This window comes from Bos indicus, chromosome 5 (genome assembly GCF_029378745.1).
Source record: "Bos indicus isolate NIAB-ARS_2022 breed Sahiwal x Tharparkar chromosome 5, NIAB-ARS_B.indTharparkar_mat_pri_1.0, whole genome shotgun sequence".
Taxonomy (NCBI): domain Eukaryota; kingdom Metazoa; phylum Chordata; class Mammalia; order Artiodactyla; family Bovidae; genus Bos; species Bos indicus.
The window spans coordinates 40,577,602-41,731,034 of record NC_091764.1 but is presented as its reverse complement, the minus strand read 5'-3'; the positions used below and the strand labels follow the sequence as shown (position 1 = coordinate 41,731,034).

The window sequence follows — 1,153,433 nt, the reverse complement described above, 5'->3', positions numbered from 1 at the left end:
TCTCCAACACCACAGTTCAAAAGCATCAATTCTTCAGTGCTTGGCTTTCTTTATAGTCCAACTCTCACATCCATATATGACTACTGGAAAAACCAAAGCTTTGACTAGACGGACCTTTGTTGGCAAAGTAATGTTTCTGCTTTTTAATATGCTGCCTAGTTTGGTCATAGCTTTTCTTCCAAGGAGCATGTGTCTTTTGATTTCATGGCTGCAGTCACCATCCTCAGTGTTTTTGGAGCTGGAGAAAATAAAGTCTCTCTCACTGTCTGCATTGTTTCCCCATTTATTTGCCTTGAAGTATTGGGACTGGATGCCATGATCTCCATTTTCTGAATGTTGAGTTTTAAGCCAACTTTTTCACTCATCTCTTTCACTTTCATCAATTGGCTCTTCAGTTCCTCTTCACTTTCTGCCATAAGGGTGGTGTCATCTGCATATCTTAGGTTATTGATATTTCTCCCAGCAATCTTGATTCCAGCTTGTGCTTCACCCAGCCTGGCATTTCGCATGATGCACTCTGCATAAAAATTAAATAAGCAGGGTGACAATACACAGCCTTGACATACCCTTTTCCCAATTTGGATCCAGTCTGTTGTTCCATGTCTGGTGCTAACTGTTGCTTCTTGACCTGCATACAGATTTCACAGGAGGCAGGTAAGGTCATCAAGAGATGGTATTCCCATCTCTTGAAGAATTTCCCACATTTTGTTGTGGTCCACACAGTCAAAGGCTTTGGCATAATCAATAAAGCAGAAGTAGATGTTTTTCTGGAATTCTCTTGCTTTTTCTATGATCCAGCTGATGTTGGAAATTTAGTCTCTGGTTCCTCTGCTTTTTCCAAATCCAGCTTGAACATCTGGAAGTTCTCAGTTCACATACTGTTGAAGCCTTTCTTGAAGAACTTTGGTTATTACTTTGTTAGTATGTAAGATGGTGCAATTTTGTGGTAGTTTGAACATTGTTTGACATTGCCTTTCTTTGGCATTGGAGTGAAAACTGACCTTTTCCAGTCCTGTGGCCACTGCTGAGTTTTCCAAATTTGCTGGCATATTGACTGCAGCACTTTCACAGCATCACCTTTTAGGATTTGAAATAGATCAGCTTGAATTCCATCCTCTCTACCAGCTTTGTTCTTAGTGATGCTTCTTAAAGCCCACTTGACTTCAGACTCCAGGATGTCTGCCTCTAGGTGAGTGATCACACAATTGTGGTTATTTGGGTCATTGAGATCTTTTTTATATAGTTCTTCTGTTTTCTTGTCACCTTTTCTTAATGTCTTCTGTTTCTTAACATCTTCTGTTATGTCCATACCATTTCCGTCCTTTATTGTGCCCATCTTTGCATGAAATGTTCCCTTGGTATCTCTTATTTTCTTGAAGAGATCTCTAGTCTTTTCCATTCTATTGTTTTCCTCTATTTCTTTTCATTGATCACTGAAGAAGGCTTTCTTGTCCCTCCTTGCTAGTCTTTGGCACTCTGCATTCAAATGGGTATATCTTTCCTTTTCTTCTTTTCCTGTCACTTCTCTTCTTTTCTCAACTATTTTTAAGGCCTTGTCAGACAACCATTTTGCCTTTTTGCATCCCCTTTTCTTGGGAATGGTCTTGATCACTGCTCCCTGTACAATGTCACAAATCCTTGTCCATAGTTCTTCAGGCACTCTATCAGATCTAATCCCTTAAATCTGTTTGTCATTACCACCATATAATGTAAGGGATTTGATTTAGGTCATTTTAGCATTTGATTTAGATCTTCCTGAGAAGACATATCCAAAAAATATTGGTAAGACCAATGTCAAAGGCTGTACTGTTTATATTTTCTTCTAGGAGTTTTAGAGCATCAGATCTTACAGTTACTCTCTTGAAAGCTCCTTGGACTGCAGGGAGATCAAACCAGTCAGCTCTAAAGGAAATCAACCCTGAAGATTCATTGGAAGGACTGATGCTGAAGCTGAGGCTCCACTACTTTGGCCACCTGATGTGAAGAGCCGACTCATTGGAAAAGACTCTCATGGTGGGAAAGATTGAAGGCAGCATAAAATGAGATGGTTAGATAGCATCATTGCCGCACTGGACATGAATCTGAGCAAACTTTGGGAGATAGTGAAGGACAGGGAGGCCTGATGTACAGCAGTCTGTGGTGTCACAAAGAGTTGGACGCCACTTAGCGACTGAACAACAACTACTGTTAAGTCTTTAATCCATTTTCGAGGTTGTTTTTGTTGCTGTCATAAACAGTGTGAGAAAGTAGTCTGGTTTCATTCTTTTGCATTCTTTCCAGTTTTTCCAAAACCATTTATTGAAGATGCTGTCTTTTGTCCATTGTATATAACCTTGCCACTTCAGCCAATATGGAAAGATTAACTTTCCATATAAACTTGGCTATATTTCTATATTCTATTTCTGTTCCATTGATCTATGTATCTTTTACTTAATGCAAGTTTTATGCTGCTATGATTACTGTAGCTTTGTAATGTAGTTTGAAACCATAGAGCATGGTATCTATAGTTTTGTTCTTTCTCAAGATTGCTTTGCTCTGGGATCCTTTGTGGTTCCATACAAATGTTAGGATTATTTGTTCTAGTTCTGTGAAAATGTCATTGGTATTTTGATAGGAGTTTCACTGGATCTGTAGATTACTTTGAGTAGTATGGCTATTTTAATGGTATTAATTTCTCTTAATTCATGACCATGGTATGTCTTGCCATTTGTTTATGTCATCTCCAATTTCTTTCAGCAAAGTTTTATGCTTTCCAGAGTGAAAGTCTAACATGTTTGGTTAGATTTATCCCTAGGTATTTATTCTTTTTGATGCAGTTGTAAATGAGATTGTTTTCTTAATTTTTTAGTTTGTTAGTAGTGAAACAGATTTCTGTATATTAATTTTGAATCTTGAAATTTCCCTGATTTCACTTATAGGCTCTAACAGGTTTTTGGTATTATCTTTAGAATTTTCATATATATTATCATGTCATCTGCAAACAATGAGCCTTTACCTTTTTTTCTTTCTAATTTAGATATCTTTTATTTCTTTTTCTTTTTTGACTGTTGTGACTTAGACTTCCAATACTATGCTGCATAAAAATGGCGAGAGTGGACATCTTTGTTCCTAGTCTTAAAGTAAATGCTTTCAATTTTTCACCATTAAGTACAATTTGGGCTGTGACTTTTTCAAAGCCTTCTATATCCACTATGTTGAGAGGTTATCTCATAAATGAATGTTGAATTTTATCAAAAGCTTTTTCTGTAACTATTGAGATGGTATATTTTATTCATCAAGTTGTTAATGTGGGGAGTCACATTGTTTGATTTGTAGATATTAAACCATCCTTGTATCCCTGGGATAAATCCCATGTCATATGATTCTTTGAAACTACTGTTTATTTGGTTTGCTATTTTGCCAACAAAGATCCGTCTAGTCAAGGCTATGGTTTATCCTGTGGTCACATATGGATGTGAGAGTTGGACCATGAAGAAGGCTGAGCGCTGAAGAATTGATGCTTTTGAACTGTGGTGTTGGAGAAGACTCTTGAGAGTCCCTTGGACTGCAAGGAGATCCAACCAGTCCATTCTGAAGGAGATCAGCCCTGGGATTTCTTTGGAGGGAATGATGCTGAAGCTGAAACTCCAGTACTTTGGCCACCTCATGCGAATAGTTGACTCATTGGAAAAGACTCTGATGCTGGGAGGGATTGGGGGCAGGAGGAGAAGGGGACGACAGAGGATGAGATGGCTGGATGGCATCACTGACTCGATGGACTTGAGTCTGAGTGAACTCCCGGAGTTTGTGATGGACAGGGAGGCCTGGCGTGCTGCGATTCATGTGGTCGCAAAGAGTCAGACACAACTGAGCAACTGAACTGAACTGAACTGAATATTTTGCTGAGGATTTTTAAATCTATGCTCATCAGTGATATTGGCTTGTAATTTTCTTTTTCAAATAGTCTTTGTCTAGTTTTGGTATTAGGGTAATTCTACCTTCAATTTTGAAAAACCATTTGAGAAGAACAAGTGTTTTCTCTTCTTTAAAAGTTTAGTAAAATTCACTTGTGAGTTTGTCTCATCATGGATTTTTGTGTGGTGGGATATTTTTTTTTACTGACTCAAATACATTATCAGTAATTGGTCTGTTCATATTTTCTATTTCTCCCTCATTCAGTCTTGCGAGATTACATTTCTAGAAATTTATCCATTTCTTCCAAGTTTTCCATTTTATTGGTATATAACTCTTCATAGTAATCTCTTATGATCCTTTGTATTTCAGTGGTGTCAGTTTCATTTCTGATTTTATTAATTTGTACCTTCCTTTTTTCTTCATGAATATGGTTAAAAGTTGACCAATTTTGTTATCTTTCCAAAGAATGACATCTTAGTTTCATTGATGTTTTCTACTTTAATTTTAGTCTTTATTTTATTTATACTTGCTTTGATATTCATTGTTTGTTTCCTTCTACTAACTTCGGGTTTGTTTGTTTTTTATAGTTCATTTAGCTGTAAGGTTTAGATTGTTTCTTTAAGATTGTGTTGTTTTTTGATGTAAGCTTATTGCTATGACCTTCTGTCATAGAAACACTTTTGCTGCATTCCATAGGTTTTGGAACATTTTGTTTCCATTTTCATAGCTTCAGGTATTTTAAAATTTTCTCTTTAGTTTCTTCAGTGACCATTTTGTTTGTGTATAAGAATGTTGAGTAGCCTCCAAGTGTTTGTGTTTTTTATAGATTTTTTTTTATGTAGGTAATTTCTAATTTCATACTTTGTGGTTGGAAAAGATTTTTGATATGATTTCAATCTTCCTAAATGTATTGATGCTTCTTTTGTGATCTAGTGTGAGATCTATGCTAAAAAATAGCCCATGTGCACTTGAAAGTATATTCTGCTGGTTTTGGTGAAATATTTTGTATATAATCTATTAATTTCATATGGGCTAATGTGCTATTTAAGGTTAGTGTTTCCTTAACTGATTTTCTGTCTGAGTGACCTGTCCTTTGATGTATCTGGGGTGTTAAAGTTCCCTACTATTATTGTATTACTGTAAATTTCTCCCTTTATATTTGTTGATATTTGTTTTATGTATTTAGATGTGCCTATGATGGGAATATCTGTATTTATAATTGTTACATCTTCCTGCTAAAACTTGATCTCTTTATTATTATGTGATGCTTTTCTTTGTCTCTTGATACAGGGTTATAAAGCTTGTTTTATCTAAGTATTGCTGTCTTAGCTTTTTCATTTCCATTTGCATGGAACATATTTTTGTGTCTCCTCACTTTCAGTCTATGTGTGTCTTTAGGTCAGCTATTTGTATGTGTGTGTGTGTATATATATATATATATATATTATTCTTTTTTTAAAAAAAGCCATTCAGCTACCCTACGTATTCTGATTGGAACATTTAATATATTTACATCTTAAATTAATTAGTGATGGGTATGTACTATGGCCATGTTTTTGGTTTTGTAGTTCTCTTTTGTTCCTTTAATCTTCTTTACTTTTGCTTTCTACCCTTGTAATTTGATGATTATTCTTTATTTTTATATTTGTTATATATTTTAAGTTGATGATCTCTTTATTTTGAACACATTCAAATCACTCTACATTTTTATATCTTTCTGTTTTGTGTATTCCTTAACTATTTATTATAAACATTGATGATTATATTACCTTCCCACTGGTTTTATAATTAATTGATCCGTTACCTTAACTATGTTTTTACTTACCAAGGTGATTTTTTCCTTTCATACTTTTTATGTTGGTAATTGTGATCTTTTCTTGTCTGCTTAGAGAAATTCCCCTAACATTTCTTTTACAACTGGTATGCTGCTGCTGCTAAGTCGCTTCAGTCATGTCCAACTCTGTGCAACCCCGTAGATGGCAGTCCACCAGGCTCCCCAGTCCCTGGGATTCTCCAGGCAAGAACACTGCAGTGGGTTGCCATTTCCTTCTCCAATGCATGAAAATGAAAAGTGAAAGTGAGGTATACAGGTGATAAATTCTTTTACATTTTGGTTGTCTGTGAAACTTTTTCTCCTCTTCCAATATGAATGTTAAATATGCCTAATAGAGTATTCTTGATCATAGAATTTTTCCGCTTCATTGCTTTCGCTATATTACACTATATCCTTCTGGTCTGCAGTTTCATCTGAAAAGCCAACTGATGTTCTTATGACAGCTCCTTTGTGCTTCTTTTAAGATTCTTTTCTTCTCTCCCTTTAAGACTTTCTTTCTCTTTTTAATTTTTGCCATTTTTATTATAATGTGTCTTGGTGTGGACCTCTTTGGGTTCACCTTGTTTGGAACTCTCTGCTTTCTAGATCTGACTTGAACCCCTTGCTTCTTGGGGAGAGCTTCTGCAGTTTTTATTATGCTTCTGTTTGTTCATTGCCTACCCAGGGGTATGGGTCTTAATTATACTGTGCCTCTATCCCACCTACTTAATCTAATTGTGTTTCCTTCTCCATATCTTTTTTTGTAGAAAATCTTTGACTGGAATAAAGATTACTCTCATAGCTAGTTGCTCCATTAAGTAATGTAACTTTGTTTTTTGTTTTTGTTTTGGGTGTTTTGTGGGAAGGGGCAAGTATTTGGAAATTTGGTGTGTCTGTGGGAGGAACTGAATTGTGTCTTCCTACTCTATTGTATTGACCACTTCCTCTCTCCATGTATGGTTTCAACTAGCACTTACTTACTAAATATTAGAGAATAATCTGAATTTAAATGTGCAATGTTCCATAATATCAAAACGCTGACAATCTAGAGGCTGAATTTATGGAAAAACAAGCAGTTATTGGTTAGATACTTTTTTATCTGGAGAAACAATGATAACTAGGTTAAGCACGGCCCCTTTCCTCATGGAATTTAAATTCTATTGAAAGATTTAGGCAGTGATAGTGTATATAAATAAAGCAAATAATTACAGACTGTGATGATTTCCAAAAGGGAAATGAGTATTTTATTGTTAAAGAAATAAAAAGGCAGGTATTTTAGATGTAGTCAAGGCATGGTACTGTGTCCTGTAAGACATGGACTCAAATATGAAAAAGATAGTTACAATCACCAGAAGTTTACTATCTAATGAAAGTCATACATTAAATATATAATTAACTACATGGGACAAAATTAAGTAAAACCACAGAAGAGATAAAATTATGTAATGTAGAAATTAAAAAATCCCTAAATAACTCTAATTATAGTTAATCAGGAAAATATTTATGGACAATATAACGTTAAGTTGGGTTTTGAAGGATGACTATGTTTCTGCTGATAGAATGAGTAAAAAATAAAATAAAATAAAATAAACAGTATGACAAAAAAACAGAGAAAGTGAAATCACATTCCAAATTCGGGAAATGGTGCCTAGTCTAACAGGATAGAAGCAAAGGAGTGAAGGCATGTGAAAATGAGATGACCTGGTAAATGGAACTTAAACCACATTAGAATAAAAAGCAATTTCTAGTTATCCAATTGAGGACAGAAGAAAACCTCTATCTAATTTTGAGGGGAAGAAAGATTAGTATACTTGTTGATCCTATATTCTATGTGGATACATTATTATCCCAAAGAAGAGTAAGAGACATAGTTTTCAAATGTTTCATTTTTTGAAGTGCTCTTGCTTATCGCTGACAAAGGTCCGTCTACTCAAAGCTATAGTCTCTCCAGTAGTCATGTATGGATGTGAGAGTTGGACCATAAGAAAGCTGAGCACCACAGAATTGAAGCTTTTGAACTGTGGTGTTGGAGAAGACTCTTGAGAGTCCCTTGGACTGCAAGGAAACCAAACCATTCAATTCTAAAGGAAATCAGTCTTTTAATGTTCATTGGAAGGACTGATGCTGAAGCTGAAGCTCCAATACTTTGGCTACCATGATGAGCAGGTCTGACTCGTTGGAAAAGACCCTGATGCTGGGAAAGATTGAAGGCAGGAGGAGAAGGGAATGACAGAAGATGAGATGGTTGGATGGTACCACCGACTAGGTGGACAAGAATTTGACCAAGCTCCCAGAGTTGGTGATAGACAGGGAAACCTGGTGTGCTGCAGTCCATGGGGTTGCAAAGAGTCAGACAGGACTGAGAGACCGAACTTGCTTATGGGACGATCTTACAGAGAATAAAGAGAACTGAAAAACTTAATTAGGTGGATTAATAAGTAATGTGGGAGTATCTGAGAAAGAGACACATAGTAGTAGAAAGAATGTGATAATCTGAATAAGACATTCAAATTTAGTTTAGAAGCTCAACTAGTTCCATATGGTGACAAGTTCATCTGTAGAAATGGAAGTGGATGGCTTATGTGGGTAGAAGTGAATATCATTAAAGATGAAGATGCTAAGTAACAAAATGGCCATGTTTGGGAATGATTTATTCACATGTATATTGAAAAGATTCAGAATGATGGTAGGACTTGGGACAAAGAGGAAACTAGGTAAGATCATCAAGACTTAAAAAGGAACCTGCGAAAAGATATTTGCCATCTTCAATACTCAGGAAGAAGAAAATTAGAAAATAAGGTACTAGTTTTTTTGTTTGTATCAGTTTGGTAAACATTAAAAGATGTTTTGCAGAGGGGCCTAAACAGGCAAACAGATATTATGTTTTCCTGAAGTGAATGCTACTATCCTTTTGATTAGATATTTGAAAATATCTATTAGTTCACCCATCCCATTTTTAAGAAGCTATTCTGTAGGACCTGATTAAAAATATTCTTTTTAAGTTATAATTAACATAAAATATTATATTATTTTTGGGTATGCCACATAATAATTCAATTTACTTCAGTTCAGTCACTCAGTCATGTCCAGCTCTTTGCAACCCCATGGACTGCACTGTCCATCACCAACTCCCAGAGCTTGTTCAAACTCATGTCCATTGAGTTGGTGATGTCATCCAAGCATCTTATCCTCTGTCATCCCCTTCTCCTCCTGCCTCGAATCTTTCTCAGTATCAGGGTCTTTTTCAATGAGTCAGTTCTTTGCATCAGGTTAGCCAAAGTATTGGAGCTTCAGCTTCAGCATCAGTCCTTCCAATGAATATTCAGGACTGATTTCCTTTAAGACTTCCTTTAGGATCAATTTATTTACACATTATAAAATGATAACCACGATAAAGTTCAGTTACAGTTTATAATCATACAAAGTTGTTACAGTAGACTATATTCCTATGTGTACCTCTTCATTATTTTTACTTTTTAGCTGGAAATTTGTATGCCTTAATCCTCTTTACCTATTTCACCCATCCCTCTCTCCTCTGACAACCAACAGTTTATTCTCTGTATATATCAGTCTTTTTTTTCCATTTTGTTCTGTTTATTCACTTGTTTTGTTTTTTTAAACACCATATATAAGTGAAACCATACACTGTTTACTTTTCTAGTATACTACTTAGTATCCAGATCTATCTCTCTTGCCTCAAAGGCAATATTTTATTCTTTTTTATACTAGAATAATTGTCCATTGTGGTGTGTGTGTATATATATACACACACACACACACACACATATATATATATAGCTATCACATCTTACTTATCAATTTATCCATTGATGGATACTTAAGTTACTTCAGTATTTGACTATCATAAATAATTCTGCAGTGAATATAAGGATATATATATATTAAATATATATTATATTTAATGTATATATATTCAAATTAGTGGAGTTTTTGTTTTCTTCAGGTAAATTCCCCAAAGTGGAATTGCTGGATCATATATAATCTATCTTAAGTTTTTTGAGGAATCTTCATACTGTTTCCATAAGGTTTGCATCAATTTATAATTGCACTAGCAATACAAGGGTTTCCTTTTCTCTGAATCCTATTCAGCAGTTGTTTTATGCCTTTTTGATGAAAGTCATTCTGACAATTGTGGGATGGTATCTCACTGAGGTTTTGATGTGTGTTTCCCTGGTGACTAGTGATGCTGAGCACTTTTTCATGTGCTTGTTGACCACTTATATGTCTTCTTTGGTGACTATTCAGATCCTCTGCCCATTTTTAATTGTTTTCTTTATGTTGCTGCTGCTAAGTTGCTTCAGTCATGTCCGACCCTGTGCAACCCCACAGACAGCAGCCCACCAGGCTCCTCCATCCCTGAGATTCTCCAGGCAAGAATACTGGAGTGGGTCGCCATTTCCTTCATCAATAACCTCAGATATGCAGATGATACCACTATAATGGCAGAAAGTAAAGAGGAACTCAAGAGCCTCTTGATGAGGGTGAAAGATGAGAGTGAAAAAGCTAGCTTAAAACTCACTGTTACAAAAACTAAGATCATGGTATCCGGTCCCATCACTTCATGGCAAATAGAGGGGGAAAAGTGGAAGCAGTGACAGATTTTCTGTTCTTGGTCTCCAAAATCACTGTGAACAGTGACTGCAACCATGAAATTAAGACATTTGGCCCTTGGAAGGAGAGTGATGACAAGCCTGGAAAGTATATTAGAGCAGAGACATCACTTTTCCAACAAAGGTGCACATAGTCAAAGGTATAGTATTTTTAGTAGCCATGTATGGATATGAGAGTTGGACCATAAAGAAGGCTGAGTGCCAAAGAATTGATGCTTTTGAATTGTGGTGCTGGAGGACTCTTGAGCACCCACTGGACTGTAAGGAGATCAAACCAGTCAATCTTAAAGGAAATCAGCCCTGGAATATTCATTGGAAGGATTGATGCTGCAGATGAAGCTCCAACACTTTGGCCACCTGATGAAAAGATCTGACTCATGGGAAAAGACCCTGAATCTGGGAAATATTGAAGGCAAAAGGAGAAGAGGGTGGCAGAGGATGAGAAGGTTAGATAGCATCACCACCTCAGAGGACATGAATTTGAGTGAACTCTGGGAGACAGTGAAGGACCCAGAAGCCTGGCATGTTGCATCCCATAAGATCACAGAGTTAGACATGATTTAGTGACTGAACAATAACAGCAACAAAGCATCCATAGTATGGAATAATATGCTCCTACTAAGAAGAAGTTAGACGTAAGTGATTTATGGGAAGATATCTACAATAAGTAAGTTGTTTTTTTTTTTTTTTTTTTGAGTTACAGAATTCTATGTGGAGTAAGCAATAAAAAGGAAATAAATTCTGTATATATTTGTATGAAAAGAAAGAAAGTTTTGGAGATTACCCTCCAATTTGATCACGTGGGTTGTATTTTGGGACAGGATTGAAGGGAGAAGATAGAGATTATGAGTGTATTCCTTATACATTTTGACTTTTTTGACTTGTCAATACTACTTTTACTTTTAAAAATAAAAGTATCATAATAAATAGAACAATTTCTTCAAAAGGAATTAAAATCTTATAAAAGGATAACAGAAGTATACAAATAGTGCCAAGAAGCAGAACAATTGATGGACCTTGAAAGATCAATAAATAATCCATTGAGGACACAGTCTAAGGAAAGAACTCCATAAATTTTTTATCATACCTAATGGTATTTTAAAGAAAAAATATCATCCTATTCAAAATCATAAGTTTGATATTCAGTTAGACTAGCAAAGATCTACTAGCAAGATCTACCTTACGGGATTTTTTTTTTTTAATGTGTATTAGGAGCGCCTTTAAAAACTAAAAAAAAAAAAAAAGAAAGAAAAAAAATTAGTTTAGAAAGCAATAAGCTCTAGATTTTTGCAAGCAGTTTCCAGAATTTAAAAAGCACTCCCTAGCACCTGTCTTATTTCATTGCCTAAGACATGTCTTTGAAACTCTTCACAGTGTCTAGATACTGCCTGGAACCTGTGCACTGTTTTCCTAAATAGCCCATCCCTAGCCTTTGGCTATAGATACAGTATTACAGGTCATGAAAATAGCTAAAGAAAAATAAGAAACAGCAGGCATATGTGATAGATGAAACTCTTATCTCTCTTAATCAAAGATAGTGAAGAATTCCTGCATGTGAATACTGCATTTTATAGAACTGGTTGTGGTTTTTTTTTTTTTTTTCTTTTTCCTCCACCTATTTAAGCTTCATGTTTGGAGCAAAGAACATAGATGTCATCAATGAACTCCACCCCTTACTTCCAGTTCTACAAGAATTATAAGTAGGTAGATAGGTGTGTGTTAGGGTGGTGGCCCTGTCACATTCATTTATCATACTCCTGCTTATCCAGTTGTTGAATCAACAGGAAATTGCCACCTTATAAGAAATAAAGGAAAACTTCCATCTACTTAATCATCAATGTTTATTCTAACAGTATGATTTGATTATGTTATTTTTCCTGCTAAGATTCAACTTTTTTGTCTGTATCCTCTTTGTGGAGCTTTTGTGAATATTAAGTGAGAAAATACATGATAAGTTCCTGGTGCAATGTCTGCTTGGAAAAGACTGAATCCTTAGATCCTCTCATCTACCTATTCTACCTACATGACTTCTTATCTAATTTTTCCCTCACTCATTAGTTCACTTACTTTCTGTTCTTCTTGGTCCTTTTCCTTCTCTAAAGGCATATTCTTTCTTTGGAACAATTGTGATTCTTTTTCTTTCTTAATAGTGCACTCCTTTTAAATTCTAGCCACTAGAGGGATATATGTGCTTAGTTTCAAAGTCGTGTCCAACTCTTTGCAATCCCATGGACTGCAGCCCACCAGGCTCTTCTCTCCATGGGGATTCTTCAGGCAAGAATACTGGAGTGGGTTGCCATCCCCTCCTCCAGAGGGATATATAGTAAGATACAATTCCACTCACCCTGATCTCATTAGAATCAGAGGCTAAAAATCAAAAAAGAATCAAATAAGTATAGAATGTTAAAGAGGTATTAGAAAATATCTAATACAACAAATAATATTAAAGATGATGAATTACCTGTTATCCAGGTAATCTTTACATTTTTCAAATTATTACCTCTACAATATATGAAGTTAAAAAACAAACTTTATTTTCCTTGAAAACTTCCTTTTAAACCATTTTCTGGAAAAATTAAAGACAAAGGTCACAAGTGAGGGCAAAAAAACCTTTAGCAACAAAACCGGTTTGTAGATTGTTTAACTCAAATAATTAAAAGTTCAAAATAAATCCATGTATTCAGCAAAGGAAATCATAAATAAAACAGAAAGACAACCCTCAGAATGAGAAAAGTTATAAATGAAGCAACTCACAAGAGAATAATCTCCAAAATATACTTGTTACTCAATATCAAAAAACAAATAACTGAATAAAAAACTGGAAGATCTAAATAGACATTTCTTTAGCAAAGACATATAGGTGGTCAAAAAGCATGTGAAAAGGTGTTCAAGATCACTAATTATTAGAGAAATGCAAATCAAAACTACAATGAGTTATTACTTCACACTGATCAAAATGGCCATCATGGAAAAAATCTATAAAGAATAAATACTGGAGAGGGTGTGGAGAAAAGGAAAGCCTTCTACACTTTGTGAGAATGTAAATTGGTACAGCCACTAGGGAGAACAGTGTGAAGTTCCTTAAAAAACTAAAAATAGAACTACCATATGTACCAGCAATCCCACTTTCAGGTATATGCCCAGAGAAAACCATAATTAAAAAAAAAAAAATACACCCCAACGTTTATTACAGCACTATTTACAATAGCCAGGACATGGAAGTAACTTAAATGTCCATCAACAGAGAAATGTTTAAAGAAGATCTGGTAAATATATAAATACATATATAAATTAAATTAAAATCTAAATTTAAATTTAAAAAATATAGTCTCTAAATATGATTTATCTTAGTTATGTTTTAATTTTTACTTTGTTTAACATTTAATAATTAAAATTAGTCTCTACTTAGGTATCTAAGTAACCCAAGAATTAAAGTAATTTCTTAACTTTGAACATCCACTCATTCTAAAGCATATGCAAAATATGCAAAAGTATTTATATTTATCTAGAAGCTGATAGAAACTATGATGCTATAATTAAAAAATTACTTTCAACAAATATCCTATATGATTAAAAATATAAACTAAGAATATAAACAATAAAGAAATGAAAAATTCATGTAAAATATCAAACCCAGAAGATACACTTCCTATTTATTCATTTGCTTTTCACACATACACTAGAGCCTTATTTCTGAGATGGTAATTTATATTTTTGTTCATTATTTTTTTATTATTCTCTCACTAAAAAAATATTGCTATGATAATTTGAGGACGATCTAAGCCCTGCACAGTTATACCACAGGAAAACTGTTGGCAGTGAGAATTCTGTCTTTACCTTAGAACTGTAAAGGAGAGGACCAAATAGTTGGAGGCTCCAACATTATCATGTCATCAAGAGGGAAGTATACAAATATATTCTTATGCTTGTTATATTTTAAGAAAAGACACATAAATTTGCCCATAAAATATTATGTGCAATTGGCAATATTCAAATAACATTTTAAACAGTTATAAAATGGTGCTAAGTACCTATCTATCAATAATTATTTTAAATGCAAATGTAATAAATTCTTCCATCAAAAGGCATAGAATGGATACTGCTGCTTAGTTGCTCAGTCATGTCCAACTCTTTGTGTCCCCGTGGACTGTAGCCCTCCAGGCTCTGTGCTCCACATCAAGAGCAGCCACCACAATGAGAAGCCGGTGCAACTCAGTGAAGAGTAGCACCAGTTGTTAGCAACTGGAGAAAGCCAGAACAAATCAACAAAGACCCAGTGAAGTCATAAATAAATAATAATTAATTAAAATTGCATAAAAATTTACCCCAAAATTTTAACCAATAAATAAAAGAATTGTACAATAAAATGTATAAGACATTGATGAAAGGAATTGAAGAAGACAAAAATAAATGGAAAGGTATTCTGTGCTTATGGATTGGAAGAACTGATATCATTGAATGGACCAAAGTTTTCAAAGAAATCTGCATATTCAATGCAAACCCTATCAAAATTCCAATGTCTTTTTTCACAGAACTATTAAAGAAAACACTCTTAAAATTTGTATGAAACTGCAAAAGACTCTGAAGAGCCAAGGCAGTATTGAGCAGGACAAAGATGGAGGCATTATACTTCTTAATTTCATGACATTACAAAACTATAGTCATCAAACAATATGGCATTGACATAAAAACAGATTTATAGATCAACGAATATTCACAGAAAGAAACCCATGCATATATGGTCAATTAATTTATGACAAATGTGTGCAGATTGTATAACAGGTAAAGGATAGTCTTTTTACCAAATGGTGTTGGTAAAACTGGACAGTTACATATGAAGAATAAAATTAGACTACTGTCTTAACATGGCACAGTGGTAAAGAATCCACTTGCCATTGCAGGAAATGCAAAAAATGTGGGTTCAAATTGTGAAATTATTTGTTCTAGCTCTGTGAAAAATACCATTGGTAGCTTGATAGGGATTGCATTGAATCTATAGATTGCTTTGGGTAGTATACTCATTTTCTCTATATTGATTCTTCTGATCCATGAACATGGTATATTTCTCCATCTATTAGTGTCCTTTTTGATTTCTTTCACCAGTGTTTTATAGTTTTCTATATATAGGTCTTTAGTTTCTTTAGGTAGATATATTCCTAAGTATTTTATTCTTTCCATTGCAATGGTGAATGGAATTGTTTCCTTAATTTCTCTTTCTGTTTTCTAATTATTAGTGTATAGGAATGCAAGGGATTTCTGTGTGTTGATTTTATATCCTGCAACTTTACTATAGTCATTGATTATTTCTAGTAATTTTCTGGTGGAGTCTTTAGGGTTTTCTATGTAGAGGATCATGTCATCTGCAAACAGTGAGAGTTTTACTTCTTCTTTTCCAATTTGGATTCCTCTTATTTCTTTTTCTGCTCTGATTGCTGGGGCCAAAACTTCCAAAACTAGTAGTGGTGAGAGTGGGCACCCTTGTCTTGTTCCCAACTTTAGGGGAAATGCTTTCAATTTTTCACCACTGAGGATAATGTTTGCTGTGGGTTTGTCATATATAGCTTTTATTATGTTGAGGTATGTTCCTTGTATTCCTGCTTTCTGGAGAGTTTTTTTTTTTTTTTTATCATAAATCGATGTTGAATTTTGTCAAAGGCTTTCTCTGCATCTATTGAGATAATCATATGGCTTTTATTTTTCAATTTGTTGATGTGGTATACAAATCAATTGGTGTATAATTGCATTGATTGATTTGCAGATATTGAAGAATCCTTGCATCCCTGGGATAAAGCCCACTTGGTCATGGTTATGATCTTTTTCATGTGTTGTTGGATTCTGATTGCTAGAATTTTGTTAAGGATTTTTGCATCTATGTTCATCAGTGATATTGGCCCGCGTTCTTTTTTTGTGTCATCTTTGTCAGGTTTTGGTATTAGGGTGATGGTGGCCTGCCATACGACCCAGCAATCCCACTTCTGGGCATACACACTGAGGAAACCAGAATTGAAAGAGACACGTGTACCCCAATGTTCATCACAGCACTGTTTATAATAGCCAGGACATGGAAGCAACCTAGATGGCCATCAACAGATGAATGGATAAGAAAGCTGTGGTACATATACATAATGGAGTATTACTCAGCCATTAAAAAGAATACATTTGAATCAGTTCTAATGAAGTGGATGAAATTGGAGTTGATTATACAGAGTGAAGTAAGTCAGAAAGAAAAACACCAATACAGTATGTTGCTGCTGCTGCTGCTGCTAAGTGGCTTCAGTCGTGTCCAACTCTGTGCTACCCCATAGACAGCAGCCCATCAGGCTCCACCATCCCTGGGATTCTCCAGGCAGGAACACGGGAGTGGGTTGTCATTTCCTTCTCCAATGCATGAAAGTGAAAAGTGAAAGTGAAGTTGCTCAGTCGTTTCCGACTCTTCACGACCCCATGGACTGCAGCCTTCCAGGCTCCTCCATCCATGGGGTTTTCCAGGCAAGAGTACTGGAGTGGGGCGCCATTGCCTTCTCCGCCAATACAGTATACTAATGCATATATATGGAATTTAGAAAGATAGTAATGATAACCCTGTATGCGGGACAGCAAAAGAGACACGAATGTATAGAATAGTCTTTTGGACTCTTGTGGGAGGGGGCGGGGGGATGATTTTGGAGAATAGCATTGAAACATGTGTAATATCATATAAGAAATGAACCGCCAGTCCAGGTTTGATGCAGGATACAGGATGCTTGGGGCTGGTGCACTGGGATGACCCAGAGGGATGGTATGAGGAGGGAGGTGGGAGGGGGTTCAGGATTGGGAACACATGTACACCCATGGCGGATTCATGTTGATGTATGGCAAAACCAATACAACATTGTAAAGTAATTAGCCTGTAATTAAAATAAATACATTTAAATTTAAAATTAAAAAAAAAAAAGAAAGAAATGTGGGTTCAGTCCCTGGGTTGGAAAGACACCTTGGTGTAGGAAATTGCAACCCACTCCAATATTCTTGCCTGGAAAATACCATGGACAGAGGAGCCTGGCGCCCAACAGTCCATGGGGTAGGATAGAGTCAGACATGACTGAGTGACTGAGCATGCACGCATACATGTCTTAGACAATACACAAAAGTTCACTCAAAGTTGATTAAGGACTTGAATATAAAACCTGAAACCGTAAAAGTCCTAGAAGAATACATAGGTGGTATGCTCTTTGACATCAATCTTGATAATGTTTTCTGGGGGGAATCTGACTCCAAATGTAAAGGCAACAAAAGTAAAAGTAAACAAGTGAGATTATATAAAGCTAAAGTTTCTGTGGAGGAAATAAAACCATCAACAAAACAAAAAAGCAGAAAGGGAGAAAAATTTTGCAATTATGTATCTGAGAAGAGGTTAATATCCAAAGCATATAAAAATTCATACTATTCAACAATGAAAAAACAAACAATCCAATTTAAAAGGGGCAGAGGAATAGACATATTTCTAAAGAAAATATACAGATGACTGTCAGGCTTATGAAAATATGATTAATATCACTAATAATTAAGGAAATACAAATCAAAGCCACAATGAAATATCACCTCACACTTGTCAAAACTGTCATTATCAAATAGATAAGTGGAGAAAAGGGAATTTTGTGCCCTGTTGGGGTGCAGCCATTATGGAAAACATTGTGGTGTTTCTTAAAAAAAAAACTAAAAATAAAACTACTACATGATCCAGCAATTTCACTTCTGGTTATATATCTGAAGAAAACAAAAACACTAATTCAAAAGGATACATGCACCCTTAAGTTCATTGCAGTTTTATATGCAATAATTAGCATATGGAAACAACCTAACTGTCCATCAGTGAATGTATAGATAAAGAAGATGTGATTATATATAACATGGAACACTGTTCAGCCACAAAAAAGAATAATCTGATTTTCAATAACATGGGTGAAACTTGAGGGTGTTATGTTATATGAAATAGACAAAGATACACAAATACCATATGATTTCACTTATATGTGAAGTCTAAAAATTAAGATAAATGAACATGCAAAACAAAGTAACACTCATATATAGAACAGATTGTTGGTTTCCCAAGGGGAGGTTGTTGGGGGATGGGGGTGTTGTTGAGTGAAATGGGTAAAGTGAGTCAAGAAGGACAAACATCCTGTTACAAAATAATAAATCATGGGGATATAATGTATAGCATTGTGACTATAGTTAATAGCATTGTGGTGTATATCTGAAAGTTGCTAAAAGTAAATCTCAAAAGTTCTCATCACAAGAAAACAATCTTATAACATTGTGGTAATAGATGTTAGCTACACATATGGTTATTATTTCACTGTGTATACAAATATCAATCATTATGTTGTACACTTGAAACTAATATATGTCAGTTATACCACAATAAAAAATTTATGTATATGAAACAAACCAATCCTGATTTTAAGTAATATAATGAGCATGGTGACAGATTCTTGAAATTAGAAAAATGAGGAGGAGAGTTCTAGGTTACTGTTGTCCTTGTTTTGATTAGCCTCTCAGAAACTGATTTAGTTGACTCTAACTCTGGTTCTGTGATACTTGGTCTCAATTTTAATTTGATTCATTGAGTGATTGAGTGAGCTGTTATTATGGTCCAAGCAGAAGGCTATGATGAAATCTAGAGCCCAAACAATTGTTCTCTTGAAACTGATGATCTAGTGTTGGGGAGGGGAATATAGATGTTAATCAAAGAGGACTAAATTACAATTGTGAGAAAATGATAAGAAAGACAGTTTCAGGACCTCCCTGGCAGTCCTGTGGTTAAGTCTTCATGCTTCCTCTTCAGAGGGCAGAAGTTTGATCTCTTGTTGAAGAACTAAAATCCCACATTCTATGCAGTGAGGCCAGAAAAAGAGAAAATTGTGATGCTATGAAAATTAATTGGAGATGGGTGTTAAAGAAAGCTTCCCTGTAGGTCTGAGGACAGAATTGAGATCACAACAAAAACTGACTAAGCTAGGGGAGAAGGCAGAAGAGTAGCTCTGTGGTCAAGAAGAAGGATCTGTAAAAGACCCTGTGACAGGAAGATATGCTTCCCATTTCAGAAAATAAAAAAGAACGTGGAGCAAAGAAGGCATGATTCAAGAAGAGGCTCTGGAAGGAGAGAATCCAGATTATGCAGGATTTTGTAGGCCAAATTAAAAGTTATTGAAAGTCATTGAGAGAAGAACAAGAGAATTAGAGCTGCATTAGGAAAAGTCACTTTATTGTGACTAGAATGAATGGGCCCAAGAGAAATTTTGTACATGTGTAGCATGAGACATAAACAGTAGTTTACTCTTCTTAATGGCCCTATGTGGTTCATCAAGAGTAGACCAAATGTTCATCAAGAGTAGAATGAATAACTAAATTGTCACTTAAATACACAATGAGTTTCTAAATAAAAGGAGAATGAACAGACTATGACTGAACACTACTACATGGATGAACTTCAAGCACATAATGTTAAATAAACAAAATAAGCCAGATCCAGAAAGACACATACAGCATCATTCTCTTTGCATAAAGTTAAAAGCTGGCAAGACTAATGTATGGTGTTAGATGTTAGAATAGTAGTTTTACTACGAGTCAGGAAGAAGGGAAAGGTAAGGGAGCATTAGGTGGGCTTCAGTGTTGTCAATGTCTTATTTATTAGGTGGTGGTTAAAGAGGTACTGGATTTGTAATAATGTATTTCACTGTATATTCACACTTTGTGCAGTTTTCAGTATACAGTGATACAATACTACAATGAAAAACATTTTAAAACTTTTTAAAAGAATAGACTGTATTATTAGGAGTTATTGAATGGATGCTGGGACTTCCTTGGTGACTCAGATGGTAAAGAATCTGCCAGCAATGCAGGACACCTGGGTTTGATCCCTGGGTTGGGAAGATCCCCTGGAGAAGGGAATGGCTACCCACTCCAGTATTCTTGCCTGGAGAATTCCATGGACAGAAAAGACTGGTGGCCTATAGTCCATAAGTTTGTAAAGAGTCAGATGACTGAAGTGACTTAGTATGCAGCATGCACGAGTGGATTCTGTGAGACTGGTTGGGAAGCAATGGCAGTAGTTCAAGTGGGAGAAATGACTTCTCCTTGAACCATGCTAATTGAAAATGGAAAGAAGACTTATTTGAGAGCTATTATTTGTGAGGCAAAATGAACAGAATTTGGTGATGAATTAGATATGGCCTATGACAAATGAAGAAATAACAAGGCATGTTCCTTGGAGCAACTGATTTAGGAACCAAAAAAGGCATTCCTCTATTTGTGAGAAGGGATAAGGGGTAGAATGACTGAGCTGTGAAGAAAGGAGAAAAGAAAGAAAGCAAGAAAGAAAGTGAAGTCACTCAGTAGTGTCTGACTCTTTGTGACCCCATGGATTGTAGCCCACCAGGCTTCTCCATCCATGGGATTTTCCAGGCAAGAGTATTGGAGTGGGTTGCCATTTCCGTCTCCAGGGTATCTTCCTGACCCAGGGATCGAACCCAGGTCTCCCGCATTTTATACAGATGCTTTTACTGTCTGAGCCACCAGGAAAGATGGAGGAGAGGAGAAGGAGGTAGTGTTGCATTTGTTCAGAGAACAGAGACAGAGTTGTGGAGAGTGAGAGAGTGAATGAACTAAAGAAATAGAATAGGATTGCAGAAAGGTACTGAAAAAAATGTTTTAGGTTGATCATCATGAATTTATAGTGAACATTTTACCATGAAAAGTGACTTGTTCGATCAAGACTCAGCTACTCTTGTCCAGGCAAGAGAGAACTAGTGATTAGGATCACACATATTTGGAGTTTTGTCAGACAGATGTGATCAATACAGTTTTTGGGTAATATGATAGGTCAAATAGATCAATAAGAGTTGGGGTAAATTTCAACCTTCCATCCTCATCAGAATGAAAGAGGATCTCAATGGGCACCTATTCAAGAGTTTCCTGTGATGATGAGCAGGACCATGTAGGGCTTCTGGGCATGGAGGCCTGTCTGTCACCCATTTCTTGTAGGTAAGACTTCAGCCTCCATGACCTTTCCCGAGTTCCAACGAGCATATTTGAACAGTTACTAATCAAAGGATGAGCAGCCACAAAACCACCTGAGACAAGATTAAAGGGACCAGAGAAAATCAAGATTAGGAGATCACCTAAGACCCGGCACGCACCCTAATCTTGTCAGCAACCCCACTCTTGTGAAACTTTGCGGAAGAAAGAAGAGACTGTTACTGCCTTGTTCTTTATCACAAACCCCTTCCTGACTATATAACCTCTTCCTATTCCCTGGGGAGGCAGGGGCACAGTTCATGAGGTGCTAGCCTACTGGGTTCCCCCCTTTGCCTGGCAAAGAAATAGTGCCACTCTTTCTTCCTCCTCCATAACTCTGTCTGTGTATTTCTGTTCAATATCAGTGCACAGAGATTTTGGCAACACCTGGGAATCTGGAAATTCAGTTGAGACAGTAACTGAAGGAAGACAGTGTGATAAAAGTCATAGGTCTTCAGAATCACTACTCCTAAATATACTTTCCATTGTCATTGCAATCACAATCACAAATTACCATTTTTCCTTCTTATCTTTTTCTTTTTCTCCAAGTCCCCTTAGGGGATTGTATAGAAAAAATAAATGAAGTGTACCTGCTAAAAATTATGTTTGGACCTTGATAGACATGGGAATGGAGAAACTAAATTGAGAGAAAGATTAGTCTTTTAGATTTTTGGACACATCAGTTTATATATAATTTTAGGCTTTAGTAACCAAGGGGACCTGTTGCAAAGACCAAAGCAAAGTCTATGCGACTTCAGTGATATGTCAACTAGCATTTGTGCACACGGCAAAATTGCAAAAGAAAGCATTTTTATTTTTGTCATGTACCTATCTCCCTTTCTCTTTCTTTGGCTAATAGTTAATTTATCCACTCAGTTGCTCAGTCATTTATTCCACAAACATATTGAATAACTACTGATATATAATGATACATCAGACACTAAGATAGTTGTGTCCTAACGAGCCATACTTGGGGAGTCTCTTAATCCAAAAGGACCTGCATTCTCTCCTAAATTAATCCTCTTTTCTATGATGCAATCAAAACCAACCATTTCCTGAGGAATGTTAATTAGATTTTTATTTAAATAACTCATACCAATATATACATATATGGTAGTAACTATAATCATATGCCAAATTCCCTCCCAAAATTTTGTAAGTATGAATACATTTTATCATCACAACACACTATGAGATAAGTACTATTATTATCTCCACTTTAAAAATGAGAAATCATAGGGGTGGAAAGATTAACTAACATGTTCACCAGCAAGGTGGTAGAGTCAGGACTGAACAATAGTCTTTCTCCAAAATCTGTTTTCCTTATGTTGCTGAACTCAGGTTCAGCTGCTCACCACTTAGAAGCCAATACTCAAGAGATGAATGCTGCTTGGAAAGGAAAAGTAGCTTTATTCAGTGGGCAGGAATCTTAGAAGAAGGTAAATTCATTTCCCAAACCAATTCCAAATATTCTGCTTGACTATGAAAGTTTTTGAAGGAAGAATCATCTGGGAAGTGGGTCAGAGTCATTGCTAACTTCTGTGTGTGCAGACTTTCTCCTGACTGGTTGGTGGTGAGACAATCCTAGACAGTATATTAATAAGTAGAGACATTACTTTGCCAACAAAGTTCTGTCTAGTCAAAGCTATGGATTTTCCAGTGGTCATGTATGGATGTGAGAGTTGAATCATAATGAAAGCTGAGCATCAAAGAATGGATGCTTTTAAACTACGGTGTTGGAGAAGACTCTTGAGAGCACCTTGGACTGCAAGGAGATCAAACCAGTCAATCCTAAAGGAAATCAGTCCTGAATATTCATTGAAAGGACTGATGCTGAAGCTGAAGCTCCAATACTTTGGCCACTGGATACAAAGAATTGACTCATTGGAACAGACCCTGATAATGGGAAAGATTGAAGGCAGAAGGAGAAGGGGAAGACAGAGGATGAGATAACTGGATGGCATCACTGGCTTGATGGACATGAGTTTGAGCAAGCTCCGGGAGTTGGTGATGGACAGGAAAGCCTGGCATGCTGCAGTCCACAGGGTTGCAAAGGGTGGGACACAACTGAGTAACTGAAGTGAACTGACGTAAGAGAGCAGTGTTCCAGGACGCTTGTGCTCAGCCTAAAATTACCATCTTCCACCTGGGTGGGGCCTTTGCTCCCACAGAAGAATTCAAAAGTATTCTGTTAAGTATATTCCTTGAGAAGGAACCAGGATCCTGCCCCACAGCTGCACTGTTGTTTCTTGACTGCTCCTCTTTTGTTTATGAGATCCCTCAGGTTGCTGGTAAGCAACTGTTTGAATCTGCCCTTTGAGATTTGGGGGAAGGTCAAGGAGGATGAACAAAGTTTATATCCTACAGACAAGAAACGGGGGACACAGAAAGAATTTGTATCTGGGAGGGCACCACAAAACTTGGTCCACTGGAGAAGGGAATGGCAAACCATTTCAGTATTATTACCTTTAGAAGCCCATGAACAGTATGAAAAGGCAAAAAGAGAGGACACCTAAAGATGAACTGCCCAGGTCAGTAGGTGCCCAATATGCTACTGGAGAAATAACTCCAGAAAGAATGAAGAGATGGAGCCAAAGCAAAAACAACACCCAGTTGTGGATGTGACTGGTGATGGAAGTAAAGTCTGATGGAATGTTAGGTCCATTAATCAAGGCAAATTGGAAGCGGTCAAACAGGAGATGGCAAGAGTGAACATTGACATCTTAGAAATCAGTAAACTAAAATGGACTGGAATGGGTGAATTTAACTCAGATGACCATTATATCTACTACTGTGGGCAGGAATCCCTTAGAAGAAATCAATTAGACATCAGAGTCAACAAGAGTCCAAAATGCGGTACTAGGATGAGATCTCAAAAAATGACAAAATGATCTCTGTTTGTTTCCAAGGTAAACCACTCAAAATCACAGTAATCCAAGTCTATGCCCCAACCAGTAATGCTAAAGAAGCTGAAGTTGAATGGTTCTATGAATACCTATAAGACCTTTTAGAACTAACACCCAAAAAAGATGTCCTTTTCATTATAGGGGACTGGAATACAAAAGTAGGAAGTCAAGAAACACCTGGAGTAACAGGCAAATTTGGCCTTGGAATACAGAATGAAGCAGGGCAAAGGCTAATACAGTTTTTCCAGGAGAACGCACTGGTCATAGCAAACACGCTCTTCCAAAAACACAAGAGAAGATTCTACACATGTACATCACCAGATGGTCAACACTGAAATCAGTTTGATTATATTCTTTGCAGCCAAAGATGGAGAAGCTCTATACAGTCAGCAAAAACAAGACCAGGAGCTGACTGTGGCTCAGATCATGAACTCCTTATTGCCAAATTCAGACTGAAATAGAAGAAAGTATGGAAAACTACTAGACCATTCAGATATGACTTAAATCAAACCCCTTCTGATTATACAGTGGAAGTGAGAAATAGATTTAAGGAATTAGATCTGATAGACAAAAGTGCCTGAAGAACTATGGATGGAGGTTTGAGACATTGTACAGGATGCAGGGATCAAGACCATACCCAAGGAAAAGCAATGAAAAAAGGCAAAAAGTCTGTCTGAGGAGGCCTTACAAATAGCAGAGAAAATAAGAGAAGCTACAAGGCAAAGGAGAAAAGGAAAGATATACCCATTTGAAAGCAGAGTTCCAAAGAATAGCAAAGAGCGATAAGAAAGCCTTCCTCACTGATCAATGCAAAGAAATAAAGGAAAACAATAGAATGGGAAGGACTAGAGATTGCTTCAAAAAAAAAATTAGAGATACCAAGGGAATATTTCATGCAAAGATGGGCACAATAAAGGACAGAAAGAGTATGGACCTAACAGAAGCAGAAGATACTAAGAAGAGGTGGCAAGAATACACAGAAGAACTATACAAAAAAGATCTTCAGAACCCAGATAATCATGATGGTTTGATCACTCACCTAGAGCCATACATCCTGGAATCCAAAGTCAAGTGAGCCTTAGGAAGTATCACTCTGAACAAAGCTAGTGGAGGTGAAGGAATTCCAGTTGAGCTATTTCAAATGCTAAAGGATGATGCCGTGAAAGAGCTGCACTCAATATGCCAGCAAATTTAGAACACTCAGCAGTGGCCACAGGACTGGAAAAGGTCAGTTTTCATCCCAAACCCAAAGAAAGGCAATGCCAAAGAATGCTCAAACTACCACACAACTGCACTCATCTCGCATGCTAGCAAAGTAATGCTCAAAATTCTCCAAGCCAGGCTTCAACAGTATGTGAACTGGGAACTTCCAGATGTTCAATCTGGATTTTAAAAAGGCAGAGGAACCCGAGATCAAATTGCCAACGTCCGTTGGATCATCAAAAAAGCAAAAGAGTTCCAGAAAAACATCTACTTCTGCTTTATTGACTATGCCAAAGCCTTTGACTGTGTGGATCACAGCAAACTTTGGGAAATTCTGAAAGAGATGGGAATACCAGAACACTTGACCTGCTGAGAAATCAGTATGCAGGTCAGGAAGCAACAGTTAGAACTGGACATGGAAAAACAGACTGGTTACAAATTGGGTTGGGTTATGGCAAGGCTATATATTGTCACCCTGATTATTTACCTATGTGCAGAGTACATCATGAGAAACACTAGGCTGGATGAAGCACAAGCTGGAATCAAGATTGCCAGGAGAAATATCAATAACCTCAGATATGCAGATGACACCACCCTTATTGCAGAAAGTGAAGAAGAGTAAACAGCCTCTTGATGAAAGTGAAAGAAGAGAGTGGAGAAAGTTGTCTTAAAACTCAACATTCAGAAAATGGAGATCATGGCATCTGGTCCCATCACTTCATGATAAATAGATGGAGAAACAATGGAAACAGTGAGAGACTTTATTTTCTTGGGCTCCAAAATCACTGCAGATGGTGACTGCAGCCATGTAATTCAAGTCACTTGCTACTTGGAAGAAAAGTTATGACCAACCTAGACAGCATATTAAAAAGCAGAGACATGAATTTGCCAACAAAGGTCTGTCTAGTCAAAGCTATAGTTTTTCCAGTGGTCATGTATGGATGTATAAGTTGGGTATAAAGAAAGGTGAACACTGAAGAATTGATGCTTTTGAACTGTGGTGTCGGAGAAGACTCTTGCAAGTCCCTTGGACTGTGGGGAGATCCAACCAGTCCATTCTAAAGGAAATCAGTCCTGAATATTCATTGGAAGGACTGATGCTGAAGCTGAAACTCCAATACTTTGGGCACCTCGTGCAAAGAACTGACTCATTGGAAAAGACCCTGATGCTGGAAATATTGAAAGCAGGAGGAAAAGGGGACGGCAGAGGATGAGATGATTGAATGATATCACCAACTCATTGGACATGAGTTTGAACAAGCTTTGGGAGTTTGTGATGGAGAGGGAGGCCTGGTGTGATGCAGTTCATGGGGTCGCAAAGAGTTGGACACAACTGACTGAATTGAACTGGGCCCCACAGAGTCTTGCTCTGTTTGCTCATCATTGCCCAAGACAGTCTATGCCTTAGGATTGTGGTGAGGCAAGAAGAAGTGCTACATTCTAATAGACTTGTTATGGATTAGAATTGAACTGCTTTCTGCTATAAATTCACCCTTTTGTTCTTACCATTAGGAGTCTAGTGGTCATTAAAATGTTCAGTTTCCACTGAATTTTATATAAACATTGAAGAAAGCAAAAGTCTGTTCATGTCTCTAACTTGAGGAAAGACCTCATGGTCATTGGGATTGATAATAGTGAGGCTATAGGATCTACAAATTTCTGGGTCTCCTCTACCTGTTTGAGGGATATTGCGACCTACCCAGAGAAGTAGAAAGAGGAAGGATATACATTTCTGGTAGCTCAGAAAGAAAGAAAACATGGAGATAGGTGATCCAATTAGACAGTTAATGTGATATCTAATTTTTACTGAATCAGTGAATTAGAAGAAATGTTTGTAGAACTTTTATATTCAGCATCCTGTTGGGAAGATTGAGACCAGTTTATTACTTCTTAACTTATTCTAGAGAAAAGGAAAGAAAGTGGGTGAAGTAAATATTGTGACATCTCAAGATGCTCAATTATTTTCAACAGAGAAAAAAAGAATAAGCATTATATTTTTACCTAATAGTGTGGGTTTAATTTACAAGGGTATGAAGGAGACAGTGCCCTTCTTTTCGTATCTTTCTCAGTGATTTCACTCATTCTCATTAATTCGTTTTCATTCTTTCATTCATATATGGTTCTTTTGCATCATTTTTTATTCATTTGTTTACTCATCCATTTATGAACCTACTGAACAAATACTTTTTAAATGTCTCCCACCTGCTGAGTATTGTTATAGGTGCTATGTTGTTCAGTCACTCAGTTGTGTCCAAGTATTTGTGACCCCAAGGACTGCAGTGCACCAGGTTTCCCTGTCTTTCACTGTCTCCTGGAGTCTGCTCTAACTCATGTTCATTGAGTTGTGGTACTATGAATATTGCAATAAATAATACAAGCAAAGATTCCTGGTCCACAGAGTTTAGGTCTAAAGAGGGCAAATGTAGTAGATAGAGTGAAACAACTAACAAATAAATGGAGAAATAAATTATATGAATAAAACTGACTGATGTGATACAGAGGAACTGGTTGGGGAGTTATTTTAGATTATGCGACAAATGAATAAATGATTGAATGAATAAAGAAGAAAGGTACACACATAAATAATAAAAGTTAGCATGTGATAAATGTGATGACAGAATTTTAAATAAAGAGCTCTGTGCTACTGCTAAGTCACTTCAGTCGTGTCCGACTCTGTGCAACCCCATAAACGGCAGCCCACCAGGCTCCCCATCCCTGGGATTCTCCAGGCAAGAACACTGGAGTGGGTTGCCATTTCCTTCTCCAATGCATGAAAGTGAAAAGTGAAAGTGAAGTAGCTCAGTCATGTCCGACCCTCAGCGACCCCACGGACTGCAGCCTTCCAGGCTTCTCCATCCATGGGATTTTTCAGGCAAGAGTACTGGAGTCGGATGCCATTGCCTTCTCTCATGTTTCCCTGCTGCTGCTGCTGCTGCTAAGTCGCCTCAGTCGTGTCCGACTCTGTGCGACCCCACAGACGGCAGCCCAACAGGATTCTCCAGGCAGTCCCTAGGATTCTCCAGGCAAGAATACTGGAGTGGGTAAAGAGCTCTGTAGGTATTAAAAAAAGAAAGAATTACATATAACTGGACAGAATTTAAGGCATCCTTAGAGTTTTGGTAGTTGAAGATGGTGAAATAAAGACATTTTGGGTTTGAGAAAAGAAAATGAATAAGAGAAGAAATAAAAGGGAACACCTGCCATGTTCAGCCAAGGGAATTAGGTACGGAAGAATGTAGGAAGGGTAGGGGAGACAGCTTTTTGGAAGTAGAAGAAACAGACTGTGGTCTTCAACATCTTGAAGCAAGTTTTAATTAAAAAATTCTTCAGGCAAAGTATTTGAATAGACATTTCTCCAAAGAAGATATACAAATGACCAAGAAGCATGTGGAAAAATGCTCAGCGTCACTAATAATCAGAGAGATGCAAATCAAAATCTCAAATGACACCCAACTTTACATCTCTTAGAATAACTGTTACCAAAAAGACAAGCGATAGCAAGGGTTGCTTAGGATGTGGAGAAAAGGAAACCCCAGTGTATTATTGGCAGGAATGTAAGTGGGTACAGCCACTATGGAATATATGATGGAGGTTTCTCAAAAATTAAAAACAGGACTACCATATGAAACAACAATCTCACTCCTGGCTATATATCCAAAAGACTTGAAAGTAGGATCTTGAGATATTTCACACCCATGTTCATAGAAGTACTATCCACAATAACCAAGAGAAGTAAGCAATCTACTCCTTCATTAGATGAAAAGATGAATGAAATGTGGTATATACATACAATGGAATATTATTCAGCCTTCAAAAGGAAGGAAATCCTTTCATGTGCCACAATGTGGATGAAACTTGAGGATGTCATACTAAACGAAATAAGCCGTTTAAAAAAGACAAATTCTGTGTGATTCTACTTAAATGATATAGTTAACATTGGCAAATTCATGAAAGTAGAAAGGTAGTTACCAGGGGTTAGCTAGGGGGAGGGAGAAAGAGGAGCTATTGTTTCAAGGATACAAAATGTCATACTTATAACATGAAAAAAAATCCAGCAATGTGAATGTAGTTAACACTACTGAGAAGTACATTTAAAAATGGCTAAGATAGTAAATGTTTTTATCACAATAAAAAAAAAGTTCTTCAGTTTTCAAAATTGTTAGGCTGCTTTTGTGTTAAACTTCTAAGGGGTGTGTGCATGTGTGTGTGTGTGTATTACATGGCAGGAAAATATACATATCTGCTTGGATCCACATTAACCTCATTCATCTAAATCCCACTTGTATATATCTTGGAAAATTTTCCCATATTGATCAATAAGCTATCCTAAACAAGGGGATGTTGATTATTGTTTCATGAGTCTTTATTCCTCTTGTTTTATCAATATCTGTGTGTTGCAAAAGGTCGCATTACTTCCCCAATAAGATGCCATATGATTATAGGACCTCATTTGTCCCATCCCTGTGTAAGCTCTTGGACACTTTTCTAGCTTTACATATTTGCATAATCTCTAGACCCAATATATTTTCATTGTTAAGTTTAATATATTTAATATGTAAAATTAAATAATATTTTGGATATATGATTGTCTCTTTTATACAGATTAAACTACAATTAAATGACAGAGCCAAGTGAATTTATTGAGTGTTTAATATTTCATTGTTTCTTGATGCATTTTCTATTTTACACATATTAAATTACATAAAAATATATAAATACTTAATCACTATATCACCTGCATTAGGACATGAGTACTGAGATAAAGCATATATAATTTTAGATGTGTTTAATTCTGGAGTCCTTGTCTATTTACTTTTATAATTACTGGAAATTTTTTGGTTGTTTTTATTTTGTTTTTTGCTTTTTAGAACTTTTTTCCTATAGTTACCTGCGTTTTGTGTTAACACAGGAGAGATGCTTTTCATTGTGCAAAACTGGCTCACTTTATGTGATCTGAACTTGAGAAGCTATTTCTCAGGTTTCAAGACAAGTTAAATGTATGGGAGCACCTACTAGTGAAAGCTGATACAGTCCTACAGACCGGTTTTATTGGACCTTGTAATTTAGTATGAGGAAGCCCTTATGTGTATAGTCAAGGGAATCCTGCTGCCAAAAAAATGCTTATTGCTTAAATTTTGCAAGAGAGTGGACTTAGGCAAGAAATACAAGAACTAAGAAACTCTATAAAACATTCTATTTAGATGGAAACACATCTAAGAAGGATAAGTTGTTTAGTGTTGATGTACTAAAAGGTTTCATGAGGGCTGAGATGAGGTTTGCCTCCTTTACTTCTGAATCCTTAGCATGGTAACTGACTTGAATGTGTCATTGTTTACTGAATTAACAAATGTTCACCAGTTTGGAATTTCTTCCTCAAAATATTTGAAAACTAGCCTTTTGTCCTCCTTCTTCCATAGGACCATATATCTATCATTTACAATAACAACAAGGAAATATATAATTTGTGTGACAAATTTCCTTTTTAGAGGAAAACAAATGCTTCTTTGCTTAACCAGAAACCCTGAGCCAGCTAAAAAATATACTATAACTTTGGAATTAAAAACTGTAATAATGAAAAGTGACCTGAACTAATTAAAAGGAAGGTAATGCTGAGTTGCAAAGGCTTGGTAATCAAATTTGCTAGGCTCAAATTTCAGCTCTACAGTTTAACAGCTGCATCTGGTTGGATGAATTGCTTAACTTCTGTTCTCACTTTCTTCTTTTATTAGATTAAGAGTTTTGTAGAGATTTAATGAGTCAATGTATACACAGTGTTTTGTGCCTACATGTAGTGCCTTTGTTCCCAGTCGTGTCTGACTCTCCGCGACCCCATAGACTGTAGCCCGCCAGGCTCTTCTGTCCATGGGATTATCCCAGGCAAGAAAACTGGAGTGGGTTGCTATTTCCTTCTCCATGGGATCTTCCTGACCCAAGAGTCGAAGCTTCATCTCCTGCATCTTGTGCATTGGCAGACAGATTCTTCACCACTGAGCCATCTGGGAAGCCCTTGTGTCTACCTGATAAATAATAAATAATATCTATTGAATTTTTCTCCAAATGATGGTACTCATTTTCCTAATTTTCAGTGGACTGCAAGCTTCTTGGGACAGGGACCATATTTTATTTATTCCTAGAGCCTAGCACAGCATCTGGCATAGGTTGGTACTTAATAAATAAATATGTGTTGAATTAATAAGGAAAATAAATATTTAAACAACTATTTGGTGACTATTGTGCATGGTACATCATATAACTTGTAACTGAAGTATATGAAAACACTCAACAGAGTCATTTACAATATAGAAATAGGAATGTTTTCTATTACTGGAATGATCTGTAATTCCTTTGATTAGTCAAGATTTTCTATGATAATTTAGGAACTCACAAGTAATGTTGAGCTCAAATAACTGTATATCAGATGGAGACTATACTATAGTGTATTCACATCATAGCCATATTGTAGCTTTAAGTAACCACATGGTGATTTTTACCATTAAGGAATTTTTCTCATTTGCTTTCATTAGTACAACCCCTACTATACAATGCTTGCTTATAAGTGTAGATAATTGGTTTTGAAAATTTCACAACAAAAACTGTAAAGCCTTTTGTACTTGGTAATTAGGAAAGGCATCAGCGATTATGAAGAAGGAATTTGCTTTTAACGAAAATATTCTCTACATCCATCTGAAAGCTCTCATGTGGCAAATGCTGCAAGTATAACTCTTAATTATATCTAAATCCTACCTCTCAATCATACCTACATCATCAGACTGGTAAATACTCTGAGCTATGTGAAAGTATTTTACATTTCTAAATGAATATAATTTGGCATAAAGTAGTTATATCAAAGACATCTCTTTTAATAAAAGTGATTACCACTTTATGCATATCTCAGAAATATGTAACATTCTCTGGATATGGGTTCCAATATGTAACAAACTTTTCTAGGCTTATTGAGTCAAAAAAACTATTCCAAACAGATTAAAAGCTATTAAAATAGGCTAAGACTATTGCCAAACATGAAATTATACTTGGAATCAAAGTCTCAAAACAAAATTAACATGGTCATTTATACCTTTACTGGAAGAACAAAATTTGACACAAAAACTAAACTATTATCAGGGGAAAACCATTCCTATCAGAAACAAATGTAAACTCCAGTTGAATTTCAAGATATATTATTCTCCTTGAGATTAATGGAGAGAGATTTTCACACATGATCTTGTTTACAAGAACACACACTATTTTAGACTCATGCTTGGCATAACATTACATGCTGTAGAAATATAATGCAACATTTTCATAGAATGCAACTTACTTTCCAAGTTTATAAGTTAACCAAAAACAACACATTCAAAAATCAGTATCTATAAATTCATAGGTTTTTTTTTTTTTTTTACCAAAACAAAATAAAACAGATGTCAAAATAATTTGGGCAAATAGATTCATTTGAAAATTGAAATATCCTTCTTTTTCCAATCCTCACCTATAATTCAAAGATGGCTATATACAAGGATGCTATATTCAAAGATGGCTATTTTATTTATCAATCTTACTCACATTTTTCTCAAAATTTAACTATAAGAATAGTAAAACATGGTATACTCATTGGATCATTTTGTAAAAACTTAAATGAAACATAAATACAAATTCAAATTACAGTTTTTTCCCCTCCAAGTTAGGGGATATTGGTCCTGGAAGAAAATTCAGAAAATAAATGGACACAAAATGTGCATGCAAAATATGTTTCTTTTAGAACTCTTAACATTTAAACTGCAATGTGTACAGCTTTTAATACAGAATTTTAAAAATCCTTGAATCCTCATTATAAATTATGAGTTCTTTACTTCAGCCAGTTGGTAGGATATATTAAATAAGGGCTAATTAAAAATCTAATATTTGCTTTGGCATTCTTTTCAAAGTTTCAAACACAATGTATTTTTTCCTAAATGCTTTATTTTCAAATTAAGAAAACTAAGGCATAAAAATTATGCACATGTTTCAAGTGAGAACTTTTAATTTTCTTCTTCTACCTTTAAAAATTAACTTCAGATAACCACCCCAGACTTTTCCCTACAGTGGTATAAACTGGATAACTACTAATACATAATTTAGATAAATGAATAATATTTCTCAAGTTTTAGTTCTATGCATTTTTTATAAAACCTTTGATGCCTGCCTCACCTAATAGTAAGTAGTAGTAACTGACAAATGAATAAATGAGCAGTTAATTATACTAACAGAAAAACTTAGATGTACTGGTTTTGATTTTTATATTATATTCTTTCAAGTAAGGTGGTTACATTTATTGATAATTAAAAATGTCAGCATCAAAGAATTGAAAATGTGAAATGTTATGGTGTTCTATTATAGGCACCATGAATGACATCCAGGTCTTCTACCAATTGAAAAACTCTGAGAGTCACTGACTTAGCATCTATTATGGCTGTGTCTAAGTACGCAAATAAAATCCTAAACCACTAATAACTGAGTATTTCCACTTTTTCTGGCCTATCAATGGCCACACAGGCAGTAGGAGATTAAAATGGTAGTCCTGGCTTTCCTACTAACTCCAGAGCAATCGAATATGTAAGATTTATCTCACAAGACTATTCCATATAGATTATTTCTCATTATGTTCAATAAATATTAAAGTGACATAACAGTTCCTCTTTTGATTGCTGGGTGTAGGGGTACTTAATATTGAGTAAGAGTGCATATTGTTGAAAGATTTTTCTAACATTCCTGCCCCATTTTAAGCTACAAACCAATGACGTTTCCATTTTATACTTAATTTCCATATCTTATAGACAATAATCAAATAATTACAATACAAGCATTACAAATTCTCTTTACAACATCTCATCTTTTATTGCTACTACAGCCCAGTTGAATTTCAAGGATAATAGTGAAAATAGCACTGAACCAGGGAAACAGGAAAACTTTATTTGAGCCTGGGATTTTCCCTTAAATAAATTTGCCTGATTAAGGCAAATATGAGTGTCAATTTTCTCAAAAGCAAACTAGGAAAAATAATATCTGCCTCAAAAGTTTGCCATAAGGATTAAAATGAAGTGATGTAAATGAGAACTGTAAATTATATTACTATAAATTGCAAATTATAAAGTACTATTTCAATGTATATTATAACTCTGATTTTGAAAATCTCTCTATTCTTATAGCACTGCTATTTTTAAAATGTGGTGGACTCCTTTGAACATAAAAACAAGCTAAGTATTTCTGGACAGAATTTGCAATAAATAATCCTTTCAAGTAAAGTAACAGGCTGAGACAAACATTGTTTGGATACTCCTTTTCCATATTGGCAATTCTCTTTTTAGAATGAAAAAGTTTACTAACAAATACATAAGATTCTCATTAAAGTGAACTTGTTATGTGCCCACATTGAGATGCTCAAAATTTAAAATTTAAAATAGGATATTTTTTACATATAAAAGAAGCATAGCCATGCTTCTTTCTTTCAACCACTGTCATTAAAAGAATTTTTTCATGTTGAAATTATCGATCAAACTATTGTGTACACAGGTTTAGCTGACCACTATCAATAAAGGAACATAGATTCTAGCTGTTAAATCTAACAATCATAAATGGACAAAAATGTCACTCAAACTTTTATTTTTATGCACATGGTTTCAACGCAAACATTGTTCTTGTCTGTCCTCAAGATGGGTCTCATGTTTGTCAAGACTTTCAGACACATCACATACACATAGCAAATTTGCTAACTTACCTAGAAAATCCTGCTTTACATGTGAATTAGTCTTTCATTAGGAATTAGTATAAGCCATAATGACTAATCTTACATAACGCATTTGTTTATTTTCTTCTGAAAAGTCAGCTCATACATTTCCTTTATGCTAAAATCTTATAAAACATTTCTTGCTACCTTTTTTCCCTCTGTCCTTAGCTTAACAATGCATGAACTGTAACCATGTCTCTGAGCCTTTAATTAAAAATTAACATTTAAAACATATCAGAATAAATTAGGATGTTTCATCTTCATTTTTTATTGTTTTCAGCACTGAGTCTTCTCCCAAAATTTTACATAGTTCATTGAGTCTCTGCTGCATTTTGGGAATTCCGGCTAGCTGAGATTCTAGCTTTTGTTTTTCTTCACTTAGTGTTAAACGAATAGCACTATCCAGTTGTTCAAAGCGCCAACCTCCTTCACCATCAAACTGTAACAAATGAGTGTGGTATTTCCTGCATAATCAAAATGAAATCATATTATTAGCAATAATTACACAAGGCCATTTTACTTACAGATTTATCATTCTAATTGATATTTAAAGGCAAATTTTAAGTAAGGTATCTATTTTACATTTGATTTTCAAGAATCCCTCAAGTGGTAAAATATTGTGATTGTTTTCACTCACAAAATCATTAATTTCTAGAAAATTCTATTGTTTGTATTAAATTTATTTTATATTCTGAATATATGTGAATTGCAAAGGAAGACATACTATTACATTTATTTATATTCATAACCTAGTATAGCTCCTGAATAAATATAAAATACTTAAAAAGTGAAGAACTAAAGATGAAAGTGGAAGAGGAGAGTGACAAGGTTGGCTTAAAAACTCAACATTCAGAAAACTAAGATCATGGCATCCAGTCCCACCACTTCATGGGAAATAGATGGGGAAACAGTGGAAACAGTGAGACTTTATTTTGGGGGGCTCCAAAATCACTGCAGATGGTGACTGCAGCCATGATATTAAAAGATGCTTGCCCCTTGGAAGAAAAGTTATCACCAACCTAGACAGTGTATTAAAAAGCAGAGACACTACTTTGCCAACAAAGGCAAAGCTATGGTTTTTCCAGTAGTCATGTATGGATATGAGAGTTGGACTACAAAGAGAGTTGGACTATAAAGAAAGCTGAGCGCCGAAGAATTGATGCTTTTGAATTGTGGTGTTGGAGAAGACTCTTGAGAGTCCCTTGGACTGCAAGGAGATCCAACCAGTCCATCCTAAAGGAAATCAGTCCTGAATATTCATTGGAAGGACTGATACTGAAGCTGAAACTCCAATCTTTTGGCCACCTGATGAGAACGGACTCATTGGAAAAGACCCTGATGCTGGGAAAGATTGAAGTGGGAGAAGGAGGGAACGACAGAGGATGAGATGATTGGATGGCATCACCAACTTGATGGACATGAGTTTGAGTAAACTCTGGGACTTGGTGATGGACAGGGAAGCCTGACGTGCTGCAGTCCATGGGGTCGCAAAAGAGTTGGACATGACTGAGTGACTGAACTGAACTAGAATGGGAATAAGAACAGGAAGCAGAGGCAAGAAAGTAAAAATTTTAAAGGTTATTAAGAAAATAACTAAGAAGAATAAAGGAAATACACTATCCTTTGGGAATGAGTTAGTCAACATAAGAAAAATTTCTCAAAAATCAAAGTTTTAAAATGTTTTTTTAAAAATAAACTTATAGAAATCCTCTAAAGCCAGTTTCATGCTTTCATATAATTTGCTCTCTTTTTCTTATGGTTCAAGTTCATAACTAGGAATTTCAGAGAGGTATAGAGATGATTTTTACTGATGAGACAGGAGGTAAACAACCTTTTCCTAAGTGAAAGTTAAGGTTACCAATCTTTGGGAATTGTAGGGTGTATGTTTAAAGTAGGTAGTCCTGGCAGATCTGGCCTCATATGGCTGAGCTACTGCATCTTGACACTATGCTGAAGTGGCACATGTTCTTATGTGTCTTCAGTTTTTATGCTTTTACCTTACAGGTTTTCTCACTTCTTGATTTCTTTTAAGTTCTCATTGTTATTAGTTACTATGTTCAGTGTGGATATATCAGGTCACTTTACCCTCCTTTCTAAAATTGAAATATGATTTATATATTATAAATTTATTCTTTTAGAATATAAAATTCAGTGATTTTTGGTATAGTCACACCCTCATGTAACCACCAGCACTATCCAATTCCAGAATATTTCTTCATTCCCCAAAGAATCCTCATACCCATTAGCAGTCCATCTCCATTTCTTCTGCTGCTCAGTCCCTGCCTACTACCAAGCTCCTCTCTGCAGATTTGTCTATTCTGGATATTTCATACATACAGACTCATATGAAACAGCTTTTTGTTACTGACTTCTTCCACTCCTTGGAAGGAAAGTTATGACCAACCTAGATAGCATATTCAAAAGCAGAGACATTACTTTGCCAACAAAGGTTCGTCTAGTCAAGGCTATGGTTTTTCCTGTGGTCATGTATGGATGTGAGAGTTGGACTGTGAAGAAGGCTGAGCGCTGAAGAATTGATGCTTTTGAACTGTGGTGTTAGAGAAGACTCTTGAGAGTCCCTTGGACTGCAAGGAGATCCAGCCAGTCCATTCTGAAGGAGATCAGCCCTGGGATTTCTTTGGAAGGAATGATGCTAAAGCTCAAACTCCAGTACTTTGGCCACCTCATGTGGAGTTGACTCATTGGAAAAGACTCTGATGCTGGGAGGGATTGGGAGCAGGAGGAGAAGGGGATGACAGAGGATGAGATGGCTGGATGGCATCTCTGACTCAATGGACGTGAGTCTCAGTGAACTCCGGGAGTTGGTGATGGACAGGGAGGCCTGGTGTGCTGCGATTCATGGGGTTGCAAAGAGTTGGACACGACTGAGTGACTGATGTGATCTGATCTGATCTTCCACCCAACAAATGATCTAAAAGTTGTAGTATTAGTACTTCATTTTTATGGCTTAATAATATTCCATTTATGGTATTATACATTTTGTCTATTTATCAATTGATAGAAATTTGGGTTTCATTACATTTTGATTGGATGGTTTTACCATTAAGACGCGGAAATTAAACTAATTAAATTAAACTATGCCTAAAAGGGTAAATATCACTCTTAAGCTGAAGGCTGATGTTCATATGTTTGATATCATATGACAGATACTAATCTTTTCCATATACTTTTGAGTAACTATCTTTAAGGTTTCAACTTTTCCATAAATTTGACCTCCCAACAGGTGGGACCTTGCTAAAATTAAATTTAAAACAATGTGTTCTTACATTAAGGGAAATTTTTTTTTTAATGACAACATTGCTATTAAAATACGAGAGCTAAAACAAAAGTAATGAAAAAACAAAAGAAGGATAGTGATACAGGAAAGAGAATTAATAGGGAAAAAATATCATTTTGTTTATTTCATTGTCAACTTCTCTTGGACTTTCCTAATCGTGAATCTTCAACCAGGAGCAATTTTAGAATGCAGTAGTTCAGATCTTGAGCAACTTCCATTTTCAGTGTATATTAAAGGTTTGGCTCATCATTCCAGTTCTACAACATTATTTGGTTTCTACACAGGGGAAGAAACCATATCAGTGTTTCATGACCTATGTTCTATATTATGTGCTAAAATACTATCTAAGGGTTTATTTTAGTCAGAGGAATTTAAAAGAAAACTATTTTAACAGAGGCTTTTTGGAAATAATCTGCAGACTTTCTGTACAAGTAAGATAAAGCATTGGATGTGGTAATTATAAAATTGCAATTCTATTCAGGAATCACATAATTTAATAAGCTTCTATAATTTTTGATGTCTTCAGATATAGTATTGATTTTACTCTTTATGATCAACAATTACCCATTTGTTGTATGGAGGAAAATATAATACATATTTTTCCTCTTCTGAAATCTTTTCAGGGAAAATAAGAATTTCATGTAGGAAGAGAGGATAATCAGAAATGATAGATTTCTATAACCTAAAATGACTAAACTAGTTCATAAATCAGAATTAACATGATTATTAGTTTACAGGGAAATACACCATGGGTAGCTACAATTAAAAACATGTTTGTTCGTTTGGTTTTTGGTTCAAAAGTATGAAATTATATTTTATTATTTATTTAAAAATTTGTCTACTACACACCTGTTTGAAATGGCAAGAATCCAGAACACTGACATCTTCAAAAGCTGATAAAGCTGTGGACCAACAGGAACTCTCTTTCATTGTTTTTTGGTGGTTTAGTCGCTAAGTTGTGTCCCACTCTTGCAAACCTATGGACTGTAGCCTGCTAGGCTCCTTTGTCCATGGGATTCTCCAGGCAGGAATACTGGAGTGGGTTGCCATTTCCTTCTCCAGGGGCTTTCATTGCTAGTGGAAATGAAAAGTGGAATAGCTATTTTGGAATACAGTTTTGTAGTTTCTAACACAACTAAACACACTCTTACCAGTACGATCCAGTAACTTCACTTCTTGATATTTACTTAAAGGGACTTGAGAAAATGCATGTCAACACAAAAACCTGCATATGAATGTTTATAACACCTTTATTCATAATGGCTAACACTTGGAGGCAACCAAGCCTATCTTCAGTAGGTGAATGGATAAACACACTGTGTACGTTGAAACAATGAAATATTATTTAACGCTAAAAAGAAATGAGGTATCAAGCTGTGAAAAGACATGGAGGAAACAAATGATTATCACTAAGTTAAAGAAAACAGTCTGAAAAGGCTACATACTGAATGGTTCCAGGTACATGATATTCCAGGAAAGGAAAAACTGTGGACACATTAAAGATGAGTGGTTTCTGGGGTTGACGTTGTTGTTTAGTCTCTAAGTTGTGTCCAACTTTTTGCAACCCCATGGACTGCAGTGCACCAGGCTTCACTGTCCTTCACTATCTCCAGAGTTTGCTCAAACCCATGACCATTGAGCCAGTGATGCTATCCAACCATCTCATCCTTTGTGGTCTCCTTCTCTTCCTGCCCTCAATCTTTCCTAGCATCAGGGTCTTTTCTAATGAGTTGGTTCTTTGCATCAGGTGAACAAAATATTAGAATTTCAGTTTCAGCCTCAGTCCTTCCAATGAATATTCAGGGTTGATTTCCTTCAGGATTGACTGGTTTGATCACTTTGCAGCCTAAGAGAATCTCAAGAATATTCTCCAGCACCACAATTCAAAGCATCAATTCTTCAGTGCTCAGGCTTCTTTATAGTCAAACTCTCACATCCATACATGACTACTGGAAAAACCAGAGCTTTGATTAGATGGGCCTTTGTTGGCAAAATGATGTCTCTACTTTTTAATACACTGTCTAGGTTTGTAATAGCTTTGCTTCCAAGGAACAGAGGTCTTTTAATTTCATGATTGCAGTCACTGACTGCAGTGATTTGGAGCCCAAGAAAATAAAATCTGTTTTGCTTCCACTTTTTCCTTTTCTATTTGTCATGAAGTTCTGGGATTGGAATTTATGATCCATGGGTTGAGAAGAGGGATAAAATGGCAGAGCACAGAGGATTTTTAGAGCAATCAAAATACTCTGTATAACACTATAAGGATGCATTTTTCAAATTTGAGGACATATTGAGTGCAGCACTTTCACAGCATCATCTTTTAGGACTTAAAACAGTCAACTGGAATGCCATCAGCTCCACTAGCTTTGTTCTTTGTAATGCTTCCTAAGGCCCACTTGACTTCACATTCCAGGATGTTTGGATCTAGGTGAGTGGTCACACCATCATGATTATCTGGGTCATTAAGATCTTTTCTGTATAGTTCTTCTGTGTATTCTTGCCATGTCTTCTTAATATCTTCTGTTTCTGTTAGGTCCATACCATTTCTGTCCTTTATTGTGCCCTTCTTTGCATGAAATGTTCCCTTGGTATCTCTAATTTTCCTGGAGACCTCTAGTCTTTCCCATTCTATTGTTTTCCTCTCTTTCTTTGCATTGATCACTGAAGATGGCTTTCTTATCTCTCCTTTCTATTCTTTGGAACTCTGCAATTAAATGGGTATATCTTTCCTTTTCTCTTTTGCCTTTAGCTTCTCTTATTTTCTCTGCTATTTGGAAGGTCCCCTCTGACAACCATTTTGCCTTTTTGCATTACTTTTTCTTGGGGATTGTCTTGATCCTTGTCTCTTGTACAATGTCACGAACCTCCATCCATAGTTCATCAGGCACTGTATCAGATCTAGTCCCTTAAATCTATTTCTCACTTCCACTGTATAATCATAAGGGATTTGATTTAGGTCATACATCTATGGTCTAGTGGTTTCCCCTACTTTCTTCAATTTAAGTCTGAATTTGGCAATAAGGAGTTCATGATATGAGCCACAGTCAGCTCCCGGTCTTGTTTTTGCTGACTGTATAGAGCTTCTCTATCTTTGGCTGCAAAGAATATAATCAATCTGATTTCGGTGTTGACCATCTGGTGATGTCCATGTGTAGAGTCTTCTCTTGTGTTGTTGGAAGAGGGTGTTTGCTATGACCAGTGCATTCTCTTGGTATGTTAGCCTTTGCCCTGCTTCATTTTGTACACCAAGACCAAAATGGACTGCTACCTCAAGTATCTCTTGACTTCCTACTTTTTCATTTCAGTCAGTCCCCTATGAGCTATTTCAAATCCTAAAAGATGATGCTGTGAAAGTGCTGCACTCAATATGATAGCAAATTCGGAAAACTCAGCAATTGCCGCAGGATAGGAAAAGGTCAGTTTTCATCCCAATCCAAAGAAAGACAATGCCAAAGAATGCTCAAACTACTGTACAATTGAATTCATCTCACATGCTAGCAAAATAATGTTCAAAATTCTCCAAGCCAGGCTTCAACAGTACATGAACTGTGACTTCTAGATGTTCAAGCTGGGTTTAGAAAAGGCAGAGGAACCAGAGTTCAAATTGCCAACATCAGTTGGATCATAGAAAAAGCAAGAGAATTCCAGAAAAACTCTACTTCTCTTTATTGACTATGCCAAAGTCTTTGACTGTGTGGATCACAACAAATTGTGGAAAATTCTTCGAGAGATGGGAATACCAGACCACCTGACCTGCCTCCTGAGAAATCTGTATGCAGGTCAAGAAGCAACAGATAGAACTGGACATCGAACAACAGACTGGTTACAAATTGGGAAAGGAGTACATCAAGACTATATATTGTCATCCTGCTTATTTAACTTATATGCAGAATGATCAAGCAAAATGCTGGGCTGGAGGAAGCACAAGCTGGAATCAAGATTGCCAGGAGAATTATCAATAGCCTTAGATATGCAGATGATACCACCCTTATGGCAGAAAGCAAAGAAGAACTAAAAAGCCTCTTGATGAAAGTAAACGAGGAGAGTGAAAAAGCTGGCTTAAAATTCAACATTCAGAAAACAGATATCATGGCATCTGGTGCCATCCATTCATGGCAAATTGATGGGGAAACAATGAAAACAATGAGAGACTATTTTTTTAGGCTCCAAAATCACTGCAGATGGTGACTGTAGTCATGAAATTATAAGATGCTTGCTTCCTGGAAGAAAAGCTATGACCAACCCAGAGAGCGTATTAAAAAGCAGAGACATTACTTTGCCAACAAAGGTCCATCTGGTCAAAGCTATGGTTTTTCCAGTAGTCATGTATGGATGTGAGTTGGGTTATAAAGAAAGGTGAACACTGAAAAATTGATGCTTTTGCACTGTGGGGTTGAAGAAGACTCTTGCGAGTCCCTTGGACTGCAAGGAGATCCAACCAGTCCATTCCAAAGGAAATCAGTCGTGAATATTCATTGGAAGGACTGATGTTGAAGCTTAAACTCCAATACTTTGGCCACCTGATGCAAAGAACTGACACATTTGATAAGACCCTGATGCTGGGAAAGATTGAAGGCGGGAGAACGTGATGACAGAGGATGAGATGGTTGGATGGCATCACCAACTCATTGGACACAAGTTTGAGTAAACTCTGGGAGTTGGTGATGGACAGGGAGGCCTGGTGTGCTGTAGTCCATGGAGTCACAGAGTCAGACATGACTGAGTGGTTAAACTGAACTGAACTGAACTGAACTGATGCTGAAGCTGAAACTCCAATACTTTGACTACCTGATGCAAACAACTGACTCATTGGAAAAGATCCTGATGCTGGAAAAGAATGAAGGAAGGAGGAAAAGGGGATGACAGAGGATGAGATGGTTGGATCACACCACTGACCTAATGGACATGAGTTTGAGTAAGTTCTGGAAGTTGGTGATCGACAGGGAATTCTGGCATGCAGCTGCATCCATGGGGTTGCGAAGAGTCAGACATGACTGAGTGACTGAACTGAACTGAACTGAACTGAGCCTGAAAGTGTGCAGGCCCAGTTGTGTATGACTATAATGGTAGACACATGTAATTATAAATCTGTCCAAACCTATACAATGTACAACAGTAAGTGAATCCTAAGGAAAATTATGGACTTTGGATGCTAAGAATGTATCAATATAGGTTCATCAATTATAACAATTATACCACTCTGGAGGGGGATGTTGATCATGGAGGAGGCTATACATGTATAGGGACAGAGAGTATGGGCATATTTCTGTATGTTCAATTTTGCTATGAACCTAAAACTTTTTTTTAAAGAAAAGTCTTAAAAACAACAACAATAAAAACCTCTTTGTTCTAAAATGAAAAAAAAAAAAAAAAAAAAAAAAACAACGCCAACTGTTCTGTTGCTTCCAACACCACTTTAGGCTACTTGAATAGGAACTAAATGACAAGAATGCATAATAAACTCATTGATAGAGGTTATAAAAATACCAGGACTGCGTTATAAAGGACTCAAAAGTTCTACAAGTCTGGCTCCACAGGCATATGTCATAATTGTATTAAACCAGTTCCTGTTGGTTCTCTCCAAGAGAAGGTCATAGATATCACTCATCGACATGGACTGTAACTCATCCTGGACCAGATCCAGACTGCCTCTGGGGAGATTGGCAAATCAGGGTCCTATCACTCCAGATGCTGATTAACAACAGAAAGACAAACTACAAAATTCTATAGAAAAGACCACTTCATGAAATTCTCTATTTTCAGGTAAACTTTGGGAAAGAAAAATATAAAAAAATCCAAATGTTTAAATGAAGTGTGAAATAGATTATCCTCTCAAAAGTAGAATTCAGAGTCAAAGAACTTTGAACAAATAAAATCTTATCTGAACTGAATACTCAACCTACTCACAGTCTTAAAGTAAGCATTCTCTATAAGGTAAAGGGATAGAAATGCTTTAAGCATTAACTTAAAGCTTGCTATTTAGTCTAGGTTTGAAGTCATGTACATAATGATAGCTTTGGCACAAATGTGATCAGCTACATGCTACAGAATGCTCCAGTCAGAGACAGAGGAGGAATCCTGCCTATCCCTGGGAAATAGGAAGCCATAGCACGTAGAGTCCACTATATACCTACTAACATGTCAAAGGAAAAGGTGTTGATTGATGAAACAGAAATGCAAATGTAGACAGTAGAATGTAGTGAGAATTAAAATTTTTTTATGAATCATGCATGAGATACCTTTTGAGTTCCTTATAATAAGTAGTGCAATAGAGGAGGGTATAGAGAATATGATCATAGAAAATTATGTTCCTCATTTTCTAGCTCTCAGTTTCTTCATCTGTATAATAGGAAAAATTAGGATACCTATAATGGCACCCCACTCCAGTACTCTTGCCTGGAAAATCCCACAGATGGAGGAGCCTGGTAGGCTGCAGTCCATGGGGTCGCTGGGAGTCGGACACGACTGAGCAAGTTCACTTTGACTTTTCACTTTCATGCATTGGAGGAGGAAATGGCAACCCACTCCAGTATTCTTGTTTAGAGAATCCCAGAGGTGGGGGAGCCTGGTGGGCTGCCATCTATGGGGTCGCACAGAGTCAGACACGACTGAAGCGACTTAGCAGCAGTAGCAGCAGCATACTCTATAAGGTTGCTATTAGGCTTAAATAAAATAAGCTTGGAATAGAATAGGTGTTGAATCTGCATTAGTGACTCTTATGATGATGATGAATCAATAAAAACATAAGGTGATGATAAAAATGGTGATCTTTTTTTAAAAAAGAGAAAATTCCATTAGGTTTTATGAAATATTATTTACAAAAAATGTCTTCTCATTTTTTTTGTTAAAACAAAGGAAAAAAAAAAAAAAAGCTCTGTTTACACACTCTAATTTTTCCCTTGACATAGTTTTCAATTTAATGTTGGTAAGGTCCCACACCCATTGGGAAGTCAAAGTTTTGGAAAACTTAAAACCTAAAGAGAGTTACTCAAAAGTATATGAAAGGACTTGTTTGGTTGTCTAGTGGTTAAGAATCCACCTGCTAATGCAGGGCACACTGGTTCAATTCCTGATCCAGAGAGATTTCACAGGCTGTGGAACAATTAAACCTGTGTGCTAAAACTACTAAGGCTGTACTCTACAGCCCACGCACACAATTACTGAGTTTGGGAGCAGCAGCTACTGAAGGCCGCACACTCTGGAGCCCATGCTCTGCAATAACAGAAGCCACTGTAATGAGAAGTCCACACGCCAAAACTAGAGAGCAGCCCCTGCTTACTTCCTGCCGCAACTGAGGAAAGCCTGTGTGTGACAACAAAGACCTTGTGCAGACAGAAATAAAATAAATAAATACAATTTTGAAAAGCGTATGGAAAAGATCACTAATTTCTGTCATATGTTATCAAGTACAGGAACTTCAACTTTTAGCTTAAGAGTGATGTCACTCTCTTAGGCATAGTTTAACCTTAACTGAAATGCAGGTGGAAAATAACTGAAATGTCTTATGCTCTATGGTAAAAAGTTTAGCAAAGTCATTCTTTAAGAAACAAAAAGAAAAATCATTTATCATAAATGAGCACTGGAAACACTTACCAAAGTGAAGGCCTGTGTGTTATAGAAAGTAAGGAAATTCCAGCTCCTTTTGCAGCCTGAAATATCTTTCCTTCAACATCAATGCTGACAGCACTGGTGCATTCATCTAGCAATGCATATTTTGGTCTTAAACATAAGCACAAATAAATTAATAATTTTCATTTTGAATTATAAACCTTTATTTAGCAATATGAACTGCAATGTTAACAATTTTAAAGGAGAAAAGAGAATAATGACATGTTTAAGGTGACAAATGATAAAGCAAAAAAAAGCAGTCATTCCCCCTTCTTTGGAATAGAATTTCATATTCTTCTTAGATTTTAAATAGATTTTTTTAATACCTGCTCATAATACAATAAGCTTTATTGCAGATTGGTGAATCATGACTGTGAGGCAGAAGAAAGATGACAGGTCACTGAAAGAACCTTGCTGCAAAAGACAGTTCATTCTTGGTGACAAGGTTCTAATTACACTAAAAATACATTTTAGTAGCGAATTATCGATCATGTCACAATTCTGTTTGCAAACATTTATTAAGAGATAATTTTATCAATAATGTAAATACCTAATCACTATTGATAGAATTTTGTTGATCTAAGACTCTACAAAAGTAAGTATGGCTAATCTGACAAATTTAGAGCCGGCATTTAACCTGGTAACATTGCCACTATTTTCTTTGAGAAAAAAATCTATATATATTTTTCTGATTGCACTCAACACTTTTTTTTCACTAGCTCAGTTTTTTTCTCTGGAAATGACAATCTACTACTATCAGAGGCACCTGACATTTGCCACCATATACTTCTGTTTACTCTCTTCCTTTCATTTTCACCCTCTAGCTCTTTATAATTTTTTCCTTTCTCTGTTTTCTTTCTGTCAATGGAACAGAATAGAGCCCAGAAATAAACTCACATATCTATGGATAATCTTTGACAAAGGAGGCAAGAATACAGAATGGGGAAAATATAGTCTCTTCAGCAAGTGGTATTGGGAGAGTTGGACAGCAATATGTAAATTAATGAAATTGGAACACACCCTCATACCACATGCAAAAACAGACTCAAAATGGCTTAAAGAGTTAAATACAAGACAAGACACCATGAAACTTCTAGTAGAGAACACAGACAAAACATTCTCTGACATAAATCAATGTTTTCTTAAGTCAGTCTCCCAAAACAATAGAAATAAAAGCAAAAATAAACAAATGAGACCTAATCAAACTTGTAAGCTTTTGCACAGCAAAGGAAAACATAAACAAAATTAAAAGACAATCTATGGACTGGGAGAAAAGTCTTTTTAAATGATACAACTGACAAGGGTTTAATTTCTAAAACACACAAACAACTTCTATGATTCAATAACAACAACAAAAATTAACCCAACCAAAAAATGGGCAGAAGACATAAATAGATAATTCTCCAAAGAAGACATATCCATGGCCAACAGGTACATGGAAAGAGACTCATTATTTCTAATTATTAGAGAAATGCAAGTCAAAACTCCAATGAGGTACCAACTCACATCAGTCAGAACAGCTATCATGAAAAAATCTTCAAATAATAAATGCTGGAGAGGGTTTGAAGAAAAATGCAAACATCTTATTTATACTGTTGGTAGGAATGTAAGTTGGTACAGTGACTATGGAAAACAGTATTAAGATTACTCAAAAAGCTAAAATTAAAGTTTCTGTGTCTGTGTGTTAGTCACTCAGTCATTTTTGATTATTTGCGATTTCATGGACTGCAGTCTGCCAGGTTCTTCTGTCCATGGAATTCTCCAGGCAAGAATACTGGTATGGGTTGCCATTCCCTTCTCCAGGGGATATTCCTGACCCAGGGATCAAACTCAGGTCTCCCGTACTGCAGGCAGATTTTTTACGGTCTGAGCAACCAGGGAAGTGCATATGATCCAGCAATCCCATTCCTGGGCATATACCTAGATAAAGCTATAATTTGAAAAGATACATGCACTCCTATGATCAAAGCAGCACTATTTAAAATAGCCAACTTATATGCAGAGTATATCATGAGAAACGCTGGGCTGGAAGAAGCACAAGCTGGAATCAAGATTGCCGGGAGAAATATCAATAACCTCAGACATGCAGATGATACCACCCTTATGGCAGAAAGTGAAGAGGAACTAAAAAGCCTCTTGATGAAAGTGAAAGAGGAGAGTGAAAAAGCTGGCTTAAAGCTCAACATTCAGAAAACTAAGATCATGGCATCTTGTTCCATCACTTCATGACAGATAGATGAGGAAACAGTGGAAACAGTGTCAGACTTTAGTTTTTTGGGCTCCAAATCACTGCAGATGGTGATTGCAGCCATGAAATTAAAAGACACTTACTCCCTTGGAAGGAAAGTTATGAGCAACCTAGATACCATATTGAAAAGCAGAGACATTACTTTGCCAACAAAGGTCTGTCTAGTCAAGGCTATAGTTTTTCCAGTGGTCATGTATGGATGTGAGAGTTGGACTGTGAAGAAAACTGAGCACCGAAGAATTGATGCTTTTGAACTGTGGTGTTGGAGAAGACTCTTGAGAGTCCCTTGGACTGCAAGGAGATCCAACCAGTCCATCCTAAAGGAGATCAGTCCTGGGTGTTCATCAGAAGGACTGATGCTGAGGCTAAAACTCCAATACTTTGGCCACCTCATGCGAAGAGTTGACTCACTGGAAAAGACCCTGATGCTGGGAGGGATTGGGGCCAGGAGGAGAAGGGGATGACAGAGGATGAGATGGCTGGATGGCATCACCGCCTCAATAGACATGAGTTTGAGTGAACTCTGGGAGTTGGTGATAGACAGGGAGGCCTGGCATGCTGTGATTCATGGGGTCGTAAAGAGTTGGACATGACTGAGCGACTGAACTGAACTGAACTGAACTGAACTGAAGACATGGAAGCAACCTAAATGAATATGGACAGATGAATGCATAAAGAAGATTTGGTGTGTTCCACAAAATGAAATAGTACTTAGCCATAAAAAAATAATGAAATAATGCTATTTTCAGCAACATGGATGCAACCAGAGATTATCATACTAAGTAAAGACAGCCAGAGAAAGACAAATATCATATGCTATTATATTTTATATGAACATGAACCTATCTGTGAAATACAGACTCATGGACATAGAGAACTTGTTTATGGTTGCCAAGGGGGAGGGATGGGGGAGGAAGGCGTGAGAGGTTGGGGTAAGCAGATGTAAACTGTTATACATGGAAAGGGTAAACAGAAGATTTTCTACTGTATAGTAAGAGAACTATATTCAGTATCATATGACAAACCATAAAATGGAGATTCATTTTTTTAAATAGAATATATACATATACACACACACACATATATATATAACTGAATCATTTTGCTGTACAGGAGTAATTAATACAACACTGTAAATCAACTATGCTTCAGGAAAAAATACACTGTAAAAGAATAAAATAAAATGACAAAGAAAAGATAAAATTGAAACCAGTAGTAATTTCTCACTCAGCAAAAATATTTGGCACTTCAAACTCTTTTCCTAGTAATTTGATGGATTGTTTATTAATAGGATCCTGTTTAATATTGGGGGGTACCCTGTCAAGGATAATAGAGGGCTTCTCTGGTGGTCCAGTGGTTAATAGTCCACCTTGCAATGCAAGGGACACTGGTTTGATCCATGGTCCAGGAGGCTCCCACATGCCATGGAGCAGCAAGCCCATAAGCCACAACTGCTGAGCCTGCACTCCAGAAGCCCATGTGCCTAGAGCCTGTGCTCTGCAACAAGAGAAGCCATCACAATGAGAAGTCCATGCCCCGCAACAAAGGGTAGCTTCTGCTCACCACAACTAGGGAAAGCCCTCATGCAGTACCAATGACTTAGCATAGCCAAAAATAACTAAATGTAAGTATAAAGATACAGGAGACAAACCCAACTTTAACACTACACTTGATTTTAATATTAGCTCTCCACACAAAGAAATAAAGATCACTGCAGTTTCCCCTTGACAACAGAAGTGGTTTAACTGGTTAGCTTTTGGTTATTGTTCAGGTTAAAGTATCAAGAATTATTTGTCTCAGAGTTTATTTCTGTTTGTGGATGATTTTCTTAAGTAAAAATGAGAGAGGATAAAAGGAAGTATAAAACAGAGAGGCTTGGGGTAAAATTTTATTTTTTTGTATAACTCTATTTTTAGTAATGGTACTGTATTGTCTTATTTTTTAGAGTGCTTTGAGGTAAACAGAAGAGATGCCATTTTAGAATTAGAAAAAACGTATATTTCTTACACTCTGTTGTCATAGCAACTCCTAGCCTAGCAGATGTAAGATATTTTGTTTCCTTGGTAGAACTGGTTTTGTGGTGTGTGTGTGTGTGTGTGTGTGTGTGTGTGTGTGTGTGTACGCATGCGTACACGCATGCAAATATATTAAGCAGGGACTGTAAGCTGAAACTGATATAACTAAGTTAAACATTAGATAACACTGTTTCTCAGATTTTTCTTTTGGTGCATCATCAGAAGAGTGAGGCTTAAGAAGGATCTAATCTATTTCCTATAAGGTGGGACTTTTCTAACCATTTTTAAACATTAAAATTAAAATCCTCTCAAAAAGACTAAGATTTTGACACATAATTCTCCTTGCTAAAGTACTCCACTTTAGTTGTTAGCTCAAGTCTTTCTCATTATAATTCAAATCTTCTTAATAATTCTTTGAGAAAGAAGGGAGGCAATTTTTCATTATTATACTTTTCCTTCACTGGGTTTTTAAAATTTTTTTAAGTTGATTTATAATGTTACATTAATTACTCCTATACAGCAAGGTGATTAAGATATATATATATATACATGTATGTGTGTGTGTTTAGTTGCTTAGTCATATCTGACTCTTTGTGACCCCATGGACTGTAGCCCACAAGGGTCCTCTGTCCATGGGATTTCCCAGGCAAGAATACTGGAGTGGGTTGCCATTTCCTATATATATTCAGATATATATGTATACATGTATATATACATATATATCTGAATCACTTTGTTGTATATATATGTATATACATATATGTCTGAATCACTTTGTTGTACAGGAGTAATTAATATAATATTGTAAATCAACTATAATAAAATATAATACATATATTCTTTTTTATATTCTTCTCCATTATGGCTTATCATAGGATAGCGAACATAGTTCCTTTTGCTATACAGCAGGACCCTGTTGTTTATCCATTATACATATAAAAGCTCACATTTGCTAACCCCCACCTACTCAGTCCGTTCCCACAAATCCTCTCTCCTAGCAAGCACTAATCTGTTCTCTCTGTTAATGAATATGTTTCTGCTTCATAGATAGGTTTATTTGTGTCATATTTTAGATTCCACATATGAATGACCTCATATGGTATTTGCTTTCTCTTTCTGACTTACTTCATTTAGTATGATAACCTCTAGTTGCATCTGTGTTGCTGCAAATGGCATTCTTTCTTTTTTTTTTTTTTTAAGCTAAGAAGTATTCCATTATATAGATGTACCACATGTTTATCTTTCATCTGTAGATGGACATTTAGGTGGTTTCCATGTCTGGGCTATTGTGAATAGTGCTGCTATGAATACTGGGGTGCATGTATCTTTATGAATTATAGTTTTGTACAGATATATGCCCAGGAGTGGGATTGCTGGGTCATATGGTAATTTTAGTTTTAGTTTTCTAAGGAACCTGCACACTGGTTTCCACAGTAGCTTTACCAACTTACATTTCCACAAACAGTGAGGTCCTTCACTAGCTTTAGTATTTTTTATTCAGTATCATTTTATACCAAAAATATTTTAGATACATGAGTATCAAGTATTTAAGTGATAGGCACTTAAAAATCTCTTTAGGTTAGCATCTTTTATTAATGCCACTTGCTTTTTATCTTATTAACACACTGACATAATGAGAAATTTACAGCACATATCACGTTCCATCATTTTACATTTCAGGCTTCAGTTGTAGTTCAGTTGGTAAAGAAACTGCCTGCAATGCAGGAGCCCTGGGTTTGATTCTTGGGTTGGGAAGATTTAACTGGAGAAGCAAATGGCAACCCACTCCAGTATTCTTGCCTGGAGAATCCCATGGACAGAGGAGCCTGGCAGGTTACAGTCCATGGGATTGCAAGAGTCAGACATGACTGAGCAAGAAAACCACCAGCATGTCACATTTCACCAACTATATGGGGGATCATATTACTGAATATTTATGGACAAGGCACAGACAGATTCAAGGTAATAGTGGTTAACAGATAGTCATAAATTTCATACTACAAAGTTTACTCTCGAATCTCACTACATTATCTCAAAAAAGTCATTGTAAAATATACTTCACTAAAAATTCAGAGTTTGCATATTTTAGTTTATATTTTTTAGTTTGCCTTATCCTTGAACTAACCATGTATGTTATTAAAATACCATGTTATTACACAACATTTTTCTCATGTATAAACTCCAGCTATAACACAAAATAATACATATTGTATGATTTAATTTTGGGGCTTCTCTGGTGGCTCAGACAGTAAAGAATCTGCCCACAATGTGGGAGACCTGGGTTTGATCCCTGGGTCGGGAAGATCCCCTGAAGGATGGAATGGCAACCCACTCCAGTATTCTTGCCTGGAGAATTCCATGGAGAGAGGAGCCTAGTGAGCTCCAGTCCATGGGGTTGCAAAGAGTTGGACATAATTGAGCGACAAACACACACACAACATGATTAATTTATATGAAGTTGTAGAACAGGAGAACTAATTTATGCATTAGAAATGGAAACAGAAATTGTCTATGGAAAGATTTGACTGGAAAGGGGCATGAGGGACTTTCTAAGTGATAGAATCATTCTTTATCTTAATTGGGATATTGATTATATATTGTATATACATTTATCAGAATTCATTGAATTGAATACTGAAATACATTTATGTATTTGGTACATAAATGTTATAATAATAATAAACAAACCTTGGCTAGCTATTACATAGTAATACACATAATAGGATACAAAATAAAAAGAGGGATACAAGGAGTTCCCTTGTGGTCCAGTTGTTAGGACTCAGTGCTTTCACTGCTGGGGCCTGATTTCAATCCCTGGTCAGGGAACTAAGATTCCACAAGCCATGTGGTATGCCCCCCCCCCAAAAAAAGAGGAATATAAACTGTAAATACTTTATGAAAATAGTTACATATTAAAAAGTTAAAAATAACAACCAACTTTTGTATACTAAAATAGAGAAAATACTATACTAAAATTTTATGTGCTACAAGTAGTAAAACAGAATTTTTTCTTCTTTTTACTCATCTAAAATTTCCACTTCTATAATATAAACACATAATTATATTTAATAAAGTCATTTAAACTATACATTATTTTTTCAGTGATAAATATTACACGTTATATTCTTACCAGAAAGGCTGAACCTAAATATAATCAAGTTTTTAGCTCTAATTTCCAGTTTATAAGAAAAATAGTAGATTGAGGAAAGAGGTAAAGGGATCTCAAGAGGAAGCAATCAGATCAATCTTGAAAGGACAACATTCTTAAAGGACAACTGACCTAGCTTCTTCAACAAGTCAATAGCATAAAAGATGGGAGGGGCACAGAGGCAGGGAGAAGAAGCAACTCTTTAAATTAAAAATAATTAAGAGATATATAACAACAAAATTCAATACATAAAATTTGTTTGGATCTTGGTTTGAACAAACCAAGTATAAAAAGATATTTTTGAGACCATCAGGGAAACTGGATATGAACCAGGTATGAAATAATTTTAAATGATTATTGTCAATTGTATTAATGATGATTATGGTATATAATGTAAGAAAAATATCCTAATATTTCAGAGATTAATGTCAAAATATTTCATGAAAAATTCCATGACTTTGGATTTGCTTCACAATGCTTTATATAAAAAAATAAATAAATCAAGTGCTGTAAAATATTAGACTTGTTGAATCAGTGTGATGGGAATATAGGGTTCATCTTACAATATTCTCTTTTTTGATGAACTTTTAATGGATTTTCCATAATAAAAGATTTCTAAAAAATTGATAGTCAACTTGTTGCTAAGTGTTTAATGAAGCTTACTTGATTTTTTTTTTTGCATTTTTCTATCAGCTTTTAAAGGTTCCCTACAGAAGTTTTATTGCTTCCACTGCAACTTCATCAAGAGTATTGCATGTGCCCCAGCTTATGGTCCACTCAGCCATCCATGTACATAACTTTAATGCCCAAGATGTAAGTACTGAAAGTAACAACTTAGGTTCTCATTGCCAGAGGCCTAACATTAAAATGGGAATTTATTTTTCACAGAAAATAGGATTAAAAAAAAGGAACAAATCATAATAGCTTCAATATTTATTTCTAGTGTCTTGTGCTTGATACTCTGAACCAAAAGGCTATTAAGCTGGTTAGAAACAGAAAAGTTTTATCAAGATAAATTATTTCCTGCATCTCTTTATTTCTGAGTCCATTAAGACTTAGGCTGGTTGGTTCCTTTTACCATTAGATATGCCTCCTCTCAAGGAGAACACTACTAACTTTATAGGCCACTGACTGACTAGAAATTTAATTTAGTTTTAATTTAATAATGTAACTGAGAAGTATTACTGAATATCTGGGCTTCCCTGGTGGCTCAAATGGTAAAGAATCTGCCTGCAATGCGGAAGATCTGGGTCCGATCCCTGGGTTGGGAAGATCCCCTGGAGAAGGGAACAGTTACCTACCTCAGTATTATGGGCTGGAGAATTCCACGGACCGAGGAGCCTGGAAGGCTACACTCTATGGGGTTGCAAAGAGTTAGACACAACTGAGCGACTTTGACTTTCACTGAATGTCTACCTACTGTGTTCACAATAGCATAATAGTGGTTATCTAGTCTTCACATTTTAAAATTAGTAATTATCCCACTTTCAAACTTAGGACACAAAAATTAAATTTTGTCATCTAACATTACTCAACATAAAATAAATAGAACAAACACTTGGAGATTTCTGTCACATTAAAAAACAACCTAAGAAATTTAAATACTATAAATTCTAAGCACTAGCTTTTCAGAAATATATTTTCAAACTGAATGAGGACAAGGGATCCTATCCGAACATTTTTTATTACAACAATAGAATAGTATCAATAGTAACTTGAATATAATACACTTACCTATGATAAAACATGCGAGCCATGCCCATTCTTTGCTTTTCCCCTCCTGATAAGACATCTTTCCAGTCCATAATAGCATCCCATCCTTTAAAATATATAAAAATACATATTGTATAAAGCATCTTTTAATCAAAGAGAGCATCTTTTACAGTTTTTACCTAGACAAGTGATTCCTAGCAAGTTTAAGCTATTACACAAAGAACCTGATATTTCCAAAACATATGCCTGGATAGACCAGAGTGCCTTACGTTTAAACACTTGGTCTTAGAGTTGATATTTTTTAATGGTAATAATTACTTATATTGACAGAACATATTCTAAGAATTCTAAATACTGATACTTTGAAAAGGTGTTTATTTTTTAATGTCTCCAAAGAGTTGGTATACTTAGACTTATTTTGCAGGGGGGTAGGAGAAAAGACCACCAAATTTGCACAGGCCTATTACAAAGTCTGGGCTTCCCAGGTGACTCAGTGGGTAAAGAATCTGCCTGCAGTGCAAGAGACAAAGGTTTGATCCCTGGGTCTGGAGGGGATGGCAACCTATTCCAGTGTTCTTGCCTGAGAATCCCATGGACAGAAGAGCTTAGCAGGATACAGTCCACAGGGTCGCAAAGAGTAGGATATAACTGAAGTGACTGAGCACACACGCACATTACAAAGTCTACAAAAGATATGAAAGGAGCTTATTTAAATGGCTTCCATCTGCCTGGCACTTTATATGAGTTGTATTTTTCACAATTTTCATTGTATATTTCACAACCTTATGAGGTGTCTATTATTAGTGTTATTTTATAAGTAGATAAGCTGAAATTCATGAAGACATTGATATATCAAAATTTATACAGCTATGTATTAGAGCTAGGATTTATATGTAGGTGTATCTTCATGTTTTACAATTTACCTATTCCATCTCTCACAACATTGTAAATACTTTCTGTTGGTTATTTATTCAAAAGCAAGTCTTCTATTTTCTAAAAAATAGGTTAGATTTTAAAAAAAGTTAGATCAATACATACTAGTATAGGGAAAAGCAAGATGGCAGAGAAGTAGGAGGACTAGGAGTTCATCTCTCCCCACAGATGCATCAAGAATACATCTAGATATGGAACAGGGCTCACAGAGCACTGGCTGAACTAGGAGAAGACCTTAGACACTGGAAAGGACAAGAAAGATCCATGCGGAACCATGTAAGACAAAAGAAAGAAGGGAAAAAGAAGAGGACAGGAAGTGGAATAGTATCTGCTTCTAGGTGGGGGATCTGAAGAAGCTCAGAAGTTCCTGCATCCAGGGAAACCCCCTTGTAGAGGGGCAGATTGGATGGGACAGAAGGAAATCATCTGGGCCTGTTGGAGGGGAATGAAACAGCTGGTCTATGGCAGGCAGGACAAAGTGAGACCTACATAGATGATCTGTGCCACAGCCCTGTGCCTCCAAGCCTGAGACTTGTGTCTGTCAGTGTGCATGGGCACTGGGTGCTGGAATATAGGCAATGACAGAAAAGCTGAGGAGAGGACTGCTGCTGGATGCAAGTAGACAGGACAGACTGAAGGGATGGGAATGAGAAAATCCACAACTGGAAATACTTGTGGAGGAAACCTGGACTACCATAGAAGCAAGGAGCCATTATTGAGTGACATGTAGTGGGTGGAGCTGTCTTTGCAGCCTCTCTCCCTACACTGTCAGCCCCTACTTACACCTCGCCAGGTGGTAAAAATGGTTTCCGCCAGGGTGAGCTGTCTCATGCCTGCCACTAGGCACTAGAAAAGGCTCCTGCTGGGGCTAATCCTTTTGTACCTGTGGCCAAACACTAGGAAAAGCCCCTCCCAGGGCTGGCCCCAGCTCACCTGCTGCTAGGAACTAGGAAAGGCCCCCGACAGGGCTGGCTCTGATTGCTTGGAAAGATCACCCAGGGCTAACCTCATGTGCCTGCCACCAGGTGATAGGAAATGCTCCCACCAGGGCATGATCTCCCACATCATGGCCATCAGTTTCCCCGTGAACCTGTGACTGGGCCAGATCTCTTACAACTTCCAACCCCTTTGTGCACCTGTTGCCTCCCATGACGCTGGCAGCTGTGCCACCTCCGGGCCCTGTCCTCACTGGGGCAGACCAAAGTGCTCCAGGGCAGCCTTGGGAGTAGATCCCTGTGTGCGACTTACATTCAGAGGTGGAGCTAAAACCACTGCTAAGTCCCAGGAGCCACTGAATTTAAGAAGAAAAGCTGAAATTTTTCCTTGCAGATGCACAAATTGAAACCCTCACAAACAGCTTGGTAAAAACTCAGCACCTACAAAACATCTGAACAGATAAGTGCTCCCACAGCCAAGACAGACCTAGTTTTAGTAGGTGTAGCACTAGGGGTAAAGAACCCACCTGCCAATACAGGAGATATAAAAGATATGGGTTCAATCCCTGGGTTGAGAAGATCCCCTGGAAGCAGGGCAATCCACTCCAGTAGTGTTGTCTGCAGAATCCCATGGACAAAGCAGCCTAGCAGGCTATAGTCCATAGGGTTGCAAGACTCAGGCACAACTGAAGTGACTTAACATGCATGTACACTTGGTGGCTTGTGCCAGGCTAAAGTCTGAGCTACCCCTATAACACCTGGTAGCTTCCTAGATGGTGCATTGGTAAAGAAACTACCTACCAGTGCAGGAAATGCAAGAGACGAGGGTTCAGTCCCTTGCTCAGGAAGATCCCTGGAGTGGGAAATAGCAACCTACTCCCATATTCTTGCATAAAAATTCCATGGACAGCAGAACCTGGTGGGCTACAGTCCATGGGGTCACAAAGAGACAGACATGACTGAGCAACTGAGCATGACTCAGCACCTAATACCCACAACTGGTCCAGATCCATGATTACTGCAATCCTGGGGCTGGACTTCAGTGGATCTACTCTGATGACCTGGTGAAAGAAATCTCTAGGAGACACCAGAGTCAAATGCTAGCATGGCAATGCTAATATCAGTGTAGTCTGAGGGTCTGCACAATGGGTGAAAGATCATACAACAGAGTACACCACAGGAGAGTAGCTCCAAAGAAGGGATACTCAGTAGCTTCCCTCCCAGCAGCAGTGCTCCTACCGTGCCTACTTTGCACCACAGATCAGAGACACAGCTAAGAAGCAAATCTGGGGGCTTCTACTAAAACAACTTGGAAGCCGACTCCACCCATGACAGGGCAGTGACAACCAAAGAGCAAAGGGGAGCCCTCACTCAATATCCAAGGCAGGCTCTGGTCACCACAACAATAGTCTAACCCTCATTAAGAGGATAACAGCACAAGTCTCTGGATCAACCTCACCTACCAGGGGACAGATAACAGAAGCAAGAGGAACTGCAACCCTGCAGCCTGGAAAGCAGATCACAAACACAAAACTTTGAGGAAGAAAAAAAAGGTAACAAAGAGATATGTTGCAGATGAAGGAGCAATGTTAAAACCTACAAGAACAATTAAATAAAGAGGAGATAAGCAATCTATCTGAAAGAGAATTCAGAGTATGATAGTAAAGATGATCCAAGATCTTAGAAACAGACTGGAGGCATGGATTGAAAAGATATAATAAAAGTTTAGCAAAGACCTAGAAGAACTAAAACACATATAAAAAGAAATGAACAAGACAGGAACTGAAAATGAAAAACACATTAGAAGAAATCAATAACAGAATAACTGAGGCAGAAGAATGCATAAGTAACCTGGAAGACAGAGTGGTATAAATCTCTGCTGTAGAACAGAATAATAATAATAATAAAATGAAAAGAAATGTGAATAAACTCAGAGACACCTGGAACAACATTAAATGCATGAACATTTGAATTATAGAGGTCCCAGAAGAAGAACAAAAAGGGTCTGAGAAAATATTTCCAGAAATCACAGTAAAAAACTTTTCTAACATGGGAAATGAGATAGTCACCCAAGCCTAGAAAGCAGAGAGAGTTGCATAAAGGATAAACCCAAGGAGGAACACACTGAGACACATATTATTAAACTAACAAAAATTAAGTACAAACAATATTGAAAGCAACAAGGGGAAAGCAACAAATAACATACAAGGAAACCCCAAAAAGTTATCAGCTGATTTTTCAGCAGAAACTCTGCAGGTCAGAGGGAGTGGGAGGATATATTTAACATGATGAAAAGGAAAAGCCTATAACCAAAAATACTCTAACCAGCGAGGCTCTCATTCTGATTTGACAGAGCATCAAAAGTTTTACAGATAAACAAAAGCTAAGAGCATTCAGCACCTCCAAACCAGCTTTACAACTGCTAAAGGAACTTCTATAGGCAAAAAAACACTAGAAAGGAGAACAAAAAAGGAAGGGAAAGAGGAAAAAGACATACAAAGAAAACCACACCCCAAACAATTAAGAAAATGGCAATAGGAACATATCTATTGATAATTATCTGAAATGTAAATGGAATAATGTTCCAACCAGAAGAAATAGACTGGCTGAATGGATAAAACAAGACCTATATATAGGCTGTCTACAAGAGACCCACTTCAGACCTAGGGATACACACAGACTGAAATTGAGGAGATGGAAAAAGATAATCCATAAAAATGGAAAGCAAAGAAAAGCTGGAGTAGCAATACTCACATCAGACAAAATAGACTTTAAAATAAAGACTGTTAACAAGATAAGGAAAGATGCTACCTAATAATCAAGGGATCAATCCAAGAAGAAGATAAAGCAATTGTAAATATTTATGCACTCAACCTAGGAGAAAAAATTAACAAGAAAACACAAGTCTTAAATGAAACATTAGACCAGATAGACTTAATTGATATATACAGGACATTCCATCAGAAAACAGGAGAATATATTTTCTTTTCAAGAGCACATGAAACATTCTCCAGGATAGATTACATCTTGGGTCACAAATCAAGCTTCAGTAAAGTTAAGAAAACTGATATTGTATCAGGTATCTTTTCTGAAACAATGCTATGAGATTAGAAAGCAAATAAGGGGGGAAAAAAAACTATTAAAAACACAAACGTGGAGGCTAAACAATGTGCTACTAAACAACCTATGGATAACTGGAGAAATCAAAAAGGAAATAAAAAATATCTAGAAACAATTGAAAACTAAAACAGGTGACCCAAAGCCTATGGAAAGCAGCACAGTTCTAAGAGGGAAGTTTATAACAATACAATCCATCTCAAGAAAAATATCAAATAAACAACACAACCTTGTACCAAATGCAACTAGAGAAATAAGAAAAAACAAAACCAAAAGTTAGAAGAAGGAAAGAAATAATAAAAAACAGAGCAAAAATAAATGAAATATTATAAAACAGAGAATAGTAAAAGCCAATGAAACTAAAAATTGGTTCTTTGAGAAGATAAGCAAAATTGATAAAACCATTAGCCAGACTCCTTAAGAAAAAAAAAGGGAGAGGACTCAAATCAATAAAATTAGAAATGGAAAAGGAGACATTATAGCTGACACCACAGAAACACAAAAGATCATAAGAGACTACTACAAGCAATTACTAGGTTAACCAAAATGTTTGGGTTTTTCTGTAACATCTTCTGAAAAAATTTGTGTGAACTTTTTGACCAACTCAGTATATGCCAATAAAATGGACAACCTGGAAGAAATGGACAAATTCTTAGAAAGGTATAACTTTCTAAGACTTAACTAGGAAGAAATAGAAAATATGAACAGGGATTTCCCTGGTGGTCCAGTGGTTAAAAATCTGTCTCCCAGAGCACAGGATACAGGATTGATCCTTGGAGAACTATGATCCCACAAGCCAGAGAGGAACTAAACCCACATGCTACAACTAGAGAGAAGCCCATGTGCCACAGTAAAGAACCTACATGCCACAGATAAAACTCAATGCAGCCTTATAAGTAAATAAATATATTAAAAAAAATTTAACTGAACAAAATTATGAACAGGCCAGTCATGAATAATGAAATTGAAATAAAACTGTGATTAAAATCTTCCAAGAAACAAAAGTACAGGACTAGATGGCGTCACAGGTGAATTCTATTTTAGAGACCAGCTAACATGTCCTTCTCAAATTCTTCCAAAAATTGCAGAGGGAGGGACACTCCCAAGCTAATTTTATAAGGCCACTATCACCCTGATACCAAAACCAGACAAAATTAATACTCAGGAATCTCTTTCATTCCAATGCACTAACAGAAGATCAGAAAGAGAAATTAAGAAAACAATTCCATTTATGATTTCATCATGAAGATGAAACTATCTAGGGATAAAACTATCGAAGAAGGAAAAATACCTTGATTCAGAAAACTATAGGATACTGATGAAAGAAAACAAAGATGATACGAATGGATGGAGAGATATACCATGTTCTTGGATTTGAAGAATCAATACTGTAAAAATAATTGTACTACCCAAAGCAATCCACAGATTCAATGGAATCCCCATCAAATTACCAATGACATTATTCCACAGAATCAGATTAAAATATTTTTTAATTTGTATGGAAACACAAAATACCCCAAATAGCCAAAGCAATCTTGAAAAATAAAAACAGAGCTGGAGGAATCAGGCTCTCTGACTTCAGACTATACTCCAAAGCTACAGTAATCAAGACAGTATGGTACTGGGGCAAAAAAAGACATATGGATCAATGGAACAAGATAGAAAGCCCAAAGATAAATCTAGACACCTCTGTTCACCTACTTTATGACAAAGGAGGCAAGAATATACAAGAGAAAAAAGACAGTCTCTTCAATAAGTGGTGCTGGGGAAACTGGGCAGCTATCTGTAAAAGAATAAAATTAGAACACTTCCTAATACCATACAGAAAAACAAACTCAAAATAGATTAAAGACCTAGATGTAAGGCTGGGCACTTACAACTCTTAGAGAAAATCATAAGCAGAACACCCTCTAACATAAGTTATAGAAAGATCTTTTTGGATCCATCTCCCAGAATAGTGAAACTAAAAACAAAAATAAGCAAAATGAGATCTAATTAAACTTATAACCTTTTGCATAGTAAATGAAACAATAAATAAAACAAAAAGACAACCTTCAGAATAGGAGAAAATATTTGCAAACAAAACAACCAACAAGGGATTCATCTCCAAAATATACAAACAGCTTATATAGCTCAATAATAAAAGAAACAATCCAATGAAAAAATGGGTGGAAGACCTAATAGACTTTTTTTCAAAGAAGACATACAGATGGCCAAAAAGCACATAAAAAAGATGCTCAATATCACTAATTATTAGAGAAATGAAAATTAAAATTACTTGTCAGAAAAACCATCATGAAAACATTTATAAACAATAAATGCTGGAGAGGGTGTGAAGAAAAGAGAAACCCTCCTACACTGTTGGTGGGCAAGTAAATTGGTACAACTACTATGGAGAACAATATGGAAGTTTTTCAAAAAATTAAAAATAGAACTACCATATGACCAAGAAATCTCACTCCAGTCATCTATGTGGAGAAAACCAAAATTCAAATAGATACACACACCCCAGTATTTATTGCAGCACTATTTACAATAGCCAAGACATGGAAGGAACCTAAATGTCCATCAACAGAGGAATGGATAAAGACCTGGTACATACTTACAATGGGATATTAGTCATAAAAAGGAACAAAGCAGTGCCATTTGCAAAGATGTGAAGAGACCTAGAGACTGTCATATAGAATGAAGTAAGTTGGAAAGAGAAAAATACATATCATGTAATATCACTTGTATGTGGAATCTAGAAAAATGGTACAGAAGAACTTATTTGCAAAGCAGAAATTGGGACACAGATGTAGAGAACAACCTTATGGATATCAGTGGGGGAAAGGAGGATGAATTGGGAGATTGGGGTTGGGATTGACATATGCACATTATTATGTATAAAATGAGAACCTACTGTGTTGCACAGGGAAGTCAATGTTCTGTGATGATCTGTATGGGAAGGAAATCTAAAAAAGCGGGGGATATATGTATACATAAGGCAATGGCACCCCACTCCAGTACTCTTGCTTGGAAAATCCCATGGATGGAGGAGCCTGTTAGGCTGCAGTCCATGGGGTCACTAAGAGTCGGACAGGACTGAGCGACTTCACTTTCACTTTTCACTTTCATGCATTGGAGAAGGAAATGGCAGCCCACTCCAGTGTTCTTGCCTGAAGGATCCCAGGGACGGGGGAGCCTGGTGGGCTGCCGTCTATGGGGTCACACAGAGTCGGACACGACTTAAGTGACTTAGCATAGCATAGCATAGATGATTCACTTTGTAGAAACACAATATTGTAAAGCAACTATGCCTGCATGCATGCTAAGTTACTTCAGTTGTATCCAACTCTTTGCAACCCTATGGACTGTAGCCCACCAGGCTCCTCTGCCCAGGGGATTCTCTAGGCAAGAATACTGGAGTGGATTGCCATGCCCTCCTCCAGGGGATCTTCCCAACCCAGGGAGCGAACCCGTGTCTCTTATGTCTCCTGAATTGGCAGGAATGTTCTTTACAATTCACACGACTTGGGATGTCCAAAACAACTATACTTCAATAAAAGTTTTTTAAAAAAAATACATACTGATATAAAAATGTACCTAGAATATTTTTTATATGAAAAACCAAATTGCAAAATTGTGTTTGTATACAGATCACCCTTAAACAACATAAATTTGAACTGAGAAATACTTACACACCTGTTTTTTTCAATAGTAAATACTGTGATACTATATAGTTTGTGGTTGGTTTAACCCACAACAGCAGAACAGCAGATATGAAAGAACCATGGATATGAGGGCCTTCTGTAAGTTATATGCAGATTTTCAATTGCTTGCTAAAACCTTTGAGTTCCGTGGAACAAAAGGACATGGTTTATTTAAATACATAAAATTAAAGCTGCCTTTGACCCGAATATTTTTCTCTTTTGCCTTCTCAGTTAGTAAGGGGAAATTTTTTTAAGTCCAGAACATTTCTCCACTGTGTAGCAATCTGAATCTATTTTTCAAAACATCATTTATGTTTCACAAATATTATAAAATTAAGTTACAGAGAAAAATTTTTTGCAACAGTTTTTATTAGAAGTAAGAACACATAAGGTATATAAATTATAATTGTACTCAGTTGTCAGTTGTGTCTGATTCTTTGTGACCCCCTGGACTGTAGCCCACCAGGCTCCTCGGTCCATGGAATTTTCCAGGCAAGAGCACTGTAGTGGGTTGCCATTTTCTACTCCAGGGGATCTTCCCAACCCAGGGATCAAACTTGTGTCTCTTATGTCTCCAGGATTGGTAGGTGGATTCTTTACCACTAGCGCCACCTGGGAAGCCCTATAAATTATAATTGCATCATCTCTGGGAATGGAATTATGAGGCTTTTACTTTCTAAGATGTACATTTTTACAATATTTGAAAAATTAAAATTACTATCTTTATATTATTTTTATGGCCTGTCTTAATTGTGTAATAAGAAAAAAAAGTCACTTAGAAACAAAATCATTGGGTCTCTTAGGAAGGCAGCCATATCAGATATTTTTCTGAAGTGAGAATATCATAAAACAGAGTGGACTAAGCAAATCCTGATTTTCAAAGAGGAAAATGACTATCAAAACTCTCACACACATACTCACAAACACAAATATACACATGCACAAACATACACATGCAAACTTAGGACATTACCAAATCCCAAGTAGTCTAGGTTTAATTTTCCCATTTGGAAAAAACCCAGGCCCTCTGCTTTCTTTATTATTTCTCAACTGAATTTTCATCTTTACTAAAATTTCTAAATAAACTCGGTCAAAGGGAAAGGAAATGAGAACTAGAGTTTCATTGTTTCTTGTGCACTGGATTGAAAAGACTTTCCCTATTTCCCAATGATACTCCCCAAAAGGGACCAGTGTTCATTCCTGGGCAAACTTCCAGGAATTTTCCATCTATTTAAAAACATAATTTTATATTAGGGAAAAACTCTAAATGCCATGTGATTCAAAGTTCTTGCTTCTAGTGAAAACTGTTGAAATAAAATTTCCTCTATGACTTTTATAGCATTTATGAAACATAAGTGAGGATTTGAAAAAATAGGTTTAGATTGCTACACAGTGGAGAAATATTCTGGGCTTAAAAAAATAGCTCCCCCCTTGAAATAAGAACGCACAAAGACGAAAGTATTTGGGTCAAAGCATCCTTAAATTTTATGTATTTAAATAAATTATGTTCATTGTTTCACTAAACCCAAAAGCTTTAACAGGCAATCTTTCTTGAACACAGAACATACAAATCAAAACTCTGAGTCACGATACTTCTTCTGATGCTGAAACAGTGATACTAAGTCAGCTAAGAAGTGAAGTTTTCTTGCTTCCTGAAGATGTACAAACTGTTTTAGCTCACATCTATTTGTTAACAATTCTACATCTTTCTATTTTGTAATTTGTTTGATGGAATAAAACATAGTTTTAAAATCTATCTTATACTAAAGTGAAGAATTTCTCTAAGCAAATTTCTTTAAGTGTTGGAACTAGTGTTGCTTCAAATCATTAATAGTCTTACTAGAACTTCAGCAGGCTTCTTCCAGAGTAAGTGATGTCCTTGCAAATTTGTTTTCTTGCTTTGCTTAAAAATATGTTTCATGTTTTAAGGACTAGGCAAGTACAGTGAATTTCCTTATCATTTTTTATGTATAAGGATATAACAAGCCTTATTAGTATCTAAGATGTTGAGATAGCATAACACAATGGCATATCTTATATAGAACATTGACATTCAAGTCTCATCTGTGTTGGAATCCCTGTTCCACCGCTTGCTGAGGGCCCTTGGGGAAACTGCTAAACTTCTGAATTTCATCTGTTAAAGGGGGGTTAGTAAAACCCACATCATTGGGCAGCTACAAATATTAAATAAGATGACAGTGTAAACTGAGTAACATGTTATATTCTGCAGAGTGAGCACTCGATAAACCATAACAATTACTATCATATATTTTTAAGGTTGAAAAATTCTTAAAACTAGTTCTAGAATTTCTTGATAACTTCTAAAAGAATAGAGTATGTGACAAATTATTATAAATTTCTATTCAGATTATTAGATTTCAAACTTATCCAAATAACTTACCCCCAATTAATAGGTAGTTGCTATTTTGCCACACTGTTTTAAAACTGGGAAGAAGTTGACCATATGACACAAAAAGACAACCTGCTTTCCATATTTATAGCACTTATGAACTATGATATTATAAGATGATATGTATAAATATTATACATATTTATGAATATGTATTATATTCTAAAATGATATCTATAGATATCATATATAAATACAATAATATAATATTATCTCTTTTGCCTACATTGGTTTCTTAATGTATCAAATGAAATAATAGATGTGAAATATGTAAAATATTGAGCACCATCACACAAAGACAAAATATCTTTGTATCAATATTACATCTAGCTCTATTACCTTTAGCAACTATTGTGAATTTACTATGTATCACTGTTCTAAATACTTTAAATAAAGTCTTATTAAATCTTCACAGCATCTTTATAAGGTATTTATCTCCATTTTACAGGTGAAGATACAAAGGTACAGAGAACAGAGTTAAAGATTTGATTCCAGAATTCTGATTTCAAAGCCTACATTCTTAATTACGGTACTACTCTGCTCCTTTTGATCATGTAAGTGGGCTAGAAAAATAAAACACATGCAAAATTAAACATAGAATTCTAGCTTGCTATTTCAGTAGTTTTTCTAGGCTATCAAATTATATGTTATCAAGTTATTTCTGTGTTCTGAAAGTGATTCTTTCTTGAGCTGATATGTATAACTCTTATTCTTACTTTTTCAAAGTATGTTTTATGCTGAAAAACTACCAAACAGAAGTTTCTGTGTATTATCTAATTCTCTATGTGTTGCTGTAGAGAAAAAAATAATGTATTGGTAAGACTGTTGGTCTGAAAATAAAAAAGTTCTGTGATACCTACTTCTCAAATTATTATATTTAATGTAAGCTGAGGGATTAACAGGAGAATATTTCTGTCATGAACCTTACATACATTTAGATTGACTATGGCTTCAGGAACACATGTTCATCCAAATATGAAAAAAAATCTTCAAATGCTAGCTGTGGACTTAGGAAAAAGCTTAGTTTGCTGAACGAAATATAGCACAAACAGAAAAGAGCAAGTTAACAATGGAAAAGCAACAAAAGCTATAAATTCCATCTTTGCTTATGTGCTTATGTTCCAACAACAGCATACATCAAAATTAAACCCAACTTAATTTTTTTAAGTTATGTTAAATACATGAAAAAAAGCCATGAATTATAGACTTTACCTCCTTCTCTTTGAACTATATGATAGAGATGAACACTGTGTAGAATACAATCTAGATCATGGTCTGTATAGCCTTTGTCATGCATGTCATCCACTGAATCTGGATAAATTACTTGATCTCGAAGACTTCCAAGAGACATGTATGGCCTGTAAAACACAAGAATCCGAGACAAAATCAGTTTAGCTTACTTATTGTGATATCCTAGTAGCCTGAAAACTCTAGAGGAGTCTTTAAATACTCTATTTCTAGGATTATATTTATTATCTGGTGATAAGTATTCTCTCTCAGATGTGTCAGGACAATATGTTGTTTTATTCATGTAAAAAAACATATTGAGACATGCCACAAGAAAAGTTTCTATAAGAAATACTTGGATATTTTCAGCACAGAAATACATACTTGTTCTGTTATATATATATATATTTTTTAAGTTTTATACTCTGAATTTAATTTTTCAAAATACTTTGAAAAGGCAAGTCCTTTCCAAGAGGACAAGGATTCTGTTTAGGGGATCTGATTCAATTAGTGAAAAACGTGGGTAACAGTTGCCCAGAACATTTTGATTATTCCATCCAAAAAAGATTTATGTCTATATCATATAAAGACATACCTGTAGGATAGTACTATAAGATATATTATTATTATTTGCCACTTTATTTACTTTTTTAATTGAAGGATAATTGCTTTACAGAGTTTTGTTATTTTCTGTCAAACATCAACAAGAATCAGCCATAGGTACACCCATATCTCCTCCCTCCCTAACCTCCCTCCCATCTCCCTCCCATCCCAGCCTTCTAGATTGTCACAGAGCCCCTGTTTGAGCTCCCTGGGTCATATAGCAAATTCCCATTGGCTATCTATTTTACACACGGTATTGTAAGTTTCCATGTGTTCTGTTATATTTTATAAATGTTGCTTCTGTATTTCATCTAAAACTATTTGGGTTAAAAATTATAAAATTTGAGGCTTTGACAATATGAACAAACAAAACTTTTAAAAGATATTCAAAATAAGAGAAATGCAAATTAACAATATACTTAGTTTCTTATTTATCAGATTGGTAGAAGTCCAAAAACTTGACAATTCACTCAATCGGCAAGTCTATGGAGAGACAGATACTTTCTTACAATCATGAAAACACAAAATGGTACAACCCTTTGGAGAGGATTTGGCAAACCAATATATCATCTGGTGTTTGATCCACTTCTAGGACTTTATTCTAAAAATATACTTTCAAAAGTGTACCACCAAGAACAAAAAAGTATATAAAGTTATCCATTACAGCATTATTTGAAATTGCAAAATATTGAGAAAACCTAAATGCACATACAAAGGAGACTGATTAAATAAACAATGGTACCTGTACCATGCAGCTATAAAACTGGATGTGGACGGTCTCTATTAATTGATATAGAGTGATTTCCATAATATATTAAGTTGAAAAGCAAAGTACAAATTAGATGTATAGCAGAATTTCTCAACAGTGGTATCATGGCTATGTTAAACCAGATAATTCTTTGTTACTGAGGTCTTGTGTATTATAGGATGTTTAACAGCACATTTGGTCTCTACCCACTAGGTGACTAGATGTTAGTAGCATCCACTGTGGCAGAGACAAAAAAAAAGTTTTCAAATATTATCCTCCAGGGGACAAAACCATCTCCATTTGATAGACCCACCAATGTGCAATGTACTACTTTCATGTAAAATGAAAGCAAAGTAAGAAAACGTAAGTTTATCTGCTGATATTTACAAAAGGAAATACAGTAAACCAGAAACTAATGAAATCACTTATCTATAGAAGATGGGAGGAACAAAGCAGAATAGATAGGGAAGGGGGAGACCTCTCTAAATATCTTCCCTATGTATTTTAACTCTTAGACTCATGTTAAATGTTATTATTTTAATTAACTAATAAAGATGAAGGAAGAAACCCTAAAATTGAATAGAAACAGAAACAAATAAACTGTAAGTATATCAAATGAACAACATAACCACATTGAAAGGGGAAGAGAGACTGATCCAAGTAACTTTCAAATTTGGCTACATAATTTCAGTTGAAAACCAAAAGAACCACAAAGCAACTTTGAAACTAACTGTTCATATTTCTTATTGCTGCAGGTGTAGAAATTCTGAAACTATGTTGTAGGAAAGACCAAGTAAGTAAGTTTTAATAATGTCACAAGGTAGGGTTCTCATTGTGGAAGAAGGAAGATATAAATATGAAATGAGGGAGGAAAAGCAAAAAAAAAAAAAAAAACCAAAACACGATAGTGTTTAATTTGATTTAGAGTATCACCATGAATTCATATTTTTTCAAACAAAAACATCATGAAGAAACTATCTGATTAACCCAAACTGAGGGACTTTAAGAATAACCAACAATAGTTCTGCACTCATTACAAATATCAATGTCATAAAAAAAATGCTGAGGAATTTATTCAGGTTTAAAGAAACTAGGGCAACATAGCAACTAAAATGCAATGTATGATGCTGGACTGAGAAAAATAAGTTATCATAAAGAATAATATTGTATCAATTGGTAACATTTCAGTGTAGAAAGTTGTTGGACATTATCAAGAGGACTTCACTGTCAGTTGTCCAGTGAGTTGGACTCAGGCAGTCTGATGCTCCTGACCCTCTCCCCTGGCCTATGTTCAACCCACAGTTCCCACAGCCACCAAGAATTTTAAAAGGGACCGCCTGAGAGAGCAATGTGGTGTTGAAAACATCTGGATGGTATACATGACTGAACTACATTAAAGTCCGTACAAATTTTTATGATTCTGATAAATGGAATTAGAGATCTACTCATCTTGAAGCTGCCCATCACAAGCCTCAGATGTAACTTCCCTTGCTTATTAAATCTGCCACCCACCAGTCTAGAGTGGTCTGCCTTTTCCTGGTCTCTTCTTGCCCTCTATGTATGAGGGACAGTACAAAAACCAATAAAAGTATGTCCAGATAATATTATATCAGCTTTTAAAAATACATAAATTTTTTATAGGAAATATTACAGTACTTCATTATCTGTGCTGCTGCTGCTAAGTCGCTTCAGTCGTGTCTGACTCTGCGTGACCCCATAGACAGCAGCCCACCAGGCTCTGCCATCCCTGGGATTCTCCAGGCAAGAACACTAGAGTGGGTTGCCATTTCCTTCTCCACTGCGTGAAAGTGAAAAGTGAAAGTGAAGTCGCTCGGTCGTGACTGACTCCTGGCGACCCCATGGAATGCAGCCCACCAGGCTTCTCCATCCACGGGATTTTCTAGGCAAGAGTACTGGAGTGGCTTGCCATTGCCTTGTTAACTAATTATAAATTATACATGGATTTTCAAATGCTCGGGGGGTCAGCTCCTCTAACTTCTGTATTGCTCAAGGGTCAACTGCATACACTAAAGAAGTTATGCATGAAGATTTATTTACTGCAACTTACTTAATAATAAGGTGTGTACGTGTACAAAGAAAGAGAGAAAGAATCAAAGATTTTAGTGTACAAAGAGACAGAATAAAAGGTTTGAAATACAAAATGTGTTTTGTAGACCAATTATCTACCCACATTCCTATACCATTAAAATGATTGAGTTTAAGGATAGATACCATGAGGTTATAAAAGATTTAACTAATACTTGAAAATAAAAAGAATTTATATTTCAATTATACATGTATGCATTTATATAATAAGATTCTCAATGGAGTCTTTGCAATATAAGGAATCTCTGCTGCTGCTGCTGCTGCTGCTAAGTCACTTCAGTCATGTTCAACTCTGTGTGACCCCATAGACGGCAGCCCACTAGGTTCCTCTGTCCCTAGGATTCTCCAGGCAAGAGTCCTGGAGTGGGTTGCCATTTCCTTCTCCAATGCATGAAAGTGAAAAGTGAAAGTGTAGTCGCTTAGTCATGTCCGACTCTTAGCGACCCCATGGACTGCAGCCTACCAGGCTCCTCCGTCCATGGGATTTTCCAGGCAAGAGTACTGGAGTGGGTTGCCATTACCTTCTCTGATAAGGAATCTCTAGTAATATCTTTTAAATTGAGATATATTCACATTATAAAATTTGCACTGTTAAAGTGTAAAATTCAATGATTTTTAGTATATTTACAAGCTCATGTAAATATTACCACTATCTAATTCTAAAACATTTCCTTTATCCCAAAAAGAAACTCAGCAGATACTCCTGGTTCTTCCTTCCTCCCTGGCAATCAATAATCTACTTTCTGTCTCTGTGGATTTGTGTATTCTAGAGATTTCACATGCATGGAATCACACAATACGTAGTCTTCTCTCTCTCAGCCTAAAGTCTTCAGGTTATTCCTTGTTGTAGAAGGTTGCTGTATTTCATTCTTTTCTATGTCTGAATTAAATTCCACTGTATAGATACGCCACATGTTGTTAACCTGAATGTTAACAACACTCAGGTTGTTAAAGAGTGTTGTAAAGAGTGTTGTTTTCACTCTTTGGCTATTATGAACAGTGGGCATACATCTTGGAGTGGTGCATATGTTAACTGTGTTTAATTTTTTGAGGAACTGATCAAATGTTTTTCCCAAGGGCTGCATCATTTCTAGTCACTTTTCTTCTACCTTGGGTTAACCACTCCAGTATTCTGGTCTGGGGGATTCCATGGACAGCGGAGACTGGCAGGCTACAGTCCATGGGGTTGCAAAGATTTAGACACAACTGAGTGACTAACATTTTCACTTCTTGTATTCCCTATGTCTTCTCTTTCTGGTCTCTGCTTTATCTTCCCTCTTCAGTTTAGCCATATTAAAAAAAAAAAAAAAAAACAGAATTAGAAGACAATGTTACTTATTTCCATCATTTTAAGCATTTATATAATGTGATATTTTTTCATAATAACAACAGTAGCATAAAATATACAGTGGCCCTCAGGGCCAAGGAACAATTTTTCAGTTGGTACCCTGAGTCTAAGAAGAAATACAAGGAAATATTAAGAGTCGGTACTTTTGCTAACTTACAAAGCAATGTCTGTTCCAATTTAATGTAAATCAGAGGCACAGATATTCTCAGTATAAAACCCAAATAAATTCAATCCATAGAACAGCCATGAACATACATAACTGAGACTACAATGATTAAAATACATCTGAACATTCATTTCAAAGGTTTTTCTACGGGATTCCACTATAAGATCTGATTAACCAGCAATATTTGATGAAGTACCATTTTCTATCTACATTTCAGGGAAGACAGTATAGAGACATGGATGTGATAATGGGTTTTGGAGAGAGAGTTCTAGACTAGAATCCCGATTTGGCCATTTACTAGCAATGTGACCCAAATCCTGAGCTACACTTACCTCATTTGTAAAGTAACTTACTTATTGAATTTGTTATGAGGATAAAATGAAGGAGTGGGTTTTTATAAAGCAATGTAGCCAGAGGACAGACAGTGAAGAATCTGCCTGCAATGCAGGAGACCCGGGTTTTATCCTTAGGTCAAGAAGACCCCCTGGAGAAAGGAATGGCTACTTACTCCAGTATTTTTATCTGGAGAATTCTATGGACAGAGGAACCTAGCAGGCTACAGTATATTGGGTCAATGCTACAAAGAGTTGGACAGGATTGGGTGATTAACACTCTCACATGAAGCAACTTAGTACAGTATGACAGACACATAGTAGGCATTCAATAAACCATTATGGAGACAAAAATGTTCATTAAAAAGGCAATATTTTTAAAAAGAACTTAAGTTTGTTTTCTGTGTCTGAGTCTCTTTCTGGTTTGTAACAGAAAAGTTCAATTGAAAGTTGAAAGTTCATTTGAAAACAAACTGATGGTTACCAAAGGTGGAAGAGGAAGGGGAGGGATGCATTAGGAGTTTGAAATTAGAACATAAAATCTAATGTATATAAAATTGAAAAACAGTAAGGTTATATACTATTTAACTATTAAGCAGGATAGCACAGGGAACTATATTAAATATCTTGTCACAACCTTTACTGGAAAAGAATACACCACACACTTATGGTCAATTTATCTTCAACAAAGGAGGCAAGAACAAATACTGAAAAAGAGACTGTCTTTTTAGCAAGCAGTGTTGTGAAAATTGGACAGTCACAGGTAAATCAATGAAGATATAACTTCTCACTATACACATGAAAAAAACTCTCAAAATGGCTTAAAGGCTTAAACATAAGACATTACACCATAAAACTCCTAAAAGATAACATAGGTAAAACACCCTTTGACATAAATTGTACTAATGTTTTCTTAGGTCAATTTCCCGAGGTAATAGAAATAAAAACAAAAATAAATAAACTGCACTTAGTCAAACTTATAAGCTTTTGCACAGCAGAAGAAATGGGAGAAAATATTTCCAAATGATGCAACTGACAAGGGCTTAATTTCCAAAATATACAAACTGCTCATTCAACTCAAAAACAAAATAAAACAGTTCAGTACCTCAGTCATGTCCAATACTTTGTGACCCCATAGACTGCAGCACACCAGGCATCCCTGTCCATCATCAACACCTGGAGTTTACTCAAACTCATGTCCATAGAGTCAGTGATGCCATCCAACCACCTCATCCTCTGTCGTCCCCTTCTCTTCCTGCCTTCAAACTTTCCCAGCATCATGGTCTTTTCCAACAAGTAAGTTTTTCACATCAGGTGGCCAAAGTATTAGAGTTTCAGCTTCAACATCTGTCCTTTAATGACTATTCAGGACTGATTTTCTTTAGGATTGACTGGTTGGATCTCCTTGCAGTTCAAGGGACTCTTAAGAGTCTTCTCCAACACCACAATTCAAAGCACCAATTCTTCAGCACGCAGCTTTCTTTATAGTCCAACACTCACATACATATATGACTACAGGAAAGGCCACAGCTTTGACTAGAAAGGCTTTTGTTGGCAAAGTAAAGCTGCTTTTTAATATTCTGTCTAGTTTGATCATGGCTTTTCTTCCAAGGAGCAAGTATCTTTTAATTTCATGGCTGCAGTCACTATCTGTAGTGACTTTGGAGCCTACAAAAATAGTCTCTCATTGCTTCCATTGTTTCCCTATCTATTTGCTGTGAAGTGATGGGACCAGATGCCATTATCTTAGTTTTCTGAATGTCAAGTTGTAAGCCAACTTTTTCACTCTCCTCTTTCACTTTTTTTTTTTTCTAATTTTATTTTTAAACTTTACATAATTGTATTAGTTTTGCCAAATATCAAAAGGAATCCGCCACAGGTATACATGTGTTCCCCATCCCGAAACCTCCTCCCTCCTCCCTCCCCATACCATCCCTCTGGGCCGTCCCAGTGCACCAGCCCCAAGCATCCAGCATCGTGCATCGAACCTGGACTGGCAACTCGTTTCCTACATGATATTTTACATGTTTCATTGCCATTCTCCCAAATCTTCCCACCCTCTCCCTCTCCCAGAGAGTCCATAAGACTGTTCTATACATCAGTGTCTCTATTGCTGTCTGGTACACCGGGTTATTGTTACCATCTTTCTAAATACCATATATATGCGTTAGTATACTGTATTTATGTTTTTCCTTCTGGCTTACTTCACTCTGTATAATAGGCTCCAGTTTCATCCACCTCATTAGAACTGATTCAAATGTATTCTTTTTAATGGCTGAGTAATACTCCATTGTGTATATGTACCACAGCTTTCTTTTTCTTTTTTTTTAATTTAATTTTATTTTTTTTTAAATTTCAGGTATACACGTGCTCCCCATCCTGAACCCTCCTCCCTCCCCCCTCCCCATACCATCCCCCTGGGCCGTCTCAGCGCTCAAGCCCCAAGCATCCAGCATCGTGCACTGAACCTGGACTGGCATCTCGTTTCATACATGACATTTCACATGTTTCAATGCCATTCTCCCAAATCTTCCCACCCTCTCCCTCTCCCACAGAGTCCATAAGACTGTTCTATACATCAGTGTCTCTTTTGCTGTCTCGTATACAGGGTTATCGTTACCATCTTTCTAAATTCCATATATATGCGTTAGTATACTGTATTGATGTTTTTCCTTCTGGCTTACTTCACTCTGTATAATAGGCTCCAGTTTCATCCACCTCATTAGAACTGATTCAAATGTATTCTTTTTAATGGCTGAGTAATACTCCATTGTGTATGTGTACCACAGCTTTCTTATCCATTCATCTGCTGATGGACATCTAGGTTGCTTCCATGTCCTGGCTATTATAAACAGTGCTGCGATGAACATTGGGGTATACGTGTCTCTTTCCCTTCTGGTTTCCTCAGTGTGTATGCCCAGCAGTGGGATTGCTGGATCATAAGGCAGTTCTATTTCCAGTTTTTTAAGGAATCTCCACACTGTTCTCCATAGTGGCTGTACTAGTTTGCATTCCCACCAACGTTGTAAGAGGGTTCCCTTTTCTCCACACCCTCTCCAGCATTTATTATTTGTAGACTTTTGGATCGCAGCCATTCTGACTGGTGTGAAATGGTACCTCATAGTGGTTTTGATTTGCATTTCTCTGATAATGAGTGATGTTGAGCATCTTTTCATGTGTTTGTTAGCCATCTGTATGTCTTCTTTGGAGAAATGTCTATTTAGTTCTTTGGCCCATTTTTTGATTGGATCATTTATTTTTCTGGAGTTGAGCTGTAGGAGTTGCTTGTATATTTTTGAGATTAGTTGTTTGTCAGTTGCTTCATTTGCTATTATTTTCTCCCATTCTGAAGGCTGTCTTTTCACCTTGCTAATAGTTTCCTTTGATGTGCAGAAGCTTTTAAGGTTAATTAGGTCTCATTTGTTTATTTTTGATTTTATTTCCAATATTCTGGGAGGTGGGTCATAGAGGATCCTGCTGTGATGTATGTCAGAGAGTGTTTTGCCTATGTTCTCCTCTAGGAGTTTTATAGTTTCTGGTCTTACGTTGAGATCTTTAATCCATTTTGAGTTTATTTTTGTATATGGTGTTAGAAAGTGTTCTAGTTTCATTCTTTTACAAGTGGTTGACCAGATTTCCCAGCACCACTTGTTAAAGAGATTGTCTTTAATCCACTGTATATTCTTGCCTCCTTTGTCAAAGATAAGGTGTCCATATGTGCGTGGATTTATCTCTGGGCTTTCTATTTTGTTCCATTGATCTATATTTCTGTCTTTGTGCCAGTACCATACTGTCTTGATAACTGTGGCTTTGTAGTAGAGCCTGAAGTCAGGTAGGTTGATTCCTCCACTTCCATTTTTCTTTCTCAAGATCGCTTTAGCTATTCGAGGTTTTTTGTATTTCCATACAAATTGTGAAATTATTTGTTCTAGCTCTGTGAAGAATACTGTTGGTAGCTTGATAGGGATTGCATTGAATCTATAAATTGCTTTGGGTAGTATACTCATTTTCACTATATTGATTCTTCCAATCCATGAACATGGTGTATTTCTCCATCTAGTAGTGTCCTCTTTGATTTCTTTCACCAGTGTTTTATAGTTTTCTATATATAGGTCTTTAGTTTCTTTAGGAAGATATATTCCTAAGTATTTTATTCTTTTCGTTGCAATGGTGAATGGAATTGTTTCCTTAATTTCTCTTTCTGTTTTCTCATTATTAGTGTATAGGAATGCAAGGGATTTCTGTGTGTTGATTTTATATCCTGCAACTTTACTATAATCATTGATTAGGTCTAGTAATTTTCTGGTGGAGTCTTTAGGGTTTTCTATGTAGAGGATCATGTCATCTGCAAATAGTGAGAGTTTTACTTTTTCTTTTCCAATTTGGATTCCTTTTATTTCTTTTTCTGCTCTGATTGCTGTAGCCAAAACTTCCAAAACTATGTTGAATAGTAATGGTGAAAGCGGGCACCCTTGTCTTGTTCCTGACTTTAGAGGAAATGCTTTCAGTTTTTCACCATTGAGGATAATGTTTGCTGTGGGTTTGTCATATATAGCTTTTATTATGTTGAGGTATGTTCCTTCTATTCCTGCTTTCTGGAGAGTTTTTATCATAAATGGGTGTTGAATTTTGTCAAAGGCTTTCTCTGCATCTATTGAGATAATCATATGGTTTTTGTTTTTCAATTTGTTAATGTGGTGTATTACATTGATTGATTTGCGGATATTGAAGAATCCTTGCATCCCTGGGATAAAGCCCACTTGGTCATGGTGTATGATCTTTTTAATGTGTTGTTGGATTCTGATTGCTAGAATTTTGTTTAGGATTTTTGCATCTATGTTCATCAGTGATATTGGCCTGTAGTTTTCTTTTTTTGTGGCATCTTTGTCAGGTTTTGGTATTAGGGTGATGGTGGCCTCATAGAATGAGTTTGGAAGTTTACCTTCCTCTGCAATTTTCTGGAAGAGTTTGAGCAGGATAGGTGTTAGCTCTTCTCTAAATTTTTGGTAGAATTCAGCTGTGAAGCCGTCTGGACCTGGGCTTTTGTTTGCTGGAAGATTTTTGATTACAGTTTCAATTTCCGTGCTTGTGATGGATCTGTTAAGGTTTTCTATTTCTTCCTGGTCGAGTTTTGGAAAGTTGTACTTTTCTAAGAATTTGTCCATTTCTTCCTCGTTGTCCATTTTATTGGCATATAATTGTTGATAATAGTCTCTTATGATCCTTTGTATTTCTATGTTGTCTGTTGTGATCTCTCCACTGTCATTTCTAATTTTATTGATTTGATTTTTCTCCCTTTGTTTCTTGATGAGTCTGGCTAATGGTTTGTCAATTTTATTTATCCTTTCAAAGAACCAGCTTTTGGCTTTGTTGATTTTTGCTATGGTCTCTTTTGTTTCTTTTGCATTTATTTCTGCTCTAATTTTTAAGATTTCTTTCCTTCTACTAACCCTGGGGTTCTTCATTTCTTCCTTTTCTAGTTGCTTTAGGTGTAGAGTTAGGTTATTTATTTGACTTTTTTCTTGTTTCTTGAGGTGTGCCTGTATTGCTATGAACTTTCCCCTTAGGACTGCTTTTACTGTGTCCCACAGGTTTTGGGTTGTTGTGTTTTCATTTTCATTCGTTTCTATGCAAATTTTGATTTCTTTTTTTATTTCTTCTGTGATTTGTTGGTTATTCAGCAGCGTGTTGTTCAGCCTCCATATGTTGGAATTTTTAATAGTTTTTCTCCTGTAATTGAGATCTAATCTTACTGCATTGTGGTCAGAAAACATGCTTGGAATGATTTCTATTTTTTTGAATTTACCAAGGCTAGCTTTATGGCCCAGGATGTGATCTATCCTGGAGAAGGTTCCATGTGCGCTTGAGAAAAAGGTGAAATTCATTGTTTTGGGATGAAATGTCCTATAGATATCAATTAGGTCTAACTGGTCTATTGTATCATTTAAAGTTTGTGTTTCCTTGTTAATTTTCTGTTTAGTTGATCTATCCATAGGTGTGAGTGGGGTATTAAAGTCTCCCACTATTATTGTGTTATTGTTAATTTCTCCTTTCATACTTGTTAGCATTTGTCTTACATACTGCGGTGCTCCCGTGTTGGGTGCATATATATTTATAATTGTTATATCTTCTTCTTGGATTGATCCTTTGATCATTATGTAGTGACCTTCTTTGTCTCTTTCCACAGCCTTTGTTTTAAAGTCTATTTTATCTGATATGAGTATTGCTACTCCTGCTTTCTTTTGGTCCCTATTTGCATGGAAAATCTTTTTCCAGCCCTTCACTTTCAGTCTGTATGTGTCCCCTGTTTTGAGGTGGGTCTCCTGTAGACAACATATGTAGGGGTCTTGTTTTTGTATCCATTCAGCCAGTGTTTGTCTGTTGGTTGGGGCATTCAACCCATTTACGTTTAAGGTAATTACTGATAAGTATGATCCCGTTGCCATTTACTTTATTGTTTGGGGTTCGAATTTATACACCATTTTTGTGTTTCCTGTCTAGAGAATATCCTTTAGTATTTGTTGGAGAGCTGGTTTGGTGGTGCAGAATTCTCTCAGCTTTTGCTTGTCTGAGAAGCTTTTGATTTCTCCGTCATACTTGAATGAAATCCTTGCTGGGTACAATAATCTGGGCTGTAGGTTATTTTCTTTCATCATTTTAAGTATGTCTTGCCATTCCCTCCTGGCTTGAAGAGTTTCTATTGAAAGATCAGCTGTTATCCTTATGGGAATTCCCTTGTGTGTTATTTGTTGTTTTTCCCTTGCTGCTTTTAATATTTTTTCTTTGTGTTTGATCTTTGTTAATTTGATTAATATGTGTCTTGGGGTGTTTCGCCTTGGGTTTATTCTGTTTGGGATTCTCTGGGTTTCTTGGACTTGGGTGATTATTTCCTTCCCCAGTTTAGGGACGTTTTCAACTATTATCTCCTCAAGTATTTTCTCATGGTCTTTCTTTTTGTCTTCTTCTTCTGGAACCCCTATGATTCGAATGTTGTAGCATTTAATATTGTCCTGGAGGTCTCTGAGATTGTCCTCATTTCTTTTAATTCGTTTTTCTTTTATCCTCTCTGATTCATTTATTTCTACCATTCTATCTTCTAATTCACTAATCCTATCTCCTGCCTCTGTTATTCTACTATTTGTTGCCTCCAGAGTGTTTTTAATTTCATTTATTGCATTATTCATTATATATTGACTCTTTTTTATTTCTTCTAGGTCCTTGTTAAACCTTTCTTGCATCTTCTCAATCCTTGTCTCCAAGCTATTTATCTGTGATTCCATTTTAATTTCAAGATTTTGGATTAATTTCACTATCATTATTCGGAATTCTTTATCAGGTAGATTCCCTATCTCTTCCTCTTTTGTTTGGTTTGGTGGGCATTTATCCTGTTCCTTTATCTGCTGGGTATTCCTCTGTCTCTTCATCTTGTTTAAATTGCTGAGTTTGGGGTGTCCTTTCTGTATTCTGGCAGTTTGTGGAGTTCTCTTTATTGTGGCTTTTCCTCGCTGTGTGTGGGTTTGTACAGGTGGCTTGTCAAGGTTTCCTGGTTAGGGAAGCTTGTGTCAGTGTTCTGATGGGTGGAACTGTATTTCTTCTCTTTGTTCAGTACTGCTGTGGGGAGGGAGGGAGGGATGCTGCAAACAAATAACACAGGCGTGCGCTTGCAGTGCCTCAGCCACACTGGGTCTGCCCCCGCTCACGGCGCGTGTAGCCTCCCTGCCCACACTGCTCGGGCTCTAGGTTGTTCCACCGGGAACAATCCGAGGCTGGCCCTGGGTTGCATGTACCTCCCAGGTCCAAGCTGCTCAGGTTCAGGCACTCGGGTAGTCCTCAGAGGCGCAGACTCAGTTGGGCCTGAGTATTGTGCTCTTCCCAGGTCCAAGCAGCTCAAGTGATGAGGTGTTTGGCGAGCGCCAATGCTGCGACTTATCACCTCCCCGCCACTCGGTTATCTGGGCATAAAAGCGGCACACCTTCTTAGGCAGATGTTAACCGTCCGGACCCCCAAGAAGTTTTAGTTAGCAAAGAAGCCTGCTTACAGTTTTATAGATAATGTCTCTCTGGGGCTGCGATTGCCCCCTTCCAGCTCTGGCTGCCTGTCACCGGATGGGGAAGGTCTGCAGCCGGCTATCTCTGTTCAATTCTTTGTTCCGTGCGCGGGCCTGGCGGTGTCTTAGGTTGGGGCTGGCTTTTCGCGTGGTAGATATCCCACAGTCTGGTTTGCTAGCCCAAATTATTTCGCTCAGATAGTGCTCAGGGTATTCAGGCCAGATTCTTACTCTAAGCGATGCAGCCCACGCTGCGCCTCCCTGCCCAGCCCCCGCTTGTTAATGGCGCGTGCAGGCATCTGTGCTGCTTCTCCGCTGGGGGAGTTACCGTAGGACTCGCAATCTTCGAGTTTTAATTGTTTATTTATTTTTTCTTCCTGTTATGTTGCCCTCTGTGCTTCCAAAGCTTGGCACAGATTCGGCAGTGAGAAGGTTTCCTGGTGTTTGGAAACTTCTCTCTTTTTAAGACTCCCTTCCCGGGACGGAACTCCGTCCCTCCCTCTTTTGTCTCTTTTTTTGTCTTTTATATTTTTTCCTACCTCCTTTCGAAGAGTTGGATTGCTTTTCTGGGTGCCTGATGTCCTCTGCCGGCATTCAGAAGTTGTTTTGTGGAATTTACTCGACGTTTAAATGCTCTTTTGATGAATTTGTGGGGGAGAAAGTGTTCTCCCTGTCCTACTCCTCCGCCATCTTGGCTCCTCCCCTGTACCACAGCTTTCTTATCCATTCATCTGCTGATGGACATCTAGGTTGCTTCCATGTCTTGGCTATTATAAACAGTGCTGCAATGAACATTGGGGTACACGTGTCTCTTTGTGTATATGTACCACAGCTTTCTTATCCATTCATCTGCTGATGGACATCTAGGTTGCTTCCATGTCTTGGCTATTATAAACAGTGCTGCGATGAACATTGGGGTACACGTGTCTCTTTCCCTTCTGGTTTCCTCAGTGTGTATGCCCAGCAGTGGGATTGCTGGATCATAAGGCAGTTCTATTTCCAGTTTTTTAAGGAATCTCCACACTGTTCTCCATAGTGGCTGTACTAGTTTGCATTCCCACCAACGTTGTAAGAGGGTTCCCTTTTCTCCACACCCTCTCCAGCATTTATTATTTGTGGACTTTTGGATCGCAGCCATTCTGACTGGTGTGAAATGGTACCTCATAGTGGTTTTGATTTGCATTTCTCTGATAATGAGTGATGTTGAGCATCTTTTCATGTGTTTGTTAGCCATCTGTATGTCTTCTTTGGAGAAATGTCTATTTAGTTCTTTGGCCCATTTTTTGATTGGGTTTATTTTTCTGGAGTTGAGCTGTAGGAGTTGCTTGTATATTTTTGAGATTAGTTGTTTGTCGGTTGCTTCATTTGCTATTATTTTCTCCCATTCTGAAGGCTGTCTTTTCACCTTGCTAATAGTTTCCTTTGATGTGCAGAAGCTTTTAAGGTTAATTAGGTCCCATTTGTTTATTTAAGAGGCTCTTAGTTCTTCTTCACTTTCTGCAATAAGGGTGGTGTCATCTGCATATCTGAGGTTATTGATATTTCCCCCGGCAATCTTCATTCCAGCTTGTGATTTATCCAGCCCAGCACTTCGCATGATGTACTCTGCATATAAGTTAAATAAGCAGGGTGACAATATACAATCTTGATGTACTTTTTTTTCAGTTTGGAGCCAGTCTGTTGTTCCATATCTGGTTCTAACTGTTGCTCCTTGACAAGCATACAGATTTCTCAGAAGGCAGGTCAGGTGGTCTGGTATTCCCATCTTTCAAAGAATTTTCCACATTTTGTTGTGATCCACAAAGTCAAAGTCTTTGGTGTAGTCAATAAAGCAGATTTTTTTGGAACTCTTGCTTTTTTGATGACCCAATGGGTGTTGGAAATTTGATCTCTGGTCCCTCTGCCTTTTCTAAATCCAGCTTGAACATCTGGAAGTTCACGGTTCAGGTACTGTTGAAGCATGGCTTGGAGAATTTTGAGCATTACTTTGCTAGCATGTGAGATGAGTACAATTGTGTGGTAGTTTGAACATTCTTTGGCATTGCCTTTCTTTGGGATTGGAATAAAAACTGACCTTTTCCAGTCCTGTGGCCACTGCTGAGTTTTCCAAATTTGCTGGCATATTGAGTGCAGCACTTTCATGGCATCATCTTTTAGGGTTTGAAATAGCTCAGCTGGAATTCCAACACCTCACCAGATTTGTTTGTAGTGATGCTTCCTAAGGCCCACTTGACTTCACATTCCAGGATGTCTGGTTCTACTTGAGTGATCACACCATCATGGTTATCTTGGTCATGAAGATCTTTCATGAAATGTTCCCTTGGTATCTCTAATTTTCTTGAAGAGACCTCTAGTCTCTCCCATTCTATTATTTTCCTCTATTTCTTTGCACTGATCACTGAGGAAGACTTTCTTATCTCTCCTTGATACTCTGAATTCAAATGGGTGTATCTTTCCTTTTCTCCTTTGCCTTTAGCTTCTCTTCTTTTCATAGCTATTTGTAAGGCCTCCTCTGACAACCATTTTGCCTTTTTGCATTTCTTTTTCTTGGGGATGGTCTTGATCACTGTCCTTTGTACAATGTCATGAACCTCAATCCATAGTTCTTCAGGCACTCTGTCTATCAGATCTAGTCACTTGAATCTGCTTGTCACTTCCACTGTATAATCATAAGGAATTTGATTTAGGTCATACACAAATGGCCTAGTGCTCATTCAACTCAAAAACAAAACAAAATAAAATCCATCCAAAAATGGCCAGAGGACCTAAACAGACATTTCTCCAATGAAGATATATAGATGGCCAATAGGCACATGAAAAGATGCTCAAAATCAGTAATTATTAGAAGGGCACAATCAAAATTATGATGAGGTACCACCTTATACCAGTCATTAAAAAGTCTACAAATAAATACTGGAAAGGATATGGAGAAAAGGGAACGCTCTTACACTGATTGTAGGAATGTAAATTGGTATGGTCACTGTGGAAAACAGTATGGAGGTTCCTCAGAAAACTAAAAATAGAATTACCATATGATCCAGCAATCCCATTCCTGGGCATATATCTGGACAAAACTACAATTACAAAAGAAACATACACCCTATGTTCATAGTAGCACTATTTACAATAGCCGAGACATGGAGACAACATAAATGTCCATCTACCAATGAATGGATAATGAAGATATGGTACATATATATCAATACAATGGAGTACTACTCAACCATAAAAAAGAATGAAATAATGCCTATTGCAGCAACATAGATGCAACTAGAGATTATCACACTAAGTGAAGTAAAGCAGAAATAGAAAGACAGATACCATATGATGTCATTTATATGTGGAATCTAAAATATGACACAAATGAACCCCTCTATGAAACAGAAACAGATTCAGGGAAATGGAGAAGAGATTTAAGGTTGCCAAGAGAGGAGTTTTGGGGAGGGATTGATTGCGAGGCTGGGGCTAGCAGATGTAAGCTTTTATATACAGAATGGATAAATAGCCTTTGACTGTGTGAATCATAACAAACTATGGAAAATTCTTAAAGATATGGGAATACCAAATCAACTTACCTGGTCTCCTGAGAAACCTGTATGCAGGCCAAGAAGCAACAGTGAGAACTGGACTGTTGGAATAATGAACTGAGTCAATATTGGGAAAGGAGTACATCAAACCTGTATATTGTCACCCTGCTTATTTAATTTACATGCATAGTACATCATGTGAAATGCTGGGCTGGATGACTCACAGCTGGAATCAAGATTGCTAGGAGAACAGCCTCAGATATGCAGATGACACCACTCTAATGGCTGAAAGTGAGAGGAACTAAAGAGCCTCTTGCTGAGAGGGAAAGAAGAGTGTGAAAAGAACTGGCTTAAAACTCAACATTCAAAAAATGAAAATCATGGCATATAGTCCTATCACTTCATGGCAAATATATAGGGAAAAAGTGAAAACAGTGACAGATTTTATTTTCTTGGGCTCCAAAATTACTGCAGACGGTGACAGCAGCCATGAAATTAAAAGATGCTTGCTCTTGGAAAAGAAGTCATGACAAGTATAGACAGCATATTAAAAAGCAGAGACATCACTTTGCCAACAAAAGTCCATCTAGTCAAAGCTATGTTTTTTCCAGTAATAATGTATAAATGTGAGAGTTGGACCATAAAGAAGGCTGAGCACCAAAGAACTGATGCTTTTGAATTGTGGTGCTGGAGAAAACTCTTGAGATTCACTTGGTCTGTAAGGAGGTCAGACCAGTCAATCCTAAAGGAAATCAATCCTGAACATTTGTTGGAAGGACTGACATTGAAGCTGAAGCTCCAACACTGTGGCCACCTGATATGAAGAGCCAACTCATTGGAAAAGACCCTGATGCTGGGAAAGACTGAGGACAGGAGGAGAAAGGGACGACAGAAAATTAGATGGTTGGATTGCATCACTGATTCAATGGACATGAGTTTGAGCAAACTCCAAGAGATAGCAAAGGACAGTGAAGCTTAGAGTGATGCAGTTCATTGGGTCACAAAGAGTCAGACATGACTTAGCGACTGAACAAACAAGACTGTATAGCACAGGGAACTATATTCAATATTCTATGCTAAACCATAATGGAAAAGAATACTAAAAAGAATATATATATACATATCTGAAATACTTCATTGTTCAGCAGTATTAACAAAACATTGTAAACTAGCTATATGTCAACTTATAAAAGAATATGAAAATATATATGTAACTGAATCACTTTATACAAATGTAACTGAATCAAATATATATATGTGTCAAATATACATATGTGTAACTGAATCAGAAACTAACATAACACCGTAAATCAACTATACTTCAATTTAAAAAAGAAGAAGAAAACAGATACAAAAGAATTTCTATATAGCCAGTTAAAAGTTATATGGTTATTCCAAAGGTAATTTTTAAAATTTTCAACATCATTAAAAAATAATAAATATCTAATCCTCTAGATTTTTAGAGAGTATATCCTATTAAACATATAAGAAAGTATCTCAAATTTACCTAGAAATATTTCTTTTAGTAACTGGAGAATCACTTAGTTCCTTGTAGCAATAGATGGAACCTCAAAGGTTGTGTATGGAGAAGGAAACCCACTCCCATATTCTTGCCTGGGAAATCCCATGGACAAAGGGGCCTGGTGGGCAACAGTCTATGAGGTTGCAAAACAGCCAGACATAACTGAGAGACTAAACACACAAAGGTTTCATAAGGCTGTCAAATATTTTCTTTGTAGGAGAAATTTGGAGAAGTAAAACTTTTTAACTTCTTTAAAAGGTTAATTTAATATTATTTGTGATTTCTTTATGACTTCAGAAATCTGTCAGTTCTCTTTGATGTACAGATATGGAAATATATCTCATAAGAACTTCTAATTAGAATTAAGTTCTATTTTTGCAATGTTTAATTTCTTATTGCATTTATAAGCCTAACAATATGATGAACATGCATTCTCAAAATTTTTAAAAAGTAAAAACAAAACAAGAAAGAAAACATTCTTTTACTAAATTTAAAAAATTCAATCAGGATGAAATTTAAATAAATAATTTGTTATTTGATTTATTTTTACTAAAATATCAAAATTTCTATTTTGCAAGTTTATATGAAGGAAATATTGATGAAATTATACAAAATATTTCATAAAAGTGTATATTCATTACTACTACTACTACTACTACTAAGTCGCTTCAGTCGTGTCCGACTCTGTGCAACCCCATAGACGGCAGCCCACCAGGCTCCCCTGTCCCTGGGATTCTCCAGGCAAGAACACTGGAGTGGGTTGCCATTTCCTTCTCCAATGCATGAAAGTGAAAAGTGAAAGTGAAGTCACTCAGTAGTGTCCGACCCTTCACAACCCCATGGACTGCAGCCTACCAGGCTCTTCTGTCCATGGGATTTTCCAGGCAAGGGTGCTGGAGTGGGGTGCCATTGCCTTCTCTGATATATTCATTAAGGACCCGACAAATATTAAAGTTCCATTTTCTCTCAATTGTTTTATACTCATATGAAATGATAAAAATAACATATTCTATATGCTTTTATTGAGGTACCCAGCACCTAAGAATACTCTAATAGATTATATAAATATAATTATTTAAAAATACTGTTATAAAGATAAAGTTACAACTGAATTCTCTGGAAAGGCATATCAAGGACATTTGGGATGATGTTGAGTGTATATCCAACTATCTATATGATTAGTTTGTATATGATCCTTTTTCCTTTTCAAAGGCTTGGAATTTAAGATTTTAAATCTAGCTCAAGTTTCTCTAGTTCTATGACAATTATACATAATTGATAAGCACTTAAAATCCTCTTTACTAAACTTTTTTTTCTAGATATATAGACTTATTCAGACTAACTTCTAAATATTTCAGGTAGGTCAATTACCATATCAGAAAGTTATTAGCTTGCATGCTCTGGGCCAACAAAAGTATATCAGGCAATATACCTTGTACAAACAACAAAAGAAATAGATATAATTAGTAGATATCAAAAAGGAAACACTATCTAGTTTCAATTTACTTTCCCTAAGTAAAATCAAGAATTAACTCTACTTCTTGTGGGAAAGATTTTGGAATAAATCTATAGGTATCATGTTCTGTGCTGTGCTAAGTTGCTACAGTCGTGTTCCACTTTGTGCGACCCCACGGACTATAGCCTGCTAGGCTGCTTTGTGCATGGGATTCTCCAGGCAAGAACACTGGAGTGGATTGCCATGTCCTCTTCCAGGGGATCTTCCCAACCAAGGAATTGAACTCGCATCTCTTATCTCTCCTGCATTGGCAGGCGGGTTCTTTACCACTAGCACCATGTAGGAGTGCTACTACCAATATAATTTAAATTATTATCATGAATTAAGCAATTATCAAAATTTCCTTTGTTATATGAAATTACTTGGAATACATCTATATTTAAAACTGCTAATTATAATAGTAAATTAAAAGTAGAATTATTAGAGATAAAATCCACATCCAGGGATTATGGCTTTTTATAGTTATATTACAAATGTTTCAGGGTACTTTTAAAATTTGTATTATACTCTCTACTTTCCTATATTAAATATTTGACAATACATGACTTTTGGGAAAATGTATTGACATTTATTCACACGCTAGCAAAGTAATGCTCAAAATTCTCCTAGCCAGGCTTCAACAGTACCTGAACCATGAACTTCCAGATGTTCAAGTTGGATTTAGAAATGGTAGAGGAATCAGAGATCAAATTGCCAACATCAGTTGGATCATAGAAAAAGCAAGAGAATTCCAGAAAAGCATCTACTTCTGCTTTATTGACTGGCCAAAGCCTTTGACTGTGTGGATCACAACAAACTGTGGGAAATTCTTCAAGAGATGGGAATACCAGACCACCTCACCTGCCTCCTGAGAAATCTGTATGCAGGTCAAGAAGCAACAGTTAGAACTGGACATGGAAAAACAGACTGATTCCAAATTGGGAAAGGAGTACATCAAGACTGTATATTGTCACCCTGCTTATTTAACTTATATGCAGAGTATATCACGCAAAATGCTGGGCTGGGTAAAGCACAAGCTGGAATCAAGATTGCTGGGAGAAATACCAAAAACTTCATATATGCAGATGACATCACCCTTACGGCATAAAGTGAAGAGGAACTAAAGAGCCTCTTGATGAAAGTCAAAGAGGAGAGTGAAAAAGTTGGCTTAAAACTCAACATTCAGAGAACTAAGATCATGCATCCAGTTCCATCACTTCATGGCAAATAGATAGGGAAACAACGGAAACAGTAAGAGACTTTATTTTCTTGGGCTCCAAAATCAGTGCAGATGGTGACTGCAGCCATGAAATTAAAAGATATTTGCTCCTTGGAAGAAAAGCTATGACCAACCTAGACAGCATATTAAAAGGCAGAGACATTACTTTGCCGACAAGGATCCATCTAGTCAAAGCTATGGTTTTTCCAGTAGTCATGAATGGATGTGAGAGTTGGACCATAAAGAAAGCTGAGGGCTGAAGAAGTGATGCTTTTGAACTGTGATGTTGGAGAAGACTCTTGAGTATCCCTTGCACTGAAGAAATCAGTCCTGAATAGTCATTGGAAGGACTGATTCTGAAGCTGTAGTTGTTTGGACACTGACTCATTGGAAAAGACCCTGATGTGGGAAAGACTGAAGGCAGAAAGAGAAGGGGATGACAGAGGATGAGATAGTTGGTAGGCATCACTGACTCAATGGACATGAGTTTGAGCAAGCTCTGGGAGTTGGTGATGGACAGGGAAGCTTGGCATGCCACAGTCCATGGAGTCACAAAGAGTCGGACACGACTGAATGACTGAACTGAACTGATTGACATTTATTAAGGTTTATACTCATTTTTATACCATTTCTTATTTTTCTCTTTAAAGAAGACAAAGTAGAATGAAAAAAGAAACATTGAGAAATGTTAGGTCTGAGCTTGAAGTCTCTGGAATGATCACCAAAAATGTTAAATATTTCACATGTGTTAGTTGCTCAGTCAATGTCCTACTCTTTGCAACCCCATGGAATGTAGCCCTCCAGGCTCCTCTGTCTATGGAATTCTCCAGGTAAGATTACTGGAGTGGGTTATCATTCCCTTCACCAAGGAATCTTCCTGACCCAGGGATCGAACCTGGGTCTCCTGCATTGGAGGTAGATTCTTTACCATGTCAGCCACCAGGAATAGCCATCTAGAATTTAATAGTGAACAATACTGATCAAAATTTTATAGCAATACTCATGTATTTAAAGTATGATAAGTTTAAGAATAAGGTACAGCTAAATACTGCTGTGTTGCCATAGTAATAAGTTCGCAATCTGAAAGCCATAAAATCTAGCTATTAATAATTCATATAAATGTACATTTGAGGACCAATCATATCATCAGACTTTTTTCTTGAACAGCAAGAACCAGGTTTGAGTCCTCAATACATGTCTTTCACAATATTCTTAAAATAAATATGCAGCAAAAAAGAAGAAATATTCAACTGAAAATATATACTTAACTGAAATTACATTTCTAAGAAAAGATGCTTCTAGGTACTACAGGAGACATGTGCACACCCTTTAAGAGGAGGGATAGTGTTTATTTCCAAGCAGTAATAAGAATACTGTTAGTGTAATAATCAAAGTACTCCCAAACTAAGAAGAATGCAAACTTCTTAAAAGTCAACTTTGTTTTATTTATCATTATATTAGATTACTGGTATTATTTAAGTATTTTGTCCATTCTGCTGAGCTTCCTAAAACATAACACAGTCTGCTCTGATGCATAAGATAATCTCCTCTTTTGACAACCTAAAGGATAAATAATAATTTTTATACCATAATGCATCATGAAAATTAAGATTTGTTTATTTTATACTTTTGCAAGAAGTCCAATTTAAAACTAACAGCATATTTTTGAGAGATTAATTTATATTTTATAAAGAAATGGATTTTAGAAGAATAGGAAAGAATAGAGAACATATTCTATTTTGAAAGTGATATGAACACAGTTTAAATGAATTTCACTTTTATACAAGAATATAACTTCTTTCACATTAACATAAATGATAGCCAAGTATCTGTGCTAACCTTTATGCTAAAATTGACTTGGATTGCCTGTATTCCAAGCATTATAAGGACTTCTGCTTCCAAACAGTAGCTTGATATTAGTACAGTTTCAGCATACCGAGCAAACAACCTTAACTGGCAATACTCACTTTCAAGGGCAGGCAGGAGAGTAGTAATTTTTCAGAAACATGTCTCCTGCTGCTGGTAATAAGCAGGACAAAGTGACTTTAGAGTCAGACATGACTAAGTTCAAATGCTGGCTCCAAAATTTATCAATGGAATGATTGCAACCTCTTCGAGTTTTATCATCTATAAAATAGGGATACTAACAACAACTTTATGGGTTGTCATATACAAAAATTAGAAACATGTAATATGTGTAGAACAGTGACTAATACATGGCATTACATTGTGTTAATAGTAATAGCCTAGAGATGATCAGCCCTTGCTCAAAATGCCTTGGAATCCACCAATTATCTCAGGAGATCATTAGATGATCCAAAATCAATATTATTTTTAAAATACAAAAACTATATCATTAAAGGGATTAATGGAAATGCCATCAAAGAAAACATGAATTAAATGTTGGCACTTCTAAAAGATGAGATTTCGTGTCTCAATCTCTTCTAAGAAAAACAGTTGAAGAATACAGAAATTTTTTAAAGTGAATGCAAACTATAAAAGAATAATAGTTTGTTATTCCCTATAAATTTGGGACTGTGCTAGAGAAGCTTTTTATTTTATTAAGAGAAAAATATATTCATTTTCTCTGAGAAAATATTTAAGATAAAATAGTAGCTTTTTTCTTTTTCAATCAGAGGTAGACGTTTTTAATGTGACTATTTTACTAATCCTAAATAAGAGGCAGTGAATACAGAGGATTTGTATCCAAAGATTTGGTGAATTCTGACCCTGGCTTTAAACTGCTGTGCAGCTGTAAGTACTAAAGTTTATAATCCCTTTGAACTTTAATCATTTAAAATATTCTATTTAATATGATTTATGCAAAGCATGATCAATAGGTACTGTTCATACTTAAAAGATAGATGCAACAGTATCTATATTTAATTCTCTGCACAATCTAATTAATCTAATTAGTCATGCTATTGTTCCTGTGAACAACCAAATTTAGCATTTTAATGCATATTTCATTTAAAACTATGATTCATAACTACTTTATTAAGCCACATTTACATTTAAAGGATTAAGTAACATGATACTTGAATAGACTATATTGTGATTGAAGTAGTAAACAAACACTGAGTGGATATATAATGTTATTTATAATTTCAGAATATCTCTGACAAAAAGAAATGAGAGTTGTATAGAAACAAGGTACTTCTTTTTCTGTTTTCAGGAAGCACTAAAAGACTGAAATTTAACCTAATGTTAGTACTATGTATTTATTCAAAAAGAGGAGATGATCTTCTTAGGTGGAAATTAAGGAAATGGCAGACCCAAAGCACTAGAGAATTTTAAAAAGTAATTCAAAGAACTTTAATGAAAAGAACATCTTAGCAATAGTTAAGGACCTAGGGGATGAATGCTATTATTTTCAGTATGTACCAATAACATAATATTAATAGAGATGAGTCTAATAAACATTTACTTTCTTCAGATTCATGTATTAGGACAGTGGATAGGACAGCTCTGTTTAGAAAATATCCAAAAACTAAAGAAACAAAAAAACTCATGCTTATTTGAATCTGTGGCATTCCTGATCTACTTAGACATTTGCAAAACATCCAATTTATGATAACTGACAAAATTCTAACTTTGAAGACCCAGGTCAAAATACACACTGTTCTACAATATTTTTTTCTCATTTTGAATATTGCTATAGCATTTCTTGCCTTTCTTGAGGCATTTATTCTGGCTTTGATAGGAATTAGTTGCATGTTTTACCTTATAACCAAATTAGGCACAAGCATATGTTGAGAATGACTGTGTCTTTCTTTATTCACTAACCTCTAAAGCATCTTACTATCATCTAAAGTTAGTTAACACTAACATCTAAAGCAAGGCTTTAATAAATGCTGATTAAAAAAAAATGTATATAGCATTGACAAAGAATATAGCACAATAATTTTCCCAAGATATGAAGTACGATATTCCTACTATTCCACCCTCATTTTTTCTTTTTCTCTTTTTTTTAAAAAAATGTTTAGTCAAATTTAATTCAATCCTTATAATCCTTTCATTTTCTTAACCTGTTACTTTTTAGACTCCAAAGTGAAGTATGGGCAGAAATTTGTACAAATTTTCACAAATTTCATGCAAAATTGTGGGAAGTCTGAATCTATTTTAAATCTGTTGGCCTTAGTGTGTATTTCGGCATAAAGTTTACAATAGTAGGAAGATCATGGTCAACATTTCTCTCCCTGGATACTTCTAACAAGAGAGGGTAGTGACAGCAGGAGCTTTGGGAACACAATTACATGGTGGGTTGTTGCCAAACTGGAGACTGTTGCTGGGGAGAAATATGTGATGTATACAACTGATACCCTGGGAAATGGGGGGAAAAAAAAAAAGTAATACAAAGGAACCCAAGGCTTTCCTGCCTTTCGTTAGTAAACACCAATTATTTTTTGTCTTGCTTCCTGCACTTCCTTCCATCCTCCATCTCTGTCTTCCTACTTTCCTTCTTCCCTCCTACACCCAGTGTTTCTCTAACCCCCATCAAATGTTTCAATTTTCCATTTTGGTAAGTGTTAGCGTATAATAGTATTTTGTTAGCAAGTGAACTAAACAAATGAAGGTTGGGCTTCAGAGTCTTTAATGGCTGAAGACAGAGATACACTAGGGAATTACTAAGTAACTAATAAGCCATAAAATCGTAGATTAGTGAAAGCAAGAGATCATAAAAGTGAAAGTTAGTTGCACAGTTGTGTCCAACTTTTGGGGATTCCATGGACTGCAGCCTGTCCGGCTCCTCTGTCCATGGAATTCTCCAGGCAAGAGCACCGGAGTGGGTTGACATTTCCTTCTCCAAGGGATCTTCCCGACCCAGGGATCGAACTTGGGTCTCCTCATTGCAGCCAGATTCTTTACCAACTGAGCCACTAGGGAAGCCCTGATAATTTCTCTGATAACTCAGCTGGTAAAGAGATGATAAATCAGCCTTTACGTGGTGAGAAGACAGTAAAAGTGCCTCAAGAATTGACAAAAGAAATTCAGGATCTGTATTCAAGTGTAAGAATTTTCCTGAGGGTCAGATGGCTAACACCGTGGGGAACAATGAGTTTCAATTAACAATTTAAAGAGGACAACCACACTGCTCAGGAAATTCAATCTCAACAGCCTGTGCTGTGCTTAGTGGCTCAGTCATGTACAACTCTTTGCAACCAATGGACTGTAGCCTGCCAGGCTCCTCTGTCCGTGGGGATTCTCCAGGCAAGAATACTAGAGTGGGTTGCCATGCCTTCCTTCAGGTAATCTTCCCAACCCAGGGATGAAACCCCAGTCTCCTGAATTGCAGGCAGATTTTTTTACCATCTGAGACACCAGGAAGCCCAATAATACTGGAGTGGGTAGACTATCCCTTCTTCAGGGGAATTTCCCAACCCAGGAGTCGAACTAGGGTCTCCTGCATTGCAGGTGGATTCTTTATCAGCTGAGCTACCCAGAAAGCCCCTCAAAGAGCCTAAAATTGCCAAAACAGTTTAAGTACTATCTGAGCAAAACTAAGCATTTTATTATCCACCATTCCACAGATTTAAAGTGGCTAAATCTACATTATAGAGGAAATGTTCTTTGCTAAAATGTGTCAAATGCTCAAACAGTTTTCATATCCAATCATTGATGATTATGGGATGAGAGGAAACTGCTTTGAAACGAATTTACCTAGTATAATTTTTTTTTTATTCTTGAACCCAAAGCCCTGATTTTCTTTTATCTGGCTTTCATTATTAACATTGCTGAAGTATCAGAAGACATTAATTGGGAAAATATTTGAGCTGATTTCACAGTTTCTTAGGAATTCAGGTCTCCCAGCTTGTAAACTGACCCACAGAAGCTCTTCAAATTCTCTGAAATTTTCATTACAAAAATAAGTAGTCCTAATATACTTACTCAGAACATTTTTACCCTGTTTACTTTTTTTTTTCTGTACATTACATGGCATTATTAGAAATCCACTTTAACTAAACCCACTCTTTTTCTGCATGAAAATAACAATGAATTTATGTTTGATCCTTGTATAAGGAGACTGATCCTCTACCAAGAAGTCTAAATCACAAAAAGTGAAAACAGGGGATTACAAAGGTCTGTTTGTGACTTATGAAATTTGTTCTGTAGGTACATAAGACTTAATTTTATGTTCAATTTACAGTTTTTTTTCTGCCAAATTAGTACTTAAGCTACATTCTATTGCTATAAATTATATAGGGTCTATGCAATAAGATACTAGATAATATTCATTAATGAGAATATCCTAACAAGAAAAGATTATCTATTGACAATTATTTTGAAATAGGTTGTAGCAGCTTTCTTTTAAATCATAAAGACTCATAAGATTATTTCGAAACCTTTTTGAAAAATCAGTAGCTTTTAGAATATTAGACGTAAATACTACGTTTAGGACCTCTTAGTTTACATATACATTTAAATAAATTCTATGCTCTTTTGCAAGATATTGGTCCTATAGAATTCTAAATATAAATACAAATTCTCAAGTTTCTAGAAACTCTGTAATCAAGATAAAATTAATTTTAACATTAATCATTTGAAAATTTTAACCTTAAGAAATAGACTTTCATTCTCATTTGTTCTTAACTAAGTTGTAGTTGATTTTTTGCCTGCTGCTGCTGCTGCTAAGTCACGTCAGTTGTGTCTGACTCTGTGCAACCTCATAGACGGCAGCCCACCAGGCTCCCCCATCCCTGGGATTCTCCAGGCAAGAACACTGGAGTGGGTTGCCATTTCCTTCTCCAATGCATGAAAGTGAAAAGTGAAAGTGATTGCTTAGTCGTGTCCAACTCCTTCCCACCCCATGGCCTATAGCCTACCAGGCTCCTCCATCCATGGGATTTCCCAGGCAAGAGTACTGGAATGGGTTGCCATTGCTTTTGCCTAGGGAACAGTAAATTTCATAACTAAGAAAAAGTTTCCTAGTGATTTATGTTTGTTGCAGAATAACATAGTTAGTTATCCTGAGAGCAAAGACTGGAATTTAAGTACTATTTTCTCTTTTTTTTTCCACTTCTAAAAACTGCAATAAAATACACATAAAATAAAATTTACCATATTAACCATTTTTAATTATACAGCTCAGTGGCATTTTTTCCACGTTTACTGAGACAAAATTGACATACAACTTTATGTAAGTTCAAGTTATAAACCTGTTGATTTCATACACTTACATATAGCAAAATAATTATCACTGTAGCAATACCTGACACATCTATTACTCACATAATTGCCACTTCTTTTTGTGGTGAGAATATGAAAGGCCTACTGTTTAACAACTTCCAGTATATAATTTGTTACTATTAACTCTAATCACAATGATGTGAGTCAAATTTCTGGAACTTATTCAACTTCTAACTGTAAGTCTGTGTTTTGAACCAATATCTCCCCATCCCTCAAACTCTCCATCCCCTGGTAACCACAATTCTACTCTGTTTATACAAGTTTAGCTGTTTTAGATTCCATATATAGATGATATCAATATAGTATTTATCTTTCTCTGTAAGACTTATGCCATTACATTGTCACAAATGGCAGGATTTCCTTTTTCATGGCCTAAGGATATTCCATTGTATATAAATACATACCACATCTTTCCATTCATCTGTTAATAGACACTTACTTTGTTTTCATGTTTTGGCTATTGTGAATAATGCCTCAGTGAACATGGGATTGCAAATCACATAGTAGCTCTATTTTTAATTTTCTGAAGAATCTCCATACTGTTCTCCATAGTGGTTCCACCAACTTACATTCTTACTAGGAGTCGATAGAGGTTTCCTTTTCTCCACATCCTTGCCAACACTTGTTATTTCTTATCTTTTGAGATGAGCCATTCTGACAGGTGTGAGGTTATATCTCATTATGGTTTTGACTTGCATTTCTCTGATGATTAGTAAGACTGAGTACATTTTCATGTATCTGTTGGATAAACTGTACATCTTTGGGAAAATGTCTATTCAAAACCTCTGTCCATTTTTAAACTACAAGTTTTTTCCCTTTTGTGTTGTATGAGCTCCTTATATATTGTGGATATTGACAGCTTACCAGATATGATTTGCAAATATTTCCTCCTATTCCATAGGTTGGGTTTAATTTTGTTGATGGTTTCCTTCACTGTGTAGACTTTTAATTTGATGTAGTTCTACCTATTGACTTATGCTTTTATTGCTTGTACTTTTGGTGTCATATTCAAAAATCATTGCCAGATCAATGTCAAAGAGTTTTTTCAATGTTTTCCTCTAAGAGTTTTATGAATTCTGGCCTTACATTTAGGTATTTAATCCATTTCAAGTTCATTTTTGTTAGCGGTGTAAGGAAGAAGTACAATTTCATTTTCTGCATATAGTTATCCAGTTTTGCCAATACCATTTATTGAAGAGACTATCCTTGAATAGTCTTTACTCTCTTGGCAAGTAATAATTGACCATATGTAGGCATTTATCTCTGGGTCCTTCATTCTGTTTCATTGGTCTATGTCTGTTTTTATACTAGTACCATACTGTTTTCATGACTAGCTTCCCTGGTGGCTCAGATGGTAAAGCATCTGCCTGCAATGCAGGAGACCCGGGTTCAATGCCTGGGTCAGGAAGATCCCCTGGAGAAGGAAATGGCAATCTACTCCAGCACTCTTGCCTGGAAAATCCCATGGACATAGGAGCCTGACTGATAGGCTACAGTCCATGGGGTCGCAAAGAGTTGGACACGACTAAGCGACTTCACTCACCACACTGTTTTCATGACTATAGCTTTCTAACAGCATTTGAAAACAAGAAGTGTTAGGTTTCCAGCCATTTTTTTCTTTCTCATGATTGCTTTGGCTATTTGGGGTCTTTTATGTACCCACAAAAATTTTAGGATAGTTTTTCCTATTTCTGTGGAAAATGCCATTGGAATTTCCATAGGAATCGTGTTGAATCTATAGATGATCTAGTGCAGTATGGATATTTTAATAACATTATTTCAATTCATGAACATGGGACATGGACAATCGATTTCTGTATGCTGATTTTGTATCCTTCAATTTTTACTGAATTCATTGACTTGTACTAAATGTTTCTGGTGAAATCTTTAGGACTTTCTCTATGTAAGATCATATTATTTGAAAACACAGATAATTTCACCTTTGCTTTCTAATTTGAATGCCTTTTCTTTGTCTTGCCTGATTACTATAAGCTTCCAGTACTTTATTGAATGAGAATGGTCAGAGTAGGCACCCTAGTGTTGTTCCTCATCTTAGAGGGAAAGCTTTCAATCTTTCACCATTGAATGTGATATAATCTCTGAGTCTGTCATATGCAGCCTTTATTATGTTGAAGTATGTTCCTTCTATATTCAGCTTGTTGAGAATTTTTATTATGAAAGAATGTACATTTTGTCAAATGCTTTTTCTGCCACATATGATATTTGTCTTTCATTCTAGTACCATATTTCTTTATTTGCAATGTTAAACTACCTGTGCACCCCAGGGATAAATCCCAGTTGAACAGGGTATGTCCCTTTTAATCGTTGTTAAATTCAGTTTTCTAATATTTTGCTGAGAAGTTTTGCATCTGTATTCATCATGGATATTGATCTGTGGCTTTCTTTTCTTGCAATGTCCTTAACTGGCTTTGGTAACAAGGTAATGCTGGCCTCACAAAATGGGTTTGGGAATATTCCCTCTTCAATTTTTTGAAGAATTTGAGGAGATTATTATTAATTCCTCTTTAAATGTTTGTTAGAATTCACCAGTGAAACCATCATAGAGGATTAGAATGAAAAGTAGGAAGTCAAGAAATACCTGGAGTAACAGGCAAGTTTGGATGTGGAGTACAACATGAAGTAGGGCAAAGGCTACCAGAGTTTTGCCAATAGAACACACTGGTCATAGTAACCATCCTCTTCCAATGACAAAAGAGATGACTCTACACATGAACATCACCAGATACTCAATATCAAAATCAGATTGATTATATTCTTTGCAGCCGAAGATGGAGAAGCTATATACAGTCAGCAAAAACAAGACTGGGAGCTAACAGTGGTTCAGAACATACCTCCTTATTGCAAAATTCAGGCTTAAATTGAAGAAAGAAGGGAAAACCACTAGGCCATTCAGGTATGATCTAAATCAAATCCCTTATAATTGCACAGTGGAAGTGACAAATAGATTCAAGGGATTAGATTTGATAGAGTGCCTGAAGAACTATGGATGATATTCATAACATTGTACAGGAGGCAGCGACCACAACTATCCCAAAGAAGAAATGCAAGAAGGCAAAATGGTTGTCTGAGGAGGCCTTACAAATAGCTGAGAAAAGAAGAGAAGTGAAACGCAAAGGAGAAGAGGAAAGATATACACAACTGAATGCAGCGTTCCAAAGAATAGCAAGGAAACATAAGACAGCCTTCTTAAATGAACAATTTAAAGAAATAGAGGAAAAAAATAAAATGGGAAAGACAAGAGAGCTCTGCAAGAAAATTACAGATACCCAGGGAACATTTCATGCATATATGGATATAATAAAGGAGAGATAAAGCAAGGACATAACAGAAGCAGAAGAGATTGAGAAGAGGTGGCAAGAATACACAGAACTATACAAAAAAGGTCTTAATAACCCAGATAACCATGTGTGGTCATTCACCTAGAGCCAGACATTCTGGAGTATGAAGTCAAGTGGGCCTTAGGAAGCATTACTATGAACAAAACTAGTTGAGGTGATGGAATTCCAGTGGAGCTATTTCAAATCCAAAAAGATGATGCTGTGAAAGTGCTGCACTCAATATGCCAGCAAATTTGGAAAACTCATCAGTGGCTTCAGGACTGGAAAAGAATCAGTTTTCATTCCAATCCCAAAGGACAAAGCCAGAGTTCAAACTACCATCCAATTGCACTCATTTCACATGCTAGTAAGGTAATACTCAAAATCCTACAAACTAGACTTCAACAGTATTTGAACCAAGAACTTCCAGATGTACAAGCTGGATTTAGGAAAGGCAGATAAATCAGATCTCAAATTGCCAATGCCCACTGTATCATAGCAAAAGCAAGAGAATTCCAGAAAAATATATATTGCTACCTAACTGACCTTGCTAAAGCCTTTCACTGTGTGGATCACAACAAACTGTGGAAAAATCATAAAGAGATGGAAATACCAGACCACCATACTTGTTCAGTTGTTAAGTCGTGTCCGACTCTTTGCGACCCCATTGACTGTAGCATGTCATATAGGCCAAGAAGCAACAGTTAGAACCAGACATGGAACAAAGGACTGGTTCAAAATTTGGAGAGGAGTAAGTCAAGACTGTATATTGTCACCCTGTTTATTTAACTTATATGCAGAATACATCATGCAAAATGCCAGGATAGATGAAGCACAAGCTGGAATCAAGATTGCTGGGAGAAATAACAACCTGAGATATGCAGATGAAACCATCCTAATGGCAGAAAGTGAAGAGGAACCAGAGTCTCTTGATAGAGATCAAAGAGGAGAGTGAAAAAGCTGACTTAAAACTCAACATTCAAAAAACTAAGAATACAGCATCTATTCCCATACTTCATGGCAAATAAATGGAGAAAAAATAGAAACAGTGGCAGATTTCATTTTCTTGGGCTCCAAAATCACTGCTGATGGTGACTGCAGCCATGAAATTAAAAGATGCTTGCTCCTTGGAAGAAAAGCTATGACAAACCTAGATGGCATATCAAAAAGCAGAGGCATCACTTTGCTGACAAAGATCCATACAGTCAAAACCATGGTTTTTCCAGTAGTCGTGTACCAATGTGGGAGTTGGAACATAAAGAATGATGAGTGCAGAAATATTGAGGTTTTTTATCTGTGGTGCTGGAGATGACTCTTGAGAGTCCCTTGGACTGCAAGGAGATCAAACCAGTCAATCCTAAAGGAAATCAACTCTGAATATTTATTGGAAGAAATGATGCTGAAGCTGAAGCTTCAATATTTTAGCCACCTAATGCCAAGAGCTCACTCACTGGAAGAGACCCTCACACTGGGAATGATTGAGGGCAAGAGGAGAAGGGGGCGACAGAGAATGAGATGGTTGGATGGCACCATTGACTGAATGGACGTGAGTCTGAGCAAACTCTGGGAGATAGTGAAGGGCAGGGAAGCCTGGCATGCTACAGTCAATGGGGTCGCAAAGAGTCGGACACGACTTAACAACTGAACAACAACTGTTAGAAACCAACTGGTTTTTGTTTCAGGGGGATTTTAGATTACTGATTCAATTTCCATACTTGTTACTGATGTTTTTTTACTTCTTCATGATTCAGTTTTGGTAAATTTTATGTTTGTAAACATTTAACCATTTCTTCTAGGTTTCTAGTTTGTGGCATATTATTGTTCTTATTATTATAGTAGTCTAATGATCCTGTGTATTTCTGTGGTAATACTCTCTTCTTTCTGATTTTTTTATTCTTTTTGCCTCTTTGTTAGTCCAGCTAAAGGTTCACTCATATTATTTTTACAAATAATTATTTCTTAGTTTTTATTGATCTTTTCTGTTGCTTTTCTGGTCTCTATTTCATTTATTTATTGATTTTTTTAGTTGATCTTTTCCTTTTGTTTTCTGGTCTCTATTTCATTTATTTCTTCCCTTTTTGTTATTTCCTTCCTCTTTCAAACTTTGGACTTTGTTACCCTTTTTCTAGATCCTTGAACTGTTAAGTTAGGTTTACTTGAGATCTCTTGTTTTCTTAACTTAGACATTTATTTCTATAAGCATCCTTCTTAGAACTGCTATTGCCACATTCCATAGATTTTCATATATTGTGTTTCCATTTTCGTTTTTTTCAATATATTTCTTAATTTCTTTTTTGATTCCTTCTTTGACTCACTGGTTGCTCAGGAGTGTTTTAATTTCCACATATTTGTAAAAATTTCAGCCCTCCTCCTCTTATAGGCTTTGTTTCATAGCATTATGAAGGGAAAAATACTTGGTATGACTTCAATAGTCTTAAATTGGCTAAGATTTATTTTGTACCATATCATAAAATATGCTAGAGAATGTCCCATATGTGATTGAGAAGTGTATTCTACTGCTGTTGAATAGAATGTCTGTATTTGTCTGCTAAGTACATTTGGTCTAAAATATGGTTCAAGTCTAATATTTCCCTGTTGATTTTCTGTCTGGATGATTTACCCACCATCAAAAGTGGGGTACTGATGTTCCCAACTATTAATGTATTTTTGTCTATCTCCTTTCAGATCTGTCAGTATTTGCTTAATATGTTAAGGCGTTCTGATATAGAGTGCATATATATTACAACTGTTATATCTTCTTGATGAATTAATCCCACTGTCATTATATAATGACCTTCTTTGTCTCTTTTTAGCATTTTTGGCTTAAAATCTGATTTTTCTAATATAAGTGTAGCCACCCTTGTTCTCCTTTGGTTTCCATTTAGATGGAATACCTTGTTTCCATCCCTTCATTTTCAGTCTATGTGTGTCTTTAAAGCTGAGGTGGTTGTCTTGTAACCAGTGTAAAGTATATCTTCTAGCCATTTATGTCAGTATAAGTCAGTATATTTACATTTAAACTAATCATTGACAGATAAGGACTTACTAATGCCATGTTATTGCTTTCTGGTTGCTTTGTCCTTTGTTCCTTTCTTCCTCTCATGTAGCCTTTCCTTGTGAATTGGTGATTTCTATAGTGGTATGCTCTAATTCCCTTATCTTTATCTATTGTAAATCTACTTTAGGTTTTTACTTTGTGGTTCCTATGAATTTGTGCATGCTCATTCGTGTCCGACTCTGTGACCCCATGGATTGCAGCCTGCCAGGCTCCTCTGTCCATGGGATTCTCCAGGTAAGAATATTGGAGCGGGTTGCCATTTCTTCCTGAAGAGGATCTTTCCGACCCAGGGACTGAACTCAGTCCCTGTGTCTCCTACACTGCAGAATGTTTCTTTACCTGCTGAGCCACTGGGGAAACCTTGGTGGTTCCTATGAAGCATATCTAAAACATCTTACAAGTTTTATATTAACTACTTCAATTGCATATAAAACCTCTACCCTTTTACTCTCCCCCCTTTATGTTTATAACATCACAATTTGCCTGTTTTTATATTGTGTGTTCATTAATAAATTATACTAGCTATAGTAATTTTAATACTCTTATCTTTTAACATTCATACTAAGAGATAGTTAACACACCACCATAATGCAGTATTAGAGTATTATGAATTTGAGTATATATTTACATTTACTAATATTGTATATTTTTATGTGTTTTCATGCTACTAATTAGCATCATTTCATTTCAATTTGAAAAACTGTTGTTATCATTTCCTGTAAGGCAGATCTAATGGAGATGAATTCCCTCCTCTTTTGTTTGTCTGGGAAAGTCTTTTTCCTTCATTTCTGAAGGATGACTTTGCTAATTAGGCACTTTTTAAGTCTTGGAAATGTCTTTTATTGCTCAGGTTATAGCTATATTTGAGAACTGTTTTTATATTACAAATGAAATCTTAAATAGCTCAAAATATAAAATTTATGTATATAATTCTATTTGCATTAAAGGAGTTGATTCTATGCTATAACAGAATATTTTCCTCACAATTTTATGCTTCATAACATAAATAGAAAATCAAAATCCGTCTACTTAATGTATTAATACCTGAAACTTAAACTTTGGCACTACTATTTAGTTTTCAGATCCAGAAGGTTTCCCAAAAGAAATACAGAAAGATTCAATAATTCTGGTATCACAGATGTTATCTATTTTGTGTTAAACACAAGTATTCACAGCACTGCTCACATTCAATATTTTCTTATTGCTAATACAGTTCATCATTCTACACTTCAGATAGCTTAATACTACTATGATAGGTTTTACTTTAGGGAAAAAGTGCCACAAAAACTCATCTGCATAGCTGTAATATAAGATCTAAAAATTAGTCCAGTGGGCAGGATGGTGCGAACACTTTCTGACAAAGGAAAAGGAACAAAAGAGACGTGATAGCACACATTTAATGGAACTTTTATGTTTGCTCTTACACTACAATTCCAGCATAGGTGCTTGATTAGGCCCCACAGAATAGTCCTCTAGCACAGTAGAAGTACTTTTATGATGTCAGCCTAACCTAAGGTGGGAAAAATTACTGGGTTAGATGAACATGAGATCTGTTTCTTCTTTAAATTTAACTGTCTCATCCACAATGAATATTCTAAATTTTCAGGTATAAGTTTCTGTTTAGACATCTGTACATTGTTATGAAGGAAGATAGCTAAAAATTTCAGATGAAAAATTTTACTTTTAAATATTTCTATGCTTACTTTTACATTCACTCTTAAAGTAAAATATTTTTAATTAAGGTAGTTCTAAATCATTAATTGATTACATAGAACTGTGATAAAGATTACTATACAGAGGCTCTGAAAACATAAGTGAATAATTTCAGAACATATAAGTATATGCAGCTTTATGAAAAGACTAGCATATTATTCAAGTACTATTTATTTTTGTGAGAAGAGATAATAGAGATTATGTCTAAAGCAATATAATTATTCTTTGGACTAGCCTATTATTTCTTGAGGCTAACGTCTATAGTCTTTTGAGTGTTCATTACAATAAGAAGTGAAAATGAAAAGCATTGGTATTTTCCTGGACACTACTGTAGTCAAAGCAGTAACAAAAATTTTTAGGATAATATTTATTTCCTTAATAGTTTATCTCAAAAAAATGCTTGAAAGATTACTTGCAGAAGAGCTTAAAGAATCAAGATAATTAATTCAAAAGCAAAAGAAAATTTTTCCTTGTGATATAAAAAACTTTACCCACCTTTGTGGAATATAGAACATATGTTGTGGAGGTGGTTTATATAGGACTCCTTCATAGACAGGCCAGAGCCCACTTAAAATTCTGAAGAGAGAACTTTTCCCACAACCATTGGGACCAGTTATCAAAAGATGCATTCCTTCTTCTACCTACAATAAGAGATAAAATTAGGAATTACAATATTTAAAAATTATTTCATCTGTCAGCATTTAAAAGTGATTTTTAAAAACTTTTAAACACATGATAACCTAGGAAAAGAAATAAAAGATAAATATATCCAGGATTGAGAATATCAAATTTGGCTCTGAAGCTAAAAGCATCACAAAACAGTCCAGTTCCAAAGATAATGGATCTCCTTGAAATGAGCACTCACTTCCCCAAATTTTCATTGTGGTTTTGTCATCACATACTACACAGATATTAAGGAACATTATCATGTGGGAATAAGAAACTGTAAAAATTTAATTTAAATTAGAATAGATTAAATTTATTTAATATTAATATTTGATGAAACTTAATTAAAATACAACTTTGCTGTATTTGTAAGTTGAGGTTAACTAGCTACAAACTAGTTTTTCTAAGAGCTAGCTAGGTTGTTTAATTCAGTAGTCTGAAATGTTATAGAAATTATAAAAGAACATAATGAGAGACATAAAATGAACCTAATTTTCCTTTATTCACAGAGAGAGAAAAAAGGTTTACCAAATTAAGACAGAAATAAGCATGAGGACTGTAATATAGTCTAATGCCTATGGATGAATTAAAACAAACAACAAAAAATATATATATATACACATATATGTATACACACACACACACATAAAAAAACAACATATCCATGTTGATTGGATACTTTTCTTAGAATCTTTCATCTTATTTATCATTTAAATTTAAACAGCTGAATTTCATGAGCTCCCATTCCACCCAATAGAATCAAGAAGTTATCAATCTGGTATTTAAAAGGTATTGTGAAGATCAAGAAAAAGAAACATCATTCAAAAATTTGATTTACTTTTTAGAATAAATGATATTTTATAATCAGTGATTAAAAAATGATTATAGGCTTCTGGTTCAAAATGGCAGAGTAGAAGGCATGTGCTCATTTCCTTCTATGAGAGCACCAAAATTGCAACTAGCTGTTGAACAACCATCGAGAGGAGGATGCTGGAACTCACCAAAAAAAGATACCCCACTTCCAAAGACAAAGAAGAAGCCACAGCAAGACAGTAGGAGAGGGGGGCTCAATCGTGATAAAATCAAATCCCATACCTGCCAAGTGGGTGACCCAGAAACTGGAGAACAATAATACCAAGGAAGTTCTCCAACTGTTAAGAAGGTTCTGAATACTACATCAGGCTTCCCAGCCTGGGGAATCTGACAAAGGGACTGGGAATCCCCAGGGAATCTGGCCTTGAAGGCCAGTAGAATTTGATTATAGGACTTCTACATGACTGAGGGAAACAAAGACTCCAGTAATGGAGGGCATAAACAAAGTCTTGTGCACACCAATACCCAGAGAAAAGGAGTAGTGACCCCACAGGAGACTGAACCAAAACTACTTGCTAGAGTTGGAGGGCCTCCTGTGGAGGCCTGGGTCAGCAGGGACTCACTACAAGAACGAGGGCACTGGCAGCAGCAGGCTAGGAAGGTCTCCCTTGGTGTAAGCCCTCTTGGGGTTTAACCCTATCAGAGAGACCACAGACCCCAGGGCTAGATCACTTACAGCCAAACAACTGTCAGGGAGGGGAACCAACCCCTCCTATCAGCAGATAATTAGATTAAAGCTTTACTGAGCAAGGCCCTGTCCACCAGAGCAAGACCCAGTTTTTCCCACTGCCAATCCCTCCCATCAGGAAGCCTCATCTATCAGAGGGCAGACAGAAGAAGCAAGAAGCAGCAGTCCCACAGCAGCTAAACAAAAACCATCTTACAGAAAGTTAATCAGGATGAAAAAGCAGAAAGTTATGTCCCAGATGAAGGGACAAGATAAAAGCCCCAGAAAACCAACCAAATTATGTTGGGATAGGCAAACTTTCAGAAAAATAATTCAGAATAATGATAGAGAAGATGATGCAAGATCTCAGAAAAACAATGGCGAAGATGCAAGAAATATTTACCAAAGACCTACAAGAACTAAAGGATAAACAAACAGAGATTAATAATATACTAGAAGGAATTAATAGCAGAATTATAGGCAGAAGAACAGATAAACAACCTGGAGGACAGAATTGTAGAAATCACTGCCGCAGAACAAAATATAGATAAAAGAATGAAAAGAAATGAAGGCAGCCTACGAGACTCTGGGACAACATTAAACAAACCAAGATTCACATTATAGGGGTCCCAGAAGAAGAGAGAGAAATAGGATCTGAGAAAATATTTGAAGAGATAATAGCTGAAAATTTCCTTAATATGGGAAAGGAAATAGTCAACCAAGTCTAGGAAGCACAGAAAATCCCAGGTAGAATAAATCCAAGGAGGAACACACTGAGGCATACAGTAATCAAGCTGTCAAAAACTTATTAAAGACAAAGAAAAAATATTCAAATCAGCAAGGGAAAAATGACAAATAACATACAAGGGAACTCCCATCACACTATCAGCTGATTTCTCAATGAAAACCCTATAAGCCAGAAGGGAATGGCATGATATATTTAAAGTGATGAAAGGGAAGAGCCTACAGACCAGAATACTCTACCCAGCAAGACTCTCATTCAGATCTGAGGGAGAAATCAAAAGCTTTCCAGACAAGCAAATTTAAGAGAATTCAGCACCACGAAACCAGCTTTAAAATGAATGCTAAAGGAACTTCTCTAGGCAGGAAACAAGAGAAGGAAAAGACCTATAGGAAAAAAAAATACCAAAACAATTAAGAAAATGGTAATAGGATCATACATATCAATAATTACTTCTGTAAATGGATTAAATGCACCAACCAAAAGACATAGACTGGTTGGGCAGATGAAAACATGTGCATGTATGGACTTCCAGTTATCACTCACTCTGCCTGACCACCCCTCCCCCAATTTGAACAAAAATTTTTTTATATTGTTAAGTTATTCATGTTTCCATTATGACTTGCAATTGTAATTATCTTTTATTTTTTGTCTGGATATTGATCATGAAAACTGATAATTATCTTTTATTATTGTGACTATGTAACCATTACTCACTTAATACCATTGTATCATGATTGGTCAACAGAAAAATAATGTAATTCTATATCTCCAAAGTTAGGATTTAATAGAAAAACCTGAAATCACTTTTTAAAATCCAGATGCATATCAGAATTATCTTAAAATCTTTTGAAAATTACAAATGCCCAGGTATTGCACTGCTTTTTTAATCCAGATCTCCAGATATGTTTCTAATAAGCAGTCATGTTTAAAACCAACTGGACTATATGATGATATTTTACTTTTATCTAGTTTGTTTCATTTTTTTCTATTTCATATTCAGTGCTCCCATTTCATTTAGCTTATGTTTATCACTTTTCTATGTCTACTTTTGTTCTTAATGTTTTTTCTCAAGCCTTTATTAAGCATAGTAGAAAAGCTTTTGTGTGTATGTATATATATATATAAAATACATATAATATACATATTTTTAAAAACTTACAAATTTTTGCCTAACTAAAAAATTTATAACATTTTGATTCCACTTCTTTGACTTAGTATGGATAGAATGTTAGAATCTAGTAGAATGCTAGATTTCTAATTAAAAAAATAGATATGTAATAAGCAACAAAGGTTTACCATATAGCAGAGGGAACTATGCTATATAGTATGGGCTACCCTCATAGCTCAGTTGGTAAAGAATCCAACTGCAATGCAGGAGACCTGGATTCAATCCCTGGGTTGGGAAGATCCCCTGGAGAAGGGAAAGGCTACCCACTCCAGTATTCTGGCCTGGAGAATTCCATGGACTGTATAGTGCATGGGGTCACAAAGAGTCAGATGAAACTGAGCAACTTTCACTTTCTTTTCAGAGGGAACTATAGTTAATATCTTGTAATAACCTATAATAGAAAATAATTTCAAAATTAATATATGTGTATATGTATAACTGAATCACTTTGCTGTGCGCCTGAAACATTGAAAGTCAACTATACTTCAATAAAATATACATTTTAAGAAAAATAAATTAAAAATGAATATACAAGAGGCAGCAATTTACAGTATGTCTGTAGATGTGGCTTCACACAGTATAGATACAAATATCTAAGTGTCCATGATATAGAATATATCATGTTTAATACTCAAAGATAAAAGAGCATCATATTACTTGTATAATGTCAGTGTAAGGAACCAGTTCCATATATATCCATTAAATATTTGCTGTGTATAACATAAGCTAAAATCTTTTTGTTGAAAGAAAGTAGTGGGGAGAGAAAGGGAAGATGGGAAGGAAAAAGGGCTGATATGAAGGTTAGATTAGATAAAATAACTAAGAATGTATGTAATAAGTACATGTAAAGCAAAAATGGTTCAAATTCATATTCTAAGTAATTAGAAATTTCCCTAGCAGATATTGACATGTGTTTGACACTCTTCTAGGCACAGAGGATATAGTGCTGCCCAAGACAAAGTTTCTGTTCTTGTGTAGCTTGCATTTCAATGGCAAAGATTACAATATACACAAGAACAAAAAATTAACTAGTTATAAATGCTATTGTGATAGCAAAAAAGGATGATGTATTACGGAAACATAGTGGCATTGTGAAGCTGGTGGGGTGGGGTGGGGTGGGGCTTCTTTTGATTAGGTGCTTCAGGGAAGTCCTCTTTGAGGAGGCAACATTTTGGTTTAGCCTGTGACAACAAGCAACCAGTCAGATCTGGCAGAAGAGCATTCCAGGCAATAAAGATAGCTAAGGCAATGGCAACCCACTCCAGTACTCTTGCCTGGAAAATCCCATGGATGGAGTAGCCTGGTAGGCTGCAGTCCATGGGGTTGCAAAGAGTCAGACACAACTGAGTGACTTCACTTTCACTTTTCATTTTCATGCATTGGAGAAGGAAATGGCAACCCACTCCAGTGTTCTTGCCTTGAGAATCCCAGGGACGGGGGAGCCTGGTGTGCTGCCGTCTATGGGGGTTGCACAGAGTCGGACATAACTGAAGCGACTTAGCAGCAGCAGCAGCAGCAACACAAGGACATACGACAGGAGCAAGCTTGAGTCTATAAAATCTGACTGCAGATATTTTTTCTCCTTAATTGTAGCCTTGGAAGCAAAGTTCTGACCAACCTAGATAGCATATTCAAAAGCAGAGACATTACTTTGCCAACAAAGTAATGGCTAGTCAAGGCTATGGTTTTATCAGTGATCATGTATGGATGTGAGAGTAGAACTATGAAGAAAGCTGAGTGCAGAAGAATTGATGCTTTTGAACTGTGGTGCTGGAGAAGACTCTTGAGAGTCCCTTGGACTGCAAGGAGATCCAACCAGTCCATCCTAAAGGAGACCAGTCCTGGGTGTTCACTGGAAGGACTGATGCTGAAGCTGAAACTCCAATACTTTGGCCACCTCATGCAAAGAGTTGACTCACTGGAAAATACCCTGATGCTGGGAGGGATTGGGGCCAGGAGGAGAAGGGGACGACAGAGGATGAGATGGCTGGATGGCATCACCGACTCGATGGACATGAGTTTGGGTAAACTCTGGGAGTTGGTGATGGACAAGGAGGCCTGGCATTTTGCGATTCATGGGGTCACAAAAAGTCAGACACGACTGAATGACTGAACTTAACTGAACTGAATTTTAGCCAAACTGAAATGCTATTTTGATAGAATAAAGTTTAAAAAATATTTGGGAAAGAACCCAGAAAAAATTATTTTTGTAATTTGCACTGCTCTTTCAATAGAAAGAGGATTAAGAAAGTTTAACTTTGTAGAAGCATATATACTTTTTAAATGATTTTTAAAGGTATGTGCCATGACAAAAGGTATGTAAGCAAAATATTTAATAGAATCATTCTCTAATGGGAATTCTCATAAATTTAACACATTTTGAGTTTAATAGAAGACTTTTCTACATTCATATTATTTTTAGCATAAGTTTTTTGATGTTTAGTAAACAGTGAATATTAGGCAAAAGAATTCCTACATTTACCAAAATTTTCTTCTCCAAATGGTTTTTCAATTCCAAAAGGCAAACATAAGAAAGAGTACATTTTCCTCTAGAAACCTGTTTACTTATTAATCCATGTAGAGGGAACAGAATTTTCTATTATACTTTAGCAACCTGAGACTTTAAATAAAACTGCCTGACTTCGAAATAAACAATTATCATAAAAGTATACTATATTAATATATACCTTTGCACGGCCTCCAAATTCATGACACTTATACTAGATTATTTAAAACTTCATTTTATATAAAAATATACTGAGTTTTGAATTTTTTCACAGAAAGAGTGTGATGTGTCCACAATAATGTAGTTAGTAGGTGGCAGAATTCAAGACTCTTCCTTTATTTAATAAAGGGAGCAACCAGAATTGATATTATGAAACCCAACCTGATGAAAACCTCATGCAAAACTCATAAAATATAAATTGCTAAAGTATTGATAAATATGCAGTGCAGGACTCTTTAAAGGCTTTATTTTAAGTCTATTTAAGACTATGCTGTATCATTAGCACTCATCACTGCTCTGTGACTCAGTCGCTTCGGTCATGTCCGACTCTTTGCAACCCTATGGACTGTAGCCCACCAGGCTCCTCTTGTCCATAGGATTCTCCAGGCAAGAATACTGCAGTAGGTTGCCCTGCCTTACTGCAGGGGATCTTCCCAACCCAGGGATTGAACCCCCATCTCCTGCATCTCCTGCAATGCAGGAGGTTTCTTTACCACTGAGGCACAGGGAGGCCCCTTATTGCTGCTCTAAAGGTCTATAAATTGAAAAACAGAGCCCAATCAAATTGTAGTTAAAACACAATTTCTCTCACTTTTATTAACATAAAATTTCCCTCTGTTTAGTACTTCTCATGCTCTTCCAGCAGCCTAATGAATTTGCAAATACATCTTTAAATAATTAAACCTAGACTAAGGTTCACATTAAAATCATTAAATGTACATATATGGTCATATTTCTAATTCTGTTATTAGGTCTAATCATGTCATTGTTTGAACTAAGCGCAGATAACTTCATTCTACTTATCAGCCAATTATTTTGCATTTGAATTCCAAAATGCACATTTGAATTTTATAATGCTTTAAATCAGGGTCTCAGATTTATTAGCTATTTTTACACCTTAGTTTTTATAATCAAGACAGAGTATTAAACAATAAATAACTATTATCAACAGAATTAAGAACTAAATTCAAATTTGTGAATCTTCTGATTATTTTTTCCTAATAGAAGATGTAGTTATTGAAAATATAAGTTAAACTTATAAATTTAATGTAAACTTGCTGATTACCTCTTCTCTCATATTTTAGTAAATATGTAACAATATAGGCTTATATTACTTGAGTAATTCCTATAAGGAAAAAAAATTAGAATTTATTTCTGGATATTAATTTCTGAGGAAATTTCCTATTGCTCCCCAAAGTTACCTCGTTTAGGCTCTCAGGGTACTGTAATTTTGATTTTCAACCAGGCAATAAAGCAGTAGAAATTAAATTTCTGTTTCTTTCTGCTTTCTGAGGAAGTAACTGATTCTGTAATTGAGTCACTATGCCTACCTTTCTTGATTTCCCCTCCTTTCCATATGCTTCCTCCAAGTATTTAATATAAGGTACAAGAATTCTGAGTTCTTTTATATTAGTGTGTTGGCAAAAATCAGAAGATTCTTGAATATCATCTTACTTTGAAGTTTAGTCTGGAAGCCACCACTTCTCCCGTTGGTGTAATTATGGGAACATTTTCACAAATAATTCCATGCTCCACATCAATAACTTTTCCTATAAGTTAAGGAACAGTTTACATTTCAAAAGGTATCATGTGTTATTGCTAATTAAATAACTTAAAGTATAATGCAGCATAACAGATAAATTTACTATAAAGATAATTCACAGTAATAAGTTATAGAAATGAATGCAAATATGGATATCTATATCTAAAACAAAGTCTAATGTAAACTTGCACATTTTGATGTATCTATTTGGACTATCTTTCCCAGAAATATTATTCTACAATAATATGATGTTAACATCAAAATGAGAGCAAAGATAAACTCTATCTGGTATTAGCTACATTGTTTATAACTACTTATTTCTCTAAATTAAACTTTCCTACAGAAAAAAAAAACAATGCTGCAGAAAGGAAACAAAGACATAGAAAACAATCTTTAAAACTATAATAACAAAATCAAATGATAGAATAAAAGAGAATAATATAACATTAATTCTATTATTTGAATTTTAAAAGCAAAAAAAAAAAATCACTCTGCCATATGTACAGTTTCCAGGAATTATTCTAGACGTTTTATCTTAAATAAAAGTAGTATAGTATTTTTTATGATAATTTTAGTCACTACTCCTCAAAATACAGCACTAACTTTAGGAATAATTGTTTAAATAACTAAATGTTGGTTCCTTAGCTATCTTCTAAAATACCTTGGTTCTGTTGATAAACACTTAAAATATAGATGTACAAAAACATTTGAGTTTAATACCTTTGATTTCCAATGTCTCACTGAGGGGTATTTCTATGTTAGCTCCACCCTTGCTATGGTTTTCACACTCTTGCAAGACAGCAGTTCTCTTATAAATGCCTCTTTTTACTTCATCAAAAACCCAAAACATGTTGTATACTCGAGCAGTATAGCCTGCTAATTCAGTTATCTAAAACCAACGCAGTGATATAAAATAGTTAATATACTCAAGACAGACTTTTAAACAAATATGCAATCACATAGGATTCTTGATTTAATGTTAAAGGTCTTATTTTATTATGTGAAAAATAGGTAAGCATATCTGATAACTAAAACTAGCAGCACTAAAAAGCTTACCAAGAAAAAGCATAGCAAGTTGACAGTTTAAGCTTGACTGGAATTATAAAACTCATCAAAATTATTTATTCAAGTCAGGATTCAGAGTGACATGTAAAGATTTCAGAATATTAATGAGACTTAAAAATCTTCCAAAGTCTTTCAATCGATTTTTTGATTTGGCTCCATTTACATGGACACTTGATTTCCAGAAATTAGAAGTTTTGTGTAAAGCTTAAATTCATTCAATGAAATTATTTTGATATGTTTTTTCAATTTAAAATAGAAGATTTTAAGAAGAAAAATGCATTTTTTTCTTGTTAAGAAATAATCTAAGTCAAAGTGGTTATCAAAATTCCTAAATTAGGCGCAAAATTCCTAAATTTACCCCTGCTAGAAGATACCAACATTGAGTCAGCTCAGTGAAAAACTTTAAATTCTTTTCAGGCCAAATCCCAAGATTCAGTTTCTTTTCAAGCCAAACATGATGTATATGCCCAAAGAGAAATATTAAATATGACTTTTTTCTAGATGAGATTATGAGGTAAATCTTTGTTTTAGTTAAAAGACTCAATAAAATGGTGTCTTGCTCCTATTCTGCCAGTTGTCCAATTTAGGTTGAATCTCTGCTACTTTTCTATTAAAAGAACACTTCGTTATCAAGGTGACTCATGTGAAAGGTGATTCATGTCCTGTTAAGACCATCTTTCTCAACATAAAGGACGCAATAAAAAACATTCCCTTATAGAATTGTTTAGTAGGATATTGGTATCAATAAGAAAGGCATGTCACTAATAAATATCATGTAAACAGTAAACTGTGGGCTAATATAATACCAATATTTGTGTAAGATTTTTGTGAGTACAAAACTAAAGCAGGGAATGAACAGGTATTATCATTAAAAGCCTTCTGCCACTTGTTTCTACCATGTGAGAGGTCTATAATCAGATGAGTATTTCATTTCTGTATATTAATGTTATACTTATTATATAGGATAGTTTCTAAAACATTTCCTAGAAGAATTTTTTGAGTTTCCAAGTAGAGGTAAACAGCGCTAAGGATTAACAAAATATGGATCCAAAAGAAATACAGGAAAATATATTTGTGTAAAACAAATCTAAACATATTTGGAGGTCAATTGAAAAAGGCAGAAGGCACTGAGTTAGTATAACAGGATGCAGAGGTGAATGGGCCAAGAGTGTAAAAAAAAAAAAAAAAAAATGAGAATGCGATTGCCGACAAATTACTTCAAGATATATGAAAAGGGGGTTTCTCTAAAAAGAAATCTGGTTCCCTTCAGAGCTAGTGGAAAACCATGATGCTTTCATGTGCTTTCACAGCAATAATAAGATTCTTTAGAAGTGAAAATTCTATGATTCAATGCACATACAGTCAAAATAAAACAAAATGCAATCATTTCTTATGTTGGAGACAATCTAGAAAAACAAATTGATATTCTCTCTGTGACTTAGCAAAGTATTTGAATGTGAATTGTATACAATTTTGATTTGTCATTTAATTTTAATAAGAAATTTATTAGATCAAAAAACCTACCCTCAAAGCTATGTCTCCAGATTATCAAAATTACTATTTGAAAAAAATTTTTTGAGCTGTTTTGCTTTATGGCCCTAAACAACTGGTTTTATCTTTTAAAAAAAAAATTCAATAAATCAGTTGTTGAAAGAAACTGAAAAGTTCTGTCAGCAAATCACAAACTTTGCAACTATCTTATATAATTTATTCAAGGATAATTTAATAGGCAGATAAATTTATAATGATGGTCTGGCAATCTATATAGATACAAAAGCCACAGGAGTCATTAATAGCAAGAATGACTATCCATGGGAATATTATTTAATATCTGAATTGAAAAGAGCGACTTTTAATCTTAACCCTGTGATATCTGTAGGTCTGTTTGTAGATCGTACTACCATTCTTTCAGGAAACATTTACTGACCATATACAATCTAAACATTAAAATAGATGTTAAAAATGTAAAGATGAATAAGATAATTCCTGCTTTCCACTCAGGGTCTCAAGCAGGAAATAAACAATTACAGTGTGGTAAAGCACCAGGTGTACTATGAGCACAAAGAAGGAAGACCCAGGCTTCAAAAAGAAAGTGGAATCACAAAAGGGTTTCTTACATGTGGTCGACTTGAGGGATAAGTAAAAGTTTGTAAGGTGTATAAGTAATATTATTGGCTAACATTTATAAAAGTGCTTACTATCATAACTCTACAAAGTCATCACCTTCATTATCCCTATTTTACAGATGAAGAAATAGACACAAACAGGTTGAGTTCAAATAATTTGCAAACACTGGAGCAGGAATTTAAATTGAGACATTCTCACTCCAGAATGCATACCAAAAGGCCTCTTAGTAAAATTTAAAAAACAAATATGTTATACTACAGACAGAAAAAGAGGAGTTGACAATTTAGAGTATAAAAACTGAAAGATAATAAATACACTTGGGACTTGTCCTTTATCTTGATTTTACTCTTAGCAGTTTTTGCTAGAGAATAGATGTTTCCAAAACAATAAACATATGTAGTAATTTACATTTTTGCTTGATTTTCATACATCTTATTTAAATCAAACTGACAAGAAATACAAGTACCTCTTTGTATGAAGACATAATCCTTTCAATAGCATCAGCTCCAGAAGCCAATAAATTTCGAGCAGTGGTAAAGGCTTCTGTCCGTTCACTAACCATAGCTTGTTTCTGACCATCCTCTAGATCTAAAAGCAAATTAAAAACTATTGAATTTTTTAAGTAACTAAATGTTTTATTTTATACTGAGTTTTGATTCAAGCTGTGACTCAATCATATGTGAACTTTTCATTAGTATCAGGATTTCCTAGAAATTAATGAATTATTACAAATATAGTATTTGTACCAGATTTTATTCAAATCTTCCTTTGTCTTATTTTTCTAGGAGAGTTAGAAGAATTAAATCTATAGGTATTAAGACAATTTTCTTTAAGCATTCTTTTAACCCTTACCAAATTCAACTCCCTGCTCTATTACAGCCAGGTAAAAAAAATGCTACTGATTCAGTCAATAAAAAAACCACTAACTGGAATCTAAGCAAACATTTCTAGTGTGATTTCTTTTAAAAGAAATGCAAAGTAGCTGACCATCATAATCTACCTCTGTCTACTCATTTCAACTTTCACCCTACAGTTCAGCAACACCCAAACAGGTAAAATTCTGTTTACTGTCTAGTATTTGCATATACAATTTCTTCTGATTTTAATATACTTTCCTTTGTGCCGAGCTCTTTCTTAAACAGTTAACTATTTAATACAAGTTTCCCTGGAAATCCTTGTCTGGCTTTGCCAGTGGACTATAAGTTATTTAAGGGGCAAAACTGTATTTTATTCACTCTTCTTAACTCACCAGAGTGTTTAGAACCTACTATTCGATGCTAGCCTAATCCGTAGCTTATAATAATCGCTCTTAAATGTTGCTGCTGCTGCTGCTAAGTCGCTTCAGTTGTTTCCAACTCTGCGACCCCATAGACGGCAGCTCACCAGGCACCCCTGTCCCTGGGATTCTCCAGGCAAGAACACTGGAGTGGGTTGCCATTTCCTTCTCCAATGCATGAAAATGAAAAGTGAAAGTGAAGTCGCTCAGTCGTGTCCGACTCTTAGCGACCCCATGGACTGCAGCCTATCAGGCTCCTCCGTCCATGGATTTTCCAGGCAAGAGTACTGGAGTGGGTTGCCAATGCCTTCTCCATTATTTTTTATTTTTTGTAAGTGTTGTTATTTTATATCAAGCAAGTTTAGTCTTGCTCTTCAAAATTATTCTCTTGAGGTCATTACTTTTATCTTGCCATCAATTTGATTCTCCATCCAGTCTTTCTACAGACTATCACCAAAGTTCAAAATTGAAAGCTATAAATTAATGAAGGAAATTAGAATAATATAGCCATATATCATAGCCACTGTGATATTTATTTCATCTGGATTTATCTCAGCAAAAAATGGCTTTTTTTTTCTCCCTGACAATGCAAGTATTTAACATGTGCCCAGATATAATTATCAGATACTTTCACCTTTACTTGCTCATAGACAGCTCAGCTGAGTCTGAAAGGGATCCATGCATAATAGAAGGTAAATTCATTCAGCAGATATTCACTGAACAGCAAGATTTACAAGAAATTAGTCAAGGTGCTATAGGACATGCAAGGATTAAATGTGCTTTTCAAACTCTTTCCTTAGGGAGCTTACAGTTTGGTAGGACAGAAGACAAGTTTCCAAATAACAATGCAGGGCAACCTATGAGGAGAGTTAGTGTGATGCATTTGAAAGAGACGAAAATAATTTCTTGATGAAAGAGACAGAAAATGCTTCATGGAGAAACAGACTGTGAGTGAGGGCTTGAAGACAGCATAAAATTTTAAAAGATCACAAGTACAGCATAAGCAATATCTCGGGGAAGAGAAATTTCAAGCAATGCCAATTGAATAAATAACTTGGTCAAGTTACAGTATTGGTTGGTGGCAAGCACTGATTTTATTTTGAGAATCAGAACAACCATGGGTTCATGGGAACCTCCTGGTTTGGCTATTGAGCACTGCTTTAGAGAATTATTTTTGTTTCCCTGGAAGTTAGTTGTACAAAGAAAGGCTATAAGAGTTAGTGTAAGTAAGAAAAGAAAGACGTGATTGGATAAACTGGAAACAGAATCTTCATATACTAAAGAACATTTAAATGTGTGGCAAAATTTAGACAGCCACAAAAAATTAACAAAGGACTCTCAGCAAGCTACCAAAATAGTGATTGCTATATCAGTTAAAGTGCTAAAATAGTTTTGACGCAGAGAATCTGGCTAAACTAATTATGGGATTTTATCAGTTAGGGGTTTGAGTAACAGCTTTCACTGACAGTCTGTATTAAAAAGAGAACACTAGCACAGACAGACTGCTGTCTGGTATAGGATGCTACTTTCTATACTACTTTGGCAGACTAACACCTACTGGGTTTTATCCAAGTTTTTAAACTTGCAAATTTGTAACAAAATCACAAATAGCTCCGGAAAGATTTCATTTGATATTTTTATTCTACTAATTGTTCTTTAGCAGGTGGTTTAAGAGCAGTGCAGGAGTATTTTATCATACACACTGTAGGGAACTATGTGACTTCTATGATAAGGTCAGATTTCTTAGTGTCTGTTAGACATATAAACTCACAACCTAAAGCCCTCAACTATTTTGTATGCTAGGTAGACACATTTCATTTTCCTTACCAAATATTTTCAATATTTTTTCAAACGTTCTACATTGAAGGATTTAATAGTTAGCATTATATTCTCATCTTATTAGTATTTTCCAGGCCTGATAATAATAGGTATATATTGAAACATGGTCATATCAGTTACTATTTCACTGAAAAGATGAAAAAGGATTTTAAAATGAAGGATTTTAAAATTATGTCATAATTTCTCAAATCCTGTAGAACCGTATGATGCAAAGAGTGAACCCTAATGTAAACTATGGACTTCAGTTAACAATGTATAAATTATGGTTTATTAGTTGTAATGAACGTACAACACTAACACAAGATGTAAATAAGAGGGGAAACTCTGGTAGGTACACTGTACTTTCTGATAAATTCTCCCATAAACCTAACACTGTTCTAAGAAAATTGTCTGTTAATTTCATAAAAGTTGAAAAAGTAGGTTCTTCTTTTGTACTTTTACCCTTTGATTTATATTTGAATTTCTTTCTTTTTATTTATATTTTACCTTTGACATCTTGAAAAATCTCAGCAAAAACTTACAGCCTTATCCAACCTCATACCACATATCAACTTTGAGTAGACTGATGTGAAATGAAAAATAATTAATTTCTAAGAGATAAAATTGGACAATATCTTATGACCTTGGGTTAGACAAATATTTCTTAAACAGGACACAAAGCCATTAACCACAAAGAATTAATTGACAGACTGAATTATATTAAAATGATTACTTCACTTAGACAAGCTGTTAAGAGATTGAAAAAGGAAGAATCAACTGGGAAAAATATTGGACATTTTGTGCATGTGTCTGACAAAAGACTTACTACAGAATACATAACAGCTTTTACAAATCAGTAAGAAAAAACATATTTAAAAACAATCTAAAATTAATCAAAAAAATTATCAGTATTTCATAAGAATGGCTATCCAAATGGCCAACAAATGAAAAAAAGTGCTTAATCTCATTTGTCAACAAAGAAATGGTAAGACTACAATGAGGTATCACTAAAAACTTACCATATACCTAAAATGAAAAATACCTGAGTGAAAAAGACTGACATCAAACACTGGCATAGAATGGAACAACTAGAATGCTTATACATACTATACAAGGTTACTTATGGAAGATTCCAAAATCAGCAAATAAATGGTCTACTACTAATAAATGGTCAGTAAAATAATTACCTTTGATGAGGCGTGGCAGGGGTAGAAATAAGTAGGGATGGGGGTGGTAGCCTTAGGATGAGGATAGGTCTGGGAAAGGGTATGAGGACTTCTGGGATGAAGGTAAGCTTCTATTTCTTCTGAGTGGTGATTACGTATATGTGTTAACTTTATGACAAGTCATTGAGTGGTACACTAATGACTATGTCCTGTTGACATACGTATTATACTTTACAAATGTAACTACTTAGATGCATAGCTACTTACAGCTAAAAGTATGTCTGATATATATTGATAATCGCTGTTATGATAATTGGTCAACAGGACAATTCAGTTCAGTTCAGTCATTAAGTCGTGTCTGACTCTTTGTGAGCCCATGGGCTGCAGCACGCCAGGCTTTCTTGTCTATCACCAACTCTTGGAGCTTGCTCAAACTCATGTGCATCGAGTTGGTGATGCCATCCATCAATCTCATCCTCTGTCATCTCCTTCTCCTCCCATATTTAAGCTTTCCCAGCTTCAGGGTCTTTTCCAATGAGGTGGTTCTTTACACCAGGTGGCCAAAGTCTTGGAGTTTCACCTTCAGCATCAGTTCTTCCAATGAATATTCAGAACTGATTTCCTTTAAGATTGACTGGTTTGATCTCCTGGCAGTGCAAGGGATTCTCAAGAGTCTTCTCCAACACCACAGTTCAAAAGCATCAGTTCTTTGGCACTCAGCTTGCTTTATGGTCCAACTCTCACATCCATACATGACGACTGGAAAAACCATAGCTTTGACTAGACGGACCTTTGTTGGCAAAGTAATGTCTCTGCTTTTTATATGCTGTCTGGGTTGGTCATAGCTTTTCTTCCAAGGAGCAAGCATCTTAATTTCACGGCTGCAATCACTATCTGCAGTGAATTTGGAGCCCAAGAAAATAAAATCTGTCACTGTTTCCATGTTTCCCTATCTATTTGCCATGAAGTGATGGGACCAGATACTATGTTCTTAGTTTTGAATGTTCAGTTTTAAGCCAGCCTTTTCACTCTCCTCTTTCACTTTCATCATGAGGCTTTTCAGTTCCTTTTCACTTTCTGCCATACAGGTAGTGTCATCTGCATATCTGAGGTTACTGATATTTCTCCTGGCAATCTTGATTCCAGCTTATACTTCATCCAGCCTGGCATTTTGCATGATGTACTCTGCGTATAAGTTAAATAAGCAGGGTGACAGTACACAGCCTTGATGTAATCCTTTTCCAATTTGGAACCAGTCTGTTGTTCCACCTCCGTTCTAACTGTTGCTTCTTGACCTGCATACAGATTTCTCAGGAGGCAGGCAAGGAGGTCTGGTGTTCCCATCTCTTGAAGCATTTTCCATAGCTTGTTTGTATCCACAGAGTTTAAGGCTTTGGCATAGTCAATAAAGCAGAAGTAGATGCTTTTTCTGGAACTCTCTTGCTTTTTCTATGATCCAACGGATGTTGGCAATTTGATCTCTGGTTCCTCTGCCTTTTCTAAATCCAGCTTGAACATCTGGAAGTTCTTGGTTCACATACTATTGAAGCCTCACTTGGGGAATTTTGAGCATTACTTTGTTAGCATGTGAGATGAGTGCAATTATGTGGTAGTTTGAGCATTCTTTGGCATTGTCTTTCTTTGGGATTGGGATGAAAACTGACCTTTTCCAGTCCTGTGGCCACTGCTGAGTTTTCCAAATGCACTGGCACATTGAGTACAGCACTTTCACAGCATCATCTTTCAGGATTTAAATAGCTCAGCTGGGTTTGTTTGTAGTGATGCTTCCTAAGGCCCACTTGACTTCGCATTCGAGGATGTCTGGCTCTAGCTAAGTGATCACTCCATCGTGGTTACCTGTGTCATGAAGATCTTTTTTGTATAGCTCCTCTTTGTATTCTTGCCACCTATCATATCTAAATTGACCTACAATATAACATTTTATTTCAATAATTTTACATTAGAATATGAGACATACTAATGTAGCAGGAGCCTAGATATAGTCTTGTTGCAGGTACACTTTTGAGAATAAAAACATCACCCATGTTACTAGGGTGTTGGGGAAAATTTAGTTCTATTCGTAAGAGCAGTACCTCTCAGTTGCTACTTCTGATGTGCACCTTACACTATCAGATTACCAATATTGGCAGCACCAGTGACTAAGCTGCTCTCTTCCTTGCTTGTTAGGTGCCCGTAATAAGGTCTGGCAGGAGAGACTTATAAGTAGCTTTTCCTAACCTTTTTCAGAATTGCTCTTGATATGAATAGAAGTGGTCAATAAAATTAAAACAATTGAGATTATAGCCCCCAGGTAACTATTTCCTTCACATAATTTCAGTCTTTATCTTAATGAGAAGCAAATAAAGGAGTACTGTCTTCTGTAAAAATAACAGATTATATATAATTAATAATCAATCCCTCTTTTTCAATGATTTGCTCCCATGATTACTTGGTCTCAAGTAAGTCCCTTATAGAGTAAGTTCCAATATAGTTAATATAAAGACAGCACAGTGAAGGAGAAAAAGGCATTACACAAGGAATTATATAAAGTCTTCTATCCTTAGTGCTTTCACTAACCATTTGTGTGACCTTAGGCAGATTTAGGGCTCCTGACTAGATCACTCCTCTAAATTCCTCTTTTGATGTGAAAATGACATGACAACATATGCAATTTTGCAATGTGAACCTCAATATATTAATAAGTGTAATCTTGTTCTTATCACAAGATTTTAAAAGTTGTAGCTATATAGTATAATAAATCTACTACACAACTATTTTTCTTTTCTCCTCTTGCCAAAATTATGATAGGATAATTTAGGATTATCCTAATGATAGGATAAGATAGGATATGATAGGATAAGATAGGAGGCTATTCCTCCTATCTTCATCTTTACCACCAACTTTCTAATCACTTTCAAATGTCTTGCCCCTTTAACAATAATAATCAGACCAGCAAACATCTATTGAACAATTCTTATGATGCAGGCATTGTTCTAAATTTTACACATGTGATCTTCTTTAATCTTCATAACAACTCTGCTATAATTTCTCCCAGTTTAGAATGGGGAAACTCAAGTACAAAAAGGTTTAATGAATTGTCCTATGTCACAACCTAATAAATGAAAAAGCCAGATTTGAACCCAGACAATCTGATACCAGAGCCCACAGCATAAGAATATAATAAACATTAACCATTGCTTCCACCTAAATTCTTACTATTTGCCATGGACTGTTTCAAGGCACATTAAATATATTATATATAATTTCTTAACAATTCTTAAAATACATTATTATTCCTACAGTTAAGAAAGGAAAATTTACGCATATACAGTTTCTGCAACTTTCTCAAGGATGAATAAAATAGCAATCAAGATTTGAACAGTAGCCTGTTTCTTCCTTTATTCTCTTTCTTTCCTCTTTTCTACCTTTTACCCTTTTTCTCTTTGCTATTGTTCTCTTATTCACCCATTTTCCCGATCTATTTTGCATTAAAATATATAGTATCATGCACTTCATTTATCTCTAATGTAAGAGACAACTCAGGGCCTAAGCATAAATTAAGATTGAAGACTAGATTAGAATGAAAGTGAAAGTGTAAGTTAAGTCGCTTAGTCATGTCCGACTCTTTGCGACCCCACGGACAGTAACCTACCAGGCTCCTCCGTCCATGGGATTTTCCAGGCAAGAATACTGAAGTGGGCTGCCATTTCCTTCTCCAAGATTAGAATAGATAGTATTTAATTCCAAGACCCAAAGCCTCAAAAATAATGTCATTATCTTAAAAAATTAATTATTTTGTCAGAGTAAAATGATAACTTAATATTTTCATGTATTATATCATTATAAGTCAAATATATTTAGTAATTATATACACACAAATATTACAAGGATATATACAGTAATCTTAGAAATTACAATATTGAAGCATAGTTTCATAAAAATATCATCATATGAATTCATTTTATTCTTCTATGAAATTATTATATTGCTTTTCTTTTCATAAAGCTTTCTTTTGAAAAGAAGTTTTAAGAATTATTTTGTTTCACTTGCATCAAACGGACTATTATCACATTTTCAATCTAAAATTTTAATGCTGTTTTTTAAGTTACTATGGTACTTTCTAGATTCATAGTATTTATTTTTAAACATCTTATTACATCATCTACGAAGTAAGACTATTAGATTTTTGCATACATTGTTTACTTCTTACTGGTCTCTGTGGTGTTAATTTGTCACCATTAATAGCTACATTTTCTCTGCTCTATGTTGAATACTCCAAGGTTTTCTAATAAGATCAGTTCTTCTAAAGGCTAAGAACAACATCATAATTTTGTTATTAGGGTAGTTTCTAATATACATTATACACAAACCTTTAAAATGTCCATAAACTTGTACATATTCACTATAAATATTTGACAATTTTGCTAAATTTCTTAGTAGAACTAATCTTAAGACCATATAGGTTTGTGTCTTTTTTTCTCTAATACTCTTTTTAAAAAGCAATTTATTTTATTTCATTATGAAAAGATTAAATTTAAAATACTAACAATGCCCTTTTCAATATAAACTTTTTAAATGATTAAAACAAATTTTGAAAGCATTAAATGAACAGGTAGAATTCAGTTTTCCTCGTGGTCTAAATACATTGTCTATTAGACAGTTGAGCTGTAGAGTACATTTGGTATATATATCACTTATCACAAGGGACTGACAAATTCTACTTTACCAAAATGAATAAGTTTAGTTGAGAATGACTCAAATTTGACAAGTGTTTTTGTAAGAATTGGTAAAGCATTAAAGTACTGTTTTAAAATATTAAAGCACATGGTAATTTTTTTGTTTTTTATTGGATGACTTCAAACAAACTGTTAATACTTAATTCTGTACCAAAAATAACTGTAAATAGTGTGAATTCTGTTACATTTTTCTTAGTGTTGCCATTTGTTTTCTAGGCAATAATTATCACCATGTATTAAGAACACTGATGTTCTTGATACTTTTTTCTCCTAAATTCTCACAACAGCACTCTGAAGTAGTCTTTCTGATACAGAAAGGAATACATCTGATACAGATGAGGAAACTGAGGTTTAGACAGTTTAATTAACTTGACTAACAGGACACAGGCAAAAAGAGGGAAAGCAGAGTTGAGCAAAGCTCTGTCTCACCACAAAGCCAATGTTTTTGTCTAGTTCCTTCAATACTAACACCAAGTTTGGTCAAATGATTTTTAAAGAGGAAGGTGAATGTTTTACTTTGGAGAGACAGAGGAAAATTCTTCTTTTTTAATTCATAACATCTGTCCTGCCAATTAAGACCCAAACTCCCATCTCAAATATTACATAACATTTTAATATTGTCCTCCTTGTCCTTACATTTCTTAGTTGTCCCAAAGGATGAAAAATGTTGAAGAAAAAAAAAAACCACTGAAACAGTGATAAGATAGAATTAGACACATGCAACTTTACAACCCTTATCCCCTCAATATCACCAAATAGGAAGTTATGTAATATACTGCCTACAAGTAGAGGAAGCCCTGTTCCATGGAATGAAGCACTCCCTGAAACAGTATTATTGATTGTTTAAGGTAGTCAACCGACTCTTCAAATTACAATCAAGGCAGATCCAGTTATAGAATACTTATAGACTAAAAGCATGTTATGTGCAGAACTGAAATTTATAATATATGGTGAGAACTATTATACTCTTTTTGAAGGTATTAATTTGTGTAGAGTTTAAATGTAAACTAGAGAAATATTCTTTACTAGGCAGTATAACTGAAATTGCTCAAGATTAACCCCCCAAAACACTACATCAGAGGTTTCTGAAATACTGCAGAGCTGGAAAGATCTTTTGAGTCACTTCTTGTAAACAGTTGATCTTATTATTGGATGTTTCAAAGTTTCCCATTGTTTCTGACCATTAAGGACTATAGAATGATGGCTACACAATTTACTCACACAACTCCAGCAGTGACACTTTAAAAAGAATTAATCTGAAGCATATATTTAATATTGAGTGTAAATGTCATTACCACCATCTGCAAAGCCAGTTGCAGTGATAATAGGTACAGCCACCATAATTAGTCCACTGCTGCTCCAAACATACTTCATCAAGAACTGCTCTATCATGATGTACCATAAACGTTTGGATAAAATGAGGTTCATCTGATTTGCTAAAGCTTTGTAACTTTTCTGGAGTTGGTTCATTTCTACCTATGGAGAGAAAAAGAGATAAGAATTAACCTAGTATGAACTATAAAAATAAATAATGTATGTTTGAGGACTTTCTTTAAAGATAATTTCATATTTCTCTTTCTTAGTATACTCTTATCTGTGATTCTAACAACCAATAAATACAGATTATGTCAGAATTAGCCATTATTTCAGTTGTAATCACATCTAAATTATTTTTTAAATATCTGATATTCAGTATATATAATTTTAAATATAAATACAGACAAGTGATTTATACTTATGGTTTCAAACTTATCTGTATAAGATGTTAACACTAAATGATAATCCATAAAACATGAATAGCTAGAACCTTGTCCTTGATCACACAAAAAATAAGTGAAAATAAACACATGACATGTATACGTGTAATTAACCCTACTTTTGAGCACTCAATTTACTATGTTATGTCTAAATGCAAGAAGCCTACAGCATGTTATAATTTATATCACTGAGTTCAATGATTCAAAATAAATATGATTTATACAATGTATGAGGCCAATTTTCAAGTGGGAATATAAGTCCTAAATCTGCTTTAAATTTTCTTCTTCAGAATGGTACTACTAAATTTTTAAAAATAATTGATGGTTTTGAAAATTAATTCTGCTTCATAATCATAATGCCATTTCAACTTTAGAATAATTTACTGTTTAATTTGCCAGGTCATTTGTATTAAGATTTAAAGATTCCTGTCATATTTAATATTCTTAAATGGACTGCAAGTTTATGTAATTAGGCTATTCTAGGGACCTGCTAAATGTTGAAAATCTTTAATATATAAAAATATTCTGGAACTCCTTTTTCCTTCTTTGTCTCTGATCTTTACTTTTCCCTCAAAACTAGGCAAAATTTCATTTCACTATCTTTTTTTATTTGTCTCAAAATATGATAAGTAATGAAAATGCCATTTGTAAGTCACTCTCCTATACTTATTAGAACTAAGGAACTCCATCATTGACCAGTCATGCAAAATTGTCACACTTGTCTTCTCATATGAAAGCACTTTTTTTTTCTCTTGAAAAATAAACAAACAAACAATAGCATCCTAAATTTCCCATCTCAGTGGAAGCATGTTTACTTAGCTTTTAAACATATATTTTTCTTCAGTGTTCTAGGACCATCTACTTAGTTAGGATTTTAGTTTTAAGAAAATTCTTTGGAGATAATTCTGAGCATGTTTAGATAAGTAGAGCTTTTTAGAGTGGTGAAAATGTTATTCTCATGAAACTTTAGAAAAGTTTTCACTTAACATATAATTCTTTAACAGCTTATGATTAAAAAGGGTAACAAAGCATATATTTTAATACAGCTTTAAACGTCATAAGAATCCAAAATGCTAAAGAAATGAGCACAAAAACAATACAACAGATGGTATCCGGCACTGCAGTGGCAGTTTGAACAATCTCACATTTCACCCATCATATTAATTTCTTTCTTACCTTATGTCCTCTGTAAAAGGCAATTTCTTCAACATTGGCTATGATTCTGGAGTGCACGTACCGCAAATAGCCTTTTCTATGAGCTTCTTCAGCCACCAATTTACCAAATTTGGGAGAGCAGGCTTTTAACACTTTAGCAGTGGCATATACCACAAGCCCTGCTAAAACAGTGGGCCCAATTGGGCTTGCTCCTCTGGATGTAGCAGTTTGGATAAGTGTATAGGAGGTTAGGATTACATCTAAAATAGGTTTGGTCAGATTGGAGTACAAGTGAGCCACCGACTGAGCAAACATCATAATATCCTCAGTGAGAGACTGGTCAGGGTTTGCCAGCCTCCCATCCATATTGATCACCTTATAATAAGTCTGATTCGCAAAATAGGTCTCATAGGCATGGTCTACTAGGCGAGTTCTGAAGGCCAAGGCCAGTTTGCCCTCCAAGTACCTTATTGCACTGTTGACAAAGGTGGCAGGGATGGCAATCATAAGCCACTTGATTAACTTGATGATGAAAGTCCGAGGCTTCTTTTCCACAATGCTTTTCACAATTTTTCCATCCAAACCTGCTACATAAATAGACAGAAAGGTTCTTGAAATTAGAGCTACCGAGTGGAGGCAGAGCCATCCTGTTTCAGTGGTCACAAGTTTTGGAAAGAGAATTTTCCGAAGTTCTAGTAGCTGTTTGAAAAAATCTGCATTCACTCCAGGTGAAGGTTTTTTACAAGTGGCCTCGGTGCAATGCAGTATTTCTCTGTTCTCCGCAGCCGGGTAAGCGCCTTTTTTCTTCCTGTGGCCAGATTGCTTTAAATGCTTGCCAATGATGGGATAGAGGGTTTTCAGAGCATATGCTGCAGCTACCACACAGGCAGCCCTTTTAGCAGCCCTTGATCTGGTCCATTTCACTCGATCAGCTGCTGCATTTAGCATATGTATCATTTTCCCAGTTACCCAAACCAGCTTCAAAAAGAATTGGTTTTAAAATATCATACTCCACAGGAATCCCCAGCAAATGTTTCAGAAAGTTTTACAGCGTTCCATAGTTTGCAGCGTTTCTCCTCTTCTGTTATTGTTTTTATTTTTAAAAATTTTGTTCTGTGACAGATGCTTCAGAGCTCAGGCTCCACCGCGTCTACTGGGGATGATTCCCTCAGAAGCTCAAGCTGCACGGAGCAGCCCCAAGCTCCTCCCTCTCAGGCCCCTCATTGGCTATAAGGACGAAGGGACCCTTGGAATCCTCGCTGCTTTCCTCTGAACCTTGAAAATGAAGAGAGAGCAAAACGAATTATATCCTTAAACAGTTCAGAGTTAAATGTCTATTTTCGGAGAGGTCGAATCAGGGCAGCTGCTGGCGACAAAACCTGCCTAGGCGACTGAGCATGCTCAGCGTCACTTAGAAATCCATAGAAGTTTCAGAAAATACATCACTTCGCTAAGGTTTTAGTAGATACCACAGAGGAAGAGCAAAAAGAAAGGGAGATTTCCAAGAGCTAAAAAGGGAGATTTCCAATGACGGAGAAGGAACCGGGGAGATGACAGAGGAGAGGATCAACAGATAAAGGGTATGGAATGAATCTGAAAGGGAGAAGAAAGTAGCATATGGGAGGGGCACTGGAAAAAAACAAAGTATCAAATATTCGGATCTGTTTTTCAGCACTCTCCCCTCGCCCATTTTTTTTTTTTTTTTTTAGTGTCTGTGATTTCACATGAAATCCCAGAACCTATCAAACAAGTTGTATGAGGCTATTGTTTTGTAAATAAATGGGAGATAAGTCTTCAGTCTAATACAAAATAATTCTTTGCTATGACTTCATTCCAAAGTTTACTTGTCCTTATAATAAAAATCTTCAAGCCCCATAACTGCTATTCTTAACAATGGAGATCTGATACACTGGTGATTATTTAGAAAGTGACTATTAAATAAATGAGAGCAGTGTTTCACTTCTACCACCCCTGTGTTTTTAGAGTTAGTGCTTGGAGGAATGTGCCTTTATATTCAAAAGTTAACCATTTGGGAGTCAAAGGGGAATTAGATGATAGAAATAGCTTCTCTACCATCTTGCTTCATTTTGCAAGAGTTCCTTGTCTTTTGTAAGCTTGTTTTGTTTGTTTTGTTTAGGTTTAGAGGTAATCTACTTCCCATCTCCATTTTGATTATTTGATAAAAATCAAGTGTTCAAAAATATTCTCAGCATCTCTAATGGAGGACTAAACTGTAAACAATCAAGCAAAATTGTGCATATTTTAAAAAATGTAACAGACATATTTTTTAAGCAAAGATGAATTATTCTCAAAAATGCAAAAACATTTTTTCTTCTCCACCCCTCATTGACCTCCCTGCCCCACACACAACACACACACACATTTCTAGTCAACTGGAATCCTGGGAAGATGTCCATTGAATGAGAACAGAAGTTGGCAAATTACAAACCAACCACTGGGCCACATTTGTCCCACCAATTTTTATGTAGCCTATGAGCTAAGAATGAATGCTTAGTAGCTTCAGTTGTGTCCAACTCTGTGTGACCCTATGGACTGCAGCCGGCCAGGCTCCTCTGTCCTTGGGATTCTCCAAGCAAGAATACTGGAATGGGTTGCCATGCCCTCCTCCAGGGGATATTCCCGACCCAGGGATTGAATCCGCGTCTCCTGCACTAGCAGGCAGGTTCTTTATCACTAGCGCCACCTGGGAATAGTTTTTACATGTAAACTCTGGCTGAAAATACACCAAAAGAAGAATAATATTTTGTCCATAAATAAAGATTTATTGGAACATAGCCACACCCATATATTTATTTATTGTCTGTGGCAATAGAGACAATTAGGTAGATGAAATAAAGCTCAGAGACAGAATTGCTGCTGCTGCTGGTGCTAAGTCACTTAATTAGGTAGATGAAATAGAGCTCAAAATAATTATTACCTGATCCTCTAAGGAAGTTTGTCAGTCCCTGTGCTAGAATATTAAACCTGTCTCATTGTCGAATGATCTTCACTATTCAGTTGACTGTGACTAAAGAACTATTGTCACTTTTATAAGTAACCATAAACATTCCTCCTTTTCCAAATACTTATATGACTTCCAAGAATCATCATAGGTCTCTGCATTTGTTTCCATTCAATTCAGCAGATTTACTAATATACAAGTGGCAAATTCATGCAAGACTCTGATAGCTGGCCATATTAGCAGCATAATCTATCATTCCATTAAGACTTTCTAAGTCTGTACATAGAGATCATAGTGCCATTTTTATTTTCAAAAAAATTTTTGTTCCTAATCCCATGCTTTTCCAGTGTCACAATAAGGCTGCCTTACATTTATAAAATTGAATTCTTTATGTCACATCTCCTGACCGTGACAGGACATGTTAGGGTCAGGATAAATGGAACTTGGGGTATAGGAGGATGTTCAGTTGGCAAAACATGATATACAGAGGGATGCATGGATCAGAAAGCAGTTGGCAGTCAAGGGAAGTGGCTTGCATCACTGGCGTAGGGCAAGATCAGGGAAGAAGCAGGGCAGTGGGAAATCTACAAGCTAAGAAAATTAGAGACCTAAATACATAGGCAGGTCAGTTTACCAACTGAAAGTGAAACTCAGGTACAGGAAAAGCTTTTAAAGCCTAGAGTGAAAGACTTATTAGAATGAGGAAATGGGTATAAAGAAAATAATCAAGATAGAAATTTGGTTACCATAAATGTGGTACAAGGAAAGTTGAAGTTCAGTTACTAGAACTGGGAAAAGGTTAATATAAGATTTAACCTATTGTAAACCACTAAAGTACAGACCTAACTATCACCACTTAAATTCCACAACCCCCCTATAACCCCACTCTGCTCCCAAAGGCTAGGATTGATTGGAGCTCCTGAGACTAGACTCAAGCCTTCAGGAAAGGCAGAGATGGTAGAAAACCAGATAGGTAATTCCAGTTGGAAACATATGCTATTTAAATAAGAAACTAAGAATGTCAAGGTCCTTCTTTCATAGTGCAATTTAAGCAACAATAATTTTAATTTAGTTTGTGTTTGAAACTAGAGAAAAGGGAGGTGGAAAAAAAATCACTTTTTACTATAGCAAACATAGCTTGTCGAGTTTACATGTTTTTATGTGGAAAAGTAAAATTTTCTTACCAGGGGAGGAATAATCTTAGAAAAAGATATTGAAAGTAAGTAAAAATTAAAAATAAGCAATAAGATTAAATTAGTCTGTTCTCAAGTGTGATACTCTCAATGTCCACATCAAAGTGGACACTACCAATGTTCATTTAAGCAGAATTAAATACACTTTATAAATGATACAGAATATATACATATATTAGAAAAAGTATGATTTATAAACTGTAAAACATCAGAAATAATTTTTATAATAACTGATATACATGTACTAGTATATAAATAAAAATATATCATGCAGATAATGCATGTTTATGTTTTTAGATAGTAAGTCTCCAGAAAGTAAATGATTTTTAATAATAATGATAAATTAAGATTTAAGAATTTTGGATGGATTTTTTCAACAAATGCTAAATAATATTTTAGCCGTGCTCTATTTCTTTCTTGAACTATTTCCTGACCCAAGAATTACTTAATTGCCCTCTGGCCCAAAATAACTCAGTATTTGACTCATTATCTATCAATTGTGCTAACCTTTTTCATGTGAGGCATAACATTGCCAATGAAACCTTAGGTCAACATTTCATTTGTTACAAATAATACTTAATATCTAGTCTAATTCAAACCAATGATAGACGTACTTCATTGAATTTTTGTTATAAAAATCAGTACTTATATGATTATATATGAAGAATGGAATGGCAACCCACTCCATTGTTCTTGCCTGGAGAATCCCATGAACAGGTGAGCCTGGTAGGCTACAGTCCATGGGGCTGCACAGAGTTGGACATAACTAAAGCAACTTAGCCCATGATTATACAAGATGCCTGCCCTGGGACATAATCCTATTTTAGGTACTATTTCCTAATGACTGAACAGAAAATGTATTATATTTGAAATTATGAGATATTCTCCAGGTTAATATATTCAAGTATAACACATAAATGAACAGTAAAACTCAATTTTGTTTTGAGTTTTTTCCAGTAAAGAGTTTAAAGTCTTTGGGCTTTTATAGCTAAATCAAGTTTTGATGTGGTGTTCTCAAAAAATTACAAAATATACAGACTTTTCAATTACCATAGTGCAATATTTCTAATAACTGTTTACTGAATATTAAAACTAAAAATGAAAGATTTTAAAAGACTTGGAGAATCGGTATGTGGGAATGGTTGGATCTATAACTTTGTCCTCGCTTTCTTTTTCTTCATCAAGGCTGGTCTTTGACCTGAAGAAAGGCTGAGTGAGACCAATAGAGAACTAAATAAAATTACAGTGTAGGTGGTTTGAAACACTAACCCTGTGGCCACAGTCCGGTATTTCATTTACTTAGGTTTCCCCTGTCTGAGCGGTTAAAACTGTTGTGTTCTTCCTCCTTGACGTGGACTAATTGCTTTCCCACAGCTTCGCTTCCGGCTCTGTCAGGATAGGTTCCCTGCAGAAACAACAGAGGCTGCCCGGAGGCTGGAAGCCCCCTACCCCAGGCCGCAGAGGCTTTCGGGAGTCTGGGCCATACTGCCCGGAGGCGAGAAGGAGCCATCGAAGGCCAAGGAACTTGTCGCTTAGCGAAAAACGAAGACGCCGGAGCGCCGGCAGTCAGGACCCCAGTGTCTCCTCGCTCCGAAGTTTTGAGGAGATGAATTGGGTCGGGGGTTCCCGGTAGGTTGTTGCCGGCGCTTGATTTTAGCCCTTGAGTCCCTGGATATTCATTCCCATAATGGCGCCTCTTTCCTAGGCCCTGGAGGGCAGTGCACAGACTTAACTGGAAAGAACTTGCCAGGAGTGGGTTTTTTAATCGTTATCCAACATGGGACGGCATAGCGCGAAGTCTCTATTCCTAAACCAGAAGCAATCCAGTTTCTTCCCGCTGTTTCCCAAGGCTTCACACGTGGAGCCACTTTCCATGAGGTGTACCTGCTCTCTGTCCTGCGTCCTGCTCTAATGAGGCCTCTCAGCACCTGATCCTTTTTCTGCCTTCATTCTGTCCTGCCCTTCTTGGGAGGGGTTTCTTGGGGTCAATATGTAATCTTTGCATGAACTTGCTAAGTATTATGGAGGAAGTTGCTGCCCTTAAATCCTTTAATGGGAGGCGGGATCAGCATCAACCATAAAAATCCAGTATAGTTTGTTTCCAAGGAAGGTAGAATAAACAGTTTTTACTTTACTAATTTACAGAGAATTTACAATGTATTTTGTATTTAGAAGTAAAACAATAGGTTGGAAATTTAGTTTTATATAACCTATTCATTGCTGTTGACCATGAAGTCCACAGGATGGAAATTATGTAGCCCCAGAATTTAATTTGATCAAATTCCTTGATGAAAAAAAATTTGTTGTGATTGAAAGTGAGCCATTAAATACATTTTTTTAAACAAGTAGACCCAGGACAGTAGTATATGGATGTAATATAACACATTTACATTCTAATGAATTTTATAAGAGGAAAGACATCTTTTGCATTCACCAAATATTGTAACTGTGCCCAATAATTTTAGCAGATGCATTTATCCTTTTGAAGAATATGTTAGCATTTTGTTTTAGAAATTTATCATCATTATTTCTGGCTGAAAGTAAGTTGTAACATCAAACTTACACTTTGAGAAAAGTGAAAATTCTCATACAGGCTTTGCAAGATTTACTTGATATATGATTATAATTTCATACAACTTGATTATAATATTCTTTAAAATGTGACTGTTAAATAAGTTGTTTCACAAATGCTGAAGCATTTTAAAATGTATTACATTTTAAGCCTGAAAATGTTGGTGCTATTCTTACTCTGTCATATATCTCAAATTTCTGATTATTCAGGGAGTAGTATTTGGGGGAGAAGGAAATGGCAACCCACTCCGGTGTTCTTGCCTGGGGAATCCCAGGGACAGGGGAGCCTGGTGGGCTGCCATCTATGGGGTCACACAGAGTCGGACACGACTGAAGCAACTTAGCAGCAGCAGCAGCAGCAGTATTTGGGGAGTTGCTATTGGGAGGATTTAACTAGAGCATACCACAAGAAATTTGTAGTCAAAGACTGTGTTTCTTAAAGTGAGATAGTACTGTACCTAGAATTGTTAGTTACCAGGGCACTTAAGAAACCACAGAAAAAACATGACAGACACATCTCTTTGGAGCATCAGTTTTACTCAGAGATAAGAGGAAAATAATATTTTAAAATTTAAACTATCTTGGATACATTATAGAGTAAATTGCAAAACTCTTGTGAAATTTTAAGATAAAATATGCAATTTAAAAATAAATTTTCTCATGCATGGTGAGTGTGGAAGGGGTGAATGGACTCCTTAGGGTCAAACCCAGATTGATAATGAAACAATGAGTATTTCCACTTTCTATTAATACTGTCGACAAGATTAGTTGATCATGGTGTCTGATCTTGAGACCCTAAAGGGCCTCGGAGTCCCAGAAAAGGCTTAGTAATCACTAACAGCTTATTGGTGCTACTATAGAATACAAATTTTAATTATTTTACTAGACCATCCTGGACTACTTATTTATTCTCCTCTGATGTTAGGATTGTTCTGCAGTTGAAAATTTTGAGAACTATTAGGAACTTAAAATATAGACAAAGGAATTAACTGGAGAACATTTACCATGTTCCCTCAGAACAACTGCTTTGTCATAATATTCAACATAAGTATTCAACAAATATGTCCTATTTAAGGCACTGTTAATCTTTATAGGGGGATTCAGATATAAAAGGATATAATTTTGGCCCACAAAAAGAATATGTAGTAAAATGGTGAGATTAGAATTAGGTAAATGACTATAATAGTGGATAAATAACACTTAATATCTAACAAGCACTGTTCTTTTTGTATATTAGCTCATTATTTTCTTAACAAGAACCCTATGAGCAAATGTATCCTCATTTTAATGATGGGGAAACCACTAATGTTAAGTGACTTGCCCAAGATCACCTAGCTAGTCAGTGGCAGAGTTAGGTCTTGAGAACACTGTGCTTAACCACTGTGTGTGCTAAGTTTCTTCAGTCATGTCTAACTCTTTGTGACCCTGTGAACTGTAGCCCACCAGGCTCCTCTCTCCCTGGGATTCTCCATGCAAGACTACTGAAGTGGGTTGCCATTTCCTCCTCCAAGGAATCTTCCCAACCCAGGGATCAAACCAGAATTTCTTAGGTCTCCTGCATTGGCAGGCAGGTTTTAAAGATGAGTCTTGTAAAAGTGGCCTGTGGATAAATAAAGGGCTGTGGATATTTAGAGAACTGAGAAGCAGGAAATTATATTAAGCCTTGACGGACAGCAGTACTGCACAGAACAAACACCACGAAGAAGCAATGAGATACAGGTTCTTAAAAGTTGAAAAGAATGTAAGATAAATAATCAAATTGGAGACCTAATCTTTAGTAGTAGTTCCTGGAAGAGTTGGGTTGAGGAGGGAGGTATTAAAGAACTTGGAAGAATTATTTAACAGATAGTAAGGGGGTCTGTATAAAGACAGAAAAACACTTAAGGGACCTATACCTTTTTGTCAAGGGAGTGAATGAAGCAGGCTATAGCAAGTTTGTTTTGGTCATAGCAACTTGATTGCATGCATTAAATTGAAGCAGAGTATCTTGTATATTATAGGAACCTGATATATATTAAGTTTAATTGCAGAATCATCTAAATAGGAGGATCTTTACAGTTGCAAAGGTCTTTACAGTTTTCCTTGGCATAAAATAAACTTGGCATTTGACTTTTTGCTGCTTTTCACTTTAGTGCTCTACCAGTTAGTTATACATAACATGTCTTTTGTTGTTAGGGAAAGGGCTATGAAAGAAGTAAGGTTCCCTTATATTCCTTTTTAAACTACTTGTGTTTTCTTTAGTGTTATGGCTTGGACATCTTTGTAAAATGTCATAACATTTCATTTCAAGCAAAGTCTCATTTAGGGTGAAGATATTTTATCTAAGTTGAAACTAATTTATATATCTCTGATAGCAGTTCCCAATCTACTGTCCCTGAAACTTGGTAATCAGTGATAATGTCAGATTTTTCAATTTAATAGACTGTCCTAAAATTATATTTCTCTTACTTTTTTTTATTATAAAGTGCCCTTTCCAGTCTTCTCCAGACGAAATAAAAGTATTAGTAATTTGTCACTGTTACCAATTGAAATTTTTTTTAGTTATTTGGGAATTTTTGACCTAGAACTCTAATTTTTGTTTTGTATTTTTTTATAAGTCACCACTGAGACCCTGTATTTTTCTATTCAGGTTAATGTGTAAATTTGAGATAAGTCAGGTATAAGTGCTGATTCTTTAAATTTAGAAAATATTCTCTTTTATTTTCCTTGTTTATTGACCGGTGACTTCTTTCACCAAATTCATAGCTACCTCAGAAATCAAGGTGGTAGGACAGAAGAGAAGGAGGTAGAATATAAAGATGTAACCAGTTTGGGCCACAATATGCAATTCAGAATGAGATCAACTTTTTATAACTTAGATTAAAGAATGTAACCAGTGTTATAAGAAAGACACATATAAAATCTTATTTATATTTAGATGATGGAGATGTTTGCTGTTCTAAATGTAGGCCTAAAAGGTTCAATTGTGCAAAACATTTGCTTAATACTATGCATCAGGTGTTGTGCCAGGTGGGCGTACAAAATAATTGAAATTTAGTCAATGATAGATTTAATAGTTTATACTATAGTTGATAGTTTATTGGGAGGGGGAAATATGACATGCCATTAAGCTTGAAAATGTTTAAGATCAGAGGCTAAAATAAGTAATTTAAAAAATAGATACTGTGAATAATAGTAAAACATAGGATAGTTTTAGATAGGATTTGGCAAATTAGAAACAAAAGTGAAACTTCATATGGAAAAAGACAATAAGAAAATAAATACTACATAAGTAATTTGAGATAAGATTATACATTTAAATATTTAAAAATGTGTGTGGTGTCTGCTTGATGAAAGACAGAGTGAAAAGTTGAAATTTGATCTGTTAGTTATTGACGACTCATTCAAATTCAGAAGTAATATAATGAAAGTGGCGTTTTATGATGACTTGTGGTGTTAGTAGTGTGTCGGTTGGAATACAGCAAGACTCCCAAGATATACCAGTTAGAATTGTGCTTGGGGAACTAAAAACAACGAATACTATTTTTTCATTTTCTGATATGACTATATATTCTCTAAATGAAATTGGTACTAGTGCTAACTCCTTTTGGGTATTGCAGGCTATGTGAATTTGGGCTCTTTATTAAACCTGTCTGTACAAGGGCAGATCTAGGTTGTAAGGAGCCCACTTTATGTAAAAAAATTCAAAATTGTGATTACAAAATTATATATAGGACTTGGAAGGTGCGTGGATATTCAAGTGAAGTGCCCTGAAACTTAAGCTTTATGGTAAATTCTCTTTACAGGAAATTAGCCTCTGTGTCTCTGCTGCTGCTGCTGCTGCTAAGTCACTTCAGCCGTGTCCGACTCTGTGCGACCCCATAGACGGCAGCCCACTAGGCTCCTCTGTCCCTGGGATTCTCCAGGCAAGAATACTGGAGTGGGTGCCATTTCCTTCTCCAATACATGAAACTGAAAAGTGAAAGTGAAGTTGCTCAGTTGTGCCCAACTCTTAGCGACCCCATGGACTGTAGCCTACCAGGTTCCTCTGTCCATGGGATTTTCCAGGCAAGAGTACTGGAGTGGGTTGCCATTGCCTTCTCCGTGTCTCTACATCTCTTTATTCATCTGTTAAATGGGATAATACTTAAATATACAGTGAACAGGGCTTCCCTGGTATCTCAGTTGGTAAAGAATCCACTTGCAATTCAGGAGACCAGGGTTTGATCCTTGGATCAGAAAGATCCTCTGGAGAAGGAAATGGCAACCCACTTCAGTATTCTTGCCTGAAAAATCCCATGGACAGAGGTTCCTGGTGGGCTGCAGTCCATGGGGTCATAAGAGTCAGACATGACTTAGCGACTACACCACCACCATGCAGTGAAGGTCATCTCAGTTGCTTGGGACAGTCATGGTTTATGCTTGTAGCCCTAGTAGCATGTCCAGTTCAGCTTTTGTCTTGGAGGGGTTTGGGGGTATGTAGGGGGGTTATTTTTATTCTTTTTGTAAAATTTTTAAATTTTATTTATTTTTGGTTGCACTGAGTTTTCAATCTCTAGTTGTAGAAAGCAGAAGCTGTTCTCTAGTGGTGCATAGGTTTCTCATTGCAGTGGCTTCTCTTGTGGAGCATGGGCTCTAGGCATGAAGGCTTCAATAGTTGTAGCTCACAGGCTCTAAGGGGCAGTCTCAATAGTGGTGGCACACAGGCTTAGTTGCCCCATGGCAAGTGGAATCTTCTAGGATCAGGGATCGAACCCATGTCCCCTGCAGGTGGATACTTAACCACTGGACCACCAGTGGACCACAAGGGAAGTCCTTTATTTTTACTTTCAAATGAAGTATAGATGCTTTACAATGTTGTATTAGATTCTGGTATGAGCAAAGTGATTCAGTTACACATATATATACACATACTATTTTTCATATTCTTTGTGGTTTATTACAAGAATATTGAATATAATTCCCTGTGCTGTACAGTAGGACTTTGTTGATATTTATCAGCATGTGCTGTTAAATAAAGTGTGCTGGGATATGAGTGGTTCACAACACCTAACTTGTTGGAGTAGGCGAAGTATTAAGTGCTGCTATGTGTGCTGGCGGGCAAGGCGGCTCAATGGCAAAGAATCTACTTGCCAATGCAGGAGACATGGGTTTTATTCCCGGCTCAGGAAGTTCCCTTGGAGAAGGAAATGGCAACCCACTTCAGTATTCTTACCTGGGAAATCCCATGAATAGAGGAACTTGGTGGGCTACAGTCCATGGGTTGCAAAGGAGTTGGACACAACTTAGTGACTAATACAACAACAATCCCAGCTGGCTGCTGTTTTAATAGCTAGTTGTACCATTGATGCTAAGGTTGGAGAGATTTGTACAGCCACCATGCCTGGGGTTGGGACCAATAAGAAATGTGGAAGATTTTAGATTAGGTGTCAGTGAAATATCTACAAGGAACAGAGGCTCGTCAGACCTGTCAGAGAACATACAAAGGGTAGTTGAAATGTCATTGCTATAGTGCTTCTGTCAACAATTACTTTCTTTTGTTATATTTTTTGGTAAAACTTTTGTGAACTTTTTGGCAGCATGGAGCTTAAATAAGGAAAAACTAATGCTTAATGATAAATTAAGTTCTAACATTTTGTTTTTCATTAAAGTTGATATGAACCTGTAACTTGTGTACATGGTGTGTGCCAGCATTTATCACCTCTCATGGCTTTATCATTGACCACAGAACAATCTGAAGACACAAGTCTACTGAAAAAACTTAGGATTTACTTTCAGATTTAGTAGTTAGTTATTTTAAGGAGATTATAGTTTCAGACAGTAATTTGATACATGGAACTGCAGAACATTAAAGATAAAATTATATCTACAAAGATAATATGAACACAGATTTGGTGGATCATGGCATTATGGGTAAAACAGGATTCTTACTAAATTATGTATCCTATATAACCAAGATATACATGGAATTGGTTGTAGTTTACAGATATTTCATAGGTCATCCAAAGAGGCTTGATATTTTATCCAACAGAAAAACTGAAGTTATCAAAATTTCAAATAATTTTATAGATGCACAGTTAATGTATCTGAATTACAAAGTTCTTGAGACAATACTAATGTTGAATACAAAGAAATACTTCCGCATGTCATTATAAGCTTTCTGTCTTTGCTGCCTTTCATTAATTGAATTTTACAAGCATTTAAGTCCTTATGATGTGGTTGGATGGCATCACTGACTCAATGGACATGAGTCTGAGCAAGCTCCAGGGGATGGTGAGGGACAGGGAAGCCAGGCATGCTGCAATCCATGGGGTCGCAAAGAGTCAGACACATGTGAGTGACTGAACAGTCAAAAAGAATTGCTTTATAAATCAGTCTGTTTGTCCTGCATTGTTATTGAACATTTTTCTAAGCATGTCCTCTAAATTTTGATGACATTTTTTCAAAAACAGTTGGAAATCTTTACTCAAAATATTCCCTGAATGGAATGAAATAATGTCAGCTGTTGAATGTTTTAGTGAATTATAATTTTTGAAAATAATGTTTTTAAAAATTCGTTGTGAATCATTCACATTCTAAAATCTCTTCCACTGTGTGATTCAAGAGATAGCTGCTCATGTTTATCATTACAGCCTGTACCTATAAAAATTGTTTTCTGTGTGAAACTACTCTTAAGAATTAAGTATCTAAGAACTTATTTTAATGAGGCTTTGTATTCTGAATATTATTAATAGATATGTTTCTGCCATATTGATTTGCCAAATTTTTTATAAATCTTTGCCTTTTGTGGTATTTACATATCTAAAAACTCTTTTTCTGGTATTATAAGAGAAGAATTTATTTAAAATTATAATATTCTAAAATATATCATTAGTATTCCTAACACATCAGGTAGACTGGCTTTAGTTTTAAGGAAAGGCAATGTAAGTACTTTTTCTAGGCTAGTTACTGCCCTGAATCTTAATAAGTCTGCTAGCTAACAGTGCTAGATTTTGATGTTTTAAGTTAATATTAATTTCGGTATAACATGAGCCATAAAATATTATCTTTCATTTGTTAGTTATTACTCTCTGAATTTTATTGATATTTTTCACTTTTAATCACACTTAAAGGTATTATTATATGATTTTAACAAACTGGAAACAATTTCTTTTGCATGGCACATGGCACTAAAAAAACAAGCAAATTAACAAACAAAAGAAACAAAAAAGAACAATTCAAGACTAACATAATTAAGGCATATGACACCTATAATTTTAAACCCCTAATATATTGGGTTGGCCAAAAAGTTCAATTGGGTTAACAAAGAAGGAACATTTTGGCCAAACCAATTGTTTCAATATCTCCTACATATCTATGTAAAATGTACATTAGTATTATGTTTTATATTTCTTTGACAACTTTATTGCCTTTGTATCTTTTTTCCCCAAAGAAAATATTTCTTTAACATTTTGCTTTAAATATTTTCTTATTAGAAAGACTAGCAAGGGGCAGAATGCCCTGATATATTTCTCTACTCAGCATAGTTCTTTCTGTCTCTCTCTGCCCCTCCCTCACTTGCTCCTTTACTTTTATTCCCTTCTTTCCCCACTTTCCCTCCATTAACCTCTTTATACCTGTTCTAGTTTTTTTCTTAACAAAAATAATGTAACATATCTATATTCCTGCTTCTTAGAATTAATAACTTGTAGTGTTTTATGAAGACGTTATGACCTACTGATTTTCTTTTTATTATGTGCTATAATGGCAACTAATAGTGTTCATTAAAACTTTTATTGAAAGATATAGTTGCAGTATGTGTTTTTAAAAATCCATTTTCCTAAATAGCATAATAATTGTTAAAAGAATGAGCCTCATTTCCACTTTACCACTCCCAGTTCTCTGGCAGTTAAAATTTCAAGACAATATTAGAAATACTCTTAAAGTTATTTTATGTAAAGTACATATAAATTTCATGACAAAACTGTCATTTGAATGAAGCCATAAAGTATTAAAAGTTTTGAATACAAAAATATGGTGAGAGAAGTATCTATATATGAAAAAGAGAAACGTATATTTTCATTTAGTTGGGTGTTAAAATATATGAAGTGAAGGGATGGAAAACAAGATGGAAATCTGAATGATGGACAGGCTATGGAAGTCATGCTCCTAAGTATTCCTAAGAATCAGTGCTGTGTTTTAGTGTACTTTGTAGTAAAATATACTGGAGAATATTTACATAAACTTGATGAGACTTTAAAATATAATCACGGTTTTTAGTTACATATTTAATATCACTGTAGTCAAACTAGGCAGTATGTGAACTGAGAAATTTCAGATGTACAATTTGGGTTTAGAAAACACCGAGGAGCCAGAGATCAAATTGCCAATATTCGTTGAATTATAGCGATAGCAAAGAAGTTCCAGGACATCTACTTTTGCTTCATTGACTATGAAAAAACCTTTGTATGGATCACAGCAAACTATGAAAAATTCTTTTTTTTTTAATTTAAATTTATTTACTTTAATTGGAGGCTAATTACTTTACAATAAAAGAGATGGGAATACCAGAATTCCCTTACCTGTTTCCTGTGAAACTAGTATGCAGGTCAAGAAACAACAGTTAGAACCAGACGTGGATTAATGGACTGGTTCAGAATTTGGAAAGGAGTAAGTCAAGGCTGTATATTGTTACCCTACTTATTTAACTTCTATACAGAGTACATCATGCCAAATGCTGGGCTGGATGAATTTCAAGCTGGAATCAAGATTTCTGGGAGCAGTATCCACAATCTTGGATATGCAAATGATACCACCCTAATGGCAGAAAGCAAAGAGGAACTAAGGAGCTTCTTGGTTAGGGTGAAAGAGGAGAGTGTAAAAACTCACTTAAAACTCAACATTCAAAAAATTAATATCATGGCATCTGGTCCCATCACTTCATGGCAAATAGAAATGAAAAAAGTGGAAACAATGACACATTTTTATTCCTTTGGGCTCCAAAATCATTGTGGATGGTGACTGCAGCCATGAAATTAGCAGACACTTGCTCCTTGGAAGGAAAACTATGACAATCATAGACGGCGTATTAAAAAGCAGTTCTATCACTTTGCCAGCAAAGGTCCATATAGGCAAAGCTATGGTCTTTCCAGAAGTCATGCAGATGTCAGAGTTGGACCATAAAGAAGGTTGAGTGCTGAAGAATCTATGCTTTCGATATGTGGTACTGGAGAAGACTCTTGAGAGTCCCTTGGACTGCAAGGAGATCAAACCAGTCAATCCTAAAGGAAATCAACCCTGAATATTCACTGGAAGGATTGATCCTGAAGCTGAAGCTCCAATACTTTGGCCACCTGATGCGAAGAGCCAACTTACTGGAAATGATGCTGATGCTGGGAAAGATTGAGGGCAGCAGGAGAAGAGGGCAGCAGAGAATGAAATGGTTGGATGGCATCATCAGCTCAATTGACATGCATTTGCACGAACTCCAGGAGATAGTGAAGGACAGAGAAGCCTGGTGCACTGACGTCCATGGGGTCGCAGAGTCAGACATGGTTTACCGACTGGACAACAGCAAAACTAAGCAGATGACTTCTGAGGATTCATATTTTTTAAATGGCAAGCAGTTTTAATTATGTGGACATCTTCTTTGTCAGATATGAAATCCATCATTTCCGCTATTATTTAGGGGTATTGGAAAACACAGTAAGATTGCTATCTTACTTTATTTCTCTCAAGCTTTATTGAGGTATAATTAACAAGTAAAAATACAAGGCATTTAAAGTGTACAACATGATGATTTGATATATGTGTATATTGTGAAAGTATTCCTCTCATCAAATTAATTACTGTCATCACCTCACAGATTTATGTTTTGGTGAGAACATTTAAGTTCTCCTCTCCTAGCAAATATCAATTATACAATACAACATAATCTACTGTAGTTACCATGGTATACATTTGATCCTCAGAACTTAGTCATCTTGTAACTGAAAATTTGTATCCTTTTTTACAGAGCTTTCCCTCCCTATTTCCCCACAGTTCAGGAAACATTTTTCTATTCTCCGAATCTGAGTTTGATTTTTTTTTTCTTTTTAGATTCTGTATATGATTGTTACCATGTGATATTTGTTGTTCTCTGCCTGGATTATTTTGCTTATGATAATGCCCTCCAAGTTCATCCATATTATTGCAAATGACATAATTTCATTTTGTTAAACACCTTTTTTTTTTCAAATTTTTTTGGCCACATCATACCACATGTGGGATCTTAGTTCTCCACCATTTACATTGGAAGCACGTAATCTTAACCACTGGACTGCCAAGAAAGTCCCCGATTTCATTCATTTTAAAACCTCATTGACATTCCATTGTGTATATGGAAATGTACTGTATTTTCTTGATCTATTCATCTCTAACTATGGTTGATGAATGCTTAGATTGTTTTTATATCTTGGCTATGGAATAATGCTGCTATGAACATGTGACTAGAACTGTGTCTTTGAGATATTGATTTCTCTTGCATACATACCCAGAAGTGGGATTGCTGAATCATGTATGTGGTAGCTGTGTTTTTAATTTCTTGAGGAAATTCCATTCTGTGTTCCATAGCTGCTGCTGCTGCAAGTTGCTGCAGTCGTGTCCGACTCTGTGAGACCCCGTAGACGGCAGCCTACCAGGCTCCCCCGACCCTGGGATTCTCCAGGCAAGAACACTGGAGTGGGTTGCCATTTGCTTCTCCAATGTATGAAAGTGAAAAGTGAAAGTGAAGTTGCTCAGTCGTGTCCGACTCTTCGCAGCCGCATGGACTGCAGCCTACCAGGCGCCTCTGTCCATGGGATTTTCCAGGCAAGAGTACTGGAGTGGGTTGCCGTTGCCTTCTCCAGTTTTCCATTTACATTGCTAGCAACAGTATACAGGGGTTCCCTCTTTTCCACTTCCAAGCATTTCTTTCTTTTTAAAAAGACATTTATTTATATATTTATTTATTTGGCTGTACCCTGCCTTAGTTGCAGCACTCAGGATCTTTGATCTTCACTGCAGCATTCAGCATCTTGAGTTGCAGCATGCAAACTCTTAGTTGATACATGTGGGATCTGTTTACCTGACCAGAGATTGAACCCAGGGTCCCTGCATTGGGAATAGGAGTCTTAGCCAGCAGACCACCAGGGAAGTACTCCTAGCATTTATCTTTTTTCTTTCTGATAAAAGTAATCCTAACTGGTATGTGATGATAAATCATTATGGTTTTAATCTGCATTTTCCTGATAGTTATGTTGAGCACGTTTTTATGTACCTGTTGGCCATTTGTATGTCTTTTTTTGGAAAAATGTCTATTTAGGTCCTTTGCCAATTTTTAAATTTGGTAATTTGCATTTTTGTTATGGAGTAATATGAATTCCTAGCTCCTTACATATTTTAGATATTGATTCCTTGTCAGATATAAGATAGGCAAATATTTCATATAAGAGGTCTGTTCTCAGAACAGAGCTGTCATCAGAGGTATCTGCAAATATGGACTGGGTGTGGTGTGGGAAACCTGGCAGGGCCTGCAGATCAGATTCCAATCTGTGTCCCATTGTCTGTGTGGCCCATCAAACATTTATGTACCAAACATTTGCTTTTCCATTTCCATATGAATTGCCTTTCTCCCCTGTGAAGTCCCAAACCACTATTCCCAATATCCTTTTTTGTCTTTAGGTGAAGATGGTATTTAAGGTGAGGACCTTAGCCATTTTGGTTAATTACTCAGTTTTCCTTGGTCTCTTTCATGTATGGAGAAGGAAATGGCAACCCACTCCAGTATTCTTGCCTGGAAAATCCCCATGGACAGAGTAGCCTGGCAGGCTACAGTCCACAGGGTTGCAAAGCGTCAGACATGACTGAGTGACTAAACCACCACTTTCATGCATACATGTTATTAAACTTTTGTTTGGCTTTCTCCTGTTAATGTGTCTCATGTCAACTTAATTCTTAGACCAGTCAGAAGAACCTAGAAGGGCAGATGAAAATTTTTTTTCTGTCTGAGACAATCTTGGTTAACCCTTGGGAGATAGAAACAACTTTGTTGTCTTATTTTAATGTTAATCTAAGTGAAACCATTAGAAGCAACTGTTAGGAATATGTATATATATATAGAGAGAGAAGGAAAGCCTTCCCAACATGCACACATACATACATACATACAAAGTACATACATTGTACATACATACAAATACATACCTGATGTAGCCAAATTAAAAAATCACTTTTGGATTGTTAACTATTTTAACTGTACATCTCTTTAATGGGGCTTCTCTGGTAGCTTAGCTGGTAAAGAGTCTGCCTGCAATGCAGGAGACCCTGGTTCAATTCCTGGATCGAGAAGATCCGCTGGAAAAGGGATAGGCTTCCCACTTCAATATTCTTGGGCTTCCTTGGTGGCTCAGCTGGTAAAGAATCCACCTGCAATGTGGAAGACCTGGGTTCAACCCCTGGGTTGGGAATATCCCCTGGAGAAAGATGGCTCCACCCACTCCAGTATTCTGGCCTGGAGAATTCCATGGACTGCATAGTCCATGGGGTCACAAAGAGTCGAACACAACTGAGCCAGTCTCACTTTCACTTTTTTTTCCTCTTTGGTGAACAAATGTTTGTTCACACTCTTTGACAGCCCAGTATCTGAGCTTGTCTACTTCTGAGGTGTTTCTCACCTTATGAATTTTGATAATAGGCACAGCCTACCTCAGTATTCTTGCCTGGGGAATCCCAAGAACAGAGTAGTCTGACAGGCTACAGTCCATAGGGTCGCAAAGAGTCAGACACAACTGAAGTGACTTAGCATGCACACACAGCACAGCCTACTTAGCTCTGTACAATCTAGAAGAAAAAAAAAAAACAACTCATACCTCTTTCAGCCTGTTTTGCTACTAGTAAATTGGCATATGATCTAAGCTCAGACTAATGCACTTATCTTTTACCTTGAATCAAGTTCAGATCAGATCAGATCAGTCGCTCAGACATGTCCGACTCTTTGCGACCCCATGAATCACAGCATGCCAGGCCTCCCTGTCCATCGCCAACTCCCGGAGTTCACCAAGACTCACGTCCATCGAGTCAGTGATGCCATCCAGCCATCTCATCCTCTGTTGTCCCCTTCTCCTCCTGCCCCCAATCCCTACCAGCATCAGAGTCTTTTCCAATGAGTCAACTCTTTGCATGAGGTGGCCAAAGTACTGGAATTCAGCTTTAGCGTCATTCCTTCCAAAGAAATCCCAGGGCTGATCTCCTTCAGAATGGACTGGTTGGATCTCCTTGCAGTCCAAGGGATTTTCAAGAGTCTTCTCCAACACCACAGCTCAAAAGCATCAATTCTTTGGTGCTCAGCCTTCTTCACGGTCCAACTCTCACATCCATACATGACCACAGGAAAAACCATAGCCTTGACTAGACGGACTTTTGTTGGCAAAGTAATGTCTCTGCTTTTGAATATGCCGTCTAGGTTGGTCATAACTTTCCTTTCAAGGAGTAAGCGTCTTTTAATTTCATGGCTGCAGTCACCATCTGCAGTGATTTTGGAGCCCAGAAAAATAAAGTCTGACACTGTTTGCACTGTTTCCCCATCTATTTCCCATGAAGTGGTGGGACTGGATGCCATGATCTTCGTTTTCTGAATATTGAGCTTTAAGCCAACTTTTTCACTCTCCACTTTCACTTTCATTGAGAGGCTTTTTAGTTCCTCTTCATTTTCTGCCATAAGGGTGGTATCATCTGCATATATGAGGTTATTGATATTTCTCCTGGCAATCTTGATTCCAGCTTGTGTTTCTTCCAGTCCAGCGTTTCTCATGATGTACTCTGCATATAAGTTAAATAAGCAGGGTGACAATATACAGCCTTGACGTACTCCTTTTCCTATTTGGAACCAGTCTGTTGTTCCATGTCCAGTTCTAACTGTTGCTTCCTGACCTGCATACAAATTTCTCGAGGCAGATCAGGTGGTCTGGTATTCCCATCTCTTTCAGAATTTTCCACAGTTTATTGTGATCCACACAGTCAAAGGCTTTGGCATAGTCAATAAAGCAGAAATAGATGTTTTTCTGGAACTCTCTTGCTTTTTATATGATCCAGCAGATGTTGGCAATTTGATCTCTGGTTCCTCTGCCTTTTCTAAAACCAGCTTGAACATCAGGAAGTTCACGGTTCACATATTGTTGAAGCCTGGCTTGGAGAATTTTGAGCATTACTTTACTAGTGTGTGAGATGAGTGCAATTGTGCGGTAGTTTGAGCATTCTTTGGCAATGCCTTTCTTTGGGATTGGAATGAAAACTGACCTTTTCCAGTCCTGTGGCCACTGCTGAGTTTTCCAAATTTGCTGGCATATTGAGTGCAGCACTTTCACAGCATCATCTTTCAGGATTTGGAATAGCTCCACTGGAATTCCATCACCTCCACTAGCTTTGTTTGTAGTGATGCTTTCTAAGGCCCACTTGACTTCACATTCCAGGATGTCTGGCTCTAGGTCAGTGATTACACCATCGTTGTTATCTGGGTCGTGAAGATCTTTTTTGTACAGTTCTTCTGTGTATTCTTGCCACCTCTTCTTAATATCTTCTGCTTCTGTTAGGTCCATACCATTTCTGTCCTTTATCGAGCTCATCTTTGCATGAAATCAGAGATACCAAAGGAACATTTCATGCAAAGATGAATCAAGTTAGTAACCCAAAGAAATAAGGCCTGCAGGGTGCCTATTCTAGTAGGCAGCTGCAGGAGCTGCAACAGGATTGAATTTTCAGGGTTAGTAACGCTAGAATATGCCAGATGAGGTGGCTGCTCATTGTTTAGGAGTAGAAATGCTTCAGTCAGTGGTGTCCAGTGTTCACAAATGCTAGCAGTGGTATCCTTTTGATACTAATCATGGTGTAATTTTGACTGTGACACCACAGCTGCTTAGTCTTCCTTGTTCCTGCCAATTGCCAAACATGCTTCCTCAGCCCTTTGGCAGATCTACTGGTTATCCAACTTCCTTTTAATTTATTTTCTATTTAAATTAACCAAAGATGCTTTCCTTTCTTGTAACTATGAATCCTAACTGATATTCTTTTTTTAATGTAGGTAGTTGAAAGTGACTGTATTCAGTAAAACATTTAGACATAGAGTACTGCTTAGAGTAACATTGTTGCCTTAATAATAGTCTAAAATGTTTAAAAAATTACCTTTGACTTATACATCAGGATCCATTTTTACTTTCATAGTAGTTTAGTGATAGTAGGCTGATCTAGCAATTGGTCTTGAATTCCTAATTAATTTTTTCTTAGGCAAATAGAAATGGGGATGATCTAGTACATAGAATTTAGTAAAAGCCATAAGATAATGTCCTGGATAATGGAAAATCAGGCTGGAATAAGTTCAATTGTTTTGTACATAAGAAGACTATATTTAGTTTTTGACTTATCCCTAATTATATTGATCTTTACAATGTGGAACTACTTATAAAATTGATGTTTATATTTTCTCTTTATAATCTGGATTGTTAAGTTTTATTACAGCATCTTCTTATATTTCTGAACTTTGAAAAGTCACTTCGTTTTCTGTGCCATAGTGTTTTAAGTTTTGAAGTGATGGAGAATAAACTAATCTGAAAGGTCCATTCTAGCCTTAGCATTTGATGAGTTAATGAAATGTAATTTATTTCCTTTTTTTCCTAAAGTTTGAATGCCAGCAGTATACTTATGGTGCAGCATGGAGCATGATAGATTGGATTTATTTTTCAGTGACCTCAAAGTGATCAATTTAAGACATCTGTTGGGAAATATGTAAATAATAAGTTCAGTAAGCAGCAGAGTCTAGGGGTATTCAGAACTGTCCTTCATGTAGTTTATGAAAATCATTTGGAAAAATGAACAACTCTGTTTATTCACAGTTAGCATGCTTAGAAGGAAGTAGAAGGCACTGATTTAAAATTTCCAAGCTAGAATTCTTGAATTTGAATCCTGGCTGTATCACTTATTAGCAGTGTGACCTTGGACAAATTAATTAACCTCTCTGTGTCTAGTTTCTTCATCAGTAAAGTGGGAGTAAAAATAGAACTTACCTTATAGAGTTGCTATGAAGATTAAATGAGTTTTTACATGTAAAGACTCTGGAGTATCTAGAATGATGCAAGATACATGGTACTCATTATTAACAATTTTATTGTCATGTTATTGCATAATATCATATAACTAGAATACATTATGTTATTTTATTTATAATTCTTAACTATTGAATTTGAGACCATAATTCATGTATGTCCAAAAGATACATTGTGTGTATTTGCTTACATTATCAATAAATGTTTTATAGCATTTCACTATTATTAATAGAGCAAATATTTTATAACTCTTAAATGCTGCATTATCATTGGGATTCAGTGCAGTTTTTGGCATGAAGGTTATGTGGTCTGAAGCACATCCATAATGACTAGCAGTGTTTTAAAGAAGTTCTGAGGTTTCAGATACACGTAGCTAATGTAACTGAAGTTGCTCTAATAATAAATTTAACATTTCGTTAGATCCTATATAGATTTTTATCTTCTCTCTATTCTGTGTTAATTTTAGTAGAATATTGAATTACAAGGAAAGGCAAAGAAAATAGCAGTGTTGACCTAGAATATTGCTATCAGATAAGAGTGTTTCAGTGATATATTCTTTCCAATGCACTGATTTCTCTGCTTATCTTGATTTTTATAACTGATTTATTTTATGCTTAATTATTCACCATAGGTCTAGAGTCTGTTTTATTAGTTCTTGGGTTTTTTATCCAGGAAAATTTTGTGAAACAGTATATATTTTATAAATAATTTGAGAGCATTTTTATAGTTTCTTCTCAGAAAATAATTATTGCTACTTTTAGATTCTAATTCCAAGACTTCAATTCAGATAAAATGGCAGTTGTTTTAGAGACCATTTATTTAATCATTGTAAAATAATGCTGCTTCCCTTTTCAGGACCAGGGTTCTGATCAAGCAGGAAAGGAGAAAGCAGAAGGTAAAGAAAAAATATTTTTATTGTGTCTCATAGTGTTACAAGAACAGTGATATTTTGGAGCATTTTTCCAAGGTTAATAAATTCACCTGAGTGAAACTGGAAGACCATCTTAGTTTCTTCATTCTTATAGATAGCTTAATTAGCTACCCTTTTTTCTCAGGCACAGAATTATGGAGCATTGTTGATTCTTGTCATCCAGTTCCAATATATCCCAAGTCCGATCACTTCTCACAGTTAGTACTATTAGCCCCCGTATCCACATGATTATCATTGGTTGCCCAGGGTACTATAACCTTATAACCTATCTCCTACTTTTTTTAGTGTTTTTTAAAAATAATTACATTGATTGTATTACATACTAAAGTTGGGCGTGTATCTTGCAAAAAAGTGATATATATCCCAAGGAAACTTCCATATGTACAGCTTGAGATATGTACATGCTTCTTTGGTTCTTTGTTGTTGTTAAATAGCAGACAAAATAGAGAGAGAGAAGAAGAAAGAGAGGAAGAAGAAGGACAGGGTACAGGGGAGAGAAAAGGGAGCACCAAATAAATGTCCAGGAGCAGTAGAATGGTTAAGCAACTTGTGGTATACCCAAGGTATAGCAGTGAAAATGTATCATCTGCATGCAATTATTGTAGATAAATCTCAAAAACAGAATGTTGAGCAAATGAAGAAACTCACAGAAAAATACAAGCAGTGAGATTTCATTTACAAAATGTCCTAAAACAGTAAAAATAGAGGTGAAAGTGAAAGTCGCTCAGTAGTGTCCGATTCTTTGCAAGCCTATGGCTATATAGTCCATGGAATTCTCCAGGCCAGGATGCTGGAGTGGGTAGCCTTTCCCTTCTCCAGGGGATCCTCCCAACCCAGGGATTGAACCTAGGTCTCCGGCATTGCAGATGGATTCTTTACCAGCTGAGCCACCAGGTAAACCCAAGAATACTGAAGTGGGAAGCCTATCCCTTCTCCAGCGGATCTTCCTGACCCAGGAATTGAACTGGGGTCTCCTGCATTGCAGGTGGATTCTTTACCAACTGAGCTACCAGGGAAGCCTCAGAGGTAGTAAAACTTAAAGAAAAGTTAAGGGAGTGATTGTGATGAAAGTAGGGTATTTGTTACCTCAGTGAAATGATGCCTTATTGTAAATTTAACCTGTTTTTTTTCTTGATTACTGCTGAGGCTGACTGTCTTTTCATTCAGATTTTCTGCTTCATGAGATACATTTCCAAGTATTTCTTTCATTTTTTATTTGGGTTTTTTGTCTTTTTCTTACTGTGTTTTTATATATCTAGGAATTCTTTTTCAGTTATATGTGTACTCAGTAGCTTTTATTTTTACTTTCTTACTGATATCTTTGAAGGAAAGTTCTCACTTTTAATGCTGTTGAATTTATCAAAAATTTTTTTGCTCTTTTATTCTTTTTTATTCTGTTCTTCACACAATTGCTAGCATGATTCTTTTTTTTTAGAAAAACACAAGCCAAAATTTATCATTTCCTTAAAAACCTCAATTGCTTTTCATTGCTTTTAGAATAAATCTGATTTAACCATAGCTTGACAATCCCAGGTGGTGTAGTGGTAAAGAATCCACCTGCCAATGCAGAAGATGTGGATTCAATCCCTGGGATGGGAAGATCCCCTGGAGTAGGAAATGGCAACTCACTCCATTATTCTTACCTGAGAAATCTTTTCTTGTCCTTCCATGGACAGAGGAGCCAGGTGGGCCATACATGGGGTCACAAGAGTCAGACATGGCTGAGGAGCACGCATGCGACCATAGCCTAAAAGGACTTAAAGGATCTGCATCCTGCCTGCTTCTCTGACCTTATGTTTCACTGCTCACCCTTTTTTTCATTGTATTTCAACCATAATGACCTTCTTTCTGCCATTCTTCTTCCCTGTCTCTGGAATAGTCTCCCTTGAGATATTTTGTGTCTGGCTTGTCAATATTTGGGTCTCAGCTAAAGTATCTGTTAGATTGACTTTCTCTGATCACTACATCTAAATAGCTTCCCACCCTCCAGTTACTCTTTCTTCAGTATTCCCTTCTATTTATCACTCTTTTCAAAGTCTGGTATTTTCTTATAAATTTATTGATTCTGTTCTCTTCTCCCACTCCATTAATATATATTCGTAAAAAAGGGATCTTAAACACTTTTAATCATTCTGTATCTCCTATGCCTAGAATTGTGTGTAACATAGGCACTTGATACTAAATAATCTATGAATGTAGTCTGTCCCCAGACTATTTTTTTAAAAAATAATCTTAAAAGTATTGGATCATTCTTTTGAACCTTTATAAGAAAAGACTCATGGCACTTTCCTAAAGGATTGACCTCTAGTCATGTCACTTTCTTACTCTTTGAAAATTTCATACCGTCCTTTGTCTCCTCAAGCCTCTCTTCCCCAACCCTGTTCTTTTTTCCTTGATACTAATTAGATGACCTTGTCTCATATTTCAATGGAAATAGAAGCTATCAGATGAGAATTATCTCACATTTCTACCACCAGTAGTATAGGAGGCTGTGAAATTTAGACTCTTTGGGCAAACTGCTAGTTTCATGGTTGACTTTAATTCGTTTGTAAACATATAGTGTGCCACAAGAATATAAAAATATTGTCATTTATTTGATTGCATTATTGCTTTTTATTATTTATGATTCTGCCTGAAACCATATAGTTGCTGCAATAACTTTCTATTTCTAATTATTTTAGGAATATTTTGAAAAGAAAAGGTTAAAATCAAAAATGAAATTACTGGGAGTTTTATCCCCTGTCAAAAATTCTACTGTCAGTTTAGACCTCCTTAACCTGTATATGGTAAATCAGATATCTTGCCAGAAGAAAATATCTGGTAAGTAAATTTTTCTAATACCATTTTTAAAATTTCAATGTGATTATAAGATTTAATTTTCTAATAAGTGTAATTTTAGAACTCAAAGGATGTGGAAAGGAAACTTTTAAAACTTAGTTGCCTGCTTAAATAAGAAGATTTGTTAATTTTTGCTTAAAATCTCTTATTCCTTAATCCATTTATTTTTATTTTTAGTTTATATAAATGTTATATAAAATTAATTTTATAAGGCATGGTTAGACTTATTACAGTGCAGCTGTTTCAGTTATTACATTATTCTGTCTTGGCAGTTAGTTACCAAAGTTCAGCTAAAGAGCAGGAAATAAATGTGTTTATTATCTTATACTATTTAGAAAATCTATTTAAAAAGGAAGAGCTGAAAAGATTTTTGTCTCAATGATTAGTTTCCTATCTCACAACATAAATAATTTCTCAGGCATTCTTGAGATGTTAATTGTAGTAGTCTTAATACTTCAAAATAAAGTTCATTTTGGCTTGCACTTTGATTCTTTAAGTAAATAAAAAAGTTTAATCAGACTACTTTTTTTTCTATCTCAAGGGACCTTTGTCTGATACTTAATTTTTAAAACAAGTGCTAAAATGAGAGCTTAAAAGAGTTCATAAATGATAGATAGAAATTGATTATAGTATTCTTAGTATCCCCTCTTTTCTTTTCTCTGTCATTTTTTGTTTCTCCCTCCACAGAGCAGTTTACAAAAGTAAAAACTTTTACTGTAGTAAAAGTAAATACATAATTCATGGACTTCAGGAATAAAATTTTTTGTTGTAAATCTGATTTTACTTTCTTTACTTATATAATATTGTTATCAACTGTACTCACATTTTACATTAGATCTTCAGATCTTAATCCTCATACAGCTCAAAGTTTGTGCCCTTTTGTCAGCCTCTGCCTATTTCCCCTTCTCTCTCATCCTCAGCCCCTGGAAACCACCTTCTACTCTGTGTTTCTATGAGTTCGACTTTTTTGTTTTTCCAAGGTTCCACATGTAAGTGATACCATGCCGTATTTGTCTTTTTCTGTCTGGCTTAATATTTTCAGGGTCCATCCATGTTGTCATAATTGGCAGGATTTTCTTCTTTCTCAAGGCTGAAGACTATTTTATGTATACACCACATCTGTTCATCCGTTGACAGACACTTAGGTTGTTTCCATATCTTGGTTATTGTGAATAATACTTCAGTGAATAATACTTCAGTGAACATGAGAGTGCAGATTTGTCTTCAGGATCCTTTTTCATTTCTTTTGGATATATATACCCAGAAGGGGTATTGCTGAATTTTGTGTTAGTCTTTTAATTTTTTGAGGAACCTCCATTCTGTTCTCCATAGTGGCTGAACCAATTTACATTTCCACTAGCAGTGCACAAGTGTTTCCTTTTCTCCACATTCTTGTCGGCACTTGTTATCTCTTGTCTTTTTGATAATTCCTTCTTACAGGTTTGAGAAGATGTGTTACTGTAGTTTTGCTTTGCATTTTCCTGATGATTACTAATATTGAGTGCCCCTTGCCATTTGTATGTCGTTTTTAGAAAAATATCTATTCAAGTCCTCTGCCCATATTTAAATTAGTTTTTTTTTTTGCTAATGAGTTATGTGAATTCTTTATATATTGTTGATATTAACCCCTTATCAAATATGTAATTTACAAATACTTTCTCCCGTTCCTTAGGTTGTCTTTTCATTTTGTTAATGGTTTCTTCTGTTATGCAGTAGCTTTTTAGTTTAATGTAGTCTCAGTTGTTTATTTTTGCTTCAGTTGCCTTTGTTTTGATGTCAAATGCAAAAAATTACCAAAATGGAGAACAAAGAGCTTACCCTTTATGTTTGCTATATTTTCTTTTAAGAGTTCTATAATTTTGAGTCAAACAGTTTTTACTTTTTTTTTTTTATTGGACCATGTGCAGCATATAGGATCTTAGTTCCTCAACCAGGGAACATCTTTATCTCAAACAGAGGGACACTGAGAGGAATCTAAATGAACAGGACTGCTGTTTTCCCCAATTTACTACACACTGTGCTTATACTCCTTTTTTGTCCTATCACATTCTCCATAACTTTTCCATTCTTCATCAAACCTCACGTAAAAATACTCAGGTTTAAACACTTCTTTGGGTCTTAATTTTCTTATGAAGTTTTCTATGTAAAACTTATATTAAATAAGTTTGTATATTTTCCTCTTGTTAACCCATCTTTTGTCACAGGAGCCCCAGGTGGGAGTTTAGAAGGGTAGAAGATAGAGGTATTTTTACTGTCCTTTAAAACAAGACTTTATAAGTAAGGCTCAACTGACATTCAGATAATGTTATGAACTGAATGTTTGTGTTCCCCCATCCAAATTGATGTATTGAAATTCCAGCTTGTAATGTAATGGTTCAGGAGGGACTTTTAGGAGGCAATTAGGTCATAAGGGTGGAACTCTCATGAATACAATTGTACCCTTATTAAAGAAATATCAACAACCTCAGATATGCAGATGATACCACTCTAATGGTAGAAAGTGAAGAGGAACTGAAGATTCTTTTGATGAGGGTGAAAGAGGAGAGTGTAAAAGCTGGCTTAAACCTCAACATTCAAAAAATGAAGATCATGGCATCCAGTTCCGTCACTTCATGGCAAATAGAAGGGCAGAAAGTAGATGCAGCGACAGATTTTCTTTTCTTGGGCTCCGAAATCATTGTGGACAGTGACTGCAGCCATGAAATTAAAAGACACTTGCTCCTTGGAAGGAAAACTATGAGAAGCCTAGACAGCATATTAGAAAGCAGAGGTGTCACTTTACTGACAAAGGTATGTATATGGTCAAAGCTATGGTTTTTTCAGTAGTCATGTGCTGATGTGAGAGCTGGATGTAAAGAGTGCGGCGTGCGAGAGAATTGATACGTTCAAATAAGTCAGCCCTAAAGGAAATCAACCCTGAATATTCATTGGAAGGACTGATGTTGAAGCTGAAGCTCCAATACTTTGTGAAGAACCAAGTCATTGGAAAAGACACTGATGCTGGGAAAGATTGAGGGCAAAAGGAGAAAAAGGCAGCAGAGGATGAGATGGTTAGATAGCATCACCGACTCAATGGACATGAATCTGAGCAAAGTCTGAGATAGTGAAGGACAGAGAAGCTTGGCATGCTGCAATCCATGGGGTTGCAAAGAGTTGAACACAACTTAGTGACTGAACAACAACAACAACGAAACCCCAGAGAGCTCTTTCTCCCTTTCTGCCATCTGAGAGCACAGGGAGAGAAGATGGTTGTCTGAGAAACAGGAAGCAGGCCCTCACCAGACACCAAATTTGCCAGCACCTTGATCTTGGACATCCCAGCCTCCAGACTGAGAAATAAATTTCTGTTTTTCATAATCCACCCAGTCTATGGCATCCAGTTACAGCAGCCTTGAAAGGACCAAGGTACTTAACTAAAAGGAAGGGCAGTGGTGCAGCTGGGCTTCAGAAACTGCTTGAATCAGAGGCTTTGAATTCAATCAGGATTCTTTTTCACTTCAGATATTAGCTTCATTCTCTCGGACTGCCTTCATCATTGGGGTTTAAAACATTACCTTAAAAAACCAGCCTTGCTCATCTCTCCTAGTTTTGCCATTAGAGAAATACTGAGAGATATTTCACCTGGTCCTGAACTTTTGAAAATTCCACTGAAGGAGCGTTGCCTTGCCCCAGGTCTTAGCACTGGAACAGTTACTCCTAAATAGAGGGAACAGTTACTCCTAAATAGAGGGAACAGTTCTTAATTCTTTTTGGGTTAGATGTCTACCCCTTCACGAATTATTTTTACTGAAAGGCAGGGTTTTATAAGATGGTGGAAAGTCTCCACTAGAACTGTATAGTTGATGCATGTGTAAGAAACATTTCCCAGAAAAGAAAAGTTGTTATAAGTACTGAACAGACGAAACAGAGACTTTTTCTATAAAGAGACACAAAGATTCTGCTTCTATAAATTTAAAAAATATAGTGAGGGAAATAGAGTTAATCACGAACAAGAAAGGATGGTAAGTGTTATAACCGAGAACCTATATAGTGCTATGAGAATGTGTAAGACAATATCTGATATGGTCTGGGTTTCAAGGAAGTATTAGAGGAAGAAAAAAGTAGAAGGGATTTAATAGAACCCCTTTCAAGAGGAGTATGTAAGATGATAAAGTAAAAAGAATGATTCAAAATATCTGAGATAGTATTGTAATGACTTCTAGCATATATAGAATACAGATGGTTTCAGTAAATTTCAAAAATGTGCGTTTATTTAATGAACATAGTATATCAAATGATGCTTTAAAAAGATTTTTTCTTATAATTTTTTATAAATTATATTTTTTTCATTCTAGAAACTGTGAGAAAACCAATGCATGTGAATATGAATAAAGACATAAAAATGCCCCTAAGAAAGCATGATATAGAACTTCCAATGTCACCTAACTGTGTACCATCTAAACTCTGCATTGATGATACAGAAAACAAGTAGGTTTTAGCTAGGTTATATTAATGTGTCTATCTGATGCATATTACATTAATATATGATATATATTATAACATCATACATTACTATATAGTATTTAAATGGTCATTATTGTTTTTACGTTTTACTCACTGGAAGATATACAGAGGAATTATTCTTCTATAATAGCTCCAGTTTTTGTTTGTTCAGCTACTATAATATCATTAGACTATTAAGACATTTATCAAATCACCAAATGTCCCTACTAAGATTTTGTACACATAGTTTGACTTTATCGTAAAATATCTCTCTTATAACAATATAATTTTTAGAAAACTCAATAATATGATCTGGAATGAATAGAGTTACTTATAGAGTTCCATATGTTTCCATATGTTTTCGTATTTGTATTTAACAGTATGAATTTTAAATAGATATATAAAGATGGTCAATTTTATTGCCATCTATATTTTTAACCTTAAAATTTTATTTTTGTTAGTGTATACTATCAAAGACTAGACACCAAGGAAGAACTTGATCCAGTTCAGGTGAGGTTTTTTTAAATTAAATTTTATAATTTTGATAGTTGTGATATGCCAACAAATGATATAAATTTTTCAAATACTGGAAAAACTTCATATTTATAATTATTCTTTTAAAAGTTTTTAATATAAGGAACCTACACCTTAAGAATATTTTAACCAGTTGCTTATGAGAAACATTTTGGAGTTCTGATAATGTAGATGAGGCCTATGTGTACATAATATTTGCTTATGCTTGTTACTGACAAGCTGTAAAGGATAGTTCATTCGGAGATTCCTGTTTTTGGTTCATGTGATCATTGAGTAATTAATCTCTTCACACAGTGATCAGATTATTTGATTTCATATGAAACTGTGATTTTCGATAGTCTTGTTGATCCTAGGATTATTTTTCAAAGTATTGCAAATGATTATTTTTTTAGCAAATTTTAATTTTTAAAAATTTTATTTACTTATTTTTAAATTGAAGTATAGTTGATTTACAATGTTGTGTTAGTTTCAGGTATACAGCATAGTGGCTTAATTATATATATATTTAAATTTGTTTCCTTTATTATTGTTGTTCAGTAGCTCAGTCGTCTCCAACTCTTGGTGATCCCGGGGACCGCAGCACACCAGGCTTCCCTGTCCTTCACTGTCTCCCAGAGTTTGCTCAGACTCTTGTCCATTGTGTCAGTAGTGCCATCCAACCAAGCATCTTTTAATTTCATGGCTGCAGTCACTGTCTGCGGTGATTTTAGAGCTCAAGAAAAGGAAGTCTGTCACTGTTTCTTATTTTTTCCCATCTATTTGTTATGAAGTGATGGCATTAGTTTTTTTAATGTTTTTCTTTATGCTGCTGCTGCTTCTGCTAAGTCGCGTCAGTCGTGTCTGACTCTGTGCGACCCCATAGATGGCAGCCCTGACCAGGCTCCTGTCCCTGGGATTCTCCAGGCAAGAACACTGGAGTGGGTTGCCATTGCCTTCTCCAATGTTTTTATAGGTTGTTACAAAATATATATTTTAAAGTATTTGTTTATATATTTATTTGGAAGCATCAGCTCTTAACTTGCAGCACACAAGTCATGTGGGAACTTTTGCTGAGGCCATGGACTCTCTAGTTGTGGCATGTGTGTTCTTCCTATGGGCTCTGGAGCACATGCACTCAGTAGTAGCAGCATGCAGGGTTAGTTGCTCTACAGCTTATGTGACCTTAGTTCCCAGACCAGGGATCAGACCCGTATCTTCTGCATTGCAAGGTGGATTCTTAACCCCTGGACCACCAAGGAAGTTCAAGTTATTACAAAGTATTGAGTATAGTCCTCTGGGCTATCCAGTAGGTTCTTATTGGTTATTCACTTTGTATATAGTAGTGCATGGGTGCTCAGTCATGCAGTCATGTCCATCTGATTCTTTGTGACCCACATGGACTGTAGCCCACCAGGCTCCTCTGTCCATGGAATTTTCCAGGCAAGAATACTGGAGTGAGTTGCCATTTCCTCCTCCAGGGGATCTTTCTGACCCAGGGATTGAACCCACGTTTCCTGTGGCTCCTGCATTAGCAGCTAGATTCTTTACCACTGAGCCACTTGGGAAGCATATGTGTATATGTTAATCCCAACTTCCTAGTTTATCCCTCCCCACTTTCAACGTTGGTAACTGTAAGTTTGTTTTCTATGTCTATGGGTCTATTTCTGTTTTGTAGATAAGTTCATTTGTATCTATTTTTTTAGATTCCACTTATAAGTGATATCCTATGATATTTGTCTTTCTCTGTCTGTGTTACTTTTCTTAGTATGGTTATCTCTAGGTCTATCCATGTTGCTGCAAATGGCATTATTTTGTTCTTTTTTATAACTGAGTAAATATATATATACCACATATTCTTTATCCATTCATCTGTTCATGGACATTTAGGTTGTATCTTTTCAAATTATGGTTTTTTTCAGATATATCCCCAGGAGTGGGATTGCAGGAGCATATGATAGCTCTATTTTTAGTTTTTAAGGAACCTTCATACCATACTCCAAAGTGAATCTGTAAATTGCCTTGGGTAGGGAGTCATTTTAACAACATTAATTCTTCCAGTTCAGGAACATGGTATATCTTTCCACCTGTTTGTGTCATCTTCAGTTTCTTTCATCAGTGTCTTACCATTTTCAGAGTATAGGTCTTTTGCCTCCTTAGACAGGTCTCTTTCTAGGTATTTTCATCTTTGTGATGTGATGGTAAGTGAAATTGTTTCCTTAATTTCTCTTTCTGATCTTCCATTGTGAATGTATGGAAATGCAATAGATTTCTGTATGTTAATTTTGTATCCTGCAACTTTACCACATTCACTGATGTGCTCTAGAAGTTTTCTGGTAGCATCTTTAGGGTTTTCTATGTATGAAAGTCTCTCAGTCATGTCTGACTCTTTGTGACCCCATAGACTATACAGTCCATGGAATTCTCCTGGCAGAATACTGGAGTGGGTAGCTGTTCCTTTCTCCAGGGGATTTTCCCAACCCAGGGATCAAACCCAGGTCTCCCACATTGTGGGCAAGTTTTTTACCAGCTGAGCCACCAGGGAAGCAAATATAGTGTTATGTCATCTGCAAATAGTGACAGTTTTACCTCTTTTCCAATTTGAATTTTTTTTTTAATTTCTCTTTCTTTTTTGACTGCCACGGCCAGGACTTCCAAAACTGCACTGAGTAAAAGTGGCAAGTGTGGACATCCCTGTCTTGTACCTGATCTTGGAGGAAATGTGTTGAGTATGATGTTTACTGTGGGTTTGTCCTAAATGGCCTGTATTATGTTGAGATATGTTCCCTCTATTCCCACTTTCTGGAGAGTTTTTATCATAAATGGATGTTAAATTTTATCAAAAGCTTTTCTGCATTTATTGATATGGTCATATGACTTTTATTCTTCAGTTTGTGAATGTGGTATATATTACACTGATTGTAGATATTGAAAAATCTTTGTATCCCTGGGATAAATACCACTTGATCATGGCATTTGTTTTTCAGTCGCTAAGTCGATTTTACTCTGCATCCCATGAATTGCAGCATGCCACGCTTCCCTGTCCTTCACTATCTCCCAGAGTTTGCTCAAACTCATGTCCACTGAGACTGTGATGCCATCCAACCATCGCATCCTCTGTCTCCCCCTTCTTCTCCTGCCTTCAATCTTCCCTAGCATCAGGGGCTTTCAGTCAGTTCTTTGTATCAGGTGGCTGAAGTATTGAATTTTTGGCTTTAGCATCAGTCCTTCCAATGAATAGTCAGGGTTCATTTCCTGACTATTGATCTTGCAGTCCAAGGGACTCTCAAGAGTCTTCTCCAGGACCACAATTCAAAAGCAGCAGTTCTTCAACACTAAACCTTCTTTATGGTCCAGCTCTCACATCCATACATGACTACTGGTATATGATCCTTTTAATGAATTCTTGGATTCAGTTTGCTAATACTCTGTTGAGGATTTTTCATCAGTGATATTGGCCTGTGATTTTCTTTTGGGGAGTACCTTTGTCTGTTTTCTGTATTAGGGTGATGGTGGCTTCATACCATGAGTTTGGAAGTGTACCTTTCTCTGCAGTTTTAGAAATAGTTTCAGAAGGATAGTTGTTAACTTTTCTCCAAATGTTTGGTAAAATTCATGTGTTAAGTCTTCTGGTCCTGGACTTTTGTTTATTGAAAGTTTCAAAGTTACAGGTTTAATTTCAGTACTTACAATTGGTCTGTCATATTTTCTATTTCTTCCTTGTTCATTCTTGAGAGATTGTACCTTTTTAAGGATTTATAAACCTGGGACCTGGGTCTCCTGCTTTGTAGGCAAATTCTTTACCGTCTGAGCCACCAGTAAAACCCAGCAGTCTCTTGTGGTCCTTTGTATTTCTGTGGTGTTGGTTGTAACTTCTTTTTCATTGCTAATTTTATTGATTTGGGGCTTCCCTGGTGGCTCAAACAGTAAAGAATCTGCCTGCAGACCCTGGTTTGATTCCTGGATCAGGAAGATCCCCTGGAGAAGGGAGTGGCTACCCACTCCAGTATACTTGCCTGGAGAATTCTATGGGCAGAGTAGTCTGATGAGCTACAGTCCATGAGGTCACAAAGAGTCAAACACAGCTGAGTGACTAACACTTTCACTTTATTGATTTGGACCCTTTCCCTTTTTTCCTTGTTGATTCTGAGTAAAAGTTTATCAATTTTGTTTATCTTTTCAAAGAACTAACTTTTAATTTTTTGATTTTCTGTTGTTTTTTAGTGTCTACTTCATGAGACTTATGAATTCTTTCCTTCTACTAATTTTGGGTTTTGTTTATTCTTCTCTCTCTAGTTGCTTTAGGTATAAGATTAGATTGTTCATTTGAGATTTTCCTTGTTTCATGATATAAACTTATATCACTATAAACTTCCCTCTTAGAGCTACTTTTAGCAAATAAAATTCTATTCAATTAGAAAATGAACAGATTGTGATTGAAGTTTGAAATATTAAGATCTAAGGCTATGGTAATGTTTATCCTTTCTTGTCTTTAAATTGCTAAAGTTTTTTTTCTTTTTTTAAATTTTATTTTATTTTTAAACTTTACAATATTGTATTAGTTTTGCCAAATATCGAAATGAATCCTCCACAGGTATACCTGTGTTCCCCATCCTGAACGTTAAACTACAGAAAGATAAAAACAGTGATACTAAAATCTCTTGAAAATCTCATCAGCTGTCCTGTGTATTAATGAAACTGAGGCTTTCCATTTTTAGGAGATGTCATGTAGTAGAATGGGACCTGAGGGTGTAGAGGACCAAGAATGATAAAGTCCAGTGAAAAGGAGCTCTTCAGTATAATCTTAGCTGATAAACTCTCTGGTCCTAATAAGTCTTGTCAATTGCTGATTGACTTGCCTTTCTTTCCTTGGAACTTTTTCTGCAGCTCATGACCTTTTTTGCTTCTATTTTTCACTTTTCTCATCTCTCGTTTATACATTTTGGCAAATGAAATGATTGTGTCTTTCCTGTAGTTATCACAAGTCATGGGTTCACATAGAATGTTTTAACCTCAGTTCAACAGAACAGAAAACTGCATTTTCGCTCCACTATCTTTTTCAGCAGAAGTATCTTCCATTGGAAATACTATAAAACAAAATTTCATTCCCAGAATAGTACCTAGTCTTCAGAAAGTTGCATATAAAAAAAGGCAGGATGAATAAGTGTCTTTGAATCGAAGGTTCTTAGCATTTTGATACCATTATATTTTATGATACGTTCTTATTTATAGATTTTAAAATATTAGTTGTAACTTGCTGTAGATATAGTCACAATAGGATATAAATTAGGTATAAAGTTCCTCTTAGGGCAAAAACATTAATTTTCTGCACTGTAGGAAATTATGAATTCAAAAACTGAAATGTTGTTTAAAAATATTTGAAAAAATCATTTTTTAGTAAAATTGATAGTGAAACTGAAAATCGTTTAGTGTGTTACATAATAGTATGACTGTAATCACAGTAAATGAATAGTTGGTGATGTCATGGTGGCCCAGTAGATGTGTTATAGAAAGGGTCCTGTGAATAGCAATATATAACTTCAGTGATATCATAGTAGCCTATATTAAGTATGAATTATGATGACTTGATTCTTTTCATGATTTGACAGATGCCAACTGGGTATATGCATTTCAGTTATAATTACACAAATATGTAGAGATGTGTAATGCTAAAATGTTTAATTATTTATGCACTAAGGTTAATACTAAAAATTCAAAATTTAAAGTTCTGAAATGTATCTTTCATAGAAAATGCCAAGAAGTGATTTTTTATTAAATTTACATAGATTTAAAAAATGAAATTATTAAAGATTACTGTGTGTGTGCTTGTGCTTAGTCACTCATTTGTGTCTGACTTTTTGTGACCCCATGGACTGTAGCCCACCAGCCTTCTCTGCCCATAGTATTTTCCAGGCAAGAATACTGGAGTGGGTTGCCATTTCATCCTCTAGGGGATCTTCCTGACCGGAGACTGAACCTGTGTCTCTTGTGTCTCCTGCATTCCTGGCAGATTCTTTACCTGCTGAGCCATCAGGGATTATTGTAATAATATATAATGATAGTGAGGAAAATGGTTATATAAATGCTGTGTCTTATTAGAAGGAATATTTATTTTGAATTCCTCTCAATTTTAGCATGCAGTGGTTTATGCCATATTTATTATTTATAAATTAATTTACAATTATAAATTTATTAGTTATAGTTATGGTATTTTATAGCTATGTAATATACACCATGATTCACTTTTATTAAAGTATGTTTTCTGTTTTTCAGAAAAGAAAAATTGAAGTACTGATATTATGTTTCAGTGATATGTGTTAGCCTTATTAATCTAAGAACCCAATAATTTTTGAAGGATGCAGTGAAAAATATTCCATTATCTTTCATTTTGTATTTATAAGACTAAAACTTGCATCCTAGATCTGCTTAAAACTCATGCTTATTCTTTTAAATAATTTATAGGCTAGAGAATGAAATGCTCTATAATCTATTTAAATAATCTCCTACTAATAGATTATAGATTAGTGATTATCTGCAGAAGGGTAAATAATGCAATACTTAATAGAGCAGAAGACAGCAACAAGAGTCTTTTATACCTGTCCAAGGCATATTGATCAGTCCTGGGTGTTCTTTGGAAAGAATGATGCTAAAGCTGAAACTTCAGTACTTTGGCCCCCTTAGGCGAAGAGTTGATTCATTGGAAAAGACTCTGATGCTGGGAGGGATTGAGGGCAGGAGGAGAAGGGGATGGCAGAGGATGAAATGGCTGGATGGCATCACCGACTCGATGGATGTGAGTTTGAGTGAACTCCGGGAGTTGGTGATGGACAGGAAGGCCTGGCGTGCTGCGATTCATGGGGTCGCAAAGAGTTGGACATGACTGAGCGACTGAACTGAACTGAACTGAAGGCATATTGTCACGTTGTGAAGTTTTAGTGAAGTATTTAATAGTTTATTTGGAGGGATTTGAAGAAAAGTGAGAAGAACTGAAATGAAATTATAAGATACAAAGGAAAATTGATTGAAAAAAAAAAGAAAAAAATTTGGTCTGGGACTCACTTCTCACTGCCCTGGAGAAGTTAATATTTGAGCCAATATATAATATTCCCCTCTCTTTTGATTTGTTTGTGTGTTACTCACTCTGAGGAATGAATTTGTCTCTGTGCTTCTGCCACTGTTTCTCTGACACTGAGATGTATTATAAGACTTTATTTTCAATTTTCCCTTACTTTAAACCTTTATATTTTTTTGAAGCCTTTCAGTATCTCTTTTTGTCTCCCTCTCTCTTTTTTTCTATTTCTGTCATTGATTTTATTTGGACTTATCTCTATGTTTCATGGCTTACAGATAAATATGTACTGCAGATGTAAATTATTATTGCTGGATAGATTAATGTTGAGCCAATAAAATATCTTTCCACATTAATAAATGGATTATTTCAATTATTTTTCTCAATAGTCTTCCAATCCTTTCTGCATTTTGCACTCAATGATATTGATATTCAGAAATATTAAAGTAGCAGTCTAAATTTTTACTCAGTAGATGGAAAAACTGAGTTAGGTATAGCTGTTTTCTTGAAAAGATTACGTGATTTCTATGAGAGAAATTTAACTTTTATTTACTCAGATCCTGGTGTTCTGGGTATTTTTTAACCAGTGTAAAATATGTAGCTCACCATAGTATCAACTGTATTATTTTAATAATCACTCAAATACTGATATGCTTTCATTGTTAGAAACTTTTATTTTCAATAGGGTGCAATTATTTTCTTTTAGATTAAAATAATACATTTTTTGAATATATGTGTATTCACTTAAATGGCATTTTATAATAAATAATTTAAATTGTGTATCTGTACATTACCATTTTGGCAGCTCTTCCTTTCTTTTTCAGCTCAGTAATGTTAATTATTCTCATTCCTTGGTTTCTAAATTAAATGAAAATCAAGATACTTTCAATCCATCATATGAAACAGCACAATCTGGACCATTATTTAAAAGATTAAACAGGTAAGCAAAGATGTTGAAGGTAATAAAGAACCTGTAGCATTTGTTTCTTAAATTATTAATTTGCTTTTAACAGACACAACTATTTTTAGTTAGAGATATAAACAGACCTAAATATTACTGCCAGAATAAAAACACTATCAATAAAATATAGTATTTCATTAAATCACTTTTAAATAATTATTGTCGAATTGACCTTTAACTAATTTATTTAAAAAAATATTTGGGGCCAAGGTGTTTTGCACCCGTTTTATAATTTCCATGAATTACTAGTTTCCTTTACTGTGTCATATCATATTAACTTCTTTTTCATATCTGGTAGTTGATCAGTGCCCTATTTTTATTTTCTAGATGTCTGTATATAAACCCTAGTTTTTTTTTTTTTAATCCATTGAAATTGTCAAACCAGTTTGAATTATTTCTTGTTAATTGTGATGAGAAACCTTGACTCTGCAATCCTATCCAAGTCTTCATATTAATAGATAGCACCACTATTCACTCAGTTGCTTAAGCCAAAATAAAAGTTGTCCTTGATTTCTTCCTTTTCTTTATCTCTCAATATACATTTCACCAACAAAGTATTGTCATTTCTGCATTCTAAGAAACCTTAATATTATTTACTTATGTTTTCATCTCTAATGGTTCCATCCCAGTCTAAGCAAACACTGCTTCTTGCCTGGAGAATTGTAAAAGCCACAAAACACTACTTTTTTCTCTTTGTTCTGAGATTTCTCAAAAACAACTTTATTAATGTATAATCAACATATAACAAACTGAACTTACCTAAAATGTGCACTTTGGTAAGTTTTGGCGTATTTTAAAAATAATGAACTTACTCATCGTCTCCTGTAGTTTCTTGGGCACCTTTGTAAATCCATTCTTCTGGTCATTTCACATCACTTACTCCCATCCCAAGGCAAACGTTGATGTGATTTCTGTTACTATCGATTAGTCTGTAAGTGGCATTATACAGTATGTTTTCCCATTTTTGGTTTTTTTTTTTTTCACTCAGCATAATTACTTTGAGATTCATCTTTGTTGTTTATTGTGTGTTCAGTAAATCCATTTCTTTTTATTGCTGAGTAGTTTTCCATTGTATGAATATAGCAAAATTTATTCATCTGTTGATAGACAGTTGGTTTTTTTCCTTCCAGTTTTGGCTATTCCAAAATGAAGCTACTATGAACATTGATGTTGAAATCTTATTTGAATATATGTTTTCATTTCTGTTGGGTAAATATCTACAGGGCTTCCCTCATAGCTCAGTTGGTGAAGAATCTGCCTGCAATGCAGGAGACCCAGGTTTGAGTCCTGGGTTGGGAAGATTCTGTGGAGAAGGAAATGACAACCAACTCCATATTCTTGCCTGGAGAATCCCATGGACCAAAGAGCCTGGCAGGCTACAGTCCATGGGGTCGCCCAAGAGTCAAACATGACTTAGCAACTAAACCACCACCAGATATCTACATATGGAATGGCTAGTGTATGTTTAACATTTTAAGAAACTGGCAGACTTGTTTCCCAAGTGATTTGTGTCATTTCTACATTCCCATCAGCAAAGAATGAGAGCTCCATTTGCAGTACATTCTTGACAACACTTGGTATGGTTAGTCTTTTAAAATTTATGCTATTTTAGTCAACATGTACTGGTATCTTATTGAGATTTTAATGATGTTGGCATCTTTTCATGTGCTTACTAATCATTTATGTATCTTTGGTGAAATGCTTAGCTTTTTCACTTTCTTAATGGTGTCTTCTTGATACCAACCTTTTTTTTTTTTTTAACAAAGGTTTTAATTTTGATGAAATGCAGTTGGTTAATTTTTTATTTATGAATCATGCATATGGTGTCAAAGCTAGTGAATCTTTGCCTGAGGCAAGGTTATGAAGATTTTCTGTTCTGTTTACTTCTGTCTTGTGGTTTTCAATATAACATTTTCCACTTTGAGTTAATTTTTTATGTATGGTGTGAGGAACATTAGGATATGGTGTGATGAAATAAGGAACTAATTTCATCATTTGCATTTATGGAAAGAAAAGAATATCTTTACCCCATTGAGTGCTTTGAGACGTTTGTTAAAAATTAATTGACAAAAGTATAAATTATTTTCCCCTGTAATCTCAGTTCCGTTCTATTGAAAAGTCATGTCTGTTTTTATGTTTGTCACACTGTCTCAACTACTAAAGCTTTACCGTAAGTTTTGAAATTGGGAATTGTATTAGTCCTCCAATTTATTCTTCTTTTTCAAAAATGTTTTAGCTTGTCTTAGTCCTTTGCATTGTCATATGAATTTTAGGATCAGCCTGTCCATTTCTGGGGAAAAGGAAGTTTAATTTGATTTTTATAGGGATTGTTTTGAATCTTTAGACCAATTTTGGGAAAATTTTAACATTTTAACAATAGTGGCTCTTCTAATCCATGAACATGAAATGTTTCTAGTCAATTTTTGTTATATGTATGTCATAAGAGCTTTATTCTTAATAGCCCCAAACTTGAACTAACCGAGATGTCCATTAAGAATAGAATATTACATGATATTCATATAATGGAATAGTACACAGAAATGAAAAAAGTGAGCTACTAATATATGTCATAGCAAGCAAGAATATGCATAAATCTCAACACAAAAAGAGAATCATTGTATAATTTAATTTATATGACATTCAGACAGCAAGCAGAATAGTGGTTACTTTTTGGAGGTGTGAACTTAGAGGGCACGAGAGAACTTTCCAGTGTACTTGAAGTGAGCTTTTCTTTCTCCTCAGCTTTATTGACCTATAATCTGATGAATAAAAATTGTATGTATTTAAGTTGTCTGCTCTGATGATTTAATAGGCATACACATATTCAAATGATTACCACAATCAAGCTAATTGACACATCGATCACCTCACATAGTTACCATTATTATATGTATGGTGAGACCATTTAAGATCTATTCTGTTAACAAATTTCAAGAGTAAATGTAGCATTAAGACTATAGTCACCGTGTTGTACAGATCCCCAGAGCTTATTCATCTTGTGACTGGAAATTTGTACACTTGGACCAATATCTCTCCATTTCCCCCACTCCCTCAGCCCCTAGCAACCATGATAGTACCCTCTGCCTTTTTTAATTTGGGATTCTACATTTAAGTGAGATCTTACAGTATTTTTCTGTGTCTGGTTATTTCACTTAGCGTAATATTCTCCCTGTTCATTCATGTTGTCATAAATAGGAGAATTTTTATTTTTAGGGATGAATAATATTCCATCTTACTTAACTTACATCCTTTTTTTCTCAGTAATTACAATAGTTTTCTATGTAATGAAATTAATTACAGTAGCTTTCGATAAGCCTCATGTTTATATTGTTAAATAAGTATTTTATTCTTTTTATGCTGTTATGAATGGAATTATTTTCATTTAAAAAAATTTTTTTGAGGTATAGTTGATTTACACTTGTTAATTTCTGCTGTATAGCAAAATGACACAGTTAAACATATATATTTCTTTTTCATATTCTTTTCTGCTATAGTTTATTACAGGTTATTGAATGTAGTTTCCTGTGCTATACAGTAGGACCTTGTTTATCCATCCTATATGTAATAGCTTGCATCTACTAATCCAAAACTCCTAATCCTCCTCTCCCCCAAACCCCACTTGGCAACCACAAGTCTGTTCTCTATGTCCATGAGTCTGTTTCATAGATAGGTATGTTTGTGTCCTATTTTAGATTCTACATATAAATGATATCATATGGTATTTGTCTTCCTCTTTCTGACTGACTTTGCTTAGTGTGATAACATCTATGTCCATCCATGTTGCTGCAGATAGCGTTATTTCATTCTTTTTTATGGCTGAGTAATATTCCATCATATATATTTAATATATATCTTTTTATCCATTCCTCTGTCAGTGGACATTTAGGTTATGTCCATGTCTTGGATAGTGTAAATAGTACTGCTACAAATATAGAGGTGCATGTATCTTTTGAATTATAGTTTTATCTGGGTATATGCCCAGAAATGATATTGTTGGATAATATGGTAATTCTATTTTTAGCTTTTTAAGGAGCCCCTCCATACTGTTTTCCACAGTGCTGTACCAAATTACATTCCTTCCAGTAGCAAAGGAGGGTTCCTTTTACTCCACACCCTCTCTAGCATTTATTTGTAGACATTTTAATGGTGGCCATTCTGACTGGTGTGAGGTCAGAAGTTTTGATTTGCATTTCTCGAATAGTTAGAGAAACTTTTCATGCACCTATTGGCTATACATATGTCTTCTTTGGAGAATTGTCTATTTAGGTCTTCTGCCCATTTTTGAATTGGGTTATTTATTTCTTTGTTACTGAATTATAAGAGCTGTTTCTCTATTTGGGAAATTAATCCCTTGTCAGTTGTATCATTTGCAAATATTTCCTCCCAGTCTATAGGTTGTCTTTTCATTTTGCTTATGGTTTCTTTTGCTGTGCAAAAGCTTGCAAGTTTGATTAGATCCCATTTGTTTATCTTTGCTTTTATTTCTGTTGCCTTGGGAGACTGACCTAAGAAAATACTGGGTAGAATTTATGTCAAAGAATGTTTTGCCTGTGTTCTCTACTAGACATTTTACAATGTCTTGTCTTATATTTAAGTCTTTAGGCCCTTTTGAGTTTATTTTTGTGTAATTTGGAAGGGTGTGCTCTTAATCTTAACTTCATTGATTTCTGTGTAGCTAACTTTCCCAGTACTGCTTGCTGAAGAAACTGCCCTTTCCCCATTGTGTATTCTTACCTCCTTTGTCACAGATTAACTGTCTGTAGTTGCATGGGTTTATTTCTGGGCTGTCTACTCTGTTGTATTGATCCACATGTCTGTTTTTGTGACAGTCACATGCTGCTTTGATTTCTACAGCTGTGTAGTATTATCTGAAGTCTAGGAGAATTACGACTCCTGCTCTGTTCTTTTCCTCAGGATACTTTGGCAATTCTGGGTATTCTATAGTTCCATATAAGTTTTAGGATTATTCATTCTAGTTCTGTGAAAAAACATCATGGGTAATTTAATAAGGATCGCATTGAATCTGTAGATTGCTTTGGATAGTATGGCCATTGTAACAGTATGGATTCTTCCAACCCAAGAACATGGGGTATCTTTCCATTTCTTTGAATTATCTTCAATTTCTACTGTTAATGTGTTGTAGTTTTCAGATATGTCTTTCACCTCCTTAGTGAGGTTTATTCCCAAGCATTTTTTGATGCAGTTTTGCAAGATAATGATTTTTTTCATGTTCCCTTTCTCTTATTTTATTGTTAATGTAAAGAAATTGAACCAATTTCTGTATATTAATCTTGTATCCTGCTACTTTGCTGAATTTATTAGTTATAATAATTTTTGTATGGAGTCTTTAGTGATTTCTATATATAATATTATGTCATCTTACCATCAAGTGGTAAATTGACAATTTTGCTACTTCCCTACCAGTTCAAATACCTTGTATTTCTTTTTCTTTTCTGATTGCTGTGGCTGGGACTCCCAATACTATGTTGAAGTGAAGTGATGAGAGTGGGTATCCTTTTTTGGTTCCAGATTTTAGCATAAAGGATTTTAGCCTTTCACCATTGAGTATTATATAACTATGAGTCAGACATAAATATTTTGTATTATGTTGAAATATATTCCCTCTCTACCCTTTCATAAGGGTTTCAGTCATGAATTGATGTTGAATTTTATCAATTTTTTTTTCTGTATCATGTGGTTTTTATCTTTTCTTTTGTTGATATATCACATTGATTTGTGTATGTTGAACCATTCTTGTAATTGTGGGATGACTCCAACTTGGTAATCATGTATGGTCTTTTTTATGTGTTGTTGGATTTGATTTCCTAAGGTTTTGTTGAGAATTTCTACATCTATGTTCATCAAAGATACTGGCCTGTAGTTTTCTTCTTACTGAAAAAACAGTGGGTCAGCAGTGAAATCAAAGAAGAAACTTAGAAAATACCTTGAGGTTGGGTTCTCTGGTGGCTCAGTGTTAAAGAGTCTGCTTGTTAATGCAGGAGACACAGGTTTGATCCCTGGTCCAGGAAGATCCCACATGTCATGGAGCAGCTAAGCCCATGTGCCACAACTACTGAACCAGTGGTCTAGAGGCCAGGAACTGCAACTACTGAGCCTGTATGCTTCAATATGGACTCAGTACTGAAGCCTGCATGCCCTAGAGCCTGTGCTCCACAACAAGAGAAGCCACCATAATGAGAAGCCCATGCCCACAATGAAGAGTAGCTCTGGCTCGCTGCAACTAGGGAAAAGCCTGCACAGCAATGAAGACCCAGCAAAGCCAAACATTAATTAATTAATTAAAAAATACCTTGAGGCAAATGACAAAACACAACCTTACAAAATTTATGGAATACAGCAAAAGGTGTTCTTAGAGGGCAGTTCATAGCAATACTGGCCTTCTTTAAGAAACAATAAAAATCTTAAACAACACAACCCACCACCTACAAAGAATTAGACAAAGAACAATACCATGTTCATGGATTGGAAGAATCAATATAGTAAAAATGAGTATACTACCCAAAGCAATTTATAGATTCAACGCAATCCCTATCAAGCTACCAACAGTATTCTTCACAGAGCTAGAACAAATAATTTCCCACAATTTGTATGGAAATACAAAAAACCTCGAATAGCCAAAGTGATCTTGAGAAAGAAGAATGGAACTGGAGGAATCAACCTACCTGACTTCAGGCTCTACTACAAAGCCACAGTTATCAAGACAGTATGGTACTGGCACAAAGACAGAAATATTGATCAATGGAATAAAATAGAAAGCCCAGAGATAAATCCACACACATATGGACACCTTATCTTTGACAAAGGAGGCAAGAATATACAATGGATTAAAGACAATCTCTTTAACAAGTGGTGCTGGGAAATCTGGTCAACCACTTGAAAAAGAATGAAACTAGACCACTTTCTAACACCATACACAAAAATAAACTCAAAATGGATTAAAGATCTAAACGTAAGACCAGAAACTATAAAACTCCTAGAGGAGAACATAGGCAAAACACTCTCTAACATACATCACAGCAAGATCCTCTATGACCCACCTCCCAGAATATTGGAAATAAAATCAAAAATAAACAAATGAGACCTAATTAACCTTAAAAGCTTCTGCACATCAAAGGAAACTATTAGCAAGGTGAAAAGACAGCCTTCAGAATGGGAGAAAATAATAGCAAATGAAGCAACCGACAAACAACTAATCTCAAAAATATACAAGCAACTCCTACAGCTCAACTCCAGAAAAATAAACGACCCAATCAAAAAATGGGCCAAAGAACTAAATAGACATTTCTCCAAAGAAGACATACAGATGGCTAACAAACACATGAAAAGATGCTCAACATCACTCATTATCAGAGAAATGCAAATCAAAACCACTATGAGGTACCATTTCACACCAGTCAGAATGGCTGCAATCCAAAAGTCTACAAATAATAAATGCTGGAGAGGGTGTGGAGAAAAGGGAACCCTCTTACACTGTTGGTGGGAATGCAAACTAGTACAGCCACTATGGAGAACAGTGTGGAGATTCCTTAAAAAACTGGAAATAGAACTGCCTTATGATCCAGCAATCCCACTGCTGGGCATACACACTGAGGAAACCAGAAGGGAAAGAGACACGTGTACCCCAATGTTCATCGCAGCACTGTTTATAATAGCCAGTACATGGAAGCAACCTAGATGTCCATCAGCAGATGAATGGATAAGAAAGTAGTGGTACATATACACAATGGAGTATTACTCAGCCATTAAAAAGAATATATTTGAATCAGTTCTAATGAGGTGGATGAAACTGGAGCCTATTATACAGAGTGAAGTAAGCCAGAAGGAAAAACATCAATACAGTATACTAACGCATATATATGGAATTTAGAAAGATGGTAACAATAATCCTGTGTACGAGACAGCAAAAGAGACACTGATGTATAGAACAGTCTTATGGACTCTGTGGGAGAGGGAGAGGGTGGGAAGATTTGGGAGAATGACATTGAAACATGTAAAATATCATGTAAGAAACGAGTTGCCAGTCCAGGTTCAATGCACGATACTGGATGCTTGGGGCTAGTGCACTGGGATGACCCAGAGGGATGGTATGGGGAGGGAGGAGGGAGAAGGGTTCAGGATGGGGAACACATGTATACCTGTGGCAGATTCATTTTGATATTTGGCAAAACTAATACAATTATGTAAAATTTAAAAATAAAATAAAATTTAAAAAAAAGAAAAAAAAAAGAATTAGACAAAGAACAAACAAAACCTAAAGTCAGCCAAAGGAAGCAGATAATGAAGATCAGAGGAAATACAATAGAGATTAAAAACAGTAGAAAAACAATATAACCGAGTTACTTCATTGAAAAGGTAAACAAAGTTAACAAACCTTCGGCCAGGCTCACAAGGAAGAAAAGAGAGAAGACCCAAAAAAAGGAAAGTAAGAAATGAAAGGATAAATCATAATTGATACTGCAGAAGTACAAAAAAAATTAAGAAATTACTGTGAATAATTATTTGCCAACAAATTTGATAACCTAAAAGAAATGGACAATTTTCTAGAAACATACAGCTTGCCAAAACTGAGTAAAGAAGAAATAGATAAATTTAACTGGCCAATTGCTAGAAATAAAATAGAATCTGTAATAATAATAATAAACACCCCTACAAACATAAGTCCAGGACCAGATGGCTCCACAGGTGAATTCTACCAAACATACAGAGAAAAAATTATACCAATTCTTTTCAAACTCTTCCAAAAAATTGAAGAAGAAGGAATACTCCCAAAGACATTCTATGAAGCCACCATCAGTCTGATACTAAAACCAGACAAAGATACCACCAAGAAAGAAAATTACAGGCTAACATCCTTGCAATTATTCTATTTTCTTAAAATTGTTTTGTTTTATTGAAAAGGATCCTGATTGAGACATGTTTATGAAAAAAATAAAATCTGAACTGTTTCTTTACAAATCTTAAAATTTGAGACTGGAAAAGGTCAGTTTTCATTCCAATCCCAAAGAAAGGCAATGCCAAAGAATGTTCAAACTACCGCACAATTGCACTCATTACACTAATAGCACATTACACACTATCAAAGTAATGCTCAAAATTCTCCACGCCAGGCTTCAACAATACGTGAACCGGGAACTTCCAGATGTTCAAGCTGGATTTAGGAAAGACAGAGGAACCAGAGATCAAACTGCCAACATCTACTGGATCATCAAAAAAGCAAGAGAATTCCTGAAAAACATCTACTTCTGCTTTATTGACTATGCCAAACCCTTTGACTGTGTGGATCACAACAAACTGCAGAAAACTCTTAAAGAGTTGGGAATACCAGACCACCTGACCTTCCTCCTGAGAAATCTGTATGCAGGTCAAGAGGCAACAGTTAGAACTGAACTTGGAGCAAGAGACTGGTTCCAAATCTGGAAAGGAGTATGTCAAGGCTATATATTGTCCCCCTGCTTATTATTCTATTCAGAGTACATCATGCGAAATGTCAGACTGAATGAAGCACAAGCTGGAGTCAAGATTGCCAGGAGAAATATCAATAACCTCAGATATGCAGATGACACCACCCATATGGGAGAAAGCGAAGAAGAACTAAAGAGCCTCTTGATGAAAGTGAAACAGAAGAGTGAAAAAACTGGCTTAAAACTCAACATTCTGAAAACAAAGATGATGGCATCTGGTCCTGTCACTTCATGGCAAATGGATGGGGAAACAGTGGAAACAGTGACAGACTTTATTTTCTTGGGCTCCAAAATCACTGCAGATGGTGACTGCAGCCTTGAAATTAAAAGATACTTGCTCCTTGGAAGAAAAGCTATGACCAAGCTAGATACATATTAAAAAGCAGAGATACTATTTTGCCAACAAAGGTCCATCTATTGAAACTATGGTTTATCCAGTTGTCATGTATGGATGTGAGAGTTGGACTATAAAGCTGAGCACTGAAGAATTGATGCTTTTGAACTGTGGTGCTGGAGAAGACTCTTGAGAGACCCTTGGACTGCAAGGAGATCCAACCAGTCCATCCTAAAGGATATCAGTCTTTCCAATAAATATTCAGGGTTGATTTTCTTTAGAACTGACTGGTTTAATCTCCTTACAGACCAAAGGACTCTCAAGAGTCCTCTCTAGCACCACAGTTCGAAAGCATCAATTCTTTGGCACTCAGCTTTCTTTATGGTTCAATTCTCACATTCATACATGACTACTGGAAAAACCATAACTTTCACTAAACTGACTTTTCTTGGCAAAGTGATGTCTCTGGCTTTTAATATACTGTCTATATTTGTCATAGATTTTTTTCCAAGGAGCAAGCATCTTTTAATTCTGTGGTTGCAGTCACTATCTGCGTTGATTTTGGAGACCAGGAAAATGAAATCTGACGCTGTTTCTACTTTTTCTGTATCTATTTGCCATGAAGTGATAGGACTGGATGCCATGATCTTCATGTTTGAATGTTGACTTTTGAGCCAGCATTTCCACTTTCACCTTCATCAAGAGGCTCTTTAGTTCCTCTTCATTATCTGCCATTAAAGTGGTTTAATCTGCATATCTGAGATTGTTGATACTTCTCCAGGTAATCTTGATTCCAGCCTATGAGTCCCCCAGCCCAGCATGTCATGTGATGTACTACTATGCATGTAAGTTAAATAAGCAGGATGATAATATACAGCCTTGACATACTCCTTCCCAATTTTGAACCGGTTCGTTTTTCCATGTGCAGTTTTCCATGTCCATTGTTGCTTTCTGTCCTGCATACAGGTTTCTCAGGAGTCAGGTAAGATGGTGTCTGGTATCCCTATCACTTTATTAATTTTCCACATTTTGTTGTGATCCACACAGTCAAAGGCTTTACTGCAGTCAGTGAAGCAGATCCTTTTTTTTTCCAGTGCCACCTGGGAAGCCTCAAAAATGTGTAAATAGAGCTTCTATTATTGTTGCGTTACAGTGACTAGTTTGAGCATTCTTTGGCAAGGTCTTTCTTTGGGATTGGAATGAAAACTGACCTTTTCCAGTCCTATGGCCACTGCTGAGTTTTCCAAATTTGCTGGCATATTGAGTGCAGCGCTTTCACACCATCACCTTTTAGGATTTGAAATTGATCAACTGGAATTCCATCACCTCCACTAGCTTTGTTCATAGTGATGCTTCTTCCTAAGGTCCACTTGACTTTGCATTCTAGAATGTCTGGTTGTAGGTGAGTGATCTCACACCATCGTGATTATCTGGGTCATGAAGATCTTTTTTGTATGGTTCTTCTGTGTGGGCTTCCCTGGTGGCTCAGACCGTCGTCTGCCTGCCTGCAATGCGGGAGACCCGGGCTCGATTCCTGGGTCGGGAAGATCCCCTGGAGAAGGAAATAGCAATCCACTCCATCACTCTTGCCTGGAAAATCCCATGGACGAAGGAGCCTGATAGTCTACAGTCCATGGGGTCGGAAAGAGTCGGACACGACTGAGCGACTTCACTTTACTTTCTTTGTATTCTTGCCACCTCTTCTTAATATCCTCTGCTTCTATTAGGTCCATACCATTTCTGTCCTTTATTGTGCCCATCTTTGCATGAAATGTTCCCTGCTGCTGCTGCTTCTAAGTCGCTTCAGTCATGTCCGACTCTGTGCAACCCCGTAGACGGCAGCCCACCAGGCTCCCCCATCCCTGGGATTCTCCAGGCAAGAACTGTGGAGTGTGTTGCCATTTCCTTCTCCAGTGCATGAAAGAGAAAAGTGAAAACGAAGTCGTTCAGTCATGTCTGACTCTAGGCGACCCCATGGACTGCAGCCAACCAGGCTCCTCGGTCCATGGGATTTTCCAGGCAAGAGTACTGGAGTGAGGTGCCATTGCCTTCTCCGGAAATGTTCCCTAGGTGTCTCTAATTTTCTTGAAGAGATCCCTAATCTTTCCCATTCTATTGTTTTCCTCTATTTCTTTGCATTGATCACTGAGGAAGGCTTTCTTATCTCTCCTTGCTATTGTTTGGAACTCTGCATTCACATGGGTATATCTTTCCTTTTTTCTTTTTGCCTTTTGGTTCTCTGCTTTTTTCAGCTATTTGTAAGGCCTCCTCAGACAACCATTTTGCCTTTTTGTATATCTTTTTCTTGGGGTTGGTTTTGATCACTGCCTACTGTACACTGTCATAAACTTCTATCCATAGTTTTTCAGGCACTCTATCAGATCTATTCCCTTAATCTATTTGTCACTTCCACTGTATAATCATAAGGGATTTGATTTAGGTCATATCTGAATGGTCTAGTGGTTTTCCATAGTTTCTTCCATTTCAGCCTAAATTTTACAATAAGGAGTTCATGATCTGAGCCACAGTCAGCTCCCGGTCTTGTTTTTGCTGACTGTTTATAGAGTTTCTCCATCTTTGGCTGCAAAGAATATAATCAATATGATTTTGGTGTTGACCATCTCGTGATGTCCATGTGTGGAGTCATCTTGTGTTGTTGGAAAAGGGTGCTTGCTCTTTGTTGGCAAACAGTGCGTTTTCTTGGCAAAACTGTTAGCCTTTGCCCTGCTTCATTTTGTACTCCAAGGCCAAATTTGCCTATTGTTCCAGGTATCTCTTGCCTTCCTACTTTTGCATTCCAGTCCCCTATAATGAAAAGGACATCTTTTGGGTGTAAGTTCCAGAAGGTCTTATAAGTCTTCATAGACCAGTTCAACTTCAGCTTCTTCAGCATTACTGGTTGGGGCATAGACTTGGATTACTATAATATTGAATGGTTTGCCTTGGAAACAAAGAGAGATCATTCTGCCATTTTTGAGATTGCACCTAAGTATTGCATTTTGGACTCTCTTGTTGGCTATGAGGGCTACTCCATTTCTTCTTGCTTACAGTAGTAGATATAATGGTCATCCGAGTTAAATTTGCCCATTCCAGTCCATTTTAGTTCACTGATTCCTAAAATGTTGATGTTCACTCTTTCCTTTTCCTGTTTGATCACTTTCAGTTTACCTTGATTCATGGACCTAAAAAGCAGAGGCATTACTTTGCCAACAAAGGCCCATCTAGTTAAAGCTGTGGTTTTTCTAGTAGTCATGTATGGATATGAGAGTTGGACTGTGAAGAAAGCTGAGCGCCAAAGAATTGATGCTTTTGAACTGTGGTGTTGGAGAAGACTCTTGAGAGTCCCTTGGACTGCAAGGAGATGAAACCAGTCAATCCTAAAGGAAATCAATCCTGAATATTCATTGGAAGGGCTGATGCTGAAGCTGAAACTCCCAATACTTTGGCCACCTGATGTGAAGAATGGACTCATTTGAAAAGACCCTGATGCTGGTAAAGATTGAAGGCAGGAGGAGAAGAGGATCACAGAGGATGAAATTGTTGGATGGCATCACCGACTCGATGGACATGAGTTTGAATAAGCTCTGGGATTTGGCGATGGACAGGGAAGCCTGGTGTCCTGCAGTCCATGGGGTCGCAAAGAGTTGGACGCAACTGAGCAACTGAACTGAACTGACAGTGGCTAGAGAACTGAAAGGGCCTAGAAACCTTCTCATGGAAGAAGAAATTATCCAGAACTGGGTATTTTAAATTTGAGTCTAAATGATAATGACTGAAGTTTAGTCTAAATCATCTCTAAATACTGGATGCAAAAGAGGCATAAGATCAATTTTGTCCAGGGTTCTTCTATAGATAACTCTGCAGAAATTAGAGAAATGTTAAAAAGTACATTCCTGGTCAATATTTAAGAGAAATTGTGAAAATCAAAGGAGACAGAACTGACAAGGTGATGACTCCCCTTCATCTGGCTTACTCAACTAGAGACAGTTTAGCAGGGATGTATTTTGTTTGCAAATATAGATTTTAAAAGAAATTTTAAAAAATACAGATATTATACCTTGTGTCAAACTTATTTTGAAAAGTAGATCTCTTATTTATTAGTCATGAGACTGTAGCTAACTTATTTATATCTTTTGTCATTTCGTCTACCTCATCTAGACTAGCGATAGCATCTTTCCTTCAGGGTTATATGGAAAAACCAATGTGATGATATATTGAAATTGCCCATGTTCCATAAATGCACTAAATCAGCTGCTAATAATTATTTAAAATTTTTATGGAAGGCTTCCAAAATTATTCACAGATAGATTTTAAAAAGCAAGAATATCACTTCAAGAAAATGAAACAACTTACATGTTTAAAATATAAAGGGGGACTTACCTTTGTAGTCCAGTGTTCAAGACTCCATGCTTCCAATGATGTTTATGATTTCCTTTTTCTACTTACTTTGGATTTAGTTTGCTCTTCTTTTTTTCTATTTTCTTAAGATGTAAGTTTAACTTAGTAATTTGGTACCTTTCTTTTAACATAGATATTTACAGCTGAAAAGCCATGCTCAGAGGTCAGTCAATGATGAGTTGGAGGTTGTTTTTAAACACCTTGAGTATAAGACCTCACGTTCGGTCAGGGATGAGTGCCATTTTTCAAAGACATTTGAGTGGCATTGTTTCCAACTAGAAGTTTGCTAAATATCTAAATATCTGTGTATATAATATGTATTTTTCTCTGTTTTTAAGTTTTTTTTTTATTACGGATTCTCTACTACAAATTTTCTACTATAGATTTCTCTCCATTAGGATTAGAATGTTTGTTTTCGATTTCTTGTGTTTGGGATGTGTTGAGTTTCTTGGATTTGTGGACTTACTGTTTTAACCAAATTTGAAAAAAATTCAGTCATTAATTTTTCAAATATTTTTTCTGATACTTCTCCCCTCTTCTTTGGGAATCTAAATAATATATAAAGTTGTCCAACTGAAGTTGTTAAACAGTTTACTGATGCTCTATTTATTTAAATTTTTTTTCCTTTCCTTTCATTTTATATAGATTTTATTAGAACTTCAAATTTACTAATTGTATCTTCTTTGGTATCCAATACCAGTAAATCTATTCAGTGCATTTTTCATCTCTAGAAGTTTGATTTAACTGCTCTGTTTATTTTCCAGATGTCTATTCAACATGCTTAATCTTTTGTCTAGCTTCTTGAAATAAGGAATATAGTTAGAATAAATCTTTTAGTGTCCTTGTGTATAAAGTTAAAGTATATCATTTTGTGTCATTTCTTAGTCTGTTTCTAACAACTGATTTCCCTCCTTATTAGAGACAGCAACTTTCTGCTTCTTTGCAGTCCTGATAATTTTGTTTAGATTCTACACCTTGTAAATCATCTTTTTGGTTTCTGGAAGTCTCATATTCCTATAGATCATCCTAAGCTTTGTTCTGGGATACAGTTTAGTTACTTGGAAGTAACATGATTATTTTGAAACTTGCATTAGAATTTGTTAAGCAGCACCAGGTACACCTTCATTCAGTCTGTGGCTATTTTGCCCTCTGCTGAGGCAATACTCTTCTGAGTCTTCTCTAGTTTTCTTTGGATTACAAAATTTTCCACTCTGGTTGATGGAAACACAAAATGTTCCCATCTTTGAGTTCCTGAAATTGTTCCATCTTCTCATGTTGGATTTCTTTTCCCAGTCTTGAGTAATTGCTTCATATGCATTTGCTGGTGAGTACTTGGTTAAAAATTTGATAACTCTCTGTAGATCTCCAGAGTTTGCTTTTTTGAAACATCCTCCTTCATGGTACTCTGCCTTGTGAATTCTGTTTTCTGTGGTCTCCCTGAACCCTCAGCTCTGTTTCCTCAAGAAGGGAATTCTTAGGACTCTGACTAGGTTTCTCCAAGTATTCTGTGGCATGGATACAGACAGTCTCAAGGCAGTAAACTAGGGGCAGTTATGGGGTTCATTTAATTTGCTTTCTCTCTCTCAGGAATCATTATCCTGTTATACCTAATGGCCAATGTCTGAAAATCATTGTCTCATGTATTTTGTCTAGTTTTTGAATTGTGTCAGTTGGGAGGGTTAATCTGGTCTCTTTTACTTCATGTGGTCAGTCAAAAGTCCTGAAATTCATATCTTCCCAGCAATCAGACTGATATTTTCCAAGGCAGAAAGTAGTCGATTTTGTTTTTGTACTTAGAATCTTAAAGTATTTCTTATTACTCTTTTCAGAAATAAAGCTCTGCATAATTTTTGGCCCTTTTGTGCTTAAACCTTAACTCATAAGTTTTCTTTTACTGATTATAATCTGGTCTTATTCCTCCTCTTTTCATTTCTCAAACATGCTGTAGATTTTGCATTTGTGCTTATTAGTCCATCCCCCAGAGGTGTATTTACTCCTTTCTTCACATGTGTAACCATTCTGTACCTTTAGCTTACTTATCATTTCCTTATTAGGGACTTTCCTGATAAAACTATCTGAAATAGGACCTCCAACATGTTATTCCATCATGTGATCCTGTAGCATGTCTAAAGGAGCTGTTAGTATCTTTTTATTTGTTTAATTTTTTCCATTCATTGTACTTAATAATTGTTAATTATTTATTTGTTTAATATATTTTTTCACTAGAATGTAAACTCTACTGTCTCCTTACTACATAGTAGGCATACATTGGGCACTAGTGGTAAAGAAGTCCCTGCCAATGCAGGAGACAAGACATGTGACTTCGATCCCTGAGTCAGGAAGATCCCCTGGAAGAGGGCATGGCAACCCTGGAGAATCCCAGGGACGGAAAAGTCTGGTGGGCTATGGTCCATCAGGTCACAAAGAGTTGGACACAACTGAAGCAACTTAGAAACAGCAGGCTTATATTAAATACCTGTTGAATACTGTTTATTCAGATAATAGCTTTATCCCTATTTTGGTATATAATTTTGATAAATTTTATATTTATCTCTAGGAAAAATAAATTGTTAAGGAAACTGTATTGATTTGTCTTAATATGTCTTTTATATGTTTACCATCATTTCTCTCTTCCATTTGCATAAGTAACAATTCTTCCCAACATTCGGTCCCCAATTCAAATGCCACCTGCCTGATTTATCTCAATCAAAATAATTTCTTCTCTCTATGTACTGTGGTAATAATTGGCTATAGGAAAGCCCTTTTCACTTTCTAAATTTTTTTTTTTTGCATCTTCTAGTCTATTTCATGTGAACAACAACTGTTTACTATACACTTTTCTATTGCCCGCATTTTTGCAAATTTTTTTTGTGTTTAATTTTTTATTTAGTTGATTTAAAATATTATTATATTATCATAGAAACAGTACATGTACCTTTTAAGAAAAATAAATACAACCAAAAATAAATTTTTTAAAAATCACAATTTCACTCCCTATAGATTACTACTGTAAATACCTTATTTTTTTAATTTATTTTAATTGGAGTCTAATTACAATATTGTAGTGGGTTTTGCCATACATTGACATGAATCAGCCATGGATTTACATGTGTTCCCCATGCTGAACCCCCCTCCCTGCTCCCTCCCCATCCCATCCCTCTGGGTCATCCCAGTGCACCAGCCCTGAGCACCCTGTCTCATGCATTGAACCTGGACTGGCGATCTGTTTCACATATGCTAATATACATGTTTTAATGCTATTCTCTCAGATCATCCCACTTTCGCCTTCTCCCACAGAATCCAAAAGACTGTTCCATACATCTGGGTCTCTTTTGCTGTCTCGCATATAGGGTTATCAGTACCATCTTTCTAAATTTCATATATATGTATTAGTATGTTGTATATGTTACTGTATATGTTACTGTATCGGTGTTTTTCTTTCTGACTTACTTCACTCTGTATAATAGGCTCCAGTTTCATCCACCTCATTATAATTGATTCAAATGTGTTCTTTTTAATGGCTGAGTAATATTCCATTGTGTATATGTACCACAACTTTCTTATCCATTCGTCTGCTGATGCACATCTAGGTTGCTCCCGTGTCCTGGCTATTATTAACAGTGTTGTGATGAACATTGGCTACACATGTCTCTTTCAATTCTGGCACATTTTTGCAAATGTTTAGAATGATTATTTACATTTGTAGTATGCTTTCTAACTTATGCAGTGCTTTTAAATTTATTTTCTCATTTAGAGTAACAGAATTTTCTCTGGTGTTGATAGTGTATATTATTGCATACTATAGGTTATGTCTTTTGGTATAACAGAATAACATTCAGTTCAGTTCAGTTCAGTTTGCTCAGTCGTGTCCGACTCTTTGCAACCCCATGAATCTCAGCACGCCAGGCCTCCCTGTCCATCACCAACTCCCGGAGTTTACTCAGACTCATGTCCATCGAGTCAGTGATGCCATCCAACCATCTCATCCTCTGTCATCCCCTTCTCCTCCTGCCCCCAATCCCTCCCAGCATCACGTCTTTTCCAATGAGTCAACTCTTCTCATGAGGTGGCCAAAGTACTGGAGTTTCAGCTTTAGCATCATTCCTTCCAAAGAAATCCCAGGGCTGATCTCCTTCAGAATGGACTGGTTGGATCTCCTTGCAGTCCAAGAGACTCTTCAAGAGTCTTCTCCAATACCACAGTTCAAAAGCATCAATTCTTCAGCGCTCAGCTTTCATCACAGTCCAACTCTCACATCCATGCATGACGACTATAAAAACCATAGCCTTGACTAGATGAACCTTTGTTGGCAAAGTAATGTCTCTGCTTTTGAATATGCTGTCTAGATTGGTCATAACTTTCCTTCCAAGGAGTAAGCGTCTTTTAATTTCATGGCTGCAGTGATTTCATTATTCTACCCCAAATACCAGTAAGACCCATATTGAGAAATAATGCAGGATCATGACCTGTGAGCATTCATGGACAAAACATCTCTCTCTCCTTAGTACCTTAATACTGAAATATTTTTTCTCAAATAATTCCCAAAAAATTCCCAAATAATTATCTCTCTGTCCACAATACATGACATACTCACTGCCTAGAACAGAGTAGTGCATTAATTAAAAATAAAATTGGAACTCAATCATAGTTTTAGTTGGTATCTCTAATCTCTGGGAAAAAAACCAATACTATGTAAATTTGTAGCTACTAAAGGCAACAAAATTCAGAATATCTTGATTTCCAGTTACTTTCCATGATAGTTTTGATCCTTTTATATAAATTGGACATAGTTTAGAATTATGATTTCTGCATTAGAAGGGAATTTGCAAGGTACTTAGACCTTTTTTTCTAACTCATCTTTTCTCTTGGATTTATTATCAATACTTACGTATACATTTGTATGTATATTGCTCTTCCTTGGAAACTTGAGAAAGATTTTGATAGGTTGAGGTCCTTGTTAGAAATATCTTATAGAATGTTCTAATAACAATTTTATTTGACATTTTAACACTAGGGATAATTTTCTTCCTTGCATAGTCTTCAAAATATCTTTATTTAAATGAAGCAGCATTTATGTTCAGAGTTTGTCTAGGTTATTCCATAGACATTATTATGGGATTAGTCATCTTTTGTTAATATAATGCAAGTTGAACTAAATACTAGTATTTCATGTTGAAGTACAAAATTAAGTGTAGATTATTTTTATACTCACTAAGATACTAGGATAGCATATTAAACAAATCTCCACTCAAGGCAATATCATTTATTTAAATTAAAAAAAATGTAAACATGGCCTGCTTAAATGTTAATAACTACTCAATATGTTCCGTTAGAATTTAGCTTCAGGTGTTTCTGAATGAGAATGCCCTGCTCTTTTCTTGCTAAATATGTTTTTATTTATCCTAAAGTCCAGGAAATAGAAAATTCCTTACAAGGACACCTACTGTAGTTGTAGGTGAAGATTGTGGAAGCATGGATGAGAGAAGACAGTCACACTTCATTACTGAAAATAACTCATTACAACATATTTGGAAAGAAAATAGAAAAAAGTTTTCAAATGAAGATATGAACCAGCAAACCTCCAGCCTTCTATCAGATAACTGTGACTCTTTTATTAGTGAAAATATGATCAATTTATTAAACATAGACCAACAGAAGATAAAGGAAACCTTTGACAAGTATGGTTATGATAATACACGAGATACGTATGCAGTCATTGATTCTGATAAAAACCATTTCATGGATAGCCACATTAAAAGTATTTTTACAGATCTAGAGTTGGGTTTTAGTAATTCTACTTTTAAAATATCAAGTCATTCAGAAAAGTGTCAGCCAAACAAGATTTGCCAGAAAGAGTACAAGAATAATGAAAGAAATAATTTTAGTACATCTTTTGAGAAAGATTTTTATTCAGCCAGCTCTAATGAAAAAGGTTGGTGTTATATATGAAAATGTAATTATCTGTTGGATTTTTTTTGTTTTTAGTTTTAATGAATATATGTGTGTGTATGTGTGTGTGTTTGGAGGAATCTGAAATTAAAAATAGGATGACATTATATGACATTGTGAACCAGTGCCATCCCTTCATATGTGTCATACTAAAGTTTTATTTCAATGCATACTTTTATTTTAAAGGAAAATTTGAAAATGATTACCAAGAGAAGATATACCAGGAAAAAACACAGAAATACCAAGTGAATCATATGTAAGTTTTTAGAAGAATCTGAAGAATGCCAGTTGTTGTCTAAAATAACGCACTTTGAAGGATACAAAGTGAAGTAGACATATTGCTGTCTTAGGGTGGGCAGACTGGACTCAGAAATCAATTGTCAGGGACTTCCCTGGTGGTCCAGTGGCTAAGATTCAATGCTCCCAATGCAGGAGGTCCGGATTCAATTCCTCCTCGGGGAACTAGATCCCACATACAACAACTAAGAGTTTGCTTGCTGCAACTAAAGACCTGGTGCAGCCAAATAAATATTTTTTAAAAAATCAGTTGTCAGAACCTTGATAATATCACCCTAGTTGATAATTTGGTCCTCATATTAACCAGTGCAAAAATATCTAAGTTGTAGTGTTCAGTCGCTCATTCGTGTCTCAACTCTTTGTGACCCCATGGACTGCAGCCCTCCAGGCTTCCCTGTCCGTCACCAACTCCCAGAGCTTATTCAGACTCCTGTCCATCGAGTCAGTGGTGCCATCCAACCATCTCATTCTCTGTCATCCCCTTCTCCTCCTGCCTTCGTCATCCCCTTCTCCTCCTGCCTTCAATCTTTACCAGCATCAGGGTCTTGTCTAGTGAGTCAGTTCTTCACATCATGTGGCCAAAGAATTGGAGTTTCAGCATCAGTCCTACCAATGAATATTCAGGACTGATTTCCTTTAGGATAGACTGGTTGGATCTCCTCCTGGTGTTAGTTGTGTTGGTTAACTCCTCGTAGCGTTAGTTGATTTGAAAAAACTGATGTGTTCAGCAAGTTTATTTACCCTCCATAATGTCAATTTATTAATTTATAATAAGAAATAGAAGGATGACATATATAGGAATGCTGACTGGCATGAGAAGCGTATTTTCTACATTTTGGCAGCTCTCCATGGGAAATTTGCTTGGTTAATATAGACTCAGAATTGAGGGAGTAATAGAAGTCAAAGGTTAATAGCATAAACAAGCATATCAACAATTTATAGGACTGATATTATAGATAATTAAAGAAAACGGTTCAGAATAAACAACTTTCTTGGAAATAGTTATGATTTATTTATTTATTATTTATTTTCATACTTCGTAATTGAAAATCATGAATTAGAATAGATTTTTATTTTGAGAATACTTTCTTAAGAAATATGTAAAATATCTATTAGTACAAAGAATATTAGATGCCATTTTTATGGGACTGGCACTAAATTAATTAAAAAAGAGATTCACCATTTATTTAACAAAATCAGCTTAGGTTCTTCATTGTAAAAACTTCTAAATATTCAATCTCATGAATGAGAAATAGAATGTTAAAACTTGAATTTTAAAATATACTTTATGAAGATGATTTAGAATATGGCTCCCAACCCTATATGCAGATACTTATCACTTGAGGGTGTTTTTAAAATACAAAATATCAAGTTTGGCCTACATATAGACTCCTTAAGATAGAGCTTGTGAATCCTTATGTTTAAAAACTTCCCTTATAATCTAGAGAAGGAAATGGCAACCCACTCCACTATTCTTGCCTGGAGAATCCCATTGACAGAACAGCCTAGCAGGCTACAGTCCATGCGGTCGCAAAGAGTTGGACACGACTGAGTGACTTCACTTTCCTTTATAATTCTGACCTTTAATCAACTTTGGGTGTCATAATTTAGAACAGTAATTTCAGAGGGATTAAAGCACATTCTAATACTGTCTTATTTATAACCCTTAGAGATAATATCCCTTTGGAAGAATTGCATTCTGAGCAATCATGGGACTTTGGAGTTGGTGAGGTAAAGTACAGTCTTACATTTTCTTTCCAGTTAAGTGAGTTGTATTATCATGTCATATCTTAGTATTTGAAATTAATTTTGGTTAGCTCTTTCTGAAAAATTTCTGTTTAGGGTAACCTTTATGCATTTTTTTTTTTTTTTTTTACTTTGGGAAAATTATTGCTTGGATCTAGAAATAAAATTAACAACATTTTAGAAACTGTAATGTGCCTTATTTCAAACCAATATAGATGAATTTAAAGTTCTTTCTGTAAGTCCTATAAAATTTATTCCAGGATGAAATTTCTTTACAGGTTTAAATGTGCTACAGGTGAATATAGTTATATATTTAAGAATACTGAAACTTATATAAACATTGGTTACTTAAGTCATAATACCTGCTCATTAAAAGGGTGTATGAATCATTCATTCACGAAAGAATACACGTTCTATTCAAGAGTGCATGGAACATTCTCTAGGATAGACCATATACTAAGACATGAAACCAGCCTCAATAAATGTAACAGGATAGTAATTATTAATATTCCAAACATCTTTTCATGACACAACATTACAAATTGAGAAATCACAGAAAGAATGATGAGAAAACATGATTACATTTAGACTGAAACATGTGCTTTATATAATACAGGGAGTCCAGCCTGGTGCTCTGTGATGACCTAGAGGGATGGGATGAGGGAGTGGGAGGAAAACTCTTGTGGGGGGCGGGTGGCATGGCTGATTTACATGGTTGCACTAAAGAAATTAACATAAAATTGTAAAGCAACTATCCTTCAATTAAAAATTTTTTTTAAATGTGCTACTAAAGAACCAATGAGCTGATGGTGAAATCAAAAAGAAAATAAGAAATTAGCTTGACATAAATGACAATGAAAAAATAACCTCCAGAGCTTCTACTGTAGCAGCTTGGGACCAGACCCTGCCCCTGACATGGCAGTGATGGCCACTGAGCTGAGAGGAAGTCCTGCTTCAGAGAGGAAGTCCAGGCACTAGAACCCTGAGCAGGCTCTAGTGCTTCTGTCTTTAGCACCACCCCCTTCCAAGGTGATCACTACCAGCACAACCTGAAGAAAGACATGCCTAGAATCCACATCAAATCCAGTCATCCCACCAAAGACATTGGGCACATGCAGTCTGCATACAGATGCTCCCACATAAGAAATACCCCTTCAAGACCACACTAGGCAAATATTTCACCTAAATTCATAGAGGCATAGAAAGTTAAATACAAAGGCAGAGAAACTATTCTTAATTGGAAGAGCAAGAGAAAGCCTCTGAAAAACTAATGAAACAAACAGTTTACCAGATAAATAATTCAAAACACCAGTAATAAAACTGTTAACTGAATTAGGGAAAATAATCCACCTAAACATTGGTCACTTTAACAAGGATCTAGAAAACATTAAAAAATGCAATACAAAAAGATAATTCAGTATCTGAGATTAGAAAAAACAGACTAGAAGGAATGAATAGCAGACTAAATGATGGAGAATGCATAAATGATCTGGAATTTAGTATAATGGAAATCACTAAATCAGAACAACAGAAAGACAAATGAAGAAAAATGAATGTAATCTATGAGATCTCTAGTATAACGTTAAGGGTGTCAACATTCACATCATAGGGCTGCCAGGAGAGGAGAGAGAGTAGGTTAATAAAAATGTATATGAAGATACTATGGCTGAAAAATCCCCAAAACTAAAGAAGGAAATAGATGTTCAGGGACAGGAAGCAAAGAGGGTTCCAAATAAGATGAACTCAAACAGACCCATAGTAAGACATATAATTAAAATGTCAGTTCTAAGAGGGAAATTTACAGCAATACAGGACTTCATCAAGAAGCAAGAAAAATTTCAAAAAGAAACCAAAACCTACCACCTAAAACAATGTTCAAACTACCATACAGTTGCATTCATGTCACATACTAGCAAAGTAATGCTCAAAATCCTTCAAGCTAGGCTTCAGCAGTAGGTGAACTTAGAACTTCCAGTTGTATAAGCTGCATTTAGAAAAGGCAAAGGAACCAGGGATCAAATTGCCAGCATTCGCTAGATCACAGAGAAGGCAAGGGAATTCCAGAAAAACATCTGCTTCAGTGAGTACACTAAAGCCTTTGACTGTAGTTCATAGTCAACTGTGGAAAATTCTTAAAGGGATGGGAATATCAGACCATTTAATCTGCCTCCTGGGAAACCTGTATGCAGGTCAAGAAGCAACAATTAGAGCCAGACATGGAACAACGGACTGGTTCCAAATTGGAAAGGAGTACATCAAGGCTGTATATTGTCACCCTGCTTATTTAACTATATGCAGAGTACATCACGCGAAATGCCGGGCTGGATGAAGCACAAGCTGGAATGAAAATTACCGGGGAAATACCAATAACCTCAGATATGCAGATGACACCACCCTTATGGCAGAAAGTGAAGAACTAAAGAGCCTCTTGATGAAAGTGAAAGAGGAGAGTGAAAAAGTTGGCTTAAAACTCAGCATTCAGAAAACTAAGATCATGGCACTGAACTGGACTGAAAAGTTTGTGGTGAAAAACCTGGTGCTGGTCTTATGAGGCTTCCCTTGTACATAACAAGTTGTTTTTCTCTTGCTGCTTTTAAGATTCTCTCCTTGTTTTTAACTTTTGATAAGTTAATGTCTTTATGAGTCTCTTTGGATTCATCTTTATTGGAACTGTATTGTCTTCTAGTATTTGGAAGGATGTTTCCTTTCCCATGTTAGGGAAGGTATTGGCTATTTTTTTTCAAATCATTTTTCTGCCATTTTTAATTCTTCTTTTCTTTTTTGGACTCCTGTAATGTGAATATTGGTCCACTTGATAGTGTCCCATAAGTCCTTTACTGCATTTTTGTATTTTCACTCTTTTTCATTCCTTTATCTTTTTTTGATACTCTGATTGGATAGGTTCCTTTCCCTATTTTCAGAGTTCTGATCATTTCTTCATCTTAATCTGGTCTTCTGTTGAAGCTTTCTATTGTATTTTTAGGCCCAGTTATTGTATTCTTAGGCTCTGATTTCTGTTTGGTATTTTCCTTTATTTTATGTTTCTTTGTTGAAATTCTCACTTTGTTCACATGTTGATGTCCTGACCTCAGTGATCAATTATTTCGACTGTTATTTTGTAAGGTATAAGGTAAATCAGTTACCTCCATTTCAATAAGGTGTTTTTCTAAGGTTTTATCTTTTTCTTTCATCTGGAAAATATTCTTCTGTTTCTTCATTTTCCTAACACTCTGTTGGTTTTCATGCATTAGATAAGAAGGTCGCCTCTCATAGTCTGGAAGGAGTGGCTTCATGTAAGTGATGATCACTGTGTTTCAACCTTGCCCTAGGTCTTGGTTGTCTCTCAAATCTTTGTGATTGTCCAAGCATCTTAGTTTACTTTAAGTGGCTCCTAGTTGTGGGTATGCCAGAACCTGCCAGTCAAAATATAGGTTTAGTCTGATTTGAAGCTGGACCCTCAGCCAATAGCTTATAAGGTATGTAAATATACTTCTTTCATGAGAAGACTTTGAGATGTGGATTTCTGTCTGTCCCATCTATACTGAGACCTGGTGTGATAACCAGTTGAGAGTTTTTATTTGTTTGCTACCACCCTATCGAACAAAGAAACAATTCTCAAACACCCTGTCGAACCCTGGGGAGGAAATGGCAACCCACTGCAGTATTCTTGCCTGGAAAATCTCATGGACAGAGGAGGCTAGCAGGCTATAGTCCATGGGTTCGCAAGAGTTGGACATGACTTAGTGACTACACCAACAACTAACAACCTGTTAAACCTGTGAACACTAAGCCACACAGGCCACTGGAGCCAGATATCAAGAGACGTGTCCTTTGGGCAGCAGCCTCAAAAGTCAGGGTACCAGATGTGTGCTACCAGTGTCAACTGAAAAAAAAAAAATCACATCCTGAAAGTTGAATTATGTTTTTTGTGTTTTTTTTGGATTTTTTTTTTGAGCAGGCATACTAGGGTCTTTTGCCCAGGGGACAGTCTCTCAGATAGCTCCAAGGAACTGTTCCTTCAGGCTAAGGGAGGAGCCAGAATATACAGGTGTTTTTACAAAAGCAGCAAACAGCCAGCACTAAAGGATCATTAAAGAAAAACCAGATATCTCAAGTTATTGAATATAGTACTTTTCTATGTGTGAGAAGAAGCAAGTGCTGGGCTTCTTAAAATAATTTCTTTGATATATACCTTAACTATCTAAGTCCAGTATCCTGTTTTCTCATCCTGAATCCCATCAGGGTGCACCCATAGGTGGAGGGGGCAGAGGAGGCTGTACTAGCTGATGTCTTGATGGCTGCAACATCCTTTGTTTAGTGATATGGCAGTAACATTCATTGTGACAGCTTAGAATCTGGCAGAAGGAAAGGGCAAAGGTGGCACCTGCTGAGTTCTGTAGTCTTTGAAAAGTATTTCAGTATGCCTTTAAAAGTGTGTCAAATAAGAATCCTGTCCCTGAGGCAGAAGATTTAAGATAAACAGGTAGGCCTCTTTCACAGAAAGATTTGAGGGTATGTTTCAGTCTGCTGCCTCTGTGCTGTGCTCTGAGGGGAATGACTATCTGAGACCTATTTCTCCATTTGTTACAGTGCTACAGGACCTCTGAGTATAAGATTCATTGGCTACCAGATCCAGGCAGACAAAGGATGGAAACCACAAAAGCTAGGGTACCAGCTATGTGTATAATCTCATCTCTGGGAGATACTGGTGACCTAGATCAAAGCAGAAGGAGCATGAAGATAATGCCTAGACTCTCAGGTCCCTGGAGAGAATTACAGCCTGCCCTTAGATGTGTTTAATCAGAAGCCTTCCGTTAAGGCCACATCTATGAAGATAAACTAATAGGCTTCTTTCACAGAAAGATTGAGTGTGTCAGTGGGCTGCCTATACTCTAAGCCCTAGAGAGTAGTCACATGGAGCTTGTGTAAACCCTTTGAGAACTGGATCTCATGGACACAGACTTTACTGGCTTCCAAAGCTTGATATTTAGGAGGGTCATCTCTCAGTAATCAAATATAAGGTTCAAACCATTAGCTCTTAATGAAGACACTTTCAGTTGTAGGTTTCTTCCTGATTGTGGGTTGCTGCACCTGGGGTGAGGTTTATGGTGTCTCAGAGTAATCTAAGATTGATCTCAGCCTGTTCTACCTGCCTCAATGTGAGGGTTTTTTTTTTTTTTTTTCTCATCTAGCCAATACGTTTACATTTCCTCAATTTGGCTCTTAGCTAGTTGTTTCTTTCAGATGGGTATATCTTTCCTTTTCTCCTTTGCTTTTTGCTTCTCTTCCTTCCTCAGCTACTTGTAAGGCATACTCAGACAACCATTTTGCATTTTTGCACTTCTTTTTCTTGGGGACAGACTTGATCACTGCCTCCTGTACAAAGTCATGAACCTCCATCCATATTTCTTCAGGCACTCGGTCTACCAGATCTAATCTCTTGAATCTGTCACTTCCAATGTATAATCATAAGGGATTTGATTAAGTTCATACATTAATGATATAGTGGTTTTCCTACTTCCTTCATTTAAGTCTGAATTTTGCAATAAAGGAGTCCTGATCTGAGCCACAGTCAGCTCTTGGTCTTGTTTTTGCTGACTCTATAGAGCTTCTCCATCTTTAGCAGCAAAGAATATAATCAATTGGATTTTGGTTTTCACCATCTGGTGAAGTCCATGTGTAGGGTCATCTCTTGTGTTGTTGAAAGAGGGTGTTTGCTATGACCCGTACGTTGTTTTGGCAAAACTCTGTTAGCCTTTGACGTGCTTCATTTGGTACACCAAGGCCAAACTTGCCTGTACCTCCAGGTAGCTCTTGACTTACTACTTTTTTGTTCTAGTCCCTATGATGAAAAGGACGTCTTTCTTTTGGTGTTAGTTCTAGAAGAAGAGCAAGGAGAGAGAAGAAAACCTTCCTAAGTGATCAGTGCAAAGAAATAGAGGAAAACAGTAGAATGGGAAAAATTAGAGATCTCGTCAAGAAAATTAGAGATATCAAGGGAACATTTCATGCAAAGATAGGCACAATAAAGGACAGAAATGGTATGGACCTAACATAAACAGAAGCTGTTAAGAAGAGGTGGCAAGAATACACAGAAGAACTATACAAAAATGATCTGAATGACCCAGATAACCACGATGGTTTGATCACTCACCTAGAGCTCCACATCCTGGAATGCGAAGTCAAGTGGGCCTTAGGAAGCATCACTATGAACAAAGCTAGTGAAGGTGATGAAATTCCACTTGAGCTATTTCAAATCCTAAAAGATGATGCTGTGAAAGTGCAGCACTCAGTAAGCCAACAAATTTGGAAAACTCAGCAGCGGCCATAAGACTGGAAAAGGTCAGTTTTCATTCCAGTCCCAAAGAAAGGCAATGCCAAAGAATGCTCAAACTACCACACAACTGCACTCTTCTCACACACTAGCAAAGTAATGCTCAAATTTTTCCAAGCCAGGTTTCAACAGTATGTGAACTGGGAACTTCCAGATGTTCAAGCTGGTTTTAGAAAAGGCAGAGGAACCAGAGATCAAATTGCCAACATCCACTGGATCATCGAAAAAGCAAGAGAGTTCCAGAAAAACATCTTCTTCTGCTTTATTGACTATGCCAAAGCCTTTGACTCTGTGGATTACAACAAACTGTGGAAAATTCTTCAAGAGATGGGAATACCAGACCGCCTGACCTGCTTCCTGAGAAATCTGTATGCAGGTCAAGAGGCAACAGTTAGAACCGGACATGGAACAACCAACTGTTTCCAAATTGGGAAAGGAGTACATCAGGTTGAATATTGTCACTCTTGATTATTTAACTTATATGCAGAGAACATCATGTGAAATGCTGGGCTGAATAAAGCACCAGATGAAATCAAGGTTTCCGGGAGGAATATCAGTAACCTCAGGTATGCAGATGACACCACTCTTATGGCAGACAGCGAAGAAAAGCTAAAGAGCCTCTTGATGAAAGTTAAAGAGGAAAATGAAAATGTTGGTTAAAACACAACATTCAAAAAACAAAGATCATTGCATCCAGTCCCGTCACTTCATAGCCAAAAGATGGGGTAACAATGGAAATAGTGTGAGATTTTATTTTCTTGGGCTCCAAAATCACTGCAGATGATGACTGCAGCCATGAAATTAAAAGATGTTTGCTCTTTGGATGAAAATATGCTGTCTAGATTGGTCATAGCTATACATCCAAGGAGCAAGCATCTTTTAATTTCATGGCTACAGTCACCATCTGCAGTGATTTTGGAGCCCAAGAAAATAAAATTCAGAGGCATCACTTTGCCAGGGTATGCCTGATAGCTCAGTTGGTAAAGAATCCGCCTGCAATGCAGGAGACCCTGATTTGATTCCTGGGTTGGGAAGATCCGCTGGAGAAGGGATAGGCTACCCACTCTAGTATTCTTGGGCTTCTCTTGTGGCTCAGCTAGTAAAGAATCTCTCTGCAATGTGGGATACCTGGGTTCAATCCCTAGATTAGAAAGATCCCCTGGAGAAGGGAAAGGCTACCCACTCCAGTGATCTGGCCTGGAGAATTCCATGGACTGTATAGTCCATGGGGCTGCAAAGAGTCAGACACGACTGAACGACTTTCACACATTCACTCACTTTGCCGACAAAGGTCCGTATATTCAAAGCTATGGATTTTCCAGTAGTCATGTATGTATGTGAGAGTTGGACTATAAAGAAAGCTGAGCGCCAAAGAATTTATGCTTTTGAACTGTTGTGTTGGAGAAGACTCTTGAGAGTCCCTTGGACTATATGGAGATCAAACCAATCAATCCTAAAGGAAATCAGTCCTGAATATTCATTGGAATGATGGATGCTGAAGCGGAAACTCCAATACCATGGCCACCTTATGTGAAGAACTAACTCATTGGAAAAGACCCTGATGCTGGGAAAGATTGAAGGCAGGAGGGGAAGGGGATAACAGAAGATGAGATGGTTGGATGGCATCACCAACTTGATGGACATGAGTTTGAGTAAGCTCTGGGAGTAGGTGATAGACAGGGAAGACAGGCGTGCTGCAGTCCATGGGGTCGCAAAGAGTCAAATAGAACTAAGCAACTGAACTGAAGTAGTTGTTTCTTTGGTGGGGGGTAGGAGAATGAGGGGGTGGAAGAAATTGTTCTGTATGTAGCTTAGATTCAGTGTGTCCATGGAAGGAAGTTCAGGATCCTCCTACATTGCCATCTTTAACTGCAGCCTATGAAATTTTGAAATAGTGGAGGAATACAGTTTAAATATGTTTGTTTAAAATGGGAAGTTAATCACTAGAGAAATGGAGACAGATGGAAGAATGTCAGAATGTAAAAGAGTGGGAATGTCACAGTAGAACAAGGTGGGAAAAAAGTGAAATAACACTTCTACATAAACAGTAAACATAAAATTTAAAGAATGAATCCTGCTTAGCAATTAATATATTAAATTTTATTAAAAGGCTGATTTTTCTTACCAAGATTCAAGGAATATCAAATTGAGAAGAAAAAAATCTACATATTTTTCAGGAAACATGTAGAACATAATAATACAGATTAAAAATAAAAAGACAGGAAAAGATATATATATATATATATATATACACAAAGGAAATTGTAGTAAGGCAAGGACAGTATAAATGCACTAAAATGCCCATTTGGAAAAGAGAAGAGGAGACAGAAACTTATTGATCCGTACCAATTATGAAATCCTTCTGGGCAGACATTGTGAACACTTGCTAAACTGGAGGATGGGGGAAATTCCTTGAATAATTGTGTTTTGTTTTGTTTTTCTATTTGGTCTGATCTTCTTTTTCTGTTACTCTCTATCAAAATATCTGAAGTTTGTATAGGAGTATATGCCCACTCTTGGGTCTCTGTAGCTTTTTCAGCTTGTAGGTTTCTGGTGCACATTTGCAGCTTGAATGTGTTACGAACTGAATATACAAGACTTTTTAAAATGGTTGAATAATAGGGTTAGAGAAGAGGCTGTGCTCTCTAAAGTTATTCAGGACCCTGAGCTGGTAGGGAGTCTGCTGTCTTTAACTAGTAAGCGTCCATGTTTGCACTGTATGTTGATATCAGAGGGGAAAGAAAATGGAGGATTATGGAGAAAAATTTTATAGCCGAGACTGGTAGTGGTGTGCATCACTTTTGCCCATGACCAGAACTTAAATAGCTCATTCTAATCAACTCCAGGAAGGCTAAGAAATGAAATTTAGCTGTATGCCTAAGACAAACAGGTTCAGTGAGCAGCTAGACAGTTTCTCTTTTATACTACCTATCTATCTAAAAAACTATATCCTACCAACAGAGAATGTTTATTTTCTATAAGTCCATGGTACATTTACAAACATAATTCATATAGTAAGCCATAAAAAACTGTAAGATCCTCATCTTTGAAAAGATTCATAGCCACATTCTCTAATTAAAAATTCATTTAAGTAGAGATGAATAGCAACAACAAAAGGTGCTTAACTTCCCTTCTTGTTGTTGCTATTCAGTTACTAAGTCATGTCCAACTCTTTAGCGACCCCATGGACTGTAGCCTGCCTGGCTCCTCTGTCCATGGGATTTCCCAGGCAAGAATACTGAAGTCGGTTGCCATTTTCTTCTCCAGAGGATCTTCCTGACCTAGGGATTGAACCCTTGTCTCTTGCCTTGAAGGTGATTTTTTTTTACCACTGAGCCATCAGTGAAGCCCTAACCTCACTTACCTTGTTGGAAATACTGGGGGTTTAACAAAGAAAAAGAAAAAAAAATGCAAATGCAAATTACATAGAAACTGATGAAAATCAAAACCAGTGGTGTATTCTACAGAAAATTTATACCTTTAAGAGCTTTTATTATTTAAAAAAAAATCTGAAATTAAATGAACTGATATCCAACTTAAGAAATTAAAAAGAGAATAATGGAATAGATATCCAAATTGCTTTAACATCTTTGTCTTTTTTCAACTGCATTTACTAAGATTAGCCAAAGTCTCTCCTTTTTGTCAGTAATTTATTTCCTGGCAAATGTCTGTTCTGTTGCTTTCTGTTTCTAAACCAATTTAAATTTTGTTTCAATTACTGTTCATCACAGGTAAATTTTTCTTTGCAGTTTTATAATCATCTTTGTTCAATTAAAGTAGTATGAAAGACAAGTGCTATAAGTTGAATTGGTGTGGTTAAAAGGTAGCTATAAGTAGATATTATGATATATACTTGGGAGCTGTTAAAATTTTGTTTTTCTTCTAGATTCTGATAGAAGGAGGAATGTGTTCCTTGAAAGACGGGACAACATCTACTAAGAAAACCTGTCAGTATAACTATAAGTGAATTTTATTCTTTTAAAAATAACATTTTAACAGAAATCAGTTAAATTTTAAATCTTTTTTTTTTTTTTTTTAATTTGGATGTTCCAGAATTAGTTGTAGCACACAGGCTCTTTTAGTGTGGCATGTGGTATCTAGTTCCCTGACCAAACCCAGACCCCCTGCACTGAGTCTGGACTCAGTCACTGGACCACCAAGGAGAAATCCCCAGAAATCAGTTAAACTTCAAGTTTTGTTTTTTTCTTAGAGTTTTGCCAGCAAATGTATTTTATAAGTATCTTGGAATATATTGCATAATTGGCCCCTTAAAATTAACTTCATCTCTTATAAAATGTTATACAAGATGAGTATGTATAATATATATATACTGCTTAGTGAATGATTTTAAAAAAAGATACCTTTTTATTCCCTTGTTTATTGTTTAAGAAGTACTACATAATACTTTTGAATACCTTTTCCGTTGTGTTTCCTATCCTGCCCTCTAGAGGTAACTATTACCCTGCATTTGGTTTTTGTGATAGCACATGTAGACTTTTCCGATTGCTTGGTTTGGAGCTTTCTATGACAAATTGAGACAAGATCTCTATATTTTTCTGTAACTTACTTTTGTGTGTGTGTGTTCACCTTGAAATATGTTTTGAGATTCAATCACAATGACACTTGTGTATTCACCTAGAAATATGTTTTGAGATTCAATCACACTGACTTGTGACTTTAATACATTTCATCATTTTCTGCTATACAGCCTTCTATTGTATGAATGTAACACAATTTATACATCTTTTGGCAATGATTATTTAAGTTGTTTTGAATATTTTGCTGTGATAAACAATGCTACTTTAGCAAATCTTGACACTTCTTCTGGCACACATATATAAAAAATTCTTCTAGGATTTATTTCTAGAAGTAGAATTGCCTACTTCATATGATATGCACTCTGCTGTGCTTAGTCTCTCAGTCATGTCCAGCTGTCTGCAATCCTATGGACTGTAGCCTGCCAGGCTCTTATGTCCATGGGGATTCTCCAGGCAAGAATACTGGAGTGGGTTGTCATGCCTCTTCCTGGGGATCTTCCCAACCCAGGGATTGAACCCAGGTCTCCCACATTGCAGGGGGATTCTTTACTGTCTGAGCCACCAGGGAAGCCCAGGAATACTGGAGTGGGTAACCTATCCCTTCTCAATGGGATCTTCCGACCCAGGAATTGAACCAGGGTCTCCTGCTTTGCAGGTGGATTCTTTACCAGCTAAGCTACCAGGAAAGCCCAAAATAAAGCCTTAAAGTGTATAAATGCGCATAAATATGTGTCTTGTTTCCCTGCCCTTCTCACTCTAAATGTAATGTAGGATATCTTAATACAGTGTGTTTTATACATAAATTAAATGGATTTATTTAATAAATTTTCTGTAGGTTTCCTTATATTAGTATTAGGCATTTATTAATCCTTTATTTATGCCCATTCAGTAATCCATTATGTGGATTTGATCTATAGTTTAAACTGTATGATCTATAGTTTACTCAGACAGTGCCCTGTTGGTGGGCATTTGAATTGATTTTGGTATCTCATTTTTACAATGTTCAGTGAACAACTTTGAGCACATATTTCTTAATTGTAGAGGTGCATTTTCAGGATAATTTCTAGAAATGGGATTGCTGAATGAAAGAGGAGATACATTGTGGAGTTTTTGTGGCTTTTTTTTTTTTTGATAGTTATTGCCAAAATCTGTTTTTGATAGAGATTGCTAAATTCCCTATTGCATCATTTTGCAGTCCTATCATAAATATGATTTTTATTCCACAGCCTCACTAATAGTGATTGTAGTCCAACTTAGGAATTTTTGTGAATCTTATAAAAATAGAGAGATGGAAGTTTCAGTTTGTACTTCCTTTTCTTGAGTGAAGTTGAGCATCTTTTAAAAATGTGTAATGGTTATTTGTGATTTTTTTCTGTGAACATCATTTGTGTCCTTAGGAGCATTGAGTTTTTACATGTTTTTCTTGATATTTAAGAATTCTTTATATTTTAAAGAGATTTAGGTCTTTGTGATGTGTCACAAATATTTTCACCTAGTTTATTATTAATTTTTTGATTTGTTTGTTTTTACTTTGTTTATGGTATCTCCTGCTTTGCAAAAGGCTGAACATTTTTTATGTAGTTAATGTTGTCAATCTTATCTTTTATACTTTTGGATTTAATTAGAAAGACTCATCACACTACCTGGTTACAAATGAATTCACTTATATTTTCTTCTAGTATTGGTATGATATTGTATTTTTTTACATTGAGAATTTATCCTGATTTAGGAGTTTATCCTGATTCAAGTTTTTAAAAATGCTTCTTTCCCCTAGGTATTTATAATACTATCTTCTTGTGTCAATTTTCCATATGTACTTTAGTCTGTTCTAGGGCTTTCTTTATGATTCCATTGAGCTTTCCTATTTCACATGTGCTGATATCACATTATTTTTATTATAATTACTTTATACTATGAAGGAAATGGCAACCCACTCCAGTATTCTTGCTGGGAAATCCCATGGACAGAGGAGCCTAGCGGGCTACAGTCCATGGGGTTGCAAAAGAATCAGACACAACTTAGCAATTAAACAGCCACAACAATGTTTAATTTCCAAGAGTTACACCTCCTTTGTGCTTTTTAAAGATTTTTCTGGTTAGTTTTTTATTATTTTTATATATAACTTTAAAATCAACTGTGTAACTCCAAGGAAAAGGGTTTTCTTGGAGGAAAAGAGACCACATGGCAAGTGGGATCTTAATTCCCCAAACAGGGACTGAACCTGCACCCTCTATAGTGGAAGCACAGAGTCTTATCTGATGGACCACCAAGGAAATCCTGCCAAGGAAATATATTCATTTTTATTTGTTCAATCACTGTGTCTGACTCTCTGTGACCCCATGGACTACAGCACACCAAACTTCCCTTGTCCCTCATCAACTCCTGGAGTTTGCCCAAGTTCATGTCTGTTGAATTGGTGATGCCATCCAACCATCTCATCTCTGTCACCCTCTTCTCTTTCTGCCTTCAATCTTTCCCAGCCTCAGAGTCTTTTCCAGTGAGTGAGCTGGCCAAAGTGTTGGAGCTTCAGCTTCAATATCAGTGCTTCCAAAAAGTATTCAGGCTTGATCTCCTTTAAGATTGACTGGTTTGATCTCTTTGTTTTCCAAAGGACTTTCAAGAGCCTTCTCCAGCACCACACTTCAAAAGCATCAATTCTTCATCGCTCAGCTTTCTTTATGATTCAACTCTCACATTCATACATGACTACCGGAAAAACCATAGCTTTGAATATACGGACCTTTGTTGGCAAAGTGATGTCTTTGCTTAACATACTTGTCTAGGTTTGTCATAGCTTTCCTGCCAACAAGCAATTGTCTTCTAATTTCATGGCTGCTGTCACCATCTGCAGTGATTTTAGAGCCCAAGAAGAGGAACTCTGTCACTGCTTCTACCTTTTCCATATGCCGTGATCTTAGTTGTTGTTTTTTTTTTTTAATATTGAGTTTTACGCCAGCTTTTTCACTTTTCTCCTTCACCCTCATCAAGAGGCTCTTTAGTTCCTCTAATTTTCTGCCATTAGAGTGGTATCATCTGCATATCTGAGGTTGTTGGTATTTCTCCCAGCAATCTTGATTCCAGCTTATAACTCATCCAGCCCAGCATTTTGCATGATATGCTTTGATACGTTTAATTTATATAAGTTAAACAGGATGACAATAAAGAGCCTTGTCGTGCTCCTTTCTCAGTCCTGAACCAGTCAGTTTTTCCATACAGGCTTGTAACTGTTGCTTCTTGACCCACATTCAGTTTTCTCAGGAGACAGGTAAGGTGGTCTGGTCTCCCCATCTCTTTAAGAGTTTTCCATAGTTTGTTATGATCCACACAGCCTAGCTTGGAGGATTTTGAGCATAACCTTCCCAGCATGGGAGATGAGTACAATTGTCCAGTAGTTTGAACATTCTTTAGTACTGCTGTTCTTTGGGATTGAGATGAGGATTAACCTTTTCCAGTCCTATGGGCCCTGCTGGGTTTTCCAAATTTGCTGACAGCTAAGTGTATACATTAAGGGTGAATTGTCATCCTAAGTATGTTGAGTAGTACTATCTAAAAAGGATTTTTTTTATTAATTCAGTCTAATTTTGTATCTATAATAGCTGTTTAAAATTCCTTTATGCACTTTAAGGTTTTTCTCAAGTAGATTCTGAATGTCTCTTAGATTCAGCTGTAGGTACTTTTGTTCTTTTTGTTGCTACTTTAGTGTGAATGCACACCCCATGTTTCTGCATTGAATCTGGATTTTGGACACAAGCACATATATGTTATTTTACTGAAAGGTCTTTTTAGGAGATGATTTTGAGTCAGTAACTTGGGAAAGAGTATTGGCATCTATGAAAATGATTATTATTTTTCCCTCCTATCTCTTTTTTAATACCCCAAAACATATACCATAAAATTCACCCTTTCAACAGTTTCTAAGAGTAAGGTATACCTCTCTTCCCTTCAGCCTTTGGTAGCTACAATTCTGTTTCTGTGAGTTTTAATATTTTATATATCGTATATAAGTGTGCTGCTGCTACTTTGGGATTGAAATGAGGATTGACCTTTTCCAGTCCTATGGGCCCTGCTGGGTTTTCCAAATTTGCTGACAGCTAAGCGTATACATTAATTAAGGGTGAATTGTCATCCTAATGATGTTGAGTAGTACTATCTAAAAAGTCGTGTCAGACTCTGTGCGACCCCATAGACAGCAGCCCACCAGGCCCCGCCATCCCTGGGATTCTCCAGGCAAGAACACTGGAGTGGGTTGCCATTTCCTTCTCCAATGCATGAAAGTGAAAAGTGAAAGTGAAGTCGCTCAGTCGTGTCCGACTCTTAGTGACCCCATGGACTGCAGCCTACCAGGCTCCTCCGTCCATGGGATTTTCCAGGCAAGCATACTGGAGTGGGGTGCCACTGCCTTCTCTGATATATAAGTGTGATCATATAATATTTATCTTTTTGTGATTTATTTCACTTAGTATAATGTCTTTAAAGGTTCATCCATGTTGTAGCATACAACAGGATTTCCTTCTTTTATAATGCTGAAAAATATTCCATTGTATGTATAAACCACATTTTGTGTATCCATTCATTTGTTAATAGACATATAGGTTGCTTTGACCTCTTGGTTATTATAATATTGCAATGAACATAGGTGTGCAAATATTTCTTCAAGATTCCATTTTCAATTCTTTTGAATGTATCCCAAGAAATGGAATTGCTGGATCAGATGGAAGTTCTGCTTTAAAATTTTATTTATTTATTTGGCTGCACTTGGTCTTCACTGCTGTGTGTGGGCTTTCTCTAGTTGTGGCCAGCGGGAGCTTCTCTAGTTGCAGTGTGCGGGCTTCTCATTATGACGGCTTCTCTTGCTGTAGAGTACAGTCTCTAGGCATGGGAGCTTAAGTTCTTGTGTACACAGGCTTAGTTGCTCCACAGCATGTGTACACAGGCTTAGTCGCTCCACAGCATGTGGAATCTTCCCAGACAGGAGTTCAATCCTAGATTGGCAGATGGATTCTTCACCACTAGGCCACCATGAAAGTCCCTATTTTAAAATTTTTGAAGAATGTTCATACTGTTTTCTATATCAGCTATACCATTGTGCATTCCCAGCAATAACGCACCAGGGTTCCAATTTTTTGAAATCTGTACCAACACTTATTATTTTCATTTTTTTCAGTAAGTGGCCATTTTAATGGGTGTGAGGTGATATATAATTGTGGTGTAGGTCTTTTAAGATAGTGAATTTTGCCAAAGGATTTTGTGATATGGACCATTCTAGCATTCCTAAAATAAATCCCACCAAATCATGATGATTTATGATTGTTTACTCTTATTATTTTTAATTTTATATGTTAAAATTTTAACTCATATACAATTTTTGCATTGATGCTGTTGGTGAGATTGGCTTATATAATATATGTGTGTGTGTGTGCATGTGTAATCTTTCTCACATTTTGGAATTAATGTTCTATCAGATTGCCGGAATTTTTTTAAGTTTATAATAAAAATTGAGGGTATTTAAAAACTGTCTTGAAATTTGAATCACTTGCCTCTTCAACCAAATCTCACTGTTTTATTGAAGATCTTCATCACCTCATAACTTGGTTGTTGAGTTGATCTCCCAATGATATATGTTTTCATACAATTTACCCTTGTTTAATTAATCCCCAATTAGATGCCTTGGTAGACAGTCTAAAATTTCCTTAGTATTAAAGTGCACCTCCACACTTTCTTTTCCCCCATCACATACACTGTTTTTCATCTTGTCTTTTGGGCACTTGCTTATTCATCTTATAAAGCCTATTCTTTATCATGTGCTTTCTTTATTACTATTCACCAAATCTCTTTCCCTAGAACTCATCACATTTAGGTCTCTACTGCTTTTGTATCTTCTATCACTTTTATTGTTGCACCTAACTTTGTGACTAGTTTTAAAAACTGTGTTTTTCCTCATCTCAAAATGCTGAGTCCTTTGAACATTATGGCCATGTATTCCTAAAAACGATTACAGTGCCTTACGTAAGGTAATAACTCAAGTCTTGAATTTACATTTTAATCTACATTCATTTAATACACATTTATCTTCTCTACTAATAACTGTGAGTTTACTGTACTTATGAGAATACCCTTAGTTCATGTTGTTAGTAAAATCCTGCTCTTCATTCTGCTCTCTGCTTTCCACTGTTAAGAAGAACCTTTGTGAGGATATACATTCCTTCTAAAATGATGAACTGAGGGTAACTGAATTTACCTAAGTTCTCTCTACCTCTCAGCTGACTGACAGGTTCTGTTACAGAAGGCGCCAAATCCAATCTGAGGTATGAATAGTAGTCATGGTCTGCTGTATATAGGAGGGCATGTGATTTATTTATGTTGTTGCACCACATTCCATTACCTTTTGCTTTTTTTTAATAGCAAAATCACTTTTACAAGCAAGAAGAGGAATGGTTGAACCTACTGCTCATCTATGTATAGTATTGTATTTATGCGTTCTAGGGAGTCGTGACCTACTTATCAGGCCCACTTTTAAACTTTTCTTGGAATCATGAGAGAACATATTAAGCAGATAATGAATAACATGCCAGGTGCTTTGAGTTAATTTTTTTTTAATTTTATTTTATTTTTAAACTTTACAATATTGTGTTAGTTTTGCCAGATATCGAAATGAATCTGCCACAGGTATACATGTGTTCCCCATCCTGAACCCTCCTCCCTCCTCCCTCCCCATACCATTCCTCTGGGTCGTCCCAGTGCACCAGCCCCAAGCATCCAGTATCGTGCATCGAACCTGGACTGGTGACTTGTTTCATACATGATATTATACATGCTTCAATGCCATTCTCCCAAATCTTCCCACCCTCTCCGTCTCCCACAGAGTCCATAAGACTGTTCTATACATCAGTGTCTCTTTTGCTGTCTCGTACACAGGGTTATTGTTACCATCTTTCTAAATTCTATATATATGTGTTAGTATACTGTACTGGTGTTTTTCTTTCTGGCTTACTTCACTCTGTATAATAAGCTCATTAGAACTGATTCAAATGTATTCTCTTTAATGGCTGAGTAATACTCCATTGTGTATATGTACCACAGCTTTCTTATCCATTCATCTGCTGATGGACATGTAGGTTGCTTCCATGTCCTGGCTATTATAAACAGTGCTGTGATGAACATTGGGGTACACGTGTCTCTTTCCCTTCTGGTTTCTTCAGTGTGTATGCCCAGCAGTGGGATTGCTGGATCATAAGGTAGTTTTATTTCCAGTTTTTTAAGGAATCTCCACACTGTTCTCCAGAGTGGCTGTACTAGTTTGCATTCCCACCAGCAGTGTAAGAGGGTTCCCTTTTCTCCACACCCTCTCCAGCATTTATTGCTTGTAGACTTTTGGATTGCAGCCATTCTGACTGGCGTGAAATACAGTTAAAAAAAATAAATCTAACAGTGTTACAGTCATCAAATGTGAAAAGATATATTTTTATATTAATTTTGAATTCACAAATAGCTTTAAAATTCTGCAGTTATGAAATCATAGGTTAAGTATCGTTTCAATTGTATGATGAAGCTTCATTTACTAAATTAGTAAATGTCTGGTACCTTGGCTTATCCTTCCTGTGAACAGACATTTTGTTTGTTCATAAAGATTCATTATATTGGAAAAAATTAGTTCAATTTCTCTGTTCTCGTTTCTTCCCGTATGTTTCCTCCCCTTGTTTTACTTGTAAATACACGTTTGGTTGTTATTGTTGTTGTTTTAGTCACTAAGTCGTGTCCAACTCTCTTGTGACCCCGTGGACTATAGCCCGCCAGGTTCCTTTATCCATAGGATGTCCCAAACAAGAATACTGGAATAGGTTGTCATTTCCTTCTCTAGAGTATCTTCCTGACTCAATGATAGAACCCACATGTCTTGCATTGGAAGGCAGATACATGGAGAATAAATCCAAAATACCCTATCAAAAGTGCAAGCTGCCACATATCCAAAATTTTAACTTTTAAAATGTTCCATAGCATGTTAACTGAACTTATTTACCAGCAGCTATTTTTTGCCTGTGTATATATTAATACATACTAGTCTTTAGAAATTAGCAAATATATGGTACCTTAATAAACTTGGCAAATTAAATCTTTATTTTCAGATCTTCATTCTTCACGGAGTAGTCAGTCTTCCAGTTACTCTCCAAGGCCAACAGATAGTAGTTGTTTCAATTCTAGTTCAGAGATGGTAAGTTATGTTCTTTTTTTGCTTGTTAATATATGCTGTACTAATTTAGAATAAGTTATATTTCTCATAGTTTACCTTTTCATTTTGAAAAAAAAGTTGAGATAATAGTGAAAATAAATGTAAATAAAAATGTGAAAATATTAAGAATGTAAATTAAAATGTGAGCATCATTCATTCATATTTATGAAGCATCATTCATTCATTCATGTTTGTAACGTGTTCATTGTTATTTACAAAACACACTCATATTAAGATATGTGTGTGTGTGTGTATATATATATAGTAAATATGTGTTTATTTTAAAAGAGTTTTTAGAATAACCCACTCACAATAATTGAAAACCTCAAACAACCAATAATACATACATGGGAGTGACATGTTTAGTGCTGAGTGGGAACTATAATTGACTAATTGGAGTTGCTTCATATTCTGAGTGGATTTCTCACAAATCACATGTTTAAATGGAGTTCTCCATTAATTTTTTGTTTTTCTTTTCATCTACCTTTTGTCTCTAGCTTGCTATCCAAGCTGCTCTTGCCAAGGAAGGACACTAGTGACCTCTAATGGTGCCAAATTCATTGGGCAGTTTTCAGGGTTTTTTTTACAAGAATTTCTAGCCATATTAATAGAAATAATTATTTTCTTTTCTTGAAACATTTTCTTCTCTTTGCTTTTGTGATGCATGCTATCTTAGTTTCCTTCATACCTCTTTGTGTGCTACATTATGCCTTTGCCCACTTCTCTTCCACCTTTCCCTGTATATAAATTGTAATGTAGGGTTTGCTTCAGGACCCTTCTCTTAACCTATACTCCAAACTCTAGATGATGTTATATATTCCAGTGACTTTTTATACTATTGCCTGGTTGATGATAATTCTCAACTTTATGAATTCAGCTGAGATCCTTAATTAAATATCCAGTTTCTTCTTGGATATCTTCTTAGGTATTTCACAAAAAGCTGAACACCCCCTAATCTCCTTATATCAGTTTTCCTGATAGTTCTCATATTAGTAGATTAGTAGTGGGACATGACTGAGCAACTGAACTAAACTGAGTGGGTAGTTTTCTACCCATGCAGTTGTTGCCAGAAACTAGTTTGGCATTTCAGTCTCGCCTGCCTTCCTAACCATATTCGTTTCATCACTTCATCCAATCAATTCTACCTCCAAAATAAATTCCATATTTATCTACTTCTCTCACCTACTAAGTGTCAGTACACTAGTCTAAGGTATCATCATCTTGTTCTTAAATTATTATGGTTGTTGCCCAGGAGATCTACTTCCACTTTGCCCCACTTTTTTTCCAGTTAGCAATAATGATGATCTTTTGAAAGCTTAAATTGAATGATGTTATTCCTGTGTTTGATTATTCAGTGGATTCCTCTTTTGCTTTAGAATCTAAACTACTTATAGTGGCCTCAGGCCCTGTGTGATATAGCTTCTGACTACATTTCCAACTTCTAGTGTTCCTCTCTCACCAAACATTGACATGCGACTTCCTTAGCTGACTGGTCTCTTTTCTGCTTCAGGACATTTATATTAATATATTCTGTTAGTCGTCAGCTTAAACATGTCAGTGCTTTTGAAGCCCCTCCTTGACTTTTCAATCTAAATCAGGCCCCTTAGATATGCTCTTATAATACTTCATACGTGCTCTTCATAATGCTTTTTTCAACTTGTAATTATGTGATGAACATCCTTTCCACATATAAGAGTGTGTGCTATCCATCAGTTCAGTCGCTCAGTAGTGTCCAACACTTTGTAACCCCATGGACTACAGCATACCAGGTTCCCTGTCCATCACCAACTCCCAGAGCTTATTCAGACTCATGTCCATCAGTTTGGTGATGCCAACCAACCATTTCATCTTCTGTCATCCCATTCTCCTCTGCCTTCATTCTTTCCAAGCATCAGGGTCTTTTCCAGTAAGTCAGTTCTTTAAGTGGCCAAAGGATTGGAGTTTCAGCTTCAGCATCAATCCTTCCAGTGGGATTAAAGACTGATTTCCTTTACGATGGATTGGTTAGATCTCTTTGCAGTCCAAGGGACTCTCAAGAGTCTTCTCCAACACCACAGTTCAAATGCATCAGTTCTTCAGTGTTCAGCTTTCTTTATAGTCCAACTCTCACATCCATACAAGACTAGCGGAAAAACCTTAGCTTTGACTAGATGGACTTCTGCTGGCAAAATAATGTCTCTGCTTTTTAATATGCTATCTAGGTTGGTCATAGCTTTTCTTCAAAGGAGCAAACATCTTTTAATTTCATGGCGGCGGTCACCATCTGCAGTGATTATGGAGCCCAAGAAAAGTCTCTCAGTGTTTCCATTGTTTCCCCAACTATTTGCCATGAAGTGATGGAACTGGATGCATGATCTTAGTTCTCTGAATGTTGAGTTTTAAGCCAACTTTTTCCACTCACCTCTTTCACTTTCATCAAGAGGCTCTTTAGCTTTTCTTAGCTTTCTGCCGTATGGGTGGTGTCATCTGCATATCTGAGGTTATTGATATTTCTCCCAACAGTCTTGATTCCAGCTTGTGCTTCATCCAGCCCAGCATTTCACATGATGTTCTCTGCATATAAGTTAAATAAGCAGTGTGACAGTATACAGCCTTGACATACTCCTTTCCTGATTTGGAGCCAGTCTGTTGTTCCATGTCCAGTTCTAACTGTTGCCTCTTGACCTGCATACAGATTTCTCAGGAGGCAGGTAAGGTGGTCTGGTATTGCCATTTCTTGAAGAATTTTCCACAGTTTATTGTGATCCACACAGTCAAAGGACTTGGCATAGTCAATAAAGCAGAAGTAGATGTTTTTCTGGAACTCTCTTGCTTTTTCGATGATCCAGTGGATGTTGGCAATTTGGTCTCTGGTTCCTCTGACTTTTCTAAAACCAGCTTGAACATCTGGAAGTTCACGGTTCATGTATTGCTGAAGCCTGGCTTGGAGAATTTTGAGCATTACTTTTCTAGCATGTGATATGAGTGCAGTTGTGTGCTAGTTTGAGCATTCTTTGGCATTGCCTTTCTTTAGCATTGGAATGAAAACTGACCTTTTCCAGTCCTATGGCCACTGCTGAGTTTTCCAAATTTGCTGACATATTGAGTGCTGCACTTTTACACCATCATCTGTTAGGATTTTAAATAGCTCAAATGGAATTCCATCACGTCCACTAGCTTTGTTCATAGTGATGCTTCCTAAGGCCCACTTGACTTCACATTCCAGGGTGTGGAGCTCTAGGTGAGTGATCAAACCATCATGGTTAGCTGGGTCATTCAGATCATTTTTGTATAGTTCTTCTGTGTATTCTTGCCACCTCTTCTTAACAGCTTCTGTTTATGTTAGGTCCATACCATTTCTGTCCTTTATTGTGCCCATCTTTGCATGAAATGTTCCTTTGATATCTCTAATTTTCTTGAAGAGATCTCTAATTTTTCTCATTCTAGTGCCTCATACTCCAGGTATCTCTTGCCTTCATACTTTTGCATTCCAGTCCCATATAATGAAAAGGACATCCTTTTGGGTGTTAGTTCTAGAAGGTCTTGTAGGTCTTCATAGAACTGTTCCACTTCAACTTCTTCAGCATTACTTGTTAGGGCATCAGTTCAGTTCAGTTCAGTTCAGTAGCTCAGTCATGTCCGAGTCTTTGTGACCCCATGAATTGCAGCATGCCAGGCCTCCCTGTGCATCACCAACTCCCGGAGTTCACCCAAACTCATGTCCATCGAGTCAGTGATGCCATCCAGCCATCTCATCCTCTCTTGTCCCCTTCTCCTGCCCCCAATCCCTCCCAGCATCAGGGTCTTTTCCAGTGAGTCAACTCTTCACATGAGGTTGCCAAAGTATTGGAGTTTCAGCCTCAGCATCAGTCCTTCCAATGAACACCCAGAACTGGTCTCCTTTAGAATGGACTGGTAGGATCTCCCTGCATTCCAAGGGACTCTCAAGAATCTTCTCCAACACCACAGTTCAAAAGCATCAATTCTTTGGTGCTCAGCTTTCTTCACAGTCCAACTCTCACATCCATACATGACCACTGGAAAAACCATAGCCTTGACTAGATGGACCTTGTTGGCAGAGTAATATCTCTGCTTTTTAATATGCTATCTAAGTTGGTCATAACTTTCCTTCCAAGGCGTAAACGTGTTTTAATTTCAAGGGCATAGACTTGGATTAATGTGATTTTGAATGTTTTGCCTTGAAAATGAACAGAAATCATTCTGTTGTTTTTGAGACTACATTCAAGTACTGCATTTTGGACTCTTTTGTTGACTGTGATTACTAATTGATTTCTTCTAAAAGATTCTTGCCCACAGTAGTAGATATAATGGTCATCTGAGTTAGATTCACCCATTCCAGTCCATTTTAGATCACTGATTACTAAAATCTTGATGTTCACTCTTGCAGTCTCTTGTTCGACCACTCCCAATTTGCCTGATTCATTGACCTAACATTCCAGGTTCCTATGCCGTATTGCTCTTTACAGCATCAGACTTATTTCCATCACCAGTCACATCCACAATTGGTGGTGGTTTTGTTTTGGCTTCATCTCTTCATTCTTTCTAAAGTTATTTGTCCACTGATCTCCAGTAACATACTCAACACCTATTGACCTGTGGAGGTCATCTTTCAGTTTCCTATCTTTTTCACTTTTCGTACTTTTCATGGGGTTCTCAAGGCAAGAATACTGAAGTGGTTTGGCATTCCGTTCTCCAGTGGACCAAGTTATGTCAGAACTCTCCACCATGCCCTGTCTGTCTTGGGTGACCCTACAGGGCATGGCTCATGGTTTCACTGAGCTAGACAAGGCTGCAGTCTATGTGATCAGATTGATTAGTTTTCTGTGATTGTGGTTTTCAGTCTGCCTGCCTCTGATGGAGAAAGATAAGAGGCTTATGGAAGCTTCCTGATGGGAGAGACTGACTGAGAGGGAAACTCTTTGTTGTTCTGAAGGGTTGGACTATGCTCAGTAAATCTTTAATCCAATTTTCTGTTGATGGGTGGGGCTGTGTTCCCTATTGCTTGACCTGAGGCCAAACTATGGTGGAGGTAATGAAGATAATGGAGACCTCCTTCAAAAGGTCCCATGCAGGGACTGCTGCACTCAGTGCCTCCAACCCTGCAGCTAGGCCACTGCTGACCCCTGCCTCTGCTGGAGGCTCTTGGACACTCACGGCCAAGTCTGGGTCAGTCTCTTGTGGGGTCACTGTTCCTTTCTCCTGGGTCCTGGTGTGCACAAACTTTTGTTTGTGCCCTCCAAGACTGTGTTTCCCAGTCCTCTGTAAGTTCTGGTGGATCTATGGTGGGGTTAATGGCGACCTCCTCCAAGAGGGCTTATGCCATACCCAGGTCTGCTGCACCCAGAGCCCCTGCACCTCCAACAGTCTACTGCTGACCTCTGCAGGAGACACTCAAACACAGTTTTGGCTCAGTCTCTGTGGTGTCTCTGGGTCCTGGTGTGCACAAAGTTTGTTTGAGCCCTCTGACATCTCTGGTGGGTATGGGGTGTGATTCTAAATGTGATTTTGCCCCTCCTACCATCTTGCTGTGACTTCTCCTTTGCCCCTGATGTGGGGTATCTTTTTTTGATGGGATCTAACATTCTTCTGTTGATGTGTGTGATGTAGAGGGCAGCAATCATGTCTGCTTCACTCACATTGCAGATGCTAACTCAGTATTTATTTCTTGAATAAGTGTATTGATCTTTATTTTCTCTAATTTGTGCCCTGTCAGTTTTAATACTATATATTGTGCTTACTTTTCCTATTTTAGTGCCAATCAGCTAGGGCTTATATTTCATTTTAGGTTTTTTAATGTTAACTTTGCTTTTTATTTTTAGCTAAAATAATATTTTATATAGGATTTTTTTATTAAAAAGAGTATTTTATTTAGTAATTAAGATAAATTTTTCTTGAAGTTGAAAAATTAAAGTTACTAAATTGAAATCTAGGCCTATTAAAAATTCTTAACATTTGACTTTTTATATAGTGATTGTTATATTTATTACTATTTAACTTTTCTTTTGTATATTTGATTTTCTGTTAGCTGATGCTATTCTCTATAAGTCTTCTTGAGACTGAGTCCATGAAAGATACAATATAGATATTTTTTTACTTAAAAAGTCAAGGAGTGAATACTAAATTGTATATGTTAGCTTTTTAATTCAAAGTTATACTTCTACTCTACTCTTAAAGTAGTTGAAGAGTATATGTTCTATATCATTTCATCTCTGTGAAAAGGTAGGATAATGTCACCTATGATTATGGGGACTAATAAGAGACAAAAAAAAGTCTTCTCTTTTTAATCCTTTGCACCTTTAATATAAGTTAAAAAGTGAAAGTTGTTCAGTTGTGCCTGACTCTTTGCAACCCCATGGACTCCAGGCCAGTATACTTGAGTGGATAGTGTTCCCTTCTCCAGGGAATCTTCCCAAGCCAGGGATTGAACCCAGGTCTCCCACATTGCAGGTGGATTCTTTACCAGCTGAGCTATCACAGAAGCCCAAGAATACTAGAGTGGGTAGTCTATCCCTTTTCCCACATTGATTGAACCCAGGTCTTGATTCTGCCACCTGATTTTCCCACCTGACTGAACCCAGGTCTCCCACATTGCAGGCAGATTCTTTACCATCTGAGACTCCAGGGAAGCCCAAGAATACTAGAGTGGGTAGCCTATCCCTTCTCCAGGGGATCTTCCCAACCCAAGAATCGAACTCAGGTCTCCTACATTGCAGTCAGATTCTTTACCAGCTGAGCTACCAGGGAAGCCCTTTAATATAAGGATTCTTAATATTATGTCATGCTATTTTGAAATCTATATCCTTGATTAAAAAAAAATCTAGGTTGATTTGCCACCTATCAAAGTCTTTTCTTTTTTGAAAAGTTTCTGTAATGTGAATTTTAAGAATGTCTGCTTTGAAGTGATTGAATAATTTGTTTTTTTTAATGTAAGCATCATTTACAGCAAAATTACTAATTTATTTTAGCTATCTGAAGATGAAGATCAAACTGAAGATTCAAATAGGAGATCCATCAAAACCAAAGAAACAGCTAATAATTTTTATTTAGAAAACATGGAAAAATTTCCATGTGATAAGGTTATTAATAACAATGCCAAATTTCATAAACAAAATGAGAATTTTAACCAGTTCTCAGTGAATAATAATATACATCAGTTTCCAGAGTCTCAGTGTAATTCAGCACACATATTGCAAAGCAAAACCAGTAATAATTGCATTCTACAGGTTGCAAAGTGTGATGCATGGGTACAAACGGAGAGTGAACTTATAATGGAGGAAAAATTAGATGCTGCCATACAATGTGATATAATTTCAAAATGTAAATGTAGAAATGATGTGTCTTCTTTTTGTAATGTTGAAAGGTACAATGAAAATGTTAAGGCAGATACCACTGGAGGGCAGGAAATACTTAGAAACAACTAATATTCTAAAACCTTAACCTGAGATTTTGCATTTGTTTTAATGTTTAGAATTTCACTAACATAAAAAAGAATGAGAATATTTTTGTAGCTAAGCAACTAGATGAAAGTATTCAGAAGATGTATTTATTTTTTAGTATTACTAATTTATGCTTTAGTTTCCCATAGGTATTTTTAATAGTTTAGTATGTCTTAAAATTTTTTAGAAAATAATATATATGTAAATTTACTATTATTCTTAAGCTGATTATTTATTATGAAATGCTGCTGTTTATGGATTAAAAATGTTTAACTATTACTTCTGTGAAATAAAAATATCTCCTGCCATGTTAATAAACAAGAAATGTCACAGTCATCAGCATTTTCTGACCTCCAAATGTGAATGAAGGCTCCCAAAACTGGGATCCAGTGGATGCTGCCACTCCCTATGGTGATTGCTGAGGAGCTGGGGGAATGCAAGAAGCAAAATGAACAAGGAAACAGGATTGGCCCCAGGTAGCTGAGGTGCATATGAAAGGAGTGAATTCAGTGATTCCAGAGACTTGCATCTTCCCATACATAGAATGCTAAGTTCCTTAACTTGATACTGATCTTTGATGTTCAAACTGCCTGCTCCCTCTGTTGCACTTGTATATAGCCTGACTTCCCCTCTTGCCCTCTTGGACCACTTTTCTCAGAGCTACTGAGATGCTGTCTCCAAGGCCAGAGTCTTAAACATTCCCACCAAATAAAATAAGTGTCTACTTTCAGGTTGTGACTCTATTTTTTTAGTTGACAATACTTTGTTACATTTATTTTAAAATTTAGTGCAGTTGTATCTTTTGCAAAAATATTCTCTTCCAAGAATTTAAGACAGAAAATAATACTAAGTAATACTAAATATGTTTTATAGCCTAATTATAAGATTTCCTTAGCTACTTATCTTAAACATTATACTCTTGTTAAAAATTCTGGCATTAATTTTTAGATAAAATATTTTTCTAATTTGGAGAAAAATTTTTTGTTGGTGCTTATATTAATTCAAAGGAATGTTTTTTCTCTTCAAGAGTAAAAAAAAATGTTTTAACGCTTTTGTAAAAGATTTATTCAACATTGGAAAGTTATTTATGTTTACTAATTTTAATATTACATAAGATTTTCATAAATACTACATTAGAATCTCTCATTTGTAAACTATTGGCTTTGTTTCCAACATAACACTTATTTTTGTTGTCAAGGTTTTAAATGTTGACACTAGTCACTTTAGAAAATGGATATCTGTAAGTTACAAAGTGACCAACAAGGGGCATTCTGATATCTAACTAGCAAAAATAAAATAGGGATTTCTGTTAAAGTGAATTCTGTTAAAGTGAATAGGTATACATGTATACCTATACATATCACTCCACAGTTTGTTTTGCAGAGGTGATCTGAAACATAATAATTTAGAAACACTAATATTTAAAGAGTAGCAGTCTTCAGGGTTTTAGCTAGTTTTAGGAAGTTCTCTTTCTGGCCTCAGAGAACACAATAAACTCCTAAGTAATTTTAAGGATAGTAATCCTCTCATGCAAGGGGAATGTAATTATCTGATGTACATTGATAGTTTTCAAAAGGTCAGGATATTGATTATCCTGATATTCAATAAAAGGTATTCCATAGTGGATTGATTATCCTGAGCATTATTTTGCAAAATATGATACATTATAGTAAAGAAGACCTATATATGGAAAAGAAGACTATGCTTGTGATATTAGAGTAAGATTGAGCTTTGAATCAGATTGGTTTCAAATATCAAACAAATTGATTTTTTCCAATACAATTGAAAGTCTACCAGTTATTAAAAGCAGATTCATTACAAAAGTCCATGCTTAGTTACATTTTAATCAGTATCATAATGTGGCAGTTAAGCTTAGTGAAGTAAATAAGAATATAGGGTAATAACTACACACAGTAAAAGGGAAGTAAGATGCAGTATAGTAAAGGATTTAAACTTGCCTCATAAGAGATCTGGATTTTTTACCTTTGGGTTTGTAAGGTAATCTCTAAGCTCATGGAGTGTTATGCCTGATAGAAGTAACTTTGTTTGCCTGGGGACCTTGAGCCAAGCCAGATAGTATGATTTAAGATCACGCTGAAGTCAGCCCTGTGGGCAATCAATCATGCGGCTGTGATGGAGCCAGAGAAAGACTCTGGACACCAAGGCTCATGTGAGCATCCGCAGTTGGCAGTACTTTGTATTGTCACATATTGATACCAGGAAATTAACACTGAAGTGACTTAGCAGCAGCAGCATGACTTGTAGAAGACTGGAAGCTCTGTATTACTTTCTTAGACTCTGTCCTATGTGCTTTTTACCTGGGCTGGTTTTAATATCTCCTTTCCCTATAATAAACTGTAACTGTGAATATAACAGCTTTCAGTGAGTTCTGAGTCCTACCAGCAAACTATCAAATATGAGGGTGCTCTTGGAACCCCTGAAGTTTTATGATCTGTTCCCTAACATTGCAGTTACTAACTCTTTAGGGAGATAGATATATTTGGATAGGAAAGTAAGTACAGATTTATGTAATTAAAAAGACATATATAACAATACATTTTAACATACTTCTCAAAAGACAATACTAGTTTAGATTTTCTCTGGGTAAAATAATTTAATGAAAAAAATAGGTGATGTTTATACATTCTGAAGTTGTAGAAATACTGTTCTTCCAGAGCTCCTCAGAAGTATTAAGCTTCAGTTGTTTTTAATTGTAACTTACTTGGTATTAATAGTAAGCCCTTTATTAGCATGCTTCCTTTCCTTTCTCACATCTTCAATTCCATAACAGTGTTTTTTGAGATCACACCCCAAGCATACTACATACACTTAAATTCTTGGCTTATGCTTTGCTTCTGAGGTAATCTGTGAAAAAGAAAAGTGAAAGGCACTCAGTCATGTCCAACTTTTGCAACCCCATGGACTGACTGTAGCATGCCAGGCTCCTCTGTTCATGGAATTCTCCATGCCAGAATACTGGAGTGAGTAGCTGTTCCCTTCTGCAGGGGATCTTCCCAACCCAGGGGTCAAACCCAGATCCCCTGCTTTGCCGGAGGATTCTTTACTGTTTGAGCCACCAGGGAAGAGGAGATAATCCACACTGACAAGTTATATAAAGGGACCGTAACAAATGACTAAATGAATTGTCTTTGTTGGTGTCACTCAAATGTTAACATTGCTAGTGTTCTGGTTTTACAGTTTTCTTGTACTAGTTTTTAATTTCTGCCACCTACTGAAAACTCAGTAAATGGGACTAGAAACATATAGACAAGTGAAGAGAGAATTGGTGAAATGAAATATTCATAAGTTATCCAAATGCAGAAGAGAAAAATAGAAAACGTGAAAGAAAGTTAAACAATAACAAGGATATAATGAGACACTCCAACATCTGTTTAATTGAAGTATCAGTAGTAGAGGAGAGAAATGGGATAGAGGCACAATCTGAAGAGATAATGACTGAGAATTTTTCAAAATTTATCAGTGATACTAATCCACAAATTTAAGAATGCCAACAATTTCCAAGTAGTATAAATAATATGAAACCCATGCCTAGACTCAACATAGTGAAATGGTGAAGTCTCAAAGACACAGATGATCTTGAAAGCAATTGGAGAGAAAAAGACGGGCTTCTTAGAAGGAAGACAATACTGTTATTTTTAAAAGCAATAATGAATGCCAAAAGACAGTGTAAAAATACCATCCAAATCCTGATAGGAAAAAAACAGTCACTCTAGAATTGTGTTTCTAGTCCTACAGAACTAGCACTATTTGATACCAGGGCTCAGTGGTAAAAAATTTGCCTGAAATGCAGGAGACATGGGTTGAATCACTTGTCGGGAAGATCCCCTGGAGAAGGAAATGGCAACCCCACTCCAATACTCTTGCCTGGGAAATCCCGTGGACAGAGAACCTGGTGGCTTACAGTCCATTGGGTCACAAAAGACTTTGACACATCATAGTGACAAAACAACAGCAAACTAGCCAATACTAGCATGAAGGACCCAAACTTACAGGCTGTGGCAATTTTTATTTAAGCTTTTTGAATATAAAGAGTAGTGCTTTCTTTTGGTGGGGAAAGTTTCTAAGTTTTTTCACCGTGTGGTCTTTAACATATATGCTCAGTTTTCCCACTGCTTCTATTCTTTTAGGCCCTCTTTTTATTAACTTTGTAGCACTTGAAGTTGTCCCAGTGAAGCACTTTATTTATTTATTTTTTCAGTGCTGTCTCTGATGGTCTATGATGTATATTCCCTTACGCTTGTTGCTAAGGAGATATCACTTTCTCTCATTTCTTTAAAATTACCTTATTAGTAGTATTAAAATTCTCTTTAATATAAATCTAACCTATATGCAGAATACATCATGTGAAATGCCTGCGGGGCTATCTGAACACAGCTGGAATCAAGATTGCCGGGAGAGATAACAATAACCTCAGATATGCAGATAACATCACCATTATGGCAGAAAGTGAAGAAGAACTAAAGAGCTTCTTGATGAAGGTGAAAGGAGAGTGAAAAAAGCTGGCTTAAAATTTAACATTCAAAAAACTAAGTTCATAGCATCCATTCCCATCACTTCGTGCCAAATAGATGGGAAAAAATGGAAACAGTGAGAGACTTCATATTCTTGGGCTTTTCATTTTCAAAATCACTGCAGTGACTGCAGCCATGAAATTAAAATACACTTGCTCCTTGGAAGAAAAGCTATGACCATCCTACTAGACAGCATATTAAAAAGCAGAGACATCACTTTGCCGACAAAGGTCCATATTGTCAAAGCTGTGGTTTTTCCAGTAGTCATATATGGATGTGAAAGTTGAACCGTAAAGAAGGCCGAGTGCCAAAGAACTGATGCTTTTGAACTGTGGTGTTGGAGAAGACTCTTGAGAGTCCCTTGAACTGCATGGAGATCAAACCAGTCAGTCCTAAAGGAAATCAATCCTGAGTATTCATTGGAAGGACTGATGCTGAAGCTCCAGTACTTTGGCACCTGATGCAAAGAACTGACTTATTAGAAAACCCCCAATGCTGGGAAAGATTGAAGGCAGGAGGAGAAGGGGACTAAAGAGGATGAGATGGTTGGATGGCATCACCGACTCAATGGGTATGAGTTTGAGCAAGCTCTGGAAGATGGTGAAAGACAGGAAAGCCTGGCATGCTACAGTCCTTGGGGTCGCAAAGAGTCAGATGTGACTGAGCGACTGAACAATGACAGCTTTGACATGTACTGCTTGACTTTTTTGAATCAAGATACTTAGGTTTTGAATGTTGATATCTATATATCTATATAGATATCCACAAATGTGACAACTTAAAATATAATACAGTGAATTGAGGCAACTGCTGGGTTTTTGATGGATGTATGTTCATTTTGTGTATACATATGTCACTCAGTTGAAATGGGTAGTTTTTTACATTCACCTATTGTTTCTTGATGCAATTAAACATCAGTCAGTGAGAAAGTCACATGATGCTCCCCTGGATCTGGGTCTTGGGTCCACCTGCCAATAGGCCGGTACAACCTTTAGGACCTCCTGGGCCCTGGCCTGCCTACCAGCAAATAGATGGTTGATAGTAGTCAGCCCACAACAATAGGACACATACAGACCACATAGGGGACACCCCTAGAGCATATAGCTCTGGATACCAGATGGGAGTGCACTGCTGGGAAGCATAGGATATCTCCTACAAAATGTCACTTCAACCTTGGCAAATGCAACCAACCTACCAAATACATTGAAAAACAAACAAATAAGGTGACAGAGGAATAAGTCCCCAGCCTCCCCCGCACCCCACCAACCACCAAAAAAAGTAACAAGATGAAACCCCAGAGGAGAAACTAAGTATATTGGAGATAAGCAATCTACCCAATAAACAGTTCAAAGTAATGACTGTAAAGATGTACAAAAACTCAGGAGAATATTGGAAGAATAGTTGGAAGTCTTCAACAAGAGAAAATGCAGAGAAGAACTAGAGATGAAGAAAACAATAACTGCAATTTTAAAATACACTAGAAGGAATCAATATTGGATTAAATGATACAGAGAGACAGATCAGTGAGCTGGAAGACAGAATAGTGGAAATGACTGAAGCTGACCCAAAAAAAGAATGAATAAAAAGAAATGAGGATAGTTTACTATCATTCACATTATAGGGGAAGGGTCCCAGAAGAAGACACAAAATAGAGGCAGAGAATATATTTGAAGACATAAAAGAAGGAAATGTCTCTAAAATGGAAGAGGAAGCAAACATCCAGATTAAGGAAGAACTGTGTCCCAAAAAAGATCAACCAAAAAAGTAACAGACCAAGACACATTGTAGTTAAAATGTCAAAAATTAAAGAGGAAGTGGGACTTCCCCTGGTGGTCAAATGATTGAGAGTCTGCTTTGCAGTTCAGAGGATATGGGTTTGATCCCTGATTGGGGAGCTAGGATCCCATATGCCACAGGGCAACTAAATCCACCCACATGCCACAACTAGAGACCCCACATGATGCAATGAAGATCCAGAGTGCCACAACTGGGACTTGACTCAGCCAAATAAATATTACACAAAAGAGGGAGTACTAAAAAACAGCAAGGGAAAAGCAATAAGTTGCATGAAAGGAAATTCCCATAAGGTTATCTGCTGACTTTTAAGCAGAGGTTGTGCAGGTGAGAAGGGAGTGTCACTATATATTTAATGACGTGAAAGGCAGAAAGCTACAACCAACCTACAACACACACTCACCAAGGCTTTCATTCAGATTTCATTCAAACTCATTGTCCACCAAAATAAGTTTTATAGACATGTAAAAGCTAAAAGAGTTCAGCACCACTAAACCAGTTTAACAACAAATGTTAAAAGGACTTCTCTAAGTGAAAAAGAAAAAGCCATACCTTCTGGTTTGAGATGGCAGAGTAGAAGGATGTGCACTCATCTCCTCCTGCGAGAGTGTTAAAATCTCAACTAGCTGTTGAACAACCATTAACAGGAGAACAGTAGAACCCACCAAAAAAAAAAAAAAAAAAAAAAAAATCCTATGTCCAAAGACAAAGAAGAAGCCACAGTGAGATGGTAGGGGCTGCAATCATGATAAAATAAAATTGCATACTCACCAGGTGGGCAACCCACAAACTGTAGAAAAATAATACCAAAGAAGTTCTCCAACTGCTGTGAAGGTTCTGAACCCCAAGTCAGGCTTCCTAGCCTGGGGATCCGACAAAGAGACTTGGAATCCCCAGGGAATCTGACAATGAAGTCCAATGGATTTGATTATAGCACTTTCAAATGAGTAGGGGAAACATAGACTCCAGTCTTAGAGGGCACACACAAAATCTTTGCACACCAACATCCAGAGGAAAGGAGTAGTAACTCCACAGGGGACTGAACCAAAACTACCTGTTAGTGTTGGAGGGTTTCTTGTGGAGGTGTGGGTTGGCAGGGGTTCACCAGGGATAAGGGCCCTGGCAGCACATCTGGGAAGGTACCCCTTGGCCCTCTTGGAGGTTGCCATTAACCCTACCAGAGATACTGTAGACCCCAGGGCTGGGATGCCTCAGACCAAACAACTACCAGGGAGAGAGCCCAACTCCTCCCATCAGTAGAGAATTGGATTAAAGCTTTACTGAGCAAGGCCCTGACCACCAGAACAAGAACCAGTTTTTCCCACTGCCAGGCCCTCCCATCAGGAAGCTTACACAGCCTCTTAGCCTTATTCACCAGAGAGCAGACAGAAGAAGCAAGAAGACCAACAGTCCCACAGCAGCTAAAACAAAAACCACATTACAGAAAGTTAATCAGAATGAAAAAGCAGAAAGTTATGTCTCAGATGAAGGTACAAGATAAAATCTCAGAAAAATAACTAAATGAAGTGGAGATTGGCAACCTTCCAGAAAAAAGAATTCAGAGTAATGATAGTAAAGATAATCTAGGATCTCAGAAAAGCATTGGAGAAGATATAAGATATTCCTACTAAAGACCTAGAAGAAAAAAAAACAAAGATGAATAATACACTGTGCTGAGCTGTGCTTAGTTGCTCAGTCATGTTGGACTCTTTGTGACCCCAGGGACTGTAGCCAGGCAGGCTTTTCTGTTACTGGGATCTCCAGGCAAAATACTGGAATGGGTTGCCATGTCCTCCTCCAGGAGATCTTATCTTCCCAACCCAGGGATTGAACCCAGGTCTGCCCACATTTCAGGCAGATTCTTCACCATTTGAGCCACCAGGGAAGCCCAAGAATACTGGAATGTGTAGCTGATCCCTTCTCCAGGGGATCTTCCCAACTCAGGAATTGAACCAGGGTCTCCTGCATTGGAGGTAGATTCTTTACCAGCTGAACTACCAGGGAAGCCTGAATAGAAGGAGTCAATAGCAGAATAACTGAGGCAGAAGAAAGATAAATGATCTGGGGGACAGAATCATTGAAATCACTGCCTAAGAACAGAATATAGAAAAAAGAATGAAAAGAAATGAAGACAGCCTGTGAGACCTCTGCTGCTGCTGCTGCTGCTGCTGCTACTACTGCTGCTAAGTCGCTTCAGTCATGTCTGACTCTGTGCGACCCCATAGACGGCAGCCCACCAGGCTCCCCTTCCCTGGGATTCTCTGGGACAACGTTAAATGCACCAACATTTGCATTATAGGGTTCCCAGAACAAGAAGAGAGAGAGAAAGGATCTGAGAAAATATTTGAAGAGACAATAGCTGAAAACTTCCTTAACATGGGGAAGGCAATAATCAACAAAGTCTAGGAAGAACAGCTTTACAATGAATGCTGTCAAACTGACAAAGCTAAAAGACAAAAATATTGAAAGTGACAAGGGAAAAATGACAAATAACATAAAAGGGAACTCCCATCAGGGTATCAGCTGATTTCTCAACAGAAACTCTACAAGCCAGAAGAGAATGGCTTTATAAATGGCTATATCAAAAGTGATATATTTAAAGTGATGAAAGGGAAGAGCCTACTACGAAGAGTACATTACTCAGCAAGACTCTCATTCAGATTTGATGGAGAAATCAAAAACTTGCCAGACAAGCTAAGCTAAGACAATGCAGCACCACCAATGAATGCTAAAGGAATTCCTCTAGGCAGGAAACACAAGAGAAAAAAAGACCTACAGAAAATAAACCCAGAACAATTAAGAAAACGGTAATAGGATCATACATAATAATTACCTTAAATGTAAAAGGATTAACTGCACCAACCAAAAGACATAAACTGGCTGGGTGGATGAGAACCCACTTACCACATCACTCTACTTGACCCTCTGCTGCTGCTGCTGCTAAGTCACTTCAGTCGTGTCTGACTCTGTGAGACCCCATAGACGGCCACCCACCAGGCACCGCCGACCCTGGGATTCTCCAGGCAAGAACGCTGGAGTGGGTACTTGACCCCCTAAATTGTATGTAATTATTTTATATTATTAATCATGCTCCAATTATGGCTTTAATTGTAATTATCTTTTACTTTTTGTCTGGATATTGATTGTGAAAACTGATGAACATCTTTTACTCTTGTGATTATGTAGCTAGTGAAAGAAAGAAAGTGAAGTCGCTCAGTCGTGTCTGACTCTGCGACCCCGTGGACTGTAGCCCATCAGGCTCCACTGCCCATGGGATTCTCCAGGCAAGAATACTGGAGTGGGTTGCCATTTACTTCTCCAGGGGATCTTCCCGACCCAGGCATCGAACCTTGGTCTCCTGCATTGCAGGCAGATGCTTTACCCTCTGAGCCACCAGGGAAGCCCTGATTATGTAGCTATTACTCACTTAATACCATTGTATAATGATTGGTTAACAGAAAAATAAAACAACTCTGTATCACCGAAACTAGGGTTTAAGAGAAAATCCTGTAATCGTTTTCTAAAATCCAGATGCATATCAGAATTATATTTGAAGCTTTTAAAAAATAAAAATGCTCAGGTATTGCTTTTTTCCCCTCCAGAGCCCCTGATAGGTTTCTAGTGAGCAGTCATATTTGTTTTTAAATATGGACTCTATGATGATCTTTTATCTAGTTTGTTTCACTTTTTCTATTTCATACTCAGTTCTTTCATTTCATTCAGTTTATGTTTTCCAATTTCTCCATCTCTTCTTTTTTTTATGTTCTTTCTCAAGCCTTTATCAATCATTTGGAAAGCTTTTATATACATATATATAAATATGCATACTATATATATTTTAGAAAGCTTATGAATTTTTGCAAAACTAAAAAATATATGAAATTTTTATTTCACTTCTTTGTATTAGTATGAAAAGAATGCTAGATTTATAATTTAAAAAAATAGACAACAAGCATCAAAGATTTACTGTTTAACACACGGAACTAAAGTCAATATTTTGTAATAACCTATAATGGAAAATAGTCTGAAAAATAATATATGTGTATATGTATAACTGAATCACCTGCTGTGAACCTGAAATATTGTAAGTCAATTATATATATATATATATATATATAGGAAAAGGAAAATGCCATAACTAGAAACAGGAAAATTACAAAAGAACAAAATCTCATTGGTAAAGGTAATAGGTATAAAAGGTATAAATCAACCACATATTAGCTAGTGTGTGCATGTGTGCTAAGTTGCTTCAATCGTGTCCAACTATATGGACTTTAGCTCACTAGGCTCCTCTGTCCATGGGATTCTCCAGGCAAGAATACTGGAAGTGGGTTCCCATGCCCTCCTCCAGAGTATCATCTTCCCAACCCAAGGAACAAATCCACGTATCCTGTGGCTCCAGCATTACAGGTGGATTCTTTACCATTGAGCCACTGGGGAAGCCCATATAAGTTAGTAATAAGGTTAAAAGATGAAAGCAGTCAATCAAATATATATCCACAATATTTAGTTAAGGTATACATAAAAAAGACATCCCTGTAGCTCAAATGGTAAAGAATCTGCCTGTGAGGCAGGAGACCAGGGTTCAATCCCTGGGTTGGGAAGTTCCTCTGGAGAAGGAAATGGCAATCCACTCCAGTATTATTGCCTAGTGAATTCTATGGACAGAGAAGCCTGGCGGGATACAGTCTGTGGGGTCACAAAGAGTCAGACACGACTGAGTGACTAACACACATACATAAAAAAGATCTTAAATTTGATGTTAAAAACAATAAACTTTGTGGGAGGATAGAATACAAGTTTGTTAAACATTTGAACTTGAGAGATAATCAATTTAATTATATGTGACATCACAAAAAAAAATCTGTAATATATAAACACACACAAAGAATAAAGGAATCCAGTTACAACACTAAGATAATAATCTAATCATTGAAGAAGTGGCAAAAGAACAAAAAAGAACTACAAAAACATCCCCAAAACAATTAATAAGATGGCCATAGGTACATACATATCAATAATTATTATAAATTTACATGGACAGCATGCTATAATCCAAAGATATAGACTGACTGGATACAAAAATAATACTCATATATATCTGCTTATAAGAGACTGACTTTAGATCTAAAGCTACACACAGACTGAAGTTGAAAGAATGGGAAAAGATATTTCATGTAAATGGAATTCAAAAGAAAGCTGGTGTATCAATACTTATATCAGATAAAATAGACTTTGAAACAAAGACTATAGAAAGCAACAAAGAAGGACATTGCATAATGATAACGGAATCAATCCAATAAGAAGATATAACTATAGCAAATATATATGTACCCAACATAGGACCACCTCAATATATAAGACAAACACTTCAGTTCAGTCGCTCAGTCATGTCTGACTCTTTGCGACCCCATGAACTGCAGCATGCTAGGCCTCCCTGTCCTTCACCAACTTCCAGAGTTCACCCAAACTCATGTCCATTGAGTCAGTGATGCCATTCAACCATCTCATTCTCTCTCGTCCCATTCTCTTCCTGCCCTCAATCTTTAATAAAATCAGGGTCTTTTCCAATGAGTCAGCTTTTCTCATCAGGTGGCCAAAGTATTGGAGTTTCAGCTTCATCAGTCCTTCCAATGAACACCCAGGACTGATCTCCTTTAGGATGGACTGTTTGGATCTCCTTGCAGTCCAAGGGACTCTCAAGAGTCTTCTCCAACACCACAGTTCAAAAGCATCAATTCTTCGGCATTCAGCTGTTTTTATAGTCCAACTCTCACATCCATACATGACTACTGGCAAAACCATAGCCTTGACTAGACAGAGCTTTGTTGACAAAGTAATGTCTCTGCTTTTTAATATGTTGTCTAGGTTGGTCATCGGAGAAGGCAATGGCACCCCACTCCAGTACTCTTGCCTGGAAAACCCCATAGATGGAGGAGCCTAGTTGGCTGCAGTCCATGTGGTCGCAGAGAATGGGACACGACTGAGCGACTTCACTTTCACTTTCATGCATTGGAGAAGGAAATGGCAACCCACTCCAGTGTTCTCGCCTGGAGAATCCCAGGGACGGGGGAGCCTGATGGGCTGCTGTCCAGGGAGTCACAAGGAGTCGGACACGACTGAAGTGACTTAGCAGCAGCAGGTTGGTCATAATTTTCCTTCCAAGGAGTAAGCGTCTTTTAATATCAGGGCTGCAGCCACCAACTGCACTGATTTTGGAGCCCCCCAAAATAAAGTCAGTCACTGTTTCCCCATCTATTTGCCATGAAGTGAGGGACCAGATGCTATGATCTTAGTTTTCTGAAAGTTGAGCTTTAAGCCAACTTTTTCACTCTCCTCTTTCATAAAGAGGCTCTTTAGTTCTTCTTCACTTTCTGCCATAAGGGTGGTGTCATCTGCATATCTGAGGTTATTGATATTTCTCTTGGCAATCTTGATTCCAGCTTGTGCTTCTTCCAGCCTATCGTTTCTCATGATGTACTCTGCATAGAAGTTAAATAAGCAGGGTGACAATATACAGTCTTGATGCACTCCATTTCCTATTTGGAACCAGTCTGTTGTTCCATGTCCAGTTCTAACTGTTGCTTCCTGACCTGCATAGAGGTTTCTCAAGAGGCAGGTCAGGTAGTCTGGTATTCCCATCTCTTTCAGAATTTTCCATGGTTTATTGTGATACACACAGTCAAAGGACTTGGCATAGTCAGTAAAGCAGAAACAGACGTTTCTCTGGGACTGTCTTGCTTTTTCGATGATCCAACAGATGTTGGCAATTTGGTCTCTGGTTCCTCTGCCTTTTCTAAAACCAGCTTGAACATCTGGAAGTTCACAGTTCACATATTGCTGAAGCCTGGCTTGGAGCATTTTGAGCATTACTTTTCTAACATGTGAGATGAGTGCAATTGTGTGGTAGTTTAAGCATTCTTTGGCATTGCCTTTCTTTGGGATTGGGATGAAAGCTGACCTTTTCCAGTCCTATGGCCACTGCTTAGTTTTCCAACTTTGCTGACATATTGAGTGCTGCACTTTCACAGCATCATCTTTTAAGATTTGAAATAGCTCCACTGGAATTCCATCACGTCCACTAGCTTTGTTCATAGTCATGCTTCCTAAGGCCCACTTGACTTCAAATTCCAGGATGTCTGGTTGTAGGTGAGTGATCACACCATCATGATTATCTGCATCTTGAAGATCTTTTTTGTACAGTTCTTCTGTGTATTCTTGGCACCTTTTCTTAATATTTTCTGCTTCTGTTAGGTCCATACCATTTTTGTCCTTTATTGTGCCCATCTTTGCATGAAATGTTCCTTTAGTATCTCTAATTTTCTTGAAGAGATCTCTAGTTTTTCCATTTTATTGTTTTCCTCTATTTTTTTCCGTTGATCACGGAGGAAGGCTTTCGTATCTCTCCTTGCTATTCTTTGGAACTCTGCATTCAAATGGGTATATCTTTCCTTTTTTCTTTTGCTTTTCACTTCTCCTTTTTTCACAGCTATTTGTTAGGCCTCCTCAGACAGCCATTTTGCTTTTTTGCATTTCTTTTTCTTGGGGATGGTCTTTACCCTGTCTCCTGTACAATGTCACAAACCTCCATCCATAGTTCATCAGGCTTTCTATCAGACCTAGTCCCTTAAATATATTTCTCACTTCCACTGTACAATCATAAGGAATTTGATTTAGGTCATATTTGTATGGTCTAGTGGTTTTCCCCACCTTCTTCAATTTAAGTCTGAATTTGGCAATAAGGAATTCATGAACTGAGCAACAGTCAGCTCCTGGTCTTGTTTTTGCTGACTGTATAGAGCTTCTCCATCTTTGGCTGCAAATAATATAATCAGTCTGATTTTGGTGTTGGCCATCTGGTGATATCCATGTGTGGAGTCATCTCTTGTGTTGTTGGAAGAGGGTGTTTGCTATGACCAGTGCATTCTCTTGGCAAAACTCTATTAGCTTTTCCCTAGCCACATTCTCTACTCCAAGGCCAAATTTGCTTGTTACTCCAGGTGTTTCTTGATAATAATAGGGGGCTTTAAGCCTCACTTACATCAATGGACAGATCATCAGAAAGAAAATCAACAAGGAAACATTGGCCTTAAATGGCACATTAAGACCAGGTGAATTTTGTATATTTATATATAGAACATTTCATCCAAAATCAGCAGATTACACATTCTTTTCATGTGGCCATTGAGAATTCCCCGGGATATATTACATGATAGGCCACAGAACAAGTCTCACTAAATTTAAGAAAATTGAGACAATATCAAGCAACTTTTCTACCCACAAAACTGTAAGACTAGAAATCAACTACAAGAAAAAGTCTGCAAAAACATAAACACATGAAAACTATGCTATACCAATGGATCACTAAAGAAATGAAGGAAGAAATAAAAATGTATTGGAGACATATGGAAATGAAAACACAGTGGTCCAAAGTCTATGGGACATGAGCAAAGTGGTTTTAAGAGGGAAGTTTATAAACAATATAAGACTACCTCAAGAAACAGAAAAATCTCAAATAGAAAACCTAACCATATACCCAGAGGGACTAGAAAAAGAACAAAGGGAACCTAAAATTAGTAGAGGGAAAGAAATCATAAATATCAGAGCAGAAATAAAATACAGACTAAAATTGGAAAAGATCAATGAAGCTAATAGAAGTGAATGAAGCTAGGGAGTTATACCAAGCATGCAAATAATTTATACCTGTTTTGCTCAAACAGTTCCAAAAAAAAAAAAAAAAAAATGAAGAGGAGAAAACAGTCTGAAACTCATTTTATGAAGCCACCATCACCCTGATAACAAAACCAGAAAAAGACCCTACAAAAAAATTACATCCCAATATCTTTGATGAATATAGATGCAAAAGTCCTCAACAAAATATTAGCAAGCCAGATTTAGCAATACTTGGAAAAAGATCATATACCGTCACCAAGTTGAATTCATTCCAGGGTCACAAGAATGGTTTCACATAAACAAATCAATCAATGTGATACATACTACATTAACAAAAACATGCTCATCTCAATGGACGCAGAAAACACATTTGATAAAATTCAACATCCATTTATGATAAAAACTCTCAGTAAAAAAGTATGGAGATGACGTAGTTCAACTTAAGAAAAGCTATTTACAGCAAACCACAGTCAATTTATACTCAGTGGTGGAAAGATGATAGCCTTATTGCTAAATTCAGGAATAAGATTAGAATGCCCACTTCTACCATTTAAGATAAATAAATGTATCCAAATTGGAAGAGAAGAGGTAAGTCTGTCACTATTTGCAGCTGGCATTATTCTCTATATGATACTGCTGCTGCTGCTAAGTTGCTTCAGTCGTGTCCGACTCTATGTGACCCCATAGATGACAGCCCACCAGGCTCCTCTGTCCCTGGGATTCTCCAGGCAAGAACACTGGAGTGGGTTGCCATTTCCTTCTCCGTATTCTCTATATAGAGAACCTTAAAGTCTCCATATAAAAGTGATAGATCAATTCAAGATATTAACATAAAGAAATCTCTTCCATTTCTTTTCACTAACAATGAAATATCAAACCAAAGTAAAAAATAATTCAATTTAAAATCCCACTCAAAAAAAAAAAAAAACACAAAAAAACCTAGGAGTAACTTAACCAAAGAGGTGAAAGACCTCTACACTGAACACTATTTAACACTGATAAAGAAAACTGAAGGTGATTCAAATAAATGGAAAGATATCCTATTTTTTTTTAATTGGAAGCATTAATACTGTTAAAATGAACATACTACCCAAACAATCTACACATTTGATGTTCTCCCTGTGAAAGTACCCATGACATTTTTCAAAGAACTAGGATAAATAAAATTTATATGGAATCACAAAAGACCCAGAATTGCCAAAGCAATCCTGAGAAAAAGATCAAAGCTGGAGGCATAACCCTCACAGTCTTCAGACAACACTACAAAGCTGCCATAATCACTGTAGCATGGTATTGGCATGAGAACAGATGTATGGATCAATGGAGCAGAATAGAGAGCATAAGAAATAAATCCATACACCTATAGTCAATTAATCTAGATCAAGTAGGCAAGAATATAAAATGGGAAAAAACAGTTTCTTTAGCAAGTGGTGCTCATAAAGTTGGAAAGCTACATGTCAATCAATGAAATTAGAAAACTCCCTCATACCATTATGTATAAGTAAGCTCAATGTGGCTTAAAGACCTAAAGCTGAGACATGACATCATAAAACTTCTAGAAGAGAACACAGGCAAAATATTCTCTGACATAAATTGAAACAATATTTTCTTATATCAGTCTTCCATGGCAAAAGAAATAAAAGCAAACATACATAAATGACACCTAATCAAACATAAATGTTTTTAAACAGCAAAGGAGACCATCAACAAAACAAAAGGACAGTCTATGGAATGGAGAGTAATATTTGCAGATGATGTGATGACAAGTCATTAATATCCAAAAGATAAAAATAGTTTATACAATTCAATATCAAAAAACAACAATATCAAAAAAATGGGAAGAAGACCTAAACAGACATTTTTGCAAAGAAGACATACAGATACTCAATAGGCAAGTGAAAACATGCTTAACATTGCTGATCATCTGAGAAATGCAAACCAAAGCCACAATTAAGTATCACCTCACATCTGTCAGAAAGGCTATCATCATAGAGTCTACAAATAACAAATGTTGGAGAGAATGCAGAAAAAAGGGAACCCTTATGTACTATAGGTGGGACAGTAAATTTGGTGCAGTCACTGTGGAAAAATAGTAGGGAGGTTCCTCAAAAACTAAAAACAGAACTACCATGTGATCTATACGATCATTCCTGGGTATATATGTGAAGAAAACGAAAACACTAATTTGAAAAAGTACACGCACCACAATGTTCATAGAATCATTATTTATACCAACAAAGATAGGAAAGCAACTTAAGTATCCACCAACAGATGACTGGATACAGAGGATGTGAGATACATACATATCTCAGCATTCAAAAACTTAAGATCATGGCATCTGGTCCCATCACTTTTATGGCAAATAGAAGTAGAAAAAGTGGAAGAAGTGACAGATTTTATTTTCTCATGTTCCAAGCGGTGCAGACGGTGATTGCAGCTACAAAATTAAAAGACACTCGCTTCTTGAAAGGAAAGCTATGGCAAACCTAGACAGTGTGTTAAAAAGCATCCCTTTGCCAACAGAGGTCCATATACTCAAAGCTATGGTTTTTCCAGTAGTCGTGTATGGATGTGAGAGTTGGACCACAAAGAAGTCTGAGTGCTGAAGAATTGATGCTTTTGAACTCTGGTGCTGGAGAAGACTCTTGAGAGTCCCTTGGACAGGTAGGAAATCAAACCAGTCAATCCTAAAGGAAATCAGTCCTGAATATTCATTGGAAGGACTGATGCTGAAGCTGAAGTTCCAATACTTTGGCCACGTGTCATGAAAAGCCAGCTCATTAGAAAAGACTCTGATGGTGGGAAAGATTGAAGGCAAAAGGAGAAGGGGGTGGCAGAAGATGAGATGAGTAGACAGCATCACTGACTCAATAGACATGAATCTGAGCAAACTCCAGGAGGTAGTGAAGGACAGGGAAGCCTGGAGTGCTGCTGTTCATGGGGTTGCAAAGAGTCAGACACAACTTAGCAACTGAACATACACATGTGTGTGTGTGTGTGTGTGTGTGTGTGTGTGTGTGTTTGACATCCTGTATGTGTGTGTATGTGTGTGTGTGTATATATATATATATATCCTAATACAATGGAATACTATTCAGCCGTAAGAAAGAATGAAAATTTGCCATTTGCAACATGGATGGGCCTGGAGGGTATTATGTTTAGTGAAATAAGTCAGAAAAAAGACAATTACTATACATATTTTATATGTAAAATATAAAAAGTAAAACTAGTGAATATAACAAAAAAGAAACAGGCTCTTAGATATGGAGAACAAATTAGTGGTTGCTAGTAGGAAAGGAAAGAAGGGAGAGGCAAGAAGAGATAGGGGATTGAGAGGTACAAACTATCATGTATAAAATAGCTACAAGGGAGGATATATTGTATAGAACATGGAATATAGCCAATACTTTGTAATAACTATGAGTGCAGTATAAGCTATGTTGTACACTTGAAACTAATATAATACTGTAAATCATTTATACCTCAATAAGAAAATAAAATTTAAACTGGCATTTGCCTACCAGTTATTTGAAAAAATAATTTAAAATTGGACAAAGGGTCTGTTAGAAATTTTTTTCAAGGAAGACATAAGGATGGCCAACATGCACATTAAAAGATACTTGACAACCAGAATGGCCATCATTAAAAAGTTCACAAATGCAAATATTGGAGAGGATGTGGAGAAAAGGGAACCCTTCTACACTGGAAGGAATGTAAATTGGTGGGAATGTAAATTGGTGCAGCTACTATAGAAAACAGTACGGAGATTCTTCAAAAAAGTAAAAATAGAGTTCCCATATGACCCAGCAATCCCATTCCTGGGCATATATCTCAAGAAAATTATAGTTTAAAAATATTCATGCACCCCCAATGCTCATTGCAACACTATTTACAATAGCCAAAATATTAAAACCATCTAAGTATCCATAGACAGATGAATGGATAAAGAAGAAATTATATATATGTATATATATACATATGTATAATGGGATATTACTCAGCCATAAAAAGAATGAAATAATGCCATTTGCTGTGACATGAATGGGCCTAGAGATGATCACACTAAGTGAAGTAAGTCAAAAAAAGGAAGACAGCTACCAGGTAATATCACTTAGATGCTACATGCATCTAAATTATGACACAAATTAACTTCCTTATGAAGCAGAAACAGATTTGCAGACATAGAGAACAGATTTGTGGTTGCTAAGTGGATGGTGGGGTACAGAATGGGTGGACTGGGAATTTGGGTTTAGCAGATGTAAACTATCATGTAGATAATGGATAAAAAACAAAGTCCTACTATATATCACAGGGAACTAGTTCAATATTCTATGATAAACTGTAATAGGAAAGAATACAAAAAAGAATATATATATATATGTATGTATAACCCAATCCCTTTGATGTTCAGTCGAAATTAACACATATACTTCAACAAAATAATTTTTTTAAAAGATGCTTGATATCACTAATCATCCTGGAAGTGCAAATCAAAACCACAATGAGTTATCGCCTCAATTATGTCAAAATGATTATTAAAGAAAAATAGCAAGAGTTGGCAAAAATGTGTCAAAAAGGGAACACTAGTGCATTGTTAAAGGGAATGTAAATTGTGCAGCCACTTTGGAAAATGGTATGAGGATTCTTTAAAAAATTAAAAATAGAACTATCATGTAATCCAACCACTCCACTCCTGGGTATTTAGCTGAAGAAAATGAGAATAATAATTATAAAAGATGTATGTAGGCCTTTTTCCTTTATGATATTACTTACACTAGTCAGGATATACAAGCAAACTTGGTATGCATCAATAGATGGATCAACATAGAAGACATAGTATGTACTATGGAATATTATCAGCCATAGAAAATAATGTAATCTCACCCTTTGCAACAGCATAAATGGACCTAGACAGTATTATGCTAAATGAAAATAGAGAAAGACAAATGCTGTATTATTTCACTTATGTGTGGCATCTAAAAAACAAATGAACAAGTGTAACAAAACAGCAAAGAACTTGTGACTGTCAGAGGGGCAGTGGGTGCAAAGAGGAGAGAAACAGGTGTTGGAGATCAAGAGATACAAATTTCCAGGTGCAAAATATGAGTCATATGTATAAAATGTGAAGATGGAGAATATAGTCAATAAGTATATAGTATCTTTATATGATGACCTAATGTAATTTGATTTATTATGATCATCTTGAAATATATAGAAATATTAAATCACTCCAGTGTTCTTTCCTGGAGAATCCCAGGGATGGGGGAGCCTGGTGGGCTTCCGTCTATGGGGTCGCACAGAGTTGGACATGACTGAAGGGACTTAGCAGCAGCGGCAGCAGCATGTTGTATAATAAGAACTAACATAGTGTCAAAAACAAGTTCATAAAAAAGAGATTAGCTTAATGGTTATCAGAGGCTGGGGTTGGGTGAGGAGGACTTGGATGAAGACAGTTTAATGGTACAAACTTGCTATTATAAGATTAAAAACTATTAGGGATCTAATATACAACATGATAAACATAGTTATCACTGCTGTATGTTATATATGAAAGTTAACAGAGTAAATTCTAAGAGGTTTCATCACAAGGAAAATTTTTTCTTTCTATAATTTTGTATCTATATAAGATGATGGATGTTCACCAAACTTATTGTGATAATTGTTTCATGAAGCCTGTAAGTCATATCATATGCAGTGCTCTAGTGGCTCAGACTGTAAAGCATCTGTCTGCAATGCAGGACACCCAGGTTGGATCCCTGGGTTGGGAAGATCCCCTGGAGAAGGAAATGGCAGCCCACTCCAGTATTCTTGCCTGGAAAATCCCATGGACTGTGGAGCCTGGTAAGCTACCGTCCGTGGGGTCACAAAGAGTTGGACAGGACTGAGCAACTTCACTTACACTTTCACTTTCATGTCAGTTACATCTCAATAAAACTGGAATGAAAAAAAAAAAGAAATGTATGTCATTCTCAAAATGTTCCTTAATATATCATGTGGCAACCTTCTCAAAATAATTGTTTTAGCAAAACTGACTCTATTTTCCCCAGACCATATTGTCTTTTATTTTCTTGATTCTGTCTTTTGGAGAGCAAAACTTTTAAATTTTAATAAAATCTAATTTACCCTTTTTGAAAAATCATGGTCACTAAAATTTTCTGTTTCTTTCTAGAACTTTTATATTTTAAGTTCTTTATACATTTAGATTTATAATTCATTTCCAGCTAAACTTTTTGGTATAATTTAAAGTTTAAGTCTCTGTTGTGTCTGACTCTTTGCCACCCCACAAACTGTAGCCTGCCAGGCTTCTCTGTCCATGGAATTCTCCAGGCAAGAATACTGGAGTGGGTTGCCATTCCCTTCTCCAGGGGATCTTTTCGACCCAGGTATCCAGCATTACAGGCAGATTCTTTACCATCATTGGCAGGGCTGATGTTGAAACTGGAGCTCCAATACTTTGGCAACCTGATGCAACTCATTGGAAAAGACTCTGATTCTAGGGAAGATTGAAGGCAGGGGGAGGAGGGGGTGACAGAGGATGAGATGGTTGGATGGCATCACTGACTCAATGGACATGAGTTTGAGCAAACTCCGGGAGATGGTGGACAGAGAAGCCTAGCATGCTACAGTCCATGGGGTCACAAAGAGTCAGACATGACCGAGCGACTGAACAACAACAAAAATGTTGTAAGAGTTTGTTGTTGTTTTTATATAGATAGATATTCAATTGATCCAGTAGCCTTTTTTGAAAGACAGATTTCCCTTGTTGAATTAACTTTGTACCCCTGTCAAAAATTAGTTGATCATGAAGTGTGGATTTGAATTCTTTATTACATTCCATTGATCTATATATTCATATCTTTTTATAGAAATAACACACTGTCTTGATTAATGCAGTGTGATAGCAAGTTTTGAAAAATTCATGTAGTGTTACTACCTGTTTTTAAACAATGATTTTGTGTATATTTCCATTTGAATTTTGGCCTCAGCTTGTCAATTTCTATGAGAAAAAATTTAATTCAATTTTGATACGCATTGTGCTGAATCTCAATAGTAATTTGGGGGAACTGATGTCTTCATAATAGTGAGTTTTATAATCAATGAATATATCTGTCCACTTAATTAGGTTTTCTTAATTTCTTATACCAAGGTTTTGCCTAGACTGCAGCTTCATGAACAAAATAAATGTTTTTGGCCAGTACATTTGTGAGGTTTGTTTCTAGTAATTGATCATTGAAACACACTTTACTACCTGGAAGTGAGGTACTGCCATAACAGAAACTGAAAATGTGGCTCTGAGATTGAGTGGCAGGCTGAAGCTGGAAGGATCTTGAGAATATTATTAAAGTCTAATGGCCCTTGAAGAAACTTTTGGTGGTTTATTGGTGAGTTGAAAAGAAATTGAGGATAGTGTTACTGAAAGTTGGAAGGACAGGTACATTAATTATGTGGTGGCAGAAAATTAAGCAACACTATGAACTGAAGTAATGTGGAAAATAGAACAAAGTAGTACAGATGGTGACTGCAGCCATGCAATTAAAAGACGCTTACTCCTTGGAAGGAAAGTTATGACCAACCTAGATAGTATATTCAAAAGCAGAGACATTACTTTGCCAACAAAGGTTCGTCTAGTCAAGGCTATGGTTTTTCCTGTGGTCATGTATGGATGTGAGAGTTGGACTGTGAAGAAGGCTGAGCACTGAAGAATTGATGCTTTTGAACTGTGGTGTTGGAGAAGACTCTTGAGAGTCCCTTGGACTGCAAGGAGATCCAACCAGTCCATTCTGAAGGAGATCAGCCCTGGGATTTCTTTGGAAAGAATGATGCTAAAGCTGAAACTCCAGTACTTTGGCCACCTCATGCAAAGAGCTGACTCATTGGAAAAGACTGTGATGCTGGGAGGGCTTGGGGGCAGGAGGAGAAGGGGACGACAGAGGATGAGATGGCTGGATGGTATCACTGACTCGATGGACATGAGTCTGAGTGAACTCCGGGAGTTGGTGATGGACAGGGAGGCCTGGCCTGCTGCGATTCATGGGGTCGCGAAGAGTCGGACACGACTGAGCGACTGATCTGATCTGATCTGAGAAGTAGAAAATTAACTGAGATTTCAAAGGAGAGTGTTGAAGATGCCACCTGGCTTCTTCTAGCTACTGGTAGTAAAATGCGATGAGAATATTAAGTGAAAGAAATGTCTTTATATATAATGGATCCAGGACTTACTGAAATAAAAAGTAAAGCTGTTTTTCATCTCAGTTTTTCAGATGGCAAATGATGCAGAAATTATGAAAAGGCTTTTGGACAAAAATCATTCCAGGACACTCTCAGGAGAATAGATAATGAAGATGATATCAAAAGTGTTACACTACACCTCCTTGCAAATACTTAAGAAAAATTTAAGGTGGTATCTCAAACAGATGAATATCTCTAAGGAATTTAAAAAGCATGTATTGCAAATTGTTTCTGTTCAACAATAGGGCTTTTAAGAATACTAAAGATTTTCCTTAAAGCAGCCAAGGATAGCAAAAGTATTATTATGGTGAAATTTGTGTGTTTAGCTCTTGACTATTAGGGTGAACCCTCAGTTCAGTTCAGTCGCTCAGTCGTATCCAACTCTTTGCGACCCCATGAATCGCAGAACGCCAGGCCTCCCTGTCCATCACCAACTCCCGGAGTTCACTCAGACTCACGTCCATCGAGTCAGTGATGCCATCCAGCCATCTCTGTCGTCCCCTTCTCCTCCTGCCCCAATCCCTCCAAGCATCAGAGTCTTTTCCAATGAGTCAACTCTTCGCATGAGGTGGCCAAAGTACTGGAGTTTCAGCTTTAGCATCAGTCCTTCCAAAGAACACCCAGGACTGATCTCCTTTAGAATGGACTGGTTGGATCTCCTTGCAGTCCAAGGGACTCCCAAGAGTCTTCTCCAATACCACAGTTCAAAAGCATCAATTCTTTGGCGCTCAGCTTTCTTCACAGTCCAACTCTCACATCCATACATGACCACTGGAAAAACCATAGATTTGACTAGACGGACCTTTGTTGGCCAAGTAATGTCTCCGATTTTGATATACTGTCTAGGTTGGTCATAACTTTCCTTCCAAGGAGTAAGCGTCTTTTAATTTATTCAAAAGACCAAAGTTTTAAGAGAAGTATTGTTGCAAGGAAACTACCAAGGAACAGAGACAGTACAACCTGAAAATAGACCTTTGGGCTTTTGACGTTTCCACTGGCAGGAAACAAGCTGATAAAACTAATCTGTAAACATCAGAATATTTTTATGGAAAAGGATGAATAAGGGAGTAGAACCATAAGCCTGGCAAATAGAGCTAAGACCTATAGACTTATTGTTCTGTATACCCAGGCATCAGGCCTGAGTCAAGGAACCATCAATATGTTCCTGGCTGGTATTCAAAATTATGTATGGACTAATGACTGCTGTTTGCCATTTTTTATTCCCCACCCCTAGCTTTTAATGCAAAAGTCTACAGTGATATTTTTATGCCTCTTTCACTATGATATGTTGGCATGTGTAAGACCCACAACTTGTCCGTTTAGTTCACCAGATCTACAGATTGAAAAGAGCTAAACCTGAGGAGCTGCACTTGAAATGTAACATCTGAAAAGTTTAATACACACTTAGATGAGATTCTAGACTTTGAACCTATGCATGATGCCATAATAGATGATACTTCTGTGCCTTAGAAACTGGAGAGTATATTTTGCATGCAGAAATATATAGTTTGAGGCAAAGATATGCTTGTAATTCCTTTGACTCTCCTTCCATAAAAAGTGGAGTCTAATTGCCCTTCCCTTGATATGCGTGAGCCTTAGTGACTTCCTTCTAGCAAATATAATGTGGCAGAAGTGATGTTGCTAGACTTCCAAGAGTATGTCATGTAAACTGATATTTCCAGCTAGTGGTCTGTCTTTGCATTTTTCAGAACACATGTCTTTGCTGCCCTGAGCTGCCATTTAAGAAGTCTGGCTACCATGCCTCCATGCTGGAGACACCACATTGAATGACCATGTAGAGATAAGTAAGATGCATGAGGAGCCCCCGTTTTCTTACTCCCAGCTTTCAGGTTTCTCAATCCAGACACTATACCCCTGTTTTCAAGAAACCCCAGACAAAGATGTGTAGAAATAAGTTGTTCCTGCTAGCTCTGCTTAGACTGAATATGATCAAAATGTGTTAGGTTTTGAGGTTTTGATTTGTTACACATTAGATTACTAGAACAGTTTATGTTTACATGTCTTATTCTTCTCACTGTTACATTTAATATTGAGAGTTATAACACTGTTTTGCACTATTTTTTAATGTGTATAACCCAAAATAGTTCTCTTCGCACAGTAGGTGCTCAGTAAATCTACTTGATATTCTTAAATGGATTGAAGCATAACACAGACTACATGCACTTGGCTCTTTTAAAGCAGCTTCATTTAACAATATAGTTTTATTACTTCACATTTCTCTTTTGAACCTTTCATCTTGTTTATTTGTTTACCTTAGTTCCTTTCTGACTTTGGCTCCAGTTCATAACTCTGATATCTCTTTTACTTCATCTCTGACTCCTTCATGGCCTGATGTTGATGATAACTCTTAGAACACATTGAGTTATATGTAAGTTTTGTTGGGACCAGCCCAACAATGAACTGACCTGAGGGAGTGGTGCCGCAGAAGAATAAAGAAAAATAAGACTCAGAAATAAGGTGGGGATCAGGGGGCTGATGCTGTTCTCAGGCAAAAGCCCAGATCCTAATCCTTGCATGCTTTTTATTGCTAACATCTACTTCCTTGTATGTTCTCTAGAGATAACTGTTTTTTACAATCTCAGATTGGGGATAAAGATATACAGTGCACAGTCCTCAATGTCAAACCTTCAGGCCTTTTATGACTCTGTTTAGCCCTTAAGCTGCTGCTGTTGCTGCTAAGTCACTTCAGTCGTGTCCGACTCTGTGAGACCCCATAGATGGCAGCCAACCAGGCTCCTCTGTCCCTGGGATTCTCCAGGCAAGAACACTGGAGTGGGTTGCCATTTCCTTCTCCAAGCCCTTCAGCTAGTGACGACCTTTCTCAGCAACTCCCTCAGGGCTCTGGTTACGAGAACAGTCACTAATGGTTTTCCATCTGTCACATCAGTACTTCAACATCTTGTTTTCAAGATATTTTTCTACTATGTACTTTTACTGCTCCCTTTGCCTGCGTGTGATGAGAAAGTCATTGTTATTTTTCAAAGAAGTCCTGTTAATTATTGTACAGGCCTGTGCATAGCATATTTCCTACAAGTCTTACAAGTGAAGAGCCGCTGTATCCATGGAAGAGTGCATAGTACATAGTACAAATCAGTAATCATGTGTCGATTGACCTTAACTATGTGAAACACACAGAAGAGTAACTTATGTATACCACCTGTTTTAATCCTTGCAACAACATTATGAGGATTATTGTCCTTAATTTATAAATAAGGAAATTTAAATTTAAATTGGTGAAGTGACTTCTCTAAGGTAGTATAGTCAACAGTGGAGACAGAATTCAAATCAAGGGTCTAACTTGAAAGCCAATGTCCTTTATGACTCTACTTTCAGTTCAGTTCAGTTCAGTTGCTCAGTTGTGTCCAACTCTTTGCAACCACATGGACTGCAGCACACCAGGCTTCCGTGTCCATCACCAACACCCAGAGCTTGCTCAAACTCATGTCTATCGAGTCCATGATGCCATCCAACCAACTCATCTTCTTCTCCTCCTGTTGTCCCCTTCTCCTCCCACCTTCAATCTTTCCCAGCATCAGGTTATTTTCAAATGAGTCAGTTCTTTGCATCAGGTGGCCAAAGTACTGGAGTTTCAGCTTTAGCATCAGTCCTTCCAATGAATATTCAGGACTCATTTCCCTTAGGACAGACTGGTTGGATCTAGTTCCTTGTATGTGCTCTAGAGATAACTGTTTTTTTACAATCTCAGATTGGGGATAAAGATATACAGTGCACAGTCCTCAATGTCAAACCTTCAGGCCTTTTATGACTCTGTTTAGCCCTTAAGCTGCTGCTGCTGCTGCTAAGTCACTTCAGTTGTGTCTGACTCTGTGCGACTCCATAGATGGCAGCCAACCAGGCTCCTCTGTCTCTGGGATTCTCAAGGGAATCTCAAGAGTTCAAGGGACTCTCAAGAGTCTTCTCCAACACCACAGTTCAAAAGCATCAATTCTTCAGCACTCAGCTTTCTTTAGAGTCCAACTTTCTTTGTAGTCCCAACTCTCACATCCATACATGACTACTGAAAAAACCATAGCTTTGAATTTGAGGGTGGGAGACTCCAAAGCAGGAGTGACAGCCCCAAGGCCAGATGGGCAGGGAGGGGTTCCTTCTACCTTCAGAAGGAAACCACTGAAGCCTCTAGGTGTTCAGTTCCAGTTCAGTCGCTCAGTTGTGTCCAACTCTTTGCGACCCCATGAACCGCAGCACATCAGGCCTCCCTGTCCATCACCAACTCTCGGACTCTACCCAAACCCATGTCCATTGAGTCAGTGATCCCATCCAACCATCTCATCCTCTGTAGTTCCCTTCACCTCCTGAACTCAATATTCCCAGAATCAGGGTCTTTTCAAATGAGTCATCTCTTTGCATCAGGTGGCCAAAGTATTGGAGTTTCAGCTTCAACATCAGTCCTTCCAATGAACACCTAGGACTGATCTCCTTTAGGATGCACTGGTTGGATCTCCTTGCAGTCCAAGGGACTCTCAAGAGTTTTCTCCAACACCACAGTTCAAAACCATCAAGTCTTTGGCACTCAGATTTCTTTATAGTCTAACTCTCACATCCATACATGACCACTGGAAAAACCATAGCTTTGACTAGATGGACCTTTGTTGACAAAGTAATGTCTCTGCTTTTTAATATGCTGTCTAGGTTGGTCGTAACTTTCATTCCAAGGAGTAAGCATCTTTTAATTTCATGTCTCCAATCACCATCTGCAGTGATTTTGGAGCCCCCAAAATAAAGTCAGTACGTAATCCAATTTATATACTTCCAAGATTAACTTCTATGCTGGGTATAGTTTCATATGGAGTCCTCCTTCCTCCCTCAATGTCATCCGACATTCACCACATCCTGCCTTATGCCCAAGGACATCATTCTGGTCCAGGTTCCATCATCCCTAAAAATAATGCCACCTGCAGAGACATAGATGGACCTAGAGATCGTCATACAGAGTGAAGTAAGTCAGAAAAAGATATAAGGTATCATTTATATGTGAAATCTAAAAAAAAAAAAAAAAAAAAGGTACAAATGAATTTATTTACAAAACAGAAACAGAGTCACAGATGTAGAAAAACAAACATCATTATCGAGGTGGAAAGCAGGAAGAGGGATAAATTGGCAGATTTGGATGGACGTATACACACTTCTATATATAAAACTGATAAGTAAGGGCTTAGAGTATAGAACAGGGATCTCAAAATACTCTGTAATGACCTATATGGAAAAAGAATCTTTAAAAAGAGTAAATATATATTTATGTATCACTGCTATGCTTTGCTATACAACAGAAACTAACACAACACAGTAAATCAACTATATACAATAAAAATTAATTTAAAAAAGAGAATGGAGAAAATTGCAGAAATTCTTTCTGATATTATATTTCACAGTTTTAGACATTTTAAGTCTTATTAATATGCCAGTAAATGCTATTTTTTTCAATTAAGGTGCAATCATGCTCACATTAAAAGACTATTTTTGTTGTTGTTGTTAGATGTCACCATAATAGCTAATTCTTTGAGTTGCTATTGGTCATTTGGTTCTCAGTAATACTTCTGGTTTCACTTAACAAGTTCAGTGTGAACAATATTTTTGACTCATCTGTTGTATTAAGGACTTTTAATGATATGTTATTTATGAGTTAGAGAGAAAGCAAGTGTTTAAAAATTGAGAGGAGGTAAGAATGTAGACCAGAAAAGAAGTACACACACAAAAAAATGTTCCTTTCTTATCATAACCTAATTATACTGAAACTTCATTATGTTCCATATTAGTCAATTCTAATCTATCTTTAATAATTGATAGTAAGGAACTACTTCATTTTAGGTAAGATCAGATCCAAGCATTATTATTTTCCTGAGCTGCTTTTTCTTGAAATTAATTCATCTGACTTCACAGAAAGTGACACCCACAAAAAATTAAGTGATATTTCCTAAATTATTTCATAAGATCTCTGAGTACTGATTTATTTGTTCAATACCTACAAGACCTTCTAGATCTAACAACATCAACAACTAAAAAAGATATCTTTTTCATCATAGGGGACTGGTATGCAAAAGTTTGAAGTCAAGAGATACCTAGAGTAACAGGCAAGTTTGGCCATAAGTACGAAATGAAGCAGGGCAAAGTCTAACAGAGTTTTGCCAAAAGAACATACAGGTCATAGCAAACACCGTCTTCCAACAACACAAGATACGACTCTAGAGAAGGACATTACCAGATGGCCAATACCAAAATCAGATTGATTATATTCTTTGCTGCTGAAGATGGAGAAGCTCTATACAGTCAGTAAAAACAAGACCGGGAGCTGACTGTGGCTCAGATCGTGAACTCCTTATTGCCGAATTCAGACTTAAATTGAAGAAAGTAGGGAAAACCATTAGACTATTCGGGTATGACCTAAATCAAATCCCTTACAATTATACAGTGGAAGTTATAAATAGAATCAAGGGATTAGATCTAATAGAGTGCCTGAAGAACCATGGACAGAGTTTTGTAATATTATGTAGGAGGCAGTGGTCAAAACCATCCCCAAGAAGAAGAAATGCAAAAAGGCAAAATGGTTATCTGAGGAGGCCTTATAAATAGGAGAGAAAAGAATTGAAGCTAAAGGCAAAGGAGAAAAGGAAAGATATACCCATCTGAATGCAGAGTCCCAAAGAATAGCAAGAAGAGATAAGAAAACCTTCTTAAATGATCAAGGCAAAGAAATATAGGAAAACAATAGAATGGGAAAGACTAGAGATCTCTTCAAGAAAATTAGACATACCAAGGGAACATTTCATGCAAAGATGGGCACAATAAAGGACATAAATAGTCTGGACCTAACAGAAGCAGAAGTTATTGAGAACAGGTGGCAAGCATACACAGAAGAACTATACAAAAAGGTCTGACGACCCAGATAACCATGATGGTGTGGTCACTCACCTAGAGCCAGACATCTGGAATGTGAAATCAAGTGGGCCTAAGGAAAAGCTATTGTAGATGATGGAATTCCAGCGGAGCTCTTTCAAATCCTAAAAGATGATGCTGTGAAAGTGCTGCACTCAATATGCCAGCAAGTTTGGAAAACTCAGCAGTGGCCATAGTCTGGAAAAGTTCAGCTTTTCCAGTGGACTGCAGTCCATGTGGCCACAAAGAGTCAGACATGAGTAAGCTGAACTTTTCCAGCTTTTTCATTCCAATCCCAAAAAAAGGCAATGCCAAAGAATGTTCAAACTATTGCACAATTGCACTCATCTCACACACTAGCAAAGTAATACTCAAAATTCTCCAAGTGAGGCTTCAACAGTCCATGAAGTGAGAACTTCCGGAAGTTTAAGCTGGATTTAGAAATGGTAGAGGAACCAGAGATCAAATTGCCAACATCTGTTGGTTCATAGAAAAAGCAAGAGAATTCCAGAAAAACATCTATTTCTGCTTCATTGACTTTGCTAAAAATTTTGACTGTGTAGATCACAACGAACTGTAGAAAATTCTTAAAGAGATGGAAATACCAGATGACCTTACCCACCTCCTGAGAAATCTGTATGCAGGTCAACAAGCAACAGTTAGAACTGGACATGGAGCAACAGACTGGTTCCCAATTGGGAATGGAGTATGTCAAGGCTGTATATCATCACCTTGTTTATTTAACTTATATGCTGAGTACATCATGCAAAATGCCAGGCTGGATGACACACAAGCTGGAATCAAGATTTCCAGGAGAAATATCAATAACCTAAGATATGCAGATGACACCACCCTTTGGCAGAAGGTGAAGAGGAACTAAAGAGCCTCAGGATGAAAATGAAAGAGGATAGTGAAAAGCTGGCTTAAAACTTAACATTAAAAAAACAAAGATCATGCATCCGGTCCCATCACTTCATGGTAAATAGATGGGGAAACAGTGAGAGACTATTTTCTTGGGCTCCAAACTCACTGCAGGTGGTGACTGTAGCCATGAAATTAAAAGATGCTTGCTCCTTGCAAGAAAAGCTATGATAAGCCTAGATAGCATATTAAAAAGCAGAGACATTATTTTGCTGACAAACTTCCATATAGTCAAAGCTATGGTTTTTCCAGTCGGAGAAGGCGATGGCACCCCACTCCAGTACTCTTGCCTGGAAAATCCCATGGACGGAGGAGCCTGATAGGCTGCAGTCCATGGGGTCACTGAGTCAGACACGACTGAACGACTTCATTTTCACTTTACACTTTCATGCGTTGGAGAAGGAAATGGCAACCCACTCCAGTGTTCTTGCCTGGAGAATCCCAGGGACTGGGGAGCCTGGTGGGCTGCCATCTATGGGGTCGCACAGAGTCGGACACGACTGCAGCGACTTAGCAGCAGCAGCAGCATGGTTTTTCCAGTAGTCATGTATGGATGTGAGAGTTGGATCATTAAAAAAGCTGAGCACCAAAGAATTGATGCTTTTAAATGGTGATGTTGGAGAAGACTCTTGAGAGTCGCCTGGACTGCAAGATCAAACCAGTCAATCCTAAGGTAAATCAGTCCTGAATATTCATTGAAAGGACTGATGCTAAAGCTGAAACTCCAATACTTTGGCCACCTGATGCAAGCTGACTCAGTTGGAACGACCCTAATGCTGGGACAGATCGACAGTAGGAGGAGAAGGGGATGACAGAAGATGAGATGGTTGGATGGCATCACGGACTTGATGGACATGATTGAGCAAGCTCTGGGTGTTGGTGATGGACAGGGAAGCCTGGTGGGCTGCAGTCCATGTAGCCACAAAGAGTCGGACATGAGTAAGCGACTGAACTGAACTGAGAAGGTTTTATTGAATTTCACTGCAATATGTGAAATAATTTTTGACATATTAATTCACTACATTTAGTATATTTGCACTTACTGTTTACTGTTTTTTTGTCCATATAATTTCTTATTACTAGTTATAGCCTTTTGTTGCAGGTTACAGAACTCCCTTTAACATTTCTTTTAAGTCTGGTTTAGTGGTAATGAACTCCTTTAGGTTTTGCTTGTCTGGGAAACTCTGTCTTTCAACTCTGTGATAACCTAGGTGTATAGAGTACTCTTGGTTGAAGTTTTTCCTTTCTGTCTTTTTTCCTGTGAAGTTCCTGCTGGAAAAAACTCAGCTAATAGTCTTATGGTGGTTCCCTTGTACACAACTGGTTGTTTTTTTGTCTTACTGTGCTTAGATTTTTCCTTTAGCTTTAATTTTCAACATTTTAATTATGTTTTTAGGTGTGGATCTCATTTGTTTCATCTTGTTTGAAATTTTGTTTGCTTCCTGGACCTAGATATCTTTTTACTTTCACAGATTAGGAGCATTTTTAGCCAAAATTGATTTAAATAATTTATCTGCCAATTTTATTTCCTATAGTGATTTCCTATGGTAGATTTCCTATGGTGAAATTGAATTTGGAATGACAATATAGGTGAACTATAGCTTTTCAAAATGTATCAAATTAATAGGAGATAGGTATCCATCTTTCACTAAAACAATGTGTTGTAATTTTTAATGGCATTTCTGGGCTGTTAGCTTTATTTTTATTTTGAGGAGGGGAACTTTGTCAAGGAAAAGTGAAAATACTAAGGTTTTCTTAAGTTTGCATAATGGGTTCACTTGCAAAGATAACTTTTGGTCAGCAATAAAAACTGTCAGATAGAATCATTGAGGCTATTGTTTTCCTGTAGAAATGCTATAGTAAAAAAGAAAAAGTGAGATTTGGAGTGGAAATAGTTAATTGCTAAGAAAATACAATTTTCTTGTTTTTTTTTTTAATTAATTTATTTATCTTAATTGGAGGCTAATTACTTTACAGTATTGTAGTGGTTTTTGCCATACATTGACATGAATCAGCCATGAGTGTACATGTGTTCCCCATCCTGAACACCCCTCCCACCTCCCTCCCTATCCCATCCCTCTGGGTCATCCCAGTGCACCAGCCCTGAGCACCCTGTCTCATGCATCTAACTTGGGCTGGCAATCTGTTTCATATATGATACTATACATGTTTCAATGCTATTCTCTCAAATCATCACACCCTCGCCTTCTCCCACAGTCCAAAATTCTGTTCTGTACACCTGTGTCTCTTTCGCTGTTTCGCATATAGGGTCATCATTACCATCTTCCTAAATTTCATATATATGCATTAGTATAACTGTATTGGTGTTTTTCTTTCTTACTTACTTCATTGTATAATAGGCTCCAGTTTCCTCCACCTTATTAGAACTGATTCAAATGCATTCTTTTTAATGGCTGAGTAATATTCCATTGTGTATATGTACCACAGCTTTCATATCCATCATCTGCTGATGAACATCTAGGTTGCTTCCATGTCCTGGCTATTGTAAACAGTGCTGCGATGAACATTGGGGTGCACGTGTCTCTTTCAATTCTGGTTTCCTCTGTGTATGCCCAGCAGTGGGATTTCTGGGTCGTATGGCAGTTCTATTTCCAGTTTTTTAAGGAATCTCCACACCGTTCTCCATAGTGGTTGTACTAGTTTGCATTCCCACAGTGTAAGAAGGTTCCCTTTTCTCTGCATGCTCTCCAGTATTTATGCTTGTAGACTTTTTGATAGCAGCCATTCTGACTGGTGTGAGATGGTACCTCACTCTGGTTTTGATTTGCATTTCTCTGATAATGAGTGATGCTGAGCATCTTTTCATGTGTTTGTTAGCCATCTATAAGTCTTCTTTGGAGAAATGTCTGTTTAGTTCTTTGGTCCATTTTTTAATTGGGTCTTTTATTTTTCTGGAATTGAGCTGCATGAGCTGCTTCTATATTTTTGAGATTAATTATTTGTCAGTTGCTTTGTTTGCTATTATTTTCTCCCATTCTGAAGGCTGTCTTTTCACCTTGCTTCCTTGGTTGTGCAAAAGCTTTTAAGTTTAATTAGGTCCCATTTGTTTATTTTTGCTTTTATTTCCATTACTCTGGGAGGTGAATCATAGAGGATCCTGCTGTGATTTATGTCAGAGAGTGTTTTGCCTATGTTCTCCTCTAGGAGTTTTATAGGTTTTGGTCTTACGTTTAGATCTTTAATCCATTTTGAGTTTATTTTTATGTATGGGGTTAGAAAGTGTTCTAGTTTCATTCTTTTACAAGTGGTTGACCAGTTTTCCCAGCACAACTTGTTAAAGAGATTGTCTTTTCTCCATTGTATATTCTTGCCTCCTTTGTCAAAGATAAGGTGTCCATAGGTGCGTGGATTTATCTCTGGGCTTTCTATTTTGTTCCATTGATCTATATTTCTATCTTTGTGCCGGTACCATACTGTCTTGATGACTGTGGCTTTGTAGTAGAGCCTGAAATCAGGCAGGTTGATTCCTCCAGTTCCATTCTTCTTTCTCAAGATTGTTTTGGCTATTTGAGGTTTTTTGTGTTTCCATACAAATTGTGAAATTATTTGTTCTAGCTCTGTGAAAAATACTGTTGGTAGCTTGATAGGGATTGCATTTAATCTATAGATTGCTTTGGGTAGTATACTCATTTTCAGTATATTGATTCTTCTGATCCATGAACATGATATATTTCTCCATCTATTAGTGTCCTCTTTGATTTCTTTCACCAGCGTTTTATAGTTTTCTATATGTAGGTCTTTAGTTTCTTTAAGTAGATATATTCCTAAGTATTTTATTCTTTTCCTTGAAACAGTGAATGGAATTGTTTCCTTAATTTCTCTTTCTGTTTTCTCATTGCTAGTGTATAGGAATGCAAGGGATTTCTGTGTGTTGATTTTATATCCATTGATTTTACTATATTCATTGATTAGCTCTAGTAATTATCTGGTAGAGTCTTTAGGGTTTTGTATGTAGCAGATCATGTCATCTGCAAACACTGCCAGTTTTTCTTCTTTTCCAATCTGGATTCCTTGTATTTCCTTTTTTCTCTGATTGCTGTGGCTAAAACTTCCAAAACTATGTTGCATAGTAGTGGTGAGAGTGCACACACTTGTCTTGTTCCTGATTTAAGGGGAAATGCTTTCAATTTTTCACCATTCAGGATAATGTTTGCTGTGGGTTTGTCATATATGGCTTTTATTATGTTGAGGTATATTCCTTCTATGCCTGCTTTCTGGAGGGTTTTTTTTATCATAAATGGATATTGAATTTTGTCAAAGACTTTCTCTGCATCTATTGAGATAATCATATGGTTTTAATTTTTCAATTTGTTAATGTGGTGTGTTACATTGATTGATCTGCGAAAATTGAAGAATCCTTGCATCCCTGTGATAAAGCCCACATGGTCATTATGTAAGATCTTTTTTAATATGCTGTTGGATTCTGTTTGTTAGAATTTTGTTAAGGATTTTTGCATCTATGTTCATCAGTGATATTGGTCTGTAGTTTTCTTTTTTTGTGGCATCTTTGGTTTTTCTGTTAGGGTGATGGCAGCCTCATAGAATGAATTAGGAAGTTTACCTTCCTCTGCAATTTTCTGGAAGAGTTTGAGTAGGATGGGTGTTAGCTCTTTTCTAAATTTTTGGTAGAATTCAGCTGTGAAGCCGTCTGGTCCTGGGCTTTTGTTTGCTGGAAGATTTCTGATTACAGTTTCGATTTCCATGTTTGTGATGAGTCTGTTAAGATTTTCTATTTCTTCCTGGTTCAGTTTTGGAAAGTTGTCTTTTTCTAAGAATTTGTCTATTTCTTCCAATTTGTCCATTTTATTGGCATACAGTTGCTGACAGTAGTCTCTTATGATCCTTTGTATTTCTGTGTTGTCTGTTGTGATCTCTCCATTTTCATTTCTAATTTTGTTGATTTGATTCTTCTTTTTTTTCTTGATGAGTCTGGCTAATGGTTTGTCTGTTTTATTTATGTTTTCAAAGAACCAGCTTTTCACTTTGTTGATTTTTGCTATGGTCGCCTTTGTTTCTTTTTCATTTATTTCTGCCCTAATTTTTATGATTTCTTTCCTTCCACTAACCCTGGGTTTCTTCATTTCTTCTTTTTCTAGTTGCGTTAGGTGTAGAGTTAGGTTATTTATTTGATTTTCCTCTTGTTTCTTGAGGTAGGCTTGTATCACTATGAACCTTCTCCTTAGCACTGCTTTTACTGAATCCCATAGGATTTGGGTTGATGTGTTTTCATTTTGTTTCGTTTCTATGCATATTTTGATTTCTTCTGTGACTTGTTGGTTATTCAGAAGTGTGTTGTTTAGCCTCCATATGTTTGTATTTTTAATAGTTTTCTTCTTGTAGTTAACATCTAATCTTACCGCATTGTGATCAAAAAAGATGCTTGGAAAGATTTCAACTTTTTTGAATTTACCAAGGCTAGATTTGTGGCCCAGTATGTGATCTGTCTTGGAGAAGGTTCCATGTGCACTTGAGAAAAAGTTGAAATTCATTGTTTTCGGTGTGAGATGTCCTATAGATAACAATTAGGTCTACCTGGTCCACTGTATCATATAAGGTTTGTGTTTCCTTGCTAATTTTCTGTTTAGTTGATCTAGCCATAGGTGTGAATGGGGTATTAAAGTCTCCCACTATTATTGTGTTACTGTAAATTTTGCTTTTCATACTTGTTAGCATTTGCCTTACATATTGTCATGCTCCTATGTTGGGTGCATCAGTTCAGTTCAGTTCAGTTGCTCAGTCATGTCCAACTCTTTGCGACCCCATGAATTGCAGCACACCAGTTCTGCAATCACCAATTCCCAGAGTTTACCCAAACTCATGTCCATCGACTCAGTGATGCCATCCAGCCATCTCATCCTCTGTCGTTCCCTTTGCCTCCTGCCCCCAATCCCTCCCAGCATCAGAGTCTTTTCCAATGAGTCAACTCTTCACATGAGGTGGCCAAAGTATTGGAGTTTCAGCTTTAGCATCAGTCCTTCCAAAGAACACCCAGGACTGATCTCCTTTAGAATGTAGTGGTTGGATCTCCTTGCAGACCAAGGGACTCTTATGAGTCTTCTCTGACACAACAGTTCAAAAGCGTCAATTCTTTGGTGCTCAGCTTTCTTCACAGTCCAGCTTTCACATCCATACATGACCACTGGAAAAACCATAGCCTTGACTAGATGGACCTTTGTTGGCAAAGTAATGTCTGTGCTTTTCAATATGCTATCTATGTTTGTCATAACTTTCCTTCAAAGGAGTAAGTGTCTTTTAATTTCATGGCTGCAATCACCATCTGCAGTGATTTTGGAGCCCAGAAAAAGAAAGTCTGACACTGTTTCCACTGTTTCCCCATCTATTTCCCATGAAGTGATGGGACCGGATGCCATGATCTTCATTTTCTCAATGTTGAGCTTAAGCCAACTTTTTCACTCTCCTCTTTCAATTTTATCAAGAGGCTTTTTAGTTCCTCTTCACTTTCTGCCATAAGGGTGGCGTCATCTGCATATCCGAGGTTATTGATATTTCGCCTGGCAATCTTGATTCCAGCTTGTGTTTCTTCCAGCCCAGCGTTTCTCATGATGTACTCTGCATATAAGTTAAACAAACAGGGTGTCAATATACGGCCTTGATGTACTCCTTTCCTATTTGGAACCAGTCTGTTGTTCCATGTCCAATTCTAACTTGCTTTCTGGCCTGCATATAGGTTTCTCAAGAGGCAGGTCAAGTGGTCTGGTATTCCCATCTCTTTCAGAATTTTCCACAGTTTATTGTGATCCACACAGTCAAAGGCTTTGGCATAGTCAATAAAGCAGAAATAGATGCTTTTCTGGAACTCTCTTGCTTTTTTGAGGATCCAGCAGATGTTGGCAATCTGATCTCTTGTTCCTCTGCCTTTTCTAAAACCAGCTTGAACATCTGGAAGTTCATGGTTCACGTATTGCTGAAGCCTGGCTTGGAGAATTTTGAGCATTACTTTACTAGCGTGTGAGATGAATATAATTGTGTGGTAGTTTAAGCATTCTTTGGCATTGCCTTTCTTTGGGATTGCAATAAAAACTGACCTTTTCCAGTCCTATGGCCTCTGCTGAGTTTTCCAATTTGCTGGCATATTGAGTGCAGCACTTTCACAGCATCATCTTTCAGGATTTGAAATAGCTCAACTGGAATTCCATCACTTCCACTAGCTTTGTTCGTAGTGATGCTTTCTAAAGCTCACTTGACTTCACATTCCAGAATGTCTGGCTCTAGGTGAATGATCACACCATCATGATTATCTTAGTCATGAAGATCTTTTTTTGTACAGTTTTTCTGTGTATGTTTGCCACCTCTTCTTAATATCTTCTGCTTCTGTTAGGTCCATACCATTTCTGTCCTTTATCGAGCCCATCTTTGCATGAAATATTCCCTTGGTATCTCTAATTTTCTTGAAGAGATCTCTAGTCTTTCCTATTCTGTTGTTTTCCTCTATTTCTTTGCATTTATTGCTGAGGAAGGCTTTCTTATCTCTCCTTGCTATACTTTGGAATATTATATATATATTATTGGAGAAAGCAATGGCAACCCACTCCAGTACTCTTGCCTGGCAAATCCCATGGACAGAGGAGCCTGGAAGGCTGCAGTATTATATATGCTGGGTGTATATATATTTATCATTGCTATATCTTCTTGGAATGATCATTTGATCATTATATAGTGTCCTTCTTTGTCTCTTTTTACAGCTTTTATTTCAAAGTCTATTTTATCTGATATGAGTAATGATACTCCTGCTTTCTTTTGGTCTCAGTTTGCATGAAATATCTTTTTCCAGCCCTTCAGTTTCAGTCTGTATGTGTCCCTTGGTTTGAGGTGGGTCTGTTGTAGACAGCATATATAGGCATCTTGTTTCCATTCAGCCAGTCTTTGTCTTTTGGTTGGGGCATTCAACCCATTTACATTTAATGTAATTATTGATAAGGATGATCCCATTGCTATTTACTTTGTCATTTTGGGTTCGAGTTTATACACCTTTTCTGTGTTTCCTGTCTAGAAAAGATCCTTTAGCATTTAATGAAGAGCTGGTTTGGTGGCGCTGAATTCTCTCAGCTTTTGCTTGTCTGTAAAGCTTTTGATTTCTCCTTCATATTTGAATGAGATCCTTGCTGGGTACAGTAATCTGGGTTCTAGGTTTTTCTCTTTCATCACTTTAAGTATGTCCTGCCATTCCCTTCTGGCCTGAAGAGTTTCTATTGTAAGATCAGCTGTTATCCGTATGGGAATCCCCTTGTGTGTTATTTGTTGTTTTTTCCCTTGCTGCTTTTAATATTTGTTCTTTGTCTTTGATATTCATTAATTTGATTAATATGTGTCTTGGGGTGTTTTACCTTGGGTTTATCCTGTTTGGGAGTCTTTGGGTTTCTTGGACTTGGGTGGTTATTTCCTTCCCCATTTAGGGAAGTTTTCAACTATTATCTCCTCAAGTATTTACTCATGGTCTTTCTTTTTGTCTTCTTCTTCTGAGACTCCTATGATTCAAATGTTGGTGCATTTGACATTGTCCCAGAGGTCTCTGAGGTTACCCTCATTTCTTTTAATTCTTATGTCTTTTTTCCTCTCTGCTTCATTTATTTCTACCATTCTTTCTTCCACCTCACTTATCCTGTCTTCTGCCTCATTTATTCTACTGTTGGTTTCCTCCAGAGTGTTTTTGATCTCAGTTATTACATTATTCATTATTGATTGACTCTTTATTTCTTCTAGGTCTTTGTTAAACATTTCTTGCATCTTCTCAATCCTTGTCTCCAGACTATTTATCTGTAACTCCATTTTGTTTTCAAGATTTTGGATAATTTTTACTATCAGTATTCTGAATTTTTTTTCAGGTAGACTCTCTATCTCCTCCTCTTTCGTTTGGTTCGGTGGGCATTTATCATACTCTTTTACCTGCTGAATATTTCTCTGTCTTTTCATCTTGTTTAGGTTGCTATGTTTGGGGTGGCCTTTCTGTATGCTGGAAGTTTGTGGTTCGCCTTTATTATGGAGGTTCCTCCCTGTGGGTGGGATTGGATGAGAAGCTTGTCAAGGTTTCCTGGTTAGGGAAGCTTGTGTCAGTGTTCTGCTGGGTGGAGCTTGATCTCTTCTCTCTGGAGTGCAATGAAGTATCCAGAAGTGAGTTTTGAGGTGTCTATAGGTTTGGTGTGACTTTTGGCCACCTGTATTTTAATGCTTAGGGTTATGTTCCTCTGTTGTTGGAGAATTAGCTTGGTATATCTTGCTCTGAAACTTGTTGGCTCTTGGGTGGTGCTTGGTTTCAGTTTAGGTATGGAGGCTTTTGGATGAGCTCTTGTCAATTAATATTCCCTGGAGTCAGGAGTTTTCTGGAGTTCTCAAGTTTTGGATTTAAGCCTCCTGCTCTGGTTTTAAGTCTTGTTCTTAGGGAGGGAGGAGGGAGATAGAGATGACCAGGAGGAGAAGAGGGAGAATCAAAAGGGGAGAAAGCAATCTAGCCAGTAATCAATTCCCTATGTGCTCTCACCAGACTGGAACATCCAGAGAGGTTCACAGAGATACATGGAGAAAAGAAGAGGGAGGAGGGTGATAGAGGTGTCCAGGAGGAGAAGAGAGGTATCAAAAGGAGAGAGACAGATCTAGTGAGTAGTCAGTTCCCTAAGTGTTCTCCACAGCCCGGAACACCCAAGGAGATTCACAGAGTTGGGTAGAGAAGAGAAGCAGGAGATAGGAGATAGAGGTGACCTGGGGGAGGAAAAGGAGAGTCAAAAGTGGGAGAGGGTAATCAAGCCAGTAATCATACTCCAGTAAAAGTAAAAATGGGTACTGAAGATTGGATTCTGAAAGGCACAAAATTGATAACAAATACAAAAAGCAAAGATTAAAAATATGGAGTAGAGGTTAGACCCTCAAAAATATAATATTAAAAAAAAACAAAATCACAAAAAATATTTAAAATATATATGAAATTTGCTTTAAACATAGAGTCTTTTTTGTTCAAGTAATAGGTTATAAAAATGAAAATTAAAGGAGTAATAAAGAACTTAAAAATAAAACAATTAAAAATATTTTAAAAATGATAATAGTAAAATATATCTAGGAATTTCTCTTGAGCTGTTGAGGGCAGTGTGGAGTCAGTTCCATTTCAGATACTTCCTTGTTCCAGCTTATACTTCTCAATATCTATAGGCCCCTTCCAATGTAGTCAGTGCTAACTATAGGGTTTTAATCTATAGCACCTGTCACTTCCAAAGCAGTTCCCTCTTCTTTGTTTATTTTGGCTTCCTCTGTTTGCAAGTCTCTTCCATGTCTAATTTTCACCCTGACACAAGCGGGCGAAGGTGGTCACTTATTTAGGCTCACTTGTATGGTTGTGCTGTGGGGAGGGAGGAACACTGCAAACCAATATCACTGGTGTCTGTGGAGAGTGCTCGCAGTGTCTGGGCCACACTGGGTTTGTCCCCGCTCAAGGTGTGTGTGCTCTCCTGGTCCACACTGCTCAGGCTCCAGGTTGCTCTGCAGGGGAACCGTCTAAAGCAGGCCCTGGGTTGTGTGTACTTCCCAGGTCTAAGCCGCTCAGGTTCTCGGGTACTCCACAAAGACACAGACTCGGTTGGGCCTGAGTTTTATGCCCTTCCCAGGTGCAAGCAGCTCAGGAGACCAGGTGCTTGGCGAGCACACTCTCCTCAGGTGGGCGGTGCATCTTATCACCTCCCCGGTCCCAGCTGCTTGGTTTCCTGGTGCGCAGTGGGAGTGCCGTCTCAGGTGTGCCCTGTGTCTCCTCTGGGGAGCTGATCTCTGGCTGCAGTCCTCCTGGCAGATTTCAACCATCCAGGATCCCAGGCAGACTTGGTTAGCAACTGGGAGCCTGCGTGCAGTTTGATAGAGGATGCCCTCTCTGGGGCGGAGATTGCCTCTCACCCTCCGGCTCTGGCTCTCCCCTGCCTGCCTTTCTGCCTCTGCAGGGGGATGGGCCAGTCCGCAGCCGGCTGTCGTGTGCGACCCCATAGACCGCAGCCCATCAGGCTCCCCCGTCCCTTGGATTCTTCAGGCAAGAACACTGGACTGGGTTTCCATTTCCTTTTCCAATGCATGAAAGTGAAAAGTGAAAGTGAAGTTGCTCAGTCGTATCGGACTCCCAGCGACCCCATGGACTGCAGCCCACCAGGCTCCTCCGTCCATGGGATTTTCCAGGCAAGAGTACTGGAGCGGGGTGCCATTGCCTTCGCTGCCGCAGCCGGCTAGCTCTCCTCTAGTATTCTCTGTCCTTTGTTCTGTGAGCGGCCCGGCAGTGCCTTAGATTAGAGCTTTTTGTGGGAAAGTTCTCTTTCTCTCTTTTTTTCTCTCCCTGGCTATCCCACAGTTTGGGTTGCTGTGTCACGTTAGCTCCCTCAGATTGTACTCAGGGCATTCAGGCCCATTCATTACCCTAAGCAATGCAGCCTGCACCTCCCTGTTCAGCCCCTGCTTGCTGGTCACGGACGTGAGCGTCTGGGCTACTTCTCTGCTGGGAGTTATGGTTAGGTGCATAATCTGTGTTTTTTTGTTTGTTTGTTTGTTTTCCCCTCCCAGTTATGTTGCCCTCTGAGATTCCAAAACTCCCCACAGACCCATTGATGAGAAGATTTCCTGGTGTTTGGAAACTTCTCCTACTTCACAATTCCCTCCCCAGGATGGGTCTTCGTCCTTAACTCGTTTGTCTCTCTTTTTATCTTTTATATGTTGTCCTACCTCCTTTTGAAGACAATGGGCTGCCTTTCTGGGTGCCTGGTGTCTTCCACCAGCATTCAGAAGTTGTTTTGTGGAATTTTTTCAGCCTTCATATGATCTTTCAATGGATTTGTGGGCGGAGAAAGTGGTCTCCCCATCCTATTCCTCTGCCATCTGATGACTGTCTCCCCCCCACCCCCCAATTTTCTTGGTTTTTTTAAAGGTTGTATTTTCTGTTCTTAAAAAAAATTTTTTTTCTTCCTTCAACCTAAGTGATAATGGTTAAAAGTCACTATTCACTGATTCTTTTATAATAAAATTAAAGCCATGTTAAAAAAAAATCTGATTTGTGTTGTCTGAATGAACTAAAATATTAATGTAACATGAGTAGTTATTTCATGAACAAAAGGGTCCCTTTACATTTTTTTTAAAATCCCCCCTCCCACCTCCCTCCCCACCCTGTCCCTCTCGGTTGTCCCAGAGCATTGTCTTTGGGTGCCCTGCTTCATGCATCGAACTCACACCAGTCATCTATTTCACATACAGTAATGTATATGTTTCAATGCTATTCTCTCAGATCATCCCACCCTCACCTTCTCCCACTGAGTCCAAAAGTCTGTTCTTCAGTCTGTGTCTTTGTTGCTACCCTGCATGTAGGATAGCCTCTACTATCTTTCTAAATTCCATATATATGCATTGATATACAACATTTTTCTTTCTCTTTCTGACTTACCTCACTCTGTATAATAGGTTCCAGGTTCATCCACCTCATTAGAAATGACTCAAATTGCATTCCTTTTTATAGCTGAGTAATGTTCCGTTGTGTATATGTACCCAAACCTCCTTATTCATTCATATGCTGATGGACATATAGGTTGTTTCCATGTTCAAATTTTTGTAAATAGTGCTACAATGAGCATTGGTTCCTGTATCTCTTTCAGTTCTGGTTTCCTCAGATTATATGCTCAGCAGTGGTATTTCTGGGTCGTATGACAGTTCTATTGCCAGTTTTTAAGGAATTTCCACACTTTTTTCCATAGTGTCTGTACCAGTTTGCATTCCCACCAACAGTGTAAGAGGGTTCCTTTTTCTCCACACACTCTCCAGCATTTATTCTTTGTAGACTTCTGGTGTGAGCTGATACCTCATTGTGGTTTTGATTTGCATTTCTCTAATAATGAGTGATGCTGAGCATCTTTTCATGTGTTTGTTAGCCATCTGTATGTCTTCTTTAGAGAAATTTAGGTCTGTTTAGGTCTTTTGCCCACTTGGTTTGCTCATTTTTCTGGTATTGAGGTGCATGAGCTGTTTGTATATTTTGGAGATTAATTATTTGTTGGTTGTTTTATTTGCTATTATTTTCTCCCATTTGGAGGGCTGTCTTTTCACCTTGTTTATAGTTTCCTTTGTTGTGCAAAAGCTTATAAGTTTAATTAAGTCCCATTTGTTTATTTTTGTTTTTATTTCCACTACTCTGGGATGTGGGTCATAGAGGATCTTGCTGTGCTTTATGTTGGAGAGTGTTCTGCCTATGTCTTCCTCTAAGAGTTTTATATTTTCTGGTCTTACAATTAGGTCTTTATTCCACTTTGAGTTTATTTTTGTGTATGGTGTTATAAAATGTTCTAGTTTCATTCTTTGGCATGTAGTTGACCCATTTTCCAGCACCACTTGTTTAAGAGACTTTCTTTTCTCCATAGTATGTTTTTGCCTCCTTTGTAAAAGTTATGATATCCATAGATGTATGGATTTATCTCTGGGCTTTCTATTTTGTTCCATTGATCTATATTTCCTTGTGCCAGTATCATACTGTCTTGATGACTATACTCTTGTGGTATAGTCTGAAGTGGGGAAGATTGATTCCTCCAGTTCTATTCTTCTTTCTCAAGATTCTTTGGCTATTCAGGGTCTTTTGTGTTTCCATACAAATTGTGAAATTATTTGTTCTCCTTCTGTGAAAAATACCATTGGTAGTTTGATAGGAATTGCATTGAATATATAGATTGCTTTGGTAATATGCTCATTTTCACTACATTGATTCTTCCAATCCAAGAACATGGTATATTTCTCCATCTGTCTGTGTCATCTTTGATTTCTTTCATTGGTGTTTTATAGTTTTCTCTATACAGGTCTTTTGTTTCTTTAGGTAAATTTATTTCTAAGTATTTTATTTTTTTCATTGCAATAGTGAATGGAATTGTTTCCTTAATTTGTCTTTCTGATTTTTCATTGTTAGCATATTGGAATGCATTTCTGTTTATTAATTTTATATCCTGTGACTTTACTACATTAATTGATTAGTAATTTTCTGGTGGCATCTTTAGGGTTTTCTAGGTAGAGGATCAGACATCTGCAATCAGTGAGAGTTTTACTTCTTTTCCAATCTGGATTTCTTTTTTGTTTTTTCTACTCTTATTGCTGTGGCTAGGACTTCCAAAACTATGCTCAGTAGTAGTGGTGAGAGTGGGCACCTTCAAAATTAACACTTCTTAATTTTAGAGGAAATGCTTTCAATTTTTCTTCATTGAGGATAATGTTTGCTTTGGGTTTGTTGTATATGGCTTTTATTATGTTGAGGTATGTTCCTTTTATGGCTACTTTCTGGAGAATTTTTACCATAAATTTGGAGTTGAATTTTGTCAAAGGCTTTCTCTGCATCTATTGAAATAATCATATGGTTTGTATCTTTCAATTTGTTAACATTGTTAACATTGATTAAGCTGGCTTCCCTAGTAACTCAGTTGGTAAAGAATCTGCCTGCAATGCAGTAGGCTCAGGTTTGATCACATTGATTGATTTGTGAATATTGAAGGATCCTTCCATCTCTGGAATAAAGCCCACTTGATCATGATGTTTGATCTTTTTAATATGTTGTTGGATTCTTTTTGCTAGAATTTTGTTTAGAATTTTTGCATCTATGTTCATCAGTGATATTGGCCTGCAGTTTCTCTTTTTTTGTGTGGCATCTTTGTCTGGTTTTGGTATCAGGGTGATGGTGGCTTTATAGAATGAGTTTGGAAGTTTTGTTTCCTCTGAAGTTTTCTGAAAGAGTTAAGTAGGATAGGTATTAGCTCTTCTCTAAATTTTTGGTAGAATTCACCTGTGAAGCCATCTCCTGGGATTTTGTTTGTTGGAAGATTTTTGATTACAGTTTTGATTTCCATACTTGTGATTGGTCTGTTCAAATTTTCTATTTCTTTCTGGTTCAGTTTCAGAAGGTTATACTTTTCTAAGAATTTGTCCATTTCTTCCAAGTTGTCCATTTTATTGGCATATTGTTGCTCATAGTCTCTTATGATTGTATTTCTGTGTTGTCTGTTGTAGTTTCTCCATTTTCATTTCTAATTTTATTGATTTGAATCTTCTCCCTTTTTTTTCTTGGTGAGTTAGGCTAAGAGTTTTTCTGTTTTATTTACTTTCTCAAAGAACCAGCTTTTAGTTTTATGGATTTTTGCTATCATCCCCTTTATTTGTTTTTCACTTATTTCTGCTTCTATTTTTATGATTCATTTCCTTCTACTAACTTTTTGTTTTTTTGTTCTTGTTTTCCTAGTTGCTTTAGGTGTAAGGTTAGGTTTTGATGTTTTTCTTGTTTCTTGAGGTAGGCTTATATTGCTATGAACTTCCCTCTTAGCACTACTTTTGCTCAATCCCATAGGTCTTGGATTGTCATGTTTTCATTATCATTCATTTCTATGCATATTTTGATTTCCTTTTTGATTTCTTCAGTGATCTGTTGGTCATTCAGAGGCATTCATGTTGTTTAGCCTCCATATGTTTGTGTGTTTTTTAGAATTTTTTCCTGTAGTTGATATCTAATCTTACTCCATTGTGATTAGAAAAGTTGCTTGAAATGATTTCAATTTTTTACAATTTACCAAGGCTTGATTTGTGGCCTAGGATGTGATCTATCCTGGAGAACGTTCCATATGCACTTGAAAAAAAGGTGAAATCCATCATTTTTGAGTGAAATGCCCTGTAGATATCAATTAGGTCTAACTAGTCCAATGTATCAAATAAAGCTTGTTTCCTTGTTAATTTTCTTTCTGGATGATCTGTCCGTTGGTGTGAGTGGGGTATTAAAGTCCCCCACTATCATTGTGTTACCATCTATTTCCCCTTTAATAGTTGTTAGCATGCTCCTTTACATTTTTAAACATCTTTAATTTATAGAAAACTCTTCAAGTTTTCTTAATTAGAATTAATTTCTATAGTTCTCCCTGGAAAATTATTTTTCTTATGCCTTTAGAATTTTCATTGGATTTGCATGTCTCCTTTTCTGTCATTCCAACTGGACTTTAAGCTTCTCATGGGTCACATCCTCTCCTTTATAATAACAGCTTACACAGGACCTACGATAATCCTGGGGACATATAATCATTTGAATAGAATTCAATCAGCTTAATCACCATCTTATTGGGGAATATGATTAGAATGTTATATCTTCATTTTACTGAGGAGAATCAGTATCACTGAGGATAGAGAAATTTTGTCACGATTCCTTTTGTAGCTCTTGGGGTATGGAGAGATGCTATATAGTACAGTGACTGTTGTTTCCTTTTTTGTGTTTAGCTGGATGCCTTTTCATAATAGGCCACTTTCTCGGATTTCTTCCCACAATTAAACATCTTTTTTTTTTTTTTTTTTGATACAGATAAAGAGGTCATGTAACTGGAAGTTATATCTATACTATGTTTATCAAGTGCATTCATAAGTGAGTTCCATCATCTAGTAATTTGAGGTCTTCTCTGTTGACACCTTCAGGTTACCTGAGGTTTCTGATTAAACCTCAAAAATAGAGTTAATATATTTATTTTTGGTTTCTAAAATTATAGTTGTCTGGGAGTTCAGGGAGTTCCCTGCCAGTGACCACCCCTGAGGAGGCTTCAGTATCTTCTGGTCACTTGTCCAGTGGTTCCTCCTTGTATAAAACAGGTCTCTTAAAGTGCATAAAAAGGTATTGTCTAAGTCAGCTGGAGTTTTCCTAATCGTATATTATAGAGCTGAGAAAGCTTATTAGGCTTATAGTCTGGCATGTAAGGACTTCCCTGGTGGCTCGGACAGTAAAGTGTCTGCCTACAATGTGGGAGACCTGGGTTCAATCCTTGGGTCGGGAAGATCTCCTGGAGAAGGAATTGGCAACCCACTCCAATATTCTTGCCTAGAGAATCCTGTGGATAGAGGAGCCTGGTGGGCTGCTGTCCATAGGGTCACACAGAGTCGGACATGACTGAAGCAACTTAGTATGTATGCATGCATTGGAGAAGGAAATGGCAACCCACTCCAGTGCTCTTGCCTGGAGAATCCCAGGGATGGGGGAGCCTGGTGGGCTGCCATCTATGGGGCTTCCCAGAGTTGGACACAACTGAAGTGACTTAGCAGCAGCAGCAACAGCATGAGCACTCAGTCATGTCCAGCTCTTTATGACCCCATGGACTGTAGCCCACCAGCCTCCTCTGACCATGGGATTTTTCAGGCAAGAATAATGGAGTGGGTTGCCATTTCCTACCTCAGGGGATCTTCCTGACCCAGGGATCAAACCTGTGTCTCCTGTGGCTCCTGCATTGTAGGTGGGTTCTTTACCCACTGAGCCATCAGGAAGCCACAGGACAAATTGCTGCTCCCTGAACTGGAGACAGGTGAGGGACAGGGAGGCCTGGTATGCTGCAGTCCATGGGGTCACAGAGAGTTGGACATGACTGGGCAACTGAACAACAACAAAACTGGAGACGGGAGGACACAGAGAATCACAACTTACTAAGCAGAAAGTCAAGACATAAACCTCTATGGAAACAGGTGCCAGGGTGACAAAACTAAATTGTAATTTATGGAAGCTCAGTGTGGAAAAGTTCAAGAATTAAAAATTACAGGAGGTCACAGTCATACTGAGGCTCCTATACAATTTTTTGTGCTTTATTTCTAAGAGTTCTACCAAGTTCTGACAGTGGAGATTGGGAAACATTCTCTCAGGCTTCTGATAGGAGGAAGAAAAAGGAATCATTTTGAAATAGTCCAGAGCATTCTGTTCTTAACAAGGTCAATAGAAAATTACTACCTGCTAGGACTTTATAGAGCTGAGAAGGCTTATTAGGCTTATAGTCTGGCATGTAAGGACTTCCCTGGTGGCTCAGACGGTAAAGTGTCTGTCTACAATGCAGGAGACCTGGGTTCAATCCTTGGGTCGGGAAGATCTCCTGGAGAAGGAATTGGCAACCCACTCCAATATTCTTGCCTAGAGAATCCTGTGGATGGAGCAGCCTGGTGGGCTGCTGTCCATAGGGTCACACAGAGTCGGACATGACTGAAGCAACTTAGCATATGTGCATGCATTGGAGAAGGAAATGGCAACCCACTCCAGTGTTCTTGCCTGGAGAATCCCAGGGACAGGGGAGCCTGGTGGGCTGCCGTCTCTGAGGTCACACAGAGTCAGAAACGACTGAAGTGACACAGCAGCAGGACTTTATTGGAGTCTAACTGATCTGGAAGAAGGGAAATACCCCTCACTAGTTCCCTATAGGGAGAAGGCAATGGCAACCCACTCCAGTACTCTTGCCTGGAACATCCCATGGACGGAGGAGCCTGGTAGGCTGCATGCAGTCCATGGGGTTGCTAAGAGTTGGATATGACTGAGCACCTTCACTTTCACGGATTGGAGAAGGAAATGGCAACCCACTCCAGTATTCTTGCCTGGAGAATCCCAGGGACAGGGGAGTATGATGTGGTCGCACAGAGTCGGACACGACTGAAGCGACTTAGCAGCAGTAGCAGCAGTTCCCTATAGACATTTTGTTTCACCTAAGGGAAGAAAAAAATTGAGAAGAATTGTGAAGAAGAATTCATAGCCCAGGGGCACAGGTTCACTAAATAGTGAGACCTGACCATAGGACTATAGAACACTTTCTTTCTACTGACACCCTATTACTGTATCACTAAAGGCTTATTTACTCGAGTTCCTTTTATCTAGTACATCATGCCCAGCTTTCAACAAAAAAATTACAAGACATATTACAAGGCAAAAACCACAGTTTGAAGAGACAGAACAAACATCTGACTTAGATTAAGATATGCCGAGGATGTTGAAATTATCAAAGTGAGACTTTGTTTTGACTATAATTAATATGCTAAAGGCTCTAATGGAAAAAGCAGACAACATGTAAGAGCAGAGGAGTAATGAAGCAGAGAGCAGAGAGTTCTAAGAAAGAATCTAAAAGAAACACTAAAGACCAGAAACATTTTAACAGAAATGAAGACTGACTTTGATGGGTTCACTAATGAACTGGACACTGCTCAGGAAAAAATCCTTGAACTTCAGATTATGTCAATGGAAACTTTCAAAACTAAATCAAAGAGGGAAAGGTGCTTAAAAAATGAACAGAATATCCAAGAATTGTGCATCTTCTGCATTGGTGGATTTTTTATCACTGAGCTACCTGGAAATTCCAAGAATGGTGGAACAATTCCCAAAGGTGTAACATTCATATAATGGAAATATCAGAAGTAGAAGAAAGAAACAAAAGAAATATTTGAAGCAATAATGATTGAAACTTCCTTAAATTTACATTGGATAACAGATCAATGATCTAGGAAGCTCAGATAAATGCCAGAAAATCCTACACTTAGGCAGGTATATTCAAACTGCAGAAAATAAAAAATAAAGAAAAAATCTTGAAGAAAGCCAGAAGAAAAAAAAAAACACAACACCTTATTTATAGAGGAGCAAATGTTAGAATTACATCTGATATCTTAGAAACCAGGTAAGCAGGAAGACAGTGGAGTGGTAATGTTTAAGGTATTGAGAGAAAAAAGAAAAAATACCAACCTTGAATTCTAGGTCTTGTAAAATTAGCCTTCAAAAGTGAAAAAGAAAGACTTTCTCAGATGAAAATTAAGGGAATTTTTTGCTATATGACCTAACTTGCAAGAAATGTTAAAAGAAGTTCTTCAGAGAGAAAACATATTATGTTATGTCAGAATCTTGGGTCTGTACGAGGACAACAACAACAGAAAAGGAACAAGTGAGGTAAATTAAAAACTTTTATTTTTCTTATCCATAATTGTTTAAACAGTTTATTCAAAATAGTAATAGAAACATTGCATCCAATGAATAGCTTATGTAGAAATGAAATGAATGAAAGCAGAGACACAAGGAACAGAAATGAGAAATTAGGAATATTTTGTTACTATATGGTACTTGTATTACTTATGAAGGAGTATAGTGTTATTTGAAGTGGACTTGTATTAGTTGCATATACATATTGGAAACTCTAGGGAAATCACTTTAAAGAATTAGAAAAAAATTATAATTGATATGCTTATATAAAGAGGAATGGAATCGTATATGTAATATGTTCAATTAAAACCACAAAGGGCAAAAAAAGTGGAAAACATAGGAATACAGAACAAAGGCAACAAATAGAAAATAGTAACAAATATGATAGATACTACATCACTTTAAATGTCAATGGTCTAAATACACCAATTAAAAAAATGGATTGTCACAGTGGATCATAAAACAATATCCAACTATGCATTGCCTTCAAGAAACCTGCTTTAAATATAAAACATATACATTAGAAGTAAAGAGCAAGATATAACAAGCTAAGATCAGATCAGATCAGATCAGTCACTCAGTCGTGTCCGACTCTTTGCGACCCCATGAATTGCAGCATGCCAGGCCTCCCTGTCCATCACCAACTCCCAGAGTTCACTCAGACTCACGTACATCGAGTCAGTGATGCCATCCAGCCATCTCATCCTCTGTCATCCCCTTCTCCTCCTGCCCCCAATCCCTCCCAGCATCAGAGTCTTTTCCAATGAGTCAACTCTTCGCATGAGGTGGCCAAAGTACTAGAGCTTCAGCTTTAGCATCATTCCTTCCAAAGAAATCCCAGGGCTGATCTCCTTCAGAATGGACTGGTTGGATCTCCTTGCAGTCCAAGGGACTTTCAAGAGTCTTCTCCAACACCACAGTTCAAAAGCATCAATTCAGCCTTCTTCACAGTCCAACTCTCACATCCATACATGACCACTGGAAAACCATAGCCTTGACTAGACAAACTTTTGTTGGCAAAGGAATGTCTCTTTTGAATATGATATCTAGGTTGGTCATAACTTTCAAGGAGTAAGCGTCTTTTAATTTCATGGCTGCAATCACCATCTGCAGTGATTTTGGAGCCCAGAAAAAGAAAGTCTGACACTGTTTCCACTGTTTCCCCATCTATTTCCCATGAAGTGATGGGACCGGATGCCATGATCTTCGTTTTCTGAATGTTGAGCTTTAAGCCAACTTTTTCACTCTCCACTTTCAATTTCATCAAGAGGCTTTTTAGTTCCTCTTCACTTTCTGCCATAAGGGTGGTATCATCTGCATATCTTAGGTTATTGATATTTCTCCTGGCAATCTTGATTCCAGCTTGTGCTTCTTCCAGCCCAGCGTTTCTCATGATGTACTCTGCATATAAGTTAAATAAGCAGGGTGACAATATACAGCCTTGACGTACTCCTTTTCCTATTTGGAACCAGTCTGTTGTTCCATTTCCAGTTCTAACTGTTGCTTCCTGACCTGCATACAGGTTTCTCAAGAGGCAGATCAGGTGGTCTGGTATTCCTATGTCTTTCAGAATTTTCCACAGTTTATTGTGATCCACACAGTCAAAGGCTTAGGCATAGTCAGTAAAGCAGAAATAGATGTTTTTCTGAACTCTCTTGCTTTTTTCATGATCCAGCAGATGTTGGCAATTTGATCTCTTAAAAGGCTGGAGTAGCTATATTCAGTTCAGACAGAGAAGACTTTAGAGCAAGGAAACTTACTAGGTTTCTCAGGGTTAATTCATAAATGTAAATTCAGGCATGTTTTCAGAAATTACTGACCATTTTTTTACTTAAGTGAAAGTGCAAGTTGCTCAGTCATTTCCAACTCTTTGCGACCCCATGGACTTAGCCTGCCAGGCTCCTCTGTCCATGGAATTATCCAGGCAAGGATACTGGAGTGGGTAGCCTTTCCCTGTGTTGCAGGTGGATTCTTTACCACTGTACCACTGGGGAATCCTTTCACATCTGACTCTAAATTATACTGTTATGCTTTACCCTTTGGTTATGTTTTAGTTTCTAAATCCATAACTAGTGACTCTGTAGGAAGAAAATAGTACAAAAATTTTCATTTAGTGGCAGGTTTCAATTTTTCCATGATAAAGCTCATTGTAAAAAACAAAACAAAACACAATAGTGACAGAAATTGACGTGGGTCTAAGTTCAGACTCTACAAGTTATGCTACTGAATATGTTACTATACTTCCTGTAACTCAACTATTTCCTCATCTACAAAGTAGTGGTAATAACAGTCCTTTTTGTATAGGACTTCTGTGAAGATAGAATAAAATAATGTATTTATAAAGTATCTGGCATATAGTGAGTTGTTATCTATAAACAAAATGTATAAGTAGATTAATTTATTACAAATCATGAAAATTCCACTCTAAGCTTACAATCCTAATATTTATCCCTTTTTAATAGGAATTATAACAAAATTTATCATCCAAATGTGTTTATGTGAACACACATACATTCATATACCACATGGAATTTGCTGTTTGGTTAAAATAACTTTCTTATACAAGTTTTGTCTTCAAAGCATGCTTTTTGATATTGGTCTGGTGTCATGGTGTCATTTTAATCATTTTTTTAGCCTATACAAAGTTTCTTCTCTTCCTTCATGGACCACAGAAGCACCTGTGATGCATGCATCCATTTAATTTTCAAATATTTACTGAGCACATACTATATGGTTGGCATTATATGAGGTGCTGGAGAGTCAGTGGTAAATAATAAAAATTCTCTGCTCTCATGTTGTATATATTCTAGTGGGAGAAACAGACAAGAAATAAAAATAATTTTCAAGTAGTGATAGTACAAGAAAGAAAATAAAACAAGGTTACCTGGTAATATACTGGGGGAGGAAGGGAGTAATTAAGTTGCATAATCAAGGCGGGCCACAGAGATGACTTTGAGCTGATATTTGAAAAATAAAAGAAAGAGATGCACAAATAGGGTGACTAGGAAAAGGTAACACCGTGTGCAACACCCCTGAGGTGGAAGTGACTTAGCTTTATGAATTCCTAAGTAACTTGAAGATAAATCCACTCAATAAGTTCACTTTTCAGTAGATGAGCTTACTATTTGAAAGAACATACTATTGACTCCTTTTTAAAGTGACAATTTCAAAATTCTAATTCAATGGTTCCCACATCACATTCTTAAGAACTGCCTGGAGAGTTTGTTAAAATATAGTTTCCTTGTCTAAAAGAGCTGAACTTGTAAAAATAGAGAGTAGAATAGTGGCTAGCAGGCTGGGGGTTGGAGGAACTGGGGAGATGATTAAGGGTACAAGTTTGGTACAAACAAATAAGTCCGGGTGAGCTTTCCAGACAACAGCGTTGTATTATAAATTCAAAGTTGCTAAGAGACTGGATCTTGTTTCACAACAAAAAAAGAAATGATAGTTATGTGATATAATGGATGTACTAGATAAGGCTATGGTGGTAATTCTATTGCAATGTATAAATGTATCAAATCAATACCTTGTATACCTTAAGCTTACACAGTGTTATATATGTCAATTGTATTTTAAAAAAGTTTCCTGGGCTACATCTCCAGAGATTCTGGTTCAGTAGGTTGGGTGAGGCCCACAGATTTGCATTTTTAATGAATTCACTGGTGATGCCAGCACTACTAGCCGGGGGACAACACTTTGAGAGATGCTGCTCTATAAAATCTATCTTTTGAGTTTAACATTTAAATGCCTATATTTTCTTTCATGTAAAAAAATTACTTCCTCTGCATGGTGACCATCTGGAATTAATTTTTGTAACTTTAGTGAAAAAGTACATAAAATATTAGAAGTAAAAATACCTTCAATGTTCCATATTAAATTAATAGCATCAGTAATAATATGAGCTTAATTTCAATATAGCCTATTGGTGAAGGGTTAGTGTCTCTTGTCAACTGGAGAAGATTTCAAAATTATATTTTAAAAGCTGAAAGGAATTTAAATGATAATTAACCGAGAGATTTAAATTTTTTTTCGTGGCTGGGAGATCACATAAATAGCAATTGCATGTTACATCCTGTTAATCTGGAGAATATGAGAAGGCTGTACTCATCCACTGTGCCATTCACATGGATGCTCACGGAAGAGATAGAGAAAGGAAGAGGGGTATCAGGCTAGTCAGCAAAGTCAGCTTAAACCATTCTGGTCAGCAGAATTCTGGTTGCTGCACTCACACAGCCTGCATGATACATGTCAAAGAAGCCCATGTGCTCCTGCCCCTAATAGTTGTTCCCAAGGAAGGGAATTTATATGCATATCATGGTCTTAGCAGAATTAGGGATAGCATATGGATGATGATACTAAGAACAGCCAATCCCTAAGGAATGTCCCAGTCCTCTAAGTGCTTTACATGATTAACTGATGTGACCCCTCCCTGCCACATATATGAGGGAGTTAGTAACATCTTCACTTATATATATATAGGAAAGTGAAACATAGAGTAACTCAGTAATTTAGGATACCAGGCAGTAACTGGAAAAGCTGGGATCCAAACCTAGGCAATTTGCATCAGCCTGATCTCTTAAACAATGTACTATATAGATATTCCTCAACTTCTGATGGGGTTACACCCTGACAAACCAATTCTAAGTTGAAAATGTACTTAATACTAACCTAGTGAAATTGTAGCTTAGCCCAGCCTACCTGAAATGTGTTCAGAATTAGGCTCATTAGCCTATAGTTGGGCACAATCATTTAACACAAAGCCTATATTATAATAAAGTATTATCTCATGTAATTTATTGAATACTATTTTGAAAGTGAAACAGAATGGCTCTGTGGTTATGTGATGGTTATAAGTGTATCAGTTTTCTAGCCTGGTGATTTCATGGCTGATTGGGAGCTCTGGCTGCTGTCCTGTCTAGCATCACAGGAGAGACTATCGTACCAGATCTGGCTAGCCCAGGAAAATATCAAAATTAAAAATTCAAAGTACAATTTTTACTTAATATGAATCATTTTCACATCTTTTTATAGTTGAAAGATTAACTTGAACCTCTTTAACTTGGGGACCATTTGTATACTGCTTCATATTTGGAAAAGAATCTTCAGATCAAAAGTTTTCAAGATTTGTGTCTATAGTCCAGGTTAAAATGAGGTATCTGATTCTTTTCCTTCACATCCTTTCAATTCTAATACAGGAGAAACACGTCTATTTTTCAGTCTTTCTGCCTTGATCTGACAAGGAGACATTCCAAATGAGGACCAAGAGAGAAAGACTGTAGAGTAATCACTGCACAGAAAAATTTTGTACATACTTCCTAGCGTGTGATCTTGGACAAGTCACCAAAATGGTCTGAACTTGTTTTAGTACCCAGAAAAGGATGACAGCATTCCAATACGACTGGGTAATTAAATGAAGACTTTGATGATCACTGATACAGATATGAAATGCACTATTCAGGTGTTAAGATATGTGGACACTTTATGCATAACTTAGGGGCTTTTCGAGGGTCATTTTAACTGTAGGGATTTTTTCTTACCTGTTGACATCAGAATCCTTGCTTAAGATGCAACTCCACTGTAAGCCATTGAGTGACAGTGGATCTAGGGTCTTCAGAGGATTTCCTCAAACCTGTTCTACAGTTGGACTCAAGATGGCACACCCTAACTACGGAGAGGTAAGTCTAATGGCTACACAGATCAAACAATAATATAATGCTTACCAATAAAAGCGACAGAGGGGGAGAATGGTAATGGAGAATGCCATACATAATTCCAAAAAGAACTGTCACCTGGTCATCCAGTAGGTATTTTTTCATTTACAAAGCAACAACATCAAATAATTTTTGTCAGTCTGATACAATGGTTCATGTCAACGTCTGGTTCTGACAACAGTAAGAAATTTCTTCAAGGATTTCTGAGCATTTCAGAGCTTTATATTTACTATTCAGAATAATTCCTTGCAATATTTTTTAGGTATTAAAATATTTTTTAAAGTTACAATATTAAAATGAATAGCATTGCATAAATATACAGATATAGGTAATCTTTGTAGATGCCTTTACTATGTAACCTAGATTCTAAAATCCAAAGAAGATAATTGGTTAAAATATAAACCTACAAGGAAGATAAATGAGTAGTGAATTGTCTTAACTTTTATTTGATTATTTTCATTTACAGTTCTGGCACTGACACTTTAAAAAAAAGATTTAATTTTATGTAAAGATTGAACTTCAATAAAATAACTTAAAAAACATTTACATATACATCATTAAATCTCCATAAAATATACAATACTTTGATACAACTATAGCTAGAATGACTTTGAAGGAAATGATACATATTCAAATTTTTAAGAGATATCTCATGTCACATGTAGGAATAAATATTTATATTGGACTTGTTAAGACATGAATTAAACACTATATGACATGCACTCTTGGAAATTAAAATATACATTTTGAAAACATATTTTAAAAGCACAAAACTGTGTTTCCATTTAATCTAGATGTATATCAGAGCTTTTAAATAGAAATTTGAACAGTTAATACAAATAAAAGATACTATAACATCAAGTGAAATATAGTCCAAAAGCTGTTAGGAACCAGTTTGGACATGTAGAACATAAATTTCTACTTTGGCGAGAGTTGAGTCTCATTTTTTAACCTTCAAATGAGATGGAATAATGGTAAATTTGCTAAAATTTTACAAAATATTTGTGGTTTTTCATTTTTAGTACTTGTAAGCTATGTTTCTTTTTCTTATTATATTGATAGGATAAAATCAAATGCATGGGCTTAACTGTCTAAAATCAAAAGCTGAATATTGCTGCTAAATGAAAATAGATATTTAACATTCCACAGACCAAATCACTCAAGTGTAACAGACTCTGTTTTATACATATAAAGTAAAGACTTATGAGAATTGTATTGTTTTACACTCACAAGCAAATTATGAGATAAAATTCTTTCATGTATTTCTGAACATCATTAACACTTACAAAATCTCTCTCTGATGATTACTGGCACACAAAAATCTCCTTCTCTAAGAGATGATCTTTAAGAGAGTTGGGAGCAGTTAGCTGTTGGCATTTTTAAATGATTTCTATTTCTAGAAAATAGCAGCAATATTGCTCACCCAGAAGGACTGAAGATACTGAAATTGATATGCTGCTACAACCTGGATCACTTCATCAAATTAGGTTTACATTATTGTACATAAGGCTAAGAAAACAGAAAGCGACAGAAAACAGGATGCTAAAATTAATCCAGAGAACAATTCTGAGTCTCTTAATAGGCAGAAGCTACACATAAGTTGTAAAATTTATCCAAAACTCAATACATTTTGGTATAATGTACATATTATGAATTCTCTGCTTCTGGCATGGTATGTCATTCTTTTATTTGTAGTTACTGAAAATGTCTGAATGTGGCAGTTTAAAACTGACACAACAACTATATAAATGTTAGTTGTTAGGTGCTTAGTGTAATATGTGATTTCATAACTAGGAGAACAGTAAAATAAATTAATTATAACAAAACACCTTATTAATTTTATTGTTCTTAATTACTGATGAAAGAAAGTCAAAAGAATCTTCCCACCCCTCTTACTGTATTATAGCATTTATAAAATATATTAGTGTCATTAAGTTAATGAAACTAGTGAGATTTTCTTAGATGCCATGAAGAGTATTTTATAGAATACCCTTCCCCCAAGATCTATGGAGTATTATAATGCATTTCAATTCTACTTTCTGATATAAAGGCAAAAGGATAAGTTGTCAACTTATATTTTTCCCTGTTAATTCTTCCTCTGGATAACTGATTTTGAAATTATAGTAAACAGTTTCTAAATTCTCTAATTTAACAGATTTCCCATTTTAGAGTGAATAACTTAAAAAATAATATTAAGACTCTTACACACTAAAATGGTTCAGTGGTAAAATACAAATATGAAAACTACTTGATAACATTACTCTCAGCATTTTCCATCTGGGAACTAACTACTGCATATTACTGGTGATAAAATTTCAAATGGAAATAATACCTTTTAAATCTAATTTTAGTTTCTATCTTTTATATATACATTAAAATCATGTTTTGGGTAATTATTGACTAAGGTGCAACAATCAAAATTATTAGGAATTTTATATTTAAGAAAAATATTAATACCTAATCTTTAAAACCTATCTGATTTTAACATTCGGCCCTATGTGTTCAGATGCAAATGAAATGTTATACTCTCTTAAGTCTAGTGCATATCTTACCAGCCATCCAGCTAGGCCTCAATAGAGGTTATGACCATCTTCCCTATATTTTCCTAAATCACAATATACTTCTATTAAATTTGTAACATGTTTAGAAGGAAACATATTTCAGCTAAAAGTGTGATGCTTAGATAGATCAAATTATACCATATATAAATTTTCCTATAAAATATATATTTGATGATATTTCAAATGGAATGTTTTCAAGTTGACAGTGGTAGCCAAAGATGCTGATAACTTAGAAGGTGCATATTATTAAAAAACCTGCAAAATTCAAATACTTAATTTTTAATATACTATAAATGTTCACTGAATCTAAAAATAATACCCTAATTTTATAAGGTTCCTTTTCAAGTAGTTGTCGTTAAAAAATTATAAATAATTCTTATACTGTGCCTCTCTGTCTTGTACTTCAAAGATATGGAATATTATCTTTATCATTATATAAATAACTAGTAGTCCTTTATAGAAGGAATTGAGAATAGAAGACAAGAACTGTGGCTATTTTTCCCTATTATGTGCATTTATGGATATAAAGTTGAAAACACTACTTATGTCAGGGAGAACAGGCCATGTTCTGCTATAGGAAATAATGAGCTCAGTTGCTCCTTTGATAAAGTTACTGTGCATTCAGCTCAGCTGAGTATAAGCATATAGTTAAGGCCATGTATTCAATAAACAGAATAATTGTGGGAATTATTTAGATAAATCAGGAAAACAAATTTCTAAAGAGATCACTTTATGGGTTTAAATACTTTTTCTCCACATTCTATTCTGATTTTATCATACAGTAGTTCATTTTCCATTTCATTTTACCTGTGTGAAATATTATACAAACAAGAAATTTCTTATGGGATAAGAAATATCAATTGAATAATAACTTTCTCTGTTAAAGCACATCTGCTTTTCTGGGGAAAATCAAAATTAATATCCCCTTAGAAATCAATTGTCAGAGCACCTAAGTCAAGGAAAAAAGCTCTCAAAAATATATATTTGTTTAATTACGTGAAATGATCAAAGGGAGAAAACTCTTTGTTGGTGGAAGGATTTTTAACTTTAGAGAATGAACCTCCTTGGCTACATTCTCAGCTGTCATAATTGTCATAATGTTCTTATGACATTCTTAAAGCTAGACTTTGAGAGAGACCAAACCATCTTGGAGACTGGCAGAAATATACTGAATTTAGAGTCACTCTTTCACTCCAAAGAATACATTATTAGATGTTTAGAGACACGTTAAAATGCATCAAATGTTTGCACTCTTAACTGACCTCAGAAGACTCATTCATATTTTCACTGGAACTAAGTAATTTTGTGAGTGACTTTGTACATACTATGTAGTTCTTAATATATGAGCAAAAATTGGAATTCACTGATGAATGAGCATAGAAACTAATGAATACTTTGAAAAAATACTGCAGAAATATAGTAAGTCAACATTTCTTAAAGACACATATGAGAACCATTAATCTGTTCCAATGGAAAATCCCAGTTTTTAGACAAGAAGAAAAAAAATCCAAGTCAAGCATGAGAAAAAGGATACACCCACAGACAAATCTATGTATCTATTTTTAAGAGAATGTCAGAGAAAATGAGAAAGTGTACAACATAAAAACCAGTTTATACTCTTAGAATTAAAAAGGAAAAAAAGACAAGTACCATTATGTAATAAAATGTGACAATTCCCTTAGGAAAAGTTAATAAAAAGTTAAGAAAAATAGAAGTCTCATTACTTAATTAAACAAACATAAATAACAGCAAGGTTATTTCTGTTGCTGATTTTATTCCTTCCTTTCTTGTTTCAGAAATTATTTGATTAAAAGAGGGGAAAAATAGTCTGCTAGAAGCTATTTATGTAACACAAATGAAGGCACAAATAGTAGGAATCCAGACTTGATGAGTGAAGTTGTGAATACAGGGGATTTTGGCTTGAACAAAAACTGACCCTGAAATACAGTTGAAGATCTAGTGCTATTTTGTGTTTACAGCTGCACACTTAAGTGACTAACTCAGGGTTAAAAATCTTTAAGGTCCATAAAAATCTTTTCTTTCTTTCTAGCAATAAAATATACTTATCAAAACTTGCTAGCTAATCTGTGCAAATGTATACTTCTTAACTGATGCAAAAAATATGTAGGAAAATAAACCTAAAAAGACCTGCTTTTTATAATGTTCAAAAGATTCTGTACAGAGTCAGCTGCTGAAGAATTTTCAATATTTGAATTGGAGAGAGAAATGAAAATGTAGAATACAAAGGATATAAGGACAGCTGTGGCCTTGTAGGGGACACTCCTCAATTTGTTGATAAAAGCTTAAATGGAATTTTTTTCTAATAGCTGATCACAGATAAGCGCCTCATCCTTAGGAAAAATTAGGGCCAACAGACTATGCTTTGACAGAAAATACCTTTGGACCATATTTTAGCATCCTTTGTTGTAAGTATATCATACATATATGATTTGGCTGGATTAGCACTGACTCAATTGCCACTAATAATTATATATAGTCTTAGGAAAAAAGGATATCACTGAAGTCACTGGGTACAATATTCATTTTAAACTATCTCAGGAAGGAATTACACATATTTGTTCAATAATTATTAGTTTAAAATCTCTGTAAATGTTTTACATCTCTGTGTGTGAAAAAAAAATGTCATTGTGATGGTATCTTCCTTGGAATCAAATATTCTAGGATATGAAGTCGTTCAAAACCAGACTGTGGAAAGGACCAGATTAAAAGCAGGGCAGTGAGGTCACCAATTGCTGTTCTTCTCTCCCAAGTTTGTTTAAATGACTAAATATTAAGCAGCTGATAATTATTCCACATCAGAAGCATCGTTGTCAGAAAGATGGTAGTTACTTCCCTTTACCCGAATATATTCAATGTATCTCCCTTCATCAGAATCTGAAGCACCACATGTACATAGCCTGTTGTCAAAGAGTGACTCAATTTCCTCTAATTTTTTCCCTTTGGTCTCAGGAAGACAGCCATAGATGAAAAGGAGACCCATCGAAGCGAATCCAGCATAAAGGAAGAAGGCTCCTGCAATGGAAAATACCATATATGTAAAGGCTTACATTGGAAAGGGGACTTGATTTTAACTTCTGTTTCTGGTCAATAATGCATGGCTGTGGTCTGAAATGGAACCAAAAATTTGCTTACAGCTTGGTTTATTTGGTTTACTCTAATTATTTTAATTCTGTGAATATAATACAGTTTGTCTTTCTAAACTCAAGTTGCTGCTGCTGCTGCTGCTAAGTCGCTTCAGTCGTGTCCGACTCTGTGCAACCCCATAGATGGCAGCCCACCAGGCTCCTCTGTCCCTGGGATTCTCCAAGCAAGAATACTGGAGTGGGTTGCCATTTCCTTCTCATGTAATACCAAACTCAAAAAGAATGATAGCCCAGGCTCAGAATAACTTCTGCTTTGAAATCTTTCCTCACTTTCCTGGTTAGGGTTGTGCTTTGACAACACTTTGCTGAGGCAAAGTGGTATATAACAACAAAGTAGCATTATAATTATGTGAATATATTTGTGTTAGCCACTAGACTGGAGGCACTTTCAGGAAGAAATTTTCTTCTCATTTATCTTGAGTGTAGTGTTTCCAGAACCGCATTCAGTGATGACACTGCTGATTTCTTGAATCAAAGCTCAAAGTTTAAGAGTCAACAGAGTTTTCTCTTATTCTCCCACCCAATATCCACTCTTAGAAAATCCTGTTGGATCTACCTTCACATACAATCCAAAGATGACCACTTTTTACCATTTCTGGACATCTCTGATTTAAAAGCCTTCCTCTTTACCTGCAGTACTGTAAGAGTCTCCTAACTAGTGCCCCATTCCTTCTCTGAGGCTCCTACAGTCCATTTTTGTGTGTGTGTCCATAGCACTTGGGGCTTCTCAGCGGTAAAGAATCCTCCTGCCAATGGAGGAGAAGCAAGACGTGGGTTCAATCCCTGGGTCAGGAAGATCCTCTGGAGGAGGAAACGGCACTTCGCTCCAGTATTCTTGTCAGGAAAACTCCATGGACAGAGGAACCTGGTGGGCTACATTCTAACTCAATGAAACTGTGCCATGCTGTATAGGGCCACCCAAGATGAATGGGTCATGGTGGAGAGTTCTGACAAAACGTGGTCCACTGGAGAAGGGAATCGCAAACCACTTCAGCATTCTTGCCTTAGAGAACCCCATGAACAGTATGAAAAGGCCAAAGGTATGACAATGAAAGATGAACCTCCCAGCTCAGTAGGTGTCCAGTATGCTACTGGAGAAAGTTGAGAGATAGCTCCAGAAGAAATAAAGAGAGTTGGACCATAAAGAAGGCTGAGTGCCAAAGAAATGATGCTTTTGAACTGTGGTGTTGGATAAGACTCTTGAGATCAAATAAGTCAATCCTAAAGGATTAAATATTTATTGGAAGGACTAATGCTGAAGCTGTAACTCCAATGGTTTGACCACTTGATGCAAAGAGATGACTCATTAGAAAAGACCCTCATGTTGGGAAAGATTGAAGGCAGGAGGAGAAGGGGATGACAGAGGATGAGATGGTTGGATGGCATCACCTACTCAATGGACGTGAGTTTGAGCATGTTCTGGGACATGGTGAAGGACAAGGAAGCCTGGCATGCTGCAGTCCATGAGGTCACAAAGAGTCAGACATGACTGAGCAACTGAGCAACAAAAACAATATGTGACTTCTGGACAGTCATTTAACCTCCTCCTTGGACCTCAGTTTCCTCATTAAGTAAGATGATTTATCAGTTCCTATTTAAATTTATGATTTACATTGTAATTCTGTAAGTTTTACAGCCCAGTAGGACCAGGTATAGGAGAGGTATACTTGAGGAGGAGACCAGCAAAAGTGGTCTCTTCAAGCCCAGAGTCTATGGCTTGTCTCTGGGTTCCCAGTACAGTGCTGATTCATTGGAGAGTTTAGAGAATGAATATTCTCTTGTTGACTACCAGATGGAATACATTGGGTAGGAGATTTGAAATGAAGGCCTAAACCAGACAACATGACTATATATTTGAAACTCAAGCTTGAAGCTGAAAAGTACAGCAGTTAAAGAACTGAAAAATATTTCTCAGTTTGTTGTCACTACAGAATGTGGAAAGACATTATTAAGACTACTTTCTTTAAGTAGTTACTTCCAGACAGGCCTAGAAGTAACCATTTCAGTACTATCCATAGAAACACTTCTTGGGAAGACTCAAGTAAAACTACAGAGGAAAATGCTGCTGAACTGGCTACCCCAAAGAATCTGCTCCATTGAATGAGCAGCCATGAGAAAATAAAAGGAAACAGAGGTAAACTATGAGATATTAAAACATATATATAAAAGGATTGACTAAATCAAGACATAGTTTGTTAGCTTAAATCATCAGAAGCTATATAATTCTTCTGATAAGGAGCTGGACCCTTATAAATCAAATTTTTTTCTTTAATAAAAATAAAATTCCATTTACAAATACAAGGCTCCTTTACTTCATTTCAGTTTGGTCTACATTATACTACAAGTTATATATTTTTATGTCATACTTGATAAAAAAAAAATAATACATCATCTGGCATTCATATCAGTGTTACAGTGAGAGGAAGGCTCTGTAGACACTGTGGGTCTGAAAGTCAAAAAGTTACACAGGCTGAATCCTTGTGCAGTTTCTTGAATTGTCTTGATTTTAGTTTCCTGATCTGACAGGGAAAATAAATCCTTCTTTGCTACAAACTGCAAAGAATAGAAAGAATTTTGGATGTTAGTTGCCCAAAAAAGTGATAGACATTATCAAATTACACTAAATGACTAGGGAAGAATAGTGACTAGTAAGATCAGCATGACTAATAAATCAAGAATGTTTTCATCTAAGGGGTGCTATGACAAGCTGGTTCTTGGAGGATGTGGAATTTTGAGGGAAAAAAAATGACAGAGGTGAAGTCTTGCATTCTGAATACAGATAAGCAAGATTGTGGAGGTAAGAAAACAATAGGTGCAGATGATAAAACATTTTAGACTAAACTGGGATGCTAAACTCTAAAATATCTAATGGAGTAAATACGGTCTGCCTTTATAAAATATAATATTTAGAAAATATTCATCATCTTTCACAATTTAAGTACAATGGCATGATTGGAAGTAACAAATCAAATCTTTTCATACTAAACTCGTACAGTTAAAAGCAATTAGATGGGTTACTGACATTTTTAAAGGCCATACAATTTCTTGTGTGTGTGAACAAGATTCCCAAAACCAAAGAACATAAAGAAAATTCTATTAAAAAGCAAGATACTTCTATAAAAATCTGAATAACCTAAAGACAGCAAATGCTACAACTGTGTATATAGGCTTCACTGGTGTGACCTGTGGTTAAGCCAACAGAAGTGCAGGCAGGCCTGGGAGGCTGTGACCTGCTTCATGTACCGGGCAAGTCAGTTATGTAACTCATTTTCTTAATTATGCCCCTTTAGGATGAAAATGAAAAAAAAGTCTGTAGCAAATCTGTTAGGATTGTTAAACAGTGCAATTTTATTCTAAAGGAAATAAATCTTATTAGAGTCCTTATATTAAGTTTCAGATTAAAACATATTTAATTGAATTATACAAAATGAAAAATTAAAGATTCAACACAGACACTTTAATAATGCTCAACAAGGGATCTATTTAGTCACATGTGCTATAAATAAAGTGATATACTGGTGACATTTTATGATAATTTTTAGTAATAAACATTATTGAATGGGACCCAGACTCTTCTAGGCAGTATAGTTTAGGAAGTAAGTAATCAAGACTTGAGGGCTTATGAAACAATAAAAAAGGAAGTAAAAGAAGACCTGAATATTTCCAGAGAAATACATCATTAGGGTGCCTATCTGTTGTCAGGAATATAAACATACAGCTTACATCAATCAGTAACCTCTAGGTTAAAATATAGAGAAATAAACAGAAAAACTCTAACCTGAGCTGAGATATTGTTCCACTAGTGAAAACCTAATGGACAGTGTGCTGACAAGGAAGGAGTCTGGCTTAATGCAAAACAAAAAGCTGCTTCTACTGAGATATTTTTGAAAGAAGCCTGGCTATGCCCTATTTAAATTTTACTTCTGTGGCCTCATGTTTTCCTGACAGAACTGATTCAAGAAGAGGAGCTTTGCTATTAAAAGTCTTACTATGTAGACTTTTATTATTCTGTCTCTGACTTTCCATTAAAAAATGCTTTCTCAAGAAATAAGTCCATATTTAAATATTTAAGTATTCTCAAGGATCAGAAAATATGGGTAAATATTTATTGTGTTTATATTTATGCTATTAGGAAGATAAGCTTGCAAATTTATGTAAACATTATAATTGCCAAATGGGATAAAGCTGAACATACTAAATATACATCCAGTTTAAAATGCCAGTGCCTTTCCTTTCCAAGAAAATAAATATTTCTAAATGTTTCAAATCATGTTTGGGAGAGAGAGGAGTTTCATAAAGATTAGGGAAAAAAAAGCATTAGATAAATAGTTCTAAATAAAACTAAACACCAAATCATAATGTTCATAAGAGAGGAGGAAGAGACATATGATGTTTCCACATATTCATCATTCATTTAAAAGTTCAGCTATGTATTTATTCATTTGACAAACACTTCTGAGTGCTTAATAGGGGATGCCCAGGAAGGCGTGGGGAATATATTGGTGAACAAAGTATAATCCTGGCCTAAGCTCAAGGTCCAGAAGTGAGAGGGTAGATAGAGGAACTGACAAATAGATTTGTTCTTACTAAAAGAAATTATAAGTAGCCAGAATATGGGATGAGGTGAGATGAGGTGAGGTGCACTGAGGAATGGAGGAGAGGATCTGAGAATGGTGGAAGCACTTGTTTTTCAGTTGCTAACTCCTGTCCGACTAGGGACCTCAGGGACTGTAACACATCAGGCTCCTCGGTTTTCCAATGTTTTTCAGTTGCTAACTGCTGTCCGACTAGGGACCTCAGGGACTGTAACACATCAGGCTCCTCGGTTTTCCAATATCCCCCACAGTTTGTGTGAATTCATGTCCACTGAGTCAGTAATGCTATCTAACCATCTCATGCCCTGCTGTGCCCTTCTTCATTTGCCTTCAATCTTTCCCCACATCACCATCTTCTTCAATGAGTTGGCTCTTTGCATCAGGTGGCCAACGTACTGGAGCTTCAGCTTTAGCATCAGTTCTTCCAATGAATATTCAGGGTTGATTTCCTTTAGCATTGACTGGTTTGATCTCTTGAAGTCCAAGGGACTCTCAAGACTCTTCTCCACCATCACAACTGGAAAGCATCAATTTTTCAGCACTCAGTCTTCTTTATGGTCCAACTCTCATATCCATACATGACTACTGGAAAAGTCATGGCTTTGACTATATGGACCTTTGTTGGCAAAGTGAGGTCTCTCTTCTTAAATATGCTGTCTAGGTTCATCATAGCTTTCCTTCCAGGGTCAAGTGTCTTTGAATTTCATGGCTGCAGTCACCGTCCCCAGTGATTTTGGAGCCCAAGAAAATAAAATCTGTCACTGCTTCCACTTTTCCCCCTTCTATTTGCCATGAAGTGATGGGACTGGATGCTATGATCTTAGATTTTTGAATGTTGAGTTTCAAGTCAGTCTTTTCACTCTCCTCTTGACTTTTTCATCAAGAGGCTCTTTAGTTCTCTTTGCTTTCTGCCATAAGGGTGGTGGCATCTGTGTATCTGAGGTTGTTGATATTTCTCCCAGCAATCTTGACCCCAACTTGTGCTTCATCCAGCCCAATGTTCATTCATGTGCATTTTGCATGGTGTACTCTGCATAGAAGTTAAATAAGCAGGGTGACAGTATTCAGCCTTGTAATACTCTTTTCAAAAAATTTGAACCAGTTTGTTGTTCTATGTCCAATTCTAATTGTTGCTTCTTGACCTCTTTCTCAGAGACAGGTAAGGTGGTCTGGTATTCCCATCTCTAGGAATTTTCTGCAGTTTGTTGTCATCCACATAGTGAAAGACTTTAGCATAGTCAATGAAGCAGAAGTAGATGCTTTTCTGGAACTTCTTTGCTTTCTCCATGATCCAACAAATGCTGGCAATTTGATGTCTGGTTCCTCTGCCTCTTTGAAACCCAGCTTGTACATCTGGAAGTTCTCAATTAATGATTTGCTAAAGCCTAGCTCAAAGGATTTTGAGCATTGCCTTGTTAGCACGTAAAAGGAGCACAATTGTATGGTAGTTTGAACATTCTTTTCCACTGCCCTTCTTTGGGACTGGAGTGAAAACTGACATTTTCTGGTCCTGTGGCTACTGTTAAGTTTTCCAAATTTGCTGACATACTGAGTGCAGCACTTTAACAGCATCATCTTTATGATTTTAAATTGCTCTGATGGAATTCCATCACCTCCACTAGCTTTGTTCCTAGTAATGTTTCCTAAGGCCCTCTTGCCTTCACACTCCAGTTTGTCTCACTCTAGGTGAGTGACCAGTCATAGAGTTTATCTTGGTCATTAAGACATTTTTGTATAGTTCTTTGTACTTCTGCCACCTCTTCTTAATATCCTCTGCTTCTTTTAAGTCCTTAATGTTCCTGTCCTTTATCATGCCCATTCTTTCATGAAATGTTCCCTTGATATCTCCAATTTTCTTGATGAGAATCTCTAGTCTTTCCCATTCTTTTGTTTTGCTCTATCTCCTTGCATTGTTCATTTAAGGCCTTCTTATCTCTCCTTGCTATTCTCTGGAACTCTGCATTCAGTTGAATATATCTTTCCTTTTCTCCTTTGCCTTTCACTTCTCTTCTTTACTTATCTATTTGTAAAGCCTCCTTAGCCACTTTGCCCTCTTGTATTCCTTTATCTTTCAGATGGTTTTGGTCAACACCTCCTATACAATGTTACGGACCTCTGTCCATAGTTCTTCTACCAGATCTAATCCGCTAAAAATATTCATCACTTCCAGTGTATAAATCATAAGGGATTTGATTTAGGTCAAACCAGAATGGCCTATTGTTTTTCCCTACTTTCTTCAATTTGAGTATGAATTTGGCAACAAGGAGTTCATGATCTGAGCCACAGTCAGCTCCCAGCCTTGTTTTTGCTGACTGTATAGAGCTTCTCTCCATTTTTGGCTGCGAAGACCATAATCAATCTGATTTATTTACTGGCCATGTGGCGATGTCCATTTGTAGAGTTGTCTCTTGTGTTGGAAAAGGGTGTTCACTAGATATAATCAGTGTGTTCTCTTAACAAATCTCTATTAGTCTTTGTCCTGCTTCATTTTGTACTCCAAGGCAAAATTTGCCTGTTATTCCAGGTATCTCTTGATTTCCTACTTTTAAATTACAATCCCCTAAGATGAAAAGGACATATATTTTTGGTGTTAGTTCTAGAAGGTCTTGTAGGTCTTAATAGAACCCATCAACATCAGCTTCTTCGGCAACAGTGGTTGGGACAAGCATGTGTGCATGCTATGTTACTTCAGTCATGTCCAACTCTTTACAACCTCATGGACTATAGCCTGCCAGGCTCCACTGTCCATGGGATTTTCCAGGCAAGAATACTGGAGTGGGTTGCCATTTTCTCCTCCAGGGGATCTTTTTGATCCAGGGATCAAATCCAAGTCTCTTATGTCTCTTGCATTGGCAGGCAGGTTTTTTACCACTAGCATCAACTTCAGCTTCTTTGGCATCAGTGGTTGGGACACAGACTTGGATTACTCTGAGGTTCAATGGTTTGCCTTGGAAAGAAACCACGATCATTCTGTTGTTTTTTAAGCCTGCACCCAAGTACTGCATTTCAGACTCTTTTGTTGACTACGAGGGCGACTCCATTTCTTCTACAGGATTCTTGCCCACAGTAATAGATATAATGCTCATCTGAGTTAAATTCACCCATTGTCTTCCCTTTTAGTTCCCTGATTCCTAAGATTTTGATGTTCAATCTTGCCATCTCCTTCTGGACCATGTCCAATTCACCTTGATTCATGGACCTAACATTCCAAGTTCCTATGCAGTATTGTTCTTTATAGCATCAAACTTTACTTTCACCCTAGACACATTTACAACTGAGTGTTTCCACTTTGGCCCATCCTCTTCATTCTTTCTGGAGCTAGTTGTAATTGTCCTCTGCTCTTCCCCAGTAGAATATTGGACACCTTCTGACCTGGTGGGCTCATCTTCTGGTGTCATATCTTTTTGCCTTTTCTTACTGTACATGGGGTACTCCAGGCAAGGTTACTGGAGTGGTTTGCCATCTCCTCCTCTAGTGGACCACATTTTCTAAGAACTGTTCACCATGAACCATCCAACTTGGGTGGCCCTGTACATTATGGCTCATACCTTCACTGAATCATGCAAGTCCCTTCCCCAGGATATGTGATCCATGAAGGGAGGGGTGGGTGAACGGGGGTGGGGGTGGGTTCTAAACAATAGACTTTCAGTATATAATCACAGAGGCTCAGATTAGCATGAAAACCCCTATTTCATCACTTAGAATCCAATCATAACCTATAAACTCATACAGACAATAAAGAAATTATCTTGCTAAAAAGACACCTTTTCATTTTAGTAAAGATAAACCTGAAGTAGCTTCCCAAAGTTTTTTCCTAACTCAGTCACTTCTCAAGATTGTTTTCTTCGAGTTATGGTCTCTCTACATTTTACATGAACACCTCTGCCACATTTATAGTTTCAGCAGTCATAAGTGCTGGTCTCAGTGGATCCTGAAATACTTTGGTCTGAACAGCAGATATGATAGAGTGGAAGGCACAGTGCGAGCACAACATTTGGGGGAGCAACTTTGACCCTACTTTGATTCTACTCTTGGATACAACCCATCCATGTTAAGAGACATTTTCAAGCATGACCCCTAGACTCCAGGATCTTTCTATAATTCTCTGTTGTTTATGTTTTTTCCATTAAACTAAAGGCCTTGTTGTGAAGACTTCCCACTGAGGATAGCTGGGAGATGTTTGGGTCTGAAGTGTAGGTGGATGAAAGCTATAAAGCACTGAGGGACAAGCAGCAATACTGCTTAGGAAAGGACAGTTCCTCTTATCTTTTCCCAGAAACATTTCTAAGGCTTCTGGGGAATAAGACAGCCTTGCAGAGATATTTATAATAGCAAAAATATAACCATTTAGTTTTTCAATCACGAATGACAGCAAATCTAAAAACAAGAGTAGAAAATAAAAATGAAACTATATTCTCTTACCATAGTATGTAAGATACTCTGCTGTGTGTAAAAATGTCAATGACACCAGAACATTGAAAATCCAATTTATTCCAGATGAACATGCATTTCCTGTGCTTCTTGCCCAAAGGGGATATATTTCAGAATTCACAGTCCAAGGCATTGGTCCCATTCCTGAGAAGTATAAAATGAAGAATTTCAGTAAAGTAGCATGTAAGGAATTTAAAAGAGTAGCTTGTCTTGTCTAAATAGAGACAATTTAATTAAAATAACAATTACAACAACAGAGTCTTTGTTTACCAGGTGCGAAGAAAATAAGATATAAAATAAGGCCCAGAAGTGCAGTCCAGGAGTACGGAGTAGGGCAGAAATTGTAAGCCCAAAATATTTCTTCTGTTTTGAATTTGGTTTCATTTTCACACCTGAAAAGTAAGGCAAGATAAATATTAACTTAGGGTGTTAGGTTATAGTTGCAGAAATTCAATGTATTATCTAGAATGCATTTATAGTTCCTTAATTTCATTAAGGAAAAGAAACCAAGATGTTTCTCTAAAAAATTTTTTTAAAGGAGGATTATATATGTAAGCTGACATGAAACTTTTTAGAGCTGAATGTAATTCAAGAACAACACATTGTACATACAACTGAGTAACAAAAAAATAATCTGAATGAAAAATGGGCAGAGGATCATAAGAGACATTTTTCAAAAGAAGACAAACAGATGGTCAGTCAGTTTGTTAGTTTAGCCACTCAGGTGTGTCCGACTTTTTGCAATCCCATGGCCTGCAGCATGCCAGGCTTCCCTGTCCATCACCAACTCCCGGAGCTTGTTCAAACTCATGTCTGAGTCGGTGATGCCATTCATCCATCTCATCCTGTCTTCCCCTTCTCCTCCTGCCTTCAATCTTTCCCAGTATCAGGGTCTTTTTAATGAGTCAGTTCTTTGCATCAGGTGGCCAAAGTATTGGAGTTTAAGCTTCAGCATCAGTCCTTCCAATGAATATTCAGGACTGGTTACCTTTAGGATGGACTGGTTGGATCTCCTTGCTGTCCAAGGGACTCTCAAGAGTCTTCTCCAACACCACAGTTCAAAAGCATCAATTCTTTGGTCCTCAGCTTTCTTTATTGTCCAACTCACACATCCATACATGACTACTGGAAAAATCATAGCTTTGACTATATGGACCTTTGTGAGCAAAGTAATGTCTCTGCTTTTTAATATACTGTCTAGGTTGGTCATAACTTTTCTTCAAAGGAGTACATGTCTTTTAATTTCATGGCTGCAGTCACAATCTGCAGTGATTTTGGAGGCCAAGAAAATAAATTCTGTCACTGTTTCCATTGTTTCTCCATCTATTTGACATGAAGTGATGGGACTGAATGCCATGATCTTTGTTTTTTGAATATTTGAGTTTTAAGCCAGCTTTTTCACTCTCCTCTTTCACCTTCATCAAGAGGCTCTTCAGTTCCTCTTCACTTTCAGCCATAAGGGTGGTGTCATCTGCATATCTGAGATTATTGACATTTCTCTCTGCAATATGGATTCCAGCTTGTGCTTCATCCAGCCCAGAATTTCACATGATATACTCTGAATATAAGTTAAATAAGCAAGGTGACACTATGCAGCCTTGACGTACTCCTTTCCCAATTTGGAACCAGCCCATTGTTCCATGTCTGGTTCAACTGTTGCTTCTTGACCTGCATACAGATTTCTCAGGAGGCAAGTAAGGTGGTCTAGTATTCCCATCTCTTTACCAATTTTCCACAGTTTGTTGTGATTCACACAAAGACTTTAGTGAAGTCAATGTTTTTTCTGGAATTCTCTTGCTTTTCCTATGATTCAACAGATGTTGGCAATCTGATCTCTGGTTCTTCTGCCTTTCCTAAATTCAGCTTGAACATCTGGAAGTTCACAGTTCACATGTTGCTGAAGCCTGGCTTGGAGAATTTTGAGCATTACTTTACTAGCGTGTGAGTTGAGCACAATTGTGCAGTAGTTTGAATAGTCTTTGGCATTGCCTTTCTTTGGGATTAGAATGAAAACTGACCTTTTCCAGTCCTGTGGCCACTGATGAGTTTTTCAAATTTGCTGGCATACTGAGTGCAGCACATTCACAGCATCATCTCTCAGGATTTGAAATAGCTCAGCTGGAATTCCATCACATCTACTAGCTTTGTTCATAGTGATGCTTCCTAAGGCCCACTTGACTTCACATTCCAGGATGTCTGACTCTATGTGATCACACCACCATGGTTATCTGGATCAATAAAATCATTTTTGTATAGTTCTTCTGTGCATTCTTGTCACCTCTCCTTAATATCTTCTGTTTCTATTATGTCTACTGTTTCTGTCCTTTATGTGCCCATCTTTGCATGAAATGTTCCCTTGGTATCTCTAATCTTCTTGAAGAGATCTCTAGTCTTTCCCATTCTATTGTTTTCCTCTATTTCTTTGATTGATCACTGAGGAAGGCTTTCTTATCTCTCCTTGCTATTCTTTGGAACTCTGTATTCAGATGGGTATATCTTTCCTTTTTCCTTTGTCTTCACTTCTCTTCTTTTCTCAGCTATTTGTAAGGCCTCCTCAGACAACCATTTTCCCTTTTTGAATTTCTCCTTCTTGGGGATAATTTTGATTATCACCTCCTGTACAGTGATATGAACCTCCATCCATAGTTCTTCAGGTACTGTATCAGATATAATCCCTTGAATCTATTTGTTACTCCCACTGTATAATCCTAAGGGATTTGATTTAGGTCATACCTGAATATTCTAGTGGTTTCCCCTACTTTCTTCAATTTAAATCTAAATTTTGCAATAAGGTGTTTATGATCTGAGCGGCAATCAGCTCCTGGTCTTGTTTTTGCTGACTGTATAGAACTTCTCCATCTTTGGTTACAAAGAATATAATCAATCTGATTTCAGTATGGATGGTACACATGGGCAACAAGTTCATGAAAAGATGCCCAGCATCACTATTTATCTGAGATATGTGAATCAAAACCACAACGAGATACTGCCTCATATTTGGCAGAATAACTATCATCAATAAGACAAGAAATAAAAAGTGTTGGCAAGAGAGAACGCTTGTGCATTGTTGGTGTGTATATAAATTGGTGCAGCAGTATGGTAACAGTATCAAGATTCTTTAAAAACTTAAAAATGAAACTACCATACAATCCAGCAATTCTACTTCTGGGTATTTATCCAGAGTAAACAAAAACGCTAACTTGAAAAAAATATCTGCTCCATCCTGTTCACCTCAGCATTATCTTCAGTAGCCAAGATTGTGGAAACAACCTAAGTGTTTGTCAATAGATGAATGGATAAAGAAAAATGTGGTGTGTGTGTACACACACATGCACATAGACACACACACATACATATAGTATATACATATATATAGTCAGTTCAGTTGCTCAGTTATGTCCAACTCTTTGCATTCCCGTGGGCTGCAGTATGCCAGGCTTTGCTGTCCATCACCAACTCCAAGAGCTTGTTCAAACTCATTTCAATCAAGTCGGTGATGCCATCCATCCATCTCATCCTCTGTCTTCCCCTTATTCTCCTGCCTTCAATCTTTCCCAGCATCAGGGGCTTTTTAATGAATCAGTTCTTCGTATCAGGTGGCCAAAGTATTGGAGTTTCAGCTTCAGCATCAGTCCTTCCAGTGAATATTCAGTGTTGATTTCCTTTAGGATTGACTAATTTGATCTCCTTGCTGTCCAAGGGACTTTCAAGAGTTTTCTCCAACACCACAGTTCAAAAGCATCAATTCTTTGGTCCTCCAAAGAATTTTTTGGAGAATCTTTCTTTATTGTCTAACTCACACATCCATACATGACTACTGGAAAAATCATAGCTTTGACTATATGGACCTTTGTGAGCAAAGTAATGTCTCTGCTTTTTAATATGCTGTCTAGGTTGGTCATAGCTTTTCTTCCAAAGAGGGAGCATCTTTTAATTTCATGGCTGCAGTCACCATCTGCAGCGATTTTGGACCCCAAGAAAATAAAGTCTGTTATTGTTTCCATTATCTGCCATGAAGTGATACTCAGTCTTTCCATTACATTCAAGACAACATGGATGGACCTTGAGAACATTATGCTTAGTGAAATAAACCAGAAAAAGACAAATACCATATGATCTCATTTGTATATGTAATCTTAAAAAAAAAATGAGGAGCTCATGGATACAGAGAACAGATCGGTGGTCGTCAGGAGTGGGAAATAGTGTGGAGTGAAATGGGCCAAAAGACACGGACTTCTGGTTATAAAATAAAAAGTCATGAGGAGGTAGTGTGTGGCATGGCTGTAGTTGTTGTTCAGTCATTAAGTCGTGTCTGACTCTGTAACTCCACGGATGGCAGCATGCCCGTCTTCCCCATCCTTCACTATCTCCCTGAGTTTCCTCAAACTCATGTCTATTCAGTCAGCGATGCCATCCAACCATCTCATCCTCTGTTGTCCCCTTCTCCTTTTGCCCTCAATCTTTCCCAGCATTAAGGTCTTTTCCAATGATTTGGTTCTTTGTATCAGGTGGCCAAAGTGTGGCATGGTAGCCATAGTTAATAATACTGTATTGCATAGAGTAGATCTTAAAAGTTCTTAAGAAAAAAAATTATGAATATGGGTAGAGATGGATGTTATCTAGACTTATTGTGGTGATCACTTCCCAGTATACCTTAATGTTGAATCATTATATTGTACTCCTGAAACTAATATAATGTTATATATGTAAATTATACCTTAAAAAAGACCATTGTGTTTCATATCCATTTCAAATATCAGACATAATTTCTAGTTAGTCTTTGAGGGCTGCAGTAACATTTTAAAAAGCACTGAAAGTCAGTATGTTGTAAAGCTTTAGATTTTGAAGGGCAAAAATTCAAATTCCAGAACCAGAATATTTCATTTGTAAAATGGGGGAAAATGCCTTACTGGTAATTTTAAGGATTAGAAGGATCACCTGTAAAGGGGTGATAAGGGAGTATGGGCAGGGAGCAATGCTTATATCTTATTTAAAATAACTCTTTACCTTCCTGCTACACGTACTTGCTTCTCTAGCAGGCACTCTCTGCTGACTTTGCATCTGAAGACCTGAGCAACCTGAAAAACATTCTTCTACTGTTATTTCTTATGCTATTGTTCTATCTCCATCAATCTCTATTTTTGAACCTTGACATCTAAGCTCTGTCCTTATTGCTGTGTTTATGACCTCCATCATAACACCCTGTCTTGATGCCTGGTCAGTTATCTTTTCCACCGCTCTCATCCTCTGCCATATTCATTTATGTTTATTTCTGGCCCATCTGATACCTTAGCTTCAGAGTTCCTTACTTAACCTTTGAAACTGTGGAAAGGGCATTATAAGTAGCTTGACTATTTTACTTCAGGGTCTCAAACGTACCTCATTCCTTTTGATGATAAGCATGTTATTTATTTCTAGTACCCAAATCACATCTTTAGACTCTCGATTCCTTTCAGTATTCAGTTACATCATTGTTCAACTCAGACCATGCCAATATCGTCTTTACTGACGTCTAGAATCCATCTTTCATTCTTCCATGCTTGCCTGTCATTCTCATAGTTTCAGTTCCCAACTCTGTGCAGGACCATTAACTTCCTTTAATAACCACTTTTTAGAAGTTGCATAAAATTATGAAACCATCCTGCTGACATCTATTAAAAGTTCATGCTATTTCTCCTCAGATGGGTTCCTAATAATGATGATGATGATGATTTACTGTCTTCTCTGTTGAATTTTCTGCTTATTTTAGAGTAAACATAGAATAAACTTTTGGTCAACTGTTGCCTCAATTAATTAAAATACTTCTTACTATCCTCTAGTCTTGAAATCTTTCCCACCTTTCCTGGGTTTGAAGAACTTGCCTCCATTTTCATAAAAATTGAAGACTTTCCACGTGAATTCCCTCAATTTTTCTCTGTTGGACCTTTACTTTTATCTTATTTCAGATTCTTCTCCTACTTTGAATGGTAACATGTCTCTTGCCTGTTCTAAGGACAGACCTTCCTATTAGTGGTTCTACATTTGCTTCTGTTTCCTCTACAGTATGTTCCGTCAGTAGTCAGTTCTCTTTATGCCATCTTTAGTTTCTTCCTACTTGAGCCTACCCTTCTATTTACAACACACAAAAATTACTCCTATTAAAATCTTTCGTCCCTTTCATATTACTACTACTAGCTCATCTGAAATTACAAAGTAGTTTACAGTAGTGAGGTCCTCATCCACAGACACTCCCCTGATTTTTACTCACGCCCTATTTTCTCTGAATTGTTCACCCCAAACTGATGGCCTCTTAATCCTCAACTATAATTACCTTGCCTTAATTCTGAGGCTCTTTGATTACCCTGTGGTAGTTGATATTGCTGAAAACCCTCCTGCCTTCTCTTTCCCCTTTACTTTTATATCAATATATCCATCTCAACTCTCTGATGTATTTGTCTTCATTGCCTTTTAAAATGCCTCTTCCTCCCCTCAGCCTCTAAATACAGATGTTCTCGCAGGTTCTGGTTTGGGGTTTATACCTTCTCCCTTAATCATTTCATCTAATTTTAGGGATTTTGATATCCACTTAAATGCTCACTTACAGGGAACCTAGCCTTGACCTTTTCCTCAAGCTCCATTAATTGAATTTACATATGTGCTGAACATCCATATCTAGATTTCCTGCCAAGACTACAGTGGAATGCATTATCTTCTACAGGAGGTAGAGTGAAGCTATTATGAGTTCATATCATAACTCTACCACTTATAAGCTATGCTCATTCATTCAAACATTTATATAGTGAACACTTTTTTATGTGTCAGATATTGGAGATATGCTATGCTATGCTATGCTAAGTCACTTCAGTCGTGTCCGACTCTGTGCGACCCCATAGATGGCAGCCCACCAGGCTCCCCCGTCCCTGGGATTCTCCAGGCAAGAACACTGGAGTGGGTTGCCATTTCCTTCTCCAATGCGTGAAAGTGAAAAGTGAAAGTGAAGTCACACAGTCGTGTCCAACTCTTAGCGACCCCATGGATTGCAGCCAACAGGCTCCTCCATCCATGGGATTTTCCAAGCAAGAGTACTGGAGTGGGGTGCCATTGCCTTATCCGATTAGAGATATAGTTATAAACAAAATAACAACCCTTTGTATTTGTGGAAACTAGAGTTTAGTGAGTACAGGTACAGTCATGTTTTCTGATCTTTAAAACAGGAGAAAAGACTATTATCATAGGCTGTTGGCAACATTAAATGTGATGATGCATATTGAGTGCCAACCACACTACCTGGCATGTAGTAAATGCACAATACATATTATTTTAATAGTGCCTCTCATGACATTTCTCTGAGTTGAAACAGAGTTGAAATTAGTTAAAATCATCAGTTTTTCTTATCCATCTCTCTTTAAATTCTCTACACTTTTGAAAGTGAAAGTTGCTCAGTTGTGTCTGACTCTTTGCAACCCAATGGACTATATAGTCCACAGACTTCTCCAGGCCAGAATACTGGAGTGGTAGCCTTTCCTTTTTCCACACTATCTTCCCAACTGAGGGATCAAACCCAGGTCTCCCACATTGCAAGCAGATCTTTTTACTAGCTGAGCCACCAGGGAAGCAAAAGTAAAGAAGGGTGGCTAAGAGAATGAACTCTGGGACTGACATCCTACTTTCAAAATCTATATGAGGACACTCAGATTTGAAGCTCATATGTATGTGATCTAGGCACTTAACTTCTAAAAGTCTGCGTCCTCACCCGCGAAATAAGGATTTTCCTGGTAGCTATGTCAGAGATATTTTGAGGCATGTGTGAGTTAATATATGCAATGAATTTTGCAAGAAATCACAATTATCTTTCCTAGACATAATTTTTTGAATTTGACTCTTCCTTTCTATTTTCATTCATACCAACTTAATTCAGACTCTGGAGTGTTTGTTTCGCCAACTGTATCTGGCTGTGGCAGACCTTAGTATAGGGCCTTTATGAGTCTCTACCTGTGTATTTCCTGATGTTCATGCTTGTGGGTCATCCTCTCTCCTTAAGTGTGGGGGTGACCTTTGATTTGTTGGCTAAAAACCAACAGAATGTGGTAAAAGTGACAGGACATATGTAATTAAGATTATAGTGCTATTTAGCTGAAGTCTCTCATTTCCTTGTTGGCTCTGAAAAAGCAACATTTCAATGCCAGTATTGAAATGCTCATGGCAGGAGCTGAGAGAAATCGTTAGGAGCTGCGGATAGCCTTTGGTTAACAGCTGGCAAGAAACAAGAGTCATTAGTACAAAAGCTACAGAATTCTGCTAGCAAGAGCTAATCCTTTCCTAACTGAGCTGCAGATGAAACTACAGACCCAGCCAACATTGACTGTAACCTTGTGAGACCCTAAGCAGAAGACCTAGCTAAGCTATGCCTAGACTCCTGATCCATAGAAACTGATATCACACATGTGGGTTGCTTAAAGCTGCTAACCTAATATTGTGGTAAGACTGTTTTTCAGCAATAGAAAACAAATAGAGTCTCAATTATTTTTCCTGCTTTTCACATTACTTTCTTCAAAGTACTAATCCACCAAGCTGAGCTCTTTAGAGTATTGTTCATGCCACCTCACAGCTTAAAACACATCATCCTCCTTATTCCAAATGCCCATGAAATGCAGCCTGCAAAATTTGGCTGTAGCTTACCTTATCTTGTGAGGGCTTCCTTGGTGGCTCATTGGTAAAGAATCTGCCTGTGATGCAGACTAGGGATTGATTGCTGGATCAGGAAGATTCCCTGAAGAAGGGAATGGCTACCTACTCCAGTATTCTTGCCTGGGAAATCCCATGGGCAGAGGAGCCTGGTAGGCTACAGTCCCTTGGGTAGCAAGAGTCAGACATGACCTAGCAACTAAACCACCACCACCACCACCAAACCTTGAGGGATGAATGATTAGAAGAGGAGAGTATGACCTCAGGGAAGCTGGTGACTCCCTTCCCTTCATGTATTCTGTACTGTGTACACAATCCTTTTCTCCAGCTAAACTAGACTACTTATTTTCCGAACCTACCTTCCAGACTCAGCATCTTGTACTCATGCCATTTCTTCTAATGAAAGGCAAATTCTCACTCCTGATTTCTACTATCAGAATCTACCTAGCCCTCAAGGCTAGTACAGATGCCACCCATTCACCTGTCTGAAATATTCTTCCTCCTCTCAGTGCCTTTTCATTTTCCTCATCTATACCCACTGCAGTGTTCTTGCCTGGAGAATCCCAGGGGTGGGGGAGCCTGGTGGGCTGCCGTCATGGGGTCGCACAGAGTCGGACATGACTGAAGCGACTTAGCAGCAGCATACTGTTATCACATAGTGCTTTGTATTATGCTATCTGAATGTACTCCCTCTTCTACCATCCTGAGCTCTCATCCCAGGCAGCACAGCACAAAAGTTAAGTACACAGGGTCTAGCATCCGGCTGCACAGTTCAGTATCTCAGTTCTGCCACTTACCCACTGTTTACCTTTGGGAAAGTTACCTTGGTTTTATAATCTGTAAAATGTATATGTGTGTGCTAAGTCACTCAGTCATGTCTGACTCTTTGTGACTCTATGGGCTACAGCCCACCAGGCTCTTCTGTCCATGGGATTCTCCAGGCAAAAAATACTGGAGAGGGTTGACATGCCCTCCTCCAGGGGATCTTCCCAACCCAGGGATCAAATCTGAGTCTTATGTCTCCTGCATTGGCAGGCAGGTTCTTTACAACTAGCATCATCTGGGAAGCCCATTTGTAAAGTAAGAGTCCTTAACAATAGACTTGTTACAAAGATTGATTGCTCAAATTAATTGACAAAGAAAGCAATTTATCTGTTTGCCAAAGAATAGTCATTTTTGTATTCCCCTCCCTTTAAAAAATCTCAACCACTAGTCTATACTGGAACTCTGTATAGAGAACAGTGGTCATTGAATGATGAAGCTTTCACATTTGTTTAATGATGAGCAGTAAACAGCATTAGCAATCCCCTGTTCAGTAATCCTCCACTTTCACTTCCCACCAGTCAAATAATATTTTGGCTTATGAAGATCTTAAAATGAGAGAATATGATAGAAAGTGGGAGGGGGAGGGGAATGATGGGAGAAAGGGAAGGAGGAGAAGGAAAGGGAAAAGACAGATTGCTGAGGACAAAAATACAAATAATCAGATCACTAAAATTCACTGAAAAACTCTATTCACTATTTACAACTCATTATTATCAAAGTTCCTTGTATGATTGCTTGCTGAACAATGGAAAGCAGGATCTTTTCAGGTAGACTCTTGCTTGCTGTGATGTGGCTTTCAACCATCTGGACACACACATTTATACACATAAAAGGCCAACTCCTCTTCATTCTCATGCTGATTTTAGGAAAGCGCTGCAGGCATGGACCTGGCAGAGTTACTTACCCAGCAATACGCAGACAGCTAATGACTAAGAATGTGACATCATACATGACCTTCAAAATATAAACACTAGAAATTCCAACTAAAAAATAAAAGTGTATATTCCAAGTGTTATTGCAAAATACCCTCACGCTTTCCTGGCTTAGTGACTGCTGGTGGAAGAACACAATGCTCTGGGGAAAGAACAAAAGTACTTTGACATAAGTGTGTGGGTTGGGATTAGAAAGAGTCATGCTCTCTGATGAGGCACCTTCTCATCACATCCTAGAGCAAAACCAGAAAATAATTGCAATAATAGTAGCTGAGAAGAGAGTGAACAAAGTGCAGTGAACAAAGAAGAATCATATGCAAGCAAGCAAAATGGTCTCATTTTGGTGGAGTGAGAGAACTACTCTTTGCTAGCAGACTAGACTAAGACTTGATATGTAGATAAGAACAAAAAAGATTAGTTTCCTGTTCCAGCAGTGACGTCCACAGTGCTTCCCTTAATAATGCATCTAGAAATTAACAGCTTTCTTTGAAGGTAGAACAATTCTCGCTTGCCTACTCAACACCTACTCCAAAATCAGTTCATACGTAGAGCTATTTCTGCCTATTTTTTGGTGTTATTTCTCCATCACATCTCTAAACAGTTTTAAACCAAAGAAATAACCAAAGGAACTAGGTGGTGTAATTTGCTCTTGCCACAATTAGCCATACATAACTTATTCCTTGCTTCCTACACAGTACATGCTTTTTGTATTGTTCCTTTATTCAGTATGATGAAATTATTTATGTGCTTCATGTTCATGCATGGGGGATGGAAGAAAATATGACTTGTTTTTATAGCACAAAACTTCAAATTTTATCTTTCCAATCTTAATCACTGAGAAATCTACAGAATTTTGCCACCTTCCCAGAAGAGTTTATGAAAGACTTAGGGTTTTGGATTTTCTGTATGGCTCAGGAAATTCAAACAGGGGCTCTGTATCAACATAGAGGAGTGGGATGGAGAGGGAGATGGGAGGGAGGTTCAAAAGGGAGGGGATATTTGTATACCTATGGCTGATTCATGTTGAGATTTGACAGAGAGTAACAAAATTCTGTAAAGCAATTATCCTTTAATTAAAAGGAAATAAATTTTTTTTAAAAGATGGGGTTTTGGAGAAAGGAAGGAATAGTTTACTAGAATTTTGTGACACAGCTACCATTCTTCTACTGGCTTACTGCACAGGCTTCACTTGTCAATTCATTACTGTGAAGTGTTAGGGAAGCAAGATTTCATCTCCAATTCCTGACGCAGAACTGTGATTTCTTTAAAGAAGATCATTAAGCTATCACCTCAAAACCAAATGGATACTGCTAAGGGTTAAATCTCATAGTTCTTTATAGGAATTTATGGTCTGATTACACATGGTTATAGTCTAATGGTGGTGGTAGAGAGGTACCTAGAAAAGGACAGAGTACCTCCCCAGGAAAGGGCATTTTCACTTTTGTCTGGGAAGAAATAAACACAGTGTCAATCAACCAGAGGACTAGGATGATATAAATCTACAAGTACCCTTAGCCATGAGAAATTTTGATTTTGGGGCATCCAATCAGAAAAAATTACTTTAACAAACTTGAATCATTACTCCTCAGACAGTGTAACTTCTGTTTACTAGTATAATTCCTACATAATAGACTAACATGAAACAAACTTTTGCCAAGTCTGGCAATACAGCATTTAAACTGTAAAATGTGTCGAGTTCAACAATTTTAGAAAAGTATAGCTCCTGGCATGTAGTATGCAGACCATGGTGAACATCTTGGTCTTGGATTATTCTCTATAGTCAAGCCTTTCCCCCTATTTTCATGTTTCATATTTTTCTTACATAAAGGTAAGTTGAAAAAAAAATCATCTATTATCTTTTGTTAATTACTGTTGTTTTCTTTTAAAAATAAAACCTTTAGAATTATTGAGATGATTAAACACAGACATGGGTAAATTTCAAAAGCACTAGAAATTTAGAGCTAAAGCCATTTCTAAAAATGAATCAATAAAGTTTTATTTATATATAAATCACTGTACAGTTGTGAGAGCTGGACTATAAAGAATGAAGAACATCAAAAAATTGATGCCTTTGAACTGTGGTGCTGGAGAAGACTCCTGAAATTCCCTTGGACTGCTAGGAGATCAAAGCAGGTGATCTTAAGGAAGATCAACCCTGAATATTCACTGGAAGGACTGAAGCTAAAGCTGAAGCTCCAGTATTTAGATCATCTGATGCAAACAGACAACTCACTGGAAAAGTCCCTAATGCTAGGAAAGACTGAGGGCAGAAGGAGAAGAGGGTGTCAGAGGATGAGATGAGATGGCTGGACAGCATCACCGATGGAATGAACATGAACTTGGGCAAACTCTGGGAGATGCTGAAGGACAGGGAGGCCTGTGTGCTGCAGCCCATGGGGTTGCAGGGAGTTGGACATGACTATGTGACTGAATAACAACAACAACACTGAATCTAAGCCATATACCAGTATGTTGGCTAGCTTATATGCCCTAATATGGGGAAAAGATGGACAGAATATGAGTGGGCAAACAAATGAAAATAATAGCAATACTTAAAGCTGATGAAGATTCAGTGATATTGGTATAGTCTTTAATTCTGGTAAGAGTTTAACTTGGTGTAACTTCCTTTTGGTTTCCCTGGTGGCTCAGATGGTAAAGCATCTGCCTACAATGTGGGAGACCTGGGTTCAATCCCTGGGTCAGGAAGATCTCCTGGAGAAGGAAATGGCACCCCACTCCAGTGTTCTTGCCTGGAAAATCCCATGGACGGAGGAGCCTGGTAGGCTACTGTCCATGGGGTCACAAAGAGTTTGACACAACAGAGCGACTTCACTTCACTTCAACTTCCTCTTGGAATGAATCTGGCAGTTTTACATAAGAATATTCAAGGCTGTAAATTGTCACCCTGTTTATTTAACTTATATGCAGAGTACATCATGAAAAACGCTGGACTGGAAGAAACACAAGCTGGAATCAAGATTGCCGGGAGAAATATCAATCACCTCAGATATGCAGATGACACCACCCTTATGGCAGAAAGTGAAGAGGAACTCAAAAGCCTCTTGATGAAAGTCAAAGTGGAGAGTGAAAAAGTTGGCTTAAAGCTCAACATTCAGAAAACGAAGATCATGGCATCCGGTCCCATCACTTCATGGGAAACAGATGGGGAAACAGTGGAAACAGTGTCAGACTTTATTTTTTGGGGCTCCAAAATCACTACAGATGGTGACTGCAGCCATGAAATTAAAAGATGCTTACTCCTTGGAAGGAAAGTTATGACCAACCTAGATAGCATATTCAAAAGCAGAGACATTACTTTGCCAACAAAGGTTCATCTAGTCAAGGCTATGGTTTTTCCTGTGGTCATGTATGGATGTGAGAGTTGGACCGGACTGTGAAGAAGGCTGAGTGCCGAAGAATTGATGCTTTTGAACTGTGGTGTTGGAGAAGACTCTTGAGAGTCCCTTGGACTGCAAGGAGATCCAACCAGTCCATTCTGAAGGAGATCAGCCCTGGGATTTCTTTGGAAGGAATGATGCTAAAGCTGAAACTCCAGTACTTTGGCCACCTCATGTGAAGAGTTGACTCATTGGAAAAGACTCTGATGGTGGGAGGGATTGGGGGCAAGAGGAGAAGGGGACGACAGATAATGAGATGGCTGGATGGCATCACTGACTCGATGGACGTGAGTCTGAGTGAACTCTGGGAGTCGGTGATGGACAGGAAGGCCTGGCGTGCTATGGTTCATGGGGTCGCAAAGAGTCGGACACGACTCAGCGAATGATCTGATCTGAATTCATACCCAATTATTCCTGACCCAAAGTGTCATTCCTGAAATGTATCCTTAGGAAATCATCTAAATGGAAAAATATTGTATGCTGGAAGATACACTGTCACTGTACTTTTATTTATCACAGGCATAAAATAGTTAAATAATTAGAAATAATGAAGATATTTCTTCATTATTCTTCACTACATTCATTATTCTTCATTCTTTCTTTATATTTTTTCACTACAATGGAGGATAGTTAAGTCAATTAGGGTACCACAGCTGAATAGAATAAAGGAGCTATTAAAATAATAGTTATAAGTTAGGGCAAGACACAGAGGATGGTCTGGGTTTGAAGACTGGTCAAAATGTCTTAGATTTGACTTCAGTTACTTTCATTTTGGTATCAAATTGGCAAACAGTACAATGGATAGTACAATTATGGACACAAATAAGAGGACATGGTCCCTGGTTGCCTCTCTGTTCCTCCCAGCCATGTCTCTGACGTTCTGCAGTGACTGTAAAGAATCACCAAGTCAGAGGAGCCCTCAACTCTGCCTTGGAGAGAGTTCTCATCAGCTTCAAGGTTCAACCCCATTTCATGTAAGAAAATTTCTTCACTGTATTACTTAATAAGAAAATACTTCACCATTCCTTTTCTTACTGCATCATCACACCTACAGCCAGCCCTGTTGTGGTGTACTTTGTAAAGATTACCTGGAATCTTTACATGTGGAAACATGGAAAATGCCATGAAATTGGCAGTGTGGGGACATCAAACTCAAAATATTATCTAGAATATAAGGTTATGTGGGTAGGACTAAATGGAAGAATGGATAATTGAGGGGAAAGTACATCTACTAAGATGATGATTGTTTTCACTTTTGAATTCATAGTTCAAAACTTTAGTGACTCATAGGACAAAAGATCAGAGGCTGCAACAGGCACAGGAGCAGCTGAGAGGAGCTACCCCACATCAGGGGTCGGGGGCAGCGGCCGAGAGGAGCTACTCTGCTTCCAAGGTAAGAAGCAGCGGCTATGCTTTGCACATCCAAAGTAAGAGAAACCCAAGTAAGACGGTAGGCGCTGAGAGAGGGTGTCAGAGGGCACACAGACTGAAACCACAACCACAGACAACTAGCCAATCTGATCACACAGACCACAGCTTTGTCTAACTCAAGGAAGCCACGCCGTATAGGGCCACTCAAGATGGACGGGTCATGGTGGAGAGGAACGACAGACTGTGGTAAATTGGAGAAGTGAATGGCAAACCACTTCAGTATTCTTGCCTTGAAAACCCTATGAACAGTATGAAAAGGCAAAAAGATAGGACACTGAAAGATGAACTCCCCAGGTCGGTAGGTGCCCAGTACGCTACTGGAGATCAGTGGAGAAGTAACTCCAGAAAGAATGAAGGGATGGAGCCAAACAAAAACAACACCCAGCTGTGGATGGGACTGGGGATAGAAGCAAGGTCCAAAGCTGTAAAGAGCAATATTGCATAGGAACCTGGAATGTTGCGTTCATGAATCAAGGCAAATTGGAAGTGGTCAAACAGGAGATGTCAAGAGTGAACATCAACATTCTAGTAATCAGCAAACTAAGATGGACTGGAATGGGAGAATTTAACTCAGATAACCATTATATCTACTACTGTGGGCAGGAATCCCTTAGAAGAAATGGAGTAGCCATCATGGTCAATAAGAGAGTCAGAAATGCAGTACTTGGATGCGATCTCAAAAATGACAGAATGACCTCATTTGTTTCCAAGGCAAACCATTCAATATCACAGTAATCCAAGTCTATGCCCTGACCAGTAATGCTGGTCAGACTGAAGCTGAAGTTGAACGGTTCTACGAAGACCTACAAGACCTTCTAGAACTAACACCCCAGAAAGATGTCCTTTTCATTATAGGGGACTGTAATGCAAAAGTAGGAAGTCAAGAAACACCTGGAGTAATAGGCAAATTTTGCCTTGGAGTACAGAATGAAGCAGGGCAAAGGCTAATACAGTTCTGCCAAGAGAATAGCTGTGAAAAGAAGAGAAGCAAAAAGCAAAGGAGAAAAGGAAAGATATACCCATTTGAATGCAGAGTTCCAAAGAAGAGCAAAGAGAGATAATAAAACCTTCCTCAGCAACCAATGCAAAGAAATAGGGGAAAACAATAGAATGGAAAAGACTAGAGATCTCTTCAAGAAAATTAGAGATACCAAGGGAACATTTCATGCAAAGATGGGCTCAATAAAGGACAGAAGTGGTATGGACCTAACAGAAGCAGAAGATATTAACTACCACACAATTGCACTCAACTCACACGCTAGTAAAGTAATGCTCAAAATTCTCCAAGCCAGGCTTCAGCAACATGTGAACCGTGAACTTCTGGATGTTCAAGCTGGTTTTAGAAAAGGCAGAGGAACCAGAGATCAAATTGCCAACATCTGCTGGATCATCAAAATAGCAAGAGAGTTTAAGAAAAACATATATTTCTGCTTTATTGAATATGCCAAAGTCTTTGACTGTGTGGATCACAATAAACTGGAAAATTCTGAAGGAGATGGGGATACCAGACCACCTGACCTGCCTCTTAAGAAAACTGTATGCAGGTCAGGAAGTAACAGTTAGAACTGGACATGGAACAACAACAGACTGGTTCCAAATAGGAAAAGGAGTACGTCAAGGCTGTATATTGTCACCCTGCTTATTTAACTTATATGCAAAGTACATCATGAGAAACGCTGGGCAGGAGGAAGCACAAGCTGGAATCATGATTGCTGGGAGAAATATCAACAACCTCATATATGCAGATGAAACCACCATATATGCATGAAACCATGCAGATGAAAGTGAAGAAGAACTAAAGAGCCTCTTGATGAAAGTGAAAGAGGAGAGTAAAAATGTTGGCTTAAAGCTCAACATTCAGAAAACTAAGATCATGGCATCTGGTCCCATCACTTCATGGGAAATAGATGGGTTAACAGTGGAAACAGTAGCTGACTTTACTCTTTTGGGCTCCAAAGTCACTGCAGATGGTGACTGCAGCCATGAAGTTTAAAAAAAAAAACACGCTTACTCCTTGGAAGGAAAGTTATGACCAACCTAAACAGCATATTGAAAACCAGAGACATTACTTTGCGAATAAAGGTCCCTCTAGCCAAGGCTATGGTTTTTCCAATTGTTGTGTATGGATGTGAGAGTTGGACTATAAAGAAAGCTGAGTGCTGAAGAATTGATGCTTTTGAACTGTTGTGTTGGAGAAGACTCTTGATGGTCCCTTGGACTGCAAGGAGATCCAACCAGTCCACCCTAAAGGAAATCAATCTTGGGTGTTCATTGGAAGGACTGATGTTGAAGCTGAAGTTCCAATACTTCACCTGATGCAAAGAGCTGACTCATTGGAAAAGACCCTGATGCAGGGAAAGTTGAGAGCAGGAGGAGAAGGGGACGACAGAGGATGAGATAACTGGATGGCATCACTGACTCAATGGACATGAGTTTGGGTAGACTCTGGAAGTTGGTGATGGATAGGGAGGCCTGGCCTGCTGCAATTCATGGGGTCGCAAATAGTTGGACACGACTGAGAAACTGAACTGAATTGAACTGAGGACAACTAATCTTGGGATTCTTTTTCCATTTTTTTTTCACTCTAAAATTTTTCCCATACTAAAGGCAGACATTAAAGTTATTAGCCATTCTGCTTTGACTGGCATTGAAAGGAAGGGAAATCTTGCCTTTGAATTACATATGTTCTCCATCATGCTGTTCCTTCATATTGTGCAAAATGCTTCAAAAGCTTTGGTTGGCATATTTGTATACCATAGTCATCGCTAACACTGTTTCCCTTCTCAGGAATCTCACAAGGCCCGTCTCTACACACAGCTTGGGGGAGTGGGGGAGAGGTCTCCCATATGCAAATAGTAATACTGTGTCCCATAAACTGCCTGCCTGGATATAACTATGTTTGACACCAATGCGTCAACAGCTTTGGTATAGGGTGGATGCTTTATACCAGAGAATGTTGAGAAACAATCTATAGTCTTCCTCTCTCAGGAAAGCAGAATATGAAATATCTGAAGAGGATAGATCAATACATAAGTGGAAAGACTCAGAGAGGTCAGAAGAAGAGTGATGTAGTTGATAGTGATGGGGGAAGTGCAGAAGAGAGGGACCAAGAGCAGTCAGCTACCAGTCTGATGATTAGTATTCTAGATCTCCATGAAGCAGGGCTACATAGGAGTGAGTCTTTTTCTCATTTCCCCATTTACTTTTCTACGCACCTTTGCCATAAAGCTCCCAGTAACTGAGGAAACAAAGTGTGTCTCTGTTCTTCTCAACATGAGAAGTTCTAACAAGATAAAGGCTAAATTCTATGATAGAGTACTGACTGTGATTCTAATTCAAATTTTACAGGTCCACAGAAGAGTTGCACAGAGTGTATCAGAATAGACACACAGATCCATTCCTGAAAAAAAGTTTTTTCAAATTTGAAATATGGTATAAAAAGATAAATATTCCCTATGTAGTCATTGTGGGAAATGCCATACTTATTCCAATTATTCTCTACTAAATATTTTCTAGGATTCCTTTAGGAATCATATTAAGAATTTCCCGCTTCCCTGGGGGCTCAGGTGTAAAGAATCTGCCTACAATGTGGGAGACCTGGGTTCTATCTCTGGGTTGGGACGACCCCCTGGAGAAGGGAATGACAACCCACTCCAGTATTCTTGTCCAGAGAATTCTCTGGACAGAGCAGCCTGAGCAGCTACAGTCCATGGGGTTGCAAAGAGTTGGACATGACTGAGTGACTAACACTTTCTTTGTCAAGGAAATCAATGTTATTATTATTTTTTAAATTTTGATTTCAGGCTTTCTTCCTTTCCTTCCCTTTCTTCTTTCATTTTTTGCCATTATGAGGCAGTCATATGAGGAATTCTGAAGTACTGGGTGGAAAGGAGAGACTGAATCAAATGGAATGGAGTCAGGGAAACAGTGTAATGGAAACAGTAGCAGCAAACACAGAGAAAAGCTCATTTGTGTGTTATGGGCTCTAGGACAGTGAGTAATGAGGTTGTTGTTTCATGGCTAAGTCATTTCTGACTCTTTTGTGACCCTATGGATTGTAGCCTGCCAGGCTCCTCTGTTCATGGCATTTCCCAGGCAAGAATACTGGAATAGGTTGCCATTTCCTTCTCCAAGGGATCTTCCTGATCCAGGGATTGAAGCCACGTCTCCTGCATTGGCAGGCAGGTTTTTACCACTGAGCCATTGGGGAAGACAAGAAATGAGAGGGATGACACTAAATGGGGTTTGCTGCAGGCACACTGCTCCAACCACTGGGATATAAGCTGATAGCCACTTGTTGTGCTATCTTAAATTATGTGTCTTATGTGGCACAATGTAGACATTTATTTGTAAAATGAATGAATGAAAAGGCTTAATGTATTCAGTAGAGTTATTCTGCTAGTTACTACTTAATAATTTAATATTATAATAATGAAAAACAAATTAAAAAAAAATACTAAATCAAGTAAAATAGGTAATCAGATCAGATCAGTCGCTCAGTCGTGTCCGACTCTTTGCCACCCCATGAACCACAGCACGCCAGGCCTCCCTGTCCATCACCAACTCCCGGAGTTCACTGAGACTCACGTCCATCGAGTCAGTGATGCCATCCAGCCATCTCATCCTCTGTCGTCCCCTTCTCCTCTTGCCCCAATCCCTCCTAGCATCAGAGTCTTTTCCAATGAGTCAAAAATCGGTAATACAATTATATAAAGGGTTAGGATTGGCCTTCATGTGACTACGCTGTGACAAGGATTCCATGATGGGGAGTTATACCATCCCTCTCAAGTTTCAATCCAGAGACTTGAGGTTTTTCCACACTGAAAGATTCTTTCTCCTACCTGACTTTTTAAAAAAAAATCTATTCACTCATTTATTTTCCTGTGTCAGGTCTCAGTTGCAGCGTGCAGGATTTTTTCTTTGTGTCGTGTGGTGTCCTTCACTGCGCTGAATTGTGGTGTGTGTGTTCAGCAGTTGCGGTGTGTGGGCTTAGTTGCTCCAAGGTGTATAGGATCTTAGTTCCCTGTGTGTATGTGCTCAGTTGTGTCCAACTCTTCGCAATCCTATGGACTGTAGCCCACCAGGCTCCTCTGGCCATGGAATTTTCTGGGCAGGAATACTGCAGTAGATTGCTATTTCCTACTCCAACCTACTTGATTTCTTTTACAGCCTCTGTTTCACTTGGGGACAATTCTCCAGTGAGCACACAGTACTTCTATCTTCCTTCTTCCTTTCCTGGGCTTCATAGGCTAGTACTTAGCACAACACTTTACACATAAGCAATGCTCAATAAATGTTTGTTAAACAAAAAAATAAAATACTTCAATCAGTTTCCATTAAACTGGTCATTGGTCATCTGACACCAATTTCTCCATTATATTGTAAACATTACAGAAGACAGATATATTTATCATTAAAAATATTTTAATTCTAAGAAGATTATCTCTATTTAATTTTAAAAGTTATTGCCTGTCGTAGTACGTTTCCATACCACAGGCATTGCAAAATCCATCTGTGTCATTTCAAACCACACCAAGACTGATCTGATTTTCTTTCCACTGCAAGAGTGCCTCCCAGGATCCCTCTCTTGTTTTTATTTGCAGGTGCATGGGAATGAATGTAGCTGATTTACTGCTGTAGGCTATCTTAATACAAACAATGGCATAATTTGTTCCTGAGTTCTTTTCAATCCATTCTACAGCTGCCTTCCATCAAATGTGAGTTCTATAGCTTCATTATGAAAATTGTGCTCCCAACAGAAATATCTTTGAATAACTGTAAATCATCATTTAATGAAATTAGCTAATATTTGTATAAAGTTTCACAACATACAAAACACCTTAATACATTCAGTTCAGTGGCTCAGTCGTGTTCGACTCTTTGCGACACCTTGAACCGCAGCACATCAGGCCTCCCTGTCCATCACCAACTCCTGGAGTCCACCCAAACCCATGTCCACTGAATCGGTGATGCCATCCAACCATCTCATCCTCTTTTGTCCCCTTCTCCTTCTGCCCTCAATCTTTCCCAGCATCAGGATCTTTTCCAATGAGTCAGCTCTTCGCATCAGGTGACCAAGGTATTGGAGCTTCAGCTTCAACATCAGTCCTTCCAATGAACACCCAGGACTGATCTCCTTTAGGATGGACTGGTTGGATCTCATTAACTCATTTAATTCTCCTAATAATCCAAAGCAATAGCATCATTCTTCCCATTTTGCCTATAAGTCTTTTAAGAGATTTTCCCAAGATTTCCTCTGCTGTGTAATTGAAATTACACTTAAAATTCAGTGTTCTCTGTTTCTTTCACATTCAACATAATCATCCCACCAGTTAACATATATACGAAAACCTCTTTCTTGGGGTACTTACTTTTTATGGAATTTAAATGGAAAATGAATTGAGATTAAAAAGTGCTTGAAATGTTTCCTAAGTCAGTGTTCTTCCTTAATGCTGGTAGTAAAGCCAGTCATTTAAATCTCTTTCTAAAGTGAGTAGAACAAAATGCTTCCTAAAGAGCATTAGGAATTAAAATAAGCAGCATCGTGGCTGACCTGGGCCTCTGTGTCTTGAACATTCTTTTTTGATTCAGTATCCATTTTTCTCTAAACCACAAAACAATAAGTAGAACAAAAAGAATGCTTATATGTACTGGACACTAAAATATCACATAAAAAACTCAATAACTGATTTATTTGAGGACAGTGATGTTAACAGTACAAATGTATGACAAGGAGAACAGTTGTTTTAATATAATAAGATGGCACTGTGCCGTGTGGTGCTGTTGCTTTAGTTGTGTCCGACTCTGCCACTCTATGGACTGTAGCCCACCAGGGTCCTCTGTCCATGGGATTCTCTATGCGAGAATACTGGAGTGGGTTGCCATTTCCTTCTCCAGGGGATCTTCCCAATCCAGGGATCGAACCCATATCTCTTATCTCTCTGGCAGGCGTGTTCTTTACCACTAGAGCCACCTGGGAAGCCCCAAGATGGCAGTGTAGCAATCTTTAAATAATACATATTTTAAAACATGAAATTACCTAATGACTTTATCTGATGCAGTTATAAGGAATTAAAAGTATTCCTAGAAGTTGCTTGGAGTATGATGAAAATACACATGTAATATCTCAGCAATTACTTAAAAGGAAATAGTGCCATTTGTTATTGATATAAAAATTTTATAAACAATGAGATGGAAATCATTATCATAAAATTATAAACTGTAAGGCAGTTTCACATTACTTTACCTCATATTACTGCTAAAGTGAAAATGTAATAGCTTCACAAATTAAGCATTATAACCACAATTTCCTGTTTTCTCACATCCTGATTTGTACAGAAACTTCTGAAACACCTTTTTATTAGTGATGAGACAGAGTTATAATAAAACAGAAAAGATGTATCTTAATTCCTCTTAGTAAAAGATGGTTTTTCTACCATATGGGTGAATATTAAGCTAAAGAGATCCACTGAAATCCACCAAATTCTTCCTTCTGATCTGTTCTTGGCACTGGAGCAAAGAAAACTGTGTCATACTCACCATCACATTCATCTTCCTAAAAATACGATGTGGCTTCACACCAGGGGGAGGCCCCTGTACAGCCTGACCTGGCACCTCCTCCACTTCACTCACTCCCATCACCCTTGTGCCTCCAGGCCCACTCTAGAGGCATGCACACAGTTAGGGCTCACAAAATATCTTTAAATGAATAAATTACTTTCACCATTTGACAATTTAACAATAAAACCATCTTATACTTTTGAAATTACTTTATGTCCCAAGCAATTTTATGTTAAGGATAGAATGAATTAGCAATGTAATATACCTTTTAATCTTCATATGAATTTTCATATATTTAAAGCCACATATATTTTAACTCCAAGTAATTACTCATGTGATTAATTTAATATTTCAACAAATAAATGCTCGTGGGTTCTAGGCATGAGAATAAGCATTAGAATAGATAAAATTAAATGTTAAATCATTTCCTCATTCAACAAACATTTACTACAAGGTAGGTGCCAACTGAAATCATTAGAAACAGAGCCAAAAAAAAAAAAAAAATTGGCAGGTGAAGTGAGATGGGAGATTTTACATTGCTCCCTGCCCACACACCCACCCCCCCACCCCCCCCCCCACTGCCACCACAGAAGAGATATTTGTGGAAATCTGTGGTATTTTTTTTCACAAAGAGAAAAGGGTCTGGCAGCAATGGACAAAAGTGGAGGGTGGGTTTGAGTAGGACTTTGACATATTCTGAAGGAGGGGACTTGGCACATCTGCCTGTATTAGCAGAGTTGTTTAGGAGGTCATCTCTAGTGCCCGGTGATGGGGACTGCTGCTGCTGCTGCTGCTAAGTCGCTTCAGTCGTGTCCGACTCTGTGCAACCCCATAGACGGCAGCCCACCAGGCTCCCCCATCCCTGAGATTCTCCAGGTAAGAACACTGGAGTGGGTTGCCATTTCCTTCTCCAATGCATGAAAGTGAAAAGTGAAAGTGAAGTTGCTCAGTTGTGCCCGACTCTTAGCGACCCCATGGATTGCAGCCCACCAGGCTTCTCCGTCCATGGGATTTTCCAGGCAAGAGTACTGGAGTAGGGTGCCATTGCCTTCTCCAGGTGATGGGGACTATTCTGGGCAAATGAAGAAGCAATGGACAGTCTGAGATTATGGGTGTCGCATGAACATGTGACCTGGGAATTCCTCAATGTCTGGGTTCTAGCTTGGATCCTAGGTAAACTTGTACTCTGTGGAGTTAGGATAACCATGGTCATGGAAGTATGCCTAGAAATAAGGCCAAAGTCTTAGTTCAGTTCAGTCACTCAGTTGTGTCCGACTCTTTGTGATCCCATGGACTGCAGCACGCCAGGCCTTCCTGTCCATTACCAACTCCCAGAGTTTACTCAAACTCTTGTCTATTAGATAAAGACAAATTTTAGGGTGAGAAGCACATACTTAAAAAAGGAAGTCTTGCTATGCTTTTATTAAAAAGTAAAAGGTAGTCTCCTATTGAGAAAAGCTTGAGTTTACCTTAGGTAGAAGTTTTTCCAAAAGGACCCTTGTGGTTGATAATAGGTCTCAAAATTCTATCCCTTAAAATAAAGGAGGTCCGAAACCATCTGAAATGCATTCTAAGCATACATTGGTATATACAGAGAGAACACAAAATTCAGAGGTGTGTCCTCAGGGATGGTTAGATTAGTGTGGCTGCCTGATAATAACATAGAAAACCAAATGTCACAAAGTTTTAGCAGTTGGAGAAACTTCAGACAGAGAATATAGGCTCAGCTTTGTTGAGTGAATCATTTTGTACTATCCTCACATACCCTATGTGGAGTGTGGGAGGTAGCTGAAGAGGTTAAACATAGTATCTAAATCCCTTCTCTCCTATAAAAGGTAAAAGATTATTCTCTTTGGAAAGCTGAGTGTTACTTAAATTTGAGATTGAAGTAAATAGGCTACTCTGGGCTTCTTTTTGGCCCCATCTGGCTTTGCTCTTGCCTTGGTACTTCTAATAGCAGGAATTTTTATAGGAGTCAGATCAGTCACAATTATTCTGTAAATTTTTTCTTCTAAAAAAGTTAAATTAGGGTCTTGTACTAAAACAGTATTATCAACCTAGATGTTAAGATAAATCTCTGATCTATATATCAGGAATGACTTGATCTGGTTAAAAGCTACAAAGGAAATGAAGATGGATTTGGGAGTATGGCCTGTTTTGTACAGAGGCTGACAGAACAAACTGTGCAACAGGACAGACCTAAGCTTGAATTCCAGCTTAACTACTTACTGGCTTCTGCTAAGTCACTTCAGTCGTGTCCGACTCTGTGGGACCCCATAGACGGCAGCCCACCAGGCTCCACTGTCCCTGGGATTCTCCAGGCAAGAACACGAGTGGGTTGCCATTTCCTTCTCCAATGCATGAAAGTGAAAAGTGAAAGTTGCTCAGTCGTGTCTGACTCTTAGAGACCCCATGGACTGAAGCCTACCAGGCTCCTCCGTCCATGGGATTTTCCAGGCAAGAGTACTGGAGTGGGTTGCCATTACCAATGACATTTAGCAAGTTCTTTAACCTGGGGCTTGCTCAGTTCAGTTCAGTTCAGTCGCTCAGTTGTGTCCGACTCTTTGCGACCCCATGAATCGTAGCATGCCAGGCCTCCCTGTCCATCACCAACTCCCGGAGTTCACTCAGACTCACGTCCATCGAGTCAGTGATGCCATCCAGCCATCTCATTCTCTGTCGTCCCCTTCTCCTCCTGCCCCCAATCCCTACCAGCATCAGAGTCTTTTCCAATGAGTCAACTCTTCGCGTGAGGTGGCCAAAGTACTGGAGTTTCAGCTTTAGCATCATTCCTTCCAAAGAAATCCCAGGGCTGATCTTCAGAATGGACTGGTTGGATCTCCTTGCAGTCCAAGGGACTTTCAAGAGTCTTCTCCAACACCACAGTTCAAAAGCATCAATTCTTCAGTGCTCAGCCTTCTTCACAGTCCAACTCTCACATCCATACATGTGAGAGTATGTATGGATACTCTCAGAGGAAAAACCATAGCCTTGACTAGACTACCTTCCTTTAAAATCAGGCAATAAAATTATTTTTATAAAAATAACAGTAATCATTCTTGCTACAATAAAATGCATGTATTTGGCAGGCTGCAGTCCAAAGACAAAAAAGAATATTTTTTTCTTCTAGAAAATGCTATAAATTGCAATATTTCCTTGTGAATATGATAGGCTTTCTAAAGGAGAAGGAAGTAACATCATCTGGAGTCCTAGGGCATTATTTTTTCCTTCAGCTCATTTTATTTATTTATCCCAGTCACAATCTTTTTGTTAATCTGTTAGTAAATTGTTAAACTTCCTTAGCTTTCTCTTTAGTCTTTATTGAAACAAGCTTCCCCTTCATGCAATCATGAATGAACTTATTGGTATTTCTGTACACTAATGTAAGCATTGTCTTTGAGACCATTATCATAAGTTTTAGGATGAAAATGAAAAAATAGCAAGGGTAAGAGATAAGAGAAGGTGGCCTGTGAATAAATAAATGAATTATGCTGCAGAGTAAATGGAAATAGTTGAGAAACTTAGCTCATATTTCCTTCATCTAAAAATAAAAAAGGACAAATTCATCAAGTCTATTGATGCAAAACTGACATTTGCTAGCCATGAGTCCACCAAGTGAGAAGTATTATTATTTACTAAATACAAGTTTTACTGGTAAGATAATATGTGATACTGTTACATGTAATAGGGTTCATTCATCATAAACATTTGACCAAAATATGAGTATATATAGTAAGAACAATTACATAGTAATCAAAATAATATTCTATTACACATTCTTGCTGGAACATATAAAAAGTATTCCACTTTTTTGGAGACTTATGTACATTCAAATGAACTAGTCATAAATTTCTATATGTGCAAAAGAATTAGGAAGTATCTAGAACTTTCCTAAAAATACTCAAGCTTGCCTGTTTAGGGTCTGTAGTGATATAATGCTGATTATGTTTTTAATAAGCACAATCAGTGGAATGCTGACATCTATCAGAAAGCAGCTCAACAATCAAAGCTGCCCTACAGACTAAATATTCAAACTTTTCCTTGAATTACTCATCTACATGCATCCTCATCATTAAATAAATATTTTGGTTTACTTCCTTAGAGTTCTTTTCCCATTGTGCATGACCATATGTTATTGTGCATGACCCCATGTTATTGTGCATGACCCCATGTGACCACATGGGCTATAGCCCTCCAAGGTTCCTCTGTCCACAGGATTCTCCAGGCAAGAATACTGGAGTGGTTGCCATTTCCTTCTCCAGGGGGTCTTCCAGTCCCAGGGACTGAACTCACATCTCTTAGGTCTCCTACACTGGCAGGCAGATTCTTTACCACTAGCACCACCTGGGAAGCCCTTCTTTGCCCATACATATTTAAAAATCTAGTTTCTGTGTGTGTGTGCATGCATACAAAGAAAGTTAGTTTCAGTGCTATAACTGTTTTAAAGCCTGTCATAATTTATTAAAATCTATCATACATACAAAGAACTTATAAAATATGTATATATGCTTTAAAAAACAATAATAAGATAATAACTGATATACTCATCAACCAGGTTAAGAACTACTTCAGTAGTAGATTTTAGAAGATGTCTCTTGACTACTTTCTGATTGTATCCCCTCCCTTGGCCCACAGATAGTGACTATCATTAATTCTGTGATAATCATGATGTCTCTCTGTATAATAATAGTATCTAAATTCTTAAAAAATAAATAGCTTGGTTGTACCTGATTTTGAATTTTATATAATGGGATACCACATGTTTTCTTTTATGACTTGCTTCATTCTTTAATATTAAGTTTTTGAGAGTCATCCATGTTGATTCTTTGCTTATAGTTCATTTTCAGTGGTCAATAGTATATACTTGTATGAATATACCGATGTATCCATTCAACCATTTCCCCACCCCCAGTTTTAAAAAACTGCATATAATGCTTCTATGGACATATTTTTAACATGTTCCCTGGTGCATGTGTCTAAGAATTTCTCTACTAGAGGAAGTAAAACTGTTGGATGATAGATACATGCACAGTCAACTTCATGGATAACTCCTAAGGAGTTGCACCAAATTTAGATTCTCCCCAGCTGCAGACAAGGGATAGCTCTGCACTGAACCTAATCAGTTTTTTTTTTTTTTTTTTTAAATTATCTGCTTCTGTGGTAGACGAAAGTGGTAATCTGTTATAGTTTTAATTTGCATTTATTTAAAATCTAGAGCACTTTTCCCAAACTTTTATTGGCCATTCAAGTATCTACTTTTTAAAGTGTCTGTTCTTCCCCATTTTTCTTATTTTTATCTTTCCAATTGGTTCACAGAAATATCTAGGTATACTGTAGATTAGGGCTACTCAATGGAAATATAATGTGAGCCACATATATAATCAAAAATTTTCTAGTAGCCACATTTAAAAAGCAAAAGCAAACACATGAAATAAATTTTAGTAATATATTTTACTTAACTGAATATATCTAAAATATTTTCATCTTATCAGAATTTAGATAGTTGGATAGCATCACTGACTCCATGGACATGAGTTTGAGCAAGCTCTGGGAGTTGGTGATGGATAGGGAAGCCTGGCATGTTGCAGTCCATGGGGTCGCAAAGATTTGGACATGACTGAATGACTGAACTGAACTGAAAATATTTTCACTTCAACGTGTATTCAATATAAAATTTTTAAGAAGATATTATACTTCTTTTTTTTTGACTAAGTCTTTGAAATTTGGTTTGCATTTTACATTTATAGCACATCTCAGTTAAGACGAGACACATTTCAAGTGCCAAAGCCACAATGGCTTGTGGCTACCCTATTAGGTAGCACAACTCTAAATACTAAGACTTTGCCAAGTATATATATTGTACATATTTTCAATCACCATCGGGCTTCTTTTTTCACTTTCTTTAAGGTATTCTTTCATGAATCAAAGTTCAGCAATACATCTATAATCTCCATTATGGTCTGTATTTTCTAGAACTGGTTTAAAAAATTCCTTCATGTTTCCTGTGTCATAAAGATATGTAACTATATTTGCTATTGAAAGTTGTAAAGTTTGCAAAGAACCTGGCTATATATATAGAAGATCCAATGGAATTAACAACAAAAAAAAAGTTACTAGAATATGTGTATTTAGCAAGGTTATCTTTTTAAGATTAACATATACAATTCTATTATATTTCTATATACAAAAGCAAACCATTGGAAATTAAGAGCAATTCCATTAACGACCGCATCCAAAATATGAAATATTTAGGAATAAATTTGACAGAAATGTGCAAGGTGTATATACTAACAACTACAAAACACTGCAGAAAAATTAAAGACTAAATAAATTCAGAGATATACTCTGTCCATTATTAAAGAAAGCAGTTTTCCCCAAATTGATCTGTAAGAGTCAACACAAAACCCAATTACAATCTTAGCAGGCTTCTTGTAATAAATAAGCTGATTCTAACATTCATATGGAATTGCCAAGTCATCTTTGCCTCTATCTTAGTCTCCAGAGTGGGGTTCTGGTACAATCTTTGGAGATGATGTGTATTTGTACATCCCTCAGAACCTTTTTGATATGAAGCCACACAAAGTGTTCTCTGTATAAGCAACTTTGTTCTGACTTCTGGGATGGACTCTGCCTTGAGTAAATGGGCCTGGGCATCTCAGACATTTCTGTCAGAAATTCAGCTTTGAACATTCCTCCAAATGCTGTTCATTCATCTGCTCTTCTCATTAAATGTATAATTTCTAGGGTCATTTAGCTAAGCAGCAACATCCTTTCAAAACAAATGATCCTAGAACATTATCTCAGAACAGAAGCAAAAGGAAACTTTAACCCTTAAATTGACTCCCATTCTAATTACTTTTATCTCGACAGGCCCCATTAAGGCTGGCAGATGCTAGACTCTGTCCTCCTTGTATTTAAGGGGACAGGCTTTGGGAAACTGTCAACATTTTCTGCTCTGATTTACACCACCTCCTTGTTCTCTGGTACTGAGAAACTAACCCTCTCCCTCTAAATCCCTCTTTTGAGCCAACAATTCCTAGAAGAGGACATAATGGCCTTTGATGGTCAAATTGCAAGGAAGACATCTCCTTTCTATAAGACACCTGCCTGACCAACACCCATCAACCTTGCAGCTGGCACATGGCTGCTTTTATCTCTTTCCTGTATAAAATCTTCACCTTCATTTTCAGAGAGAAACTTCCATTGGCTACTCTCCCTGCGGCAACTGCTTGAATAAAGTACCTTTTCTGTCACGTTTTGAGATTCAAAGAATTTCTGAGAAACTGACAGCCCTTTAATATGACTCTTGAAAGATATTTTCAATGAACAAAGAATTATAAGTTGATGTCTATTTCCTCTCAGCTTATTGACAATATAATTCAATTCTCTTCTGGATTCTGTTGAAAAATAAGCTGTTAATCTAATTGTTCTTGCCTTGAAAAATGATTTCTTTTTCTACTTTCATTAGCTGTTTTTAAGATTTTTTTCCCTCTGTTGTTTAGCAGTTTCACACTAAGACGTTTTATTGTGGATAGCATCTTACTTATACTGTTAGGGATACTTTCTTAAATCTGTGGATTCAAATATTCTGGAATATTCTCAGTTATATTTTCAAATACTGTCTCTTCCCCATTCCCTCTATTTTCTCCTTCTAGAACTCCACTTTGAAATTTATTAGACTTCTTATCCTAATCCATTTTATATTCTGATCTCTTTCTCATATTTTTTCATCTTTTTGTTTCTTTAGACTTTGTTAAGGATACATTTTAATATCTGTCTTCCAGTTCACCAATTCTACTAAGTCAAATCTGTTAATAAATTTATAACCAAAATTTTAACTTAATGTATCATATTTCTAGAATGATATAATTATTTTAAAAATCTGTCTATTCCTTGCTCATATTTTCAATTTTCTTTTAATTTTAAAACATATTAATTGTGATTATATATATGTATATATATATATCTAGAAAAAAAAATAACAAACCTAATACCTGAAACCTCTGCAGGTAATTGCTGCTGTCCTGTTTTTATTTGATTCCCATTCAGGTGGCTAGTATCCTTAGATGTTTAATGATTTGGTCTGTGAACAGTTTTTTTTCCTTGGAATTTTACCTATGTGAATGATTTGAAGTTTTGATTGAGGTTGATATTTCCAAAGAGAATTCACACTTGCTTCTGCTAGACCCAAGGGGGCTGCTGTAAAACCGGGACCCACTTTAGATTAAGACCTTAGCTGGAGGCTTTACAGACATAGGGAGCATGAATTCAGGCTGAAGGCACATGAAGGGCTGACTTCTGCTTTTTGGGGTGGAGTGGTTTCTCTTTTATCCACCTAAGAGTTGAGAAAGGAAAGTTGCCTTGTATTTTTCTGCACAGGAGCAGTTTTTTCTTTTACAACAGCCTTATTGAAATATAATTCACATGCCATAAAATTCATCATTTTCAAGTATATAATTCAGTGTTTTTTGTTTGTTTGTTTGTTTTTAAAGTATATTCAGAGTTGTGCCACTATCATCGCTAAGTTTGGAATACCTCCAGAAGAATTTTTATCACCCACTCTCGTTAGCAGTCTCCTCAATCCTGCCTCCTTCTAGCCACTGACAACCATAAATCTACTTTCTGTCTCTAGAGATTTGCCCATTATGGGCACTGCATGGAATCGTATAGTATGTGACCTTTTATAACTGGCTTCTTTCAGTTAAAATAATGTTTTCAAGGTTATGCATGGTAGCTCTCACATTTCATCTACTCTCACAATGCAGGGTTTAGACCTTAACATTCTAACTTTATCTGAATGTGACAAAGTTGTTAAGTTTTAGCCATTGGAATGTGAGCAGAAATAAGGTATATGACTTCCAGGTCATTTTCTTAAAAGACAGCTGCTTGCTCTCCGTTCCTTTTTCCCCATTCCCATGGGCTGGCACAAAGTGATGGTAATGGTGAGTTGGCTGAAACTATGTAGAAGGTATTATTCTTCAAATTAACAGAGAAAGAGTAGAGACTTCTGTCCCTTGACCATGCTGTGGTGCAGAGTTACAAGACTTAGTACCTCTGGAACATTGAAATTGACTGAAATAAACTTTATTTAGATAAATCATTTGGTTACAACATGTAATCTGTACACTAAATACCATAATTAGTATGTAGCATCTTTTATTTTATCATTTGTTTACTGGATATTATTACAATATTTTAAATAATAATAATGCTGCCGTGAATCTTGACTTCCTCTCCAATTATTTCCTTATTACACATTTCTAGAAGTGGGGTTGCTAGTCATAGGTTGAGAACATTATTAAATCTCTTGATAAGTATTGACAAATTTCCATTTAGAAAGATGGTTTGTTTTACTCTTGACAGTGCAAGATTGCTTGCAGCAGTAGATTGCTTTTTGATCATTCTTTAAAACTTAAAAAATTACCTAAAAATTGTATTTGATACATTGCTTAGGGTAAATATAACTAACTAAAGAATAGTGAAAACTATTCATTTTTATTATTTGTATAAGTTCTGGTGCTAAGAAAACAACATATATCTCTTCAAGGAATTTAAAGTAGGCACGCAAGCATCCCTAAGCCTTTCAACTGGGAAACAATGGTAAAATTGTATTATGTTTGCAATATAATTATTTTTAAGTACATTAAAAAATGACAACATTTTCAGCATACACTGAACTTATTTTGGATTTCTGACTTGCATTTCCTGAGCTATAATTATAATGTTATTTTCCCATTTCAGCTCAATATTTTCTCATTTATATTATGGTTCTGTAGCAGAAAATGATTTTTGTTTTCATAAACAACAGTAATATGTAAAAAATATAAGCGGTGATTTGACACAAATGAGGAGCTAGTCTAATAACCCAGCTCCTCTTATAGCTAAATACTTCAGTTTGTTTTACATAGATGATGAGGACAATTGCCTAATTTTTGTTGTCTCATATTGGTAGCTTTTATTCTGTGAGAATGATAAACACAAAAAAGATAATTTAATCATATTCCCAATACAAGTGTGCTCTAAAATAAAACAGTTAATGGATATATGTTATATGCTAATTATGGTAGATATAGGCTGCTGCTGCTGCTGCTGCTAAGTCGCTTCAGTCATGTCCGACTCTGTGCGACCCCATAGACAGCAGCCCACCAGGCTTCTCCGTCCCTGGGATTCTCCAGGCAAGAACACTGGAGGGGGTTGCCATTTCCTCCTCCAGTGCATGAAAGTGAAAAGTGAAAGTGAAGTCACTCAGTCATGTCCGACTCTTCATGACCCCATGGACTGCAGCCTATCAGGCTCCTCCACCCATGGTGTATACTTTTGAGTATGTGTCTATGTAGATATACAGACAGAGTGTATACTTTTGAGTAGACACATACTCAAAAGTATACACTCTGTCTGAACAAATATGAAAGCTATTGTTTTTGATTAAAATCTACTTCACACATGATTTTTATCTGGAGTTGTGGGAAGCAGCCTGCAAGATGTCCCCCAGTGATTCCACTTCCTGGTACTCATGCCCCAGTGTAGTTTCCACTGAATAGGGTTAACATGGGTAACTAATGGGCTTCCCTGGTAGCTCATATGGTAAAGAATCCACCTGCAATGCAGGAGACCCTGGTTCGATTCCTGGGTTGGGAAGATTCCCTCTAGAAGGGATAGGCTACCCACTCCAGTTTCTTGCCTGGAGAATTCCATGGACAGAGGAGGCTGGCAGGCTATAGTCCATGGAGTTGCAGAGAGGACACAACTGAGTGACTTTCACTCACAATATTGTGGAATAATAGAGTATGACTTCTGAAGCTAGTTCATGAAAGATATTCTGACTCCTGCCTGTCTGTCTTTTGGATCACTTGTTCTGGGGAAGCCAGATGCCATGTCTTGGGAACACTCAAGCAGCCTGAAGGGGAGCTATACACAAAGAGAAACTCAGGCATCACTGACAACAACCAGCATTAACTTGCCAGGCATATGAGTGAATCACCTTGGAAGTGAATTCTTCAGCTCCAGTTAGGACTTCAAATGACAGCAGTCTATGAAAAACACTGAGCTAGAATCTCTCAAGCTATTTCTGGATTCTGACGCATATAAACTATATGGCACCATTAAATGTTTATTGTGTGAAGCTGCTAAATTTGGGGGTTTTATAATATAGGAATAGATTACTAATATAGGGGCTTTTGAATATAAAATGAAGATCAATTAATCTTAGTAAGAAATTGAAAGGCAAAAGAAGAAACTTTTACAGTAAATTAAAATCTATATTTCCAAGGGGCTTTTGAATATGAAATGAAGATCAATTAATCTGAATAAGAAATTGAAAGGCAAAAGAAACCTTTGCTGCTGCTGCTAAGTCACTTCAGTCGTGTCCGACTCTGTGTGACCCCATAGACGGCAGCCACCAGGCTCCCCCATCCCTGGGATTCTCCAGGCAAGAACACTGGAGTGGGTTGCCATTTCCTTCTCCAATGCATGAAAGTGAAAAGTGAAAGCGAAGTTGCTCAGTCATGTCTGACTCTTCGCAACCCCATGGACTGCAGCCCATCAGGCTCCTCCATCCATGGGATTTTCCAGGCAAAGTACTGGAGTGGGGTGCCATTAAAATCTATATTCCCATGTAACTTTTAATTCATAAAAAATTTACAACATACTCTTATGTATAAGAGCCTGTTAATTTTTTCACACTGTAGAGCCAGTACTTCACTCCTACGTAGGTCCTCTAGCCTTGCCTTCTGAGTTCAGCCTCTTTACAAGGTACCTGCATGTACTTCCAAGGAATACCCCAGGCTAGTGCTAAGGTAGCACTAGCTATGTGTCCCATAGACTTATGGGACACATCACCTCTACTCAAGGTTTTCCTAAGCTTTTAGAACATTTCCCATGGTACCTTTGTACAAACATAAAAATCTCTCACACTCCTTTATAGTAAATGAAGTTCAAATACTCTATAAATGGCCCCCAAAATAAATTGAGGTTATGAAACTGTCTTTAAACTATGTGCAACCCCATCACCCTTACCCCCCATTCCCACCTCAGGAAATGTACAACCATCTGGAGAATTATCTTAATTTTGAACATTAGCACCCCCAATGTATACTTTTTCAGGGAACTATGCAGAGTAACTTCCAAGATTAGAGTAAAAATAAGTTTCATTTTCACTGCCACTGGATGAGCAAGGCAAATAAAGGAAACAAGTATGATAACTCAAAAAAAAAAAAAATCTTGAGATACAGCGAGTTCGTGGGTCAAAAAGATTGAACAAATCAAGGATACAAATTGGTCTGTACAACTAATGGCAAATTGAAAGATGGAGATGGATGTCAGTGACATGCAGTAACTAAGCGCATTTAAAGGCCTATCATAAAAATAAAGTACAAAGAGGAATATAATATCTTCCCACAACTAAAGTCTGACTATTGAGGAGCATTTGTTGAGCCATGAGTTCACATTACCCAGAAAGAAAATTGGTAGACCTTTCAGTTCACTGATCCAGAGAGAATCAAATTTATAACAGCATAATTTGCAACCTTTCTGAATCATTAGAGTAAGAATTTGTTCCTGATCTGAACTAAAGAAGCTGTTATATACAAAATATATAATGAAGATAGATGCCAGTTTTTTCTTCAATTCCATAAAAAACAGATCGTTGTGAAGAAAACTTATACACAATACTTATCAAGATATTTAGTTGGAAGTATTCCAATCTTCTTAGTACACAGAGAAATCAGGGAAATTCTAAAACTGCCTCTGAGCTTCCCGCACCAGCTATACAACGGCAGATCCTTGGCATTTGTGCAGAGAGGTAATTGATACTGACATGTTCTGAATGAGAATTGTAAACTAAGAAAAATTTGTGGGTAAAGTCTTGTCTGAAAATAATAAACACAGAAAAGCAACTTATTCTCAGTAAGATTTGGCAGGCCCATTCCCAAAGGAGGCTGTATGGGTAGCAGAGTCATAAACAGAGAAATTCCCTTAGAGATGATGACAATCTACTTGAGAGGCTGATCTTTTGGCATAGCCTAATTTTCTTTGGCACAAAGATAAGATTTAAAATTGGTAGTATTCCACTATGAGATTATTTTAAAAGTCAGATAGTTGATTCCATAATTGACTCCCCTCCCTACCCAATATCTTCTTTTGTCTTTAGCTGAAGCTGAAGATGTTATTTAAGTGAGGGGTTGGACCATTTTAAGGAGTTACTCAGTTTTCCTGGGTGTCTTCTATGTAGCAAGTGGGTATACATATTATTATATTTCTGTATTTTTTTTTTCCAAGCCCGGTAGTTGAATAAAAAGATTATTAGAGTAGGAATATTCACTAAAGGTACTAGTGCTGAGAGAAACAGGATTTAATTGGGAGTCAGCTGACTTACCTTCTTGTTCTAGCTTGGCCATTAATTAGTTGGCTTTGTCAGTCTTAACAAATTATTTAAAATGACTGAAATTCAGTTTCCTCATCTATAAAATGAAGAACTAGGATCTAGGAATTATTAGTTGGAGGACAGTCAATATTGTGTTGAGGAAGATTCCCAGGCTGCTTGGACCTCATTAGGAAAGCAGACTGTAACCAAATAGTAATGTGTGCCAGGGTAAGACATGATGAAGAAATGGCTGGAGAAGGGCACATCACTACCCTCAGACTCAATCATTTTTAAGAGCACTTACAACTATAAGATTCTATCACTATTCATTGAATATAACTAACCAGAAAGCCCCGTATAGATCATTACAACAAAAATACACATTTAGGAACTATAAAGAGCTAAGTAATGAACAGATGGAACATTCTTTATTGTTAAAGACTTATTTGAAGAGATCATGATTATTTTAAAGCAATCGTTAAAAATGAAAAGTAAACTCAATGGTAGGGACTAGGTTGCATAGATAAAAACCTAAGATCATGATCAGAACATGGTCATTCATTTCTTAGACCTCAGGCAATATTATGCCTATCAGGTATAATGTCCAGCACTTCATTAAAATGCCTTTTACCTTACCTGTCATACCACTGTAAAATTCTAAATAGCTAAAGCACCATTTAAAAAACCACTGTAGGCTTTACCACCTAAATTAAAAGAAAGTGCAGTAAGAAAGAGCTCTGGCAATTGACTGTCACATTTTTAATCCATGGTTTTGCTGCTGTTATTGGGGAGATCAATAACCTATTTCTCAATTATTGTGCATTAACAAAAACTTAGTTAAAATGTACATTAATTAAACAACCAACTAGAAATTTTTTAGAGTGATTTTTAGACTAGAATAATTTATACATTCATAAAAATATTTTAAAGTGCATTCTGATAAAGTTGTAAAATCATATAAGTATAGGGAAATTACAGAAGTTAACAAATTCAAATTCATTTCCTCTTGTGATGCTTGGTACTCAGTTATCTGACCATAGTGGATTAACTGTTCTTGGATCAAGGTTACAGTAAAATCTAGCAGCAAGATAATATACGAATAATAAATTTCAATATCACTGAAATTTTCCAGATAATAAAACCTAGTTAGTCCATGTGATAGTTTTGAACTTTACTGGAACTCTGAAAAGAATAAAATAAAATTGTTACTAAAAAAAATAGGTAAAATCTGCCTTCATATGTTCTTGGCAGCCTTGACAATATCAATCTTTTTTTTCTATAATAAACAACATGATCAAACATCATTTTGTATTATTTAAACAAAAACATAAGTCATTTAAGGGCTTTTGGTCCCAGAAGCCATCTTTGAGCATCTGAATGGGAAGAATATTTTTATTGCTTCTAAGCTAATCCTTTAAAATTCTGATTTTGGGTTTACTTTTATATCTATTAAATGCATATATATGATATTTGAGATTTTCTGGCTTTAGAGATAGGGTAAGTCATTCTAGAATATCTTTGACCTTAAAGTAAATTGCTTTTGTAACCCTAAAAATAATGAACTAAGTTATCCACTCATAAAACAAAATATTTATTGAGCCATGCACCATTCCAGGTGCTACAGCAGTGAAAAATAGAGAAGTTTCTTTTTGCACAGATTTTATATTCTAGCTGCTGGAGATGGGCTAGCAAATAAATAACTTCAGATAATGGTAACTGTCATGAAGAAAGAAATACAAGAGTGAAAAACATAGAGAAAAACTAAGTGGACATGGGCATTCAGTTGACTAGTCAGGAAAAATGAGGCCAGCTTCATGAATGTGTGGCATGTGCTACTGCACAGGCCCATGCTTAGAAGAGCTGGTTTAATGCTCTGTTGTCACTGTCTTGAAGTTTTTAATGTCCCTGGTCTTGCAGAGAAGTGAGATCTGAATGGCAAGTAGGAGCTAGATCTTGTGACAATAGTAGAAGGACATTCTATGAAAAGGAATAGCAACAAAACCTAGAAGCAAAAAAAAAAAAAAAAAAAAATAATAATAGTTAAATGATTTAAAGAAGATAGCTAAGTGATGCTGGGAGGGATTGGGGGCAGGAGGCAAAGGGGATGACAGAGGATGAGATGGCTGGATGGCATCACCGACTCGATGGACATGAGTTTGGGTAAACTCCAGGAATTGGTGATGGACAGGGAGGCCTGGCGTGCTGCAGCTCATGGGGTCGCAAAGAGTCGGACATGACTGAGAGACTGAACTGAACTGAACTGAAGATATGAATAAAAGACTATAAAATAATCAGATTTGAAAAAGAATCAAATATGACTTAAATAGCCATAGGAAAGAAACCCTTCAACAGATGTGCTAACCATCAGATTAGACCCCAGTGAAGAAAATCAAAGACTGGAGAATGATCTGACATGTTCCCAGAACATGGCACTAAAAAAGACACGAAATAAAGACAGAGAGGGCAGAATGTGATGGCCAACATGCATCTCACTGAAATTCCAGAAGGACAGAGGAGAGAATTTGGGAAAAGGGACAATATTTTGAGATACAGGATACTGAGAATTTTTGGTGATTGATAAGAAACAAGACTTCATATTTATGAAGAACAATGATCACTAGCAGAATAAGTAAAATTAAATTCATATCGATGTACATTACGGGAACTACAGAATACTGAAGACAAAGAACAGGGATTAAAGCATCTAAAGAAAGCAAAGAATACTTTAAAATAAATGATAACTAGCCTGGCATCTGCCTATTCAGAAGACTATGAAATGACATTTTCAAAGTATTATGAAAAAAAACTGTAAATCTAGATTTTTGTGAACAGATTATTATCAATGAACAGTGATGCAAAAATAAGCAAAATTTCAGACAACTCTTGGGAGAGCTGTATATCAATACTCTTGTAAAAAAGGCTTCTGAAGGATACAGTATTAAGAAGAAATATATACATATATATTTATATTTATTTATATATGTATATATTCTTAATATATAAATAAATATAAACATATATATTTATTCTTGGACTTTCCTGGTAGCTCAGCTAGTAAAGAATCCTCCTGCAATGCAGAAGACCCCAGTTCTATTCCTGGGTCAGGAAGATCCCCTGGAGGAGGGCATGGCAGCCCACTCCAGTATTCTTGCCTGGAGAATCCCCATGGACAGAGGAGCCTGGTGGGCTACAGTCCATCAGGTCACAAAAAGTCGGACACGACTGAGCAACTAAGCACACACATATTTCTTCTTATATATAGTCATATATTTATGAATGTAAGTTTAGAAAAAAACAGAAGAAAAAATATGGAACAAGAAATTATGATGGGATGGCCAAAATAGTAGAGGAGGAAAACCCTGAAATAATCTCCTCCCATGAGTTCAGTTCAGTTGCTCAGTTGTGTCCGATTCCTTGCGACTCCATGCACTGCAGCATACCAGGCTTCCCTGTCCATCACCAACTCCCAGAGCTTACTAAACTCATGTCCATTGAGTAGGTGATGCTCTCCAATCATTTCATACTTTGTTATCCTCGTCTTCTCCCACCTTCAATCATTCCCAGCATCAAGGTCTTTTCTACTGAGTCAGTTCTTCACATCAGATGGCCAAAGTATTGGAGTTTCAGCTTCATCCATCAGTCCTTCCAATGAATATTCAGTACTGACTTCCTTTAGGATGGACTGGTTGGATCTCCTCTCATGGACACACCAAAATTATAACTACTTATAGAGCAATTATCTGTAAGAACAACCTGAAGACTACCAGGGAAGATTTTACATAACTAAAAACATAAATAAGGAACCACAATGAGATGGGTAGTAGAGCCAAAGATGGGCTATAATCAGGACTACCAGGTTGGTGACCCACAAGTGGGAGGAATATCACAATCATAGAGATCCTCCTCAGAGAGTGATAGGTCTGAGTCCCACATTGGGCTCCCCAGCCTGGGGATTCTGTACCAGGAAGATGAACTCCCAGAAGGTCTGGCTCTAAAAACCAGTGAGGCTTACATTCAGAAGAGCTTGAAGGACTTCAAGACAGAGACTCCATTGTTAAGGGCATATGCAAAATCTTACATGCTCTGACTTCCCAGCACAGAGGGGTTTGTGTCAGGCCCACTTGCTGATCTTGGAGAGCTACCTGGAGAAGTACGAGGCAATTGGGACTTCCTATGGGAAGGAGATACTGGCGACAGCAAGTTTGGAGAGCTAATTATACTGTGATAACACTGGCTCCAATACTTTGGCCACCTGATGTGAAGAGCTGACTCGTTTGTAAAGACTCTGATGCTGGGAAAGAATGAAGGCAGGAGAAGAAGGGGACGAGAGAGGATGAGATGATTGGATGGCATCACTGACTCAATGGACACGAGTCTGAGTAAACTTGGGGACTTGGTGATGGACAGAGAGGCCTGGTGTGCTACAGTCCATGGGGTCGCAAAGAGTTGGACATGACTGAGCGACAGAACTGAACTGAACAAGTACTGGCAAGTACTATTTTGGAATCTTTCCTATAGCCTAGTAGTGCTGGGAACCTGCCCCAGTGTTAGCACCAACGCTGAGGTGCTAGTGCAGAAAGTCTAGGAGGGACTTGGCCCCATATAACAGCAGACCTGCAGTCACCACATGAGCCACCTGGGCTGGGAACCAGTCCAGCCTACCACATGCCCAAAGCAGTCAGTCTCCCCACATCAGAAGAGCATATACATCTCATTTAAAAGTACCCCTAGAGCATATAGTTCTAGTGAACAGGGGGGACTGTGTTGCCCAGACACATAGGAGATCTTCTATATAAGGTCAGTTCTTCAAGACTGGGCAATGTAACGAACTGTGTAACAAAGAAATAAACACAGAGAACTGAGCAAAATGAGCAGACCAAGAAATATATTGCAAATGAAGGAGCAAGAAATAAACTCAGACAATGAACTACACAAAATGGAGATAAGTGATCTATCTGATAAAGTATTCAAGGAAATCATCATAAAGATGCTCAGTGAACTAAGGAGAAGAATGGATGATCACAGTGAGAATTTCAACAGTTACAAGATATGAAGAACCAAATAGCTAAAAAATACAATACCTGAAATTAAGAAGTGCACTAGAAAGAATCATTGTAGATTAGATATTACAGAGAAACACATATATGATCTAGAGAAGACAGATTAATGGAAATCATCTAAGTCGAACAGAAAAAAAAAAAAAATCAAAAAATGAAGGTAAGTTAAAGAGACTCAGAGACAATAAGTGTTATACCTAAACTTATATTATAAGGATCCCACAGGAGAACAGTGGGAAAAAGAAGTAGAGAAATTATTTGAAGAAAGAAGTATTTAAATTTTCCCTAACCTGGCAAGGAAACAGACGTCTAGGTCCTGGAAGCAAAGATAGTCCCAAACAAACTTAATCCAAAGAGGTCTATACAAAGACACAATAAATAAAAAGGAAAAAATTAAAGATAAAGAGAGAATATTAAGAAAACAGCCAGAGAAAAGCAACTATATAGAAGGAAACTCTAAAAAGACTACTATCTGACTTTACAGCAGAAACTAGAGGAGAGTGGCATGCTATATTCAAAGAAATTAAAGGAAAAAACTCCAAAAACAATATTTTATCTGGCTAGGTTATCACTAGATTTGAAGAAGAGATAAAGAGTTTTGCAGACTAGCAAAAGCTCAAAGAATTCAGTACCACTAAACCAGCTTTACAAGAAATGTTGAAGAGACTTCTCTAAGTGGAAAAGAAGGGCATAACTACAAATATAAAAATCATAAAAGGGACAATCTCATTGGTAAAAGAAAATATACACTAAAGGTAGCAAAACAAAACCTCATTAAGCTAGAAGGAATGTTAAAAGACAAAAGTATCAATATCATCTATATTCACAATAAAAGTTTAAGAGATACACAAAACAAAAAGATGTAAAATATGATGTCAAAACCATTAAACATTGGAGTATTAAAATTTAAGGTGGTTAGAATGTGTTTGAATTTAAGAGATATATTTAAGAGATTATATGATTATTTAAAATGATCATATATTTATATATGTGTATTACATATATATATAGTTAAATATGAACTTCACAGTAATAACAAACCAAAAACTTATAACAGATAAACACACAAAAAAGAATGCAGTTCAAGCATAACACAAAACTAGTCAAATTACAAAGGAAGAGAGACCAAGCAAAAGGAGCCCCCCAAAACAAACAAAAAATCCCAAACCACAAAATAACCAGAAAAAAAATGAACAAAAGGGCAATAAATACATGCCAATTAATAATTAACTTTAAATCAAAAATATGCTCTAATGTAAATGTATAGTCTGGTTGAACAGATACGAAAACAAAATCTGCATATATGCTGCTTACAAAATGACTTCAGATCTAAAGATACACACAGACTGAAATTGAAAAGATGGAAAAAGATACTGCATGAAATGTAAATCAAAGAAAGCTGAAGTACAAACATTTCTATTAGACAAAATAGACTTTAAAACAAAGACTGTAACAAGAGACAAAGAAGAACATTGCATGATGACAAAAGTATTAATCGAGAATAAGATACAACAATTACAAATATATATTCCCTCAATGCTGGAACACCTAAATGCATAAATTGAATAGAAACAAACATAAAGGGAAAAAAATTGACAGTAAGACAATACTAGTGGGGGGACTAACATACCACATAAATCAATGGAAAGACGATACAGACAGAAAATCAGTAAAGAAACACTGGCAATAAACAGCACATTAGATCAGATGGTTTAGTAGATATACAGAAAACATTCCATGAAAAACAGGCAAAACACACATTAAAAAAAAAAAAAAAAAAGAAAGCATAAGGAAATTTCCCCAGATAGAAAACAGTCAAAATTTAAGAATATTAAAATTACATTAATTATGTTTTCTGACCACAAATGTATTAGATTATGAATCAACTAAAAGAAAAAAAAAAACCCTATGAAATGCACAAATGTGGACTGTAAACAATACTAAACAACCAATGGGTCACTGACAAAATCAAAGAAAAAATTAAAAAAAAAAAAGATTAGAAACAAGTAAAAGTGGATAAAAACACACTGAAATATATAATATGCAGCAAAAGCAGTTCTAAGTTTATAGTGATAAAAGCCTACCATAGGAAATGAGAAAAATCATAAATAAATGATCTAATCTTTCTAGTCCAAAAGGACTAGAAGAAAAAGAAAAACAAAAAAATCCAATATTAATATTAATGGAAAGAAAGAAATAAGAAAGATCAGAGCAGAAATAAAATAGAGACTAAAAAATGTAATAGAAGAGACCAATGAAACTAAGAGCTGGTCTTTGGGAAAGATAAACAAGATTGATAAAACTTCAGCTAGATACATCAAGGAAAACAAGGGCTCAAATCAATAAAATCATGAATGAAAGAAGAGAAGTTATAGCCAACAGAACAAAATTACAAAGGATCATAAAAAGTTAATATGAACAATTATATGCCAATGTAATGGACAATCCAGAGGAAATGGCTAAATGTCTAGAAATCTATAATCCCCCAAGACTGATTTAGGAAGAAATAAAAAATATGAACAGACTAATTAGCAGCAAAGACATTGAATCAGTAATCAAAACTATGCACAACAAACAAAAGTCCAAGCCACATGACTTCAGAGGTGAATTCTACAAAAACTTAGAGAGCTAACATCCATCCTTCTTAAACTATTCCAAAACAATGAGAGGATGGAACAGTTCTGAACTCATTATACAAGACCAGCATCATCTTGATAATACCAGACCAAGGCACTACAAAAAAATAAAATTATAGGCCAACATCACTGATGAAAATAGATGTCAAAATTCTCAAACAAAATATTAAGAAACTTGATTCAACAATATGTTGACAGGATTATGCACTGTGATTAAGTGGGATTAATCCTAGGGAAGCAAGGATGGTTCAATAGCTGCAAATATATCAATATGAAACCCCACCTTAGCAAAAAAAATAGGATCATTTCAATAGATGCAAAAAAGGTTTTTTGAAAAATTCAAAATTTGTTTATAATACAAACTCTTAATAAAGGCGGTATAGAGGGAACATACCTCAAAATATAATAAAGGATATATATGACAAACCCACAGTCAACTTCATATTCAACAGTGAAAAGCTGAAAGCATTTCCTCTAAGGTCAAAGTGATGATAAGCATGTCCATTCTGGCCACTGTTATTCATCATAGTATTGGGATTCCTAGCCACAGCAATCAGAAAAGAATACAAAAACAAAATAAAAGGAATCCAAATCAGAAAGGGAGAAAAAAAAAAAAACTGTTGTTGTTTGCTAGTGACATGATACACTACATAGAAAATTCAAAAGATACTATCAAAAACTATTAGAACTAATAAGTAAATTTAGTAATGTTACAGGATACAATATTAAATTCTTGTACTCTGAAAACTATATTACATTAATGAAAGAAATTAAAAGATACAAATGGCTATATATAAATCATGCTTATGAACTAGAAGAATAAAATTGTTAAAATGTCCATACTATCTTTGTAAATCTACAGATTCAATGCAGTGCTGACTAAAATACCAAGTACATTTTTTTTCACAGACCTAGAACAAATAATTACAAAGTTTTTATGGAAACTCAAAGACTCAATATCCAAACAAATCTTGAGAAAGAACAGAGTTAGAGGTATCATGCTCCCTGATTTCTAATTATACTAAAAAGCTATAATAATCAATACACTCTGATACTAGCACAGGGATAAACATATACATCAAAAGAACAGAACAGAGAGCACAGAAATAAATTCACATGTGTATGGTCAATTAATCAACAACAAAGAATATAAGATTATATACAAGGGGAAAAGACACTCTTCAATAAACAGTGTTGAGAAAACTGGACATCTACATACACCGAGGAAACCAGAATTGAAAGAGACATGTGTACCCCAGTGTTCATCACAGCACTGTTTATAATAGCCAGGACATGGAAGCAACCTAGATGTCCATCAGCAGATGAATGGATAAGAAAGCTGTGGTACATATACACAACAGAGTATTACTCAGCCATTAAAAAGAATACATTTGAATCAGTTCTAATGAGGTGGATGAAACTGGAGCCTATTATACAGAGTGAAGTAAGCCAGAAAGAAAAACACCAATACAGTATACTAATGCATATATATGGAGTTTAGAAACATGGTAATGATAACCCTGTATGCGAGACAGCAAAAGAGACACAGATGTATAGAACAGTCTTTTGGACTCTGTGGGAGGGTGGGGGGGGGGGATGACTTGGGAGAATGGGATTGAAACATGTATAATACCATATAAGAAATGAATCGCCAGTCCAGGTTCGATGCATGATACAGGATGCTTGGGGCTGGTGCACTGGGATGACCCAGAGGGATGGTACAGAGAGGGAGGTGGGAGGGGGGTTCAGGATTGGGAACATGTGTACACCTGTGGCAGATTCATGTTAATGTTTGGCAAAACCAATACAATATTGTAAAGTAATTAGCCTCTAATTAAAATAAATAAATTTAAATTAAAAAAAGAATCAAACTAAATTACTTTATCAGACAATGTACAAAAATAAACTCAAAATAGATAAAATAATTGAAATTAGGAACTGAAACCATTAAACTCCTAGAAGAAAACATAGGCAGTAGGTTCTTTGACCTGTCTTAGGAATATTTTTTTGGACCTGTCTCCTCAAGGCATGGAAACAAAAGCAAAAATACATGGTTGGGATTATATCCTACTAAAAGGCTTTTGCACAGTGAAGAAAACTATCAACCAAATGAAAAAGTCATATACAGAAAGGGAGGAGATTTATGCAAATGATATAACCAATAATGGATTAATACCAAAAACATATAAAGAATTTTTACAACCCAATATAAAAAACCCACACAACTAAATATGACCAGATGATCCTCACAGATATTTTCCCAAAGAAGAGATGGGCAGTAGGCACACAAAAGATGTTTGGCATCACTAACCATCAAGGAAATGCAAAGCTGCAATGAGATATCACTTCACACCTGTCAGAAAGACTATTATTAAAAAGACCATAAATAACAAGTATTGGCAAGGATGTAAAGAAATAGGAAACCTGTGCACTGTTGGTGGGAATACAACCTGTTGCTGCCACTGTGGAAAACTGTATGGAGATTCTTCAAAAAATTCATAATAGAATAGACCTACCATATTATCCATCAATTCCACTTCTGGGTATTTACCCAAAGTAAAAAAACATTAATTCAAAAAGATAAATGTACTCTATGCCCACTGTAATGTTATGTACAACAGCCTAGATACGGAAACAACCTTGGATAGATGAATGCCCATGGATAGATGAATGGATAAAACATGTTACACACACACACACAGACACACACACACTGGAATGTTACTCATCCATAAAAAGTTGAAATCTTGCTTTCTGCCACAACACAGATGGACTTGGAGGGTAGGTACTATGCTAATTGAAATGAGTCAGACAAAGACAAATACGATGTGAACTCACTTATATGTGAGATCTAAAACAAAGAAAACAACAAAACAGACTCAGGTACAGAAAACAAACAGGTGGTTGTCGGAAGAAAGGCAGGTAGGAATTGTTGGGAGAAGCAGATGAAGGGAACTAAGAGGTACAAACCTCCAGTTATAAAATAAATAAGCCATGAGGATGTAATATATAGCATAAAGAATATGGCAAATACTATTAATAAATGTGTATGGTGCACATGACTACGGTGATCCTTTCATAGTGTATGCAAATGTCAGATCATGTAGCACACCTGAAACTAACATAAAAATGTATATCAACTATTTTTCAAGAAAAGAGAAAGAAATTATGAACAGAAAACTGTTTTGCATGTGGATAAATGTAAACAAGATGTAATTTGATGAACAGGCACTGGTTAGAATGGAGGGGAAATTACTACACATGCTATTCAGAAGACATGCCTAAGTATATGAATGCAGATAGCTGCAATAATAATGAAAAGATGTGACAAACAAAATTAATGAAAAGAAAACTGGTGAAACCACACAATAAAAGACATAACGGATTTTAAGGCAAAATTAGTCATCAAGCATAAATGATTCATAATAATAAAAGGTTCATTTCATTGGAAAAATATTATAGTTCTAATCTTGTAAACATCTGATTAAATATACATCAAGATATGCAGAGCAACACTAGAGCAACACTATGTAGAGCAACACAGTTTTCAAATAAAACTGACAACTTCACAATCATGAGGATAGAATTTAACATTCATTCTCAAAACTGCTAAGTTAATAATTATTATTACTTGTCAAAACCAATTCATACTATTCTCATGCTATATACTTATGCTTCCTTTAGTATTCCCTGGTTCCTCTGCTCTTAGGTTGTTCTGCCACCTTTGCTAACTGCAGTATACCACAAAGGGGACACAGATTGGTTACTTTATGCAACAATATTTACCACATGATTCCTAGGCTCAAGGTATTTTTCCAGTCTATGGTGTCACAGCACTAAACAGAAAAGATCTCTGCTCTCATGGAGCTTACATTTTAAGTGGCCGCACAGGAAAAAACATAAACATACAAATATGTTTATATTTATAAATATTAACATAGTATCGTTATTACTAAAAAGAGAAACAAAAGAGTTAAAAGTACAGAGTCCAGCAGGGATAGTTTTTTTTTTTTTTTTTTTTTTAATAGGGATCTCAGGTAAGGACTCTAATGTAAAGCGATGATTGAGCAGAGATGGAAGGGAGCACTCCCAGTAGGTATCTGAGGAGAAAGCTTTCCAGGCAAGTGTGAAAGCCCAAGATGGAAGCCTGCTCAGTACCTGAAAGAACAGAAGCTGCAGCAAAGTGAGCAAGGAAGACAGTATTGGAAGGCGAGGTCAGAGAAGTGTGTTTCACATGAGCAGAGTGTATAGGACTTTGTAGGGGTGGTTTCTATTTATGGGTTTTTATTCATGGGAAGCCATGAGAGTCCACAATAGCAGTGTGATCTGGCTTCCAGTTGTAAAGGGTTACTGTGGGAGTTTTGTGGAGAACACAATAGAGTGGTTGTGGAGGGGCCAGGGCTAAAGCAGGGAGATGAGTTTAAAAGGTTTCTGAAGTAATCCAGGGAAGAGAGGCCAGTAGCTGAAAACAAGGGTAGTAGAAGGGGAGGGAAGAAGGATTCTGCATCTGTTGTGAAGACGGCCACAGGATAAATGATGAGTTTTTCCAGGCAGCAGCAGCCACCCACATTATACTCTTTCTTTCACGTTCTTAGTGCCTCTGATTTTTTTTTTTCTTTTCACAGTCCTTACTCCCATAGGCTATTGGCATGTAAAAACCATACTTAAAACTGATCTATTGAAACATGTATTAAAAAAAAAAAAAAGCTTTGAAGAAGTTGTAAATACTGCTGACAGCTCTCACTGAAAGATCTATTCTTTAAAAAATGCTTCTGGTATTTTGATAGGGATTGTAGTGACTCTGATATTGCCTCTGGTAGTATGGTCTTTTTAACAATATTAATTCTTCTAATCTCCCCATTTCTGTTGTCTTCAATTTATTTCATCAGTGTACTTGTAGTTTTCTGAGTACAGGTCTTTTACCTCCTTAGGTAAGTCTATTCCTAGATAGTTTATTCTTTTTGATGCAATGGTATTCCCTCAAATTCCCTTTCTGATAACTCATTATTACTATATAGCAATGCAACAAATTTCTGTATACTGCTCTTGTATCTTGAAACTTTACCAAATCCACTGATGAGCTCTAGTAGTTTTTTGGTATCATCTTTAGAATTTTCTGTATATAGTATAATCATGCAACCTGCAAACAGTGACAGTTTTACTTCTCCTTTTGCAACCTGGATTCCTTTTATTGTTCTTGTCTGATTACCTAAAATGGCTAATATCATGTTGTATAAAGGGCTTTCCAGGTGGCTCAGTGGTAAAGAATCTGCCTGCCAATGCAGAAGACTGGGTTCAATCCCTGGGTAGGGAAGATCCCCTGGAGAAGGAAATGGCAAGCCACTCGAGTATTCTTGCTTGGGAAATTCCATGGACAGAAATCTGGCAGGCTATATAATCCTTGGGGGTCACAAAGAGCTGGACACAATTGAGTGACTGAGCACACACACACATACACACACACACACACACACACACACACACAAAATGAATAAGAGTGGGCATGCTTGTCTTTTTTAGAGAAAATGTTTTAACTTTTCACCACTGAGTATCATGTTAGCCATAGGTTTATCATATATGGCCTTTATTATACTGAATTATGTTCCCTCTACAGCTTTCCTGGTGGCCTAGTGGTAAAGAATCTGCCTTTAATGCAGGAGCACTGGTTTGATCCCTGAGTCGGGAACATTCCCTGGAGGAGGAATGGCAACCTATTCCAGTATACTTGCCAGGACAATCCCATGGACAAAGGAACCTGGCAGGCTACAGTTCACAGGGTCGCAAAGACTTGGACATGACTAAGTGACTGAGTATTCACACATGCTTCCTATATACCCACCTTCTGAAGAGTTTTTATCATAAATGGATGTTATTATTATTGTTCAGTTGCTAAGTTTTGTCTGACTCTGCAACCCCATGGATGCAGCATGCCAGGCTTCCCTGTCCTTCACCATCTCTCGGAGTTTGCTGTAACTCATGTCCATTGAGTCAGTGAGGGGTGTTGAATTTTGTCAAAAGCTTTTTTTGGATCCACTGGCACGATCACATGGCTTTTAGGCTTTAAATTGTTAATGTGATATATCACATTGACTGATTTGTGGATACTGAACCATCCTTGCATCCATGAGATAAATCTCACTTGATCATGGTGTATGGTATTTTTACTGTATTGTTGGATTCAGTTTGCTAATATTTTATTGAAGATTTCTATATCTATGTTCATCAGTGATATTGACCTATAATTTTTTTGTGTGGTATCTTTCTCTGGTTTTGGTAGCAGAGAGGTTCTGGCCCCTTAGAATTCATTCAGAAGTATTCCTTCCTCTGCTATTTTTTCCTAATAGTTTGAAGATAGGTGTTAATTCTCTAAATATTTGGTAGAATTCACCTGTGAAGCAAAGTTTGGAGTTTTTATTACTGGTTCAATTTTAGTACTGTAATGGGTCTATTCATATTTTCTGTTTCTGTTTGGTTCAGTCCTGGAAGATTGTACATTTCTAGGAATTTGTTTCTTATAGATTATCCATTTTATTGGCATACAGTTGTTTGTAGTATTCCATTGGTATGGAAACACAAAACACTCTGAATAGCAAAAACACCTTGAGAAAAAAAGAGTAGGACTAGAGGCATCACCCTCCCTGACTTCAATCTATACTACAGAGATATAGTAATCTAAATAGTATGATACTGGCAGAAAAACAGACGCACGGATCAATGGAACACAACAGAGAGCCAAGAAAAAATCCCACTTTTATGACCAGTTAATCTATGACAAAGAGGCAAGAAAATACAATGGACAAAAGACAGTCTCTTCAATAAGTGATGCTGGGAAAACAGGAAAGCTACACACAAAAGAATGAGATTAGAACACTTCCTCACACCACATACAAAAGCAAACTCAAAATGAGTTAAAAACCTAAATAAATGTAAGACCAGAAACCATAAAACTTGGAGAAGAAGACAAAAGCAAAACACCTTGACATAAATCACAGTAGTATTTTTTTTGATTTGTCTCCTAAGGCAAAGGAAACAAAAGCAAAAATAGACAAATGAGACTTTGCCGTTGTTTAGTTGCAGTCGTGTCCGACTCTTGTGACCCCATGGATTTTAGCCCTCCAGGCTCCTCTATCCATGGGCCTTCCCAGGCAAGAGCCCTGGAATGGATTGCCACTTCCTTCTTCAGGGGATCTTCCTGACCTAGGGATTGAGCCTGCATATCCCACATTGGCAGGCAGATTCTTTACCACTGAGCTACCAGAGAAGCCCAAATGAGACCTAGTTAAACTTAAAAGCTTTTGCATTTGAGGACACAGTAGAAGAAAGAGAGGTTAGGACAAACTGAGAAAGTAGCATTGACAAATATACACTCCTATGTGTAAAATAGGTAGCTAGCAGGAAGCTGCCATATAACATAGGGAGCCCAGCCTGGTGCTCTGTGACGGCCGAGAGGGGTGGGTTGGGGGTGGGGAGAGGCTCTAGAGGGAGGGGATACATATACATCACTAATAATCAGGGAAACACAATAAAAAACCCAGTGAGATATCACCGCATACCGGTCAGAATGCTATCATCAAAAAGACCACAAACAACAAATGTTGGGAATGATGTGGAGAAAAGGGAACCCTTCTACACAGCTGGTGTGAATGTAACTTGGCGCTGTGGAAGTTCCTCAAAAACCTAAAAATAGAACTACTATTTGATCCAGCAATTCTACTCCTGGGTACTTAATCTGAAGAAAACAGAAACACTAACTTGAAAAGATACCTGAACCCCAATGTTATTAGCAGCATTATTTACAATAGCCAACATATGGAAGCAATCTGAGTGTCCATCAATAGATAAATGGATAAAGAAGATGTGGTATATACATGCACAACTGGATACTAGTCAGCCATAAAAAAGAATGAAAATTTGCTGTTTGCTATAACATGGATGAATAGGGATGGCTTTATGCATAGAAATAAGTCAGGTAGAGAAAGTCAAATACTGTATGACATGACTTATGTGTGAAATCTGAAAAATAATACAAGCCAGTGAACACAACAAAAAAAGAAACATACTGACAAATATAATAGAGAAGAAACTAGTCATTACAAGTAGGAAGAGAGAAGGGGGAGAGGCAAAATGAAGTAGGGAATTAAGAGGTGCAAACAACTGTATATAAAATAAATGAACTACAATGATATACTGTACAGCATAGGGAATACAGCCGATATTTTATAATGACTATAAATGGAGTACAATTTTTAAAAATTGTGAATCACTATGTTGCACACCTAAAAATTATATAATATTGTAAATCACCTATACCTGAATAAAAATCTATTCTGTATAAACAACCTGTTCATTAAAAGGCAAAGGGATGTGAAAGGAGTTGGGGGTGACACTTCCTCAGTAAGTCAGGTACCTTGGAAACTGGATCTGAGTGGGAAGTTCAGTCAAGATCTTTGACACATGACAGAGAAAGGAGAGTTACCTGGCCTTTTCTTCACTTTTGTGTGTTGAATGGAAAAAAGAAAAGATAGCTGAATGGACATTTTAGAAACACAGGCAGAGAGCAGAAAGCTGTGGGGAGAATTCATCTAGTTTCATGGGTAATTGTAGGGGTCCCCGAACCCCTGCTAGGAATTGGGCTGCACAGCAGGAGGTAAGTGGCAGGCATGTGAGTGAAGCTTCATGTGCTGCTCCCTATCAATTTCATTATGGCCTGCATTTATCTCCCTCATTGTTCAATTATCACCTGAACCACTCCACCCCTCTGTCTGTGAAAAAATTGTCTTCCATGAAACCAGTCACTGGTGTCAAAAAGGTTGGGGACTGATGGGTAATTAAATAAACCAGCAAGAGACAATTAACGGCTAGTTATTCATTAAACACTTTCTTAGCTACAGCAAGTTCCCTGAAATTTTTACAGCCTTTTTTCTGATACTGACTGCTGTCTGAGAAAGCTTAAAATAACAAACTCTTAGCTAAAGCAGAACAGATTATTTAAAACCACAAGACCATTTGTATTTGAATATGCAAATCAATTTTACAAGGACTCTGAAGAATGTAATTTCAAAACAAAAACAAATTTAAAATTGTTGAGAAATTTGTATTTTAGAGTTGATTTCCCTGATCTTTCCTGAAACCTCTGAAGTTGAAATATCAGGCCAAAAGTTCTCAATCATTTTGAAAATGAAATGAAGGATATGTCAGAACCATTTCATTGCCCAACAGATTGTAAGTTAATCTTTTTTTTTTAAATTTTATTTTACTTTTAAACTTTACATAATTGTTTTAGTTTTGCCAAATATCAAAATGAATCTGCCACAGGTATACATATGTTCCCCATCCTGAACCCTCCTCCCTCCTCCCTCCCCATACCATTACTCTGGGTCGTCCCAGTGCACTAGCCCCAAGCATCCAGTATCGTGCATCGAACCTGGACTGGCATCTCGTTTCATACATGATATTTTACATGTTTCAATGCCATTCTCCCAAATCTTCCCACCTTCTCCCTCTCCCCTAGAGTCCATAAGATTGTTCTATATATCAGTGTCTCTTTTGCTGTCTCGTACACAGAGTTATTGTTACCATCTTTCTAAATTCCATATATATGCGTTATTATACTGTATTGGTGTTTTTCCTTCTGGCTTACTTCACTCTGTATAATAGGCTCCAGTTTCATCCACCTCATTAGATGGGAAATATCTAACTGACCCTAGATGTCTTACGAATTACCTTTTTCTAGAACAAAATCCCTTTTCCCTAAATACTACTAGATATATTTCTCCTAGGCTCCAATTAGAAGTGACACAGGATGATTACTACATTTATCATTTATCTGCATATTATAAAATTCAAGTAAATTTCCTTATAGTTCAACTCAGGAAAAAGATCTTAAAGGTACTTTAGACAGTATACAAATGGTTAACATTGTAATATTTGAAAATTCTCTTGTGTTTAATTACAGACGGAAAACAATTTAGTTGTTTTAAGTTTTGTCATGTAATAATTAAAATATTTCAAAATAACTTTTCAGAATTTAAAACTGGAAATAGCGTAGATATCCTTCAATCGGTGAATGGTTAAAAAGTGTAACAGCTAGTATTATGCAATACTAGCCAGCAATAAAAAGGAGCAAACTATTGATATATCAATACAAATCTCCAGAGAATTATGCTGATTAAAAAAGCTTGTCTTTGAAGGTTACATACTTAAAGGTTATTTAAGACCTTTAAGTATGTAACCTTTAAAATAGGTTGTAAAAAAGGTCACATTCTTAAATGATAAAATTATTGAAATGGAAAACATAATGTTTGTCAGCAGTTAATGGAAGGGATGGAGAGGTCTGAGTGGGGGAGAGTGGAGGAAAGTGGTTGTGATTACAACAGCAATGTCAGGGATCCTTGTGATGGAACTGTATCTTATCTGTGCTAGTGGATACACAGGTGTACAACTGTGACATAAAAGACACAGACATATACAATAAAACTGGGGAAACTTGAATAAGACTGGTGGATTGCAATAATGTCAATAGGCAAGCTATTGACAGTGATATTGCAGTACAGGTATGCAAAATGTTATTACAGAGAGAAACTGGGTAAGGAAGACATGGGATCCTTTTTGATTTTTTTTCTTAATTAAGGTAAAATTGGCTTACAACATTATCTAATATTTATATGAACATTATAATTGAATTCTGTATACACTACAGTGTGCTCAGTACTAAAGGGCTGATGATTATATCCCATTCCACTAATTTTGGAGATGGTGTCCTTTGCTGTACAGAAGCTTTTTAGTTTGATGGCAGTCCCATTAATTTATTTTCACTTTTTCCAATTTTTCTCTTGCCAGTATCCAAAAAGATACTATTAAGATCAATGTAAAGTGTACTACTTATGTTTTCTTTTAGGAGTTTTATGGTTTCAGGTCATACATTCAAGAATTCAATCCATTCTGTGGTGGCTCAGTGATAAAGGATCCACCTGCAATGCAGGAGCTATAGGAGACATAGGTTCAATCCCTGGGTCGGGAAGATCCCCTGGAGAAGAGCATCGTAGCCCACTCCAGTATTCTTGCCTGGAGAATCCCCATGGACAGAGGACCCTGGTGGGCTACAGTCCATAGGGTCACAAAGAATCAGACATGACTGAAGCGAAATAGCATGCATGCATTCAATCCATTTGATCCAGTTTTATCCATTCATGTATGACAGCATCTACTTTCATTATTATTTGTGACTGTCCAGCTTCCCTGACATCATTTATTAAAGAGACTTTTCTGTCTCCAGTGTATGGTATGGGTCATTACTTTTGTAAATTCAGTTCAGTTGAGTTCAGTCACTCAGTCATGTCCGACTCTTTGCGACCCCATGAACCACAGCATGCCAGGCCTCCCTGTCCATCACCAACTCCCGGAGTCCACCCAACGCATGTCCATTGAGTCGGTGACGCCATCCAGCCATCTCATCCTCTGTCGTCCCCTTCTTCTCCTGCCCTCAATCATTTCCAGCATGAGGGTCTTTTCAAATTAGTCAGCTCTTCGCATCAGATGGCCAAAGTATTGGAGTTTCAGCTTTAGCATCAGTCCTACCAATGAACACCCAGGACTGATCTCCTTTAGGATGGACTGGTTGGATCTCCTTGCAGTCCAAGGGACTCTCAAGAGTCTTCTCCAACACCACAGTTCAAAAGCATCAATTCTTTGGCCCTCAGCTTTCTTTATAGTCCAACTCTCACATCCATACATGACCACTGGAAAAACCATAGCCTTGACTAGATGGACCTTTGCTGACAAAGTAATGTCTCTGCTTTTTAATATGCCGTCTAGGTTGGTCATAACTTTCCTTCCAAGGAGTAAGCGTCTTTTAATTTCATGGCTGCAGTCACTATCTGCAGTGATTTTGGAGCCCAGAAAAATAAGGTCAATCACTGTTTTCACTGTTTCCCCATCTATTTGCCATTACGTAATGGGACCAGATGCCATGATCTTCGTTTTCTGAATGTTGGGCTTTAAGCCAACTTTTTCACTCTCCTCTTTCACTTTGATCAAGAGGCTCTTTAGTTCCTCTTCACTTTCTGCCATAAGGGTGGTACATCTGCATATCTGAGGTTATTGATATTTCTCCTGGCAATCTTGATTCCAGCTTGTGCTTCTTCCAGCCCAGCGTTTTTCATGATGTACTCTGCACAGAAGTTAAATAAGCAGGGTGGCAATATACAGCCTTGACGTACTCCTTTTCCTATTTGGAACCAGTCTGTTGTTTCATGTCCAGTTGTAACTGTTGCTTCCTGACCTGCATACAGGTTTCTCAAGAGGCAGGTCAGGTGGTCTGGGATTCCCATCTCTTTCAGAATTTTCCACAGTTGATTGTGATCCACACAGTCAAAGGCTTAGGCATAGTCAATAAAGCAGAAATAGATGTTTTTCTGGAACTCTCTTGTTTTTTCCATGATCCAGCAGATGTTAGCAATTTGATCTCTGGTTCTTCTGCCTTTTCTAAAACCAGCTTGAACATCTGGAAGTTCATGGTTCACGTATTGCTGAAGCCTGGCTTGGAGAATTTCAAACATTATTTTACTAGCGTGTGAGATGAGTGCAATTGTGCGGTAGTTTGAGCATTCTTTGGCATTGCCTTTCTTTGGGATTGGAATGAAAACGGACCTTTTCCAGTCCTGTGGCCACTGCTGAGTTTTCTAAATTTGCTGGCATATTGAGTGCAGCACTTTCACAGCATCATCTTTCAGGATTTGAAAGAGCTCAACTGGAATTCCATCACCTCCACTAGCTTTGTTCGTAGTGATGCTTTCTAAGGACCACTTGACTTCACATTCCAGGATATCTGGCTCTAGGTGAGTGATCACACCATTGTGATTATCTGGGTTGTGAAGACCTTTTTTGTACAGTTCTTCTGTGTATTCTTGCCACCTCTTCTTAATATCTTCTGCTTCTGTTAGGTCCATACCATTTCTGTCCTTTATCGAGCCCATCTTTGCATGAAATCTTCCCTTTGTATCTCTAATTTTCTTTCTTTCTTTTTTTAAATTTTATTTTATTTTTGGAAACTTTACAATATTATATTAGTTTTGCCAAATACTGAAATGGATCTGCCACATGTATACATGTGTTCCCCATCCTGAACCCTCCTCTCTCCTCCCTCCCCATACCATCCCTCTGAGTCATCCCAGTGCACCAGCCCCAAGCATCCACAATCGTGCTTTGAACCTCTAATTTTCTTGAAGAGATCTCAAGTCTTTCCCATTCTGTTGTTTCCCTCTATTTTTTTCCCGTTGATCACTCAGGAAGGCTTTATTATCTCTCCTTGCTATTCTTTGGAACTCTGCATTCAAATGGGTATATCTTTCCTTTTCTCCTTTGCTTTTCACTTCCCTTCTTTTCATAGCTATTTGTAAGGCCTCCTCAGACAGCCCCAAAAAATTAAATTGTAAATTAGTTGTCTGTATATTTGTGGGTTTATTTCTGGGCTCTGACTTTTCTTCCATTGATCTGTATTTCTGTTTTTCTGACATTATCATGCTGTTCTGAAAACTACAGCTATGTAGTATACCTTAAAATCAGGGAGCATGATACCTCCAGATTTATTCTCAGGATTGTTTGGCTATTCAGGGTCTTTTTCCTTCTTTTTCTAGTTCCATTAGGCGTAAGCTAAGATTGTGTATTTGATATTTAGCTCATTGATTGTGGTAGGCCTATATTGCTATAAAAGTTTTTTTGAAGCAGCACTTTTGCTGCCTTCCACAGATTTTGGTATGTCATATTTTCATTTGTGTTGAGAAATCTTCATTTCTTCTTATTGCTGATTTCTAGATTTTTACTGTTGTGGTCAGAAAAGACATTTAATACCATTTCAAACTTCTTAAATTTACTTAGACTTGTTTTGTGCCCTAACATGTGATCTATTTTGGAGACTGTTCCATGTGTACTTGTGAATGTATATTCTGCTGCTCTTGGATGGAATGTACTGTATACATGTATTAAGTCCACCTGACCTAATAATGTTTAAGGCTGATATTCTTTGCTGACTTTCTCTCTGGATTATCTATCCATTGATGTAAGTGAAAAGAAAGTGAAAGTGAAGTTGTTCAGTCATGTCTGACTCTTTGTAACCTCATGGACTGTAGCCTGCCAGGTTCCTCTGTCCATGAGATTTTCCAGGCAAGAATACTGGAGCGGGTTGCCATTTCCTTCTTCAGGAGATCGTCCCATCCCAGGGATAGAACCCAGGTCTTCCACATTACAGGCAGACTCTTTACCATCTGAGCCACCAAGGAATCTCTTCCACTGATGTAATGGGGTGTTAAATGTCCCCATGATTATTGTACTGCTGCCAGCTTTTACCCTAGATGTGTTAATAACTGTTTTATTTATTTTGACATTCCTATATTAAGTACATATATGTTAATAAATATCGTGACTAAATATCCATCCTTGTCTCTTAATACCTTCTTTTTTTTTTTTTTCTCCCAAATCTTCCCACCCTCTCCCTCTCCCACAGAGTCCATAAACCTGTTCTATACAACAGTGTCTCTTTTGCTGTCTCGTATACAGGGTTATCGTTACCATCTTTCTAAATTCCATATATATGCATTAGTATACTGTATTGGTGTTTGTCCTTCTGGCTTACGTCACTCTGTATAATAGGCTCCAGTTTCATCCACCTCATTAGAACTGATTCAAATGTATTCTTTTTAATGGCTGAGTAATACTCCATTGTGTATATGCACCACTGCTTTCTTATCCATTCATCTGCTGATGGACATCTAGGTTGCTTCCATGTCCTGGCTATTATACACAGTGCTGTGATGAACATTGGGGTACACGTGTCTCTTTCCCTTCTGGTTTCCTCAGTGTGTATGCCCAGCAGTGGGATTGCTGGATCATAAGGCAGTTCTATTTCCAGTTTTTTAAGGAATCTCCACACTGTTCTCCATAGTGGCTGTACTAGTTTGCATTCCCACCAACATTGTAAGAGGGTTCCCTTTTCTCCACACCCTCTCCAGCATTTATTATTTGTAGACTTTTGGATCGCAGCCATTCTGACTGGTGTGAAATGGTATCTCATAGTGGTTTTGATTTGCATTTCTCTGATAATGAGTGATGTTGAGCATCTTTTCATGTGTTTGTTAGCCATCTGTATGTCTTCTTTGGAGAAATGTCTATTTAGATCTTTGGCCCATTTTTTGATTGGGTCGTTTATTTTTCTGGAGTTGAGCTGTAGGAGTTGCTTGTATATTTTTGAGATTAGTTGTTTGTCGGTTGCTTCATTTGCTATTATTTTCTCCCATTCTGAAGGCTGTCTTTTCACCTTGCTAATAGTTTCCTTTGATGTGCAGAAGCTTTTAAGTTTAATTAGGTCCCATTTGTTTATTTTTGCTTTTATTTCCAATATTCTGGGAGGTGGGTCATAGAGGATCCTGCTGTGATGTATGTCAGAGAGTGTTTTGCCTATGTTCTCCTCTAGGAGTTTTATAGTTTCTGGTCTTACGTTGAGATCTTTAATCCATTTTGAGTTTATTTTTGTATATGGTGTTAGAAAGTGTTCTAGTTTCATTCTTTTACAAGTGGTTGACCAGATTTCCCAGCACCACTTGTTAAACAGATTGTCTTTAATCCATTGTATATTCTTGCCTCCTTTGTCAAAGATAAGGTGTCCATAGGTGCGTGGATTTATCTCTGGGCTTTCTATTTTGTTCCATTGATCTATATTTCTGTCTTTGTGCCAGTACCATACTGTCTTGATAACTGTGGCTTTGTAGTAGAGCCTGAAGTCAGGTAGGTTGATTTCTCCAGTTCCATTCTTCTTTCTCAAGATCGCTTTGGCTATTCGAGGTTTTTTGTATTTCCATACAAATTGTGAAATTATTTGTTCTAGCTCTGTGAAGAATACTGTTGGTAGCTTGATAGGGATTGCATTGAATCTATAAATTGCTTTGGGTAGTATACTCATTTTCACTGTATTGATTCTTCCAATCCATGAACATGGTATATTTCTCCATCTATTAGTGTCCTCTTTGATTTCTTTCACCAGTGTTTTATAGTTTTCTATATATAGGTCTTTAGTTTCTTTAGGTAGATATATTCCTAAGTATTTTATTCTTTTCGTTGCAATGGTGAATGGAATTGTTTCCTTAATTTCTCTTTCTGTTTTCTCATTATTAGTGTATAGGAATGCAAGGGATTTCTGTGTGTTGATTTTATATCCTGCAACTTTACTATAATCATTGATTAGTTCTAGTAATTTTCTGGTGGAGTCTTTAGGGTTTTCTATGTAGAGGATCATGTCATCTGCAAATAGTGAGAGTTTTACTTCTTCTTTTCCAATTTGGATTCCTTTTATTTCTTTTTCTGCTCTGATTGCTGTGGCCAAAACTTCCAAAACTATGTTGAATAGTAATGGTGAAAGTGGGCACCCTTGTCTTGTTCCTGACTTTAGAGGAAATGCTTTCAATTTTTCACCATTGAGGATAATGTTTGCTGTGGGTTTGTCATATATAGCTTTTATTATGTTGAGGTATGTTCCTTCTATTCCTGCTTTCTGGAGAGTTTTTATCATAAATGGGTGTTGAATTTTGTCAAAGGCTTTCTCTGCATCTATTGAGATAATCCTATGGTTTTTGTTTTTCAATTTGTTAATGTGGTGTATTACATTGATTGATTTGCGGATATTGAAGAATCCTTGCATCCCTGGGATAAAGCCCACTTGGTCATGGTGTATGATCTTTTTAATGTGTTGTTGGATTCTGATTGCTAGAATTTTGTTTAGGATTTTTGCATATATGTTCATCAGTGATATTGGCCTGTAGTTTTCTTTTTTTGTGGGATCTTTGTCAGGTTTTGGTATTAGGGTGATGGTGGCCTCATAGAATGAGTTTGGAAGTTTACCTTCCTCTGCAATTTTCTGGAAGAGTTTGAGCAGGATAGGTGTTAGCTCTTCTCTAAATTTTTGGTAGAATTCAGCTGTGAAGCCGTCTGGACCGGAGCTTTTGTTTGCTTGAAGATTTTTGATTACAGTTTCAATTTCCGTGCTTGTGATGGGTCTGTTAAGGTTTTCTATTTCTTCCTGGTCGAGTTTTGGAAACTTGTACTTTTCTAAGAATTTGTCCATTTCTTCCTCGTTGTCTATTTTATTGGTATATAATTGTTGATAATAGTCTCTTATGATCCTTTGTATTTCTGTGTTGTCTGTTGTGATCTCTCCATTTTCGTTTCTAATTTTATTGATTTGATTTTTCTCCCTTTGTTTCTTGATGAGTCTGGCTAATGGTTTATCAATTTTATTTATCCTTTCAAAGAACCAGCTTTTGGCTTTGTTGATTTTTGCTATGGTCTCTTTTGTTTCTTTTACATTTATTTCTGCTCTAATTTTTAAGATTTCTTTCCTTCTACTAACCCTGGGGTTCTTCATTTCTTCCTTTTCTAGTTGCTTTAGCTGTAGAGTTAGGTTATTTATTTGACTTTCTTCTTGTTTCTTGAGGTGTGCCTGTATTGCTATGAACTTTCCCCTTAGGACTGCTTTTACTGTGTCCCACAGGTTTTGGGTTGTTGTGTTTTCATTTTCATTCGTTTCTATGCAAATTTTGATTTCTTTTTTGATTTCTTCTGTGATTTGTTGGTTATTCAGCAGCGTGTTGTTCATCCTCCATATGTTGGAATTTTTAATAGTTTTTCTCCTGTAATTGAGATCTAATCTTACTGCATTGTGGTCAGAAAAGATGCTTGGAATGATTTCTATTTTTTTGAATTTACCAAGGCTAGATTTATGGCCCAGGATGTGATCTATCCTGGAGAAGGTTCCATGTGCGCTTGAGAAAAAGGTGAAATTGTTTTGGGATGAAATGTCCTATAGATATCAATTAGGTCTAACTGGTCTATTGTATCATTTAAAGTTTGTGTTTCCTTGTTAATTTTCTGTTTAGTTGATCTATCCATAGGTGTGAGTGGGGTATTAAAGTCTCCCGCTATTATTGTGTTATTGTTAATTTCTCCTTTCATACTTGTTAGCATTTGTCTTACATATTGCAGTGCTCCCGTGTTGGGTGCATATATATTTATAATTGTTATATCTTCTTCTTGGATTGATCCTTTGATCATTATGTAGTGACCTTCTTTGTCTCTTTTCACAGCCTTTGTTTTAAAGTCTATTTTATCCGATATGAGTATTGCTACTCCTGCTTTCTTTTGGTCCCTATTTGCGTGGAAAATCTTTTTCCAGCCCTTCACTTTCAGTCTGTATGTGTCCCCTGTTTTGAGGTGGGTCTCCTGTAGACAACATATGTAGGGGTCTTGTTTTTGTATCCATTCAGCTAGTCTTTGTCTTTTGGTTGGGGCATTCAACCCATTTACGTTTAAGGTAATTACTAATAAGTATGATCCTGTTGCCATTTACTTTATTGTTTGGGGTTCGAATTTATACACCATTTTTGTGTTTCCTGTCTAGAGAATATCCTTTAGTATTTGTTGGAGAGCTGGTTTGGTGGTGCAGAATTCTCTCAGCTTTTGCTTGTCTGAGAAGCTTTTGATTTCTCCTTCATACTTGAATGAAATCCTTGCTGGGTACAATAATCTGGGCTGTAGGTTATTTTCTTTCATCATTTTAAGTATGTCTTGCCTTTCCCTCCTGGCTTGAAGAGTTTCTATTGAAAGATCAGCTGTTATCCTTATGGGAATTCCCTTGTGTGTTATTTGTTGTTTTTCCCTTGCTGCTTTTAATATTTGTTCTTTGTGTTTGATCTTTGTTAATTTGATTAATATGTGTCTTGGGGTGTTTCGCCTTGGGTTTATCCTGTTTGGGATTTTCTTGGTTTCTTGGACTTGGGTGATTATTTCCTTCCCCAGTTTAGGGAAGTTTTCAACTATTATCTCCTCAAGTATTTTCTCATGGTCTTTCTTTTTGTCTTCTTCTTCTGGAACCCCTATGATTCGAATGTTGTAGCGTTTAATATTGTCCTGGAGGTCTCTGAGATTGTCCTCATTTCTTTTAATTCGTTTTTCTTTTATCCTCTCTGATTCATTTATTTCTACCATTCTATCTTCTAATTCACTAATCCTATCTTCTGCCTCTGTTATTCTACTATTTGTTGCCTCCAGAGTGTTTTTAATTTCATTTATTGCATTATTCATTATATATTGACTCTTTTTTATTTCTTCTAGGTCCTTGTTAAACCTTTCTTGCATCTTCTCAATCCTTGTCTCCAAGCTATTTATCTGTGATTCCATTTTAATTTCAAGATTTTGGATCAATTTCACTATCATTATTCGGAATTCTTTATCAGGTAGATTCCCTATCTCTTCCTCTTTTGTTTGGTTTGGTGGGCATTTATCCTGTTCCTTTATCTGCTGGGTATTCCTCTGTCTCTTCATCTTGTTTAAATTGCTGAGTTTGGGGTGTCCTTTCTGTATTCTGGCAGTTTGTGGAGTTCTCTTTATTATGGCTTTTCCTCGCTGTGTGTGGGTTTGTACAGGTGGCTTATCAAGGTTTCCTGGTTAGGGAAGCTTGTGTCGGTGTTCTGATGGGTGGAGCTGTATTTCTTCTCTTTGTTCAGTCGCGCTGTCTGAAGTGAAAGGTCATGGAACTACACCCCACCGTGGCTGGCGTTGGCGGACTAAGGACGGCAGGAACCTTCACAACCCGGAGCAGAGGAGGATGCATCACTTACGGGGCCAATGACGTCAGCGTGGCTCATCAGTTACCAGGGAAACCTGCAGCTCCTTCTCCATTGGAGTTCAGGCAGCAGGTTCTCCATACTTCTATGGACGTTTCTTCCTCAGGAGAAACCTAGAAGAGGGGTTGTTGAAGTGTTCTTCCTCCTAGGGACCTAATTGTGTATTTTCAGCCAGCAGGTTCTAGATCAAAACCTTGGTTCAGGTTAGGGAACTGAGCAAAAAATAATTTTTAATGGGGCCATGTCTCTTAATACCTTCTTTAGCATAAAGTCGTTCCTTTCTGATATGAGTATGGTTACACCTGCTTTCTTTTGGCTGCTCGAAGTATCACTTCATTTCTAACCTATGTTTGTCCTTAGAGCTGAGCTGAGTCTCCTGGGGGAAGTGTATAGTTGGATATTGCTTTTAATCCATCCAGCCATAATGTGTACTGTGATTGGTGAATTCAGTCTGTTTACATTTAGGGTGATTACCAACAGATACAGACTTAGAACTGCCATTTTATCTTTTGTTTACTGGTTGCTCAATATCTCCATTGATTATTTTTCCTTGAATTTCTGTTTGCTATTTTACTTTGGTGGTTCTCCATAATTTTTTATGTTTTTAAATTTTTAAATGTTTTTATGTCTGTTCTACATTTTTGCTTTGTGGTTACCAGGAGGTTTATATAAAGTCTTTTTTTTTTTTTTTTTCCCTTAAGATAGAATTTTATCTTCAGGTTTCATCCTTTTCTTCTTCCCCTTTTATTGTCACAAATTACCCCCTTTTATGTTGCAAATTTGTTGCCAAATTGAGGTCATTTTTAAAGCTTTCTTTCAACATTTATGCTATAATTGCTTAATAACCTATTCTGACATAGAAATGTCATTTTCTGACTCTATTTATCAACTTACTCAAGTTTTATGTATCTTTGCAATTTCATTTCAGGTAGAAAGGTTCATTTCAACACTTCTTATAAGGAAGGTCTAATAGTGATGAGCTCCCTCAGCTTTTGCCTGTCTTGGGGAAGCCTTTATTTCTCTTTTATATCTGAATGATAACCTCACTGGAATATTCTTGGCTGATAAGTTTTTAAATCTTTCAATATTTTCAGTTTTCATTCTTCATTTCATTCTCTCTTGGCCTATAGAGTTTCTTCTGAGAAATGCACTGATACTCTACTGGGACATCAGCCTAACTGGTGCCCATTTTTGCCAAAGCTGCCTTTAAAATTCTTTCCTTATGACTGACAATGTATTTTGGAGAACATCTCTTTGTATTTAGATAATTAGGTGTTATGTTAGCTTTGTTGATTTGAATACATAGTTCTATCCTTGGGTTTGGAAAGTTCTCAGTTATTACTTTTTCAAATAAATTCTGTTACCTTCTTTTTCTTCTTCTGGGATACTCATTATCCTTATGTTGTCTTTTCTAATGGTGTCCAATAGTTATTATAGGGTGTCTTTTTTTTTTTTTTTAAGTCAGTTCTCTCTCTATTTAAATCACTTCTAGATTTTTATCTTCAAGGTTGCTAATTCTCTCTTCAATATGGTCAGTACTATTTCCAATGCTTTGCAAGAATTTTTCAGCTCAGTTAGTGAAATTTTCAGCTCTACAATTTCTATTTGGTTCTTTATTATAGTTTCAATCTCTAGCAAAATATCCCTTTTGATAATTAATTTTATTCCTGAACACTCTGAATTGCCTTTATGAGTTTTCTTTTAGCTTGTTGAGTTTCTTCATGATAGCTATTTTGAGTTCTTTATTAGTTAAGATACCAACCTTACCAGTCTTTAAGCTTGGTTTCAGAAGTTTATTATTATTATTATTTCTCTGTGTGTGTGTGTGTGATACTGTGTTATTGTGGTTTTTCATAGTGCTAGATGAATCATTCTTCTGTTGGTATATTTGAATAGCAAATTGAATAGCAAGCAACTTTCTTTTTAGGCAAAGCTTTGGGCAGGAGGAGAAGGGGATGACAGAGGATAAGATGGTTGGATGGCATCACCAACTCAATGGACATGAATTTGAGTAAACTCCGGGAGTTGGTGATGGACAGGGAGGCCTGGCATGCTGTGGTTCATGGGGTTGCAAAGAGTCGGACATGACTGAGCTACTGAACTGAATTGAACTTGATTTTTTTATTTTAAACTTTTTATTTTCTATTGAGGTATAGCTTATTAACAATATCATGATAATTTCAGGTGAACAGTGAAGGGACTCAGCCATACATATACACATATCCATTCTTCTCCAAACTCTCCTCCCTTCCAGGTTGCCACAATAACATGGAACAGAGTTCCATGCACTGTACAGTAAGTCCTTGTTGGTTATTCACTTTAAATATAGCACTGTGTCCATGTCCATCCCAAACGCTCTAACTATCCTTTCTCCTCATTCTTCCCCCTGGAACCCATAAGTTTGTTTTCTAAGTCTGTGAGTCTCTTTCTGTTTTGTAAGTAAGTTCATTTGCATAATTTCTTTTTCAATTCCACATACAAGGGATGTCATATGAAATTTCTCCTTCTCTGTCTGACTTACATCACTCAGTCTAACAATCTCTAGGCCCATCCATGTTGCTACAAATGGCATTATTTCATTCTTTTTAATGGCTTAATAATAGTCCATTGTATATATACTACATCTTCTATATCCATTCCTCTATCAGTGGACATTTAGGTTGCTTTCATGTCTTAGCTATAGTAAACAGTGCTGTAATGAATAATGGGGTGCATATATCCTTTCAGATCATGTTTTTCTCTGGATATATGCCTAGGAGTGGGATTGCAGGGTCATATGGTAGCTACAGCACAATTGCACTCATCTCACATGCTAGTAAAGTAATGCTTAAAATTCTCCAAGCCAGGCTTCAGCAATATGTGAACCATGAACTTCCTGATGTTCAGGCTGGTTTTAGAAAAGGCAGAGGAACCAGAGATCAAATTGCCAACATCTGCTGAATCATGGAAAAAGCAAGAGAGTTCCAGAAAAACATCTATTTCTGCTTTATTGACTATGCCAAAGCCTTTTACTGTGTGGATCACAATAAACTGTGGAAAATTCTGAAAAAGATGGGAATACCAGACCACCTGATCTGCCTCTTGAGAAATTTGTATGCAGGTCAGAAAGCAACAGTTAGAACTGGACATGGAACAACAGATTGGTTCCAAATGGGAAAAGGAGTACGTCAAGGCTGTATATTGTCACCCTGTTTATTTAACTTATATGCAGAGTACCTCATGAGAAACGCTGGATGGGAAGAAACACAACTGGAATCAAGGTTGCCGGGAGAAATATCAATAACCTAGATATGCAGATGACACACCTTTATGGCAGAAAGTGAAGAGGAACTCAAAAGCCTCTTGATGAAGGTCAAAGTCGAGACTGAAAAAGTTGGCTTAAATCTCAACATTCAGAAAACGAAGATCATGGCATCTGGTCCCATCACTTCATGGGAAATAGATGGGGAAACAGTGGAAACAGTGTCAGACTTTCTTTTTCTGGGCTCCAAAAGCACTGCAGATGGTGACTGCAGCCATGAAATTAAAAGACGCTTACCCCTTGGAAGGAAAGTTATGACCAACCTAGATAGTATATTCAAAAGCAGAGACATTGCTTTGCCAACAAAGGTTCATCTAGTCAAGGCTAAGATTTTTCCTGTGGTCATGTATGGATGTGAGAGTTGGACTGTGAAGAAGGCTGAGCGCCAAAGAATTGATGCTTTTGAATGTGGTGTTGGAGAAGATTCTTGAGAGTCCCTTGGACTGCAAGGAGATCCAACCAGTCCATTCTGAAGGAGATCAGCCCTGGGATTTCTTTGGAAGGAATGATGCTAAAGCTGAAACTCCAGTACTTTGGCCACCTCATGCAAAGAGTTGACTCATTGGAAATATTCTGATGCTGGGAGGGATTGGGGGCAAGAGGAGAAGGGGACGGCAGAGGATGAGATGGCTGGATGGCATCACTGACTCGATGGACATGAGTCTGAGTGAACTCCGGGAGCTGATGATGTACAGGGAGGCCTGGCGTGCTGCGATTCATGGGGTCGCAAAGAGTTGGACACGACTGAGCGACTGATCTGACCAGATGGTAGCTCTATTTTTAGGTTTTTAAGGAACCTCCATACTGTTCTCCATAATGACTATGCCAATTTACATCGCCACCAATAGTGTAGGAGGGTTCCCTTCTTTCCACACCCTCTCCAGCATTTCTTGTTTGTGGATTTTTTGATGATAGTCATTCTGACTGGTGTGATGTGATATATCATTGTAGTTCTGACTTGTATTTCTCTAATAATGAGCAGTGTTGAACATCTTTTCATGTGCCTATTGGCCATCTATATTTCTTCTTTGGAGAAATATCTGTTTAGGTCTTCAGCCCATTTATTGACTGGGTTGTTCTAATGCTGTTAAGCATCATGAGCTGTTTGTAAATTTGAGAACTAGTCCCTTGTTGGTCACATCATTTGAGCAAATATTTTTCCCCAGTCTGTGGGTTGTCTTTGTTTTGTTTGTTGTTTCCTTTGCTATGCAAATGCTTTTGAGTTTAGGTAGGCCCCATTTGTTTATTTTTGTTTTTATTTCCATTATTCTGGGAGATGGGTTGAAAAAGATATTGCTGTGGTTTATGTCAGAAAGTGTTCTGCCTACGTTTTCCTCTAGGAGTTTTACAGTGTCTGGTCTCACATTTAGGTCTTCAACCAATTTTGAGCTTATTTTTGTGTATGATGCTAAAGAATAATCTAACTTCATTTTTTTTTTTTTACATGTAGCTGTGCAGGTTTTCCAGAACTATTTGTTGAAGAGAATGTCTTTCCAATGTTGTGTAGTCTTTCCTCCTTTGTCATCGATTAACTGACGATAGGTGCATGGGTTTATTTCCAGGTTTTCTATCCTGTTCCATTGATCTATATTTATATTTTTGGTCCAGTACTGTACTGTTCTGATGATTGTAACTTTGTCGTATAGTCTGAAGTCAGGGAGCCTGATTTTTCCAGCTCCATGTTTCTTTCTCAAGATTGCTTTGGCTATTTGGGGCCTTTTGTGTCTCTATGCAAATTCTAAAATTCTTTTGATAGGGATTGCATTGAATCTGTAGATTGCCTTGGGTAGTATAGTCATTTTGACAATATTGATTATTCCAATCCACAAACATGATATATCTTTCCATCTGTTTGTGTCTTTTTCAATTTCTTTCATCAGCATCTTATGGTTTTCAAAGTACAGGTCATGTGTCTCCTTAGGCAGGCTTACCCCTAGGTAGTTTATTCTTTTTGATACAATGGTAAATGGAATTGTAAAGTTTTGGTTTTAACAATTGAACAGACTGATAATTAGAGGCCTTTGTTTTTCAGTAGGTGGCATTAACACACGTTTTTGGTATCCCTCATCTGGGCTGCTTCTGGATGCACTGGAGAACCAGCACTTTCCACCCTCTACTGCTTCTGCCAGAGGTGTCCCTTGTGCCCTTGTCTTTGTTGCTAGTTCCTCCAGGGTTCCTGGTACCTTGGGTGCTGCTGCTGCTATTAATGGTATTGTTGTCACCCCTGAGGGCATGGTGATGGGGGGCTCCTCTGCCATGTCTGGGGTCACCTGGGTCATGGGCACCACCACTATGGGAGGGAGAAAGTGGTGGGGAGAGTTGGGATCATGGGTGTCTCCATTGCAGCCAAGGACCAGGATTGGGGCACCACTGTTTCCCTGGTTCCGCCTCCTCTATGTGTTCCAATCTACCCATGTTCAGATGCACAGGTCTCTCCAGCATCTTGGTGTTTTGTGATCCTTTGTTGAGTTATGTAGACTGAAGGGGAGAGACAAAGGAACCATCTCACACTGTATGATGCTGACGTGTGTGTATGCTCAGTGGCTCAGTCATGTTTGACTCTTTGCAAACCCACGGAATTTTCCAGGCAAGAATACTGGAGAGGTTTGCCATTTCCCACTCCAAGGGACATGACTGAGTGACTGAACTGAACCGACCTGGACTTCATTTATTTGTTTTAATAGCTCTTGTGTAAAAATAGTATAATCTGAAAATAGAATACACCTTTTCCAGCTTGCATGCTTTTTCTTTCCTTATTATACCAGCTAAGATTTCCAATAAAATTCTTCATAGAAGTAGTAGGAATAGATATTCTTACCTTGTTCTCAATGTTAGAGGAAAAATACTGTTTTCACCATAAAGTATTATGTTAGTGGTACGGTTTTCCCACAAATATCTTTTCAGTTTTAGGAGGCTTTCTTCTAATACTATCCTTTGAGAATATTTTTAATCACAAATGGGTATTGAATTTTATCAAAAACTTTTTCTGTATATGCTGAGATGATTATAAGTACTTTTACCTTTAGTCTATTGTAAGATGAATTATATTGATTGATTTCAGAGGATAAATCAATAAAATAGATAAAAGGTGATTTAAGTTTTCAATTTTTGTGTGTGTCAGTTTTGGTAATTTGTGTCTTCTAAGATTTTGTCCACTTCATCTAAGTCTTCTCTTTTAATTCTAATGAGGTATATGTTCACTCTTTTTTTTACTCCTTGATGAGTTGAGGTATAACTTAATCAAATGTATTGCTCTCTTTAAAAATAGCTTTTGATTATATTTATATTATCTATTGTTCCTGTTTTCTATTTTATTGATTTTTATGTATCCTTTCTTTTCTTCTACTTACTATGGATTTTATCTGCTCTTCATTTTCTAGCTTCATAATTGGAAATTTTTAGATCATTGATCTTAGATCTTTCTTAATTTCTAATATAATTACTTCAAACCATACTTTTGCCCCAAGCATTGCGTTAAGCTGCATCCCAAGATTTTTGATGTCTTTCCATTTTTAGTGGGTTGAAAATATTTTCTAATTTACCCTATGACTTCTTTACACCATGGGCTACTTGGCAGTGTGTTGTTTAATTTCCTATATGCAGAAAATTTTTGTGAAAACTTTTTTTAAAATTGATTTTGAAGTTAAATTTCTTGTGGTCTGAGAATGCACTTTATATGAACTTAATTATTTAACACTTGTTGAAACTTGTTTTATAACTCAGAATACTACACCTTAGTAATGTTCCATTGAAAAGAGTATGTATTGTGCTATATATAAAGTTGGCTAGGTCCCATTGGCGGACAGTACTGTTCAAGTCTTCCACATCTTTATTATTTTTGTCTGTATTCTAAACTACTGAGAGAGTGGTGAAAAACTCCAATTATAATTGTGGATCTAGTTTTTGCTTTATGCAGTTTCGAACTCTGCTATTAGAGAAATATACATTTAAGATTTTTATGTCTTCTTGATGAATTGGTCCTTTTATTATTATGAAGTGTCTCTTTGTATCTAATGCTATTCCCATCCCTTCCCTTCTAAGTTCATAAATGTCTCTATATTTAAATTGCTTTTTCTCCCCTAGACAGAAAATAGTTAAATACTGCTTTAAAAAAATTATTTATTTTAACTGGAGGCTAGTTAGTTACTTTACAATATTGTGGTGGTTTTTGACATACATTGAGATGAATCAGCCATGGGTGTACATGTATCTCCTCATCCTGAAACTCCTTCTATCTCCCTCCCCATCCCATCCCTCTGGGTTGTCCCAGTGCATCGGCTTTCAGTACCCTGTTTCATGCATCGAACTTGGACTGGTCATCTATTTCACATATGGTAATACACATGTTTCAATGCTATTCTCTCAAATCATCCCACCCTTGCCTTCTCCCACAAAGTCCAATGATATCATTTACATCTGTGTCTCTTTTGCTGTCTTGCATATATGTTCGTCATTACCATCTTTCTAAATTCTATATATATGCATTAATATACTGTACTGGTGCTTTTCTTTCTGCCTTACTTCATTCTGTGAAATAGGCTACAGTTTCATTGACCTCATTAGAACTGACTCATATGCGTGTTTTTTTTTTTTTATAGCTCCATTGTGTATATGTACTACAACTTTCTTATCCATTCATCTGCTGATGGACATCTAGGTTGCTTCCATGTCCTAGCTATTGTAAACAATGCTGCAATGAACACTGGGGTATACGTGTCTCTTTCAATTTCGGCTTTCTTGGTGTGTATGTCCGGTTTTCTTGGTACGTATTGCTGGATCATAAGGCAGTTCTATTTCCAGTTTTTTAAGGAATCTCCACACTGTTCTCTATAGCGGTTGTACTAGTTTGCATTCCCACCAACAGTGTAAGAAAGTTCCCTTTTCTCCACACCCTCTCCAGTATTTATTGTTTGTAGACTTTTTGATGGCAGCTGTTCTGACAGGCATGAGATGGTACCTCATTGTGGTTTTGATTTGCATTTCTCTGATAATGAGTGTTGTTGAGCATCTTTTCATGTGTTTGTTAGCCAAATCTACTTGGACAGTTTCTCATTTTCATTTGGAGTTTCTAGATCATTTACAGTTAAAGTAGTTTATTAATACAATTGGTTTAAATCTACCATTTGTTTGTCTTGTGTTTCTCTTATGTGAACTTTGTTATTTTTCTCTTCTTTTTTAATGATTTCTGTTGCCTTAACTACATATATTTTCATATTCCACTTCATCACTTCTATTTGCTTAACTATCATTTTGTATTTTAATTTTTAGTCATTGATCTAAACTAAAATCAAGTTATTTTGATATAACATTAACTTTTTCTTTTACTACAAATATGCTCATATGTACTCAAAAGACGAGTATTATTAACCTGATATATCCATAATAAAGATTTTCAACAACTATAAATGTAAAGACAATTCTGTTTCATCTAAACACCCATTGGGAAATTACCCTGGAGGTCCAGTGGTTAGGACTCCATAGCCTTATTCCCAAAGGCCAAGGTTCAATCCTTATGTGGGGAACTAAGATCCCATAAGCAGTGTGGTGCAGCCTCTCCTCCTAAATCCCCCCAAATCTACACACTCATTAATTCTCGTCTCTCTCAGATTATTTATAGGCAAATTCCAGATAATATTACTGGCACATCTCCTTTTATTGTGCTTCACAGATACTTAATTTTTTAGAAATTGAAGGATTGTAGCAACTCTGTCTTATCAAATGATGGTTAACATTTTCCAGCAATAAAGTGCTTTTAAAATTAAGATAATTACATTGTTTTCTAGACATAATGCTACTGCATATTTAATAGACTGCAGTATAGTGCAAACATAATGTATATATGCACTGAGAAAAAAAAATTGTGCGACTCTCTTTATTGTGATATTTGCTTTACTGCAATGATCTGGAACCAAATCTGCAGTATCTATATTTCAACTGTAACCATTTCAATATGTATCTTAATTATTGCATCTAAAAAATTAAGAATTTCTTAATATCATTAAATAGCCAATCACTGTTCAGATTTCTCTGGTTGAATTGTTAAAAGATTTTTTTTTTTTCAGTTTGTTTGAATCAAGATTCAAATAAGGTCACTCCTTTCAATTGTTTGCTTTTATTCAGATAGTAGGAATGAAAGAGTTCAGGGAGATTTAAAAACATTGCTGCTACTACCACCATCTCTGAATTCCACCACTACTTCCATTTGATTTAAAATTAAAAATAATAATTTAAAAGATTTAATTTGAAATTTTAATTAAACAGAGCTCTTACACTGTATATATTTTTGAACTGGGGTTTCCATTTTATACTGAAGAATGTCAATCTTGGAAATTCTTTATACCTACCCTGACAAATCTTAGGTAACTCCATATTTTAAAATTTCAACTTTGGACAAATTCCAGTATGAGTGATTTCCTATTGCTTCACCAATATTATATTGCCAAATGGTGTAAGGACATAATCACTTCTTTCAAGAGGAGGAAAACTGCTCATGAATATTCTCTTAAATTTTGCCCGCACAATATTGTTTATTTCTTTATGACAAGTAGGGGCTAAATTAATGTAAAATGTGAAGAGTAGGGACAAGACTTCAAAAAATTAACCAGTCATTCTGGGGTAGATTGTACTACTGGAGTTTGAGTGTCATTACTTTACCACTCAAGAAAATGAGCTACACATAGAGACAGCAGTTGACTGTTTATGAGGAATACACTTATCAATAGCATTTAATGAATTATTTATAATTTCTTCAGTGTACTTTTTTTTTGTTTTACCAGCTTAAACTTTTTACAAATAGAGGGTAAAGTGGAACATCTATTACTTTGAGAAAAATACAAGAAGGCTTGAACTGATATTATTATGTCATCAAATAACATACTCACCAAAGGAATTTAATAAAAATTCTGATAATACTAAGCATAATTGTGTAAGATTTAGTGAAAATGAATTGACAAAAGTTCTCATAAACTTAAAAATGCATTTATAGGGAAAATAACTCTTTTTACCTCAAAATACTTTCATGCTTAAGAAAGAAAATTTTAAATTTTATATTTGCCAAATAGGTATGCAATTCCAGTTTACACAGTAAAATCAGGAAGTTATCTCAGATTATAGAAGTTATCTATAGATTGTGGAAATGAGGTTTATAATCAGGTCTTTTTAATCAAGTGTATATATTCTTTTTACACATATTTTCATTTGATTTTTCAATGATTCTGCATGGCGAGTAAAATCGTTCCTTTCCTTTTAACAATAAGCAAATTGATGAAAGACAGTAAAATGACCCAAGGGCATACTGTGGTTAGTTACTGAGTACAGACAAAAATCAGTCTTCTGACTCCATATTGTTCTTTCTTTCTGTTATACCAGAGAGAAACTGATTTTAGATCTTTGAAAAAAAATCCAAAATCCCATATACTCAACTATGAGTCAGAAATAGAAAAAGAGGAAATAGAATAAGGCTTAGAATCCTGTGAGCTATAGTGGATATGATGATATCATGACCTTTATTGCTAACTACTGACGTTTCTACTCTAAGTTTCTCAAAAAAGTCTGGCCTTGTCCATATGACACAAAATCATCCAGAAGAATGAAATTGGCAGATTCTTTGTCAAAACACCTAGAGGACTGGTGGCTGGAGCACTCTCATTTTATTACTATACTTTCAACAATAGTCACACATACTGAGAGATTCTTATGTGCCACGCAAAATGTCTGGCAGATAGAACAATATTATCTCAACTCTGCCCTTGAGAAATTTCCAGTTTGATGATAGTTAGAGGAAAACAGGTATATAAATAACCATAATGCAACATAAACAAATAATTGTAGGTTATAGATAAAGTATTGGAGAGCAGCAATATTTAAGTGGCTGAGAATAGGGTGCTTTGAAATAATAGGGGGAAAGTATCTTATTATATGCTAGCTATAATGAAATAACTTCCCATATTTCCAGTCTGGAAAAAATAATGAACTAGTTGATAAATTATATCACTCTGTAAGACAGCCACATATAAAATAAATGTAGCCAAAAAAACTGGAGACGTAAAATAAACTTTCAGTGTTTACATTTCAAATCAATTGGTAATATTATAAATCCAGAGGCTTACAAAATATTTTCTTTTTTGTTCAGAGCAATATTTTTGTTCAAGAAATTCAATTAGATGTTCAAGTATTATTCAGTTAGCTATACTGTAGATCCAGTGTTGACAAAATTCTAACTATAGCATTTAAATCAATGAGGCACAGGTATTCTAATGAAAAAGCCTGAAATAGTTTCACTAGAGTTTGCCTATTCCTCTTAAAATTTTAGTGAACTGAGTGTTTGTTTCCAGGATGGGTCTATGTTTTTTATTGTATGCTTCTGAAATTACCACATGTTCTACAGAATAAAAGCATATTTCCAAAGAACAAAGATTTTCCTTTTTTAAATGATGGGATAAAGTATGAGATGGTAGGCCGGGTTGTTTAGAAAAATTAATGGATAAGTAATAACAGTTATAATACTAAGCTGAACATGCTATATTTTAGAATATAAAGGAAAATTCATATAAATTAAAAAAAACACTAGGTTAAAAAGAAAACAAACAAACCTGTCCTTCCCTACGTCTCTATGGGCTATGCTGTCAGAACCTCTATCCATTCATTTTTATTCTACTTAACTCTTAGGGGTAAGTTGGTGATAAGCAATGCTTTATTGAATTCAGAACTCTGAATATTATTACTTTTAAGAGTTTGAAAGAATTTAATAAAAAAATAAGGTATAGAGGATCAGATGGTCTGAACTTGTTTTATATCAAATACATGAGGTGTGCCTGATCATTTCTCTTGGGCAAGTATATTATTATTCCACTGTGGTTTGGGTCATTCAAAATTTTAGAATGCCAAAAGTCACAAACTTCTTGAATGAGGGGAAAAGAATATGTAGGTAGTGAGTGACTTTTCTTTATAAAACAGCACGCACAGAATACCTCATTCAATTCTTTGAGCTGAGAGATAAAGAAGAATGAATGGTACTGGGAAAATACTAACTTCTTTGAACATCTCACTCAGGAGTACTCCAATTCACAAGGGCTAGAAAGTGTCTTTCCAAAGATTCAGATTAATTCACAACCAGTTTTATGTCACTCATTTTAGGAGTGGTGTGTATATGTGGGGTGGGATGAAGAAGATCATCAGTCAAGGTAACACTGCTGTTACAAATCACAAGTAAATTCACAGTGTGATAAGCTCCACTCCTATTTCAATTTTAGAAGGGCTCTGACAGCTCCCAGTTGTGGATTACATATTCTACAAATTTAGGCTCTCAGTAATTTATATCACCTCCTCATCTAAAGCAGAAAACAGTTCCTTGCCTGAAATGAAATGGTTGCACTATAAGACATGAAGAATTGATAGAAACCAGTTGAGAAAAAAAACTGATGATTGCAAAGCAGTTCAATGAAACAAAGGTATACTACTCTTCATCTACATTCATAAAGTTATTTGTACAAAGTAGATAATAATATCTGATTTTATACATAGTATTTTATCTTTAGTTTTTTTATATGTTAAATATATATTTAAGAAATATCTATACCCAATGTATTAATGACTTCCCTGGTGGCTCAGACAGTAAAGAATCTGCCTGCAATGCAGGAGAACCTAGATTCAATACCTGGGTTGGGAAAATCCCCTGGAGAAGGAAATGGCAACCCACTCTAGTATTCTTGCCTGGAAAATCCCATGGGCACAGGAGCCCGGTGGGCTACAATCCACGGGGTTTCAGAGTTGGACATGACTGAGCAACTAACACACACAACACACACAATATATTAATATATACTACTGTGCTGTGCTGTGCGGTGCTTACTGGCTCAGTCGTGTCCAACTCTTTGTGACCCTATGGACTGTAGCCCGCCAGGTTCCTCTGTCCATGGAGTTTCTCCAGGCAAAAATACTGGAGTGGGTTGCCATGCCCTCCTCAAGGTAATATTTCTGACTCAGGAATCAAACCGGGTCTCCTTCATTGCAGGCAGATTGTTTACAGACTGAGCCACCAAGGAAGCCCTAATATATAGTTGCAAAACATTAAACCTGTAAGAAAAATTCAAAGCTGTTAATTTTATGAGACTTTTCCAACACCAGAGCAATTCTGCTTACTTCAAAGGCAGTTCCTTGCCCAGATAAGAGAGATTTGCAGATGAGAAAAAACTTAACCACAGGAAAGGCTGAGTATGTTCACTGGGTTTCCTGAGATGCCTTCCTGGAACTTGTCTATGTTTGCACTGTTTTATCTTCATTCTATTTCTCCAGATACTTATCTACTTTGCCCTTCCAATTTGGATATCTTTATGATAACAGTTTCCAGCTCTTTATCTTCACCTCATGCTTTCTAATTTACTTCCTGCATTCGTATTCTGCCACTGAGCTTCCCTGGGCTGCTCCTCTGACCCAAATGATATCCCTAAGGTGTGTGATCTCCCTTTATTATACCAAATCAAGGAAACAAAAATATGTCATGCCAAAATAGCCTTTTTAATATAAAAATTGTTTTGATCTAAAGGCAATTAAGAAACAGCAAAAGCTGTGGTGGTGGTTTAGTCACTAAGTCGTGTTAGACTCTTGTGACTTCATGGGCTGCAGTCAGGGAGCCTTCCAGGCTCCTCTGTCCATGGGATTTCCCAGGTAAAAATACTGAAGTGGGTTGCCATTTTCCTTCTCCAGGAAAAGCATTCTGCCTTTCCCTTATTTTCCTAAAAACAGGACATAAATTTAGAAATATATCCCTCCTTCTCTCTCTACCAAGAAGGACAAACATTAATTATGTGGACAATAGTAGACCCTTATCAGCCTGGAGTTGGCACTAGAGGAACCTATGTGACAAACTTTACCAACAAGCCTTGATCTCCCATTCGCTTCCCATTTATTTGCTTCCTATAGTTTGCCACCTCTAGAGACTCAAGGTATTTGCTTTTGTCTTGTGACTTTTTTAAAATTTATTGTCCTTTGTTGAAAATGCTACATAAGCCTGAATTCTAAGCCACCTCTTTGAGCTACTCATTCCTGAGCTTCTTACATTAACATCTATCTATCTATCTATATACAGATGTTGATAAACTTCTGTTTGTTTTCTCTACACATTTTAGATTCTTGGGTAAGCTCTGTAACAGATAGACTGTTTCCTGGGCTGCCTTAACAGACTGTCTCGGTAACAGACACAGACTGTTCCCTGAGTTCCAGAAATAAACACATAGAAATTCTCAAGCTTAAATAAGCAGCAGCACTAAATATATTTCTTGGTTTAACTGTAAAAGACATAGACTATTTCCTTCTTAATTTTTATCTAAAGGAGCAAAATTGTAACACTATTATCAAGAATTATTTGCTAAATGTTCACTGCTTCCAAGATATCAGACATCTCTGTCCATGGAATTCTTCAGGCAAGAATACTGGAGTGGATAGCCATTTCCTTCTCCAGGAGATCTTCCCAACCTAGGGGTGGAACCTAGGCAGATTCGTTACCATCTTAGTCACCAGGTACCACACAGAGACTGAGCCAAATCTGCCTTTGAGTGTCTGAGTGTCTCTTGCAGACAGACGGGTCAGCGGTGGCTTTCTGTGGGGACAGGGGTTCTGGCTGCAGCAGACCCGGGAGGCAGGGAGTGTGACGTAAGTTCTCTTGGAGGAGGTTGCTACTAGTCCCACCATACAGTGAACCAGGTAAATGACCCACAAACTCAAGAATAATTATAACAAAAAAGTTCTCACACTGTTATGAAAGTTCTAGGACCCACACCAGATTTCCTAACCTGGGGATACAGTAAAGGGACTAAGAACCCTCTGGGAATTTGATTTTGGAGGCCAATGGGATTTGATTATAGAACTTCCACAGGACTGGGGAAATAGACTCTTGGAGGGCACAAACAAACCTGTGGGCACCAGGACCCAGGAGAAAGAAGTAGTGACCCGACATGAGACTGATCAAGACTTGCCTTTGAGTGTCCAAGAATCTTCAGTGGAGGCCTGGGTGACAGTGGCCTGCCACACGGTAGGGGCACTGAATACAACAGTGCTGGCATAAGCCCTTTTGAAGGAGGTTGCCATTACCATACCCCTCCCATTGCTTGGCCTTAGGCCAAACAACAGGTAGTGAACACAGACCCACCCATCAACAGAAAATTATGCTGAGCATGGCCCTGTCCATCAGAACAAGACCCAGATTCCCCCAAAGCCAGTTCTTCCCATCAGGAGGCTTCCACAAGCCTCTTATCCTTATCCTTAGAGGGCAGTAAGAATGAAAACCACAATCACAGAAAACTAACCAAACTGATCACATGGATCTCAGCCTTGTCTAAGTCAATGCAACTATGAGCCATGCCGTGTAGGGCCAACCAAGATGGACGGGTCATGGTGGAGAGTTCTGACAAAATGTGGTCCACTGGAGAAGGCAATGGCAAACCACTTCAGTATTCTTGGCTTGAGAAACCCATGAACAGTATGCAAGGCAAAAAGATGTGACAATGAAAGATGAACTTCCCAGGTCGGTAGGTGACCAATATGCTATTGGAGAAGAGTAGAGAAATAACTCCAGAAAGAATGAAGTGATGGAGACAAAGCGAAAACAACGCCCAGTTGTGGATATGAGTGGTGATGGAAGTAAAGTCCGATGCTGCAAAGAACAACATAGCATACAAACCTGGAATGTTAGGTAATTGAATCAGGTAAATTGGAAGTGGTCAAACAGGAGATGGCAAGAGTGAACATTGAAATTTTAGAGAACAGTGAACTAAAATGGATCAGAATCAGTGAATTTAATTCAGATAACCATGATATCTACTACTGTGGGCAAGAATCCTTTAGAAAAAATGGAGTAGCCTTCATAGTCAATGGAAGAGTCCAAAATTCAGTCCTTGGGTGCAATCTCAAAAATGACAGAATGGTCTATGTTCATTTCCAAGGAAATCATTTGATACCACAGTAGTCCAAGTCTGTGCCCCAACCACTAATGCTGAAGAAGCTGAAGCTGGAAGGTTCTATGAAGACCTACAGACCTTCTAGAACTAACACCAAAGAAAGATGTCTTTTTCATCATAGCGGACTGGAATACAAAAGTAGGAAGTCAAGAGATACCTGGAGTAACAGGCAAGTTTGGCCTTGGAGTACAAAATAAAGCAAGGCAAAGGCTAACAGAGTTTTGCCAAGAGAACACATGGGTCATAGCAAGCAACCTCTTCCAACAACACAAGAGATGACTCTACACATGGGCATCACCAGATGGTCAATACCCATATCAGATTGATTATATTCTTTGCAGCCAAAGATGGAGTTCTATACAGTCAGCCAAAATAAGACTAGGAGCTTACTGTGGCTCAGACCATGCACTCCATATGGCCAAGTTCAGACTTAAATTAAGAAAGTAAGGAAAACCACTAGATCATTCAGGTATGACCTAAAACAAACCCTAACAATTATAGAGTGGAAGTGACAAATAGGGATTAGATCTGATAGATTCAAGGGATTAGATTTGATAGACAAGAGTGCCTGAAGAACTATGGATGGAGGTTCATGACACTGTACAGTAGGTGGTAATCAAAATCAACCCCAAGAAAGAGAAATGGTTGTCTGAGGAGGCCTTATAAATAGCTCAGAAAAGAAGAGAAGCAATAGGCAAAGAAGAATAGGAAAGATATATCCATCTGAATGCATATTTCTAAAGAATAGCAAGGAGAGATAAGAAAGCCCTCCAAAGTAATCTGTGCAAAAAAAATAAAGGAAACAATAGAATGGGGAATGACTACACATCTCTTTAAGAAAATGAGAGATACCAAGAGAACATTTCATGCAAAGATAGGCACAATAAAGGACAGAAGTGGTATGGACCTAACAGAAGCAGAAGATATTAGGAAGAGGTGGCAAGAATACACAGAAGAACTATACAAAAAGGTTGTGAACCAGATAACCATGAAGGAGTAATCAATCACCTAGAGCCAGACATCCTGGAATGAGAAGTAAAGTGGGACTTAGGAAGCATCACTATGAAAAAGCTAGTGGAGGTGATGGAATTCCAGATGAGCTATTTTAAATCCTAAAATATGATGCTGTTAAACAGCTGCAGTCAATATGGCAGCTCATTGGGAAAACTCAGCAGTGGCCACAAGACTGGAAAAGTTCAGTTTCATTCTAATCCCAAAGAATGTTCAATATACAGCAATCACAACAAACTGGAAAATTCTGAGATGGGAATACCAGACCACCTGACCTGCCTCCTAGGAAATCTGTATGCAGGTCAGGAAGCAATAGTTAGAACTGGACATAGAACAACAGACTGGTTCTAAATAGGGAAAGAGTATGTCAAGGCTGTATATTGTCACCCTGCTTATTTAACTTATATGCAGAGTACATCATGTGAAATGCTGGGCTGGATGAAGCACAAGCTGGAATCAACACTGCTGGGAGAAATATCAATTACGTCAAATATGTAGATGACATCACCCTTATGGCAGAAAGTGAAGAAGAACTAAGTGAAGAAGAATATCATAAAGCCTCTTGATGAAATTGAAAGAGGAAAGTGAAAAAGTTAGCTTAAAATTCAACATTCAGAAAATTAAGATCATGGCAAATAGATGGAGAAACAATTGAAACAGTGAGAGACTTTATTTTGGGGGGCTCCAAAATCACTGCAGATGGTGACCGCAGCTATGAAATTAAAAGATGCTTGGTCCTTAGAAGAAAAGTTATGACCAACCCAGACAGCATATTAAAAAGCAGAGACATTACTTTGCCAACAAATGTATGTCTAGTCAAAGCTATGGTTTTTCCAGTAGTCATGTACGGATATGAGAGTTGGACTATAAAGAAAGCTGAGTGCAGAAGAATTGATGCTTTTGAACTGTGGTGTTGGAGAAGACTCTTGAGAGTCCCTTGGACTGAAAGGAGATCCAACCAGTCCATTCTAAAGCAAATCAGTCCTGAATATTCATTGGAAGGAATGATGCTGAAGCTGAAACTCCAATACTTTGGCCACTTGATGTGAACAAGTGACTCATTTGAAAAGATCCCGATGCTGGGAAAGATTGAAGGCAGGAGAAGGGGACGACAGGGGATGAGATGGTTGGATGGCATCACCGACTCAATGGACGTGAGTCTGAGTAAACTCTGGCAGTTGGTGATGGACAGGAAGGCCTGGCGTGCTGCAGTCCATGGGGTCACAAAGAGTCGGACACGACTGAGCAACTGTACTGAACTGAACTGAACATACATTAATAAAATTTTCCAAGTGAGACTTCAATAGTACATGAACCGTAAACTTCTAGATGTTCAATCTGGATTTAGAAAAGGCAGAGGAACCAGAGATCAGATTGCCAACGTGGTGCTGGATCACAGAAAAAGTAAGAGAAATGCAGAAAAACATCTACTTCTGCTTTATTGACTTTGCCAAAGCCTTTGACTCTGTGGATCACAACAAACTGGAAAATTCTTAAAGTGACAGGAATAACAAGAGGTACCTTACATGCCTCCTGAGAAATCTGTATGCAGGTCAAGAAACAACAGTTAGAACTGGACATGTAATAATGGACTGGTTCCAACTTGGGAACGGAGTATGTCAAGGCTGTATATTGTCACCCTGCTTATTTAACTTATATGTAAAGTACATCATGCAAAATGCTGGGCTGGATGAAGTACAAGCTGGAATCAAGACTGCCAGGAGAAATATCAATATGAAAACCTCAGATATGCAGATGACACCACCTTTATGGCAGAAAGCAAAGAGAAACTAAAGAACCTCTTGGTGAAATTGAGAGAGGAGATTGAAAAAGCTTGGTTAAAACAATTAACATTATAAAACCAAAATTATGGTATCTGGTCTCATCACTTCATTGTAAATAGATGGGGAAACTTAGAAACAGTGAATAGTTTACTCTTGGGCTCCAAAACTCACTGCAGATGGTGAGTTCAGTCATGAAATTAAAAGATGCTTGGTCCTTGGAAGCAAAGCTATGGCAAACATAGCATATTAAAAAGCAGAGACATGACTTTGCTGACAAAGGTCTGTATATTCAAAGCTATGATTTTTCTAGTAATCATGTATGAATGTGAGCATTGAACCATAAAGAAATCTGAATGCTGAAGAATTGATGCTTTTGAAATGTGCTGGAAAAACTCTTGAGAGTCCCTTGGACTGCAAGGAGATCAAACCAGTCAAACCTAAAGGAAATCAGTCCTTAATATTCATTGAAAAGATTAATGCTGAAGCTGAAGTTCCTATAGTTTGGCCACCTGATGCAAAGAACTGACTCACTGAAAAGACCCTGATGCTGGGAAAGACTGAAGGCATAAGGAGAAGAGGGTATAAAGGATGGGATGGCTGGATGGCATCACCCACTCAATGGACATGGGTCAGAGCATACTCTAGGAGATGTTGAGGGACTGGGAAGCCTGGCATAGTGCAATTCATGGAATCTCAAAGAGTCAGACATGATTTGGTGACTGAAAAACAAACAATAGTTCTGTGTATTCAACTACTTCCTAAGAGCTCAATGCTAAAACAAATGAGATGATTTTTCAAGTACTCAGCAGTTTTCAGTGAATCAGCATGCACCCACAAAACCAAAATCAGTATAGTTATCTGAACTATAGTTTTCTGCTCTGATGCTTCAAAAGTTTGGATATTCAAGTGTTTTAACAAATAGGTTTCTGCATATCACCCATCATATTTTTAAGTTTTCAATGAAATATTCTTTAATAAGATTGTTCATCAAAAGAGCATTCATCGCAGTGTTTATCACAAGAGCCAAGACACGGAAACAACTTAACTGTCCCACCATGGATGTACAGACAAAGAAAACATGGTCTTATATATGTATATGTTTACACAAACACACGACACACTGGAATATTATTCAAGTATAAAAGAGAATTATCCTGTTATTTGTGACTATATGGATGAATGAGGAGAGTTTTATGCTAAGTAACATAAATCAGACACAGAAAGACAAATATGTATGATCTCACTTATATATAGAATCTAAAAAAGTCAAGCTCATAGAACCAGAGTAGACTAGTTGTTGTCAGAGTCTGGAGGATGGAAGAAATAGGCAGATGTTGGTCAAAGGGCATAAACTTTCAATTAAACAAGTAGTAAGTTCTGAGGATCTAATGTATACCATGGCGATTACAGTAATAATACTGAATTTTATATTTGAAATTTGCTTAGAGAGTAAATCTTAAATGTTCTCACCACATACAAAGATATAAATGGTAATTATGTGAAGTGCTGGATGTCAAAATTAACTTGATGCTGGTAGGCATTTCACAATATATACATCACTATGTTATATACCTTAAGAAAATTATATTGCATAATACAACCTAAATATAAAAACATTTCATTTGTCAATCATACCTCAATAAAGTTGGGAAAGAGAATAATATATGGCATATTTTCATGAGGCTTAAAACTCATAAAACAAATTAATGATTACTGGGTTTATAGCTCAGAGACATTTTCCTCAACTATGTCATAGAAAAACATGATCTTAATTAGATCATGGCATCCAGTCCCATCACTTCATGGCAAACAGATGGGGGAAAAAATGGGAACAGTGGCAGATTTTCTTTTCTTCAGCTCCAAAATCACTGCAGATGTTGACTGCAGCCATGAAATTAAAAAATACTTGCTCCTTGGAAGAAAAAAAAATAGTCAATCCTAAAGTAAATCAACCCTGCATATACATTGGAAGGACTGATGCTGAAGCTGAAACTCCAATACTCTGGCCACCTGAGCAAAGAGCCCACACACTAGAAAAGACCATGATGCTGGAAAATATTGAAGGCAGGTGGAGAAGCGGTTAACAGAGGATGGGATGGTTAGATGGCATCACCAAGTCAATGGACATGAGTTTGAGCAAACTCCAGTAGACAGTGAAGGACAGGGAAACCTGGTGTGCTGCAGTCCAGTTGTGAAAAGTCAGACGTGACTTATTGTCTGAACAACAAGTGTCACAGAAAGTTCAAGTAAGTCACCATGATGGGGGAATTCAACATTTTTTAAAACATTTTAAGGTAGGAACACAGAATTTTATAAATTTTACAGTCAGTATTTTCTATCTACCTCATAGTTCACCATAAACATCAAGCCTTCCATTATTTGAATTTTTGAAAGCCAGAGTTATTATTTTTTTTTATTAAACTCATTCTATATTTGTTCATTCTACAACATATACTCACACACTTGCTCTCCCAAATGGTTTTGATACTAAGGAGTGTACATGATAAAAAAATTTTTTTTCATATCTTTGAAAATAAACATTCATTTATTTACAGTATCTTTGAAATCTGCTTGCATAAATGTTGCTGTTCTAGATTATAAATCTTGAGGTAATTAATGTCTGTGTCTTTTGAAGTACATTTTTAAAATCATATAGCACAATATCAATTTCCAATGTTATAAAATACCTTCAGAACAAATAAACTACTTTGTATTTCCAGCTACAAATGCCATATGAACATGAATAGAATTTAAATTGTTATGAAAATCCAACCTACCAATAATTAGACATAAAAATGCTAACATATATGAGTTTTCACACTCATAACTTTCCAATTGTTCCAGCATAACTCATACATCAAATAAATAAATAACAACAAAAAGGAAAAAATTATTTCTTAGAGGGTTCTAGGGCACATTTTGCCTTTGAAAGGAAAATAAAGTTGGTTAATACTTTGCAACTATTTATTTTAAAACTAAATTATTAAATGAAATAGGGCAGCACTTATCATAAGAAATGACAAGTGATGATACAGTGGACAGGGTTATAAGTAATTCTTCCCAGAAACCACAGGGACAGAGCATTTTGCTCTCAGTTTCCAGGTTGCCATGGTGGGCTTATTTTGAAACAAAATTCTGATTGGTACTAATTCATGAATGTCTGTGCAAAATCCAAGAGATAAAACATGCAGTTGTTACTGTACAACTGTAGAAGTTGCAAACACAGAAAATATCTAATGGAAAAGCAATTTTGTTTTTCCTTTTGTTTTTCTGAACCTAGCACTGAAATCATGAAAGTAGGCAGGACTTGAATACTAAATGATGTGTATAGAGGCAGCAGCTCTTTAATTTCAATATCTGGATTTCAGTTCACACCTGCTGTCTAGCAAGAAACTTCCTGAGAGTATTTGGATTTCTAATGCTATTATTCTTTCTATATCATAGTAAGGTATGTAGTCTTCCCTTTAAATGTCTTTATTAAAATATATAACAACATTTTAAAGCACAGATGCTATCCTTCCATGTATCCCTTATACTAATAAATTTCCAAATGCCTTGCCTTACCTTCTACCTGTTCATTTAAAAAAAAATTCCCTCCTTTTTCTATCAGAATTTTGCCTTCTAAAGTGAAAGCCGTTCACATTTTGTAAACCTAGCAGTTCCTACCACATATGGCAATATTCTTCAAAGTTAAGGCATTTGTTAACCACCACATCTTTCTTTTTCCTATTAAGTTCTGTCACTCAATCATGTCGGATTCTTTGTGATCCCATGGACTGCAGCACGCCAGGCTTCCCTGTTCATCACCAACACCCAGAGCCTGCTCAAACTCTTGTCCATTGAGTTGGTGATGCCATCCAACCATCTTATCCTCTGTCATCCCCTTCTCCTCCTGCCTTCAATCTTTCCCAGCATCAGGGTCTTTTCTAATGAGTCAGTTCTTCCCATCAGGTGGCCAAGGTATTGGAGTTTCAGCTTCAGCATCATTTCTTCCAATGAATATGCAGGACTGATTTCCTTTAAGGTTGACTGGTTTGATCTCCTTGCAGTCCAAGGGACTCTCAAGAGTCTTCTCCAACACCACAGTTCAAAAGCAGCAATTCTTTGGTGTTCAGCTTTCTTTATAGTCCAATTCTCACACTCATTGCTTTGACTAGATGGACCTTTTGTTGGCAAAGTAATATCTCTGCTTTTTAATATGCTGTCTAGGTTGCTCATAGCTTTTCTTCCAAGGAGCAAGAGTCTTTTAATTTCATCACTGCAGTCACCATCTGCAGTGATTCTGGAGCCCAAGAAAATAAAGTCTGTCACTGTTTCCATTGTTTCCCCATCTATTTGCCATGAAGTGATGGGACCGGATGCCATGAACTTAGTTTCTCAAATGTTGAATTTTAAGCCAACTTTTCCCTGTAATATTATTTAATAGTTTTAAAAAATGAGCCTCCTTTTATAATGTAAGTAAATTTCATGCCACATGCACAGGGGAGAATAGTTCATCTTGCTTTATCAGTCAGAAGTGAGTAGGTTATATGGAGATAAGAAAAGAACCCCAAAATTAAGTGCCATAAACTAGGCTAATTTGCTGCTCATGCTACTGGTCCATCTGAGGTCAGTTGTGATTCTGCTCCACCTTGTCTCTACTCTGGGACCAAAGCTAATGGAACACCTTCTATTCTGGGACACTGCCAACTTTACTGGAGAGGGAAAAGAGGATATGGCCAATCCTTTCTCTTAAAGTTTTAGTTTAGAAGTGACACAGATTGGTTCCACTTCCATTTCCTTGGCCAGAGCAAGTCATGTGGATAAGACTGAATGTGCCATGGACATCTAATCCTTCCTGAGACAGTATAGCAGATATTTTGAACAATAATACATTCAAACACACTTGTCATGAACAGAAGATAATTAAAATAAAAATTGAATAAAAAAGACAATGGTATTAATTTCCAGTTGGATAATGTTTCCTTCCAAGTGTTAAAATCAAGGCATGGTAAATTATGTCAACTGGAACTTCCCTCGTGGTCCAGAGTCTGTGCTCCCAATGCAGGGGCCTGGGTTTGACCCCTAATCAGGAAACTAGATCCCTGTCACAACTAAGTGTTTGCATGCCACAACTAAAGATTTTGCATGCTGCAATGAAGAGCGAAGATTCTGTGACATGACTAAAGCTGCTACAGCCAAATAAATAGATAAATATTAAAAAATAATGCTAACTGATTTTCTTCTTAATATATTTTAAGGAGAATTGTATCTCTATATATGGTATAATATCATGCCCTAAGTATTATATAAAATTATTTGCCTAAAATCATTCTGTTTAGTTGCCCAGTTGTGTCTGATTTTTTGTGACCCCCTGGACTGCAGCATGCCAGGCTTCCCTGTCCTTCATCATCTCCTGGAGTTTGTTCAAACTCTTGTCTGTTGAGTCAGTGATGCCATCCAACCAATCATCCTTTGTTGTTCCCTTCTCTTCCTGTCTTTAATCTTTCCCAGCATCAGTGTCATTACCAATATGATTAACACATCTATGAAAATACATCTACAAAAGTCAAATCTAAATAAGGCTCTCTGAAACTGTGATCGAAGTACATGCAATTCATGTCTCTACCCTTATCCTCATATAAAAAGTCCTACAGTTTTCTTCAGTCAGAAAAAAACTCACAGACTACTTTTCAGATGATACAAACTGAAGAATAATTTCTAAAAATGAAGAAGGTAAAGGAAGTGACTAGAAATGGAAGGTTTTGGCCTCAGATGAAGGATAGTCAAAACATTCTGAACATTACTACTTTCTTATATAAAACTGTTAAATTGTGTTTATTATAATTAAATGTCAACCAAGAAATTGGACAGACTAACATCGAGGAGGGAGATGAGTTATTCACAAATGTTTGTTCTTTTCTGATTTGCATACTTTGCAACATAAATAGCATCAGAATCTGTAATATAGATAGTCACTAAAACCAGGAGAGTCTTAGCTTCTGGACATGAGAAGAACCAGGAGGCATACAATCTCTGAAATTATTTATGGATAGATAAAACTTAGAACATATAGTACACAGCTACAGATCTTAAAGGGATTAATATAGCATAATGACTATTATTCAAGCAAAAGCATTAAAAAAAATGTAGCTTAAAGAGGAAAATTGTGAGGCTGTCATCACTCTGATAACAAAACCAGACAAAGATATCACACACACAAGAAAATTATAGGCCAATATCACACATGAACCCAGATGCAAAAATCCTCAATAAAATGCTAACAAACCTAACATGAAAGTGAAAGTCACTCAGTTGTATCTGACTCTTTGCAACCCCATGGTCTATATAGTACATGGAATTCTTCAGGCCAGAATGCTGGTGTGGGTAGCCATTCCCTTCTCCAGGGGATCTTCCCAACCCAGGAATCGAAGCCAGGTCCCCCTCTTTGCAGCAGGATTCTTTACCAGCTGAGCCACAAGGGAAGCTCAAGAATACTGGAGTGGGTAACCTATCCCTTCTCTAGTGGATCTCCCTTACCCAGGAATTGAACTTAGGTCTTCTGCATTGCAAGCAGATTCTTTACCAGCTGAGATACCAGGGAAGCCCTAAGGTAGCAACATATTAAAAGGATCATATACCATGATCAAGTGGGATTTATCACAGGGATTAAAGTACTTTTACAATACTCACAAATTAGTCAATGTGATAAACCACAGTAATAAAATCAATAAAAACCATATGATCATTTTACTATATGCAGAAAAAGATTTTCATAAAATTCAACATCCCTTGATGGCAAAAACTCTCTAGGAATTGGGCATAAAATATAGGGAATATATCTCAACATAATAAAGGCCATGTATGATAAACCCACAGTTAACATCACAGTCAGTGGTGAAGAGGTGAAAGCATTCACTCTAAGGACAGGAACAAGACAAAGATATCAACTCTCACATAGTTTTAGAACTCTTAGGCACAGCAATCAGAGAAGAAAAAAGTAAATAAAGGAATTCAAATTGAAAAGGGAGATGTAAAACTGTCACTATCTGCAGATGGCATGATATAATAGATAGATTATACATGATATTATACATATTATACATAGAAAATTCTAAAGGTGGCAGCAGAAAACTACCGGAGCTCATCAATGAATTAGATAAAGTTTTAGGGTACAAAATTAATATACAATATGGCACATTTCTATATACTATGTATTTCTATATGTATATGTCTATACTTATTTATGGGGCTTCCCAGGTGGCCCAGTAGGTAAAGAATGCTCCTGCCAATGCAGGAGATACAGGAGATTTATATTCAATCCCTGGGTTGGGAAGAACCCCTGGAGGATAGCATGGCAAGCTCTTTTAGTATTCTTGCCTGAAGAATCCTGTGCACAGAGGAGCTTGGTGGGCTGTAGTCCACAGGGTTGTAAAGAGTCAGACATGACTGGAGCAACTGAGTAGGCATATTTCTATTCTTGGATTGGATGAATGAATATTGTTAAAATAGCCATACTGCCCAAGGCAATCTAGAGATCCACTGCAATCCAAACTAAATTATCAATGGCATTATTCACAGAAAAGGAGAAAAAAATTTTAAATTTGTATGGAAACACAAAAGATATCAAAGTTAAAGCAATCTTCAGAAAGAAGAATGGGGCTGGATGAACCAAGCTCTCTGACTTCAGACTATACTACAAAGCTACAGTCTTCAAAATAGCATGGCACTGACACAAAAACAGACACAAAGATCAATGGAACAGTATAGAAAGCACAGATATAAATCCATGCACTTAAGGTCAATTAATGTCCAACAAATGAGGCAAGGATACACACTGGAGAAAAGAAAGTCTCTTCAATAAGTGGTGCTGGGAAAAATGCACAGCTACATTTAAAGAATGAAATTAGAACATTCTCTAACACTGTACACCAAAATAAACTCAAAATAGATTAAAGACCTAAATGTAAGACCAGATACTTTTAAATTCCTAGAGGAAAACAAAGGCAGGACACTGTTTGACATAAATTGCAGGAATATTTTCTTTGGCTCCGTCTCCTAGAGTAAAGGAAAAACAATAAACAAAAATAAACAAATGGGATCTAATTAAACCTAAAAGCTTTTGCACAGTAAAGGAAACCACAAATAAAACTAAAAGATAATCTATGTACTGGGAGAAAATATTTGCAAATGATGCAACTGATGAAGGATTAATTTAAAAAATATACAAACAGCTCACATAGCTCTATAACACAAAAACAAGCAACCCAAACAAAAAATGAGCAGAAGACTTAAACAGACATTTCTGCAAAGAAAACATACAGATGGGTAACAGGCACATGAAAATATGCTCAACATTTCTAATTATTTGAGAAATGCAAACCAAACCACAATGACGTATCACTTCACACTAGTCAAAATAGCCATCATTAAAAATCTACAAATAATAAATGTTGGTGAGGGTGTGGAGAAAAGGTAACCTTCCTACACTGTTGGTGGGAATACAAATTGGTGCAAACACTATGAAGAACAGTATGGAGGTTGTTTAAAAAATTAAAAATAGAGTTACCATATAATATAATACTCCCACTCCTGGGCATACATCTGCAGAAAATGCAAATTCAAGAAGATAAGTGCACCTCAATGTTCATAGCAGCACTAGTCACAATAGCCAGTACTGGAAGCAACCTAAATGGCCACTAACAGATGAATGGATAAAGAAGATATGGTGTATATACACAATGGAATGTTACTCAGCCATGAAAACAGAATGAAATAATTCCATTTGCAGCAATATGGGTGGCCACAGAGACTACCATACTAAGTGAGCTATGTCAGACAAAGACAAATATCATACAATATCACTTTTATGTGAAATCTAAAAGAGTGATACAAATGAACTTATTTTCAAAACAGAAACAGACTCACAGACTTAGAGAATGAACTTATAGTTGCTGTGAGAAGGATGGGGAAAAGAGATAGTGGCTCAATGTGGCAGAGTTGTATAGGAGAGTTTGGGGGAGAATGGATACATGTACATATATGGCTGAGTCCCTTTGTTGTTCACCTGAAAATATCACTTTGTTAATCAGCTATACCTCAATACAGAATAAAAAGTTTAAATAAAAAACAGAAAGAGACATGCATATGTAGAAAACAAACTATGGGTACCAAAAGGGAAAGGAGTTGGAGGGATAACTATGGAATCTGAGATTAACAGATACAGACTACTATAAACAATAAGACCTATTGTACAGCACAGGGAACATATTACGTATCTTGCAATAACTTAAAATAGAAAAGAATCTGAAAAATAATATATGTATGTGTGTATATATATATATATAATTGAATCACTTTGCTATACACCTTAAAGATTATAAATCAATAAAAAAATTAAAAATTATAAAAACCAAAATTGACTAAAGAATTCTATATTAGATTTTTTGTTACTTCTCTTGATGCAAAATAAATGCTAGTAAAGATTAATATTGAACTATATTGTTATTAGTTTAGGAGCACAGTGTGAATATTTTAAATCCTTTTAAATATAAATAACTAATACAAATACCAATCTTGTACATAAGATACTGATATAGCTTGTTTCTATCCTTTATTGGGCCCATCCTTGCATGAAATATTCCCCTGATATCTCCAATTTTCTTGAAGAGATCTCTAGTCCTTCCCAATCTATTGTTTTTTCCTATAAAGGACAAAAAGAGTAAGGATCTAACAGAAGCAGAAGAAATTAAGAAGTGGTAAGAAGATATAGAAGACTATTCCAAAAGGTTTTAATGACCCAGATAACCACGATGATGTGGTCACTTACCACAGACTGGACATTCTGAAGTGTGAAGTAAAGTGGGCGGTGAGAAGCATTGCTGTGAACAAAGGTATTGGAAGTGGTGGCATTCCAGCTGAGCTATTTAAAATCCTATAATATGAAGCTGTTAAAAGTGCTGCACTCAATATGCCAGCATATTTGGAAAATTCAGTAGTGGCCATAGGACTAGAAAAGTCAGTTTTCATTCCAATCCCAAAAAAGGGCAATGCCAAAGAATGTTCGAACTACCACTCAATTGCGCTCATTTCATATGCCAGTTTGGTAAAACTCAAAATCCTTCAAGCTAGGCTTTAGCAGTATGTGAACCAAGAACTTCCAGATGTATAGTTGAGTTTAGAAAAGACAGAGAGAGAGAGATCAAACTGCCACCATCTGTTGGATCAGATACATAAAGCGAGTTCCAGGAAAAACATCTACTTCTGCTTCATTGACTACACAGAAGTCTTTGACTGTGTGGATCACAACAAATTGTGGAAAACTCTTTAAGAGATGGGAGTACCAGACCACCTTACTAGTTTCCTGAGAAACCTGTATGTGGGTCAAGAAGCAACAGTTAGTACTGGACATGGAACAATGGACTGGTTCCAAATTGGGAAGGGAGTACATCAAATCTGCATATTGCCACCCTACTTGTTTAACTTCTTTGCAGAGGACATCATCTGAAATGCCAGGTTGGATGAATCACAAGCTGGAATCTAGAAATATCAACAATGTCAGAAATGCAGGTGATATCACTCTAATGGCAGAAAGTGAAGAGCAACTGAAGAGCCTCTTGATGAGAGTAAAAGAGAAGAGTGAAAAGAATGGCTTGAAACTCAACATTAAAAAACTAAGATCAAGGTATCCAGTCCCATCACTTTATGGCAAACAGAAGGGAAAAAAGCAGAAGCAGTGACAGATTTTCTTTTCTTGGGTTCCAAAAACACTGCAGACAGTGCCTGCAGCCGTGAAATTAAAAGATACTTGCTCCTTGGAAGGAAAACTATGATAAACCTAGACACCATATTAAAAAGCACAGATATCACTTTGCTCGCAAAGGTATGAATAGCCAAAGCTATGATTTTTCTAGTAGTCATGTATGATTGTGAGAGCTGGACCGTAAAGAAGGCTGAGTGAAAAAGAATTGATGCCTTTGAACTGTGGTGCTGTAGAAGACTCTTGAGAGTACCTTGGACAGCAAGGAGATCAAACCAGTGAATACAAAGGAAATCAACCCTGAATATTCAATGGAAGGACTGATGCTGAAGGTGAAGTTCCAAACCTTTGGCCAACTGATGCGAAGAGCCAACTCATTGGAAGAGACCCTGAGGCTAGGAAAGACTGGATGCAAAATGAGAAGGGGGCAGCAGTTGGTCAGATAACATCACTGACTTAATGGACATGAATTTGGGCAAACTCCAGGAGATAGTGGAGGACAGGAGAGCCTAGTGTGTCCACGGGGTCACAAAGAGTTGGTCATGACTTAGTGACTAAACAACAACAACATATTTTGTTAATGATAAAATAAATTCCTGTTTCTAAAGGCAAAACTTATAAATGTCTTTACAGATTAAAACACAAAGGTGATAAAGAGGAAACTTCCTTTTGCTATTTGGTCTACTTCCATACTGTCAATATTATATATTGTCACCGTAGAAATATTGCTTCCCTAGTATACCAATGAGGCATTGGAGAAGGAAATGGCAACCTACTCCAGTGTTCTTGCCTGGAGAATCCCAGGGACAGAGGAGCCTGGTGGGCTGACGTCTATGGGGTCGCACAGAGTCGGACATGACTGACGTGACTTAGCAGCAGCAGTATACCAATGAATGTTTCAAGGAAATGTGCTAAATATTTCTTCCAATAATTATCAAATACATACTTTACCATGTGTAAAATAGCTTATGGGAAGTTGCTATATAATGCAGGGAGTTCAGCCTGGTGCTCTGTGATGACTTAGAGGGTGAGTTGTGTGGGTGGCAGGAAGGCAGAAGATGGAGGGGATTTATGTATAGCTGATTATGTACAGCTGATTTGTGCTGCTGCATGGCAGAAACAAATACAACATTGTAAAGCAATTACCCTCCAATTCAAAAAAAGGTATTTTTTCATGTAGTATGACTACAAGTAATGCATAGTATGCATATCAGGAGTACATGATTTTTATTTTTTACAACTTTCTGAGTGTTTTCATGAGTACCATGTAAACATTTAACATTGTTTATTAAAACCATATCATTCCCATTTTCCTTTAGAGGTTTCCTTTCTTGGAAATAAGTAAGAATGTAGACAATATCACTAAAATAAAATGATGGGAACATTGTATCCTCTCATTTGGAACTTTGGTACTTTCAAACCCTTATATAATTTCTGGTGATGGCAGCTTTTTCCATTTTTTAAAAAATAATTATTGACTGAATTGTCTGGTAAGGCACTGAGGGATTTAAAATAGTGCAGGATATGAACACTGGAATTTATCATCTAAGAGAAAAGATACATCCAAACTCAAATCACTATCATATAACACAATATAATTATCATATGTTAGACAGTTAAGTGCTAGAGGAAAACAAGGGATATAATAAGCATTGTTCTCAGGGGCTAATCAAAGAGACTGCAAAGAAAAAAGGTGATATCTGATCTGGGCAAAAAATAATCTGTAGAAGTCAGAGGCAGAGATTCAAAAGAGAGAGGAGGATAAATCCTAGGCAGAACACACAGAATGAGGAAAGGCAAAGAGATGGGAAATCATAATGGATATTAGGGTGATAGCAGGGGGTTTTGACTGGCTAGAATTCTATATGGAAGAGAGGTGGGTGGCTGGGAAAACAGGCTGGGTGTTGTATCAGAGTGCAGCTTTGAGAAAAATATCTGCTGAATGGATACAATAAACCAGGAATCAGCGCAAGTTAGAACAATGAATTGCCAAATAAGGATCTAGCTAGCTATTTTGATGTATCTAATTACAGAGCGGACATGTTATATTATAGGAAACAAACACTGAATCAGCACATTAAGAAAGTACCCCTAATTAGCAATACTTTTAAAGAATCAGGATGTTTGAAGTTCCAGAATAGATTATTTATATTTTTGTGTATAGAAAGCCAGGAGAAAAGGAGGTGGATGAATAGACATAGACAAATAAATAGAAAGTATTCTAATGTACTTATCTGTTGGTGGTGGTTTAGGTGGTTTAGTCGCTAAGTCGTGTCCGATTCTTGCGATCCCATGGACTGTAACCTGTCAGGCTCCTCTGTCCATGAGATTCTCCAGGCAAGAATACTGGAGTGGGTTGCCATTTCCTTCTCCAATGCATTAAAGTGAAAAGGGAAACTGAAGTCGCTCAGTCATGTCTGACTCTGAGCAACCCCATGGACTGCAGCCTACCAGGCTCCTCCGTCCATGGGATTTTCCAGGCAAGAGTACTGGAGTGGGTTGCCATTCCCCTCTCCTACAGACACATACATACACAAATACATATATGTGGTGTAAATTATAAGTGTGCAACTTTCAGTATAATTGAAAAAAATTATACTACATCCTGTTTTTTTTTTTCTTTTAAACATTATTTTAAAGTCTCTTAAATTTTTTTGGTAACATAAGGTTCTTTTTGTGTTCATTCTTCTGTCTGTCACACGTGGTAGCTTTTTTTCATAAATTGATATAGTTTAAAATTTTTTACTGCTATCTCATATTTGCTTTCAATGGAAGTCTCATATGTCCTGGGTTCTGATAACTGCATGTTTGCTAAGATAGCTTTACGGATGTCTCCAGTTTGGGACCCACATTTTGATTTTTTACTATTCATGTTTCTCAACTGATGGCTCCCCTTCACAAGGGCAGTATGAAATTAGAAGCCACATTTCCCTATGGTAAAGGCTTCTGGTTTGCTTTCTCATGTGTGACACTGTTTCAACTCAGGGTCCCAAGTGGGTCACGGAGAGTTTTGCCCAGCACAGTCCAACAAATTTTCTTGTCTCTGTTTCAGAGCCTAGGTGGCCCATCATAGTTCTAGAGGTAAGACTTGGAGTTTTGCCTTCTTAGCACCTAAAACACTGGCCTCTCACCTTTTAGACTGCCTTCTGTTCTGATATTCTTGTATGCTGTTGGGTTTCCACATGGGCTTTTGCTGCTCTCACTCTCACTGGTAGCATTTGGGCATTTCTCTCAAGTTCAGCTGTGAATTAAACCTATATTTGCCTCTGTGTGGGATGCATGTGGGAGATGCAGAGGATGATGGGCAGGAGGAAAGATTTTCTATTAGTTCAGTGTACTGAATTTTCTAGGAGTATGTTAAATGATTTTAACATGGGTTTTCCTTTTTAAAAGTTTTTAATTATAAAATACACAATACACAAAATTTACTATCTTAATTAACCATTTAAATTTTTAATCATTTTAAACTGCATAGTTCAGCAGTAAGTATATTCACCTTATTGTGTAAGCAATCTCCAAAACTCATTCCATTTTCCAAAACTGAAACCCCATAACCATTAAACAACAACTCCCTATTTCCTTCTTCCCTCTGCTTGTGGCAACTACTATTCTTCATTCTTCCTCTATAAACCTGAGTACTCTAGGTACCTCATGTTAATGGAATCATACGATATTTGCTCATTGCACTCATCATCTTGTATTCAAGGCTCATTCATGTTGTAGTAGCCAGAATTTCTTTTCTTTAAATATGTATAATTGTATGTATATACAGTTTGCTTATCCATTTGTCTGTCAAGTAGCATTTGAGTCGCTTCCAACTTCTGGCTATTGTGAACAATGCTGCTGTTTTTTATGTTATTCAAATAAAACTTCAAGACCTTATTTTCAATGCTTTTGGATGCATACCCAAAATGGAATTATTAGATGACATAATTCTATCTTAAAATTATGTAAAAACCGCCACACTGTTTTCCGTAGTGGCTGCACCATGTTATATTCCTATCTACAGTGCATACAGTTTCCAATTTTTCCACATCTTCCGCAACAATTATTGTTTTATTTTTCTTTGTTATTATTTTTTTATCCTAAGGCATCTGAGATAATACTTAATTGTAGTTTTGACTTGCATTTCCCTAATAATTAGTGCTGCTGAACAGTTTTTCATGAGTTTTGTCATTTGTATATCTTTTTTGGAGAACAGGGATAAACAAAAAACTTTTTGATTAAAATATAACAGGCTTTCCCGGTGGCTCAGTGGTAAAGAATCCATCTGCAATGAGGAGATGCAGGAGATGTGGGTTCAATCCCTGAGTTGGGAAGATCCCCTAGAGGAGGGCCTGGCAACTCACGCCAGTATTCTTTCTTAGAGAATCTCATGCAAAGAGGAACCTGTCAGGCTACATACAGTTCATAGGGTGGCAAAGACTTGGACAAGACTGAAGCAACTGAGCACATACACTCACATGGAAAAGCATACTGATTGACAAAGTTTTATTTCAAATTAATTGTAGTTAATTATAAGGACAAATGCTTTTCATTATGCTGAGATAAAAATCAGCATACTCTTTATCACGAATGGTATTACCCTTCTATCTGGTGTTTTTCAGGAAACAGCTACAACTAGAGATTCTTTGCAGCTGAAGATGGAGAAGCTCTATACAGTCAGCAAAAACAAGACCTGGAGCTGACTGTGGCTCAGATGATCAGCTCCTTATTGCAAAATTCAGGCTTAAACTGAAGAAAGTAGGGAAAACCATTTGGCAATTCAGGTATGACCTAAATCAAATCCCTTATGATTATACAGCGGAGATGATGAATAGATTCCAGGGATTAGATCTGGTAGACAGAATGCCTACCAGAAAAACTATGAAAAAACAGAACAACTATGGATGGAGGTTTGTAACATTGTACAGAAGGCAGTGACCAAAACCATCCCCAAGAAAAAAATATGCAAGAAGCCTTCTTATGTGAATAATGCAAAGAAACAGAGGAAAACAACAGAATGGGAAAGAAAAGAGATCCCTTCAAGAAAATTGAAGATAACAAGGGAATATTTCTTGCAAGGATGGGTACAATAAAGGACAGAAAAGGCAAGGATCTAACAGCAGCAGAAAGGATTAAGAAGAGGTGGCAAGAATACACAAAAGAACTATTCAAAAAAGGTCTTAATGACTCGGATAACCATGATGGTTTGGTTACTCACTTAGCCAGACAACCTGGAGTGTGAAATCAAATGGGCCTTATAAGGATTACCACAACAAAGCTGGTGGAGGTGATGGGATTCCAACTGAGCTATTTCAAATCCTAAAAGATGTTGCTATTAAAGTGCTGCACTCAGTATGCCAGCAAATTTGGAAAACTCAGCAGTGGCCATAGGACTGGAAAAAGCATTTTCATTCCATCCCCAAAGAAGGGTAATGCCAAAGAATGTTCAAATTACTGTAAAGTTGTGCTCATTTCACATGCTAGCAAGGTAATGCTCAAAATCCTTCAAGCTAGTCTTGAAGTATGTGAACTGAGAATTCCAATACTTTGGCCACCTGATGTGAAGAGCTGACTCACTGGAAAAGACCCTCATGCTGGGAAAGATTGAAGGCAACAGGAGAAGGGGGAAGCAGAGGATAAGATGGTTTGATGGCATCATTGACACAATGGACATGAGTCTGAGCAAACTCTGAAAGATAGTGAAGGACAGGGAAGCCTGGCGTGCTGCAGTCCATGGGATCGCAAAGCATCAGACATGACTTGGCAACTCCAACAACAGAGATCTGTGATTATGTCATCACATTGCCTCAATACTTGTTCCCAAAACATCTATAAATAGTATATCTTGAATAGGAATCCAAGGTAAAGGTAGATTTTTCCCTGAAAATTCCATTCTAGGTAATTGCATAAAACCTATCAACAAAATAAACAAAATTATAATGAATGCTATTTTATCTACAATTGGAGAATCTGTTGTAGGAATTTTTCATGATAAACACATCCTGCATTTTTTGTTTTCTTTGTAGGATAGATTGAGGTAACCCAGCATGGTGACCAAGCTAAGAGGAAGATTGCTACTCAGCAAAGAGAAGAGTGAGAAAATCTGTTTTCTTTCTCAGGTGGGAGGTAAAGATTTTTAGGTTATTATTCTATTAATAATATTCCACAAGCATAAAAGTTTCCTGTATATTTTGTTTAGTTCTTTGTATTTTTCCTACTTGGGTATTATCTAGTTTCACTTTTCTCTAGTAGTGGGTGTAGCCCAGGATTAATGGTACAAAAATATAAATAAAATCTAAAATACGTGTAAATAAAAGAAATAATACACATTTCTATTAAAAAGTTGTAAAGTTTGTTAGTTGCAAAAAGAATAAAACTCTTATTTTGAGACCACCAACCTATAGACCTTCTTGTGAGAAAGAGATAAACATAATTTTAGTGTCCCCATAAGTTTTTAAATGAATTCTAAGAAGTACAGGAAACTACAAACAGTTTGAAACTGTTCATAATTCAAACTGTTCATAATTCTTGACTAGAAACTTTTAGGCTTCTTCTATTGAAAAAAATCAAAAGGATTAAAACTATAAAGTATTACATTCAGAAATAATTAATCAATTAACTTCCTAATAAATCTTGACTAATGAAAGGCATACACTAGATGTTTTTAAAAGAAGCTCTTTCAAGTTTTCATTTTAAGTAATAATTGTATTTCTTTTACATATTTCTTTTTAATCAGTGTATTTAAAATATGATCTGGATTTTCACTCAATATCATATAATTTACTACTATTACTTTGGAATAATTCCATAATAAAATGATTAATGAGAACAGCATAATTATTAATTATGATACATTATGCTTTCTGGCTCCTAGGAGATATAAGCACTTTATTACAGATTTCATTGCCTTCCCCAGTATTAGGAGGCAGACAGCATGAGAGCATGGTAATCTTTTTTTGAGAATTTAAAATGCAAAAGCCATGTCAAATAATATTTACATGTTTCTGTATCCATGAATATGAATGTTAGCTCATAAATATGGGATATTTGTTCTACACAAATGTTTCATTTATGTGCCTACTCTAAACCAATGGGATCTGTCATAAAGAGAAAGATTCACAGTTTCTCATACATGTCCATAATTACCAGCTTTATCCTTATTTTGTTTAATTTCTCTGACTTCCAGAAACGTACAATATGAATTAAAGAATTTAAAATGATAGTAATTCACTGTGACTTCACAATTTTATGTCTTTCACTTAAGTTTTAGAGTTTGGAAATTATTGGTATAATTAAAAAATACCCAGTGGGAGAAACTACCGTGGCAATATTTAGCGATGCTTGCCTCAAGGTCCAGACTCCTGTAACTTATTAGAACAGAGTTGGGTCTGGAATTTGGATTTCCTGAAGTCTAGGCTTGAGTTTATTTGCTAAGTTTGTGAAGCATACAGTTGGAATATTTCTACCCACTCTCATCAGAATACGTTGCAAAGTATTGTAAAGAACAAAGATTCTTTAAAAGAAGACCAATTTAAAAGAAGTAGAGTGTGTAAGTGCAGTCATTCTGTAAGTTTAAAAATAAGTCTCAAGCTGAAATTTTATTGTATATTCTTATGGTATGTAGTGAGCAACATACCTGCCCCAGGCTGCCTCATTTGTGGATGCTTTATTAACTGGAACACAGGAAGAGTCGATGACGGTTGATTTATTCATCTGATAACAGAAACCGCAGTCTGGATCCAACATACATTCATTACAGTAACTGTAAAATGAAACGAGTTGTAGTCATGTTAACAGAGACAACTGATGCTCAGCACACACTGTATTCTATGCGCTCCCCTGCATTTTCCACTCTACTCTGCAGTAAGCTTGGGGCCATGTGACTCTGTTTGGCTCTGGCAAACAACTTGTGATAAGGCAGGTGAGAACTGGCTGATATCTTCCATCTCCCCCTACTCTGGATGTAGCAACTTTGGAAACCACTTTGAAATGTAGGTGGACTGGATGTGCAATATTGTATGTAGAAGAACTCCAGTCTGCCAGCAGCAAATATACTTTTGCTTTCCTAAGCCACTGAGATTTTTTACCAGTGTACGGACTGGTCCATTTTGAACCAGCTGCTGCTGCTGCTACTAAGTCACTTCAGTCGTGTCCGACTCTGTGCGACCCCATAGATGGCAGCCCACCAGGCTCCCCCGTCCCTGGGATTCTCCAGGCAAGAACACTGGAGTGGGTTGCAATTTCCTTCTCCAATGCATTAAAGTGAAAAGAGAAAGTGAAGTCACTCAGTCGTGTCCGACTCTTAGCGACCCCATGGACTGCAGCCCACCAGACTCCTCCATCCATGGGATTTTCCAGGCAAGAGTATTGGAGTGGGGTGGCATTGCCTTCTCCGTTTGAACCAGCTACCTGGTTCCAAACTGTACCAAAGCATTTACTTCTCTTAAATGTTTCCATCATGTACCATATCTTTTAAAAAATGGAATTTCTTCCTAAAATAGATCATGAAATAGAAAATTCAAAGAATGAAAAAAAATTACATCTAGAGCAAAAAGTTAAAAAATAAAAATGCCACCACCTTAAGAATGGTCAGAGTTAACATCCTGGGGGATACTTGTACTTTTAATAAATATATATTGAAAATCAACTATGTTGTATGCTTAATTAAAAGAAGTTGTAACCTTTAAAAACTGCATAAATTTTTCTGAAAAAGAGAAAAGAAAAAAGGTTGGTATAGGCAAAAAGGCTAACTTTTCCCATCCATTGGTTGGATTACAGAGCCATTACCAACTAATTATCACTCACCTAACAGCAATATCCTAACTTCAGGAAAATTTTAAAGAGGCAAAACCCTTTAGAGGGCAGGATTTTCCAACATAAGCCAACAGTGTGCTTGTAGAATAAGTCTCCTCACTGTCATACTATTTGCCAGACAAACCTGGAACACTTTATACACAGTAGGCACCTATAAGGTATGGAGACCCTAAGATGAATAAATTAAAGTTCCTGCTCTGCTCCTTGGTAGATAAAAGGCAAGGATTAGAAATAGCTATACCTTCTAATAATGATGATATGATAGAAAAAAGAAATACTCTAAAGGCAGAGACCTGATTATTTGCCTGTAAGAATGGGGGATAATTTCAGAGATGATATTTGAGCTGGATCATAAGAGAAATTTACCAGGGAAAGAAGTAGAGAGAAGAGTATTTCAGGGAACAACTTATTACATAATTAAAGATAAGTCAGTACAGATTTATTAAATATCTGCTTTGTACAAGTAATTACACAGTGGGATGTGGGAGAGAAATAGGGTAAGAACTAATGCAAGCTATCTGAAAAAGACATGAATCATCAAAATCAAAATACTTCTTTGATGCATTTAGCTAAATGGAAAAGACTGGCATTGTTTAAAACTTAGACCACTGCCATTCTGTCTGTAAATCTTTACAAATAGTCTATTTTTAATGAGACTTTCAGTTCAGTTCAGTTCAGTCGCTCAGGTGTCCGACTCTTTGCAACCCCATGAATCACAGCGCGCCAGGCCTCCCTGTCCATCACCAACTCCCGGAGTTCACTCAAACTCATGTCCATCGAGTCAGTGATGCCATCCAGCCATCTCATCCTCTGTCGTCCCCTTTTCCTCCTGCCCCCAATCCCTCCCATCATCAGGGTCTTTTCCAATGAGTCAACTCTTCTCATGAGGTGGCCAAAGTACTGGAGTTTCAGCTTCAGCATCAGTCCTTCCAATGAACACCCAGGACTGATCTCCTTTAGGATGGACTGGTTGGATCTCCTCCAGTCCAAGGGACTTTCAAGAGTCTTCTCCATGTTCAAAAGCATCAATTCTTCGGTGCTCAGCTTTCTTCACAGTCCAACTCTCACATCCATACATGACCACTGGAAAAACCATAGCCTTGACTAAATGGACCTTTGTTGGCAAAGTAATATCTCTGCTTTTTAATATGCTATCTAGGTTGGTCATAACTTTCCTTCCAAGGAGTAAGCGTCTTTTAATTTCATGGCTGCAATCACCATCTGCAGTGATTTTGGAGCCCCCCCAGAAAATAAAGTCTGACACTGTTTCAGTTGTATACTAAAAGCAAAAAAAAAAAAAAAAAGAGGTCTTTCAAAGCCTACCAAAAGATCAATATACTTTAGAAAGGTGATACAGTATTGTGAACCTAAAATTGTCCACACCTATGATAAACAGAATAAAATAGAAATCATGAGAGGTACTCTGAGCTTCTGGCTTTAAGAACTAGACTAGGCTAATTTGGAAGGGAAGATCATTCCTACTAGTATTTTGTTCGTTTATTCTGCCCATATGAAGTAGAATTAAAACCCCTGATGGTTTCAGTGGCTTTAAATGATAATTATTTGGGAAATGTCAATTCACCCATTTGTAGAGAAATAACTATTTAAATTTTTTGAAAAATACTTATTTCCCATAAAAGGCCCCAAACCAGTTTCCTATTGCATGTGCATGTCAGACATACGAGGCATTATCCATAATGCTTCACCTCCTCCATCACCTTTTCAAACATCAACTCTGACCACGACCTCCAATTATTCTATCTTCCTTACTAGCAGATCATCTGCTCTGCCATGATCATTTATTTAACAAATACAATATATTACACTTACTCTGTGCCAGGCACTATTCTAGGAGCTGGGACTTGTTAGTGAATAAAAATGATGTTGACTTGTATACTAGACCTTGTGACAACCTCCAGTTAATTGATTTGCTCCCTATTCATTAGCTCTTTCCTTTTTTTCTCTTTTTGATTTTTAAAAAAACTTTATTGGTGTATAGTTCATTTATAATTTGTGTGGGTTTCTGGTGTACAGCAAAATGACTCAGTTATACATACACATATATTCTATAGGCCATTACAGAATATTGAATAGAGTTTGTTGTGCTGTAAGTAGGACTTTATTAATTATCTATTTTATATACAGCAGTATGCATATGTCAACCCGAATCTCCCAATTTATCCCTTTTCCCCTTATGAGAGGGGTGATTTTTATTAAAAATTTTTTTTTACATGTACACCATTTTTTTAAATAGTAAAATATGTTCATCAGTTTTCATATCAATCGCTAGACTAAAAATAAAAGATAATTATAATTGAAAGCCATATGGGAACATGATTAACCTAACAATATAAAATAATTACATATAGTTTGGGGGGTCAAGCAGAGTGATGTGGTGAGTGGAAATACATACACACATGTTTTCATCTGCCCAGGCAGTCTATGTCTTTGGTTGGTACATTTAATCCATTTAAATTTCAGGAAATTATCAATAGTTACGATCTTATTACCATTTTCCTAATTGTTTTGGGTTTATTTTCTGTTGGTATTTTCCTTCTCTTGTGTTTCCTGCCTAGAGAAATTCCTTTAGCATTTGTTGTAAAGCTGGTTTGGTGGTGCTGACTTCTCTTAACTTTTGCTTGTTTGGAAAGCTTTTGATTGCTCCATCAAATCTGAATAAGAGTCTTGCTGGGTAGAGTATTCTTGATTGTAGGTTCCTCCCTTTCATTACTTTAAATATTTTGTGCCAATTCCCTTCTGGCTTATACAGTTTTTGTTGAGAAATCAGCTGGTAGCCTGATGAAAATTACCTTTTATGTTATTTGTCATTTTTCCCTTGTTACTTTTAATATTTTATCCTTGTCTTTAATTTTTGTCTTTGATTACTTTGTGTCCTTTATCTATATTCTGTTCTGTGGCAGTGATTTCCACCATTCTGACCTCCAGGTCATTTATCTGTACTTCTGCCTCAGTTACTCTATCAATTCCATCTCATGTATTATTCACTTCTCTTTGTTTGTTCTTTAGTTCTTGTAGGTCTTTGGTAAACATTTCTTGCACCTTCTCCATTGTTTCCCAAGATCCCGGATCATCTTCACTATCATTATTCTGAATTCTTTATCTAGAAGGTTGCCTATCTCCATTTCATTTAGCTGTTTTTCTAGGGTTTTATCTTTTCCCTTCATCTGGGACATAATTTTCTGCTTTTTCATCCTGATTTACTTTCTGTAATGTCTTTTTTGTTCCAGCTGCTGTGGGACTGTGGTTCTTCTTGCTTCTTCTGTCTCTTCTCTGGTGGAGGAGGCTGAGAGGCTTGTGTAAGCTTCCTGATGGGATGGACTGGCAAAGGAAAAAACTAGGTCTTGCTCTAGCAAGTGGGGCATTACTCAGTAAAACTTTAATCCAATAATATGTTGATGGCTGGTGTTTCATTCCCTTCTGGTACTTGTTTGGCTTGAGGGGACCCAGTTCTGGAGTCTATGGGTTCTATGGTAGGGTTAACAGTGAACTCCAAGAGGGTTTACACCAAGGGAGACATTCCTGGCCTGTTGCTGCCAGTGGCCCTGTCCTTGTGGTGAGGCCTTGCCAATCCATGCCTCCACAGGAGACCCTCCAACACTTGCAGGTAGTTTTGGTTCAGTCACCTGTGGGATCACTGCTCCTTTCCTCTGGGTCTTGGTGCACACAAGATTTTGTTTGTACCCTCCAAGACAGGAGTCTGTTTCCCCCAGTTCTGTGGAAGTCCTATAGTCAAATCCCACTGGTCTTCAAGGTCAGATTTGCTGGGGACTCCCAGTCCCATTGATAGATCCCTAGGCTGGGAACCCTGATGTGGGGTTCAGAACTTCTAAGAGTGGGAGAACTTCTTTGGTGTTATTGTTCTCCAGTTTGTGGGTTACCCACACTGCAGATATGAGATTTGATTTCATCATGATTGTGCCCTTCCTACCATCCTGCTGCGGCTTCTTCTTTGTCTTTGGATATGAGGTATCTTTTTTTGGTGGGTTCCAGAGTCTTCCTGTCAATGGTTATTCAATAGCTAGTTGCAATTTTGGTACTCTCACAGGAGGAGATAAATCTACATCTTTCTACTCCACCATCTTGAACTGGAAGCAAGCTTTTTTTCCTTTAGTTCTGTCATTAACTTGCTTATTGCCCATGACTCATCATTTCAATATCCTAAAATTCCCTGCCTATTTATCTTCTTATCTCACCCATCTAACTATTATATGAATGTCAACCTTTGCCTTTTCTGTGCCTTTACACACATACCCAACGCAACTGAAGGAATTACACAGCAGGGCAGATCAGTAGTTCCTCTATACCATACTACTACCAGCCTCAACAGGATCCTCAATAGCCTAAAATTCTTAATAGTTTTCCCTAGTCAACTCCATTGGAGGACTGTTTCAACCATTTGGCACAAAAACTATTCCTCAGATCTCCAAAGCTTCATTTCTCTTTACTCTCTGCAAAGGAACTCACCTCAAGTTTAATAGAGAAAACAGATGAAAGTGGCAAAAATGAGAAATTTATAACTTTATAGCAAACCATTCTATTAATACTTTCCTATTTGTAAAGAACCCGTCTGCCAATGCAGGAGGAGCAAGAGACTCAGGTTTGATTGCTGGGTCAGAAGATCCCCTGGAGGAGAGCATGGCAACCCACCCCAGTATTCCTGTCTAGAGAACCCCCAGGACAGAGGAGCCTGGTGGGTTATAGTCCATAGGGTTGTCTGTCCAAAGAGTCAGACACAACTGAAGCAACTTAGAAGGCACGCACACACTCCAGTTACAAGGAGAAGCCGTTCTTCTCAGCTAAGGTCATCTGGACTTTCATCCATTCAATCTCCTCAGGGCATCTCAGACCTGATTATTGTCCCTTCTTTCTCTTACGATAGAGCATTAGATTTTTGATTTTGATATCTTTCTCCTTTTAAATGTAGGCATTTATAGCTATAAATTTCTCCCTAAGCACTGCTTTAGCTGCATCCCATATTTGGTGGAGTATATCTTCATTTTCACCCATCTCTAATTATTTAGCAATTTTCCTTGTAATTTCTTCTTTGATCCACTGGCAATTGAAGAGTGTGTTATTTAATTTTCACATGCTTGTGAATTTCCTAGATTTCTTTATTTGTGATTTCTAATTTCACCCAATTGTGATCAGAGAACATATTCTGTATGATTTTAATCCTTTTAAAATTTACCTAGGCTCATTTTGCAGCCTAGCATATGACCTATCTTAGAGAATGCTTCTTGTACACTTATGAAGAATGTGTTATTCTGTTCTTGGGTGAAGTATTCGCTCAGTGTTTGTTAGATTTAGATGGTTTATAGTTAATATACTAATCTTATAACATCATAACCTGTTGGTTTCTAACCACTTAACTTTGCCCACATCCTGGAAATAGTAATCTGGAACAGGAATCAGTAAACTATGGCCCTTGAGACAAATATAAATCAGCCCATTTTAAAAATAAAGTTTTACTGAAACATAGCAATGTCCATTTGTTTACTTATCTATGAATGCCTACAACTTAAAGGGCAGAGCTGAGAAGTATAACAGAATCTATATGGCCTGCAAAGCCACAGATATTTACTATCTTACCCTTTACAGGAAGTTTGCTGATCCCTGACCTAAACCACACATATAGATTTTTCATTCCTTTCCTCAAGATTTCTTTCTTATTTCTAGAATAACTGTTCTTTTCCCCAGAGATCTCCCACACTCCTTTCTTCCTGACACTTCACTGACTTCACAGGTTTGAGTCCCTCTCTGTCAGACTTTCATGTTAAACCACGTTAACCACCAGACCCTGAACGTTTTTGTATTTAGATTCTATTGCCTATAAACTTTTATGTCTGGTTCTTTCTAACCATCTTTGTTCTTACTTTCTATATCTAAATTGCTCTGCACTGGTGGAGAATTAACATAACCAGGAATACTGGTAACACTATACATGCACAGTGTACAGCTGAAGCTGGATCTTCACTGCTGCAGGGAAACGTCTATGCTATGCTATGCTAAGTCACTTCAGTCGTGTCCGACTCTGTGCGACTCCATAGACGGCAGCCCACCAGGCTCCCCCGTCCCTGGGATTCTCCAGGCAGAACACTGGAGTGGGTTGTCATTTCCTTCTCCAACGCATGAAAGGGAAAAGAGAAAGTGAAGTCGCTCAGTCGTGTCCGACTTTTAGCGACCCCATGGACTGCAGCCTACCAGGCTCCTCCGTCCATGGGATTTTCCAGGCAAGAGTAATGGAGTGGGGTGCCACCTGCTCTCAATCTCACAACTGATATCCCAAATGCCCACAACTTTCCTCCAATCCTAATCCTTATTCCCTCTTACAAATCTTTTAGATTTAGGTCTTTCTTGCTTCCCAGTAAAAACTGAAGGGATTAGGAATGAACATTTTCAACTTTAAATTCAGACTGAACCAAGATATCTATAGTCACAGCTATCCTCACCTCTTTTCCCCCAGGCTCTGAAAAAGAATTGTTCGTTCGAAGGTCAGCATTCTATTAGAACTTTTAATCTTACTCCCCTTGGCCTTTACTGGACCAACACTTTATCCCATTGGTTATTTTCTTCCCTTTATACATTCAGTCCTCTCCTAGAACTTATCCCATAGTTAATATGAGGCTTTTCTATATTAAAAAAAAGCATGGAAATTATCTTTTTGTACTGCTTCACATCAGTTCATAGAGGTCAGTCAATTTCATCAATCAGTGTTCAATTTCATCACCATCTCAGGGTGTGGGCCACTGTTTGGGAACTGAGGTTTGCTGACTCATCTGGACTGTAGAGTCTCTCAGACTCCTGGAGGCAGAGTATGATTTCCTACCATTCCCTTATCCTTGACCTGGAATATATATTTTTCATCATATGGACTATCTTATGGCAAAATTCTCCCAAATGTAACATTTTTAACTTGGACTTGACATTTGGAAGATAACTCAAAACTTTAAATATCCTGGGGAATCTGCTAATTGACCTTTTACAGAAAGCATATATCATAACTGTGAGTTTAACAAATAGGATTGAAAAAAAGGGACAATTTCTAGAAGTGGTTATTTTTTATTCATGATTTGCTCTTTAATGCTTTCTTGAATATGACCTGATAAATTTACATGAAATTTCCTAAATATAAAAGCTTAGAATTTAAATATATTATTACAAAATCAGTGCTCATAAAAATATTCCAATAATAGATTAATTTTTTTTTTTTTTTTTGGTAAAAAACAGACTTATATCTTAGGCCCTATTTGTCCCCTTTCACAGTATGACCTGGAGTGAGTCCTAAATTCTGGACTTCAAGTTTTCCATCCCAAGAGCACATGATCTCTAAGAACCCACCTGGCTGCATGACTCTACATGAAAGGAAAAGACAGAAATGTATATACTCTCATTCTAAACTCACACGAACTTTAACAGTGTAAAACATATTAGGATGCCATCTCACAAATATTTACTCTTACATATTTATTTCAAGGGCAGAGATTGTAAGTGTGCCTTACTTTAAGAAAGTGTTTTTTAAAAAGAATTGGTAAATTACATAAAATAGAGATTCCTCTCTTTTAATACAAAATATTTTAAATCTCCTCCAAGTAAATATGTAGTACAGATGATGGTGATGACTTTCATTTTTTCTCTGTGCATACCTCTACTATAGAATTTACAAAGTTCTTTACTGACTGGTTTGCAAGGACCCAAGGGAAAAAGTCATGTTTACCAACTCTGCAACTGCAGAATCTCATTGTAGCCTAGATACCCAATGCATGTTTATAGAAAGAATCAAATGATGATAGAAGGCACACTGTAGTTTCATTAATCTGTTTCTTCTCATTAATGAAAAATTTTTTGAGGGTGGGTAATTAGGAATGAATATCTGAGATATTTTGGTAAAGAAATTAAAACAACGTAAAACCAATTGTCAATAAATCAATAACCAATAAATAATCAATAAATCAATAACCAAAAAAATCAATAACCTCAGATATGCAGATGACACCACCCTTATGGCAGAAAGTGAAGAGGAACTAAAAAGCTTCTTGATGAAGGTGAAAGAGGAGAGTGAAAAAACTGGCTTAAAACTCAACATTCAAAAAACGAAGATCATGGCATCTGGTCCCATCACTTCATGGGAAATAGATGGGGAAACAGTGGAAACAGTGTCAGACTTTATTTTTCTGGGTTCCAAAATCCTTACAGATGGTGACTGCAGCCATGAAATTAAAAGAAACTTACTCCTTGGAAGGAAAGTTATGACCAACCTAGATAGCATACTGAAAAGCAGAGACATCACTTTGCCAACAAAGGTTCGTCTAGTCAAGGCTATAGTTTTTCCAGTGGTCATGTATGGATGTGAGAGTTGGACTGTGAAGAAAGCTGTGAGCCGAAGAATTGATGCTTTCGAACTGTGGTGTTGGAGAAGACTCTTGAGAGTCCCTTGGACTGCAAGGAGATCCAACCAGTCCATTCTGAAGGAGATCAGCCCTGGGATTTCTTTGGAAGGAATGATGCTAAAGCTGAAACTCCAGTACTTTGGCCACCTCATGCGAAGAGTTGACTCATTGGAAAAGACTCTGATGCTGGGAGGGATTGGGGGCAAGAGGAGAAGGGGACGACAGAGGATGAGATGGCTGGATGGCATGACTGTCTCGATGGACGTGAGTCTGAGTGAACTCTGGGAGTTGGTGATGGACAGGGAGGCCTGGTGTGCTGCGATTCATGGGGTCGCAAAGAGTCGGACACGACTGAGCGACTGAACTGAACTGTAAACCAATTGTCAAATGGTACTTCAAGCTAAGCCCTGCTTTCAAATTGCCAGAGGATAAAGCTGCCATTTGCAAACATTTAACCCACAACCCAAATGGAACTGGTTAGCAATTTTGATAATTCACTTGCAGAAATAGAAGCTACAAGGGCCAATTGCCTTGAAGTTCCAAGAAGAGAGCCATACAAAAAGAGAGCTCTCTTTTACATCATAGCCTGCAAAATTTCATAGTAAAAGGACATCGTAAATGGTATTTAAAGAGAAATAGTAGTAGATAATTGTGCTCAGAATGCATGCTATTGTTTTTGACTGTGGACAATTTCAGTTGGGGAAATTATACAATAGACAGTGTTATACTACAGGATGAAACTGCCGAGGAACCTAGCACAGTGTACTAGAAACTCTACTAGGAGATTGGTAAATATATAATCCAGGCAATAACCACAATTATAACCAAAAAGTTCTTGTCTTGTTAGTTTCAAGGAAGGGTTTAACTTGTTAATCTGACCTTTTTTTTTTTTTTTTTTTTTTTGAAGGGAGAAAAATAAGTATGCACATATTTAGAAAAAAAAAAACTGGTTCTAAAAATTTTAAATACTTTCAACTAAAGTAAAAAAAAACGGCAGAATAAAAGGCAGCTTAGTGTCTAAGCAAGAGAAATGATGTCCTATTTTGATTTAACCAGTCGTTTACATGTTTCACATGGCACTCAGGCTCTTAACCAAATGTGCCTTTTTCTCTTGACTGAGACAATCTTTTAATGATTGATTCGGGTTAATTTAGATTATTTTAAGTTTATACTCTGTGAAGTCAAGTATGAACCTGGCTCTAGAGAAAACAGTTCATTTGTTTTTAAGACCAGGAGCTGACTGTGGTTCAGATCATGAACTCCTTATTGCCAAGTTCAGACTTTAATTGAATAAAGTGCGGAAACCACTAGACCATTCAGGTATGACCTAAATTAAATCCCTTATGACTATATAGTGGAAGTGAGAAATATATTTACGGGACTATATCTGATAGACAGAGTCCTGATGAACTATTGACAGAGGTTCGTGACATTGTACAGAAGACAGGGAGCAAGATCATCCCCAAGAAAAAGAAATGCAAAAAAGCAAAATGGCTGTCTGAGAAGGTCTTACAAATAGCTGTGAAAACAGGAGAAGCGAAAAGCAAAGGAGAAAAGGAAAGATATACCCATTTGACTGCAGAGTTCCAAAGAATAGCAAGGAGAGATAAGAAAGCCTTCCTCAGCTATCAATGAAAAGAAATAGAGGAAAACAATAGAATGGGAAAGACTAGAGATCTCTTCAAGAAAATTAGACATGCCAGGGAAGATTTCAGGCAAAGATGGGCTCAATAAAGGACAGATGGTATGAACCTAACAGAAGCAGAAGATACTAAGAAGAGGTGGCAAGAATACACAGAAGAACTGTACAAAAAAGATATTCATGACCCAGATAATCATGATGGTGTGATCACTCACCTAGAGCCAGACATCCTGGAATGTGAAGTTAAGTGGGCCTTAGAAAGCATCACTACGAACAAAGCTAGTGGAGGTGATGGAATTCCAGTTGAGCTATTGCAGATCCTAAAAGATGATGCTGTGAAAGTGCTGCACTCAATATGTCAGCAAATTTGGAAAACTCAGCAGTGGCCACAGGACTGGAAAAGGTCAGTTTTCACTCCAATCCCAAAGAAAGGCAATGCCAAAGAATGCTCAAACTACCACACACTTGCACTTATCTCACATGCTAGCAAAGTAATGCTCAAAATTCTCCAAGCCAGGCTTTAGCAATACATGAACCATTAACTTCCAGATGTTCAAGCTGCTTTTAGAAAAGGCAGAGGAACCAGGGATCAAATTGCCAACATCTGCTGGATCATGGAAAAAGCAAGAGAGTTCCAGAAAAACATCTACTTCTGCTTTATTGACTACGCCAAAGCCTTTGACTGTGTGGATCACAATAAACTGTGGAAAACTCTTCAAGAGATAGGAATCCCAGACCGCCTGACCTGCCTCTTGAGAAATTTGTATGCAGGTCAGGAAGCAACAGTTAGAACTGGACATGGAACAACAGACTGGTTCCAAATAGGAAAAGGAGTATGTTAAGGCTGTATATAGTCACCCTGCTTATTTAACACATTTGCAGAGTATATCATGAGAAACGCTGGGCTGGAAGAAGTACAAGCTGGAATCAAGATTGCCAGGAGAAATAGCAATAACCTCAGATATGCAGATGACATGACCCTTATGGTAGAAAGTGAAGAAGAACTAAAGAGCCTCTTGATGAAAGTGAAAGAGGAGAGTGAAAAAGTTGGCTTAAAGCTCAACATTCAGAAAACTAAGATCATGGCATCCTGTCCCATCATTTCATGGCAAATAGATGGAGAAACAGTGGAAACAGTGGCTGACTTTAATTTGGGGGCTCCAAAATCACTGCAGATGGTGACTGAAGCCATGAAATTAAAAGACACTTACTCTTTGGAAGGAAAGTTATAACCAACCTAGATAGCATATTAAGAAGTAGAGACATTACTTTGTCAACAAAGGTCCATCTAGTCAAGGCTATGGTTTTTCCAGTAGTCATGTATGGATGTGAGAGTTGGACTATAAAGAAAGCTGAGCACTGAAGAATTGATGCTTTTGAACTGTGGGGTTGGAGAAGACTCATGAGAGTCTCTCGGACTGTTAGGAGATCCAGCCAGTCCATCCTAAAGGAGATCAGTCCTGGGTGTTCCTTGGAAGGACTGATGTTGAAGCTGAAACTCCAATACTTTGGCCACCTGATATGAAGAGCTGAGTCATTTGAAAAGACCCTGATGGTGTGAAAGATTGAGTGCAAGAGGAGAAAGGGATGACAGATGAGATGATTGGATGGCATTACCGACTCAATGGACATGAGTTTGGGTAAACTCCAGGAGTTGGTGATGGACAGGGAGGCCTGGAATGCTACAGTCCATGGGGTCACAAAGATTAGGACACGACTGAGCAACTGAGCTGAGTATCTCATTAAATCCAATCAGATAAAACATTTAGAACAGTGGTCTTAAAATGCCTGTCTTGGCACGGCTTACATTAAAAAAAAAAATCAGTTTTGGTAAATGCAAATGCTAGGATAGTCTGTTTATCACAGGTCAACTTTCATTCTCTGTGGGTAGCTGCTTAGTCATTCACTCCTCATGCATGAATTTATTACTTCATTTTGTATAATTATATCACTCTTTCCCAAACAGCTATTCTAAACTTTCTCTACTCTTTACTATGCCCTCCTCATTCCTAACTGGTCCTACTGCCTTCAGGTAGGCAGCTTGGAACCCAACAGCTTGCCTTGTTTGTAGTCCTCTCTAGGACCAGATTTCTACATGAGTATTGTGAAAAGAACTCCAGGACATCTGCCTTCTTCCTCAGCCTAAGTGTGGATGTCAGGGAACTCCCTCTCTCAATTTTGACTGTGAAAGTAGGGAACTTGTGAGAATTTTTTCAAAAAATAAAAAATTATGGGGGACTTTAAATGCTTGGAAATTTAATTAAATGGATAGGGCCTACTGGTGCTTATTTTATAGAGCAAGTCATGCCTCAGTTCAGTTCAGTTCAGTCGCTCAGTTGTGTCTGACTCTTTGCGACCCCATGAACCACAGCAGGCCAGACCTCCCTGTCCATCACCAACTCCTGAAGTTCACTGAAACTCACGTCCATCAAGTCCGTGATGCCATCCAGCCATCTCATCCTCTGTCGTCCCCTTTTCCTCCTGCCCCCAATCCCTCCCAGCATCAGAGTCTTTTCCAATGAGTCAACTCTTTACATGAAGTGGCCAAAGTAGTGGAGTTTCAGCTTTAGCATTAGTCCTTCCAAAGAACACCCAGGACTGATCTCCTTTAGAATGGACTGGTTGGATCTCCTTGTAGTCTATGGGACTCTCAGGAGTCTTCTCCAACACCACAGTTCAAAAGCATCAATTCTTCGTCACTCAGCTTTCTTCACAGTCCAACTCTCACATCCATACATATCCAGTGGAAAAACCATAGCCTTGACTAGAAGGACCTTTGTTGGCAAAGTAATGTCTCTGCTTTTTAATATGCTATCTAGGTTGGTCAAAACTTTCCTTCTGCTCTGAGATCGCTGATGATCTTCTTATTGCTACCTTTGTATGCTTTTCTTTCTAAACTTATCACGTTATGGTAAAATTTCCGAAATAACTTCCCTCTTTCCTAAAATTTTCTCATTTCTTGACACTATGCTGTTTGTTTCTCCACCTCTCACACTGATGCATCTTTTCTGTCTCACTGGTTCTGTTCTTGGCAATCTTCTTTCATTACTCTGCATAAATTTTGATGGGAAACATCGGCAGTACACAACCATTATTATCAGTGATACACAGAGACTCCACGACCTGTTTCTCTTGTTTTTGTGTCTCACAATTTAATAACCTGAGCATGATTTGAGACCACACATGTTTCAATAGCTACATCCATCATATCTATCTCCAAGGCAAATGTAATTCCTCTGCTCTCCATTCTTACAACCCCTCATTTGGACTTCGATTTTAATTTGCCACCTCTTACCTGAAACCTTCTAATAGTCTTACATTGAGCCTTTCTGCTTCTAGACTCTTTCCACTCCATTTCCTACACTGTCATAAATCTAACCTGATCAGAACTCTCTCCTGTTTAAATCCTATAAAAGCTTTCTATTGCCTGTAGGATGAATATCATTCTATTATGGCATGATTTAGCTTCTTCTTGTCAATCATTTGTGCTATTTCTCCACAGATGCCATGGTTGTCCATACAAACTGCAGGATTCAGAATATAATATGTTCTTATGATTTTCCGCATTTTTTTTCCTGTCTGGACTATTACTTTCCACCTTTACTTTCCTACACAGTTGCCTAAAAACTCAAATTTGGCATCATCTCCTTTTGAAACTCAGTTGCCAGCAAAACTAGATGTATCACTATGCTATCAGTAGATCAAAAACATCTACTATTATTACTGCCCATCCCACCATTTCTCTAAGGGTTTGTGATATGTTTGCCTTCCCTTACTGCACTGGGACCTTCTCAAGGTAGAGATTATTGTCTTGTACACCTTTTATTCCTAGTGATTTCCATGTTACCTGACAGATAAGTGTTCAATAAATTGTTGTTGTTTAGTTGCCTAGTAGTAGCTAACTCTTTTGTGACCCCGTGAACTGAAGCCCACCAGGCTCCTCTGTCCCATGGGATTTCTCAGGCAACAATACTGGAGTGGGTTGCCATTTCCTTCTCCAGGGAATCTTCCTGACCCAGGGATCAAACCTGTGTCTCTTGCACTGCAGGAGGATTCTTTATCACTGAGTCACCAGGGAAGCCTGTTCAATAAAAACCTGTTGTATAAATAGATAAATGAATGCCATTTATATTGACAGCAGATTTGATAGTTCTCCCTGCAGTTGCATCAGAGAAGTTACATCTCATTCATCACACTTGGTCCATGAGATCATGACTGAAGCCTGAAATCAACCAGTGAATTGTTCCTTAAAATTCATGGCGCTCAGATTAAATCCACAAATAATTGGTGGCAACCTTCTGGAACACATTTCTCATCGCTTCCCTTTAGAAACTGAGGCTGAGAATGTACTGGATTCCAGAACTACAGGCAAAAAATTATTCACAGCAGTGAGGCTTGCTGATGAAAAGCAAGTATAGGTTCTTGTTCTTTGGTGCTATTAAATAAAGAAATTTTAATTTATTTGTCAGTGTGTGTGTGTGTGTGTTTAAACATTTACTAATACTTTAGGTTTTAATTCTGAGTCACTGATTGTCTAACCTCTTATGAATTTTTGGAATGGTTCTCCCATTTTATCTCAGAAAGATACACTAAGAAACTCTTTAAAGGGGAAGGAAGTAGAAGAAGAGAGTTCTATCTGCCAAGCTCATCACCTTCAATAGGGCTAAGTGTTTTCCTATTAATACTATATGAACCTTTGGTCTGTGTTCTTAAAAACAAAAACCTCAATTCCAACTTTGCAAATATAAAATGACATGTATATGTACATCAGATCTAATATATGTACATATATTACATATTTATATACGTACATCAGATCTAATCCCTTGGATCTATCTATCACTTTCACTGTATAACTGTAAGGGATTTGATTTAGGTCATACCTGAATGGTATAATAGTTTTCCCTACTTTCTTCAATTTAAGTTTGAATTTTGGCAATAAGGAGTTCATGATCGGAGGCACAGTCAGCTAAAGGTCTTGCTTTTGCTAACTGTATGCTGCTGCTGCTGCTGCTGCTGCTGCTGCTAAGTCGCTTCAGTCGTGTCTGACTCTGTTCGACCCCATAGACGGCAGCCCACCAGGCTCCACAGTCCCTGGGATTCTCCAGGCAAGAACACTGGAATGGGTTGCCATTTCCTTCTCCAATTCATGAAACTGAAAAGTGAAAGTGAAGTCTCTCAGTCGTGCCTGACTCTTAGCGACCCCATGGACTGCAGCCTACCAGGCTCCTCTGTCCATGGGATTTTTCAGGCAAGAGAACTGGAGTGGGGTGCCACTGCCTTCTCCATTGCTAACTGTATAGAATCTCTCTATTTCAGCTGCAAAATATAATCAGTCTGATTTCAGTATGGACCATCTGGTGATGTCCATGTGTAGAGTCGTCTTTTGTGTTGTTGGAAGAGGTTGCTTGTTATGACCTGTGCATTCTCTTGGCAAAACTGTTAGCCTTTGCCCTGCTTCATTTTGTACTCCAAGGCCAAACCTGCCTGTTACTCCAGGTATCTCTTGACTTCCTACTGTTGACTTCCAGTTCCCTATGATGAAAAGGACATTTTTTTTTTGGTGTTAGTTCTAGAAGGTCTTGCAGGTGATCACAGAACTGTTAAACTTCAGCTTCTTAAGCATTAGTGGTTGGGGCATAGACTTGGATTACTGTGCTATTGAATGGTTTGCCTTGGAAATGAACAGAGATCATTCTGTTGTTTTTGAGATTGTACCCTCTCAATGAAAGTGAAAGAGGAGAATGAAAAAGCTGACTTAAAACTCAATATACAAAAAACAAAGAGCATGGCATCCTGTCCCAGCACTTCATGGCAAATAGATGGGGAAACAATGGAAACAGTGACAGACTTTATTTTCTTGGGCTCCAGAATCACTGCAGATGGCGACTGAAGCCATGAAATTAAAAGATGTTTGCTCCTTGGAAGAAAAGTGATGACCAAACTAGACAGCATATGAAAAAAGAAGAGACATTACTTTGCCAACAAAGATTCGTCTAGGTAAAGGTATGGTTTTTCCAGTAGTCAAGTATGGTCGTGAGAGTTGGACCATAAAGAAAGCTGAGTGCTGAAGAACTGATGCTTTTGAACTGCGGTGCTGGAGAAGACTCCTGAGAGCCCCTTGGACAGCAAGGAGATCAAACCAGTCAATTCTATAAGGAAATTAGTCCTGAATATTCATTCGAAGTACTGATGCTGAAGCTGAAGCTCCAATATACTTTGGCCACCTGAGGCAAAGCACTGACTCATTGGACATAGCTTGATGCAGGTAAAGATTGAAGGCAGAAGGATCTGGGCATGACAGAGGATGAGATGCTTAGATGGCATCACTGATCTATGGGCATCGTTTGAGTAAGCTCTGGGAGTTTATGATGGACAGGGAAGCCTGGCATGCTGCAGTGTGTGGGGTCGCAAAGAGTTGGACATGACTGAGAGATTGAACTGAACTTATATATGTACATATGTGTATTTATGTAAGTAAATATGCATGTACATATATGAACACACATTTAAATACAAAACTTTTCAGTTTAAAAATTGAGAGTAAAATTAGGTTTTACAAAATAATTTGGTAATGAATGTATAGGCATCCAAATACAATCTAATTAGTGTGCAACATGCCATCTTCAAAGGGAAAAAACATTTCATTAAACTTCTCTGTTGACATTATACATTATTCATTTTTGAATGGACAGAAATATATTAGAAGAAACATTAAGAGATTGGTATTTTAGGTTTGCCAAGCAACAAAGTCGATTAGCATTTGCAGATTTGAAGAGAACTGTGGCAGGTGAACGTTTTACTTTTTTCTTCTGTGACACTTCAGAGAGCTCACCACATGCAGAGAGCTGTACTAGACAATTACATTTGCTTATTTAATCCTACAGTGGCTTTATGAGAGAGGCTTTACTTTCCTTTTTCTAGATGAGAAACTTGAGTTAGAGAGATAGAACTATCTAGGTCACATAGCTAAAATGTGGCAGAGCTGGCATTCAGACCTAAACGTATTCACTCCAAATGCCCAGATTTTCAGTTTATTTAAAGGCAAATAGCCTAAAAAGTTTTAAAGGAAATATGTTAAAATTAAAATTGGAAAGAAAAGAATAACTACAGCTTCTATAGCCATGTAAAATTTACAAAGCACTTTCACATACACTGTGCCATCTGGGTTTTTCAACAAGTTGGTGCGGCATGCATTAGAATTCCTGTTTTAGAGATGAGAAAACCAAAGCTCAGATAAACAAGGCTTGCTCATGTCTTTATGGCAAGTTTTCTGACTCCAAGCACAATTTTTATTCTCCTTAGCCTTTGGTTTGTTGAAATTTAAAGTTATGCTTGTGGAAAATTAATTAGCATATTGAAGATACTGACATTCTGATAGATAAAATAAATATTTATTGAGCACAAGTGATTTGGAATCTTCTGTTTTCTTGTGTAGACAGCATATGAAGTCGTGGCTATACTCCCAGGAAAATGAAGGCAAAGAGGTCAACAAAAGTTGGGAAAGTGGTGATCATTATAGCACAAACTTTTAATTAAAATTTTTATTGAGACAACTATATCTCAATAAAATCACATACTATAAAATTTACTATTTTAATCATTTCAGAGCTTATAAGTAATTTTTAATATATTCAGAGTTGTGCAACCATCACCACTATCCAATTATAGAAAATTTCCAACACCTCCAAATAAACCCCATATCTCCCAATTTCACCTTTCACCATCTCTTGGCAAGTACTAATCTACTGCTTGTCTCAACAGGTTTCTGTATATAAATGGAATCATATAATATGTGGTTTTCTCTTTCTGCCTTCTTTCATTTGATTTTTTCAATGTTCATTCAAGTTTTAGTACTTCATTCTTTTCTATAAGTGTGTGATATTACTTTATGTGTATACATCATATTAATATTTTATTTATTCATTTATTAGTTTATGGAACAATTGGATTATTTCTACTTTTTGTCTATTATGAATAATGCTGGTAAGAACACTTGTGTACAGCAACCAACAAACAACTAATCTCAAAAATATACAAGCAACTCCTACAGCTCAACTCCAGAAAAATAAACGACCCAATCAAAAAATGGGCCAAAGAACTAAATAGACATTTCTCCAAAGAAGACATACAGATGGCTAACAAACACATGAAAAGATGCTCAACATCACTCATTATCAGAGAAATGCAAATCAAAACCACTATGAGGTACCATTTCACACCAGTCAGAATGGCTGCGATCCAAAAGTCTACAAATAATAAATGCTGGAGAGGGTGTGGAGAAAAGGGAACCCTCTTACACTGTTGGTGGGAATGCAAACTAGTACAGCCACTATGGAGAACAGTGTGGAGATTCCTTAAAAAACTGGAAATAGAACTGCCTTATGATCCAGCAACCCCACTGCTGGGCATACACACTGAGGAAACCAGAAGGGAAAGAGACACGTGTACCCCAATGTTCATCGCAGCACTGTTTATAATAGCCAAGACATGGAAGCAACCTAGATGTCCATCAGCAGATGAATGGATAAGAAAGCTTTGGTACATATACACAATGGAGTATTACTCAGCCATTAAAAAGAATACATTTGAATCAGTTCTAATGAGGTGGATGAAACTGGAGCCTATTATACAGAGTGAAGTAAGCCAGAAGGAAAAACATAAATACAGTATACTAACGCATATATATGGAATTTAGAAAGATGGTAACAATAACCCGGTGTACGAGACAGCAAAAGAGATACTGATGTATAGAACAGTCTTATGGACTCTGTGGGAGAGGGAGAGGGTGGGAAGATTTGGGAGAATGGCAATGAAACATGTAAAATATCATGTAGGAAACGAGTTGCCAGTCCAGGTTCGATGCATGATGCTGGATGCTTGGGGCTGGTGCACTGGGACGGCCCAGAGGGATGGTATGGGGAGGGAGGAGGGAGGAGGGTTTGGGATGGGGAACACATGTATACCTGTGGCGGATTCATTTTGATATTTGGCAAAACTAATACAATTATGTAAAGTTTAAAAATAAAATAAAATTAGAGAGAAAAAAAAAAAAAGAGAGTCAAGGAAAAAAAAAAAAATTCTTTTTAGTTTATGCCTCGGAGTGGAATTGTTGGGTCCTACAGTGCTGCTGCTGCTGCTGCTAAGTCGCTTCAGTCGTGTCCAACTCTGTGGGACCCCATAGACGGCAGCCCCCCAGGCTCCCCAGTCCCTGGGATTCTCCAGGCAAGAACACTGGAGTGGATTGCCATTTCCTTCTCCAATGCAGGAAAGTGAAAAGTGAAAGTGAAGTCGCTCAGTCGAGTCTGACTCTAGCGACCCCAGGGACTGCAGCCTACCGGGCTCCTCCATCCATGGGATTTTCTAGGCAAAAGTACTGGAGTGGGGTGCCATTGCCTTCTCCAGGATCCTAGAGTAGGTAACTATTTTAGAAGTGGGAGGCGGTCCTAAGATGGCAGAGGAATAGGATGGGGAGACCACTTTCTCTGCCACAAATTCATCAAAAGAACATTTCAACGCTGAGTAAATTCCACAAAACAACTTCTGAATGCCGGCAGAAGACATCAGGCACACAGAAATGCAGCCCATTGTCTTCAAAAGGAGGTAGGAAAAAAATATAAAAGACAAAAAGAGAGACAAAAGAGGTAGGGATGGAGCTCCGTCCTGGGAAGGGAGTCTTAAAAAGAGAGAAGTTTCCAAACACCAGGAAACACTCACACTGCCAAACCTGTGGCGAGCCTTGGAACCACAGAGGGCAAAATAATGGGGAGGAAAAATAAATAAATAACGAAACCTCACAAATTACATGCCAAATGGTAACTCCCCCAGCAGAGAAACAGCGCAGACACCTGCATCTGCCACTAGCAAGCGTGGGCTGGGCAGGGAGGCGTGGGCTGCATTGCTTAGAGTAAGGACCGGGCCTGAATGCCCCTAGGGCAATCTGAGCGAACTAACTTGGGCTAGTAAACCAGACTGTGGGATAGCTACCACGCGAAAAGCCCTAATCTAAAACACCACGAGGCTAGTGCACAGAACAAAGGACTGAACAGAACTAGCCGGCTGCAGACCATCCCCTTCCAGTGACAGGCAGCCAGAGCCGGAAGAGGGCAATCGCAGCCCCAGAGAGACATTATCTACCAAACTGCAAGCAGGCTTCTTTGCTAACCAAGACTTCTTGGGGTCCTGGATGGTCAACATCTGCCTGAGAAGGTGTGTCGGTTGTACACCCAGAAAACCGAGTTGCAGGGATGGGGGAGGCGATAAGTCACAGCGACCGTGCTCGCCAAACACCTCATCACCTGAGCTGCTTACACTTGGGAAGGGCACAAAATGCAGGCCCTACTGAGTCTGCACCTCTGAGGACTACCTGAGTGCCAGAACCTGAGCGGCTTAGACCTGGGAGGTGCATGCAGCCCAGGGCTGGCCTCAGATGGTTCCTGGAGCAACCTAGAACCTGAGCAATGTGGGCAGGGAGGGCACACGCGCCATGAGCAGGGACAGGCCCAGTGTGGCTGAGACACTGCAAACACATGCCAGTGTTATTTGTTTGCAGCATCCCTCCCTCCCCACAGAGCGACTGAACAAGCGAGCCTAAAAAAATGTCCACCACCGCCCCTTTGTGTCAGGGCGGGAATCAGACACTGAAGAGACCAGCAAACAGAAGCTAAAACAGAGGGAACTGCTGTGGAAGTGACAGGTGCAATAGATTAAAACCCTGTAGTTAGTACTGACTACAAAGGAAGGGGCCTATAGATCTTGAGAAATATAAGCCAGGCCAAGGACCTATCTGAAAATGAATTGACCCCACACTGCCCACAACAACACCTGAGAAAGTCCTAGATGTATTTTTACGATTATTCTTTTTTTTTTTTTTGCCTTAATTTTTAGGTCCTCTATTACTCCTTTAATTTTCACTTTTATAACCTACTGCTGCTGCTGCTAAGTCACTTCAGTCATGTCCGACTCTGTTCGACCCCATAGACGGCAGCCCACCAGGCTCCCCCGTCCCTGGGATTCTCCAGGCAAGAATACTGGAGTGGCTTGCCATTTCCTTCTCCAATGCATGAAAGTGAAAAGTGAAAGTGAAGTTGCTCAGTTGTATCTGACTCTTAGCGACCCCATGGACTGTAGCCTACCAGGCATGGGATTTTCCTCCATCCATGGGATTTTCCAGGCAAGAGTACTGGAGTGGGTTGCCCTACTATTACTTTGCAAAAGAAAAAAAAAAAAGAGAGAGAGAGAGAGACCCTATTTTTTAAAGCAAACTTCATATATATATATTTTATAATTTTTGTGACCTTTTTTTTTTTTCTTTCTTTTCTTTAATATTGTATTTTTGAAAATCCAACCTCTACTCTAGATTTGTAATCTTTGCTTTTTGGTATTTGTTATCAATTTTGTACCTTTAAGAACCCAATCGTCAGTACCCATTTTTACTTGGTAGCAAGACTACTGGCTTGACTGCTCTCTCCCCCTTGGGACTCTCCTTTTTCTCCACCAGGTTGCCTCTATCTCCTCCCTCCCCCTTCTCTTCTCTACCCAACTCTATGAATTTCTTTGTGTGTTCCAGATGGTGGAGAACACTTAGGGAACTGATTACTGGCTGGATCTGTCTCTCTCTTTTTGATTCCCCCCTTTATCCTCCTGGCCACCTCTGTCTCCTTCCTCCCTCTTCTCTTCTCTGTATAACTCCATGAACATCTCTAAGTGGTCCAGACTGTGGAGCGCACATAAGGAAGTGATTACTGGCTACCTTGCTCTCTCCTTTTTTGATTCCACCTCATCTCATTCAGGTCACCTCTAACTCCCTCCTCCCTCTTCTCTTCTCCTTGTAATTCTGAACCTCTCTGGGTGTCCCTCACTGTGGAGAAGCTCTTCATCTTTAACCTAGATGTTTTATCATCAGTGCTGTATAGATGCAGAAGTCTTGAGGCTACTGTAAAAATAAGACTGAAAACCAGAAACAGGAGGCTTAAGTCCAAATCTTGAGAACACCAGAGAACTCCTGACTCCAGGGAACATTAATCGATAGGAGCTCATCAAACGCCTCCATTTTTACACTGAAACCAAGCACCACCCAAGGGCCAACAAGTTCCAGAGCAAGACATACCAAGTAAATTCTCCAGCAAAAGAGGGACACCAGCCCTGAGCTTCAATATACAGGCTGCCCAAAGTCACTCCAAACCCACTGACATCTCACAACTCATTACTGGACACTTCATTGCATTTCAGAGAGAAGAAATCCAGCTCCACCCACTAAAACACTGACACAAGCTTCCCTAACCAGAAAACCTTGACAAGCGACCCGTACAACCCCACCCACAGCGAGGAAACTCCACAATAAAGAGAACTCCACAGACTGCCAGAATACAGAAAGGACACCCCAAACACAGCAATATAAACAGGATGAAGAGAAAGAGGAATACCCAGCAGGTAAAGGAACAGGATAAATGGCCACCAAACCAAACAAAAGAGGAAGAGATAGGGAATCTACCTGATAAAGAATTCCAAATAATGATACTGAAAATGATCAAAAATCTTGAAATCAAAATGGACTCACAGATAAATATCCTGGAAACAAGGATTGAGAAGATGCAAGAAAGGTTTAACAAGGACCTAGAAGAAATAAAAAAGAGTCAATATATAATGAATGCAATAAATGAGATCAAAAACACTCTGGAGGGAACAAGTAGTAGAATAACAGAGGCAGAAGATAGAATTAGTGAAGTAGAAGATAGAATGGTATAAATAAATGAATCAGAGAGAAAAAAAAAAAAAAATTAAAAGAAATGAGGACAATCTCAGAGACCTCCAGGACAATCTTAAATGCCACAACATTCGAATCATAGGAGTCCCAGAAGAAAAAGACAAAAAGAAAGACCATGAGAAAATACTTGAGGAGATAATAGTTGAAAACTTCCCTAAAATGGGGAAGGAAATAATCACCCAAGTCCAAGAAACCCAGAGAGTCCCAAACAGGATAAACCCAAGGTGAAACACCCCAAGACACATATTAATCAAATTAACAAAGATCAAACACAAAGAAAAAAATATTAAAAGCATCAAGGGAAAAACAACAAATAACACACAAGGGGATTCCCATAAGGATAACAGCTGATCTTTCAATAGAAACTCTTCAGGCCAGGAGGGAATGGCAGGACATATTTAAGTGATGAAAGAAAATAACCTACAGCCCAGATTACTGTACCCAGCAAGGATCTCATTCAAATATGATGGACTAATCAAAAGTTTTACATACAAGCAAAAGCTGAGAGAATTCAGCACCACCAAACCAGCTCTCCAAAAAATGCTAAAGGATCTTCTCTAGACAGGAAACACAAAAAAAGTATATAAACTTGAACCCAAAACAATAAAGTAAATGACAACAGGATCATACTTATCAATAATTACCTTAAACGTAAATGGGTTCAATGCCCCAACCAAAGGACAAAGACTGGCCGAATGGATACAAAAACAAGACCCCTATATATGTTGTCTACAAGAGACCCACCTCAAAACAGGGGACACATACAGACTGAAAGTGAAGGGCTGGAAATAGATATTCCATGCAAATAGAGACCAAAAGAAAGCAGGAGTAGCAATACTCATATCAGATAAAATAGACTTTAAAACAAAGGCTGTGAAAAGAGACAAAGAAGGACACTACATAATGATCAAATGATCAATCCAAGAAGAAGATGTAACAATCATAAATATATATGCACCCAACATAGGAGCACCACAATATATAAGACAAATGCTAACAAGTATGAAAGGGGAAATTAACAATAACACAATAATAGTGGGAGACTTTAATACCCCACTCACACCTATGGATAGATCAATTAAACAGAAAACTAACAAGGAAACACAAACTTTAAATGATACAATAGATCAGTTAGACCTAATCAATATCTATAGGACATTTCACCCTAAAAAAATGAATGTCACCTTTTTCTAAAGCGCACATGGAACCCTCTCCAGGATAGATCACATCCTGGGCCATAAATCTAGCTTCGGTAAATTCAAAAAAATTGAAATCACTCCAAGCATCTTTTCTGACCACAATGCAGTAAGATTAGATCTCAATTACAGGAGAAAAACGATTAAAAATTCCAACATATGGAGGCTGAACAACACGCTGCTGAATAACCAGCAAATTACAGAAGGAATCAAAAAAGAAATCAAAATATGCATAGAAACAGATGAAAATGAAAACACAACAACCCAAAACCTGTGGGGCACTGTAAAAGCAGTGCTAAGGGGAAAGTTCATAGCAATACAGGCATACTTCAAGAAAAAAGAAAAAAGTCAAATAAATAACCTAACTCTACACCTAAAGCAACTAGAAAAGGAAGAAATGAAGAACCCCAGGGTTAGTAGAAGGAAAGAAATCTTAAAAATTAGAGCAGAAATAAATGCAAAAGAAACAAAAGAGACCATAGCAAAAATCAACAAAACAAAACCTGGTTCTTTGAAAGGATAAATAAAATTGACAATCCATTAGCCAGACTCATGAAGAAACAAAGGGAGAAAAATCAAATCAATAAAATTAGAAATGAAAATGGAGAGATCACAACAGATAACACAGAAGTACAAAGGATCATAAGAGATTACTATCAGCAATTATATGCCAATAAAATTGACAACGTGGAAGAAATGGACAAATTCTTAGAAAAGTACAACTTTCCAAAACTCGACCAGGAAGAAATAGAAAATCTTAACAGATCCATCACAAGCACGGAAATTGAAACTGTAATCAGAAATCTTCCAGCAAACAAAAGCCCAAGTCCAGGCGGCTTCACAGCTGAATTCTACCAAAAATTTAGAGAATAGCTAACACCTACCCTACTGAAACTCTTCCAGAAAATTGCAGAGGAAGGTAAACTTCCAAACTCATTCTATGAGGCCACCATCACCCTAATACCAAAACCTGACAAAGATGCCACAAAAAAAGAAAACTACAGGCCAATATCACTGATGAACATAGATGCAAAAATCCTTAACAAAATTCTAGCAATCAGAATCCAACAACACATTAAAAAGATCATACCCCATGACCAAGTGGGCTTTATCGCAAGGATGCAAGGATTCTTCAGTATCTGCAAATCAATCAACATAATACACCACATTAACAAATTGAAAAATAAAAGACATATGATCATATCAATAGATGCAGAGAAAGCCTTTGACAAAATCCAACATCCATTTATGATAAAAACTCTCCAGAAAGCAGGAATAGAAGGAACATACCTCAACATAATAAAGCTATATATGACAAACCCACAGCAAACATTATCCTCAATGGTGAAAAATTGAAAGCATTTCCCCTAAAGTCAGGAACAAGACAAGGGTGCCCACTTTCACCCCTACTATTCAACATAGTTTTGGAAGCTTTAGCCCCAGCAATCAGAGCAAAAAACGAAATGAATCCAAATTGGAAAAGAAGAAGTAAAACTCTCACTGTTTGCAGATGACATGATCCTCTACATAGAAAACCCTAACGACTCCACCAGAAAATTACTAGAGCTAATCGATGAATATCATAAAGTTGCAAGATATAAAATCAACACACAGAAATCCCTTGCATTCCTATACACTAATAATGAGAAAACAGAAAGAGAAATTAAGGAAACAATTCCATTCACCATTGCAACGGAAAGAATAAAATACTTAGGAATATATCTACCTAAAGAAACTAAAGACCTACATATAGAAAACTATAAAACACTGGTGAAAGAAATCAAAGAGGACACTAATGGAGAAATATATCATGTTCATGGGTCGGAAGAATCAATATAGTGAAAATGAGTATACTACCCAAAGCAATCTATAGATTCAATGCAATCCCTATCAAGCTACCAACGGAATTCTTCACAGAGCTAGAACAAATAATTTCACAATTTGTATGGAAATACAAAAAACCGAATAGCCAAAGCAATCTTGACAAAGAAGAATGGAACTGGAGGAATCAACCTGCCTGACTTCAGGCTCTACTACAAAGCCACAGTCATCAAGACAGTATGGTACTGGCACAAAGACAGAAATATAGATCAATGGAACAAAATAGAATGCCCAGAGATAAATTCATGCACCTATGAACACCTTATCTTTGACAAAGGAGGCAAGAATATACAATGGATTAAAGACAATCTCTTTAACAAGTGGTGCTGGGAAAACTGGTCAACCACTTGTAAAGGAATGAAGCTATAACACTTTCTAACACCATACACAAAAATAAACTCAAAATGGATTAAAGATCTAAACGTAAGATCAGAAACTATAAAATTCCTAGAGGAGAACATAGGCAAGACACTCTCTGACATAAATCACAGCAGGATCCTCTATGACGCACCTCCCAGAATATTGGAAATAAAAGCAAAAATAAACAGATGGGACCTAATTAAAATTGAAAGCTTCTGCACAACAAAGGAAACTATAAGCAAGGTGAAAAGACAGTCTTCAGAATGGGAGAAAATAATAGCAAATGCTGCAACTGACAAAGAACTAATCTCAAAAATACACAATCAAGCCCTGCAGCTCAATTCCAGAAAAATAAAAGACCAAATGAAAAAATGGGCCAAAGAACTAAACAGACATTTCTCCAAAGAAGAAATACAGATGGCTAACAAACACATGAAAACATGCTCAACATCAGTCATTATCAGACAAACGCAAATCAAAACCACAATGAGGTACCATTTCACGCCAGTCAGAATGGCTGATATCCAGAAGTCTACAAGCAATAAATGCTGAGAGGGTGTGGAGAAATAGGAACCCTCTTACACTGTTGATGGGAATGCAAACTAGTACAGCCACTATGGAGAACAGTGTAGAGATTCCCTAAAAAACTGGAAATAGAACTGCCTTATGACCCAGCAATCCCACTGCTGGGCATACACACCTGAGGAAACCAGAACTGAAAGAGACACGTGTACCCCAATGTTCATCACAGCATTGTTTATAATAGCCAGGACATGGAAGCAACCTCTATGTCCATCAGCAGGTGAATGGATAAGAAAGCTGTGGTACATATACACAATGGAGTATGACTCAGTCATTAAAAAGAATATATTTGATTCAGTTCTAATGAGGTAGATGAAACTGGAGTCTATTATTCAGAGTGAAGTAAGCCAGAAAGAAAAACACCAATACAATATACTAACATATATATATATATATATATATATAAAATTTAGAAAGATGGTAACGATAACCCTGTATGCAAGGCAGCAAAAGAGACACAGATGTATAGAGCTGTCTTTTTGAATCTGTGGGAGAGGGAGAGGGTGGGATGATTTGGGAGAATGGCATTGAAACCTGTATAATATCATATATGAAACAAACTGCCAGTCCAGGTTCGATGCAGGATACAGGGTGCTTGGGGTTGGTGCACTGGCATGACCCAGAGGGATGGTACGGAGAGGGAGGTGGGAGGGGGGTTCAGGATGGGGAACACGTGTACAGCCGTGGTGGATTCATGTTGACGTATGGCAAAATCAATACAATATTGTAATGAGTCTCCAGTTAAAATAAATAAGTTTATATTAAAAAAGAAGTGACAAACCATTTCATGCATGTCAAATATGTTTCATGTTTCCACATTTGATCTTCAACTAACTGTATTGGTACAGGTATAGTTTTCAATTTTTCTAAAACAGTGGTGAACTGAAGAATTTCATCACTTTTAATGGGTATCACTAAAAAAGAATATGTTTTCAAGACAACAATGCTATGATGCCACAGAATGAAAATTCTGTATTTCCTTTTGCAGAAAGAAAACTTGGTCCAATAAAAAACAGCAAATAAATTGTCGTTGGTTCTTTGCAAGTTGTGTCTGACTCTTTGTGACCCCACAGACTGCAGCATGCTAGGCTCCTTTGTCCTCCACTGTCTTCTGGAATTTGCTCAAATCCATGTCCACTGAGTCAGTAGGAAGGTAGTGATCACTAATGTCTAGTTGCCCTCCATTTCAAGGTTTATGGAGGATTATATATTGTCACCCTGTTTATTTAACTTATGTGCAGAGTACATTATGAGAAACGCTGGACTGGAAGAAACACAAGCTGGAATCAAGATTGCCGGGAGAAATATCAATCACCTCAGATATGCAGATGACACCACCCTTATGGCAGAAAGTGAAGAGGAACTCAAAAGCCTCTTGATGAAAGTGAAAGTGGAGACTGAAAAAGTTGGCTTAAAGCTCAACATTCAGAAAACGAAGATCATGGCATCTGGTCTCATCACTTCATGGGAAATAGATGGGGAAACAGTGGAAACAGTGTCAGACTTCATTTTTCTGGGCTCCAAAATTACTGCGGATGGTGACTGCAGCCATGAAATTAAAAGACGCTTACTCTTTGGAAGGAAAGTTATGACCAACCTAGATAGCATATTCTAAAGCAGAGATATTACTTTGCCAACAAAGGTCCATCTAGTCAAGGCTATGGTTTTTCCAGTAGTCATGTATGGATGTGAGAGTTGGACTGTGAAGAAGGCTGAGTGCAGAAGAATTGATGCTTTTGAACTGTGGTGTTGGAGAAGACTCTTGAGAGTCCCTTGGACTGCAAGGAGATCCAACCAGTCCATTCTGAAGGAGATCAGCCCTGGGATTTCTTTGGAAGGAATAATGCTAAAGCTGAAGCTCCAGTACTTTGGCCTCCTCATGTGAAGATTTGACTCATTGGAAAAGACTCTGATGCTGGGAGGGATTGGGGGCACCAGGAGAAGGGGACGACAGAGGATGAGATGGCTGGATGGTATCACTGACTCGATGGACGTGAGTCTCAGTGAACTCCGGGAGTTGGTGATGGACAAGGAGGCCTGGTGTGCTGCTATTCATGGGGTCGCAAAGAGTCGGACACGACTGAGCAACTGATCTGATCTGATAATTCCATACCCTGTTGAAGTTAGGAGCAGCCAAGTGAATAGCTGTGGTCATACAATATGAGTGGAAGTAATAGTGTAGGTCACTATTCACCTCTGTGATGAATCTTGAAGCCTTGAGGTAAGAGGTGGCCTCAAAGATGTTGGAATTTCCTGTCTAGGTTTCTGAGACCTAAGCAAAGTCTTTGTTGCTTTAAAGCACTTATATTTGCTAGTGTTTTTTGTTTTTGTGTGTGTGTTCTTGTCATATTAGTAATGTCTTTCCTAGTCTGACTTACATACCAACTTAACTTATTTATGTATCTTTCTGGTTACTAGCTACAGATTACTGACACGTTTTTATTGAAGAATTACAAATTGATCACTATCTCGTTGACAGATACTTTATATGTAGGTCACAAACTTTATATGTAGGTCACAAAGTTTTACCAAAATAATAATAAATAAAAATATAAGAACAAGTTTTGTTTGAGTTTCATCATCACCATTTGAAGACCCTTTTGCATAAGTCTTATTTTATGTTATTATGATTGTGTTTGTATAAACACATCCCCAAAAAGCTGTATACACGCCCCTGGTGCTAGTGGTAAAGAACCCGCCTGCCATATAGGAGACATAAGAGACGTGGGTTCAATCCTTGTATCAAGAAGATCCTCTGGAGGAGAATATGTCAAAACATTCCAGTATTCTTGCCTGGCGAATCCTATGGACAGAGGAGACTGGCGGGTTACAGTTCATAGGCTCAAAACGAGTCGGACATGACTGAGGGGACTTAGCATGTGTGTATGCAGTATGCATTTAAATGATCACACCACCACATATAAGTTGCTGATTTCTGCATAGAGTTCCTAACACTAGCTCTTCTACTTATTGAGAAGCTTCCAATGTTCTATAGTTGAGGGTAGGTAGAGTCCCTTGTTAACGTCACAGTTTGGATCATGGTGATAACTACAGAATCAGAGTTTAAGCAGTTCACTGAAGGACAATTTGTTTGATTAGTGTTGTACTATTTTTAAATGTAACAGTAAAATTCTTCATAGTGAGCAGCTCATAAGTATATTTCAAGATATAGAAACTACAGCCACAAACATCCCATTCTGAAGATTTTCATAATTAGAAAATAAAAGCTGAAAAGCAGTACAGCATATCCTGTTTAGAAGAGATAACATTCATCTGTTTAACATATAAAATGTACATAATTAAGTAATCATATAATCAAGTAATCAAAAGAGCAAGGTATCTGAAGCACCTTGCATTCAGTCTATGTGAAGACCAAGCACTTGTAAACACATCTGGACTCTCAGTCATACACCCAGCTTTCAATACTTGTCAAGTGTACTGAGAGAGGCAAGTAAAGTGTAAAGTCAGTTCTGGGTCTGAGTCTTTCATGGACTCGGGAAATTACATCCTTTCCTCATTTTACAGGATAAAATGAAGGTAAGAAAATAACAGGGAAATTTTTACTTATTTTATAAATTAGTTAATTCTTTCTTGAATTGCTGTAAGTCTATCTCCACAAAATATATTTTAGAAATACTCCTCCTCAGAATAACTGAATTGAAAAGAATATGTTGGGTATTAATATACACTTACATAAATTCATAATTTTTAAAAACAAAAATAAAAATTAAATCAACACACCTAAAAATGGTTATGAATAATTTCTAGATTAAAAATTTGGAAATGGGAATCAATTCTTTTTCTGAGCTAATTAACTTTTATTATTTGCAGTATAAAATTTGAAATTTGAGTATATAGTACCTGAATTCTTTGTGAATGAACAATTTTATTGATTTTCATATATTTTCTTTGGTGGTGGTGGTTTAGTCTCTAAGTCGTGTCAAACTCTTATAACCCCAGCTCTTTTGACTCCAGGCTCCTCTGTCCATGGGATTTCCCAGGCAAGAAAACTGGATTTGGTTGTCATTTCCTTCTCCAGGGGATGTTCCCAACCCAGGGATCAAACCCACGTCTCCTGGATTGCAGGCAGATTCTTTACTGCTGGGCCACCAGGGAAGCCGCACATTTTCCTTAGGTTAACACAACAAAATACGTTGTTTTAAAATGATCATATTTTTTTTTATCCATCTGTGCAAACACTTCTTAAAACTTCTGTTTGGGGGACTCATTTTTGTCTGTTCATTTGCTTTGATAATTGACAATTCTATTTTACATATTACCCAAGTGTTTCCTTAAGAAGCAAGAAAAAAACTTGGTGACCAAGTCTGTGTTACATTTTTCATCAAACCCTACAACACCTGGCACTAAGCTTATCACACTGGAAGTGCCTCACACAGAAAAAATAAAACTAAGAGGCCAAATACATTTTGGCTTATATGGCTTTGCTTATACTTTGGTCCCCTGATACGAAGAACTGACTCCTTGGAAAAGACCCTGATGCTGAAAAAGATTGAAGGCGGGAGAAAGGGACGACAGAGGATGAGATGGTTGGATGGCATCACCGACCCGATGGACATGAGTTTGAGTAAGCTCCAGGAGTTGGTGATGGACAGGGAAGCCTGGCGTGCTGCATTCCATGGGGTCACAAGTCGGACACGACTGAGCAACTGAACTATCACTAGCTCTGTTATGGTGGTTTGGAAGACTTCTTGATTTTCATAGGAAATAGGTATGTTTGAAAGTGAGGGACAAAGTGAGTTTTACTTGGAGAGTGAGAGAAACAATCAACCCTGGAGCCCCCGAATAATGCTTGATTTGGAAGCTGCATTGCTTGATGAAGATGAAATGAGGTGGCCTGGAAGTCACCTCCCTGGGCATCATTATGTCTTTTGAAGCCTGCAACTCTTCTGTGATCATATGCTCTCCAAACTAGACCATGACTCACTGACAGCATTTTACAAAATACAAAGAATTCAAAGTGGATAAAACCAGTAGGAACCAGTAAAGTGATGTCAGGGGTGAGTCAAAATACTAATATCAACACACAGTGATTCTTCTTCTCTAAGGAAAATATCCAGATTCACACATATCATACATTTCTGTAACTAAAGAAGGAAAATAAAAAGAGAATAGCTCTCATGGTCCTTTTTTCCCCTCTCATCTAAGTGTACAGGTATAGTCCAATTTGCCCAATTTGGCATTTCGCTTTGAGTGCATCTCATCCCTTCACTTTTTTTTTTTTTTTCATTCATTTATCTGTGTAACAGAGGTCTAAAAAAAACAACTTATACCCCAAACCAACAAAACAAAGTAAAAAGTACAATTAAACGTGCATCAGATACTCACATTAAAAACCATGTGGTTAAAACCACTCTGCTGTAAGGAAATCAAAGGTGGTGAATCATTTAAAACACTTTAGAATGATTTTGCTTTATCTTAAGCACTTGCTTTTATATCAAAGATAGTCTATAATGATCCTTCAAAAAAGCAGAAAAAGAATTCTCTGAGTTGGGCAAATACATGTAAATGAAAATAGATGAACAAGAGAAAAATAAATCTTCTGTTAAGTCCCAAATAGACTACCACTCACATAACTGGTTTCTTACAGTAAGTATCTTAATTACACTATATGAGTAAAAATACACCAACATAGGTATTTTTAGACTTACTGGCTTTTGATCATCAGGAATTATTGTCCACTTTCCAGAGTGTGTAACACCTGTCTGGGTAGTAGGACCATACCGCTGTTTAACTAGTGAACTTCAGAATGAAGAGTGCAGTGATTAAGAGCTGAGTTCTTAGTTAAAGCTAGTTTTACTGTCTGCTAAGCCAAAAACTTCTTCACTTAACTTATTTAATCCTCGGTGTCACTGGTATAATGGGGGAAATAATAATGTCAACTATAAATTGGCATTTCCCATGCCACTGGCATCTTCTTCTACAAGGATGAAGTCATGTGCTGCTACAGCTGCTGACTTTCAACAGTCCCCTGAAAGGAGCTCAGGGTTGAGAGCAGAAATAGGGCACTCCGTGCTCAGAGGAAAAACTGGCAGAATAGGTCTTCAGATAGTTAGACATTTTCAGGAGTCAATTTTATGAGCCCAATTCTTGTACCTTCTCATATTTAGAAAGGCACCAAAATCCTTCATGGTGACGACTGCTCCTCGTGACTAGCAGAAACCTCTGCAAAAACATATGTGTGTGATGTACATGTACTCCACCTTCATCAAATCATATGTATACCTACTTCTCTGGAGCAGTTTCTCAGAGCTATCTGAAATGCTGCCTCCTGGCCTATAGTCCTCATTTTGCCCCAAATAAATCTTGACTCACGACTCTCACATCGTGTACTTTTGAAGCTGCCAACAGCATCTACCCCAGTTTTGCTGAAGGATAAAAGAGAATCCATGTAAGCCTTTTGGCGCAGCAGCTGGCATAGTGACTATATGATAAATGGTAGCTGCCATGATATTCCTTTTAATAAATAAGCAAACTACTCATTTATTCAAATCACTTACTTTCAATAAACATAACAAAGAGAAGCTATTTTACTGGTTTACAAGGCCAAAAGAATGATAATTAACGAAGAAACTGTACTGATTCTTTCTCCTTTGCAAAAACATTATCTAAGATGGCCATATTTCTTGCTACCTTCAAAGCTGACCTTACACTTCTAGTCAGTATAAAGAGAACTAAATAAAGAAAAGTAAGTAGGTAGAGCCCTATGTAATCAATTAATTCATCCTCCCTGTTGTCAAGCAACACCACTTATACATGTCCCATAAAGTTAACTCTAGTACTGTTGTGTCAAAGATTGCTAGTGTTCTACCCCTAGATTCCTTGTTTGCTTTCTCCTTTGTAAGAGAATACTGATTTTTAACTGGAACACTGTGCCTCCTACTCCTTCTTCTCCCAAACGACTGAATGGAATTTCCCAATCTTTACTAAAACTAGCTATAATAGTTTCATGGGACTGATTCTGATCTGTGAGAAGTACTGCATGAATTCCAGGAAGACTTCAATTCAAAGCAAGCTGATTCAGCCATGAAGCATTGCTGCTGCTACATTTTCTTCTTCTGGCCTGTGTCACAGACATGACTGCAGTGGACCTTGCTCAAAAACTTGTGAAAAATACTTACAGGGCCTGGATCCCTGATGACAACTCCCTACTTTTGAATTTATCTTACTTGAGCAAGAGAAAAACTCTTTTCTTGTTTAAGACAGTTATTTCGGGTTCTTCTGTTATCCACAGCCAAACACAGTTCTTAACTGATAGAAATTTATTCAAATGCTTAAAACATATATTTGCTAAGTTCCATACATATTCTGAGATATCAGTTTCTACCCAAGTCTCTCTGAAGATATGAAACTGTAAAATGGATTCAAAATGTAAATAAAATAAAAGTCATTTCAAGATACTGCCAATTCCTGACAAGGGCCTATATCTTGTGCTTTTTTTCCCCCTTAACAGCTGGCATAACACTTGGTACATGGCAGTAATAGAGACCAGATGGAACAATAAAAAGTGGGGGGAAAAAATCCCTCGTAGTGTCTCTGTGTACCTGTGATTGCAAATTTGTAATTCTGGATCTCCTTGGCGATGCAGTCAATGTCCAGTGGTGAATGGGGCATTTACCAAGCCTGCTGGTTCCCTCAAGTCATTTAAATAACTTGAAAGTAACTTGAAAATAACATGAGAGGTGACCTAAAACTCTCAAAGAGTTAGTGCTTCACCCAGTTAATAACATTCACCCCAGAATGACTAAGCCTCCATGGCTGGCCTCTTATCTGTAAGACTAGGGTTCGATGACTTTGAGGGCTCCAGGTTATCCTGGTTATTTTGCTTTGTGATCCCATTTTTTGAGGTGTTCATGAGCACATATATTTTACCTCAGCACTTCTCTGATAGACATGGCTAATTGTTCTTCTATGACTCTTCCTTATAGGGTAATAGAGCAATTAAGCTTCTTTTTTTAGTGTTAAAATTTCTGTTGCTCCAGTTTCTCTGACAGAATAATTACCATGTGTGTCTCTCTTGAAGTCTCAAAGATTCATTTATTTGAGTTTCACTTACAGGTAAATTTCTTACTTTTTTCCAGGGTATGTTCAATTTGTTGTCTTTATCTTTTACTACTTTAGTCTTCAAAGATCTTGTAGATCCTAAATTACTTCCAGAATTATATGGCTATGACACTTTTCTCTTTCCTGGTTAGATTTCAAAGTTCTAATTACTTTAAAAAATATTCTCTCAGAAGGGCATTTTTCTCCTGTTTTGTTATTCATATATATAATTCATTCAAATATGATAGTTGATATATAAATTCACTTTAGTCTCTTTCATTTAAACTGGTTAGATTCCTGTCTTTTCATTTTCCTTAATAACTCAGTTCAAACTGATTTTATCCTGACTAAACAAATAAGTGCTAAAATCTCAGTGGAAGAATCTAATCAAATGGAAATGAAGCATTATCTGTGTTATCCATTGGAATATCTGTGTTATATCTGAATATCTGTGTTACCCATTTGAATGCAGAGTTCCAAAGAATAGCAAGGAGAGATAAGAAAGCCTTCCTCGGAGATCAATGCAAAGAAATAGAGGAAAACCATAGAATGGGAAAGTCTACAGATCTCTTCAAGAAAATTAGACATACATAGGGAACATTTCATGCAAAGATGGGCACAATAAAGGACAGAAATGGTGTGACCTAACAGAAGCAGAAGATATTAAGAAGAGGTGGGAAGAATACACAGAAGAACTATACAAAAAAGATCTTCATGACTCAGGTAATCATGATGGTGTGATCACCAACCTAGAGCCAGACATCCTGGAATGCGAAGTCAAGTAGGCCTTAGGAAGCATCACTACAAAAAAAGCTAGTTGAGGTGATGGAATTTCAGGTGAGCTATTGCAAATCCTAAAAGATGATGCTGTGAAAGCACTGCACTCAATATTTCAGCAAATTTGGAAAACTCAGCAGTGGCCACAGGACGGAAAAAGGTCAGTTTTCATTCCAACCCCAAAGAAAGGCAATCCCAAAGAATGCTCAAACTACCACACAATTGCACTCATCTCACACACTAGTAAAGTAATGCTCAGTATTCTCCAAGCCAGGCTTCAACAGTACGTGAACCATGAATTTCCAGATGTTCAAGCTGGATTTAGAAAAGGCAGAGGAACCAGAGATCAAATTGCCAACACCCATTGGGTCATTGAAAAAGCAAGAGAATTCCAGAAAGACATCTATTTCTGCTTTATTGACTAAAGCCTTTGACTAAAGGCCAAAGCCTTTGACTGTGTGGATCACAACAAACTGTGGAAACTTCTTAAAGAAATGAGAATACCAGACCACCTTACCTGCCTCTTGAGAAATCTGTATGCAGGTCAGGAAGCAACAGTTAGAACTGGACATAGAACAACAGACTGATTCCAAATAGGGAAAGGAGTACGTCAAGGCTGTATATTGTCACCCTGCTTATTTAACTTATGTGCAGAGTACATCATGAGAAACGCTGGGATGGAAGAAGCACAAGCTGGAATCAAGATTGCCGGGAGAAATATCAATAACCTCAGATATGCAGATGACACCACACTTACGACAGAAAACTAAGAAGAACTAAAGAGCCTCTTGATGAAAGTGAAACAGGAGAGTGACAACGTTGGCTTAAAGCTCAACATTCAGAAAACTAAGATCATGGCATCTGGTCCCATCACTTCAAGGCAAATAGATGGGGAGACAGTGGAAACAGTGATAGACTTTATTTTGGGGGCTCCAAAATCACTGCAGATGGTGACTGCAGCAATAAAATTAAAAGACACTTGCTCCTTGGAAGAAAAGTTATGACCAACCTAGACAGCATATCAAAAAGCAGAGACATTTATTTGCCAACAAAAGTCTGTCTAGTCACAGCTATGGTTTTTCCAGTAGTCATGTATGGATGTGAGAGTTGGACTATAAAGAAAGCTGAGTGCTGAAGAATAGATGCTTTTGAACTTTGGTGTTGAAGAAGACTCTTGAGTGTCCCTTGGACTGCAAGGAGATCCAACTGGTCCATTCTAAAGGAAATCAGTCCTGAGTATTCATTGGAAGGGCTGATGGTGAAACTCCAATACTTTGGCCACCTGATGGGAAGAACTGACTCCTTGGAAAAGACCCTGATGCTGGGAAAGATTGAAGGCAGCAGGAGAAGGGGACAGAGAATGAGATGACTGGATGGCATCACCGACTCAATAGAAATGAGTTTGAGTAAACTCCGGGAGTTAGCGATGGACAGGGAGGCCTGGAGTGCTGCAGTCCATAGGGTCACAAAGAGTCGGACGTGACAGAACCGAACTGGACTGACTGAAGTCACCAGGCCTGAAGAGAGGTTTACAGAGTACTACAAGGGATTCTTTTGAAAACCTTGAATTAACTGAGTTAGGCATAACATTGACAGAGAAATTTCTTACTGAATTTCAAATCAGTTTATGTAATTATTGCAGTTACATAGGAAAAATGTAAATTAACACTACAGTCATGCAAACATATGTTCAGGGTTTTGTTAAATCACTAAACAAATACACTGTATAAGACATGATGGTTGCTAGATATATAGGGAAGAAAGTAGAGAGGAAATTTAAAAAAAACAGAGCAAAGCAAAAAAACTGAAAAAAAAAAAAAAAACATAAAATATAATTCCTCCTTTCAAGTTACAAATTTCCATTTGGGAATACAAGCCACAGAAGCTGGGCAGTTAAGCAACACTAACTTGTAAATAACATCACAAGTTGTTCCAGTCACTAGTACCTGACAAGAGCCTTTCCCTTCATTTCAGGTCTCAATTTAGACCCCAAAGTTTGCTCTTGTACATCTCCACCTTACTGCCCAGGGTGATCTCTGTAGCATCCAAATCTGATAATAATATTCTTAATATATCACATATTATTTTTTAATGAGAGAATCCAATATCCTTTTTACCTCTACATATGACTTCTTATAATTTAAATTCTGAGAGAAATTATAGGCAGCACCCCATTTCTGAAAATTTCTCTGAAATTCAATAGCTGAAAGCATGAGAGGTATCTGTGACAGAGCCTTCCCTAGGGAATGCCCTCTGCCACAGATGGTTGGAAAGCCCCAGTTCTTTGAACTTCTGGATTAGTCTCTGACAGACACCTGGAGCAGCCACTGTCAAGGCTGGTGGGGGCTGGGAAGTCTCTATGCTCCTCAGCCTCCACAACAGAGATTACCATGGGCAGGGTCTTGGCTGTTCTTTTCTGCAAACTCAGGTGAGTCCTGGTAAAGCTCTCCACATGCCTACCTAACAACAGCAGGGGATGGGAGGGGGATTGGGCCAGGCCCTGGGAACTGACACTCACTGGTGATGCTGATCTTGACGGGCAAGTGAGTCCCTCTGCTTTGAAAAGAAAGGGAAAGGGACAGAAGAGAGTTGTATACTGTCTGAATTGGAGAACTGATGCAGCTCTGCTAAGCCTAACATAAACACTTTTAAGAACCCTCAGGAAACACCCCTCTTCCTGGGTTAAGCCATTTCTCTTATTGCTAGAACCCTCACACCAGAAATTAACACTATCATTCCTCAGAGCATCTCCAAAACACTAGTTGTATGAGGCACATAGTTCATCAAAGTGGAAAATATGAATTCTGTGAAACTGAGTATCTGAAACTAGAAGATAACTATCCTTGTAGTTGGTAGACAACAGTAAGCTTCCTCCTGTTTCTGCACACATATTATTCTCTCTGTCCTGGATGCTATCTTCTTCCCCTTATCCCATCTAATTCCAACCAGTTCCTTACTGCCCAGCTTTGGGAAGCCTTCTATAATAAGAAGTTATTACTTATTACCTTCTATAATAAGGAGTTATATAAATGGCTCTTTAAAATTCTGAGTTCTTCTACTGCAAGGACATATTTTTCAACAATCTAGGTATTAAGTAAAATAAGGTGGCCTATAGATATTAGTAGAATAGATATTTTAAAAAGTACAACACTCTTAACCCCTCTTGAAATTCTTCTGTAGCTGAACTGAAAATGGCACTCTCTGTTTGCATAAAAATGGAAGACCATTTGGGTACACATATTTGCAAGACAAAAAGCAGCAATATTAATTTAGCCTGTTTAGATTTCTTGTTTATTTTTATAATTTATAGCAAGCCATCACATAAGCACACACACACTTATGTGATATGAAAGATGAAAATAAAGGTAAAGGATTGTATCTGTGTAAATAATACATGCTAACTGCCAAGAATTTATATTATTATAATTTATAATTTATATTATATTATATAATTGTGGTTTTTATAAAAATACAATACATAATTGTATATATATATGAATAAGAATAATATACATTCTTGCTGAATTTGATTACACAGGCCAAGAATTAAAGGATCTGCTGTTTTGAGGGATAAACTACTACCTTAAATTTCATAAGTTTATTATTTAACTAAACTTCTGTGAAGATACTTAACCAACACAGTCACAAATCAATCTCACAATGATAAAAACAAAAAATCAGAAAGAAATAAACATTTAGGTTCCACAAAATTTAACATTTATATAAATACTAATTTAGATAAAGGTTTCCTTTGCTTTCAAAATGAACTAGAAATGTTAATAGGTTCTGTCATGAAATAATTTTTATTCCTGATTTAATAAGACTCATCAGCATAGCCTTACCATATAAAACTCAAAATCAAACAAAAGAAAGAAAAAGAAACTTAAAAAATTAAATTCTAACTCTCATCTGGGCTACTGGCAATGTCTTTATGATTTACTGATAATGATAAAAATGAGCAGTGCATTTTTAACCTCTGTGAAGGGTACTTTATTATCTACCTGCAAGTTGGTCGTAATGTACATCATTTCCAAAGATTTTATTCCACGATGAAATTACCATAGAATTCACATAATGATCAATGCTAACTGTCAAGGAGTAATAGGTTTTCACAAACATACTCACTGTTAACTATGCAATTCAGATGCACATGGAGAAAAATGCCATGAGGCCATGAGTGGACTAAGCAGAGAGAGTATGTAGGGAACAAGGTGGCTCTGCAGTCTACTAGTTACATCACTCAAGGCTGGTTATGTAAACTCTCTGAGCCTTATTTTCTTATCTGCAAAATTAGACACTAGTATCTTTCTCTTAGGGAAGTTTGATGATAACATGGGATAATATTCAAAAAGGATGTGCAAAGATGTCTATATATATAGTAAAGAATTAATGGAAACTATTATAATTTTAAAATAATAATAGCTATTATTGTTGGAATTATGCTCCATCTATCTCCCTTGGTATATCACCTGGGGTCACTTAAGCTACACTGATATCTATAAAGCTGAACTGTCCAAACACCTTTTTGCAATCCTTTCTCTTTAATATTAAACCAGTCTACTCCTAATCCTATCTCCACAGATAGTTTTGTCTTCAAGATAACCATCATGCAGTAACTTCAGACTCTGTTATCTCTCTCTGGGGCTGCCAGAGTCTCCTCCTTCCAATACATTCAGCAAGTCCCCTATATACAAACCTTCGAGTTGGGAAATTTCAAAGACACAAACATCCATTCCTATCAACATCAGGCATGAGTGAAACTGCAGCTTGCTCTCCTTCTGCTGTTGCTGATGATCCTTCAGCTCCACCATCTCCCACATCCTTTCCCTCCTACAGTCAGTAACTCTTCTTGCCTCTTTACTTGATGCCAGTTCCTGTATATCAGCTACTGTACTGAACTGTACTACTGTACTTTTCAAGGTACTGTCTGTAAGATTAAAAATGCTTTTTGTGTGTTTGTTTTTATGTATCATTTGTGTGAAAAGTCTATAAACATATTATAGTACAGTACTATATAGCTGATTGTGTAGTTTGGTACCTAGGCTAACTTTGTAGGACTTACACATACAAATTAGACTTGTGAATGTGTTTTTCGAATGGAACTCGTTCATATTTACTGTGCTTTAAAATCCGTGCAGAAAACTCTTCGTAAACTTGAATTTGATGATGTTACTCCCCTATCTGGTGCTGCTGAATGGTTTCCCTCTACCACCTGTTTTCACCTAGTATATAAGGCCCTGCCTTTACTTCTGCTTCATCTTGTGACTGGTACTCCTTTCCCCAGTGGCAGCAAACTTTATAAGAATTCCTGAAAAGCAAATCTGTTTCACATCTATGTCTTTGCACAGGTTGCTCTCATGCCCGTGGAGGCTTTTCCACTTTTATTGGTCTGAGACAATCCTACTCAGTCCTACTCAGGCTTGAAAAATTAAATCAAGCTCACTCCTACATGAGGGGTTCTTAACATAGAGCTTTTAAGTGCAGATGAGGGAAAAAAAAACAAAAAACTATATCTGTAATTCATTAACCTTTAACTGAAATTTAGCATTTCCTTCAATTACAAAATTAGGCAGTAAACCACTGAGAACAATAGAAATCACATGCATTTTTATATCCTACTATAGTAGTTGCAGAAATTTCAAAATGCCATTTTCAAATTCTCCAAAATTCATACATTCTCCATGGTTTTGAAACAATGGCATTAGCTCTGCATTAGATCTGTTATTTAATATATTAATAAAGAAGGACATGGATTATTATATAATAAGCTTATTTGGAAAATAATTTGGCACCCATATTTCAATATTATTGATTTTCTTTGAACTGCTATGTAATTTATTTTATGCAGTTTAAAAGCATGACTCTAAGAAGGGATCCAGAATAATGTGTGGTTAAGAGCTCTCATGTGTGAAGCCTTGTGTGATAGCCCTGGGAGAGGTGATGTCACAATCAGGCATGCTGATACATATATCAACTTTTATCATACTGCTTTGCCATTATTTATTGGTATCTTTCTCCCTCCTAGCTGTAAGCTGTATGTGGAGAAAGGGTTCTTTTTTCTCCTTTAATCTTAATATTCCCTGACTTACTGATCTCAAAAATGTTTCTTAAATGAATAAACTTATTACAAATGTGTACACATATTGTCCTAAAGTGCTGTATTCTTTGATTTGCTAAACCGTATAGAATTATACAAGAATAAATTTCTGCTTCTCTGCTTCTAAAACCAGATTGTTTCAAACACATGATATCATTTTTTCTAGTCTTCTAATTTATTCACCATATAGTGTTAGCTGCTCTTTGCGACCCCACCCGGGTCCGACTCTTTGTGACTCCCTGGACTGTAGCCCACCTGGCTTCTCTCTGTCCATGGAATTTTCCAGGCAAGAATACTGGAGTGGGTAGCCCTATTCACCATATAACCCAGATGTTAATAGTCCTAGAGGCATGTGTCATACTATCTTATTTTGTAACTGAGTTACTTATATTAGGAAAACCTTCTCTTGGTACTACAACCATGTAACAATCTAAAAACTTCATGGACACATTACCTAAACAAAGTCTTGCTGTATGCCCAGAGATCTTCATGTCTATGCTGCTGTGTCTGCTAGCATAGCTGCAAGAGGTACTACTGATCACACTGCAGAAGTAAAGGTGATGCATTTGGAAGAAAATTTCCTAAACTATCAACGCTCTAGTAGCAACAAAATGTAGCCAAAATTTCTAGCACATATATCTAAATTCTATAATAAAAATTATACTAAAAATCTTCCTTTAGTCAGCATCATCTACCTTCTTTTGAAACCATCTATCCACCCATTCACTCACCTAGCCACCCAGCCACCTACAATAATAGTTTCCAAAGTTACACTCACTGATGATATTCTTTTAATCAGGTTGCTATACTTGGTTTAAAAAAATTAAATTAAATTAAAAGGTTGGTCCAGAAAAATGCCAATAGGCATTTTTCAACCTCAGGGAAAACATTAGGAGCTATGTAACATGCTTTCACAGCATGATGGAAAAATACCTCCATTCAACAAATATTAAATATAACATTTAATATTTAAAGTTAATACCTAAACGGTTTTCATCATTTGTTCAGTATCATGATTTACAAGAAGGTGATCTTGAGCTTATTTATTTAGAGAACAGTTAAGTTTTTTATAAATCTTATCTAGTACTTATTTTATTTGTAGTTTTCTTGGTTTTTATTATAAGGAAATATGCCAGAGGTTATGACTATGGTCTATTACTGTCACAGTACTGGATAATGTATTCCCTTTTGAAATATAGGACAAAATCGGGATAATATTCTAGAGTGGACTGACTTGAAATGTGAACAGAATTCCAGGTTGATTTTATTTATTCATTGTAATGATCAGAGCTCTAGAATAAGAATAAAAATCCTTCTAAATTTCAGAGACACACAACTTTTCCCCTTTACTTCTTTCCCTTTACTTCTTCCCCCTTTACTTCAGACCTAAATGGATAAATGCAAAAGAGCTTTTCTCAAAAGTCTTTTGAGTTCAAGAGGGAGGAAAAATGACATTTCAAATAAAAGTGTAAGTGACATCAAATACTGTTCTTTTTACAGGACTGCTGAACTTAACTGGAAAGCAAGGGAAAGGCTCTTCTGATTTGCATCCTTGAAACTGTATTCTAAGAAGTGAGCTACAGGGAGATTTTACAGCTCCAGACTCCTGTTCCCTGGTTACTATCTTAACCATGTGCAGAGTCTTTGTTCTTGTCTATCATCCATCTGATTATCCAGCCTGTTACACTGTTACACTGTTACACTGTTTGGGGCCCACAGCCCCCAAATCTCTTGAGTCTCCACTACCACTGTCAAGGCTGCATTATTTCTTGCCTAGGCTTCCAATTTCTTTCATCTGATCTCCACTCATCACCCTTTGTCCTTCCCTAATCAATTCTCCTAAGCAGCAAGAGTGATCTTTTAGAAACACAAGTCTGATTAAGTCATTCTTATCAATCTTTAAAGGCTTCTCAGTATTCTAAAATGATGTCTAAAATTCTCATGGCTTTTGAGGGTCCCAGTATGGTCTGTCATGACCTGCCATCCAGTCTATTTTTGTACTGTTCTCTTGCTCATGGGTAAGTTCCTTGAAGAATCCATACTCCATGCTTAGGGCCTGTACACATATGTTCCCTCTTCCTGGAATGCTCTTCTCCCAGTCTTTGCAATCCTAAAATAAAATAGCCTTGTTTTTGTCTTTAAGGCTTCCCAAGAAGCACTTCATGATTGTGGAAAACAAATAGGATTTAAGTAGGGGATATTGCCATTGTGGTGGCTTTGCAGGTCCTTGACTGAAAATACAGGCTTCTAGGTAAAAAAGTCATGAAGAACTCAATAATTATGTCCCATAAGTGGTTAACTTCCTCCAAGAATCTATTCTATCATCCTTCTCTCCAGATGTCAAATTTCGTATTGGGTTATTTAAGTGCTAGCATAAGACATATGCGATTACTTGGAGATACAGATATATGATAAGGTTATATAGGCTTTTTGTTTCAAATCTCATTTTTCTTTTCTACCAATTTAATTATAATTATCATTATCTGAAATAAGTCTGTGGATATTATTCAACAGATACAGCATATTTTCTACTGTAGTTTTACTTAATATTAACCTCAAGGCCTATTAAGCTGTATCATCAGACCAAAAAATTAAAATATGCAAATTTTAAAGGAAATCAGTAAGTTTTAGAAAATAAAAGTCAACAAACAATAAGTCTCACTCACAGTATAACACTATATTCATTGTCAAGTTGCTAAAAATTACTGGAAACAAACACATTATCACTCAGGAATATGCCAAATGCTAAAAAAAAATAGGGGCTAATAAGGTTGCTATACATTTCTAGGTCATATGAAAGTTTTATGATTAAATCTAACAGTCTCAGTGCTAATGCCAATAACATGTGCTCAATCACTCAAGGTTGGCTAATGGAGAAAAAAAATGAAATGAATGCAAAATTATTTTTATTGTAAGTGAACTTTGAAGACATTAATTATAATTAGTAATTATTACGCCAAACTAATTATAGTTAGTTAGGCATAATACAGTTTATGAAAACTAGTGTCACAAATATAGGGAGGTCTATAAATGAAGGAATACTATGTCAACTTGGATGTCTGAAAACCTCATTTAGAGAGAGAAACATGAAAATGTTACTCTACAGAAAAACATACACATTATTTTTGTACTCTTCATTTAATAATGTTCAAGAAGGAAAAAAAGGAATGAAAGAAAGCTGGCAGTTAAGCAGTTAAAAAAAAAAAAAAAGAAACTGAAGTGGTTCTTAATGGAAGATGTACTTGAAGCACTTACTCTCCACTGTCCTGGTGAGGCAGATCTATGGGGGTGAGGAATGTACTTTCTCAGATAGAACCGGACATGAAACAACGGACTGGTTCAAAATTGGGAAAGGAGTATGTCAAGGCAGTATATTGTTACCCTGCTTATTTAACCTATATACAGAGTACATCATGTGAAATGCTGGGCTGGATGAAGCACAAGCTGGAATCAAGATTGCCAGGAGAAATATCAATAACCTCAGATATGCAGATGACACCACCCTTATGGCAAAGAGCTTCTTGATGAAGGTGAAAGAGGAGAGTGAAAAAGCTGTCTTAAAACTCAACATTCAAAAGACAAAGATCATGGAATCCAATCCCATCACTTCATGGCAAATAGATGGGGAAACGATGGAAACAGTGAGAGACTTTATTTTTGGGGGCTCCCAAATCACTGCAGATGGTGACCTTAGCCATGTAATTAAAAGACACTTGCTCCTTGGAATAAAAGCTATGACCAACCTAGACAGCATATTAAAAAACAGAGACATTACTTTGCCTACAAAGGTCCATCTAATCAAAGCTATGGTTTTTCCAGTAGTCACGTATAGATGTGAGAGCTGGACTATAAAGAAGGCTGAGTACCGAATAATTGATGCTTTTAGGCTATTGTGTTGGAGAAGACTCTTGTGAGCTCCTTGGATTGCAAGGAGATCAAACCAGTCAATCCTAAAGGAAATCGATCCTGAATATTCATTGGAAGAACTAATGCTGAAGCTGAAGCTCCAACACTTTGGCAATCTGATAAAAGCTGACTCATTAAAAAAAGACCCCGATGCTAGGAAAGATTGAAGGCAGGAGGAGAGGGGAGGACAGAGGATGAGACGGTTAGATGGCATCACTGACACAATGGATATGAGTTTGAGCATCCTCTGGGAGATGATGAAGGACAAGGAAGCATGGTGCGCTGCAGTCCATGGAGTCACAAAGAGTTGGTCACGACTGAGTGACTGAACAACAACATCAGATGGTTCTAGGTAAGATTCTCAGTTGAAAAATACTAATAGGAAAACGAGCCGTAAATTAGAAGCACAGTCCTTCTTGTAACTTTCTCCTTTAATTACCCCAACTGACTTCTATGATCTGTTCTATCTGGTTGCTGATAGTTAATCAATTTCCTATTTTTGATTCCTGTTGATTTTTCTCTTAGATTTATCTAGAATCTGTTTACCTGCTTATCTTGAGCATCACCACCACAGTCCAGGCAACTACTAATCTCTCTCATAGGTAATTTTAATAATTAGTCTCCTCATATCAACATGTGCCCTCTGTGCCCCAGAGAGAAAGTTGAGAATAGAAAATTTGGTCAAGTCACTACCCTGCTTAAAACTCTTCTTCTTCAAAAGATGGGAAAGACTTCTACTCATTATCATAATGTCATATTTTATTATAGGTTTTATTAATGATAACAATGGTTATATTTATTGGGTGCTTATTATGTGCTAAGAACTGCTTTAGGTGCTTTCTATATATTAACTCATCCTTATACAATCCTATGAGTATGTGCTCCAATGAGTGGCAATGTGAATGAAAGCCCTAGGGTGAGAGTATCTGCAATTCTATAGCTGTATACTTTAAGAAATATCTGTTTACTTTGAGGGTTTTTGACAGTGATTTGAATATATCGAGATCACGTGCTGTGTGCTGTGCTCAGTTGCTTCAGTTGTGTCTAACTTTGCAACCAGATGGACTGTAGCCTTCCAGGTTCCTCTGTCCATGGGATTCCCCAGGCAAGAATACTGGAGGGTTGCCATGCCCTCCTGCAGGGGATCTTCCCGATCCTGGGATCAAAACCGGGTCTCCTGGATTGGCAGCCAGGTTCTTTATCTCTGAGCCACTAGGGAAGTCACTACTGAGATCATACTTATAAATTATAAAAAGTCAAAGATTTCAGGGAAATGTTATTCAGGAAAGGTTTGAATTCTCAAATTTGGATAGCTCTTATAAGAAAATATGTTTATTAGTAATTTGAGAGCATGGAACTAAAAGCCATATTTGGTATATGCATGTGTATTCTTATACAGATAAATGATTAAGATGATAAATCCAACTGGAGTTATTTCTCCTAAGCCTTAGTTGGCACTCTGTGACTGTACACAATTTTAACTGCAGAAAGTAGATCTGAAAGATGTTATTTAATACATTTGGTTCAGAAAATCTAACCAGGATTTGGAAAGAATATCATCAATTAAAAATTCTAAAAGCATAAATTCTTATTAGAAATTATTTAAGGTAGTCAATGTCTTGGGTTTGAAGTCATTAGTGTATCCCAATCTACAATGTTTGTGGTTCTAACCTACCTAGTGACACCATGCAATCAACACTTTTTGAATTAAAATAAAGAACAACCATTGTTCTTGAACCATTCAATTCCATAAATCTTCTCTAGTCTAGTAGAGTATAGAGTCAGAGGGCATTACATACCCATCTCAATAGATTTCTTCAAGTGGAAGTGCTGAGTCGAGTGGTCTATGCATTTAACCTTTACTAGGCAAAAGTATATCAATTTCCAAAGTGAATAAAAATTTACGTTCCCACCAATAATACACAGTGTTCTTAAGATTAAACCATTTCTCCCTTTAAATCTTTTTTCTTTGCTCAGTTTTCCTGTACAGATCATTCCAAGAGGAAAGTATACCACCTGTATTTATTTACTGCATGAGAATTACTCATCCTAAAGTCATGCAAACATGACTGTTTCATTTTTATCTTCTTTTTAATTTTAATTTTTTTCCAGTCTTATTGAGAGGCAATTGGTATAAAGATTTGCATAGTTTAAGGTTTACAGTATTATTTGACTTATATACATCATGAAATGATTACCACAATGTTTAGTAAACATCCATCATCTCTTATATACATAAAATTAAAGAAACAAATCATTTTTGTGATGAGAACTCAGGATTTACTCTCTTAATAACTTTCATGTATGCTGTATACTGTATTTTTCATATTTATTGTAAAGAAATGGGAAATGTATATAGATACTTTTAACAATAACAAAATCAGTAAGGGGACTGAAGATATATTTTATAAAATCATTCAGACTATACATACATACTATAAGTACTGTCAACTGCTCACAAAACCTATGTTTCTCTTAAAGAAACTACATGAGAAATAATTGCTTTGCATATTCAGTGACTCCTAGAAGACATATAAAATTTGGTTCTGTTTTTAAAAACTTATCGGTTTGTGATATGAACAATATTAGATTGTACACTTCTCTCACTCCACTACAATTTTATCTTAAATTGGTAGGTGAAAGAAAATATTTTATTGTCACCTACCTATATTGATAGGTAGATGATAACAATTTAGATGGATTGGTGGGATTAATAGATTGATGATCACAAATTGCCATGCAATGAACTATACTACAGCAATAAATATTTTTATTGAAATTTTAAAAGTTGATATCAGGAAAGCTATTTCATTATGTAAATCATTAAAAACTTAGTTATTTCTTTTCTGTATCGAACTTCATAAAATTTTTTAATTCATATTCTCTGGCTGAATTTCTGCCTTTAGTTGACCTGACAGTGTATCAATCTTCTCAATCTAAATTGCTGCATCTAAATCAGACATCAAATCTAAAAAGTATTCTATGTTTCTCAAACAATAGTAGTTTTTTAATAATTTGTTAGAGGTAACTGAGCTAAAAACACTGTACTTAAAAAAATATCTTTCAAGAAAAACAAAAGTAGAGCATGCAGAATTCTAGCAATGGTCTACCACCTTTCTAGCAGTTGAGGTCAGATATCCAAAGAATAAAAATCTCTATATACAGAAATAGTCTATGTTAAGGTTAACTTCTTTTAAGACACCTTTAAATCTTCCTTAGAACATAAAGACTGTCAAAAAACAGTAAAGTGATAAACATATACATCATTCATTTCCAAAGGCAAGTGGATATCACAATTTGCAACCAGAAAGACATAATTACATATGTCTTCCTCACTGTTGTAGTAAGAAGGCACCATAAATTCTGTTAAATGAGAAGCTCCAAGTGATCCCAAGTGGAATTTAGTGTATCAATGTAATGTTTTAATTTCATATAGGAGTACCTGACTTAATAAATGATTTACCCTTTGATTTAAGACTTACATCTGTTTAGTTGAGGCTGAAGAAATATCATTTTTTGTTTTTAAAGCTATTCGATCCATACATTTTAAAGGGGTTGCTAGCCTTTCCAGCCACTAAAATGAAGTAAAAAACGTTGAAACTCTTTGTTGTTTGTTGTTGTTTAGTCACTAAGTCATGCCCGACTCTTTTGTGACCCCATGGCCTATAGCACGCCAGGCTCCCCTACCCATGGGATATCCCAGACAAGAATACTGGATATGGTTGCTATTTCCTTCTTCAGGGGATCTTTCCAACCCAGGGACTGAACCCACGTCTCCTGCATTAGCTGGCATATTCTTACTGAGCTACCTGAGAAGCCCTAAAAGGGAATCACAACCACGAAGGAATGTGGAACTCTACTGATAAATTTATTAATTGACCTGTTCAGTCATTCAATTTTTAATTAATTCAATTGTGCATTCTTCAGTCCATCTGTCAGCCGATGTATCCATTCATCCATTTATCTATCTATTAATCTATCACATGGGGTGTATACTGCTTAACAAGTTATTAAACCTGAAACTGATGATTAAAACACTCTTCCAGCACCTTTTCCCACTTTCTATTGCTCTTCAAGAACCCTACTAATGAGAGGAAAAATTCTTTTCTGCTTAAATGAATGAAGGGATACTTGTGGAACATGGTAAAGATTAACTGATAGAATATCCAAATGATAATAAACTGTATCAGACATGTACATCATGGAAACTGATAGAATATCCAGATAAGTGTATCAGATATGTACATCATGGAAAAGCTTAATTCTGATGAAAGTTTATTTCACTTAGAATGTAGATGTCACTGAGTCATATATGATATAAAATAGCTTTTCAGTATTCCTGCTTAGATTCTGTATCAATATATGCTTCCAATTTCCAGAGAAATATCACCAAGATTGTGTCTAATAACCCACTTTTCCTGAAGCATGTGTTTCCACCATTAAGTCTGGATGCCTAGGAAGCTCCTACTCATCTCTCATATTTTAGGAAAGTTATAAGTAAACAAAGAAGTTATCAAAATTAGGTTAAGGAAGGGGACCATTATAAAATCTCACCTGTATCTTGTGCAAGTAGTGTTCTGACCTAAAGGAGGTATTGGCTTAAAAGTGATGGGTGGAGAAACTTGGGCTGACAGCAGAAATCCCAAAGCAAGAATAATGAGGGCTACAGTGGTACCTAAAAAAAAAAAAGAAGTTTTATATCAGAGAAGAGCTGACAACATTCTTTCAAAGCAGACTGGGTTTAGCAAGATATCTCTCTGAAAAAAATAGCTTGATATATCTTTATTGGATTAAAAAAAAGATCCTCATACACAAGTATTGCCATAAAAACTCACTAGCATGTTCACTGTGAGAAATGAGAAGAGTGAAATTCAAATCAAATACATCTGTTAGCCAAGCACTGGTAATAACTTTCTAAATAAACACAATTTTGGACTGCTGACAGTCTCAAAAAGAATTAATATAACTGACATTATTGAGTGCCTAACATGCCAGGAAGTACAAAAGGCAACAGATATATATCAAGTACTCCTTTCATTACCAACAAAACTGTTCTAATGTTATTTGATCATCTAGAATCCAAATGGTAGTAATAGTTCAGTCATTCTGTCGTGTCCGACTCTAAGACCCCATGGACTGCAACAAGCCAGGCCTCCCTGTCCATCACCAATTCCCTGAGCTTGCTCAAACTCATGTCCATCGTCTCAGTGATGCCATTCAACCATCTCATCCTCTGTCGTCCACTTCTCCTCCTGCCTTCAATCTTTCTCAGCATCAGGGTCTTTTCCAGCGAGTCAGTTCTTTGCATCAGGTGGCCAAAGTATTGGAGCTTCAGCATCAGTCCTTCCAATGAATATTCAGGGATGATTTCCTTTAGGATTGATTGGTTGGATCTCCTTGGATCTCTCTTAAGAGTCTACTCCAACACCACAGTTAAAAAGCGTCAGTTCTTTGGTGCTTTGCTTTCTTTGTGGTCTAACTCTTACATCCATACATAACAACTGGAAAAATCATATCTTTGACTAGACAGAATTTTGTTGGCAAAGTAATGTCGGCAAAGTACAATCCAAATAATAAACTAAAAAGTAACTAAATATTTCAAAAACAGGTGAAAGAGAATTTTTCATAAAAAGGAGCAACATTTTGTAAAGACTTAAAAATCCCAGAAATGACATAACACATACATTCAATTCTTTTTCCTGTTGGCATTTGGAAGTGGAATATTTGTCTTTGATTTTAGGGTACAGAATGTGATTTTATATAAAATCTCTTAAAAAGATATAACATTATATATATATAAAATCACTTAAAAAGATATAACATTATATATATATATAAAATCACTTAAAAATACACACACACACACACACATATATATCACTTAAAAAGCTCATTTTTGAGTCCTTTATAGAAAACTGACAGGAAACAAGAAAGTTTTCAAATTTCTGACTATTGTTCCAGCCATTGTGAGGATAAAAAAAAGGTCATGGGAAGAAAGAAGAAAATATGGATGCATTTGTTTGTATAATTTACTTGAATGAGGCAATATGTTTAAAATATGGAACTCAGGGTGGTCATTTATGTAGCAGTAAAGTTTCTATTAGATAAATGAAGAAGTTATTTAAGAATGATGAAAGGTATTTTTCAAATGGATAAAAGAACAACTTTGGGAAGCACTGTTAAAGTGAAACTAGATTACATAATTGTTGAAGTGTTTGTGTTTAATACAGAGGTGATATGTCAAGTTAGATACGGTGGTTAAGTTCTCATCCTGCTGTTTCTTGACTCCATGATCTTGGACAATGCACATAACCTTTCCAACATTCAATTTTTTCTGCTGTAAAATGGGGCTTAGTGATATTCATCCTGCAGAATTGCAGTGAATTTTAAATATCACAATACATCTGAAAGATTTTTATAAAGCTAAAAATGTTAATTATTGTACTACAATTATTAAATACAGCAGCAGCAGTATACTTTCAAAATCTAGAAGAAAGCTGAAAAGGAGGGAGATGGCTTGAAGAAAAGATCAGAAGCCTATTTTACCACACCAGGCTGAAAAGCCATGAATATACAATCACAGGTCATTTTCCCCTTGTTGGCTTAAAATTCAAACTAGAACTAGAACTAGTTTGAGGTATTATATTCTCAAAAAACTACCAATTCCTGAATTGGGAAACAAAAAACAAGTCTATCTCTCAGAAAGAGAAGATATTTATTGGGCATGTAAATAAAAGTCATCCCTCTCTCCTCAAATAAAGCAAAATAAACCAATAGTTTTACTGTTAATCTGTCTATCAAAGAAGCTGGGTCCTAAGTATTTTCCAAAATTACCCGCACAGAATATTGTCATGGGACAGGTAAGATTTGCTTCAATCAGGAAACATTGATATTTTAGGATGCAAAGGAAACTCTTCTTTCATAGCACTACTTAAAATAACTGGTCTCTGTGATAAACTGTAAACTCTAAGATAGTATTCTGCTGCCAAGTCGCTTCAGTCATGTCCGACTCTGTGCAACCCCATGGACTGCAGCCTACCAGGCTTCTCCATCCATGGGATTCTCCAGGCAAGAACACTGGAGTGGGTTGCCATTTCCTTCTCCACTAAGATAGTATACCTAACACATATTAACATATATTCAATTCTAGTGCCTGGCATAGAGCAGATCTCACAGTACTACAGATTTTTGCAATGTTGGCTATTTTCTAAGAAAATAACAAAACACATTAAGACTATTCAATTGAGGTTGTGAGTTAGTATGGGAGAAATATCCCAGATGAGAGTTCTGCAGTATAGATATTATATCTCTTGGATTCATCTCAAAAAAGTCCAACCAACTTGCAAAATTTGGGGAAAAGACCATTTGGATATATAAAGTTCCTAGTTGAAGGTTTACATTTCCTAAACACAAATCTATTTTGACCTACTATGGATGGAAATATTTTAAAAGTCAGTATCATACTTTTATCATAGTCTTATTTCTCAATCCTGGCTTCCTATTGAAAGTGCAACTGTTTAGAATGTGCCTCAACCTCTGAATCAGTTTCTATAAAATGGAGATCAGATAATATGATTTCATAGGTGATTGTGATAGCCGTGACAGAGTAAAAACTCTTATCTTATGAGATGATAAATTTCTTAAGGGAAGGGAATGGTGTCTTAAATGACTTAATTTATGGAGTAAATTTTAAAATGGTCACCTCGTCCTATCATATGCACATGTCTCTTTAAGGCTTAAAACTACCTGAACTACCTATTTCCTCTCCCTTAACAAATCACAGCTGCTTTATCAGTGACTCAATGGCATTTAAAGTTGTTATAGTTTTCAACAGTTCTATGGTTGTCAATGGACTCAATGGTTCATTGAGTCCAGTGCAGGAAGGCCTTGTATGAAAGGATCTCTTCCAGTGTAATGGCAAGTTTGGGCACATTCTTTATATTATAAGAAAGGAGTCCCTCCCTAGCCAACTATACTGTTGCATTTTGGAATTCTGATATCATTTTCCTAATAAGAATGTTCTCCATAGGAGGTAGTGTGCTGGATAAATAGAATCCTCAAAAATACTTGATGAAGTAAGTTACCTTAACGATCTGATACAAGGGCCTGTATTATTAGTAGATATTTTTTAAAAAAAATTTCCTTACCCAAGACTCAAACAGAACACACTTTTTGTGCTTAAGTATCACTTACACATGCTCCAGACTTCATCTTCAGAGATTTCAATTTAGCAGATTGGGGGTTGGGCCCCCAAGAATTCACAATTTAAAGTATTCTTGGTAATTCTGATAAAGACAAGCTGTGAGTGATATTTTAGGGAATACTCCACTACCAAAATATCTGGCAGAAAATAACACAGTGTTTCTGGCTTTCTGATTTATAAGCAACAAAATTACATAGATATAAGCCTTCCTCTATTAAAAGGATCAAGAGGCTGTCATTAAGTTGGTAATACTTACCAGAAAGACCAGTTCTCTTAGCAAGCTTTGAAAATATTAAGTCAGAATACCACAAAATGTCCTAAATTTAACATTATTTATGGACTATATATTTTATATTTCTTTGTATAAAGAGTTTCTTTGTCCTGGTCTAGCTAAATACAGTTTGTTTATAGTAATTTTTAAAGAACAAGTACCTATTCAAAAAGTTATTTTGATTTTTTTTTTTTTACTAAATTTCACCCAATATAAAAAAAAAATCAATAAAATACAAAATAGGGAATGATTTAAAAATTCAAGGCTAATTTAAGAAATTTTAAATAGAAGAGTGTTCTAATACTAGCACTGGTAGAATATTAAATATATTATGATTTATTTTATTAGGTGAAAAATGGTGAAAAAAGTAAAAATAATTTCTTTAAAAATGTTATTATTTCTTTATTTACTCATAAATTTTGATTGGAGTGTAGTTGCTTTGCAGCTTCCCTGGTGGCTCAGATGGAAAGAATCTGCCTGCTGATGCAGGAGACATGGGTTCCATCTCTGGGTTGGCAAGATCCCCTGGAGAAGGAAATGGCAAACAATTCCAGTATTCTTGACTGGGAAATCCCATGCACAGAGGGACCTGGTGGGCTATAATCCATAGGGTCACAAAGAGTTGGACACAACTTAGTAACTAAACAACAACAATAGTTGCTTTAAAATACTGTAACATTAGTTTCTGCTGTATAACAAAGTGAATCAGCCATATGTATACATATGTCCCCTCTGTTTTGGATTTCCTTCCCATTTAGGTAACCACAGAGTGCTGAGTGGAATTCCCTGTGCTACATTAAAAAACAAACAAACAAAAAAAAACTAAATAAATAAATTCTTAAAAATATTTTAGGTCCTCAGTCTTTAAAAAGTACTACAAATAAACTGTATTTAGGCCCAAAGAAACTCTTTATACAAAGAAATCCAAAATATATAACCTATGAATAATTTAAAGGTAGCACATTCTGTGGTATCCTGACTTAATATTTTCAAAGCTTGCTAAGAGAACTGATCTTTCTTGTAATACTACAAATTTAATGACAATCCCTTCATTCAGCAGGAAAGAAAACTGCGTCCAGGTTGCTCATAAAGGCTGTTGCTGCTGCTGTTAAGTCGCTTCAGTCGTGTCCGACTCTGTGCAACCCCGTAGACGGCAGCCCACCAGGCTCCCCCGTCCCTGGGATTCTCCAGGCAAGAACAGTGGAGTGGGTTGCCATTTCCTTTTCCAATGCATGAAAGTGAAAAGTGAAAGTGAAGTCGTTCAGTCTTGTCCAACTCCTAGCGATCCCATGGACTGCAGCCTACCAGGCTTCTCCGTCCATGGGATTTTCCAGGCAAGAGTACTGGAGTGGGTTGCCACTGCCTTTGACTCATAAAGGGAGTGCCTGGAAACTTAGTCTTTTCCCCCAAGTCTTTTTTTTTTTTTTTTCAAATTCCCTGATAGCTCAATCGGTTAAGAATCTGCCTGCAATGCAGGAAACTGCAGTTCGATTCCTGGGTTGGGAAGATCCCCTGGAGAAGGGAAAAGCTACCCACTCCAATATTCTGGCCTGGAGAATTCAATAGACTGTATCGTCCCTGGGATCGCAAAGAGTTGGACATGACTGAGAGACTTTCACTTCAGTTCACTTTCTCTGACTAGTCAGCAATAGGTTCTGAAAATCCCTGGGGAAGAGGACTTACACGGAGGCGTGAAACATGACATCCAGAAGAAGAGTTCAGGAATGCTCCTGGATTATGGTTAAAACAATAAATAATCACTCTTTGGCAGCAACAATACTGTGATAGCAAAATTCTTTGAACATTTTACTGTCTGTGTCAGGTTCTGTTTGAAATGCTATACATGTGTTAATGTCTTCAGTCTTTACTATAAACCTATGAAGGACTATAATTAATCCCTGTTCATAGATGAGAAAATAGAGCCTTGTTCAATGTCACAAAATTCAAACCCAGTCTGGCTTTGTATCTATAATGACTCAAAATCCTCGAATACAACAAACAAAGGGATAGAGGCAGCTAGAAAAACTACTTTCCCCATCTCAAAACCACCATTTTTCTCAAAATCTCAAAAGCCAAATCCCAAATTTAAGACCCACAATTCTATTTAAAAAATAGGCCTCTTGAGGCAGCAGTATACTAAGGCCCTGTCAAAAAGAAAGTGTGCCCACTAAAAAATTTTCAAAGCAGCTATTACCACTTCTTAGAGTTTACCTGAACTTCAGGAGTCAGCAAATCCAATTTTCAACCCACTGCAGCAATGTCTTTAGCACATCACTGCCTGATGGCCATCTATCCTTTTGTTGAGAGCTTACTACCCTAAGGAGGTAGCCCAATTTATTGTTGCATAGGTCTGATTATTATGAAATTTTTCTTATATTAAGTAAAAAATCTATGTCCTCATAACATCTACCATCTACAAGAATAAGAGATCTATTTGGTGTCTCTGTGGTCTTTTTCTCCAGGCCTGAACAATTCTGGTTCCTTGACTAGGTTGTAAATGTATGGCTTTTAACCTTCCCTTGTCCCTCACCTTTCCTCACTTACCTCCTGCTTCCCTGTATACATTGGCTGTTGCAATTACCTTTCTTCCCCCTGCCTTTTAATCAATCTTCCCCCTGCCTTCCTCTCAGTTCTGACACTGTACTTCAACTTACATTATTCAGCTCAAAGCTTTCACTCAAGGCAAAAACAGAGGGTGGATGCATTCTACTCTTTCTTCTGGAGTTAAGGGTGAGAGGGAGTATGTATTCTTGATAACTGAGTATGAAACCCTAAATGCATTTTCTCATCAAAATTTGGGACAAGTGACTTGAAGCAGTTCTATTGGATGAATGCTTTACTTATATTTAGTTAAAATAAAATTTAATTAATGCTGGCCTGGAAACTTTATATTTTAACTGAAAAATGTATTCTTACTCTAAGTAAACTTACAAAGAAATAATTAAAAGATAGCTAATTGATAAGTAGAAATCTGCTTGTATATTTGAAAAAGATTAGAAAATTCTTTGATACAAACATGTGAAGACAGTGTCAGAGAAGGGTATCATTTTGGCAAGTGAAAAAGCCCTTGCATCAGAGAAATAATGAATAAAACGGGTAAGATTTAAAGACAAAAGATACTTTAAAGTGAGAAGTGTTTTCCTTATTAAGTTATCACAGAAAACATACCAAATCAATCAGAATTTACCCTAGGATTTAGGCCTTGTTCAAACACTAAAAGAGTCTGTCCCAACTTTGTGAAGAAATTATATGATTCCAATGTTTCACTGTTGAAAGAACTTTGAAAAAAAAAAATGCTCCAAATTTATTTCCATATTACCCCAAACTTAAAAATAAAATATATGTTAGAACTTTGCTTTTCATTTTGTACCTTTGAGTAAAACTTAAAATAACAGCAAAATGCTACCCACAGTAGGCTCTAATTGTGACTACAATTCTAATTTCTAGTTACATATCATAATAAAGTTTTTATTTAAAAATTTTTTTCAGAAAAACTCTATTCAGTTCAGTTCAGTCGCTCAGTTGTGTCCGACTCTTTGTGACTGCATGGACTGCAGCATGCCAGGCTTTCCTGTCTATCACCAACTCCTGCAGCCTACTCAAACTCACATCCATTGAGTCAGTGATGCCATACAACCATCTCATCCTCTGTCATCCCCTTCTCCCACCCTCAATCTTTCCCAGCATCAGGCTCTTTTCAAATGAGTTAGTTCTTTGCATCAGGTGGCCAAAGTACTGGAATTTCAGCTTCAGCATCAGTCCTTCCAATGAATATTCAGGACTGATTTCCTTTAGGATGGACAGGATCTCCTTGCTGTACAAGGGACTCTCAAGAGTCTTCTCTAACACCACAGTTCAAAAGCATCAATTCTTTGGTGCTCAGCTTTCTTTATAGTCTAACTCTCACATCCACATGTGACTACTACCACACATCTATCTTTGACTAGAAGGACCTTTGTTGGCAAAGTAATGTCTCTGCTTTTTAATATGCTGTCTAGGTTGGTTGTAACTTTTCTTCTAAGGAGCAAGCATCTTTTAATGTCATGGCTGCAGTCACCATCTGCAGTGATTTTGGAGCCCCCCAAAATAAAGTCTGTCACTGTTTCCATTGTTTCCCCATCTATTTGCCACAAAGTGATGAGACCAGAGGCCATGATTTTAGTTTTCTGAACGTTGAGTTTTAAGCCAACTTTTTCACTCTCCTCTTTCACTCTCACCAAGAGGCTCTGTAAGTTCTTCGCTTTCTGCAGTAAGTGTCGTGTCATCTGCATATCTGAGGTTATTGATATTTCTCCTGGCAATCTTGATTCCAGCTTGTGCTTTATCCAGCCTAGCATTTCGCATGATGTACTCTGCATACAAGTTAAATCAGCAGGGTGACCATATACAGCCTTGACATACTCCTTTCCTGATTTGGAACCAGTCTGTTGTTTCATGTCCAGTTCTAACTATTGCTTCTTGACCTCTATTATAACTCTATTATATGAACAGAAAAACTCTATTATATGGCTACAAAAATTGTATCAGAAGTGGTAATGGTATTGTATTTTAAAAGATTAATTTGTTATCATTAGAGAAGTTTATAACTGAATTCTTCAACACTTACCTGCTAAACTACCAAATGTAAGTTTCCTGCGGCCCACTTTCTCAACAAGCCAGACACCCACAAGTGTGAAAATGAAATTTGTGAAGGCTGTAATGGAAGCCAGCCATATTGCAAGTCTATCATCTTCGACACCAGACATCTGCAGAATGGTTGCACTGTAGTACCTGTGAGGCAAGAATAAAACAGTTGTTGCTGTTAGTCATTCAAAGAAACACAGTTATTCATATAGAAAAGTATCTGACTAAATCATACCTGGAAGAACTGAAAAATAATATCAAGTTAACATGGAAATCATGCAAACCAGTTAAAGGATCACAATACAGTGACTCAATGACTATGTCCAGATGAAATTTATAACTTTGTATCATTAAGAAGAGATACTCAAGCAAGTGAATAGAGGGCTAAAAACTTTAAAAGTTACATGCACTCCACACCTAGGGACAGTGACAGCTGTAGTTTCACTAAAACTATCAAGGAGAAGCTCCAAATACATGGAATCAATCAGAAGTTACTGTACACTGTAAATGTATGTACTTAAAAGAACAAAGAGAACTGCTACATATCTTAATCTTAAAGAAAGTAAAAATCTAGTACTAGAATTTCTTGAAAGACACAAGAAGAAAGAATATATCAAGTTATCTGGCATCCAGTAAGTGGTAAAGAATCTGCCTGCAAGGCAGGAGACAGGAGACATGCAGGCTTGATCCCTGGGTTGGGAAGAGCCCCTGAAGCAGGAAATGGCAACGCACTCCAGTATTCTTGCCTGGGAAATCCCATGGACAGAGGAGCCCAGCAGGCTGCAGTCCATGGGTCTGCCAAGAGTGAGACATGATTGAGCACATGGGCTGATTGGTATACTAAGGAGATGAGAAACTTACATGATATATACAAAAAGAATGCCTTTGTGGTTCCTAAAAAGGGATGCTCTTTGGTAAGTCTCTAGCACAATCTGCATGATTAGATCCTATAGACTCATTTTGTTCTAAATGAATACACTGAAGAAACAGAAAGAAAGTGAAGTTGCTCAGTGGTGTCTGACTCTTTGCAACCCCATGGACTGTAGCTTACCAGGCTGCTCTGTCCATGGAATTTTCCAGGCAAGAGGACTGGAGTGGATTGCCATTTCCTTCTCCAGGAGATCTTCCTGACCCAGGGATCGAACCCAGGTCTTCTGCACTGCAGGCAGATGCTTTACCATCTGAGCCACCAAGGAAGCCCATACACTGGAGACTGGCTCTAAAAATCATAATGCCAACTTGTTGATGCACAATGGGAGATATATCTGGTATGTTTAAGATGACAGATTTCTCACAGGACATTTCTTTTCTGGCGAAAATATCAGTAGCTATATCAGATTACTTTGAATTGGCCCTTAAAACAAAAGAAGCAAAATATTCCTGGCAAATAATCTATGAAATGTGACAGAATTCAAATTCTGAAGATACATTCTTAAATACACCTTTTACTGGCTTTCAAGCCATTCCAAAACAAGTTAGCTTTACCCAAATACAACAGTGGGCATCTAAGCAATGTATTCAATAAACAGAAATATTTCCATAGTTACAGTCTAAAGTTTCTGGATGGTAGTCAATGTTTTCATGTGCTGTGCTGTGCTTAGTCGCTCGATTGTGTCTGACTCTTTGCAACCTTATGGACTTTAGGCTGGAAGAACACAAGCTGGAATCAAGATAGCTGGGGAAAATAGCAACAACCTGAGACATGCACATGATATCACTCTAATGGCAGAAAGAGAAGAGGAACTAAAGAGCCTCTTTATGAAAGTGAATGAGGTGAGTCAAAGAGCTAGTCTGAAATTCAAATTCAAAAAATGAAGACTATGGCATCTGGTCCCTAAATAGAAGGGAAAAATTGGAAGCACTGACAGACTTTCTTTTCCTGGGCTCCAAAAATCACTGTAGATGGTGAATGAACCAAGAAATCAAAAGACATTTTGCTCCTTGGAAGGAAAGCTATGACAAACCTAGACAGAGTATTAAAAAGCAGATATCACTTTACCAACAAAGGTTCATATAGTCAAAGGTATGGTTTTTCCAGTAGTCATGTATGGATGTGAGAGTTGGACTATAAAGAAGGTTGAGCACTGAAGAACTGATGCTTTCAAATACTGGTGATAGTGAAGACTCTTGAGAGTCCTGTGGACTGCAAGGAGATCAAAGCAATCAATCCTGAATATTCATCAGAAGGACTGTTGCTAAAGCTGAAGCTCCAATCCTTTGGTCATCTGATGCGAAGAGCTGACTCTTGGAAAAGATCCTGATGCTAGGAACAATTGAAGGCTAAAAGGAGAAGCAGGTGGCAGAGGATGAGCTGGTTAGACAGTATCATCGACTCAATGGACATGGATTTGAGCAAACTCTGGGAGATAGTGGAGGACAGGGGAGCCTGGCAAGCTGCACTCCATGGGATAGCCAAGAATGGGACATGGCTTAATGACTAAACATCAAGAAGAAACAATATATTTACAATTGTTATATGTCCTTTTTGGATCCATCCTTTGGTCGTTATGCATTATCCCTTCTTATCTCTTAGAATACTCTGTATTTTAAAGTCTATTTTGTCTGATATGAGTAGTACCATTCCAGTTTTCTTTTGGCTTCCATTTGCATGGAATACTTTTTTACACTCCCCTAAAGCCTCTTGATGAAAGTGAAAGTGGAGAGTGAAAAAGTTGGCTTAAAGCTCAACATTCAGAAAATGAAGATCATGGCATCCAGTCCCACCACTTCATGGGAAATAGATGGGGAAACAGTGGAAACAGTGTCAGACTTTTTATTTTTTTGGGCTCCAAAATCACTGCAGATGTTGACTGCAGCCATGAAATTAAAAGACGCTTACTCCTTGGAAGGAAAGTTATGACCAACCTAGATAGCATATTCAAAAGCAGAGACATTACTTTGCCAACAAAGGTCCGTCTAGTCAAGGCTATCGTTTTTCCTGTGGTCATGTATGGATGTGAGAGTTGGACTGTGAAGAAGGCTGAGTGCCGAAGAATTGATGCTTTTGAACTGTGGTGTTGGAGAAGACTCTTGAGAGTCCCTTGGACTGCAAGGAGATCCAACCAGTCCATTCTGAAGGAGATCAGCCCTGGGATTTCTTTGGAAGGAATGATGCTAAAGCTGAAACTCCAGTACTTTGGCCACCTCATGCGAAGAGTTGACTCATTGGAAAAGACTCTGATGCTGGGAGGGATTGGGGGCAGGAGGAGAAGGGGACGATAGAGGATGAGATGGCTGGATGGCATCACCGACTCGATGGACGTGAGTCTGAGTGAACTCCGGGAGTTGGTGATGGACAAGGAAGCCTGGCATGCTGTGATTCATGGGGTCGCAAAGAGTTGGACACAACTGAGCGACTGAATTGAACTGAACTGAACTTTCAGTCTTTATGTGTCCCTAGATCTGAAGTGGTTCTCTTATAGATAGTGTATATATGGGTCTTGATTTTGTATTCATTCAGCCAATCTATGTCTTTTGTTTGGTGCATTTAATCCATGTACATTTAAGGTAATTATTGATATGTATACTCATGGGATGTGAGGGACATGAAGATCAGCTGATTTGAGTATCTGTGGGGGTCCTTGAACCAATCTCCTATGGATAACTGAGAGAGGGACAACTGTATTTCATTGTTTTCATTTTTGACACAATAAAATCATGAAATTGCATGCATTAAATTAATGGCTAGAAATAGGAGTTGTATCAAACAAAGTAAGTTAGTGAGTATCAGTATTTTATTTAAAATGCAAAATGTGTCCTAGGTGTGTTAAATGATTTTTTCTGTTACTTAAACCTGGCCTGGGTATCAGAAACCATCATTTTTAAAGACATCTCTGTATGGCTGATTCATGTTGATGTTTGGTAGAAACCAACACAATACTGTAAAGCAATTATCTTCAAATAAACACATTAAAAAAAAAGACATCTCTGTGGTGTGCTGGCCAGATCAGATAACATACTGTTCAGCTAGTATTTACATATTGAAGACATACTATTAATGTATGTGAGTTACTGAATTCTCACAGATGTATTATTAGATCCAGTTGCTGCCCTAAAGAAGCTGCCATAAAAGAATGACATGGAAAGAAATAATTTTGATATTGCAAGGTATATAAATCACAATGTGGCATTAAAGGATGGACCAAATAATTTCCCTTTATAAAGTTCCTTGATTTTCCAGAAAATTTAATGTTTGAGTTAAGTTTTGAAGAATTCACAGGGGTTTGCCAGCACATACAATGATCTAGAAGGACATTGGTGGTAAAAGAAATGACATGTAGGAAGGAAAAATGTACAAAATACTATGCTGGATTCATACACCAAAAGTACGTTACCGTGGCTGAACATAATAAGGTTCAAAGGAAAGAGAAGTATGATAGAAGGCTTCAATAGAACCTTTTGTTATAGAGGGGCCTTGAGAGCTACACTCCATGTTTGGCCTTTATTCTTTTTTTTTTTTTTTTTTTTAAACTTTACATAATTGTATTAGTTTTGCCAAATATCAAGATGAATCCGCCACAGGTTGTAGGGAATGGAGAACCATGACATGGACTGTGAGGAGAAACAACAAACAATTAAGTTTGTTTTATGAAAAGATCACTCTAACTACAGTCAAGTGTATAGACTAGACGCGGACCTGAACAAGGGCAAATTGTTTGAAGTATTTTTCAGGTCCTTTTATTAGATATAGTACCCTGTAGACTTTCTATATTAATGTGAAACACTGAGAGCAAAGGCTGAAATTCCGTGAGGGTCTTTTATCTTCCTGTCAGCAAGTCTTGCAACTTTAACCCACACTAAATCTTTCTTTGGATGGACTGTCTTGAGTTTTCATCCTCATTTTCCATTCTCAAACACTGGTAGATGTATTAGATTTTATTGCTGCCATAAAAAATTACTACAATCACACTGGCTTAAATCAACATAAATTTATTTCCTAACAGGTTTATAGGTCAGAAATCTGACACAGATTTTATTGGGTGTAAAGAATCAAAGGTGTCAGCTGGGTAATCCTTTCTAGAATCTACAGGGGAAATAGACTTCTTTGCTGGTTTAACATCTTCCACATGCTGTGGCTTGAGGACTCCACTTCCTCATGATTCAAAGCCCATAAAGGTGGGTGCATGCAGTGCCTTTCAGGTCCCTTTACTCTGAGACTCCTTTCTGCTTCCCCTGCATATAAAGACCTCTGTGATTACACTAGGTCAACCCAGATAAATAGGGTAATCTCCTTATCTTAAGAGAAATCGATTAACAGATTTAATTTGATCTACAACCTTAATTTCCCTTTGCCAATTAATGAGAGATATTCACAGGTTGTTTATGACATGTACATGTTGGGAGTGGACTTCTTGGTGGCTCAGACAGTAAAGCGTCTGTCTACAATGCGGGAGACCTGGGTTTGATCCCTGGGTTGGGAAGATCCCCTGGAGAGGGAAATGGCAATCCACTCCAGTACTATTGCCTGGAAAATTTCATGGACAGAGGAGCCTGGTAGGCTACAGTCCATAGGGTCACAAAGAGTCAGACACAACTGAGTGACTTCACTTTCACTTTCACTCTATTACATAAAGGAGCTAATCAACAGTAAAATAAGGAAAAGGCCAACACTTGGAATGAGAAGGTGAGGAATGAAGGTAAGAATATTTACTTAAAGGATAATCAGTTTCAGAAGAATTCATACAATAGCTATATTTCTTTTTACAGGACTCTTTCAAGGGCAGGAGATGACATACCTAGGTCAGAACAATTCAGGAACCTAGTTTTCAAAAGTCAGATCATGTATTGATGAAATGACACACTTAATTTACATTTTAAAATGTGTGAATTCCAATGTTTTATAAATGATGCTATCAGCCAACCATTTATGTAATAGCCTACCACTAAGTATGGGTGTGAGAGTTGGACTATAAAGAAAGCTGAATGCTGAAGAATGGATGCTTTTGAACTGTGGTGTTGGAGAAGACTCTTGAGAGTCCCTTGGACTGCAAGGAGACCCAACCTGTCATTCAGAACCAAAGGAAATCAGTCCTGAATATTCATTGGAAGGGCTGATGCTGAAGCAGAAACTCCAATACTTTGGCCACCTGATGCAAAGAAGTGACTCATTGGAAAAGACCCTGATGCTGGGAAAGATCAAAGGCGGGAGGATAAGGGGACAACAGAGGATGAGATGGTTGGATGGCACCACCGATGTGATGGATATGAGTTTGAGTAGGCTCTGGGAGTTGCTGATGGACAGGGAAGCCTGGCATGGTGTAGTCCATGGGGTTACAGTCAGACACGACTGAGCAACTGAGCTGAACTGATAACTTACTCTGAGCCTTTATGTAGTAGTTTAAATTTGCACAAAGCATAACAGTTTTCTTTATAAGAGAATATGAGCTGAAAAAGGTTTTATTTCCTTTTTAGATTCAAAGAAGGGATGCCTTCTCTTTTCAAAATCATTTTATAATATCTACCCAACAAATTATCACCTTCTTCAAAGATTTCCTGGTTAACCTTTGGTTTTCTCACACGCACCATCTCTTCCCTAGGGTGAAAATGAAAGGATTGAAAACAGTGTGTTCTCACAGAGAACACAAATGAGTTTCACAAATCTCTTAGATGTCGAAGAACAGTAACAGCCAGATTATATGTATATCATTATCTTAGAGATTATGTGAAAGGTAGCTTTCAGTCTTGAATTTTAAATTTGAAAAAAAAAAATAGCTCTAGAAAACATGTAGGCTTTGGTAATGGCAATCCAGCCTAATAATGACTTTTAACTAGCACTAAAAGTATAAACATGAGCACCTCATATGCTGAAAAAAACATGCATATTATGATTTTATTGAACAAAGCCTTTCCTAGGAATTTCTGAAAAAGTTATTTTTTTTTCAGCTTCTGAAAGCCATAACCTGTCACTTTCACTATTGCTAGTATAGTTAATTTAACAGCAAGAAGTAGGTTCTCAATTTGCCAGATTAACCTATAAATTCTCTCTACATAATATATGCCCACACGAGACTGAACATTCAGGACTTCATGCAGGTTCATATTTCCCATTTGTTGAATTGTAAATAAGTGTTATTTGCTCAGTTGTGTTCGACTCTAGATGACCCCATGGTCTGTTCATGGGATTCTTCAGGCAAGAATACTGGAGTGGGTTGCCATTTTCTTCTCCAGGGGATCTTCACAACCCAGGGATCAAGCCCAGGTCTCCTGCATTGCAGGTGGATTCTTTACCATCTGAGCTACCAGGTAAGCCCATACAATTCAACTGTTGAATCAAATCAGATGTGTTTGTTCCAACCTGTTTATCCAATTTAATCAAATAATACCTAAATCAATAAAATAGAAGATGCATTATATTAACATTTATAATTTTAAAAAGTCAATAAAGGCAAAGTACTTTAAAAAAATTGTGGGCAACACTACCATTAAAAAACTGGGGGATACAGTGTAAAATTTTAAAAAGATTCTGCCCTTAGGGCTCTTCTCAAGTGTCTTTCAGTTCTTGTTCTATTTGAGAAACTAAGTTTAGAATTCAGAGATGACAGTATTGAGTGGTTTATGCAAGAAAAACAATGTGGAAGTACAAGCAGTAGATGTGATGAATTAATGTACAACTAAAAAATGTTGAAGATATATATACATATTTCCTCATAACTGTCTTTTTCAGTTAACGAAACAAGAGCCATATTCAAAAGCAGAGACATTACTTGCCAACAAAGGTCCGTCTAGTCAAGGCTATGTTTTTCCAGTGGTCATGTATCGATGTGAGAGTTGGACTATGAAGAAAGCTGAGCACCGAAGAATTGATGCTTTTGAACCGTGGTGCTGGAGAAGACTCTTGAGAGTCCCTTGGACAGCAAGGAGATCCAACCAGTCCATCCTAAAGGAGATCAGTCCTGGGTGTTCATTGGAAGGACTGATGCTAAAGCTGAAACTCCAGTACTTTGGCCACCTCATGTGAAGAGTTGACTCATTGGAAAAGATTCTGATGCTGGGAGGGATTGGGGGCAGGAGGAGAAAGGGACGACAGAGGATGAGATGGCTGGATGGCATAACCGACTCGATGGACGTGAGTTTGAGTGAACTCCGGGAGTTGGTGATGGACAGGGAGGCCTGGTGTGCTGCAATTCATGAGGTCGCAAATAGTCGGACATGACTGAGGGACTGAACTGAACTGAACTGAAATAGAGCCAATCTTCATCATGTCAGTTAAGACGGCTTCCACCTTTCCTCACCATATCTCACAACCTTACTTATTTCATAACAAGCAGGAATCCAAGACTTCTAGGTCACCTATATACTTGCTTATTTACTTTCATATTAAACTGTAGATTAATAATTTGCCTCAATTTTCCTGTCATCCCAGCCCTCTCACACTCTTTCCCTGTGCCTTGTTAACTAATCTACTTAAAAGAGTTCAGTTCAGTTCAGTTCAGTAGCTCAGTCGTGTCCGAGTCTTTGAGATGCCATGAATCACAGCACGCCAGGCCTCCCTGTCCATCACCAACTCCTGGAGTTCACTCAAACTCATGTGCATCGAGTCAGTGATGCCATCCAGCCATCTCATCCTCTGTTATCCCTTTCTTCTCCTGCCCCCGATCCCTCCCAGCATCAGGGTCTTTTCCAATAAGTCAACTTTTTGCATGAGGTGGCCAAAGTATTGGAGTTTCAGTCACAAGAGTACCACCTTCTAATACCTTGGATCTAGAGTCTAGGCTATCTTTTCCTCAGACCTGAGGATGGGCAGAGGATGGTGAGGGAAATAAATGAACTAAAGCATCCTTAACTCTCCTTTTTAAATTCTTGGTCTACTTTCTGCTCACTTCTCTTTCAATGGCAGTTTTAGTGTTTTCCTCAACGTATCTTCTCTACTCTTACATCTGTGTCATGATTCTTGGTAAGAGAATTGTCAACATGTTGTTGTCCTTTGGTCACTAAGTCATCTCCAACTTTAGTTACTCCAAAGACTACAGCACACCTGACTTCTCTGTCCTTCATTATCTCTCAGAGCTTGGTCATATTCATCAAATTCATGTGCTTTCAGATGGTGATGCTATTCAACAATCTCATCCTCTGCTGCCCTCTTCTCTTTTTGCCTTCAGTTATTCCCAGCATCAGGGTCTTTTCCAATGAGTTGGCTCTTTGCATCTCCTGGCCATAGTATAGAAGCCTCAGCTTCAGTACCAGACTTTCCAATGAATATTCAGGATTGATTTCTTTTAGGATTGACTGGTTTGATATCCTTGCTGTCTAAGGGACTGTCATGAGTCTTCTCCAACACTACAATTTAAAAGCCTCAATTCCTTGGCACTTAGCCTGCTCTATGGTCCAGCTCTCACATCTGCCATGACTACTGGAAAAATCATAGCTTTGACTTAATGGACCATTGTCAGAAAAGTGATGTCTTGGCTTTTTAATACACTGTCTAGGTTTGTCATAGCTTTCCTTCCAAGAAGAAAGTGTCTTTTAATTTCATGGCTGCAGTCACTGTCCGCAGTGATTTTAGAGACCAAGAAAATAAAATCTGTCCTTGCTTCCAATTTTTCTCCTTCTATTTGCCATGAAGGGATGGGGCCAATTGCCACGATCTTAGTTTTATGACAGTTAAGTTTTAAGCCAGCTTTTTCACTCTCCTCTTTCATCTTCATCAAGAGGCTCTTTAGTTTCCTTCAGTTTCTCCCATTAAAGTGGTATAATCTGCATATTTGAGATTGTTGCTATTTCTCCCAACTATCTTGACTCCAGCTTGTGATTCATCCATCCTGGCATTTTGCATGATATACTCTGCATATACTCCTTTCCCAATTTTGAACCAGTCTGTTGTTTCATGTTTGTTGCTAACTGTTGCTTCTTGACCGACATACACCTTACCTCAGGAGACAGGTAAGGTGGTTTGGAATTCCCATCTCTTTTAAGAATTTTCCAGTGTTGTGATCTACATAGTCAAAGGCTTAGTCTTGACAGTCATAGTCAATGAAGCAGGTGTTTTTCTGGAACCCCATTGCTTTCTCTATGATCCAATAAACGTAGCCAATTTGATCTCTAGTCCTCTGACACTTTTAAAACCAGCCTGTATATCCAGAGTTCTCATACTGCTGAAGCCTAGCTTGAAGGATTTTTGAGCATAATCTCACTAGCATGTGAAATGAGGGCAACTGTATGGCAGTTTGAACATTCTGTGGCACTGCCCTTCTTTGGGATTGGAAAGAAAACTGATTTCTTCCAGTCCTGTGGCCACTGCTGAGTTTTCTGAATTTGCTGACATAATGAGTGCAGCACTTTAACAGCATCATCTTGTAGAATTTGAAATAGCTCAGCTGGAATTCCATTACCTGCAATAGGTTTGTTTGCAGTAATGCCTCCTAAGACCTGTGAAGGCCACTTGACTTCACACTCCAGGATGTCTGGCTCTAGGTGAGTGACCACACCATTGTGGTTATCCGGGTCATTAAGATATTGTTTGTATAGTTCTTCTGTGCATTATTGCTACCTCTTCTTCATTTCTTCTTCTTCTGTTAGTTCCATACTGTTTCTGTCCTTTATTGTGCCCATCCTTGCATGAAATGTTCCTTTGGTATTTCCAATTTTCTTGAAGAGATCTCTAGTCTTTCCCATTCTATTGTTTTCTTCTACTTTATTGCATTTTTCATTTAAGAAGGCCTTCTTTTCTCTCCTTGCCATTCTCTGACACTCTGCATTCAGTTTGTGATCACTCTCCCTTTCAACCTTGCCTTTTGCTTCTCTTCTTTCCTCAGCTATTTGTAAAGCCTCCTCAGACACCCATTTTGCATCCTTGCATTTCTTTTTCTTGGAGATGGTTTAGATCATGGCCTCCTGTACAATGTTACAAACCTCTGTCCCTAGTTCTTCAGGCACTCTGTCTACCAGATCTAATTCCTTGAATCTATTAGTCACCTCCACTGTATAATCATAAGGGATTTGATTTAGGTCTCAGTCAATGGCCTAGTGATTTTCCCTACTTTTTTCAACTGAAACATGAATTCTGCAATAAGGGGCTGATGATCTGAGCCACAGTCAGCTCCAGGTCTTATTTTTCCTGACTGTATAGATCTTCCCCATTTTCGGCATCAACATGGTCCACCCATAAAATACCTGGTCTCTGCTGATTCACTTCCAAAATCCTTCAGTTAACCTAGTTGCTGATGTGTACTTCCTGGTCACAACTCGATTACTTTAATTCCTCCGCTCACAAAATTATTCACTCTTGTGGAGACTTTCGGAGAAGGCAATGGCACCCCACTCCAGTACTCTTGCCTGGAAAATCCCATGGATGGAGAAGTCTGGTGGGCTGCAGTCCATGGGGTCGTTAAGAGTCGGACACGACTGAGAGACTTCCCTTTCACTTTTCACTTTCATGCATTGGAGAAGGAAATGGCAACCCACTCCAGTGTTCTTGCCTGGAGAATCCCAGGGACGGCAGAGCCTGATGGGCTGCTGTCTCTGGGGTGGCACAGAGTTGGACATGACTGAAGCGACTTAGCAGCAGCAGCAGCAGTGGAGACTTTAAATCATATACTCTATCTCTTTTAAGTTATCCATCATCACCCATTTTTCCTCCTTTCTTATAACTGTACTTACAGTTTTAAGTAGTGCATATTTCCTAAATGATTAATTCTTATTTATTGGTGTACTACAGAATGACCTGGAAGACCCATTAAAACACAAATTGCTGGATCCTACTCTGAATTTCTGATGCAGTAGGTCTAAGACCAAGAATTTGAATTTCTAAGAAGTTTCCAGGTGACACTGACACTGCTTTGAAAACTTACTCCCCAAACCATTATTATAATCAATTTTTTCTTTGTTGTTATGGTTCAGTTGCTAAGTCGTGTCTGACTCTTTACGACACCATGGATTGCAGCACACCAGGCTTCCTTATCCTTTACCATCTCCCAGAGCTTGCTCAAACTCACATCTATTGAGTTCCTGATGCCAACTAACCATCTCATTCTCTGTCCTCCCCTTCTCCTCCTGCCTTCAATCGTTCCCAGCATCAGGGTCTTTTCCAATGAGTGGGCTCTTCACATCAGGTGGCCAAAGTATTGGAGCTTCAGCTTCAGCATCAGTCTTTCCAATGAATATTCAAGATTGATTTCCTTTAGGAGTGACTCGTTTGATCTTCTTGCAGTCCAAGGGACTCTCAAGAGTCCTCTCTATGGTGCTCAGCTTTTTTTTATGGTCCAAGTCTCACTTTCATACATGACTACTAGAAAAACCATAGCCTTGACTACATGGACCTTTGTGGGCAAAGTGATGTCTCTGCTTTTTAACACGCTATCTAGGTTGGTCATAGCTTTTCTTCCAAGGAGCAAGCGTCTTTTAATTTCATGGCTGCAGTCACCATCTGCAGTGATTTGGAGTCCAAGAATGACAGATTTTATATTCTTGGACTCCAAATCACTTCCAGGAAGTGATGGGACCAGATGCCATGACCTTTGTTGAATGTTAATATATATGTGTTAATATACTGTATTGGTGTTTTTCTTTCTGATTTACTTCACTCTGTATAATAGGCTCCAGTTCCATCCACCTCATTAGAACTGATTCAAATGCATTCTTTTAAATAGCTGAGTAATATTCCATTGTGTACATGCACCACATCTTTCTTACCCATTCATCTGACGATAGACATCTATGTTGCTTCCATGTCCTGGCTATTGTAAACAGTGCTGCGATGAACATTGGGGTACATGTGTCTCTTTCAATTCTGGTTTCCTCGGTGTGTATGCCCAGCAATGGGATTTCTGGGTCTGATGGCAAATTTCCAGTTTTTTAAGGAAGCTCCAAACTGTTCTCCATAGTGGCTGTACCAGTTTGCATTCCCACTAACAGTGTAAGAGGGTTTCCTTTTCTCTGCACCCTCTCCAGCATTTATTGTTTGTAGACTTTTGGATAACAGCCATTCTGACTGGTGTGAGATGGTACCTCATTGTGGTTTTGATTTGCATTTCTCTGGTAATGAGTGATGTTGAACATCTTTTCATGTGTTTGTTAGTCATCTATATGTTTTCTTTGGAGAAATGTCTGTTTAGTTCTTTGGCCCATTTTTTGATTGAGTTTTTAATTTTTCTGGAATTGAGTTGCAGGAGCTGTTTGTATATTTTTGAGATTAATTATTTGTTAGTTGCTTCATTTGCTATTATTTTCTCCCACTCTGAAGGCTGTCTTTTCACCTTGCTTATAGTTTTCTTCGTTGTACAAAATCTTTTAAGTTTAATTAGGTCCCATTTGTTTATTTTTGCTTTTATTTCCATTACTCTGGGAGGTGGGTCATAGAGCATGTTGCTGTGATTTATGTCAGAGTGTTTTGCCTATGTTTTCCTCTAGGAGTTTTATAGTTTCTGATCTTACGTTTAGATCTTTAATCCATTTTGAGTTTATTCTTGTGTATGGTGTTAGGAAGTGTTCTAATTTCATTCTTTTACACGTGGATGGCCAGATTTCCCAGCATCACTTGTTAAAGAGATTGTGGCTTCCCTGATGGCTCAGAGGTTAAAGGATCTGCCTGCAATGCAGGAGACCTGGGTTCAATCCCTGGGTTGGGAAGATACCCTGGAGAAGGAAATGGCAACCCACTCCAGTAATCTTGCCTGGAGAATCCCATGGACAGAAGAGCCTGGTGGACTACAGTCCATGGGGTTGCAATGAGTCGGACACGACTGAGCGACTTCACTTTTCACTTTGTCAAAGATAAGGTATCCATAGGTGCATGGATTTATCTCTGGGCTTTCTATTTTGTTCCACTGATTTATATTTCTGTCTTTGTGCCTGTACCATACTGTCTTGATGACTGTAGCTTTGTAGTATAGTCTGAAGTCAGGCAGATTGATTCCTCCAGTTCCATTCTTCTTTCTCAAGATTGCTTTGGCTATTTAAGGTTTTTTGTATTTCCATACAAATTGTGAAATTATTTGTTCTAGTTCTCTGAAAATACCGTTGGTAGCTTGATGGGGATTGCATTGAGTCTATAGATTGGATTGCTTTGGGTAGTATACTCATTTTCACCCTGTGCTCCAGGGGTTGAAGGAGAGAGCTCTCCCCCCCCCCACCACCACTTCTGGGGGAAACCCCTGGAATGAACACAGCGGCCAATGAGCAAACAGAACCAGAGGAGCTAAAGGAAAACAAGGGAGGGAGGAAGGGAGTGACAGATGGGCAGGCCTGGGGGAAAGAAGCATTCTGTGGTATCCCCCACCCCTGCCCAGGGGCTCAGAAGCCTTTGCCTGGGTCCAAAGGCCAGGGCAAGCTCGGCTCACAGATTGGGGGAGGGGGCCCACATCTCCCTCCGCATGCCAGGACTGACAGTCAAGAGACCAGGTGGGAGCTCAGACAGAGATGTTTTTAAAAGTCCCTTTAGTTCTAGGTGGGCCACGGCCCCAGGGTTCTGAACAAAGGCTGGACACAGCACCCCTATCCTCATCATGGTGATCTTGAGGGAACTGAGGCAACCCAATGATCTGGGGCCTCAGAACTCAGGGGCCAAGAGCTTCTAGATTCTCCTCCCACCTAGCCTGTACCTGAAGACCCAGGGCAGGTGAAGCAGCAGGGAGGCAGGGGAAGGGTGGGAGCAGGCAGAGTGTAAGGCATGCACACCCCACTCATCTGCACTGGCCCAGCAGCCTCCCAAGGCCTAAGATCACTCCTCTGTGAAGTCCCTGTCTATCTATGTCCATGTAGGGCTCCTAAATGAGAGCCATGGCATTCTCATTTTCACTATCAATATAGTGAAAATTCTTCCAATCCATGAACATGGTATATTTCTCCATCTATCTGTGTCATTTTTGATTTCATTCATCAGTGTTTTATAGTTTTCTATATATAGGTCTTTTGTTTCTTTAGGTAGATTTATTCCTAAGTATTTTATTATTTTTTGTTGCAATAGTGAATGGAATTGTTTCCTTAATTTCTCTTTCAGTGAGAATGTTTTCTCATTGTTAGTGTATAGGAATGCAAGGGATTTCTGCATGTTAATTTTATATCCTGCATCTTTACTATATTCATTGATTAGCTCTAGCAATTATCTGGTGGAGTCTTTGGGTTTTCTATATAGAGGATCATGTCATCTGCAAACAGTGAGAGTTTTACTTCTTCTTTTCCAATTTGGATTCTCTCTTTTTTTTTTTCCTTCTCTGATTGCTGCAGCTAAAATTTCCAAAACTATGTTGAATAGTAGTGGTGAGAGTGGGCACCCTTGTCTTGTTCCTGACTTTAGGGGAAATGCTTTCAATTTTTCACCATTGAGGATAATGTTTGCTGTGGGTTTATCATATATGGCTTTTATTATTTTGAGGTATGTTCCTTCTATGCCTGCTTTCTGGAGGGTTTTTTATCATAAATGGATGTTGAATTTTGTCAAAGGCTTTCTCTGCATCTATTGAGATAATCACATGGATTTTATCTTGTAATTTGTTAATGTGGTGTATCACATTGATTGATTTGCAGATATTAAAGAATCCTTGCATCCCTTGGATAAAGCCCACTTGGTCATGGTATATGATCTTTTTAATATGCTGTTGGATTCTGTTTGCTAGAATATTGTGTTAAGGATTTTTGCATCTATGTTCATCAGTGATATTGGCCTGTAGTTTTCTTTTTTTGTGGCATCTTTGTCTGGTTTTGGTATTAGGGTGATGGTGGCCTCATAGAATAAGTTAGGAAGTTTACCTTCCTCTGCAACTTTCTGGAAGCATTTGAGTAGGATAGGTGTTAGCTCTTCTCTAAATTTTTGGTAGAATTCAGCTGTGAAGCCATCTGGTTCTGGGCCTTTGTTTGCTGGAAGATTTCTGATTACAGTTTTGATTTCCATGCTTGTGCTGGGTCTTAAGATTTTCTATTTCTTCCTGGTTCGCTTTTGCGAAGTTATACTTTTCTAAGAATTGGTGCATTTCTTCCAAGTTGTCCATTTTATTGGTATGTAGTTGCTGATAGTTCGGAGAAGGCAATGGCAACCCACTCCAGTACTCTTGCCTGGAAAATCCCATGGACGGAGGAGCCTGGTAGGCTGCAGTCTATGGGGTCGTGAAGAGTTGGACACGACTTCACTTTCACTTTTCACTTTCATGAATTAGAGAAGGAAATGGCAACCCACTCCAGTGTTCTTGCCTGGAGAATCCCAGGGTTGGTGGAGACTGGTGGGCTGCCGTCTATGGGGTCGCACTGAGTTGGGCACGACTGAAGCGACTTAGCAGTAGCAGTAGCAGCAGCAGCAGTCTCATGATCCTTTGTATTTCTGTGCTGTCTGCTGTGATTTCTCCATTTTCATTTCTAATTTTGTTGATTTGATTCTTCTCCCTTTTTTTCTTGATGAGTCTGGCTAATGGTTTGTCTATTTATCTTCTCAAAGAACCAGCTTTCCGCTTTGTTGATTTTTGCTATGGTATCCTTTGTTTCTTTTTCATTTATTTCTGCCCTAATTTTTATGATTTCTTTCCTTCTACTAACCTTGGGGTTCTTCATTTCTTCCTTTGCTCATTGCTTTAGGTGTAGAGTTAGGTTATTTATTTGACTTTTCTCTTGTTTCTTGAGGTAAGCTTGTATTGCTATGAACCTTCCCCTTAGCACTGCTTTTACTGAGTCCCATAGGTTTCGGGTTGTGTTTTCATTTTCATTCATTTTTATGTATATTTTGATTTCTTTTTTTATTTCTTCTGTGATTTGTTGGTTATTTGGAAGCATGTTGTACAGCCTCCATATGTTGGAATTTTTAATAGATTTTTTTTTTTTTTTTTTCTGTAGTTGACATCTAATCTTACTGCATTCTAATCAGAAAAGATACTTGGAATGAGTTCAATTTTTTTGAATTTACCAAGGCTAGATTTATGGCCCAGGATGTGATCTATCCTGGAGAAGGTTCCATGTGCACTTGAGGAAAAGGTGAAATTCATTGTTTTGGGATGAAATGTCCTATAGATATCAATTAGGTCTAACTGGTCCATTGTATCATTTAAAGTTTGTGTTTCCTTGCTAATTTTCTGTTTAGTTGATCTATCCATAGGTGTGAGTGGAGTATTAAAAGTCTCCCACTATTATTATGTTACTGTTAATTTCCCCTTTCATACTTGTTAGCATTTGCCTTATATATTGCAGTACTCCTATGTTGGGTGCATATATATTTATAATTGTTATATCATCTTCTTGGATTGACCCTTTGTTCATTATGTAGTGTCCTTCTTTGTCTCTTTTCATGGCCTTTATTTCAAAGTCTATTTTATCTGAGTATTGCTACTCCTGCTTTCTTTTGGTCTCTGTTTGCGTGAAATATCTTTTTCCAGCCCTTCACTTTCAGTCTGTATGTGTCCCTTGTTTTGAGGTGGGTCTCTTGTAGACAGTATACATAGGCGTCTTGTTTTTGTATCCATTCAGCCAGTCTTTGTCTTTTGGTTGGGGCATTCAATCCATTTACATTTAAGGTAATTATTGATAAGTATGATCCCACTGCCATTTGCTTTGTTGTTTTGGGTTCAAGTTTATACACCCTTTTCATGTTTCCTGTCTAGAGAAGATCCTTTAGCTTTTGTTGGAGAGCTGGTTTGGTGGTGCTAAGTTCTCTCAGCATTTGCTTGTCTGTAAAGCTTTTGATTTCTCCTTCATATTTGAATGAGATCCTTGCTGGGTAGAGTGATCTGGATTGTAGGTTTTTCTCTTTCATCACCTCTCCTGCCATTCCCTCCTAGTCTGAAGAGTTTCTATTGAAAGATCAGCTGTTATCCTTATGGGAATCCCCTTGTGTGTTATTTGCTGTTTTTCCCTTGCTGCTTTTAATATTTGTTCTTTGTCTTTGATCTTCATTAATTTGATTAATATGGGTCTTGGGGTGTTTTGTCTTGGGTTTATCCTGTTTGGGACTCTCTGGGTTTCTTGGACTTGGGTGGCTATTTCCTTCCCCATTTTGGGGAAGTTTTCAACCATCATCTCCTCAAGTATTTTCTCATGGCTTTTCTTTTTGTCTTCTTCTTCTGGGGCTCCTATGATTCGAATGTTGGGGAGTTTGACATTGTCCCAGAGGTCTCTGATGTTGTCCTCATTTCTTTTAATTTTTTTTTCCTCTCTGTTTCATTTATTTACACCATTCTATCTTCCACTTCACTTATCCTATCTTCTACCTCAGGTATTCTACTGTTGGTTCCCTCCAGAGTGTTTTTGATCTCAGTTATTGCATTATTCATTATTGATTGACTTTTTTATTTCTTCTAGGTCCTTGTTATGGAGAAGGCAATGGCAACCCACTCCAGTATTCTTGACTGGAAAATCCCATGCATGGAGGAGCCTGGTAGGCTGCAGTCCATGGGGTCAGGAAGAGTCGGACATGATTGAGTGACTTCACTTTCACTTTTCACTTCCATGCATTGGAGATGGAAATGGCAACCCACTCCTGTGTTCTTGCCTGGAGAATTCCAGAGATGAAGGAGCCTGGTGGGCTGCCGTCTATGGGGTCACAGAGAGTTGGACACGACTGAAGGGACAGCGGCAGCAGGTCCTTGTTAAACATTTCTTGCATCTTCTCAGTCCTTGTCTCCAGGCTATTTATCTGTAACTCCATTTTGTTTTCAAGATTTTGGATCATTTTTACTGTCATTATTCTGAATTCTTTTTCAGGTAGACTCTCTATCTCCTCCTCTTTGTTTGGTGGGCATTTATATTGTTCCTTTACCTGCTGAATATTTATCTGCCTTTTCATTTTCTTTAGATTGCTGTGTTTTGGGTGGCCTTTCTGTATTTTGGAAGGTTTGGGTTCCTCTTTATTGTGGAAGTTCTTCCATGTGGGTGGGCTTGGATGAATGCTTTGTCAAGGTTTCCTTGTTAGGGAAGTTTGTGTCAGTGTTCTGGTGGGTGAAGCTAGATCTCTTCTCTCTGGAGTGCAATGAAGTGTCCAGTAGTGAGTTTTGAGGTGTCTGAGTGCCGAAGAATTGATGCTTTTGAACTGTGGTGTTGGAGAAGACTCTTGAGAGTCCCTTGGACTGCAAAGAGATCCAACCCATCCATTCTGAAGGAGAGCAGCCCTGGGGTTTCTTTGGAGGGAATGATGCCGAAGCTGAAACTCCAGTACTTTGGCCACCTCATGTGAAGAGTTGACTCATTGGAAAAGACTCTGATGCTGGGAGGGATTGGGGGAAGGAGGAGAAGGGGACGATAGAGGATGAGATGGCTGGATGGCATCACTGATTCGATGGATGTGAGTCTGAGTGAACTCCGGGAGTTGATGATGGACAGGGAGGCCTGGTGTGCTGAAATTCATGGGGTCGCAAAGAGTCGGACACGACTGAGCAACTGAACTGAACTGAAGGGCTTGGTGTGACTTTTGGCTGTCTATATTTTAATGCTCACGGTTATGTTCCTCTGTTTTTAGAGAATTAGCTTGGTATGTCTTGCTCTGAAACTTGTTTGCTCTTGGGTGGAGCTTGGTTTCACTGTAGGTATGGAGGCTTTTGGATGAGCTTTTGTTGATTAATATTCCCTGGAGACAGTTTTCTGATGTTCTCAAGTTTTGGATTTAAGCCTCCAGCCTCTGGTTTCAGTCTTATTTTTACAATAGCCTCAAGACTTCCCCATTCATACAGCATTCTTTTCAAAGAGAATGAGCTGCCTTTCTGGGTGCCTGGTGTCCTCTGCCAGTGTTCAGAAGTTGTTTTGTAGAATTTCCTCAGCGTTCAGTTGTTCTTTTGATGAATTTGTGGGGGAGAAAGTGATCTCCCCGTCCTATTCCTCCACCATATTAGGACCGCCCGCATCTTTTTTTCTTTTAATCTCTATAAGTTTTTTCTTCTTGGCAAGGAAGGAGAAAAGTGACAGTATGAACTGCATGAACCTGGAGCCAAGAAATATGTGCTTATTCTTGTCACTCCAAGAGGCCCCTCTCTGTTTCTCCTTCCCCTTATAGATTAAAATACGGCAATAGCCAGAGAGGCGTGGTGTGAACAGAGCAGTGATCTCTCTTCCTTCTAATTTCAGCACACTCCAGCAAATGATTTTGCCCTTACTCTGTACCCAAAATCACAGGTGCATTCTCAGCTTTGTTTACAAAACGGATTGTTCAGAAATTCTATGCAAATGATCTGGCAGACATCAAATAATGAATTGATTTGGACTGAATTGGGCAACTCCTGGAGAATTCATGTGGTGCTGGAAAAGTAGTTGGCTACCTCAAATCTCCCAAGTTCTGTGGCTTATCTAGTTTATGGGGAAAAGGCTAATGTATTGAAGAATTATATAATAGGTTTTTCACTTAAAACATACAACTTTGTGACAGCCTTACAATTATTGACAGTAAGTTAGTAAAATTTACCATATTTTTTAATATTTCCCCTTTATCACACAGACTTCCCTGGTGGCTCAGATGGTAAAGCGCTTACCTACAATGCGGGAGACCTGGGTTCAATCCCTGGGTTGGGAAGATCTCCTGGAGAAGGAAATGGCAACCCACTCCAGTATTCTTGCCTGGAAACTCCCATGGACGGAGGAACTTGGTAGGCTACAGTCCATGGGCTCACAAAGAGTGGGACACGACTAAGCAAGTTCACTTTCACTTTTCCTTTATCACACAAAACAGAATTGCAAGAGGGTACTGAACTAGCTCAGAGAAGGCAATGGCACCCCCACTCCAGTACTCTTGCCTGGAAAATCCCATGGACGGAGGAGCCTGGTAGGCTGCAATCCATGGGGTCGCTAAGAGTCAGACACAACTGAGTGACTTCACTTTCTCTTTTCACTTTCATGCATTGGAGAAGGAAATGGCAACCCACTCCAGTGTTCTTGCCTGGAGAATCCCAGGGACGGGGGAGCCTGGTGGGCTGCCGTCTAAGGGGTCACAAAGAGTCGGACATGACTGAAGTGACTTAGCACTGAACTAACTTCTCATGATCATTTTTTTAATGTGATGTCCACAGTGGCATAACAGACAAAGAAATTCAATATAGAGAACCCTATGAATATAGACAGTATTTCTTCTATATGTAATACTTAAAAAGTAATCAAAGTTTTATACTACTAGTGGTGGGACTTAGCTTTATATTCTGACTCATATAGCTCTAATCTGATTCATTCAGTTATGACCTGCTTATATAAAATAATAAAAACAACTAAAATTATTTCAGGATTTCAAATAACCATAAACACTTAACTATTTCTCTCTGAATAGTTCAAAGTGTTTACTTTTCAAAAGCACAAATGAAAACTTTCCCAATATTGAACAATGTAACTTAAAATGTTACCTGTCATACTGTGATTTTAGAAATAATTCAAATTAGATGAAGGGATTGCTCTCATTTTTAAAATTGATACAAGCAAACTAGAGTTGGTTTATGTTGTCATATCATCCTATTCATTTTAAAGTTTATTAGGCTATAATTTTGCAGATCATACACATCTGACTGCTTATTTATCACCAATTCAAATCCCCAAATTTACCTTCAGTCTCATTTTCTTGCTAAATTTTCATTATGTATTTCTAAATTATTATCATATTTTCTCAGATTGCTATATATTTCTCTAAAGATTTAAAGTACTGATAATTTTTATACATTTTTATATCAAATGAGATATTTTAACATGCATTAATAGAATTATATGCTTCCCCTCTAACAGGTGATTCTATAATTATTAGTGTGAATTATACACTTGAAGTGAGTTTAGGCAGAGTTTATGCTTTAGTGGTAAATATATATTACTTTAAGTTCTAAGCCATTATTGTTTTTATTATCCCATATAATTATTTCAATTAAAAATAAATAATTATTCATATCTTTATTTGCTTACACTTCCAACTTGTCTCTGGCCAATAATATTTTATACTTCATTATTAAGTTAATTAAAATTGCTACATGTGAATAGAAACTCTACACTCTATAAAATAATCCCAGAAACCAGTATTAAGTAATATATGTCTGTATCATTTTTTTAGTACTAAATAAAGCAATTAATAGTATATAAAATATTGAGTCAAGTAAGGAGAATCTGATTCAATTTATAGGAAAATGTTGGCCATCTGTTTACTTTAAAAAAAAAGATATAATTGAAAATTCATGAAGTTCATTAAAGCATCATTATTATTTCTAAGTGGCTCAGTCATTAAAGAATCTGCCTGCTAGTGTAGGAGGCATGGGTTCGATCCCTGGGTAGAGAAGATCTCTGGGAGAAGGAAACGGCAACCCACTCCAGTCTTCTTGCCTGGAAAATCCTATGGACAGAGGAACTTGGCAGGCTATAGTCCATAGGGTTGCAAAAGAGTCAGACGTGACTTGGTTACTAAACAACAACGAAGTATTATAACTTAGCGACTAAAAAACAATAAATATAATACCTTATTTATAAAACTGAAAAAAAATTAAAACCACATTGTAGCTAGCAGAGTAATGGCCTTTCAAAGATGTCTACCTCCTAATGACCAGAATCTGTGAAAATGTTACTTTACATGGTAAAGGAATATTAAGGTTGCAGATGTAATTAAGGTTACTAATCAATTGACCTTGAGGCCGGGAAATGCTAGTGGATTATTCAGGTGGGTCCAACATAATTACAAGCATTTTAAAGTGAAACAGGGAGGCAGAAAAGAGTCAGAGAGAGTTGTGACTAAAAAGGAGGTCAAGTGATGCCATGTGAGGACCCAACTCTCCACTGTTGGCTTTGAAGATGGATTTCTGGGTGTTAGATGGGAGGGTGCGTGAATCAAGGATTGCCTTCTGAAGCTGAACAGGCAATTAAATGAATTCTTCCCTACACATTCAAGAATGGAATGCAGAGTTGTTGACATCTTGATCTCAGCCCAATGAGACCTCTGTCAGATTTCTGACACAGAGGATTTAAGATAATACATTTGTGGTATTTTCCTGTTAGTAAATCTATGGTGTTTCTACAGCAGCACCAGAAGACTGTAACATTGATACTCTACATTATGAGACTTGTTAAACAAACTATAGCCTAGTCACATAAAATAATTCTATAAAACTATTAAAAACATTAAAATGATAAGTAATAAAATGGAAAATAGTAACACTTCTACTACTAAGTAAAAAACTTACAAATGCATATATATGGCATGATGTTAAGTCTATAAGTTAAAGTATATACACAAAACATAAAAAGTGAAATGTCATCTCTGAAAAATGGGATTATTAATAATCTAAATTAATTAAAAATTTTTTTTCATGTAAATGATATATTTTCTTACATACATGTTCTTAAAAACAAATGGTAACAGAAAAATATTGGTCAACTAAATTACTGAGAGACTCAAAATTTCAAAAGTACTTTTTCAGATCTAATTTTGAAGATGCATAAAACAAACTTCAACAAAACAAGGGATGATTCCAACAATAGAAGAGGTGACTACCCATGACTAGTTTTGGTCAATACCGAAATCAGACTGATTATATTCTTTGCAGTCAAAGATGGAGTGAGCAAAAACAAGACCAGTAGTTGACTGTGACTCAGATCATGAACTACTTATTGCCAAATCCTTATGCTTTCATCATAAACTGAAGAAAGTAGGGAAAACTACCAGGCCATTAAGTTATGACTTAAATCCCTTACGATTATACAGTGGAAGTGACAAATAACCAAAGGATTAGAACTGATAGACTGAGTGCCTGAAGAACTAAGGACCAAGGTTCATTACAATGTATATGAGGTGGTGATCAAAACCATCTGCAAGAAAAAGAAAGGCAAAATGGCTATCTGAGTAAGCCTTACAAATAGCTGAGAAAAGAAGAAAAGTGAAAGGCAAAGGAGAAAAGCAAAGATATACCCACCTGAATGCAAAGTTCCAAAGAATAGCAAGGAGAGATACCTTAAGGAAAGCCTTCTTAAGTGAATGCAAAGAAATAAAGGAAAACAAGAGAATGGAAGAAACTAGACATCTCTTCAAGAAAATTAGAGAAACCAAGGGAATATTTCATGCAAAGATGGGCACAATTAAGGACAGAAATGGTATGGACCTAACAGAAGCAGATATTAAGAAGAGGTAACATAAATACACAGAAAAACTATACAAAAAAGATCATAATGACCCAGATAACCACAATGGTGTGATCAGTGACCTAGAGCCAGACATCTTGGAGTGAGAAGTCAAGTGGGCCTTAGGAAACATCACTACAAACAAAGCTAGTGGAGGTGGTGGAATTCCAGTTAAGCTATTCCAAATCCTAAAAGATGATGTTGCGAAAGTGCTGCACTCAACATGCCAGCAAATTCGGAAAACTCAGCAGGGGTCACAGGACTGGAAAATATCAGTGTTCAATCCAATCCCAAAGAAGAGAATGTCAAAGGATGTTCAAACTACCACACAATTGCACTTATCTCACACGCGAGCAAAATAATGCTGAAAATTCTCAAGCTAGGCTTCAACAGCATAAACTGAGAACTTCCAGATGTTCAAATTGATTTTAGGAAGGCAGAGGAACCAGAGATCAAATTGGCAAGATCTCTTGGATCATAGAAAAAGCAAGAGAATTCCAGAAAAATATTTACTTCTGCTTCAGTGACTATGCTAAAGCCTTTTACTGTGTGGATCACAACAAACTGTAGAAAATTCTTAAAGAGATAGGAATACCAGTCCACCTTACCTCCCTTCTGAGAAATCTGTATACAAGTCAAGAAGCAAGAGTCAGAACCAGACATGGAACAAAGGACTGGTTACAAAGTGGGAAAGTACATCAAGGCTATATATTGTCTTTCTGCTTATTTAATTTACATGCAGAGGACATCATGAGAAATGCTGGGCTTGATAAAGAACAAGCTTGAATCAAGACTGGCAGAAGAAATATCAACAACCTCAGATATGCACATGATATCACCCTTATGGCAGAAAGTGAAGAACTAAAGAGCCTCTTGATGAAGGTGGAAGAGGAGAGTGAAAAAGTTGGCTGAAAGCTCAACATTCAAAAAACAAAGATCATGGTCTCTAGTCCCATCAGTTCAGTTCAGTTCAGTTGCTCAGTCGTGTCCGACTCTGCGACCCCATGAATCACAGCACGCCAGGCCTCCCTGTCCATCACCAACTCCCGGAGTTCACACAGACTCCATCGAGTCAGTGATGCCATCCAGCCATCTCATCCTCTGTCGTCCCCTTCTCCTCCTGCCCCCAATACCTCCCAGCATCAGAGTCTTTGCCAGTAAGTCAACTCTTCGCATGAGGTGGCCAAAGTACTGGAGTTTCAGCTTTAGCATCATTCCTTCCAAAGAAATCCCAGGGCTGATCTCCTTCAGAATGGACTGGTTGGATCTCCTTGCAGTCCAAGGGACTCTCAAGAGTCTTCTCCAACACCACAGTCCAAAAGCATCAATTCTTCAGTGCTCAGCCTCCTTGACAGTCCAACTCTCACATCCATACATGACCACAGGAAAAACCATAGCCTTGACTAGACGGACCTTTGTTGGCAAAGTACTGTCTCTGCTTTAGAATATGCTATCTAGGTTGGTCATAACTTTCCTTCCAAGGAGTAAGTGTCTTTTAATTTCATGGCTGCAGTCACCATCTGCAGTGATTTTGGAGCCCCCAAAAATAAAGTCTGACACTCTTTCCACTGTTTCCCCGTCTATTTCCCATGAAGTGATGGGACGAGATGCCATGATCTTCATTTTCTGAATGTTGAGCTTTAAGCCTACTTTTTCACTCTCCACTTTCACCTTCATCAAGAGGCTTTTGAGTTCCTCTTCACTTTCTGCCATAAGGGTGGTGTCATCTGCATATCTGAGGTTATTGATATTTCTCCCGGCAATCTTGCTTCCAGCTTGTGCTTCTTCCAGTCCAGTGTTTCTCATGATGTACTCTGCATAGAAGTTAAATAAGCAGGGTGACAATATACAGCCCTGATGTACTCCTTTTCCTATTTGGAACCAGTCTGTTGTTCCGTGTCCAGTTCTAACTGTTTCTTTCTGACCTGCATATAGATTTCTCAAGAGGCAGGTCAGGAAGTCTTGGTACCCCATCTCTTTCAGAATTTTCCACAGTTTATTGTGATCCACACAGTCAAAGGCTTTGGCCTAGTCAATAAAGCAGAAATAGATGTTTTTCTGGAACTCTCTTGCTTTTTCCATGATTCAGTGGATGTTGGCAATTCAATCTCTGGTTCCTCTGCCTTTTTTAAAACCAGGTTGAACATCAGGAAGTTCATGATTCACGTATTGCTGAAGCCTGGCTTGGAGAATTTTGAGCATTACTTTACCAGCATGGGAGATGAGTGCAATTGTGTGGTAGTTTGAGCATTCTTTGGCATTGCCTTTCTTTGAGATTGGAATGAAAACTGACCTTTTCCAGTCCTGTGGCCACTGCTGAGTTTTCCAAACTTGCTGGCATATTGAGTGCAGCACTTTTACAGCATCATCTTTCAGGATTTGGAATAGGTCAACTGGAATTCCATCACCTCCACTAGCTTTGTTCATAGTGTTGCTTTCTAAGGCCCACTTGACTTCACATTCCAGGATGTCTGGCTCTAGGTCAGTGATCATACCATCGTGATTATCTGGGTCATGAAGATCTTTTTTGTACAGTTCTTCTGTGTATTCTTGCTACCTCTTCTTAACATCTTCCGCTTCTGTTAGTTCCATACCGTTTCTGTCCTTTATCAAGCCCATCTTTGCATGAAATTTTCCCTTGGGATCTCTAATTTTCTTGAAGAGATCTCTAGTCTTTCCCATTCTGTTGTTTTCTTCTATTTCTTTGCATTGATCACTGAGGAAGGCTTTCTTATCTCTTCTTGCTATTCTTTGGAACTCTGCATTCAGATGTTTATATCTTTCCTTTTCTCCTTTGCTTTTGACTTCTCTTCTTTTCACAGCTATTTGTAAGGCCTCCTCAGACAGCCATATTGCTTTTTGCATTTCTTTTCCATGGGGATGGTCTTGAACCCTGTCTCCTGTACAATGTCACGAACCTCATTCCATAGTTCATCAGGTACTCTATCAGATCTAGGCCCTTAAATCTATTTCTCACTTCCACTGTATAATCATAAGGGATTTGATTTAGGTCATACCTAAATGGTCTAGTGGTTTTCCCTACTTTCTTCAATTTAAATCTGAATTTGGTAATAAGGAGTTCATGATCTGAGCCACAGTCAGCTCCCGGTCTTGTTTTTGCTGACTATATAGAGCTTCTCCATCTTTGGCTGCAAAGAACAGAATCAATCTGATTTCGGTGTTGACCATCTGGTGATGTCCATGTGTATAGTCTTCTCTTGTGTTGTTGGAAGAGGGTGTTTGCTATGACCAGTGCATTTTCTTGGCAAAACTCTATTAGTCTTTGCCTTGTTTCATTCCATATTCCAAGGCCAAATTTGCCTGTTGCTCCAGGTGTTTCTTGACTTCCTACTTTTGCATTCCCGTCCCCTATAATGAAAAGGATATTTTTTTGGGGTGTTCTAAAAGGTCTTGTAGGTCTTCATAGAACCGTTCAACTCAGGTTCTTCAGCGTTACTGGTTGGGGCATAGACTTGGATTACTGTGATGTTGAATGGTTTGCCTTGGAAACGAACAGAGATCATTCTGTCTTTTTTGAGCTTGCATCCAAGTACTGTCCAAGTACTAGTTCCATCACTTCATGGCAAATAGATGGGGAAACAATGGAAACAGTGACAGACTATTTTCTTGGGCTCCAAAAATCACTTCAGATGGTAACTGCAGCCATGAAATTAAAAGATACCTGCTCCATGGAAGAAAAGCTATGACAAACTTAGACAGTGTATTAAAAAAGAGATATTATTTTTCCAATAAAGTTTCATCTAATCAAAGCTATGGTTTTTCCAGTAGCCATGTATGGACGTGAGAGTTGGACCATAAAGAAGGCTGAGCACCAAAGATTGATACTTTTGGACTGTGGTGTTAGAGATGACTCTTGAGAGTCTCAGACAGCACAGAGATCAAACCAGTCAATCCTTACGGAAATTAATCCTGAATATTCATTAGAAGGACTGATGTTGAAGCTGAAGCTCCAATACTTTGGCCACCTGATGGGAAGAGCCGACTCATTAGAAAAGACACTGAAGCCGGAAAAGACTGAAGGCAGGAGGATAAGGGGACGACAGAGGATGAAATGGTTGGATGGCACCACCGATTCAATGGACATGAGTTTGAGCAACCTCCAGGAGATGTTGAAAGACAGAGAAGCCTGGCATACTGCAGTCATGTCCGGATACGACTGAGCAACTAACAGCAATAAATGAGAAGCTTTGGGGCTTCCTGGGTAGCTCATCTGGCAAAGAATCCACCTGCAATGAAGAAAACTCTTGTTTGATTCCTGGGTTGGGAAGTTCCCGTGGAGAAGGGATAGTCTACCCACTGCAGTATTCTTGGGCTTCCCTTGTGGCTCAGATAGTAAAGAATCCACCTGCAATGCAGGACACCTGGGTTTTCTCCCTGGGTTGTGAAGACCCCCTAGAGGAAGGTATGGCAACCCACTCCAGTATTCTTGCCTAGAGAATCCCCATGACCAGAGGAGAGTGGTGAGCTACAGTCTACAGGGTCACAAAGACTCGGACTTGCGTGAATGACTAAGCACAGCACAGCATATAAGAAGTTTCTCCTCTGGGAAACCACTGCCAACCATCCCCAATCCCTTTCACCCTTTCTATTGAGCAGTGAGCTCCCACCTATGTGCTGTGATTGCTATTAACATATCATCTCTGCCTTGTAAGATAACTGCTTCTTTCTTTTTGTGACTCCTCCACTAAACTCTCAGAAATCTTAAGGAAGGCACTCTATTTTGCTCATGACTACATATTCCTATCCATTAACAGAGCTTGGCTCGTGAGTAACATCATTAACCGTTTAGGCCAGAGAAGACAGGAGGTTTATAACTTATTTAAGAAAGTCTCTTATATATTTATACAACCCTACTGCTTCTTCAATTAATGAATTACAGGAGCAATGAAAGTATGTTTATCATGAGTTCTATAGTGAAGACTAAGAAAGGAATTTGAAAATAATGGATATCATTTCCTGCAGGCCTATTTTACTGCCAACATCCCTTAAAGTTTGCAATTCTGCATATTAGAAACCTGGAAGCTTAGAGAGGTTAAGAACTTGCCTGGTCTGTGGCAGGGATGGGCTCAGATAAGGACTCATTCCCCTAAATCACACTACTGCTTAAATCTATATGGGCTCAACATTTATCTACAGCCTTTCCTAGACACTCAGCTGAGACAATCTGTCTCCTTCACTGTGAAACCACTATTTTTATAAGTGGTCTGATCATCATAATTAGGTGTCTATAATTCTGCTTTTTTTTAAAATAGGTTTGTAAAGATATCATAGGCATAAATAATCCTTATCTTGGGAAATATGTTTATCTCAATATGGATATGGTTTTGTTAGTAGGTTTAATCAAGCCTCAATTAATTGTCTCCTGTGGAGAAGAGGCAACCTAACTTCTGTTCTCAAAAGTTTGTAAACCACCAAAAAGCATGCATTTCTAGTACTTTACACTTCTACTTCTGCTCCACATAGTATACTATTTATATTGTCAGTAATAAAAGGAGCCTGAGCTGAGAGAAAGCCATTATATTTCTGTAATTATCAAGGCTGTTTCTCCTTCCATCTATTTCATTAATCTGCATGTCTTTTTTTCCTACTTTGTTGATTCTCCCTATATTCTGATCCTATTCCTTTTTGTTTAACTTTTAAAATTTTATATTGGAGTATAGCTGATTAACAATGTTATGATGGTTTAAGGTGGACAGAAAAGGAACTCTGTCATACATATATAAGTATCCATTGTAGCCCGAATTCCTCTCCCATCCAGGCTGCCACATAATATTGAGAAAAGTTCCCAGTGCTATAGGGTAGGTCCTTGTTCATTATCCATTTTAAACATAGTTACAGGTTGGTGAGTCAGGGAAAGTCACTCAGTCGTGTATGATTCTTTGCGACTCCATGGACTATTCAGTCCCTGGAATTCTCTAGGCCAGAATACTTACTTGGTTGGGTAGCCTTTCCCTTTTTCAGGGGATCTTCTCAAACCAGGGATCAAACCCAGGTCTTCTACATTGCAGGCAGATTCTTTACAAGCTGAGCCACAAGGGAAGTCCAAGAATAGTTTGGAAGGAACAGGTTGGTAGGGGCACAATTTCTTGCCCTCTCACTCACTAGGTCACAAGGACAGATATGCTGCCTAGTGCCTGTCTTTACATCTCCCTGAGGAGATTCATGATACTGTTTGGCCCAGCCACAGGACCTACTACTGGTGCTATACTATAACAGATTTCACTAGATGAGCTCTAGATTGCTTATGATTCTATCATTGTTCCTTGGTCTGTGGAACCGTCTTGAGGCTTAAACTTTAGTCAAGAGGAACACACTTAAAAAGAATATTGCTATTCTCATGTTAGTTTTCATTGTTTTCTTCTTTACTGATAAACTGAGTGCATTAAATAATAAACCTATTTCTTTCAACAGATTCTCATGAATCTGGCTTTCATCTCAATCATAGAAGACAGTGATTAAAGAAAATCAATGGTAGCCTGGCCAATAAATTTAGATTTTCTGTAAAAACAAACAAGAAGTATCACATTTGTTCCAAACTGGTGATAGAAAAGCTCTTTGTAACAGATGGGATAAAAATTTGTCCCTAAAATGAGTACAAACGTAAGATTAAAAGCAGAGAGGCCAAATCAGCCAGAGGTGTACTAGATTTTCTGCCTTTTATATAAACTAAAGTTGTAGATGTGACTGGTTGTGGAAGTGACTGAAGTGGAAGTGACTGGTTGTGGAAGTGTAGAAATCCAGTTGTGGATGTGACTGGTGATGGAAGTAAAGTTCGATGCTGCAAAGAATAATATTGTATAGGAACCTGGAATGTTAGGTCCATGAATCATAGCAAATTGGAAGTGGTCAAACAGGAGATGGCAAGAGTGAACACTGACATTTTAGAAATCAGTGAAATAAAATGTACTGGAATGGGTGAATTTAGTTCAGATGAGCATTGTATCGACTATTGTGGGCAAGAATCCCTTAGAAGAAATGGAATAACCCTCATAGTCAACAAGAGTCCAAATGCAGTAGTTGGGTACAATCTCAAAAAAGACAGAATGATCTCTGTTCATTTCCAAGGCAAACCATTCAATATCACAGTAATCCAAGTCTATGCCCTGACCAGTAATTCTGAAGAAGCTGAAGTTGAACAGTTATATGAAGACCTACAAGACCTTCTAGAACTAACAACCAAAAAGATGTCCTTTTCATCATAGGGGACTGGAATGCAAAAGTAGAAAGTCAAGAAATACCTGGAGTAACAGGTAAATTTGGCCTTGGAGTACAAAATAAAGTAGGGCAAAGGCTAACAGAGTTTTGCCAAGAGAACACACTGGTCATAGCAAACATCCTTTTCCATCAACAGAAGAGAAGACTCTACACATGAACATCACCAGATGGTCAATACTGAAATCAGATTGATTATATTCTTTGTAGCTAAAGATGGAGAAGCTCTATACAGTTAGCAGAAACAAGACTGGGAGCTCACTGTGACTCACATCATGCAATACTTATTACCAATTTCATAAACTGAAGAAAGTAGCAAAAACTACTATGCAATTAAGTTATTACATAAATCAAATCCCTTATGATTATACAGTAGAAGTGACAAATAGATTCAAGGGATTAGATCTGATAGAGTGGCTAAAGACCTATGGAAGGAAGTTTGTGAAATTGTACAGGAAGCAGTGATCAAGACCATCCTCAATAAAAACAAATGCATAAAGGCAAAATGGCTGTCTGAGGAGGCCTTACAAACAGCTGAGAAAGTAAGAGAAGCTAAAGACAAAGTAGAGAAGGAAAGATATACCCATTTGTACATAGAGATCCAAAGAATAGCACGGACAGATAAGAAAGTCTTACTCATTGACCAATGCAAAGAAATAGAGGAAAACAATAGAATGGGAAAGACTAGACATCTCTTCAAGAAAATGAGAGATACCAAGGGAAAGATACAAGTATTGGCATGCATCTTTTCATGCAAACATGGGCACAATAAAGGACAGAAATGGTACAGACCTAACAGAGGCAGAAGATATTAAGAAGAGGTGGCAAGAATACACAGAAAAACTATACAAAACAGACCTTAATAACCCTGATAACCATGATGGTGTGATCACTCACCTAGAGCCAGAAATCCTGGAATGAGAAGTCATGTGGACCTTAGGAAGCATCATCATGAACAAAGTTGTGGAGGTGATGGAATTCCAGCTCAATTATTTCAAATCCTAAAAGATGATTCTGTGAAAGTGCTGCACTCAATATGCCAGCAAATTTGGAAAATTCAGCAGTGGCCACAGGACTCCAAAAGGTCAGTTTTCAATCCAAACCCAAAGAAAGTCAATGCCAAAGAATGTTCAAATTACTGCACAATTGCACCTGTCTCACATGCTAGCAAAGATATGCTCAAAATTCTCCAAGCCAGGCTTCAACAGTATGTGAACTGTGAACTTCCAGATGTTCAAAGTGGATTTAGACAGGCAGAGGAACAGAAGATCCAACTGCCAACATCCGTTGGATCATCGAAAAAGCAGGAGAGTTCCAGAAAAACATTTACTTTTGCTATATTGACTATGCCAAAGCCTTTGACTGTGTGGATCACTACAAACTGTGTAAAATTTTTCAAGAGATGGGAATACCAGCCCACCTTATCAGCTTCCTGATAAATCTGTCTGCAGGTCAAGAAGAAACAGTTAGAACCTGACATGGAGCAACAGACTGGTTGGAAATTGGGGAAGGAGTATGTCAAGGCTGTACGTTGTCACCCTGCTTATTTAACGTATATGCAGAGTACATCATGTGAAATGCTGGGCTGGAGGAACCATAAGTTGGAATCCAGGTTGCCAGGAGAAATATCAATAATGTCAGATACACAGATGATACTACCCTTATGGCAGAAATCAAAGAAGAACTAAAGAGCCTCTTGATGAAAGTGAAAGAGGAGAGTGAAAAAGTTGGCTTAAAGCTCAACAGTCAGAAAATGAAGACCATGGCCCCTGGTCCCATCAATTCATGGCAAATAGATGGGGAAACAATGAAAACAGGGACAGACTTTATTTTTTGGGTTCCAAAATCACTGCAGATGGTGAGTGCAGCCATGAAATTAAAAGATACTTGCTCCTTGGAAGAAAAGTTATGACCAGCCTAGACAGCATAATAAAGATTAGACATTACTTTTCTGAGGAAGGTTCATCTAGTCAAAGCAATGGTTTTTCCAGTGGTCATATATGGATGTATGAATGTGAGTGTTGGACCATAAAGAAAGCTGAGCACTGTCGAACTGATCCTTTTGAACTGTGATGTTGGAGAAGACTCTTGAGAGTCCCTTGGACTGCAAGGAAATTAAACCAGTTAATCCTAAAGGAAATCAGTGCTGAACATTCATTGGAAGGACTGATGCTGATGCTGAAACTCCAATACTTTGGCCACCTGATGCAAAGAACTGACTCACTGGAAAAGACTCTGATGCTGGGAAAGACAGAGCAGGAGGAGACGGGGACGACATAGGATGAGGTGGTTGGATGGCATCTCCGACTTGGTGCACATGAGTTTAACCAAGCTCTGGGAGTTGGTGATGGACAGGGAAGCCTGCTGAGCTGCAATCCATGGGGTTACAAAGAGTCAGACATGACTGAGGGACTGAACGGAATTGAAAGATGTAGGGCATCATCAAGTTTACAAAGAAAAAGAATGCAAATTCTGACATTATACTGATACTTTGCCAAACTTTATAATTAAAAAATATAATTAAAATTTTTTACTAGATTCTAGTTTTGATATTACAATCTTAGCTAAGTTACTCTAAATTTAATTAATTGAATTCAATTTCCATATCATCAAAATTAAAACCACATTAATGTACACTTTGCATATTCTCTACTGAGAAAGACAGTCCATGATATTAAATAAGAGAAACCAATGAGAGTTAAATAGGGTAAGAAAGCAAAACCATATTAAGTCATTTAAGTTAGGCTGGCCATTTTTCTAAGAAAATGCTTCATGGCATTTTAAGAATTTTTTTTCTAGTAATATATTTTATCTATATCTATTTTATAAAAATAAATTATTTATTTGAAAATATAGAGTTCTTTTCTAATAAAAATAAAATTTAAGTATACTTGTGGCAGACTCATTTTGATATATGGCAAAACCAATACAATATTGTAAAGTTAAAAAATAAAATTAAATTAAAAATTAAAAAAAATAAAATAAAATAAAAATTACAAAAAAATAAAAATAAAAAAATAAAAGTAAGAAGTCATACTCTAGAAAAACTATCCTTTTGAATAATAAATAATATGTGCTTTTGGGGGGATGGTGAAAGATTTTATTTAGGAAGGAGTGCTGGGCCTGGTTTTAAAGTCTTCATGTTATTTAACTAAATTTAAAGGAAACATATTTTCTGCAATTTACTTTAAGCCCACAAAATAATATCTTCAGAATGCTAATAACTGAAAACAGAGTCAACCCATTCTTTTTGGAAAAAGGCAAGTTAATTTTTACAACTGACACATACAGATGCTAATATTATAGGGAATAACATAAGTATTGAAAAAATGGTGATACTCCTATCATAAAACTCATATTTAAATTGAAGAAAGTAGGGAAAACAATCACAACAAACTGTAGAAAATTCTTAAAGAGATGGGAACACTGGCCCACTTTACCTGCCTCCTGAGAAACCTGTATGCAGGTCAAGAAGCAACTGTTAGAACTGGATATGGAACACGTGGACAATGGAATGGACATGGAACAATGAATCCAAATCCAGAAAGGAGTATGTCAAGACTGTATATTGTCACCCGGCTGAATTTACTTCTAGCTCAGCTGGTAAAGACTCCGCCTGCAATGTGGGAGACCTAGGTTCAATCCTTGGGTTGGGAAGATCCCCTGGAGAAGGGAACAATTCCCCAGTCCAGTATTCCAGCCTGGAGAATTCCATGGACTACATTTAGTCCATGGGGTTGCTAAGAGTCAGACATGACTGAGTGACTATCACTTTCATTATGCAGAGTACATCATGCGAAATGCTGGGCTGGATGAAGCACAAGCTGGAATCAAGTCTTCTGGGAGAAATATCAATAATCTCAGATACATAGATGACACCACTCTTATAGCAGAAAGTGAAGAGGAACTAAAGAGCCTCTCAATGAAAGTGAGGAGAGTGAAAAAGTGGGCTTAAAACTCAACACTCATAAAACAGAGATCATGGCATCTGGTTCTATCACTTTATGGCAAATAGATGGGGAAACAATGGAAACAGTGACAGACTTTATTTTCATGGGCTCCAAAATCACTGCAGATGGTGACTGCAGCCATGAAATTAAAAGACGCTTATTCCTTGGAAGAAAAGCTACTACAAAGCTAGAGAGCATATTAAAATGCAAGAGACATCACTTTGCCAACAAAGGTCTGTATAGTCAAAGCTACGGCTTTTCCAGTAGTCACGTATGCATGTGAGAGCTGGACCATAAAGAAAACTGAGTGCCGAAGAATTGATACTTTTGAACTGTGGTGATAGAGAAGACTCTTGAGAGTCCCTTTGACAGCTGGGAGGTCAAACCAGTCAATCCTAAAGGAAATCAATCCTAAATTTTCATTAGAATGTCTGATGCTTAAACTGAAGCTCCAGTACTTTGGCCACTTGATGGAAAGAGCCAACTCATTAGAAAAGACTCTGATTCTGGGAAAGATTGAAGGCAGAAGGAGAAGTGAATGACAGAGGACGAGATGGTTGAATGGCATAACTGACTCAATAGACATGAGTTTGAACAAGCTCTGGGAGATGGTGAAGGACAAAAAAGCCTGGTGTTCTGCATTCCCTGGGGTTGCAAAGATTCAGACATTACTGAGCGACTGAACAACAATAACAAGAACATAACTTGGCAAGCACTTGGTACATTATGGTAAATGTGTAGGACATTTTAATAAATGCTTTTGTAAACATTCAGTAAGCATGATCATAACAGCATTGTATAAGCTGCACTACCATTTCACTAAGTCTTTGCACACAGTAGCAGCAATATTAACTAATCTAAAAATGAAGGACTCTGAAAGACTTGAAATGTCTTCAATTTGTTATCAGTAAAAACATGACCATCACAGCTTTTGAGTTAAAATTTTATTTTGCTTTACTTTGTTTATTCTAATTTACTGAATACTAGTTATACACATTTTCACTTTGATTAATAGAACATTCAGAACATGATGAATAAAAGTAGATAACAAAAATATTTTTTGTAGAATATTCAAGATTATCCAAGCCATAATCAACATCCAGACACATAAGCTACTAAAACTTAAGGAAAAGATTTGCTTGATATAAGAAAAGAATATCAGAAGAGATAAAATTAGCTTTCAGGTCTACAAAAATAATTTGTCCTGCTGAATTGATTTAGCTCAGATATTGGAACCATAAAGCAAAACCATATTTGAGACAGATTAAAAATTCTAGCACTAATAACAAAATAAAATTAAATAGACTTTTTTTTTTTTTCTTTTTCTACTTTAAAGGTATAATTTTAGAGTCAGGGCAAACAACTAAAGCAGACATCAATGATCATCAAGTTCAAGGTCAGTTCAAAGGACTAGCTAGGCTTATGGGAAAATACTGGCCTTAGCTGGCAATAAAAAAAAAAAAAAAAAACAAGTAAAATATATGTAAAGATTAGGGAAGAAGGCAGGGATATATAAGAAAGATAAAGATAGACAAAAGCAAGCAAAAGGGAAAGAGAGGGAAAGGGAAGCATGAAAAAAAAAAAAAAAAGAGATGAAACCATAGACTTCTAATAAGAATTATCCAAACTACTGCTACAAGGAAAACTGGTGAGCAAACCCTACTATACCTGTGCTTAAAAACCACTAAATCCTGCAGGAAACAGAGGGAGCCACAATCATCATCAGCAGAACACTAAGTAATAGGTAGTGGTGGATATGCCCCTCTTGGATATACCTCAGGATGTGACTAAACTGCTAAAATTACATGTATTTTTCAAAGAAAATGTGACTTCCAGAAGAAAATAATAGTGCTCAGCAGATTTAAGTATGTTCAAAGTTTTCTTAGAAAACTGGAGAAAAGATTCCAGTTATTACTCAGTATATCCCAGGGAAACAGCTTGCACTTCATATTTACTAGATTTTCACATAATCAAAAGCTTGTAAAGTTACATATACTTTTATTGAGAAACAAATTATCTTGCCAATAGTGAGTTAAAAATATTTACAGCTTTTATAATTGTTATAATCAAGTCATATGCAGGAAAAATACTTATATTTTTCTTGTTTTTTTTTTACTGGAATTTCAGCTTGCTATATGGTGAAGTGGATATGTAATGTACGTCTTCATTTGTCTTAATCAAAAAAGTGGGGTAGTAAAAGAAAAAAAAAAAAACTGAAGAAGATACAACAATTTCCAACCCTTAGTTCAATGCTTTTTTTCATGAGAGCAAGCAATTGATACTGCTATTTCTGTACCAATATTCCTGGGAATAAAAAGCCCTCTGGAATAAGACACCATGCCTTTTGGGTAGTCTTTCTGCAACCCAATCTTTCCATCCATTAAAAAAAGAGGATGGTGACAGTTGTATCTGTATAATGTTGTTGTTGTTCAGTCCCTAAGTTGTATATGACTCTTTATGACACCACGAACTACACAAATTTTTAAAACAAAGAGACTATCTCAAATACGTTATTATTTTTATTTTAATAGAACAGAAGTAGAGTTGATGTGTAAAACTGTGTTAGTTTCAGGTGTACAGCATAGTGATTCAGTACTCTCATGCAGATTAAATTCCACAGGTTAATTCAGTTCAGTTCAGTCGCTCAGTCGTGTCCAGCTCTTTGTGACCCCATGAACCACAGCACACTAGGCCTCCCTGTCCATCACCAACTCCTAGAGTTCACCTAAACTCACGTCCACTGAGTTGGTGATGCCATTCCAACCACCACATCCTCTGTTGCCCTCTTCTCCTCCTGCCTCAATCTTTCCCAGCATCAGGGACTTTTTCAATGAGTCAGTTCTTCCCATCAAGTGGCCAAAGTATTGGAGTTTCAGCTTCAACATCAGTCCTTCCAATGAACACCCAGGACTAATGTTCTTTAGGATGGATTGGTTGGATCTCCTTGCAGTCCAAGGGACTCTCAAGAGTCTTCTCCAACACCACAGTTCAAAAGCATCAATTTTTCGGTGTTCAGCTTTCTTCACAGTCCAACTCTCACATCCATACATGACAACTGGAAAAACCATAGCCTTGACTAGACAGACCTTTGTTGGCAAAGTAATACCTTTGCTTTTTAATATCTTGTCTAATTTGGTCATAACTTTCCTTCCAAGGAGTAAGCATCTTTTAATTTCATGGCTGCAATCACCATCTGCAGTGATTTTGGAGCCCCCCAAAATAGTCAGCCATTGTTTCCACTGTTTCCCCACCTATTTGCCACAAAGTGATGGGACCGGATGCCATGATCTTAGTTTTCTGAATGTTGAGCTTTAAGCCAACTTTCTCACTCTCTTTTTTCACTTTCATCAAGAGGCCTTTTAGTTCTTCACTTTCTGCCATAAGGGTGGTGTCATCTACATATCTGAGTTTATTGATATTTCTCCCGGCAATCTTGATTCCAGCTTGTGCTTCATCCAGCCCAGTGTTTCTCATGATGTACTCTGCATATAAGTTAAATAAGCAGGGTGCCCATATACAGCCTTGACGTATTCCTTTTCCTATTTGGAACCAGTCTGTTGTTCCATGTCCAATTCTAGCTGTTGCTTCCTGACCTGCATACAGGTGTCTCAAGAGGCAGATCAGGTTAATATAAGATACTGAACATAATTCCATGTGATACAATCTATTCTTGTTGCCTATCTATTTTAAATATAGTAGTTTGTATCTATTAATACCATATTCTTAACTGTCCGACCCCTACCCTTCCCGCTTTCCTTTGCTAACCACAATATTGTTGTCTATACCTATGAGTTTGTCTGTTTGGAATACACATTCAATTTTAAAAACTACTTCTCAGATTCCATATATAAGTGATATTATATAGGATTTGTTTTTCTCTAAGTAATTTCACTAAAGGATAATATCCTCTAGGTCCATCCATGTTGCAGCAAACAGCAGCATTTCATTCTTGTTTAAAGGCTGAGTAATGTTTCACTTTTCATACTGTTCATACTTTGGTCACCTGATGCGAAGAACTGACTCATTTGAAAAGACCCTGATGCTGGGAATGATTGAAGGTGGGAGGAGAAGGGGATGACAGAGGATGAGATGGTTGGATAGCATCACCAACTCAATGGACGTGAGTTTGAGTAAACTCCGGGAGTTAGTGATGGACAGGGAGGCCTAGCATGCCGCAGTCCATGGGGTCGCAAAGAGTCGGACACAACTGAGCAACTGAACTGAGTATTTCACTGTATATATATACCACATCTTCTTAATATAATTTTCTGTTGATGGACATTTAGGTTGCTCCCATATGTTGGCTATTGTAAATAGTGTTGCTATGAACATTGGGGTGCATGTATATTTTCAAATTAGTGTTTTTGGGTTTTTCTGGATATACATCCAGGAGTAGAGCTGCTGATTCATATGGTTCATATGGTAGTTGTATTTTTAGTTTTTTGAGGAACCTCCATACTGTTTTCTCCAGTTTACATCCCTACCAACAGTATACAAGGGTTCCCTTCTCTTTGCATCCTTGTAAACATTTGCTATTTGTGGTCTTTTTGACAATAGCCATTCTGACAGGTGTGAGGTAATCAAGTACTTGGAAAGAACATGGTTAAACTTCAGTCAGTCTTCACAGAAGACTGTGCTATGCCTAGAAGGGTCCCCATTTCAGAATCTTAACTGCCTACCCCAAGTATGCAGGAAGAGATATAACAATTCCACTGCTATGACTAGCAGAATGGAGATGTTTTACTATTTCTACAGGGAACTGCTATTGGACTACAACCTTTAATACAAGAGTTAGACAGCAATGGTCCAACAGAACACTGTGTGATGATGAAGATGTTCCATATTTGTTCAGTTCAATATGAAAGAGACACCAACAATCTGTGATTACTGACTACTGGAAATGTGACAAGTGCTATTAAGGAAGTGAATTTTAAATTTTACTTAATTTCAATTAATTTTAAGTAAAATGCACGTGGCCAGCGGCCATTCTAATGACAGCACACAGTTAGAGAATCTATTAACTAAAGGCCCAAATGAAGGAATACCTCCAATTTATAAAAATTAGAAAATTAAAAAAAAAAATCATTCCACAAAGGGCAATCAAGACAGCAAGTAAGAGGATATGGAACTCATCATCCCCCACAAACACAAGAAAAATACAACTACATATGAAACAATCCTCACTGAAAACTAACTGGAAACTGGCAGAAGGACTCCTATGCAACCAAGGCTATAAGAAAAATATACATGTACTTGGGTAAGAAGTGAAGAACAGTGATTAGGTTAGGAACTCTGTTCCTGGGAGGGGACTGAGAGGAAAAGGGAGAACACAGGAGTAGACACCTGCCATGGGAGTGAGCAGGTTGAGATCCAGACTGTGTGTTACAGTCCTGGAGTCCTACAAGGAGGAGATAAGACCCCTTGGCTGGTTGGAGGACTACTGAGTCAGACGGAAAGGCTGGAGAAGCTTGGACTGTGCTCATGAGCAGCGCACTGATGAGCTCAAGGCAGGATGCAGAGAGGTCTGCCCTAGAAGATGCCAGCTTTCTCACGACAGATTCACTGTGCACTCCAGCCTGAGCGAACACTCCAGCCCTGCTCACTCCACACCACAGAGTGCACTGGATTTGGGGCTGTCAGGACCAGGAAAAAGACTGAACCTGATCCCAGGGCAGAGCCTGGAGGGGGCACAATGGTGGCCATTGTTGGTTCTTACTTAGGCATAGCCTCAGAAGCAGCCCAGATTTCTGATAGCAGCTGCTTTACCACCATTAAGAATTCCAGACACACGTTGAGAATCCACATTGGTCTCTACTTGAAGAATGGTTCCACAACAGGGAGTAAGCAGTGAGGGCTGGGGTCAGTGATGAACTGTGAGAGACACGCAAGGTTGCACTTAAGCAGAGCACAGTTGCCTACACTGGCAGCTCAATGGATCTCTGTTGGTAAACAGGCCCCACTTATTTCAGCACTCCCCTTCTCTGGGGGAAAGATCCCAGTGCAGAGAGACTGAAAACATACACTTAAAGGGAACAGAACTAACTAAAGTCTGAACCTGAGGACTTCTGTTCCAGCAACTTGGAATCAGACCCCAATCCTGACTGAGTGATGAACAGAGAAGTCTCACCTCATATTTGCAGCCTGCTCTAGTGCATCCATCACTCACACCATGAGATGTGAGTGCATCCATGTTAAACCCAGCCCTCCCATCAAAGGCACGGGGCACATGCAGTCTGTATAGGAACACTACCACACAAAAATACCCTTAAAGGTTGTAATAGGTAACTGTTTCACCTAAATTCATAGAGGCAGATAAAGTCAAAGTAACACGAACATGTAGAGAAACTACTCTCCACTGAAAGAGCAAGAGAAAAAAAAAAAAAAAAAAACAGAAATAAACAATTTACCAGATGAAAAAGTAAAAAATTGGTAATATAAATGTTAACTGAATTAAGGAAAAGAATTGATCTAAACACTGATTATGTTAATAAGGAATCAATAAATTAAAAAAAAAATCAGAAATGGGTAATTCAATAGCTAAAGAACACAGTAAAAGGAATGAATAGCAGACTAAACAATATAGAAGAATGAATAATGACCTAGAAGATAGAACAATGGAAATCTCCCAATCAGAAAGCAGAAAGAAAAAGAAACTTATAAAAATAAAAGAAATTTAACAGATCACTCAAATAACATTAAGCATTCCAATATTCATATTTTAGGAGTTCCAGAAGGAGAGGAGAAAGAGTAGGGGATAGAAAATGCATTTGAGGAAATCATGCCTGGTAACTTCCTAACCCTGAAGAAGGAAACAGATGTCCAGGTACAGGAAGCACAGAGTGTACCAAACTAATGCACTCAGACTCACTCCAAGACATATCAGAATTAAAATAGCAAAAGTTAAATATAAAGAGAGAATTCTAAAGGTAGCAGGAGGAAAAAAAAAAGACTCATACACAGGGATCCCTATGAGGCCATCAGTTAATTTCTTTGCAGAAACTTTTAAGGCAATAAAGTAATGGCATAGTATATTCAAAGCTCAGTTCAGCTCAGTTTAGTCACTTAGTCGTGTCCAACTCTTGCAACTCCATGGACTGCAGCATGCCAGGTTTCCTTGTCCATCACCAACTCCCAGAGCTTGCTCAAACTCACCTCCATCGAGTCGGTGATGCCACCCAATCATCTCATCTCTGTTGACCCCTTCTCCTCCTGTTTTCAATCTCCTAGCATCAGGGTCTTTTCAAATGAGTCAGTTCTTCACATCAGGTGGTCAAAGTAATGGAGTTTCAGATTCAGTATCAGTTCGTCCAATGAATATTCAGGACTGATTTCCTTTAGGATGGACTGGTTGGAGCTCCATGCCATCCAAAGGACTCCCAAGAGGTGTCTCCAACACCACAGTTCAAAAGCATCAGTTCTTCGGTGCTCAGCTTTCTTTATAGTTCAACTCTCACATCCATACATGACTACTGGAAAATCCATAGCTTTTACTAGATGGACCTTTGTTGGCAAAGTAATGTCTCTACTTTTTAATATGCTGTCTAGGTTTGTCACAGCTTTTCTTCCAAGGAGTAAGCGTCTTTTAATTTCATGGCTGCAGTCATCATCTGCAGTGATTTGGGAGCCCAAAAAATAAAGTCTATCACTGTTTACACTATTTCCCCATCTAAGTGATGGGACTGGATCCCATGATCTTTGTTTTTTGAATGCTGAGTTTTTAAGCCAAACTTTTCAACATGCTGAAAACCAAAAATTCTGCAACCTAGGATACACTACAAAGCAAGGTTATCATTTAGAACAAGAGGGAAATAAAGAACTTCTCAGACAAGGAAAATCTAAAGGAATACATCAGTATTAAACCTACCCTAAAACAAATGCAGAAGAGTCTTATCTAAATAGAAAAATTGTAAGAATCTGTCAGAAAAGGAAAATTCCACAGAGAAAGGCAAGTATGTAGTAAGAATTCAAGGTCAACCAATTAAACAATCCAAGGCATAGGTTGAAATACAAAAAATAACTAGAATAAACAGTTAAGGGATAAGCATGAAGATGTAAAATATGACATAAAAAACACTAAAGGTGGGGAAGGAAGTAAAAAATGTAGATGTTTTAGAATGTCTTTGATAAATGGCTGAGTTTAAAACGAGTAGATATAATTATAGGTCAATGTATATGAATCCCATGGTAACCCAAGTTAAAAAATCTGAAATAGATACACCAAACACAAAAACAAATTAACAGAAGCATATCACTAGAGAAAATCATCATTCAAATCACAAGGGAAGAAGGAAAAAGAAACAGAAATGAACAGAGAACAATAAAAGCAACTGGAAAATAAACTAATGATGATGAATACATCATTGTTGTTGTTGTAGCCACTAAGTTGGGTCTGACTCTTTGTGACACCATGGACTGTAGCTTACCAGGCTCCTCTGTCCATGGAATTTCTCAGGTAAGGGGACTAGGTGGGTTGCCATTTCCTTCCCAATCCAGGGATTAAACCTGTATCTGCTTGGCAGGTGGACTCTTTTCCACTGAGCAACTTGGGAAGCCATTGATAATGATAAGTATATACCTACCAATAATTACTCTATATGTCAATGGACTAAATACTCTGATCAAAAGACACTGGATGGCTGATTGGATAAAATAACAAGACCTCAATATGCTGCCTATAAAAGACTCAATTCAGGACTAAAAATACATTCAGACTGAAAGTGAGAGGATGTAAAAATGACAATTCATGCAAATTGAAGGAAGAAAGAGTAGGGGTAGAAAAACTCATTTAAGTAAAAATAAACTAATACAAAGGCTAAGACAAAGGCATAAGACAAAGAAGGGCTTTATATAATGATAAAGGAATCAAGACAAGAAGAGAATATTACATTTGTTAATATATTTTTACCCCTATAAGAGCACCTAAATATTATAAACAATACTAACTGATAGAAGGGGAGAAGCTGACAATAATACTAACACTATAATAGTAGGGGACTTAAAAAGCACACTGACATCAATGGACAAATCATCCCGACAAAAATAAATAATGCAACAGTGTTTATAAATAACACAAGAGACCAGTTGGGCTTAAACTTACAAACAGCAGAATACACATTCTTTTCAAGTGCACATGAATCATTCTCCAGGATAAATCACATGCTAGGCCACAAAAAGCTTTCAACAAATATAAGGGAATAGAAATTATATTAAGTATTTTTTCTAACCAAAATAGCATGAAACTAGCTTCCCTAGTGACTCAGGCAGTAATGCGTCTGCCTGCAATGTGGGAGACCTGGGTTCGATCCCTGGCTTTGGAAGATATCCAGGAGAAGGAAATGGCAACAAACTCTAGTATTCTTCCCTAGAAAATTCCATGGACGGAGGAGACTGGTGGACTATAGTCTGTGGGCTTGCAAAGAGCTGGACACAACTGAGTAACTAACACCCAGTATGAAGCTAAAAGTCAATTAAAAAAACAAAGTGGGAGAAGAAAACACATGAGGAAATTGGAAAATATGCTATTAAAAAACCAACAGGCCAATGACATAATCAAAGAGGAAATCAGAAAATACCTCAATAAAATGAAACACATACTTTCAAATCCGCCATATGCAGCAAAAGCAGTTCTAAGAAGGAAGTTTATAGCAACACAGTCCTTCCTCAAGAAATAAGAAAAATCTCAAACTACGTAAATGAGCATCTAAAGGAATCAGAAAATGAAGAAGAAATAAAGTCCAAAGTCTGCAGAACAAAGGAAACAAGAACGATCAGAATAGGATAGAGATTTAAAAAATAGAAAAAGATCAATGAAACCAAGAGTTGGTTTTTGATAAACACTTACCCGGATTCACAAAGAAGAAAATAGAGAGGACCCAAACAAACTAAATAAGTAATGAAAAAGGAGGAATAAAAATCAATACCACAGAGATTTAAAAATCCTAAGAATATATGAATAAATGCTTACAAGTTGGACAACCTAGAAGAAATGGATGAATATCTAGAAAAATACAACCGGTCAAGACTGAATCAAGAGAAATACATAATATAATTAAAAACATCACTAGCAGTAAAATTATGTTTGTAAAAAAAAAAAAAAAAAAAAAACTCCCAGTATATGTATGTATGTATATATACGTCAAAAAATGGGGTATGTCATAAAAAAGAATAAAGTAATGTCATTTGCAGCAACATGGATGGACCTAGAGATTATCATACAAAGTGAATTAAGTCAGAAAGAGAAAAATCATATAATTACTTATATGCGTAATCCAAAAAAATGAGAGAAATAAACTCATTTACAAAACAGAAATAGACTCATAGAAGTAGCAAAGAAAAAAATGAACAGTTGCCAAAGAGGAAAGCAAGCGGTGGAGGAAGCATAAATTAGGAGTTTGGGATCAACAGATATACACTACTTTATAAGAAATAAATAACAAGGACCTACTATATAGCATAGGTAACTATATTCAACATCTTGTCATAACTTATACTGGAAAATTATCTGAAAATATATTGAACATATCTGAAAACTGAATCATTTTGTTGTACACCTGAAAATAATGTAACACTGTAATAATACTGTACTTTGATTAAAAAGAAGAAGAAAAAAAAAAAGTGAGAAAACCTCCCAGCAAACAGAAGTCCAGGACCAAGTGGCTTTACAGGGAAATTCTATCAAACATATAAAGAACTAATACCTATCCTTCTCAATCTTTTCCAAAAACCTGAAGAATAGGGAACACTTTCAAGTTCATCCCATGAGGCCACCATTACCCTGATAACAAAACCAGACAAAGACAACAACAAGAAAAAATAGGAAAAAAGAAAAAGAAAACTACAGGTCAATATCTTTAATGAATATAGATGTAAAAATACTCAACAAAATATAAGCAGAATGAACAGACAACACATAAAAAGAATCATATGCTATGCCCAAGTCAGTTTATTCCAGGGTCATGAAGATGGTTCAATATTTTTAAGTAAATCAACGTGTAATATACCATATTTACAACAGGAAGAATAATATTGACATGACCATCTCAATACATGGACAAAAAGTATTTAACCAAATTCAGCATTCATTCATGCCAAAAATTCTCATCAAAGTGAGTACAGAGGGGACATACTACAACATAATTAAGGCCATTTATGTCAAAGTTACAGCTAACATCATGCTCAACTGTTGAGAAGCTGAAAGTCTTTCCTTTAAATTCAGGAATAAGATAAGAATGCCTAGGCTAATCACTTTAAGATAGTATTGGAAGTCCTAGCCACAGAAATCAGACAAGAAAAAGAAATAAAAGGCATCCAAACTGGAAGAGAAGTAAAACAATCAATATTTGATGATGGGATGATTTTATAAAGAAAATATAAAGTCTTGATTGCAAAACTATTAGAATTAATAAATGAATTCAGCAAAGTTTAATGATGCTAGAGGAATACACCTAAAATCCAACATTCAAAAAACCAAGATCATGGCATCCAGTCCCATCACTTCAAGGCACAGATGGAGAAACAATAGAAACAGTGACAGAATTTATTTTCTTGGGCTCCAAAATCAGATGCAGATGGTGACTACAGCCATGAAATTAAAAGATATTTGCTCCTTGGGAAAAAAGCTATGACAAACCTAGACAGCATACTAAAAACCAGAGACATCACTTTGCCAACAAAGGGACATCTAGTCAAAGCTATGGTTTTTCCAGTAGTGAGGTACGGATGTGAGAGTTGGACCCTAAAGAAAGCTGAGAGCCAAAGAATTGATGCTTCTGAACTTTGGTATTGGAGAAGACTCCCGAGGGTCTCTTAGACTGCAAGGAGATCTAACCAGTCAATCCTAAAGGAAATCAGTCCTGAATATTCATTGGAAGGACTGATGCTGAAGCTGAAACTCCAATACCTTAGCCACCTGATACAAAGAACTGACTCATTCATTGGAAAAAACCCTGATTCTGGGAAAGGTTGAAGGTGGGAGGAAAAAGGGACGATGGAGCATGAGATGGCTGGATGGCATCACTAACTCACTGGACATGAGTTAGGGCAAGCCCTGGGAGTTGGTGATGGACAGGCAAGCCTGGTGTGCTGCAGTCCATGGGGTCATAAAGAGTCGGATATGACTGAACTGAACTGAACTTAAAGGGATACACCCCCAAATATGTTACTTTTCGAGACTCTAATAATGAAATATGAGAGTGAAAAAAACAACCAAAAAAACATCCAGTTTAAAAGTTTATCAATACCAAAGAAAAAACTTAGGCTAGGAGGTGAAATACTTAATACACTGAAAACTATAAGACACTGATAAAGGAGGTGAAGATGATGCAAAGAAATGGAAAGATATCCTGTGCTATTGGACTGTAAGAATTAACATTTTAAAATGGCCATACTACTTAAAACATTATGCAGGTTTAAAGGACTGCTTATCAAAACACCCATGACATTTTTCACAGAACTAGAAAAAGTAATTCTAATATTGATATAAAACCACAAAAGATCCTGAACTGTCAAAAGAATCTTGAAAGAATAAAGCTGGAGGTATCATCCTTCCAGACTTTAGACTATACTGCAAAGCTTGGTAATCAAAATATACTGGCACAGAAACAGATACATGAACCAATGGAACAGAATAGAGAGCCCAGAAATAAACCGACATACTTATTGCCAATTAATGTATGACAAAGGCAAGAATATACAATGAAGAATAGACAGTCCCTTCAGTAAGCAGTGTGTGTGTGTGTGTGTGTGTGTGTGGTGTGTATGGAATTTTATATACAGATAAGCAACATGGATATATTGTATAACACAGGGGATTATATACATTATACTGTAATAACTTTTAATGGAGTATAATCTGTAAAAATACTGAGTCACTGTGGTGTATACCTAAAATTAATATAATTTTCTAAATTAAAAATTTAAAATAAATCATTATAACATTTCACTTATATTGTTATATACATTTTTGTTATAGTCTTCTAAAATTTTCTTCTACTGGATATAGTCATAAATCACAAAATATATCCATGTATAGTTAAACTAAATATATATAAATATTTTAGATGAAATCCAATGGCTGTTAAGAATTATACTACATTAACATATGTAATTTTATTATGTGCCTGGCACACAGTAAACAATTTCTAGACATCATCCATTATTATTGACTAAAAGTGCATCATTATATTGAGGTGGAATTATTAAATAGTCCATCATTATTGAAAGTTTATGTTTTTTTCCTACTTTTGTTCTTATAAAAAGTCCTGTAATGAGCATATTTGTATTTGTATTTTTTCTATTTGTATTAATAGATTTTCCCTTAGGGATTTCTATTAATAGATTTTTCCCTTAGGAAATTAATAGATTTTCCCTTAGGATATTAATAGATTTCCCTTAGGAAATTAATAGATCTTTCCTTAGGAAAAAGTTCTAGAACTGAATTTGATTGGTCAAATGTCTTTTTCAGACTGTGATAACTATTATTAACTTATTTCACAGAAAAGATCCAATGAAAAGACAAAAATCTTTTGAATACCTTAGATAAGGCTTACAAACCCCTATACCTGTATCATTAGGATCAAGAGGTGACAGTGAAAACGATACAGTGGAGATGATGAGGCTCTTAAGTTCTCATAATTGTCTTTGAAAATCCTTTACTTTACCCTTAAATTACAGTAAACAGTATTTGTATGTCTTTTTGAAGATTGACAGACCATATTCTTCCATTCAAGAATTCCATGTTGTATTCAAGTTTTTTCTCTCTATCACTGAACAGACTACTGTGTCCTTAACTAGGCCCCCAGCAAAGTAGCAGATTTATCTTTAGGTATATTTTATATGAAGCATACCTATCTTTAAGAATTTATACTTAACTCAGCATTATATTCATGTTACAAGACATACTGGGAATTGAGACATCATGATAAAATAGTAAATTGTACTTCCCCATTTTATTGGTAAATCTGGAGCATATGTTTATGGACTGGTACCCCAGTCACCCACACAGTTTATATCTCCTGGATTATTCTCTTCTAGCATGAATAAGTTAAATTTATAAATGATGTAACTTTGCTGCATAGGCGAGTTAACACATTATTCATCTTTGTATATAAAGTGAAAGATGGCAGGAAAAGGAAGATGATAAGGAAGATAAAAGAAATGAGTGGGGAAAAAAGTGTGTATACACATGAGAGAGAACTATTTTAAAACTTGAAATGTGTCCTTTTCTCCTTCAGATGGGCAGTATTATTTCAATGCTCTGTTCATCTTGCTTGTAATGAATTAAACAGTGGTACATCCCTGCTACACACCACAGATGATCTCATGTTGTTTTTAAGATCTGCTGCTGCTGCTGCTGCTGCTAAGTCGCTTCAGTCGTGTCCGACTCTGTGCAACCCCATAGACGGCAGCCCACCAGGCTCCCTTGTCCCTGGGATTCTCCAGGCAAGAACACTGCAGTGGGTTGCCATTTCCTTCTCCAATGCGTGAAAGTGAAAAGTGAAAGTGAAGTCGCTCAGTCATGTTTGACTCTTAGCAACCCCATGGACTGCAGCCTACCAGGCTCCTCCACCCATGGGATTTTCCAGGATGTACTTAAATTAAAATCACAAATAAGAGCAATTTTTTTTTCTTATCAAAATGAACCTTAGAAGAAGATGTGACTAAAGAAGTCTTAGCATTTCAGAGGCAGATGTTAGCATTTTCTTGCTTTGCCTTGTAATTCATGTATCCCATAGAGTCATCTTCATTTACCTTATAGGCTAATTTATAAGAGAAATTTCAAGACCTAGTCTTTTATAGGCTAAGAGAAAGAATAGGATATAGTGGGGTTTGTATAATTTTACAATTACATAATTGATATAATTTTAGTTATCTCCTGTGAATGAGATGACTGGCACAGCAATTCCATGTTAAAACTTAAAGGAAATAAGCAATTGGACAATGAATTCCTTTAAGAATTCAATGTTTTATTCTGCATGTTTTCCCCTATTGAGCTGCACTGACCACATTCTGGGAAACATTTATTCATAAAAAGCTCATTTCCTTTCTTCAAGGCGATGGAAAGTTAAATTACTGTGCTTAGGAGACAAGTAATAAGGGGAAGAGACAAAATTAAAAGGCCATAGGAATCCAGTAATTAACTTAATTTGAATCCAATTAGCCAATATAGATGGAAAAATAAGGCTAAAAATCTAAATTGATGTGATAGGTCTAGGCTCAATTACAGAAAGTCTGAATAATATTCTGAACTTAAATATGACATTCATCCCATTAATTTAGGTATAGGACTTAATTGGAATACAAAAAGTGTTTCAGAAGCAGGCACTAATCTATGTGATCAGTCCTTTAATCAAAATACTCTATTAGATACATTAGCTATTTTGGGCAAATTTTTTCCAAAAGTCACAAAAATACTGAAGACACACCAGTAAAATTTATCATGTATATCAGTAATTTTTAAAATTTAATATATGAATATATAGTTAAATAAGGTTATTTAACATATCCATCACCTTAAATGGTTACAGTTGTGTGTGTGTGTGGTGAGAAATTTGAAGACCTATTCTCTTAGCAATTTTCAGTATGGTTAACTATGGTCACCTGTTGTACATTACATCCCCAGAACATACGTAAAACTGGAAGTTTGCCATCTTTAACCATTTTCACCATTCCCACACCTTTCACCTCTGGTAACCATCAATCTGCTCTCTGTTTCTATGAGATTTTCTTTTAGATTCCATATATATGTGAGATCATGTAGTATTTGTCTTTCTCTGTCTGGTTTATTTCACTTAGCATAATGCCTTCAAAGTTCAGCCACACTGTTGCAAATGACAGGACTTCTATTTTAAGGCTGAACAACATCCTACTGTATATGTGTGTGTAAATACATGTATATATACACACATACACACATATATATGTAATTTTCTTGAACCATCTCATCTGTTTACTAACATGTAGGTTGTTCCATGTCTTGGCTATTGCAAATAATGCTGGAATGAATATGAGAGTGTGTCTCTTGTCGATATTTCATTTCCCTTGGAAATACAGTTCAAAGTGAAATCGCTAGATTATATGCTGGCTCTATTTTTAATTTCTTGAGGTAATGCCATACTGTTTTCCACAGTGGCTGTACAAACTTACATTCCCATCAACATTGTACAAGGGTTCCCTTTTTTTCCACATCCTTGCCAACTATTGTTACCTCTTGTGTTTTTAATAATAGCCATCCTAACAATGTAATGTGTTATCTCATGGTGGTTTTGATTTGGATTCCCTTGATGACAAGTGATATTGAGTGTCTTTTCATGTACCTGTAGGCCATTTGCATATCTCCTTTGGAAAATGTCTATCCAACCCCTCTGTCTACTTTTTAATCAGATTATTATTATTGTATTTTTGCTATTGAGTTGTATGAGTTCCTTACACATTTTGGATATTCATGCCTTATCAGATGCAGAATTTGCAAATATTTTCTTCTCCTATTCCACAGATTGCCTTTTCATTTTGAGGGTCATTTTTTTTTACTTTGCAGAAGGCTTTCAATTTTATGTAATCACTCTTGTTTATTTTGCTTTTGTTGCTTGTGCTTTTAGGTCACATCCATAAAATTATTGCCAACACCAATGTCAAGAGACTTTTTCTCATGTTTTAGTCTAGGATTTTTATGGTTTCAGGTCTTACATTTAAGTTTTTAACACACTTTGAGCTAATTTGAGTGGTGTAAGTTAGGCATCCTTTCATTATTTGGCATATAAATACCAAGTTTTTCCAGCAGTATGTATTGAAGAGATTATCTCTTCTTCAGTAAGTATTCCTGGTTCCCTTGTGGAGAATTAGTTGATTGTATTTGTATGGGTTTTTTCCTGGAATCTCTACACTGCTCCATTGTGCTAGGCATTTTGTTTTTCTGCCAGTACCACACTGTTTTGATTACTACAGCTTGCAATATAATTTGAGATCAGGAAGTATGATGCCTTCAGCTTTGTTGTTTTTTCTCAAGTTTGCTTTGACTATTCAGGGTCATTTGTTGTTCCATACAAATTTTATGGTTATCTAATTATGCAAAAAATTGCCACTGGAATTTTGATAGGGAATAAATTGAGTCCTTAAAGGCCTATGAGTAGGATGAATATTTTAATAATATTAATTCTTCCAATTCATGAACACAGGCTCTTTCTATTTATGTCTTTTCAATATCTTTCACCTGTATCTTAAAGACTTTTCAGTATACTCAGAGATTTCAGTATTTCTTTCACCTCGCTGATTAAATTTATTTCTAAATATTTAATTCTTTTTGATGTTATTGTAAATAGAAATGTTTTCTTTCTTTTCTACTTTATTTTTCAGAGAATAAATTGCTAGTGTATAGAAATACAACTGATTTTTGTATGTTTACTCTGTGTTCTGCAATTTTATTGAATTTATCTATAGTTCTAGCACTTCTGTTGGACTTTTTGAGTTTTTTACAATACATTTAATGTTATGTCATCTGCAAACAGAAATAGTTTTCGTTTTTCCTTTTCAATTTGAATAGCTTTTATTTCTTTTTCTTGCCTGATTGTGCTGGCTAAGATTTCCAGTAATGTCAAATAAGAGTGATGAAAATGGGCATATTTCTCTTGTCCTTGATCTTAGAGGAAAGCTTTCATCCTCTTACCACTGAATATTTTGTTAGCTGTGGGCTTGTCATATATGGCCTATATTATTTTGGAGTACATTCCTTGTACATCTTCTTCTTGCAAGTTTTTTTTTTTTTTATCATCAATGTTGAGTTTTGTCAAGATTTTTTTTGCATATATTGAGGTATCAGTGATTCTTAAGTGGTGGGGTTAGTGAGGATAGTAAAAACTGGGTGTGATTTTAGCCTCCTAATATTTCTTCACTACACTTTTGGAAAATACCATTCTTAGTCTTGATGTTTTTAGGGGAATGGTAGGCTCATACTTTTCCTAGGGACAGGGGAAAGGTATTCACAATGTGGTTCATGTGGGCATATGAAAAACCAAACTCATGAGCTCTAATATTCAATTTTGGCTTTTCATTGATGGAGGGATGAATCTTGGGGCTACAACAACCACCTTGTGACAATAAGGGAAGACCTTGTTGGAGAAGGGACACAGCAGAACCCAGAAATGGAGGCTTCATTGAAATTTGACTATCAAACTGAAACAAGTTCTATCTCAGAATTGTTCAGTTATGAGAATCAATAAATTCCAATTTAAGTTTTCCATCACTCAAAACTATGGAGGTAGGAAAAACAGGTTAAACCAAATGCCTCTTATATTGTCAGAAGAAGTGAAGAAAAGCATTTCAAACTGGACCAGTATCTTTTGAAGTTTCGTATTTGGATTTACAAACAATAAATAAAATACTGCTGTCCACCAGATCTCCTGCTGCTAGATATTAGTTTGAAATTCAGATTCTGCCTTTGTTGAGGGTCCCTACAACCATTCTCAGTCTTGATGATGATTATGATGTATTACAGCAAAAAGATTCAAAGTAAAAATCAACAAGGGAAAAAGCCTATTACAGTGAAGTCTTTAGGAAACAGGTGCAAGCTTCCAAGAGTCTACCAGCTTAGTTACACATGACATGCTTAATTTCTTCAGTAAGGAATTGTCACAGCACCTGTGAAATGTCTACCCCAGGAATTTCATTAATGAAATCAGTGCCTATGGTATATAATGGGGGCTAGTCTTATAGGCCAGAGGATCCTAGAAGATCCAGTAAGAGAGTCCTCTCACTGATGGAGTAAATATAGCTCTGGATTTAAGGGCTGTGTCAATTCTTCATTTACTCCCTGAATTGCAGCTATTTGTGCTTTTATATTTTCTGTATTTCCTTGGTTCTTTAAAAATGAATGATAGAAATAGTTATTTGCTTAAAAATGTTTTTGTAGCCTGTCTGAAGCAAAACAGATATTCAGTATAATACACACTGTTTATAAAAATGTTTTAGGCATATACACAGTGAGCCAATCTTGCCATTTTGAGAAAGTTTTAAATCACTATAGGAAATCGTTTATCATTCACGTTCCCAAACACCAGCCAGAGGCCAACCACAAAATCCAGTGTTCCTAAGGATAGTAGTCTTAGACCTGCTATGTTAACTCTTTCCTGAACACTTCTTTTTAAAAGTTATTTATTTATTTGGCTGTGCTGAGTCTTTGTTGCTGCAAGCGCTTTCTCTAGTTGCAGCAAGTGGGGCCTTCTCTCTAGTTGTGGTGCAAGGGCTTCTCACTGCGGTGGTTTCTTTTATCGTGAGCACAGGCTCTAGGGAATGCGGGCGTCAGCAGCTGTGGCACATGGGCTCAGCAGCTGGAACTTGCGGGTTCTAGAGCACAGGGGTTAGTTGCCCCATGGCATGTTGAGTCTTCCTGAATCAGGGATGGAATCTGTGTCTCCTGCAACGGGCAGGTGGACTCTTAACCACTGGACCATAAAGTCCCATGCTATCTTTCTTTTGGGATTCCTCAAGACTTTAAGTTGGAAAATCTCTCCTTTAATTACTGCTGTGGAGACTTATTCTTGTTTGCCAGACTGGACATTATAGGTATTGCAGAAGAATTCAAAGTCCTACCATTTGCCCTCTTCTGATAGAAGGAATGACCTCATTTCAAGCTCCTTTCTTTATAAGACCTGCTCTATGGCAGCCAAGTAAACCAGACTACAAACCACTGGGGTTCAGGGCAATGCTCTTTATTTTTGTATCCAGACTTCTTAATACCTCATACTTCTTTAATACACATTTTTAGATGAATATCTATATCCCAAGATGTAAACCTGCCAAGCCCCTGACCTAAAGAACCCTGCATACTGCCTTTTTGTTGTGAAGTTGTCCTTTAAATGTATGTACACATGTTCATACATATAAAAGGCATGCACCTTCTGACATAGACTTGGGTATAGGCAAATTAACCAAGTGTCAGCAATAGAATGGCTGCTTCAGTTGCTGGAGCTAAAACTAGTTTACCACTTCAGCTAAGAAGTCATTAAATTAACTTGAAGAACACAAATACGCCTATAGAAAAGGACTTATGTTCATATGAACAATTTTAAAATGACAATTTTAAAATCAGAATAACTTGCTGGTCTCATCAGGCACAACAACTGAATTGGAAATATATTTTATTTTTCTACAATATTCTGAACACTGTACTGAAGAAAAGTGGTGAGCATTTGGTGGCTAGGAAATCTACCTAGAAAATAAATGCCCTGCATTCAGTATTGCTGTCTTGCTGCTCTGGCTGCTCTCCACAGATCCCAGATGTAATATGCTCATAAGCAGCCTGTAATACTGTTCATCCAAGCTGCACAGTGTGCTGTGAGACTGGCAGCCTCCCTCTGTGGGAATCATGGCTGCAGATGACTAGCTGAAAATAAACTAAATTCCAGGCTGAATGTATCATCATGATTTTAATTAAGCTTATGGAAGACTTGCTTCAATTTGTGGCATTTCTACCCCTTTCTTACTTAGAATACTATCTCTAGATAAATAAGGCATTTTGAATCAAAGTACAGTAAACACATAAGAGTGAATTTTCCCCAGTTTAAGTGTTACAAATGTTGCTGATTTTAGTTTAGAATGGTATCTTTAAGACAGCTAATGTCTGTAAATATTAACATTCTAAAGTATACTGCAGAATTACAGATCTAACCTAAAGAGGAAAGTCCTGTTCCAAATTCAAACAAATGCTGATATGGCACAAGTCTTCTATTATACGAAAATACTCCCCCTAAAATTTCTGCACCTCCATGGTTAACCCATTCTATTATCTCTCACAGATGAGATCTTCACTGAAATTTTTTATCAAAATGTCTCTGGGTGTGGTGGTGAATAATAATTGTTGTTAGGTAAATTATATTTGACTTGACTTTAACATATTTATAATTTTACTTCTCAAGTAAAATAAAACAGCTGATTTAAAAGATTTTTATAACCAGAAAAATATCCAAAATCCTAAAAACACCTCAACTTTTCTGCTATAGACCAACCTGTTTGTGATAAAAATTCATGTTAGTTAGATAAGCTCTAATTCTTGCATATAAAGAACTGTGGTTTGCTTTCAATGGAGACCATTTTAGAAGGCACAGCTTCTTATCGGCTTTTATATACCCCTAGCTCTCAGTCTCTGAAGGCAATAACTCCAATTCTCCTTTTTTATCTTAAGGAAAGAAATTGAGGCTGTGGGTAAATTATTACCTGAAACTCTATTTAAACAACAAAAGCAAGCTTGTTAACTAAATTTCTACAGGGGTAACTGTTAAATCCTACTATTTATGAGGATTAAATTTATATGTGCACACATGCATATTCATACATATTAGATATATAAATCGTTAGATAACTTTCCCCAGTGTTTTATCTAATCTGGAAGAAACAGTTAATTTCATCAATTTCTATGACTGTTAAACCTGTTTTTGTTCTACTTGGTCTCTGCTCTGTTCTATGTTGCTGGGCAACCGAGAGGATGAGGATGAAGTGGTAGAAGAGAAGATGTCAGTTGCATTATTCAGGCCAAATAAACATTAAATCAATTACTAAAATTTACATTAAAGTGAGAGCTACTTAAATACAGAGGGCTCATATGTCTTCTATGACTATGTTGAATTAAAAGTTGATAAAATAGAGATGATTGCATTAATGTTTCTTTCCCCTCTTTCCTTGAAGCATGAAAGTAGGTAAAATCATTGTGAGGGAAGACAAAGTAGGTAAGATAAAATTCGTTTTGCAGTGTCTGTTAGGAAAAGAAAATGTATATTTACTTGGTTATTTTTATAAATAAAAAAATCAAGTGGTTTGCTTTTTGTCTCTTTGATTTCTTCCATTGTATATATTGAACTATTTATAAGCAGAAACTAAGTAAATTATTAATAACACACAAGTCAAAGTAAACAAATAGAAGTCTTACAATATTTATATGCTATCATACTGATGCTTAATTTAGTTGTTGTTATTCCATTTTAGTAACCTTTTACAATTTTCTTCATAATTAACATAATGTATGAACCATATAAACAGGAAAGTCATTCTATTTTATTGGCTGTAACAAGTAGGGGTATGTATTTAGTCATTAAAATGTCTACATATTCATAAAAATTCATCAAGATATAAAATGAAAGAACATATTTGTATTACTTATAAATCTAGTGAAAAAATTTAAATTGACTATGCTGATTCCTTATTTAATTTTCTAAATTAAGAAACAAGTCATTTGTTCAATGAGTTTACAAGCCAATCCCTAGCTTACAAAATTTCAAAAATCTATTTGTGTGGCTCTTAGGATGAGTTTTCTCATAAAAGGAAGTTAGAGGCCCTCTCACAAAACCCTATTAAATCCATTATCTACCTGATATATAATACTGATAGAATATAGGACCAATCCATAATATAGGAGTGATATTTTAGTAGGAAGGTGTGTTTCATGATCTAGTTTTGAGTGCTAAAATTACCTATCTCCTACATGTTATCTTGGAAATATAATCTTACTACTCTTGTGTAGAAAACTCTCTGCTTATGAAACAGAAAGTTCTAAAGGTCCACTAGATTCTTATTCTGGGAGTACTTTCTCTTTTACATGTATTTGCCTACTTGATTATTTATCCACTGATTCTAACTCTACTTTAACTCAAGTGCTCTCTCTCCTTCCCTAAGTAATAGAAAATGCAACTTTAGACTCTATACTCCTAATCTACCCATTCTCTTTCCCTGATCATTCTACCTTTACAACCACACCTTCAAAAGTTCTAGTGTTTTGGAACCATGGTGAGAGCTACATGAGAACCACAAAAGAAGCAAGGGGGAACTTCAAAATTTATGAATCGTAAGAAGGAGACTGCTGCTGCTAAGTCACTTCAGTCGTGTCCGACTCTGTGTGACCCCATAGACGGAAGCCCATGAGACTCCCCCATCCCTGGGATTCTCCAGGCAAGAACACTGGAGTGGGTTGCCATTTCCTTCTCCAATGCATGAAAGTGAAAAGTGAAGGTGAAGTCATTCAGTCCTGTCTGACTCTTAGCAACCCCATGGACTGCAGCCTACCAGGCTCCTTCGTCCATGGGATTTTCCAGGCAAGAGTACCAGAGTGGGTTGCCCTTGCCTTCTCTGAAGAAGGAGACTGAGGGGTATCTTTTTTCTTACATTTCTTTTCTCAGTTTATTTCAACAACATTAAGGAAAACAGAATAAAGTTGCATGAAGGTGAAGGTGAAATAGATTCTAATGGTGAAACATGAAATGTTCTCTTGTTATTCCTACCCGTTGTTGGATGCCCTAATAGTAAATCTCCCTTCTGCCCTCATCTCCCACAGACAACCAAAGACTTACGTCCTTGCTTTGGGATTATAGGTAAAGGGAGAACCATGTGGCTACATTCCTTTCCTCAAAACTCAAAGAGGAAGAGAAACCTAGATTTGACATAACAGACTGTGTTTATGGAGGAAAACAGAGAAATGGAGAAAGAAGAAAAGAGGAAGGGAAGAGAAAGAAAACCAGGGTGTTGCTGAGGAGAACAGGATGAAGGTTAAGGGGGAGATGCTGGGGATGTAAACATATTGGGATGGTGGTGCTAGAGGTGAGTTTTAGGAGAGTGAAGAGGTGTTTCCTTGACTTCATACATGCGTGTTAAGTCACTTCAGTCGTGTTCGACTCTTTGCAACTCCAAGGACTGAAACTCGCCAGGCTGCTCTGTCCATGTGATTCTCCAGGCAAGAATACTGGAGAGGGTTGCTATTTCCTTCTCCAGGGGATCTTCTCCACACAGGGAAGGAAGCCACATCTTTTCTGTCTGGCAGATGGGTTATTTACCGCTAGCGCCACCTGGGAAGCGCCACCTTCTTTGACTTCACTTTCATCCTAATATCTAGATAAGAACGTCTCCTTGGACCACAACTGCTGAGAGGCCTTGACTGCAGGGGTAAGGCAAAAAGCAAACAGGGTTTGCTATTGGGGAGGACCAGAAAAACAGACTTTGTATGTATGAAGAAGATGGAATGAAATTGTATGGGGCAATTCAGAACAGGTATGTAGCTGATAACAGGGCCTGAACAGTTATTTATAAGTAAAGAATACAGACAAGTCAGAGATGGATTATATTAAAATAAGACATGAAAATTAATAAGTATTAAGAGGTTTTCTTAAAATTATTATATTGAAAAGGGAGTAATTCATGAGGGTATGACAAGTAATGATTACATCTACTGACATACATACATTTTCCATGTTTGGAAACCTCTAGGATAGAGATTAATAACAGGAAGAAAATTAATATTTTGACTACCCAATTTTCAAAGGATTATAATAAGATTTTTCTATCAAACATTGCTGTGAGGTCTAAATGTATAATATTTCTCAATCTTTATATGTCATTTCTTCTTATTTCTAAATTCTACTTTAAATATGCTTTTCTTTTCTGAAATTAGCTTTACAGAATGAGAGGAATGGCATTTACAATAGGACTGACAAATTTACCCAATAACAAAATACAAACAGCTTGTATCTGTCAATAACGTGGCAAAGAAAAATTTGCCAAACAATTTTTTTCCATTTGGTGCTCTTTGTTTTGCCTACCATGAATATTTCAAAAGAATGTTTAACTTTCAATTTATTGCTATAATATTGCTGAATACTCATTACATATATACAAGCTTGATATAATATGTCCAAAGCTACAAAAATAAAAAAAAAATTAATGTTGACTATGAATAAATTTATTCCATGTTTTTTTCTTTCTGAATTCAAGTTGTTCAAATGGTGCTAATAAAAATCTTTATCAAATTTCATTTAAATTTAAATAAGAAAATGTAGGTAATTTGTATGGTGTGGGTAATCAATGAAGACCAGTTCTCATTTCTTTCAGATATTTTTTTATGTTAATTAACATAGAGAATGTCTCCCTAGACACATAGGGAATTCATAAATCTTTAGCTGTCTCCATCATTCATTGCCACAACTTCAAGTTACAGTAAAAAATAAATCACTGGAGTGGGTAGCCTATCCCTTCTCCAGCAGATTTTCGCAACCAAGGAATCAAACCTGGGTCTCCTGCATTGCAGGTGGATTCTCTACCAACTAAGCTATGAGGGAAGCCCATGGATATTTGTAATAAAAAGCAAATTAAAAGGAGCTCTGGTATTTTACTACACATACACAAAATGAGAGAGTAAGGGAAGAGCTCTGGCCTACTATTCTGTCTGGGGTGATTAGGAGACAACAATTTCCCCTCTTCTAAGAATGGTCCTTAGATCCACGAAAGTTAAATGGCTTTCTCAAGAGCTCTTAGAAAAAGGAAAAACTAGACCCGCCTCCCTGTGTGGTACTGTCTACTGTGTCACATAAAAATACATTTCCTTCTTGAATAATTAATGCACAAACACATTAGCAATTATGGAAACTGATATTTATTACATGGGTAATTCAATTTTAATAATTGCTATATTTAAATAAATATATCTATATTCAGGGTCTTCCCTGGTGGCTGTGTAAAGAATCTGCCTGCAATGCAGGAGACTCAGGTTCAATCCCTGGGTTGGAAAGATCCCCTGGAGAAGGAAATGGCAATCCCCTCAAGTATTCTTGTCTGGCGAATCCCATGGGCAGAGGCGCCTGGTGGGCTACAGTCCATGGGGTCGCACAGAGTTGGACATGGCTGAGCGACTAAGCAGCAGTTGCATCTATATTTTAAAAATTTAACCATTTCTTTGAGGTGAATAGAAAGTATGTATTTATGCTCTAACCACCCATATAGCATAGTTAATACCTGAAGAAATGTCAAGTGATTTTTTAAAAAGGATATAACCATTGTCAAGACACCAATGTGTTATAGGTGATATTTTTTTAAGTCTGAGATACTCCTTTCAGATATAATTACTGACTGACATTAATACAAAAATACATTTGGAATATTAATACTAACAGCTTGCCTCCTGTAAGATGGATACTCTCTTTTGTTCTTTTGCACTCCATCTGTTACAGCGGAGGAAATCAATAACCTTGGGAACCCAAAGAACACGTCTAGCAGCTGCAGGGCTCAAAACTTTTGTTTAACAAATTGTCATTCTCTAAGACTTCCTGACCTAAAAAATAGTACTACAGCCTGGTGGGGCTGTGGGTGTATGAGCATGGTTGGGTATGAGTGGTTTGATTAGCAGGTTTGGCTAAAGAAAAACCACATGTCCAATCTTATTCATTTTAATACAAATCTGTATTTCATTGATCTTTCACGTATTTAAGGGAACAATATTCTCTATCATGTGTTCTTACTAGATACTCAGAGCACATGGCAGGCTGAATATGTTCAAACTTTGGCCTTGGAAAAAATATGATTAAATTTAGCATAAAACAACAATAGAATTTGGATTTTTATTAGTCTGCTTTTTATTTACTGACCTGTCTTAAGAACATCACTGTTGTACTGATTCTTTCATTTACTGACACTATTTTAAAGATACCTATTTTGCTGCTTGGTCATTTAATATAAATATCTCTTTAGATATATAACCTGTTTTGTTGTTGTTTTAAGATCTTGTTACCTCAACATCTGTTGCTTCCCTTGTGATAATTAGGTTTAATAGAAATTAGGGAATAAAAGGAAAAAAGAACAAGAGGACTTATTAAATAGGGCATTTAATGTAGCCCTTACTCTTTCTTGGCATTTTTTTCAGCCTCCAATTTATATTATGTTTCAATGTAAGAACAGCACCCCAAATTCACAGTCTCCCCCTTCCCTTTTTTTCCCCCTGTTACTACTAGATAAATTTCATTTCCACTGCCTTCTGCAGTGTTGGCTCCCTTCCTTGAGATAGGGTCTGAGAAGCTTCTGAGTACCAAGGAAATTACTGAGTTGTAAACTAAGACAAAATCTAATATCAAAGTCCTTTACCTGGAAATTTAAAAGAGTCAAGGACAGTGGGGGATGTATCCAAAAATCAGGACTATATAGACAGGAGTAGGGAATGATGTAGCATCAAAGGTATGCAAGACACACTGCCAGGCAGGATAATGGAAGATTGGCAATATTGCTGCTCTTTAAGAGCGCTTCCTGCATACAGGGTTCTCAGGAGGCAGGTAAGGTGGTCTGGTATTCCCATCTCTTTAAGAATTTTCCACAATTTGTTGTGATCCACACAGTCAAAGGCTTTAGTGTAATCAATGAAGAAGCAGATGTGTTTCTGGAATTCTCTTGCTTTTTCTGTGATCCAACAGATGTTGGCCATTTGACCTCTGGTTCCTTTACCTTTTTAAAATCCAGCTTCTGTATCTGGAATTTTTCAGTTCACATACTGTTGAAGCCTAGCTTGGACAATTTTGAGCATTACTTTGTTAGCATGTGAAATGAATCCAAGTGTATGACAGTTTGAACATTCTTTGACATTGCCTTTCTTTGCGATTGGAATGAAAACTTTTCCAGTCCTTTGGCCACTGTTGAGTATCCAAATTTGCTGGCATATTGAGTGCAGCCCTTTAATAGCATCATCTTTTTGGATATGAAATAGTAATACTAAGAAAAAGTGATAAGAAATTCTACCAGGACTACCAATTCTGGACAAGATGAACTACCACAGGCTTGAGAGAGTTAATTCTTAGATAGGTTGATAAGGTGTCCAGGGCCCCCAAGGAGGAGAAAGGGGTCTAGGGCCCTCAAGGACAAGAAAAGGACAAGCTTTTTTTTCTACATTCCTTTGTTTCAGTCGAATAAGTTTTTTTTTTTTTAACTCTGAGTTGTTATGACAACAATCTTTAAGACTAACTTTCTTTAAGCCCAGAGCTAATGGATTACACAATAAAAACACCTCATCTTGCTCAAGGGTGTGTTTTTTCTTAAGCTCTGTATTGATAATTATATAACAACAATGTATCCTGCTTAAAGACATGTTTCTCCTTCTTAACAAGAACCTTCTGACTAATTTAATGTTGTGGGAGTGGGTCTGGTAAGATCTTTCTATTGTTAGTTCTAATCTTGTTATTTTAAGATGTATATTGTGGAAGTGGGTCTGGAAAAAGTATATAAGGCCTTGATAAGACTGGGCACTTTCCACCCCCACTTCTGTTGTCTATGTCAGAAGCTTTCTCTGTACTTTTTCACTGTAATAAAACTTCTGCCACACAAACGCTCTGAGTGATCAAGCCTGGTCCCTGGCCCCAGAACTACATCTTTGTCTTCGGAGATCACAAATCCAACATTGTTCACCGTAAGCGATCAGGCTGATGAATTTCTTTCCCAAGCAAATCCCAGAGCTATCACAGATAATACCGAGTCTTTGTGGTTTCCAGAACCTTACTTAGAAAATAAAACACCAACTATAACAATAAAAAACTACAAACAAGAAACCCTAGGAAACAAGAAGTTGTTCTAACATGGTGCTCTGCTGTGCTCAGTCGCTCAATCATGTCTGACTCTTTGTGACCTCATGGACCCACTAGGCTCCTCTATCCATGGGGATTCTTCAGGCAAAAATACTGGAATGGGTTGTCATGCCTTCCACCAGATCTTCCCAACCCAGGTAGGGAAAGATATAATCTAAAGATGAAGAGTCAAAAGCCATAGACTTGGACTGGGAACAGCTCTCTAACTGGCCCCTTTTCACTTGCTGGAATACCCTGGTTAAAGTATCACATGCCCAGTCATGTCGATGTGACAAGGAAGGGGCACCTCCAGCTCAGTATCACCCAGAAACAGCAGGTTAACATCAAGGCAGCTCTGGAGCTCTGCTAAAGTAAGAGCTTTAACCTGGGACTGACTGCTGACCAGGCCCCTAGTGTTCTCTCTCCTTCTCTTCTGTACCTTGTATAAACTCCACAGGGCAGATAGTTTTAATAGCTTTGTTTCCTTCCTCAGACCTAGGATAATACGTGTTACAAAACAAATAACCATTAAATAGCTGCTGAATGAGTAGGGGAAAAAACAAGAGTGGTCTGAGATGTGATCACAGATACATAGTCTAGGAAGAGGTACTAACCTCATAAAATGTAACACATAGTTACAGATCCTCTGAGAAGTATCTTAGAGGATGTGCTATAACAAGAAGAAAAATGAATTTCAGACAAAGCAAAGAGATAAGGGAATCAATGGCAAGGAATAACAGTAGATTTATTGCTAACAGAATAAATATAAAAAATATAGAACAAAAACTCCAAATTGTTCCAACATGAAAGGAAGGAAGGTCATAGTAGTGAAGTCTGTTGGAGGATTGCTAGGATTCTTGTTGAGGTAGAAGACAGAGATACAAATTTTACACATTAGGAGGGAAAAAATGTATGATGAATAATAATAATGAGAGATAACAAAATATATATAATTTTTAACTTTCAAACAAAAAAATTAAGTCTGAGCTGTCAACATAATAGAAGGTAGAAAAGGAGGAAAAAGAAAACACAATAAAAACACAAAATTAGATGAAAGAAATAAAATCTCCATACAATAAAAAGACAAGACCACGTTCTTCAAATTCAGTGATCAAAAGACTCAGATCAGATTTATAAAAAATCTAGTAATAAACTGTCCACAAAAGACAAAAAAGCATTGATGAAGAAGAAGGAAAGAAATACATAGGATAAATATTAACCAAATTAAAGAAGGAAAGAAATATATAAGGTAAATATTAACCAAATGAAAGATTAAATAGCAAATTAAATATTAGAGCAAACAATTTAAGAAGAAAAGAAACATACTTTGGTCATAAATATAGTGTATTAATAAGACATAAAACTCATAAATGTAGTATATTAATAAAACATAATATATATATATATATATCCAATTGAAATTTAACCACTAAGATGGAAGAGGTATAATTTTTCACTGGACATTTTAATACAACTTGCTTAGAAATGCATAGATTATGTAGAAAAAAAGAAGCAAATGCAGAGTTCACGTGAATTACATCATTAACAAGCCTGATCTTAAAATATAGATATAAACTTTACCCAACAAGCTAAATGCTTATTTTTTTAAGAATATATGAATGTTTTATGTACTGTCACTCTTTCAACAACTTCTAATTAGGTTTGTTCCATTTTTATAAACAGGGCAACCCAAGTGTTGACCCTATACAAACCAGGATCAAAGTTACTACCAATTGTAACCTACTTCTTCTGTGTTTTTGTTTTCTAAAGGATACAGCGGCTTCCCAGAAAAAGTAATGGTGATGCAGAGATTCTGGTCACTTCAAAATGGACTCCCCTGATGTTTCACTGAGACCAAAAGGATCTCTCAGCATCTTGATTTCTAAATAAAATTCAACTAAACTTTAAATAATAAAAGGAAGCTAATATAAAAAGGTCAAGAAACCAAATAGTTAAATCAACTCATAGTTAAATGATGTGCAAGTAACATGACAAATTATACAACCCATAAGAGCTAAATAAGTGAGGAAGTTCACCATGTCAAAGGCTGTGTGAGACGCATCTGAAGCACTAGGATGAAATTAAATAGTTTTTCACATAAAGTAAAAGAGTGGAAACACTGAAGCTATGCATTCTATTTGAGAAATTGAGAACTTAAGAAATGGAATGTCTGCTTACAACAATGGTGGAATAACAGGTCCTGAATTTACCATACTACACAAAGCAATCAGAAAATCAAGTGAAATATAAGAAACTAGAGTTTTGAGACTTTGAAAAGTAGTCAGCACAGGACAGAGAACACTGAGAGAAGGGAAGATGAGGTGAACTCTACAAATGGCACAGCTAGCTTCCAGCTTGTAGCACAAAGGAACTCAGTAGTGGCCAGGAGGGTTGCATAGAGAAAAAGAGTACTCCAGAGGTCTGCCATCAGCTCTCCAAAGCCTCTGGTAAGCAATGCTCGGTGCATGTGTGTGGAGAAACAACATGCAAAGAACTACCAACTGAACAGTTGGGAGAAAAGTCCTCCAGAGCTCACGTGGGTCAGGAATAATTTGTGTACACACCAGCCAGAATGGATACTAGCCCAATACTCATACAGGGCTTTGAGTAAAGTCTTTACCATGGCATTTATCAGCAGTGTGCACACTGAAATTAATTCTGGAAATTTCCCAATAATGCTTAAAAGCAAGATTTGAAAGGACCATGTGATTTACAAGTAACTGAACTATATCCTGTCGGAAACAGTAAAGGGTCTATTTTACCCTATTTGTAAGCTAAAAGTAAATGTGCTTGTTTCACAGATGCTAGAAGACACAGACTATTAGATCAAAGGCAAAGGATTTCATCACACACGGAAGAGTAAGCAGCATGAGTATCATATACTTTCAGTGGTTCTTCCTTGCCTGGGAAGTCCCTTGGTAGCAAACACAACATATATAGCTTAAATTATAGGCCATAATCACAGACCTTGGGGAAACGTGCCATTTTTAAAGCAAGTGAGAGTAAGTTTGGTGTTTCTCTGATGAGAGATATCTTTTTCTCTAGACTGTTTACTGCAAATGCCACCCAGAGAAATGGCCTTACAGCTGATAAAGAATACATAAAAACTCTTAGAACTCATTTATAACAAGACGAACAACTCAGTAAAATAAGGGTGTGCAATTTGACCAAGTGTTTCAACTAAAAAGATATATAGATGGCAGAACCAACACCCTGGGGAAAGAATATCATAGTCCAGGAGCTAGACCAAGATAGTGAGACAAGAGTCTTCGGAATTCTCCTCCTCCCATGAAAACATGAAATGTACAGCTAACAAATGGAGCTACTCCCTCCAAGAGAAATCCAGAAACTAACTGAGTGACCCCTAAACATCAGGTGACAGAAAATACCCATATCAAAATTGATAGGAAAGGCTGAGATACAACCCACCCTTGGCATCATACCATAATCAAGATGGAACCCTGAAATCCCAGCTTCTCCCTGGTAAGTGAAGGGTATAGACTACATATCCAGTGCCTGAACTTTTAAGGTTATCACCAAAGGGACTGACCCCCAAATGAAGAAGCTCTGAAAGTTAATGGGGTGTGCAATCACAAGTCCCACAGGACTATAGCAAACAAAGAATCAGTTGTTACTGGGTGCATGAACACCACTGTGGCTATCCCCTTGGAGCTTAGCAAAGAGGGAACAGCCAAAAGATCCCAACTGAGAAGACTTTCATGCAAAGATGGGCTTGATAAAAGACAGAAAGATCATTGACCTAGAGCCGGACATCCTGGAATGTGAAGTCAAGTGGGCCTTAGAAAGCATCACTACGAACAAAGCTAGTGGAAGTGATGGAATTCCAGTTGAGCTCTTTCAAATCCTGAAAGATGATGCTGTGAAAGCGCTGCACTCAATATGCCAGCAAGTTTGGAAAACTCAGCAGTGGCCACAGGACAGGAAAAGGTCCATTTTCATTCCAATCCCAAAGAAAGACAATGCCAAAGAATGCTCAAACTACCGCATAATTGCACTCATCTCACATGGTAGTAAAGTAATGCTCAAAATTCTCCAAGCCAGGCATCAGCAATACATGAATCATGAACTTCCAGATATTCAAGCTGGTTTTAGAAAAGGCAGAGGAACCAGAGATCAAATTGCCAACATCCACTGGATCATTGAAAAAGCGAGAGTTCCAGAAAAACATCTATTTTTGTTTTATTGACTATGACAAAGCCTTTAACTGTGTGGATCACAAGAAACTGTGGAAAATTCTGAAAGAGATGGGAATACCAGACCACCTGACTTGCCTCCTGAGAAATCTATATGCAGGCCAGGAAGCAACAGTTAGACCTGGACATGGAACAACAGACTGGTTCCAAATAGGAAAAGGAGTACATCAAGGCTGTATATTGTCACCCTGCTTATTTAACTTATATGCAGAATACATCATGAGAAACGCTGGGCTGGAAGAAGCACAAGCTGGAATCAAGATTGCCAAGAGAAATATCAATCACCTCCGATATGCAGATGACACCACCCTTATGGCAGAAAGTGAAGAGGAACTCAAAAGCCTCTTGATGAAAGTGAAAGTGGAGAGTGAAAAAGTTGGCTTAAAGCTGAACATTCAGATAACTAAGATCATGGCATCTGGTCCCATCACTTCATGGGTAGTAGATGGGGAAACAGTGGAAACAGCGTCAGACTTTATTTTGGGGGGCTCCAAAATCACTGCAGATGGTGACTGCAGCCATGAAATTAAAAGACGCTTACCCCTTGGAAGGAAAGTTATGACCAACCTAGATAGCATATTGAAAAGCCAAGATATTACTTTGCCAACAAAGGTCTGTCTTGTCAAGGCTATGGTGTTTCCAGTGGTCATGTATGGATGTGAAAGTCGGACTGTGAAGAAAGCTGAGCACCAAAGAATTGATGCTTTTGAACTGTGGTGTTGGAGAAGACTCTTCAGAGTCCCTTGGATTGCAAGGAGATCCAACCTGTCCATCCTAAAGAGATCAGCCCTGGGTGTTCATTGGAAGGACTGAAGCTGAAACTCCAATACTTTGGCCACCTCATGTGAAGAGTTGACTCATTGGAAAAGACCCTGATGCTGGGAGGGATTGTGGGCAGGAGGAGAAGGGGATGATAAAGGATGAGATGGCTGGATGGCATCACTGACTCGATGGACATGAGTTTGAGTGAACTCCAGGAGTTGGTGATGGACAGGGAGGCCTGGCGTGCTGTGATTCATGGGGTCGCAAAGAGTCGGACACGATTGAGCGACTGAACTAAACTGAGAAGACTTTCCCTGGAAGAGGTTTGACTATATACTTTACTAGCTGCTTCCCAAGGAGCCTGCATCTAGGTTCACTTTGGGCCACTGATGGGTCTTGGCACACCCTCTAGTACTGGGAGACACTAAGAACAATGACAGCGGCTTGGACATGCAATCTCAATCCTTCTCATGCATAGTTTTCAGTTCAGAGTAGGTTTTGCACTCCTATAAAAATCTAACACAGCCACTAATCTGATAGGAGGTGGAGCTCAGGTGATAATATGAGTGTTGAGGAGCAGCTGTAAATACAGATGAAGCTTCACTTGCTTGCCCATTGCTCACCACCTGCTATGCAGCACAATTCCTAGCAAGCAAAGGCTGGTACATGGACTGGGGGTTGGGAATCCTTGAATTGTTGAATAGAGAATTAAAAATAATAGTAATAAAGATGCTAACTGAGGTCAGAGGAAAAATGCATAAACAAAGTCAGAATGTAAACTAAGTAACAGAAAATATAAATACCAAACAGGAATCAAAGAGCCTAAGAACACTATAGTATCAGTAGTAGTAGTAGTTTAGTAGCTAAGTCGTGTCCAACTCTTGTGCCACCATGGACTATGGCCCGCCAGCCTCCTCTGTCCATGGAATTCTCCAGGCAAGAATACTGGAGTGGATTGCCATTTTCTTCTCCAGGGGATCTTCCCAACCCAGGGATGAAACCCAGGTCTCCTGCATTGTAGGTAGATTCTTTATCCAGTGAACTATGAGGGAACCCCACTTTGTAAGAACACAATACCTAAACTGAAAAAGTCAGTACAGGGTTTCAACAACAAACTAAGGCAAGCAAAAAAAGAACAAGAACTTGAGGCCTGGGCAGTGGATTTTATTCAATCAGAGGAGGAAAAAGAAAAAATGAATAAAAAAGAGTGAAGAGAGGTTAAGAGATTTATAGATCATCATGTATACCAATACATACATGATAGAGATCCCAGAAGAGAAAGAAGCAGAAATATTATGAAAACAAGTAAAATAAGTTTGTTGAACACATCCCTGAACTTGGAAAAGAAACAGACACAAAGCTTCAGGAAGCCCCACGCGTTCTAAGTTATATGAATCACACATTCGGAAACAAACACACTATAATTAGTTTCTCAAAAGTTAGAGACAACCAGCAAATCTCAAAAGTGGCAAGAGAAAAGCAATTTGTTACATACAAGGGAAATCCCACAAGAGTTTCAGTGAACTTTCCAGCAGACACTTTGCAGGACAGAAAGGAACGGAATGATACAATCAAAACACTAAAAGAAAAAAAAAAAACCCAAAACAAAAAACCTCTAACCAAGAATACCCTACCCAGCGAAGATGTCCTTCAGAAATAAAAGAGAAATAAAGAATTTTCATACAAACAAAAGATAAAAGACTTCACTGCACTAGACCAGTCTTACAGGAAATGTTAAAGGAAGTTCTTCAAGCTGAAATGAAAGGATACTAATTAGTAATAAGATAACATGTTAAAGTATAAAACTCAATGTTAAAACTAAACATATAGTCAAATTTCATATAATGAGATTTTTAACGGTGGTGAGGACATCACTTATAACTAGCATAAAAGAATAAAAGACAAAAGTATTAAATATAACTATAACAATTTGTTGATAGATACACTATATAAAAATGTAAAGTGTGACATCAAAAACATAAAATTTGGCAGGAAGAAAGGTAAAAATGTAGAGCTTTATTATGCATTTGAAGTTAAGTTGTTACCACCTTAGAATACACTTTTATAAGATGCTTTATGTAAGCCTCTTGGTAACCACAAAACAAAAAACCACAGTAGATACAGTAAGATCAAGAGAAAGGAATCACTGCAGAAAATCATTAAAACAAAGAAACAGAGTAAGAATGAAGAAACAAACTACAAAAAAGCCATAAAAAAATGAACAAAATGGCAACAGTAACTCATTAACTCCTAATTATTACTTTAAATGTAAATGAACTAAGTTTTCAAGTTAAAAGACAGAATATGACTGAATGAATAAAAAAGTGACTATAATTTTACCTATAAAAGACTTACTTCAGCTTAAAGACCCACATAGACTGAAGGTGAAGGGATTGAAAAAAAGATTTTCTATGAAAATGGAAGCCAAAAGTAAACTGGGTAGACTACCCCTATATCAGACAAAAGAGATTTTAAGCCAAAATTGTAACAAGGGACAAAGGTTATTATATAATCATAAAGGAGTCAGTTCATCAAGAGGATATAACTTTTGCAAATATCTATATATCCAACATAGGAGCACCAAACACATAAAGCAAGCATCTGAAGAAAAAAATAGACAGCAATACAATAATAGTAGAGGACCTCATTTTCAAAAATGGATAGATAATCCAGACAGAAAATCAATATAGAAACACTTGATATGTTAGGGGAAGCACATTGATTGAAACCACCCACCCTGGCCAGGCACCATAGTAACCATTTGTATGAATAGTTTTATGACAGAAGGTCCTGCTAAGGAACACTGAACTAATAAGCCTCCACCAACTGGAAGATTTCAGGAAAGGTCAAAAGGAGACACCACATGACTGACAATCTCCCAGAATCCTTCTCTCTGTCATCCATCTTGGCTGAACAAGGCGTGTACCACCAGGAAGGACTCTGAGTAAGAATTATTGGCTAAAGACAACCCAGAAACTAATCCCATCACCATAAAACCGGAGACTGCAAGCCATGTGACAGAGCTGTTCTCCTGTGTTCCCTCACCCTATTACTCTCCACCCGGGTGCGCTTTCCCAATGAAATCTCTTGCTCTGTCAGCACATGTGTCTCCTCAGACAATTCATTTTTGAGTGTTAGACAAGAGCCCAGTTTTGGGCCCTAGAAGGGGTCCCCTTCCTGCAACAGATATACACTACATGTTATATCACACTGACTGAACAGATATACATGGAATGTTCCATCCAACAGCTGCAGAATACACATTCTTCTCAAGTGCACATTTCACATGATAGATTATATGTTAGGCCAGAAAACAAGTCAATAATTTAGGAAGAGTGAATGCATATCAAGGAGATCCAACCAGTCCATCCTAAAGGAAATCAGTATTGACTATTCATTGGAATTGCTGCTGAAGCTGAAACTCCAATACTTTGGCCACCTGATGTGAATAACTGACTCATTTGAAAAGACCCTGACCCTGGGAAAGACTGAAGGTGGGAGGAGAAGGGGATAGTAGAGTACAAGATGGTTGGATGGCATCACCAACTCAACGGACATGAGTTTGAGTAAACTCTGGAATTGGTGATGGACAGGGAAGCCTGGCAGTCCATGGAGTCGCAGAGTTGGACACGACTGAGAGACTGAACTGAACTGAACTGAACTGAAAGCATATCAAGCATCTTTTCTGACCAGAACTGTATGAAACTTGAAATCAATTATAAGAGGAAAACTAAAAAATCACAACTATATAGAGATTAAACAACATGTTTCTGAACAACCAACAAATGAACACTACTGTCAGGAAGAAGGCAGAAAATAAAGATCAAAGTAGAAATAGAGACAGAAACAAAAAAATGGAAGAGAAACAAACAAACAAAAAAAGTAGAAAAGGTCAATAAAATTAAGAGCCTGTCTTTTGAAAAGATAAGGTAATTGACAAATTTTTAGTTAGATTCACTAAGAAAAAAAAGACAGATAAAATCAGAAATAAAAGAGGAGACACCACAATGATAACACAGGCATTCTAAGGATTATAATAGACTACTATAATCAATTACATATAACGACTACTATAAACAATTATAGACCAAGAAATTAGATAACTTGGGAGAATGGACAAACCCCAGAAACAACACCTACTGGATAATGAAGAAACAGAAAATACTAGCAGACCAATTACTAGTAAGGAGATTAAATCAGTAATCAAAAATCTCTCAACAAAGAAAAGTCCAGTTGAATGGCAGATTGTACCAAACACTTAAAGAATTAATGCCAATCTTTCACATACTCTTCCAAAAAATAAAAAGGAGACTACTTTTGATGCCAGTGTTACTTTGACACCAAAAATAAAAGCATTACAAGTAAAGAAAGTTACAGCCCAATATCCTAGATGAGTGTGATGCAGAAATGTTTAACAAAATATTAGCAAATCTAGTTGAAGAGCATTATAAGGATCATTTGAAATTAATCAAGGAGATTTATTTCAGAAATGTACCCAAATCAATTTAAACACCACATTCATAAAATGAAAGATAAAAGTAACAGAAAATCTCAAAAAATGAAGAAAATCATTGACAAGATTCAATATTTTTTCACAATAAAAATTCTTGAAAAATTTTACAGACTGTACCACAACAGAATAATACTATGTATGACAAGCCCACAGCTAACATCACACTAAAGAGTGGTAAGCTGAAAGGTTGTCCTCTAAGATCAGGAGAAAGACAAGAATGCCCATTCTAGCCACCTTTATTGAAAACAGCACTGAAGATCATAGACAGAATACCAAACAAGAAAAAAAAAATATTTTTCAAGGCATCCAAATTGGAAAGAAATAAAACTGTTTCTATTTTCAGAACATATTTAAAAAATAACTAAGGTTCCGGTTAAAAAATGCTGGAACTAATGAAGAAATTTAGTAAAGTTGTGGGATATAAAATTGATACACAAGAATCAGTTGAGTTTCTATTTACTAGCACTGAACTATTGGAAAGGAAAATTAAGAAAACAATTGCATTTAAAATAGAAGCAAAAAGAAAGAAAATGCTTAGCAATAAATTCAGCCAAAAAGGTGAAAGGTCTGTACACCTATTATTATAATGGATTAATTAAGATAAGACACAAATAAATGGAAAGATGTTCCATTCTCATGGACTGGAAGAACTAATATTGCTAAAATGTCCATATACCAAAAACAACCTAGAGATTGAATGCAATGCCAATCAAAATTCCAATGATATTTTTCACTGAAGTAAACACAAAAAATTCTAAAATGTTTATATGGAACAACAAAGACCTCAAATAGTCAAATCAACCTTGAAAAACAAAAACAAAAGCTGGAGGCATCATGCTATCAAATTACAACCCATATTACAAAGTTGCAATAATCAAAAAAATAGGGCATTGGCATTAAAAACAAATACATAGGTCAATGGAATAGAACAGAGTCCAGAAATAAATCAATGAATATATGGTCAATTATTTTTTAACAAAGGCACTGAAATTATGCAATGAGGAAAGGATAAATAACATTGGGGAAACTAGATATCCACACAAAGTGATAAAATTAGATCTCTATCTCATAATACACACAAAAATCAACTCAAAATGGATAAAATATTGTTAAATGCTATACTTCTAGAAGAAAATATAGGGAAGAAGCTTCCTGACCTTGATCTTGGCAGTGATTTTTTGGATTTGAAACTAAAACCAAGGCAACAAAAGCGAAAATAGACAAGTGGAACTACAATAAACTAAAAAGTTTCTTCACAGCAAAAGAAAGAATCAACAATATGAAATGGCAACCTATGGAACAGGAAGAGATCTTTGAAAACCACACATCCTACTTGTAATTTCCTAAATATGCAAGATAAAATGCTGTAGCAAAAAGCAACCCAATTAAAAAATGGACAAAGGAACTGAATAGAAAGTTTTTCTAAGACTTACAATTGACCAACCAGGACATGAAAAATGCTCAACATCAATAATTCTCAGGGAAATGCAGATCAAAATCACAATGAGATGTTACTTTACACCTGTTAGGATGGCTATTATCAAAAATATAAGAACAAATTCAGGGAGGATCCCTGTACAGTTTTAGGAATGTAAACTTGTACAGACACTACGGAAAACAGTATTCCTATCTGGGTATTGAGGCCATGTATCAAGAATAAAAAACAGAACTACCATGTGATAAAGTGATTCTATTTCTGGATATACAAATGAAGGAAACAAATCTCTATCTCAAAGAGATATCTGTATTCCCAAGTTCACTGAAGAATTATTTGGAATAGCCAATACATGAAAACAATTTGAGTATCTAGTTATGGATATAAAGATAAAGAAAATATAATATTATCCAGCCTTAAAAAGGCAGAAAACCTTGCCACCTGAAACCTGGAAGGCATTAGGCTAAGTGAAATTAGTTAGAGAAAGACAAATACTACACAGTATAGCTTACATGTAGAATTAAAAAAAAAGTCAGTCATAGAAATAGAGTAAGACGTGGTTACCAGGAGTTGGAGGTGTGAGAAATAAAGGTTGGTGAAAGCACACAAATATTCAGGTTTAGGATAAAGAGGGCCTGAGGATATGGTGACTACAGATGATAATATTGTATTGTATAATTGAAATTTACTAAAAGAGCAGAACTTAAGTGTTCTTAGAAAAGAATAAATATGTGATGAGATCGATGTGTTACTTGATGGGGGAAAAGCTCTTTCACAGTGCATACATATATCAAATCCTAAAGTCAGATACTTGAAATATATTACAAATTTCCCAATTATACTTGTATAAAGTTGAAAAAAGATATATGGATAGCAAATAAACAAAAAAAGGAGTACCCAACATTTAGCCATTATGAAAATGCAAATGAAAACCACAGTGAGATTTCAGTTCACCTCCACTAGTATGGCTAAAATTATCAAGACTGACTATATCAAATATTGGCAGGATATGGAAGAACTAGAATTCTCATGGAAATGTAAAATTTTGCAGTCACTTTGGAAAACAATTTGGCAATTTCTTAAAATGTCAAAATTACATGTATGGCCCAACAGTTGCATTTCTAACTATTTACCCAAGAAAAGTAAAAATACATGTCTACTCAATGATTTGTATATATACACTAATAATCTTAATAATGTTGTAATGGCATAAACTAGAATCAATTCAGATATTCATTAACAAAAGAATAATCTTAAAAGCTAATCTATGATGGAATATTATCTAGCAATAATAAGGAAAGAATGACCAGTATATACAACATAAGTCAGTCTCAAAGTCTTACACTAACTGAATGAACCAGACACAAAAGACTCCATATTGTATGATTCTATTTACATGAAACTTTAGAAAAGGCAAGCCTACAGTTATAAAATCAATGGAGTAACTGTCAATGGTCAGGGACAGGGGGACAAATGGACTCGAAAGTATCATGAGACAGCTTTTGGGGGAACATAACTATTCTCTATTATGATGGTATACATTTGTCAAAACTCATATACTTATTCACTTAAAATGATAATTTTTTTTACATGAAACATATCTCACTAGAGTGAGATCAAAAAGACTAGAGAGAAAATATAAATTAACCATACAGTGAAATATAGCTAACTACTATCATGAACTGTTAAATAGATTAAGCACAAAATAGATGAAGAATATTATGAACAACTATAAGCCAATGACTTGAATATCTAAATGAAATAGATCTATTCTGAAACACTAAAAAAAAAAAAGAAAAGAAAAAGAAATAGAAAACACAAGTTTTCTTGGTTAGGATAAAATATAGAAGTTGAAGTATTAAAACTGCATATAGCAACCTAACAATATGGGAGGAAATTAGGAGAACAAGATTTCTAGCAATATATATATATAAATTCACTGTGTATTAAATATGTACATTGAGTTCCTATGGAGAAGGAAAGATGGGGAGGAAATAATAATAATAAAAAAAGAAGAATGGCAATGATAACCTACAAAAACTAACGAAGTAGGTCAGCAAACTACCCTGGTAGCCTAGTGTTTAAGAATCCACCTGCCAGTGCAGGGGACACAGGTTCAGTCTCTGGTCAGGGTGGATTCCAGACGCTGTGAAGCATCTGAGTCCGTGCACCATAACTACTGAGGCTGCGCTCTAGAACCCATGAGGCACAGCCACTGAGCCCGTACGCAACAACTACTGAAGCCTGCACATGAAGAGCCTGTGTTCAGAAACAAGAGAACCAACACAAAGAGAAGCCTGTGCACCCCAATAACAGTGTCCCTCACTTGCTGCAACTAGAGAAAAAGTGTGAGCAGCAACGAAGAGCCAGCTCAGCCAAATACAAATGAATAATTATTAAAAAAACAAAGACGAACCTACGACAGGGCCTTGGTTATGTTTTATATTGGCATAAAAGCCAGTAAGATATAATATAAAGCTTTCAGTAAAGATAATCATATTGACAAATGAATTAACAATGACCAAAGACAAGTCAAGAGCAATGTTGTAACTGGAGGACAACAACAGTGATGCATAAGGTGGTTGTACAAACACTCCCAAGAGGAAGTAAAATACTCATAGGGGAAGGTCATATATCTGATTCAGTCAGAAAGACAAATTATGGCTGAGGAGTCAAAAGCATATGGATCCCTTCTGAAAGAAAAGTTGAACATAGAAGAAGTTTTGAAAAAAAACAGCCCATCAATTTTCAGTGAGTAAAAGATTTAACATTTATTGTCATTTTTCACAGGGAACTTAAAAATAGCCAGGGATGAAACAGAGCTTTTGAGTAACACGTATAAAGAAAGCACAAAATTCTAGGGTTAAAATTATCAAGATCAAGTTGGTTCATCAAAATGACAACCTGACAACCGAGGACACTGCACACTTAAAAATAACTGCAGAATGCAAAATGTCCAAACATTAATCACAGTCATCATGAAGAAATTTTGAAGCTTAAGAGTATATGTGACATAAAGAGCTCAAAGATTGAATCCATCATGACAACTGTGATTCACAGAACGTTTTCTAAAGAAAACTTAAAAAAAAATAATCAAGAAGGCTCAATCACATATCTTAATTCAAAAGACATACAATATCTTCTAAATGCCTTTTTATTATTGCCTATTTCCAACAATCTAACCATCCTCAAAGGACAAGATCTACTGTCGCTGAGAATTAATGTAAGAAGTATAAATTATGTATGATTTTTAAATTCCATTATGGCACAGATGGGCTTCCCTGGTGGCTCAGACAGTAAAGAATCTGCCTGCAATTCGGTAGACTTGAGTTTAATCCTGGGGTTGGAAGATCCCCTGGAGGAGGGCATGGCAACCCACTCCAGTATTCTTGCCTGGAGAATCCCCATGGACAGAGGAGCCTGGTGGGTTACAGTCCAAAGTGTCGCAAAGAGTCAAACATGACTGAGTGATGTTTAGCACACAGAGCACATGGCACAGATACATCTAAGATAGGGCAGTACATAATAGGGAACGTAACTGTACATACTCAGGTGTCAAAATATACAGAAGTTTTCTTATGCTGTCAGTTGTCGGGAGGAAATTTTCTGAGAAATTCAGGCCAGCAGTGTTTCCCTTTACAAAAATTAAAAAACACAAAACAAAACACAGATCTCCCTGTTTGCTGCTAAGGAAAGTGAAAGTGTCAAAACTAATTTCTTCCTGCTACTGCTAAAATCTTAATTCAAAAAACGGAAATCTCGGCTGCTAGTTTAATTGTATATACTATTTGTATCCCAATATCACACACATTGACATTCTAAAACTAAATGGTAATAACCACAAAGGTTAATTATTTTCTTTTCATGTGAGGAGAAAAACACTTTTAAAATTAATCATGTTTTCCACAAATCTTCCCTTGGAACACAGACCTCATGAGGCAGCTGGGTCAGCTTTGGCTCACACCATCGTTACATTCATTATATATTAAAACCATTTATCAAGAGCATAGCATTAACTTGACTTCTGCAAGAATTTTAAGTTCATGTGTTTACATAATTAATGAATGTAGTATCATTATTCGAAGAAGGCAATGGCACTCCACTCCATTACTCTGGCCTGGGAAATCCCATGGATGTAGGAGCCTGGTAGGCTGCAGTCTACGGGGTCGCAAAGAGTCGGACACGACTGAGCGACTTCACTTTCACTTTTCACTTTCATGCATTGGAGAAGGAAATGGCAACCCACTCCAGTGTTCTTGCCTGGAGAATCCCAGGGACAGAGGAGCCCGGTGGGCTGCTGTCTATGGGGCTGCACAGAGTTGGACACAACTGATGCGACTTAGTAGCAGCAGTAGCAACAGTATCATTACTAATGAAAGTAGTATCTCTTGTCTCCTAATTCTGTAAACATATTCTGGGGAAGGAGTATGATTTAAACAATCAAGGTGGAAAATAGAGACAGTCCTTTTCAGGGAGTGTGCTGCTGCTGCTGCTGCTGCGTCGCTTCAGTCGTGCCCAACTCAGTGCGACCCCATAGACGGCAGCCCACCAGTCTCCACCACCCCTGGGATTCTCCAGGCAAGAACACTGGAGTGGGTTGCCATTTCCTTCTCCAGTGCATGAAAGTGAAAAGTGAAAGTGAAGTCCCTCAGTCATATCCGACTCTTAGCGACCCCATGCACTACAGCCTACCAGGATCCTCCATCCATGGGATTTTCCAGGCTACAGTACTGGAGTGGGGTGCCATTGCCTTCTCCGTACACAGGTACTAGTAATTCCATCTTCTTCCCTAACATACAGGACAGAGAAAACACAGCTTTATTCATTCTCCACCCTAGATGATCTCATGAGATTTCAAGAATCCTCTTTCTTAATTACACGATCAAAGTATGTCACATTTCACATACTCATCAACAAATAATTATCAAACATCTGCTAAAGATCATCCACTATGCTGGTAGCAAAAACTAAACATGTTCCCTCTCTTCCCAGAGGTTCCAGCTTAGGGTAGGATACACATATCAATCAAATTTGTACAAATAAATCTAAAGCTAGAATGCAGTAATGACTCCAGAGAAGCATATGGACCTTTGAGAATATGACCTAAACCAAGTGGTCAAAAGCCTTTTCTGATGAAGGGATGATTAAGTAGTTATTAAGAGTGAGCTCACAAAAAAAAAAAAAAAAGGTAAAGGAAGACTATTTATTCAGAAAACACAGCATGGACGAAGTTTCTGACAACACAAATGCCCATAAGGCTAGAAAGCAAAGCAGGCTTTTCCTCTTCCTTTCCCTTCTTTTCTGTTATTCAGCTTATCTTAATTCTCTTTCTTCCCTACTCTCAGTTTCCCATTTCAATTATTTTGAAGTTGAAAAAAGTAGCTTAAGCACAAAAAATCCCTTAACTGACAATAAAAAATGTGCATAAAAATATTAATTAAATACTCATTGAGCACCTATTATGCAAAGCCCTTAGGATTAAGAAACATGGTCACCATATGACACAGCAATCCCACTACTGGGCTCATGTTCTGAGAAAATCATAATTGAAAAAGACACATGTATCCCCATGTTTCTTGCAGCACTATTTACAATAGCTATATGCAGATGACACCACACTTAAGGCGGAAAGCAAAGAAGAACTAAAGAGCCTCTTGATGAAAGTGAAAGAGGAGACTGAAAAAGTTGGCTTAAAGCTCAACATTCAGAAAACGAAGATCATAGCATCTTGTCCAATCACTTCATGGCAAATAGATGGGGAAACAATTGAAACAGTGAGAGACTTTACTTTCTTGGGCTCCAAAATCACTGCAGATGGTGATTGCAGCCATGAAATTAAAAGATGCTTGCTCTTTGGAAGAAAAGCTATGACAAACCTAGACAGCTTATTAAAAGCAGATACATTACTTTGCTGACAAAGGTCCATCTAGTTAAAGTTTTGGTTTGCCCAGTAGTCACGTATGGATGTGAGAGTTGGACTATAAAGAAAGGTGAGTGCCAAAGAACTCATGCTTCTGAACTGTGGTGTTGGAGAAGACTCTTGAGAGTCCCTGGGACAGCAAAGAGATCCAACCAGTCCATCCTAAAGGAGATTAGTCCTGAATATTCATTGGAAGGACTGATGTTGAAGCTGAAACTCCAATACTTTGGCTACCTGATGTGAAGAGCTGACTCATTTGAAAAGACCCTGATGCTGAGAAAGATTGAGGGCAGGAGGAGAAGGGGACGACAGAGGATGAGATGGTTGGATGGCATCACTGATTCAATGGACATGAGTTTGAGTAAACTCCAGAGTTGGTGATAGACAGGGAGGCCTGGTGTGCTGCAGTCCATGGGGTCAGACAGGATGAGCTACTGAACCGAACTGAGAGTATGCTCACACTCCTTGAACCTCCCTGAATTCCAAAGTGCAAGATTCAAACAAGCTGCTAATTAAGGAAGGTGGGAGGTAATGCAAGAAAACAAGGAGAGGTGGGCAAGAAACACCACTACAGCCACAGGACAGGGTCCTAGATCGCCCTGCTGGAAAATATTTAACCTTTGAGTTCTGCAGAAACTAAGGGCCCCACCCAGGTGAAGGATGGTAACTACAAGCCAGCACAAGATTCCTAGAACTCTGTCCTGTTAAATCATCACAATCAAAGGAAGTCACAAACCCTGTAGCTCTCATCCCAAATTTTGCCTATAAAAATTTTTCCCAGAAAACCATTGGGGAGTTCAGGGTTTAGGAGGCATACGTAACAGGACACCTTGCATGATCTTACATTAAACTTTTCTCTGCTCTAAATTTCAAAGTTTCCTTTTGTTTGGCTTCACTGTATATAGGGCAGTGATTAGTGATAACAGGATTGCCTATACAAGAACTGCAAAAGCGGTAGTTTTCAAGTCGAAGAATTGAGTTGTATGTTGTATGTACAATCTCTGCTGTTTTGCTTTGGAAGATTAGCTTGTTTTCAGGTACATGAATTTCCCTCTTTCTTTTCTGTTCCTGGAAAATTATGACCTTCAGATATTAATAACATTTTGGCGAGTCTTTCTGAACTGGGAGGTTTTTGTAATTTGAAAGAAGCCACTGGCAAAGGAAGAGAGCTCTCTCCTGCCCTGCTGTCACATATCAGTGTGTTTAAGCATGCAGGAATATATCCCAGCTATCCCTGCACAGAAAAGTCATGGGAGCTTCTAGCACCTCTACTTGCTTATACTGAGTCAAGAGTTTTCACATGATACACATCACTGCTTAGGAGTCCATGATTGATGATTAACAATCATTCTGCAAAGGGATCAGTGAAGAGCATAGTATTATATTTTTGTATTCTATTTTAATTTGGCAATTCATAATTCTGATTTGGCCATGAGGCAACATTTAAGAATAAAAAACCCTGCATTGAAGAAACCCAGACTGAGCACATTGAATATAATAATAATCCTTGTATGGTCTTAAATATTCTAGCTAAGGGAAAGGAAAATTAAATTATTGCATCATAATTAGAATGCATTTGATGTGCCATAGACTAATTCAAATAACAGATAAAAGTATTATTAAAATCAACTTTTCAATAAGTTAAAGTGACTTAACCTATACATAACAATAAACATTATTTACAAAATATCGTATTCTTTATAAATATATTTATACCATTTTTTAAAAATAAATGAATAAATAAATTAGACATTATCAAAGGCTGAGGGAAAATAGGAATGGGGAATTACTGCTTAACAAGTATATATTTTCTGTTTGGGGTTATGAAAACTTCTGGTAGTAGATAGTGGTAATAGTGGTTGTACAACTTGTGAATGTAATTAATGCCACTGAATTGTATATTTTAAAAGGATAAAAATGGCAAATTTTGTTATATTTTACCATAATAAAGATATACTAAAGACAGAAGCAAAAATAGAAACACTTCAAAAATACAAATCTCTTAGCACCTCAATATCTATTGTTTCCCTCAAAGCAAATTTTACCTGTTTATGAGGCAAAATTATCATATCCACATCTTTTTTGTAAAGACATGAGAAGGAAATGGCAACCCACTCCAGTACTCTTGCCTGGAGAATCCCATTGACGGAGGAGCCTGGTGGGCTATAGTCTCTGCCTAGTGGGCAGAGAGTTGGATACGACTGAGCGAATCCTTAGAAGTAAGTGTATGTAAAGTATACAAACTGTGAAAATAATTAAAACCAAAAACATGCTATTATTTTCATTTCCTCACTAACATTATAATGATTCTATTTTTTGTGAAGTATTTTTATACTTAAGCCTCCAAAATTACATGTATTGAATATAGTGTATAAAAGGTAAATAACAAAAACAAAATAGAATGAAAGAGTATTATGTTAAAATGCCTTTCTCTTCTAAACACATTAATAATGGAAACTCTTAAGCAAATAATAATTGGTGTTTCATAAAACATCCTACAGTTTTTGACTATCTGAAAACCTAAAACATTCTTTAAAACACAATTTTTAAACTTGTTAAAACAAAGACCTTTACCAAATATTCAAGCATACGAGATATGCAGGTTTTCATTTTGATTTCAGTAAGTTATGCGGGAAACTGAATTAGTCATTTAGCAAGTTGAAGGCCTTCACCTTTCACTGACTCCACACAGATACTAATTATGAAGAACAAGTTTCTTTGTTCACCTATGTTAATACACTGCAGATAAACTGCCAAGAACTGTTCCTTTAAAACCACTCTTCAACATTTATTAATATCATTACCCATATTAGGAAATATGATATGTAATATACCCCATGAATGAAAATGTCAGCTTTTCCATATATACAGATATATGATTTGCATTTGCAGTATCAACCTAAAACAAGTCAGAAAAAAGATGAGCTGAATAAATGTATTTTAAATCAAGCTATCAACTCCTGTCATTTATCTTTTACTATTGAATGTCAATCTTTAAAGAAAAACTAGCCATAGAAACACATGTCAATGACTGCATTTCCTTATACCAGCTAAGCAAATAGAGTGACAGTATATTAATACTTAATATATGCATATTTTAAGAAAATTAAAGAAGAGAAGCATTTTTGAATTGAGGGTAATGAAATAGTCAAAAGGCTACAAGTTATGGCTCATAAATTTTAAAATTTTTCACAACGTATTTACTGTTAGATAAATTATTCTGATTTTTACTAAAAAGTCACACAGGTATCTAATAATACTAGTTCCTTACATTACTCCTAACTCATTTCTGAGGGCATTGCCACATTACTTTCAGTTGGTATTTACTTCTATATTAGTCTGTAAGTTGGTATTTTTTCATGAACAGTTTTCTCAGTTCCTATCTATTACTTATCCCCTGTCGCAGGACTTAGTGCCAGTTACTGTTCCTACTACCAGCCACACAAATACTGTGCTCAGACTCCTATTCTCCCAATACTGTTAGAATAGTTCCCCCTTATCTATGGGGGATATGCTCCAAGATCCTCACTAGATGCCTGAAACCACAGATGGTACCAGCTGCTACGTACACTATGTTTTTTTCCTATACAAACATACCTATGGTAAAGTTTAATTTTCAAGTTGTCACAGTAAGAGATTAGCAACAGTAACTACTAATAAAGTAGCCTGATGCTCAAACGGTAAAGCATCTGCCTGCAGTATAAGAGATCCAGGTTCAATCCCTGGGTCAGGAAGATCCCCTGGAGAAGGGAATGCTACCCACTAGAGAATTCTTGCCTGGAGAATTCCATGGACAGATAAGCCTGGTGGGCCACAGTACATGGGGTGGCAAAGAGTTGGACATTACTGAATGACCAACACTTTCACAATTATAATATATACTATAATAAAAGTTATGTGAATATAGTCTCTTTCTGTCAGAATATCTCACTGTACAAATTTAAGACCATTTCATCTTAAATCACAACACATAGCAGCCATAATTTCTGCAGTTTAGATAGCATCATTGACTTAGTGGACATGAATTTGAGCAAACTCTGGGAGCCAGTGAAGGACAGGGAGGCGTGGCATGCTGCAATCCATGGGGTCACAAAGAGTCAGACACTACTTAGCAACCAAAAACCAACAAGGTGTGAAAGCAAAAGTAGCATAAATTTACTTTTCTCTCCTCATGATTTCATTGATAGAAGATACATTCTTACCATAAATCTTAGCAACCTCAGCAAATGATTCCTTTCCTTTCTTATTAAGTCAAGGACTTTCACCTTTCCATTTAAAAGAAGTGATTTGTGATTATTTTTTGGTCTACCCAAATTGCTGGCATCACTTCTCTTGTGTCATGGAGCTTTTATCAAGCAAAATAAGTGTTGCATGAATGCAAGCACTGCAATACCTCAACAATCAACATGATACTGATTTTCATCTTCCTCAAGAAGAACCTTCAGAAACTATGCTACATTCCAATCAGAAGACTTCAATAGCTTCCTTTTAATAACTGAACAGCCAGATAGAAGATAAGTAAGGAAAATAAGAACTTAACACAACTAGACCTAACAGACATATACTCTAACTTATTCAGTGAGGCCAGTATTACCCAGATACCAAAACCAGACAGACACTATAAAATTAAAGACCAACATTCTTTATGAACAAACTAGCAAACTGAATTTAGGAGTATATTAAAAGGCTTATATAGCATAAACAAGTGGGATTTACTATGGGAATGTAAGGATGGTTCAATATATAAGATTAATTAATGCAATATATTATATCAACAAGATAAATACATAATCATGTCTTAATTGATGCACAAAAAGCATGAGACAAAATTCAACACCCTTTTGTAATGAAGACACTTAACAAACCATGAACAGAAGAAAACTATCTCAATATAATAAAAGCAATAGAAGAAAAATCCGTAAACATTATACTCAGTGGTGAAAGACTGAAAGCTTTTCCTATAAGATCAGGAACAAAACAAGGATACTCACTTTCCATTTTGATTCAGCATAGTTCCTGAAGTTCTAGCCAGAGCAATTAGGCAAGAAAAATAAATAAAAGATACCCAAATTGGAAAAGGAGAAGTAAAATTATCTCTTTGCAGATGATATCATCTTTTATGCCAAACCCCCCCAAACTTTCCTAAAAAATTCTGCCAGAAGTGATAAACAAATTCAGCAAAATAGCAGGATATAAAGCCAACACACAAAAATCAGTTGCAATTCTATACAATGACAATGAGCAATTTATAAAGGAAATTAAGAAAATAATTTCATGAACAATAGCATCAAAAATAAGAAAATACTTGGAAATTAACTTACACAAGGGTATGACTGACTTGTACAATGAAAAGTACAATTTTCTCTAAAAGAAATTAAGAAAGACAACTACATGGAAATACATCCCATGTTCTTGGATTGGAAGACGATATTGTTAAGATGTCAATACTATCCAAAGTGACCTACAGATTCAATGCAGTTTCTACAAAAGTCTCAGTGATTTTTTTTTCAGAAATAGATATAGAAAATTCACATGGAATCTTGAGAGTCTTTTTAACAAATGGTGCTGGGAAAACTGGGTATCTAAATGCAAAAGAATGGAATTGGATCCTTACCGCACATTAAAAAATTAACTTAATATAATCAAATACCTAAATGTAAGTCCTAAAATTATAATAAAACTCTTAGAAGACAATATTTATATGCACTGAAAGATAGTATCAATAGAGTAAAACTGTAGCCCACATAATGGAAGAAAAATTTGCAAATCATATACCACACAAGGGCTTCCCAGGTGGTACTAGTGGTAAAGAGCTCATGTGCCAAAGCAGGAGACATAAGAGATGCTGGTTCAATCCCTGAGTCAGGAAGATCCCCTGAAGGAGAAAATGGCACCCCACTCCAGTATCTTGCTGGGAGAATCCAATGGACAAAAGAGCCTAGCAGACTATAGTCCATGAGATTTGCAAAGAGTTGGACATGACTGAGCATCTGAGAACATCTCCTATAAGAGAGTCCCCAGTATTTCTGAATTTTTTTTCTGTTCGATTATCTCACTCTTTCCTTCTAAGACCCCATTTACTCCTGAAATTGCCTCACATAATCTGAGGCTATGAAAATATCCACAATATATAGAATACTCTTAAAACTAAAAAGTGAAAAACAGATTGCTGAGTCCATAAATATGTAAATTTATATCTCCTACCAAATTCCAGAGGATTTCTGCAAGTATTATTTTTTAAACTTTTATTTATTTATTTACTTAATTTTTGGCTGCACTGGGTCTTCATTGTGTGGGGGTTTTCTCCAGTTTTGGTGAGCAGGGGCTACTCTTCATTGTGGCGCACGGGCTTCTTATGGTGGTGGCTCCTCTTGTTAAGTAGCACAGTACTGTGGTTTGTGGGCTCTAGAGCATGAGCTCAGTAGTTGTGGCTTAGTTGCTCCAAGGCATGTGGAAGCTTCACAGACCAAAGACTGAACCCATGTCCCCTGCACTGGCAGGCGCATTTTTAACCTCTGGACCACTAGGGAAGTCCCCAGTATTTTTCAGTTTTTTTTTCCTTCACCATTACCTCACTCTTCTCCTTCCAAGACCCCATTTATCTTCTGAAATTGCCTCATATAATCTGAGGCTATCAAAAAAAATGTTTTCTTTCTCTCTTCAGATTTTTATCATCTTCATTCTGATATTAAGGTCATCTAGTAAACTCAGCTTCCCAGGTAGAGCAGTGGTAAAGAATTCACCTGCCAGTGAAGAAGATACAGGTCGGGAACATCCTCTAGAGTAGGAAGGTAACCCACTCTAGTATTCTTGCCTGGAAAACGCCATGGACAGAGGAGCCTGGCAGGCTACATGTAGTTCAGGAGGTTGTGAAGAGTCAGACACAACAGAGTGACTGAGCACATGCACACAAAGTAAACTTTTTACTTTTGATACTTTATTTTTCAGCTGTAAAATTTGCATTTGGTTATTCTTCATAGTTCCCCGAGATCTCCTATCTTTTCTTTCATTACAGACATCTCATTCTACATCTCTTTGACCACAGCTATAAAAACGCTTTAAAATTGTTATCTAATGACTCCAGCATCTGGGTAATTCTAGGGTTGCCTATGAAATGTTAATGAATGAGAATAAAACTAAAACAACCATTGCTTTAGAAAGGCTGAATTTTAATTATATCCTTATCATAGAGGATTCAATAATTTAATAAAATAAAATGCATATTCCTTTCCTTCATCAGATGCTTTAGTTTTATGTGGGAGGACGCATGATAAACCAAATAGAATGTGAAAGATGTCTAAACTATTTAAAATCAAGTCAAATGACAGCACATTTAAGTCACTTATCAATATTTACCAACCTTTCACAGCAGTATAATTCTATTAAAAAATAATTTTCCTAATTTATCTAAGCTAACCATACTAATTTCTTTTTCTCACCTAGTTGTTACAATATCCTATATAATCCTTCCAGAAAGGGATAGATTCCAAAATACAAAGCCTATTGCTTCCTCTGTGCATGGATCTGATGCACTTCTTTATTTGGTTGGATAAATAATTATAATACTGAAATAAAGGCTGTTTGGAACTTATTGAAAAAAAATTCAAATAAAGTTCAGAACATTAAAGCAGTGAGAAAGAAAATGTCCCTCAAAACATAATACATTCATCCTCAATCATTAAAATATGTGAAGAGTAGCAGTCCTTTTGGTGTAAGTAATTCTTACACTCAAAGACAAGGAATATTTTATTAAATAGTGACTGATAATCATTTTGAGGAAACAATATCCCTTTAGTCAGTTTTCAAGAATATCCCAGTTTTCAAGAATATCAAGAATATGTAAATCTTAGGTTTAGAGGCCTGGGAAGTTTCAAATACATATGTTATAATGAATGCTCTCACGAAACATTATACTTTTCTTATGAGGAATTTCAAAAATTTCATATTTATATGGTTCTGATATTTATGAGTAGGCGCAGAGAGATGAATTGCATAGGCAGTATTCTGAAATGGGTGAAACATGTAACAGTGTTTTGTAAACTGCTTTTTAGTATTCTGACATATCTTTTTCTGGTATTTTAACAGTCATATCATCATTTCAATAGATAATGAACGTTTATAATTTTATAAACTGAATATAGTTCTAACTTTAAATGTGAAGATTTTTATAAGTTTCATTGATAGAGAACAATCTTTTCCTGATGCCATTTTATTGGGAAAAGCTGCAGAATGGATAGAGCAATCTATCAAGGTGTCAATACATAATTAATGGTAACTTAGAACCAACACATTGTTTATTCACTTACAAATGAAACAGTAGTAGATTGTGCACTAAGCATTTTAAAAAATAAGATTCTTGTCAGCCAAAAACCTATAGTTCATGTACCAAAATCAAATGCCCTGGTCCTTCTGAGTCCAGTAATAAGGTTTCTCTCTCTTTCTCTTTATGAAAACTCCATTATATTTTGTGCATTTTATACAATTTTTAACAATCTTGAACTTCACAAGTTTATACCTGATACCAAAACACTTGGAGAGTTTAATATTTTCTACTAGGTATAGAATAATGATCAATGTACACAGTAAACCAACTAAAAATTGGTGAGTCATATGAATTATAATGCTTCCTGGAAAGACCATAAACATACTAGTCAAAGCATATCTTTGTCTTTTTCTCCCATAAATGTCATTTAAAACATAAAACCTTAAAAATATAACAAGCTAGTTCAAGATCCCAGGGTCTATTAAAGTTAATCAATATTTTACATTTCAAAAAAGCATATCCATTACATGTGGCCACATCTACTTAGAATGTGTCTTTTCTAAAAGAATAAAACATCAAAAAGAAAAGAATATTGTATTTTCTATTGTTAACCTCAAAGCTGCTTTTCAAAATCCCTATGCAATGCTATAAAAAGTTGGCTAAATTTTGTTTCATATTCAGAAACTTCTATTTTAAGAAGTATTCAGGAAAGCTAAAGGTTATGCTTTGAGTAATTTATTCAGCTTCAGTATGTTCTAAGCTGTGTGTGTGTGTGTGTGTGTGTGTGTGTGTGTGTTACTCGCTCAGTCATGTCCGACTCTTTGTGACCCCATGGACTGCAGCCTGCCAGGCTCCTCTGTCTGTGGAAATCTCCAGAATAGGAATGGGTAGCCATTTCCTTGCTGACACAAAACATGACTGTTTTGTTTCAACATTTGAGTTTCTATGGAAGTGTGGGATACAAAATATATGCCCTTGAAGTCACTGAAATAAATAAATAAGTAACTTAAGTTAATTGGACACAAAAACATTAAAGTATAAATTTAAAACATGCATAATTGTAACCTTAGTATCAAATGCATAAATTGGTGGAAAATGAATTAATTTTCCAGTAGCAAGAGACTAGTATATATTTAAGAATTTATTTCTATATCATTTTAATATTTACCTATAGAAATATTATTTCTAAAAGGTAAAAAATATTGTATCACAATAACATTTATTTCAAAGATCATATTTCATAGATTAGAAATGAATTTCAAAGAGCACTAATTTTTTATATGCTTTTGCTCAGTTTTTGCTTACTAATTCTAGTGAAAAATCTTACTCAGACTGAAAAGGCCTATAACATAAATCTATGCTATTTCTTTCTTTTATATTGAAGTATAGCTGATTGACAATGCCTACTGTTTCTAATACGTAAGTTTACTGATTTAATTTTAGAGCCTGCCAACTCATCATTAAGGCTCTGACTGCACTTTCTGTGTGAGTGGTGGGAACAAGATTACTTCTTCTAATAAATGAGCAATACATAAAATAGAGCTAAAATGCTAGATTTTCTACTATACAGAAAATGAGAATTACAAGTTTTAAATCTTAAAAATTTTGAAGATTACGTACAGAACTAATTTTTACAGTGAAGTAGTCACTACTTTTTTGTTTTACAGAACTTTCCTTTTTAAATTGAAGTATAGTTGATTTACAATACTGCCTTAGTTTCAGAATACAGCACAGTGATTCAGTTATACATACATACTTATATATGTATATAAGTACATACATACTCATATCTGCATACTTATATTTGTTGTTGTTTAGTCACTAAATTGTGCCTGACCCTTTTTCAACCCCATGAACTACAGCCTGCCAGGATCCTTTGTCCATGGGATTTCCCAGGCAAGAAAACTGGAGTGGGTTGCCATTTCTTTCTCCTGTGGATCTTCCTGACTTAGGGATCAAACCCGTGTTTCCTGCCTTGGCAGGCAGATTCTTTACCACTGAGCCATTTGGGAAGCCATATATATTTTTTCTTCATATTCTCTTCCAAGTTATTACAAAATTTTAAGTGTAGTTTCCTGTGTTATACAGTAGGTCTATGTTATAAATAGGAGTGTCTATATTTTAATCCTAACCTCCCAATTATTCCTTCTCCTATCCTCCTTCCTGCTTTGGTAATCATAAATCTGCTTTACCTTGGTGAGTCTCTTTCTGTTTTGGAAATAAGTTTCTTTGTATCTTTTTAATGTTTTAATTTTTATTTTTACTTTTATTTTGGCTATGATAGTTGTTTGGTGTGCCATGCAGGCTTCCCCTGTTGTGGAGCACGGGCTATAGAGCATGTGGACTCAGTAGTTGTGATGCATGGGCCTCTCTAGTTGTAGCATGCAGCCTTAGTTGCTCCATAGTATGTGGGACTTTACATCCCTGACCATGGATCAAACCTATATTCCCTTCACTGGAAGGCAGATTCTCAACCACTGGACCTATGTGAAAGTCCTCTCTTTTTTAAATTCCAAACTGTACAATATAAATTATTTAAGTTACTTCACTTAGTATGATAATCTCTAGATCCATCCATGATGCTGCAAATGTCATTACTTCACTCTTTTTTATGGCTGAGTAGTATTCCACTGTGTATATACAGCACATCTTCTTTATCAATTCATTTTATAAATGGACATTTATTAGTAGCTTACCTCCATGTCTTGGCTACTGTAAATAGTGACACAGTGAACACTGGGGTTCATGGGGTCGCAAAGAGTCGGACACAACTGAGCAACTGAACTGAACTGAACACTGGTGTGCACATGTTTTTGAATTATGGTTTTCGCCAGATAAATGCCAAGGAGTATGATTACAGTATATGGTAGCTCTATTTTTAGTCTTTTAAGGAACTTCCCTACTGTTCCCCATAGTGGCTGTATCAATTTACATCCCCATCAACAATGTAGGAGGGCTCTCTTTTTTCCCACACTTTCTCCAGCATTTATTGTCTGTAAATATTTTGATGGTAGCTATTCTGACCAGTGTGAAGACATACCTTATTGTAGCTTTGATTTACATTTCTTTGATAATTAGCAATGCTGATCATACTTTTAAGTGCCTTTTAGCCATCTGTATGTCTTCTTTGGAGAAACATCTATTTAGATCTTCCTTCCATTTTTTTGATTGGGTTGTTTGTTTTTTGACTTGAGCCATATAAGCTGTTGCTATATTTTGGAGATTAATCCCTTGTTGGTTGCACTGTTTGCAAATATTTTCTCCCATTTTGTGTATTTTCATTGTTTCCTTTGCTTTGCACCAAAAGGTTTTAAGTTTAATTAGGTCTGATTTGCTTACTTATTTAATTTCCATTACTTCAGGAGATGGATCCAAAAAGATATTGCTGCAGTTTATATGAAAGAGTACCCTGTGTATATTTTCTTCCAGGAGTTTTATAGTCTCTGGTATTATATTTAGGTCTGTAATCCATCCTGAGTTTATTTTTGTGTATGGTGTTAGAGAATATTCTAATTTCATTCTTTCACATGTAGCTGTCCAGTTTTTCTACCACTATTTCTTGAAGAGACTGTCTTTTCTCCATTGTGTATTTTTGCCTCTTTTGGCACATATTAATTGAGATTAGGAACAAGACAAGGATGTCTACTACTGCCACTTTTATTCAACATAATTTTGGAAGTGATAATCGGAGTGATAATTAGAGACAAAAAGGAAATAAAAGGGATATATATTGAAAAAGAAGAAGCAAAAATCTCACTGTTTGTAGGTGACACAATACTATACACAGAAAATCCTAAAGATGCCACCAGAAAACTATCAGAGCTCATTAATAAGTCTGGTAAAGTTGCAGGATACAAAATTAATACACCAAAATTTGTTGCATTGCTGTACACTAACAATGAAAGATCAGAAGGAGAAATTTGGGAACAATCTCATTTACCATTGCATAAAAAGGAATTTTAAAAATGTAGGAATAAACCTACCTAAGCAGGCAAAAGATCTGTACTCTAAAAACTGTAAAATGTTGATGAATGAAATAGAACCTGACAAACAGATGAAAAGATATAGCATGTTCTTGGATTCAAAGAATCAAGACTGTCAAAATGACCATATCATCCAATATAATTCCTATCAAATTACCAATGGCATTTTTCACAGAACTAGAATGAAAATTTTAAAAATTTGTTTAGAAACATAAAAGACCTCAAATAGGCAAAGCAATCCTGAGAAAGAAAAACAGAGCTTGGGGAATCAGACGCCTTGACTTCAGACTATACTACAAAGCTACAGTAATCAAAATAGTATGGTACTGGCACAAAAGCAAAAATATAGATCAATGGACAGGATAGAAAGTTCAGAGATAAATCTATGTAACTATGGTCACCTAATCTATGAGAGAAGTAATATTTTAAAATAACATGTATCTTACTTCACAGAAGCATTTCACTTATGAATTTGATTGTAATTTGCCTTAGTATTGTAAAATACTTTCGTTCAGTAAAACTCAGCACCTTTATTTTCTTACCTTCTCTACTAAAATTACTATAAAAGAAGTTAAGTTTTTAAAAACTATGTGATGATAAAGAACATTAGACTGATAAGAGATTATATGTGTGGTGACTTGCTTAAAATATCAGAATATATAAGGGTGGGGGAGCAAGGGATGTGTTACATAACAGAAGTCGGGAAAAGTCCAAGGATTGGAGGTGCCAGATATTTCAGACTGAAAACAAGAGGACTAATTGAGAATCTTTATAACATCAGTTATAACAATTATAACTATCAGTTTTTGCCCCTGGTCTCCCTGCCAGATCTCTCACCCTACCCATACTCTGAAGGAGAAACAGGTTTCCTGGTAGAGACAGTGAGCAACCAAACTTTCAGACTGGAGAAAAGCAAGCACAATGAAGTGCAGCTGGAAGGCATGGTCTGAAAATGAAAGTCTATCTCTTCAAGATTCTGAGGCAGAACAATAATTAAGTCTGGGGGCAGAATAAAGATTTTCATGGTCTCTCTCTCTTTTTTTTTTTTAAATCTTCCACCGAGCTTTTCACAGGCAACTACTGCAGAATGAGAACCACCAAAAGGAAGGCATAAGCCTAAAGAGAGGAAATGGGATCCAGGAAGCAGGGAAGCCAACCAGAAGAGAACTAAAGAAAATTTCTACAGCTGTACCTGGACAGCATCCTGATGAGGGGAGGGAGTGAGCAGAATGATGGAGGCTGTAGGAGGAGGGTGAGCAAGGAAGGCAAGAGGTGGGGAAGCAGAAATACAAGGATGGGTTTCCTGATGTTTGTCATTAGGTTACTGAGGAGTATGCAGAAAGGATTAATAAGAGATACAAGGAACACTGAGCAAATTAAAGGAAGTGAAAGTGAAAGACGCTCAGTCCTGTCTGATTCTGTGACCCCATGGACTATACAGTCTATGGAATTATCCAGGCCAGAGTACTGGGTGGGTAGCCTTTCCCTTCTCCAAGGCATCTTCCCAACCCAAGGATGGAACCCAGGTCTCCTGCATTGCAGGCTGATTCTTTATCAGCTGAGCCACAAGAGAAGCCCAAATTAAAGGAGGAGGCAGTTATTTACAATAGGGGAGGAAAAAATGCTGGTACACATGTATCGGTCAGTTCATCCGGCCAGGCTTCACACAGAGTAAGGCAGAGAAGGACAGAGGTGTCACCCTAGTAGCAAACAGAAGATGTACAGTACAAGAGAAGTCCACATAATCATGGTGCACTGAGTTGCTCAGTTGGAAACAATGTTTTTGTAGTCACAAGGATGAAAACAGTGAACATTAGTTAACCCCAAAACTTGAGATACAATTATAAGGGTGGGAGGAATTGTGTGAATGTGAGTGGTGATGGTTGGAAGAAGTATCTTATGTAATACAAAATAAATACAGAATTTCAAACACTGAAATCAATAAAAATTATATAAATATTATTTACTTAGAAATATATAGGGTGTTAATATGGAAAAAATATTTAAAAGAAGTGAAAGTAATTGTCCTGGAAGAGTAGAACTTGAGGTGGAGGATGAAGGACAGGGAAAATCACTTTTCATAGTAAATCTCATACTACTTTGACTTATATATGTAATACTATAATAAAAATTAAACTGAAAATGTAAAATATCAATAATGGTAAAACAAGCCTGTGACTTTTTAAATCCACTACATAAATGACCCAATGATACTGTTTACTGAAAAAACTTTAAAATCAGCAAAACTTGTTTTAATGTACTTTAATAGATCATTATCTGATTCATATTCCACTATCAAAATAACTAGCTAACCAATATTTTTCACCTAGTTGATGAAAAATGCATTGTATGCATGCAACCTAAGTTACTAGTATAATTTTAACAACAAAATTAATTCATGAACTGGCTTTCTAATGAACATGTAGAAGCAAACATTATATGACTATACAATTCATGCTGGGAAGCCATAGTCATTTCTGCTTTTTTGGTTTTAGAAGTCATTTGAATTATCAACGAACATAACCATATTAGAGATAACCATTTATGTACAAACATAAAACTTACTAAAACAATTGATATATAGGAATGATCTTGTGCCCTTTTCACTTTTAACACTGTCAGAACAACTATAAGCATCATGTACTTCCTTCCTCCCCTACCAGGGGCAAGACAAACACCCTGCGCTAACCGGAGTAATTATTACAACAAGCTGATCCTACCAGTGCCTTTGCTATTGCCACTCCCTTTCCTGCACACCCATTCTCCTGCTGACAGAGTCTGCCACCTACTTATACCCACACCTATACCTGGGCCTCCTGAACATCTGTTTTCTCTCATTCTACTTCCATCTGCAAATGGTACTATAGGAATTCTAGGGCTGAAGAAAAATACACTTGGAATCTTGAGCTGTAAATTATAAGCTATCCTAAACAGCACTGACTTGATTGTTTCAGTACTTCAGATATGAGAAGGCACAGGAGATTTTGTGTACCAGTTAAACATAGCCAAATTGTTACCATCAGGAATTTCCAACTGAATTTTAAATCCTTAGAAAAAAATCATAAGTTTCCCTAGTGGCTCAGTGGTAAAGAATCACCTCTCTCAGTGGAGGAGAAATGGGTTCGATCCTTGGGTCAGGAAGATCCCCTGGAGGAGGAAATGGCAACCTACTCCAGTATTCTTGCCTAGAGAATTTTATGGACAAAAGACCTTGGCAGGCTACAGTCCATGGTGTCTCAAAGTGCTGGACACGACTTAGTGACTGAAAAGCAAGTTCGAGGTACACTCTGTAAAGAAAACAAATAGCCAGAATATAAATACCTATAACTATATGTACTTATCCAAATTTACTTGTTTACATTTTGCACTAATGATAAAAATATTATTATAAATTTAATTTATTATATATAATTCTGTATTATAGCTTTATTGAGGTCAATCATGGAATCTTCATTTTGTTACTCATGAAGTTATTCTTTAATGATCATTGCAAATATTCATCTCGTTGAACTGCAAACTGACGCTGTGCAATACAATCTGGCAATCCATTTCATTCCTTTGGGATAAACTCAAAGGCTACATGGATACCTTTCCTTCATGCTGTTTATGGTTCTATGTTTCAATGAAATAAGGAATATACAAGAGTGTTTTTGATTTTACAATATATTACTCCAGTACTTCTCCAACTGAGATTTGCCAATTCAGGGATATTTGGGTAATGAGAAAAATAGAAAAAGGAATCATTTCTCAGTTGTTTAATTAATTGTTTAATTAATTTACTAAAGATTGGAAAAATCAGGCACTTCAAATAAAGGTAGAGTGCTATTAAAACAGAATAAATAAAAAATCTAATGTCTGACATCCCCCTCCCCAAGACACTTACTTTCCCATCTTTCATAATTTCAGCATGACTTTACTATAAAGAAACAGCAAAGGGCACATGATCATCAATGACATCATTGAGTTCTGAAGAAAGGAAATAGAGCAAGCATTTGTCCACATTTCCAATGCCACCAATATTCTCCGAGTGTCTACTGTATGCTGAGCAAAATTTAAAGGTAAACAATATAGATGAGGGCTCTACTCTCATGAGCTTATTAACAAACAAGTAAACAAAGAGGATGGGCCTCCCAGGGGGTGCCTTTGTAAAGAACTTGCCTACCAATGCAGGAGACCTAAGAGACATAGGTTAGATCTGTGGGAGGGCATGACAACCTACTCCAGTATTCTTGCCTGGAGAAACTCATGGACAGGGGAGCCTGGTGGGCTACAGTCCATAGGGTTGCAAAGAGTCGGACACAACTGAAGTCACTTAGCACTCATTCAACCAAAGAGGATAACTTATTCAGTGATAAATACCATGAAGAAAATAAATGGAGAGATGTAAGAGTGAAAGGAGGAAATGGAACAGGGTCAAGGCCTATCTGAGGTGTTGACATTTAAATTTAGACCCAAGTGACAAGGAATCAGCCACAGTGAAGATCTAGAGGAAGATCTTCCTAGGCAGAAAGAAAAGCAACTGCAAAGTCTCTATGGTGGGAACAAACTTAAGAGAGTTTGAGGAAAAAAAGAAAAAAGAATGGTTTATGGAAGGTAAACCTGGAAACAGGAAGACCAGTGAGGAGACTGATGATTACAACAAACCAGATGATAGAGGCTAGTGTGGCTGGTAGTAATGGAGATGAAGACAGGAAAAGGATATGCACTACACCACAGAGCTAAATGTCCCTAACTTCTTGGCTTCAAGGAGCCCTTTGTATATGAGTAATTTTTTTCAGCACCTCGAAGCCAAAACAAATACCTAATAGCTCTGTTTATTAAAGTTAAACTACTTAATAGGGGTAGTCTGAGCATGTTGTGTTTCCCTCACATACTTAAATATCCCTCAGCTCGCTCATAAAGAGTTTCTTATGTCCTCTGCACAGCTTGAAAATCATGGTTTTGGGGCTAAGACTTACTGGAGAACTGGATTGGGGAGTAAAAGGAAAAGAAAATCGTATCAACAATGACTCCTGGGTTTGGGGCCTGAGCAACCAGATATGTGGGAGCACCAGTCACTGAGATGGGTTAGGATGAGAGAAAACACAACCACCCTGGGAGGCAGATTATATCTCATTTGCAAGTAAGAAAGCTGAGACTTAGAGTGGCTATGTAAGTCATTCAAAGTAGTATAACTGATTAGGAAACATAGTAAAATTTGACTCCAAGTCTGTCTGATACCAAATAAAATAATAGTGCAGTACATAATGAGTGACTATGTTAGTTAGAGTACATTTAATATGCCACCTCATTTAATTCTAACAACATTATTAGACAGATCTGTCTGATTCCAAAGTCAGTTACAGCACACCCTCTCTTCCAGTTGATAAAAGTGATTGTAAGGACATGGCAACCCATTCCAGTACTTTTGCCTGGAGAATTCCATGGACACAGGAGCCTGGCAGGCTATAGTCCATGGGATCACAAAGAGTTGGACACGACTGTGACTTTCACTTTCAAAGTGTTGACAAACGGTAGTCTCATCCACTTAGCCTCAAAAAAAATTTTTTTAAGTGAATAAAAGTCTTAAAAGTAAAATATGAAACTGAACATCTTAAAAATGTCCACAGCTTTTCTGTAATGATTTGACTCTATCTCTATTCCTAAAATATGAGATATCTGATAATCTGCAATCTGTATGTCATACAGGACATACATGGGGAAAGTTCTAAGCAGAATTTTAATTGAATGTGGATTCCTTAGGGCAGGTGACACAACCTCAACCATCTTGACTGTGCCCAGCCAAGGAAAGTAGCAGGGATTATGGGAGACCAGATGCAATGCAAAGGCTCCAAGAGACAATGCAATCCCTTGAAATCAAGACTTCAGTGTGAAATTTGACAATGGCAAAAATTTTGCATTTTTCAAAGAAAATATGTCTCAGGGCTAAACTTAGTCCTTGCAAATAAGCTAAAATACAGATTAAATTTCTCAAACAAAATTATGATAAGAGACTGAGGGGAGAACCTTAAGGAAGCTGAAGATCATCAGAAGAATTGAAGAGAAGACTGTTAATTCAATGCAGTAAACTAAAGTTAAAATCATATACTTTATACATTTTCTATTTTCTGGTACTATGTGTTTTTATTGAAATGGAAACAGGAGCACCTTATATTTAGTTTTGTATATTTTAATCTACCCAATAAAAATAATCTTATCAAAATAAATGAAGATGTTCCAGCAGGGAACACTGTTCATTTTTCTTCCTGCCAAGAATAACATGTCATTAGACTATTTGTCTCTGCATCTAGCAGCTTAATAACATTTGAAATTCTGCAATTCTATCAGTCACAGGAAGTACTATCACAAACGTGGACAGAAGTCACTACCTTAGCTCTCCAGTTGCCTGAGAAAGAAGGAACCAAGAGATCTGTCTTTAGAATTTTTGTCATGGACCTTCAATGTTGAAACCCAAACTAAACTAAACTAAACCCAAACTGAGTATACAGCTAATATTAAAAGTTATTAAAAATGTCATTGTAGCTTGTCACTAATTCTAAAGAAAAGAATTCACTTGGCAGTGGTTTCGAAAAATCCTATTTTCAAATCTTGAATGCCATGGTTTTTGTTTTCCTGAGGTCATAACTGCAAACTAGTTAAGGAAGACACTCACACAGACAAAGCCAAATCCAGTATAACACCGTACTATGACCCTGGTGATGAACAGAAAACAAAAGTCAGTAGAAACGAAAATATAGCTGGCTTACTCTGGGTAAGTACTTTGAGGGGGGTAATTTTATTATTTGTATAATCTTTCTAGGGAAAAAAATAAGTCTGAAGTTTTAAAAAGCAGAAATGTTAAATGAAGCACAAACAAAGCACAATACTATTATGACAGATACCTAGTCAGAGTGGGAGAATGATATGCATAGGCCCTGCTGTTGTTCAATTGCCCCGTTGTGTCCAACTTTTCGTGACCCCATGGACTGCAGCATGCCAGGTCCCCCATCCTTCACCATCTCCCAGAGTTTGCCCAAGTTCATAACTACTCCATCGGTGATGCCATCCAGCCATCTCATCCTCTGACGCCTCATCCCTTCTGATCCCCTTCATGGATCACTGCCTTGTTGTGGTGAAGGGGCTGAGTAACTCGATGAAGTTATGAATCATGCCGTGTAGGGCCACCCAAGACGGACAGGTCATAGTGAAGAGGTATGACAAAATGTGATCCACTGGAGGAGGGAATGGCAAACTAACCCAGTATATTTGCCACGAACCTCATGAACTGTATAAAAAGACCTAAAAGCCCTGAGGCTTTGGTTACTCATCAGAAGCAGAGAATGTTGCACAGAGCAGGAGGCACAGCATGGGAGAATTGGTCTGAAACAGGGCAGGAAAGAGATGGACAAAAGTAATGCCACAAATGGTTCTAGACTTTCCGATCTGCTGAATGCTGTGGTTGTCATTAAATAATTTTAAGTCAAGATGGATAAGACTTGACTTTATTTCAGAAACTTCACAGAGATAAGAAGGATAAACTGTTGGAGGTGAAATTTAAGGCTGAAAAATTCTCTGCACATCTCCTGGTGTTGCCCTGTCATCTTGGCCTCACACCCTCCCTCACAAAAGGAGGTTCACTTTGATTTTCTCTCTTAGGAATTAGGAATTTGGGAGCCACCTATGTGATTAAAGGACTAAAATTTTTCAGGGGACTGGTTCAAGATAGTGGAATAGAAGGACCTGTGCTTATCTTCCCCTGTGAGAGCACCAAAATTTGCAACTAGTTGTTATACAACCACCAACAGGAGAACACTGGAACCCACCATAAAAAAGATATCCCTCATCCAAGGACAAAGGAGAAGGTGCAACAAGACAGTAGGAGGGACTGAATAATGATAAAATCAAATCCTATACCTACTGGGTGGGGGACCCACAAACTGAAGAACAATAATATCAAAGAAGTTCTCCCACTGTTGTGAAGGTTCTAGACTCCACATCAGGCTCTGTAGCCTGGGGATCTGGCAAAGAGACTGGGAATCTCCAGAGAATTTGACATTGAAGGTTAGTAGGGCTTGATTACAGGACTTCCACAGGACTGGGAGAAACAGAGATTCCACTATTGAAGGGCACAAAAAAAACTGTGTGCATACCAAAACCCAGGGGAAAAGAATAGTGACCCCACAGGAGAACGAGCCAGACCTACGCATGAGAGTCTGAGGGTCTCTTGCAGAGGCATGGGTTGGCAGTGGCCCACTGCAGGGATGGGGCCCTGGCAGCAGCAGTCTTGGGAGACGCATCTCGGCCTAAGTCCTCTTGGAGTTTGCCATTAGCCCTAGCATAGAGACTACAGACTTCAGGACTGAGTCATCTCAGGCCAAACAACTAAACAGAAGGGAGCACAGGCAAACCCATCAGTAGACAACTGGATTAAAGTTTTACTGAGCACAGCCCTGCCCACCAGAGCAAGACCCAGTTTTCCCCACAGCCAGTTCCTCCCATCAGGAAGCCTGCACAAGCCTCTTCTCCTCATCCACCAAAGGGTAGACAGAAGAAACTAGAATTACAATCCAAGCAGCCTCCAGAACTAATAAAACAACTACAGAAAAATAATCAAAATGAAAAGAAATAGAGTTATGTCTCAGATGAATGAACAAGACAAATCCCCAGAAAAACAACTAAATGAAGAAGAGATAGGCAATCTTCCAGAAAAAGAATTCAGAATAATGGTAGTGAAGATGATCCAGGATCTTGGAAAAAGAATGGAGAAGATGAAAGAAATGCTTACCAAAGATCTAGAAGAACTAAAGAACAAACAAACAGAGATGAACAATACATTAGAAGGAATCAATAACAGAATAACTGAGGCAGAAGAATAGATGAGTGATCTGAAAGACAGAACAGTAGAAATCATTGTTGCAGAACAGAAAACAGAAAAAAGAATGAAAGGAAATGAAGACTGCCTAAGAGACCTCTGGGACAACATCAAAACTCTGACATTTGCATTAAAGGGGTGCCAGAAGGAGAAGAGAGAAAGGACCTGAGAAAATATTTGAAGAGACAAAAGCTGAAAACTTCCCCATCATGGGAAAGGAGAAAGTCAACAAAGTCCAGAAAGCATAAAGAGTCCCAGGCAGGATAAACCCAAGGAGGAACACACCAAGACACATAGTAACCAAAATGAGAAAAATTAAAGACAACCATAAAATATTAAAAGCAACAAGGGAAAAAAGAAAAATAACATACAAGGGAAATCCTGGAAGATTATCTGTTGATTTCTCAACAGAAACTCTATAAGCCAGAAGGGAATGTCATGATATATTCCAAGTGATGAAAGGCAAGAAACTACAACCAAGAATACTCTACCCAACAAAACTGTCATTCAGATTTTAATGGAGAAATCAAAAGCTTTCCACATATGCAAAATTCAGAGAATTTAGCATCACTAAACCAGCTTTACAACAAATGCTAAAGGAACTTGTCTGGGCAGGAAACACAAGAGAAGGAAAAAGATCTACAAAAAATAAACCCTAAACAATTAACAAAATGGTAATAGGATCATACATATCAATAATTACCTTAAATGTAAATGGATTAAATGCACCAACCAAAAGATGTAGACTGGCTGGATGGGTACAAGTCAAGACATATATATATATATATATATATATATATATATATATATATATATATATATGCTGTCTACAAGAGACCCACCACAGACCTATAGACATTTACAGACTGAAAGTAAGAGGACCGGAGCACATACTTCACACAAATGTAAATCATGAGAAAGATGGAATGAAAGTGAAAGTGGAGTCATGTTCGACTCTTTGCGACCCCATGGACCTTAGCCTACACCAGGTTTCTCCGTCCATGGGATTTTCCAGGCAAGAGTACTGGAGTGGGTTGCCATTTCCTTCTCCAGGGGATCTTCCTGACTCAGGGATCAAACCCAGGTCTCCCACATTGCAGGCAGATGCTTTACTCTCTGAGCCACCAGGGAAGCTAACAATACTCATATCAGACAAAACAGACTTTAAAACAAAGGCTGTAAGAACAAATTAGGAATTGGTACAATTCTAGTTAATCTTTTGTAGATGCTTGAATTTAGAAGTACATCCAAGGTTATGGGGGCAGAGTGTGATCACAGATGAGAAAAACCAGAGAAAGATCTCAAAGAGAAAGAAGGAAGAGAATGCATACAGCCAGAAAAAACAAAACCACAATGTCACATGATCACAGAGGCTGAGCACATGACTCTCCAGTTTCTGCTCTTAGCTCTGATGAAATAAAAACTCATATTTTAAGGCAAGACATAAAAAAATGTAATATTTTCCTCTGCCCATTTTGGCCTCCATTGTTCCTTCTAGTGTGCAACTGCATTATGCCTTAACCAGATCTCCCCAACAGGAAAAATACCTACTGAACCATATACATCAATTTTTCTCCTTCTGGCATCAGCAGTGTAGCTCCTTAGAAGATAATATTGCTTTCTCAACCCTGTAAGTGGTCTTAATGACCCACTATTTGCCTTGTAGGTGTAGACATCTTTGGTGAACTTTATGTATATCCAATGCTTATTTATCATTTCCCTTAAAGATAGTAATTGATGCAAAATAGACTGATCAAACAACCTGGGAATATACTGAGTCAAACCTAATAGAAATTCTTAGATTAACTACCTACTTATAACCTACCACCTATATTACTTATATTCTTTCTATTTTATAAGGTTGTTGGTTCCTTTATTACTAAATGTATGATGGAACCTCAGATAAAATTATTCATGATTAGGTGATTTGAAACCACTGATCAAATAAATAGTTCTATAAGATCAATGGCTATAATAGTGTAACTGTAGGTATGGGAAGAAGCAATGAGAGGGAACCATTTCCTGGACCATAACAGATTAGGTGTTATGGTGGTCCAGAGGCTTCTGGTTACTGTTAACAGAGCCTAGTCCAGTAATAGCACATTGAGTGGCCTATGAAGGAAATCCCTGCCTGATCTGGGCATGAGCATACCTAATGCTATGAAACAAGTTGGTCATGAAATGTCTCCCACACCCTGGTCAAAATTAAGACCAAAAAAAAAAAAAAAAAGATAGAAAGGGATGGGACTGTACAATAAAGAACGCTGCCAACCATCCAGTTCTATAAGAACCAAGTCATGAATCGCTGCAGTTGCTGATCAACAATATAGCCTGAAAGGAATTCCGGGTAAAGATCAAGATAAGGCAAAACTGACAGCACTGCTCCTCAGACAGACAGATATTTTCAAGAGAAATTTTTATGAACCTGATTCTTTTGTCTTCCCATACCTATGAAAACACTAAAACCATTACCTTAGATGTCTATTTCTAGTGACTAACAACAACCTTCTACAAGAGATGTGTGCTTGGTCACACATACCCTCTTCATATGTGTGACCCTCTTCATATTTTCTTTAAGGGAAAATCATATGTACACTGCCCTCCCTCTTTGCCTCTTAAAAACAGTTCTCAACATTCTGAGACTGTCTTTAGGTTATTTTCAGGTTTGCTCAAATAAAATTTTCCACTTCTTTCTTAGATTGACATTGATTAATTTTTTTCACAAGCCCCTTGGCAGGTTCAGCTTTATTTCTAGACTTCAACCCTGTGCCCTTATTGCAAATCACTCTTGTTTTTGTAAAGTTAGGTTTGAGTAAATTGTTACTTGCAAATACAATGAACTCTAACTAAAGCATGGCCTAACCTTGGACAGATAATAAAAATGAAGATAATAGGAAGAATATAAGAGATGTTGTGTTTGTGTTCACTCAGCCGTATGTGACTCTTTGCAATTCCATGGACTGTAGCCCTCCAGGCTCTTTTGTCCATGGGATTCTCTAGGTGGAAACACTGGAGTGGGTTGCCATTTCCTCCTCCAGGGGATCTTCCTGACCCAAATATCAAAACTGCATCTCCTGTGGCTCCTCCTTTGGCAGGCAGATTCTTTACCACTGAGCCACCTGGGAAGCTCAGTAACAGATGATAAGGGAGTAAAAGTGAAGGGAATTGCAACTAGTTGAATTTGGACGTCTTGGTTCCCCAGCCACAGTCCTGGGTTCCCACTGGTCAAATCCTTCACAAGAGGAAGAAGGGCAGAATTGGTGAGAAACAATTGGGAGTCAGTCTTGTGCATGTAGAGGTTGGTGAGAATAGGATATCTAAATAGAAATGCCCAGCAGTTGGATATGACTATGCATCTCAGAGCAGTTCTGATCTGGAAATGTATGCTAGGCCATCTCTAACAGGTAGATGGTCACTGAAACTATGGAAGGTAACAAAATCTCCCAGCAGAGTTATAAGCCAAGGCCTGGGGAGCACTAGCATTAAAGTGTAAACTGAGTAGAAAAAGTCATGAAGGAGACTCAAGGTGAAATGCTGTGCTGTGCCAATAAGGGAAATTTCTTAAGAAGAATGCTGACCAAGTGAGGACAGCCCAGATAGCTGAATTATTGAGAGGATAACAAATCCGAGTATGGGAAGAGGAGAACCAAACTCCCCAACATCTGAGGACCTTCTGTGAGGCAGACATTTCCTTACCTCATTTCATCCTCAAAACAACCTTTCAAGACAGGTGGCACTACATCTTTTTAAAGATGAGAGGAAAAGACTAAGGTTCCCTGGGGGTGGGCTACATTATGTTCTGCATGTCTAGTCCCTGGAGGAGTGCCTTCCCCTTATTTGTTTAAAGAATGAACATTTCTACAATTTTGTAGGTGGTGCTCATGGTAGAGAACCTGCCTGACAATGCAGGTAGATGTAAAAGGCACAGGTTTGCTCCCTGGTTTGGGAGGATCCCTGGAGGAGGACATGGCAACCCACTCCAGTATTCTTGCCTGGAGAATCCATGGACAGAGGAGAATGCCAGGCTGCAGTCCACAGGGTCTTACAGAGTCGGATACAGTTGAAATGACTTAGCACACACGCACCTGGAACTAACTGGACTGGTTACTCTCAAACTCACATATGATTTGGGGAGCAAGGTTCTACTTTAGGGACAGAGCAGGCCTATTTCCTAGAGCATACCCCTGGATTTCGTGCTAGTATTTCAATTCATTGACAGCATCTCTATTTCTTCTGCTTACCTTTCAGCAAGACATATGAGTGACAGAAAGGTCAGTCAAGGAAACTATATCATCATATCACCAAAGACGTCCTAGGGAACCCAAATCTTAGGGTATTTTACAAACTGGTCGGGGGGGGGGTAATAAATTTCCATTAATTATTACAAAATTTTAAATTCATACCTGACTTAGGAAACATGCAGAAAGGATTTGACTATCTTTTGATGTAAACCACAAATCGTGCCACTCAGGGTATACTTAGTCACAGCTCCTACACTTCCTAGGGAGGCATTGTTTGTTCTTATTGTTTAAAGGTCACTGAGGAAGAGTTGACTCATTGGAAAAGACCCTGATGCTGGGAGGGATTGGGGGCAGGAGGAGAAGGGGACGACAGAGGATGAGATGGCTGGATGGCATCACTGACTCGATGGATGTGACTCTGAGTGAACTCCGGAAGTTGGTGATGGACAGGGAGGCCTGGCGTGCTGTGATTCATGGGGTCTCAAAGAGTCGGACACGATTGAGCGACTGAACTTAACTGAGGTCTTTTCTGGTTCGCTTATACGTGGAATCTAGAAAAATGATTGAAATGAACTTATTTGCAAAGCAGAAATAGAATAACAGATGTAGAGAACAAACTTATGGTTACCAAAGACGTAAGGGGGATGTTGGATGAATTGGGATTGACATATATACACTACTATGTATAAAGAAGAAAACTAGATCTACTGTATAGCACTGGAAACTCTACTCAGTGCTCTGTGGTGACCTAAATCAGACGGGAATCCAAAAACGAGTGGATATATGTATACATATAGCTGATTTATTTTGCTGTATGGTAGAAACTAACACAACATTGTAAAGCAACTATACTCCAATGAAAGTTAACTTTAAAAACATCACTGAGGTCTTTTCTCCCTGACTAAACCATAAGAGGAAAAGAATGTATCTAACACTGAAGCAGATAACAATCCTGTCACATTTATTAGTTAGAAAAAAAAAATACTATTTTTCACTTTTCCTATATTTTGAAAATTAGAAACAATTATCAAAAAAAGGGGGGGTATGATAACAATTTTGTATTTACAGAGGATGCTTCAAATGTTGGACTGATGGATGGGTTTGGGCCAAAGAGGACAAGTTAACTATGCAATGCCTCTGCTTTTCACAAATGATCTTGCATTTCTAAGCTGCTATACACAGGGAGCAGAAGGGAAATTAACATGATCTCAGTCCCTCCCTTGGGCCTGAGCCATATAGGATATCTCATTTAAACACCACAAGAACCACAGGAGGTATTATTCTTGATTTTCAGGTCACTGAGGCTCTGAGAAGTTAAGAAGCTTGTAGAGTTTACATCCGAGTAGTGAGTTTCAATTTAAATTCAGATCTAACACAGTAGGTGGTGTTAATATTTGAAGTACCATGTTTCTGCCCCTAAAATGACTCCAGATAAGGAAAAACATTTAAATAACAAGAACTGTTTATATGTGCCCTCATTTTCCAGATAGAATTAAGTCACTCATTTTTCATTGGTCATATAGCATATTAATTTGTCCTTTTATAATAATGCATTATAATTATTTGGTCTATCTGCTTAGGAAGAATATAGACTTGTATCTGAAACTCTATTAACAATACAGTAAATGATGGTTGAAAAATAAATGAATGAATACTTGAGCAGATATAGTTTTAAGATTCTTGTTACAGGACAAAATTATCTGTGAATACACAAAGCAAACAAAAGATTATCATATTCAAGAAAATATATTCTCATAAAATTTCTTATGAAGCTCACATTTTATTGCTTACATTTTTGAGACTAAAATCTCCTGACAACTTTTCATCCAAGAAAGGTTTAAAGTATTTCAAACACAAATTTTGACCTTCTACTTTCACTTGAAACTCCATTTTTCCTCATTCAAATGTACATTAAAGTCCATCTACTTCACTTTATGGACTTCCTAGGTAGTGGTAAAGAACCTGCCTGCCAATGCAGGAGACTTCACTATTCTTGCTTGGAGAATCCCATGGACAGAGGAGCCTGGTGGGCTATAGTCTATGAGGTGGCAAAGAGTCACACAAGACTGAAAAGATTTAGCACAGCATGGCACTTCACTTTATTGGTAATCAGAAGGAAGGGAATTAACAGGCACGCCCAAATTTGGTAGAGATAGATCTTGAAGCAAATTATCCTGATTCCTGGATCAATATTCTTCCCAGAACACTAAAGTCATTAATCAAGAGTGAAACATGAAACTTTTTTCTCAACCATTCAATAGCTTTCATCCAATGAACACAAATGACTACAATATACTCATCTTGAGACATTCCAATGAGACATGCATATTACCTTTCAAAGGCTTTTTGGATTATATTATGAGCCCTACTGAGGAGGCAAGAGAAGAGAAGGCTCACATTAATGTTAGCATTTTGTTCCATTCATACTACCTGCTGAGAACTTCAGAGAGAGTAAAACAACCCATTTGGTTCAGACTTACAATGTGAGAGAGCAAATCCTTATTCTTTTCTTATTTCCTGTCAACTTTATTTTTCTCTATATTTACCACCAGCTGGCTTGCTTTTTGTACTATGTTTCCTGATTGCATGGTCATTTTTCACACTAGGAGACTTTGTTGGGGATAAAATATGATAATGGAACAAATTCAAAACTATTGCACTTATAGAATTAAATTATTAAATATGATTAAGAAGTATAATACCATTAGGCTGGCCTGTCCAGGAACTCTAGATCAGCATATAAAGCAAAGGCCTCAACTGGGTACTAGCAGTTTAGTCTGATGCATTTTATAACTCTTGAGATGGATGCAACTTTATTAGCTCATAGTCATTTTGGACTTTTATCCTTGGGTGATACTGAATTTCACTAACTTTGGTTTGTTTACATATCACTCCCAGACAAGTTTTAAAATGACAGCCCCAGGCACTTAAGGTGTTCTATCAGTAAAGGGTAGCCCAGATGACCCAGAGTCAGAAAATCAGGTTCTACCCTCAGTCAGTTTTCACCCCAATCCCAAAGAAGGGCAGTGTTCAAGAATGTTCAAACTACCACACAACTGTGCTCATTCCCCATGCTAGTAAAGTTATGTTCAACACCCTTCCAGCTAGGCTTCAGCAGTAGAAGCCTATTCAGTAGAAGCTCAATTCAGCGTCTTGAATTGAGAACTTTCAGATGTACAAGCTGAGTTTAGAAAAGGCAGAGAAACCAGGGATCAAATTGCTGACGTTCACTTGATCACAGAGAAAGCAAGGGAATTTCAGGAATACGTTTACTTCTGCTTCATTGACTATGCTAAAGTCTTTGACTATGTAGATCACAACCGACAGTGGAAAATTCTTAGAGATGGTAATATCAGACTATTTTATCTGTCTCCTGAGAAAGATGTATGTGGGTCAAGAAGCAACAGTTAGGACCTTACATGGAACAACTGACTGGTTCAAAATTGGGAAAGGAGTACGATGAGGTTGTATACTGTCACTCTGTTTATTTAACTTATATGCAGAGTTCATCTGGAGAAGGCAATGGCACCCCACTCCAGTACTTTTGCCTGGAAAATCCCATGAATGAAGGAGCCTGGTAGGCTGCAGTCCATGGAGTCGCTAGACTCGGACACGACTGAGCAACTTCACTTCCACTTTTCATTTTCATGCACTGGAGAAGGAAATGGCAAGCCACTCCAGTGTTCTTGCCTGGAGAATCCCAGGGATGGGGAAGCCTGGTGGGCTGCCGTTTATGGGATCGCACAGAGTCGGACACGACTGAAGCGACTTAGCAGTAGCAGCAGCAGCAGCAACAGAGTTCATCATGCAAAATGCTGGGCTGGATGAGTTACAAGCTGGAATCAAGACTGCCAGTAGAAATATCAATGTCAGATATGCAGATGATACCACCATAATGGCAAAAAGTGAATAGGAACTGAATAGCCCTTTGATGAGGGTGAAAGAGAAGAGTGAAAAAGCTGGCTTAAAACTCAACATTCAAAAAGTGAAGATCATGGCATGCTATCCCATCACTTCACATCAAGGGGAAAAAGTGGAAGTAGTGACAGATTTTCTCTTCTTGGTCCCCAAAATCACTGCAGATGGTGACTGCAAGCATGAAATTAGAAGACGCTTCCTCCCTGGAAGGAAGGCTATGACAAACCTAGACAGCATTTTAAAAAGCAGAGACATCACAAAGGTCTGTATTGTTAAAATCCATGGTTTTTCCAGTAGTCATGTAGAGATGTGAGATTTGGATCATAAAGAAAGCTGAGCACCAAAGAATTGATGTTTTCAAATGGTGGTGCTGGAGAGTCTTGAGAGTCCCTTCGTCAGCAAGGAGATCAAACCAGTCAATTCTAAAGAAAATCAACTCTGAATACTCACTGGAAGGAGTGATGCTGAAGCTTCAGTACTTTGGCCACCTGATGTGAACAGCTGACTCACTGGAAAAGACCCTGATGCTGGGAAAGATTGAAGGCAAAAGGAGAAGAGGGTTGCAGAGGATTAGATGGTTGGATAGCATCACCAATTCAATGAACATGAACTTTGGCATACTCTGAGAGATAGTGAGGAATAGGGTGGCCTGGCTTGCTGCAGTCCATGGGGTCAGAAAGAGTCAGACACAACTTAGCAATTGAACAACAACAACCCTCAGCTCTAAAACTTGTGTTACAGTGGACAAGTCACTTTAACTCATTAAGCTTTTGCTTCCTTAGTTTGAGAATAAACAGAAGAACTGCCTTGCTGACTCACTAGGATATTTATAAAGAACAAGAGAGGTCACGTCTATGAAAATTTTTATAGTGTTATATGTAAAAAATAGTAAACATGTTTGTTTTTACCATGACAATAAATAATTATATTACTGAAGAGGCTAAAAGTGTTGTCCTATTTTTCCTTTTCTGATAATACTTATTTTACATGCTAGTAGTACCAGGTATTAGGTTGGTGTAAACATAATTCTGGTTTTGGACAGTGAACTTTAAATCATTATAACTAGACTCAAAAACATTTTTATTAAACAAAGTATTAACCATTACAATCAACGAATTTTTGCAAATGAGAAATAAATCTGTCTACTTCTGTAGCATAAAAACTCATGCTTTGGGATTTGACAAACTCTTGGAAAGCATTTTCTGCCTACTGCTGGATGTGGAAGTGATTTCCCTGCAAAAATTGTCAAGATGCTTGAAGAAGTCATAGTCAGTTGGCAAGAGGTCAGGAGAATATGGCAGATGAGGCAAAACTTTGTGGCCTAATTCACTCAATTTTTGAAGCATTGGTTGTATGATATGCAGTCAGGCATTGTCATGGAGAAGAATTGGGCCCGTTCTGTTGACCAATGCCGGCTCCAGATGTTGCAGTTTTCGGGGCATCTCATCAATTTGCTCAGCATACTTTCTCAGATGTAATGGTTTCGTTAGGATTCAGAAAGCTGTAGTGGATCATACTTGTAGCAGACCATCAAACAGTGACTATGACCTTTTTTTGTGCAAGTTTGGCTTTGGGAAGTGCTTTGGAGCTTCTTCTCAGTCCAATCACTGAGCTAGTTGTTGCTAGTTGTCATATAAAACTCACTTTTAATCGCTCATCACAATCCAATTGAGAAATGGTTCATTGTTATTGCAAAGAATAAGGGAAGACAACACTCTAATGATGATGCTTTTGATATGTGGTCAGCTCATGAGCCACTGACTTATGGAGCTTTTTCACCTTTCCAATTTGCTTCAAATGCCAAATGACCATAGAATGGCTGATGTTGAGTTCTTCAGCAACTTCTCGTGCAGTTGTAAGAGGATCAGCTTCAATGATCCTCTGTACTGTGAATTTGTTAGCTGTTTGTTAACCACCACTGCACTGTAAAGTTGTAAGCAGTCCCTGAGCCAAATGTGTTGCTGATATTGTGCGTTATCTCTGCTGCTTTATGGCCCATTTTGAACTCAAATAAGAAAATTGCTCAAACATGCTTTTTTGCCTAACAGCATTTCCCTAGTCTAAAATAAATATAAAATAAACAGCAAGTAATAAGGCATTACCAAAAGAAGCAAGAAATGCACATGAAAATGGTGTATAACATAACCACATTTATTTACAAATATATTTCAATATAAAATAACAAAGTTCAACAATGCAAAACTGCAATTAGTTTTGCACCAACCCAATATTAATGCTTAGTAAATGATATTATTAAGATTAGTATTGCAAGGCCATTTTTTCCAAAGCCATCTATTATCTCTAGTAAACACAAAGAAGTAGTGATCCACCGGGGATTAAAGCAAAGCAGTCATGCAAGTGGGAATGATCTGCCCATCCTATGTAATTGCCTATTTCCCACCCCTACTTTGTTAGTAGAAAAGAGAAAGAAGAGATAAATCTGGAAGCATTAATCTAAAAGAAGAACAGCTTAAAAATAGCAGACTATTTAGAGTGTCCAAAAGAAATTTATACACCCATAATCCCTTTTACCTGAAGCTGACATAAAAGCTTAAAATTCTGGATTTCCTTCTCCTCTTTATTGCAGATTTTCTGTGTAACCTTAAAATGATCCATTTAAACACTTGCTTTTCCCAGGTAAAACTCTGCTACCTTCCACCTGTCCAAGATGGACTAATTTTATGATTATCAAGACATATCAAAATATAGCTTATTTTAAGTTCCTCAAAAGAAGATGCTAACAAACTCAAATGTAGCCAAGTGTTTCCTTTCTTTTATTTTCTCTCTTTTTCTTTTTTTCCTCTTTCTCCCTTCCTACCACCTAATTATTCACGCATCCACATTTTGGTTGTGGTAATAATAATGTGGGAATGACCCTTTTATTAATAAATTAAAAACTCTTAGCTAGAGATTGGAAAATTATTGACACTATAACTGGAGTTTAGAATAGATCACATGAGAATTACTTGAGTTGTTTTCACATTAATCATCATAATCTTCATAGATCACTACTCTTCCATTTATTTTGACATGGGAAATTATTTTATTGGTCTGTGAGGTAGTGCAATAATATAGCAGGAATATATCAGGAAAACAGAACACTATTTGCTCTGTTCTTCTCTCTTGTGAATAGAGAATAACCTATTCAGCAGCATGTTTGAAATTACTGATTAGAGTCAAAATAGAAAATTGCCTCTTCTAAAAGTTAAATGTAGTGTCTGAAGTATGTAACAGTTTTAAGACCTTAGGAGTCCTATGCTCTATATGACAGGAGGACCATAAGGTATGGGTTAGGATATAAACACGACTTATACAAATATAAGATACCTGAATACACTCACAACATATTATTTTCATAGCAGAGAATAAATATTTTAAGAAATAAATCTATTTCTTTATCTGATATAGAACACTAATTCATGGATATAGAAATAAAGATCCTAATGAAGGAGACCAGAGAAAACTAAACATGGTAAGATTACATAATACAATTGTAAGGATGATTTATGTTTCAATGTTTTTTCATATGATCTTTTATGAACTGTTCTTGGTAAAAGTCAGAATTCAAACTTGGGGTAGAAAATGGATTTTATAAAAAATATTTCAACTTCTACAGATTATTAAGTTTGGGTTGGAAATATAAAGGAGCACTGCCTACTTCATTTTCCACTTGAAAGAGAAGAAGTGAAAAAGAATAAAGAGCAATATACATAAAAATATTCATAAAAATAGAATTCTGAATTAAATAACATTTTAAAATGAAAAAATGTAATAGATATTTTCTAGTAAAGGCAATAAAAAGCTATTAAGCTGCAGCTATTAAGCTGAAGTCCCTTGGACTTCAAGGAGATCCAACCAGTCCATTCTGAAGATCAGCCCTGGGATTTCTTTGGAAGGAATGATGCTGAAGCTGAAACTCCAGTACTTTGGCCACCTCATATGAAGATCTGATTCGTTGGAAAAGACTCTGATGCTGGGAGGGATTGGGGGCAGAAGGAGAAGGGGACGACAGAGGATGAGATGGCTGGATGGCATCACTGACTCGATGGACGTGAGTCTGAGTGAACTCCAGGAGTTGGTGATGGACAGGGAGGCCTGGTGTGCTGCGATTCATGGGGTTGCAAAGAGTTGGACACAACAGAGCGACCAAACTGAACTGAACTGAACTGAAGGATAGTGGGGGAAAAAATGAAAAAAGAAAAACATATACATGCACACACATGAATACAGACTAGATAAAGTAGAAGAAAACACATTATATGAGGATCCTAAATTAGTCATTTTCTATCCAAATAATAAAAATAGCACAGTCTATTTTAAAGAAATTGATTTACAGTTTTATGGGCTTAAAATATGAATGTCCGAAGTTATATACTATGAAAAACCAACAGTTACTTAGCATCAGATCAGATCAGATCAGATTAGTCGCTCAGTCATGTCCGACCCTCAGTGACCCTTCTGTCCATGGGATTTTCCAGGCAAGAGTACTGGAGTGAGGTGCCATTGCCTTCTCTGAGTTTGTGATAAGCATAGTACATTAATGACTATCATACATCTTAAGGAATATCAAGATCCTTATAGTCATATCACTTGATCTTACTGTGAAAAGACTGAGAATTTGGAGAAATAAACAGTTTATTAAAATTTGAAAACCTGAATCAGCACACTTTACATTAGATATCACAAGTGGACTATATAACAATCATTTCAACTAGGAACACACTGGCTTCACCTCACCCACCAATTAGATTGGCCCTGTCTGTGATCCTTGTTTTATAGGAATACAAAAAAGCACAACAAAAATTCACTTTCTATGCTTTAAACTTGTCAAATTTAAATGCCTAGAAAAGGGTAGAACAAACAAAAGTTTTTCAGAAATAGGACATATGTTAAATTACGTTGATGAACTAGATTTATACATAGGATTATTACTGAATTGCGTTGTTTGAAAGATTGATGCTAGCCTTGTTACAATTCCATACTATTACCACACTAAGGACAGTGGATGTGCCTCAGAAAAGTCATGGTATGCCACGTCCAGACACAAAAATGTTAGGTGCTAATAGATATGATAATGGTGAGGAAAAAATGAAAGTAAATGTTAGAGGGGAGGAGAGAACCAATATTAAAATGTAGTTCAGAAATCTAACAAGGATTACCATTAAAGTCAAATTCACAAAGGGTATAGATATATTCAAGTTGGAGTTTCTTAGTAAATTCCAACTTAATCTAATGGGTCCTTGGGCCCTAGTTATTTTAACTAATTCACTCTTCTGAAACTACCACAGAATAATTCATTATAACCCAAGTAATTAAAAAAATAATCAAAAGTCCCCAAAACAAATGTTTACTAGGTAAAATCTAATTTTACATAATTTGTATTTTTCTAATGAATAATTTTAACCAGTATGTATAGGGGAAAGCTTCTGAGAACATAGCTTTTCATCAATAACCAGATTCTCAGCAAAAATCAGCTTTTCTATAACCCATATTCTATCACCTAGGATCTTAAAAGTCTTCTCTTGGAACAATCTTACGTAGCTCTCTTTATGACAATTTGAAATTCTGTATTAAATTGTGAACTTATTTAATGTGTTGTTTCCTGCACCAGCCTGTGTATTCTATAAGGCCAAGGACCGTGTCTCCTGTATTCACTGCTATGTATCTAGCACAAAATCAACCATCAAAAATGGGTTTAACATCGAATGAATGAAATACGGCAGAACCCCCACTATTCACTCTGCTTCACCCACAACACACATACAACTTTGAGAGTTACTTTGAAAATTAGAAAACGCGGAACTTTTGTATATTCCCTACTTTGCTCCCAGTCCATCCCTGGTCCACTGTACTCTAGTTGTAAAAAATGTACTTCTATGAATATTCTTATCACACTGCATTGTAACTGACTGCCCTGAAAGGAAATGAACTAGTTGTGTGTCCACTGATCTCTAATAAATGCCAGGGTTACCCTTTGGTTTACTTTTTAATGAGAATCAAGAAATAGCTTATGAAAAATGAAACATTTAGTAGCTCAGAATAAAATAAATTAATTGATGGCATAAAAAAGAAATTGTAAGAAATCAAATAAAGCCAAGAATTACAATGAACAAAATAAGTCACTTCCTTCTAGTTAAAATTTGGTAAGATTTTTAAATTATACAGTTTTTTTTTTTTTAATACTGTACGGTTAAGTATCTCCCCAAAGGAGACTTCTACACATTTAATAAAAACAAATCATCAAGGTTCCTACTATTTTTTTCATATAAAATAATTCCTCACAATCTTTTCAGTAAAAAGTTAGAAAGAAATACATACATGATGGTGTTAATGCCTGAGAGCTGTTGGAACATTTGTAGACCACAACCCACAATTAACGCTCGGCGAGTTGGGGGATAACTCAGCATTCTGCAGATCACAGGTCCAGCTTTTTAAAAAAAAGAAGGAAAAAGGACACAGCTATTATTTTTAGCTTCCACAGTAATTATTCCCATTAGGATAAATTTCCCCAAATCTCTATGGAATCAACACAACTTGGCATTTAAAAACAGAACATGTGTACTTTTATAGAAATAGGGGCATAATATATTTTTGAAAACAGTAAATATATGAGTTGAAACTATAAAATCAACTAGAGAGAATTCAAGTTAAAACATTTTATGGATACTAGGGGAAGATCTACATAACTGTAACGGTTAGAAATTCTTTTTCCTTAAATTCCTATGAGCTGTAATAACCACTCTGTTCTTCTGCTTCCCAGGCAATTAATTACTATTTAAAATCCACTCAATGTGGGACAACTTACAAAGTCACTGTAAAAATTGCTTTAATCAACTGAAAGAATGGCATTCATTAAAAAACAATTAAACAAGGAACAGAATTTATTACAATTTATTTGACTAAAGTAACAAGATTCATTCCAATGTATTTAACTAAAGTTAAGGAATCTGACTGTGATATCAGACTCAGTTATGACTGAAATGAATATTATTAATAAAAATACCCAAAAGATAATAAAGAGATAAAATTTTAAATCTATTTTATATAGGTATATGTATGATATTTATAGGTTTTTTTTAATAGTTTCCTAGTGGTTTTAAATGATACTTTAAAAATATCAATGGGCTTTCAAAATGGTGTCTCTATATCAGAATCTAGACCAATTCTGAAAAGCTCTAGATCTGAACCCCCAGGCCTTAAGTAAGGTAACTAACCAATTGAGGCCTATCATTCGGACATAACTACCAAAAGTGCCCCTTCTCTTCCCAGAAGTGCTTGTTACAACGTCACAGAGGCATGCTGTATAGTGTCATTGTGGTGCCAGAGTTGACTAAAAGGATCTTTGGTATTCCGCTGTATAAGAAATAGCCTGTGATCACTAGGATGTTAATTGCTTCATTAGAGGAATTTTTCCTGGAGGCTATTTTTTTTTTTTTTTTTTAAGTAAACCCTAAACCAAGTCATTGGAAGGACTGATGTTGAAGCTGAAACTCCAATACTTTCACCACCTGATGCGAAGAGCTGACTCATTTGAAAAGACCCTGATTCTGGGAAAGATTAAGGGCAGGAGAAGGGGACGACAGAGGATGAGATGGTTGGATGGCATCACTGACTCAATGGACATGGGTTGGGTAGACTCCAGCAATTTGTGATGGACAGGGAGGCCTGGCGTGCTGCAGTTCATGGGGTCACAAAGAGTCAGATATGACTGACCGACTGAACTGATACTGATACTGAAAACCAAGTCTGGTAGAAATCTGAGAAAATTTCACTATTTTGGAATCTTCTGGAAATCTAATACTCCAGTTCACAGAAATGGAATAGAATGTGCTATTGTCTCAGCAATAAAAGTTCATACAGGATTGCAAGACAGCGCATTAATTAGTATTGAACATTACTGGGTGAAGATATTCATCTCTACAAAGGAACGATTATAATCACATGAAGACTTGATTGACTTCCAACAATTTTGTCTCTAGATGGTAAGACTGGACACACTCATTTAGAAAGCAGGCTAAGAGTATTATAAATGTCAAGTTGTTTTATATTTAAGTAAAGTTTTAAGAAGGTTGTTTCAAATAGGTAGCTTTTATGACAATATAGAAATATATCTGGATCAGTTCTCTGAAAAGCAGACTCATCTGCAAACTTAGAAATCTATGAATGAGCCACAAAATAAGGACTGTGCACACCATCACATAAATATCTACCTATTTCCATAAATCAAAAAATTCATATAAAAGATTATTCAGTGGCTAAGTTGTAGCTGATTGTTTGTTATCCCATGGACTGTAGCACTCAGGCTCCTATGTCTTTACAGAATCAGACTTTACTTTCACCACCAGACACGTCCACAGTAGAGCACTGTTTACACTTTGGCCCATTACTTAATTCTTTCGGGAGTATTTAGTGATTGCCTTCCATCCTTCCCCAGTAGCATACTGGACACCTTCCCACCTGGGGAGCGCATCTTCCAGTGTCATATATTTGTGACTTTTCGTACTGTTAATCGGGTTTCTTGCGGCAAGAATAACATAGTGGGTTGCCATTTCCTCCTCCAGTGGACCATGTTTTGTCAGAACGCTTCATTATGACACATCTGTCTTGGGTGGCCTTGTACAGCATGGCTCAAAGCTTCACTGAGTTATGCAAGCCCTTTCACCACGACAAGAAAGTGATCCATGAAGGGGAATATATTATAATTTACTTTATATACCATGGAAAAAATTTAAAGACAACAATTATGATGTTGTGACAAAACAGAACAAAACAAACAACACCCAAATACATTTTTCAGCTTTTAGGAAACTCTATAGATGAGAAACTAGTCTTCTGCAAGAAATCTATCATAATCTTTGGATAGATGTATCTATTTGCTCTATTAACCTGTTTCATGACTTGATAGTTTAAGCAATACTGATATAGGACGGCAGAAAAATAAAGAGAAAATGATGACAAATTAGGATTAAAGTTTTATTAGCCAAAATAACAAGAGATAAATTATCACACAACATCACATATTTATTTCCAGTTTTTGTTTTTTTTTTAATCTGGGTTTTGAAAAACAGAGCTAGAGTAATCAGGTTCTGTGACTTTTAACTATACTCGAAGGCTGCAGGAATCAAAACAGCATGTACTGGCACAAAATCAAAAATATAGATCAATGGAACATAATAGAAAGTCCAGAGATAAACACACGCACCTATGGCCATTGATCTATGATAAAGGAGGCAAGAACTAGACATGGAACAACAGACTGGTTCCAAATTGGGAAAGGAGTATGTCAAGGTTGTATATTGTCACCCTGCTTATCTAACTTATATGCAGAGTACATCATTGCAAATGCTGGGCTGGATGAAACACAAGTTGGAATGAAGATTGCTGGGAAAAATATCAATAACCTCAGATATGCAGATGACACCACCCTTACAGCAGAAAAATGAAGAGGAACTGAAGAGCCTCTTGATGAAAGTGAAAGAGGACAATGAAATGCTGGCTTAAAATTCAACATTCAAAAAACAAAGATCACAGTATCCGGTTCCATCATTCATTCATTAATTATTTCATTTCAGGCACTTATTCGTCTCCAACTCTTTGCGACCCAAAGGACTGCAGCACGTCAGGCCTCCCTGTCCATCACCAATTCCCAGAACTTTAAAAACAAACTTTAAAGTTCTCAAACTCAGAGTACTCATGAGTACTCAAACTCATGTCCATTGAGTCGGTGATGCCATCCAACCATCTCATCCTCTGTTGTCCCCTTCTCCCCCCGCCTTCAATCTTTCCCAACATCATGGTCTTTTCAAATGAGTCAGCTCCTTGCATTAGGTGGCCAAAGTATTGGAGTTTCAGCTTCAACCTCTAGTTTCAGTCCTTCCAATGAACAACCAGGACTGAACTCCTTTAGGATAAGCTAACTGGATCTCCTTGCAGTCCAAGGGACTCTCAACAGTCTTCTCCAACACCACAGTTTAAAAACATTAATTCTTTAGCACTCAGCTTTCTTTATAGTCCAACTCTCACATCCATACACGACTACTGGAAAAACAATAGCTTTGAATAGACAGTCTTTTGTTGGCAAAGTAATGTCTCTCCTTTTTAATAAGCTGTCAAGGTTGGTCATAACTTTTCTTCCAAGGAGCAAACGCCTTTTAATTTCATGGCTGCAGTCACCAACTGCAGTGATTTTGGAGCTCAAAAAAAAAAAAAAAAAAGTCTGACACTGTTTCCACTATTTCCCCACCTATTTCCCATGAAGTGATGGGACCAAATGCCATGATCTTCGTTTTCTAAATGTTGAGTTTTAAGCCAACTTTTTCACTCTCCACTTTCACTTTCATCAAGAGGCTCTTTAGTTCTTCTTTGCTTTCTGCGATAAGGGTGGTGTCATCTGCACATCTGAGGTTATTGATCTTTCTCCCCACAACCTTGATTCCAGCTTGGGCTTCATCCAGCCCAGGGTTTCTCACGATGTACTCTGTATATAAGTTAAATAAGAAGAGTGACAATATATAGCCTTGACGTACTCCTTTTCCTATTTGGAACCAGTTTGTTGTTCCATGTACAGTTCTAACTGTTGCTTCCTGAGCTGCATAGAGATTTCTCAAGAGAAAGGTCAGGTGGTCTGGTATCCCCATCTCTTTAAGAATTTTCCAGATTTTATTGTGATCCACACAGTCAAAGGCTTTGGCATAGTCAATAGAGCAGAGATAGATGTTTTTCTGGAACTCTCTTGGTTTTTGATGATCCAGCAGATGTTGGCAATTTGGTCTCTGGTTCCTCTGCCTTTTCTAAATCCAACTTGAACATCTGGAAGTTCATGGTTCATGTATTGTTGAAGCCTGGCCTGGAGAATTTTGAGCATTGCTTTGCTAGCATGTGAGAGGAGTGCAATTGTACAGTAGTTTGAGCATTCTTTGACATTACCTTTCTTTGGGATTGGAATGAAAACAGACCTTTTCCAGTCCTGTGGCCACTGCTGAGTTTTCCAAATTTGCTGGCATATTGAGTGCAGCGCTTTCACAGTATCATCTTTTAGGATTTGAAATAGCTCAACTGGAATTCCATCACCTCCACTAGCTTTGTTCGTAGTGATGCTTCCTAAGGACCACTTGACTTCTTCAAAAGATGGGAATACCAGACCACCTGACCTGCACTTGTCAGACTGTCCTTTACACCAGAGCCCCTGCCACAACTGGATGATCATTGTGAAAGTTGTTGATACTTCTGCTTCTGTTAGGTCCATATATTTTCTTTCCTTTATTATGCCCATTTTTGCATGAAGAGTTCCCTTGATATCTCTAATTTTCTTAAAGTGATCTCTAGTCTTTCCCATTCCATCTGGTTCCATTACTTCATGGCAAATAAATGAGAAACAATGCAAACAGTGACAGGCTTTATTTTCTTGGGCTCCAAAATCACTGCAGATGGTGACTGCAGCCATGAAAAAAAAAGACATTTGGTCCTTGGAAGAAAAGCTAGGACCAACCTAGACAGCTTATTAAAAAGCAGAGACTTTTTGGACTGCATGATCAAACCAATTAGTCCTAAAGGAAATCAGTCCTGTATATTCATTAGAAGGACTGATGCTGAAGCTGAAACTCCAATACTTTGGCCACCTGATGTGAAGAACTGACTCACTGGAGAAGACCCTGATACTAGGAAAGATTGAAGGCAGGAGAAGGGGATGACAGAGAGTGAGATGGTTGGACGGCATCATCAATTTGATGGACATGAGTTTGAGCAATCTCCAGGAGTTGGTGATGGACAGGGAAGCCTGGCGGGCTGCAGTGAATGGGGTCACAAAGAGTCAGACATGGCTGAGTGACTGAACTGAACTGAAAGACACTTTCTTCACTAAGAGGTGCTAGGAGAATTAGACAGCTGCATGCAAAATAATAAAAACTGGAAATAGAACTGCCTTATGATCCAGCAATCCCACTGCTGGGCATACACACTGAGGAAACCAGAAGGGAAAGAGACACGTGTACCCCAATGTTCATCGCAGCACTGTTTATAATAGCCAGGACATGGAAGCAACCTAGATGTCCATCAGCAGATGAATGGATAAGGAAGCTGTGGTACATATACACAATGGAGTATTACTCAGCCATTAAAAAGAATACATTTGAATCAGTTCTAATGAGGTGGATGAAACTTGAGCCTATTATCCAGAGTGAAGTAAGCCAGAAGGAAAAACACCAATACAGTATACTAACGCATATATATGGAATTTAGAAAGATGGTAACGATAACCCTGTATACGAGGCAGCAAAAGAGACACCAATGTATAGAACAGGCTTATGGACTCTGTGGGAGAGGGAGAGGGTGGGAAGATTTGGGAGGAAAAAAAAAAAAGACCATATATATTGTACTATGTAGTTTTCCAAAGAGCATTGACAACGTATATATTTCTGTATAACTATTTCCTATAGTATATTAATTGTGCCAGTGGTGTGATATAATTGACTTATGACTGTGAAATCAAAAAAGTTTATATTTAAGTGAAAAAAAAAGAAATAAATGTAAAATTATTTAAAAAAAAAATAATAAAGTTAGAACACTTCCTAGTACCGCACACAAAAATAAACTCAAAATTGATTAAAGACCTAAGTGAAGGCTAGATACTACAGAAATCCTAGAATAAAACATAGGCAGAACAGTTTCTGACATAAATTGCATCATGATCTTTTTTGATATATCCCCTTTATTTTATTTTGAAAATAAAAAAAGATAAATGGGGCCTAATTAAACTTAAAAGCTTTTGCACAGCAAAGAAACTGTAAATAAAATGAATAGACAACCACATAATGGGAGAAAATATTTGCAAACAAAGAGGCTGACAAGGGATTAATCTCTCTAATATACAAATAGCTCATGCAGCTCAATATAAAAAAAGTTAAAAACAACAAACAATCCAATCAAGAAATGGATGAAAGATCATATTTCTCCAAAGAAGACATATAGATGGCCAAAGGACATGCGAAAAGATCACTAATTATTAGAGAAATGCAAATAAAAACTACATGAGGTATCAACCTCACACAGGTCAGAATGGCCACCATCAAAAAAATCTATGAACAATCAATGCTGGAGAGGATGTGGAGAAAAGTGAACCCTCCTACACTGTTGGTGGGAATGTAGATTGGTACACATGGAGAAAAATATGAAGGATCCTTAAAAAACTAGAGGTAGAGCTACCATGTGATCCTGTCATCTGGAGAAAATCATAATTTGAAAAGATACATGCATCCAATGTTTATTACAGCACTATTTACAGTAGCCAGGACATGGAAGCAACCTAAATGTTCATCAACAGAGGAATGCATAGAAAAGATCTGGTGTATATATGTACAATGGAATATCACTAAGCCATGAAGCAGAATGAAATAATGTCATCTACAGCAACACGGATGGGCCTAGAGAGTGTCACAATGAACTAAGTCAGACAGAGAAATAAAAAAATCATATCACTTTGTTTACATGTAGAACCTTAAAAAAATGTTACAAAATGAACTTATTTATAAAACAGAGTCACAGATGTAGAAAACAAACTTATGGTTGCCAGGGGGAAACAGGGGGAGGGATAAATTGGGAGATTGGAATTAACATATGTACACTACCATATATAAGACAGATAACTAATAAGGACCTACTGTATATAGGTTCTCAAAACTCTGTAATGACCTATATGGGAAAAGAATCTAATAAAGAGTAGACATATGTATATGTATACTCGATTCACTTTGCTGAAGAGCTGAAACTAACACAATACTTTAAATCAACTATACTACAATAAAAATGAAAAACAATGTTACAGATAAAAAATATGGTTACATCTGGGTTTTAGACTTTCTTTTGGTTTGGAATTCCTGATAATTATAAACAATGGTAGTTCCTTTATTGTACTGAAATGTTTTTCAAAGATAAATTTTGGTCATAGCAGCTGTACATCTGATTATGCATAAACAGATTTAAATAGTTTTCTTTCATTAAAATCATAAACTAAGCTTTATTAGGCAGTAAAACTAACTTCATGAATGCAAACCATTAATCTTCATTTTATGCAAGCTATGAGGCAAGAAATATTCAAATATATTAATAGGTAGAGTGTGAAAATTTAAAATGTCATGCTCTACTTATAAAATGTCTTTTGAGTTTTATAATTAAAAACATTTTAAGTACACAAACATTTCACAGTTTATTGTTAACAAAATATTTGTCTTTGAAAAACAGAAATTCCCACACAATAAAAACTAAAGCCTCTAGATAATTAAAGCAAAATGGAAATTCAGAATACAAAATATAATACATAATAAAACAATACAGGCAAAAATTCCAAATGGGTTTATCTTTTCCATCATTCTGAACACTTCATACTAAGTATCAACAACTTTCACAATGATCATCCAGTTGTGGCAGGGGCTCTGGTGTAAAGGACAGTCTGACAAGTGCAGCCATTCCTGTGGACAGGCTGACTGTGAAGAAGCTGAGCCCACATAATTTTCTCCAGGTATGATTAAAATATGCACTAGACCACACTTTTATAAAATTCCAGGTCCTGACTTCCACTTTCAGACAAGATGAAGTAACAGTTATCAGATTTCCCTCCAATATGCAACAATTAAAAAGTCAGGCAACAATGCATGAAACAATACTTCACATGATAAGGAGACAAAGAATACGACTCCTGAGATTCAGGAAGTAAATGAGATGAACCCTACAAATGCCCCAGCTAAAATCTGGAATAAAGTATTCAGGCAGTAATACAGAAAGCTGCAGTATGGGGAGGGGAAACCAGGCAAACTGATGGCCACCTTAAGTTTAAACAGTGCAGCTCAGGACTCAGGTGACTATTCACAGTGCAGAGTGCTGGAGAGAAGAGAATGTCACAGAGAGGACACTGGAGATATGCAGGACTCTTTGAATTTTCAGTTGAGGACTGATCAGTAAACGTTTTGTGAAGAAACTACCCCAGGTAGGAGAAAGAGTTGCAGGAAAGAACTAAAGTAATGAACTCCAGGAATTTACACAGGACTAGCATAAGGAAGAATACTCAGAAGAGTTTTACCTCAGTAATATATATATTTAGTCCAAGGTTAAACATTGCTTGGACACCATCTAAAACAGTTAAATTAAAGACTCAAATGCTTCCAAGAAAGTGAGTAGCATCCCAGAACCAAGTTCAACAGTAAGATAAAATTTAATAGTTCTGGCATACCATAAAAAATTACCAGGCATGCAAAAAGGTGGGAAAGTACAACTTGTAATGATAAAGAGTTTAATTTAGCAAGAGGACATAACAACCGTAAACGTCTTTGCACCTAAAAAAAGCTTCAAATTATATGAAACATAAAACACAACTGCAAGGGAAAACAGAAAAACCCAAAGTTAGGCTTGGATATTTCATTGCCTCTTTCTGAGTAATAGTCAAAATAGGCTAAGCAAAGATAATCAGCAAAGATACAGAAGACATCAACAACACGATAAACAAACTTGACCTAGTATTCAGACAACATCCTATAGACCAAATGTTCTTTTCAACAGTAAATGCATGTTAAATGTCTTAGAACATTTATTGAGATAGATTATATTCTGAGCTCTAAAACTGGTCTCAATTAATTTAATAGGATTCAAGTCATACAGAGAGTGTTCTCTGATTATAATAACATTAACATACAAATCAATAAATGGAAAGATAATTGGAAAATACCCCCCAGATCAGAACCTGAATAACAAATTTCCATGGATCAAAGAAATAATGGGAAATTAGAAAGTATTCTGAACTAAAATAATATGAAAATGCATCATACAAAAACTTGTGGAATGGAGCTAAAGTAGAATAGAGGAAAATTTATAGCAACAACCTTGGCTTCCACCTTACAAAATCAGAAGAGGGACAAAAGAAACCCCTCAAAACACAAGATAAAATAATAATAAAGATCAGAATGGAAATCCATCAAATAGATAAGGAGACAACTGAGAAAAAAAATCAATCAAATGAAACCAAAATCTGGCTTATTGAAAATATCAATAAAATTGATAAACTTTGAGCCAGATTGTGGAAGGCTGAATAATGGCCCCTCAAAAGATATATATCTCCTAATCCCTAGAGCTTGTTAATGTTACCTCAGATGTCAAAATATAGTGTTTGTGGATGTGAGTAAGGATTTGTCATATGGGAAGATTATCCTGGATTATTCCAGTTGGGCCTAAAAGCTATCACATGTAACCCAATAAGAGGGAGGCAAAAAGAGATTCAGACAGAATAGGAGAAGGCAATGTGACCATGAGTGCATATGTTGAGTTGATGTAGCCATAAGCCAAGGAATGCTGGTTAATATTTTTTTTTTAAAGCAAGAAACAGATTTCCCTCTGGAGTCTAGTGGGTGCATGGCCCTGCAGACACTTTTATTTCAACCTAGTAAAAGTTATTTTGAACCAGACTGTGAGAATAAATTTCTATTGTTTTACATTACCAACTTTGTGGTAATTTGTTACGACAGCCGTAGGGAAAGACAAGGGAAAAAAAGAGAGAAGACACAAATCACCAACATCATAAATGAAGGAACTAAAATCAATATAGATATCTATAGATATCATGAGAAATGCTGGGCTGGAAGAAGCACAAGCTGGAATCAAGATTGCCAGGAAAAATATCAATAACCTCAGATATGCAGATGACACCACCCTTATGGCAGAAAGTGAAGAGGAACTAAAAAGCCTCTTGATGAAAGTGAAAGAGGACAGTGAAAAAGTTGGCTTAAAGCTCAACATTCAGAAAACGAAGATCATGGCATCTGGTCCCATCACTTCATGGGAAATGGATGGGGAAACAGAGGAAACAGTGTCAGACTTTATTTTTTGGGGATCCAAAATCACTGCAGATGATGAATGCAGCCATGAAATTAAAAGAGGCTTACTCTTTGGAAGGAAAGTTATGACCAACCTAGATAGCATATTAAAAAAGCAGAGATATTACTTTGCCAACAAAGGTCCGTCTAGTCAAGGCTATGGTTTTTCCAGTGGTCATGTATGGATGTGAGAGTTGGACTGTGAAGAAAGCTGAGCACCAAAGAATTGATGCTTTTGAACTATGGTGCTGGAGAAGACTCTTGAGAGTCCCTTGGGCTGCAAGGAGATCCAACCAGTCCGTCCTAAAGGAGATCAGTCCTGGGTGTTCATTGGAAGGACTGATGTTGAAACTCCAATATTTTGCCTACCTGATGCGAAGAGCTGACTGATGTGAAAATACCCTGATGCTGGAAAAGATTGAGGGCAGGAGGAAAAGGGGACGACAGAGGATGAGATGGTTGGATGGCATCACCGACTCAATCGAAATGAGTTTGGGTAGGCTCCAGGAATTGGTGATGGACAGGGAGGCCTGGCGTTGCTGCATCTCATGGGGTCGCAAAGAGCTGGACACGACTGAGCAACTGAACTGTACTGAACTGAACTGCCATTATCCCCAGCCTTAATTCCCAAGTTATCTATTGCAAATCATTGATTTCAATCTGTTCCTTTCTCCATTCGTATATCTAAGGAGTTGAGCATCATTTACAAATAGGAAAACAGGCCATTCTGGTTTCATGCCAAATTAAGCATTTCTATGAGCCAGGCCCTCCATGCTGGCCAGAGGATCTCCATTCATCTCGAGTTGGCTTTCAATTAGATTCCCATAACATCTATTTCAACACTCCATCTCCTTGGAATTCTGTCATTCTCTGCAGCCTCTCAGACCAAATATTCTCTAGTCCACTTATCACACCTGAAGCACCAACCATGAGTTTACTCTTTGCTAGGTACAGAAACAGAAACAGGCTCTGCCTTGGAAGACTTCAAAATATTGGGGTGGGGAGGAAGTCATGCACAGAAATGAAACAAGCTACTGCACACCAGTTTAAGGGCTCTAACAGAGGTTCATGTAAAGTATTATGAAACTGAGAAATAGGGAAGAACCCAGAAAGAGTGTGCAAGCTCAAGGACATGTAAAGAGAAGTCGTCATTTCTCTCCCCAGACCCTATGTTACCTAATTTCATTTTAATACAGGACAAAAAAAAAAAAAAGTGTCATTTGGCTATCATTCCCTCTTCCTACTTCCCATACCCAGTGAGCTGCCAAATTCTAATGAAAATTAATGAATATACACCTGACTCATTTCCACAAAATATCAGGAAAATTCTTGCTTTTGCTTCTGTGCCCTCTTTGCCTCCCCAGCTCTCTACTGTCCTGCTTGGCGCTTATCTGTGTCCTTTGTGAGACCGCATGGCAGTGGACAGTACTTGCACAGGTCACCATGGACATTCCAGCTCCACTGCTCAGCCTCTGGAGAGGTCTTTCACATGTTATTCAATTTTGCTAAGCCTTTATCTCCTCCTTAGTTAAGTGGACATAGAAGTAGAGCTTACAATTATGAAGACAGAGATAGTTAGCTTCATGGCATACACTATGTGTTATGGTTAATTTACATGTCACCTTGACTGGGGTTACAGGGTACCCAGATATTTGATTCAATATTATTTCTGGATATGCCTATGAAGGTGTGTCTAGATAGGATTAACATTTGAATTGGTAGACTGGGTAAAGCAGATTGCCCTCTTCAATATGGGTACATGCATGCATGCTAAGTCACTTCAGTCATGTCCAACTCTTTGTGACCCCATGAACTGCAGCCCACCAGGCTACTCTGTGCATGGGATTCTCCAGGCAAGAATCTAATTGAAAGCTGAAACTCCAATACTTTGGCCACCTGATGCAAAGAGCCGACTGATTAGAAAAGACCCTGATGCTGGGAAAGATTGAAGGCAGGAGAAGGGGACGACAGAGGATGAGATGGTTGCATGGCATCACTGACTCAATGGACATGAGTCTGAACAAGCTCCAGGAGATGGTGAAGGACAGGGAAGCCTGGTGTGCTGCAGTCCATTGGGTCGCAAAGAGTTGGACACAACTAAGCGACTGAACACCACCAACTAAGATCCTAAGTACAGCCATGCTGTTTTTTCCTTCTATATGCAGCAGATGATGTTTGTGATTACAAGGTGGTGCTTGGCATATATTCTATTTGGAAGAATGGATTGCTGCTATCAATAAATTCAATCCCATGTGGTTCAATCATTGCTTCACAGTCTGGCAATTATGCCAATGCATCCTGAAATTCTTCCAAAGAATCAATTTGCCAATATGCTGCGTTATGCTAATTGTCTTTAGATATATGTTCATGAGCTGATCATGATACATTATGGCCTATATGCATAGACTGAATAATCTAGTTATTATTATTCTGAGTTGCTAAAGTAAATGCTGTTTTCTATGATAGGACTTAATGGTTCTAAAATACTGTTTTTCAAAAATCTATTCTTGTTACTACCAAGAATTTTTTTTTTTAAGTTCTAAAAGTATTTCCTTCATCAGAGGTATCTATATAAACAAAGGTGATCAAAAAATAGATTCCCTAAACAAGCAATTCTCAAACAGTATCAAGAGTAAGTCTCCAAATACAGAGAAACCCAGATTCAAATCCAGCTCAGCTCTATAGAAACTGTGTGACCTTGGGCAGGTTCTTTACCCTTTCTGAGTCTCACATTCCTCATACGAGATAACATCTACTTCACAACAGTGCTCCGATAATTAAAAGTGATAATACATGTGGAGTATATTGCACCAAAACTCAAATAATGATGCTATGATTTCATCCATCAGCTCTATAGAATTTATCTGTAGTTGAATACAATTAGAACGTTTTAAATAAAATATTGTGAGTAAATTGCACAAAGAGATTTCATTTTTAAGATTCCGTAAAATAATTCAGAGTTTCATTAACATAAAAAATATGTGAATTCTATACTTATAATTTCTATATCTTCTATAATTAACAGTACACATCTACACAGATTACTGATAAACACAAAGTGATAAATCAATAGAAATTATATCACAGGCTCCTGTAATAAATGACATTTTTCTCAATTATATATACTGCCAAACTACTGAATTTATCTGTTCAAACACAGATAAAGTGGAATGATCCTATTTCCCTGCTTTCATTTTAAATCACAGGTAGCCTTTCTAGAATCTACGTATTTCTACATTACTATTAAACATTTTAAGATAGATGAACTATGGTTCTAAACATTAATTACTTGCTTGATTAAAAAAGTATGTGTTCATATGGATATTTGAATTCTCTATATATTTAAAGATTTCTATTAACATCTTTTTTTAGATTCAAGCATTCAACAAATAAGTACTATTGAGAAGAAAGATGAAAATCTAAAACATGATTCACATAATTTCATACTGTTCTTTCTTGCTATATTTAGCCTTACATGTGAGAGTTACCATGAATAAAGATACCAAAAAAAATAAAAATCAGGCCAAATTAAAGGGCCCATGATCTTACAGTAGTGCAGAATATCTAAAATCATGACTGTTCCACCAGATTCTGGAAGCATGACTGCTGCAAACATATGTGGTACCTCGAAATACAACATTTTAAAGTAAAGAGACTGTTTTCTGTCAGTATGAGTTTCAGAAAATCATATTTATTCCAAAAATATCCAGTAACAAGAAACAAAAAAGAGCCATATTTATAAGGTTGTAAATGTACTTATTTTCTAATTCCAAAGCAGTTTTCCTGCCACAACTCTCTTTTCCTACTTTCAATTACCTCTTAGAAAAGAAAAAAGATAAAGAAAAATAATTGTATACTTCCTGTGTTAAAAAATATGTGATAGTTAAAAAATATGTGATAGAGTAAGAAATAAAGATATCTGAGGTGTGGCCAAGATTGCAAAGAAAGTAAACCCTGAAATCCCTCCTCCCCTGGGAACACCAAAATTACAACTACATACAGAGCAACTACTGATGAGAAAGTCTGGAAAAACAGAAGAAGAAAAAAAAAAAGAAAGTACATTTACAATTAAAGATATGAAGAAGAAACCATAGTAAGATGGTAAGAGGGGCAGAGACATGGTGTAGTTAAGATCCATACCCCAAGGTGAATGTCCCACGAATGGTAGAATCACTACAATTACAGAGGTTCTCCCCAAGGAGTGATGGGGTCTGAGGTCCTCATTGGGCTCTGCAGCCAGGGGGTCCTACACTCAGAAGATGAAGCTCTAAAACATTTGACTTTGAAGGCCAGCAGGGTTTAATTTGGGGAGAGCCAGAGGGTTGTGGGAAATTGAGACTCCAATCTTGAAGGGCACATATAAAATCTCACATGCTCTGGGTACCCAGGAAGGAAACAATAATTTGATAGAAGCCTGAGCCAGACCCATTTGCTAATGCTGGAGAGCATTCCAGAGAGGCAGGAGGCTACTGGAGCTCACTCTGGGGACACAGACCCTGGTAGCAGCCATTTCTGGAGCTTGTTCTAACATGAGGATGATATTGCAGACAAAAGGAATCCTCCCTCAGTATTAGATCCAGGACCTGGTGCTGCCTACCAGTCTGTTATTACCTGAACTGGGATCCAGGCAAAGCATCTACCCAGACAAGGACACAGCCCCAACCACCAACGGGCCTGCTGCCTTAAGACCCCTTGAGCCCACAGATTTCCTGGGACACGGCCTTGTCCACCACAGGGTCCAGGACACACCCCTACACAACAGGCAACACACTAGGCCTGGGAACCACAGGGTCCTGTGGTCAGAGATCCCAGAATGCAGTTCAGCCCGTGGGCCTGTACCAGACATAGGATCAGCTTTACCCACTGGTAGGCAGGCACTAGCCCCAGGATACTAGAGACCTAGGACCCACCCACCACCAGTCCCATAAATTCTGGGACCCCCTCCATGGCCCTAGCACCAGAGACCCCAGGATGAGCTTTGAGCTTTGGCACAAGTTCCGGGCCAAGGTCTCACCAACCAATGGGTATGCACCAGCTGTAGAATCCCCTGTGCTCTGATCCCACCCACCAGGGGATGAACAAGAGCCTCAGGACCACCAGAGGCCCACAGGCTGTGTCAGTACCCAACCCACAAACCAGCAGGCTGGCACTAGTGCAGGGAACTCAAGCCCTACCCCACCCACCACATGCCAACAACAACTTTGAGACCCCTTGGGCCAGTTTCCACACAAGGCTGGGCATGGCAACTAACCAAGCCAGAAGCCATAAATTGTTGGGGGCCAGAGTGAGGTACTCCGCCCATGGCAAAGGTCATGAGGAAGGAGGCTCGACATACGCAAAGGCGGGATCGAGCCTCAGGAGTCCCCCTGGAAATCCTCGAGCGTCTACCCCCATAACCAGAGCCTGCCTACTTTACTACTTTGTGCTCTTACCTACACCTCTGACTTTACGGGGGGCTGTCCCCCACGACCTCTTTCGGAGAAGGAGTTAACCTAGAGCTCCAGTTAATAATAATTCCTGGGCGTGATAAGACTGTTTTAACCTACAAACTCCTCTGGAGGTTCTCTAGCCTGCCTGACAGGCTTGTCCGGCCACATGTGATTGCTCACAGCCTCCCAACCGTGAGAGGCACGAGATGCTTTAAACCTTCTAAAAACAGGTTCCTTAGAAAAATTAGAAAACTATTAGTATAAGTATAATGGGCTGATTAGAAATTGTACTGGTGAAGGGTTTTTCATTTGTTGAGCCAATGTTTGTTGCTAAGTCTCCACATCCCCTGCCCTTACACACATTAATGAATATATAGAAGAAATAAGTATTAACCTTTGATATTAATCACGTTAGACCTTAGGCTAAGTAAATTCTTTCCTTAACTAAAACCCACTACACCCTCACCCTGTAGGAATGTAACTTTATTTGGGTGGCGTCTGTTTTGAGAATAATCAGCCCTGGAGAAATAAGTGTCCTGATTGACTGACCGCTGTCACAAGGAGAGGGTCGTAAATTGTCAGCAGGCCCCCCTGGCCAGAAGATGATGTAACACCCCTAAGACCTCTGTATACATTTGTGTGAAGCACCTGACTTTAATAAAAGTCAGGACTGCTGTCCCCACGTGACTTTTGTATAACATCTCAGTGTATAAAAACAGACTCTGGAAAATAAAGAATTGGGATCAGTTTCTCGAAATACTGGTCTCCCCATGTCGCTCTCTCTCTCACTCTGGCTGAGTCTCCACCTGGAGCGCGGAACCCACCATGCTTACTAATTATGCCTGGGCTTCTAAGATCCGACTGGGGAGGCCTCAGTGTCTCCTCTCCTTCGGGAGAACGGAAGGACGCCTGTGGCCTACGTAAGTGGTGCAAACTTCTTGTCTTGAAGTTTTATTGGTCTCCCGCGTAAACCAAGCTACTCAGCCTCTTTTCTCCACTGAATTTTCCTACTGAGCTATCCTTATTCTATTACTCTTTATATCTTTAATTAATATCTAATTGAAGCTATTGTATCCTGATCCTCGCCTATGCCGTCTCTCCTTCGAATACCCTGGATCAGCCGGGGCAAGACCCCGGCAATAAATACTTAACAGAATACCTACAGTAGTAAGCTTGTCATAACAGAACAACCCACACAGCCCACAAGGGGGCACCCACAGAGTACGTAGTTCTAGCAATCAGAGTGGAGTAGGCTGCTGGGACACAGAGGATGTCTCCTACAAAAGGGCATTTCTCCAAGGCTGTGAAACATAATCAACTCACTAAATACATAGAAATAAAAATAGGAAATTAGGCAAAATGAAGTGACAGCAAAATATGTTCCAAACTAACGAACAAAATAAAACCCAAAAGAAAAACCAAGTGAAAATACGAAATTTTACACAATAAAGAGTTTACAGTCATGATGATAAAGATGTTCCAAGAACTTAGGAGAAAAATAGATGAACAGAGTAAGAGGTTAGAAGTTTTTAACAGATTTAGAAAATACTAAGAACTAAAAACTGATGGAGACTACAATAACTGAAATTAAGAATATAATAGAAGGAATTAACAGTGCATTAGATGATACAGAGGAAAAGACCAGTGAGCTAGAAGACAGAGCTGTGGAAATCTACTGAAGCTAAACAGAAAAAAAGATAAAAGAAAAAAGCAAAAAACAGAAAATGAAGACGGTTTAACAGACCTCAGAGATAGCATCAAGTGTACTAATATTCACATTACAGGGGTCTCAGAAGGAGAAAGTGAGAGAAAGGGGCAGAGGATATATTTAGTCATCTCAGTTTACAAAATTTCAGAAGAAAACAATCACCAATAAAATGTTCCATACAAATGAACAAATTGTATTTCCCAGGTCTGACACAACTTAAACAACAATAAAACTAGCTAACTGGCATAAATACAGCTTCATTTATTCCAGAAAGATACTCTAAGAACAATACAGTACAATAATCACTTTAACTTTCTTTTCCACAAAATATTTTGTGACTTAGAGCAATTGACTAAACATCCCCTGTTCATGCGATCAATACTTAAGGCAAATGAATATTGAAAAGGAAGTTTATGCACATTAACAAGCTGGTATTTTAGTTTTACTTTTAAAAACCTATTGGATTTGTGTGAGGAATTGTTCTTTAAATTGCATATCTGTTTATTGCTTCTGTGCTAATGACTCATCTTGCTACTTTAAACAAAGCTGAAAGAACAAATTGAGATAACTACAAAAGGTGGGAAAGATTAATAAATCTGAGTGAGTTCAAAATACTTTTAAAAACCACTTATAAATCTGGGTTAGAATGAAGTAATATAAATGAACAAAAAACAAAAAAAATTCAAAAATAAATTTTCACAAACTTCTATTTATAAATATAGTGATATATATCCCTACCTATCTATCCATCCATCCATTCGTCTATCTATCTAAATGAAGGGGCTCAGCTTTGTAAAGGCATGGTTTAGGTTTCTTCATGTATTAGATTCAGAAATCTCAGTCACCTTTTTAGCAGCATGAAATTTTCAGAATTCATGGTCTATAAGGGTGATTTCCTTCAAGATCATAATTTTAAGGTAAATCTATGATATATACTAGCCGAAATACAGCTCACCACTCAATGAAATCCAATAAAATAGTTATACATCCAAAGGAAAGCAAAGGAAAACTAAAGCTCTCAAATAAAATTTAGTTTATTAACTTTAGGCACATAGCAAATCCCTGAGTACTAAGGGCTGCTTAGGCATCTGGAAAAATGTCTTTAAAATTTTCTTCGCCCAGTTGTTATACACAGCAGTATAATGCATAAAAACAAGATGAAAAGCTATCCTGTGCTATGGTTATCAAAATGGATTTAGTGAAAATGCTGAAGGGATGATCACCAGCAGTTTGTTTAAATCACATCTTGGACATGAGAGGTATGCTAGACAATACAGCACCTATGGGAAATAGGGCTTTCCCGTACACTACCAAGGGTGTTAAAATAGTTCAACTCTTCTTTTTTTCCTCATACATACACATACACACATATGTACATTTGTATATAAATAAATATATGTGTGTATGTATATATATATATGTGTGTGTATTATTTATTTACACACACATACAAACACACACATGCACAGAGAGAGAGGTTTTGTAGTTACAATGATCACCATTACAGAATCTTTGCAGAAATTTAGTTCCTCATCCCCCTTTCTGACCACTTCTTCACTCTTAAACTTAGATGAGGAAAATGCAATTTCATTAAAGATAGAAATAATTTTTTTTTCAAATTGCTACAATTCTGTTCCTTCTTCCATGCTTTTGTTTAATTCATAGGCACATGCCCATAAGACTACAAGTTCTGAAAAACTACAGCAGCATTTCTACAGAGAACAATTTGCAGCAGGAAATGGGAGAAATGAGTTCCACATATCCTACTCTAGAAATGGTATGGTAAGAATCAGACAAAAGATATATGTGTATATGTGTGTGTGTGTGTGTGTGTGTGTGTGTGTCTAATTAGCATAGCTAGCAGAGAACAACCTGCTAACCTGAGTTAGTGCCCGCTAACCAGAGAACAGACACATATGCTGGACATTTCTGCTGATCAACCCTTCAGCATTTTCACTAAATCCATTTTGATGACCATAGCATAAGACAGCTTTTAATTCTGCTTTTATAGTTAATCTACTGTGTATAACAATTGGGCAAAGAGAATTCAAAAGACATTTCTTCATGTGCCCTTGCTTTTAGATGTCTGTGGGTCTCTATCCTTATTTCCTTGGTATTTTTAACTTGTGATTATTTTTCATTAGACAGATTCTTCTAATCTTTTAACATGACACACCATAATTTTTCTTGATATGGTTTAAGATGCTCTTCTAAATAAATACGGCCCTTGAGGGATGAGGTCAGTATTTGAAAGTCTACATATGGCCATTTTATTTTGAGGCATGTCTGTGGTTACCATATGGTCAATAGAAGTCTGTAAAGGGAGTCAGGATGTGTCTATTTAAAATGCTGACTGAAATTTGATTTTCTACTTAGAATGCTTTGATCTTTCTTCTTCTGAATGTTGAAACTTAGTGTTTTAAAAATGCAACCTGCTCACTGTACCACAAAACTCAATTACAAAATAAAACTAGTTTCTATATATTTCTCAGCTATGCATATATAAAAAGCACAGCATTATTTCATTGTCAGCTATGTGAAAATGTTTCTAATCTTGCTACTCAACTTGTTCATGGCTTACTTAGACCACGTCCTGATATGGCTCATGATCCTTTGAATACAAAATTTAAATAGAAGTGAAGCAATGTGTGGTTGAATGCTTTTCAGGGATGTTCTAGAACATCCTGTCCTCCCAGGTCCCTTAAAACAAAAAGATTCTAAGACTGTTAAATGAAACTATTTTAGCCAACATTAATGTTAAAAATACATGACTTCTTACGTGAAACATAGCCATGATGTAATTGTTGTGTAGGAGTATAAACAAATGTTGCATTTGAGTGAGGTCTGTAGCTATTATAAATTATTCCCATTCATTATTCATCAAGTTACTATAAATGTTTTAGGGAAACAGTGAAAATCATTTTTCCAGCACTTTCCTAAAAAGTACTCCTCATAAATATTCTATTTAGCCTATTATTATAAAGCTTTCACTCTACTGTTATAAAGCCATTTGGTCTTTTAAGGAAAAAGTAATACATCTGTGTGGGAATTGAATGGTTGTAAAGGGACAAAGCAAACTAAATTATTCCTGATTTTTTTAATGACATATTTAATGAGGAAATGGCATTTTCATAACCTCAAAAATATCTTCTAAAATGATATTTTGACTTAAGCGAGTCATGACTTAAATAGAATACTCAGCCACACATACTTTCAACTCACGTTGCAAATTACCTCAAATCTTCAAGCAATACAGGAGCCCTGTGATGGAAATTCCTGTAACTTACTTAGCTCCCTTTCAAAACAAAGTTCCTCAATATCATTACCTGTTTCTCTTCCCCTTCCAGCTCAGTGAAAGTAATCCTCTCCTCCCCGAGCCTCCATGCATACGGTCCTGTCTCCTTCCTTCTCTGGATCTTGGACATTCATTATTCCCCTTTCTTCCCATACAATCAATTCCTCTATCCCAATTATGCCAAACTATGATCTTATCATTTCTGAAAGAATATCTACACATAATTTCTCAGTTCTTGCCACTGTAACTCCCCCAAACCCATCCTCCAGCATTCTAGTGAAACAACTCTCTCAAAAGGTCATTAATGATATTCTAATTGTCTCTATGCCTTATTCCAAGTTCTCCATGTTTTCAGAGAAGGAAATGGCAGCCCACTCCAGTGTTCTTGCCTGGAGAATCCCAGGGAGAGGGGAGCCTGGTGGGCTGCCGTCTATGGGGTCGCACAGAGTCGGACACGACTGAAGTGACTTAGGAACAGCAGCAGCAACTTCCATTTTCATCAAGAGGTACTTTAGTTCTTCCTCGCTTTCTGCCATAGGGTGGTGTCATCTGCATATCTGATATTACTGATATTTTTCCCTGCAATCTTGATTCCAGCTTGTGCTTCATCCAGCCCAGCATTTCTCATGATGTACTCTGCATATAAGTTAAATAACCAGGGTGGCAATATATAGCCTTGATGTACTCCTTTTCCTATTTGGAACCAGTCTGTTGTTCCATGTCCAGATCTAACTGTTGCTTCTTGACCTGTGTACAGATTTCTCAGGAGGCAGATCAGGTGGTCTGGTATTCCCATCTCTTTTAGAATTTTCCAGTTTGTTGTGATCCACACAGTCAAATACGTTGGCATAGTCAATAAAGCAGAGATAGATGTTTTCCCTGGAACTCTCTTGCTTTTTCGATGAACCAATGGATGTTAGCAATTTGATCTCTGGTTCCTCTGCCTTTTCTAAATCCAGCTTGAAGATTTGGAATTTCACAGTTCACGTACTGTTGAAGCCTGGCTTGGAGAATTTTGAGCATTACTTTGCTAACATGTGAGATGAGTGCAACTGTGCGGTAGTTTGAGCATTCTTTGGCATTGCCTTTCCTTGGGATTGGAATGAAAACTGACCTTTTCCAGTCTTGTGGCCACTGCTGAGTTTTCCAAATTTGCTGGCATATTGAGTGCAGCACTTTCACAGCACCATCTTTTAGGATTTGAAAGAGCTCAACTGGAATTCCACCACCTCCATTAGCTTTGTTCATTGTGATGCTTCCTAAGGCCCACTTAACTTTGCATTCCAGAATGTCTGGCTCTATGTGAGTGATCACACCATTGTGGTTATCTGGGTCATGAATATCGTTTTTGTATAGTTCTTCTGCAAATTAATGCCACCTCGTCTAAATATCTTCTGCTTCTGTTAGGTCAATACTAGTTCTGTCCTTTATTGTGCCAATCTTTGCATGAAATGTTCCCTTGGTATCTCTAATTTTCTTGAAGAGATCTATAATCTTTCCTATTCTATTATTTCCCTCTATTTCCTTGCATTGATCACTGAGGAAGGTGTTCTTATCTCTCCTTGCTATTCTTTGGAACTCTGCGTTCACATGGGTAAATCTTTCCTTTTCTCCTTTGCCTTTAGCTTCTCTTCTTTTCTCAGCTATTTGTGGGGCCTCCTCAGACAACCATTTTGACTTTTTGCATTTCTTTTTCTTGGGGATGGTCTTGCTCTCTGCCTCTTGTACAATGTTACGAACCTCTGTCCATAGTTCTTCAGGCACTCTATCAGATCTAATCCCTTGAATCTATTTGCCACTTCCACTGTAGATTCATAAGGGATTTGATTTAGGTCATACCTGAATGGCCCAGTGGTCTTCCTTACTTTCTTCAATTTACGTCTGAATTTGGCAATAAAGATCTGAGCCACAGTCAGCACCCAGTCTTGTTTTTGTTGACTGTATAGAGCTTCTCCATCTTTGGCTGCAAATAATATAACTAATCTGATTTTGGTGTTGACCATCCGGTGATGTCCATGTATAGAGACTTCTCTTGTGATGTCGTACTTCTTAGGAAATCATCTCATAAAAACACAGTGAAAAACTTAAGGTATAAAATATATTGTTCATTATGACCTTTCATTCACACTTCACTGGTCAACTGAAAGCTGTAAGAATCACATGGTAGAAACACAGAAACAGCATTTATGGATAAAGTAGGACAGAGAACACAGTCCATAAAGCCCAAATCCCTTCTGTTGGGAAACATGTCTCCCAGGATCCTGCTACCCAAGAATGCAGTTTACGCAGATATTGGTTAATGAACATGATTCATCCATTATAATTATTGCACTTGCTAATGACCTTGACTGTTATTTTACTGAGAAAAGAGGAACAATTAAAGGAGAACTAATTCATCTTCTCACCACCACAAAGGCAATCTTCCTGTATCTTTACCCATATGTATATTGGGCCATCTCCTCAGTACAAGGCTAACCTCACTACTTTAGATCTGAATCCTATCTCTCTGAGCCCACAGAGAATGCTGTTCCTTTAATAATTATCTTCCCTCTATCCAAACATCAATTTTCCTTGTCTACTGGATCCTTTCCACTGAAATATAACCTTGATATAGTAACATCCATAGTGAAACAAAACTGAAAATTCAACTTTCAGAAAATCCACATCATCCTTCACTTCATACCTAATTTTTCTGTCCAAGCTTACAGCAAATCTCAAGAGTCATATTTCTACTTCCTTACCTCCTGTTCTCTTCTCAACCCCATTATCAATAGGCTTTCATGCTCACCAATCCACTGAAATTGTTCTCATAAAGGTCTCCTATTACCTCCACTTTGTAAATTCAGTGATCCAACCTAAAACTATGAACACAGAAAACAGTTGTTTTTCCTTCCTTCCTGAAACACTTTCATCACTAATTTCCAGAAACCACTTTCTTCTGAATTTATTCCTCCATCACCTGGATGCCTCTACTCAGTCCCCATCACTAGATCCACACTTTGGCCCAGATCCCTTATTTTCTCTCTGGGTATGCATTCTCCATGGATCTCCTCCACTCTGATAACTCTCAAATTAACAGTGCCACGCCAACCTCACTTCATTGTTTCAGACTCACACATACAACTTTTTACTCCATATCTGCATTGGAATATATAATCATAACCTCAAATGATACTAGCCAAAACAGTACTCTTCATTTCCGAGCAATTCACTTCTTCAGCATCCCCCTTTCCACAAAAGAAAACCTCTTAAACAATTAGAGGCATCTATCTCTCACAGCTGACAGTGTGCTCCATATCACAGCATATTTGTTTTCTAGTGCACTGTTTATCTCTCTCACCAGACAAGTTTCTACATGGGTAAAGCCCTCAACTCTAATGCCTATCCCCCAAACAGTTCATGCCTTGCATATTTGTTGAGAGAATTCTTTTGCTTCAAAAACTGAAACTGTTTTTTATTCAAGGCACATTTCTGTACCATCCTGCCTGATCTTTCTAGTATCAGAGTCAGTGAGAAAAAAGAATGTGTTCTGGAATTATAGATATGCCTGAGTTTCTATGAGCTCTGCTCTACTACCCCACCCCCACTAGGATCACTATCCTTTGTTACTGGCATCATTTACTCAACACTTACTATATTCCACAAACTATGTTAACTTCTTTATACACATCATTTAATTCTAACAACAAATATATGAGTTAAGTGTTTTCATTTCTGCTTCCCGAATCACAGAAATCCTAACTGGTATACCCAGAATGTAGTTGAGGATCTGATTCCAAAGCTCCTTCTCTTAATCAATATATTCTCCTACAACCCCAGTTTAACAAATTGCCCAAGGCTTCCCACACAGTTATGAATGACACGGAGAGGACTCAGGCCATATCTGACCTGAACACTAACCATGCTGCTATAATCAGTGTCCTCATCTATAGACCAGAGTGATGATGACACAAACCAAGATGATGTACTCACATTGCCTGGACAAAGTAAGCACTAAACAGTCACTAGCCATCTGTCCTGAGTTCTGCAGTTCCAGACTGCATTTTCAAAAGCTTCACATTATTTTTCAAAAGTTTTCTTTAGTCCCTGTATAAACTTCCATTATTTTTGAAACACTTCTTCAATGAGAATCTAAATGTTAATGCTACAGAATTATTTTATGAGATATGTTCAAATTTATTAAAGCACCATATTTATAAAGCAATTTGTACAATTTTAGAAAAATGGCATGGAAGAAGGATGAATTGTCACTGAAAATCATTTCCTTTAAACCATCTGAGAAGTTTCATATTATGAATTTTGATAAATTATACTAGAAAATTTGTGAACTTTAAAATAATTTTTCAAAGAAAACCTAAAGGCAAAATTCATTACTGTTGCTGACATTTCCTAAATCTCAAATTAATCAAATGTTTTGTGTTCAAATGTTATAGTGATCAAGTGTTTTATGTGTTATAACCAAATTATAGCTCAATTTTATTCTGATATTAAAAAATTGTAAAGTTCAGAGACTCACAGACTTAGAAAACAAACATGGTTGCCTGAGTGAAGGGATAGTTAAGGACTTAAGGGAGGTCATGCACATACTGCTACATTTAAAATGGATAACCAACAAGGCCTTACTGTATAGCAAGTGGAACTCTGCTCAATGTTATGTGGCAACTTGGATGGGCAGGGGCTTTGGGGGAGAATGGATATGTGTATATGTATGGCTGAGTTCCTTTGCTGTTCACCTGAAACTATCACAACATTGTTTATCAGCTATATCCCAATACAAAATAAAAAGTTTGGAAAACAAATTTATTAATTATAAAGTTCATAGTAACATCAAAAAGCATGCATCCTTTCTCTCCAAGATTTTTCTCCTATATCACATGACCAAATACTTTTGCTATGCCTGAAAAGGGCTATATTGCCACTCACCGTGGTGATCCTTTTTACAATTATCTCCAGTTTAGGCACACATTTAACAGACAGATTTGGAGAGTAAATTTCACTTAGGCACACTGCATGTGTGTGTATTTGTTGCTCAGTCATGTCTGACTGTTTGTGACCCATGGAGTGTAGCTGGCCAGGCTCCTCTGTCCATAGAATTCTCTAGGGGATTCTCCCTCTCCAGGGGATCTTCCTGACCCAGAGATCGAACCCAGGTCTCCTGTTTTGCAGGCAGATTCTTTACCATCTGAGCCACCAGAAAAGCCCCAGGCACACTGTTTACTTTCTGTTAAATAGTAATGTTTAAAAATTAAGTTAGAGGAGAAATACAATTACTCCCTCCACCTGGCTTGTGTGTGTGTGTGCACTAAGTTGCTTCAGTCGTGCCTGACTCTTTCTGACCCTACAGATTGTAGCCCACCAGGCTCCTCTGTCCATGGGATTCTCTAGGTGAGAATACTGGAGTGGGCTGCCACGCCCTACTTCAGGGGATATTCCTGACACAGGGATCAAACCCATATCTCCTGCAGTCCCTGCACTGCAGATGGATTCTTTACTGCTGAGCCACTGGGAAAGCCCTGGCTTACACTTTGTTAATTTGCTATGGAATAGGAAGAAAATAATGCCCCAAGGAGCAGACCAAAAATCTTTATACTCCCTTCCTTGGTGGCTCAGATGATAAAGAATCTGCCTGTGATATAGGAGACCTGGGTTTGATTCCTGGGTCAGGAAGATACCCTTGAGAAGGAAATGGCAACCTACTCCAGTATTCCTGCCTGGAAAATTCCATGGACAGAGAAGCCTGGTGGGCTACAGTCCATGGGGTTGCAAAGAGGCGGACATGACTTAACACAACAGTATTAAACCAACAGACTAATTTTAACTACACACATCCTGTCTGCATTTTGAATTACCATGCTAAAATAAGTCCATGTTATAAGCTTTAAGTAACTACTTGGAGAGTGCCTATATTTTTACTGTATCTGTGCCACTAAAAGGTAGTGAAATCTTTTCTAAATTTCTCCATTTAAGATTCCATTAATTTTAATTGAAGCTTCCCATTCCCTGCTTATCCTTGGCAGATAAAACAATTTGGAGATTGTGGCAAAATGTAAGATTTCCCAGGAGGAATGTGAAAATAAGTTATAAGTATTCAAGTAAGCCACATGTCTCAAGATTTACTTATATGATCAGAGAAGCTTTCCAAACTTCAAACAACCTATGCACAGAACAGATGTAACTGTTTAAGCACAACTGTTTTTATTTCATTTTCTATGAACAAGCATCACAAATGGATATAGCAACACAAAAGAGGCAAAGTATACAAATTTTCAACAATGTATATTTCTTAGAAATCCTGCTGCTCCTGCTGCTAAGTCGCTTCAGTCGTGTCTAACTCTGTGCCACCCCATAGACGGCAGCCCACCAGGCTCCCCCGTCCCTGGGATTCTCCAGGCAAGAACACTGGAGTGGGTTGCCATTTCCTTCTCCAATGCATGAAAGTGAAAAGTGAAAGTGAAAGTGAAGTCGTGTCCAACCCTCAGCGACCCCATGGACTGCAGCGCACCAGGCTCCTCCGTCCATGGGATTTTCCAGGCAAACACCAAACCATGTTCTTAAATTTGAACATTCTAAATAATTATATGTACTAACAGCAGACTAGGAATCCTCCCTTCTAGGTTAAGTGTCCAAATATAACAACTCACGCATCATTGGAACAATGACACCATTCAGAAATGTGAATCACACAGGAGACACAATTGTCACAGGTGTCACTTGCTCAGGAGTTCATCTTCCTGTCTTCTAACAGGACAGAAAACAGATATTGAAATAATCACTCCCTTGAAAATACAGTTTCAGGTACCTATTATAACCACACCAAAGTAAGTTCTTTCTAGTCACCATCAAATGCAATTTATCACCATCATCAGGACTGTAATAACTGCTAGGCTCAAAGATAAATTAAATATGTTCCTTGCCCTCAAGAAACTTACACTTGAGGTGGCACTGATTACAGTGGGATGCGATAAGAGCCACAGAAGGTGAATGAATGACCTGAGAGTTGAGAACAGAAGAGAGCTATTCTAACTGAAGTTGACTATAAATGAACATGTGTATAACCCATTGATTATTTTCTAGTGATTATTTATTAGTTTCATGATTCAAGTTACAATCAGTAACTTTCATAAACGTTATTTATGGTGTTTCCAACTTACAGCAGTGTTTTAAGTCAGAAATACACCATTTGAGTATAGAGGACCAAACTGACTTACCTTATCAAATACTATAGATAAGAACTTTTCATTATATATTTTTCATCTACCAAAGCCCAAACTCCCATGTTTCTAGACATTTAATATCTGTTGAAGCTTTTTGGGGTTATCATTAGATGAAGAATAAAATCTACTTCTAGAAAAACTGAAGTCTGTTGTCTTTCTCTTTCCCTAATCCTATCATTGGTATCTACGTAATACACTAACATGTTTTACTAAAAAATTAAATAAAAAAAAAAAAAAACAGAAAGGAAAAAACAAAAGGAACACCTGTATTTTAAGCTAATGACTTGATTTTGTTAGTTCTGATATCTACAGTAAAAGAGGGGGCTGAAGGGATAAGAGAGATGAAGGTTGGTGTGGGCTAATATTTATTCGATTTCTACTAGATTCAAGCTCCATGCAAATTAATCTGCACTGCTACCTAAGATAGTTGTGATATTACCTCATTTGGCAGATTAGAAAATAAAGGCTTAGAGAGACAAAACAATTTTTTCAATATTAAACAGCTAGTAAATGCAAAAGCAAATGCCTATCTGACTTCAGTCCAAAAAAAAATCCATAATCTTTCCACGTCAAACTGTTTCTCTAATTTCTTTCAGACATTGAAGAAGCAACTGAGCCAAACAGAACATTTATTATTACAGATATTTATTTTCCATTTATGATTAGAGAGATTTTTTTCCCCTCAATCTTCATTTTCCTTAAAAGAAAAAGCAGTGGACTAGGCTCTCAAAAAGAAGTACAGCCTTTTTCTATTTGTATTACATTAAAAATGATTATGAAGTAATGTGCATAATTTTTCAAGAAACATATTAGAACTTCAAATTTTTTTCCTTCAAAGTCACCTTGGGAAGGAAGATACACAGTTATTTCACTGATGATGACACAGCTCAAAGTATTTCTGAAAATCTTTTAGAATCATCTTCAGCACCAGTGGTACACTTTGGATATCTTCAGGGTCACAAGGTTTCATCCTTTGCAAAAGGATTTTGCTTTTGAGTGGAGTCATCTAAAGGCAGGCCTTATTGATAAGATGGCTTGTTTAGTTGAGTAAAAAGCATTTGAGATGGAAAAGAAGTGCCAATAAATTAACGAGCTATGCCAAGTTATTCCATAATCTTTGCCTGCTTTAAATACCCATGTCCCTTCTATCTAAATTATCTTTATGGGCATGTTTCTTTTCTTTATATTAATAGTTCTCAGTACTACTTTTAAAAGCATTTAATGTGTGTATTTTTTATTAATGCTGTCTCCCCTACTCTCTTATAAGCTTTTGAGCTCAGTAACCATGTGATTTTGTCACCATATCTGGAACCTAAAGAGAACTGATAAAGTAAGAATACAGTAAATGTTTGATGAGTGAGTGAATGGAACATGCTGTTTTGTGATTCAAGAACTGGCTTTCAAGACAATTCTAATAAAAGTAGAAGTCTTCTGAGCAACAAATGGAAGTATCACTAAAATACAGTTCTCCCTCAAAATGAGAGAGCAGGTAAATTCTTCTTGATTAAGAAACAGAGTCACAGGCTGTCTTGAATAAACTTCACAAAGTTGCATAATAAAGCAATAATAAATGTAATATTTGATAAACAAGGGGTTCAATGAAGAAAAAGGATACAGGAATAGTTTTTTTTATTAATTTTTTTTATATTCAATATAAATATAAATTTCTGGTACAGAAAATGTGAATCAATATGTTATAATATATATATGTATGCATAAAGTAAATTATTAGAAAGTCATTATTACCACTGATTATAAAGGTTTAAGGCAGAAATTCTAGATAATTAACATCCAGTAAATAATCCCACTTACTATTTTTAAAGTGTTTATTTTAAAATCAAAACCATTTATTTCTTTAATAATGTTTAATAAAAAGTAGCCATAGATAGGTTCTAAGATGGCAGAGGAATAGGACAGGGAGTCACTTTCTCCCCCACAAGTTCATCAAAAGAACATTTGAACGCTGAGCAAATTTCACAAAACAACTTCTGAATGCTGGCAGAGGACACCAGGCACCCAGAAAAGCAGCCCACTGTCTTCAAAAGGAGGTAGGAAAAAATATGAAAGATAAAAAGAAAGACAAAAGAGGTAGGGATGGAGATGTGTCCTGGGAAGGGAGTCTTTAAAAAGAGAAAAGTTTCCAAACACCAGGAAACACTCTCTCTGGTGGGTCTGTGGCAAGCCTTGGAACCTCAGAGGGCAACATAACCTGAAGGAAAAATAAATAAATAATTAAAACCCACACATTATGTGCCTAAAGACAACTCTCAGTGGAGAAGCAGTGCAGACGCTTGCATCAGCCACTAGCAAGCAGGGACTGGACAGGGAGGCGTGGGTTGCATTGCTTAGGGTAAGGACTGGGCCCGAATGCCCTGAGGGCAATCTGAGGGAACTAACTTGAGATAGCAATCCAGACTGTGGGATAACAATCCCCCGAAAAGCCTTAACCTAAGACACCTCCAGGCCCACTCACAGAACAAAGGACTGAGCAGAGCTAGCCAGCTGCAGACCAGCCCATCCCCCGCCGGAGACAAGCAGGCGAAGGCAGCCAGAGCCAGAAGGGGGCAATCGCGGCCACAGAGAGGCATCATATACCAAACTGCAAGCAGACTTCCTTGCTAACCAAGATTCCTTGGGATTCTGGACAGTCAACATCCGCTTGGAGGGTCGCAGCCAGAGATCAGCTCCCCAGAAGAGACACACAGCACACCTGAAAACGTGTGCCGCTTGTACACCCAGAAAACCAAGCTGCAGGGACGGGGAAGGCGATGAGTCGCACTGACCCCGCTTGCCAAGCACCTGGTCACCTAAGCTGCTCGGAATGGGGAAGGGCACAAATCACAGGCCCATTCAAGTCTGTGCCTTTGTGGAATACCCAAGAACCTGAACCTGAATGGCTTAGATCTGCGAAGTGCACTCAACCCAGGGCCCGCCTCAAACAGTTCCTGGCAGAGCAACCTAGAGCCTGAGCAGTGTAGACTGTGAAAGCACACACATCGTGAGCCAGGGCAAACCCAGTGTGGCCGAGACACTGGGAGCACTCCCCACAGACGCCAGTGATATTTGGCTCTCTCTCCCTTTGGACTCTCCTTTTTCTCTACCAGGTCGCCTCTATCTCCTCCCTCCCCCTTCTCTTCACTACCCAACTCTGTGAATCTCTTTGCGTGTTCCAGGTTGTGGAGAACACCTAGGGAACTGATTACTGGCTGCAGTGTTCCTCCCTCCCCACAGCATGTCTGAACAGTTCAGTTCAGTTCAGTTGCTCAGTTGTGTCCGACTCTTTGCGACCCCATGAATTGCAGCACGCCAGGCCTCCCTGTCCATCACCAACTCCTGGAGTTTACTCAAACTTATGTCCATCAAGTCGGTGATGCCATCCAGCCATCTCATCCTCTGTCATCCTCTTCTCCTGCCCCCAATCCCTCCCAGCATCAGAATCTTTTCCAATGAGTCAACTCTTCACATGAGGTGGCCAAAGTACTGGAGTTTCAGCTTTAGCATCAGTCCTTCCAAAGAACACCCAGGACTGATCTTCTTTAGTATGGACTGGTTGGACCTTCTTGCAGTCCAAGAGACTCTCAAGAGTCTTCTCCAACACCACAGTTCAAAATCATCAATTCTTCCGCGCTCAGCCTTCTTCACAGTCCAACTCTAACATCCATACATGACCACTGGAAAAACCATAGCCTTGACTAGACGGACCTTTGTTGGCAAAGTAATGTCTCTGTTTTTGAAAAGTGACCACCACTGTCCCCTTGTGTCAGGGTGGAAATTAGACACTGAAGAGGCCAGCAAACAGAAGAAGCTAAAATAAACAGAGGGAACGGCTTTGGAAGTGACAGGTACAATAGATTAAAACCCTGAAGTTAGCATCGACTACATAAGAAGGGGCCTATAGATCTTGAGAAGTGTAAGCCGGATCTGAAAATGAACTGACCCCACACTGTCCACAACAACACGAGAGAAAGTCCTAGATATATTTTTACTATTACTTTTTTAATTAAAAAATTTTTTTTTATTTTTAAGTCCTCTATTACTCCTTTGATTTTCATTTTTATAACCTACTATTACATTGCAAAAAAAAAAAGACCCAATTTTAAAAACAAACTTCATATATATTGTGACTTTGTTTTTTCCTTTAATATTGTACTTTTGAGAATCTAACCTCTACTCCAGATTTTTACTCTTTGCTTTTTGGTATTTGTTATCAATTTTGTACCTTTAAGAACCCAATCTTCAGTACCCATTTTTACTTGGGAGCGAGATTACTGGCTGGATTGCTCTCTCCCCCTTTGGACTCTCCTTTTTCTCTACCAGGTCGCCTCTATCTCCTCCCTCCCCCTTCTCTTCACTACCCAACTCTGTGAATCTCTTTGTGTGTTCCACGAACACCTAGGGAACTGATTACTGGCTGTATCTGTCTCTCTCCTTTTGATTCACCCTTTTATCCTCTTGGCAACCTCTGTCTCCTTCCTCCCTCTTCTCTTCTCTGTGTAACTCTGTGAACGTCTCTAAGGGATCTAGACTCTGGAGAGCACATAGGGAAGTGATTACTGGCTAGCTTGCTCTCTCCCCTTTTGATTCCCCTTCCTCTCCTCCTGGTCAATGCTATCTCCCTCCTCCCTCTTCTCTTCCCCATGTAACACTGTGTACCTCTCTGGGTGTCCCTCAGTGTGGAGAAACTTTTCATCTTTAACCTAGATGTTTTATCATTGGTGCTGTATAGATGGAGAAGTCTTGAGGCTACTGTAAGAATAAGACTGAAAATCAGAGGCAGGAGGCCAAGTCCAAATCCTGAGAACATCAGAGAACTCCTGACTCCAAGGAACATTAATCGATAAGAGCTCATCAAACGCCTCCATATCTACACTGAAACCAAGTACCAGCCAAGGGCCAACAAGTTCCAGAGAAAGACATACCATGCAAATTCACCAACAACACAGGAACATAGCTGAGCTTCAATACACAGGTTGCCAAAAGTCACACCAAACCCATTCAGTTCAGTTCAGTTCAGTCGCTCAGTCATGTCCGACTCTTTGTGACCCCATGAATCGCAGCACGCCAGGCCTCCCTGTCCATCACCAATTCCTGGAGTTCACCCAGACTCACATCCATCGAGTCAGTGATGCCATCCAGCCATCTCATCCTCTGTCGTCCCCTTCTCCTCCTACATCCAATCCCTCCAAGCATCAGAGTCTTTTCTAATGAGTCAACTCTTCGCATGAGGTGGCCAAAATACTGGAGTTTCAGCTTTAGCATCAGTCCTTCCAAAGAAATCCCAGGGCTGATCTCCTTCAGAATGGACTGGTTGGATCTCCTTGCAGTCTGAGGGACTCTCAAGAGTCTTCTCCAACACCTCAGTTCAAAATCATCAATTCTTCGGTGCTCAGCCTTCTTCACAGTCCAACTCTCACATCCATACATGACCACAGGAAAAACCATAGCCTTGACTAGACGAACCTTTGTTGGCAAAGTAATGTCTCTGCTTTTGAATATGCTATCTAGGTTGGCCCAAACCCACAGACATTTCAAAACTCATTACTGGACACTTCAGTACACTCCAGAGAGAAAAAATCCAGCTCCACCCACTAGAACACCAACACAAGCTTCCCTAAACAGGAAACCTTGACAAGCCACATGTCCAACCCCACCCACAGCCAGGAACCTCCACAATAAAGAGGAACCACAAACTGCCAGAATACAGAAAGGCCATCCCAAACACAGCAATTAAACAAGATGAAAAGACAGAGAAATACCCAGCAGGTAAAGGAACAGGATAAATGCACACCAAACCAAACAAAAGAGGAGAGAGGGAATCTACCTGATAAAGAATAGTGATAGTGAAAATGATCCAAAATCTTGAAAACAAAATGGAGTTACAGATAAATAGCCTGGAGACAAGGATTGAGAAGATGCAAGAAATGTTTAACAATGACCTAGAAGAAATAAAAAAAGTCAATATATAATGAATAATGCAATAAATGAGATCAAAAACACTCTGAAGGCAACCAACAGTAGAATAATGGAGGCAGAAGATAGGATTAGTGAGGGAGAAGATAGAGTGGCAGAAATAAATGAAACAGAGAGAAAAAAAGAAAAAAGAATCAAAAGAAATGAGGACAACCTTAAAGACCTCTGGGACAATGTTAAAAGCCCCAACACTTGAATCATAGGAGTCCCAGAAGAAGAAGACAAAAAGAAAGGCCATGAAAAAATACTTGAGAAGATAATAGTTGAAAACTTCCCTATAATGGGTAAGGAAATAGTCACCCGAGTCCAAGAATCCCAGAGAGTCCCAAACAGGATAAACCCAAGGAGAAACACCCCAAGACACATATTAATCAAATTAACAAAGATCAAACACAAAGAACAAATATTAAAAGCAGCAAGGGGAAAATAACAAATAACACACAAGGGGATTCCCATAAGGATAACAGCTGATCTTTCAGTAGAAACTCTTCAGGCCAGAAGGGAATGACAAGACATACTTAAAGTGATGAAAGAAAATAACCTACAGCCCAGATTACTGTACCCAGCAAGAATCTCATTCAAATATGAAGGACCAATCAAAAGCTTTACAGACAAGCAAAAGCTGAGAGAATTCAGCACACCAAACAAGCTCTCCAGCAAATGCTAAAGGATCTTCTCTAAACAGGAAACACAGAAAGGGTGTATAAACTCGAACCCAAAACAATAAAGTAAATGGCAATGGGATCATACTTATTAATAATTACCTTAAATGTAAATGGGTTGAATGCCCCAACCAAAAGACAAAGACTGGCTGAATGAATACAAAAACAAAACCCCTATATATGTGGCCTACAAGAGACCCACCCCAAAACAAACGACACATACAGACTGAAAGTGAAGGGCTGGAAAAAGATATTCCACGCCAATAGAGACCAAAAGAAAGCAGGAGTAGCAATACTCATATCAGATAAAATAGACTTTAAAACAAAGGCTGTGAAAACAGACAAAGAAGGACACTACATAATGATCAAAGGATAAATCCCAGAAGAAGATATAACAATTATAAATATATATGCACCCAACATAGGAGCACCGCAATATGTAAGACAAATGCTAACAAGTATGAAAGGGGAAATTAACAATAACACAATAATAGTGGGAGACTTTAATACCCCACTCACACCTATGGACAGATCAACTAAACAGAAAAATAACAAGGAAACACAAACTTTAAATGGTACAATAGACCAGTTAGACCTAATTGATAACTATAGGACATTTCACCCAAATATAATGAATTTCAACTTTTTCTCAAGTGCACACGGAATCTTCTCCAGGACAGATCACATCCTGTGCCATAAATCTAACCTTGGTAAATTCAAAAAAACTGAAATCATTCTAAGCATCTTTTCTGACTACAATGCAGTAAGATTAGATGCCAATTACAGGAGAAAAACTATTAAAAATGCCAACATATGGAGGCTGAACAACACGCTGCTGAATAATGAACATATCACAGAAGAAATCAAAAGAAGAAATGAAAATATGCATAGAAATGAATGAAAATGAAAACACAACAACCCCACAGCTATGCTGCTGCTAAGTCAGTTGAGTCGTGTCCAACTCTGTGCAACCCCAGAGAAGGCAGCCCACCAGGCTCCCCCATCCCTGGGATTCTCCAGGCAAGAACACTGGAGTGGGTTGCCATTTCCTTCTCCAATGCATGAAAGTGAAAAGTCAAAGTGAATTCGCTGAGTCGTGTCCGACCCTCAGTGACCCCATGGACTGCAGCCCACCAGGCTCCTCCGTCCATGGGATTTTCCAGGCAAGAGTAATGGAGTGGGGTGCCACTGCCTACAGCTATGGGACACTGTAAAAGCAGTGCTAAGGGGAAGGTTCACAGCAATACAGGCTTACCTCAAGAAACAATAAAAAAGTAAAATAAATAACCTAACTCTAGATGGGGAAATAGTGGAAACAGTGTCATACTTTATTTTTTTGGGCTCCAAAATCACTACAGATGGTGACTGCAGCTATGAAATTAAAATACGCTTACTCCTTGGAAGGAAAGTTATGACCAACCTAGATAGCATCTTCGAAAGCAGAGACATTACTTTGCCAACAAAGGTCCATCTAGTCAAGGCTATGGTTTTTCCAGTAGGCATGTATGGATGTGAGTTGGACTGTGAAGAAAGCTGAGCACCAAAGAATTGATGCTTTTGAACTGTGGTGTTGGAGAAGATTTGAGAGTCCCTTGGACTGCAAGGAGATCCAACCAGTCCATTCTAAAGGAGATTAGTCCTGGGCATTCTTTGGAAGGACTGATGCTAAAACTGAAACTCCAGTACTTTGGCCACCTCATGTGAAGAGTTGACTCATTCAAAAAGATTCTGATGCTGGGAGGGATTGGGGCGAGGAGGAGAAGGGGACGACAGAGGATGAGATGGCCGGATGGAATCACCGATTCTATGGACATGAGTCTGGGTGAACTCCGGGAGTGGGTGATGGACAGGGGGGCCTGGCGTGTTGCAATTCATGGGGTCGCAAAGAGTCGGACACGACTGAGCGACTGAACTGAACTGAACACCTAAAGCAACTAGAAAAGGAAGAAATGAAGAACCCCAGGGTTAGTAGAAGGAAAGAAATCTTAAAATTTAGGGCAGAAATAAATGCAAAACAAACAAAAGAGACCACAGCAAAAATCAACAAAGCCAAAAGCTGGTTCTTTGAGAAGTAAAATAAAATTGACAAACCATTAGCCAGACTCATCAAGAAACAAAGGGAGAAAAATCAAATCAATAAAATTAGAAATGAAAATGGAGAGATCACAACAGACAACACAGAAATACAAAGGATCATAAGAGACTACTATCAGCAACTATATGCCAATAAAATGGACAACTTGGAAGAAATAGACAAAATCTTAGAAAAGAACAACTTTCCAAAACTGAACCAGGAAGAAATGGAAAATCTTAACAGACCCATCACAAGCATGGAAATTGAAACTGTAATCAGAAATCTTCCAGCAAACAAAAGCCAGGTCCAGATGGCTTCACAGCTGAATTCTACCAAAAATTTAGAGAAGAGCTAACACCTATCCTAAATTCTTCCAGAAAGTTGCAGAGGAAGGTAAACTTCCAAACTCATTCTATGAGGCCACCATCATCGTAATACCAATACCTGACAAAGATGCTACATAAAAAGAAAACTACAGTCCAATATCACTGATGAACATAGATGCAAAAATACTTAAGAAAATTCTAGCAAACAGAATCTAACAACATATTAAAAAGATCATATATCATGACCAAGTGGGCTTTATTCCAGGGATGCAAGGATTCTTCAATATCCATAAATCAATCAATGTATACACCACATTAAAAAATTGAAAAAGAAAAAGCATATGATTATCTCAATAGATGAAGAGAAAGCCTTTGACAAAATTCAACATCCATTCATGACAAAAAAAAACCCTCCAGAAAGCAAGAATAGAAGGAACATACCTCAATATAATAAAAGCTATATATGACAAACCCACAGCAAAAAAATCCTCAATGGTGAAAAATTGAAAGCATGTCCCCTAAAGCCAGGAACAAGACAAGGGTGCCCACTCTCACCACTATTCAACATCGTTTTGGAAGTTTTGGCCACAGTAATCAGAGCAGAAAAAGAAATAAAAGGAATCCAAATTGGAAAAGAAGTAAAACTCTCACTGTTTGCAGATGACATGATCCTATACATAGAAAACACTAAAGACTCCACCAGAAAATTACTAGAGCTAATTATGAGTACAGTAAAGTTGCAGGATATAAAATCAACACACAGAAATCCCTTGCATTCTTATACCCTAACAATGAGAAAACAGAAAGAGAAATTAAGGAAACAATTCCACTCACCATTGCAACAAAAATAATAAAATACATAGGAATATATCTACCTAAAGAAACTAAAGACCTATATATAGAAAACTATAAAACACTGGTGAAAGAAATCAAAGAGGACACTAACAGATGGAGAAATATACAGTGTTCATGGATCAGAAGAATCAATATAGTGAAAACGAGTATACTACTCAAAGCAATCTATAGATTCAATGCAATCCCTATCAAGCTACCAACGGTATTTTTCACAGAACTAGAACAAATAATTTCACAATTTGTATGGAAATACAGAAAACCTCGAATAGCCAAAGCAATCTTGAGAAAGAAGAATGGAACTAGAGGAATCAATATGCCTGACTTCAGACTATACTACAAAGCTACAGTCATCAAGACAGTATGGTAATGGTACAAAGACAGAAATATAGATCAATGGAACAAAATAGAAAGCCCAGAGATAAATCCACACACCTATGGACACCTTATCTTCGACAAAGGAGGCAAGAATATATAACGGAGAAAAGACCATCTTTTAACAAGTGGTGCTGGGAAAACTGGTCAACGACTTGTAAAAAAAAAATGTAACTAGAACACTTTCTAACACCATACATAAAAATAAACTCAAAATGGATTAAAGATCTAAACGAAAGGCCAGAAACTATAAAACTCCTAGAGGAAAACATAGGCAAAACACTCTGACATAAATCACAGCAACATTCTCAATGACCCAGTTCCCAGAGTAATGGAAATAAAAGTAAAAATAAACAAATGGGACCCAATTAAACTTAAAAGATTTTGCACAACAAAGGAAACTATATGCAAGGTGAAAAGACAGACTTCAGAATGGAGAAAATAATAGCAAATGAATCAACGGACAAGGAATTAATCTCAAAAATATACAAGCAACTCCTGCAGCTCAATTCCAGAAAAATAAATGACCCAATCAAAAAATGGGCTAAAGAACTAAACAGACATTTCTCCAAGGAAGACATACAGATGGCTAACAAACACATGAAAAGATGTTCAAAATCACTCATTCTAAGAAAAACACAAATCAAAACCACAATGAGGTACCATCTCATGCCAGTCAGAATGGCTGGTGTCCAAAAGTCTACAAACAATAAATGCTGGAGAGGGTGTGGAGAAAAGGGAACCCTCTTACACTGTTGGTGGGAATGTAAACTAGTACAGCCACTATGGAGAACAGTTTGGAGATTCCTTAAAAAACTGGAAATAGAACTGCCATATGACCCCACAATCCCACTGCTGGGCACACACACTGAAGAAACCAAAATTGAAAGAGACACGGGTACCCCAATGTTCATTGCAGCACTGTTTATAATAGCCAGTATATGGAAGCAACCTAGATGTCGATCAGCAGATGAATGGATAAGAAAGCTGTGGTACCTATACACAATGGAATATTACTCAGTCATTAAAAAGAATACATTTGAATCAGTTCTAATGAGGTGGATGCAAATGGAGCCTATTATACAGTGAAGTAAACCAGAAAGAAAAACATCAATACAGTATACTAATGCATATATATGGAATTTAGAAAGATGGTAATGATAACTCTGTATGCAAGACAGCAAAAGAGACACAGATGTATAGAACACTCCTTTGGACTCTGTGGGAGAGGGCGAGGGTGGGATGGTTTGGGAGAATGGCATTGAAACATGTGTATTATCATATGTGAAACAGATCGCCAGTCCAGGTTCAATGCATGATACATGGTGCTCAGGGCTGGTGCACTGGGATGACCCAGAGGGATGGGATAGGGAGGGAGGTGGGAGTGGGATTCAGGATGGGGAACACATGTACACCCATGGTGGACTCATGTCAATGTATGACAAAACCAATACAATATTGTACAGTAATTAGCCTCCAAAAATAAATTAAAAGAAAAAGGTAGCCATAGTTTCTTTGAGATCATTTTTCAAGTGTACAATGTCCTTGTTGACTAAAGAGTATTCTATATGGATTAATGATGTTTAACATCTTTATGGCTTTGAAAGTTGCAAAACAAACAGCTCATAGACAAATAGCTTTTCACAAGCTGCTCATTAACTGCCAGAAATTTGGTGTCATATAACTTTACAAAGATGGAAGAAGTAATCTATAGAAAATAACTCGGGAAATAACAAATAGTAACATAATTTTTAAAATCTTCAAAACAAGAACATCAAAATAAGAATGCCAAATCCATCAAATTGCTTCTTCAGCTTACAGTAGTTGTTGTTCAGTCATTCAGTTGCATCTGACTATTTGAGACCTCATGGACTGCAGCACGCCAGGCTTCCCTGTCCTTCACTATCTCAGGGAGATTGATCAAACTCATGTCATTGAGTCCTTGATGCCATCCAACCATGCCATCCTCTGTCATCCCCTTCTCCTCCTGCCCTCAATCTTTCCCACCATCAGGGTCTTTTCCGGTGAGTTGGATCTTCACACCAGGTGACCAAAGTATTGGAACTTCTTCCAATGAATATTCAGGACTTATTTCCTTTAGGATGAACTGGTTGGATCTCCTTGATGTCCAAAGAACTCTCAAGAGTCTTCTCCAGCAACACAGTTCAAAAGCATCAATTCTTCGATCATCCACCTTCTTTACGGTCCAATCCTCACATTCATACATGACTACTGGAAAAACCATAGCTTTGACTATATGGACCTTTGTCGACAAAATGATGTCTCTGCTTTTTAATACGCTGTCTAGGTGTGTCATAGCTTTTCTTCAAAGGAGCAAGCATCTTTTAATTTTATGGCTGCAATCACCATCTGCAGTGATTTTTGGAACCCCCAAAAATAAAGCCTGTCACTGTTTCCATTGTTTCCCCATCAATTTGTCATGAAGTAATGGGACCAGATGCCGTGATCTTTGTTTTTTGAATGTTGAGTTTTAAGCCAGCTTTTTCACACTCCTTTTTCACCCTCATCAAGAGACTCTTTAGTTCTTTGTTTTCTGCCACAAGGGTGATGTCATCTGCACATATGAGGTTACTGATATTTCTGCTAGCAATCTTGATTCCAGCTTGTGCTTCTTCCAGCCCAGCATTTCTCATGATGTACTCTGCATAGAAGTTAAATAAGCAGGGTGACAAGATACAGCCTTGATGTATTTCTTTCCCAATTTTGAACCAGTTTGTTGTTCCATGTCGGTTCTGTTGCTTCTTGATCTGCATATGAGTTTCTCAGGAGGCAGGTAAGGTAGGTTGCCTACCTACATATAAGTAGGTTACATGTGTAGGTAACTTACCTACCTACCTATATAGATGTAAGTTACCTACCTACATATAAGGTAGGTTACTTATATGTTTTGAAGAGGACTGTATGGAAATAATTTTATAATAATAATAATATAATTATGGTCGATAACATGGAAAATTCCCAAAATTTGGGGAGGCAATCTCTAGAATTATAATCTAGAAGAAACCACTCTTATATAGTCTTGCTTCTCTTCTGCTGTATTGTGGATAGTGCTCATTTCTACTGTTTTGTCACATGCTAGTAATGTAATGCTCAAAATTCTCCAAGTCAAGCTTCAAGAATACGTGAACTGTGAACTTCCATATGTTCAAGCTGGGTTCAGAAAAGGCAGAGGAACCAGAGATCAAATTGCCAACATCCGTTGGATCATCGAAAAAGCAAGAAAGTTCCAGAAAAACATATATTTCTGCTTTATTGACTATATCAAAGCCTTTGACTGTGTAGATCACAATAAACTCTGGAAAATTCCAAAAGAGATAGGGATACCAGACCACCTGACCTGCCCCAAGAAATCTGTATGCAGGTCAGGAAGCAACAGTTAGAACTGGACATGGAACAACAGACTGGTTCCAAATAGGAAAAAGAGTACGTCAAGGCTGTATATTGTCACCCTGCTTATTTAACTTGTATGCAGAGTACATCATGAGAAATGCTGGGCTGGATGAAGCACAAGCTGGAATCAAGACTGCCAGGAGAAATATCAATAACCTCAGATGTGTAGATGACACCACACTTACAGCAGAAAGTGAAGAAAAACTAAAGAGCCTCTTGATGAAAGTGAAAGAGGAGAGTGAAAAAGTTGGTTTAAAGCTCAACATTCAGAAAACTAAGATCATGTCATCTGGTTCCATCACTAGAGTGGAAACAGTGGCAGACTTTATTGTTTTGGGCTCTAAAATCAGTGCAAATAGATGGGGAGACAGTAGAAACAGTGATAGACTTTATTTTGGGGGCTCCAAAATCACTGCAGATGTTGACTGCAGCCATGAAATTAAAAGACGCTTACTCCTTGTGAGAAAAGCTATGACCAACCTAGACAGCTTATTAAAAAGCAGAGACATTACTTTGCCAACAAAGATCTGTCTAGTTAAGGCTATGGTTTTTCCAGTAGTCATGTATGGATGTGAAATCTGGACTATAAAGAAAGCTGAGTGCCGAAGAATTGATGCTTTTGAACTGTGGTGTTGGAGAAGACTCTTGAGAATCCCTTGGACAGCAAGGAGATCCAGCCAGTCCATCCTAAAGGAGATCAGTCCTGAATATTCATTGGAAAGACTGATGTTGAAGGTAAAACTGCAATACTTTGGACACTTGATGCGAAGAGCTGACTCATTTGAAAAGACCCTGATGCTGGGAAAGATTGAAGGCAGGAAGAGAAGGGGATGACAGAGGATGAGATGGTTGGATGGCATCACCGACTCAATGAACATGTGTTTCAGTAAACTCTGGGAGTTGGTGATGGACAGGGAGGCCTGGCGTGCTGCAGTCCATGGGACTGCAAAGAGTCGGACACGACTGGGCAACTGAACTGAACTGAACTAGCATTTTAACAATAGAGACAGAGTTGGACTAAGCCCTGTTAAAAGATCAAGAGTCACACACTTCCCATACTTCGGGCAAGGGACACACTATGAAAGCCTTCATGGGGTCAAAAAGACAAGAAATTGCAGACAACAGTAAGTCCGGCTCTCCCCTTCCAGAGGCCTTTGCAGTGGGATCCATATTAATTGAGGGGTGCGTGCACACCCAGTGGAGTGTAAATTAGCCACGAGGTCAAAACAATAGAACTGGCCAAAAAGAAGACAAACACCTGTAAGACTGTTCCCTTATAAAGGATTTAAACTTCCCAAAGATGTGATTCTCTCTCTGAGTTTGCCTGTGTGTCTTTCCACATGTTCTTTTATTTTGCAATGAATTTTTTACTCTGTTTACCTTCTGCCTCCTTGCCTGAATTCTTTCTTGAAATGGTAGGCAAGAACTAGGGACTCAAGCCCTAACTGCTGGCCCCTGTTGTACAGTGTCTAGGACTCCCAGTCTGGGAACTAAGATCTTGCTTCCAGCTACTGCTCACTTCTGCTTGCCATAAGCTGCCACTTACTGCTGCCTCACCTGAAATCACATCTGCTTATTTCTTTTTTCTGAAATTACCAAGTTAGTTGTTAATTGCATTCTGCAAGGCATAGTAACATTGCTTATTAATAAAAATGAAATAAAATTATTAATGGGAAGTAATAATGGTGAATATTAATTAAGGAAGATATTAAAGATCTGACCAAAATTATTAATTCACCGTGTGTCTTTTGATAACTTCCCTTTAAAATGTCAAAAAGATGAATGAAAAAGGTTAAAATGTTCCAGCAGCTAAGAAACAAGGTTGATGCACAATGCATTGTAGACCAGAAGATTACTGTTAGGAAACCACAAAACAACCCACTGACATGTGAAGAAATATCAAAGTTTGGGTGCTAAAAGGAAATGCTTAGAAACCGAGCGGTGGTTCTATAATCCACTCACCAAAATGTCAGACTTAAGATTATAAGCAACTTGACTAACAAAAAAATTAAACAAATCCCTCAGTCTTCTAGTTTCCTTGCAGATGAGTAGTCCTTTTACCACTTTTCATGCTACCGTATCATACCTCCCCGCATCAGTGTCACTGCATGAAATATAAAGAATTCTTCAATGTACATGTATTCTCTAGAGATACTGACCATGCTTGTTGGTTACATTTCCATCTACCTTTTTTCCAGTGAGAACTACTGATTTAGCTGAGTCTACAGTTAATGAAGTGCCTTCTACATAATGAATATTCCTTCTCAATCTGTGATGGACCAAATTTAAAAAATTTTTCCATTTGCTGCAGACTGACATTTGTTAAATAAATTAAAAAATGAATTACTAGGAAAATGAAATTTTAAAAAGACACACAAAATATAAACAATTTTATTAGATTCAATAGACATAAAATTACTCTAATGCTATAAAAGTTTCTAAATGCTTATTCTCAATTTCTATATGTAACCAATAATAGATTAAAAAAGAGGGTGGGGAATTAAAGACAGGCAACAGTTTATGGGGCTCAATTTAGGCTACACTCATCAATCTGACCAACTTCAAAGAGCATAAACCTTAGGCAAATATACGGTGCTTGCCAAAATGTTACAGGGCTAGATTTACAGTAAGTTTATTTCCTTCAGGGCTTCTAAGGCCCTGGTCTTGGTTAAAGCTGCCACTTACAGAAACCTACAGCTTCATACCACATCAGACATCCATGAAAAAAATACTTGAATGTCAAAAGCATGCAGCCTCCATAGACAAGGATATTAACCTAGACAGACAGATATGTCAAAAACAATGACAAAATAATGAAATAAGTGCTATAACTGAGACATTATAAAGATCATGGTCTCAATACTAGCTAGACACCAATGATTCCCAAATTTATATCCCCAAAGTTACTCAATATCCTTAACCAAAAATTTGCTCATCTAGCTGTCTGCTAAATTTCTTCTTTGGATGTCTAAAGGCATATCAAACTAAGTGTGTTCAACACAAATTCCTAATTCCCCTCTCCCAAATAATAATAATAATAATAACCTGCTTCTTCCACATCTCTCTTAATTAATGGGTACCCAATCTTTTAAAATGCTCAAGCCAAAAAAATTCAGGTCATCTTAATTTCTGTTTCTCTTATAACCCATTTCCAGTGCATCAGCAAATACTGTCAATTCTACACTCCACCACTTCTCACCCCTCATAGCAATCACCCAGGCCTCATGTTTCTAGATAATTTTGTTGTCGTTCACTCAGTCCGTCCGACTTTTTTCAACCCCATGGACTGCAGCACGCCAGGCTTCCTTGTCCTTCACCATCTCCTAGAGCTTTCTCAAACTTACGTCCATTGAGACGCTGATGCCACCCAACCATGTCATCCTCTGTCATCCCCTTCTCCTCCTGCCTTCAATTTTTCCCAGCATCAGAGTCTTTTCCAATGAGTTGGCTCTTCGCATCAGGAGGCCAAAGTATTGGAGCTTCAGCTTTAGCATCAGTCCTTCCAATGAATATTCAGGACTTATTGTTTTGATCTTCCTGAAGCCCAAGGGACTCTCAAGAATGTTCTCCAACATGACAGTTCAAAAGCATCAATTCTTCAGTGCTCAGCCTTCTTTATGGTCCAACTCTCACATCCATGACTATTGGAAAAACCATAGTTGACTAGATGGACCTTTGTTGGCAAAGTAATGTCTGCTTTTTTAATATGCTGTCTAGGTTGGCCATAGCTTTTCTTCCAAGGAGCAAGCATCTTTTAATTTCATGGCTGCAGTCACCAACTGTGGTGATTTTGGAGCCCAAAAAAATGAAGTCTGTCATTGTTTCCATTCTTTCCCCATATATTTGCCATGAAGTGATGGGACCAGATATCATGATCTTTGTTTTTTGAATGTTGAGCTTTAACTTTGAGCTTTTTCACTCTCCTCTTTCACCTTCAAAGAGGCTCTTTAGTTTCTCTTTGCTTTCTTTCATAAGGGTGGTGTCATCTGCATATCTGAAGTTATTTTAATTTCTCCCCCCAATCTTGAGTCCAGCTTATCCAGGTTATTCCAGTAGCCTCCAATTTAAGGCATCTGATTCAACCATTGTCTCACCACTGTCTATTTTGAGCACATGAGCCAGATGAACCTTTCTAAACCCAAGTCATTTTCATTAATTCTCTGCTCATAACCTTAGAGCGGGTTCCCTTCTCATTGGGGAAAAAGCATAAAGCCCTTTACTCCCTACATAATCTGCTTTTCTTTCTGACCTTACCTCCTAAAACTTTCCAGATCATTCTGCCTTAGCCACGCTGGCCCAGATATCTAAATGGCTCACTCTGATCACTTATTTTAGTCTTTTGAACACATGTGCCCTTTCCGACCTTCCTGGAACAACCTGTTAAAAAGGTGCAACCACACTGCCCCAATATCTACCAGCCTTTACTAGGCTTCCCTGGTGGCTCAGATGGTAGAGTCTGCCTGCAATGCAGGAGACCCAGGTTCAATCCCTGGGTCAGGAAGATCCCCTGGAGAAAGGATGACAACCCACTCCAATATTCTTGCTTGGAAAATACCATGGACAGAGGATGCTGGCAGGGTATAGTCCACGAGGTTACAAAAGAGTTGGACATGACTGAGCACTTTACCAGCCCTTATCTGCTCATTAAATTTTATCACCATTGCTCAACATCTGTCATACATATGTCTACATGTTCACTGGTCACCTCTCCCCACTAGAAAGAAAACTTTAAGAAAGCTTTCTTTTGTTCATTGCTAAATCTTCAGTGTCCATGACTATACCTGGTATGTAACAGTCATTCCAAAAATATTTTCTGAATCATTAAATCATCAAGGTTGCATATCCTGCTCCAGTTGTTTATGGGAAATATCAAGGACACATTTATTCAAACTAGATCACCCTGAAACTAAGTCCTGAAAGAGTCAAGCTTCCCTGATTCAGAGAGGGCTAAAAATATCATTATCATATGCACAACATTTTCTACAAAATCTTGAAGCTTAAGAATATATTGTAGGAAAGACTATTGACTTTCTAGCTAAGAAAACTCCCAGGAAAGAAATTAATCCCCATGATCCAGAAAAGAATCAGGGTACAGATTAACAATAAGAAAATTACCACAGTTCTCATGAAATTTTACAGATAAGAAATCATTATAAAATAAATTAAGCTCCTGAATAATATAAACATACTCCCAGCAATCTGTTTATTATTGAATCACCCCCTTTTTTTTTTTTTTTTTTTGCTGTAAAATTTCAATTTTATTCTCTGAGAATTTTCCCTACATAATTGTACTACAGCTTTGATTTTAAAAAAGGAAACCAAAGGAGAAGAAAAAAATATCCAATATGTAGAACTTCAGGGTTCTGTGGAAAATCTATTCTAGTGACACCTATGGTCATGCCCTCTGGAATCATATTTCTCAAATATTACCTCAAATATGACCTCACTTTACTATCTGAAATTGTCTTACACATTTTTATTTATTTTCTTAGTTATTTCCTACCTTCTCATTAGAAAGTAAACACCTTCTAACAGAGCAAGGACTTGTCTTATCTTTCCCCCAGTACCCTAGGGTCTGATAAGAGCTGAGCACACAGAGCAATCAGTAAATGTCCAATGAATTAGTAAATAAAATTCAAATAATAAATAAACAACATTTCACACAGGGAGTTAAGACTTAAAGTGCCACCACGTATTTTAGCAGTACATTTTCTCCTGAGTAAGAGTTCTAACCCTAATGACATTATCAAAAGTACAAGTAGAATTGTGTCCACACTTGCATTTCTGGCTTAACCAACTCTGGGAATATTATCTCAGCACCTATCAGAGAAGAGTAGTCTAGGAAATGTTTGCTCTGATGATACACGGCTTAGACAAACAGGACCAAAGAAGGAAAAGGGATTCTTGCAACTCTGGTTTCGGGGTTGCAACTAGGTGTCTCTGTTTCACAAAAGCGACACTTGAGGTTTTCTGTTGCCCTCTTGAGGAAGCTGTGCTTGAGACATTTCAATATATTGCTATGCATACATTCCAATCACTATGAACAAAGCTAGTGGAGGTGATGGTATTCAAGTTGAGCTATTTCAAATCCTAAATGATGATGCTGTGAAAGTGCTGCACTCAATATGCCTGCAAATTTGGAAAATTCAGAGTGGCCACAGGACTGGAAAAGGTCAGTTTTCATTCCAATCCCTAAGAAAGGCAATGCCAAAGAATGCTCAAACTACTGCACAATTGCACTCATCTCACACACTAGCAAAGGATTGCTCAAAATTCGCCAAGCCAGGATTCAATAATATGTGAACCCCAAACTTCCAGAAGTTCAACAAGGATTTAGAAAAGGCAGAGAAACCAGAGATCAAATTGCCAATATCTGTTGGATCATTGAAAAGCAAGAGAGTTCCAGAAAAACATCTACTTCTGCTTTATTGAATATGCCAAAGCCTTTGACAGTGTAGATCACAAAAAACTGTGGAAATTTCTTAAAGAGATGGGAATACCAGACCACATGACCTGCCTCCTGAGAAATCTGTATGCAAGTAAAGAAGCAACAATTAGAACTGGACATGAAACAACAGACTGGTTCCAAATCAAGAAAGGAGATGTCAAGGCTGTATATTTTCACCCTGCTTATTCAACTTATATGCAGTGTACATAATGTGAAATGTTGGGCTGGAAGAAGCACAAGCTGGAATCAAGATTGCTGGGAGAAATATCAGTAATCTCAGATATGCAGATGATACCACCCTATGGCAGAAAGCAAAGAGGAAGTAAAGAGCCTCTTGATGACAGTGAAAGAAGAGAGTGAAAAAGTTGGCTTAAAACTCAACATTCAGAAAACTAAGATTATGGCATCTGGTCTCATCACTTCATGGCAGATAGATGGGGAAACCATGGAAACAGTGAGAGACTTTATTCTTCTGGGCTCCAAAATCACTGCAGATGGTGAAATTAAGAGACACTTGTTCCTTGGAAGAAAAGCTATGACCAACCTAGACAGTATATTAAAAAGCAGAGACAAGAGTTTGCCAACAAATGTCTGTCTACTGAAAGATATGGTTTTTCCAGGAGTCATGTATGGATGTGACAGTTGGACTGAGCGCCAAAGAATTGATGCTTTTGAACTGTGGTATTGGAGAAGACTCCCTTGGACTGCAAGGAGATCCAACCAGTCAATCCTAAAGGAGATAAGTCCTGACTATTTCATTGGAAGGACTGATGTTGAAGCTGAAACTCCAATACTTTGGCCTCCTGATTCATTTGAAAAGACTCTGATGTTGAGAAAGATTGAAGGTGGGAGGAGAATGGGAAAACAGAGAATGAGATGGTTGGATGGTATCATCGACTTGATGGACCTGTGTTTGAGCAAGCTCCGGGAGTTGGTGATGGACAGGGAAGCCTGGAGTGTTGCAGTCCATGGGGTCACAAAGAATTGGACACAACTGAGTGACTGAACTGAACTGAAATACTTCCAAAGAAAGAACCCTTAGGCAACCCCATGCCAAGACACATGAAAAAATTATAGCATGGTAAGTGGGATATATTTTAATTGCCCTGAACTGATGTGTGAATAGTGTCGAAAGTTGTGGTAAACCAAGAGCAATTAAGTAACCCATATTCTAAAAAGGACTCCCATATGAGAAGAGATGGGTTGTCTTTGTCTCCCAATCCAACAGATAAGGGATCAAGAAAATCATCCATAAAGATAGGAAGTACCTGCATGGATGGGGGAGAGAGTATCTCACTGCCTAGCTGGACATATGTTTATGACGTATCTTTGCTGATCTGCCTCCTGTGTCTATTTGAGAAGAAGGAGGGAGATGTGCAGATTAATGGCAACAGGAGTAGTAAGTGGGCAAAGGGAGGAGGAGAGTACAATGGAGCAGCCTGAGCAACTATCATCTGACAGAACAACAGTGATATTTAGAGCCCATCTGAGACAAAGAGCAAGGCTTTAACTTAGACATGAAATTGAACTTTTAAATCAAATAGACATAAAAATGGTGAAAAGAATTTGAGAATTCTGCTTACCTATGAGAAAAGGCAGTTTTAGAAAAACACAGCTGGGCTCAGTGAGTAAAGAAAAATGAAATATTTTTATGTTAGAAATCTCTGAAGTTAAGACTATATAATGAACCTGATGCAAAATACTTAGCTTTGTAAGTTAGCTGCAAAGCAAGGAAAATCTATGGATCAACAAGACCCACAGTGTAACGTTTGACCAAGACTTGCTCTGATCTAAGAATGAGGAAAAATGGCACTCAGCTCACATTTAAGGACCCAGGTGACTATGCTTTCTACATTTAACCTTTCTTCACTCTGAATATGTTGTGGATAACACCAGTTCTCCCTGATAGGGGCTAGCTGGTTTTAGCATACTCAACACTGGGCAGGGGAATGCTGCTGCTGCCGCCAAGTCACTTCAGTTGTGTCCAACTCTGTTCGACCCCATAGACGGCAGCCCACCAGGCTCCCCCGTCCCTGGGATTCTCCAGACAAGAACACTGGAGTCGGTTGCCATTTCCTTCTCCAATGCATGAAAGTGAAAGTGAAAGTGAAGTCACTCAGTCGTGTCCGACTCTTAGCGACCCCATGGACTGCAGCCTACCAGGCTCCTCCATCCATGGGATTTTCCAGGAGAGAGTATTGGAGTGGGGTGCCATAATAATAGGATATTGTTTTATTACAGACAGTAGGGGAAAAGATGTGAATTCCACCTCATCATCTCTCGTTGGCTGCAGTCATTTTTTTTTTTTTTCTCATGCTTTAGTTTTACTTCCATTTTCCTCTTGCTGTCTTTTCCCATCTTCAGCATCACACTTTTCATCTCCTTTTCTAGTTAGTGTCAATTATAGCAAATGGCAGTTGGCATTTAGTCACTAAGTCACATCCGACTCTTTTGTAAGCCCACGGTCCGTAGCCCATCAGGCTCCTCTGTCCATGGGATTTCCCAGGCAGAAATACTAGAGTAGGTTGCTGTTTCTTAATCCAAGGGATTTTGCCGACCCAGGAATCAAACCTGTGTCTCCTGCATTGAAGAATTCTTTACTGCTGATCCAGCAGGGAAGCCACAGCAAACGGCAGAGTGACAGTTTAAAAAGACACATTAATTCAAGTTGTTTTCATCTTAAAGCTATTCTTTTCTAATAGAATGTCTTATTATTAACATATTTTAGACCACCAAAATTAAATAAGATTAAAAGACAATAAAATATATAAAAGTTCAAATTCATAGTTTCTATTCTAAACATGTGTGAAAGCTGACAATATCAAATTTCTATCAGTTTCTCAAAAATAGAAACTGGGCCTATTTTCTAGGTGTTATTTTTCTTTGCTTAAGAGTAATACAACAACATTTAGCTGATATAACAACAAGCTGCTTTTGAAAACAAAAGCAGTTTTCAAACTGCCACCTTAAAGGTTTAAAATCCACAGATGTGTATATAACAGTTACATATATATATATACATGTAAGTATATTTACAGTACATTGTTCTTTCAAGAAAACAAACTGATGAATACATGTTATTTTATAAATATAAACAATTAATTAGGCATCTAAGAGGAATATCCTTATAACAATAAAGATTCTAATTTTCAAGTATAAAACAGGATTGATTTTATCTCCTTATCCCAGTAACTATCAATTCAAGATTATATAAATAGCAATGACTATTAAAACATATTACTACTGATGAAACTTTTCAATGACTTGACTCTGATTTTTTTTTTTTTAAACTTTACATAATTGTATTAGTTTTGCCAAATATCATCACTACTTAATTTTTCATGCTCATCTTCTATGACTATCCATTTTAGAAGCTAATCAGTGTGAAAGGCATAAGAGAAACAATATAATCTGGGTACCATTTCTCAGTTGCTGTTTGAGAAATGCAGAGCAAGTCCCTGATGTCTTTCCTTCTGCATCCTCCACATGAGTCAGTTGCTAGGAAACGTCAAGGAGGGATTCGGTATTAGGTCTGGGGAACAATGACCTAGCTTAACAGTTATCCATACACTAACATATAACCTTCATTAACTATGGCATAACCTTAGGAAACTAAAGATTACAAGTGATGTTTTTAGAGAGAAACAGACTTTGAGGCCTACCCTTTAACTATTTTAAACAGATTCTAGTATCTACTGAAAAAAGAAGTAACAGCTGTAGATATCTTAAAATACTTTCTTCAGCCAGAAGTTGCCCCCATCCTGCTATCCAAACTTACAGATGATAAAAACTAATCACTGCTTCACTGTATTTTGGTACTGTTAAACTGACACATATATACACTGTATATATGTGTATGTACATTCAACTGTGTGTGCACACACAATACACAAGAAAAAGAAAAAGGAAAAAGGCACATATATCACCACTCCCACAATAAAATACCTGGTCCAAAATAACCAAGGAGAAAAGGGAGAAACAACTTAAAAGGAAAAACACATGTGTATACCTCACATACATGCTCACATATAGACATCAAAAGCATTTCTCAGTCCTTGGTTTACCTGGGTCTAAGGAAAAATAAAAGAGCTTTGAATGGTGAGTTGGGAAATGAGATCCATTAATTCAGTATGTAACTCTGAAAAAGTGTCTTAACTTCTCTGGGAATCATTTCCCAGAAAATTAAGAGAGTAATGCCAGTCTCAGTAGGTTTCAGGGAGGATGAGATGAAATGATGCACTGGCAAGCACTTTAAAATTGTACAGGACCATACATGAAAAGGCAGTATTATTATTTATAAAACAGCCAATTCAGTAAATAGGCATGTGAATGGGACTCAGTATTTGAAAATCAAAATTAAGCCAATTAAAAATCACTATGTGGTGTTGGAGAAGACTTGAGATCCCTTGGACTGTGAGGAGATCCAACAAGTCCATCCTTAAGGAGATCAGTCCTGGGTGTTCATTGGAGGGACTGAGGTTGAAGCTGAAACTCCAATACTTTGGCCACCTGATGAGAAGAGCCGACTCATTTGAAAGGACTCTGATGCTGGGAAAGATTGAGGGCAGGAGGAGAAGCGGACGACAGAGGATGAGATGGTTGGATGGCATCACGGAATCAATGGCCATGAGTTTGGGTGGACTCTGGGGGTTGGTGATGGACAGGGAGGCCTGGTGTGCTGTGGTTCATGGGGTTGCAAAGAGTCGGACACGACTGAGTGACTGAACTGACCTGACCTGAATGGATGAAGTATGGCTGATGTTCCAAAACTTCACACATAAATTAGACTGTTTCATGAATATTAACATCAAAACAACTGGTGTGATTTACAAGGAAATGGCAACCTACTCCAGTATTCTTCCCTGGAAAATCCCATGGACAGAGAAGCCAGGGAGGCTACGGTCCACGGGGCTGCATAGAGTCGGACACGACTGAGCGACTTCACTTCACTTCACTTCACTAATATGGGAAAGCAATGACTTAAAACAAAACAAAATAAAACACAAGAATTTACCTTATGCGTGTCTCTAAAAAGGTTTTACGTCATTTGCATTAATTGCTCCATAATTTCAAAGTAGAAAAGTATATCAAACTATGAAAGATATAAAAGTAAACTTTCATTAAAATGAATTAACTATCTAAAATAATATCCTCTTTGCCTTTTCCATGCTAAAAGTAACTTTGCCATCATTTCTAACTTCAAGGGAATGACCATACAAGCTGTAGAATTTGTGACCCTCTACTAAATTCAAATTGAAACTGAATTTACTTGTGGGTTATGCACTCTTTTTCAGGGTGTTTTTTATAATCCCATGGTCAACAGATACATGGGGAATTTCAGCACCTGGGATCTGCAGGACTCTGTATTAGTTTGCCAAGTCAGCCACAACAAAATAGCAGAGATTGAGTAATTTTAAAAAGAGAAATGTATTTCCTCACAGTTCTGGAGGCTGGAAATCCAAGATAAAGGCCTGAGCATGTTTGGTTTCTCTGGAAGTCTTCTCTTCTTGGCCTGTAGATGCTGCCTTTTCACTGTGTCCTTATGTGGTCTTTCCTCCCTTATGTGTCTCTTCCTCTTCTTATAAGGACACCACAATGAATTAAGACCCATTAATGTGACCTCATTTAATCTTATTTATCTCTGTAAAGGCCCTTTGCCAAAATACAGTCACTTTCTAAGGTACTACGGGTTAGGATGTCATAAATTTTGGAGAGGCACAAATTTAATCCGTAACATTCCACTTCTACTTTCTACTTGATCTCAGTGGAACACTAAGCACTAAGAAACACTAAACAGATGACCAACTCCAGACAGAGGCTGTAAAACATTTCCTGTTGTCCTAAAGCTCCAGGTCCTTATCAAGAAGGAAAACAACAAGGAGGGCATGGCCATTCAGGAGAAAGTATGTTAACATACATAAATGTCAGCAAGGCTGAGGAAATACAAGTCTCTCAGGCTCACAAACTGTATGGATAAATACTGGTATGTTCAACTGTTTGCAGAAAGTTTCCTAAACCCTATTTGCTGACTTTCACGTTTACTTAGGCTGGGCCTTCTACTGAAAGTATCCAAAAGTACAGCACTGCTAAAATGCAAACTGGCAGTCAACACTGGGGCAGGAACACAAATAACAAGCCATTATGTGATGACTCTGCAACTTTTCTTTCAAAGGGAGCCATAAAAAATCATTAAAAATAATTCATGAATATTTTGAAAATTTCTTTGGAATAACAAGTCAGATAACAAACACATTTTCACTGTTTTAGCCTATGCGCTAATCTTGTCTAAAAATTAACATCACAGAAGATGGCCTTATACAATAAATACCCCATCTTTCTATAGTTTTTACCATCCCCTAATGTTTTATCATTTCACTCTCATAAAGACTCTGTGATGAAAGAAGACAGGAAAAGATGAGGATAATGAAACTGAGTGACATTAAATGACTTGCCCAAGGTCACAAACTAATAGCCAAAGGAATCAGAAGAAAAATGCTGGTCTTCTGACTTCTAAGTTAGCACCCTTTATTCTTGGGACTTAATGACATTCAGGGCAGTGAAATTACAGTCTTGCAAATTTCACTTTATTTAGCATCACCAGGCTGTAAAAGTCTATAAATAAAATTAGATTTGCTGAGATTTTGCACATAATCACAAAACGAATTCAGTCTGAGATAAAAATAATTTTGAGTACTTCTTCAACAAATAAAAAATTTAAAGATATCAATCATCTTAGATTTTAGAAGCAGCATTTTTGTTGAGAATTTATTTCACTATGCCAAATAAAAAGCAGAGACATCCTTTGCCAACAAAGGTCTACATAGTCAAAGCTATGGTTTTTCCAGTAGTCATGTATGCATGTGAGTGCTGGACCATAAAGAAGACTGAGTGCTGAAGAACTGATGATTTTGAACTGTGGTGTTGGAGAAGACTCTTGAGAGTCCCTTGGACAGCAAGGAGATCAAACCAGTCAATCCTAAAAGAAATCAACCCTGAATATTCATCAGAAGGACTGTTATTGAAGCTGAAGCTCCAATACTTGAGCCACCTGGTGTGCACAGTTGATTCACTGGACAAGACCCTGATGCTGGGAAAGACTAAGGGCAAGAGAAGAAGGGAGAGACAGAGGATGAAATGCTTGGATGGCATCACTGACTCAGTGGACTTATTTGTGACTTACAAATAACATTAAGTATTTGCTCTTTTACCATTTTATATATCAGAGTATTTTATCTGAAAATTGCCCAAAGGAGGCATTATATTTTAAAAATAAATACAATTGATCCTTGAACAACACTGGAGTTAATCTGCATAAAACTAATAGCAAACTCAATGTACCCTCAGTTCCTTTGTAAACATGGATTCAATGAACCATGAATCATGCAGTACTATAATATTTACCATTGAAAAATATCCTCATATAAGTCCACCTCCTTAGTTTAAATTCATGTTGTTCAAAAGTCAACTGTAATCCTACTGCTTTTTTTAATGAGTGAATCACTGATACTAGTTCAAAGAACTCTAAATTTTGAATACTATTAATAATATCTTTTCCTATCAGTCTAACAGACAATTCTAATAAGATTTTATTAAAATGCCATGTTATTATTTACTAATAGCAACCCATTAGTAACATAAAATGAGCCATTACTAATGAATTACAATTCCCAGAGGACAATCTTTTAGACTCTTCTCTTGGTGAAAACACAATTAACTGTACCTAAAAATCATCTCAGAAGACTGCTTTATAATGAACAATTTCAGGCTATCAAAACAAAAATCACTGTTACATCATCAGATGAAATGGCTTTCTGTAAGGTGGATATTGTGGTTATAGATATTTCTGTCTTGTACATCTCATATTACAGACATTTGGAAATTGATCTTCAAGGATGGTCACTGACTTGATACAAGTTAGAATCAATTTTCATTCATTCTTCAATTTCTCATATCAATATTTGTCCAATTCTTAAGACTCTGAAGGCTGTAGTCATCAAGGATAAAATAAAAAAGAACCTTAAAAAGACTCTTTTTCCAGAAACTGCAAGCCTCAACATAAATCAGATCAACTAGAACTGCAGTAACATACCATTTGAACATTTATAAACCCATACAAAGATTTAACAGAGGAAAAAAGTCATTCCTCTGAACTGGAATTCAGCAGAGCAAAAAATATAACATATGAGATTCCAATCTTCAGTGTAAAATATGATTATTCATTATACAAACCATGGGTCAATAATTTATATCTGAGATTTGTAGGTGAGAAAGGGACACTTGCTAAATAGGCACATCAGTCACAGGCTCAGTGCCCTGCTCCGTGCCCCACCTTCATCCTTTTCTCCAGTAAAAAATGGTGGACTCAAAATGGGTGTGCAATAGAGAGAAATGTGTGAAAACCACTAACCTAGAAATGGAAACTTACATACAGTTCATCATAAAAAATTTGTAAATTAGAAGTTATATAATTAGGAATAAAATGAGTTTCTAAAAAGCAATACCTACTAAAGAGGGAGCTTATAAATTAATTTCTGCTTCAAGCAGACTTGTATACGAATTACTCTAACAACTAGAATATTAGATGAATTTTAACACATGATTTTCAGTGCAGTGCTAACTTCCTAAGAAAGTAATGGATAACTTCTAGGACCAAAGAAGGGAAGAGATAAAAAATTTAAATAAAAACATTTAACCAAATAATGAATGGGAGCTGGCAGCAAGAACCAAACTTGCAAGTCAGAGTTGTCCTATAAGCAAATATTTACAAGGGTTATTGAATCATTAGTCTAAGCCTTATGCACACTGCACAGCAGGGTAGCTAATTCTAAGACTCCCACTAAAATGAATTTTGAAGGGGTTAAACAACATTCTAAACCCTTGATATGCCTTAACACTTGATATAAAAAAGTGAATCTTCCCAAAAGAGAAGAAATCTTCAATATATATTGGGATTTTACATTAAGAAATTCACCAAGCCTATAATTCCTCAGCTCCCAGAGTGGTGAAGTTAGGGACATGCTTTCAAAACTCCCTTGACAGCCTGGAAAACTACTAGGACAGATAGAAAAGCTATCTGTCTACAGATAGCTGGGGAAGCCTACAATCCACTTGTGAGGAGTACTGGCTAGCCCCCATCTGTCCAAATTGCTGCCATCCCACTATGCTCTCCCATCTGAGCCTAGTGAATGCTGCAACTCCACCCACTCCAGGCCGTAGCCCAGCACTAGATATGGGGCAGCCACAACAGGGGGGAAAGACACAATCATGGGCTGCATCTGAATGAAACCACAGACTTCTGCACTGGCAGAAATCGGACCTCTGTAAGCACACAAGTGCCACTGGCTTCAGCACTCCCTCTCTTTGAGGCAAAAGTCCCAGGGTAGGGAGAAGGAGAAAAACACAGTTACAGGGAAAACAGCCGCTTGAGTCTGACATTCAGGGCTTCTGCTCCAGCAATTTAGGGACAAATCTCACCCCTGATAGGGCTGTGATGGCCATTGAGCAGATAGGAAGTCCTGCCTCATGCTTGAGCAGATCTAGCTCCCCTATCTCCAGCCTCACTACCTACCAAGGTGAAAGCCGCCAGCATACCCTGAGGAAAGGCATGACTGTGCCCACATCAAATACAGTCCCTCACCAAAGTCAGTGAGTACATACAGTCTGATAGGGATGCCCCCACAAATGAACACCCCTTCAAGGCCACAATAGGTAACTGTTTCAAATAAAATCATAGAGACAGAGAAACTTAAATTAAAAAAAAAAAAACTAACAAAGAAACTGCTCTCAAATAAAAGGTAAGAGAAAATTCCTAAGAACATAAGTTATGAAACAGAAACAAGTTACCACATGAAGAATTCAAAAACACTGGTAATAAAAAATGCTAAATGAATTAGGGAACTGAATTGTTTTAAACACAGATCATTTCAACAAATGACTAAAAAATATAAAAAGATCCAATCAAAAATAGATAATTCAATATCTGAAATAGGAAAACTCTAAAAAGCAAACAACAGCAGACTAAATGACACAGAGGAATACACAACTGATGTGGAAGACAGAATAACGGAAATCACCCAATCAGAAAAGCAGACCGAAAGACAAAGGAAAAAAACAGGTGCAACGTATGAGATCTGGTGGATAACAGCTAATGTGCGAACAGTCTCATGATAGGAGTTCCAGAAGGAGAAGAAAGAAGGGTATCAAGAATGTATTTGAAGAAATTATGGCTGGAAACGTTCCAAACCTAAAGACGAAAATTACCCACATAACGGAAACACAGAGGGTCCAAAACAAGGTGAACCCAAACAAACACACACACAGACATAAAATAATTAAAATGTCGAAAGTTAAAGGCAGAACTCTGAAAGCAAGAAAAAAACAAAGAGTCATACATAATGGAATCCACAAAAGGTTATCAGCTGATTCCTCTGCAAATACTTTTCAGACCATAAGGGCGTGGCATAATATATTCAAAGTAATGACAGGAAAAAAGCTGCAACCTAGGCTATTCTACACAGTAAGATTATCATTTAGAATAGAAGGAGATAAAGAGCCAATCCAATGATGAAAAACTGAAAGCATTTAGCTAAACAACCATAAAACAAATGTTGAAGGGTCTTCTCTAAATGGAAAAGTGGTAAGAACCTATAGGAAAGGGGTAATTGCAATAAGAAAGTCAATATATAGTAAGGATTATTGTTATTTTTGTTCAGTTGCTCAGTCACTCAGTCATGTCCTACTTTTTATGGCCCCATGGACTGTATGTAGTCCACTAGGCCACTCCAGTACTCTTGCCTGGAAAATCCCATGGATGGAGGAGCCTGGTGGGCTGCAGTCCATGGGGTCGAAAAGAATTGGACATGTACAGGGGACTGGAATGCAAAAGTAGGAAGTCAAGAAACACCTGGAGTAACAGGCAACTTTGGCCTTGGAATATGGAATGAAGCAGGGCAAAGACTAATAGAGTTTTGCCAAAAAATGCACTGGTCATAACAAACACCCTCTTCCAACAACACAAGAGAAGACTCTACACATAGACATCACCAGATGGTCAACACCGAAATCAGATTGATCATGTTCTTGGCAGCCAAAGATGGAGAAGCTCCATACAGTCAGCAAAAACAAGACCAGGAGCTGACTATGGCTCAGATCATGAACTCCTTATTGCCAAATTCAGACTTAAATTGAAGAAAGTAGGGAAAACCACTACACCATTCAGGTATGCCCTAAATCAAATCCTTTATGATTATACAGTGGAAGTGAGAAATAGATTTAAGGGCCTAGATCTGATAGATAGAGTGCCTGATGAACTATGGAATGAGGTTCGTGGCATTGTACGGGAGACAGGTATCAAGACGATCCCCGTGGAAAAGAAATGCAAAAAAGCAAAATGGCTGTCTGGGGAGGCCTTACAAATAGCTGTGAAAAGAAGAGAAGTGAAAAGCAAAGGAGCAAAGGAAAGATATAAGCATCTGAATGCAGAGCTCCAGAGAATAGCAAGAAGAGATAAGAAAGCCTTCCTCAGTGATCAATGCAAAGAAATAGAAGAAAACAACAGAATGGGAAAGACTAGAGATCTCTTCAAGAAAATGAGAGATACCAAGGGAACATTTCATGCAAAGATGGGCTTGATAAAGGACAGAAATGGTATGGACCTAACAGAAGCAGAAAATATTAAGAAGAGGTGGCAAGAATACACAGAAGAATTGTACAAAAAAGATCTTCACGACCCAGATAATCACGATGGTATGATCACTCACTTAGAGCCAGACATCCTGGAATATGAAGTCAAGTGGGCCTTAGAAAACATCACTAGTGGAGGTAATGGAATTCTGGTTGAGCTATTTCAAATCCTGAAAGATGATGCTGTGAAAGTGCTGCACTCAATACACCAGCAAATTTGGAAAGCTCAGCAGTGGCCACAGGACTGGAAAAAGTCCATTTTCATTCCAATCGCAAAGTAAGGCAATTCCAAAGAATGCTCAAACTACCGCACAATTGCACTCATCTCACACACTAGTAATGCTCAAAATTCTCCAAGCCAGGCTTCAGCAATACATGAACCGTGAACGTCCTGATGTTCAAGCTGGTTTTAGAAAAGGCAGAGGAACCAGAGATCAAATTGCCAACATCAGCTGGATCATGGAAAAAGCAAGAAAGTTCCAGAAAAACATCTATATATGCTTTATTGACTATGCCAAAGCCTTTGACTGTGTGGATCACAATAAACTGCGGAAAATTCTGAAAGAGATGGGAATACCAGACCACCCGATCTGCCTCTTGAGAAATTTGTATGCAGGTCAGGAAGCAACAGTTAGAACTGGACATGGAACAACAGACTGGTTCCAAATAGGAAAAGGAGTACGTCAAGGCTGTATATTGTCACCCTGCTTATTTAACTTATATGCAGAGTACATCATGAGAAACGTTGGACTGGAAAAAGCACAAGCTGGAATCAAGATTGCCGGGAGAAATAGCAATAACCTCAGATATGCAGATGACACCACCCTTATGGCAGAAAGTGAAGAGGAACTCAAAAGCCTCTTGATGAAAGTGAAAGAGGAGAGTGAAAAAGTTGGCTTAAAGCTCAACATTCAGAAAACGAAGATCATGGCATCTGGTCGCATCACTTCATGGGAAATAGATGGGGAAACAGTGGAAACAGTGTCAGACTTTCTTTTTTGGGGCTCCAAAATCACTGCAGATGTTGACTGCAGCCATGAAATTAAAAGACGCTTACTCCTTGGAAGGAAAGTTATGACCAACCTAGATAGCATATTCAAAAGCAGAGACATTACTTTGCCAACAAAGGTTCATCTAGTCAAGGCTATGGTTTTTCCTGTGGTCATGTATGGATGTGAGAGTTGGACTGTGAAGAAGGCTGAGTGCCGAAGAATTGACGCCTTTGAACTGTGGTGTTGGAGAAGACTCTTCAGAGTCCCTTGGACTGAAAAGAGATCCAACCAGTCCATTCTGAAGGAGATCAGTCCTGGGATTTCTTTGGAAGGAATGATGCTAAAGCTGAAACTCCAGTACTTTGACCACCTCATTTGAAGAGTTGACTCATTGGAAAAGACTCTGATGCTGGGAGGGATTGGGGGCAGGAGGAGAAGGGGACGATAGAGGATGAGATGGCTGGATGGCATCACTGACTCGATGGACGTGAGTCTGAGTGAACTCCGGGAGTTGGTGATGAACAGGGAAGCCTGGTGTGCTGCGATTCATGAGGTCGCAAAGAGTCAGACACGACTGAGGGACTGAACTGACTGAACTGAACTGAGTGACTTCACTTTCACTTTTCACTCTCATGCTTTGGAGAAGGAAATGGCAACCCACTCCAGTGTTCTTGCCTGTAGAATCCCAGGGACAGAGGAGCCTGTAGGCTGCCGTCTGTAGGGTCGCACAGAGTCAGACACGACTGAAGCTACTTAGCAGCAGCAGGCTCCTCTGTTCATGGCATTCTCCAGGTGAGAATACTGGAGTGCATAGCCATTCCCTTCCCCAGGGCATCTTCTTAACCCAGGGATCAAACCCAGGTCTCCTGAAATGCAGGAGGATTCTTTACCATCTGAGCCACCAGGAAAGCCCAGCAAAAAGCGCATACCTATCAACAATCACTTTAAATTGTCAATGGACTAAATGGTCTGATCAAAGGACATAAGGCAGGTGATTTGATTTAAAAATGAAAAAAAAAAAAAAAAAACCCTTCAAAATGCTGCCTACAGGAGACTCACTTCAGGGTAAAGACAAACAGAGTGAAAGTGAAGGGGACAGAAAAAGACATTTCATGCAAGTAGAAACAAGAAAACAGGGGTAGCAATACTTATATTAGATCAAGTACTTTATTGAGGCCATAAAACAAGCCTCAACATATTTATGCAGAGAGAAATTACATCATTCATTTTTTTTCCTACCACAGCAGTATGAAACTATAAATCAATTACAGAAAGAACTACAGGGAAAGGAAAAAAATACATGTACACTAAACAGTATGTTACTGATGATGAAATTACAGGGGAAATCAGAAAATACTCTGATATAAATGAAAATGAAAACATAACTTTCTAAAATCTATGGGATTCAGCAAGAACAGTTCTAATAGGAAAGTTCATAGTGATACAGGCCTTCCTCAAGAAACAGGAAATATCTCAAATAAACAATTTAATCTACCAACTAAAAGAATCACAAAGAAGAAAAACAAACTAAAAGTCAGCAGAAAGAAGAAAATAATAAAGATCAGAGACGAATAAATAAAAGAGAGATAAAAAAAATAAGATCAATGAAACCGAGATCTGATTTTTTAAAAGATAATGAAAATTGATAAACCTGGTAGCCAAACATGGAAAGTATAAAAAGAGAGGGCCTAATAAACAAAATAAGAAATAAAAAAGGGGCAATAACAACAAATACCGGACATATACAAAAAATCATTAAGAAAATACTATGAACTGTTATACACAAATTGGACAACACAGAAGGGACAAATTTCTAGAAACATACAGCCTTCCAAGACTGAGTCAAGAAGAAACATAATTTGAACAGGCTGATCACTAGAAGTGAAACTAATTCATAATAATAATAACTATAAAAGCACCCAGCAAACGAAATCCAAGACCAGACAGCTTCACAGGGGAAGTCTACCAAACGAATACTTATCCTTCTCAAACTATTCCAAAAACTTGAAGAAAATAAAAGACTCCCAAATTCATTCTTCAAGGCCATGATTAACCTGATATCAAAACCAAAGACACTACAAGAAAACAAAATTATAGGCCAATATCTTTAATGAATATAGATGCAAAATTCCTCAACAAAATATTAGCAAACTGAATTCAACAATATATTAAAAGGATCACATACCATGATCAAGTTGGATTTAGTTGTGATCAAGGGTCACAAGGATGGTTCATCATATGCAAATCAATCAATGTGATACACACCAAATTAACAAAACAAAGGATAAAAAAATCACATGATCACCTCAACAGACACAGGAAAAGCATCTGACAAATTTCAACATCATCTCATGATATATTAAAAAAAAAAACTCATCAAAATGAGTACAGAGAAAACATATCTCAACATAATTTAGGTAATTTATGACAAATGCACAGTCAATATAATACTCAATGGTGAAAAGCTGAAAGTCTTCCTGCTAAATTTAGGAACAAATCAAGATTACCAACTCTCTCCACTTTTATTTAACACAGTATTGGAAGTCCTAGCCACAGCAATCAGACAAGAAAAAGATGTAAAAGATATCAAATTGAAAGGAAACAGACAAGACTGTTACTATTGCAGATGATATTTATATAAAGAAAACCCTGAATTCTCCACTCAAAAATTAGAACCAATAAATGAATTCATCAAGGCAACAGGATACAAGATTAATATTCAGACATCAGTTGTCATTCTATACAATAATAATGAACAAGCAAAAAGAGAAAGTTAAAAAAAAAATCCCATTCAAAATTGCACCTAAAAGAGTAATACACCTAGGAATCAATTAAACCAAGGAGGCAAAACACCTATACTCTGAAAACTTTAAAACACTTATGAATAAAACTGAAGATGATACAAAAAATAAAAAGATATCCTTGGACTGGAAGAAGTGACACTGTCAAAATGGCCACACTACCCAAATGATGAGTTAGATAAAAGTATAAATATATTTATTTACATTTGAAGGTGAACATCTTCTAAGAGAGTAAAGAGTTTATTCTGTGGAGAAGGATGATGAGAGGTAACACAGGCTGAAAACTGTGGGCTTTTTGTGCATTATAAATCTTCAGGATAATTTGATTTCTAAAACTCTTTGGGTATCTATTGCTTCAATATTTTTAAAGTAAGAATAAACTTTTAAAATAATGGATTAAGACAATTGATATACCATACAAAGAGATCAAATTATTAGCTTTTAAGTAGAGAATCAGAATTGGAAATTAGGCTGCATGAGTTTAATCCATGTGCTTCACTTTATGCTTTATGTTTCTATATGGTTAAAATAGAATAGAATCACTGTGATATAGAAAAGAGGTACTGTTTAACTATATACCACTGTAAAATTTTTAAATCAAAGATTTTCTTGCTGAAAACATCTGTTACAAAACAGCTCTGTTACTTTTAACATAACTTCCCCCATACTTTCCCTTCTTCAACATACAGAATTTACTGATAAAGTAACACATCTGCTGCTGCTGCTGCTGCTGCGTCACTTCAGTCGTGTTCAACTCTCTGCGACCCCATAGACGGCAGCCCACCAGGCTCCGCCATCCTTGGGATTCTCCAGGCAAGAACACTGGAGTGGGTTGCCATTTCCTTCTCCAATGCATGAAAGTGAAAAGTGAAAGTGAAGTCGCTCAGTCATGTCTGACTCTCAGCAACCCCGTGGATTGCAGCCTACCAGGCTCCTCCATCCATGGCATTTTCCAGGCAAGAGTACTAGAGTGGGTTGCCATTGCCTTCTCCGAACTGATATCTAGGACCATCCAAAAAGGCACAAATGTGATATTTTTGACATCCTTTGTAGCTGCATTTCAATTCTTCCAGAAATATGTGTAATCAAATAGTGTGTTTCTAAATTCAGTTCAGTCACTCAGTCGTGTCCGACTATTTGTGACCCCAAGGACTGCAGCACACCAGGCCTCCCTGTCCAAACCCAACTCCTGGAGAGTACTCAAACTCATGTACATTGAGTTGGTGATGCCATCCAACCATCTCATCCTCTCTCGTCCCCTTCTTCTTCCGTGTTCAATCTTTCCCAGCATCAGGGTCTTTTCCAATGAGTCGGTTCCTCATATCTGGTGACCAAAGTATTGCAGTTTCAGCTTCAGCATCAGTTCTTCCAATGAATATTCAGGACTGATTTCCTTTAGGATGGACTGGTTGGATATCCTTGCAGTCCAAGGGACTCTCAAGAGTCTTCTCCAACACCGCAGTTCAAAAGCATCAATTCTCCAGTGCTCAGCCTTCTTTATGGTACAACTCTCACATCAGTACATGACTACTGGAGAAACCGTAGCTTTGACTACATGGACCTTTGTCGGTAAAGTAATGTCTTTGCTTTTTAACATGCTGTCTAGGTTGGTCATAACTTTTCTTCCAAGGAGCAAATGTCTTTTAATTTCATGACTGCAATCACCATTTGCAGTGATTTTGGAGCCCCAAAAAATAAAGTCTCTCACTGTTTCCATTATTTCCCCATCTATCTGCCATGAAGTGATGGGACCAGATGCCATGATGTTCGTATTCTGACTGTTGAGCTTTAAGCCAACTTTTTCACTCTCCTCTTTCACTTTCATCAAGAGGCTCTTTAGTTCTTCACTTTCTATGATAAGGGTGGTGTCATCTGCATGTCTGAGGTTATTGATACTTCTCCCGGCAATCTTGATTTCCAGCTTGTGCTTCATCCAGCCCAGTGTTTCTCATGATGTACTCTGCATATAAGTTAAATAAGCAGAGTGACAATATACAGCTTTGACGTACTCCTTTCTTGATTTGGAACCTGTCTATTGTTCCATGTCCAGTCCTGACCTGCATACAGATTTCTCAAGAGTCAGGTAAGATAGCCATCTCTTTAAGAATTTTCCAGAGTCTGTTGTGGTCCACACAGTCAAAGGCTTTGGCATAGTCAATAAAGCAGAAGTAGATGTTTTTCTGGAACTCTGTTGCTTTTTCGATGATCCACGGATGTTTGCAATTTGATCTCTGGTTCCTCTGTCTTTTCTAAATCCAGCTTGAACATCTGGAAGTTCATGGTTCGTGTACTGTTGAAGCCTGGCTTGGAGAATTTTGAGCATTACTTTGCTAGTGCGTGAGATGAGTGCAATTGTGCAGTAGTTTGAGTATTCTAAATTACCTTCTCTCAAAGAAAATATTAAATAGCTAATTTTATTAAACAAGAGACTGAGTTTGGAATTAATAATTTCAATTTCAAATGTAAATTCTCTCCACCCAAATTTATAACTGGCAACTTTACAGATGAATAGCAAGGTTTTATCTTTTCTTTTCTCCTCCATTTTTATGCAAATGCACATTTTTTTCTACGTCACACCCATTAGGATGGCTATTATCATAAAGATAGAAAGACCCCAGAGTTTAGTGAGAAAATGGAAAATTTGAAACAGTCATGCACTGTCCATCACAATGTAAAATGATAGTTACTATGGAAAACAGTCCAGCAATTCATCAAAAAACTAAGTACAGACTTATCACGTAACCCAGAATTCCATTTCTGAGTATACATTCAATAGAACTGAAAGTAGGGACTGAAACAGATATTTGTACCCTCATGTTCAAAGTAGCATTATCCACAATAGCCAAAAGGTGGAAGCAACCCAAGTGTCCATCAACAGATGAAAGGATAAGCAAAATGTGGTGTATGCGTCTATGTATGTCTATGTGTACATGTATATACAATAGTATATCATTAGTTACATTATATATAATTATGTTACCAAATATATATAATGGAATAATATTCAACCTTAAAAAGGAAGTAAATCATAACACATGCTACACATGCATGAACCTAAAGAACATTTGCTAAGTGAAATAAGCCATACAAAAACAATAAATACTGCCTGATTCCACTTAAATGAAGTACCCAAGGTAGTCAAATTCAGAGACAAGGAGTGGGAAGGAAGGAATGAGAAGTTAATGGGTACAGGATTTAAGACATTTGTTGTTTAGCTCCTAAGTTGTGTCCAACTCTTTGTGAGCCCATGGGCTGCAGCACACCAGGCTTCCCTGTCCTTTATTTTCTTCCAGTTTGCTCAAATTCATGTCCATTGAGTTGGCAATGCTATCTAACCATCTCATTCTCTGCCAGGCTCTTCTCCTTTGACCTTCAATCTTTCCCAGCATCAGGGTCTTTTTCAATGAGTTGGCTCTTTGCATCAGGTGGCCAAAGTATTAGAGCTTCAGCTTCAGCATCAATCCTTCCAATCAATATTCAGGATTGATTTCCTTTAGAATTGACTGATTTGATTTCCTTGCTGTCCAAGGGACTCTCAAAGTCTTCTTCAATACCACAATTCAAAAGCATCAATTCTCCGGTGCTCAGCCTTCTTTATGGTTCAGCTCTCACATCAGTACCTGACTACTGGAGAACAATAGCTTTGACTATACAGACCTTTGTTGGCAAAGTGATGTCTTTGCTTTTTAATATTTTGTCTAGGTTTGTCACAGCTTTCCTTGCAAAATCTGTCACTGCTCTTTTTTCCCCCCAGACATACAACATGAAAAGTTATGGAGATGAACAACGGTGATAGTAGCACAGTACTAGGAATGTACCTAAAACTACTAAAATGTAACTTAAAAATTAATAAGAAGGTAAATACTATATTGTGTGCATTTAACCACAAAAAAATTTTATTCCAGCTTTCTAAGTTAAATGATTCTTTAGTTAATAGTGTGTGTGTGCTTAATTATCAATCATGTCTGACTCTTTGTGACCCCATGGGTTGAAATTTTCCAGGCTTCTCTATACATAGAATTTTCCAGGTAAGAATACTGGAGTGAGTTTCCATTTCCTACTCCAGGGCATCTTCCCAATCCAGGGATCAAACCTGTGGTCTCCTGCATCTCCCACATTGCAGGCAGATTCTTTACCACTGCACCACTTGAGAAGCCCTTGGTAAATACTGATTCACCCTAATTTATCCATAATCATTTACCATCATTTCTGGAAAAATGTGCATTTTTCAACAAATTAGCAAAAGGAAATCAAGGTGGAAAATGTTCACCTTTTGGGATTTTTAAAATCATTGAAGAAGTAAAGAGAAAAAAAGAAAGGCTATAGCTATGATATGAAGAGATCTCTAAATTGAAGCAACCTGACAACTTTACAAGTCACAGAATAAGGGGAAGGAAAAACTAAATCCATTTGAGGTGGATACTAAATCCCTCATGTAGCTATATGATTGCACTTTACTGGTGGTAGAGGGCATATGGGAGTACCTTGTAAATCTGAATGATAGCTTGCAAAGGCAGTGTGGTATGTAGCCAGAAGGTGTGATTAGCATCACCTGAAAACTCAGGGCAGACCTACTGACTCAGATTGCTGGGCAATCTGCATGTGATTCAGATGTACAACAGTTAAGAGCCACTGTTCTAAACTACACTGTGTTTTGGTACCATTAAAGACTACTATTTTAAGTGCCAGGCAAAAGTTTTTGGCTCTGTCATCCATTTGTAACATTTTGATTAATTTTATTTTTCTTTCCTATGATTCCATTTCTCTTCCACTGTACAATAGTCAATATATCAAAGCAAGGTTGTGAGGAACAAACAAAGCATGTAAAGCACTTAGTATAATAAACATATTTACCCTAAGTGCAGGCTTACAAGTAAGAAGAAAATCATACTAAAGTGAAACTATAGCAACAAAACATGAGTAAATTCTAAGACTCTGGTAAAACACCTCTGTGATATTCTAAGCTAAGAAAAAAGTACTAGAACAACAACAATACTAAATCTATAGGGGAGTTCTCCCTATCTTATGTGGAGGCAGCAAGCACAGCTGTGGACATTTTACTCAACTTCCTTACCTCCTGTCAATGGAATCAACCAGCTCTTTACTCAGATCTCTCTAGGATAAAAGCGCTTCACAAGACTTATAAAATGTATGCCGGCAGTTGTGCTAGACAGTGTTCAAATGTGGATAACGAGTTCTTATTCTCATGAATGCTAAGATGATACCCTTAATTTCTTTATTAAGTTAACCACTAATAATGAAAAGGAAATCCCATTTGAGTATCTATAATGCCAGAAAATGAACATTTACTGCTGATTTTTCCAGCTTGCAGAAGTGAGTCGTTAATTAGTTCTTCCTTATTAGAAAAATGGGTCATATATTCTAATCAGCAAACACATGTGTACAATTATCCATTTACTTTCTTTCTTATTCACTAAAGTTGACCAAGTATAAGAATTTCTTGAAACTAGTGAACCACACCCATCCCACCCTGTGCCTGAGAAGCAATTAATGTGTAAGCACACAGGCACATGCTGCAGCAAGTAACAGTCATTTGTTCTTTTTGCTGTTAGAGCTGATGGAATGGCCAATAATTTTAATTTTTTTTTTTTTTTATTTAACTTAGTTTACTTTCAAGTTACCAAAATCTAGTTCCCCAAACATAATTACTCCAGTAGAGTTTACCTAAAGGTTCTTTTTTTTTCTTCTAATTTTATTTTATTTTTAAACTTTACATAATTGTATTAGTTTTGCCAAATATCAAAATTTTAATTTTTTAACGGTTTAGAATTTTTTCAAATTTTCCATATGCCTGCCTTATTTTCAACATATGAAAAATTTAAGCATAGGGCCTAATCTATAACAGAAAGTCAATAAATAGTTTATAAATAAATGAAAGTAACAATATAAATGTTCTAAACCTTGGTAAGTTTTTTTTTTTTTTAACTTGAAAAAAAATAAAAGCAGACAAAATTAACTGTGATTGTTTTATCAACAATTATCCTTGAAAGCAATTGAAAGGCTTTTATTTTTAATCATTAGTATTTTAAAATTAAGCATAACTCTAAAACTAGACTCTCATGACTTTAAATGATGGTGGACAAGGAGTAGTCCCATACAGACAGCGAAAAGTGAATATGGCTCTCGTGAAACGAGCTTTGTTTTGAATTCTTAGGTTCACTATTTATTAATAGGGAAACTCATGCAAAGAGTTGACTCATTGGAAAAGACTCTGATGCTGGGAGGGATTGGGGGCAGGAGGAGAAGGGGATGACAGAGGATGAGATGGCTGGATGGCATCACTGACTTGATGGACGTGAGTCTCAGTGAACTCCAGGAGTTGGTGATGGACAGGGAGGCCTGGTGTGCTGCAATTCATGGGGTCGCAAAGAGTCAGACATGACTGAGCGACTGATCTGATCTGATCTGGGAATGTTACTTAACTTCTTTCTCAATTTTTACAACTATAAAATGAGAATAATATGTCATGTTTCTAGGCTTGCTGTAAGAATAAAGGGAAAAACACAGGCACAACACCTCACATGTAGAAGACATGAAACACGGAGTAGTGGTATAATCATTCAGGTAAAGAAACATTATTCAAATAAGATAGGAGGCAAGCAGCCCCAAGTTTTCATACCTGTGTGTCTTATTTATGGCACATTTGTAACATACAATGTGTTTTAAAGGAAAAACTAGATTTTAAATCTAAGCATTTTCCACTTCTGAGGTGACTCAACAATATCTGAAGATCCCAAGCATTCAACCAATGTAGGTATGATTCCGAAAGGATCAATCACTCAAAACATCTCAAGAAGGTATTTCACTGTTTTTTAAAATTTTAGACTGAATATAATCAAACGTCTGCTAAAATGATTCCTTACAGTGATATATTTTGTCAATGGAAGCTTGTGTTAGTAAAAGTAGAAAGGACAGAAGAGCCAAAAGGATTTTACTAATGCACCAAAAGCAGGGGGAATAGAAGGAAGCTCCAGGGTAAAAACAATATAAAGAGTAGGGATAAATAACTGACTAATTCATTACATCATATGGTGATACCCAAAATGTGTTCGATTTCTAAAAGACTACATTCTATGACTTTAGTCCTATATACTATAAAGCTAAGAAAGAATCTTTCCCTGAAACAAATGAATCAAGACAACACTGTATATGCTCTGATATAGATGGTCCACAGATCTACTTTCTGGGATTTACCTTAGGGAAATATACATACATGTGCTAAAGAAAATATATAAAGGAGGTTCATTATCACACATTGATAATGTCCAGTAACAAAGAAACAAAAATAAAATGAGGTATAATCATACTTGGGATATCATATAGCACCCAAAAAGAATGAACAAGATTTATATCAGATCTGACCAAATTGAGTTTGACTCGAGAAAGCAGTCAAGTAACTAATCAATACATACAGTATGATACCACAACTGTAAAAAAAAGAAATCTGTATGGCTGTGGGGAGATGACAGCATGGAGTTGTGTCCTTGTCTGGAAGGATACATTTCAAGTATGTATTAGATGGGCAAAGAGGAATTTAGCTTTGTATCTAAAATTCTAAACTTTTAAAAGGAGGCAATATTTGTATATTACTTCTTAAATTAAACTCCTTTTTTAAAAAGTAGTTTGTGGTGTCTTTGAGCATAACTGTTAAGTCCTTTGTTTCACTAGCCAAATAAGATGTTTACGATTCAACTGTTGAACAATATCTGCAAAATTGTGACAACTGATGGTAGATAAAATGTTATGTTGTATAACAAGAATGTGTCATAGGGGGTATAACAAAATGTACCAAGGATTGACTTATTAAGAGGTTGTTCACTATTTTCTTTCAACAAGTTTAGAATTAGGAAACTCAGAACTCTGTTCCAAGTTAGGGACATGAGTACTAACAAGATAAAACCAAGTTAAAAGGCATCCTGAAAAATCACATTGACAAATAAATGGTCTCTTACCTCAAACAGTATTTTGAAATTAACTGATTTGACTACACTTTTGTTCATATTATTTCTACTTGTTCAATACTAAAAGAATGTGATACATTTCCTCCACTCTATCCAGGCATGTGGAAAGTTCAAGAAATAGAATACATGAACTAAAAAAGGAAGGAAGAAGTTCTTGAACACATCAATATTGAATCTGGCCAGAGACAGACCTTACGTTGGTGTTTATGGAATTAAAAACTAAAGGAATATCTTCTTAAGATATAAGGTGGTGGTAAAGTAAGGAAATGAGGCTGGGAAAGATTGAGGGCAGAAGGGGAAGAGGGCATAAGAGGATGAGATGACTGGATGGCATCACCGATGCAATGAATATGAACTTGGGCAAATTCCAGGAGATGGTGAGGGACAGCAAGGCCTGGCATGCTGCAGTCCATGGGGTCACACATGACTGGGCGACTGAACAACAAGAAGTAAGGAAAATAATTCATAGACTTCACTGAGCTGAGAGTTGTTTGGGTCTACTGCTGCTGCTGCTTTTTAGTCACTAAGTCATGTCCAGTTCTTTGACACTCCATGGATGTAGCCCACCCGGCTCCTCTGTCCATGGAATTTCTCAAGGCAAGAATACTGGAGTGGGTTGCCATTTCCTTCTCCAGGGGTCTTCCTGACCCAGGGATCAAATCCGCGTCTCCTACTTTGCAGGCAGATTCTTTATCACTGAGTCACCTGGGAAGTTTGTGACTATAAGTGACAAAAGTAGAGTACCTAACTATATTCTTTATTTCTACCAGGAAATATAGTAGAAACCATGCTGTCTGATACACTGATTATTAGGAAAATCATCATAAATTACATTCTTAAATAAAACATCATCACAAAACATAAATGTCATTCTGCAATCTTGTGATGTGGGTCAAGCCTTTTTCTGAGCATGTGTCAGTTAGCTAGTCTTGCAAAACCACAGATGTAGTTGTCTACAGTTTCCATAAAGAACAGTGGGAACTTAAATTGGTTATAGAATCTGATTTTAATGATTCTCTCCCAAATCTTTTAGATCCATCTTGTTGTTCAGTGGCTAAGTCTTGTCTGACTCTTTGCAATCCCATGGACTGCAGCATGCCAGGCTCCTCTGTCCTCTACTGTCTCCCAGAGTTTGCTCCAATTCATGTCCATTGCAATCCATAGATAGCAACTCTGGTGATGCTATCTAACCATCTCATCCTTTGCTACCCTCTTCTCCTTTTGTCTTAAGTCTTTCCCAGCATCAGGTGCTTTTCCAACAAGTCGGTTCTTCATATTAAGTGGCCAAAGTATTGCAGTGTCAGCTTCAACATCAATAGTTATAATGAATATTCAGTGTTGATTACCTTTAGGATTGACTAGTTTGATTTCCATATAGTCCAAGGAACTCTCAAGAGGCTTATCCAGCACCACAGTTGGAAAGCGTCAACTTAGATTCTCACTGAAATCTCTCTCCTTTTTTAATATTTTTCTTTCCTGAAATTTATGTAATAGTTGATTACATTGCATAATGACAGCAATCAGCACAATGGCATAAATCAGTTTGGGAACAAACCCAAGGACTTGGTAAACTGACAGCCCAACAGGTGGCAGCAGAAATAAAAGGCATCCCAGAAAGTCATTCACTGTCAGTGTAGTGTGATTCAGAGGTCTAAAGTGGTCAGGAGCCTGCCAGTTAACTGGGTAAGTGTGAGAAGTAGAACTGGTTTAGGAGATAATCTCCTACTACACCTTGTGGAAATGTTAGATTACATTTAATAATCACCAGATTCACTCTTCAGTCTGTAATGGGAAGGAATACAATAACCTACTGTTGTGTGTTAGTCACTCAGTCATGTCCATCTCTTTGTGACCCCATGGACTATTTAGCCTGCCAGGTTCTTCTGTCCAAGGAATTCTCTAGGCAAGAATACTGGAGTGGGTAACCATTCCCTTCTCCAAGGGATCTTCTCAACCCAGGGACTGAACCTGTGTCTTCTGTATTGCAGATGGATTCTTTACCATGTGAGTCACTAGGGAAGCCCTATGACCCAGGCTATTCTCACTTGATCAAGAGTGCTGGAGGAGAATCTTAAGAGTCCCATGGACTACAAGGAGATTAAACCAGTCAATTCTAAAGGAAATCAACCCTGAATATTTATTGGAAGGACTGATGCTGAAGGTCCAATACTTTGGCCACCTGACATGAACAACAGACTCAGAGAAGAACCTGATGCTGAGAAAGATTGAGGGCAGAAGGAGAAGGGAGCAGAAGAGGATGAGATGGTTGGATGGCATCACTGGCTCAAACGACATGAGTTTGAACAAACTCTGGGAGATGGTGAAAGACTGGGAAGCCTAGTGTGTTGCAGTCCAAGGGGTTGCAGAGTCGGATCTAACTTAGTGACTGGACAGCAACCACTGAGTAACCTCCCTGGGGCAGTACCAACTGTTAGAGATACAAATAATGAATTACACAGGCTTTTTCAACCTCATTTTGGGGTCCCCAATTTTTTTGTTGTGGGACTGTCCTATGCATTTGGAAGACTAAACATCCTACTATGAGTAATGCCAGTAGCATCTTCCCCAGCTGAGACAAATGACACTGTCTTCAGACATTGCTAAACTCCACTAGGGGGCAAACTTGCCCTGGTTGAGAATCACTGAGGTCAGGGTGAATGTGGAGCTTTCAGTTTCTAGTCAACTTTGTTGGGACTCTGTCTCCACACTGAGGATCTTTGTTGCCTTTTCTGAAATTCAGAGAAGTAACTTGTCAATGGCCAGGATCAGCCGTTCGTACGGTCAAAGGAAAAATGAAAACCTGAGTCCCTCATTCAAATGATTAAGAATTTCAAGGCAGGAATGAATAAGCAGACCATTAATCGAAGCACGGGGCCCTTCTGAGTGCAGGGCCCCAGACAACTGCAGAAGGAGCATATCCAGGAAACTAGCCCTGCTGATGGCACTTAGTCCTAGGCAGGGTAGGAATAATGACCTGGGATTCCTGGTGCTCTGTTTACTAAACAGAGTCATGTTCAGTTCAGTTCAGTTCAGTTGCTCAGTTGTGTCCGACTCTTTGAGACCCCATGAATCGCAGCACGCCAGGCCTCCCTGTCCATCACCAACTCCCAGAGTTTACTCAGACTCACATCCATCGAGTCAGTGATGCCATCCAGCCATCTCATCCTCTGTCGTCCCCTTCTCCTCCTGCCCCCGATCCCTCCCAGCATCAGAGTCTTTTAAGATCTATTATATCTCAATGAGTTTTGATATTGCAGGTCTCTAATTTCCCTTTATCACATTTGTGATTAATATGTCCATTATTTCACAAATACGTTGAATATAATAGCAAATTCACTTCTTGTCTCAATTTTTTTAGGAATCAGATGTTTTAACACAAACATACTAAATGAGATTGACAGTTCAAATTATAGGACCATGAAACCATTTGTGTTTTATTGGAAACAACCATGAGGAGCTCACAATATTTTATCAGTAGCATCTGTCTCCTGTCTTTGAAAGCTAGAGAAAATATTAATGATGTTCTTTTGCCATTTGGGAACAGACACTCTTTCTTCAGAATTTATCTTTGGCAATAGATTCATTCTTTAAATTAAGTGATTAGTGTTTTGACTCCAAGTGTGGAAATAAGGTTGTTTCCAGTATAATCAAGGGAGATATAACCACTTACTATAAAATGTCTGAATACGTGTTAATGAAAGATGTGATGCTTATGTTTTTCTATTGCATACGCATGACCACAATGAACCTAAAAATCTAGCTTTAATATCATCAGTTTGGCCTTACTTTAGGACATACTTGACATTACCTTTTTCTTTCCTTTGTCTTTTTCTAAATATTCTTCCAAATGTAAACAAACAAGGCAAAGGTATTTCTGCCACGGATAAGGTGGCTTTTGAAACACAGGTTAGTACATTGGTTCCCTAATGTTCAAAACAACAAATCATAATCTCTTGAACATGTGAATGAAATCAAATATTACCATTCCTGAATAGAAAGTGACATAGAAAGTCACGTTTCAGCTGCCAGAGATAGTGCACTTCTGAAACCAGGACTGAATGACAATGCTGTTAAAATCAAGTGCTAGGGAACGTTTGACAGAACATATCACTTCTAAATCTGTGCTTTCCAGTTTCTAAGTTCAAGGATGTTAGGAAAAAAATGTTCTCTAAAGATATTTCTATGATCCTTCAGGCATAAGGAGACACTAAAATTATATATTTAGTGGTAGATACAGAAAAAAAAGTTTTTAAAATTTGTATAATCAAAAGATACATATACATATGACATTAAGAAATTATTCTCAAAAATGTGTCAATGAAAAAATTAATCAACAATCTAATCAAGAAATGGAAATTTTTATTTGAGCCAAACTAAGAATTATAACCTGAAAGACAGTCTCTCAAAGAACTCTGAGAACCGTTTTGAAGAGGCAAGGGGGAGGGCAGTGTACATGTGATTTTGGTGAAGGAGCTACAACCAAGCACACATCTCTGCAGAAGGTCGTTGCTAGTCACTAGGAACAGACATCTAAGTTAATGGTTTGGGTGCTTTTATAGGTATGGGTGACACAAGAATCGGGTTCAATCAAATGTTCTTCCTAATGTAAGCAAACAAGGCATAGGTACTTTTGCCACAGATAAGGTGGCTTCTGAAACTCGTTAGTACATTGGTCCACTAACATTCAAAACAAAAAATCATAGTCTTTCAAACAAGTGAATGAAATCAAATTTTACCATTCCGGAACAGAAAGTGACATAGGAAGTCACACTTCAGCCAGAGACAGTGCACCTCCGAAACCAGACGTAGTCTGAATGACAATGCTCCTGAAAACATCTGAGGGGCAGTTCTATCACTTTTGCCTCATCCTGATCTTTGCCTGGAATTCCTTGCAGGTTATACTGTAGGTCAGCAACCGTAGTGATGAATAACTTGATTCTTGTAGAACTGGATGGCAGTCAACAATCCAGTTGGTAGTCAACAATCCCTTCCCTTACTGTCCTAATTTTTTTTTTTTTTTTTGGTCTTAATTTTGACCAAGGTTCGGGAGGCATTTTATGACCAACTTGTCTCACAGCTAGGAATTCTCATCCCTAGATCAGGGTTACACTGACAGGCCACTCACCATGCTATTAGTGGAACAGCCTCTGTTAACTGTAACCAAAAGCCTCTGGAGCACCTGCTTTACTAATCTGTTATGGTCCAGGGAATGGTTTCCTTTCATTTCTTCTTCCCTTTCCAAGAGTTACACAATTACATTTATTGATCTTATAGAACTATTTATTTGATCAATCATTTCAAATCACCTAAGCATCATTAAGAGCTTCCCAGGTGGCGCTGGTGATAAAGAACCTGCCCATCAATGAAGGAGATGTAAGACACACAGGTTTGATCCCTGGATTGGGAAGATCCCCTGGAGGAGGGCATGGCAACCCATTTCAGTATTCTTGCCTGGAAAATTCCATGAACAGAGGGGCCTGGAGGGCTACAGTCCATGGGGTCACAAAGAGTTGGACATAACTTTAGTGACTTAGCATACACAACCATCACTAATTTTATCTGAGACTCAGTCATACATTTAGTAATACAAGAAACAACAATCTTACAAAATAAGCAGAATATAAATAATATAGCTAGGAACAATAGTAGGTCATAAGCAAGTATTAAAACTAAGAACTTCCATTAGGTCCAGCACAGTATCTCTCCAAGCCATCTGACCAATCTGTTCTGCATTAACCACTATCTTTAAGGGAATTACATATTGGCATTGGATGTAAAGTTCACCAAAGATTTTGCATGTACAAGGTGAGTGGTGGGTCATCATGACCTTTTATATGATTGAGAAAGGAATGCTATCTTCTGGGGAGTTACACAGCTGCCTCCAGAAGAAGAAATACTGACCTTTATGTTTCAGCAAGTATTTTTGCTGTTGGGGATGTCTGGTTAAGGCATACTGCAGATGCACAATGTACTCTAACAAGCAGGGAGGAGGCAAAAATGGACAGAGAAAAAAATGTATGTTTAAGTTTTTCTTGTCTTTTCTCAAAATATGAAGTTTTATTTCATCAGAGGGTAGAACAAATCACTAAGTTCTAAATGATGAGAGAAAAAAATGAGCAGAAATGAACTATTTTCTACAAAGGCTGAATGAGCTCTAAAATTAACAACAGAGTAGCAAAGGGAAAGATTAATGTTAAGAGAAGAGAATCTTGTTTATCACCCTCTTATCCATGCCTAGAATGCTGTAGGCACTCAAAAAAATAAACAAAATTACCAAATCAATCAGTTGTCCCCTCCAATGATGACAGAAATAAGACAGGTGTTTTTCAAGAAAGACAATAGAATAAATTGGCATTTACTGGATTAGATTCTGACTTTCATTCCCTATATGAAACCTACTTTTAGAAATGCAAGAGGTGTACAAACATAATTATTTTTTAGCACACCCCTGGTTACTTTGTTGGTATGCTAACGTCAATAATAATAATTCTTTTACAGAATTTATAATATATCAAGCACTATCATTATAGCCTTATATATTAAACAATCAATATCCAAAATAATTATAACTGTCTACACAATACAAAACAAGAAACTGAAGCACAAAGAGGTCAACTAAATTGCCTAATGTTGCATAGTTGCAATTAAGACCCAGGTGTTCTACTTCTAGAGTCCATATTCTTAACCTTTTTACTACAGAAGTATAGAGAATTCTACAGTACAAAACGGTCTGATGAAAAGCATCACTTTCCTATCTTACTCAGAGTAACTATATCATTATTTTACAAAGTTAGGGGAAAATTAACATTTATATTGCTAATCAAATATAAAAAGTTGCCAAATTTTTTTTTTCAGTGTAGGTGTGGAGCTGAAGTTTTTGTTTTTGTTTTTGTTTTTACTATGGTCTATGGGCACCCCACTCCAGTACTCTTGCCTGGAAAATCCCATGGATGGAGGAGCCTGATGGGCTGCAGTCCATGGGGTCCCTGGGAGTCGGACACGACTGAGAGACTTCCCTTTCACTTTTCACTTTCATGCATTGGAGAAGGAAATGGCAACCCACTCCAGTATTCTTGCCTGGAGAATCCCAGGGATGGGGGAGCCTGATGGGCTGCCATCTATGGGGTCGCACAGAGTCGGACACAACTGAAGCGACTTAGCAGCAGCAGCAGCATGACTTCTTTTGCTTCTTTTAATCTATCTTTTAAACAGACTTTCCCAAACTCTCCGAAATGAAGTATAGCACAAATATGTACATTTTATTCTCAGTTCTAATCCAGAGGCCCTTGTGAATTGCCGTTTACTCTCTGAAAGGAACCACTAAACAAATACTGAGGCAACTCCAGAAGCCCCTGGTACTGACCAAGATGTACATCAGATGAGATCAGCAGGGCCTCCGAGTTGGTGTGTGCTCCCTCTCAGCCCAACTAGGCTTAAAAGTTCAGGATGCAGAACAAAAGAGAATACTATATGGGAATATGATTAAAGGAAATGTCTTCATTTTTTATGCTTAACCCTTATAAAATTAAGAAAACCGGTGAGTAGCTATGTCTTCCACACATTTATCTCTTTATAACTGCTACCTGTAGAGCCACTATTGATTTCCAGAGATTGTAAAGAAAGCAGCTCTCCATACATAAAACACTGAATGTATGACAAATATCAATGTTAGAAAACTTATAGATTCATGAAACTATGGCGAAGTACAGATCTGACTGACCAGAAGATTACAATAGATAAAACTGCTCATTCCACAATGAATAATTTCAAAAAGCTGTCTGAAATCTTTATATCTTGCTACTCCTTTGGTAGCATTATCTCCATTTTAAAGTTAAGAAAATCAAGTTTGGAGATGTAAAGTAACCTACCCAAGTTAGAAACATCACATCTAGACCTTGAAGGTACTCAAATCTGCCTTTTAACAAAGTTGATCCCACTATATAAGAATTCATTATACTAGATAAGCCACTCATACATTTTACATATATATTTTGTATGATGAGAATAAGTACATTATAATTTTACTGTGGGCATGTTATTTTGGGGTTTATTTCACTAATGTACTGGGCTCCCTGTGGCTCAGCTGGTAAAGAATCCGCCTGCAATGCTAGAGACCTGGGTTCAATCCCTGGGTTGGGAAGATCCTCTGGAGAAGGGAAAGGCTGCCCATTCCAGTATTCTGGCCTGGAGAATTCCATGCACTATATAGTCCATGTGGTTGCAAAGAGTTGGACACTACTGAGAGATTTTCACATTCATTTACTAATGTATAAAACACAGAATGAGGAATCTGCTTCCAACGAGCTCTTCTGTCTGCAACCCTGCAACAGAAGGCACTGTACATACTCTGTCTAGTTATGCCTCACAAAAATGGTGTAGTACAGACGTCACCTGATTTTAAACCCAAAGAGATTCAATAATTAGAAAGGAAATTAAGTATCTTGCACATGTTTACACAAACAGCAATTGGTCAAGTTTATATTTAAACAAAATCATAAAATTTCAGAAGAAATAAAGAAGTACAGTCTATTGAGACATAAATGTTGATATATATCTAGAAGATATCTATACTCAAATATTATATAACTCCTGTGTCCTTGTTTAGATGTTTAATTTTATCTAGTAGATTATAAAAGCTCCAGGTAGTAAACTGATAAACATGTGTCAAATAATGAATGAGTATGTATGTCTGGCTCAGAGATAAAGTGTTAATTACACTCATTCAGTTTACAAAGACATTCTTAAATTATCACCTTCCTATACAAAACATAAGCTATATTGACCTAGTCACTCATTCAGTTTACAAAGACATTCTTAAATTATCACCTTCCTATACAAAACATAAGCTATATTGACCTAGTCAAATTTTGTCTCTTAGACCTCAATATGCTTATCTTTTTATCTCTTAGACCACCCAAGTGAATTAGAATACTTTGTAAAATTACTAAGATATAGTTCACATTATCATAATTTTTGCCATTAAAAAGTATCCAGTTCAGTGGATTTAGTCTATTCAGCAAAATCAGCACTAATTCTAGAATATTTTCATTATCCATAAAAGAAATACCATACCCAACAGTTATCACTCCCCATTAAAGCCCTGGTCAATCACAAATCTACTGATTCACTTATTCTGGACTCTTATCTAAATGGTATCATACAACATGCGGATGTTATATGCCTTTTTTCCACTAAATATAACCTTTTCACAGTTCATATATGATCTGTTGAACCACATACCACATAACTTTTTCAGGACTGAAAAATAGTCGACTGCATTGATATACCACAGTTCATTTATCCAATCATCAGCTGATGGGCATTTGGTTTATTTTCATTTTTTGTACTATGCTGCTATGAACATTTTGTGTACAAGTTTTTGTATGAACACATGCTCTTAATTCTCTTGGGTATATATCTGGAGTTTGGAAGGAGGGTAAAGAATCCGCCTACAATGTGGGAGACCTGGGTTTGATCCCTGGGTTGGGAAGATGCCCTGGAGTAGGGCATGGCAACCCACTCCAGTATTCTTGCCTGAAGAATCCCCATGGACAGATGAGTTTTGCAGGCTACAGTTCATGGGATTGCAAAGAGTTGGACATGACTGAGCAACTAAGCATAGCACAGGAGTGTATGGGGTTCCATTTTCCCCACATCCCATCAACACTCCTATTTTTCATCTTTTAAATTATGGCTATCCTGGTGGTGTAGAGGTAGAGTAGTATGTCTCACTGGTTTTGATTGAATATTGACATCTTAAGAATCAGTAAACTAAAATGGACAGAAATGGGTGTATTTAACTTGGATGACCACTGTATCTACTACTGTGGGCAAGAATCCCTTAGAAGAAATGGAGTAGCTTCCATAGTCAACAAAAGAGTTAGAAATGCAGTACTTAGGTGGAGTCTCAAAAATGCCAGAATGATTGTGGTTCATTTCCAAGGCACATCATTCAACTTCACAGTAATCCAACTCTATGTCCCAGTGACTGAAATTGAAACTGACTGGTTCTATGAAGACATACACCACCTTCTAGAATTAACACCAAAAAAGATGTCCTTTTCATCGCAGGGGACTGGAGATACTGGGGAAAACGGGCAAGTTTGGCCTTGGGAGTTCAAAAAGAAGGAGAGCACAGGGCCAAGTTTTGTCAAGACAACACGCTGGCCATAGTAAATATCCTTTTTCAACAACACAAGAGGTGATTCTACACATGGACATCACCAGATGGACAATACTGAAATCAGACTGATTATGTTCTTTGCAGTCAAAGATGGAAAAGTTCTATATAATCAGCAAAAACAAGACATGGAGCTGACTGTACCTCAGATTATCAGCTCCTTATTACAAAAGTCAGGCTTAAACTGAAGAAAGTAGGGAAAACCACTATGCCATTCAGGTATGACCTAAATCAAATCCCTTTTGATTTTATTGTAGAGCTGTAGATATGGTAGATAGAGTGCCTGGTATGGTAGAAGAACTATGGACAGAGGTTCAAGGGATTAGATCTGGTAGGCAGAGTGTCTGAAGAAGTATGGACAGAGGTTGATAACATTGTACAGGAGGCGGTGAACAAAACCATCCTCAAGAAAAAGAGATGCAAGAAGGCAAAGTGGTTCTCTGAGGAGGCTTTACAAATAGCTGAGGAAAGAAGAGAAGTGAAAGCCAAGGGACAAAGGGAAAGATATACCCAACTGAATGCAGAGTTCCAGAGAATAGCAAGAAGAGATAAGAAAGCCTTCTTAAATAAACAATGCAAAGAAGTAGAGGAAATCATAGAATGGGAAAGACTACAGATCCCTTCAAGAAAACTGGAGATATCAAGGGAACATTTTATGTAAGGATGCGTACAATAAAGTACAGAAAAGGTAAGGACCTAAGCGAAGCAGAAGAGATTAAGAAGAGGTGGCAAGAATACACAGAAGAACTATACAAAAAAGGTCTTAATGACCCAGATAACCATGATGGTATGGTTATTCACCTAAAGCCAGACATCTGGAATGTGAAGTAAAGTGAGCCTTAGGAAGCATTATTACAAACAAAGCTAGTGGAGGTAATGGAATTCCAGCTGAGCTATTTCATACCCTAAAAGATGATACTGTTAAAGTCCTGAACTCAATATGTCAGCAAATTTGGAAAACTCAGCAGCGGCCACAGGATTGTAAAAAGTAAGTTTTCATTCCAATCCCAAAGAAAAGCAATGCCAAAGAATGTTCAAACTACGCACAATTGTGTTCATTTTACATGACAGCAAGGTTATGCTCAAAATCCTTCAAGCTAGGCTTCAGCAGTATGCGAACCAAGAACTTCCAGATATACAATCTGGGTTTCAAAGAGGCAGAAGAACCAGAGATCAAATTACCAACATTCGCTGGATCGTGGAAAAAGCAAGGGAGTTTCAGAAAAACATCTGTTTCATTGACTATGCTAAAGCCTTTGTCTGTGTGGATGACAACAAACTGGGAAATTCTTAGAGATGTGAGCACCAGATCATCTTATCTGTCTCCTAAGAAATCTATAAAGGGTCAAGAAGCAACAGTTAGAACTGGACATGGAACAACTGACTGGTTGAAAACTGGGAAAGGAGTACAACAAGCTGTATAGTGTCACCCTCCTTATTTAACTTCTATGCAGAGTACATCATGGGAAATGCCAGGTTGGATCAATCACAAGCTGGAATCAAGATTGCTAGGAGAAATATCTACAACCTCAGATATGCAGATGATACCATTCTAATAGCAGAAAGTGAAAAGCAACTCAAGAATCTCTTGATTAGGGTGAAAGAAGAGAGTGAAAAAGCTAGCTTGAAACTCAACATTAAAAAACTAAGATCATGGCATCCAGTCCCATCACTTCATGTCAAATAGAAGTGGAAATGTGGGAAGAGTGACAGATTTTATTTTCTTGGGCTCCAAAATCACTGTGGACCATGACTGTAGCCATGAAATTAAAAGACACTTGCTCCTTAAAAAGAAAAAAAAAGTTATGACAAACCTAGACATCCTATTAAAAAGCAGAGGTATCACTTTGCCTACAAAGGTGCATATAGTCAGTTATAATTTTTCCAGTAGTCACATACAGATGTAAGAGTTGGTCCCTAAAGAAGGCTGAGCACTGAAGAACTGATCCTTTCATATTGTGCTGCTGGAGAAGACTCTTGAGAGTCCCTTGGACTGCAAGGAGATCAAACCAGTCAATTCTAAAGGAAATCAACCTTGAATATTCATTGGGACTACAGATGCTGAAGCTGAAGCTCCAGTACTTTAGCTCCTTGATGCAAAGAGTCGACTCACTGGAAAAAGCCTTGATGCTGGGAAAGATTGAAGGCAAAAGTAGAAAGGGGTGGCAGAGGATAAGATAGATAGATACCATCAATGACTCAATGGACATGAATTTGAGCAAACTCTGGGAATGACTGGAGGAAGAGGGGCCTGGCATGCTACAGTGTATGTGGTTGCAAAGAGTCAGACATGACTTAGCAACTGAATAACAATTCATTAGGCATTCTAGATACCAGAGCCTTACCAGATACATGATTTGCAAATGTTTTCTCTATTCTGTAGATTGTCTTTTTTAATCTTTTAAATAGTGTCCTCTGACACATAAATGTTTTAAATTTTGGTGATGCTTAATTCATCTATTTTTTTGCCACCTGTATTTGTGGTATCATATTTAAGACATCATTGCTCCACACAGTATCTTGAAGATTAGATTTTCCTCTGTGTTTTCTTCTAAAAATATTACATTTCGCTCCTAAGTAAAGGTCTTTGATCTTTTTTTTTAGCTCATTTTTGTACATGGTATAAAGTAACTGTCCAACTTCATTCTTCTGTTTGTAGATACACAACTGTAACAGTACCATTTGTTGAAAAGACTGTTCCTTCCCCCTTGAATAATCTTGGAACCCTCGTTTATAGCACTAAGCTATTAGAAGAAAATGAAAGATAGAAAGCTGTCCTCATGTGGCTTACATTCTTTGCTTTCTTTTTTCTCAGTAACAGAGGTGATGCTGATGTTTAAAACTGCATCTTCCTAAAAGTTGTTTCTAGCTCTGTTGTAAAATTATATCCTCATTCATGTAACAAAATTGGGTACCTATCAAATGTCAAACTCTATTTTCACTGCTAAGATTGCATAGATCCTCCTATCTAATGGAGTCCCTTCTCAGAGCAAGTCATTAACACCAAGATCTTAATAATGAGTGAGATCTCTGGCTAGTGTTCCTAGGCAGCTTACTATTTCACTTGACAGGCAGAGCTGCTCATTACCTTTTGTCCTTAGAATAAACTAATGGCAATCATATTTCTGGTTTCCATATAATTTAGCATTCTATTTCTTATTCTTTTACAGGCACATATTTTTGCCTTTCAATGCCTAGTTGGAGAATCACTCCTCCCTGGTTCTCATTCCATGTTGTTTGGAATGAGTATGTCTAATGAGTCACCACAAATCCTAATCACAGTGACTAGTTCAGGGGTGGATACGTGAAGAGGACAGGGCAATAAGAGCCATCTCTGAAATTTTTGTGGGAGGCACTGGGGAGAACATTAGTGTTGCTAAGTAGCAACATTTAAGGTCAAAACTAAAATCTGTAATAGCCATTTTTGCCAGCATATGGGGAAAGCACAGCTGGGAATAGAGCCAATGTATTATTAATGTACACACACAAGAGGGAAGTTTAAACCTAAGCTACATTAGGTTATATTACTCCTCCTTTATAACTTTAAGCTACTTTGAGCTGTGTTTCCAAAACATAACACAAAAGTGTCCTGACTAATGTATCCTCCTAAAATTAAATGCCTCATTCAAATAATTACTGACCTGAAGGCACTTTCCCTAAGTTCTATAAATAATATGGTGAATAATGATTTAAGACCATTTCTATGATCTGTCCCTCAACCACCTTCAAAACTCATTTCCTACTATTCTCCCACTCCACACCATAAGCACTGACTTCCTTAAACTTAGCAAATTCGATTCCTCCCCAGGGATGTTCTTAATGATCAATGACCAGTAGGTCTCTCTCCCAGACCACTCTTCCTGGAGACAAGTGTATGGCTGGCTCTCTCACTTCTTCAGGACTGTTCAGAGGTCACCTTGTCAAAAAGACCACTCTTCCCCTTTCTAACCCACAGGCTGCTAAAACTGTCTCCTCCATAGAATTTACATTTCCATAACACAGTCACCCCTCCATAGTATACTATATACTTTTTTTTTTTAACTTTACAATATTGTATTAGTTTTGCCAAATATCGAAATGAATCCGCCACAGGTATACCCGGGTTCCCCATCCTGAACCCTCCACCCTCCTCCCTCCCCTACCCTCCCTCTGGGTTGTCCCAGTGCACCAGCCCCAAGCATCCAGTACTGTGCATCGAACCTGGACTGGCGACTCGTTTCACACATGATATTATACATGTTTCAACCCACCCTCTCCCTCTCCCACAGAGTCCATAAGACTGATCTATACATTGGTGTCTCTTTTGCTGTCTCGTACACAGGGTTATTGTTACCATCTTTCTAAATTCCATATATATGCGTTAGTATACTGTATTGGTGTTTTTCTTTCTGGCTTACTTCACTCTGTATAATAGGTTCCAGTTTCATCCATCTCATTAGAACTGATTCAAATGTATTCTTTTTAATGGCTGAGTAATACTCCATTGTGTATATGTACCACTGCTTTCTTATCCATTCATCTGCTGATGGGCATCTAAGTTGCTTCCATGTCCTGGCTATTATAAACAGTGCTGCAATGAATATTGGGGTACACGTGTCTCTTTCCCTTCTGGTTTCCTCAGTGTGTATGCCCAGCAGTGGGATTGCTGGATCACAAGGCAGTTCTATTTCCAGTTTTTTAAGGAATCTCCACACTGTTCTCCATAGTGGCTGTACTAGTTTGCATTCCCACCAACAGTGTAAGAGGCTTCCCTTTTCTCCACACCCTCTCCAGCATTTATTGCTTGTAGACTTATGGACTGCAGCCATTCTGACTGGTGTGAAATGGTACCTCATAGTGCTTTTGATTTGCATTTCTCTGATAATAAGTGATGTTGAGCATCTTTTCATGTGTTTGTTAGCCATCTGTATGTCTTCTTTGGAGAAATGTCTATTTAGTTCTTTGGCCCATTTTTTGAATGGGTCATTTATTTTTCAGAAATTGAGCTGTAAGGAGTTGCTTGTATATTTTTGAGATTAGTTGTTTGTCAGTTGCATCATTTGCTATTATTTTCTCCCATTCTGAAGGCTGTCTTTTCACCTTGCTTATAGTTTCCTTTGTTGTGCAGAAGCTTTTAAGTTTAATTAGGTCCCATTTGTTTATTTTTGCTTTTATCTCCAATATTCTGGGAGGTGGGTCATAGAGGATCCTGCTGTGATGTATGTCGGAGAGTGTTTTGCCTATGTTCTCCTCTAGGAGTTTTATAGTTTCTGGTCTTACGTTGAGATCTCTAATCCATTTTGAGTTTGTTTTTGTGTATGGTGTTAGAAAGTGTTCTAGTTTCATTCTTTCACAAGTGGTTGACCAGTTTTCCCAGCACCACTTGTTAAAGACATTGTCTTTAATCCATTGTATATTCTTGCCTCCTTTGTCAAAGATAAGGTGTCCATATGTGCGTGGATTTATCTCTGGGCTTTCTATTTTGTTCCATTGATCTATATTTCTGTCTTTGTGCCAGTACCATACTGTCTTGATAACTGTGGCTTTGTAATAGAGCCTGAAGTCAGGTAGGTTGATTCCTCCAGTTCCATTCTTCTTTCTCAAGATTGCTTTGGCTATTCGAGGTTTTTTGTATTTCTATACGAATTGTGAAATTATTTGTTCTAGCTCTGCGAAGAATACCGTTGGTAACTTGATAGGGATTGCATTGAATCTATAAAATGCTTTGGGTAGTATACTCATTTTCACTATATTGATTCTTCCAATCCATGAACATGGTATATTTCTCCATCTATTAGTGTCCTCTTTGATTTCTTTCACCAGTGTTTTATAGTTTTCTATATATAGGTCTTTGGTTTCTTTAGGTAGATATATTCCTAAGTATTTTATTCTTTCCATTGCAATGGTGAATGGAATTGTTTCCTTAATTTCTCTTTCTGTTTTCTCATGATTAGTGTATAGGAATGCAAGGGATTTCTGTGTGTTGATTTTATATCCTGCAACTTTACTATTATCATTGATTAGTTCTAGTAATTTTCTGGGGGAGTCTTTAGGGTTTTCTATGTAGAGGATCATGTCATCTGCAAACAATGAGAGTTTTACTTCTTCTTTTCCAATTTGGATTCCTTTTATTTCTTTTTCTGCTCTGATTGCTGTGGCCAAAACTTCCAAAACTATGTTGAATAGTAATGGTGAAAGTGGGCACCCTTGTCTTGTTCCTGACTTTAGAGGAAATGCTTTCAATTTTTCACCATTGAGGATAATGTTTGCTGTGGGTTTGTCATATATAGCTTTTATTATGTTGAGGTATGTTCCTTCTATTCCTGCTTTCTGGAGAGTTCTTATCATAAATGGATGTTGAATTTTGTCAAAGGCTTTCTCTGCATCTATTGAGATAATCATATGGTTTTTGTTTTTCAATTTGTTAATGTTGTGTATAACATTGATTGATTTGCGGATATTGAAGAATCCTTGCATCCCTGGGATAAAGCCCACTTGGTCATGGTGTATGATCTTTTTAATGTGTTGTTGGATTCTGATTGCTAGAATTTTGTTAAGGATTTTTGCATCTATGTTCATCAGTGATATTGGCCTGTAGTTTTCTTTTTTTGTGGCATCTTTGTCAGGTTTTGGTATTAGGGTGATGGTGGCCTCATAGAATGAGTTTGGAAGTTTACCTTCCTCTGCAATGTTCTGGAAGAGTTTGAGCAGGATAGGTGTTAGCTCTTCTCTAAATTTTTGGTAGAATTCAGCTGTGAAGCCGTCTGGATCTGGGCTTTTGTTTGCTGGAAGATTTTTGATTACAGTTTCAATTTCCGTGCTTGTGATGGGTCTGTTAAGATTTTCTATTTCTTCCTAGTCCAGTTTTGGAAAGTTGTACTTTTCTAAGACTTTGTCCATTTCTTCCACGTTGTCCATTTTATTGGCATATAATTGTTGATAGTAGTCTCTTATGATCCTTTGTATTTGTGTGTTGTCTGTTGTGATCTCTCCATTTTCATTTCTAATTTTATTGATTTGATTTTTCTCCCTTTGTTTCTTGATGAGTCTGGCTAATGGTTTGTCAGTTTTATTTACCCTTTCAAAGAACCAGCTTTTGGCTTTGTTGATTTTTGCTATGGTCTCTTTTGTTTCTTTTGCATTTATTTCTGCCCTAATTTTTAAGATTTCTTTCCTTCTACTAACCCTGTACTATATACTTCTTTATTGTCTGCATTCCTTCACCAGAATGTTGATCCATGAAGGCAGAGTCTGTGTTGTGATCACTGCCATAATCTTAGCAGTCAGAACAGAGTATGGTATTTGGCAGGTGCCCAATTCTTGTTAAATTAACACATTAATGAGTGTAATGAAGTTCTGCTGCCAATGGATATGCAAGTTTGCCCCTTACTATAGGTCCTGTTCTAATTTTACCATATCTTCAAACTTTAAAATACACAGGAAATAGCAAAGTTAAGTGTGCTTCCCTGGTGGCTCAACAGTAAATAATCTGCCTGCCAATGCAGGAGACACAGTACAATCCCTGGGTTAGGAAGATCCCCTAGAGAAGGAAAGAGCATGGACAGATCCCCATGGACAGATGAGCCTGGCGGGCCAAAGTCCATGGGGTCACAAGAGTTGGACACAACTTAGTGACTAAATAACAACAACAAGCAAAGTAAGTATGAAAGATTCACCACTTCTTTATAGAAATTCATCAGAAATTTAACATCATATATATTTTAGTAAACTGGATGTGTGAGATAATTGTTGCCTATTTGTGGACCACTACTTCCTTTTGGAAAATCAATGTATGTCCTAAACTCTCTCAAGTTTTCAAGGGATAATGAAATGTAATAAAGAAACCATCCTTTCTTACTTACTTAAAGCCTTTTGATTCGTTGACTAAACATTCTCCATTGTTTAAAGAATCATTAAAAGAAACAAAAATATATCACAAAATAGACTACCCTCACTGGTATAACTGAAACCATGCAAACTGCATTCTGAATCAATGCATTTGTGTTCTTCAAAGGGCTACATAAGTGTAATATTAACAGATGAGATTACTGAAAGCTTTATATGATTTAAAAGAATTTTATCTGATTCTCCTGTGTATTACTGTGTTCACAGCAATCCCACAGTCATCACCCCCATCTCTATTAGTATTTTTGTGATCTCTCTTTGGAATAGTCCCCCTTACCTCTACAGAACATTTCAATATTATTGACAATAGGTGGCAGTTTCTTCTTTACTTATTTTGTAAGTGGCTGTTTCTTTTAGTTCTAAATAAGGTCCATCACAATAGGGACCTTGTCTATTTTATTCAGCATGACAAGCTATAGAGTATGGCTGTTAAGAGAGACAATTACTTAGAACATTCTTGGCTTTCCTGTGATCTTCAGCAAATTACTTAACCGCACTGAGTCTGTTTCTTCATCTGTGAAATGCAGATCCCACTGGCATTTACCTCTGTTGCTGTGATAATTATACTGGTTAGATACATAATGGACTTATAATGATTGGCTCATACAAAGTGCTCAAGAAATATTAGCCATCATTATTACAAAAGCCTGTAAACTGGCACCTAGCACAGCCTGACACATGGTAAGTAGTCAAAGGATGCCTGTGGATAAACAAATTATTCTAGCCTTATAAAACTCTCAGTTCTTCTTCTTCTCTTTCTTTTTCCTTTGGTTGTGGTGGGCCTTCACTACTGCACGCAAGCTTTCTCTAGTTGTGGCAAACAGGGTCCACTCTTCATTGCAGTTCCGGGGCTTCTCACTGTGGTGTCATCTCTGGTTGTGGAGCACAGGCTTCAGATGTGAGAACATCAGCAGTTGTGGCTTAAGGCCTCTAAAGTGTGGGCTCAGTAGTTGTGGTGCATGGGCTTAGGTGCTCTGAGGCAGGTGGGATGTTCCCAGACCAGGGATCAAACCTGTGTCCCTTGCACTGCAAGGCAGATTCTTAACCACTGAGTCACCAGGGAAGCCCCAAACTCGACTTTTTAACTATCTCTCTTCTATTATTTCTGAAGGAAATGACAACCCACTCCAGTATTCTTGCCTGGAGAATTTCATGGACAGAAGAGCCTGGTGGACTACAGTCCATGGGATTGCAAAGAGTCATATAGAAATGAGCAACTAACACTTCTATTATAATTGACAGTCAATAAATAAAGGTTAATCAACTGTTTCCTTAAAAAAATGATCAGAAAAAGTTTGAACAATTATCTTTGGGAACTCCTTTTAAGAGAAAAGAGTTTCATTTTGTTCAGCTCCAACTACTAAAATGGTGTGATAATATGTTACAGTTCAAGAAAAACTGTCAATGAAATTGAATAGCCTGTGTTTCTTTATAAACAAATACACTCTGTATATAAAATTATAATACAACAAATACTTTTAAAAGCAAATCTCAAAGCATGAAAACAGCACTTTTCTTATCATCATAAAAAAATTTTAATGACTGATTAAGAAGGTGTCAATAAACTATAACCCATAGGCAAAATTTGGGCAGCTCCCTATTTTTATAAATAGTAAAATAAAAAAGAGGTACAAAATAATAAGCTTTTGTGTTTTGTTGCACAAGCCACACTCATTCCTTCACAGTTTGTCTCTGGTTGCATTCATGTTGCAATAGCAGGTTGAGCAGTTTCGACAGAAATGATGTGGCCACAAAGCCAAGTATTTACTATCTGGCCCTTACAGAGAAAGTTCAGGACTTCTGTAATAAGGCATCAAAATAAAAGTTATTCTACAACCAATGAGAACACTGCCAAACCTATCATATTAAACACATTAAAATATCCCTATAAGTGAAAGCGAAGTCACTCAGTCATGTCCAACTTTGCAGCCTCATGGACTGCTCCTCTGTCCATGGGATTTTCCAGGCAATAATACTGGAGTGGGTTGTTGTTTCCTTCTCCAGGGGATATCCCTATACTACCTTTTAAAATTTATTTCTTTCAGATGAAACATGATTTTTTCAAATTTGTAGACTTCCTACACTTGTACAACCCAATAAAAACAATATCAGCATCTACTAGACTACGCAGAAAGAAATACCTAAGTACTTCTATTTCAGTCTTTCTCAACAACTTTCCAAATGTCAGTGATGATGGATCAGGTTAAGGCCTTCTTAGCACAGAAAATCTTGACCATGTTACTAGTTTTCAAATGTAATATACTTTTTAGTGTGGGGCAATATTTACAATTTCTTTGCAGGAAGCACTGGTTGGATCAAATAGTGAAGCTCAGGAACTCTACCCAGACAGTCTCCCCACCTCTAGTCATCACTCTCCACCCTGAGAGTCAGGAGGCTCCACTCAGTCAATGAAGGTGGCATCTTCCAAGGTGCCATCTTCCTTTTAATGATGACAAAGTCTTGGCTCTAGTGAAATAAGCTGGAAAGATAAACTAAACCCAGATTTTAAAGAAAGTTTATTAACATATCGTGGAATTTGCTTCTGAGGAGAGGGATGTGATGTTGTGTATGTGTTGGGATGATAACCCTTGGAGGCCTCTGAGAAAGTGAATGAAGAGGGTGAATGAGAAAGTAAATGAAAGTGAATGCCAGAAGCAAGAAGACCAGCAGAAGCCACTGGTACCTGACACCCAGAGATGAACAGCAGAAACCAACTCAGGCAATGACATCGAGAGTGGAAATGAGGGAACTGAAGAAAAACATGCTCTCAAAGTGAAAGCAACTCAAGTAAATTATTTGCCAACTGATTCTGAGAGCTGTCTCATTCATATTTTTGAGGTTGGTTTCTACTTTTTTCCTTCAGAAAAGGAAGACAAACTTAAGGAAGTTATAACAAGGCCTCATCTCTTTTTTCAGCATATACATCCAAACCGCATAGTGCAGAGGCGGCATGAGATGAACAATTAGCCCACTGGACTAAGGAGAGGCTTGAGAGGTGGTGAGGTAGGGCTCAGATCCTGCCTCGTTCACTTCCCAGCTGTTTGACTGTGACAGCGGTCCATTTCCTCAATACAATATGGATGATAATGTCTAAACTGTAGGACTGTTTTAAAATCAGAGAATGGTGTGTGTGTGCACGCACACATGCATGAAACATTTACAGAACCCAGCATTCAGTAAACAGTTATCGCTACTGTCATTTTCACATTACTATTGTTTAAATATGAATAATGAGTAAGACAGCACTAAAAATCATCTTTGCTTTTATATAAACCTGGTTTTAAAAGTCTCTAGGTCTCCTTCATCCCCTAGAAAGAGCATTTATTAGATTCTACCTTTTTAAAAAGGTATTTTGAAGATTTATTTTATTCTAAGACATCCAGTGGAATCATTTTCTAGGAACTATCTTGAAAAAAAATCGGGGAGGAAAACACTATACTCAAAGTGTGAAGACAATTCTACAACAATTTTTTATTGGCATAGCTTCATAAATGTAGTATTTTTCTCCTCAGTCTATCCTGCCAAACACATATCTCCTTATCGAATACATTTCAAGTAATTTAAATGCAGATGGTAAGTCAACTGAAATGTATGTATCTATGGTAAGTGTTCACTAAGACTAAAAATTAAACAATTTGTTAAATTAAAAATTTTAAATTAGTTAAATTTAGCAGATTAAAAATCACCCTCATGAGTGTTTATAAGGCTTGATGTAAAGTGGTAAAAGGAGGAGAAAATTAACGTGTGACCACTCTATCTGCCAGTGCAAACTAAATTTAAAACATTAGAAAAATTTAAGAGTAATTCCTTGGATCTTTGAGAAACATTTGAGATGATCTCTTCTGACATTTGTAAATAGGCAAGTTTCTTCAGATAGTACACAACATGGTTATTAATACTGTGATGGATCTGACAGCCCATCAGTGGAACTGTCCTGTTATCACTACAAAGTCCCAACATTCAAGAGTAGCTCAAATGCCTTTCTTTTTCAGATGAAGAAAATTGCATTTTCTTCAGGATATTCCTCTAACCTTCTCCAAACACTAGGTAACCTTTAAAGGGCACAACAGTTTGTCTTTTCTCAAGGAAAGAAATCTCCAGACCATGGTTTTATTTACAAAGCAGACTATCATTTGTGCTGAATGATGGATTTAGTGTTAAGTTGGAAATGAACTTCCCTGAAGCAGCAACTCAAGAACTACATTCCTTTTGAAATGTACTTTGCTGGGTTTTCTCCTCCTATCTGTATTAAATACAGAAAAACTTTATAATGTGTTAGAATAAAAAAAAAAAAAATTTGACACAAGCAAAACATCCTAAGCCTGGATTTTTCTATGAGATGGATTCAGAAAACTAAGATCATGGCATCTGGTCCCATCACTTCATGGGAAATAGATGGGGAAACAGTGGAAACAGTGTCAGACTTTATTTTGGGGGGCTCCAAAATCACTGCAGATGGTGACTGCAGCCATGAAATTAAAAGACGCTTACTCCTTGGAATGAAAGTTACGACCAACCTGGATGGCAATATTCAAAAGCAGAGACATTACTTTGCCAACAAAGGTTCATCTAGTCAAGGCTATGGTTTTTCCAGTGGTCATGTATGGATGTGAAAGTTGAACTGTGAAGAAAGCTGAGTGCCGAAGAATTGATGCTTTTGAACTGCGGTGTTGAAGAAGACTCTTGAGAGTCCCTTGGACTGCAAGGAGATCCAACCAGTCCATCCTAAAGGAGATCAGTCCTGGGTGTTCTTTGGAAGGAATGGTACTAAAGCTGAAACTCCAGTACTTTGGCCACCTCATGTGAAGAGTTGACTCATTGGAAAAGACTTTGATACTGGGAAGGATTGGGGGCAGGAGGAGAAGGGGACGACAGAGGATGAGATGGCTGGATGGCATCACCGACTCGATAGACAAGAGTCTGGGTGAACTGCGAGAGTGGTGATGGACAGGGAGGCCTGGCGTGCTGCGATTCATGGGGTCGCAGAGAGTTGGACACGACTGAGCGACTGAACTAAACTGAACTAGCAAGAAAGCAGAAGGATGAACCATCAACTATCAACTTTCTGAAACAATCTGAATTTTCAATATTAACCAGTAAAAATGGCTTGAAAGGCTATAAGTAATCTGAAAAGTACTTCCTTTTTCAGTGATTTACAGAGCAGAAAAAATTCTCAATGTTGTTGTTTATCTCTTTGTAAGAGGAGAGTCAGTGACATTTTAATGTGAAACCTAAGAACTATTTCAATTTTGCTTATGATTTTAAAGGTTCTCTGGGGTCAAAGCAACTTTTATTTAAAGACATGTTGAACTAAATAGCAGTTCTTTTGAATAAGTCATGATGCCTAAGAAAATAAGTTTAACTAAAAACTGAATAGAATTATATATTCTTTTAACAATCCTTCAGCTTACAGCTTGTTAACACAAAGATAGAGAATTAAAGTAGCTTTTCACTTAACCTTTTATTTTAATCTACCGTTTACCATAGGAGATAGATATATAACAGCCTCACAGTTGAAAATCTGGGTAATTTTGCAACAATTTCAAGAATATTAGCTATAGAAACATTTTCTTTTCCTACATATGGAAAATTGGTTGTCCATCTTGCTGAGAAACAATTTGTTAATATCTATTTCAAAATTATCCAGTAAATAGCACATATGCATTACTTTCAGTCAGGAAACACTACTATCACACAAAGAAAATATAAGCAAAACTACCAGAAATATTTGGAAAAATGACACTTTGAGCTAAGGGCAATAGATGTCAACTGCAACGAGCATTCCACTGAAATGTCATTAGGCTGGAATTAGATATCTACAGAACTTTTGGAAGGATTTCTATTAAAACAGATGATATGTATCTACCCTTTTTGACCTCTCTGCAGAATATGATTTGTTGAAATGGCCAGAGACAATATCAACTCATATAAAAAAGGAAACTGACTTACAAGGATATGAATCTTGATGACCTAACTGTAAAATTACTGGAAGAAAAAAAAGAGAGAGAGATGCAGCTATTCTTTCCTGTACACCATAGGTATGACCTCCAAACAGCTAAGGTAAATCATACCAGGCTTTAAAAAGTGAACTCACAGGAAGGTCTTGAATAAATGTTCCATCCTACAACATTCTTTTTTTCCAGGCTGGAGATTAAACTACCCAATGAAGGCAAAACAGAGTCAACATGCTTGCAGATTACTGAGCTGATTTGTTGATACAATTAAACAATGCAAATCTTCTTGACATAAATGTTTCTGCAAAGATTATACACTGCATAGATAACCTGACCACAACAGTGACTAACAACCATTAACTAGTACCTCTGGGCTGCTATTCTCACATACGTCCAATATTAAGATTTTTGTGCCCAAAGGGTAGGGCAATTTCTTGGTGACATTCTTACATGAAATAAATCAATTTTGGAAGTATCTGTGTTTTAGGTAAACCTAGGCAATATCAATAACCTCAGATATGCAGATGATACCACCTTTATGGCAGAAAGTGAAGAAAAACTAAAGAACCTCTTGACAAAAGTCAAAGAGGAGAGTGAAAAAGTTGGCTTAAAACTCAACATTCAGAAAACGAAGATCATGGCATCTGGTCCCATCACTTCATGGTAAACAGATGGGGGAAAAGTGGAAACAGCAGCAGATTTTACTTTTGAGGGCTACAAAATCACTGCAGATGGTAACTGCAGCCATGAAATTAAAAGACGCTTACTCCTTGGAGGAAGTTATGACCAACCTTGACAGAATATTAAAAAGCAGAGACATTACTTTGCCAACAAAGGTCCATCTAGTCAAGGCTATGGTTTTTCCAGCAGTCATGTATGAATGTGAGAGTTGGACTATAAAGAAAGCTGAGCACCAAAGAATTGATGCTTTTAAACTGTGGTGTTGGAGAAAACTCTTTAGAGTCCCTTGGACTGCAAGGAGATCCAGCCAGTCCATCCTAAAGGAAATCAATCCTGAATATTCATTGGAAGGACTGATGCTGAAGCTGAAACTCCAGTACTTTGGCCACCTGATGCAAAGAGCTGACTCATTTGAAAAGACCCTGATGCTGGGAAAGATTGAAGGCGGGAGGGGAAAGGGACGACTGAGGATGAAATGATTGGATGGCATCACCGACTCAATGGACATGAGTTTAAGTAAACTCCGGAAGCTGGTGATGGACAGGGAGGCTTGGAGTGCTGCAGTCCATGGGGTCACAAAGAGTTGGACACGACTGAGCGACTGAAATGAACTGTACTGAGGCAATATTAACTGTAAAAAGATTTACATATATTCCCTGGTGGCTCAGACGTCAAAGCATCTGCCTACAATGAGGGAGACCTAGGTTCAATCCCTGAGTTGGGAAGATCCTCTGGAGAAGGAAATGGCAACCCATTCCAGTACTCTTGCCTGGAAAATCCCATGGACAGAGAAGCCTGGTAGGCTACAGTCCATGGGGTTGCAAAGAGTCGTACATGACTGAGCAACTTCACTTTCATATACATATATTTATATATATACAAGATAGGACATACAAAGAAGTTCTTCGTTAAAAAAAAAAAGTCTGTTTAGGTTTTCAAATTCCTCAGATTGCCCATGTGCTATAAACAGATGAAAATATTTGCAGGAGGCTGCCCCTGCCACCTCAGGTCTGTATTCAGTCTTCCCCTTGCCTGGCTCCCGTTATCAACCTGCTGGAACACCGAAGTTGCCTTGATGATCCCAAAAGACTTTCCCTGGTCTTTTTATAAGGATTCAAGCATCAACATCTGTTTATTTCTCCAGGGAGAGAGAACTTTCTTTGTTCACATTTTCCCTCCAATGATCCTGCTTTAATCCTTCAGTGCAGAGCCTAGAAGGGAGTGGCAGAAAGCGTGCCTAATGTCACACTTTCCTTGAGTCCTGTCTAACAGGCTTCTTCTGAGAAGCATGTCAGTAACAGCCTTCAACTCTCCCTATGACACCACCTGATGAATATGTTTGTTGTTCTCTGGTGTAGGACAAAAAATTGAAAAAGTTAAGAAAAAAATGTTTTTTACTGTGTGTGGTAATCACTTCACAGTATGAACATAAATCATTATGTTGTACACCTGGAACCAATACAAAGTTATATGTCAATTATTATATCTTAATTTAAAAAATATGAAAATGAAGAAAGCTTGGCCATAACGGTAGAGTAGAAAGACCCTCAGCTCCCCTCCTCTCATGGGCATACAACAATTACAACCATTTACAGAGTAATACTGATGAGAAAGACCAGAATCTACCAGAAAAAAGTATTATATAACTAAAGACATAAAGAAGAAACCACAATGATATGGGTAGGAGAAGCAAAGGTGTAGTCAAGACCCATGCCTCTAGGTGGATAACCCACAGTGAGAGGAAAATTAGAAATGCAGGGAGTCCTGCACTGGGAAGACCAGCCCCTAGAATATCTGGTTTTGAAGGTCAGTAGTGTTTACATTCAGGAGAGCTGTGGAAGATAGAGACTCCACTCTTAGAGTGCAATCAAAATGTCACACGCTCAGGGACCCAGGGCAGAAGCAGTAATTTTAAAGGATCCTGGGTCAGATGCAGGCCAACCTTAAAGAATCTCCAGAAGAAGCCAGAAGCAATTGGAGCTTACCCTGGAAACACAGATACTGGCGTTATCCATTTTTGGGAACTTGTTCTACCATGTGGACAGTGGTACTAACAAGCTCCCCCTCTGGTTTATCAGTCTAGGGACCTGGCCTTGCCTAGTAGGCTATAAGCACCTGTACTGGGATGTCTCAAGCCAAGTAACTAACCTGGAGAGGACACAGCCCCCCAAAAGGAGGAGGGCTGCTGTAAAACTCTTGAGCATACAGCCATCCTTGGAGATGGCTACATCCACTGAGGGCCTAGGACTCAGGACCACACACGAGTGCACAGGCACTAGACTTGGGACTCCCAGGTCTATCAGCTGACTTTTCATCACAAACCCTGAGGTCAGAAGAGTGTCACGATATACTTAAAGTGGTGAAAGCAAAAAACCTACCTCAAAAATTACCTATCCAGCTAGGCATTCATTCAGATTTGATGATGAGATCAAAAAGTTTATAGATAAGCAAAAGAACTCTTGCTTATAGATAAGAACTCTTTCAGTTCAGCACCACAATAACTCCTTTACAATAAATGTGAAAGGTGAACAACAACAACAAAAGAAGCCACAACTAAAAACATAAAAAGTACTAAAGGAAAAAAGCTCACTGGTTAAGGCAAAAATACAATAAAGGTAAAAACATAGTAAAGGTAGTAATCAAGCATGGACAAAGTTAGTAAAAGGTTACAAGACAAAAGCACTATAAAGTCATCTGTATCTGCTATAAGTAGTTGAGGAATACACAAAAAAAAAGATATGTAAAATATGATGTCAAGAAAAGTAATCCTGGGGAAGGTTGAAGAAAATATAGGATTATTAAATTGCATTTGAAATGAAGAGACTAGCAACTTAAAATAATCATATATATATATATATATATACATACACACATACACACACTCAGTTCAGTTCAGTTGCTCAGTCATGTCTGACTCTTTGTGACCCCATTAACCACAACACACCAGGCCTCCCTGTCCATCACCAACTCCCAGAGTTTACTCACACTCATGTCCATTGAGTCCATGATGCCATCCAACATCTCATCCTCTGTCGTCCCCTTTTCCTCCTGCCTTCAATCTTTCCCAGCATCAGGGTCTTTTCAAAAGAGTTAGCTCTCCACATCAGGTGGCCAAAGTATTGGAGTTTCAGCTTCAACATCAGTCCTTCCAATGAACATCCAGAACTGATCTCCTTTAGGATGGACTGGTTGGATCTCCTTGAAGTCCAAGGGACTCTAAAGAGTTTTTTCCAACACCACAGTTCAAAATCATCAATTCTTCGGTGCTCAGCTTTCTTTATAGTCCAACTCTCACATCGATACATGACTGGAAAAACCATAGCCTTGACTAGATGGACCCTTGTTGACAAAGTAATGTCACTGCTTTTTAATATGTTGTCTAGGTTGGTCATAACTTTTCTTCCAAGGAGTAAGAGTTATTAAAAAAAAAAAAAAAAAACCTCATGGTAACCACAAACCAGAAACCTGTAATAGATGTGTACAAAAAAGAAAAAGGAATCAAAGCATAACACTAAAGATCAAATCACAAGAGCATAAATCAAAAGAAGAGCAAAAACTAACTACAAAACTACCCCAAAACATTTTTTTAAAAGGCAGTGGGCCCAGCAGTGGGATTGCTGGATCATAAGGCAGTTCTATTTCCAGTTTTCTAAGGAATCTCCACACTGTTCTCCATAGTGGCTGTACTAGTTTGCATTCCCACCAACAGTGTAAGAGGGTTCCCTTTTCTCCACACCCTCTCCAGCATTTATTGCTTGTAGACTTTTGGATCACAGCCATTCTGACTGGCGTGAAATGCTACCTCATAGTGGTTTTGATTTGCATTTCTCTGATAATGAGTGAGGTTGAGCATCTTTTCATGTGTTTGTTAGCCATCTGTATGTCTTCTTTGGAGAAATGTCTATTTAGTTTTTTGGCCCATTTTTTGATTGGGTCATTTATTTTTCTGGAATTGAGCTGTAGGAGTTGCTTGTATATTTTTGAGATTAGTTGTTTGTCAGTTGCATCATTTGCTATTATTTTCTCCCATTCTGAAGGCTGTCTTTTCACCTTGCTTATAGTTTCCTTTGTTGTGCAGAAGCTTTTAAGTTTAATTAGGTCCCATTTGTTTATTTTTGTTTTTATTTCCAATATTCTGGCAAGTGGATCATAGAGGATACTGCCGTGATGTATGTCGGAGAGTGTTTTGCCTATGTTCTCTTCTAGGAGTTTTATAGTTTCTGGTCTTACATTTAGATCTTTAATCCATTTTGAGTTTATTTTTGTGTATGGTGTTAGAAAGTGTTCTAGTTTCATTCTTTTACAAGTGGTTTACCAGTTTTCCCAGCACCACTTGTTAAAGAGATTGTGCACTGGGACAACCCAGAGGGATGGTATAGGGAGGGAGGAGAGAGGAGGGTTCAGGATGGGGAACACATGTATACCTGTGGCAGATTCATTTCGATATTTGGCAAAACCAATACAATAGTGTAAAGTTTAAAAATAAAATAAAATATTAAAAAAAATAAAATAAAGATTGTCTTTAATCCATTTTATATTCTTGACTCCTTTGTCAAAGATAAGGTGTCCATATGTGTGTGGATTTATATCTGGGCTTTCTAATTTGTTCCACTGATCAAATATTTCTGTCTTTGTGCCAGTACCACACTCTCTTGATGACTGTGGCTTTGTAGTAGAGCCTGAAGTCAGGCAGGTTGATACCTCCAGTTCCATTTTTCTTTCTCAAGATTGCTTTGGCTATTCGACATGGAAGCAACCTAGATGTCCATCAGCAGATGAATGGATAAGAAAGCTATGGTACATATACACAATGGAGTATTACTCAGCCATTAAAAAGAATACATTTGAATCAGTTCTAATGAGGTGGATGAAATTAGAGCCTATTATACACAGTGAAGTAAGCCAGAAAGAAAAACACCAATACAGTATCAGATCAGATCAGATCAGATCAGTCGCTCAGTCGTGTCCGGCTCTTTGTGACCCCATGAACTGCAGCACGCCAGGCCTCCCTGTCCATCACCAACTCCCAGAGTTCACTCAGACTCACATCCATCGAGTCAGTGATGCCATCCAGCCATCTCATCCTCTGTCATCCCCTTCTCCTCCTGCCCCCAATCCCTCCCAGCATCAGAGTCTTTTCCAATGAGTCAACTCTTTGCATGAGGTGGCCAAAGTACTGGAGTTTCAGCTTTAGCATCATTCCTTCCAAAGAAATCCCAGGGCTAATCTCCTTCAGAATGGACTGGTTGGATCTCCTTGCAGTCTAAGGCACTCTCAAGAGTCTTCTCCAACACCACAGTTCAAAAGCATCAATTCTTCGGCGCTCAGCCTTCTTCACAGTCCAACTCTCACATCCATATATGACCACAGGAAAAACCATAGCCTTAACTAGACGAAACTTTGTTGGCAAAGTAATGTCTCTGCTTTTGAATATGCTATCTAGGTTGGTCATAACTTTCCTTCCAAGGAGTAAGTGTCTTTTAACTTCATGGCTGCAATCACCATCTGTAGTGATTTTGGGTCCCATAAAAATAAAGTCTGACACTGTTTCCACTGTTTCCCCATCTATTTCCCATGAAGTGGTGGGACTGGATGCCATGATCTTCGTTTTCTGAATGCTGAGCTTTAAGCCAACTTTTTCACTCTCCACTTTCACTTTCATCAAGAGGCTTTTGAGTTTCTCTTCACTTTCTGCCATAAGGGTGGTGTCATCTGCATATCTGAGGTTATTGATATTTCTCCCGGCAATCTGGATTCCAGCTTGTGCTTCTTCCAGTCCAGCGTTTCTCATGATGTACTCTGCATATAAGTTAAATAAGCAGGGTGACAATATACAGCCTTGACGTACTCCTTTTCCTATCTGGAACCAGTCTGTTGTTCCATGTCCAGTTCTAACTGTTGCTTCCTGACCTGCATACAGATTTCTCAAGAGGCAGATCAGGTGGTCTGGTATTCCCATCTCTTTCAGAATTTTCCACAGTTTATTGTGATCCACACAGTCAAAGGCTTTGGCATAGTCAATAAAGCAGAAATAGATGTTTTTCTGGAACTCTCTTGCTTTTTCCATGATCCAGTGGATGTTAGCAATTTGATCTCTGGTTCCTCTGCCTTTTCTAAAACCAGCTTGAACATCAGGAAGTTCACGGTTCACATATTGCTGAAGCCTGGCTTGGAGAATTTTGAGCATTACTTTACTAGCGTGTGAGATGAGTGCAATTGTGCGGTAGTTTGAGCATTCTTTGACATTGCCTTTCTTTGGGATTGGAATGAAAACTGACCTTTTCCAGTCCTGTGGCCACTGCTGAGTTTTCCAAACTTGCTGCCATATTGAGTGCAGCACTTTCACAGCATCGTCTTTCAGGATTTGAAAGAGCTCAACTGGAATTCCATCACCTCCACTAGCTTTGTTTGTAGTGATGCTTTCTAAGGCCCACTTGACTTCACATTCCAGGATGTCTGGCTCTAGGTCAGTGATCACACCATTGTGATTATCTGGGTCGTGAAGATCTTTTTTGTACAGTTCTTTTGTGTATTCTTGCCATCTCTTCTTAATATCTTCTGCTTCTGTTAGGTCCATTCCATTTCTGTCCTTTATCGAGTTCATCTTTGCAGGAAATATTCCTTTGGTATCTCTATACTAACACATATATGTGGAATTTAGAAAGATGGTAACAATAACCCTGTATATGAGACAGCAAAAGAGACACTGATGTATAGAACAGTCTTTGGACTTGTGGGAGAGGGAGAGGGTGGGATGATTTGGGAGAATGGCATTGAAACATGTATAATATCATATATGAAACGAGTCGCCAGTCCAGGTTCGATGCACGATACTGGATGCTTGGGGCTGGTACACTGGGACGACCCAGAGGGATGGTATGGGGAGGAAGGAGGGAGGAGGGTTTAGGATGGGGAACACATGTATACCTGTGGCGGATTCATTTTGATATATGGCAAAACTAATACAATATTGTAAAGTTAAAAAATAAAATAAAAAGGCAGTAGGTACCTAATTATCAATAATTATTTTCAATTTAAACAGACTACATGCTCCCATGAAAGGACACAGATACAAAACATACCTATATATATGCTATCTGTGCTGTGCTTAACTTGCTCAGTCCTGTCTGACTCTTTGAGACCCCTTGGACTGTAGCCCACCAGGCTCTTCCGTCCATGGACATTCTCCAGGCAAAAATACTAGAGAGGGTTGCCATGCCCTCCTCCAGGTGATTCTCCCAACCCAGGGATCAAACCCAGGTCTTCTGAATTGCAGACATATTCTTTACTGCCTGAGCCACCAGGGAAGCCCAAGAATACTGGAGTGGGCAGCCTATTCTTTCTCCAGGGGTATCTTCCCGACCCAGGAATCAAAATGGGGTCTCCTGAGTTGCAGGCAGATTCTTTACCAGCTGAGCTACCAAGAAAGCCCATATATGCTATCTAGAATGGCCTAATTTCAGATGTAAAGACACACACACACACACACCTTCAGACAAGTGAAAACAAAACACAATGATTTAAAATCTATGGGATGTAGCAAAAGCAGTTCTATGAGGGAAATTTATGGTGATACAAACAAAGCTCAGGAAATGAAAAAAATCTCAAATAAACAACCTAACCTTATACCTAAGGAACTGGAAAAAGAAAGACAAAGAATATCCAAAGTTAGCCAAAGGAAAGAAATCAAAGACCAGAGAATTACAGACACAAATAAAACAGAGACTAAAAAAATAATAGAAGAGATCAATGAGACGAAGAGCCAGCTCTTTAAAAAGACAAACAAAATTGATAAGTTTAAGTCAGACTGATCAACAAAAAAGGAGAGAGGACCCAATTAAATTATATCAGATATGAAAAAGGAATACTTACAACCAACAACACAGAAATACAAAGGACAGTATGAATGATTATATGCCAATAAAATGAATAATCTAGAACAAATGGACATGTTCCTAGAAATGTACAAGCTCTCAAGACTGACCAGAATGAAATAGAAAATAGAAACAGACTGATTACCAGAAATGAAATTGAATCAATAATCAAAAACTCTCAACTAACAAACATCTAGACCAGATGGCTTCACAGGTGAATTCTACCAAACATTTATAAAAGAGTTAGCACCTGTCATTCTCAAACTATTGCCAAAAATTACAGAGGAATGAATGCTTCCAAACTCATTCTACAAGACAAGAATAACTCTGATACCAAAACCAAACAGAAATATATATATTAAAAAAAAAAATTACAGGCCATTATCACTGATGAACACACATGCAAAAATCCTCAACAAAATAATAGCAAACCAAATATAACAATACATTAAAAGAATCACACACCATGATCAAGTGGAAATTTATTCCAGAGATGGCTAAATATCCACAAATCAATTAATGTGATATACCACATTAACAAAGTGAAGAATAAAAATCATATGATAATCTCAACAGATGCAGAAAAACCTTTTGACATAATTCAGCATCCATTTGTGATTAAAAACTCTCCACAAAGTGGGTATACAGGGGACATACTTCAACATAATAAAACCATTTATGACAAACCCACAGCTAATGGCATACTCAACAGTGAAAATTGAAAGGACTTTCTATAAGATCAGGAAGAAGGTAAGAAAGCCTTCTCTCGTCACTTTTTTCAGATGTCCCAGCCACAGTCAAGAAGAAGAAAAAATAAAAGGAATCCAAATCTGAAAGAAAGAAGTAAAATGGTCACCGTTTGCAGATGATATGGTACTATACACTGAAAATCCTAAAGATGCCCCTGAAAAAGCACTGCTGCTGCTGCTAAGTCGCTTCAGTCGTGTCCGACTCTGTGCGACCCCATAGACGGCAGCCCACGAGGCTCCCCCATCCCTGGGATTCTCCAGGCAAGAACACTGGAGTGGGTTGCCATTTCCTTCTCCAATACATGAAAGTGAAAAGTGAAAGTGAAGACGCTCAGTCTATCCGACTCTTAGTGACCCCATGGACTGCAGCCTACCAGGCTCCTCTGTCCGTGAGATTTTCCAGGCAAGAGTACTGGAGTGGGGTGCCATTGCCTTCTCCGGAAAAAGCACTAGAGTTCATCAATTCATAAAGTTACAGGATACAAATTTAATATATAGAAACACATAAAAATAAAATAAAAAATGAGACTTTTTTTAAATCCCACTTGCCATCACATTAAAAAAAAATACCTAGGGAATAAATTTAACTATGGAGATAAAACACCTGTACTCAGAAAACTATAAAACACTGTGAAAGAAATGGAAGATGATACAAACTGATGCAAAGATATACCATGTTGATGGATGGGAAGAATTAGTATTGTTAAAATGACCACACTACCCAAGACAATCTACAGATTCAATGCAATCCCTATCAAACTACCAGTGGTACACTTCACAGAAATAAGTAATTTTAAGATTTTTATGGAAACACAAAAGACATTGAAAAGCCAAAACAATATTGAAAAAAATAACAGTTGGAGGAATCTTTCTTCCTGACTTCCTACAAAATCATCAAAACAGTATGGTACTGACCACAAAATAGACAGGCAGAACAATGAATAGAGAATAGAGAGCCCAGAAATAAACTCACACATTTATGGTTGGTCAATCTATGACAAGGAGGCAAGAATACACAATGAGGAAAATAGTCTTTTTAATAAGTGGTGCTGGAAAAACTGGATAACTACATATAAAAGAATAAAATTAGAACATTTTCTCACATCATATTTAAAAATAAACTCAGAATGGATTAAAGACCTAGATGTACAATTGGAAACCATAAAACTTCCAAAAGAAAACAGAGAATAATCTTTGACATAAATCAAAGCAATATTTTTGTATCTGTTGCCTAAGGCAAATAGGACCTAATTTGAGGTCGACCTTCATGCCACGTGCAGAAGAGATGAAACCCCATTTTATTTTATAAACCCCATCCTATTCCAAGCACGGCCTATGAGCCTCATCTCTGCTGCTGACCTGTTCAGAGAAGCCACAATATTCACTGCTTAAAGTCATAAACTGTGTTTTGAACCCAGTAGTAATTAAGCCCCATATACACTGACATTTCATACATCAAAAAAAATTAATACATAATTCAGCCACTATCCCTATTTTCCTCAAAGAGGGCAAATTTAAATTCAAGTGATCAAGGGAAAAAAAAATTCACAAAAAGAGAAGGTACACCTGCAATGAGGGAGACCTGGGTTCAATCCCTGGGTTGGGAAGATCTTCTAGAGAAGGGAAGGGCTACCCACTACAGTATTTTGGCCTGGAGAATTCCACAGGGTCACAAAGTGTCGGACACGACTGAGCGACTTTCACTTCACTAAGTAGTACAACAGTCACAAGTCACAAATCCACCGGGAACTCTGAGAGAAGGATGTGGTTTACTGATCTGGAATCAGATTTAGCACGCTCACAGGTAGCAGGAAACTAAGCCACCATGTCTGATGATAAAATATTTCTGCCTAAAAGAAAAAGTTTTATTATTTATTATTAAACAACTACTTTCTACCCTCCCGGAATATCAGGGTATACACAGTGCCTAGGTCAAGGTTCTTCCCTCCAAACAACTGTCTTCCACCACCCAGAGTTTCTGGGCTCCAAGTCATGGCTTGAAATTCATCTCAACAGAATCCATGGACTGATTGACATACATCACTCTCTAATCCTCCGACACAATGGCTGAATCTTCTCTGAGCCAGAACATTTTTATTTCAAAGTTAGCTGTTTCTTCCTGTGTAATAGTCCATGTAGCCTATCTTCAAATGTAAAGTGACTGAGGGCAAGACATCCTGGTTGTTAAGGCAAATTCTAGCACTGCTCTCTATTTTCCAACTGAACTGACACAGTTTTGCTCATGGACATGAAAATGATGCAATAAAATTGATACTGTGCAAAACATGTTTTATTGTGGTCAGATTCCTCAATAACAAAAATAAAGCCCCAAGTTTCTGGTGCCATGTAACATGGGCAAAACTGTGTGCATTCATGCCATAATGCTATTAATTCTTTACCTTTTATAAAAGAACAATGGATTAGTTTTAAAAGTAAGCAAGATGATAGTACTCAAATAATACAAATCAGAAATGGATAAATTATTAATCCTATTAGTTATAAAGTTTATAATATTTAATCAAGCATAAGACATATTGAGATTCAGTGAATAACACAGTATTAAGATTTCTGCAACTTTGAAATGATGGCTGCCTTTTCTTTAAATTTTCAATGAATGTGTAATGTATAACAAATACATTTTTGTATATAATTTAAAAAGAAAATTTGTGCCAAATGTACATATAAAGCAATGTTTAATGAGGAAATGATTAAATAGCTAAATGGAAATGATTAAATAGCTAATATTTAAATAGCTTAAACACAGTAAGTAGTTCCCAAAGACTTCTGATAAAAATTAAAATGGGGCTTCTCTCATAGCTCAGTTAGTAAAGAATCTGCCTGCAATGCAGGAGACCTGGGTTCAATCTCTGGAGAAGGAAACGGCAACCCACTCCAGTATTCTTGCCTGGAGAATCCCATGGACAGAGGAGTCTGGCAGGCCCCAACTCTTGGGGTCCCAAGAGCTGGATATGACTTAGCAACTAAACCACCACAACCACCACCAAAGCAGATGCAGATAATTGCAATCCTGTGTACCTCAAGTATCTATAAAAACCCATTTGACTATACATTCCAAATAGTCATGAGAGGCAATGTGCAGTGTCAACAAGTGCATGGTTAGACCAGTCAGACAAATTCTTAAGTAGTTAAAATGAAGCTGCATATTCAAAGCTGTGTAGTAGACTCTGTGGTATACCCACTCCAAAACAAGAACATGTTTGGTTTTTTTTAATTGAATTGTTGTCCTACCCCTCACATAGACTAATAAAAACTTATGTTCTAAGTAGTATTTAATATAACCTAATACTCAACAAATATTTCCCCTCACACATTTTTAGCACATGGGTTTCAAGTGTACTGATTACTACAAAAGCAACCTCATATTTAATTCAAGTAACTGATGAAAGGAATTTAGTCAGAAGCATAAAATAAGTTATTTGTAATTTAAATTAACATTTGAAATTATATTTTAAAACCTAATACAATCCTGAACCCATAAAAATGAATTATTTTGTTGACGCAAAATTCTCTCTAATATATGCACTAATGTGCAGAGTACTTGGGCTTCCCAGGTTGGCACTAGAGTGAAGAACCTGCTTGCCAATACAAGAGTCATTAGAGATGTGGGTTCAGTCTCTGGGTTGGGAAGATCCCCTGGAGGAGGGCATGGCAACCCACTCCAGTATTCTTGCCTGGGAAATCCCACGAACAGAGGAGCCTGACAGGCTATAGTCCACGGGGTCGCAAAGAGTCGGACATGACTGAGCAACTAAGCACACATGCACACATGTAGGGCTACCAGAGGGACCAGTTTCTGAAGAGCATTCATTCTACTGTTTCTTCAGTATCCAAAGAATAGTAAGAGAGGTCAGTGAGCAGACCTCCCAAGACTTGTGTAAGACATATCAATAAAGGGGTGTGTTTGTGTTCGGTACTAATATAAGTTAAGCATCTCCATTGAACAACCAGTTACTGTAGAGGCAGAAGGAAAGTTGAGAGAAAATGAGACAATTTTGGGGAATGTGAATCCAACAGACATTGTAAAATATCTGTTTTATTCCCATCATAAAATTCTGGCAAATTGCTGACCCAAATCAAGCTGTCAAGATTATAGATCCTGTCTGAGAATTTTTAAATCCCTATATGATTTCTTCTCTGAAATTATATTCATCAACATAAATTAACCAGAAACTTGCTCTTTTTTTTTGGTTTCTGACATAGTGAAATTGTGATTACACAAACATTTTAATGAAAACAGGGAAATGCAAAACTATTCCATAACTAGTATAAGAAGCTATATGCTTAGTCTTAGTGTGGAAATTAATTAGTATGGAAAACATTAGTATGGAAATTAATGTAGCATATGTAAACAAGGTATTTAATTTTACTTAAGTGTTTTATTTTGACAATAGCTCATGCTGACTTTTTATTTATGACACGTCAATAATGCAGGTTTATCTTTATATATATTTACATGTAAAATATACTCAAAAAATGTCCCCCCATACAAAATGACACCTATATCAAGTATATCTGATTTAAAAGAAATCACAAAAATAAAAATTATGTGAGGACAGTGGCATTCTGGGAATTTTTTTCATTCTTTTATAACACAGTTATTTGCTTTTGAAATTCAAATACATTTATTTTGGCTTAGTTATACATATAGAACCACTTCATCATTTAGATATATAAATAAAATTAAAAGAATATGATTTATAAGTAAAATTATTATGTAGTCTTAAAATTAATATATATATATAATCCACATACCTGAGCCAACCTCTTTTTCCTCTTCTTCAATGTTGTTTTTGATACTATCATACTCCTCATCAATGGTTTGGTTACCACGCATCTGAGATAAAATTCTACGGGCCTTTTGAGTCTGTCCTTTCTGAATAAGCCATCGAGGGCTTTCAGGTAAAAAGAGAAAGCCAAAAAACTGTATAACTGCTGGAATTGCTGCAAGTCCCAGCATGTACCTGCAATAAGAAATCAATATATTGCTGTAAAATGTGGTCTTATAAATGCTGAGTATGAATAAAAGGTTTGCATTTACCACATTGGAATAACATATAATGGTAAAAATTAGAAAGATTTTCTTTTCATCATATATATATATATGTCTGTCATCAGAAATAATGACATTCTTATACTGTAGCAGGAAATTGAAAAATGAGAAAATCTGATTCTTTCTCTCTCCCACAAATTACAATGAAAAGGAATGGACAAAAGTCATATTCATTAAGGCTATGCATTCTGAACCAAACACAACATGCAGAACACCATAATCACCATTCCTATCTAATACTACTATAATTTTGCAATTTACAATATAAACATGGGGTTAAGACAAAGTTCTCTAATATCTGGTTAAAAGATATACTGTTCATTAAAATATATGCTCAGATTTCTTTACAGTTATTTCTTTTCTGTAAATAACCAGTTATGATTTCATTTTGCCATCAAGCAACATATATTTTCAGGCAAAAAGCACTTTGTTTTTTAAAAAAGACAAGGAGATGGGGAAGGACAGAGAGTTAGGAAAGCATATAGCAGCTGATAGCAGAAAAAATATAGTCAGATGCAAATAATGATTATTAAAATGTTTAGGAATGTGAAAAAGCTACTTATGTTGTTTCATTTGTCCTTTTTTTCAGACATCTGTTCTTATTTTAATTGTAGGATAATTACAATATTGTGATGGTTTTTGCCATACATCAACATAAGTGTCTATTCTTAATGACTGGCAAAACTCTAAATAGCAAATAAGCACACCACTTTAAATCCACCAGAGAAATAACAAAAATATAAATATGAATATATCAATATCAAGATCTCTTCAAATTGTTCTGACCACTGGACTAATGTCCTAACATCTCCAGGCCTCAATCCTTTTAAACTTAGTTATGCTACATAAACTTCAAGGCCTCTTTAAACTGATGGCTTCTATGAATCTAGAAGAGTTGGACACGACTGAGCAACTTAAAAAAAAAAAAAAAAACAATCTAGGACACTTGGATGTTTCCTACTGATCCAGGTTTCCAGAATATTTTCCATGGTAGATATATGGTGGCAGAGCTCAGAAGGCCAGTCCTAATTACATAATAACCCATAAATTAATGAGAATCCACCTGACTCAATACACTTTTCAAAGCTACTCTAACTTTTCAGTTCAGTTCAATCGCTCAGTCATGTCTGAATCTTTGTGACCCCATGGACTGAAGCGCGCCAGGCTTCCCTGTCCATCATCAACTCCTGGAGCTTGCTCAAACTCATGTCCATCAAGTTGGTGATACCATCCAACCATCTCAACCTTGGTCATCCCCTTCTCCTCCTGTCTTCAGTCTTTCCCAGCATCAGGGTCTTTTCCAATGAGTCAGTTCTTCACACTGGGTGTTAAGCTATACTAAACCAAAAGTACAGCAATCCTGAAGACTCCAAACACATATCTTGTGCACAAGTCTATTATTTTCCAGGCAATTTCATTTTAATTCCAAAAAGAGTAGAAAAGCAAAATACAACTGCTACATGAGTGTTCAGAGTATCTCTTATGACAAATTGTAGCAACAAATACACTCAGAAAAATTAACTAAGATATAGAAAGTAAAGTGTTTATGAAAGACTGACTAAATAAATCACTTAATAAAGATCTTATTAGACATGTTTCATACTTTAATCCATTAATTTTGAAAATTACACCAATACTGAATCATTCCTTCCTCAGCTCACCTACAAAACATTTTTAACCTCAATTTATGTCATTATACCTTATATTATAATAAATAATTTACCTATTTCACTTGATTGCATATTTAACCATGTATTCAGCAAAGGACCTTATAAACTATCTTGCACAGTGGGCATTTAGTAAATGTTTTGTGAAATGATACAAAGCAGCTATACAATATTAACAGTCTATAAAAACTAAACAGAAAATAACTGTTTCACATTTCTATAATAACATTTTATGCAAAACCCTACTGGGTCATTTAGGTCTGCAAGGTTACTTACAGAGTAATTCTTTCCAAGAAACTACATTTTTGTAATTCAAGATATAACCAAACCTTTTCTTCTGAAGAAGACTCATTTGATGAGAACTTAAAAGATTAGCTCACACAAATGTATATTTCTGGCCTCTTTCCTTTACGATGTTAATTTGTATAACCCAATCTGTTACTTAAATGTATCCTGTAAATGAATGAAATTTCTATTCAGTTGTGTTTTCTCTTTAAAAATTTAAGAGAAAAGATTATCCTACACTCCCAATTACTTAAAAGAAAAGCAATAAAAAGATGACTTCAAGAGCTTACTGATTGGAAGACCCTGATGCTGGGAAAGATTGAAAGCAAGATGAGAAGAGGGCAACAAAGGATGAGATGGTCAGACGGCATCACTGACTCAATGGACACGAGTTTGAGCAAACTCAAGGAAAGAGTGAAGGACAGGGAAGCCTGGCATGCTGCAGCTAATGGGGTCACAAAGAATCAGACACAAGTTGGCAACTGAACAACAACAAATAAAGTAGAAACCAAATATATTGAATTAGGAAATAAATAAGAAAAGTACTAAAGATGAAACCCTTTATGTTCTTTTCTTTATACCTTTCTCGATCTTTTATTCTGTTCTCCAAACCCCCTTTAGTGATGAATGAAGATTAAAGGGATACACTAAATACTTCAAAGAAGCACTGAAATGAATAAAGAAACTGAATCATTTTTAGACCCAAAGATGCTCACGTAATACTTTGCACTATTGTAGGCTTCCCTGGTACACTTCATTATGCACTATTTAATCCCAGAACATAAACTTTTTTAAAAATTAAAAGAAAAAAGAAGAGGAGAAAAGGGAAAAGAAAAACACAAACATACATATTAGCTTGTTTTCTAAGCCAGCTGTAGGAGACAGAATACTTCAGCCCTCCAGTCTTCTGAAATTTCCAAATACAAAGAGTCTAGATCTGACATTTACAATTCAATGACTTAATACCAGGATAAGAAAAAGAAACTCACATTCTACTGCCAAATTTTAAGGAAATTAAAGCCTATTTTCAGAGACTGGTCAAGATAAACACGTTTTATACATTTACATCCTAAGATTTCTCTTTTAAAAGTAAAACAAAGAAGCTTATTTTCAGTTCAGTTGCTCAGTCATGTCCGACTCTTTGTGATCCCATGGAATGCAGCACAGTGAGCTCCCCTGTCCATCACCAACACCCAGAGCTTGCTCAAACTCATGTCCATCAAGTTGGTGATGACATAAAACCCATCTCATCCTCTGTCATCCCCTTCTCCTCCTGCCTTGACTCTTTCGCAGCCTCAGGGTCTTTCCCAACGACTCAGTTCTTCACATCAGGTGGCCAAAGTATTGGAGCTTCAGCTTCAGCATCAGTCTTTCCAATGAATATTCAGGACTGATTTCCTTTAGCATTGAATGGTTTTATCTCCTTGCAGTCCAAGAAACTCTCAAGAGTCTTCTTCAACACCACATTTCAAAAGCATTAATTCTTCAGCACTCAGCTTTCTTTACGGTCCAACTCCCACATCCATACATGACTACTAGAAAAACCATTACTTTGGACCTTTGTCAGCAAAGTAATGTCTCTGCTTTTCAATATGCTGTCCAGGTTGGTCATAGCTTTTCTTTCAAGGAGCAAGCGTCTTTTAATTTCATGGCTGCAGTCACCATCTGCAGTGATTTTGGAGCCCAAGAACATAAAATCGGTCACTGTTTCCATTGTTTCCCCATCTATTTGCATCTATTTCCTCATCTTTGCATCCATGATGGGACCAGATGCCATGATCTTCATTTTTTGAATGTTGAGTTTTAAGCCAGCTTTTTCACTCTCTTCTTTCACTTTCATCAAGAGGCTCTTTAGTTCTTCACGTTCTACCATAAGAGCGGCATCATCTGCATATCTGAGGTTATTGATATCTCTCCCAGCAATCTGATTCCAGCTTGTGATTCATCCAGCCCAGCATTTCGCACGATGTACTCTGCATATAAGTTAAATAAGCAGGGTGACAATATACAGCCTTGACATATTCCTTTCCCAATTTGGAACCAGTCTATTGTTCCATGCCCAGTTCTAACTGTTGCTTCTTGACCTGCATACAATCTAGGCTAGTTAAAGCACTGCTATAGATTCACCAAGAGTCCTCTAAATCCAAGGAAACCAGATGAATGACAAGAGTACACTGATAAACCAGGCAGGCAATTCCCAAACAAACAAGTATCCCCCTGACATGGGATATTTCCTTATTATAAGTCAAATCAAGAGTTCTAAACCCTGGCTACACATTAGAATCACCCAAGAGGCTTTTAAAACGTACCAGCATCCAGGTCCCAACCACCCCAGAGATTCAGACTAATTGGTCTGGGCTTTAAGACCAGGGAATTCTATTTTCTTAAAAGTTCCCAAGGTGGTACTAATGTGCCTTCATGGCCGAAAACCACTGATCTAAGTGTTTTAAAAACCCAGAGGGTGAAAGTGAACAATAAGCACTCAAGGTCCACATTTTAAGCAAATGCCATTTACATTCTAGAGGCCAGACAGCACATCAAGCTGAAAGAATGGGAAAGGAGGTTGACTCAAGAAAATGTGCCAAGCCTTCATGAATCCTAAAATCTTTAGCATTCTCTTTAGTAACAAGATCACTCATAGAAAGATACCTTTTAAAACTTTCTAAACTGAAGTTAACAAATGAGCTATTTTCTGGTACAACTACCAGTACCAGGACCTGCACACTAGACAACTAAGACAGGAACCTCCAATACTAAGCAATACTTTCAAATTGTGTGTTTGGACCAACTATCAACAAGGGAGACAAGCCTGGTTTCATCTCAGATTAAGCCTTCCCAGTGTCAGGAACTGAAACTGTAAACCAAACATCGTTCATTCCTAGGTGTCAACCTTCTACACTAAGGCTGAGCAGACCTGCTAAGCTGCTGCTATCAGATGGCCTGTTCCTCACACAGAACCAAACAAGTCCTTCACTGAACTGAATATTTACAATCAATCTTGTCTTAAAGGAATCACATTGCTCTCACCTATGAAATGAAAGACAAGCATCCTCGAACAGATGAACATTTAAGACACAGTATTTTGCAGTTCATAACTGCCCTTCTCTGAACTGATGACAAAATGGTTATCTGATAACACAGTTAACAGATGAACCTATTATTTATCTCTAGTAGTTCCACAGTGATGTTAATTATGTTCCAAATTCATGAAAATCTACTTGAAGGTATAAACTCAGCTTGGACATATGATCATTTCACAGTAACAGCAAAAGTAATAGCTGACACATAGCACTAGCACCAGTTACTGTGTGCCAACCACTGCTCAAAGGAATTAACATATCTTAACTTATTTATCTCAAAACAACCGTAGGACATAGGCATCATTATTATTACCATTTTAAAGACACGGAAACAAGGCACAAAGAAGATATAGAACTAGCATGCACTAGAATTAGGATTAAAACCCAGGCTCCCTATAATAAATGTTTCTTCTAAGTTAAGCTACAATAAATGTTTAACAATTACTTGATAAAATTCATAAAAGGGGGAATACATTCATATTAGTCTCATATTTAAATACTTTGAAGGATCGCTTCAGAAGTTAGTTGTTTACACATCTCTCAGTGTTGTTAACACATCTCAGTAAAGCCCTGCAGCAACAAAAGCAGAAAGAGCCTCTGAGTGCTGTCCTCCCCGTCTTGCCAAACGTAGCACAGCATTGGGCTCGGCACCCACTGGGCTAGGGATCTGCAAACTGGACTTAACAACACTGACCCACTAGTGGCAAACCAAATATCCTTTTATCTTCTCAACACCAGAGTCTTTCTATGAGAACAGCTGACTATTAAAATATAATTTGTAAGGGTAAACTTCTACTGTTGACCATGCCAAACTGAATTTTGATTTCATTTTTCTTTAATCTATACAGGTAAACTTTTCATACAGGAAAAACTAGACAGTAAGACAACAGATACTTTAAAAGATGATTGGAGCAACAAAATTTTGACTTGAGAGTTGATCCTTTTAAAATGTTTTATATGACAAACTGGGCTGGGCTGTGCTAAGTCGTTTCAGTTGTGTCTGACTCTTTGTGACCCCATGGACTGTAGCCTGCCAAGCTCCTATGTTCATGGAATTTTCCAGGCAAGAATACTGGAGTGGATTGCCATTTTCTCCTCCAGGGGATCTTCCCGACCCAGGAATCGAAACTGCGTCTCTTACATTGCCTGCATGGCACACAAGTTCTTTACCACTAGTGCCACCTGGGAAGTCCCTTTATATGACATACGATTTATGGCTTTAATTGTAAGTCAAGCTATAACAGAAAGACTATCACAGCTAGGGGAATTGTATTATAAAGTGTTATATTTAAATGGGATGACCCAGAGGGAGGGTATGGGGAGAGAGGAGGGAGGAGGGTTCAGGATGGGGAACACAGGTATACCAGGCGGATTCATTTCGATATTTGGCAAAACTAATACAATATTGTTAAGTTTAAAAATAAAATTAAAATAAAAAATAAAAATAAAAAAATAAAACAAACTGTATAAAATTATTTTTGTTTGCTCTTGAGGTGCTGGATTCTACTAACAGAAGACATTTTCATGTGGAAAAGCACAGTAAAGATTTTTTTGGACACTGCAGTCATTTAACCAATTATCCTCCTAATGAGCCATGAGAGCATTAAGGTGCAGCTCAATAATTACTTCCTTACCTGTCTCTAGACCTCAGGTTGTTAAAAATTTACATTTTTTAAGCCAAATCATCACATTTTTCTAGTCATAGAGAATCTTGATATTTTTCAAAACACAATCTCTGAAACTGTCTTGGGTACAGGGAGGGTTTTTAGCAATATCCTCTAATAATATAGAATACTGTCTTATAATAAATGGGAAAAAATGTATTTGTTATTGTAACAGTTTTACCTCCATTCTTTATCTTCTAGTTTGCATTTATATCTATTTTCTATTCATTTAGAAATAAGAATATTATGTTAACCCATTTCTAAGAACACAAATATATTAGAGGAATACTGTATCATAAATACTAAGATGCTGTGCATTATTCTTTAAAACTTTACAATTTCAAACTGGCATCCTTTCACATGTAATTATGATTTAAACTTTAAATCTTTTTTTTTCCTGAAAGTTTCACTGAATATCGTAGAACGAGTCAGCAGTTAGAATCAGTAAATTCTTTGAAAATGTTACTTTATGAAGGTTTATGTTACTTTATGCTTACTTAGAATGCTAAGGCTGAACTTCAAACATTTGAATGTAAGTTAAGTGCCAAACTCTAAGAAGTTGAGCATCATGAACAAACTTAATTAGAGTGCTGCTGCTGCTGCTGCTGCTAAGTCACTTCAGTCGTGTCCAACTCTGTGCGACCCCAGAGACAGCAGCCCACCAGGCTCCCCTGTCCCTGGGATTCTCCAGGCAAGAACACTGGAGTGGGTTGCCATTTCCTTCTCCAATGCATGAAAGTGAAAAGTGAAAGTGAAGTCGCTCAGTCGTGTCCAACTCTTAGTGACCCCATGGACTGCAGCCCACCAGGCTCCTCTGTCCATGGCATTTTCCAGGCAAGAGTACTGGAGTGGGATGCCATTGCCTTCTCCATAATTAGAGTGGCAGTATTGTGTAAATCCAAAAACATCTCCCCAAGCAGCAACTTTCCAATATATTGATCATTATACTCTATACAGACTGGTAAGAATTTCCCCTTAAAAAGGCATAAGCCAATCCATTCAAACCACATCCAAAAACACAGTCCTTCAGCCCTATATCTAGAGCTACTCTTGATGTTCAAGAGTCCTATGGATTTGGAGTTTTTTCATATATTTCTCATACTCTTTAAGTAATAATACATGAGTAATACATTTACTCCAAAATCTCTATTCTTGGATTTACAAAAGAAACAGCCACATTTAAATATTAATAATAAAATATTTACTCAATAGTCATCAAACATAAGTTATGATTTATATATGTCTTACTTAATGAAAAAGTTTTAAATACAAGAACACAGTACTGAATTTTACTATCTGCTACAGTTATAACAACTTACTTCATAATATATTTTTAAAGTTTTGTTCATCACTCAGAAGAACTTAAAATAAGAATTATACTGCCTTAAAAAGGCTGCAAATGAACTTATCTACAAAACTAAAATAGAGTAACAGACATAGGTAATAAATTTATGGCTTCCAGCAGGTAAGGGGGGGAGGAATAAATTGGGAGACTGAAATTGACACATATACACTACCATACATAAAATAGATAACTAATAAGGACCTAGGACAGGGATCTCTATTCAATATTCTATAACAGTCTATATGGGTAAAGAATCTAAAAAAGAATACATACATGCACTTGTATAAACGATTCACTTTCAAGTTTATCTGAAACTAATACAACATTGTAAATCTACTATATCTCAATAAAAAAATTATTTAAAGAAATAAAACACTGCCTAATTAAGACCTCAGGCTAAGAAGTTAATTTTCTTCTGCCATTAAGGGCTATATTCTGTATTCATTAATGATGATTCATATTATCAATGACTAATACACTTGAAAATTTGATGGGAGACAGAACAACAAGAGACACACAGCTGGGGGTAAATAATACAAAAAAATTAATGTGTCAAGTTGTATTCTCTCTAGTAAAAAAAAAAAAAAGATACATCAGCAGCAAATGAGCAATTTTTGTGTTACTTAGTAAATGAGTCTATGTTAAAAAAAATCAGCCATAGGTATAAACATAGACATAAGCCAAAGCAAATATTAACTTTATCTAGAATTTAGGGAAAACTACTCTGAAAGAAATCTGAGGTCAATACACAAGGCAAGTGGCTTCAATTCAGTGCAGTTGTTCAGTCGTGTACAACTCTTTGAGACCCCATGGACTGCACCACTCCAGGCCTCACTGTCCATCACCAACTCCTGGAGCTTTCTCAAACTCATGTCTATTGAGTCAGTGATACCACCCAACCATCTCATGGTCTGTTGTTCCCTTCTCCTCCTGCCTTCAATCTTTTCCAGCATCTGGGTCTTTTCCAATGAGTCAGTTCTTCTCATTAGGTGGCCAAAGTACTAGAGCTTCAGCATCAGTCCTTCCAATGAATATTCAGGACTGATTTCCTTTAGGATTGACTGGTTTGATCTCTTTGCTGTCCAAGGGACTCTCAAGAGTCTTCTCCAATACCACAGTTCAAAAGCATCAATTCTTCAGCACTCAGCTTTCCTTATGGTCCAACTCTCACATCCATACATGACTACCGGAAAAACCATAGCTTTACCTAGATGGACCTTTGTCAGCAAAGTAATATTTCTGCTTTTTAATATGCTGTCTAGGTCAGTCATAGCTTTTCTTCCAAGGAAGAAAATTTTATGGCTGCAATCACCATCTGCAGTGATTTTGGAGCCCAAGAAAATAAAGTCTTTTATTTTCTGTCACTGTTTCCATTGTTTCCCCATCTATTTGCATGAAGTGATGGGACCAGATGCCATGATCTTAGTTCTTTGAATGTTGAATTTTAAGCCAGCTTTTTTACTCTCCTCTTTCACTTTCATCAAGAGGCTCTTCAGCTCCTCTTCACTTTCTGCCATATGGGTGGTGTCATCTGCATATCTGAGGTTACTGACATTTCTCCTGGCAATCTTGATTCCAGCTTGTCCTTCATCCAGCCCAGCATTTTTCAAGGCACTTAGCTTGGCTGAGGATATTTAGTGTTGTAGTCACAGTAGGATCAGCAAGATACACTAGCTTTGATAGAATGAGATCAGATGCTACTTAAATAAAAGAATGTGGTATTTGGCAGAGATATTAGATAGTTTTAAACAACATGGCAATATGCATCAAGACTTGTACAAAATTCACAGTAACAGTGCAGAAAATAATGTGCACACAGCCATACCTATATATATATATATATATATATATATATATATATACCCTCTTTTTTCAAACGCTGAATATCTTCTATATGCAAAGCTCTACATTTGAGATTATGGAGATACACAAATGATCAAGAGACATGTCCTTGCTTCAAGGAATTTATACCTAGTAATTGTGGAATGGAATAGTATTATATAATTGCTATGACTGAGATTTAGTCACAGTGTAACAGTAAGGAGAAAAATTATTTCAACGGAGGATAATTGAAAAAGTGTCATGGTAAAAACAACATTTAAATTACGACTGACCATTGCAGAAAAGGAATATAAAGCAAGGAGCCAATATAAGATTCAAATTGAGACTTCCCTGGTGGCTCAGTGGATCAGATCAGTTCAGTCGCTCAGTCATGTCCGACTCTTTGTGACCCCATGAATAGCAGCACGCCAGGCCTCCCTGTCTATCACCAACTCCCGGAGTTCACTCAGACTCACGCCCATCGAGTCAGTGATGCCATCCAGCCATCTCATCCTCTGTCGTCCCCTTCTCCTCTTGCCCCCAATCCTTCCCAGCATCAGAGTCTTTTCCAATGAGTCAACTCTTCGCATGAGGTGGCCAAAGTACTGGAGTTTCAGCTTTAGCATCATTCCTTCCAAAGAAACCCCAGGGCTGATCTCCTTAAGAATGGACTGGTTGGATCTCCTTGCAATCCAAGGGACTCTCAAGAGTCTTCTCCAACACCACAGTTCAAAAGCATCAATTCTTCAGTGCTCAGCCTTCTTCACAGTCCAACTCTCACATCCATACATGACCACTGGAAAAACCATAGCCTTGATTAGACGAACCTTTGTTGGCAAAGTAATGTCTCTGCTTTTGAATATTCTATCTAGGTTGGTCATAACTTTCCTTCCAAGGAGTAAGCGTCTTTTAATTTCATGGCTGCAGTCAACATCTGCAGTGATTTTGGAGCCCCCAAAAAGAAAGTCTGACACTGTTTCCACTGTTTCCCCATCTATTTCCCATGAAGTGATGGGACCGGATGCCATGATCTTCGTTTTCTGAATGTTGAGCTTTAAGCCAACTTTTTTACTCTCCACTATCACTTTCATCAAGAGGCTTTTGAGTTCCTCTTCACTTTCTGCCATAAAGGTGGTGTCATCTGCATATCTGAGGTTATTGACATTTCTCTCGGCAATCTTGATTCCAGTTTGTGTTTCTTCCAGTCCAGCGTTTCTCATGATGTACTCTGCATATAAGTTAAATAAGCAGGGTGACAATATACAGCCTTGATGTACTCCTTTTCCTGTTTGGAACCAGTCTGTTGTTCCATGTCCAGTTCTAACTGTTGCTTCCTGACCTGCATACAGATTTCTCAAGAGGCAGATCAGGTGGTCTGGTATTCCCATCTCTTTCAGAATTTTCCACAGTTTATTCTGATCCACACAGTCAAAGGCTTTGGCGTAGTCAATAAAGCAGAAATAGATGTCTTTCTGGAACTCTCTTGCTTTTTCCATGATCCAGCAGATGTTGGCAATTTGATCTCTGGTTCCTCTGCCTTTTCTAAAACCAACTTGAACATCAGGAAGTTCACGGTTCACATATTGCTGAAGCCTGGCTTGGAGAATTTTGAGCATTACTTTACTAGCATGTGAGATGAGTGCAATTGTGCAGTAGTTTGAGCATTCTTTGGAATTGCCTTTCTTTGGGATTGGAATGAAAATGGACCTTTTCCAGTCCTGTGGCCACTGCTGAGTTTTCCAAACTTGCTGGCATATTGAGTGCAGCACTTTCACAGCATCATCTTTCAGGATTTGGAATAGCTCAATTGGAATTTCATCACCTCCACTAGCTTTGTTTGTAGTGATGCTTTCTAAGGCCCACTTGACTTCACACTCCAGGATGTCTGGTTCTAGGTCAGTGATCACACCATCGTGATTATCTGGGTCGTGAAGATCTTTTTTGTACAGTTCTTCTGTGTATTCTTGCCATCTCTTCTTAATGTCTTCTGCTTCTGTTAGGTCCATACCAATTATGTCCTTTATCGAGCCCATCTTTGCATGAAATGTTCCTTTGGTATCTCTGATTTTCTTGAAGAGATCCCTAGTCTTTCCCATTCTGTTGTTTTCCTCTACTTCTTTGCATTGATCACCCAAGAAGGCTTTCTTATCTCTTCTTGCTATTCTTTGGAACTCTGCATTCAAATGTTTATTTCTTTCCTTTTCTCCTTTTTCCCTTTTCTCCTATTCCGGCTGGGAGGAGATACTCCACGCCCCTAAGCCCGAGGCCAGGGGCAGAAGGCGGGAGGAGCTACCCAATGCCTGAGGCCAGGGTTGGTGGCCTGGAGGACCAACCTGATGTTCTGCTGGCGCAAGAGGACCTAGAGGAGCTATCCCACGTTGAAGGTCAGGAAGGGCGGCGGTGAGGAGATACCCCTCGTCCAAGGTAAGGAGCAATGGCTGCGCTTTGCTGGAGCAGCCGTGAAGAGATACCCCACACCCAAGGTAAGAGAAACCCAAGTGAGATGGTAGGTGTTGCAAGAGGGCATCAGAGGGCAGACACACTGAAACCATACTCACAGAAAACTAGTCAATCTAATCACACTAGGACCACAGCCTTGTCTAACTCAGTGAAACTAAGCCATGCCCATGGGGCCACCCAAGACGGGCGGGTCATGGTGGAGAGATCTGACAGAATGTGGTCCACTGGAGAAGGGAATGGCAAACCACTTCAGTATTCTTGCCTTGAGAAACCCATGAACAGTATGAAAAGGCAAAATGATAGGATACTGAAAGAGAAACTCCCCAGGTCAGTAGGTGCCCAATATGCTACTGGAGATCAGTGGAGAAATAACTCCAGAAAGAATGAAGGAATGGAGCCAGAGCAAAAACAATACCCAGCTGTGGATGTGACTGGTGATAGAAGCAAGGTCCAATGCTGTAAAGAGCAATATTGCATAGGAACCTGGAATGTCAGGTCCATGAATCAAGGTAAATTGGAAGTGGTCAAACAAGAGATGGCAAGAGTGAATGTCAACATTCTAGGAATCAGCGAACTGAAATGGACTGGAATGGGTGAATTTAACTCAGATGACCATTATATCTACTACTGTGGGCAGGAATCCCTCAGAAGAAATGGAGTGGCCATCATGATCAACAAAAGAGTCCGAAATGCAGTACTTGGATGCAATCTCAAAACAACAGAATGATCTCTGTTCATTTCCAAGGCAAACCATTCAATATCACAGTAATCCAAGTCTATGCCCCAACGAGTAATGCTGAAGAAGCTGAAGTTGAATGGTTCTATGAAGACCTACAAGACCTTTTAGAACTAACACCCAAAAAAGATGTCCTTTTCATTATAGGGAACTGGAATGCAAAAGTAGGAAGTCAAGAAACACCTGGAGTAACAGGAAAATTTGGCCTTGGAATACAGAATGAAGCAGGGCAAAGGCTAATAGAGTTTTGCCAAGAGAACACACTGGTCATAGCAAACACCCTCTTCCAACAACAAAAGAGAAGACTCTACACATGCACATCACCAGATGGTCAACACCCAAATCAGACTGATTATATTCTTTGCAGCCAAAGATGGAGAAGCTCTATACAGTCAGCAAAAACAAGACCAGGAGCTGACTGTGGCTCAGATCATGAACTCCTTATTGCCAAATTCAGACTTAAATTGAAGAAAGTAGGGAAAACCACTAGACCATTCAGGTATGACCTAAATCAAATCCTTTATGATTATACAGTGGAAGTGAGAAATAGATTTAAGGGCCTAGATCTGATAGATAGAGTGCCTGATGAACTATGGAATGAGGTTCATGACATTGTACAGGAGACAGGGATCAAGACCATTCCCATGGAAAAGAAGTGCAAAAAAGCAAAATGGCTGTCTGGGGAGGCCTTACAAATAGCTGTGAAAAGAAGAGAAGTGAAAAGCAAAGGAGAAAAGGAAAGATATAAACATCTGAATGCAGAGTCCAGTGGATCAGAATCCGCCTGCAAAGCAAGGAATATGGGTTCGATCCCTGGTCCAGGAAGATTCCAAATGTCACGGAGCAACTAAGCCCACGATCCACAACCACTGAGCCTGTGCTCTAAGAGCCTACAAGCTACAACTACCAAGCCCACTTGCAGCAACTACTGAAGCCGCCGTACCTAGAGCCTATGCTCTGTAACAAGAGAGGCCACTGTAAGGAGAAGCCTACTCAGCTTGCAAAACAACAAAGACCCAGCGCAGCCAAAATAAATAAATAAATAAATAGGTAAAATTAAAATATTCAAATTAACTTTTGATAAAATTTGCATATAATATAATGAGATGATCCAAGATATACCATTCTATGAGTTAATGTATCTATATCCATACATGTCTCCTTGACCATCTTAGTCAAGAAGCACAACATTTCCATCATCCAAGTAGGTTCCCTCAAACCCTACCCACTTCCAGTCAATTCCCATTGCCTTAGATCATCACTGGTCGAATTTCTGTCCCCATAGTTAATTTTGGGGCTTCGCTGGTGGTTCAGTCAGTAAAGAATCTGCCTGCAGTGTGGGAGACCTGGGTTCAATCCCTAGGTTGGGAAGATCCCCTGGAGGAGAGTATGGCAACATTTAATTTTGAATGTTAATGAAATTTATATGGAATCATAGAAACCATACTCTTTTGTGTCTAGCTTCTTTCAATCATGTTTTTGAGATACATTCATCCTTTCTAATCTACTGATTTATCAATTCTTACCAGTCTCTCATTGATTATTTTCACTTTATACTAAGTCTTGAAATCAGACTGAATTCTCCACCTTGTTCTTCAAGATAGTTTTGGCAATTTTAGGTCCTTTACTTTTCTGTAAAAATTTTAAAATCAATTATCCATTTCAATGAATTCAAATGAATGTAAGTGGTGATGGTAGACATCTTAATCTTGAATTATATCATAAGGGAAAGCATTTAAGCTTTCCCCATTGAATATAAAGTTGGCTGCACATTTCTTCATGCTGCTGCTGCTGCTGCTGATGCTGCTGCTAAGTTGCTTCAGTCATGTCCGACTCTGTGCGACCCCAGAGACGCCAGCCCACCAGGCTCCCCCGTCCCTGGAATTCTCCAGGCAAGAACACCGGAGTGGGTTGCCATTTCCTTCTCCAATGTATGAAAGTGAAAGTGAAGTCGCTCAGTCGTGTCCGACTCTTAGCGACCCCATGGACTGCAGCCTACCAGGCTTCTCTGTCCATGGCGTTTTCCAAGCAAGAGTACTGGAGTCGTGTGCCATTGCCTTCTCCACACATTTCTTCATAGATGTCCTTTATTGAATTCAAGAAGTCTCTTCCTTTATAGTTTGCAGAAAAGGTTTTATCATAAATAAATGTTATTCTGTCAAATGTTTTACTGCATATACTGAGATGGATCACTTAGGTTTTCTTCTTTTAAACAATTCAACATGGTGACTTCTACAAATTACTTTTCATATGGTAAACAACCTGACTTTCCTGGGAAAACCGTCTCGGTCAGTTTACATAAAGGATTTATTATTCTTTCATATATCATTATGTTTTATTTTACTAATATTTTAAGTATACTTTCAATCAGTGACTAGAATTTACTCTCCTTGTAGTAACTTAAGCCACTTCCAGAACTAACAAGTTATGAATTTGAACCACTGTTTTTCCAAATGAACTGGAATCTTCATTACTACCAAAAGTGCAGCCCATCCAGAAGTTCAATGTTACAGTAATAGGCAGCCCTTATGTATAATCTCTTAACATAAAATTTATTGGCACCTACTATGATATACTTTAATATTTAACATGTATGTATAACTATTGAGTATCCAATCACTGTTGAATGTACTAAAAATAAAAAACTGGACAGCTGAGGCATGACTAATTTCATTTAAAAAGTCCACAATATTAGTCATGCTGGCCTCAAAACCCAGCTGGAGAGTATTCCTTCTACTTCTGTTTTCTTAAAACTTTTGTTTAAGCTTGGAATATTTCTTTCTTAAATGTTTTATAGAATTCGCCAGTGAAACCATATGGGCCTGGAGTTAGCTTTTCAGGTAGGTTACTACGACTGATTCAACTTAATAAACATAGTAATACTCAGATTTTCCATTTTACCCTGTGTTGGTTTTTAGTAGAGTTGTGATTTTCAAGCAATAAGCCCATCCCATCCTTACTGGCACAAAATTGTTCAAAGTGTTCCCTCAACTATCTTTATATCAGTAGAAATGATGTGCTTTTACTCCTGAAAATGGTAACTTGTACTTTATCTTTTTAAATCAGTCATAATCAGTTTACCAATTTTATTAATAATTTCAAAGAACCAACACCATTTATTTTTTCTATTGTTCACCTGCTCTGTACCTTGGCTTCTATTATTTATTATTTAATCCTTTCTGTTTTATTCAGTTTTAATGTGCTCATATTTTTCTAGCTTAATATGAAACTTAGATCATTTGACTTCTCCACTTCTCTAATAAAATCACTCTAGCTATATATATTATGCTGTAAGCACAGTTGAACCTGTATTCAACAAATTTTGATATATTTTATTTCCTTTGAACTCAAAATTATTTTCTCATTTTTCTTCTTATGTCTTCTGAGTTATTTAGAATGTTGCTTTAATTTCCAAATATTTGAAGCTTTTCTGGCTATTTTATTGATGTCTAATTTAATTCTGCTACAGTTAGAGAACACACTCTAAGAGTCACTTTTAAAATTTATTAACTTTTATTTTCTGAATGTTGAGCTTTAAGCAAACTAAGATCATGGCATCTGGCCCCATTACTTCATGGGAAATAGATGGGGAAACAGTGTCAGACTTTATTTTTGGGGGTTCCAAAATCACTGCAGATGGTGATTGCAACCATGAAATTAAAAGACGCTTACTCCTTGGAAGGAAAGTTATGACCAACCTAGATAGCATATTGAAAACCAGAGACATTACTTTGCCAACAAAGGTTCGTCTAGTCAAGGCTATGGTTCTTCCTGTGGTCATGTATAGATGTGAGAGTTGGACTGTGAAGAAAGCTGAGCGCCGAAGAATTGATACTTTTGAACTGTGGTGTTGGAGAAGATTCTTGAGAGTCTCTTGGACTGCAAGAAGGTCCAACCAGTCCATTCTAAAGGAGATCAGTCCTGGGTGTTCATTGGAAGGACTGATTTTGAAGCTGAAACTCCAGTACTTTGGCCACCTCATGTGAAGAGTTGACTCATTGGAAAAGACTCTGATGGTGGGAGGGATTGGGGGCAGGAGGAGAAGGGGACGACAGAGGATGAGATGGCTGGATGGCATCACTGACTCGATGGACATGAGTGTGAGTGAACTCCGGGAGTTGGTGATGGACAGGGAGGCCTGGCGTGCTGCGATTCATGGGGTCGCAAAGAATCGGACACGACTGAGCGACTGAATTGAACTGAACTTTTAGTTTATGATTCAACATACGGTCAGTTTCAGAGAATGTCTGATATAAATTTGAAAAAGAATGTGTACATTGCAGCTGTCAGATATGGCCACCTACAAATGTCAACTATGGTTAGGCAGTTAAGAGTGTTTTCTAGTGTTTTTATAAACTTAATTTTTGTCTAGTTGCCCTATCAGTTGCTAAAAGAGTTAAAAATTCTCCAAATATGAGCCTGAATTCGTCTACTTCTTCCTTTAGTTCTATAATTTTAAAATTGTGTTTGTTGTTGTCACTCAGTTGTGTCCGACTCTTTTGTGACCCCACGGGCCATAGCCCGCTAGACTCCTTTGTCCATGGGATTTCCCAGGCAAGAACACTGGAGTGAGTTGCCATTTCCTTCTCCAGGGGATCTTCCAGATCCAGGGATCAAACCCGTGTCTCCTGCATTGGCAGGCAGATTCTTTACCACTGAGTCACTAGGGAAGCCCTTAAACTGTGATACAATATACAAAATAAAATTTCCCATTTTAATCACATTTAAGTGTATAGATCTATAGCATTGAGTACATTCACAATGTTGTACGATCATCTGCTAATTTTTGTTTATGGATTTTGAAGCAAATTATACATTCTTTATCATTTTTAATTCTGATGAATTGACTCTTTTAGCATTATGAAATCTAAATCATCTCTGGTAATACCACATCTCAAAGTCTACTTTGTGTGCTTATTAGTATAGCCACACGAGCTTTCTTATACTTACAGTTTGCACAGTCTGTCTTTTGTCCTCCTTTCACTTTTAACCTCTCTATGCCATTTTATTTAAAGTGTATCTCTTTTGGACAACATAAACCTGTGTGATGCTTTTTACACAAAATGATAATTTTTTTACACTTAATGTAACTGTTGCTGTAACTGGATTTTAAGTCCACCATTTTGCTATCTGCTTTCTATTTGTCCTATCAGCTATGTATTATTTTCTTGCCTTTGTTCAGATTATACAAACATTTTAAATAATTTTATTTTAATGCTTAGAATGACTCCTTAGCTGTAACTTTTTGTAATCTATTCCAGTGGTTCTTTTCAGGATGAAACATGCATCTTATCATTCTACCTGGAGATAATATTGTAACTCTTCACAAATGTCCATAATTCTGTTCACTGGGCCCAATTATTTTGCTATTGTCACCATATACTTTATAATTAACATATATTACAAATTGTACAATACATATAGACAATCATATCTTTCAAAGAATTTGAGAGATGAAAACAACAAGGTTTTTGGCCTCTTATGATAGCCACTATTCTATCTCCCTCCTATAGGGGAGTTTCACCTAATGTCATTTCCCTTCTCAGAAAAATTTCCTTAGCATTTCTTATAATGCAGGAGGTCTAGTGTGAAAAGACCTTCCTAATTTTAGATTATCTGAAAATGTTTTATAAGCATAATCTTGGTGTTTGTCTACCCTGACCAATTTTTTTTTCAATTATGGGTCACACTTTCTGTTTATCTGCATGCCTAACAATTTTTAATGTGTTTTGAAAATTGTGGATAAACTCTGAAGACTCTAGATCTTGTTCTCTCTGAAGAATACTGACTTTTTTTTATCAGGCACCTTGTATCTGTGGAAGCTTGGTTTTACACTTGGTTAGTGTAAATCTGCTTTCAGTTTTGGCTTGTTCTTAGGAGAATTCCTTAAGCAAACAACAAGGCTTTATGCCTAAGGTATGGTTCTTCTAGGATTCCAATGGAAAACTCAAGGCGTTGGCCCCTCTAACCTGGTAGGTTTCAAATTCCAAATATGTCTTCCCTCCTATGTGCAGGAAATAAGATCTCTCTCATCTTTCACCATCTTTTAACTATTGTTTTCTGCAGGCTCCATGGAATCTCCCTTGTAATATTCATAGTTCAGGGATCTATAAAATATTTGTAGCAAATTAATATTCATATATAGAGGCTTCCTCCTATATGGGTCATTTTTTCCCTGGATTTTCCCCTCAAATTTCACGTGCTCTGGCCACCCCCAACTCTAGCCACTGATAAGACAGGACAATAAAACTGCTGCTTTCTAGTTAAGTTCTCACTACCCAGTATCATGAATTGAGGGTTGGTAGCTCAAACGGTAAAAGAAGACCCAGGTTGCATCCCTGGGCTGGGAAGATCCCATGGAGAAAGAAATGGCAACCAACTCCAGTATTCTTGCCTGGAGAATCCCATTGACAGAGAAGCCTGGTAGGCTACAGTCCATGGCCTCGCAAACAGTCGGACAGGACTTAGCAACTAACATTTTCACTCAGAGAAAAAGTCATAGGTGTATGCCTCACCATGAACTGTTCCCTACAAGGATCAAATGTCCCTTCAGAGCGCTCCAGTGTTTTAAATAGTTGTCTATATTTTTTTTTAATTCTGTCTCTGACTTATAATGGTTATCTTCAGTGGAAGTTCAGTTCAGTTTAGTTCAGTCAGTCGCTCAGTCGTATCCGACTCCTTAAGACCCCGTGAACCGCAGTACACCAGGCCTCCCTGTCCATCACCAACTCCCGAAGTCCACCCAAACCCATGTCCATGGAGTCAGTGATGTCATCCAACCATCTCATCTTCTGTCGTCCCCTTCTACTCCTGCCCTCAATCTTTCCTGGCATCAGGGCCTTTTCAAATGAGTCAGCTCTTCACATCAGGTGGCCAAAGTATTGGAGTTTCAGCTTCAAAATCAGTCCTTCCAATGAACACCTAGGACTGATCTCCCCTAGGATGGACTGGCTGGATCTCCTTGCAGTCCAAAGGACTTTCAAGAGTCAGTTCTCTAACACCACAGTTCAAAAGCATCAATTCTTCAGTGCTCACCTTTCTTTATAGTCCAACTCTCACATCCATACATGATCACTGGAAAAACCATAGCCTTGACTAGACGGACCTTTATTGGCAAAGTAATGTCTCTGCTTTTTAATATGCTGTCTAGGTTGGTCATAACTTTGTTATGCAAATTAGTCTCATTAGCAAACTATATTAACTTTTTACCTGGAAATTTCAGATAGTTGAATGTGAGGTGATTTTTACTGCTAGCTTTATGCAAGATAGAGACTCAGTCTAAGATTTTTGGGGGAGACAACAGGAAACAAAACTTAAGAACATTTAAGAGTTAGTATGTTCTTAGCTATTAACTCATTTGATTCTCATAATAACACTGAACAATTGCTGAAGCATTTACTAAATGAGGATGTTAATGCTTAGATAAAGCAATCCATTTACTGTTAAAGTAAGTCTCAAGTCTATACTACGCTACTTTTATGATAAACAGTCATACATCTTTGGTCTGAATTCTGTCAATAATATAATTACAAATATCTTTAATATTAAGATATTCACTTGTAAACAGGCTGTTAACCAAATTCATCTATCTTAAAATGGCCAATGCCATAAATTATAAGGGTTCTCTCTCCAAATATATGTGGTGAAAAATATCACCCTCTTTTAAATATGATTCTTAAAATCATCTTATGGACATAGTTTTTAAATTATAAAATATTATGAGGGAGAGAACCTCATAAATTTTTTTCATCTAAAGTAATGTTGGTTTTTAAAAAATTATTTTCTAAGACTGTCAATAATCAAAGTGAACTCAAACAACACTACTGTTAAAGAGAGCACAATGGATTCAAAGTTCTATTCATACTTAGAAGTGGGAAAACTAGCCTTCCCACTTCACTTTCAAACACCCAAATAGTACTCATGGCCCTCCCACTAGCCACTCTGAAATGCCCAAACATGATTGGCTCTTTCATACTACAGGGCTTTTAGAAATTAGATTTTACCCAGAGTTTCCTTCTCCCTCATTCTGTCTGGAACTCTTCTATTCATAAAAGACTCAGCTCACATATCATTCTACTGTTAAGGTAAGTTATTCTTTCCCCTTGAGAGTTCCCATAACACTATGATTTACTTAACATGTCAATGAAAAGTCTCTCCTTCACTAGCATGTGAGGTGCTTGATTGAATAAGAGCAAGTACAGTTCTGTTTTGTTTTGGTTTTTTTTTTTAACTTTTTATTTTGTATTGGGTAACAATGTTGTGATAGTTTCAGGGGAATAGCAAATGGACTCAGAAATACATACACACATATTCATTCTCTCCCAAAACTCCATCCCATCCAGGCTGCCACATAACACTGAGCAGAATTCCATGTGCTATAAAATAGGTCCTTGTTGGTTGTTCATTTTAAATATAGGATTGTGTTCATGACCATCCCAAACTCCCTAACTAGGACAGGTACATTTCTTATTGATCTTTCTATCTCTAGTGCCAAGTACAACAGAAGTATATAATAGGTATATAAAAAACCAAAATTTTTTTGAAAGACTGAATGATTTCCATACTAACCAATGTCTCCAAGAGTACCATGTCAATACCTCACATCAATATTCTGGCAGTATTCACCAGGTTCCCTAAACCCATCCAAGAGCCAAGAGTTCCATAAATTCTGGACATCACTGTTATCTTAGTCATTGACTCACATTATGTTATGATTTGCTTAAAAAGTATTAGCTTCTCTTTGCTTGTAAGGGGAGGCAACTTCCTCCAGGATTCTTGCTTGGAAAATTCCATGGACAGAGAAGCTGGTGGGCAGCAGTCCACGGGGTCACAAAGAGTCAGACATGACAGCACACGCACAAACACAAAACCTCCAGCCCAGAATTCACAGACCTCTACAATCTGGCACCAATCTACTGTGTACATTATCACTTTAATTTAAAGCCTCCTGATCCTGCCTTCATCCATCCTAAATTCTGCCACCATTTTCACCTCAGTCCCCATAAAGTGAAGTCACTCAGTCGTGTCTGACTCTTTGTGACCCCATGAACTGTAGCCTACCAGGCTCCTCCATCCACAGGATTTTCCAGGCGAGAGTACTGAAGTGGGTTGCCATTTCCTTTTCTTCAGTCCCCATGAATCCTACCAGTTCTTCAAAGCTCAAAGCTCAGCATAAGTCTCACGTCGTCCATGAATCAGCCTTGTCATTCTCCAGGAAAAAATCTAATATAGATGTAACTAGTCCCATGGACGGAGGAGCCTGGTAGGCTGCTGTCCATGGGGTCGCTAAGAGTCGGACATGACTGAGCAACTTCACTTTCACTTTTCACTTTCATGCATTGGAGAAGGAAATGGCAACCCACTCCAGTGTTCTTGCCTGGAGAATCCCAGGGACGGGAGCCTGGTGGGCTGCCGTCTATGGGGTCACACACAGTCGGACACGACTGAACCGACTTAGCAGCAGCAGCACTAATACCTTGTGCTTTCATTCATCACCTTTATTACCTCAAATTTTCCTTCTACAGCTGAAAAAAGAAAAGGAAAATAAAAGAACATCCTATGAATGATGAAACATACAAAAATACCCAGCACACCTGGATACTTTGCAAACAGTTGTATATGGTCTACTGAGGTGAAATAAGATAACTGTAATATAAAAATAAATAAATTGGAGAATTAGTAAAAGCCAATATAAAGGAGAAGAATATAGCCCTTCTTTAGATATACCATTATTTTTAATATAAATCACATGATGATTTATGTATTTGTAAATAGAGGAACACTAATTTGAAAATCAGCTCTGTCCAAGAGAGAAGAACAAACAATGTTCTGGATGCAGACAGGTATATTATTTTGAGGGAGGTAAAGTCTCAGAGGCTCATAAGCCACTTTTCTTTCTCTTATTTTTATGCTCAATAAGAAATGCTTACGATTAATAATCTTGCTTTCTGGCTATCTGCAAAGGGTATCTATTCCCCAGCAGAAATTAATGAATTGGCACTGGCTTTATAATCAATATTTCTTTAGTTTGGTTAAGAGTCTCTTCCCTGGAGCCCAGTCAATTTTAACTTAGTTCAATAAACATTTACTGAGCAGTTACTATGTTCCAGGCCCTTTTCTAGACCTAAAAATGAGTACAAGGTCAATGATATTAAAAAGCTTCAAAGTGAAATAAACAGAATAAGCAAATGGTTCAAAATAGTACAATCGGTATAAAAGTAAAGCCACATACAAAGCATTATGAAAGGACAAAGGGACAAAAATAGATTCACATGATATACGAACAAAGATTTAAAGGAGGAATAAGAATTGAACCGGTAGAGCAGGACAGGGTAGAAAGACTAATCAAGGCAAAGTGAGCAGAAGGAAAAAACAAACATGAAAAACAAGATGTGACTGGTGTGTAGAGTTTATAGGCATAAACCTACATTGTATAAAGAAGGAGGGAAGGAGATAACAATAACCTAAAAAATCTAGGTAAACAGATATTGACTGGATAACAAAAAACACTGCAAGCTGTGATGAACAGACTGATTTCTTTCTGTAGGAAATGGGGAATCTTTGAAGCAGTGGCACATCCAGATAAGTATTTTAGACCAATTTTGGTGGTGGTAAAGTTCACTTTACTATATGTTTATAGAGTGCCAAACTTTAACTCAACAATTAAAATAGAAAACCTTTCTTTGTCTGAGGGTAGTGACTAAATCTCACCATACTCAATAAGCACAATTTAAAAGTATTAGCACAGAAAGGGCAAACAGTGATAAAACTTCCTATCATGGGCGTTAACTACCAAAATAACTCTGTCATCTTTATAAGTACTATATCAGATAAAAATAAAATCTTTCACAAAATTACTAGTCTTCAGGGAAATGCAAATCAAAATCACAAGATGCCACTCATACACACTGAGACGAGTACCATGGGAAGAGAGAGATAATAAACATTTATTAGGATATGGAAAAACTGGAACTCTCACACGCTGCTAAATGGGAATGTGAAATGGAGTAGACACTGTGGAGGATAGTCTTACAGTTCCTCCAAAGGTAAACATAGTTACCATATGACCTAGCAAGTCTACTCCTAGGTATACACTTGAGAGAATTGAAAATATATCTCCATCATGAAACCTGTACACAGATATTCATAGCAGCATTATTTTTAATAGCCAAAAAGTAGCAATCACTCAAATATCCATCAACAAATGAATGGCTACCTAATATGTGATCTATCCCATTGTTATTGTTGTTTAGTCACAAAGTCCTGTCCAACCTTTTGAGACCCATGGACTGCAGCCCGCCAGACTCCTCTGTCCATGGGATTTTCCAGGTGAAGTGAATGGTTTATCAATTATATTTCAATAAATCTATTTTAAAAGACTGAATCTTTATTGATACTTTCAAAAACCTATTTCCCCTTTCCTCATGGGACCCAATGATATTCTTCCCAGTATAGAATGTATGATGACACTAAAGTGTTAGAAAAATATCAGTCTTCTACTGCCAAATATTCTACTGGCTAGAAAAATATCAGTCTTCTACTGGTCAATCTTCTGCTGGCAATTCTAGACAAGTTCATCTTCCAGCAGTTCAGCAGAAAACAATTTACATCTAAACAATAAGAGAATAGAAGCACTGACCCATCAGGCAAAATAAGGTGATTTAGCTTTTCAACAAAAACATCTGAGAAGCTTCTCAGTCAGTCTCAACTTCTGTATATCTTAATGCTATTGTTATCGTAACAATGATCAGTAATCACATTTTAGCTAATAAACTCTCAGAAGCTGAATGAGGGAAAAGGTGGGTGGATATCAAGTGAAAAGAACAGGCTTTAATTTATGACATCTAATAACCATGTTGAATGGTTTGCTTGGAAACAAACCGAGATCATTCTGTCATTTTCAAGACCACACCCAAGTACAGCACTTCAGACACTTTTGTTGACTATGAGGGCTACTCCATTTCTTCTAAGGGATACCTGCCTACAGTAGTAGATATAATGGTCATCTGAATTAAACTTGCTCATTCCCATCCATTTTAGTTCACTGACTCATGAGATGTTGGTATCCACTTCTACCATCTCCTGCTTGACACGTTCAATTTACCTTGATCCACAGACTTAACATTCCAGGTTCCTATGGAATATTGTTCTTTACAGCATCAGACTTTACCTTCACCACCAGAAACATCCACAGCTGAGCATCGTTTCCATGTTGGCCCAAACACTTCATTTTTTATGGATCTGTTACTATTAATAATGATCCTTCTCCAATTACACATTGGACACCTTCCAACCTGGAGGGCTCATCTTCTAGTATCTTATCTTTTTGGCTTTTCATACTGTCGATGGAGTTCTTCAGGCAAAAACACTGAAATCAGTTGCCATTTCCTTCTTCAGCGGACCATGTTTTGTCAGAACTCTTCCCTATGATCCATCTGTCTTAGGTGGCCATGCATGGCATGGATCACAATTTTACTGAGTTACACAAGCCTCTTGGCCGTTAAAAGACTGCAATCTCAAAAACGACAGAATAATTAAGGGTCATTTCCAAGGCAAACCATGCAACATTACAGTAATTCAAGTCTATACCCCAAGCACTGATGCTGATGAAGCTGAAGCTGACAAGTTGTATGATGACCTAAAACACCTTCTAGAACTAAGAAAAAGATGTCCTTTCCATCATAGGGGATTGCAATGCAAAAGTATGAAGTCAAGAGATACCCAAAATAACACGCAATTTTTGCCATGGACTACAAAATGAAGCAGTGAAAAGGACAAGCGAGCTTTGTCAAGAGAACACGTTGGTCACAATAAACAGTCTTTTTCAACAAACCAAGAGATGACTCTATACATGGACATCACCATGTATGTCCATGTGTAGAGTCAACACCAAATGGGACTCTACACATGGACTTTGATTTTGGATGGTCAATACCAAAATCAGATTGATTATGTTCTTTGCAAGCCCAAGATGGAAAAGCTCTATGCAATCTGCAAAAACAAGACCTGGAGCTAACTGTGCTTCAAATCATCAGCTCCTTGCTGCAAAATTCAGGCTCAAGTTAAAGAAAGTAGGGAAAACCACTAGGCCATTCAGGCATGACCTAAATCAAATTTCTTATGATTATACAGTAGAGGTGACAAATAGATTCAAGGGATTAGATCTGGGAGATAAATTTTGCAGAACTAGGAGCAGAGGTTCAAAACACTGCACAAGGAGGCAGTGAACAGAACCATCCCAAATAAAGACAAAGAAATGCAAGAAGGCAAAGAGGATGTCTAAGGAGGTTATACATATAAGTTGAAGAAAGAATATAAGCAAAAGGCAAGGGAGAAAGGAAAGATACACCCAACTGAAGCTAGAGGTCTAGAGAATAGCAAAGAGAGATAAGAAGGCCTTTTTAATTGAACAATGCAAAAAAAAAAACAGGAAAACAAAAAAATTGTTAAGACTAGAGATTTTTTCAAGAAAACTGAAGCTATCAAGGAAACGTTTCATGCAGGATGGGCATGAAAAAGGACAGAAATGGTAACGACCTAACAGAAGCAGAAGAGATTAAGAAGAGGAAGCAAGAATTCACAGAAGAACTATACAAAAAAAGGTCTTAATGAGCTGGATAACCACAATGGTGTGGTCACTCATCTAGAGTCAGACATCTTGGAGTATAAATTCAAGAGGTCTTAGGAAGCATTATTAAAAACAAAGCTAATGGAGGTGATAGAATTTCAGTTGAGCTATTTCAAATCCTAAAAGATGATGCTCTTAAAGGGCTGCACTCAACAGGCCAACAAATTTGGGAAAACTCAGCAATGGCCACAGGACTGAAAAAGGTCAATTTTCATTCCAATCCCAAAGAAGGGCAATGCCAAAGAATGTTCAAACTACTGAAAAACTGTGCTCATTTCACATGCTAGCAAGGTTATGCTCAAAATCCTTTAAGCTAGACTTCAACAGTATGTGACAGGAGAACTTCCAGATGTACAAGCTGGGTTTCAAAGAAGCAGAGGAACCAGAGATGAAATTGGCAACATTAGCTGGATGATGGAGAATGCAAGGGAGTTCCAGAAAAACATCTACTTCTGCTTCATTGAGTAAACTAAAATCTTTCACTGTATGCATCACAACAAACTGGAAAATTCTTAAAGAGACAGAAGTACCAGACCACCTGACCTGTCTCCCGAGAAACCTGGATGAAGATCAAGAAGTAACAGAACCAGACATGGAACAAGAGACTGGTCTGAAATTGGAAAAGGAGTATGACAAGGCTGTATAGTCACCCTGCTTATTTAAGTTTTATGCAGAGCGCATCATGTGCAATGCACTGGATTTCACTGGATTTGGCTGGATGAAATATGAGCTAGAATCAAGATTGCTGGGAGAAATATCAACAGCCTCAGGTATATAGATGATACCACTCTAATAGGAGAAAGTGAAGAGGAACTCAAGAGCCTCTTGATGAAGGTGAAAAAGGAGAGTGAAAATGCTGGCTTGAAATCAACATTAAAAAAATTTCACATCATGGCATCCAGTACCATCACTTCGTGACAAATAGAAAGAGAAAAAAGTGTAAGCAGTGGCAGATTTTCTTTTCTTGGGCTCCAAAACCACAGAGGACATTGACTGCAAGCTAGAAATTAAGTCACTTGCTCCTTGGAAGGCAAGTTATGACAAACCTAGACAGGTATTAAAAAGCAGATAAATCACTTTACCAAGAAAAGTCCAGGTAGTCATAGCTATGGTTTTTCCAGTAGTCCTACATGGATGTGTGAGTTGGACCATAAAGAAGGCTGAGTGCTGAAGAATTGATGCTTTCAGACTGTGGTGCTGGAGAAGATTCTTGAGAGTCCCTTGGACTGCAAGGAGACCAAACCAGTCAATCCAAAAGGAAATCAGTCCTGAATATTCACTGGAAGGACTAATGCTGAAGCTGAAGCTCCAATACTTTGGCCACCTGATGCAAAAGTCAATTGATTAGAAAAGACCCAGATACTGGGAAAGATTGAAGGCAGGAGGAGAAGGGGATGACAGAGTATGAGATGATTGGATGGCATCACCAATTCTATGGACATAAGTTTGAGCAAGCTCCGGGAATTGGTGAAGGACAGGGAAGCCTGGAATGCTGTAGTTCATGGGGTCGCAAAGAGTTGGACATGACTGAGCAACTGAAATGAATTGAACTGATGCTGGTAACAACTTATCATCTCCCTCTTTCTGTTCTTCTACAGGGAAGAAAAGAAAGAGGAATTTCTTGCTTCTTCAATTTTCAGTAATCTTTCACTTTGTCAGAGATTCATTCCTTCAGAGGTAGAAAGTGGTTTCTCAGCATTGGCAGACAGAGTTAATGCTTTAAAGAAATGTGTCCTCTCTTTAATTGTTTCTGACAAGCATAGGCCCTTACTGACTTCTGTGAGTTTCTTCACATAACTTTTAATAAAACTTTATCAGTCTAAGTCTTTAACGACTCCAATTTATTGTACCACTTATATACGTGTTTAATTCCCTATATCCACATAGCAGTAAACTCTTTTTCTTCAGCTGTTAAGAATTAATTTCAATACTTTAAGCATGATGAAAATATGTACCAGATTCTGTTTTGTGGAATATTTTATCTCCAGCACCTATACAGAGTATAGGGAAATTTTATTAAAAATTAAACCCCTGGAAGAGTTACATGAATCTGTTTTTTTGAATACCATGAAGTATATCAAAATCTCAAGCCCATAATATCTTAAGTTTTAACATGAGATTGTTTGTTTTACAAAAAAAGACTGAATTCTCTTTCAGATCAGAATGTAGCTTACTAAATCCAAAAAGGACATTAGTTATATCTGCAGTTCATAAATAGCTTGTCAATCACTGATAAAATTCAAAAACTCCATGCATATTTATTGTTACATTCATTTTAAACAAATATTGCAAAATACCATACACAGTGTGAGAAATGTCACCTAAATGCTAAAAAATCCTGTAAATATCAATTCTTAATGATAGGTTCCTTGTCTATTATTAAAATAAATATCAGCTTCTGGTCCACTTAATTTTGCTGAATATCATCATGTACGAATTAGCTGTAATGATTCAAAATACCTAGTTATATTTTTTCTTTTCCATCATTTCTCAATTTTTCTTCTATCCCCTAAAGTCATAATTTATTTGAAAATTAAATGTAAGAACAATTACAGACCTCCATCCATCTTTCTGAAGATAACTGAAGGCTCCATCAACAACACTTGCAAAGAACTGCCCTCCTGTGATGAAAAGGGTATTAATGGTGACTAATCGACCTCTTAAATTGGGGGGTGAGACCTCAGCAATGTACACTGGCACCGTCATAGAAGCAATGCCTGTAAAGAAAGAATGAAAAGTAAACATCAGACATCATTCAAGAATGAAAAGTAAACATCAGACATCATTCAAGATTTCTGCTGTCGTAGATGTTAAGATAGACTAAGACATACACACACACATGTATGGGGGCTTAGTTTTCTATTTTAAACAAAGGTTTACCACATATTTAAAGATTTTGTTTATAACTAGTAACTACTGAATATAAGTAAAGACATGTTAAATACCAATCTATAAAAATCATTTTCATATTATCACTTGAAAGTCCACAAATGAAAGTAATCCTAGAGATCTCAGATAACTTTAGAAAGCATGTTTAAGTATCCTTTAAAACTTTATGAAGACTAAAAATAGGAAAATGCTCTCTAGGTAGAATATAATCATTGAAATATTGTTAGTCCATATGGAAATGTAATCAGGCAATGGCGAGAATAAAAAATTATCCCCAAGATTTTATATTAAGAAATAATTTGGGATTGGTTTAAAGTTGTATGCCATAGAACTTTAGTTTTTAAAAAACATGGCCCTGCTGGCCATATCTAGTTTGCTTCCCAGGGGCACTTCCAATTTCCAGATATGCCTGGTTATTTAACCAAAATCTAACATCTAATCAATACTCACCAAAAGCATAGTGAAAACAATTAAGCAGGATTATCGAACATAATTTAATCTCTTTATACTGTAGACAATATAAATCAATAACCAGATGACACCATAATATCAATGGGTTGCATAATAGATCCATGTAGAATTGTTTTTAATGAATTGATCTTTGTAATGCCAAAAACTAGCCTGCTGCAATTGAAAGTAGCAGCACTAAGAAGCCTGTTGCTCTGCTTTTTGGGGACAAAGAAGACTATCGGGCTACAGTCCATGGAGTGGTAAAGAGCTGGACATGACTAAGTGACCAAGCACACACGCACATGCTTGCTGTACCAGGGCTGAAAAGCTGCTGTTTACCACATTCTGACAACAGGAGAAATTTCTCTCTAGTTTCAGTAGTTGCAACAGTCATGCTTCTCAATAAGTGATTTATGTTTCCTTATGGGCATTACAAATCACATAGCCATCTTTTATCTCCCCTATCATGTAGGAAGTCAGTGAGGCTCACTTCACCAAGTGTTTTGGACTTCATGGTTATTTATTTTGTGAGTTAAATCCCTTCCCAACACCACAATCATCTCCAATCTTATCCATTTTAAATATTTTTTGCTATATATTTATTTGCTTTGTTCAAAGGTAGAATAAATAAACATATTAACAAGACTTAAATAGTACATATATCTACTTCTGGAATATATTCACTGTATTGTTGAAAACTACTGGTAAATATTTATTGAATTTGCACACAAGTCAGAACATTAAGTCTCAGAACTATATACTCTGTAGTTTTAACCAATGTTATTTGCTTCTGGAGTATTTGTTAATATATAGCTACAGTAAAAAAAAAAAAAAATCATACGATTTTATGAGTTCCACAAAATAATAAGTATATATTAGCAGACAAAGTAAGAATAGCTATTATAATTAAATCATCACCTAAACTGCTGAAAGTTTCCATCTGACTGCTAATCAATTTAATCACACAGACTACTCTAAATTGGCTTTCATCTGACTTAGAGGAAACATTCGAGAGAGAAGAGCATAAGCCTAAAAAATGTGAAACCACATGAGGTTTTCTCAGGGATAAACAGAGTGTGAAACACAATATGTACAGAGATGAGAGGCAGACAAAGCCCAAATCATGGAAGAAGTATCCTTTAATCAACAAGTGTACAATGAATGCTCGATCTGAGCTGCGTACTGTGGTAAGCACAGTGGAAGAAGTGCTACAGGAGAGAGACATGCCTTCTGACTTCATGCTAAGGCTTACTGGGCAAATGTGTTAGAACAAGTAAATAGATTTCAAGTGCAATGGGTCTCATCACAGGAAAAATATGGGGAACAAGTGTGTGTATGTGTGCTCAGTCATGTCCAAACCTTTGCAACCATGGACTATAGCAAGCTGGGCTCCTCTGTCCATGGAATTTTCCAGGCAAGAATACTGGAATAGGTTGCCATTTTCTATTCCAGAAGCTCTTCCAGATCCAGAGATCAAACCTGAGTGGAACGAGAATCTATAGCAAAGGGATTGGGCCCTGCCTGAGGAGTCAGAGAAATCTTGGATGAGGAGGTTGGTGGGTGGGGTAGAGGGTGAGGAGGGTAAAAGATACTTTAGACATCAAGACCCAGCTTAGACAAAGGCCTTGAGGCAGAGATGCATCCTGTTAAGAAGCGGACTACTTTTAGAGACATAAGCAGAAACCAGCCAGAGTACACAGGATCTTAGAGGCCATATGGTTGTTTAGTCGTGAAGTCTTTCGCAACCCCATGGACTGTAGTCCACCAGGCTCCTCTGTCAATGGGAGTTCCCAGGCAAGAATACTGGAGAGGTCTGCCATCTCTTCCTCCAGGGGATCTTCCCAACCCAGAAATCAAACCGGAGTCTCCTGCATTACAGGTGGCTTCTTTACCACTGAGCCATCTAGGAAGCAGAGACCATATTAAAGGCTTGGTACTCAAAAGCCTTTGAACAGTGTAAAGGAGGAAAAGGCATAACTAGATGCATGTTTTAAAATGATCTTTCTGGTTGGAAAGACGGATGGAAGACGGATTCCAGGGAAACAAGGAGTTCAGTGGCAGAAGTAGAGACTGGGTAAAATGGAGAGATTCTAGAAGGATATATTCAGTATCTAGGATGAAGGGAATGTGAATGGAACTGTGAAAGATGAGGAGAGGAAGAATTTGAGAATGATGTTCAGATGTTCAAAATAAGCAACTAAGAGCATGATGGACACTTAATATGAAGATAAGGGTATTAGAGGAGAAGCAAATTTGTATGGATGATAAGGTCAAGTTTTAGACAGGATGAATCAGAGGTGTTCTGTGAAATAAACAAGTAAAGAACAAGTAAAACATTCTATAAGTGTGCTGGAAATACAGGTTATTTACATGTAAATGTTCCCAGCCTCATCTTTTTGCCTACTCCTTTCCTTCCTCTCTCATCTTCAAGGGAGAATTTGGTCTTTGCCAGCCTAGTTCTTGGGCTGTTATCATGGCAGGCAAAAAGGGATAGAGAAGAAAACATGGGCCAAACATGGTTTCTGAGAGGATCAAATGAGAAAAAGTCTGCAGGGAGCTGTGAGTCTCAGGGTCAGTTTGGAAAACTGGGAGCACATAACACGGGGACTAATTGAGGTTTGACTGGGGATGGGGTGGCGGTGGATAAAAGATTTTTTGAAATATTGTTGAATTATACCCTCCAAGCTATTATGTTCTTGGAGACTTGAGTAAAAAATAGTATTACTATTTAATTACTTTTAGTTGCTGGACAGTATTTCTTTAAATGCAATGTCAAACTGAGACTGGGCCCAGTAGAGTTTGGGAGCTATACAAATACTTGGAACTCAAAAGATGGTTCTGTGTGAAAGGTACATATAACTGAAACCATGGGAATGTATGAGATTTCCTAAAAGTGGAACACGAGAAGAATGCCTAGAACTGAGTCCTGAAAAATTCCAATATTTAAGAAAGAAGAAATAAAGAAAGTGATCAGCAAGCAATTACCTTACCCTTGAATACTATGTGCTTTTGAACTGTGGTGTTGGAGAAGACTCTTGAGAGTCCCTTGGACTGCAAGGAGATCCAACCAGTCCATTCTGAAGGAGATCAGCCCTGGGACTGCTTTGAAAGGAATGATGCTAAAGCTGAAACTCCAGTACTTTGGCCACCTCATGCAAAGAGTTGACTCATTGGAAAAGACTCTGATGCTGGGAGGGATTGGGGGCAGGAGGAGAAGGGGATGACAGAGGATGAGATGGCTGGATGGCATCACTGACTCGATGGACGTGAGTCTGAGTGAACTCTGGGAGTTGGTGATGGACAGAGAGGCCTGGCATGCTGTGATTCATGGGGTCGCAGAGTCAGACAGGACTGAGCAACTGAACTGAACTGAACTGAATACTATGTTACTTTCTACAATCTTTTTATGTTATCATTTTGCATTCCATGTAAGGTCATCCTTTAAAAAGTAGGTGGGACAGGTATCATTCACTACTCCCTCAGGAAAGATAAAGAACCCCAGCCTCAGAGATAATAAGAGGTTTTCAGAAAGTTGCATAGCCAAGTTAATGCTAAAGTGGATCCAACAGATTCAGGTCCCCTAGTCTTTATAATGTGTCACTGGAAGACTGACTGCTGTGTCTCTGTTTCAAATACGGCCCTTTGGAAATTTGTCAGGAACATTTTATTTTTGGCCCTACTACTTTAGCATTACTTTGCCAACAAAGGTCCGTCTCGTCAAGGCAATGGTTTTTCCAGTGGTCATGTTATGGATGTGAGAGTTGGACTATAAAGAAAGCTGAGTGCCAAAGAATTGATGCTTTTGAACTGTGGTGTTGGACAAAACTCTTGAGAGTCCCTTCAACTGCAAGGAGATCCAACCTGTCCATCCTAAAAGAAATCAGTCCTGAATATTCATTGGAAGGACTGATGTTGAAGCTGAAACTCCAATACTTTGGCCACCTGATGCGAAGAGCTAACTCATTTGAAAAGCCCCTGATGCTGGCAAAGATTGAAGGCAGGAGGAGAAGGGGACAACACAGGATGAGATGGTTGGATGGCATCACCAACTCAATGGACGTGACTTTGGGTAAACCCTGGGAGTTGGTGATGGACAGGGAGGCCTGGCGTGCTGAGGTCCATGGAGTCACAAAGAGTCGGACGCGAATCAGCGACTGAACTGAACTGAACTGACCTTAGCAGGCACACATGAACTTCAAGGGACAGGAGGGCCTGATCTCTTCTCTGCTCCTATTACCTGCTATGTGACCTACTGCCAGCAGGTGTCGTGTTAAGTAACAAAAATAAGAACTGAATGTGATTAACTATATAATTTCAAGCTAGACAAGTTTAAAGTCTCCTTTTATAAAATGCTTTATGAAAATGGAGAACTATAAAACAACGCCAATGATCAGGAAGAGTAGTAGACTTCAGGTTCACTATACTCACAACTCTCCAATATGCGTATGTTAAGCATGGGCCCTGTTAATTCACTTTGCTGTTAATAACACAATACACATGGAGGCATGCTCAGTCATGTCCAACTCTGTGATCCCAAGAACTGTAGCCCATTAGGTTCCTCTGTCCACAGAATTTCCCAGGCAAGAATACCGGAGTGGGTTGCCATTTTCTTCTCCAGGGGATCTTCCCGACTGAGGGAGCAAACCCACGTCTCTTGTGTCTCCTGCATTGGCAGGCAGATTCTTTACCACTGTGCCACACCCAGGGAGAAGGCAATGGCACCCCACTCCAGTACTTTTGCCTGGAAAATCCCATGGACGGAGGAGCCTGGTGGGCTGCAGTCCATGGGGTCACTAAGAGTCGGACACGACTGAGTGACTTCACTTTCACTTTTCACTTTCATGCATTGGAGAAGGAAATGGCAACCCACTCCAGTGTTCTTGCCTGGAGAATCCCAGGGACGGGGGAGCCTGATGGGCTGCCGTCTATGGGGTCGCACAGAGTTGGACATGACTGAAGCGACTTAGCAGCAGCAGCAGCACACCCAGGGAAGCCATATTTGTGGATTTTTAAACATTACGCCTACTCTGGAAAAACCTCTAACATTAAGGCTATGTCACCTCAAAATCTCCTTTCCACTTTGAGGAAACAATAAAGTTCACTATTCTTATGAAGGACAGTCTAAGTGCTTCATGCGTGCGTTAGTCACTGAGTTGTGTCCAACTCTTTGCGACCCCATAGACTGTAGCCCGCCAGGCTTCTCTGTCCATGGGATTCTCCAGGCAAGAATACTGGAGTGGACTGCCGTTCCCTTCTCCAAAGTGCTTCATAAACGGATGTAATTAATGATATTTAAAGTTTAGGAGTATTCTAGAAAGAGCTTTTGATTTCTTTCCTATTTCAAAATAAATATCTCATAAAGAAAAAACTATTTATTATACACGTTAAACAGACTTCCCAGGTGCTGCTAGTGGTAAAGAACCAGCCTGCCAATGCAGAAGACATAATAAACCCTGGTTTGATCCCTGGGTCAGGAGGATCCCCTGGAGGAGGAAATGGCAACCCACTCCAGTATTTTTGCCTGGAGAATCTCATGGACAGAGGAGCCTGGTGGGTTATGGTCCTTAGATTTGCAAAGAGTCAGAGACAACTGAAGTGACTGAGCACAGAAACTCATGAATTAAAATTAACATATAGAGTATAGTAGTACAAAGTGTTATTAATAGCTTACCAGAGTAAATACAACCACAAAAACCTGTGTTGGTATTATCTTCGAATATTTTTTCAAAGTTTTATCCCTTACAAAATAAAAAGGTCTACATCAAAGAAAACTCATTATCATGTTTAGCTTGAGGAGTCTCACCAGAAAACTGCACCTCAGCCACTGCAATACAACCCAATTCACACATTCTAATACTGCCAAGCTGATTCACCATAAATGGCACAAAATGCTCTTGAGCTCAAAAGTTGGCTTTCAAACACTGCTGGAAGTCCTTTTAAAGCCTTGAGTCAGAAGTATAAATAATTTCATAACCAAATAGCATCAGAAAATCCTGTTGTGATGGGTAAATACCCATGAATCACAACAGCCTCTCAGCACAATAAGCCAAGCAGCAACTAATTAGCTTCTTAGAAGCACATGAAGCTAGCTTTTAATAATAATGCTTCTTGAACAAGAATGATTATGACATCCTAATTTCATTTTGTAAATTATTGCTCTATGATCTCTAAAGAAATTTTAATAGCAAGAATTTGTCCAAACAAACGGTATCTCTCATTGTAACTGTCTCAGTTTTGCTGTCCTGCCCAGAACTGGTATGTCTGTATTCTTCTAAATATCAAGTATCTACATGTACCAGGTTATTAACACCTTAGAATTTAGTTTTTGTTTCTTTCCTGAATAATAAGACATGTGATACCTTGATTTTGGACTTCTGACCTCCAGAGCAGTGAGATAATAAATTCCTATTAAGTAAAAAAAAAAAAAAAAACCTGCTGAGCAGCTTCAAAAAGCAATAAGCCCCAAAGTGATGAAAATACATACAACACATTGTGCTTAAAATGGAAGAGTCAGGTAATGAGAAAGATTCTATCTATAAGGATAACTAGCAGAGTTTACGTTCTACAGCATTAAAAAGCTCCTAAGAAAGCATTACAAACATATCACCATTATTTCAACTCAGTTAAGTCTCTCACAGCCTAAATGGCCTCTTCCTTAACACTACTTGAGAATATTCTATTGATCTGCTCATGTCCTTTTAAACTGGTAACAGTTCAGTAGAGCCTGTATCACATTTTTACTTCTCAAAGCAGGACTACAAGCCCTTTAATGAAATGTTCATATCTCATGTTGTCATTGTCCATGTGTTAAGCACAGACCTGGGCTTATGGTCGTTCCTTAGTACTATGGGATGAATACACAAAACCATATCCTTTTAACCTTGTGTTAATAGATGCTATTCATTAGGGAAATTTTGAAAACTACATATAAGAAGTAAGGTAATTAAAAATCCTCTCTAATCATACCACCCATAGATAACCACTATTAAAATTTGGCTATAACTTGCAGTATTTTTTCCATAAGTCTTTAAAAGCAGCTTTAACTCATTATATTGCAAATATTATTATTGTTCATGAAGGGGTCTCACACTTCTTACATAAGTTAGGCAGGTACCATAAATATAGAAGCTGACTGAGCATAAGACATAATGTATAAAGCTGCTTACTCAACTAAGGTACAAAAAATTCTTTACATCAAAGAAAACAGTCAAACAAAATACACTGCTATGTAGCCATAGACAATAATCTTGATACTAGTTTAGCACCCTTATAGCAAAAAATCATTTTAAGTAACAGTATAACATTTCAGCATTCAGATATGGAGAAAACAGAAGTGTTGCTGGAACACACAGATATAGCAAGGTAGGAAAAGAACAGAGAATGAAAAAAATTCTTTATGTGGAGAGACAGCAAATATAGAAATTATTAGATGTGTAAGATATTTTTGGAGTATTTTGGATAATTGGAGAAAGAAATGCCAACCCACTCCAGTATTCTTGCCTGGAGAATCCCAGGGATGGGGTAGCCCGGTGGGCTACCGTCTATGGGGTCGCACAGAGTCGGACACGACTGAAGCGACTTAGCAGTAGCAGCAGCCCAATACTTTTACAATAGAGTTTCAAGTTTATAAGAGAAAGACAGCTGTGTCAAATGCTACAAAAGCAGAAGCAGTATGCTTTTACATCTGACAAATGGAATGCACAAAGGTTAATAAGAAATCAATACATTTTCCTCAAGGCAGTGAATTTAGCAGACAGAAGCAAAAGTAGTGCTTTGCCTTAGCTCTATGTGACATCTAGAGGTAAATGTTTTAAGGACAACAATATGGACCTAAATATGAGCTAAAAGTCTGTGAATCACCTGAATATAGATTTTAATTTAACAGGTATAGATAAAATACTTAATACATACATACAGAAAAAGATAAGCTCAGGGGTAGAAGTTGCTATAGAAATAGTCATGCAATCAATAAAAAGGTTTGAAGAATAAAATAGAAAGAACTATTAAAGAAAATATTAAAATAGCATAATAACAAATGAACAGCCTCCAAAAACTGTTTAGGTTGTTCATCAATATACGGTTGGACCTTACCTAAAAATCAGGAACAGAAAGCCAAGAGGAGGGAATTGGTTTAAATTAAAATACAATAGAACAGAATTAAACAGGGAAATGGGTAGGGTACAGAAGGATCACAAGAATACCAAAAATTTAACAGCAAGATATGTAAGTAATTACAGAAGCAAATACCATATTGGAGACAGTATATAACAAAGATGAATGTGTATGAAATTTTTAATAGTGTGAAACATCAATTTGAGATGATCTACAAGAATGAAAAGTTCAGTTCAAGATGGTGACCTAAGAAGATTCTGAACTCACTTTTTCCCAAAGACACACCAAATCTACAGCTATATATGGAATAATTTCCTCTGGAAAAAGACTAAAAACTGAGAGAGCAACCCCTTCATATCAGGCAAATGAGAGGCAAACAACATCAGGCACCTCAACATTTAAGAAGGGTACCTGAGAGATGAGCCCCCAAAACATCTAGCTTTGAAGACCTATAGGACTCATATCCATGTAGACCAATGGGGCTGGAATGAACTGAGGAATGGCTCTTAAAGGGCCAGTGCACAGACTCATCTGCCCCAGGGCCCAGTGGAGAAACAGCACTTTGAAAAGTGACCAGACTTTATATGAAACAGACTCGCTTTCTACTTTTATGTAAAATATTGGTCTGAGGGGCAGGAGCCTTCTGGGATATTCTGTGGGTAGGCAGGCTGGTGAGTGCCATTGTCCTGCTCTCTCTCTGCCTTGCTAAACCTGCACCATCTCCCAACCACAACTCTTTTATTTTCCCTTTCCCACTAGTGTCATCTTTATGCTCCAACTAATGGGTGCCATTTTGCACACTCTCATCTGCCTTGCAAAAGCCAGTGGGTACCATCTCTTTTTCTTCACCTATTTTTCTTTTTTTTGTTAGTTGTTTTTATTTTCTTTTTACCCTTTCTCAGCATCTTTGTACTCCCCCTCTGCCATGCTTCAGAGCTCCAATATCTTCCAGAGATACTTCTACACATACCTTCTAGGTATCTTCTACACATACCCGGAGTCTGGCTTTTACCCATGATTTGATTTTTGCAGCTACCACCCAAGGGATGCATTTGATTTCCTGAAGTCCCTGACTCTGGAGGCCAGTAGGCTTGGTCCTTGAGTGCCCTTGTTACGAGAACAATTGGAAAGACAGCTCTTGGCAGACTACCACTTCCAGATCCCTGCAGAGAAAGCAGGCTAAAATAAATCCTAGTCTTTCTTAGAAATTAGCCTATCTGCCTGTCCAGGAGCTTTGGCCTGAGGGGCTGGATTCTGGTTTGGTGCACTTGGAAGGCCTATAGAGGGGCTATCAGTGAATAAAGGCAGGTGGATGCAATCTTTTCAATCTCCCTCTCTCTCACTCTAGCTAACTGGTACCTTACAGAAAGGAGCTCATGCCCTTGCCCAATACCTTGATATTTGTGGCTTCAGCCATGGAACAAACACATTTATTGACACCTGGCTCTGATGGCCAGTGTGGTTTTGATCACAGGTCCCATAGGACTGTGATCAGCAGAGAAAGAATCCTTAGACAGCTACCACCCCCAGGGCACAGAAGAGCAATAGACTCAGGAGTTCAATCTGTCTGTGAAAAAGGCCTATTACTGTGCCATCATAGCAGCAACATGAGAGGCAGGATAATAAAAACACACATCAAAGGTCTGATGATAAACCTATCCTGAGACCTTGAAGGAAGGTTATTAACTTCACATTCTCCCTCTACAGCACTCTAGAGCACCAGAATCTGCCCTGTTTTTATGACTGGTGCCCTAGTTTCTATGACTGTTGCCTGAGATATCCCTTGATCACCTGGCTCTAGTGGCCAGGAAGCTTATATTCCTAGGTCCAACAGGACTGAAACAGTCAAAAAAGACAGTGCTTCGCATGTTACCACTTCCAGAGCACAACAGAGATAGCAGATTGAAATACACTCCAAGTCTTTCTGTGAAAGAAGACTCCTTCCTAGTTCTGGAGGTTCAGCCATAGGGGCAGGCTTCAGCCTTGGCACACAACTAGAGGCTATGGAGGTGTGCTCAGGATTACTAGAATGGGGAACAAAAGTTTTGCATCCCATCTCTGTCTCACTAAGCTCATCAGTATCTCCCAGAAAGGAGCTAGTACACTTGTCGGAAGCCCTGATTTTTGTGACTGCTACCTGGGTGACACTGTCAGACTCCTATCTCAGAGAGTCCTCAGGGCTTAAACCGGCAGACCCATGTGACTATATATTTGCATTCTTTAAAATCCATTGCCTGAGCATTTGCCTCCCAACCAACCTGAATCCAGATGCTGATTAATATCTTCCCCTTTGGGCAAGAACTGGTCTTCACATCCCTCAATTACCAGGCACTACTTAAAATAAAACATGCTGCCTGGACAATCACAATGGTTTGAAAACCAATCAAGAGCTAGGGCAGAGTTGATTAGTAAGGTTCATCTCCTACACAAGGACAGTGTGCAAGACTGAGAGACGTGGTTGTTTCACTTAATATACAGAAAACAACAGTGATTGAATCAAAAAAAAGAAAAGAAACCCTCTTGCCCTGTTGGTGGGAAGGTAAAGTGATATAGCCACTAAGGAGAACAATATGGAGACTCCTTAAAAAACCATATGCCCCAACAATAAAACAACCATATGCCCCAACAATCCCACTACTGGGCATGCACCCTGAGGAAATCATAATTGAAAAAGACACATGTACCCCAATATTCACTGCAGCACTATTTACAATAGCTACTATATGGAAGCAACCTAGATGTCCTTCAACAGATAAATAAAGAAGTTGTGGTACATATATACAATGGAATATTACTCAGCAATAAAAAGGAATGCATTTGAGTCAGTTCTAATGAGGTGAATGAACTCAGAACCTGTTACACAGAGTGAGTATTTCCCAGGTGGTGCTATTGGTAAAAAACCTGCCTGCCAATGCAAAAGACATAAGAAATGCCACTTTGATCCCTGGTTCAGGAAGATACCCTGGAGGAGGGCATGGCAACCCACAGAAGTATTCTTGCCTGGAGAATCTCATGGACAGAGGAGCCTGGTGGGCTATGGTTCATGGGGTTGCAAAGAGTCAGACATGACTGAAGTGACTTAGTATGCATGCATATACAGAGTGAAGTCAGAAAGAGAAAAATAAATGTCATATATTAACGCATATATATGGAATCTAGAAACATGATACTGGTAACACATAGAGAACAGGCGGTGCGGGGGTGGTAGGAGAAGGTGGGATGAATTGAGGAAATAGCATGAAAACATACATTACCATATGAAGAATAGAGAGCCAGTGGGAATTTGCTGTATGATACAGGGGGCTCAAACCAGGTGCTTTGTGACAACCTAGAGGGATGGGTGGCATGGGAAGTGGAAGGGAGGTTCAAGAGGGAAGGAACAAACATATGGTGCATTTATGTTGATGAATGGCAGGAACCAACAGCTTCAGCATCAGTCCTTCCAATGAGTATTCAGAGTTGATTTCCCTAAAGATTGACTGGTTTGATCTCTGTCCTGTTCAAGGGACTCTCAGGAGTCTTCTCCAGCACCACAGTTCAAAGGCATCAATTCTTAGGTGCTCTTTATGGTTCAGTTCTCACAACCACATGTGACCACTGGGAACACCACAGCCTTGACTACACTGACCTTTGTCGGGAGAGTAATGTCTCTGCTTTTCAACACACTGTCTAGGTTTGTCATAGCTTTCCTGCGAAGGAGCAAACATCTTCTGATTTCATGGCTGTAGTCACCATCTGCAGTGATTTTAGAGCCCAAGAAGGAAATCTGTCACTACTTCTACTTTTCCCCTCTCTGTTTTCCATGAAGTAATGGGGCCAGATGCCATGATCTTCATTTTTTTTAATGTTTAGTTTTAAGCCAGCTCTTTCACTCTCCTCATTCACACTCTTCCAGAGACTCTTTAGTTCCTCTTTGCTTTCTCCCATGAGAGTGGTATCACCCACATATCTGAGGTTGTTGATGCTTCTCCCACCTATCTTGATTCCACTTTGTAATTCATCCAACCCAGCATTTCTCATGATGCATGCAGCACATAGATTAAATGAACAGGGTGACAACAGACAGCCCTGTCATATTCCTTTCTCAATCTTGAGCCAATCAGTGGTTCCGAACAGGGCTCTAAATATTGCTTCCTGACCTGCATACAGGTTTCTCAGGAGACAGGTAAGGCAGTCTGGTATTCCCACCTCTTTAAGAGCTTTCCACAGTTTATTATGATCTGCAAAGTCAAAGGCTTTTAGTCAATGGTGTAGTCAATGAAACAGAGGTATATTTTTTTCTGAAATTCCCTAGCTTTCTCTATGATCCAGCAAATGTTGGTAATTTGATCTCTAGTTCCTCTTCCTTTTCTAAACCCATCTTGGACATCTGCAAGTTCTTCGTTCGCATAATGCTGAAGCCTAGTATGCAAGATTTTAAGCATAACCTTACGTGCAATTGTCCGATGGTTAGCATATTCTTTAGTACTACCCTTTCTGGGAACTGGGATGAGGACTGACCTTTTCTAGACCTATGGCCACTGCTGGGTCTTCCAGATTTGCTGACATATTGAATGCAACATATTGATTACATCATCCTTTAGGGTTTTGAATAGTTCTTCTGGAATTCCATCACGTCCACTAGCTTTATTAGTATCAGTGTTTCCTAAGGCCCACTTAACTTCGCTCTCCAGAAAGTCTGGCTCTGGGTGGTTGACCACACTATCAGAGTAATCTGGTTCATCTGGATCTTTTCTGTACAGTTCTTCCATGTATTCTTTCCATCTCTTTTTGATCTCCTCAGTGTCTAAATACATCTCTACTGTTTGTCCTTTATTGTGCCCATCTTTGGGCAAAATGTTCCCTTGGTATCTCCAATTTTCCTGAAGATATCTCTTAGTCTTTCCCCTTCTGTTGTTTTCTTCTAGTATTATACACTGTTCATTGAGGAAGGCCTTCTTGTCTCTCTGTGATGTTCTTTAGAAATCTGTGTTTAGTTGGATATGCCTTTCCCTTTCTCCCTTGCTTTCTGTTTCTCTTCTTTCTTTACTATTTGTAAGGCCTCCTCAGATAACCACTTAATGAAATAGAGAAAAGTAACTGACCTGATAAATAGTTAAAAACTCTGGGAGATAGTGAAGGGAAGCCTTGTGCACTGCAGTCCATGAGGTCACAAAGAGTTGGACAGGACTGAGTGACTGAACAACAGCAACAAAATAATTTAAAACGCAATAATCACAAAATTGCTCACCTAACTTGGGAGAACAATGGATAAGCACAGTGAGAACTTCAACAAAGATAGAGAACATAAAAAAGTAACAAACATAAGAGCGGTTCAACAGCACAGGTTAAAAGAATGGATCAGTGAGTCAGAAAATAAAGCAATGGGACTCACCCAGACAGAGCAAGAAATGAGAAGAAAATTTTAAATGAAATTGAAGGACGTAAAAGACAACATCAAGTGAACTAACATTCACATTATAGAAGTCCCAAACAGAGAAAAAGAAGCAGAAAACTTATTTGAGCAAATAATGCTTGAAAACTTTCTTAACTTCAGTGGGGGGGGAAAAAAAAAAGCCAGATTCAGAAAGCTCAGGGACTACCAAATAAGATAAATCCAAACAAGCACAAAACAGTGCATATTACTAATATAACTTAAATGTTGAAAGTTAAAGACAGAGAAAATCTTAGAAGCAGCAAGAGAAAGACAACTTGTTGAATGTAAAGGAATCTAAGATCACAAATAACACAAGCATGATTCCTCTCTCCAATTTCATTCAAAATATTATTGGGATTTCTAGTCACAGCAATTAGGCAGGCATAATAAATAAATAAACAATAAAAACAGAAAGCATTTAAATTGCAAACAGACAAGGAAAACAGGCACTATTTGTAAATGACAGTGCTACACGTAGAAAATCCTTAAAATCTCCAAAAAGAAAAACTGTGAACTAATAAATGAATTCAATAAAACTAGAGGATACAAAATCAATATGTAGAAAACTGCTGCATTTCTACACATAGTAATCAACTATTAGAGAATTTAGAAAACAATCTCATTTAAAATTGCATCAAAAAGAATATCTAAGAATAATTCTACACATAGTAATAAACTATTACAAAGAGAATTCAGAAAACAATCTCATTTAAAATTAAATCAAAAAGAACATTTAAGAATAAGGGAGATGAAAAGCTCTACAGTGACAAAAATAAAATACTGATGAAATAAAATGAAGACATAAACAGAAAGATATTCTATGCTCATGAATACCTTTTTAGTGAAGAATGAATATGTTTTTAGTGAAGCATAGTTGATTTATAATATGTGTAAGTTTCAGGTGTACAACAGAGTGATTCAGATATATATGTATTTTTTCAGATTACTTGCTGCTGCTACTGCTAAGTCGCTTCAGTCGTGTCCGACTCTGTGCGACCCCATAGACGGGAGCCCACCAGGCTCTCCCATCCCTGGGATTCTCCAGGCAAGAACACTGAAGTGGGTTGCCATTTCCTTCTCCAATGCATGAAAGTGAAAATTTAAAGTTAAGTTGCTCAGTCGTGTCCGACTCTTAGCGACCCCATTTACTGCAGCCTACCAGACTCCTCCATCCATGGGATTTTCTAGGCAAGAGTACTGGAGTGGGGTGCCATTGCCTTCTCCGTCAGATTACTTACAATTATACATTATTACAAAAAACAGAACATAGTTCCCTATGCTATGCACTAAATACGTGCTGCTCATCGATTTTACATAAATTAGTTTATATCTGATAATCCCGTGCTGTTAATTTGTCTGCCTACCTCCCTTTGTTCTTGTGTAACCATAAATTTAAACATTACTAGGAAAAAAGCTAGTGGAGGTGACACAATTCCAGCTGAGCTATTTAAAATCCTAAAAGATGATGCTGTTAAAGTGATGCACTCAATAGGCCAGCAAATTAGGAAACCTCAGCAGCAGTGGCCACAGGACTGGAAAAGGTTAGTTTTTACTTCAATCCCAAAGAAGGGCAATGTCAAAGAATGCTCAAACTACCACACAATTGCGCTTATTTCACATGCTAGCAAGGCAATGCTCAAAATCCTTCAATCTAGACTTCAACAGCACATGAACCAAGAACTTCCAGATGTACATGGTGGATTTAGAAAAGTCAGAGGAAGCAGATATCAAATTGCCAATATCCCTTGAATCACAGAAAAAGCAAGGGTATTCCAGAAAAACATCTATTTTTGCTTCATTTTGTGCACAAAAGCCTTTGACTGTGTGTATCACAACATCACAAGAAAACTGAGGAAAATTCTTAGAGACAGGAATACAAAACCACCATACTTGCCCCCTTAGAAACCTCTACACAGGGCAAGAAGCAACAGTTAGAAATAGATATGGAACAAGGGACCGTTTTAAAACTGGGAAAAGAGTATGTCAAGGCAATAAATTGTCACCCTGCTTATTTAACATAGGCGCAGGGTACATCATACTGTACTCTGGATGAAGTACCAGCTGGATCTAAGATTCAGTTCAACTCAGTTCAGTACCTCAGTCAACTATTAGAGTTGGGGTCCCAACTCTTTGAGACCCCATGGATGGCAGCACACCAGGCTTCCCTGTCCATCAACCACTGCCAGAGCTTGTTCAAACTCATGTCGATCAAGTCCGTGATGCCATCCAACCATCTCATCCTCAGTCGTCCCCTTCTCCTCCTGCCATCAGTCTTTCCCAGCATCAGGGTCTTTTCTAATGACTCAGGTCTTTGCATCAGCTGGCCAAAGTATTGGAGCTTCAGCTTCAGCATCAGTCTTTCCAATGAATATTCAGGACTGATTTCCTTTAGGATTGACTGGTTTGATCTCCTTGCAGTCCAAGGGACTCTCAAGAGTCTTATCCAACACCACAGTTCAAAAGCATCAATTCTTCAGCACTCAGCCTTCTTTATGGTCTAACTCTCACATCCATACATGACTACTGGAAAAACCATAGTTTTGACCGGACGGACCTTTGTTGGCAAAGTAATGTCTCTGGTTTTTAATATGTTGTCTAGGTTGGTCATAGTTTTTCTTCCAAGGAGCAAGTGTCTTTTAATTTCATGACTAGAGTCATCATCTGCCATGAATTTGAAGCCCAAGAAAATAAAGTCTGTCACTGTTTCCATTGTTTCTCCATCTATTTGCCATGAAATGATGGGACCAGTTGCCATGATCTTAGGTTTCTGAATGTTGAGCTTTAAGCCAGCCTTTTCACTCTCATTTTTCACTTTCATCAAGAGACTCTTTAGTTCTTCTTCACTTTCTGCCATAAGGATGGTGTCATCTTCATATCTGAGGCTATTGATATTAATATTAATTAATATTAATAAATTTTAGGATTTGAAATAGCTCGCTGGAATTCCATCACCTCCACTAGCCTTGTTTGTAGTGGTGCTTCCTAAGGCCCATTTGACTGTGCACTCCAGGATGTCTGGCTCTAGGTGAGTGATCACACCACTGTGGTTTTCTGGGTCATTAAGATCTTTTTTGTATAGTTCTCTGTGTTCTTGCAACCTCTTTTTAATATCTTCTGCTTCTGTTAGTTCCATACCATTTCTGTCTTTAACTGTGCCCATCTTTGCATGAAATGTTCCCTTGGTATCTGTAATTTTCTTGAATAGATCTTTAGTCTTTCTCAGTCTATTGTTTTCCTCTATTTCTTTGCACTGATCACCTAGGAAGGCTTTCTTATCTCTCCTTGCTATTCTTTGGAACTCTGCATTCACATGAATATACCTTTCTTTTTCTCTTTTGCCTTTTGCCTCTCTTCTTTTCTCAGCTATTTGTGAGGCTTCCTCAGGCAGTCATGTTGCCTTTTTCTTTTTCTTGAGAATGGTTTTGATCATCGCCTCCTGTACAATGTTACAACCTCCATCCAAAGTTCTTTGGGCAGTCTATCTGATCTAATCTCTTGAAACTATTTGTCACTTCCATTGTATAATCATAAGGGATTTGATTTAGGTCATACCTGAATGGTCTACTAGTTTCCCCTGCTTCTATCTAAGTCTGAATTTTGCAATAAGGAGCTCATGATCTGAGCCACAGTCAGATCCAGGTCTTGTTCTTGCTAACTGTACAGAAATTCTCCAACTTCAGCTGCAAAGAATATAATAAATCTGATTTTGGTATTGACCATCTCATAATGTCTATGTGTAGAGTCGTCTCTTGTGTTGTTGGAAGAGGGTGTTTGCTATGACCAGTGCATTCTCTTGGCAAAACTCTGTTAGCCTTTGCCCTACTTCATTTTGTACTCCAAGCCAAACTTGCCTATTCCTCCAGGTTTCTCTTGACTTCATACATTTGCATTCCAGTCCCTATGATGAAAAGGGCATTTTTGTTGTTGTTGTTGTTCTTAGTTCTAGAAGGTCAAGTAGGTCTTTATAGATCCATTCAACTTCAGCTTCTTTGGCATGGTGGTTGGGGCACAGACTTGGATTGCTGTGATATTGGATGGTTTGCCTTGGAAATGAACAGAGATTATTCTGTCACTTTTGAGACTGCACCCAAGTACTGTATTTCAGACTCTTTTGTTGACTATGAGAGCTACTCCATTTCTTCTAAGGGATTCTTTCCCACAATAGTAGATACAATGGTCATCTGAATTCACCCATTCCAGTCCATTTTAGTTCATTGATTCCTAAGATATCAGTATTCACTCTTGCCATCTCCTGCTTGACCACTTCAAATTTACCTTGAATCATGGACCTAACATTCCAGGTTCCTATGTGATAATGTTCTTTACAGAATTGGACATTACTTCCATCACCAGTCACATCCTCAACTGGGCTTTGTTTTCACTTGGCTCAGCCTCTTCATTCTTTCTAGAGCTATTTCTCCACTGTTCTCCAGTAGCATATTGGGCACCTATCGACATGGAGTCATCTTTCAGTGTCATCTTTTTGCCTTTTCATACTGTTAATGGGGTTCTCAAAGCAAGAAAACTGAAGTGGTTTGCCATTCCCTTATACACTGGACCACATTTTGTCAGAATGCTTCACTATAACCCGTCCACTTTGTCAGAATGCTTCACTATAACCCGTCCATCTTGGGTAACCTATACAGCATGCTTCCTTGAATTAGACAAGACTGTGATCCATGTGATCAGTTTCTTAGTTTTCTGTGATTTTGATTTTCATACTGTCTGCCTGCCGACGAATAAGGATAAGAGTTTTGTGGAAGCTTCCTAATGGGAGGGACTGACTGTGGGGGAATCTGGGTCTTGCTCTGACAGACAGGACCATACTCAGTAAATCTTTAATCCAATTTTCTGTTGATGGGTGGGGTTGTGTTCCCTCCCTGTAGTTTGCCTCAGGCCAAACTATGGTAGGGGTAATGGTGACCTCCTTCAAAAGGACTTATGCCAGCATGTCCAGGCTCCTAGGACTGTTGTATCCAAAGACCCTGACCCCATGGCAGGCCACTGTCAACCCAGGCCTCTGCTGGAGACTCTTGGACACTCACAGGCAAGTCTGGCTCAGTCTCTTGTAGGGTCAATGCTCCGTTCTCCTGGGTCCTGATGTGCACAATGTTTTGTTTGTGTCCTCCAAGAGTTTGTTTCCCCAGTTCTGTGGAAGTTTTGTTTCCCCAGTCCTCTGGAACCAAGACTGCCAGGAGAAATATCAATTACCTCAGATATGCAGATGACACCACCCTAATGGCAGAAAGCAAAGAGGAAATAAAGAGCCCCTTGATGAAGGTGAAAAAGGAGAGTGAAAAAGCTGGTTTAAAACTCAACATTCAGAAAGCTAAGATCATGACATCCAATCCCATCATTTCATGGCAAATAGATGGGAAAAAAAATGGAAACAGTGACAGACTTCATTTTCTTGGTCTCCAAAAGTCACTGTGGACAGTGACTGCAGCCATGAAATTAAAAGAAGCTTGCTCCTTGGAGAAAAGCTGTGACAAATATAGACAGCATATTTAAAAGCAGAAACATCACTTTGCCAACAAAGGTCCATATAATCAAAGCTCGAGTAGTTACGTACAGATGTAAAAGTTGGACCATAAAGAAGGCTGAGCACTGAAAAATTGATGCTTTCAAATTGTGGTGCTGTAGAAGACTCTTGAGTGTCCCTTGGACAGCAAGGAGATCAAACTAGTCAATCCTAAAGGAAATCAGTCCTGAATATTCATTTGAAGGACTGATGCTGAAGCTGAAGCTCCAAAATTTTGGCCACCTTATAAGAAAAGCCGACTCACTGGAAAAGACCCTGATAGTGGGAAAGACTGAGGGCAGGAAGAGAAGGGGGCAACAGAGGATGAGATGGTTGGATGGCATCATCGACTCAATAGACATGAGTTTGAGCAAACTCCAGGAGATGGGGAAGGAAAGGGAAGCCTGGTTGCTGCAGTCCATGTGGTCACAAAGAATCAGACATGACTGAGCAACTGAACTATAACAGTTTTTGCTTTCTATATAAATTCATTTGTATATTTGTTCATATTGTACACATAAGTGATAATCATAATACTGTTTGTTTTCTCTAACTACTTCATTAGTATGAAATTCATTAGGTCCATCCATCTTGCTGCAAATGGCAATATCACACTCTTCATGGCTGAGTAATATTCCATTACATATATGTGTACGTGTGTATGTGCAGGTATATACACAATGACATTTATCACTTCTCCTTAAATCAATCATCTGTTGTCACTTGGGTTGTTTCCTTGTGCCGGCTATTATAAATAATGCTGCTTTGAACACTGGGGTGCATCTATCTTTTTTAATTATAGATTTCTTTAAATATATGCCCTGGAGGGGGATTACAGGATAATATAGTAACTCTATTTTTACTTTTTTAAGGAAACTTCATACTGCTCTCCATAATGGCTATACCAAATTACATTCCAACAACTGTGTAGAAAGGTTCCTTTTTTTTTTTTTTTTTTTTTTCAGCATCATCTCCAGCATTTATTATTTGTAGACATTTTGATGGTAGCCTTTCTGACCAGTGTGAGGTGATATCTCACTGTGGTTTTGATTTTATTTTCTCTAATAATTAGCAATGCTGACAATCTTTTCATGTGCCTGTTGGCCATTTGTACGTCTTCTTTGGAAAAAATTATTGAGATCCTCTGTGCATTTTTTCATTGGATTCTTTTTTGATAGAGTTGTAGAAGCTGTTTATTTTGGATATTAACCACTTGTCAGTCACATCATTTGCAAATATTTTCTCCAATTTCCTTCAATGTGCAAAAAAAAAAAAAAAAAGGTATTTCATTTAATTAGTTGCCATTTATTTTGCTTTTATTTCTCTTGCTTTCAGAGACTGGCCCAAGAAAATACTGTTATGATTTATGTGCCAGAACATTTTGTCTCTGTTTTCTTCTTGGAGTTTTATGGTGCCATCTATGATATTTACAGGCTTCTCTGGTGGTGCTAGTGGCAAAGAACCCACCCGCCAATACAGGAGATGTTAAGAGACACAGTTCAATCCCTGGGTCAGGAAGATCCCCTGGAGGCAGGCATGGCCCACTCTAGTATTCTTGCCAGGGGAATCCCATGGACAGAGGAGCCTGGCAGGCTATAGTCCATGTGGTCACAATGAGCCAGATACAATTGAAAAGATTTAGCATACATGCATGTCTTATACTTAGGTTTTTGAACAATTTTGAGTTTACTTTTGAATATAGTGTGAGTATTCTAATTTCATTAATTCACTCAGCTGTCCAGCTTTCCCAATACCACTTGCTAAAGACACTGTTTCTCTCCATTGTATATTCTTGCCTTCTTTGTTGTAGATTGACCGTATGTGTGTGGGTTTATTTCTGTGATTTGTACTGTTTCATTGATCTATATGTCTGTTTTTGTGCCAATACCATGCTGTTTTGATTACTGTAGCTTTGGTTGTGCCTCCTGCTTTGTGCTTTTCCTGAGGACTGCTTTGGCAATTCTGGATATTTGTGGTTACATGTAAACTTTAGGATTATTTGTTTAGTTCTGAGAAAAATGTTATGTGTATTTTCAGAGGGATCACATTAAAACTGTAGATTGCTTTGGACAGCATGGCCATTTTAAAAATATTAATTCTTCCAATCAAAAATATCTTTTTATTTCTTTGAATCATTTTCAATTTCCCTTAAGAATGTTTTATAATTTTCAGCATATATAGATCTTCAGCTCCTTGGTTAAGCATATTCCTAGATATTTTTTGTTGGGATTTTAAACAGGATTAATTTACTCAGTCATTCTGATATTGTATTGCTAGTATAAAAGAATGCACACAATTCTATATATGAATCGTATCCTGCTACCTTGCTTAATTAATTTGTTACTTCAAACAGTTTTTGAATGGAGTCTTTATGGTTCTCTATATGCAGACCATCATATCATCTGGAAATGGTCAGAGTTTCACCTCTTCCTATCCAAACTGAATATCTTATATTTCTTTTTTTTTTTTTTTGCCTGATTGCTGTGGCTAGGACTTCCAATTCTACTATAAATAGAAGTCAAAAGTATGCATCTTTGTCTTTTCCTAAATTTATCAGGAGGCTTTCAGCTTTTCACCACTATTAATGTTGCCTATGGGATTGTCATAAATAGCTTTTTTTTATGTTGAGATACATTCATGCTATACCTACTTTTGTGAAAATTATCAGGAATGGATGTTGAATTACATCAAATGCTCTTTATGTGTCTATTGAGATGATTATATAATCAATCCATGTGCTGTATCACATGGATTTATTTCCATCTGTTGAACCATCCTTTTGGCACAGGAATGAACCCAACTTGATTGTGGTACCTAAGGCTTTGTATAATTGTTAGATTCGGTTTTCCGATATTTTGTTCAGGATTTTTGCATATATATACATCAAAGATATCAGTCTTTTCTTTTTTGTAATGTATCAGGTTAATGGCTTCACCAGGTGAATTTGAGAGTGTTCTCTCCTCTTCAATCTTTTTGAATTGTTTGAATAGGATACAAATAAGTTCCTTGTATCTTTTATAGGATTTTCCACTGAAGCTGTCCAGTCCTGGAATTTTGTTGGCAGGGAGATTTTGTTACAGACTCTTTCACTTCTACTGATTGGCCTATTCAAATTATCTGTTCCTTGTTGACTCAGTTATGGCAGGCTAGATGTTTCCACAACTTGCCCATTTCATCTAAGTTTTCCATTTTGTCGACATAACTGTTCATAATATTTTCTTCTTGTATTTTATATTTCTGCAGTATTGGTTGTTATCTCTCCTCTTTCATTTCTTATTTTGCTTATTTTGGTGTTCTCTCTTTTCTTCTTGGTGAGCCTGGCCAAAGGTTTGTCTATTTTGTTTATCCTTTCAAAATCAGTTCTCAGTTTTATTGATCTTTTTCTATTTATTTTAATCTCTATTTTACTTATTTCCTCTCTAATCTTTATTTTTCCTTCCTTCTACTGACTTTGGGGGTTTTGTTCTTTTCTATTCTTTTAGATGGTAGGTTAGGTTTTTTATTTGAGAATTTTCTTTTTTCTGAAGGAAGGCCTGTATTGCTATAAACTTCCCCCTTTTAGATTAACTTTTGCTACATCCCATAGATTTTTGTAAGGTTATGCTTTTATTGCCTTTTGTCTCAAGGCATTTTCTGATTTTCACTTTGATTTCATCATTGACCTACTGGGCTTTTGTGTATTTTTTTAGTAGCAGATTGTTTAGTTTTCATGTGATAGCTTTATTTCTCATTTTTCTTTCTGTGGTTGATTTCTAGTTTCATAATATTGTGGTTAGAAAAGATACTTGATATAAGTTCTACCCTCTTAAATATGTTGAGACTTCTTTTGTGACCTAGTATATAGTCTAACCTAGAAAAATTTCCATGTGAGCTTGAAAGAAAAATGTATTCTGTTTTATTCATTTGTCCTATAGATATCAATTAAGTTCAAATGGTCCACTGTGTCATCTAGGATGGTGGTTGCCTTTCTGATTTTCTGTATGCAAGATCTTTCCATCAATGAGAGGTGTAAAAAGTTTCCTACTATTAATCTATAATAATAGTCAATTCCTATCTTAGCGTCTCTTAGTTATTTGTTTTATATATTTAGGTGCATATATCTTAACAAGTATCATATCCTCTTTCAATACTGATCCTTTTGTCATTATATAATTCCCTTGTCTTCTGTTATAGACTTGGTTTGAAAGACTAGTTTCTGTGATATGAGTATTGCTACCCTCATTTTCTTATCGTTTCTATTTGTATGTTTTTCCATCCCCTCACTTTCAGTCACGTTGTGTCATTACCCCTTGAGTCTCTTGTATCTTGCATTATAGATTCTTGTTTTCTTATTCAACCTGCAACTCTATGACATTTGATAGGAACATTTAGTATATTAACACTGAAAGTAATTATTGATAGGTATGTATTTATTGTCATCTTAAGCCTTGTTTTCAGTTGATTTTGTAGTTATTTATTCTTCTTTATGTTTTTCCTTTTGTGGTTAGAAGGTCTTCTTTTATATTATGGTTGAGTTCCTTTCTGTTTTTTGTATAACTATTCTGTTTCTGATTTGTGGTTACCATGATTTTCAATTGTTAACCCAAACTATATCTATTTGCTTTAGGCTTATAGTCATACAGTTCAAACACATTCTAAAAAATTTACATTTTTTACTCCTCTCTCCCACATTTTGTGATTTCAATGTCCTATTTACATCTTCGTGTTTATCCTTTTGCTGTTAATTTTATTTATAATCACTTTTATAAAATTTTTAGTTTGTTTTTTGTACTATACAAACTATGTACTGGCTTATTTAAGTGATCTTCAATCCTTTTATATATTTTCCTTTCCAATTGTGATTTTCCCTTTCCTATAGAATCATTTTTTATATTTAAAGATGACCTTTCAAATATTTCTTTTAAATTAGGTTTGTGTGTGTGTTAGTCACTCAGTCCTGTCTGACACTTGGTGACGCCATGGACTGTAGCCCGCCCAGCTCCTCCATTTTTCACAGAATTAAAACAAATAACTCTTTAAATTTCTATAAAAACACTAAACACTCCAAATACCAAAAGAAATCTTAAGAAAGGAGAACAAAGCTGGAAGAATCATGCTCCCTGATTCCAAACTCTATTACAGAGCTACAATAATCAAAGAGGGTATTGGCATAAAAAAGAAACACATGGAAACCAACTGACTAGAATAAAATGCAGAAATAAACCTACTCATGTATGGTCAATTAATGTATGAGAATGGAGTCAAGAATATACAATAGGGGAAAGACAAATTCACTCAATAAATGGTGTTTGGAAAACTGGACAGGAACATGCAAAAAAAAATGAAACTAGACCACTAGCTTACAATACACAAAACTTAAAACAGATTAGACACCTGAATGAAAGATCTGAAACCAAAAACCTACTAGAAGAAATCATAGGTGGTATGCACCTTGCCACTGGTCTTGGCAATAATTTTTTTATTTTGACACCAAAAGCAAAGATTATTAACAAGAGCAAAAATTAATAAATGGAGCTTCTTCAAACTAAAAAGCTTTGCATAGCAAAGGAAACCATCCACAAAAATGAAAAGGCAACCTACTGAATGGGAGAAGGAATTTGCAAATCATATATATGACGGCTTAATATCCAAAATATATAAAGAACTCACACAGCTCAATAGCAAAAAAGCAAACAATCCAATTAAAAACTGGGCAGAGGACGTGAATAGCAATATTTTCCAAATAAGACATACAAAAGGCCAACAGGAATATGAAAAGGAATCAGGGAAATGCAAATCAAAACTACAGTGAGCTATCACCTCAAACTAGTTAGCATGGTGAAATTATTAATATAAAAAAGACAAGAGAAAACAACTGGAGGTGAGTACATAGACAAAAGGGAACCCTTGTGCACTGTTGGTAAGAATGTAAATTGGTGCAGTTACTATGGAATACAGTATGAATGTTCTTCAAAATACTGAAATAAAACTATGGTATAATCTGGCAATTCCACTTCTGGGTATTTATCCAAAAACACTAACTGGAAAAGACACATGCATCCCCATGTTCACTAGCGACTCAGAAGATAAAGAATCTGCCTGCAATGCCAGGGACTTGGGTTAGATCCCTGGGTTGAGAAGATCCTCTGGAGAAGGGAATGGCTACCCACTCCAGTATTCTGTCCTGAAGAATTCCACCAAGAAAGGAGCCTGGTGGGCAACAGTCCATGGGGTTGCAAAGAGTCAGATACAACTGAGCAATTTTCATTTTCACATGTTTACTGCAGGATTATTTACAGTAGGCAAGAAACAGAAACAACGTTAAGTATTCAAGGACAGTTGGAAAAAGAAAATGTGGTATGTTTATACAATGAAATATTATTCAACTATAAAAAGAATGAAATGGACAAGATGAATGGACTTTGATGGCATTATACTAAAACAGATTAAAACAAATACCATATAATCTCACTTATATGTGGAATTAAAAAAAAGAATCAAGCTCATAGATACAGAGAATAGATTTGTGATCACCAGGGTCAATTGTTGGGAGTGGGAGAAATGGTAAAAGGAATCAAAAGGTAGAAACTTTTAGAACTTACAGAAAATAAATAAGTCAGGGGAATATAATGTACAGCATGGTGACTAGACAATATTTTATCACATAATTGAAAGTTGCTTACATACTAAATATTAAAAGTTCTTATCACAAGGGAAAATAATTTTGTGTCTATGTATGGTAATTGATGTTAATTAAATTTATTGTGGTGATCATGTCACAGTACCTATAAACATAAAATAATTATGTTGTACTCTTGATATTAATTGTACCTGAGTTATACAGTCAATTATATAACTCCATTTAAAAGGAAATTAAAATGATAAAAGATATTTCTGGAAAAGAAACAATTATAAAAAAACTAAATCGGCCCAGGGGTAGGTAGTAACAGCTACCTATGTTCTGATTTGCAAGATTTACAAAAATTGATGACTTTTCTTATGGATCTATTGTTGGTGTATAGTCACTAAGTCTCGCCTGACTCTTTCATGACCCCACAGACTGTAGCCAGCCAGATTCCTCCATCCATGGGATTTCCCAGGCAAGAATAATGGAGTAGGTTGACATTGCTTTCACCAGGCTATCTTCCCAACCCAAAGGTTGAACCTGTGTCTCCCACAGTGCATGTGGATTCTTTTACCGTTGAGCCACCAGGGAAGTCTTTTCTTATGGAGAAGCAGAAAGAAAAAAAAAAGCTTACAGACAAAATGATAAAATATAAAATACCATATGGAAACAACTGCAAAATTTAAGGAGAAAATGTTGTGATCCAACTATATTTTGGCTAGTCTTTCAGGAGTAAGCATGTGAAAGACATTGTCAAACAAGAAATATTTCAGAAAATAAATCACCAATTTACTAATTTTGAAACAATTTCTAAACTAACTCTGAAATTAACAACAACAAAACCTTTAGAGGTGCAAATACCAGACCACTTTACCTGTCTCCTGAGACACTTGTATGCAGGTCAAGGAGTGACAACTGGAACCTTATATGGAACAACTGACTGGTTCAAAATTGGGAAAGGAGTAAGACAAGGCTGTATATTGTCACTCTGTTCATTTAACATATGCAGAGTACATTATGCAAAATGCTGGGCTGAATGAATCACAGGCTGGAATCAAGACTGTGGGGAGAAATATCAACAACCTCAGAAATGAAGATGATATCACTCTAACGGTAGAAAATGAAGAGGTACTATAAGAGCGTCAATGAGGGTGAAAGAGGAGAGTGAAAAAGCTGGCTTAAAACTCAACATTCAGAAAACTAAGATCTGGTCCCATCACTTTATGGCAAATAGCAGGGGGAAAAGTGGAAACAGTGACATATTTTATTTTCTTGAGTTTCCAAAGCACTGCTGATGGTGACTGAAACCAAGAAATTCAAAGATGCTTGCTCCCTGAAAGGAAACCTATGACAAACCTAAACAGCATATTAAAAAGCAGAGATAAAACTTTTCCAACAAAGGCCCATATAGTCAAAGCTACAGTTTTTCCAGTAGTCATGAACGGATGTGAGAGTTGGACCATAAATAAGGCTGAGCACCAAAGAACTGATGCTTTTGAATTGTGGTACTGGAGAAGTCCCTTGAGAGTCCCTTGGACTGCAAAGGAGATCAAACTAGTCAATTATAAAGGAAATCAACCTTAATTTTCTTGGAAGGACTGAAGCTGAAGCTCCAATCCTTTGGCCACCTGATGCAAAGTGCCAACTCATTGGGAAAGACTCTTATGCTGGGAAGACTGAAGGCTAAACGAGAAGAGGGAGGCAGAGGATGAGATGGTTAGATAGCATCACCAACTCAGTGGACATGAATTTGAGCAAACCCTGGCAGACAGTGAAGGACAGGGAAGCCTGGCATGCTACAGTCCATGGGGTCATAAAGAGTCGGACATAACTTAGCAACTGAACAACAACAATAATGGCAGATCAGGAGATCTGACCCTCACTAAGTTTGGACCACAGAAATATGCCTGAATAAGTATGCCACTGAGTGCCCACTTAACCATTCTTTCTATGGCTCATCCTGTCACCAGTTCTAAGCAACACATTTATTCAGCTACATAGAAAGAATTATGGAGTTTGTCTGATAACCACTTCAAAGCATTAACTGCTCTTTCCCTGTGCCAACACATGGTAACAACTGCTAAACATTTCATCTGGTTAGAACACTAAGCTTGAATAATTATTAAACTAAAATTTCTGCTTTAAAAAAAAATGTTCGACCAGGCACAGATTCATAGAGCAACATAATGTCCATCTTTATTACCCAAGATCTCTATTAATGATTTCCTGTGTCTCCAAAAAGTAGCCTGAATGACCCTGACTTTTGAGTTTTTTAAAGTAGTAAAAATCACATAAGCCACCCACCAAGAGATATTATCTTTCCCAACCTCTTCTAATATTATCTATCTAGATCATATGTATATCCCTATGCTGTTTATACTCAAAAATTAATGTAAGTGGTAAAATCTTAACCAAATAAAAGTGCAGAGGAAAGGAGCACATTTTTTTAAGCTCTCCAATGACATACACTTACTTCCCCAGACTCTTCATTGATAATCCATGGTAATCCTGGGAGTTTCTATTATAAATTTCTAAATTTTGATGGGTAGCATGGCGAACTTTGCTTTCACCCCCTGTTATTTCAGTACTATAAAATAGGGAATTATCTACTACATGTACATTTTTTGCAGTTACTGTCCAAGAAATATAAAATGGAAGTTTGTAAAAGAGCAATGGTAAGAATTAGAGCCACACTAGGAGAAGGCAATGGCATCCCACTCCAGTACTTTGCCTGGAAAACCCCATGGATGGAGGAGCCTGGTAGGCAGCAGTCCATGGGGTCGCTAAGAGTCGGACATGACTGAGTGACTTCACTTTCACTTTTCACTTTCATGCATCGGAGAAGGAAATGGCAACCCACTCCAGTGTTCTTGCCTGGAGAATCCCAGGAATGGGGGAGCCTGGTGGCTGCTGTCTATGGTGTCAAACAGAGTCGGACACGACTGAAGTGATTCAGCAGCTTAGCAGCAACATTAAACAAAGAGTCTACTTTTGGGAGCTCAAGTTCTGTATCATTTTATAAGGAAGCTAAATCTCACTAACAATAAATGAAAATGGAGTGAAGGAGAGGGAAGATCCTTATGTTCTGTCTGGCATAGAGTCAAGATTATTTTAATAAATATAACCAACTTCATGTTTTGTTCTTTAGTATATCAGGAATATACACATAACTTTAGTATCATTTGGCTGGTTCTTTGAAATTGTAGGAGCCAGTCACAGTGAAACATATATCAATGTTTTGCAATGCTTTTTTTTCTTGTAGAGTCTAAAGAGAGTAGATGAATCCTTAACATTTATAAAAGGCAATAAGCAAGACACCAGACTTACACTGTTAGACTCCAAGTGATATGACAAATAATGACAAGCTATAAGACTATGAAAAGAGCTAGCTTTAGAAAGAGGTTCATTTAAATTAACCCCGTATTACTTTCCATGGCTTATAAACATCTTTTCACTCTACTTGTACAACTAATGGCAGCCCTGACTCAGTAGGCAAACACAGTTTGATACAAGTTATGTGGCATTAACTCTGAAATTGTCTTATTTCTATTCCAGCAGCTGTGTGACACTGACACAGCCAGAAAAGAAGTGGTGATTTCCAATTCCTTGACAAAAGATCAAAAGATAAGGTAAGATGACTTTTACCCCTGCTGCTACTCACATTTTACTTTAATAATTTAATAGTAAAAATACCTAGCTCATTCTTAGCCTTTTTGAACTGCATTTTGCAAAATCCCTATCTATAGTATGTCAATCTATGTCAATACCATATTTCAATGGGTTAATATTTATTTAAAGTCAACCCCCTTCAAGAGAAGGCAGAGTAGGTAGAAAGACATATGATAGACAGATACAGGGGACAGATGTAGAAGGATGACTGAGCAGATGACCAAAAAAGAGACATATAGCTAAATATCATTTAAATCCAGTTTCAAATGACTAATTTCTATTTGATGAAAACTTTTATATAAGTAACTTTAAATGCAAAAGAATTAAAAACTTCCTTTTATTAACATTTGTCTTGGAAAAGTTGGAAAAGATCCCCCAAGTCCTGAAGTTTCTTTTCTTCAGTTAGGTCTCAACTTTAAGCCTGTGTTTTTCTTCATACTTATGGGAGGGGATCAGACACATGAGAAGGGAAATTCTCATGTATAACTAGTTTCTTTGGAAATGCAAAGTTGAAAGAAAAAATATGACAGTATTTGGCCATCTCCAATCTTCTAATTAACATCAGAACTTCTTTGTTAAATGACAGCTGACTTCTTGCCAGCAACAATGAAAGCTAAAAGACAGTAAAATGGTATTTTCAGAGTGCTGAGAGAATACAACAATTAATCTATGTTTCTACCCCAACAGACAAAAATTAACTTTCAAAAACAAAGGGGAGAGGGGCTTAGATGAAGGTAGTCAAAAGGTTCAAACTTCCAGTTATAAGTACCAGGGATGGAGCATTCAACACAATAAATATAATTAACAGTTATAAATGAAAGTTGTTAAGAAAATAAATCCTAAGATTTTTCATTACAAGGAAATTATTTTTTCTATTTATTTAATTCTGTATCTATACAAGATGTTCATTAAACTTATTGTGGTAATCATTTCATGATGTATGTCAAATCATTATGCTGTACACCTTAAACTTATACAGAGATGTGTGTCAATTATAGCTCAAGAAAACTAGAAGAAGAAAAAGTGATAATGACTTTATAGCAACAACAACAACAAAAAACTACCTAAGGAGAGTCTCATAGTGATTACTCGTATCTACTTCTCTCCAACCAAGAATGAGGGAAGATTCCCCTACCCTGTGCATGACAGACTGGAAAGCTATGAGCTGAAGGAATATGCATTCATTTAACTACCAGTACAGACCCTCCAGCATTCTCTTCCCCTACAACACCTACTAGGAAGCCCATGCATCTCAGATAGGACCACTGACGGTGTAGCCTCCGTCAGCCTGGATCCATGACAGATTGTGAGAAACAGTTTGACACATGTTGACTGAGAATAAAAGTTTATTACGTTAACTTTTAAAAGAATAAAAGCAAAATTCCAAAGTAAGAAAATTCTAGAAATGTATTTCTTTGGAGACCCAATTCAGTGAGGGGGCTCTCCACAACAAAAAGCAATTCTTGAACAGTATATCAGTAGGTTGTCTCAGAATTCAACTCAATTCTAAAACCACCTGCTCAGAGACAGCAAGCATCAGCTTCTACAGGTTGAGGGCTCAGTCCTATAAGACTGCCCCCTGCACACACCCCCCGTTTCAAATGTCAGTTGTTAAGTCCAGGCTGTGTTTCTGATCAACTGGCTACAAACTGGAATTTCCAGTGACTCCCTTCAACTCAGAATGCCAACTGTACCTCTGACTAACTAGCTATAAATCAGAGATTCCTACAATTTTCTCCTTGGGTTTGATTCATTTGCTGGAGCAGCACACAGAACTCAGAGAAAAATTTTAGTCCTTATATAACCAGTTTATTATAAAAGGTTATAACACAGGAAGAGCCAGATCAAGGAGATACACAGGTCAAGTAACGGGGTAAGGATGCAAAGCTTCCATGGTCTCCAGGAGCCACTCTCCCAGAACCTCCACATATTCTCTAACCTGGAAGCTCTCTGAACCTTACCCTTTTGGGGTTTTAATGGAAGATTCATTCTACAGGCATGGCTGATTGGTGACTGAATTATCCCCTCCTCAAAGGTCAGGGTGTAGAACTGAAAGTTCCAACCTTCTAATCACAAGGTTGGGTCCATTGACAACCAGCCCCATCCTTAAGTGCTTTCCAAAAGTCACCTCCTTAACATAAAAAATGACACACTTATTACCCTCAATACTTAGGAAATTCCAACAGTTTTCAAGTTGTGATCTAAGAACTGTGGATGAAGACCAAATATATATGAGAAATATATCTTGGTCACCTGAATAACCAAATATATATTTCCTATGAATTATAATATCACAGTATTCAGACAGAAAGTGATCTCAAATAGATGATTCAAGAAAAATCATGAATGAAGAGCAAAGAAAGTGGTAAATACACATGAACATCTAAAGAATTAAACAAACAAACAAAAACCCATTAACAGTATTTTGCGGTGTATAAATTCAGTCTCAGGATGAAAATCAAAATACATGAAAACATAGAATTAAAGTTAGGAGGAGGTTAAAGGGAGTTAATGTGCTGTTGCATGCTAGGTCACTTCAGTCATGTCTGACTCTTCGCGACTCTATGGACTGTAGCCTGCCAAGTTCCTCTGTTGGTGGGATTCTCCAGACAAGAATACTGGAGTAGGTTGCCATGCCCTCTTCCCAACCCAGGGAGGGAACCCAGGTCTCTTATGTCTCCTGCATTGGAGGCAGGTTGTTTACCACTAGTGCCACCTGGTTAAGTTGTTTATATTATGCAAGAGGAAGATAAAGACATTGTGTAATTTCAGACTTTATTACGTTAAATATGGATTTCAGTGGCAAGTACTAAAAATATATGCAAATAAAATATGACCTCCAAACTAGTTGAGAAGTAGTTGCATGAGTAAAAAATACAAATACAGGGCAATTCAAACAGGAGAGAAAACAGCACAAATAAGTTGGGGGTGCAAACATAGATATAAATACAATTATATCAATAATTATAATATGTGTAAAATCATCAAATGCACCAGGTAAGAAAAGCAATTAGCCTGGATTTAAAGTAATCTGTCTGATTTTAAAATTTATACTTCATTTTTATGCTAAAAAAAAACGTTAAAAGGATTAAGATTAAGATTGAGAGCAGAAGATAAACAAGGAAAAGTCTAAACAAAACAAAACAAAGCTGAAGTAGCCATATTCATCCAGACAAAAAAACATTAAAGCAAAAAGTATTACTAAAGATCAAACAGGTCACTCACTTGCTAATGATAAAGGCTTCACCTGTTAAACTGTATATAATCTTATATGATTTCAAAATACAGACAACAAAAGATGATAGAAATATATAGAGAATTGACAAATCTACAGTCATAGATTTGGATCGTGGAAAAAAAAGGGGGATTCCAGAAAAACATCTACTTCTGCTTCACTGACTACACTAAATCCTTTGACTGTGTGGACCACAACAAACTCACAACAAACTGTGGGAAATTATTAAAAAGATCAGAACACCCAATCGGCTTACTTGCCTCCTAAGAAACTTGTATGCAGCTCAAGAACCAACAGTTAGAACTGAACACAGAACAACAAACATGTTCAAAACTGGGAAAGGAGTACGTCAAGGTTGTATACTATCATCCTGTTTATTCAACTTATATGCAGAGTACATCATGCGAAATGCTGGACTGGATGAAACTCAAGCTGGAACTAAGATTGCTGACAGAAATAGTAATAACCTCAGATATGCAGGTGACACCACCCTAACAGCAGAAAGCAAAGATGAACTAAATAGCCTGTCAATGAAGATAAAAGAGGGGAGTGAAAAAGCTGGCTTAAAATTCAACATTCAAGAAATGAAGATCATGGCAACAGGTCCCATCACTTCATGGCAAACAGAACAGAAAAAATGGAAACAGTGACAGATTTTATTTTCTTGGGCTTCAATATCACTACAGAAGGTGACTGCAGTCATGAAATTAAAAGACACTTGCCCCTTGAAAGGATATGGCAAACCTAGACAGAGTATTAAAAAGCAGAGACATCACAGTGTCAACAAAGGTCCAAGCCTATGTCCCAACCAATAACCCTGAGGAAGCTGAAGTTGAACGGTTCTATGAAGATGTACAAGACTTTTTAGACTAATACCCCAAAAAGATGTCCTTTTCATTATAGGGGACTGGAATGCAAAAGTAGGAAGTCAAGAAACACCTGGAGTAACAGGAAAATTTGGCCTTGGAATACGGAATGAAGCAGGGCAAAAGCTAATAGAGTTTTGCCTAGAGAACACACTGGTCATAGCAAACACCCTCTTCCAACAACAAAAGAGAAGACTCTACACATGGACATCACTAAATGGTCAACACCGAAATCAGATTCATTATATTCTTTGCAGCCAAAGATGGAGAAGCTCTATACAGTCAACAAAAACAAGACCAGGAGCTGACTGTGGCTCAGATCATGAACTCCTTATTCCCAAATTCAGACTTAAATTGAAGCAAGTGGAGAAAACCACTAGACCATTCAGATACGACCTAAAGCAAATTCCTTATTATTATACAGTGGAAGTGAGAAATAGATTTAAGGGACTAGATCTGATAGACAGAGTGCCTGATGAACTATGGACAGAGGTTCAAGACATTATACAGGAGACAGGGATTAAGACGATCCCCATGGAAACGAAATGCAAAAAAAGCAAAATGGCTGCCTGAGAAGGCCTTACAAATAACTGTGAAAAGAAGAGAAGTGAAAAGCAAAGGAGAAAAGGAAAGATATAAGCATCTGAATGCAGAGTTCCAAAGAATAGCAAGGAGAGATAAGAAAGTCTTCCTCAGTGATCAATGCAAAGAAATAGAGGAAAACAACAGAATGGGAAAGACTAGAGATCTTGTCAAGAAAATTAGAGATGCCAAGGGAACATTTCATGCAAAGATGGGCTCGATAAAGGACAGAAATGATATCGACCTAACACAAGCAGAGAATATTAAGACAAGGTGGCAAGAATACACAGAAGAACTGTACAAAAAAGAGCTTCATGACCCACATAATTACGATGCTGTGATCACTCACCTACAGCCAGACATCCTGGAATGCGAAGTCAAGTGGACCTTAGAAAGCATCACTACAAACAAAGCTAGTGAAGGTGATGGAATTCCAGTTGAGCTATTTCAAATCCTGAAAGATTATGCTGTGAAAGTGCTGCACTCAATATTTCAGCAAATTTGGAAAACTCAGCAGTGGCCACAGGACTGGCAAAGGTCAGTTTTCATTACAATCCCAAAGAAAGGCAATGCCAAAGAACTGCACAATTGCAAATCAAACTACTGCACAATTGCACTCATCTCACACACTAGTAAAGTAATGCTCAAAATTCTCCAAGCCAGGCTTCAGCAATACGTGAACCGTGAACTTCCAGATGTTTAAGCTGGTTTTAGAAAAGGCAGAGGAACCAGAGATCAAATTGCCAACATCCGCTGGATCATGGAAAAAGGAAGAGAGTTTCAGAAAAACATCTATTTCTGCTTTATTGACTGTGCCAAAGCCTTTGACTGTGTGGATCATAATAAACTGTGGAAAATTCTGAAAGAGATGGGAATACCAGACCACCTGACCTGCCTCTTGAGAAACCTGTATGCAGGTCAGAAAGCAACAGTTAGAACTGGACATGGGACAATAAACTGGTTCCAAATAGGAAAAGGAGTATGTCAAGGCTGTATATTGTCACCCTGCTTAGTTAACTTATATGCAGAGTACATCATGAGAAACGGTGGGCTGGAAGAAGCGCCAACTGGAATCAAGATTGCCAGGAGAAATCTCAATAACCTCAGATATGCAGATGACACCACCCTTATGGCAGAAAGTGAAGAAGAACTAAAAAGCCTCTTGATGAAAGTGAAAGAGGAGAGTGAAAAAGTTGGCTTAAAGCTCAACATTCAGAAAACTAAGATCATGGTATCTGGTCCTATCACTTCATGGGAAATAGATGGGGACACAGTGGAAACAGTGTCAGACTTTGTTTTTCTGGGTTCCAGAATCACTGCAGATGGTGATTGCAGCCATGAAATTAAAAGATGCTTACTCCTTGGAAGGAAAGTTATGACCAACCTAGATAGCATACTAAAAAGCAGAGATATTACTTTGCCAACAAAGGTCCATCTAGTCAGGGCTATGGTTTTTCCAGTGGTCATATATGGACTGTGAATATATATTTCTCATATATGAGAAATGGACTGTGAAGAAGGCTGAGCACCAAAGAATTGATGCTTTTGAACTGTGGTGTTGGAGAAGACTCTTGAGAGTCCCTTGGACTGCAAGGAGATCCAGCCAGTCCATCCTAAAGGAGATCAGTCCTGGGTGTTCATGGAAGGACTGATGCTGAAGCTGAAACTCCAATACTTTGGCCACCTTATGCGAAGGGTTGACTCATTGGAAAATACTCTGATGCTGGGAGGGATTGGGGGCAGGCGGAGAAGGGGACAACAGAGGATGAGTCGGTTGGATGGCATCACCGACTCGATGGACATGAGTTTGAGTGAACTACAGGAGTTGGTGATGGACAGGATGCCCTGGCATGCTGCGATTCATGGGGTCGCAAAGAGTCAGACACGACTGAGCAACTGAACTGAACTGAAATGAAATGAAAAATCCACCAGATCCACAAACAGAACACTAAATTTGGTTTCTTACTTTTGTAGCATCATAAAGAGAAAGCAAAAGATCCACAGCTTATAAATACAGTGATGATATAAAGAAGAATATACTGAATATTGGTAACAAAAGTAGAAAGGAAAAAGCATACTTTATTTTACATATGTGAAGATTTTCAGGAAAAATGAGAAAAACGTATTTGTAAATAAAAACAAAATTGAAAAGTTAACTCTAAACTACTTTGCGAGTAAGTTCAGAATAAAAACTAATGGCTAAACTGAACCTAAAGTTTACTGTAATCTTTCATATTCCTAGGAAAAAATTACACTGGGTGTCCATGCTTTTTTTATATATATATATTTTATTTTATTTGGAGGCTAACTACTTTACAATATTGTATTGGTTACCATACACTGACATGAATCAGCCACAGGTGTACATGTGTTCCCCATCCTAAGCCCCCTCCTCCAGGTCCCTCCCCATCTCATCCCTCTGGGTCATCCCAGTGCACCAGCCCTGAGCACCCTGTCTCATGCATCAAACCTGGACTGGCGATCTGTTTCACATATGATAATATACATGTTTCAATGCTACTCTCTCAAATCATTCCACCCTCTTCTTCTCCCACAGAGTCCAAAAGACTGTTCTATATATGTGTCTCTCTTTCTGTCTCACATATAGGGTTATCATTACTATCTTTTTAATTCCATATATATGTGTTAGTATACTGTATTGGTGTTTTTCTTTCTGGCTTACTTCACTCTGTATAATAGGCTCCAGTTTCATCCACCTCATTAGAACTGATTCAAATGTATTCTTTTTAATGGCTGAGTAATACTCCATTGTGTATATGTACCCCAGCTTTCTTATCCATTCATCTGCTGATGGACATCTAGGTTGCTTCCATGTCCTGGCTATTATAAACAGTGCTGTGATGAACATTGGGGTACACGTGTCTCTTTCAATTCTGGTTTCCTTGGTGTGTATGCCCAGCAGTGGGATTTCTGGGTCATATGGCAGTTCTATTTCCAGTTTTTTAAGGAATCTCCATACTGTTCTCCATAGTGGCTGTATTAGTTTTCATTCCCACCAACAGTGTAAGAGGGTTCCCTTTTCTCCACACCCTCTCCAGCATTTATTGTTTGTAGTCTTTTGGATCGCAGCCATTCTGACCGGCGTGAAATGGTACCTCATTGTGGTTTTGATTTGCATTTCTCTGATAATGAGTGATGTTGAGCATCTTTTCATGTATTTGTTAGCCATCTGTACATCTTCTTTGGGTTCCATGTTTTGAAAAAGTAGTAAGCTTAGGAAAAAAATTTAAAGAGTTTAAGATAAACATTCAAATTCATTTTGAGTAAGAAAAGTTTTCTAAAATCTTTGTGTGCAACACTACACTAATTAGACACTAAATTTAGACAAAAATCTTCCTTTTGAAAACCTGAATTATATACATATCTTGCTTTACCTATCTTTATGAGAACTTGGTGATTGACGCAAGAGTAATAACTCACTGTTTCTCATTTTTAAAATGATATTTACTGAAAAAGTCAATAGCCAGCTAGTAAAATGCAGATAAAATTACCATTTTCCAGTATCTAACAATTTTTATATAGACCTCCTTTCATCAATCTCTCTAGATTACTTTTTATTTTATCCCAATGAATGAGATAAATCTATACACTTCAATCACTAAAAAAAAAAAATCTCAGTTAATTTTGTAGATTGCAGATTGTTCCACAAGTTGTAACATCTCAATTTGAAAGCCAAAAGACAGAGAGAAAATTCAGTTCCAGGACTACTCTCTGGAACTTTCACAAACAAACCATCCCAATATTTACTTGAAATCCAAATTTGTTCTCCCTTAGATAAACAATAGAAAAAGGAGCTATCCCAGCCAACAATTCATTTGAAGCATGATGTCTATATACCTAAATTAGTATAAAACTGAAAAAAAAAACCAGCTTCTGTGTCTCTGTTCAGAATCACACACCAGCTGTGAAAAGGGTTTTATTCTTCCACTTCTAAGTCAGTACATCAAAACACTCACCCAGGAGCTTGCCAGAAACTTCCACACTAATTGTAGAAATGCCAAAGCCAGGAAATGACAATAGCCACACACATTCATTTGGACTACTAAGCCTGGGCTATTTATAACTGGAGAAATGATTCCAATCAGAAAGTAAAAGAGGATAGATTAAATAAGGTGTGCAACTCCAAAAATGTTATTGATTTAACTTCATCTTGTTTTATTCAATTTACTTCATAAAAATAATGACTCTAATTTCATGAACTATTTTTTATTCCTTTTGATAAAACCAAGCATTGAGTATTTATGCAACCCATGTCAAACACTGGGTTATTTTACTCTTGTAGTCTTTGTTTAAAAAAAAAATCCTCAGTATCAGTTATAAATATACTTCAGCATCAAGTCTATTTCTTATAATTGAGTGGTCTTAAATTTTTAACAAGTTTCAAAAACAAATAATAAATGTTATTTTCTTCCATTTCAACTTAAATGAAAATATCTAAGGTGAAGTAATTGTTTATTGATGAAAGAAGGAAGGAAAGAATAAATATGACAATGGTTCTAAAAAAGCTAACAGACTCCCACAGCACAAACAATTTCTTTTCATGATCAAGAGAATCTCAATCCAATTAAGTGTCCTACAGCTTTCTGCTTACTAAAACTACCAAAATGCAATCCATTACAAGTTTGTTGTATCTCATAAAAGCATCTCAGTATACTGTTTCCATCACAACAAATACAAAAGAATATTTAATCGAGACTATTAATATTCTATTAAGATGCTATTTGATGCTACTGTAAAATACTAAAGTGTTAGTAGTGAGAAGCAATAGGAGAAATCATGATGAATCATTATCATATTATTAGAAACCCTTCAAAACTCTGTACTTTGATGGTTAATTTAGTAAATCAAAATTCATGAAACTTGAATGTAAAAATTATTTCAAGGAAAAATACTTTTTCCCTAAAAACTTTAACACTGATAGCTTTACAATTAAATGACAAAACAATCCCCTCTTTTTTATGTGCAATGTAGTATTATTTTATTTATGAGTGAAAGTCGCTCAGTCATGTCTGACTCTTTTTGACTCCAGGCCAGAATACTGGAGTAGATAACCTTTCTCTTCTCCAGAGGAACTTCCTGACCCAGAAATCGAACCCAGGTCTCCTGCATTGCAGGTGGATTCTTTACCAACTGAGCTATAAGGGAAGCCCATTTTATTTATAGTATAATTCCTATCCTTTTAAAATAGTTTGGCTGTTTAGGCCACTTCAGGTTGCAATGGCGAAGTTAGAAGATGTCTATGCCATATAGAATTTTTATAGAATCCTAGTAGATATCTAACAGCATTTTTTAAATAGTCAGGTTTTGAGTAGCAGCTGAGAGATCTAACCATGTTGATAAAATACCCAGAAGAATCTATAATTATTGTATAACCTCAGCAGTTTATTTTGTGTATGCCATCACTGATGATAACATGATGTCATAACACTCAATCTTAAAAAGTATAAAATCTAGCTCCAAAAAAACGAGTAATATTTAAGTAAGACCAGAAAGAAAAAATGAAACAAACTCCAGCCCATAGTAGGCTACATAAACAGGATTATCATCATGAAAATAAAGTGCTGAGGTTATACAGTAATCATAGGTTCTTCTGCCTATTTTATCAACACGGTTAGATCTCTCTGCTACCACTCAAAACCTGATTATTTAAAAAATACTGCTAACTATCTACTAGGATTCTATAAAAATTCTATATGGCATAGACACCTTCTAACTTTTCCATTGCAATCTGAAATGACCTAAACAGCCAAATTATTTTAAGAGGATAGGAATATTTAATTGTGATAGTATATTACAAAATTTAACCACAGTGAAGGTGACATAAATAAGGAGATGATTAATAATGATTTCTTGAACATCTACTACAAGCCTGGTTTTATATACATGCTTTCATTTTAATTCTTGCAGCTGTACTCTGGAATAAGCATTGTTAGCCCTATAATAGAACTGACTAAAGAATCAGAAGCCTGAATGAAGTAAAAATACCCACGGTCACACAGCCAGTAAATGGCAAGACCATCTGATCTGAATATTCATGCTCATGTAGCCCAACAGTCTCTCTAAAAATATTTATACTTTTCAAAAAGTTTTAAGAAATTTACACATGGAAAACAATTTAAGATAGCACACACATGTACACACATACACATACACACAAATTAAAAGGACCCATCTAATGGATGTAACTAAATGCAGACATTTAAGATTATTTATTAAATAACTTTCAGTCCTTTGAATAAGCCTCCAGGTAAAGAGGTCTGGCCAGAGAGTTTTAGGCCTGTATCTCATAATATTTAAAGCAGTGACTGGAAAAACAAGCTGTACTGAGTATAATATTCAGGAAATGGCTCCAAAGTCAGCCATAAAACAAACCCACTGACATTTCTTCCAATCTTGCTTAACTACAATATAACTACTGTAATGGAAAAGTGAATATTACATGAGATCTAGTCAAGGAAATAATGTGCACTCTTTTAGGAAATGACAAAATAGCAAAGGCTTTCAGCTCCTTCAAATTCTACCTAATGAACATTCGCTGTGAGAAGATGACCCAACATGTTTTCAAAACAAAACTAAGATATTAGTGAGCAATAATAATCACTCATTCAGAAAATATCAAATACATATTATAAGATGCCTAAATAAAGGGATCTGTAATATAGCTTGAGACACAAAACATATAATTAATAATAATGCATAATAGTATGTGTGAAATGAATACTAACAATAAGAAGCACTCTTAAATTCATAGGAGGGGAAGATTACTGGATTTGCCAGGCACTTTCATCAAAGTTCTAGGCTTGAAGTAAAAAAGAGGTAACTTCATCCACATGTGACCACTGGCTTCCCAGGTGGCACAATGGTAAAGAATTCACTTGCCAATACAGGAGATGCAAAAGACGCGGGTTTGATCATTGGGTTGGGAAGATCCCCTGGAGTAGGAAATAGCACCCCACTCCAGTATTGTGGCCTGGAGAATTCCCATGGACAGAGGAACCTGGCAGGCTACTGTCCATGGGGTCGCAAAGAGTCAGAAAAGACTGAAGGACTGAGCACAGCACAGCACAGCACATCTGCTGAAAGGAAGAAAGAGAGAGGAAACGGAGAAAAATAGATTTATCTATGATCTCAACGTCTTTATGGTATCCACTAACAGAAATATTATACTCAGAAAAGTGTATACAAATTAATAAAAGAAATTACATATTATTCATTAATGTTTCTGAATAACTTTTATGATATTTAGTAATAAAGTTAATTCTTTTATAAACCTGCAATAAGATGAACTATTAATTTTGTCAATGATATAGATTTTTCACATATATATATATATATATATATATATATATATATATGTCAAGCAAGATGAAGAAACAAGTCAAAGAAAAAAGAAATCAAAATTGCAAAAGAAGATGCAAAATTCTGTGTGCAGGTGACATGATACTATTCATAAAAAATCCTAAAGATGCTACCAGAAAGTGAACTCATCAGGGAATTCAGTAAAGTTGCAGGATACAAAATTAGTATGCAGAAATTTTTCTATACATTAATAAGAAAAGATCAGAAAGAAAAATTAAGGAAACAATCCCACTGACCACTGTATCAAAAAAAATTTTTTTAATCCCTACAAATAAAGCCTACCTAAAGAGGCAAAGGAGAATTAAAGAGCCTCTTGATGAAAGTGAAAGAGGAGAGTGAAAAAGTTGGCTTAAAGCTCAACATTCAGAAAACTAAGATCATGGCATACAGTCCCATCACTTCATGGCAAATAGATGGAGAAACAGTGGAAACAGTGGCTGCTTTATTTCTGGGGATCCAAAATCACTGCAGATGGTGATTGCAGCCATGAAATTAAAAGACACTTACTCCTTGGAAGGAAAGTTATGACAAACCTAAACAACATATTAAAAAGCAGAGACATTATTTTGTCAACAAAGGACTGTCTAGTCAAGGCTATGGTTTTTCCAGTAGTCATGTATGGATGTCAAAGTTGGACTATAAAGAAAGCTGAGTGCCGAAGAATTGATGCTTTTGAACTGTGGTGTTGGAGAAGACTCTTGAGAGTCCCTTGAACTGCAAGGAGATCCAGCCAGTCCATCCTAAAGGAGATCAGTCCTGGGTGTTCACTGAAAGGACTGATGCTGAAGCTGAAATTCCAATACTTTGGCCACCTGATGTGAAGTACTGACTCAATTGAAAAGACCCTGATGCTGGGAAAGATTGAGGGCAGGAGGAGAAGGAGATGACAGAGGATAAGATGGTTGGATGGCATTACCGACTCAATGTACATGAGTTAGGGTAAACTCTGGGAGTTGGTGATGGACAGGGAGGCCTGGCGTGCTACAGTTCATGGGGTCGCAAAGAGTCAGACACGACTGAGTGACTGAACTGAACGGAAGAAGGCAAAAAACCTATACTCCAAAAACTTTAAGATACTGATCACGGGAACTGAAGAAGACACAAACAGATGTAAAGATATATTATGGTCTTGAGCTTTAAGAATCGATACTGTTAAAGTGACTGTACTACCCAAGGTAATCTACAGAGTCAATGTCCATTTCTATTAAATTATCAACAGCATTTTTCACAGAACTAGAACAAATAATTTTAAAATCTGTATGGAAACACAAAAGACTCCAAATAGCAAAAGCAATCTCGAGGAAGAAAAATAAAGCTGGAGGAATCATGCTTCCTGACTTCAGGCTACACTACAAAGCTACAGAAATCAAAATATCATGGCCCTGGCATAAAAACAGAAATACAGTTCAATGGAACAGGATAGAAAGCCCAGAAATAAACCCACAAACCTATGGCCGATTAATCTATGACAAAAGAGGCAAGAGTAAATAACGGGAAAAAAAGATAGTCTCTTCAATAAGTGATGCTGGGGAAACAGGAGAGCTACATATAAAAAAATGAAAGTAGAATATTCTCTAACACCATATACAAAAATAAACTCAATATGGATTAAAGAACATTCTCTGACCTATACAGCAGCACTACCTTTTGGGCACCACCTCCCAGAGTAATGAAGATAAAAAGAAAAATAAACAAATGGGACCAAATTAAATTCAAAAGCTTTTGCACAGCAAAGGAAACCATTAAAAAGAAAAAAAGAAAAAGAAAAAACGAAAAGACAACCCAGAAACTTGGAGAAAATATTTGCAAAAAATGCTATCAACAATGAATTAATTTCTAAAATATAAACAGGTCATACAGCTCAATATATTTAAAAACTAAAACAAAAAATGGAAAGAAGATCTAAATAGAAATTTATTCAAAAATGATATACAGATGGCCAACAAGCACACACAAAAAATTCTCAACATTTCTGATCATTAGAGAAAGGCCAAAACTACAAGATATCATCTCATATGATCAGAATGGCTATCACCAAACAATCTACAAACAGTGAATGTTGGCGAGGGTATGGAGAAAAAGGAACCCTCCTACACTATTGGTAGAAATGTAAATTGGTAAAGCCACTTTAGAGAACAGGATGGAGGCTCCTTAAAAAACTAAAAATAGAGTTACCATATGATCTGTGGATCCCACTCCTGGGCATACATCTGGAAAAAATTACAATTTGAAAAGATACATTCACCCCAGTGTTCACTGTAGCACTATTTTCAATAGCCAAGCCATGGAGGCAATCTAAATTGTCATCTACAGATGAATGGATAAAGAAGATATGGTGTATATATAAACAATGGAATATTGTTTGGCCATAAAAACAATGAAATGATTCCATTTGTCACAATACAGATTAATCTAGAGATTATCATACTAAGTGAAGTAAGCCAGACAGGTAAAGACAAATATCATATGATAGCACTTATATGTGGAATCTTTTTAAAAAATGATACAATTGAGCTTCTTTACAAAACAGAAATAGAGCCACAGACAGAGAACACAAACTTATGCTTACCCAAGGTGAAAGTTAGGGGGTGAGGAGGAATAAATTAGGACTTAGAGATTAACATATACACACTACTATATATGAAATAAATAACCAACAAGGAGCTACTATACAGCACAGAGAACTATACTCAATATTTGTAATAATCTACAAGGGAAAAGAATCTGGAAAAGAATATATGTACATACATAACTATATACACATACATACATATATATATGAATAACTGAATCACTTTGCTATACACCTAAAACACAACACTTGCATATCAACAATACTTCAATTTTTAAAAAAAAAACAGTGTCTAGAGATGCTATCTTGCTACAATGGAAATGTAGAATATATGAATTATATATGAACTGTGGTGAGAAGAGGAAAGAATGGTGCCCATCTTCCACAGAAAGTAGTTTCTTTCAATAGTTTCTTAACCATTTAGCAAACAGCTCATGTTTTCAAATCTCCTAATCATTTTCCATTTAAACTTTTTTTTTTCAAAGAAGGCATCTCTCACATGTTCTTGCTATAACTTTTTAAATTTTTAATTTCATCAACAGTTTCACGTTAAATCATTATTGTGTACCACTAATTTTATAAAGCTCATTATTACTTAAGTGTAATCAGTTTAAGAGAGCCATTTGTAATCATTATATTAGAGTTATGATTATTATGGCTTCCTTCTCTAAGACAAGGTTTATAAATACATTCTTTAGTGAAGGTTCTCTAACACCAAAGTTATTATAAATCAAGGCGATAAGGTGCCTTCAGAAAGGCATGAATGGAATCTGATGTAAACTAATCAGTCATATTATTATTAGTTTGAACAACAATGTTAACAGAATGCAAATTGGTCTGCATGAAATACAGGATGAGAAAAAGATGGCAAAGTGGAAAACTTGTCCATATGTTTCTGGTATTGAAAGGTTAAAGAATTCCCTGGGGGGGGAAAAAAAAAAAAAGCAGTGGAAGAGTACTTGACTTGGTAGATCTCCCTCCAGATTGGAAGTAAACAGAAAATGAATATTTAAATATCACCAACTATAGTACCAGACCACCTTACCTCTATCCTAAAAAACCTGTATGCAGGTCAAGAAGCAACAGTTAGAACTGGACATGGAACAACAGACTGGTTCCAAATTGGGAAAGGAGTACATCAAGGCTGTATACTGTCACCCTGCTTATTTAACTTATATTCAGAGTACATCATGCAAAATGCCAGTCTGGATCAATCACAAGTTGGAATCAAGACTGCAGGAGAAATATCAACAACCTCAGATATGCAGATGATCCCACTCTAATGGCAGAAAGTGAGGAGGAACTAAAAAGCCTCTTGATGAGGATGAAAGCAGAGTGAAAAAGTTGGCTTAAAATTCAACATCCAAAAAACTAAGATCATGGCATCTGGTCCCATCACTTCATGGCAAATAGTAGGGGGAAAAGTGGAAGCAGTAACATATTTTATTTTCTTGGGCTCTGAAATCTCTGCAGACAGTGATTGCAGCCATGAAATTAAGATGCTTGCTCCTTGGAGGGAAAGCTATAAGAAACCTAGATAGCACATTAAAAAGCAAAGACATCACTTTCAAGCCATGGTTTTTCCAGTGGTTATGTAGAGACATGAGGGTTGGACCATAAAGAAGGCCAAGCAATGAAGAATTGATGCTTTCAAACTCCCAATAAGAACCAGGACAAAAATCAAACTTATAGACTTGAAAATTGAGAGCCATTTACCTGGATATTAGTCACCCCAGTAAAGTTAAACCATCCAATGAGGTCCTATTTGAACAGCCATTCTGTATCCTTAAATGTTAATCTTCTCAATCAAGTATCCAAGTGAAAGAGTACTTGACTTGGTAGATTTCCCTCCAGACTGGAAATAAATGGAAAATGAATATTTAAATATCATCAACTATAATACAGACTAGTGGTTTCCTTGGTGGCTCAGAGGTTAAAGCATCTGCCTGGAATGTGGGAAACCCAGGTTTGATCCTTGGGTTGGGAAGATCCCCTGGAGAAGGAAATGGCAACCCACTCCAGTACTCTTACTTGGAGAATCCCGTGGAGGGAGGAGCCTGGTAGGCTGCAGTCCATGGGGTCGCTAAGAGTCGGACACGACTGAGCGACTTCACTTCACTTTCACTATAATACAGACCACCTTCTAGTTACATATAGATATAAGTCACAGATAGTGATAAATATCAAACAATGCTCAAGATAGCTCCCTACAACAAAGAACTATCCAGTCTAATAAATCATACTGCCAAGACTAAAAAACCCACAGTTAGGAGAAAAGAAATAAGGGCACTCTCTACCACTTATTATTAGTTTAAAACTTTCTTTAACATCTCTAAGTTTCAATTCCCTCATTTGTATAAAATAGAATAAAAACTGCTTTTAAATTTATATAACATTTGCCCCATTTAGTATACAGTTCTTTGAATTTTGATAAATATATAGTAATGTAACCACTACCACAATTAAGATGAGGATTTCCACCATCATAAAGCTTTCCTTTGTGCTGTCTATTTGCAGTTGAACAGCAGCCGCACACCTAGTGACTTAGGGTTTGACATCCCTATAATTTTACCTTCTCCACAATGTCATATAAATGTTATTATCCAATATATAGTCTTTGAGTCTGATTTATCCCCTTAATAGACTTGAGATTCAAACATGTTATGGTCATGCATATTTGAGTACTTCAATCTGATTTCAATATTGACCATTTGGTGAAATGGTCAATATCCATGTGTAAAGTCATCCCTCGTGTTGTTAGAAAAGGGTGTTTGCTATGACCACTGCATTTTCTTGGCAGAATTCTGTGCTCTTTGCCCTGCTTCATTTTGTACTCCAAGGCCAAACTTGCCTGTTACTCCAGGTATCTCTTGACTTCCTACTTTTGCATCCCAATCCCCTATGATGAATAGGACATCTTTTTTTGGTGTTAGTTCTAGAAGGTCTTGTAGGTCTTCACAGAACCATTCAACTTCAGTTTCTTAGGCATTAGTGTTCAGGGCATAGACTTGGATTACTGTGATACTGAATGGTTTGCCTTGGAAATGAACAGAGATCATTCTGTCGTTTTTGAGATTGTACCCAAGTACTGCATTTCAGACTCTTTTATTGATTATGAAGGGTACTCCATTTCTTCTAAGGGATTCTTGTCCACAGTAGTAGATATAATGGTCATCTGAATTGAATTTGCCCATTCCCGTCCATTTTAGTTCATTGATTCCTAAGATGTCGATGTTTACTCTTGCCATCTCCTGCTTGACCACATCTAATTTACCTTGATTCATGGACCTAACATTCCAGGTTCCTATGCAATACTGTTCTTCACAGCATCCGATTTTACTTTCATCAGCAGACATATCCACAACTGAACATTCTTTCAGCTTCTTTCTGGAGCTATTAGTAACTGTCTTCTGCTCTTCCCCAGTAGTATATTGGACACTTTCTGACCTGGTGGAGAAGATAATGGCACCCCACTCCAGTACTCTTGCCTGAAAAGTCCCATGGACGAAGGAGCCTGGTAGGCTGCAGTCCATGGGGTCGCTAAGGGTAGGACACGACTGAGCCACTTCACTTTCACTTTTCACTTTCCTGCATTGGAGAAGGAAATGGCAACCCATCCAGTGTTCTTGCCTGGAGAATCCCAGGGAGGGGGAGCCTGGGGCGGGGGGGGGGGGGGGGGGGGGGGGGGCCCTCATCTTTGGTGTCATATCTTTTTGCTTTTCATACAGTTCATGGGGTTATCACAGCCAGAATACTGGAGCAGTTTGCCATTCTCTCTTCCATCAGACCACATTTTGTCAGAACTTTCCACTATGCCCTGTCTGTCTTGGGTGGCCCTGCTTCACTGAGTTACGCAAGCTCCTTTGCCATGACAAGGTAATGATCCATGAAGAGCTAGAAGTTTATACCTTTCATCAAATCTGAGAAGCTTTCAGCTATTACCTCTTCCTTTTTTTTACTGAGCCCAACTTTTTCTCCTCTCCTTCTGGGATTTTAATGTCATAAATTTTAGAACCTCTAATATTGTCCCATATGTCTCTTAGGATTTAGTTAATTAAACCACTTTTTTTCTTTTTTGGATAATTTCTATTGTTTGAATACTTTCTACTGATCTATTTTATCTCTTCTGCTAAAACACCTATGCAAAGGGTTTTGTTTTTTTTTTTTTTTTTCTGCTTTTTTAAATTTCAGATATTGTTAACTTTCAGTTATAAAATACTCATTTTAGGGTTTTCATTTGTTTTTGCTGAGAATGTCTATCTTTCCATTTAAGAGTATTCATGTTTATCTCTTGGATTATGGTTATAAATGCTGTTTTAATTTCTTTGCCTGATCAAAGCCATTTTCTGGATCATCTTGCAATCAGCATCTGTTAATTTTTCCTTTGAGAATTGGTCAGAGCTCCCAGGTTCTTTGACAGTAATTTTGGATTATATTCCAGATATACTGAATAGTATGTTGTGAGTCTGGATACTGATAAAATCCTTTTGCAAATGCTGATTACTTTCTTTGTTTGTTTGAGAAGTCAATACAAATTCTGCCCTGCCTTCTGTAGGAAATGGTTCAATGTCAAATCAGTTTTCAACAGCTGATGTTATTGGGATTATTTAGTGAATAGTCTGGGATTTGAATGGTAGTTTACACCAAAGTTCAGTAACCTCTGTCATGCCCCTTTAGGCATAACTGATCCATGCATATGCAGTTTAGAGGTGAACTTGGGACTTATATTGATTTACACACAAAGTACGAGCTCCCCTTTTCAGCTCTGTCTTCTCCAAAATTTACCTAACACTCTCTAGCTCCCAGGGTCCCTTTTTCACAATCTGTAGTCTAGAAGTTCAAGATTTCTCTCAGAAGTTTAATCTTTTATACTAACATAACATTTCATGTATTTAGAACAGCCCTTGGGCAAAGTAGCAAAAGAAACTAGAGAGAAACATAACAGCAATTTCCTCACAGACTCTGGAGTCCAAAGACCCCTTTCCCGATTCCTCCAGGCAGAACATGGGCTCTGTCTCAGCATCTGGTGCCTGCACCATCGCCACTACCACAGCAGCAACACAGCTTTGTGACTGGCTGGCCTGAAGGCAGGGTCAGGAGAGGAAAAAGGGGAAAAAAAGCCCACCCACAGATTAAAGCCACAAGATTAAGGAGGATAAAAACAAACAGTAAATTCACTGCCATGCCAGCTAGGCTTCAAATTTTGACCGTACCCTCGGCCCCTCCATTTGCCCGCTATCATTTACTTTTCAGTCCTCAACTGTGTTTTGCATCATTTCCAGACTTTTTAGCTATAATCAGTGGAGTGACAGGATGTAGAGGATTTACTGTTCCATTTTAACCAGCACTAGATATCACTCATCATATTTTAAAATGCAGCTGTTTTCTTTTAAAGTATACACAAATATGGATTTGGAAGGCAGTAAAAAGCATTCCAACAATATCAGTAACAAGTATAAAGAATAGTGAACATTAGACCGAGTGCTTTTAACTGATATATATAAATGTATCTAATTAAGGAAGAAGCTCACATCTGGCAAGATAATGGCAAAACTTCAGTTTATACTGATACTGTAAAAAATAATCAAATGGGAAACTCCAGACCTGGGTCATGCTTTCTTCTCCCTCTTTAATCCTTAAAAATACTTCAAACTACAAGCACTGGGCTCTCAAGTACTTACCTGTGCATTCTATCCACCAATAACTACTTTGAAACCATGTCTGTTGACTTAGATTTGTATGGTCTATGAAAACACAAAGCCACTTTTCAATGCAACAGTTAATCATGAAAAAACACTTTCAAAGAGCATACTCTTCAGCTTCAACAAGATGCCTTAATAAGAAATACACAAATAGCCAGCAAAGCAAGTTTCTCACAATGCTCACTCAAATAGCAAAACTCAAGATAAATGAGCTCATTCAATTGAAGAGCTATCCAGAACCAAGTACCAATTCTCAGTGAAGGGAAACAGCAGTTTGTTAAAAATTAAAATGATTTAGGATGAATGCATAAAAAAAAAAGGTATCATAGGACAGGGTTGGACTTAAAGCCTCATTTTCATAATGAATTTATCTATGTGGCAGCTTGTAAGTTTATGCGAGTAGGATTGAGCTCTCTCTCCTGCTAAGGCCTGACCACTCTGTTTTTGTGTCCATTTCACACTGAGAAAGGGGCCTGAATAGGTGGCAGATCATCTCAGTACTCCTTTTTCCTTCCTCTCATCTCGTCAATGAAGTGCCTATGTTCAAAGAAACCACCCAGAACCTGATGAAACTCTTACTTTACAAAGGAGAAAGAAAGCCCAAAGTGGTTAAAATCCCACATTTGAACAAAAGACAAAAGCAAGACCATAGCACAAGATTTCCAATTCCACATGCCAAGTTCCCTCCACTCCACCACTCCTTACTGCCTTCGCTGCCTTCCAAGCAAGGGCAAAAAACTGGAAAACTTCTGAACTGATGGCACCTAGAAGATGCTAATCCGGGCACCAATAGCAGATACATTGACAGTCAAAATGCAAGTGGCCTGCTGCTGCTGCTGCTGCTGCTGCTGCTAAGTCACTTCAGTCGTGTCCGACTCTGTGCGACCCCACGGACGACAGCCCACCAGGCTCCCCCGTCCCTGGGATTCTCCAGGCAAGAACACAGGAGTGGGATGGCAAGTGGCTTAGAAGGGTGATATTTTCCTTAATCTCCCTGTTCCTAACTGCTAACATCTTTCTGAAAAACAGCTTAATTTGAAGACTTCTGATTTCATCTATTCATAAAAATAAATAAAAGTAACGTTTCCATGATAAAAGAAAGTGTGGTCTCCTTTAATACCACATATTTTCTTAACCTGTGCTCATCAATAACGTGACGGAAACAACCTGAACTGAGAAATAAGAGAGGCTCACAAATAAGTTACATGTCTAGTCTCATGTGTCATTCCTATGGGTAAGAAATACTTCATTTTTCCCACTGGTGAAAAATACCACTCGCTTCTCCTTACTCCAACAGCAGAAGGTATCCCAGACAATTCACTCTCAAAAGCCAAACAGTCAGAAACTAAGGGGAAAAAAACAATGGAGGCACTTCTGCCTTTTGTCCACAAGCAGGGAGATCAAGGAACACATAACTGCCAAGACACAAGTGATGGGCAGTGTGATTAGGTGTGCCTCTAAAGCCATGGACAGATCCTCATTTGTTCCGTAGACCTAACACTGCACCATGTTTCTGGAGAAATCTCCAAGTTAAGGGACTGGCCTGTCAAGCTAGGCTTCTCTTATGTAGTACTAAAGGTCAGTCTCAGGAAATAAGTTTCACTACCTCATCCCAGGAAATATTGTGAGGCCTTGAGATAGACCATCACAACAACCCTAAAAATGCATTATCTTCCCTCCGAACTGCTGCCTTAACTCTGATGGTGGATGCAGAGAATATGTCCTCAGTTTAATTTCATCAGATACCAGGTTGTTTGCTCAACTGGTGATACAACCACACACACACACACACACACACACACACCATCAACAACATTCCACACCCCTCACTACCACCTTGGGCTACAGTTCCATTCAAAAAGGATTTATCAAAGACACACATGCAAAGTGCAAGTAATTTTTTTGAAAATAAAGGCCAATCATCTAATTCTATTTCCAAAAGCCCCTGATCACTGGTACTGTCTCTGAAGCTACCACTATAGACTGTTATCTAGGGGTTTTAGAGTGTAACATGCCTATAGTACTTTGTACAGTCACCCAGTCATGTCCTACTCTTTGCGATCCCATGGACTGCAGCACGCCAGCCCCCCGTCCCTCATCAACTCCCAAAGTTTGCCCAAGTTCCTGCCCATTACATCAGTAATGCCATCCAAACCTCTCATCCTCAGATGCCCTATCCTCCTTCTGCCCTCAATCTTTCCTAGCATCAGAGTCTTTTTCAATGAGAAGACTGTTCACATCAGATGAACAGATGAATACTGGAGCTTCAGTTTCAGCATCAATCCTCCCAATGAGTATTCAGGGTTGATTTCCCTTAAGATTGACTAGTTTGATCTTGCCGTCTAAGGGACTCGCAGGAGTCTTCTCCAGCACCGCAGTTTGAAGGCATAAATTCTTTGGTACTCTGTTTTCTTTATGGTCCAGCTCTCAAAACTATACATGACCACTGGGAACACCATATACGGACCTTTGTCGGCACAGTAATGTCTCTGCTTTTCAACACACTGTCTAGGTTTGTCATGGCTTTCCTGCCAAGAAGCAATCATCTTCTGATTTCATGGCTGCAGTCACCATCCACAGAGACTTTAGAGGCCAAGAAGACGAAATCTGTCACTACTTCCACCTTTCCCCCACCCTCTATTTGCCATGAAGTAATGGGGCCAGATGCCATAATCTTAGTTTTTTAATAATTCACTTTCACTCACCTCCTTCACACTCATCAAGAGGCTCCTTAGTTCCTCTTCACTTTCTGCCATTAGAGTGGTATCATCCACATACCTGAGGTTGTTGATGCTTCTCCTGCCTATCTTGATTCCAGCTTGTAACTCAACCAAGCCCAGTATTTCTCATGATGTGCTCAGAGTAGAGGTTAAACAAACAGTGACAGCAGACAGCCCTGTCATACTTCCTTCTCCATCCTGAACCAATCAGTTGTTCCACTCACATTCAGGTTTCTTATGAGAAGGTAAGATAGTCTGGTAATCCCATCTCTTTAAGAGCTTTCCACAGTTTGTTATGATCCACATGGTCAAAGGCTTCAGCATAGTTGAAATAGAAGTAGATGTTTTTTCTGGAATTCCCTTGCTTCCCCTATGATCCAGCAAATGCTGGCAATTTGATCTCTGGTTCTACTGCCTTTTCTATACCCAGCTTGGACATCTGGAAGTTCTTGGTTCACATAATGCTAAAGCCTAGCATGCAAGATTTTAAGCATGACCTTACTAGCATGGGAGAGGAGTGCAACTGTCCAATGGTTAGGACATTCATTAGTACTACCCTTCTTGGGAATTGGGATAAGGATCAACATTTTCTAGCCCTGTGGCCACTGCTGGGTCTTCTGGATCTGCTGACATATTGAATGCAACACCTTGACGGCATCATCCTTTAGGGTTTTGAATAGCTTTATAGGAATTCCATCGCATCCACTAGCTATATTAAAAGGAGTGCTTCTTAAGGCCCACTTGACTTCACACTCTAGAATGTCTGGCTCTGGGTGGCTCACCACACCACTTTAGTTATCCAGTTTATTAAGATCTTTTCTGTACAGTTCTTCCATGTACTTTTTCTTCATCTCTTCAGCATCTACTAGGTCTCTACCATTTCTGTCCTTTATTGTGCCCATCTTTGTGCAAAATAATCCCTTGATTATTTCCAATTTTCTAGAAGAGATTTCTAGTATTTCCCCTTCTGTTGTTTTCTTCTAGTTTTATGCATTGTTCATTGAAGAAGGCCTTCTTGCCTCTCCTTGCTATTCTTTGGAACTCTGCATTTAGTTGGATGTACCTTTCCTTTTCTCCCTTGCTTTTTGCTTCTCTTCTTTCTTCAGCTATCTGTAAAGCCTCCTCAGATAACCACTTTGCCTTCCTGCTTTTCTTTTTCTGTGGGATGGTTTTCTTCACTGGTTCCTGTACAATACAATATTATGGACCTCCGTCCATAATTCTTCAGGCACAGTGTTTACCAGATTCAATATCCCTTGAATCTATTCATTACCTCCACTGCATATCCATAGGGGATTTGGTTTAAGTCACATCTGGCTGGCCTAGTGGATTTTCCTGCTTTCTTTAGTTTAAGCCTGAACTTTTCAGTAAGAAGCTATAGTACTTACTAAGTTTCTTATTCTTTCTTTGCCTCTCCACTTTCTCTTCCATTCTTCAGTCCTTAAGTGGCCAAGTTTGGCTGCCTAGTACTTCAGAATTAAATATCAGAACAGTTTAACCTTTAATTTTAAAATAAAAAACGAAGTTTTCAAATCCAAGTGGCCTTTAAATGATCTTTTTTCTCTAGAAGAAAATTACCTCCAGGAGAAAAATGTCCATACATATATCCTTCCTTCTGTTCTTTCTTCTTTCAAAGAATTCATTCATTTATTCTACAAGCATTTACAAAATACCTACTATGCACCAGGAGCTGTGATATACCCTTAGTTGAATGCAAAAATAATAAAACACTGATCTTGTCTTTAAGGAATTCACATAGCAGAGTAAATGCCAACACTACTAGGCATTTATATGTACCAAGTTACTCTTATATAATGCTACCTAATTTAATACTCACAAAACCACTATGAAGTGCATACTATAGCTAAAGTACATATACTTTATGTATATGTATACTATACTATATGTATACTTTATGTATATGTATACTGTACTATAGGTACAGTATAACTAAAGCTAAGAAACCTAGAACTCAGAAAGGGTTGATAAAATATACAAGTTCATGGAACAACTTACATTACAATCTATAAATATTATTTGTACTATGCCACTGAGAAAGATATATGCTAGACTTATTAAAATCAAAATGTAATACTAATAGCTAACACTTACTATATATTTAACTATATGCCAGGCACTGTCCTAAGACCTTTGTACAGTTGTCCCATTTCCTTCTCATGCCAACTCTGTAGACAGGTATTCTTATCATTGGCTTAAAGAAGCATGGTGCAGTGGTTAAGAGATCAAATTTTGGGTCAAAACTACTGGGTTCAAATATCACCTCCACAACTTACTAAATGCATGTACTTCATAAAGTTATTCATTCTCACATTCTTGAGGTCCTATTTGTATAAAATGAGAAATAACATTATTGTGTGGGTAAATAGTAAATGAGTTAATACATTAGAATACTTTGAACAATGCCTAGGAGGAAAAAAATAAATTTCAGGAAGAGGAAACAGCTCAGGCTGAATGAACTGGAAAACTACATGATTCCACTTAAAATCAGATAGCTAAAACAGTCGAACACATAGAGGTACAGAGCAAAACAGTGTTTTCCAGGGGCTGTGGGGAGGGGGAAACGACGAGCTGCTAACCAGTGCGCATAAAGCTTCAGTTAAGCACAATGAATAAGTTCTATAGTTTGGCTGTACAACATTGTACTATAGTTATCAATACTTTTACCATACACTTAAAGATTTAAGAGTAGATATCTTAACTGCTTTTAGAATAAAATCTTTTAAAATAAAATTAAAAACTACAGACAGTTTCCGAATCTTCCATGTTTTTCTTTCCACTGTACTTTACTAAATTTTTCTATGAAGGAAGGTTGAGAGGGAGGAAGAGAGATCCTCATTTTTTTAATGGCATGAAAATGTGTTTAAAGTAAAAGTAATTAAGTATTAGGAATTAAGTAAAAGGAATCAGTGGCATAAAATTTCTTTTAGGACATGAAGCTCAAAAGAGGAAGAGTTAAGGATAATAAGTACTATAGTATAGGCAGTTCTTACCAAAAAAAAAAAAAACTTCTTGGTAGAACTTGAATATTTTACCAATATCTAAATTGGAAAAGAGGACATTTAAACATTGATTTTACTTACTATACCACTTTATTTTAAAACTGCTATCTTTCAAACTGATCTCAAACATACATTACAAGGAATTATAAGTTACACGAAACTGTATCTGACTAGCCATTAAACTGTTTATAGAGTAAAATCATAGATACTTCAAAATACTTTTGAACCCAGTAATCAACAGTAGCTGCCTTTTAATGACGGGCAAATATTACCTGAACAGCTATCACAGATCTGTAAGTTCTATATGGATGGGATTTGCGGGGATGTTAATCAGGGTAAAGAGCCAGGGGCCTTGTCTTGAAATATTGCAAGTATACTATGTATGTGGCATATTACAGATCAATAAACAAAGCAATTCTTTACATGCTTTTATTCACATTCTACCTAAGACTAGGAAACACCCAACTTTTCATCAAAGAGTTAAATCACCAAAGTATAATGTTTATGGGGGAGGCAAGAAGAAAATAAGGAGATAGGGAACAGTGGGGACCTCAGCTCCAGGAAAGGCATGTAAGAAAACAATTGGCTTTCATTTTTACAAGATAAGAATTTCTTTGGTGAAATATTTTTTAACAACAAAACTGAAGATGAATGTGTAGTACGGAGCCCACATCTACTAATTTTGATAGTCTATTGATCTTTGAATATCTATTCTAAGTAACTCAATTACAACTCCAGCAAGTGTTGAAATAATTTACAGTTTTCAGAAACTGATAAATTTACCAAAAACGCACTTAAAATCACAAGATTATCTGCAAGCCAATCACCTCCAAAACACTAAATAATTGATTTTCTTGACAGGTATCATCAAGTGGTAGAATGAATCATTTAGAATCAAGAGAGAATAAGAGAGTTCCACAGAGGGCATACATATGGCTTTCAGAGTTGCCATCTTCATATTTTACCAACTCTCTTTATAAAAAGAACAATAGGAAATAATGTTCCTGGTTTCATAAAAACAGACTCAAACAATATTTAAGAAAAGGGAATTTGGTAAGTCAAAAGACGAGAGTCAAAAGTGATGAAATTAAATGACTCAGGTGTTGTTAGTGAGTCAAACCACATTTATTGTACTAAGCACTAATTGTTGTTGTTATTCAGTCGCTAAGTTGTGTCTGACTCTTTAATATCCCATGGACTGCAGCATGCCAGGCTTCTCTGTCCTCCACTACCTCCCAGAGTTTGTTCAAGTTCATGTCCATTAAGTCAGTGATGTCATCCAACAATCTCATCCTCTGCTGCCCTCTTCTTCTTTTCCTTTAGCCTAAATCAACACTAACAAAGGGGTTCCTTGGTGGCTCAAAAGGTAAAGAATATGCCTGCAATGCAGGAGACCTAGGTTGAGTCCCTGGGTTGAGACGTTCGGAGATGGCAACACACCCCAGTATTCTTGCCTGGAGAACCCCGTGGACAGAGAAGTCTGGCTAGCTACAGTCCATGGGGTTGCAAAGAGTCAGACACGACTGAGTGACTGAACTGAACTCAATAGAAAGTTACAAAAAAGGGATAGTGTTTCCTTTTGTAGGCAGTATGCAAACTTAGCTGATTTATTCCATTTCAGAGAACAAGTTCCCTCGGAAATTTGACAAAAACCACTTCTGGTGGCTCAGACTGTAAGGAATCCGCCTGCAATGTGAGAGACCTGGGTTTGAGCCCTGGGTTGGGAAGATCCCGTGGAGGAGGGCACGGCAACTCACTCCAGTATTCTTGTCTGGAGAATCCCCATGAACAGAGAAGCCTGGCAGGCTAGGTCTATAGGGTCACAAAGAGGTGGACACGACTGAGCAACTAAGCACACATACTTCACTGTAATCGTCAAAGAAGTCCTTAGAATTGTATAATCAGGTTGGAATACAAAGGTCCTCCAGTCAGGCTATGAATACAATGTAGATTTCTCCTTCATCTTTTAAAGAGGTCTCTCTGTCCCAAAAGCTGGCTGCCTACTTGTATGGGCTCCTATAAATTCCCTACTGGACATACACTGGAGGAGTCTGTCTCACTGATGACCACGTCTAAGTGTCGGTCAAAAGGACTGCTATTTGAAATGTAAAAGGCAGTATAAAGATATTAGAAACATATTACCTGTGACTTTTAATTTTTCTTAATTTTTCAGAGCATCCATTGTCTTAAAAATATTTTGAATATTAACTCTGTTATTGTTAAAGAAACTACTTGCAATGCAGAAGATCCCTGGATTGGGAAGATGCCCTGGAGAAGGAAATGGCAAACCACTCCAGTATTCTTGCCTAGGATATCTCACGGACAAAGGAGCCTGGCAGGCTATAGTCTGTGGGGTCTCAAGAGTCACATACAACTTAGCAACTAAACCACCATGACATTGATTTAGCTTGCTCTGGGCTTCTTAGATTTTATCCGCATGAAGCATGAAGGATGGAGCTTTGGGTGGTACCCTGTTAAAGTAAAGTGAAGTGTTGTCGCTCAGTTGTGTCCGACTCTTTGTGACCCCACAAACTGTAGCCTACCAGGGTCTTCTGTCCATGGGATTTTCCAGGCAATAGTACTGGAGTGGATTGCCATTTCCTTCTCCAGGGGATCTTCCCAACCCAAGGCTTGAACCCAGGTCTCCTGCATTGTAAACAGACGCTTTTACCGTCTGAGCCACTAGGGTACCCTGTTAGTGACCTCAATCTGAGCCTACTCTTCAACTCTAACAGAGGATCCAACTAAGCCTCATCTTTTTTAACTACTAAATTTCAGAGATTACTTGCTATCATTATCATCCACAGGTTTAATAAAGTTTATTTTGCTCACGACCCAGTACAAAGTAAATGTTCTACAAAATTGTTAAATGAAAGGAATAAGTCAAATTCTTTACCTACAGAATTTCCCTAATCTACCAACCCAGCAATGGCTTCAAAGAAAAAAACGTTAGCTTAACAATACATCAGACTGTTTTCTAAATGCTTCCTAATCTTCACTGTAATATTTTATAATTTTTCTAGAAATTAATGTCATGTTTATTGATCTATAATTCCTAGAACTCATTCCCTTTTGAACCAGTAAGGCACTATGTGCCTCTCTCTATGTCTTATCTCTGGATACCTCATCTTCATGACTACTTGGAAATAAAAACAAACAAAAATTTACTGTCAGTGGCTTGGAGTTCACATCTACAAATTCTTTTAATCCAAGTTGGATTAAGTCCAGTAGTTGTTCACCTAGACGAAATAAAAGATAAACTATTAACCATAATAGTGGCTATCTATATCCAAATCTTTAATGCGTATCAATAACTAGAATTCTGAACTTAATAAATATAAATTATGTTTGAAAATGGTGTTAAATTTTAAAAACATATAATTTTCAAAATATGCTTTTGAACTGTGGTGTTGGAGAAGATACTTAGAGTCGCCTGAACTGCAAGGAGATCCAACCAGTCAATCCTAAAGGAAATCAGTCTTGAATACTCATTGGAAGGACTGATGCTGACGCTGAAACTGAAACTCCAATACTTTAGCCACCTGATGTGAAGAACTGACTCAATGGAAAAGTCTTTCCTGATGCTGGGAAAGACTGAAGGCAGGAGGAGAAGGAGATGACAGAGGATGAGATGGTTGGATGGCATCACTGACTCGATGAACATGAGTTTGAGTAAGCTCCAGGAGTTGGTGATGGGCAGGGAAGCCTGGTGTGCTGCAGTCCATGGGGTCACAAAGAGTCAGACACAACTGAGTGCCTGAACTGAACTGAACTGAATTTTGAAAATGCTCTGAAACAAAATCTCTTGCACAGATGAAGATTAAATAAATGATTGAGTATCACAAAATCATGTGCATCTTTTCCAACATCCATGTTTTCATATTTTTTTAATCAAGAAACTCATTTTTTAAAAACGAGTTATTACTTCCTAGATCTCAACATCTGCTCATTCACAGGCAATAATGTCCGTTTTATTTGTGGCTACTTTATTGATGTATTGTCTTATGAAAAAGAAAATGAAGTTACTGCCACAGAATCTTTAGTAAGAGATTCTTGATAAAGATGTACACATGTAGACACTTTGTTATATAAAATAAGGTCTATAAATTCTACTTTATGTATCATACTTTGCACCGTGAGTTAAATATTGACAATAAATTCATTCATCTGTTACTAAAGTGTCATTTATATATTCCCATTTATTTCACAGGATAAGAAGAAAACTGGATCTAAAAAAAGCCCCACATTATTAGAATCTTTTGTTTTGTTTTTGTATACCATAATAGCCTACACTTCAACAAAAGCCAACTACTCACAACAAAGAGTAATGACATTTCATATATTAATACAGTACATCCCATTTCTTTTCATCCAGCCCTAATGTTTGATTCAAATAAAATTTCAAATTTTCTCTCCCCATTTTGCTACACATTATGGATGTGAAACTAGGTAAATGGCCTACTTGTACTCATACTAATATGAAAACTATAGTTCTACAAAAGGTTTTCATTAGTAATATGCCAGGAAAACTTAATCAGCATAATCTAGTTCTGCTCACTGATCCAATAGTTATTGATGCCTGTCTGCAACCAAAAAAAAAAATGGCAGGAAAAATTCAGATCAATCAATTATGCACAGATGCCAGCACTCAGCTAGATCACAGGGATTTAAAAATGGCTTGGAGGTGAGCAAAAGACATGGTCTCTGCACTTTTCAAATTTAAAATGTGGTGAAAAAAAATAGGTTTGTAAAAACACAATTACAACAAGATTATCAGTTAAATTTTATTGAGAATTTACTGAGTGCTAGCAACTATGCTAAGCTTTTAACAGAAAGTACTTTATCAACTGGCCAACACAGAAACTTTCTGGAATAAATTCTTTGTGAACCTGACTTGTTTGCTCCAGGTAGATTTTATCTGTGTACTACACTACTATGGCCATAGAGGTCAATGAGATATGAGTATCAAATACGTTAAAAGAAGAGGTATAGAGAAAGACATTAGAAAGTATGTCTGGGATGCAAGGATATTTTCACAGTTATTAAGGGTTTAAGTGGTTTACAAGGTTAAAAAGTAGAACCTCATCACAAAGATGACTGAAGATATAAAACAAGTCTCTTTTATAGTCTTAATGAAATATTACTCTCCAACACCCTCTCCCATCTTATTTTACTTCAGGTTCAACTACAAAGATGCAGCTATTTGAATCATAATCCTTCTTCACACAAATCTCCCTGCAAGGAAAGAGCACAGCCAATAGAGCATCAATAGCATCTGAAAAGGACATGCACCATGTAGTAAGTTTGCACGCTTATTGATTCCATCACTGTATGTCAAAGTGTGCATGCTAAGTTGCTTCAGCTGTGTTCAACTCCTTGTGACTATGCACTGTAGCCCACCATGGGATTCTCCAGGCAAGAATACTTAAGTGGGTTGCCATTACCTTCTCCAGGGGATCTTCCTAACCCAGGGATCTAACTCTCATTTCCTGCAGCACAGGGAGAAGCCAGTATGTCAAAGCAGTTCCTGTAAATTCATCCTTGCTAGGTGCTAAGTGACTTCAGTCAGGTCTGACCCTTTGCAACCCTATGGACTGTAGCCTTCCAGGCTCCTATGCCCATGGGATTCTCCAGGCAAGAATACTGGAGTGAGTTGCCATTTCCTCCTTCAGGGGATCTTCCTGACTGAGGGATTAAACCCAAGTCTCTGCATTGGCAGGAGGGTTCTTTACCACTATCACCACCTGGGAAGCCCAATTCATCCCAGAGATCCCAGAGAGTATGTCATTTCTCACACACATATCAATTTCTATTTTCTTGGACTTGCAAGACTGAGGAAGAGATCCGCTTTTGTCCCAGGAACTGAGAACAATGTGAAATTTCTAAATCTCTAGTTGAACTTAATCTGTTTTTTTCCCCAACTACTTTAAAAAGCCTGAAAACAGAGACTGGAGTCAGCAGCAACCCTAGAGAACATTACATCCACCCACTGCAAACTCTTCCTACAATATCCCTGATGCATAGATAATCCGATCTCAGCTAAAATATTACTCACCAGGGCTACACAGTTCTAGTTTTTATCTACTCATTAAGTATTCACTGAATGTCTGCTGTTAGCCAGACACTATCCTACCCACTCGTGGAACAGGAGTAAACAAAACAGAAAAATAAAAACCATGGAGATTTTGGAGGGAAAAAATATAAATATCAGACAGTGAAAAGTATCAAAGAGAAAAGTAAAACAGGGAGAAAAAATAAGAGTATAAAATAAAATTTTAAAAATAAGAACAGAGAATGCCAGTGTTACCATTAAACAGAGATTAAGGAAGAAATCACTAAGACACATGTGAGGAAATGTAAAGATTAAGACCGAAGTCTTAGGGGGTCCTGGTAGTTCAACTGATAAAGAATCTGCCTGCAATGCAGGAGACCTGGGTTCGATTCCTGGGTCAGGAAGATCCTTTAGAGAAGTAAATGGCAACCCACTCCAGTATTCTTGCCTGAAGAATCCCATGGACAAAGGAGCCTGGCAGGTTAGAGTCCACGGGGTCACAAGAGTCGGATACGACTTAGAGACTAAACCACCACCAACACTGAAGTGGATTTCTGAGGAGTGGTTTCTTAGTAGAGGAAACAGCCCTTGCAAAAACCTGCAATGATTACTTGTTTGTCCCTAGAGGTCAGGAGCAGGAGTAGGGAGAAGTGGAAGGAAGTAAGATCACAAGAGAGGAGGGGAAGGGCAAAACTTCTACAGCAGTGCAAGCAACTGGCTTCTACGATGAGGGCACTACTATGAATAGTAGTAACTGGCATAATCTAATTTACATAAGAATCATTCTGGCTGTAATGTGGAGAAAAGGCAGCAAAAGTATCAAGAAAAAGACAAAGTGAACTGTTAGCAGAAATGTTAGTGAATAACAGTCGAAGTGATGAAAAATAGATATAATAGAAGCTAATTAGCATTATATAATCTATAGGGTCGGACATGACTGAGCGACTGAACTGAACCGAACTGAATCTATAGGAATATAGATTCAGAGGATTTCCTGGCAGATTGAATGTGTGGCATAAGAAAAAGTCAAAGGCGACTCCAAATATTTGGCCCCAAACACTAGGAAGGATGCCCTTACCTGGTATGTGGAAGATGGCAGGCAAAGCAGGAAGCTACGTGAGAATCCATGGACAGAAGCCTGGAGGCCTGGAGAGAGGTCTAGATCTAGGAGCTGTCAGCACACAAAAGGCAACAGAGTAAGAAGCACTGAAATCATCCACACAATATGAATTCAAAACACAGAGGAGGAGAGCTCCAAGGAGTGATCCCTGGGGCCTGCCAAAGTTAGAGAGGTGTTAGAGAAGAGAAAAATCTGCAAAGGCCATTGAGAAAGAAGAGACTAAGGAAAACCTAGCACAGTGTGGTGTCAGAGAAGCTAGGGAAAGTACTTCAAAAAGTCATGATTTCCTGTATCAAATGCCTTTGACAGGTCAAACTGGATGAAATCTGAAAACTGTCCTTGGATGAAGCAACACAGAGGATATAAAATCTTGACAAGAGCAATGCGGTGGAATGGTAAAGGCAAAATCCATCTGGAAGGGGAGGCTCAGAAAAAAATGAAAACAGAGAAACTGAAGAGAAGGAATGCTATTGGCAACTGTGTTGTTAATAAAAAAAAGAAGAAGAAGATAACTGGGGTAATAACTGAAAGATAAAGTGAAGTCAAAATTTTTTTCGATTTTTCCTTATGGCAAAAATCACAGGATGTGTACATGCTTATGGGAATGATCCAGAAGAAAGAGAAATTTATAAAAGAATGGGGGAAATGGGGGAACTACAGCTCTAAATAGGAGAGAAGGGATGAGCTCTCAGACACAAGAGAAGGGGCTGGCCTTGTCCAGGAGCACATATAGTGGAAGACACACTTCTGGGCAGAGCAGGAAGCAACATCTGAGGAAACACGAAGGAGATAAGGGAATTTGCAGATGGACACCATCAGTCTGATTATTTCTATCTTTCTCCATGATTAAGCAAGCAAGATTCTTGCCTGGGATTCATTAAAAAAAAAAAAGATCAAAAAAATGTTTATGATACATCATGAAGGGCTGCTACACATTCAATGACTTAAAATTTGGGAGAAAGAAATACAACCATGTAACTCTCATATGATTAGAGTCTTTATAACATTTTGGTCATCATTTTTTTTTTTTTTTTTTTTTTGGTCATCACTTCTTAAAAAGGTCATTCCACAAAATATGAGGGAAAATTTTATTTGTGAAACAATTCTGCTGGTTCATCTCTGTGTATTTGAAAACAAAAAATCAGAAATCCAGGTAAAGTTAAAATGATGAATATAAAAGAGATAGTAAAAAATGAAATATAAAGTCCATTTTGTGATGTGTAAATATATGTACAGCCTTTGACTGTGTGGATCACAATAAACTGTGGAAAATCCTGAAAGAGATGGGAATACCAGACCACCTGACCTGCCTCTTGAGAAATTTGTATGCAGGTCAGGAAGCAACAGTTAGAACTGGACATGGAACAACAGACTGGTTCCAAATAGGAAAAGGAGTACGTCAAGGCTGTATATTGTCACCCTGCTTATTTAACTTCTATGCAGAGTACATCATGAGAAACGCTAGACTGGAAGAAGCACAAGCTGGAATCCAGATTGCCAGGAGAAATATCAATAACCTCAGACATGCAGATGACACCACCCTTATGGCAGAAAGTGAAGAGGAACTAAAAAGCCTCTTGATGAAGGTGAAAGAAGAAAGTTGGCTTAAAACTCAACACTCAGAAAACGAAGATCATGGCATCTGGTCCCATCACTTCATGGGAAATAGATGGGGAAAGAGTGGGAACAGTGTCAGATTTTATATTTTGGGGCTCCAAAATCACTACAGATGATGACTGCAGCCATGAAAGTAAAAGACGCTTACTCCTTGGAAGGAAAGTTATGACCAACCTAGATAGCATATTCAAAAGCAGAGACATTACTTTGCCAACAAAGGTCTGTCTAGTCAAGGCTATGGTTTTTCCAGTGGTCATGTATGGATGTGAGAGTTGGACTGTGAAGAAAGCTGAGCGCCGAAGAATTGATGCTTTTGAACTGTGGTGTTGGAGAAGACTCTTGAGAGTCCCTTGGATTGCAAGGAGATCCAACCAGTCCATTCTGAAGGAGATCAGCCCTGGGATTTCTTTGGAAGGAATGATACTAAAGCTGAAACTCCAGTACTTTGGCCACCTCATGCGAAGAGTTGACTTACTGGAAAAGACTCTGATGCTGGGAGGCATTTGGGGCAGGAGGAGAAGGGGACGACGGAGGATGAGATGGCTGGATGGCATCACTGACTCAATGGGTGTGAGTCTGAGTGAACTCCGGGAGTTGGTGATGGACAGGGAGGCCTGGTGTTCTGCGATTCATGGGGTCGCAAAGAGTCGGACACGACTGAGTGACTGAACTGAACTGAAATATATGTACAACTTTATGCCTTCTTCCAAATTCTATGTCCAGCCATAACTTTTTAGATAACTATAATCAGTGTATCCATACACCTAGGTTCTATTCTTTGGATTTACTATTTGTGGATTTATATGTATCTCAGGTCCATGTATTCATTGTAACACCAATATAATGTTCCTCCATATAATCAATTTTCAATTGCTAGGCACTTGGAGGTTTCTTCCAAGATTTCTAAAAAATTACACAGTATCTATCAATACATTTTTGCAAAATGAGTTTTTATTTTCTTTATATCAATTTTAAAATCCCTCAAGCAAAATTTCTAGATCAAAGAATTTCAGATCAAAGTGAATTCCAAGAACATAGACCTTACTGTATTAGCTTCCACATTCCAAGTCTTCACTTTGGTATCTAATATATGAGTAATTCAAACTAGGTTTGTTGAATTCATGAACAAAGGACTAATACATGAAACATGTTAAATATGCCTGGCTATTGTCTAGAATATTCTGTAAAGAAAATTATTCCAATATATTTTATTTTTATTTTTAAAACTATGAATCTATGATAAAACATCTACAGGTGACTTAGAAAATATAGAACAAAGGTACATATAGTTAAACGATCTATTACAATTATTTAAGTAGATAAATTAAGATTTTTAGTTGGAGTTTCAATATCAAACTCTCAGAAATTAATAGAATGAATATACAGAGAAGAGTAATATAGTACACCTGAAAAGCATTATGAACCAAATTGACATAATTAAGATTTATACAACTTTCACAAAACAGTAGGATTCAAATTTTATTCAAATTCCCACAGACTACAAACTAAGAGATACTGAAACATATCCAGAGACATAAGACCAGGTGCAGAAATGTCATGGTCTAAAGGTATTGAAATCATACACAGTCTATTCTCTAATTACTGTGGAATTATGTTTGAGATAAATATCAAAAGATACTTGAAAATAACCCACATATTTTCAAGTGCAGTGTGACATTTACCAAGAGAGATCTTTGACTTAGCCATTGAAAGCCTGAATAGAAGACTGAAAACACAGAGGGTGACTGCAGATAAGAAAATTAACATCAAAGATACTTTAAAAATCCCATGTATTTGGAAATTAAGTGTCCACTTTTAATTGAGGAGTATACATAAGAAACCATAATACAGAAAATTAGAAAAGATTTAGACTAAAAATGACAAAAGAATTTATCAGAATTTGTGGCATGCAGTTGGAGCTGCTCCATACAATTAAATACTATGTGGAGTCTTGAATAAGGTAAGAAAACAAATAATGGACACTAGCATAAAATTTTGTGAGATTTGAACAAAATCTGTACTTTTAGTTAATAACACATATCATGTTCATTTCCTATTTCTTTTTTACAACATAATATTTCTTTATAGTCTCAGAATTGGATTCAAAGTTTCAAGTCTCACAATTTTATTTAATCACTAAGATAATAAATTTTCTAGACTTTTAGCAGTAATACTAGATGCCAAAACACATGGAATTGTATCAAAATTCTGAGTGAATATAAATTAGAAATCTAGCATTCTATTCCTACTAAGTCAAATAAGTGGAATCAAAATGTCACAAAATTTTTAGCTGGGTAAAAATTCATGTTTTCTAAAATATATATATCATGCTGCTGCTGCTGCTGCTAAGTCATTTCAGTTGTGTCTGATTCTGTGCGACCCCATAGACGGAAGCCCACCAGGCTCTCCCATCCCTGGGATTTTCCAGGCAAGAATACTGGAGAGGGTTGCCATTTCCTTCTCCAATGCATGGAAGTGAAAAGTGAAAGTGAAGTCACTCAGTCGTGTCTGACTCTCAGCGACCCCATGGACTGCAGCCAACCAGGCTCCTTGGTCCACGGGATTTTCCAGGCAAGAGTACTGGAGTGGGGTACCATTGCCTTCTCCAATATATATCATACACACTATTTATACATATATACATATACAAAAGATTTTCCACTATGCTTGGTAAAGGCTTGAGAAAGAACATCAAAAAAAAAAAAAAGAGAGAGAAATTGGAGAACAAACTAAATGAAATAGGAGTACTGAATATGAAATAGAAAAAGTGAAACAAACTAGATAGAAGTAAAAGATCATCTCATATAGTCCAGTTATTTTTAAACACGGCTGTTCATTAGAAACATATCCAAGTTTGGTAGAAGAAAAAAAAAGTAACACCTGGGTATTTGCATTTTGCAAAAAATTCTGAGATAATCCTAATATGCATCAGGATTTTAAAATGTGATACTGGTTTTTATATTAAATAGCAGTTTTAGTGATATAGAAGTCTATTATTCTCTGTTGACCAATCATGATACCATTATTGTATTAAGCAAAAATCACAACAGTAGATGTTTATCAGTATTCACAATCAATAGCCAGACAAAAAATAAAACATCATTATAATTGCAAGCCACAATGGGAATATGATTAATCTAACAATATAAAGTAATTACTTACTATTTAGGGGGTTAAGTAGAGGAATGTGGAAAGTGGAAGTGCATACTTGCACATGTTTTCATCTGCCCAGCCAGTCTGTTTTTTGGTTGGTGCATTTAATCCATTTACATTTATTTATCAATATGTATGATCCTATTACTATTTTCCTGATTGGGTTTATTCTGTGTAGATCTTTGCCTTGTCTTGTGTTTCCTACCTAGAGAAGTTCCTTTAGCATTTGCTGTAAAGCCAGTTTGGTGGTGCTAAATTTTCGTAAGTTTTGCTTGTATGTAAAGCTCTTGATTTCTCCATCAAATCCGAAGGGGAATCTTGCTGAGTAGAGAATTCTTGTCATAGATTCTTCTCTTTTATCACTTTGAATATATCATGCCATTCTCTTCTGGCTTGTAGAGTTTCTGTTGAGAAATCAGCTGATAATCTTATCCCTTGTATGCTATTTGTCATTTTCCCCTTGTTGTTTTTAATGTTTTATCTCTGTCTTTAATTTTTGTCACGTTTATTACTGTGTGTCTGTCTCGGTGTGTTCCTCCTTGGGTTTATCCTGCCTGGGAGTCTCTGTGCTTCCTGGACTTGGTTGATTATTTCCTTTCCCCATGTTAGAGAAGTTTTCAGCTATTATCTTTTCAAATATTTTCTCAGGTCCTTTCTCTCTCTCTCCTCCCTCTGGGACCCCTATGATGCAAATGTTGGTGTGTTTAATGTTGTCCAGAGGTCTCTCACACTTTCATTTTTTTTTTCATTCCTTTTTCTATATTTTGTTCTGCAGCAGTGATTTCCACCATTCTATCCTCCAGGCCATTTACCCATTTTTCTGCCTCAGTTATTCTGCCATTAATTCCTTCTGGTGTAGTGTTCATCTCTGTTTATTTGTTCTTCAGTTCATCTAGGTCTTTGGTAAACATTTTGCATCTTCTCCATTGTTTTCCCAAGATCATAGTTTATCTTCACTATCATTATTCTGTTTATTCTTTTTCTGGAAATTGCCTCTCTCCACTTCATTTAGTTGTTTTTCTAGGGATTTATCTTGTTCCTTCATGCGGGACATAACTGCATTTTCATCCGGATTAACTTTCTGTAATATGGTTTTTCTTCTAGCTACTGTCGGGTTGTGGTTCTTCTTGCTTCTTCTGTCTGTGCTCTGATGGAGGAGGCTAAGGCTTGTGTAAGCTTGCTGATGGCTGGGGTTGTGCTCCCTCCCTGTTAGTTGTTTAGCCTGAGGCAACACAGCCCTGGGGTCTGTGGGCTCAATGGTAGAGTTAGTGGCAAGAAGACTTAAGCCAAGGGGCCCCTTTCAAGACTGCTGCTGCCAGTGCCCCCATCCCGTGGCAAGCCATTGCTGACTGACATATACAGAGGAGACCCTCCACCAACAGCAGGTAAGTCTGGCCACTGCTCCTTTCCCCTGGGTCCTGGTGCGTGCAAGATTTTGTTTGTGCCCTCCAAGAGTGGCGTCTGTTTCCCCCAGTCCTGTGGAAGTCTTGTAATCAGATCCTGCTGGTCTTTGAAGTCAGATTCCCTGGGAATTCCTAGTCCCTTTGTTGGATACACAGGCTGTGAAGCCTGATGTGCGTCTCAAAACCTTCACAACAGTGGGAGAATTTCTTTGGTATTATTGTTCTCCAGTTTGTGGGTCACCTACTCGGTGGGTATTGGATTTGATTTTATCATGCTTGCACCTCCCCTACCATCTCATTGCAAGCTTCTTGTCTTTGGACATGGGGTATCTATCTCTTTTTGGTGGGTTCTAATGTCCTCCTCCTGACAATGGTTGTCCAACAGCTAGTTGCAATTTTGGTGCTCTTGCAGGAGGAGATGAGCACATGTCCTTCTACTCTACAATCCTGAACTGCTGGTATCCCAATATATTTGGGATATAATATATCCCAAATCAAAAAACCTCTTCCTAAAGTATAACCCCGAGTTTTCTCTAATTTGCTAATTTACTTAGTACAAAGTTACCTTAATTTTCACTTCTAATTTTTAACAAGGTTTAACACTTTCCCAAGAGTTTATTCACTAATTGCATTCTCTCCTGCTGTGACCAATCTATTTCATATGCTTTGAGCATAAATATATTTAGCTTTAGGTAAATAAATGCATCACAATATTCCTCCAATCTGTCTTTGCTTTTAAAATCGAATGAAGATTTTAAAAATTATAATGTAAAGAAATCACTCCATTTCATTTCTTTTTTTTTTTTATTTTGATGACATTTAACACTATATTTTTATTGAGGTTTAGTTGAGATTTATTATTTTCAGGGGTACAATTTAGTGATTCAAAGTTATTATACGTTATACTCCATTTAAAGTTATTATGAAATACTGGCTACATTCCCTGTAATGTACAATATATCCTTGTAGTTTACTTTATACACATAGTAATTTGAACCTCTCTTAATCCCATTTTGCCCCTCCTCCCTCTCTCCCCCAAGGGGTAACCACCCATGAGTGAAACTGCTGGATCATACGCAAGTTCTATTTTTAATTTTCAAATGAATCTCCATACTGTTTTCCATAGTGACTACATGGATTTATATTCACACCAACAGTATACAAGGGTTCCCTTTTTTCTATATTCTCATCAAATTTTGTAATTTGTGGTCTTTTCAACAATAGCTATTCTGACAGATGTGGGCGATATCTCATTGTGGTTTTGATTTGCATTTCCTTGATGATTAGCAGTGCTGAAGATCTTTCCATCTTCCTGTTGCTCATCTTTGTCTTCTTTGGAAAAGGTCTATTCAGGTCTTTAGGCTATTTTTTTTTTTTCCAATATTGACTTGTAGGAGCTATTTATATATTTTGAAACATTAACCTTGTATCAGTCATATCAACTGCAAATAATTTCTCCCATTCCACAGTTGTTGTGTTTTTTTTTGACTTTGTTGATGGTTTCCTTTGCTGTTCAAAATATTTTAAGTTTAATTAGGTCCAATATATTTATTTTTCCTTTATTTCTTTTGTCTTTGGAGACAGATCTAAAAAAATACTAGTACAATTTATGTCAAAGAGTAGTCTAATTTTTATTATAGATTTATGGTTTCTGGTCTTATATTTAGGATTTTAATCCATTTTGAGTTTATTTTCATACACTGTGTGAAAAAATGCTCTAATTTCATTCTTTGACATGTAGCTGTCCATGATTTTATGATTATACAGTGAAAGTGAGAAACAGATTTAAGGGATTAGATCTGATAGACCGAGTGCCTGATGAACTATGGACAGAGGTTCATGACATTGTACAGGAGACAGGGATCAAGATCATCCCCAAGAAAAAGAAATGCAAAAAAAAGCAAAATGGTTGTCTGAGGAGGCCTTACAAATAGCTGTGAAAAAAAGAGAAGTGAAAGCACAGAAGAAAAGGAAAGACATACCCAATCTGAATGCAGAGTTCCAAAGAATAGAAAGGAGAGAAACAAAAGCCTTCCTCAGTGATCAGTGTAAAGAAATAGAGGAAAACAACAGAATGGAAAAGACGAGAGATCTCTTCAAGAAAACTAGAGATACCAAGGGAGCATTTCATGCAAAGATGGGCACAATAAGGGACAGAAATGGTATGGACCTAACACAAACAGAAGATATTAAGAAGAGGTAGCAAGAATACACAGAAGAACTATACAAACGAGATTTTCACAACACAGATAATCTCAGTGGTGTGATCATTCACCTAGAGCCAGACATCCTGGAATGTGGAGTCAAGTGGGCCTTAGAAAGCATCACTACGAACAAAGCTAGTGGAGGTGATGGAATTCTAGTTGAACTATTTCAAATCCTGAAAGATGATGCTGTGAAAGTGCTGCACTCAATATGCCAGCAAATTTGGAAAACTCAGCAGTGGCCACAGGACTGGAAAAGGTCAGTTTTCATTCCAATCCCAAAGAAAGGCAATGCCAAAGAATGCAAAAACTACCACACAATTGCACTCATCTCACACGCTAGTAAAGTAATACTCAAAATTCTGCAGGCTAGGCTTCAACAGTATGTGAACTGTGAACTTCCAGATGTTCAAGCTGGATTTAGAAAAGGTAGAGGAACCAGAGATCACATTGCCAACATCTGTTGGATCATTGGAAAAGCAAGAGAGTTCCAGAAAAACATTTCTGCTTTATTGACTATGCCAAAGCCTTTGACGGTGTGGATCACAACGAACTGTGGAAAATTCTGAAAGAGATGGGAATACCAGACCACCTGACCTGCCTCTTGAGAAATCTGTATGTCAGGAAGCAACAGTTAGAACTGGACATGGAACAACACACTGATTCCAAATCAGGAAATGAGTACATCAAAGCTATATATTGTCACCCTGCTTATTTAACTTATATGCGGAGTATATCATGAGAAATGCTGGGCTGGATAAAGCACAAGCTGGAATCAAGACTGCCAGGAGAAACATCCATAGCCTCAGATATGCAGATGACACCACCCTTATGGCAGACAACAAAGAACTAAAGAGCCTCTTGATGAAAGTGAAAGGGGAGAGTGAAATGTTGGCTTAAAGCTCAACCTTCAGAAAACTAAGATCACGTCATCTGGTCCCATCGCTTCATGGCAAATAGATGGGGAAACAGTGGAAACAATGACAGACTTTATTTTTCTGTGCTCCAAAATCACTGCAGATGGTGACTGCAGCCATGAAAGTTTAAAAGACGCTTGCTCCTTAGAAGAAAAGCTATGGCCAACATAGACAGGATATTAAAAAGCAGAGACATTACTCTGCCAACAAAGGTCCATCTAGTCAAAGCTATGGTTTTTCCAGTAGTCATGTATGGATGTGAGAGTTGGACTATAAAGAAAGCTGAGCACCGAAGAATTGATGCTTTTGAACTGTGGTGTTGGAGTAGACTCTTGAGAGTCCCTTGGACTGCAAGGAGATCAAACCAGTCAGTCATAAAGGAAATCAGTCCTGAATATTCATTGGAAGGACTCATGTTGAAGCTGAAGCTCCAATACTTTGACTACCTGATGCAAAAAACTGACTCATTTGAAAAGACCCGGATGCTGGGAAAGATTGAAGGCGGGAGGAGAAGGGGACCACAAAGGATGAGATGGCTTGATGGCATCAACGACTCAATGGACATAAGTCTGAGTAAACCCTGGTTGTTGTTGATCGACAGGAAGCCCTGGTGTGCTGCAGTCATGGGGTCGTAAAGTCAACACTACTGAGCAACTGAACTGAACTGAGCAAAGCCCTGCCCAGCAGAGCAAGACCCTGTTTATCTCATGCCAGTCCCTCCCATCAGGAAGCTTACACAAGCCTCTTAGCCTCATCCATCAGAGGGCAGACAGAAGAAACTAGAAGCAGCAGTCACAGCACCTAAAACAAAAACCATAGTACAAAACTTAATCACAATGAAAACGCATAAAGTTTTGTCCCAGATGAAGGGACAAGATAAAGCCTCAGAGAAACAACTAAATGAAGTGGACAGAGGCAATCTTCCAGAAAAAAAGAATATAGAATAATGATAGTGAAGATGATCTAGGATATTGGGAAAAGAATGGAGGCAAAGATTGAGAAGATTTAAGAAATGTTTACCAAAGACCTAGAAAATAACTAAAGAACAAACAACAGAAATGAATAATACACTAGAAGGAAGCAGAAGAACAAATAAATAACCTGGAGAACAGAATTGTGGAAATCACTGCCACAGAACAGAATAAAGAAAAAAAGAAAAGAAATGAAGATAGCCTAAGAAATCCCTGGGACGACATTAAGCACACCAACATTCTCATTTTAGGGGTCCAGAAGAAGAGAGAGAGAAAGGACCTGAGAAAATATTTGAAAAGATAATAGCTGAAAACTTTTCTAACATGGGAAAGGAAATAGTCAACCAAGTCCAGGAAGCACAGAGAGTCCCAGGCAGGATAAACCCAAGGAGGAACACATCAAGACACACAATAATCATACCGACAAAAATTAAAGACAGAGATAAACTATTAAAAGCAACAAGGGAAAAATGACAAATAGCATACAAGGGAACTCCCATCAGCCTATCAGCTGATTTCACAACAGAAACTCTACAAGCCAGAAGGGAATGGCATGATATATTCAAAGTGATGAAAACAAAGGGCCTACAGCCAAGAATAATCTACTCAGCAAGACTTTATTCAGATTTGATGGAGAAATCAAAAGCTTTACAGACAAGCAAAAGTTAAAGAGAATTCACTACCACCAAACCAGCTTTACAACAAATGCTAAAGGAACTTCTCTAGGCAGCAAACACAAGAGAAGGAAAAGACCTACTGAAAATAAACCCAAAACAATTAAGAAAACGACAATAGGATCATACATATTGATAATTATCCTAAATGTAAATGGATTAAATGCACCAATCAAAAGACATACTCTGGCTGGGTTGATGAAAACATGTGCATGTATGCACTTCCATTTACCACATCACTCTGCTTGACCCACCCCCCCAAAAAAATTGTATGTATTTATTTTATATTGTTAAAGTTAATCATGTTCCCATTATGGCCTGCAATTATAATTATTTTTTATTTTTTGTCTGGCTATTGAAAACTGATGAACATCCTTTACTACTGTGATTATGTAACTATTACTCACTTAATACCACTGCATGATGATTGGGCAACAGAAAAATAATAGAACTCTCTATCACCAGAACTAGGACTAATAGAAAAACCTGTAATGACTTTTTAAAATCCAGATGCAGTCACTTTCGAAGACGGCGGACGAACAGGACGGGAAGACCACTTTCTCCGCCACAAATTCATCAAAAGAACATTTAAACACTGAGTAAATTCCACAAAACAACTTCTGAATGTCGGCAGAGGACATCAGGCACCCAGAAAAGCAGCCCATTGTCTTCAAAAGGAGATAGGAAAAAATATAAAAGACAAAAAAAAAGAGATACAAGAGGTAGGGAATGGAGCTCCGTCCCAGGAAGGGAGTCTTAAAAAGAGAGAAGTTTCCAAACACCAGGAAACACTCTCACTGCCGAGTCTGTGGCGAGCCTTGGAAGCACAGAGGGCAACATAACAGGGAGGAACAATAAATAATTAAACCCCACAGATTACGAGCCCAGCGGTAACTCCCCCAGCGGAGAAGCAGCAGACTCCTGCACCCGCCACTAGCAAGCGGGGGCTAGGCAGGGAGGCGAGGGCTGCATTGCTTAGAGTAAGGAATACCTGAATGCCCCGAGGGCAATCTGAGGGAACTAACTTGGGTTAGCAAACCAGACTGTGGGATAGCTACCACTCGAAAAGCCCTAAGACACTGCCAGGCCCGCTCACAGTACAAAGGACTGAACAGAGCCAGCCTGCTGCAGACCATCCCCCTCCGGTGACAGCAGCCACAGCCAGAAGGGGGCAATCGCAGCCCCAGAGAGACATTATCTACCAAACTGCAAGCAGGCTTCTTTGCTTACTAAGACTTCTTGGGGTTCTGGACAGTCAACATCAACCTGAGAAGATGCGCCAGTTGTATACCCAGAAAACCAAGCGGCAGGGAAGGGGGAGGCGATAAGTGGCAGCAACCGTGCTCGCCAAACACCTCATCACCTGAGCTGCTTGGACCTGGGAAGGGCACAAAACGTAGGCCCAACTGAGTGCGCCTCTGAGGACCACCAGAGTGCCTGAACCTGAGTGGCTTAGACCTGGCAGGTGCAAGCAGCCCAAGGGCGGCCTCGGATGGTCCCCATGGAGCAACCTAGAGCCTGAGCAGTGTGGGCAGGGAGGCTACACGCGCAGTGAGCGGGGGCAGGCCCAGTGTGGCTGAGGCACTGTGAGTACACGCCAGTGTTATTTGTTTGCAGCATCCTTCCCTCCCCACAGTGCGACTGAACAAGTGAGCCTTAAAAAAGTGTCCACTACTGCCCCCTTTGTATCAGGGTGGAAATCAGACATTGAAGAGACCAGCAAATAGAAGCTAAAACAGAGGGAACCGCCTTGGAAGTGACAGGAACAATAGATTAAAACCCTGTCATTAGTACCGACTACATAGGAAGGGGCCTATAGATCTTGAGAAATATAAGCCGGACCAAGGAATTATCCGAAAATGAACTAACCCCACAATACCCAAAACAACACCAGAAAAGATATATTTTCTTTTCTTTTTTTTTAATTTTTAAGTCTCTATTACTCCTTTAATTTTCACTTTTATAACCTACTATTACTTTGCAAAAAAAAAAAAAGACCCTATTTTTAAACCAAACTTCATATATATATATATATTTTTTATAATTTTTGTGACTTTGGTTTTTCTTTTCCTTTTTTTTTTTCTTCCTTTCTTTAATATTGTATTTTTGAAATTCCAAACTCTACTCTAGATTTTTAATGTTTGCTTTTTGGTATTTGTTATCAATTTTGTATCTTTAAGAACCCAATTTTCAGTACCCATTTTTACTTGGGAGCAAGATTACTGGCTTGACTGCTCTCTCCCTCTTTGGACTCTCCTTTTTCTCCACCAGGTCACCTCTGTCTCCTCCCCACCCCATCTCTTCTCTACCCAACTTTGTGAATCTCTGTGTGTTCCAGACAGTGGAGAACACTTAGGGAACTGATTACTGGCTGGATCTGTCCCTCTCCTTTTGATTTCCCCTTTTATCCTCCTGGCCACCTCTGTCTTCCTCCCTCTCCTCTTCTCTGTATAACACCATGAACATCTTTGAGCAGTCCAGTTGTGGAGTGCACATAAGGAAGTGATTACTGGCTAGCTTGCTCTCTCCTCTATTGATTCCACCTCATCTCATTCGGGTCACCTCTAACTCCCTCCTCCCTCTTCTTTTCTCCATGTAACTCTGTGAACCTCTCTGGGTGTCCCTCACTGTGGAGAAACTTTTCATTTTTAACCTAGATGTTTTATCAATGGTGCTGTATAGAAGGAGAAGTCTTGAGACTACTGTAAAAATAAGACTGAAAACCAGAAGCAGGAGGCTCAAGTCCAAATCCTGTGAACACCAGAGAACTCCTGACTCCAGGGAACATTAATTGAGAGGAGCTCATAAAATGCCTCCATAACTACACTGAAACCAAGCACCACCCAAGGGCCAACAAGTTCCAGAGCAAGACATATCATGGAAATTCTCCAGCAACACAGGAACACAGCCCTGAGCTCCAACATACAGGCTGCCCAAAGTTACTCCAAAACCATTGACATAACTGATTACTGGACACTTCATTGCACTCCAGAGAGAAGAAATCCAGCTCCACCCACCAGAACACCAACACAAGCTGCCCTAACCAAGAAACCTTGACAAGCAACCTGTACAACCCCACCAACAGTGAGGAAACTCCACAATAAAGAGAACTCCACAAACTGCCAGAATACAGAAAGGCCTCCCCAAACTCAGCAATATAAACAAGATGAAGAGACAGAGGAATACCTAGCAGGTAAAGGAACAGGATAAATGCCCACCAAACCAAAGAGGAAAACATAGGGAATCCACCTGATAAAGAATTCTGAATAATGATAGTGAAAATGATCCAAAATCTTAAAATCAAAATGGAATCACAGATAAACAGCCTGGAAACAGGATTGAGAAGATGCAAGAAAGGTTTAACAAGGACCTAGAAGAAATAAAACAGAATCAATATAATGAATAATGCAATAAAAGAGATCAAAAACATTCTGGAGGCAACAAATAGAAGAATAACAGAGGCAGAAGACAGGATTAGTGAAGTAGAAGATACAATGGTAGAAATAAATGATTCCGAGAGGAAAAAAGAAAAACGGATTAAAAGAAATGAGGACAATCTCAGAGACCTCCAGGACAGTGTTAAACGCCCCAACATTTGAATCATAGGAGTCCCAGAAGAAGAAGACAAGAAGAAAGACCATGAGAAAATACTTGAGGAGATAATAGTCGAAAACTTCCTTAAAATGGGGAAGGAAATAATCACCCAAGTCCAAGAAATCCAGAGAGTCCCCAACAGGATAAACCCAAGGTGAAACACCCCAAGACACATATTAATCAAATTAACAAAGAACAAATATTAAAAGCAGCAAGGGAAAAGCAACAAATAACACACAAGGGAATTCCCATAAGGATAACAGCTGATTTTTCAACAGAAACTCTTCAGGTCAGGAGGGAATGGCAAGACATACTTAAAGTGATGAAAGAAAATAACCTAAAACCCAGATTACTGTACCCAGAAAGGATCTCATTCAGATATGAAGGAGACATTTTACAGACAAGCAAAAGCTGAGAGAATTCAGCACCACCAAACCAGCTCTCCAACAAATGCTAAGGATATTCTCTAGACAGGAAACACAAAAAGGGTGTATAAACTCGAACCCAAAACAATAAAGTAAATGGCAACGGAATCATACTTATCAGTAATTACCTTAAACGTAAATGGGTTGAATGCCCCAACCAAAAGACAAAGACTGGCTGAATGGATACAAAAACAAGACCCCTACATATGTTGTCTACAAGAGACCCACCTCAAAACAGGGGACACATACAGACTGAAAGTGAAGGGCTGGAAAAAGATTTTCCATGCAAATAGGGACCAAAAGAAAGCAGGAGTAGCAATACTCACATCTGATAAAATAGACTTTAAAACAAAGTCTGTGAAAAGAGACAAAGAAGGACACTACATAATGATCAAAGGATCAATCGAAGAAGAAGATGTAACAATTATAAATATATATGCACCCAACATAGGAGCATCACAATATGTAAGACAAATGCTAACAAGTATGAAAGGGAAAATTAACAATAACACAATAATAGTGGGAGACTTTAATATCCCATTCACACCTATAGATAGATCAACTAAACAGAAAATTAACAAGGAAACACAAACTTTAAATGGTACAATAGACCAGTTAGACCTAATTGATATCTATAGGACATTTCACCCCAAAACAATGAATTTCACCTTTTTCTCAAGCGCACACAGAACCTTCTCCAACATAGATCACATCCTGGACCATAAATCTAGCCTTGGTAAATGCAAAAAAAAATTGAAATCATTCCAAGCATCTTTTCTGACCACAATGCAGTAAGATTAGATCTCAATTACAGGAGAAAAAATATTTAAAATTCCAACATATGGAGGCTGAACAACACGCTGCTGAATAACCAACAAATCACAGAAGAAATCAAAAAAGACATCAAAATATGCATAGAAATGAATGAAAATGAAAACACAACAACCCAAAACCTGTGGGACACTGTAAAAGCAGTGCTAAGGAGAAAGTTCATACCAATACAGGCATACCTCAAGAAACAAGAAAAAAGTCAAATAAATAACCTAACTGTACACCTAAAGCAACTAGAAAAGGAAGAAATGAAGAACCCCAGGGTTAGTAGAAGGAAAGAAATCTTAAAAATTAGGGCAGAAATAAATGCAAAAGAAACAAAAGAGACCATAGCAAAAATCAACAAAGCCAAAAGCTGGTTGTTTGAAAAGATAAATAAAATTGACAAACCATTAGCCAGACTCATCAAGAAACAAAGGGAGAAAAATCAAATCAATAAAATTAGAAATGAAAATGGAGAGATCACAACAGACAACACACAAATACAAAGGATCATAAGAGACTACTATCAGCAGTTATATGCCAATAAAATGGACAACGTGGAAGAAATGGACAAGTTCTTAGAAAAGTACAACTTTCCAAAACTGAACCAGGAAGAACTAGAAAATCTTAACAGACTCATCACAAGCACGGAAATTGAAACTGTAACCAGAAATCTTCCAGCAAACAAAAGCCCAGGTCCAAATGGCTTCATGCTGAATTCTACCAAAAATTTAGAGAAGAGCTAACACCTATCCTGCTCAAACTCTTCCAGAATATTGCAGAGGAAGGTAAACTTCCAAACTCATTCTATGAGGCCACCATCACCCTAATACCAAAACCTGACAAAGATGCCACAAAAAAGAAAACTAAAAGCCAATATCACAAATGAACATAGATGCAAAAATCCTTAACAAAATTCTAGCAATCAGAATCCAACAACACATGAAAAAGATCATACACCATGACCAAGTGGGCTTTATCCCAGGGATGTGAGGATTCTTCAGTATCCACAAATCAATCAATGTAATACACCACATCAACAAATTGAAGATAAAAGACATATGATTATCTCAATAGATGCAGAGAAAGCCTTTGACAAAATTCAACAGCCATTTATGATAAAAACTCTCCAGAATGCAGGAATAGAAGGAACATACCTCAACATAATAAAAGCTATATATGACAAACCCACAGCAAACATTATCCTCAATGGTGAAAAATTGAAAGCCTTTCCCCTAAAGTCAGGAACAAGACAAGGGTGCCCACTTTCACCACTACTATTCAACATAGTTTTGGAAGTTTTGGCCACAGCACTCAGAGCAGAAAAAGAAATAAATGGAATCCAAATTGGAAAAGAAGTAAAACTCTCACTGTTTGCAGATGACATGATCCTCTATATAGAAAACCCTAAAGACTCCACCAGAAAATTACTAGAGCTAATCAATGAATATACTAAATTTGCAGGATATAAAATCAACACACAGAAATCCCTTGCATTCCTATACACTAATAATAAGAAAATAGAAAGAGAAATTAAGGAAACAATTCCATTCAGCATTGCAACGAAAAGAATAAAATACTTAAGAATATATCTACCTAAAGAAACTAAAGACCTATATATAGAAAACTATAAAGCACTGGTGAAAGAAATCAAAGAGGACACAAATAGATGGAGAAATATACTGTGTTCATGGGTCAGAAGAATCAATATAGTGAAAATGAGTATACTACCCAAATCAATCTATAGATTCAATGCAATTCCTATCAAGCTACCAACGGTATTTTTCACAGAGCTAGAACAAATAATTTCACAATTTGTATGGAAATACAAAAAACCTTGAATAGCCAAAGCAATCTTGAGAAAGAAGAATGGAACTGGAGGAATCAACCTGCCTGACTTCAGGCTCTACTACAAAGCCACAGTCATCAAGACAGTATGGTACTGGCATAAAGACAGAAATATAGATCAATGGAACAAAATACAAAGTCCAGAGATAAATCCATGCACCTATGGACACCTTATCTTTGACAAAGGAGGCAAGAATATACAATTGATTAAAGACAATCTCTTTAACAAGTAGTGCTGGGAAAACTGGTCAACCACTTGTAAAAGAATGAAACTAGAACACTTTCTAACACCATACACAAAAATAAACTAAAAAAAAAAAACTCAAAATGGATTAAAGATCTAAATGTTAAGACCAGAAACTATAAAACTCCTAGAGGAGAACATTGGCAAAACACTCTCCGACATACATCACAGCAGGATCCTCTATGACCCCCTCCCAGAATATTGGAAATAAAAGCAAAAATAAACAAATGGGACCTAATTAAACTTAAAAGCTTCTGCACAACAAAGGAAACTGGAAACAAGGTGAAAAGACAGCCTTCAGAATGGGAGAAAATAATAGCAAATGAAGCAACTGACAAACAACTAATCTCAAAAATATACAAGCAACTCCTACAGCTCAATTCCAGAAAAATAAATGAACCAATCAAAAAATGGGCCAAAGAACTAAATAGACATTTCTCCAAAGAAGACATACAGATGGCTAACAAATGAATGAAAAGATGCTCAACATTACTCATTATCAGAGAAATGCAAATCAAAACCACAATGAGGTACCATTTCACGCCAGTCAGAATGGCTGCGATCCAAAAGTCTACAAGCAGTAAATGCTGGAGAGGGTGTGGAGAAAAGGGAACCCTCTTACACTGTTGGTGGGAATGCAAACTAGTACAGCCACTATGGAGAACAGTGTGGAGATTCCTTAAAAAACTGGAAATAGAATTGCCTTAGGACCCAGCAATCCCACTGCTGGGCATACACACCGAGGAAACCAGAATGGAAAGAGACACATGTACCCCGATGTTCATCGCAGCACTGTTTATAATAGCCAGGACATGGAAGCAACCTAGATGTCCATCAGCAGATGAATGGATAAGAAAGCAGTGGTACATATACACAATGGAGTATTACTCAGCCATTAAAAAGAATACATCTGAATCAGTTCTAATGAGGTGGATGAAACTGGAGCCTATTATACAGAGTGAAGTAAGCCAGAAAGAAAATCACCAATACAGTATACTAACGCATATATATGGAATTTAGAAAGATGGTAACGATAACCCTGTACGTGAGACAGCAAAAGAGACAAGATGTATAGAACAGTCTTTCGGACTCTGTGGGAGAGGGAGAGGGTGGGATCATTTGGGAGAATTCCATTGAAACATGTATAATATCATATATGAAACAAATTGCCAGTCCAGGTTCGATGCATGATACTGGATGCTTGGGGCTGGTACACTGGAACGACCCAGAGGGATGATACGGGAAGGGTGGAGGGAGTGGGGTTCAGGATGGGGAACACGTGTATACCTGTGCCAGATTTATGTTGATGTATGGTAAAACCAATACAATATTGTAAAGTAATTAACCTCCAATTAAAATAAATAAATTTATATTTAAAATAAAATCCTGACGCATACCAAGATTATCTTGAAATTTTTTGAAAACTACAAATGCTCAGGTATTAATTTTCTTCTCCACAGCTCCAGATGTTTCTAATGAGTAGTCGTGTTTAAAAACAACTGGACTCTATGATAATTTTTACTTTTATCTAGTTTGTTCCACTTTTTCTCTTTCATATTCCGTGCTCCCATTTCATTTAGTTTATGTTCTCCAATTTCTCCTTTTTTTTTTTTTTTTTGGATGTTCTTTCTCAAGCCTTATCAACTGTAGCAGAAAAGCTTTTGTGTATAAATATAAATATGTATAATACATATGTTTTAGAAAACAGGATTTTTTGCCTAAAAAAAATGACATTTTGATTCCACTTGTTTGTCCACTTCTGTATGAAGAGAATGCTAGATTTCTGATTTAAAAATATATATGCAATAAGCAACAAAGATTTAGTGTATAGCATAGGGAACTATAGTCAACATCTTGTTATAACCAATGGAAAATAATTTCAAAAATAACATATGGTTTTTTGTATTTGTATAACTGAATCACCTTGCTGGGCACGTGAAACACTGTAAGTCAATATATTTAAAAGAAAAAAAAAAAAAACTTTATTGCTGAAAAACATTAATCATTATCTGAGCCTCCACCAAGTTCTAATCTTTCCCAATGGTAACAAAATATCACTGATTGCAAGTCATCATAACAAATATAGTAAAAATGAAAAAGCTTGAAATATTGCAACAATCACCAAAATGTGACACAGGGACACAAAGTGAGCAAACGATGTTGGTGAAATGGCACTGATGAATCCAATGCGGGATCGCCACAAAACTTCATTTTGTAAAAAGCACAATGATCTGTAAAGCACATGAAGTGTGCTTGTAATAGTATTATCTCACTGAGTTATTATGAAAATTATATGAATATAAGTAAAATATTTAGAAGAATATTTGGCACAGAGTAAGCATTAAATCAAAGTTTAGGTATCACTTCCAGGGTATTGGCAGCTAAATCAATTTCCAAGTCATGTTCTGCCTGAAGTGACTAGGGAGATACTAAAATCAGTAGAGAAGGATGCTGGTGCCACCATGATGCCAGTGTGCACTGTGGTGCTCGGGACCCCAGCACACTGCTCAGCCTGTTGTGAAACGAGCCTTCTGCTGTGTGGATTTAGACACATATTCCAGAACACACCATTCTAAACAATGGCGCCAATATTTAATAAAAGACCTAAGTGTGAATCATGCTGTAGTCCCAACTTGAGTTTAGACTTATCTGTAATACTTGGCTATTTTGTTTCTCTATACATCCAGGGAAGTTAAATTTCTATGTGGAAACTATTTTGGGGTTTTCCTTCAATGAAAGTTTCCTTTATAAAAGTGTTGCTTCATCTTCACTATGAAGTCAGAGAAAAAGAAAAGCAAGGAAATAAAAAGAGGTGAAGACAGGAAGGATGCATAAAGGAACCAAGTTCAATCAGGAAGAAAAAAGAAAAATAGTATCATGTGCTTTTGAGTAATGATGGCCATGACTGCTTGCTATTTGAGATCTACCAGCATTCGACATCACCAAAGGTGTTAAACCCAAAGACATTAGTGTGAATCAGACTATGTTCTTACTTTGAGCTTAAAATACAGAAGACAGAAGTATGGATGGATGAAAAAGAAAAATGCTTAAGACAGAAGTCATATGAACAACATCACAGAACTCAGATTAACACTCAGGTCATCTCAATGACAGCTCATGCAAGGAGGGCCATGCAATACTACTAGGCAAACACAATTAGGTCATAATTCTCACTGTAACTCTATAATGTCAACTCCAGCAGATATAAAAGTGTGGAGTTAAAGAGGGGTGGGGCATTGCACATAAACTGTTAATGTTTATGCAACAAGGAAACAGGTCAAATGAAGCTTTACTTGACCTGTCAGTTGCATACCAGTAGAGAGAATAAATCCAACACAGAAATTCTGCTTTAAAAGAAAATAAAACTGAAACAAATTGTGAGAGTTGGGGAAGGGAACAAAGTTGGTTAGCAAAAAAAAAAAACAGCATTAGCTGATAATCTAAAAATCTGTCTGATTCTAACTTTATTTACCTTAAATAAATTTTTCATTGATATTAGCATTGCATGACTTTTTAATCAAACAAGATTTTAAATTTGCTTTGCATTAAAAGACAAAAGTTCAAAGTACTCTTTGAAAAAGATTGATATTTTTGAAAAGTATTTCTCAATAGGCCATAACATACTAATTAAAAGCTGCAAAGCAGCTACAAACTGTGGTCCAGTAGAGGGAGTACTGGAACAGAGGGTGACAGATAAGCAACTGGTGTAAATTTAAGATTAATTCAGCAAACTCAGTGCTGTATAGATTAACATGTCCATTCTCAGTAAAGGTTTTGAACACCAGTCAATGTCTGAATTGAGACACTCTTTGATATGCCCCACACAGTTACTAAATCATCACCTATAATTAGCAGTAAATGCCAAAGCCAATGGGAAAAGGGCGAAATTACATTCTGTGCTTTTTGGCTATAGACATGCTAACAATGATAAGAGTACTATGTTCTTATACTCTGCTCCTTCACAGCAACCTTGCCTGTGTGTTATGCATGAGAGATATAAGATCACATACAACAATCAAACGAAGCAAAATGCACAAACTCACACTCTTTCAATCCTTTTGTACCTATCCACATCTGAAAACTTTGATTATAGGTACAACTTTGCTAAATAAACTCATAAAAAATATAACTGTATAAATGAAAGTGAAAGTCACTCAGTCATGCCCAACTGTATAGCCCAACCCCACGGGCTATACAGTCCATGGAATTCTCCAGGCCAGAATACTGGAGTGGGTAGCCTTTCCCTACTCCATGGCATCTTCCTAACCCAAAGACAGAAACCAATAACTGTACAAGGATATAAAAATAAGATTACAATGGAGAAATACAATAAATTCTTGAGTTTTCAAATTTGTGTCCTATTTGAAATTTGAGTCTTCAAGTTTAAAAAGTCTGGTGTCAGAAGTAGTAGAGCAGGAACACTGACAAAAGCCTGGTCCCAGGACTTAAGTCAAGGATGAGACCAGAGGAACCAAAAGAACCTCTGGTGAAACCAAAACATAAATAATGCCATTTTCATAATGGGTACGCAATAAGCTAATTTTGGTGTAACTAGTCAAGGAAAATGAACCCATAAAATAAATCAGAAACCTCTGATTTCTTATGCTTCTTTTACATGAATCATTGATTCTCAATATATTTATACATTCTAATTATAGACTGAACAATTATACTCTACAGCTTGGTATCTTTTATGATTTTCAAAGATTTCTGTTGAAGGACCCTGCAACTCTTCCTATTTCAGTAATTCATGACTACATGTTTTAGCCACCCAGTAGTAACTATCTCAGCAAAGGATTTCTAATACTACAAAATTCAAAGAAGCAAGAGGTGTCAAAGGAGAATCAAAATTGAGTCAGTACTGTTAAGAGAGCTCTCTTAAATAGAGTTAGCAGCCATTAAGAAAATGCATTTCTCAGCCTGGACGGAATCTGACCTTTGATCTGGTAAAGTCACAAAGAACACCAGCCAGAAACTCAAGATACTTAATGGACCTCTACTCTAATTCTAAGGGCTTCCCTGGTGCCTCAGTGGTAAAGAACCCACCTGTCAATGCAGGAAATGTGGGTTCAATCCCTGGATCAGAAAGATGCCCTGGAGAAGGAATGGCAACCCACTCCAGTATTCCCTGTCTGAGAAATCCCATGGACAGAGAAGCCTGACGGACTACAGTCCATGGGGTCAGAAAGAATCAGGCACAAATTAGCCACTGATCAGGCAGGCACTCTAATTCTACTCTGATTCCTTAAGGATCGATATTTTCCACCTTGAATGGGGACAATCACAAATCTTACCAGGCAACTTTTAGCAACCTCATGATCTTTTGCCTTTACTTAACTCTTTCTCTTCCTTGTAATACTCTTTCAGTGTTACAGGACTCTGTATATACTGAATCACAGTTCTTAAGACCCTAAATAAACTTTTCTTCTTATTTGCAGCCTCCTGCATTTGGGGGGTTTGACAGAAGTTTGAAGAAGAAAGTAAAAGTTTAAAAGCATAATGGTTTAAAATTTAAAAAAGATTCAATGGATATTAATCTGGCATTATTTACAACTGAAAATCCCCAAAGACAGTCCCTGCATAGTCAAGACCAACTAAACCCTATTTAGCCTAATCCTCCCACAAAAATCATTCTAGTTTCATGACTGACCCATCATCACCCTTCAGTCACTTTTTGCTTCATATACTGCTTTGACTTTTTGGTGCCTTTACACTCACTGTTAACTCTAACTTAAACGCTCATTAGTTGAAAAGAGCAAAAGACTCCAAGGTTCTGGTTTTTAATTCTGATTTTGCATTAGTGTCCTCATCATTTAACTGCTATACCTTTTTTATTGCATACCTTGGTTTATTGGGCTTTAAAGACAGTAAATGTTTTACAAAATGAAGGTCTGTGGCAACCCTTGATGGAACAAGTCTATTGGCACCATTTTTCCAGCAGTACTTGCTCACTTCAAGTCTCTGGGTCACATTCTGGTAATTTTCACAATATTTCCAACTCTTTCATTATGATTATAATTGTCATGATGAGCTACAATCAGCTATCTTTGATGTTATTAATGCAATTGTTTTGTGGCACCACAAATCACACCCACAGAAGATGGGAACTTTGTGTCTGTTCTGATTGCTCCAGGAACCATTGGCTCCCCAGCCTCTCTCCCCATCTCCCAGTCCTCCCTGTTTCCCAGAGACACACAATATTTAAATTAGTCAAAATAACATCCCTGCGTTTAACAGTTTCTAAGTGTCAGAGTGAAAAGAAGAATCACAGGTCTCTTATTTTAAATGAAAGCTAGAATTGACTAAGCTCAGTGAGGAAGGCATGACTCAAGCCAAGACAGGCCACAAACTAGGCCTCTTGCACCCATTAGCCAAACTGTAAAGGCAAAGCAGAAGGATATTACAAGTACTACTCCAGTGAATAAAATTCTCCAAGCCAGGCTTCAACAGTACATGAACCATGAACTTCCAGATGTTCAAGCTGGATTTAGAAAAGGCGGAGGAACCAGAGATCACATTGCCAACATGCACTGGATCATAGAAAAAGCAAAAAGAATTCCAGAAAAAAATCTACTACTGAATTATTGATTACACTAAAGACTTTGACTGTGTAGATCACAACAAACTGTGGAAAATTCTTAGAGATGGGAATACCAGACCACTTGACCTGCCTCCTGAGAAATCTGTACAGGTCAAGAAGCAACAGTTAGAACTGGACATGGAAAAACAGACTGGTTCCAAATTGGGAAAGGAGTACATCAAGGCTGTATATTATTACCCTGCTTATTTAACTTATATGCAGAGTACATCATGCAAAATGCCAGGCTGTATGAAACACAAGCTGGAATCAAGACTGCCAGGAGACATATCAATAACCTCAGATATGCAAATGACACCACCTTTACAGAGAAAGTGAAAAGGAACTAAAGAGCCTCTTGATGAAAGTGAAAGAGGTGAGTGAAAAAGCTGGTTTAAAACTCAACATTCCAAAAACTAAGATCATGGCATCTGGTCCCATCACTCCATGGCAAACAGATGGAGAAATAATGAAAACAGTGACAGACTTTATTTTCTTGGGCTCCAAAATCACTGTAGATGGTGACTGCAGCCATGAAATTTTAAAAGACGCTTGCTCCTTGGAAGAAAAGCTATGACCAACTTAGCATCTTAAAAAGCAGAGACATTACTCTGCTGACATAGGTCCATCTAGTCAAAACTATGGTTTTGCCAGTGGTCATGTATGGATGTGACAGTTGGACCATAAAGAAAGCTGAGTGCCAAAGAATTGATGTTTTTGAACTGTGGTGGTGGAAAAGACTCTTGAGAGCCCCTTGGACTGCAAGGAGATCCAACGAGTCAGTCATAAAGGATATGAGTCCTGAATATTCACTGTAAGGACTGATGCTGAAGCTGAAGCTCCAATACTTTGGCCACCTGATGTGAAGAAATGACTCATTGGAAAAGACACTGATGCTGGGAAAGATTGAAGGTGGGAGGAGAAGGGGATAACAGAGGATGAGACAGTTGGATGGCATCACTGACTTGATGGACATGAGTTTGAGTAAACTCCGGGAGTTGGTGATAGACAGGGAAGACTGGTGTACTGCAGTCCATGGGGTCACAAAGAGTCTGACACAACTGAACAGCTGAACTGAACTGAACTCTGGTGAATACAAGAACAAGAAAGCAAAACAGCTCTATTGCTAATTCAGAGAAAGCTGTAGTGGTCTGACAGATGAGCAAACCAGCTAAAATATTTCCTTAAGCCAAAGCTTAATCCAGAGAAGGGCCTGTGTGTGTGTTCAATCGCTCAGTCATGTCCAACTCTTTGTGACCCCATGGGCTGTAGCCCACCAGGCTCCTTTGTCCATGGAACCCTCCAGGCAAGAATACTGGAGTGGGTCCAGGGGATCTTCACAAAGCAGGAATCAACCTAGGACTCCTACATTGAAGGCAGATTCTTTACCATTTGAGCCACTAAGGAAGACCAAGAAGGGCCTCTCTTCAATTATATGAAGATTAAGAGAAGTGAGGAAGATGCAGAAGTGTGAAGCTAGCAGAGGTTGATTCAGTAAGCTTAAGGAAAGAAACCCTCTCCATAACATAAAAGCACAGGGTGAAGCAGCAAGAACTGATAGAGAAGCTGCAGCAAGTAACCCAGAAGACACAGTTAGGATAAGTAAGGAAGGTGGCTACACTAAACAACAGATTTTCAGCATACAGGAAACTGCCTTATATTAAAAGAAGATTCCTTCTAGGACTTCTATAAGAGAAGTCAATGCCTGGCTTCAGGGTTTCAAAGGACAGGCTGGCCCTCTTGTCAGGGGTTAATGCAGCTGGTGACTCTGAGTCAAAGCCAATGCTCATTTACTATTCTAAAACTCCCAGGGCCCTTAAGAATTAGGCTAAATCTACCCTGCCTATTCTCTACAAATGCAACAAAGCCTGGATGATAGCACATCTGTTTACAACACGCTTTCCTGAATATTTCAAGCCCTCTATCGAGACCTACTGCTCAGAAAAGATTCCCTGCAAAATATTACTGCTCACTGACAATGCACCTAGTTACCCAAGAGTTCTGAAGATGTACAAGATTGATGTTGCTTTAATGCCTGCTAACATAACGTCCTTTGTTACATACTTTGGCCACCTCATGTGAAGAGTTGACTCATTGGAAAAGACTCTGATGCTGGGAGGGATTGGGGGCAGGAGGAAAAGGGGATGACAGAGGATGAGGTGGCTAGATGGCATCACTGACTAGATGGATGTGAGTCTGAGTGAACTCCCGGAGTTGGTGATGGACAGGAAAGCCTGGTGTACTGCAGTCCATGGGGTCGCAAAGAGTCGGACATGACTGAGTGACTGAACTGAACTGAACTGACCTGAACATAACATCCATTCTGCAGCCCATGGACCAAGGAGCAATTTTGACTTTCAAGTCTTATTATTTAAGAAATACCAGTGTAAGCTTATAGCTGCTATACATAGTGATTCCTCTGATGGATCTGGGCAAAGTCAATTGAAAACCTTCTGAAACGATCCACCATTCCAGATGCCGCTAAGAACATAACTGATTCATAGGAAGAAGTCAAAACAGCAACATTAATAAGAGTTTGGCAGAAGTTGATTCTAACTCCCCATGATGACTTTGAGGGGATGGAACTTGAGTGGAGGAAGTAATTGCCAGCTGTGGTAGAAACAGCAAGAGAACCAGAGTTAGAAGAGGAGCCTGAAAATGTGACTGAATTGCTACACTCTCACGTAAAACTTTCACAGATAAGGAGTTGCTTCTTATGGGTGAACAAAGAAAGCGGTTTCTCAAGATGAAATGAATATGCTGGTGAATATGCTATGAACATTGTTGAAATGGCAGCAATGGATTTAGAATATTACATGAAGTTAGTTGACAAAGCAGTGTCAGTGTTTGAGAGGGACTGATTTCAACTTTGAAAGAAGTTATAACTATGGGTAAAATGCTATCTAACAGCATCAAATGTTACAGAAAAATCACTTGTGAAAGGAAGTCAACTGATGCAGCAAACTTCACTGTTATCTTATTTCAAGAAATTGCCAGTCTCCAGCCTTCAGCAACCACCACCTTGATCAGTCAATAGCCTCCAATGTGGAGGCAAGACTCTCCAACAGCAAAGATTACTAGCTGAAGACTCACATATTTCTGGTGTTTTTTGTTTTTGTTTTTTTTAAATTAAGATACATAGTTTTTTTAGAAATAATACTATTTGTATACAATAGACTACAGTATAGTATAAAATAACTTCATATGCACTGGAAGCTTGTGTCAATTATTTTATTGCAATGTTCACTTTATTTCAGTGGTCCAGAACCCACACTACCTATGAGGTAGGCATCCAGAAAAAGGAAACCTGTTTCTAGAGCTAAAAGGATTAAATGAGATAACATATGTAAAAACAGCAGGGTACCTATCCTATACTAAAGCACTAAAAAATAGTAACTTCTTTCATGGATCTCTGTAAATCTGTTGAACTCCTACTCACCCTCCAAACCCCAATTTAAATCTGTTTCTATAAAACCTCCTTAATTATTTGTTCTATTTTCTTCCTCCCCAAAAATGCAATTGCTTAGTCTTCTGTGTTTCCCATAGGAGTTACAGAAACCTCTACTGTACTTTAAATGCTTGTTGATGGCCTTTGTGTTCCATTAGAGAATGAATACCTTCAGGGTGGGATTTTTATCTAACTACTGCCTACTCCAAAAGTTAAAGAATCAATAATGAAACTTAATTAGCATTTATTAAACAAGTAAATGATTTAATTACACTATTACAAACTAAATTCCATCACCTCCACTAGCTTGGTTCATAGTGATGCTCTCCATCTATATGCCATTACTCCACGGCAAATAGATGGAGAAACAATGACAGACGTTATTTTCTTGGGCTCCAAAATCACTGCAGATGGTGACTGCAGCCATGAAATTAAAGGACGCTTGCTCCTTGGAAGAAAATCTATGACCAACATTTAAAAACCAGAGACATTGCTCTGCCAACAAAGGTCCGTCTAGTCAAAGCTATAGTTTTTCCAATAGTCATTCATGTATGGATGTGAGAGCTGGACCATAAAGAAAGCTGAGTGCCAAAGAATTGATGTTTTTGAACTGTGGTGGTGGAGAAGATTCTTGAGAGCCCCTTGGACTGCAAGGAGATCCAACCAGTCAGTCATAAAGGAAATCAGTCCTGAATATTCATTGGAAGGACTGATGCTGAAGCTGAAGCTCCAATACTTTGGCCACCTGATGTAAAGAACTGACCCACTGGAAAAGACCCTGATGCTGGAAAAGATTGAAGGTGGGAGGAGAAGGGGATGACAGAGGATGAGATGGTTGGATGGCATCACTGACTCGATGGACATGAGTTTAAGTAAGCTCCAGGAGCTGGTGATGGACAGGGGAGCCTGATGTGCTGCAGACCATGGGGTTGCAAAGAGTAGGAAACGACTGAGTGGCTGAACTGAATTGAGCAAACTAAAACCCTTATATAGTCTTTCAAGCATTTCACAATACTCTAAAAAAATAACAGTCCTTACATACTTTGATACCCTATCAGCAATGTAACTTTTTAATGCTTGTGCTTACCGTACACTCATTTACTCATCAAGTACGAGTGCCTCCTACAGGCTGAGAGTACTGTATCTTGGTGAACAAAATGAACAAAAACCCCTGTCCTTATGGGCTTTACATTTACCACAGGTAAATTTGTGGAAGAAAGAAATTGCCATTACAAATTTGCCAGAAAAATATACCAGAAGACACAAAGTTATTCTTCAATATTTACTAAATATCAAAAGGATAATAAAAAACAAAAACCTCCTGACCACACACAAAATCTACTTTAAAAAGTATGATATAAATTCAGAGTCAGTGTAGTAAACAAGCAAAACTAATTTTGTATCCCTAAAAAAATGCTCATCCTAATGACTCATTTCCTTGTAGCTAAAAGTATTTGTAATTTCTTTTTTGAATGGTTAGTAATCTTTTGAGTTTTAAGAATTTTACAATTATACGCATCATATAGATCCTAATTTGAAAGGTGGTGATGTGTAATGTGGCCTCTTTGAAAATCTGTTTAAAACCTTAAAACATTCTTCATTTTGTAAGTGAGGAGAGCTTTTTATGCAACTTTATACCAGGGCTTCCAGTCTAAGTGGTACTCCCCCATGAGTAAGACAGGCCATACCAGGACTAAATCAACTAGCTGCAGTATCAGGCAGGCAACCCTGGTGCCAGAGACACAAATGCTGCTCTTGCACACCAACCTTTCCAACCTTACCTCTTGCTTCATCCTCTTTGCTGCATCCACCTTGTTCCTCAAGCATGGCCTATGCTTTCCTTTCTTTGCTCATTCCCAAGTTTGGCCTAGAAAATCCTTTCCTTATCTCTACTGTCAAAATACTACTTATCAACATACCATTTCCATCTGCAAGAGCTAGGCTTTCCTCTCTTGGGGTAACTGTACCCTCTTTTAATTAACAACCCTGTCTGTGAGCCTTTCTTACAGAGCTTAGCTAGTTCTACCTTGCTCTAACCCTGCCCAGCCACTCTTACTGAAGCATAAATGTTCCTCACTGTTCTGCTCATCTGGAAAAGGCCCTTAAACACACAACAGGGGCTTGCTTTTCCTATCAGATAAAAGACTAAATATAATACCCAAATATCCAATACTTGCCATAGCTAAACGCTAGGAAACTTCACTGAGAGATCTCTGAAAAACAGTATTGATTTCCAAAATTACAAAAAAGACTCAGTCTTACTGAACAAATCTTGCTACCTAAAATTACACTATTTCAATGTCAGAAGAAACAAAAGAGGTAATCTGTTGTCCCATGCAGAGAATGCTGACAGGAGAATCCTGAAGGCACTAGGTACTTCTTACAGAGAGGTTTCATTTCAGTTGTACTTTTTGGTCATTTTAGACTTTAATAATAGTCAACTTAACATGTAACTGAGAGCCTTGCCCTGCTTCACTAAGTAACAGTGCAATAAACAAACAAAAAGGAAATCGGTAATAACTAATTCTGGATATAAAGTGCAGTGAGCTGGGTTTCAGGTTATGGTTCCTACATGTGGAGTTGTATAAATAGGGCTCTCTCCCCCGTAGAGTCTACAGAGAAAAGGTGAAAAGCATAAACGTCAAACAAGTGGTGAATGGACAGATCATCAGGAGCCCTAGTTTAAAGGGCTCTTTCATCAATCCCCAGCCATAGGGAAGAAATACTTCAACAGCACCCTAAAGGAAACAAGAAACTGAATCATGAAAGGAAACAATAAAAAAGCATCAGCGGCATGCCTTACAAAAATTACTAGTGAGATTTAAGTCTCACCCCCCACTTTGTCTCAAAAGTGCTTTCTAATAATACTGCGCACATTCCAAACAGCTTCCATCTGCCAAGAACTTACCAACTGCACCTCCCCTGCTCAGCAACCAGGGTGAAAAACCAATCCCAAGGGAACCTTCATCCCTTCATTTTGGCAATAAACTGCAAACATCTACCTTGCTGGGCATTTACCCACAGGGCGAATAGTTTCAAAGTGAATTTAGGAGGTGAACAAGACCCAAGGGAAAACAGGAGAGACAAAACAAAAAGGAGAATGGGTGAATACAGATTTAAAGGAAAAGGTCAGGAAAACAGAAAAGTCAAGAATTTATTTGAGGGCGGGGGGAAGGAAAGCAAAAGGCAATACAAAAAGTAAACTCAAAAGAAGAGAATAAAATACTACTCTACCCTAAAGATAAATGACTCGAGAAGGAAAATGAGGAGCAGCAAAGAGTAGAGTCCAGATGACTTGAGGAACTTTAAAAATTCTCTTACTGTATCTTTTAAGACTTATTGGGTTCGGAGTTCGGAATCCTAGAAGAGGCAAAGGTCTAGCAGTGGAGGAAAAAGTGAGACAATGTTGGAGAGTAAAAAGATCTTCCCTCCTAAGCTCTTAGCTAGACATCAGGTAAGGCTGAATCAAGGAAACCGCTGGTGAGGAGCCGGGTTCCAGGAAGGGCTTAGAGAGGCAAGTATCACGCGGATTCACTTGTCCGTAGGCGACAGAGTCCACGTGGGCTCGGGGGAGAGCACAGCGATCCCCCACCCCCACCCCCACCCTGGAGGGAGACTGAGAGGCCGGACTAACAAACAGATGGGCTCTCAGAACAGGAGCAAGAGATGCGAAGTGTCCTCGGGAGCTGGCCACACTCGACGGGGACCCTGAAGGGGGAAAAGAACGCAGCGACCAGGGTCAAGGGCGGAGTCGCCAGGGGCCCCGCAGGCGCTCTTCGCGAAGCCGGAACTCACCGATGCCGAGCCCCACAACCAGGCGGCCGGCGAGCAGCGTCTCCTTGTTGTTCGCCGCGGCCAGCACCGCGGAGCCGGCGGTGAAGAGGGCACTGGCCAGCAGGATGGCGGCGCGGCGGCCGAAGACGCCGTTGAGGGCCCCGCCGGCCAGCGCCGAGACGGCGGCCGCCCCCACCGTGCTGGACACGAGCAGCTCCTGCCACATCGCGTCCAGGCTGAGCTGCCGCTTGAGCAGCAGCATGGCCCCCGACACCACCCCGGTGTCATAGCCGAACAGGAAGCCGCCCAGCGCGGAGAAGACTGCCACCACGTACACGAAGGCGGGGGTCTCGTCCTGCTGGAACTGCCGCCGCGCCGCGCGTTCCAGGTCCCCGACGCCGCCGCCGCCCGCGCCCGCGCCCTGCAGGCTGGCGCTCGACTCCGCGGCCGCCAGAAGGCTGCGCTCCCCGGCCGTGCTCGCCGCGTCCGGCTCCTGCTGCTTCCTGCGGCGCTCGCCCATGAGGCTGCTCAAGCTCCGCAGCGTGTACTCCACATTCTCGCTCGCCTTGCGGGACATAAGGCAGGGGCCCGGGGCTGCCCGGGGGAACGAGGCTCCGCGGGCTGGCGGTCTCGAAGGGCTGGACAGCCCGAACGGGCACAAGGAACCGCCGCCTTCCTCCTCCCGGCTCCTGCTCCGCCTGCCACGGTAGCAGCCGCCGCCGCAGCCACTCCGGGGAGAAAGTTGCTGCCCGCCGGCCCCGGCTCTGCGGAGTTGGAGCCTGGCGGGTCTCACTCGAGACTCACGCCCCGCGCCTGCCGAGCTGGCGCTGCGGAGCAAGCGGGAGGTGGGGCCGCAGGTCACGTGCAGCCCCAGCCGGCGGGGCCGGCCCGAGACGCCCCGCCCCTCCTCGGGCGGTGCCAGCCTCAGCCCACCCCGCACCCCTAAACCCCACCTCCCGGTCGAGCACAACCTCTGACCTAGGGTCCTTCTAACGTGGCTCTCTGTTTCTTAACTGCTCCAAGTCCCATAGTTTGAGGGTTGCAGTTGAGGAGCAAGCCAGTGTTTGCCAGCCCGGTACTAGACTTCGAGACTCAGAGAAATGGTTTACGATGATCGCACGGTTTGGAAAGGCAAGGAGAGAACCACTTTAGAAAAGCCTGAGGATGGCCAAGGCTGGAAGGGCCTAGGAAAAAATATTCTGTTATGGCATATCGCAAGTACCCCTCCTTCCTTTTATAATATTGTGATATAAATGAATCTGTTCCGGAGCAATTCAGCTTCTTATGGCCAGTCCCTCCTCAATGTATGCTTCTTTTAAAGGAACGATACATCTTATTTCTTTGAGGTTAGAGTTAACCTATCTCCCCAGGTGAATCACAAAACTTGTTCCATGGATCCCTGAAAAGAAAATTCACGTTTATACATTCCACTCGTGTCACCAAGTATTAATAGCTCCCACTGGTACAAAGTAAACCCAAGGTTTCATCTGATTTGAGGTTTAATAGACAACCTCCATCAACCCACTCACTAAAAGGAAGGATGTCTTCTCCCTGGAAAAATCTACACTGTTGTCCTCCATTCTCAGGGGGCAATTTTAACTGTCTCATTTGTTTGTGTGATGTGTTGTGCTCAGTCCCTTCAGTCGTGTCTGACTCTTTGCAACCCTATGGAATGTAGCCCGCTAGACTCCTTTGTCCATGGGATTCTCCAGGCAAGAATAGTGGAGTGGGTTGCCATTTCCTCCTCCAGGAATCCAACTCTGGTCTCCTGTGTCTCCTGCATTGCAGGTGGATTCTTTACTGCTGAGCCACTGGGTAAGCCTGCCTCATTTACTTGAAACAATGCAAAGATGACATTACTTGCCACCAGTGTTTTTAAACTGTTAACTGCGAGTTATTAGTTTGTGGGGGTCCCCCCCCCACACACACACACACTTTGACTTGTCATTAGTAAATCATTCTATACAGCTTCACTTTAGAAGAGAAACTATGTTCCTCTGATTTGCTTTCATTCTTCAGGCTCAGGGCAGGAGGGAAAGCATCATATAATTCTATTCTTTATGATTTCAGTGTTAGCGTTAGTTGCTAAGTTGTGTCTGACTCTTTTGTGACCCCATGGACTGTAGCCTGCCAGGTTCCTCTCTCCATGGGATTCTCCAGGCAAGAATACTAGAGTGGGTACCCATTCCCTTCTCCAGGGGATCCTCCCAACCAAGGGATCAAACCTGGGCCTCCTGCATTGTAAGCAGCTTCTTTTACCATCTTTATTGCTGAGCCACCAGCTTTATTTTCCTTATTTAAGTAAAAGACTTCTTAGTTTGAGGTCTATTTTTCCTTGCAGGCTAGAACTTTTTCCTTTTAAAGAAAAGAATTTTGTTGTCTTGTTTCAATAAAAAGTTACATTAGAATTTGTCAAAGTTGCTTTTCTTTGGATTATCAGCCATGATTATCTCCATAATACAACACTTTGCTTTCCCGCAACTAGGAAAAATGATTTAATGGACTCAGAGGGCTTAAACTTATTGTGTGACTTTTAAGTAAGGTTCTCTCATAATTCCCAGGGATCAGTTAAACAGAGAGGGCTTTTAGCTCTAGAGCAATAACTCTTTAATAATACTCATGCTTCTGTAAAAGATTCAGGTAACAGCACGCCCTTTCCCAGGCCTGCTGGTGTAAAACTGCGCCATCTGGTGGTGAGCCATTTCATCGTTTTTGAAGAGCTGGGCTTCTCTACCAGGGGAGAATCGACTGATACTGTTGCCAGTTCCCTCTTGTTGAGATGAAACAAACTTTCATTTACTCCTAGCAGGGACACCTTGTCTCCTGACAATCCCTTGCTGGGAATTCAAATTTTGTGTTCAGTTCAGTTCAGTTCAGTCTCTCAGTCGTGTCCGACTCTTTGCAACCCCATGAATCACAGCACTCCAGGCCTCCCTGTCCATCACCAACTCCCAGAGTTCACTCAGACTCATGTCCATTGAGTCGGTGATGCCATCCAGCCATCTCATCCTCTGTCGTCCTCTTCTCCTCCTGCCCCCAATCCCTCCCAACATCAGAGTCTTTTCCAGTGAGTCAACTCTTCACATGAGGTGGCCAAAGTACTGGAGTTTCAGCTTTAGCGTCATTCCTTCCAAAGAAATCCCAGGGCTGATCTCCTTCAGAATGGACTGGTTGGATCTCCTTACAGTCCAAGGGACTCTCAAGAGTCTTCTCCAACACCACAGTTCAAAAGCATCAATTCTTCGGCGCTCAGCTTTCTTCACAGTCCAACTCTCACATCCATGCATTTTGTGTTACAGAGCACTAAACTAAAAGTGGTTCCATTCAATATCATCAGGCCACCTAAATACCTAAAAACAGGTTACATCCTAAATGAAATATGACATGAAAAAAGGGATCAGAGACTTAAACAGAGTTCTTCCCAGCCCTTGAAGAGTGCCAAGTTCATTTTAGTACCACAGCATGAGTAAAATATAGTTTCCTGAAGCCTGCCACAATTGCAGATTATGGTGAAATGGAAAGCCCATTGGCCAAGAATCAAAAGACATTGGTCCCATCGCTATCACTGTTTTGCTGTACACTTTTGACAAGCAATTAAATTAGCCTGTGCTTGTTTTCTTATTTGCAGAACAGATGATGGTACAGCAATGACTTATTTACTAGAAATGAAAAGGAATTTTAAAATATACCTAATTTCTGTTTCAGAGTAAATAATAATTATAAGCATCATTATTGTTTCCAAGGTGAATTTAAAAACCCAAATTTTAGGGACACTTGCTTTACAACTTCAAAAAATGCTAAGGACCAGATAGAAAAGGGAGAAGGCAATGGCACCCCACTCCAGTACTTATGCCTAGAAAATCCCATGGACAGAGAACCCTTGTAGGCTGCAGTCCATGGGGTCACTAGAGTCGGACACAACTGAACGACTTCACTTTCACTTTTCACTTTCATGCATTGGAGAGGGAAATGGCAACCCACTCCAGTGTTCTTACCTGGAGAATCCCAGGGACGGGGGAGCCTGGTGGGCTGCCATCTATGGGGTTGCACAGAGTGGGACACGACTTAAGTGACTTAGCAGCAGCAGCAGCAGCAGATAGAAAAGGGAAATAAGTCAGAGAATGGTTTTAGCTGTACTGCTACAGATCCCTTTCCATTCATCTCTCCCACCATAATAGTCCCCTTTTCCCAGAGATAACCATGCCTATCAGTTTGAAATGTATCTTTCCAGAACATTCTCTATGCATTTATATGTATGCATTTTTATATACAAAGGTAAACACAGTTTTGATATTATTCATGTCACAAAGAAAAACACACATCAAACTGGTTTAAGCCAAAATTATGGAGAGGGAGGATTTATAGTCTCTTGTCTCTGAAAAGTTTATAATAGACTGATTTCAAATATAACTAAATATGGGACTCAAAAACCACGATGTCACCAATAACTCCATCTTATCACTTTGCTTCCTTCTGTGTAGGCTCCACTCTCAAATTTCATGTGGTAACCAAGTGGCTACAGCAGGCTCCAAGATCTATCTCCTATTCTACTCATATCTGAAGGCCAGTTAGTGCCCACAGCTTGAGCTATTAATGGAAGTAAATCATAAATCATATGGGCTTAGATTGGAGGGGGGATGATACTCCCATAATAAATCTGGGGTCTTTTTTTGCCAGAAGACAGACAAATCCTGGGCAATAAAAACAACAGACTTGAGTTGTGAAAGTAACTAGTAAAGTGCTCAGTCGCTCAGTTGTGTCTGATTCTTGGGACCCCATGGACTGTAGGCCTGTCTGGCTCCTCTGTCCATGAAAGTTTTCTAGGCAAGAACAGTAAAGTGGGGTACCATCTCCTTTACCAAGGGATCTTCCCAACCAAGGGATCAAACCCACATCTCCTGTGGCTCCTGTGGCTCCTGTATTGGTAGGCAGATTCTTTACTGCTGAGCCATCTGGTAAGCAACTAGTAAAGTAACATGACATAAAAGCCAAATAAAGTGTTTCAAGAAGGAGGGTCTGGCTAATAGTATCAAATGTATTGCACAGAGATCAAAAAGAATAAAAGCTCTTGTGAAATCATTGAAGTTAATTATTAGAAAGTCAATGATGAAGACCTAATATACACCATGATAACTATAGGTAATATATCGTATACTGGAAATTTGGGTTTCCTTAGTGGCACTAGTGGTAAAGAACTCGCCTGCCAATGAGGGAAATTTAAGAGACATGGGTTCAACCCCTGGGTTGGGAAGATCCCCTGGAGGAGGACATGGCAACCCACTCCAGTATTCTTGCCTGGTGAATCCCATTGAAAGAGGAGCTTGGTGGGCTTTAGTCCCTAGGATCACAAAGAGTCAGACACGACTGAAGCAACTTACCACACACATGCTTGAAACTTGCTAGTTGAATATATCTTAAATGTTCTAACCACAGAAAAAAATAATATGTGATTTGATTATGGTAATCATTTCACAGTATATGTATATATCAAAACATTACACTATGTACATAGTGTAATGTACCCTAACAATACACATTTTTTATTTGTCAGTCATACTATAACAAAGCTGTGGGGGTAGGGAGAAAGAGAGAAAAAAGTCAATGGTGACTGCTGAGAATCAGAATATTGTTTTGATAGTATTTTTCTGGTAATATGTTCAGAAACCCAGTAGTAATGTCAGAATCCTGCCCTAGAATCCTGATCATTCTTTCTTCCTGTACATCTAATCAAAATAAATATACTGTTAATAGGTACAAAGAAGTGGGTCCCAAGGCTAATTTTGAGGTATAATAGATGCACTTTCCCCAAAATCTTGCATTCTTTGACTTGTTCTAAGAAATAAGAGATGGAATAAGGGAGGCAGGAATGGAAGGTAAAAAGAAAAGATTCTCATCATGCCCAACAAAAAATGCCCAATCTAGATTTGCTCACTACATGGAGATGTGAAACAGGAAATACAAGAAAGCATGAAGCATGGATGATATTTTGATACATGTTGACTTCACTCACCAGTAAACATGCCCAAACAGGAATAGAACTTTTAACACAACATATTATCACTTCCTCCTCTTTTGGGTGGGGAGGGTTATAACACCTCTTACTCCTCAGAGACATTTAGAAGAGAAATTTCAATTAACAGGGAATTAGTGGAAATAACAAACTTGGCTGCATTTTCTAGAAGTCTCTTGGTAAACATGATGAAGGAGAGAATAAAGAGATATCAGGACCAAGAGAAAGGGTAGAGGGGTTAGGCATGATTTGAATTTATTCATATACGAAAGTAGGTGGCACTAGTAATAAAGAATCTGCCTGCCAATGCAGGAGCCACAGGGCATGCAGGTTCCATCCCTGGGTAAGGGAGATCCCTTGGAGTAGGAAATGGCAACCCACTCCAGTACTCTTGCCTAGAAAATTCCATGGACAGAGGAACCTAGAGGGCTACAGTCCATGGGGGTCACAAAGAATCAGACATGACTGACTACACACACACTGATGTGAAAAGAATAAATTAATAATTCAAGATCCTGTGTGAGTGATAGAACAGTCTCAAAGAAGGCAGGGAGGGAAGGAGCAAGATGGCTAAAGGAGAGGCTAACCTAGCCGTAGGGAAGAGGAGGAACACGTCTTCCTCTAAGAGAAAAGGCAAGCAAAAAATATATAGAGAGAGAGATATAGATATATATGTGTGTGTGTGTATACACGTATCAGGAAAGAGGAACATGGCATTAGTAACAAAAATACAGTATTAACCTTTGTAGTTCTTTATTGAGGAACTATCAAGTTCTCTTGATATTAGTATATCAAGTGTCTATACTAATAGCATTCAATTCTGGGCACTGTTGTTGGCCTGAGGACTTTTATTAATTCATTCATTAATTAATTTAGTTATTATTAATTACTTATTAATTACACAAGCAATGGTATAATTGCTAACAAACATTTTAAAAATTAAAAAAAAAAAAGCTTTCCATGAAGTGGATAATAGGGAGTGGGGAGGTGGAGTGAACTTGGATTTTGCCAGCAGGATCACCTGGGTTCATATCTTCAATCTGCTTCTTACTTGATTGTGTGACCACCTACCTATTTTCTCTAAGCTTCAGATTTCTCTTCTGTAAAAGGAGGATAATAATAGTATATCGGTAGTTAGATGGCTTGAATCTGAGTAACAGGAAATCCATACTCAAATTGCTTATACACTACAGAAGTGTGTTATTACGTAAGTCTGAATGTCCAGAGGTGGCAGCATTAGAAATGGTATGATTAGTCTTGGAATAACAGTATCAGAGATCCAGATTCTATCCTATTCTCCACTCTGTTATTCTTCTTGTGTTAGTTTTGCCCTCTGCTGGCTTCTTCAAAGTGGTATAAGAAGTTCTAACATTTCCAGGTATCAATTTTCTAACTGATACAGAAAAGTATAGTACCTAGTTCCTATTCTCAAATGCAGTATATCCCAAGTAGTAAAAGACTAACATGGCTGTGTTTGAAAGTGAAAGTGTTAGTTGTTAGTTGTGTCCGACTCTTTGTGACCCTATGGATTGTAGCCCACCAGACTCCTCAAATCCATGGAATTTTCCAGGCAAGAATACTGAAACAGGTTGCCTTGCCTTCCTCCAGGGGATCTTCCCGACCCAGGAATCAAACCCGGGTTTCCTGCACTGCAGGCAGATTCTTTACCATTTGAGCCACCAGTTTACATACACTTCATACACAAAGAGAGCCTCCCACGTGGCTCAGTGCCAAAGAATTTGCTGCCAATGCAGGGGACACTGGAGACACAGGTTCGATTGCTAGATTGAAAAGATCCCCTCGAGTGGGAAACGGCAACCTGCTCCAGTATTCTTGCCTAGAAAATCCCATGGACAGGGGAGCCTGACAGGCTACAGTCCATAGGGTCACCACAAGTCAGACATGTCTGAGCAACTGAGCATACACCCAATAATACAAAACACAGTGTACCAAATTGGTGCTAGAAATAAAATTCTAGTGGAGCTCAACTTTGATAGAAGAGTATCAAAATAGTCTTTATTCAAACAAACAAGTAGCTGCAAATAACTAGTTAAAAAACAGATTTTTTTTTAAAGACTTGAAGTTGCAAGAAGTCCCTTAATTAATAGGATGCAGAAATCTGAAATGAGAGCAGTGGGAAGTATTTGTTTCAAAATGGAATCACTAATGAAACTAGTAAGAAGTTGCTACTGAGAAATTATTAATTTGGTCTGACACTGGGTCTTCAGCCAGTGTCAGTGGTTTGACTAGTAATGGAAAATACTTTTCAAATGTTTCTTGTAACATGATGAGCTCCTCACTAATCATTTTGTTTTTAAAAATTCAATATGCTTGTTTGCAGTTTGTAAACAAACTTCTAAACTCATTTGCAACAGTGATTCTATCTGATGTTGTAAGCATGGTAATAGGGTGACTGTGCTTTACTACTAGCTTCCTGGGTGGTGGTAGTGGTAAAGAACCCGCCTACCAGTGCAGGAGACATAAGAAATGCAAGTTCGATCCTTGGGTCAGGAAGATCCCCTGGAGAAGGAAATGGCTATCCACTCCATTATTCTTGCCTGGAGAATCCCATGGACAGAGGAGGCCAGAGGGCTACAGTTCAGAGGGTCGCAGAGTCAGACATGACTGAAATGACTCAGTGTACAGGCACAAAAGCCCAAAGTTAAAGAAAAGTGTCCTTAGTGAATGAGAGCAGGGCCTGTATTTGTTCTGTTCACCGTTCTATCCCCTGAGTCTAACACATTGTTGGCACATATAGGGACTCAATAAATACTTATTGAATGAATTAATGAGGGAAATCAATGCACATGGAATTTGTTTGGCTCAGGTCTATAAGTCATCACCTTCCATATCTGTGCATAATGTGGTGAAATAACAACAAGTTGAGATAATACAAAGTATAAGATGCCACCTGACCCCTATCCTAAATATAACTCAAGTAGTGTCAGATTTTAACTGGTCAAACAAGTATATTTTTTCTTGAGAAATACATAACACAGCCTATAGATGTTAATAGAAATAAATGCACTATTTCTTTGGCATTTAACTTTATGAAAAGCACTTTTTTTGCATCATTCTCAATTGCCCTCATTTCCAATAGGAAAACACTGCAGACCCATATGCAAAAATAGCTGATTGTATAAATTATTATGTACCAAATTATTGAAAGAGTCAAAACTTTCTGAAGAGGTTAAGAGGAAAGAGATCAATGGACTGAAATTAAAATTTTGAAAAACAAAATGGTATTTATTTTCTCCAGTTCAAAGCCATAACATAAAACAAAAAAGTTGTTACAATAAAATTATTCTTATTCCTCAGTCAGTTCAGTCCCTCAGTCATGTCCAACTCTTTGCAACTGCATGGACTGCAGCACACCAGTCTTCTCTGTCCATCACCAACTCCTGGAGCTTGCTCAAACTCATGTCCATCGAGTTGGTGATGCCATCCCACCATTTAATCCTCTTCGTCCCTTTCTCCTCCCTCCTTCAATCTTTCCCAGCATCAGGGTCTTTTCCAATGAGTCAATTCTTTGCATCAGGTGGACAAAATATTGGAGCTTCAGCTTCATCATCAGTCCTTCCAGTGAATATTCAGGACTGATTTCCTTTAGGATCAACTGGTTTGATCTCCTTGCAGTCCAAGAGACTCTCAAGAGTCTTCTCCAACACCACAGTTCAGTTCACTGTTAGGAATTCTTATTCCTAATTGGTACCAAAATTGTTGATGAAATGTCGATGAAAAGTTTAATGATGAATTAAACTTCAGAGTAAATAACTCCATTTACTTGGGTTTTACAATCTACACAGTTTTTACATTTTTCTGGCCTGTGAGTGATCATAGTATGCTTCATCATTAATTTGGGGAACCCTAGGTTACAAGTGGCAAAGCGCAATCTCTGTGTTCTACTTCTTAATTAATAGACATCTTATCTAGCAACTAACCAGACAGGATCACCCTGCTTATCACTATGTAGTTTTGCATATTATTTAAATGAAAATTTGTCAAATAGAAGAAAAATAGCATAAGTTCCAAAACACAGAACAGGAATACATACTTTGAAAATTTTTTAAAAGAAAATTTTGACAATTTTCAAGTTGAAAGCTAAGTGAATATACTTATCAATCATCATCTTGAAAAATTATTCTGAACTCTGTGGAGAACAAGAAAGAGATGGAACTACTTTAGCAGCCCTTCCCAATATCAAAAAGAAAAATAAGCCTTCCAAGTATGAAAAAGCATTCCTTAGTTTGCAATACAAAAGAAAAATTGTCATCTGAGGAGCTAAGATAATTTCATTATTTTCTCTAAATCATTGAATTGTTGTAAGAAATGTTTAGTTGAGTATAGAAATATTCAGTAAATTTGTTATTGCCACTGGCTAATGATGACAGATATTCACCAGGGAGTGATTTGGTAAGAAAATAAGAATGCAATAGTGCACTGACAAGAAAAGCAAAGTCAATTTCTTCCATATGATCTTTGTTTTGTGAAATTGCCATGAAATTTTCATGCAGGAACCCTGAGGTATTCATAGCTATTTTTCATAGACCTACAAGCTAAGTGAAGACAGCTTTAAATTATCACCCCAATGGATGAGAAACTCACAGTGTGAATAATAAGGGGAAAAAGCAGCCAACTATACATACTCATAATTTTAAAGCCCTTGTTGACATTAAAAACTGCTTCAGATATCTGTTATTGCTTAGTATAAAGAAAAATTGCTTTGTGTCTCTTATTTCTAAAAACTTGTGAACTTCCCTGGTGGTCCAGTGGTTAAGAATCTGCCTGCCAAAGCAGGGGACATAGGTTCAATCCCTAGTCCAGGAAGATGCTACATGCCACAAAGCAACTAAACTTGTGTGCAACAACTACTGAAGCCCGGTGCCTAGAGCTTGTGCCCCAAAACAAGAGAAGCCACCACACTAAGACTACACATCCCAATGAACAGTAGCCCTCACTCTCTGAAACTAGAAAGTCCGAATGCAGCAACAAAGACCCAGCATAGCCAATAAACAAATAAAAACTTACATCTTTTAGTTTTTTTCTTTTTAAAATTGTCTTCTTTAGTTCACTTCAGTTGCTCAGCCATGCCCAATTCTTTGTGACCCCATGGACTGCAGCAAGCCAGCACTAATCTCCATCACAGATGATTAGACAAGTTGTGGTATATCTATACATGGAAAAGTAATCAGAAATAAAAAGTAATTAACTATTGATACATATAACAGCATAGATGAATCTCAAAGTAATTGTGCTGAGTGAAACACACCAGACAAAATAATATACACTGTAAAATATGTATAAAGTTATATTAAATACATACTAATCTATAGTAAAAGAAAGTGAATATTGGTTGTCTGAGAATGGCATTGGGAATAGGAGAACTGTTGAGATTTCCCAGGAGCTGGTAGAAGCAGTGGATGGTTCATTACCTTGACTGTGGTGATGGTTTTTCAGGTGTATACATAGGTCAGACTTACCAAATTTTACACTTTAAATATGAGCAGTTATTGTACATCTTAATACATCTATTTTTAAACACATATTTTAAAATGTATATCTTGTTAAACATATTTTTCTATTTTATATGCCAACTTTATTATTATTTTTTAAGCATGTTAAATATGTTGTATCTAAAAATGGATATATTAAGAGAAAGATGGAAAGGGCTTGGGTGTCAGATGCCATCACAAAGCTGCCATATCAGTTATTTTCTCTCTAGCCATGTGTTCCTCATACATGAAAAAATTAAAAGCAACAAATTTTTAAAAACTACCAATCTTAAAATTTTCTTATTGTTATAGGCAGTTTAATTCAAATTCTAAGAAATTGAATTGCTTATCATTATCAATTAGAGTCGTGCGTCCTGAAAATTAAGAAGACTATATTTTAAATGTAGAACTCCTTCCAGGTCAAAGGTCACCAGAAAACACATGTAGATTTTAAGTGCTTACAAAGTATGAAGCCCAATCATGTGATATAAATAACCCAGATAGGGCTATGACACTTCAATTGGTAGACAAAAGAATCAGATATCTGTAAATGGAACCCAATGATATGATTTACTATAAATCATATTGATACAGGTAGTGCTAAACCTGTCCCATCAGTCTCTAATAGCAATCCAGTCAGCATCAAAGTCAAAAGCTCTGATTGTGGAACCAAGCAGAAGTTATGCAGACATTGAACTGGGATGGCATCATTATTTCCTTATCAAGTAAGCATCTCTCAAATGTTAAAATGTTTAGAACTAAGCATAGAAAAGTTAAAAAGAATCAAAAGCATCATCAGTTCAGTTCAGTCACTCAGTCGTGTCTGACTTTTTGCGACCCCATGAATCACAGCACACCAGGCCTCCTTGTCCATCACCAACTCCCGGAGTTCACTCAAACTCACATCCATCGAGTCGGTGATGCCATCAAGCCATCTCATCCTCTGTCATCCCCTTCTCCTCCTGTCCCCAATCCCTCCCAGCATCAGAGTCTTTTCCAATGAGTCAACATTTCACATGAGGTGGCCAAAGTACTGGAGTTTCAGCCTTAGCACCATTCCTTCCAAAGAACACCTAGGACTGGTCTTCTTTAGAATGGACTGGTTGGATCTCCTTGCAGTCCAAGGGACTCTCAAGAGTCTTCTCCAACACCACAGTTCAAAAGCATCAATTCTTCGGTGCTCAGCTTTCTTCACAGTACAACTCTCACATCCATACATGACCACTGGAAAAACCATGGCCTTGACTAAACGGACCTTTGTTGGCAAAGTAATGTCTCTGCTTTTGAATATGCTATCTAGATAGGTCATAACTTTTCTTCCAAGGAGTAACCGTCTGTTAATTTCATGGTTGCAGTCACCATCTGCAGTGATTTTGGAGCCCAAAAAGATAAAGTCTGACACTGTTTCCACTGTTTCCCCATCTATTTCCCATGAAGTGATGGGACCAGATGCCATGATCTTCAAGAAAATTAGAGATACCAAGGGAACATTTCATGCAAAATGGGCTTGATAACGAACAGAAATGGTATGGACCTAACAGAAGCAGAAGACCTTAAGAAGAGGTGGCAAGAATACACAGAAGAACTGTACAAAAAAGATCTTCATGACCCAGATAATCACAATGATGTGATCACTCACCTAGAGCCAGACATCCTGGAATGTGAAATCAAGTGGGCGTTAGAAAGCATCTCTACGAACAAAGCTAGTGGAGGTGATGGAATTCCAGTAGAGCTATTTCAAATCCTGAAAGATGATGCTGTGCAAGTGCTGCACTCAATATGCCAGCAAATTTGGAAAACTCAGCAGTGGCCACAGGACTGGAAAAGGTCCGTTTTCATTCCAATTCCAAAGAAAGGCAATGCCAAAGAATGCTCAAACTACCACAAAATTGCACTCATCTCACACACTAGTAAAGTAATGCTCAAAAGCATCATAGTAACATCTTTATGTTACAGAATCTGAGAGTATTGGGAATGTCCTTCTAATGAAAAAAAAGGAGTTGAACTTTTAGAGCATCATGTGTCAACCATTCAATTCAACTTAAAATGAGTAATTTACTGATTGATTTAAACTTTTGGTTTAAACTAAGTCTCTATTAAATGCATACATTGAAACATTTAAAAGAACTTAGGAACAAACTATGCAGAAGCTTAATATCTTTATAAGAATTAATTTTATACTTCAGAAGATTTTAAGTCATAAAGGTCTTAAGGAGGGAATTGAATATTTTGCTTTATAAGTGTAGTTTAAAATATTTTAAAATATTAAATGGGACAGATCAAACCTTATTCAGAAATTGCTAAACTAAACTTAAAAGTACATTTGTATTTTCAACTTATTAATAAAACTTTAAAGACTAATGTTGCTAAATTGAATTTCAAATTTTAATATCATAAGGAATTCTTAGATGACCTCTTTTGCACTAAAAAATTGTTTTTAAAGGTATCAAACTTCGTATTTAATAAGACATTCCTGGTATTTTTTTCTAAATTTTGTCCCATGTTCCCACTGCCTCTTAAATTCTTAGATTTTTAGTTCACAAATTATCTAGTCGCAGAGTTTTCAAGAACATAATTCTCAAAATTGTGGGAAACCGTCCTATATGTATATATGTGTTTCTTCTACTAGATTCTGAATTTTGTGAAAACAAGAATTGCTTCTTATTCTTTGTCTTCTGTGGAATTAGTAGTAAGGTTGGCACTCAATTGATTCTTAATAGGTACTAAATAGGAGTTCAGTAATAACTGTTGGAAGGACTGGTGCTGAAGCTGAAGCTCTGATACTTTGGCCTCCTGATGCAAAGCACTGACTCATTGGAAAAGACCCTGATGCTGGGAAAGATTGAAGGCAGGAGAAGGGGATGACAGAGGATGAGATGGTTGGATGGCATCACTGACGCAATGGACATGAGTTTGAGCAAGCTCCAGGAGTTGATGATGGACAGGGAAGCCTGGCATACTACAGTCCCTGGGATCACAAAGACTTGGACACCATTGAGCAACTGAACTGAACCGAATAACTGTTGAACAAACTCTTTTGTTTTTCTTTACTAAAGCTCTTTCTCAGTATTTGTACACAATTAATCCCAGCATGGGGCTTTCCTGGTGGCTCAGATGGTAAAGAATCTGCCTATAATGCAGGATACCTGGGTTTGATTCCTGGGATGGGATAATACCCTGGAGAAGTAAATGGCAACCCACTTGAGTATTCTTGCCTGAGAATACCATGGACAGAGGAGCCTGGCAGGCTACAGTTACAAAGAGTTACAAAGAGTTACAAAGAGTCAGACATGACTGAGCCACTTTCACTCACTCAGTCAATCCCAGTATGAGGACCCTTGACTCTTGTTAACATTTCTTGAAAGTCTTTTGGCTGCTTAGAATCTGACTCTTCCTTTGATGTTTGGAAAATCTGCTACTCTACTAGTCTTGGTGGAGGCCTCTAACTATAGTAACCAAAAAGGCCAGACTGCTGACACCTATACCATGGGCTTGTGTGGTCTATGCTAAAATAGGATTTCCAAACAGTTTGGGAAAACACAGCATGTTTGCCAAAGGTAACCTTAGAACAGATATTTATTTACCTATCCCATTGTATTATTTATAATTGTAATTAATTACAATTTTTAATTATTATTTATCCAATCATATTACTTGCATGTGTTGCTTATTAATTTATTAAACAAATCATTCATTCAATCATACTTTATTTTGTGCCTACTGTATACCAAGTACCATCTGAGGTCTTAGGCCTACAACAGTAAAAAGAAAAGACACAGTCCTTTCCTTCATTTAGATTAATTTCTATTTTTGAAATGAATTTCTAGTGTTAAAATAAAATATTAGTAATTTTTGAAATGCACTTTGCAGAAAACAAATGTAAGGATAGCTGACATGGGAGATAGTAGCAATCAGTGGTCATAAGCTGCTTTGATCTTTATTTAATAAGGATATTTACTAGGGATCATAAAGGGCCAAACTAAGACTAAAGGATGAGAAAGAACTGGTCAAGAAGAACAGAAGGAAGACCATTTATAGCAAAAGAAATAGCATGAACAGGGGATCTGAGGTTAAGTAGAGTTTGTCATGTTCACATAAAATAAAGATCATACAGCCAGAATACAGGGAATGGTGGGGGAAGGTGATAGGGAATAAGATGATTTTGGAGAAATAACAAGGACAAGAAATATAGGGTTTTGTGGAATGAATATTCACTACTGATAAATTTTCAACAATTTTCTGCTCTTCTTTGTTAGTGTTTTACTCTCTCCCTCTGATTTTTTGAATTGTAGAATAAGATGCCAGATCATTTATGTAATTCTTAATATTCTTGCATGGTATTCTGTTCCTGATAGTACTTTGCTATTGTACAGTAATTACAAATATTCATTTTCTCTACTCCAAAATAACTCATGCAACTTAAATTTTTATTGTTAATTCTGCTGTCACCATCTTCTCTGGGGCTTTTAAATGTCTTCTAAAATAATTCCTCTCATGACAGTTCACACATAGGTATTTTTGCCTACACATTCTTACATTTTTTTCTCTGTTCCACAACTTCCCTAAGGCATATGTTTTTTGCTCACTCCTGCAAACAGATCATTATTTTCACCAATTATCTATCATGCCAACAGTAGCCAACTACTCCATCACAGTTAAGTTTTTTTCCAAGAGTACTTAAGAATTTTTGAAAATTCAGTGGTTTATTTTTGCTTCTAACTTTCTTCATGTTACTCAAAGAAATACAGACTTGAGTAGACTTCAGAGATTCTTTAGTTTCCCATCTTTATTTTATCAATAATCTCTTTTAAGTATAACATTCATTATTCAATGCTTAACAATTTCATATGTAAATCTTTAATTCCTTAATATCTCTATGTTTTAAACAGCCTAACTTTTCACAATACTTTACAAAGGTCAGTTGGTATCAGAAATGTCCATGTAGGCTTTCTTAGCAAAAGTTAAAACAAAATATTAAACACACATTATAAAACATTAAACACACAGGATTAATTATCCCCAAATTCCCAGATAAACAGATTTGTCATTTGGACATCTTTTATATCAGTTTTTACATTCATATTCATATAATAATAGACATGTTATAGATATAATTAACCATTCAACTGGAAGTAAACAATATGAAAAATAAATCAAAAGACAAATAATTACACTGCACAATTAAATTAGATTCTAGTTTTATACTCTGCCATTCTTCACAAAGCTGTCCAGGAGATAAGCAAAAGAAAGCAGTGAGGATCCTCCAAGCAAATTTCCCTTACCTCAAGGCTGGAAAGAAATCTGCATATATCTTTTTCTTTTGCTCCCTTTCATTTGTTTAAGTAGCTGAATGACCAAATGATGTTTTCAGGTTTAAAAATGTTTAAACATTTTCTTTGCTACAAGTTGTCTCATCTGTTACCGAGGAAAAGAAATGTCTGAGCAGATGTTCAGAGAAATGAAGTTTCCCAGGTATCAAAAAGGAAAATGCTGATCTGCATGTTACCATGGAGTTAGTTTCTGCCTTCCTTCATGGCAGTTAAAGAACAGCCTAATTATCTGGAAAAAAGCAACACTTTTTCTTGGCGAAGTAGTTCATTAGACTTTGAAATATCTCCATAAATCAGGTTTTTCTTACTCTACCACAAGTTCTAAATATCTCTGCCTCAAACAATATTACAAACTATTTACAACAGAAAAATACTCTTGTTGTAATGTTACAAAGATTTTATGATGAAAATCATGAATTTCTATTTTAAACTATCTAGGGAAAGAACAAAATTCATTCATGAGAAAACTCTTTGTAAGAATAAAATACTGTATTTTAAGTGTTCTGTCAATAGCACTATGTATCTGGTAAGAAAATACCCTCTCTGATATTTTCTGCAGCTGTTTTTCCTAAGAACAAGAACTTAATGCCAAATATTTTTATTTCTTACTATCTTAGGCACTGCTGCTTTCACAAATGGAATTTATTAACTTGAAAGATAGCACCAAACCCAAGTTAAATCTGTGTGTAAGGGGAAAATAAAGATTGTTACTATAATTGTCGATAAAATATACATATATACATTGTGGCTACAATACAGTTTTTGTACATGTGAAAGAGGAAAGTGCATGTTGATTAATAAATTACTATTTAGAAATATATCTACAGGTAAGTAAATAAATAAAACCATACCAGTGGCTATAAAATAAGAAGTATAAATGTCTCTCTTCTTTCTCCCCCACCACTCCTAGTTATACCAAGGCCATCCTGTAGATGGAAAGAGTGTCAATGATTTCTATTTTTAGTTATTTGTGTGGTTGCTGTCAGGGTTGAATTTACTTTGCAGCTAAAGAAATTTTAACTTTCAGGGTCCTCTGGGTGCATGTCTCTCCCAGCATTCTGGGAGTGGCCCAGAAGTGGATCCAGATTATGTGGGGCCTAAAATGCATACATTTGGGAAGATATATCTTTAAGAAGGTGTTCATACAAAATTACATATGCATACTATGAGCCAAGCCATGTAGAGCCACTCAAGATGGCAGGATCATGGTAGAGAGTCCTGACATAACATGATCTACTGGAGGAGGGAATGGCAAACCACTTCAGCATTCTTGCTTGAGAAACTGATGAACAGTATGAAAGGCAAAAAGATATGACACTGAAAGATGAATGCCAGGATCAGTAGGAGTCCAGTATGCTACTGGAGAAGAGCAGAGAAATAGCTCCAGAAAGAACAAAGAGAATGAGCCAAAGTGGAAACAACCCCAGTTGTGGATATATCTGGTGGTGAAAGTGAAGTCTGATGCTGTAAAGAACAATATTTCATAGGAACCTGGAATGGTAGGTCCATGAAACAAGGCAAATTGGAAGTGGTCAAACAGGAGATGGCATGAGTGACCGTTGACATTTTAGGAATCAGCAAACTAGAATGATTGGAGAAGGAAATGGCAACCCACTCCAGTGTTCTTGTCTGGAGAATCCCAGGGATGGGGGAGCCTGGTGGGCTGCCGTCTATGGGGTCGCACAGAGTCGGACACGAATGACGCGACTTCGCAGCAGCAGCAAACTAGAATGGACTGGAATGGGTGAATTTATGACCATTGTATCTACTACTGAGGGCAAGAATCCCTTAGAAGAAATGGAGTGGCCCTTATAGTCAACAGAAGAGTCAACAGAAGAAATGAAGTACTTGGGTGCAATCTCAAAAATGACAGGAAGATCTCGGTTCATTTCCAAGGCAAACCATTCAATATCACATTAATGCAGGTTTATGCCCCAGCCACTAATGCCAAGAAAGCTGAAGTTGAACAGTTCTATGAGGACCTACAAGACCTTCTAGAACTAATACCAAAAAAGATGTTCTTTTCATTATAAGGGATTAGAACGCAAAAGCAGGTAGTCAAGAGATACCTGGAGCCACAGGCAAGTTTGGTCTTGGAATACAAAATGAAGCAACAAAGACTAAAAGAGTTTTGCCAAGAGAATGCACTGGTCATAGCAAACACCCTTTCCCAACAACACAAGAGATTACTCTGCACATGGACATTACCAAATGGTCAATACTAAAATCATATTGATTATATTTATGCAGCCAAGGATGGAGAAGATCTATACAGTCAGCAAAAACAAGATAGAGAGCTAACTGTGGCTCAGATTATGAACCCCTTATTACCAAAGTACTTCCATTCAGATTTAAATGAAAATAAGTAGGAAAAAGAACTAGGCCATTCAGGTACATCCTAAATCAAATCCCTTATGATTATACAGTGGAAGTGACAAATAGATTCAAGGGATTAGATCTGATAGCGTTAGAAGAAATATGGACAGAGGTTTGTAACATTGTAAGAAGGCAGTGTTCAAAACCATCCCCAAGGAAAACAAATGCAAAAAGGCAAACTGGTTATCTGGGGAGGCCTTACAAATAGCTGAGAAAAGAAGAGAAATGGAAGGCAAAGAATAAAGGAAATATATAACCATCTGAATGCAGAGTTCCAAAGAATAGCAAGGAGAAATAAGAAAGCCTTCTTAAGTGAACAATGCAAAGAAATAGAGGAAAACAACAGAATGGGAAATATTAGAGATCTCTTCAAGAAAATTAGAGATACCAAGGGAACATTTCATGCAAAGATGAGCACAATAAAGGACAGAAATGGCAAAGACCTAACAGAAGCAAAAGAGATTAAGAAGAGGTACCAAGAATACACAAAAGAACTATATAAAAAAGGTTTGAATGACCTGGATAATCATGGTGGTGTGGTCAGTCACCTAGAGCCAGACATCCTGGAGTGTAAAGTCAAGTGGACCTTAGGAAGAATTACTATAAACAAAGCTAATGAAAGTGATGGAATTCCAGCTGAGCTATTTCAAATCCTAAAAGATGATGCTGCAAAAGTGCTGCACTCAATATGCCAATTTGGAAAACTCAGCAGTGGCTACAGGACTGGAAAATTTCAGCTTTCATTCTAATCTCAAAGCAAGGCAATGCCAAAGATGTTCAAACTACCATACAGTTGCACTCATTTCACATGCTAGTAAGGTCATACTCACAATCCTTCAAGCTAGGCTTCAACAGTACATGAACCAAGAACTCCCAGATGTACAATCTGGATTTAGAAAAGGCAGAGGAACCAGAGGTCAAATTACCAACATCTGTTGGATCATAGGAAAAGCAAGAGAATTCTGAGAAAGCCGTATATATCTGCCTCATTGACTACTTTAAAGCCTTTGACTGTTTGGATCTTAACAACTGTGAAATTCTTTAAAAGATTTGGATAGCAGACTACCTTATCTGCCTCTTGAGAAACCTGTATGCAGGTCAAGAAGCAACAGTTAGTGGACATGGAACAATGGACTGGTTCAAAATTGGGAAAAGAATACATCAAGCCTCTCTATTGTCACCCTGTTTATTTACTTAACTTATATTCAGAGTACATCATGCAAAATGCCAGGCTAGATGAAGCTCAAGCTGGAATCAAGATTGCCAGGAGAAATATCAATAACCTCAGATATGCAGATGACACCACCCTAATGGCAGAAAGCGGAGAGGAACTAAAGACCCTCTTGGTGAAGGTGAAAGAGTACAGTGAAAATGCTGGCTTAAACCCAGCATTCAAAAAACTAAGATCATGGCATCGAGTCCCATCATTTCATGGCAAATAGATGGGGAAAAAATGGAAACAGTGACAGACTTTATTTTCTTGGATTCCAAAATCACTTGGGATGGTGGCTTCAGTCATGAAATTCAAAGACACTTACTCCTTGCAAGAAAAGCTATGACAAGCATAGATAGTGTGTTAAAAAGCTGAGACATCACTTTGTTGACAAAAATCTGTGTAGTCAAAGCTATGGTTTTTCCAGTAGTTGTATACAGATGTGATAGTTGGACCATAAAAAGGCTGAACATCTAAGAGTTGATGTTTTTAAACTGCTATGTTGGAGAAGACACTTGAGAGGCCCTTGAATGGCAAGGAGATCAAACCAGTCAATCAACCCTGAATGTTTGCTGGAAGGATTGATGCTGAAGCTGAAGCTCCATACTTTGCCCACCTGAAATGAAGGCCTGGCTCACTGGAAGATACCCTGATGCCAGGAGAGACTGAAAGGGCAGAAGGAGAAGGGGTCGACAGAGGACGAGATGGTTGGATGGCATCACCAAGTCAATGGACATGAATTTGAGCAAACTCCGAGAGACTGTGAAGGACAGGGAAGCCTGGCATGCTGCAGTCCATGGGGTCGCAAAGAGTTGACACGATTCAGTGACTGAACATACATATACAAAACTGAAAAATTGCTAGGGTTCCCTCAATGAGTTTCAGAAAATCCTTGCAGGTGAGCATTCCTTAAGCTCATGCTTCATTAGTTTCAAGGCCAATAGGTTCCCAGTTGCCATTTTTAGATTTACCAAGAGCATTATACAATATGTTTAAATTACCTACTCAGAAGCATAAGGACATTTAGTGTACTTACCTTATCTATCAATTTTTCTTTTTCTTTCCCCCATTTACCTTCTGGTTTTTATAGTGTATTTTTTGTTATCCTATTGATAGGTAAGGTTTATGACAGTCACTAAAATTATGTCTCTAATCTTTTGTAGATTTATTCCAAAACCCAATCAACAGTAATACAATATTACTATATAAATTATATTTTGTGTTGAATCAAGTAATATATTTGGATGCCTACAGAAATACATGAAACCTTGTATTTTTAAAATTTCCTACTCTAAGGGAAATCTTCCAAGCATCTTGACTTATGATATTCTTTTTTTTTTTCAAATTTTTTCTTAACTTCTGGATAAGACTTAGCTGACCTGTTTCTTATATTCCTGCTTCCCATTTTTTTGTGTTTGTTTACACACTGCCTGGATTAACTCCTCAAATAATTTTTTATCTAGTTTTGTAGGGGGTAGAGTTTGTGAATGTCCTTCAAAATTGAATGACTTCACAGACTATTACTAGCTGCAGAAAATACTCTTTATGCAAAAGTTTCAAGGACATATTTAATTTAGTTTTCTATGTGTATACTTTATCATAATAACATGTTTTTAAAAGAATTTCAAAGAAAATTATGGGAAGGAAGGTGAGCAGTAGGCATAAAGAGGTAATGTTTATTTAATTTGCCTCAAGGTAAATGAGACCAATCTAAAGTGAAATCACCTTTTGCAATTGTTAGAAGGCATGTATTTATATGACTAAAAGCTAGTAGTAAATATTAGACTTTACAGTATTCAACCAGAAGTGTTAACTATTTTCTAAAAATCTAAACATTTTTCCTGAAAGGATTTTCTTCCTTTTTGTTTTCTCAACATTCAGGCTGATAACAACTATGCCTTGTAAACCACCGAAAAATACTCTTAATGCATATTTCAGAATAACTTAGTGGGTTGATAAGTACTCCCTCAACAATTCAATATACTAAAAGTAATCACCTTTTCCCATTGAGGTTTTCTTGTATGTATTAAATAAATTGTTTATACTCCATAAACCTAGGAAAATAGGTCATTATACTAAACTCTTCAAAGTAATACATTTACAGTATCTAATAAGAGATTATAATTTCTTCCTGTCAATTTTCTGAATATTTTCAATAATCATCAGTGCTGGTAAAAATGATGTATGTAACTTTTAAAATATTTGTGCAAATTTGTGCTCATGACTCAGTCATGAGTCATGGGAATCCAATAATCCTGTATCTTTTCCTCATGTAGAAGAGGGGATTTGAGTTAACACAAGCTGACATGACCAGCATGATTGTTTTTTATGTACTTGTTATCAGTCTGAATAGCTGTCTGATAAACTGTGTCCAGTACTCTTGCCTGGAAAATCCCATGGATGGAGGAGCCTGGTAGGCTGCAGTCCATGGGGTCACTAAGACTCGGGCACGGATGAACGACTTCATTTTCACTTTTCACTTTCATGCATTGGAGAAGGAAATGGCAACCCACCCCAGTGTTCTTGCCTGGAGAATCCCAGGGACTGGGGAGCCTGGTGGGCTGCCATCTATGGGGTCACACAGAGTCGGACACGACTGAAGTGACTTAGCAGAGAACTGTGTTTTTGTCCTAGTGATGAGTGGGTTGAGCCAGGATCTAAGGAGAAGGCTTTGACTTTCTGTTTTCCCATTCGCTGATTTTTATGTTCATTTCCCACCCCTGACTTATCTGACTTCTTATCCCTTACCACTGTATCCATCTTGTTGTTGTTATTGTTCAGTTGCTAACTCATGTCTATCTCCTTTGCAACCCCATGGACTGTAGCCCACCAGGCTCCACTGTCAGGATTTCCCAGGCAAGAATCCTGGAGTAGGTTGCCATTTCCTTCTTTGGGGGATCTTCCCAACCCAGAGACTGAACCCACGTCTCCTGTATTGCCCGTGGATTCCTTACCACTGAGCCACCTTGGAAGGCCTGTATCCATCTTAGCATGTTTTTAAAGCATATTTTTGAAGTCTATCCATCAATTAGTACATAGCTTTGTGCTAGGTTGTAAGACAGAAGCCAAATAATAATGATAGAAATGACCAAGTAGTTCACACTTGAACTAGGAAGGCAACATTCCTGGTGGAATTAGAGAACACTTATGCTGAATTGTGTGGTGTGAACTGTCAACTCAATAGATTTTTAGAGAAAGAAATGATCACTTTTGGTTGTAGTTGTATATAATTTAGCATTCTTTGATGGCTAGCTATAGAAACTGACTGCCTAATGTAAGGAAACTGGAAAGATATCATGATATTATAAAATCTACAGAAAGACTAAAGAACTACCCACAAAATGACAGATTCCAAAGACTAAGCTGCCAGAATTGCTTGGTTGTGTTGTAAGAATGTGGTCCCTGGAGTGAATATGCTTCATCTACTTTTTCATGTTGTGTCACTTCACTCACTTGTCAAAATCTCAGGAGAGAAAATGTGACAAGTCAAATGATGACTCCTTGACTATAATAAATGAGGGCACCTTGATTTGCAGCTCACAAAGTGGATTTCTGCTTCTGCCTATGATGGAATAATACAAAAACCAGCTGTTCGAAAACAACAGTTTGTGAATTATCTCTCAGTTCTTCATAACATGTCTGCTTTTGACTTGGAATCAAAGAATGACAATCCAATAGATTAAAATCTGAATAGACTTCCAACAATATTTACATCTATAAAATGAATGATTTCTTTTGCTATTCCAGATGATGATTTGAAGGTAACAGCACAGGAATTCTGGCTTAGATGTTTAGTAACTGATTTCGTGTAAGATGCTTCCTATAACCCTTCAGTTTCCCACCTTGCAGGATTATTGTGGGGATTAAGGTGAATTCATATAAGAGCTGTTTGCAACACATGTACAAAATAAATGGAGGCATTTTATGTTATTATTGAATAAGTAAATGTATCCAGAATAGGCATAACTGACACGATAGACAAGACTCCACTTTTCTGTTAAATAAGACTTCTTACATTTCTGTCCACACTTGGTAAAAATTATTAATCCTATGTATTTCCTTCAAATTTGTATTGAATTTTAAAATATAAAGTATTTAAAATAGAATGAAAAGCAATCACAGAAATTAGAGTTTTCTAAAATGGTTCATGGGCAGAAATTTTTATTCAGCATAACCTTGTATTTTGAGGCCTGTTTAGCCACCTGTTTTGTTTTTTGTATTTTAAGGTGATGGTTTGACGTCAGGTTTACCAAAGTATATCATGTCACATACTGCTGCTAATTATATTATTTTTTGCTTTGATAAATGTTCTGTTACCATATTCAATGTTATATTCCGAATGTATTATTGGTAACTTTTACATTGTTATGTTTGAAAACTTGTGGTACTGAAATATAACAAAAGGCAAAGAAAGGCACTTTGTGTGGCGAGTGTTAATTAATTCTGATTTTTACCATGAGAAGCTAGGGTTCTGGCTACAAAATGAAGTCAGGGAGATACATAATAGGGACCTTCAGAGTGTCTGGGAGATGCCCACTGAATGTCTCTTGGTGCTACCATGCCCAGTGATAATTGTGGATAGAAGATTATAGCAACCAGACTGCCAAGCATAAGGATATCAAGGGCACAGACTCTTTGTTGGTAGAAGTCAGGCTCACTCCAGAAGGAAAACAATATAAATCAGCCCTGTTGCATGTCTAAGCTGAGAAAATGTTACATTTGGTAATGGAGGAAGGGAGATAAATAATGTATGTTATGGCCTTAGAATCAGGTGCAACATTGGGGATGGCAGCTTGTTTCACCTACTGTCTTACATTCAGTCTTGGCAGAGATGCCAGCTGGCCACCATATTGAAAGGAATTCTGTAACTGACTGGACTTCATAGGAGGAAACTGGAGTTGTGGGCACAGAGAATAGACTATTGTAACAACTGTTGTGTGCCTCTTCTAATACTTTTATTCTGATCTTAGTTGTGAAGGCTAGTTCTCCTGAAGACTTCAGCCAGATTCTTTCAAGTGTAACCTGAAAGCACATTGCCTCAGGCCAACATTGAGCACCTCTTACTTTCTGTTGGAAGGCTTCTATCGGGCAAGTCATTAGCTAGCACAGAATTCTCTCAAAATTCATGCTTGAATAATTAAGAAATCTAGAGGTAATACCCTATGGCTTAGCCTTCATCAATGGAGAAGGGAAGGTGAAAGTGTCGCTCAGTTGTGTCCAACTTTGTGATCCCAATGACTGTAGCCCGCCAGGCTCCTCTCTCCATGAAATCCTCCAGGCAAGAATGCAGGAGAGGGTTGCCATTTCCTTCTCCAGGGGATCTTCCAGACCCAAGGATTGAACCTGTGTCTCTCACATCGCAGGCAGATTCTTTACCTACTGAGCCACCAGGGAAACTCATTGAAAAATGTTTTCTCTTTACTTTACCCAGTGAATGGTTCTGAGATGCATTTGGCTTGTCCAGGATTAAGCTCCTTGTCATCCATGTGATAGCCAGCTCAGTGTACATTCCTCTGTTGCCTTTCTCTTCTCCATTTTCACTCTTTCTGACTCTCAATGCTGTTCCCTAGAATCACATTCCCCAAACACTACAGTTGTCCCTTGTTATCCATTGTGGATTGGTCCAAGGACTCTTGAGGATAACAAGATCCATGAATGATAAGTCCTTTATATAAAATGATGTACTACTTACATACAATCTACTTATATCCTCACCTATACTTTAAACCATTTCTAGATTACTTTTAATGCTTAGTACAATGTAAATGCTATGTAAATAGTTGCCAGTGCATGGCAAGTTCAAATTTTGCTTTTTTGGAACTTCCTGGAATTCTAAAAAATATTTTTGATCCACAGTTGGCTAAATCTGCAGATGCAAAAACTGTGGATATGGAGGGCAGACTATACTCTTAAATATGCTTTATCTCAGTTGCTACTTTTGAGAAAACCTGGACTGAGACAAGAATATTTTGGAATGGCCAAAAAGTTTGTATATTTTGGCCATCCCAATAATTTGTATTTACTTAAACCCTATTAGAGATTTACTATGAATCAGGTATGCTTTATTTTTGTTACTTTTAAACCTATAAATTTTTAAATTGCAGATTAAAATGAATAAATTTAGACTATTGAAATCAAATATCTGACATTATTTCATCTATAAATATATTTTACGTATCTTTGATATATAAGGTCTTTAAAAATGTAACTAGAATCCCATTATCACATTTCTAAAAATGACAATATTTCATTTATATTATCTAATGCCTAATATGTGTTTACTTTTCCTTAATTGTCTAATAAATGTCTTTTTACAATCAGTTTATTGTAGTCAGGATTATAACAAGGTCATACAACTCTCAATCTATAGCAGTTCTTTTTCTTTCTTTCCTTCCTGCCTTTCTTTCTCTCTTTTATCTCTTCCATTTATTTATTTATGGAAAAATTGGGTCATTTGTTCTGTAGAATTTCCCACATTCTGGTTTTGACTGATTGTTTCCTCAAGGTTCACTTTAACTATCATCCCTTATTTAAAAATGTAAGTATCATTTCTAAAAAATTTCTCTGCAAAATATGTGTTGCTGATTATCTGGGGATGGTTTCTATCTCTGTTTCCTTGTTCTGGCTTTTCTGATTTCTGACTTGAGTGCTTTGCATTCTCCTATCTGCTGTGGCAAAAGAAAGTTCATTTCCCAATCACTTGGAGGAGTGACTTCTTTATTGTGTCTATGCTGAAAATATGTTTCTACATGGAGTTCTGTTTGGTTATTCACATCATACCTCATTCCATAATGATTTGAGGTGTTATACAAACCTACATAGAGATCAACAATTTAAAAATAATGTATTAAAGAATTAGGGTAAAAGGAATACTAAGGTAGGAAAATATATAAAATTTAAGGTGTCACTCTGAACAGAATGATGGTAACCAAGATGCTTCATGTAAAACACAATTAGTCATTCTGCATGATTGTAATGTATTGATGGTAGTCCTATTTACCAAGGCTTATAACAGTACTTGTGGGGAAGGAAATGGCAACCCACTCCAGTACTCTTGCCTGGAAAATTTCCATGGACAGAGGAGCCTGGTGGGAATCCAGAGGAGTCCATGGGGTTGCAGAGAGTCGGACACAACTGAGCACACATAAACACACGTAACAGTACCTGACCCACAGGACGAATAAAAAACTAGTTTCTAACTATCTAATGATTTATGCTTATCACACAGTCTCCATATGTGACCAACTGAAGCTATTTAAGCCATATAGACAATTCTAAACATAAATTCTGTATGAATTCTTGATATACTTTCTGGGAATTAAATATGAAGACATTGAAAGTAGATAGCATGTAAGAATAAGTACAGTAGGTTTCAAAGATTTAGATTCAAGGGTAAGACAGGATAGACAGTTATTTCTAAAGCCTAGAAATAACAATTACTGCTTTTTTCCATTAAAGACAAGATTAAGAGCATTGCAATGGTATAAGGATAAGGAGTAACTTCAAAATAGAGTGTGACTTGACATTTAGCAACTAGGAAAAATACTTCATAGAAGCAGTTTAGAGCTGAAGATCATCCATAGAAGTGATTGGAATGTTTCATATCTAATATTCTAATCTGAAACATTACAGCTATATATTTCCCTGAATAGTACCTATATATTTTAAAAAACATTAACTTAAAACTCATTTGGATGCATTATAAAGCCCAAGACAGATCATTTTTAAAATTGAAAACAAAACTGAAACACAATTAAAACATTTTTAAAATATTCAAACAAAATAGCATTTTGATTTTTAGATACAGTAAAATGCAGAAACACAGTTGTTTCTTGTTAGAAACATTGACAATTCAGGAGGATTGAATAAAATAGACATCCCAACACATGTTTCGCAGGAGAAAATTAACTTGAAATTACTTTAAAATGTAAAGTGCCATTTAAAATTATTACTCAGTTTTACTGTGTACTTAGCATTGTCAGATGGTAAAGTGTCTGCCTACAATGTGGGAGACCTAGGTTCAATCCCTGGGTCAGGAAGATCTCCTGGAGAAGGAAATGGCAACCCACTCCAGTATTCTTGCCTGGAAAATCCCATGGACAGAGGATCCTGGTAGACTACAGTCCATGGGGTCACAAAGAGTCGGACACGACTGAGTGACTTCACCTTCACCTTAGCATTGTCAGGCAAGGAAAAAATAAGCAAACAGATAAACGAAGCATAGCTTTCGGATCTTGCCTGAGAGTCACTGACAGGACCTTCCTGTCATCATAACAGTGTAAACAATGTTTTTGGAAGTCTCCTGTCCCTTTGTTTCATTATTTGGATCAGAATATTCTGTAGTCAGAGATTTTTTATATTCAAATCCACACAAATGTCTACCAACTGAAAGTTAAGTCAAGCTCAAATATTTTATCCTCTAGAGTATACATATGTGACAGTTGCAAAAATGAAGAAAAATAAACTATAAAATTTAAATAAATGACTTCTTTAGTATACTAAGTCTTCTTGTATAAGAATCAACCAAACTGAAACCCATTTATTTGTAGATTCAATTAAAAGCATTTTGACTAGCAGGATAATAATTCTGTGTTCTTGTGTTACAGTATGATTGGTCATACATTTAAGTCAAAACCACTTTAGTCGATTAAATTTATTCTGATATTTATTAATTCAACAAAATTGTATTGCTCACTACTATAGCCAAACACTTTACTTAGTTCTGGGACTGTAGAGGCAAGTGAAGCAAATTCTTTCTCTCAAGAGACAACAGTTTAGTAGAGGAAATAAAAGGAAATCTAGGATTACAATTTTAACTAATATGAGCCAAGTTAGAAAGAGTTGTAGAGGCAGCTTTAGGTGAGCAAGGCTGATGGTGGTGGTGGTGGTGGTGGTAGTATTACAGTCAGCCTGAGGTTATGCTCAAAATTCACCAAGCTAGGCTTCAACAGTACATGAACCATGAACTTCTACATGTTCAAGCTGGATTTAGAAAAGGCAGAGGAACCAGACATCAAATTGCCAGCATCCGTTGGATCATCAAAAAAAAAAGCAAGAGAGTTCCAGAAAAACATCTACTTCTGCTTTATTGACTATGCCAAAGCCTTGACTGCATGGATCACAACAAACTCTGGAAAATTCTTCAAGAGATGTGAACACCAGACCACCTGACCTGCCTCTTAAGAAATATGTGTGCAGGTCAGGAAGTAACAGAACTGGACATGGAACAACAGACTGGTTTTAAACTGGGAAATGAGTACGTCAAGGCTGTATATTGTCACTCTGTTTATTTAACTTATATGCAGAGTACATCATAAGAAATGCTGTGCTGGATGAAGCACAAGCTGGAATCAAGATTGCCAGGAGAAACATCAATAACCTCAGATATGCAGATGACACCACCTTTATGGCAGAAAGTGAAGAAGAACTGAAGAGCCTCTTGATGAAAGTGAAAGAGGAGAGTGAAAAAGTTGGGTTAAAACTCAACATTCAGAAAACTAAGATCATGGCATCCAGTCCCATCAATTCATGGCAAATAGATGGGGAAACAGTGGAAGCAGTGACAGACTATTTTTTTGGGCTTCAAAATCACTGCAGATGGTGACTGTAGCCATGAAATTAAAAGACGCTTGCTCCTTGGAAGAAAAGTTATGACTAACCTACATAGCATATTAAAAAGCAGAGACATTACTTTGCCAACAAAGGTCTGTCTAGTCAAAGCTATGATTTTTCCAGCAGTCACATATGGATTTGAGAGTTGGACTATAAAGAAAGCTGAGTGCCAAAGAATTGATGCTTTTGAACTGTGGTGTTGGAGAAGACTCTTGAGAGTCGCTTGGACTGCAAGGAGATCCACCAGTCCATTCTTAAGAAAATCAATCCTGAATATTTATTGGAAGGACTGATGCTGAAGCTGAAACTCCAAAACTTTGGCCACCTAATGCAAAGAACTGACTTGTTTGAAAAGACCCTGATGCTGGGAAAGATTGAAGGCAGGAGGAGAAGGGGATGACAGAGGATGAGATGGTTGGATGGCATCAGTGACTCAATGGACATGAGTTTGAGTAAACTCTAGGAGTTAATGATGGACAGGGAGGCCTGGCATGCTGCAGTCCATGGGTCACAAAGAGTCAGACACGACCAAGCAACTAAACTGAACTAAACTGAGGTTGTGCCTGAGGAGGTTTGTGAGGACCTCATGGACATAGTGCTACTCTAGATGATCTTTAATGGATAAGGGAAAAGTGCGTGTGTGTGTGTGTGTGTGTGTGTGTGTGTGTGTGTGTGTGTGCACGCACTCAGTCATATCTGACTCTTTGTGACCTCACAGACTGTAGCCCTCCAGGCTCCTGTGTGCATGGAATTTTCCAGGCAAGAATACTGGAGTGGGGAGCCATTCCCATCTCCAGGGGATCTTCCTGACTCAGGGATTGAATTCACATCTCTTGTGTCTCCTGCATTGGCAGGCAGATTCTTTACCACAGTGCCACTTGGGAAGACCAAGGGAAAAGTAAGAAAATTATTTTAAGAAAAGGAAAACTACATTATACATTGGAAAAAATCTAATAAATTCCCTTTGGCTGAAGTGAAGATTGATTCTTTGGGACAATGGGAGTGGGAGAATATAGTGAAAAGTGGGAGGAAGCAGGTAGTGGTTAGAAACTGTAGGCAAGTTTAAACTTTATTTTCTCATGTAGAAGCACTGAAGGATATTTAGGCAAAGGAATGATATGATCAGATTTAAATACTGTAAATGTGAAACAGTATTGTTTCATGAAACAAATTGTGAAACATCATGGAGAATCAAACTGAATAATAAAGCAACTGATCAGAAGCCAGATCTGAGTGTGAAGTACAGAATACTGAGAGAGAATGGTTATGAACTGAGTAGCAGAGAATTTGGTGGAAACTGGTAACTGGGACCATGGGGGAAGAGGAGGGAGAAGAAGCCAAGAGTGATGCTTAGACTTGAATAACTGGGTGAATGGTGGCACCCTTCACTGAGAGAGAAAGCATCTAAAGAGGGAAAAATTGGGAAAAAAAGAACTGAATTTTTTAAAAATTTATTTATGTTTTATTGAAAGATAATTTCTTTACAGAATTTTGCTGTTCTTTGTCAAACCTCAACATGAATCAACCATAAGTACACATGCATCCCCTCCCTCCTGAACTTCCCTTTCACCTCCCTCCCTATCCTTCCCCTCCAGGTTGACATAGAGCCCCTGTATGAGTTTCCTTAGCCATACAGCAAATTACCATTGGACATCTTTTCTACACATGGTAATATAAGTTTCCATGTTACTCTTTTCATACATCTCACCCTCTTCTTCCCTGATCCCCAAGTCTACTCTCCATGTCCACTTCTCCACTGCTGCCCTGTAAGTAAATTCTTCAGTACCACTTTTCTAGATTTCATATATATGCATTAGAATATGATACTTATTTTCTCTTTCTGACTTGCTTCACTCTGTATAATAGGTTCTAGGTTCATCCACCTCATTAGAACTGACTCAAAGGCATTCCTTTTTAAGGCTAAGTAATATTCCATTGTGGATATGTACCACAACTTCTTTATCCATTCAATTGTTGATGGACATCTAGGTTGCTTCCGTGTTCTAGCTATTGTAAATAGTGCTGCAATGAACAATGGGATACATATGTTTTTTACAATTTTGGTTTTCTCAGCGTATATGCCTAGGAGTGGAATTGCTGGGTTATATGGTGGTTTTATTCCTAGTTTTTTAAAGAATCTCCATACCATCTTCCATAGTGGCTGTATCAGTTCAAATTCTCACCAAAAGTGCAAGAGAGTTCCCTTTTCTCCACACCCTCTCCAGCATTATTGTTTGTAGAATTTTTGATAATGGCCAATCTGACTGGTGTGAGGTGATATCTCATTGTAGTTTTGATATGCATTTCTTTAATAATGAGAGATGTTGAACATCTGTTCATGTGTTTGTTGGCCATCTGTATGTCATTTTGGAGAAATGTCTGTTTAGGCCTTTTTCCCACTTTTTGATTGGGTTGTTGGTTTTTCTGGTATTGAGTTGTATGAGCTGCCTGTATACTTTGGAAATTAATCCTTTGTCAGTTTCATTTGCTATTATTTTTCTTCCATTCTGAGGGTCATCTTTTCACCTTGCTTAGTGTTTCCTTTGCTGTTCAAAAGCTTTAAGTTTAATCAGGTCCCACTTGTTTACTTTTATTTTTATTTCCTTTAGGAGGTGGGTCATACAGGATCTTGCTCTCATTTATGTCATTAAGTGCTCTGCCTATGTTTTCCTCTAAGAGTTTTATAGTTTCTGATCTTACATTTAGGTCTTTAATCCATTTTGAGTTTATCTTTGGATATGGAATTAGGAGGCGTTCTAATTTCATTATTTTACATGTAGCTGTCCAGTTTTCCCAGCACCATTTATTGAAGAGGCTGTCTTTGCCCCATTGTATATCCTTGCCTCCTTTGTCAAAAATAAGGTACCCATAGGTGCATGGGTTTATTTCTGGGCTTCCTATCTTGCTCCATTGGTCTTTATTTCTGTTTTTGTGCCAGTACCATACAGTCTTGGTGACAGTAGCTTTATAGTACAATCTGAAGTCAGGAAGGTTGATTCCTCCAGTTCCATTCTTCTTTCTCAAGACTGCTTTGGCTATTCAGAGGCTTTTGTGTTTCCATATGAATTGTAAATTGCTTTGTTCTAGTTCTGTAAAAAATGCCATTGGTAATTTGATAGGGATCGCATTGAATCTGTAGATTGTGTTTGGTAGTTAGTCATTTTCACAATATTGATTCTTCCTACCCAGGAACATGGAATATCTCTCCATCTGTTTATGTCATCTTTTATTTCTTTCATTAGTGTCTTATAGTTTTCTGTGTACAAGTCTTTTATCTCCTTAGGTAAGTTTATTCCTAGATATGTGATTCTTTTTGTTGCAATGGTGTATGGGATTGAGTCCTTAATTTCTCTTTCTGATTTTTCATTGTTAGTATACAGAAATGCAAGTGATTTGTGTGTATTGATTTTGTATCCTGCAACTTTGCTAAATTCACTGATTAGCTCTAGTAATTTTCTGATACTATCTTTAGGATTTTCTATGTACAGTATCATCATCTGAAAGCAGTGAGAGCCTTAGTTCTTCTTTTCTAATCTAATTCCTTTTATTTCTACCCCCCACCCCCATTTGCTGTAGCTAGGACTTCCAGAACTATGTTGAATAATAGTGGTGAAAGTAGACACCCTTGTCTTGTTCCTGACCTTAGAGGAAATGCTTTCAGTTTTTCATCATTGAGAATAATGTTTGCTGTTGGTTTATAATATATGGTCTTTACTATGTTGAAGTAGGTTCCTTCTATGCTCATTTTCTGAAGAGTTTTACTCATAAATGGGTACTGAATTTTGTCAAAGCCTTTTTTTCTGCATCTATTGAGATTATCATATGGTTTTATCTTTCAATTTGTTAATATGGTGTATCACAATGATTGATTTGCATATATTGAAGAATCCTTGTATCCCTGGCATAAACCCAACTTTATCATGGTGCATGAGTCTTTTTATGTGTTGCTGAATTCTGTTTGTTAAAATTTTGTTGAGGATTTTTGCATCTATGTTCATCAGTGATATTGGCCTGTGATTTTCTCTTTTTGTGTTATCTTTGGTTTTGGTGTCAGGATGATGGTGGCCTGTAGAATGAGTTGGAATGTTTGTTCCTCTGCAATTTTTTGAGACAGTTTTTAGAAAGATAGTCATTAGCTCTTCTCTAAATGTTTGATAGAATTCTCTTGTGAAGCCATCTGGTCCTGAGCTTTTGTTTTTTGGGAGTTTTTTTTTTTATCAAAGGTTCAATTTCAGTGCTTGTAATTGGGTTGTTCATAATTTCTATTTCTTCTTGGTCCAGTCTTGGAAGATTGAACTTTTCTAAGAATCTGTCCATTTCTTCCAGGTTATCCATCTTATTGCCATGCATTTGTTCATAATAGTCTCTTATAATCCTTTGAATTTCTGCACTGTCTGTTGTAACCTCTCCTTTTTCATTTCTAATTTTGTTGATTTAATTCTTCTCTCTTTTTCTCATGATGAGTCTGGCTAATGGTTTGTCAGTTTTGTTTATCTTCTCAAAAAACCAGCTTTTAGTTTTATTAATCTTTACTATTTTTTCTTTCATTTCTTTTTCATTTATTTCTGCTCAGATCTTTATGATTTCTTTCCTTCTACTAATTATGGATTTGTTGTTGTTGTTGTTGTTATTCTTTTTCCAGTTGTTTTAGGTGTAAAGTTTGGTAGTCTATTTGATGTTTTTCGTGTTTCTTGAGGTTGGATTGTATTGCTATAAACTTCCCCCTTAGAACTGCTTTTGCTGCATCCTATAGGTTTTGAGTTGTCGTGTTTTCATTGTCATTTGTTTCTAGAAATTTTTTGATTTCCCTTTTGATTTCTTCAGTAACCTATTGGTTATTTAGAAATGTATTGTTTAATCTCCATGTGTTTATGTTTCTTACACTTTTTTTCTTGTAATTGATATCTAGTCTCATAGCACTGTGGCTGAAGAAGGTAATTGCTACAATTTCAATTTTCTTAAATTTACTGAGGTTTGATTTGTGACCCAAGATATGGTATATTCCATGTGCCTTTGAGAAGAAGGTGTATTCTTCTGCTTTGGATGGAATGTCCTGAAGATATCAATGAGATCCATCTCATCTAATGTATCATTTAAAGCTTATGTTTTCTCATTAATTTTTTGTTTTGATGATCTGTCCATTGGTGTGAGTGGGATGTTAAAGTCTGCTACTATTATTGTGTTACTGTCAATTTCTCCTTTTATGTCTGTTAGTGTTTGTCTTATGTATTGATGTGCTCCTATGTTGGGGACATAGATATTTACAACTGTTATTTCTTCCTCTTGGACTGATCCCTTGATCATTACGTAGTGCCCTTCCTTATCTCTTGTAATCTTTTTTACTTTAAGGTCTATTATGTCTAATATGAGGATTGCTAGTGCAGCTTTCTTTTGCTTCCCATTTGCATGGAATATATTTTTCCATCCTCTCACTTTCAGTCTATATGTGTCTTGAGGTCTGAAGTGGGTTTCTTGTAGACAGCATATATATGGGTCTTGTTTTTGTATCCATTCAGCCAGTCTGTGTCTTTTGGTTGGAGCATTTAATACATTTACATTTAAAGTAATTATTGATATATATGTTCCCATTGCCATTTTTTAAATTGTTTGGGGTTAATTTTATAGATCTTTTTCCTTCTCTTGTATTTCTTGACTGTATAAGTCTAACATTTGTTGTAAAGCTGACTTGGTGGTACTGAATTCTCTTAACTTTTGCTTTTCTGAAAAGCTTTTTATTTCTCCATCAATTTTGAATGAGATCCTTGCTGGATACAGTAATCTTGGTTGTAGATTTTCCCCTTTCAGTACTTTAAATATATCCTGCCATTCCCTTCTGGCCTGCAGAGTTTCTGCTGAAAGATCAGCTGTTAAACATATGGGGTTTACTTGTTACTTGTTGCTTTTCCTTCACTGCTTTTAATATTCTTTGTGTTTATTCTTTGTTAGTTTGATTAGTATGTGTCTTGGTGTGTTTCTCCTTGGGTTTATCCTATATGGGACTCTTGTTCCTCTTGGACTTAATTGACTATTTTCTTTTCCATGTTAGGGAAATTTTCAGCTGTAATCTCTTCCAAAAATTTCTCATGCCCTTTCTTTTTCTCTTCTGCTTACAGAACCCCTATAATTCGAATTTTGGTGAATTTGATACTGTCCAAGAGGTCTCTGAGACTATCCTCAGATCTTTTCATTCTTTTTACTTTATTCTGCTCTTCAGAAGTTATTTGCATCATTTTATCTTCTAGCTCACTAATTCGTTCTTCTGCTTCAGATATTCTGCTGTTGATTCCTTCCAGAATATTTTTAATTTCAGTAATTGTTTTGTTTGCATGTTTATTCTTTAATTTTTCTAGGTCTTTGTTAATTGATTCTTGCATTTTCTCCATTTTGATTTCAAGGTTTTTGATCATCTTTACTATCATTATTCTGAATTATTTTTCAAGTAGTTTGCCTATTTCCTCTTCATTTGTCCAGACTTCTGTGTTTCTAGCTTGTTCCTTCATTTGTGTAGTAGTTCTCTGCCTTTTCTTTTCTTTTCTTTTTTTTTTTAGTTATTGTGTTTGAGGTCTCCTTTTCCCAGGCTTCAAGGTTGAATTCTTTCTTCCTTTTGGTTTCTGCCCTTCTAAGGTTGGTCCAGTGGTTTGTGTAAGCTTCATATAGGGTGAGATTTCTGCTGACTTTTTGTTTTTCCTCTAATGGGCAAGGCTGAGTGAGGCAGTAATCCTGTCTGTTGATGACTGGGTTTGTATTTTTGTTTGTTTGTTTGTTTGTTTGTGTTTAAATGACATGTTCTGCACAGGGTGCTACTGGTGGTTGGGTGATGTAGGGTCTTGTACTCAAGTGGTTTCCTTTGTGTGAGTTCTCAGTATTCGATACTCCCTAGGGTTAGTTCTCTGGTAGTCTAGGGTCTTGGGGTCAGTGCTCCCACTCCAAACTTTCAAGGCTTGATCCCGACTTCTGCATGGTTGTATATATTATTTTCCACTGGTCAGGTACTCCTGACCATTCCCAGCTGGTGTTCTACATGCACTTCTGTGTCTGAAGGTGTATTCCTGATGTATCTGTGGAAAGAGGTGTACTCCACATCCACCTACTCCTCTGCCATCTTGTTTTGAGAACTGAATTTTGTAATTGAGTTTGAAATGTGCTGTCCTATCACAAATGTTTACATGTTAGATATGTGGGAAACATAAATACTTAAGAGGACAGAGAAGGAAAAGTCCACAAAAGAAACTGTGAAGGAGTGAGAAATATGGAGAACTGTGAGAGCTAGTGACAGACTTTATTTTCTTGGGCTCCAAAACTACTGTAGATGGTGACTATAGCCATGAAATTAAAAGATGTTTGCTTCTTGGAAGAAAAGTTATGACAAACCTAGAAAGCATATTAAAAAGCAGAGATATTACTTTGCTAACAAAGGTTCATCTAGTCAAAGCTATGGTTTTTCCAGTAGTCATATATGGATGTAAGATTGGACCATAAAGTAAGCTAAATGCTGAAGGATAGATGCTTTTGAACTGTGGTATTGGAGAAGACTCTTGAGAATCCCTTGGACTGCAAGGAGATCCAACCAGTCCATCTGAAAGGAAATACGTTCTGAATATTCATTGGAAGAACTGATGCTGCAGCTGAATTCAGCTCCAATACTTTGGCCACCTGATGTGAAGAACTGACTCACTGGAAAAAGACCTTGATGCTGGGAAAGATTGAAGGCAGGAGGAGAAGGGGACGACAGAAGATGAGATGGTTTGATGGCATTACCCACTTGATGGACATGAGTTTGAGCAAGCTCTGGGAATTGGTGATGGACACTGGCATGCTGCAGTCCGTGGGATCACACAGAGTCGGACACGACTGAGTGACTGAACTGTCTGACTGTGAGAGTTAGTGTTACACAGGCCAACGCAAAAGAGTTTCAAGAGTAAAGATCCATGAAACTGTTAAATACACAGAGAGGTCAAGTAGGAAGACAAAAACGTATCCAATGGCCTTAGTGGCCCTAGAATGGGCAATTTCAGTAGAGGCAAGTTTCCAGTAGATTAAAGAGGGAATGATGGTGAGAAATCAGAGAGGAGATGTCAATTTCTTTATAAAGAAATTTGGTTATAAAGTGCAGTGGAAATCTTAAATACTAGGTAAGTGGGAATAAGAGGGATAAGAAAAAGGATTTTCATTTTTTTCTTTACAAAGTGTGGGAAATCTAGAAATAACCCATAGGAGTTCTTTATAGGGGAAAGAACCAGTAGTCATGTATGGATGTGAGAGTTGGACTATAAAGAAAGATGAGTGCAGAAGAATTGATGCTTTTGAACTGGGTGTTGGAGAAGACTCTTTAGAGTCCCTTGGACTGCAAGGAGATCAAACCAGTCCATCCTAAAGGAGATCAGTCCTGGGTGTTCATTGGAAGGACTGATGTTGAAACTGAAACTCCAATACTTTGGCCACCTGATGCAAAGAATTGATTCATTTGAAAAGACCCTGATGCTGGGATAGATTGAGGGCGAGAGGAGAAGGGGACGACAGAGGATGAGATGGTTGGATGGCATCACCGATTCAATGGACATGAGTTTGAGTAAACTCTGGGAGTTGGTGATGAACAGGGAGGCCTGGTGTGCTGCGATTCATGAAGTCCCAAACAGACGGACACGACTGAGTGGAGTGAACTGAACTGAACTGAACTGAATAGGGGAAAGAACCTATAAAATTTGAAGATAAAGGCAAAGAAGAAAAAATGCATGATAGCAAGTCCCTAAGAATGAAGAGGGTATGGATAAAAGATTCAAGCATAAAGAAGGAAGAACATGAAAAAAGAGGAAAAACTGGAAATTTCAGCTTAATTGGATAATTCTCTTAGTTAAGTAGGTAGCTATGCTTGGAGCCTGTCTGATACAGCAAGGGAGACATGGCCTTGGAGTTTGATGTCTTGTCAGGAGAGAAGAAAGAGTAGCAGCTGGTACCAAAATGAAAAACAAGTGCAGGGGTTACTGATTATTTTAAAATATCTTATAATAGGTTCTGTTTAATACTTTGAAAGAGCTATTCATAATCTTAACAATTAAACCCTGTCATCTTTCCTTAAATGTATTCTCACCACAGCTGCTATTATCTTATCAACATCTGTCCATGCCTTATGGAAGTTTATTTTTCAAGTGAAGCTAGAATAAAAAGCTTGACATTTAATATATTTAATATGCAATCTGTCTCATGATACATCAATGAGTTTATTTTTAATATGAAATCTAGATGAAAATCTTTGGGTTGAAAAAGAAGATTACAAATGTAAATGTATTTTAAATATAATTCCATAAATAATATCATGAATTTATCAATAAAATGGCTTGTTTATCTGAAGTTTTATGATAGCATTCTTTATTAGAATTGTGGTTTTACTTTAATAATGAAAAGTATTTAGTACATTGATGTAGAGCAGAAACCAATGCAGTATTGTAAAGCAATTATCCTCCAATTTGTAAATTAAAAAAAAATTTTTTTAATAAAAACAACTCCAAAATAGTACTTTGAAGGTTTGATTATATATTTTGTTTTCTATTGAGTTATTTATTTATATAAAAGTTACTTGCTATGATGGTGTTGGGGGTGTTCCCAGGTGGCACAGTTGTAAAGAATCTCCCTGCTAATGCAGGAGATGTAAGAAATGAGGATTCAATCCCTGCATCAGAAAGATTCCCCAGAGAAAATGGCAACTCTCTCCAGTATTCTTGCCTGGGAAATTCCATGACAGAGGAGCCTGGAAGGCTATAATCCATGGAGTTGCAGAGTCAGACACCACTGAGTGACTGAGCACACGTGCACGCACACCCACCCCCAAAGACACAGACACACACACACACACACACACACACACACACATGATAGTTTCACAATGATGTGAATACACTTACTGCCCACCATGTGGTACACTTAAAATTGGTTAAAATGATAAACTTATGCTATGTATATTTCAGTACAATAAAAAAGTGAAATATATTTTAGTACTCTTTATGTTGGACAATTTTTTTATTGTGAAAATAAAATATAAACAGTGAATTAGATACTTTGATGTTGAAAGGAAAGGGCATTTGAGCGTTAAATAGTATTTGAGTGCATTAGAGAAAGGAAAGGTCCAGGCTTCTCCGTCCAGGGGATTCTCCAAGCAAGACTACTGGAGTGGGTTGCCATTTCCTTCTCCAGGGGGATCTTCCTGACCCAGGGATCGAACCCAGGTCTCCTGCATTGCAGGCAGACGCTTTAACCTCTGAGCTACCAGGGAAGCCAAATGTCCCTACCTACTTCCATTAGTCTCTGGTGGCATACTGTAAGAAAATAATTCTTTAAATCTTGCTAAAAACTCCTGTAGCTAATAAGGACTATAACTTTAAAATAATGTAGTTTTTCATAAGTTAATCAAGGAGGTTATGAAAGGAAGCACAGGAGTTAACAGGAGACTCACTCCATCAGTTTTCTTGGACATTTTCTGCCCTTGTTCATCCTGGAAGGTAACCTGGGTGGCAAGAATACACATTGACATACTTAGAATTTGAAAATCATGTATTTGAGCTATGAGATTTGTCTTATTATGGCTGATATAACAAACCTAAGAAACTATGTAACTACAGACTCATTAGCATTCACTGTATTTCCTACAAGCTCCATCTCTCAGCAGGGATAATCATTGATTTACTTTCTGTTTTTATAGATCTCTTCTGGACATTTTGTACAAATGCTATCATATAATGTATGTTCAGACTGGCTTCTTACACTTTGTATAATGTTTTCAAGTTTCATCTATATAGTGGTTGCTTCAATTTGTTGCTGTTCAGGTGATCAGTTGTTGATCAGTGGTGTATGATCTTTGTGACCCAATGGACTGCAGCACTACAGGCTTTCTGGTCCTTCACCATCTCCAGGAGCTTGCTCAAACTCATGTCCATTGAGTCAGTGATGCCATCCAACCATCTCGCCCTGTGTCATCCCATTCTCTTCCAGCCTTCAATCGTTCCCAGCATCAGGGTCTTTTCTAATGAGTCTGCTATTCGAATTGGGTGGCGAAAGTATTGGAGCTTCATCATCAGCATCAGTCCTTCCAATGAATATTCAGGATTGATTTCCCTTAGGATTGACTGGTTTGATCTCCCTACAGTCCAAGGGATTCTCAAGAATCTTCTCCAACACCACAGTTCAAAAGCATCAATTCTTCATTGCTCAGCCTTCTTCATATTCCAAGTCTCACGTCTATATATGACTACTGGAAAAACCATAGCTTTGACCTTTGTTGGTAAAGTAAATGTCTCTGATTTTTAATACACTATCTATGTTTGTCATATCTTTTCTTCCAAGGAGCAAGAAACTTTTAATTTCATGGATGCTGTCACCATCTTCAGTGATTCTTAAGCCCAAGAAAATAAAGTCTGTCACTGTTTCCATTGTTTCCCCATCTATTTAACATAAAGTGAGGGACTGGTAGCCATGATCTTCGTTTTTTGAATGTTGAGTTTTAAGCCAACTTTTTCACTCTCCTCTTTCACCTTCATCAAGAGATTCTTTAGTTCCTCTTTGCTTTCTGCCATAAGGGTGGTGTCATCTGCATATGTGAGATTATTGATATTTCTCCCAGCAATCTTGATTCCAGCTTGTGTTTCATCAAGCCTGCCATTTCTCATGATATACTCTGCATATAAGTTAAATAAACAGGGTGACAATATACAGCCTTAACATACTCCTTTCCCAATTTTGAACCCATCTAGAATTCTAGAATTCTCTTGCTTTTTTTATGATCCACCAAATATTGGCAACTTGATCTCTGGTTCATCTGTTTTTTCTAAATCCAGGTTGAAAATTTGGAAGTTCTTGGTTCATGCACTGTTGAAGCCTAGCTTAAAGAATTTTGAGCATTACTTTGATAGCATGTGAAATGAGTGCAATTGTATGCTAGTTTGAACATTCTTTGGCATTGCCCTTCTTTGGGATTGGAATGAAAACTGACATGTTCCAGTCCTGTGGCCACTGCTGAGTTTTCCAAATTTGCTGGCATATTGAGTGCAGCACTTTCACAGCAACATCTTTTAGGATTCAAAATAGCTCAGCTTGAATTCTATCACCTCAACTAGTTATGTTTGTAGTGATGCTTCCTAAGGCCCACTTGACTTTGCACTCCAGGATGTCTGGCTCTCAGTGAGTGATTACACCATCGTGGTTATCTTGGTCATTAAGATCTTTTTTGTATAGTTCTTCTGTTCTGTATATCTTGCCATCTCTTCTTAATATCTTCTGCTTTTGTTATGTCCATATATTTCTGTTCTTTTTTTTTAATTGAAGCTTTTATACTTTTAAAAAATAAAATCATCCAAATTAATGATTTTCTGCTTATTCAGCTGCTGGCTAAAAGTGACAAATATGGAATGAGAAGTTACATTGTTAAGCTGTAAAATATTAAAAGAAGAAAGGTGTAAATATTGTAATTACCAGGTGAACCAACAAAATTTAAGATGCAAAGTATCAAAGTCAGAAATCACTGGAAGTCAAAGGAAAGAAATAAACAAGCAAAGGAAATTAATTAAGCATAATAAACTAAGCATGGGAAATACATAATATCTTCATTTTGCTAAGGCTAATTCCTGCTCAGTTGAACAATTAATAAAACATTTACTGTATTATAACACTTGGCTACCAGAGATTCTGGGGAGAAAACCAGCCTTGGAAAAAAAAAAAAAAGGTCCCAGGAACCTGAGACTGGTCCTTGATAGTGACACAAAAAGTGTCTTTTATTTGTGCTTTATGTCATGTTTTTGAGGGAGACTTACAGCAGAATGAGAGGAGCTGCATGATATTAGAAATTTTGTAACAGATCATTAGAGTCAACCTAAACTACCAACATTCTTCCCTGTGGGCAGACATCCAGAAATCACTGAGGTTGTAGAGTGAGGTCTTGAACTTCTTGCTGCTGCTACTGCTAAGTCACTTCAGTCGTGTCCGACTCTGTGCGACCCCATAGACGGCAGCCCACCAGGCTCCCCCGTCCCTGGGGTTCTCCAGGCAAGAACACTGGAATGCACCCATCTTTGCATGAAATGTCCCTTGGTATCTCTAATTTTATTGAAGAGAGATCTGGTCTTTCCTATTCTATTGTTTTCCTCTATTTCTTCACATTGTTCACTTAAGAAGGCTTTCTTATCTCTCCTTGCTATCCTTTGGAACTCTGCATTCAGATGCTTTTATCTTTCCTTTTCTCCTTTGCCTTTCACTTCTCTTTTTTTCTAAGCTATTTCTAAGGCCTCCTCAGACAACATTTTGCCTTTTTGCATTTTTTTCTCCATTGGGGATGGTTTTTGATCACTGCCTCCTGTGCAATGTTATGAACCTGCATCCATAGTTCTTCAGGCACTCTGTCTATCAGATCTAATCTCTTGAATCTATTTGTCACTTACACTGTATAATCATAAGGGATTTGATTTAAGTTAACCTGAATGGCCTAGTGATTTTCCCTCTTTTAATTAAATTTTAATTTTGCAATGAGGACTTCATGATCTGAGCCACAGTCAGCTCCAGGTCTTGTTTTTGCTGACTGTATAGAGCGTCTCCTTCACCATCTAGTTTCCTGACCAGGAGTCAAATCTGGGCCCCCTACATTGGGAGAAAGGAGTCTTAACCACTGGACAACCAGGTAAGTCCCTGGGTTGTCTTATTATTGCATTTTAATATTTTTTTATTTATAGATAGATAAATTCTGTCACATTTCAGAAAACTCTGCATAACCCAAGGTCGTGAAAATTTGCTTTTATATTTTCTTCTAAGGGTTTTATACTTTTAGCTCATGAATCTAGGCCTATGTTTTATTTTGAATTATTCTTGTGTGTGTTTTTTTAGTTGTTGTTGTATATAGATACTCAACTGTCCTGGTATCATTTATTGAAAAGACTATTCTTTCAAGCATAGATCTTACTTTTCAATATTATTTTGTCTCTTCTGAGTTCTTTAAATTTCTATATGATTTTTGGGATCAGCTTGTCAATTTCTGCAAAAAAGCCAGATAGGATTTTTGAGAGGAATTGGGTTGAATTTGTACATTAGTTTGAAAACTACTTTCATCTTAGCAATATTAAGTCTTCTGAACCATGAACTTGGGATGTCCTCCCATTTATTTATGCTTTCCAGTCTCGAGTATGTACAAGTCCTACATTTCTTTCATTAAATTTATTTCTAAGCATTTTATTCTTTTTGAGACCATTTCAAATGGAATTGCCTCCTTAATTTAATTTTCAGATTGACTATTGCTAACTTATAGACATGCTATTGATTTTGGTTTATTGATACTGTAACTAAGAAAATATAGAAAATTTACTTTATGAGGTGTTTTATAAAGTTACATGATTTATGATCATGTCTATAATCATGATCCTTAGAAATCCGAATGATGATTTAGCAAGCTGCCCAACTGACTTTCATATAAATCCAACATCTACTAACGCTTTACATTGGAAAGTAGCATGTTGAATTAGGAAAAGAGTTTCCCAAACTGACAGTTCTTCAGAAATACCTGGGGAACTTTTTAATATACATTGACTTTTTTGTTTTCTACTGGCTGAATCAGAATTTGGGGGAAAGATTCTTTACTTTAAAAACTATCCTGAGTTAATTTGGTGCAGCCTACTTGTGAACTTGCACTTAAGAAACACTATGTTCTGCTTCCATAAGGCAAACATATTCCTGTGAATTCACTTTGATGAGCCTATTGGAATGTGATTTTTATTAATTCATTAAGAAAACTTTGCATTGCAGTGAACAGAATCAAATTTCTGACTTTATAGAGCTGACATTCTATCATGGAGGAAGTTAGACAGTAAGACATAAGTGGCAAAAAGGAAAGTAAAGCAAGCCAAGGGTCTACAGAATGACAGAGGTACAGTTGAAACTGTGGTCAAAGGAGATCCTTTCCACCAGGTGATATTGAAATAAAGACCTGAATAAAAGGAGAAAATGACTCATGTAAGTCTCTAAGAAAAAAAATGCTCTGTGCAGAAAGAATAGAGAATGTAAAGACCTACTGAGAAGGAGCTTAGGTAAATGTTCAAGAATAAGGAGGCCACTACTTTTGAGAAGGTGAGTTACTGAGAGAGTAGTAAGAAATGAAATTGGAAAAATTGGAGCACACCACATTACTCTACATGAAATGAGTTTATGTAGTTTTGTACAGAAGGGTGACATGATCTAGCTTAAAATGTTAGGGGGAGAAAAGATAAAGAAGGGCTAATAGGAAGCTGTGACAATTGTCTTGTTGCATAGTTCTCAATGTGTAGTCCAAGGAACACCAGGAAAATACTGAGATCCTTTCACAAATCCATGAAGTCAAACCTATTTTCATGATAAGTAAGATGTTATTTGCCTTTTTCACTTGTTGACATATGCACAGATGGTGCAAAAGTAATGATAAGTAACACTGCTGTCACCTTAACATGAACCAAGATAGTGGCACCAAACTCCACTAAGTGTCATAGTATTCTCTACAACTGCAACTCTGCCATCAATAAAAGTTTTGTATCCCTGATGAAGTAGTAGAAATTAGTGTTATTAAATCTCAACCTTTAAGAACATGTCTTGTTAATAAACAGTTCTGTGTAATGAAATGAGAAGCACACATAAAGCTCTTCTGCTGTTTGTGACGTATAATAGTTGTCTTGGAGAAAAGCATTTGTGCAAGTGAGTTGCAAGTTAAACAGGCTTTAAAAAAAATTTGAACAGAACATCATTAAAAGAATGCTGACAAACTATATCTATTCAGACTTGAGTATTGGGCAAAAATTTTTTTTTTGAAAATGCACAAAGCAAGTTTGCTACTTCAGGGGGAAACAACTGACAGTATTTGTTGCCTGATAAACTTTGAATTTTAAAGGAGGTATTAAATTTTGGAAAATGTGTAGCTGTCAACATGAAGTCAGTGCTTCTCAATAGTTCAAACATTTTAAGGAGATTGGTGGTGATGTGTAAAACTATGTTGCTCTCCTAATTTTTTTTAAAAAATATAGCAACTCAGTGGAGATCAAGATGGTGAAACATAAAATCATGGCACCCACCTCTTCCTACAAAAACACTAAAAATACAGCTATACATGGAAAGATTTTCACAAAGTGCCTATTGAACACTGGCAGGTATCATACAACCAAAGCTGCAAGAAAGATCACCACATAACCAGGTAGGGCCAAACAAAAACAACAAAAGCAATTTGGATGAAACCTGCAATCCTGAGAGGGAGTCGTGAAAGAATAAAGGTTCCGTCACCCTGGGAACTCCCTTTACTAGCTGGGATATCAACCAGGACAGATAAGGCACTTCAGTGGCTCAAAGGAGAGTGCAGCAGCCAACTTGCAGCAGCAAAATAGAGAGAGACCAGCACAGAAGGTCTTGGCTACCTTGCTGCACTCCCAGCTCCAGATGCACACCTACTCTTGTGTGCAGCAGCTGGGTGCTGAAACTCAGGCTTCAGAGACAGACTCAAGGAGAGGACTCAGTTTGGCTGTGCAGAGACAGCCCAAAGGGCACGCAGTGTGCTCTGGGTCACAACTCAGAGTGGGGCCTCAGAATGGAGCCTGGGTTCTCATTCTCAGCGTGCTTGCAGTGAGCTGAATCTGCTGCTACAAGCTCTGGGAGCAAATAAGAGCAGGCAGGTTGCCAACATGTGGAGGTGGAGCTAAATTCTGAGCCAACTCCTGCCAGTCGAGTGATAATGGCAGGTTTACCCCCCTGATGGCTTTGTGAGTGCAGCACCTACAGAACATCCAGACATCTAGGAGGATTACTGGCACTCTCATGGGGGAGGGTTCAGCATCAGCAGAGGTGGGCTTTGTGGGTGGGCACATGTGGAGGTAGGGCTGGATTCTGGGTTCATTCTTGGAACCCACACAGTGGGTATGGGGTACAACTATGGCAGGTTCAAGTCTTGGACTTAAGTAGATTTTTGCTAGTAGCACTGTGAGCACAGTACCTGAGGGACATCTGAGAAAATTACCAGCATTCCCATTAGATGGGGCCAAAGGTAATACCAAGTGTATTTTGTGAGCTCACACAACATGTGACAGGTGACATCACAGTGTGCACTTCTCAGCAGACAGTTCTTACAGAAGAATACTTGGTGGCTTCTTTCCCTGAGACAACAGTCTGGTCCAGCCTACTTCACATTGCAGCTTATAACTGGATCTAGGGGTTTCTACTGCAACAACTGGGGAGCAGACTCTGCTCCTAAGAAGGCTAACAGCCACAGAGCAAAGAAGAGGTGCTGACCAACATCCAAGATAGGCTCTGGCCACCACAACACCAATCACAACTTCAATAAAGGGGATAATGTCCAGCACATCCAGAGGAAAGATGTGGAGGGTATTCATACTAAAAGCAACCCTCACACCAAAACTGTTGGACTCATACAGGCTACACAGGGATGCTCCCACATAAAACCAGCTCTTTAAGGCCACACTGGATAACTGTTTCTCATAAATTCATAGAAACAGAGAAAAAGAAGTAAAATGAAGAAGCAGAGGAATCACTCCAAGTTGAAAGAACAAGAAAAGTCTCCTCAAAGAACAAATAATAGAACAAACTCCTCCAGTCTATTTGGCCCCTAGTTCAAAAAGGGGATGATAAAAATGATGGGAAATTAAGAAAGGCAGATCATTCATTGTAACAAGGAACTAGAAACTATAAAGAAGAGCCAATCAAAATCAGACATCTCAATTGTTGAGATGAAAACTGACCCCCTCGGCCCTCAGCCTGAAGTGGAAATGAACTTGGGGTGACTGGAGAACATCTTTCTTCAGCCCCCTCTAAGAAAAAAAAAAAAAAGAAAACTGAGCTAAAAGTGGGAAATGACAAACTAAATAATGCAGAAGAGTGAATAAGTGATCTAGAAGATAGGATAATGGAAGTTATTTGATCAGAACAGAAGCAGAAAGACAAATGAAAAAAAAATGGAGATAATGAAGGATAGGGAAGTCTGGTGTGCTGCAATCCACAGGGTCACAAAGAGTTGGATGTGATGGTGACTTAACAACAGTGGGATAAAATAATATAATAATGCCAATCTACACATAATAGGGGTTCCATAAGGAGAAGAGAGACAGAAGGGGATAAAATATGTATTTGAAAAAATTATGGCTGAAAACTGCCCAAACCTAAAGAAGGAAATCTATATTTAGATACAGGAAGCACAGAAGGTCCCAAACAAGAAGAATGCAAACTGACTTATACCAAGACATATTATAACTACAGTGGCAATTGTTAAAAATAAAGAGAGGGTTGTAAAGGAAATAAGAGAAAAACAAAGACTTAGTTATAAAGGAACCCCCATAAGACAATCAGCTGATTTTGCTAAAGAAACTTTGCAACATATATTCAAAATCCTGAAAGAAAAAAAAAAAAAAGCCAACTAGGATACTCTACCCAGAAAGATTATCATTTAGAATAGAAGGAGAAATAAAGAAATTTTCAGGTAGGAAAAAACTGAAAGAATATAGAAATACTAAATCTATCATAAAAGAAATGTTGACAGGTCTTCTTTACATAGAAAAGAAGCAAGAACATATAGGGAAAAGAAAATCACAATAGGAAAAGCAAACATATGAAAGGATTGTAGATCACTTAAATAAGCCAGTACACAGAATAAGGAAAAAAAAATCCAAATTTGTGAAGGCAATTATAACTACAATAAATAGCCAAAGAATAACTATAAAGATGTAAAATAGGACATCAAAATCATAAAATGTTGGGGAAGGGAGTAAGGAAATGTAGAATTTTTTTTTTTTTTTTTGGAATGTGTTTGAGTTTTTTTGACTCTCTGTTTAAAGCAAGTAGATAGAGTAATGGATTAACATGGTTAAAAATCGGGGTGACCACAAATAAAATACATGCAACAGATTCAGAAAAACCAAAAAGAAGAGAACTCAAGCATAACTTAAAAGAAAACCATAAGCCACAAAAGGGAAAAGAAGCAGAAAAAGAAAGGAACAAAGAAGAAATACAAAAGCAACGGGAAAAAATGTTTAAAATGGAAATAAATGCATACTTATAAAAAATTACCTTAAATATCAATGGACTTAATACTCTGGTCAAAAGACATATAATGGCAGATTGGATAATAAAACAACAGCCTACAACATGCTGCCTACCAGAGGTCCACTTTACAATGAGGGACACACAGATTACAAATCAGGAGATATTTCATACAAACAGAAATGGCAGGAACATGATGGTAGCAATGCTCATATGAGATGAAATAGACTTTAAAATAAAGGCCATAAAGAAAGATGTAGAAGGACACTGTGCTGTGCTTAGTCGCTCAGTCATGTCTGATTCTTTGTGACCCCATAGACTGTAGCCCACCAGGTTCTTCTGTCCAGGGGGATTTTTCAGGTAAGAATAGTGGAGTGGGTTGCCATGCCCTCCTCCAAGGTATCTTCCCAACCTAGGGATCAAATCCAGGTCTCCTGCATTGCAGGTGGATTCTTTACTGTCTGAACCACCAGGAAAGCCCTGGTATAATGACATAAGGATCAATACAAGAAGAGAATATTATACTCATTAACGCATGTGCACCCAATACAGGAGCACTTAAATACATAAAACAAATACTAACAGACATAAATGTACAAATTGATGAGAATATAATAGTAGGAGACATTAATCCCTCACTTACATCAATGGACAGATCTTCCAGACAGAAAATCAGTAAAGCAGCAGAGATCCTAAATGAAACAATAGAACAGTTTGATTTAACTGATATTTTCAGGACATTACAGACAAAAAAAATTCAGAATACAGATTCTTTTCAAAGTCATAGGGAGCATTTTCTAGAATAGACCACATCAGTAAGTTCAGTCAGTTGTCACTCAGTCGTGTCCGACTCTTTGCGACCCTATGAATCGCAGCATGCCAGGCTTCCCTGTCCATCACCAACTCCCGGAGTTCACTCAGACTCACATCCATTGAGTCAGTGATCCCATCCAGCCATCTCATCCTCTGTCGTCCCCTTCTCTTCCTGACCCCAATCCCTCCCAGCATCAGAGTCTTTTCCAATGAGTCAACTCTTCCCACTAGGACACAAAACAAACTTTAACAAATTTAAGAGGATAGAAATTATTTCAAGTATCTTTTCTGACTCCAGTGGCATGAAACTGGAAATGAACCACAGGGAAAGAAATGAGGAAAACATGACTACGTGGAGACTAAAAAACATGCTACTAAAAATCAATAACTCAATGAAGAAATCAAAAAGGAAATTAAAAGTACCTTGGTATAAATGACAATGAGGAAACAGTTGAAAAAAAAAATACATGAATTGCAGCAAAAGCAGTTCTTAGAGGGAAATTCATAACCATAAAGGCCTTTCTCGAAAAACAAGAAAAATTTCAAGCCAACAATTTAGTGTAATATCTAAAAGAATTAGAATAAGAACAAACAAAACCTAAAGTCAACAAAAGGAAGGAAATAATAAAGATCAGAGAGGAAATAAATAAAATACAGATTAAAACAAATATAAAATATCAATAAGTTTTTTTTGGAAAGGCTAAAATTGACAAGCATCTGGGCAGGCTCATCAAAGAGAAAAGAGAGAGAACCCATATAAACAAAATAAGAAATAAAAATGGGAAAATCTCAATTGATACCACAGACATGCAAAAAATCATAAGAGAATACTGTGAGCAATTATATGCCAACAAATTTGACAACCTAGAAGGAATGGACAAATTTCCACAGCCCACCAAAACTGAATCAAGAAGAAATAGATGATTTGAACAGACCAATCACTAGAAGTAGAATAAAATTTGTAATTTAAAACTCGCCCTGCAAACAAAGTCCAGGATCAGATGACTTCACAGATTAATTCTACCAAACACACAAAGAACTTATACTGATTCATCTCAAATTCTTTCAAAAGATGGAAGAGAACACTTCCAAAGATATTCTATGTAGCCACAGTCACCCTGATACCAAAACTAGACAAAGACATCACCAAGAAAGAAAATAACAAGCCAATATCTCTGATAAATATAGATGCAAAAATTCTCAACAAAATATTATTAATAGCAAACCAAATATAACATATATATAAAAGCCTATATACCATGACCAAGTGGGATTCATCCCAAGTTCACAAAGATGGTTCAACATTTGCAAATCAATCAGTGTAATACAACACTTTAATGAAAGAACAGTCAAAAGCCACATGATCATCTCAATAGACACAGAAAAGGCATTGACAAAATTCAACATTCACTCATGATAAAAAGTCTTGCCAAAGTAGGATTAAAGGGGACATATCTCAACATAATAAAAGCCATTTGTGACAAATCCACAGCCTATGTAATTGTGGTAAAAAGCTAAAAGCCTTCTTGCTAAAATCTGAACAAGAGAGGGATGCCCACTCTCATCACTTCTACTCAACATAATATTGGAAGTCCTAGTTACAGCAATCAGATAAAAAAAAAAAAAGAAATAAAGAGAATTTGATTTGGCAGGGAAAAAGGTAAAGTTGCCATTATATGCAGATGGCACAATACTATATATAGAAAACCCTAAGGACTCCAAATGAAACTAACTAGATCTAATAAATTCAGCAAATAATGGGAAAGAAGATTAACATTCAAAAATTGGTTGCATTTCTTTATGCTAACAATGAAATATGAGAAAGTAAATATAAAAAAGCAATATCTTTTAAAATAACACCAAAAAAATTCTTGGGAATTGTCCTGACCAAGGAGATGAAATATTTTTACACTGAAAACTATAAACCATTAATAAAGGAAATTAAAGAGGTTTCAAAGAAATGGAAAGATATCCTATGCTCTTGGGTTGGAAGAATTAATATTGTTAAAGTGGCAATACTACCCAAAGCAATCTATAGATTCAATGTCATCCCTATCGAAATTCCCAAGACATTTTTCATAGAAGTGGAATAAATTATCCTAAAATTTATATAGAATGATAAAAGCTTCATAATTGTCAAAGCAATCCTGAGGGAAAACAAACAAAACAGAAGTAATAACTCTCCCAGACCTCAGACAAGACTACAAAGCTATAGAAATCAAAACAGTGTGGTATTGGCATAAAAGCAGATATATGGATCAGTGGAACAGAGCAGACAGCCCAGAAATAAACCCATATACCTACGATCAATTAATCTTTGACAAAAGAAGCAAGAATATAAAATGGGAAAAAGACAGTCTCTTCAGCAAATGGAGCTGGAAAAGTTGGACATTTGCATGTGAATCAATGAAGTTAGAACACATCCTCACACCATGCACAAAAATAAACTCAAAATGACTTAAAGTCTTAAACATAAGACATGACACCATAAAACTCCCAGAAGAGAGCATAGGCGAAGAATTCTCTGACATAAACTGTACAAGTGTTTTCTTAGGTCAGTCTCTGAAGGCAATAGAAATAAAAACAAAAATAAACGAATGGGACCCAATCAAATTTACAAACTTTTGCACAGGAAAGGAAACCATAAAAAAAAAAAGGAAGAAAATATTTTCAAATGATGGGACAGACAAGGACTTAACCTTCAAAATATACAAACAACTAATACAACTCAGCAACAAGAAACCAAACAACCCAATATAAAAATGGACAGAAGACTTTAATAAACATTTCTTCAAAAACACATACAATTGGCTAGCAGGCACATGAAAAGATTCTCAACATCAGTAAATATTAGAGAAATGCAAACCAAAGCTACAATGAGGTACCACCTCACACGAGTCAGAATGACCATCATTTAGAAGTCTACAAATGCTGGAGAGGGTGTGGAGAAAAGGGAACTTTCCTACACTGTTGGTGGAAATGTAAGTTGGTGCAGCCACTATGCAAAACAGTGTATATGTTCCTCAGAAGACTGAAAATAGAATCACCTTATGATCTAGCAATCCTACACCTGCACATATATCCAGAAAAAATTGTAATTTGAAAAGATATATTCACTTTAATGTTCATAGCAACACTATTTACAATAGCCAAGACATGGCATGAATGTCCATTAACAGATAAATGGATAGAGAAGATGTGGTATTACATTAATATGTAAAATGGAATCTTACTCAGCCATAAAAAAGAATAAAATAATGTCATTTGAAGCAACATGGATGGTCTTAGAAATTATCATATGAAGTAAAGTAAGTCAGAGAAAGACAAATATCATATGATATCTCTTATATATGGAACTTAAAATATGAAAAACATGAACTTTTTTTGTTGTTCAGTCACTAAGTTGTGTCTGATTCTTTGCGACCCCATGAACTTCAGCATGCCAGGCTTCTCTGTTCATCACTATCTCCTTGAATCTGCTCAAACTCATGTCCATTGAGTCAGTAATGCCATCCAACCATCTCAACCTCTGTTGCCTCCTTTCTTCTCTTGCCCTCAGTTTTTCCCAGCATCAGGGTCTTTTCCAATGAGTCAGCTCTTCACATCAGGTGGCTAAAGTATTGGAACTTCAGCTTCAGCATCAGTCCTTCCAATGAATATTCAGGGTTGATTTCCTTTAGGGTTAACTGATTTTATCTCCATGCAGTCCAAGGGACTCTCAAGAGTCTTCTCCAATACCACAATTCTTTGTTGTTCAGCCTTCTCTATACTTAAATATTTACAAAACAGAAAGAGACTCATACCCATAGAAAAGAAGCCTATAGTTACCAGTGGGGAAAGGGGAGAGGAGGAATCAGTTAGGAGCTTTGGATTAACAGAGGCACACTAATAAATATAAAATTAACAGCAAGGTCCTACTTATAGCACATAGGCTTTCAGAAGGACAAATAGTGCATGATTCAATATCTTGTGATATTTTTTCCTATAATGGAAAAGATTCATAAAAATATATAAAATATGTAAAAATAGATATTGGAATCACTTTTCTCTACACCAGAAACTAACACAATATTATAAGTCAGTTATACTTCAATAACAAATATAGTCATTGTTCATAAATGTTAACATGTTACATACGATAACTAATAAATTAAAACACAGACTTTCAGAAAGACAAATACTGCATGATTTAACTTATATGATGACTCTAAAGTAGAAAAATACTTTTATTTCTTTACATGTAGTTGTCCTGTTTTCCCAGAATCACTTTTTGAAGAGACTATCTTTTCCTCATTGTATATTCTTGCTTCCCTCGTTCTGAATTGATTGACTAATTGTACAGGTTTATTTCTGGGCTCTCCATACTGTTCCATTGACCTATGTGTCTGTTTTTGTGCCAGTATCATACCATTTTTTCTTTTTTTAATTACTGTAGCTTTGTTGTATCATCTAAAGTCAAGGAGTATGATTCTTCAAGCTCTGTTCTTTCTCATGATTATTTTAACTACTGAGGATCTTTTTTGTTTGTATACAAATTTTAAAATTATTTGTTTTAGTTCTGTAAAAAATGCAATTGGTATTTTGATAGAGATTGCATTGAATATGTAGATTGGCCTGAGTAGTACGTTTGTTTTAACAATATTAATCCTTTCAGTCCAAGAACTCAGTGTTTCTTTCCATCTGTTTGTGTCATCTTCAATTTCTCTCCTCACTGTTTTATAGTTTTCTGAGTACATATCTGAGTACATATCTTTTCGCTCCTTAGGCAGATTTATTCCAGGTATTTTGTCCCTTTTGATGCAATGATAAATGGGGTTGTTTCCTTAATTTCTCTTCCTGATATTTCATTTTTAGTGTATATAAATGCAACAGATTTCTGTATATTAATTTTGTATCCTGAAAATTTACTGAATTCATTGATAAGCTCTAATAATTAGAACATTCTCTAACACTATATAAAAATTCAAAATGGATTAAAGACCTGGATACTATATAACTCATAGAGGAAAATATAGGCAGAAAGCTGACATAAATCACAGCAATATTTTTTTGGATCTCTCTTCTAAGTAAAAGAAACAAAAGCAAAAGAAAGACATGGGACATAAATAAAATTAAAAGATGTTTAACCTCAAAGGAAACCATGGACAAAACAAAAGAACAACCTACTGAAAGAGAGAAGATATTTGCAAATGATAGGACTGGTAAAGTTTAACATGCAACATATATAAACAGCTCATACAACTAAACATCAAGAAAACAAACAACCTAACTTAAAAATGGGCATGAAACAGTATAGTTTTTTCCCAAAGATGAAATGCAGGTGGCTAATAGGCACATGAAAAGATGGTCAATATCACTAATCATCAGGGAAATGCAAGTCAAAGCCACAATGAAATATCAACTCACACCTGTCAGAATGGCTATCAACTAAAAGAACTCAAACAACAAATTATTGGTGAGTATATGGAGGAAAAGGGACATTTGTAGACTGTTGGTGGATTAATGCAAGTTGGTACAGTCACTGTGGAAAACCATATAGAGTTTTCTCAAAAACCTAAAATTAGTACTATTATTTGACCCAGCAATTCCATTCCTAGACATGCCTCAGAGAAAAAACAAAACCACTAATTCACCAAAACATATATGTGCCCCTCTGTTCAAAGCAACATTATTATAATTGCCAGATATAGAAGCAACCTTGGCATCCATCAACAGATGAATGGATAAGGAAGATATAATATATATATTTCATTCCAGAATGGAATACTACTCAGTCATAAGAAATAATAAAATTTTGCCATTTGTAGCAACATGGATGAACATGGAAGGCATTATGCTAAGTGAAATAAGTCAGAGAAAGACAAATACTGTATGATATCACTTATATGTGAAATCTGAAAAATACAACAAATCAGCAAACATAACAAAAAAATAAACATACTCATAGATACAGAGAGGAAACTAGAAATTACCAGTGGGGGGAGGAAATGGGGAGAGGCTATAGAGGTAGAAGATTAAGAGATACAGACTATTAGGCATAAAATAACTTACAAAGATATATTGTACAACATGGAGAATGTAGCAAATATTATAACTATAAACGGAGTACATGTGTGTTAGTCGCTCAGTCATGTCTGACTCTTTGTGACCCACGGACTGTAGCCAGTCGGGCTCCTCTGTCCATGGAATTCTCCAGGCAAGAATGGGAGTGGGTTGCCATTCCCTTCTCCAGGAGGTCTTTCTGACCCAGGGATCAAACCTAGGTCTCCTGCACTGTTGGAAGATTATTTACCATCTGAGCTACCTGGGAAGCCCAAAATGGAGTATAACTTTTAAAAATAGTGAATCACTATAGTGTACACCTGTACAGCAGCTATACTTCAATTAAAAATAAATAAAATAGATGATTAGAAGTAGAGAGTGTGAAGGTGTTGTGAGAGGCTAGGTGGCAATGGAGAGTTGCTAATCAACTGGTGTAAAGTTCCAGTTACTCAAGGTGATTTAGTTCCAAAGTTTTGCTGTACAACATTGTGTCTTTAGTAATAATACTGTATTGTACACTTAAAAATGTATTGAGGGATGATCTCATGTTGTGTTCTTACCACAATAAAAAAGAAAGAAAGAAAAAAAAGACAACTAAATTCATGGGCTTTCAGTTTAGAAATACCAGAGTCAAAGTCAGTTTGTGTGACCTTGGGGGATTTAATTAATCTCTGAGACTCAGTTTCCTTATCTGCTATGAGGAAAGCAGTCATAAATCTTATAGATTAGTTGTACACATTAAATGAAGCAACTTATTAAAGGAATATGCCACAGTTCTAAGCATATAAATATACACTATAATGGTATCCTTATTTAGGTATTCCTTCTTTTCAAGATTCTTTTTAGTCCAGCATTCCGTCAAACATTGGAATAAAGTGCCTGCACTGTGATGTTTTATATATGCCTTTTCTATGCTACAACACATTACAATATGTTCTCTCAACATTTGTGGAGATTATTTATCTACTATGTGCTAGGGACAAATGAAAAGGACAAAGTAATGTCTAATGAATGCCTGTGATTTTATTAAATGCAAGTCAGAATTTTTAAATGTGGGAGAATAAAATTTAAAATCTTTACTAGTTAAGTATTAAATCACTGATGGAAGTAGAGACATTCATTCATTCATTTCTTTAAGGTGAATTTATTGAATTCATACTTCAAATCAGATACTCCTGCGTGCATAGCTGCCCAGTTGTGTCTGACTCTTTGCAACCCCATGGGTTGTAGTCAGCCAGGCTCCTCTGTCCATGGGATTCTCCAGGCAAGAATACTGGAGTGGGTTGCCATTCGCTCTTCTAGGGGATCTTCCCAACCCAGGGACTGAACCCGGGTCTCCTGTATTGCAGGCCGATACTTTATTGCCTGAGCCACCGTAATTCAAAAGTGGACAATAAAATGTTCACCTCCAAATAATTTATGGTTGCCCAGGGACAGCCACAAGTTCAAATAAGCCAAAACAATAATATAGGTACCATGATAGAAAGGCCTAAAGTGGAGAGAGAGAGAGTACAAAAGATAAAGTGGTTAATTTGCTGTAAGAGATGAATGGAAGTCAGAGGATGTTTCTTTGTTGGTTTTTTTTTTTTTCTATTTTTATTTACCTATTTTTTAAAATTTTATTTTATTTTTAAACTTTACAATATTGTATTAGTTTTGCCAAATATTGAAATGAATCCACCACAGGTATACATGTGTTCCCCATCCTGAACCCTCCTCCCTCCTCCCTCCCCATACCATCCCTCTGGGTCATCCCAGTGCACCAGCCCCAAGCATCCAGTATTGTGCATCGAACCTGGACTGTCAACTCGTTTCATACATGATATTATACATGTTTCAATGCATTCGGTTGGGAAATTTCCAAGCACTGAATTTGAATTTGTCTTTGTGACTCCCAGTGCTTTTTCTGGCAGTTACATCATGAACATCTGCTTGAATCATCTTAGTTCTTATGAAATTTTGCTTATCCACAGAGAGAAACACATATTGTTGGCTCAAGTCCAATATGCAATTTTTTCTTCAGATTTTGAAAAAAATAACAAAAAAGAGTTATTAAATTGCTGAATAGCTAAGAGACTTAAAAAATATCACTGAAAGATGTCCAGGGTTGAAAATTTGGAAATTTTTAGAAATTTCACATATAGTGGAACTAATAAAGATAATAATGATGATATAATTTTGAAAACTGTTCCATTGAATAAGAGAGTAATTTTTATAGTAAACAAAAGAAAACAACAAAAACTAACTTATTTACTTTAACAAAGTAAAGTATAGAAAAATATATAACTGTTATCCTGACAAATGAAAAACTCTGTAAAGGCCTCAATAAAGTACAAAAGTTGAACTGAATATACTGAGCAGAAGAGCTCAGTAACACAAGTCAAAAGTTATAAAGAAGAAAAGGAAATCATGGAAAAAGAAAAGACAAGTTGATGTTATATGCTGTCTTATGCCCATATGAAGCTATTCCTTTAGATCCTGTATCACTGAATTGGTGCCATACTGAGGTGAGAACCAGAAACATCAGAGTTTTTCTATTGTGGGTGAAAATCCCCTAATAATACTGAGTACCTAAATAAAATGGCATTTGAAATAGATAAGCTAGAGGTAGGCACACTTGTCACTTCAAAAATAAATGGTAGATGGTCATCCTTTCAGTTATTTACCATTTATCCATTCATAAATCTTCTTTAAAATATTATGGAGTGCATACTATGCCAGTTTCTGGCATATAGTATGAGCAATTTGTTGCTTTTTATGCTACTTTAAATGGTATCATCTTTAATGTTCCATTTTATAATACTCCGTGCTGGTTTATAAAATTGAAATGCCTAGATATAAATCAAATTAAAAAATTATATGCTGTTTGTTAAGGACATTATACTTGCTTGAAAGAACTCCAAAGGATACACACAGACTAAAATATTCAAAATGCTAAAATACTAAAAGACTCAATAGGTTTTCTTATAGGAATGATAAGATGATTCTCACTGTACACATAAAAGATCAAAGAGTTGAAAATAGGTAAGATTTTCTTGTAGAATATTGGAAACATACTTTATCAAATATAAAAAAATTAGGGTATGAGGGAGAGGACATATGTATATTTATTGCTGGTTCATGTTGTTGTATGGCAGAAACCAACACAACATTGTAAAGTAATTATCCTGCAATTAAAAAATTTAAAATATATACAAAAAGTTAATGTGTATTGGTGAATGGTGATTGAAGTCACTATCAAAATATGAATAATTATATAGCTTAGTAGCTAATGAAGAATTAACTCAAGAATAAACAAATTGACCAGTAAAATCCAGAGTCAGATCCACATTTAAGTAGAAATTTCATTTATGGCAGAGCTACTTTTGCAGATAGCTGTAGTTAAAAGAACATTTAAAATAAATTATGCTGGAAAAACTGATTATGCAAGTGAAAAATTATGAAATCTAAATGCTATCTTATGTATCTAATGTGTTGATTTTCTATACTGCGCTATATATTGGCCCCAAACTTAGGGCTAACAGTATATATGCATTTCATATAATTTCTGCAAATCAGAAGTACAAGTGCAGCTTATTTGACTGTTCTGTCTTAGAGTAGATGTTTCAGTCTTTTGAAGGCAAGACTGAGACAGGAGAATCGACTTCAAAGGTGACTTATATATGGCTGTTGTTAACCTGCTTCTTACTGACTCTTAGCTAAGTGGGTTCAGCCCCTATCTACATGGAATACTCCATAGGGCTGCTTAGCATCCTCACAACATGGCAGCTGTTTTCTCCCATAGCTAGTGATACAAGAGAGAGCAAAACAAAAACTGCAATGCCTTTTATCATCTAGACTCAGAGATCAAAAATCATTATTTCCACATATACTATTTATTACACAGGTTAGCTTTATTCATTGTAAGGGGATAATACACAAGGGTAAGAGTAATGCAGGAAGGGACTGTTGGAGGCCATTTTGGAAAACTGCAACCACAAACACACAAATACATTATAGGTGAATTAGAAAATTTTATAATACTTTTATAAGACAATCTATGAGAATCTTTAATATTACAGAACAAAGATTCTCAAGCAAGAAACAAGTTATCAAGGAAAAGTCGATAAATGCAATTACATTAAAACTAAGACATTCATAAAAAAGCAAAAAACAAATCAAAATAGAAGATATTTAAAACAAATTTAATTTAAAGTATTAATATCTACAATACACAAAGAACTTGCAAACCAATACTAAAAAGATAAAAAAAAAAAACCCAAAATGAGTAAAATATCTGAAAAACTCCTTGCAGAAAAAGAATATAATCAGCTTCATTGGTAATCAAGAAGCTACAATTATAGGAAAAGAGTGATATTTGATTTGTAAAAACTATAAAAAATTTTATTTGTAAAAAATAAAATAGGTATGTAAAAACATGCCTATTTGATTTGTAAAAACTAAGAAATGATAAGTTTATCAACTTATGATGATATGGAGCTATGGAAATCCTTATACATGGCTGGCAGAAGTGTAAAGTTTCAAATCAGGATCATAATTGTTGAGGAGTCTACCTCAATATAGTAAAGGCCATATATTATAAGCCTACAGCAAACATTATTTTCAATGGTGAAAAACTGAAAACATTTTCCCTAAGATAAGGAACATGACAAGGGCATCCACTTTCACCACTATTATTCAACATAGTTCTGGAAGTCCTACCTACGGCAATCAGAGAAGTAAAAGAAATAAAAGGAATCCAGATCAGAAAAGAAGTAAAGTTTTCACTGTTTTCAGATGATGATACTGTACATAGAAAATCCTAAAGATAGTATCAGAAAATTACTAGAGCTAATTAGTGAATTTAGCAAAGTTGCAGGATACAAAATCAATACACACAAATCACTTGCATTTCTGTATACTAACAATGAAAAATCAGAAAAAGAAATTAAGGAATTAATCCCATACACCATTGCAACAAAAAGAATCACATATCTAGGAATAAACTTACCTAAGGAGACAAAAGACTTTTACACAGAAAACTATAAGACACTAATGAAAGAAATAAAAGATGACATAAACAGATGGAGAGATATTCCATGTTCCTGGGTAGGAAGAATCAATATTGTGAAAATGACTATACTACCAAACACAATCTACAGATTCAATGCTATCCCTATCAAATTACCAATGGCATTTTTCACAGAACTAGAACAAAAGAATTCACAATTCATATGGAAACACAAAAGCCTCTGAATAGCCAAAGCAGTCTTGAGAAAGAAGAATGAAACTGGAGGAATCAACCTTCCTGACTTCAGATTGTACTATAAAGCTACTGTCACCAAGACTGTATGGTACTGGCACAAAAACAGAAATAAAGACCAATGGAGCAAGATAGAAAGCCCAGAAATAAACCCATGCACCTATGGGTACCTTATTTTTGACAAAGGAGGCAAGGATATACAATGGGGCAAAGACAGCCTCTTCAATAAATGGTGCTGGGAAAACTGGACAGCTACATGTAAAAGAATGAAATTAGAACACCTCCTAATTCCATATCCAAAGATAAACTGAAAGTGGATTAAAGACCTAAATGTAAGACCAGAAACTATAAAACTCTTAGAGGAAAACATAGGCAGAGCACTTAATGACATAAATCAAAGCAAGATCCTCTATGACCCACCACCTAGAGTAAAGGAAATAAAAACAAAAGTAAACAAGTGGGACCTGATTAAACTTAAAAGCTTTTGAACAGTAAAGGAAACACTAAGCAAGGTGAAAAGACAACCCTCAGAATGGGAGAAAAATAATAGCAAATGAAACAATTGACAAAGGATTAATTTCCAAAGTATACAAGCAGCTCATACAACTCAATACCAGAAAAACCAACAACCAAATCAAAGAGTGGGAAAAAGATCTAAACAGACATTTCTCCAAAGATGACATACAGATGGCCAACAAACACATGAACAAATGCTCAACATCACTCATTATTCAGTTCAGTTCAGTTAAGTTGCTCAGTCGTGTTCAACTCTTTGCGACCCCATGGACCGCAGCATGCCAGGCCTCCCTGTGCATCACCAACTCCCAGAGTTTACTCAAACTCATGTCCATTGAGTCGGTGATGCCATCCAACCATCTCATCCTCTGTCATCCCCGTCTCTTCCTGCCTTCAATCTTTCCCAGCATCAGGGTCTTTTCCAATGAGTCAGTTCTTTGCATCAGGTGGCCAAAGCATTGGAGTTTCAGCTTCAGTATCAGTCCTTCCAATGAATATTCATGACTGATTTCCTTTAGGATGGACTGGTTGGATCTCCATGCAGTCCAAGGGGCTCTCAGGAGTTTTCTCCAACATCGCAGTTCAAACACATCCATTCTTATTGTTCTTATCACCTCACTATTAGAGAAATGGAAATCAAAACTACAATGAGATACCACCTTACACCAGTCAGAATGGCCCTCATCAAAAGCTCCACAAACAATAAATGCTGGAGAGGGTGTAGAGAGAGGAGAATGCTCTTGCACTGCTGGTGGGAATTTGAATTGATACAGCCACTATGGAAGATGATATGGAGATTCCTTAAAAAACTAGGAATAAAACCACCACATGACCCAGCAATCCCACTCCTAGGTATATACCCTGAGCAAACCAAAACTGAAAGAGACACATGTATCCCATTGTTCACTGCAGCACTATTTGCAATAGCTAGGGCATGGAAACAACCTAGATGTCCACTGACAATTGAATCGATGAAGAAGTTGTATATATCTAGAATAGAGTATTACTCAGCCATAAAAAGGGACGCCTTTGAGTCAGTTCTAATGAGGTGGATGAACCTAGAACCTATTATACAGAGTGAAGTGAGTCAGAAAGAGATAGGTAATTATCATAGTCTAATGCATATATACAGAATCTAGAAAAATGGTCCTGAAGAATTTATTTACAAGGCAGCAATGGAGAAACAGACATAGAGAATAGACTTATGGACATGGGGAAAGAGGAGGAGGGGATGAGATGTATGGAAAGAGTAACATGGAAACTTACATCACCATACATAAAATAGATGATAAGCAACAGGAATTTATTGTATGGCTCAGGAAACTCAAACAGGGGCTCTGTATCAAACTAGAGGGGTGGGATGTGGAGGGAAATGGGAGGGAATTTCAAAAGGGAAGGGATGTATGTATGCCTATGGCTGATTCATGTTGAGGTTTGACAGAAAAGAGCAAAATTCTGTAAAACAATTATCCTTCAATAAAAATTTTTTTAAAAATGCCGTAAGGTCTTCACAAATGTTTTTATGTTCATAAGGAAATATCCAGTGGTTGCCAAGCTAATCTAAGTAGTGTGAAAATCTGTTATAGGTAGTGTTACAAAAAAAGCAGTGTGCCTACTAAAAATCTATACTTTGAAAGTTGGAAGATGTATTTCTTCTTATTTCAGTAAAAATTTCTAATTCCTAATTTCTTAAGCAATAATTTTTAAGAATTCAATCACATGCATTTACTATGTATAGAAAAAAATGATAAAAATTCCTTCTAAAATCTTTCATAAGTCATAATTTATGCATTTCAGTTAAGTTCCCAAATAACTAGCATTTCCTAAATCAGAATGACATTAAAACTGCCTGTCATTTCTAGCATGATTCAAAATATCTCATACAAAATTGAATTATGAGCATGTAGTAGAACTATACATATTCCTCTCACAACAAATTTATATGAAACACATATACCTCATTTTTTATGTTTTAAATGAGAAAAGATTTCTTAGTGACACTGTAATGACCTAAGGTCATAGATTCATGTGAATCAACCACCAGTTTAAATTGTTATATTCATCTAGGAATATGTCACTTATGTCAATTTGGCAATGTGATTTACTCCTATCAGTACTTCTAGGAAAAACACCTTTTCATTTTTCACTAGGAGTGAAACAACATTACTCAACTTTTAAAAACCTTTTTTATAAAGTACTATTTGATAAAGTAAGAGACCTATAATTTCCTTTAATGTTATTTAGCAAGGAAACACCATAAACTCAAAGGACATGAGTTTGAGCAAACTCTGAGAGATAGTGAAGGACAGGGAAACCTGGTATGCTGAAGTCCATGAGATTACAGAGTCTGACATGACTGATCAACTGAAAAACAGCAATAACAAAAACAAGAAAACAGTTCAGTGAGTGAGTAGGGACATAGGTCCTAGAACCAGACGTATTTGGTCTTAAATGTCAGAACTTGTTATGTGAGTTTACGCTTCTACACTTGTTTCCTAATCTTTTAAGCAAATGTACTAAGAGTAGCTAACTGCGAAGTATTAATGTGACAAGTTAATGTTATAATACTTTTATGAGGCAAAGGAATGATGCTAAAGCTGAAACTCCAGTACTTTGGTCACCTCATGTGAAGAGTTGACTCATTGGAAAAGACTCTGATGCTGGGAGGGATTGGGGGCAGGAGGAGAAGGGGACAACAGAGGATGAGATGGCTAGATGGCATCACCGACTCGATGGACGTGAGTCTCAGTGAACTCCGGGAGTTGGTGATGGACAGGGAGGCCTGGCGTGCTGCAATTCATGGGGTTGCAAAGAGTCGGACACAACTGACTGATCTGATCTGATCTGATTAATAGTATTATTATTAATTTTCAAAGAAAATTAAATATATTGATCAAAGTCATTATAATGCAAATATGATTATTTTCAAATTGCACACTCTCCCATGAACTCTGACACTTCCCTGCTTCCCCTTCTTCCTTCACCATATTCCCCTCCTGCCATACCAAAAATCTTTGGATTGTATTCTTAAGATATTGACACACATCCTGTAAATCAGTCTCTTATGAAGCTAATTTATGACCTCATGGTCCTATACAATTTCCTTTTTTTCAGAGTTTTTTTTTTCCCTTACATAGTATATATGGAGGAACCTTTGTCTTATCCTGAAACTTGCTGGCCTAATACCATTAAATTTTTTGCATATCAACCCTTAAAACTTGACTATGCTTTTCAATACGTAAATGTGATACAACAAACCAGCTCTGGCTAGTATTTCATGGCACATATTGCAGTAACATATCATCCATGTTAGACAGAAAAAAAAGTTATTCTTCCTTTACTCCAAATGGGTTGTATCAGTTAAGACTGTTCAACTTCATATAACAGGCTATAGTAGTTTAGTTTAATATGAGTTGCATAGCTTCCCCCAAGTAACAAGGAGTCTGGAGGTAGGTAGTCTTTAGATGTAGTTGCTTAGAGAACTCATTAAACAAGGATCCTTCTTTCTTCCTGCTCTGCACCTTTAGTCTATGGCTATTTTCTATTTGTTCATAAGATAGCTGCTCCACCTCCATATATCATGTGTCTAAGATGATAGAATGAGAACAGAATGAAGAACAAAATATGTATTTCATTGGGAAAAGAATAGTCTTTGCATAAGCTGTACCCAGCAGGCTTCCTTGTGCATGTGGTAAACTAGATTGCATGAAGGTGACCCTAGCTTAAAGAAAGTCTGAGGAGGAAAATTTTTAAACTGGACACTCTTCTACCCCTAAAGTTTGAGGAATAAAGAAGAGTGGATTAGGTAGATAACAGCAGGGTCTGCCGCATGGGTCAAAATCAATGGGGGCATATCAAAAGGCAACAGAACATGTCTGAAAGAGATCTCAATGGCCAAAGCTGGAAAATGTGGGCAAGAAAATAAATAGTACTAGATAATAACCCAAAGTATAAAAGACACATGAATCCATATTGATATAAAGAAGTAATTGAATAAATGAAAGAGAAGAGACAAATCTTCCTCAAAGAAAATTCCAAATAACATATGCAAACACTGTCCCCACCCCACCCACCTTGAGGAGGTAGAGCTTAATTATCTTCCCCTTCAGCGTGGGTTGGACATAGTGATCCCTCCCAAAGAATAGCAACAAGAAAAAATTGAGAATACAGCAATGTTATAATGGAAACATTTGGCAAGCACTACTTTAACCTAGGGTTTCCAGGGTGGCTCAGTGGTACAGAATCTGCCTGCAAAGCAGGAGCCACAGAAGATGCAGGTTTGATCCCTGGCTTGGGAAGATCTCCTGGAGGAGGGCATAGCTACTCACTTCAGTATTCTTTCCTGGAGAATTCCATTGACAAAGAAGCCTGGTGGGCTACAGTCCATAGGATTTCAAATAGTTGGATGTGACTGAAGCAACTTAGCACTGCTGCTGCTGCTGCTGCTAAGTCGCTTCAGCCGTGTCAGACACTGTGCGACCCCATAGACGGCAGCCCACCAGGCTCCGCCATCCCTGGGATTCTCCAGGCAAGAACACTGGAGTGGGTTGCCATTTCCTTCTCCAGTGCATGAAAGTGAAAAGTGAATGTGAAGTCGCTCAGTCGTGTCTGATTCTTCGTGACCTCATGGACTGCAGCCCACCAGGCTCCTCTGTCCATGGGAGTTTCCAGGCAAGAGTACTGGAGTGGGGTGCCATCGCCTTCTCCACAACTTAGCAAACATGCACCTTAACCTAGTCATCAAGGTTATCTTATGACAAGTCATGTTGATATCAAGCATCTCTGACTTGATGTTATGAGAAGGACGCTGCCACATTTTCAGTGTTCTACATACACAATGGCATCCCACCCCAGTACTTTTGCCTGGAAAATCCCATGGATGGAGGAGCCTGGTAGGCTGCAGTCCATGGGGTTGCTGGAGTCGGACACAAAAAAGCCTTCAATCTTTCTCAACATCAGGGTCTTTTCCAATGAGACTGCTCTTCGTATGAGGTAGACAAAGTGTTAGAACTTCAGCTTCAGCATCAGTCCTTTTAATGAATATTCAGGGTTGATTTCCTTTAGGATTGACTGGTTTGATCTCCTTGCAGTCCAAGAAACTCTCCAGAATCTTCTCCCACACCACAGTCAGAAAGCATCAGTTTTTCAGGGTTCAGCTTTCTTTATGGTCCAACTCTCACATTCATACATGACTACTGGAAAACCCATAGCTTTGTCTGTATGGACCTTTGTTAGTAAAGTGATGTAGCTGCTTTGTAATATGCTTTCTAGGTTTGTCATAGCCTTTCTTCCAAGGAGCAAGCATCTTTTAATTTCATGGCTGCAGTCACCGTCCACAGTGATTTAGGAACCAAAGAAAATTGTCACTGTTTCCATTGTTTCCCCATCTATTTGCCATGAAGTGATGGGAGTGGATGCCATGATCTTAGTTTTTTAATGTTGAGTTTTAACCCAGTTTTTTCACTCTCTTCTTTCACCTTCATTAAAAGGCTCTTTAATTCCTCTTCACTTTGTGCCATAAGGGTGGTGTCATCTACATATCTGAAGTTATTGATATTTCTCCCTGCAATCTTGATTTCAGGTTGTGCTTCATCCAGCCCAGCATTTTGCATGATGTACTTTGCATATAAGTTAAATAAGCAGGGTGATAGTATAGAGCCTTGTTGTATTCTTTTCCCAATTTTGAAACAGTTACTTGTTCCATGTAAGGTTCTAACTGTTGTTTCTTGACCTGCATACAAGTTTCTCAGGAGACAGGTTGTCTAGTATTTCCATCTTTTGAGAATTTTCCACAGTTTGTTGTGATCCACATAGTCAAAGGTGTTCATGTAGTCACTGAAGCAGAAGTAAATGTTTTTTCTGAAATTACCTTGCTTTTTCTATGATCCAATGGATGTTGGCAATTTGATCTCTGGTTCTTCTAACCCTTCTAAATTCAGCTTGCAGATCTGGAATTTCTCAGTTCATGTACTGCTGAAGCTTAGCTTAAAGGATATTGAGCATAACCTTACTAGCATGCAAAATGAACTCAATTATCTCATAGTTTGAACATTCTTTGGCACTGCCCTTCTTTGGGATTGGAATAAAAATTGACCTTTTCAGTCCTGTGACTATTGCTGAGTTTTCTAAATTTGCTGACATATTGAGTATAACACCTCAGGAGCATCCTCTTTTAGGATTTTAAATAGCTTATCTAGAATTCCATTACCTCCACTAGCTTTGTAGTAAAGCTTCCTAGGACCAACTTGACTTCACACTCCAGGATATCTGTCTCTAGGTGAGTGACCACACCATCGTGGTTATCTTGGACATTAAGATCTTTTTTGTATAGTTCTTCTGTGTATTCTTGCCACCTCTTCTTAATCTCTTCTGCCTCTTAATCTCTAATTTCTCTTCCTACAAAAAATCCACTACAAAATATATATTTTTTTACCATTAGAGAAACTTCTTCCAGAAATCCAATTTAAATATCCTATGTTACAATTAGCATTAGAGCCACTAAACTTGAACCTTTAAAACTTTCAAGAAATTTATATTAAAAAAAATAAAATAAAAAAGAAATGAATATTCTTTTGACTGTTAACTAAGAAATTAAGAAAAAGAATCTCTCCAAAACATATCAGCATGATTTTTTTAGTTTATAACTCTGAATTAACTTGTGAGAGATGTTTGAGTTCTCTGAAATCAAGGAATGCAAGAATAAGTCTTACATACATTGGAGAAGGAAATGGCAACCCACTCTAGTGTTCTTGCCTGGAGAATCCCAGGGATGGCGGATCCTGGTGGGCTTCCATCTATGGGGTCACACAGAGTCGGACACGACTGAAGTGACTTAGCAGCAGCAGTAGGAGTAACTGGAATGCATGATTGAGAAGAAATGTGTGTTTAGAGAATTTATTCATTACGCATTTTGCCTCCTCACAGAGGTCCACAAGGGGGCACTCTTTTGCTGAGATTTTCTACACATTTTAAGGTAAAAACAAATTTTACGATAAGGAAACTTGGTATCAGTAAGTAGATATGCACGTTTAGTTTCTCATGGTCATTTCAATTGCATTATCCTAGTCAGTTTCCTCCATCTTTCTCCCGATGATTCTTTTTTTCAACTGTGGTAAAATACATATAACTAAAATTTGCCATTTTAATCATTTTAAAGTGTACAGTTCAGTAGCATTAAGTACATTTACATTGTTGTGTAACCATCATCACCATCCATATCCGTGTCTTCTTCATCTTTTCAAACTAAAACTGTGTACGTATTAGACAAGCCTACTTCCCCTTCTCTCCTACTCCTGGTAACTACCAGACTTTCTGTTTACATATTTGACTACTCCTGGGTAGGGAAGATCCCCTGCAGAAGGGCATGGCAACCCACCCCAGGATTCTTGCCTGGAGAATCTTATGCACAGAGGAACCTGGAAAGCTGCAGTCCATAGGGTCGCACCGAGTCGGACATGACTGAAGTGACTTAGCACACACGCATGCACGCACTAGGTATCCCACATACAAGGGGACAATAATATCTGTCCCTTTCTGACTCACGTATTTCTTTGACATTCATACATGTTTTTTGACGATTCTTAAAAGCTCTTTCTCCAACTTTGCCGAGTACCCAAAGCTTTACCAAAAACTACATTAAATGAGGTTTGTTATTGGTACTTCTGTGTTTGTGCCAGATCTTATCAATCTGTTATCTTTTTTTTTTTTTTTTCTTCATTGGTCTGTATCTCTCAACTTCCCAACGGACTTATTATTTGGTGAGTTAAATTCAGAACAACCTTCTTTACTAAATTCATAGAAATCTATGCCTTCCTGGATCTTTAATTCTCACCTAAAGGACTTATCATCCCATATTTGCAGGTGGACATAGCGACAACTTTTATACAAGGTCAGTTCTGGCAAGGCAGACAGAACCTCAGGTAAGTTTTCAATCTGCTACCTCTGTGCCGTGACTGGAATTAAGCAAATCTGTGCTTGCACTCTTTAACGCACAGTCTTGTTTCCCTTACAGTCCTCCAGTAAGCCCCACTGGTTTTCAAGAAAGCTAAGATATTTTGTCTTCCTGGTGTCCGACCCTCAGGGCTGGGGTGTCTGTTATGAGAACTGAGCCCATCACTCCCCAAGGAGGGTCACTGAGCCTGTGATATACCCCCCTCCTCTTTTGTGTTCCCTAACAGACACCGATCCCAACCAGCCCACTTCTCATCCTTTCCTACCAGATTCTGTGTGGATCTTTGACTACAGTCTTGGTTGTTGAAGAGGCATTCTGCTAGTCCCCAGGTTGATTTCAGCAAGAGTGTATATACAGTTGTAGTTCTGATATGTTCATGATGGGAGGTGAGCCCCCATACCACTACTCTTTCATCTTGATCCTTTTCTTGGAAATATATTATTTGGCATTGTTCTTAGTAATATTTTTTGGATATGTCTCCTCAGGCATGGGAAACAAAACTAAAAATAAGCAAATTGGATTACATTAAACTATACAGCTTTTGCACAGTGATGAAAACTGTCAACAGAATGAAAAGACTGCCTACTGAATGGGAGAAGATACTTGCAAATGATACACCTGATAAGCTATTAATGGCCAGGGAATTCCCTGGGGGTCCAGTGGTTAGGACTTGGTGCTTTCACAGCCAGGGGCAAATTCAATCTCTGGTAGGGGAACTAAGATCCCACAAGCTGTGGAGTGATGACCCCCCCAAAAAAAAGAGAAAAAGAAAGAAAGGTTAATAGCCAAAATATGCAGAGAACTTGTATAATTCAACATCAAAAAACAAGCAACAAAATTGAAAAATAGGCAGAGAATTCAAATAAACAATTTTCCAAAGAAGACATACAGATGACCAACAGGCACATGAAAAGATGTTCAGTGTCACTAATCGTCAGGGAAATGCAAGTCAAAACCACAATGAGGTAGCACTTCTCATGCTTCAGAATGGCTGGCATCAAAAAGAAAACAAATAACAAGTATTTGCAAGAATGGTGAGATAGAATGCTTGTGCACCATTGGTGGGAGTATAAATTGATGCAGCCACTATGGAAAAGGGACTCTCCAGGTGGCTCAGTGGTAAAGAATCCACTAGCAATGCAGGAGATGTGGATTCAGTCCCTGGGTTGGAAAAATCCCTTGGAGAAGGAAATGGCCACCCTCTCCAGTATTCTTGCCTGGGAAATCCCATGGACAGAGGACCCTGGTGGGCTACAGTCCACGGGGTCATAAAAGAGTTGGACGTGACTTAGTGACTAAACAACTATGGAAAACAATATGGAGATTTTTTTAAAAAATTAAAAATAGAACTAACTAATCCAGCAATTCCATTCCTGGCTATTTACCCAAAGAAAAAAAACATTAATTCAAAAAGGTATATACACCTCTATATTATTGCAGTATTATTTAAAATAGCTAGGATATGGAAGCAAGGTAAAGCCCATCAATAGATAAATGGGTAAGGAGGTTTTTCCTTAAAATAATATTTAAACCATGGCTCAAGGCTCAAATTAGGCAGAGTTCCTCATACTTCATACATTTAAAAAATTCTGTTTCTTTATCTTTTATTGTATAAAATAGCTAGAATCTGGTTTAAGATCTCAAATGAGTTTTAGACAAAAATAAAAACCTTTATTTCTTAATCCACATTATATGTGGATTCTGGGCCAGGTGAATTTACTGAAAGCTTAGTAGGATAGTCATTCCAAATATAAAGAAAAGAGAATTTTAAAGGGACTGAATTACTGGTGATGTAGACATAACTTTAAAATTTTGAAGTTTATGTGACTTTACATTTCTATTGAATGTAAGATGATCCCTTCTTTTGAAGATATTAAGTTCTTTTGGGCCCTAACAGGTTTAGATTTTCTGGCCCATTGAATAATAATAATAATAGTTGCCATCATGTGTTTAATTTATATGTTGTACAATTACGTATTATGTGGATTGTCTCATGTACTCGTCACAATGACCCTGTAAGACAATTTCAAGAAAACCGAAGTCCCTACAGGTTAACTTGGTAGCTTGTATATAATTGAAGAATTATAATACAAGCCAAAACAGTCTCCCTCAGTACTGGTACATGTGTGGGTGCTAAGTCACTTTAGTCGTGTCTGACTCTTTGCGACCCTATGGACGGTAGCCTGCCAGGCTCTTCTGTCCAAGGGATTCTCCAGGCAAGAATACTGGAATAAGTTGCTATTCCATCCTCCCAGGGATCTTCCAGACCCAAGGATAGAACGAGTGTCTCTTACCTTTCCTGGATTGGCAGGCAGTTCTTCACCACTAGCGCTACCTGGGAAGCCCTCAGTACTGTACTGTGCTTTTAAAATACATATTATATATATTAATGTATATTATATATAATATTGTATATAATATATACTAATGTATATTACATATGTGTATATTTTATATATATTTATATAAAACCATGGTATGTTATGCTGCCTTCCTTAAAGAATCTTTAATTTAAACAGAAAGGTTTTTACTCACTCTGTATTTACAACTAACTAACTTTTATGACTTTGGCAAAGTATTTGACCTGCATTCTGATCAAACGATACAACGATGGTCTTAGATTAAACATTTTGTCCGGTCTCTTTTCCTTTCTTTTAGCAAGGTAGAGTCCTCCTGCTGAGTGAAGTCATTTTTTTTGAATAGTTGGCAGAGTGGCTTTGGATCACCTGTAATGCACAGTTTAAGCAGAGTCAGTAGAAGATAAAGTTTGTTTCACTCCACCAGGCAAGAAGGACCAAGTGGCTGTCAATTTCTTCTCTTCTGTGGGAAGCTACTAATATTTGTCAGTGATAATCCAGATAACTTTGGATAGCTGCAGCAACAGTTCTACTATGGCATATGTTATGTTTACATACTGATCACTGTCTCATCTGTTTGCATTTCAGTTTTTGCTTTATGCATAAGCCAGGTGAATAACAAAAGTAAATTTTAAAAAACTGTATCAGCAACCTGAAATTATAACGTTTCTCTTTCTGGATAAATAATATCTCTTCTCTTTCTATTGTTAGTTGAAAATGCACTATGCTTTGGTTGGAGGTTTAAGATAGAAGGGGTAGAATGAGGATCCTTGATAATAAAGTCACTGTGCAGTCTTACTGTTTCTGCCTATACAGGTGATATGTAGAGGGTGATAAAGTATACATAAGCAGCGAGCACATGGAAGATACTTTTCATGTGAAAGAGCCAGAGTCTGAGATCTGGAATTAGAGAATCTATAGGTAAGAAAGAAGTGCTGCAAATTACAGAGGCCTCTATTTAAAGCAAGAATATGGGGGTGTATAATTACACAGTTGAATGAGCAGAAGCTCACCAGAAATGAGCTTCAAGAGAGGGAAACACACTCATGGTCCTTTGAACAAGATTTGCTTTAACCCAGATTTCAGCGAAGATGAAAAAAAAAGGAAACTAAGAGCATGATGTACTTTGTATGTGTGCTCAGTCATGTCCAACTCTGCAACCTCACGGACAGCCCACCAGGCTTCTCTGTCCGTGGAATTTTCCAGGCAAGAATACTGGAGCAGGTTTCCATTTCCTACTTCTGGGAAACTTCCTGACCCAGGGATTGAACCTGCATCTCTTGCATCTTCTGCATTAGCAGGTGGATTCTTTACCACTGTGCCACCTGGGAAGCCATGATATATATTCTTTGTTCTTATTTAATCAGCCTTTCCTAATTTAATTTTTACAGCAATTTGATAAGGCAGGTGGTACTAATTTCATTGCATAAGTAAGAAAACAGAGACTTAAGAGATGTTTAGTAGCTTTAGCATTTTTCTCATTATAGTATGCTTAGCAAGTGATCATTCACACTTATGTTTCTTTCATATAAAGATAGCACACTAATAGTGTTCTCTTTTATGAATTCCACATAGGAAGACTATTCTGTTGTGAATTTTCTTTGCGCTTTTTACTAAACATTGGGGATTTAACTCTGACCCTTTCTGATGAGCTTACTAAATTCCAAAACAGGGTATGTACTGATTTGATTGTGAATATCACGTTTATAAATATATCCTCAAAGTATCACTTTAGTTTAAATAGGAAAATTGTGCATAGCCAGGGGCTTTTCAGGTGGCTCACTGGGTAAAGAATGTGCCCGGAATGCAGGAGATGTGGGTTTGATCCTGGGTTGGAATCCCACTCCAGTATTCTTGCCTGGAGAATCCCATGGACAAAGGAGCCTGATGAGCTACAGTCCATAGAGTTGCAAAGAGTCAGACATGACTGAAATAACTGAGCACTCGCACATGCATAGTCAAGGAAAAAGACAATTACAAGTTACTTAAAGTCTTTACACTTTAGCCAGTTCAATTCCTGACTCAAAGATTGAAGGCCAAGATCCCAAAGATTGAAGGTCCCTAACGAGGCAGTTCTTGGTGTGTCTGTGTATGGCCTGACTGAGGGCAGGTGAGATTTGTTTTGGAATATGTTGTATTATGTTCTCTGGAGTTAGAAAAAAATGCAGGAAAGCGATTATTTAATTGCACAGAGTTAGAGCTAGGTAAGTACAAGGGCACACAGAACACAGTGTGCTCTTGTCTAGTGTCACAACGGTAATGAGGATGATGGTGTATCACAGTGTGTGATGCCTGTACAGCTTTCACATACCCTAGCAGAGTTCATTCTCATTATCATCCAATGAGGCAAGCAGAGCATGTCTCCCACTTTCCCCCATTTTACAGAAAATTCAAGCAACCAAAAGGAATAAGGCTTATAGACATTAGGTGGCTTACCTGAAAATGAATCAATAATTGGCTTTGTCTTCTGACTTCTCCCTGTCCTTTTCCTGTTAGAATCACTGGTGTTAGAACCATCTTCATTCTCATTCCTCGCCTTGTACTTACCTCTCCCAGAAATTCTTTTTACTTTTCAGAACCTGGACCAGTGATATTAAATTTATAGTTACCTGAAATTAAGTGAAGTAGGTATGTTTTTTAAATGAAAAATATACAAATACACATAGCCTTCTAAGTCCATTTCAAATATTTTAATGCACCTTTCAGAAAATTTTGGATAAGAATTTTCTGAGAGGAATTACAAAGTATTGATGGTTATTCTTACAATTGTCCAAATGAGCTCAAAAACTACATATTGAGTGGTAATTTGTGTGCAAATCACAGAATAGGTACTGTGGCAGATTAAATAAATAAAATATTGTCAGTGGTTTATTAGTTATGGGAAAAAAGAACACTCTATTTTTTGCTTTTTAGCCTTTATTCTATCTATTGTTCCACTGAGGTTTCAAAAACTTCACAATAATATACTTAAATAAGTGTAAAATAAAATAAGATCCCCAATCCTTCAACTTTCTGAGGTTTTCTCTATTTGTGTATTCATTTTTATTGAAGTATAATTACTTGCAATATTATATTAGTTTCAGGGTTACAACATAGTGTAACTTTTTATATATTACAAAATACAAAGTTATTATAATATTATTGCATATATTCTTTATGCTGTATATTACATTCTTGTGGCTTAATTATTTGTAATGGGAGATTCATAATTCTTCACCTATTTTACTCAACTTTCAGCCCCTTTTCCTCTGACAACCACCAGTTTATTCTCACCATGTATGAGTCTGTTTCCTTTTTATGTTTGTTTTGTTTTTCACATTCCACACACAAATTAAATCATACGATACTTATCTATCGCTATCTGATTTACTTCATTATGTCCATTTATGCTACCTCAAATGGCAAGATTTCATTCTTTCTTTTATGACTGAGTAACACTGTGTGTATATACATATATATATACACACATGCACACAAACATATATATGCACATATATATATATATAGTTGCTCAGTCATGTCCAACTGTCTTGGGATCCCATGGACTATAGCATGCCAGGCTTCTCTGTCCATGGGACTTCCCAAGCAAGAAGACTGGAATGGGCTGCCATTTCCTTCTCCAGGGGTTCTTCCCCACCTAGGGATTGAACCAGTGTCTCTTGCATTGCAGGCAGATTCTTTACCACTGAGCCACCTGGGAAGCCCATATATATATGCACACACATATATATATGCACCACATCTTTTTTATCTGTTCATCTATTAATAGAGCCTTCAGTTCAGTTCACTTCAGTTGCTCAGTCCGACTCTTTGCGACCCCATGAATCCCAGCACGCCAGGCCTCCCTGTCCATCACCAACTCCCGGAGTTCACTCAGACTCACGTCCATCGAGTTAGTGATGCCATCCAGGCATCTCATCCTATCGTCTCCTTCTCTTCCTGCCCCCAATCCCTCCCAGCATCAGAGTCATTTCCAATGAGTCAACTCTTCGCATGAGGTGGCTAAAGAACTGGAGTTTCAGCTTTAGCATCATTTCTTCCAAAGAAATTCCAGGGCTGATCTCCTTCAGAATGGACTGGTTGGATCTCCTTGCAGTCCAATGGACTCTCAAGAGTCTTCTCCAACACCACAGTGCAAAAGCATCAATTCTTCGGCACTCTGCCTTCTTCACAGTCCAACTCTCACATCCATACATGACCACAGGAAAAAACATAGCCTTGACTAGATGGACCTTTGTTGGCAAAGTAATGTCTCTGCTTTCGAATGTGCTATCTAGATTGGTCATAACTTTCCTTCCCAGGAGTAAGCATCTTTTAATTTCATGGCTGCAGTCACCATCTGTAGTGATTTTGGAGCCCAGAAAAATAAAGTCTGACACTGTTTCCACTGTTTCCCCATCTATTTCCCATGAACTGATGGGACCGGATGCCATGATCTTAGTTTTCTGAATGTTTAGCTTGAAGTCAACTTTTTCACTCTCCACTTTCACTTTCATCAAGAGGCTTTTTAGTTCCTCTACACTTTCTACCATAAGGGTGGTGTCATGGGCATATCTGAGGTTATTGATATTTCTCCCAGCAATCTTGATTCCAGCTTCTGCTTCTTCCAGTCCAGCGTTTCTCATGATGTACTCTGCATATAAGTTAACTAAGCAGGGTAACAATATACAGCCTTGACGTACTCCTTTTCCTATTTGGAACCAGTCTGTTGCTCCATGTCCAGTTCTAACTATTGCTTCCTGACCTGCATACAGATTTCTCAAGAGGCAGGTCAGGTGGTCTGGTATTCCCATCTCTTTCAGAATTTTCCACAGTTTCTGTGATCCATACAGTCAAAGGCTTTGGCATAGTCAATAAAGCAGAAATAGATGTTTTTCTGGAACTCTCTTGCTTTTTCGATGATCCAGCGGATGTTGGCAATTTGATCTCTGGTTCCTCTGCCTTTTCTAAAACCAGCTTGAACATCAGGAAGTTCATGATTCACATATTGCTGAAGCCTGGCTTGGAGAATTTTGAGTATTACTTTACTAGCATGTGAGATGAGTGCAATTGTACTGTAGTTTGAGCATTCTTTGGCATTGCCTTTCTTTGGGAGTGGAATGAAAACTGACCTTTTCCAGTCCTGTGGCCACTGCTGAGTTTTCCCAATTTGCTGGCATATTGAGTGCATTTTCACAGCATATCTTTCAGGATTTGAAAGAGCTCAACTGGAATTCCATCACCTCCACTAGCTTTGTTTGTAGTGATGCTTTCTAAGGCCCACTTGACTTCACACTCCAGAATGTCTGGCTCTAGGTCAGTGATCACACCATCGTGATTATCTGGGTCATGAAGATCTTTTTTGTACAGTTCTTCTGTGTATTCTTGCCACCTCTTCTTAATGTCTTCTGCTTCTGTTAGGTCCATGCCATTCCTGTCCTTTATCGAGCCCATCTTTGCAGGAAATGTTCCCTTGGTATCTCTAATTTTCTTGAAGAGATCTCTAGTCTTTCCCATTCTGTTGTTTTCCTCTATTTCTTTGCATTGATTGCTGAAGAAGGCTTTCTTATCTCTTCTTGCTATTCTTTGGAACTCTGCATTCAGATGCTTATATCTTTCCTTTTCTCCTTTGATTTTCACTTCTCTTCTTTTCACAGCTATTTGTAAGGCCTCCCCAGACAGCCATTTTGCTTTTTTGCATTTCTTTTTCTTGGGGGTGGTCTTGATCCCTGTCTCCTGTACAATGTCACGAACCTCATTCCATAGTTCATCAGGCACTCTATCTATCAGATCTAGGCCCTTAAATCTATTTCTCACTTCCACTGTATAATCATAAGGGATTTGATTTAGGTCATACCTGAATGGTTTAGAGGTTTTCCCTACTTTCTTCAATTTCAGTCTGAATTTGGTAATAAGGAGTTCATGATCTGAGCCACAGTCAGCTCCTGGTCTTGCTTTTGTTGACTGTATAGAGCTTCTCCATCTTTGGCTAAAGAACATAATCAATCTGATTTCGGTGTTGACCATCTGGTGATGTCCATGTGTAGAGTCTTCTCTTGTGTTGTTGGAAGAGGGTGTTTACTATGACCCGTGCATTTTCTTGGCAAATCTCTATTAGTCTTTGCCCTGCTTCATTCTGTATTCCAAGGCCAAATTTGCCTGTTACTCCAGGTGTTTCTTGACTTCCTACTTTTGCATTCCAGTCCCCTATAATGAAAAGGACATCTGTCTTGGGTGTTAGTTCTAAAAGGTCTTGTAGGTCTTCATAGAACCGTTCAACTTCAGCTTCTTCAGTGTTACTGGTTGGGAGCATACACTTGGATTACTGTGATATTGAATGATTTGCCTTGGAAATGAACAGAGATCATTCTGTCATTCTTGAGATTGCAGAAAATGAAAATGAGTAATTCCTCTTCCCAAATACTAAGCTGTTTCATTTTCCTTAGGCAACTGCAATCAAAACTTTGTTTTTGTTCCTTTGTGGTTATATTTATACCCATATACTGTAATCATTTATCTCTCTGTTAGGAAGTATGAGAAATTTATTTCAGTTTCACTTTGAAATTGTTATATATAGTGTCACTACTAGTTCTGCTTGAAATAACACACTTGAATGCCTTATTTATATTGATTTGTGCAATATCTACCACTTTCTGACATGAAAGATGAAGAAATTAAATCTCCACCTTGCCTTTCCTTCCAGTTCTCTTCTTTGATTATCTTTTAGTCATTTTATTATTTTGCACTGTCAAAAATTGTGATTACATTTTATTATAACTGTAATTATTATTCATATACTCACTTTATAAGAATTGCCTATTAGATTTCTATTTATGTAATTTACCTATATGCAAACTGGAGAGATATGAACTTGCTATAACACTGATATGTGGTGTCATCAGAGTAAAAGAAAAGAGAAAATATAATATTGTGTCATTTAATATATTTTTATATCATTTAAATTTTTCCATTTGAAGGAAAAGTCTCTAAGTGTCTGAATATAACAGATCCTGTTTTAGTATTTTCCAGCTTTCTTCACTTTTATATATAGGAGCTAGCATTTCTTAGGCACCACTTTGTTTTTTTGGGGGGTTATAGATTTTATCTGTATTCCACTCTAGAGTGTTTTCATTTATAGCATGCGGATGTTATCTTCTACAAGTTTTTACATGCAAAGACTCTTCAATTTTTGCCCATATTGGATCGATACTTTGGAAACATTCTAAGTTTCAGTTGTTTTTCTCAGAACCTTTCTGTTGAGGTATACATCTCCTGGTTTCTTAATTCTTTTACTTCTCTGGTGATCCTGTCCTTCACATCATGCTAATCACCCACTTCCAAGGTCTTGGCTTAGACACTGTAATCTCAGATATCCCATTTTCCCTGTCTTTCCAGCTAAAATCGGTATCCCAAATTCCTAAATTCCAGTGGACCTCCAATCCATTGATTCTACCATCTTTCTACTGTTCATCATTTCTGTCTTGTCCTTGCATCTTATTACCCATTTTAGATTCCATGGTGTACCATAACTTATCTCTTGTCTTGCTTTCCCTCCAGTTAGGGCAAAACTCCAACTATAGGTCAACTGCAATCCCTTTCTGTTCATTGCCTGTACCCAAGCTGCTGAAAGTGGCTGGAAAAAAACACATCATCATTCTGATTATTATCACTTTAAATTCATGACTACTAATTTTAAGAGGACCTCTGGGTGGCACTGTCGTCTCCTGCAAAAGTGAAAAGTGGTAGTGGGTCAGTCTTGTCAGACTCTTTGTGACCCCATGGATTGTAGCCCACCAGGCTCCTCTGTCCATGGAATTCTCCAAGAACACTGAAATGGGGAGCCATTCCCTTCTCCAGGGGTTTTTCCCAACCCGGGGATGGAACCCAGCCCTCCTGCATTTCAGGCAGATATTTTTTACCATCTGAGCCACAATTTCCCTGTTATGTCCCCCTACACTTCCACTCTCCAAAACAACTCTTTCTTTCCTTTGTTTCCCTTTGTAAATTTTTGGCCCCACTTTCAGGTGATGACTATGCTGATGACTCTTTCCTCCTATTTTTCAGGGTTTTAATGGATTTTAGTATTTTAAAAATTGGGTTTTATTTTTTGGAAAACTTCCCTTCCATTTCTTCTCAGGTTATATGTGCACACACATGTGGGGTAGGGGGAGGAACAGATGGATATACCAGTTTCTTCTCAATACTTTTATCTCCCTATGACTTTTCATTTTCTTATGAAATAAGTCATGACACATATTTTGCCGTAACTTTTCAGGGTCCAAAATGCAATATTTTTATAAAATCTCTGATTTTACTTTATGAATATGATGGGAAATGCTAGATCCAAGAATCCTAAACCAACAATTAAGGAATATAGATGCTTCATTTATTTATTCACCAAACTTTTGAATGCCAGACAGGATACATACATAATGCAAAATCAGAGGCTTCAGGGTAGATGAAAAACAGAAAGTTTCAAATCTCAAAGCCTGATAAGAACCTCACAGTCTAGTACATCAAAGTATTCATGTTTAACCACCATTGTACTGATGGTGAATGTAGGAACAAGCTTATATGCTTAACAGCAATAGAATTGTGAGAAAAAGTTTTCAGGATATACAGGGCTGTTAAGTAAGTTTGTTGAAAAAAATTTGGGGAAATATTTGAGAATTAGATAAATTCTCTATTACTATAATTTTAGGTTTTTGTTAAACTTTCTTTATAATAAGTAAAAAATAAAGTAGAAAACACTCTTTGTGGTTTAAAAACATGTCCACACTGTATTTTGATAGACCTCACTTCAAAAGATGGAGCCTAACTTCCCTCCTTCTGAACGTGAGCTAGACTCTGACTGACTTCTAACAACTAGAAAGTGGTGGAAGTGACAGTGTGTGACTTCTGAGTCTAGGTTATGAAAGGAGTATCACTTTGTTCTCTCTCTTACATAATTTGTTCTGGAGGAAACCAGTCACCTGCTGTTTCATGGGGACACTCAGGCAGCCTGTGGAGAGGCTCACATGAAGAAAAACCAAGGACTCCTGCACCAAACCATCAACAGTTTGGCACCCTATGACTGGAAGTGTAACGTCTAGTCCAGTCAAGCCTTCAGATGACTGTGGCCCTTGTCAACTCTGATTGCAACCTTGTAAGAGAGCCCAGACACGACTGCCCAGCTAATCTGTTCCCAAATTTCCTCACCCACCGAAACTGTGAAGATAATAATATTTATTGTTTTAAGTTACTTAGATTGGGAGCTCTTTTACTGTGATACAATAAATAACTTTATATAAATTAAGTTTTTGAAATCGGAAATTGAAAGAGAAATAAAAATCAAATTCTAGTACCCAGGCAGGAAATTCTAAAAGCTTGTGATATTCGTTACTTTTTACATCATAACTTAATACCTTCATTATTTTTTCTTGTGCAATATTGCTTGTGGAAAAACTCAACTGTTAATGAAAAAGATATATAATTTTCATTTGAAAAGCATGGTTCTCTTATAAGTTTTAGGTAAAACTGGACTATATAATTTATTCTGAGCACCTTCCCACAACTTCATTGTTAGTTTACATTAATTTACCCTCTTATATGTTTATTAAGGTGCTAACTAAAAGGTACTTCAAAAAACAACTGCCATAAAAGAGTTCTGATTTATCACACAGTGGATAGCCTTATTTGCATTTGTACAATGCACCAACTATGAAATATAATTATTTGAATGATTAGAATTTGTGTAAGTTTCCTTACAAATAACTTTAAAAGTAGAAGTAGAAGTTTGACTCCAAAATTAGAGTCTTCCTAACCCGCCTCTTCTCAACTAAGAAAAACTGCAACATGAGTGCACAGGAAATATCAGAATATGGACAATTGCCAGGACTTGGTGGTTTTCTAAAGGACTTGGACAAAGACCAGATTCAGTTTTGTAATAAAGTATATAGAATTTTGTTTTAAAGTGACATTTGTACAATAAAGTGGCTGAAAGAATTTCTTTGATCTAAGAAATGGCACATATCTATGTGTGTGATTGTTATATTTTCAACAGACTGACTGCACAGCAAATATACTTGTTTACTTAAGATTTCCACAAAGATTAAAAAAGAATTTTTTGATGAGGTTTTAGATACATTGTTAAAGCCCTTGTAAGAAAAGTATGAAATAAAAGGAACAATTAGTTGAAATACCTACATTTTTTTTAAAAAGCCATGTTGCTTAATAACTGTGAAAATTTTATTTTTATCATATTCCTTTGGATAATTTAAATGGTTTTATGTAAATATGCATATGTATATTTCATGGGCACAATGTCAAAGATAAGTCAGATACGAAAGATGGTTCAGTTGCCCAGTCGTATCTGACTCTTTCTGACCCCACAGACTGCAGCATGCCAGGCTTCCCTGTCCATCACCAACTCCTGGAGCTTACTCAAACTCATGTCCATTGAGTTAGTTATGCCATCCGACCATCTCATCCTCTCTCATCCCCTTCTCCTCCCGTCTTCTATCTTTTCCAGGTTCAGGGTCTTTTCCAGTGAGTCAGTTCTTTTCATCAGGTGGCCAAAGTATTGGAGCTTCAGCTTCGGCATCAGTTCTTCCAATGAATATTCAGGACTGATTTCCTTTAGGATGTACTGGTTGGATCTCCTTGCAGTCCAAGGGACTCTCAAGAATCTTCTCAACACCACAGTTCAAAAGCATCAATTCTTTGGTCTCAGCTTTCTTTATAACCCAACTCTCACATCCATACATGACTCCTGGAAAAATCATAACCTTCACTAGATGGACCTTTGTTGGCAAAGGAATGTCTCTGCTTTTTAATATGCTGTCTAGGTTGATCATATGAGTGACAAGTCATCATTCTATAAACAGTAGAATTTGAAGCAAAAATGAATGAAGGCTTACTGACAGAGCTCAAAGAAATACAAGATTCCTTAGGAGAAATACTGATAGTTTAGATGGCAAGCTGGAGGAAAAGAAAAAGAAAATGAGATGCACATATCAGGTTGTTAAATGGATGAAACTCAAAGGAGGAGGTAAATTTATTTGTGCCTAGATCAAAAAGTATGACTGGGTCTCCCCAAAGTGACTAAGGTTTGTATAGGCAATATTGTGTAATGTTTAAGACTGTGGCCTCTGGAGCCACAATACTAGAGTTTGAACCTCAGCTGTTCTCCCTTTTTGTTTCTGTGCCTTAGTTTTCTGATCTGTGAAACAGGAGTCATAAGATCTCATATGACTATTGAAAGGATTAAGTGTGATAAAATTTATAAAGATCTTAGTGGTCTAATGCTTATACTTATACTTATAAGTATGCTTATACTTATTTAAGCATATAGTAAGCATTCTATGTCACTTCCACTGTATAACTGTGGCATGTAGATAGGGAAACAATGAAAGACTTATTTTCTTGGGCTCCAAAATCACTGTGGATGATGACTGCAGCCATGAAATTAAAAGATGCTTGCTCCTTGGAGGAAAAGCTATGATAAACCTAGTGTGTGCTTAGTCATTCAATAGTGTCTGACTCTTTGCAAACCTAGACAGCATATTAAAAAGCAGAGACATTACTTTGCTAACAAAGGTCTGTTTAGTCAAAGCAGTGGTTTTTCCAGTAGTCATGTACGGATGTGAGAATTGGACCATAAAGAAGGCTGAGTGCCATAGAATTGATGATTTTGAACTGTGGTGTTGGAGACGTCCCTTGAGAGTCCCTTGGACTGCAAAGAGATCAAACCAGTCAATCCTAAAGGACATCAGTCTTGGGTTTAATGGTGATGGGGTTAGTTTTCCGATTGCCTTTGACTAATCAGTCTGACTCTGGGTCCCTCCTGGTGGAGCATACATTACTCAGCCAAAATGGATACCAGGGAGGAGGATTCTGGGAGGTTGGTAGGACATGTGGTGTCTCCTTTTGATCTTTTCTGAATTCTTCCAGTTGGTGGTGGCTTGTTAGTTCCATGCTCCTTACCAGGAGCTCCTGTGGTAAAACAATTCGTGCAAATGGTTACTATGGTACCCGACCAGGGTGAGTGGTTTCAGTCAATAATAATGATGAGGGGAAAAAGCAATATTGCGAAAGTGCCTTTCTCTTAGACAGTTCTCTGAGGTTGATGGATATTGTGTAACAAACTTAACCCGGCACAGTGGAGTTACTGTCTGGAGAAATTGCAGAACAAAAACTAGACAAAAGTCAGCAGCGAGCGTCAATGAAAAAATGTTGCTTGCCATATCAGTAAACAAAGGTTGTTGTAGCCATCAAACCATCACATTACAGCCTCCCCTCCCCAACATGGTGAGGAAACAGGATGCAAACAGGATGCCCACCATCAAGTGGTCAGGCACAGCAGCCACCTCCAAAGATGTACCCTGAGGAGACTCAGAATGGGAAAACACACGATACTGGCCACAGATAGCTGAGGTTCTTATCAAAGGAATGGTTCCAGGGAGCCCAGACTCTTGCACCTTCCCATATATTGAAAAGTGTTAAATTTTTCAACTTGAGATCCTTGGTTTTCCTTAATTAACAGTAGTTTTTTGATATTCTGACTACTCGATCCTTGTTGCAAAAATTCCTGTGTATTCTGGTTCCTCCCTTACTTCTTCAGAACAGCTCTCAGAGCAAAGGAGAAGATTTAAAAAAGAAAAAAAAGTCTTTTTCCTTCTCCCTTAGTTGTCTAAAGAATTTAGGTAAGGTCCTGTTGCCAGAATAGAAATATCACCAGAGATATATGGGATTAATATGGGCTAAATATGGTGGGTGGGAAACTTCACAGGGACTAGAGATCATAGTGCATGCACTCTGAGTTCCATTGTCTCTAGATGACTCAGCAAATATTTGTTTACCAATCATTTGCTTTTCTATCTTCCTGTAAATTGTTTTTCTCCCCTTTAAGTTCCAAACCTCTACTCCCAATATCCTCTTTTGTGTTGAGCTGAAGATGGTATTTAAGGTGAGGTTTGCAGCCATTTTAGCAAGTTCTTCAGTTTTCCTGTGTCCATCCCCTGTGTTATTATTGTTGTTCAGTCGCTCAGTGGTATCTGGCTCTTTGTGACCCCATGGACTGCAGCACACCAGTCATCCCTGTCCTTCACCATCTCCCAGAGTTTGCTCAAACTCATGTCCATTGAGTGGGTGATGCCATCTCTGTATACATGTTGTTAAATTTTTGTTAGATATTTTCCTGTTAATCTGTTTCAAGTCAATTTAACTCTTAGACCAGTTAGAAGAACCTAGAAGAGTAGAGGAAAATTTCTTGCCCTGCAACAGTTGAAACTAAGTAAAGGGTATGCAGGATTCAGTATGTTACTTTTCAACTTTTCTGTAAGCTTGACTTTTTTTATACAAATAGAAAAATAAAAAACAGTATGCTGCTGTTGCTGCTGCTGCTGCTAAGTCGCTTCAGTCGTGTCCGACTCTGTGAAACTCCATAGACGGCAGCTCACCAGGCTCTGCCATCCCTGGGATTCCCCAGGCAAGAACACTGGAGTGGGTTGCCATTTCCTTCTCCAATGCATGAAAGTGAAAAGTGAAAGTGAAGGTGCTCACTTCGTGTCCGACTCTTTATGACCCCATGGACTGCAGCCCAACAGGCTCCTCCGTCCATGGGATTCTCCAGGCAAGAGTACTACATATTGAAGAGGAAATTCTACTTTAGGTTCTGTATTATGCTCTATATCCAGAAATGTAGTCTTGAATGTTATTATTTTTAGATCAATGATTATTCCATAATTTTGTCTTATTTTAAAGCATTTTCTCAAGTTGGAATATTCTTTGTAATTTTGATAATAGTTATTTTAAAATATAATGCATATTTTATTATGCATTTATTATCACTATCCCTATAACAATCCTGAAAGATAAATGCTGTTTTTTCCATTTTTCACGTAAGGAGAATAAAGGCTCAAACATGTTATTTGCCATTGATCACATGCAACTATAAATGTTGGTACTGTGATTTCTGCCCAATTGTACCATAATTCAAACTATGCTCTTTTGTTCTATCACGTGCTTCCAATGGAGAGATTCATTTGTTGATGATTGAGCAACTTTCCTCTGGGGAAAGCCATTTATACAAAGCAAAACCTATTAAAATGGTATTCTTACACAAAATGAGGGGAAACATGACTTCTGTTGCTTTATCTAAATCTCAAACTTGACAAAATATGAACCCCTTTTCAAAAACTTTCAAAATGCAGGTTCTTTGTCCTATTCAGTTGACTCATCATAAGAACTAACACCCAAAAAAGATGTCCTTTTCATTTAGGGGACTGGAATGCAAAAGTAGGAAGTCAAGAAACACCTGGAGTAATAGGCAAATTTGGCCTTGAAATACGGAATGAAGCAGGGCAACAACTAACAGAGTTTTGCCAAGAAAATGCACTGGTCATAGCAAACACTCTCTTCCAAAAACACAAGAGAAGACTCTACACATGGACATCACCAGATGGTCAACACCGAAATCACATGGATTATATTCTTTGCAGCCAAAGATGGAAAAGCTCTATACAGTCAACAAAAACAAGACCAGGAGCTGACTGTGGCTCAGATCATGAACTCCTTATCACCAAATTCAGACTGAAATTGAAGAAAGTAGGGAAAACTACTAGACCATTCAGGTATGACCTAAATCAAATCCCGTATACAGTGGAAGTGAGAAATAGATTTAAGGGACTAGATCTGATAGATACAGAGCATGATGAACTATGGAATGAGGTTCGTGACATTGTACAGGAGACAGGGATCAAGACCATCCCCATGGAAAAGAAATGCAAAAAAGCAAAATGGCTGTCTGGGGAGGCCTTACAAATAGCTGTGAAAAGAAGAGAAGTGAAAAGCAAAGGAGAAAAAGAAAGATATAAGCATCTGAATGCAGAGTTCCAAAGAATAGCAAGGAGAGATAAGAAAGCCTTCCTCAGCAATCAATGCAAAGAAATAGAGGAAAACAACAGAATGGGAAAGACTAGAGATCTCTTCAAGAAAATTAGAGATACCAAGGGAACATTTCCTGCAAAGATGGGCTCGATAAAGGACAGGAATGGCATGGACCTAACAGAAGCAGAAGACATTAAGAAGAGGTGGCAAGAATACACAGAAGAACTGTACAAAAAAGATCTTCACGACCCAGATAATCACGATGGTGTGATCACTCACCTAGAGCCAGACATCCTGGAATGTGAAGTCAAGTGGGCCTTAGAAAGCATCACTACAAACAAAGCTAGTGGAGGTGATGGAATTCCAGTTGAGCTATTTCAAATCCTGAAAATGATGCTGTGAAATGCTGCACTCAATATGCCAGCAAATTTGGAAAACTCAGCAGTGGCCACAGGACTGGAAAAGGTCAGTTTTTTTCCCAATCCCAATGAAAGGCAATGCCAGAGAATGCTCAAACTACAGCACAATTGCACTCATCTCACATGCTAGTAAAGTAATGCTCAAAATTCTCCAAGCTGAGGCTTCAGCAATAGGTGAACCATGAACTTCCTGATGTTCAAGCTGGTTTTAGAAAAGGCAGAGGAACCAGAGATCAAATTGCCGATGTCCGCTGGATCATGGGAAAAGCAAGAGAGTTCCGGAAAAACATCTATTTCTGCTTTATTGACTATGCCAAAGCCTTTGACTGTGTGCATCACAATAAACTGTGGAAAATTCTGAAAGAGATGGGAATACCAGAGTACCTGACCTGCCTCTTGAGAAATCTGTATGCAGGTCCGGAAGCAACAGTTAGAACTGGACATGGAACAACTGACTGGTTCCAAATAGGAAAAGGAGTATGTCAAGGCTGTATATTGTCACCCTGCTTAGTTAACTTATATGCAGAGTACATCATGAGAAACGCTGGTCTGGAAGAAACACAAGCTGTAGTCAAGATTTCTTGGAGAAATTTCAATAACCTCAGATATGCAGATGACACCACCCTTATGGCAGAAAGTGAAGAGGAACTAAAAAGCCTCTTGATGAAAGTGAAAGTGGAGAGTGAAAAAGTTGGCTTAAATCTCAACATTCAGAAAACAAAGATTATGGCATCCGGTCCCATCACTTCATGGCAAATAGATGGGGAAAGAGTGGAAACAGTGTCAGACTCTATTTTTGGGGGGGCTCCAAAATCACTGCAGATGGTGACTGCAGCCATGAAATTAAAAGACGCTTACTCCTGGGAAGGAAAGTTATGACCAACCTAGACAGCATATTCAAAAGCAGAGACATTACTTTGCCAACAAAGGTCCGTCTAGTCAAGGCTATGGTTTTTCCTGTGGTCATGTATGGATGTGAGAGTTGGACTGTGAAAAAGGCTGAGCGCCGAAGACTTGATGCTTTTGAACTGTGGTGTTGGAGAAGACTCTTGAGAGTCCCTTGGACTGCAAGGAGATCCAATCAGTCCATTCTGAAGGAGACCAGCCCCGGGATTTCTTTGGAAGGAATGATGCTAAAGCTGAAACTCCAGTACTTTGGCCATCTCATGCGAAGAATTGACTCATTGGAAAAGACTCTGATGCTGGGTGGGATTGGGGGCAGGAGAAGAAGGGGACCACAGAGAATGAGATGGCTGGCATCACTGACTCAATGGACATGAGTCTGAGTGAACTCCAGGAGTTGGTGATGGACAGGAAGGCCTGGCGTGCTGCAATTCATGGGGTCGTGAAGAGTCAGACACGACTGAGCAACTGAACTGAACTGAACTGAACTAAAGCAAGAGTTAATGGATCAACTACATATTTGATAGTGCTATTTCAAATAGTGGCATTTGGCTCTTCAAGTTCCTAAAATTTTCCATTTTAAAGTACTCATATTCTTATTAACAAGTGGCACTTTCTGCCTGTAAGGCAAAGCATCAGTCATCAGCAAATATTTATTGAGCACTTCATGAGTGCTTAGCATATCATGTATGCATTTTACTGGAAATCCTATTGCAAACGTAACCACATTTTGTTTCTGCTGAAGATAGTAACAGTACATGACTTTTTGCCTCTTAATTTAAAAGCTTTTGACATTATCAAAAACATTATAGGATAGTTATTTGATGGAAAAGGTCTTTCCTTTCAAAAATTGAATTATAGTTGATGTATAACATTATATTAGTTTCAGATGTACAACATAGTGATTAAATATTTTTATAAATTATATTCCATGTTATTCCCGAATGAAAGGCAAAAAGATATGACACTTAAAGATGAACTCCCCGAGGTCAGATCAGATCAGATCAGTCGCTCAGTCGTGTCTGACTCTTTAGGATCCCATGAATCGCAGCACGCCAGGCCTCCCTGTCCATCACCAACACCTGGAGTTCACTCAGACTCACACCCATTGAGTCAGTGATGCCATCCAGCCATCTCATCCTCTGTCGTCCCCTTCTCCTCCTGCCCCCAATCCCTCCCAGCATCAGAGTCTTTTCCAATGAGTCAACTCTTCGCACGAGGTGGCCAAAGTACTGGAGTTTCAGCTTTAGCATCATTCCTTCCAAAGAAATCCCAGGGCTGGTCTCCTTCAGAATGGACTGGTTGGATCTCCTTGCAGTCCAAGGGACTCTCAAGAGTCTTCTCCAACACCACAGTTCAAAAGCATCAAGTCTTCGGTGCTCAGCCTTCTTCACAGTCCAACTCTCACATCCATACATGACCACAGGAAAAACCATAGCCTTGACTAGACGGACCTTTGTTGGCAAAGTAATGTCTCTGCTTTTGAATATGCTATCTAGGTTGGTCATAACTTTCCTTCCCAGGAGTAAGCGTCTTTTAATTTCATGGCTGCAGTCACCATCTGCAGTGATTTTGGAGCCCCGAAAAATAGAGTCTGACACTGTTTCCACTGTTTCCCCATCTGTTTCCCATGAAGTGGTGGGACCGGATGCCATGATCTTCGTTTTCTGAATGTTGAGCTTTAAGCCAACTTTTTCACTCTCCACTTTCACTTTCATCAAGAGGCTTTTTAGTTCCTCTTCACTTTCTGCCATAAGGGTGGTGTCATGCTACTGTAATGTCATGCTACTTAATATGCTACTGTAGAACAACAGAGAAATAGCTCCAGAAGGAATGAAGAGGCTGAGTAAAAATGGAAAAAATGCCTAGTTGTGAATGTGGAAGTAAATGCTAATGCTGTAAAGAATAATATTGCATAGGAACCTGGAATGTTAGGTCCATGAATCCAGGTAAATTGGAGGTGGTCAAACAGGAGATGGCCAGAGTGAACATCAACATTTTAGGACTCTGTGAGGTAAAATGGACAGGAATGGATGAATTTAATTCAAATGACTATTATATCTACAACTGTGGGCAAGAATCCCTTCTTTGGATAAAGACCAGACTTGGTGTGGTTGGTTGTGGTTCATTTCACTTGCCCCATGGTATCTTCCATTCCACATTATTGTGCAGTGTTCACTTTTCATAACTGTCATAATTGGTTTTAAATCTAGAATGTTTTTTGTTACACTTAAGTAGAGAATCACATGCAGAAATATGGTCAAGAAGGTTTTTTCACGTCTATGAAACCCAAACATCAAAGCGATTAAGATAACCAAGGTGGTGCAAATGACATTGTATGCTTGATTTGATCATTTTGAGTATGTCAGCTATTTCCCACTTGGCATAATGTTGACTGTTCTTTATTAATGCCTTGATTTGATTGCTATCAATTTCAACTGGTCTACCTGACCACAGAGCACTGTCCAGTGAGAAATCTCCAGTGCAAAACTTCTCAAACCGCTTTAAAAAAAAATTATTTTAACTGGAGGCTAATTATTTCACAATACTGTAGTGGTTTTTGCCATAGATTTACATGAATCAGCCACAGGTGTACACATGTCCCCCATCCTGAACCCCCCTCCTACCTCCCTCCCCATCCCATTCCTCAGGGTCATCTCAGTGCACTGACCCTGAGTGCCCTGTCTCATGCATCAAACCTGGACTGGCGATCTATTTCAAGTATGGTAATATACATGTTTCAATGCTATTCTCTCAAATCATCCCACCCTGGCCTTCTCCCACTGAGTCCAAAAGTTTGTTCTTTACATCTGTGTCTCTTTTGCTGTCTTGCATATAGGGTCTTTGTTACCATCTTTCTAAATTCTCTCTCTCTCTCTCTCTCTCTCTATATATATATATATATATATATGTATATGTATATGTTAATATACTGTATTGCTGTTTTTCTTTCTGACTTACTTCACTCTGTATAATAGGCTCCAGTTTTATCCACCTCATTAGAACGGATTCAAATGCATTCTTTTTAATAGCTGAGTAATATTCCATTGTGTATAGTACCACAACTTGCTTATCCATTTATCTGCCAATAGACATCTAGGTTGCTTCCATGTCCTAGCTATTGTAAGCAGTGCTGTGATGAACATTGGGGTACATGTATCTCTTTCAGTTCTGGTTTCCTCAGATTATATGCTCAGGAGTGGTATTTCTGGGTCATAAGGCAGTTCTATTACCAGTTTTTAAGGAATCTCCACACTGTTCTTCATAGTGGCTGTACTAGTTTGCATTCCCACCAACAGTGTAAGAGGGTTCCCTTTTGTCCGCACCCTCTCCAACGTTTATTGTTTGTAGACTTTTTGATAGCAGCCATTCTGACCAGCGTGAGATGGTACCTCATTGTGGTTTTAATTTGCATTTCTCTGATAATTAGTGATGTTGAACATCTTTTCATGTGTTTGTTAGCCATCTGTTTGTCTTCTTTGGAGAAATGTCTGTTTAGTTCTTTAGCCCATTTTCAAACCACTTTTTTGACTCATTTAATCAGTCACAACACCCTTTTCATACACAGAACAAATCTTCTTGTTTTTCAGTTGCGTTTTTACCTTTCTTTAAATAATAAATCATAATATGCAAAAAATGTTGCTTTCCCCCTTCCGTCTTAATTATTAAATTGGCTACACAAAAATTCAACAATTTTGATAAGCTTTTTTAAAACTGCATGCTGATATGGCAGCTGTCACAAAACAATCTAACAAAACTGTTTTGAATGAAATTAAAGAGAACTAAGCAAAGGTCCGTCTAGTCAAGGCTATGGTTTTTCCAGTGGTCATGTATGGATGTGAAAGTTGGACTGTGAAGAAAGCTGAGCACCGAAGACTTGATGGTTTTGAACTGTGGTGTTGGAGAAGACTCTTGAGAGTCCCTTGGACTGCAAGGAGATCCAACCAGTCCATTCTGAAGGAGATCAGCCCTGGGATTTCTTTGGAAGGAATGATGCCAAAGCTGAAACTCCAGTACTTTGGCCACCTCATGTGAAGAGTTGACTCATTGGAAAAGACTTCGATGCTGGGAGGGATTGGGGGCAGGAGGAAAAGCGGATGACAGAGGATGAGATGGCTGCGTGGCATCACCAACTCGATGGACGTGAGTTTAAGTGAACTCCGGGAGATGATGATGGACAGGGAGGCCCGGTGTGCTGTGATTCGTGGGGTCACAAAAAGTTGGACACAACTGAGTGACTGATCTGATCTGACCTGATCTGAAGCACTACTAGAGCCATCTTACAGAAAACAAACAAACTTTTTGGCCAACCCAATAGTATTATGCTATCTGTTAGTAGTGAGTTTTATTTCTTCACTTCCAATTTGGATGACTTTTCTTTCTTTTTTTGGTCTGATTGCTGTGGATAGGACTTCCAATACTGTGTTAAGTAGAAATGGTGAGAGCAGGCATCCTTGTCTTGCTTCTGATTTCAGAGGGAAAGTTTTTAGTTTTCACCACTGACTAATATCAGATGTGAGTTTGTCATAAATGGCCTTTATTATGTTGAGATATGTTTCTACTATATGAGCTTTGTTGAGAGTTTTCATCATGAATGAGGGTCAAATTTGGTCAAACACTTTGTCTAACTTACAGTGGTGATCATGTAATTTTTATCCCTCATTTTTTAGTGTGGTATAACATTGATATATAAGCAGTGAACCATCCTTGCCTCCTTGGAATAAACCTCACTTAATCATGATATATGATCCTTTTAATATATTTTGGGATTCTGCTTGTTAATATTTGAAGAGTTTTTATATCTCTTTGAGAGATATTATTATTGTTCTCATGAGAGATATTATTATTGTTGTTCAGTCACCAAGTCATGTCTGACTCTTTGTGACCCCATGGACTGCAGGATGCCAGATTTCCCTGTCCCTTACCATCTCCCAGAGTTTTTCCAAGTTCATGTCTATTGCTCAGTGATACCATCCAACCATCCCATCCTCTGTCACCCTCTTTTCCTTCTGCCTTCAATCTTTCCCAGCATCAGGGTCTTTTCCAATGAGTTGACTGTTTGCGTCAGGTTATCATACTACTCCCTTCTGGTCTGCAAAGTTGCTGCTAAAAAATTAACTGATAACCTTATAGAGGTTATTTTGCATGTGACTCTTTGTTTTTCTCTTGGTGTCTTTACAATTTTCCTGTTATATTTAACTTTCACTATTTTAATCACGTTATGGTCTGGAACTCATTGGATTCATTTTGTTTGGGAGTCTCTGTGCTTCCTATAACTGGATATCTGTCCTTCTCCAGGTTCAGGAAGTTTTCAGCCATAATTTCATCATATACATTTTCTACCCCTTTCTCTCTCTCTTCTCCTTCTGAGACTCCTATAATATAAATGTTAATTGCTTGATATTGTTTCTGAGATGCCTTAAGCTATTCTTATCTTTAAAAAATTACTTTTTTCTTTTTGCTGTTTTAAATGGGTGATTTCCATTGTTCCATCTTCCAGATCATTTATATGTTCTTTTGTATTATCTAGACTGCTTTTAATTTTCTCTAGTGTCATTTTTTAAAAATTTAGTTATTCGCCTCAGCTCTGACTGGTTCTTTTTTATACTTTCTGATTCTTTGTTAAAATTCTCAGTGTTCATCTATTCTTTTCCCTGGTTAGTTAGCTTTTTATGTTTTTTATTTGAAAGATTTTATCAGGTAAATTACTTTTCTCTGTATCATTATGGTCTTTCACAGGTTTTTTTTTTTTTTTTTTCCTTTTTCTTTAATTTGAATCATATTTGTTTAACTTTGTAAAATTGGGTGAAATGGTTAGTATTTTGTTCTTGAAAGTGGTTCCTTATGTGCAGCATCATTATGCATTCTTCATGTACTAAGCATTCTTCACCCTACACTTAGGCTTGTTCCCTTCTGAGTGTGTGCAACGACAGGTGCTCTGGCGATGGCAGTCTCTACCCTGGAGCTAGTCTTGCTCCCTTTTGATGGTGCATGTTGATGGCCACTCCTGTTGGCAGTCTCTTCCCTGGAGTTAGTCTTGTCCCCCTCCCCCCTCCCCGAGTGTGTGCCTCAACTTCCATGCTGGCAATGATTTCCTCTACCTTGGTCAGAAGCATGACTTAGGTCAGAACTGGTTCTATTCCTTCCATATGCACATTCTCATTGGCAATGGTAGCCACTGCCTTAGCAGGGAGTAGTACTGAAGCAAGAGGATCTAGAGTGGGATCTTCATATGGGCTGAGTAGGTCTGGGGGCACAAGGGTTGTAATCCTGGCAAGCTGGCCAGAGCCTCAGGTAGTTTTCAATCTTCTGCCTACACATTGTGACTAGGAGTAAGCAAGTCTGTGTGTTTGCTTCTTAAGAGCGGAGTCCTCGTTTCTACAATCCTCCTGTAGGCCCCACTGGTTTTTAAGTTAGCCAATTGTGTTCATTATTCCAGTGTTAGACCTCAGAGCTGGGGTGCCTAATAAGTAACTTGAATTCCTTGATCTCCAGAGAAGATCCCCAAGCCTGTGATTTCCCCCTCCTTTTCTGTGTACTCTATAAGAGGTGTTGGTCTTGAGTAGATGCAGGCCTCTTTCTCCTTCCTACCAGACTCTGTGTGGATCTTTCTTTATAGGCTTGGTTATAGAAAAGCTCTTCTACTAGTCCCCAGGTTGATTTCAGTGAGACCTGATCTATGCGGTTGTAGTTCTGATGTGTTTGTGAGAGGAGATGAGCCCAACATCTTCCTTCTCTATTATCTTGATTTTCTTTGGTGAACTATTTTTAACATAACAATTTACTTATAAACTCCAAATGAAGCAAGTAAGAATGTTTATGTGTAAAGTTTAAGAAAATTCACAAACTTCTTGATAAAGCCAGTTGAATATTTAAAAATAAGAACTCTTCTTGACTTTGGGAAGATTTCAATATGAGAGGACAAATGAGATCATCTGTTGGGATTATCTCTAACATGTATGCTTAGATGAATAAAAGTGAGTATAGAGATTGTCAGGGAGGAAGAAGTGTTTTTCTTCTACCCTTCTAGGTTCTTCTGGCTGGTCTAAGAATTAAATTGATGTGGAGACAGGTTAATAATAGATGATTTAAGTAGAAAATCAAACTAACTTTTAATAACACGTACACACTGGACAGTTCCAGAAAAAAACTGAGTAACTCACCAAAAGGACCAAAACCCTTACTTAACCACAATTCTCAGCTAAAGAAAAAAAAAAGGGATATTGGGGGAATTGATTTGGAACTCAAGGAGAGGAAGGCAATTTACATGACTATGGAAAAACAAGTTTGGTGAACAGCTATGTGCTTAGTTGTGCAGAGACAATGAGACACAGCATGAAATTTCAACAAACAGACTTTGCTTGGTTCCTTCCTGTCTAAGCACTCGGTTCATACTATAGTTATTCATAGTAATAACTCTCTTCCTGGACAAGGTCCTCTACCTGTACATTCTTTTAGATATTAAAGAGGAAAGTTCAAGCTTCTTCTTGAGCCTTTGTGGCCCTTGATTGTTTCAATTTAAAATGATTCACATACCAAAGAAACATTTTGGGGTGGCAAATTATGCTCCCCTACAAGATAATTGTTTAAGGGTATTAGAACAAAAGAGTATTTGCTAGAAATTTTACTAATAATGCTTAGGTATATGATGATTTAAGTAAAGAAACTTGAAACTTCCCTGGCTGTCCAGTAGCTAAGACTACATTCCCAATGCAGAGAGCCTGGGTTCCATGCCTGTTCAGGGAACTAGATCCCACACGCTTCAACTAAGATCTCACATGATGCAATGAAGGTCAAAGATCCCATGTGCCACAACTAAGACCCAGTGCAGCCAAATAAATACATATTAAAAAAAATAAGTAAATAAATTGTCTATAATAGTTAATTTCCTCAAACTCTGTTTGATGGAATGGATGCTCCCAAGATTCTTTTTAACAATAGGCTCAGAAGTTGAGGTCATTTTGCTACAGATCCTTACCCCTTTAAGCATACAGTTAGTCTCAATGACTGAATATGACTCATTCTGTCTTTGCAGTAATCCATTTTTTCCCCTCTTTGGGGCATGAATTGTAAACTACTTTTAAGTGGTGATAGTCTGGCTTTATTCCTTTCTTTTCTATACACCCTGGGAGCATTTCAAACAGTAACATTCTTGAAGGTAAACTTGTGAAGGGAAATTTAAAAGCAAACATTCACTCTAGGAAAAGGCAGAGCAATGACAGCTTTTGTTTCCAAGGTTCCAATGGTTTTGCTGAGAATAAGGAGAATCCCAGAGACTCAGCAAAAATTGGGACATAGGATATTTTTCTTGAGGCATGTCCCTGCATACCTGTCCTACCTTCATGCTGTAGGAAAAAAATTTTCAGATTATCTTTAAAGTCTGGCACAGATTCATCTTTCTTTTGTTTGCAGGTTTGAATAATAGGCCAATCAGTGTGGGCAGGGAACTCTAGGAATAGCTTATAAAATATTGGCTGCTATTTCATGATATTTTCTTGTTCATAAGGTGACCCTGTTGGATATTGATCTCAATATCAGTCTTGGGGTTATGCCATTCTGCTTCCTGCACCTATTGTGGGTCTTCACCAGGTCTTACCAGCATGTGTAGAAGGTAGTTAAGATTTGCCAGTCTGGAGTCATAGGCCCTGAGGAAAATTACATTCTTTAGAAAACTTTTGGGAATCCTTTCTAGGTTTAGGAAATTCTTTAACTGAGGCCCTTAGCTTGGTTTTTAACCCAAAAGTAAAAGATATTTGAAGGTGGTTATTCAAGAGATAGTCTTATTTTAAAACATAATTATTTAACACTTCCTATAGAGCAGAAAATTCTTAAAGAGATGGGAATACCAGACCACCTACCTGCCTCCTGAGAAACCTGTATGCAGGTCAAGAAACGACAGTTAGAACTGGACATGGAACAATGGACTGGTTCAAAACTGGGAAAGGAGTACATCAAGGCTGTATATTATCACCCTGCTTATTTAACTTATATTCAGAGTGCATCATGAGAAATGCCAGGCTGGATGAAGAACAACCTGGATACTGAATCAAGATAGCTGGGAGAAATATCAATAACCTCTGATATGCAGATGACATCACCCTTATGGCAAAGAGTGAAGAGAAACTAAAGAGCCTCTTGATGAAGGTGAACGAGGAGAGTGGAAAAGTGGCTTAAAGCTCAACATTCAAAAAACTAAGATCATGGCATTAAGTCCCATCACTTCATGTCAAATAGATGGGAAAACAGTGACAGACTTTATTTTCTTGAGCTCCAAAATCACTGCAGATGGTTTGACTGTAGTCATGACATTAAAGGATGTTTGCTTCTTGGAAGAAAAGCTATGACAAACCTAGATAGCATATTAAAAAGCAGAGACATTATTTTGTCAACATAGGTCTGTATAGTCAAAGTTATGGTTTTTCCAGTAGTCATGTATGGATGTGAGAGTTGGACCATAAAGAAAACGGAGCACCTAAGAACTGATGCTTTTGAACTGTGGTATTGGAGAAGACTCTTGAGAGTGCCTTGGACTGAAAGGAGGTCAAACCAGTCAATTCTAAAGGAAATCAATCCTGAATATTCATTGGAAGGACTGATGCTGAAGCTGAAACTCCAATACTTTGCTGCCAGATGTGAGGAACTGACTCATTAGAAAATCCCCATGCTGGGAAAGATTGGAGGCAGGAGGAGACGGAAGATGAGATGGTTGGGTGGCATCACTGACTCAATGGACATGAATTAGAGCAAGTTGCGGGGAATGGTGAAGGACAGGAAAGCCTGGCATGCTGCAGCCCATGGGGTTGCAAAGAGTCGGACATGACAGAGTGACTAAACAACAACAATAGAATAGAAAGGCAATTCAGACAGAGGATTAGTAGACTCAGATAACACAGAGTGAAGCAGTAGGAGTCATGTTAATCTTATAGCCTTTTAGAGGGAGTACCTCGTGTGTCTTTAATTTTTTAATAGCTTTTTGCAATGAAAAATGCAATGAAGCTATTTTAGAACCTCAAAGTTTTGGGAGGCTTCTATAGCCAATTAAAATAGATATCCCATTTTGTTTATTTGATTTGGGAACCACTGCTTTCCAGTGTACTCATTAGTAAGATTTTGCTGTCATTATAGATATCTACAGTTTCCAGGATCATAGTTCTTAAAAATAAGTAGGTGTTCTAGAAGGTGAAGGACTCAATTATTTGGGACTTGAGTATCCTATTTCTCTAGATAAGCCTTGGGTCTGTCAGAATTAAATTAATACCTAAGAGGAATGTGTCCCTGGGTTGAGAGTTTTGTGGTGTTTTCCAGGGTACCAATTTATCCTAGCACCAGAGTCTTAGGTTTAAGTGGCAAATGCTCTGATAGCTTCTAAATGCCTGATTTATACCCACCAATTTTGCAACTTTGGCTTCTGAGACTCCCATCAGCAGTGGATCTATTATTCATTTACCTCATGTTCACATTAAAAGTAATAATTGTAACTGAGGAAGCAGGAGTATGGACATCAGCAATAACCAAAGAAACAGTACTGTGGAATGGCCAAGGGCTAGATCCAGGTGGACTGATCTGCCAGGTCAAGCTAACCTGTTAATCCCTGGACAGCAATTGTAGAATAACCAAATTCTAAAGACTGGTGTTCTGATAGAGCCTTCTGTCAGTCTAGACTGATCTGTTAACCTGGGACTGGAAAGTCAAAAATAGTGAGAGCCTGGTTTAGAATCTGAGAGAAACTTATCCATGACTGTTTGAAACAGCAAGACAGACAGAACCCAAAGTATTCAGTGGGTACTAACATCTGCATTTCTTAGTGCCTCTGAAACTTTGGATTCCACTGTTACTACCAAAACTGAAAAAATAAAATTCAACTGAATAGATTTTGAAGATTCAGTAATTCATTAATCAGGCAGCATCCAGTCTAGCAGACTGAAAGGAATATGATGAGTTATATAAGCCAAGAGATTTGGAGCAGGAAGAAGGAAGCTTTACTAGGCAAGATTGGTTATCCAAAGGTTACTCTTTTGATAGGCATTGGCATTTGGCAGATTACTTACCCAATACTCACTAGGTGATTCCTGATTGATTAGCTTAAGATTCTGTTTCTGGGAGAAGCAAAACTGTGACTATGTTCAGTCTCAGTTTGGTGACATGAGCTTTCCCATCTGACTCTGTTTTGAGCCTGCTGTCTTGTTTATAGCAGAACCTGGTTGGTATCTAGGTTACGTAATTTCATATATCAAAGAGTGATGATGTAAAACTCCTAGAAGATAACACAGGCAAAAACGTTCTCTGACATAAATCATACAAATGTTTTCTTAGGTCAATCTACTAAGGCAATAGAAATAAAAGCAAAAATAAATGAAACCTAATCAAATTTCTAAGTGTTTGCATAGCAAAGGAAACCATAAATGAAATAAAAAGACAACTTCTGCACTGACAGAAAATATTTGCAAATGTTGTGACTGAATAATTTCTAAAGGGATAAGTTTCAAAAATATATAAACAGCTCATACAACTCTTAAACAAACAAACAAAAAAAACAAACAATCCAATTAAAAAAAAAAAAATGGGCAGAAGACCAAAATAGATGTTTCTCCAAAGAAAACATACAGATGACCAATAGGCACATGAAAAGATGCCCAACCTTGCTAATTATTATTACAGAAATGCAAATCAAAGCTACAATGAAGTGCCACCATACACTGATGTCAGAATGGCCATAAAGTTTTTAAAAATCTACAAATAAAAAATGTGTGAGAGGGTGTGGAGAAAAAGGAACACCACCAACACTGTTGGTGGGAATGTAAGTTGATGCAGCCATTATGTAAAACAGTATGAGGTTCCTCAAAAATCTAAAAATAGGGTTGCTATGTGATTCTGCAATCCCACTCCTGGACATATATCCAGGCAAAAATATAATTCAAAAAGACACATGCACCCCTGTATTCACTGCAGCATTATCTGCAATAGCCAAGACATGGAAGCAACCTAAATGTTCATCAGTAGATGAATGGATGAAGAAGATGTGGTATACATACATATGTAATATTACTTAGCCATAAAAGGAATAAAATAATGACATTTGAAACAACATTGATGGGTCTAGAGATTATTATACTAAGTGAAGTAAGCCAAACAGAGAAAGCCAAATATCATATGATATTGCTTACATGTGGAATCTAAAAAAAAATGATACAAATGAACTTATTTATTAAACAGAAATAGACCCTGAGACATAGAAAACAAATTGATGGTTTACCAAAGAGGAAAGTGCTATGGGAATTATAAATTAGGATATTGAGATTTGTGACCCCATGGACTGTAGCCTACCAGGCTCCTCTGTGCATGGAATTCTCCAGGTCAAAATACCGCAGTGGGTAGCCATTCCCTTCTCCAGGGGATCTTCCTAACCCAGGGATTTAACCCAGCCCTCCCACATTGCAGGTGAATTATTTACCATCTGAGCCACCAGAGAAGCCCAGGAATACTGGAGTGGGTAGCCTATCCCTTCTCCAGCGAATCTTCCTGACCCAGCAGTCAAACTGTGTCTCCTGCATTGCAGGTTGATTCGTTATCAGCTGAGCCACCAGGGATGTCCAGTCCCATACACACACTACTATAGATAAGACAGATAACCAAGAAGGACCTGCTGTAGCACAGGAAACATACTCAATATTTTGTAATAACCTATAAGAATCTGAAAAACTATATATATATATAATATTATTATATATACATATATATAGACTTTTACATATATACACACACCTGAAACTAAGATAACTTGTAAATAAATTTTACTTCAATTTATATATATGTGTAAAAAAATATATGTAAAAATGTATATATGTATACATATGTATACATTATGTATATATTATATGTATATACATATATATGTATATATAGAGATTTTTACATCTATACACACACCTGAAACTAAGATAACTTGTAAATACACTTTACTTCTATTTATATATATATATGTTAAAAATAAATCCATAGAGAAGGTAGAGCATACAGATTGTGTTCTTTTCATCTTAGAATAAATTTATCTGTTTTCTACTTCAGGACTGCAAAGCAAGAATGAGTTGAACTGGCCTGAAAGGAATTCCTTTGTAGGCATCATTTACCAGTCAGGGTGCAGTAAGAAGACTCTGAATGGAGTTGAGAGGTGGTTGGAGAGAGAAAAAAAGCCTAGTTCTAGCTCTATTATTGCCAGCAGAGTGTCACTGCACTCTCAAGATCTCAGTTTCCTGATTTTCAATAAGGGAGTTGGATTAGAATGACTTCTGAGTTCCTATATAGTCCTGATGTTCTGTCAAGTCTGTCCTTTCCTTTCTAAAAGTCAGTGATTGGTGAGGGAATCTACATGTGCCCTGTGTAAACCCATGATCATATTATGAACTTTGATTCACTTTATTTTATCTTTTCAGAAGAAACCGTCATAGGTATTTTCTCATACAGAAGTCACTTTACTTCCTGTATTACTCTAATTATGTAGACTTCTCTAACTTCTCCAGATTTGTTAAGTCATCTTTAAAGGTTCTTGACTCATAACTTCTTTTCAATGTCTTTGAGACAAGACACGTATTAAAGTAACTAAATAAGATAAGCTCCTTGTTTCACAATTTGCTTCCTTCCTAAAAGTAACTGGTGTTTTATGGATTCCTTTGACCAAAGAGTACTCTACACTGGTATTTTCAAGGCCTAATGAGACAGCATGTTAAAAAGCAGAGGCATTACTTTGCCAACAAAGATCTGTCTAGTCAAAGCTATGGTTTTTCCAGAAGTCATGTATGGATGTGAGAGTTGGACTATAAAGAAAGCCGAGTGCCAAAGAATTGATGCTTTTGAACTGCATTTGAGAGACTCTTGAGAGTCCCTTGGACTGCAAGGAGATCCAACCAGTCAATCCTAAAGGTAATGAGTCCTGAATATTCATTGGAAGGACTGATCCTGAAGCTGACACTCCAATACTTTGGCCACCTGATGTGAAGAACTGACTCATTAGAAAAGACTCTGTTACAGGCTAAATTCTTGTGTTGGAATCCTAACACCCTTTCCCTGTGTTATCTCTACAGTGAGACTCAGAGAAGTAAAGTAACTTGCTGGGGTTTGAACCTCAAGAACTCTGAATTTAATTACCATGTTCATGTTTAAGAAGACAATCAGCTGAGTAAATTAGGTAAGTTGTTGGAAATCAGTAAAATTGAGATGTATCATGCAGCCAAAAGCACATGTCATGGATTCAGAGGGTCTCAATTCAAATCTCTACTTTGCTACTTACAAGATATGTAATATTAAGACTGTTAACTACACTGAAATTATTTTTCTCTCTTTTGCTCTCACCCTCCAAGAAAACCTCAATAATTTCTAAAATTTTCTTTTTCATTAACAACAGTAACAACAAAAAATCCTGGTAATAATTTGTTAAACTTTTTCTTACACACTAATGAGTTGTGGGCCACATTTGAAAAGCAGTACATCATGCAGCTTTTGTGGTCAAATGTAGAAAATCTTCTCAATTAGTGGTCTTAGCTCAGAGTTGTGGGATTCTGTAGTCTTCAGTTACCTAAAAAACAGCTCATAAGAAGGAAGTCACATTCCCTTAGTGAAAAGAAATGCATGCAATAATGAATATGATGCATTAATTTTATTTTTGCTCTGCTGACCATTGCTCACCTGTTCTCTCCTCTAGTGTCCTGACAGAGTAGGCACAATGAATAAAGAGCCAAGTTACTGGAAAAATACCTGGAAAAAAACAAACAGTTTTCTCATGACACTGTCCCTACATGGGTGAATGCTGCTGGGTCCTCTACCTCTCATCATGGTTTGAACTTACTTAACCTCCTAGGCTGTCCCAGTAGCTCAGTGGTAAAGAATTCACCTACAATGCAGGAGACACAGGAGATGCTGGTTTGATCCCTGGGTCAGGGGGATTCCCTGGAGGAGGAAATGGCAACCAATCCAGTATTCTTGGGCTTCCCTTGTGGCTTAGCTGGTAAAGAATCCACGTGCAATGTGGGAGACCTGTGTTCAATTCCTGGGTTGGGAAGGTCCTCTGAAGAAGGAAACAGCTACCCACTCCAGTATTCTGGCCTGGAGAATTCCATGGACTGTATACTCTGTGGGATCACAAAGAGATGGACACAACTGAATGACTTTCACTTCCAGTATTCTTACTGGGAAAATCCCAAGGACAGAGGAGCCTGGTGGGCTACAGTTCACAGGATAGAAAAGAGGGTGCAACTGAGTGACTAAACAACAACAACAAACCTTCTAGATACCGGAAGAGAATTGGGATAATTACAGGTTTCTCATGTAGGGTATTGTAAGTGGCATTAACTACCTCAAAGCGGGAAAGAGCACGTGTAGTCTTGCAAGGGTACACACACACACACACACACACACACACACACACACTTCTCACAAGGTATGCAAGGTTCAAGAACAAAGTCAGAAAAAAAATTAGCTCCAAGAAATAAGATGACTTATGGGCAATAACTTTTAATGCATTAACTTGACCAGTAAACAAACATCAGCTAGTGTATTCCAGTCTCATCAGTTTTCTCAATCAAGTAACTCTCTCCTCTTCTCTTGGGAAGGAGCTAGTAAAAGAGTAAGAGAATGATGGCAGCTTCTTCCCCAGAACATCCTCAAGGGCAGTTAAGTATGGAATGAAAATCTCTATCACCCCCTGAAAGGTTAGAACTATTAGTGATAGTACCTATTCTATGACTAATCCAAGAAAGGAATGTAAGGAAAAGAAGAGACAAGTTGCCTCTACAATGTCATTAACATTTTTAGATGTGCTTTTATGTATGCCACAAAACGAAGAAATACTAAAAATTCATAAACCCAGGTAGACTAATTATCACACAAAAAAACTAAAACACAGTGTATTATCCCCCTGAAGGAATATATCAGAACCTCCCTTAGGTCAAGGATGGAAGGTGTATAGTTTGAAAACTCCTCTAGTAATTCTGAAAAGTCCTTTAGGTTCTCTTCCATCCCTCTCCCTCTACACAAAAATTGAGAACTTAGCAAGATTTCAAGCAAGAAGGGAAGAATGCAATGAGTCTCTAGAGCATACCAATATTTTTGTGACTTAAGCAAATAAAATTAATCTTTTGAAATAGACCAAGGATCTTCTAGAAAATTGGGAGAATTCCAAGAGAGGATGGACTCCAAGAAGCCAAAAGCATAGATTGTTTCAAGGTAGAAGGAGTAGTTAACAACATCAAATGCTGCTGATTAGTCAGAAACACTAATATATTATTATTTTTATTGCTAATAATGCACCAGGTATTTTGTATGTGTTATCCTTTTTGATCTCTCAAGGACTGCATGAAGTAAAAATGAAAACTAGAGGCATTAAATAACTTACTTGGATTTAAATTCAAGTCTGTATGATTCCAAAGCCTGTCCTCTCTTCAAGCCATTCTGAGGTTGGTGGTGGTTTTGGTAAAATGTGGGGCATGGGAGACAGCACTCTGATGATGTTGCCTATGGGAATAAGAGAAGGTAGGCAACAAGGACACCAAAGCTCAACTGTGACAAAGAATGAGAGATGGAACCAGAAAGGAGAAATGGAGTCCAGCTTATGCATTGTTTTGTTTATAAGATGCAAGTTACTGTAGTGATTAAGATCACATGCTCTTCATCCAGACTGGGGTGATTGGAGTTCTAGGCTGCTCATCAGCTAGGTATTACTCAATCTCACAGTGCCTCTGGGGGCTTACCTCAGACGACATGTGTGAAGACGAAAGGGAAGCTAATATGTGGAAAGTACTTACTAAGTGTTATTTCAAAAGTTTATATGCTGAGAGAAAGGAGAACATGAAGAGGATAGCATTGGTAAAGATTCTGTGATTCTATATCTAAATAGATCTTCAGTTAAGTTCCATCACTCAGTTGTGTCTGACTCTTTGAGACCCCATGGACTTGAGCATGCCAGGCTTCCCTGTCCATCATCAATTCCTGGAGTTAACTCAAACTCCCGTCCTTTGAGTCAGTGATGTCATCCAACCATCTCATCCTCTGTCGTCCCCTTCTCCTCCAGCCTTTAATCTTTCCCAGCATCAGGGTCTTTTCATATGAGTCAGTTCTTCACATCAGGTGGCCAAAGTATTGGAATTTCAGCTTCAGCATCAGCCCTTTCAATGAATATTCAGGACTGATTTCCTTTAGGATTGACTTGTTGGATCTCCTTGCAGCCCAAAGGACTCTCAAGAGCTTCTCCAACACCACAGTTCAAAAGCATCAATTCTTCAGTGCTTAGCTTTCTTTATAGTCCAACTCTCACATCCATACATGACTGCAAGAAAAACCATAACTTTGACCAGATGGACCTTTGTTGGCAAAGTAACATCTCTGCTTTCTAATATTCTGTCTAAGTTGGTCATAACTTTTCTTCCAAGGAGTGTCTTTTAATTTCATTGCTGAAGTCACCATCTGCAGCGATCTTGGAGCCCAAGAAAATAAAATCTGTCAGTTTCTATTGTTTCTCCATCTGTTTGCCATGAAGTGATCGGACCAGATACCATGATCTTAGTTTTCTGAATGTTGAGTTTCAAGCCAACTTTTTCACTCTGCTCTTTCACTTTCATCTAGAGGCTCTTTAGTTCTTCGCTTTCTGTCATAAGTGTGGTGTCATCTGCATATCTGAGGTTATTGATATTTCTCCCGGCAATCTTCATTCCAGCTTGTGCTTCATCCAGTCCAGCATTTCTCATGATGTACTCTGCACATAATTTAAATAAGCAGGGTGACAATATACAGGTTTGGCATGCTCCTTTCCTGATTTGGAACCAGTCTGCTATTCTATATGCTTCTTGACCTGCATATAGATTTCTCAGGAGGCAGGTCAGGTGGTCTGGTATTCCCATCTCTTGAAGAATTTTCTACAGTTCGTGGTGATCCACAAGTCAAGGGCTTTGGCATTATCAATAAAACGGAAGTAGATGTTTTTCTTGCTTTTTTGACGATCCAGCGGATATTGGCAATTTGACCCCTGGTTCCTCTGCCTTTTGTAAATCCAGCTTGAACATCTGGAAGATCATGGTTCACATATTGCTGAAGCCTTGCTTGGAGAATTTTGAGCATTATTTTGCTAGTGTGTGAGATGGGTGCAACTGTGTGGTAGTTTGAGCATTCTTTGGCATTGCCTTTCTTTGGGATTGGAATGAAAACTGACCTTTTCCAGTCCTGTGGCCACTTCTGAGTTTTCCAAATTTGCTGACTTATTGAGTGCAGCATTTCACAGCATCATCTTTTAGGATGTGAAATAGCTCAACTGGAATTCCATCACCTCCACTAGCTTTGTTCATAGTGATGCTTAAGGCCCACTTGACTTCACATTCCAGGATGTCTGGCTCTAGGTCAGTGATCACACCATCATGATTATCTGGGTCATGAAGATCTTTTTTGTACAGTTCTTCTGTGTATTCTTGACACCTCTTCTTAATATCTTCTGCTTCTGTTAGGCCCATACAATTCCTGTCCTTTATTGTGCCCATCTTTGCATGAAATGTTCCCTTGCTATCTCTAATTTTCTTGAAGAGATCTCTAGTCTTTCCCATTCTATTGTTTTCCTTTATTTCTTTGCAGTGATCGCTGAGGAAGGCTTTCTTACTCTGCATTCAAATGGGTATATCTTTCCTTTTCTCCTTTGCCTTTCACTTCTCTTCTTTTCACAGCTATTTGTAAGGCCTACTCAGACAACCATTTTGCCTTCTTCCATTTCTTTTTCTTGGGGATGGTCTTGATCACAGCCTCCTTGTACAGTGTCACGAACCTCTGTCCATAGTGTCTCAGGCACTCTATCAGATGTAATCCCTTGAATCTATTTGTCACTTCTAATGTATAATTGAAAGGGATTTTATTTAGTTCATACCTGAATGGTCTAGTGGGTTTCCCTACTTTCTTCAATTTGTCAGTTGAGTGTATGTTTCTCGATTCTTATCTCATCACAACAATGATTTGGGGTGACGGACATTAAAGCCCTTGGTGCATCACAACTCTCAGGTCTTGAACAAACCATGTCAGAGCTCTTAGACAAATCAGTGTTACAACTCTATTTTATTTAGAAGATAGCAGGAGAATCCATTCTCGAAGAAGAGAAGAGAGAGGAGCAGCATGCTAGTGCATCCGGGGCAGGGGGGGTGGGGTGGGTGGGGAGGGGGAGGGGGGTAGAGACAGAGAGAGAGTGCTTGGCTCCTCCTTTTATGTTTTCTTCCCCCTGGGCCTGCTTTATGCAAATTGGGCTCAGACAGGAGTGCTGTTCTACCTGAAGCCCTCACTCTGGTCCTCGGACCTTTCTCTGACCTTCCTTTGTTCTATTTTCGCTGTCTTTTCCCTTCCTTGTCTTTTAGCCACTGCCATTTTTGACTCCTTTTCCTAACAAATTTCTACCTAACAAATTTAAGTCTGAATTTGGCAATAAGCAGCCCATGATCTGAGCCTAACTAACTACCTAACAAATTTAACTACCTAACTACCTAACAAATTTAAGTCTGAATTTGGCAATAAGGAGCCCATGATCTGAGCCACAGTCAGCTTCTGGTCTTGTTTTTGTTGATGGTATAGAGCTTCTCCATCTTTGGCTGCAAAGAATATAATCAATCTGATTTCAGTTTTGACCATCTGGTGATGTCCATGTGAAGAGTCTTCTCTTGTGTTGTTGGAAGAGGATGTTTGCTATGACCAGTGCATTCTCTTGGCAAAACTGTATTAGCCTTTGCAATGCTTCATTCTGTACTCCAAGGCCAAATTTTCTTGTTACTCCAGGTGATTCTTGACTTCCTACTTTTGCATTCTAGTCCCCATAATGAAAAAGACATATTTTTTGTGTGTATGAGTTCTAGAAGGTCTTGTAGGTCTTTATAGAACCTTTCAACTTCAGCTTCTTTAGCATTATTGGTCGGGGCATGGACTTGTATTACTGTGATATTGATTACTGTGATATTGAATGGAGCAGTGGCTGCACAATGCTAGCGCAGTGGCTGTGTGGCACTGGAGTTACTTTGAGATACCCCACCTCCAAGGGCAAAGGAGAAGCCCCATAAAGATGGTAGAAGGGGTGAAATCATGTTTAGCATCAAACCCTATACCCACCAGAGATGCCCAGAGGGCTTAAACATACCTTGTGCACACCAGGACTCAGAGAGCCTGCAGTGACTGAGACAGAACTGTGTTTGAGTGTCTCCTGAGGAGGCACTGGTCAGCAGTGGATTGCTGCAGGGGCAGGGGCTCTGGGTGCAGCAGACCTGGGTATGGCATAAGCCCTCTTGGAGGAGGTCACTATTAACTCTACCATAGAGCTGCCAGAACTTACACAAGACTGGGGAACAGAAGCTTAGAGGGCACAAACAGAACCTTGTATGCACCAGGGCCCAGGAGAAAGGAGCAGTGACCCCAGAAGAGACTGACTCAGACTTGCCCATGAGTGCCCAGGAATCTCCAGTGGAGGTGTGGGTCAGTGGTGGTCTGCTGCAGGGTTGGGGGCACTGAGCATAGCAGTGCCTGCATGGGACCTTTTAAAGGAGGTCGCCATTATCTTCATTACCTCCACCATAGTTTGGCCTCAGGTCAAATAACAGGGAGGGAACACAGCCCTGCCTTCAAGAGAAAATTGGATTAAAGATTTATTGAGCATGGCCCCACCCATCAGAAGACCCAGTTTTCCCCTCAGTCAGTCTCTCCCATCAGAAACCTTCCATAAGTCTCTTATCCTTCTCCATCAGAGGGCAGACAGACTGAAAACCACAATCACAGAAAACTAACCAATCTAATCACATGGACCACAGCCTTGTTTATCTCAATGAAACTATGAACCATGTTGTGGAGGGCCACCAAAGACAGATGGGTCATGGTGGAGCGGTCTGACTGAATGTAGTCCACTGGAGAAGGGAATGGCAAACCACTTCAGGATTCTTGCCTTGAGAACCCCATGGATGGTATGAAATAGATCTCAGCTAGGAGAAAAGGTTGCATGCTCAATCACTTCAGTCCTGTCCAACTTTGTGACCTTTGAAATGAATCCTGACAGGCTCCTCCATCTATGGGATTCTCCAGTAAAGAATACTGGAGTGGGTTGCCCTGCTCACCTCCAGGAGATCTTCCTGACCCAGGGATCAAACCTGAGTCTCCTTCATTGCAGGCAAATTCTTCACTCCTGAGCCACCAGGGAAGCCCTAGGAGAAAAGGCCGCTGCTGCTGTTGCTAAGTCGCTTCAGTCGTGTCTGACTCTGCACGACCCCATAGACGGCAGCCCGCCAGGCTCCCCCTTCCCTGGGATTCTCCAAGCAAGAACACTGGAGTGGGTTGCCATTTCCTTCTCCAGTGCATGAAAATGAAAAGTGAAAGTGAAGTTGCTCAGTCGCGTCCGACTCTTCAAGACCCCATGGACTGCAGCCTACCAGGCTCCTCTGCCCATGGGATTTTCCAGGCAAGAGTACTGGAGTGGGGTGCCATTGGCTTCTTCTAGGAGAAAAGGCTAGATCTTAGCTAAAGACGGGCTTCCCTGGTAGCTCAACTGGTAAAGGAATCTGCTTGCAATGCATGAGACCCTGGTTCGATTTCTGGGTCAAGAAGATCTCCTGGAGAAGGGATAGGCTACCCATTCCAGTATTCTTGCCTGGAGAATCCCCGTGGACAGAGAGGAGCTTGGCGGGCTACAGTCCATGGTAGCAATGAGTAGCAATGAGTCAGACAAGACTGAGTGACTAAGCCTAGCACAGCACAAGCTAAAGATAGAATTGATAAAGAATTAGCAATCACTCCTGTTAACCAGTGTCTTAGTCTGTTGCCGGGAGCCAGCACGGGAGTCCCCACTCATGACAAGGTCATGCGGGAGAACTCTGATGGGCAAGGTGAGTCAGAGCTCGAGGGGCACCCCCCCTGGTCTGCCTGAGCATCTATCCCCAAACCAAAATCTGTCTGTTTTACTATTTTACGACTTTCACCAACTCTTCTGCCGTTAATGGGGTGCTATCCCCGACCACATTTCTCTGTAAGAAAATCAACTTAAAACTCTAGTTAATAAGAAACATGTAAAATATCATGTATGAAACGAGATGCCAGTCCAGGTTCAATGCACGATACTGGATGCTTGGGGCTGGTGCACTGGGACGACCCAGAGGGATGGTATGGGGAGGGAGGAGGGAGGAGGGTTCAGGATGGGGAACACATGTATACCTGTGGTGGATTCATTTTGATATTTGGCAAAACTAATACAATTATGTAAAGTTTAAAAATAAAATAAAATTAATTAAAAAAAAAAAAAAAGTCTCCTGGACATAATAGGAGTGTTTCAATTCAAACCCCTCTGATGACTTTCTAGCTTGCCTGACAGGTTTGTTCAGATTCACAGCCTCCCAACCACGAGAGGCACAGGAAGCTTAAGATATTCTAACAATGCAGAGCTTCTCAGAGAGTTAAAATTGTTAAAATAGAACTAGTAGAGGATTTCTTTGTTGAGCTAATGCTTGCTGCCAAGTTTCCATATCCCTTACCTACTGTGTCCCTGGGAGTGTATTGATTAATATAGTTGGTGTATAGAAATGTAAGTAGTAGCTTTAATGTTTGTAACCTTGGACCCTTGAGTTAATTCTTTTCTTGTTATAGCCCACCACACTTTTGCCCTATAGGAATGCAACTTTATCTAATGCTTCCAGAGGGTGGCGCCTGACTTTAGAATAATCACCTTTACAGAAAAATAAGTTTTCTGAAGAAAGGGTCATAAAATGTTAACAGGCCTCCTGGCCAGAAGATGATGTAAATCACCTAAAACTTTTGCATATAATAAGTTTGCAGAAAGAAAGCCTGGCTTCGATAAGGATCAAGAACTGCTGACCTTGCATGACTCTACCCCTTCCCCCATTATCCTCTATGCACAACTTAAGGTATAAAAACTACTTTGGAAAATAAAGTGCGGGCCTTGCTCATCAGGCTTGGTCTCCCCGTGTCGTTCTTTCTCTTTCCTTTTCCCTTTCAGGCTGATTTCCTGGAGCGCAGGGACCCTCTGCATTCACTTTCCTGCCTGGGCTTCTAAGACCCACTAGAGAAGGTGCCTAAGGTGGGGCACCTTCAGCTATTCGAGAGGGCGCCTGCGGCCTATGTGAACAGAGCAAATCCCGTGCTGGGGCTTTATTGGCTTTCTGCGTAAACCAAGGAATATCAGCCTCTTTTCTCTCCTCTATTTTCTTAACTGCAAAATTCTTTCCTTATCTCTTTATCTAGTCTTTCGCCAATGCTGTTCTCCCGAGGGAATCCCTGGATCCAACCAGGGCTGGACCCCAACAGTCTGTTCAAGATACTCTAGTAGAAGACCATTATTCTGAGTGGCTTAAACAACAGAAATTTATTTCTTAGAGATCTGGAGGCTTGGAAGTTCAAGATTCTGTATCTAATGAAAGCCTGTTACCTGGTTCTCAGACAGGATCTTCTTGCTTATCTTCACATGGCAGAGAGAGCAAGGGAGGTATCTCTGGGGTCTCTTTTGTAAGGATATTAATCTCATTCATGAGGGCTCCACCCTCATAACCTAAACCTTCCAAAGCCCACACCTTCTAATTCAATGGGGGATTTGGCTTCAATATATGAATTCAATCAGTCTATAGCAGCTGGGACAGGGAATATTTGGTCATTTTTGTGAATAGACAAAGTTCATGGTTTTGTGTATTTTCAAACATGATTGCATTGTGTCCTAGTTTTTGTCTTGATCTGTCACAGTGACAGAGTGGCCTTGCCTGATGTTAATGTTCTATGCAATTTTAGGCTGCATAGACCAGCAAAGCCTAGTTGTGAGAGGAGGTCAGCTCTTGGCATCACCAAGGCCTAACTGGGTATTACTTTTGGATTTGGCCTCTTTCCATTATGGGATTCAAATTCTAAGTGGTTCTTGACATTCACTAGTAACCTAAAGGCTGACATATTGCAGAGTGTCAGAGAATTTAAATCTTAAAACTTCAATATGTAATGATAGATTGCAGTTTAAACAGAAAATTTTAATCTATTAGTTAAAAGTGTGCCCACTAAAAAATTAATTTTAATATCTCGATGTAGGTTTTCTATTTTACTTCAAGAAAATTGCCCATAAATTTTCATCTCTTTTACCCAGAATTGTTACAGTCAGAAAAACTTTTAGAGAAAATGTTCATCTAAAATTGAAATAGTTTGCTCTAAGAACAAAATCTAGAAAGACAGAACATGATGGATAATATAGTTCAAACATGGAAGTCATAATTCTCTTTTACTTTAATGCTGAGTTAATATGTATTGATATTATAATGGGTAAGATGTTTAAAATCTTCTTTTTCTCTTTCTATATATACATACATATATACATTCTACCAGAGTTAAAAAAAAAAAAAAAAACTACTTGATACAGTGAGTTCAGCCTTATATGCATACTTTTCCAAAGTAAATCTTTAATATGGGCTTTCTTGGTGGCTCAGCTGGTAAAGAACTTGACTGCCAACACAGGAGATGCAAGAGACATGGGATCAATCTCTGGGTCAGGAGATACCCTGGAGATGGAAACGGCAACATGCTGCAGTATTCTTACCTGGAAAATTCCATGAACACGAGAGCCTGGTGGGCTACAGTCCATAGGGTCGCAGAGAGTCAGACACAATTGCCTGTGCACTAACACACACAAATCTTTAATATTGCTAAATTGCAAAGGCCATATATTTTGGACATTTTTCAGTTATATTTCACATTTTTTTTTTTTTTTGCACTAACCATAGGAAGAACATTAAGCTAGGTGCTGATTCCCAATTGCACGCTTCTTATTTTAAATCAAAGTGCCCTCAGTTTTGGACTCTGCTTCAGTTACAGGGGTATGGAGAGAACTATACAGATTTTACTTAAAAATATCTCTTTAACAACAAATTAGTAAATCTTAAACTGTTGTTGAATGGCAGTCAGTAATCAGAATGATAAATACAGTTTTTTCCCCTTAGATACTGATGAAATTGTAACAGCATATTTAAATATGTTAAATGCTCATATTTTATGTTTCTTAACGTTTATCCCAAAGATCTTGAAATAAGTCATAAACACCACAGAGATTTTACTTTTGGAAGAGTCTCCTGCCGATAGGATATGGATACGCCGATAGGATATGGATACTCTGGAGAGAATAATTTATCTGTAATTACACTGGTACCAGTCAGTGAATGGATGAACTCTGGTGGAGTTCGAGGCAGCACATTCAAAGGGTTCCTCAGCTTTGCTAATGACCAATGTGTCTTTAAGTAAATTTTCTCTGCAGTAAGTTTTGTATTCTTAAAGTAAATTTCAAGCACAGTATATAATAGTTTTAACAAATATAGGAAATCAAATATTAAAATAATTAGTATCATCTACTTTATCTTGGGATTATACAATTTTTGAGAGGAAGAATGTCACCATTGTTGTAATAAGATGAACATCATTTGTTGTGTATCTATACTGTGTCATGGATACATTCAATAATTCAGTTCAGTCGCTCAGTTGTGTCCGACTCTTTGCAAATCCATGAACTGCAGCATGCCAGGCCTCCCTGTCCATCACCAACTCCCAGAGTTTACCCAAATTCATGTTCACTGAGTTGGTGATGCCATCCAACCATCTCATCCTCTGTCGTCCCCTTCTTCTCCTGACCTCAATCTTTCCCAGCATCATGGTCTTTTCAAATGAGTCAGCTCTTCACATCAGGTGGCCAAAGTACTGAAGTTTCAGCTTAAGCATCAGTCCTTCCAATGAACACCCAGGACTGATCTCCTTTAGGATGGACTGGTTGGATCTCCTTGCAGTCCAAGGGACTCTCAAGAGTCTTCTCCAACACCACAGTTCAAAAGCATAAACTTCTGTGTTCAGCTTTCTTTATAGTCTGACTCTCACATCCATACATGACTACTGGAAAAATCAAAGCCTTGACTAGACGACCTTTGTTGACAAAGTAATGTCTCTGCTTTTTAATATGCTGTCTAGGTTGGTCATAACTTTTCTTCCAAGGAGTAAGTGTCTTTTAATTTCATGGCTGCAATCACCATCTGCAGTGATTTTGGAGCCCCCCAAAATAAAGTCAGCCACTGTTTCCACTCTTTCCCTGTCAATTTGACATGAAGTGATGGGACTGGATGCCTTGATCTTCGTTTTCTGAATGTTGAGCTTTAAACCAACTTTTTCACTCTCCTCTTTCACTTTCATCAAGAGGTTCTTTAGTTCTTCTTCACTTTCTGCCATAAGTGTGGTGTCATCTGCATATCTGAGGTTATTGATATTTCTCCTGGCAATCTTTCTTCCAGCTTGTTTCTCTCCAGCTTGCTTCTTCCAGTCCAGCGTTTCTTCAGATGTACTCTGCATATAAGTTAAATAAGCAGGGTGACAATATACAGCCTTGACGTACTCCTTTTCTTATTTGGAACCAGTCTGTTGTCCCATGTCCAGTTCTAACTGTTGCTTCGTGACCTTCATACAGGTTTCTCAAGAGGCAGGTCAGGTGGTTTGGTCTCCCCATGTCTTGGGAATGGCCCAAGAGAAGCGGAGAGGAGATACCCCACGTCGAAAGTCAGGAGCGGCGGCCAAGAGGAGCTACCACACGTCCAAGGTCAGGAGCAGTGCCCAAGAGGAGCAACCGTATGTCCAAGGTCTGGAGCTGCAGGCGAGAGGAGATACCCCATGTTCAAAGTCAGGAGCCTTGGCTGTGAGGAGATACCCTACGTCCAAGGTAAGAGAAACCGAAGTAAGATGGTAGGTGCTGAGAGAGGGCATCAGAGGGCAGACGGACTGAAACCACAATCACAGACAACTAGCCAATCTGATCACATGGACCACAGCCTTGTCTAACTCAATGAAACTAAGCCATGCTGTGTGGGGCCACTCAAGACAGATGGGTCATGGTGGAGTGGTCTTGCAGAATGTGGTCCACTGGAGAAGGGAATGGCAAACCACTTCAGTATTCTTGCCTTGAGAGCCCCATGAAAAGTATAAACAGACAAAAAGATGAGACACTGAAAGATGAACTCCCCAGGTTGGTAGGTGCCCAATATGCTGCTGGAGATCAGTGGAGAAATAACTCCAGAAAGAATGAAGAGATGGAGCCAAAGCAAAAACAACACCCAGTTGTGGATGTAACTGGTGATGGAAGTAAAGTCCAATGCTGTAAAGAGCAATATTGCATAGAAACCTGGAATGTTAGGTCCATGAACCAAGGCAAATTGGAAGTGGCCAAACAGGAAATGACAAGAGTGAACGTTGACATTCTAGGGATCAGTGAATTAAGATGGACTGGAATGGGTGAAATTAACTCAGTGACCATTATATCTACTACTGAGGGCAGAAATCCCTTAAAAGAAATGGAACAGCCATCATAGTCAACAAGAGTCCAAAATGCAGTATTTGGATGCAATCTCAAAAATGACAGAATGATCTCTGTTTGTTTCCAAGGCAAACCATTCAATATCACGGTAATCCAAGTCTATGCCCCAACCAGTAACGCTGAAGAAGCTGAAGTTGAATGGTTCTAAGAAGACCTACAAGACCTTTTAGAACTAACACCCAAAAAAGATGTCCTTTTCATTATAGGGGACTGGAATGCAAAAGTAGGAAGTCAAGAAACACCTGGAGTAACAGGCAAATTTGGCCTTGAAGTACAGAATTAAGCAGGGCAAAGGCTAATAGAGTTTTGCCAAGAGAACACACGGGTCATAGCAAACACCCTCTTCCAACAACACAAGAGAAGACTCTACACATGGACATCACCAGATGGTCAACACTGAAATCAGATTGATTATATTCTTTGCAGCCAGAGATGGAGATGCTCTATACAGTCAGCAAAAACAAGACTGGGAGCTGACTGTGGCTCAGATCATGAACTCCTTATTGCCAAATTCAGACTTAAGTTGAAGAAAGTAAGCAAAACCACTAGACCATTCAGGTATGACCTAAGTCAAATCCCTTATGATTATACAGGGGAAGTGAGAAATAGATTTAAGGGACTAGATCTGATAGACAGAGTGCCTGATGAACTATGGACAGAGGTTCATGACATTGTATAGGAGAAAGGGATCAAGACCATCCCCAAGGAAAAGAAATGTGAAAAAGCAAAATGGCTGTCTGAGGAGGCCTTACAAATAGCTGTGAAAAGATGAGAAGTGAAAAGCAAAGAAGAAAAGGAAAGATACATCCATTTGAATGCAGAATTCCAAAGAATAGCAAGGAGAGATAAGAAAGCCTTCCTCAGTGATCAATGCAAAGAAATAGAGGAAAACAATAGAATGGGAAGGACTAGAGATCTCTTCAAGAAAATTAGAGATACCAAGGAAACATTTCGTGCAAAGATGGGCTCAATAAAGGACAGAAATGGTATGGACCTAACAGAAGCAGAAGACATTAAGAAGAGGTGGCAAGAATACACAGAAGAACTGTACAAAAAAGATCTTCATGACCCAGTTAATTAAAATGGTGTGATCACGCACCTAGAGCCAGACATCCTGGAATGTGAAGTCAAGTGGGCCTTAGGAAGCATCACTGTGAACAAAGCTAGTGGAGGTGATGGAATTCCAGTTGAGCTATTTCAAATCCTGAAACATGATGCTGTGAAATGCTGCACTCAATATGCCAGCAAATTTGGAAAACTCAGCAGTGGCCACAGGATTGGAAAGTTCCATTCCAATCCCAAAGAAAGGCAATGCCAAAGATTTCTTAAACTACCACACAGTTGCACTCATCTCACACGCTAGTGAAGTAATGCTCAAAATTCTCCAAGCCACTAACCCCATTATCTTACGAAGTGAAAGATGATACACTGCATTTGTAACAGCAAACAAAATCACTTAACAAAGTATGCCCGAACATACTGTGATAGGCAGAGTAACAATTCCCGAAGATGTCCACATCCTAATCTTTGGAACCTGTGTTTCTGGTGTTTTACATAGCAAAAGGGACTTTGCAGGAATCCTTAAGTTAAGGACTTTGAGTTGGGGGAAATTACTCTGAATTACCCAGATGTACCTGATCTAATCACATAGATGCTTAAAAATGGAGAATCTTTCCCAGCTGTGGTCAGATCAACTGTGTAACAGAATGATGCAACACGGCTGGTTTTGAAGATGAAGAGGGTCACAAACGAAGGAATGTGGTCGGGAGAGGCAAGGAAACAGATTCTCTCCTAGAAACTTCCCAAAAGGAATACAGGCTTGACCAACTAATTTTAGCCCGGTGAGACCCATTTTGGACTTCTAAAACACAGAACTTCAAAAGAATAAGTTTGGGGACTTCCCGGGTAGTCCAGTGGCTGGGACTCTTGTACTCCCAATGCAGGGTGCCAGGGTCCCATCCCTGGATAGGGAACTAGATACCATGTGCCACAACTAAGAGTTCGTAGGCCACAACTAGATCACACATGGTGCAATGAAGATGGAAGGTCCTGCATGCCACAACTGAGACCTGGCACAGCCAAATAAATAATTAAAAAAAAAAAAAAAAATTCTCCAAGCCAGGCTTCAGCAATATGTGAACCATGAACTTCCAGATGTTCAAGCTGGTTTTAGAAAAGGCAAAGGAACCAGAGATCAAATTGCCAAAATCTGCTGGATCATAGAAAAAGCAAGAGATGTCAAGAAAAAACATCTATTTCTGCTTTATTGACTATGCCAAAACCTTTGACTGTGTGGATCACAATAAAGTGGAAAATTCAATAGTTAGTATTGAATTTTAACACTTGTTATTTAGAGGTTAGCATGGAAAGATTTAAAGAAAGGAAAACAGTAAACCAAGAAAAGTAAAATAATTGAGGTTTAAATAAGAGAGATAGGGAGATTATAGTAAGTGGTGGAACTGTAGTTAGAAACCAGATATTTGACTCCAAAGCTTATGATGTTAATCATCATTGTCATAAAGTTTAATATTTTTGAGTTAGAAAAGCAAAATATTTTATAGTGCATAAACCAGGCAGGGTTCTAAAGATTTACATATATTTTATCATTCAATCCTCACAACAACCCTGAGATGGATACTCTGTCGTAGGTCTCCAGAGGTTGAGCATGATTGGCCTGATAATTATAAACCTTGTAACCAGCTTATTATTATGCCTCACTGACTCTCTGGTTGAATAACAAAGTTAAAGAACTTTTAGTCCAACCCCATATCTGATGGTTCAAGTCTTTCTCTAGTTGACTTTCTGAGAGAAGGAAAGCCTCGTTGCATTTTCAGAGGTAGTAAATTACAACTTCCCAAGGCCATCTAGTCCATCTATGGAATATTTTTCCTCCTTTATTTTATATCCCTTGGTCAGAATTTTACCTCTTAGGACAAACAATATACAGAAAGCCTCATACCTCTTCTAATTTCAACTGAGAATTAAACTTTTTTCCATTTGGAAAAATGATGTTTGGAATCAGAAAATGAATTTCTGTGTCTTTAGCATATTTATATTAACTAAGATTTATAAACTTCCTCTATGTGCAGTATATTTTATTATTCTGTTTTTTTTAATTCTATTTATATTCTTTTAAAGAACTTTAAAAAGTCCTTTCCACTCAAAAATATTTTGTTATGAAAAGTTTCAAAACAAAAAATAAGCTTAAATATATAAATATGTCAAAATTAAGAATCCTCAAAGTTTTGCCACGTATATTTAATCCATCACTTTTCCCCTTTCTTTTGTGTTGCTGAAATATTTCAAAGCAAATGATAGACATTGTATTATTTCACCCCAACATAAAAATTTCTAAAATTTATATATATTTCCTTGCATAACCACAATATGTTCTTTCCATTTTGAAATGGTGAAGATGATTTTAGAAAAGATTGCTTCTAAGTGGTTTAAACTGTATACTTCAAGAGGAATGTATGTTATAGTTTTAAATGTTTTGTTAGTAGTCATTTATGTTTTTTTCATTTCTAAGTCAATCATCAACTTAGAAATCTTATTACTGAATCATTCTCTTTTAAAATGTTGAAATTTCAAGAAGAACATAGAATTTTTAGAACTGTATATCGTTTACAAACAGCTTGCTTTTTCTTCTGAATGACTAACATGAGAGAAATGAAGTTTAAAATAGCTGTGGCTCACACAGGAAGTGTAGGGCATAAAGTTAACTGTGTAAAATATTATCCACAATTTAAAAAAAGAGAACCAATGAAAAAGAAATCCAATGAACTACTTTTAATTTTCTAACTTCTAGGTCCTATATTTTTCTTTCGGAAGTTTTGTTTTGAGCATTTTCTTAAATTTTACAAGTTCATTTTAATCTTTTTTCTCTAATGTGTCATTTCCTTCAATTGTAAAAAATAGTCAGATGCCTACTGGAGAAGGAACCGCTACCAACTTCAGTATTCCTGCCTGGAGAATTCCATGGACAGAGGAGCCTGGCAGGCTACAGTCCATGGGGTTGCAAAGAGTCGGACACGACTGAATGACTTTCACTTTCACTCTCATCTACAGAAGAGTTTTCGTGAGACAAAAAGAGATAAAAATCACCCTAAAATACCAACATTCAGAAAAAGCTGAATGACCAATGTTAATATTAGATGGATAGATTTAGATAGAACAGGGAGAAATATCAATAACCTCAGATATGCAGATGACACCACCCTTATGGCAGAAAGTGAAGAGGAACTAAAAAAAGCCTCTTGATGAAAGTGAAAGTGGAGAGTGAAAAAGTTGGCTTAAAGCTCAACATTCAGAAAACAAAGATCATGGCATCCTGTCCCATCACTTCAGGGGAAATAGATGGGGAAACAGTGGAAACAGTGTCAGACTCTATTTTTCGGGGCTCCAAAATCACTGCAGATGGTGACTGCAGCCATGAAATTAAAAGACGCTTACTCCTTGGAAGGAAAGTTATGACCAACCTAGATAGCATATTCAAAAGCAGAGACATTACTTTGCCAACAAAGGTTCGGCTAATCAAGGCTATGGTTTTTCCTGTGGTCATATATGGATGTGAGAGTTGGACTGTGAAGAAGGCTGAGTGCCGAAGAATTGATGCTTTTGAACTGTGGTGTTGGAGAAGACTCTTGAGAGTCCCTTGGATTGCAAGGAGATCCAACCAGTCCATTCTAAAGGAGATCAGCCCTGGGATTTCTTTGGAAGGAATGATGCTAAAGCTGAAACTCCAGTACTTTGGCCACCTCATGCGAAGAGTTGACTCATTGGAAAAGACTCTGATGCTTGGAGGGATTGGGGGCAGGAGGAGAAGGGGACGACAGAGGATGAGATGGCTGGATGGCATCACTGACTCGATGGACGTGAGTCTGAGTGAACTCCGGGAGTTGGTGATGGATAGGGAGGCCTGGCGTGCTGCGATTCATGAGGTCGCAAAGAGTCAGACACGACTGAGCGACTAATCCGATTGGATCTGATCTGATTAACTATTTTAAAATATTTTGGACATTAGAATTTTTTTTCTTTCTTTTTTTCTTATTTGCTATCATACATACCATTTTAAAAAACTTTATTGAGATATAATTCACATGCCATACAATTCATCCATATAAAGCATACAATTCAATGATTTTTAATATATTTACAAATATGTATAACTATCACCACTGTCAATTTTAGAACATTTTAATTATCTTGAAAGAAACCATACGCTTTTTAGTTACCACTCCCATGTCCACCCATCCCATCTCATCCCCAGTGCCTAACTCTAAGCACCCATCACTCCTTTACTTGGTCTTTTGTGACTAGCGTCTTTCATTTTGCATATGTTTTCAAGGATCATCCATGGTACAGCATGTGTTAGAACTTTATTCTATTGGATACACAGGGCTTCCCAGGTGACACTAGTGGTAAAGAATCTGCCTGCCAATGCAGGAAATTCAGGAGATGCAAGAGACGCAGGTTTGATCCCTGAATCCTGAAGGTCCTCTGGAGTCGGGAGTGGCAACCTGATCCAGTATTCTTGCCTGGAAAATTTCATGGACAGAGGAGCCTGGTCGGCTACAGTTCAGTCTGACATGACTCTACAAAGAGTCAGACTTGACTGGATTCGATACACTACCTTTTGTTTATCTTTTTATCAGTTGATTTTAATAGCATATACAAAGTTTAACAATGAGTAATCTTACACATGTCTTTGTGTTTCTATCATTTTTGTTTTATTTGATATAACAATTTTAGACGTGGAATTACTTTAATAAAGGGTATAAGTTCTTTCAGGGCTTTTAACTCAAGTTTATAGAAAAATTGACATCTCAGTTGCTGGTTCAACTTACATATCCTTGATTACTTGGGAGAACAAGAAATTTTTCATGGTCTTTGAGTAATATTTTATGAATTACAATGTATTTTGCCTAATTTTATATTGTGATGCCATTTTTTTTTCTTTATTGGTTAGAAGAGCCCTTTACAAAATGAGAATCTTATTTTTGCACCTACACTGTTGTGTCTCTCTGTGTAAATTATGCACATTTTCCTACAATTTAATTTCCACATCTCCCAGCTATCTTCCCTAAAGCCTCAGCTCAGGTTTAAGTTCCCTCTAATCTCTTCTGCCTTGTCTGCTTACAAGTAATGTTCACTTGACATTTTTGCTGCTTTGGCAGGAGAACTGGAGAGTTCCCAAACAGAGCTGTACATGTTTCTTGCCACAGGCATCAACTGAGAATTCATGGAGCTGAGATCATTCCCCAGTTTGCAACAATCATGGGAACATTTTTCTGCAGTTCTTCCCATACACAGTAACTTTTGGGTAGCAGCAGCCACAGGGACTGAATCTATGCTCTCTGCCTTTGCATCTTCAATTCTTACACAGGACTAATCAGAATTTTAATACATGTTTGTTGAAGGAAAGAAAGAATGGGAAAGAAGAAAGAATATTAAGTTTTTATCCACCATATATTTTGCAAATATATTCCCTCTGTTTGTTCTTTGCCAAGTAAAAGTTTAGTGTATTTGTATGCACAGTATTTAAACATTTAAAAATTCAATTGAATATAATATTGTCCCTTTTCCAACAACACAAGAGATGACTATACACATAACATCACCAGATGGTCAACATCGAAATCAGATTTATTATATTCTTTGCAACCTGAAGATAGAGAAGCTCTATACAGTCAGCAAACACCAGACTTGGAGTTGACTGTGGCTCAGATCATGAACTTCTTATTGCCAAATTCAGACTTATATTGCAGAAAGAGGGAAAACCACTAGACCATTCAGGTATGACCTAAATCAAATCCCTTATGATTATATAGTAGAAGTGACAAGTAGATTCAACAGATTAGATCTGATAAAGTGCCAGAAGTATGGACCGAGGTTTGTAACATTGTACAGGAGGTGGTGATCAAAACCATCCCCAAGAAAAAGAAATGCCAAAAGGCAAAATGGTTGTTCTAAGAGGCCTAATAAATAGTTAAGGAAAGAAAAGAAGCCAAAAGCAAGGGAGAAAGGAAAGATACACCCATCTGAATGCAGAGTTCCGAAGATAAACAAGGAGAGATAAGAAAGCCTTCCTCAGGGATCAATGCAAAGAAATAGAGGAAAACAACAGAATGGGAAAGACTAGAGATCTCTTCAAGAAAATCAGAGATACCAAGGGAACATTTCACACCAAGATTTGCACAATAAAGGACAGAAATGGTGTGGACCCAACATAAGCAGAAGATATTAAGACGAGGTGACAAGAATGTACAGAAGAACTTTTTAAACATAAGCCTTGTGTTTTGTCATTGTAGTAAACTGCTTAATTTTACAAGATTTGCAATCACTCACTCAGATTTTATAAACTCATGTACACATCACTTGCAAATAAAGAATCTCTTTCAAATAGTTACTTTTTTGTTGTTTCTGTTTATTTTATGCTCTACCCAAAATTTCCAAAAGCTTTTTTTTCATTTTAGTCTTTAACACCTATCACAATACCTAGAATAAAAGAAGTGTACTGTAAATATTTATTTCATTAATAAACTTATTTATGTGAATTGGAATGTCTCTAAGCTTTCCCCATTAATTCTAAACCACATTAAAAGTGCATCTTTCTATTCATTAATTTATGTTCATTTTTTAAGTTATGTTTACTAAAATCTTCCCTAGTTTCAAGAGTAGAAATTGTCAACAATGATAGTAAAATATTTCTATAGGATTAGTTTCACTAAAATTTGAATGATCTACATGTTCCTTTTAGGGTAAACTTTACAGTAGGAATTTATGCCAATAAAAAGAAAGCTACTAGGTGCTTATTCACACAAGTATACTTTGCTATGATGTATTCAGTCTAAAATAATGTATATATTTTAGACAGCTGTGGTAGAGACCATTGTGACTAGTATATTATATTGATCTCCCTTGTTACAATCTTATTTCAGGACATTTGTTGAGCTTGGTTTAATCAAAAGCTTTATATTTTAACTTTAGAAAGAATGCTCCTTTCCAATAAAACTCAAATGAATATAATATTCCAACACTATAATTTGTTTTCTTATAGCATTAATCTCTACTATAAGTCTAGCAATTTAATTGATTACTTTAAAATAATTAATTAATTTTTATTTAGTTTTTATTGGCATATAGGTGGCTCAGAGTGTAAAGAATCATCTGCAATGCAGGAGACCTGGGTTCGATTCCTGGGAGGGGAAGACTCCCTGGAGGAGGCCATGGCAACCCACTCCAGTATTCTTGCCTGGAGAACCCCCATGGACAGAGGAGCCTGGCAGGCTACGGTCCATGGGATTGCAAAGAGTCAGACACCACTGAGCGACTAAGCACAACACACAGCACATAGTTAACGTATGATGTTGTGTTAGTTTCGGGTCCATAGCAAAGTGAATATACACATATATGTATAATTCATGCTTTTCCCATATAGGTTACCAATAATATTGAGTAGAGTTCCTGGTGCTATACTTGCTGTTTTCTTTTGTTTTGGCTCCACTTCAGGGCTTGAGGGATGTTAGTTTCCCAATCAAAGATCAAACCTGCACACGTGGAAGTGCAACCACCAGGGAATTCCCTTGCTTACTTTTCTATAACCCCTAACTTCCAGTTATTTTGCCTAGAGGTTCTAAAGCTTACAAGCTTGTTGGAATGAAAGATTTTTTTTCCCCTTTGCTTATTTAATGTAAGAGGTCACAAAGACACAATTTGCTCAAACTCTGGCTTTAAATGTGTCTGACATTAAAAAAATCACAATAAAATCCCGAGTAACTGTGGATTAAAGCTCTGCTTCTCCTGTGTCACACAGCAATGCTGAATCATTAAATGTTTGGTCTCATCTCTTACCCTGGAAGATGACCAGAGTGTATGATGGCTCCCACTTCACAGACACAATTGAAATTAAAGAGTTGGTAAATTATGTCAGTGACTCCAACCAAACTGCATATTTACTGGCTTTCAAGGACTAGGGACTAAAACTTATAAAAACATCTATGGCCATGCAGGCCCCTTGACAAAGGCTGTCTATTTTACTCACAGAAGACCAGACTACATGGTTAAGTTTTAGATACCACTGTGTAATATCAGCTTATGTCACGGGAACCTGGTGGACAGCACTATTGTACATTACAGAGCAGGGAAAATATGGCATTTACATAAACTCTGTAGTATCCCATATCATGGATCCCAAGTAGAATTCACACAAGCTAAATTCAATATAACAAAGTAGTAAATTGTCAAGCTAAGTGAGCTCAAAAGCATATCACTTTATAAACTAATTTTAGTCTTGAAAGGTTGTTGCTGAGCCATGAACAATGGGATTCTTGGCCTCTGGAGGAGAGGAATTCGATCCGGGGCTTGATTCCTCAGAGCTTTTGTGTAATAAAGTTTTATGAAAGTATAAAAGACATAGAGAAAGCTTCTGACATAGACATCAGAAGGGGGCAGAAAGACTGCCCCCCTGCTAGTCTTTAGCAGGAAGTTATAGACCTCCTAGCAGGCTGCTAATTAGAGAAAGGAAATGTCTCAAAACTCAAAGAGTGGCAGGCCCCTCACCTACAACATGCATTTTGAGATAACATTGGCACCAGGTGAGTCATCCCAGGCCAGAAAATGATTGGCATGAATCTTGAAGAAAGGCGGATTTCCAAGCAAATACATAGTCTCATTGACATAGCTTAAGAGAACATTTGTATGAGTAAAACATGCTAGTTTGTTGATCCATTATTGGTTCTGAGTCTTAGGCAGAACCAACTCTAAGAAAGATAGAGTCTAGGGTAAATACATAGTTCATTAACGTAGCTTAAGAAAAACATTTCCATAAGAAAAACGCATTGGTTAGCTCAAGTTTTGAGAAAAGTTAAGTTCAGGTGGAACCAGGTGTCATCACGGCAACACAGAATTTTAAAAGAAACCTCCTTTAAATTTTGTATAGAGAAGGGGAAAAAAATCTGACACTTGTAGTTTGTTTCCTCCTGCCACTTAAGAGAGAGATAAAAAACATCTGACACACAGCCTATTTCCTCCATTTGGGGGCCCCTAGCCTTTCTGCCTATTACTCTCCCAGTCTCTGGTTGGCTATGAGGTTATTGTGTAGGTGACTTTTGTTCAATTTGCTTCATACCATTCAGGAGTATACAAAAAGGTTTGAGATGTTTTTGGATCCATTGTTTGTCTAATAATGTTTGTAACTTTCATTACATTGTAACCTACATCTCCATTATAAACTGTGCATATAAATTCAGCTAAATAACAATGATTTGTTCATTCAACTGCCCTGAACAGGTAGGGTATCCATTGGAATCTTTCCAGCCTTTGGAAAATGGAAATTTTTAGTTATTATTAAGCTAATGCCTCTTGCATTTGAACCAGTAACTACAAAGTTAATGTTTAAACTGTTTTAAATTTTCCAAATATTAACGACATAGTTGAAATATTTTTTAAAAATATGATCATATAAAATTTTCACTTTAGGATGGCTCAGTGTACCTACCCTTGAGCAAACCACCCACCAGTGCCTATTTCCATATTGCCTGACCCTGTGTAGTTCTGGGTGGTTTGTGAGACTTCTGCCTAACCTGGTAAATCAGTTAATCTGGTTAGTTTTGGAAGGTAGCCTCATTTTCAGAAGTGAAATATTAAAAGGTGATGATACAAACCTAAATGAAAGTAGAAGTATATTTCCGCTTCCTTATTTTAAACAGAAGTGGACCTGAGCTGCTGCAATCATGGGGCTGTTTGATATTGCAACAAAGGAAGTGAAACAGAGATAAATGAGTCCTGTGCAACAAGGGCTCATCTTCAGGGAATAGCCAGATTGGAAATGGCCCTTTTCTGGTTAAAAACATTTGTGACTCAAGATTTCTCTTACTGCCTGCTGCATGGCACAGCTCTTCCACAAATGGAAATACTAACCAGAAAATTTACACATTGGAGAGGCTATTCCTTCTGAATAAATAGCTGTAACTGGTATATATGGAAAGGCAACTAGAGAAAGAAAACTTCTTTAGAAACTTGATAAAAATTTGTAGCTATGAAAAGCTGGAGCAACAAATTAAATGCCCAAATTCTTTAATTTTGTTTTCAAGACCTTCAGTGACTTGGACTTGGGTGGCCTCTATGGGCTCATTCGTTCTCACCACTCCCCACCTTAAACACCATGTTTATCTCACTTTCTCCAGTATTCAGTGTATTCTTTCTCTCAGGGCTGTTCCTGGGGGAACATTCTCTTGTGTGAATCTCTGAGTCAGGTGGTCTCCTGTATGTTTTCTGTTTCTCTTACTTTATCATTATTCTTAGCATACTGTATTTAATTTCACTTATTAGATTATCCTGCTGCTAGGCTGAAAGATTTGGTATATAACTCCTCTTCATCATTTTATCCCAAATGCCTGGCACTTACTTAGGAGTCCTTCAGTAAGTATATGCTAAATGAATGAGTTCATTGCAGAAGCATTAAAGAATTTTTACATTTAAAATTTTAGAAGTTGTAATAGCAGGATCAAATCTCAGATGGCACACTTAATCATATAAATATTTTCACTATCTTTATTTATTTATTTATTTTAACATAGCTGAATTCTAACTATAAGTGGTTTGTTCCACTGGATGGCAGGGCATTAAATTTTTGTCATTTAGGGTCTGGATCCTTCTTTGCAGTTTTTTTTTTGCACAGAATCAGAGTTTTATAGGGCTTCCCTGGTAGCTCAGTTGGTAAAGAATCCGCCAGCAATGCGGGAGACTTGGGTTTGATCCCTGGGTTGGGAAGATCCCCTGGAGAAGGGAACAGCTATCCACTCCAGGATTCTGGCCTAGAAAATTCCATGGGCTGTATACTCTATGGGATCGCAAAGAGTCAGACACAACTGAGCGACTTTCACAGAGTTTTATATGTGATCTAGGAAATGGTTGAATGGGCTCCAGTTTTCTGGTCCTGCTCCTAGTCCAAGCCTGCAAAAGGCTTGCCTCCTTTATTGTGGATTAATTGGCCATAAATGCGTTTATTTCTGGGCTTTTTTTCCTGTTCCACTGATTTATGTTTCATTTTTGCACTAGTACTGTGCTCTTTTGATGACTGTAGCTTCATAATTATAGTCTGAAGTCAGGGAGCCTGATTCTTCCAGCTCTCCTTCTCAAGACAGCATTGGAAAACATAGACAGAACACCCTTTGACACAAATCACAGCAAAATCTTTTTTGATCTCTCTCCCAGAGCAATTGAAATAAAAACAAAAAATAAACAAATGGGACCTAATTAAAACTTAAAAGCTTTTTCAGAGCAAGGGAAACTATAAACAAAATGAAAAGACAACCCATAGGCTCTGTAACATCCTAGGAGGTGGGATAGGGAGGGAGGTAGGTGGGAGGTTCAAGAGAGAAGGGACATATGTATACCTATGGCTGATTCATGTTGATCTTTGGCAGAAACCAACACAATTCTGTAAAACAATTATCCTTCAATTAAAAAATAATTATTTATTTGATAAATAAACAAATATAATAAAAATAAAGGAAAAGACAACCCATAGATTGGAAGGAAATATTTGCAAACAATGAAATGGACAAAGATTAGTCACCAAAATTTATAAACAGCCCATGCAGCTCAATATAAAAAAACAAAACAACCCAGTCAAAAAATAGGCAGAAGATCTAATGAGACATTTCTCTAAAGAAGACGTAGAATTGGCCAGGTGACACTGTAAATCAAAACGACCTCACATCACACTGGTCAGAAAGGTCATCACAGAAAAATCTGCAAATGATAAATGCTGGAGAGGGTGTGGGGAGAAGAGAACCCTCCTCCCACTCCACACACACTCTACTGGTGCCAGTGTAGCTTGGTACACCCACTGTGGGGAACAGTATGGAGGTTCCTTCTGTGCTCAGTTGCTCAGTCATGTCCATCTCTTTGCAACCCCATGGACTGTAGCCTGCCAAGCTCCTCTGTCCATGGGATTTCCCAAGCAAGAATACTGAAGTGGGTTACCATTTCCTTCTCCAGGAATCTTCCTGACCCAGGAAGCATAGCCCATCGCAGGCAAATTCTTTACCTGAGCCACCTAGGAGGAAATCTCATGAATGTTTCTTAAAAAACTAAATATAGAGCTATCATATGATCCTGCAGTCCCACTCTTGGGCATTTATCCAGAGAAAAACCTGGTCTGAAAGGACATGAATCCCAGTGTTCATTGCAGCACTGTTTACAATAATCAAGACATGGAAACAACCTAAATATAAATATAAATATGAATTGATAGAGAAGATGTGGTACGTATATACAATGGAATATTACTCAGCCATTAAAAGGGTTATATTGGGAGTTTGGAATTGACATGTGCACACCACTAAATTTAAAATAAAATGCTGAAAAATAAAATAAAATATAAAATAAAATGCTTTTCCATAAAGAAAACAATTTCCCTTGTGGAAAAAAAAGACTAAACTCTGTGGGCACAGGGGTGAAAACAACTCATGGAGTATCATGGAGTATATTATCTAACCAAGGAAGAAAAGAAAAAAATTAAGTTAGTTTCTACTTGGTAGTCAAAAGAATACTTTGGGGAACACATGTGATATACATCCTGGGCGCTCCAGGCATATTTGGAAGAGGATGAAGGAACTGACATTGGCCCAAATCAGGGGATGACAGCTCCAGAGAACTGATGCTTGACTCTGTTGATCCCTAGTCTGGTGTGGCCAATAAAATACAGGTTATATTTTATGATGTGTAAATTAACTGTGTAGAAACCCAAATTTATCTCTCAATTTTTAAAACTAATCTTCTCCTTTTGTGGACTCTAAATCAGAAGTCAAAGTCACAGAGACTCTTAGACTCTGATATGCTTTCAGCCAAAGCAAATGCTAACAATGATAGCAATGATGATCTGGGCCCCAGATCTGTCATATCACTGAGGGTTTCTCCTTTTTTGACCATACAGAGTGATGACTGTATACAGCCCAGTCCTTCCTGCTGAAAATTGCTTCCAGTTGTTGCTGTTGTTCAGTCACTCAGTCATGTTTGACTCTTTGGAACCTCATGGACTGCAGCATGCCAGGATTCCCAGTCCTCCACTATCTCCCAGAGTTTGACCAAACTCATGTCCATTGAGTCAGTGATGCCATCCAATCACCTCATCCTATGTTGTCCCCTTACCCTTTTCCCTCAATCTTTCCCAGCATCATTGTCTTTTCTAATGAGTCAGCTCTTCTCATCAGATGGCCAAAGGACTGGAGCTTCAGCTTCAGCATCAGTCCCTCCAATGAATATTCAGGACTGATTTCCTTTAGGATTGACTGGTTTGACCTCCTTGAAGTCCAATGGACTCATAAGAGTCTTCTCCAACACCACATTTCAAAAGCATCAGTTCTTCAGTGCTCAGCTTTCTTTATAGTCCAACTCTCACATCTGTATGTGATTACTGGAAAAACCATTGGTTTGGCTAGACGAACCGTTGTTGGCAAAGTGATGTTTCTGCTTTATATATGTTGTCTAGGTTTGTCATAGCTTTTCTTCCAAGGAGCAAGCGTCTCTTAATTTCATGGCTGCAGTCCCCATCCACTGTGGTTTGGAGCCCAAGAAAATAAAGACTGTCATTGTTTCCATTCCACCCCCCCCCCCCCCGCCCCATCTATTTGCCATGAAGTGATGGGAACAATGGAAACAGTGACAGACTTTATTTTCTTGGACTCCAAAATCACTGCAGATGGTGACTGCAGCCATAAAATTAAAAGACACTTTCCCCTTGGAAGAAAAGCTATGACAAACCTAGATAGTATATTAAAAAACAGAGACCTCAGTTTGTTGTTGAAGGTCCATATAGTTAAAGCTATGGTTTTTCCAGTAGTCATGTATGGATGTGAGAGTTGGACCATAAAGAAAGCTGAGTGCCAAAGAACTGATGCTCTAGAACTGTGGTATTGGAGAAGACTCTTGAAAGTCCCTTGGATTGCAAGGAGATCAAATCAGTCAATCGTAAAGGAAATCAATCCTGAACATTAATTGGAAAGACTGAATCTGAAGCTGAAGCTCCAATCCTTTGGCCACCAGATGTGAAGAAATGACTCATTAGAAAAGACCCTGATGCTGGGAAAGATTGAAGGTGGGAGGAGAAGGGGACAACAGAGGATGAGATGATTGGATGGCATCACAGACTCAATGCACATGAGTTTGGCCAAGCTCTGGGAGTTGGTGATGGACAGGGAAGCCTGATGTGCTGCAGTCCATGGGGTCGCAAAGAGTTGGACAAGACTGAATTACTGAACTGAATTGAACTAATGAGACAATGCCATGTCCTTAGTTTTTTGAATGGTTTGAGTTTTAAGCCAGCTTTTTCACTCTCTTCTTCCACCTTCATCAAGAGGCTATTTACGTCTTCTTCAAGTTCTGCCATAAAGGTCGTGTCATCTGCATATCTGATGTTATTGATATTTCTACCCTCAATTTTGATTCCAGCTTGTGCTTCATTGAGTCCAGCATTTTGCACAGTTATATATTTGAACCCCAGCTCCATGTCTTACTTAAGGAATTTATAACTTCTCTAACACTATTTTTTAAATTTGTTTATATTTTATTGAAGGATAATTGCTTTACAGAATTTTGTTGTTTTCTGTCAAAACTCAACATGAATCAGCCATAGGTATACATAGAGCCCCTCCCTTTTGAAACTCCCTCCCATCTCCCTCTACATCCCACCCCTCTAGATTGATACAGAGCCCCTGTTTGAGTTTCCTGAGCCGTATAGCAAATTCCCATTGGCTATCTATTTTACATATGGTAATGTAATTTTCCATGTTACTCTTTCCATACATCTTACCCTCTCCTCTCCTCTCCCCATGACTGTAAGTCTATCTTCTATGTCTGTTTCTCCATTGCTGCCCTGTAAATAAATTCTTCAGTACCATCTTTTCTAGATTCTGAATATATGTATTAGAATATGACATTTATATTTCTATTTCTGACTTACTTCACTCTGTATAATAGGTTCTAGGTTTATCCACCTCATTTGGAATAACTCAAATGTGTTCCTTTTTATGGCTGAGTAATATTCCATTACTTACTGGAAAATTGTGGATGTGTACCACAATTTATCCATTCATCTATCAATGGACATCTATATTCTTGCTTCCATGTTCTAGCTATTGAAAATAGTGCTGCAATGAACAATGGGATACATCTGTCTTTTTCAGTTTTGGTTTTCCCAGGGTATATGCCTAGGAGTGGAATTGTTGGGTCATATTATGGTTTTATTCCTAGTTTTTTTAAGGGATCTCCCTACTGTATTCCATAGTGGCTGTATCAATTTACATTCCCACCAACAGTGCAAGAGCGTTCCTTTTTCTCCATATTCTCTCCAGCATTTATCATTTGTAGACTTTTTGATGATGGCAATTCTGACTGGTGTGAGGTGATATCTCATTGTAGTTTTGATTTGCATTTCTCTAATAATGAGCAATGTTGAGCATCTTTACATCTTTGTGTATGGTTTGTTAGCCATCTGTATGTCGTCTTTGGAGTAAAGTCTGTTTAGGTATTTTCCCCACTTTTTGATTGGGTTGTTTGTTTTTCTGGTACTGAGTTGTATGAGCTGCTTGTATATTTTGAAATTAATCCTTTGTCCGTTGTCTCATTTGTTATTATTTTCTCCCATTCTGAGGATTGTCTTTTCACCTTGCTTATAGGTTCCTTTTCTGTGCAAAAGCTTTTAAGTTTAATCAGTTCCCACTTGTTTACTTTTGTTTTTATTTCCATTACTCTAGGAGGTGGGTCAGAGGATCTTGAATTGATTTAAGTCATCACATGCTCTGCTTATGTTTTCCTCTAAGAGTTTTATAGTTTCTGGTCTTGAATTTAGGCCTTTAATCCATTTTGAGTTTACATTTGTGTGGGAGGGATTGGGGGCAGGAGGAGAAGGGGACAACAGAGGATGAGATGGCTGGATGGCATCACTGACTCGATGGACGTGAGTCTGAGTGAACTCTGGGAGTTGGTGATGGACAGGGAGGCCTGACGTGCTGTGATTCATGGGGTCGCAAAGAGTCGGACACGACTGAGCGACTGAACTGAACTGAACTGATGGTGTTACTTCTCTAACACTATTTTTGAAAAATAGGAGTAATAGCTACCTCTTAGGGTTGCTGAACTTAAACCTGTTACATATGTAAAATGTCATGAATAAAGTAGGATTTATTGGTGCTTGGGCTTCCCAGGTGGCACTAGTGATAAAGAACCTCCCTGTCAATGCAGGAAAAGCCTGTATTGATTTGATTTGATTCCTGCAGGTTTGATTCCTGGGTTGGAAGATCCCCTGGAGGACGGCATGGCAACCCACTCCAGTATTCTTGCCTGGAGAATCCCATAGACAGAGGAGGCTGGGGGGCTAAAGTTTATAGGGTCGCAAAGAGTCAAACATGACTGAAGTGACTTGGCAAGCACATGTGTAGGTACTCAGTAAATTTTGTGTCCCTTTATTTCCAGTGTCCCGTCCACTCTTTTATTCCCATCTGTGACAAGAAATTTATGTAGCAATGCACTACATAAGCCTTGCTCAATACAGAGGAAAATAACTTTTAAGCTTTTCCCAGGATGTTTTCATAATGTCTTTGAACCAGAAGTACGAAGAAATAACCAACACTTGAGCAGAGTCACTGTCTCATAGCTAGTTCTACATCAGCAAACTGTGATTTCTGTTTCTCTTTCTTCTCTCTGCTCTAGCAAGTGTTCTGGGCATTAAGATCTTAGCTTTTTAAAGATTTTTTAGTCCTCTTTGGGATCATTTATAGATAGAACGTGTGTGCATGTGTGTGTGAATGCATGACAATAAAAAACTTACTTGGCTTATGTTGCCAGCAGAACTTCTGTTACTGTTTTCATCTTCTCAATTTCATGTGTTTATTTTTTTAAGTATAAAATATGCTGCTGCTGCTGCTGCTGCTAAGTCACTTCAGTCGTGTCCGACTCTTTGCGACCCCATAGATGGCAGCCCACCAGGCTCCTCTGTCCATGGGATTTTCCAGGCAAGAGTACTGGAGTTGGGTGCCATTGCCTTCTCCAAGTATAAAATACAGTTGATTTGAAATGTGTTACTTTCAGATATACAGCAAATTGATTCAGTTATATATACACATATATATCTATGTTTTTTTCAGATTATTTCTTATAGATTATTAAAAAACATTGAGTATAGTTCCCTATGTATACAGTAGGTCCTTGCTGTTTATCTGTTTTATGTATCAGTTCAGTTCAGTTACTCAGGTGTGTCCGACTCTTTGCAACCCCATGAATCACAGCACGACAGGCCTCCTTGTCCATCACCAACTCCCGGAGTTCACTCAAACTCATGTCCATCGAGTCCGTGATGCCATCCAGCCATCTCATCCTCTGTCATCCCCTTCTCCTCCTGCCCCCAATCCCTCCCAGCATCAGGGTCTTTTCCAATGAGTCAACTCTTCGCATCAGGTGGCCAAAGTATTGGAGTTTCAGCTTTAGCATCAGTCCTTCCAATGAACACCCAGGACTGATCTCCTTTAGGATGGTCTGGTTGGATCTCCTTGCAGTCCATGGGACTCTCAAGAGTCTTCTCCAACACCACAGTTCAAAAGCTTCAATTCTTTGGCACTCGGCTTCTTCACTGTCCAACTCTCACATCCATACATGATCACTGGAAAACCATAGCGTTGACTAGACAGAACTTTGTTGGCAAAGTAATGTCTCTGCTTTTGAATATGCTATTTAGGTTGGTCATAACTTTCCTTCCAAGGAGTAAGTGCCTTTTAATTTCATGGCTGCAGTCACCATCTGTAGTGATTTTGGAGCCCAGAAAAATAAAGTCTGGCACTGTTTCCACTGTTTCCCCATCTATTTCCCATGAAGTGATGGGACCGGATGCCATGGTCTTTGTTTTCTGAATATTGAGCTTTAAGCCAATGTTTTCACTGTCCACTTTCACTTTCATCAAGAAGCTTTTTAATTTCTCTTCACTTTCTGCCATAAGGGTGGTGTCATCTGCATATCTAAGGTTACTGATATTTCTCCTAGCAATCTTGATTCCAGCTTGTGCTTCTTCCAGCCCGGCATTTCTCATGATGTATTCTGCATGTAAGTTAACTAAGCAGGGTGACAATATATAGCCTTGACGTACTCCTTTTCCTATTTGGAACCAGTCTGTTGTTCCATGTCCAGTTCTAACTGTTGTTTCCTGACCTGAATATTGGTTTCTCAAGAGGCAGGTCGGGTGGTCTGGTACTCCCTTCTCTTTCAGAATTTTCCACAGTTTATTGTGATCCACACAGTCAAAGGCTTTGGCATAGTCAATAAAGAAGAAATAGATGTTTTTCTGGAACTCTCTTGCTTTTTCAATGATCCAGCAGATGTTGGCAATTTGATCTCTAGTTCCTCTGCCTTTCTAAAACCAGCTTGAACATCTGGAAGTTCACGGTTCACGTATTGCTGAAGCCTGGCTTGGAGAATTTTGAGCATTACTTTACTAGCATGTGAGATGAGTGCAACTGTGTGGTAGTTTGAGCATTCTTTGGCATTGCCTCTCTTTGGGATTGGAATGAAAACTGACATTTTCCAGTCCTGTGGCCACTGCTGAGCTTTCCAAATTTGCTGGCATATTGAGTGCAGCATTTCACAGCATCATGTTTCAGGATTTGGAATAGCTCAACTGGAATTCCATCACCTCCACTAGTTTTGTTCATAGTAATGCTTTCTAAGGCCCACTTGACTTCACACTCCAGGATGTCTGGCTCTAGGTGAGTGATCACACCATCGTGATTATCTGGATCATGAAGCTCTTTTTTGTACAGTTCTTCTGTGTATACTTGCCACCTCTTCTTAATCTCTTCTGCTTCTGTTAGGTCCATACCATTCCTGTCCTTTATTGAGCCCATCTTTGCATGAAATGTTCCCTTGGTATCTCTAATTTTCTTGAAGAGATCTCTAGTCTTTCCCATTCTGTTTTTTTTTTTTTTTTTTTAATGTATAGTAGTATGTATATATTAATTCCAAACTCCTAATTGATCCCCCTCCCAAACTTTCCCCTATGGTAACTCTAATTTTGTTTTCTATGTCTGTGGGTGTATTTCTATTTTATATCATATTTTTTTTATGGAGCATACCACAGCATATGTCTTTTTCTGTCTTCCTTTACTTAGTAAAGTATGATAATCTCTAGGTCCACCCATGTTACTGCAAATGGCATTATTTCATTCTTTTTTATGGTTGAATAATATTCTACCTTCTCTATTTCTCTTATCCTTGTCAGGTCTATGTTACAGAATATGGTGAAGTATGTATTTTATATTGTATGGAACCCCTGTGATTTGCTTTTTAAGTATTCTAAAGACCTTGTGCTAAAGACTTTGCTATATTCCTAAAGGACGTAATATATTTTAATGACAAAATCTACTCTGGATGTTTATATTAACTTATTATTTATTATTATTGAGACTTACCGTTCAGTTGAAACATTTGTACTAACTTGAATAGAAATGCTGTCTATCATTCTCTTCTGTTTATTCTTCAAATTAGAAAAATAAAGGTGATGATCCCTTAATGTCTTATCTGATTTTCTTTTCAAGCAACACTCTTTCCTTTTTAAAAGATGTTTCAGTACCTTAATATTATTTTCTATGAAATATGAAATTAACCAAGATTTTTTGGTTAATCTTTGTCAATTTTTGAATAATTGGATTGAATCACAAAGAAATTTATCACGAGAGATTCACATAGCTAAGTACACTTTCTATTCTATTCCATCCTGTTATTCCCTCTGCACACTGTTCATCTTGGCAGTATTTGGCAGTAGATACTGTAGGGAAAGGAGCTAATCTCAGTTGCTTATAACCATCTTCCCAGTAGGCAGTGGGTAATCAATACTTATAAACTAAATGAGTCAATGAAGGAATGAATTAGTATGCCTTTAGAGAAGAAGATGGTCACTTTGTCAACAAACTAGAAGTTTTATTCTACTTTTTGTCAAAATTTTCCCTTCCTGACTCTATTATTTTGTAATTGACTTAAACTGTTTTCTTTATCTTTTTGCAATGCTTTCAAATTTACTTCTCCTAGTTTAGCTCTGCTTTTGGATGTGTCCCATAATTGATACTGGAGAGCTTAAAAGAATATATGAAATTCAAGACAGTGGAAGACAGAAGCATCTGGTTGGCTCTCCTCCAAGGGGGCCTTCTCCCAGAGTGCATGGCAAAGCTGGCATGTTGCCCTGTGCTCCTGAATTTGATGGTACAGATACTTGGCCTATATGGACAACACATTCACACTGAACTTATTCAAGGGCATTCACACAAACCAAACTTATCCTTCCAAGTAGTACAATGCAAAATGTTAATGTACTGATTTCAATAAGAAATATAACTGCCATGAGGACCAGAATTCATGTACCATCCTGCATAGTACAGTTCTTCTCAGTAATCATCACAACAATCACATTAATAACTAAAACTTTTTGAGAAAACTACAGGGAAATCATCTTATAAACACTAGTGGTTTGCTGAGCATGAAATTAGGTGACTAGATTATTTAAATGTTTAGAAGCAACAAGCTACTCAATTAAGGTCTTTTCCCATTCAATACAAATTCAAAACTTTCTTTCTTCTATTCCCCAACCCCAACATGTTCCCATCCTTCACCCTCACAGACAATCTCACAGGTGTCCTACCATTACAATGGGAACTCTTCTTATTTCGTTATTCTACCTACAAACTTACCTGCCTCTGTAATGACTCTTCCTCCTTCCTTTAGGTACTCCAAAACCTCCCTGAGGTTAATTCCAATCCTGTTATTTATACTCCAGATCCTATGAGCACAAGGTTTCCACTTGGAGCTCCTTCAATAAATTATCTCCTCCTGGCCTTTTCTGTTTCTGTCATTAAACAATACAGAATACCCCATTCTTGATGCCACTTCAATACCACCTCCAGGGTATATGCTTTCTTACTAGAGTTGAACTTCGAGTTCAACTCACTGACTCCTGTCCGCTGTGGTCTGGCTTCAATCCACGTTACTCTCCTGGTATAGCTCTTGGCAAGGGAACCCCCAATCTCTCCACCAGGAATGTTTAGACACGGTGGCAAATTTTCCCCTTGAGCTCATTGTCTCCCTTATGTATTACTCATCATTCTCCATCAGTTTTTCTCCTGAATCTTTGGCTGCTCTTCCTTTGGCACCTTTTTTGGACTCCTCCTTTATAGTCTCAAGTATTTTTTGTCCTATAGGAGATTTCACTTTTCCTTCTGGATGATTTATTATTTTTAAGTTGGAGGCAAAAATAAAAATGTGGAGGCCCACATTTACCCTTTCCTCCTGACCTATAGATGTAACCACTTACCACTTGTATGTACCACAGATATGTAACATCTCTGGTGGTTCTTGGCTTGATGAATGACACCACCATCACTTAATTGGTAAGTTTTGTACTTCTTCCTTTGCACCTTCAATCAAATCAGTAAGCTAGTTCATTTTATTCTGTGATTGAACTTTATTTCAAATCCATTGCTGTTCTCCATCTTTACTGCCATAGCCTCCTCAATCAAGTCACTGCCATCTCTCTTCTGGATTCTTTCAAGAGTTGCCAAATGCAATCTTATTTTCCTCCAATTTTGTCCTTTCAATTTCTTTTCCTACCCTGAACAATACTCCTGCCATGGTGAAAGCACAAATCTTCATATGTCACTATTTTAAGCAAAACTCCACACTGGCCACCTTGTTTTCCTTATGTAAAATCCAAAGTCCCTAAAATGACTTACAATGCCCTTCATGATGTGATCTTGGCTCACCTTCCTTGTTTTATTTTCCACCTGTCATGTAATTGTACTGTAAGTCAGCTATCAGATCTACCTTGAAGACTGTAGCTTTATTTTGCTAGCTCCTGGGACTATTGTTGGCAGATAGCCCTCAGCTGTCATCCCTTTTCAGAACTGCCTTAGCTAAAGAGAATTCTCTCATACAAAGTCATGCCATTCTCCATTCCCCCAAAATACTTTCATTCAATGACTGGTCCACATGGAGAAATGAAGACCTGTTCCCATTATCTCAACTTGGAACTCTCTGAGGGCCATCTCAGCTTCAGAGCCCTTGTGGCTTTAGCTGAGACCTCTGCTGACACTGCATCACAGCCCAACTTTTCTCTCTGCTCAGTCCTGTTTCCTTCCTAACCTTCCATACTCCCTAGCAAAGAATGCTCTCTAATAGCCCTCCCCCACACTAATCTCAGTCTCAGAATCTGCTTTCTGAGGAATCCAATGTGCATCAACTCTGTTTTGTACTCCTGGCTCTGTTTATACTGAATATTGTTTAATTTCTAAAATGTTTGTCTGGCTCCCTGTTACCTCCAGGCTGGTGCTTTCCAGAGTAGAAGAAAGGCTTCTCTCATTATTTCCTTATCCCCCAAAGTTCCCTTTTCAATGTATTCTCATAGTAACCTACATATTCCTCAGTATAGCACTTAACATTCAGCACTATAACATCCCCAGACTATAAACTTTATGTTTACTTTCATATCCCCAGTGCTTGGCAGAGGTTCAACAAACAAATGTTAAATGCATTCATTCATAATAGGGTAGCTTCATCAGAAGGTCCAAAATCCAATGGCCAAGACACATTCTCCGACAGTGCAGTCTGCTTTTGGTCCACTCTACTAAAGTTCATCTTAATAGGAACCTCTCCTGGGTTTGCATTACTCGTTTGCCTCTTTTGTTCTTTTTCTGTCTTTTCGTGGTTGTCTACCAATCCCCTTCACATAAATATATTTATTCTTTAGACATGTTAATGTATTTAATTAGTTAAACATAGTGTTGCCAGCATGGGTGCAGTTGTGTCTCTTTGAAGTGATTTTAATATATTATTTTTGGCCTCATCTGCTTTTGTTGATTTTATGCTTCATTTTTTTCCCCCAAGTTCTTGTGGAGGTTGGTAACTCACTCCTATAATTCCCATGATTTGGCTGCCAATAACAACAAGGGTTGTATTAAGATTTTTCTCTCTTGGCTTTTTCTGGTTTGCAATAAAACAAACAACATTTTCCAACTGTTCGCTGCAGAAAACTGACGTAAGGAACAAGAAGTAGATTCACAATGCTCGAAATGGGAAAAATAACACCTCATTAAGATCTGAAAAATACCTGAAGACTAATTGTGCTTGTAAAGCACTCATTTCCATTTATAGAGCACTCAGGCCTCAGGGCTTGTCCTGCTCAGAACCCTGGTCAGTAGGGTCTCTCAGTGCCCCAAACCAGAGCACACTTCTCAGTGCTTCCTGCTCTTACCTCACTGGTAAACACTTCCTCTTTTACACACTTGCCTCCATTCTTCCCTTTCCTCCTTCTTACCCGCTTCCTGTACCTCCTGGGCTTCTTCCACTTTCACTGTGCTGTTTTGTTTCATAACTGTTTGAATATCTGTCTCACTAGACTGTGAACTACTTTAGGTAGAGACTTTATCTTCTGGGTCCCTAACATACAAAGCAGAGTTCAAACACAGTAGATACACAATAGCTATTGACTTAATAATTGAATATCCTAGAATATATTTATTTTTATAGTTCAAATTTATCTTCTTATTAATCTCAAAAAAGCACTCTAAACTAATTAAACAATTACAATTTTAAATAGTCTAGAAAGATGTATGCTTATGAAACACTTAATTAAGTAAAATCATTCACCTACGATAGTCATCTAAATTTCCTAGAAACTCTGGTACTAGTTGTGAAAGATATCATTGATATATATCCTTTCATTTGGCACTTAAGTGTGTATGTATCGTTATTTTATAACTACCCTTTGAAGGGATATGAAACCATGTTTTAAACATACCATTTAATTATTGAGTTGTAAAAATAATGTTTTTCCTAAAAAGAAATTTCAAGTTACTTTTTTCTAATGAAGAAATGTAATAAAAAGATGCATCATTTAGTTTTCTTGTTCTTAATATTATTTTATCAACAGAGGTACTGTGAATAGTAATTTATTCTTTTCAATTCAAGAAATATTTTTGATCACCTATAATATGTCCATAACACAAAAGCAATGATCTATTTTGGGTGGGATAGATGTTGAATTGGTTTTCTATGATATTGCTTTTATTTTTGCATAATACTCTTATATACGTATGCACGTCTAAAAATTCTAAACTAAAATATAATATTAGCATATAAATTTGGAGACTAATTTCCTGAGCAAACCAAGCTTGAAGACTGTGGATACTCTGTCGTTCTAATCTCAGAGTAACTTGCATTTGATTTTGATGAGAGATTATTTCAACTGATAAGGGGATAATATTACATCACAAGCATAGTTGAAATTTTTATCTCTAGTTCAGAAACCAGAAAAAACAATACTTGCAGAATCTGTATATATAAGGCGTAGATGGTAAAAGGGAGTACAGTTTCAGTAATTAGACAGCCCTAATCTAGTTTAATGAAACTCACATAAGAACAACAAAATGTTGGGAAAAGTTTGGGCTGAGAGTTTGAGAACTCCCTGTCACACAGTTCAGTTTTGCCTTTTAGTGATGACTTGGAAAGACTGTTTTACTCCTCTGGTCTTCCATTTACACTCCTCATTCATCCAAGTGACAGATATTCATGGAATGGCTACTCTGTGCCAGGCACCATTTTGGCGTGTGGGTATAGAATAAGGCTCCAGAGGCTCTTAAGGAATTTATAGCCATCAGTGAAATATTTCTGAAAACAAGCTTACATTACTGGATTATTGTTTGTAGGCTATGTAGTCTTAATTATTGCATATATTCAGTGAATCTCCTAGAATTCAATTTGAATTTTCCTATTTTGCTTGTGCCATATAAAATATTTTATATTTATTAGTGTAGTAAGTTATATTCTCCAATTAAGTTTTGTACTTATAAAGTTTGTATTTTATAAATGTGGATGTGTGCTCAGTCGTTCAGTCATGTCCAACTCTTTGTGATTCTATGGACTATAGCCCACCAGGCTCCTCTGTCCATGGGATTTTACTGGCAAGAATACTGGAGTGGGTTGTCATTTTCTACTCCAAGGGAGCTTCCCCACGTAGGGATCAAAACTATGTCTCCTGTGTCACCTGCATTAGTAGGCAGATTCTTTATCACTGTTCCACCTGGGAAGCCATTTTTTATTATAATACATTATTTGCTGTGAAAAATTGGAAAAATATAGAAAAATGCATACCACATAAAAACAGCTTTTACTTCTATGACCTCATGAGAATTTTTGTTACACATGTGTTTATCTTATCTACTTTCAGTAGTTCATTAGACATGTCCTTTTTTGGTTATTTTTGCAAAATTTGGATCAAAATCCTGCTATTTTATGTTTTACTTTTATATATTATGAATAATTTATTATTTCCTCATACACAAACTACCAAACAAATTTCAAGGACTTCTTTGCCAATTTGGTGAATAAAGGAATTAATCTATTTTTTAATTTATTACTTTGAGCACCAGTGAAATTGAAATACGTTTAATTTTTTTATTATGAAATAAGTTAGGAATACAGAGCATAGATAACAATATAATGAACATTCATGTATCCAAAAGTAAGCTTAAGAAAAAAAGTTACAGATACAATTCTAGCCTTCAATGTATTCTCCCTGGATGTGTTTCTACTTTCCTCTCCCCAGAGGTAACCACTGGCTAGAATTTATTAGTCCCATGCATAATTTTTATACTTTTACTATGCAACTTTGCATGTTTAGTATTAGAGTATTGATATCCCAGTAGGATATATGTCCTATTGCAACTTTTAAAAAGCCCAGTAATATATATAAATATATATTTTGCTGTTAAGTTCTGTTGATCCGGGCTTCCCAGGTGGCACTAGTGGTGAAGAACCCGCCTGCCAATGCAGGGAAAAAAGAGATGCAGGTTTGATCCTGGGTCAGGAAGATCTCCTGGAGAAGGGCATGGCTACCCACTCCAGTATTCTTGCCTGGAGAATCCCATGGACAGAGGAGCCTGGAGGGCTTACAGTCCATAGTGTCACCAAGAATTGGATACGACTGAAGCAACTTAGCATGCATGCATTCATGAAGCTCTTGTTCAGTAATTTTCACAGATTTACGTAAGTCTATTACATAATGAAATGTAAGTGTTGATGGATATTCAAGTGGTTTTCATTTTCATTATAAGCAAAGAATGCCAAACTGAACATTTTAATACAAATTTCCTATGCATATGTGAGAGTGTCTCCAAGGAATATCCTTAGAAACTGCTGGGTCATAAGATGCTCACATTGTCAACACTATAGATACTTCCATATAGATTTCCAAAGTGATTTTTTTGATTTACAGTCTCACAGGTATTATATAAGTATTCTATATTTCTTATGTCCATGATAAGTCGCTTCAGTTGTGTCTGACTCTTTGCCATCCCATGGACTGAAGCCTGCCAGGCTCCTCTGTCCATGTATTCTCCAGCAAGAATACTGGAGTGGATTGTCATGCCCTTCTTCCAGGGGGGTCTTTCCAACCCAGGGATTGAACCCAAGTCTCTTGCATCTCCTGCACTGAAGGAGGATTCTTTAGCCACTGAGCCATCTGGGAAGCTTCTATAGTTCTTACAGTTCCTCCATATTCTAGGAAATCATTGGCATTATCAAACTTTACATATTTGGTTAATCTGAGGGGTGTGAAATCATATCTCATTATGACTTTGATTTGTGCTTCTGTTTTTAGTGGGGCTGAGCATCTTTGATAGACTTAAATGGCATTTTCTCTTCTGTAAATGTCTTTTATGTCTTTTACACATAAACTAGACTATCTTTTTCTTAATGATTTATGGTAGTTTTTTACATATTCTTATTAACATTTTCTTGGTTATGTGCATTGCAAAAAACGTCCAGCTTGGGGTCATCTTTTAACTTGGTTGGTTGGGTCTTTGTATACATTTTAAAATTTTAATGTATTTGAATTTAACAGTCTTTTCCTTTATTTATTTTCTACTTTAAATTGGAGGATAATTGCTTTACAATGTTATGCTGTTTCTGCCATTCAACAACATGAATCAGCCATAAGTATACATATGTGCGCTCCCTCCTGAGTCCCCCTTCCACCCCCCCCCCCTCATGCTACCTCTCTAGGTTGTCACAGAGCCCTGGACTGGGCTCCCTGTGTTATTTAATCTTTTCCTTTATGAACTGTTATGATTATGTCTTACCTTTCAGTAGCTTAATGTCATAAAATGTCATTCCCCCTCAAAACTTTCAAAACATTTAGTTATGTTTTTCATATAAAATTGCTCAATGGAATTTATTTTTTAATATGGTGTCTGAGGTAAAGGTTTTAATATTTTTTCCGACAACCAATAGTCTCAGATTCATTTATTAAATAAATAATCTATTCTCTTTTCACTGTTACACACTGCAACATCTCTCATATAATTTTCAAATATGTAAAGGTATGTTTCTGGGTTCCAGATACTCTTTCATTGGCTTTTTGCACAGATTAGCTCTTACAACATAATAACAGTCAACACATTGCTTCATATACCTTGCATTAGGACACCAGGATGACAGGATGAGTGGAGTCTGAAGTCCAAATCATGCCTCTGTGCACCCTGATACAGAACTGTGTCTGCCTGGAAGGAGGTGTACATTTTTCTAATTCACAGGAAGACACTGTCAGGCGCTTTTTCCACACTAGGAAACTGATAAAGGCTGTTAAGACGCCCTGAATCAATGTCTAATTGGGCAATTCTGTTTTGTCCTTTTCCAAAAGTGTCTCTTCTGTTCTAGGCCCGTCCGTTTCATTGAAAAAAAAAAAAAAACAAACTTGCTATCTTGCTTAGATTTTCATTAGTCTGTTTTTTATTACTCTGTGGGGGTAATTTGCATCTTTTTGGTAGTTAAACTCATTAATTGATATGGCCTATTCACTTATTTATACCTTGTTAATAATGCCTTTTGCTGCTAAGTCATGTCAGTCGTGTCCAACTCTGTGTGACCCCACAGACGGCAGCCCACCAGGCTCCCCCGTTCCTGGGATTCTCCAGGCAAGAACACTGGAGTGGGTTGCCATTTCCCTCTCCAATGCATGAAAGTGAAAAGTGAAAGTGAAGTCGCTCAGTCGTGTCCGACTCTTCGCGACCCCATGGACTGCAGCCTACCAGGCTCCTCCGTCCATGGATTTTCCAGGCAAGAGTACTGGAGTGGGGTGCAACGCCTTTTAATATAGTTTAATAATTTCTTCATAAAGGTTTTAAAAATATCTTTGGAATGTATTCCTGGTTCTCTCCCTCATTTTTATTATTGTACACTCATATACACAGAAAATTACATTTTACAAATATGTTACAATTTTTGTATAATTATGAATATACTTTTCTTATGCTTATTTCCCATTCACAGTGAATTTCTGGCTCAAAACTTTAATCCATTTTTCTTCTGGGGTACCTGTAGAGTGTGATTTCCCCCCACTGATTTGTAACAACTTTTGAAAGATTAAGTCTGATTGTTTTTGTCATATGTGTTATAATATTTTTTGTTCAGTTTGCCATTTGCTTTTTAGTTTTATGTTGTTTTCTCTGATTGCAGAAGATTTGAATTTTTATGGAGTCACATGTATCAGTCTGTAGTTTCTTAGTTTTTATGTTTCCTCATACCAAGATTAAATAACTGTTAATTTACATTTTATTTTTAGTTACTTTCAGTAACTTTTTAATCCAGCTGGAATTTGTTTTGGTAATTTGATGCAATTAGCAATGTCTGTTTTATTTTTTTCTTCCCAGGAAGCTAGTGAACTCTTCCAGCACCATTTGATTTTCCACTGACCACTACTTCTATCATGAATTTGTGCTTGAAGTTTGCCTTTTCATTCTGTTAACTAGACCCAGGAATCAAACCGGAGTCTCCTGCACTGCAGGTAGATTCTTTACCAAATGAGGGAAGCCCTAAGGTAAACACTGCCATGACTTGATTAAAGTGGTAGAGTATAAAGAACCTTAAGTTTGAGGTTAAGACATCTACCTGTATTTAAGTCCTGACTCAACTTCCCAACCCTGTGATACCAACAATGCTTCCCTTAGCGACCCCACTCTAAATCTCCATTTCCTCATCAGTAAAAGAAGGGTAAGTAGCTGTCTTACCCATTTCAAAATTGTCGTCAGAACTGGGTAACCGAAGTGAAATAGAAGGATTTAAATTGTCAAGTACTAACTTCCAGTTCAATCTTCTTCTTTGTGAATGACTTCACCCGTATTCCAGGACAGATCTGAAGGCAATAGGTCATCTCTGTCCAGCCTTGTCTTTCTTTTTCTTGCTCAGGCTTCTCTTCTTGAAAAATACATTACTATAATACTTTTTTCAAACACTGTAGTAATTTTGAATATCAACAGAACAATGTTTAGGTTTGTATCTGTCACCTGTTCATATCATTTACCACGTGTTTGTTTCTCTCTAGTTTTAATTGCAATGAGAATCCATTACTTTTTGGTGTGCCCCAATTTTCAGAATCTTATCTAGTGCAAACTCAAATTTTCAAAAGCTAATTTTCGTGGCCTTTTGGCCAACAGAGCCTCAGTTAACAGGAAAATGTCTTTATTTCCTTTCCTACAAACAAGTCGTAGCAACCATAGAAAAGCACATTTTGGTTGCTTAACTATGTCCATCCTCGGGGGGAAAATTCCTCATCTCCCAATAGGGGGAACTCCAAAGAGAACGTTTTCCTAAAAGGGGCCAACTGGGCGGCGTTCTCTTTTCCCAAGGCCCCGATTTCTATTCTTGGATCTGGAGATCTGCGGCGGCTTTTTTCTTCTTCCTAGTTCCCAGAGGTTCCGCGGGCTGCAGGAGACCAGGCTGGCGGGTCAGGGGGTGGCCCGGGATGAGGACCACACGCCTCCTCGGCCTCTGAAGTGCCCGGGGCCTGGGCAATTAGGCGGAGTCCACTGAGTCGGTTTCTTCCTGCGCGATTCCCGGCCCCTCCACCGGGGCGGGCGGGATCCGGTCCCGGGAGGCTGCGCCCGCCCAGGGTCTCGACTCGGCCGCGCGGGGGACACGGGCGCGGCCTCACTCGGGCCGGGCCGCTCTCGCTAGCCCTGCCCACCCGGCAAGGTTCTACGCTGGGCCACACCTCGGCCTTCTCTCCTGCAGGCTCCTGCTCGGGGTTTTGGCCTTGGGTGGGGGAGGAGGACGCTGAGGAGGAGGGCTCCGAGAGAGGGCGGGGAGCCGCCACCTTTGCATAAATAGGCGGGCGTGGGTGCTGATGCGGCTGGCTGTGAGTGCTGGCTACGGCCGGTGAGCTGGGCTCGTCTTCTTCCTTCCCGGAGCTCTCGGCCTTAGTGCAGGAGGGGCGGCCAGTTTGGAGCAGGGTCGGTCATGGCCAGTGGCAGCTGCCAGGGGTGCGAGGAGGAGGACGAGGAATCTCTGAAGAAGTTGATAGTTAGGCTGAACAATGTCCAGGAAGGAAAACAGATAGAGACGCTGGTTCAAATCCTGGAGGATATGCTGGTGTTTACTTACGCCGATCACGGTAATCTTTTGTCGGGAAACTGTTGCTTACCGCCCGCACCGCTCCCCCCCCCCCCCCCCCCACTCCACTCCCCGCCGCTTTCCCAGGCCTTTTTAACAAACTTTCTCCTCCCAACTTTGTGGCCACACAAACCTGCACTCTTGAGAAGTCGAAAGCTCTCTACTCCTTTGGGCAGAAAAGAGCCGACAATTCTAGGAAAGTCTTGCGCTCATTTCTTCTGCTTTCTCCCTCCTTTTCAGACTTAAAAGGGGTGCCATGAATCGTGACTTTGCTCCTTTCCCTTAACCCCCTTCTTTTCCAGCCTCCAAGTTATTTCAAGACAAAAATGTCCACGTGCCTCTGTTGATCGTCTTGGACTCCTATATGAGAGTCGCTAGTGTGCAGCAGGTAAAAGAGTTGCTTTCATTTCGCCCATTTCCCCTTCTTTGGAAATAGGTGTTTTTCTACTGATACTTTGTACCCAGAGTTCTGGGTTATTTCTGAGATTTGTCCTGACAAACCACTGTCTGTGGTTTTAAGATGGAAGCATTGTTAAATCATTATCAAATGTTAACGGTGTAAGAGGGCCTACTCTGTGCTCCTTAATTATCATTAAGATGTAACTTTAACTGACAGAATATGGATGGTGATGGGAGGGGAATAATAATGGGTTGAGGTTTGGTTTCTTTCATTGGCTAGATGTGTTCGTAAGTGTTTAAATGAAATTATTCTAAGATTCTTCCCAATGTACAGCATGTTCTAGAGATGACATCATTGTGAATAGTTTGGGAAAGAGGAATAATGAACAATAATAGAATTAATAATTAATTAATTGAAGTTACTGGCAAACTCTCATAGGTTTAAGGTTTTCTTTTTTAAACTTGAAGACAGATTTCTAGCCTTCTTTAGTTGTAGTACACCTTGTATTATCTTAAGAGAGTAATGTTTTAGGATTCCCTTGTAAGTTTAAATCTGTACTTCTCAACTGTTTTCATATAAAATGAATGTAAAAGTGAACCTTTTAGAACCTGTATCATAGGAAACCCAGAAATTTGTTAAATATCTCAGATATATTTGAAAAGGAGCCTTAAGATGAAAATTACGTCAAAACAAAATTACTGCTTAAGGTTAACTTCCTTTGTAGATTTTGAGATTTAGGGAACTGACATAAGTTTTCTCATTTGCATGTTAGATTCTAAACGGAAAGAGAATTGAACTTTGAACTCTATCTAGGTGCAGTGTTTCTTAATATCTACTTGAGAGGCTAGACCTATGTAAGAATTATCTGAATCTCTGTCTGTATCAATTATCTTATGCTTAATCTCTGTGTCCAGCTATGTCTAGCTTGGGTGAACCATATACCTAGCTTTTATATGAAGATCTATATATGTGAGATAAACGGGTACTTTTCTTTTTCTTCAACTGAAGTATATCCCATCTGACTATTGATTTTCAGGCTGTTAGTAAATAAGATCAAGAAAAAAATGGAGGCATGATAAAGACACTATTCTTTTAACACCCAGTGTCTGAAATTTTGCCTATGAAACATGATTCACTCTCCCGCACTGGCCTTTTGTGCTTGCTGCTCTCCACCCACATCATCCTTCTTACTTGCCTCTGCTTTGGTGTTCAAAATTGCCTTGTTTGTCACACTCCATTCCTTGGATTCTGTTTTTGGTAGAGTCTCCTCTGCCAGGTACAACTCTGAACAGCTGGGCCCTGGGTAGGCTTGGTCTGCAGAGGAGGTAGTGCTAGACTTGAGAATCCAAGGGAGTCTGCAACATACCCACCTCCTAATTTTTCTTCATTTTAGAAACTGCCAGAGCCCAGACATGTTTGTTTGGGGTAGTTATGAATGTCATTCAATATCCTTGCCCAGTAGGTACCAAAGACAGAGTATGTAAGAAAATCAGGAATTGTCTTTTGATTTGGTGATTTAATGGAATAGAATTACTAGTTGCAGCGCAGTATATTAACCTGCAAAAGGCATTATGTTTGTGTAGTTATCATTTGATTCTTGATGAAATCTGCTTCCCTTTCAGAAATCTCACTGAATATTTTTTTCTCAGAGTAAATAGCTCATTTAGGACCACAGAGCAAGTAACAGAGTCAGAACTCAAGTTTCACACACCTTCAAAATCTTTTTTCATAATACAATAGGTGCTGAATTCACAAGCTTTTTGTATAACTAAAGAGTATAGTGGTTTGGTACAAATATTGTGGCCATGCTATGCCTACTGACGTTATTGATTTAAATTATCATTGATCTTATCAAAGGGATGTTTTAATACTCTACTTAAAAGAAAATATTGTCTTCTTCAAATTTATGCATATTACTGGTAAAATTAATATAGATATACTTTAAAGCTTTATACATTTGAATCAGCTGAAAGTACTGAAATAAAAGCACTTGATGAATTTAGGGAATTAAATTACCCTTCAAAAATAAACATCAAGGTTTGTTTTTAGAATTTAACATGACATTCCTGACTCTGAATTTTTATTTTCAATGTCTTTTCATACTTTATTAGTTCTCCTTAATAATCACAGTCTTTAGACAGTTGATACTTAGGCTCTTTGTCTTACAAATTTCTTTTCCTGCAAATCATCTGAACATTTCTCTGTGTTCTTCAGTTTTACATTACTTTATTCACACAGTTTCCATCTTTGATGTGAGTGAAATATATGCAAGTGACTAAAATTTTCTTTAAACCCTAGATGTTTCCCATTGTGCATTAATTAGATAACTTGAGTTTACAGAATAATTATAATGAAGTGAAACTACCAATTGTATTATGACTGTCCAAGATGGGAGGTTTCTCTTTTTGAAAGATAAGCTTTTAATTGAATACATTAATGGATCATTTGTTACCTCCACTTTGCAGCTAGCGATTCTATTTAATCATAGAAGCTCAGTTACTTCAGTCTTTTTGCAAAGCAATTTTACTGATGCTGCTATTTCACCAACCAAAGCAAAACAGGGTTTTTCCTTGAGTCAGCCATGCAGGTGCAGAGATGAGTATAGCATCCTGTGTGATTTATGATTTATTTCCCTCCAGAAACTGTTCCAAATGTTACTTTTGAAATACTTAGTTGAAAAAATCTTGATATATTTTATGAAAGCACAGAAATAGCCAGTTTCTATGGCATCTGGATTGTCAATATCTGTTCGGCTTACGTGGAGGAGGATGTCTACTCAAATATAGGTAAAAATAGCTGTCAAAAATTGCTTCCTTTTCAAGGAATTTGAAATTGTGTAAGAGCAAGTAATGACAGAGTAAAGCAATTCATGCTTAATCCAGAAAAGATCTGGAAATAGTATTTGTAAATAACTCTTGTATAAACACTTTTATCATATTAAATACCCCTTGTTTATTCCTGTAAACAATTAGGAAATGTGTGCCATTATTCCTCTTCAGATGCATAGAAATTTCTCCCCTGGTCATCCAACTCTGTGCCACTCAGCTCCAATTCACACATTCAGTCACATTTAGCAATGGACCCCTCTCTGGCAGCCTGAGGACTATTTAGAATCTTACTTCTCTTCCTCACAGCTCATCAGTTTTAGAAGTTTCCCTTGCACTGTTTTAAGTGAACAAAGTTATAGTTCTTTTGAAATCTGACTCAAATCACACTTTTTCTGTATTATATTCTTCCCTGAGCAACTCTAGCTGACAGTGAATCCAGCTTTCAAAATTCATGTTATATTGGTATTTATCACACATCATGGTTAGGCACTTCTCCATGAATCTGTAGAACTGAATATCTATGCATATTCTTTTTTTGACCATATCAAGTGTAGTTTTGTAACAAAGTAAAAAGAATTGAAGAGTCCTTATATTTGGAGAGAAATATATGGCAGGAAGCGTGAGTTAATCTCCAGTTTGGAATTAAAGTATCATTAATATTTAAAAATGTATTTTTTAGAAGTAAAGAGCAACTTACTCAATCTGGCATCACTTGTATAAGTGAAGTGAATGAAGGTATATTTAAAATGCATCAGTAAAATCATAATTCATTTGGAAATATGAAAGACTTAAAGGACATTTGTGATGTCTCGACCTCATCAACCCATATTTAGGTACACTGAAGAAGTCTAGAGGAGTCCATTGAAAAGTTCTGCCTGCTCTCCATCTCATAGTGCCTTTCTCTTCTTCCTGTGAAAGACGTTACACTGTCATCAGACAGTGCTGCTTCTCTTGCCATTTGTCCTAGCTTTATTATCTGGGGAGCCGTCTTTCCTGATAATTTACACTTGGCCGTCAAAATCTCTGGCTTTTCCTAATCTTCCATTCCAAACTACTTCATTTCTTCTTTTAGTTAAAATCCTAAATATCTAAAATAAATTCTGTCAGGTGGATGTGCCTTAAAAAGTACAAAGCCCTGAGATCAGCCTTTCCTGTACGTCATAGTCTTGGTATGTCCTCTAAAACTAATTTTTAAGTTTTATTTTATTGCTTTTTATTTAGACAATAAGCAATTTGTTTCCTTCATCATTCAGAAATATTACTTTTTGTATGCCCTTTCAGTAGATTTTTGGAGAAAGATGTTTTCTAATTGTATGACTTGCTTTTTGAGTATAATTTTGTTATACTCCTTTTTAGTATAATTTTGAATATAAGTTTGTTTTAAAATAACTATTTTAAAATAATAGTCACCTAGTCTATTAAGAATGAAGAGATTCTTTGACTAAATATGTTCAATATATGTGTGTTTGTTTTAAAATGTGAATATTTGTTTCTTATTTTTAGGTGGGTTGGTCACTTTTATGCAAATTAATAGAAATCTGTCCAAATACAATGCAAAGCTTAATGGGACCCCATGATATTGGACATGATTGGGAAGTCCTTGGGGTTCACCAGTAAGTATGTAAAAATATACTGCACTAAATATCTGTATGACAGCCCTTTTCTTGATACATTGTATTTGCAATTCAAGCCAAACTGATAAAAATCCTTTAAAATACATGTAGTTTTCCTTGAATCAATGATTTACATTTATAGAGAGCTTATTTGAGGTAAAATGTTAGATGTTGTTATTATTTTAATATAATAATAGTTATACAATTGATTAAATCGTAGATTGTTGATGAATGCTTATGAATTCAAGCGAATAATAGATTTCTTTCTTTCTTTTTTTTTTTTACTTTTTAATAGTAGAATTGACACAAAACACTGGCCTCCCAGGTGGCGCTAGTGGTAAAGAACCCTACCACCAATACAAGAGACTGAAGAGACTTGGGTTCAGTCCTTGGGTTGGGATGATCCCCTGGAGGAGGGCACAGCAACCCACTCCAGTATTCTTGCCTGGAGAGTCCCACAGACAGAGGAGCCTGGTGGCTACAGTCCATAGGGTTGCACCAAGCAGGACATGGCTGAAGCGACTTAGCACACACACAGGACACAAACCACTACTTCTTCAAAACAAACATATGGAAACTAAAATGTTCTCTGCTGCTGCTGCTGCTGCTGCTAAGTCTCTTCAGTTGTGTCCAACTCTGTGCGACCCCATAGACGGCAGCCCACCAGGCTCCCCCATCCCTGGGATTCTCCAGGCAAGAACACTGGAGTGGGTTGCCATTTCCTTCTCCAATGTATGAAAGTGAAAAGTGAAAGTGAAGTTGCTCAGTCGCACCCGACTCTTAGCGACCCCATGGACTGCAGCCCACCAGGCTCCTCCGTCCATGGGATTTTCCACGCAATTTAGAAATGTATGCTTTACTGTCTTTAAAAAGCACATTTATGTATATTCATATGTATATATTTAATGAGCTTAAATGCAGCTTTCAAAATGAAGGAAAAAGAGGAAATTATCTTTCAGCACATCTGCAGCCAAATCTTGATAGCTATTTATTAGCTATGTTATTGCAGTTTTCAACACAATGACTTCGAAACTACTTCTTTAGCCATAATTAGTTAAGAAAATTTTTTCTGTGTTTCCAGGAAAATCCTTTTTGGATAACTTTGGATAACTGCTGGATAACTTTTTTGTTTCTTGACATTTAATAAAATATCTTCTGTCATCAAGTTTAGGTGTTCTTTAGTGACTTTTCTTTACCTCAGAAAAGTGAATACTTTAATTTCCAAAGATATATTGCTGTGGAGAACATAATTAATGCAAAACTAAATTTTACATCTCTATTAGTTTTAACCGTGGCTGCAAGTTTAGACAAATAAGAGCTGTTTGTTCATAGGCGAGTATACCTATGCTTGTGTATTTTTCCATCTTTGATAAATATGAGTTGCTGTTTTTCAGATTCTAGCATTAAAGAGTGTGCTTTGCAAAGAGACTGTTTACAATTAATAGATATTCTCATCTCCAAACTAATCCCTGAAATTCTATGTCAATAATAAAGAATACAACATTTATTTATTTATTTATTTTTTGGTGAGCAAGGCCCGCACTTTATTTTCCAAAGTAGTTTTTATACCTTAAGTTATGCATAGAGGGCACCCCACTCCAGTACTTTTGCCTGGAAAATCCCATGGATGGAGGAGCCTGGCGGGCTACAGTCCATGGGGTCGCTAAGAGTCGGACACGACTGAGCGACTTCACTTTCACTTTTCACTTTCATGCATTGGAGAAGGAAATGGCAACCCACTCCAGTGTTCTTGCCTGGAGAATCCCAGGGACGGGGGAGCCTGGTGGGCTGCCGTCTATGGGGTCGCACAGAGTTGGACACGACTGAAGCGACTTAGCAGCAGCAGCAGCAGCAGAGGATAATGGGGGAAGGGGTATAGTCATGCAAGGTCAGCAGTCCTTGATCCTTATCGAAGCCAGGCTTTATTTCTGCAAACTTATCATATGCAAAAGTTTTAGGTGATTTACATCATCTTCTGGCCAGGAGGCCTGTTAACATTTTATGACCCTTTCTTCAGAAAACTTATTTTTCTCTAAAGGTGATTGTTCTAAAGTCAGGTGCCACCCTCCAAAAGCATTAGATAAAGTTGCATTCCTATAGGGCAAAAGTGTGATGGGCTATAACAAGAAAAGTATTAACTCAAGGGAATACAGCATTTAATGAAGAATTAGGCAAAATATGCCTGCAATTAATAGTTATAATGTTATGTGTCCCTTGGTTTGGATGAGAATTTCCAAAATCCCCAAAGGTTTGTAATCTGTAACTTTAGGGAGACTTGGAAAACATACTTAGTCATATTTTAGTACAAACTGAATGTTCCAGTTAACTTACGTGAATGTTTCTGCAGGAAGTTTCTTTTCATTCATTTATTTGCTTACTCATCATTTATTCATCTTCGGTTCATCGGGTATTTATTACACCCCTCCTTTAGGCCAGAAGTAGTGTGAACAATATAGACACACTCTTCTCTATAGTGGAGTATATTAGATCATTTCCAGCCAATAGTTATTGTGAAACATATCTCCTGGTATTCAAGGACTTTTCCTCCCTAAAGGCTTACAGTACTAAAGGCGAAATCTCTTGTGTGGTAATGAAGTCAGGAATAGTGGGAATGATTCAAGAAGAGGTAGGGGCAGTGTAGGTAGGAGGAGAATTAACAGAGTTGAAGGAGTCTCTCAATTCCTTACCTCATCGCTAGAGACCATGTGCCGAGTTTCTTGAATCTAAGTGAAGCCATGGAAGCTCTATTTTCTAACAATAGAAAGCCAAGCAGCACTGGGTAGGAATAAACTATAGATTGTATTTTTAAAATTAATCAGCCCTGAGTAGAAATAGACTACAGCCTGTATATTTTAAAATTAATAACTCAGGGGCTCAAATCAAATGTATTTGAACTGACAATATTACTGATATACTAGGTTCACTTTCTATAATATCAATTTCTCTTTTAAAAATAATAAAAAGTGAATAATATAAATATTCAAATGGTTTTTAATTTTTGTATACAAGCTAACATTTTAATTACATCTCTATAATTTAATACATAAATATGTGTCACATAATATTCACAAGTTTGTATCACATATAAAACGACTAATCCCTTAGTACATTTAGTTCTGTATTATTTTGAATATAGAATTGAGTGAAATAGTTAATAATTGAAAATATTTTGAGGAAAAAGTTATAACTTTTCTGTTGAGACTCATAATTCCCTGTTAATCATTGTAAGCCTGGCTCAGGTTTATAGGGAAAAAAACACACTAGCTTCAATATAGGGAATGAAGTGCAATGAGATAAATAACAATGTAGATGAGTAAGAGACAATATCTAAAAGAATAAACATCTAGGATGATCTTGATTTTTGTTTTTAATTACAGATTGATTCTTAAAACGCTAACAGTTCATAATGCCAGTGTCAACCTGACAACAGTTGGATTGAAGGCCTTAGATCTTCTCCTAACTTCAGGTAGTATATATACACACATATTTCTAATGTTGACACAAGTTAAAAAATAATTTAAACCATTTACTGAATATATTTTAACTTTTTTAAAAAATATAATATTATAACCTCAATATTGATGATTTCCAAAATTCTGTGTATCCATTTTCCTTTTCTCTCCTTATCTCTTTTCTCTAAACTTTTTCTCTCAAAAATACCACCCAACATATTGGCCTTAAACATCACCTTGTATATTATTCCCAAATTTAATTTCTGTCCTCAGCTTTGCTCCTCTGATCTGGTCCCGCATCTCATATTCCCATTAGTTTGTTAGCCATACGTGTCCTGTCATGAGTATTTGTTCTCCGTTATATCTCTAATGTATTTTCTATAAAACATGTAGAGTATGACAATAGTAATATGTCATAATAAAAATATATAGCCTTTCTTCTTTTGTGCTTGCTAAATGCTAGGTTTAACATGTAAAATACTTCATATGCTTTTAAAAACATAATCCTCAAAACATCCCTTGAGTGAACCCTGAAACCAGAGAGATTGCCTCAGCAAAAAGCAGTAGAAACAGGTCTTATTTCACGTGTCAGGTTCTTTCCCTGAGTAAACTTCTGCTTGAAGGATAATGGACCTGGAAACAAAGAGTTGCTGTGGTGCAATCGTTGTGATCATTGCTGTGCTGGACACTTGCTGTGATGTAAGATTCTAAGAAGAAAGACTGCTTACAGGGAAGCTAATCAGAAAGGATAGGGAGGCTTTCCTTCAACGTGTGAAGGGTGCTTGAGGTCAAGAGAACAGCATTTGCAACATTGCAGAGGTCTAGGAGGAGAGCATGAGAGGAGCTGGAAGTGTGGGTGGTAAGATTTTAAATGCTTTCATAATCCCTGCCAAGTGATGAAGGCCCATTAGGAGAAAGAAAAAGGAAGACAGAGGGTGAAGATCAGAGAATAAAAGAAGAGGGATAGGAAAGGTCTGAAGGTCCTCACCACTTCACCAGAGCCTTTTATTACAATATGTAATAGAATTTGCTAACTAGTCTTGGCGGTTTAGTTGCCAAGTTTTGTCCAACTCTTGTGACCCCGTGGACTGTAGCCCACCAGGCACCTATGTCCATGGGATTCTCCAGGAAAGAATAGTGGAGTGGTTTGTCATTTCCTCCTCCAAACTAGTCTTAATCATGATTTATCTTAAACTCATCCTTGGGAGTCTTTTTTGGGAGTATGTGAAGATTTATTCTGCATTTGGCGATGGACAGGTGGTTTATGAATTTGAAAAATCTCGCAATATGAATATGTTGAGATTAGCAGCATGCAGACAGTTATGAAATTTGATATGTGTTTTGCAAAAGACTAGTTAATTTCTTCCCTATACCATTGAGAATTTTGAGTTTTTAGGGAAGTTTGTAAAGTGTTTTAGAGTTCATTTCAGATACTTTATTAGAGGCTAATTTATGAATCACTTTTTGTTTGGCTTATTTGTTAACTGATGTGCTAGTTATTGGGCACTTACTGCTACGCTGGCTACTAGAGAACTCTCAGACAGCTGAGGCAGAGTTCCTGCAATGAAGAAGTTCACAGTCTAGCAGCATTGTCTAATACAACTTTTTGCAATGAAGGAAATACTGTACATGTTTAAAATCATGGCTCATAGCCATATGTGGTGGTTGAACTTGGGAAATGTGAGGAGCTAAATTTTAATTTTATTTAATTTTACTTAATTTAAATTTGAGTTTAAGTAGCCTCATGCGATTAGTGGCTACAGAATTGAACAGCCCAACAAAGAGATAAAAAGCATTTAAAGAGATAATTTCAGTTTAATAAAAAAAGTACCATAACAGAAATAGGAAGAAAACTACCATAGGAACACAGAGAGAAGCTCTGCTTATTTGTGGGATTTAAGGGCATGTCCATGACCTGTCTAAATTTTAATCCAGCTCTGACTCTTGTTTGTTCACTTTGGGCAGAGTTACTGGGTCACTTCTGTGGTTGTTTTCTCATCTCTGACATGAGGATTGCATCTGTCTCGTGGGGCTGTGGTGATTTACACATGTTAGAGTGAACTGTCAGTGCTTCAACCTAAGTCTGATGTGTTATGTGCTGTACACGTGTATGCTATGACTACCCCTCCTACAGTTTTTATTGACTGAATAGGTGCTGTTTATGTTATGCCTTGAATTAAGGTAGCATTATATTTGGTGTAGAAAAGGGCAAGGGCATTCCACTCAGCTAGTACAAATGCAAAAATTTATATCAAAGGAAATGTGTTTGTGATGAGCAGAGAGCTTAGCGTGTTTGGAGTCAGTAGTTCAGGGAGGGACGTGAGGCTGATGAGATACATGTAATCTGTGAAGTGTCTCGTTTGTCAGATTGAGGAGTATGAGAATGTCTTAGAAGACTTCAAAGGGAATTATAGATCACATTTATGTTATAGAAATATAGTGCAGGGGATCAACTAGTTAGGTAGGAGTTTGCACCAAGCAGAGCAGTTAAGCAATTGTGTTTGCATTCTAGGTGAGAGGGGATGGGGTCCAGAACAAAATAGAAATGGAGGGGCCTAGTTCAAAAGGACTTTTTGAAATATTTAGAGGTTAGACTTGAAGGACTTAGTATGAGTTGATTCTTTGGTTGGGCAGAATGAGAAGAGGGAGAATGAAAGAAGGAAGATGACTTAAATTTCCCTGGTAACTATTGGATCCAAGGTGGTATCATTGATGAAGAGATGCAATTGGAGTAGGTGAGGTTTGGGGTGGCCATGGAGCATTCAGATGATGTTGTTTAAGAGGCAGAAATATTTCAGGAGTTTGGGGCAAGAGGTCTTGGTAATGGTCATTGATTGGGAATCATAAAGTTATAGGAAAGTGTACTAGGGATTTATCTCATTTAGAAAGACCATAGATCTTGATAGGGCTAACAGCTGGGGCAATTAAGTGGTTCATCAAAAAGAGAAGTTCACAAACCATCATAGCCCTCATGTAAAAATTAAGACATTAAATGTTAAAGCAGCTATTTACTTGGAGCTTATTATTCTCTTCAAAATAGGTAAAATCACTTTGCTGATATTGGATGAAGAAAATGATATTTTCTTGTTAATCTTCGATGCCATGCGCACATTTTCAGCCAGTGATGAAGTCCAGAAACTTGGATGTAAAGTTTTACATGTGCTGTTTGAGAGAGGTATTTAAAAATGTCAAACTCTTTATATTGATATTTATATAAGAAAAAAGGGTTTATAAGGATTTATAGTAGGAAAAGTAGGATTAATTATCATGATAAGAAGATATTTAAAACTGTACTATTTATTAAAATTTGAGTTGTCAGTGAAGGATAGATAATGGAGTTAATTCAGAAATATTGCTTGTTTTTTACAGAATAAATTTCATTCATGGATTATAAATTATGTAATTGTAGTAAACTTTCTTCCATTGCTTAACAAGGCATAGGTTCACTTTGTAAACCGGATGTGTAGGAGTTAAAAAAGAAAAAAGTAAAACTATGAAGTCAAGCACAGGTTAAATTTGGGTTTATGATGTTAAGTCATCACCAGAGATTTTAGACGTTGCTCAAGGCTCTGGCTAAAGAACAGAAAGTTTACAAAGTTTCCCTTAGGAATAAGACTAATATGTATTTTATCACATAACACTGAGATTGATGACAGAGATAGCCATGTAATTTTATAGTTAGTTGGAACCTTTGGTTCTTCCACTGGCTTGATGAGGAAATGGAACAGAGAAGTGAAATGAGTAACCTGCCTGAAGGCACACAGCTAGTTATCTCCATCACAGTTCATTTGACTAAGTTTTTTGAGAGCACCTTTTGTGTCATTGTGAGAGCCAACAATGGTCGGGGTTTAGAATAAGAAGAACCTCCTGGGGCCTGTGTCCATACCGGTTTGCCTATTCCAGTTTCTGGCGGATCCAGGAATGGAATAGATCACCTTATACTGTTTAATTTCCTGCCTTATTCTAAGAAGACTTAAAATAGTTTATAGATATTTATAATACATTAGAAGGGAAAAATGAATGAGGAAATGGGTGAAGGGAAAACATGATGCTAGGTTAAATTTATTGCTTCAGATCCTGTATCTTTGCAGAGAGATGGACCAGAAATTCGGTACTTTGCTTTCTATCAGGCAAAGGAAAGAGGCAGAAACATTGATTACAAAGTTACTTGAAATAAAAGTAAACCCATTAATCAGAAGAAGCAATCATGGGAGACTTGGGGAAAATCCTCCTTGAGTCTCCCTGGATGAGGTGATAAAATGTGCACATTCTGTAAGGAACGCAGTGTCATTTCAGTGAAAGACTATCAAAGAGCACAGTTTGGGCCTGGGCCTCAGCTCTCTGATGAAGGGGCTTGGTGGAGGAGAGGAATGGAGGAGGTGCATGTCTCTCAGGCTATTTTCTCTAAATGTTACATCTGGCAACTAAGCTTTTGATAAGAATTGGGCAGAATAGAATTTGAGGAGTTATTGTCTTGAGAGCTTGTAATCGTCTGTGCTGCAGTTTAAGGGCACATCATTATTCATGAAAGAAGGGTTAACATAATTCTCTCCAGTGTTGTGGGATCCAAGACCTGTGAAGAGGCACCAAGGAATGTTGAAAAGAAGATCTTACTGTGATAGAAAGATCAACGCTAACAATGTGATTGTAAATGTAGACTAGAAACACTTCTGAAGTTTTGAAGAGTTTCAGGTTCCCCAGGACTTAGTGACACCTGTAAAGTGAATTTTCAAAATTTAAAACTATGTTCTGGAAACTGTTCCATAAAATGAGAAGATTTGGTGACACTCCACCTTTATTAAAAGAACCCAATCAATTTCACATTATACTACATGGGCTATTGGTATAAAGTTGAACAACAGAAACTAATGTTGATCATGAAGAGTGCTGCATTTTCTAATATTTATGTCAGTGTTATTCTCAGGCCAGATAAACCAGATTTTTATACATGTTTTTGAGGTTCCCATCCAATAAAATGACTCTAAATGAAACTCACTGCTTGATCCAAAGACTAATTATGAAAATTAATGAGGACATTTGTTGAAGAAAGCTGAGCGCAGAAGAATTGATGCTTTTGAACTGTGGTGTTGGAGAAGACTCTTGAGAGTCCCTTGAACTGCAAGGAGATCCAACCAGTCCATTCTAAAGGAGATCAGTCCTGTGTGTTCTTTGGAAGGAATGATGCTAAAGCTGAAACTCCAGTACTTTGGCCACCTGATGCGAAGAGTTGACTCATTGGAAAAGACTGTGATGCTGGGAGGGGTTGGGGACAGGAGGAAAAGGGGACAACAGAGGATGAGATGGCTGGATGGCATCACCGACTTGATGGACGTGAGTTTGAGTGAACTCCGGGAGTTGGTGATGAACAGGGAGGCCTGGCGTGCTGCGATTCATGGGGTCGCAAAGAGTCACACACGACTGAGCCGCTGAACTGAACTGAACTGAACTTTGTTGTTCTCTGATGAAATCAAGACCATTAAGATAGAGTATTTCAGTCTCATTACTTGTCATTTGCTGACGTTCATCCCTCTTAAACTGATGCATTTAGCTTAGCTGCCCTTCAACAGTGTACCACTAACCACTCCGTTTTAAGTATTGTGATATGTTCACTTCAATAGGCCATCTTTATTAGTCATAGATTAGTTTTCTCTAGAATCTTTCAAATGGAATTGTAAATAATTTTGGTTTTCTGAGAACTAGTCACTACATTTCAAAACATGGAGTAACTAATAGTAACTGATATGGGTCAAAACAAAATTATTTTACCTCAATCGCTTGTTTTCCTATTTTAAAATTACTAGGAAGGGATATTTGCTAAAGTATAGTCTTTAATTTATGTCTGTTGTATATACTATGTTATCATGAATTATCATGAGTAGTATATTTTTGAGTAATTAAACTTTTAAATCATGTTTCAGCTCTGTCAGTATTTTGTCTTTCATTTTTTAGTTTCAGAGGAGCAACTGACTGAATTTGTTGAGAATAAAGATTATATGATATTGCTCAGTGCATTAAAAAATTTTGAAGATGAAGAGGAAATTGTGCTCCATGTACTGCACTGTTTACATTCCTTAGCAATTCCTTGTAAGTAGCCTGCATACATGGTTTCTTTTTTGAACCTGAAAATTACAATATATGTTCTTTCTGAGTGTGTTTCAAAAATGTTTTTATTGGAAACCTGTAGGTGATAAAGCCATTCATTTGTATATTCATCTGATTAATTTTTGTTTATTGATTTAGTACTGCTGCTGGCTCTGGGCTTTGTGCTGGGGAAATAGTAGCAAAAATATAAATGTCTTGCCTTTTCTATTCCCATAGTACTGCACAAGATACAGATAAGCACAGAAGAGATTACAGAGTATTATAAGGCAAATGTTGGCAGAAGTACTTAGAGTTATGAGAACAAACAGGGAGCGAGGCAAGATCTCTCAGCAGAGTCTTGAATGATGAGGACAGCTTTGTGTGCAGAAAAATGTGAGATGAAGTAGAGCTGCAGGCAGTAACCCAAGGGTGGACATCTTAAAGTGTAAAGATCCTAGAGCAAGAAAGCGTAGAAATATCAAGAGGATAAAAGTAGCTCAGTAAGCTATATTTGTAAGTGTGTGGATGCATGTGTGTGTGAAATGCACATGCAGAGCCCTGAGCATCTGCTTGTATGCTGATTAATGGAGTTGAGGGAAGGGCTTGGTAAGAATTAGTGGATGAGGCTGGAGACATAATCAGATGCTAAAAGGTCTGAAAAGTCACAGGAAGGAGTTTGAACTTTATTTTGTGATTCTTGGTTCGCATTTTGGTGATGCTTTGAAATCTAGCCACTTTTATAATAAAAAAGTACAAAAAAATTAATTTGGTCTGTATGCCACCAGTGAATGCTTCTATTACTAAAGATTTCAATTCCTTCTGTTTTATAAGTACACTTGAGCATTTTGCATTTCGTTTATTACATATTTGGGCTTGTACAGGATTTACACATGCATTTATCTGGTAATAATTTCGTCTTCACATGTGTGAGGATTAAATCAGTTAAATAATGTTAAAAATGTAGAGTAGTACCTGATAATGTAATATAATAAGTGTGGTTAAAACTTTGACAGTATTACTACATACTTTGTATCTCATATATACATAGTAAATATATATAATAAACATATGATTTCAGACATGGAATCTTACAGATATGAGACTTCAGTAAAAACTCTTGTGAAAGAATGCTCTTTCTTAGTAATGGTTATAAAATCTTATTCATGGAAAGTTAAACTGTTAAAGTAGATGGGGCTGAACAAGAATGGAAAATGGAATTTATTTATTTATTTTTAAATTAATTTATTTTAATTAGAGGCTAATTAATTTACAGTATTTTAGTGGTTTTTGCCATACATCGACATGAATCAGCCATAGGAGTACATGTGTTCCCCATCTTGAACCCCTCTTCCACCCCCCTCTACACCCCATCTCTCAGGGTTGTCCCACTGGACCAGCCCTGAGCACCCTGTCTCATGCATCGAATCTGGACTGGCGATCTATTTCACATATGATAATATACATGTGTCATTGCTATTCTCTCAAATCATCCCACCCTCTCCCTCTCCCACAGAGTCCAAAAGACTGTTCTTTACATTGTGTCTCTTTTGCTGTCTCGCATATAGGGTCATCATTACCATCTTTCTAAATTCCATATATATGCATTAATATATTGTATTGGTGTTTTTCTTTCTGACTTACTTCACTCTGTATAATAGGCTCCAGTTTCATCCACCTCATTAGAACTGATTCAAATGCATTCTTTTTAATAGCTGAGTAATATTCCATTGTGTGTGTGTACCAAAACTTGCTTATCTATTTGTCTGCCGATGAACATCTAGGTTTCTTCCATGTCCTGGCTATTGAAAACAGTGCTGCGATGAACATTGAGGTACATGTGTCTCTTTCAATTTTGGTTCCTCAGTGTGTATGCCCAGCAGTGGGATCGCTGAGTCGTATAGTTCTATTTCCAGTTTTTTAAGGAATCTCCATGCTGTTTTCCATAGTGGCTGTACTAGTTTGCATTCCCACCAACAGTGTAAGAGGGTTTCCTTTTCTCTGTACCCTCTCCAGCATTTTTTGTTTGTAGACTTTTTGATAGTAGCCATTCTGACCAGCGTGAGATGGTACCTCATTGTGGTTTTGATTTGCATTTCTCTGATAATGAGTGATGTTGAGCATCTTTTCATGTATTTGTTAGCCATCTGTATGTCTTCTTTGGAGAAATGTCTATTTAGTTCTTTGGCCCATTTTTTGATTGGGTTGTTTCTTTTTCTGGAATTGAGCTGCAGGAGCTGCTTGTATATTTTTGAGATTAATTCTTTGTCAGTTGCTTTGCTTGCTGTTATTTTCTCCCATTCTGAAGGCTGTCTTTTCACCTTGCTTATAGTTTCTTTTGTTGTGCAAAAGCTTTTAAGTTTAATTAGGTCCCATTTGTTTATTTTTTGCTTTTATTTCCATTACTCTGGGAGGTGGGTCATAGAGGATCCTGCTGTGATTAATGTCAGAGTGTTTTGCCTATGTTTTCCTCTATGAGTTTTATACTTTCTGGTCTTACATTTAGACCTTTCATCCATTTTGAGTTTATTTTTGTGTATGATATTATAAAGTGTTCTAGTTTCATTCTTTTACAAGTGGTTGACCAGTTTTCCCAGCACCACTTGTTAAAGAGATTGTCTTTTCTCCATTGTATATTCTTGCCTCCTTTGTCAAAGATAAGGTGTCCATAGGTGTGTGGATTTATCTCTGGGCTTCCTATTTTGTTCCATTGATCTATATTTCTGTCTTTGTGCCAGTACCATACTGTCTTGATGACTGTAGCTTTGTAGTATAGTCTGAGGTCAGGCAGGTTGATTCCTCCTGTTCCATTCTTCTTTCTCAAGATTGCTTTGGCTTTTCAAGGTTTTTTGTATTTCAGTACAAATTGTGGAATTATTTGTTGTAATTCTCTGAACAAATACCATTGGTAGCTTGATAGGGATTGCATTGAATCTATAGATTGCTTTGGGTAGTATACTCATTTTCAGTATATTGATTCTTCCGATTTATGAACATGGTATATTTCTCCATCTATTTGTGTCATCTTTGATTTCTTTCATCAGTGTTTTATAGTTTTCTATATATAGGTCTTTTGTTTCTTTAGGTAGATTTATTCCTAAGAATTTTATCCTTTTCATTGCAATGGTGAATGGAATTATTTCCTTAATTTCTCTTTGTTTTCTCATTGTTAGTGTATAAGAATGCAAGGGATTTCTGTGTGTTAATTTTATATCCTGCAACTTTACTATATTCATTGATAAGCTCTAGTAATTTTCTGGTGGAGTCTCTAGGGTTTTCTATGTATAGGATCATGTCATCTGCAAACAGAATTTTACTTCTTCTTTTCCAATCTGGATTCCTTTTATTCCTTTTTCTTCTCTAATTGCTGTGGCTAAAACTTCCAAATCTATGTTGAATAGTAGTGGTGAGAGTGGACACCCTTGTCTTCTTCCTGGCTTTAGGGGAAATGCTTTCAATTTTTCACCATTGAGGATAATATTTGCTGTGGGTTTATCATAAATGGCTTTTATTATGTTGAGGTATGTTCCTTCTATGCCTGCTTTCTGAGGGTTTTTATCATAAATGGATGTTGAATTTTTGTCAAAGGCTTTCTCTGCATCTATTGAGATAATCATATGGTTTTATCTTCCAGTTTGTTAATGTGGTGCATCACATTGATTGATTTGCAGATATTAAATAACCCTTGCATCCCTGGGATAAAGCCCACTTGGTCATGCTATATGATCTTTTTAGTATGTTGTTGGATTCTGTTTGCTAGAATTTTCTTAAGGATTTTTGCGTCTATGTTCATCAGTGATATTGGCCTGTAGTTTTCTTTTTTTGTGGCGTCTTTGTCTGGTTTTGGTATTAGGATGATGGTGGCCTCATAGAATAAGTTAGGAAGTTTACCTTCCTCTGCAACTTTCTGGAAGAGTTTGAGTAGAATAGGGGTTAGCTCTTCTCTAAATTTTTGGTAGAAGTCATCTGTGAAGCCGTCTGGTCCTGGGCTTTTGTTTGCTGGAAGATTTCTGATTACAGTTTCAATTTCTGTGCTTGTGATGGGTCTGTTAAGATTTTCTAGTTCTTCCTGGTTCAGTTTTGGAAAGTTTTTTGTTTTTTTTCCTCATGGTTATGTTGCTCTCTGAGAGTCCAAAACTCCCCACAGACCTGCCGGTTAGAGGGTTTCCTGGTGTTTGGAAAATTCGCCTCCTTCACGACTCCCTCACTGGGATGGGTCTCAGTCCCTAACTCTTTTGTCTCTCTTTTTATCTTTTATATTTTGTCCTACCTCCTTTTGAAGAGAGTGGGCTGCCTTTCCGGGTGCCTGGTGTCCTCCACCAGCATTCAGAAGTTGTTTTGTGGAATTTGCTTAGTGTTCAAATGATCTTTCAATGAATTTGTGGGGGAGAAAGTGGTCTCCCCACCCTATTCCTCTGCCATCATTGGACTGCGCCCGGAAAATAGAATTTAAACTTCTCTGAGTCATCTCCTACCAACAAACTGAATATATTTTTCATTTTGCCTTTCCTTGGCTATATATTTATTTGTTTTGTACTGGCTCTTTTGAAATTCATTTTTTTCCACCCACATTGACGTATCCTCACTGTAAATGGGCTGATTCATAATGAAAAGGTCAAAGAAAGTGGCAACTAAAAATACAAAAGCAAGCGTTTTAGACTACCTTTGAATCTAGAGCAAATCATATCTACGGTTCTGAGTAAAAGCAGGTAATTGTTTTAAGAGGCCATTTTCTTTAATTACTACAGCTTTTTTCATATTTAGTATTTTTTAAAGTACAATTTGAACATTAAAAATGTAATTTTAGGAAAAAAAGTTAGTTTGATTGTGCCCCCCCCAAAAAAAGAAAATTGTTTTGCACACCTTTTTCTGTCTGTTTTAAGAATAGTAAATGTTTCATTGAGACATATAAATTAATTTTCTCCACATGGTTTCACATACTCTCTCTATTGATTAATTGCCTTTTCCAGTGAATTCTTTCCTTCCTTGTGGTTCATTTATGTTTATCTCTTAGTCATATATTTTAATATTCTGTCTCTTCTCTCACCTTCATCCATTCTTTTCCCTGTCTGTGGCAGAGCCTTCAGGAAGCTTGGTTTTGTGGCTTTTACACTGGCTATTCTGCTGCCCTTCTGGAATGAATAGGAATAGATCATGGCTGATTCTAGCTCTTCTGTTATGTGATATAATCTTGCTTTTCTTTCTATTAGTTTGAGAAAAAAGAACAATTAAAATCTATTATCCAATGGAATACTGCCTCATTAGGAAACAGGCCCCAAATTCATTTATTTGAAAACTAATGGCCAGGACTTTACATATTTTGACTTACATAAAAGCATTTTTCAGATTTCCCTATTTGTTTACATTTTTAAGCCAAGATACAGGAATAAAGCAACTTTCCCTTAGTCCTAGAAATGAGTTCTAAATTCTGTTATATTAACAATGAACAACAGTATTTTTATAGCTATTTGACAGAAAATGACATTTAAATTTGGTATTGTAGCCATTATACTTCTGTGTATTTAAAATCTCTATGAGATGTTTTTGTATGCATATTTCAATGGAGAAAATTATTGCCATATTGATAATTATGATTTCTTTAAATTTAGGTAGTAATGTTGAAGTCCTCATGAGTGGCAATGTCAGGTGTTATAATATTGTGGTAGAAGCCATGAAAGCATTCCCTATCAGTGAAAAAATTCAAGAAGTAAGTTGCTGCTTGCTCCATAGGCTTACGTTAGGTAAGTTACAACTCTTGGTTAATTTTTTATCACAGTCTATATGATGTAAGTGTATATAGCATACATATGTTGTATGTTGGTGGATAGGTAGCCAATCAACATACCCTGGATGGAAATATTGTAAAGTAGCAAACTGTCATGCCATGCTTAGGTAGAATTTTAAAAGGAGTGGCAAAAATAAATGTGCGCAATATGAGAAGTCTCATCTTATTGTTAATGCTATATTTGAAGTACTATTATGTAAATATTTATTGCATACAAAAGAATAAACATAACATTTAGAAAATGTGAAGTGCAATGCAAAAGAACGCCTCATCAAATTTAAGTATTAGTACGTTACCAGCGCTGGTAAAGATACTCTGGGCTCTGCCCTTCCACCACTTTCTTTACAGAGGTGAGCACTCTCCAGAGTTTTGTGTTAATAAATCTTTTGCTCTAAATTAAATTTTACTGTGTTTATATATCTCTGTAAATAAAATTGTTAATGTTTGCTTGTTATTGCTTAGTAAAAATGGTATCACGCTGAACGTTGTCTTCTGCAAGTTTTTAAAAACTGTGTTTCTGAGACTCATGAATATCTTGCATATAGCTGTATGTGTGTGCAGTGTGTGTGCTCAGTCTCAGTTGTGTCTGAGTGTTTGTGACCCCATGAACCATAGCCTGTCAGGCTCCTCTGTCCATGGGATTATCCAGGAAAGAATACTGGAGTGGGTTGCCATTTCCTCCTCCAGGGGATCTTCCTGACCCAGGGATGAAACCTGCATCTCCTAAATTGGCAGGCAGATTCTTTACCATTGACACACCTGGGAAGCATGGCATTGTTGGATGTAGTATTCTATTATGTAGGTATACCACTATTTATCCATTTATACCATTTATCCATTCTCCTATCCATGGGCATTGGTTTATTTCTTGTTTTATGTTACTACCATCTGTATTGCCATGAAAATTGTAAAGGAAGGTGAATATCTTTTCAAATATTTCTTTGCTCTTGGTGCTTTCTTTTTTGTGGAATACCTGATTTGCCTTTTTCTGTTTTTCCATAGTATATTCTGTCTTTTTAAAAAAATGATTCATAGTTCTGGCTAATAATGTTTTGGTGGTCAGTTACATGTATTGAAAATGTTGAGCTGTCTTTTTATCTTTTTATGGCGGCTTTTGTAACATAATGTATTTTCACCTAAATTGTCTGAAAATAAGATAAGGCCACTGGTATTTGTTTAGAGTCACAAAGTTGGTCAGTGGTAGACCAGCTGTTGTCAGTGACTTAGAAATAATAGTAGGGAAAAGGGGGTGAGACAGCTGAAGTTTAGATAAGCCAGTAAAAGTAGAAGAGAATATTTTTTGAAATGACTTTTCAAAACTAGAGACTAAGGACTGGGGATTATGTCAGCTTAATGGATGAATGTGGAAGAGGTATGAACATAGAAAGATGCTGATACAGAAGAGTTACACTAATCTGCTTTTTGATTTTGAAACTTTGATTAATATTTAGTATGGGCTTTAGGCTTTTAATGGTATAGGATCTTTTCCAATTCTGGCTGTGTATCTTAGGGATTATCTAATTACACATATAGCTAATTAGAAGTTTCATTCTTATTCCTACAAGGAAATGTGGTAATTGTTAGTGAGTTATAGTAAAAGCATTTAATGACAAGGAGGTTTTTTCCTTATCTTTTAGAAGACAGGAAAATTAAGCTGTTTTGTACACTGAATATTGTAGTGCCATGTATAAAAATATTTAGTTATTTGACTGTGTTGGGTCTTAGTTGTGTCCTGAGGGATCTTCACTGAATCACGAGGCGTTTTTCACTGTGGTGCAAAGACTCTAGTTGGGCACATGGGCTCAGTAGTTGCGGTGCTCCGGTTCAGTTGCTCTGTGGCATATGCGACTGTAGTTCCCTAACCTGGAATCAAACCCTTTCCCACACTGCAAGGCGGATTCTCAACCACTGGACCACCAGGGAAGTCTCCACCTCGTGGTTTTTATATGATGACAAGAGGGGGACTTCCCTGGTGGCTCCATGGTAAAGAATTCACCTGCCAATGCAGTAGACATGGGTTCTATCCCTGGGTTGGAAAGGTCCCCTGGAGAAGGAAATGGCAACCCGATCCAGTATTATCATGTAGGAAATCCTGTGGACAGGAGTCTGGCGGGCTACTGTCTGTGGGGTCACAAAAGAGTTGGACAAGACTTTGCAAATAAACAACAGCAACAAGACATGAGACAGAATCAAACAACGCAAATTATATAACAGTTTTTTTTTTGGCCCAGTCATTTCTGTTGTCTAAGCAAGATAGTTGAATGTGTGCATGAAATGAAATGTTTTTAGTTCTTTATGTAATCATTAAGTGATTTTAATTACAGTAAATATGTTTTAATGTAATTAAGAATAGTTATCACTACTCAAATATGTTGATTTAAATACTGTTACATAATTAAAGGTAATATAAGTTCCATGGATGAGAATTCTGCTAATATGTCACTTAACTTTTAGGTAACTTTTTTAATATCCTGGTATTAAATGAGGTGCATGAGTTTGTGGTGAAAGCTGTGCAGCAGTATTCAGAGAATGCAGTATTACAAATCGCAGCACTCAGCTGCTTAGCACTCCTCAGTAAGTAACTTCACTAACAAGGAAATTCTCTCAGGCGCGTTTGATCCTGAATGTTAACATTATAACAAGAAAGTTTTATATAGAGAAGGAACCCTTAATGCTTTTTCTTTTCCTACTGTGACACATTTTCTCATGGAGGATACTTTCAAGGGAGTTAAAGTTGTGATAAGAGGGATGGTATGGGGAGGGAGGAGGGAGGAGGGTTCAGGATGGGGAACACATGTATACCTGTGGCGGATTCATTTTGATATATGGCAAAACCAATACAATATTGTAAAGTTAAAAAATAAAATAAAATTAAATTAAATTTAAAAAAAAGAAACAAAAAATAAATAAATAAAGTTGTGATAAATATCCCAATTCAGATATCAGTGAATACATCCTTGATTTAGCTTTATTATCAGCAGTTCATTTTCTTAATTAATCTTCCTCTAGCCTATTAGTTTTGTTTGGTACCCTCTCCCTCATCTGACTTATCTACATGGAATAGCAAAATGATAAAGTGTGTAATATATTAAAGAGGTCTTTTAATTAACCAGTGCTCTGTTGATGTTTGAAAATAATGGTCTTAAGAGTTGGTCACTTGAAAGTATACATAAGTTATATGTTTACATTTTTCCAAAGCTGAGACCATTTTCTTAAATCAAGACTTAGAGGAAAAGAATGAGAATCAGGAGAATGACGATGATGAAGAAGATAAATTGTTTTGGCTGGAAGCCTGTTACAAAGCATTAACTTGGCATAGAAAGAACAAGCATGTGCAGGTTAGACTCTGTCATAAATTTTATAGTCCTTCAAAATTTTTTGTTCAATAGTTTATTTTTTGACAGGTTTCTTTTTTTCCTTCCTGAATCCAGGAGGCTGCCTGTTGGGCCCTGAATAATCTCCTTATGTATCAAAACAGTTTACACGAGAAGATTGGAGATGAAGATGGCCAGTGAGTAGTTTTGATTTTATATGATAGAAAATTTTAGTCATATTTTTAATCAATTCACTGAAATTTTTATTGTTTGAAATATTTTTGATATAGGTATTTATATTAAGTGTTGCCATAAAATACTTGTGAATATATAATATTTTGATGCCCATTGTCTTCAATAGTTAGTAAAACTCTCTTTGTGTGAGAGTTATTATGGAGAGATTTAGAATCAAGAGTCGTTCAGTAACTTATGAATCATCAAGAAAGAACCTTTCAGTTTTCTGGCTAATAATTTATAAGTGCTAATTATTCTCAACTGACAGAAATTGCAGAGCTGTCTGTGACCTTTTCTATTGTGGTTACTAGCCAGGATGTTGTCAGTATCAGTAATTAGATGTGGTTAGAAGCCTCCTTTAGTGACTCCCCACTTTATGTGGTGGTATTAACCTGTCTTCTCTTGAAAGGGTTATTTGTATAACTGTCAGCTCTTGAGGATGCTTTCTATGGGAGCTCCATTTAAACATCATAAGACCAGACAAAGATGCACATTGCAAACAGGAGTTCTGTATGTCTGATTTGTTTCATGTCCATGAGCAACTGCTTATGTTTGTACTGTTGGCTCTGCATAGCCTCTCAATTTTAAATTTTGAATGCCTTACCTTGGAAATTTGAGTAGTATTATTCTGCACCTCAAATTCTGACAGCCTGTTTCCATAGTGACGTGAAGTGAAAATCTCTCAGTCGTGTCCAACTCTTTGTAACCCCCTGGACTATACAGTCTGTGGAATTCTCAAGTCCAGAATACTGGAGTGGGTAGCCTTTCCCTTCTCCAGGGAATCTTCCCAACCCAGGGATTGAACCCAGGTCTCCCACACTGCAGGCAGATTCTTTACCAGCTGAGCCACAAGGGAAGCCCAAGAATACTGGAGTGGGTAGCCTATCCTTTCTCCAGGCATCTTCCCGACCCAGGAATCGAACCAGGGTCTCCTGCATTGCAGGCAGATTCTTTATCAACTGAGCTATCAGGGATGCCCTCATTTCCATAGTGATCAACTGGCAATTAGAAGGCAGTTAATGACAGATTCTATTTATTTAAATGTCTCTAGTTTGAATGGAAACTGTAAATTTTGAAAAATATGTGTTAAACCAGCCTTCTAATATGCTTTGAGCAATCTTTTAAAGAAGTTAAGGTTGGTTCATGCTGCAATTTATAAAAATTTCAATTCATAGATACTAATACTTTAAAACTCACAGGAGATTGTTAAAATAAATACATCATTAAAACATATTTAAGCTCTAAATTAAAAATTTTCACTCTACTTCTTTATGATTCTTAATTTTTCCTTTCTTGCTTACATCATCTCCTTTTTCTCACTTAATCTTTTTACTCTTAGCACCTATTTATATATTTACTGAGTCTTCTACTTTCTCCTTCTACTGCTTATCTACTTTGAAGAAACAGAAATACTACTTTATTAGTAGTTAATGTATTTGAATATAATGTAAATATAACACTGCTCTCCTGTGAGTAGAGGTGGCATAAAACACTGTTTATCTGCCCTTATTGGTTGTTAGATTAGATAACAGTAAGTAAATATTTGAGTTAATTATTAAAGCGATTACTATTAATGTTGTGATTGAATTTGTGCAAGGTTCCCAGCTCACAGGGAAGTGATGCTGTCCATGCTGATGCACTCTTCATCAAAAGAAGTCTTCCAGGCATCTGCAAATGCTTTGTCAACTCTGTTAGAACAAAATGGTAAGAGGTACACCATATTTTTTAGTATACTGAAACATGTTTTGTGGTATTTTTAAAATTATAAAAGTGATAATTGTAAAAACTTCAAATATGTAAATATATATATCTGACATATAGATATATTGACAAATAGGTAAAAAGAGAAAGAAGAAAATAAGATTTTGATGCTTTTCTTCTGGATTTCTGTGTATGTACTTACACATGACATATACAATACATTTTATGTTTTTTTGAGAAATGGAATGCTATTATAATCTTTTATAACCAAATTTTACATGTCTTTTTTTATGTTGCTACATATAAATTCCCACATTACTATTTTTGATGGTTGTGTAGTTTCCCAATGCATACCTATGTCCTCATTTATGTTCCAGTTTCTTACGGATGGACTTTTAGCTTGTGTCTAGTGGTCTTGTTTTGAATATTTGTAACAGTACCCAAATGGTCACTTTTCCGCCCCAATTGTCTTTATACACTGTTCCTGTGTTTGTTTCTTAGGAATGCAGTGGATAGAGAGAGAGTCAACATTATAAAATATTCTAAAATTGTCCATTATAAAAATTTGAAAATATAGTCCTTTACATGTAAATCTTACAGCTTTCCATTATTTAGGAGAGAAAAATAGCTGTTATACCTTTGGAAGAACTCTTGAGGTTTAGAATTGAGGCTCAGGCTGCTCTTATTAGGGCTCAGCCCTAATAAATAGGAAATACGGCCAGAAAATCTTGGGAGAAAACTAATCATAAAAGCATTAGGACTTGGCAGCTCTTGAAGGATATTCTTGAAGGGAAAAAATACAGAAGAACACTGAAAGCTTGAAAAAAAAGACCAGTGTTAGCATCAGCTTTTAGTAGAGAACCCGAGTAGAGTGAAAAAAGCCTCCTCATGCATGTTTCCGTACACGGTTATTTAAGTCAGATCAAGAGGAAAATCACTTCTTTGTTTTCATTCTTTCTCACTTCATCTCTGATGGCACTGAAAAGGCCATCATAAAAGGCTTGGGCTGGCCAAGCTCTGAGAGATTGATCGGGGTTGCTCTCAAAGGATAATGAGTCAGTGGAAGTGGCAGAAAGGGGAGCTGCTCTTCTTGAATCTCCCTTCCTCTGCTGTGCAGAGGCCTGGGTTGTGGGGCTGTGTGTAGGGGTCTCACTCTTGAAAATGAACACTGGACTTTGCTGCTTTTGTTGAGGCACCTTAGAGAGGAGACAGCCAGAGAAGGCAGTGGCACCCCACTCCAGTATTCTTGCCTGGAAAATCCCACGGATGGAAGAGCCTGGTAGGCTGCAGTCCCTGGGGTCGCGAGGAGTCGGACATGACTGAGCGACACTTTTCACTTTCATGCACTGAAGAAGGAAATAGCAACCCACTCCAGTGTTCTTGCCTGGAGAATCCCAGGGACGGCAGAGTCTGGTGGGCTGCCGTCTGTGGGGTCTCAGAGAGTTGGACACGACTGAAGTGACTTAGCAGCAGCGGAGAGTAGACAAACCTTTACCATGTACAAAACACATTGTGCTGGTGCTGTGGTTCGTAACTCCATGGAAACATTTGATATGTCAACAAAACAACCATGATTTTGTGAGATTTAAACTTCTGCTTTTTTTTTTTTTTTTAAAGAAGGACTATTTTATACAAATAGACACATACATGTAACAGTCATGGAGAGACTAGCCAAAGCTACTACAGTACTCATTTCTGTAACTGGTCACCAGGTGACAGCTGGTGTGTGTATATATATAAAGTTAGTATCTATAGTTTCTGTCTTCATCTCCTCATTCCATGTTTCCCTTGTCCTCAACTGGAACTTGCGTGGCTCCTGGTTCTGGAGTGACCCAAACCTTCACCCATGAAAGATCAAAGTCCTCAGTCATACTGCCTTTTCTGGTTGCTGTGCTTTTTTTTCTTTGTTTTTGTTTTTGTTGAAGTATAGGTGATTTGCAATGTTGTGTTAGTTTCAGGTATATAGCACAGTTGGACATACATATGCTGTATGCTATGTCGCATCAGTTGTGTCTGACTCTGTGTGACCTTATGGACTGTAGCCTGCCAGACTCCTCTGTCCATGGGATTCTCTAGGCAAAAATACTGGAGTGGGTTGCCGTATCCTCATCCAGGAGATCTTCCTGACCTGGGGATTGAACCCATGTCTCTTATGAATTCGGCGTTGGCAGGCAGGTTCTTTACCACTACTGACACGTGGAAAGCCTTTTATACATACATATATGCATCAGTTCAGTTAGTTCAATTGCTCAGTCGTGTCTGACTGTTTGCGACCCCATGGAATACAGCATGCCAGGCTTCCCTGTCCATCACCAGCTCCCGGAGTTTATTCAAACTAACGTCTATTGAGTCAATGATGCCATCCAACCATCTCATCCTCTGTCGTCCCCTTCTCCTCCCACCTTCAATCTTTCCCAGCATCATGGTGTTTTCAGATGAGTCAGTTCTTCACATCAGGTGGCCAAAGTATTGGAGCTTCAGCTTCAATCAGCTTCATCAGTCCTTCCATATTCATGACTGATTTCCTTAAGGATGCTCTGGTTTGATCTCCTTGCAGTCCAGGGGACTCTCAAGAGTCTTCTCCAACACCACAGTTCAAAACATCAATTCTTCTCACCTTTCTTTATAGTCCAACTCTCAAATCCATACATGACTACTGGAAAAACCATAACCTTGACTAGATGGACGTTTATTGGCAAAGTAATGTCTCTGCTTTTTAATATGCTCTCTAGGTTGGTCATATCTTTTCCTCCAAGGAGCAAGCGTCTTTTAATTTTATGGCTGCAGTCACCATCTGCAATGAGTTTGGAGCTCAAAAAAATAAAGTCTCTCACTGTTTCCACTGCTTCCCCATTGATTTGCCATTAAAAATGATGGGACTAGATGCCATGATCTTCGTTTTCTGAGTGTTGAATTTTAAGCCAACTTTTTCGCTCTCCTCTTTCACTTTCATCAAGAGGCTTAGTTCTTCTTGGGTTTCTGCCATAAAGGTGTTGTCATTTGCATATCTGAAGTTATTGATATTTCTCCCAGCAATCTTGATTCCAGCTTGTGCTTCATCCAGCCCAGCGTTTCTCATGATGTATTCTGCATATAAGTTAACTAAGCAGGGTGACAATATACAGCCTTGATGTATTCCTTTTCCTATTTGGAAACAGTCTGTTGTTCCATGTCCAGTTCTAACTGTTGCTTCCTGACCTGCATATACGTTTCTCAAGAGGCAGGTCAGGTAGTCTGGTATTCCCATCTCTTTAAGAATATTTCACAGATTGTGGTGATCCACACAGTCAAAGGCTTTGGCATAGTCAATAAAGTAGAAATAGATGTTTTTCTGGAACTCTCTTGCTTTTTCGATGATCGAACAGATGTTGGCACTTTGATCTCTGGTTCTTCTGCCTTTTCTAAAACAAGCTTGAATGTTTGGAAGTTCACAGGTCACGTACAGCTGAAGTCTGGCTTGGAGAATTTTGAGCATTATTTTGCTAGCATGTGAGATTAGTGCAATTGGGGATTGGAATGAAAACTGACCTTTTCTAGTCCTGTGGCCACTGCTGAGTTTTCCACATTTGCTGGCATATCGAGTGCAGCACTTTCACAGCATCATCTTTTAGGAATTGAAATAATTTTCCATTATAGTGAGATAGAAATGCAACATATTATACAAATTATTGAGTATAGTTCCCTGTGCTGTATAGAAGGTTCTTGTTGGTTATCTATTTTATATATAGTACTGTGTCGGTTGCTATAATTTTCAGTTCACTTTTACTGTTGCGGATGGAGGTATCAAGAGGCTCCTCAAGATTACTTTAGATCTCAGACAGGCTTCCTGTAGCCACTGTGTAGTAGCAACCTCTCTCTTCTTGGTAAATGGATCAATCGCATCAGCTGTGAGCTTAATCCCTTTTTTTATACTGGTAGTTCAATTCATAAGGAGCCTATAGTGACCAGGTAGACATCACATGCTCTGATTAGCTGGTACCATTGATATGTCCCCGGATGAAAGCTTGTCCTGCTCCATGTGCTTCATGCAAAACAGTGGTATTTTACTTAGAAGATGTACAGTTTTTACTTAAAAAATTTTTTTGTTCTTTTTTCTTCAATTTTCATTGTAGTATAATTGATGTAAAGTGTTGTATGAGGTCATCCCTGGTAGCTCAGAAAGTAAAGCATCTGCCTACAATGCGGGAGACCCTGGTTCAATCCCTGGGTTGGGAAGATACGCTGGAGAAGGCAATGGCAACCCACTCGAGTATTCATGCCTGGAAAATCCCATTGACTGAGGAGCCTGGTAGGCTACAGTTCATGGGATCACAAAATAAGTTTAAGCTGTACAGCACAATGATTTGAATTACCTCAGGAAATGATTAGTCCAGTAAGTTTAGTGAAGATCCGTCATATCATATAGATGCAAAGTGAAAGAAAAACAAAAAAATGTTTTACTTGTGATGAGGATTAGGATTTACTCTCTTAACAGTTTTCATATATAACATACAACAGTATAACATATGAAGTATGTTGTACTTTGCAGCCCTAGTATCTATCTTAAAGATGGGAGTTTGTACCTTCTTACCACCTTCATTCAGTACACCCTTCTTTTGGTAACCACAAATATGATCTCTTTTTCTATTAGTCTGTTCTTGAAATATAATTGACCTGTTCAGTTCAGTTCAGTCGCTCAGTCATGTTTGACTCTTTGCGACCTCATGAATCGCAGCACGCCAGGCCTCCCTGTCCATCACCAACTCCCGGAGTTCACTCAGACTCACGTCCATTGAGTCGGTGATGCCATCCAGCCATCTCAACCTCTGTTGTCCCCTCTTCCTCCTGCCCCCAATCCCTCCCAACATCAGACCTGTAGCACCCTATAATTTCTAGGTTCACAATACAGTGCTTTGATATTTCTGTACATTACAAAATGGTCATCATGATAAGTCTAGTTATCATCTATCATCATACAAAAAATAGTACATTATTAAGATTATATTTCCATGCTGCACTTTCATCCCTATGACTTCTTTATGTTGTAATGGGGAGTCTGTACCTCTTAAGTTCTTTCCCCTATTTCACTTATCCCCCACTGTCCTCTGCTCTGGCAGCCACCAGTTTGTTCACTGTACTATGAGCATGTTTCTGTTTTGTTTGTTCAATTCTTTTGCTTTTTAGGTTCCCCATAGGAGTAAAATTATACAGTGTTTTTCTCTGTCTGAATTATTTCACTTAGCATAACTCCCTTTCACCTTAGCATAAGGTCTGTCAGGCAGCAGCAAGTGGCAAGATTTTATTTTTTTTCATGGCTCAGTAATATTCACATCTTCTTTATTTATGCATCTATCAATGAGCATTTAGGTTGCTTATGTATTTTGGTTACTGCGAATAATGCTACAATGAACATATAGGTCTATATACCTTATTTCTTTTTTAAAACAATTTTTATTGAAATATATTTGAGTTATAATGTGTTAGTTTCAGGTATACAGCAAAGTGATTCAATTATACTTACATATATATGTTTTATATATATATATATATATATATATACACATACACATACACACACATATATATATATATATGTTTTCTTTTTTACGGTCTCTTCCATTATAGGTTATTATACAATATTGAGCATAGTTCCCTGTGCTATATAGTAGGTCCTTGTTGGTTATCTATTTTATATATAGTAGTATGTATATTTTAGATCCCAACTCCTAATTTATCCCTTCCCCACCCTGTGGTAACCATAAGTTTGTTTTCTATGTCTGTGAGTTTGTTTCTGTTTTGAAAATAAGTTCATTTGTTTCACTTTTTTAGATTCCTTACATAAATAATATCATATTTGTCTTTCTTTGTCTGGCTTACTTCACTTAGTATGACCATATATCTTTTTGAATTAGTGTTTTTGTTTTCTTCGGTAAATATCCAGGAGTGGAATCATTGGATCATACGGTAGTTCTGTTTTTTGAACTGTGTCCATACTATTTTCCATAATGCTTGCACCAATTTGGATTTCTACCAACCGTTCATGAGGATTCCTTTTTCTGTACATCCTTGCCAACATTTGTTATTTGTGCTTTTTTTTGATGACAGCCATTCTGACAATTGGGAGGTGATAAATTTTTATGGATTAGATATGTATTTCCTTGATGATTAGTAATGTTGAATATCTTTTCATGTGTGTGTTGGCCATCCCCAAGTCTTCTTTGAAAAATGTTTATAGGGTCTTCTGCCCACAATTTAACTATGTTGTTTTTCTGATCTTGAATTTTATGAATTCTTTGTATATTTTGAATATGAACCCCTTATTAGATATATCATTTACACATATCTTCTTCCATTCAGTATGTGGTCATTTCATTTTGTTGATGGTTTCCTTTATTGGGAAAAAGGTTTTTAGTTTGATGTAGTTCCATTTATTCATTTTTACTTTTCATTCCCTTGCCTGAGGAGATAGATTGAAAAAAAAATATTGCTAAGATCATTGTCAAAGAGCACACTGCTTCTTTTATTTTTGGAGTTTTATGATTTCAGGTTTTCATTTAATTCTTTAATCTGTTTTGAGTTTATTTTTGTATATCATGTGAAAAGAAATCTAGTTTGATTCTTTTGTATGTAGTTGTGCAGTTTTCCTAACACCATTTATGGAATAAGCTGTCTTCCCCATTGTATATTTTTGCATACTTTGTTGGAGATTAAATGAACATCTAAGTTTTCATTTCTGGGCTCTCTAAACTGTTCCATTGATTTATGTATCTGTTTTTTTTTTTTTATTTTTGGCCAGTATCGTATTGTATTGATTCCTGTAGCTTTGTAGTATAGTTTGAAATCAGGGTGCATGCTGCCTTCAGTTTTGTTCTTTTTTAAGATTTTGGCTATTTGTGGTATTTTGTGTTTTCATACAAATTTTAGAATGGTTTGTCTAGTTCTGTGAAAAATGCCATTGATGTTTTGATAGCGATTGCACTGAATCTGTAGATTGCCTAGGATAATTTGGTTGGTTTAGCAGTATTAAATCTTCCAATTCATGAACACAGTATAGCTTTTCATTTGTTTGTGTCATCTTCATTTTCTTTCACCAGTGTCTATAGTTTTTTGAGTATAGGTCTTTTACATCCTTAGTTAGATTTATTCTATCTAATACAGTTGTATATGGAATTGTTGTCTTAATTTCCCTTTCTGACTGTTCATTCTTAGTATACAGAAACATAGCATATTTCTGTATATTAATTTTGCATCTGCAGCTTTACTGAGTTCATTTATTAGTTCTAGTATTTTTGGTGGCATCTTTAGAATTTTCTTTATATATATCGTGTCATCTGCAAACAGTTTCAGTCCCCTCCCGTTTTGATTCCCTGTATTTCTGTCTTTTGTGGCTGGTACTTCTAATACTGTGTTGAATAGAAATGAAGTGAGTGAGCATCCTTGTCTTTTTCCTGACCTTAGAGGAAATGTTTTCAGCTTTCCTGATTGAGTGTGATATTGGCTATAGGTTTTTCATATAAGGCCTTTATTATGTTGAGATATCCTCCCTCTAAACTCATTTTGTGCAGAGTTTTTATCATAAATTGATATTAAATTTTATCAAAACTTGTTTTTGCCTCTTGGTATTATCATATGCTGTTTTTCTTCTTCAGTTTGTTAGTGTGGTGTTTCACATTGACAGATTTGTAAATATTCAGCCATCTTTGCACCCATGGGATGAATCATGTTGTATGATTCCCTTAATGTATTGTTGAATTTGGTTTGCTAATATTTTGTTGAGGATTTCTGCATCTATGCTCATCAGTGATATTGGGCTGTAATTTTCTTTTTTCTGTGTGATATCTTTGGTTTTGTGTCAGGGTGATGCTGACCTTGCAGAATGGGTTTGCAAGCATTCCTTTCCCTTCAGTTTTTAGAATAGTTTGAAAAGTAGGGGCATTTACTATTCTTTAAGTGTTTGGTACAATTCATCTATGAAGCTCACTGGTGCTGGACTTTTGTTTGCTGAGAGTTTTTTTTTCTTTTGTTTACTTTTTTTTTTGTTTACTGATTCAGTTTCATTACTGGCAATCAGTCTGTTTGTATTTTCTATTTCTTTCTGCTTCAGTCTTGGGAGATTATATATTTCTAGGAATTTGTCCTTTTCTTCTAGGTTGTCCATTTTATAGTCATGTAATTGTAGTAATCTCTTATGATTCTTTATATTTCTATGGTTTTGATTGTAATTTATTGTTTATTTTTAATTGGTGGATAATTTCTTTACAATTTTGTGCTGGTTTCTGCTGTGCTGTAGCATGAGTCAGCTATAAGCATACATATATCCCCTCCCTGAGCCTCCTCTCACCCCCACCATCCCACCCCTCTAGGTTGTCACAGAGCACCAAGCTGAGCTCCCTGTGTTTATAGCAGCTTCCCACTAGGTATCTGTTTTGCATATAGTAATGCATTGGAGAAGGAAATGGCAACCCACTCCAGTATTCTTGCCTGGAGAATCCCAGGGACAGAGGAGCCTAGTGGGCTGTCGTCTATGGGGTCACACAGAGTCGGACACGACTGAAGCGACTTAGCAGCAGCAGCAGTGTATATATGTCAATGCTACTTTTTCAGTTTGTTCCCTCACCTTCCTCTCCATGTCCACAAATTTGTTCTCTACAGCTCCATCTCTATTCCTGCTCTGCAGATAGGTTCATCAATAATGTTTTTATAGATTCCATATATATGTGATAGTATATATTTGTTTTATTCTTTTCTGACTTACTTCACTCTGTAAAACAGGCTCTAGGTTCATCCACCTCAATACAACTGAGTCAAATTTTGCTACTGTCTCATTTAATGTTTTTTACATCATATTTTGCATCTTTTTGTTTTATCTCTATGTATACTTACGGTAGACATTGATAATTTTACTGTTCCTACTAGTTTGTTAAGTGGGTGATCTGCTACTCTCATTTGCTTCTACCAGTGATCTTTTCCTTTCATAAATTTTGTTTTCTAGTTGTGGGCTTCTTTTTTTCCACTTAGAGAAGTCTCTCCAACATTTTTTTAATAGCTAGTTTAGTGATGCAGAACTCTTTTTAGGTTTTGCTTGTCTGTAAAAACTCGTATCCCTCCTTCAGATGAATGATAACCTTACTGGATAGACTATTTTTTCCTTTCAGCATTTTGAATGGATCCCACTATTCCCTGGTATTCTGCAAAATTTAATATGGAAAAGTCAGCTGACAGACTTATGGGAATACCTTTGTATATAACTATTGCTTCTTTTTTGCTTTAATATTCTCTCTTAGTCTTCAAGTTTTGTCATTTTAATTACAATGTGTCTTTTTATGGACCTCTCTTTATTGATCTTGTTTGAGACTTTGTACTTCTTGGACCTGGATATCTATTCCTTTCCAAGTTTAGGGAATTTTTCAGCTATTATCACTTCAAATAATTTGTCTACCATTCTCTCTCTCTCTTTTCCTTTTTGGATCTCTATATGAAAATGTTAGTATGCTTGATGTTGTCTGGGAGTTCTCATATTTTAAAATTTCTTTTCCTCTGTTTGTTCAGCTTGTGTGATTTTCATCACACTGTTTTCTAGTTCACTGATCTATTCCTCTATATCATTTAATCTACTGTTGATTTTTGTATATAATTTTAATTTTGGTTTTTGTATCCTGTTTCAACTCTGTTTCATTCTTCTTTATATTTTCTAGCTTTTTGATAAACTCACTATATTCATCATTCTTCTCCTGAGTTTGTTGAGGATCTTTATGATCATTACCTTGAGCTGATGTCGGTAGATTGCTTATCTCCATTTGGCTAATTCTTCTTCTGAGATTTTATCTTGTTCCTTCATTTGGAGCATATTCCTGTGTTGCCTCATTTTGCATAATTCTTTGTTTTTGTTTGTATATTGAGTTAGATTGATTATGTTTCCTAATCTTACAGGAGTGTCCTTATAGTACACTCCTTTCTGGCTAACAGAGCTGTATGATCTAGTGGTGCCCTCTGCATGGTCTGAGTGGGCCACTGAATGTTGTGGTGCTGTGTAGGTGGGGCCCGTTTCTGGTGGGTTAGCTGCCGAGACCTCCTTGTGTAGAGGCTGCTGGTCGTTGGTGCTCAAGACAGGGTCGTAGTATGGCTGACTGCACAGACTAGGGGTTTCTGGAACTGGTTCCATCCCACGGGTAAGTGGAGCTGTGTCTTGGCATGGCTGACTTAAGGTCTGGGAGGTCTTGGAGCAGTTAACTGCAGACACAGGGTTTTGGAGCTGGAGTTAACATGCTGCTTGGTAGCGTAAGGTCCCTGGTTAGCTGCTGTGAGCCTGGGAGTCCCAGGGCAGCTGACTATGGGCCCTGGGGATTTTCAGTTCTGGTGCCTACCTGCTGGTAAGCACAGCTGATGCTTGGATAGATGCAGAACCCAAAAATGGCACTTGCCGGTACCAATGTCCTCGTGGTAAAATATGCTACATCAAATGGCTGTCAGCGGCATCTTCTGGAGTGACTCTCCCAAGGGGGTCCCAGTTGCCTTCTGTCTCCCTGAGAGACTCTCCAAGATAGCAAGTGGGTCTGATCCAGACTCTTCTAAACCTATTGCATGCTAGGTTTCCAAGTGTATGAGACTTTTCATGGGCTCTTTAAGAGTGAAGTCTCTGATTCCTATAGCCCTCTTGCTCTCTCATTGTGCAAGTCCTGCTGGATTTTAAAGCCAAATGTTCTAGGGGCTCAAGCCCAGTACCTCCAGGTTTGAGGGATTAATGAGGTGCTTGGACCCCTTGATTCATAGGGAGAACTTCTGTAAATAACCTCTTTGATTATTCTCTTGTTTATTGGTTGCTTATTTGGTAGTGTGGGTGTTCACTGTATCACATTCCCCGTCCTTCCTGTCATCTCATGTAGTTCCTTCTTTATATCTTTACTTGTGGAATATCTTTTCTGCTAGTTTTCAGATAATTTTCATAGATTGTTGCACTATAAGTAGTTATAATTTTGGTGTGCTCATGGGAGGAAGTGAGTTCAGGGTTTCCCCTGAGAAGAATCTTCTGTGCAATCTTGATCACTCCCTGATCAAGGGTTGATTCTTACTACGGTGCCTCAGGATTGGTTACATTTGAAATTAACCTTGATTTCTTTGTTCAGACTCAATTATCTGGTCTTTCTGACTTCATACTTCTTTGTTCTTGGTTCCCAGCCATGTTAACTTTCCTCGGATCCCTTTGCATAGTCCTTGGAGTTCTGCCTTATGAGAATAGTAAGAACTTAAGCAGCTCATTCACCAGTCTCCATTGAAAGACACTTGGGAACATTGCATAGGAAGGGCTGGATATAGTTTTATAGGGAAATAATTGGTTTGGTGGTCAACAAAACTGGGTTTTGTCATGGTGGTTCCCAGGTCAAGGTTCAAACATCTTGTGTGACATTTTATTCATTTAATTGATTAGTTAATAAAATCAGTATTTATTGAGCCTTAGACACCTGAGCTACATCAGATAAATAGAAATCCCAGGTTCATGAAGCTTTTACTCTAGTGGGAAAGATAAGTAAAAAGGCTAATTGATATATATGATATGTGAACCTTGACTGTATTACAAAGAATGTGAAGCCAAAAAAAAAAATATGAAGCAAAGAAAAAGTATACATGTTAGTGTTCAGAGGTGATGAAATTGTGACTATGCAGTGAGGAAACAAGGTAACTGTTGAAGTGAAGGCCTGAAGGAAGTTGCTTTTTGTTATTGGTCTTTTACAACAGATAATTTATTGCTAAAATGGTGTAGAAGAGGTCATGGGTATTGTGTAGAGAGCTGGTAAATGAGATGTAAACTCTATAAACTCTAAAGTGACTCCATGCTGTAATTTTTTCTCCAAGGTGTACTGTATGAGGAAATTTCTGTTCTTAATTTTCAAATCTCAAATTGAGTTCATGTCCAAGACAGTGATTGTTAAAGTGTGGTCTCTGGACCAGCAGCATCATTTGGGGACTTTTTAAAAATGTAGGTTCTAGGGCCCCATACAGACCCAGTGCATCATAAACTGTGTAGTTGAAACTCAGCAATCTGTTTTAACAAGTCCCTGAGAGAATTCTTGTGTACTCTGAAGTGTGGGAACTGCTGATCTAGAATAACTCCTATGATGTAAATTATTTCCTTAGTTAGAATTTAGCCATTTTAGGAGGAGCTGTTAAAGCTTTTGATTTGACTGAGCAAAATAATCAAATTATTCTTTTTTTAATTGATTAATTAAAAATCAGTAAAGTTTTTTTATTGGACTAGCATTTGTTTATACTAAGTTTTATGTGTACAACATTTTATTTCTACTTATATATACACTGCAGTGTGCTCACTACCAAAAATTTAGTTTCCATTTATCACCATACTGTTCATCCCCTTTACACACTTCACCCACCTCTACCCCTTTCCCCTCTGGTAACTGCCACAGTGTTTTTGGTTGGTTTGTTCATTTATTTTGTTTTTTATATTCTACGTGTGAGTGAAATCATACAGTCTTTATCTTTCATCATCTGACTGATTTCATTTAGCATAATACCATCAGGGTCCATCCATGTTGGTGCAAATGACACGGTTTCATCTTTTTTTGTGATTGAGTAGTATTGCACCATATATGTATGTCATACCTTCTTTATGCATTCATTGGCTAATGGGCACTTAGGTTGTTTCTGTATCTTGGATATTATAAATAATACTATGAAGAACATAGGGGTACATATATCTTTTCAAATTAGTGGTATTTTCATGTTTTTTAAAATATAAATATCCAGAAGTGGGATACCTGGATTATGTGGTAGTTCTGTTCATAGTTTTTTAAGGAATCTCTATACTGTTTTCCATAGCAACTGTACCATTTTTCATTACCTTTTATCTACTTCCTCATCAACACTTGAATAACCAACTTCTTACCATATTTCAATGATTTTTTAGATTTTGAAAAAGTATGAGTTTTCAGATTTTGTCAGTAATTTAGAATACATATATTACTTCTACTTACAAGTTTTGTCTGATCTTTTCTTTTATTCTCAATTTCAGATGCATAACTAATTTAAAAAAAATAGTATTTAAAGCTCTCTCAGTTTCATTCCTCCCACCTTCAATATTAAAATATAGTTTATAATGTTGGAATTGATATTTATATAGAGGCTTCAAGATAAATGGTATTTATATGGAAACTTTAAGGTATTATGGAAACTTTCAAGACCCTGGATTTGCATTTACTGAAGAAAGTTTATTATGAAGAGGAAAATTATTTCATAATCATTTTCCACACATACTGTGAAGTCAATTGTAAAGCAGTCTGTTTCTTAAGCTTTGTTATTATTTTGTGAAAATATATAGTTATGTTTTATATGTTTTTTATTAGTGCTTTTCATAACTTTGTGTATCATAGCACAGATAGAAATGATAATGTTTGCATGGTCCACTGAAGTAAGTGGAGAAGGCTGAGGGCAACCCAACCTGGTTTCAGTCTTACTTCCTCCATCCCTTAAGAGCTGATAGGATCTTCACTCATCTATAACTTATTCCCAGGTCACCAGTGAGCCTCTGCTCTACATCAGTTCAGTTATTTTGTGAAGTTGCTTTATAATTAGAATGAAATTTAGTTTTCATTCTTATGTTGGAGGGCATTATGTAAAAATGTGTTTCTTCAAAAATATTCTTTTCACAAGAATGGTAATCACATTCCCCTAGTTTTCTCTGTGAATGAAACTTTCACACTAAAACCTCAAATGGTTAATAAATATGAAAACATTGGAAATAGTATATATTTTAAAGAAAAAAATTAATGATATTTAAGTTGTCTGCTACTGCTAAGTCACTTCAGTCATGTCCGACTCTGTGTGAACCCATGGACAGCAGCCCACCAGGCTCCGCTGTCCCTGGGATTCTCCAGGCAAGAACCCTGGAGTGGGTTGCCATTTCCTTCTCCAATGCATGAAAATGAAAAGTGAAAATGAAGTCGCTCAGTCGTGTCCGACTCTTAGCGACCCCATAGACTGCAGCCTACCAGGCTCCTCCGTCCATGGGATTTTCCAGGCAAGAGTACTGGAGTGGGATGCCATCGCCTTCTCCGATTTAAGTTGTCACTGAAATATAAATTAATATATAGTTGTATATACATTCTGATGAACTTTGATTATCTTTAATAGTATTTGTCTTATTGCAAGATTATGAAAATGTCCTTTCATTTATTCAAGTAACATTTAAAAAATCTTGTAGTTAATTTTAGAAAGATCCTGTTGTCAAAAGGAATATATCTGAATGTATTGGAGTTAATGCAGAAGCATATGCATTCTCCTGAAGTGGCTGAAAGTGGCTGTAAAATGCTAAATCATCTTTTCGAAGAAAGGTAATAAATATTTATGAATTTATGTAGAATATATAATATTGGACCAGGTAGAATATCAATATTTTGAGCATAATTGTAAGAATAAAAAGAAAAGGCATTTGAAGATGGAAACATTTTGCAACATAATCTCATGTCAGTAATACATAGACTTATTTTATTTATATATAGAAATATGTTGAAAATTTGCTTTTGTGCTTTATGATTGGTATTGACTGTGTTTTGAAAAATGGTGCTTATATAGCACATAACCTTAAACAGTTTTTAAAATTTTGTTATGTGGAAGATATAACATGTAAAATTAGGATATGGCTTCTAATTGTTGCTTTCTCACAACTAATATTTATCAAAATTCATTCATTAGAATTAGCTTTGTCTTTTCTTCCTGCTCTCATTCCTTACCTGGGGAAGCATTTTATCACTTTTAGTTCAAGCATAGAGATGTTAAGATTATATGTCTAGTTTGTGGCACAGAGAGACGGTATCATTTATCTGGGAATGGATAATGCAGGTTTGGGGTAGAATGGCAAGTAGTGGCAGGGTGGGGAGGGAAGGGGAGTGAAGTCTATCTAAAATTTGTTTAAAAGGCTAAAACTGAGTTAATACAGAGGAACATGTATAATATCATATATGAAACGAGTCGCCAGTCCAGGGTCGATGCACGATACTGGATGCTTGGCCTGGTGCACTGGGACGACCCAGAGGGATGGTATGGGGAGGGAGGAGGGAGAAGGGTTCAGGATGGGGAATACATGTATACCTGTGGCGGATTTATTTTGATATATGGCAAAACCAATACAATATTGTAAAGTTAAAAAATAAAATAAAATTAAATTAAAAAAAAATACAGAGGGTTATCTCCTCTGAAGGATGTGCTCAGCACATTTTTGTACTTTATTAGGTCAAAGAATGCAAGCTAACTTTGACATAGTCTAAATACATTTCAAACAGAAAAAGAGCGTTAAAAAACTGTCCTGTGTCAAATGGCACAGATGTTGCAGTAAAAACTGATTTTGAGTCCTGGTTTTCCCACTAATTTGAGTCAACTATTTGATCTCTAAACTTCAGAATCCTCATTGGTGATGAGGAATAATAATAACAAATTCATAAATTTTTGGCTTATAATGTAAGGATTAAATAAGTTTGAACAAAAGACTTAGGAAAATGACTGGTGTGTTTTAAGCCCCCAGTAAAACATAACTGTTTTTACTAACAGGTATTAAATATTAATAGGGCTTCCCTGTTGGCTCAGATGGTAAAAAAATCTGCCTCCTAGGCAGGAGACCCGGGTTTGATCCCTGGACTGGGAAGATCTTCTGGAGAAGGGAGTGGCTACCTACTCCAGTATTCTTGCCTGGAGAGTTCCATGGACAGAGGAGCCTGCGGTCTCAGAGAGTCAGAAATGACTGAATGACTCACACTTTCACTTTCAAATATGACTAAGTGAAATGCATGTAGCATGATAAACTGTATGTAACGTGTTTACAGACTTAGAATGAATGGCATTACATTGTTTTTAATGTAAAAATACATTGTTTTTAATGTAATGTAAATGTAATAATTTAATATAATTTAATAAGTCCAGCTTATCTATTTATGTTTATATATCATAACTTTAAACAATCTCTCTCTTTTTAAAATGTTGTTCTTGACATTTAAATTAAAAGTTTATGTTAAATTGTGATTGTTTATGGTCCTGTCAGTGTGTGAACCTTCTTAAGGAGGGAAAAATACAGTGGAATAATGGACAGTTTAAGATGTTGTAGATTCTGGGCAATTAATCTTTCTGGCTGTTTCCTCATATGTAAAATGCATGAATTTCTAGTTCTAGGGATTCAGAATTGACTATGACAACGTGTCTGCCCCTAAAAATCTCATTTTTAAGCAGATATTTACAATACAGTGTGATAATTCAATGACAGAGATGTGTAAGATCATAGGGTATTGGTGAATCAAGCTAGGGTGACCAAAGGAGAGAGGCTACAAAGAGGGGATGTGTTTAAACTGGGACTTTAAGATGGTAAAGAGGGACTATATGTCAGTAACCATCAGATCAGATCAGATCAGATCAGTCGCTCAGTCGTGTCCGACTCTGTGACCCCATGAATCACAGCACGCCAGGCCTCCTTGTCCATCACCAACTCCCAGAGTTCACTGAGACTCACGTCCATCGAGTCAGTGATGCCATCCAGCCATCTCATCCTCTCATAGACCCATGCAAAGTGAGGACCCAGATCCGATGTGCAGAAGTTTTAGTCAGTATGGTACTATGTAAAAGCAAGGGTTGCCTCTATTAAATTTGGTAGGACCTACTGACATCTACATTTATGTTTTGATTAACATACATTTGTGTGTATGTTAAATAATAGCTAAAATGCCTTAGAGAAACTTTAGTGCAAATAAAACTAATTAAGACTACCATACAAGAAGTCCAGTGGTGTTAATCAGGAACAGGCAGGTGGTTGTGCTGTAAACAGCTCTCTGGACTTGGCGGTCAGAGTTTGCATTCCAGCCCTGGCTCTGTCATGTTCCAGTGAAAGGACCTTGATGTTTAACCTCTATCAGCCTAAATTCTTTACCTAGAAAATGCAAATAATACCTTCTTTCCAGGAGTTGTTGCCAGTGACCCTGTACAGATCAAAAGGAGGTTGTTAGTTCCGGGAAACTAAGTAAAAGACTTCCAATTTACTGTGAATGTAACTTCTTGAGGTCAAAGTTTAACCGAATAAGAATTTAAATTGTGTTTGTTCATATCACTGAGTTCACATAGCCTTTTCTGATAAAATAGTTCTGTTTTCTTGTACTTGTTTCAAATTGGTGTTTGTATTGGAATCAGGTTGGACTTTTAATAAGCATTTCAATATTATATCTCCAGTAGCACTTCCCTGGATACAATGGCAGCAGTGGTTCCCAAAATAATAACAGTCATGAAAAGTCATGAGACATCATTATCCGTGCAGCTGGAAGCACTTCGAGCTATGTTACATTTTATAGTTCCAGGTAAGTCACATAGTTGATTGTGGGAAGAGCTGTCATTGTAAATAAATATTTTGACTTTTCATGAAATATCAACTTTCTAGGCAAAAATTAAAGGACTGGTTTCTGCCAACCAAATTCAAATCTTTGCACTAGCCCAAAAATAAAACTAGAGGGAAAATGATGAGATAGAGGAGTCAGATAAATTTACATTAAAATTTAATAAGAAGCATCAATAGTTTATTTACAGAAAAATAACTGCAACATAGTGTGGTGCTTCAACTCCAAGGATAGTGTCATCTCTGCTATTTTTTTTGTATTTCTGTTGACATTGCTGAGTTCAAGTTTTTTGTTTGTTTTCTGTCTTAATTATAATAATAGCTAACTAATTTTCACACTTCCTCTCTTGCCTCTTTCCAGTCCTTCTTCTACTCTGTGGTTGAATGCATCTTTCTCAAATATAACCATGTGGCTTTTACTCATTAACTACAATAGTGTCCATTGTACCCCATTTACATCCTGCTTACATTTATTATGACTTCATTTGTCTCCAAACCCATTTAAAACACCTCCTCCTCCTTTCCTTTATTATGTATTTATTAATTGCCACTTATGTTCTATACATTGTGATGACTGCAAAGGTCTGAAAAAAAGATGAAAAAAGATAGGATTGTACTACTTTTGGGAGCTTAGAGGTACAGAGACAGATAGTTAATTACCAGACAGCTGAGAGAGCCTGTTACGGGGCTTCCCTGGTAGCTCAGATGGTAAAGAATCCACCTACAATGAGGGAGACCTGAGTTCAATCCCTGGCTTGGGAAGATCCTCTGGAGAAGGGCATGGCAATCCACGCCAGTATTTTTGCCTGCAGAATCCCATGGGCAGAGGAGTCTGGCAGGCTACAGTCCATGGGGTCATAAAGAGTTGGACATGACCGAGAAACTTTCACTTTCACATTATAAAAGTCTATGAAAATATTGATGGAAGCACAAATAGTTTATTCAAAAGAGTATGTGAGAAATTGTGATGTTTACAGTTGACGGGTGAGTCAGGCTGACCTGGTAAAAAGGCCAGGAGGGACATTTCAAGCAGAAAGAGAAAGAACACATGGTCTGGGATGAGTGGAGCATGGTGTTGAGGAGAGCAGTGCCTGGGGGTGAATGTGGAAGGGTGGGCAGAGGCTGGGAGGGAAGGGCCTTGAACAGAAGGCTGAGCAGTTTGTGCTTTATTTAATGCAAGTCAATTCAAAAATTTTATTAAAGGTGTTTGAAAGTTGCAGTGTCATAACTAAAGCTGCCACTTATAACAGCAGTAGTATGGTGTGGAGCATGATTTGCAGGGGGAGCCTCCTGCAAGGAGACTAGGCTGGAGGCTGTGATGGCCAGATGAGACATAGTGGGAGCCCAGCCAAGAAAGCAGGAGAGGATGCATGTGGGAGGTGATTAGGAGGCACCTTTGATGTGATTTTCTGACTACTGAATATCAGGGATGTTATTATTTTGCTCTGTGAGAGTCCCAGTACTTTTGAAGTTCATTTTTTTGGTCCTTTTAAATGAAATCTTCCTAAACCTACCATTTTCTGTAGTCATATTGGTATTTATATATCTGAGTATAAGAGTATAGAATTTTTCAAGGAAAGGGCTTTCTTTAGTCATGTCTTTTTTTTTTTTAATCCCCTGGAAACTTGGACAAAAATTCAGTAAATTTTGAATTGAATCATGTCCCATTCAAATTGTCAAATAACTTTTGAGATATAATTTAACAGACATAATTTTGCTTGGATATTATTGAGAATTTAAAAAAATTTTATAGATTGTAAAAAAGCAAACAAAATCCTTTTGATTGTCCTTAAAGATGTCAACTTTATTCTTCTGAGAGTGGATTTGAGTTTTAAAGATAACCAAAAGACATTCAGAATTGTCTGTTAATAAAATAATACTCTTTTAGTTAAGAAGTAAGTTTTGAATATAGAATTTCTTTTATTGTTCTGAGATGATTTTGAAGTGACATTGATAGTAATAATTTAGATGTATGAAATTATTGATTTAAATGATAAATCATAGTTTTATAATGTTTTTAGGTATATTAAACAGATGCCCTTGAAAATAATATTATAAATTCATGGTGATACTTTATATATGAAAATATATATTAATAGATATACCTTATAAGCATCCAGTTCCAGTTCAGTCACTCAGTCATGTCCAACTCTTTGCAACCCCATGAATCGCAGCACGCCAGGCCTCCCTGTCCATCACCAACTCCCAGAGTTTACTGAAACTCATGTCCATCGAATCGGTGATGCCATCCAGCCATCTCAGCCTCTGTTGTCCCCTTCTCCTCCCACCCCCAATCCCTCCCCACATCAGGGTCTTTTCCAATGAGTCAACTCTTCGCATAAGGTGGCCAAAGTATTGGAGTTTCAGCTTTAGCATCAGTCCTTCCAAGGAACACCCAGGACTGATCTCCTTTAGGATGGACTGATTGGATCTCCTTGCAGTCCAAGGGACTCTTAAGAGTCTTCTCCAACACCACAGTTCAAAAGCATCAATTCTTTGGTGCTCAGCTTTCTTCACAGTCCAACTCTCACATCCATACATGACCACTGGAAAAACCATAGCCTTGACTAGATGGATCTTTGTTGGCAAAGTAATGTCTCTGCTTTTGAATATGCTATCTAGGTTGGTCACAACTTTCCTTCCAAGGAGTATGCGTCTTTTAATTTCATGGCTGCAGTCACCATCTGCAGTGATTTTGGAGTCCCCCAAAATGAAGTCTGACACTGTTTCCCCGTCTATTTCCCATGAAGTAATGGGACCAGATGCCATGATCTTCGTTTTCTGAATGTTGAGCTTTAGGCCAACATTTTCACTCTCCTCTTTCACTTTCATCAAGAGGCTTTTGAGTTCCTCTTCACTTTCTGCCATAAGGGTGGTGTCATCTGCACATCTGAGGTTATTGATATTTCTCCTGGCAATCTTGATTCCAGCTTGTGCTTCTTCCAGCCCAGCGTTTCTCATGATGTACTCTGTATAGAGGTTAAATAAGCAGGGTGACAATATACAGCCTTGACGTACTCCTTTTCCTATTTGGAACCAGTCTATTGTTCCATGTCTAGTTCTAACTGTTGCTTCCTGACCTGCATATAGGTTTCTCAAGAGGCAGGTCAGGTGGTCTGGTATTCGCATCTCTTTCAGAATTTTCCATGGTTTATTGTGATCCACACAGTCAAAGGCTTTGACATAGTCAATCAACTATGCTTATAAGGTCTATTTCTGCTTTATTGACCTTATAAGCATATCAATATATAAATACATTTCTCTATTAGGTAAAGGCTTAATCATCTACTTCACTCTGTGATAACATACTGTATTACCATAGCATGCCACACAAATAACCGTATTCTATCATGCTGTAATTATGCCATACTATACCATCCTGTAGTTAGGGATTGGGAATATCCCCTGGAGGAGGAGGTGGCAATCCACTTTAGTCTTCTTGCCTGGAGAATCTCACGGACAGAGGAGGTCGCACAGAGTCGGACGTGACTGAAACAACTGAGCATATACCATCCTATAGCATATGATTCAGTATGTCAGTGAGTAACTATAATATCAGTACCCCAGTAGTTTTAAGTTTGAATATAATTATGGTTTTGACATGTTAAGTTGAAGTAGGTACTTATAAGATGTTTAGATGTACATGTATACAATTATTAACTAAACCATATTCAAACTATTAATTGTAACAGATGTGCATTATAGCAAATTTGTGTAATTTAGTATCTAATTCAGGAGCACATATTGCATCTAGTATTATGTCACTTAAATTGCTTTCAATCTGGTACTGTTCACTTCCTCCTTTTTTATAACAATAACTTATTGAAGTGATTGAGCCTGTGCTTTAAAAGAATAATACTGAAGACCTACTTACTTTAATAAATATCATTTGACTTGTTCCTTCTTGTCTTGCAAAATTCTTTAGGAAAGGACATACGCATATTGGGAAGTGTATAGAGGAAAGTGATTATGAATATAAAGCCAAACAGTAGGAGAAACTGTATTTGTTTACTTTTGCAGAGGAGATAATTCAAGAGGTTATAAAAATATTAAAGCCCATTCATTTATATTTAGTTAATAACAAATGTGTAAGGCATTATTCAAAGTACTTCATATGAAATTTTAAAATTCTCATAGCAACCCATCAGTCAGATTCTACCCGCTCCTCCCCCCACCCCGCCCCCATTTTACCAATGACGAAACTGAGACATAAGATACAAAGATTTTAAGGTCACAGCTTATATAATGGAAGGTTTTCACCCGAGGCAGCCTGAGTTAGGAGCTTTCCAGGTGGTGGTAGTGTAAAGAACCCGCCTGCCAATGCAGGAGACTTAAGAGACGTGGGTTCGATCCCTGGGTCGGGAAGATCTTAAGGAGGGCATGGCAACACATTCCATTATTCTTGCCTCGAGAGTCCCATGGACAGTGGAGCCTGGGAGACTACAGTCCTTGGGGGTCACAGAGAGTCAGACACAACTGAAGCAACTTAGCACCAGCACCAGCCTGAATCAGAATGGGTGCTTTCTAAAGACACATTTGTGCAAGTGGCTATTGAACAGGTGTTATACCTAAAGAGCTGTGCTTGGAACTCTTGGTAATCTGGAGATGATTAGGTTATGGATCCCCTCTTCAAAAAGTTTGCAGTTCAAACAGTTTAAAGGACTATTATTTGGTAAGGAAATTATATCGATTCTGGATAGTAGAACCTCAAGTGATATGGCAAAGACCAGAGATGAAATTTTGGGAGTGTTCATTTGGTCTTAATGTAAGAAAGACAGTTAGTAAGACTCCTTACATTTAGCATGAAGCTTTTACATTTCAACAGGACTGCTCTTAATGGTTACATCTCCTTGTGATATAATAGGCAGCTTTAGAAATTAATGTGGTCTTGGTTACTGAAAATGAGACACTAAGAGTTTAAGTGGCTTGTCCAAGGTCATACAGCTGTAGTAAATGTCAGGACCTATTTGAATAAATTTTAAAATGAGCACTGAATGTTCCAGGAGGGTGAAAATCATGCCTGTCAAATTCATTGTGGTATTCTCAGCATGCGGCAAAATCCTTTGCATGTATTGTTGGCATTTAAATTTTTGTTAAGTAAATGAAAACTTATATGCAGCCAACTTATTACTTTTATTACTACAAATTACTGAAGTGAAAGATTATAAGGTATTGCTTATTAATAATTATTTTTATAGTCATAGATTTTAGAAACATTGTTCACAATTATTTTATTTACATGTTCTATTATATGTTCTGTATATGTTCAATATTTTTTGACTTCCTGTTTTTCAACCATTTTGGGATAGTTCAGCTACAATGTAGCTTAATAAAGTATGTTTTAAGTTACTTAATACTTTTATACAGCCTTCCTTAGAGGACTTTTGATAAAACTACATGTTCTTTACCATCATAATGCTGAATTTTCCACTGTTATTCCTGTTACTCTCTTATGTCTACCTTTCATATCTGACGTTTTTATGTTAGAGTCCAAATAACTTTGAACTTTTTTTCAAATTGTCCACCACTGCATAAAAATCTAGCTTCTTGTAGTAAGTACAGACTATTTGTTAATACACAAAAAAGAGATTGTTGGTTCCATAAAATTGCTCCACCATAGTAACTTCTTGCTACTTTAAGTTCAGTAAACATCCACATACAGTGTATTTATTTTATATTCAGTGATGAACAATTTTTAGAAATTTCTTAAACTTTAGAGTTATTTCTTTGATAAAGAACCATGTATTAGAAAAATGTACAACATATGTATTGTTGGGTTAATTATAATCATTCCTAATAAATGACATTCTATTCAGCCTAAATCTTTTATGAGAAAATGATGTGTATTTATTTTGCATTTAGGCATCCCGGAAGAATACAGGGAAGATACTGAATATCAGCATAAGCTAAATATGATTGAAAAGCAGTGTTTCAGGAATGATATTCACAAATTGGTCCTGGCAGCTTTGAACAGGGTATGTATAATAAAAGATTCTGCCTTTATACTCTTAACTAGAATATGAAATTTGGGGATGTATGGGGGCTTTTATTAGCTTAAGCTTCCCATGTTCTGTTTACTATGATAGTAGGAAGTTATCTGTTTAGAAACATAAGATGATAGTAGGGATGTAAGAGGGTGAAGAGATGTACCATTCCAGCTAAGAGAAGTGCACTGTCAGTTACAGATTTTAACAGGCTCTTTTGATAAATCCATTTGAGTCAATTCAGTCAGAGAGAGAACTCTGGATGTTCACCTTAACCGCATAGTGATGTCAGGAGCCATGGCTGCTGTTTTCTCTTTCTGTCCTCCTGGTCTTTCTTTTCTGGTCCCATGCTGAAAGATTCGGTCCATGAAGACACACAGGGAGCAACATTGAAGTTTTTTTTTTTTTTCATTCCCTGTGCTTTTTTGTATTGTACTCCTTAGAGAAAACCTATGAAATAGCTCAGTTTTCATTGTTTCTTCCTAGTATTAGGCATTTACAAACACTGAGTTTCCCTGCTGGCTCAGCAGTAAAGAATCTGCCTGTGATACAGGAGACGGAGGAGACACGCGTTTGATCCCTGGGTTGGGAAGATTCCCTGGAGAAGGAAATGGTAACCCACTTCAGTGTTCTTGCTGTGAAAATCCAGTGGACAGAGGAGCCTGGCGGGCTACAGTCTGTGGGGTTGCAAAGAGTTGGACACGACTTAGCAACTGAGCATGCACATAACTATGTACATTTGCAATGATGTACTATAATTAATAAATTAATAATCATACTAAGTCTGAAAAAAGAGAAGAGGAGAATTATGTTTATATTGTGCAGTGCAAAAGGTATTGATGGAATTAAGATGGTTTGCAAGTTTAACATAAGATGAATTGGTTCTTTATAAAAGATATAAAGGTAAAGATGTAAAGATTAGGTTAATGTTTTTATGAAAGGAAAAGGTAGTCAAAGTAATTAATGGACATAATTCCTTCTGATTTAGTGTACTTTGAAAAATTTCACAAATTAAATAGAAGAGCCTGCAGAGAGATCTTCAAACATTCATTTTAAACTGAACTTTATAATGTAATTATCTGATATATTTGAGTCATTTTTACTCAGACTTTAATATGATCCTTGAATATAGCTTTGGGTTGAATTTAATTCCAGAAATACTTGGTGAAAATAAGCATGTGGAAGGAACTGTGTTAGGTGCTGGGAAGACAGAAATGAATATGCTTTGTATCCTTCTGTAATGGATCTCATAATCTGGCTGGGGAAGTGACAGCCATGCATAAAACAGAAAACAACACGAAGTTGTTGGGTGTTAGCACTTATGAGCTGCACTAGTTTTATGAATAGTACTTAAGGTACGGTAAATTATGTCTGACTCTTGGGACCCCGTGGACTGTAGCCTACCGGGCTCCTCGGTCTTTGGGATTTGCCAGGTAGGAATACAGGAGTGGGTTGCCATTTCCTTCTCCAGGGGATCTTCCCAACCCAGGGATTGAACCCCGGTCTCCTGCATTGCAGGCAGACTCTACCGACTGAGCCAACAGAGAAGCTCACTACTAGAGGAAAGAATAGTTAATTTTATTCGTGATGTGTGTTGGTGAAAAGCAAGTGGTACCAGAAAAGCTTTTTGGTAACTTTGATTCGGGTTATGTCATCTTTTCTAACATTATTGAATACAGGTGTGATAGAGTGGAAGGAGTTGCCAGTCAAGGGAGAAGTATTGTACTTACTGCCATCAGTACTGTGATGCCAAGAAAATCACCGTGTTCCTAAGTCTTACTTTCTTTTGCTATATAATCCCAGGAGAAGTGGTTGAGAACCTCCCTGTTGTTGTTTAGTCAGAGTTGTGTCTGACTCTTTGTGACCCTATGTATTATAGCCCACTAGACTACTCTCTCCTTGGGATTCTCCAGGCAAAGATACTGGAGTAGATTGCCACTTCCTTCTTCAGGGGATCTTCTTAACCCAGGGATCACACCAGGGTCTCCTGGATTGCAGGTGGATTCTTTACTGCTGTGAGTCACCAGGGAAACCCGAGAACCTCCCTCCCCCTTTCCTTATTTTCCATGCCACACCTGGGTAATGACACAGCATCTCACTAAATAGTGACTGCCATTTGTGGGCAAGGGATTAAGGTCATGGGGAAGCAGAAGTGGTACTGTTTTATTTTTTAAAATCTCCCCTGTGTAATTCCCCTAATTCTTTTCCATGGTTGAGAAAAAAAAATGCTCTAAAAGATGAATGTATTTTTTCCTTTTTTTTTTTAGTTCTAAAATCCCGTAATTGCATGTGTCACTCTGAGTAAATGTTACAAGGCATCAGAGATTTTGGGTCCAAATACTGTTGATGCAGTAAAATGAATTGCCATTAAAAATAAGCCTTTTCTTGGATAGCAAACTTCCAAATAAGATAGAATTTGTGATTCAACTAAGATTTACAATGCAAAAATTATTAAAAGTATATATTAAAGTGAATCAATGTCTGGAGGTGTACATAAATCCAGTAACATTCAGACTGAAGTTAAATCTGTCTGAAATATTAACATTGCATTTATGCTTGATCCTTTTAGCTTTTTCTACACATGAAAACTTCAGTCATCTGTTCCAGAGAGATCTATTTACCCAGTATTGTCTCTGGAGAACACAGTAGAAAATAGAGCTCTCAGCATTTTGCTCACATCTGTGCTTTGTGTGCAGTGGTACTGCTGCTGTCTTAAGTCAGGAAACTTACAAAGTCAGACCAATCTTCTCATTAAACATACACAAATCAAAGAGCTTGTGTGCCTCTCAAAAACCTTAAAGCAAAATGTACTCAGTTTAAATACTGAAGATACTATTTCAGTCGTGATTAATATATAGTGAAAGCAAGAGCTGATTTGTGAAAGCAACAGCAATAACAAAAACAAAGAGAAATTACATAGCACTTCCCTGGTGGCTCAGACGGTAAAGTGTCTGCCTACAATGCGGGATACCCAGGTTCAATCCCTGGGTCGGGAAGATCTCCTGGAGAAGGGAATGGCAACCCACTCCAGTATTCTTGCCCCCCCCCCCCCCACCAAAAAAGGGGGCTTAAAGAAATATTGGACTTTCCTTGTGGCTCAGCTGGTAAAGAATCCGCCTGCAATGCAGGAGACCTGGGTTCGACCCCCGGGTTGGGAAGATCCCCTGGAGAAGGGAAAGGCTACCCACTCCAGTATTCTTGCCTGGAGAATTCCATGGACTATACAGTCAGTGGGGTCGCAAAGAGTCGGACACAACTGAGCGACTTTCATTTTCACTTTGGGCTTCCCTGGTGGCTCAGAGGGTAAAGCGTCTGCCTGCAATGCAGGAGACCCAGGTTTGATCCCTGGGTTGGGAAGATCCCTTGGAGAAAGAAATGGCAACCCACTCCAAGACTCTTGCCTGGAAAATCCCATGGACAGAGAGGAGCCTGGTGGGCTACAGTCCATGGGGTCACAAAGAGTCGGACACGACTGAGCGACGTCACTTTCACTTCTAAGGTAAATAAAAATTTATAGAACTACTCCAAAGAAGACTCTGAAACTGAACTGGGAGTACAAAGAAAGAGTTAAGCATAGGAAAATGTATACCTTCTGTTTTGATAAAATTACTAATTTTTTAAAAATGAAAATTTATCTACCTTTATGAATCCTTATAAAAATAACAATGATATTTTCTGGAACTAGGTAAGTTAATGTAAAAATTTGAGAAAATTAATTAGATAATTACATGAATAATCAAGATAATTTGGAAAAAGAAGATAATATGGCCTAACTCTAGTATTAATAGATGATCAAATGTATTATAAAACTTTAGTGATTATACTGGTGTGACATTGGCACTAGCGATAGATCAGTATCACATAATGGTGATTTAGGAGATAGACTCAAATGCAAATGTTCAATTAGTGTATGGTTTCCCAACCACCGCAAGGAAAAATAGATGGCTCAGTAACTTGTACTGAATCAGCTAATTCTCTGGCCATCTGGAGAAAGCAAAGGAAGCTGCGTATTTACATTACTCGTTTAAAGAATCAAATCTCACGTGAATGAGATTTAAAAGTAAAAATGAATCTGGCATAGATTCTCAATCAGGGAAGAATACTGGAGTGGGTAGCCATTCCCTTCTCTAGGGAATTTTACCGACCCAGAGCTCAAACCTGGGTCTCTCACATTGCAGGCAGATTCTTTACTGTCTGAGCTGCCAAGGAAGCCCACAATCATTATTAAAGAAATGTAAATTAAAAACAAAACAAAGCAAAACAAAAACCTTGTTGGAGGAAATTTAATAATACTCATCTACATTAAAATGGACATGTTTTCTGACCAGCTATTCCACTCTAAGAATTTATAATATAGATATGCGTATACATGTGCAGAAAGTTTTTTAACAAGACTATTTATTGTGGCATTATTTGTAGTAAGAAGAATGTGGCAGCAGACTAAATGCTTACATGGTAATCATGAGTGTTGTTTGCCCCCGTCTGGTGATTCTGGGATTGTGTTTATTGGTGCTTTTGTAGTTGGATTGAATCATGTAATGGTTTTGGCCAAAGAGTTGTAAGTAGAGGTTTCATTTGTGATTTCTGGACCAAGCATTTAATTGCTGGTGAGGCATCTTATAGAACACTCTCTCAGGCACTGTGACCTACGATATTTGAGATGGTGGTTGCTCAGTTAGCACAACTCCGAGAGTGGCTGTGCTGAGTAGAGGCTCCCTCCTGATCTATAACACATATGAGACATGAATACAAATTGAACCTTTTCTTTTTCCAGTTTATGTAATTTTGAAGTTGTTACTACAGGTTAATTTAGTCTGTCCTGACAATACAATCCTTATCAATAGATCCTAAGAAAATAAATTATAGTATTTTGAAACTGTGTAGCTCTATGTAGGAATTAAAAACAGCTTGGTGAGATTCCTAATGTGTTGCCAAGGAATTATGTACAGTTTTCCATGAATATGACAAATATATTGCCCAGGTAGTCATTTTTTTCCTTCACATATATTAGCACATCATGTACATTAGCACATACCAAAAGTATGGTGAAACTAGTATATTTTCACTTCTTTATATCTTCTCTCTTCCCTGTATCACTCAGTTAAAGCAGATTATATGGTCTTTAGTTTTATATCTTTAAGTGTATAACGTATTCTAATGTGTATGGCCCCTGGAATCAGGATATCTGTATTTGAATCTGGCTTCACCATCTACAGACTAATGTATTCTGAACAAGTTTTTTAAAGCCTCCGTTACAGTATCTATAATATGGAGATAATAAATGGCTTTTCACTTAGGGTTATTATGAAGAATTTTATTATATAATTCATGCCATGTACTCTATGCAATGCCTGGTACATGGTATACAGTCAGTAAATGTTAGTTAATATTATTACTATTAGATTCAAAACTATCTTTTGACTTGTGGCTATAAAAGATGAGAAGATTGAAGTATTCGCACCATCTTCCTATTTTTACCTATTTTCTAACCAACTTTTGTTAAATACATTAATTCTACATTGACAAGTTTTAAAATATTTATATTCAATTCTGTAACCATACTTAATAAGTTGTTTTCATCTTCTTCCTACAGTCATGTGGACAGTGTTCACTGCAAGCTCTTTTGCTACAGTTCTTCCATTTATTTTTTAGTTGTCTGTTTCTTTTAAAAAAAGATTAATTTCCTGAACATTTTGTTGTCTGTATATTTGGACTCTTGAAAAAACAGTTTGGTTGATTGCAAAGTATTGGGGTTTTGTTTTCTTTTCTTTGAAAGCCTTTTAGGCTTTTCACTGTTTTATAGTACAGAATGTTTTAGTGGAACAGTCTGAGACCAATTTAATTCTTTTCTCATTTTTAAATGGTTTGGTATTTTTATCTGGATGCCCAAAGGATTCATTTTCTTAGAATCTACTTTATTAGGATATATCTCAGTGTTAGTCCTGGATAATGGTATCTTCTTTTTAGCCGTACATTTAATTTTTTTTCTGGAAAGTTTTTCTGAGTTGCAGTTTGACTTGGCTGGCAGTTAGGAAAGAGACCAGTGTGGGCATTTTCTCCTTGAGTTGGCTAGCTGACTCACTAGAGAAAATATTTTGATTGTTTTTGTAGTCTTTGAAAAAACTTGGGAAATTGTGAAGCATAGTTAACAGGATGTTTCTAATTAATATTTGTAGATATCCAACATTGGTACTTTCAAAAATTTCATGTGGACACTTGCTAGTAAATTAATTTCAATCCCCATTTGAATAACAGTGTTATGAATCACTATTTTCAAGATAGAACATTCAGTAAGTGAAAGCCCATTATAGGCTTGTAAATATCATATATACATATATACATAATGATATTTACTTTTCAAATTTATGAAACTGTCAAAATCAGATATCACTATTTAAAATCATCAAATAGTTTATTTGAACTCCATCACATATAATAATGTGATACTCTGCATTCTCTTTCTACATAGACAAATCATGGGTTTCCTGTTGCTAGTAATCAGGTGCATCATCAAACTGCACCTGAAATAGAGATTAGGGAAGCTCAAGAGAGCAGAACCAATAGTTGAGTAGAAACTTGTTAGAGGTGATGGTATTAAGGACAAGAACAGCTACTTTATAAATATAAGTGAAAGTGAAAGTGTTAGTCACTCAGTTGTGTCTGACTCTTTGCAACCTCATGGACTGTAGCTCACCAAGCTCCTCTGTCCGTGGGATTTCCTAGACAAGAATTCTAGAGTAGGTTGCCATTTCCTTCTCCAGGGGATCTTCCCAACCCTGGGGTGGAACCTGGGTCTCTCACACTACAGGCTGATTCTTTAGGTCTGAGCCATCAGGTACCAATTTGACTTAATTTTAGCATAAAAATAAGCCTATGGGTGCATTTTGAGGTTAAGAGCAGGGTCAGCCACATAACCCGGTACAAGATGAAAATGCAGGACCCTGTGTTTAAAATTATTAAGAATTTCAAGGTGGTGGCTGCAGAGTTTTAAACCAGGTCTGGGGCCCTTCTGAACACAGGGACCTGTGCTACTGCACATGTGTGTACTCCTCAAGCTGGCCTCCCTAGGATGCAGAAATGTGGTACTGTTAATTAAAACAGAAAGTTCAAAATGGCAATTTGAGTTGTCTTTTTTTTTCTTAGAGAAGATAATAAACTTTTAACTTTGAACATCTAAGTTCAAGATACTGGTGTCAAACAAAAAGAAATATGGACTTAGAACTTAAGAGAGTTTCAGTTCAGTTCAGTCGCTCAGTCGTGTCTGATTCTTTGTGAGCCCATGAATCGCAGCACGCCAGGCCTCCCTGTCCATCACCAGCTCCCTGAGTTCACTCAAACTCATGTCCATCGAGACAGTGATGCCATCCAGCCATCTCATCTTCTGTCGTCCCCTTCTCCTCCTGCCCCCAATCCTTTGAGTTATCTGCTCAAAGGTTTCTGTGTCTCAATTTTTTTTCACCAATAACACAGGGATAATAATTGTGTGTCTGCATCATAGGGTGAGTGTGAGGATTAAATGAGTTAATACTTAACTCATTTAAGTGCTTATATGCCAGACATTCTTTTAAGCACTAAATGAGTTAAGTACTTTTAAGTACTTAAATGAGTTAATACTTAACTTAACTCATTTAAGTGCTTAAAAGATTGTCTGGCACATAGCAAATGCTCCTTAGGTTTTGGTTATCCTTGTGGTTGTTGCTATTGTTGTTATGGTGGCTTGAAGCCATGATGGTATATGAATTCCATCCGTGAATAGGAGAGTTTTAAGTTCTTTGGACAAAGTTTGGAGTTGAAAGAAGTGATTGTAAATGAGATAGATAGTTTTAAAGTTTGAGAATAATTAGGGAGATTACTGTGTCATGGAAATCAAGGGAGGAAAGAGCAGCAATTCGGTTGTTAAAGAACTCTTTTCTTTGAATGGTTTTAATTTGGAGTGGTTAGGACAGAAGCCTGATTATGTGAAATTAAGAGGTGGGAAGAATGTAGAGGAAGTGGGTGTAGACGTGTCTATTAATAAGTTTAGAAATGAAAGAGGAGTGGTAGCTTGATAGAATGAAAGATCAATTTAGGGATGTTCTCTCCCAGTGAGAAGTCTGTCACTTCTGAGAAGAGTGTTCGTTCATTCCAAGGCCTGAACTATGCCGTCACTCAGTGTTCACTGCATGGGTGATGATTTATCTCATTTCACCCTCATAACAACACTGCATTATTAGAATCATTTTTGCGGTGAGGAAACCTGGGCAAACACTGAGCCATCCCTCCAGCTTCACTTTGTACCACTTTGAATTTCTTTATGTTCTTGAATAATACCTTCTGACTAAATACCACTTCTCAGTAAATGTTATTTCATTCATTTTTAATGGCCCAGAGATTCATGGAACTCTTTAAGTGATGAGACAATTTAAACCCAGATTTAATTGGCTCCAAGCTGATATACTTTTACTACTCAAGGAATTGATAAGATGGAAATAATGGTGGGGAAAATTGCCAAGGGAGACAAGGATGTGAGTGTCTTGTTGAAATGATAGATGAAATGATATCTGAGCTGAGCAGTTCAGTGTTGGAGGAGGACAATACAAGATGAGAAAATAATGCTTCTGTCCATAACCTATATCAAGAAAGATGCAAATAAAAAACACATGAGAGGTAGTGGGGGACTAGATTGGGAAATGAATGAAAATCTGTTCAGTGACAATAGGGGGAAGTGAAACAGGTTGGAAGGCAGTAGGTTTTTGTTGAAGAGGCTATGTCAGAATTTGAGGTCTGACTAGAAGCTATTTCAGCTCTATAGTGAAGGTGTTATTTAGTGGCTAAGTGGTTTCTGACTCTTTTTGACCCAGTGGACAGAAGAGTTCTCTGTCCTTCACTATCTCCCAAAGTTTGCTCAAACTCATGTCCATTGAGTCAGTGATGCTATACAACCATCACATCCTGTCACCCCCTTCTCCTCCTGTTGTCTATCTTTCCTAGTATCAGGGTCTTTTCCAGTGAGTTAGTTCTTCACATCAGGTGGCCAAAGGATTGGAGCTTCAGCTTCAGCATCTGTCCTTCTAATGAATATTCAGGGTTGATTTCCTTTGGGAATTGACTGGTTTGGTCTCCTTGCTGTCCAAGGGACTCTCAAGAATCTTCTCCAGCACCACAGTTAGAAAGCACTCAGTTCTACAGCACTCAGCCTTCTTTATGTTCCAAGTCTCACATCCATACCAGACTACTGGCAAAACTATAGCTTGGACTATATGGACCTTTGTCAGGGATGTGATGTCTCTGCTTTTTAATAAACTGAAGAGGTTTGTCATAGGTTTCCTTCCAAGGAGCAAGTGTCTTTTAGTTTCATGGCTGCAGTCATGGTCCACAGTGATTTTGGATCCAAGAAAATAAAATCTATCCCTGCTTCCACTTTTTCCTTTTCTATTTGCCATGAAGTAATAGGACCAGCATCAGTCCTTCCAATGAACACCCAGGACTGGTTGGACCTCCTTGCAGTCCAAAGGACTCTCAAGAGTCTTCTCCAACACCACAGTTCAAAAGCATCAATTTTTTGGCACTCAGCTTTCTTCACAGTCCAACTCTCACATCCATACATGACCACTGGAAAAACCATAGCCTTGACTAGATGGACCTTTGTTGGCAAAGTGATGTCTCTGCTTTTGAATATGCCATCTAGGTTATAACTTTCATAACTTTCCTTCAAAGGAGTAAGTGTCTTTTAATTTCATGGCTGCAATCACCATCTGCAGTGATTTTGTAGCCCCCAAAAATAAAGTCTGACACCGTTTCCCCATCTATTTCCCATGAGAGTCAGACTGTGAAGAAAGCTGAGCACCAAAGAATTGGTGCTTTTGAACTGTGGTGTTGGAGAAGATTCTTGAGAGTCCCTTGGACTGCAAGGAGGTCCGACCAGTCCATCCTAAAGGAGAGCAGTCCTAGGTGTTCATTGGAAGGACTGATGCTAAAGCTGAAACTCCAATACTTTGGCCACCTCATGCGAAGAGTTGACTCATTGGAAAAGACCCTGATCCTGGGAGGGATTGGGGGCAGGAGGAGAAGGGGACAGCAGAGGATGAGATGGCTGGATGGCATCACCGACTTGATGGACATGAGTTTGAGTGAACTCCGGGAGTTGGTGATGGACAGGGAGGCCTGGCGTGCTGTGATTCATGGGGTTGCAAAGAGTTGGACACGACTGAGTGACTGAACTGAACTGAACTGAATGGGACTAGATGCCATGATCTTAATTTTTTGAATGTTGAGTTTCAAGCCACCTTTTTTACTCTCCTATTTTACCCTCATCAAGAGGCTCTTGAGTTCCTCTTCACTTTCTGCCATTAGAGTGGTATCATCTGCATATCTGAGGCTGCTGATATTTCTGCTGACAATCTTGATTCCAGCTTGGGATTCATCCAGCCTGACATTTCACATAATGTACTGTGCATAGAAGTTAAATAAACAGAATGACAATATACAGCCTTGTCTTACTCTTTTCCCAATTTTGAACAAGTCAGTTGTTCCATGTCCAGTTCCAGCTGTTTACTGCTTGACCCATGTATAGATTTCTCAGGAGACATGTAAGGTGGTCTGGTATTTCCATCTCTTTAAGAATTTTCCACAATTTTTTGTGATCCACACAGTCAAAGGCTTTAGCATAGTCAGTGAAGATGAAGTAGGTGTTTTTCTGGAATTCTCTTGCTTTTACCAGGATCCTGCAAATGTTGGCAATTTGATCTCTGGTTCCTCTGTCTCTTTGAAGCCCAGCTTGTACATCTGGAAGTTCTTGTTTCACATACTGCCTAAACCTAGCTTGAAGGATTTTGAGCATAACCTTGCTAGCATATGAAATGAGTGCAATTGTACAGTAGTTTAAACATTCTTTGGCATTGCCCTTCATTGGGATTGGAATGAAAACTGAACTTTTCCAGTCCCCTGGCCATTGATGAGTTTTCCAAATTTGCTGACATACTGAGTTTAGCATTTTAAAAGCATCATCTTTTAGGATTTTGAATCTCTCAGGTGGAATTCCATTACTTCCACTAGCTTTGCTTGTAGTAATGCTTCCTAAGGCCCACTTGACTTTACACTCTAGGATGTCTGGCTCTCGGTGAGTGACTACCTAGAACATCATGAAGAGCACCATGGAAAAGTGTAAGAGTTAGGTAAACGTCACGGACATTGAAAGAGGGGAGGTGTGATTGTGATTGTCACATGATTGGAAAGTGTGTTGTTGATTGTTTTCTTCTTAGTCAATGAGAAGGATGGCCTCGGAAAAGTAGTGGCTTCTATTAGAATACCTGTCAAATAATATCAAATTCTGGAAGAATTGAATTTAAAAGGTTGGAAGAGATTAAGATTCTTGACTTTTAAGGCAGGAACATTTATGTTAAAGTACTAGTCCTGACTGTGCTGCGCTTTGTTGCTCAGTCGTGTCCGACTCTTTGTGACCCCATGGACTGTAGCCCATCAAGCTCCTCTGTCCATGGGGATTCTCCAGGCAATAATACTGGAGTGGATTGCCATACCCTCCTCCAGGGGATCTTCCTGACCCAGGGATTGAACCCAGGTTTCCTGCATTGCAGGCAGATTCTTTACTGTTTGAGCGACCAGGGAAGTTCCAGTCCTGACAATTGTTAGCTATGTGACTTGAGCTCCTTTTCCTGCATCATTAAAGTTGGTGAGCCTATTGTATGAAACTTGATGGGGAATAAATGAGGTATAGCATGTAAACGTATAAAGAGTAAATTCTCAGTATTTTCTATGATTTGGGATAGCATTGCATTTTTATGTTTAAGAGTTTAGGTCATGACAGTAAATGTCTTTGACTTGGTATCTTCTCAGCAGTGTACAGTCTACATTTAATAAACTCATCTTTTAATAGGAATCATATTAGTATATATTTAATAAGGATGCTCTGAAAAGAAAAGCATGTGAAATTATTTAGTACAGTGCCTGGTGAAGAAGAGGTACTTAATAAGTGCAAAAATGTTAGCTCTTATTCTTAATAATAAATAAAAGTAATTCATGATACAAGGCAGAATCAAGAATGGTAATTTTATTTGGACTCCTTAGTTTATGTTTCATCAGCCTATAAGCTGGCTTTAACTAAGGTAAGTATTAGAATTCATTTTTTAACACAGCAAAGTTTCTTAATTATCCTTTTGACTTTTAGTTCATTGGAAATCCTGGGATTCAGAAGTGTGGATTAAAAGTAATATCGTCTATAATACATTTTCCTGATGCATTAGAGGTATTATCCCTGGAAGGTGCTATTGATTCAGTGCTTCATACACTGCAGATGTATCCAGATGACCAAGGTTGGTACAACTGAAGTCAGGATTTAGATTTTTATAGGCCTTTAGCTATTAGTTGAACATGTTTAAATTTTTTCTTTTGTTTTGAGATTTAAAACAGTACATTTTCTTTTTTTTTTTCTTTTATTTTTCTAGAAATTCAGTGTCTGGGTTTAAGTCTTATAGGATGTTTGATTACAAAGAAGAATTTATGCATGGGAACTGGGAATCTGCTGGCAAAAATTCTGATTTCCACCCTACAACGATTTAAGGATATTGGTGAAGTACAGATAAAAGTATGTGCATTATCTTGAAGGGAATCGAGATCTTGTACAGATTTCTCTTTCAGAGCAGCTGGTGTAACTCCTGCTTAGCATTAATGGGTATTTTCTAGTTAATTGAAAGCCGTTTATCATTTCATAGTATTTTTATTATAGTAGATGAAGAGAACTGGGTTGAATTTCAAAATATCGTATGTTTCATTAATAAATCTCTCAAATTAGTACGTTTGTCTTTTCTGTGAAAAAGGAGAGCATATGCTAAAGAAATTTCAGCTAGCTGAGCTTTATTTTCTTTGTTGTCGTTCAGTTACTCAGTCATGTCCAAATCTTTGTGACCCCATGGACTTGGGCTGAAGCACACCAGGCTTCCCAGTCCCTCACTATTTGTTGGAGTTTGCCCAAACTCAGGCCCATTGAGTCAGTGATGCCATCCAACCATCTCATCTTCTGTCACCCCCTCTCCTCCTGCCCTCAATCTTTCCCACCATCAGGGTCTTTTCCAATGAGTCAGCTCTTTGCATCAGGTGGTCAAAGTATTGGAGCTTCAGCTTCAGCATCAGTCCTTCCAATGAATATTCAGGGTTGATTTCCTTTAGGATTGACTGGTTTGATCCCCTTCCTGTCCAAGGTACTTTTATTTGCTTAGATTTTAGGTAAATAAAAATTACAATTATTATGAAGTTTGTCATTCCCTTTGTTTTATTTGAGCTGCTTGCTTAGTAATTTTTCCCCTTAATTTTGTTCTTGCAGTGAAACAATATTTTAAATGTTCTTCATTAAGCAAAATTTAAAATGCAATCTATATTAGCTGTCTATGAGGAATCCAAGATATTGGTTTAGGATTAATTCAGGGAAGATGAAGTAAATTGTTTCAGAGTACTTTTATTTTAGTGTTAACAAAACAAGTTTTTTTTTTTTTTTTTTAAGAATTTCTACCTTGGTTGTAGTGTTTTTGGTAATGAAGTTTACAACTTTCATAAACCATACTCAGCAAATATTTTCAAAAATGACAGCATTGGCCAGGAGTGAAAATGTCTTAAGCTCTGATCTTTGCACAAATATTATTAGTAAATGGGAAAATGCATGTAAGATTTTAAATTATAAAGTGCTGAACATATAGCATTCTTAGATTAGAGCCAACAATGGGCTTTATATATCTGCTTTCTGTAATGTGCCTGAAGCTAGGTTGACTAAAGCCAAGACAGAATTGATTATAAGTAATCTGAGGTAAATTATTTTGTGCAGGTATGAAGCTCTCACTCAGTATTTATTCATCTAGGTATAAATTTTAAGATTTTTATGTAGAGATTGTAAGCTGTTAACCAGTGGGCTAAATTTTGCCTGCCAACATACTTTATTTGACCAGTTCGGTGCTTGTAAGTTTTTGAGTTTGAATTGTATGCCTTCTCTGTATGTGTATTGTCTGCTTTGCCGCTGCATTCGTTTGCAGGGACTTCTGCTCTAGAGGTGGGTGGACCACATGCCCCTCAGACTGCTTCTCTTGTCAAATGTTAGGAAGCATTTATAGAAACTTAGCGTCTTAAAAGCTCAAAATAATAATTTTTAACATTTAGATGATCTCATTAATATATTTTGGAAAGATAAACATTTTAAAAGTAAAACTGATCTTTGGTGAATGTACCCAAGGTATAGAATAGGCAAGTCTGAAGTTCATTCTTTCTTTAAAACATCACATAAATAGAGCGTAGACAACATTTTCAGTGGTTCTAAAAAGTAATGGTGTGTCTGATCAGTTCCTTATAAATGATTTGCTAAAAGGATGTAAACCTTAGAGTGTTTTTAGAGCTTTTCTAAAATGTTCTCAAGATGAACACAGTCTAGGAGCTCACATTTGTCTGAGATTAAAATTTCAGAAGATAGCACAAAACATTTTTGGGAGAATTGCTAGGCTCTCTATAGAACCTGATCCGCAGTCTTGTATTAAAGAACTCAAGTCACTGATTTATTTGGGTTTGTGGCACTGCTGACTCTGCTGTCTAATCCTGATTAATATCTGACTTCCAATCTGTAGGTATGGCTTTAGGCAAGGAATCTTTAAAAGCCAAATTTTGGTAAATTAGGTGTTTTAGGTTTTTTTCCTGTTTGGCTAGAGGAGAGTTTAGCATCTTATTCTCTGTGTGCATCTTCTTATTTCTTAGTAATGAGAGAGCAAGGTGTATTTATTACATTGTTTCAAAGTTTACAGCTTTAAAGTACAAGCCCAATAAATGTATCTACTTAGCTAAGTGAACACCTCAAGTTTTAAGTACTGTATACAGTCTCTCTTTTATATCATTTGTTTATTCTTTTTTGTCCATAATTACCTTGTTGTTATTAATTTTGGTCACACTTTCAGGGATTTCAGACAGTCTTGACGATGCTGGAATTGTCAGTGTCTTTTTCCAAGCTACTGGTGCATTACTCCTTTGATTCAGTAATATTCCATCAGTTGTCCTCCAGTATCACGGAGCAAAAGGATCAACAGGTACAATGTTTTTTACCTGTATTATGACTGTTACACATTTCGCTGACTTTAATCCTCATTTTCATTCTTTTTAGTTTCTAAACCTTTGTTGCAAGTGCTTTGCAAAGTTGGCCATTGATAATGAGTTAAAAAGTGTGATGCTGGAGAAAGCATGTGATCAGAATAACAGCATCATGGTTGAATGCCTGCTTCTGTTGGGAGCAGATGCCAATCGAGCAAAAGAAGCAACTTCTTTGATTTGTCAGGTAAATATTCAAAGATTCACTTTTGTCTTTTTTTGTATGCCCCTGCTATTGTATAGCTCTCACCTATATCGTATGATTCTTCATTACAGAATTTATCAGTTTATGGCCCAATTGCTTGTAATTTCTAGTAGGGTTTAGATTCATAGAGTTTTAGAAATAGGGTATTTCTGTAGGTATTATCTTTTAATCATTCCCTTTACATGTTTACCTACTTTGTTGAGATGATAAATAACTTTTAAACGTGTCTCCTACTGAGCATCTCTGTGTGAATCACTCTCCAGGAACACACCACACAGTTATGTTTTGTTTTCGATTCATCTTTTAAGTATTTTCTTTCTGTTTTCAACTTGTCTGTCTAGAAAGTTCTGCCTTCAGGGCTACCACAGGTGGCCTCGTAGCCTGTGCACTGTGCACTTTGGGGCCTGTTCACATTGACAGCCCTTCTATGGGCCATCCTGCAGTACAGTGGCACTGTGGTCTTGCCTTCCTTCTCTCCCTTCCCGTAAGCACTGTGCAAACACATCTATCTAATGCTTCTGCTCTGCCTTCAAAATATAAACCAAATTATTTGTCCTCAATAAAGCTCTTCCCACACTTCCTGACCTCCATACAAAATAAAGATTTACTTGCTGTGTAAATCCATGACAATTTTTGTACACTTTTTTATAGTTTGTGAGTTGTATAAAGGTAGAGATGTACAGTGTTCATCTGTGTATCATTCAGAATATCTAACTCACTGTTGTACATACAGTAGGAATTCAGTTAAGTATCAGAGTATATTACATGTCATTTCCAGTTTGTCTTCACTGTATAAATTTTAGTTTGCAGTAGTATTCAGGTAGCCCTATGTATATTTTCTAAATAATAATATTTCCAACAAAGCAATTATGTAGTGATTTAATATCCCTTATTGACTGGATGAAGCATAGCAGGAATCAAGATTGCCGGGAGAAATATCAATAAACTCAGATATGCAGATGACACCACCCTTATGGCAGAAAGCAAAGAAGAACTAAAAAGCCTTTTGATGAAAGTGAAAAAGGAGAGTGAAAAAATTGGCTTAAAACTCAACATTAAGAAAACTAAGATTATGGCGTCTAGCCCATCACTTCATGGCAAATAGATGGGGAAACAATGGAAACAGTGAGAGACTTTATTTTTTGGGGCTCCAAAATCACTGCAGATGGTGACTGCAGCCATGAAATTAAAAGATGCTTGCTCCTTGGAAGAAAGCTATGATCAACCTAGACAGCATATTAGAAAGCAGAGACATTACTTTGCCAACAAAGGTCTGTCTAGTCAAAGGCATGGTTTTTCTAGTAGTCATGTATAGATGTGAGAGTTGGAGTATAAAGAAAGCTGAGCACCAAAGAATTGATGCATTTGAACTGTGATGTTGGAGAAGACTCTTGAGAGTCCCTTGGACTGCAAGGAGGTCCAACCAGTCCATCCTAAAGGATATCAGTCCTGAATATTCAGTGGAAGGACTGATGCTGAAGCTGAAACTCCAAAACTTTGGCCACCTGATGCGAAGAGCTGACTCATTGGAAAAGACCCTGATGCTGGGAAAGATTGAAGGTGGGAGAGGAAGGGGACAACAGAGGATGAGATGGTTGGATGGCATCACTGACTCAATGGACACAAGTTTGAGTAAGCTCTTGGAGTTGGTAATAGGGAAGCCTGGTGTGCTGCAGTCCATGGGTTGCCAAGAGTTGGACACGACTAAGTGACTGAACTGAACTGAACTCAATATGCATTATTAAATAACCAACAGAGTGCTGTGTTATTCAATAACTTACTTCTAAAGCCTCACTTTATTTAATTTTCTGCTCACCTAAGGGTTCAAATCAATTTGTCAACTGTAAGATTAAGGTAGTACTACTTAGCAATCTACATAAAAAGAAATTGAACCTATAACTCATTTTCATGCACAGTTAAGTTATTCATTAAAACCAAATACATAATCAAATTATTTAAATTTAGCCAAATTTCATCTTAGCAGGCAACATTGAAAATAGTTGCTTCTCTGTTATTAAAAGTAATTGAATCATTTCCTTCAATAATGTAATGTTTTTATTGTATTTCTTTTGTGTGATCTTCAGATCATTGTGTTAATGTTACTTGGATATGCCAGAGAACTGAAAGGGAGCTTCCTCCAGGTCTTTCTTAGAGAAACAACACACCTAAAAGCCCTTAAGTACAGTTACTCTACATTCTGCACAGGGACTGCTTTCTACTTTTCTCTCAATTTATTCAAATCTTTCTGCACAGAAGGCTTTTTATTTTCTTCTTCCCAAGTTCTTTTGAACTTAATGTGCTTATTTATATCTTTTCTTCTTAAAACAAAATCAGATCTTTAAATGTAAAGAATTTATCCTGGTTGTCAGAGATTATTTATATCTAACAAATAGTAAACATTGATTTTTGTGGGTAGACTGTTTGAACACACCTTATTTTGTACAAAGTAGCATAGTAAAGACTTATCCAGGTACCAATGTTGCATTATTAAGGGTGGAGTTAATCTTATTAGGCTTTGGGAGGATTAATATTGGGTATGAAAATGCATGAATAGAGACATGAAAATAAGATTTATCAGGTCATGGTGGGAAGAGCAAGTATAATGAATTCTGAATAAAAATAATAGCAAGCTCTTCTGTGGTATTCATTGCCACCTGGGCCCTGCTCTGAGTCCTTTACTTAATCCTGACAACAACCTTAGGAGTACTCCTAGTATTTATCTTATTAGGCATGTGAGGAAGTAACTTGCCTGAGGAGTAACTATAGCCTCCCTTGTGCCTACTTTAATCTCTTGTTTACATAACAGATTCATGATAGTGGTGGTGGTAGGGGAGAGGATTGTACATTCATTCTTGAATGCTAGCTTAAAGTACTTGGCTTTGATTGTGAGCTGCATTATTTACAAATTAGAGTATGAGAGAAAATATGGGAAAAGATAGAAAGTTGCACTTTGATTATATATATTTGAATTGTCCCCATTTAAAATACAGAACTGTGTATGAAAGTGTTGACCTCTTAGTCATGTTCAACTCTTTGAGACCCCATGGACTGTAGCCCTCCAGGGTTACATGGAATTCTCCAGACAAGAATACTGGAGTGGGTTTCCATTTCCTTCTCCAGGGGATCTTCCTGATCTAGGGCTCGAACCTTGGTCTCTGACATTGCAGGCAGATTCTTTTACTGTTTGAGCACCAGGGTATCTGAGCAGTATTTTTTTTTTTCCCTCTCATGAATTATTTTCCTAGTTTTATTTTATTTCTTCTATCTGGTATAAAAGACAAATATTTCTCTCTTCATGTCACCATAGGTTACCTGGGTTCGATCCCTGGGTTAGGAAGATCCCCTGGAGAAAGGAAAGGCGACCTACCCACTCCAGTATTCTGGCCTGGAGAATTCAATGGACTGTATAGTCCATGGGGTCGCAAAGAATTGGATACAACTAAGTGACTTTCACTTTCACTTTTCATGTCACCATATGTCAGAAATCATCTTGGATAGTTTGGGTCCCCCAAGGAGAATTCTGCTATAAAAATGTATTGAGCATCTTCTCTGTGGAAAGCACAGTGCTAGATAATTAGTAAAGAATATAAAAGGTATTTTATATATATAATAATATATATATTATATATATATATAAACTGCTTCAAGGTAGTTTCAAAGTGTCTCTTGGGAGTTAAGGGAGTAAAACATAAATCACCTTAATAGAAGGTAGGCAATAAATACCATAATTTAGAGATAAAACTTTGCGGGACTCCAAGAGAAGGCATTTGTGATGAGTTTTTTGGGCCTCTCCTTCCCTCCGTTCTTCCCTTCCTTCCTTCCTTTCAAATTTCCTGTGGGCCCTTACTGGATTTTTTGTTATTTTTCAGTCACTAAGTTGTGTCTGACTCTGCGACCCCATGGACTGTAGCCAGCCAGACTCCTGCGGATTTTAGTAGTTTGCTAAATTAAATATATTCTGTAGGCATTGTGCTAGGTTACAGAGGTACAAATTGAATTGCAGTAGCATCCATGCCTTTCATTCTAGTAATCAAACAGATAAACATGTCTGGTTCAGTGTGCTAAGTGCTGTGTTAAACAAAATGGGATGGACTCCCGAGGAGGAAGCGTGTGCAGCCTGGGAGGTTATAGCAAGGACTTAGTGCAAGAGACTTTAAAGCTATTCCTTCAAGAATGATTTTTTTTTTTTTTTTTTTCTGGAAGAAGAACAAAATTAGACATTGGAGGCAATAGAAATAGCATAAATGAGGTTTGAAAAATTGCATGTTGTTTTATGAGGGAGTGTCCTGGAGCAGAAAGGTTTTAGAAGATTTTAAAATAGTACAATGACTTGATTATATCTAGACTAGAAAAGTACTATAGTGGTTCTCGGGAGAACAGACTGAAGATGGGGGTGTTCCTTAAAGGCTGGTGGGCATTTAGCTGGTTCCATCAAACTAGAGCACCATCCCCTCAAACTTCTTGGACACATGTTCAGTTCAGTTCAGTCACTCAGTCGTGTCTGACTCTTGGTGACCCCATGGACTGCAGCTTGCAAGGCTTCCCTGTCCAGCACTAAGTCCCGGAGTTTGCTCAAACTCATGTACATTGAGTTGGTTATGCCATCCAAGTATCTCATCCTTTGTCATCCCCATCTCTTCCCGCCTTAAATCGTTCCCAGCATCAGGGTCTTTTCAAATGAGTCAGTTCTTTGCATCAGGTGGCCAAAGTATTGGAGTTTCAGCTTCAGCATCACTCCTTCCAATGAGTATTCAGGACTGATTTCCTTTAGGATTGACCCGTTGGATCTCCTTGCAGTACAGGGGACTTTCAAGAGTCTTCTCCAACATCACAGTTCAAAAGCATCAATTCTTTGGCATTCAGCTTTCTTTATAGTCCAACTCTCATATCCATACATGACTGCTGGAAAAACCACAGCTTTGACTAGATGGACCTTTGTTGGTAAAGTAATGTCTCTGCTTTTTAGTATGCTGTCTAGGTTGGTCATAGCTTTTCTTCCAAGGAGCAAGCATTTTTAAATTTCATGGCTGCAGTCACCATCTACAGTAATTATGGAGCCCCCAAATGTGTTTGGACACACGTTAATTCTGAAGAATTCAGGAATTTCCCTCAACCAACTTTTCCCCTGACCTGGTACCCTGAATATTAAGATCTTTCCTTTTATTTATTTAGACTTTTAATGATATATTTCATTTAATCAATATTTTCAAAATATTATTAAATGAGTTTGTGATATATCCAAAATATTCAACATGTGATCAGTATAAGGATTATTAATGAGATATTTTATATTTTAAAATACCAGGCCTTCAAACCTGTGTTTGAAGTATTTTACTCACTGGAGTAAAATATTCCAGTGAGTATTTTACTCTTACAGCTCATTTGACACTTACAGCAAATTTCAAGTTGCTTAATAGACCACATTGGGCTTCCTTGGTGGCTCAGACTGTAAAGAATCTGCCTGCGGTGTGGGAGACCTGGGTTCGATCCCTGGTTTGGGAAGATCCTCTGGAGAAGAGCATGGCAATCCACTCCAGTATTCTTGCTGGAGAATTCGCATGGACAGGGAAGCCTGGAGGGCTACAGTCTATGGGGTCACAAAGAGTCTGACACAACTGAGTGACTAGGCACACATAGACCACATTGGATGGTGCCAGTCTCTAGGTCCCACCACTGGCTTCTCTTGTAGTTAGAGGGATGGGAAGAGACAGGTTTTGGCTCACAGGAACCATCACCTCTGATTAATCTCTGCTCCTTCCTTAAAAAAAAAAAAAATCACTTTTTTAACTAATTTTTATTTTTTTAAACTTTATTATAGAAAATTTTAAACATACACCAAAGTGGAAGGAGTAGTGTAATCAATCCCTACGAATCTATCAGTTATCTTCAACAATTATCAATACATGTCTAATTTTATCTTGTCTGTATCATTCTCATGTCCCTTCTCCATGTTTTTTTTTAATATGGTAGATTCTTTTTAGTTATTTAAGTACTATAGCAATATGTACAGTCAATACCAAACTCCCTAATTATCCCTCCTCCCTAGGTAACTGTAAATTTATTCTCTAAGTCTATGAGTCTGTTTCTGTTTTGTAAATAAGTTCATTTGTATTATTTTTTGGGGATTCTGCATATAATGATATTAGACAATATTTCTCTTTCTCTGTCCAACTTCCTTCAGTCTCTATGACAGTCTCTAGATCCATTCATGTTACTGCAAATGGCATTATTTTGTTCTTTTTAATGGCTGAGTAATATTCCAATGTATATATGTACCACAGCTTCTTTATCCACTTTTCTGTTGATTGACATTTACGTTGCTTCCATGTCTTGACTACTGTAAACAGTGCTGCAATGAACTTTGGGGTGCATATATCCTTTTGGACCATGTTTTTCTCTGGGTTTATGCCTAGGAGTGGGATTGCAGGATCATATGTTAGCTCTATTTTTAGTTTTTTAAGGAACCTCTATACTATTTTCCACAGTGCCTGTACCAATTTACATTCCCACCAACAGTGTAAGAGGGTTCCCTTCTCTCCATACTCTCTCCAGCATTTATTGTTTGTGGATTAAAAAAATACATATATATTTACTTATGTATTTATTTTTGGCCACCTTTTTTGCTGCACATAGGCTTTCTCTAGTTGCAGCAAGTGGTGGCTACTCTCTGGTTGTGGTGTGTGGACTTATTGTAGTGGTGGCTTCTTTTGTTGCAGAGCATGAGCTCTAGGGCATGTAGGCTTTAGTAGTTGGGGTGCATGGGCTTAGTTGCAAGGCATGTGGAATCTTCTGGACCAGGGATCAAACCCACGTCCCTTACCTTGGCAGGTGAATTCCTAACCACTGAACCCTTAACCACCATGGAAGTCATCTTCTGTGGATTTTTTGATGATAGCCATTCTGGCTGTTGTGAGGTGATACCTCATTGTAGTTTTGCTTTGCATTTCTATATTAGTTTAACATACTGAACATCTTTTCATGTATCTCTTGACTGTCTGTATGTTTTCATTGGAGAAATGTCTATTTAGGTCTTCTGCCCATTTTTCTAAAATTTACAAAAACAGCTCATGAAGCTTAATATCATCAAAACAAACCACTCAGTTAAAAAATAGGCAGAAAACCTAAATAGATATATATTTCTTTTTTAAATCATTAATATTAGGTTGTGAAAGGACCACAAGCTTTGGAATCTGCAGATGTGATTTCAAATCCAAGTGTGTTATTAAGTAGCTCTAAGATTTTGGACAAATCACATATTTTTCCTAAATATTCATCTATAAAATGGGAGTAATACTTTTTATGGCATAGAGTTTTAAAAAAATAGTTGGAGATCATGTGTTTACAGAAGGTAGCACAGTACCTCACATCCTAATTTTGTTACTTATGATTTCATTCTTGTAGTTGATAACGTTAGATTCCATTGCCTTTCAGAAGCTTTAGCTGGGGTTGGGCTAGTGTGCTGTGCTGCAGGTTGCTAAGGCTTCTCTCTGCTTACTGTGGTCACTCTAGTTTTTGCAGCAGTTACCATATTAACCCACCTTGAGGACATGCTCTGAAAACATAACTTTCAGGGTAAGGTAGAAAACTGAGAGACAACATATATCTTTGTAGAAATTAAAATTCTTGTCCCGGAAATCCAGTGAATGATGACTGTCCTTTGCATGTGACATTGGTGAATTTAATAATATTTATACACATACTTAGTTATTCTATGTCACAAATGAAGGGAAGGCATTTGCCAAGTAAATGAAGTAGCATTTGCTATGTTAAGGTATCAGTTTCCCAGATATGGTCCAATAAGCAAACAAGTCCAGAAAGTGTGAGAAATGTGTAAATTGATGGAGCCTCAGGTATTTTGACTTCAACCCTATGAGTTTTACTTCGTATCATGTTGTCTTTTTCATGGTAATGGGCTCTCACATGGCAGATTTAATTTATGCTGCTCTGATACTTATGATGCTAATCTTACTTTATTTTCCTAATTTACTTCAAGAATGAGTTTTGCCTTATTTTGTTTGATTCTAAATTTAAAGACCAGAAATCGAAGAAGAACTATAAAGCCTCTTGATGAAAGTGAAAAAGGAGAGTGAAAAAGCTGGCTTAAAAGTCAACTTTCAAAAAACTAAGATCATGGTAACCAGTCTCATCACTTCATGGCAAATAGATGGGGAAACAATGGAAACAGTGACAGACTTTCTTTTCTTGGGCTCCAAGATCACCACAGATGGTGATTGCAGCCATGAAATTAAAAGGTGCTTGCTCCTTGGAAGAAAAGCTATAACCAACCTAGACAACATATTAAAAAGCAGAGACATTACTTTACCAACAAAGGTCCATAAAGTCAAAGCTGTGGTCTTTCCAGTAGTCATGTATGGATGTGAGAATTGGACCATAAAGAAAGCTCAGCGCTGAAGAATTGCTGCTTTTGATCTGTGGTGTTGGAGAAGATTCTTGAGAGACCCTTGGACAGCACAGAGATCAAACTAGTCAATCCTAAAGGAAATCAGTCCTGAATATTCATTGGAAGGACTGATGCTAAAGCTGCAGTACTCTGGCTACCTGAGTGAAGAACTGATTCATTGGAAAAGACCCTGATGCTGGGAAAAATTGTAGACAGTGGAGAAGGGGTTGACAGAGGATGAGATGGTTGGATGGCAACACCAGCTCAATGTACATGAATTTGAGCAAGCTCCGGGAGTTGGTGATGGACAGGGAAGCCTGGCGTCAATGGGGTCGCACAGAGTCAGACACAACTGAGCAACTGAACTGAAAATTTAATGATGTAGGGGAAAGTCACACAAAGTTTGATTACCAGGATTATAAAGGAAACATGATTAAAAAAATATATATATGCTTACCTTCTCTTTTTCTTTAATAGGTATGTGAGAAAGCAAGCAGTCCCAAACTGGTAGAATTGTTACTGAATAGTGGATCTCGTGAGCAGGATGTTCGGAAAGCTCTGACAATCAGCATTGGGAAAGGCAACAGCCAAATAATCAGCTTACTCTTGAGGAGGCTTGCCCTGGATCTGGCCAATAATAGCATCTGTCTTGGAGGATTTTGTATGGGAAAAATTGACCCTTCCTGGCTTGGTCCTTTATTTCCAGATAAGACATCTTATTTAAGAAAAGAGACAAGTAAGGATTTCCAAGCAACTTTTATAGAAGGCTTAAATTTAGTAGTATTTTTAAAAATAACTATTCTTTTAGTTTTCATTCCATTTGGTGCAACTTAAGTCAAAAATATTGTGAAGGCTTGGCTTTTTTTTTTTTGATCATGAAATGCTTGAAATTGACATTATATTTAAGTTTCTTATGACCCAGCAAATTCGTATTTTATAAAGATAAATCATAACTGAGATCTTTCTGTGAGGTTACTTTTCTTTGTTAAGTATTTTAGTTTTTATTATAAAATAATCTATGTGCCTTTAAAAATAGAAAAACTTAATATAAGGAAGAAAATAACAGTAACTTACCTGTTTTACCTATAGGTAATCAATGTAGATTATTTTTTTCTGTGAACTTGCTATACACTTGCATATGAATTAAAATATATGTATAGAAATATACATATGTATTTTGCATTTTCAAGTTAGTATACTTTGCATTTTACTTAAGGATGTGTTTTCTAGTTAATATAGGTCTTGTATGTAGTAAGTATGTTAATTATCATTAGTATCTATACTAGTGCATTTCAAATAGAAAAATTTGGTTATAAATTATGTTGATAAGCATAAATGGAAACAGACATGTCACATATTATTGATATAAATTCAAATTGTCCTTTTGGAAGGAAAATTTGGCAATATACGTTAGTGTTATGGGGCTTCCCTAGTGGCTCAGATGGTAAAGAATCCACCTGCAATGCAGAAGACCCAAGTTTGAGTCCTGAATTGAGTCCCTGGAGAAGAAAATGGTTACCTACTCCAGTATTCTTGCCTGGAGAATTCCATGGATGGAGGGGGTGGCATCACAGACTTAATGGACATGAGTTTGAGCAAACTATAGGACATAGTGAAGGACAGGGAAGTGTGGCGTGCTGCAGTTCAAGGGGTCACAAAAAGTCTGACATGACCTAGTGACTGAACAACATTAATGTTTTAAATGTACGTCCGAGTACTTTAATAAAGTACAAGTAATTTTTTTTTAAATTGACATTTTAGGAATCAGTGAACTAAAATGCACCGGAATGGGTGAATTTAATTCAGATAACCATTATACCTACTACTGTGGGCAAGAATCCCTAGAAGAAACAGAGTAGCCCTCAAAGTCAATGAAAGTCCAAAATGCAGTACTTGGGTGCAATTTCAAAAATGACAGAATGATCTCTGTTCATTTCCGAGGCAAACCATTCAGTTTCAGTCCAGTTTCTCAGTAGTGCCTGACTCTTTGCGACCCCGTGGACTGCAGCACGCCAGGCCTCCCTGTCCATCACCAACTCCCGGAGTTTACTCAAACTCATGTCCATGTGTCAGCGATGCCATCAACCATCTCATCCTCTGTCCCCTTTTCCTCCCACCTTCAATCTTTCCCCAAATCAGGGTCCTTTCCAGCAAGTCAGTTTTACACATCAGGTGTTCAAAGTATTGGAGCTTTAGCTTCAGCTTCAGCTTACAATGAATATTCAGGAGTGATTTCCTTGAGGATGGACTGGTTGGATCTCTTTGCTGTCCAGACCATTCAATAGCACGGTAATCACAGTAATCACAGCAAATCATTCAGTATCACAGTAATCCAAGTCTATGTCCCAAACACCAATGCAGAAGAAGCTAAAGTTGAATGGTTCTATGAAAACCTACAAGACCTTCTAGAACTAACACCAAAAAAAGATATCTTTTTCATCATAGGGGAATGGAATGCTTAAAAGTAGGAAGTCAAGAGATACCTGGAGTAACAGGCAAGTTTAGTGTTGTAGTACAAAATGAAGCAGGGCAAAGGCTAACAGAGGCTTGCCAAGAGAACATACGGGTCATAGCAGACTCCTGTTCCAACAGCACAAGAGATGACTCTACACATGGACATCACCAGATGGTCAATACTGAAATCTGACTGATAATACTCTTTGCAGCTAAAGGTGGAAAAGCTCTATATTATCAGGAAAAACAAGACTGAGAACTGACTGTGGCTCATATGTTGAACTCCTTATTGCCAAACTTGAACCTAAATTGAAGAAAGAGGGGAAACCACTAGGCCATTCAGATATGACCTAGATCAAATACCTTACAGTTATACAGTGGAAGTGACAAATAGATTCAAAGGATAAGATCTGATAAACAGAGTGCCTGAAGAAGTACGCACAGATTTGTAACATTTTACAGGAGGTAGTGATCAAAACTATCCTCAAGAAAAAGAAATACAACAATGATTGTCTGAGAAGGCCTTACAAACAGCTGTGAAAAGAAGAGAAGTGAAAGGCAAAGGAGACAAAGAAAGATATATCCATGTGAATGTAGAGTTCCAAAGACTAGCAAAAAGAGATAAGAAAGCCTTCCTCCATGATCAGTGCAAAGAAATGAGGAAAACAACAGAATGGGAACGACTAAGAGATCTCTTCAAGAAAATTAGAGATACCAAGGGAACATTTCATGCAAAAATGGGCACAATAAACGACAGAAATGGTATTGACCTACAGAAGCAGAAGATATTAAGAAGAGGTGGCAAGAATACACAGAAGAGCTAGGGGAAAAAAAAAAAAAAGATCTTAATGACCCAGATAACCACAATGGTGTGATCACTCACCTAGAGCCAGACATCTTGGAGTGCAAAGTCAAGTGGGCCTTAAAAAGCATCACTATGAACAAAACTAGTGGAGGTGATGGAATTCCCGCTGAACTATTTCAAATCCTAAAAGATGATGTGAAAGTGCTTCACTCAATATGCCATCAAGTTTGGAAAACTCAGCAGTGGCCACAGGACTGAAAAAGGTCAGTTTTCTTTCCAATCCCAAAGAAGGGCAATGCCAAAGAATGTTCCAGCTGCTGCGCAATTGCACTCATTTCACCTGCTAGCAATGTAGCAGGTGAAATTCTCCAAGCTAGACTTCAAAAGTACATGAACAGAGAACTTCCAGATGTGCAAGCTGGATTTAGAAAAGGCAGAGGTACCAGAGATCAAATTGCCAGCATCCATTGGATCATAAAAACACAAGAGAATTCCAGAAAAACATCTACTTCTGCATCATTGAATACATGAAAGCCTTTGACTGTGTGGATGACAACAAACTGTGGAAAATTCTTCAAGAGATGGGAATACCAGACCACCTTACCTGCCTCCTGGAAATCTGTATTCAGGTGAAGAATCAACAGTTAGAATTGGAAATGGAACAATGGACTAGTTCCAAATTGGGAAAGGAGTATGTCAAGGCTGTATATTGTCACCCTGCTTATTTAACTTATATGCAGAGTACATCATGTGAAATTCCAGGCTTGTTGAAGCACAATGCTGGAATCAAGATCACCAGAAGAAATATCCATACCCTCAGATACAGAGATGACACCACCTTTATGGCAGAAAGCAAAGAGAAACTAAAGAGCCTCTTGATGAAGGTGAAAAAGGAGAGTGAAAAAGCTGGCTTAGTACTCAGCATTCAGAATACAAAGATCATGGCATCCAGTTCCATCACTTCACAGCAAAAAATGGCAAAACAGTGGAAATAGTGACAGACTTTATTTTCTTGGGCTCCAAGATCACTGCAGATGGTGACTGCAGCCATGAAATTAAAAGATGCTTGTTCCTTGGAAGAAAAGCTGTGATAAAGCTAGACAGAATATTAAATAAGAAGCAGAGACATTACTTTCCAACAGAAGTCTGTTAGTCAAAGCTATGGTTTTTCCAGTAGTCATGGATGTGAGATTTGGACCATAAAGAAGGCTGTGTCAAAGAACCGATGCTCTTGAACTGTGTTGTTGGAGAAGACTCTTGAGTGCAAGGAGATCAAACCGGTCAATCCTAAAGGAAATCAGTCTTGAATATTCACTGGAAGGACTGATTATGAAGGTCAAATACTTTGCCCACCTGGAGCGAAAAGGTGACTCATTAGAAAAGCCCCTGTTGCTGTGAAAGACTGGGCAGGAGGAGAAGGGGACGACAGAGGATGAGATGGTTGAATGGCATCACCGACTCAATGGACAGGAATTTGAGCAAGGTCCGGGAGGTGGTGAAGGTAGGGAAGACTGGCCTGCTGCGGTCCATGGAGTTGCAAAGAGAGGGACATGGCTGAGTGACTGAACAACAACAAATGTACTTTTTTAATCAAATAATGTAGTGCTAAAAATCCATGATACAGCATTCTTAAAATGTTCAAGGATGCACATTAAATATTGTTCATAATGACAAAAAATATTTCCCAAAGAAACTATTCAAATTAATAATAAATTGATATATTTATACAGTGTAATGCTCTGCAATCACTGAGAGAAAAGCACCTTGCAAATCCAAATGTCCAGAGATAGAATGTATTCTTAAGGGGAAAAACAAGCAGAGAATAGCGTTTTTTTTTTTGTTTTTTTTTTAATTAATAGTAGTGGTGAAAACACAGTTGGGATATTGTAGCCATAAATTTTGAATATGAGAATAGTATGTCCGGAAAAAAAAATCCAGAAATGGATTCTCTGATTGCCTTTGGGGACCTTGGGAACTAATGAGAGATGATTAGATTCCATGTTTTGTCACTTCAGCCAGTCTCATGCCAACAACCTGCTTAACTTTAATCTTTGTTTTCTAATGGTAAGGAATTGAGGACCCTTTGAAGATATGAAGGGAGATTTACATTCAGTGTATTCTTTTGGTTCTGTATGAAATTTTTTGCAAGTACTGACGAATCTTTCCTAATATTTCAGGGCATAGCCTTAAGTTTTTTGACAGCTGGTCTGAGTAAAAAACATTTTGAATTCAAAGCTTTAAAGTATTTTCCAGGTAGTACTTGACTGAATTTTGTACACATGTTGTAATGTGAGCCATAAGAGTAATATTTGAAGAAAATTTCCAGGATATATTTAGGATAATGAGAACTGTGTCAACTTATTTATTCATTATAGCACTTAATATAAAATTCAGTAAAATAGCAAGTTAATTTTGAAATTTTATCAGATTTCTTAGTAGAATGAATCACTTTTCAAATAGTTTATAAAAATAAGAATATCATTTATTATCTTCTGTGTCCTAAGAGAAGGAAATGGCAACCCACTCCAGTGTTCTTGCCTAGAGAATCCCAGGGACGGGGAAGCCTGGTGAGCTGCCGTCTATGGGGTCACACAGAGTCGGACACGACTGAAGCGACTTAGTAGCAGCAGCAGTGTCCTAAGTATTATTCTAAAAACTTTATGTGCATCATTTTCTTTAACTTTTTCTGTAAACCTGTGCTGTGTGTACTGTTGTCTTCACTTCCCAATTAGGACACTGACACTCAGGCAGCTTGTACAACTGGCAAGTAACTTGAACACAGGCCTGTCAGGCTTCAAAGTCCAGGCCCCTTCATGAGTCAAGTTAGTTTTATAATGGTTCAGTTTCGTCACCTACATGAAAGCTTTGTGTAAATTTTTATGACTTTTAAAAAATTTAAGTTTATTACCTGCTACTTTATACAATGTTATGGTTGTAAAGTCGGAGAAGGCAATGGCACCCCACTCCAGTACTCTTGCCTGGAAAATCCCATGGACGGAGGAGCCTGGTAGGCTACAGTCCATGGGGTCGCTAAGAGTCGGACAAGACTGAGCGACTTCACTTTCACTTTTCACTTTCATGCATTGGAGAAGGAAATGGCAACCCACTCCAGTGTTCTTGCCTGGAGAATCCCAGGGACGGGGGAGCCTGGTGGGCTGTCTATGGGGTCGCACAGAGTCGGACACGACTGAAGCGACTTAGTGGCAGCAGCATAGTTGTAAAGTGACTTGAAAGTAAGAATAAAAATTTCTCTTAAAAGTATGAAACTATATAAGGAACTTTGATATGTTTATATTTGTGTAATTACTGATTTCTAAGAAGCTGTTGATATATCTTTATTTTTAGATATAGGATCCACCCTGGCAAGGATGGTGCTCAGATATCAGATGAAAAGTTCTGTGGAGGAAGAAGCTGGCTCAGGCAGCAATGGGAATTTTTCTGAAGAAATGGTTGATAAATTTGATGAATGGACCTTCGTTCCTGAGTCTTACGTTGACAGTGTGTTTGGTCAAAGTGATGACCTGGATAGTGAAGGTGACTCTTTCAAAACAATTGTTCCCTTTATGCTCTAATATATATATATATACACACACTCTGGCATGGAACAATGGAAACTGAGACAAAAACCTGATTTACTTCATTTAGAAAAACTTGAGGAAAACTCTATTCACTACTTAATGCTTACTGTTTCTTAACCATTAGTTGAGGCAATGAAGAAAATATATCTCTGCACTTTTTAAGTGTTATTGTACTCCCCCAAATCAGTGAATGGTGGCTATTGCAGTGAAAACACTGCCTCAGACTTGAATTGGATTTCATATCCCATCACTGCCTAGAACCTTTTGTGGTTTGTGTAAACCTGTTACCCTCATTAAAGGCAGTGTTGCTAACCTTCCAGGATTATTTATAGGAATTTGGAAAAATGTATGTGAAGTGTCTGAGAGAGTGCTTGCGAATAGGAAGTATATTATAACTATTTTTATGTTTATTAGAATTAAAAATAATATTTTAATAACTCATGAGATGAAAAATTGACATGGTGAGCTATTAATGGCAGTGATTAATGCTGACATTTAACATAATGCAGTTTGGTAAAATTGGGGTGAGGTGATTTTTTAAAAATATTATGATTAGTATGATTGAAAACTTTGGGTCATAGAATAAGTGTATCTGAGAAGGCGATAAGTAAGGATTATTCCAAAAATTTCATGTCTCAAGTATTTTTAGAAACTAACTTTATTGAGACATAATTAGCATACAGTAAAATATGCACATTTTAAGTGTATGTTTTCATTTATATATCCATGTACTCATCACCACTGTTAAGTTATGCAACATTTCTGTCATCCGAATAAGTCCCTTTATATGCCTCTTCACAAAAAACCTGCCCCCTACTGCTGGTCTGCTATCTGTCACAGTATACTAAATTAGTATTTTCTCAACTTTCATATAAATGGGATATCTATTTATCTCTGGCTGTTTTCTGAAGTGGTTATACCATGTTATACTCCCATCAGCAATATATGAAAATTCTAGCTTCTCTAAATGTTCATCACACTATAGCATTTAGTATTGTATGTCAGTTTAACTTTAGCCATTTTATTGAGGGTGTAGTCCTAGCACATTTGGGCTTAATTTTCATTTCCCTGGAAACTACTGATATTGAGATTATTTTCATGTTCTTATTGACCATTCATATATTTTCTTTGCAAAGTGTCTGTTCAGATCATTGTTAATTTTTTATTGTGTTATTGTCTTATTATGTTATTATAAGAGTTCTTTATATATTCTTAACAGAAGTCCTTTGACAGATATATGAATATTTTCTATCAGTTATAGCTTGTCTTTTTTATTTTATTGATATTTTTCAAAGAGCAAAATTGTTAAATTTTAAAAAGTGCAGTGTTTCAGTTTTTTCTTTTTTGATTTGTGTTGTTTTTATATCATTTAAGATATCTTTTCCTATCTCAAATGTGTGAATATTTTCTCCTGTGTTTTCTTATAGAAGTATGAAAATCTTAGCTTTTACCTTTAGGTCTATAATCCATTTTAAGTTAATTTTGGTATATAGTATTAGTGAAGAATTGACGTTTACTTTTTTCCACATAGATATTCAGTTGTTTTAACATAATTTGTTGAATATACTTTATTTCCTTGTTGAGTTAGTGGCATGTTTGTCTAATTTAATTGACCATATAGATGTTGTTCTATTTTTGCATTCTTTATGCTGTGCAATTGATTTAGATCATTATTCAAAGCCATACTCTCTTGACTACTTTAGCTTAATAGGAGGTCTTGAAATCTGGTAGTATAAGTTCTCTGGTGGTATTCTTTTTGAAAATTGTTCTTATTATACTAGTTTTTTTGCATTTCCATATATTACATTTTGAATCAATTAATTTTATGCTGGGATTTTTATTAGAATTAAATCTACATTTAATATAAAATTAATGTATAAATACTATATTATTGTTATATAATACAGAATTAGCATCAATAAAAATTGCTTTAGATTAAATCTATAAATAAACGAGAGAACTGATATTTTAATGAGCCTTCTGAGATATAAATGTAGTATTTATTTCTGTTTATTTGTATTTAAATTTCTCCCTCCAGTGTTTTGTATTACATGTTTTTTGATGCTATTGTAAATAGTATTGTTTTTAAATTCATTTCCAATAATTCATTCACTGCTGGTTTACAGAAATGTGGTTGATTTCTTCATACATTAATGTATTATATGGCCTTGCAAAACTCATGAGTTCTAACAGCTTTTTGTTGACTGCATAGATTTTTTTCTATGTTCACAATAATGACATTTGCTAAAAAAGATTTATTTCTTCCATTCTAATCTGTCTTTTAAAATGTTTCCATGTCCTGTTGCACTGGCTAGCATCTTTAGTATTATGTTGAATAGAAGTGGTAAGAGTAGGCATTGTTCCCTGGTTTCCAAACTTAGAGGGAAGGCATTCAGTGTCTCATTATTAAGTATGATGTTATCATTTTGGTTTTGTTTTTTTTTTTAATAGATACTCTTCATCAAGTTGAGGAAAATTTCTAGTAATAATTTGCTGAGACTTTTTATCATAATGGGTGCTGGAAAATGCTTTTCTACATCTGTTGCAATGGGCATATTTTCTCCCTGTATTCTGTTATTTAGTTTATTACCATGATTTTCTCATGTTAAAACAAATGTGTTTTTCTGGGATACATCTCACTTGGTTATGGTGTATTTTTCTTTTAAAATATTATTTGATTTTCTAAAATTTCATTAAGGATATAGCGTCTGTGAAAGATATTGGTCTGTAGTTTTGTTTCCTTGTAACTATGAGAGTAATGCTAGCTTCTTGAAATGAATTGAAAATTGCTCCTGACTCCACTGTTTTCTGAAAGGTTTTTTATAGGAGAGGTCTAATTTTTGAATGTTTAGTAGAATTCATTAGTAAAGCCTTGTATGTTAGGAATATATTTTTGGTGCGGAGGGGGAATATTTTTAATTATAAAAGTAATCAATTTATGGTTCTTTTGATTTTCTATTATTTCTTTTGTCAGTTTTTATAATTTGAAACTTTCAAGAAATCTGTCCTCTTTATATGTTATCAGTTTGTTTAATGATATTTATAATAATTCTCTTCTTATCCTGTTAATGCTTATATGATCATTACTGATATCTGATCTTTAATTCTTGACATTGATAGTTTTTGTCTTTCTTTTTTTCCCTTTTTCAGTCTCACTTAAGATTTATCAATTTTATTGATCTTTTTCAAAGAATCAGGTTTTTGCTTCATTTTCCTTTCTGTCCATGAGTCTGCCCTGGAACTCTCATCTAAATTAATCTCCATGAACACTGATCTCCATTTACTCATCTCAGGAAAGCTACTGGGCTTTGTTTAAATTCCTTTTCACTTCCCATAGCCCTTAAATTGCCTACAGGCAGGAAGCTAGGGTGCCTGAAAGGCTCACATAATTTGTTTTCGTTCTTTCAGGGATTACACAGTCCTCCACTGTCTGCAGCCCAATATCTGTGTGTGTGTGTGTGGTCAGTCACTCAGTTGTATCCGACTCTGTGACCCTATGGACTGTAGCCCACCAGGCTCCTCTGTCTGTGGAATTTTCCAGACAAGAATACTGGAATGGGTTGCCATTTCCTACTCCAGGGGACTGAACCCGTGTCTTTTGCATCTCCTGCATTGGCAGGCACCACCTGGGGAGCCCAGAGGAAGTTTGGTCAAGGAACCATAGGCATCCAGCTGATTCTAGAACACTTCTAAGTTAGCCTGTTGTTTAGTAGCTAAGTTGTGTCTCGTTCTTTTGTGACCCCATGGACTGTAGCCCACCAGGCTCCTTTGTCCATGGGATTTCCTTGGCAATAATACTGAAGTAGGTTGCCATTCCCTTCTTCAGGGGATCTTCCCAACCCAGGGATCAAACCCACGTCTCCTGCTTTGGCAGGCAGATTCTTTACCACTGAGCTACTGGGAAGCCCATGTCTGAAACCAATTATTTTTTAAAAATTGCCCAACTTTCTAGTTATTTGTTGTGGGGAAGTTAAGTTCAGTGTTTGTTATATCATCAGGGCTGAAAGAAGAATTCTCTTTAAGTGTTTTTAAATAAAGGATAATATCGGAAATGCAACTGCAAAAATGACTTGATTTTTGGTTAGGTAAATTTTACAATTTGTTTTGACACAGTTTTTATGCTTCAAAGATAAAGAGTGATAGAATTTAAAATAGCGTGGTTCTCAAAAGTGGCTCTACATTATTTATCCTTAAAATATAACTTGCTAGCATTGATCCTTATTTTCTTGAAAGTCCATAATTTTAAAAGCAATTCTCACCTCTCTCTCAAAACAATACTACCAGCTAAACTCATTGTATTTATTTAATGCCATTTCATAAATTAAACTACACAATATGTAATTAAATAAAAATGTACATAAACTTGCTGAGTGTTAAAGTGTGATTCCAATATTTAAAACAAGATTTGAAAATTTTGTAAGAAAAATTCAGAAAAACAGAAAAGAATAACACTTATCAGATTTATGTATAAACTTTCTCTGCTTCCAGGTATTAATTTTAGCACTTGTAACTATACTACTTTTTTTTTTCTTGGCTTTTTCCTGCCATACTGTGAGCTCACTTAAGGATTAAGTGGATTACTTTTCCTGTTTATCTTTTTCCTGCACTTACTCAGCTTCTAGTCTTGTGACAGCCATTCAAAAAATAGTTGTGGATGAAAAAAATGTTGAATTTGAAAATGAAAAGCCAGCATAGTTCATTTTTTCTACTTTAAAGATGTTACAAAAGGAATTGAGTGAATTCCATTCATGAAAATGTGCTTAAAAATGTTTTGTGGTTGAACTATAATGCTAAAATCTTATGATTAGGTCAGCATTTTTACTTGCCTTTATGTTATTATTTAAAAATAGGAAGTGAAGGCTCATTTCTTGTGAAAACAAAATCAAATTCAATTAGCGTAGGAGAATTTTACCAAGATCCTGCCTTGCAGCGTTGCTCACCAAATTTGCAAAGACATTCCAGTTCATTGGTAAGTTATATTGTACAAACTGTAGTTAAATATTGTATATCTTGTTTGACATTCTTTTAATAACTGAAATTGTGTGTCAAAGCTAGATACAGAAATTCCCTAATGTGTGAAAGTGCTCTCTCTCTGTATGTATATGAAAGTGAAAGTTGCTCAGTCGTGTCCAATTCTTTGCGATCCCATGGACTATATAGTCCATGGAATTCTCCAGGCCAGAATACTGGATTGGGTAGCCTTTCTCTTTTCCAGGGGATCTTCCCAACCCAGGTATTGAACCCAGGTCTCTCTCATATTGCAGGCAGATTCTTTACCAGCTGAGCCACTACATACATACATACATATATATATACATATATACACACACACACACACACACACACGTACACATGCACACATGCGTGTGTGTCTGCGTACATGCGTGCATATGCTATTTTGAATTTACGTTTGTAGACTTTTGAGCATGTCTGGGGCATATATGTGCTCTGTGCACTTTGAAATAGTTATATTCTTTTTTCTTTGTAGAGCACCATGTCTGTGGAGCACAGGCTAGGTCTGTGTCGTATGGTATGGCTTAGTTGCATGAATACTTTAGCTATTAATAATAATCTTACAGTGGTAGTGGCTTAGTTGCTAAATTGTGTTCGAGTCTTGCACCCCTATGGACTGTAACCTGCCTGGCTCCACTGTCCATGAGATTTCCCAGGCAAGAATATTAGAGTGGGTTTCCATTCCTTTCTCCAAGGGATCTTCCCGACCCAGGGATTGAACCAGGGTCTCCTGCATTGCAGGAGGATTCTTTACCAACTGAGCCACAAGGGAAGCCCAGTAATCTTCTAGTGACTCCTAAAGAAATCAGCTAGGAAAATGTTCTCTTTGCTCTAAACAGTGATGGTAATTTTATTATAAATGTTTATTTGTTTAATAGGGACCCATTTTTGATCATGAAGATTTAATAAAGAGAAAAAGAAAAATATTTTCATCAGATGATTCACTCAGTAAGTAGTTGAAAGTAATCATAAGTAAATAGATATTTTGAGCAGAATATACCACTTTGTGAATTTCCTCTGATTATTCAAATTTTCTTGGTACCAATTTCATCATACATAACCTTCAAATTTTATTTACCTGGTGATTCTCTGGAAATCATTCTGTAGAAAAATGAAAGTGACAATGAAGTCGCTCAGTTGTGTCCGACTCTTTGTGACCCCATGAACTGTAGCCTACCAGGCTCCACTGTCTATGGGATTTTCCAGGCAAGAATACTAGAGTGGGTTGCCATTTCCTTCTCCAGGAGATCTTCCCAACCCAGGAATTGAACCTGGGTCTCCCGCATTGTAGGCAGATGCTTCACCATCTGAGCCACCAGGGAACACAACTATAAATTTAAAATTTAAGCTTTTATGATGTTATGTCAGACACTTTTTATCCTTGCTGCTGTTTTCCTAAAGTGTAAATAATACCCTCCAGCAGTGCCACTCTTAATGTTCTTCTCTAGGTCTGTTGTTTTTATACTACTTAAACTACCTGATTTAATATTTATTATTTACTTTCATGTCTGACATTGGAATAAAAGTTTCATTTTGGAATAGAAAACCAGTGACACTGGTAGATGATCAATAAGCATTTGCTGAGTAAAGTTAAATGACTTGTTTATATCTCCATTGTTTGTTTTTGACAAAAGGAGCATCAAAATTCCAGTCCCATATGAAGCATTCAGAGAGCATGTCTTCCCTGCCTTCTGAGAGAGAATATATTACATCATTAGACCTTTCAGCAAATGAACTAAAAGATGTTGATGCCCTGAGCCAGAACTCCTGTATAAGTGGTCATTTGGAGCATCTTGAAAAGCTGGAGCTTCACCAGAATGCACTCACAAGTTTTCCACAACAACTGTGTGAAGTAAATTTAATTTATCCTTATAATTCTCAGGATATTTCAAGAGCATCTACTTTTGTATCTAAGTTGTATGCTTAAATCTTTAAAAAGAAGGTTCTACTTTTGTGTCATTGGACGGTAATTCCTCCATTGTTCTGGTTGTCACACAAGTATCTTAGTTTATGTGATCTTTCTGATGCATCTTTGGGGGTAGACAGTGGAAATGGAAATCTGATTTAAAAGGAATTCTAGGTTCTGTCCTGATGATTCATGGTATGTATTAAAGTCTGGCAAGGTTGCATGTTGATTATGCTTCAATTATTTAATTCTAGTAAGACAATTTAAACTGTTTAAATTCAATTAGATCTGGTATGATGGTCCTGACTTTCTTCAGCTACCAACTGTATGACAATAAGAACATATCACTTCGACTGCTCTAGGCCCTCATTTTCTTGTCTGCAAAACAAAGAGGCTCAACTAAACTACCCACAAGGCATTAATCAAGTCTTAAAATTATATGCTCCTTAAAAATTGATTTTTATGCTCAAAATTCCTATTTTATAGCAATTAAATTTTAAAGTAATCTGCCGATAGGGTAGTCCTCTGACTACTTACTTTGTTCATCATTTTTATGTACTATAGATTAGAATTCAAAGATATGCTTACAAATTAAAATGATCATACTGCCTTTTAAATTATTAAATGAATTCTTAGGTTGAACTGCAAAGTTTGATAAAGAATTATATGTTTTAAAAAAACTAATTTTGTTGCAAATACATTTTCCCTTTTTCTAACTTATAAAATTTACCATAATTTTGACACTTTAAAAGCAGAATTGTATGATTTTTAAATATATTTAAGTGATATCTTTCCCTTAAAGTTTGTGTATCTTAAGAGAGAGAAGAAAGAAAGGTGATCCCTACCCCTACCATGATGTCTAAAATATGGTCCCTCTCTATCCTCCTTTTACCTGACTAAATCTTCCAAGTTACAGGGGCCCATGTTAGATTCAATCTCCAGGCTAGGTTGGATTTCCATGGCACCCAGTCTTTTTCCTCCAATGCTCACACTATAAATTTGAATCTAAAGTATATTGTCCTCACTAAATTATAAACTCCTTGAGAACAGAAAATGTTTCAGCCTGTTCATGTCTACCCTTGGTGCCTAGTAAGTATAGTAGAGGCTGTATAGATGATTACTGAAAGTAATTTGTGAAGACACTAATGACTGTCACTTAGCTGACTGTCAATAAATGTTTACTAAAGAGTAAGTAAAGGAATCTAGAGTTTAGCCCAGCTAAAACAAAGAAAATATGAAGAGAACATGGCATTATATATTTATATATAAATATATCATATAAATAATTATAAATGTTATTTACATATTATAAATAATATTTATATTATACATTAGGACATTCAAAGATTCTGTAGTCAGCAAAACAAGACCTGGAGCTGACTGTAGCTCAGATCATGAACTCCATATTGCAGAATTCAAACTTAAATTGAAGAAAGTAGGGAAAACCACTAGGCCATTCAGGTATGACCTAAATCAAATTCCTTACGATTATACAGTGGAAGTGACAGACAGATTCAAGGGATTAGATCTGATAGACAGAATGCCTGAAGAAATATTGATGGAGGTTCATAACATTGTATGAACCAAAGCCATCCCCAAGAAGAAATGCAAAAAGGCAAAAGCGTTGTCTGAGGAGGCCTTACAAATAACTGAGAAAAGAAGAGAAGCAAAAAGCAAAGGAGAAAACAAAAGATATACCCATCTGAATGCAGAGTTCCAAAGAATGGCAAGGAGAGATAAGAAAGCCTTCCTCAATGAACAATGCAAAGAAATAGAGGAAAACAATAGAATGGGAAAGACTAGAGATCTCTTCAAGAAAATTAGAGATACCAAGGGAACAATCATGCAAAGCTGGGCTCAATAAAGGACAGAAATGGTAGGGACCTAACAGAAGCAGAAGATATTAAGAAGAGGTGGCAGGAATACACAGAAGAACTATACAAAAAAGATCTTAATGACCTGGACAAGCATGATGGTGTGATCATTCACCTAGAGCCAAACATGCTGGAGTGTGAAGTCAAATGGGCCTTAGGAAGAATCACTACAAACAAAGCTACTGAAGGTGATAGAATTCCAGCTGAAGCTATTTCAAATCCTAAAAGATGATGCTGTTAAAGTGCTGCACTCAATATGCCCTCAAATTTGGAAAACTCAGCAGTGGCCACAGGACTGGAAAAGGTGTTTTCATTCCAATCCCAAAGCAGGACAATACCAAAGAATGTTCAAATTACCACACAATTACACTCATTGCACATGCTAGAAAGATCATACTCAAAATTCTCCAAGCTAGGCTTCAACAGAATATGAACCAAGAACTTTACAGATATACAAACTGGATTTAGAAAAGGCAGAGGAACCAGAGATCAAATTGCCAACATCTGTTGGATCATAGAAAAGCGAGAGAATTCCAGGAAAACATCTACTTCTGCTTCATTGGCTACACTAAAACCTTTGACTGTGTAAATCACAGCAAACTGGAAAATTAACTTGAAAGAAGAGGTTATAAAATAAAACATGTATTATTACATGACTACTCTATGGTTAACTCTTATTTATATTAAAATGTATTTTTATAATATAAATTTATATATTTATGTATATAAATTATATACTTATAAGTATATAATTACATACTTATATATAATATTATGACCTCTTCTGTCCTTGGGATTCTCCAAGTGAGATTACTGGAGGCGGTGCCATGCCCTCCTCCAGGGAATCTTCCTAACGCAGGGATTGAACCCATGTCTCTTATGTCTGCCGCATTGGCAGCAGGTTCTTTACCATTAGTGCCACCTAGGAAATCCATAATATAAACATATAATATTTGTATCACATAAATATATATGATATAAATATATAATTATAAACATCATTTATATATAATCAAATAATGTTTATATTTATATAACATTTCACACATTATATATTATATGCTATATAATTTATGATTATAATATGTATTGTATAAATTATAAAATATATTTATAATCATTAATTATATATAATATATAAAATAACATGTTTTATATTATATATTATCATTTTATAATTATAAGATAGTATTATATAATTGTATATACAGCATGTAATATATATATCATTATATATACTATAAATATATAATATATATTGTATATAACATATAACTTGTTATATATTTAAAATTCATATATTATGCATAGTTTGTAAAATAATTGTCTATAGTACAAATTTATAAGATTTATATATAATTTATAATATATTTATGATGCCTAAATATATAATTAATATATAAGGATATAATAAATGATAGAGTATAGACATTAGAAATATAACAAATATATAATTATTAGTAATATAATAACTATATAATATATTAAAAATAGAAAATAGACTTTTAAAACAAAATATTTCATTTGAAAGAGGGGTTTGTGAAATAACACATGTACTATATACATGACTACTTTATGGTTATATCTTACTTATATTAAAATGTTAAGCAATATGTAAAAGCTAGAGAAAAATATATTCCCAGGATTATGTTGTACTGCTTATTCATTAAGTCATTGGTTCAAGTATTTGTTGGAGCCTATTATTATTCTTCCATTTTACTCATTGCAAGAATAATTTACCACAAAAGCGAATTAAACTCTAAACCTTATTTTGTGAGCCTGCTTTTGACTGTCCACCTATTAATATTTTTCCTGTCTTCACCCGTCTTATAGGAGAGCAGATAGGACTAGTGAGCATACTGAAGTTATCTTGTCGATTGTATTTTCAATTTTTTTGAAAAAGTCTTAATGGTTGTAGTTACCAGAGGTATGGAAGACAGAAATATTAGCTAGATTTTAAGTTTTTCAGATGGTTCATTTAAAAATTTAACAATGTTGTCTTTTCAGACTCTGAAATGTTTAACACATTTGGATCTGCATAGTAATAAATTTACATCGCTTCCCACTTACTTGTTGAAAATGAATTGTATTGCTAACCTTGATGTCTCCCGAAATGACATTGGACCCTCGGTAGTTTTGGACCCTGCTGTGAAGTGCCCGACCTTGAAACAGTTTAACTTGTCGTATAATCAGATATCTTCTCTTCCTGCGAACCTTGGTGATGTGGTAGAGAAATTGGAACAGCTCATTTTAGAAGGGTAAGCATGGAGTTCATTGAAGACAAAAGGGTTGCCTCACACTGAAGTTTCATAAGGTTGACACACGGTGACATTGTTTCCATAGTAATGAGTTTTACATGGTAAAGTGATAAACAACTGAGACAATTCATAATATAGCTTCTATCAGTTGACTTAAATTTTTACAATTAATTTAAAAGTTAATAAATGTGCTTTGATGCTATTTTTTGAAGCTGGTTGACTTTTTCTTCAAAGCCTGTGAATTTATGTAATTTAATCCTCACTTTGTCTCTTATGACTAGAAATAAAATATCAGAAATATGTTCCCCTTTGAGCCTGAAGGAACTGAAGATTTTAAACCTTAGTAAAAACCACATTTCATCTTTATCAGAGGACTTCCTTGAGACTTGTCCTAAAGTGGAGATTTTAAGTGCCAAAATGAATTTTCTTGGTAAGTGCTTTTTATGAGACTTCTCTTTCCAGTTATTTTGAGTGTTATATGGGCCAAATGGAACAAATAAAAGTAATCACATGAGCCTCGTATGAACATTTTAGATGGGGATTTAAAGGTGGTGTTTCAGTTAAATATTATGCTAGAGTTTTAAATATAAAGTTTGCAGGTTGGTGATAAAAAGAAATGAGCTGTCAAGCTGTGAAATGTGGAGGGAACTTAAATGCATATTGCTAAGTTAAAGAAGCCAATCTGAAAAGATTACACACTGTATAATTTTAACTGTATGACATTTTGGGAAAGGCAAAGCTAGCAACCAGAAATTTCCAGGACCTTGGAGTGAGGGAGAGAGTGTTGGCTGTCCATAGAATTCTCCAGGCAAGAATACTGGAGTGAGTAGCTGTTCCCTTCTCCAGGGGCTCCTCCCAACCCAGGGATTGAACCCAGGTCTCCTGCTTTGTAGGTAGATTCTTTACCATCTGAGCCACCAGGGAAACCCAAGTTACTTGAGTGGATGGGCTGTCCCTTCTTCAGGGGAATCTTTCCAACCCAGGAATTGAACCAGAGTCTCCTTGCCTGGAAAAATCCCATGGATGGAGGAGCCTGGTAGGCTGCAGTCCGTGGGGTCGCTAAGAGTCAGACACGACTGAGCGACTTCACTTTCACTTTTCACTTTCATGCATTGGAGAAGGAAATGGCAACCCACTCCAGTATTCTTGCCTGGAGAATCCCAGGGACGGGGGAGCCTGGTGGGCTGCCGTCTCTGGGGTCGCACAGAGTCGGACATGACTGAAGCAACTTAGCAGCAGTAGCAGCAGCAGCTCCTACATTGCGGGTGGATTCTTTACCAGCTCAGCTACCAGGGAAGCCCTGTCAAAGAGTAAACTCTATTGGAAACGAAGAGTGAACTCTGTTGTAAACTGTGGACTTTACTTAATAATATTGGCCCATCAGTTATAACAAATATACCAAACTATTCTACTTTAGGGCTTCCCTGGTGGCTCAGATGGTAAAGAATCTGCCTGCAATGTGGGAGACCTGGGTTCAGTCCCTGGGTTTGGGAAGATTCCCTGGAGGAGGGCATGGCAACCCACTGTAGTATTCCTGCCTGGAGAAACCCCATGGGCAGAGGATCCTGGTGGGCTACAGTTCATGGGGTTGCAAAGAGTTAGACACGACTGAGCAACTAAGAACAGCACATTCTATTCTAGGTGTTCATAATGGGGAAAAGATGTATGTGTGTGGGCTGCTGGTGGTGAGGGGAAACGGTAAATATGGGAGAACTTTGTATTTTCCTCTCAATTTTTCTGTAAACCTAAAGCTGCTCTAAAAATTAGTCTAGTTTTTAAATTCTAAAATATTAAAAATTATATTATGCTATTTAACATGCTGTTATTGTCATAGGCTAAAATGTCAATATCTAATGAAAAGTGTTAGTCGCTCAGTTGTGTCCAACTCTTTGTGACCTCATGGACTGTAGCCTGCCGGGCTCCTCTGTCCAAGGGATTCTCTAGGCAAAAATACTGGAGTGGGTTGGCATTCCCTCCTCAACCCAGGGGGATCTTCCCAACCTAGGGATTGAACCTGGGTCTCCTGCACTGCAAGCAGATTCTTTCACACTGAGCCACCAGGGAAGCCCAAGACTGCAGTATCTTGGAGTACAAGTAGTCACTAATCTGTGGTTCTGTGGTTATACTAAAATTTCAATATGGCTGCCTGAGATGGTTGAAGCAGGAATACTGGATTTCCTACTGAAATTTGTTTAACAGTTTTCTGGAGTATATGTGCTATTATTATTTTTTAGGAATCAAATTAATCATTTAGATCATTAATCATTTCAAATTAGTTAGCCAATGTATATTCATTGAGCTCTTGCTCTGTTCAAAGTATTATAATCATGGACTATATGATTGCCACTTTTGTTAAAAATCCTGGAGTACTCTATGTTCTCTTAGCATGTGAGACAGCCGAGATTTATGTTCACTTTAGCCTGTCTGCAAATTCTAATATTGAGGAACAAAATACTTCTATGGTAATAAATGGGAACTTTCCCCCTATTTTAGCTTCCTTAATGGAGGCCATACATACATACCTTGCCACCCACATGCCTATTCTATACCTGATTTGGTAAAATAATTTTTAATTCTATTAAATAGAAGAATATAGTTTGACTACTTACTTTAAAATATTTTATTTTTATACATTTTTGAGAAACTACTAACAATGAAATCCATATTAATTTACATAAAATTACTTTCTTTCTCTTTCCCTTCCTTTCACCCTCTTGAATATTGACCATGTTCTTACCATGAGCCTGAAACTGGGTATAGAATTATTCACTCACTAATGAGCAAAGCAATTCAGACTCTGTCCTTAAAGAACATGTAGTTAAGTTCAGAAGACAGACAGTAAGTAATGATGGAACAAATGAATGTAATTGTGTATTATGCTAAGTGCTATGATGATAAGTTTTGAGATGCTACGAGGATACCTCAAGGGGATCCGATCTAAATTGTGGAAATACGGAAGTGTCTGTGTTTGTTGCATTTAATTAGATCTAGAAAAAAGAGCATCCGAGGGTCCCTAAAGCTAGCATATGGTCAATATGTCATCTCAGCTGAATCTCACAAAAATCCTATAGGGTGGGACAAGTATGATCTCTGTTTGACTAATTGAGGAAATTGAAGTACTGAGATTTTTGTGTGAAATGTTCAGGAACATAAATTAATTTATTAGTTGTTTCAGGAATCTGCTTTCTTTGCACGACACAAATTTAATAGTTGTAGAAATGACCTTCTATTTGGAAAAACACCCTATGGAGGTGATAACCTCAGTAGAACCCTAACCATTAAAAATTCCTCTGTGAAATGAAGTTTCAGTTCTTTGATTTTATGAGTCTGTCTCATATAGAATGAGAAAGCTCAAGAATCTCTGAACCCAAAGACTCTTAATTCCTAAGTGGAGAATTACTTCTATTATACTAATTTATTTTGCTATAAATACGTTTGGGAAATAGGTAAGGTATAGCATTTAAGTTTCTGCTTCTTAGGAAGACAGCTTCTAGTAATGTCCTAGAACATTTTGACCCTTGAAGATTTTCTTGATAAAGGATAACCCATATTATTAACCTTGAAAATGCTAAGAAATAATTTCTCAAACCACTTTCACAGAACCACAGATTTTCAGATCGCTAAACAATTTCAGACTTCATCTGATTTAGGTGCACTTTTACAGATGACAAAACAGGCAGTGTGATTTACTTAGTTTTCAAAATTATGTTCCATAGAATTTTATTCCTTGGAGGTACCTTGTTTTAATACTGTATTTCCCTTTGGAAATTCATAAAATACGTTAAAATGTTGACAGCTTTGGTGTGACTTTCCTGGTGGGTCAGACAATAATCTGCCTGTAATGCGGGAGACGTGGGTGTTGACAGCTTTGAGATATTTCACTTTATTTTGCCTAATGTTTCCCCATTCTCTGAAGATCATATGATCAAAGAATACTTTTATTAAGTAACATCCATAATTATTCAATGGACTTTCCTGGTGGCTCAGATGGTAAAGAATCTGCCTGCAGTGCAGGAGACCTGGGTTCGATTCCTGGGTCAGGAAGATATGCCGGAGAAAGGAATGGCAACTCATTCCAGTATTCTTGCCTGGAAAATGCCATGGACAGAGGAGCCTGGCAGGCTACACTTCATGGGGGTCACAGAGTCAGACACGACTGAGCAACTCTCACTTTTAATTTCATTTTCATAATTATTCCATAGAATATTCTTTATAAGATGGTGTTAAAGAGAATTTTTATATCATGCTGTGGATTAGTAAATTATTCCAAAATGGTTTTTTAAACTTACTTCAGTAATTTGAATTAACATATAATATATATATGGCTTCCCAGGTGTTGCTAGTGGTAAAGAACCCACCTGCCAATGCAGGAGACATAAGAGACATGGGTTCGATCTCTGGGTTGGGAAGATTCCCTGGAGGAGGGCATGGCAACCCACTCCATTATTTTTGCCTGAAGAATTCCAAGGACACAGGAGCCTAGCCGACTACACTCCATAGGATTGCAAAGAGTAGGATACGACGGAAGCTACTTAGCACGCTGCACGCATGCATAGTATATGTCACATAATATCACACATACTTTGAAATGAATATTCTAACGATTTTTCCTTTGTGCAGACGTTAGAAGAGTTTATATTTAGACACTTGTAGAGCTTTCAAGTTAGAAGATTCTTATAATTATGGTGTATTATTTTAATATTTTGTGGTAGTATTAACTAATTTTAGAAGTAGAACTTTTTATTGTCAGGGTAAGAATGGAAATTAAATTTCATGTCAGATCACTGATAGCTGTCTTAGTGTGGAATCTGGTAGAAATCTAGTTAAAGTGATTAAAATGTCCATTAACTCACCTTTATTTTCTCTTAGCTACTATGCCTTTTTTGCCTTCTTCTATCACAAGCCTAAAATTATCTCAAAACAGATTCACGTGTGTCCCAGAAGCAATTTTACATCTCCCACAGTAAGTTTATTATTTTAATTTTAAAAACCACATGAGCTGAAACAGAACTTTCAGAAACTTGGTTTTAACTTAGACATATAAATGTAACTGATTTCTAAACCTACTAAGCTTAATGTTTAAAAATCTATGAATGTTTGATTTTTATTAGACAAAAGACCTAAGTTGTTGTTTGGACTTTTAAACTTTTATTTTAATTTAATGTGTTGTTGCATAGAAACAATTTAAGAGTAATTAATGGTTACATTATTATAATCAAATGAGATTGTACTGGCTGTCACTTTAACTTTCAAAATTTCACTTGCTTTGGGGGTTATGTTGCTAAGACACTGTTAACTTTGAAATTATATTTCAGTTATGTTTGAATGACATTTTTGGTGAAAATTTCTATAGTTTCAGGTATTTGGGAATATTATTAGTTAATTTCATTAAAAATAAAGTTTCCTGTTAACTGCAAATTCAGATATTAAATGGCTTTCAAAGGTGTTGTCATCTTAAATAACTATTCTACTAGTGTTAAATATTATAAGCAAAATCCATAAAGGTACACGTGCATATATATATACATATACAGGCAAATAATCCTTAGTTGTGATTTAGCAATGGGAGGTGTGAGACAGATATATAGTAGTCAATTTAAAACTAGCATTAAAATGTGTGGAACACTGTTCTAACTGCTTAACAGTGTGTCATATCTTTAATCTTCCTAATAATCCTATGAAATATCAGTACTTGCTATTATCACCTGTACTTTAAAATGAGAACACTGTTTCATTAAAGAGAGGAAGTGACTTGCCCAAAGTCATAGTTCAAACCACCACACTGGTAGTTTGATTTCAGACTCTTTTAATTCTGACCTACAAGCACCTATAGAATATAGATGGTCTTATATTTTAAACATAATGCTTTGCTGAAAATGTGTTTGGAGACCATTTATTTACAAAAATTGATTAGGAGATTAATGTCATAAGGAAGGTTTCTTCCTAGAGAGCTAGAAATTTACACAGTCCTCTGTGCGTTCCCAAGGCAAACCATTTAATATCATAGTAATCCAAGTCTATGCCCCAACTAGTAATGCTGAAGAAGCTGAAGTTGAAAGGTTCTATGAAGATCTCCAAGACCTTTTAGAACTAACACCCAAAAAAGATGTCCTTTTCATTATAGGGGACTGGAATGCAAAAGTAGGAAGTCAAGAAACAACTGGGATAACAGGCAAATTTGGCCTTGGAATACAGAAACAAGCAGGGCAAAGGCTAATAGAGTTTTGCCAAGAGAACACGTTCATCATAGCAAACACCCTCTTCCAAAAACACAAGAGAAGACTCTACATATGGACATTCCCATATGGTCAACACCGAAATCAGATTGATTATATTCTTTGCAGCCAAAGATGGAGAAGCTCTATACAGTCAGCAAAAACAAGACCGGGAGCTGACTGTGGCTCAGATCATGAACCCCTTATTGCCAAATTCAGACTTAAATTGAAGAAAGTAGGGAAAACCACTAGAGCATTTGGGTATGACCTAAATCTAATCCTTTATGATTATACAGTGGAAGTGAGAAATAGATTTAAGGGCCTAGATCTGATAGATAGACTGCTTGATGAACTATGGACTGAGGTTCGTGACATTGTACAGGAGACAGGGATCAAGACCATCCCCTTGGAAAAGAAATGCAAAAAAGCAAAATGGCTGTCTGGGGAAGCCTTACAAATAGCTGTGAAAAGAAGAGAAGCAAAAAGCAAAGGAGAAAAGGAGAGATATAAACATCTGAATGCAGAGTTCCAAAGAATAGCAAGGAGAGATAAGAAAGCCTTCTTCAGTGATCAATGCAAAGAAATAGAGGAAACCAACAGAATGGGAAAGACTAGAGATCTCTTCAAGAAAATTAGAGATACCAAGGGAACATTTCATGCAAAGATGGGCTCGATAAAGGACAGAAATGGGATGGACCTAACAGAAGCAGAAGATATTAAGAAGAGATGGCAAGAATACACAGAAGAACTATACAAAAAAGATCTTCACGACCAAGATAATCATGATGGTGTGATCACTGACCTAGAGCCAGACATTCTGGAATGTGAAGTCAAGTGGGCCATAGAAAGCATTACTACAAACAAAGCTAGTCGAGGTGATGGAATTCCAGTTGAGGTATTTCAAATCCTGGAAGATGATGCCGTAAAAGTGCTGCACTCAATATGCCAGCAAATTTGGAAAACTCAGCAGTGGCCACAGGACTGGAAAAGGTCAGTTTTCATTCCAGTCTCAAAGAAAGGCAATGCCAAAGAATGCTCAAACTACCGCACAATTGCACTCATCTCACACGCTAGTAAAGTAATGGTCAAAATTCTCTAAGCCAGGCTTCAGCAATACATGAACTGTGAAATTCCAGATGTTCAAGCTGGTATTAGAAAAGGCAAAGGAACCAGAGATCAAATTGCCAACATCCACTGGATCATCGAAAAAGCAAGAGTTCCAGAAAAACATCTACTTCTTCTTTATTGACTATGCCAAAGCCTTTGACTGTGTGGACCACAATAAACTGTGGAAAATTCTGAAAGAGATGGGAATACCAGACCACCTGACCTGCCTCTTGAGAAAACTGTATGCAGGTCAGGAAGCAACAGTTAGAACTGGACATGGAACAACAGACTGGTTCCAAATAGGAAAAGGAGTATGTCAAGGCTGTATATTGTCACCCTGCTTATTTAACTTATATGTAGAATACATCATGAGAAACCCTGGGCTGGAAAAAGCACAAGCTGGAATCAAGATTGTGGAAGAAATATCAATAACCTCAGATATGCTGATGACACCACCTTTATGGCAGAAAGTGAAGAGGAACTAAAAAGCCTCTTGATGAAAGTGAAAGTGGAGAGTGAAAAAGTTGGCTTAAAGCTCAACATTCAGAAAACGAAGATCATGGCATCTGGTCCCATCACTTCATGCGAAATAGATGGGGAAACAGTGGAAACAGTGTCAGACTTTATTTTTTGGGGGCTCCAAAATCATTGCAGATGGTGACTGCAGCCATGAAATTAAAAGACGCTTACTCCTTGGAAGGAAAGTTATGACCAACCTGGATAGCATATTGAAAAGCAGAGACATTACTTTGCCAACAAAGGTCCATCTAGTCAAGGCTATGGTTTTTCCAGTGGTCATGTATGGATATGAGAGTTGGACTGTGAAGAAAGCTGAGCGCTGAAGAATTGATGTTTTTTTTTTTAATTTTATTTTATTTTTAAACTTTACATAATTGTATTAGTTTTGCCAAATATCAAAATGAATCCGCCACAGGTATACATGATGCTTTTGAACTGTGGTGTTGGAGAAGACTCTTGAGAGTCCCTTGGACTGCAAGGAGATCCAACCAGTCCATTCTAAAGGAGATCAGTCTTGGGTGTTCTTTGGAAGGACTGATGCTAAAGCTGAAACGCCAATACTTTGGCCACCTCATGCGAAGAGTTGACTCATTGGAAAAGACTCTGATGCTGGGGGTACTGGGGGCAGGAGAAGGAGATGACAGAGGATGAGATGGCTGTATGGCATCACCGACTCAATGGATGTGAGTTTGAGTGAACTCCGGGAGTTGGTGATGGACAGGGAGGCATGGCGTGTTGCAATTCATGGGGTCAGAGTCGGACACGACTGAGCTACTGAACTGAACTGAATTACACTGTACCTTCAGACACCATTTTCAGGTGTACCTTTCCAGTGTTTATATGTATTTCTTTAAATTTATTCTCGTTTCACAAATGAGCATGTACTTGCCCACCTTTAGGCTCCAAGTCTAAATCTAATAGAGCAATATCTAACAAAATATAGCAAAATGTTGCTTTATAGATCTGAATCTTGGTCTAGCAGGTCTTAGAATTAATTTATCATGCTTCAAATATGCTGGGTAAAAAGAATCAGTAACAGTAGTAAAAGTACAGGCAACCTTTTACATAGTCGAATATACCACAGTTGCTACTTTTAGTCTTTCTGCACATGTAACCTTATACGTGACGTGTGTTTTCCTGCTGTTTCTTACAAACTTTGTTTCCCTGGTGACTCAGGCGGTAAAGCGTCTGCCTGCAATGCAGGAGACCTGGGCGTTCAATTCCTGGCTTGGCAAGATCCCCTGGAGAAGGAAATGGCACCCCACTCCAGTACCCTTGCTTGGAAAATCCTTTAGATGGAGGAGCCTGGTAGGCTATAGTCCATGGGGTCACAAAGAGTCGGACATGACTGAGCACTTCATTTTCTTTTTGGGTAGCTATTCCTGCATGAAAGCAACAAATTTTCATTGAAGGCCTACTGTATACAAGATATCATGATCAGTGTTATGGTATATTTCACACTGAGACAAGCTGGTAATAAACTTGAGGACCTGACCTCTGAAAAATCCATCCAGATTTGAATGAGATTGAAGAGAGAAATGGAAGCTACATATTTGTGAATCTTGTATAGAAGGCAGGAATTTTAATTTTGTTAATTATGATTTCTCATGCATTGTAAATGTAAAATACGATCTTTCATTCTGATTGACATTTTTATATTTCTGAAGTAGGGAAATTAGACCTCAGTTTAGTTTTTATTGGGCCTTATTTAAATGTTCCTATTAAGACATGCCTTTTTTTTCCTACCACATATACCTTTACATATACAAAAAAACCACACCTGTGTACTCATATATATATTTTTTAATTTTCTTTTCTTTTCTTTAATTTCTTTTAATTGAAGCATGATTACTTACAATACTGTGATAGTTCTAGCTATACATTGAAATGAATCAGCCATGGGTGCCCATATGTGCCCCTATCCTGAATCCCTCTCCCACTTCCCTCCCCACCCCATCCCTCTGGGTTGTCCCAGAGCACCGGCTTTGAGTGCCCTGCTTCATGCTTCGAACTTGCACTGGTCATCTTTCTACATATGGTATTGCATATGTTTCAGTGTTATTCTCTCAAATCATACCACCCTTGCCTTCTCCCAGAGAGTTAAAAGCCTGTTCTTTACATTTGTGTCTCTTTTGCTGCCTTTTTTTTAAGATTGTTGTTACCGTCTTTCTAAATTCCATATATATGCATTAATATATAGTGTTGTTGTTTCTCTTTCTGACTTGCTTCTCTCTGTATAATAGGCTCCAGTTTCATCTGCCTCATTAGGACTGACTTAAATAAATATTAGTTTTAAAATTATATCTTATTCTCTGCTGAAAGTTATTTGTGATGTTATTTCATGTATTTAGGAAATACTCACTTGATTTTTATTCTCGACATTGTATTGTTTCAGCCTGCGGTCCTTAGATATGAGCAGCAATGATATTCGATATCTACCAGGTCCTGTGCACTGGAGATCTTTGAACTTAAGGGAACTCTTGTTTAGTCATAATCAGATCAGTATCTTGGACTTGAGCGAAAAAGCATGTGCATGGTCTAGAATAGAGAAACTACATCTTTCTCATAATAAACTGAAAGAGGTAAGGAGATCATATTTGTTTAAAATTATTGCCAATTTGAAAAAATGTGCTTTTGTAATGTCTGTTATCATAGATGATCATTTCAAAATCTGTTATTTGATACTGCTTACTTTTTGAGTAAGATCTAATCCTACCCTGAGGTAAATGGGTATACTAACATGCTTAATTTCCTTAAAGATTGCCTTTTGCACTCTCTTTTATTTTGAATATCTATATATTTATATATGTTTGATTGCAAATACATGTAATGCTTTAATTGTGTCAATTTACCATGAAATCTCTGATCTGTTAACAGACTCTCAGACATGCTGCATTTCCCAAGTTTCACCAGGCCGTGTATAGCCTTTGTTCTTCAGCTGACATTGTTTTCCACATTCTTAAATTTCTGTGTTCTTCCATCATACTCCCTCACCCCCTCACCCAAATGGACCAGTCTTTATTATAAATCTGAAATTAACTGTCCATTCATCCCAGCTTCAAGCCTATTGTCTATAAAAGCCAAAGAGAGTAAAGCGTCTGAAACCATGAGGTTCCAGAATAACTCTGCATAATTTTGGTACCTAGCTTTTTTGCATCAGATTACTGTTTGCTGTTATAAAAATAATGAGTATTACTTAAAAATTTGGAATATTGCAATTATTATGCCACCTAAGGTTTAAACATTTAGTTGTATTTTGAGAATGTTAAGTTATATGTAAATTTGTGATGATTAGATCTTTGGTTTTGCTGAAGAACATAGTGAGAGGGAATAGCCTGAAGCCACTGACTATTGGATTTGGATACATATAAAAAACTTCTTTATTTCAATGTTGTGAAGCAATGAAATATGCTTCCAAGGGAAAATGGGTTTTAAAAGATTATAAACAAATGCCGTAGATTGTTTTGGGTAAGTCCTTTATATTTATGTTTTCAAACATTTTTGATGGGAACTATGACAAACCTTTGGAAAGTTTTAGAACTCTGTTGGAAGGCTGTACAGTTTGCTCATAGAGTCTCGGAGCCTCTCTTGTTTTCTAGTAGCATCTTGTTTTTTGGTAGCACACTTTTCTTCCTTCCCACCAACAGCGTTTGCTCTTTTTTATTTCATTAAGATTCCTCCTGAGATTGGCTGTCTTGAAAATCTGACATCTCTTGATGTTAGTTACAACTTGGAACTCCGATCCTTTCCCAATGAAATGGGGAAATTAAGCAAAATATGGGATCTTCCTTTGGATGAACTGCATCTTAATTTTGATTTTAAACATGTAGGATGTAAAGCCAAAGACATCATAAGGTTAGATACTTTTATTTTTATTTTTTTAACTGAATTTGTTTCCGATGTCCTTTTCTGGTTACGTTGGTGGATATATAGTTACAATTCATAAAAAAGAATGTATAGGACCATCTAGCATGATGTACTCTATGTCATTTGCCTTTTACTTAGTAAATGGATTTATTTGGTGCCACTGCAGAGCTTTTAATTTCTTCCTGGCCAAGTTAAGGTTGAGAAAATTACTTCTCCTTATTATGCTTTTCAGTAGAAATGGACTCTAAAAGGAAATTATTAATCTTTGTTCTCTTATTACCAATTATCAATCTGAAGAAATAGAGCAGAATATAATGGCTTCTCGATCTGGGTTTCATGTAGGAAGTATTTATCATATGTCTATTCTATCTTAAAGCATTATAGTTACTTAAAGGATATAAAATTACTTCTGTTTTGCCTATGAAGCTGATAACCTACTCAACCTTATCATTTTTGAAACCACCAAAACTTTCAAGTATGCTTGTTTCTGATTTTATACTTTATGAACTTCAAGTTAATAATGAACTTTATTCTATTCTTTGTTACCATTTGAGCATGTTAGTCTTGTTACCTACCCATAAAATCATGTTTTTATTTCCACAAACTGCTCCTATCTGTATTTATCTTATAGGTTTCAACTCAGTTATCACCTCTCAATGGATCCTTGACTTGCCTATAATATCTGCTGTGTTTACTCTCTGTTTCATTCGTGGCACCAAACACAGAGTCTGGCATACAGTTAATAATTGTTGCATTATCAGTGAACTTGGAGTTCCTAACTACCTACTTATCTAGTTACCCAATTCTCTTCCTTAAATTTTCATAATTTACATTTGACTTTCTGTCTATTTTATGATCAAAGTGTTTGTGAGCAGCTATGCTAAATAACATGACTACCCCTCATCCTACATAAGTATTTCCCATGATTTTCCTTTCTGAAACTGGAAAAAGACGCTCATATAAAATTTTTCAATTCTTACTAAACGTTTAGTTGTAAGAAGTTTTCAGAGTATTATGCTATCAAGCTACTATGTAACTTAAATATTTTTAAACCTTTTAAACATTTTTAGAGAGTACACAGACCTGGAGTAATTTTGAAATTGTAGTTCTCACTTGCTTCTTTGAAGAATGACAGAGAATAGTGAAGTTTTAATAAATAGATATTTGGAACTTTGATTTTCTTGTTTATTGGTGATGCAGATTATCAAGAATGTTCCTCAAAGTCCTATTAATTGTGAGAATGAATCAGTTAATATTCCCTAAGATTCACTTATGATTTAGTTCACTATTCTAATTTTGAACTGTGGCAGCATTTTAACATAGTTAAATGTATTTTTCTATATCCATTTTATTTTTAAGAACATTTACATGTTCTGTTAATTTAAAGATGGTATTGTTAGCCACTGGTAGCACTTCTAGTAAGTTTCAATTACTTTTGCATTAATATTGTTAGGAATAGCAACATATTATCTGCCGATAGTAAAATCATTTATGTGTATCAATGTAGTTTAACCAATATGCTCTTCCTTTCCATGTACATTATATGTATGCATGTACAATATATATGAACATATACATTATGTATACCATGTATGAATACATGTACCAAATAGAACCTCACTATTAAGGATGAATATAATAGTATGCTTGTATACTCTACCTTAATGGTTTTGATTTTTTTTTGCTGGAATATAATTACTTTACAATGTTGCATTAGTTGCTACTGTAGAACATTGTGAAGCAGCTCTATGTATACATATATGCCCTCCCTCTGGAGCCTCCCCCTGCCATTCCACCCATCTAGGTGATCACGGAGTTGTGCTCTGAGCTCCCTGTGCTATACGGCAGCTTCTCACTGTTGTAAACACGGTAATATATATATGTTAATACTGCCTCTCAGTTCGTCCTCCTTCTCCTTCCCTGCCTGTTTCCACAAATCTGTTCTCTGTGTCTATGTCTCTATTCTTGCCCTGCAAATAGGTCCATCAGTACTATTTTTCTAGATTCCATATATATGTGTTAATATATGATGTTTGTTTTTCTCTTTCTGACTTACTTCACTTTTTATGACAAGCTCTAGGTTCATCCACATCACTTCAACTGACTCAATTTCATTCCTTTTTATGAGTAACATTCCATTGTATATATGTACCACATCTTTACCTATCATCTGTCGATGGACATCTAGGCTGCTTCTATGTCCTGGCTATTGTAAATACTGCTGCAATGAACATTGGGGTACATGTGTCTTTTTGAGTTATAATTTTCTCAGGGTATATGCCCAGCAGTGGGATTGGTCCAAGGCTGAACCAGGAGGAATTAGAAAATATAAAAGACCAGTCGTAAGTAATGAAATTAAAACTGTCATTAAAAATCTTCCAACACACAAAAGTCCAGCACCAGATGACTTTCCAGGCAAATTCTGTCAAACACTTAATGAAAAGCTAACTCTTATCCTTTTAAAACTTTTCCAAAATATTGGAAAAGGAGAAGCACTCCCAAATTCGTTCTTCAAGGCCACCATCACCTTGATAATTAAAGCAGACAAAGATATTGCAAAAAAAGGTTCCTTCTCCAGGGAATCTCCCCGTTTCAGGGATCAAACCTGGGTCCCTTGTATTGCAGGCAGAGTCTTTACAGACGGAGCCACCAGGGGAGATCTACAAAAACAAAAGAAAGAAAATTATAGACCAATGTCACGGATGAACATGGACACAAAAATCCTCAACAAAATACTAGCAAACAGAATCCAGCAACAAATTAAAAGGATCATATACCATGAACAAGTGGAGTTTATCACAGGAATGCAAAGATTCTTTAATACATGCAAATAAATCAATGTGGTATACCATATTAACAAATTAAAGAATAAAAATCATATAATCATCTCAATAGATACAGAAAAAGCTTTTGACAAAATTCAGCACCTGTTTATGATCAAAACTCTCCAGACATGGTCGTGCTGCTGCTGCTGCTGCTGCTGCTAAGTCGCTTCAGTTGCGTCCGACTCTGTGCGACCCCCTAGACGGCAGCCCACCAGGCTCCTCTGTCCCTGGGATTCTCTAGGCAAGAATACTGCAGTGTGTTGCCATTTCCTTCTTCAGAAAATGGGCATAAAGGGAACTTATTCAACATAAAAAAGGCCATATATGACAGACTAACAGCAAGCATCATTCTCAGTGGTGAAAAACTGAAAGCATTTCCCCTAACATCAGGAACAAGACAAGGATGTCCAGTCTCACCACTTAGTCAACATGGTTTTGTAAGCCCTCACCATGGCAATTAGAGAAGAAAAAGAAATAAAAGGAATATAAATTGAAAAGGAAGAAGTAAAACTGTTTGCAGATGACATGTTACTATATACACAGAATCCAAAAGATTCTACCAGAAAACTGCTGGGATGTTATCAATGAATTTGGTAAAGTTTCAGGATACAAAATTAATGCACAGAAATCTCTTGCATTCCTATACACTAGCAACAAAAGAGTAAAAAGAGAAATTAAAAAAGTAATTACATTTACCATCACAACAAAAGGATAAATTACCTAGGAATAAATCTACCTAAGGAAGCAAAAAACTATACTCAGAAAACTAAAAAACACTGATTAAAGAAATCAAAGAGGATACAAACTGATGGAAAAATATACCATGTTCTTCTATTGGAAGAATTGATAGAGAAAGAATTGATAGAAAATTAATATACTACACAAAGCAATCTACAGATTCAGAGAAATTCCTATCAAATTACCAGTGGCATTCATCACAGCATTAGAACAAAAATTTTTATAGTTTGTATGGAAACACAAAAGACCCTGAAAAGCTAAAGTAATCTTGAAAAAGATAAATGGGGCAGGAGGAATCAGGTTCCCTGTCTTTAAACTATACTACAAAGCTATAGTAATCAAAACACTATAGTATAGTACTGGCACAAAAAATAGAAATATAGACCAGCAGTACAGGATAGAAAGCCCAGAGATAAACCTATAGACTTCCCTGGTGGCTCAGACGGTAAAGCATCTGTCTACAAAGACGGAGACCTGGGTTCGATCCCTGGGTTGGGAAGCTCCCCTGGAGAAGGAAATGGCAATCCACTCCAGTACTATTGCCTGGAAAATCCCATGTACAGAGGAGCCTGGTAGGCTACAGTCTGTGGGGTCGCAAAGAGTCGGAGATGACTGAGCAACTTCCCTTCAATCTATAACAAGAGTACAATAGAGAAAAGACAGCCTCTTCAGTAAGTGGTGCTGGGGAATCTGGACAGTTACATGAAAAAGAATGAAATTAGAATTCTACCTAATATCATAAAAAAAAAATAAACTGTAAAACCCTTAGAGGAAAACATAGGAAAAATACTCTTTGACATAAATCACAGCAAGATCTTTTTTTGACTTATCTCATAAAATAATGAAAATAAAAACAAATAATTGGCACCTAATTAAGCATAAAAGCTTTTTGCACAGCAAAGGAAACCATAAACAAGATGAGAAGACAACCCTCAGGATGGGAGAAAATATTTGCAAATGAAGCAACAGACAAAGGATTAACCTTTAAAATATACAAACAGCCTATGGAGCTCAATATCAAAAAATCAAACAGTCCAATCAAAAATGGGTGAAAGACCTAAATAGACATCTCTACAAAGAAGACATACAGATGGCCACAAGGCATATGAAAAGATGCTCAGTATCACTAATTCTTAGAGAATGCAAATCAAAACTACAATGAGGTATCACCTTGCATCAGCCAGAGTGGCCATCATCAAAAAATCTATAAGCAATAAATGCTGGAGAGGGTGTGGATAAAAGGGAACCCTCTTACACTGTTAGTGGGAATGCAAATTGGTATAACCACTGTGGAGAACATGGAGCTTCTTTAATACATGGCAAAACCAATACAATATTGTAAAGTTAAAATTAAAAAAAAAACAATAGCAAAAAAAAAAAGAAAAAAAAAAAACTTGTTAACAAACAAACAAAAAAAAACTAAACATTGATCTACCTTGATTCTTTATCCTATGGGCTTTGTAAAATTTTATGCTTTATAATTTTTAGAGTTTTATTTGTGATATTTAAAGAAATTGTGTATGTATTTTATGTAAAATTTAATGAGTATTATAAACATTTTGATACTTAGATTCTTTCTAGTGTCATTATATTTGATGAGGCTTCCAATCATTATCAGCTAGACCAACCAACATCACTAACAAAGTAGATGTACTAACAATGCATTGAAAGACACATGCATTATTAAGTTAGTATGAGTTATGTGCTCTTTTGCATACTGTACATTATAACATTTTGATATTTAAAATAATTCAGTGCATAAGAATTCACCTATAGCCTAAGTACGCTGTTAAGCAGTTTATTATTTTATTTTTGTTTTTCAAATACCAGGTTTCTTCAGCAGCGGTTGAAAAAGGCTGTGCCCTATAACCGAATGAAACTTATGATTGTGGGAAATACTGGGAGTGGCAAGACCACCTTATTGCAGCAATTAATGAAAATCAAGAAATCAGATCTTGGGATGCAAGGTGCCACAGTTGGCATTGATGTGAAAGACTGGCCCATCCAAATAAGAGGCAAAGGGAAGAAAGACCTCATTCTGAATGTATGGGATTTTGCAGGTATTTATTTTGCTAAATTTTTTATTCAGATATCTTTTTTAAAACAGGGATTTAAAAACTGAATTTTCTGTTTCAATACTACAGAGACCTGATGGATCATATGGAATTATTCCAAAGTCATTTATTTCTCCTAATTCTTCCCTTGCCACCAGAATGGCGAAGCCATGGAAGGAAATGTTAGGAACCAGCACGTGTCAGCTGAAGCTACACAGCTGACACATAAGCAAGAAGTTGCAATCCCTAGTAAAAATCCAGTGTAATCTTGTAGCTGTTATCTTTTGATTGTTTTTCTCTTTCTCTCTCTTTTTTTTTTTTTTTGTATGGTAAAGACTGGGTAGTGCCACCTAACTTTATTTTTGAAGAAGAGGATTCTTGTCTATTCTCTGGAAGACTGAAAAGTTCTCCAATCTTTATTTAGGTCGTGAGGAATTCTACAGCACTCATCCCCACTTTATGACCCAACGAGCCTTGTATCTTGCGGTCTATGACCTCAGCAAAGGGCAAGCAGAAGTTGATGCCATGAAGCCTTGGCTTTTCAATATAAAGGTGATATGACCTAATAATTTGAAAATAGAAAATAGTTCATGGGTTTTCTTATTGTATATAAGGTGATTTATTTGGGGCAAATAGTACCATCAAACAGACTTTTCAAATACTTTTTTTGCAAGAAAGTTAGAAGAACTTTAAATTTTGAGTTAGGAAATTTTTAGGAGTAATTACGTTGTGACATGAAAATAGTTATGTTCTATGTTAATGAAAGATATAGAAGTTTGAAGCCCTTTTAATCTGTTAAAAATGAGAATATATGTTAGACTATATTTTTATATTCTTTTTTATTTTATTTTATTTATTTATTGGCTGCACTGTGTGGCTTGCAAGATCTCAGTTCTCTGACCAGGGATTGAACTTGGACTTAGGACCCAAATCCTAACCATGAGGCTATCAGGGAGCTCCCTGGTATTATTACTTATGTATAACATGAATTTCCTTAATTTTAAATAAACTGTAGTAAGAAAAAGAAGCAATCTATGCATTACCAACTGTGTCCTCAGAGGCAATTTAGTGTAAAGCCCTGTAGGACTTACAGTTTTAAATGGTCCCAGATGAATATTATATTTGAAATTTTGTAACTTTTCCATATTGTCTCTTGCTGTTAGATATTCCTTCATGTATATATGGTTTAAAAAATATGTGCCTTTTTAGAATTGAGACTAAAGTAAAAATGAATGGTTATTGAATAATGCTCTAGTAGGCTCTTCTGTGAGGCAAATCTGAGCCACCAGGGAAGCCTACTATTAAGAGACATTTCTAAGTATAAAGACAGGTCAACTTAAAAAGTATCAGCAGATACATGCTTGACTTTATCTTATAATCTATAGATAATACATTAGAATATGTAATGAATCCATACACCTTTTCCAAAGGAATACCCAAGACAGAAGTAGCAATAAAGTTATAAATGACAGTCATCAATCAGATGAAATAATTTAGATGAAGCTTTTCTCTCTCAAAGAGATGGGGACTGGGCAAGTGGTCAGGAAGGAAATACAATGTGCTTTTAACTTTGTATGAAAAATAATGTTCAGTTCCACTTTGCTGAACATAGTTTTGTTTTTGCCAAATAAATCCTCTACTTCAAATTACTGTCCAAATGCTTTTATTACTTTAGTGACTTGTTTTTTCTTTGTAGAAGCCACACTGAATTACTATAATTTGAATTAATAAGGTTTAATTCAAAGATAAGGAAGAGAAAATATAAAACAAATTATTACTCTGATATTATTTGGGTGTTATTAAATACTATTTTATCTAGAAGCCTAAAGCACACTTAAAGAATAACCCATTTTAGGCACAGAAGAAAGAAATGTGCTATTACTGTCACATGGGCTGCCTGAAAAGTGACAATAACTAGATTAAGAAGGAGCATAAAAATGACTTTTAAAAATTTCTGAAGTTTAATTTGTTTCCTTAGGTTTAAGGAAGGGAAGACAGTTGTCATTTTCTTCTTGAGGTCTTTTGAATTCTCATTTCGACTCTAGTGAATTTCGTAGAAAGTGAATATCAATGGAAATATAAGCAGTGTTGATTTTAAAACAAACACAAGAGTATTTTGTATCTTCCCCCATAGGCCCGTGCTTCTTCTTCCCCTGTGATTCTAGTTGGCACACATTTAGATGTTACTGATGAGAAGCAGCGCAAAGCCTGTATCAGTAAAATTACCAAGGAACTCTTGAACAAACGAGGGTTTCCTGCAATACGAGATTACCACTTTGTGAATGCCACTGAGGAATCCGATGCTTTGGCAAAACTTCGGAAAACCATCATCAATGAGAGCCTTAATTTCAAGGTAACATGGTTCATTGCCTACCCTAGGTGGTAGATAAATATAATTTATTAACTCTTACATTCTGCAACTGCTAAGAAATATCAGCAGTCTTGAGAACAACTATCTTAAAAGTGTGTTTTTTTCTTATCTGTTAGCATTATTCAAGTACTTTTAATTTTAAAATTATTTATGTTAGACTTAATTTTGAACTCATAGAATTAGAAATTAAAAATAATTGAGAATCCTGAGAGAAAAGGGTATCTGAGAGGCTGAGAGAATGTTCCTGAGAGAATCTGGGACATGTTTCTGATGCCCTTTCTCTCCCAACATCCTATAGTATTGATTCAATCAAAAGGATAAAGATGGATGTTGGGATCTTGGAGTTATCTTTCTTGTATTTTTCTTCGACTGGTTTTCCTCCATCTGCTCCTTTCTTTTGGAGTTTCTGTTTTATGTTCATCTTGGTCTTTGTTCCTTCATGTCTTTGTCACTGTGATCCCCCTTTGAAATATATATTTTTTTCCCCTTCAATATTGAGAGAAGGCTCTTTCATCTGGTCACCATGGTCTCTAATTTGGTTTTCAACAATGTATAAGCAATATTCTAGTTCAGACAAACTTTAAGAATTATGTTTTTGATTTACAAAGTTTTTATTTCTGGTAAGACAAATATAGTTCATAGAGTTCATAAAACACAAATAAATTGGTTAACAAATGCTTGTTTTTAATACTGGAAAGAGAAAGAAATTTTACCTGGGCTCTACAGATAGCAAGGGGTAAACTGTACTGGAAAACACTTTGAATAGTTCAATATGACAAACACAATAGTGGATCTCACTGTTAGTCTCTATTGGTTTAGCTCATTAGTACTAATGATCAAAGCGGTGGCTCCTAACAAGGGTCTTGTTTTGCCTGGAAAGTCCCAGTGTAATTATTGTGTCTCACTACATTCTCAGAAGCATTCCAGTTTGGATGATAAGTTATACGGTCACCTTGGTTATAGCACGTTGTCCAGTTAGCTTAGTTCTGTTCCATTTCTACAGATTATGCTCTGTCCAAAACTTAATGAGCCATTTGTAAGTGTGCCTGTATTTGTGGTGCCCAGAGAGAGAATTTGCACATTTATATCTTTCCACACATTTATCACAATCAATAAAAGCTTTTACAAATGTGGGTCAATGGAGTTTTATGTTAGAAGAATAAAATATCATTTATCTCTAGTTTTTGCTACTCTTTTCTGAGACATATGATTAAAGAGTGACATGACTTTTATGAAACAAATGCATCAAATTAATATATTCAATTAAATATCCTCTTTACCCAGGGAGTTTCCTTTTGAGACTCTCTGTACTTACAGAACTTTGCTGTTACTTATAATATTTTAATAGCTTCTCTTTTATCATTGATATCAGACCATTTATCATATTTTAAAAAAGAATTCTTAAAGTATGAGTTTGTTTTGAGAAAATCTGAGTTTAGTTGAGAAGTCTATGAATAAAGTAGTTGATTCATCAAGCTGGACTAGTACTACTTTAGGCTAATAGCAAGTTAGACCAGTTTACTGGCAATAAGACCAGTCTGCTTTCTGCACTTGTACATGAACTCTGAAGGCAATACCGGATAGGAGGTTAACAACAAATGCTTTGAGAAACGGCAGTATTATTTGAAGGAGGGTATATATTGCAAATGGATGCATCATTCTGTTATGTTGGTTTGAAAATTCAATTGGCTGCTTTGCAGAATAGTGATGCAGATGACCCCAAAACAAAACGCCTGCCAACTTGAATATTCTTTCCTCCCTGAGGTGCCTCAACCTGTATTCAGTCAGCAGCTTTTAATCTATTTAGAAATCTTTTTTGTTTGGCCTTTCATTTGTTTTTCATCTTTTCCTTTTATCTTGATCTTTTCTAATCTTTGTGTGTCTCACTCTTATTAACATGTGTCCATGCAGAGTTTAGAATAAAAGCTTCCTGTTTTTGACTGTTGGTGACCTGATGATAAAGGAAGTAGGACAAAATAGAAATCAGTGCCAACAATGTCCCTCTCGGTCTTGTCCAGCCCCTTACCAGAGTGGGATCCTTTGCTCACCCTGTAATCCAGCCCTGTAAAATCCATCCCTTTGTTACTTGACTACTATGTGAACTCTTGTTTACTTTTATATGTAGGTTTCCCTTCTTGGGTTAAACGCAAACTTCAATCTGAAGTTCTGTTTTATCTTAATTTATAAATGATGAAGAGAGGGAATATGAAAAGTGGAGATTAGTGAAATTATATTTAATTTTCTGGTTCAAGGGGTATGTCTAAACAATCTTGACTGTTTGGAAGTAAATATGTAAGTAATGGTTACAGCTGCTATAAATCAGGTTCCTGAAGGATCAAGAGTAGAAAAAGAACAAGTATAAAGTTTATGTGTGTGTGTGTGTGCGTGTGTGCAGGTATAATAAACCCAGTTTCTATTTGTATAAGTTGAAGAATTCAAGTAGAAATTTTATTCTTTATTGTCAAGAATATATTCATGGGTTGAGAAATGAGGAGAGTTTGCCACCTGGTGGTTTGCAAAGGCATTTACTATTATTAAAGTTGTATTTCTATTTAAAATTAGATTTTTAAGAAAAAATGTTTGGAAATATTTTTATTACAGAAACTCTCTTCATAAGGTCATTCTATTAAAATTTTGATTTTAATTAGATTCTAAGTGTAAGAGACCCCAAATCATCTTCTCGTATAGAATCATTGGGGTTTAGATGATTTTTTTATTTTTCCAAGTTCAGGTCTCCATGAAAAAGCATAGCTTGGTGAGGAAATTTCATGTCTGTCTCCAGACTTCACTGTTGATATGTACATCCCACTAATATTACATTTTGCAAATAGCAAGAACAAAATTTAGTTTTACTTTCGGATGTGGATATTTTCATCTAAAAAATAAAGTCCAAAAGCTCTTACAATCCTGACCTTTATGTTAGCATATCTACTGCCTGTAGATTTAATGTCTTAGAAAATAGTAGGTCCTTTATTTAAGGTTAATGATTTGTCCTGGATTTCGCCATGGATTTTCTGAATACCTTGATAATTATTTCCATACAATGTTATTTGATAGTTCTTTCCAAATTGGCTTCTGTGTTCATTTTTTTTTTCTTTTTTTAAGGTAATCTTATTTATTTCTCACGATTCAATTAGTCTTACATTGCATCTTGATTTTATTAAAAATAATCATTTTCTGAATGATTAGCACAGAATTTACCAACCACCTGACACATAGATGTATAAAATGGATTTTTACAGCTTGTCATCTGTAATTTCATAGATCCGAGATCAGCCTGTTGTTGGGCAGCTGATTCCAGACTGCTACGTAGAACTTGAGAAAATCATTTTATCAGAGCGTAAAAATGTGCCAATTGAATTTCCTGTAATTGACCGGAAACGATTATTACAACTTGTGAGAGAACATCAGCTGCAGTTAGATGAAAATGAGCTTCCTCATGCAGTTCACTTTCTAAATGAATCAGGTTTGTTTATTACATATTTTTTCAAAGCTCTGCAGTAGAGTTGGTGAAAATGTATCTGAACCTTGTATAGAATTTACATTTAAAAGAATATTGACAAAATTCTTTAATAGGTAGCTGATGTTTTTTTCTTTTTGAAAGATCATCATGTGTACTGATGTGGAATCATATATTATGTCATAAGAGAAAAATTTAGAAATTATCTAAGGACAGTAGTGGAAAAAGTCTCTCAGCCAGAGTTAAAACACGTGGATTCTAGAGCTTGACTGTAGTATTCAGGAACTGTGAGACTCTAAGTTCAAGCTATATCCTTCATAGTATCAAGTGAATTTAGTGTATGTGGAAGTTATTTTTACACTTGCAGGAGAATTATTATTGTGATGGTTTAACTTGGCACTTGGAGAATCAATGGTTGACTGAGATGAAAGCTAGGATGCACTGGTTCTGGTCTCAGCTCTGACCCCAACGATGCTGAAGTTTCCTAATCTGTAAAGTGAGGAGGCTGGGCTAGATTCTCTGTGAAGCCCCTTGATATTTTCATATTCCAAATTCCATGTTTCACTTTTGATTTTTCCTACAGGGGTCCTTCTTCATTTTCAAGACCCAGCATTGCAGTTAAGCGACTTATATTTTGTAGAACCCAAGTGGCTTTGTAAAGTCATGGCACAGGTTGGTATATTATACTTCTGAGGCATGGGGGTAACACCTAGAGTACTGAGGTTTATAGAGTTTGTGTTTAGTTAAGGTAGAAACTCCAAATACTTTGGCCACCTGATGTGAAGAACTAACTCATTGGTAAAGACCCTGATGCTGGGAAAGATTGAAGGCAGGAAGAGAAGGGGACAACAGAGGATGAGATGGTTGGATGGCATCACTAATTCAATGGGCATGAGTTTGAGTAAACTCTGGGAGTTGCTGATGGACAGGGAGCCCTGGTATGCTGCAGTTCATGGGGTTGCAAAGAGTTGGACACAACTGAGTGAACTGACTGAAGGTAGAAAGTACTGTGAACATAGAAAATGGTAGAACAATTTTTGTAGAAGATTGCATAAATAAGAACTTTGTGGAAGAGGAGAAGATATCTTAGAATTTAATGTCTTTGTTTTCAATTCATAGACAAGTGTTTGTGTCACTCTGTTCCATAGTACCTTTCTAGATCCAAGAAGTTTTTCTTTATGCAGTCTTCTCACAAATTGTTCTACCATTTTCTATATTCACAGTTTTTTGGCTTGTTTATTGATATAATTAGTTGAATGAAAGCTTTGTGAAAATCTGTGGAGTAAATAAGTATAAGAAAATTGGGTTGATGAGCTTGTGAAACCTCTGTCTATAACATGTCGGGAAATTTTGACTCTTCAGTGGAATATAAAACTCTGGGCTTCTCTGGTAGCTCAGATGGTAAAGAATCTGCCTGCAATGCAGGAGACTCAGGTTTGATCCCTGGGTGAGGAAGATCGGCCTGGAGAAGGGAATGGCTGCCCACTCCAGTATTCTTGCCTGGAGAATTCCATGGACAGAGGAGCCTGGCAGACATAATTGGATTGATAAGGCTGTGAAACCTCTGTGTAGACAATAAGGAAGGAAATTGTGACTTTTCAATATAATATAAAACTCTAAATGCTTAGCATTTTGAAAAGTGGTAGTTACGGCTGTCTATATTTCATATGGAAAATTTCTTCTATCAATAATAATCAGTTACCAATGAGTTTATATTAATTAGCTACCATAATCCTCTCTGTAGATTTGCCACAGAAAACCACTCAAACAACACACTAGCTCAGGGTTCCTCAATGTCAGCCCTGTGGACATTTGGGGGCAGGTAATTCTGTGTTGTACATTGTAGGAGGATAGCAGCACCTTTGGCCTCTACCCTCTAGACGCCAGTATGGCGTCTACATCTTTGGCCTCTACCCTCTAGTACTTTCCCAGTATGAGAAGCAAAAATGTACCCAGAAATTTCCAAATATTTTAGGAAGTACAAAATCACCTTGGGGAGGACGACTGTGTCTGGATGAATCATGAATTGAAATGAGCTTAGGGAGGGAGTCTTCAGCATGTGTACTCACTGGAAGCTATTTTTCTTATAAGTGTAATTTATAGTTACTAAAATATATCTTTTTACATTAGAAATCTCTTTTCTAATTAACCATAATGTTAATTAAATCCCTTCAGATAATCCGAATGATAGTTCCTAAATTTCTTTTTTTTTAAATTATTTTTTTTTTTTTGGAGGCTGATTACTTTACAATATTATATTGGTTTTGTCATACATTGACATGAATCTGCCGTGAGTGTACATATGTTCCCCATCCTGAACCCCCACTCCCACCACCCTCCCCATCCCATCCCTCTGGGTCATCCCAGTGCACCAGCCCCAAGCACCTTGTATCATTCATCGAACCTGGGCTGGCAGTCTGTTTCACATATGATAATATACATGTTTCAATGCCATTCTCCCAAACCATCGCACCCTCGCCCCTCCCACAGAGTCCAAAAGACTGTTCTATACATCTATGTCTCTTTTGCCATCTCGCATACGTGGTTATCAATACCGTCTTTCTAAATTCCATATATATGTGTTAGTACACTGTATTGGTGTTTTTCTTTCTGGCTTACTTCACTCTGTATAATAGGCTCCAGTTTCATCCACCTCATTAGAACTGATTCAAATGTATTCTTTTAATGGCTGAGTAACATTCCATTGTATATATGTACCATAGCTTTCTTATCCATTCATCTGCTGATGAACATCTAGGTTGCTTCCATGTCCTGGCTATTATAAACAGTGCTGCGATGAACATTGGGGTACACGTGTCTCTTTCGATTCTGGTTTCCTCAGGTGTGTATGTCCAGCAGTGGGATTGCTGGGTCATATGGCAGTTCTATTTCCAGTTTTTTAAGGAATCTCCACACTGTTCTCCATAGTGGCTGTACTAGTTTGCATTCCCACCAACAGTGTAAGAGGGTTCCCTTTTCTCCACACCCTCTCCAGCATTTATTGCTTGTAGACTTTTGGATCACAGCCATTCTGACTGGCGTGAAATGGTTCCTCATAGTGGTTTTGATTTGCATTTCTCTGATAATGAGTGATGTTGAGCATCTTTTCATGTGTTTGTTAGCCATCTGTATGTCTTCTTTGGAGAAATGTCTGTTTAGTTCTTTGTCCCATTTTTTGATTGGGTTGTTTATTTTTCTGAAATTGAGCTGCAGGAGTTGCTTGTATATTTTTGAGATTAATTCTTTGTCAGTTGCTTCGTCTGCTATTATTTTCTCCCATTCTGAAGGCTGTCTTTTCACCTTGCTTACAGTTTCCTTTGTTGTGCAAAAGCTTTTAATTTTAATTAGGTCCCATTTGTTTATTTTTGCTTTTATTTCCATTACTCTGGGAGGTGGGTCATAGAGGATCCTGCTGTGATTTATGTCGGAGAGTGTTTTGCCTATGTTTTCCTCTAGTAGTTTTATAGTTTCTGGCTTTACGTTTAGATCTTTAATCCATTTTGAGTTTGTTTTTGTATATGATGTTAGAAAGTGTTCCAGTTTCATTTTTTTACAAGTCGTTGACCAGTTTTCCCAGCACCACTTGTTAAAGAGATTGTCTTTTCTCCATTGTATATTCTTGCCTCCTTTGTCGAAGATAAGGTGTCCATGGGTGTGTGGATTTATCTCTGGGCTTCCTATTTTGTTCCATTGATCTGTATTTCTGTTTTTGTGCCAGTACCATACTGTCTTGATGACTGTGGCTTTGTAGTAGAGCCTGTAGTAGAGGTTTTTTGTATTTCCATACAAATTGTGAAATTATTTGTTCTGGTCCAGTGTTCTTGCCTGGAGAATCCCAGGGATGGGAGAGCCTGGTGGGCTGCCGTCTGTGGGGTCACACAGAGTCGGACACGACTGAAGCGACTTAGCAGCAGCAGCAGCAGTTCTATGAAAAATACCGCTGGTAGCTTGATTGGGATTGCATTGAATCTAGAGATTGCTTTGGGTAATATACTCATCTTCACTATATTGATTCTTCCAATTCATGACCATGGTATATTTCTCTATTAGTGTCCTCTTTGATTTCTTTCACCAGTGTTTTATAGTTTTCTATGCATAGGTCTTTTGTTTCTTTAGGTAGATATATCCCTTAGTATTTTATTCTTTTTGTTGCAATGGTGAATGGAATTGTTTCCATAATTTCTCTTTTTGTTTTCTCATTGTTAGTGTATAGGAATGCAAGGGATTTCTGTGTGTTGATTTTATATCCTGCAACTTTACTATATTCATTAATTAGCTCTAGTAATTTTCTGGTGGAGTCTTTAGGGTTTCTATGTATAGGATCATGTCATCTGCAAACAGTGAGAATTTTACTTCTTTTCCAATCTGGATTCCTTTTATTTCTTTTTCTGCTCTGATTGCTGTGGCGAAAAATTCCAAAACTATATTGAATAGTAGTGGTGACAGTGGGCAGCCTTGACTTGTTCCTGACATTAGGGGAAATGCTTTCAATTTTTCAACTGAGGATAATTTTGCTGTGGGTTTGTCATATATAGCTTTTATTATGTTGAGAATTCAGCTGTGAAGCTGTCTGGTCTTGGGCTTTTGTTTGCTGGAAGATTTCTGATTACAGTTTCCATTTCCGTCCTTGTGATGGGTCTGTTAAGATTTTCCATTTCTTCCTGGTTCAGTTTTGGAAAGTTGTACCTTTCTAATAAGAGTTTGTCCATTTCTTCCAAGTTGTCCATTTTATTGGCATATAGTTGCTGATAGCAGTCTTTTATGATCCTTTGTATTTCTGTGTTGTCTGTTGTGATCTCTCCATTTTCATTTCTAATTTTTTTGATTTGATTTTTCTCTCTTTGTTTCTTGATGAGTCTGGCTAATGGTTTGTCAATTTTATTTAACTTCTCAAAGTACCAGCTTTTGGCTTTGTTGATTTTTGCTATGGTCTCTTGTTTCTTTTGCATTTATTTCTGCCCTAATTTTTAAGATTTCTTTCCTTCTACTAACCCTGGGGTTCTTCATTTCTTCCTTTTCTAGTTGCTTTAGGTGTAGAGTTAGGCTATTTATTTGACTTTTTTTTTTTGTTTTTGGAGGTAAGTCTGTATTGCTGTGAACCTTCCCCTTAGCACTGCTTTTACAGTGTCCCATAGGTTTTGGGTTGTTGTGTTTTCATTTTCATTCGTTTCTATGCATATTTTGATTTCTTTTTTGATTTCTTCTGTGATTTGTTTTTCAGCAGCGTGTTGTTCAACCTCCATATGTTTGAATTTTTAGTAGTTTTCCTCATGTAATTGACATCTAATCTTACTGCATTGTGGTCAGAAAAGATGCTTGGAATGATTTCAGTTTTTTTGAATTTACCAAGGCTAGATTTATGGCCCTATCATGGAGAAGGTTCCATGTGCACTTGAGAAAAAGGTGAAATTCATTGTTTTGGGGTGAAATGTCCTATAGATATCAATTAAGTCTAACTCGTCTCTTGTATCATTTAAAGTTTGTGTTTCCTTGTTAATTTTCTGTTTAGTTGATCTATTGATAGGTGTGAGTGGAGTATTAAAGTCTCTCACTATTATTGTGGTATTATTAATTTCCCCTTTCATACTTGTTAGCATTTGTCTTGGGTGCATATATATTTATGTAAATCTTCTTTATTGATCCTTTGATCATTATGTAGTGTCCTTCTTTATCTCTTTTCACAGCCTTTGTTTTAAAGTCTTTTTATCTGATATGAGTATTTCTACTACTGCCTTCTTTTTGGTCTCTATTTGCGTGGAATATTTTTTTCCACTTCACTTTCAGTCTGTATGTGTCTCTTGTTTTGAGGTGGGTCTCTTTTAGGCAACATATATAGGGGTCTTGTTTTTGTATCCATACAGCCAGGCTTTGTCTTTTGGTTGGGGCATTCAACCCATTTACATTTAAGGTAATTATTGATAAGTATGATCCCATTGCCGTTTACTTTATTGTTTTGGGTTCAAGTTTATATACCCTTTCTGTGTTTCCTGTCAAGAGAAGATCCTTTAGCATTTGTTGGAGAGCTGGTTTGATGGTGCTGAATTCTCTCAGCTTTTGCTTGTCTGTAAAGCTTTTGATTTCTCCTTCATATTTGAATGAGATCCTTGCTGGGTACAGTAATCTGGGCTGTAGGTTCTTTTCTTTCATCACTTTAAGTATGTCCTGCCATTCCCTCCTGGCCTGAAGAGTTTCTATTGAAAGATCAGCTGTTATCCTTATGCGAATCCCCTTGTATGTTATTTGTTGTTTTTCCCTTGCTGCTTTTAATGTTTGTTCTTTGTGTTTGATCTTTGTTAATTTGATTAATATGGGTCTTGGGGTGTTTCACCTTGGGTTTATCCTGTTTGGGACTCTCTGGGTTTCTTGGACTCGGGTGACTATTTCCTTTCCCATTTTAGGGAAGTTTTCAACTATTATCTCCTCAAGTATTTTCTCATGGCCTTTCTTTTTGTCTTCTTCTTCTGGGACTCCTATGATTCGAATGTTGTGTCATTTAACATTGTCCCAGAGGTCTCTGAGGTTGTTCTTGTTTCTTTTAATTCTTTTTTCTTTTTTCCTCTCTGTTTCATTTATTTCTACTATTCTGTCTTCTACCTCACTAATCCTATCTTCTGCCTCTATTATTCTACTGTTGGTTCCCTCCAGAGTGTTTTTTATCTCATCTATTGCATTATTCATTATATATTGACTCTTTTTTATTTCTTCTAGGTCCTTGTTAAACATTTCTTGCATCTTCTCTATCCTTGTCTCCAAGCTATTTATCTGTAACTCCATTTTGTTTTCAAGATTTTGGATCATTTTCACTATCATTATTTGGAATTTTTTATCAGGTAGATTCCCTATGTCTTCCTCTTTTGTTTGGTTTGGTGGGCATTTATCCTGTTCCTTTACCTGCTGGGTATTTCTCTGCCTTTTCATCTTATTTATATTGCTGTGTTTGGGATGGCCTTTCCGTATTCTGGCAGTTTGTGGTTCCTCTTTATTGCGGAGGCTCCTAGCTGTGGGTGGGGTTGGACCTGTGGCTTGTCAAAGTTTCCTGGTTAGGGAAGCTTGTATATGTGTTCCTGTGGGTGGAGCTGGATTTCTTCTCTCTGGAGTGCACTGTAGTGTCAAGTAATGAGTTTTGAGATGTCAGTGGGTTTTGTGTGACTTTGGGCAGCCTGTATATTGAAGCTCAGGGCTATGTTCCTGTATTTTTGGAGAATTTGCGTGGTATGTCTTGCTCTGGAACTTGTTGGCCCTTGAGTGGTGCTTGGTTTCAGTGTAAGTATGGAGGCGTTTGATGAGCTTCTATCGATTAATGTTCCCTGGAGTCAAGAGTTCTCTGGTGTTCTCAGGATTTTGACTTAAGCCTCCTGCCTATGGTTTTCAGTCTTAAACTTACAGTAGCCCCAAGACTTCTCCATCTATACAGCACTGATGATAAAACATCCAGGTTAATGATGAAAAGTTTCTCCACAGTGAGGGACACCTGGAGAGGTACACAGAGTTACATGGGAAAGAGAAGAGGGAGGAGGGAGATAGAGGTGAGAAAAAGGAGGAGAATGAGGAGGAATCAAAAGGGGTGAGAGCAAGCTAGCCAGTAATCATTTGCCTGTGTGCTCTCCACAGTCTGGATCCCTCAGAGATGTTCACAGAGTTACACAGAGAAGAGAAGAGGGAGGAAGGAGACAGAGGTGGCCAGGAGGATAAAGGTGGGAATCAAAAGGAGAGAGACAGATCCAGCCAGTAATCAGTTCCCTAGGTGTTCTCCACAACCCGGAACACACAAAGAGATTCACAGAGTTGGGTAGAGAAGAGAAGAGAAGGGGGAGGTAGGAGATAGAGGCGACCTGGTGGAGAAAAAGTAGAGTCCACAGAGGGAGAGAGCAGTCAAGCCAGTATTCTCGCTCTCAAGTAAAAATGGGTACTGAAGATTGGGTTCTTAAAGGTACAAAATTGATAACAAATACCAAAAAGCAAAGATTAAAAATCTAGAGTAGAGGTTAGAGTCTCAAAAATACAATATTAAAGGAAAAAACAGTCACAAAAATTATAAAATATATATATATATGAAGTTTGCTTTAAAAATTGGGTCTTTTTTTTGCAAAGTAGTAGTAGGTTATAAAAATGAAAATTAAAGGAGTAATAAAGGACTTAAAATAAAAAAAAATTTAAATTAAACAAATGATAATAGTAAAAATATATCTAGGACTTTCTCTGGTGTTGTTGTGGACAGTGTGGGGTCAGTTCATTTTCAGATAGTTCCTTGATCCGGCTTACACTTCTCAAATCTATAGGCCCCTTCCTATGTAGTCGGTGCTAACTGCAGGGTTTTAATCTACTGCACCTGTCACTTCCAAAGCAGTTCCCTCTGTTTATTTTAGCTTCTTCTGTTTGCTGGCCTCTTCAGTGTCTAATTTCCACCCTGACACAAGGGGGCAGTGGTGGACACTCTTTTAGGCTCACTTGTTCAGTCGTGCTATGGGGGGGGAGGAACACTGCAGACAAATATCACTGGCGTCTGTGGGGAGTGCTCCCAGTGTCTCGGCTACACTGGGTTTGCCCCGGCTCACAGTGTGTGTGCTTTCCCAGTCTGCACTGCTCAGGCTCTAGGTTGCTCTGCCGGGAAATGTCTGAGGCAGGCCCTGGGTTGAGTGCACTTCCCAGGTCTAAGCCACTCAGGTTCAGGTTCTCCGGTACTCCACAAAGGCGCAGACTTGAGTGGGCCTGCGTTTTGTGCCCTTCCCTGGTCTGAGCAGCTCAGGTGACCAGGGGCTTGGCGAGTGCAGTTGCTGTCTTATCACCTTCCCTTTTCCTGCTGCTTGGTTTTCTGGGTGTAACCTGGTGTGCCTTCTCAGGTGTGCTTTGTGTCTCTTCTGGGGAGCTGATCTCTGGCTGCGACCCTCCTGGTGGATGTCGACCATCCAGAATTCCAAGGAGTCTTGGTTAGCAACGAAGCCTGCTTGCAGTTTGGTAGATGATACCTCTCTGGGGCCGCGATTGCCCCCTTCCGGCTCTGGCTGCCCTCGCCTGCCTGTCTCCAGAGGGGGATGGGCCGGTCTGCAGCCAGCTAGCTCTGCTCAGTCCTTTGTTCTGTGACTGGGCCTGACGGTGTCTTAGGTTAGGGCTTTTCGTGGGATAGCTATCCCAGGGTCTGGGTTGCTATCTCTAGTTAGTTCCCTCAGATTGCCCTCAGGGTATTCAGGCCCGGTCCTTACCCTAAGCAGTCCATGCCTCCCTGTCCAGTCCCGGCTTGCTAGCTTGCTAGTGGCTGATGCAAGTGTCTGCACTGCTTCTCCGCTGGGCATTTAGGCATGTAATCTGTGGGCTTTAATTATTTATTTGTTTTTCCTCCCGGTTATGTTGCTCTCTGAAATTCCAAGGCTCTCCACAGATTCGCCAGTGAGAGTGTTTCCTGGTGTTTGGAAACTTCTCTCTTTTTAAAGACTCCCTTCCTGGGTTGGATCTCTTTTTATGTTTTGTCTCTCTTTTTATGTTTTATATTTTTTCCTACCTCCTTTTGGAGACAATGGTCTGCCTTTCTGGGTGTCTGATGTCCTCTGCCAGCATTCAGAAGTTGTTTTGTGGAATTTGCTCAGCATTCAAATGTTCTTTCAATGAATTTGTGGGGGAGAAAGTGGTCTCCCCGTCCTGTTACTCTGCTATCTTAGGACCACCCCCCTAAATTTCATCTAAGGAAAAAAGTTATTTTAAAGAGGGAACTCATTTACTGCTAAACCCTATACCATGGAACCTGAGAACATATTGAAACATTACAGTTGGCAATTAATTGTAATTGGACAGTTGCTAATATTCTGGTAGATATTTTAAAATTAGATTTTCACCCTAATGCAATAAGCCATGGAAAGTGTGATATTACTCATCTACTCAATGAGAATGAAGCCAGAAAATACAGTGGTCAAGCGTAAACTCTAGAGTCATTACAACCTGTGTTCAAATTTCTCCTAAATACTTATCAACTTTGACATTGCTTAATGTTTTCAGCCTTTGTTTCTTCCCTTGTAAAATAACAATAATAACAATATTATCTCCTACATTGCTTTTGTAGTTTGGTAAAAATGAGCAATAAATTTTAGTGAAATTTTATATTTAACCCATTTGGTAATTAAATACTTATGTCAGAAAAAAAAATCATCAAAACTATGAAGATGTATTCATGTATTTTTGAAAAAATGTGCCAGGAATGGAATAAATAAAAAGAAATATACTGTAGGTATATGCATTCTGTGTAGGAAAGGGGGTTTTACTTATACCCTGAAGAGTTGTTACCCTAGGTGGCACATTCTATCAGAAAATAACTAAACTCCATACAGTCAAGAAAAGGCTAAAGTTGCACCCAAAAGTGCATGTGTTTCCTTATGAATTGGGAATATTTAAAGTTGCACACATGTGGATATTAGGGTGGATACATCATATTCAATAGAATAATGAATTGGTTTGCATCAAAATCACTATCTTTTAACAAAATCAAATTTCCACCATGACTAAATAAAATCCCTGCAGATGCTATGGAGTAATTAAGAGGAAACTCCATGAAAGTTCTTCTCATTACTTATACTATTAGTTATACTATAAGCATGTTAATTTAATTGAAAATTGTTAGGAATTTGAACAGCTCAAGTTATTTTGAAAGATGGATCTAAAGGGTCAGTAAAGTGATTTAAATTTCTTATTAATGTAAATCATTTTATTTATGCTGATATATTGAAATATGTTATTTTACTAAGGTTTAAAGAGAATGACGGCTATAAGTAATCAAGTGAAAACAAGAATGACTTGCCTGACACTAAATCAGTAAAAATAAATAGAGGTATTCACCTCCATGAATCCTCAAGGCAAGGGCAGAAATAATGTATGGTGCAAAAGCTCTAATGAGCCCATCCACCCTCTCTGTGCCCTGAGCTTTTAGGTCACTAAACTTATTAAAGAAGTTTCCATCAGCACACAAAGAAGTTTGCAAAACTCAACTAACTATATGATAAAAGAAATATGAAAGGGACTCACTGGATCAATTGTGTTGACTATTATAAAGCTTGCATGGTGATTTAGTCTTGATAAAATGTATGAGGAATTTGGAAGAGTCTCTTTCCTTGCATATGAGCCTAAGTTAGCCTTAGAAATAGCCAAGCTGAAGGAATAATAGGAGGTATTTTAAAGATGATAAATTTATGAAAAGGTTTAAGTTTTTTTATGAGTATGTAACAGAATACCCACAAACCTAGAGTACAAAAGTAAATTTGGAGAAAAGCATCAACAGTTCATTGGAGAAAAACATCAACAGTTTATTGTTTCTCACTATTCTGTGGGTTTACTGGTTTCAGCCAAGTGGGTCTGCTCCACATGGCATTGGCAGGGGTCATTCACTTGACTTCCTCATTAAGATGGGCTGGAGATTCCAGGAAGGCTATATTCACAGTTTGGTTTGTTGTTTCTACTTCATGTGACCTCTCATACATATGTAGACCTCTTATAGGCCAGGCACAGAACTGGTAAAATGTTAGCTCTGCCATGTTCTGATAACCAGAGCAACCACAGGTCTTGTTTGGATTTAAGGGAAAATGTATGGATTTTATATCTTGAAGGATTAAACAACCTACATACTTAGGGAGAGAAAAAGATTAATTTGTCCATCTTTGGAAACTATCTGCTACAAGTAGTGATTATTGTTCAGTTGCTAAGTTGTGTCAGACTCCTTTGTGATCACATGGACAGAAGCATACCAGGCCTCTCTGTCTTCCACTATCTCCCAGAGTTTGCTCAAATTCATATCCATTGAGTTGGTGATGCTATTAACCATCTCATCCTCTGCCACCCACTTCTCCTTTTGCCTTCAATCTTTCCCAGCACCAGGATCTTTTCCAAATACTGGTAGTGCACTATAGATCTAAAAAATCAAGCACAAACTTCTATTTTAAAATCAGTTTGTCTTAAGTAAAATAGAGTAAATATGTAATAGTGGCTAACATATGAGAGGTTACTTATATGCTTTTCAAAGATTATCTCATTTAATTCTTGGAACAACTCTTTTAAACAGTACTATTTGAGTGCCCATCTTGAAGATGAAGAACTTGATAGAGAGGTTAAATAATTTATCAAATTGCATACTGATAAATCACTTTTCACTTTCATGCATTGGAGAAGAAAATGGCAACCCACTCCAGTGTTCTTGCCTGGAGAATCCCAGGGACGGGGGAGCCTGGTGGGCTGCCATCTATGGGGTCACACAGAATCGGACACGATTGAAGTGACTCAGCAGCAGCAGCAGCAGCAGCAAATGTAATATTATTCATATTCAGGGAGAATTAGAGTTGGGATTTTAAACTAAGTGGTTTGACTCTAGTGCCTGAAAGCCTAATGCTATGATAAAATGCTCAAACTTTATTTTCCCAAAATTCACACATTCAACAATATTTATTATGAACCTAATGATGTTCCAGATATTGTTCTGGTACTGGGGCTATATAGCAGTAGGGAAAATAAGGTTTCTACGTTCACGGAGTTGATGTTCAAATGGGAGGAAACAACCAAAGCAAGAATACTTAATGTGTTTTGTGGTACAGATTGCTACAAAGAAAGCTTCAAGTGTGGTTGGGGATGGAGAGTGAGTTGTCAGACAAGGTCTTAGTGACTTTGTAATTGTTCAGTCATTCAGTCATGCCCAACTCTTTCTGACCCCATGGACTGTGGTACATCAGGCTTCCCTCTCTTTCACCATCTTCTGGAGCTTGCTCAAACTCGTGTCCTTTGAGTCAGTGATGCCACCAACCATTTTGTCCTCTGTTGTCCCCTTGTCCTTCCGCCTTCAGTCTTTCCCAGCATCAGGGTCTTTTCTAATGAGTTGTCTCTTTGTATCAGGTGGCCAAACTGTTTGAGCTTCACTTCAGCATCAGTCCTTCCAACGAACATTCAGGATTGATTTCCTTTAGGATTGACTGGTTTGATCTCTTTGCAGTCCAAGGGACTCTCAAGAGTCTTCTCCAATACCACAGTTCAAAAGCATCAGTTCTTCGGCACTCAGCTTTCTTAAATAGTCCAACTCTCACATCCATACATGACTACTGGAAAAACCATAGCTTTGACTAGACGTCTAGAACCTCTGTTGGCAAAGTGATGTCTGCTTTTTAATATGCTATCTAGGTTTATCATAGCTTTCTTCAAAGGAGCAACTCTCTTAATTTTATGGCTGCAGTCACCATCTGCAGTGATTTTGGAGCCCAAGAATATAAAGTCTGTCACTGTTCCCATTGTTTCCCCATCTATTTCCCATGATGTAATGGGAATGGGTGACATGATCTTAGTTTTTTGAATGTTGAGTTTTAAGCCACCTTTTTCACTCTCTTCTTTCAACCTCATCAAGATGCTCTTATTCTTCTTCACTTTCTGCCATAATGGTGCTGTCATCTGCATATCTGAGGATATGGATATTTCTCCCGGCAATCTTGATTCCAGCTTGTGCTTTATCCAGCCTGGCATTTTGCATGATGTACTCTGCATATAAGTTAAATAAGCAGGGTGACAATATACAGCCTTGATGTACTCCTTTCCCAATTTGGAACCAGTGGGTTGTTCCATGTTTGGTTCTAACTGTTGCTTCTTACCTGCATACAGGTTTCTCAGGAGGCAGGTAAGGTGGTCCAGTATTCCCATCTCTTGAAGAATTTTTCACAGTTTGTTGTGATCCACACAGTCTTGTCTTTTGTCTAAAAGACTTTAGCATAGTCAATAAAACAAAAGTAGATGTTCTTCTGGAATTTTCTTGCCTTTTGTATGATCCAAGGGATGTTGGCCATTTGATCTCTGGTTCCTCTACCTTTTCTAAATTCAGCTGGAACATCTGGAAGATCTTGGTATACATGCTGTTGAAGCCTAGCTTGAACAATTTTGAGCATTACTTTGCTCATATGTGAAATGAGTGTAATTGTGTGGTAGGTAGAACATTCTTTGGCATTGCCTTTCTTTGGGATTGCAGTGAAAACAACTTTTCTAGTCCTGTGGCTACTGCTGATTTTTCCAAATTGGCTGGGATACTGAGTGCAGCACTTTCACAGCATCATCTTTTAGGATTTGAAATCGCTCAGCTGGAATTCCATCACCTCCACTAGTTTTATTCATGGTGGTCCTTCCTAAGGCCCACTTGACTTTGCACTCCAGGATGTCTGGCTCTAGGTGAGTGATCACACCATTGTGGTTATCTGGGTCATTAAGATCTTTTTGTTTAGTTCTTCTGTGTATTCTTTCGACCTTTTCTTAACTTCTGCTTCTGTTTGGTCCATACCATTTCTGTCCTTTATTGTGCCCATCTTTGTATGAAATGTTCCCTTGGTATCTCTATTTTTCTTGAAGAGATCTAGTCTTTCCCGTTCTATTGTTTTCTTCTATTCCTTTGCATTGATCACTTAGGAAGGCTTTCTTATCTCTCCTTGCTATCTTTTGGAACTCTGCATTCAAATAGGTATATCTTTCTTTTTCTCCTTTGCCTTTTGCTTCTTTTCTTTTCTCAGCTATTTGTAATTCCTCCACAGATAGCCATTTTGCCTTTTTGCATTGCTTTTTCTTGGGGATGGTTTTCATCACTGCCTTCTACAATGTTACAAACCTCAGTTCATAGTTCTTCAGGCACTCTGTCTGTCAGATCTAATCCCTTGAATCTTCCTGTCACTTACACTGTATAATCATAAGGGATTTGATTTAGGTCATACCTGAATGGCCTAGTGGTTTCTCCTACTTTCTTCTATTTAAGTCTGAATTTTGCCATTAGGAGTTCATGATCTGAGCTACAGTTAGCTCGAGGTCTTGTTTTTGCTGACTGTATGGCACTTCTCCATCTTCAGCTGCAAAGAATATAATCAATATATATGATTTTTATATATTATAATATATAATATTTTTATATAAATTAGATTATATATATTATATTATATATAATATATATAATATAACATTTTTATATATTATATTATAATATATTATAATCAATATAATGATTTTAGTATTGACCATCTGGTGTTGTCCATGTGTAGAGTCATCTCTTGTATTGTTGGAAGAGAGTGTTTGCTCTGATCAGTGAGTTCTCTTGGCAAAACTCTTGTTAGCCTTTGCCCTGCTTCATTTTGTACTCCAAGGCCAATTTTGCCTGTTACTCCAGCTGTTTCTTGACTTCCTACTTTTGCATTCCAGTCCCCTATAATGAAAAGGACATCTTCTTTTGGTATTAGTTCTAGAAGGTCTTGAATGTCTTCACAGAACCATTCAATTTCAGCTTCTTTTGCATTAGTGGTTGGGGCATAGACTTGGATTACTGTGATATTGAATGATTTGCCTTGGAAACAAAACAAAGATCATTCTGTTGTTTTTGAGATTGTACCAAAGTACTGCATTTTGGACTCTTTTGTTACTATGAGGGTTACTCCATTTCTTCTAAAGGATTCTTGCCACAGTAGTAGATATAATGGTCATCTGAATTAAATTCGCCCATTCCAGTCCATTTCAGTTCACTGATTCCTAAGATGTTGATGTTCACTCTTGCCATCTCTTTTTTGACCACTTCCAATTTACATTGATTCATGGACCTAACATTCCAGGTTCCTGTGCAATATTGTTCTTTATAGCATCGGGCTTTACTTTTACCACCAGACTCATTCATAATGGGGCTTTGTTTCTGATTTGGCTCAGACTCTTCATTCCTTCTGGAGCTGTTTCTCTGCTCTTCTCCAGTAGCATATTGGACACCTACCTACCTGGAATATTCACAGTCAGTGTCATATCTTTTTGCCTTTTCATACTGTTAATGGGATTCTCAAGGCAAGAATGGTGAAGTCGTTTGCCATTCCCTTCTCCAGTGAATGTTTTGTCAGAACTCTCCACCATGACCCTTCCGTCTTGGGTCTCCCCGCACGGCATGGCTCATTGTTTCACTGAGTTGGGCAAGGTTGTGGTCCATGTGATCACTTTGGTTAGTTTCCTGTGATTGTGGTTTTCATTCTGTCTGCTCCCTGATGGATGAGGATTAAGAGGCTTGTGCAACCTTCCTGATGGGAGGGACTGGCTGTGGGGAAAACTGGGTCTTCTTTTGTTGGCAATGCCAAGCTCAGTAAATCTTTAAAACAATTTTCTGCTGAAGGGTGGGGCTGTGTTCCCTCCCTGTAGTTTGGCCTGAGGCCAAACTATGGTAGGGAACCTCTTTCAAAAGGACTCAGGCCAGCAGGGACTTAGCAACTTTAGAAACAATAAAACAGCAGTTTTCCTCACTACCTAAACTTTAAGAGCAGTTTGGGCTATAAAGAACAGAATATGGGAGAAGTCTCAAATTATAGTTTTAATTATTTAATGACCCATTATACATTGCTTTATGTTTAATGATTTATTCACTGATTCAATAACATTATACATACAAATTAGAAACAGAGTTGAGTAAGACATGTCCTCAGACCTGAGGATTTTACAATCCAGTATTTTACCCAACCACATGATGATAATAATACAAACAGTGTTTGTTTCTATTTGCTACTGCTGCTGCTAAATCGCTTCAGTCATATCCGACTCTGTGCGACCCCATAAACGGCAGCCCACCGGGCTTCCCCGTCCCTGGGATTCTCCAGGCAAGAACACTGGCGTGGGTTTGCCATTTCCTTCTCCAATGCATGAAAATGAAAAGTCAAAGTGAAGTTGCTCAGTTGTGTCTGACCCTTAGCAACCCCATGGACTGCAGCCTACCAGGCTCCTCCGTCCATGGGAGTTTCCAGGCAAGAGTACTGGAGTGGGTTGCCATTTCCTTCCCCGTGTTTCTATTTAAGAATCCCTTAAATATTATAGATCTACTAAAGAAAATTAAGCACAAATCTCTTTTTAAAATTAGTTTATCCAAGTAAAATAAATAGGAATAGGTAAATAGGATTGGTAAAATGTGAGGGCTTCCTATTTGCTAAAAATAGTGATATGTATTTTACGTGTTTTATGTATGTTATCTTATTTTGTTCTCATGGCAGTCTAAGAGTTACTTTTATTTCTCATTTTACAAAGAAGGAAACTGTGGGTAAAGAAATTAAATACCTTTCTCAAGGTCATACAACTGGCAGTAGAGTTTGGATTTGAACCTGAATTCTTCTCAACTCATATTTTTAATTGCTGTGATGATGATCAAAGCTCAAATTATGGTCTACACATTAGAATCTTCAGAGTTTCTTGTTAAAAAAGTAGATTCTCAAGCTTTATCCCTGACCTATGACTCAGACTGCATGGAGTCCACTGAAATTCAGTGATTACTTGTTTGAGAATCACTTAATTTACTAAGCTGCCTCTCTTTCCACTAATGGAAACCCACTTCCAGTTGTATAAATGTAAAGCAGCATTTCTGTTGCAAATCTGTGGTGATAACAGCCTGGAAGATAATTTCCTCCAGAATATATTATTGATGAGACTGTAATAAGCATGTGGGGCAAAAGACTGATGTATTAATTGAACTGGGGAAGGCTTGTGGTTCATTGGTATCAGAGGATCTCCATCGTTTCTGATCTGGATTCACTCACTTATTTTAATAATTTCTGTGTGTAAGTAGGTGTGTGAAAGATGCTAGGCTTACGTGGCTGCTAGGTAGAGAAATTAGGTCCTGTGTTGTACTTGACAACATTAGAATTGTTTTGATCATTTTTACTGAGCAAAGGAAATTCTTTAAATTCAGAACTTCCCAGAAAACGAATTCTATGATTATGTATAAGTTTAAACCTTTCAGATTTTGACAGTGAAAGTGGAAGGCTTTCCAAAACATCCTAAGGGAATTATTTCACGTAGAGATGTGGAAAAATTTCTTTCAAAGAAAAAGAGATTTCCAAAGAACTACATGGCACAGTACTTTAAACTCCTAGAAAAATTCCAGATTGCCTTGCCAATTGGAGAAGAGTATTTACTGGTTCCAAGCAGGTAAGCCAAAACTTAAAAATTTAATTACCCTATGGAAATTTACCATATATTCTTTTAGTTGTGAAAGTAACTTTGGTTTATGATGAATGTACTAATTTTTTTTTCTTGTGTAAACTTTGTACTGGAGTATAACATTTTCTTTTGATGAAAACTACACTTGACATTTTAAAGATGTAAATGACTGATTTTATATCTATATAATTATTACTTGATTTGACAATGCTCAGTTTATTTAAGAAAGGTTAATAGTGGAGATTAGAGTGTGTGTGTGTGTGTGTTGCTGTGTGTGTATGTATGTTCCTTATATGATATTGAAGGAATTATTAGGCAGATTCTGGAGAAATGGTGAGTTTTCAACAGTCTTTAAATAATTTATGACTGAATTTTCAGAGGATATGGCCAACACAAGGAGGCCTAAATTCTAGCCCTGTGTTGTAGAAATTTTTCTTACTGCCTTATAAAACCTGGGAAATGTTATAAAGTAAATGACATTGAAAAGTGAAAATTGCACTGATTGATAGATGGTAACTAATTCTAAACACAGATATACACTTGATTCTAGGCCATGCATTTTTTGAAGTTTTATATAATCCCTTTACTTTTTATACATAACTAACTATAATAATTTATTTATAATGTAAACAGGATTACTGAAAAATTTTTATATATCACTATATCTGAGCATGATTTGAATTGATTAACCATTAAATTTTGAAGTAGGAAGAGTATGTAGCAAAATAACATTACTAAAAGATAAAATTGCTTAGAATATTTATCATCATCAGTTCATTGATTTCAAGTAGTAAAGCACTCTGGTCAAAATGGTTGGGCGTTTTCTGAAGCTATATAATGATACTGTGCTTTTATCTTTAGTTTGTCTGACCACAGGCCTGTAATAGAGCTTCCCCATTGTGAGAACTCTGAAATTATCATTCGACTGTATGAAATGCCTTATTTTCCAATGGGCTTTTGGTCGAGATTAATCAATCGGTTGCTTGAAATTTCACCTTACATGCTTTCAGGAAGAGGTATGTATTTAATGAAGAATTAATATTTGGAGAAGATAGTTAGAAAGCGTATTAAAATTAATATGTCATTTTCCTAGAGTTTACTGGTTTATAATGCAGCTGAAAATCAGGAAATAAGCTCAAAAGACCTCAGCATGGCCAATATAAAAATATACACGGATAAATTCATGAAATTTGTTAAGAATAAAATTCCTCAAAGTCCATGTGTACTTATTTTAGACACATTTACGATGTGTATGACTATCTTGCTTTGCAAACCAAAGCAGACTAGAAGCAGCAATTTTAAAAGATGAAATTACAGAGTCATTGGCGTAAAAACACCTATCTCCCTACACATACACACAAATGCACATGCGTGCGTGGAGAAATAAAAGCTAGAAATGACCACCCCTTCAGTCAGGGAGTTTTGTTTAATAGAGTAACAGGTCCTAACCATTCTCTGTGGGGACTACAATACCTCTATTCTGCTGCATGGTCCCTGGGGGGTTTACAAAAAAGAATAAAGACTTTATCATGCTATAATTATAAATTACAATGCCAGCTCTTCCTCCTGGAAGAAAGAGAGATCCTAATGCTCCGAGGGGGAAAATATAATTTTTCTGTTTTGTGCTTAAAATCAGCTTTATGTAGATGGTACTGTATTCTGAAATAAACCTTATCTTGCTTGCAGTTAATCAACATATAGAGAGTTACCTCACATCAAACTGTTGGTTTTAGCATTACCACCAACCTCTTTTTAAAAGTTATGGGAATCTGTTTATGATTCTCTTTTTCATCTATTACATATGTTAAACTGCTTCACACCATGAACCTGAAATCTGTCTTAGGTAATCTACTGGGCATTTGTTTATTTCATTTCAAAGTTGAGGATAAAATATTTAATATTATATTTAACAGATAATATATCATTAACAATTCCAGTACTTTCCTTCAAAACAAATACATCTCTGTTACTGTCACTTGTAATATGTGCAGTGATTTTTTTTTCCCCTACAGTTTATGCAACAACAAATAACTAATAGCTATATTTGGGTTCATTTAAATTTCTTTCATGGGGTCGCAAAGAGTCGGACACGACTGAGCGACTGAACTGAACTGAAATTTCTTTCAGAACGAGCACTTCGCCCAAACAGGATGTATTGGCGGCAAGGCATCTACCTGAATTGGTCTCCTGAAGCTTACTGCTTGGTAGGATCTGAAGTTTTAGATCATCACCCAGAGAGTTTCTTAAAAATTACAGTTCCCTCTTGTAGAAAAGGTAAGGAAATTAATTCAAAACTGAACTGTACCACTAAAGAAATCTAAAGTTTTAAAAAAGTCTCTATAGTTCTTCTTTTCAGTTTGTGACAGGATAAGGTTCAGCTGGGATGTTAATCAAGTTCTTTTTGGATGACATAGGCTGTATTCTTTTGGGCCAAGTTGTGGACCACATTGATTCTCTCATGGAAGAGTGGTTTCCTGGATTATTGGAGATTGATATTTGTGGTGAAGGAGAAACTCTGCTGAAGAAATGGGCATTATATAGTTTTAATGATGGTGAAGAGCATCAAAAAATATTGCTTGACCACTTGATGAAGAAAGCAGAAGAAGGTATGTATGTGTTGACACAACTTACAAGTGTTTTTAAGTGATCCTTTCAATATTTGTGAAGTGAGTTTTGAAATAAATGTACAAATTGATTGCTCTTATTTATAAGGGATAAGTTAGAGGATACTACATTCAATTAAAGTTAACAGTTCAGAAAAATATATTTATTGCCAGTAAGATCTTATACTCTAGATTCAGAAAAAATGTTGGTGTGAGAGTTTGAATACTGGCTCCTGGGCAATGTTATGTCATCTGTGAAGTGAGATTACTAACCAAAACTATGCCATACAATTGTTATGAAGATTGAAATAGATGATACATGGAAGTAACTTAGTAATGTCAGCCATATGCTGTGTTCCATGAATGTTGTGAAAGTAAAGAATATATAATTTCCTAGGCATATATAAATAGCCTAGGCAGTTCTGAGTTCTACTTTCTAGTAAGTGAACCTATGAATGAGTTCTTAAACTTCCAAATAGAGAGTAACTCAACTTTTAAAACATTCTCAAATTTTCTAGAGAAAAATAAGATTGGAAAGTGAACTTAAAAGTGATTGGAAAGCATAGACAATATATGATTATTTCTGTAAATCAAAAGGACAAATTTATGTACAATCTTAAAGGTTTATCTTTTAAAAAAATGTTTTATGTACTTCTCAGGAGACCTCCTAGTAAATCCAGATCAACCAAGGCTCACAATTCCAATATCTCAGATTGCTCCTGATTTGATTTTGGCTGATCTGCCTAGAAATATTATGTTGAATAATGATGAACTGGAATTTGAACAAGCTCCAGAGTTTCTCTTAGGTAACTGTTTTTGTTGGTTTGAGAATAAAAATTAGGGTACGGTTTTTATTTATAATCTAGCAAATATTCACATATAATTAAATTGTCATAGTTTTTAGTGTCTTCATATATTTTTGTAATGTTTTTCCTTTAGGATAATATATTTTAAAGTAATGTGTTACAAATCTGGAATTTGCTTTGCTCACACACATTTGTACTCTAGGTTTCCACCTCTGTGGAAGCACAGGTTTTATGAAACACGTCCTTGCATTTGTTTTAACTGTTCGATTGTCAGTGATAGGGAAGGCAGTTAGGAAATTTTCAGAGGAGTAATTCAGCCATTTTCCAGTTGCAAAAAGAAATAAAGGAGGAACACCTCTATGCAGTGATAGTGGCAGTTATGTTATTCTATATAACAATCATAAATTTTCATTAAAATAGTCACAAAAACCAATTTGGGTTTAAAAATTCAAAAGTATTAGATTGCTGATGTACTCAAGTTCTAAACATTCCCAAGAGTCCTTGGGAACTGAGAAGAGTATTAAATTTATTTAATGTAAAGTATTTAAAGACAATTCTGACTTTACTTTGTGGAATATTTGTTGCTGTTATGAGTATTTACATTTAATTTTAATTAAACTTTCGCAGAGAGGATGATTAAAATATATGCCAGAATATTAATATTATTAATAAACCAAGTCTAAAATTTGGGATATGACATGTAGGAGTAAATAAACTCCTTTTTACCTTTATTTTTTACATTGATTGGGAAATTTAGGATGATTTTAAATACCTTAGAATTCTGGAAGTGAATATATTAGTACTAGTTGCTGCTGCCGCTAAGTCACTTCAGTCGTGTCCAACTCTGCGCGACCCCATAGATGGCAGCCCACCAGGCTCCCCCGTCCCTGGGATTCTCCAGGCAAGAACACTGGAGTGGGTTGCCATTTCCTTCTCCAATGCATGAAAGTGAAAAGTGAAAGGGAAGTCGCTCAGTTGTGTCCGACTCTTCGTGACCCCATGGACTGCAGCCTACCAGGCTCCTCCATCCATGGGGTTTTCCAAGCAAGAGTACTGGAGTGGGGTGCCATCACCTTCTCCAATTAGTACTAGTAAGTTAACACAAAATGCTGAATTATCAACACTGAATCTTAGATCTTAACCAACACCAAACTTGACTTGTGATTTGAAAGATACAGTCAAGTACGAGGCATACTATTTTCTTTCTCTGAAAGAGTCTCAAGCCATCACATACAGCTCTCCCAAATATACCTCTTTACTGCACTAAAAGATGTGTGTTGGATTAATGGACACATTTTGAACAATGTTATGTAGAAGTGTTCAAAAAGTTCATTTTTTGAAACACCTGTGTTTTTTCCCAATTTTATTGAGGTGTAATTGACATATAGCACTGTATAAGTTTAAGGTGTACAGTGTAATAACTTCACTTGCATATATGGTGAAATGATTACCACAGTAACTTTATTAACATCTATCCTTGCATATATTAATATATAAAAGATAAAAATAAAAAAAAATTTTGTTCTGATGAGAACTCTTAGGATTTACTCTCTTAACAACTTCCATATATATTATATAGCACTGTTAACTATAGTAATCATATTATACATTACATACCTAGTATTTATTTAACTTATAACTGGAAGTTTGTACCTTTTGACTACCTTCAAAAGCACCTATGTTTTATACGCTTTTATTTAGCAGATAGGTGGGGCCCCAGGGGCTCAGACAGTAAAGAATCCGCCTGTAATGCAGGAGACTTGGGTTTGATCCCTGGTTTGGGAAGATCCCTTGGAGAAAGGGATGGCTCCCCACTCCAGTATTCTTGCCTGGAGAATTCCATGGACAGAGGAGCCTGGTGGGCTACAGTCCATGGGGTCGCAAAGAGTCAGACATGACTGAGTGACTTTCACTTCACACACAGTTCACGGAGATAGGAGAATGTTTATGAGTACTCCTTATACTCTGACCCCATTTCCAATAAATTCATAAGTTCTATGTTTATTTACAAAAAGCAGTCTAGATCAGAGTTTCTTAACTTTTGCTATTGGGAACTAGATAGTTCTTTGTTGGGGAGAGTGTCCTATGCATTGCATGGTATTTAGGAGTATCCTTGGTCTCTACCCACTGGATGTCAGTAATATCATCTCACCCCATCCCAGATGTGACAACCAAAAATGTCTGCAAACACTGTCAAGGGTGGTGGTTGGAGGTCAGGAGCATCATCACCCTGATTGAGAACCACTGACCTAAACAAACCAGATAAATTATTCTAAAAACATTTTACAATCAGAGAAGTACTGGTTGAGCTGAGGGAGAAACAAGAGCTCTGTAAATTATGGCATAACAAGGAGATGGAGGTCTGAAGATAGAAAGCATGTTTAAGAAATTTTGACTATTCCAGCTTGCTAGATCGGTTGTTCTCAACCCTGGTGGTTTATGCTGTTACCAGCTGATGAACGGTACCTCCTGGGATTGATTAGGTAAGAATCTTAGAGGATAGATTCAGACTTTCCTGTGTTCAAAAAGCTCTTTGGATGTACTGTGAAGCCAAATCTAGGAGAAGAACTACTGGCCCAGAGTCTAGAGAGTGAGAGTAGAAAGAAGTAGAACCAGGAGGAGAACCACAAAGGGAACTTGGGGCTGCAATATGAATATGAACTTGATTTTGGATTTCATTTGGTAGACAATGTAGAATGATTTGTTTTTGAGCAAGAGAATGACATAATCAAAATGTAATTACAGAGCTAATTTTTCAGGAGAGAGAGAATGAGTTAGGGGTAATGAAGTCATGAGGCCCCCACGTGTAGGCAGAAAGCATGAAGGTACCAAGAGGGTGCAATTGTAGTGGAAATGGGAAGGGAGGCTTGGGCATAAGAGAGGCAGCACAGTAGAGCTGGTCAGCTGTGGGGCTGTCATGAGGCACATTCTCTTATGAGGCATGAGATAATTTTTTGGTTTTTGACTCCAGAATGACCACAAAGAGAGTTTTATTTTGTTTTTATCAGATATATGAAAGGTAGGATAAAAACTGTTTTGGAGAAAAGATAATGAATGGGACTTTTGATGGAATGCAGTTGAGATTCAGAAGAGCACGCCAGTGCTTATCTCCAACACAGAGCTGTAAATATAGGGTAGAGTTCAGGTGTAGCTATGACTATAGATTTAAATGTGAAAATTCTCTGCATACAGAGATAGATGAAGTTAGGGAATGTATGAGGTAATTGAGTAGGAAGTGTGTAAAAGGAAGATAGAAAGGCTAGAGACAAAATCTTTAGTTGCATCTTGGTTCCTGGAGTAGAAGAAGGGAGAGCAAGCATTAAAGAAGACTTGATGTAGTGAAAATCATGGGTCAGATTTCTCTTCAAAACAAATATAATTACAAAAGATACAATTTATTGAGTTTTTCTGCTTGCACAGATTAACCCAAGTGCTTTGTACTTTCTTTTTGAAAGGTGACGGCAGTTTTGGGTCTGTTTATCGAGCAGCCTATGAAGGAGAAGAAGTGGCTGTGAAGATTTTTAATAAACATACATCACTTAGGCTGTTAAGACAAGTAAGAAATGCAACAATATTATTACATTAAATAATACATTGTTAGTCTTCTGGAACCCTTGTTTGGCACATGCTTGTATTGACCGTGTTTTCAAAGTTGAGTTTCATTATAAAATCCCACTTTTGTCCTTTCCTTATGGAGTGAAATAGGTTTGTTTTGTTTCTCTTGTTGAAAAACAAACAAAAGACAGTATTCTGAGAATTCTTGTTCCAGGCCTCACAAGTCCAAAAGAAAAGAGGGCACCTCTTTTGCATTTTTGCAGTTCAAAGGAACCAAAATCCATACGACAGTAGTCTATTTGAAAACTTCTCCTGGACTCAGTTAAGTCACATATTCTTTTTTCAGCAAGCACCAATGTTCAGGGCAGTGCTGTTGCTGACTGGCATAGGCCTGTGTTGTTGAACCAATCACTGTGGTAATGAGCAGGGTATTTTTTTTTTAATTCCCCTTTTTCCCTGAAGCTGGGATTGGAGTCAGTTCAGTTCAGTCAGTCAGTCGTATCCGACTCTTTGCGACCCTATGGACTGCAACATAGGGTCCATGATGGACTGATTGGAATCAGTTCCCCTTAAACTGATTGGAATCAGTTCCTCTTAAAGTTCATCAGCTGTTTAGGTGAGGGTTGGGTACCACAGCAAAAGTCCAGGATACTCTTAGGAAGAATGAAATTTGATTGAATGCATAACCAAGAGTAGTCACTCCATTGCCCTTTCTTGTTTTGAATACTGGTGGGGATTTATTTCTTTTTTTCTGAGTCTTTCCTAACAGTAGGGATGAGTGAGAGAGACACAGTGAAGATAGATAAAATCCAGTGTGGATTCTGCAATCTTACACCAGAACCCAACTGTATTTTTGAGTCTATTCATTCTTATTTTTCTTGATTTATTAAAAAAAATTGTGCCTATATCTGAATCTAAATAACTAACGTAAACAAAAAGTACAGTTGCAATATATTAATTACTCTGAATAATGAAAACATTTCATGTCTGTGTAAAATGTCCTGGAGTAATTTTAATTATTAGTACCAAAAGTTACACGGTAGCTCTAGGAATAAATTAATACACATTTTGTATATAATATTTTGTAAGTCAGTGAACCAAATCTGGGCACAATCTCTTTTCTGTCTGTAGGCAGTTTGTTGTATAAATTGCTTTTTCAGTCTTGATCATTAGTCTTCAACATGTTTCAAATTTTAAGTAACGTGCTCAGGAAACCTTGTTGGAAATCAGAACACTAGAAAAGCATATTGGACTGATTAGTGTATGGGCAGCTAGATGAACCAAGGAAATAATAGAAATAGAAAAATGGTATATGTAATGTGTTTCTTTAAAAAAAAAAAAAGAAAAACACTTCAGTGTTCAATGCTACATTTTGAGGGTCATTCTACCTGTGGTTATGAATCAGGGCTGATCTGTTACAGTCTTTTGCTCCTTGCTGTCTGCAATCAGTGAGCTGTTTTTCTAGGATAGGAAATTTGGATTAGGCTTCTGTCTGTGCTTATGAAAGAAAACAGAGCTAAATTGACTTGTTCTCATCAATTTTAGCCAACTGAGCTAATCAGACATAGAAGGAAAAAAAAAAAAAAGATTTTTATCCTCTCTGGAGGTATGATTGCAGTTTGAAGCCTGTGTTCTTAAAAATCTCCTCTTAGGGCACTGAGCCTTTATTCTTCAGCTTGCAGAATTCTTCATACTTCAGTTTCCTGATAAATGCAGTTGGCACTGATACTCCCCATCTTTGAAGCCAGTTGTTAAGAAGCAGAGCTGCTGCTGAACCATAGTTTAAAACATGAATTAATTTAATACCACAGAAGCTATAAATTTCAAGTAAATATAGTTTCAGAGTAGAGTGAAATATACAGAATAATATGTGTATAGAATTCAAAAACAACCATATCATGAAAGAGATTATAAAGTCTCATGTGATATGGCCTAGAATCAGGATAGAGACCTCTCTGTTCTAGCTAACTTCTTGGATTAGAGAGATTACCAGGGCTGATCACTCTGAGGAAGTAAGAGTTTTAAGCTAAGGTCTGAATGGCAAGAAAACTTTAGCTATGTGAAGATTGAAGAGATTTCTAGGCAGAGGGATCAGCAAGGGCAAATACCCTGAGGCTGAAAGGAAGGAGCTGGGTGTATGCTGGGATTGGGCTTTGGGGATCTAATAACACAGGTGTGAACAAGGAGGAAAGGGAAAGGAGATGAGGTTTGAGAGATCAGGTCAGGCCATGAAGGCTGTGTAAGTGCATGGGATCTCAATCTAAAAGTAACAGGAAGTCAACAGAGAGTTTTTAGATGGGGGGCAATGCCAGATATTTCTGTAGACATAGATACTCTTCTCTGTAAAACTTTCTAGTCATCAAACCAGAGATAATAGGCAGGCGGTTCCTCAGACGCCAAGTGCAGTTGATCAGTAGTGGCTGCTCAGGAATCTGTGGCTAAGGAAGATTCAGTAGGTAAGACTGACATGAACTATTAATGTTGCCACAGTGTATGTATTGTCCCAGCATTAAATGTTCTGATAAAGCAAAGCAAACAGAAAAGGAGAACTTAAATGTTTAATTCACAGTGTAGTTGCAAAACCAGTGGTTTAATTCTGAAAACGTGGAAAATATAAATAAGCTCAAAGAAGAAATGGATAGTTTGCTGTAATCCGGTAACTCAGGGAAAACTGTTCTCCAAGTGTTGATGGACATATGGAAGGAGGTATTTGGGTAAGAAGTGATGGTCTATTTACTCTTAAATGATTTTTGACTTTGCAGGAGCTGGTGGTGCTCTGCCACCTCCACCATCCCAGCTTAATATCTTTGCTGGCAGCTGGGATTCGTCCTCGAATGTTGGTGATGGAATTAGCCTCCAAGGGTTCCCTGGACCGCCTGCTTCAGCAAGACAAAACCAGTCTTACCAGAACGCTGCAGCACAGAATCGTGCTACATGTGGCCGATGGCTTGAGGTAATTGATTAGGTCATGCTGTTTTCTATTCAGTGCATAATACATATGAGCCCAAACTTGCTCTCAGACTTTGAGGACAGCGCTTCCCTGTAACAATGTGTCCTGGTAATATTTCACAAACTATTTGAGTGTAAAACTACCATTTCCCTGTTCAGATTTTGTAATTTCATAAAATAAGAGTAAGAAAAGCATGCCCCCCTCATAGCTAACAGAAGTAGAGTTTGAATCCGGAAGTCCTGCTCCAGAGCCCATGATCTTAACCAGGCATTGACCTCCCTCCCCTAAAAACATGTAGGTGAGGCTTCAAAGTATCAAGGAAAGTTTCAGTTATCATGGATAATTCTGATGAGGAGAGATGAAGTCAGATTTCTGAAAGGGACGAGTTATTTAAGTTGGGTTGTCCTGAAAGACCATGGTGTGTCTCCGAGGTACACCAGCCCTGCAGCTGGATGGTACCCAGACAGAGCCTTGGAGAGGCACCACAGCAGAGAGAAAAGACTATGGCCTTTGGAGATAGAGACTGGAATAAATCACTGCTTAATGTACTTACTTTCCTTTGATTTTATTTCTCTAATTCTCTGTTTTTTGTATTTTAAATCTCTGATTCTGTTTTTTGCAGTCTCTACACTGTGTCTAATACTTAATGTATAGTGTCCCGAGTTTGTCTGTAATAATTGAAGACATCCCAAATTAAAGTCTTGATTCCCCCCTTCTCCACCCCTTCCCAACTCCAGTCAGCTTGGAGTCATCCTTCTCATGGCTGCCAGACTGATTGTTTTAATATGGAAGCTGGATCACATCTTTCTTCTGTTATCAAACCTCTCCCACCACACTCTCTGGTCACCGTGCTCAGCCACACCCCTCCTGAGGTTTCTGGAATATACCAGGGGCTGTGTACCCCCTCTTTTCTCAGCCAGAAATGTCTAACCTGCAGATAGCCTCTTGACTCACTTATTTCACTCACATTCCTCAGAATGGAAGTCCCTGACTACCTCATGTCTCTCGGGCACCTGTAGCAATTATCACTGCCTAGTATTCTTTATATTTTCATTTAAAAAGTTTTATTGTCTGTCTATGCCACCACAATCTAAGTGCCATGACATAAGGACTTTTCAGGTTGTTCACAGTTGTACTGTAGCGCCAAGAATACCACATCCTCAATATATGTGTTGGCGTTGAGGAGAGAGCCGGGAAAGAGGAAGGAAAGACTGCCTGGAGCGTAGTAGCCTCAGAGTGGATGCAAATTTCCTTCTCTTCCTTCACTTCTTAAATAGTGTCTGCTGCTTTTGAGCAGTATCCAGAAAACTTAAATGGAATGGATGGTAAGGAAAACAAACACTGCTCATAAATAAATAAAACTAAACTGCTGATATGTGGGATTTAACTATTAACACTGTATAAGGAATATAATAGGAGAATAAAATAAGTAATTTCCTTTCCTGAAAAATCCCAGGAGCTATTGAAAAACAGATTATTATAAGATAAGTGAAAGTCACTCAGTTGTGTCCTACTCTTTGTGACCCCATGGACTGTAGCCCGCCAGACTCCTCTGTCCATGGAGTTCTCCTGGCAAGAATACTGGAGTGGCTAGCCATTCCTTTATCCAGGGGATCTTCCCAACCCAGTGATCAAACCTGGGTCTCCCACACTGCAGGAAAATTCTTTACCGTCAGAGCTACCAAAAATGTGTTTGTGGCTCAGTTGTGTCTGACTCCTTGCAACCCCGAGGACTGTAACTCGACAGGCTCCTCTGTCCTTGGGGTTCTCCAGGCAAAAATTCTGAAGTGGTTTGCCATTTCCTTCTCCAGGAGATTTTCCCAACCCAAGGATTAAACCCTGGTCTCCCGCATTGCAGGCAGATTCTTTACCCTTTGAGCCACTAGGGAAGCCCTCCAAACATAAGAGCAGATTTTGATCTGGGTTGCTGTATCTACTTTTGAACACCAGGGGGAACCTTGTACTAAATTAATCTAGTAAAAGTGTAACTATGTCTTATCTATTTCAAAACCTGTATTGGTCATTTTCCTTAATTTAACTTACTCCAGGTCCTGATTTTTTCCCAAATCATCTACATGATTCTCCCAAAGTACTTATTTGTAAAATGAATAATTGATTTTTAAAAAAATTCATCACTGTTTGAAAGATCTCATCTTTCATATAACTTTATCTGGTTCTTCAGTTCAGTCACTCAGTCATGTCTGACTCTTTGCCACCTCATGGACTGCAGCACACCAGGCTTCCCTGTCCATCACCAACTCCCAGAGCCCTCAAACTCATGCCCATCGCATTGGTGATGCCATCCAACCATCTCATCCTCTGTCGTCCCCTTCTCCTCCTGCCTTAAATCTTTCCCAGCATCAGGGTCTTTTCCAATAAGTTGGTTCTTCACATCAGTTGGCCAAAGTATTGGAGTTTCAGCTTCAGCATCAGTCCTTCCAATGAATATTCAGGACCGATTTCATTTATTGACTGGTTAGATCTCCTTGCAGTCCAAGGAGCTCTCAAGAGTCTTCTCCAGTACCACAGTTCAAAAGCATCAATTCTTCAATGCTCAGCTTTGTTAAATAGTCCAACTCTCACATCCATACATGACTACTGGAGAAACCATAGCTTTGATGAGATGGACCTTTTTTGGCAAAGTAACGTCTCTGCTTTTTATACGCTGATTAGGTTGGTCATAGCTTTTCTTTCAAGGAGCAAGCATCTTTTAATTTCATGGCTGCAGTCACCATCTGCAGTGATTTTGGAGCCCAAAAGAAATAAAGTTGCTCATCGTTTCCATTGTTTCCCCTTCTATTTGCCATGAAGTGATGGGACTGGATGCTATGATTTTAGTTTTCTAAATGTTGAGTTTCAAGCCAACTTTTTCACTCTACTCTTTCACTTTCATTAAGAGGCTCTTTAGTTCTTCTTTGCTTTCTGCTATAAGTGTGGTGTCATCTGCATACCTGAGGTTGTTGATATTTCTTCCAGCATTCTTGATTCCAGCTTGTGCTTCATCCAGCATGATTCATTTCTCATGATGTACTCTGCATAGAAGTTAAATAAGCATGGTAACAATATACAGGCTTGATGTACTTCTTTTCTGATTTGGAACCAGTCTATTGTTCCATGTCCAGTTCTAAATGTTGCTTATTGACCTGCATACAGATTTCTCAGGAGGCAGGTCAGGTGGTCTGGTATTCCCATCTCTTGAAGACTTTTCCAGTTTGTTGTGATCCTCACAGTCAAAGGCTTTGGCGTAGTCAATGCAGCAAAAATAGATGATTTTCTGAAACTCTCTTGTTTTTTTGATGAGCCAGCAGATGTTGGCAGTTTGATCTTTGGTTCTTAGAGACCTTACTTAAAATAACAAGTCCAGCAGTTTCTGATAAAGTAAATGATCTCAGCATATTTTCCTCTAATTTGTCTGATTTATTTTCAGCATAATGCCAATGTACCTTCTGGGTTCTGTGCCATAAAAGGCTAATAGATTTTAATAGCTAACAATCTTCTACCAGCACTAAGTGTATTTAAAAAACTCAGCATTAGGGTTTGTCTTCCCAAATGTCTTTTAGCATAGAGTCATAACTACAGAGATAGAAATAGGCAATAAAGTCACATGATTTTGCAGCCCCTTAAATGATGGAGCTGTTTAGAGTGACATCTAAGAACTTTCTTCATATTACATATTCTATCCTGTGCATATCTTTTACATATTCTGTATTCAGCTATTAACTTGTATCTCTAAATTGTCTGCTGCTTTGAGCTTTTTATTATAATCCTCAACTACCTTTGAAGATATTGAGTGCAGCACTTTCACAGCATCATCTTTTAGGATTTGAAATAGCTCAACTGGAATTCCATCACCTTCACTAGCTTTGTTCATAGTGATGCTTCCTAAGGCCCACTTGACTTCACATTCCAGGACGTCTGGTTATAGGTGAGTGATCATGCCATCATGATTATCTGAGTCAAGAAGATCTTTCTGAGTCAACAATACACAGTTTTCTGTGTATTCTTGCCACCTGTTCTTAATATCTTCTGCTTCTGTTAGGTCCATACAATTTCTTTTCTTTATTGAGCCTGTCTTTGCATGAAATGTTCCTTTGGTATCTCTAGTTTTCTTGAAGAGATCTCTAGTCTTTCCCATTCTATTGTTTTCCTCTATTTCTTTGCACTGATCACTGAGGAAGGCTTTCTTATCTCTCCTTTCTATTCTTTGGAACTCTGCATTCAAATGGATATATCTTTCCTTTTCTCCTTTGCCTTTTGCTTCTCTTCTTTTCACAGCTATTTGTAAGGCCTCCCCAGACAGCCATTTTGCTTTTTTGCATTTCTTTTTCTTGGGAATGGTCTTGATCACTGCCTCTTGTTCAATGTCACGAACCTCCATCCATAGTTCATCAGGCACTCTGTGCGATCTAGTCCTGTAAATCTATTTCTCACTTCTACTGTATAATCATAAGGGATTTGATTTAGGTCATACCTGAATGGTCTAGTGGTTTTCCCCACTTTCTTCAATTTAAGTCTGAATTTGGCAATAAGGAGTTCATGATCTGAGCCACAGTCAGCTCCTGGTCTTGTTTTTGCGGACTGTATAGAGCTTCTCCATCTTTGCTTGCAAAGAATATAATCAGTCTGATTTCAGTGTTGACCATCTGGTGATGTCGATGTGTAGAGTCCTCTCTTGTGTTGTTGGAAGATGGTGTTTGCTATGACCAGTGCTTTCTCTTGGCAAAATTGTGTTAGCCTTTGCCCTGCTTCATTTTGTACTCCAAGGCCAAATTTGCCTATTGTTCCGGGTATCTCTTGCCTTCTTACTTTTGCATTCCAGTCCCCTATAATGAAAAGGACATCTTTTTTGGGTGTTAGTTCTAGAAGATCTTGTGGGTCTTCATAGAACCGTTCAACTTCAGCTTCTTCAGCCTTACTGGTCAGGGCATAGACTTGGATTACCGTGATATTGAATGGTTTGCCTTGGAAACAAACAGAGATCATTCTGTCATTTTTGAGACTGCATCCAAGTACTGCATTTTGGACTCTTTTGTTGACTATGATAGCCACTCCATTTCTTCTAAAGGATTCTTGCCCACAGTAGCAGATATAATGGTCATCTGAGTTAAATTCACCCGTTCCATTCCATTTCAGTTTGCTGATTCCTAAAATGTTGATGGTCACTCATGCCATCTTCTGTTTGACCACTTCCAATTTGCCTTGATTCATGGACCTAACATTCCAGGTTCCTATGCAATATTGCTCTTACAGCATCAGACTTTATTTCCATCACCAGTTACATCCACAATTGGGTGTTGTTCTTGCTTTGGCTCCATCTCTTCACTCTTTCTAGTGTTGTTTCTCCACTGATCTCCAGTAGCATATTAGGCATCTACTGACCTGGGAGTTCATCTTTCAGTGTCCTATCTTTTTGCCTTATGACAAACCTAGACAGCATATTAAAAAGCAGAGACATTACTTTTCCAACAAAAGTCTGTCTTGTTAAGGCTATGGTTTTTCCAGTAGTCATGTATGAATGTGAGAGCTGGACTATAAAGAAAGCTGAGCACTGAAGAATTGATGCTTTGGAACTGTGGTGTTAGAGAAGACTCATGGAAGTCCCTTGGACTGCAAGGAGATCCAACCAGTCCATCCTAAAAGAAATTGGTCCTGAATATTCATTGGAAGGACTGATGTTGAAGCTGAAACTCCAATTCTTTGGCCACCTGATGCGAAGAGCTGACTCATTGGAAAAGACCCTGATGCTGGGAAAGATTGAAGGTGGGAGGAGAAGGGAACAACAAAGTATAGATGGTTGGATAGCATCACTGACTCAATGCACATGAGTTTGAGTAAGCTCTGGGAGTTGGTGATACACAGGGAGGCCTGGCATGCTGCAGTCCATGGGCTCGCAAAGAGTGGGACATGACTGAGCAACTGAACTGAATTGGACTGAACCTTTGAAGTATAGTAACCTATATTTCCTATAAGTTTGTGTTTCAATATTTTCAAAATTTGAATTTATTTTCTCTTGTTTCACCATAAATCTGTTTTTTATTTTTATCCCATTTGGCAACAAAGATTTTTATAGTCACATCCAGACCACTCCCTCTCCCCCAAAAGTAAGTACTCCTTTGTCCAGAAGGTCCTTGATTAATTTATTTTTATGCCACTACTGCTGTCTTGATCTGATATTTATAGGTAATTATCAGAATATTTCTGATATATCATTCCAAAATAAAAATTTAAGTATTCTTGAAACTCCTTAGAATTTCAGGTTATCTGGAGAATACATCTAAATTCCTGTCATAGCCTCAGAACTCTTTATGTGTGCCTCTTGCCTGCCTTTCCAGACTCCTTTCATTCCATTGCCCTCATTCCAACCATGCTGAAGGGCTTGACTTCTCATTGGCATCCATGTCTGTGCTTGCATTTGTCATTCCTGTCTTGTCAAAAAAATCGTCCGCCTACAAAACTCATATTCCTCTGGAATTTGTTCACATACTGTCTTCACCGTGATGACTGACTGTACCATGAAGAGTTGCCCTGGCTAACACATGTTTTTTGACTCTGCTCCACGCAGGACTTTACACTGGCTGCTGAAGAGGGAAAAGAAAGATAGAGATTATATTGCTCTTATCAAGGTTAAAAACTTATAGTCTAGTGGGAGAGTCTGCTTTGGAACTATTAGGGAAGTAGTACCAAATGCTAGGGAAGTTTCACATTTTTGCAGTCTTGTTAGAATACCCATCTCTCCCTCTCGATTGTGGCCCTAAAGATCAGGGAGACGAGGATGGCTTTATATCCCCAGGGACTGTCTCTCATAGGTGCCCAATATATATTTGTTAAATGAATGAAGATATTCTGTTCTTAGAGTAATTCTCTTTAGGGTGAGATAAGGTTTACTGTAAGTTACAAAGAAGTTTCTTTGCAACATTAATAACAATCACAATTTAAAAATAACTAAATTGAGTTTAGCCAGTTTGTTTTAATAAAATATTTGAAAATGATCATTGTCATATAATACATAATTATGGCTGAATTATTCTTACTAAGGCAACATCTGTACTTATTATGTTTTGAAAGTTATTCTGCTATTTAAAGCTATTAAAACTATGCTTTTAAGATTAAATTCTATAATTGAACATTTTAACTAATCCAGATAATCTTTCCTTCCCACTGACATTATTTAAAATTAAGTTTAATTTTTTTAACCTTTGGAAAGTGTTTTGAGAGAGTCTGTAGTCTTTAAATATTCTGAAAGAGGCATGCAATAGGAAGGATTTGGATGCTATTCAATAATGTATGACTTGGCTTTAACTTTTTTCTTCTTAATCTCCCAGCTTTTTTCTTCAACAGGATAAGAGTAGCTAATGGCCTTTCAGTAAGCCCTCAGTAAATTTTTCTTTTAAGCCTATTACTTATTGTTAAGGTCAGCTTCATTAGTATATCTCTCTTACTTTCAGCCAAAAATATGTCTACTGAAAGGAATAGGCCTAATGTCAAATGTTCTAACTACATCCTGGAAGAGAAGGAATCTTCTATTGATGAAGTTAAATGATACATACATTCTAGGTCATCAATCAATGGGAAGTTCAGGATATTTCTGCCTCTCTGCTCCTAATCCCTCTAGCAGTGATTAGTACTCAGTAATGGAGCAAATATTTATTAATATAAAGTGAGCCTATACCAAAAGACACAAACAAAGGATTTAAATTTACCTCTCTTAAGTTCTGTGAAAAAATGTAATTTCAGTTCAATTCAGTCACTCAGTCATATCCTACTCTTTGTGACCCCATGGACTGCATACGCCAGGCTTCCCTGTCCATCACCAACTCCCAGAGCTTGCTCAAACTCATGTCCGTTGAGTCGATGATGCCATCCAACTATCTCATCCTTTGTCGTCCCCTTCTCCTCCTGCCTTCAATCTTTCCCAGCATCAGGGTCTTTTCCAATACGTTGGTCTTCGCATCAGTTGGCCAAAGTATTGGAGTTTCAGCTTCAGCATCAGTCCTTCCAATTCAGGACCGATTTCCTTTAGGCTGGACTGGTTGGATCTCCTTGCAGTCCAAGGGACTCTCAAGAGTCTTCTCCAACACCACAGTTCAAAAGCATCAATTCTTTGGTGCTTAGCTTTCTTTGTAGTCCAACTCTCACATCCATACATGACTACTGGAAAAACCATTGCTTTGACTAGATGGACCTTTGTTGGTAAAGTAATGTCTCTGCTTTTTATATGCTGTCTAGGTTAGTCATAGCTTTTCTTCCAAGGAGCAAGCATCTTTTAATTTCATGGCTACAGTCACCATCTGCAATTATTTTGGAGCCCAAGAAAATAGTCTGTCATTGTTTCCCCTTCTATTTGCCATGAAATGATGGGACTGGATGCCATGATCTTAGTTTTCTGAATGTTGAGTTTTAAGCCAACTTTTTCACTCTGCTCTTTCACTTTCATCAAGAGACTCTTTAGGTCTTCTTTGCTTTCTGCCATAAGGGTGGTGTCATCTGTGTATCTGAGGTTATTGATATTTCTCCCAGCAATCTTGATTCCAGCTTGTGCTTCATCCAGCCTGGCATTTCACATAATGTACTCTGTATATAAGTTAAATAAGCAAGGTGACAATATACAGCCTTGTAGTTCTGTGAAAAATTGTAATTTCAAGGTAGGACATAATATAGTTGTGAGGTCATGTGCAGAACTATGGCAAATTTGATGTCATAGGTAAAAAGGTAGGGTAAAAAGGTAGGGGAAAAATCTGAATTTTTTAGATGGGTAAGGAAAGGTAATAGAGTTTTAGGACTAGTGATAGCTCTTTGGCCATGTTTCTAAAATGGACAAGATCTGGTTGAGAGGAAAACTTAGTTTTGTTTTTTTTGTATTAGCTAGTTTTTATTCTTCACCTACAGTGAATGTCAAACTCTGGTTGCCAATGGTTGAATGGATCAATTTCTAAAAGGAAAGACTTTAAAAGTCCCCACATCACCTTTCCTAAGACAGTGGTTTACTCATTCCAGCTCTCAATTCAAGTTGTTCTTTGGTAATTCATAGTAGATCTGGGTTTAAAGTAGATTGCATCTTCAAATGATACAGTACAAATAGCCAAAAAAGTCTTTTATTTTAATTTGTTAACTATTGAAAAAGTAGAAAACATTTTCCAAAAAATTAGGAAATATTTTATTCAGAAAAAAAAAAAATATCGAAGGAGAGATAGAATTTTAAAGGCTATGAAGAACTTCTAAAATTGTTAAATAAATGAGAGTTATAACAAAATACTATCAATTCTTATTTAATGTATTTTCATTTTAAACCAATTAAAATATTTACCTGATATTGAGGGAATTGAGAATTCCTTGTAGAGATTATTAAAGTATACAGAAAAGAAGTCTCAAAAAAATACATGTTCTGCTTAAAGTGGTTGTGCCTTAAAGTTTAAATCACTTATCAGAATTTAACATGTCTTTTAGTTTGTTTTAAATGCATAAATTTTGTAAAACAGGGCTTACATATTTTGATTTCCTTCTATAGTATCTTTTAACTTTGAAGGTAAAACAGCACAGAATTTTGATGCTTTTCCTAGTGAATGTGTATATTTTAAAAAATAATGCCAAAATATATTATGATATAATCACATTTTAATAAAATCTCCTGTGCATTTTATGGCAGATACCTCCATTCGGCCATGATTATATACCGTGACTTGAAGCCCCACAATGTGTTGCTTTTCACCTTGTATCCCAATGCTGCCATCATCGCCAAGATTGCGGACTATGGGATTGCTCAGTACTGCTGTAGAATGGGGATAAAAACATCAGAGGGCACTCCAGGTAAGTGACAAGCATTGTGTGATAATTCCCTCTTCAGGATGGATAACCACTGCCCTCAGTTGTGAGTTCAGGAGACTCAAGAGAACACTGTAGCCTATCACGCTGTGAACAGATGTTCATTTATAATCGTGACCAGTATATTTGTGATTTTGATTATTGTATCCAGTAGGGCAAAAAATCAACTGATGTAATTTTCTAGGGAAAAAGTCAAATTATAAAACATAGAGTATGTGTGATGTCAAGTTATGTTTCTAAAAGTTGGATTTCTTAAAAACATTGAATTACTACAGAGGTGGTAAGGGAAGCACAAAGTTTTAATCTAGCTACTGTTAACACTTACATAAAATGAGGCAAACTAGATTAGGATCACAAACCTTTTTTTTTTTTTTTTTGTAACTAGGAAATCCAAATAACTTTGAAAATCCAAAGATTTTTTTAAATAACTGATTTCATGGTGAAATTTGGCCTAATGGAATTGACTCTCATTACGATCTTTATTTCTCATACTCACTGTGAATGGGTATGTTTCATGGCAGAAATAGAAACATGTTTGAGTATAGGGTGTTGGCTGTGATCCCACTGAATGTTGGTATAATTTGTTATATGCATTATTACTTTCTTAAATATTAAAAAGTATAAAATCTCTAAATAATTGTAGCTCCAAGAGTTTCAGATAAGGACTTTGGTGCTGCTGGAGTTCTTTGTTGCACTCTTCTTGATACAAGCATACTTTCTTGCTCTTTTTTTAACATATATATATATAAATTCGGAGAAGGCGATGGCACCCCACTCCAGTACTTTTGCCTGGAAAATCCCATGGATGGAAGAGCCTGGTAGGCTGCAGTCCATGGGGTCGCGAAGAGTCAGACATGACTGAGTGACTTCGCTTTCACTTTTCACTTTCATGCGTTGGAGAAGGAAATGGCAACCCACTCCAGTGTTCTTGCCTGGAGAATCCCCCCCAGGGACGGGGGAGCCTGGTGGCTGCCGTCTATGGCGTTGCACAGAGTCGGACACGACTGAAGTGACTTAGCATAGCATAGCATAGCATAGCATAGCATATATAAATTTTAATTAAAATGTTTTTAAGTTTTAAAAAATTTTAATTTTACTGGAGTAGAGTTCCCTGTGCTAAACTGTAGGTTCCTGTTGGTTATCTATTTTACATATAGTAGTGTGTGTATGTTCATTCCAAGCTCCTGCTTTAACCCTCCCTGCCACGTTTTCCCTTTGGTAATCATGAGTTTGTTTTTGATATCTGTAAATAAGTTCTATTGTCTTATTTTTAATAAATAAGTTCATTTGTGTTTTTTTTTTTAGTTAGATTCCACATATAAGTGATATGACATTTGTCTTTGACTTAGTGTGGTAATCTCTAGGTCCATCTGGTGTTGCTGCAAATGGCTATATTTCATTCTGTTTTTTATTGCTGAGTAATATTTCATGGTATATAAGTACTGCATCTTCTTTATCCATTTGTCCATCAGTGGACATTTAGGTTGATACCATGTCTTGGCTATTGTAAATAGTGTTGCACTGAATGTTGGGGTACATGTATCTCTTCAAATTATGATTTTCTCCAGATATAAGCATAGGAATGGAATTGGTAAATCATATGGTAGCTCTGTTTTTAGTATTTTTAATGAATCTCCACACTCTTCTACCTAGTGGTTGTACCATTTACATTTCCACCAACACTGTAGGAGGGTTCTGATTGGTATGTGAGTTTAAACCTTTAACTACTGAACTTCATTTTTCTTTCTTCATAGTTTATTGATTGTTAACACTTAAATACTTAAAAATTTTGTAGTGTCTCTTTTTGACCCTGTAAAACAATATGAGTCAAGGTTATTATGTAAAATGAGACATATCCATTCTGCGTTTTTATCATATTATGCATATACTGGCATATTATGGTCTCCAGAAATCACAAGCATCATTTTCTTACCTTATATTTTAATGTAGCATTTTTTTATTCTTTAAAGTGAAAGAAGGTTTATTCAGAGAGAAACACACTCCACAGACAGAGTGTGGATCATCTTGGAAGGCAAGAGAGGCACCAGGGTGTGGGATTGTCAGTTTTTATGTTGTTGTTGCTATTCAGTCGCTGTCATGTCCTACTCTTTCCGACCCCATGGACCTTGGCATGCCAGGCTTCCCTATCCTTCACTATGTTCCAGACTTTGCTCAAACTCATATTCATTGAGTGAATGATGCTATCCAACCATATCATCCTCTCTTGCCTGCTTTTCCTCCTACCCTCAATCTGTACCAACATCAGGGTCTTTTCTAGTGAGTCAGCTCTTCGCATCAGGTGCCCAAAGTATTGGAGCTTCAGCTTCAGTATCAGTCTTTCCAGTGAATATTCAGGGTTGATTTTCTTTAGGATTGACTGGTTTCATTTCCTTGCTGGCCAACTCTTTGCGACCCTATGGACTGAAGAACACCAGGCTTCTCTGTCCATGGGATTCTCTAGGCAAGCATACTGGAGTGAGTTGCCAGGCCCTTCTCCAGGGCATCTTCTGGACCCAGGGATTAAACCTGCATCTCTTGTGTCTCCTCCTCTGGCAAGAGGTTCTTTACCACGCTCACCACCTGGAAAAAATATCTAGCTGTCCAAGAGAGTTTCAACAGTCTTCTCTAGCACCACAATTTGAAAGCATCAATTCTTTGGGGCTCAGCCTTCATTCCCTGATGACTCATTGGTAAAAGAAATCACCTGCCAATGAAGGAGACATGGGTTCCGTTCTTGGGTCATTAAGAACCCCTGGAGAAGAAAATGGCAACCCACTCCAGTTTCTTGCCTGGAAAACCTCATGGATGGAGAAGCCTGACAGGCTGTAGTCCATGTGGTTGCAAAGAGTTGGACACGATTAGCAACTAAACAACAACAGCCTTGGTTATGGTCCAATTCTCACATCTGTACATGACTGTTGGAAAAATCATAGCTTTGAATATATAGACCTTTGTCAGAAAACTGATATTTCTGCTTTTAAAATTGCTGTCTAGGTTTGTCAGCTTTCCTTCCAAGGAGCAAGTGTCTTTTAATTTCATGGCTGCAGTCAAGGTGTGCAGTGATTTTGGAGGCCAAGAAAATAAAATCTGTCACTGTTCCATTGTTTTACCATCTATTTGCCATGAAGTGATGGCACTAGATGCCATGATCTTAGTTTTTGAATGTTGAGTTTCAAGCCAACTTTCTTACGCTCCTCTTTCATGCTCATCAGGAGGCTCTTGAGTTCCTCTTTGCTTTCTGACATTAGAGTGGTGTCATCTGAATATCTGAGGTTATTGATATTTCTCCCAGCAATCTTGATTCCAGCTTGTGATTCATCCAGCCAGGTATTTCGCATGTTACTCTGCATAGAAGTTAAATAAGCATAGTGACAATATACAGCCTTGACTTCTTTATGAGTTTTGAACCAGTCCATTGTTCCATGTCTGGTTCTAACTGTTGCTTCTTGACCTGCATACAGGTTTCTCAGGAAACAGGTGAGGTGATCTAGTATTCCCATCTTTTTAAGACTTTTTCTACAGTTTGTTGTATCCGCATAGTCAAAAACTTTAGTGTAGTCAATGAAGCAGAAGTTTTTCTTGAATTCCCTTGCTTTCTCTTATGATCCAGCAAATGTTGGCAATTTGATCTCTGGTTCCTGTGCTTTTTCTAAATCTAGTTTGTACATCTGGAAGTTCTTGGTTCATGTCTAGCTGAAGCCTAGCGAGATGGATTTTGAACAAACCTTGCAGTACAAGAAAACCTTACTGTACAAGCAAACCCTGTAGTTTGAACATCTTTGGCATTGCCCTGCTTTGGGATAAGAATGAAAACTGACCTTTTCCAGTCCTATGGCTACTGCTGAGTTTTCCAAATTTGCTGATGTATTGAGTGCATGTATTTAACAGCATCATCTTTTTAGGATTTTAAATAGCTCACATGGAATTCCATCACCTCCACTGGCTTTGTAGTAAAGCTGTTTAAGGCCCACCCGAATTTACACTCTAGGATATCTGGCTCTAGGTGACTGACCACACCATCCTGGTTATCTGCATCCAGTTATCACTGGTTATTAAGACCTCTTTGTATAGTTCTTCTATGTTTTCTTACCACCTCTTCTTAATCTATTCTGCTTCTGTTAGGTCCTTACTGTTTTTGTCCTTTATCGTGTTCATCTTTGCATGGTATCTCCAATTTTCTTGAAGAAATTTCTAGTATTTCCCATTCTATTGTTTTCTTCTATTTTTCTTTTGCATTGTTCATTTAAGAAGGCTTTCTTATCTCTCCCTGCTATTCTCTTAAACTCTGCATTCAGATGGGTATATCTTTCCATTTCTCCTTTCCTTTCACTCCTCTTTTTTTTTTTTTTTTTAAGGTGTTTGTAAAGCCTTCTCAGACAACTGCTTTGCCTGCTTGCATTTCTTTTCCTTTAGGATGGTTTTGGTCACTGCTTCCTGTACAATGTTATGAATCCCTGTCCATAGTTCTTCAGATACTCTGTCTACCAGATCTAATCCCTTGAATCTATTTGTCACCTCCACTGTATAATCATAAGGGATTTCATACCTGAAAGGCCTAGTGGTTTTCCCTACTTTCTTCAATTTAAGCCTGAAGTTTGCTGTAAGGAGCTGATGATCTGAGCCACAGTCAGCTTTAGATCTTGTTTTTGCTGACTATGTAGAGCTTCTCCAACTTGGCTTCAAAGAATAAAATCAATCTGATTTCGATACTGACCCTATGGTGATGTGCATGTGTAGAGTCATCTCTTGTGTCGTCTCTTGTGTTGTTGAAAGAGGGTGTTTACCGTGGCCGGTGTATTCTCTTGACAAAACTCTCTTAACCTTTGCTCTGCTTCATTTTGTACTCCAAAGACAAACTTGCCTGTTACTCCAGGTAAATCTTAGCTTCCTACTTTTGCATTCCAATTCCATATGAGAAAAAAGGACATCTTTGATGATGTTAGTTCTAGTTGGTCTCATAGGTCTTCATAGAACTGTTTAGCTTTAACTTCTTTGGCATTAGTGGTTTGGGCATAGACTTGGGTTACTGTGATGTTGAATGGTTTGCCTTGGAAATGAACAGAGATCATTCTGTCATTTTTGAGACTGCACCCAGGTACCACTTTTTGGACTCTTTTGTTGACCATGATGGGTACTCCATTTCTTGTAAGAGGTTCTTACTCGCAGTAGTAGATATCATGGATATCTGATTTAAATTCTCCCATTTCTGTCCATGTTAGTTCAATAATTTCTAAGATGTTGATGTTCACTCTGTCCATCTCCTGCTTAATCATGTCCAATTTACCTTGATTTATGGACGTAACATTCCAGGTTCGTATACAATATTGTTCTTTACAGCATCGGACTTTACTTACATCACCAGACACATCTACAACTGAGAGTCATGTCTGCTTTAGCCCAGCCTCTTCACACTCCCCAGTAGCATAGTGGACACCTACCAACCTGGAGGGCTCATCTTCTGGTGTCATTTCTTTTTGCCTTTTCATATTGTTCATGGGGTTCTTGAGGCAAGAATACTGGAGTGATTTGCCATTCCTTTCTCTAGTGAGCCACATTTTGTCAGAGCTTTTCACTATGACCTGTACATGTTGGGTGGCCCTGCAGGTCATGGCTCATAGCTTCATTGAGTTACTCAAGCCATTTTGCCACAGCAAGGCTATGATCCATGAAGGTGGTAAGTTTTTATAGGGGTGAATAATTTCATTGGCTGATGAGTGGGAGGAGTATTCCAGCTATTTTGGGAAATAGGAGGAGGTTTCTAGTCATTGGGCTACTGCCCAGTTTTTTACCTTTTTGGTCTGCCTTGGAACTATCATATTGCCTGTGAGTGTGTCATTTAGCTTGCTGATGTGTTACAGTGAGTGTATACTGAGGCTCAAGGTCTAGTGAAAGTCAACTCATCGGCCATCTTGGACCTAGTTGGTTCTAATAGTTTATGTCATGTTCTTGGGCTATGTTATTCTTTTAACGATTGTACCTTGCCATCTCCCTGTCTCAATCACTCCCTCAGAGATTTTACTCCTGTTATATACTGGGAAGTGGATGGGTGATGTTTATCTTCTGTAGATGCTTCAGGGCTGAGTAGGGGTGTCAACCCTGTCTATTAGGGAGTAAAGATCTCTGGATGCCTGATCTAGGGGCCTCAGGGACAGGATGGCTTCTTGTTTGGTGTGGATATGGGCTGGAGTCTTTGCATAGCCATCATCTTGGTATGGAACTGTTGTTACTGCCTCTGTAGCCTTCCTATGAATCCTTTTGAAGATGAAGCACTTTTGTAAGAGCATCAGAGTATAATAACTGTCTGTAAGTGACAAAAGACTTAAAATCATATTTAAATATTTTATTACAGTATAATTAATAAAGAAGTTTGGTTACTGTTATGACATATAACATTTTAACATAACAAATAGAACTATAGCATTATACTTGGATATAGCCACAGGACTGGAAAAGGTCAGTTTTCATTCCAATCCTGAAGAAGGGCAATGCCAAAGAATGTTCAAACTACTGCACAGATCCACTCATCTCACAGACTAGCAAAGTAATGCTCAAAATTCTCCAAGTGAGGCTTCAACAGTACATGAACCGAGAACTTCCATATGTTCAAGCTGGATTTAGAAAAGGCAGAGGAACCAGAGATCAAATTGGCAACATCCGTTGGATCCTAGAAAAAGCAAAAGAATTCCAGAAAAACATCTACTTCTGCTTTATTGACTATGCCAAAACCTTTGACTGGGTGGATCACAACAAACTGCCCAAAATTCTTAAAGAAATGAGAATACCAGACCACCTTACCCACCTCCTGAAAAATCTGTATGCAGGTCAAGAAGCAACAGCTATAAGTGGACATGGAACAATGGACTGGTTCCAAATTGGGAAAGGAGTATGTCAAGGCTGTATATTGTCACCCTGCTTATTTAGCTTATATGCAGAGTGCATCATGTGAAATGCTGGGCTGGATGAAGCACAAACTTCAATCAAGATTTCTGGGAGAAATATCAATAACCTCAGTTGTGCAGATGACACCACCCTTATGGCAGAAAGAGGAAGGAACTAAAGAGCCTCTTGATGAAAGAGGAGAATGAAAAAGCTGGCTTGAAACTGAACATTCAAAAAACTAAGATCATGGCAACTGGTCCTATCATATCATGGCAAACAGATGGGGAAACAATGGAAACAATGACAGACTTTCTTTTCTTAGGCTCCAAAATCACTGCAGATGGTGACTGTAGCCATGAAATTAAAAGACACTTGCTCCTTGGAAGAAAAGCTATGAGCAACCTAGACAGCATATTAAAAAGCAGAGACTTTACTTTGCCAACAAAGGTCCACCTAGTCAAAGCTATGGTTTTTCTAGTAGTCATGTATGGGTGAGAGTTAGACCATGAAGAAAGCTGAGCACTGAAGAATTGATGCTTTTGAACTGTGGTTCTGGAGAAGACTCTTGAGAGTCCTTTGGACAGCAAGGAGATCAAACCAGTCAATCCTAAAGGAAATTAGTCCTGAATATTCTTTGAAAGGACTGATGCTAAAGCTGAAGCTTCAACACTTTGGCTACCTGATGTGAAGAACTGGCTCACTGGAAAAGACCCTGATGCTGGGAAAGATTGAAGACAGGAGGAAAAGGGGATGACAGAGGATGAGATGGTTGGATGGCATCACTGACTCAATGGACATGAGTTTGAGCAAGCTCTGGGAGTTGGTGATGGACAGGGAAGCCTGGCGTATGCAGTCCATGGGGTCACAAAGAATTGGACAGTACTGAGCAGCTGAACTGTACTGAACTGAGGACATATCCAAATTTTGAAACATCATATAATGTTAGAATGTCTGTATAAACAGCATTCATACAGTATATTTTAAGGTAGATTTATTGCTCATGTGATAATGCTCTCTATGTAATTTATCATACTGAATAATATAGTTAATATTTCTCTGATATGCCTCAAGGGCCCTCTAAAGCATCTCAAAATTAGTTGATAGTCAAAAGAACTTTGATTAAAATTTGATATTTGGGAAGTTTGTAAGAAAAATTTTAAAACACTTGGTCATAAGATCATCAGTTAATGTTGCTTTTAAGGGTCATCTCTAGCCATTTTTTACCAAACCTACTGTAATACTCTTGTTACTTTAATTGTTAACTGACTTTATACCAGTAAAAATCCTGTTTCCTGTGTTCTTATGTTTTCATGATTTTAGACATGTTCTTTCTGCATGAAATCCTCTCTCCCTTTCTCAGATCTCATTCCTCTTCTTGTCTCAGATTCATTATTATGAAACTGTCACAGGACAAGTGATCTGTATAGACATCCTGTCTTTCAGATTTTAGTTTGAGTGGGAATAGAAAATTGAAGGGTTTACATCTGTTTAGTGGGGCCAACTCTATCCTTAGAGAAATCTTACATGGTTGTTTGTAAATAAAATTGCAAGTGGCTTTACATCATCTTGGTGATTGCAGCTCAATTAAAACATATTCCTAAGACAGAAAAAAATACTTTATCTGAGTAGTCAAAATTGTTCCCTACCCTCTCTCCTTTCCTCAATTTATGTTCTTAGGTAAGCAAATGGTCCCAGCTTCCAATGGCTGGTTTTATTATTTTTTATATACATATCCTCTCTTTCATTTTACATAGCTATCTGTTGGAAGTAGAGTGTGCATTCTCATAAATATTTCAAGGTATATTTTCTGGCTGCAAGTGTCTCTGGATTGTTAAATAATAATAAGATAATTGTCATCTCTCCAGCACCTGCTATATCCCAGGCTCAAGTCCAGGTACATTAGACACATGGTGATCCTATCCTCATGCCAGGGCTGAAAGTTAGCTTTTATCTTCTCATCTGTAAAATGAGAAAGCTGAGGCTCAGTGAGATTGTATAACTTGCACAAAGTCATGCAGTAAGTGGCCAAGATAAAGCTCAATCTAAATGACAATTGAATCTAGAGCTATTTGGGCTTTAAATCTATATAGGCATGCCTTCAGAGAAGGCAATGGCACCCCACTCCAGTACTCTTGCCTGGAAAATCCCATGGATGGAGAAGCCTGGTAGGCTGCAGTCCATGGGGTCGCTAAGAGTCGGACATGACTGAGCGACTTCACTTTCATCTTTCACTTTCATGCATTGGAGAAGGAAATGGCAACCCACTCCAGTGTTCTTGCCTGGAGAATCCCAGGGACGGTGGAGCCTGATGGGCTTCCATCTCTGGGGTCACACAGAGTCGGACACAACTGAAGCGACTTAGCAGCAGCAGCAGGTATACCTATTTCATTGTGCTTTGCAGTTTTTTTTTTTTTTTTTTAACAAATTGCATTTTTGTGGCAACCGTGCATCAAGCCAGGCTCTCAGAGCCAGTTTTCAATAGCATTTGCTAACTTTGGGTTTCTGTGTCACATATGGGTAATTCTTACAGTATTTCAAGGTTTTTCATTATTATTATACTTGTTATGGTGGTCTGTGATCAGTGACCTTTGATGTTACTATTGCAAAAATATTATGACTTGCTAAAGGTTCAGATGATGGTTAGCAGTTTTTAGCAATAAGCTATCTTTAAGGTATGTATGTTAATTTTAGACATAATGCTGTTGCTATTAATAAACTGCAGTATGGTGTGACTTATGCTGTTACCCAGTGTCTGCCTTGGAGAAATTAAAATTGTTTTCTTGGGAAATTTAAAGTATTTCATCCTATAATATTAGAAGTTTTCCTGATATAATATCTTATTTATATTTTCCTTTTTTATTTAATGTGGAAAACAGCTGCTGGTGTGCTGTGTCTAGCTTCTTTCAAGTGCTAACCCTTTATAAAACTTCTTACTTGAAAGAATCCAACGATTGAATATTTTCAAATCTTTACTGAGACCTGCCTTTTTGTAGTCAAAGCAAGCTCTTTGTATGGTAAAATATTCTATGTAATGTAGAAAAGGTAGAGAGGCTTTGGTTGGTGGGGAAGGACAGCTATTTGCCTTTTTTTGCTTCCCAGGTGGCTCAGTGGTAAAGAATTCAGCTGCGGACATGGGTTTGATGTCTTAGTCAGGGACATCCCCTGGAAAAGGAAATAGCAACCCACTCCAGTATTCTTGTCTGGGAAATCCTATGGACAGAAGAGCCTGGTGGGCTATAGTCCATGGAGTCACAGTCGAACACAACTTAGCGACTAAGCAACAACGGTGTAAGCAACTTTAATATGCACTAGAAAAAACAAAACATTTCTGTGATTCACTTTTTACTGCTATATCGAGGTGATCTGGCCCCAAATCCACAGTATCTCCAAGGTATACCTATAGTCGCTACCCTGGATCACATACAACTGTAACATGTACTAACAGAGGTTTACATGATCAATCTTAGTTGTTTAAAAATCCAGTCAAACAAAGCAAAATGATAGGATCATAAATCTCAAGTACTGAAGATGGGATTCCAGAGGCCTCAGAAACCCACCTAGAGATGTAGGCACCTGACAGTGCACTTCTCTTAGAAGATCTGTCATTACTGTCATATCTCATGAAGGTGGGCCAGGCCACTCATCTGGGGCCTGCAATTTGTTCCTCCTCCCCTGAGCCATGTCACTTTGTTCATGGAGAGGAGATCCTGATGTCGAAGCCTCAGCCCCCTACTTGGCAGTGGATCTCTCTGATCCTTGTTGATTGTGCTCCCTCGGTGGCCTGGGCTACCAGGAGCCAGCTTGTTTCAACTCTCTTCCAACTCATGACCCTTCATTTTAAGTGTCTTACTTCCTGGTTTGGGTCAAAACCTGCCTGTAGTTCAATATCCAACTGATTTTTCATATCAAGTCAGATACTTGTTCCTGATCCCTTTTAATCTGTTTTATCAATGTGCAGTAACACAGGTAAAGGAGAAAGATCATGACAGGAAAACCCAGAGCCTGATCCTTTCTGTTCTGCCCCCTTTTTCCCCAGGCTGCATAGTAAGCATTTTTCCTAGCTGTATCTTAGAGCTTCTCTTTATCATTACTGTATTTATTGTTGTTAGAACGCTTTTAATCACATCAGCCCTAAACTCAAATTTAAACTTTTTAAATAACAGTAATTGTTACCACTGCTAGCACCATCATAATTCCTTCCCCAGAGCAATTATGTTTGAGTGGAAGATCATTACCACTCATATGATTTTAGTTCTCTCCTTCTCTTTTCCTTTTTGATGAATCTTCTTTGTTAATGTTATACTTGAAACTTCGTGAGAAACAATATAACGTTTAACTTAGAAATTTTAGAGAAACAGAAGACCGTGTGTTTGTTAAACTCTTGTATATTTTTGTACTAACTCTTACTGTGGTGTATTCACCCCATGTGGACTGTGAGTGCGGGTTCATTACTCTTGTCTCAGGTAAGGACGTGATGGGAGCAAACCTTTCAAGGCATTAACAGAGGTGCTTGTCTCACACTTAGCCCTTTTCATGGTTTGATTGTCTTATTTAATCCTTATGACCCTCTGACATAAGTTATATTACTACTCCTAGTCTGGAGATAAGGAAACTAAAGCTTAGGGACTATTAAAATTTGTCTAGGGTTACACAGGATACAAACCTGTGCCTCCTAAGAGCACAGCGCCAACCAGCAACCATCACAGCTTGTGGGTAAAGGTGTTAACAATTCAGTTACTGGCAAGAACCACAGCACCATGTCTGTCTACATTTTGAAAGGTAACTATGGGATGGAAAATTTCAACCTCAAATAATTTAAAGAAATTCAATTTTAACTCAGTCAGTTGGTTATGTTTATATTATATCCGGCTGGTATTAACAGTTAATTCTGGGCCTTATGACAGATGTGCTATTGACTGAGATGGATACTGACCGATGGCTTTCACTCAGTCAACATCCATAGAAATACAACAGTCTTCGGGTAAACAAAAATGGTATTCTCTGGTTATACCTATCGTCTGATAGGAATTATGAAACATGCTCTACTCACACTTTTCTGAAAGTAAAAAGAAAGTATATGTTTACGTGTAGTTTGTCATATATAATCAGACCTAATTTATAAATTTCTTGTATCTTTGATTTATGGATCTTAATTCATTCCATTTGTAAAAATGCAGCCTTATCTGAAAAATATAGTTTCTAGACGAATCATATTTTCCCATTTATTTTAACATTGTACTTGTTATAATAATTCTCTAGGGGAAAATATTCTTATTTTTTATTCATTTATTCATACATTTGGCAATAATATATTGAATGTTATAAACACCAAATACCAATCTGGTGTTACTACTTAACATCAGATTAAGTATTAACACTACTTAACATAGATGTCGGAGAAGGCAGTGGCACCCCACTCCAGTACTCTTGCCTGGAGAATCCCAGGGACAGAGGAGCCTAGTGGGCTGCCGTCTGTGGGGTCGCACAGAGTCGGACACGACTGAAGTGACTTAGCAGCAGTAGCAGCAGCAACATAGCTGTGTGGTGTTCATCAAGATTCATTTTTTGGGACTCAATTTTCATTTCTGTAAATTGTGATGAGAAAAATAATGCCTATTTCAACAGAGTTATTGTAAGGATAAAATGAAACAATCCATGTAAGTAACATAGAGAAGGACTGGCATATTGCAGTTGCTCCAAGTGTGTTAGCAGTTGCTTTAGTGGTGAACTTGGAGAATGTGCCTGAATAAATGTGAAATTTTTCCTCCAGAAGCACACATTTTGCCAGGAAAAATAGGGCTATAAACAATAATTATAAAACATTGTGTCAGTTTCAACAGGAGATAGAGTTCAAGGCACAGTGATAGTCCAGAGGAGCAAGTCCATAACTGAGCCATAGGTCTTTAGGACTTCCTATAGAGGAAGGTGATTCTGAAATTACATCTTAAAGGAGAAGTTTGAGATTTAAGAAAATAATAAACAAATATTGATAGAAAAGCAGGAGGAGACATTTCAGGCAAAACGTACTATTGTAGAAATAATTTGTGCAAGAAATGCCCTGTGTTCTAAGTGATAGATGGAGGATTATTTGGTTGTGTTTTTAATTCTGGCTGTAACTAGATAGCATGTAGGCTTAAGAATGTTTCCCCTGGGGTTGTGTCATTTACAGTTGTGGAGCAGGAGCCCTCCGTGTGGGCACATGTTTGGAGCTTCTGGAAGACTTTCAAATGTGTGGGTCCCAGGATTCTGATTTAACTAGTTTGGGTGGAGCCCAGACATTTGTTGTTTAGTTGCGAAGTGGTGTCCAACTCTTGTTGTGACCCCATGGGCTGTAGCCCACCAGGCTCCTCTCTCCATGAGATTTCCCAGGCAAGAATACTAGAATGGGTTGCCATTTCCTTCTCTTTCCTGACCCAGGGATTGAACCTCGGTCTCCTGCATTGCAGGTGAATTCTTTACCATGGAGTCACCACGGAGCCCAGACATCAAGGCTATTTAAATGATCTCCAAGTGATTCCCGTCTTTGCATCATATAAACAATGTCATTGCCTATATTAATCAATTATAAGATAGGCAGGTCAAATTTTGGTACCTTTCTCATTAGGGAAAATGTTATTTGTAAAAAATTTTTTTATAAGATGATTAGAATTTACTCTAGATTTTGAGAGTGTGAGCCTGTGATATAAACAAAATGTTAAGAGAGTGAGTATAGGATTTAGACTTGTGTTCAAACAAAAATGAAGCAAATGTGAATTACTTTAAATAGATTCTATTAAACTTGGGCTATGAAGTCAGAGTGTCTTAGTTTAAATCCTTGCTCTACCACTTAGTAGCCGGGGCTGGAGAAATCACCCAATTCCTTTCTTTGGTTAAACAGCAGTACCTAATAATAGTATCTGTTTAGGGATTGTTGTAAAAATGGAATGAGAAATTCATATAAAGGGTTTAGCACCACACTTGGCACATTCCTTATCTGCCTTTGCTTTCCCAGCTTCTGCTTTGTCTTCTTAACCAGGGGCCCAGCTCTGTTTGCCTTCCCTTTTTCCAGTCCTCTGAAAGGCATTCGGAGAACCCACCTTGTTTGCTCGATCTCTCTCAGGGATCACTGTCTTCTTTTCCCAGTATTCAGAATTTCGTCTTTGTTGTCTAGTTATTTCATTGTTTTATGCAGGATAGTAAGTCTAGTCCCTAGTTCCATTTTACCTAGAAGTAGAAGTGACACATATTTAAACAAATGACTTATTTGAACAGCCTAATACAACAATGTATATTTAGGATTTTAGTAAGTGCTTGAATTTTCTAGTTTTTGAGGGTCATTGATGCTAAACAGAGTGTCCATGTGGTACAGTAGTACAGTCTATACCCACCATAGATCATTCGCAGTGTTAGATCAGATGACAACGTTGTCCTTTTGTAAACAGGCAGTAAACGTTTCTATTTCTAGCCTTCTAATGACAAACAATGTTAAAAATATTCATTTTCATCCCAAATTAAATTTAGTGAGGATACACTGAATAGCTTGAAATGTTATTTTTCCTGTTCCTACTATGGTCACCAGCATAGTTAAATACAAGGCAAAAAATTTTGAAGAAATTGCAGTTGCTCTTCCAGGGAAGTCATCAGTGATAAGGATACATGTAGAGTAGCTTGGAGGATCTTATGGTTTAGATTGATAATCAAATGTTATGTTGGTAGCTTAGGTTTTAATGCCATCCATCCCCTCCTCTCCCCATTTTTGTTTTTGAAGTGAAAGACTCCATGATGAGTAGTTCAAGCAAGTCATTTTAAGTTAAGATTTTATTTTAAAAATGTAAGGTCCTGATGTGAAAGCAGTGAATGATACTGAGCAGGTCGAAAGATGTATTTCTCATAAATTAGTGAAATAATAACACTTTGGTAACACAGAGATATATCTAGATTTAGATGTGCTTAAGAGGTTTATATACATATTGTAAATTCTACTTCTTTATCTTCTTTTTCTACTTACTATTTCAGGGAAATCTTTCTTTGTTAAATATCAGTTTCAGCATTTACATAATATTTTAGTGATTCACTTAACTATATCTTATCTTGATGTTTATTTATTTTTTCTAACCTTTTGAAATATTAAAAAGCTTTAATTAAAAGATTTGTAAATTAAAAAATTTTCATTTATGAAGCTAATTTGTAAACAGTAGGTTTCTAAGGATCATATTGCTGGATAGGCATATTTTGAATTTTGAAATACTACTTGCCTTCTGGAAAGGTTTATCAATTCAAATTCCATCAATACTTGAATTATAATACCTATTTTCCATTCTGGGTTTGTTATTATTTTTAGTCTTCATGAAGTTAATAGTCAAAAAGTGATAGTTTAATGTTTTTATTTTTCAAATATCTATTTATATATAGGACATGTATTTTTCCTTTCATGTTTTGTATATTTTTCTGTCTTTACTCATTTGTCTACTTTTCTTACTTATTTGTAAAGCTGATTTCAGTTAATGTTGACTCTTTGTCTCTCATGTATTGCAGAGTTTTTTCAGTTTAGGGTTTATCTTTTACTTGTTTATGGTATTATGCTATTGCTGAGTCTGATTCTTTTAGACAAAATAATCTTTACTTTTTCCTGACATGTTTAGTCAGTGATATATCAAAGGCAGGGTCAGTAGTAACTATCCTGTGCAGGTAGCTGCATATTTAAAATTCTCCATAGACAATGTATTCCCCAGTTCTCAACCTGTTGGCTTACTCCACCCATCTCTGATAGAGTGATTAGGGAGGCCTTTTAAATTCCAGTATTATCCATTTAATTGGAATATTTTAAGTACTTAAAAATTAATTAATTTATTTTAATTGTAGGCTAATTACTTTACAATATTGTGGTGGTTTGTGCCATACATTGACATGAATCAGCCACATAAATGTAGATTTACATTTTATGTTAAAACTTTTGGTTCATCAAGAGTTTATTAGTTGTATTGAATAATGTAGCTACTCCTTTTTTCTTTATCAAACAACTTATGCTGTTATCGTTTATTTAACTCTGTCTTTTTCTCCACTACTTTGAGTGTCACCTTTGTCACATCTTTCCTGCATGTTTGGGTCTAAGTCCGCCATTCAGTTTCAGTGCTGTGTCATTCTGCTTGGGTAGAGGAATCAATGTTTTAAGTATGTAATTTTGTAGGACAGTCTGATTTAAAGTGTTATTTACTCAGAGTTCTTGAAATTAATGATTTTCAAGTAGATTTATCATTTTCAGAGAAACGAATTATAGTAATGCTTTATGCATTTTTGTATTTAAAGATATAGTTGTGGATAGTATATTTCACGTTATTCCATATACCTTTTCGATTTAATGTCATTTTATTGCTATTTATGACAATATGTTTAATCTATACCAGTCCATCAGAAGGATTAAAGTCCTGTCATCATTTAGAGTTTATTATTTGAGGGAGATTTTTCCTAAAGGCATCTGTTTTCCATAGATGACTTTAGAAGAAACTGTTAGCATGGTCAAGAAATAAGATCATTAGAAGTTCATTGGTTGAAATAGAATCATTAGAAATACATTGGTTGAACTTCAAGAAGCACTTAAGAGTGCATGTTTTTTTTTTTTTTTTTATAATAATTGAGGTAATTCCTGGCTATATAAGTAGGCATTACATTCTCCTACTGGGGATTATGTCAGTGAAGATACTTATATTTTGAAAGGGGGGAGATAAGAAGGTTGAAACCATTTCCTTATTGAAGTAAATATTCCTTTCTGTATCCTCAAAATTATCTTCCTTACTGTCTCTGACTAATTTTGAGAAAAATTGTAACCTTTTGTGCAGCCATAAGATCTGTGGATTGCTATCTAAAGGGATTAAAAAAAAAAAAAAAAAAAAACACAACTAATGTAAAAAGCTATGTGCCATAGATTAAAATTTAAACTAAGTGACCCCTCAAGTCTCTCCCTACTCTAAGAACTTACAAGTCTAATCCTAATGTTTCTAACAGTCAAGTGGGAAAATGCCAAAGGTTTTAAGTTTTTTAATAGTACCTTGATGTAACAGATACACAATAAATCTTTTGAATGAATAATAAATAATTGGATGATTTAATTTAGCCTCCAAAAACTATATGGGTGGGGCTTACTCAAAAAATTGAAGATATAAATTTTGTGTGATCCTTCAATTTTACTTCTGGGCATTTACCTGAAGAAAATAGAAACACTAATTCAAAAAGACGTACGCGGTTTAATGATCATTGCAGCATTATTTAAAGTAGCCATGATATGGAAACAATAGAATGGGAATGACTAGAGATCTCTTCAGGAAAATTAGAGCTTCCAAGGGAACATTTCATGCAAAGATGGATGCAATAAAGGACAGGAATGGTATGGACCTAACAGAAGCAAAAGAGATTAAGAAGAGGTAGCAAGACTACACAGAAGAACTATACAGAAAAGATCTTAATGGCCAAATAACCACGATGGTGTGATCACTCACCTAGAGGCAGACATCCTGGAGTGTGAAGTCAAATGGGCCTTAGGAAGCATCACAAAAAAAAAAAAAAAAGGAAATATCACTATGAACAAAGCTAATGGAGGTGATAGAATTCCAGCTGAGCTATTTCAAATCCTAAAAGATGATGCTTGGAAATTGCTGCACTCAATATGTCAGCAAATTTGGAAAACTCAGCAGTGCCCACAGGACTGGAAAAGGTCAGTTTTCATTCCAATCCCAAATAAAGGCAATGCCAAAGAATGTTCCGACTGTCACACTATTGCACTCATCTTACATGCTAGCAAAGTAATGCTCAAAATTCTTCAAGCTAGGCTTTAGAACTTCAAGCTAGATTCAGAAAAGGCATAGGAACCAGAGATCAAATTGACAATAGCCCTTGGATCATAGAAAAAGCAAGAGACTTCCAGAAAAGCATCTACTTCTGCTTCATTGACTATGCTAAAGTCTTTGACTGTGTGGATCACAACAAACTGGAAAATTCTTCAAGAGATGGAAATACCAGACCACTTTTCCTGCCTCCTGAAAAATCTGTATGCAGGTCAAGGAACAACAGAAGCAGACATGAAACAATGGACTGGCTCCAAATTGGGAAAGGAGTACGTCAAGGTTGTATACTGTCACCTTGCTCATTTAACTTATATGCAGAGTACATCATGCGAAATGCTGGGCTGGATGAATCTCAAGCTGGAATCAAGATTGCTGAGAGAAATATCAATCACTTCAGATATTTAGATGACACCACCCTTATGGCAGAAAGAGAAAGGAACTCAAGAGTCTCTTGGTGAAAGTGAAAGAGGACAGTGAAAAAGTGGTAAACTCCTTTTTCTTTTGTTTATCTGGGAAATTCCCAATCTCTTCTACAGTTCTCACTGATAACTTTGTTGGGTAGAGTATTCTTGGTTAGAAGGTTTTTTGTTTTTTTTTTTCCTTTTGAGCACTTTGTGAACATGCCATGTCACTCTATTCTGGCATGTAAAGTTTCTGCCGAAGAGTCTGCTGATAGTCTCATAGGATTTCGCTTATATGTAATATGTTGCTTTGCTTGCTACTTTTATCCTTAACTTTTACCATTTTAATGATTATGTGTTTTGGTGTGTGTCTCTTTTTGTTTATCTTAGAGGTTTGGGGACTGGATTAGGGAAATCTTCCTCAGATTAGGGACATTTTCAACCATTTGTTGTTGCTGTTCAGTTGCTAAGTCATATCTGACCCTTTGTGAACCCATGGATTGCAGCATGGCAGGCCTCTGTGTCCCTTACTATCTCCTGGAGTTTGCCCAAGTTCATGAACATTGATCAGTGATGCTATCCAACCATCTCAGCTTCTGCCTCCCTCTTCTTTTGTTTTCAGTCCTTCCCAGCATCAAGGTCTTTCCCAGTGAGTCAGCTTTTCACATCAGGTGGCCAAAGTATGGGAGCTTAAGCATCAGTCCTTCCAATGAATATTCAGGGTTGATTTCCTTTAGGATTGACTGGTTTTATCTCCTTGTCATCCCAGGGACTCTAAAGAGTCTTCGTTGTTGTTCAGTTGCTAAGTCATATGTGACTCTTTGTGACCCCATAAGCTGTAGTTCACCAGGCTTCCCGGTCCTTCACTATCTTCTGGAGCTTGCTCAAACTCATGTCTATCAAGTCGGTGATGCCATCCAACCATCTCATCCTCTGTTGTCCCCTTCTATTCCCACCTTCAATCTTTCCCAGCATCAGGGTCTTTTCCAATGAGTCAGTTCTTCGCATCAGGTAGCCAAAGTATTGGAGTTTCAGCTTCACCGTCAGTCCTCCCAGTGAGTATTCAGGACTGATCTCCTTTAGGATGGACTGGTTGGATCTCCTTGCAGTCCATGGGACTCTCAAGAGTCTTTCCAACACCACATTTCGAAAGCATCAAATTTTTGGTGCTCAGCCTTCTTTATGGTTCAACTCTCACATCCATACATGACTACTGGAAAAACCGTATCTATGCCTATATGAACTTCTGTTGGCAAACTGATGTCTCTGCTCTTAATACACTATCTAGGTTTGTTATAGCTTTCCTTCCAAGGAGAAAGTGTATAATAATTTCATGGCTGCGGTCACCATCTGCAGTGATTTTGGAGCCCAAATGAAATCTGTCACTGTTTCCATTTTTTTCCTCTTCCATTTGCCATGAAGTGATGGGACCAGATGCCACAATTTTAGTTTTTTGAATGTTCAGTTTCAAGCCAGCTTTTTCACTCTCCTGCTTCACACTCATGAAAAGGCTCTTTAGTTTTTCTTCTCTTTCTTCCATTAGTATGGTATCATCTGCATATCTGAAGTTGTTGACATTTCCACCAGCAATCTTGATTCCAGCTTGTGCTTCATCAAGCTCGGCATTTCATATGATGTTCTGTGCATATAGTTTAAATAAGTATGGTGACAGTATATAGCCTTGCTGTACTCCCTTCCCAATTTTGAACCAGTCTGTTGTTCCATGTTCAGTTCTAACTGTTGCTTCTGGGGCTGCATACAGGTTTCTCAGCAGGCAGGTAAGGTGGTCTGGTTTTCCCATCTCTTTCAGAATTTTTCAGTTTGTTGTGATCCACACAGTCCAAGCTTTTAGTGTAGTCAGTGAATCAGAATTAGATTGTTTTGTTTTGTTTTGAATTCCCGTTGCTTTTTCTATGATGCAGCAGATGTTGAATAAGTTAACAACAAGGCTCCTGTACCTTTTCTAAATCCAGCTGGTACATCTGGAAATTCTCAGTTCCTGTATTGTTGAAGCATACCTTGAAGGATTTTGGGCTTGCTAGCATATGAAATAAGCACAATTGTGCAGTAGTGAGAGGGTAACAGGTAGGAAGGCCCGAGGTTCCCCAAGTGGCAAAAGAATAAACTACAGTTGGCAGACTTTTTTTTTTTTTCCTCAAACCTTGTGCAGATAATGGCTCCGCAAACCAGTATTCATGTTAATTGTTTTATGGCTGGGGATGACATACCTCGTGTCACTATATACACGATCTCAAAAGTGCATATTGTGGGAGAAGAGCCTGGTGAAACTCCCTCAGCCTTGAGGCGTTTCTCTCCTCTGATTAGAAGCTTACTAACAAACGCAAATTATCTTGCTAAAAACTAGCAATGGGGCAGTCTTTCTGTCCCCTTCTGGATGTCTATGTCAGAAGCTTTCCCTATCTCTGTTATACTTCAATAAAACTTTGCTACACAAAAAGCTCTGAGTGGTCAAGCCTCATCTCTGGGTCTGGTTCGAAATCCTTTCTTCCGGAGGTTGCGAATCCCAGTGTAGCACACGGCTCACAGCCACAACCTTCAGTAGTTTGAACATTCTTTCGCATTGCCATTCTTTGAGATTTTTATAAAATCTGACCTTCTCCAGTCCTGTGGCCACTGCTGAGGTTTCCAAATTTGCTGGCATATTGAGTGCAGCACTTTCAAAGCATCATCTTTTAGGATTTGAAATAGCTCAGCTGGAATTCTATTACCTCCACTTGCTTTGTTCATAATAATGCTTCCTAAGACCCATTTGACTTCACACTCCAAGATGTATGGCTCTGGTGAGTGACCACACCATTGTGGTTATCTGGGTCATTAAGATCTTTTTTCTTTTTTTTCCCAACAGTTCTTCTGTGTATTCTTGCCACCTCTTAATCTCCTCTGCTTCTGTTAGGTCTTTGCTGTTTCTGTCTGTTATTGTGCCCATCTTTTAATGAAGTGTGTTCCCTTGGTGTCTAATTTTCTTTACTAGATCTCTAATCTTTACTATTCTGTTGTTTTCCTCTATTTCTTTGCATTGTTTACTTGAGAAGTCTTTCGTATCTCTCCTTGCTATTTTCTGGCACTCTGCATTAAGATGAGTTTATCTTTCTCATTTGCCTTTCACTTCTTTTCTCAGCTGCTTGTAAGGCCTCCTCAGACAACCACGCTGCCTTCTTGCATCTGTTTTTTTGGGCTATGGTTTTAGTCACGACCTCCTGTACAATGGTCTGAATCTCTGTCCATAGTTCTTCAGGCACTCTTCTATCAGATCTAGTCCCTTGAATCTATTCATCACCTCCCCTATATAATCATAAGGGATTTGATTTATATTCTACCTGAATGGCCTTGTGTTTTTCCCTAATTTCTTCCATTTAAGTCTGGATTTTGCAATAAGGAGCTGATGATCTGAGCCACAGTCAGCTCCAGGTCTTGTTTTTGCTGAATGTGTAGAGCTTCTCCATCTTTGGCTACAAAGAATAGAATTAATCTGATTTCGACATTAACCATCTGGTGATGTCCGTGTGTAGAGTTTTCTCCAGCACCACAATTCAAAAGCATCCATTCTTCAGCACTCCACCTAGTTTATGATCCAACTCTCATATCTGTACGTGACTGCTGGAAAGACCATAGATTTGACTTGTTGGCAAAGTAATGTCTTTGTTTATATTTGTTATAGACTGTTACCACTATTCCTTGAAATAATTTTTCTGCCATTTTCTCTCCTCTCCCTCTGAAAACTCTATAATGCAGATGTTATTCTGGGTGATGCTGTCACAAACGTACTTTAATGTATGTCCATGTAAAACAGTATTTTTATTTTACTTCTCTATCTGGATGAGTTCCATTGCTCTGTCTTCCATCATCTTAGAATGATCACCGACTTATTCTTCTACCTCATCTAATCTGTTATTGAGCCCCGTTAGTGATTTTTCAGTTCAGTTATAAACTCAGTTTTAGAATTTTTATGTTTTTTCCTTGTTCAGTTTCTCACTGTGTTCCTTCATTATTCTCTCAAGTTCATTGAGCATCTTTATGACCATTACTTTGAATGCTTCATGAAGAGGATTTCTTATCACTGTTTTTATTTTTCTGAAGTTTTGTTTTGTTGTTTCAACTGGAACGGCTTCCTCTGTCTTCTCATTTGCCTCATTTTCTGCGTTTGTTTGTATGTATTGAGTAAGTCTGTGATCTCTCCTGTTATTGAAGGAGTAGGTTTATTAAGGAGATATACTCTGTGAATCAGAAGTACAGTCCCACATGGCCCCCAGAGGCAGGTGCTCAAAGAGTATCCTCTGTGTGGGCTGTATACACCCTCCAGTTGTGTAGAACTGCAGCTGGTGTTGAGGCATGCTGGTGAGTAGGGCTGGCCTCCAGCCTGCTGTGAGATCCAACTACAATTTTTAAGTACTCTTAACTTTACCATTTATTTTCTGTGTGTCCTTAGGAAAACATCTAACACTTTCGTGATGATTATGTTCTTTGTAAAATGGAAAGTTCTCATCTGCCTATTCAGGAAGGTGTGTGTAAAATGCTATAGTGATACAAATGAGAAACTGTTGTGATATATATACATTATGTCATAGGTACAGTTTATTAGGGATCTATTTTAGAACTATCTTAACTACTTATATAATTCTTTCACTCAGGTGTGAGAATTATATTATAGCTATGTTAGAAAATGTCCTTATCCTGTCGTTCAGTTGTTAAGTCATGTCTGACTCTTAGTGATCCTGTGAATTGTAGCATGCCAAACTCCTACGGCATCCCACTCCAGTACTCTTGCCTGGAAAATCCCATGGGTGGAGGAGCATGGTAGGCTGCAGTCCATGGGGTTGCTAAGAGTTGGACACGACTGAGCAACTTCACTTTCACTTTTCACTTTCATGCACTGGAGAATGAAATGGCAACCCACTCCAGTGTTCTTGCCTGGAGAATCCCAGGGATGCGGGAGCCTGGTGGGCTGCCATCTATGGGGTCACACAGAGTCGGTCACGACTGAAGTGATGCAGCAGCAAACTCCTATGTCCTCCACTGTCTCCTGGAGTTTGCTCTAATTCATGTTCAATGAGTCAGTTATGCTATTTTACCATCTCATCCTCTGCCATGCCCTTCTCCTATTCCCTTCAATCTCTCCCAGCATAAGGGTCTTTTCCAATGAGTAGCTCTTTGTATCAGGTGGCCAAAGTGTTGGAGCTTCAACTTCAGCAACAGTCCTTCCAATGAATATTCAGGGTTGATTCCTTTAGGATTGACTGATTTGATCTCTTTGTAGTCCAAAGGATTCTTAAGATCCCCTTCATGGATCACAGCCTTGTCATGACAAAGTGGCTTGCATAACTCAGTGAAGCCATGAGCCATGCCATGCAGGGCCACCCAAAATGGATGGGTCATAGAAAAGAGTTCTAACAGAACGTGGTCCACTGGAGAAAGAAATGGCAACCTACTCCAATATTCTTGCCTAAAGATCCCCATGTATCCTTCTCTTAAGGATACATATTGTACTTAGGTTTGAAATATTTTATCTTCAACTTAACATAATGTCAAATATTTTATGTACATCCACAAAGACAAGGAGAGAATGAAAAAGAGTGAGAGGGAGTGACAGAGAAGGAAGAAGACACACACACAGATACAAATGTGTGGAAATGGTAACAGAGAAAGAGAAGAGGAATAAATGCGGCAAAATGTTCATGAGAGAATGTTTACAGTTAGTTCAGTAGAGGTTATCATGCTCAAATTTGTTGTCTCCATCCTTTTGACTCCTAGCTTGTTGAAGCGTTGATGAGCTTTGTCTTTCGCTGAGAAGTATTGTTAAAAACAGTTTCTCAATTCAGTCGTTTACTTCTTGAAGGATATGAATTCATACTTTGTTATATTTTTCTGGCTATATATTTACCATAGCAATCATATATGTTCATTGTGGAAAATTTAAAATTATAAAGGAAAATAAAAGCTACTCATAATTTCTATACTTGGAAATAATTGTTATTACATTTGGATATATTTATTTGTAGTTTTAATTTTGCATATTCCCATTAACTGTTTATTTTGAAAATGTTTCAGCCTATGAAAAAGTTGAAAGAATAGTATAATATATTCCTATATTCCCTTCACATAATTTTATTATTAACTTTTTGCCACATTGTTGTTCTCTTTCTTTTCTGTTTGAGTCTTTGAAATTGAGTTGAAGATATCATGCTGTGTCATCCTGAAATGTATTTGCATGTATTTTCTTAGTATTTTCTTAGTATAAGGGTGTTTGCTTGCATAATAGCCGTACCATTATCACAGCTAAGCAAATTAATTCAGGTGATAATTTTATCTATTCAGAATTATATTATACATTTTTTTCATTTACATTATAACATCTTAAAAATTATTTTAAGCTACTGCATAGTGTACAGTATTTAACTTATTTTCTTTATAGTTGGATTTCTTTAGATTGTTAATATTTTTATTGTTATAGGTAATGTTGAAATTACTCTCTTTTTCTCAAGTGATTAAAATGATTTATCTTTATTGTGAGATGAAAGGTTTTATTTCCTTATAAAAGAATTTCAGGCATGAACCTTCATTTGAGATAGAGGGCTTTTATTCATTTTAGTTGTGGTTTTCTTTTTAGTTTTCAACTGAGTTGAAGCAGTAGAGTCACACGTTCTTGAAATAATAAGTCCATTAACATTTTAGCCAGGTTAAAGTGACTTGGTATAAAAAAATCTGCAAATCTGCCTCCTGTCTCCTCTTCTGTTTGAAATACTACCCTGAGAATAGTTATTATTAAGAAGGATGTAGTTTTTCCCCCTTTTAGGCTTTATTTAATTGTGAAACATTACTAAATAATTTATTATTGCATGTTTATCCTTATTATTCTTCAAAATTGAGCATGGGTGAAATGTCTTGGGACATGGCTCTTAACTGACTTAAGATATCTCCATTTAGAGATGATATGGCCTGTTTAGACTCATCTCCTGTTCATCAGCATACAGGCCTAAATATATACTTCTTTGGGTGTATAAGCCCTGGGTTTGAGTATATTTATTAATATGTCTGTTTCCTTTCAGGTTTTCGTGCACCTGAAGTTGCTAGAGGAAATGTTATTTATAACCAACAAGCTGATGTTTATTCATTTGGTTTGCTACTTTATGACATTTTGACAACTGGAGGTAGAATAGCAGAGGGTTTGAAGTTTCCAAATGAGTTTGATGAATTGGCAATACAAGGGAAATTACCCGGTAAGTTTTGTCTACAATAAAGATTATTATATTTTAATGTAGCAGCTTCATTTCTAAGTTATTTAATTTTATTTATATACTAATTCATTTTACAACTGATAATTTTTTTGTTTAATGCATGAATAGTCTTAAATTCTGTGATGTTAATATAAATCATATGAGAAACATAGAAGATACAGGGTTTCTTCTTAGTATTCTAAATATTGATATATTAGGTATTATATTTAGAAGAATACTCAGGAAAGGAAATACTATTAGAAGTTCAGGTACAGTGACTTTTCTTCTCATAAAGAGTTACTAAGTGTCCATTAGCTTGGAGTATTTTCATTTTCTTGAGTGAAGTAATTTCTATGCAGGAATGAAAACAAATTATTTACTATAATAATTTTTAGTAGTAAATATTAGCAAGAATTAGTAAATGAGTGCTTAATGAGATCAGATCTATTTTGAATGGTCACCTCATGCTTTAAGGGGTTCCCTGGTGGCTCAGACGGTAAAGTGTCTGCCCTCAATGCAGGAGACACAGGTTCGATCCTCGAATTGGGAAGATCCCCTGGAGAAGGAAATGGCAACCCACTCCAGTACTCTTGCCTAGAAAATTCCTTGGATGGAGGAGCCTTGTGGGCTAGAGTCCATGGGGTCGCAAAGAGTCGGACACGACTGAGTGACTTCACTTTTACTCATGCTTTAAAGAAATTCTAGGACTTTTTTCTTTCATTCCTTAACTGTTACTTCAGTTTGCATTCTGAAATATTCTTTTAAATATATTTAGTTGTTTGTCATATTTTCTGCTTTTCACTTAAAATTCTGAGCGTACACTGTGTTCCAGCTACAGGGAAGATAACTATCTCCTTTTGGGGACCTTTAAAGATTCCCAACAGAAGGAAATCAATTATTATTTGACTAAATACTTCATGCACAATCTGGGTCATCTCCCTCATTTTATCAATTAGCTTTCCAGGAAAAGTTTTCAGGTCTCTATTCTACACCGACCAGAAAAATGGCATACTTAAAAACAAATGTTCCAAAACTGACTGTGGGCATATGAGGACTGAATGCTTGTCTACTGTGAATATTAAAATAAAAGTATTTGCAAAAAAGTCTAATACACGAACAAAAGTGTTTTCAAAATCTATTTGAAATGAAGGTATGAAATGAAAATCTATTTTTATTCAATTGGTATTTGTGTCTCTTTTTATACTGTAAAAATCAAGGACTCTTTTTTGATGTTTCTAGTGGAGATAATTAACAAAATTAGCTTGAAGAGTGATAAGCAGTTCATAATAAATGTGGGATTATAGAGATCAATGTTTCCTTTGCAGTGTCTGGACCTCTCATACACATTGAGAAGAAATATAATCTTTCTGATTTGTTCAGTGTTTTAGTGTGATATGTTTTTTAATGTTTTAGATCCAGTTAAAGAATATGGTTGTGCCCCATGGCCTATGGTTGAGAAGTTAATTAAAAAATGTTTGAAAGAAAATCCTCAAGAAAGACCCACTTCTGCCCAGGTATTCATATCATTAAAATTTATCAGTATTTTGTGCAGAACATAAAATATTTACCTATTTATAAAAAAAAAAAAATATATATATATATATATACACACACACACTTAAACATATAAATACACTCCCAGTTTAAAGCAGTTTTAAAGCAAACTCTTACATCCTCTCACCACCCTGGGCACAAAACCAAGGGCAGACATTCCAGAAACGCACCGATGCCTCTTTCTGATCGCATCACTCTCTTTCCCTGTCAATGCAGCCACTCTCCTAACTTTCATGATAATCATTTTTATTTCCTCTTTAAGGTTTCACTACCCAGTTTAATATTCCTGTATTCATAATTTATTTAAAATGGAATCAGTCACATGCTGTTCTGAGATTTTTCAGTTTTTATCCCAACGTTGTTTTGTGATCTTCATCCATGTTGTTGAACATAGCTGTTGATTCCTTTCCCGGCTGCTCCATTCCATTGTTTGAATGCACAACGATGTATTTACCCATGACCATATCAGTGGGTATTCTTTCTAGTTTTATGCTATTATCAGTACTGTTATGAACATGGTTGTACATCTCCTAGTGCAAATTGCATAAGAATTGCTTTATGTTTTATATCTAGGAGTTGAATTGCAGAATCATGGAATATGGGAACGTCTAAGTCATTTTCTGAAGAAATTGTACCAGCTTAACAGTTCCATCACCTGTATATTATTGTAGCTGTTTTTTAAAATATATTCTCCTCAAATATTGTACTATCTGACTTTTTAATATTTTTGAAATGGATTCAGTTTTGTACATTGGCTTACATTTTCTTAATTACTAATAAGGATGAGCATTTCTTTATATATTCATTGGTAATATGTATGTTTTCTCTTCTGGAAAATGCTTGTTCATTGTTTTGCCCATTTTTCTATTAGGTTATTTGCATAAAAATGAAATTTAAAAACAGCTTCTTTCTTTTCTACATTGTATACTAAAACTTAGTTGGTTACGTATGTTGCAAATTTATTTTCCCAATTCATGGTTCGCATTTTTATTTCCTACTGAGTGCCTTTTGCTTAACAGAATTGCTTAATTTTAATAGAGATAAACTTAACAGTACTTACTTTTTTAGCTATTAGTTTTAGAATCTTGTTTTAAAAGGCCCTTATCTCTCCCAGAGCCACAAAAATATTTACCTATGGTTTCTTCATAAAGTTTAAAAGTTTTGCTTTTGATAAAGTTCTTAATTCATCAGGAATTGTATTTTTATCTATATCCAATTTTCTTTTTTCCATTTGGATAACCTATTTTCCAGTTTCTTCTATGAAATTGTTTCTTTCTTTGTCTTCCATTGATTTTTTTTTCCCCCTTTGCACTCTTTGATATACTCTCAAAGATACACACACACCCATACTCTCTTCCATTGGTCAATTTACCTGTTTTTCCTCCAGTACAGTCCTGTCTTAATTCTGAAGCTTTAATAGTCTTCCCCTCCACCCCGCAACTGTTATCCTTTAGGAATGACTTAGCTGTTCTTTAGTCTAGTTTTTCCAAAAAAGTTTTTAAATCACTTTGTTAACTTTTTTGGAAAATTCTATTGTGCTTTGGATTAGACTTGCACTGAATCTATAGGCAATAGCCTTATGATATATTAATTCACTGTATTCTTGAATGTGGGTTGTCTCTCTGTTTAGGTCTTAAGTGTCTTTCAATAAAATTTTACAATTCTGCATACAGGTCTTGCACATCTTTTATTGGATATTTTTTGCTATAAATTGCTTTAAACTCAGTTCCTGGCTTGAGATGTTTTTGAACCACCTAGGTGATGGGAATCTTATTTGCAAATCTTGAGCAAGCTTATGAATAACAGTTTTTCGGGGTTCTTTTGCTCTTTCACCCTGTGTCTGTAAAGTCCCAAGGCTGCTTTCCTTATAGACCAGCGGGAGTGGAGCATGGCTTTATTTCTAATTTTCATTTATTCTGAATATGTGGCCTTTTGGGATCCCAGTTTTATCCTGTTACTACATTCTCCACTTTGGGCATCCCTAGATTTAACTCTTTCCCACCAGCCCCACAAGGAATTCAAAACCACAAATCAGTTTTACTACATTAGATCAGTGCCTTAAGGGAAAATCAGGCCTTGGGGCTTATCTGATCTCTCTGGATTCTGCCTTTCATTAATATTTTGGCCTGATAATTCTGTATAGTGTGGTCAGATCCCTAATGTTTTTAAGAGGTTAAAAAAATAATTTCTTCAGCATTTTAAATTGTAGTTATATGGATCAGATCAGATCAGATCAGTCACTCAGTCATGTCCGACTCTGCGACCCCATGAATCGCAGCACGCCAGGCCTCCCTGTCCATCACCAACTCCCGAAGTTCACCGAGACTCACGTCCATCGAGTCAGTGATGCCATCCAGCCATCCCATCCTCTGTCGTCCCCTTCTCCTCTTGCCCCCAATCCCTCCCAGCATCAGAGTCTTTTCCAATGAGTCAACTCTTCGCATGAGGTGGCCAAAGTACTGGAGTTTCAGCTTTAGCATCAGTCCTTCCAAAGAAATCCCAGGGCTGATCTCCTGCAGAATGGACTGGTTGGATCTCCTTGCAGTCCAAGGGACTCTCAAGAGTCTTCTCCAACACCACAGTTCAAAAGCATCAATTCTTCGGCGCTCAGCCTTCTTCACAGTCCAACTCTCACATCCATACATGACCACAGGAAAAACCATAGCCTTGACTAGACAAACCTTTGTTGGCAAAGTAATGTCTCTGCTTTTGAATGTGCTATCTAGGTTGGTCATAACTTTCCTTCCAAGGAGTAAGCGTCTTTTAATTTCATGGCCAGAGTCACCTTCTATAGTGATTTTGGAGTCCAGAAAAATAAAGTCTGACACTGTTTCCACTGTTTCCCCATCTATTTCCCATGAAGTGATGGGACCGGATGCCATGGTCTTCATTTTCTGAATGTTGAGCTTTAAGCCAACTTTTTCACTCTCCACTTTCACTTTCATCAAGAGGCTTTTTAGTTCCTCTTCACTTTCTGCCATAAGGGTGTGTCATCTGCATATCTGAGGTTATTGATATTTCTCCCGGCAATCTTGATTCCAGCTTGTGTTTCTTCCAGACCAGCGTTTCTCATGATGTACTCTGCATATAAGTTAACTAAGCAGGGTGACAATATACAGCCTCGATGTACTCCGTTTCCTATTTGGAACCAGTCTGTTGTTCCATGTCCAGTTCTAACTGTTGCTTACTGACCTGCATACAAATTTCTCAAGAGGCAGATCAGGTGGTCTGGTATTCCCATCTCTTTCAGAATTTTCCACAGTTTATTGTGATCCACACAGTCAAAGGCTTTGGCATAGTCAATAAAGCAGAAATAGATGCTTTTCTGGAACTCTCTTGCTTTTTCCATGATCCAGCAGATGTTGGCAATTTGATCTCTGGTGTCTCTGCCTTTTCTAAAACCGCTTGAACATCAGAAAGTCCACGGTTCACATATTGCTCAAGCCTGGCTTGGAGAATTTTGAGCATTACTTTACTAGCATGTGAGATGAGTGCAATTGTGCAGTAGTTTGAGCATTCTTTGGCATTGCCTTTCTTTGGGATTGGAATGAAAAATGGCCTTTTCCAGTCCTGTGGCCACTGCTGAGTTTTCCAAATTTGTTGGCATATTGAGTGCAGCACTTTCACAGCATCATCTTTCAGGATTTGGAATAACTCAACTGGAATTCTATCACCTCCACTAGCTTTGTTTGTAGTGATGCTTTCTAAGGCCCACTTGACTTCACATTCCAGGATGTCTGACTCTAGGTCAGTGATCACACCATCGTGATTATCTGGGTTGTGAAGGTCTTTTTTGTACAGTTCTTCTGTGTATTCTTGCCATCTCTTCTTAATATCTTCTGCTTCTGTTAGGTCCATACCATTTCTGTCCTTTATTGAGCCCATCTTTGCATTTAATGTTCCTTTGGTATCTCTTGAAGAGATCCCTAGTCTTTCCCATTCTGTTGTTTTCCTCTATTTCTTTGCATTGATTGCTGAAGAAGGCTTTCTTATCTCTTCTTGCTATTCTTTGGAACTCTGCATTCAGATGTTTATATCTTTCCTTTACTCCTTTGCTTTTCGCTTCTCTTCTTTTCACAGCTATTTGTAAGGCCTCCCCAGACAGCCATTTTGCTTTTTTGCATTTCTTTTCCATGGGGATGGTCTTGATCTCTGTCTCCCATACAATGTCGTGAACCTCATTCCATAGTTCATCAGGCACTCTATCTATCAGATCTAGGCCCTTAAATCTATTTCTCACTTCCACTGTATAATCATAAGGGATTTGATTTAGGTCATACCTGAATGGTCTAGTGGTTTTCCCTACTTTCTTCAATTTAAGTCTGAATTTCTTGCCCAAATAACCTTTTCTATCATATTATTGGAAATAGAACTCTTATAGTTTTTTAAATTTTATTTTGATTTTATTTCTTGGTCACACTGCATGGCATGCAGGATATTAGTTTCCTGACCATATCAAACCCTCGCCCCCTGTAGTGGAAGTCTTGACCGCTGGCCTGCCAGAGAAGGCCCTCTTACTATGTTTTAAATAAAACATTTAATATATCAAAATAAGAGGTGTTTTTATATTTTGGACTCTCAATTTTGTATAACAATTAATTGAAAAATTTTTGTTCAGTTTCTTACTGAGAAATAGCTGAGGACATGTACACTACCTTTATCAGACAACCTATAATCATGTTGACTACTTGTCTTACTTTTTAATTTTGGTTGCTACCAGTATTAATCACACAGACTTAAAAAAAAATATCTTGGTGATATTCTCCAAAGCTTAATTATTGTTTTACTTTTTCTTTTTTAAATTTTTACTTATATTTCACTTGTATTTTATAGCTTACCTATCACCTTGAGGGTTTTTTTCTCGTAGCATATGACAGTATTCAAAAACTTTCTCATACCTGTTTAAAATACCATGTGTGCTAGGCAAGATAGGTGAACTCATCCCTTTGTCAGATGAGGCACTGGGTGAATAGGAGCTTTCTTGGAGTCTCCTGCCTGGCAGGCAGATGGCTGTGACACGAGACTCTAATTCCATTTTCCTGACTCCTGGTTGTTTCCTTGCATTGGCTTTATGCCATCTCTCTAGTTCTTTAGTGCTTGAAGGAAAAACAGAAACAGAATCTGGAGGTGATTTGTGAGTTTGTTGCCATGCTGTGCTTAGTCACTCAGTTGTGTCTGACTCTTTGTGACACCATAGACTGTAGCCCGCCAGATTCCTCTGTCCACGGGGATTCTCCAGACAAGAGTACTGGAGTGGGTAGCCTATCCCTTCTCCAGGTGATCTTCTCAACTGAGGAGTTGAACTGGGGGTCTCTTGCAATGCAGGTGAATTCATTACCAGTTGAGCTACCAGGGAAGCTTGTTCCCAAAGATCAAAATTTCATTTCCCTTCAACTGGTAGAAGCTCTAGTCTCTTGTTGGTTCGAATATTTGTCTTCAACATGATGTGTTTCTGCGGTATAAAACTGAATGAAGAATAGCTCCTGATTCTGGTAACTTTCTGTTAATTTGGCACTTTGGGGATTTCTTTTCAAAGAATTCAGTTACAAAACACACCCTACATAATAAAGTGTGTATACCATGCACAGTTTAAAAATAAGTATTGTTTTAATGTAATTTTATCTCTAGTTTGTTAATCTTGTTGCTCTGGGTGGATCACAGTATAAATAACAAATTTAGATTTTTCTTGATGAAACTGTAACATTTAACTGTAACATTATGCATAATGATATGATCTTTTAAGGTGTTTCCCAGATGTCTTGGTGGTAAAGAATCCACCTGCCAACCTGGAAATGCAGGGTTGATCCCTGGGTCAGGAAGATCCCCTGGAGAAGGAAATGGCAACCCATTCTAGTAATGTTGCCTGGGAAATCCCACGGACAGAGGAGCATAGTGGGCTATAGTCCATAAGGTCTCAAAGACTCTGACATGACTTAGCGACTAAACTACCATCATAATCTTTCAAACAGACATGTGTTAACTTGATGTGTGTTGTTTTTTAAACTTCTCAGGTCTTTGACATTTTGAATTCAGCTGAGTTAATCTGTCTGATGAGACGTATATCAATACCTAAAAGCTTTACTGTTGAATGCATGGTTGCTACGAATCATAACAGCAAGAATGTGAGGATTTGGCTGGGCTGTGGACACACTGACAAAGGACAGCTCTCGTTTCTTGACTTAAATACAGAAAGATACACTTCTGAGGTAAATCCAAATGCTCTTTAAATTAGTGATATTCTAGAAAACTCACTTTGTGAACTATTTTAAAGCTTGTGCCAATTAAAAAGTTACTTGGGAGCATTCAGTGCATAGATGTGAAGTATCTGGCTGGGGCCAGGGCCAGGGAAGGGCTTGTGGGCACGGTGTTTGGTTTGGGACACAGTGACAGAGCTATCTGTGTCCGACTGCTGGGTGGAAAGTGATTGTCTGGGGCCTAGCCAAGAAAGAGGTCTGAGAGGTTCTTGACACTAACCATGACTTTCAAGTGGAACTGCAGCAACTCAACTGGTTCTTTTAAAAAAAAAGTTACTTAGGAAGAAATTAAATAAGGGCTAATATAGACTTGTATTAAATTAGCTTCCTGTTAGAACAAGTGCATTCACAAGAAATTAAGTGGTATGTATTTTGTTTTAAAACCACAATGTAAAAAAAAAAAAAAAAAAAACCCACAATGTATGTCTTAGGTCAGGATCCCTAGAAACAGAGCCTGAAACAGGATTTTATATGAGTGATTTAAGGAAAGAGAGGGCTTCCCTGGTAGCTCAGCTGGCAAAGAATCTGCCTGCAATGCAGGAGACCTGGGCTTGATCCCTGGGTTGGGAAGATCCCCTGGAGGAGGGCATGGTAACCCACTCCAGTATTCTTGCCTGGAGAATCCCCGTGGACAGAGGAGCCTGGGGTTTCAAACAGCCAGACATGACTGAATGACTAAGCAGAGCGCACAAGGAGAGAGAAACTTTAAAGAAGATATGGGAAGCCACATAGGTCAAGGAAAGAAGCTCAGCAAAATGTAGTTTCTGAGCAAGTCTAGCTTCAAGCTTTGTGTATGTGCATTCATGCTCAATCTTTTGACACCATGTACTGTATGTAGCCCTCCAACTTTCAGTCATCACTCATAAGAAACTCTGGAATGTGATAACAGCACAGATTAATTCTTTCACCAGGCAAGTGGTCTGGTATGTCAGTCCCACTTATCAGTCAGTCATTAGCCACAATTTGCCCAATGGTAGGAGTGGGGTAATCTCCCAGCCACTTCTGAACAAGCCAGCTCCCTGTGGGCTGAAGGTAATGAAGGGTGCAGCTTTGAGCTCTTAGTAGCCAACACTCAGAGCACCTGAGGGTGGCTGATAGAGGAGATCTGGGCTTGGCTTTTACAAGATGGGTCACTAATTGTATTGGGAAATATAAGGCAAATTTCTAGACTTAAAAAATTTAATATTTTGATAGTTGCTTTGAAATGTGTTATGCCTAAATATTATTCTTAAGGTTGAACAGTGTTCTTGTGTTATTTTGAGTGAGAAATGATACTGAAAATAATTTTCAGTTTTTAAATTTTAGTTTCAGGTACATTCTAGACAGAACTTTTTTTTTTTTCTTTGCCAGTTAACTCATTTATTGTTGCAAGTTAAATAAAATTGTCACTGTTTTTAAAATTAAAAGCAAGAAGATAAAAAGTTAAATATGTGAATTACATAATTCTGTACAAATTCTAGCCACTTACGGTAGACCAAAGTCCTTTAGAGTGTGTTTTCTTTTCTTACTAGGAAGTTACTGATAGTAGAATTCTGTGCCTTGCCTTGGTGTATCTTCCTGTTGAAAAGGAAAGTTGGATTGTGTCTGGAACACAGTCTGGCACGCTCCTCGTCATTAATACTGAAGATGGGAGAAAGAGGCATACCCTTGAAAAGATGACTGATTCTGTTACTTGCTTGTATTGCAATTCCTTTTCCAAGCAAAGGTAAGACAGTGAATTTGACCTTGAAGGAGCATTACCTGTCTTTTAGTTGACTTAATTATGTGCAAAATTGTTACAGTATCAGCACATGCAAATTTTTAACATTTTCCCATTGGTTGCATGTATTAAAGGGAATTATAGGAGGCCTCAAAGATATTGGTGTTTTCCCGTATACAGATCAGGCTGAAGCAGTTTAAAAATAGGTCAGTCAAGGGCACCTGTCAGCAGAGTGGGGAGAGGGCTGCAGGCTGGAGGAAGTACCTGAGGGAGGCGGGAAGAGTCGGGGCTGCGGCCTCAGGAGACGCTGGGGAGGAGGGCTGGGTGCCTGCTGGCCAGGATGTGCTTGTCAGCCCAGCACCCGGATGTGGGCGCATGGCCTCTGATCCCGCAGAGCCCCTAGGGCTGGCCGGAGTCAGTTCTCCGTGTGTGTGTGTGTGTGTGTGTGTGTGTGTGTGTGTGTGTGTGTGTGTGTGTGTGTGTGTGGCGGGGGGGGCCTGCAAGACCTCAACTATGGCTCTAACGCTTTACAACTCATGACAGCAATTTACTTTCGTAGGGCTTCTACCAAAAAGAGTTCTTATTCTTTGTCTGAATGCATGTATATCGATAATCTGTTATATGCCTCTAAAGCATAGCACTTAACTACCATATTGAAAAAAATAACAAAAACAAAAACTTCAGTAAATGAATTCGTAAGTTGTTAATAGGTGAAAATGGCTTAAACATTATCGGTTATTGAAATGAGAGAATTTCAGATATGAGTGATAGATTAGTTGCTGTAATATTTGGGGCGGTATGATTTCCATGAGGCATTTAGATTATATGTCATATCCTTCAGTCAGTACCAGAAAATAAATAAGTATTAGAAAAATGTGAAGTCCAAGTTTTGGTAGCTGAATTATAAACTCCATTGGCAATGATCCAAAAATTATTGTTGGATACTGTCAAAAATTTCATCAGAGGAAGTCAAATAGGCAAGGAAGATTTCATATTTAAGATAATTGCAATAGGGGAGAGGAATTGAACTCAGCTCTGCTGAAATAAAAGATGGGGGAGTTTTTAAACCCTTTAACGAGCTAGTGGAAAACTGCTGAAAGACTTTGGGGGAGGAGGAGGGTCAGTGTGATTAGGCCATCTGTGTTTGCTGATCATTGCTTATTGAAATTGAGCTCCTACTGTCTTACAAAGACTAGGAGAAGGCACATCATCCTTCCTGATGACATTTCAGAGACGGCTTCCAAATTTTTGAGAAAGTCATTCTTAAATTATAAAACTTGCAAGGGTCTAGGAGAAGATCTGCATTTTAAATGGGCCAAGAAAGAAGTTATAATTTATGTTTTCTCAAGTGAACGCTGTAAGGAAAGGGAGGTCAGGGCCAATAACCAGGAAAAAAACCTGTCTAAAGTTTAGTTAAGCTAGGGGGAATGTGAAGCCATCTTGGTCAATATAATCATTCTTTTCATAACAATTTTGACATTTTTTCTTTTAGCAAGCAAAAAACTTTCCTTTTAGTGGGAACTGCTGATGGCAACTTAGCGATTTTTGAAGATAAAAGTGTTAAGGTAAATATTGAACACATTCTGCATCAAAATTTAAATTGTTTCATGTTTATTCATCAACACCCTCCTTCTGATTATAAACTCCTTGACACCAAGGATCATGTATTCTGTTTTTTATCTTTTCATTGCTTCAGAAAGTCTTGTACACAATAGATTCTCTATAAGTACTTGCTGATTAACTGTGTATATGAATGAACCAAGGAAAAATTGATAAATGAGATCTGATTTATAATAGTCTTAGTGATGGAAATAATTCCATTTTTATATAAGTAAAGTAGATAATTTCTTATAACTATATTGTGGAAAAGATAAGGGAAACAAGTTTTAAGTCTGGCTTGCTATCAACCTATTCTTTAATCTTGAAGAAATCATTTGACTTTCTGTTCTTAAGATTCACATTTATCATTAAAGCATTGATTTCTCCACCCTTCATTCATCTGTGGTTCCATCTAGTCATTTAACATCCTATCCATTCATACTCTTTGTTAGCAAAAAAGCTTATTATCTAATGAGAGACAAATAATTATAGTAGAATTTTTAGGTTACTGCTGTACAAATTTTGCATGGAGAAGTGAAGAGATTGGTTGCAAAGATAATTGAATACTATTTGAATTAAATCCTGTTTTTATAAGCCATTTGAAAAATTTATCCTGGATTTTTATTTTTATACCTCTAACCATTTAAGCAGAGAAGGCAATGGCACCCCACTCCAGTACTCTTGCCTGGAAAATCCCATGGACGGAGGAGCCTGGTAGGCTGAAGTCCATGGGGTCGCTAAGAGTTGGACACGGCTGAGTGACTTCACTTTCACTTTTCACTTTCATGCATTGGAGAAGGAAATGGCAACCCACTCCAGTGTTCTTGCCTGGAGAATCCCAGGGACAGGGGAGCCTGGTGGGCTGCCGTCTATAGGGTTGCACAGAGTCGGACACGACTGAAGTGACTTAGCAGCAGCAGCAACCATTTAAGAGGAAAAGTAGTTTTTAGGAAGCTCAAATTTTACACTGTTTCACTCTGTAGATACTCAATTTACTGAATGTGTTTTCTCTTTTTGGCAAAGTGTAAAGGAGCCACTCCTTTGAAGATACTCAACATAGGAAATGTCAGCACTCCACTGATGTGTTTGAGTGAATCTGTGAACTTAACTGAAAAAAACATTATGTGGGGAGGATGTGGTACAAAAGTTTTCTCATTTTCTGATGATTTCACCATTCAGAAACTCATTGAGACCAGGACAAATCAGCGGTGAGTTATTCCTTTCTGTGCAGCTAATTTACCATTTTATTAATGTATATTCTTTGTAATCATGTCAATAATACTGTCTGTAATTTCCAACAAAAATCTTTCAAAATGCATACATTATTTTTCTGTTGTAAATGTAAATATTCATTATGAAACTTAGAAAGCACAGGAACGTTAAAAAAATCACCCAGTCTAATCACATTTGGGATAGAATATGAAAATCCATGGTAATTTTGTAGTGTTTATCAATTTAAATTTTTATCATTTTCATTATCTCCATTTCAAATTAAACATGGAATTTGAAAGACAATCAACTCATTATTTTACTAAAGATATGAATTTTACACATATATTTTGGATAATTTTCTTTGTTCTTTCTTTTTTTATTGAGATATTGTTGATTTACACTATTATATACATTTAAGCTATACAACATAGGGATTTGAAATTTTCAAAGGTTATATTCCATTTATAGTTATTATAAAATATTGGCTACATTCCCTGTGTTATACAGTATATCCTTGTAGCTTATTTTATACATAGTAATTTGTACTTCTTAATGTTCTAACATTATCTTGGCCCTCCCCTCTTTCCTCTCTGCACTGGTAAACACTAGTTTGTTCTCTGTATCTTTGAGTGTGTTTTAATTTTGTTATATTCACTAGTTTGTTTTATTTTTTAGATTCTACATATAAGTGAGATCAAATAGTATTTGTCTTTCTTTGACTTATTTCACTTAGCATAATAACCTCTAAGTTCATCCATGTTGTTGCAAATGGCAAAATTTCAATCATTTTATTGGTGGGTATTATTCTCTTGTATATTTATACATACCATATCTTCTTTTTTCATTCATCTGATGGTGGACACTTAGGTTGCTTCCATATCTTGCTTATTATTAGAGTGCTTATATCATTTCAAATATATATATATATATATATATTTTGGATAAATTCCCAGGAGTGGAATTTTTGGGTCATATGGTAGTTCTATTTTTAGTTTTTTGATGAATCTAAATTTATTTCCATAGTGGCTGCACCATTTTCAGAACCAGTGCATGAGGTTTCCCTTTTCTCCACACTCTTGCCAATGCTTGTTATTTGTGGTCTTTTTGATGATAGCCATTCTGACAGGTGTTAGGTGATACTTCACTTTGGTTTTAATTTGAGCTTCTCTGATGATACTGATGGTAAGCATCTTTTCATGTGCCTATAGATCATCTGTATGTCTTCTTTGGAAAAATGCCTATGGGTCTCTGTCCTTTTATTAATTTTGTTTTGTATTTTTAATGTTGATTTATAGGAGCTATTTGTATATTTTGGATATTAACACCTTATCAGTCACATAATTTGCAAATATTGTCTTCTATTCAGTAGGTTGTCTTCATTTTGTTGATGGTTTCCTTCACTGTGCAAAAGTTTTTAAGTGTACTTAGCTCCTCCCATTTATTTTTGCTATTATTTTCTTTGCTTTAGGAGACAGACCCCCAAAAATTTATTGCTACAATTTATGTTAAGTGTTCAACCTATGTTTCCTTCTGGGAGTTTTATGATATCGAGTCTTGCATTCGAGTCTTTAATCTATTTTGAGTTTATTTTTGTATATGTTGTTAGAGACTCTTCTATGTTTCATTCTTTTCCATATACCTGTCTATTTCTCCCAGTACCATTTATTGAAGAGACTGTCCTTGCTCTATTGTACATTCTTATTCTTGCCTTCTTTGTTGTAGATTAATTGAACATAAGTGAGTGGGTTTATTTATGGTCTCTTGTATTTCATTGATATGTGTGTCTTTTTTGTGCCAATTCCATACTATTTTGATTACCATAGCTTTGTAATCTAATCTGAAGTCAGAGCCTGTGATTCCTCCAGTTATGTTCTTTCTCAAGATTGTTTTTGACTATTTAAATCTTTTGTGTTTCCATACAAATTTTATGTTCTGTGAAAAATTCCATTGGTGTTTTAGTAGGGATTTCACTGAATATATAGATTGCCTTTGGGTAGTATAGTCATTTTGACATTATTAATTCTTCCAGTCCATGAACATGGTATATCTTTCCATTGGTTTCTGTCTTCTTGTTTCTTTCATCAGTCTTAGAGTTTTCTGAGTACAGATCTTTTATCACCTCAGTTCAGTTCAGTCGCTCAGTCATGTCCAAATGTCCGACTCTTTGCCACCCCATGTCGTCCCCTTCTCCTCCTGCCCCTAATCCCTCCCAGCATCAGAGTCTTTTCCAATGAGTCAACTCTTCACATAAGGTGACAAAGTATTGGAGTTTCAGCTTCAACATCAGTCCTTCCAATGAACACCCAGGACTGATCTCCTTCAGAATGGACTGGTTGGAGCTCCTTGCAGTCCAAGGGACTCTCAAGAGTCTTCTCCAACACCACAGTTCAAAAGCATCAATTCTTTGGTGCTCAGCTTTCTTCACAGTCCAACTCTCACATCCGTACATGACCACTGGAAAAACCATAGCCTTGACTAGCCGGACCTTTGCTGGCAAAGTAATGTCTCTGCTTTTGAATATGCTACTAGGTTGGTCATAACTTTCCTTCCAAGGAGTAAGCGTCTTTTAATTTCATGGCTGCTATCACCATCTGCAGTGATTTTGGAGCCTAAGTGAAATGTGTCACTGTTTCCATTTTTTCCCCTTCCATTTGCCATGAAGTGATGGGACCAGATGCCATGATCTTAGTTTTCTGAATGTTGAGCTTTAAGCCAACTTTTTCACTCTCCTCTTTCACTGTCATCAAGAGGCTCTTTAGTTCTTCTTCACTTTCTGCCATATGGGTGGTGTTGTCTGCATATCTGAGGTTATTGATATTTCTCCTGGCATTCTTGATTCCAGCTTGTGCTTCTTCCAGCCCAGCGTTTCTCATGATGTACTCTGCATATAAGTTAAATAAGCAGAGTGACAATATACAGCCTTGACGTACTCCTTTTCCTATTTGGAACCAGTCTGTTGTTCCATGTCCAGTTCTAACTGTTGCTTCCTGACCTGATATAGTTTTCTCAAGAGGCAGGTCAGGTAGGTTTATTCCTTGTTGTTTTATTCTTTTTGATGCAGTTGCTAATGGAATTGTTTCCTTAATTTCTCTTTCTGATTGTTTGTTGTTAGTGTATGGAAATGCAACAGATTTCTGTATCCTGCAATTTTATTGAATTCATTAATGAGCTCTACTAGTTTTCTGGCAGTGTCTTTAGGATTTTCTATGTGTAGTATCTTATTTAACTTATATGCAGAGTACATCATGAGAAACTCTGGGCTGGAAGAAGAACAAGCTAGAATCAAGATTGCCAGGAGAAATATCAATAACCTCAGATATGCAGATGACACCACCCTTATGGCAGAAAGTGAAGAGGAACTAAAAAGCCTCTTGATGAAAGTGAAAATATAGAGTGAAAAAGTTGGCTTAAAGCTCAACATTCAGAAAACTAAGATCATGGTATCTGGTCCCATCACTTCATGGGAAATAGATGGGGAAACAGTGGAAATGGTGTCAGAATTTATTTTTGGGGTCTCCAAAATCACTGCAGATGGTGATTGCAGCCATGAAATTAAAAGACGCTTACTCCTTGGAAGGAAAGTTTTGACCAACCTAGCCAGCATATTAAAAAGCAGTGACATTACTTTACCAACAAAGGTCCGTCTAGTCAAGGCTATGGTTTTTCCAGTACTCATGTATGGATGTGGGAGTTGGACTATAAAGAAAGCTGAGTGCCAAAGAATTGATGCTTTTGAACTGTGGTATTGGAGAAGACTCTTGAGAGTCCCTTGGACTGCAAGGAGCTCCAACCAGTCCATTCTAAAGGAGATCAGTCCTGGGTATTCATTGGAAGGACTGATATTGAAGCTGAAACTCCAATATTTTGCCACCTCATGTGAAGAGTTGACTCATTGGAAAAGACTGATGCTGGGAGGGATTGGGGGCAGGAGGAGAAGGGGATGGAAGAGGATGAGATGGCTGGATGGCATCATCGACTCAGTGGACATGGGTTTGGGTAGGCTCCAGGAATTGGTGATGAACAGGAAAGCCTGGTGTGCTCAAGTTCATGGGTTTGCAAAGAGTCAGACACGACTGAGTGACTGAACTGAACTGGACTGAACTGAATTTTCTAAATTTACTGAGGCTTATTTTTTGGTCTAGCATGTGACCTATCCAAGAGTATGTTACATGTGTACTTGAAAAGAATGTGCATTCAAATGCTTTTGAATAGAATGTGCTTCAGTTTATATATGTGTAAAATTCATCTGGTATGATTTGTTATTTAAGGCCAGTATTTCCTTATTGATTTTCTGTATGGATGATCTGTCCATTGATGTAAGTAGTGTGTTAAGGTCCTCAACTATTACTGTATTACTGTTGATTTCTCCCTTTATTTCTGTTAATATTTGGTTTATGTATTTAGGTTTTTCTATGTTGGGTGAATATAACAATTGTTATATCTTTTTTGAATGATCCCTTGATCATTATGTAATGTCCTTCTTTGTTTCCTGCAAAAGTCTTTGTTTTGAAATCTATTTTTCTGTTATAAGTATCACTGCCCAGCTCTTCTTAAATTTCCATTTGCATGGAATACCTTTTTCTGTCCCTGAACTTTCAGTCAGTTTTATATCTGAATTGAGTCTTTGTAGGCTGCAGATATACAAATCTTGTTTCTGTATCCATTTTACCACTCTGTCTTTGATTAAAGCATTTAGTCCAATTTACATTTAAAATAGTTATTCATATGTATGTTCTTTTTGCCATTTTGTTAAATGTGTTGAGTTTGTTTTTGTAGGTGCGTTTTGTTCCTTTCTTCTTTTGTTCTTTTCTCTTGTATTTTGATAAATATCTTTAGTGCTTTATTCCTTTTTCTGTTTGTATCTATTACAGACTTTTGGCTTGTCACTACTGTGAGTTTTACATGTGGAAATATATATGGAAAAAAATACAAGTGAGAATCTCTCAGTTGTGTCTGACTCTTTTCAACCCATGGTGTAGCCTGCTAGGCTCTTCTGACCATTGAATTTTCCAGGCGAGAATACTGGAGTGGGTAACCATTGCCTTCTCCACGGGATGTTCCCGACCCAGGGATCAAGCCCAGGTCTCCTGCATAGCAGGCATAGTCTTTAACTGTTTTAAGTTGCTGATCTCTTAATTTCAAATACATTTTATCAACCTTGCATTTGTACTCGCCTCCCCTCACAATTATGATTTTTGATACCATGTTTTACATATAATTTCTTTGCATGTCTCTTACCTTCTTATTGTGGATATACAGGAATTTACTACTTTTGTCTTTTACCCTTACTACTAGCTCTGTGTGTGGGTGCTTTCCTATCTTTAGCACCAGTTTGCCCTTACTGATGAAGTTTTTCAATTTATAATTTTCAATTTTCTTGTGGCCCTTCCTTTATCACTTAAAGAGTTACTTTAACATTTCTTGTGAGGCTGGTTTAGTTGTGCTGAACTTTTTTAGCTTTTGCTTGTCTGTGAAGTTTTTGATTTCTCCATCAAATCTGAATGAGAGCTTTGCTGGATAGAGTATTCTTGGTTTTTAAGTTTTTCCCTTTCATCATTTTAAATATACCATACCACTTCCTTCTGGCCTGCAGAGTTTCTGCTGAAAAATAAGCTGATAACACTATGGGAATTCCTTTGTATGTTATTTGTTGTTTTTCTCTTTTATTATAATATTATCTCTATATCTTTATTTTTTATTTTAGTTAAATAATTTTAATTAAATAAATAAATACTGTGTCTTGGTATGTTTGTTTTTGAGTTAATCCTCTATGGAACTCTGCTTTCTGAATTTATATATTTCCTTTCCCAGGTTAGGGAATTTTTCATCTGTTATAACTTCTATTATGCTCTCAGCTCCTTTCTTTCTGTCTCTCTTCTTCTTGGACCCCTATTCACTTTATAGTGAATATTATTGGGCTTGATGTTGTCCCAGAAGTCTCTTAAATTGTCCTCATGTCTTTCATTATTATTTTTTTTCTGTTAAGCATCATTGATTTCCATGACTGTTTCTTCCAGGTTATTGATTCATTCATCTGTATCATTTAATCTACTATTGATTTCTTCTAGTACATTTTAAATTTCACTTATATTCTTTATCTCTGTTTGGTTGTTGTTTGTATTTTATAAATCTTTGTTAAAACTTCTAATGTCTTGCTCTGTGCATCAATTCTCTTGAGTTCTTTGATCATTTTTATGATCACTACTCTGAACTCTTTATCAGGTTGATTGCCTAACTCAACTTTACTTAGCTCTTCTTCTAGAGTTTTATCTTGTTTCTTCATTTGAAACATGTTCCTCTGTCACTTAATTTTGCCTAAATTGCTTTTTTATATTAACTTATCTGGTAGGTTGGTTATGTTTTCTGACTTTGAAGAACTGGCCTTTTGCAGGAGACACCTTTTGTTCTCAGCAGTGTATTCCCCTCTCATCACCAGTGCCATATTCTCTACAGGTTCCCCCATGAGGGCTGCAAGGGTCTTTCTGTTGCAGCTGACGGACTATGTGAGCAGTCTGCTAAACTTGGTCGGCTGGTCCATTTGGTTGCTCAATCTTGCCTTGTATGGAGGCTGAGATGACCTCTGGTTTGTGGTACTGGGTTATCAGGCATCTGATTGTGGAACTTTGGGGAGCCCTGGACTTTTGCTGGGTTACTGGTGGGTGGAGTCAGGGTCCAGGAGACCCAAGGGCTATTGCCTGCCCATCAGTGGATAAAACCAGGTCATGGAGCTAGTGTGGCTTACTGGAAAGCAGAACCAAGTCCTGGATTCTTGTTTCAGGGCTAAGGAGTCCCAGAGCATGTTGTTGGTGGGTGGGACTGGTTCCTGAAATATCTGGCTGTGTGGCCTCTGGTTTCTTGAAGCTTGTGTTGGCCTGCCCGTGTCTGTGTCCCCTGGGTGAGCTGCAGTTGCCTCCTAACCCAGCTTCTGCCTTCTAGTCCAGACTATGTGGTGTATGCCCTTTAAGTGTGAATTCTCTGTTTTCCTCAGCCCTCTGGGACTCCCGAAAGCAAGCCCCACTGCCATTCAATACGAAATGCCCTGGGGGCTCATCTTCCTGGTGCAGGGCTTCCGGGTTGGAGAGCTTAAAGTGGGGTTTGAACTTCTCACTCCTTTGGGAGTGCTTCTGCAGTTGTAAATATTCTCCCATTTGTGAAGCGCCTACCTGGGGGTATTGGATTGGACTATATCATGGCCCAGTCCCTTTTACCTCTCTCAATTTGATTTCTTCTTTGTATTTTTGGTTGTAGAAGATCTTTTCTGGTAGGTTCTAGTCTTTTTTTAATCTATGATTGTTTTTCAAATAGTTGTGATGGTGTGCCTGTGAGAAGAGGTCGGCTCAGGGTCTTCTCCTCCACTTATCTTGCACACTTTCCCTGTGGATAATTTTAACTATTGATTGTAGGAAATGAACCTTAGGAATTAAGTCCTCTCTAGAGTTGATAATTATGCAGACATTTCCTCAAAAGAAAAGTTATACCAATTTCAAGCAGAATAAAATAAAATATAAACCTTGTTCCAATTTGTTGTTTCAGTTTTTTAAATTGTGTTTTAATGAAAGCATTGCAGTTGGTTCTTATTCATCATATTCCTCAGTGAGAAGCAGTGTAGGGTTTGGATAAGAGCATAGATTGTTCATATCTGGCTTTGTCATGTATTGGTTATGTGAACTTGGCAAGCTCTTCTCAAATCTTCAGTCCTCTCTAACCTGAGGGTGGTAATGTACCCTGTCTCAAAGAGATACTTGAAAAACTAAAGAATAAAAAGTAATATAAGGAACTTGATATGAGATCCAGCACTTGGTAAGCTCTCAATAAATGTTAGATAATTATCATGGTTATTATTAGCTTTAAGTGAGAAATCTTTATCTCAGGGCATATCCTAGTTTTTCAACATCCATCTAATTGCCCAAGACTGAAACTTGGGAAAAATCCTTGATTCTTCTATTTCTAATTCTTTATCCAGTTGATGCTCTTCTTGACTCTCAAATATGTATACTTCTTACTGTTTGCTGCTACCATGGGCCAAGCTGCCATCTACCATCAAAGGCCTGGCCATTTTAACAATAGCAGAGAGTTCTCAAACCTCTGATTGTCTTCCCTTCAATCCATTCCCAACATTCAGGCAGAGGGATTGTTCTAAAATGCAAATCAAGCTGATGCCACTCTCCTGCTGAGAAGTGATCAGTGATATTCCAATGTCCTTTGCATGAAGTCCAAGTTCCTTGAGATGACTTACCAGACTTTCATGATTTAGTCCTTGCTCATTTCTGTAGATTCATATTTTGCAACCTCCTTACCCTCTGTGCCTTAGCCAAAATGAATTTGTCTCAGTTTTGAAGACAGCATGCTCCCTTTCACTCCAGTCTTTACATATGGTTCTTTGTTTTTCTGGATGACTACTATGCCTCTTGTCTGTTTAGTCTAAGAGTCACTTCTGAGTGGCTGTCTGTGATCCCACTGTGGCAATTAGGTGCCTTAGATTTTTTTTCTTCCATTGTATTTGTTATTTCCCCTCACAATAGCTGTCACAAAAGTTTATAAATGTACTTTTAAAAATAATTTTCTCAATACCACTAGACATACTGCTTAGTTGGCTGCACATTAGAAGCCACTAGGTAGCTAAAAATAACCTGATGCCCAAGACCTGCCTCAAAGCAATTAAAGCAGATGAATTAAGACTGGGGTGGGTCCCCCATGTTTGTATTTATGTTTGACTCTCAAGTGATTCTAAAGTGTGGTCAGAGTTCAGATACACTGCTATATATGGTAAGTTCTCATGCATGAGGATTTTCTGTTGTTTTTTTTTTCCCGGAGATTTGTTTCCTAGCATGTGGTAAATATTTGGTTAAACGTATTCTCACTTGGGCTTCCCAGGTGGCGGTAGTGGCAAAGGACCTGCCTCCCAGTGTAGGAGATGTAAGAGACACGGGTTTGATTGCTGGGTTGGGAAGATCCCCTGGAGAAGGAAGTGGCAACCCACTCCAGTATTCTTGCCTGGAGAATCCCATGGACAGAGGAGCCAGGCGGGCTATAGTTCGTAAGGTTGCAAAGAGTCAGATATGACTGAAGCAATTTAGCATACACGCACATTCTTATTCTGTAATTTCCACTTTTAACCAACTTAAACAGGCCTGAAGATATAAGAAGAAAAGCATCCCCCTCCCCGCATTCTTGTATTTTACATAGAATGTTATGAGGTCATGGTATCAATTAGCCCCCTAAAATTCCCTTTAAGATTTGGAATATAGGTGCATTACTAGATAGAATGGCCATAAATATCAGGCTCTCAAAGATATTCATTTTCAGAAAGAGATTAGGACCCAATTTCACAGACACTTGGAAATATCACAGACACTTCTCAGAAGTTGTCACCCATTGTCTAATATCTCTCTCCAATTAGGAAGATACCATGGCAAACAGACAGGGTAGTGTCAGGACATACTAATGAATATGATTTTATATTTAATAATATCTGTAATATCATTATAGATTAATATTTTATATTTAATGCATCAGTTATGGAAAAAGGAATGACTGGTCTGTTTCAGTAAGTCAGGGAAGAATTTGAGAGGAGCTGACATTTAAATTAAGCCTTGAAGTACAACTTGGAGTTTGCCATGCAGATGGGGCCTTTGGTTGCCAATCTGTTTGTGAAATGCCAAATATACTAGGTTGGAAGGTAGATGTTTAAAAATGTCTGTCATTTTCCTTTATTTTCAAAGGGGAAAGAAAAATGACAATTTGCATTCTAATATTTGGATGATGGTGTGGATTTTTTTCCCCCATACCTTGACTAGCTTGTGTTGAGGCAGATATATTTTAATATTTGAAGACTGCCACTAAGGTGGATTTAAAGGTCTTATGATTTTAAGTGTAAATGGGTGACCCTTAATATCCCAGTCATTCTTGACAATGTGGATTTTTTTTCAGTATTATAAAGTTACAGATATTATGATGATTTTCTTAGACATCAAGATACTTTACATATTCAGATAAAATAATATTCTATAAATAACCAGATAAAACTGAAATTAATAAAATAGAAAATAAAATAGGAAGCAAATTTAAATTTTATTATCAAGGAAGAAATATGAAGTAACCAGAAGTAGGTGAAGTATCAAAGTATTCTGTTCAGAATGGTTAGGGGATAATATGAAATAATTGCTTCTTTTTCAAAATAGTGTTAATCCTTTATATGCATTAAGAGCTAATATGAAGTTGTATTACATTTGAAAATAATAAAAAAAAAATTAAATGACATTCTTTTCTTTCCCTCTAGATTTTCCTATGCATCTTTCTGTGATTCCAACATCATAGCAGTGGTGGTAGACACGGCTCTTTATGTTGCTAAGAAAAATAGCCCATTTGTGGAAGTGTGGGATAAGAAGACTGAAAAACTCTGTGAACTAATAGATTGTGTGCACTTTTTAAAGTAAATTAATATTTTCTTTAATTTCTTTTATTGTGGAAAGAGTACTATGGGACCTGTCTGCTTAACAAATGTTTAAGTGTGCACTGTGTTGTTGAATGTAGGTACAGTGTCATTGCTTCTTTATTTCATGCCTGTAAGAACTGTCCTTACCCTTCAGATTTCACAGAGGGAGAAATTATGGCTTATTTTTCTTCCTTTATACTTTTAAATAGATAAATGTTAAAAAAATTTAGAAACAAAATCGTTAATAATTTTTGGCACCATCTGTTGGTATCCAGCAAATTTCGTCTTTGGAAAAAAATAGAATCATAATAGACATGGTTTCTTACATGTCTATTACAAAGTATTACAAAGAAAAAGTCACAAAACAATATAAAATCTGGGTGGAAAATGTGCTAGACTGACCAGGCTCAAGTGTGTAGGAGACTTCACATCACCCGCACACCTTGTGTGCTGCCACTGGCGTCCAGGACCATCACCAGTTTTATTTGCTAGCTACTATATAGTTTTATTTTGGTTTTACTGTATAGAATTTTTTTTATCTTCTAGAGAACATTTTGATTATATACCATATCTGTAAATTGAGATTTCAAAGTTTACTAACACTTTAGTTTTTCTCTGGATGGTGAGGAGATTTCTGTTTGGAAGACCTGACAGTTCTGCCTAGTCCTTTCCTAGAGTTCTAAAATTATTGGAATTTTTTACTTCTGGATACCTCATTTTTCTCATGAATTATTCATTAGCTCAGGAAAAAATTCAGTGATTTGGATTCATATCTTTTACATGTAGATGATTATAGTTTTTATTTTCTTTTATAACTTTTAAACTTCATGAAAAAATGTTGAAAGTAATGCTTTTTTTCTTTATATTGAACAGATACTATTCATTTTTTGCTGCATTGTATAGGTTTGTTATATATAAAAATTATATCCATCTTATTTATTTCAGAGTTTCTTGAAGTTGAGAGGCAATTGTTGTGTTATCTTTGATAATTTATGCTTTAAGTAGCAAAATGTGGCTCTTTGACGTTCTATATTTAGCAAAATTTGACATTCTATATTTAGCAAAATTTCATATAATTTTAATGATATGTAATGATTCTTGTCATGTATTCATAATCCAAAATGTTGTATATATATATTATGTGTGTGTGTCTGTATATATAGTCACATTTATTTTATCTCTTTATTTTTGAACAAAAAGGATTAATGCATGCTTTCTTTATGGTTTAGGGAGGAACTGGTCAGAGTAAGCAAGGAATTGAAACACAAAATGTCTTATTCTGGGAGAGTGAAGACTCTCTGCCTCCAGAAGAACACTGCTCTCTGGATAGGAACTGGAGGAGGCCATATCTTACTCCTTGATCTTTCAACTCGTCGGATTATACGTATAATTCACAACTTTTGTGATTCTGTTAGAGTCATGATGACTGCACAGTTAGGCAAGTTTACTTCCTTTAAATCTTTTTTCATATTCTCTTAAGACTATAAGAATATGTTTTTTCTTCACTTCCCAACATTGTATGAAGTGTCTCAGAAATTCATAGTGAAATTTTGCAAGATATATTTTGAATAGGGGCCTTATAAGCATGAAGTGAGTAGATGTTTTTAGTCCCATAAGAGAAGCAGGTATTTCAAATGAACACTAAATTTAGGTCTTACTTTCTCTTTTTTCTTTATAATTAAGGCAAAAAATATATAATGTTATAAGCAGATGATTATTTTGATCATAGTTTAAACTTTCTACCCTTGTTAAGGAATACCATTTAGTTTTTCTTTCTGTAAATAAATTTATATTTTTGTACAGTATATATTGCTACCAGTGTATATTCTTATAGCAATATATACTTCATAATCTATATACAAATATTGGGAAATCATTATGTTTTATTTACTTTATGTTTTCTGTTGTTCCTACTTTTCTACTCAACTATGAAGAAATCATGATAGCACATGATGCTCACACTTAACTCTTATTTTGACTAGTTATTTGCTTTAGGGAATAGACTTAGTATTTATACAGAGTTGATCACAAAAATGGGCTTAAGTTCTATAAAACTAGAGTTTATGTAACTTTGGTGCTTCCCTGGTGGCTCCACAGTAAAAAAAATCCACCTGTAATGCAGACGTGAATTTGATCTCTGGGTCAGGAAGATTCCCTGGAGGAGACCATGGCAACCCACTCCAGTATTGTTGTTGGGAGATCCCATGGACAGAGGAGCCTGGTGGGCTACCATCCGTGGGGTCACAAAAGAGTCGGACATGACCTAGCTACTAAACAACATCAATGGATGTAACTTTAGCAAATGAATGATAAAAATGTTGGAACAGGATGAAGACAACAGTAAACTCCTTTTACAGGAATGTATTAAGGACAGACCAATGTTTCTCTTCAGTCTCACAAATTTTCCATGAATAGGTGTCAGAGTTGCAGGAAAGTTAGAATTAGGGGCGGACACGACTGAAGCGACTTAGCAGCAGCAGCAGCAGTGACTAACGACTGCCAGGACACTTGTTCATGCAAGCAAAGTAGTAGGTGTATGGGGGGTTGTCTCTCTAGTCTTACTCACCAAGGTTGTTGTATCCTTTAATTTGTATGTACTTGGTATCCAAATGGTTGTTCATTACTGACATTAAAGGGCAATTTCAATGGGTTTAATTGATTTTTTAAATAATTTAAACATAATATACAATATATGGCATGATCTAGCTTCACCTCAGTTTTCTCACCCTTGTCTTTTGCCGTATTCTTCTTTGCTCTTTCTGCTCCAGAAGAAAGTTCAGCCCCTCTTAAATACATGCTTCATCCTACCTCAAAGTTTTGTGTGTGCTGTTTCATTTTGCGTAGTTAACTTAGTTACTGTTTAGTAACTAATCTCATCACTAGACCATAAAACTCCATTTGTCTCTCTTTAATACATTCCTTTAAAAGGAACTTACACTATCTCTTTGACATATAGCTTTTGTTGGAGGAGTAATATATAAATATTGAGCCCATTTTGCAGAGAATTTAAGCTGTTTTCTCAGATTCACACAATAAGAATCATAACAAGAAGGTAGATCAAATTTTCTAACTTTAAAAACGTACTGGTCACCTTGCAGAGTATTTTTCGTTCATCACCTTACAGAGTATTTTTTGTTCAAACTCAGTTGAGGGATCTCTTAAGTAGTGGAATTGTAAGTTAATTTCCAAGGTTTTTGTGTCTTAAAATATGAACTGTTGTACTCTTTAAAGTCCAACTTATTATATTGTTTTAACAGAACTCTTTTATTTTTTAATAAAGGAAGCCTTAAAAATGTCATGCTGGTTTTGGGGTATAACCGGAAAAGTGCTGAAGGTACACAACACCAAAAAGGTAATGTTTAATAGGATACTGTGTTCCAAGCAGACTGCAATGACATGAATGATTATAACATATTATGTTTTTATACATTTAGGTAAATATTACATATGCATACAACTTTAGGCATTTTTAATTGATAGCTTCTTTATAGTTCAAATAATCTAGAAATAAATCTTCAAAATTAAGTTTTAGTGATTTAGCAGTGTAATATATTTTTCTGGTGAAGTAGAGCTAGCAACCACTATTAAATGAGAACTAGCTCAAACCCAACATGGGTATTTTTCCTTAGATCTTACCTACTCCGTATTATCCAAATCATAGTCTGATTTTGAAAAGTGTTTGAAAAAGCTTTATTCTTTCAGAAAATGAAGTTTTATGTTACTAAAGGTCCATTGTTAAAATTTAGTAGTTAGTTCTATAATGTATTTTAAAACACTTTCCAAATATAATTTCTTATAAATGGTAATAATTTAGTATGTTACTTTTATATGCATATGTGTATATTGTGTGTGTGTGTGTGTGTGTGTGTGTGTAGTCCCAGGTGGCACTAATGGTAAAGAACCTAGATGCCAGTGCAGGAGAATTAAGAGATCCAGGTTCCATCCCTGGGTCGGGAAGATGACCTGGAGGAGGGCATGGCAACTTGCTCCAGTATTCTTGCCTGGAAAATTCCATGGACAGAGGAGCCTGGAAGGCTACAGTTCATGGGGCCACAGAGTCAGGCATGACTGAGCACACACACACACACACACACACACATAAATATATTCACACATACACATTGGTCCAACAGCTAAATATAAATTAACAAAAGATAAAAATGTTTCATGGCAGATCTTTGTAACATGATTTGTTTTTTGATTTTCTAGAGATACAGTCTTGCTTGTCTGTTTGGGACATCAATCTTCCACATGAAGTGCAAAATTTAGAAAAACATATTGAAGTAAGAAAAGAATTAGCTGAAAAAATGAGAAGAACATCTGTTGAATAAGAGAGATATTGGAAATCTTTATCTTTGGATAGAAAAATGGTTATCTTCTCTTATAAATATCTTTAAAAAATGTTTATGTATAAAAGAATAATTTCCACTACTTGCTGTTTGCTATATGTATATGAAGGAATGTTTATAGATTTTATTTTGTAAAAATGTACAAAATTGTTACCAGTGAAAATATATTTTAAAGAACTATTTTAAATGTAATATTTCTTATATATCCTAATTAAGTTTATGGATTAAGTAATAAAAGGGAATCTAAAAAGTACTTGATTGTAGTACTCATACTGAAATTTACAAAGTGGATAATTTTTTGTTTTGTTACTCATAATGAAGGTTATGTTTATTTTGCATTCTGTGATTAAGACAGGTCTATTGCTAGATTACCATCTATATATTCTGTGAAGTGGAATAAAAATAGAAAAGTTTAATACATTCCTTCTTAGATTGCTTTAAAATGCAGTTATCATATATACTTGTAAATAGACATTGAATTTGCACTAATGAAGCCCTTTGCTGGAACATGAGTTATTTTTGTTGCTGATGTAAACAATGCATCTCATACAACTTTATCTAAAACAAAATGCCATAAAATGTGCTGATAAGAAACTAACATGTTGTCAAAATCCTCCTATCCAAGAAAGATGTAGCTATTCTCTTTCCTATATTGCAACTCTGTCTTCAAATATGAAATCATAAAGTTTTATAATTGGTGTAAATAAAATGTTCAGTCTTTCAAGTGATATTGTTATATTTTAATTTTGATTTTAAGTGCTAAACCACACCACTGACTACTTGTTCCCAATCTTCTTCACTCCAAATATTAGTACTCATCTTTTTCCTTAATTTGTGACCTGCAAATTCTACATCAGTCAAAATAGAAACTATTTTCAGAATTATAGAATTCTACAACTCCCACTAAGACCATGGGGTAAGAATGTAACATTCCAGTTTGCTGAAACAGAAAGGAGCTTTAGCTATGATGGGTACCTGTTAACCTAGTCTTCTAAATTATACCTGAACTGTTTAAATAAATTCCTATAGTTGGAGTGTTGGGCTTCCTTGATAGCTCAGTTGGTAATGAATCTGCCAGCAATGCAGGGGACCCCAGTTCTATTCCTAGGTCAGGAATATCTGCTGGAGAAGAGATAGACTACCCACTCCAGTATTCTTGGGCTTCCCTTGTGGCTCAGCTAGTAGAGAATCTGCCTGCAGTGCAGGAGTCCTGGGTTCGATCCCTGGGTTGGGAAAATCCTCTGGAGAAGGGAAAGGCTACCCACCCCGGTATTCTGGCGTGGAGAATTGCATGGACCTTATAATCCATTGGGTTGCAAAGAGTTGGATACGACTGAGCAACTTTCACTTCACTTCACTTCCCTTCATAATAGGAGTGCCAGGGTCAAGTACCTAGGTAACCATTTAAGTGTCATTTCTGCTTTAAAAGAAATTTGGAGGGTGGGGAATGGTAAATCTGTTGGCCCTGGCCAAAATTTCTTATTTCAAACTATTCCCTGTGATAGGATGAAAGTGAAGTGAAACTGTTAGTTGCTTAGTCATGTCTGACTCTTTGCAACTCCATGGACTGAAGCCCACCAAACTCCTCTGTACATGGGATTCTCCAGGCAAGAATACTGGAATGGGTTGCCATTCCCTTCTCCAGGGGATTTTCCAAACCCAGGGATCGAACCTGGGTCTCCTGCATTGCAGGCAGATTCTTTACCATCTGAACCACCAGGGAAGCCTATAATAGATAACTAGTCTATTTAATAGACTCAAAACTGAGAATTTTATTATATGAAGCCTTTAAATTTATGTTAATGGTAATTTATGTATTTTTAACCCTGATTCTCCATTTTCAAAAGGATCTATGTTTTATTTGTTGTGTAGTTAAAAAAAAAAAAAGTCAGAAATAATGGAACTATTTGTTCCTGTGATATTTCTCATTGTTACTTTGTATTTACATGCCAGTTTTTCCAAAAGATAATTATGAAGAAATAAAAAATGAACATTGTATTTAAATGAAGTAATAAACATTTTAAAAGCACATTTGTGAATTTTAAAACTTTGTTTTGTTTTTCACATGTAAGTCTGTAATCCATCTAAACTTTGTATTAATCTGTGTATGTTACATTCCACTATAGGAGTTGCTAACTGAAGTGTTCTCCTGGAGTACAATCAGTTGTCAGGATATAAACCAGGATATAATCTCATATAATCTCAGGATATAATCCAGGATATAATTTCAGGATATAACCCAGTGGGCATAATATATTCTATTTTCAAATTCTCGTAGAAATTTTAAGAATTTTTCACTTGAGTACTATACAAAAAATAAGACTGATTTATTTAAAAAAATAGTCATTAATTTTTTTTTCTTCTATTTGGAACACTAAAAACACTACTACCATTATCAAAACATAAGTATTTACCATAATTAAAAATATACTTTTACATGGGAATTTTAGATGTAAAGAAAAAGGAGCCCCTATAAATCTAATTCTGGCAAGCATTGATTATGTGTGAACTATTTAGCTATTTTTCATCAAGACAGTAAGATATATATTGATGAAAGAGTGCAGAGGTAGCAAAAGAGATGGCCTTCTTGTCAGTTTCATTGCTGCTTACTGGTTTGCTTTTTATGTCCTGCTGCTGCTGCTAAATCACTTCAGTCATATCCGACTCTTAGCGACCCCATGGACTGCAGCCTACCAGGCTCCTCCGTCCATGGGATTTTCCAGGCAAGAGTACTGGAGTGGGTTGCCATGTCCTACATTGGTCTAAATTCCATGTCAGACTATTATAGCAAGGGGATTTCCTTGTGACAAAGTGGTAGCTGCAAACAGTTAACAGGATTTTTTTCTGCACTTACTGAAATAAACATATTAAGTGCAACTCTGTCAGTGGTGTTCACTATGGACATAATTTTTTAATATGAAAATCAGTGTGACTGATAGGATTTACGATTTTCTCTTCTCCAGTGAATTGCCTGCAGCTGCCTGTTTCCTGATGGTACATCCCTGTTCTGAATTGGGTAATATTTTGTGTTACAGGGTAGAGTGAGAATGCTCTGACTCTTTGTTATTAGCGGGAGGGTAACTGGGAGTAGAGAACAGGGTTGAGGTTGAAGATCATCCAGTAAAAACTCTTCTGCCTTAGCAAAGAATTACTTTTTTTGTAGGTAACTTTCATGTATTGAAATCAATCCCTTTTTGCTCCCCCTGCTACAATATAGGTTTTTTTAAAATTTATCTGCTTCATATCCACCATGTCTGAGCTACATTACAGACTAGCACAATACCCCTGGAACATAATCATATATGGGAAATTTAATTTGGCATTCTAAACCATCTATTAATTTCTTAAAAATTTCTGGACAGTCCCTTCTTATAAGAGGAAATTATAACATAAATGAGGTAATTTCAGTTTTATGTGACTAATGCTGCTGCTGCTAAGTCACTTCAATCGTGTCTGACTCTGTGTGACCCCATAGACGGCAGCCCATCAGGCTCCCCGATCCCTGGGATTTTCCAGGCAAGAACACTGGAGTGGGTTGCCATTTCCTTCTCCAAAGCATGAAAGTGAAAAGTGAAAGTGAAGTCGCTCAGTCGTGTCTGACTCTTAGCGACCCCATGGACTGCAACCTACCAGGCTCCACTGTTCATGGGATTTTCCAGGCAAGAGTACTGGAGTGGGTTGCCATTGTGTACTTGAATAAATCTGGGAGACTTGAATAAATTTGAGACACTGTAGCTCTTAATTCACAACTGATTTACAGATCAAATTAACATCACATGTGTTTCCAAAAAACATCAGGAGACTATTGAAAGTTGTTTTGGTTAGATGCCTAGAAAAAAAAAAAAAAAAAACTTACATCTTCTCTGAAGGAATAGATATTTGTCCTTTTTCTCAAGTAACATAAGTTTTTAAAGACAAGTGTACATTTTAATATACAAAACCTACTAGTAAAGATGACAACATGAGAAAGAAGCTTCACGGTCAACTCAGAGCAAAAGAGGTCATCTAAGAAAACGATGTCAAAGTTTATTTTTGGGGGCTCCAAAATCACTGCAGATGGTGATTGCAGCCGTGATATTAAAAATAATAATAATAGAAAAATAAAAGATGGTTATTCATTGGAAGGAAAGTTATGACCAACCTAAATAGCATTTAAAAAAGCAGAGACATTACTTTGCCAACAAAGGTCCGTCTAGTCAAGGCTATGGTTTTTCCAGTAGTCATGTATGGATGTGAGAGTTGGACGATGAAGAAAGCTGAGTGCTGAAGAATTGATGCTTTTGAACTGTGGTGTTGGAGAAGACTCTTGAGAGTCCCTTGGACTGCAAGGAGATCCAACCAGTCCATTCTAAAGGAGATCAGTCCTGGGTGTTCTTTGGAAGGAATGATGCTAAAGCTGAAACTCCAGTACTTTGGCCACCTCATGCGAAGAGTTGACTCATTGGAAAAGACCCTGATGCTGGGAGGGGTTGGGGCAGGAGGAGAAGGGGATGACAGAGGATGAGATGGCTGGATGGCATCACTGACTA

At 37.3% G+C, this 1,153,433-nt stretch overlaps 4 protein-coding genes and 2 long non-coding RNA genes across 11 annotated transcripts; 2 read left to right on the top strand and 4 right to left on the bottom strand.

Annotated features, from left to right (window-relative positions):
- Positions 1 to 35,124: 35,124 nt before the first annotated feature.
- Positions 35,125 to 133,106, bottom strand: ABCD2 (ATP binding cassette subfamily D member 2). Of its 2 annotated transcripts, XM_070789270.1 has the most exons (11): positions 132,932 to 133,106; positions 127,529 to 128,782; positions 125,891 to 126,071; positions 116,066 to 116,187; positions 113,128 to 113,296; positions 112,320 to 112,414; positions 104,516 to 104,661; positions 67,595 to 67,740; positions 55,317 to 55,401; positions 46,157 to 46,282; positions 35,125 to 35,729 (listed from the first exon to the last, which is right to left on the bottom strand). In XM_070789270.1, exons 2-11 carry the CDS (start codon positions 128,462 to 128,464, stop codon positions 35,510 to 35,512), a joined length of 2,226 nt encoding a protein of 741 aa, XP_070645371.1. In that variant the 5' UTR covers positions 128,465 to 128,782; positions 132,932 to 133,106; the 3' UTR covers positions 35,125 to 35,509. The 2 variants fall into 2 exon arrangements, with proteins under 2 accessions (XP_070645371.1, XP_070645372.1); XM_070789271.1 differs by lacking the exon at positions 132,932 to 133,106 and having other exon boundaries at positions 127,529 to 129,004.
- REDIC1 (regulator of DNA class I crossover intermediates 1) lies at positions 133,038 to 216,565 on the top strand. The gene is made up of 12 exons (XM_070789272.1): positions 133,038 to 133,291; positions 151,159 to 151,198; positions 153,916 to 154,054; positions 158,407 to 158,539; positions 159,016 to 159,064; positions 166,958 to 167,073; positions 186,717 to 187,240; positions 187,444 to 187,513; positions 189,225 to 189,285; positions 199,521 to 199,581; positions 208,296 to 208,381; positions 215,365 to 216,565. Exons 1-12 carry the CDS (start codon positions 133,269 to 133,271, stop codon positions 215,818 to 215,820), a joined length of 1,758 nt encoding a protein of 585 aa, XP_070645373.1. The 5' UTR covers positions 133,038 to 133,268; the 3' UTR covers positions 215,821 to 216,565.
- A 56,211-nt stretch (positions 216,566 to 272,776) lies between these two features.
- SLC2A13 (solute carrier family 2 member 13) lies at positions 272,777 to 799,155 on the bottom strand. The gene is made up of 10 exons (XM_019960789.2): positions 798,333 to 799,155; positions 703,297 to 703,456; positions 673,757 to 673,965; positions 563,906 to 564,014; positions 447,981 to 448,144; positions 439,455 to 439,575; positions 388,047 to 388,172; positions 287,379 to 287,500; positions 287,100 to 287,252; positions 272,777 to 277,951 (listed from the first exon to the last, which is right to left on the bottom strand). The coding sequence occupies exons 1-10, from the start codon at positions 798,886 to 798,888 to the stop codon at positions 277,725 to 277,727; spliced, it is 1,947 nt and encodes a 648-aa protein (XP_019816348.2). The 5' UTR covers positions 798,889 to 799,155; the 3' UTR covers positions 272,777 to 277,724.
- On the bottom strand, positions 725,576 to 751,678 carry LOC139183118 (uncharacterized). The gene is made up of 2 exons (XR_011566603.1): positions 749,752 to 751,678; positions 725,576 to 741,316 (listed from the first exon to the last, which is right to left on the bottom strand). It is a non-coding gene; the product is annotated as an uncharacterized lncRNA (long non-coding RNA).
- Positions 799,156 to 878,637: 79,482 nt separating the features above from the next.
- On the bottom strand, positions 878,638 to 897,648 carry LOC139183117 (uncharacterized). The gene is made up of 2 exons (XR_011566602.1): positions 897,512 to 897,648; positions 878,638 to 882,246 (listed from the first exon to the last, which is right to left on the bottom strand). It is a non-coding gene; the product is annotated as an uncharacterized lncRNA (long non-coding RNA).
- A 46,973-nt stretch (positions 897,649 to 944,621) lies between these two features.
- LRRK2 (leucine rich repeat kinase 2) lies at positions 944,622 to 1,149,632 on the top strand. Of its 5 annotated transcripts, none has more exons than XM_019960788.2 (51): positions 944,629 to 945,310; positions 945,612 to 945,697; positions 950,041 to 950,150; positions 953,528 to 953,616; positions 956,643 to 956,777; positions 959,552 to 959,686; positions 965,290 to 965,421; positions 967,920 to 968,039; positions 968,664 to 968,803; positions 968,897 to 968,976; positions 970,611 to 970,717; positions 984,906 to 985,035; positions 987,911 to 988,032; positions 993,930 to 994,042; positions 1,006,215 to 1,006,359; positions 1,006,492 to 1,006,631; positions 1,008,973 to 1,009,101; positions 1,009,176 to 1,009,346; positions 1,018,243 to 1,018,501; positions 1,024,370 to 1,024,558; positions 1,029,453 to 1,029,571; positions 1,030,494 to 1,030,563; positions 1,031,250 to 1,031,467; positions 1,035,403 to 1,035,653; positions 1,035,935 to 1,036,083; positions 1,040,523 to 1,040,616; positions 1,045,890 to 1,046,076; positions 1,047,168 to 1,047,349; positions 1,052,755 to 1,052,984; positions 1,053,403 to 1,053,530; positions 1,055,113 to 1,055,331; positions 1,058,614 to 1,058,815; positions 1,059,393 to 1,059,481; positions 1,076,541 to 1,076,728; positions 1,077,602 to 1,077,756; positions 1,078,868 to 1,079,014; positions 1,079,155 to 1,079,346; positions 1,080,003 to 1,080,149; positions 1,083,605 to 1,083,705; positions 1,086,467 to 1,086,657; positions 1,096,298 to 1,096,458; positions 1,121,635 to 1,121,805; positions 1,123,216 to 1,123,316; positions 1,129,368 to 1,129,562; positions 1,131,122 to 1,131,315; positions 1,132,802 to 1,132,874; positions 1,133,932 to 1,134,116; positions 1,144,400 to 1,144,552; positions 1,145,785 to 1,145,993; positions 1,147,836 to 1,147,907; positions 1,148,765 to 1,149,632. In XM_019960788.2, exons 1-51 carry the CDS (start codon positions 945,157 to 945,159, stop codon positions 1,148,884 to 1,148,886), a joined length of 7,581 nt encoding a protein of 2,526 aa, XP_019816347.2. In that variant the 5' UTR covers positions 944,629 to 945,156; the 3' UTR covers positions 1,148,887 to 1,149,632. The 5 variants fall into 5 exon arrangements, with proteins under 5 accessions (XP_070645370.1, XP_019816347.2, XP_019816346.2 ...); XM_019960787.2 differs by having other exon boundaries at positions 987,908 to 988,032; XM_070789266.1 differs by lacking the exon at positions 945,612 to 945,697 and having other exon boundaries at positions 945,173 to 945,310; positions 987,908 to 988,032.
- The last annotated feature ends 3,801 nt before the right edge of the window (positions 1,149,633 to 1,153,433 follow it).

Excerpts from the sequence above, each read along its gene's own strand:
- ABCD2 (XM_070789270.1), bottom strand. The coding sequence starts at position 128,464 with ATGATACATATGCTAAATGCAGCAGCTGATCGAGTGAAATGGACCAGA. Across the intron at positions 116,188-125,890 it reads AACTGGCTTTGCAGATGGTG|ATCTAGAGGATGGTCAGAAA; the intron begins GTAATGACATTT and ends ATTTGCTTTTAG. Across the intron at positions 113,297-116,065 it reads TTATGTCTTCATACAAAGAG|ATAACTGAATTAGCAGGCTA; the intron begins GTACTTGTATTT and ends CGTTGGTTTTAG.
- REDIC1 (XM_070789272.1), top strand. The coding sequence starts at position 133,269 with ATGAATTGGGTCGGGGGTTCCCG. Across the intron at positions 159,065-166,957 it reads AAGAACTTGATCCAGTTCAG|CTCAGTAATGTTAATTATTC; the intron begins GTGAGGTTTTTT and ends TTTCTTTTTCAG. Across the intron at positions 187,514-189,224 it reads AAATACCAAGTGAATCATAT|AGATAATATCCCTTTGGAAG; the intron begins GTAAGTTTTTAG and ends TATAACCCTTAG.
- LRRK2 (XM_019960787.2), top strand. The coding sequence starts at position 945,157 with ATGGCCAGTGGCAGCTGCCAGGGGTGCGAGGAGGAGGACGAGGAATCT. Across the intron at positions 1,145,994-1,147,835 it reads CATGATGACTGCACAGTTAG|GAAGCCTTAAAAATGTCATG; the intron begins GCAAGTTTACTT and ends TTTTTAATAAAG. Across the intron at positions 1,147,908-1,148,764 it reads AGGTACACAACACCAAAAAG|AGATACAGTCTTGCTTGTCT; the intron begins GTAATGTTTAAT and ends TTGATTTTCTAG.
- SLC2A13 (XM_019960789.2), bottom strand. The coding sequence starts at position 798,888 with ATGTCCCGCAAGGCGAGCGAGAATGTGGAGTACACGCTGCGGAGCTTG. Across the intron at positions 564,015-673,756 it reads GGAAAAAGAGGTTGGCTCAG|CTGGACCTGTGATCTGCAGA; the intron begins GTATGTGGATTA and ends TTTTTTAAAAAG. Across the intron at positions 287,501-388,046 it reads AATGAGGCAGCCTGGGGCAG|GTGTGAAAATGAAACCAAAT; the intron begins GTATGTTGCTCA and ends CTTACTTTTCAG.